Source organism: Ambystoma mexicanum, chromosome 1q (assembly GCF_040938575.1).
Source record: "Ambystoma mexicanum isolate Mex_15411 chromosome 1q, UKY_AmexF1_1, whole genome shotgun sequence".
Classification (NCBI taxonomy): domain Eukaryota; kingdom Metazoa; phylum Chordata; class Amphibia; order Caudata; family Ambystomatidae; genus Ambystoma; species Ambystoma mexicanum.
The window spans coordinates 1,226,359,665-1,227,385,506 of NC_090922.1; the positions used below are offsets into that span (position 1 = coordinate 1,226,359,665).

The 1,025,842-nt window shown below is 44.8% G+C and overlaps 1 protein-coding gene, 1 long non-coding RNA gene and 1 pseudogene across 4 annotated transcripts; 1 reads left to right on the plus strand and 2 right to left on the minus strand.

Annotated features, from left to right (window-relative positions):
* Window positions 1-108,510: 108,510 nt before the first annotated feature.
* UBE2U (ubiquitin conjugating enzyme E2 U) lies at window positions 108,511-835,945 on the minus strand. Of its 3 annotated transcripts, none has more exons than XM_069641992.1 (11): window positions 835,855-835,945; window positions 711,767-711,864; window positions 671,366-671,447; window positions 618,947-619,039; window positions 578,366-578,463; window positions 408,888-409,014; window positions 334,824-334,899; window positions 196,889-196,977; window positions 143,768-143,846; window positions 130,085-130,203; window positions 108,511-108,693 (listed from the first exon to the last, which is right to left on the minus strand). In XM_069641992.1, the coding sequence occupies exons 2-11, from the start codon at window positions 711,830-711,832 to the stop codon at window positions 108,554-108,556; spliced, it is 969 nt and encodes a 322-aa protein (XP_069498093.1). In that variant the 5' UTR covers window positions 711,833-711,864; window positions 835,855-835,945; the 3' UTR covers window positions 108,511-108,553. The 3 variants fall into 3 exon arrangements, with proteins under 3 accessions (XP_069498093.1, XP_069498096.1, XP_069498095.1); XM_069641995.1 differs by lacking the exon at window positions 835,855-835,945 and adding an exon at window positions 622,339-622,422 and having other exon boundaries at window positions 711,767-711,785; XM_069641994.1 differs by lacking the exon at window positions 618,947-619,039.
* LOC138522969 (TNFAIP3-interacting protein 2-like) lies at window positions 465,514-466,495 on the plus strand (annotated as a pseudogene).
* A 107,963-nt stretch (window positions 835,946-943,908) lies between the features above and the next one.
* On the minus strand, window positions 943,909-945,721 carry LOC138544496 (uncharacterized). Its single transcript, XR_011290718.1, has 3 exons — window positions 945,530-945,721; window positions 944,527-944,675; window positions 943,909-944,143 (listed from the first exon to the last, which is right to left on the minus strand). It is a non-coding gene; the product is annotated as an uncharacterized lncRNA (long non-coding RNA).
* Window positions 945,722-1,025,842: the final 80,121 nt, after the last annotated feature.

A 1,025,842-nucleotide genomic window follows, 5' to 3' on the forward strand; every position in this document is an offset into this window, starting at 1 on the left:
TTGAGGATGATTTGTCTAGTCTCCTCTCCAACGACATCAAAGACTCCTCACAGCTTCTACTCCTGAGAGACTTTAATTTAGGTTTCAATGACCCTCAGGACAATCACGCCCAAACCACAGCAACTATCCTGGCCGAGCATAGTCTTACCCAACAAGGTCTTGTTCTCACCCACATCAAAGGGAGAACTCTAGACTGGGTTGCTGACCTAAATTGCATGGGTAGACCCCGAGTAGATCATTAGAATATTCAGGCTTCTTGTATATTTGCTTTTTTTTTAAGCCTGAATATTTTACACCATCTGGCAACAAATGCAATTATTAGTTTGTGTTGTCTGTATCATCAGATATGTGGATTTACTATAAAGATAAAATAGTAGCTCAATTGTATGTAATGAGGTCTTTTTCATTTTATGTTCATCTTTCATTTTTCAAAATGTGTTTTGCATTAGTTTTTATTGTAGCAAATTAAATTTATTTGTTGAATTGTCTTAATAAAATTGTGATACAAACTACGTTCTAGATCATTACATTGGGGATGTTTCTCAAGACAATATGGTATATGAATTAATGTACCTTTGATTTTGAAAATGCATAATGTATGTTTTTTAAAAATAAAAAAAATATATATACAACACACACTGATTTAAGAGTGTGGTTGGAGGGATTTGCTCATATAGAGAGTCAGAATACAGTTAATTGGTTGGACTGATATTCTTTCAATTCTTTTTCCTGTTGGGACACATAACTTTTGTTGACCTAAAATGCATGATCACTATCACTAAAATAACCCTGTAACCATGGACTGACCACCACTTAATTGGCTTCTCTTTCTGAATCCAAGGCCAACTCCAACACCAAGGAACTATTTACCATCCTCTGGGAAATGGAGACCCACATCCCACCCACTGACAATGCCCCCAAGGACAAGCAATGGTGCACAAGCATCCAGAATGCCCTCTCCAACAAAATAGCAACCCTCCAATGCCTGCACTTCACTACGTTGCATCCCACCTTACCCTCTGAAATCACTAGCACCGACACTCCCTTCAGATTCTCTAAAATTTTCATTTTTGAAACTGAGAAAGTCCCTGAAGCCTTCAAACTGCCAGGGCGACAGCTGCCCGGCACAAATATCAAGGACACAGCTAGGGACCTAGCGCCGTTCATCTCAAAACTTTAAAAAAAATTAATGCCTCCTTCAAGACCAACACTGTCCCAAATAACCTTAAAGAATCTTGGGTTCTACCACTGCTGAAGAAACAGACCTTAGATCCTTCAATGCCGACGAATTATAGACCTATTACCACGGTCCTCTTCATTTTGAAAATAATTGACAGGGTAACTTATCTTCAAATTCAGAACCACCTTGAAGCTAACCACTTATTAGGCTCCCACCAATCTGGATTTAGACCGCAACACGGCATGGAAACGGTACTAATTGATCTGAAGACCCAAATTGACGAGCTTAAGGATAAAGGTAAAAGAGCTATGCTACTCCTCCTCGACTTATCGGTGGCCTTCGACCTGGTGGATCACGCAATCTTATGCAAACACCTGGCTTCAGCTGCCCATTTCTCAAGTGATGCTATAGCCTGGGTCCAATCCTTCCTAGCTAACCGCACAATGAGAGTCTTCTTCCCATCTGCAGCTGCAGACTCAATCCAAACCACCTGTGGTGTGCCACAGGGATCATGCGTCTCACCAACAATGTATAACATCTTTACCAAGCCCTTATTCGACAAATTGGACAAACTGGGTGTCACCTATACTAATTATGCGGATGATACTCAGATCCTCATACCCCTTCCAGGCAATTTTGACAAAGACACGTCCTTGGTAAACAAGATATACCTCCTCATTCAGGCCTGGATGGCATCACACGGCCTCTGCCTGAATGACAACAAAACTGAGATCTTGATACTCGGTTCTGATGGCAACCCAAAGAAACTTAGCCCCAGCTATGCTGTCTTTAATATTGATAGCAACACAATTAAAGCAGTAACTGAGGTAAAAACATTAGGTTTCTACCTCGACTCCACCCTAACACTAAAAAAACAAGTTAACGTCATGGCGTCTTCGACTGCCTACATCTGCAAACTCATCAGAGCTTGCAGACCCTTCCTATCTAAAGCCAACTGCATTACGCTAGCCAATGCACTAATAATGTCTAAACTAGACTACTGTAACGCCCTATACATTGGAGCCAACTAATACATCTTAGACAAAAAGCAAACATTACAAAATAACGCCTTAAGAGCAGCCCTGAACATACCGAGTAGAGAACACATCTCCAACATTAGAAGAGACCATCACTGACTAAAAATGAGCGACAGGATCCTTCTCAAAACTGTATCTCTCACATTCAAATGCCTGAACAATGCTGCACACCCTTATCTCTCAGAGAGAATGATTAGAAAAACCTCGATCTGACTAACTAGATAATACAACTCACGCTGCTTAAAAATTCCTAGATTTAAACTAACCAATTCTGGTGGAGCCAGCTTCCCACTTAAAGCGGCTCTTTCCTGGAATGCCCTTCCACAAGCCCTCAGATCTGAACAGCCATACCCTAGATTCAGACAAACATGTTAAACTGGCTACGATCAAACGATATTTAACTACCCTACTACCCTACCGCACCTTCGGTGCACCTGAGCATGTATGCTACTCTATGCCTAATGCACTTGCCTGTCCGATGTTGTATGTTATGTTTGTACTGCATTCCCTAATTCATCTACTGTACCTTTATGTATGCACTGTATTCCCTAATGCTTCTACTGTACCTTTCTACATGTTGTAACTAAGCTTCAAGTATCCTTTGTATCTGCTGCGCCCAGCTACCTAAGGGTTTGGTGCGCATTACCAAATAAACAAACAAACAAACAAAGTGTAGCGCCACGCGACAGGGAAATGACTCTTAATAATAACCTTTTTCGACATCAAGGTGTCATGACATCAAGGTGCCAGGCCTTTCTCATTTTACTCTGCCAGTTTGACCATTCCATTCCCTGACCTTCGTTATGAACAACTTTCTCCTTTATAAACAGTCCATTATTGGCCCTGCCACGCTTGCCTCAGGCTTCGAAGTCACAGAATTACCATTCTGGAGTTTCCAGGGGTACTAAGTATGGAGACGCCCAGGCAAATAAGCACCAAAGTTCCAGGATTGCCAGAGCGCACACTTGAGCCCCTATGCATCCAACATTACATTGTGTACCAATTTACGAATTTTCAAATCTGCCTTGGAAAAACAACTCAATTATCAAAACACTTCAGGTCATACCTGACACCTCCTCTTGAAGAACCATGGCCCACCCAACAGGACTGACACACATTCGTGCCATCACAAAATATTCTCCCCACTGAGCATGTCTGCCTCCCTGTGTTTCTAGCATCTACTTCCTGCTTTCCCATACTCTTTTCTCCCCCTCATTCATTTTCATTTAGCCAGCTGACTAAGGTCTGGATACCAGTGGTGGGGGTACAGCACACTGTTAGGTAAGAATGGGTGCAGTCACACTGTGTGAGACTACACAACACTTATCTGCTTGGTATTAGGTAACCCACCTTTTGGTATAGATCTGTACTACACAAGTTGGTAGTGTGACTGAGCAGCCAGGCCTATCTCAAGAGGGGTAAATGTAAACTGTACAAATGAAATCCATCAATACAAGTAACCAAGTAACTCTTACACTCAAGGTTTCAGTAATAAATAGTTATTTATTTAATTAACATCAATTTTAAGTAAGCTTTCTTTAAAAAGGTGATTCGTTGTAACAATGTAAATATACTTTAAAATTAAAGCAAGTTAGTGGATAATCTTTGGGTAGGCTTCATACACAATTCCTACACCCTGAGGTGACTTCCATCACAAGGACAGTAATGGCATTTATATATCACACTAGTATACTTTGGAGATTTTGAGGTTGAAGAAAGGAAAGGTTAGGGAAAGAAAAAGGTTAGACAGTTTCTCAGTACATGTGAGAACAGCTAAATCCGCCAATGAAGTCTAGATAAGCCTTTCCCAGCATAACCGTATACAACAAGCTGCCACCTATGAGGGACACACAGTATCAAAATCAATGGACTAGAAGAGTGCTTCACGGAGCCAGGACAGCCAAAGTCATTTGGGACACAGTCTATGGATATGATGCACTTCTTGGATCAAAGACTTGCACAAAGTTAGAGAGTTTTAGAAAAATCACTTGTAGGGTCACAAGCTGTTAAGCCTGTGAAAAGAGAGTTGAAATCAACTCGAAAAAAGGTAAGCCAATACAATTCCCAAGTGAGAAGAGTGCAGCTAAAGGCAATTAAGGTAAGTACCCCAAGCCTAAACAGTACCTCTGATTTGAAGAAGAGTGGTCCAGCTGGATTCTGTCTTGCTACAGAGGTGCAGACCCTGGTTCCTGAGCCTCAGTCGTGGGGAAAAGAGGGAGGACGTCTGTATGGCTCCTGCGGCAGTGCTCGGGATGTTGTCGGCAGCTACGAGCTCTTTTCTGTTCAGCAGCAGTTTGCGGTTTCAGCGCATAGCAAATAACACAAATGCGCATAACCGTATACAACAAGCTGCCACCTATGAGGGACACACAGTATCAAAATCAATGGACTAGAAGAGTGCTTCACGGAGCCAGGACAGCCAAAGTCATTTGGGACACAGTCTATGGATATGATGCACTTCTTGGATCAAAGACTTGCACAAAGTTAGAGAGTTTTAGAAAAATCACTTGTAGGGTCACAAGCTGTTAAGCCTGTGAAAAGAGAGTTGAAATCAACTCGAAAAAAGGTAAGCCAATACAATTCCCAAGTGAGAAGAGTGCAGCTAAAGGCAATTAAGGTAAGTACCCCAAGCCTAAACAGTACCTCTGATTTGAAGAAGAGTGGTCCAGCTGGATTCTGTCTTGCTACAGAGGTGCAGACCCTGGTTCCTGAGCCTCAGTCGTGGGGAAAAGAGGGAGGACGTCTGTATGGCTCCTGCGGCAGTGCTCGGGATGTTGTCGGCAGCTACGAGCTCTTTTCTGTTCAGCAGCAGTTTGCGGTTTCAGCGCATAGCAAATAACACAAATGCAGATCTCGTTCAATGGTTGGACTCTCTTTGCTCCCTCTGTCCTGCACTCTGGCAAGGGGACTCTGGATCTGGAGGTCCTGCTTCGGGATGGTCGTTAAGAGTATCCTGGAGCTTCAGGTCAGATTCGTTCTTCGACAGACGTTGCACTTGACTACGGACACTCGACCACTGGCATTGGGATTCCGAAGCAACGGAGAGGCACAGCAAGTTGGGGATAGTGATCTAGTGGAGTTTATCTCAGGGTTAGTTGGTCCCACTAACCCAAGGGGAGAAGTCGTTCCGTCCGGTGCTATTCTGTCGAGGTGAAAACAGAGTACAGCACAGCAGCAGGGCTTAACCGGGCAATTCAGGAGGTCCAGGAGGTTGCAGCAAGCTTTGTTCGCTGTTTCTTCGTCGGGTGTTTCTCCCAGTGGTGGACTCCGCCTATAGTCCCAAAACCCACAGCTTGTAAGTAGGTTTCTCCCATTCATGCACAGCCTAGGCTTTTAATCACACAGCAGGGTGGCTGTCCTCCAAGGACAGCCAGCCAGCTAATCAGGACTAGTTGCATTCAGGCATTCCTAGAGACAAAGGAGAGGGGAGTTTCGGAACCCTCCCACACAGACAAACAAAGGGTTCAAATCCATCCCACCGCACAGAGTAAAACCCAAGAAAGACCTCACAAACAGAAAATGGCCAAAAAAGAAGATGGGGCCATTTTGAGAAAATGGTCACCCATGGGTGCTGTACTGCAGCTGAGGGTTCAGCCGGCGGTAGAAAAGCACAATGGTAGGAAAAAGTAAACCACTGCCACCAGCCATTTAAAGTAGTGAGTATAACATGCAAATGTTACATGAGAAATTAGAGTAAGGGGTTACTAGGTAACCTCCCAGCACTCCACATACAATGGTGTGTGCGGGACCTACTAAAAGAAAAGGTAACGTCAATTTCACTTTACTATTCTTGGGAACGGTAGTTCACACAAGAAAAGGTATTTAAACCTGATGAGAAATATAAAGGATTTCTCTGTTTCACTGCACAGAAGGTGCTGTGTGTCACCATACAAAAAGCAGATGCCTATGGAGTTTGTCAGACTCCAAAAACAGTGAAAACACAAAAATCCAAATCAGGTTAAACGCATGAGAGAGTGAGAAAAAGGTCTCACTCACTCGGGAGTTCAAATTAAAAAAGTCCTAAGTCCAGCATAAGAGCTGGGGGTCTCCAAGATGGGAGGATTTATGCACAGAAAAGGAAATTCTCCCTAACACACGCCACTCCACAGACAAGCCTAGGATCTCTGATACTAATACAGCAGTAATACAGCAGTAGTTTAGTGCCACCCCTAATTTTGGTTTTTTGAGTGGTGTGCATGTATCAATGTAAACTATTACATTTTATGGTTAGTTTGTGTTTGTGTGCATTTGTGAGTGAGTGTGTATGTGTGTGTGTGCTCATGCCATGCAGACTGACTGTGTGCAAGAGGTGAGTACTGAATACATGTGTTGGGCATGGGGTGTGTGATAGGAGGGTGTAAGTGTGTGAATGCATTACAGTGTTTCTGTGTAAAGTTTTGAATATGTGTGCACATATGTATGCATTTGCGCGAGTGAGTCTCAGTGCTTGTCTGACTGTGTGTGCATCGTGCTGCCTGACTGTGGTTGCAGAGTGATGAGTCTATGTGTTGGAGAGGTGGGGGCTAGGGGGCTAGGGGGTAAAGGTAATTAAGCATAATATATAGTGACCATTATTGCCATAGGTTGTGAGTGCAGCACGACAAAGGTGATTTACAGTGCCCATTACTAGCACAGTTTGTGGCTGCAACTTCATGAAAGTGACTTCCACTGACCAAAATGGCATAAATTGCCACAGCATCTTCAGGAAAGTGATTAACAATTGTGACCATACTGGCATGGTCTATGGCCACATCTTCATGAAAGTGATTATTAGTTGTGGGGATGCTGAGAGACCTTCCTCTCGAGACCTTCCTCAAACACCCTCCTCCTATATTCTACACTCCGCCTACTCTACCATCATCCTCTACTTCATCTCCCACTTTAGTCACACTAGTACTGAAAAAGTCTCAGCTCTACTGATGGAGGCTAAACCCTCTTTTGCTCCATCAGACCCTCTTACTCCTCAGCTAGTCAAACCTATTGCCCCTTTAGTGGCCACAAACCATGCTGAACTGTTCAACTGGTCCTTAGACTCCACTTGATTTCCCTCTATTTTCAAAACGGCCACATTTGTCCCTGGCCTGGACCTACCTGACATTCACCCTGTATCAATCCTTCTGCGCTAATCTTAAGTGCTAAAAAGGGTTGTGTTCAAGCATCCTACCAATTATTAGATATTCACAACCTTTGAGACCCCCTAAAAGCAGGTTTCAACTCCTGACACTGCAGGGAAACTCCAGGGAAACTGCTCTGATGAATGTCTCCAGCTTCATCACTTCTGCTAAGCACTCCAACCTATCCTCTATCCTAATTCTCCTTGACCTGTTTGCTGCCTTTGAAGATGTCAATCACTCTGATCTCCTTAATACTCTCTTTCATCTTGGGATTCACAATCAAGTTCTTGCCTGGATTTAATCCTACCTGGCACCTTGCCAATTCTGTGTCTCCTGAAGCAACAACACCTCTCAACTCACTCCTCTAACTTTTGGTGTTCCACAAGGCTATGTCTTGGGTCCTCTCTCCTTTACACTCTACAGCTCTGCATTTAGGGCACAATCTTCTCCTTTGGGGTCTCATACAAACTCGTCGTAGATGACACTTAAATCTTCTCTGTTCCTGAACTCTCCTGTAGAGGAGGCCCCAAGCATGACCCGCACTCAAATCGTTAATTTTGAAGTACCAGGAACTTTCACACCGACATATATGACGTATGATGAGCAAATAAACCAGCAGAGAGCCGCAGTGGGGCGTTGTCCAGTACCGATCAAAAGAACAGCACCTGTTGAAGTACCATCGCCTAAGAAAACCTGGACAGTAAGGTATCCATTGAGAAAGCCATATCGACAAATAAAACAAAATGAAGAATGTCAGAGCACAGTCACTGAAGAAGCTAAAAAGATACTGAAGGAAGATGAATGGTGATGTCACAAGAACCCGAACTGACTCACATATAGAAGATATGACGACCTGCGAGTGACAAAAAGAGATGAAACACCATGGATAAAGGACATCATGAACCTAAAGTGAAATAGCGATGTCAAATGTAAGAAGCGTATGCCATGTGCCTGATGAAGATATGCAGCCAGTTTTACATGTGTACATATGCTTGGAACCGTAAGAAAGCTAAGAAAATCATGCAGTTTGCTATGCTTAGTAGTAAGATAGATTGCGGCAAGCGCCACCTATACATATCTACCTAAAAAAGGAGAAGTTTTTAGAGGTATACTTCCACTATGCTCAAAAGCAGAGTCAACCAAAGGTTATTAAAGGTCTCAGGAGAGGACCCCCTCAGCACGTAAATCGAAAACTAAAGACAGAGAGAAACTCAGACGCATGTAAATCGCCAAGGTCGTATTGGCTGAAATAGACAAACAGTAGATACAATTAATGAAGAAAATAACAGAATATCCTGTCCAGAGAGGTCAAGATAAGCTGCAGAAGGCAGGTGGTGGGCAAAGCTAAGTCAAATACATGAATTACATGGAGAATGAGACTATTTCACAGTGTCTGAATCACGTGACCAGCCAAGCGAGAAGAGATTAAGCTTTCACACCTACGCTTGGCCTTGTGTATTTCTAAGATACGTATCTTGTCTCATTTTCTCTGCCTAATGCATGCATAAATTAAACGTTATCAGTTACTGGTTTACCATTCTAGCAATGCCTGATCTTGTACAGGTGTACAGCAGTAGTTCTTGCTATAAAAGCCTTAATTCACAAATTCATGAATGTTATTACAGTTAGTGATGTTGCTAATATTGTGCTGGTTTTTATTAAAGAAAATATGCCATCTCATTGTCTGTGTTCAAACTCGACTCTACACTTCTGAAACGACAGATGAGCTTTGCTTCGTCTTGTCTTAGGAGTAGTTCCTGATAGCCTCCTATGTGACCTAAGGTTGCCTTTTTTAGTCCGATAAATGTAATTTATTTTTTGTCGTTCAGTTGGTGTTGATTATGTCAGTGGTCTGCTAAGGGTAGGTTTCTTTCCTTACTGCCAATTGCAGATAAATGTTCTCTGATCCTGATCTGTAGCTCTCGGATCGTGCTTCCGATGTAGACTCATTTGCAAGTGCATATGATTGCATATATTACACATTTTGACTGACAATTGATTTGTTCTTTTATTTTGATCTGGACACCATTTACATCCTTGCAGGTGTCTGTGCTGGCCATTGCATATTGGCACATGGAGCATGTTCTACATTTTCTAAAGCCTGAATCCGGTTGCTGAAGCCATGTCTGAAGTGTCTCTTCTTTCACTTCCGGTTGTAGTGAGGGGTTCAAGCTGGTTCTAAGGGTTCTGGCTCACCTGTAATTTATAGATGGACGGTCATTGATGAAGTCCCCTATGAGGGCATCCAGCTTGAGCAGATACCAGTTTCTTTTGAGTATCCTTCTGATAAGGTAATTATTATCACAGTATGTGGTGATAAATTTGACTTTGTTGTCGGATGGTAGTCCTTTGTCTTTTTGTGTCAGAGTTTGTACTCTCGGTGTCTGTTGCGCTTTGTTTCGTGCTGTTTGAATGCTTTTATGTGAATATCCTCTGACTGAAAATCGGCTAGACAACATTTCACATTCTGTGTCGAAATGTGTAGAGTCCCCACAGTTTCTTCTTGCTCTAATGAATTCTCCTTTCGGAATGTTCTTAATTACAGGTTGGTAGTGACAACTGGTGGCAAACATTGTTGAATTGACTTCAGTCTCTTTGCAATATGTTTTTGTCTTTAAGTGGTCTCCAGATACATAGATTGTTAAGTCCAAGAAATTGATCTCTGTTGTACTCGAGGTTCCTATGAATTCAATTCCAAGTTTGTTCTCATTGATTTTTTGCCTGAAAGCTTCCAAATCTTGAAGTGTGCCGTTCCATATTAAAAAGACATCATCAATGTAGCGTGTCCATTTGATGACGCTTTTCTTGTATGCTTTAGTTGAGTAAACTAAAAGAAATTCAAACATACCCATTACCATGTTGGCCAAAGCTGGTGTGTATTTTACGCCCATTGCAACACCTTTTTTTTGTTTAAAAAATTGATTGTCAAATAGAAAATTATTATTGTCAAGTGTAGCCATAAGCATTTCTTTGAGCATGCAAAGAAAGGGGAAGTGAGATGCTGATTCTTCTTTGAATATGTAGTCAATCATTTCTAAAGCAAGATCGTGTCTGATAGAAGTGTAGAGGGCTTTCACATCCCATGTCGCAAGGTAGTAATTTGGGTGCCATTGTATTCCTTCTACGATATGGATATGGATATGTTTTGCTTCTGTGGTATCCTTTAGGTATGCTGGAACCGTATGTACCCTTGGTCTTAGTATGTTGTCAATATTTTCCGCTATAGGCTCCGTGGCCCAGCCGATGCCTCTAAGAATGGGCCTCCCTTCTGGAATATCAGTGAATGGTTTGTGCACCTTTGGAAGAAAATAGATTGTGGGTAGTGTTGGTTTTGGGACAGACAGAAATCTTTTTTTCTTCATCCGTGATCAGGCCCTGCAGGTGCCATCCCTCTATTTAGTTATTTAGATCTTTTACAATGTGTTTCTTGGGATTGGTTAGTAGTACCTCATAGCAATTAGGTGTATCAAGATGGTTATGTGCCATTTTGACATAATCTTTCCTGTTCATCACAATTATGATCCCACCCTTGTCAACTTCTTTTATAACTATCTCCTTGTTGCCTTTTAGTATTCGGAGGGCTTGTATTTCCTGTGGTGTAAGGTTGTTGCGTGCGCTCTTCGTCCTTGTTGTTTTCCCCTGTTTTGCATGGGTCTTGTTTAGGTCCTGTGTGACAGCCTTGTAAAATGCATCAAGCATGTTGTCAGGTGGTAGTTGCGGTACAAACTTCGATTTAGGTCTAAGTTCCTCTTGAGTCAGGCTCACCGGTGTGATCCTTAATTCTTGCAAAGTTTGATGAATTTGAAAGTTTTCTGGTTCCTGTAATGATCTAAGAAGGTGTATATTTCCCAGGTCCTTAATGGTGACCTGACTGATGGTAGCTGATTCAGATTGTTTCTTCTGTTTGCCCACTTGTGTCGCAAAGAAGTTTTTAAGTTTCAGCTTTCTAACGAATTTGAAAAGAGCAATATGCACTTCAAAGGGTTCCAGATATGATGTAGGTGCCAATGAATGGCCCATGTTCAGGAGACTTATCTGTTCTTCCGTCAGAGTTGTATCTGACAAATTCATGACTAGGTTGTTTGTTTGGTTTTCTTGGCTGCTTCCCTTGTCCCTGCTTTTGTAAGTCTTCGGTAATCCTCTAAGTATTTCCTTTCCCCTGTGTATGCATTACGCAGTGTATATATTTGCCTATGAATGCCCTTAAAACAGTCTTGAATAGGCGTTTGGCCGTGAAGGCTTGTAGCGTGATTAACAAATAAATGAGTGTGAGATTTTGACTCTGATACAGGGGCTGTACCCACCTTCCCATTATATGCACTAACAATAAGGCCTCCTTAAATTAAGGAAGTAAGAATAGTACTTTCAAGAACACACCTCTTCTATTTCAAATGAGCGTGTTGATGTAAACAGCGGAGGGAAAACTTCATTTCCCAAGATGCACGTGGAGTTACACACATTCAGCATCACGTGACCCATGATCACGTGGACGGCTCACATGAAGAATAATATAAAAAACCAGGCACTCGGCGGCTCGCGTTTCCGAGTCGCGCAGACCGAGGTTGAACACGGCTGAGAGAATAGGAAGCAGCTGAGAGGAATGTGAACAGCTGAGTATTAGACACACAAGTAAGTGAAATAGATCATGTCTGCCCCCCTCTCCCTCCCTATGCGTACCGCACTAAAAGACCAAATTGAGCGGTCCTAATAAGCTCCCGTCTCCTGTTTGTTTACAGGTTGCACAAGGAGCTCCTCCAACAATGAGACCCGTTGAAAACCTCAGGTTGACCAACAACACCAGCCTGATACATAGCAAGAATTAACTTTTACAGGTAACAGAATTTAAAGAGGTATATATATAATTCAGTTTCGACAATGCATGTAAAAGACATAAGCCACCTGACTAGCACCTTGAGGCTAATGATATGTCCCGTGTTTACTATATCACACAGGCCATCACAATCAACTACAATCAACAAGTGACTTCCCCTCTGTCCCTGCTATGCCCACCATATAAAGGTGAGTGATGTGTGTTGTTTGAAACAATATGCTGGATATGCTCTACTACAATGAGCATTTTGAAAAAACGATAAACCTTTGGACTAGTTCTAAGTGGCTTTTTTTACTCATTTTACTTTTAGAAAGAAGAGAAGTATCACATGGGTTAAAGACTACATAAGCCCGATAGATAACTAACTCCCCGTCCTGATGAAGGCCTGGCACCACTAAAGGAGAAAACCCCCGATGGATGTAGTCTATCTCATGCCATAAGGGCCGAAATGCACCGCGTTGAAACGATAATTTTGCAACTTCATCCACTGCCGAGTAGTATCCGTGAGAGGAGATAGGTTAAGAAAAAAACCTCAAAAACATTAATTCTGAAAGTGGTCAGAAATTTGAGTGGTATAGAAAGAATGATACGTGATTTAAGTGGCATCTCACCCACCCAATGTTGTGATACATTTTAAAACTGTATATATACAGGTATATGTCTTGATGCATATGTTATATGTTACACTTGTTCTGTATGTGAAGTGGTGTCTCAAATAGTGGGTCACTTTTTTTTAATACTTTGATGAATAGGAACCTAATGAAGACAGGTTAATAAAAAGTTTGTGTACCCTGCAGGCTCCTATGATTCACATTAGCTCTCTTTTTTGAAAAAGGCCTGTTTTGGTTAAAGAAGTTGTCTTTTGCCCGCAACCTTTGCAGGCTTCAGCTTGGTTTAGAGATTGAGTGATGTATGTCTCTTTGGACACAACACAGGCGTAGGAGGCAGTTTGTGTTCCCCCTTTTTTCTCCTCATAGGCTTAAAACTCTGACAACTGCTGGGCCAAAGAAAGTGTTCTTGTCTTTAAAAACTGCACAAGACTAGGTTGCTCTGAGACTACTGTAGTGGTTCTTGTGTGCAGTGTAACATCTTTATTGTGCAAATAACAAAGCGGAAGCACAACAAAAAGGGCACTTTTGTTCATTTTCCAGGGAGTTGCGAACATGACCTATTTGCTTTTTTATATACAACGCCACGTAAAGCTTGTTATTAAAAGGATTTCCAGAGGTGCAAGCTCATTAAGTCTCTTGCCTATGAGTCTGTTTTGGGTCACATTTGCTTCTGTTTCACACATATTCTCTCCAACCTGGCTGGCTGCGGGGATCCACAGGACTGATAGCTGGGTGAATTGGTGCTCACATTTGTTGGCTTTTGACCATAAAGTTCCTAATTTCTGCTCCTCAATTATTATTATTGGGGTATTTCCTGTGTGCGGACCTTGCCACAGGAAGCTGCATCTGGCCCTTCTCTCCCTTCCTAACTTGTTGGGCGCTCATCCACTTCCGTATTTCACACAGTCTAACGAACACATCCTACATAGGGAGCTCAGAGTATATTTTATTACTATAGAAGGCTAAGCTTAGTATACTATACTTTGACAGCCTACTTGCAAGTAATGATACACCACCCTTTCTCACTGTGAACTAAAATAATATTATCCTCTAATGACTTAGACATCCTTGCAGTAACTGAATCTTGACTCCATGATGCAGCAGGCCCTGCCCTTATGCTAGCTATTTCTGAGAACTACCAAATACAGACAGACCCAATGCCAGAGGAGGCGGCCTAGCCATTATAGCTAAAACCAATCTGACAGTAAGACTAACTTCACCACCCCCCACTTAAATCCTGCGAAATACTCTCAGCCAAAATACCTATATCTAGTAACCGTACACTAACCATCTACTTGTTATATTGACCCCCAGGTCCAATCGGCACCTTTGAGGATGATTTGTCTAGTCTCCTCTCCAACGACATCAAAGACTCCTCACAGCTTCTACTCCTGAGAGACTTTAATTTAGGTTTCAATGACCCTCAGGACAATCACGCCCAAACCACAGCAACTATCCTGGCCGAGCATAGTCTTACCCAACAAGGTCTTGTTCTCACCCACATCAAAGGGAGAACTCTAGACTGGGTTGCTGACCTAAATTGCATGGGTAGACCCCGAGTAGATCATTAGAATATTCAGGCTTCTTGTATATTTGCTTTTTTTTTAAGCCTGAATATTTTACACCATCTGGCAACAAATGCAATTATTAGTTTGTGTTGTCTGTATCATCAGATATGTGGATTTACTATAAAGATAAAATAGTAGCTCAATTGTATGTAATGAGGTCTTTTTCATTTTATGTTCATCTTTCATTTTTCAAAATGTGTTTTGCATTAGTTTTTATTGTAGCAAATTAAATTTATTTGTTGAATTGTCTTAATAAAATTGTGATACAAACTACGTTCTAGATCATTACATTGGGGATGTTTCTCAAGACAATATGGTATATGAATTAATGTACCTTTGATTTTGAAAATGCATAATGTATGTTTTTTAAAAATAAAAAAAATATATATACAACACACACTGATTTAAGAGTGTGGTTGGAGGGATTTGCTCATATAGAGAGTCAGAATACAGTTAATTGGTTGGACTGATATTCTTTCAATTCTTTTTCCTGTTGGGACACATAACTTTTGTTGACCTAAAATGCATGATCACTATCACTAAAATAACCCTGTAACCATGGACTGACCACCACTTAATTGGCTTCTCTTTCTGAATCCAAGGCCAACTCCAACACCAAGGAACTATTTACCATCCTCTGGGAAATGGAGACCCACATCCCACCCACTGACAATGCCCCCAAGGACAAGCAATGGTGCACAAGCATCCAGAATGCCCTCTCCAACAAAATAGCAACCCTCCAATGCCTGCACTTCACTACGTTGCATCCCACCTTACCCTCTGAAATCACTAGCACCGACACTCCCTTCAGATTCTCTAAAATTTTCATTTTTGAAACTGAGAAAGTCCCTGAAGCCTTCAAACTGCCAGGGCGACAGCTGCCCGGCACAAATATCAAGGACACAGCTAGGGACCTAGCGCCGTTCATCTCAAAACTTTAAAAAAAATTAATGCCTCCTTCAAGACCAACACTGTCCCAAATAACCTTAAAGAATCTTGGGTTCTACCACTGCTGAAGAAACAGACCTTAGATCCTTCAATGCCGACGAATTATAGACCTATTACCACGGTCCTCTTCATTTTGAAAATAATTGACAGGGTAACTTATCTTCAAATTCAGAACCACCTTGAAGCTAACCACTTATTAGGCTCCCACCAATCTGGATTTAGACCGCAACACGGCATGGAAACGGTACTAATTGATCTGAAGACCCAAATTGACGAGCTTAAGGATAAAGGTAAAAGAGCTATGCTACTCCTCCTCGACTTATCGGTGGCCTTCGACCTGGTGGATCACGCAATCTTATGCAAACACCTGGCTTCAGCTGCCCATTTCTCAAGTGATGCTATAGCCTGGGTCCAATCCTTCCTAGCTAACCGCACAATGAGAGTCTTCTTCCCATCTGCAGCTGCAGACTCAATCCAAACCACCTGTGGTGTGCCACAGGGATCATGCGTCTCACCAACAATGTATAACATCTTTACCAAGCCCTTATTCGACAAATTGGACAAACTGGGTGTCACCTATACTAATTATGCGGATGATACTCAGATCCTCATACCCCTTCCAGGCAATTTTGACAAAGACACGTCCTTGGTAAACAAGATATACCTCCTCATTCAGGCCTGGATGGCATCACACGGCCTCTGCCTGAATGACAACAAAACTGAGATCTTGATACTCGGTTCTGATGGCAACCCAAAGAAACTTAGCCCCAGCTATGCTGTCTTTAATATTGATAGCAACACAATTAAAGCAGTAACTGAGGTAAAAACATTAGGTTTCTACCTCGACTCCACCCTAACACTAAAAAAACAAGTTAACGTCATGGCGTCTTCGACTGCCTACATCTGCAAACTCATCAGAGCTTGCAGACCCTTCCTATCTAAAGCCAACTGCATTACGCTAGCCAATGCACTAATAATGTCTAAACTAGACTACTGTAACGCCCTATACATTGGAGCCAACTAATACATCTTAGACAAAAAGCAAACATTACAAAATAACGCCTTAAGAGCAGCCCTGAACATACCGAGTAGAGAACACATCTCCAACATTAGAAGAGACCATCACTGACTAAAAATGAGCGACAGGATCCTTCTCAAAACTGTATCTCTCACATTCAAATGCCTGAACAATGCTGCACACCCTTATCTCTCAGAGAGAATGATTAGAAAAACCTCGATCTGACTAACTAGATAATACAACTCACGCTGCTTAAAAATTCCTAGATTTAAACTAACCAATTCTGGTGGAGCCAGCTTCCCACTTAAAGCGGCTCTTTCCTGGAATGCCCTTCCACAAGCCCTCAGATCTGAACAGCCATACCCTAGATTCAGACAAACATGTTAAACTGGCTACGATCAAACGATATTTAACTACCCTACTACCCTACCGCACCTTCGGTGCACCTGAGCATGTATGCTACTCTATGCCTAATGCACTTGCCTGTCCGATGTTGTATGTTATGTTTGTACTGCATTCCCTAATTCATCTACTGTACCTTTATGTATGCACTGTATTCCCTAATGCTTCTACTGTACCTTTCTACATGTTGTAACTAAGCTTCAAGTATCCTTTGTATCTGCTGCGCCCAGCTACCTAAGGGTTTGGTGCGCATTACCAAATAAACAAACAAACAAACAAAGTGTAGCGCCACGCGACAGGGAAATGACTCTTAATAATAACCTTTTTCGACATCAAGGTGTCATGACATCAAGGTGCCAGGCCTTTCTCATTTTACTCTGCCAGTTTGACCATTCCATTCCCTGACCTTCGTTATGAACAACTTTCTCCTTTATAAACAGTCCATTATTGGCCCTGCCACGCTTGCCTCAGGCTTCGAAGTCACAGAATTACCATTCTGGAGTTTCCAGGGGTACTAAGTATGGAGACGCCCAGGCAAATAAGCACCAAAGTTCCAGGATTGCCAGAGCGCACACTTGAGCCCCTATGCATCCAACATTACATTGTGTACCAATTTACGAATTTTCAAATCTGCCTTGGAAAAACAACTCAATTATCAAAACACTTCAGGTCATACCTGACACCTCCTCTTGAAGAACCATGGCCCACCCAACAGGACTGACACACATTCGTGCCATCACAAAATATTCTCCCCACTGAGCATGTCTGCCTCCCTGTGTTTCTAGCATCTACTTCCTGCTTTCCCATACTCTTTTCTCCCCCTCATTCATTTTCATTTAGCCAGCTGACTAAGGTCTGGATACCAGTGGTGGGGGTACAGCACACTGTTAGGTAAGAATGGGTGCAGTCACACTGTGTGAGACTACACAACACTTATCTGCTTGGTATTAGGTAACCCACCTTTTGGTATAGATCTGTACTACACAAGTTGGTAGTGTGACTGAGCAGCCAGGCCTATCTCAAGAGGGGTAAATGTAAACTGTACAAATGAAATCCATCAATACAAGTAACCAAGTAACTCTTACACTCAAGGTTTCAGTAATAAATAGTTATTTATTTAATTAACATCAATTTTAAGTAAGCTTTCTTTAAAAAGGTGATTCGTTGTAACAATGTAAATATACTTTAAAATTAAAGCAAGTTAGTGGATAATCTTTGGGTAGGCTTCATACACAATTCCTACACCCTGAGGTGACTTCCATCACAAGGACAGTAATGGCATTTATATATCACACTAGTATACTTTGGAGATTTTGAGGTTGAAGAAAGGAAAGGTTAGGGAAAGAAAAAGGTTAGACAGTTTCTCAGTACATGTGAGAACAGCTAAATCCGCCAATGAAGTCTAGATAAGCCTTTCCCAGCATAACCGTATACAACAAGCTGCCACCTATGAGGGACACACAGTATCAAAATCAATGGACTAGAAGAGTGCTTCACGGAGCCAGGACAGCCAAAGTCATTTGGGACACAGTCTATGGATATGATGCACTTCTTGGATCAAAGACTTGCACAAAGTTAGAGAGTTTTAGAAAAATCACTTGTAGGGTCACAAGCTGTTAAGCCTGTGAAAAGAGAGTTGAAATCAACTCGAAAAAAGGTAAGCCAATACAATTCCCAAGTGAGAAGAGTGCAGCTAAAGGCAATTAAGGTAAGTACCCCAAGCCTAAACAGTACCTCTGATTTGAAGAAGAGTGGTCCAGCTGGATTCTGTCTTGCTACAGAGGTGCAGACCCTGGTTCCTGAGCCTCAGTCGTGGGGAAAAGAGGGAGGACGTCTGTATGGCTCCTGCGGCAGTGCTCGGGATGTTGTCGGCAGCTACGAGCTCTTTTCTGTTCAGCAGCAGTTTGCGGTTTCAGCGCATAGCAAATAACACAAATGCGCATAACCGTATACAAGCTGCCACCTATGAGGGACACACAGTATCAAAATCAATGGACTAGAAGAGTGCTTCACGGAGCCAGGACAGCCAAAGTCATTTGGGACACAGTCTATGGATATGATGCACTTCTTGGATCAAAGACTTGCACAAAGTTAGAGAGTTTTAGAAAAATCACTTGTAGGGTCACAAGCTGTTAAGCCTGTGAAAAGAGAGTTGAAATCAACTCGAAAAAAGGTAAGCCAATACAATTCCCAAGTGAGAAGAGTGCAGCTAAAGGCAATTAAGGTAAGTACCCCAAGCCTAAACAGTACCTCTGATTTGAAGAAGAGTGGTCCAGCTGGATTCTGTCTTGCTACAGAGGTGCAGACCCTGGTTCCTGAGCCTCAGTCGTGGGGAAAAGAGGGAGGACGTCTGTATGGCTCCTGCGGCAGTGCTCGGGATGTTGTCGGCAGCTACGAGCTCTTTTCTGTTCAGCAGCAGTTTGCGGTTTCAGCGCATAGCAAATAACACAAATGCAGATCTCGTTCAATGGTTGGACTCTCTTTGCTCCCTCTGTCCTGCACTCTGGCAAGGGGACTCTGGATCTGGAGGTCCTGCTTCGGGATGGTCGTTAAGAGTCTCCTGGAGCTTCAGGTCAGATTCGTTCTTCGACAGACGTTGCACTTGACTACGGACACTCGACCACTGGCATTGGGATTCCGAAGCAACGGAGAGGCACAGCAAGTTGGGGATAGTGATCTAGTGGAGTTTATCTCAGGGTTAGTTGGTCCCACTAACCCAAGGGGAGAAGTCGTTCCGTCCGGTGCTATTCTGTCGAGGTGAAAACAGAGTACAGCACAGCAGCAGGGCTTAACCGGGCAATTCAGGAGGTCCAGGAGGTTGCAGCAAGCTTTGTTCGCTGTTTCTTCGTCGGGTGTTTCTCCCAGTGGTGGACTCCGCCTATAGTCCCAAAACCCACAGCTTGTAAGTAGGTTTCTCCCATTCATGCACAGCCTAGGCTTTTAATCACACAGCAGGGTGGCTGTCCTCCAAGGACAGCCAGCCAGCTAATCAGGACTAGTTGCATTCAGGCATTCCTAGAGACAAAGGAGAGGGGAGTTTCGGAACCCTCCCACACAGACAAACAAAGGGTTCAAATCCATCCCACCGCACAGAGTAAAACCCAAGAAAGACCTCACAAACAGAAAATGGCCAAAAAAGAAGATGGGGCCATTTTGAGAAAATGGTCACCCATGGGTGCTGTACTGCAGCTGAGGGTTCAGCCGGCGGTAGAAAAGCACAATGGTAGGAAAAAGTAAACCACTGCCACCAGCCATTTAAAGTAGTGAGTATAACATGCAAATGTTACATGAGAAATTAGAGTAAGGGGCTACTAGGTAACCTCCCAGCACTCCACATACAATGGTGTGTGCGGGACCTACTAAAAGAAAAGGTAACGTCAATTTCACTTTACTATTCTTGGGAACGGTAGTTCACACAAGAAAAGGTATTTAAACCTGATGAGAAATATAAAGGATTTCTCTGTTTCACTGCACAGAAGGTGCTGTGTGTCACCATACAAAAAGCAGATGCCTATGGAGTTTGTCAGACTCCAAAAACAGTGAAAACACAAAAATCCAAATCAGGTTAAACGCATGAGAGAGTGAGAAAAAGGTCTCACTCACTCGGGAGTTCAAATTAAAAAAGTCCTAAGTCCAGCATAAGAGCTGGGGGTCTCCAAGATGGGAGGATTTATGCACAGAAAAGGAAATTCTCCCTAACACACGCCACTCCACAGACAAGCCTAGGATCTCTGATACTAATACAGCAGTAATACAGCAGTAGTTTAGTGCCACCCCTAATTTTTGTTTTTTGAGTGGTGTGCATGTATCAATGTAAACTATTACATTTTATGGTTAGTTTGTGTTTGTGTGCATTTGTGAGTGAGTGTGTATGTGTGTGTGTGCTCATGCCATGCAGACTGACTGTGTGCAAGAGGTGAGTACTGAATACATGTGTTGGGCATGGGGTGTGTGATAGGAGGGTGTAAGTGTGTGAATGCATTACAGTGTTTCTGTGTAAAGTTTTGAATATGTGTGCACATATGTATGCATTTGCGCGAGTGAGTCTCAGTGCTTGTCTGACTGTGTGTGCATCGTGCTGCCTGACTGTGGTTGCAGAGTGATGAGTCTATGTGTTGGAGAGGTGGGGGCTAGGGGGCTAGGGGGTAAAGGTAATTAAGCATAATATATAGTGACCATTATTGCCATAGGTTGTGAGTGCAGCACGACAAAGGTGATTTACAGTGCCCATTACTAGCACAGTTTGTGGCTGCAACTTCATGAAAGTGACTTCCACTGACCAAAATGGCATAAATTGCCACAGCATCTTCAGGAAAGTGATTAACAATTGTGACCATACTGGCATGGTCTATGGCCACATCTTCATGAAAGTGATTATTAGTTGTGGGGATGCTGAGAGACCTTCCTCTCGAGACCTTCCTCAAACACCCTCCTCCTATATTCTACACTCCGCCTACTCTACCATCATCCTCTACTTCATCTCCCACTTTAGTCACACTAGTACTGAAAAAGTCTCTACTACTGATGGAGGCTAAACCCTCTTTTGCTCCATCAGACCCTCTTACTCCTCAGCTAGTCAAACCTATTGCCCCTTTAGTGGCCACAAACCATGCTGAACTGTTCAACTGGTCCTTAGACTCCACTTGATTTCCCTCTATTTTCAAAACGGCCACATTTGTCCCTGGCCTGGACCTACCTGACATTCACCCTGTATCAATCCTTCTGCGCTAATCTTAAGTGCTAAAAAGGGTTGTGTTCAAGCATCCTACCAATTATTAGATATTCACAACCTTTGAGACCCCCTAAAAGCAGGTTTCAACTCCTGACACTGCAGGGAAACTCCAGGGAAACTGCTCTGATGAATGTCTCCAGCTTCATCACTTCTGCTAAGCACTCCAACCTATCCTCTATCCTAATTCTCCTTGACCTGTTTGCTGCCTTTGACGATGTCAATCACTCTGATCTCCTTAATACTCTCTTTCATCTTGGGATTCACAATCAAGTTCTTGCCTGGATTTAATCCTACCTGGCACCTTGCCAATTCTGTGTCTCCTGAAGCAACAACACCTCTCAACTCACTCCTCTAACTTTTGGTGTTCCACAAGGCTATGTCTTGGGTCCTCTCTCCTTTACACTCTACAGCTCTGCATTTAGGGCACAATCTTCTCCTTTGGGGTCTCATACAAACTCGTCGTAGATGACACTTAAATCTTCTCTGTTCCTGAACTCTCCTGTAGAGGAGGCCCCAAGCATGACCCGCACTCAAATCGTTAATTTTGAAGTACCAGGAACTTTCACACCGACATATATGACGTATGATGAGCAAATAAACCAGCAGAGAGCCGCAGTGGGGCGTTGTCCAGTACCGATCAAAAGAACAGCACCTGTTGAAGTACCATCGCCTAAGAAAACCTGGACAGTAAGGTATCCATTGAGAAAGCCATATCGACAAATAAAACAAAATGAAGAATGTCAGAGCACAGTCACTGAAGAAGCTAAAAAGATACTGAAGGAAGATGAATGGTGATGTCACAAGAACCCGAACTGACTCACATATAGAAGATATGACGACCTGCGAGTGACAAAAAGAGATGAAACACCATGGATAAAGGACATCATGAACCTAAAGTGAAATAGCGATGTCAAATGTAAGAAGCGTATGCCATGTGCCTGATGAAGATATGCAGCCAGTTTTACATGTGTACATATGCTTGGAACCGTAAGAAAGCTAAGAAAATCATGCAGTTTGCTATGCTTAGTAGTAAGATAGATTGCGGCAAGCGCCACCTATACATATCTACCTAAAAAAGGAGAAGTTTTTAGAGGTATACTTCCACTATGCTCAAAAGCAGAGTCAACCAAAGGTTATTAAAGGTCTCAGGAGAGGACCCCCTCAGCACGTAAATCGAAAACTAAAGACAGAGAGAAACTCAGACGCATGTAAATCGCCAAGGTCGTATTGGCTGAAATAGACAAACAGTAGATACAATTAATGAAGAAAATAACAGAATATCCTGTCCAGAGAGGTCAAGATAAGCTGCAGAAGGCAGGTGGTGGGCAAAGCTAAGTCAAATACATGAATTACATGGAGAATGAGACTATTTCACAGTGTCTGAATCACGTGACCAGCCAAGCGAGAAGAGATTAAGCTTTCACACCTACGCTTGGCCTTGTGTATTTCTAAGATACGTATCTTGTCTCATTTTCTCTGCCTAATGCATGCATAAATTAAACGTTATCAGTTACTGGTTTACCATTCTAGCAATGCCTGATCTTGTACAGGTGTACAGCAGTAGTTCTTGCTATAAAAGCCTTAATTCACAAATTCATGAATGTTATTACAGTTAGTGATGTTGCTAATATTGTGCTGGTTTTTATTAAAGAAAATATGCCATCTCATTGTCTGTGTTCAAACTCGACTCTACACTTCTGAAACGACAGATGAGCTTTGCTTCGTCTTGTCTTAGGAGTAGTTCCTGATAGCCTCCTATGTGACCTAAGGTTGCCTTTTTTAGTCCGATAAATGTAATTTATTTTTTGTCGTTCAGTTGGTGTTGATTATGTCAGTGGTCTGCTAAGGGTAGGTTTCTTTCCTTACTGCCAATTGCAGATAAATGTTCTCTGATCCTGATCTGTAGCTCTCGGATCGTGCTTCCGATGTAGACTCATTTGCAAGTGCATATGATTGCATATATTACACATTTTGACTGACAATTGATTTGTTCTTTTATTTTGATCTGGACACCATTTACATCCTTGCAGGTGTCTGTGCTGGCCATTGCATATTGGCACATGGAGCATGTTCTACATTTTCTAAAGCCTGAATCCGGTTGCTGAAGCCATGTCTGAAGTGTCTCTTCTTTCACTTCCGGTTGTAGTGAGGGGTTCAAGCTGGTTCTAAGGGTTCTGGCTCACCTGTAATTTATAGATGGACGGTCATTGATGAAGTCCCCTATGAGGGCATCCAGCTTGAGCAGATACCAGTTTCTTTTGAGTATCCTTCTGATAAGGTAATTATTATCACAGTATGTGGTGATAAATTTGACTTTGTTGTCGGATGGTAGTCCTTTGTCTTTTTGTGTCAGAGTTTGTACTCTCGGTGTCTGTTGCGCTTTGTTTCGTGCTGTTTGAATGCTTTTATGTGAATATCCTCTGACTGAAAATCGGCTAGACAACATTTCACATTCTGTGTCGAAATGTGTAGAGTCCCCACAGTTTCTTCTTGCTCTAATGAATTCTCCTTTCGGAATGTTCTTAATTACAGGTTGGTAGTGACAACTGGTGGCAAACATTGTTGAATTGACTTCAGTCTCTTTGCAATATGTTTTTGTCTTTAAGTGGTCTCCAGATACATAGATTGTTAAGTCCAAGAAATTGATCTCTGTTGTACTCGAGGTTCCTATGAATTCAATTCCAAGTTTGTTCTCATTGATTTTTTGCCTGAAAGCTTCCAAATCTTGAAGTGTGCCGTTCCATATTAAAAAGACATCATCAATGTAGCGTGTCCATTTGATGACGCTTTTCTTGTATGCTTTAGTTGTGTAAACTAAAAGAAATTCAAACATACCCATTACCATGTTGGCCAAAGCTGGTGTGTATTTTACGCCCATTGCAACACCTTTTTTTTGTTTAAAAAATTGATTGTCAAATAGAAAATTATTATTGTCAAGTGTAGCCATAAGCATTTCTTTGAGCATGCAAAGAAAGGGGAAGTGAGATGCTGATTCTTCTTTGAATATGTAGTCAATCATTTCTAAAGCAAGATCGTGTCTGATAGAAGTGTAGAGGGCTTTCACATCCCATGTCGCAAGGTAGTAATTTGGGTGCCATTGTATTCCTTCTACGATATGGATATGGATATGTTTTGCTTCTGTGGTATCCTTTAGGTATGCTGGAACCGTATGTACCCTTGGTCTTAGTATGTTGTCAATATTTTCCGCTATAGGCTCCGTGGCCCAGCCGATGCCTCTAAGAATGGGCCTCCCTTCTGGAATATCAGTGAATGGTTTGTGCACCTTTGGAAGAAAATAGATTGTGGGTAGTGTTGGTTTTGGGACAGACAGAAATCTTTTTTTCTTCATCCGTGATCAGGCCCTGCAGGTGCCATCCCTCTATTTAGTTATTTAGATCTTTTACAATGTGTTTCTTGGGATTGGTTAGTAGTACCTCATAGCAATTAGGTGTATCAAGATGGTTATGTGCCATTTTGACATAATCTTTCCTGTTCATCACAATTATGATCCCACCCTTGTCAACTTCTTTTATAACTATCTCCTTGTTGCCTTTTAGTATTCGGAGGGCTTGTATTTCCTGTGGTGTAAGGTTGTTGCGTGCGCTCTTCGTCCTTGTTGTTTTCCCCTGTTTTGCATGGGTCTTGTTTAGGTCCTGTGTGACAGCCTTGTAAAATGCATCAAGCATGTTGTCAGGTGGTAGTTGCGGTACAAACTTCGATTTAGGTCTAAGTTCCTCTTGAGTCAGGCTCACCGGTGTGATCCTTAATTCTTGCAAAGTTTGATGAATTTGAAAGTTTTCTGGTTCCTGTAATGATCTAAGAAGGTGTATATTTCCCAGGTCCTTAATGGTGACCTGACTGATGGTAGCTGATTCAGATTGTTTCTTCTGTTTGCCCACTTGTGTCGCAAAGAAGTTTTTAAGTTTCAGCTTTCTAACGAATTTGAAAAGAGCAATATGCACTTCAAAGGGTTCCAGATATGATGTAGGTGCCAATGAATGGCCCATGTTCAGGAGACTTATCTGTTCTTCCGTCAGAGTTGTATCTGACAAATTCATGACTAGGTTGTTTGTTTGGTTTTCTTGGCTGCTTCCCTTGTCCCTGCTTTTGTAAGTCTTCGGTAATCCTCTAAGTATTTCCTTTCCCCTGTGTATGCATTACGCAGTGTATATATTTGCCTATGAATGCCCTTAAAACAGTCTTGAATAGGCGTTTGGCCGTGAAGGCTTGTAGCGTGATTAACAAATAAATGAGTGTGAGATTTTGACTCTGATACAGGGGCTGTACCCACCTTCCCATTATATGCACTAACAATAAGGCCTCCTTAAATTAAGGAAGTAAGAATAGTACTTTCAAGAACACACCTCTTCTATTTCAAATGAGCGTGTTGATGTAAACAGCGGAGGGAAAACTTCATTTCCCAAGATGCACGTGGAGTTACACACATTCAGCATCACGTGACCCATGATCACGTGGACGGCTCACATGAAGAATAATATAAAAAACCAGGCACTCGGCGGCTCGCGTTTCCGAGTCGCGCAGACCGAGGTTGAACACGGCTGAGAGAATAGGAAGCAGCTGAGAGGAATGTGAACAGCCGAGTATTAGACACACGAGTAAGTGAAATAGATCATGTCTGCCCCCCTCTCCCTCCCTATGCGTACCGCACTAAAAGACCAAATTGAGCGGTCCTAATAAGCTCCCATCTCCTGTTTGTATACAGGTTGCATGAGGAGCTCCTCCAACAATGAGACCCGTTGAAAACCTCAGGTTGACCAACAACACCAGCCTCATACATAGCAAGAATTAACTTTTACAGGTAACAGAATTTAAAGAGGTATATGCATAATTCGACAATGCATGTAAAAGACGTAAGCCACCTGACTAGCACCTTGAGGCTAATGATATGTCCCATGTTTACTGTATCACACAGGCCATCACAATCAACTACAATCAACAAGTGACTTCCCCTCTGTCCCTGCTATGCCCACCATATAAAGGTGAGTGATGTGTGTTGTTTGAAACAATATGCTGGATATGCTCTACTACAATGAGCATTTTGAAAAAACGATAAACCTTTGGACTAGTTCTAAGTGGCTTTTTTTACTCATTTTACTTTTAGAAAGAAGAGAAGTATCACATGGGTTAAAGACTACATAAGCCCGATAGATAACTAACTCCCCGTCCTGATGAAGGCCTGGCACCACTAAAGGAGAAAACCCCCGATGGATGCAGTCTATCTCATGCCATAAGGGCCGAAATGCACCGCGTTGAAACGATAATTTTGCAACTTCATCCACTGCCTAGTAGTATCCGTGAGAGGAGATAGGTTAAGAAAAAACCTCAAAAACATTAATTCTGAAAGTGGTCAGAAATTTGAGTGGTATAGAAAGAATGATATGTGATTTAAGTGGCATCTCACCCACCCAATGTTGTGATACATTTTAAAACTGTATATATACAGGCATATGTCTTGATGCATATGTTATATGTTACACTTGTTCTGTATGTGAAGTGGTGTCTCAAATAGTGAGTCACTTTTTTTAAATACTTTGATGAATAGGAACCTAATGAAGACAGGTTAATAAAAACTTTGTGTACCCTGCAGGCTCCTATGATTTACATTAGCTCTCTTTTTTGAAAAAGGCCTGTTTTGGTTAAAGAAGTTGTCTTTTGCCTGCAACCTTTGCAGGCTTCAGCTTGGTTTAGAGATTGAGTGATGTATGTCTCTTTGGACACAACACAGGCGTAGGAGGCAGTTTGTGTTCCCCCTTTTTTCTCCTCATAGGCTTAAAACTCTGACAACTGCTGGGCCAAAGAAAGTGTTCTTGTCTTTAAAAACTCTGCACAAGACTAGGTTGCTCTGAGACTACTGTAGTGGTTCTTGTGTGCAGTGTAACATCTTTATTGTGCAAATAACAAAGCGAAGCACAAAAAAAGGACACTTTTGTTCATTTTTCAGGGAGTTGCGAACATGACCTATTTGCTTTTTTGATATACAACGCCACGTAAAGCTTGTTATTAAAAGGATTTCCAGAGGTGCAAGCTCATTAAGTCTCTTGCCTATGAGTCTGTTTTGGGTCACATTTGCTTCTGTTTCACGCACATTCTCTCCAACCTGGCTGGCTGCGGGGATCCACAGGACTGATAGCTGGGTGAACTGGTGCTCACATTTGTTGGCTTTTGACCATAAAGTTCCTAATTTCTGCTCCTCAATTATTATTATTGGGGTATTTCCTGAGTGCGGACCTTGCCACAGGAAGCTGCATTCAGGAAAGGCATCTGGCCCTTCTCTCCCTTCCTAACTTGTTGGGCGCTCATCCACTTCCATATTTCACACAGTCTAACGAACACATCCTACATAGGGAGCTCAGAGTATATTTTATTACTATAGAAGGCTAAGCTTAGTATACTATACTAAGACATCCTTGCAGTAACTGAATCTTGGCTCCATGATGCAGCAGGCCCTGCCCTTATGCTAGCTATTCCTGAGAACTACCAAATACTTAGAGCAGACAGACCCAATGCCGGAGGAGGCGGCCTAGCCATTTTAGCTAAAACCAATCTGACAGTAAGACTAACTTCACCACCCCCACTTAAATCCTGCGAAATACTCTCAGCCAAAATACCTATATCTAGTAACCGTACACTAACCATCTACTTGTTATATCGACCCCAGGTCCAATGGGCACTTTTGAGGAGGACTTAGCTAGTCTCCTCTCCAACAACATCAAAGACTCCTCACAGCTCCTACTCCTGGGAGACTTTAATTTAGGTTTCAATGACCCTCAGGACAATCACGCCCAAATCACGGCAACTATCCTGGCCGAGCATGGTCTTACCCAAAAAGTAATTGTTCCCACCCACATCAAAGGGAGAACTCTAGACTGGGTTGCCGACCTAAATTGTATGATCACTATCACTAAAATAACCCCACAAACATGGACTGACCACCACTTAATTGGCTTTTCTCCCTCAATAAAGCCTCAAACGCTGAAAATCTTAGATATGATACCCCCCTCCTTCCCACCAGAAGTAAAAAAGACATAACAGCTGACAGATTATTTCCCCACATCCTCCCTTCCCTTAATTCTCTCACCAACAACTCTAATTTACTAGTAGAGACTTTCAACAATACCATGACCAAAGCCCTGGACATCATTGCGCCTGTCAAACTACGTAAAAGTAAACAGAAGGCCCACCTTAATGCCTTGTCCACCCCCCATCTTAAAGAATTAAGACTTCAAAAAAGAAAATTACAAGCCTTATGGCGACACTTCCCTACGGACGAGAACAAAGTCCAGTTAACTAACTTTGCCAACATGTACAAAAAAGAAATAATCTGCACTAAAAGAAACACATTCAATGACAGAATATACAAGTCCAACTCCAATACTAAGGAGCTATTTACCATCCTCTGGGAAATGGAGACTTCCATCCCACCTACTGACAACGTCCCCAAGGACAAGACATGGTACACGAGCATACAAAATGCCCTTTCCAACAAAATAGCAACCCTCCAGACCAAAATAGCCAACAAAAAAGCATCCCACCTTACCCTCTGAAATCACTAGCACCAACACTCCCTTCAGATTCTCTAAAATCTCCATTCTTGAAACGCTGAAAGTCATACTATCTCTGAAGCCTTCAAACTTCCAGGGTGACAGCTGCCCGGCACAAATAATCAAGGACGCAGCTAGGGACCTAGCGCCATTCATCTCAAAACAAATTAATGCCTCCTTCAAGACCAACACTGTCCCAAATAACCTTAAAGAATCTTGGGTTCTACCACTGCTGAAGAAACAGACCTTAGATCCTTCTATCCTGATGAATTATAGACCTATTACCATGGCCCCATTCCTTTTGAAAATAATTGACAGGGTATCTTATCTTCAAATTCAGAACCACTTATTAGGCTCCCGCCAATCCGGATTCAGGCCGCAACACGGCACAGAAACGGCACCAATTGATCTGAAGACCAAATTGACGAGTTTAAGGATAAAGGTAAAGCAGCCATGCTACTCCTCCTCGATTTATCGGCGGCCTTCGACCTGGTGGATCACGGAGTCTTATGCAAACACCTGGCTTCAGCCGCCCATTTCTCAAGTGATGCTATAGCCTGGGTCCAATCCTTCCTAGCTAACCGCACGATGAGAGACTTTTACCCCTCAGCAAAATGTGGTCCAAGCTGCTGTAAAATTTGTTATTAGTTATATTGTAAAAAAAAAATTCTTTATGATTTAGATGTAGAGTGTATCATTAGCGATATCACTGCTGAAATTCTGGCTATATTGAGTTCTGAAAGCAGTCAAAAAGCTCTTATTGTGAAAATTGACATTTTATTGTTGTGAATCTTGTGATACAAAACAGAATGCACAAGCAAATAATAACATAAGTAAGAGAATAGAGAACTAAACAAAATCACATAGTTCAATCTAGTTTGTGAATCAATAGAACAATGAAATATTAGGTCAATACATCATACATAATCACAAAGAAAAGGACAAAAACATGAACACCTAGCTATTGTGCATTTAAACAACAACATAAATTGTTAGAGCACCTACTTGTGGTGTTTTTTTTAAGAAATAGCCACTACTACTAAAATGGCTGACAAAATTTGATTTTGGATTTTTTAACAGGTCTGCCTAAGCCCGATCCAAACCACCTGTGGCGTTCCACAGGGATCATGCGTCTCACCGACAATGTATAACATCTTTACCAAGCCATTATTTGACAAATTGGACAGATTGGGTGTCACCTACACTAACTATGCAGATGATACCCACATCTGTCAGTCTAGAAAAATAGATAACTCTCACGATCAATGGCAATGTATCATATTGGCCGAAGATCAACCGTCTCATGCACTAAACTTCAGAAATACAGACTCATAAGTTTGACCAATGTGCGGCCATTTTGATGTAGCTAGAATCGCCATTTTGTTCTCTAACGTTTGCTCATTGCTTTTTGTTCTAAACTGCTTAGCCGAAAGCTTATTCTTCTTATTCTGTTAATTCTGCTTCACTGTTACATTGTTGTTCAAAGCGAAAGAGCAAGGCCGCGAGGCCGTGAGTTATTTGTTGAAACATAACATAGGCAGCCACAGAGAGGAATGCCCAATGCCCTCCCGCATGTAGCCTTGGAGAAGAGCAACACAGCATTTAATCATTTCACTGATGCCAGCCAGTCTCGTTAATATGGTAGAAAAACTAGAAAGGAACAGTTAAAAGCTTGAATTATGCTTTTCGTACGGCCCCCCTTTCCTAAGCCCAGTAGAGCGTGCTGACTCCCAGGACACGAATAGCAAATAGGAGATAGCAAGGCCTGGAATGCGACTCTTTCCCCGTATGCAGCTTGCTCGCAAGAACAGAAGCACTGTGTTCTGTTCAACAAAGAAATATGTCTCTAGATTTGCAATGTTGCATATTGTTGCTAAAATTGATGTTCAAAGGTTTCATATTCGTTGAAATTGTCAATCATCAGACCCAGTTCAAAGAAACTATACAATGGGCGTTGTTAAACATGTCATGACTGATTGTAAGATGTCCAGTTTGTATATATGTAACTTATGTATGTTATTTGCTCTCTTGCGTCCCTCGAGGTCTGGAGACACACATCGCGGGGCGTGAGACTGAGTTGGCCAACTGAGGCTATTTGCTTTGCAATAAACCCTAGCTTTTGGGAATACAACCTTGTGTCTGGCGTATCAGTGCGTGTGTGGTGATTTGCCTTCTTTCCACTACGCGAGGGTCCCTTAGGGGCCCCTTCAAGATGGTGCCCGAATACAGACCCTCCCCCACTTGTTCCATCGTGTACGTTGTAAAATAAGAAAGGCGGAGAGAACGGCGAGGACGGGACGATCGAGCCGGGATCAAGAGGTGTTCGGGGCGCCCCTGCGTAAGCGATGAGACTCCTTTGCAGATCTGCACACATCTGATCCCTGATCGACGTGCCCGGCCAGAGAACAAGGAGGCGAGGGTCCCGAAACGAGGCAGAGCCAAGAGACGCAGACACGACGTCATTGATTGCGTCAGTATACAGATGAATTGTGTCTTGGAAGACAAATTGATTTATCAGGCGAGTCGTACCCCGATTCGAAATAGCCCTGATATTGGTTGAGAGTTGACTTTGCAAAATCAAATGCCCAGTGTAAGGTTGATTAGCCGAGGGTAAGATTAAAACATGCCTGGGGTATTGTCCACCCTAGCAGGGTTTTTCCGCTGAGGTAGACAATCTTTGGAAGATGGCCAAGTTGCGCCACCTGGAGGAACGCCAGCGTACGAGATGTATGTGAAATATGGTGTGGGTGTGATAATGTTCTGTGAGATTTGGCATAAGCAAACCAGAAGCCAAGAAGATTTTCAGTGGCCGATCAATGGGAGTTTTGAGATTGAGATAATAGATAGCTTGGAAAAGGTATTGATAAGAAAGAAAGCACGTCCCGCAGCATTTGACATCCTTAGGGACTGGAGAAGGGAAGCTATGCTTTGTTGGAGAAGTAGAGAGAAACTTGCGCGCAGGCATAAATCAAAAACTGAAATAGAGGAAAAGGAGGAGGAGGAGTGGACTGAGAGTCTGAGAAGGACAGGTAGACGCGACCAGTTGAACATAGAAAGAATATATCCACAACGGGAATTGCATATAGCAGATGATTTAATAGAAAAAATGTTGACCGATACAAAGCGGGGTCCAAGAGCAGAAAGTAAAACAAGCACGTCAGGAACCACTGTCCAGCCCACTCCTGTTTCCCAAACCTCCGCGCCCCTCCCAATTGTTAAAATCCTAGCACAGCCGCAGACTGCACACTTAGCACCTCCTATTAGCCAACCAGTACCGCAACAGTCACTTCCCGTTCCTGTTATCCCATCCGCACCTCCCGCCCTAGAAACAGACACAGTCCCGTCCGTCCGACCCTTGGTTGAACTCGAAACTACAGAGGCGAGAGATCGGACTGCACAAAGTGGATGCACAAGAGTGACCCGTAGTGCGATCAGCAAGGAGAGAAAGCGGGAGTTGCAAGTACAAGCAGAGATGTATATAGATGGGAACGATGGGACGGCAGCATTGGATTCGATGTATGACTTCCGAAGAAGCGATGAAAGACAGGTAGTGTAGGAATGCATGGGTGAATATTTAGTGGGAAGATGGAAACAGTTAATTGGGAAATTACCGCCACAACGATTGTTAGATTTAAATGCATTAGTACGTTGTAGAGAAAGAGATGAAGAAATAAGGGAACATGTATATGGACTTTTTGCGCTTAAAAATGAACTTGATAATGAATATGCTGAAATGTTTACCACACCGGGGTATAGGAGCAGGGATATCAGTAGATATAGGAAGGAAGCGGTAGAACCTTACATACAGCGGGGACATTCATCATCATCAATACAGATAGGCGATAAACTAAAAGTATGTGTACGGGAGGCGCTAAGATGGATGTCGGATCTTAGTACTGCTGCAAGGGAAATACATGACATATTTGATGAATATACCATGCCCATGAAAAGAAAAGCACTGCAGGTGATGGCTGAACATTTAATAGACAAAGATATAAAGGACAAGAAGGCCAGCCCCCCCCCCCGAAATAATGGCAATATATAAGAGGGCACTAGAACAAGGGACGGGGGAAACAGCCTTGTCACTTGGCTTGGGGATATTATTGCATATGAGAGAAGGGGGAGGGACAGTGAGTGTGGCATTTCCAATGTGGGAAGTCCCACCTACCTTTGTACCAAAAGTAGAGATTCCTGCCACAGACACCACAGTAGCGCAGGTAACGCCAGCCCATTATACAGCCCAATATGTACATGTCCCCTTCTTCTCCAGACAGGAAGTGAACAACATAAAATAGACGATTTCTGATATAAGAAAGAATCCCGCAGGATTTTATAAAGAAGTAGAGTCCTGCCTGCAATCATCCATGCTTACGATGGGTGACACAGACTTAATATTCCCAGTAATCCTGCCACCAGACATATGGAAGCAAATAAGAAAAGTGGATGATATAACGGCCTATGGTGCCACATGGGTGGATTTAATAGTGGAGGATAGGAATAAAGAGGTAGTGGGAAAGCCGGGGACTAATATGGTAGCATTACCAGCACGAATAATACAGAAATTAAAAGAAATTGTTCCAGAAAAAAGAATCCAATCGGACAAGTTAACTGCCTGTGTGCAGGGCAAGGATGAGTTAGCTGCAGATTATTTTAATAGGTTTCGAGGAAGTATTTACAGACTTTAGCGGGCAGGATGTGAGTTCAGAAGCGGGAAAAAGATTATTTGTTGACAAGTATGTGAGGGGTTAATACTTCCAATTCAAAATCTGATAATGACATCCGAAACTGCGTGGCAAGCAAAAACGTTGGGTGAAGTATTACATATGGCTCAGTATTATGAGAACAGAGTAAATGCAGAGAAAGAAAAAGAGGCAAAGGATAGAGTAAATTTGAAGACAAGAGTGCCACTTCAGCAAGTAGTGGGACACAATAGAGGGAGAGGGAATGCACAAGGAAGGAGTAATTCAAATATGCATGGAGGACCGTTGGGGCAGAATCAGTGTGCATATTGCAAAGAGGAAGGGCACTGGAGAGCGCAATGCCCACATGTGCAAAATAGAAATGGGGGTGGTCAGAGAAGACAGCACCGGGGGCACCCAGGAGCAAATGGACCGAATAGAAATAATATGCAGCAGCACCAAAGTAACCAAGGAGGTCAGAATCAAGCTCATCATCGGAACACTACCAACCAGAATCAGGGCCAGAGTAACCAACAACATGGGAGTACCCAGAATGGGGGAGCTAGAGGAAGGGATGGGAACATTTTTGATACGCAACAAAATGCGTATTACAGTAATAGCAGTGATTACACATCGGACGATGTGTTATTCCCTCAATAGGACAGCCCAAGACAGGGGTCGGAAACCAGTGTCCAATCCCGTGAATCAGAAATGACCCTATGTAGAGATGAGAGTCGGGGATAAAGAGCACCATTTTCTTGTAGATACAGGAGCGCAAAAGTGTTCAATAGATCATCACATGGTTCCAGATATACCACTGTCAGGGCAAAAGAATATTTCTGTAGGGTTCGCAGGTACACCAGTAAGTAACCCAGTGTCCCAATCAGTCCCAGTAAAAATAGGTCCATTCACTGAGCATTGTCCATTTCTCTTAACAGAAAATTGTGGGGAAAACCTCATGGAATTGAATTTATTGAAAAAACTAGATGCAGTCATCCATTGCACTCCTGATGGTGTGTTTTTGACAATTTGGCCACAGAATGCACCGGTGTCTGAATTTTTGTCTAAACCCTTGCCAGGAGAGTTGAGAAAGGTGCCAACCTGTATATGGGCAATGAATGACAATGATGTGGGATGTTTAAAGATAGAGCCAGTAAAGGTGATTTTGAAAGAAGGGGTCACGTTGCCACGTATTCCAGAGTATAAAATTTCAGCTGACGGAGAGAAAGGATTGAAAAGTATTGTTTCAGATTTGGTAAGATTGGGAGTAATTGAGGAAATTACAGGTAGTACACATAACAGCCCCATTCTTCCAGTATATAAGAAAGGAGATAATGAGGTACCCTAGCGTTTCATAATTGATCTGCGCGCGTTAAACAAGGTAGTTTACCCTCAATTTCCCTTAGTGCCAGACGTCACCACCATTTTCACAATGATACCTGCATCAGCAGAATACTTTAGCGTGATTGACTTAAAGAATGCTTTCTTTAGCATTCCAGTGAGCAAGGACAGTAGATATTTGTTCGCGTTCACTTTAGGAGGACGGTCATTCACATTCGCGCGCATTCCACAAGGATACACGGAAAGTCTGAGTATTTACAGCAAGGCATTGAAGGAACAACTAGATATGCTAGAGCTACCAACAGGTTGTGTATTGCTACAATATATAGACGATCTGTTGATCACTGCAGACACAGAGTATTTACAGCAAGGCATTGAAGGAACAACTAGATATGCTAGAGCTACCAACAGGTTGTGTATTGCTACAATATATAGACGATCTGTTGATCACTGCAGACACAGAGAAGATTTGTAAAGAAAGTACCATTTTACTGTTAACACACTTAGCAGTGCATGGCCACAAAGCCAGCTTAAAAAAATTTCAGTTTTGTCGAAAGGAAGTGGCGTATTTGGGTTACTTACTTTCGAAAGAAGGGAGAAGACTAACGCCAGAGCGAATGGAGAGCATTTCTGGTATGCCTATTCCAAAAACACAGAAAGGAGGCATGGCTTCTTATTGCTGGTAGTGGATTGGAAACTTTGCGTTAATTGTGAAACCAATGGTGGCATTGACGAAAAAGGATGCTGTGATGCCTTTGCAGTGGAATAAAGAATGTCAGAGAGCATTTGAATTATTGAAAACTGCATTATGTTCTGCTCCAGTTTTGGGCACACCCAATTATGAGAAGATTTTTAGACTGTTTGTATGCGAAAGTGAAGGGTGTGCATTGGCTGTTTTGACACAGGAACACGGTGGAAGAAATAGGCTATGCGGCTATTTTTCTTCCATGCTGGACCCTGTAGCACGCGCACTGCCATGATGTTTGCGAGCTGTTGCAGCGGCTGCTGCGTCAGTGAGACAAACGGAAGGGATGGTACTGGGGCACCCTTTAATTTTGATGGTGCCACATACCATAGACGTTCTATTAAATAGAACACAGACTCAACACCTCACCTCTGCTAGACTGACTAGATATAAAATCATCTTATTAGCGCCCCATATACAAATTATGAGGTGGAGCGTTTTGAATCCTGCAGAATGAATGCCACTACCCACGGAAGAACTTGGTGACAACGAATCACCTCCCCATGATTCTCTAATGGTTACTGAGGAAGAAACGAAGGGGAGAGTTGATTCAAGTGACACCCCACAGAAAGAGCCAGATGGAGAGTTATTTTGTGACGGCTCCTGTTTTAAATTACCTGATGGCACATCAACTGCCGCCTACGCTATCACTACCCTAACGAGCATTGTAGAAAGCAAAAGAATCCTCTACAATTCGGCACAAGCCGCAGAAATAATAGCCTTGACCAGAGCCTGTGAGATTTCTGAGAATTTGAACGTGAACATATATACTGATAGCCAGTACGCCTTTGGCGTGGTTCATAACTTTGGCCGGCTTTGGGCTGAGAGGGGTTTCTTGACATCACATGGGGCCAGAATTGAACATGGCCCTTTGATTGTACGATTGCTGTCTGCACTCACGTTTCCAAAGCACCTAGCAATAGTGAAATGCGAGGCGCATAAAAAAGTAACATCTAAAGTGGGAGAGGGAAACACATTTGCAGACAGGATTGCGAAACAAACTGCCACTGATTTAAATACCAAAATGATGACAGTACAGTCTGAGGAAGTGCCTTGCATGATAGAAGATGGGATTGCCACTGTAAAAGAAATGCAGGCCGAAGCTACTGCTGAGGAGATTCAATGGTGGGCTGAGGGCTCTGCTGAATTAGATTTGGAGGGTTGTTGGGTGGACAAGAGAACTAAAAACTGGATGTTGCCAAATTCCTATGTAATTGCTATGGTCACAATGGCCCACAGCCCGACCCACATATGTGCCAAGAAGACAATCCAGCATCTAGCTACGGTATGGGAGAATGTAAACATAAAAAAGAATGCAGAGAGGTTGGTCCAGAACTGCATCACGTGCTTACAGCACAATGTAGGAAAGGGAACGGTGACTCCGAAAGGAAGTTTTGGCCCTCCCTCTATGCCTTTTGAGGTAATCCATTTTGATTTCATAGAGATGGAGGGATGCCAAAACTTGAAATATGTCCTAGTGGTAATATGTGCATTCAGCAAATGGGTGGAAGCATATCCTTTAAAAGACTGCACTGAGCACAGCAAAAGTAATGTTAAAGGAATATTTTTCCCGTTTTGGCCTGCCCCGTGTCATATGGTCAGATAACGGTCCACACTTTGTGGGCACAGAAATATTACAGATTTGCGCAGGTCTCCAGATCAATAAGCGATTCCATTGTTCCAGACATGCGAGTTTGGCTGGTCTTGTTGAACATCATAATGGAATCTTAAAATCTAAGATCAGTAAGATATGTGCAGGAAGCAAGTTGAGTTGGGTGGACGCATTACCATTAGCGCTATTGTGCATGCGCACGTCAGTACAGGCAAGGACTGGGCTCTCCCCGTATGAAATTGTCATGGGGAGGCCGGCGAATGTTTGGTGCGCACCTCAGCCTAAGCGGCTTTGCGAAGTTGAGCATCCTGTGCTTAGTACTTATTGTGGACTTTTAATACAGAAACTGCGTTTGATTCATCAGCAGGTGCAGGAGGCTTTACCCGTGAGGTATACTGGTCCGGGGCACGCGCTGGAGCCAGGAGACTGGGTGCTACTTAAAAACTTTGAACGAAAATCATCGTTAGCACCCAGATGGCGTGGCCCCTATCAAGTACTGCTGGCAACACAAATGGCGATTCGAGTAGATGGGAGGAAGGCGTGGATCCATGCCACGCACGCCAAAAAGATCCCATCGCTGCTCAAAGACTTGCCTGACCGAGACGACCAGAAAGAAACATCAGCTCCAGAATCGAAAGAAACTGCTGCCAGTCCCTTACTGCAGAATCTGCCTAATCCTGAAGTGAAGCTTGAAGCAAAACCTGGAAAGATTGCTATAAAGAAGGAAGGGCAAAGAGAGCCCCAACGTCGGCCAGCAGAATCTGCATCACTGCTGGATGACACAAAGCGTGTACCACTTTGGCGCCCACAAGCATCTGCCATTGTGCCACAGCCTGAAACAAATTTGCATCACCACTGCGGCGTTCACAGCCTCCTGTCACTGTGCCGCAGGACTCCGAGTTTGAGTCTGGGAGGGCACTGGCACTATTTATTGACCACACTGTACCAGGAGCTAAACGGTACAATCTGCGGCTTCGAAAGAAGGAGTGATCGAATCTGCATTTCATTTATCTTTTCATGATCGCCTCTGGTTCCCATCACGGATGGAGAAGGAACTGGAGGTCTAGAGGAGAGAAGCGTGGGAGTTGTGCAAATCGGGCAACTCAAGACTCGCGGCTCCTCGGCGCGATCATAAAAAATCCATGTGTCCGGAACCCGAATGAACAAGCGGGGTGCACATGGTACAAAGGCAATTGATAACTGCTCTGGAGTTCTTTTGAGCAACATGCAAATGCATAATGATCTTGCCTAACGAGTAAGCAATCCAGGCTACTAAGAACTGGCAGAATGAAATGTTGACATTTATCGAACTCATTGACATTCGGACGAGTGCCACAAGGAGAGATATTCACGACGACCACCGCGAAAGAAGAAGGACTGTGAGAGAGAGATTGCCAGAAGCAGCTTTAGCCTCCTCCTGCACCGCTGCTGATAACAAATTAGGTATAAAGACTGAACAATTAGAAAAAACACATTGTCGTAAAAACTGTATACTGATCTTAACGATAGTTATGTGTGTTATGAGTATGTTAGCACCAATAATTACAGCGTTGATACTATGGTACGTGGAAGCAACACACCCATTACATTTGCTCTTGCCAGTAATTAACATCTCCACTTCTGAAAGCCTGGTTCATGTAATTACCTACACCTTGTCCCCAATGGAAGAGAGGCACAGAGAAGGATATGGGAATAATACCTTATTGCTCATAATGAACATGACACATGCAATTTTAAAGAAAAATAATTGCTGGGTATGCACCCATTTACCACAGCATACTGGGAAGGGAATATGTTGGTATGTGCAGCCATTTCCATTAAGTTCTGCATGCAGTGCATCACTAAGTGCATTATTTTTTGGGAAATGGAACAAGAGTGATATGGGTCAACGAGATAAGACAAACATGAATGAATTTGAGGAGATAATTATGAGACCTGTAGGTTGTTCTATATTCCATAAAGCACGAATGATGATCCAAAAACCCACGCCTAAACCTGTATGACGAGAAAGATTGTCTCCACCATCCAAGACATTTGTAATCACGTTTTGTGTAAGAACAGAAGAAAATAAAGATGCAATACCCCCTTTCTACACAGTGAATTATAGCCCACAAACTGTCCCTTTCTGCCTAAAAAAGAAGGTTCCTATTCAGTGGGAACGTTTACTAGATGCATGAATATAGCGGTTCTCAAAAGAGAAGTAGAACCAGTGTATGTAAGAGATCCTGTTTATTTTATATGCGGAAAGAAAGCGTATCCTTGGTTACCCAGAAACTGGGGAGGCACATGTTATTTGGGACTACTGTTCCAAGGAGTATTCCTCTTGGAGACAGCAGATGTAGCTAGGTTATCCAGATCTAGGCCGCAAAGAAGTACAGAAGGCGCTTTGATTACAGAAGACTTTGCAAAATCATTCGTACCATTTCTGGCCCAAGCAATAAATTCCTATAACATAAGGTAACTGTCCAGAATATTAGAGAATACAATAAACAGAACAACAGATATACTATACAACATGACGCTAGAAGAAAAGGGAATTAGATTAATGTCGTTGCAAAATAGAATGGCTCTTGATGTAATCCTGATTGATCGTGAGGGAGTTTGCAAAATCGTGGGATCAGCGTGCTGCGTATTCATAAATGACTCTTCCCCTACGATTTTCGAAGCGATAAAAAAGTTACATGTCTTGAGCTCTGAGCTCCATACCATGAATGGGAACTGGGAGTCAGGATCCTGGTTCTGGGAGATATTACGTGCATGGGGATGGAAGTTAATCGCAATACTAGTAGTAGTGTTCGGAATATTTATGACTTGTTGTTGTTGCATACATTGTCTGCCCCTAGTTTGCGCTGAGATAAGTGAAGAGTGTATGCATATGGTAACCCAAAAAAAAACGTATGGCCAAAATCATAAAGATACTCATGAAATGAAAACAATAAAAGAATTCATGGCCATAAATATTGATGGGAATGAAGACGCATATAGCAGCCCACAAGATTCAAGTTCAAGTTCAAATTCAGATACTTCAGACACATCATCAGAGGAGAATGCAATGTATGGATGAGGCGTTTGGCAATCGGCCAAAAGGAGGGTTTGTCAGTCTAGAAAAATAGATACCTCTCAGGATCAATGGCAATGTCTCATATTGGCAGAAGACCAACCATCTCATGCACTAAACATCAGAAATACAGACTCATAAGTTTGACCAATGATGTAGCTAGAATCGCCATTTTGTTCTCTAACGTTTGCTCATTGCTTTTTGTTCTAAACTGCTTAGCCGAAAGCTTAATCTGCTTATTCTGTTCATTCTGCTTCACTGTTACATTGTTGTTCAATGCGAAAGAGCAAGTCCGCGAGGCCAGGAGTTATTCGTTGAAACATAACGTAGGCAGCCACAGAGAGGAATGGCCAATCCCCTCCCGCATGTAGCCTTGGAGAAGAGCAACACGGCATTTAATCATTTCACTGATGCCAGCCAGTCTCGTTAAAATGGTAGAAAAACTAGAAAGGAACTAGTTAAGGCTTGAATTATGCTTTTCTTACGGCCCCCCTTTCCTAAGCCCAGTAGAGCGTGCCGACTCCCAGGACACGAATAGCAAATATGAGATAGCAGGGCCTGGAATGCGACTTTTCCACGGTATGCAGCTTGCTCGCAAGAACATAAGCACTGTGTTCTGTTCAACAAAGAAATATGTCTCTAGATTTGCAATGTTGCATAGTGTTGCTAAAATAGATGTTCAAAGGTGTCATATTCGTCAAAATTGTCAATCATCAGACCCAGTTCAAAGAAACTATACAATGGGCGGTGTTAAACATGTCATGATTATTGTAAGATGTCCAGTTTGTATATATGTAACTGATGTACGTTATTTGCTCTCTTGCATCCCTCGAGGTCTGGAGACACACGTCGCGGGGCGCGAGACCGAGTTGGCCAACTGAGACTATTTGCTTTGCAATAAACCCTAGCTTTTGGGAATACAACCTTGTGTTTGGCGTATCTGTTCGTGTGTGGTGATTTGCCTTGTTTCCACTACGCGAGGGTCCCCTAGGGGCCCCTTCACATCCTCATACCCCTTTCGGGCAATTTTGTCGAAGACATGGCCTTGGTAAACAAGATATTGCTCCTCATTCAGGCCTGGATGGCATCACACAGCCTCTGCCTCAATGACAAAACTGAGATCTTGATTCTGGGTTCTGATGCTAACCTAAAAATAATTTAGCCCAGCTATGCTGCATTTAATATTGACGGGAACACAATTAAAGCAGTAACCGAGGTAAAAAAAATTGGGTTTCTACCTCGACTCAAAAAACAAGTTAACGCCATGGCATCTACGACTGCCTACACCTGCAAACTCAGAGCTTGCAGACCCTTCCTATCTAAAGCCAACTGCATTACACTAGCCAATGCACTAATAATATCTAAACTAGACTTCTGTAACGCCCTATACATAGGAGCCAACAAATACATCTTAGACAAAATGCAAACACTATAAAATAACGCCTTAAGAGCAGCACTGAACATACCGAGTAGAGAACACATCTTCAGCATTAGAAGAGACCATCACTGGGTAAAAATGAGCGACAGGATCCTTCTCAAAACTGTATCTCTCACATTCAAATGCCTGAACAATGCTGCACCCCCTTATCTCTCAGAGAGAATGATTAGAAAAACATCGACCCGACTAACTAGATAATCCAACTCACGCTGCTTAGAAATTCCTAGATTTAAACTAACCAAATCTGGTGGAGCCAGCTTCCCAGTTAAAGCGGCTCTTTCCTGGAATGCCCTTCCACAAGCCCTCAGATCTGAACAGCCATACCCTAGATTCAGACAAAACATGTTAAACTGGCTACGATCAAACAATATTTAACTACCCTACTACCCTACCGCACCTTCGGTGCACCTGACTATTTATGCTACTGCTATACCTAATGCACTTTCCTGTCCGATGATGTATGTTAATGTTTGTACTGCATTCCCTAATTCATCTACTTTACCTTTATGCATGCACTGTATTCCCTAATGCTTCTACTGTACCTTTTTACATGTTGTAACTAAGCTTCAGGTATCCTTTGTATCTGCAGCGCCCAGCTACCTAAGAGTTTGGTGCGCATTACCAAATAAATACACAAATAAACAAACAAAGTGTACGCCACGCGACAGGGAAATGACTCTTAATAATAACCTATTCGACATCAAGGTGCCAGGCCTTTCTAATTTTCCTCTGCCAGTTTGACCGCCCCACTCCATTCCCTGACCTTCATTATGAACAACTTTCTCCTTTCTAAATAGTCCATTATTGGCCCTGCCACTCTTGGCTCAGGCTTGGAAGTTGCAGAATTACCATTCTGGAGTTTCCAGGGGTACAAAATATGGATATGCCCAGTCAAATAAGCCACCAAAGTTCCAGGATTGCCAGAGCGCACACTTGAGCCCTATGCATCCAACATTATATTGTGTACTAACTTACCAATCTTCAAATCTGCCTTGGAACCACAACTCAATTATCAAAACACTTTAGATCATATCTGCCACCTCCTCTTGAAGAACTATGGCCCACCCAACAGGACTGACACGCATACGCGCCATCACAAAATATTCTCCCCACTGAGCATCTCTGCCTCCCTGTGTTTCTAGCATCTACTTCCTGCTTTCCCATCCTCTTTTCTCCCCCTCATTCATTTTCTTTCCGCCAGCCGACTAAGGTCTGGATACCACTGGTGGGGGTACAGCAACTTTTAGGTAAGAATTGGTGCAGTCACACTGTGTGAGACTACACAACACTTGGTATTGGGTAACCCACCTTTTGGTATAGGTCTGTACTACACAAGTTGGTAGTGTGACTGAGCAGCCAGGCCTATATCAAGAGGGGTAAATCTGAGCTGCACAAATGAAATCCGTCGATACAAGTAACCAAGTAACTCAAGGTTTCAGTTATAAATAGTTATGTATTTAATTAACATCAATTTTAAGTAAGCTTTCTTTAAAAAGGTGATTCGTTGTAACTATGTAAATATACTTTAAAATTACTTTTGAGAATCAAAACAAGTTAGTGGATAATCTTTGGGTAGGCTTCATACACAATTCCTACACCCTGAGGTGACTTCCATCACAAGGACAGTAATGGCATTCATATATCACACTAGTATACTTTGTAGATTCTGAGGTTGCAGAAAGGAAAGGTTAGGGAAAGAAAAAGGTTAGGCAGTTTCTCAGTACATGTGAGAACAGCGAAATCCCCCCAATGAAGTCTAGATAAGCCTTTCCCAGCATAACCGTATACAACAAGCTACCACCTATGAGGGACACACAGTATCAAAATCAATGGACTAGAAGAGTGCATTCACAGAGTCAGGACAGCCAAAGTCATTTGGGACACAGTCTATGAATATGATGCTCTTCTTGGATCAAAGTCTTGCACAAAGTTAGAGGGTTTTAGAAAAATCACTTGTAGGGTCACAAGCTGTTAAGCCTATGAGAAGAGAGTTGAAATCAACTGGAAAAAAGGTAAGCCAATGCAATTCTCAAGTGAGAAGAGCACAGCCAAAGGAAATGAAGGTATGTACCCCTAGCCTAAACAGTACCTCTGATTTGAAGAAGCGTGGTACAGCTGGATTCTGTCTTGCCACAGCGGTGCAAACCCTGGTTCCTGAGCCTCAGTCGTGGGGAAAAGAGGGTGGACATCTGTAGGGCTCCTGCGGCAGTACTCGGGAGGTCGTCAGCAGCTACGGGCTCTTTTCGGTTCAGCAGCACTTTGCGGTTTCAGCGCTTTAGCAAACAGCACCAATGCAGATCTCGTACACGGGTTGGACTCTCTTTGCTCCCTCTGTCCTGCACTCTGGCAAGGGGAATCTGGATCTGGAGGTCCTGCTTCGGGATGATCCTTAAGCGTCTCCTAGAACTGCAGGTCAGATTTGTTCCGCGACAGACGTTGCGCTCGATTACGGACACTCGACGCCTGGCCTTGGGCTTTCGAACTAAAATGGAGAGGCAGACCAAGTTGGGGATAGTGATCCAGTGGAGTTCGTCTCGAGGTTAGTTGGTCCCACTAACAAGGGGAGAAGTTGTTCCATAAGGAGCTTCTTTGCCGGGGTGAAAACGGAGTACAGCACAGCAGCAGGGCTTCACCGTGCAATTCAGGAGGTTCAGGAGGTTGCAGCAAGCTTCGTTCACCATTTCTTCGTTGGGTGTTTGCCCCAGTGGTCGACTCTGCCTGTAGTCCTAAAACCCTCACCTTTTAAGCAGGTTTCTCCCATTCATGCACAGCCTAGGCTGTCAATCACACAGCAGGGTGACTGTCCTTCAAGGGCAGCCGGCCAGCCAATCAGGACTAGTTGCATTCAGGCATTCCTAGAGACAAAGGACAGAGGAGTTTCAGGACCCTCTCTCGCAGACACATGGGAGTCAGAGGCGGGCTTCAGGGCAAGACAAACAAAGGGCTCAAATCCATCTCACTGCACAAAGTAAAACCCAGGAAAGACCTCACAAACAGAAAATGGCAAAAAAAGAAGACGGGCCATTTTGCCAAAATGGTCACCCATGGGTGCTGTACTGCAGCTGAGGGTTCAGCCTGCGGTAGAAAAACACAATGGTAGGAAAAAGTAAACCACTGCCACCAGCCATTTACACCAGTGAGTATAATATAAAAAATGTTACATGAGAAAGTAGGATAAGGGGCTACTAGGTAACCTCCCAGCACTCCACATAAGATGGTGTGTGCAGGACCTACTAAGAGAAAAGGTAAGTAAAGGCAAGTTCACTTTACTATTCTTAGGAATGGTAGTTCACACAATAAAAGGTATTTAAACCTGATGAGAAATCTAAAATATTTCTCTGTATCATTGCACTGAAAGTGCTGTGTGTCATCATAAAAAAATCAGATGCCTATAGAGTTTGTCAGACTCCAAAAACAGTAAAAACACAAAAATTGAAATCAGGTAAAACACATGAGAGAGTGAGAAAAAGGTCTCACTCACTCAGGAGTTCAAATTAAAAAGTCCTAAATCTAGCAGAAGAGCTGGGGGTCTCCAAGATTGGAGGAATGTTTGCACAAAAAGGAAAATTCTCCCTAACACGCCACTCCAAAGACAAGCCTAGGAGCTCTGATACTAATACAGCGGTAGTTTAGTGCAGTATAAACACTAATTAATATTACAAGGCAGAATCAGCATTCCCTGTGCCCAACAGCTCACTCTAACCCGAGTGCCGTGCCACCCCTAATTTTGTTTTTGAGTGGTGCATGTTTCAATGTATACTATTACATTTTATGGTTAGTTTGTGATTGTGTGCATTTGTGAGTGAGTGTGCATGTGTGTGTGGGTGTGTGTGTGCCCGCGCCATGCAGACTGACTGTGTGTTGGGCATGGGGTGTGTGATAGGAGGGTGTGAGTGTGTGGATGAATTACAGTGTGTCTGTGTAAAGTTTGAATATGTGTGCGCACATGTATGTGTTTGTGTGAGTGAGTCTGAGTGCTTGTCTGACTGTGTGTGCACCGTGCTGCCTGACTGTGGTTGCAGAGTGATGCGTATATGTGTTGGGGAGGTGGGGCTAGGGGGGAAAGGTAATTAAGCATAATATATAGTGACCATTGCTGCCATAGATTGTGACTGCAGCAGGACAAAGGTGATGTACAGTGCCCATTACTAGCACAATTTGTGGCTGCAACATCATGAAAGTGACTTCGACTGACCAAACTGGCATAGATTGCCAGAGCAGCTTCAGGAAAGTGATTAACAATTGTGACCAGACTGGCATGGTCTGTGGCCACATTTTCATGAAAGTGATTTATAGTTGTGGGGATACTGAGAGACTCTCTCTAGACCTTCCTCAAATGCCCTCCTCCTATATTCTATACTCCGCCTACTCTACCATCATCCTCTACCACTATCTCCCATTTTAGTCACACTAGTACTGAAAAGGTCTCATCTCTACTGATGGAGGCTAAACGCTTGTGTGCTCCATCAGACACTCTTACTCCTCAGCTAGTCAAGGCTATTGCCCCTTTAGTGGCCTCAAACCATGCTGAACTGTTCAATCGGTCCTTAGACTCCACTTGCTTTCCCTCTATTTTCAAAACGGCCACATTTGTCCCTCTCCTAAAAAATCAAGGGGCTGGCCGGGACCTACCGGACAACATTTGCCCTGTCGCTCTCCTTCTGCGCTAATCTTAAGTGCAAGAAAGGGTTGTGTTCAAGCGTATTACCAATTATTAGATATTCACAACCTTTGAGACCCCCTACAAGCAGGTTTCCACTCCTGACACTCCAGGGAAACTGCTCTCATGAATGTCTCCAACTGCATCACTTCTGCTAAGCACTCCAGCCTATCCGCTGCCGTTTGACGATGTCGATCACTCTGATCTCCTTAATACTCTCTTTCATCTTGGGATTCACAATCAAGTTCTTGCCTGGATTTAATCCTACCTGGCATCTTGCCAATTCTCTGTCTCCTGAAGCAACAACACCTCTCAACTCACTCCTCTAACTGTTGGTGTTCCAGAAGGCACTCTCTTGGGTCCTCTCTTCTTTACACTCTACACCTCTGCATTTAGGGCACAATATCCTTCTTTAGAGTCTCGTACAATCTCGTCGTAGATGATACTCACATCTCTGTTCCTGAACTCTCCTCAGATCTCTCTATCAAAATGTCTCTCTGCTATTAAATATTGAATGGCTATGCACTCTCTGTTGTTAAAATCTACCAAAAAAGAGGCGCTCTTCTTCCCTGGAAAATACTCTCTCTCATCTCCTGCCTATCCAGTTCCCACCGGACACTCTGTCCTATGCTTCTTCAGCTAGAAATCTTGCCGTCATCCATGACCCTTCTCACACCTTCTCCAAAACTACAATGGCGGCTCGCCTTAACTGCCTTTATTTAAGGAAAATCAGGTACCACCTTCCTTTGAAAACAGCCAAGCATCACTTAACCACTCTTGCCTTTTCTAAACTAGACTACTGTGCCAGCATCCTCTTTGGTCTACCCAACTATGCTTTCTGCCCTCTTGACAAGACCATTAACTTTGCTACCAGGACTCCCTTTGAACTTCCTCACTTCACACCTACTTCTTCGTACCGTCACGAGGCTGGATGGCTGATGATGCAAAACAAGGATAGATTGGAATGTCTTCTCCTGGTTCACAAATCTACCCACCGTAAGGCACAACTGTATCTATCCTCCTCTATCCAACTCTACAAGCCTTCTTGTAATCTCAACTCTGCCTCCTCAACTACCCTTGTGGCACCTTATCCTCCTTGTTCTTCCTCTTGCTTCTGCTCTTTGTCTCTTCTTGCCCCACTTACATGGAATTCTCTTCCCCAGGACATCAGAGAAATAGCCCACATGGATTTGCCCAAAAGCAAACTAAAAACCTCTGAGTTACAGTCTTAACTTACCTCTCATCTACCTTCTAGCTAACATTTTCCCCTCACCTCTAACCTGCCTCTGCCCCACACTTTCTCTTCCTCCACTTTAGCACTTCACCCATCACAGTCAAATCTATAGCATGGACATGTACTTGCTTCTCCCACCTGTAACACTTACCTGCACGTAAAAGTATCTAATGGGTGTTTTCCTTAATCTATGTATGTCCGCCCATGTATAGTCCCCAGTGACTGTTCCATTTACTCCCCTCTGCAACCTGGTCAGAATGTCCCTCAAATTCCATGCGATTTGGCTGGGGTTCTGACGGGGTATGCACTGAGTTTCCATGTGATTTGGCTGGTGTGCGGACGGGGTAGGCGCTGAGTTTCCACATGATTTGGCTTGGGTACGCGCTGAGTTTCCACGCAATTTGGCTGGGGTTCTGACGGGGTATGCACTGAGTTTCCATGTGATTTGGCTGGGGTGCAGACGGCGTACGCGCTGAGTTCCTATGCGATTTGTCTGGGGTGCGGACGGGTTACGTGCTGAGTTTCCACATAATTTGGCTGGGGTACGCGCTGAGTTTCCAAGCAATTTGACTGGGTGTAGACGGTTTACGCGCTGAGTTCCCATGCGATTTGACTGTGGTGTGGACGGGGTACGTGCTGAGTTCCCGCGTGATTTGGCTGAGGTGCAGACGGGGTACGTGCTGAGCTTCCACACGATTTGGCTCATTTAGCAGCTTGGCCTCTCACATTACATTTCTCTTTCATTAATTAGATTGGGAAATGTTCTCAATTCCGATAGCACAAGTTGAGTGCCATTAACCCATAGCTGCTAAATTATTCAATATGTGCATCACCTTTTTATATTGATCATTTTATCGTGTAAAAACAAGATAAACACTTAACCCTGTGCAAACCAATACTACACAATGTCAGTGCAATTAAAAAAAAGAGAAACCATCATACAATTCGCTAATGACAAAAATACCCCATTATTCGCAGCCATCATTACAGTTATGTTCCTGAAAAGACATCTATTTCGTCATCCATGTTCAGGCCGGATCGACATGCATACCTGTTCATTGGATACTTGCATTAAGACAGAAAGAGGAAATCACAACCTCTCAGTCCACAGTATCTCCATTCCACCGGTTTATGCTTTAGTTAAAAAGTGGGTGTGACACGTCCTTGCCAGTAACTGCTTGGAGTTGGTTTAAGTGGCCCGATGGTACTGCCCAGATGAAGGTTTTTGCCAGGACAGATGTTGATATAAACCACACAGCTGGCGAGACAGTTAATGAAACTTCCAATTCTGATATCCTTGCAATTTAGAAGTGGAATTTCTTTAGCGTTACCGAGTGTGATTGGACATAATTTGCATTTAACACACTAAAAATAAAAATTGTAAAAATGCTAACCACAATTGGTTATTAGTCTAAATTGGTATTGGATGTAGAACGCTTGGACTGAAAATGTTCCGATTCAATGGCTCTCGTCTGAAAGTAATGGCTGGCCTGTCCATGATGTATGCATGTTTGGCTATTATAAAGCACAAAACTGGCTGGGAAGAACCGGAGAACTGTACATAGTAATACCAGCTCTTACATCCGCGTCAACCTTAAGGCAACGCTAGTGTCCTTTAACCAATTGACAGGCATTTTGGGCTAAAAATCCATGTTTTTCTCACAGCAGGATTGGGGCTCATGTGTGGAGTCCTGACTCCATTTCCCACTGCTTTGGGAATTAAGAGACTATCATGGTACACACCAGCTGCCCTGTCTACAGTTTTTACGAGTAAATCCATGGAGTTATCCGTTTTCAAAAAGCATTTTGTGAAATTCTTGAGCTGTTTTACATACTCCATATTGTTGCTGTATGTTAAAGAAAATAGTCTTAGGGTGGCAGTTCTGTTAATTTAAGATAACAACACTTTCTCTTGGTTTACAAAATAAAGTGGTGTATCGCTATGCATCCTCGTTCTCATACACGCCCTTACGCAGTACTAGTGGCTAGGAGCAACATATCTACCTTTCAGCTGGACTAGTGCCTACCTAATGGGACGGCCCTGCGGTTCTAGGCGCTTCCATGTTGCCTTTTTGAACGTGAATGTAGCCCCTGTGTACCATGAAGGAACAGGGCGTCACACAAGGAGTAGCTGGTCATTTATTGCGGATGCAGCCCACAGTAATGTAGATATTTTGGGGTTTATGACCTAATAGCTGTATGGGCTTGGTGAATTTGATGTGCATTAAAATTTTATTCTGATGTTAACCGTGTAGCGTTATTCTTTGCAAGTAATGTAGCATATTCCTATTTGTGGAGCGATGTATTGTGAGTAGATCTGCATTGGGTTCCGGCTTCTGAGTATAGTTGCGTGGTACTGTACTGGCCGCGTTTGCCTACGAAGCCCAGTAAGGTCAGGGATAGGGGCTGCCATTATGACTGTTTTAATGATGTCATGCTTAGGGGCGGGGGTTTAGCTTTTGTGTAACAGATGCCGGTCAACCAGGTGGATTGGTGGAATGATGTGATTATCAGGGAATGGCTGGTCACAGGTGCCTGTGTTTGCGTGCGTTTCTTGGAGGGAGACTGAGGTCATGTCCATTGGAATAGCTTCTGTATTCGTGCCATCTGTGCCCTGCAGCTCCCATTGGCCCCTCTTGGGGTGAGCCTGGCTGCTCAGTCACTCTGCCAACTTGTGTGGTACATGCTTATGCTGATGGTTGGTTTGTTTACTGGCAAGAGTACAGGGCTGGTGCAGTCTCCCTCAGGATACTGCTTTGAATGTTGCCTTACACTGGTGTCAAGCGATGGGGGCCTGTTGTTGTTTTGTCTCATATTTCAGTTCATATTGCTGTACTTGAACCTTCACATGCCTGTGCTGCATCGGTACGGCAATGGTGACATGCCAAATATGGATGGCCACTCACAAGGCACTTGGAGCCCCTACATTCATTTGTTCGTTGGCATGCATGGGTGACTTGTACATTTCACTGGTTGCATTGTGTGACTTCATTGCACCTACGGGGAGTTGTGCAATGTGGGCAGGGAGTGGTGTACAGGCACTCAGTAGGGCCATTTACGGTTGGTTCACGATGCCGTAATTCTCACCATGGCAGAATGGTACTTTCCGCCATGCTTGATGGCGTTAAGTAAATGTCCGCTAGGGTCAGAATTCGCGTACCGTTGCACCATGGTGGTAATTACGGTTTTGCATGGCGCGCGTGCGCGTACTTGGTGCAGTTAGCGTTGGCGTTCACTACGGTGTCGCTAATGGAATCGTACTTTGCGGTGACGGGTCATGATCGCACCGAGCGGTATTCGATGGCGGTATTACATTTCCGCCATCGTTTTTCGATTTCCGCCAGGGTCGTAATGAGGGCCAATGTGACTTCAAAAAGAAACAATTTCTTTTTGAAGTAATAGGGCTCCCCTTAACCCCATGACGGGTGCGTGTGTGAGTGTATGGTGAAAGGGTGCACACTTAAATGTACGGGTGACTGCCTGGGTGTGCCTGCATGGTGAAAGCGTGCACACTTAAATGTATGGGTGGCTGCCTGTATGAGTGTATGGTGAAAGGGTGCACACTTAAATGTACAGGTGGCTGCCTGGGTGTGCATGTATGGTGAAATAGTGCACACTTAAATGTATGGATGGCTGGTTGTGCATGTGTGTATATGGTAAATGGTGTGTGTGCTTGTGTTCAGGGGTGCAACAAAACCTACATTCCAGGGGGGCTAACCCTTCAAATGTTGGGAGAGGCACTAACTTCACAGGCGTTGGGGGAGGGGCAAACCTATTTGTGTGGGGCATCCAATTTCTTTTATGCATTTTAATGAGACTATTCTGGTGCAGCTTCAATGTTACAAGCAGTTAACTCTCTCCTTTAAGGTTTAAAGGTCCCACTTATGGACTGCTGTGAGAATTGAGTGGTCTCCTATTCCCTCTCTACCCTTCCAATCGCTCCCCTGGCATGCAAGTACTAAACCCACATCACGACTCCAACTGGGTAAAAAGTTTGGCATTTGAATGCAGGTACTAACAGTGAAATGCTTTATGTTAGTAATTGCTAGGCTCTTGTTAACAGCAAAACCCAGGTGCCGTTTAACATCTTTGTCCTGTTCTGTCCCGCAACTGCTCTGAAGGTCAGCCAGGTCGTGTCAACATAGCCCAACAGTTCGGGGGGGAGGAGTGCTGAATCCCAGTCAACTCAATGGTGTTGCACCACTACTTGTGTTTAATGCCTTGATTACTTATTGGTAATCTTCATTACTCCTAGGCCCTTCTTCCTCGTCCCACTACTTGTGTATGAGGCACTCTGCCTCATATACAAGTACTGGGATGAGGTACAGGTACATGGAGGTCATGCCTCTCTTAGCTACCTGTAATATTCATTACTCCTAGTCCCACTCTTCCTCATACCCGTAATTACCTATGAGTGAAGAAGCCTCATATGTAAGCTCTGGGACAAGGAAGAGTGACGTGGAGGTAATTCTGGGCCAAGGAGCTGATTTTGGAGGTTGGGGAAGGGGTGGGAGGGAGAGGGGATGTTTGGGGGGGGGGGTGGGATAGTGTGACAAATCATAACAGTTGTCCATGTCAACTCTAAGCAGGCATGATATGTGCTATCAGCGGCTAGAGAGGCATTTTGGTGCAGCCAGTCTAGTCATTCCTCAGTTTGGTATGACTTTTTTTTTATAACTGGGCATTTCTGATAAAGCAGTCCTGTTAAGTGTAATTACCTGGCTAGACTGGTATTTGGGTGCTGCCAGATTAGTCATTTCTTACTGGGGCATTGTATATTTTTGTGGGCATCTGTGATCAAATGATATGATATAAGTAATTTATAACGTGCCTGTACACAAGTGTTTCTAGGCGCGACAAGACATGGGAGGGAAGATAGAGGGAGGACAAGACAAACAATCTTACTAGGCCTTGTGTCATTCAGATTGTGCAGGTGTGAGAACGAGAAGTGAAAGGGGAAAGGGAGGGTGAAGTGCAAGGGAGAGGGGAGGGGAGGGAAAACAGGGCAGCAATTCTCTGAGTAAGTGCAGCCAGGGCAGTGCAGCTCTGGGTAGTGCAAGGAGAACAATGGACTTTATGGTTATAGTTACAGGTCCTGGCAGTGCAGGGGTGACTGATCAAGAAAGAGTCTGGACATAGTGAGACTCTGAGGGTAGCCCAGCAACCAGTCAGTACAGCAGACAGGTAGGTCAGGTAGACCAGGAGGGGAGGGAGAGAGGGAAAGCAGAGGAGAAGAGGAAAGTTTTGAGCTGCTTCCCGATCTTCAGCTGGTCCGGCTCAAGTTTGAGAGTGGCATGGAGGCCATTCCAGAGGGAGGCACCTGCATAGGAAAGGGATGTATCCCCCCCCCCCCACTCTCTGCCACGGGAAGTGTCTAACCCTTAGAGAGTTGGAAGTAGCTGAGCGAAGGGCTTGAGAAGGAAGGTATTTTGGAAGAGAGCGATAGATGTAGTGTGGACACGGGCCCAGAAAACCTTGTGGACAATGTAAAGGGTCTTGAACTTGATCCTTGCAGCAACCGGGAGACAGTGGAGAGATTTCAGGGCTGGAGAGATACGATCCCTGGGCTAGAGGCCAAGGATAAGTCTTGCAGTCCTGTTCTGGATTAGTTGCAGAGGGCAGAGGGCAGAGAGTAGAGGAAGGCAGGTTGAGAAAGAGGCTGTTGCATTAGTCCACCCTAGGGAGAACCAGGGCTATGGAGACAGTGAGCTTCTGGGGGAAAGTGAGAAATGGAAGAGTCCCTTTGAGAAGGAGCAGCTGGTAGTGGGACTTCTTGGCGATGGCGAAGGAAGGCGAAGGAAGAGGGCTCAAGATGGGTGGAGAGAGTGTCGAGAGGGAAAGCAGGGACAGGGGTCCCAATGAGAAGGGTCTCCATCTCACTGGTATTAAGGGAGAGATCAGTGGATGCGCACCAATCCTGAATCGCGGTTAGACAGTCAGGAATGAGAGAGAGAGGAGAGGAGTCTGAGGGGAGCCTGAAGGAAAGCTGAGTGTCATCTGCATAAGAGAAGAAGGTAGAGATCAGGTGGGCCAAAGGGGCCAAGAATAGGTTGAAAAACCAGGGTGAGAGGATGGAGGCCTGGGGAACGCCACAGGTATGGAGAGATGTGGCGGAGAGAAAAGGGACCAAGTTGCACCTGGGAAGGGCAGTCCAAGAGGGAGGAGTTCAGCCACTCAAGGGCCTGATCCATGATGCCCAGGTTCTCATGGACTCGATTAATCAGGATGGCATGGTTGACCGTGTCGAAAGCAGAGGAAATATCAAGGAGGATGAGGACAGAAGGAATGCTGTAATCAAGGTAAGAGAGCAGATCTTCACAGGTGTTGAGGAGAACAGTTTCCATGCCTCTGGCAGCTCTGAAGCCAGACTGATGATCATGGAGATAACCAAGAGATTTAGTGTGGTGAGTAAACTGGAAGATGGACAGTTCTTTCCAACAGTTTGCCCAGGAAAGGGGTGATGGATATTGGGCAATAGTTTGCCAGGCAGGCAGGCAGGAAAGGCAGACAGCTTCCTGAGGAGTGGGTGCACACGGGAGTGCTTAAGGCCAGAGGGGAACATTCCAGTGGTGAAAGAGTGATTACAGAAATCGGCCAAGGCTCGAGGGAGGGTGTCAATATGGTCCTTGATGGTTGGATGTATTGGATATGGTCCCTGTTTGAACAACACTTTCAAAGATCGGACTTGTCTAGAAACCTCATCAGGTATTGTCAGAGAGAAAGAGGAAAAAGGAGGAAGAGAACTAGAGCTGGCCAATGGGGCGCCAAGAGAGGTAGAGGGAGAGGACGAAGAGGAGATGGGGGACTGGATGTCCTGAGTTTTAGCAGAGAAGTGAGAGAACAGAGCCATACAGAGGGCCTGGGAGGGAACAGGAGAGATAAAGACAGCAACAGGATTGACCAGTTACCTACAGATGATTTTAGAGAGTTTGGACGTATTGTTAGAGGCCAGAGAGACGCAGGCTTGAATGTGAGTTCTCTTCTTGATGAGTGTTATTGCTTCGACTGGCATTTTAGTGCAACTAGTCTAGGTATGTCTAAATGTGGCCTGGCATGCTTTACTGTAATGTTATTACACTGGTCTACATTGTGCAGCCAGTTGGACATGTTTTCATTGTGGTATGGCATTTTTAATAGCAAAGCATTAATGTTCCTGTGCACTGTTGGTGACTTGCATGTATTGGATTGGTGTGGTGTTACCCTACAAAACCATTGCAAACACTCTGGCTTTTTAGCCAATTTTTCTCAGAAAGTGTGCTGTATATTGCATTAAAATACATATTTATATCTTTCTCCTAGTGCAGTGTGTCGCATACCCCTTCAACAGCACATTCGTGCATATTGTGCAAGCGTGATAATCTAGGCCAGCCCAGAGTGTGGCGCGACCCGTGATTTGTTGCTGAGTCGGGGTGGGGGGGGCCCTCAGTATGGCTCACAGAGGGGCCCCACATTTTGTGTTAAGCCACTGATTTATAAAATGCCTTTTCCCATTTGTATGGCCTCAACGTGCTTGTGGTGGGAACGGGACTGAAGTCCAAGTGTGGGAAAATTGTTAGACAAGGCTTACGATTTGTGTGTGTGTGTGTGTGCGCATTTGGCCAATATTAGGAATTAGTTGGGCTTGCTAGGCTCCAGTAAGCAACCCAAGAGGTCGGTGATGTGGATGGGTTCAGAGCGTGATCACAACTGTGTGCAAGTGCAAGAGATTAGTTTTGTGACCAGCTAGACCAAATATTGTCGTAGGTTGTTGCTGTACTCTAATGGCAGAGGTGTTGAGGCAAGTGTGGTGTAAAGAGGAGAAAACCGTTATATGTCCAGCTAGACTAAATGCTTCGTAGTTGTAGCTGCATTCTAAAGTGCGTGGATGGAAAGCCGAGCCTGTGGAAGATTTCCACTGAAGTGGTGCATCGCTGCGTACCTTAAGCTCAGATGGAGCTTATATTTGCTCCTGAAGTGTGATCAGATCATCTATGTGAAACGACAAGCTACCCTCATAGGCTATTCTAGGCAATAAAGACAGGCTACTCTCAAAGTCTGCTAGGCGCAAATAGACCGGAAATCTTAGTACATCTTATACGTGTGGCAGACAGGCTACCTTAGGTATACGGATCATAGGATTCCCTATGGGCAATAGACATGCAAATCTTATATTCTTACTATATACTTTCTAAGTTGCATAAAAGGCTACCAACAGACATCTTCTAAGTGCAATATCAGAGCTAACCTTCACAATGTCTACAAGGGCAGTACATACCCTAGCTTCAGAGTTCTTAATGTGCAATTGACTTTGAGGTAGCTGCATGTTTAGGTCATTTGTAAAGGCTGCATTATTACAAGATTGGAACAAGGCATGCTGTTTGAAAAACCTCTTTTATTCATAGTACACAGGTTATCGTCATTGAACTTATGAACCCATTTTATAGGGTTAAAACAATAGTGGAAGAAGTCTATCAATAACTTCCGACATGTGTTATGTTAATTAACCAAGTCCAGATATAACAAGCTTTCATGTTGGAGAGCCATACCTCAGTTTTTGAGCAAATTTAATGCGGGCAGAATTGGATGTGGCCTAATCGGACATTTAGCGTCATTGTGATTAGAAAACCATTTATACTGCGCGCTGTCACCACCTGAGTGTTTCCCTGGTGGATCTGAAAAGCAAGAGGGTGGGGTAAGTTAGTAGGACTGAGCGGTAAAAAGTGCAAGAGAGCTGTGATGTGCTGTTGGCAGCTTCAGTTCGGTTAAAACAATTTGCTGAGCTAAGGTGTGATTTTTCAGTCAGTAGTTGTCATGTGCTGTTGTGGGAGGCTACGTCTGGTATGTTTCGTTATTTCGGTGTAGTGTAGTGCATGAGGTTTGTTGTGCTGTATAGGTATGGTTGTGTTTTGTTTAGAGTTCGAGAGGTGTGGGCAGAGGGATGAGTTTTTTAGTGAGTTGCTTAGTGGTGGCACTTCATCGTACCGCCTCCGCTTTGGCCATCTGTGGCATATGTCTCTGCCAGTGTCGTGCATTGTGGTGTGCTGGGAGAGGTCTCCCTCCTATATTCTGTGCAGAGTTGTGGGTTGTCAGCAGGGGGGTTTTGGTGGTGATGCCTCCTCTGCCGCCCCTTCAATGTTCAGACTAATGGATGTCTACACTACTTTGTCCCCTGGCATATCCCTGTGCAGCCACCATCTCTTCCCTGGACCCCTTGAGGGTGGGTGTCTCTTCCCTGTGCCTTTGAGCTCCCTGGGCCATGTGGTTTATAAGTTTGGTCGCCACTCTTTCACTTTTAACTATAATGCCCGTCTGTGGTTCAACCTAAGACATACCCATCTCTCTGCCTAGCCTCTGGTAGGGCCCTTCATGGGAACAGGTGCAGGCCGGTCTCCCTCCCACTCAGAAGTCTCTCCACTTCCCTGCATTTTGTTGTGGTTCGGTCTGGTCCTCTGTCTTGCCATGTGTGTGTTCATTACGAGGGTTCTGGGTGTTGCTCACTCGTTTTCATCCGGTTCTGAGTTGAAGAGCCAGGTTTTTGGGGGTTTTCTGAATTTTAGATGGTCCTTCATGTTTTGTATTTCTCTCGGGAGATAGTTCCACATTTTTATGGCTAGGCAAGAGAATCCTGATCCACCTCGTTTTTTCTGTGTGTATGGGTTGGGTTCCAGGCGGATGTGGTTGCTGGATCCGAATGTTCTGGTTGGCTGATAAATGGTGATTTTCTTTTGTACGAATTTTGCTCCTTGGCAATGGATTGCTCTGTGTGTTATGTATATTGTTTGAATGTGACTCGTTTTTTGACTGGCAGCCAATGTAGCATATTTAGCAGTGGAGTGATGTGGTCCCTGTGTGAGATTTTGAGAAGAAGTGTGGCCGCTACATTCTGTATAAGTTACAGTTACTTCAGTAGATAATCTGGCATTCCAAGTTATAGGATTTTGGCGTAGTCTATCCTGGACATGATAAGTGAGATGATGGTCAGTGCTTTGTGCATGAAGGAGAGCAATGGTAGAATCTTTTTGATCGTGTGCAGGTGGAAGAAGCATTTCTTGATTATTGCGTTTACTTGTGGTGGTTCTAGGGTAAGTTCGTTGTCCATTAGGATTCCAAGGTTTATAACTATTTTGGATGGTGTGGGTGCTGTTCCTAGTTCTGTGGGCTATGGGATGTATTGGTCGTTTCCCTGGTTTTTTGATATAATCATGATTTCTGTCTTTCCTGGGATGATTTTGAGGCTTTTTGTGTTCATCCATTCATAGAGCTCTTTGAGACAGTCTACTAGCGTGGCGTTCTCCTCTTGTATATCTTCGATTTCGTAGACGATTTGGGTGTCATCTGCATAGTTGTAGTAGGTGAGGCCATGCCTTTTGATGAGGTTGATTAGTGGAGTCATGTAGCTGTTGAAGAGTGGGGATAGGGAGGCACCTTGTGGTGCTCAACAGGTGGTGTCCTGTGGCATGGATTTGAATGGTTTTATCCATACTGTTTCTGTTCTTTTTCAGATAGGAAGGATTTCATCCAGAGCAGCGCTGTGTCTGTGATCCCTATTTCTTCCAGTCTCTTGATGAGGATGTTTTGGTTGACTGTGTTGAACGCTGCAGAGAGGTCTAGTAGTATCCGTGCTGAGTTTGTGTTGGAATCTGCGTTGGTCTTTAGGTCATCCCAGATGGAGAGAAATGCTGTCTCTGTCTCCCTCATGGGTCTGTAGCCGACTTAAGCCTCATCCAATAGTTGGCGGTTTTCTACATGTTCCATTGTCTGTTCGTAGACACAGGTCTCTAGGAGCTTTGCCAGTTAGGAAATGTTTGATATCCGTCTGTAGTTAGAGAGGTCTTCCACATCACCCGTAGTATTCTTGAGGGTTGGTTTGATGTACACAGATTTGAAAGCCTGTGGTACTCCCATTGAAAGTGATTGGTTAAGGAGGTTTCTGTGGTATTCCAAAGGTGTGCCCTGTGTAAGGATTGATTTTATAGATGTCTGTTGGGCAGGGTCCATTGGGGAGCCTGCTTTGTTTCTAAGTTTCACCAGCTTGACAAATCTCTCTCCTGATATTTGGGTGAAGCTTTGCAGCTTGCTCTGTAATTCCAGGGTAGGTTGGGCTTGGTGCAAGTCTGGTTGACGGGTCTGCTTTGCATGATCCGATGTATGTCAGTATTTTTATTTTCATAGCGGTTTGTTGCATAATTTTTGCGAAAGTATCGGTGTGTTGTTGCACCCAGGTGGGTTTCTCATCTCATTTATGATGTTGAATAGTTCTTTCTGGGTGTTGGTGGCTTATGTGATTCGGTTGTCGTAGTATTTCTTTTTGCCTTTGAGAATATCCTTTGTGTATGCTCGGATTTGCTTTTGATAGTTTATTCTTTTTGCCTGGTCTTAGTTTTTCCTACATTCTAGTTCAAGTCTCCAGTTTGTTTTTTTCATTGCATTGAGGTGGGGTGTAAACCATGCTTTCTTTTGTGATGGGATGAATGTTTTTTCCGGGCAGATACTGTCCATTGTTTCAGTGATCCATTTCTGGATTAGGTCAGCCGTTTAGGTCGGTTCCGTCCAGGTTTGTGGTTGGCGGTTTCAAGGATTCCGGATATTCTTGTAAGTTACTATTTCTTATTGTATTCCAGTTTCTTTTCCAGATCGCAGAGAGCTTTTGGGGCTGTTTAGGTGCTTTGGCTGGTAGTTGGATCACAAATGGTATGATGAGATGGCCGATCCTTTGTATGTGTATTGGTGGCACAGTTGAGATTATATTTTTGTTGCCGAAGATTTCATCGATTGTGTGTCCTTTAACCATCTGGCGTAGTTTCATTGTCTCGAGTTGTTTGATTAGTAATTTTTGTGAGTTTGCGTTCTCTTCTTCAAACCATATGTTGAAATGTCTGAGGATTATCACGTGATTGAGTTTGATAGGCAGGTTTGTGATGGCTTCTATGAAGGTGTCTACGAAGGTATTGCCGTAGGTCGGTGGTCTATAGAGAAGTATGAATTTGCGGTTTGTTTTTGAGTTCGCTGTCAGGTGAAGGACGAGGGATTAGCAGTTTCTGATGTTCAGCGGGTCATCTGCTTTTATTTTCAGGTGTTCTTTGTGGGCTATTGCAAGTCCTCCTCCTCTTTTCCTTTTCTCTTTACCTGTGTGCATTTTAAGTTGTCGGTTAGACAGCTGTGTAGCGTGACTTTTTAGTTGTCATCTAACCAGGTTTCTGTGACAAATAAGATGTCTATTCCACCCTTATAGATTAGATTGTAGATCTCTATAGCATGTCTGGACATTGATCATGCGTTTGTTAGATTGCAGCATATTTTTTTAACAGTGCCTTGTTTTGTTATTGGTTTCGTTTTATGGTGGTCTTGTTTGCGGGCTTCCTTGCTGCTCTCAGGATGTGAGGTGTACTCAGTAGGGTCTGCTTCATCATTGAGTAGATCTGCTAGTTTTCGCATAGGGTTCCTGACTCTGGTTCCTCTTCTGTATCTCCTTGGTGTTGGTGTGCAAGAGTTTTGGTGATATATGCAGTGAGGGTGTTGTTTTCCTTCTTGTTCCTTGTGGATGTGATTTGGTTGTTGTAGTATTTCTTTTTGCCTTTGAGAATATCCTTTGTGCATGCTCGGATTTGTTTTTGATAGTTTATTCTTTTTGCCTGGTCTTAGTTTTTCCTACATTCTAGTTCAAGTCTCCAGTTTGTTTTTTTCATTGCATTGAGGTGGGGTGTAAACCATGCTTTCTTTTGTAATGGGATGAAGGTTTTTTCTGGGGAGATGCTGTCTATTGTTTCGGTGATCCATTTCTGGATTAGGTCATCCGTTTAGGTCGGTTCCGTCCAGGTTTGCGGTTGGCGGTTTCAAGGATTCCGGTTGTTCTTGTAAGTTACTATTTTTATTGTATTTCAGTTTCTTTTCCAGATCGCAGAGAGCTTTTGCAGCTGTTTAGGTGCTTTGGCTGGTAGTTGGATCACGAATGGTATGATGAGGTGGCTGATACTTTGTATTTGTATTGGTGGCACAGTTGAGATAATTTTTTTGTTGTCGAAGATTGCATCGATTGTGTGTCCTTTAACCATCTGGCGTAGTTTCATTGTCTCAAGTTGTTTGATTAGTGATTCTTGTGAGTTTGAGTTCTCTTCTTCAAACCATATGTTGAAATGTCTGAGGATTATCACGTGATCGAGTTTGATAGCCAGGTTTGTGATGGCTTCTATGACGGTGTCTACGAAAGTATTGCCGTAGGTCGGTGGTCTATAGAGAAGTATGAATTTGCAGTTTGTTTTTGAGTTCGCTGCCAGGTGAAGGATGAGGGATTAGCAGTTTCTGATGTTCAGCGGGTCATCTGCTTTCATTTTCAGGTGTTCTTTGTGGGCTATTGCAAGGCCTCCTCCTCTTTTCCTTTTCTGTTTATCTGTGTGCATTTTAAGTTGTCGGTTAGACAGCTGTGTAGCGTGACTTTTTAGTTTTCATCTAACCAGGTTTCTGTGACAAATAAGATGTCTATTCCACCCTTATAGATTAGATTGTAGATCTCTATAGCATGTCTGGACATTGATCATGCGTTTGTTAGATTGCAGCATATTTTTTTAACAGTGCCTTGTTTTGTTATTGGTTTCGTCTTATGGTGGTCTTGTTGGCGGGCTTCCTTGTTGCTCTCAGGATGTGAGGTGTATTCAGAAGGGTCTGCTTCATCATTGAGTAGATCTGCTAGTTTTCGTATAGAGTTCCTGACTTCTGGTTCCTCTTCTGTATCCCCTTACTGTTGATGTGCTACAGTTTTGGTGATATATGCAGTGAGGGCGTTGTTTTCCTTCTTGTTCCTTGTGGATGTTTCGTGTCTTTTCCTGTGCAGTCCTGGTATCTGAATGGAGCGTCTAGCATTGTTGGTGGTTGTGAATTGTTCTGGTGGGTGGTCGTCGTGAGGTATTGTATTGGGTAAAAAAAAATGTTCCCTTATTTTGGAGTTTGTTCTATTTTCTGTCACGCTCATGGGTGTGTGATCCATTGTCAGGACTGTTGGCGTGTAGCCATGGTGTGGTTCCATTTGATTTGTTCTTTCTACTGGTTTTCTCTTGCATCTTCCCGTTCTGTGTTGTGGCATATTGTGGTCCTTTGGAGTCTACTAGTTTAAGGAGTTTTCATTATTGTGTTTTGCTCGCAGGGCCCCTTGCCCGCCGGCAACACTTTCCTGAGTTTTGTTAGGGCTGTAGTTGTTTCTTTCTTTGTGGTTTTTGTTGAACCTGTGGTTGTAGACGAGGTGCCGTGGTCGAGGGGTTCTTATGGTCTAGTAGCTAGCAGATCGTTTAGGGAGGGGATTTGAGGCAGAGGTGGATGGTGCTTCCTGGGTGTCCTTATCCTTTGGGCTAACTATCCCTATAGCATGAGTATTGTGGTGGTGGTGAAACATGTAAGGTTGCAGTCCCTTAGTATGCAGCAACTTAGTTCTGGTGTTGTTTCATTTGGAGCAGAGCTGCAGAGCTAGAGTGCAGCTGGACCCAGCAGAGGTGGTGGAGCACCTGGAGCTGGGAGCACGGTGCTGGATGAAGAGGAGGATGTCTAGATTTCTGGATAGATGAAAGAACTCCTAAACCTCAAATAAAATAGCAAATGCAAAACACCTAGATTCGAGTTTCCTGGATAGAGGGAGAAAAGTCTACATTTCAAAGCATTCAGTCATTCCAGATTTTAATAAGATGGATACATTTTTTGTTTAGTTAAGAGTCAGGGTCTGATAGTTGCCTCATAGCTTCAAATGTACAATCCGAACTGTTCACGATAACTAGATTTCCGCTCTTGTCTATTTCTGTAATATTAATTGTAGTGTAATTTTTCAGATTGTACAAGATAGCGGATTCATTTAGGTTAGATTGTAGATCAATATGGCACGATCTCATGATACACAAGTGAAAGTATGTAGGTCACTGTCTTGATAGAAAACATCCATCACATTGTCATGATGAGGGTTGGGTATGAATCTAGATTTATTGGACACGTTGCTACATGTGGCAACATTTGTTTTAATGTACAAAAGGATATGTGCTTGTCATAGCAACATCTTCCTCTTTCGGTAAGTTCATTAGTACATGAGTAACCGCTAGCCATCATCAGACATTTGACTGTGGCATCTATCTGGTTTCAAGTATCTATTGAGTGGAAACACATATTTATTTACTTGCAACGAAACTTAAAAGGTCAATATATAACTCAATCTGAGCTAAGTTTTTTTACAGGAGAGAAAGAGTGCGTTATTCAGTGCACTACTTGAATGCAAAGTTAGTAGGTGGTTTGAGACGTGATATTTAACATCTCCTCCTGCCTGGATGTGGAACCAGATTCTCAATCAATCTCTACCCCGCAGTTCTCCCTTTGACATTGTTTCGGATAGTGGCGCTTATCAAACCAGTTTTTAGCTTTTAGAACTTCTCTCTTTCTGCTCTCTTTGGTCAGTGGTTTCTACAGGTGATGTGCTTTACAGCTTTCTTGGTAAAGGCAGAATAGTTCCCCGGTTTGCACTTTCTTTTAAAAAGGATTTTAGTGCTCACTGTTTATCATGATTTTACAAGATAAAATAATGAATAAAAAATGGAGATGTGCATATCTAATCATTTAGAAGCTCACCGATTAAGTGTAGGCAACTTGAGTGTATGGGTTTTGAGTATTGTTGTCAGGCCAAAGAATGGTTTTCAGACTAGTCGTTGAACAAATGTAGCCATTCACTGTAACATCAAAAGGTAGATTCGACCTTTTTTGCATTCTTTGCATTTTCATGATAGCTTTTTTCACACTGTCCTTAGAGCTTGCTGATGCAAGGTGCCTTTTGTTCAGGCATGGAGGCCACTGAACCATGGGTAAAAGGGATATGATAGGTTATTTATAACGCGCTTAATACCCAGAGGTTTCTAAGCGCGGACCTGGTGATCGAACCTGTGGTGCTCCGTGTAGTCTTGCTTCTAAGGCGAGCACGTTGCCCCTGAGCTATCCTCCCCAGACAAGCTGAAACACAGGCCAGCTACTTTTAAACTTGCTAACCAGCTTTTAGTTGTCAAACATACACAATTTACATGCATATCAGTGATAGTACTATTTTAAAACAATTTTTATTGTAGTTAATCTTCTGGTCTAGCTTCCTTGACCCAAAGATGTGCTTAAGAGTGAAATACGTGTGGAATTATGGACGGAGTTTAAAGCAATGGGTTCTTGGATGCCAGCGCATCACTCCATTATTCCACAAGCCTGTTTCTAGATTATTGTGAGGCGAGGCGAGAAGAGGCTCTTAGGAATTTGCTGCCATAGTAGCATTTGGTATTGTCCACATTTGAAACCTGGCAGCGCGCAGACCTGCTCTCACTCTTCCTGTGCCTATGTTACATTTTATTTCCCGCAACTCTGCCAATCTGTTTAAAAACACCAATTTAACTGTTTCCACAGCCGACAGAGACACGGGATAACATTCACGTGATCAATGAGAGACTGTTGTATAAAAATAATGTTCTTACATAGTGCTTCATACTGGATTCCTCTCGCTTCTAAGTGTTGTAGTAACAGATGGTCTGACCATCCCATTCAAAAGAATAGTTATTGGCTTTAGAAGGATGAGCGATTAATTCAGTGCTGCTGTGGCAGGGACGTCATTGGGGGCTGGCCAGGGGTCGCAGCTATGACCCCTGAGGTCTCCCTTGCTACCCCTAAAAAAAAGAAAACACTTTTTTTAAAAAAAATGTAAGCTCCTGGGCTGTGGCCAGCGCCATGTGCCTCTTTGTTTCTAGAATGGCTGGGTTTCATGTTTAGGATTCTTAAAAAAAAAACACTTTGAGCATTGACCCTAAATAAGAAAGAAAAGGAATTACAAATAACACAATTTCTCTTTCTGGAATTCTATACAATAATTGCTAGACTTTTATTTCCGGCACACTTCAGGGGGTGAGTCACCGATTTCGTCCGTTTTTAAACACCTCAACTCAGCCTTTCATCCTTCTGAGGTAGATAAATGAGTACCAAACAGATTGGGTGATATTTGTTCTATTTAAAGCGCTTAAGCGTAAGTGCTTTATAATAACACGTCATTATCATTTGGCCTTGGACGTCTGCTTGCATTCACAGTAATTTGGTAATATGGGCCAATACACAGTGATGTTAACGATACATATGGTGATCCATTCTTGTATGAAATATATATCACATTATAGTGATATCGTACCCATGTTTCGTAGTGTGCTTAAGAACAATACTATGTGATGCCCCTTCCTGTTTTGTGAAGGAGTGAAAGGTCGTGTTCCATCGCTTCCCGTGATGTCACATCGGGGATGGGTCAAATTACATCACTTCTTGTGTTGTCTTTAGAGATCAAGGGTCATGTTCCGCTACCCGTGGCCTTTTGGTGAAATGACGTTCCTGGCTGTGGGATTACATTTTTGCGAAGTACTGTCTGGATAAAGATGAGAGGCAAGTGCTTTACTCTTGAGCTCTTGAGCTATCTACATATAGGGGAATAGACCTTTCACAGTGAGGTGGGACCGGGGGGAGGGGGCTACGCTTTAGGACGTCTCATTGAAAGTAGAGGGACTCAGCGTAGATGACTTTCCCAGGGGCGGGGGGGCGGCTGCCGCACCAAGCGTACATGGCACCCCTTCTCATCTCTTCTATAATTTTTTTCTCAACTTTTCTATTGTTCTTTCGCACTTTTCGGCCTCCCTTCATCTCGCCTTGCTCCCTTAACATCTATCTACCATTCTTCAGTTTGGGTACTCTGTCTCCTCTCCTATCGCAACTCTATTACAGCATCACTTGTCTCACTCGCTGGCTACCGTTCCATTCCTCCTTAAATTTCATTTTCTGTGCTTAGTCTTTAAATCTCTTTATGGTCTAGCTCCTGACTATTTTACTGCACTTGTGTCTTTCTACACTCCCTCTCAGTCTCTTCGTTCTTCCTCCCTCTTCAGGTTGAACGTCTGCCCCCCCTCATTGGGCCCAGTCCCTCTTTCAGTCCTTTCAGCTTCTTGCTCTTCTTCATTGGAACACTCTCCTCCTTTCCCTCTGCTCTATCTCTGTTTACTCTCTCTTTGGTGTCTCTTTGAAAAATCACCTTCTTCCTGATTATTGGCTACCAGAATTGTTGTTCGACCAAGATAACTGATCACTATTGTTGTACCGGCTAAATTTAACTTGGTGCAGCGCTTTGGATTAAGGCGCTATATAAAATACAATAAAAATACAAACAAACAAAACATCTTCCTGGTACACCATCTATTCATAAGACCAGTAATACAACCCTTGATCCCTGTGAAGAGAGCCCTGGCAGAGTAATGGGACTGCATGGAAGACACAGTCATTTTCAGTTACGTATTGCCATTGAGCATGGGCTTGGCATGACTAAACATTAGCATTGCAAGTGTCAAGATTGGAGGGCAGTGCTTTTTCCCTGTATCAGGGGTTCTCCATGAGCACGTAGTCAATAGGACATCAAAAGTAATCCAAAAAGGAGCGTACACCAGCCAAAAAGTAACGCTGTTTTTTACAGCTGGATAAGTACAAATCAAATATCACAGTGGAACTGGTTGATAGGAGCTGACAACACCGCCCACTGCGGTCGAACATTTTATACAATTAGAGGTTATTTGCACAGCGGGAAACAGCTGCAATTAATGTTTCAAGAAATCAGACATCCTAAATGGCTAATTGGCGGGACTAGGTCAGACCCCCGTAGCTAAACGTATGTTAATCAACAATGATTGGAGCAAACACTCTTACCCCTTCTGCCCATCATCTCCTCTGTGGCACCATATTTCTTCCCACTCCACACCAACAATTACTTGTTTGTTTGTACTACGCAATTGCGCTGACCTCCGGGACTTTATTATTCTGCCATTGACCAGCACACATAGAAAAACACAAGACATCCTAAGCTTGTGGGAAGAGAGACATTCACACGACATCAGACCAATGAGGTGCCTCGCGAACATCAGCAAGAGCACAATACCCTTGTTACATTTCAGGGACTCCAAAACTCGTCTTTCGATTAGGTCCTTCCCGTATCAACCCCTCATCCCACAATTTGAAACCACTGACCACCAAGTGGCTGTGCCTCCAGAACATGTTTTTATGCATTTAATTTTCCCCAGTCCCAGAGAGCACCCATGAGCCTTTCTCTCTGACCTTGTATGTATCTACTGGCTCCTGTTCCCAGCGACTACTGTCTCCTGGGAACAGTCAGCTGGCATCGTTCCTCCTGCACTCCATCTGCCCACCATGCAGGGCCTGTCATTGTTGATCCCACGTTATTTTACTTACCTGTGGCTCTCACCTCATAATGGTGGCTAGGTAGTTTCCCCAGTCATCTCGTTCTCATACCTCACACTTAAAAAGCTCTCTCATGTCCCATCTTGAGCACCCCTTGTCCCTGGACTACTTGAGCTGTATGTGTGCTTTTAGACACCTTTATGATAGTGGTCAATGATATCCTGTCCCACCTATGAGTGCCCTGTCCCGCTCTCATTCCTGCAGCTGTTAGGTACGCCCCCCTTGGCAGTGCTGAATCAGCACCTTCACTGCATTCCCCTCCTTCGATTGATCTATTGATCAACACTCTTTTGCCCAACAATTCTTTGCTTACCGTTTTGGGCATCCAAAACCTTGTTACCCTGTCCATGTTCCCTCCTTCTTCATATCCATCCAAGGTAGATCCTGTTATCATGCAGTCCCGCCCATCATTGGAACATGTTACCCATAATGCATTATACTCCTCTGCATTTGGTGGTGGCACTGCAAAGAGCATCTGCTCTAGTTCTTTACCATCATTCAATCCAGGATGTTGGGCCTTTTTTTTCATATGTTCCCCTAGCCTCTTTTCCCCCATAAGTAGCAGACATTATATAACAAATAATTTTCCCGCTGCTATTACAGTTTTTTAGGATCAACTGTCCTGCACATAAGGTGATGAGCATCAAGACCAGCACGGGGACAGTCACCTTGAACATCGCGGCCAGCCACTTGGGCACCCATGGAAATAGTGCGTCCAGCCAACTGTCCGATGTGGTATTGTGTGTTTCTTTGGCCATCTTCTCGTGAAGTGTACATATTTTGTTGATGGCCTCAGTCAATGTCCCATTGACGGAATTGTTGGCAGGTATTTCCGTACAGCAGCTGCTGCCTATCTTGTAGCAGATGTTGCCATCCATGGCAGTGAACATGTCCAAGACAAACTTATTTTGGAGTACTAACAGACACAGGGCACACAGTTCTTCTCGAACTGCCTCTTCTTTTTACTGAACCTTTTCTCTTCTCTGTAACTAGCACCTAGATGCCCATGGGATTAGCGCGCTGTCATTAATGCAATAATAAATAAACCCTTTTTCAGTTGCATTTGCTAGCTGTAGAACTTCATATTTGGTTATTTTGAACACTTGACATTAATGGCTGCTTGCACCCGAGGGAGCAGTAGCAAGGCAAAGAAGACTGACGCTTTGCTGAACAATCTAAAGTGATGTGGAATGGCGTTCAGACTTTGTGATGATTCTTCCAATAAATAGTTGCTATTCCTCTTCCTCCTGCTCATGGTGTTCTCCTGTCTTTCTGGTGCCATTGGCACTTACCCTCTTCCTTTGCTGTAATACAGAATGGTCGTTAAAGGGTACTCAGTCTGCTCGAGGCATGACCAATGCAGAACTATCGACTTTAACTAGGGAGCTCACCCCTCCCCAGCCCGGAGACAGCTGGGCACATGCTTTTTATCCGCAGGCCATTAGTGGTCCATCATCGCCGCTGTCCCACTCTGCAGTGCAGTAATGCTCATCATCTTTCACAGCCAGCATTTACCCACACTACTATCAAACCCGTGGCCATGAACACAAAGAGAATCATGCAAGAGGCTTTATGTGGACTGGTTGATGTCTCTTATCTATCCAAGTTAAATCATGTTTATAGTTATTCCACACTGCTCAAGAACTGTCATTTATCTTTCTTGCCACATCCTCCTCAAATTCCCACCAGTCCCTCTGGATGACACTGCACCATACCACCTTCTCATTTACCATTGTGAAACACCAAACACTGTATTCTTATCAGGGGTCTGGTGTGGCACCATGGGATATTGTGTCCCATCAAATGTCTACAGTATATCCTGTTGTGGGTCGTGAAGAACTGCTCTCCCCTCCTTGTCCCACGTGTTACATATTACAGTATTATGTGCTTAGTGGCTTCATTTGTGGACATGCTCTAATTACAGCGAATACCTCTTCCCCTTCACCTATCCAATGAACTGCTACCGTTCTCCCCTGAAACAATCCACAAGTCTTAAATAGAAATCCTCTTTACTTGCGACCTCCTGGGGCAGAAACAGCCTGGGTTTCCCTGTCATGTGTGGGATTAGGGAACATACTTAGCAGGTGCAATTAACCCTCTCTCACCCCACATGTTTCATTCACCTCATACCACATGTTCCCAGATACCGTGTCCTGTCCAACGATCGCCTGATAAAATATGCCTGCGTTAAATACACTTCTTTTCGTTTGCATACTCATTACATTTACGCTAAGCATTTCGCCAGACTGTTTATGCAATAGAAACCATAGAAGAAAAAGAAACAGCATAAAAATTGAAAACAATCCTACCCCTATGCATATTTTCTTACATTCCCCACACCTACTGTATACCCATTGTACTCCTCTTCTATGGGCCTCCTGTAAAGTCTTCTAGCAGAAAAAGGTGTTAGCGAAAGCTGCGTTATAATCCCCGTCAAGTTGTTCCACTCTCTTCCTCTCCAGATGCAAACGTCCGACATGTGGATCCATGCTCTTCTATCTTTCACTTTCACTGCTGTGGGAGTCAAAAATACTACTTCATGGGGCCTGGTGAATCTAGGTTCACGCCATTTCCACAAGGAAATTCGGACAAACACATTTTGTCCAGGATAGAGGGGCATCGCTTCTGGCATGCATCCTCATTGTGTGCACTTGGGGGCATTCTTTCATAAACAAGCCGGCTGGTCAATCGCTGGACCTGGTGAGACAAGTATTCTAATGTTTTAGTGAGCTCAGTCAAATATGCATTGAATTCTTCCCCCAGAACCTGTGCTGTTGTGAGGCACATGCATCCTCCTGCCAGTAAGAATTTCATGCAGAGTCAAATGATGATCCGTGCCAGGTGAGTTATGTAATGCGAAAAGCGCTAATGGGAGGCAATAAAACCAATTTGTGCACAAAGATGTGGTTAGCTTTGCTAAGCGTTCCTTAAGCAGGCCATTTAGTCTCTCAACCACGCCATTCACTTTATCCCAGGAGGGTTGTAACATCCTTAAATAGGTCCTTCGCAAAGTGCTGCTCATTGTCTGACCTTAGTTCATTACATAATCAACATCTTGAAAACATCTCCCGCACCAAGAATTTAGTTGCCGACGTTGCGTCAATATGAGCACAGGGTTGCGCCTCAAGGCAACGAGAAAAAAGACATCTGTCTTGCATATCGGCATAGTCAGAATGCAAGTGCTGGAAGAGCCCTTCCGGTTGTGGTAATGTTCCTTGTATTGTTTTCAATGCATGACCTGCCAAACATTTTTGACACACCACAGAATTCCCCATAAACTCTGCTACTGGGTCATGGATTTTTGGGGCAAACCAACCCTCATTTATTTTTTCCTGCCACATGCTCCTTAGACACATGGGTGGGATAATGGAGCTGCTCCAATGCCACAGCGAACACTTTCCTAGGCATCACCAGTTTCTCTGTGCTATTATACCTCTACACCAGGTCTGTTGGAGACAGTGAGCACCCTCTCTGTACCCAAAAATGCTTCTCTTCTTGGGAGGGCTTCCCTCTGTAAGTCAATTATGTGTACAATGGGTATTGTGTAGAAATTATCTGAGTTTTCTTGTGTTTTATTCCTTTTCTCCCCTGCAAGAATCATTGGCACCTTTCCCTCCACACCTGGGTACGACATAGTTGTCATTTCCGGTAGAAAGGCTGGCTCTTTTGCTGCTTTGTCAGCCAGGTCGTTCCGCTGAGTGATGAAGTCCTGCAGCACACTTTATTATTTCAGTTTTAATGCTTCAATTAGTTCATTCAATAACTCAGCATGATGTACTGGGGACCCGTCGCTCCTACTGAACCCTCTCTGCTCCCAATGGGACAAACCTGAATGTATGGAGGGGACATAACATAAGCAGAGTCCGAGAAGATACTGTCCACATGCCCTTCTGTCATTTTTAGCGCATTTATCTCATTTGGGAGGCAATTCTGAAATTCCCCATCCCTATAGTACACTACTGCAGCACCAGTGTGTCTTCATCATGTGCTTGGGTCTATGCTCGAGGACTCGTCAATGAAAACCATATCTTCTCTGCCTATTTCCTCTTCCTTTACAGGAATGTTCCCTTCCATTCTGTCCATGTATGCTGCACAATCATGCATATATTCCTCTGGCATGGCTGGTTTCACTATGAATGTAGCTGGGTTCACTATATAACACCCAACAACCTCAATGGCTGGGTTTGTCAGTATAATCTCATAATCGGAGGCCTTCTGTGTGGTCATAGTAGATTTAGATTTCTCTAATATGGCAAAAATAGAGTGCAACATACAACACAACTGGTCACCCCATGGTGATTGTTGCTGGCTTTTCTATGGCAAATGTTGCAGCCGCAAGCGCCTGCTTACACTGAAGTGTTCCTGCATCACTGGGTCTAAGAGACCGCTGTAGTAAGCCAGAGGCGTGTGCCCCTGCAGATTCTTCTGCAAGAGGACTGCCGTCATTACTGAAACATCTGAATGAGAGAACAGGTTGAATTATTCTTTGTAGTTGGGGGTTGCCAACAGTGGCTCATGGTCCAATGCCTCCTTGAGTTTCGGCAACATTCTTGTTAATTTCTGCAGTCCATTTTATGTGTTTATTTCTCTTTCTGCACCCATGCCCTACAATAATTGCACAATCCCAGAAATTGCTGCATCTCTTTTACTGTGCAAGGAGGTGGGGTCCTGAGTATTGCCTCTACTCTTTGTGGTGTTATCGTCCATCCTTCTGTATTTATAATTTGTCCCAGGTATACCACCTCTTTTTGGCAATACTTTAACATGTCTTTGTCCACCTTGTCTCCTTTGTCAGCCAGTAATCCTGACAAAGTAAAAAGGTGCATCCCCATTTGTGTTAGCTGTGGCACTAGTTTCTGTAATACTCTTAAGGGGCAGGGAATTTATAGCTGGACCACTATTTCCCCCTCCTCCCCATCAGAAAATAACAGTTTGTCTGTCACACCTGTTATAGTTAGTGTTGGGTAAATACAGAATATTGTACACCATTCTATGTCCTCCTCACCTGTTCCACATAGTATCACCATGTCTTTTCTAGTGATCACTTCTTAAAGCTGCAGCAGTACGTGTTTGCCCAGGGCAATTTCCTCATGGCACTGAGGCCGGAACAAAAAGTCTGATACTAGTCGAAATGTCTTCCCTGGCACCCATCCCAGTAATATCTGGACACCATATAAAAATAGATGTATGTGGGCTGCGCCATGGGCACATATGGCTTGGAGGATGTTGGCCACTCTGTGGGAATACACGCCTGGTGTTGAGCACACCATGTCTTTTTATGTAAATGAAATTGTTGCATTTAGCTTGCTCAGTAAGTCCCTCCCCAGGATTTTTATATTGGAATCACTTGAGTACAATAAAATAAAGGAGCTACAAAGTGTTGCATCCTGATCATGACAGGTAGATCGTTTGTTACTGGAACCATGACAATTGCCCCAGAGAAGCCCTGCGTGTCCATTACTTAGTTTGAAAGTGGGAATCCACCCTCCTTTATGCACGACTAGGTGGCTCCCCCATCTATCAAGAACGAGAACTCTGTCTTATTTCACTGCTACCTTTGGTTCCTCTTTGTGGTCTTCAGTTACTGCTAGGACTGGACACACACACACATTGCCTGTGGGCTCTCCTATTGTGATGTTATGTTTGATATGAACGGGAACAGATTCCCTCCCAGAACACTTACTCCAGTGTAGTGAGGTACCACATTATGTCCCAAAACATGGTGTTCTCTAGTGCTTGTGCTGTTGCTGGCAGTATGCTTGGAGGCATCCCCTGTACTCCAACCTGTCCTGCCGATGTTTGGGGCTTCCCCTGTGGGGGCTGCAGTTGTCCCTGCTGTGTATATACTTGTTGGGGCGGAGGCTGCAGCTACTGGAATTGCTGTGGCTGTATTTGCTGCATGATCGGGCCCTGCTGTTGTGCCTGTTTGATATGCTTGCGTTTGTTGCCCAAAGGGGCAGGTATGTGCCTAAGTACCCTGGTTCCAGCATATGAAACATGGTCTGAGCAACCAGAAGCCTGCACTTCTACATCCTCCCTCTCCCCCCCGTTGTGAGTACCCTCTTCCTTGTGGATAATATCCCATGGGAGGGTACATCCCCTCCTTGTGTATAGCCCCCCTGTGGGTGCCCCCCCCTTGTGGAAAAATTGCAGCAGCCCATATCCCCTGTGCTGGGACACATTTCCAATTGGGAACCCTCGCTGTTGGCTGTTTCCACTGCAGCAGCAAAGCAGTATCAACGGAACATGACCAGTAGGTTTTACCGCAAGAGAAGGCTACATCATCCCACGAGTTACTTGGGATATACACCAGAGGGTTACTTGCTGGTCAAATGCAAAACCCGGACTACAAAACCATCTCTAGGAAAACAACAATATTTTCTATCCGCAGCTAAGAGGACAAATTTAGCAGAGCTATACATACTGACACCACTAACTGTAAGAACTCAATACATCATACACACCATTTCTTCATTTGTAGGTCCCCATATACTATATTTGTAAGGGGACATATACAAAAGAAGAATTTTCCCAAAACTGGATGACAAGAGGAGTACGAGCCAATTCAGATAGACAATGTTGATTGTCTTTTGAGAATCTGTTAAAGACCCTCATTGATGGACAACTGAAAGTGGAGGATTGGCAGTACAAAATCCTAGAAAAGTTGGAAAACACGTTATCCACTTACACAGGCCAGCCCCATGTTCCCTCATCCATTCTACAAGTTCACCACAGAATAAGTTACCAATGTTCTACTTATTAACTAGTGTGAAAGCCTGTGTAATCTTATACATTCGTTTTTCATTCACACAGTAGGATCAGTATATCTTTATCCTAAGGCAACAGCTCCCTCTAGCAGTGACCAATGTTCCTTCTAATTATTTTTCTCTATGTGTGGAAGTGGCTGTCTTTCGTGCGCACATTAGTTTCCATGTGCGCAAGTGACTGTGGATAAGACATTTTGTAAGCATGCGTAGATAGTGCTTAAGTGTTAAGCGCTGTATAAATAAAGTAAAATGCAAATAGTGAGCTATCATCTCTGATGAACGTTTGGAGGGGAATTTCCCCCTCCCCAAACTCTGCAAATATTTTCAAATCAGTGTAAAGTTTACATCTTACTGCACTTTTTTCTCCAAAGAAATAGGGTAAAACATTGTTTTAGATGTGAATATAAAAAGTTCATCACCCAGTCCACGATTTCAATATCTGCCACAGTACTGAGTAAAAGTACTCTTATGCATATAAAAATGTTTATGCACAATGCAGAGTGTGTTCTATTACATTGGAATAGAAACACTTGTGTATTATAAAAAGATCTTATCACAAGTGATGTGGCTGGCAACAAATCCACACATGAAACAATCGTAGCTAAAAGGAGTGTACCAGAAAACCTGCCAATAAGAGCCCATGCCTCTTATAATGTTTCTCAGGATAATGGCATCAGAATAACTACTCCAAAGATTCTGATAATCAAAATGCCTGTGCCACTGCTTAACATCAACAGTACATTGTCCTGTGAACAGAGCAGTGACAACACTTATTCAAAACCAGCTCTACAGATAAGAGGCATACATACCACCCAGTTGTACTCCCTAGAAAACAGGAAAATGTGTGTAACAAAAAAAGGGTGTACAAATAAGCCCAACAAAAAATGTGAAACTATGATCAAATCAGAGTCTACCCCTGATTCTACCCACAATGTTTCAGTGATATTTATGAATCCGTGACCAGCACAGCTTTACCATAAAAAGAAGCCCTGATAACATTACTGCCAATCTCAAGAAGAATTCTAAGGGGAAAGAACAACTTTTAATGAGCCTTTTGGCAGAGCAAATTGCTTTTTTATTCCCTAAAAGATCATTTGATTCCAAGGCGGTACATTCGGATCAGATCCCTGCTTGCAATATAGGATGTGACATAACCAAGCACATAATACTGCCTATGAGGTTTTTTGTCACCCTGCCTAGCCCCATCCTAGATGAAATTCAGTAAGAGCCTTACTGAGGCTTTTTATGGAGCCCCTTTTAAGTTAAGCACCAATGCTCAGAGGTATAACAGATGTAGTTCCGTCTACTGTAACCAGGGACACCCTTTCTACAATACACTTATCAGTTAAACAAGATGCATGAGGTGGCTAGAGCACTAAGCACAGAAAACATTTTGAAAACCCCTCAGCAGCTGAGCATGGAGAGATACAGCAGGTGCAGTTTGCTACACTGTTTTTACAGTTTACTATGATTGAATACAAATAAACAACACATTTCCTTTGCAGTATTGCACTGCCCAAATATCTCACTTGGTTGCTGATCTGTTTTTCACCCCCAGGAGTGTTCACTTGTGCCTCCCACCCTCACTCCTGGATCCTGTGCTGGCCTCCAATACAAGTCGAAATAGCTCTGTACAAAGTGAAGGAATGTCATAGTAAAACACACACAGGGGTATTTGCATACCCACAATACTTTTCAAACAAAAACTACTTAAGGCCTCATTGTGATACTATGGGCAGTTTAGGAAAATGCCATGAACATGCATACACACAATTATTTTGCAGTGCAAATCAGATGGTTTGCAACCTCCCCTAATATTGTTGCGTAGGATTGTACACGTGCTCAGTGAGCATTTGTTAAGGTCTATTCCCAATGGACGTCTGAAAACCTGGAAAGGATGCATGTTGTGTGAAAAGCAATGCAGCTATTTGAATAGTCCATACCCATAATCCCTTGTAGATCAAGTAGTTGCTATTGCAATATTGCACTCCACTTAAAGGGCAAGATTAGCAATGCTAAAGTAGAAGAGGCTGTGCATGATATTTTCCTACTGTGATGAATCCTTTATGTCAACACTTGTCCTTGAGGGGGAGCCCCTTCCCATGAGGCAGGAAGGTGAGTCTGCTACCTGATAGTGCCCCTGGGGTTGTTACTCAGCGGGAGGATATTATTGGGAGAGAATCCCCCTCTAGGGACAAGGGAGACACGTTTTTAATAACAATCACCCACCACCCTATACTCCTTCCCATCTTGTAAATCCCAGTCCTATACCAATCCAACCCATGCATTTATGTAGGTGCAGAGACTTGACTTCTACTGAGATGAGGAAGAATATGGACTACACAAGGGAAAGTAATAATAGAAGTACTGGGACAATGAGGAGAAACAGAAGCATAAGGGTTCAAAGGCCAAAGACAGTGAAAAGGGACTTAGTATATTATGCCAACCAGGCAATATAAACATTGATGAAGGACTCCATGAGGAGAGCCAGCCAACCAGCAGGAGAAGCAGTGCAGTCTGGGAAGTTCGATGTAAAGATGCCAATGGAGCCGCGAGCAACCCGCTGCCCAAGTCAGGAGGCTGGCGAGTGGAACCCTAGTTCTGGTGGACTGGAACCACTCTGAAGCAGATCTGAAGGCTGAAGAGCAAATGTGGGACCTGAAGTGGATGGACCAGGTGTCCAGAGAATAAACACCATGCCCGCCAAGAATATCCTGCAGCAGAGCCATGCAGTATCACCCAGAGCAGAGAAGAGCAGCGCAAAATAAGACCCGCTGCCCTGCAGAGATCCGGTGAAGAACTCCTGGGAAACAGGTAAAGAGAGAGAAAGGAAGTCTGGATGGGGACTGGGTATGAGAGCCATAGTCAAGAGTGAAAAAGAGTGCATCAGGAATTAAATTCCTCAGCACAGTGGTTGGTCGCAGGTCACTATGGAAAATGCGAGTGAGAAAGGATGCATCAGGAATCAGTTTCCTCAGCACAGGGGTTGGTCGCAGACCACTCCAAAGTAAATAGTGAAAGAGTGTTCATTGGAAGTTGTTTTCTTTGTGGCGGTACCTGGCAGGAGAGTGAACCAGGTCTCCCAAAAACAAGCCATAAAGATGTACAGGTCTGGGACCCACATTCACAAGATTAGGCTACAAACCCCTTCTCGCATTGCAGTACATCTGGCGAAAGAAGAGAAACCAGGGTTAGTGACCCTTACCACATTTGGGTGTTTGCTTGTTAAGAAAGGCCAGGGTAATGGAGTCATTCCCCCCTGGTGTTGTGAACTGGGAAAGTAAAACTAAAAAGGGGCAGGAGAAGGGAGTCATTCTCCCAGAAAACCAACCCAAAGGAGTATCAAACCAGGAATCTACGGAAAGGGAGTAATTCCCCCCCAGGATATATAGTAACAAACTTTGTGGCGCAGAGTGTTGGAAGATCTGCATCCTTTTTTGTTTGTGAAGTGCTGCAATCAGAGGAAGGGTGCCATTCCCCCTACTGCAGAACTTTCAGCCAGAACTGTGCCACCTAGTCCAGGAGAATGGGAGCCATTCTCCTGGACCAAGAAGGTTGGTACAACTGTTTAGTTGAGTTACAAATGTAAGGGACAGAGATAGGGACATTTTGACACAGGACAATAAGACAACTTGACAGACTCATTACACTTTAGTTGAGTTATGGAAACCCCTGATAGATATAGGGAAAGGCAGGTTTTCCCTTTATTTTCATTTAAAATAGAGGGCAAATTAACATTGGAAGCATCGCTTCAATGCGCCTGTGTAACATATGTACAAAGAATAGGAATCATGGTATGAGTTTACACATCCAAGTAGCCTGCTTACTTACAGTCATTAACCAATGTTTGAGCTGACAGTTAGTTCACATAGTGCGGGTGACGCTTTTACTAAGGCACCATTGGCTATGGATATTCTGGTGCTTGAATGTTAATCATATTACAACCAACATAATACTACTGATTCTCATGAATTTGTAGTTCTTGAGAAGATGGGAAATTTCTGTGTGCGCTGCTAAAACTCTTCTGAGCGGCACCCAGAGGGAAGATGGGCAAGCGCCCATGCGCACAGTTTAGAGGGAACATTGGCAGTGACAACAGGCTAAGCGGGCAGTCTCTATTGCACATGACTACTTTGGACATACATACATCTTGCCTTTTATTATTTAGGATTTTGAGAGGGTAACCGAGACCGCCAAATGGCTACAAGATCGAAGAGCAGGTACATATCAACTGCTCAATTGAGATGTGGCTATATCTTTTGAAAATATTAAGAAGGAATTTTAGTCCTCTAAGGCACTCAACAATTGCCCACCTCTTTGCATGGCCCCCTACTGACCTCAGCTGAATTTTCCCTCCCTGAACCTCTCCCACTACCCTCTTTCACTCTTTTGTACGTGTGATACCTTTTCTTATCTGAGCGCATCTTTCCTTGTAGATGCAGGAATCTCGCGAGATTCCCCTGGTATTCCCCTGATAATCTGAACACTTAAAAACTGTAACTGGCACCCCAGACCACCTCCAATTTAACATGGTATGTTAATTTCCTGTCCCACCTCTAGCCTGATGCGATGCACCCTTTTCCCCCCTTCAAATAGCTTTTTGAGGACTTTTTGTTTTCGCATTACCCTGGTAATCGCTCACATTGAGCAAAAAAGAAAAAAGGCAGATTTCATTTCTGAAAAGCCTCTCTGATGCAAAGCAGCATGGGGGATATAGCCATTGTTTTGCAAGCAGCACCCCCTTTGTCAAATATTTTAAAAAACTACTGGACGGGTTAACCCCTATCCTGTCCGGAAAATTAAGTTGTTTCTTATTTGGTACAAACCCGTCCAGCAGTTTTTGCGCTTGGACTTTTTCTCTATGGAAAAATGAATGTGAGTAAGTAGAAAACAGTGCTTCTTTGCTTAATTAACTTTTTCATTTTTTAATGAACCTTTCCCAAAATATCCAGTCTGGGGGCAGGGACGGTGACAAACTTGTCATCCAAATCCGTCATGCAAGTCAAAAGTTATAAGCAATAGAATTTTCGGATTTCCTGACTTAAGGCCATCACTGTAACTATAGGGCAGCAACGGTCAATATATATATATATATATATATATAAATAAATATATATATATATATATATATATTATTTTTCAGGGAAAAAACTTTTGTTGCAGGGATGTTAAGGGTAAAATTTTATGCAAAAAGCCCCCTGAAATTCGGCAGGCAATTCAGTCAAAGCCACCTGAACTTGCCACCCCCTGTTGCGCAGCATATGAAATCAGAGATGACATCACTGATGCCTGTTGACATCACTATTTACATCATATATGTGTAAGGTACTCATGGCGGCAACAGTAAAGACAGACAAGTGATCACAGTTCAAGGGTGTTTATTAAACTGTATGCAGGTTGGAAAAACGCCTAATCTAAACCAAAATCTAAGATGGAAGCATGCATCGACCATCAAATGAAAATAGGCTGTCATTGTGACGTTGTGTCAAATAAAAGGGCATATACAAAGAAACCTATTGCCAAACCTTACAACTAATACAAAAAGGGTGTGGGATGGTTTTCAAGAAAAGAAAGAAGTGTTCACAAATAATATGCCAGGATGCGGTAGCTTGGATCTCCCTTCCCCATGTTTTGAGTACGGGGTACGATGGGATCTTGGAGCACAGTACACACTCGAGCTTTCCCAGTACGAGTTGACAGTTCCACTTGCAACTATCAGGACCGTCGTTGGCCAAGTCTCGTTCCTCTTGAAAGTATCTTGCCTATGAGGGCCTATCGTATTCAATACCAAAACAAAAGTTCCTTCAAAACAATGAAAGTTTGTTTCCTACTTTTACTTTGGGTGAGGATTGTTCAGCCCTGGGTCCCCCTCTTCTGGGCACTGACCTCTCTTTAATTTCAGCCTCCCTCCTCTGGGCTCACTATGGCTTTCCCTTTGCTCACAAATCTTAATATCTTTTTAAACAGTTCCAGTGGACATCCCTCGGCCGGGTTCACCTTTGTCAACACACTGTTTCTTGGGACTTTAGATTTGCACCCTTCTCATCAGCATAATTTCACTTCACATTCATAATAATAATAATTAATAATAATTCTTTAATGTGATGTAGTAAGAAAATAAATTCAAACTTTACACATATGTCAAAATCAAAAAGTTATACATATAAAACAATCATACCTAAGAGTAAAAACTCATATGATCATCAAGCATTAGTCACTAAAATAACCTCTAAAACAAAATACACAATCTGCATTCGAAGAAACTAACTAACTTCCGTCTTTACTGATATTTTTCAACTACATTCACTAAATTAGCCAATGAGCCTACGCCACTTTATACTAATTGGTAGTGGGGTATTCATAATTGTTTGCATGATTCACTTCCCTTGCTTTCTCATGTTCGTAGATCAAAGGCTTTTGACTGTACAGGGATTTTGCTTGACCTCCTGTATGACCACTTTGACCTAACTTGGCAGCTCTCCTATGGCCTTCTGGTTTCTGTAGTTTTACTCAGATGGGGATCAACCAGAGTTTCCTTGGAGCAGCACCCACGTGGTGCCGGTCCCCCTCTACAGATGGTCTCATCTTTACACTTTTACAATTCTTTGAATTTTCTCACTTTACCAGTTTGCGACTTTCATTCACCACAGCCCGGTTCTTATCGGCTCTCCCCTCGACTCACCGGCTGTGATGAACCGCTTGGCTTTCTTCTTCCCTGGAGTCAAAGCTGGTACCACGGTAGCAGGAGTTTCCCTCGCTCCCACTTATCAGTATTGACACGCTCTGTGTAACGTTGACATATGTTGCAGCACACTGGGCTATTGTCCTTGTTCTTACAATTCCCTCTGCGGAGGTCTCGCGGGTCTGCGTCAGAAAGGGCAAGGTCGTGTCTCTCCTTGTCAGCCTCTCGATATTTACCGCCTTCCTCCTCCTCTTGAACTGCCAGGCCTGGATAGCTGTCTCATAATGTGGGCTGCCTTGCTCAGACTGTGCTCTCTTGCTCCACCTTTTATCCCTGTGGGGAAGGGAAAGGGCCATCAGGTGTGTGTGATTCTGATCAATTGTCTGACTTTGCCTGACCTTTGTATTGGGACATGTCAGGTAAACGGCTCTGGTGTTAGTCCGTTCTCTGGTGTGTCATGTGAAAGTGTTTGTGTCGGAAAAGGGGGAGGGCAGTGGTTTTAAATGTCCTACATGGTAGGATGGGGAAAAGGTGTTGAAAGAAGGGGCATACTGCGTCTTACCCATCAGTGGGCCCACTCCCACAACACCCCCCATCCAGGTGATCCTCTCTCACTGGTCCACCTCCAAGAACTGGATCCAATAGCGATGGCCGTGTCCTGGCCATCTGGATAGCAGACCCCGCAGACTACCGAGGGAGACACCTTCAGGCATTACATCATCCATGGCATCAGACATATCATCATATATGACTTTGCTAATGAAACTTTTGCAATATCAATTAAATGTTGACATTGTAGGGCTATTTCATTGCACATAAAATACATGTACATATTATCAAGGTACATTAATTTCTACTGTAATTATAGTGCACATTTTATTCAGCTGTAATTTCTTTAAATGAAGTATATGCTCCACAGCTTGAAGTGTGTACAAAACTGAATATATAAAAAAATAGAACAGTATTTAAAGATTCTTCTCCTTTTGCAGTTTATGTATTTTGCTTTAATATTAAGTTATAATTAATTTAGAAAAGACAAACTGAAAATAATACAAATGTAATTGCATGTTTACAAGAAAAAACGGAATTTGTGAACTTAATTTCTTTTGTATATATATATATTACACAGCCACAGTAGTGGCTGTGTAGTTATGGTTAAGTTGCTGTTTCCATAGGAAGAACACTTTATGGGTGGCTTATAACTTCGCTCTCCCTGGACGAATTCTCACCAAACTTTGCAAAAAAAAGTATATGGCCCACTCTGAATTTCTTTGCAAAGTTTGGTGAGGTTTGGTCCAGGGGGGGCAAAGTTATAGGGGGGTCCCAAAAATTTGCTCACGCCTACAGCCCAAACCGCTGGACGGATTTACACCAAATTTGCGGCAGGGGCGGTAGCTTGGTCCCGAAAGCGTGCTTTTGTTGATTTGGTGTAAATCCATCTAGTAGTTTTCTTTAAATGACCAAACGTAAGGCAAAAAAATAAGTGATATTTAAGTCCGCTCTGCGGACACACTTCCCTGTTCGCTCCGTGGACAGGGTCCTGATTGGCTCGACGATCCGTGTCATGTCCGCGGACATTTGACGTGCTCGCTGATTGGGTGGTAAAGAGCGTGGAGTGCGTCAGATTTTCTGGGAACGCCCGCCATCTTGTATCCGCAGACATCCACGGACAGCGCAGTGAAAAATGGTGGAGAAATACAATTTTGGCAAGTGTGTTGGCGTGTAAGACTGTTTGGGGAGGGTGGGGGAGTAAGAGATGGGTCAAATTTTCTATTTATTTAGGTGGAAGGCAACCTGTTGTGTTTGCTGTGTCTGCGGACAACCGCATTGTCCTTAATGTCCGTAGCTAATGAAAATGGGGTGTCCTAAGGACACTATACCTGTCCGTACTGTCCGCAGGCAAGCTGGTACTGTTCTAAGAACACATCAAGTGTCCAGGATGTCCGTAAGTATGCAAAATGGGGGTGTCGGGAGGACACTATGCCTGTCCGTATTGTTCGTAGACAAGGTGAAACTGTTCTAAGAACACACGCGGTGTACTGGGATGTTCTTAAATAAATGAAATGGGGTGTCCTGAGGACACTATGACTGTCTGTATTGTTCGTAGTCAAGATGAAACTGTTCTAAGAACGTACACAGTTTCCGGGATGTCCGTAATCAGGTAAAATATGAGTGTTCTAAGGACACGATTCTACCCGTGCTGTCCGCAGGCAAGTTGAAACTATTCTAAGAACATTCACAGTGTCCGCGAACATAAAAAGTGCCCATATGGCATAGTTAAAATGTTGGATTCTATGGGTGTGATCGATGGGTGTGATATGCTGCAGTGATTGTAGCCAAGGCTTAGAGTCTTGGGTGCATGGCCGAAGGCCATTCACCCAGGACCAAATTTATAAGCACCAAAGTTATAAGTCACTATGGTTGTGATATGCTGCGGTGGTTGTGGCCAGGGCCTTGAATCTTGGGTGCATGGTGCACCCAAGACCGAAGTTATATGCACTGTTTGCTTCAATGGTTGTGTTATGGAGCAGTATTTATGAGTTGTACTTATTATAATATACTTACTGTTTGGTTTGGTAACTGGAGTACATATATTCATTGTCAATTTCTGTGATAAAAGAAAAGATCATGTTAGTATTGGTAGTTTGTAAGGACTTTTAACATTTAATAATAGACATTTTTTATTCATTTCGACCCTCATATTTAGTAGATTACAAACCAGTGTACTGTGCAATTTTCTCAGTTTCTGTGTTCGTTGCTAAAATCATTGGGTCTGTGGGAAAAAAACATCCATGTCGGATTAAAAAAAAAAACTTTTTGTTATGCTACAGTCTATTTGTTTGTTTGTTTTCAGTGTTCACTTGTTGTTTCTGGCTAATGTTCTATCTGTTGGTTTGTTGCAGATTTTTGGAACAGTTAGATACCTATTGGCATATTCTAACTGTTTATATCTTGTTATAATTTATTGGTATTCATTTATCTGTTTGGTTGTTATAGATACTTGGGGCTATTCGATACCTGTTGGCGTATTCTAACAGTTTATAGTTTTTTAATTAAAGTTTTGTTAATGTTTAAGTACAGATTAGTTATTCAATTTTGGTTTTAAGAAGATTAAATAAGCGTTTGTAAGATTTGCTGGTAATCTCTGCTTTAGAGTAATGGTACTATCATTACATTCGAACCATCCACATTTCTTTTTTATATATTCAGTGTAGTGACCTGCATTGGTTGTGGCTCCTGCGTGGTAGATTATACCTATTGTTGTGAGGTTGTCTTACCAAGTGATACTTGACCATGTGTGAATCCAGTGAGCTTGCAGTTGTTTTTGGTACCATCTGCATTGTAACGTAGAAGCATTAATATTACGTATTTAGTCTGTGTTTGTATTAGTAAGGTGGAGCGATTATCCAAATTGCAGGTAGTTCATAATCTACCATGGTTTGCATTTTGTAGAAGTTGCTGAAATGGAACGGATTCACAATTAGGTATGGATACATACACGAAGCGCTCGTTAGGGATTTGTTCCTGTGTCACAATGTTGCAGAGAGTGCATGTATGTTTCCACATGTATGAAATCTGGAAGATTTCATTTATAGGTATGTTTTTGTTTTCCAGTACTTGTAGTGAGTACATTAGAAATTCTTGTGGATCTTCTTGTGAGTTTATAGTGAATTATTTCACCATTCTAGCACAGTAGTCCAATTCTTGTCTTATTCCATGAACACTATATGTGTTGTCAGGATTGTTTGTTGCGTTTCTATGAAGTAGTAACATTTGCAAACACAACTGGTCTGTACTGTGTAAGTAAATGTTGTCAACAATTGGTGGCAATTAAAATAGAATATTCATTGCTACATTTGCGTAGCAACTTACACCAGCTATATTTGAAAATTTAAATGGACCAGATAGGTCTGTGTCCAAGTCATTTTTTTGGAATGTGTGTTGCTTCTTTAAAAAAGTACCCGAGTTACTTTGAGTAATAGGTTCTTCTTTGGTTGTTGTAATTGATGAAGTATTAGCTTCCTTTCCTCTCTTTCGAGGATTTGCAGTGACATCCTGGTGCATTTCTGTTTGAATTAGTTTTCTTTTACAACGTTTTCCTTTTTGTGGAACAGGAAATGTTTTGAGATGGGGGGTGTATAGTGAACGTAGTCTATTGCATTCTAAAATGCAAGGAATATCAGCGTTTACTTTACTTGCATCAAAGTTGTTTAGAAATAGACCATCAAGTGTACGTAAGCGTGATAGTGCTATGTAGCTCATGCCTTCTTTAAAGACTGTGTTAACAATATCTATCAATGCTTTGTCTAGAGTAAGACCTTGTGATTTATGAATGGTGGCTGCGTATGCTAGAGTTAGAGAAAATTGTTCTCTGCGTACATACATGTCTTTGAAGAGAAGGAATCGAGCTGTTGAGCGTCCTATCCTTTTTACTTCTGAAAGTTTGTCAAAGCGAATATTGACAAACTGAATGTTGTTGTCACGTGGGTATGTTTAAAAGCCAACAACTGCACCCAGTGCTCCATTAACTAGTCCTTGCCTCACGTTAAGGTTACGTTTAAGCATTACTCTACAGTTTAAGGATCATTTTAATATTTTCTCCAAACCAGCTGTGTTGGAGATAGAATTTTCTAAGGTATTTAGTCTTGTTGTGGCTTGTTTACACATGGGTAGTGTCATTCCATGTACGTCCAGTTTGTCTGTGGAGCAAGTTTCAATTATTGGTTGCATTTCTTTTTTCAACATTGTTTCATTGAATTTGGAACAGCTTGCAAGAGTTGGCATTAAGGACATACAATTGATATTTGTGTGTGCAAATTGTTCCATAACATCAGTAGCACATGAGTTATGGCCATAAAGTGCATGGATGTGCCGGGTATTTAATATTGCTTGTGCTTCTTGAGATAGTACACCAACTCTAATACTTTTTAAAATGTTGGCATAGGTGAGGTCGGCAGACTGTCGCATGTTTTCTGTTAATTCTCTTTATTGGAAATGTTGCCAAAGGTTGACATTTCCTATGCTGCCAACAGTTTTACGGCAGAGTTTGTGTCCTAAGTTTTTTAAAATAGGTTTACCTTTCACTGGTGTCAATTGTAGAAGATCTCCGAAAACAATAATGTGTTTTCCTCCAAAGAGCTCTTCGTAGTTTGTTTTAAGTACTTCTTGTAATCTAAGGTGAATCAAAGCCAACATTAGGTTGGAGACCATGCTCACTTCACCTATTAGTAGCATTTTCATTTGTTTTAACACTCTATGTAGTTCCATTGCAGCTTCTGTAGAAAGTTTGTAATAGTCTAATTTGTTTTGGTGTTCTACTGGCAGGAGTAGTAATCGGTGTAAAGTGACACCGCCTATGTTGTAGGCAGCTAAACCTGTGGGGGCAGTGACAACAGCTGACAGTTTGTTGTTTGTCAATTGTTGAAGGAACTTACTGATGATTTTGATTAAGAATGATTTGCCTGAACCAGCTTCACCACAGACGTACAGTAGTATAGGTTTGTAATTTTGGCAGGTGCATTCTTTATTTTCATGTTGTACACCATGCGCAATTTCTTTTGTTACTTCCTGAAAAATGCTACGCTGCTCATTGTTTAGTTTTGATTGTAGTATAGTTGTCTTCTTTATCTTCATGCTGACACATGGTGTTTTCTACTTCTGTCATAGCTAGTTCTGCCTCATTTGCTATTAGTGGCTGTCCCAGTGGTTCTTGGCTTCCTGTTACAGAATGTTGCCTACTGTCAGGAGTGTCCTTATCTAGTTGAGCCTGGAGTTCTTCTTCGTGTTGCTGTTCATTGTGCAACATTGTTTTGTAGTGTGTAAAGTTTACATCAGTTATAGTGCTTTCATTTGCTTTGAAAGCTTCTTCTTAGGAGTCATAGTTATCTAGTATTTCTTCTTCTTTTCTCCATGGTTTAAAGAGTTGTAGCAGGGACATGTAATATAGTTCTTTATGTTGAGGAGTCTTTAATGACAATTTGATATGATTAATTAAACTTTGTTTGGTAAGTTTTACTAAACTGCCTTCATCATTTGTCACTCTGTATCTACCTTTTTTTTTATCGGGTTTTATATTATTTTTGTATGTGAAGTTTTGGGCTATGTGGTATAGACACATGGTTTCTAAAGTGGTACTTCTGTTTGGGTAGTATGTGTCTAGTAAATTGTTTTTCAAAATGTCTTGGCAGTTGGGATCATTTTTTGGCTATTGTTTCTATGTCGTTGTATGATTTGAGAACTCTTTTTCTAGATTTAGCAGGACCAAGACTTATCCATACTATATTTTCAGATTTTCCACACAAACCAGTACCGGTTAAATGATCTGCTGCTTCATAGGAGCCACATTCTCTATGGGAGAGCATTTTTATGCCCAAGCTGTACAAATTCTGAGACAGTGTTTTGTCTGATGACAGGTCATTCCAGAGGTGTTGAAGCTCTGTTTTTCTGCTTTGGTTAAGTATGCTGTAACATATCATGCAACTGCAGTGGAATTGTCTGCAATGTACTGCACATCTATGTTTGCATTCCATAATAGGGCAATGATTGCATTGTAATCATTGATATATTTTGCTTCTTCTGTTCTTATTATGTAATATGTATTTTTAGGTGATTTACCTTTAACACTATGTCTAACTGAAGACATGAAGTTGTTCACTTCACCTGTTTCTGTAACCGGTCTGGGGAAACCAAAGCGGCATTTGGTGCAGTATTTCCCTTTGTTTTTGTATTTGCAATGACAATATTTGTCACATTTGTGTCTTTGAAATTGTACAATTTGTGCATGAAGATCACTATTTGTTGCTTTCGATGGTATTTCACAAGTGACATATTTTTCGATAAACTAACACAGTGGCATCATTGACTTGATCAAATTTAGGAGCATCTTTAATCCATAAAAGCATGTGGATATGTGGTGCTCCTCTGGCTTGGTATTCTTTTCTCCTAAAGAAGTGTTGCACTTCTCCGAGGGGAGGAACAGTTTTATTACAAATAAAGTGTAGCATAGCAATGAAGCGATGATGAAAATATCTTGAAACATTAACAGGATCTAGAGAACAAAGTTCTCCAGGTGTTAATATATCTATGTTTGTTTTGTTTTTGTTTGATATGCGTAGGAAATAATCTAAATCTTTCCATGCATATTCTGCACAACTTAATGTAACAAACCAAGCGGGTGGGCCAAGGTTTCTTATCACACAGCGTACATCTCAATGACGTCGAAACCAGTACTCTTTAGTACCACGCATGTTTTCTAATAGATTTGTAACACTTGATTTTAAAACCTCATCTTTTTCTTGCACTTTTTGTAGTAATTGCATAGCTGACATATTTTGAAAGTGAGTTCCTGATTTTAATGTGTGTGCAACTCCGTAACGTAGAGTTGCTAGTTCACTTTCAAAGAGTAGGTGGAATATGTATTCCACATTTTGTCTAAATCTGGAATCTTCAGAATACATCCGTAACGAGCGGTATTCTGATGCCGCTCGTTACGGATGTATAGGTCTATCATCGTACCTTCCTCCTTTGCCAGTAGGAAAGAGTAGAGGAAAAGCACGTGCTTCTATACTTTTTTCCATATGCTTATTGGTGCCCCTTTGGTTTGTCGCATTTTGTAAGTTTCTAGTGCATCATCTATGCTCTCATTTGAGTGCAATGGATGAATTGCATAATGGTCCAAAAGAGTGGATACTGCAGCAGGATCCAGAAGTTCAAATTGACCAGTTTCTGATGACTCTTGAATTATTTCTGTTGTTTCTCTTAAGCTTTCTTCAATATTTATTTCTTTGTAGTATTCATTTTTGGCTTTCAGATAATGCAAGGCTTGTCTAACGTTATGTAAGTCCACGAGTTGTTGCCAATTTCTTTTGTTGGTACACCATTTACTAAGATAATTAAAGAATGTTCTATTGGACGTTGCACTCCTAGAGTGTGCACATTTTCTGTCAGATCTAATGACAAATAAACTACTTTGCCACGAATGCCTTTCACCAATTCAGAGGGAGGTAATTTTGCTGTTTTTGGTTTAAGGCGTATTATTGCTTGAAAGGGGTGTACTGTTTGAATTATGATGCTCTCATACAAATGGAGTTGTTGCAAATTATTTGTGATAGCCCGTGAAGGAGGTTGGTTGTTGTCAAGTTTTGTAGTGCAGTAACTGCAACATATTAGGGTTTCCCTTATTTCGTATCTGTTTTCTGCTAAAAGGTAGAGAGCTAATTCAAACCATTTGGAATCTTCATTGTCTTCTATTTTGTATGTTACATCTATAGTTTTTCTGTTACTTTTATAAAAAGATCTGCGACAACACACACACATGGTTTGGTACTTCAGCAGATGTACTTTTACATTTTAGTATTTCTTTTTTGTATGTGTGTAGTAGAAGTTTGCCATGCGTAGAATTGTTGCTAGTGTGTTGTAAAGCTATTGCATTTTTTAAGTGGCTTTCACTTCCAAAATATTTTTTCTGGATATAGTCGATTTCTTCGAGTAGGTCTTTGGCTGTACCATGTAGAACAATGTTATTTAAATTGGCTAGTGCTAAAGCAGGACTTTTAGCATAGTACAGTTTATAGACTAGATTTCTTATAGTTGGTTGATGTGTTGATATCATTTTGATATGACGGAAAGTGGTTTTGCAAATAGGTCCTGAAATGTAGGCTAATGAATGTCCTTGTAGTCCTGTGTATTTGCGCACTGGACAGGTATCCATATTTTGCAGCAGTTTCATTTTGATTTTGTCTTTGCCTTTCACATATTGATTGAAGAATTGGCATAAAGATTTCAAAGATTTTTTGGGAATGTTACACATTGACGTGCATGGCCATTTGTATACTGGACGTTCTGATTCAGTCGAATGGAGAGGTAATTCTGAGTTTTCTGGGGATATTTTTGTAAGCAGTATTTCTTGTTCCATTATGGTATTATTAACTTTTTCATAACCTCGTCCACTGCTATGTATGGCAATTGTATTTGTTTGCTTTTGTTTGTATGTTTCTTCATTAAAATATGGTTCAGTGCTTTTGGTGTGACTCCAGTCACCTCCACAGATATTTAAGAAGTTATTTTTGTTGACATTTCGTTTATTGAGAAGTTTTTTTGTAATTTAGTAATTAGTTTTGTTAGTGGTTTGATTCTGTTTAACACTAAAATAAATAACTTTCTTTTGAGAAGGATTGCACTGTCCATCAAAGCTTCGAAGATTAATTTTCTACGGTAGGTTTTAAGATTTGTGCATGATTTTTCTCCTGTTTTTATAAGATTCTGAAGGACTTTGTGGTGGAACATTTTTGCTAAAATACTTTTTTTGATATGCTTACTTGCTACTATATCAAGATTTACAGGAGCAGTTTTAGCAGTAATGGTAGCTGAATTCTTGTTAATGGTTTTCTGTTTTGTTTTACATTTTGATAGAGGAGGCAAAGTTTCTGTACTTGAAGCTTGTTTTGTTCCGCTAAATGACTGTATTAGCTGTTTTGTTTGAACTTTTTGTACAAATTGTGCTAGAGATGGATGCTTATTTTTGACACTTCTATTTTCATTTGCTCTACTTCTGCGTTGCTTTCTATGGACTTGCTTTTTGGTAGGCATTCTTTGGGGTATGTTGAAAAAAAAGGTATGGGTTGGGCTGTTCTGCAATGTATGTGTGCTGTGTGCATGAGTATCCGAGTATGATGGTAAAGATGTATGTGATGGTGTGTGATTGTACATTGGGCAACTACAACTAGTTGGGATGGCTATTCTTGTATTTGTGTGTTACTATACTGGGGTTCAGATGACAGTAGAAAGTAAGCTAGTGGTGAGGAGAAGCACAAATAGTAAATGTAATGGTATAGAATTAAAACAGTTCTTTGTTCTACAATACTAACATTCTAGAGGCTGAGTTATGTCATTTGTGTGGCGAAAAACTGGGATTTGTGCGTCATTCTGCCTGCAAATCCCTGTTTAACAAATGGGTATTTGTGGGCAGAATGGTGCACAATCTCTGTTTTTTGGTGCAGAAATACCATGCATGAACCCCACAGTGTGTTTAATTAACAGTAAAAATATTATGGTGGTGTGGAACTTACTTTTTTGTGTGGAATGAGCAGGTTTCTTCTGAGTTGTTGTTTGTACTTCAGATTCTGCTGCTGCTGCTTTTCAGGAGAGTGGTCTTCACTGCAATTGTAAAGGAAAGAAGTTAGTAATTTTGTGTGTTTATAGCACTGATGTTAATTTAGACATTGATTTTTATGTTTTTGAAGAAGTATTCTTGTTTGATATCTGAACATAGTGTGTGCATGCAATTTCATTTGACTATGTGCAGTCTTTATATTTTACTTTAAATATGTTAGTTCAACATGCTTTGCAAATGTATGTGTAAAAACAAATTAAATAGGTAGTGACAGTTGATTATAGCAGATGGGAAAAATTACAGTAACTTTATTTTATAGGTTATACAGGTTAAAAGGCAGTTAATCTGTTTATATGCATTTATAAGAATTGTACATGTACTGTATAGAAAATATGCATACCTGTAGTTTGTGTCCATGCATGTGGATATGCATGCAGCTCCAAGTAGAAATCTTGGAGACTTGTACAGTAGTTTTTGTAGTAGGTGCTTTCCAATGATATGAGACTTGTACTCAGAGTGATCAACAGTACATTTGAAGTGCTGAACTCTGATGATGGAGTTAGATGTAGAGGTCTTGGATGCGATTGGTGGATGGTTGTGTGACTGCTTAGCTGTATCCAATGAAGGAATGGCACAGAGAGTGAAGTGGAAATGGTAGAAGGGCTGTCCATGTTCCGATATGTCCGCAGACATGCCAGTAGTCCACGGACATTGCGTGTTACATACAGGGATTTTGGGGTGGGGAGGCATGCAAATGAGTATGGGCAGAGCAAGGGATTGGACAGTAAAGTTTACTGGGTGTGTTGTGTAAGGAGAGAGTTTGTCAGAAAGTCTTTTTCCTGAGAGAGGAACAGATAGCTATGGCTGTGTGTTTCAGAAAACAGATTATCTGGATTTTGGGAGACTCGTGGATACATTGGTTGAAGGTGCATGCAGAAAGCTGTGGAGTAGCTGTAGATCTTGGATTCCCACATGTGTAAGTGCACTGGCATGGAGTGCGTGGAATGAAGTGGCTGGACTTGGTACCTCTCTGTGCTACTTTGGTGACAGAGCATCATCCAGACATAATGATAATTCATTGTGGAGGGAACAGTTTAGGACATGTGTCTGGAATTTCTTTGCAATTTGCAATGAAAGAAGCACTTGGGAAGGTCGTGGACATGTTTCCAAATTGTCAAGTAATTCTTTCTCGGATTGCGCAGAGACAAATGTGGCTGCGTTCTTTTTCATTTGGTCCACAAATGGAGAAAGCGAGGCGCAATGTCAATAAGGCTGTTTGTGCCTTTCTAAGAGATGTTGGCATGTTCTCTTTTCACAATGAAAATATGATGTTTTGTAGCATGGATAGATTCCATTTTACTTATGCTGGTAATCAGATTTTTCTGAGAAATTTAGAAAATGCATTGCGAACTTTTTTGGAATAAAAGCCATCCATTTTGCAGTATGTGTTGACTATTTCAAGTTTTTCAAACACACAAAAACACCACCAAAAGGCTCTTTTCAGAGCCACCACTTCCTCCCAGAGAAAAGGGCAATGGTTTTGATAGGGCAGCACCCTTAAATTTTAGATGTTCGCGAACTGTCCGCAGACTTCTAAAAAATGCACAGGGCCTGCTCCATTTATTTGCCACTTCTATTTTTAAACTGTGAAAGGCGGCTCTGAAAAGAGCCTTTTTTTAGTTTTGTTGTTTTATATTTTTTTGGTTTTTTACACACAACACACTAGGAGAAGAGGGGAAAGGAGGGTAAGGGGGGGACACCAACCACGGGGAATAGAAATGGCGGGTGGAGAGAGGAAGATGTAGGGTGGGCCTTACTTAGATAGTGGGCAGGTCTTCTCGTGCTCTGAGACCGAAGTCTCGAAAGCACTACGAAGTCTCTCCCCCCTGCAGAGTACTGCAACGCAGTACATACACAAAACTTACCCTCGAAAGGTAAGGGTCATCAGCATTGTGAATGGCCTGTGAGGCAGCTGGAGGGATGCGCTCTCCCACAGGAGTTTCCCTGGGGTGTGGCCTTTTATAGGGGTGCTGGTGCGCACTTCGCGGACACCCGTGCTGTCCGCGGAGAGATCGAACACCCCAAAAAGTCTCAAAAAGTCTCAAAAAGTTTTTAGAAAGTCAGGGTCATTGTCGGGGACATGTGCTATGGTGATTTATTATTATAAAATACTGTGGATTGCCCGAAAAGGTACTTTGAAAATGTTCGGGGTCCCGGACAGTGTCCACAATCAGAACACACGCTCAGCGTGGGCGCGGTCACATGATGGCGTCGCGAACATGACCGCGAAGGGGACTGGTGTCCGCAGGACACCAAATGCACGGGAACAGTTTTGCGCATGCGCCTTGGTGTTCTACGGACAGTGTTCGGGTCCTCAGACTAATTAAAAGTGCGACACAAGTGTGACGGACAGCTACAGACAGGCGCGATGTTCGTAGGATTTATGGGTGTGGTGCGCATGTGCGTCGGTAGTCTACTGACAGTGTTCGGGTCCTGAATCTAATTAAAAGTACGACACAAGTGAAACGAACAGTTACGGACAGGCGGTTGTTCTTAGAACAGTTCCAACTTGCCTACAAACAGTACGGACAGGTATAATGTCCTTAGGACACCCCCATTTTGTTTATTTACGAATATCCCAGGACACTGCGTGTGTTCTTAGAACTGTTTCAACTTGCCTATGAACAGTACGGACAGGCATAGTGTCCTCAGGACAACCCCATTTTGGTTAATTACTGACATCCCGGACACCCGCGTTGTCCACAGACACTAAAACTGACTTTTGTTAAAAAAAAAAGGCACAAAGGACTAAATTAAACACACACATAAAATTTATTTTTCATTTATATATATATATATATATATATATATATATATATATATATATATATATATATGTACAATTTATGAAATAGAAGGGGAAGCAGAAACTGACACAAACAAAAGGGAATTGGGGTTTTCAAGAGGATTGACAGGAGGAGATGAAGGGATGGAAGTCTCATGAAAACATTTTTGTATGTGGGGAGGGTTTGGGGATAATTGACTGGGATATGGAGAGGGGGGACAGGTACATGTGGGACAATGGTATCTATTTTTTTCTTTTATATGGTCCTCCACAAAATCTTTCAAAAGGTGGAAATTTGTCATGAGCTTGTTCATTTTTTCTTCCATGCGCTGGAGAGTCTTTTCTACAGTATCTTGTTGTGCACTGTTTTCAATGTTTGTATGGTCTGTTAAAATATATATATAAATTATATATATATATAAGTGCACATAAAGTAATGCTTATTAATTTGGTTATATAGAAAAGTGTCTACCATTAGTTTCACTATCTTCAGACATTTCCCCATGTGGGAAATTCTCCTTGAGCCATTCTAAAGTACTTGACATTTCTGTGAGGAAAAAAAACATATATATATTACTTTTATTGTATCTAATACAGAAATTTTAGAAATATATAAGAAAAAAGAAGTTTACTTACTAGATTCTGGTAAATTGTCTTCTCACTGTTCTGTAGATCTGCTGTTGCTCCTAGTTGTGCAGTTTCTGTGAGGTAATTATGTTACAAGCATATCTTTCTTGTTTTGGTATATTCTATTTTAGTACATATGGTATGTAAATGGATGGTTAATGTGTTAGATATATAGGTTTTACTTCTTATGTATTACTACATATAATGTGTTTGTGTGCTGGTTTTTCAGCTTGTGCAGTGTTCATATGGCATGATATAATAATTTAAGATACCCCTGAGTTTTTGGGTAGTGTTGCTGTTGTCCGCGTCCGTCCGCGGACATTCGCACAGTTCACGGACATCTAAATCAATAGCTGGGGGTTCAGTATGTTCTATGTTACATGTATATAAAGTCTGGGACGTTATGGTTAAGTTGCGCTACTAAAAACCTATCAATGCACATGTGATGTCATCAGTGATGTCATCAATGACATTTGCGATGTCATCTTTGATGTCCTTGGTGTTAGTGTTAGCAGTGCACGGTGGGGCGAGTTATGGTTGCCTAGCTTACCATAACTGGCGAATTTCAGGGGGTTTTCGGTTTTACTTTGAACCATAACGTCCCTTTAACAACATTTTTTTTACTGAATTTGATAGGTTTTTAGCAACGCAACTTAACCATAACGTTCCTTTAGCAAAGTTTTTTTTACTGAATATATATATATATTTCAAAAGGAAGTCTTTGTTGAAAGCACAACAAATGGAATGTACTCCTGAGAACAGTCGAAAAAGTGCTAATGTCCTTTTAGCAAAAAAGGGGAAAACATCACTTCCAAGCCAGGTAGCACAGAATTTCTTTATTAGTAAATGTGCGTCATCAAAAGGGGAAACCTGGAGAAAACAACGTGTTTCGCGGTATACTAACCGCTTCATCACGTAGGTTTAAATGAACACAGATGATGGACTACATTTAATGCCGTGGCAGCTCTATGATAATATGTAGAGAGTGTCTCCATATCTCTAACAGCTCATCCTGGGTATAAACAGTCAGCCATCTTACAACATTGTGAATCACATGAATGCTAATGCATACAGCAAGCGTTAGTCTCCTTAAAATTGGAATGCATTTCTAAAATGGACTGCCGCAGAACATTTTAGCGGAGGTGTGACTGTCACAGTTGAAAGTGAAACAACACTCAAAAACATACACATCATAATAATATGTATCAACAGTATCTACTAAAGCAAAATTGCTAAAGTTAAGTATTCTGTCACATCGATAGCAGGAATGTGCATGCTTGCAGGTATAGTCACTAGTGGAAATAATGCCCTGCCTCCATGTGTGGTGCGGCAGAACCAATATAGTCATATTATAATACCTGATTTATGTATGAGAAAGCTTTAAAAGAACATCACAGGGATATTTCCCATTGCAGAACAGTGTAAATACGCAAAAAGCAGCAATAGCAAAAAGTGTGTAGAAATAATTTTCCAAACAGCAAAAATAAAGTGCATAGTGCTCTCCGTCCATGCATGCTACTCCTAAAGTAAACAACTAATCAGCTCAATGTCCATGTGAAATGGTGGTTAAACCCCACAACGTTAGATGGAAGGGAATATATCCCTTTAAATTATGTCTCACAGAACATTTGAGTGCATGCATGGGCTGCTAAAAATCCGAAAAAAGAGGGCTGCCTCTCCCTAAAGTGCATAGTATGTGCAAATATTGCTCTCCTCTAAAGTGCATAGTACATAGAATATTCCTTTTTGTAAAGTGCCTAGTGCAGAGGTTCTTGCATGTTGACAACTAGCATACACTCATACATTGAAATAAAAAAGAATATAATACAATTTTAAAATTCCTGTATGTGACACTCTACATAGATAACACTAGCTACGGCAAGCTAAACATGAACCAACAAGTCCAAAAGTCTCTGTGTTCAATGGACTTCTTACAATCAGTCACAAACCCTAGCCAGGCTTTCGTAATACAATAAAGTTAAATATATAAATACTACTAAAAACCTGTGAAATTCACTAAAGAAAACCTTTGTTAACGGGACGTTATGGTTCGAAGTAAAACCGAAAAACCCCTGAAATTCACCAGTTATGGTAAGCTAAGCAACCAAAATGTCCGCCTGTTTGACCTGTCCGTAATCAATAAAATATGGATGTTCTAAGGACAATACACCTACCCGTACCATTCGCAACCAAGAAGGAACTGTTCTTAGAACACACCAGCTGTCCAAGATGTCCGTAAATCTACAGAATGGGGGCGTCCTAAGGACATTATACCTCTTCGTACTGTTCACAACCAAGATGAAACTGTTCTTAGAACACACCAGATGTCTGGGATGTCTGTAAATGAACAAAATCGGTGTTCGTCCGCAGCCAAGATGGAACTGTCCGTAGAACAGGCGCAGTGGGCGGCATGTCCGTAGTCAAACAAAATGGAGGTGTCCCAAGGACACTGTACCTGGCCGTACAGTCAGCAGAACATCTATGCACATGCGCACCACACCCATAAGTCTTGCGAACATTGCGCCTGTCCGTAACTCTCCGTCTCACTTGTGTCGCACTTTTAATTAGTTTCAGGACCCAAACACTGTCCGTAGAACACCCGCGCGCATGCGCACGACCGTTACTGTGCATTTGGTGTCCTGCGGGCACCCATTTCCTTCGTGGATGTGTTCACAACGTCATCATGTGACCGCACCCACGCTGAGCGTGTGTCCTAATTTGCGCACTTTGTCCGCTTCCTCAATATTTCAAAAGAACTTATGCAGACATGGCAAATTATTTTACAATACAAAATCACCATTTCACATGCCCCATACAAGGGCCCTAGCTTTCAACATATTGTTTAGAACTTTTTCAACGCTTTTGAGTGATCGATATGGTCATGAGGCGCACCCCTACACCCCTATAAAAGGCCACACCCCAAGCTCATCTTCATTGTATTTCTGGCTATAGCAGATTGAGTTTTGCTGCCTTTAGTGCTGTAGCGAAGATTATCTGACCAACCCCAATGGCATCCATGGCTGCTGTTGCTACATCAGCCTCAGCACAACCCCCAAACCCTCCACTGCCACCACCTCCCCAAGGGCCTGCAGAGGGAAATACGCGTGACGATGTAGAGAGCGAGGAAGAGGATGAAGAGAATGAGGTGGAGGAACTCCCTACTACCAGCACTCGCTGGGTGTGGCGGTTGTTTACCATTTTTGGTAATGTACCAAAAGCACGTGCGAACCTGATCACCTGTAAACAGTGCAACTTGGTGCTGAGTCGTGGGAGACCTGGCGTGTGCAGCTTTGGTACGACAACCATAAAGCGACACCTAACTTCGTTCCACGGTGCGGACATTCGCAAGGTGGTACCATGTAAAGAACGTAGTAGGTTGAGTTCTGCTGCAGCATCCTCCGTGTCCGATCCTCTCACCACAAGAGACACTCCTGTGGGAGAGCACATCCCTCCAGCTGCCTCACAGGCCATTCGCAATGCTGTTGACCCTTACCTTTCGAAGGTCACAATATTGTGTATGTACTGCGACGCAGTACTCTACAGGGGGGAGAGTCTTCGAAGTGCTTTCGAGACCACGGTCACGGAGCGCCTGAAGAACTGCTACCTACCTAAATAAGGCCCACCCTATATCTTTCTCTCTCCACCTGCCCTTTCTTATCCCCGTGGTTGGTGTCCCTTCCTTACCCTCCTTTACCCTCCTCTCCTAGTGTGTCATGTGTAAAATCAAAAAAATATAAAACAAAAATTACAAAAAAGGCTCTTTTCAGAGCCACCTTTTTCAGTTTCACAATGGAACTATCAATTGAACGGTGTAGGCCCCTGCACATTTTTCAAAAAGTCTGCAAACAGTCGTAGGACGCACAAAGAATTTAGGGTGCAACCATAGCAAAACCAATGCACTTTTCTCTGGGAGTAAGTGGTGGCTCTGAAAAGAGCCTTTTGGCAGTGTTTTGTGTGTTTGTAAAACATGGATTCATCAAAATGTAATGCAAAATAGGTGAATATGAATCCAAGAAAGGTTGCAATGCATTTTGTACATTTCGAAGAAAAATGTGATTGCCAGCATTTGTAAAATGGACTCCATCTCTGCGAAAAATGAATGTGCTACGAAACAAAATGTTTTCATTGTGGAAAGAGGACATGCCAACATCTCTTAGAAAGGCATAAACAGCCTTATTGACATTGCACCTCACTTTCTCCATTTGTGGACCAAATAAAGCAGAATGGAGCCACATTTGTCTTTGGGCAATATGGGAAAAAATTACTTGGCAATTTGGAAACATGTCCATGACCTTTGCAAGTCCTTCCTTCATTGCAAATTGCAAAGAAATTCCAGAGACATGCCCTGAACTGTTCCTCCACAATGAATGATAATTATATCAGGGTGACGCTCTTCTGTAAAGTAGCACAGAGAGGTACCAAGTCCAGCCACTTCATTCGACGCACTGCATACCAGTGCACTTCCACATGAGAAAATCCAACATCTGCAGATATACTGCAACGTTCTGCATGCACCTTCAACCAATGTATCCATGAGTCTCCCAAAATCCAGATAATCTGTTTGAGCACACAGAGCCATAGCTGTCTGTTCTCCTCTCAGGAAAAAGAAGTTCTCACTAAATCTCTCCATTCAGAACATACCCACTGAACTTTACTGACCAATCCCTAGCTTCGCTCATTCTCATTTGCATGCGTCTCCACCCCAGAATCCCCGTTGGTAATACGTGCTACCTGCAGACTACCGCCATGTCCGCGGACATGTAGAGGATCTGAGCGGGACGACTGTACATTTAAATAGTATTCCCCTTTTCCCCTTTAAGGTGGGCTCTGAAAAGAGCCATTTTATTTTGCAGATGCGGGACAGGCACCTGCTATTTTGTATTTTTTTGATTTTTTTTCTTCTTACTTTACTCCTACAATCATCACAGAACCTTCTCCAAAGCAAGCCTTACATTCCAAAAGAGCATGGCATTTCCAAAAAAGAAGATAAAGAAACACCATCTGCTTCAAAATAAGCCGCATTACTGAAAACAATGTTCTCGTGGCTGCAGAAACACATACCAGCTCTTAACATGAAAGCACGCATGCCGCGATTGATGGCACACCTACCAATACTATTATCAGGAAAAAAAAAACAGAACTGTTGTCACATTTTCCTCTAGGGAGTAAGCCAGAAACAATTACTTTCGCAGTTGGAAAGATGTTAATGACTGCTTGAACCAACTGTTCCAAATCTCCCAACAAAGTAGGTGAACTCACGTAGCCCAAATGGTAAGCACCATAGTGCAAAACCACCACATGGGGACTGGTCATCCTACGCATATCCCTGCAAACTTGGAGAATTGCAGCTACATTGCAATCAGTCGCAGCACTCCACACCACCTCTGACATCGAAATTGTTTGCCACATGCCTACATTCGGAATAGTGCTGTAAACCATGGACAAAAATATCTCTGAGCACCAACACCCTGACTGTCTCCACCTCTGCCATCTTCACTACACACACTCTCTTTCTACACAAATCAACAATGTCAACATCTGATTGGCTGATGCCTACAGTGCCCTTTCCATGCTGGATTTGCTGTAGAACCCCGTATGTGGCACGCCCTACCCGCGGACAAGCGTGGTGTCCGTGCGGCATGTAGCTCTTAGCCAGTCCTTCTACCCTTTCTACATCACTCGCGAATCCATTCCCTCATTGGACAAAGCTAAGCAGTCACACAACCATCCACCAATCACATCCAAGACCTCTACATCTAACTCTGTCATCAGAGTTCCGCACATCAAATGTACTGTTGATCACTCTGAATACAAGTCGCATATCATTGCAAAGCACCTACTTCAAAAACTACTGTGCAAGTGTCGCGGATTTCTACTTACAGCTCCATGCATACCCACATGCATGATTACAAAGTACAGATATGCAACTCTTATGATTCCATTTAAACAAATGAATGCCACTAAATCTGCATAGCCATTACATACCAAAGCTCCCGCTTTAAGTGCAACACTTCAGATTTTTCATTGAGGAATCCCACTACTTCTTACTATCTCCCGCACAACCTATACATACGTACCAACCCTCCCGATTTATGTGCAAAACTCGATTTTCCATTAAAAAATGTCACAATTTTTTACTGTCTTCCTGCCTAAATTAATGCTACTTCCAATGCGATCGTATGTGAAAAATAAACGTTCCCGATTGCTGTGTTGACATCTCCCTCTCAGGTGGTCCCAATTTTTCGCATTCCTACTTATAATAGGAAAGTATTCAAATTTTTCCCATCTACTATAATGACCTACCAAGCTTAAAAATGAACGTGTACATTAACTTTGCTGCTTTAAACACACACAATTACTAACTTCTTCCTTTTACAATTGCAGTGAAGACTACTCTCCTGAAAATCAACAGCATCTACACTGCAAACAACATATCCGAAGAAACCTGGTCATTCCACAAAAAAAAATAAAAAAAAATACTACCTTTATATTTTTACTGTTCCTCAAAGAGACTGTGTGGGTTATTTATGTAATTTGCGCACCAGAAAAAAACCCATCGATTTCTGAACCATTCTGCCCACAAATCCCCATTTATTAAACAAAGAATAACAGGCAGAATGGCACACAAATCCCTGTGTTTTTGGAACACAAATAACATACACAAGCCTTAGAATGTTAGTACTACAAAACAAATAGCTGTTTTAATTTTATACCATTACGTTTACTATTAATGCTTCTCCTCACCACTAGCTCACTTTCTACTCTCATCTGAAGCACAGTGTAGTAATATACAAACAGAAAAATAGCCTTCCCAACTCATTGTAACTGCCCAATGCACATTCACACACCACCACAAACATCTTCCCCATCAAACTCATACACGCATGCACACAGCACACATACATTGTAAAACAGACCAACCCATGCCTTCTTTTTTTTCAACAGACCCCAAAGAATACCTACCGAAAAGCAGGTCCGTAGAAAGGAACGCAGAAATAGAGCAAATGAAAATAAAAGTGTCCTAAGTAAGCATCCATTTCTAGCAGAGTTTGTACAGAACGTTGAAACAAAACAGCTAATACAGTCATTTAGTGAAACAAAGGAAGCTTCAATTACAGAAACTTTGCCTCCTCTATCAAAATGTGGCACGAAACAGAAAATGCTTTACAAGAATTCGGTTACCACTACTGCTAACAATGCTCCTATAAATCCTGATATACTAGCAAGAACCCATTGTAAAAAAAGTATTTTAGCAAAAATGTTCCGCCACAGAGTCCTTCAGAATCTAATAAGAAGAGGAGCAAAATCATCCTCAACCCTTAAAACCTACCGTAGAAAATTAATCCTACAAGCTTTCGTAGACAGTGCAATCCTTCTCAAAAGGAAGTCATTTATTTTAGTGTTAAATAGGATGAAACCACTAACAAAACTAAGTACTAAACTAGAAAAGAAACCTCTCAATAAACGTAATGTCAACAAAAATAACTTCTTAAATATTTGTGGAGGTGAATGGAGTCACACAACGACCACAGAACCATATTTTAATGAAGAAGCATACAAACAAAATCAAACAAACAATTGCCATCCATAGCAGTGGACGAGGATATGAAAAAATCAATAATACCATCATGGACCAAGAAACACTGCTTACAAAAGTATCCCCAGAAAACTCAGAATTAACTCTCCATTCGACTGAACCAGACCGTCCAGTATACAAATGGCCATGCACGTCAAATTGTAACATTCCTAACAAATCTTTCAAATCTTTACGCCAGTTGATCAATCAGTATGTGAAAGGTAAAGACAAAATGAAAATGAAAGTGCTGCAAAATATGGATACCTGTCCAGTGCGCAAATACACAGGACTACAAGGACATTCATTAGCCTGCATTTCAGGACCTTTTTGCAAAAGCACCTTCCATGATATCAAAATATCAACACATCATCCAAATGTAAGAAATCTAGTGTATAAACTGTACTATGCTAAAAGTCCAGCTTTAGAATTAGCCAATTTAAATAACACTCTTCTGCATGGTACACCCAAATACCTACAAGAAGAAATCAACCGTATCCAGAGAAAATATTTTGGAAGTGAAAGCCACTTACAAAATGCAATAGTTTTAGAACAGACTAGCAACAATTCTGCACATAGCAACCTTCTACTACACACATACAAAAAAGAAATACTAATATTTAAAAGTACATCCGCTGAAGTACCAAACCATGTGTGTGTGTGTTGCCGCAGAACTTTTTACAAAAGTAACACAAAAACTATAGATGTAACATACAAAATAGAAGACAATGAAGATGTCAAATGGTTTGAATTAGCTCTACCTTTTAGCAGAAAACAAATACGAAATAAGTGAACCCCTAATATGTTGCAGTTACTGCACTACAAAACTTGACAACAACCAAACTCCTTCACGTGCTAGAACGTCTAATTTGGAATTATTTCCACTACCAAAACCCCTGCAACAATTCAATTTGTATGAGAGCATCATAATTCAAACAGTTTACCCATTTCAAGCAATAATACGCCTTCAACCAAAAACAGCAAAATTACCTCCCTCTGAATTGGTGAAAGGCATTTGTGGCAAAGTAGTTTATTTGCCATTAGATCTGACAGAAAATGTGCACACTCTAGGAGTGCAACGTCCAATAGAGCATTCTTTAATTGTCTTAGTAAATTGTGTACCAACAAAACACAAAAGAAATTGGCAACAACTCGTGGACTTACATAAAGTTAGACAAGCCTTGCAATATCTAAAAGACAATAATGAATACTACAAAGAAATAAATATTGAAGAAAGCTTAAGGGAAACAACAGAAATAATTCAAGAGTCATCAGAAACTGGTCAATTTGAACTTCTGGATCCTGCTGCAGTATCCATTGCACAATACATCCATTGCACTCTAATGAGAGCATAGATGATGCACCAGAAACTTACCAAGTGCGACAAACCAAAGGGTCACCAATGAGCATATGGGAAAAAAGTATCGAAGCATGTGCTTTTCCACTGCTATTTCCTACTGGCAAAGGAGGAAGATACGATGATAGACCCACTCAGATAACCAGTATTTGCAGGTAAACCTTTGGGGGTTTTGATAGCCCACCCACTTCTAGAACCAATCACGTGGAGATGCGACCTTTACCTCACACGGACGCATGTGTAAGATAGATCTTAGCGCACCGGTTCTTAATATCAACTTTAACTTTGCCAGACAAAACAACATTCTGTTCTCAAGCACACACGGTTTGTTATTTCTGTACAAACTAAGCTCTTTTTGACTGTGGGCTCTCTAGGACCACAAGCACTATTTGAGTATGTGTGTAACATTTGTGCACCCACCACAGCAAGGATACTGACCCTTGCTCTCACTTTTAACAGTCAGTCAGTCACGGGCAGCGCCCGAACCCTCACTGACTCAGCACTTTCAGGTGACACAGGGCCATTCCGGCTCACGGTCACCATTATCACAGCCTGATGACTAACAATAATGCTAGATGCATTATGCATTAACTATAGATAATAGCTGAATTGTGTTACCACGAATGTCAAATTACTCTAAACTCCTGTTCTTTGTCTCCTTTCTACACCCACCCCTCCGTCCTTTCCTCCCTCTCAGTTGGGATTTATCCCAGTAATTCTCTACACTTAAACTTTTCCAATGATCAAGAGGAACATCAATGGGTAAGAAACAAATCTTTACCTTCATTGTGCAATCTGCCCAATATTGGTTTCAAGTATTGCCATTTACTAACTTTCATTTCATGTGCAATTTTATTTTCTCTACCCAATCATCCTTACCACATCCCCCACCCCATTTCTCTGTCTTTTTACTTTGCATACGAAAATCTTCATGCATATGGTTGATACATTGATATCAAATTCTGATTTGTAAACCACATTGTTTCATTTTTAATTTTGAATTCTTTACTTTGCATACGAAACAAACTATCATGCATATGGTTGATACATTGACACCAATTTTCTGATTTGTTATCCACTTTGTTACATCCTTATTTTCTTTTATTGGCTGTTTATTTTACTGTACATTCTTTGATGATGAGTCTGCTTATTATTTCATGTCCAATTGAATGTGCGCCTTATCATTTTCACTTGTACTTTTCTTTCAACAATTGGTCCGTTTTTTCGCACTAAGATATGCCCAGATTTCAGAAAGGCACCTTGCCGAAACACTTGTCATCTTGAAGGGCCACCAAATTAAAATTACCTATCACCAAATAATTCCGGATCCAGCTTAATTTTTTCTGGCGCAATAATAGGGTGTGCTCACAGCTTTTTTTCTTCTGATATATACAAACGTTTTAAGGATAGAGGGGCACTTCCATGTCTATGTTGAATATTTTGAAAACTACTGGATGGATTAACACCAAACAAATCAAGGAAATGTAGAGAAGCACAGCACACCTCTTACAAGCAGAACAAGGTTTATTCTCATAAAAACCAAGTATGCGATAGCAAAGAACTCTGCTGCCATGGAGCACTCTGGCAAAATTAGTACAAGCATTGCTTTTTAAAGGTGAAAAGTGTCACAGTTACAGTACATTGCATAAGGTACAAATCCACATAGCTGGTTGGTGCGACCCTATACATAGGCAGCCTGCTCCATATGGGATGCCAGGTCATTGGTCCCAGCTCCTCCTGTCAGTCTTCTTCGACATGGGGTTCTTCTTAGTACGTCATCAGGCCCACAACTCCTAATTAGCAAATCAAAATTACAAATCATAGCATGCCCTATCTGTTGGCACAATGTGCACCTGCTACTGCAGACATAGGTGCAGAGGCTACTTTCGAGGTCACACTATCTTATAAACCCCAGCACGATCCCAGACGAACAAACGTCGTTCCAGTTATTCCCACTCCGTACTTAAATGTGTTACTTTCCCTCCCTAGCACCTCGCAGCACAAATCACAGGGGCCTAGGGTATTCTGCTATGATCTCTCCGATAGATTGACAACAGCTTTATGGTCGGTGGTCTGGGACTGACCTGTACTCTAAAATGTGGGGTCTTTGGACAGGGGCATCTGGACACTCTAACTTAGAAGTTGGGCTGGGGTAGGTCAGAGTCTCGTGCCCTCCTTCTTGTGGGATAGCTGCTCGCAGGGAGCTCACAGCCCCCTCATGGCCTTGTAGGGCGCATTCCTTCTGAGTTACATGTGCTTTTAGTATGACACAGTGAGAGGTTTATGAATCCCAGTGGATTTTGGCCTTCCCCACTGCGTACGTATATATATATATATATATATATACACACACACACACATACACACACACACACACACACACACACATACACACACACACACACACACAAACCCCCCCCCGCCCCACCCCCCACACCCCCCCCACCTCCCCCACTATGTTTGGTGCTTGGGCCTACTGCCCTGGCTATAGCGCAATGCCAGGCCTTGATTTCAAGATGGCTGCTGGTCTCCTAATATGGCGTTTCATTTTGTAGTACAATCTACTCTCAGTTACATAATAATCTACTACAGTGCAGCTTCTATTGACACCACTCGCCCAATGTAACCTTCCCGAGCCCCTACAACGCACTATTAGGCCTCTGCTGCATTCTGAACCTCTTGGGGGCCTGGGACGATCGGCCCGCTTCCCAACAGAAATTAAGTCAATGCTTTGTGACCAAATTATTTCTTATTTGGTCCTAACCTGGCCAGCGGTTTTCATGCTACGGCTGTTAAAAAACTGCACTTTTTCTCTATGGGAAAATCAATGTGAGTAGTATGAAAACAGCGTTTTAATGTTTTCTTAATAAATTTAAAACATTTTAACAAATTGTTCCCCAAATGCCCAGTTTGTGGGGGTCCTTGAAAAACCTTCGGTTTAGAAAATTTCATCCAAATTCATCTAGCCAAACAAAAGTTATTAACCTCCCTCAATCGCTCGGCTGCAAAGCACTAAGACCGATATCAAGGTTTTAAGATACAGTGGGCACCCCATTCTCTGTCAAATATTTAAAAAACACTAGATGGATTTACCTCAAACCAGTCAAAGAAATTAAGTTAAGGCTTTGTACCCAAATTGTTCCTTATTTGGCCCAAATGTGCCAATCGGTTTCCACGTTAGGGCTGTTCAAAAACTGCACTTTTTCTCTATCGGAAAATGAATGTGAGTAGGCTGAAAACAGCGTTTTAATGTTTTTTTAATAACCTTTTTATTTTCTAACGAATTGTTCCCAAAATGTCCAGTTTATTGGGGCTCTTTACACACTTTTTCTTTGGAAAATGTCATCCAAATCCACTCCGCAAGTCAAAGGTTATGAGCCTCTCTCTGCCTCTCTGCTGTTAAAAGCACCAAGGCTGATATAAAGGTTTAAGGAGCAGCAACCCCCCTTCTCAGTGGAATGTTTAGAAAACTACTGGATGGATTTAGCTCAAACCAGTCAGGGAATGTAAGTCCATGCTTTGGGTCCAGGTTCTTTCTTATTTGGTTCAAATGTGCCCTAGCAATTTACACGCTACGGCTGTTCAAAAACTGCACTTTTTCTCTTTTGGAAAATGAATAGGCTGAAAACTGTGAGGAGCAATGGGGGCTTTGACAAACTTTATGTTTTGAGAATTTCATTCAAATCCATTATTAGCAATAGGATTTTGTGAGAAAATGGCTGCTTTTCGTTTCTGAAATGCCTCCCAGCCTGTCTGCTGCAAAGGCAACCCCTTCTCCGTAAAATATTCTTTTTAAAAATGGTTGCCATAAGCCCATACCCTAAAAGGATTGTGAGTCAACGCTACATAAGCAAGTTGTTTCGGACCTGATCCAATTCCATCCAGCGGTTTTCGCTGTGCGGTCCGGTAAAAATGTACCTTTTTTTGTCTATGAGAAAATGGAAGGGAACTAGGCCAAAAGTGTTTTTTGTTGTTTTCTTAATAACTTTATTGTTTAATGAATTGCTCCCAAAATGTCCAGTTTGTGGGAGGGGGAGGTGTGAGGGGTGAGCAGCTACTGTCAGCCAAATTCAGCAAACGGGTGCATATGCAAAGCTGCCAAAGGGTTGCAGACTATAGACATGAGAGTAAAGAGAAAGGATGGTGCAGAGAACATTCTGGCAAAGGCCCCAGCTTGTCAATGCCCGCCCCCCGCACCTCACCTCTGCTCTCCCACCACCTTCCCCCATGTAGAAGACAAGAACAGAGTATAGTAAAAGAGAGTAATAGACAGATGGTCAGTATGAGAAAAGAACAGCTGTCCTTGCGAAGGGAATTCGCAAGGGCAGCCTTTTTGTAACCACCCTTTAGATCCTGAAACAAGAGAAGCAACTGGGCAGAATTCTGCCATTCTGCCTACTGAGCCATATAACAGAATGGAACAAAGAGGAGGACACTGCTGAAAGTCAGAAGAGAAAGGAAGAGGAGGCCCACCAGACAAGCACTCAAACCCATAGTGAGAGGTGGGAAAAAAGCTGGAACGCGAGAGAAGGAACCTGAAGACGCAAAGGAGTACATGTGAACAAAAGGATTATCGTTAAGGCCCGAATCGCCTTGGTAGAAGGAAGTGTAATTCCATAGTGTGGATAAACACTGCATGCTTGAAACCCGAGTAATACTTTCGAAATTTAAGTGAACTGAGAACATTTATTTTGATGGACATCCGTCTAAAGCACAAAAAAAAAGAACTGATGAAGTATTGGTAGAGCGATACATTGCATTGAGGCAAATTGAGCTTTAAGGTCCAAAAAATATCCCAGAAATAATTAAATAAATGATATAATGATTGCAGAGATATTCAGCCTTAATACCCAGATGTAAGAAACATTGCTTGCTGGGAAACTGAGTCTTAATGTACAGAATAAACTGAGAAATCATTAATTGATCTGCAGCCTGCTGGGAACCCAAGTCATATTCCCCAGTGCCAATTGGGAACATATTTTCGGGATTGACACATGGCCTACTTGGAAGCTGAGTCTTAACTCCAGGAACAACCCCAGAAAGCATTCACTAATCCATACACTGCTTTCTGGGAAACTGGCTAGGCTCCCAGAGCAAGCTGAGAAAGCCTTTCTTTATTTAAATGTTGCATTCTGGAACACCAAGTCTTAAAACCACAGAGAAAATTGGGCACACAGCTATTGGTGGAAATACTGCATGTTGGGAAACTAAATTTAAAAAACTTTTAGAGAAAGTTGAGAAAGTAGCTGTTGAATGACAAACTACATGCCGGGAAACTGAGTGCTAATTCATTCTATTGGGTTACTCAATTGAGGTATAGTGTCCGACCATCAGAGAGACTTGGTCTATAGGCTGTATGATGAATTTAGGAAACCCATCTTTCTCAAACACCCAAGACACGAAACACTTGTGAAAATACAGGCTACTCACTGACAACCAAACCCCTAAAATGAAGACTAACCCCAACAATCATTTTTGCAGCCGTCACATAACTAATCGCCTGGTAAAGAAGGAGCACAAGAGGTACGAGTGTTGAGATTGAAATTTAAAAAAGAAAATGTTTTTCTGGTTTAATCTTCCAAAATGTCCGTAGAAAGGTTGTTGGTCCAGTCTACTAGGTTGTCAACTTCCTTTTCCCATATCTCCTCATTATGGCTTCTGCTGGACTCGGACTGTGTTGCCAATGCCTGTGATATTGGTTTGCATTCACCTGTGGTGCGACATGAAAAATGCAAAAGCACAATTGTTAAGAAGGTTAAAACCACATCATTTGTATTTAGTTTATTTGTATTGCGTACCTGGCCCGGAGGCATCTGGGTGTATTTCTATATGTATAAGGTTACAGACACATAATACAAGGTGGTGAGAGCCACCATGAATACAGAGTAATATTTACAGGTATACAGGAGTAAGACAGGAATAATATACAATACCAACTGGATATAAACGGGTTAACAAGTACAGGGATGAATTGCAGAGTAAATGTGTAGACTATACAAGAGTTACAATATAATACAGATGTTATACATGAAATACGGAGGTGGTGCATATTCACAGGTATAGGTCATATTGCAAATGAACAAGTTAGGGCCGATAATAGGCACATAGTGTGAGGAGGAATTAGATGCGTGTGAGGGCATAGTTCTGTGCAGAGACAGGTTTTGGCTTTACTCTTGAAAGAGTGATAGGACGGTTCAGCTCTGAGTGGTTTAGGAAGTGGGTTTCATAATTTAGCCGTGAGGACTGGGAAGCTAGACCCACCTGCTTTTTGCAGCTTAAATCTAGGCGTGGATAAGATGTTGGCTTGTGCCTATCTCAAAGGGCGGGAGGAGGTGTGGGGGGGAGAAGTGATTAGCTATGTAAGCAGGAGCCAAGTTGGACTGGCACTTATGGGTGAGAGCAAGGGTTTTGAGAGATATTCTGTGAACGACTGGGAGCCAGTGTAAACTACGCCTGGTGTCAGAGAAGTGGAGTTTCCTAGGGATGTTAAGAGCCGCCCTGATGGCATTGTTCTGCGTTACCTGTAGTTTGTTAATGTTTCTTTGACTAGTCCCTAGGTAGAGGGTGTTGCAGTAGTCGATTTTAGCCATGATGAGAGTTCTGGTCAGGATAATGCAGTTGGCAGCCCTGAGGAAGGGTCTGCATGCAGTAATAAGTTTGCATGTATATGCAGAAGCCGAAGCCACTGCATTGGTTTGTCTTTTGAGGGATAAGGTTGAATCAAGATAAATCCCTAAGGTTTTGGTATCATTGGATACCTTTATTGTATTGCCGTCAATGATAAATGATTTGAAGGAGGGGTCCAGTTTATCGAGTCTGGGGAAAGAGCCTAAAATGAGTAACTCAGTTTTTTCATTTTTTAGGCAGAGCCCGTGATGTGCCATCCAAGCCTGGATAACTAGATAAACATCGTTAAGGGCTTTCGAGTCAGTCACGTAGTCACCAGTGATAGGTATCTGGGTGTCATCAGCATGATTAGTTTATGTGACACCCAGATAATCGCGAATATCAAAGAGTGGCTTTGTGTAGACATTATACAATTTTGGTGAAACAAAGGACTGGTGAAGGATCCGCTGATGCAGAGGGGGAGAAGACACGCATAGTTCTGCTAGCCAGAAAGGATCTGATCCAGGAGGTAGCTTCATCAGAAAAATGGGCCGCAGTTTTGAGGTGGTGGCAGTGAATTTGGTGGTTGACCAAATCAAATGTTGCCGATAAGTCTAGCAGAAGTAGAAGGGCCATCTTACCCTTGTCATTGAGGTCTTCGATTTGTGATTTTAAGTCTATGAGGGTTGTTTCTGTTCCATGCCTCGGTCGGAATCCAGATTGTTGGAGGCCAAGAAGTTTATTGGATTCTAGATAATCCTGGATTTGTAAGTAAGTAGCACGGTCCAAGACTTTCAGTAAAAAGGGTACAGTGGGAATAGGTCTGTAATTGGATGGGTTGCTAGGATCTAAGGTATGTTTTTTGATGAGCGAGATGACCCACGCATCCTTGAGGTTGTCGGGAACAGTGCTAGATTTGAAGGAGGCATTGATAGAAGGGGCCAGGTCGTGCATTTCATATAAATAGTAATAATCATTCATTGCATATAAATAGTTTCCTTTAAGAACAACTAGCTGTAAGCCTTCAGGTCAATACAACTGTCTATTACTGTTCCCATTATAAATGCTGAAGGCCCTCCATGTTTAGGCCTCAGGTACCAAAGCCACACCATATCTTCTAGATACTCACACAATGCTTCAATAGTGAATGGGAGGTATTTACATAGTCGAGGGTTACCCTGGGAACCTTGTGTGGTTGGGTCTCTCGTGCCCAGATTTGGAGACACCAGGTCTCTGGGCCTTTTCTCTTCATACTTTGAAACACTTGGACTTACTCTACGAGTGTGGAGGAATAAGGCATAACGCTTAGGCAAGAGTCAAAGGTTAATGTGCTAGCCTACCGAGTTCCATCTCAGGGGTAAAAAAGAAAATACATGTACAAAAAAGGTGATCTGCCATGTATATCTTGTATCTTATGTCTTGTATCAGCTACATGCTACTAAATTTCATCTGGAGTGCGGTCAACATTTGAAGCAAATGGAAGCTAGCTAACGGGATCCCATGGCCATCACTGTGTATTTAAAATGTCAACTGGCAGGGACCATATTGTATTCCTTTAGGCACAACAGGAAAGCCTGACTCCTCATCCTAAAGACACCAGAACCTTGAGGATGAGAGTGAATATTATTGATTATCCATTGTTATTACAGGAAAACCCAAAGTTGGGGAATATTTTACAAATAAGTAACCTTTTCTCCTCTAAAGCCGAATGCTCCAGCCACCTTAAAGGAATAGACGTAGGCACAATTCTGTCCGGAGGGATGTGAGATGATTATACACTTACAATGTTTCCTATAAAACATCAGTCTCAAAAGCAACAGAGATTTCAGGAAGTATGAACTGATCTCAAAGTAGCTGCTTTGCAAGTTTGAATGTGTTGGATATAAATAAAGAATGCTGCTTTGGAATCATTCCCATATGAGGTGCTATTGCTCTGGACTGCTGTGCACTGAACTTGGTGATTAACAAATGCATCTGCCCCATCTCATTGCAGCAGGTTTTTCCCCGGTAATTGTTTAAGCATTTCTATTTTTGGGGGCAAGACCCCATAACCCCACCAACACCTCCCCCACACCCCACTACCCCTGAAATAATTTTTTAATTATTCTCGAACCTGTCTCACCAAGACATGCCACAAAAACACAGGGAAATGGCTGCTTCAACAAATGAGGTGAAACAGTCCCGATGAGGTGGGGCAGGTTGGTAACAAATAGTGTGTAAATAGTTTCTTCTTAGATATACAAAATGTAAATAATTTTTGACACCCCGTTTAGGGATGGAATATTGGAAGCAAACATTGTAAATGTCTGTGTGTTGCTGTCTTCAGTACCTGTACTCTCTCCACTTAGTAATGTAAAGTGTCTGGGGTATGAATGGTTTACTTAAATGGAACACAGGGCGTAGAAAGGTAACCAAACCAGTGGTGTCGTATTGACAAGATCATTACAAAGTCTTCTTGTTAAAGTTATTGCTACAATGAAAGTTAATGTCTAATAAAAATGTTGTTATATCGTGGGTTCTCTTTTTTTGCACTCTATATCCAGTGTCCTTCAGTATTTGATATGTCTCTTCTTAGATTTCATAACGCTCTGAATCCGACCATTGAGATGGCATGTTTTGATGGTTGGTTAATGAACGTTTACCGGTAGTACCATTTGGTAAGATAAGTGCGAGCAATCAATACCTTATGTGTGATGAGCACCAGGTGCACAGCATGGTTAATCGTTTTTCTCTTTTGGGTGTAAGCCACAAGGTATTAATGGCATGCATAGGACTTCTGACCACAAACACGCTTTTAACTATACCAGGAGTGAGGGTCGGGCGATTATTCACTGTGATACCAGTTGGACCATAGGCACCATCATAAGTTGAGTCTTGATAGGAATCCTTTGGCCTTTTTGCTGAAAGGACATGTAGCTCATCAATGTCATTTAATTGTAGTATGTTAACTTGTATGTTCGGATTCAATATAACAATATTATCTATAATTTTGTATTCTTGTTTCTCTTTTCTCTCTCATGTATGTCTCCTTATCTGGTAAATGATCTGTATTGTCAATGCATTGGTTTGGATTGACAGATCTTTTTCGTTTGGTTATGTGACACTTCACGTTATTTTGTTATTTTTTTTGCGACAAACTGCTTAACTTATTTTCTTTTCTGTAAATGACTTTGCTTATGTAACAGCGCTGATGAAGATCTTTACTGGTTGAAATACGTGTTGGCCATGTTGTCAGACATAATAAATATGAGTACAGGAACACACCTCTAGAGAAATCTCAAATCCGAGTCTTCCTTTGTGCAGGTTGATGGCATCAGATTTTAGTGATGTTGTATATGAGCAATTTCCATTCTTAATTGGTTAGAGTGCTTCATCTCACATTGTTGATTGTGGTCCTAGGGCCGGTACCGTGCCAAGTCTCAGACCAATTGCAGCACACCGTCTCTATCTAGTGAGTAGTGTAACCAGGGCCCTATTTTACAAAGAAGGTGTAGGTTTGTTCAATGATTTCTAAGAAATGTCTTACTGGAGCTATCTCCAACATGGATTCATTCAATACTAAATGTATATCATGTAACAGTGAACATAAGATCCTTTTGATTGTTTGGCCTTAATTCTTACTAGAACATCTGCTAAACAAAGTTGAAGCACAATTTTAAACATAGCCTCATCGTTTGGATATGTGAAAACTATTATTCTCCATGCAACTGAGAATTGAACCTCCAGGCTACTTGATGTCTGGACATCTACCTCCACACAGCCCAAGAAAGACTTGTGTATCCTCAGGTGTGTTGGATTCCGGCTTTCATAATTTTCATAGCAGGTCACTTGACCACGTTGATCCGCCTTTCCAATATATTTAGTAGTGTCCAAAGAGTGTTGTGAACATCCTCTATCATTTAATTCTTGACGCTGTTGGAGAGCACACCAATGAACACAATCAGTATTTTGGGGCTTAAAATATCACAGGTTCTCCTGGCACGTTTAACATCTCTTCTAATACTTAATACTGGATCATAATTGGCAATGAATTTAATGATGGAGTGGAAATGTGCACAGTTTGCACTGGTCTTACATTATTCTTGTGGCCCTGGAACACTATGCCAGACATTGCTATAGTCAACATAACGGGGACAATTCTTTCATTCATCTTCCTCCAGTTATGAGCCACTTTCTGGAGGTGTTTCTTCGAATCCTCTGTCAATGTCCCTGTGTATATAATATTGGGTATTCCCCCTCATTTACTTTTCTTATAAAACCTCTTCTACGCTTACCTCTTCTACATTCACTAAGCCATTTCATGTATTTACTTGTTTTTACTTTTACTTCGTCTGCATCTTCACATTGTCAAGGTGGCAATGGATATGGAAAGGTTAGGTTTATTTATTTATTTGCATTTGTAAAGCGCACAGCAGCCCTTGGGCATCGTGCGCTGTAACGTATATTAGCTTAGAACAACATCAGGACATGTACACTTACTTACATAGGCATACAGCAGAGTAGACATACATTTCAGTTGTGGTCTAGGCATACCTAACCCCACTGGATGGGTGCAGAGGGGACTCTTTATCTGGGGTGTGTCTGGGTATGTTGTTAGTGGAATAGTTGTTTTTTCCACATCTTGCGGTAGGCTGAGCGTGAGGTCTCTTTCCTTAGAGTAGGTGGTAGTGCGTTCCAGTTTCTTGGTGCAATGACTGCAAAGCTAGCGCCTCCAGCTTTAGCTCTTTTGAAGGTTGGGATGGCGAGCAGGTTGCAGTGTTGGGTGCGTTTGGGTCTTTCTGATGTGGCGCGGTGAATGGTTTCTGAGAGGTAGGGGGGTGCTGTGTTTGCTAAGCAAGCGTGTGCATCGGAAAGGGATTTGAATAGGATGCGCTCTTTGACTGGGAGCCAGTGGGCATCTGTCCAGGCTTGGGAGATGTGTTCCCTTTTAGGTATGCCGAGGACTGCCCTAAGGGCGTGGTTTTGAATGGTTTGGAGTTTAAGTTCTTGGCTTTAGTGCCTAAGAAGAGGGCATTGCAGTAGTCCATCTATCCCCTACTGTGGCTCTGGCTATGGACAGGCAGTTTTGTGGTGAGAGGTACGGTTTGACGGTATTTATGATTTTTGTGGTTAGAGCTGCCGAGGAGGAAATGGCGCTAACTTGTCAACATGGATAGGGTTGAGTCTATGTGGACTCGTAGTGTTTGGCTGTTTCAGCTGCGGCGATGGGAGTGCTGTCTATGATGAAGGAGAAGTATTTGATGTCCAGTTTGTTGAGTGTTTGTTTGGTGCCTACTATGAGTATTTCAGTCTTGTCTCCACTGAGAAAAAGGCCATTGGGCACCATGCAGGCCTGGATGATGGCATAGATCTTGGTGCATTTGGCAGAGTCCTGTTCGTAGGGTTGGAAAACAAAAGAGTTTACAGAGGGATGTGCATGTTAGAAGAAGTGAAAGACAGAAGAAGTAACGTTGTGAAGAGGTAAAAGTGAAACTGAATGTATGGCAAAGTGAATTCAGAAGAAGTAAAGACAGACACACTAACATCGATTATCATGCAGCACTAGAGGTGGAGGACTGACTTGTCATGAACATCGATTCTTGATAATTGGTGGTCTTAATTATGCAGCCTGCTCACCCAACCTGAGAAAGATGTTCCTTTATTTGTAAAGGTCCAATAAGCCTGCTGACAGACACGGTCTAATGTTGGGGAGTGGCAGAGCCATGCACGCTGAAGTTTAACACCAACGTTGGTCAGCTTCTCATAATAGTTGTCAGTAGGATATTCCTATATAGCTAGAGTTACTTCTGCAAAAATTGTGTTGTCACCTACCACTGATGATGAACATTCAACCTTAACAGATTGAAGGCCACTGAAGTCTTCAGATTTTGCTGATTCTGGACCTTCAGCCATTACAAAGAGTGGTATTAACATATTTCCATTTATCTCAGTGTATGATGGCTGCTGCACTAGCTTTTTCAGAATCAGCATTACTAACAGTAGTGTACATATCTGAGAGGCCCAGGGCTGCACCACTTCACTCATAGCTGAATCACAATAAGCTGTACTAAAAGCACTTACAATGTAGTGAGTCAGGATAAACCCGCCAATCAATAGGGCACTTTTCTTTCTGCTTCAATGCTCTTACACCCACAATGTAAAAAGCTTTTTGCACGTTGTTTCAAAATGGTATTCCAAACGATTAGTTTATTTGGTTTAATTTGCAAAGCTTGCACAATTCTTGTCCGAATTCAGCTTTATTCATATATTATAGGACGACTGGTTTAAACATCACTGCAACAACCTGCACACGTTTCGATCAATCAAGATCATCTTCAGGTGGCTATGTGTGATAAGCAAAAACACAAAACAAATCTCACTCGTTAAGGAACAATTCTCCTACATGCATGCCATTCTTCATTTTAAAATAAATGCATGAACTGTTGGACAAACTTGTATTGAAGTGTCCTTATGCCACAACCCAACCAGTACCCATTATATGCAATCCTATATCGTGTGTCTCCAATATCATGCAACTTAGCCTCCATATCAGACCACCATGCAGTGTAAATCACCTGCGTGACTAAAATTCCTCTTGCAGTGCAAAATTCAGACTAGGTTAAGGTCTGTAAGTGTGGCAAACACTACGCTCCATCAAAGCACTGAATATCTAACAGTGGCGTCACGCATCAAAATCACTTTCCAAAGTGAATGTAGTATATCACACATCTGCGCACCTTCTGTGCGCCCATTTAACCAACCCCTCATTTTATGTGAGGCTTACCTGACATCTCCAAACCCTAGCGTGTCTCGAGCCATGCCGAGGTTGTGAATGTGCGGCCATTTGCGCACTGCTGAAATAGAAATTGGACTTACGAATCTACATTGTATGTCGTGTGAAAACACGGCCACCATCTTGAGAGTTCAACGTTCATGCCGTGATTCTGATTAAGCATTATGAAACTCAGACTACAATCTAACAAATCAAGTGAATGGTCTACAGATATCTCAACCAATGTGCATAAAATATCTCACCACCACAATCTAACGGGTGGACCTCCTCCAAGTGCCTTCCTGAATTACTTCTTACACGTCTCTAGCTGTTGACAAGTTCCCAACTATGCTGTTAAAGTACAAACACTGACTCTCTGCTCCTATAGATTCACTAGAAGTATTTCAAAACGCAAGTTAAAACCACAAATGAATAATAAAGAACTAAAGAAATGTAGAAATGGAATTAAATACAAGCAACGTGACCGAAGAAACGATGTGAATCACGAAAACCGTTACGTTTTAATCAAAGTGTGATGCAACATAGTCAACAAAAATCCCAAATTATTAAAAGCTTCCTAATGATCATTCCTTGTTAATGCCTGCCCTGACCATTTGAGAAGCAAAAGGATCGATAGGAGCGCGAGAAGGGGTGACACTGTGTAGGATGGGTGCTAATTCAATAGGAGAGGTAGGGGAGAAGTAGTTAACAGGACAAGAGGTAGGGGGGAGGTGGTTGACAGAAGGAAGATTGGGACAGAGAGAGAGGAGGGCTGTGAGAGTCACGAATTTTAGAGAATTTAGAGGAAAAATAGTAAACAAAGCAATTAGTAGAACGGGAGGAGGCGATGGATGTTGGCTTGAGAGGTGTGAGCACAGGTTAGACTGTAGATAAAAGTTTGCAAGGATGATTGCGAAGGGAAGAGATTAGGCTTGTGAATTAGGCGGTTGTCAGAGGTTAGGGCAGCAAAGGATTTGTGTAGGGTAGGTGTCCGTAATTTGCGTCAGCGTCACAGTTCACAGTGAATGTTTGTTTTGAGGGTCTGAATTTCAGAGATGATCTTAGGCAGAGGACGGGGATGTGAAGGTGTGAATGTGCGAGCAGGATAGTGGGTTGCATGTCTTAAAATCGCAGCATAAATGGCAGTGAATACAAAATATCGCAGCAAAAATGCAGTGTTTTTTTGTGCCATAATCATGTAAAGGACACAGGGACACCCCCGCAACCTCTGGACCCATTATACCATTTAAGAGTGGCGGGGGACACCCCCACAACCACCGCTCCCCTTAAATGGTATAACGGGGTACACTTTACCGGGTCAAACCACAGCATTTTTGCCAGCGATTTGTTTTACCGGCAACATTTTTGCCGCGATTTTATTACCTGATACCGGATAGTGTTGGTCAAATGGAGTAATAGTGCGTAGTGAAATGATGAGTCATAAATAGAAGAAAGAGACAGGTGAGCAGTCCTCCCATCGTCAAAATATGGGGCAAGAGAATCCTGCTTAAATGTCCCCTTACATATATCGAAGAGGGCAGATGAAGAGTAAAAGGTGGAGGGACCAAGATGTTGAAGTGAACAATGGAGTGATCAGAGGGAGAGGGGTCAATAAAGAGGCCAAAAGAGGAAGTTGAATTAGAAAGCAGGACAGGTTTAAGAGGCCCGCACCAGAGTGGTTGTGGAGGGATTAGAGGAAGGGTTTTGAAAAGAGGGAGTTAAGTTCAAGACAGATGTCAACAGAGGCCTTTGGATGGTGAAAATTCGCTAGCATGACAATTTACTTTAGTTACTTGAAGATTGGGGATCGCCATCTTGACAGAGTTGTTTTGAGTAGGGGACAGTCAACATCAGAAGGTGAGGGAGATTTGTCTGCAAGAGGAGGAGGGTCACCATTTGGAGAGGAAGTTGTTTGGAGAAGGAGGGAGCTATTAGGTGAGAGGATTGATACAAAAAGGAGGTGGAGGTACGTCAGCCAGAGGCTGAGACACATTTGGAAGGTCATTAGGAGGATCATGGATACCATCTGGAGAATGAGTGTTTAAGGAGACTGGAGCAAAAAAGAGTTAAGGCAAAGGGGATACTTGACAATACTTGACTTTTTTCCTTGGGGTAACTCAACCTTAGGTGACCCAGCAAAGGGCAAACAGCTAACGGCCAACCTTCAGCCTTTCCACAAGCCCTTTTGCCTCCCTGTCTTTAGGATATTGCTTTTGTGTGTCCTGCTACTTGCTTGGGAATTCCAATTACATGTTTGCTCAGGCCTGCCCTCACCATGCGCTGCCCTTACTATCTCTTCCTTTCTCTTCTACTTCTTTCTTCATTCTCCTCTGCTCAAAACCATTTCAACTCTCATTCTATACCTATCATCTCATTTCCTTGACACTACGCCTCTACTCACTCACCTACTCTCTCTATTCACTAAACCTCCAACTCTAAATTTCATCACACTTCCTCTTCTTGGATCTCCCTCCAGCGCCTCTCTACTTCACAGACTCAACATCATTCACTTTATATTGCTCTTTAGGATCTGCGTGTAACTAGACTTCCTTTATCTCAGAATGCCTTCTTTCCCATTCTCCCTCTCTTAACCTTATTACGCATACAGAAACCTGCATTTCTCCCTCAAACACTGCAACCCTTGCTGCCTTTCACAACCCTGTCTACACCTTCACTGACTGTCCCCGCCCAACTGGTAGGGGTGCTGGTATAGGACTGTTTGTATCTTATAAACTTCCTATCTCTCCTAAACCCTTTCTCCTGCTATTTTCCTCTTTTCTGAATATAGTATTTCCACAAGCATTGCTTCCTATGACATCCATATTATATCTCTCTATCGGCCACGTGGTGCTGCTGGTCAATTTATTTACCACCTCCCCATCATCACCTCATTGTCACTGGTGACTTTAACCTCCCCTCTCTCTGTAATCCTCTACCACTGACTCAAGCTTTCTTCTCCTTAACCACTTGATCTCTTCTGCCCACTCTCTGCCCGCCCAGTCAAATGGTAACTCCCTTGACCTTTTCCTGATCTCCTCTCAACAGTCCACCTCTAGTATCTCCACTGCTCCTTCTCCCTCTGATCATTCCATCGTCTTTGCCTCAATCTACACTCCTACTTCAACCCCTTTCTCTCTCTCCCATCTACCACTTAAATTACCAAGTGCAAGTTTCTCTCCTCCAAGTTCCCTATCTACCTCTCTGAGCTACACCACTCTCTCCTCCAATGTAAAATTCACTGTTCCATCCACTAATGAAGCCTGTATTAATGTTAACGCTGCTCCTAACGCTCCCTTCTCCTCTCACTTCCCTCTAACCACATTACCTCCTAAACCCTCCCCTCCACGACCTTGGATTACACTGACTATTTGCACCCTGCAAACAATGAGGAAAAACCTTTGCACTTGGAAAAGATCTAGACACTCCTCTGGATCTCCAACTCTACCTGACTGCTCTTCAAAACTACTCCTCTGCTCTTGACTCCGCCAAACTTGACTTCTATCTTTCACTCATTTCCTCTCAATACTCTCAAACTTGGCACCTCCAAAAATCTCTCAACTCAATTTTCTCATATCCGAAATCCTCCTTCATCTGCTTTACTCTTTTCTGCTAATGGTCAGCTCTCTACTTTGCTCAGAAAATTTCCAACTTTCAAAATACCCTCCCAAAGTATCTTCTATTCCCTTATCTGCTCACTTTTCGCCACCACCTCTACCCTCCTGCGACAATCTCTTCCTTTGCCACCACTAACTGTGATGAGATTCTTGACCTTCTCCTCTGGGCTAACCCTTCATGTGCCCCGATCAACCTTCTATCCTCACACCTAGTGAAACACATAGCTCCCAGTGTAACTCCATATCTTGCTTCCCTCTTCAAGTCCTCTATTGACAGTACCATTTTTCCATCATCATACAAGCTACTGTCATCCCTAGCCTTAAGAAAACTGGCCTAAATCCTAACTGTCCTGCTAACTTTTGTGCTTGCTCTCTTCTACCCCACTATTACAAAATCCTATAGCGTGTAGTTTTCAATTGACTCACTGAGTTCCTTGACACACACAACCTTTGACATCCTCTTCAATATGGTTTTCCAACTTCTGCACTCTGAGTCTGTCCTCCTCAATGTCAGAAACTACATCTCTTCCGCCCGTCTTGCTAACCGTTTTTCTTATCTTATTAGTTACAACCTCTCTGCTGCCTTTGATAACGTCAACCATTCTGAAGTTCCATCCTAGGCATTAGGGACAAGGCTCTTGCTTGGTTTGCTTCATATCCCCGCCCCCCCAGACACTTCCAGGTGTCCTGGAACAGTCTTACCTCCCAATTCAACTCCCTTACTGTTGGTGTTCCCCAATGGTCAGTCCTGGGTCCACTTTGCTTCCCTCTCTATAGCTCTGCTCTTGGCACCTTGATCTCCTCCTATCAACTCTTCTGTATTGACATGCAGATCTTCTTCTCCGTTCCCTCCTTATCAGATGAGCTATTGTGAAAACTGTGTCTCTGCGCCATCAAACACTGGATGGCACCTCACTCACTCATGCTCAACTCCACCAAGACTGATTTTCTCTACTTTCAATCCAAACAGGCTATCTCTTCTATTCTTGACTCCTGCCTAACTTCTGCTCACAAGGTTGTGCCATGTTCAACCCATCTCAACTTCTCGCTCTGCATCTCCAAATATGCCGCTGCGGCCAGACTTAATCTCCTCACCATCATTAAAATAAGACATCTTCTTCCCTTCAACACTAAGAACTGTGAGGAACCAGGAATGAGACATTGGCACAGAGGACTCATAGTGGTTGCTATACACTTTGATTTAAATAATAAAAGTGTTGGCAAAAGCCTATCTGTCCCTACTCTAGGAGGTATTTCCCTACTGCAACCGAAAGTAAGCGTCTGTCCTTTGTCAAGATGTCCAAAGCAAAAATGTCCTGTGTCTGAAATCCCATCCTAGCCCTCGCATTCTAGAAACTAACTCAAGGGTTGAAGGATATGTCTTTGGTCTTGAAGGTGCACAAAATGTTCACGTTCAACAGTAAGGTATAACTCCAACCAACGTAGATAATGTTCACAGTTCCAGAAAATGACTCTGTTACCCAGGTTTCTTCACAGCAAAACAAAAGTTTAAGGAAATAACCTCTTAGTAACCCAAACAAATAACTTCCTCTTCTTGGTGTCACAATTCACTCTAGGAGAAATAAATCCCTTCCCCTAGGCTTTTTTATGCCATTCAGTATTTCTCAAATCCCAAAGGCATGGATCTCCCCTTGGCATTCTCCTTTAAAAAGAAACACAACTTGAGTTTGGGTCTCAGACTCGCAAGACACCTGCCATCCTCTCCTGCCAGGTTATTTTCCTCATTCGATGGATTTCACACATCCTAAGGTCATGGATCTTCCTTAGGATTCTCCTTTTATAATTTGCAGTTCTCTTCACGTACTTGACTTTGCCTGGTATGTTCTCCTGCCAGGACTTCCTTATTCAGTTCAAATTATAAGGGTCTCAGACTCACACAACCTACGTGTTTATTAGTTCATGGTATACCTTCCACTCGTAAAAAAAAATGTTCACCCTCTGAATCAACTCCTTTATGGCTTCCCAGGATGTGCAGTATCCACCTTTAAGTGCCCTGGTGTTCCATCCACTCCCGTTGGGCTCAGTGTTTTGCTAGGGTTGCTTCGACATCGTCTGTGCTGCTTGCTACTGCTGCTGTTTGCCAACAGACTGGTGGAGTGCCTCTCTCCTGCTTCGCCTCTTGTCAGGTTAGTGTCCTCTGACAGCCTTGCGGTGGCTCTGGCTCCACATTGCCTGACCTCGGGTTCTCTGGCATACTGGCAACAACGGTTTCAGCAGTCCCCTTCATTCAGGCAGCACTTCCCTGGCTTTGTGTTTCACCGTCTGGTCTCGCCTGCAGCAGAGCTCTCTCCGGGCCTTCTCTTCACTTGACAGGAGCCACTTGCTCCTGTAGACTTCGCTATCCCTTCCTTCAGCTGCCAGGGTTTAAATGTACCAGCAATGCAAGCTTCTTTCCAATGACTATAGAGCAGCATTGGCTTCCGTGTGCTAGTGATCCTTATTACTCCATTCCTCTTCTTTGTCTCAGTATTTTCAAAGGATTCAAATACATGGGTTTGAAAATCAGTTCTTGTCATTCTTTTAATTACAGGATTTTGAAAGATGCCATCAGCAAGTCTTGTGGGTGGCTGAAGGGAATTATTACAATAGGCCATCAAGGCATGAGGAACAGAGGGGACATCCCTAAAAGGAAAAGGGAAATACTGTGTCTCTCTTGATGCCTGCCTCCCTCCCGAGGGTCACTTCCCCCTATGTGATCCTCCCTCATGTAGCAACCACCCCTCATATAGCCAGCCCCAGGGTCAAGATCAGGTAGCGGCTGCTGTACCCTGGCCACATGAGGAGAGGATATCTGCAGGAAGGAGTAATGACATCATCAGTTTCATCACAGAACCAGATCTCTTCTTTAGTACTATCTTGATCTGACTACTAAGCCAGTCTGCTCAATGGCCTTCCCAACTATGCTTTCTTACCTCTTGTAAAAAGTCCCCAACTTTACTGTCGGTACTGTGAGAAACCAGAGGGTGTCTTAACCACTAGTCTCTGGGGATCTCTCTCTCAGGTGGCCAGGGCACGGCCATCGCCTTTGGATCCAGACCTTGGGGGTGGACCAGTGCGGATGTGAGGGGTCTTCGGGGAGTAGGGGTAAGGCAGCCAATGGTGAGACTCAGTATTCCCCCTATTTTGTTTATCCAACCCATCCTATTTTTTAGGATTCACCAAGGTCCCTACTCCACCCCCCCCCCTTTTTACACAAACACTGGGCCGAGGAAAAGGGTGACTGAGAGTAACAACATTAACTTTAACACATCATACTGGACATGTCCCGCTAATCAGGTCAGGCAAAGTCAGACACGTGACACTAAGTGCAAAAACCTGATACCAATTAGCTGTACTCGCATGAATAAAAGGCAGAACTCAAAGACACACTCAAAACAAGGTGGAACACCAGTATGAGCGGAACTTCCGGGACAAATGCAAACCTACTGCAGCAGAGCAACGGACCAAGCCGCGAGAGCAGCGGGTCGAAAACCCCAAGAGTTCCCTACCTGAGGTCGTTGCCTCTGACAGGCCATGGAAAACACGTGGAGAAGGCCAGATCCCACAAGTGAAGACTGCATTGTGTTTCAAGGATGCCAGCGACCCCTCCTGTCGAACGGCAGAGTTGGGGAGGCGAGGCTAAGCCTGTGGTATCAACCTTGACTTGTGAATTGGATATCGCAAAACTAAGAAAGAGACACACACAACCGGTGAGTTGGCAAGCGACCTGAGAGATCGGTGTGTGTCAAAGTTTGAAGTAGCAACATTATATCACAAGTGAAGGTTGCACGCGGGTGGATGAGACATGAGGAAAGGCAGACCTGTGAATGAACTTTGAAGTAAAAGACAGCTGCAAAATCAGTGATACTAAGTAACGGAGTGGTCCGGTGAAAGGAAGTAGCCCAATCGAAAGTCTCTGTGAAAGGTTCATTTTTTGAAGCGAATGAACTGCAAAAGTGAATTCAAGATATTATACTCATAGAGAAGGGGAAAGTGAAAGTTAAACTGTAAACTTTGAGTTGAAGTGGTCCTGCAGTGGTTTGTAAAGAAAACCATGCACATTCTAAAGTCTTTGACATCCGAAAGTGGTCCAAGTCTGACAGAGGGAGACTGAGTATGATAAGCTTGGGGAAGGGAGCCCCCTTGCAAGTTTGTGTTGAATTTTGTCATGGGAGGTCTGAGCCTGACGTAGAGGGGACATTTGTGAACTTTTTGGTTGAAATTTTATTTTTCAAAGTCAGAAAAAGAGACAGAAAAAGAGACTTTAATGTGGAAGGTCAGGTGGGCCTAAATACACGTTTTTTAATGGTTAATTGTGTTGGAAACCAAGCCAGAGTGTGTCATCCTGCCTACAGGGATTGCCTTACTCTGTGAGATCTAACATGGGGAGGAGAGCTGGTTCAACCACATTTATTCATTTGAACACTGATTTTTTCCTTTCGCACACATTTATCCTTTTTACACTTTTTGTAGAAGAGATAGGGCAGGCATTAGGTTTTGTTAGCATAGGCCATTTTGATTTGACGGACTCCACTAGGACTGCGTTATTTATTATTTGATGGTTGAGACTACTCCCATCTTAGTTATAGGGCAAAGTAGGATTTTCTACAACCCCAACAATTCCAATAAAGATTTTACAAATTGTACCCATTGTGTCAGTTTCATACTTGTAATAACATGCCTCCCCTACAGTACACTCTTCAACCTTCCCTGCTTCACCTCAATTTCCCCAGTCTGTTGTCAGGTAGGTTGGTTATCTACGAGACTCATTCTCATCTTCAAAACTATACACAGACATGCCCCACCACACCTATCGGTCCATCTCATTCCCTACTCTCTTCTCCTCACTCCCTACAATCATCCTCAGCTCACCTCTTTGCCACCACTCTTGCCCATTGCTTTCCCTCTCATTTACACTCTGTTCTTCTCAACGCTCCCTGGAACGCTCTTACTCTCGCTCTCTGCGCTACTCCCACTCTATTTCCATTTAAATCCAGCTGTCCTTCTTTCTGAAGAACCACTTGCATAGCACTCCTACCTCTCTAAAACAACCCCACTGCACTTTTCCCGCACCCATTCATCTTAAAACACAACACTTCCTCCACTATCCCGTTCGTATGTTATGTTCTACTGTCCTTGTCTAGGGTTTATGTTTCTACCTCCCCTGCATCATGTGGTCTTATATCCACATTCTCTCACCCATTGTTATAGACACTGGTCCTCCGCTCTGTAATTCAATGTTAAATTGTTTTGTATGCTTTTGGTGTGAAAAAATGGATTATGTTCCATATAATTTTCATTAAATGAATAACTACAAATAAAAAAGAAAATAAAAAAAGAACAATAGAGGTTGGAGTAGGATAAAAGCACTATCATCTGTGGCGAAGGAGAGAGAGAGAAGATAGAGGTGGCAGATGCAGCTGCTATACCCGAGAAGTTGGGAGCTGAACAAGTACCCCTACTGGTCAGAGAGACAAGGGAGGTTCCAGAAGCCTGGGAAAAATTTAGAGGAGGCGGTAGTGGATTATGCAATCTCACCGTTGTATGATATAGGTAATTGGGAAAGGAGAGTTCTGGGGACCATGACACTTAAACAGGGAGGTGGTCATGTGACAAAATACTCCCCAAATTCCTCTGCAAGAACCCTTGGAAAGAAAACCTATTTACCATTACCTCAAACCTCTGAAAGAGACTTTTTACCATTTGCGAGTCCCAGACGTTTTGTCCCCAGAGGACTTGTGGGACCTCAGATTGAGCAGACGAGGGCTTGGGAACCCCCCACAACCTTCAACCCAAAGACAAGGAAAACAGGATGAGCCCAAACTCGTTTTAAGAGACTTTTCTTTGCTACCTTTGCCTGCATGGAGACTGTTTTGGAAAAGACTTCTAAGTTTTCGTTTTACCAAATCATTCCCCTTTCCACAAGTATATTCATTTTCCTGCTATGGGGTGTGGGGAGAACTAGAAATACAGATTTAGTTCTTCCAAGTGCGACACCTTCCAGTTACATTCCCTCCCAACATTCACCACTACCTCAATCATCATGGTGGCTACCTTGATTGCCCGGATTTACCACCAATTGAGACCACATATGAACTCGAGTGGTCTACAGAAGACTATACTCTGTACTGCCTGAAGAAACTGTACAATGTGGGATAAGACGTGTTGAGAAATAGAGGGCTACGAAATTTGATATATTATTTGCACCATATGCACATGTCTAAATACATTTAACAGGCGAACTGGAATACCTATGACATACACAATAACTGAATGCAAACAGTCTACTCTTGTTTTGAAGAAACATACAAATATGTTTTGAACAGACTTTTCAATTTCTTCAATATCAAGAGCGTTTGCAGTAATGCTATATATTATTATTATTAGGGTATTTCGAGAGCGCTGATTTAGCTTTGAAAAGCCACACAATGCTTTACAATCAAAGGGGAAAGAAACTGGCGAGGGGAGCAGGGAACATGGGAGTGGGGAGCTAACAACAAGGGAGGAGGAAGGTGGGCAATCTGACCTACTTAGATTACTGTCGCCTATTCCTTCATATCACTTAAACATTGTTAAGGCCTGCGTGGCTCTCGTGTAATGAATGAATAAATTCAGAGTACATTAATATATTATTTAATAGGTTAGGTAAAAGGGGATTCTATTGCAGTGTGTTACAATATCAGCAATAATATACTTTAAGAAATGCAAACAATGTCTTCAATAATTTTAAATACAGTATTTACCCTCACATTAAAATATGTCTAACTGGAGACAACAGCAAACAAAATAAAAAGGTTTGAAAAAACATTTAAAATGTAACAGAGAAAATACTTTTGGCTCTTGCTGACAATGGGAAATCAGAAAACCTTTCCTAGGCACCATTAGGTAAATGACATAGGGACCTAGTCTGCTTCAAATAAATGAGTTAAAAGTCTACATACTATAGATAACGGTCTGGGTCAGGCAGAACTCGTTTAGAGTTCAATTATGAAGAAATTAAATACTGCTAAAAGAGTACATTTGTTGTGGGATACGTAGTTAGAATGGACGTAAAAGCTATCATTACTGTTAAAAGGGATATTCTATATTCCTTTGTAGAATAGAAAGAAACACATCACTGAAACAGTGTACTGAAAAGTAACAGCTGAGAACTGGTAGAATGGATTGAATGTCTTGAGACAATAAGGCATATTGTGTCAACTGAAACTGAAAACATGACATTACCTTAGAACAATATATTCCAGTTGTCAGTCCACCAAGAGATGTGCTGCTTCTAGTTCTGGCTTGCTGCTTATGAAACTCAGCAACCATTGCCTGCTAGTATGCTGGTGTGACTGTGATGGTGAAATTGGACATTGATTGGCTAGTAGGAGAATAACCTTGGTAACGCACATTCTCAGGCTCTCAATGTAGAACATGTGTGGTGACAATAATAAAGTGACAATGTTAGACGCACCAGTAGGGGGGCATCACCAGTTTACTTTTGGCTGAATGTTCTGCTGCAGTTACAGAACACTGCAAAAAATAAATGTGGAGTGCTACGATCATTTGCTTGGTGAGCAGAGCATGAGCAGTTGCTGGGTAACCAATGCCTTGATCATTTGCTGGGTGACATACTTGGCCACCCCTCCTGGGCCCTAGGGAGGACCCCAATGCAGCTGCATTAGGTTCACCAATAGCAGATACGCACAGGTGTCAATGGTAATGGGACAGAAGAAAAGCTTCAAGAATGTTCCTTAATGCTGGGGTGTCTAGGCCGCTGACAGGATGGAGACAAAATCCATCAGGGAGACTGGTGGGTGGAGAAAGCCTTTGCGTGCAGGAGGGAGTACTATTGCATTACTTTGGTATGCACTTCTTGTGAAGGCATCATGAAGCAGACCCAGACAACAGGTTCAAGTTGGGTTCTTAAAACGTTTATCAACTTAAAATGCAGGATGGAGTAAGTCCTAACTTGCGCTATGCTTAGGTGGGATTTCCCTACCTAAAGAAAACTAAGGATAGTTGGTGTCAGGAAGTCCAAAGCAAACCATTGTCTGTGTCCAAAACCTATACTTGCCCTCACAACTAACTGTATACAATCTGTTGGAATGTCAGCATCAAAATGAGTAGTGTTTAAAATAAAGTTCAGAGCTTGCAGCTCTTGGCTTGTAATCAGCTTCCTGTTCCCCAAGTTCAGGGGTTCCCTTCCCCAAGAGTTCAAATCTTCCAGCTTTTTAAAACACCAAAGTTCTTAAGATAGTGGGACTGTTCAGATAGATAGTTCAGTTTCTCGACTTCAAAATCACACAAGAGGTTGTTGTAAAAAACATGCTTCTTTATGGGTGCTTTCTGTGGCCTTTCCATACAAGGGTGCACTCAGCCTAGGCACAGTTGTCTGACCACATGGTTCACCCATTACTGACACCCCTTTCTTGGCTGTTTTTTCATCAACCCTAGGCCACTGCTTCAGCTTGCCATTGATGCTCGATTTATTCACTTGTGTCTCCCTCACTTGACACTGTACCTTGGGCTTGGTTGGCCACCATACACTTGTTACACTTTCTTAGATTCTGCTGGTCCTTGCCAATGCATATCCCCTTATAACAGAGTTTCTTGAAATCTCCTGGCTATTGCAAATGCTTGTTTTCTCATGTAGTGCAGCTCTTTTGAAGTTCTTGGTATCAACTAGATTTACAAACTTTCTTTCACTCCGCTCAATATTCAAGAGTGCCCAAAACTTGCTTTCACTTCATTCAGTATTCAAATAACTGCTTGCTTCTGTTCAAATCAATGTTCATTGTCTGCTTTGCATATTGCCAGCCAGTGTTTCCCCTTCTTGGATGGCTGTTCTGTGTGGTCTTGTGCCACCACAAGTTCTCTCCTTCCCGTGTGGCACCTTGCCTGTTTTTCCAGCTGCTCTCCGTGGCACTGCTCACCCCACAATGCTCTTCCTGCAGCTTCCTATCATGACTGCTTCACTCGGTCATGCTGGTCTCCCTCTCATCGTCTGCCACCGGCATCCAGCTTCCATCAGCTTTGCTTCCCACTGCATAACCTCTGCATCATCCAACGGGTCTCGAGCACTATGCTTGCCACACTGCTGATCCGGAGTGGACTGCCTGCACCCAGCAGTCTGTAGCCAGGCTTCCACAGCTGCCTCCATTTCCACAATGATTCCGGCTTTTAAAGTACCCGCCATCACGATTAGTCTAAAAAGGACTAGACCATTCACTGTTGCAACGGTAGTCCTGCATTACTCTTGCTGTCCTCTGCTTCTCATTACTCAGCTGAGGTCGGTATGTGTGTGCATTAATAAAATGAGGATGTGTTGCTCTAGTTGTTCTGTTCCTCACTCCATTAGTGTACTGGTGTTTCTTGGTGAATAGCAGGGAAAGGGATAAATACAGCCTATAAATGCTTGAGAGATAGAGGGTTTGTGGTGTAAAGGAAATGGGGGATACCATGTCTCACCTAAGGACGTTCTCTCCCCAAGTCTCCTCCACTCAGGTGATCACCCCTCACATATCCACTCCTAGGGTCAAGATCCAAGCGCAAGGGCTTTTCCCTGGTCACCTGACCTGAGAGGAGAATACAGAGGGAAAAGAAGTGAGGATACGCTCAGGTTCCTCAAACCCTATTATGTCAATACATTGTGTAAAAAACACAAATTATGTTCCCCCTTTTTTAATAGTGCTTTATAGTTCAAATATGGGGTTGAACTGAACTAGTCAGGAGGCTGAAAACCGGAAAAAGTTAAAGACATAGAAGGAGGCAAGTTAACGAAACACATAAAGGTCATGATTTGCACTGTTTTCATTTCAAGGCTTTCAATTAATGAAAATGATTGAAACTACAAGAATATAATTTACAATTGCCGGTCAAGTGGCACAGTGAGTAGATCGCTTGCTTTGACATCTGTGCAGAGCCTGCTGACGCAGGTTCGAATCCCGGCAGGGCCAAACTCAGGCTTTCATCCTTCCGAGGTCGATAAATGAGCACCACACACTGGGGGTAATAATAAGCAGCGCTCAGATACCTGAGGGTTTGTAGCGCTATATAAATGCGAAATTATTATTATTATTACTACAATACTATGAATTGGTAATGTAACTGCAACCAATTCAAGCACCATTGTATATATATATTACCTGGATGATTATGTGCCAGATATTGCTGTCTCATTTCATTCATTCTTTCCAGCTTTTCATTCACTTTTTCCTTTGTCCTTTGTGGTTTTGTAAATACTCGACGAATAACAACCCTGGATCTATAAGAACAATGAATACTTTAGATAAACAATGTACATATTTATTTTCATGCACATTCAGATTAGAGTTTAGATCTGTTTCATCAAACGTTTCTTGAATGTAGCCAGCAACAAATGTGTTAATACTCACTTCCACTTTTGTGGGACATTTATTGTGCGTCATAAAATGTTCCAACTAGTTTTCATCAGTGTATTGCGTAATGGTATTGTGATAGCCTGTTCGAATGGCTGGATAGGTGTTGTGAAGAAAGGAAAGAAGGGGCTAAGAGTACTAGATTCACACTGAATATTTGCCTCACATTCCATCCCAATTGGTTGGGAGAGATTTTTAAAAAATGACAGGCTAGGGCAAGATGAAATCTTATGCACAATAACACCAGCTATATCATGGTCATTCATCAATGGACCAAACAAGCCTAGGTTGAGCTTTAAGGAGTATTATTCATGTTCTTGAAAAGTTACTAAACCAATAAGTGTGGGGTTAGGAGACAAATTCAAATTAAATCCCTTTCTTGTGGGCTGTCTGTTTCTTTCTGAAATTCAAAAGAATTCCCTCCAACATCAAAACCTAAACAAAGAAAATGAAGCATAAAATAAATATGTTCAAGCTACATTACTAATAACAGACTAGATCCCCCTCCCCACCTTTTCTCCGAGCCTTCCCCTTTTCCCCCTCCACCCCTCTTGAAACTCCACTCGTTCTATGGTGCATGATATGTCTGTAAAAGTCTCTGTTCCGAGAGACACCTCCGTTTTTCAACCTTACCCTTGTTGGCTCACCTCCGGGGTCCCGCCACCGCATCTCCTTCCTCTCTTTCAAATTCAGCGACCCCTTGGATGAATCTACTCAGTTGTCCTTGTCCATTCCCCATTTTAGCAGACAGGCCGACCACCCAGAATGGTATTCCGCCACTCTATCATTCACCACCGCCATAAGCCTTTCCATTACCATCATGTTTTGCACCTTCCCTTCCCACACAGTGCTTCCCTTTTCCACCATTGGGCTATAGACAACCTCCCCGCTCTTAACATGGCATCCCACATCTTGAATTCATCTATTGTGAAATCTTCATTTGAAATTTGCAGCCCCCTAGATTGGGGGCCAACTGAGAAGCAACAGTTCTAATAAGGTGTAGCCACCTTATTTTCCTTTTTCTCAGGTCTAACCCTATCCCTGTTACTTCTTCCATCTAACTCAAAACCACCTTCCAATAGATTTTCACTTTGGGACACCACCACCAAATAATATGCCAAGGATCCCCGAAGTCCACACCCCCTCGAGCATGAAGGGGATACTCCCCGGAACATTTCAGACAATTTCACTGGGTCTCTATGCCAACCCATTAGCATTTTGAAATTATGAACAGACCTCCCTGGAAGACCACTCTGTATATTTGCGACTATCCCTCCTCAGAGATCTCCTCCCCCCACCCCGCAGCTCCTCCCAGTACCTCTGGAAAGTTTGTAGGATGGTTCCTTTCATTGTCTTGTACAATTTGGACAAGATACCCTTCCACGATACCTACTGGCTCAGGGTCTTTTCCACTGGTGTCAATTCTCTTGACCCTGCTGTCCCCCACTTTGGATCTGTCAAAATCCCTTTTATCTGAGGGTAAGAAAATATTGAGATTGAGTCCCCTCCTAGCATCTCAGCAACTCACGCACATTATCACACTCCTTGAAGTTCCCCCCTCATAAAGTTGTCCCACCCTTTCCAGGCCTAAGTCTGACCACCTATGAGAATGCTTGAAACCCTGATTCCCCAGTTCAAATGGTGGCCCACATAGTGAGCACATCGGCGAGGGCCATGTTGTATACCCCCTTGAGCCGATTGAGTCTCTCCAGACCGACCAAAAAACTCCCAACGTTGGGTGGGACCTCAGTCGTTCCGGGATTAGTCTTGGCGGGGCCCATAAATAGTCTCGGACCTTCAATGGATGCGCTGTAAGGTCCTCTAGATAGATCCAGTATGTCCTCAGTTCCTCCCTCATATGTTCCGCCATCACTCTTGTTTGTGCTGCTTGATAGTACCTGCGAAGGGAAGGGTGAGTGTTGCCAGTTTCACTATTGGGGTCTGATTCCCCCAGATGAACCTATGAAGCGCCCCTGTGATTTCCTGAAAAAACTTGTCTGGGAGACGTTGCGGGATTGCTGTAAACAGATATAGTAGCCTGGGTAATACATTCATTTTTATCGAGGTCATCCTCCCGTACCATGTCAATATCAGTGAGCCCCATCACTTTATATCCGCCTTTAGCTGCATGTGGAAGGAGGCGTAATTACCCGTTCCCAAGTCCCCCAAATCCCTTGTCACCAGTATGGCCAGATATCAAATGCTTTGTTGGTTGACCCTCATGCCCAGGAAACTCCTTTTCTCATCTAGGAGCGGACTCCTTGGCAATAATGGCAGGATGGCAGATTTCTCCACAATAATCTTGAGCCCCGAGAGGCGACCTGTATGCCTCAATCTGTGTCATTAATGCTGGAAGGTAAACCTGAACATTGGTGATGTAAACCAGGACATCTTCTGCGAACAATGAGATGTTGCACTCCAGATCTCCCCCCTCTATACCCCTGATCTGGTCATTCACCCGTATTGCAATTGCTAACGACCCCATTGCTAGAGCATATAGCAGAGGGGACAGGGGGCATCCCTGCCTAGTGCCTCTCGTGAGTTCAAAGGACTCCGTAAGCCCCCCATTTATCCGCATCCTTGCCCTAGGCCTATTGTACAGTTCTTTCACCCATTTCAAGAAGTTCGCTCCCAACCCCATCTTCGCCAGCACCTTCACCATGAAGGGCCATTTGACCCTATCAAAGGCCTTTTCTAAGTCAATGTAACTAGGCATGCATCCACCTCTGCTGTTTGAGCCCTGTGGATCAGGTTAATGGTCTGACCGTTGCCTCCCCTTAATGAAAACCACCTGATCCCTGTGTACCAAGAACGGCATACTCCCTTCTAGTCTTGTGCCCAGGACCTTTGCTAGAATTTTCACATCACCATTGAGGAGGAAAATTGGCCTGTAGGAGGAGCACTTGGTTTGATCCTTCCCTTCCTTCGGGATCGCCACAATGACCAAGGCTAGACATGGAGCCAACAAGGATGTATATAGTTTATTAAATCTTATGGTAAATCCACACTCCCCCGGGGCAGATCCTGCTTTCATTCCCGCTATAGGCTTAACCACTTCCTCTGCAGATATGGGGCTATCTAGGCTTTCTGGTGCCTCATTCGGGAGTCCTGGGATCAGAGGTTTCTTCAGAAACTTTTTGATTTGGGTCTCCTCCCATTCTGAAGAGTACAGGGTTCTATAGTATTCCGCAAACTCATCCCCAATACTCTGGGTATCGCATAGGTCTCTACCCTCCTATGTTAATATAACCCCGATGGTCCTTCGCTATTTCTCTTCCGTAGTCTCCACGCCAATATCTTATCTGCCCGATCACCCTTCTCATGGTACTTCTGTTTCAAGAACATGAGTTTTCTCTCCCTTTCCTGCCTAAGTAAGGCTTTCAGTTAGGACTTATATTTTCTAAGCTCTTTGGCCTTGGCGTGCGAGATGTATTGTAACGCTCACCTGACTCCCACGGAGGCGCTGGCCTGGTTCGCGCTGCTGTGACCTCTTCTAAGGTGATGCGCAGGTTTCGGAAGACGGACTGGACCGGACCCCCAAATCTGGCTTGTCTGGCTCGCAGAAGTATCCTTCTGTAGGCGAAAATAGGGGATTAACTGTCTGCGGGGTAATGCAATCAGCCTCCCACTTTCCCCTCTCACCCTCCTCGAAACCCTTCTGTGATTCCTCGTAGCGTCTCACCTTAGGGTCTGGAAGGACGAGCTCTCCATCCTGCTTCTGATGCAGGGGCGCGTTGGTATCCAGTTACTTCACTGGATTTTCGGATTGATGAGAACCAAACTTGCTTGGCTTCCAGGTAAGTTTTTTGATAGAAGGTTCCCTTTGTGTCCATGCATTAATGTACTAATGCTAGTGTCTTTTTCCCCATAGGGGCCGGGGTACGGAATGCCGGGGAACAGGCACCGACCCGAGATGAGAGGTGAAATCTTTGTAGAAATCAGGTAAGTCTTTAATGAGCGTTTTTTTGGTAATGTCATTTCATTCGCTCATTAATGCTGATGTCTCTTTTTCCCCTTAGGGGCCGGGTTCCGGAAATGCCAGGATGCGGCACAGACCCGAAATGAAGAGGGAATGAATCAACAGGTAAGTCTTAACATGGAGATTTAGCTTTCCTTATTCCCTTCTCTCTCTCACCTTTTGTTCTGGTCTTTTTCTCCCTAGGCTCTGGGGCGTGACTGCGAATCCGGATGATTGCTCCTGAACATGGAGGCGCCCTGTTAAGGTGAGTGGAATGCGGCGCTGCAGCGATCGACGCGATGAGCTTTTAAATAAAAGTCTTCCTTTTCAGGATTGTCAGCGAGATGTCTCCGGGATGCGGATTTAGCAGGTAAGGACTTTTCCTTCTTCTGTTCTCTTCTTCTCTTCCTTTGCAGGTGATCCAGGATGCTGGCAGGCGTGGCAGAAGTCAGGATGCAGGAGCAGACACGGTGAGCGTCCAGCTGCTAGATGCAGAACAACGCAAAGCACGTGTGGCTGTTCGGGTGGGGTTTAAATAGCCTTGGAAGAAGTTCCAGGTATGTATCCTTCCCCGACCACGCCCAGATGGTAAATTAGTCCCACAGGTAAAGTAGTTCCTTTCAGGCCTCAAGGAGGCCGGGATCCTGCAGCATGGTCTGCATCAGGTAAGTGCACCCAAGCACTTCCATAATGAGCCTGGCGCCTGTGGCGCCAGGACTGATGTCTTTTATGAGCCTGGTGCCATAGGCGCCAGGACACTGTCCAAAGGGCCCTTATATGGGGTTGCTGGTTCCTTCCTTGGGGACTGGATGTCCGCTTTCGGGGACGCAGGGCTTAAACCGGCTCCCCGGGAGCGGGCATCATGACATGTATTGACCCAGGGTGCCTCCCGTTCATATCCCCCCTATCTTCCGCGGGAGCTGATCCTCCTCCTCCTCCCTATCTCTCTTCTTCTCAGAGCCTATTCTGATCAATGTTCCTCTTATGATCGCCTTGAAGCCGTCCCAGGCAGATTGGATTCCCACCTCCCCGTGCCATTCAATAAAAAGTATTCCTTGATCCCCCTTAGCAATTCCTGTTGTACCATTTTATCCGTAAGCAGGAAGTCATTACATCTCCAATTCCCCCGTGTTGCCTTTCGAGCCCCAGTTTCAAGTGAAATTGTGACGATATCGTGGTCTCACCATGGAATAAGCGTTACTAGGGACTTCTGCGCCTTATCCCTCAAAGTTTTGTCCACTAGGATCAGGTCTATTGGCGAAAACGAGTCGTGGGCAGCGGAATAATAGGTGAAAGGTCGATCCCCCTCAGGAACTGGACGTAGGGAGTCGTACAATCCCAGTACCTCATGGACCCCTTGAAAATGCTCCGATTCTAACGTGTTGGGTTTACACATTAGTTTGCTGCCCGTTCCCTTGCGATCCCTCTCAGGATCCAGCACCATATTAAAATCCCCACCCACCACCAGTTGGCCTTCAGTAAATTGGATTATTTTATCCCGTACTTTCTCCCAGAATTCGCATTGCTGCACATTTGGGGCATATTTCGATCGTATTGTGAACTTCACCCCCTGCAGAAGTCCCTTAGCAAACACATACCTCCCGTTGGGATCCGTCAATGCTGCCTCCATTGTAGAGCTCAGCTTGGTCGAAACCAATAGTGCCAATCCCCCCACTACTTTTTTGCATCTGATGCCGTGATCATGTCACCAACCTCCCAGGAGTGTAGCCTAGGTTTTCCTCCCTTTTTCCAATGTGTTTCTTGTAGACACATCCAACCGAGCTTGGACCTCATAAACTCCCGTAGAACCAGCCGATCCGTAAATCACCTTGACCAGCCCTACCCTTCTATTCCCCTCTCTCCTGAGACCAGAACACCTTTGGAACCCTTTAAACTGGGTCCCAACTCTGCACCCATGATTAAGAAAAGTATCAACTTGAACCCCATCTCCTGCCCATCCCCCTTAGCCCCCCTCTCTCCCACCTCCCTCGGCATCCAACCCCGTCTGAAACCATCTGCCCTGACGAGCTAGAATCACCAGAGGATTACCCCCACATCTTCACTCAGCCCATCTTGCTCAATCTCCCATTTCGAGCCCCCACAGTATGTCTCATTCTTCTTTCAAAGTAACTCCCCCATTCCCCCTTGTAAGCACTTCACCATACTGCCCGCCCGACCCTAAATCATGAGGGGCCTGCTTGGAGTGAACACAGCCTTCTATATTTTCTGGAGCCTGGGACTTTATGTCTGTTGGGGCCCTTTACACGCCACTGCCTGTCTCCAGGTGCTTTATCTTCTCTGACCTGTTTCGGGCCGGCTCCTTCCAGCAGCTCTTTTGTGAGCCTCCTTAGTCATGAGTTTGTAGTTGTAGCCTACTACTTCAAATGACAGAGAAGGGGAACCCCTAGTGGTATCTCACCCCATTCTCAGTCAGACACTTCGTGAGGGGAGCGCACAATCGCCTCTTCACCAGGGTGAGTTGAGTGCCGACAGGTCTTGATATATTGCCACTTGAGCATTGTCTAGGGCCATGGATTTCGTCCCCCTTGCCCTCTCCAGAATTTTGTGTTTGTCCAGGTAGTTATGAAAACCGTGCAAGTACCGAGTGCAGGCCACTCCCTGTTGCGGCCGCTCTATGGACCCTTTCCAGTTTGGGCTCATCCATATTTTCATCCCCAAACAGGGTTTTCACCAGCTCATGTAAGGTTCTCTGCAGGCCCCCTTCCGTTTCACCATCTTTTTTCGGGATCCCAAAGAATCTCAGGTTGTTCCTTCTTTCCCTGTTTTCAAAATCATCCATCTTTAGTGCCACCTCGCCCTCCCTCCTCTCCAGTTCCGCAATCCTCATATCCATCTGGGTTGCCAGGTTGTTGAGGGACGCCTGATTATGTACCACCACCTGTAGTCTCTCGTCAATGCTATTGATTCTTACATTTCTTCTGTCCACTTTCCCGCCAATGTCTGCCCTCATCCCTCTAATCTCCTCCAGGAGGGAGGCAATATCTTTCTTTGTGGATATGGAGTCGCTCCCTGCCTCCGACATAGTGGTGCTGGGTTTTTTATTTTCCTCTGCTGGCTGCTGATATTCAAAATGCTCTAACTTCGCCCTGCAGTCCATGGGCCTACCCGGCATCCTAGGGGAGTGTGGGGGGTCTCGTCACTCAGTCTACTTCCTCTTGGGGCGATACCCCGATTGCTGTTGGGACTGTGTTCCTCTAACCCAGATGGGTAAAATTCTGTCCCTTGCCTTCTTTACCGTCTTTGCACTTGCTCTAGATGAGGTCACTGGCTGCTCACTTGACGAGGGGACGCTAGTGCCATGACGCTCCCTCTTTCCCTCCTCTCCTGCGGTCAGGGGTGTTTGTGGCTCAGTCCTCAGATCTCCCCTTAAGCTAGGGTTCCCGGCTGATGGGCCCCCAACAGGACGGGCACAAACCCCAGGGAGAGTCCTGGGGGCCCTCACCCTGACCTGGTCTGATCGGCCTCACACCTGCCCCTGCAGGGGTCTAAAGGGGGGGATGGCCACTCTCCAGTCCAGTTCTCTTCCCTCGGGGTGGCCACTTCCTCCCGACCCCGCGTTGAGGGTATTTCACGGCTGGCTGTGGTCGAGCTGAAAGTCTTCTTAGAGGCGGGCACACGCCCCAATGCAAGACCAGAGACCCTCGCCTTTGCCTGTACCTCCTGGGTGGTGTGGACTCCGTCGATCCCTTCCTTCTGACCTAGGCTTGAATGGGTACCCTACACTCCGCCTCCTTCACCTCCTCTGCCTTTCTCTGTGATTTTGTCCTGAGGGGGTAAGCAAGTCTCCCTCACCGCCTGGGCGAGGCACCAGCTGCTGATAACCACTGTCTCCCCTTCGGTTTGCTTGTCCTCTCTGGGGGTTTAAGACAACCCTCGCAGCTAGCTCTGGGACAGTGTTCTCTCCAGTTGTCCCCATGTACGCTGCGCCTCTGTGGGGGCTCACCTGGACCTGCTGGCTATCTTCTTCCCCACTCAGCACTACCTTCCGGCAGCCAGCACTATGGGCTTCTCCTGTGGCCTGTGCACTAAAGGCCCCCTTGGGGCAGATAGGGGGAGGTGGCATCCTTGAATGATGTCCTGCTCTTATTCACCCCCTTCTGTGCCCCCCGGTGTATCCTCCTAATTGCCACCACTACTGGCAGGCCTCCCGATCCCACACTGAGGCTGTGAGGGGGGCAGAGGGGTCTGCGCACCACTCTAGGCTCTGTGTCTCCCTCTGCTGCTGTTCTTTGACGTTTCCGTCCTGTTCCAATGCATTGGAATAGGACCTGCTCCTGCGTTAGGACCCCCTGTGGGTGCCCCCTCCCTCAGGCAGACCAGCACACTGGAAAGCGCTGGCCGCCCGACAACAGTTGGGAGGGGAGGAGGGGGCCTAATAACCTCCACCGCAGCCCATGGCTTGCTCCTCCCTCGGGCGGATGCGGCCTTCACTACACCCGCTCCTTAGGAGGTGGTGGGCCAGAGCTCCCACTCCCGACGCGCCCCTCCTCCTTCTGTCCGCAGGAGACACCGTCAATGACCGGCTCAACGCGCGCCAAAGCACAGGTGACTCAAGCTTTGGAGCCTGCCTTACTATCCAGTCCGATCAAAGCCAGATCCTTCATTATGAGCTCGGCACGCCCTTTGGTCATCAGTCTCGGCGTGTGGAGCCCTCAGTTTTCACCCACAGCTGCACCTTCACCTAATCAACCTGGGGGTGAGGTATTTTGGAGGTGGTCCCCCCACTAAGTAGGGGTTATTTCCACTTCGGATGGGCCTGAAGCGGGAGGACTACGCAGCTGGTGTTTCCATCAGCGCACCCCCTAGTTGTTTTAACATCATTTAATACACTCTGAGTGGTTTATAGGATATATTTTTAAGGGAAGGTTTTAAAGGAAGTAATGGTTTTCTCTTAGGTTTATCCAAACTACCAAAAGTAGTTGCATTATCTCCCTGTTCCCTATGTACAGCATGTTCATATTTACAAAAAGGGATCTCATACTTTTTACCTTGTGCAAGCCCGCCAAGGGAGGCCCTCCTGTGGTAACATGACATTAAATACTCAGGTATTAGGAGACCCACAGCCTCAGAAAAGGATAAATATTGCGGCTCGCCTGGCAGAGTCACCACATTCAGTTGGTGGCCTTCTCCACCCATGTGATCTACCAATCTAATAACACCCCCAGGGTTTCCCTGGCAACATGGAGGAGACTTTAGGCTAGGATTCTGTGATGACTCCACAAGAGGCATCTCTAACCAACTTGCTCAAACTCCAACAATAAACTTCTCCAAATGCCTACACTAATATCTCCTCACAATGGTTTTATATACCCCAGTGTTTCCACCCCTTGGGCCGTCCTTTTGACACATTTTTGCATCTTTGCAGGCGAATTTAGGTTGGTTTGTGATTGGGCTGCTCGTAATTTTGATTGTGTTTCAGGTGTACAGGATTTACTGTTTGTTCTCGGGGCAAGGCTCTAAAAGCCTGGTCCACCAGCTTGGAATTCTAGTGTCCCTCTGGATTGCTGGTGTGTACGCTTGGGCTCCTGGAGCAGAGACGTGGCTTTCCCTGCCTTCGCTGTAGAAGTGGAGTGCTCTTGTATCCTGGTGAGCATTTGTTTGCATGCTATGTTTGCCATGTGCCACAGATGGCTCAAGTGTTCTTATTTGGTTTTTCAGGGCCCTGGGTCCATTCCCTCACTCATCTACAAAGCACCAATCTACCCTATCCCAGCCATCCCTATTCCCCAGCTAAGTATACACAGAATATTGATCCCTCCTGTCTCAGTTATGACTTATGCTACAGTGGATTACCTAAAGGCTATAGGCCTTAATTTTCTAATACCCCTCAGGGACTTACTACACTCACCCTACAATAGCTATTGGTTTGCTTTCTAAAAAAGGGATAATGAGTAGTGCCTCTCAGACACTCCCTCTGACCTCACCGGAACAACCAACAACTTTCTGATTCCTTGGCCTGCTTTTAACACCCTCCTTATCCTCCGGTTGTTATGCTGGTCCTTGCCAATAGCGGTTGTACAGTGTCCCCGTTCGGTTGTCCATGATTAAACCCAGAGGGAGAAAAAAATGAAACTTATTTTACCAAAAATAACTTTCGGTTTTGTCTCCCCAGGACATTTCTTGCAACCCGCTCCCACCAACCCCCTTGCTTACGTTCTGGCAGCACACATGGAAGTGTGCCAGCGCCTCTGCCATCCCTCTGAGACAGCGGTTCCCCTGACACACTTGGATGGGAACTGGCGCTGCAGGGTCTTTTCATTCTTCTTTTTTTTTTACTTTGCCTGTCCCCACTTTCCTTTTTATGGAAGTGGGGGACACGCCCGCAACCCCTGAAGTCCTGGAATGTTGATCAAGGGGAGCGGGGAACAACCGCACAGCCCCTGCTCCCCTTGATAAAGATTTTGGGGATTACGTTATTTTTCCACTGCCGTATTCGGCATTTTCTTCCATTCATTATTTTTCCTTAAGTTTTATAGGGATTCCTCACAGTTCATGTGTTGGGGGTCTATTATGTCCGTCCCAAAGGTAAGGCCAGTCCTTGGTTGGGAGTTTATTGTATGACCCAGATGGTCTAGGGGAGCTTCCCGAGTCTCCTTATCAGGCGAGTGTGGCTTCGGTAACCACCATTTAGGAGTTCTGGCTTGTAAATCTGTTGCATCCCCTCCTGTGGTGCTGTCTGTACTGCTCGCCTAGAATTTCTGATAGGGAAGCCGGGTCTCTGTCTCTCTTTCTGTCAGCCATCTCCTGACCAGAGTGTTCAGAAGACTTTGTGTGGGGCGCTGAGGGTTCTCTTTCTTGTGAATGCTCTTCTACTGGATCTGTTTCTCTAGAATGAAAGGGGAAACTAGCCAGCATTTGGAGTCATTGGCATGGCGTGATGGAAATGGGTAATGAACTTAAGCGGAGACATGGGAAGGAGACAGAAATTGCTGCATTCCCAACTGTCACTGTCCCCCTCTGGGGCAGGACTGGCTCTGGATTCCGCCCTGGAAGGCGTCCCACTCCAGAATGACATCGGTTTGCATACCCTTTTGACAAGGCAAGGGTACTGACTTTGTCACAAGCAGTAGCAGCATCTTTCAGCTTAATGTGCTCACAATCATTCAGTGAGGGGGAGCTTAACACCCAATGTCTGACTGCTACTAACTCCCGGGTACCCCTGGTGTGTAGTCTTTTTTCCCTCCCAAGCCCTCTTGTTTAATGTGAAAGTAGAATTTTGGTTGTGCATGTGTCTGTTCCCTGGCCAATGGTTGGGACTAAGGGGGATTACTAGGATATCCTCCCCATACAACCTCTGTGTCCATCATTCAGAGCCCCCTTCTTCACCCAAGTAGATGTCCCCAACATAAGGTAGGGGACTTCATCACTTATCTTCCCCACCCGCTTCCAACAATTGCCTTTCTGAGTAGATAAAGTATGGATGGCAGATTTTTCAAGGAGGCTCATGTCCTTTAATGTTGATAAAATCCTATTGCCATTCCCTAACCCATGTATGAGGTCCCAGCCAACTAACCAAATCTTTACTCCAGTTTGTAGACTATTCTACTAATTATTCTCTAAACCAGGTGTCAAAGTTAGGTAGGTCTTTCCCCAGAATTAGCTCTCCTAGCAGTCCTGGGAGGGCAGTCAATGCGGTCTTGCATGGTTTACTGTTAACAGTGAATTATCGTCAGGCATTAGCATGTGCATCTCTAGCCCTGTCTGGGCAGTTGAGGGAGACCAGTATATGCCAATTCACCTGTTCTGTGACTTGCAACGGACTGTGTTTGCCAACTTCCAGGAACCAGGAGGGTCATCACTTCTTGTCCCTCTTTCTTGATCTGGAGTAATAGCTTCTGCTTGGACCCTCTTGGGCTAGTATCTCAGTTCCTTAAAATATTTCAAAGTTCTATTCCAGATTGAGGCACGAATCTTGGTTGGACCCTTCTGTTTCCTTCAGAACACAATAGCTTGTGTTGTTGGGTTGTGTAGGGGTAATGGGCATATATCAAGGAGCTATATGGCCGTATTACCTGCAGGCATAAAACTTGACCATAAGTAGCTCAGCTGCAATAGGTTTTGATTTCTTCGTTTCCCCTAGGATAGGTGGCTTGCAGAAAGGATTGTGTGCTGATCAACTTTACGGGTAACGTCCGGAGGGATCAGAGGTCTGGTAGCACGGCCCGACTCCTTTTTACTTGCCATCTGTCCTGGTCATTTTATTGGTGGATCTGGGTTCGTTTGTCTCCGTTGTTGGGGCCTCCACACCTCAGTGGTGGTTTGGATGGCTAGTTCCAACATTGGTTTATGCAGCTGCTGAACAAGTGACTGGAAGGCAAGGAGTTGAGGAAAGGTTTCATAATTAGTCGTTCTTTCTCTTAATCCATTTCAAATTTTACCAGCTATTTTTCAATGAAGAATCTGATTATTTATGACATCTGTGGAGGCCAAAGGGATCCTGAGCCAGTAAAGAAAACATCTCGTAATTGCTGATGTTGGTATTCTTTGTTTTACTCAGGTTGTGCAGAATGATGTCTCTTAAGGTGCCTGATTCTGTTTGTTGATCAGCGTTCAAGATTTGGTTGGTATCTTAGAGCTCCCTTGTCAAGAGAGGAAATACATAATGGGGCCAGCTGTTGTTCTCCCATTGTGCTCCCTAATTGGGTAAAGGTCAAACGTAGCCTCAAACAATTCTGCCTTTCCACCTGTGATGGAAACCTTTCCAAATACGGTAGAACCGTTCCTCGTTTGAAGCGTTCGTCTGAACCTTGTGCTGTGGTCTTGTATGGAATGGTTTCGTTTTAAAATAAAAGTGTAGGAAGAAGTTTAAACTTGCCCTTTAGTGCACTGCACTGAACATTCCCTTAAACAAAAGGTGTGTTTGTTTGGTGGGTTGGATTGTGCATGCAAGGGTGTGTGGCGATGGGGTTTCTGGGGAGTGGGTGCAGGCCAGCAGGGAACATAGTTCCACAACTTCTTTTCGTAGACTTCTACCACTGCACGACACAAACTATTAGTTTAATGGCAGCCAGTATATCACTAAACAGACATTCAATATAGCATAAAACATCATTTGAATCACCATGCCTTGCGGGCAGATGAATTTTCTGGCCCCTTGTAGCCTATGCCGATTGCCATAAACATAGTTTGGAAAGGCCGATATGTGAAATAATCGCTGTAAAAAAACATCAAGGCTAACTTGATTTTTATTAAAACGCATTGAACACTTTTCCCCACATATCAAGCAAACTCCAGTCCTAAAATATTGGGGAAATGTGTTGGATAGCGCCTTATAAAAATATCGAGTCACTGTTGAGGTTTTTCCCCCAGCAATGATATCACTGGGTACGGTTTGGAAACCCGAGCTACATTTCGTTTTTCCGCCTTTGTGAACATGCTGATGCGAATGTTAAAGCGGAAGTTTCACAGGAGACATACTTAGGCCCAGGAGATGGCCTTTCTCATACACTTACATTTCATGTGGGCCCGTTTCATCGTTCTTTTTCTTCTTCAGTTCAGAAGAGTCCCTCTGGAATGTTGGATCTTTCAACACTGTTAAGAAGTATTAAAACCCATATAAATATTTTTCTGAGGAAAACCTCAAGAAATCTGTATGTCATTGATGTGCAGGCAAACTCCCAAAAGGCATAACAGTTTCTTCACCTGCACTGGTACGGAGGTGACAGCTAAACCAGTCCTGATTTTGTTGTGAGCAATTCTTCTGTTTTAGATTTAAATATGCCTCGACTCCCGACTCTGTTAAAAACCACAATCTATACATTTAGCAAGCTTAACACAAGCCCTTCTGTGAAAGCTATAGTTGAAGGCATCCCTACAAATAAGCGACATACCAAATACTTATTGCCATAAAACAGGCAAATAGTCCCAACATAAAAATAAACTAGAGAGTAAAAGGACTCCCAACAAATAATAGGAAACGATGGACACGGAGGTAGTTGCCTCCTGCTTCCAGCCACACAGCTACAGGGATAGGCTTTGATCAGTGGTACCAACAGAGCTGTATCACAGCAAGGAGCTCTGATATTATTGCCACTTGGTCAGAAGAGGAAATTTAAGTTCAAAGGTAAAATAGCATCTTTTAATTTGCATGAACTATAAGGTGAAACGAAGTTTGAACCTTAGTTGTAAAACATTCACACAAAAACATTTACCTACAACTGCAAAAAATAATTACAAATATAGAATTGAATACACCAAATTCAAAATCTTACCTAGTATCTTGTGTGTAGGACTGCATATACACACACATTTATTTATAAATATTTGTACAATTATTTGTTTTTGTACTTGTCCGTGTAGTAATTGTATGTATTTATGGGTCTGTTAGCGCCTTGAAACTGTTTCTTCGAGTGATAAGTTTGCATGCTTAATAAAGATTTTTACAACTAAAGCACACACAAACATACACGTTTTACCTACCTTGTGGGGACTATAGGCCTCATTACGAGTTTGCCAGTGTAGGAGAAATTTGGAGGTAATTCTGTTACCTTCATTTTTACCGCAGCGCCAAACTACCACCAAAAACCCCATGAAATGGGGACTGACACCACCAAATCGCCACTTGTGATCCAGCGGTATTACTGCTGGTGGTAATAGCGCTGGACCAAGTGGCAGTAACGGTAATACCGTTTGTGGCATCTCGTGGTAGTACCACTGAGATACTATCAAACTTGCAATGAGGCCCTATGTGTGTAAACCTGCCTTGTGGGGACTAACCTTTCCCAATGTTTTAAAAATATACTAATAACAGAAATATGTTCAGACAACTCAGAATATAGGATCCAGCTTCAAATTTGCAAAAATGCCCTTTTTCTTTTAATCGCGTCTACTGTACCATCACACACACACACCATCATGCTCAAACTTGCTCTTTCTCTGCATACTTAACATATCCTGAATGATAGCATGATCAAAAGAGTAATGTATTACTGGCCTCACTGACTGCCTGAATCATTCAGGGGCAACACGTTGGTCTTGGAAGCAAGCGCAACACAGGTTCGAATCCGATCCCGCGCTTAGAAACCACTTGTTGGTATTAAGCGCGTTATTAAAGAAAAAAGAACAATTATTACAAATGTTAATTTTGCAGGGCAAGTGCAAAGTCTCCTTTGATATAGGTAAACATTTTAGAAACCATTTGAAAGTCCATGACAAGTATTCAGTGAGTCATCCTTCAGCTGGTCATCATCGCTGCCAGCCCTTCTCCTCTTCTGTCAGCTAACCCCTTTACCATTAGCAATGACTCAAGTGAGAGCAGGGAGTGGGCCTGATTCCAAAGAGCCATCACTGGAAGGAACATAGCTTTCTAGAAAAGAGCCAATACTTCAAGTAACTGTGGATCATTAAGTGCCATGATGAAACAAGCTGGCACACACGTTGCAGGAGTTAAGAAGTGTGTTTATTCTATTATGAATATAAGAGTAGAAGGTTGTGACTGTGGTCATCAGATGCCAGGTTACAACTGACTTCCTTGGAACCCTCTCACCTTCCAGCCTTCAACCCATGACATTCCAGGTGGAACCCAGCAAGAACATTCTATGATGCTTGGGCACCAGATTCAATAGCTATACACTACATAACACACCTCCTCTCCTTTAACAGATAAAACATGATGGTGCAGGGACAAGGAGGGAGGAAGAGACAGGACAAGGAAGGGGAAGCAGGGAAACATAAGAGAAGATCAGGGCAGGGGTAAAATGCACATCTGTGCTAAAATCACTGGTGAACAACAAAGAAATGAACAGTTAGAAAGAACAGCATCAAAACAGGGTCGGAAGGAACAGCATCAAAACAGGATGAATTAATTGACTTTTGCAACTATCCTCTTGTTCCAGATGTCCCCACCTGCCAGACGGACAGTGCACCCATAATCTTTCTCAACCATTCTTTGGCCTGAAAATCTGGATTCACATTCCTCCCCTTGCTGTGAAGTTTGAGTTTAACTCAATCACCAGCACTCAACTCTGTACACTTGCTCACGTGTTTGGCGTTGCACCTCAGCCCGAAGCCTCACCACACTCCCTCATCCGGTGACTAATATTTATTTATTGTTTGCTTGTTGGGTGCTTATACAATAAGAATATACTGTTTCAAAGCGCCCACAGGGCAGGGAGGGTGGGAAATACAATTACAAAAGAATATTAAGAGCAGAGGGGGAAAGAAGGGGAGGGATGAATCTACTATGCCTTATGAGTATTCAGAACGTGCCAGTGCAAAAACAAAAGAAGGAAGTGGGGATACGTGCTGGGGACACCAAGCTCGAGGGTGAGACACGGACGAAGTGCTAGGAATGAACTCCGAGTGCAACACGGCCTGGGCCACGGCAGGTATAAGTATGAGTCTCCAGGAGAGAGAGTGTGCAGATGCAAAGTGCTGTGGAAGACAGGAGCTGGGGAACATTGGTGTGGGAGGTCAATCCCCTGATGATGCATAAGTGCCAAGGACACCAATACAGCACCTGTGAGATTAGTAGAGGAGGGAAGGAGGAGGAAAAGAGGAAAGGTTTAAGGAGCTTCTGGAATTTGAGAAGATCCTGCCCAAGATGCAGGGAGAGGGGGAGGCGATTCCAAAGGAGGGAGCCTGCAGAAGAAAGAGAGCAACCCCCTCTGTTGAGCAAAACGCTTTAGACACAAGGAGTTGGTGCCAGAGGCGTGAAGTGGTCTAGAGGGAGAATATTTAAAGAGATAGAGTTGAAGATAGTGTGGTTCCCTGGCCCAGACAGCCTTGTGGATGATGCAGAGGGATTTGAATTTCATCCGTGCAGCAACCGGGAGCCAGTGAAGACTTTTTAGTGCAGGAGAGATGCGGTCCCTGGGCTTAAGCCCAAGAATAAGTCTCACTGCCCTATTCTGGAACAGTTGAAGGGGTCAAAGAGTGGAAGAAGGCAGCATCAGGAGGAGGCTGTTAAAGTAGTCAAGTCTTGAGAGAACCAGGGATTGAGTAACATTGAGCCTCTGAGGGAAAGTGACAAAAGGTAGAATTCCTCTGAGAAGGAAGAGCTGATAGTTGGACTTCTTGGCAATGTCCAGAGTGTGAGGGAGGAAGGAGAGAGAGGAGTCGAAGATTACTCCAAGGTTTCTGTCTTCAGTTGAAGCTGTGGGGGGGGCCCAAAGAGGAGGGCCAGAGTGAGGGAAAGAAGGAGGGAGCAGGGGTCCCAATGGGAAGGATCTGAGTTTTGCAGGCGTGGAGGCAGAGATCATTAGAGGTGCACCAAGACTGGATGGCAGATAGGCAGTCATAGTTGATGGAGGGTGACAGAGGGTCAGCAGGGAGTCTGAAAAGGAGCTCTGTGTCGCCTGTGTAACACTGGAAGTTGGAGGAGGAGAAGGTGGAGATGAGAAGTGCAAGGAGGCCAAGGAAGAGCCAGGGAGAGAGTATAGACCCTGGGGGACACCACAGGAGGAGATGGAAGTAGGGGAGGAGAAGGGGCCCAAGATGACTTGGGAAAAGCGGTTAGTGAGAAAAGAGGACAGCCATACCAGTGCCCGTTCTGAGATACCAAGTCCATCATGGAGCCTTTATATGAGGATGGAGGGGTTAACTGTGTCAAATGCAGATGAGAGCTCAAGAAGGATGAGGACAGCTGGGGAATTGGAGTCCAGTGATGTGAGCAGTTCTTCAGGAGTGTGAACAGACTCATAAACTGCAACATTGTAGCCTTTCCTGAGGTTGGAGCCGCATGTCTGTTCATTGTTTTCATTGCTGGAAGGAGGTTCCCAGCTTGAAATACTCTGTGCCTAACCGGAGTGAGGCAGAGTGCAGGTAGAGTGTTCTTGTGTCCTGTGGGGCTGTGAAGGCTTACATTGCAACATCTCCGGAGTGTGGGGAGTGTTGCCAGTGTTGACTGGGAGGACAGGGAGGATTGGGACTATACGAACAGTGATCCCAAGGTGCAGGCACCCATGTCTTCCTCGTTGGATTGAAGGTGCTTTTTCATGATGCCTCGCACGAGACTGCACATTTTTATTTATTTATGCATTTAGTTTATATTCAATCAAGAACAAACTTTTGCACATAAACACAAATTAAAATAGCGTTACCTGCTACATGTGGAGAAAAAAAAGATTAATTAAAACAAGTAATTAAAAAACACCATTATATGTCAAATAAAATAACGATTCTATGTTCGCTGCCTCCATTAGCAATATGGTGACTTCTTTTATAGATTGTCGATTCATATCTGATCAATCGCCATTTGCCATATATAGTAGGCAGCAGCGTTATGTACTACTGATTCTGCCCCTATCAGGTCCGACCAAAATTGGTCCCTGCTTATGCTCTCTATGGATGTACCACGTCCTCCATATACTTTGATGTATAGAGGTTTCAGTACAGTGCATGCAGTCAATAAATGTCGAATTGTTTCCACTTCTGTATTGCAGTGTCTACACATTATATCTTCGACTTCATGGGCAGCCCTATTCCACTTGTTCGTATATTCTTTAGTTCCCAATATATTGAGTCTTAATTGCAGTGTAAATCTTCTAAGCGACAGATTGGACAATTTTATTAGGTAGGTTTTGGGTTTGCCCATCTTGAAACTGCAAATGAAAATGTAGGTGAGTGAAAACCTGACAAAATTCAACAAATTTCCAAAACAGTTGTCCCCACATTATTTACTACCAGATGGGAGTTCCCATCAATCTTTGAAAAGACTGATGAAAGATGCTAAGAATTGGCTGCAGGACTCAACTGTTGGGATTGAATGCAGCGGTCTTAGTAATGCTTTGAAAGCAAAAAGTTAAATAGCATAGAGATCGATATCTCTGGATACACCCCTGCCCTCTGATCAAGCAAACTATTACTACAACCAATGCTAATTCTGAGGATCCATGTCTTCAACTTAATCTGACAAACGCGGAGATCCTGCAGAGTGAACTTGTGTCTTCCTTGAAGGTTACAAACATCGAATCAGAGTATGTCACCACCAAATATGAAATTAGAGCAAGGGTCGGCAGCTGTATCGAGAGACTGTTTGAACTCGGTGGACGTTACATGTACATAGACGGGTGAGAGAGAACACTACGGAAGGTGTAAAGGATAACCCAAATGATCCCCTGTCATTGGGAAAAGTTTTGTCAGTGGCCGTTGAAACAGTCTCCCAACGTGATGTGTTGGATTCTACCTCAACCTTGATGGATCTTAACAGCCCAGATACTACTCAATCACAGCGTCCGCACTTATTTTCTACAGGCATTGAACCACTGAATGAAAGAGTTATAAACACTCCAACCCCTGCATCGCTTCAGTGAATGGCATCTCATTATGCTGCTGAAATAGACTCCAGAGGACGATGGCTCAATAGATGCATCAAATCCTACTATCGACCCACAACGTCTTATTTCTTTTTCAATGGAGAAGGGGGCTCTGGTCTATTGAATAACAGCCCTTTGGATCAATTTATCAAGATCCCCAGAGAAAATTCAGCTTTTTTACCTAACCAGCCAGTAGATTTAAAATCGGAAGCAGACTCCTCCGCATCTGACCTGCACTTAAGATGATGGCCAGAATCGCAGTCTCATTGAATCATTTTTTTAAACTTTATGAGACGATCAACGAGAATGTGAAGGATCAAGCAACATTACTGGCGCTGATCCACTCAAAAATGTTTACATTGAATCCTTTATCACTTGACTACAATCCCAAGTAGACCAAGAGGTGGAATGCTCAAAGACGATTCAATATAAAATGCAGGATGTGCTGAATCTTGAGCGAGCAGACAAGAAATACCTTTTGAGTGCAGTTTTGGACCTGCTGCAATTGAAACCACAGTTCCAAAACAAAAAGAGACGTCTACCTTCTAACCAAGGTTCAGTTTCTGAGTGTAACGCAGAGGATAATTCTTCTGATAAACTAACTTATGGAAATAGCTTACATATTGACAAAAGAGCCGAACAGCCACTGTTGTGGATAATATTGAAGAGGATCTCATTGTCTGCTTGGGAGAGGTAGCTCTGAAACAGAGTAGTGGGCTCCCAGCTTTGACCAAACTTGACCTAGTGTCTAAAGAAGCTGCTAGTGTGAAACATCAATCAACTGGCACAATATCGGAAACAACTTCTTGCTGGTCAGCTAATGCTGACCCATCACAGTTTCCAATCTTTCAACAAAGGAAGAAGAGGAAACTTGCGAGAAAGACAATTGAAACCAAGCCTCAGAAACAAAAATTGAAGATGTGGGGTACATTACCCACCCAGCAGAATTCCCCTCCATCACCAATCTGCACTTCAGAAGTTACCAGCAATATGGCTGCCCTGGCACTGTTGAGCACTATCACATTGCCTTAAAAACTGTGTTTTGCAGTCACCAAAATAATGGCTGTGCTGTCTTTGCCAAGCACCTATGGGGCAAGATGAAACAGGAAACACACAGAGAAAGGCTGCCGGTGTGTTTCCTTATGCGCACCAAAGAAGATAATTGAAAAGCAGCTCTGCTTTGCTGCCAGCTCAGAATTTCCCAATGAAAAAGGAAATATTTTATATTTAAAATGATGCCGCCCTGATGCTCTTTTTCATCTGGTCAACAATATCCAGTAAGACCCAGCTATGCCCAGCCATATTCAAGTTGTGCCCCAGCTAAAGATAGCATTTCTCACTGAATGACAGGCTGTGTCAGGCAAAAATCTGTGAAATCACAAACAACTTTACTCCCAGCTATCCCAGATAAACTCTTTCAAAGAAACCCTATATCTCTGTGCATATGTCAGTTTCAAGGGATCTTTATTTTGACAGGTGGTTGTGCATTGGAAACATGAATGGGGCTTCGGAAAGATCCAGAAAATAAATGTAACAAGCCCGCATTTGAAAGTGACATCCCAGCAGAATTCACCACGTGTAAAAAGGGTTGCTTTTGCAAAAAAGAAAAATTTCTGTTTTAAAAGTGTAATGTTGAATAGGACCCTGTCCTTGCCTAGAAATGTAATTTTGTTTGAAATCTAATATAATGTTTTATTCCAATAGCCTTGCTTTTGGCTCAGGGAAAAAAAAATAATAATCAAATGCATTTGCTGTACTGGGGAACCAGCAAAACAGGTTTTTAGGCCTTTGGCTTCAAAGGACATTTGCTTTCTGGGAACAGAATTTACTGTCCCACCAAAGGGGCAGCCCCTTGGAAACTCTCAATGGACTAAGGGGGGAGAATGTAACACGCTTGTCAGATTTTGTGTCTGGGCTTCAGCCTGTTACAATAGAGTTCCAGGACACTTAGGTGTGAAATTGCAAATAGCACCTCTGCACAATTTCAACTGGGGGGGCTTGAAAGCCAGCTCCAGAACAGCCTTTAAGCTATGCCTTTATTTGGGACACAATGCTGGCCATCTGGCTCAAAGGACTATTTTAATTAATAAACTTTAAGACTGTTATTTCTGCTATTGGACAACGCAGTAATGCAAAAGTTTCAGAGTGTAAATGCTCTTTTTGTGGCTTTAAATTAAGACGTGGGAGCCTTCACTAGCATATTGGGGATGGACATGGCAGAAAATGTAATATTCTGAGGAAAGTGTATATAGTGCCACTTTGAAATTCAATACTAACATGCCTTATGATAATATGTACACATGTATAAAGTTATAGAATTTTAGACAAAATATTTGTCACTGAAAATGACGAAAATGTATTAGATTGACGAAACAAACTCTTACAAACGTGCGAGTTGGACTGCCTTGCTCTGTGTGAAATATGTAATCTGCCTATTTAAGTTTCAAAAGTGCCACAACTGTAAAAAGTGCATGTTTGTGCCATAACTAGTTTTAGCAAAAGCAACTGTGGGATGATCCTATGCATTGTAAAGCACCCATCATGAATCTGATGTCATGCCCTTGAAACCCAACCGGCTGACAGCAAGGCGGTAACAATCAGCCCTGACCAATCCAGTTGTTAGAGGCATGCCCAGCATAAGCATGCCCCACCGTATAATCCTGTGATGTCATCTGCCTTATAAAAAGGGGGCGCTCACAGAGACAAAGGAGACACTCTTCTGAATTTTCCAGTTCCTGAGTATCCAGATATTCCATATGCATTCTGCCAGACTCCAGATTCCTGATTCCACTGCCAGGCCAAAGCATAGCTAACCCTATCCAGGTAGGGCCATTGATCCAGAAAAAGAAACCCCACTGAAATCCCACTAACACGGGGATAAGGGGGAAAAGCCGTGGTACCCTTTTCTGAGAGTATCCTGTGACCAGACCAGCTTTTTGCCCTAATACCTGCATGCCGCTGTGCCGTGACCAGACAGGCCCAGCTGTTTTCTACTAGGAGAGCACCATAGTGACTAGTGACCAGATATTGCCTTGAGTCCAGAAACCTGGTTGGCTGTCCCAAATTCCAAACTCCAGCGCCGATTGTGGGTATCTCCCCATCCCATAACAACACATAGAATACCCTATCTTGATACATTGTCTTGGTTACACCCTCTAAGTAATCCCATCCATACCCTGATAATTTGTTTGAATGTGGATGTGAGTAAGGATGGGTGAGATGTGATCACTGGTTTTGATATATGTGTTTTTCTAGACGTGATATGTGTATCTTGAAAATTGGTTTTTAATATATGAAATGTCAATGTGTTATATGTGGTTTTTTCTACAAATGGATGCTTTACAATTAATTTTGAGTAATAAATGCAATAAATGAACTTCAAACATATACACTGTGATTTGTCTACAATATATGCCCTTTGAGTAGGGCTATCCTTTTGGAAATGATGTTTGTCAGTGTTTCTACGCATGAATTGTCTCATAAATGAATGGAGGGGGTGCACTTATCCACAGATAATTGCAGTTTTGTATGGGCTGTGCCGTGACCAGACAGGCCCATCTGTTTTCTGCTAGGAGAGCCCCGCAGTGACCAGATATTGCCTTGAGTCCAGAAACCTTGTTGGCTGTCCCAAATTCCAAACTCCAGTGCTAATTGTGAGTATCTCCCCATCCCATAACAACACATAGCCTACCCTATTTTGATACCTTGTCTTGGTTACACCCTCTAAGTAATCCCATCCATACTCTGACAATTTGTTTAAGATGGTATGAATTCTCTGTGCATCCTGTCCTTGATTTTCTAGTGTTAGCGCAATTCTTCCACTGATTTCTGTCATTTGTAAAGTCCTTAGTTATATTTGGAGTAAATTCATTAATTTCCACATAACGAGACACACGGCACGGCGTGAAGGGGGTTAAGACCGCCGCTTAACCTGTTTCATGGGCAGCGCTATCTCCTTGATAATCTAGTTTAAGTCAAACTTGTCCTTTCTTTCCAAACCGATTTTCTCTGTTAACTGCTTTTATTTTCCCAAAACCGAATCTCTTTCACATTGAAAATCTCGTCCAGTTATTCAGCTAGAGTCACTCTTTCACTTCTGTATTATCCCTATTATGTGCATCTATCACCCAGCCTAAAAACCGCATTCCGATTCTGTCAATTTCACACGTTTTTTCCAAAACCGTGTTGATATTTAAAACTGTAAAAAGCAGAAAATGCAACTTTCCAACGTGTAATTTTGGCTGCACTGTGTTCTTACTTTCAAGTAGATTTCTGAACTGTATGCCCTTTGTTCATACCAGGCCTTATAGTTGCTAGTGTTTTTACATCGCTGATACTGTTAGAAATCATATTTACCCCATTTATGTAACTGCACATATAAATTAATTATTTAGCAATTCCCAGTGTCATTTATGCAATTGCAAAGATTTTCAAACCCGATTTTGCTTCCCATTTCTTGAGGGGAGGTCGGATTTTGCTGCCTAGTATCTCTGACTCCTTGCTGCTCTGTTCTATCCACTCAAAATTCGATAAATGGGGGTTTGAGGGAGCATCGCAGGGGGAAATCTTAACTCAGGTGCTATCTACCCAAACAGTAAAAATGCTCCTATTCATCTGTGCTTTGGATGTGTTGTAGTAGAAGGTCAACCAAGTGTATTTCATCAGTTTACATTGTAATTATCACCCCATTGGCGATTGCCTCCCAATATTAAAATTGTGTGTTTTTCTTTGAATTTAAAATAAATAAATATTGCATTACCACCCACCGGCCTGGTTCATGGTCCATTGTGACCCAGGGTATTTGTAAAAGGGGGTGTGAGACGGTTTAGGTGCCAGCTCAATCTGAATTCTAGGAAATAAAGAAAAAGTAATCTAATTGAGCGCTACATCATGGGCTACGGGCAAGAGTCTTGGTCTGGTGTGTGACGCCCGATTAGAATCCTTAACAAAGTAAACCTCCTTTTTGAAGTCTCAGAGCCCTCCAATTTGTAGCCCTCCTCCTAATTGCCAGGAACCAGCTCAGTAAAAACACAAAGAGAGAGTTCAATAACAGAGTTCATATAGAGGATATCGATGAGGAGTGTTTAAACTGCTGAACATATTCATTAGAAGCAGAGGAGATGCCGTCAAATAAGATGACCACTACACCAGATTCTACTTTACCGCCAAAACACAATTGTCCTTTGCTCCTTGATTTGTAAAACTTGCATCAGCGACCATTGATATGTGCCTAATTTCACCAACCATGGCACTATTATGGCACTTAATGAGAGGACCTCTCAAAGTTCATCTGATGGCGATTCTCCCTTTCGAACAATGGGCGAGGGGCATATGGATATTTTAAACAAAAATGGCCCCTTGCCAAAGATGATGACGAAAGATGTCGAAGGCCACTCAATGGGTCGCAGACAGACCGAACAAAGGGTGAATGAGGGTTGGCTAAGGGGGCCTCAATCCTCCAATATCTGTAGACATCTGGATAGAGGAATTCAGAGTAAGGCTCACAATTCCAACCTATGCAAGGTAACCCTTGAGCATTTGTTTCCGGCGAGTGATGGTTTCATCCCAAATCGAAATAATGCCCTAAATCTCTATCACAATATTCTGTTGCTGCATTTCCTTCAATCTGATGACATCTTGATAGTTGAATTTCCAAAGGAGCATGTAACTGATCAGGTGATCCTTCACCTCAGTTCATAAGGTGTTAACGCCTCCTTGTTAGAAATGGCTCATTTGCTGCTTCCTATGGGGTTTGAATGTTGTGATTTTGCACAGCTAATAACGTCTAAACGCAATCCATCTTCTCCTAGGAGATTTAATGTGCCACCAAATAGAAGCAATTTTTCCTGGGAACCATCGTTCTCCCGTAAGAACTTTGACAAAATAAGAATCTGTACATCTGATGAGGTCCTAGATTCAGAGTCAAAAGCGATAGAAAGAAGACTGACTGGCCCGCTAAGGATTACTTTTTGTATGAAGGATAACCTTAAGCACACAATTGTAAATGGCAAGCAAAGAATTGAATGAGAACCATATTAAGGACAAGTTGGAGCATGAACTTAATTCACATTCTAATTAGCAACGAGATTCATATAGGCGGATTGCTTTTTGGAACAATAGAGGCCATGCCCATCTTTCAAAAGACCAACATCTCCAATCTGGTCCGATAGATTTGATCTGTCTACAGGAAACCTGGTTACAAGACAGACCAAGTTTGGATGGTTATATGACTTTTTGTACACCAGCGTATGGAGGGGAGTGTGGCTGCCTGGCGGCAAGTCTTCTCATTTTCATCAAACTTGGCTCTGGATTATCAATTGAATCTTGCGACAGCCCAGATCCTTTCATCCAAATTATTTGTTTGAAAGAAACCAAGGACTCAGAATTCTGACGCTTTTTGATTCTTAATCTCTATTGGAATCTGATCCCCATCTCTACGATGAACTTCCTGAATGAGGTATCTACACTATTAGAAAAACGGACATGGCGATATAAACCACATTACATAATGGTCGGAGGTGATTTGAACTGCCCTAGTATCAAAAACGAAAATGGCTCACTCTTGGGCACTAGAGTTCTCCCTTCACGAAGCGACATTAGAGCCCTGAGTTGGCTCAACCAAATGAAGACACGCGGCCTTCACATTTTGAATGGCCAAACCAAGGGGAATTGTCCTTCCAAAACAATGTGGTCTAATGGCAAAACAGCTAGTTATTTAGACTACGTATTTGTTTCCTCTTTGTTACTGTCGGAAACTTCATCCTTCGAAGTTGTTCAGAAAACAGCCAGCGATCATTCGTTATTAAAATTTAGCTGGAAGAGGTGGTATACTCCTGTACATCGGCCATAACTGATGTTCCTTGAACTTAATCAAGGTATGAACAAGCTGAGTATGAAACGACAGGACATTAAGCCCTTTTCTAAGAAGTCTTTGAGAATGTTGGTGCAGGAGGAAGACGTGAACTACGTCCCACATCTCCTTGAATTTAAAGTCAAAATGAAAAAAACAGACCGGATTGAAACAACTTATCAGCATATGTTTGATGGAAAACGTAAGACGTAAAAAAAACAAATGCGGATAGACATTAAAGAGATAAATCGAGGGCCAGTTGTCAACAGAATAACCTTGATAAGAAATGCTCCAGAAGGACGCCAAATCCATGTTATTAGCTTTAGCTAAAAAAGATGGCGGAGCTACATGGCAAGTGCAAAATGGAGCGATGGGGAGGCAACCAACTCGCCTCCTAAATGCTGTGACAGAAAAGATCTGGTCAGAATTCTACCAACAACTATTTAAACAGAAGGACATTACATCTGACATGACACTCCGTAACTCAACCAAGGGATGGTAATTTCAATTAGACCTTCTGGATATAGAATTAATGATTAAAAAGGCTAACAACTCCAGAGCGCCTGGCCCAGATGGGAACTCTAACTTTATGATCAAGAAAGACCCCAAATTGTGGATTACAATGATTTTTGAATTATTTAAGCAGATTATGCGAAGGAGGACGATTCCTGATTCATGGAAATCTGCCATTATAGTTCCCATATACAAGCGTGGCAACAGAGCAGACGCAGCCAATTATCGTCCTATCGCTTTGCTGGATTCAACGGGTAAGCTATTTGCAGGTCTCCTGTTGAAAGAACTTGGATCAAGACCACAAACAGGGAGGACCCATTTCAAACAGATTTTCTTAAGGGAGTCAGCACTGATTTAAATCTTTTCCTGATAAACATAATGAAAGTAAAAGCTGTTAAAAAGAAGACAAAATCCTATGTAGCTATTAAAGACCTCCACAAGGTGTACAACTGTGTCGACCGACAATTGCTCTGGGCAAAGATGAAAAGTGGAACTGCCCAGGAGATTTGCTTGACGCTATATAGTCCTTGTATGAAAGAACTAGTGTGCAGATTTGACTCAGCGGTTAGGGTCTCCTGACAAGACCGATATTGACATTTGGAGGCCTTAAACAGGACTGCCCTCTAGACCAATATTATTTGGTTTATTCATCTCTGACATAAAGGAGGCACTGGACACAGTAACAGCCTTCCCACCGAAAATAAGTTACCATCCTGTTAAGAGACTCCTATAAGCAGACGATCTGGTCTCAATTGACCAGACACTGATCGGCTTACAACGCAGCCTGGATGCTCTTCAACAAACATTAACTCTAATGGTCTGATGATGAATTCAACAAAGACTTCTATCATGGGACTGGGTTTTTGCAACCTAAAAACTAATAGGTTTTATTGGTATCTAAATAAACAATCATTGGTAGAATTCTGCCCAGTGATATATCTAGGGGCTTTGATTGACAATAGCAAGATGGATATGCCTCGACAGAAAACCCTGAAGTCAAAGTTAACCACTTTGATTGCACAGGGAGTGCTAACCACAGAAGGTATGGCACATTTTCGATATTTCCATTGTTATCCTTCTACAAAGCAAAAGTTAATTTGGTTCTAACTTATGGGGCAGAAGGTTTTCTATTTACTCCTCCATAAAGATGGCAGACACTAGAGGGAAAGTTCTGGAGAAAGATACTGAAGCTACCTAACCTGATATCAACAGCACTTATTTGTTTCGAATTGGGCTTGATTTCCATGCAAGCTAGAACTCTACCGTAAATGCCTGCTGCCCCGATCGGGCTAAGCTATTTCTAATTTTGAAAGCAGCATTACGGACGTCGAAAGACAATCTATTAGAGGAATGGAGAATAAACTGATCAATCCATCTGCCGCCTTGATGTAACAAAGAAAGAGCTAATCCACAACCAGCAAGGGTAAAAAGGAAGATCTGGCAAGAAGATTGGATTACAAAATAACGAACGCTTTACACAGCAAACAAAAGACCTGGGGAAAACTCCCAAAGTACCTGATAAAATGTCCAAACAGTTGGTACAGGGTCAGTTTCTACGCTCCAGAATGAATTTGTATCCAACGGCACAGATCCAGAAAATCTATGGCCAGATTCTTTCAAAAGATTGCTGATTTTGCAATAAAGAAGCAGAGGAGGAATCCTTGAGGCACATAACGTTATTTGCCACAGCCTGACAAATTTAAGAACGAAATATTTTCGGTAAGATCATTGAGGAAAGACATTTGGAGGCAGCTGACTTATTATGGCTTTTTTTTTTACAACGAGGTGAATTCTTTTCAGCTGCATTTGCCTTGATCATATTTTTGAAGGAAGTATTTGCAGAGGAGGTAAAGAACCCTTGAAACAAGATGATAATGGAGGGTCCGATGAACTTGAGATAAGGAAGAGATGGCAAACATGAAATGAAGATTAAAAGTTTGATGGAAGGCTAATGGTTTTGTTTATGATCTGCTTTGATAAAAGGTTTGTAATTAACAGACTATCAATAAATAAAAATAAAAAATAAATGCCAAGAGGTTGCATAAGCATAAAACAAAAACTGCAGGAACAAAGCCCTCCTTGTATTAGAGACCATGGGGGAGGGAACTGTAACCTGCATTGCCTATATACAGAAGGCATTACAAGAATAATACAGAGACAGCAAAGGAGCAACCTTACTTTTATGTAATACCAATTTGGGAAAGGTTGTAACCCACTACGTAAAGAGTCAAGAGACTATAATGAGAAGCAGTTCCTGTTCAAACCTCCTCACTTAGGAGCCTGGTGTGGAGAGATTTGGAACAGCATTACTGCAGAATACAATTGTAGCAGTAAGAGTTTTATCCTGGCAGGTGAGTATACCAGTAAAGAAGATGATTTAAAGTGATAAAAGCCGCATTGGAAAGGAAGTGTTAATTCCATCACCTTGTCTTGATGAACTGCTGCATTTCAGAAAGTGATTTTTGAGCTATCATGACTAAAGTGTTTTCTTTTGAAAAAGAAGTATGATGTGCTAACAATTGCTTGGCCTTTGAGAAGAGAACATTTGTCCTGGTTTATGAACTTGTGTTTTGGGGAAAATACTTTTGTTTTGCCAAGCAGGCGATTGTGGAAACTTTACAGTTGATTTGATTTAAGAAAAAGCATTTGGAAGAGAGATATTCACGTTGCCAAGTGGAAGGAAATATTGAATGGAAAAGACCTTTTATGCTACGCTGAATGGAACTTTGTTATTGCACAGAACTTTCTTGAATCCGAACTTTGCTCAAGGTATTCCTGAATTGATTCAGGGAAAGCGAGTCCAACCCTGGTCACAAGGAGTAATTTCTAAAGCTTTTGAGTTTGAATTTATATGTTATTTTGTAGAACTTAATACAACCAAACAATGTTGTTGTGTATATTAGTGTGAGGTCAGATACTTTATGGACACTAAGTCATCTTTCTTTAGCCTTAGTTTGTTAGGCAGGGTCTTTCTTGTTAGGTTAGGGAACAATAGGAATTTGTCTCACCCTTTTTTATTTAATAGAATGGCAACCTGTGAAAAAACGATACCTTTGTGCCTGTCTCGCATTTCTGACCCTCGCATATGGTGTCAGAGGTGGGATCAGATTCAGCTGACACAAACTGTGGATCCTACCTGAGTATGGTAGACACAAACCCCATATATATAGGATCAGAAGAACACTAGCATGGACATACACCCTCCCTAGATAGGTCATATGTTCAATCACAAGACTATAGCACTGCCACATCTACAACAAGGGTAGAAATAACCTCAGGCTCTGTTGTCACCCGGAAGATGGGAACATCGAGATAAGTTTATAGAAATTGTTGGCCTTTTCATGTTAATGTAGGTATGGATTTTCAGAAACTATTGGGCCAGGCCAGTGCCCCTGTTAGGAAACCTGTAGAGAGAAATATCTATCATCTTTTTTGTCCTCAAGATGATGTAATCCCAGGAAAGGACAAAACACTAATCTGGCTACAGTTACGGATAGAGTTTTCTGAAACATATTCATCTACATTATGCCATTGCAAGAGACATGGTTGAAAATATTTCCTCATATTTCTTGTGGAAAGGAATAAAAACGCATGTTCCTGAACACTTCACCAGACCCTTGTGAACTCCATAGGGTTGATAGAGTAGTAAGATTGATATATGATGTTGCTTGGGAGACATGGAGCAATGATAGACCTAGGAATTATGTAAATGACAACCAATCAGACATGTATTACCCCTTGTATAGTAAAGGAAGCCAATTGTAAATTCCTTGACAAAAAGGAGGGTGAATCCACTAATTTGTTGACATGTTTTGAACAGATCTGGATAGAGTCTATACATTTTGCCCATCAGAAAACAGCTAATCTGGACTTTGAACCATCTTTGAACTCCGCTAGATTTGAGAACTACTCGAAAAATAACTTTCCGGCTGGAGAGGTTAAAGAGACAGTTTGTCAGGTACTTAAAAACATCTTTCAAGGAGGGTAATCCTCTTGGTATGGTGAACTCACTAGAGGGAACATATCAAGAATCCCTAGAGTCAAACCATAGACTTAGAACTTTGATCATACTGGGCAGCCTCATCCTACTCTATAAACAAGGCCCAATTACAGCTGGGTTACAGTGTATCTGACCACTTCCTCCTCAACCCTCTGCTGACTCTTTTGACCCCTTTCCTGCCAACTGCACACCTATCCACTACACTATCTCTATTACTGCCTCACCTTTCACAAAAACAGAAATCAAACCAGACCAGGACCAAGTCAAGTCCTCCCTGCTATTTCTCTCTCCTCAACTTGCCTGCCTTTGTGGAGTCCAATGGACTGGCTAGCAGCTACCACTGTTTACAAATAGCAGACTACTAGTGTATTTACCCCTCTCAACCCTGGCTTCAAGAATGGATTTCTCCAGCTACCAAACACTTGAAGATAACCATGCAACTCCACCTTCACCATTTCTCTTACTCCTCCCAATAGAAGAACTATATCCTTGCCCTCAATCATGCACTCAACTCTGCAAAATCTTGGTACTATAATGACCTTACAATCTATCTGCAATCCAAACCAGACACCTGGCATGACCCTTCAAACCATGCATCTCACCCCCTAAAACATGTTCTCTATCTGCCTTTCTCTGCTGACGATTTTGCCTCCTACTTCTCCTCCAAGATCACAGAAAAATGAGACACTGTGTTCACCCGCTTATCGCTAACTCTCCCTCCATCCTACAGCCAGCATGCTCTCTCCTCACTATCCCACTTCCCTCCAACCTTCCACACTAAACTTCCAGAGCTGCACTCCCCAATAACTTTACTCACCCATGTCTCTGACTTTTTAGCCAATGTTTACAACTCGGCCATACTCACTCTGCTTGATCTATCTGCAGACTTTGAAACTGTTGACCATTCCTCCCTCCAACTGCCCCTCTCATCCCTTCGCTTTAAGGAAATTGAATCGAAGTGGGTGGGCTCTTAACTCTTTGAACACTACTTTTCCATTACATCACATGGAACTCCAATATCTCCTCCACCCAGCCCTGCAAGTAGTAGCCTCCCAAGGTTCCGTCCTGAGCCCATTCATCTTAATTCTATACACTTCCTCCCTCGCAATACTCCTTGCCTCCTTTACCACTACCCTCTCGGAGTCCTACACTCTTTTTCTCAATTAACATTGCTGCACTTCACACACATGCTTCTCCTTGAGCACACAGACACACAGATACACGCGCACACATGCATACACATATATATTACAAGAACCGTGGTGCAGCAAAAGGTGGCAGTAAATTGGCAGTAATTATGTTACTGAAACTTTACTGCCACATTACCACACCACTGTGCTATGAGTTTTGGCAGTAAGATGGAGGAGACAAAACACAGGTGGTAAATCAACTACCTTACTACCAAAATTCATCGGATTTTCCATGCACAATTACAGCTCACAGTAAACCCACCAAAATATCCCATGGAACCCTGGCACTCAGTATACTGTGGTAAATCTACGTGACTGAGTGGCGGTAACAGTAATCCATTTTGGCAGCCAACCTCATAATTATTTTATTTTATTTTATTTGTATTTATTAACATCGCGCCGGAGCCCGCAGGCATCAGGGCGCGAACACAAAGACAAAGGACAAACATACAAGACGGGAGTGGAAGAGAGGTGTAAACTTGCTGGTAGGGTGGTCGGGGCTTTTATTTAAAAAGTAGCGTTTTCAGTTTCTTCTTGAAGGTGAAGAAGTTGGATTCTAATCTTAGTGAGGGCGGGAGTTCATTCCACTTTGATGCCGCTCTGACTGGAAACGATCGTCCCAATCCATTCGCTTTCTTGACGCTTATGGTTTTCACCAGTCCATGGGCTTTAGATCTCAGAAATCGGCCTGGCTCATATGGGGTTATTTGCTCTTTCAAGTATATTGGAGCAGAGCCATAGAGGTAATGATGTACAATAGAAACTGCTTTGAAGGTAATACGGTCGTCCACGACTAACCAGTGGATCGACTTCTTGTCTTCAGTGATGTGATCCCTCCTAGCTTTCATTCTAATGGCTCTCACTGCATTATTCTGAATGGTCTGGCATTGGGCTGTACAGTCTTTAATTGCCCAGAGTAATAGTGCATTTCAATAATCTAGCCTCGAGAGGATTGTAGCTCTAGCGATAGACGTACAATTCTTCTCATTTAGAACAGGTCTTATGTGCTTAAGTAGTGTTTGGTGGTACCGGCAAGTTTTTTATTTTATTTTTTAGGTGTGCTACGTGGGCATCAGCCCCAAGGGATGGCTCCAAATAGACCCCTAAGGTTTTAAACTTGTTTGAGACCGGAATGTTTGAGTTTTTTATGCTAAACGAGGCATAGTCAGAGTTGAGTTTGGTCCTGGCCTGGGGAGAGGCGAATATCATGAGCTCTGTTTTGCTACCATTTAAGCAAAGCCAATTTGTTTTCATCCAGGCTTCAATTACATTATAGATGTTTGCAATCCTAATGCTATATAAACTATGGCACCCACTTAGTTCAACTATCAGCTGGGTGTCATCGGCAAAGTTGGTGAACAGCACCCCTAGGTTAAGAAGTGTGCAAAGACAGCGAAGGTTCAGATTAAATAATAGGGGGAATAAGCTTGCCGCCTGGGGTACACCACAGTTTATACATATGGGCTTAGAAAACTTGTCTCCCCAGTGTATTTTGGAGCTTTGTTCCATGAGAAAGGAGGATACCCAGTCTATGGCCTCTTAAGAATAGTTTCCTGATTTTTTTAGTGCCTCTTGAAGTTTCTGGTGGTCAAGCAGATAAAAAGCTGCTGATAAATATAAGAGTATCAGCATACCAGCCTTAACCTTATCCAAGTTATTTAGCATTCTGGTCTGGAGGTCGAGCAGCGCAGTCCCAGTGCTGTGCGAACTTCAAAAACCAGATTGCTGAGAGTAAAGCAGGTTGTTTTTATATACAAAAGCCTGAGGTTGTTTAGTGGCTGCCTTGTCTAAGATCTTTAGTAACAGGTTGCAATGTGTTATTGGGCAAAGGTTGGTTGGGTCCTGTTGGTGGAATGCTGGTTTTTTAACTAGTGGGGTAACAGTGACCACTTTGATTACTGCTGGAACATTTTTATCTCTAAATGAGGCATTAACCATTCTGCAAAAAAATGGAGTGAACATATCTCATACAATACATGTAATAAATAAATAAATAAATGAATAAATACATAAATAAATCTATATTTCCCAGAGTAATTTTCTGGGGCAGGATGTTCTCTGAACAGGATGTCTGTCTGACAGAGGAGAGAATCTTCTTCATATCCTCCAAGGAGAGTGGGTTGAACTTACATTTTTCCTCACTTAAGATGATGGGGCCTAGTTCTTTCAGAGAAGACTGTGCTTGGGTAGACACCTGACATAGGTCTATAGCCTCACAAACCTTTTGAATTTTCTTATGGAATGCGAGTTGGACACTTTCACAGTCGTCCTGTGAGGGTTTAAAGGGAGGTTATAGGGATGATGGTTTTCCACTGATTTCAAGATCTGAAAGAGCTTACCCATGGAGTTGGAAGCTGCAGAGATTTGATCATTAAAGACGTTTTCCTTTGTTTCTATCGATTTTGCTTTATATTGCCTCTCTAGTTCCTTCCATTTTTGTTTGTTGTCCTCTGTTGGATCTTTTAACCACTTTCCTTTTAATTTCCTTTTTTCAATTTATTGGTTTCCTCATTGAACCATTTTTGATGGTTTACATTGGATCTAACCTGTCTTTGCTTCATAGGGGCGAGTAAATCAATACGTTTTTGAAATTGACTGGTGTACATTTCTACAATCTCCTCACAAGAATCATCATCTGAGGTCGAAGTCATGGTGTTGGTAATAGTTTAAGTTAAAATGACGGGTGTGAGGTTTTTAAAGTTTCTACTGAGGACATTTTTGGGTATATTGTCCAATTTCTTGGTGGTGTTTTTTGGTTTTTTTAACTCAAATAATGATGCCCACTACACCTTTGCCTTGTACATTTTCTGTTTTTCACATCCACCCAAACATATCTTGATCTCCTCACACTGCACCAGCACTCTGCCCCACCTGCCCAGGTCCTCATATCCAGGTATTGAGTATCACAGCCAGGGTTGCATATCAGTGAAAGGGCATTCTGTTGGGGTGGTTTATCAGTAGGGTAGTAGCATCCACAAACAGAAGTGCATCCATAACAAGAATGTGGTAACAAGAGTTGCATATTCACAAACCTTTTCCCTTTACCCTTGCCTAAAAGCCCTTAATTTTAAAAGAGGCCATCTCTGTACTGTCTGTAATCCCCACCTGGTGTTGCTGCTGTTTCCCACCTGCAGATGTTAACGGCTCACTGTAATGGTGGCGGGAGCAATGCTATACCTGATACTGCCCTGCATGTGCACGCCATTTTATGTTCATGCATCATGCTTGTGACTGTGTGTGGGTGTATTCATATTGCATGCCCTATGTATATTTACTTTGTTTAAACAGCATTTGTGTGTACAACTGCGTGGGTGAGTACATATGCCTGATCTGTACACACTGCATCTGATCAGTATGCATGCTGCTTGCACTCTGTGTTCTTGGTATGGGTGATATATGTACATTTTATGAATGATCTATGCGGCCTGTGCGCGGGACATGTGTACTTTCTAATGGGGGATCTGTGTTGGTGCTTTGTATGAATGATCTGTGTTTTTGTGTGTGTGTTTTTGCATTCTGTTTAGGTTCTGCAGATCCAGGGAAAGATATGGGGACCTAATTTGTAAACAGTTTAGCTGAAATCTACACCCCTACATTGTAAATCAGGAAACAATGTATAAACACTTGTAATACGTGGAAAACAGGTAAATGTCCTCCAACATTTGGTTGGTTGAAAAATAATATGTCATACAGTATACACGCACCGCTTCACTATGCCCTTATTGAAAGGGATGTACGTTGAAACATCGAATGGAGACATTTTCGCAGTATTTTGTTGTAAAAATGCGATGGGAGACCGCACAGCCCCCATGTGCCCACCAACTTAACTATTTCCCTTACCCCACCCTCATATTTTTTAAAGCTGCGATAATTTCTCCATTCAATGTTTTCTTTGCGACTGTTTATGCGGGTACCATTGAAAGGAATGTGCCAACATTCCTAACACTTTTCACATTATTAAAGTCATCAGTAAGGCAATGGATGTTATTTCTTAAATAACCAGTTATCCATAGAATGGAATTTAGTGGTACCTTTAACAGTTTCTTCATATTGAAGTACATGGCTGAAATGCTGAATAATATGAAAAACTGTGCTACATTTACGGACTGCCCGACCTGCCTGACCTTATTAAGCACCCACATGGTTTTGAGAACCAGCATCCATGTTTCTTCAGAGAGGCAGAAAACGTCAAGGAGAATTCTGCTGAAAAAGAATTCTTAAAATGTATGACACTGTCGCGCGGACACTAGTTCATGTTCTCTCATGAGCACTGAGCATGCAACTGTACGAAGAAGGGCAGCCCTACAGCCATAATTACTGCCATGATACAGCAAGACTTCGGGGTGCCATGACTGGTTGGCGAGAATTGGGAAAGACCAGAATGCTGTGTGTCCGTGGGGTTGATCCCTGCTCAGGACATTGGCGTGTGCAGTGCTGTCAACCAAAGTGACACGTCACGTGTGAAGGAGAGGCTTGTTCTCAGATGTAAAGCGAAATTGGTATCAAGTGGGTATCAATTAACAGGCTGTGAATCATTATTATGCAAGGTGGAGCGCGGCGCCGCAGCCGGAGACTGTGACAGGGGAGCAAGAGTGGAACTGCACAGGAAAAATATGGGGCTGGAAACAATGCTTCAAGAGTGGAGGAGGCTCTATGGGAACGGCCAATGGTTACGTGCAATTGACTAAATTGTATGAATCTCATTATGTAAAACCTTAAAAAACCATCAAGAAATCTTTGCTCAGAAGCCATATTTTTGAGATGGGGATAATATGTCAGTTTTCCTGTCTGTTTCTCTACAAATGTATAGGAAAGAAAGCTGCCCCTGCTGATGCTGCCCCATGTATTGTGTGTGCATTGTATTGATGGTTTTCACAAGTGGTGCCATGACTTGGGTTCTTCATGCCCAGCTGAGAGGGTAACAAGAGTACTGGGGTGCTGTCTCTCGAATTCCTGTGAACACAAAGGATAGGCAAGAGCTTAACTGAAATCTCCAACGGGGTATCGAGGGAGGACACTCTGTGAAGCTGGTCTCTCTTCTTGGGCTTCTTTAAAATGGCAAGCAGCAAGGCAGGCCCATTCAAATGGGGGTGGAAAAAAGGGAGGGTAAGTTAGATAAAGGAACAGATACAAAATATAAAATAATGATACAAAATACAACACAATTGTAACTAAGGCCAAATAAATGGGCAATTTTTTAAAAATCTCAAAGGAATGAGAAAGCTGAACTGGGATGTAGGGTCAATATAAAACTGAGGAGCCTATAGTGTGAAATCATGTATGAGGTTTGTCCTAATGTCCCCGTCATGGGCCGCATCAGATTTAAGCTTTTTGTAGCATGAGTGAGAAGACCCTTCATTACTGGACAGGGGTACAACAGGATATTTTATCTTTACGCATAAACGGCCGGTTTCGTGCAAGTATTTGGAGGCATGGAGCTCCACAGGTGTAAGCAATTTCCTTTGAATGATCGTTTTGATTTGGCTCAGCTCAGCTTCTAAATTTACAAGGAGCGCTCACGTAAAAAATAGAACCTTTTTTGTAGTTTTTACCAAAGCATGGACACATGCAATTAACTAAAAAATCAGTGATAGCTGTGTGATGCCATAAAAGGCACAGCTATGGGTAAATATGTAAAGAACTGCACTCTAGATTTGCAGATCACTCCCACCTCTTTTTTCAGAAAAGTATTATTTGGTATCTTTCTGTTAATCGTTCCAGAATTCCACTGACAGACGATATGACACAAGCGCCCTTTTGGCACCTGCAGGATAATGGAATCAGACATTTGCAGATGCCTTTGTTCATGATAATGGTAACATTTTGACCTCTAGATTTGTTTTTACAATGTTCTTGTAAGTCTATCAAATAACCTCTGTTAGTCAGTGTAATGTTATGATTTTGGAGTTGCAGGTAAAGTCTGATGCATGAGCGGCCCAGCTCTGTATGTAGACTGTATGCCTTATGTTCTATTCGGGGCAGGTCAACTGAGCCGTCCATCTTTCTAAAATCAGTAACATGAGTGACAGTCTGTTGGGGAAGAGGTGTCCAACTAGCTGAGATGACGTTTGCGATGCATAAAGAACTGGGTTCTAATCTTGGCTCCTTCATTTTAAAGTATTGTAGCTTCCTGGGAAAAACACTTCATCTCACTGTGGCTCAGCTGGTACAAGTTGTTCTGTTTCCATCTTTGAAAACATGTCTACAGTCTGTGTGCTTCATCAGTACAATTATTATTAAGTATTCTTCAATTAGGTATAGACTTTAACTTGCCCAAACTAATATTCACATGCAAGCATTCATGTAACCATTTATCATTTCGTGTGGCGTAACAAATATTTTATGCCCAGGTTTACAGGCCGCCATTTGTTAAAGAAGGATCTCCTATGTTGCTTGTGCAACAATTTCTTCTCATGCCAGCTATCCTTTTGTGGTTGACGTGCCCCTCACAGTTGGCTCACAAATACCTCCTAGAACATGTGATCCGTTGTGTTTCCCACTCTGTTTTCCTTCCTTAAAAAACAGGACACCTGTATTTAAAAACCGAGCCTGACACTCTAAAATGTACACAGTTCCATGTGTTTATGCACGCAGCACCTTAGGGTAGGAACACTGAGAAAGTGAAAGAAGCATGGTGTGTGTGGGTGTGACCGATACTGGTTGAGAACAAAAAGCAGAATGGCAGGCACACTCAGGAAAGGATATCTCAGAAGCAGGCGGCAATAGGAAAAATGTGCCTGAGGAATAGGGAGAATGTATGTGGAAGAGGGACCTGGGTGCAGAGCAGGAAGTGAGTGTAAGAAAAACCAGAAGAGTATCTGTGAGGAGAAAGGCTAGTGTATGCCTGGTAGTAGTTGCTGAAGCACTTCTGGTAGTGTATCTGAAGCCCATAGGAGTGATGTTCCTGTCAACCATGGTCGACTCTCATGGCTAACATAAAAATAATCCTTGCACTGGACCCTAGGTCACTGGAGCCCCTTCAACGATTCCATTTTTATTTGTTATTGTTTAAAGCGCGTACCTAGCTCGAGAGCAGCAGAGTGCTGTACTACAGAGTGTGGGCAGTATGATGGGTCTGTAATTAAATCCGGACACAAAGTTGTCATGTTTTTGGTTTAAGAAATGTATTAATAATAAGTTGGGAAAATGCCTCTCTGACCCCATTCTAAAGAGTAACTTCCCTACCTTAAACCAAAAACTAAGGATATGTCTGTGTCAGGATGTCAATAACTGAAAAGCCGCCCTTGTGTCCAAAATGCCCTCACACTACAAATAAAATAACAAAATGTGCAAGGAAATGTCTTCAACTGGATATTGGCAGAAAAGTGTTCCCAACTCAAAAAAGGAATAGATTCAACAAAAATGTTCTCCAAGGTGGAACCCCTTGGATCCAGTGGGTGGACCCCTTCCCCATGTTTCTTAAGTCGGATAGCAGTTGTCTTTTGCTAACAGTTCCTTTGTGTCTCTCCAAGGTTCCTGTTTTGGCAACAAGTTCTCTAACAGCCTTTCCTTAACACAAAGTTCTCCTTGATTTAGAAAACACTGTCTTTCTTTAATATTTTTGGAAGCTTTGTAAATTGCCTGGTATACTCCCTTGCCAGGACTCTATGCAATTCCAGCTGCCTGGTGTACTCTCCTGCCAGGTCTTCACTTGTGATTTTTACTTGCCTGGTGTACGATGTGATTCAGTTGCCTTGTTTCTTTCCCTTGCCAGGACTTCATACGTTTCAATTGCCTAGTGTCTTGCCTTGCCAGGACTTCGCATACATTTCACAGTTTATCTGTATCACCAATACTATATGTATTGCCCTTGGCTTGGTATGTATGTGTGGGGTAAGGTTTGTTCACATGTCTCCCCACACTTGCATTTCATGCATCCATAGCTCATTTGGGGATTGTTCTTTGCCTTGTCTGCAATCAAACAATCTTCTTGTAGTTTTAACAATAGTATCACATTCAAATTGTTGTTGCCGCAGTTGATGGAACGCCCTTGGGTCCCCACAGGATCTGGGTAGATTCACTGGCTTTCTCCAGCGTCTCCGGTCCAGTTTGCGTGTCTGCGGCGTGATGCTTTCACACTGGAGTGTGCAGTCGTCCTTCTGGCTTCCTTCGTGGCTCCACGGTCACAAGGCTGCTTCCCTTCAGGTCCCAGAATGCAGAACGCTGCCTCTTCGAGCTGCCAAGCACCCACAACCTATAGCGGCTGTCAGCATTTCCACAACCTTCTGTTTCTCGCTCAGTGTTTTTACTTCTTTCTTGATGGACTTCTCTAAACTGCCACACCAGTATGTGATTTCCACATTCGAGAACCTCTGCAAAGGAGCCAAAGTATTCTCCTGTTCTGCCCTCCTCAGTAGTGTGAGTGGCCTGTTTAAATGACCCGCGCACAGGTGATTTTGTAAAACAACTAGACTGCATGTTGTGCTTCAAGCTCGTTACCTCAATTACCTTTCAGCGCCCCAATGCCTACGGGTTGTATTTGCACTTTATAAATTAAATAAATACCGTGTACAAACTTCTACATCCTCCTCGTCTCAGTACTTGGGTGATTCTGGGAGTTGAAGTCCATAGGTGGTATTGGATACATGGTGTTTAAATAGTTCTTCTCAGTGACTTTACATAAAGATACCTTAGAAGCAAAAAGTGTTGTGTTGGATCTTTGTGTGTTTAGGTCAAAGATGGGTGTTTGAACAGAAAAATGTGAAGAGGTTTATTTACTTCCTCTACAGGGGGGGGGGGGTGGGAAGCAGCTGACTATAGGCCCTTAAGGTCTTGGGCATTAGAGGTTCTTCCTCATGGAAAAAAGGTCTTGGTTATGTGAGGAACCTGAGAGCATCCTCACTTCTTTTCCCTCTTTGAATTATTCAGTTATTGAGCTTGAGGCCCTGGCAATCAAGTGGGCCATACTTAATCTAAAATATTACCAATTGGGTCGCAAATTCAGACTTGTTACAGATCATTCTTCTTTACTAGGGATCAGCCAGCGCAAAGAAACCAACCCTAAAGTTATGTGATGGCTCCTGGACCACTGGTTGCATCGAATTGCATGTAACTTCCTTGTGTGCTTTGCTGACATAGTGTGAGAAAGTGTATTTTACTTAATGCGCAGTTTGACTGCAATTTCGATTACTTTCCTACTCGTGCTGTCTGGGCAGTGAAACTACACTTCCCAGCAGCCTTGTAGTTTGTGACTGCTTCATTAGCTCAAACCCGGCGCGAACGCGCCGGCGCGAATCGGGGCAAACCGGTCTGTGACGGTCTGGCCAGACTACATAGTCCACTTGAGTCAACTCCTACTCAGGAACCACCTTTTTAATGTCGCCGTGTTCTTGCCGTTTTTGGTAATTTTAAAAGTCATTTAAAAGTCATTTTAAAGTTGCTTTGAGATTCATTGGTGCTATCCTCATTTGACTCGAATTGCAACCAAAGCATATAGCAAACTTAGCATATAGTAAATTGCATGTAACTTCCTTGTGTGCTTTGCTGACATAGTGTGAGAAAGTGTATTTTACTTAATGCGTAGTTTGTGACTGCTTCATTAGCTCAAACCCGGCGCGAACGCGCCAGCGCGAATCGGGGCAAGCCGGTCTGTGCCGGTCCGTGGCCGGACGTGTTGGCGTTGGCAGAGTCAGGTTTGGCCTCCCTTCATTTTCTGTCCGATAGAATATCCCTCTGGCTTTTAGAGCACTTTGGAGTTTCGTGTTTATGTAAGGTCAGACTACGCAATGGCAGCATTAAAAGTAGCAAGCGAAGTTGGGCTTCATGAATGCAATAGAGCAACAAGTAAGGAGGTGGGGGGAATTACTGACACTGATTTAACACGAGAGTGTGTGGAGAAGTTTGCTGAACTCAAGATTGGTTTACTTAGCACACGCTCCTTACCTAAACATGCCTCTAATATTAAAGAGATGATTATCTCCAATAATTTCGACATTGTCTGTATAACCGAAACCTGGCTTAAGGACCCAGTGGGGCCTACTTGCGAACAGGCTATCCCTAACGACTACACTATTTATTTTGAAAACAGGGTGCAGGGTAGAGGAGGTGGGGTGGCAATCAATGCCAAAAACAGTCTCAAACTTTTCAAAGTGACATTAGGACTCAGTGGGTGCGAAACATTGCATCTTAAACTAGTGTTTTCACCCAACAACTGCTTAAACCTAATAGCAATTTACAGACCACCTGCGTTGGTTTCAGAGTTCTCGTCGGAACTCTGCTCTTACTTAAACACCCTGAGTACTGCTAATGCATCCACAGTTGTTATGGGCGACGTGAATTTTTGGCGAGGCAATAAGAAGGATAAGGGTGCCATTGCCTTGGAAAAAGCTCTGAATAACTTGGATTTTACCATTCTTAACAAGGAACCTACTACTCCGCAGGGCAACCAGTTAGACTGGTTGTGCGGTCACAACATATCATTACTAAACTGCAGAACATCCCCTTGCATTTGGAGTGATCACCACATGATATCAGCTAACTTAAAACTACCAGACTATGTATATATACCAAACCCCCACATCAAAGTAGCCAAGAGAGATTTCAAAAATTTGAATGTGCTACTCCTTAAAGCCTGCACGGATAAAATAGCGGGTTCTTTTCAGGATCAGAATTCCTGCATTATCCTTCTGGATAAATATAATAAGCATCTCACTGAATTAGTGGAGGCAGAAGCTCCGCTTACCTCGAAATTAATTAGGAAAAATAACAACAGCCAAAAATGGTTTACTCCAGAGCTTCATTCTTTGAAGAGGGAAAAACGGACCTTAGAAAGGAAATGGATTTCAGACAAAGCCGCGGAGAGCAAAATTATCTGGAAAAAAAGGACAAGGAATATAGAGATAAGATTAAATCAGCAAAGGCCGACTTTTTCAATTGTGAAATTGAGCTTGCAGAAAACAAGACAAGCAAGCTTTTTGATATTCTGAAGAATATTGAAAAGCCTGACTCTCTCACCCCTCCATTTACGCCATCTGAGGAGGATTGTAATATGGTTTTAAATGCCTTCAAAGCAAAAACAGAAAAAGCAAGACAGAATATTATCAAAGCTAGATCCTCTGCTAATCTAGACACCTGCCCTTTAGTAACAGATAATTCTGCCAGAGAGCAGTCTTTTAAATTTAGCTCCATCTCAGAGTCAGAGATGTTAGAGGTACTGAATAACATGAAGCCAACCACTTGTGCAGAAAATATCCTGCCTCCAAACATCATTCTACAACATAAAGACATCTTCGCTCCTATTCTACAGAGAATAGTGAACTCATATTTTCAAGAGGGCGTAGTGCCTAGAGATCTTAAGAAAGTTACTATTACCCCTCAAGTTAAAAAAAGCAGGTCTGGATCCCAAAGACCCTGGGAATCTCCGTCCAATAACTAATTCGAACTGTGTTCTTAAGTTATTGGACAAGGTAGCTACACAACAACTGCAGCAGTTTGTTGAGAATGAGGAGATCCTGCATCAACAACAATCTGGATTTAGAGCATCCCATAGTACGGAAACTGCAATGCTGGACCTGCAGAACCAGATGCTCAGCTTAATGGATAAAAGCAAGTTGGGAGTACTTATGCTTTTGGATCTAAGTGCCGCATTCGATCTGGTGGATCATCGCCTTCTTATCAAGGCGCTTAGAGAGAATGTGGGTTGCTCGGAAGGAGCCATCGATTGGCTCTTGTCTTTCCTCTCGGATTGCCAAGCAAGAGTACATTGGGGAAGTAGTTTTTCCGATCCGTATGACATCTTATTCGGAGTCCCACAAGGGGCCAGTCTGTCCCCCATGTTGTTTAACATATACATGCGCACATTGTGCAGTCTACTGGTGAATGCGGGGGTGTCGTTTACTAATTACGCAGACGACACCCAACTCATTCTGGAACTGGGTGGCAGCCACTATGATTCAGACAGTGAAATAATAGCCAGGGTTTATAAGATAATCGACGATTGGATGGAGACAAACTGGATGTGTCTGAACGACTCTAAAACCGAGCTGATGCTGTTTGGATCAAGTCATCAGCTAGCGAACTTGGGGGCTGAGTATAAATCGTTTAAAATCAAGAATGCCACTATCCAGGTGGTCCAGAAAGTGAAGACCCTGGGAATAATGGTCAACTCACAGGTGGATACTCATGCCCAGGCTAGCTACCTACAAAAAAATACGGCATATTACTTAAGGCTCATGAAAGCCATTAGGCCGTTTCTTAATGAGGGTAATATGGCCACCGTAGCCAGGGCCATTATACTATCAAAGCTTGACTATGGCAATGCCCTGTTATTAGGGGCCTCCTCTAAGGATGTTTCTAGTTGTCAGGTGCTTCAGAACAACGCGGTTAGGCTGGTAAAAAATCTGAAGAAAAGAGATCATGTTACTGCAGAGAGAATAGCCTTGCATTGGCTCAGAGTGGAGGAGCGTATTAAATTCAAAGCTCTCTGCCTGGTGCATAAATGCCTGTACGGCTCTGCTCCTGAGTATCTGAAAAAGGGCTTAGTGCTTCATACCCCCAGTAGGAATCTTCGTTCAAAGGGTAAATGTCTGTTGATCGTCCTCAAGTTTAAATTGAAATCTGGGCTGGGCAGTTCCTTTTTGGTGCAGGCCCCCAGCTTGTGGAACAGTGTTCCAGAAACACTCAGAACCGTTACCAACCTTACTGTTTTTAGGAAAGGGTTTCAGATGATGAACTGGGATACGGGGGATTATGACCACCTCATGGCTTAGCGCAGACGTTCCTATTGTATTGTTTTGTTTTTCGTTGTTTGCCTAAGCGCCCTGATGCCCACGGGCTATCGGCGCTATACAAAAAATAAATACATACATACATACATACATTAGCCATATTGTTTCAGAGAAGAACACCGGAAGGGTTAAGATCAGGGCAATGCCACCTTTCTCTCCCTGTTTCCCTGTGAAACGTCTAGGTCCAACCTGCAAAGGGGGAAGGGTATGTGAGGAACCTGAGGGCGTCCTCACTTCTCATCCCCCTGGGTCCTCCTCTCATGTAGCCAGGGAAAGGCCATTGATTTTGATCCAGACCCTGTAGGTGGATATACAAGGGAGGATCACCTGGGTGGAGGGAATTTGGGGAGTGGGAAGAGGACATCCTTAGTTGAGACATGGGATACCCCTTTCTCTTTTTGCAATGAAACCTCTATTCAAAAAACCTTTGCAGGCTGTCAGCCCTTTGCCTTTTCGGCCCTCCAAACTGTCCCTCAGAAACACCACCTTAGTACTGGGAAAAGGAAGAGACCAACTAGGAGGACACATCCTCATTTGACAGATACACACACATATCAGAGACCAACCAGAATTATACATGCTCCTTTTATTAAATCAGTCAGTTCCAAACACCACTCTGGTACTGAGATGAAGAAGAAGGCTATGGAGGCATACTGGCGAACAACCAAGCATGTTCGTCTAATGGAGTTCTCTATAGTCAGGCAATTGAACTCAATGACCCACACCTGGGGTCACTTAACACACCTGATGGATATAAAAAATGCCCGTCACATTGACAGAGAAATGGCCTGGAGAGAAGGCAGCTGGAGATCAAGGTGTTGGGCAGGAGAAAGACACCGGGGCTGTAATCGGCAGTGAGAGGGTCTGGAGGTCCTGTTATTCTCCTGAACGGGACCGCGAAGCAGGATCTGCAGAACTCCCCTTTACACCAACCGCTGCTGCGGGAGAGCAAACAGTGCTCTCTGTGGATGCTGTGAGGGAGAAGCAGAGTTCGGGGAAGCTGGAAAGCTGAAGGGGCATTGAGAAGCCCGTCACAAAGGTGGGCAAGCAGAGGGAAGCTGCTGTGTGTGACCAGTGAGTGTAAAGAATGGAAACACTCATACTGTGGCGCTCTGGTAACTTAAAACAAAGTCCTTTTTGAGTGCAGAGAGTTTGCAGAATTTGAGGAGATCCGGCTCAAGATGGAGAGGAAGGGGGAGGCTGTTCCAGTGGGAGCCAGCCGACGAAAGGGATCGGCGACCCACTCGTTGCTTAGAGAAGCGCTTGACAAGCAGAGAGTTGGAGCCAGAGGATCGGAGGGATCTGGAGCGAGTGTGTTTGGTGAGAGCAAGTTGCAATAACAGGGTCCCAGGCCCCAGACAGTCTTGTGGATAATGCAGAGGGATTTGAATTTGGTCATTGCAGCGATCGGGAGCCAGTGGAGAGATTTTAGGGCTGGAGAGATAGTCCCTGGGCTTGAGACCAAGGATAGGTCTTGCAGTCCTATTCTGGATTAGCTAGAGGAGGCCGGAGAGAGGAGTATGGTAAATTAAGGAAGAGGCTATTAAAATAGTCCAGTCTAGAGAGTACCACAGCTCTAGAGAAATTGATCTTTTGGGAAAAGTGAGTAAAGGGAGGATACCCCTGAGGAGGTGGAATTGGAAATGGGCCTTCTTGGCAAGGTGCAGGATGTGAGGCAGGAAAGAGAGAGAGGAGTCAAAGAAGACTCCAAGGTTTCTGGCTTCAGAGGAAGGAGAGGGTGATAGCCCATAGAGGGGGGCCAGAGTGAAGGTAGGAAAGAAGGAACAGGAGTCCCAATAGGAAGGATCTCAGTGTTTCTGGCATTGAGACAGATTGTTAGAGGCGTACGAAGACTGGATAGCAGACAGGCAGTCGGGAATGGCATAGGCAGTAGGAAGAGATTCATGGGGAGGTTTGAAAAAGAGTTGGGTGTCATCTGCATATCACTAGAAGTGCAAGGAGAAAGTGGAGATACGCTGAGCAAACGGGCGAGATAGATGTTAAAGGGCCAGAGCAAAAGGTTAGTGCCCTTTTCGAACACCACAGGTGGAGAGACAGGTGGGAGAGGAGAAAGAGCCCATGATAACCTGTGAGGGACGGTCAGTGAGGAAGGATGTCAGCCAGTCCAGTGCCCACTCCAAAATACCCAGGGTATCATGGAGATGGAGTGGTTGACTGTATCAAAAGCAGAGGAGAGATCAAGTAGAATGATAACAGCAGGTGAGTTAGAGTCAACAGATGCAAGCAGTTCTTCACAGGTGTTGAGGAGAGCAGTTTCCGTGCCTCTGGATGCTCGGAATCCAGATTGATTGTCATGTAGGCAACCAACAAGCTCAGTATGCTGGGTTAGTTGGGGGAAGACTAACATCTTCAGAAGTTTCCAAAGGAAGGGAGTGATAAAGATGGGGCAGTAGTTGGCCAGATATGAGGGAAGAGGGGGAAAGACCTGGAAGAAAGAGAATCATTACAGAAATCAGCAAGTTCAGGGGTAAGGGAGCCGATGTAGTCCTAACAGTTCTGGAAGATCAGGGGAAGACCATACCTTGATGGAGCGGACAACTCTAGGGACCTCGTCCAATGTGATGGGAGAGAAGGAGGAGAGAGTGGGTGAGGGAGGAAGAAAGAGTACCCATGACGTTCTGAGTTTATGCAGTGAAGTGGGTGGCTAGTGCAGTGCAGAGGGCCTGGGAGGGACGAGGCGAAGTGGAGACTGCAGAAGGATGCTCTAGTTCTTTGCAGATTTTAAAGAGTTCAGCCGTGTTGTTGGATGCTCCAGTGATGCAAGCCTGGATGTGGGCCCTGAATGGAGAGACAATATTTCCTTTGTCGAAGGCGACAGGCCAGTTTGCCAGAGGATGAGCTCGAGGTATGCCACTTGCGTTTTAGGGCTGCAAGAGCAGAATCGTACCAAGTGTTATGCATGGTAGCAGGTTTCAGGCAGATTGTCATGACAGGGTCAAGAATGTCAAGGGTGTTCGTAATGGTGAGATGGAGGTTGTTGAGAGCAGAGTCAGAAGTAGACTCAGCAGCGGGAGAAGAGGGAGGATGAAGGCGGAAGCGAAGGCAGCAACAGACACTTGTTTCATCAGATGGATGTCTGCAAACGAGGCTGGCAGAGCAGCGGTAGGTGCGGTCAGAGGGCCGAGAGGACCCAGGTGGGAGGAGAGTAGGGAGTGGTCTGACAAGGAGACTGGGTGTACAGAGGAGCGGAGAGCAAAATATCAGTGTTAATGAAGCCATCACGAGTGTGTCCAGCTGAGTGGGTGGGACCAGAGGGGAGAATAGAGAGGGAGAGAGAGGTGCAGAGGTCACAGAACAGAGTGGAGGCCGTGATTGAGGAGTCAGGGTGAATGTTGAAGTCACCAGGAGGAGGAGTTTAGAGGTAGATGTCAGGAGAGAGGAGAAGAAATCGACCTATTCTGAGAGGAACAGGGAGATAGGGCCAGGCGGCCTGTAGATCGTGTCAATAGTCAGAGAGGAGGCAGGAGAGATGCCAAGCTTGCAGACCAGGCATTCGAAGGAGGGGTAGGGCTGGGTGTTGGGGCGAGCAGTACTCTCTGTGGATACCGCAAGGGAGAGGCCAAGTTTGGGGAAGCCGGAAAGCTGAAGGATCATTGAGAAGCCCGTTGCAAACACACCAAGCAGAGGGAAGCTGCCGTGTGCGACCAGTGATTGTAAAGCATGGAAACACTCATGCCTGGGGCACTCTGTTAACGTAAAACGAAGTCCTTTTTGAATGCGGAGTAAATAAAGTAATTGCAAGTACTTATGAATGCTGAAACAAGCACTTTTGAATGTCACAGGAATTGAAAGCTATTTCAAGTACTTATGAATGCCAAAACAAGTACTTTGTGAATACCGAGTGAACTGAAAGTTATTGGGGGTCATTCCGAGTGAGGCGGTAAGGGTTTAACGGCGTTGGTAATGGTGCCGGAGCCGACAACTTTGCTATTCCACGTTGTACTTTGCTATTCCACGTTGTATTCTCTCTGTTCACATTGAGTACACCGCCTCATTACGAGTCTGCTCGTGGGAACCCGCTAAGGACGCCTGGTTTCACCAGGTGCCCTTAGCGGGTCCCGCAAGCAGACCTGGGTGCTAACAACAGGCCCGTTATTAAAGGAATGGTTCGGTCAGAAATATTATTGTCCCTATGGTTCGGCCATGTGGTTTTAACCATAATTCGATCAATCGTACAAACATTTCCCATGCACCTTACCCGAGTTTTCGTCTGTTGAACACAAGCAAAATCAGGCAGCAGGGCGCGGCCATCTTGGGATAATCTTATCACTTGCCGCATCGCCGTGGGTGACCTGCGTTTGCGGCACTAAATCATATCCCCCGCCCGAGCCTGACATCACCAAATCATTTATATTCCCCCCCTCTCTCCGTGATGTTGCTGGGCAGCATGGCCAAACGTGCCCAGTCGTCACCTACGCGACTAGACGCGGAACCCGGAAAACAACACACATCATCTCACAGCACGGCGTGTCACAATTAGGAATATGAAACTGTACTTTAAGAGGAGACAACAAGACTGTACAATTGGTAAAGTACATTTATTTCACATTAAATGTTTCGATAACAATCGGCGTGTGACCTAATCAATTAAAATAGAACTTCTTTTCTTTGCTCTCATTTAATAAATCTGCAAATGTTTATCGTGAGTCACGCGCTGTTCCTTTTGGGTACACAGGGTGTTCGTTTTGGGTAATCAAAGCACTTCGGTCACACAGTGAATTCCAAGGCTGGTGCTTCAATTTGGCACTAGAGCATCGTAAAGTTTATGTTGCTCCTAGCCGCTGGTACCGCGTACGTACAGATTGGACCTTGTCTGTCGTCCCAAAATACGGTCAAGTAGATCCAGCCATTGACATGTAGCTGCAGCTGGCGGTTGAAGAAGCCATTGGTCGGGGTCTGGAATAGATGACAATCGCAGAACGGCACGATGTACCTGTTTGCAAAAGATAAAAATCGAAAAGTATCTCAATAGCCGATCTTTATTACAATTATTAATTTCCTTTATTAGCGCAGAGGTGACACAATGTGAACCGAGAGAATACAACGTGGAATAGCAAAGTACTCTGCTATTTGCTTCCGCGGATAGTGCGAATGAGAATGTTGAGCACTAACCGTAATGCGTAAACTCGGGTAAGAATTTGAGGTGCAAAAACAATGTAATGATTTATTAGCGTAGAGCCAGGGAGAAACGAGTGGTGGTCTACATGCGTCTCAATGCTGGCCTGCCCTTGTTGCCAGAGGCGTGGCCAGGATTGTCTAACAAGTGGGGCCTGAAGCTAATGTAGTTGGGCCCACCACAGTGACATTAACATCTGTAAATTCCTACACAGTGCAGCTGAGTGAACGTCTAGAAACTTTGGGTGGACCTTGCCCCTCAGGCCCTACCCTGTCTACGCCTGTGCCTGTTGCCCGGTAGATAGAAGTACTAGCACTTCATTGCAATATGCCAAACAGAACGAACAAGTAAAATGTCACCCATCAGTAACGGTCAGCTATTCGTTTTTCGATTAGTTCTGTTATGAAATCGTCTAAAGAGAAACTTACATTATATTCACAATTTCCATTCTCTAGGCGTAATGCAGAATCCTCAGTTCGTGTCAACGTTTTCTCAAAAACTTAACTCATATGTAACTAGGTACAGTTTTGGAATGGGCAACCTTATCATATCATACGTTATTACACCCCCCTCAATTCAATCCCTTTCGGAATGGTCCCTGCCTCTCAAGGTCAAAAAAGAATAGAACCTTATACTGTGCGAGGGACGCGTGGGGCCTCACAGCTCCCAAGCCGAAATTCAAAGCTGGTGACCTTCACTCAAAATGAACGTACGTTCTTGCTTTGCAACATCCTGTGTCAACGCATCCATGAGAAAATGAATTTTGAAACACAGGCTCAGGAAATAGGGGTCCGCTCGCTGTTCGTGGCGCTGCTCAGCTGTAGGTGAAATTTGCCAATAGGGCCACCTCTGCTTATCTCATGGCCTCCTGTTTTGTGGCCTAGGTCTAATCCCTTTTGTAGATCAAGCAGTTATTCAGCTTTTTGCGGAACTTTATTGCAAGTCAACTGCCAAAACCCAAATATTCTTACACACTGTTACCCATTGTTCATTAACACGAAAAATGAAGGTCCCACAGTATCTCAACTAAACTGTGAAATGTGAAAGCAAATCGTAATAATTGTAATATATTTTTAAGAAAAGGACAGAGTATAGATTTCAAAAGACAAAATGCATACTTTATTTATACAGATTATAGAAACATTTTTTGCAAAAATAAAAACAGACAGCCATCATTTCAACCGGGATTTGAACGATTTTACAAGCTCTGCTTTGGGATGACATTGGACGCTGGCAATGTTTTGTGGCAATGCATGTGTGCTCTGAACAGATTTGTGCGCGATTCCATGACTATGCATCTCGACGACATTAACAATGAGATCTTTCACAAAATCGAATTCCATTTCATCATATACTGGCTTGACCACCCATTTTTTGCTTTTTTTTGTAAAGGCCATATTGTAGCGAAGCATCCCTAAATTTCCAGCTGTTCTAGATTGTTCACGGCCCACATTCTCGTTATGCACTAATACTGCTAGTAAAGTCCTACATTTCATCCCCTGGATGCCAAAATGCAATCTCTTTGGCCTGTACTTTAGGCACATATTGTGGAACACCTCAAAATCTCCTGTATGACAGAATTCTGTGAGTCCCTTCAGATCTCTTGATAGAGTTTTATCAAACACAATCTTCTCAAGGGCTTTGTGTGGAGTTGAAGATGGTATCAACCACTTCTTCTTCCGTGCCTGCTCTGGGGATAAAGGGCCATGTTCACATTGGTGCAAATGTTGGTTTTCTGTCCAGTGGTGAATGTTGGAACAGTGGTGCATCAGTGAGCGCCATTTTTCCAGTACAATTTCCACAGACCCATCACATGTTTTGGAGCTCCACCAAAGATGGTTGCTGAAAGACTGGGACCATTGCAAAATACTTTCAAAACCTTTTTTTTTCCCTGCAGCCGAGATTTTTTTATTAATGGATTTGGCAACATGCCATACATCAAACTGATGTTTAATATTTGGATATGCTCTCTCATTGTCTTGGCTATTGAAACGTGTCAGTCCGTGGCAATGAGTTCGATTTGCATTCCCCTCGATTGTAGATCTTCCAGTGATTTTATAAAACCAAGTTTCTCCATGGCCACCGAGGATTTACATTGGGACACCTGCACGACCACCGAACTCACAATTTTCTTACTTTTCATGTCCTGAAGATGGTAGGTGCAGTACTTAGCAGAAAATCTGCGGCTGTCACGCGGTCCATGGCCAGCTAGCCTGAACCGTTTGTCGGGGAATGTACTTTCAATAGCCAATTGTTCAATTTCCAAGCATCACTGATGGCAGGGAATAGATAATCACGTTGGTATTTGTAGTATTGTGTTTTGGAAATGAAATGGAGTCCCACAAACTGAAAGAAACTGGATAACTTCATGAAACTAGAGCCACTGAAAAGTAAAGCTGCTGCACACAGTAAATTGCCAGCTGGCAGTTTCCCCAGCATCGGTTGAGCGGACCATGAACATGCTTTATGCGACTTTTCACAGGTGGCATGTATTTTCAGGTTACTGCCTTGTGTTAGACAAGTCACGCTCACCAATGGCTTTCCACATACTTCCCCTCCCACTGAATGCACACATTTCACCATCTTTATAATCTCCATCAAGCTGCTGTCGAATACTATGTATTTGGCCTCTTTTATAATACTGTCAACCGGCAACATTGTTGTTTCGGACTGACCCGTGGTGGACATATCAGCAAAACAGAACATACTATAGTCGATATCTTTGTCTGTTTCGTCGATCAATAGTGTTGATGCTTCAGTTTCTGTCATTTCAACATCTGTTACTTGACGATGGATAGGAGAAAACATCAATGTGGACTGTTTTTTTAGGGGCATTTTTTTGGCGGGTGTCGATTGTGTCAAGTGCTCATCGAGTAATGTAAAACTATCTTCTATAAATTCAATTGCACCTTCCTCTGGCGGAGCGGGCGCATTGTAGCAATGGTCCAAGAACACTTTGCTGGAATCGCCGGTCTTATTAAATTCATTTTCTGGCCATTGGACATAGGCATCTCGAGTGTGAACACGACGCGCCTCAATGAATAGTTCCTCCATGGTGAAAACAGTTTGGCAAGCAGCATCTGTCATTGGTATCGCTGTCTGTGTCTGCATAGTCTGTGCTCGATTGGGCAACTACAGGACAGATAGGAGAAGGGATGTTCAGTGTAAATCCAACATACAGTGTTGTTCAAATGACAAAAAAAAAAGCATATAATGAAGGCCTTGGCACAAAACTTTTGCCAACAATAGAAAGTGTTTATAACTAACCTTATTTTTATTTCTTTTCTTTGAAACCTTCTTTACTCTAACATCAGCAAACTGGCGGACCGACTCTTTTACACGTTCCTCCGGTTCAATATACGGATCTTGTATACATCCCTACAAAAAATAGTATCCATTTAAAATAAGTCATTGGCATTACACATCTAATTAGACTGACTTTCTTTTATTCGATAGTACTGTCAGTGCGCATACCTCTGGCTCCGGTGCAACTGTATGGTCTGGTTCGGAAACACCCACAATTAATAATGTAATTGTAGAGGACGCTGCAGCATCTCCCTGAAACACAGTACTTGCATTAGTAAGGTTGAAAAGATTGGAAACGGGACAAAGATGACAAAGGTACATATCAACAGTAAAGTGGCAAAGAAACATTGTGCAATGCAATGATACGTTGCGAAAATATGATCCGATTATCTCGTCCTATTGAGCTATGATGACCCATACACCTGACACCGGATCTACTACGATGGGTGTTCTGATTGTACTGGACGCTTCAGCATCTCCCTGAAACACAGTACTTTCATTAGTGATGTCGAAAAGATTGGAAACGGGACAAAGACGACAAAGGTACATCAACAGTAAAGTGGCAGAGAAACATTGTGCAATGCAATGCTACGTTGCGAAAACATGATCGGATTATCTCGTCCTATTGAGCTATGAAGACCCATACCTCTGACACCGGATCTACTATGAGGGGTGTTCGTATTGTAGTGGACACTTCAACATCTCCCTGAAACACAGTACTTTTATTAGTGATGTCGAAAAGATTGGAAACGGGACACACAATTTTGAAAGACCACATAGGTACTTATCAACAGTAAAGTGGTAAAGAAACATTGTGTAATGCAATTATACGTTGCAAAAATATGATCACATTATCTAGAATTCCGTACATAAAACCAGTCTGGAACAGAATAGCTAGGTAAGATTACCTGATACGCGCTCGAAGTGGTTGATGACTCCATGTAAGACATGGATGTTGAATCTTGTTCCTTCATATTTGGTGGATAGTCATGGAGTGGTAAAGGGAAAGTATTATTCGATTTAGAAATTCCAACATTACAAAATGGCATGTAAGGACACTGAATAAGACATAATGACTTATTGAAACGCATAATATAGCATAGTTATCCATCCCCATAAATAATTTTTCTAAGTGGGTTCTACAAAACAAGGACTGATGTTTAGCAAAAAAGTCATTATTTCAACAGCTATTCAGTCACATAAATATTGAAAGTACTATAAGTGGCATTTACACCGAAAATACAGGCGTGAAGCTAAATCAGGAAGCATGACTCACCTGTGGCGGCATTTTCACGAGCAAAGTCGGAATAGCGTTTGGGAGCCATTTCCAAGTTGTTCTTGGTTGATTCCTCTTTGTGTACAAGGATGTGGCGTACATATCCGGTGAGAAGTGCAGGCTGCAGATGCGGTATCGATGACCCCTCTTGCCCTCCAAGACTTGGTTGACTCTACTTTCAAGGTCTTCCAGTGGATATCCGCAATGTCTGACCCATTCTCTTATTCGATCAACAGTCTTAGGGAACACAAGGCATTGTAATGCCTTCGGATTTGTTATGGGTCTTCGAAGGGCAACGGAAAATAGAACATGCAGGCATTGTTGTAAATTCTGCAAAATAAAGGTCAACATTATTAGAAAATTATTTTGCATAAGCATGTGCGAAAGAATGAATTGGACCATACATTGTTTGTTGCACGCTTTCTTTTGGGCACCACAGTAAAACCAGTGCAGCGTGTGCGGCTGTATTATAGGATATATTTCACAAACGATTCATTGATGTGTTGAAAATCAGAACATGTTACTCGTCCCTTGAATGTTCTATCATGCACGAAAATGAAACATGCTTATACTATAGGCACGGTCCGCGAAGGATGCAATACGATGCGAATTGACATTGATAAAAATTGATATACCAATAACATAACAAAAGAAACTCAAGTCAATAGCAATGATACAAATTAACATAGCACTACGGAGTTAGATACTTCGGAATAGATATAAATTTACAAATGAAGGAGACATGATTAGGATACATGTCCTTACCTTGACCAACAAACAGTTGGATTCAGCAAGCAGAGTCATTAGTGGCAGGAGAACAGGGAGATGTTCCCAGGTAGCACACTGACGAGTTCACTCAAAGCGGTCACAGAGTAGCACGTTCACGAGTTGACTTGCAGTGCTCAAGGATGTTCGCATGGTAAATATCCAGTGGTTTATAAAGAATAACAAAAAGGGGTGTGTTTGTGAATGAATGACGTGAATATGTTGTTTGGCACCTTGGCCGTTTGTGCCCCTGACAGCCCCCGATGGCAGCGCACATCCACTGGTGCGAACTGCCTTTGATAGTCGGGGGCGGGATGGATGGCCCGGGAGGCATGCAGACAAGGCACCGGAAGAATGCTGAATGGAGACACACTTATGTGGATTACAGGGGCCCGGTCTGCTTCGAGGGAGGCCTGCCTGGAGACACGGGGTCTGAGGAGGCCATGTGAGCAATGGCCCCTTGGCGTGGGATAACTTTTGAAGTGTACATGTTGTTTGGCACCTTGACCGTTTGCGCCCCTGACAGCCCCCCATGGCAGCGCACATCCACTGGTGCGAACTGCCTTTGATAGTGGGGGGTGGGATGGATGGACCGGGAGGCTTGCTGACAAGGCACCGGAACACTGCTGAATGGAGACACACTTATGTGGATTGCAGGGGCGCGGTCTGCTTCGGGGGAGGCCTTCCTGCCTGGAGACACGGGGTCTGAGGAGGCCATGTGAGCAATGGCCCCTGGGTGTGGGATACCTTTTGAAGTGTACATGTTGATTGGCACCTTGACCGTTTGCGCCCCTGACAGCCCCCCATGGCAGCGCACATCCACTGGTGCAAACTGCCTTTGATAGTGGGGGGTGGGATGGATGGGCCGGGAGGCGTGCAGACAAGGCACCGGAACACTGCTGAATGGAAACACACTTGATTCACTTAAAAACTGAAACCACCATTGATAAAAAAATATGTTGTGCTTTATTTGGTTTCTTATTTTGATGGCACAAAAATACTACACATTGTAAAGGTCTGGTTGCAGCTTGGCGAGGCAAAATCCCCTGTACTGACCACGGTCGCTGGGGAAAGTTTGTCTCATGGCGCCAACGACACAGGCGGGTATTCGTCGAACGCGGTGTCCAAGCCTCCCATGTAGCCACCATGTGTACGAACAATAGGCCACCAGCTGGTACCACCTATAAAAGAGAAAGATACAATCTGTTTTTAAATGACCAAGATAAGTGTATTAAGCCTTGGTTGTCAATGACAATTCTTGTATACAATGGCATTTTTGCTAGGACAAATGCTAACTAGACACTGCACGACTTTTATGTGACTATTACTAGAGAATTGCAAGACTAAACAGATATGACAATGATATCTTGAAGTTACGAGAATATAGGGGACAACAGTAAAATAGTAGTGGCCTAACTGACATCACAACCAGACTACACTTACTTGTTACTTGGATTACGAGGGCTAACTGTTGCGCGAAGTTCGTGCATAAGCACCATCAAAATCCTCAACACGGACCGTGTGAGACAGACTGCCGTGAAGTCTGGCAGCTCGGTAACGCATTGCGGCTGTGGATCGCCTTGCGATATGTAGGACAAGCATCCCAAGTTTTATCTGCAGCAGCAGTTCTCCACCTCGGTTGGCATTAGCATGCGCCGATTGCATGTACACCAGGTGGAAACGGCGTCCATGCGACATGCCCAGGCTCTTCATCTGTTGAAACGTCCGCCCAAATGTTGTCCAAATCCCCATCGTCTACAGAGCTTGCTCTTTCCAGTAATTCCTCCACGGAATACTCAGGCTCGTACAGGTAGGGCATTATTGTTGCCATTGTGTGGTAAAGAAATGAAAATAATTTATAGCGGTCGTACTGGTATCTGTTCACACGGGCTACAAGCAACGAAGGTAGCTGACCAGAGCATAGAAACGAGTCACAGAATACTCAAAGAAATACAGCAGGAGGAATGGAAAAGAAAATCTGCTGTTGTGTGTTGTGAAATGGTCTGTTTATACTTGTCGAGGAAAGAGGCTTCATGCCATTACCATGGCGACACGTCATTAACTGAGGCGCAGAGAATGTTGACACGAGATGTGCTTTGGCATTGTGAAATGGGCAGTACGCGTCTAGTGATGTCAGGCTCAGGGGTGGGGGATAGGATTTAGTGCCGCAAACGCAGGTCACCCAGGGCGATGCGGCAAGTGATAAGATAAGATTATCACAAAATGGCCGTGCCCTGCTGCCTGATTTTGCTTGTGTTCAACAGCCGAAAACTCGGGTAAGATGCATAGGAAATGTTTGTACGGTCGATCGAATTATGATTAAAAGCACATGCCCGACCCATAGGGACAATAATATTTTTTGACCGAACCATCCCTTTAACTGGCCCGTTGTTCGCACCCTCCCCATTCCCATTGAGCCCTATGGGGGCTCGAATGGGAATGGGGAATGGTTCCTCGTATGAAGAATTACCGGGCCCTTACCGGGCCCCCCAAGGTCGGAATGGCCCGGTAATTCCTCATTCGAGGAACCCGGACCCGGTACACGGTAAGGGGGTAGCCATGCCGCTAATAGCGGCATGGCTACCTCCTACCTTGTAATAACCCCTCTTGAAAGCACTTTTGAATGCCGCACAGAGTAAAAAGCTAGATGTAGACTTGTGAATGGAGTGAAAGCAAAGTAGAACGATGTGGCAGATACCACTGAATGTATTGTATGAAACAAGTATTGGCAAAGTTAAGAGAATATCAACAAGGGTATGAAAATGAGAAACCAAGTATTGGACCAAAAGCTAAGAGGGGCCCAGGATTTGCAGGCTAAGAGGAAACCTGTGTTGGCAAAATCAAGAGGAATACAGAGAAGTGTGACAACGTGCATGATGGCTGAGCAAGTCACGGTACAGTGTCTGGGGAGCGTGACACTGGGGGAATCAACTAACCATCACTGTCAAATGGAAGCAGTGGCTAATTGTTGATTAAAGCAGTAAGAATGGGTATCAGTTGCGTGACCTGTATTGGGTGGACCGTGTGCTTCGACAACTGCGCATAGACCGAGTGCATGGAAAAGAAAAGCCAATAAAAGCATGCATAAAGTAGCTTGTGTTTTGCAACAGCCTTCTATGTGAATTTGAAGTCAAGAAACAGAACTGCCTAAGTGAACTGGTACAAAGCATTGATAGTAAAGGAACTGTGCAGTGTCCCAAGGAACTGTGTTGTTTTGAAAGCTAGAAGATGTGAGCTCTTGGGGCAGAGAACTCTGATATTTTGTGAACTGTTTTGAACTTAGGTAGCTGATTATAAAGTGAGAGCTAGAAGAAGCTTTGAATTTTCTTTTGAACACTATTCTTTTTGTATACCGTTAGTTATGAGGGCAAGTATAGGTTTTGGACACAGACAGACATTTGATTTGGAGACAAAGACTATCCTTAGTTTTCTCTAGGTACGGAAATCCCACATTAGCATAGAGCAAATTAGGCCTTACTCCATCATGCATTTTAAGTTAAATAAAACCTTTGAGCACACATTTGAATCTGTTGTCTGTGTCTACTCTATGATGCCTTCACAGTTCCCCCTCATGGGAAAGGGGGAGCTACCATGCCTCGCCCATTCAAGTCATGACATCTCCCCGGTAGTTGTCTCCTAACATGTGATCCTCCCTCATAAAGTTGCCCCCAGAGTCAGGATCAGGTAGCAGCTGCCATCCCCTGGCCAGATGGAAGGAGGTGACTTCCGGGAAATCGGTGTTGACTTCATTGAATTCATCCCAGTAGCCAGTATTTGGGCTGTCATCTTTTAACAGTAGCACAGTACTGTGAGGTCTGTGCATCAGTATGTGTGTCCATTGAAATTAGTCCTTGGTCAGGTGTTCTTGAAAGAGCCATGTTTTGAGAGATTTGCAAAATTGGAGAATTGTAGGGGAATTAAGAGCCGACACCGGAATCGAGTTCCAGAGGGTGGATGCATGACAAGAGAAGGATCGTATGGGGGTCCTCTCTGTGCGGATAAGTTGTGATTCAAGCCGGTTCGTTCATTTTCTGCGCAAGGAGCGTGTGCCACCAGATATTTGGAGCTAAGCCAACAGGTACGCTGGTGTGCTACTCATGACTGCTTTGTAGATGAAACATGCAGTCTTGAACAGTATCCTGGCTTGGAGTGGAAACCAATGTAGTTCACATTGAATGGGAGTAATTAGGTCAAATTTCTGTGCGGCTGTAATAAGACATGCTGCAGCGTGGTGGATTGCTTTAAGGGGAGCCAAGTGAGCAGCTGGGACCCCAGTCAGGAGAGCATTTCCCCCCATTGATGTGCAAGACCACAAGGGCCTGCATTACAGTTTGGAAGTCCTGCGGGAGCGGGAAAGGGTAGAGATTCTGAGCCAGGCTATTTGAGCCTTCTTGGCTTGGTGTTTATGGAAGGACAGTGTGAGTCAGGCAATGTATCAAGAGAGACAAAGATTCAAAGGTGTTCGTTTTTAAAACCTTTATTTAACAAGGTTCCTGGGTTAGTGTAATGCCTGACTGGCCCTAACTCTAAAGGGAAAGTTCCCTTGACTGATGCAGTGATTTCAAATACCTTCAGTGTCTTTGAGTTCCTTGGGGTTCCCTACCCCAAGCTTCAACTTATTCAAGTTCCATACACCACAAAAGAAATGTAACAGTTCATTTTGAAGCTTTTCGGGGTTCCCTTCCCAATGCTTCAATCCTTTCAACACTATAAAGAAACCAAATACATCTCTAACATGGTTTGGCCTCTTCGGGTTACCGTCCCCAAGCTTGGGGCCCATCCAGCTTTCAAACAAAGTCAATTTTATCAGGATGTACTTTGCCTTCTTCAATAGGCTTGGCAGGGTTCCCTTCCCCTAGCTAAGGCCTCTTTCCAGCTTTCAACACCAAACAAAATATATCACAATTCCTTTTAGGCTTTTCAGGGTGCCCTTCCCCCAGTGTATTCCTCTTTATTTCCAAAATGAGTATTCAGCCTTTGGTAGGCCTCTCAGGGATCCCTTCCTCAAGCTCAGGCCCCTCTAGTTCCAGACACAAGTTCAACTGGTCAGGATGTACTGACCATACTGTACAGTATGTTACATCCTTACATACTGTTTTCTTACATACTATCCTCTCATGGGGTTAAATCAGAGGCTTTCGAAAACGCCAAGCTCTTTCCTTTTCCTAAGGGCAACAACTCTGATCATTTGCCCCTCTCTTTACCTCTTACTCATGCTTTCCTTTGTACTTTTTATCTTAAGGTGCTTTCTGCACCACTTTCATGTATTCCTTTCCCTTTGCCGTGCACACTTGCACTGTCGGTTATTCCTTTCACTTTGTTGTACACACTTGCATGCTCACCTCCTTCGGTCATGAACCCAATGTACTGTCTTTTTCCTATCGTGCCTCTTGCACGCTTCTTTCACTCTTCCGTGCACACCTGCACTTGTTTTCTTCTTTCCGAGTTGCCTGCACCCTTTCCTTTTTCTCTGGACTTCACTTTTACTTCTGCGCCGCTAAGGTACCTTTTCTTCCTTCTGTGCGCATTTTCCTTCTTTCTTACTCGGTTTCTTAAAACTATCCTTCTTGCTTTCCTCTCCGTGCCACTTTACATATTGTCTTTTTCCTCCCTGACCCTCTCCAACCACCCGCACGCTCAAGAGTTTCACTCTCCCTCTCATGCAAAACTCACTGGATAGCGTAGTGCTGGCAAGCGGTCTCTCTGGGGTGCTTTGGGTCGAGGTCAGGGTCGCAACACCTGCCTCTCAGACACCCTTGGGCCAGGCACACGGTCCAAGGGAACACGCAATTGCACGGACACCGCCAGCAGGGTCCCAGCTGCCTTGCTCTGGCTTTCAGGGGGCATGGCTCCCCAGCCACGCTGCAGCCCCTCTCAAGTACCGGGACAGCATCACAGCATGCCGCTCTCCTCCGTATCCTTCTGCCTGCAGCTCCAGCTTCGTGGCTTTTCTGGTCCAGTATGCCCCCCCCATCTCGCTCATCCATCTGTGCAAGACCACACCTTTTATGGTGAAAAACCGAGTCAAGTGGAGTCCGGTGTGAATGGTCACTATTAAACCCCTAACCCTGCCTGACTATTAGTGGGCCAATTTGAGTTCTTTCTCAGGTAGTTTTCTCTTATTTTCCTCATGTTATTCCAATTGGTAATCCTTACTGATCTTAGTTGCCTCCTCCTCGTCTCAATACTTGTTGGAAATGGGGAAGGGCAGATGGGGTGAGATGGGAATTGACATTCACAGGCTATCTTATTACAAGATGATTGTTAAAAGGATAGGCAGTGAGCCCCTGGCCCTAGTTTGGTCGACAAAAGGTGATTCTCTTTGTATTAAATGACTCCCTATGTACCCACCCGGACATGCGAGCATGGGCCTTAATAACACTTCATATGATCTGTACTGGGGAAAGACAAGGAAGCATTGGAATTGAGATTATGTCTTTGTCTTACCTTGCTTTCTCCATTCCCTCAGGTTGCTCTGGGGTAATCGGTTGGTCTCTCCCTTGGGTTAGGGATAATGGGAACTGCATAACCCATAAAGGCTTCTGGGACATCTTACCCTATTGTCCCGTTGGAACACTGTGGGCCTGATTCACAGAAGCGTTTTATAATGGTGCAATCCCAAAGGAAAACACTCTGTGAATCAGGCCCTTAGTCTCTCCTAGGGTATTCTCCTGAGGGCAACCCCGGACTCCCCTACCCAGGTGATCCTCCCTCGCTCGTCCACTCCCAGCGTTGGGAACCGAAAGCAAGGGCCCTCCCCTGGCCACCTCAATAGGGGATTCTCTGTATCTACATGGGAGAATATCCCTAGGTTTCTCACAACAGGCTGCTGTCAAAGGTGAAGTCTATGGATTTAGCTAAGTCAGAGTTGAGGATCAAATCCTTCTATGCGCACATCATTGAGCCACTGTTGGACAAGTTTTTTTTTAGCGGGCGTACCGATGCGGATGAATTCAGTCTTGGGTGGGTTTAGTTTGAGGTAGGCAGTCGACATCCACGACTGGATGATGACTAGGTAATCGTGGAGACAAATTAATTTCTGCACGCCATTTACTCTCATGTACAACCGAATATCGTCTGCGTAATGGTGGATGGCTATTTTGTTATCTTTGAGGAGAGTGCCCAAAAGCTCCATGCAAAGGTTAAAATGGATTGGTGATAGGATGGAGCCTTGGGGGACTACGGAAGAGACCTGGAGTCGGTTAGAATGCAACAAGTTCATTTGAACATCCTGGTGTATGCCTTAGAGGTAGGCGGTAAACCAATTCAGGACAGTGCCAGAGAATCCCATCCTGTCACCAAGGAGGGAGAGAAGGATGCGGTGGTCAACAGTGTTGAATGCAGCCAAGAGGACAAGGAGGCATGAGTCGCCCTTATCTATGATTTGTAGGGCATCATCCACTACCTGGATGGTGGCTGTCTCGATGTTACATTTGGGGCAGAACCCTAACCGATAGTAATTTAGGAGGTGGAATCATTCGATTCTGGCAAGTAGTTGTGTAGCAACTACTTTCTCCAAGATTTTGCCAATAAACAGGAGGTTCTTAATGGGCCGATAGTTGGCTAGGTTGTCTCGATCTAGGGTTGGTTTTTTAAAAAAAGGTCGTATGACCATTTTTGAGGTTGTCCAGGAATGATCCTTCTGCGAGGGAGGCATTAATGATGCCAAGGAGCGCATTGAGCGCCGGGCTGGTCAATTCTTTAATGATGGAGACCGGAATCATATCATCAGACTAAGAAGTAGGTTCTAGGGAGGCAATCACTTTTAGGAGATCCGGGGGGAAGAGAGGAGAGAATTCGGTCCAGAGGAGCATTGTGCGTGCTGGGGCGCAGGGAATGCTAATGCTGTGAGAGTTTGATTCGATGTAGTTGCTGGAATCTCAGGGTTTGGCACAATAATTTACTACTTCAAAGAGTGCTTTGCTCCTGATGGAGGCTGCCCCAATGGTGGTGGAGGATTAAGCAGCTTTGGTCTCGGTAATCAGAATCCTATGGTTTGCGCTGACAGATTTGAGGTTGGTGAGGTCTCTCGAGTTATGGTTTTTGCACCAATGTTTCTCTAGGGCTCTGATTGAGCGTTTGTTGGAGGCTAGCTAGGGGGTGTACCATGGAGCGGATTGTTTGGTCTTTGGCCAATAGGATTTTCGGGGGCATGAGTGTCCATCAGTTTATAGAAGAGTTGCTGAATAATTCCAGGTGGCCAATGGCCTTTCCTGTGGTGGGGAAGTCTGCAAAGTTTGCTTCTAGCTCATTAACTGGGAAGGTTTTGAATGAGCGGCGTTGAGTGAGTGGGTATTTAGCCTGACATTTGTGAGCCACACTCAAGTGGGTGACTGATAATGGGATGGTGGGGTGATCAGACCAGTCAATTGGGATAGACACTGCACAGGTGATGCAGGGGGATGATGTGAAGACTAAGGGCCTCATTACGACCCTGGCGCTAATGGGTTAACGGCGCCGTAAAAGGCTGCGGCGCCGTTAACCCATTAGCGCCTGATTACGAGGTCCCTTTGCGGGACCAGACCTTAACGGCTGCTCTACACCAGCCGTTAAAGTAGGAACCCGCAAAGGGACCTTGGTGCTAAGTACGGTACCGCAATTTGCGGTACCGTACTTGGCGCCTTCCCCATTCCCATTGAGCCCTATGGGGCAAAAATGGGAATGGGGAAGGGCCATGGAGGAAGGGGGAATTACTGCCCTGCCAACCTTGTAATGGGGTGGTAATTCCCCCTTTCTCCATGGCGGAGTCGGTAAGTTACCGGCATGGACCAAGGTGCTATTAGCACCATGGTTTTCCGCCTGGGTCGTAATGAGGCCCTAAGCCTAGAGTGTTGCCTATGTTGTCCGTGGGGCAGAGCACAATTTGCTTAATATTGGCCGACTCGCCATAAAATGTAGAATTCGAAAATGTATGGATTCATGCAGTTATCTGAAAGATTAGGGTATCTGCCATGTTAGTTGATTTTCAGAACACAAAATGTAAATCCCACCTGTCATTTTGGTATGACAAATCTTTCTCCTCCCTCAGCCTCTCTAACCCACACCTCTCAACTCCTGGTCTTAATAGCATGCGGTGGGAGTAGTGGTTGTAGGTGAAGGGAGAGTGCTCACCAAACCTCATTGAGGGAAATATGATATGTAGGAGTGTCATTAGCCCTATAAGAGGTCAATTTTGCATCAGAACAGGGCTTTTCCACTTTATTCCTGGGGGTAGTCTACTGCTGGACTCATATGAGGAATAACTAGCAGAGAGGCCTCAATCCTTGCATTGGAGACAGTGACAGGGAAATCGAGAAGCTAGCTGGGACCCCATCAGAGGAACCAGAGGAAGTCTAGGTGCAGGAGAAAATCCTTGACTGAAGCCCTTGACCAGATCTGTGCGGTCCTCGGAGGAGCCCTGCTATTTTTCCCCGGATGCCCCATTTTCAAGGCCGACCATGTAAGTAGATTAATCTAAATGCCATCAAAAGTGTGAGGGGTAAACTGCCAGCCTTAATCTCCATCTCACATAGCGGGTAGGGGGGTGGTAGGTACTGGGAAGACTCTCGGTACATTTTATTGAGTCTAATTCAAATTAATTCCATTATAGAAAATCCCCCTATTCATTTAAAATGAATTGTGTTGGGAACAGTCTGCCTTAATACTTTCCATTAAATTGTGGGGGGTGGGAAGTTGTGTAGATCCATAGCGCATTGAATTGAAGTTAAATCAATTAATTCCCATACAGAAAATCACGGGATGAGTGTTGTTAGAGTTCGAAACTAACAAAGTTCATGCCCAGTGTGTTAGAGCTGCTATATACAATAAAGACTTGGGTGACTGTCCTCCTGAAACCCCTGACTCCTGTCCAGAAGGGGTGGACCTGAATCCCAAAAGATGTAATCCCAAAACGGTACCTTTCAAGTGAATGGGGTAAAACAAAATTTCCCATTTATTCCCTTGCATCCCAAACTAGAATTACCAAGCATTGCATCTCAATTGTATTTGTGTTGCAAAATAAAATTTCCCATTTATTCCTGTGCATCCAAAACCAGAATCCAAAAGCACTGCATGTCTATTGAATGTGTGTTGAAAAATGATTTCCCCCTTCGAGTTCCTTTTCCAAACCTTGCTTTTCAAATAAAACCCCAAAACGATTTTCTAATTGAGTTACTTTTCCCAACCATGCCTGCCTAAAAAGCGATTTTGCCATTTGAGTTCCTTTTCCAAACATTGCCTTTCTAAAAATAAAGCAAATATGATTTTCACCTTGAGTTTCTTTCTCAAACATTGCCTTTCTAAAAATAAAGCCAAAACGATGTTCCCATTGACTTTCTTTCTCAAGCATTTCCTTTCTCAAAATGAAGCCAAAACGATTTTTCCATTGTATTGTGAATGTATTCTATTGGTTAATATGCAATTAAATCTGATTTAAGATGTGGCTGCATATTTCAAAATTCTACCTGTGTTGTTTTAATAACGGAAAATAATTTGGAGTGATATGGTGTAGTGCCACAGTATTGGTGGTTGAGGTTTTGGTTGCTATTCCATTTTGTCAAACCTTAAATAAATATATATATTCTTAGTAGTCACCGGCCTGGTTATTAGCTCATTGGTGGCATAGAGAGTGTTTGTTGGGGTGGTGCGAGACGGGTTGGAGGCCTCACTAAAGTTGAATCTGCTTTGGGTGTGCGCCACCTTGCTTGGGGGGAAAAGGAACTCCCTGAGTTGAGTGACTACCTAATAAACCGCGACAAGTATAATGCACCATTTTAACCCATTATGCAAAAAGAAATTCAAGGGGGAGAACCACTTCGAACAGCCATTTGTTGGTTCGAGCTCCCTCGCTACACTCGGTTGTGCCAAACATTTATGCCCAAATAAAAAAAAATCCCCAGCTGCCACTGTATTTTGGAATATGTAAATAACAAGGTTCTCCTTATAATGAAGGCATTTTAATTGTAAACTCTGTTAAACTGCAACAGTTTTAGCATACATTAGAAATCATGTAAAAGTGAACCGTTACTCTATGTGAAAGTGAAAGCATTGCTTTACATTACAGCTTTCACTTTGGTGCGTTAAATTTGATGTTGCCTGTCAAATTGAAGGGGTAGTGAAAGAAATCTTGCTGGGAAAGGGCACTGCTGTTTCTTGAATGCAGCGCAATGCTGTCTGTTTGCATCTCTGCTTCTGAATTCAGAATGTTTGGAACACAGTTAATAGCAGTAGTTATTATGGCATTCTGAGAATTCTGTTGGTGTTTTCACGGGGATGTCCAACTCCGGCCTCGAGGGCCAGAAACATGTTGGATTTTCAGGATGCCACAGATTATTATTCATGAGAAATCTGCATACGATGATTCTAAAGGTATGAAAATTGTTTTTCATGAAGATTAATGATGGATATCCTGAAAACCTGTCTGGATTTCGGCCTTCGGGGCATGGAGTTGGACAACCCTGGTCTAAGAGAAGGTTGATAATGACCTTCATTTGCTAATATTAGGGAATAGCAACACAAACCTCTTGATGCCTAAAAGTGTACACTACAAAATATCCACTTTATGACACTAAGCACTCACATGAATTCTTCAGATCGCCTCTTGCTTGTGATGTCGCGATTTCGGACCAGGTTTTGTGGTAATCGTCAAATGATATGCTCTTTATCTTCCTGTAAATATAAAACGTCTTATGCATAAAGTAAACATTAATTTCACTGGAAAGGAAGACGGCTTTAGAATTCACATGCACATTGTTTAAGTACTTTCTAAATCTGTCACTCTTAGGTACCAGTGCACTTATTAATATGTTTTTAGAGCAGTAAATACACAAAGTACAGAATTTAAGAAAAACAAGTTTGACTAGCAGGCTGATTATTGAAAAAAGTGAATTTCTGAATAGACCTATTTCTTGGGTGGATCACAAGATGTTAGATCAAGATGATATGTCATGGAACGTTCATGGAATTAACAAGACTGAGCTCCTTGGAGTTAAATGAAAAATATTTTGACGATAAAGTGGAAAGAAATATTGCTGATTACGTGCCAATTAACAACAGCCAAGGTTTAGCAAATAGCATGGCAGGCCCTACAGGCATAGTTGAGGGTAATCGTGAGTGACGTGGCCTTGATGAACATATAAAAGGAAACCAAAATCCATCAAAAAAAAAAAAGAGTTTAGATTATTAGAGAAGACATATGCAAAATAGTCCAATGAAGCAGAGATACGACAGAAGATGGTAAAATGCAAGTATGAGATTAACCAACATCACAAGTAAAAGGTTAAGAAGAGCAGAAGATGGGGGGCGCTGTTGCGCACAACCAATATGGCTGACTGAGAGGAGAGCTCCGGCTCCACCATTAATCCTCAACCGAATATATCCTGTCAGAACCGTCCTACAAAACTGTAAGATGAGAATTCCTGAAACGAAAGACCTGCAGAACAAACAGTGGGAAAATCGTGCCTGTGCGTCCGAGGAGACCCGCGATATCTGCCTGGAGGTGCCTGAGCGGATTGAGGGCGCCGTCGCGGCTGCCCACAGGCTCCACGGCGTATCCACAGCGGGCCGGTGGGCCGCTGGGAGGAGCAGGTCGCAGTGGGGGAGGGGCGAAACAACGATCCTGCACCGTATTGCCCGCAAACGAAGGAGGTGAACTGGAGCGCCGGGGGCCGCAGACGAGCAGCAACAACACCCGTGGCTGCTGCCACCGGAGGTTGGCATCCACGACCACTGCCGCCTGCTACATTTGGCCGCGGTAAACCGGAGTCGGCGGAGCGGCTTCGGGAACATCACGCTGCTCTCGCGGTCGCGCGCGCTTGGTGCCGCGGCGGCTGCTGGCGGGCCGTCCCCTGCTACCCGGATCGAGAGGGAGGACACAGGAGAACAGAACAGAGATAAGCGGGGGGGGGGCTTTGGCACCCCCCCAAATCAAGTAAGTGAGGTGGGACGGAAAGGCCCCCCCCCTAACGAAAAACTACCTATGTTACACAAAACCCTCAGGGAGAAGCAGGGGGGAAATGCGATGCCATAGATCTGCAATTGAGTCGCATTTAATTGAACATAGCGCCCAATACACATCATATGAGGAAGGCCAGGATTGCGGGCATAAAGTGGCTGGGGCCTAAAACGAGCACTGCAAAGGGGTCGCAGTAAGCCAACCCCCCCCAGCACTAAGTGGGTTTCGCCCAATAAGTCACCAGTTCAATCTACTTGGAGAAGTGACGAATACAGTATTAAAACCCGGCTGTATACAGACAGAACTTGGCGTCTCCTGTTTGACGGCAACCCATTTATCCTGGAGTGGAGCGGAAGGAGCACTCCGCTGGGGGCCATACACGGGTGATATATGTGAACAAACTTTTGGGATCAGCTCAGTGAAGACCCTGGCCCTGTGAAAGGCACACAAAGACATCCGAACACTAGGGGGACGGAAGGTGCGCGGCAGGCCAATGCTTCCACACTGCCTGCCCTTTTGCCCATTTAGGAACAACTTTCTACGTGAAAGTTTATACTACGTGGGAGGACACAGTCCACTCAGGGGCCGTACACCATATTACATGGGACGCACCGAGAAGAAGGGAACGGGGGGGAAAGACCGGTCCGATGGATTCCTTTGCCAGTTCCCAGCCACACAGGACCGCCGAGGAGGCACCACAGGAACACGACAAAGAAGGGGAAGATCCCTTGGACCGCCTGGCGACGCTGGTCCAAAATGGCTTCATGGCAGTCAACGTCAAACTTGATGATATAGTCACAACAATCGGGTCCCTTAAAGCCTGAGTGGAAAAAGAGTGCGCGCATCACAGAAGTGGAGAGCAGGATAAGCACCAACGAAGACACACTATCACAAAATGGCCGCGACATAGCCCGCCTCCAGACAGAGCTACAAAAAACTCATAATAAGTGTGAAGATTTAGAATCAAGATCGCAGAGAAATAATATCCGGATTGTTGGAGTTGCGGAAACATTTGGCAAAGGCGACATGGAGAGGCAAGTAGAAACCTTGTTGAGAAACATTCTGGGAACAGACTCCTTCTCTGATCATTTTCTTGTGGAAAGGGCTCACTGCACGTTGGCACCACTACCGAAACCGGGGGCACCCCCCCCGCACCATAATAGCACGTCTCCTTAATTACAGAGATAGGGATATGATACTCAAACTGTCCAGGGAGAAAGGTACTTTACTCTTTGAACATAATAGAATCCACATATATCCGGACTTCTCCGCTGGCATACAGGCACAGAGGCGGTCCTATGAACTAGTTAAGAAACAACTACGAATACGTAATGTACCATATGCCCTTATCTTCCCAGCGAAATTGAGAATCCAACATGGTGGGAGAGCCCATTTCTTTGAACACCCCACAGAAGCTATGACATACATTGAGGCCTCAATTCCCTTACCTCCCTCCCAGAGATCGAGTGGTTGACCCGAATGCCAGACCACGTCTGGGGGATGAGGCACCAGATTCGGCTGACTAATCGGGATACATCCTCAAGCCCTGACTGGGGGAAAGAATTGGGAAAGGACGATGGAACTCCCTATTGGTGGCGGGTGCCGACTCCCGACCGCCTAGGGAAAAGACAACCTTGAAATATAGACGGACTGAACGAAAATCCCATAGTGAACTGAGCCGAGAGCCTCCGTCAGGACAAGCCAGGTGCATGCAACAGGAGTCCCTCAGGAAAGCTCCACAAGTTTAAAGAGATGTATGTTACAGGGCAGCATTGTCAAGTTGGGGAAGATGATGTGGGTGGGGGGCTGAAACAATGTGGGAATTTTAGCTTAATTGGGCAGGGTGGGGAAAGGGGAAGGGCGTTTAGGGATCAGGACTCAGTTGAAGGAGTCCTTCAAATTACAAAAAGTGGTGACATTGCAACATATGATATTCTCCTAAGCAACAGTAAGTCAAGAAGCAAAAAATGGATGTACAGATATGGATAACCCTGCTGGAACGGCCGAGGGCTTAGATTGAAACTACTAACATGGAATGTACATGGGCTGAACAACCGAGCAAAGTTGAATAAGGTGGGGGCCTATGTCAATCGACATCATCCCCAGATTGTTATGTTACAAGAGACCCACGCACTCCAGAAGGTTAACGCTGAATTCTTGAAAGGGTGGGGTAAACATAGATACTGTACAGAATACTCCTCACAGGCACGTGGAGTACTTGTCCTGATTCACCCATTCGTTGGGTTTCAATTGGGGAGAAGTAAAATAGACCTGCTGGGTCGATACGTTATAGTGTGGGGAAGCATTGCAGGGGAAGAATTGATACTGGTAAACACGTATGGTCCGAATATGGACGACCCTGATTTCTATACGAATGTAATGCAAGAGATTGGTTTATGTGGATGCGAGCAAATACTGTGGGGAGGGCCTTCAATACCATACTAGACACTACCCTAGATTGATCCACCTCCACACACAGGAATCCCACGAAAACAGCTGACACTGTGCAACAAATCATGTTGCAATTGTTGCTGGTAGATGCCTGGAGAACACTACACCCCCACAAAAGACAGTATTCCTTTTACTGCTCTGTACATGACACCGAATCCCGTATTCATTACTGGCTGGTATCAGCGTCTCTTATGCACCACATCAACAGTAGTGACATATTTCCCCGTACCCTGTCGGATCACTCCCCCATCTTGTTAGACTTGACACTAGGTGACCTTAGACCTCCAGTCAAGAGATGGAGAATGCCTCCCGACATCCTTAAGGACCCTGCGGTGGCAGAGGAATTACACACTGAGGTCAAATTGTTCCTTGAAACCAATAAGGACTCAGTAAATAGCTCAGCGATTTTGTGGGAGACGTTTAAGGCTTGGGTGAGGGGTATCCTGATCTCCAAATCCACAGGACTGTTGAGGGCAGTAAGGGGGGGAACTGATTGAGGTGGAGAAAGGACTAGGGAAATTAGAGCAACAATATACATCCATGCATGAAGACAGCACCCTTGCAGACATCAATAACAACTTACAAGAATTCAGTAAACTAGCTGCCAGGGAATTGTTGTATATGGCTACCAGCTAGGGCGCGCCGGTATGGTGAGGGGAACAAGGCGGGGCGCACCCTAGCTAACCTACTAAAAGCTGAAAGATGCCACACTCTGATTTCCAGCATAATAGCGAAAGACGGCACAGTAACAACAAATGAAGAGGATATAAATAGAGAATTTTCCCTTTTTTATGCAGAACTATATGCCAACCAAGACCTGAAAACTCCCAATGATATCAGGGAATATTTAGATAATATTACACTCCCCAAAATGTTAGCACAAAACAAGCTACAGTTAGACCAGCCCCTTACTGTTGAAGAAATAAAGGAGGCGATTAAATCACTAGCCAACGGAAAGGCCCCCGGCTCAGACGGTCTGGGGATTGAATTATATAAGGAACTTAGTGAGGAACTTGCCCCGATATTATTGTCTGTATGGGAAGAGGCCCTAGAGGTAGGGACACTTCCAACGTCCATGAGAGAAGCAATTATTACAGTACTCCCTAAACCCAGGCGACCCCCAAATGAGATGTCCTCGTACCGACCCCTGTCCCTTATAAACTGTGACGCTAAAGTATTTGCAAAGATTCTGGCCACCAGACTCCTGCCTCACATGCCAATATTGATACACCCGGACCAATGCGGATTTATCCCCACTAGATCGACGGCACTCAATCTGTGTAGGCTATTTGGGGTCATGGCCCAGATCAAACCGGAGGCACAGTCAGTGGCTGTGTCTCTGGATGCTGAAAAAGCATTTGATTCCGTGTCGTGGGCGTATCTATTCATGGTGCTTGAGAAATTTGGGCTGGGCCCATACTTCCTGAAATGTGTCAAGGTACTATGCACTAACCTGGGAGCTAGGGTATTGACTAACCGCACCATGTCAGAATGGTTTGAGCTGGGGAGGGGTACGAGGCAGGGTTGCCCGTTCTCCCCCATATTATTTGCCCTGACAGTGGAACCGGCTGCGGCAGCAATTAGAGAACATCAGGGACAGAGGGGCATATGGATGGCAGGCCTGACCCAATCGATCTCCCTGTATGCAGATGATGCACTGATAAACATCCGGGAGCCGGACATACATCTGGGTCCAGCTATGGAGGCAATGCACAAATTCACAGAATAGTCGGGATATAAAACTAACCGTTCTAAATCTGAAACTTTTCCTTTGACCCCGGCTACTAGATGTCCAAACAACACACACGGCCTGCAGTGGTCCCCGGACAAGATAAGATACCTGGGGGTTATTGTCTCGAGATACAGAACATCCCCACTTTTGAATAACCACGAATCTCTACTGAATACTATTGCTACCAAACTCTGCCTCTGGGCTAAACTTCCTATTTCACTTATTGGTCGGGTAGCTATACTAAAAATGGTAATTCTTCCTAAACTACTGTACATATTTACTAATATTCCGATCTGGCCTGGCAGGCGGTTCTTTGACACTCTTAGATCTATAGCGGTGGAATTTGTCTGGTGTGGGGGGGCTGCCAGGATGAAATGGGAAAAAACGGTGGAGCCATATAGCAAAGGAGGCATAGCAGCTCCGGATTTTGAACTATATTATCTAGTTGCACAGGCCCAGTTCGTTAAACACTGGTATGATGAGAGGGACACCTCACCCCACATCTACCTAGAAAAACATGCTGCACGCCCGACTGATATAAGGTCGGTCATCTTTGAAAGAAAACACAGGGATGAATGCCCATTCGATACAGTTAGCACAACAGCTCAGGCATGGTTCAAACTTTACCGTAGGCTTGGGGTGGAGACACCTTACTATGCTGAGGCCCCGTTCTGGAACTTCCCCGGCAGAGCACTCACATATGATCCAGATATACAACACAAATGGGACCCGGAGGAGGAATTTAAAATCAGAGACATATTCCCCAATGGTAAATTCATAACGTTAGAGGAATTTAAAACATGGATGGGAAATGACCAATTGATGGTATTGCAATATTATAGAATGAGAATGGCTTTTAAGGCCAGGTGGCCAATGTTCCCAGATGAACCCCCACTGCACCCATGCCTGATGACCCTATCCACCCGGTCGGGAACAAGTGTCTCGGGGCTATATGCGGCTGTGCAGGCTAACACTCCAACGGTAAATGTAATAAAGGCCTCCTGGGAGGCAGATCTGGTTGAAAATATAAATGATAGAACCTGGGTGAGGTACTGTGAACTGACCAAGAAGGTATCCATGAATGCGGGCCTCAGACTGATCCAATTTAAGATGTTGAACAAACTGCACTATACCCCCAAAAAAGTAGCGATGTTTACAAATAACAGTCCCGGTAGGTGTCAGAAATGTGGGGCAGAGCAAGCTGATTCGATACACATGTATTGGAGCTGTCCTCATGTGCATGTATTCTGGGGCAAGGTAGCAAACATTTTGGAGGAAGCAACTCAGATACCGGCAGACCTCACACCACAAAAATATTTGTTTGGGGATATTGGTAAACAGTCGGAGGTAACGAGAAGGCTCTTCAATATTGCATGCGTAGTAGCAAAAAAGTGCATTCTGCAAAAATGGAAGAGTGCACAGGCACCGCAAGTGAGCCACTTCCTTAAGGAATTGGTGTATGTCAATGAATGTGAAGAACATTATGTAATGTCACTCCCAAATTCATGTAAACCGAAGGACATATGGGCCCCGTTTAGAGTATATCTATGCGAAGCAGATTCAGCCAGTAACAGCCCGGCAGGACCCAGTGAAGCATCCAATAAGTAATACTGTTTATTCTGTTGTATAACTGAACTGAATGTTGCTGTTCTAGAGATATGTGATGTTGTTGCAATGTTATGTACCGAGAGCATTAAACAAAGTTTTTTTTTTAAAAAGAAGAGCAGAAGACAGATATCAAGCCATGTCAGTGTTGGAGCTGACAACTTGCATCTAAGCACCTGCGGATCGTCTGCATCTAGGAAATGGCGGCACGGTCCATCACCTTGTCTCATGGTTTTGGTGGCATATTCTGCACTGCCAGCACTCTATGGTGCTTATCACTTTCTGTTTTCTTACTCTACTCAATACCATGACCCCAAAATCAGTAATCAGGAAAATAATGCTACGCTGACAACAGTAACTTGTATAAGTGAAATCGGGGATGCATAGGAAGTCCTGAGAATGGGTCCCTAAACTCAAGGACTGTGAAAGGAAGTGAAACGGGAGGAGTAAAAACTGTGTGTGTTGGACATGCATACCTTCCCATTCCTTACAGCTTTATCTTCTAGATCAAAGGTAGCCAACCTGCCACCCTCCAGATGGTTTGGTCTACAACTCCCATCAGCCCGAGTCAGCATACTCAGTTGTGAGGTATCATTGGATTTGTAGACCGCACCCTCGGGAGGGTGATGTATTGGCTATCCCTCATCCAAATGGTTACATTTATTTAGTTTTTGCTCTGTTTGTCGATGTTGTCTTCTCGCTAAAGATACCTCACAGATGATCTAATTATTAGATCGTAGATTGTAACATTCATTTTAATGCTAGTTTTGGGAGCAATGATTGCCAAAGGGAGAGCTATGTTTGCTACTCTGGCAGTTAGTAAGGCATTGGCGATGCAGGTGGAGGGGACACAGATAAAGAAAGATGAACTGGATTGATGGGTATACAGGGAGCAGATGTCTGTTGAGGATAGCTAGGTTCTTGCAGTCAAAGAAAAACATGGCCGCAGGGTTTCTTATTGTGATGCAAATGGTTTGCTATTTATTCCCAAATGGTCAAAACCCTCCCTATTATTTTCAAACTTTAAGGTTTTGGAGCTTTTAATCTAGGCACTTGAGCACATCATTATCCCCTTATCCACATATTTCCCCCTTCTGAAGAGTTAAAGGTCAGACACTAGGCACACCTTCAAAATTGCTGAGAGGCGAACTGCTTTCGGGGAGGCAGGGTGAAATGAGTGGTTGATACCCAATACAATTCTGATCTTCAATCCAGGTTTAAGTAGATGTGCTACTTATAACAAACATAACATTTAAATATGTCAATGGTACACTTCTAGAGTTATACAGTATGGATTATGTTCAAACATGAGTGCCTCTCATATTATGTGGCTGCCGCCACCCAGGTCCGAGCCCAGATTTTGTGATGGAACAATATATGGCTTAGTGATCAGATTAGAAGCGTTCCTCAAGTAGCAGTTTTGAGATGCAAGTTATGAGAGGGTATTACATATGAAATATTATTGGCAGAGTGAGTGGTGGCTCTAGTATGCTGCACTAAATCACAATCTACGATTGACATATGCATCCCACTCTTATATTATTCGCATCGACCATCAAAGATTAAAGTTCTGTACTATGGGGGCTTTATTAGACCCTTACTGATAGTTTACATAGTATTGTGCACATTCTGCTATCAAAAGGCAGACAATGATTAGAGTTGGGTCTAGTGTGCTGTATAAGAGGCCCTGGTCTCAAGGACAATCATTTTCCATCAGAAACGGGGGCCTCTTGGCAAACTCAAAGACCTTGAACTGGATAACCCAGCCCTTTAAGATGAGTAGCAATTACCATGGAGATGGACGGGGATGCAGATTTTTATTCATACATCAATAATCAAAACGACTCAGGCAGTTGGCAAAAGGAAGACTGTTTTAATATCAATTATCTAAAACAGAGAGCATAACGAACATCAACAAATTCGCTTGATCCGCTTACTCAATGAATTTAAGAAAAAACTGAGATCTAATACACAAAACCCGTCATCAATGACGTTGACCTGTGTCATTACCAACATCATCCCATGTGGCAAACTACAAAAACCTACGAGTAGGGGTGATTGGCTCTGAGTGAACATCTAAGTATATGATGATCATACTAGTCTAAGAATGTGTGAATATGTGATGGGTTACTTATCAGGTGGTGCAACTAAGCCCTCCCCTAAAAATGACCACTATGAACGTCACTAAATAAACTATGTTCCTTTGGTTTACACAACTATAGGACCCCTAATTACGCGGTCCTCTACAACTGGTTGGTACTCTAACCTACGTCAGTACTTTTCCATCTACATATAGCAGCATGCAGGCTGGCCATCCAGGTGCTGGTGAGCTCGCTTTAACTATTGCTTCCCACCAATTAGCATATCAATCCATCATCACCTCAGTGGTCTACTGTTAATTAGGCTTTGAAGCTGCGCCTCGAGAGTGTTCTTAGCTCTGAGAAATTCAGAGAGTGAAGGCATGCTCTGCCCTCGTGCGTAGGTGTGACCATCTCGTTCATCCAACTTAATGCTTCCATGTGACTAGAGACCATGGAATCAAGCTTCTAGTGCACTTTAATTAGGGGTGTACCGAACTTCAGCTTTGAGTAAGTATTCGGCAGAATTCTGGCTGAAAAAAAGCTATTCGGATCCGACCGAATAGTTTCTTGCTATTCGACTCTTGCCGAATACCTTGACATTCTCATTTGAACACAATGCAAAAAAGGTGCTCATCTTTTATACTAATCCTGCAACAACACAGGAACATCTTTTCTTTTGGCGAATGTTTATATGCAATGTGCACTTTTTTCAGTTCAGTTCTGAAAGAAATGTGCATAGATATTTTCAGTTCCTGTCATGTCACTTCCCATTGCATACGTCATAGTACCCCCTTTTCTTTTTGCTTAAGGACTTGAGACCTGACTTAAACATTATCTGATATTTTATCAGGAATTATAAGTTGCATATTTTTGTGTATTGCAGAGAAAGAGTGGCGAGGATAAGTGAAAAGTGAGCAGCATTTGTTTCTGTGGAGTGAATAGTTGTGAGATGGAGTTCACGCATTTCAGATTTCCTCTTGACTTGTATAAAATGTCAGCTCCTGCAGGACACATTTCTATGTGAGCTGCAAAGAAATTTCGAAACTCGACCGCATCGACTTTGTAACTGGATAGAGAATGCAATGCATCTGATTCACAAAGGAAGTCCTTTTGTATTTGTGAAAACTCCTACTTTAATTGGCACTGAATATGCAACGATCTTCTGTACATTTGGTCCCTTCATTTTGGTTAAATCTGCTTTATTTCTGGCTTTTATACTTAAATAAAGATGCTACATTAATTACAAAGAAGCGAAATAAAAGTAAAGAATGCATTTAAAATGGTGCTTTATTTGTTTTTTTAATAAGTGTGTTTTGTGAAGTTTGGAAGATGATTTATTAAATAAAGCAACTATTCAGCTTCGACCGAATAGTTGACAAACCATTCGGTATTCGGCCGAATACTAAATATGCTATTCGGTACAGCCCTACTTTTAATACTATTTTCTAATAGACCTCTGACGTCTTCCTTGTTTTGTTCATGCCTTCTGAATAGGAGTTCTGTTATTTCACACGATTTGTATCCAATGTCAGTATACTACAATTTGATAAGACCTTGCCTTCTTTGGCTCGTCCAGCCTCGTCTGCTGAGATTCACTTTATAATTTCATTTTAACTGCAACACACTGGAAATGAGGCTTTCTCTGCCTTCTTGCTAAAGTCCAGCACTTTTATAATGTAGTGGAAACATCCACCCTTTACTTGTGTGTGTATATATGTGTGTATATATATATATATATATATATATATATATATATATATATATATATATATATATATATATATATATATATATATATATATATATATATATATATATATATATATATATATCTTTGTCTGCTTGCGTTTCTTTTGCATCTGTACACGTATAACATAGCTTAATATCTTCATCTGTTCTGTGGCATAAGCTTCTTCACCTTGAACCCAAGATGTCACTTATCCTTGATACTCTCTTGATGCCTTATAGAATATCTGCATTCTCTGAGTTCTGCATATCTTCTAGGTAGGTCAGCTCAGCTCTGAGTGACGTTTACTTGGCGATGGTTGGTGACTTGGTGAGTTGGTGACATTACCATTCGTCTTGACCCTTCATTTGCTCTGCTTCTTCAGGAATCTCATTTAAACAACCATCATATTTCCTCATATGCACGTATGGTTTCCTCAATGGGAATCTTGCCTCTAGGATTCCTTTTTGCATTGGTCGTTTCAACTGCTCCGTGTATGTCACATACTCTGGTTTCCAACATACAGGCAATACGGGCCGAACGGTTGAGGTGGGGGTAACTTGGCTCCTCCTCTACAACCTCAATGATGTGGAGTTTACGAAAAGCAATATTGAAGACGCAGAAAGTCAGATTCAGACCCATGAAAGCTACAAGAGAATAAATACATATGTGCACAACACTGCAGCTACACTTGGTCTAATATTTTAAACAACCTAAGGCAGCTTGAAAACAGTTGGATGCGGTCCCTTAGCAGTTCACAACTTCTTACTCGGAACGAGGTTGAACGTGTTAGAAATCTGTCTCCATAGGCATTGCTACACAACCACAAGTAATGGTGGAGCCGTTGGGAATGCAATGATGGTGCACGCAATTTGATTGTTATGAACTTGAGAATCCACATATATGGGAAGAAAGTGAAAAGGAGCAGAGGGTACTGTTCTTGTCCACTTGTTCCATGTGTCATTCAGCCCACTGGGGCATGCCACATTATATTAAAGCAGCTCTTTTGTAAATCCCCTGAAGAAGTTCCTAAAAAACATTTTGAGGGAATTATAAGGAATGAAACATTTTGGGTTTAATAATAACCACATGATTGAGTTGAGGGAGAAGGAAGCGAAAAGTAAGCAGGTGGCGGCAAATTAAGTAGAAAAGGGGTTTGGTGGTGGACAGAGGCACAGCGATCACTTACCTTACACCCGGCGAGTGAAGATGGTGGCCTCCTACTCTGAGGAGGCTTGGAGCAGGGGCTTTGCTGTGTGGTAAAGCCCCCCTTCTGAGCCTCCTCTTTGGCTGGGAGGACTAAGCCATGCCCTCGCCAGGTACTAATAAACATTACAAGTCTACAAAGTGGTAATGCAAACATGTTTATGTTGATCCCCCTCTTTGAGTGAAAATATTGTTGCCAGACTCTTGCAAATGCCAAAACTACTTATATTTTCTATTAAAATCACTGTACTTCCTTTATAAAAAGCTTCATGCCACCTTCCACACCCCAACTAGATGGACCAGCCACACAGTATTGAAGACGAGTGATCTTGTCATATTCGAAAGACAAGCAAACATATGAAACGTGAAATGGCAATCAAGATTATTTTATTCTCATATATGAATGTTAAGAAAGATGAGCATTTCAAAGGAATCAAACACATGCAACTATGTGGCATAATTCACAGAGAGGAGGCAAAGTATGTTCTTTGTTTCGACAATTGAGGAAAGCAGCCCATGGTACCAACATTTTCTTGCCATCCATAAGGATATCTTGATTTTTTAAATTTTCTGAACAACTGGGTGGTCTTAGCCTGTGAATGCGGTGGTTACAAAAAGATAAATGAAGGTTTGTCTTCCAAACAACGAGGTCCACCATTGCCTTGTATGCATTCAGCTAGAACTGGGGTCTGTAATATGCTACTGGTCAGATGTTTTGGACTGCGAGTCCTATGATCCCATGCCACTGACTTCGCTGTCAGGGGGTGATCAAAAATGTAATTTGAAAAATCTGGAGAGCAGCCACCTATTTTTGGATTACTTCAAGACATTGAATCAAAAAGGGTCAAGTGGCTTGTTACCTTTATATAGAATTGTATTGACTAGTAAAGGGAGAGGCAATATTGAACTTTGCTGGTGGGCCAACAGAAGAGAGGGCTCCAGATTTCCATTAGAAGCATAAACGTTTGATGTGGTGGAAGAGGAATGGGGTGGATACGTCAAAATGTTAACATAGTACTGTTTGTAAAAGGTACAGTGAACTAAAACATGTGGCTGCGGACTCTGAGTGGGCATATTCCCACGTAACAGGTCATCATGCCGTGTACTTTCTTGCAGAGGGGCGCCCTGGCCTCCTTTTATATACCACTGTTTTTATAAAGCCCTGGTGGGAAAGGGCTGGTGGCACTGTTCTGCTGTTCATTGATACGAACTACTGCTCGGAATTACTTTGGATTACTTTGAACTGCCTTCTAGTGTTCTGCCGTGTTGGAGCAGAGCGGATCCTTTAATACAGAAAGAAACACTGCAAACAGCTGACAGGCGTCAGCTCGTCACATCACCGACGTCACTAACGTGCCCTGTGAAGAAGGGTGCACTGCTGCCCTTGCGGCGTAAAGCCCTGGAGGGAAAGGGCTGGTGGCGCTGTTCTGCTGTTCGGCGGACACAGAGTAAGCTTTGTCCTGCAGCACAACCTATGTGGCCACAGCCCGTGGAAGTTGAAGATCTTGACATGGAAGACAGAAGAAGCGTCTGGAGCGGCTGCCAAAGAAGAGCAGACGGAGAGGCGGTGTCTATCAACGCTAAAGTCCCATCACCCATGATAGTTCCAACGGGAAAGATCGAGCGTGGGAAGAAAGAAGGCAAGAGCGGCCCCACCTACAATCAAGGGGAGACGGAAACAACGGAGGGCGGACTAACAGGGGAGATACTGCTGTGACAGCAATTCTGCAAGTCGCTCCTCAATCTCCTTCGAGCTGCCGACAGGAGTCGAAACACATGGCCCCCCAGATGATAGGGTGGTCAGTAGACTTGCTATAAAATACTCCACAGATGTCTATAAACAGTATAGGGAAGACCTGATAACTCCCCCTGAGAAGACCAGAACTTATGTGGAATGGGAGAGAGGCGGAACAGACGAGGGAGCTGGGATAAAGGGCACCCTACTAGCTCAACAACCAACAGAAACGAAAAGCCCACCAGAATCAGGGGCACCAAACCTCACACAAAGAGAAGAAAAGTCAGAACTCCACAGAACAACCTAAAAGGTTAGGTACTTCAAAACTGCTCCTTGAGCCCCCAAAACAAAAGGCGAAAGGGTCAGGGGAAACGACACCTACGAGAGCTAAAACCCAAAAGAAAAAAGATCACGTTGGGAGTGAGCCTCCCCTAAGTGGGCCACAACATAGAAGAAAAAGTACAAAGAAATTCCATGCTCACAATTGTCCACGTTTAAAGTTGACGAAAGGGAACCTCACTTATTTACTGAGCAGCAACAATCAGTGTTATCCACAATGCTGAAAAGCTTTTTTGCATTAAAATCAATGGGCGAGAGACCAGTGGCTGTAACGCTCACCTGGCTCCCACGGAGGCGCTGGTCTGGTCTGGGTTGCTGTGGCCTCTTCAAGCGTGATGCGCAGAATTCGGACCACCGATTGAACAGGACCCCCAAATCTTGCTTGTCTGGCCCGTAGGAGTATCCTTCTGCAGATGAGAAAGGGGATAACTGTCTGCTGAACAATGTGCTTGCTCCCCCCTTCCCCCCTCCGTTCTTCTCTGACTTCCTCCAAAACCCCCGGTTTAAGCTCACCTTATGGTTTGGAAGGATGAACTCTCCATCCTGCTTCTGGTGCAGGGGCGCACGATCGTCCAGTTACTTCACTGGTTTTCAGAATGGCGCTGGCAAATCCACTTGACTTTACTGAGCAATACGCCGTAAGTATGAAGATGCAAAAGTTCAAGTGTGAGCCTCCTTTTATGTTGTCTTTTTCTGTCCTTTATTTCAGCTGCAGAACAAAGCCGATGCGTTGAGGGGTTAAATTGCCGGGGTAAAATCAGGTGAGTTAGTATAATTCCTCTGTAATGTCTTTTGTCCTTTTCCCATAGGGGCCGGGGTGCTGGCGCCGACCCGAGATGTGGAATGGTTCACCAAGAATCGCTGGTAAGTAATATGGCTGAAAATTCGGCTTTCCTCTTGTGTTCCCTTGCTCTCCTTTTGTCTCTTCTTCTCTCCCTTAGGTGCTGTGCAGAGATGTGGCAACCGGCACTGAGAGCCGCGATGGAGCCGGGTGGCGTCTCGGGAACAGGTGAGTGAAGCGCGGCGCTGCAGCGAGCAACGCAGTGCTTTTAAATGAAAGTCTTCCTTCAGGAATGCTGGCGTGAAGATTCCGGATGCAGGTAAGAAGGTTGAAATAGTTCTTGGTTTTCACCTTTCTCTTCTCTTATTCCCTTGCAGGTGTTCCAGGTTCGAGGCGGGCGTGGCTGGAGTCCAGGTGCAGGAGCAGACACGGTGAGCGTTCAGCTGCTGGGATGCAGAACAACGCGAAGCACGTGCGGCTGTCCGGGCGTGGCTTAAATAGCCTTGGAAGAAGTTCCAGGTGAGTATTCTTCCACAGCCCCACCCAAGTAACAAAATAGTTCCTTCAGAAAAATAGTCCCTCCTAAGCCTCATTTGGCTTGGTTCTTCATGCAGCATGGTCTGCATCAGGTGAGTGTGCAGCATGGTCTGCTTCAGGTAAGTGCACCAAACACTTCCCCTTATGAGCCTGGCGCCTATGGCGCCAGGACTGATGTCCAACATGAGCCTGGCGCCAACGGCGCCAGGACAGAGTCCAAAGAGCCCCTATAAAGGGCGGCTGGGCTTTTACCCGGGGGCGTGATGCCTGCTCCCGGGGGTGCTGGGCCTGGCCTGGTGCTCCGGGGGTAGGCATCATGACAGTGGCGGAAGAACTGACAGATGCGGAACTATTGGCAGGTTCCGAATCCTGCTTCATGCCAACTGGTGAAACCCAAGTAGATTTAACACAAGGCCCTCTTGTAGGCAGTCCCCGAAAACAACCAGAGGAACAACGGATATCAGGTATCAACGTGCAGGAAGATATGTTTCAAAAACCCAGCCAACTGACACCGGATCTTATTAAGACAAATAAAGCTGGATTAGGTCTGAAGGCAGGAAAAGAATAGGGAAAGCGAAGCGGCCCATGAAGAACCCAAACTAGAATCAGCACTGGCGGCCCAAGACAAAAGCGGCAATGGTATACAACCGCTTGGAATTATACCACTAAAATAAGACCCTCAACAAAGGACACCTCTGGAGACCGGTATCGAAAAGTTAGAAGTTCCCAAAATGGAATCGCAAAAATCAGCATACGAGGAAAAAAAAGAGAGAAAAAAAAAACATATTCGAACTAACCCTCCAGCATGGGCTGATTTGGAGTTGAGCCCTCCTAGGCGACGACTAAGCAAAATAGCAACTCCTGCTCCCCAAGATACACCATCAAAAAAAGCGGAGTTGATGTCCATTATGTCCACAGTCACAATTGCGCTAGTGCCCTTCTGCAAATTGTATGAGGCGATGCACGTAGCCTTGAAGGACAACACATCAATAATGTCATCTATGCATACAAAACAAGCACACATTGAGGGACACATCGAAGCTAAAAAGCAGGAGAACAAGGGACCCATGAAACAAACACAATCAACAACCTCAACACAAACAGTAGTTCAAGACTTTTTGAAACATAGTTCCAAAGCAGCTAACTCAGTGAACACTCAAATGGATTTTACGACTCACATTGAAACCAACAGGGAGGTCGACAGCAAGCAAGAAGAGAGACATCTAGACTCACCGCCTAAAGAGAAGATCAAGCCAAAAAAGAAAGTAAGGGTGAATGGAGCTATTGTTGAAGACACCGGGCCCTTGATAACAATTGAAGTCCTACCTCAGCAAAACTTGCTAGGTAAGTCAGGACAAACAATAAGGAAGGAAGTATGGCATCGTTTGGGATATTTGTGGAAAAATAAGCAAACCTTACAGAAGGAGGTGAGTCTATTCAGTGGAAATAAACTCACTACTAAGGCAGGAAAGTCCTGGAACAAGACCAAGGAAACTGCAAATCCCCTGGTGGAACTCCGCAAGGAAGCAAACTCAAAAATCCAGAAGGGAAATATAATGCAAAAAGGATGCCCCACGCCAACGCTCTCGAAACTGGACACTCGCACAAACAGTGGGGAGGACATTGATCAAATGCTGGACCTAATGGAACTAATTCTTTACTCGATTGAGGAGTCAGAATCAGAGCTAATTCCTGCCCAAGCAGTAAAAAGGAAAACAGATTCAATACAGGATGATCTAAAGACTTTGGAACCAAAAAGAAGAAATGGATAAGGGAAGCAAGGGAAACTTGACCAGTAAAAAGGATTCAGCGCCACTCTGCTAATCTTCTGAGAAACAGAAAGGAAGAGATCCCACAGAGAAGATCATCTCAAGAAAACGGGAAAAATAACGACAAAAGCCAAAGACTAAAAACAAGAAGAAGTTACATCAGGAGTTACAAGAGAAGAAGCGAATCAGCTGGGAGTCCCCCTCAAGCAATCAAAAGGCAGAGTCAAAACCACAAGCGAAACCTTAAAAGAGTGAACACCAAAGAGAGGGCATCGACATCGTTTAGTAATGGTAGAAAGGAAAAGGTGCCTAATATTTCACAACAATACAATGTTTTCAGACTAGAAGCCCTTCCAGAACGGAAAATGAAGTTCTGAACCGAAGGAAGGTATTACAACTGTGCGAACAGATCATAAAACTGAAAAACTTATCTTCAAGGGACATCAGGATTGTTGAACCTAGGGTTGAGGATCACAAAGAATGCACCCATTTGCGTATCGAAACAACTACCGTAAGAAGTCGCTTCAGAGACTCAATAAGAGCCTTCAAAAGGATGGGCTATGATCTTGAGGAGCTTTCGGAACGTAAGAGTAATTCTCTGAGAAAGCAAAGCATGGGAGAAAGATACAAGCCTAGTCAAGATCAACAGGAAAGCTCTAGAACACCAAAAGTGGAGAAGACAGATTACAGAACCCACACTTGGACGCTAGGATCAAGCCGGAGGGGGTCACTGAAGACCTATGAACCTCATCTTACACATGAAAGGTCCCACAGAAGCACATCACTAACAACCATGGTAGTAGTAAACACAAGAAGAGAAGAGAGAGACTCCTACAAGGCCCTGAACTGGGAAGAAACAACAAAAACAACTATATGGTAAATAAAAAGCAGGAGACCCCGAGAAACGATCAAAACCCAGGGGGAAAAGGCAATGACCAACAATTACATCCAAAATAAAACAAAATACCTGGACCTCAAGAGTACAAAAAAACTGCAAATTTTTTCAGCCATTAACTTCAAAAGGAACAAAACCGAGCCAGGGAACGTCGGAAGCCCGGAAGAGACCAAGAAAAAAATATGTTGTGCTCCTGGAATACCCAGGGTTTCGGACACTTGGCAACAACCTCGGACGTCAACTTAGGCAACTTTGACATTGTGTGTCCTGGTTAACCACAAAACCCTGCCTAGACTGATTCGACCTGACACTATCCCCAGCTTTAAAGGGGGCCTTTGGGAGGCCTATCTCAGGGCTCCTTACTGCAATCAGAGCAGGAACCGGTCTAACACTGGAATCCACCCGCAGAGCCACAGAATTGATACAAGCGGTTCTGGTGTCGTGGAGCGGACTAAAAGGTCACGAAAAAACAGAACTTATTTGAAACGTTTCTAGTAATTAACACCTACTGGAACCCGGCTAGAACTGAAGATGAAAAATACCTATAGGCAATAGAGGATACCCTTGAAGAAGCAAACACAAAATATAAAATTGACTATATTATAATCACAGGAGATTTGAACGCAGTATGCTTCAAGGAGGGCGGAAAAAAAAAGGTGTAACCCAGTCGAGGAACCCCTTCATATGAAAGGGGCCGGAAATGGAACCGTCTAATGAACGCCTATGATTTGCACAACCTCCACAAAATAAAAAACAAGCAAATATCATCAGTTCCGAGGTGGGAAGGAACAGGAGGGGGTCTCATGCTAGACCATACGTGTGCATCAAAAAATCTTCTTGACTTAATAGTTGACTTTGAGGTAGTGAGAGCATCAAATAGCGATCACAACCAACTTATCACCACTTGGAACTGCACGGGAAGGTCCGGAGAATGTATGCCTAGCAATTTGGAACCCTGCAATAGGAACTCACGATTGAGGCTGAAAGAGAAACAAATAGTCTCCCTGACTACTGAACACCAACAAGTTAAAGAAAAATGGGGAGAAAGTGGCATGGAAGTATTCGAATAACGCCCCAAAAACCTCAGGTAAAGGACCTACAAAACCAAAGGCTCACGTCTACAAAAAACTACTAGTAGAAAAAAGGCGTTTGGTTAGATAAAGCAAGATGGTGGCTAAAAAATTAAAATCCATCTCAAATAACAAAAGCAATTAAGCTGGAAAAGAATACAAAACATGGATACGGCAGGAGAGAGCGAACCGACGTGGAAGAAATGTTACGCACCTTGAGTAACAAAAACTTCAGGGCTTTCTGGACACTGATTGAGCCAAACAGTAAGGAATCAACTACACTTGACAATAATGTGCCGGAGAAAGCCTGGAACACCCACTTCAGGGTACTATATAAAGCACCAGAAAACAAAGGTCTCGAGAGAAAAACATCTGCCAAAGTTAGATGGAAGATCGCTTGGGATAAGAAAACCATAGAAGAGAAGATAAAAAAGCTAAATAACTCACAAGCAACGGGACCTGATGCGATAACGTACTACCATCTAAAACAACATCTGGAAGCCTGGGCAGTCCTGATAAGTGAGGTGTTCCAGAACTGCGTTGACTGCACAGATATTCCACTAACATGGAAAAAAGCTAGCGTCGTACCGATCTTCAAAAAGGGCGACAAGACTGACCCAAAGCAGTACTGCCCAATAGCCCTTTTGGACACAATCGGTAAGATTTTCGGCTCTTTAGCACTGGAAGTGTAGAGGAGGTCCCAAATATAACCTGCACTCCAGTCGTCCATTTTGGAGTACCAGGAACGTTCACACCAAAATATGTGACATATGATGAGCAAATAAACCAGCAGAGAGCCGCAATGGGGCTCTGCTCAGTGCCTATCAGAAGAACAATGCCTATTGAATTACCGATACCCAGAAAACCATGGGCAGTAAGGTATTCATTGGAAACCGTACCAGCAAATGAAACGAAATGAAGATTGCCTCAGTACTGTCCCGTAAGAAACCAAAAAGGTCTTAATGGAAGACAAATGGTGACATCACAGCTAAGGAAACAGTGCGGCTTGCTATGCTAAGTAGAAGAGTAGTGCGGCAAGCACCATTATACATAAATCTACCTCAAACAAAGTACTTTATTATAAGTATATTTCCACTTTGCAAACGAAGCAGAATCAACCCAGGTTACTAAAGGCCAAATGAGCAGAGATTCATATTTAGCAAAACAAGAAGAGACGGCTCAATCGAAACTAGGCAGAAGCATCGCGTGCCAGGGAAGCCAAGGTCATACCAATAGACGAGGCGAACAGTAGCTACATTTATTTGAAACTAAGAACAGAATATCCTGCCTCTGAAAGGTCGAGATAAGAAGACATAAGCAGGTGGCGGGGCTAAATAAGAATCAAATACATAAATTGAGAGAAACAAGACAAATTCACGGTGTGGGAAGCACGTGACCAGCCGAGCAAGAAGCAGCAAGGGTTCACACCTACGCTTGGCACCGGACCAGGCAGAGATAACAGAACTTTTCCAGAGAGAAGATGCAGTTTCGAGGCCAACCACAGTGAACTAATTGACACATGGCTACTAAAGTGATGATTGATTTTAACCATAATCGGAGGAAGGCCGGGTAACTAAGGGGCACCCCGTACCTGGCTGACCATTCTGCATGCTGCTAAGCGAAGTGGAAAGGTATGCATGGGGTTGGTGCCAACCCAATCAAAATGGACCAAATAATCTAGGATCCTATAGTTAGTAGAACCAATTAGACGTACTTTTAGTGACGTCTACAGTAGTCATTTTTGAAGGATGGGCTTAGACGCCCACCTGTCAATGTTTACCCAATCCCCTCACTCAATTACCATATACAGATATAGTACCTATAGTAAAGTTACCTTTTCCTAACCAATAGAATTGCATGTTAACTTTTGAGTGTTACACGTCAATTATGAGTTTTGAGTATAAATGTTACAACTTGTATGAAGTTCATTGGAGTTGAAGCGAGAAGGAGGATATCCATAGCTCCCCGCTTTTTGTACTTGTCATTAAACGGACTCCCTTTGCCAAACCATTGAGTTGTCCTTATTGATTGGTGTTGGAGTAATAAATCTGCACCCCATCCATCTCAAGGGTGCAGCTATCTTGCCTTAAAGTACTTCTGAGCAAATCTCAGCTCTATGGGCCGGCCGAGGGTCTCGGAGTGCAGAGGCTTTTCAAGAATGGACGCTCGCCTCAGAAAATTACGACCTACTACAAGGGGGGTTTCGTTCGGGGCCTAGGAACCTCAGTGAATATCTTGCTAATGAGCGTCCTAAAGGAAAGGGCCTGGGAAGGAAACACATGGATATGCTTAATTTTCGTGGATTTAGTTCAAGCTTTTGACAGGGTAAACAGGGACACCCTGTGGAAGAAACAAACAACGGAGCTGTCCAAGCTCAATTCTTCAACCTATCCAGGCCCTATATTCACAGACCTTCATGAAAGTCAGATTAAACAAAGCTGGCCTCCTATCAGAGAAGATCAAAACAGCTTGAGGAGTCAAACAAGGATGCCCGCTAGAGCCAGCTCTATAAAACTCTTATATTGCTGATTATAGCGAGTTTCAATATTCACTACGATCTTTTCCCCCGTCACTGGGAAACATGAAAATCCTGAGAACTCTTTACGCGGACGCCATTATACTGTTAGACCAAACACCCATCGGATTACTAAAATAGATGGACAATCTGAAGGTCTATTTGAGCGAGAACAATCTAGAACTCAACGAAACTAAAACCAAGGTAATGTTGTTCGGTAAAAAGGGGCTAGGAAAAAAGATTCTCAAACTGTTTACGGAGGGCAAACGACTGGAGAATGTGACTAGATTTAAATATCTGGGGATCATATTGAGCAATAGCCGTCCAGAGACACCAATGCAAGAACATCTAAGAATCAAGATGAGATCTCTTAATAGTTCCGACGAAAATCATGAACAGAAAGTTTGGTCGATTTTCACTCATGCCAGCTCTGAAATTCTTCAGAGCAAAAGTGACTCCAAGCATGGTCTATGGAGCTAAAGCAATGCCATCACTCCCTGACTCCATATGGTCCAGGCTAGAGGGCCTCTATTGGCGTGAAGTATTGAGTCTGTCTCAGTCAACTTCAATGGTACTGATTCGAAGAGAATTGAGCTCATCATCTCTGAAAGTAATTGTCGAAAGAAACGGTTTGATGTTATATCGAAAGCTATTACAACCCAACTCAAACCGAATGTTGGAGATAATTAACAGAGCTATGATGCACGGTGAAAGCCATAACCTGACAGCTTGGAGACTAAAGAACAGGAGTCTATTGGAAAAAGTTGGCAGTTCGGAGGAGGAACTAATATCCAACCCAGTGAAAGTAAACAAGCAAATACTAGAAATGGATTGGATAGAAACTCTGAAAGCATCGGAGAAGATTGTTTTGACAAAGGACTTTCCATTCAACCCTAAAAGACTAAACGAGATCTCACATATCTCATGAAACTCCCGAACAAAGAACTAAGAACACGTTTCTTGAGATTTAGATTGAATCTATTCAGCACAAACAAAATGTTAACGATCAGGAAGCAGGCGGACTCAAACAACTGCCGCTTCTGCACCCAAGACAGGTTGAGATGAGACTACACCCCCTCTTATCATGTACAGGTCTTGTGAAATAAAGATCGAGATGGTTAGGCCACCTGTCCAGAGTCTTACACGTTTATGATGAACAGGAGTGGTGGTTTCATCTAACAAGTGGAGAAAAGACTAATTGGGTAAACGCAGTAGTAGGGTTTATTAAAGCGATTGGCTTGGACGTGCAGAAGAGCAAAAAGGAACCTGAGGGGAATTGAACTAGCTTTGTCAACGAAAAATTTGAAAGAGAAAAGAAAGTAGTGGATTACATACCTAACGAACCACTCAGCTGATGAACTTGAGAATCGATTTGAAGTGTTTACTACAGCGTATTCGCTTTAGTAAACATTTTCTAAACACAAATAAATCAAAGAAAAACGAAATAAAAAAGAAATAAATATACCACTGTTTGTGTACGAGTGCTGCGAGAACCCATTCAGGTTGGGTGAGGGTGGAAAAAACAAGCTACTAGTTTGACAGCAATGCTTGGATCCGATTTCACACAGCTGAATTCACATGAGACCCATTAGCTCAGGTGTTTGATTATATAGAAAACTGTGCACGGATCAAGAAGTCTATAATAAGTGCTTCTGCCTCATCGAATGCCCACCACTATTCCTCGAAACCCATCCATTCGGATTCCAGCCCACTCCTGGGGCTAAAGCCTTACCTCTTAGAGGCTGATGCTGGGGTGTGTCTAGATGTATTGGGTACAACATGGCCTGTGCATTAAGCCCCTTGCTTTTTTCAGGCCTATAACCTGGGCCGTGGGCCGCTAACGACTGGTGAAGTCCTTGGTTATTATTGCTTACGTCGTGAAGGTATATTCTGCGTGCTGCTCTCTAGAGTAGATGGCCAAAGTCCATTGACTTCCCCACAGAATTAAGACATGGAAAATGCGGCGAGGCATGTTAGATTTTAGAACATCGGCTACTTGAAATCATCTAGTGCACAGACCCCATATGCATGTTTTCATTGACAGCACGATTTAGCTTACATTTTTCAAAGCAAAAGCTCAAAACAATGGAATTATTTAGACAAGGTGTTATGGTAAATGTGCCTTTGATAAAGTAGCAGGATAAAGTGAGAAAAAAAAAATCAATATTAATGTGTTCATTTCTCACATAATACCAGGGTCATCTTGTCCATAATGGCCGATCCACCAGAAAAAATCGTGGAGAAGCTGCGCCAGCCCAGTGGAAGCACAGTGTGCTCCATCAGCTGCTTTCATGTTGGCAAACATATTGTCAGAGCTCTCCTGTCCTTCGTGTGAGAAATGGCATGAAGCTGTTCTACAATCACTGCAGGGAACTGTAGGGTTTACTCCAGAGCAGAGGGAATAACCACACGGAGACAAAGAACGTTCTAACCTTTTATTGTTCGCCTCAGCAACTGCCTGAATGCGGGATAACTAATACGCATGCGCGAACCTCGCACATCCCCATTGGCTGGCACCTTTTGTGAGGGAGCTTGGACACTCTGTTAACTGTGACCTTGCAAGGACACGACTTCGCCCCTCTTGGGGCAAACAAAGAGTCACTCACAGTTTTATGTCCTCACATCTCTTCAATGAGACGTACAGGCCTTCGAATACACCTGGTGGACCTGATCGATGTTCTTCCTGCTGGTCTCTTGGCTCATCTTCTTCCTCTTTCATCAACCCTTCATGTGTCACAGCAGCTCCTTCCTCCCCTTGACCTCCTCAACCTTCTTTGTATAGTGTGAATTAAGAGATGTTCCAAGTAACCACTCTCCTGGGGGAGCGAGCAGTAATCATTGTTCCATTCACATGCGATATCGTCAGGTGTTCTGAATCGAACTTTGAGTCTGTCTTTCTAGCTTGTCATCTGCATATGAGCAGCCTGTCACCTATTTGCAGGTCAGAGCTTTCTGCTTGCCTTCTGTTATCAGCGTACTCCTTCATCTCTTGCTTCCTGGGGCATCTACATCTCTCGTCTGCTTCACATTGTCGCTCACTTAATTTGCTAAATGAGGCAGCCTGGTCCTTGTTTTCCTACCAAAAAGTAGTTCTGAGGGACATTTCCCTGTTGTGCCATGCGGTGTGTTTCTATAGTCCCTCACCATGATGCACACAGCCTGATTGAGCAACATTTTGATGGAGAACTCTTTTCAAGCTGCCCATGAATCGCTCCACCATGCCAATGGCCTGCGGACGTAGCGAAGTAATTCTTCTGTGATGTATTCCCATGTCCTTTGTGAGAAACCTGAAGGTGTCTCACCTGCTAGTCCCCAGAGATGTGTCATCCAGGTGGCCAGGACACAGCCATCGCTATTGGATCCAGTTCCTGGGGGTGGACCAGTGTGGGAGGATCACCTGGATGGGAGGGGTATTCTAACCTCTTTTCCCCATCCTACCCCATAGGATACTTTGGAGAACTACCCCTCCCCCTTTTCCGACACAAACACTTTCCTACACCGCGGAAGACAACGGACTAACACCAGGGCCGTTTCCCCGACATGTCCCAACACCAGGGTCAGCAGAGTCAGGCAATTGACAATAACTACGCACACCTGATGGCCCTTTCCAATCCCCTGAGGGATAAAAGGCGGAGCAGGAGAGCACACATTGAGCAAGGCTGAATGCATGAGGAAAACGCTACACTGTACGGCAGTTCAAACAAGGAGAAAGGCAGCGAGACCTGGAGGGAACTGCCCTTGCCCTTTTCAACTCAGACCCACAAAGCCTTCAAAAGGGAAATCTTAAGACCGGGAAGTCCAGCTGGCATGTGGTGTGACACGTGTCAATGGCACACAATGCTGCCCCGTGCTGATAGCCAAAGTGGGAGGAAGCGCTTGCCGCTGTGGTGCCGTACTTGACTCACAAGACAAGAAAACACTGACAGTTCAGCACAGCCAGTGAGTTGAAGAAGATGGATAGTAAACCCGAACTGTGCTGGGCCGAAGGTTGCAGGAGGTGACTTTGTTGAACAAAGAACTTGTGTAAATTAACATTAAGGAAACGCCAGTAAGAGATTCAGAAGCAGAGTGGTCAGACGTCCTGGGGCAGTCATTCGAAGGACTCAAACTGAAGCCTTTTTTTGGTTGTGTTTTTGTTTTATTGAAACTACGAAAGCCTAGAGGCCTTAAGAGAGGCCGGAGAGAAGTGTCAAAGAGGTCCTAAGAGGGTTGAGCAAAACCCCTCATACACTCGTCTTTGACATATGGGAAAAAGACGAATGAACTGTGAAACTGGCAACCATGAACATGTTCTTATACTGGCATTTATTGCACGTAAAGGCATCATGAAAATGTATTGGAAAATACTGTCACTGTTGGTGAATTGCATCTATTGCATTTTTGGATTGGAGTTACCCTACAAAGCCAATTGCAAACTGGCTGGTAATTTTTCACTCTGCTGTATAATGCACCATTTTAAACCATTATTCAAAAAAATCCGAAATCCCCACGATGGTTTGTGCTCGTATTGATCTGCCATATTGGTGGGAGATCTATTTAAGACCCACCAATTAAAAAAAATCACCAGCCGCTACTGCATCATGACGTTTTAACACACAGCCAAAATTGCTACAAGGTCACATGAATCTACTGATGCAGTTATTATTAATCAAGCCGATCCACGTTTACGCCACTAGAGGGCGCTATCATCCCATGAATAATCATTGAACCAATCATATTATAATGAAACCCCATAACCTATTGTCTATAAACAGAAACACAAACCACGTGAGTCGAAGTGTCTTTATTAATAATTTTTACCCTATGTGTTCTGAAATACACTCCAATGAGGAATACATAAAGAGACGGTGCCAGGCTCTGGAAGTAGGAAAACAACCTTTAGATAAACAAAGCAGAAATGCTTCTAAGAAGCCAGTTCGCTGAGAGATTATCAACTACAGAACTGAGGGCTTCTGTTTTTTCAAGAAAGATTTAGATACAACGCACCTACCTTATGGATGACATTTTGAAGCCTGGCTAGAGGTTAAGCGACCTTCGCCCTATTTTAAGAGCTTTTGCTATTGAAAGAATTGAGCCAGAGAAGCGTTTCTGGAATTCAACGTTCTCAGAGTTTCTATCGGTCTCTGAAAGGGCCGGGCCGCACCACTACACGCGTTCGTTCCCGCCGCGCTGCTCGTCGTGGGCTGCTTATAGCACAGCAGGGTTCACTAGTGGTTTACTATAGGTGCGTTTGGCGAGAGAGTACAACGCCAGTTTAAGATAAATGGGGAGTCAAAACAAATACACTCGAAAAGTACACATCTTTGAGAACAACATTTAATGACTCTGGAAACATTAAGCAAGTAATACAATGCCACTAGGAAAGTGGCATGCACACATTCTACGTCATAAAGACTAAAGTACAAGTCATAAACCCACCCGGCCAATAGGGCAGAAAAACCTTGGTCTCCTTCCTGTACCCCAGCCCAAGAAAAAACGAACAGGGACGGAGGGTCCACAGTAATGCCCCATGAATAAGAAACTGATGGTGTCATTATGCCCCCAGCAATACCTACCAACCAGAATGAGGATGACACACCCTACTGTACAATACAAAAACACGCACTGGCAATGCCAACAGTTTTGGTCTTTGAGTAGGCATGGGAAATGATTCTGCCAGGCACTGCCATAGTGGTATTAACTGGCCATCAATGGTTGTGGCTGCAAAATGGTGCAAGTACCTGGCCACATAATAGCATTGCCTGGAAAATGTATGCCAAAACTGTTGGCTTTGCAAATGCTTGTTTTAAACTGGCCTTCAATTAAAGACACGCATAGTGCTTATACATTTAGTGGTTTAAGGCAGCCCTGGTAGGCATTTTTATCACACCAGTAGACACTTTAAGTCATTAACTCTCGGAAGACAGCTTTGAAAAAACACTGGTAGGCACTTTGAGCAGAACATTTGATGGCGAAGCTAGATAAAGCAAGCTCAGTGATATCCTAGGAAGATGTGTTTTGGGTGGAGAGGGGCAGGAAGTAGGTGGGAATAGCCATAGGGATTAGCATGTCCAAAGGCAGTTATTTGGTGGCTAAGTAACCAAACAACACCTACAAGCTTGGTGTCCCTCTCATATGCCATTCCTCCCTCACTGTACTCTAATGCAATAGTTTTGGTTTATAGTTGGTGGTTTAGCGCCACCTAATAACCACAACTAAAGAGCAGACATCTGTGGAAACACCTCAGTTAAAGCAAGCGGAAACTAGGATTCAAAGCTCTTCAAACTTATTGAAAATAATCAACAATGCATGAATAGCTGTGGAAGACGCCCACATATAAGATGCAGCACCCCCACACCTCCATGGAACCCCCACACCTCCATGGAAACAAGAGAGGCCCAGTAAGTCCTAACACCATCTGAACTTGCTATCAAACAAACAAAACAAAAAGCAGATTCAGAGACCACAAGCGGTTGACAGACATACAACCAGATTCATGAACAATCTGACTTGGGTCTTGTAGAGAATAAAAAATATATATATTATTAATGTGCAACAGTCAAATAAAAATATACTATTCACATATAATATCACACATGTAAGCAAACTCATATCAACATTAATAAATATAAAACTTCATTAATCTCTACCTAACCAGTCCTCTGAACACATATCTCTTTTCATTATAGAATTCCAAAAAACGAATTCATCCACCAAATTCATATTTCTAAACTCAAAGCCGTTTCATGTCCAGAGGACAACTTATACCAAAACTCCTCCGTTTCCAACCATTTCGACATTATTCACAAAGCGTCCAAGCAGCATAATTCTTCTTGTTAGTGTTCCTGGAGAGTTTATCAGAATATGATATATTGTCTGTTCCGTTCGCCCATCACACAAAGTGCATCCACTTGAAATCTTGAATCTTTTTGGCGCACTGCTAATGGTTGCCTAGTTGGTAATCGATTCATTCCGAATCTCCAAAAGTCGCCTCTTCTATTAGCATTGGGAAATGTTCTTAGATTGGCAAAGTTCCGGCAAAGCACCCCTGGGTTTATCTCGGATCGAAAAGACCTTATGTATCTTATAATTATGTACAGCATCAATTGTCTTAATCCAATTCACTCTATATAAGGCTCTTTTAATACCAATTGGATTTACTGCCAAATCTTTCAGGGTTTTATCTCATTAAGTTAAGATTCCCGACACTACCAGGCTCTAAGATAGGTAGGTACTCGAGGCATCCTGCAACATAGAATAGACATTTTCATATACAGTGCCAGCAGAAGGAACCTCAATGGATCTATATAACTGAACCAGTTTCCATTCCAAATAAACACTCAATGAGCTCGTTCCAAGTTCGTAACGAAGGGAAGCCATGGGGAGTGACTGCAGGAGATTCAGAACGCTTTTCCATATGCTGCCCACGAGTTTTACCCAGTTCAACTGCCAAGCCTGTAATTTTATGTCCATTACATCAAGTAGTGGCAGAATTACTTTCCTCTTATAGAATTTAATAAAGGGAAATATCAGTATCTTCTCATCAGGCTTTTCATTTGGCAGATCATCTGGTCAATTTTCCCTGCAAGTCTATTCTCAACTAGTGCTATTTTAGGATGCGAATTAAGCATAAATCGCAAGTACTGGTTTTATAAATTCTTTTCCAATTTCTCCCCATTTAGAAACCATTTTGTACATATTGTTTTTTTTCAACGGATTGCTAAATCACACTACGCTTGACTTTGTGGCTGTAATAAGATAATTCTTATCAACATAGATCTCCAATCCCAACAATAGGTGTTGAAGGCTTTGTGGAGTGTGGTCCAGACGTGGGATGTCGTCCGTGTATGCAATCCAACTCACCTTATGCATACCGAGCCTAGGGCTAGCCAAAACCAGGCCTTCTAGAGCATTATTCAGGTCTGTGAAATAGAGGTTGAAGAGGCAGGGGGCGACAATGCACCCCTGCCTCACCCCCTTCCTTTTGTATTCATTTTGATAAATGTCCTTCCCCATCCAGCCGGACCTGAATATATGAATTCTTATGCAGATGCATTTTTAATGAGAGGAGACGTGGAGGAATGCCCCAATCTACCAATTTACGCCATAGGCAACCTCTATTATCTGTATCAAAAGTCTTCGATAGATCTACTGAGGCAACATATAGAGGTGGATTATCTTTTGACCAGGCCTTCCGCTGCTCATTAGCTGGCCGTACCGCCTACCTGCACTTAAAAATGTCAAATGTTCATTGTCCTTAATCAATGTATGCCCACTTATATATTGTCCATGGTGTGTGTTCCATTTACTCCCCTCCAGAACCTGGTCAAAATGTCTCTCAAACGAACCCCATTGTAAGAAGCTCAACGCTTCATCATATCTGATTTCTTATCTATTGTGCGTTCTTTTGTGATCAAAAGTGCATTGTTCCTTCTGTATATAAATACATTAATAATAATCGTTTTTTCCTATGTCAGAAATGTGCACGTATGCATGTTTGTACTCGGCAAACCTACCTATTTACTAAAATATGTAATGCCAATGTAGTGATGGCTGCCCTGGGAATTAGTAGGTTTTGGAAAACATTGGAGCTAGCTTCATCATTTATCTATGTCTCGAATTAAACAAATTACATTTTATTTTTTCTCAATAGATGGTACCTTCTTCATTTCTTTATTTATAAATGCGAATAACATCGCACTGTCCAGTGAGAGTCAACTGCATCGGGGCGCAGATGGAATAAATAGAACAGTGCCATGGGAATGCTCAACTGCGTGCTGTGTGTACACCTGGTGGATGCACAGCCGATGGGGAACAAGAGTGTATGAAATGAACCCTCCATCAAATGCACGTTCCATCCACCAAGAACTGCCAGGTTCTCCTGGCTTTTTGCCGGTTTAAGAGTGTCCAAGAAATCTACACCATGCACTCAATAATACTACATTTTGAAAGGTTCAGAGGTTTCTTCTGTTTTCATAAGTGAATGTTAAAGGCATACTCTAGTAAAAAATGTTATTGTCCCTATGGGTCGGCCATGTTTTTTTAAGGCTAAGTGGCTCGATTTTAGAAAACTTTCCTATGGACCTTACCCGAGTTTTCGTCCATTAAACGCACGCGAAAACAAGCACCTGGGAGCCGCCATTTTCTGATAATCCTATCTTTTCCCCGATCGCCCTGGCTCACCTGCTTTTGCGGCACTAAATCAATTCTCCCGCCCCTGAGCCTGTCATCAGCAGACTCATACCGCCCATTTCCCAACGCCAAAGCACGTCTCGTGTCAACATTCGCTTCGCTTCAGCTAATGACGTGTTGCCATGGAAATGGCAGGACGCCTCTTTCCTCAATAAGTATAAACAGACCGTTTCACAACACACAGCAGCAGATTTTCGATTCCATTCCTCTCTCTGTGTTACTTTGAGTATTCTGTGACTCGTTTCAGTGCTCTGGTCAGCTACCTTCGCCCCTTGTAGCCCGTGTGAACACCTGTACCATCTCGGTAAATAATTTTACTCTGTTTACCATACAATGGCTACAATAATGCCCTACATGTACGAGCCTGAGTATACCGAGGAGGAACTACTGGAAAGGGAAGCACGTGAAAACGATGGGGATTCGGATGGCAGTTGGGAGGACGATTCAACAGATGAAGAGCCTGGGCCTAGTCGCATGGACGGCGTCTCCACCTGGTGCACATGCAATCGGTGCGAGCTAATGCCAACCGAGGACGAGAACTGCTGCTGCCAAGAAAACTCGGGATGCTTGGCCTACATTTCGGAAGGCGAGCCACGACCGCAATGCATCACCGAGCTGCCAGACTTCAGGGCAGCCTGCCTCACACGGGCCGTGTTGAGAATCTTGATGGTGCTTATGCACGAACTTCGAGCAACTGTTCGTCCTCGTAATCCGAGTAACGAGTAAGTATACTCTGCTTGTCATGCCACTCCTATTTCATGTTCTTCTACTATATCCAAAATTACATCTACATATCATTGTAACGCATGTAAGGCGTTGAATAGTGTGCATTGTCTAGATAGCATTTGTCCGTGTAAAATGCCATTAGTTACAAGAATTGTCATTGACAACAAACGTTTATTAAACTTATCTGGGTCATTTAAAAACAGTTTGTTTCATTCCTTTTCACAGGTGGTACAGGCTGGTGGCCTATCGTTCCTATACATGGTGGCTTCACGGGAGGCTTGGACACCGCGTTCGAAGAGTGATACCCGCCTGTGCCGTTCGTGCCATTAGAGAAACGTTCCCGAGTGACAGCGGTCAGTACAGGGGATTTTCTCTCGCTGTGCTGCAACCTGACCTGTATAATCTTTAAAGTCTTGTATTTTTGTGTCATGAAAATAAGATACAAAATAAAACACCACATTTATTTTAACAACGTTTGTCTCGATTTTTTAAATGAATCACATATATCTATACTATGAATTACCATTGGATTATACAGACTTTCGGGTCTTGGGCCACTATAATACACTGGTTGAAGTGTGGGTCTGTGCTCACAAGAATCTGCGGTATGTGGCATTTGTTATTGATAAGCAACGATATACTATCATTCATATAAAGGCGATATACTGTATATTGATATAAAGGCGGTTCGCGCCGGTGGATGCTCGCTGGCATGGGGGGGGCTGTCCGGGGCGCGAAAGGCCAAGGTGCCAAACTACATGTACACTTCAAAAGGTGTCCCACGCCAAGGGGCCATCGGTCACATGGCCTCCTCAGACCCCGTGTCTCCAGCCAGGCCTCCCCTTGAAGCAGGCCGCCCCCCTGCAATCCACATAAGTGTGTCTCCATTCAGCAGTCTTCCTGTGCCTTATCTGCACGCCCCAGGGCCATCCATCCCACCCCCCTGTATCAAAGGCGGTTCGCGCTGGTGGATGCTCGCTGGCATGGGGGGGGCTGTCCGGGGCGCGAAAGGCCAAGGTGCCAAACTACATGTACACTTCAAAAGGTGTCCCACGCCAAGGGGCCATCGGTCACATGGCCTCCCCAGACCCCGTGTCTCCAGCCAGGCCTCCCCTTGAAGCAGGCCGCCCCCCTGCAATCCACATAAGTGTGTCTCCATTCAGCAGTCTTCCTGTGCCTTATCTGCACGCCCCAGGCCCATCCATCCCACCCCCCTGTATCAAAGGCGGTTCGCGCTGGTGGATGCTCGCTGGCATGGGGGGGCTGTCCGGGCCGCGAAAGGCCAAGGTGCCAAACAACATGTACACTTCAAAAGGTGTCCCACGCCAAGGGGCCATCGGTCACATGGCCTCCTCAGACCCCGTGTCTCCAGCCAGGCCTCCCCTTGAAGCAGGCCGCCCCCCTGCAATCCACATAAGTGTGTCTCCATTCAGCAGTCTTCCTGTGCCTTATCTGCACGCCCCAGGGCCATCCATCCCACCCCCCTGTATCAAAGGCGGTTCGCGCTGGTGGATGCTCGCTGGCATGGGGGGGGCTGTCCGGGGCGCGAAAGGCCAAGGTGCCAAACTACATGTACACTTCAAAAGGTGTCCCACGCCAAGGGGCCATCGGTCACATGGCCTCCCCAGACCCCGTGTCTCCAGCCAGGCCTCCCCTTGAAGCAGGCCGCCCCCCTGCAATCCACATAAGTGTGTCTCCATTCAGCAGTCTTCCTGTGCCTTATCTGCACGCCCCAGGCCCATCCATCCCACCCCCCTGTATCAAAGGCGGTTCGCGCTGGTGGATGCTCGCTGGCATGGGGGGGCTGTCCGGGCCGCGAAAGGCCAAGGTGCCAAACAACATGTACACTTCAAAAGGTGTCCCACGCCAAGGGGCCATCGGTCACATGGCCTCCCCAGACCCCGTGTCTCCAGCCAGGCCTCCCCTTGAAGCAGGCCGCCCCCCTAAGACCACAACATACATACGTCATTCATTCACAAACACACCCCTGTTCCAAATACTTTATAAACCACTTGATATGTCTCATGAGAACATCTGTGTGCTTTGCAAGTCAACTCCTGAACGTGTTACCTGGCAACCACCGAGATCTACGCTAATCTGGTCGTCGTCGTGCTATCCGTGAACTTCTCTGACCGCTTAGAGCAAACCCATCAGTGTGCTACCTGTGGCCACCCACCTATTCTCCTGCAACATACTGCTCTGCTTGCTGAATCCGACTGTTTGTTGGTCAAGGTAAGGCCATGTATCCTAGTCATATTTCGCAGATTTTTAAATTTCTATCTATTTGCGAGTAGAGTACACAATAGTGCTATGTTCATTGGTCTCATTGCTATTGACTAGAGTTTCCATTGCTATGCTATCAATAGATCTATTTATTTTCATCTGTGTCTATTGTCATCGAATTGCATCCTTCCGGGATCCAGTCTATGATGTAAGCATGTTTCCTTCTCGTGCAATACAGAACATCCAAGGGATGAGTCACATGTTCAGATTTTAGTCACATCATTTATACATTTCTGCAATTTATGCAAATACTAAGCTGCACATAATGAACTGGTACAGTTCCTGCGACCAAAACAAACCTTGCATTGATCATTGTATGATTCATTTACTTTTGTATCAAATCTTTATTCTTGAAGATTGTATAATAATTTCGATATTTACTTTTCAGATTTATCAACAATGCCTGCCTGTTCGATTAGCGGTTGCCCTTCGAAGACCCATGCGAAATCTGAAGGAACTACAATGCATGTATTCCCGAAAACTGTCGATCGAATAAGAGAATGGGTCAGACATTGCGGATATCCACTGGATGAGCTGGAAAGTAGAGTCCAACAAGTCTTTGAGGACAAGAGGGGCGATCGATACCGCATCTGCAGCCGGCACTTTTCCTTGGACATGTACACAACTTCTTGGGTAACAAAGAAGAATAAACGGCGAACTACACGGAAATTGCTCGAAAACGCTATTCCCACTCTATTCGTCCACATTCCGCCACCGGTGAGTCAAGTGTCCGGATTTAGCTTTCGGCCTTGCGATAGTGTGTAGCCGAATGGATTAATTGATATTGTAGGTGTTCTATCCCTTGTAATTATTTCGATATTGATATGAGTGTATAGTTTTTTGAATAATGACATTTATCAATATATTCTTTTTCGATTTCATAACCCACAAACGCAATGTATATATATATGGGGACAGGGAACTGTGCTGTATTGAGCATTTTTCAAGTATTCTGTCGGCTTACATGGCTATTTTCAATATTGGCATTTCATTATCAATCATTAATTGACCTTTACAACTTCTTGACTATCCCTTGAATCTGAAGCAAGAACATTCTACATCCTTGACGTGGTCGCAGTTATCAACCACTTCTAGCGCGTATCAGGTAATCTTATTAGGCTAATCCGCTACATACTTGTTTTATGCATGTCAAGTAATAGTTTTATTCTATCGTGTAATTATTTTACCGAATGTTTGGTTACTGCTTTCCAATTGATATACACCTTAGTTATCGTCCACTGGTGTTTGTTTTCAGTTATAATTAGTGTTATCCATACTAATGCAAGTACTGTCTTTCAGGGAGATGCTGAAGCGTCCGCCACATCTACAACATTTCTAGATGTTTTTCAACATCAGGAGGTATGGATACTGACAGCTCCATCGAGCATCATCATCAGAGCTGGAATTCTTGTCGTTTGATTGTTCTACACAATGTTTCATTCGTGGTTAGCCGTTGATATGTACCTGTGCTGTCGACCCCAGGTGTATGTTAGTTTTCACAATTGTAATCCTCACTAATGCAAGTACTATGTTTCAGGCAGTCGATGGAGCGTCAACACCTACACTTGATGCAGAGCCTGACATTCAAGTATACGAATCGGCGCAACAGCTTTCGGAAGTGCGCACTACATTTGCAACATCCATAGATATTCTTCAGCAGCACGAGGTATGGATACTGACAGCTCCATCATGCGTGATCATATAACGTAATTCCATTTGCTATACTTTCTTCCCTATAAACGCAAGTGCTGTGTTTCAGGGAGACGACGGAGCTTCCACCCCAATCACAACATCTCATTTAGATGATGCAGATGTAAAGGAATCGTTGAAATAAGTCGATGAAATGTGATCATATTTGGATTTTCCTTGATTCTTTTGGACAATGCATCTTTCGCGGTTATCTCTTTATATGTACCTGTGCGTTCGACCCCAAGTGTGTGTTATGTTTCCAATATTGAAAACCATACTAATCCAAGTACTGTGTTTCAGGGAGACGATGGAGCTTCCACCCCAATCACAACATCTCATTTAGATGATGCAGATGTAAAGGAATCGTTGAAATAAGTCGATGAAATGTGATCATATTTGGATTTTCCTTGATTCTTTTGGACAATGCATCTTTCGCGGTTATCTCTTTATATGTACCTGTGCGTTCGACCCCAAGTGTGTGTTATGTTTCCAATATTGAAAACCATACTAATCCAAGTACTGTGTTTCAGGGAGACGACGGAGCTTCCACCCAAATCACAACATCTCATTTAGATGATGCAGATGTAAAGGAATCGTTGAAATAAGTCGATGAAATGTGATCATATTTGGATTTTCCTTGATTCTTTTGGACAATGCATCTTTCGCGGTCATCTCTTTATATGTACCTGTGCGTTCGACCCCAAGTGTGTGTTATGTTTCCAATATTGAAAACCATACTAATCCAAGTACTGTGTTTCAAGGAGACGACGGAGCTTCCACCACAATCACAACATCTCATTGAGATGATGCAGATGTAAAGGAATCGTTGAAATAAGTCGATGAAATGTGATCATATTTGGATTTTCCTTGATTCTTTTGGACAATGCATCATTTGCAGTTATCTCTTTATATGTACCTGTGCCGTCGACCCCAAGTGTGTGTTATGTTTCCAATATTGAAAAGCATACTAATGCAAGTATTGTGTTTCAGGGAGATGCGGATGCCTCCTCTCCAATACAACCATTCATGGCTGTCCATGCAGAGCCAGAGGTATGGATACTGACAGTTCCATCGAAATAGATCATCACTGGTCGAATACTTGTCGTTTGATTGTTGCACACAATGTTTAAATCGTATTTGGCTATTGAGATGTACCTGTGTGTTCGTCCTCACGTGTTTTATGCTAACAATATTTTGATACATAGTAATGAAAGTACTATGTTTCAGGGAGACGATGGAGCCTCATTCCTTGCTGTCTATGCGGATACAGAAAATATACTCGTTGCAGCGCAAGAGGAAGGGAGGACATGCGGAAACGAATCGGAGCTACAGCGTGCAGATGTTGAAGGTCGAGTCAAAAAAGTTGCAAAGAAAAAAAAACAAAAAAAGGTTAGTTACAAACAGTTAATAACTTTAAAAAAAAATTTGTGGTGGGGACTATTTTATGTTTTTTTCTAGTCAATTCTACTACACTCCATCTTGTGTTTAAACTGAACATCCCTTTTCCAATCTCTCCTCCAGTTACCCGTGGGCATCAGAACTATACACACACAGACATTGAAGCGAATGAGAGATGTGGCTTGCCAGACCATGTACACTATGGAGGAACTATTAATTGAGGCGAGGCATGTTCAGGCTCGAGATGCTCATGTCCAATGGCCAGAACATGAATTAACTGTGTTTGGAGACTACAGCAAAGTTGCATTGGACCATAGCTACTGTGCGACCGGACCACTACAAGAAGATGTTATTGAATGTATTGGAGATAGCTCTGAAGTAGTTGCAGATCAATTTACACAATCTACACCAGCCAAAAAATTGCCACCAAAAAACATGTCGACATTGTTGTGTTCTCCCATCAATGTTGAATTAGCAGATGTTGAAATGAGAGAGAATGAACCAGCCGCAGCATCCATAGACGCAACAATACTTGATAGCAGCGATATTACTTTCCAATGTGTTGACATCTCCACAGCGTCAAAAGCTGAAACAACGTTGACGCAGGATGACAGTCTAATGAAAGAGAGCAAATACATTGTATTCGACAGTTGCTTGATGGAAATTATAAGTATGCTGAAATGTGTGCATTCCGTTAGAGGGAAAGTATGTGGGAAGCCATTGATTAATGTGACTCGTAAAATGAAAGGCACTAACGTCAAAATAAAAGCCGCCTGTAGATTAAATCATAGGTTCTCATGGTCTGCACAACCAATGCTGGGGAAACTGCCAGCAGGCAATCTACTGTGTGCAGCTGCATCACTTTTTAGTGGCTCCAGTTTTAGAAAGTTAGAGGCTTTTTTTCAGTTTGTGGGACTCCATTTCATTTCTAGTGCGCTGTACTACACATACCAACGTGATTATCTGTTTCCGGCCATTAGTGATGCTTGGAGAATTGAACAATTGTCTCTAGCAAGTACATTCGAAGGCAAACGATTCAGGCTAGCCGGCGATGGACAGTGCGATAGCCCTGGGTTTTCTGCCAAGTACTGCACCTACCACTTTCAGGACATGGATAGTAAGAAAATTGTGAGTTCGGAGGTCGTGCAGGTAACACAATGTACATCCTCAGTGGCCATGGAGAAACTAGGATTTATAAAATCAGTGGAACATCTACAATCGAGGGGGATGGACATCGAGCTCATAGCCACGGATAGACACGTTTCAATTGCCAAGACAATGAGAGAGCAGTTCCCACATATTAAACATTAATTTGACGTATGGCATCTTGCTAAATCAATCAATAAGAAAATCTCGGCTGCAGGAAAAAAAAAAGGTTTTGAAAGTATTTTGCAGTGGTCACATTCTATCACCAACAATCTTTGGTGGAGCTCAAAAACTTGCGAGGGGTCAGTGGAAATACTACTTGAAAAATGGCGGTCACTGATGCACCACTGTACCAACGTTCACCGCTGGACAGCAAATGAACATTTCCACCAATGTGAACATGGCCCTTTGTCCCCAGAGGAGGCACGGAAGAAGAAGTGGTTGATTCCATCATCACCGACACACAAAGCCATTGAGAAGATTGTTTTCGACAAAACTCTATCAAGAGATTTGAGAGGACTGACAGAATTCTGTCACACAGGAGATTTGGAGGTGTTCCACAATATGTGCCTAAAGTACAGGCCAAAACGCTTGCATTTTAGCTTTCGGGGCATGAAACATCGCACTCTACTAGCCGTCTTGGCCCATAACAGCAATGTCGGACGTGAACAATCTAGGACTAGGGGCAAAGTAAGGATGCCTCGCTACACCAAGGTGTTTTCAAAACGAAGTAAGCAATGGGTGATCAAACCAGTCTATGATGAAATGCAGTTCGACTTTGTGAAAGGCCTTATTGTTGCTGTGTTAGAGAAGCACAGATATGGAATTTTGGACGTTTCTGTACAGAGCAGTGATCCATTGCCACCAAACATTGCGACTGTGCCATGCCCACCCGATGCACAGCTGATTGTAAAGTACAAATCGCGGTTTAAATAATTGCAATAGGATTGTATTTTTGTAAATAAATGTTATTGTACAGTGTACCAGTAAACCGAACCCCCAACTTCACCATCATGGGTGGCGAAGAAGCTGGGTGTCATCTTTGAATTCTCTCTATTCACCTCACATATGTGTATGTATATATTTTTCTCATGTCTCATCTCATGTAAATGTAAATGCTGCGCACTGTTAACGGAGGGGAGGCTTGCGTATTGCAAAAAATAAAACAAACAAACAAACAATAAATCTCACTTTTAACTCAACTCCTGTGGTACTTTATACTTTCCCTGACCTTCTGCAAAAAATTAAATGTTTCAATTTAGGCTGCAAAGCTCGCAGACAACGGGGACAAAATTGGGGCACTTAGAACGCGCCAGCCAAGCAGGCCGTGGCATTTGGGAGAGAAGCCAGTTCGCATTTGCACATTGAGGCGCACTACATAGACGGATTCTAAACTTCAAGTTCTCACAGATGCCTATACTACGTGATGTTGCAAATAAAGAATGCGAAGGACAGTGCACAGATGAGGCCCACAAGTCGCACTGGAAGTATAAGGGTCTATTGTTTTTTGACCTTGAGACAGGGACCATGCAGAAAGAACTACATTTGAAGGGAGTGCGCAATAACGTAAGAGACGATAAGGCAGAAAATTCAGAAACTAGACCGAGTTTCAGTTTTAGGTCAGTATACGAAAAATCATTGTCAAGAGCATGGTCCGTTTTACAGACTGCATTACGAAGAGACACAATGGAAATTTCAAATATAATGTAAGTAAATCTTTACACGCTTTTATACCGGAATGAAGATTTAGTGAATGGATGCATGAATAAATGAATGAATGATGACTGTAAAAGATGTTAAAACTGTTCGTAGTGGGCACATGGGCATGCAGGTTCACTGGTGTCACCGATCTCGCTCCTTGGCCCAGCCACTTTTCCCTGCACTACGGGACTGTCTCTGTATCCTTCAGCCCCTTGTCCCGGCATTTACCTTGCACTTGCGACCAGCTGGCCCTATTATTTAATTTGTATTCAACTATCCTTGTACAGCCCATCCCCATGCGCGATCAGAAAAAAACACCTGGCCTAGTAGGATCGTTGTCTGTCTGCCCTTGTTCCCCACCTGCCTCGTCACGCCTAGAAACACTTGAGTATACGCGCGTTACAAATGCCATATCATATATCATATCATTCCTCATGCATGTAGAGTGTCGTTTATCATTGTGTGTTGCCCTAGATTTATCTCGTTACTTTTCGCATTTATGTTAGAGAAGAACATACTCCATTGAACTACCCTTGCAAGCAAATAGTTTCTGATCGGCCGTAATAAATGAAATGAGTAATATTAATGAAGTTCGGCTAGTGAGACTAATTATCATTTATTTGTTTTCTTAACAGGTATTTGATCCCGTTCTGCAACTGCCACCTGTTTGAGACACCGGCGGACGGATTCTTCAGCAGACACCTGCAGCTTCGTGTCAACAACTGGAGCACTATCACCATATTATGGGACGATCGCCAAGGGCCCACATGCCCTTACGCTGTACTAGTGGCTAGAAGTAACATAACCAACTTTAGGCTGGACTAGTGCCTAGTTGATGGAACAGCCTTGCGGTTCACCCTGCTTCCAAAGTGATTCTTTTTACGAAAATGAACACCCTGTGTGCCATAATGGAACAGCGCGTGACCCAAGATGAAACGGAACAGTTATTGCGGATACAGATAAAAGAAAATAAATGTCTTCCGGAGTTCATATGAATATTCTCTAAACATTTGATGCCAAATAAATGTACTTTACCAAATGTACCGTGCTGCTGTTTCATTGTAAAGTACAGTTTCATATTCCGAATTGTGGCGCGCTGTGTTGTGAGTTGATCTGTGTTGGTTTCCGGGTTCTGTGTGGAGTCGCGCAGAAGACGACTGGGCGCGTTTGCCTACGCAGCACAGTAACGTCACGGGGAGAGGCGGGAAATATGAATGTTTTGATAATGTCAGGCTCAGGGGCGGGGGAATTGATTTAGTGCCGTAAAAGCAGGTGAGCCAGGGCGATCGGGGAAAAGATAGGATTATCAGAAAATGGCGGCTCCCAGGTGCTTGTTTTCGCGTGCGTTTAATGGACGAAAACTCGGGTAAGGTCCATAGGAAAGTTTTCTAAAATCGAGCCACTTAGCCTTAAAAAAACATGGCCGACCCATAGGGACAATAACATTTTTTACTAGAGTATGCCTTTAATGTCTCAATGCTCATCATTTATATATTTCTGTTAAAATGTGAAAAGTATAGCTGTAGGGTCTTGTTATTCATCAACTTTTCTCCACTCTTTTGAAATCGCACCCGATGATAAAAGTCCAAAGAAAGAATGTTGATGGATGTTGACACTGTTTTCTGGTGGCTTATGCCGGAATTTGAGCTACCATGATGGATAATGGATACCTTTTGTCAAAACTACCAACTGCACTAACTTATAAGTGTGCCACTGTAGCCAAATGTTCCGGCACTTTTGCTGCTGCCCTTCTACTCCATTAGCCAGTCAAAGACTCTATTTATGTGTGCTCAGCAGGTTGCAGTTTTAAATATGAGCAAGACTGACTCAACCTTTCAACTTTACATGGTTGATAAAATGAGTACCGATTTCTATGGTGTAAGTCACAATTTATAAGCAGTATTTGAGACCTGCTAATGGGCATATCCAAGCTATGGGACTTCTCACAAAGCAAGGCTGGGTTCAGCAGCTTTTCTGTGTTGGTGAACAACTGCTGCAGAGTTCAAACGCTGCTACAGTTCTGCCTCTAGGCAGGCTGTGGGGACGGTAAAGGGGCAGTTGGGAGTGGGTGACAGCACAGCAGGTATTATTTCTGCCCTTTGCAGTTGGGGGTGGAGGGTGCGGTTGGAACAGAGTGGGTGGGAGCACACAGGCATTTGTTTCATATAGGGGGTGAGAAATGTACAAGCCAGAGAGTGGAGGGTAGGAGGATTCCGTGTCATCTATTAGACATTTCTATGGAGAGGAAGGGGTGTTGTGGACATTTTTATGTAAATTATGGTTTCTTCATGCATCCCCTCTGCGCCCATTGCAATTGCGTTCCATGTGACTTGATAAATAGGTGTCGGCAGGTTTTATACTGCAGAGTAAAAAGTATAAAACACATAGCTGGCAATTGACCCTCAATTCACAAGCCGAGCCACCAAAGGCCATCTATAAGCATGCAATGCATAGTCAGCAATTGATGACAGCACCCCACTTATTAAAAGTTACTACCCCCTCTAAAGTTCTGCATCAGACAGGGCATTTTTAAAATGAACAATGGAGAAAGCTCAGGGGAGCCCTGGAACTTCAGTGCACACAGAGGCTTGGTAATGAAACAACAACAGCGCAGGGGAAGCACTTCCACCTAAGTGGTCATTCTCGCTTTTCTACTGCTTGTTGTGGGGGCCAGCTGTTGTCATCAAGCCAGACCCCGTGGGTGTTATGGGACACCAGCATCCTGTAGGCCGAGTGCCTCAAGGGGATGCCAGAGAACACCCAGTCTTAGTTGGGGGGCTGGGCGGAACCCTCTCAGCACATGTGGACCCTTGCCACCTTGCTGGCGAGAGGGGCCCATGGCAATCTGGCCTGCAGGCCCGTGCTCTCACGGGGTGGGCGTGCAGGCCTGAACGAGAAACGGACTCAGTCGTTCTTTTTTGGGAGTCTGTAGCCGTTCTATTGCGCATGCCTGTCCATCTTAAAAGGGTCATACACAAGGGATGGACACATCACATTAAAAGGGCAACACATATGGGAGGGTCACAACACCACACTCATCCTTTTTCATAACAAACTGTTGCTGAACCATAAATGATTCTCTCCCCTCTCGTTACAGAACAACAACACGTATACCACTGGGGAATTGCAGGCTAGACAACTATTAGGATATGCCGCTGGTATACACCTAGGGTCTCAGGTAGTTGCAGACACAAGACACATATCAACACACTCTAAATATAATCAGCAGATTACAGCCGTGGTTGGGGAACCGCCGGTGGAATGTTGGCAGTTCTACCACCTCCCACAAGACCCTTTATTAACCTGGGGTGAGGGGGACCTCCACCATTGAATGACGCCATTGCTAGCTGCTGGCACCATTTTGAGCATACATACAAACTACGGAAGCACAGCTTTACAAACATTTAACTGGGACCAATATAAGCACACAATATACATGCAGGCTCACAGCATCTAAACACATATTCACTGGGTCTTCACCATGCACTTGCAGAATTGGAGGAGACCAGTTACTTTGTTTCAGTGTCCGTTCTGGATAGTCATTACCACGGGTCCAGGTCTGTTGATGGTACAGTTCATAAACCGGCAAAGCTGCACCTGTGGGTACCAGGGACCATATCAGCTTAGTCCCATGATGTTAGGGCAGGCAGCGAGCTGCAGGTAGCAGAGCGTCTAGGCTGTGCCACATGATGTTGGCGGGGCATGGGGTGATAGCATGTTACGCACCCATCTTTTCCTTGGCCACGCACCCACAGGCAGGAGTGTCACTTTACTGCAGTGGCACGGTAGTGCGCACAAGCACTCTTGCCAGAGCTGCAACCCTCACCTGCCCGTCGCGCTTCTTCACCCGTCACGCCTCTTCTTGATATGATATGATATGGCATTTATAACGCGCCTATACACAAGTGTTTCAAGGCGCGACAAGGCAAGGGAGGGGGAACAGAGGGAAGACAGAGAAAACGATCTTACTAGGCCTGGTGTCGTTGAGATCGTGCAAATGTGGGGGAAGGAGGAAGTGGAAGAGTGCGGGGGCAAGGGGAGGGGACAGTGCAGTACATGGGATCGACAATAAAAATAAATAGAATAAATAAAAGCAATAAATAAAAGTGTGGCCAGCTGGTGGCAAGTGCAAGGGTAAGTGCAGGCATTGGGTGTCTAGTGCTGGTAGGGGACTGTAGGGATACAGAAAACAGTCCCCAAGTGCGGGGGTTGCTAGGGAGGAAGTGCAGGTGTGCAACTGGTGAGGAGGGGACCTGGGCCTGAGATCAGATGGTGACCAGGTAACCAGTGCAATTTCAGTTTCAGCTAGGAGTTCAGCAGGGGAGGAGGAGAGAAAGCAGAAGCAAAGAGGAAGGTTTTGAGGTGCTTCTGGAACCGGAAGTGGTTCTCCTCAAGTTTCAGGGAGGCTGTTCCAGAGGGAGGCACCAGCCAAAGAAACAGATCTACCACACACCTGTTGCTTGGAGAAGCGACTGACCCTGAGGGAGTTGGAGGCAGATGAGTGAAGAGCTTGAGAAGCAAGATATTTAGAGGAAGAGAGAGTTGAAGGTATTGAGGCCCCAGGCCCCAGAAAGCCTGGTCAGAGAATGCAGAGGGTTTTGAACTTGATCCTAACAACCGCTGGGAGCAAGTGCAGAGATTTCAGTCCTGGAGAGATACGATCTCTGGGCTTGAGGCCAAGGACAAGTCTCTCAGTCCTGTTCTGGATGAGATGCAGAGGGCGGAGAGTAGATGCAGGCAGATTTAAAAAGAGGCTGTTGCTGTAGTCCAGCCTAGAGAGAATCAGAGCTCTGAAGACAGTAAGCGTCTGGGGGAAGGAGAGGAAAGGAAGAATACCTCTGAGGAGGTGCAGCTGGTAGTGTGACTTCTTAGAGACGTCAGATATGTCAGGAGAGAAGGAGAGTGTGGAGTCAAAGATGACCCCATGGTTTTTAGCGTCGCAGGTGGCAGCAGGGAGAGGGCCAAGAAAGGCCGGCCAGAGAGTGACAGGAAATGAGGGAGCAGGTGTGCCGATGAGGAGAATCTCAGTCTTGCTGGCATTAAGGCAGAGCTCATTGGCGGCACACCCGGGTCACCTTGGTTGCAGGTGGCAGGGCTGCATGACGCTGGTTGGCCAGACACAGGTGACAGGGTGTCTGAGCCATTCCTTTTCCTCCCCCAGGCAGGAGTCACTGCTGCTGATGGAGCAGCAGTCTTAGCCAGTCCTCCTTCCAGGCAGGACAGTTGGGAAGGTGACGTCCCAGCTCGGGGTGGCAGGAGTCGCATCTGCAGCCACATCGGCCTGGGCCATGGATAGTGGGCCCGGTCGGGCGACACTCATGGCAGGGTGTCAGCGCCACTTGCAGGGCAGGTAGTGTGACACTAGTGGCAGGGCGTTAGGGCCACTCACTGCTTCAGTCTCTCCCCCAGGCAGGAGTGTGGGCAGGAAGCTGCCAGTAGTATAGAGTGCACATCTCTGGCAGGGTGTTAGGGCCAGTTCCTTCTCTTCATGGCTGGGACACTTGCTGTTAGTTCATACTTGTGGAGGTGGGGTGGCAGGTATCACCTCCAATGGACTGTGCACAAAACAATGCAGGGACTAAAGATCGGAGCTAGCTGTCTTCCTTAACTGGCCTAGTAATTTCCCTGGGTCTGCAGAAAAGGAGCCAGTCGGACACACTGGAGAGTACTTGAATGAGGAGCACAGTATACGGTTGAGGCGTGGGCCTGCAAGTTCAAACTCAATTACTTATTATTCATAGAATAAATCATCACGATTGATACACGAATTTCATAAAAATAATTACATATTGAATGATGATTTATTCTATTTACAGCCTGGACTATATATATCCCTTTTGATTACACTTGACCCCCACCACAGATATCCACAGGTGTACCCCTTATTCGTTAATAGATTTCTATCTCAAGCACTATTATAAGTTCTATGTGCTGTAAAAAATTATACTCGAGGGAAGTAAGCCCTTTAAAGGGAATGAGTAAGGAGCATGTCCCTTAATCTGCTGCCCTCCAAATTCATATCTTGCTTCTCCGCACCCAAAACCATCTTATTACAAATAAAAACTCTGATAATAGTTTAAAAAATGACAAGCAAGTGTCATATTACTTTCATATGTAAAGTTTTGGAGGGGGGGCACATGATGGTGGGCAGCAGGGTATCCCTACATATTATCCCCAACAAAAATATTGCCGTATATATGGTCGTGTGGAACGCCATAGGCAATATTTTTGGGTGGGATAATTTGTGGGAGCGGGGGCATCACCCGCACATTTAAAAATAATGCAGGGGTTGTGGGGGTGTCCCCCACAGGGTCCATGCCTCAATATCGCAGCAAAAATATGGCAATATTTTTGTATCGTGATATTTTTACGGGGCTATTAACACATGGAAACGGCAGCAGGAGTAGTGGAATGTGCCACAAAATAGCTGTGCAGATGACTCTCTAACACCTCAAAATCTCCCCTTCAGGAACACAGCACTTTTTTGAAACAAAGTGAAAATGTTTCACATGCTAAGGCTTCCATTGGCCGTTCTCGCCCTTGATGTCAGGTGATGGTAAATATCTTAGTAATCAAACTGATGATGCCCCAGTGGGTTCTTTCAGCTATACTGTAGAGTATGCAGCTGCAGTTTGACCAATGTAGCAATTTCAGTCTTATGTTGATGTGGCAATTCTTTGTAAATGTGTTCATATCTTAATTCTAAGGATCATCAAGGAATATATTCCAGCAGGGCATGCAGTGGTGCCTGAACACCCTTCAGTGTGTGGGTGCTGGCCATTACAGAAACCTCACTAGAATAACGTGCTTTGTGAACAATTCTGGTGTTATTGAATGATCGTGTGTAGCAAATGTCTTGTGAGGATAGCTCAGAGGCAATGCAGGCAACGCGCTCGCCTTGGAAGCAAGACGACTTGGAGCAACACAGTGTAAGCCTGTGGTTTCAGAGGAGGGGCTCAATTCGGACAATGTACAGAGCGAACGCCAATTAACCATAGGCATGCAGACTGCGGGAGAAGAGGACGCGGAAAACACTTGGTGGGGTGAAAACATATCCATAAGTGACTACCCACTAACAAAAACCGAGAGACCTGGAAAGAACTACGGTGGCGACCGCAGTTCCTCAACGTGCAGAAAGACGCCAGCCGCTGTGCTTTGAAAACAGCAGACTGTCTATGTCGGACCCTGATGGGGAAAACAAACGGACATCAATGATACGTGGCCAGATCAGCAAAGGTGACCGCGTTCACCCCTTTGGAAGTAAGACTCCGGTTGCAGGGTTTGAATTAGAACATAGCAATTTCCCGCTCTCAGCCCCCACACGGGAAGTGAAGGGACGTTCAGGCAGCAGGCAAACAAAAGGGGGTGGGTTGACAGAACGGGATACCGCGCACACAAGATTGGAAAAATAAAGCGATATGTAAAACCTTCTGTAACCATACTTTGTCAAAGGAACACGCAAAACCATGAACATCGCACAATGTTTAAAAACACGTGCCATAAAGCAACAAGCCCACCGAAGGTTATAACATCAGAAGGCAGTTCCAGCGAGTTCCCCATGAATAATCCATTATGGCGGCCGGCATTCGAAAAGAAAGGGGGCGCGGCTTGGCAGGGCTTATTAAGGTTTCACAGCATTGGGAGCCCTGATTGGACTAGAGATCTCCTGCCCCTATTTAAAACGAACAGTAACAAAGGACTAATGTAGATTTCTCCTTTCTGTTTCAGAACAGAGACGGAGGAGCAGAAGAAGGATCAGAATTCCGTTGGGCATACGAGGATTAAACTCAGATACCTGCCTTATATTAGGAGGCCAATAGGACCAAACCAACTCTGATTTTTCGTTTGATGGAGAAGTGAGATCCGGCTATTTTTTTTTGTTTGTATTTTTTTTTCTTCTCTCATTTTGGTTCAGTCAATAAAGACCATCTTTAATTTGGAAGAACCCAGTGTCCAGCGTGTTCCATCACAATATTTTGGTGGCAGCGGTGGGATTTGCAGAACGCCATGGAGGCCATCATTAAAGCCCTAACGGATGGACAGCAAAAGCTACAACAGCTAATGCAAGTCCAGTCACATCAGGCACATACTGAATGGCAGGCCCTACAGCAGGCTTTACAGTTACAGGCAGGCACGCACGATGCTATCAAACAAATCACGGAAAATATGGCTGCTACAAGGGGTGCAAGCATGGCCCCAACCAATGTCCTACAGAGATTTCAGCAAGGAGAAGATCTAGGATACTTCTTCACGAATTCTGAATGAAGGGCAAGAAATTCCCAATGGCCAGTGGAAAAATGGGGCCACTTCATTGCTCACTTGTTGACAGGCCCAATGCAAGGGGCTTATCAGGCGTCCAATCCAGCAGGCAACGCATCTTACGCACACATTAAGAAAACCATCCTTGAAAGGATGGGCATGGATGAAGAAGCCTACAGAACCAGGCTACGGGAAACCAGACTACGTAATGATGAAACACCAAGACGGCTATACTATAGAATCCACGATCTAAGTGACAAGTGGCTAAGACCAGCATCGGGGTTGGTACAAGAGATCATGGACAAAATTAAACTCGAACAGTTTGTTGAGGCCCTGCCAGCAGCAATGCAAAGATGGGTTAAAAAACATCACCGACCCACGTTGGCTGAAGCCTTCCAGAAAGCAGGGCCCTCTCGTCCAGTTGCCCTAGAACCAACCAAGCTGATGCCAAAGGGAGCAGGGCCCGCTGAGGCCAAAATAAAACGTCCGGAAGCAAAGGGACCCAGATGGCCCACGATCAATCGACAGCCACAATGCTTTGATTGTGGGGAATGGGGGAATATAGCCCGGTTTTGCCCTAGGAAACCAAAACCTGAACCAATGGAGATAGGATGGGCCCATCCAAGAGAGTTCCGAAGAAGAAAAGAGCCATATCTGGTGGAAGTCAGGGTGGATGGAAAACCACGTCAAGGTCTTCTCGATTCCGGAAGTGAACAGACCGCCATAAGACCAGAAGTAAGTGGAGTTGTAGGGGTTGGGAACAGTCCAATTCCTATTAAATGTGTGCATGGGGACACAAAGGCCTACCCATCCAAAGAGGTAGACATAGAAATAAATGGGGTTCATTCGAGAATGAGGGTCGCCATAATGCCATATTTACCAACGCCAGTTGTGGTTGGTACTGTTCTACCTTCTTTTGGGGAGTGTGTTAAGGAGAATGACTGGCTCAAAGCTGCACCCTACTCACAAGCTGATATTGAATCACCCCTTAAGAAACCTATAAAGAAAAAACAGGAGAGAAGTGAGAGACGTAAAAAATCAATGGGCGGTACTCAGCAAATGCATGGGACTGATAGATTGGCTACCGGAAGATCGGCAGAAAAGCTTCCGGAACGAACAATTAACAAATCCAACATTAAGAAATGCCAGAGAGCATCCAGCATACGTACCGGATACCTGTGCTTCAGGGTCAAGAGGGGATTAGTATACTGCGTAACAGTAGACCCACAACAAAGAGAAACCGAACAGTTGCTAAGTTACAGAGACATTGTGTTAAGGTTGGCTCATGATGATGTGGTTGGGGGGCATCTTGGAAAAGAAAAAACCCAAGAGAAACTGTTAAAGTGTTTTTGTTTGGCCAGGAGTGTATAGAGAAGTGGGCAAGTACTGTGATGAATGCCCAGTTTGCCAGAAGAACAGTCTGTACAAACCGCCAAAAGCCCCATTGCATACCATGCCACTTATAAATGAACGCTTTTCTAGAATTGGCATGGATCTGGTGGGGCCACTGGAACCTAAAAGCCATGGACACCAATACATACTTGTGATAGTGGACTATGCCACCAGATACCCGGAGGCTTTCCCAATGAGGGTTAGAAGTTCCACACAAGTATGTAACCTACTGGTTCCATTTTTTGCCAGGGTGGGATTACCTACACAGATTGTGACTGACGAGGGACGTAATTATGTGTCAGTAGTAATGCACAAAGTATGCCAACAATTACGCATTAAACAAATACGTACCTCGATTTATCACCCACAGACTGATGGGCTGGTCGAGCGATGCAATAAAAATTAAATTGATGCTGAAATGGTCACTGCACCAACGGGTAAAAATTGGGATTGAGTATTACCATGGGTCTTAATGGTGTTAAGAGACACTCCACAGTCTTCCACAGGGTTTTCACCCTTTGAGTTGTTGTTCGGACATAGACCCAAAACAATACTTGACATAGCAAGAACTGAATGGGAAGAACAAGAAGAAGAAACACACCTCACGGAATATGTATCAGAACGGAAAACAGATCTTACTGAACTGAGGGAACTGGCCCGAGAAAACCTGGGAAGAGCACAATCGTCTCAAGAGAGATACTATAATAGGAACACCAGGGCACAGTCCTTTCAAGTAGGAGATAAAGTGTTTGTTTTGTTGCCCACCTCTCAGAACAAGATGCTGGTTCAATGGCGAGGACCTTACAAAATATCAGCGGTTCTAGGCCCAGTGAGCTATCTAGTGGAGCAACCGGATAGAAAGGAAAAAAACACAAAATGACCATATTAATCTCCTGAAGGAATGGAGTGAACCCGATAAGGGTCTACAAAGCATAAACATTTTTCAGATGGAAGAATCAGCTTTCACAGCGGTAAAGCGGGGGGCACAGTTAAGCCCTAACGAAATAGCAGATCTGAAGATACATCTCCAACCAATGGAGAATGTATTTTCTTTCTTCCCTGGAAAGACAAATCTGGTTGAACACGAGATACACACAGATCCTAATCAAATTGTAAGGATAAGACCATACAGACTGCCGGAGTCAAAAAGGGCTACCATTCAAAGTGAGGTAGAAGAAATGCTACGCCTGGGAGTGATTGAACCATCGACTTGTCACTGGTCAACACCTATAGTGTTGGTGCCCAAACCAGATGGCTCCACTAGGTTTTGTATGGATTATCGAAAGTTAAACGCCATCTCTACATATCAAGCCTATCCAATGCCACAAATAGATGAACTATTAGAACAACTGGGTACAGCACAATACATTAGCACGATCGACTTAACAAAAGGTTATTGGCAGATTCCGTTAAGACAGGAAGACAAGCTGAAAACTGCTTTTTCAACACCATCTGGCCTTTACCAATTTACCGTGCTACCTTTCGTCTTACACGGGGCACCAGCAACTTTCCAGGCATTGATGAACAAAGTGTTAGCCCCACACGGACAGTACAGCTCAGCGTATTTAGATGATATAATCGTGTTCAGCCGGAATTGGGATGAACACATAAGCCACCTGAAAAAAGTGATTTCAGCGCTAGATGAAGCCGGGCTACACATCAACCCAAAGAATACTATACTGGCGGCAAAAGAGACAAAGTATTTCGGTTATATGGTGGGTGGTGGAGTGATAAAACCGCAAGTGGACAAAGTAGAGACAATCATGCGGTTGTCCATGTCAATTAACCGAAAACAGATACGGGCATTTTTAGGTTTTATCGGGTATTACCGAAGATTCATACCCATGTTCTCCAGCCTTGCCAGCCCACTAACAGAGGCACTGAAATCTTCCTATAAAGGTAATCTCTTACAAGACGCTTCTGCCCTGATGGCCTTCGAAACCTTAAAAAAACACATCTCAGCCCTTCCGTTTCTTTGATATTCGGATTTTGAAAAACAATTCTTTGTAGAGGCAGATGTCTCCGGTACTGGATTGGGTGCAGTTCTGTCTGAAGGCACGGACAAAGACCTACACCGAGTGGCTTTCATAAGTCGTAAATATATGCCACATGAGATGTCATACTCAACCTTGGAAAAAGTGTGTCTGGCCATAAAAAAAATTATTTATTGGGACGAGCCTTCACGGTTTTTTTCTGACCACACTCCTCTACAATGGTTGGCGGTGCATAAAGACTCAACCCAGAGAGTCTTGAGGTGGTTTCTTACTCTACAGGAGTTCTGCTTCGTCACCATACATAAACCAGCGTCATTTCAGGTTATTCCTGATTACCTGTCGAAGAGCTTAGATCGGCCCGATCGGCTCGATTCCTCTGGGGGGGGGGGTAAGCTTGTGGTTTCAGAGGAGGGGCTCAATGCAGACAACGAACAGAGCGAACGCCAATTAACCGTAGGCATGCAGACTGGGGGAGAAGAGGACGCGGAAACACTTGTGGGGTAAAAACATATCCATAAGTGACTACCCACTAACAGAAACCGAGAGACCTGGAAAGAACGACAGTGGCGACCGCAGTTCCTCAACGTGTAGAAAGACGCCAGCCGATGTGCTTTCCATTGAAAACAGCAGACTGTCTATGTCGGACCCTGATGGGGAAACAAACGGACATCAATGATACGTCGCCAGATCAGCGAAGATGACCACGTTCACCACTTTGGAAGTAAGACTCCGGTGGCAGGGTTTGAATTAGAACATAGCAACTTCCCGCTCTCAGCCCCCGCTGCGGGAAGTGAAGGGACGTTCACGCAGCAGGCAAACAAAAGGGGGTGGGGTTTGACAGAACGGGATACCGCGCACACAAGATTAAAAAAAATAAAGCCATATGTAAAACCTTCTGTAACCATGCTTTGTCTACGGAACATGTGAAACCATGAACATCAAACAATGTTTAAAAACACGTACCATAAAGCTAACAAGCTCACCGAAGGTTATAACATCAGAAGGCTGTTCCAGCGAGTTCCCCATGAATAATCCATTATGGCGGCCGGCATTCGAAAATAAAGGGGGTGGGGTTTGGGGGGCTTATTAAGGTTTCACAGCATTGCGAGCCCTGATTGGACTAGAGATCTCCTGCCCCTATTTAAAGTGACACAGTAACAAAGGACTAATGGAGATTTCTCCTTTCTGTTTCAGAACAGAGACGGAGGAGCAGAAGAAGGATCAGAATTCCGTCGGGCATACGAGGATTAAACACAGATATCTGCCTTATATTAGGAGGCCAATAGGACCAAACCAACTCTGATTTTTTGTTTGATGGAGAAGTGAGATCCGGCTATTTTTTTTGTTTGTATTTTTTTTTCTTCTCTCATTTTGGTTCAGTCAATAAAGACTATCTTTAATTTGGAAGAACCCAGTGTCCAGCGTGTTCCATCACACACAGGTTCGATCCCCGGTTTGCGCTTAGAAACCTCTGGGTATTAAGCGCATTATAAATAAACAATTATAAATAAATGAGCAATCCCAATCATCAGGAACATGTTTGTGGTGATTTCCATTTAAGACTTTTTGAAACATATTGGAGGCCCGTGGCACATTCAATACACATTTCCACTAACATAGACGGGGGGCCAGAAGCTTGGTGCTTGTGCTTTCCAGGTGCCATGTTCCCTGTGGAAATACTCTCTTTGTGCTGAAACCCCACCAATAGCAAAAGGGCAGTCGATTATGGGTCCTCATTATCAAAGAGTCAACTGTTCATATCTTTACACACATCTTACAGTAGTCCGTTTTAAGCTCAAATAAGAACCTTATGAATGAATTTATGATTTAAGAGGTTAACGCACTACCGTGAAGGTATTAGTCTTCTATAGCTCCAAGCCAGTCTTGTATTCTCATCTGATTGTTTTTGTGCACAGCTGTAACTTCAGATGTACTGGGATATAAACAAAAGTGAGACTGATTACCCGTCTTTACGCTACCTTGCCACTATAAAGATGCTTGCGCATTAGGCAAATGTGGATATGGTAACCCGTATTCCACACAGGAGATGCGGTAGAGTACACACTGGTTACCATATCCACATTTGCCTAATGCGCAAGCATCTTTCTAGTGGCAAGGTAGCGTAGAGAGGGGTAATCAGTCTCACTTTTGTTTATATCCTTGTTGATCCTAGTTCCCTCCGAGCACTTGATCCCCCATTAACAAAAAAGTGGGAACTTACCTGATTGAGGTAAAACTTTAGATGTACTTACACTAGCAGAGTGTGATAGAGCGGATTGAGATAGATCAGGCAATACACGGTTTGACTTGAACTATATCTTTTTATTTAACTTCTTTAACTTAACAATAACAACGTTAAGCGGTCTGCTGGTAACCTTTGACCCTATTCTTTGTCAGGCCGACTGCCTCCACACTCTTAAGACTGTTGTCTAACGAACTGGTCAGAGATACGAGTCCTTTAAGCCAAGCTTGGCCTGTCCTTGTCGAATAAAGCTGACCGTAATGGGCTTGGACCTCTTGCAAACTTCTCTGTGTCTTTAAAGTGGCTTGCCCAGGGGAATGTCAAGCGAGGGGATAATGGCTGATTGCAGTACAGTTTAATGTCTTTTGATTCTTTTCCCCTCCTACAAGAATGAAGGTCTTTCTCTATTTCCTCTTATGAACTCCCTCTATCTCTTTCTCTTGACCTTTAAACACTCTTTCTTGCTTTCATTTAGGCCCACTTGGTAAAAGAAACGTCTCACCTCGTTCGTTTCTCACAGCTTCTTTGTGTTCGTGTCTCAGGTGAATCGCTCTCTCTGATCGGCTCTCCGTGTCAGCTGGCTCACTGGATACACTTCCCGTGACGTGCTGCGCTGGCCTGGTGTTCCGTTGCGGTTCCCAGACGGCGGGCTTCTCCCTTCAAGCCAGGCCCCGCCCCCGCAACGGTGGGGGCCGGAGCAGCACTCCGCGGCCTCTCGCAGCTGATCTGTCAGCTCCGGCTGGATCGCAACGGTGGGGGCCGGAGCAGCGCTCTGCCGCTCCTCACAGCTGGTCTGACAGCACCAGCCGTGCGACGACTACAGCCTTCGGCCAGGGAGAGCTAGGCCAACGCTACGCACAGTCTTGCAGCTGCTCAGACAGCCCCTTCCGCCGACACCGTCTCACATATTCTTCAGCTGTTCGGAAGAGTCTTTCGGTCGTTGCTGGGCCGTTATTTGCTTCCTGGCCTCCACACCCGATTCACCTCTCTGTCTCTCGTTTTAATTCGGCTCCAGCTTAAATAAAGTACAACTTCACGAGATGCTCAACAGGAGCATATCTCGTCTAAACTCTTCGAGAATTGCTAATAAGCCCACTCATAAATTGTCCCCTCTTCGGGGGGGAAGTCTTTCCTCCTCGCTCTTCTCCATACTCTACAAACAACAACAACAAAAACCAGAAGTCCAGTATTAAAGTAAAGCACCACACTTTTCTCTCAGTAGAGCACTTGCTTGTCTGTCAGCAGGAAGGCCCTCCCTCCAAGACCATCTATGACATCATCCCTGCAGTGCACTCCTCCTGGAAGGACATGGGTTTAATGGCTCTTCACTATTTAATTGACCCTGATGTGGCTTAGCTCCCTCTGACTCATCACACAGAGACAATCCAAACGGAAAAATGAAGAGCAAATATATTGCTGTACCGAAAGAGGCATCAAAACTCTTCATGACACAATGATCGCTGAAATCGATCTGAACTCGTCTAGACAGGCTCCGTGTCAGGTCTGGAGCACTGGCAATTGAGTTGTATGTACAGCGACGTTCAACAGCAACGTTCAAAGAGCTCCGGAACACGTAGTTTTCATAATAAGGATTTGTATACCAGAAGTACAAGTGAGCATTTGAAATACAGGAAAGGCCCCATGGACATGTAGTTCCCGTAATCAGAAACCGATATGGAAACCAGAACTGCACGTACAAGTGAGGGTTTGAAATTTTGCAGAAGGTTGTCATATCTCAACTGCAGGATCATGTGAAAAAGTTTCAAGTTCTTGAAATATGCTGATGAAGGCGCCTGACCGTGCTGATCATGCTGGACCTTTCAGGAGCTTTTGACACTGTAGATCATAATAACCGATCGTCTAGGCAAACAGTCTGCAACCTTAGGCTCTCCATATGTTTTGGACTGTCACTCCCAACAGTTCTCCCCAGCATAGTCAATAGTGAGGGATCATGGGAGTCATAGCCAAAAACATCTGGAGAGAAGCAGGTTGTAGATCTCATTTGTCTGAAGCTGCATGTTTATCTCAGCAGGTACTGGAGTGGTTTTGATCCTTTTTGAAGGAACATACCCAACAGGTTATTTTTGGAAGTTGCCTCCCCAAACTGATCGTGTTTTGTGTGGGTTTCTTCAGGGCTCATCTCGATCTCTCTTGCTTTTTAACATTTATATTCAGCCGCTTATGTCTAATTCTTCTAATGTTTCCTTTTAGAAGCATTCATATGCAGTTGGCACCAAGATTTATTTGCGTGTTAATAAATCTACTGATTCTCTTCAGAATATTGTTAAATGCATTTTGGTAGTCAAACATTGGATGATGCTTAACAATTTGCAATTGAACCAATCAAAAACGGAGATAATTCTATTTGGCCCTACCCATATGCTCAATGATCCATCATGGTTGCTATCTCCTCCCTCTTTATTTGAATTAGCAACTTCTTTTGCTCACCAACTAAAGAAACATGGCTGCTACTGGCAGTCCAAATTGGCAGGTAAATCTTCAGTTGGAAATATAATTAAGTCTATTTTTCATAGGCTGAGATTATTATGTTTTGCTCTTCATTATCTTCCTGCTATCAATCACTCAACTGTGGCTGGGCATTACTTAATTCAAAACTAGTTTAAGCTAATGCCATTTTCACTGTTATTCCACTGTGGCAACCCTCTCGCCTAAAGGCTGCACAAAATGCTGTGGTTAGGCATATCTTTCAGGTACCAATGTCTTCTTCGATTTCCCAACTTCTGAGAACTATTTATTGGTTGCCAGTCAAACAGAGGATCGAGTTTAAAGTACCTGGCTTAATCTTCAAATGCATACATGGTCTGGCACCATGACACCTGTCTGATAGAAGTCAATTCCGTCAGCCAACTTGCGCAGTACAGCCACACATCAATACTTGCTGGCTGCTCCTATATCCTGCTCTGCTTATAGTGAAGGCAGGCGTTTCTCTGTCCTGGGCCCTCACCTTTGGAACTCTCTCCCTATTAGCCTGAGAAGAATGGATTCCTTACTTCTATTGTGGAAAACTCTCAAAAGCCACTTCTTTAAATAACTTCGCTGCCTTTCTTCTTCACACTGTTCACCTTTTGATGAAATCTGCACCCAGGTGCAGTTTTTCTGCCCATTCCTTGTGCAATGCAAATGAATCAAATCAAATGGATGTACCACTGAACTATGATTGTGTAATAACAGCAACTTTGTTCATAGGAAACATTTGAACAATAGCAGAGGTAAATATTATATAGTCTCATGGGAAAATATGGCCACCAATATTAGTGTCATGTTATAAAAAAAAATACCAATTCTGATACAGGAAAAGATTGCCATCAGAAAAATAGTGTGTTAAGTAAAGATATTGCTGCATAGAAGTTCTATGTAAAGAAAGGGTGCAGCTAGGGAATCAGTGCCATGGAACGATGCACACCGAATATGGTGCAAAGGAATATGGCCTTCGAATATTGAGCATTGGATAAAAGGAATCATCAGAAAAGTGGGCTGATCAAATGGATACAAACAGGATATTTTAAATGTATGAATCAATATTCTCATATTTGAATAACTCTCTTATGCCTGCCACTACAGAAACCTTAAGGATGTCTGTGAATTCAGAATTTCATTAAAATTCTGAATACGGCACAGGTCAATACAAGAAAACATAAGAGAAAGATATGTTTCAGTCCAATTTGATCAGAACTCTTGAGGGGAGGGCTAACCCGCAGTTAAATAAATACCCTTCTATGACAAAAATACATTGTGCCAACCAATGCAAAGAGGAATAACTTCAGGGATGTGAGTATGTGAAGGCAACATATTGCATGCTCCATTCATTCAGAAATTGCTGTGTCAAATGATGATGCATGGGTGGAGTCTGTTGAGTATTTAAAGTATTTATATAGTGTTAAATGTTTAGGAGGTTGGGAGAGTATTTTTGGAAAGCAGCAGGAAGGAAGAGAGCCTGTCCAACTGACTGGAGTTCCACTATGATGTAGCTGATGGAAATCCTCTATAAGAGGACCTTGTCCAAAGGAAACTCAATGCAGGACCCTTTCCCAAGACAGAACCAGATTTGCAAGAGAGGGTTTTGGGAAGAGGGGAACAGAAAGAAATAAGAGCTTACCTGATGGGGTTGACTGGAGCTGTTGTTGTCCCGACCTGTTCTGGGTTGTTACAAGACGGAACAAAATGGGGTATAAAAGCCCCAGCGCACTTATATACAGGTTCCAGGAATTAATTAAATTCCAGATAGCAACTGAAAGTAATTTTGGAGAAGCCCGTTTACAAGCTACATCAGTTAATGGGGCCTGTTAATTGAACTTTGTGGGAGTTTATCTAAAATAGAATGAATATATAATTGTGAAGGCTTTTCATTATTGAACTTACCTGTTTCTTGACGGCTACAAAGTGAAACAGTACCTCCGGGCCTTGCTGAACTATGCTGACCACAATCCTTAGAGGAGGTGACTGTTGGGCCGTGGAGCCCTTTGAGCTGATCTCCTCTCCTATAACAGTAACAGCAAGCGCTGAATCAGTGCTTCAACAACATGAGAGCGCCAAGTGCGCCTCGCGAGAAGTGTGCATAGCCGTCATCCATCGATCAGGCGATTAGGCTGCATGTTCCACCGGAATTGAGCGGCTCCATGAAGGTGGTGAAACGCTGGACGATGGAGTGAAAACTGCTATAGGCCATCCTGCAAGTACGCTCTCAGGCAAGCCAGAGGGTATGTTCCCAAAGTTATTAAAGCACCGGTAACCGCACTAGCCAAGAATATTACTACTGCCTCTACTGCCAAAAATCAAACTATTTTTCATCAAGAAAGGGCCGACCACTTCCCTTTTAGCACCCATCATTAGCACCAAGATGCCCTGTCTGGACAGTAAATTGACACATTAAATTTTCCAATCCATCTGTCCCCCTGATGAAAGCCAACCAGTAATCAATTTACCCAATGACTTGTAAATGGTTACTGGAAATATTACAGGCCTGGAAGGAATCTTATCTTTCAATATCTGGACCAGTAACGTCATACATTACGCTGTTCAAAATCAAGTATTCCCAGAACGGGCAGGGGGGCATGGCCAAATGCCCACAAGATGGCCGTGTAAATCGGGATCTCCTCATACCCACTACTCTTAATCTAACTTTACGGTGGTCCACAGTCCTGTCATTATTTCAAATATATTTACTTTAACTCTGTGCTACCTGGTTGACATGAGCATGTGTTTCTTTCACTCTCCTACATGCTTCCTAGCGGTATGCCTCCGTGAACATGTGCTGCTCTTCAGAGAGCCGCTCTTGCAGCCCGATGTGGGATTAATCACCTGAGGTAACCGACAGTGCTATCACACTGCTGGCTTTCATCTACTGATCTTTCTCGCAGCCATTGATTGCTTTGGCAACTCTTTGATCTGTTGAACTGCAACACGCTCATGAACAGATGGGATGCCATCAGCAGCTAACTCAAACACTTTGGTAATTATTTTGTTTCTGTCAGCAATTAAATACCAACGCTGTGGCCACTGTGTGCTATATAGCGGTCGCTGGTCATTTATCAAGCACATTAACTTGAAAGGATCTTGTCCTGTTTTCTGTCATCATTATCGGAGTGCAGTACATGACTAAACAAATTCGGACTTTGACACAGGATGAATCCATGCTTATTGGTATGCTCTGTCACACAACTGATGACCAGCATTTGACATTCCCTTGTTTGCTAACTCGGTGGATTGGCAAAACATGTTTGAATTCACACTAACATTATTAAATTAATTAAGATCGTATATGCCTCATCATCCTCTCATATTTACATCAATGAGAACTTAAGCTCGTCCTTCCCAATTCTTAGAAGCACTAGACAAGGATGCCGTTGGAACGGGGGCTTAATGTCGTTAGCACCCCAGGTTACCAAAGCGGTAACCCAGGGTGCAAGAAAAACCCAGTAAATACTGTGTTAATATGGCCACCATGGAAAGGGTAGGCGGGACTCCGTACAGAGTCCCTTTTCCCTTTCCATGGTGGCCGGAGAAGCTAGGAAGCTGCTGCGGCAGACTGTGCTGCCGCAACTCACAGTTAAGTGGGGTTGGAGAGGGATGTTGGAAAAGGTAAAAAAAATAAATAAAGGGATGGAGGGCGGGGGGGGGTAGATGTTGGCCGGGGAAACCAGCCATCAGGCGGCTTCAAACGCGGGCTGAGATTTTAGGTTCAGCCTGCGTTTCTAGCCACTTGATTGGCTGGTTGCCACATGCCAGGTGCTAACTGTAATTAGCACCCGTCGAGGGAAAATGAGCTTCTAAAAAGCCAGCTTGTTGGCCCACGCTTCACGCCACTCCCTTGCAACACCCTATCATCGGGGCTTGCAGACACAAAGCGCTGGCTGCCTGTGAGCTTCAGATCTCTGCTACATGGGACACTCACTGAGGAAATTGTGCAGCCTCCGCTGCCCCCTCCTGGAAGCTGGTCCTGGATTCTCTTTCCGTTTCTAAGGTTCCGCTTGCTCCGTCCCCGAGTCGGGCTGGAAGGCCACTGTGGCTGGAGTCTGTGGGCCACTGGTGGCGCTGCCCTTGTGCCAGCCGGGTGTGCTGGTGGTCTCCTGCAGCGGTTGGCTGTGCTGCTATTCTGCTGCTCCAGGGCACAGATTACACTGAATTGCCTGCATCCACCAATGATCCTGCACGGAGGTAAGTGGCAGGACGGTAGCGGGACTCTCAGCAACCCTACTACAGCCCATACTGGGATGCGGTGTCCGCCCCCTCATTACGCCCCTATCCTTGACCCTGGGTGCTTTGGAAGTCCTGGCTGCTTGCTCCTGAGCCACTGTCCCACGGGACACACGCTATGAAAATTGTGCAGCCCTGCTACCCCCTCCTGGAGGCTGGTTCTGGATTATCTTGCCGCTGCACTGACTCCACCTGATCCGCCCCTGGGTCGGGCAGCCCGGCCGCTGTGACTGGAGTCTGTGGGCCGCTGGTGGCGCTGCCCTTGTGCCAGCCGGGTGTGCTGGTGGTCTCCTGCAGCGGTTGGCTGCGCTGCTATTCTGCTGCTCCAGGGCACAGATTACACTGAATTGCCTGCATCCACCAGTGATCCTGCACGGAGGTAAGTGGCTGGACGGTAGCGGGACTCTCTCCAACCCTACTACAACCCATACTGGGATGCGGTGTCCGCCCCGTCATTACGCCCCTATCCTTGACCCTGGGTGCTTTGGAAGTCCTGGCTGCCTGCTCCTGAGCCACTGTCCCACGGGACACACGCTATGAAAATTGTGCAGCCCTGCTACCCCCTCCTGGAGGCTGGTTCTGGATTATCTTGCCGCTGCACTGACTCCACCTGATCCGCCCCTGGGTCGGGCCGCCCGGCCGCTGTGACTGGAGCCTGCGTGCCGCTGGTGGAACTGTCCTTGTGCCAGGAAGTGTGTGCAGGCGGTCTCCTGCAGCGGCGAGCTATGCTGCCATTCCACTGCCCCAGGGCGCAGATTACGATGAGATGCCTACATCCACCTATGGTCTTGCGCTGCTGTAAGCAACTGGGTGGCAGCAGGACACTCTCCACCCCCACTATAATCCATACTGGGACGTCGCACACGCCTCGCATTGCACCCATCTTCCCTGTCCTTTGGGTGCTTCGGGAGTCCTTGCTGCCTGTTTCGTGTCCACCGGCTGTGGTCCACGACATAGAGAGCCCTAGACACTAATCCCTGGGCCTATACCCTAATCCCTGCAACTGTATAATACTCCTGCATTCTGTAGCACTGCTGTTGGGCTCACTGAACATTGGAGTGAGTGGCGCTGACAGTGCTCCACAACCCACATTCTCCTCCCCATTTCTCCACCACACTTCATCAGTTGTACTGCAAGATCAAAATGACTAAGGGAGCAGGGAAGAAACAGAGCTCAATTAACATGTATGCCAAGCTACACCCAAGACTGTGGAGGGGCGGACAGCACTGCAGGTGGCATACCTGATCGGGGAGAACCCAGTGAACTCCATCACATGATGGAGTACATGCGAGAATGGTTCACTGCCATACACCCTAAGTTGGATGACAAGAATGGTACAATTAGCTAAAAAAAACGGGATGGAGAAAACCGAAGCCCGCATTACGGAGGTGAAGACTAGAGTGGGAACGACTGAGGATGAGGTCCTGACCCTCAGAGCTGATGTCACCTCGCTCTCGAAACAAGTGCAGGAAGAATTATGATCTGGAATCCCGATCACGACACAACAACCTGTGAATAATAAGCATACCGGAGGATAACATTGATAGATCAATGGAAGATTTTGCGGAACGTTCTCTATTTACCTTACTGGATGCCCCCAAACTATCACTGCAATTCGCAATAGAGTGTGCTCACTGTGCGCTCGCCGAAGCTCCTCCCCACCCGATAATAGCCCACATGATAAATTACCATGACAGAGACATGCTACTACGAGCTGCAAGGGCCAAGGGTGAACTACTTCTGGGCTCCAGCAGAATTCACTTGTTTCCCAATTTTTCGATTGCAGTGCAGCAAGTCCTTCCTGGCCACAAAGAAGAGACTCCATGATCTTAATGTGAAGTACACCATGTTGTATCCGGCCAAAATAAGAATTGAACATGGCAACAGGGTGTACTTCTTCACTATACCCGAGGAGGCAATGAAGTTCCTGGATGACCATTTCCCTGGGTGAACCTTGACTGTATGGTTACATTGCCTAGAAGTCCTTGCTAATTGATCCTTGGTGTGACACTAACAGTAAGCGGAATGTACCTATGTGCTAACACTGTGATTTTCATGACAAGACTGTTGTAATTCTTTATCTTGATACTGTTTACAATGATATATGCACACATAACTAGTTTCGAAGATGTAACGTTATGGCTGTGTTGATGACGGGCTGTGGATGGCACACAGCCCCACCATGCAAAGTTGCAAGCACTGTTGGGTTGTTGGGTGTAGGATATTCATTTCTCCGATTGGGAGAGGGGTGGGGAGGGGGCCGAGAGTTGTTGAGTGGTTACACAAAAAGTGCATTTAAGTTTCTGTTGATAGTATGCAGCAATGTTTGGCAACAGCCCTACTGCAATGCATAATGTTTGCCCGATGTGGGTTTAGGATCTATGCTATAAATTGGCCCGATGGTGGTTGAGGCAATGCGATTCATGAGCTGGAATGTGCAAGGATTCAAGAGAAAAACGCCCTTGGTATGCATAGCTTGCACATGTCACAGCCTTGTACTTCCCCATTTTTGGATTCTCTTTCCACATTTAAGGTATACATACTCCTTAGCACAACATACTTTGCACTCTGCATATTCCTCCCGTCAGTGGGAAAAAATGTACCTCGAAAGGTTGTTTGGGGTTCTATGTGATTTCTGCAAATTCTTTTCATCGAAGTAGAAATCATTGAATTCTTTTTTCTACTGGAAGATTTTGCTGCAAATATATGCATGAGGAGACCCCCCCCCTGGAACCTCCCTAATTCCCCTACATTAATTATTCACCTAAACCCACCCCGACATAGATTTGCAGCATAATCTGTTGAAGAAAAATGCTGTGACTGCTACCTCGATGAAATCTATTGCAATAAATACTCCCTATCCTGTTTGGCACTCTTCCCCAAACAACTTAGCTCTTTTGGTTGCACAGCCGAGATCAACTGATGCATTCCTGGAGTGCAGCTGACTTTGTCAAAGATCAGGAGTTTGATCGAGTCAACTGTAGAAAGTTGCTTGGCAGTCTCTGACTCCAAGCCTTCTCGTGCCTAGAAGAAGCAGGCATGCACGAGCAGCACATGGCTCGCCTGTGCCCTGATGCTTCTGCACTGGCAGGCTATTGTCCTGCCGCTGGCCTGAGCAGACTGGTTAGGCAGTCCATGTCTGCTTCTCGATCTATCCTGCTTGCTTAATGATTTGGTTCATTTGAGTATTCTGCAGGGATAAAAAGGCACTACACTTCGTGTCCTCTATCAAAGCAGAGGGCAAGAGAGAATCACTGATGCAATTCCCAGCTCTCAACTATGCATGTAGAAAGGTAAAATCATGTGAAACTCTTAGAAGTATAGCTTTAAAAGGGCTGCAGCTTTGGCTCCACTAACAAATTAATCAGGATAGTCTACCTTCCCATTCATAATCTGTACCCTCTATCTGCATCCCCTTTCTACAGATCGTTCCAACTGTACCCCTAAAATTCCATCCATCTATTTTAATGCATATTAAATCACCCGATGTGACATAGTCCCTTGCCTAACGTTGGGGATTGACAGTGAGGTAGTCAGACTACCCTCACTGAATTCCTGCGCTATGGCAATGGGCATTTAGGGTATTTTGTGAGGTTTCCTAACTTGCCATAAAACATTGGGATCATTTGCTGAAACCAAAAGTAGGACTTAGGGCTGCACCAGGTACACCATGTCTCTACCTTATGTATACTGGATTGCTAGGTAATTACCCAGCACAGTATTACCAACTTACTTGTAAAATGAGGTATTCATAACATGGGGAATCGGCTTGCAATTATACTCGCTCTATCTGGGGCCTGTTCGAGAGGGATTCAGGTTCTGACAGAATGCTGGACATGTAACATCTTTATCACAGAAATATACTCACAATGAACAGCCACACACGTTGCTTTTTAAAAACGTGCCCTTCGACATTTAGCTATATTTTCTCAAAATATAGACAATGCACAAATGCAGTTTAAAAAGAGTCATTAGAAATACAGAGAAAAAGAACATTTAGCAGGAAACAAAGTCAATTCATATTTCACGTGTTGTCACCTGCATTCAAAATAGCTCAATAAAAGCAAAAGTATTCTGAAATCCTATTTTCTTAAAGCTTCCCACAGGCAGGCGAACCCAGAATTACCTATGGAACTTTGACCTACTTTCAATGCTTTCGCCAGCTTGCAACTGGCTCTCCACATGCAACACTCACCCCACTACATTCTGTTACACACAAACACGATGTAATGTCCTTACTTTGTTAATTGTATGCTTACCAAAACACCTGAAGGATCTGTGCTTGCAGAGCCAGCGAAGGAAAGGCTCTGACTCTCCATTTTAAAGAATAATACACCAACATTTCAAAGCACCAGGAGAGATTGTATACTTGCACAGTTCGAAGATGTCCCACAGTTTCACTGGAACAACTATGAATTGATTTGTCAGGACACCGCACAAACAGGAAAGTAAACAAACCCCAACCTCCTAGACTCACCAGCATTATGGGGATTAATATTATCATGTATACAGGCAAAGGTAGTGTCCCCTTCCTATCAAAGGATTTGTAACTACAAATGTACATGCAGAGAAAGAAATGAACCTAGACTGACACTGTCAATGCAGTAGACATTCAAGGAGCAGGGAAGGAGACTGCCACGCCTGTTCCTGTCCTTACAGAAATCCAAAGTGGCGACAGGCTGTTAAACCTCAGGCCAGCTCCCTCTAACACCACATGATCACCAGAATATGGCACAATTTCAGAATATCACCATCCTCAAGGCACAGGAGTCCCGAGTATCCTTAAGCATGGCTCACAAGAGTAGCAATTGGGCAGCATCAAATAAAGGACATAAAACGAAATGTCAGCATTGATACAAACACATAACATGTAAGCTGTTAAGAAATTACCACATGCAGACTCACTTGCCAGGCAAGCCCGAACCTCATTAACACGTTTGTGATCCTGTATAATCGGGTATGTATTAATTCATACAAAAAATATGCTCACTGTTCCTGGTCTAACCACAACAATTGTGAAGACAACGAATTATGTTCCATACGTTTGTTTTACTGCAATGGATTGAAAATGACGCGACTGAATCAGATAAAACCAAGACTTGTTCTAAATTCCATTTGTCATGTTGGAAAGGTGAAATGACCTTCAGATTTAGGCATGTTACCTATTCTCTTTTGCTTCAACACCACCTGTGCCCCGTTCTGTGCCCCAGATCTTAAATTGTGGGTACACTCTCTGTTTAGCCTGTGCTTGCCTACATGGTTTTATTTGCACTTGTCATTGTACTTCCTCTGAACCTTCTTGGGAATATGCTCCTTTCTTCACAATTCAGGAGGGAGGAGAGCAGGTTGCCCCCACAGCCAGTGAGATTAAGGAGGATCTGACAGACCATTTTAGTCCAGGGAAGATCTTGGAGGTGGAGGGAGGAACTAGACTGTCCAACCTCACCAGGGGATAGAGGGGGTATGCCAGTGGCAGTGAGCAGAAGTGACCCAAGAGTCCAGGACGCCATGACAGGCAGGTGGTCAGGCACAGCCATCCACCCTCATCCAGTCTCCATCCAAGCTCTGGGAGACTGCCTGGAGTCTGAAGAGATTGGCTGATGCTCTTCCACAACTGGAAGGAGCCAAGAGCTGTGATGCACAGCAACAAGGGTTCAGAACCCCAAAAAACCTGCAGCCCGAAAACAAAGATCTGGGTTCCTAACCAAACATTGGACTAGGGCCAGGATAGGCTCAAGCAAAGGAATTTGGGTCGAGTTCTGCACACCATGTCATTTTGGGACTTGGGATTTGGGGACACATGCATATATACTTGAGTGCGGAGGACCAAGGCAGTGCTGCAAGTGATTTAGAGGCATGGATATAGGGGAGGCAGATCAGGACTGTCAATGTCTCACTCTTCATATGGCCTGCCTCGTAGGGCTTTACCTTCGCCGCTCCATGCTCTGGGTCAGAGCAGACTTCACACTCTTCACCTCCTGGACCTGCTGCCTGACTCATGCATTCCGGGAGGACTTTCAGAAAGGGTGGGCTGGTAGGGGTCATGGCCAGGCTGCCTGGTTTCAAAGTCAACCCCGTCAGGTGGGCCAGACTGCATGGTCCACCTTCAGCCTGGGCAGCCCAACACACACTGCCCGGACCCTTTGATATTGCTGGGCCCATCGACACCTGCCATGGCCTCGTTGCCAGCTGAGCTGCCCTTGCCATGCAGCTCGGCCCTACAGTTTACTCTCTGGGGGGCTCCCCACACACAGCCCTTTGTCCCTCTTCAATTGTCTTTTAACTGTATTTTTTTTTTTAAATCGTCTTTGGATTCTTTCTCTCCCCTGCCAAGCCCTTCTTGGGCTGGGGAGGTCTGTCCTTTTGTTCTCTTTTTATTTATTTATTTCTTAAATATTCCATGCAGCCCCCGGTGGGCTGGATTAATCCATTGTACAAAACACACACACACACACACACAAACACACACTGACACTACATTTAATAAAGTATATTTTATTCAAATACCCTGGTGTCCGTGTCTTTATTTATAGGTTTTCCCTTAGAGGGAAAGCATTCAATTCTTACTAGCCGGCCCCTTTAAGGGCTACTGGTTACACATATCAAACTACCAGCCCATCCATCCATCCATCCATCCATCCATCCATCCATCCATCCATCCATCTAGTTACCCATTCAACTATGAGCTCATACGTTTATCCACTCATCTATCCGCACACTAGCTCCCAAACCCACTGAGACAAAGTCCAATTTTGGAGCTGGGCGATGGGGCTGAGGTGACCTTGGGGGCTGGTATCCGTCACCCAGTCTATGAGGCAGCCCCTAGAGGCAGTACATGGAGGATCCCCATTTCATCATCAGGCTTATGTCCGAAGTCCTCTCAGGAACCTTGATGACCCTTGGCCATCTGGTACTGACAGGCCTGAGAAGGACGCGCATGGTTTCCTGAGAGATAGTTTGCTCTATAGTCATGGGAAAGTATACAGAGGTGTCAAACCAAAGGTTAGATGGAAATTGACAAGTCTGCATTAATAGGTAGCCTCACGAGCATTTGTTGCCTCCCACTATACTCCAGGAGGCTAGAAAGTAGATTACAGGCACTTCTTTCCAGGTGAGCACCTCAGCATCACAGGGAAACTCCATGCCAGTAAGAAACCCCTTATATGTGTCATGCAGGATTTAGTACTCGCCTTAAAGCAGTCCCCATTCTAGATTAGAAAGCACTCACTGGCAAAAATGTCACTGACGCAAAACGGAACAAACTTGGTATTAATAATACAGTAACTGACACCTGTAACAAAAGGTAGAGGTTACATGCTGCTGACCCGCTCAAACGGGAGTCTGAAGCGTACAGGACACTTATTGAAAATGGGCTTCACAGAAGACATTTAGCAACAATTATTAAAGAACACCTGTGCAAACTTGGAGATGCGGAGTTAGCCCACACCGATCAAGGAAATCCCTTCAGTACCCACCAGAAACTACTTTAGAAACTACAGAGTGATTTTGACCATTTCACTGAAGAATGCAAAGCCACGATTGTTGTTCTCATAAACATAATGTGGCTCGTGGAGCTGCCAATGAGTCCACCCGCCAAACAGTAGCGGAAGGGGAGTTTGTAGTTCCTTGGGAAGCGAGCCAACCAGAGTTTGCTCCTCATGTACACTCAGGTGAAGCTGTTCAAATGGTTCCATGAACTTCTGTGGGTAGTCCTGCTACAGTATAAAGTGAAGTGTGTAACTAAGAGCTGTGAGGAGCAGTGAGGAGTTGGAAGCTTGAGAAGGTGCAGTGAGAAGGAAAGGTGCAAACAGGAGGTGGAAGAGGTGCAGAGAAGCAGAACAGAGAGGGGGTGAAGTAGACTAGAAAGAGTAAGAGGAGAGGAGGTGAAGGCGGTACACAGGAGCAGAATGGAGGATGAGGGGAGAAGAACAAAAAAAAGGAAGGATCGGAAAGTAAGAGGTTAAAGAGAAACTGTTAGGAGGAAGTAGGGAGGACATCCGAAAGCGTGAAAGAGAGAGGAGCGAAGGGGAAGGAGTTCAAGTGGAGCCAAAAAGAGAAGGGGGAAAACAGAGTGAGAAAAAGAAAAGGAATGGAGAAGGGGAAAAGGGTGAGTAGGAAGGCAGTTAAAGGGGAGAGAGGAGGAGCAGCAAGGAGAGGAGGGAGAAAGAACTCGTGGAACATGGGGAAGGAGAAGAACGCAAGAGAAGGATGATAAAGCAGCAGATCAGAATGTGGCAAAAAGTTGATGAGAGAAGAAAGCAGCAGGAGGGGGAAAGGTGGTGAAGCCGAGGGAGGAGAAAAGGGTAAGTGGTAAGTGAGAGAGTGGTAAACAGAGAGAGAGAGATAGCGACCTGGCCAAGACATGGACGCTTGGAGAGATTCCCAGAGACTCCTACCCTGGTGGAGGAGCAGTATCCATGGAGGCCAGACAGCCTGGCAAGGAGTTAACCGAACAATCCCAGGGCTCAATGTGATTTTGTGAAAGCTGTCAAAGTGTCTCACACATGGCTCATGTGTAGACGACCCAAGGGGTCATGGTGACAGTTTGCCTCAGAATAAGTGTGACATCATGACAGCTTCTATGCAGGCCAAGTAAGCAACCTCAATAGCCAACAAAGCAGTTTGGGGAGCTTAGATCCCAAAGATTGAGTGACTCCAAGTCCACCAGGAAGTAAGAGTCTAAGGGAAAGTAGTGTGATGAATGCTATGGAGTCGTCACTAATCCCCAGCCAAGATCTCCTCCCGTGAGGCCAGGGAATGTCAGCCACTACCTGATCCTGACCCTGGAGGCGGTATTATGAGGGAGGAACACATAGGAGGAGGAAGCTGTCGGGGTAACGTGGTGACCCCATTAGCAGAGACATGGTATTCTTCCCTTCTCATAGGTGAAGACCCTATAATTCCTAAATTCCTGATAGCTTGTTTTCACATTACAAATCCCTCTCATTGTAAGACCCCAAACCTCTTCCTTCAAAACAATCTGAGCAGAATTCCATTCATACCTCATATATACATAATACTCACTTAACATCTCCTGTCTCTGATATCTTTAATTAAAAAAAAAATATTCAAAACAATATAACTTTAAATGGTCTAAAATTCACATGGACTCCAACTCCCATGAAGCCTCAAGTACTGAGACAAGGAAGAGGTAGGAGTTAATGTGGACTGAAGGAAACATCAAGCTAAACGTGCAGACTAGTTGTCACAATAGAAATCAGCTGCGTGGGACATTTAAACATGGTGAACACCTTCAATTAGGAAGTGGAGAAGAGAGATGCAGAGCGAGCGTTGTGGGAAGCAGAACCGAAGGCAGAAGCAAATGCACAGAGGCGGACTGTGCTGAGAGAGACAGACGCTTCCAAGCAACCGCTTTTGAACATATGGGAGAAGTGCAATGGATGACTTGGAAGGAACGCTGAAAGGCCGGCAGCAGCAGCAAGGCTGTTGGGGAAGTGGTCTTGTTTAACAGCAACAATTCTACCGGCAAATGAATGTAGAGCCGGTGGGGAAACTGAATGAGGGTCTGCAAAAGAGGGGAAGCCTTCACAGAGTTAAAACTTTGCTGCAGCAATGTGCCATGGTTCGGAAACGCTATCCAACACCGGTGAGTCTGCCCACAGGTGTTGGGGACCATGGGGCATGCTGACGGCATATGAACAATTGAAAACCTGTTTTGAATATCGACTAAGTAATATAAAAAGACAGAATTTACACAAATCCTCGTATATGAGAAGTCAATATGGGGAAAGTTGGAGTAAATATTATTACCAGCAGATGAACATTAATGAAGAAGTTGGAAGGCTAATGCTGCACAAGTCTCCACATATGAGAGGTCAATTTGGGGAAAATGGGAACAAGTATTGCCACAAGCAGATGAATTCTATCGAAGAAGTTAACAGACAGAACTTGAACAAGTCTCCCTTTATGAGATGTCAATTTTGGGGAAGTTGGAATAATTAGCCAGTGAAGTATAAAGAGTGAAGGAGTACAAATGTGTTATACTGAAAGAGAACACTGTAGGAAGTCCTGGTGAAAGACGCACATCGACCAGTGATCTTTTGGGAGAAAGATACCTGGCAGAGGAGTATACCAGGGGATCTACAAAACGGGATTCGTGGCAGGGGAGTATATCAGGAAGCCATCCTAAAGACAGTGGGCCTCATTACGAGTGTGGCAGTCCAGAAAAAAGGGTGCCGGTAAACTTCCCTGCACCATTGTTTCCGGAACGCCACACTACGAGTCTGTCTGCAGAGACAGTTGCGCCCGGCAGTTCTGACCCTGCTGGGTGCAACGGCCTCTGCAGGCAGACTTGTCACGGAATCACTGGCACGGTCAGTGACGGTGCTTCCGAGTTTCCATTCCTATGGCGTCCTGTGGGATGCCACAGTATGGCGACTTGCAAAATCTGCCACCTGACTTCTCACTCCTCCGGGACTTGTAATCTGCTTTATATTATTCTTGAGGAATCCAAGTTTGAAGATACTCTTTTACGATCCTTTAGAAAGGGTTATGTAAAAGAGACTCTTGAGGAATCATTGTTAGGGAAAGACGTTTGCCATCCTTAAAATGTGGCTGTGTAAAAGTGACACTTTGGCTATTCTTCAAAAGACTTTGCCAACCTTAAGCAAGTGTTATGCAGAAGAGACATTTCTGCTATTCTTAAAGCATCATTATTTGAAAAAGACACTTTTGCTATTCTGCCTCAAATAGTCCAGGGGAAGGGAACCACCGACTGGATTCAAGGATTGTTTGTTGAATTTTCATATTTGATTTTCATACACTTTTTGCTAAATCAAAATCAGTTATCCTACACCTCTGACTGTTCCTTTCTAGTGTGAGGGTCAGATAAGTTTTGGACACAAGGACAGTTTGCATGGTTTAACGAGACACAGACTGATCTTTAATTTTAGTTTCCTGGGAAGGGAAACTCTTTAGGATAGGGACAGAAAGGCCTTCATCCAACCCCATTCTTTTAATAAAAAGGTCTGATGTTGAAAACATTACAACTGTGTTTCCACCTCTCATTTCTGCCCCTTCACAGTACGGAGGAATGAGGAACATGGTACTGTAAGAAGACTGGCTGGTTTATATTTGATTGCACTCCTATTTGTCTTCTGTTGTAATAAAAATCCTCGATTTGTGGAAATGGCTGTGTGTTACTTTCATTTTCCACCTTGCACTGCATATGACTGTATATTGACTGCACTGTTTATGCTAGCTGTTTATTTCTGTCAAGTGCTTGCATGTTCCCCTGTGGGTATATTTGGTCCGGTATTTAACTATTGCATTACCAAGGCTTCATTGTACTTGGTTCCAACCTTGCCTGATCACTATATTTTGTACCTTCATAATCCGTATAGTTGCCTGTTTCTGGCACACTGGGCATTGCTCACATGGGAACTTTACTCCCAGACAACCAGCCTACACAGTAACAAAGGAATCACCTTCCTCACAAAGGCCTGGCAACTCCCCTGTCGGAAAACCTGTTCATCAGCCTCCTTGAGCCAGAAACCAGCCCCAGTGCAATCTGCTGCCTAGGACTGAATCTTTACTCCCCTTCCCCGAGACCCTCCTCCACTACCCAATGACAGTTGCTATGCCCTTTTACACGCTGTCAATCCACTTGTGTCCATCGTAGGTGGGGGGCGAGCTCTGGAAAGCCACTTGTCCCAAACCATGTAATGATCCCTTTCTGGGAACCTCCTCCATTCCCCAGTCCTGCAATTAATCTCACCTTGGGGACAAACTGCCTTGCACGCTCAAACAGAATCTAGCTTCCCTTATTGTGGGAATGGGTAGGGGTGGGCTATAGAAGTCCTCTGCCTTGTAATTACCTGAAAATGTGTGTCCAGCCCTGCATCCCATCTCCCCTAGAAACCAAACAAAACGTGTTCTGGCAACAAACAAACCAGTTGCCTGGTCTCCACTTCCCTAGAGACCACACACAAAATGTATACTCTGGCAACCACATGTGTTCCTGGGTAGGAGCCTTATATAAGACCTGTGGTGAAGAGACCATGGCTCTCTTTCTTTTTGGCTGCTGGCAGTGTGGTGTCCTGAACATGTGGGTTGGAGGCAGAGGCTAGAGAGGCCCTTTGACCTTGTAGCAGGTACCCTTCCCCTGGTGTGGCCTTATCCTTCTCCCCGGGTTCCCTTCCTCCCAAATCTGCTCTAGTTTTCCACCAGTGTGTATCCAGGCCTCTCTGCCCCACCACCTGCCTCTCTGTCCCTCTCTGCCTCTCTGTCCCCCTGTGTCTCTGTGCCAGTCCCCCTCTCCCTGACTCTCAGTATCTGTCTCCCTCTGCCTGCCTGCGTGTCTCTTTCTGTGCCTTTCTACACCTGCCTCTATCTCTATTTTTCCCCCCTCACCATCTCTATCAGCCTCCTACTCCAACTCCCTCTCCATCCCTTCCCCTTCCTCCCTTGGTGTCCCCCCTGCATCCACGGGTACTCCCCATGCCCCAGGTTCCATGCCAGTGTGTGTGCCTAGCTAGTCCAATGTGTCTAATGTATCCTGCTGGCAATGGGTTTACTCCTCTTCCTGTAATAAATCTGTTCCTGTTTTCTACAAAGACTTTGGTGTTTCATTGCTTTCCCACTTTTTAGTGCAGCCTGCCTGTTATTGCAAGAGCGGGGACGAGTCTGTCTGCGAACACAACACACACACACACACACACACCACTGGGTCTGTTGACTTCTTGGTTCAAAACTCCATCACGGTTTCCCCCATTTTGGCCTGCCTCCTGCTTCCAGCGTTTTCTGGACCTGTGGCTCGGATCCAGAACCATGTATAGGTCCCTGATCAGCTGAAGAGCACCTTAGCGTCTGCACCCTCTCTGATTAAACTCACCCCTGTTCTGCAGCCTGCACTCCTCTTCTCTGTCCATTTTCTGCCTTTGGCAACAACCCTTTCTAGCCACGTGGATTCTACCTTTCCCCTTTTCCCGCAATCTATGGACCAAGGCCTACCAGTCTCAGAGAATAAGCAAACCTGTCCTCCAAGCTGCCTGTTGTGCCAGTGTGGATAGCTGCCTGTATGCCAGAGCAAGTAGTAAGGTATGAACTGCCACATCAGTCACGCGCACTGACATTGTCAGCTTGTAGCTTGAGTGGAGGGCTCGGAGTGTGGTGGTACCACTGAGGGTAGGTCAGTGTACCCAACCAGTCAAACCGGGTCCCAGTCCCAGGGTGGCAAGGTGCCGGCTCGTTGCCACTGTCAGAGGAGGACCTGAACACCCACACAACAGCACACAATTGTACTGGTAAATTATAGGGTGTAACTTTTCCAGATAATCTACCCAACTAGTTGTATCATCCAGTTCTAAACCCCTAATTTTTTATCCAGTGTTCGGTTTTAACCCTGAAAGTTCCTCAGGTGAGGGGACCTACCCCATAACAAACTCACCTTCTAGGCCCATACTGGAGGGTGAACAAGGCTAGCTGTGGCTCATTGCTCACCTTAGAGACTGGTCCACCAAGAGCCTCGTTTTAGAGCACACTACATATTGCTTAATTCAGTTTACTAGTGTGCCTCAATCTGGGTACAAAGAGTGGTGTGGTGGCATCTTAATAGTAAATCCTTCTGTAGATACCTTTGTGGAGTGTGCCCCTACATCCCTCAGTTGGCCTGTATGGTTGGCTGGAGCCCTCACCCAGGGGTGAGGTGGTATCTTTATGGTAAGTCCACCCGTAGATACCTCTCTGGAGTATACACTTGGCACCCTTAATTTTGCTTGTCTGGGCGGCTAGAGCCCTCACCACACCAAAGCGCCCAATTCATTTTACTAGTACTAGAGCCACCTAGTCTGTATCTTAGACACTCACTAGGAGTGAACAAGGCTGGTAGAGGGCCCAACCTCATCCACTTACCTATTTCTTTAGGTATTAGCCTAATTGATCATTTATAATCGATCAAACGGTACATTTGACCAAATTCGGCCAGTACCATTCGATCGATTATAAAACATACTGAAAATGTTCCCCATGTTCTGTGTTTTTGGCGTTAGGGGTTGCTGGGGTGTCCCTGTGCCCTCAACATGGGTGGCGGGGGACCGAAGGAAAAAAAAAGTAAAAAGAGGAAAAAAGGACCATGTGGCATCGGATCTGACCCGGGTTAGAGGGACAGATCTGATGGTCTTTCGGGGCCCCGGAGGCGAGCAAGAAGGTAAGTAGGGTAGAGGGGGCAGGGGTTGGTGCATTTTGGTTGAATGTAAACAGAGATTGGGGTTGTTTCTTCATCTGGTAATTGTTTGAATGTGAGCAGATCATTTAAAGCAGCTTGCCGCAAACAGTTATCAGATGAACAAACAAACCCAAAACTTTTTTTATTGTGTCCATATCCAGGTCGTGAGAGACATGTATTTCTTTAGGACCACACGGGTGGGCCTCTAGAGATCGTCTTTGTCTGGAATTATTTTGTGCGGAGAGCCAGACCTGCCCGTCTGCCTGCATGAATCCGAGTAGTTTTTTAGGGATGCCTGGGAAGGTACTTACCACTCCTTTTGGAAGTGAACCAGTAGCTTGGCATTACTGTGCCCCCTGTCCTGCAACAGTTTAGCATCCAACCGCATCCCTAGTTGAGCGCCTGTGAGTGTGCATTTGTGAGTGCCTGTGAGCGATTGTGAGTGTGCTAGAGTAACTCTGGTTGACAGACTTGGATAGTAGGGAATCAGTGGTGCTGACCTACACCATGTAAGGATTTAGTATTGGTCAAGACATCTTAGTTTCAGTACAACATCCTTTTCCCTGCCAGAATGGGAAACTCTGCAAGCCAGGGAGTGATTCTTTCCCCTGATTCCCCTGGGGCACTCATAGCTACAGCGCATTGCCCAGACATTATCAGATGGATGCCAGTATTTCATAAACAGACAAAGCGTCAAAACATACTGGTCTGACCCCTAGAAAGCTCCTTTGATGAGACTCACCTAGCAGCGGTGCATGAGCTTCTTAAAAGGGAAAAAGGGAAGTCAGCAGTTAGGCAGTGGGAGGCCTACACGTTGTGGTCCCAGTAAAGTGCGTCAGTGGTAAAGAAGTGGACCTAGAGAAAAAGCTAGAACAGCATAATCTAGAGAAGATGAAAAATTACCCCAGTTCTAGGTGTGACTCCCGCCTGTTCCCACTGTTAGCCCCAATAACCCTGTCGGCCCCAGAGGATGTTCTAGATTTTTCTGCGCTTGCTCCTCCACCCAGCTATCCCTTCCCATTGCCTGGCCCATGTGTCAGTGGCCCCTGTTGCCTCAGCCACTGTACTGTCTGACCCTGGTGCACCTGCGCCTCCTGTAGTATCATCGGTCCCGGAGCACCCTGTGCTAGCCAGCCAGGTCATAGCTACCAGGTCTACACACCAGCTCCCTGATTCCCCGGTCCTTGCATCATCACTAGTGCCAACCTCTAAACAGGCGCTAGCCCATCAGAGGTTAAAGGCTCTTATGTCAGATCCCTTCCACCCCCCTGCATAGAGACTAGGAGGACCAGAGCAACCATCAATATGGGTGGAACATTGAGCAGTACCACAAGAGGGCAGGGGATCTAGGTTATCTAAACATTTCCGGTCCCAAGCCCTGACTTTCCTCGAAGCAAGGGAGGCCGATCTCATTAACTACCTGTTTGACAAGGCCAGGGATTCTGATAACGACTCTTCCTCTGCCTCAGAAGAGGAAGAGAAGGGGAGGTTGCACCCTTGAGGACTGTAGCTGCCCTCAGGCATTCACATTAGCCACAGTCCACAAGACGTGAACCCAGCAGAGATACGCAGCCTAAAGCGCCAGTTCCCAAGCCCTCAGGAATTTGTAGTGTTCCTGAGGGATGCAATAGCCACCTATGCCCCTTCTCTGGCTGACATGTGGCAGTTACTGAGAACACGCACGTCCTCTGACCAGTTGGCCACCATTATGACCAAGGCTAACTGGACTATAGCAATGAACCTTCGAAATCTGCCTGAGAAGACAGAAGGTGATAGAGTGACTCCAGCTAATCCTGCCCTGTCTCAGAAGTTAGAAGAAATTGTCAAGGCAACAGCAGAACTCTAACCTACAGTCAACGATTTTGAAAGGATCAAATCAAGCAAGCAGCATAAAAACGAGGATGTGACATTGTATTGAGAGGGTAAAACACATCTTCCATCAATACTCTGGGATGGATGACCCTGTTAAGACAGGTAGGCCCCTGGTAGTCACTGAGATTGTAAGGGGTCTTCTGCCAAAGGCAAGTGCAGACATCAAGCAGATGTGTTTGGGGTGGAACAGCATGTCCTATTCCAGCATCTTGGCACAAGCCAGGCACTACTGCAGCCAGCATAGGAAGGAGCAGGAGGACACTAAAGAGAAAATAAGGCAGCTGAAGTTTGCCACTATGCAAATGCAGGCTGATGCAGCCGCTACTGCTGCTCTGCCTGAATCTCCAGACCTGGATGAGACTGTACGCTATGGGGGACAGCATGGATTTAGCAGGGGAGAAAGAGGAAGAGGTGGAACCACTTACCACTCCCAGATGGCCCCTCTGAGCCCCCAGTACTGGGGATATCAGAACCCCCAGTACATCTCAGTTGGGCCCCCTTGTGCATCACGACCAGTGCACCAATAGTAAGGAATGGGGCCATTGGAACTACAGCTGTCCTCAGCGGATCCAGCATGAGCAGAACCAAGCCACACTCCCCGTCTGCTCTGGCTTAATCACAGCTTTCTGAACTATACCCCCACATGGTCCCTTTCAGCTCCCCGCTCAGCCTAGATACCCAAATCAGAATGCTGGTTCTGACCCAGCACCCGAGCCTGGACAACCGCAGTCCAGAACCCAGACCAATGATTCCCATCCCCCAGCCTGATCAAGAAGCACTAGCATTGGGTTTGCAGCACTGGCTCCACTTCCAAACCACCGCTGTTTGCTTTACACCAGGGACCAGTTGGTGCATTGCTGATTAACAGTAGATCCACCGCGGATGAATACATTGGAAGAATGTGCCACGGCAACCTGCCTTGGGTCCTTTCCCGTGCAGGTCTTGTGCCGTGTGTGATAAATGCATTTCGAGCCAGAATTCTGGGTTAAACACGTGACCTGGACATTAAAATCACACACAAATTGCAACACCGCCAAAGTGGTATATATCATCGAATGTCCTTGCCCCAAAGTCTATGTAGGCATGACTACCAGGCGAGTGTCTGCTAGAATTGGGGAACACAGATCACAAATCAGAACAGGTACACCAGTGCCATTACTTCAGCACTACCAGTCTTTGAAGCACAGATAACAAGACCTTCAATGGATGGTTATTGACAGGGTTATTCCTGATGCCCGGGGGTTCAGTAGATAGAACAGGCTGTTTCAACTGGAGCAAAAATTCATTATTTTGCGGCTGAAATTGCATGAAGATGGACTCAATGACGAGATTACGTGGTGTGCACATATGTAAGTCCAAGCACTGGCAGCGTGGAGTTAGTGAGAGATACATTAGGGCAGGACATTGAAGATTTTTCCAACAAGTTGCCCACCGGTGCTGTAGGTCTACCCTGACAGTACATCACACTGACAAGTGTAGGAATTTAGAACCAAACCTGGTCGTTTTCCTTTTAACATCCATGACCTGGCCACTGCCTTTTTCTTTACAGAATGTATTTAGCTTTTTTAAAAAATGTTATTTGGCGTTTTTGGGAGCATGCATTTAGGGCTGGTTGGCGAACGAATCGAGTGTTCCCAAAGGCTTTTTGCTTGGTTTCTGTGACTAGGGGTAAAATCAGTACACACAAGGGCAGGCACCACACGAATCAACAAGGGATAGCCGTGACAGAGTCACATGACTCAGCCATGTCAATGTGAACTTTGAGACACATGACTTCAACAGGAAACGCATAGAAGCCGCTGCTCAGAAGGGCTGGTGCCTCCACTGCTCCGCCTTGAAGCGGCTACTGGAACCTGAAGCCTTTCCAAATTAAGGTAGGGAGAGGCCAGGGAAACCCATCACACGTGCATGTTTCGGGTGCCAGCCTGTAAAGGGTTCTCCGTAGGATAAGGAATAAACACGCTGAGACAGTAGGTGTTATTTTGTTTCAGAAACAACTTTTATTTATTGTTACTTTTGTTTCTTTTCTCTTAGAAAAAAGGATACGGTTTCTTCTCTTCAAGCTCCTTGGACTGGAGCTTCTGTTCGTGCAATGCACTTGGACCAAACTCAGGTAAGTCTCTGTAACCTTTCTCAGTGTTTATTAATTCTCTCCTTTACTTTTATTCTGACTATAGTCCAATTATTTCAGTTTGTTAACATAGTCTCTTGCACTCCGCCTGTTTAATTCTTTTTATATATATTCTTCACTGTAATCCACATCTCTTCAGTTCGTTCAAAACATATACCTTCACTCTGAATGGTTTTTTCCCAAACTGTTAATAGTCTTTGCTTTTCTCTTCCTCCATGGCTTTCTGTACTTAATATTAATTGTTCTCACATTCTTTGATATGTTGGTGGTTGCTATAATAATTGACAACCTCTTGTACCCTTTCTATAGTTCATGCGAAGAGGACGTTCTTAACGGTATCATTCACTAGCTCAGTCTCTTCAGGATAACCGTTTGCCTTTACAGAGTTCGTAATAAACAAGGTCTGTTTTATATTTCGAGTCGCCGCTCATTCTAATGACCTCTGACTTCCACGTACCTTCTATTACTTGCTTTTCCTCTTCTGAGCTTCTAGGTGTTTACGGTTTCGCCGTAGTCTTGTCAACACAACTGTCATTGCAGCTCAGCAGTGCCACCTGGACTCCGCCTCTCTCTCTCTCACTTTCCGACGTAGAGCTGCCTTGGCTTCCGCGTTTCACCAGCTGCCGTGAATTTGTTCTCCTCGACCAAACAGCTGAAAGTTACACGCCCCCTCACAGAGAGACGTCGTATCAAGCGCGTCTCTACCTCTAACGAAACTGTCAACATAGCTCTCCGGATCAGGGAACTGACAGTATTAAACGTCTATTTATACAGCGATTACAACGATCGCATAACTCCGAACGATTACTTCATGTAAGCGCAACGGCGCAACTTGACTTCTTGTTTATAACTTAAGTAATCTTCTTCCTTACAACGGTCTAGTAAGCCCACTCATAACCGTCGTTTTGCATTCCCTCTCCTTCAGTCTCCTAGCAACAAAACCCACCGGAAAAGAAAAGTTGTTGTCAAAAAAATGCACCCGTAATTGAAAGACAGATTCTGATTGGGCAATAACTCTGTCAATCCTTCCTGTCAGCCTGGCTAATAGAATTAACCCTTCACCTAGCGGATCAGCCGAATATTGACAGAGCCAAATTGCACACCAAACGTGTGTTCTTCCTACAGTAGATTTATCACACAGCCCCATTTATATTCCATTATCTAAGATAGCAGCGGCCACTTTGACAACGCTGGTGGATTTGAACGCATGGGTTTCTTTTTTACTTTCCTAATGAACTACTAAGTACATTAGTAATGGTGATTTGAAGTCAGCCAGCGTGAAAAATCAGTCCTTCTTTAACCTCTTGCCACTGCGGGATCTGGTGTGATGTCCTTTTGGACTGGAGTCCACTAAATGCATCTAATTTAGGTAACATTTTTGTCCATCATTGGATGACAATTGGAGTTTCTATGGGTTGTTTTCCTTTTTCCTTTCCCTTCCTTGTTGCAATTCATTCTGACCAATTGTGTGCTTGGAAATGGCTTATTTGGGCTTTTTCTATCCTTTTTTATCCCTTTTTGGCTAGAGACAATCCATGAAGTGAGCTGGGGACCCACACCATGCTTGTGAAGAGTGGCTGTGATAAATATCGATCTCAAATACTCCATTAACATGGAGAATGAAAATATCGTCTCCTTTTTGGACGAACAGTTAAAACAGTTTTTTGATCTACCGTCAATTGTCGGACAGCCCATCCCGGCAGCGGCAGTTGCCACACCACCAAATACTAACGACCTTGATCTTCTTACACAAAAAAAGAAAAAATTGATCTGTACGGAATCGCACGGTCAGCTAATGGTTGAGTACCTCAAGGCGGGAGTAATCCAAGAGGGCCTGCAGATCAGGAACATCCCTAGAGTTTTCCTGGACAATCCAAAATTTATGGCAGATTTCAGTGGTGCCGGGAACAAATGCTCCCGGTATTGGGTCATCCTGGTGATTTCAGTAGCAGAACAAGAAGCTAAAAAGCAAAAAGAAGAACTTGCCACTTTGGACAAAAAGATCCAAGAGGAATCGATAATACCAGATATTAAGATCCTATTGGAAAAAATAGAGGAGGATATGGGTAAATTTAAAACATTCACACTAGATAGAAAGTTGTGGAAATTGAAAAAAGATGTCCAAAATTATAAGTAGGAAATCACCTGCCCATACCTCGTACCCGGCTTTTTCACCCAGAGTAACATGGCCCAAGCAAATAGGGAAGGCCAAAACAAACGACCTTTTAGAAAGTTTGTGACTTTGTCGAATTCATCGAATAGTAGCGATGGAGGCTCATCAACTGGCCCACAGAACAATCAAGGTGGTGCACCATCTAGGGGCCGCCCTTTTCAGAATCGGGGCCAACGGGGGAGGCCGCGCCAGCAAGGGTACCACGGAATGCGAACACGCCAGTGGCAACCACCGCCACAGACATGCTGATGCCTATATTTAATCTGAGCACCCATAATTTGACTGCTGCTGAAACACAAGTTTTAAGTAAAGGGCTTACTTTGGTACCAGCCAGCAAGGCTGATCTTTTCAAAACTGAGACCAAAATGAGAAACTCTTTTCGTATAATTAGGCTGAAATATTTTTTCAGAGACTCTCAAGATCAACCAGCCAAGGTGAAACCTCCCTCACGGTTCATTCCAACATCATCAATGGTATCAGCAGAAATCATGAGTTTTGAGAATAGAGTTTTGCGTGAGATGAGAACATTCATAAAAACTAAGAACAACTAAAAAGACAATCTCACTAAGGCAGAAAGGCAAGCCATGAAGGACCTGTCAGACAATACACTTTTTGTAATAAAACCAGCAGATAAAGGCGGTGGAGTGGTTCTGTGGGGAACTGAATCCTATAATGTGGAAATTAAGAAACAACTAAACAACCTAGTGTATTACAAACCCCTCACGGGAGATCCTACATCTAGGATTCTCGAAGAGATTAAAAGCCTCATGACTTATGCTGAACTACAAGGTTGGATCGACAGTGATGAAAAAGCATTTTTGATCCAACACGATCCTGTCACTCCAGCTCTATATTGTTTACCGAAAATGCATAAGAATTCAACCTGCCCACCAGGTAGGCCAATTGTGGCCGCGATTGGTTCTATTTTAGAACCCCTTTCTATTTACACTGACTTCTTCCTACGGCCAGTTGTTATGAGTATGCGTTCATATATTCAAGATACGACGCATATGATCCACATCCTGGAAGGTATTGAGATAACATCTGAAGATATTTTTGTGACACTTGATGTGGAGGCCTTATACACAGTATTCCACAGATGAAGTGCATTAACATCATGCACACTTTTTCAGAAAAAAGACAAGATAAAACTGTTCCTTCTGATTTTATCACAGAGTGTGTTAAATTGGCTTTGACCAACAACTACTTCATTGTAGATGGCACCTACTATTCACAACAACATGGCACCAGTATGGGCTCGACCTTCGCCCCAGATCTGGCGAATCTTTTTATGGACGACCTAGAGTGTCGTTCAGTTTATGCAGAGAACAACCCATTCAAACATTTGATGAAAACATGGCATAGATACATTGATGACGTCTTTATGCTATGGTCAGGAAACACACAAGAGCTAGAACAATTTTTTCAATGGATTAACCAACAAGAACCATGTATCAACTTCACTATGTCATCTAGTGCTGACAAAATTGCCTTCCTAGACTTAGAGATCTATAAGGGAGAGAAGAGCACAGTGGGCACCACTCTTTTTAGAAAACCCACTGATATGAATTCACTCTTGTTGTTCAACAGTTACCATCCGGCAAGTATGCGTGAAAACTTGCCTTTTGGCCAATTCTTACGCAACAGGAGAAATTGCACCCGAAGAGAAGATTTCGATACAAACTAACAGGAGTTGTCATCAAGATTGAAAGCACGAGGCTATCCTTCACATATAATACGTAGGTCTTTTAAGAGATCCAGGAATACGAACAGACAAGAGTGCTCGAAAAAACAGGTGCGGACCAAGGAAGAAAAAATCACCTGTGTGTCAACTTTTTCACCGATCAGTAATGCACTGCGACGCAGTATACTGAAAAACTGGGGGATGACAAACACAGAAGATTTCACATTAGGGAAACCCCGTTTTGCGTTCAAACGCATGACGAACTTACGGGATGAACTGGTCCACACTTACAAAGCCATAGATCCAACAGTCATTTCCACGCAGTCAACTTTGTGGAATACACAACCGGTGATGGGCCATTACGAGTGCGGAAAATGTTCAGTGTGTATACTTACATCAAATACCAAAGAAATTGAATTGAAAGGTAGGAAGTGGACATTGAAACATTTTTCTAATTGCAACACAAAATGGCCGATTTATGTTATAAATTGTCCGTGCTGTTTGTTGTACATCGGGAAGACCATGAGACCCGTACAGCAACGGATCTGTGAACACAGATCCTGCGTCAAGAACAGTGTCCCCGATATACCATTAGTGGCACACTTTATTTCAGCAAAACATACGCATGAAGACATCCACTGGACTATTATTCAGACAATCAGCCCCCATCCAAGAGGGGGAGACAGAGATTCAAAGTTAAGAAAAATCGAACAAAAACTGATTTTTGACTTAGATACGGTCAAGAACGGTTTGAACATCGTAATAGAATGGGGATTATTTTGTCAAGGATGGCACTCTATTAAGAGCGGCACAGGACACCCAGAAAGGGTTTGGGTGGTTGTGCCAAATAAAGTGGACAGATAGGAACACACACAGCGGAAAGGAAAGGGAGTGAAGAGTAGGCAAGAGTAACAAGGGAAAGGATACAGAATGAATACCCTCTTGGGGTGTATGCAGATATAGGAAAAGAGTATTCCACGAACCTTGGAAATACTCTAGCCTTCTGCACAGTTTGCTATAACAGAGGCCCACGCTATTTGCTCATGACTTGGAACAGCAGCTATGGGTGTCTGTGATGTAGAAACGAGACAAGGGAAGGGGCAGAGGTTGACTGATGGGAACCAGCAGACAAGCTCTGTACAAAAGGGTCTACAAACAGTACAAGAGAAGATACAACAGACAAATCCAGGAAAGGAGATGATAGCAAACTAGCAGAAGGATATGAAGGGAAAGTCGAGTAACAGGATAGGATGGCAGAGGACAGAAGGGTAGGTAGAGAGGTCAGAGGAGCAGGAAGGCAATGAGTAAGCCCACAGGAGTGGGACTGTAAGGTAGAAATCCCAGAGGAAAAGGGCTTAGGGCAACAGAGTAAAGCAGACTGCACAGCAAGGATCCCAGAAGGGCTGGGCAGTAAGGAGTGAACCCTGAGGGGCAGGGCCGCTGAACATAGAAGGTTGCAGAGGACTGTAGAGGGCTGCTAGGCCGAGGACCCAGCGGGAAAAAGGTAGGGGGTAGGCAGCGGAGCGTGATAAGCTGCAAGTAGGAAGCCCAGAGGACAAGGGCTGTAGGCAGCCGGAGAGAGGCAGGCTGTAGAGCAGGGAGCCCAGAGGACAAGGGCTAAGGCAGTCGGAGTGAGGAAGGCTGCAGAGCAGGGAGCCCAGAAGACAAGGGCTGAGGCTGGAAAGCAGCAGAGCGTGATAAGCTGCAATGTGGAGAGCCCGGCAGGGCAAGGGCGGAGGCTGGAAGGCAGCAGAACGTGATCGGCTGCAATGTGGAGAGCCCGGCAGGGCAAGGGCGAAGGCTGGAAGGCAGCAGAGCGTGATCCGCTGCAATGTGGAGAGCCCGGCAGGGCAAGGGCGAAGGCTGGAAGGCAGCAGAGCGTGATCCGCTGCAATGTGGAGAGCCCGGCAGGGCAAGGGCGGAGACTGGAAGGCAGCAGAGCGTGATCAGCTGCAGTGTGGAGAGCCCAGAGGAGCAGGGCTGAGAGGCAGGGAGCCTGGAAGGCTATGGCTGGAGGCAGCAGGGTGGAGCAAGCAACAAGGCAGGGATCCCAAAAGGCTAGGGCTGTAGGCAGCGGGGTGTAACAAGCTGCAAGGCAGGGTCCAAGCAGGAGTGAGGGTAAACAGCATACAAGGATCCGAAGACAGACGTGAAAGGTGGAGGAAGGACTCTCAATGCAAGAGGCTGAGCCACTGCAGACAGCAGCCTAATATACTGCCTAGCCCAGCACAGAGGCAGGCTAATTGGTAGCACCTGGCTAAGCGCACCTGCAGGCAATCGGCCACCTCCCTTTCTGTTCCTAGGCTGGTGGAGCAGGGCAAGTCCCTAGGGCTTCTGGGGGGTGTAGTTCCTTTGATGACAAATAGGAACAGCCAGGAATCGATGTTTGTAGCCAGGTGCATTGTGGTATACGTAGTTTGTTGGAGTCTGTTGTTAATAAATGATAAGCAAATAGTCCATATAGAGCGTAAATGGATGCGCCCATGGTGCAAGCATGACAGTATGCCCCTCTCCAGGCCCCTCTCCAGGCTCCCTGAAGACCGACCTAGAGGAAGAATGTCTGTCACATCGTACCAGAGTCTTAATCCGAAAAAGCACATCATCAAGCACCAGAAACGGGTTACAAGGTGAGAGTCTTGAATGACGGAGGCAGTACCAATGTTCTGAACTTTAGATGTTGAAGTCAGAAAAGACGAAGTCCTTGGATCACAAACGCCAACTGTGTGTGCATGAAGAGAGGAACTGCGAAAAACTGCTGCAGGCTCCATGATAGATTTTACTTTGACGGGCAACAGTATGATGCTGGAAAGTGGAGCCATAGGTACAGCAGAGCTGGTAGCTTTAGGAAGGATTTCCAAGACATCCGGAGCCGCAATGACAACGTTAGGGTTAGCCGCAGAGAGTTCAGGAGTAACAGTGGCGGTTTCCCCAGGATTAGTAGACAGTTCAGAGGTTACAGCAGCGGTGAGATCTTGAATGGCTGTAGAGAGTATCGATACTATCGCGACTGGGTCTGTGGGTGCCATGAGAGAGTCAGCGGGCTGGAACGCACCTGAGACTGGTAGAGTAGAGTCTGACAGTCTTAGTGCTATAGATACACCAGCAGGAACAACTGGAGCAATAGCCTTAACAGGAAAACCCTTCGCTGACTTTGCAACAGTTTGCATGGCGGGTGTAGGATCAGGAAGAGAAGGTGCTGCGGGATCAGGTTGTGTAGCAGAGGATTCTGCTGCAGCGAGCACAGCTGCAAAGGAAGTAGAAATCTGGGCATCGGAAGCATCAGAATTAGCAGTAGCTTCAGGAATCACAGTAGCTATAGCAACCTCAAGATTTGCAGCAGGGACTTCAGGAGTCTCAAATGTGACAGGGAGTTTAAGAACCACCGCAGCAGGAAGATCATGAATTGCAGTTGGAGGTTCGGGTGCTGTAGCAGCTACAGACAGTTCAGGTGTTGCAACTACTGGTAGATCGGGTACCACAACCACTGGCGATTCAAGGGGTATCGAAGAAACGGAAGATGTTAATTGCTCGAGAGTGTTGTCTGATAGCACCGCCACACTTGGGCATGCCCCGCTTGCCACTTCAGTATGCTCGGTGTGAACTGCGCCAGTCTCTTCAGCTGCCATTGTCATTTCAGAAGAAGTTGTAAGTGTGAGTACTGGACGAAAGGCAAGGGTGAGGGTGGAACCATCCTTGTTTTGTGGTGTAATGGCTGTGTGCGTGATTTGACCCACCGGAGGAGTTAATTCTTTTCTGTCAGTACAACAACCTGAGTTTCTGCGACTGGAAGGTGAAAGAGCTGCGTCAATCTCTAGAAGGGATACATATGCTATATGTAGGTCTTCCATCTGCTTGGTAAAAGTCTGTATACTTTTCTGTATGGCAATTCCAGGCCTTATCATGTCGATCTCAAAAGATAAGATGTCAGGTGTTGGACATAGTGTCAGAAGGTCTGGTGACTTGTGTCCCTTCATAAGATTCTTATGATACAAATAAACAAAGTCATCATAGAGGTCTTCGGTCTTTCTTTTAAGTTGTAGGAGTTGTTTGTGTAGCAGGTAAGTATCATTAGTTTGATCTAAAGCTTCAGAAGCTGGTGTGGCAGAAAATTTGGTTGTAGCAATGGGAAGACTGACCTTAGGGTTATTGTGGTTAGTAGATACTGTGGAAGTATTAAGACAACCGATGGTTAGTATAGGTCTTTTGTACCCAGAACCAGATGCACAAACCTCAGGATAATGACTGCCTTGTCCTGACGAATAAGGGTTTCCAGCATTCTGGGGAGCTTGCCAAGCTGATCTTGCGCATATCACACTGGCAACAGCGTATTCTGGTTTAGATTCTCTCACAATGAGTGATATGTCCTTAGCTGTTGCGGTGTTAGTAGGCTTGTCAGAAGACGCAGGAGAGTTTTCCACTGTTTGGTCTAACAAGATCTGTAAGAATTCATTATCTTGCTGTAGCTCTGCAACAGATGAGGACTGCGGATCATAGTCGCAAATGTCATAATAATTGTACATGGAAGAAGGGTCAGCTAGCCAGTGAGTATAGTACCGTGCTTGTAAATCTTTGTTTACTAAGGCGAGACTGTCCTTTAGACTAAGTTTCTTGTTTGCTGTCCTTAGGGAAACCATAGGTTTATGCAAAGGTTTCTTAACTCGAAAGGAAAGCATCTTTGGTCTGTGTGTGCCCTTCCGGCCAATGGAATAAGACATTTTTAGCTCTTGCATTCTGTCAAGGATGGCACTCTATTAAGAGCGGCACAGGACACCCAGAAAGGGTTTGGGTGGTTGTGCCAAATAAAGTGGACAGATAGGAACACACACAGCGGAAAGGAAAGGGAGCGAAGAGTAGGCAAGAGAAACAAGGGAAAGGATACAGAATGAATACCCTCTTGGGGTGTATGCAGATATAGGAAAAGAGTATTCCACGAACCTTGGAAATACTCTAGCCTTCTGCACAGTTTGCTATAACAGAGGCCCACACTATTTGCTCATGACTTGGAACAGCAGCTATGGGTGTCTGTGATATAGAAACGAGACAAGGGAAGGGGCAGAGGTTGACTGATGGGAACCAGCAGACAAGCTCTGTACAAAAGGGTCTACAAACAGTACAAGAGAAGATACAACAGACAAATCCAGGAAAGGAGATGATAGCAAACTAGCAGAAGGATATGAAGTCGAGTAACAGGATAGGATGGCAGAGGACAGAAGGGTAGGTAGAGAGGTCAGAGGAGCAGGAAGGCAATGAGTAAGCCCACAGGAGTGGGACTGTAAGGTAGAAATCCCAGAGGAAAAGGGCTTAGGGCAACAGAGTAAAGCAGACTGCACAGCAAGGATTCCAGAAGGGCCGGGCAGTAAGGAGTGAACCCTGAGGGGCAAGGCCGCTGAACATAGAAGGTTGCAGAGGACTGTAGAGGGCTGCTAGGCCGAGGACCCAGCGGGAAAAAGGTAGGGGGTAGGCAGCGGAGCGTGATAAGCTCCAAGTAGGAAGCCCAGAGGACAAGGGCTGTAGGCAGCCGGAGAGAGGCAGGCTGTAGAGCAGGGAGCCCAGAGGACAAGGGCTAAGGCAGCCGGAGTGAGGAAGGCTGCAGAGCAGGGAGCCCAGAAGACAAGGGCTGAGGCTGGAAAGCAGCAGAGAGTGATAAGCTGCAATGTGGAGAGCCCGGCAGGGCAAGGGCGGAGGCTGGAAGGCAGCAGAACGTGATCGGCTGCAATGTGGAGAGCCCGGCAGGGCAAGGGCGAAGGCCGGAAGGCAGCAGAGCGTGATCCGCTGCAATGTGGAGAGCCCAGCAGGGCAAGGGCGAAGGCTGGAAGGCAGCAGAGCGTGATCCGCTGCAATGTGGAAAGCCCGGCAGCGCAAGGGCGGAGACTGGAAGGCAGCAGAGCGTGATCAGCTGCAGTGTGGAGAGCCCAGAGGAGCAGGGCTGAGAGGCAGGGAGCCTGGAAGGCTATGGCTGGAGGCAGCAGGGTGGAGCAAGCAACAAGGCAGGGAGCCCAAAAGGCTAGGGCTGTAGGCAGCGGGGTGTAACAAGCTGCAAGGCAGGGTCCAAGCAGGAGTGAGGGTAAACAGCATACAAGGATCCGAAGACAGACGCGAAAGGTGGAGGAAGGCTCTCAATGCAAGAGGCTGAGCCACTGCAGACAGCAGCCTTATATACTGCCTAGCCCAGCACAGAGGCAGGCTAATTGGTAGCACCTGACTAAGCGCACCTGCAGGCAATCGGCCACCTCCCTTTCTGTTCCTAGGCTGGTGGAAGCAGGGCAAGTCCCTAGGGCTTCTGGGGGGTGTAGTTCCTTTGATGACAAATAGGAACAGCCAGGAATCGATGTTTGTAGCCAGGTGCATTGTGGTATACGTAGTTTGTTGGAGTCTGTTAATAAATGATAAGCAAATAGTCCATATAGAGCGTAAATGGATGCGCCCATGGCGCAAGCATGACATATTTATACATTGACATCAAGTTCCTTGATGATGATTGATTGGGTGCCTCGGCATTGGCATTTGTTGTGCCTGGGATACTTGTCATTCTTATTTTGGGATTGGAGTATCTCTTTTTGTGGATGAAGACGATTAACGCCCGGTTTGCACATAGTCATCTGCAACATAAATATCTGCCTTTTTATTATACATTTAACATCTAGGAAAAATGAGGTTCGTTATTGGGTGCCTTGGTATTGGCATTTGTTGTGCCTGGGATACTTGTCATTCCTATTTTCGGTTTGGAGTATCTCGTTGTGTGGACGAAGACGATTACCACTCGGGTTGCACACAGTCATCTGCAACACACACATCCCTTTTCATTATACATTCAACATCTAGGAGAAATGAGGTTCGTTAGGCATAATACAGTGAGTCCAGTTGAGAACTACACAGCCCATGACCACCAGGGCTTTTTTAGTTGTCCTTTATATCATGCCTCGCGGTCACGAGACGAGAAAACTTCGTGACGCGATTGCATATTTACGTTCTCTTCGCGGTCAGGTGGTTTATTGGGATACGCGACCGCCTGTCTCAATAGAGAAGCCGTGTTAAGGAAACGAACGTGGGCGTCTTGCACTCCATTAATAAGGTAATGCCTGGGGCTGATGTTGCTAACTAGAGGGCTGTATCATGGGTAGCAAGCAACACTGATGGTATATTTTCTTGTTTAGAGGCTTGCTGTGCTTTGAAGATTACGAGCAGAAATCCCTACGGGAGACGCAGTGTCGAAATAACGAGCTATTCAAATAAGTTACAAATAAGTTGTTTGAGTCTTTTCTCAATTGGCGGTAAGCATTAGAAGAGACAGTGATAGCTTTAAAGAGGCTGACATTCTGTTCAGTTACTGAGAACCGCTCTTTTTTGTGATTAGCTAGTAGGTAGACCGTGGCATGTCAGCAATACATGGTCGTATAGTACAAGTGATTGAAGGAAGTCATTAAGAAAACAGAGTGAAGGCTTTGTACGCAACATCCAAACGCATTTGGAAGTGAGTGAAAATGCGATAAAATTAAATGATTAAGTAGCAATGATAACTTACAGATGACATGTGAAATGTTTCTTTTGATATGTAAAATTTATGAGACTTGCATAGAAATTGCATGTGACACTGACATGCACATGATAATGAATTCAGAGAGGAAGTACAAAACTCAAATTTTGGGGTTGTTTGTGGCCCAGATCCAGATGTGATCAGGGCTTCAGTAAAAGTTATCCCACAGGCCAAAAATTAGGAGATTATGTATGTAATAGCTCTGTCTTGTTACACATTATATGATACCACACATGATATCTGATATAGATGTCTGCTTTTTTTTTTAAAATTCTTTTTAGATTTAAATTTGGGAGAGCAAGGGTGCCGCCGGTATGCAACACGTTTCAAACATGCCTACGTGGGAAAGAAACAGTGTCCTGAAGACAGAACCTATGAAGAAATACAAAGGACATTTATTTGATTGTATTCTTGTTTAAAGAAAGCATAGACTCTAGAAACACATGTTTAGGGTTGGCACATCTTTGTCTCTTCCAAAGAAGAGGAGAACAGTGTAATAAGAACGCACAACTAAGGTGTGTCCACATATTATGCCCCATTGTACACACCTTATGGGTGTTCAGATGCATACTCAATGAAATGGTGGGAAAAAAATGTATTTTTTTGTATAAACCATTAGGGTTTCTTTTTTTGTATGTATTACTTGAGCTGTATAGCTTTTTAATGACTGTGATAGACATTAAAATATGTGTTATTTTTTTAAAAGTCTTGTGTGTCTACCTATATATTGAATGGGTAGCATGTATGCGTAGTGGGCAGATGCTACAGACAAACCCATAGCCTGAAAGGGAGGAAGCTGTTTTTGTGGGATTGTGTTTGTTGTTACAGTATTTAGTCCTCACCACACGGCCCCTAAAAAGAGGACCACGTAGATCGGTTTAAGCTAATGTGATAAATACCGATACAGTTTAGAAAAAAAGTCAGAAAAAGAACACATCATTTAACTATGTTCCTCATATATATTTTTCAATTACTGTGCTAGAATGTGTCACTTGTAGAGCAGCTTGTTTCAATTTATGTTTATGTGTTTTTATTTTTGATAGGAGTTCTACACCCATCCAATGTGTGCATTATTCTTTTTTTCTGCCCTGAGGACGGCTCAGCCGTTTGCAATATGGTTGGCTGTTCAAGCGAAGACTCATGTTGGCATTTTTGTTCTGTCAAAATACACTTCCTTCTAGGTTACGGATTAAACTGGATCTTCTACTTTAGAAACATGTTCCAAGTGCTGGGTCAACACACAAGTGTGGCCTAAGGTGTATTTTCTTTGAGGTTTTGATTGTTTGCTCCCCCTTTTGTTCTGTACATAATTTGTTTCAGCCTGTTTATCTAGTGCACAGGCATTGATTGGCGGTAGGACTCTTTCTTTTCTCTGATTCATTTGGTCCTTTTGGGCTGGGTATTGTTTGACTGTATTGTGCAGCTTATGCTTCTATTTCACAAGAATGTGCATGTTGTGTCTATGGTTGATTTTCAGTATGCGTTCTTCAATACATTTGATATTATATTTGGATTACTGTTAAGAAAATAAAGATATTTTCAAAAACCTTTTTTCTTAGAGTATTACAAAAAGTGTTTGTGCACTATCTGGCCTGTCCCGATTCTTTTTGTTTTCTCATCCCCCAGCCAGCAGTCAGAACATCCAGGGTGCCTCATCTGGCACCACGTTGCAACCCTGAACCCAGCAGCCAGGCCAGAGTCCATTTCAGTTCCCTCAAGCCTGACAGGAACTGGACCCAGATTATGCACCCCAGCACCCCAACTCCTAGCCCTAACTATCCCCTTCCCATCCAGTGGCCCCCACGTGACAGCCCAGGTAGGTAGTAAGCACACCAGGATGCTGGTGGACACAGGAGCCACCTTCAGCACACTGAGACTGGGAGAGTTCTCGGATACCCCAGTGTCTGGTCAGACGGTCACATCTGTAGGGGAAGAGGTCCTCCCCTCTAAGGTGCCAGTCACTTTCAACACTCAGGTTCATCTGGGTCCCCTTACTGGCACCCAGACTTTCATATTTAGCACGTCCTCCCCAGAAAACCTGCTGGGGATGGATTTCCTGGGAAAGATTGGCACAGTGATCTTTTGGAAAAAAGGTCAAGGTGCTCTCTAACCCCAGACAATCCTGATGAGTTTTTCATGGAGATCTGCAAAACCAGAGCCCAAACAGAGGGATTCAGAAATCTCTACCCTATCTTCTCTGTTACGGTTCTGATGAAGGTGGATGAGCAGAAGCTAGCAGCAGTGCCAGACACCCAGAGGGCCACCCAGAGCAAGGAAGTAGGACTGATCAAATCTGATCAGCCCCTGCATGTTCAGGTGATACCTGGGCCCTCCTTGCCTCAGAATCCCCAGTATCCTATGAAGCCAGACGTTGAAAGGGGGCTGGTTCCTGTCATGAATGCCTCGTTAATACAGGACATCCTGGCTGTGGTACGATCCTGCCAACACCGCCATCATGGCAGTGCAAAAGCCCAATTCTAACACCCATCGCCTAGTTCAGAACCTCAGACCCATTAAACTTATAGTGATTGATTGATCGATTGTTTATTTATATAGCGCCTATACACAATGTGTTTCAAAGCGCTTCAAGGAGGGAGGGGAACATAGGAAAATACAGTTACATTCAGTTAAAGTCCTTGAAACAATACAGAATGTGAAAAATAACTATCATACTAGGCCTGTCGACATTTCGGCTGAGCCCCTGACAGCTGTCATCCCAAATCCTGCCACTCTCTTAGCTGCCATCCCTGTGACTGCTTCCCACTTCAGTGTCATTGATCTTTGCAGTGCCTTCTTCAGTGTTCCTCTGCATCCAGACTCCTGGCATCTGTTTGCCTTTTCCTTTAAGGGTGTCCAGATGATTTGGAAAAGAATGCCAATGGGGTATATCCATACCCCTACAGTGATCTCCCAAATTCTCCACCAGAACCTCTCAAGAGATAGCGCTGCCCGGCTCTAGCAAGCTTTTGATCTACTGGGATGATCTGCTGATCCGCTCTACAACAGAGGAACTGTACACTCTTGACAGTTCACATGCTCACTAAGCTGTCTAGCGGAGGCCACAATGCATCAAAGGGGAAGGTGCAGTTCTGCAAAACAGAGGTGAAGTATATGGGGCATTTCATCGGTAAGGGGTGCAGGTCCCTGGATCTGGAGAAGGCTATCTCTGCCCTACATCCACCAGTGACTCAGAGCGACCTGCGCTACTTCTTGTGTATAGTAGGATACTGCCAATAGTGGATCTGTGATTATGACATCTTAGTAAGACCACTGCAGGAGGCAATCCTGTTGAATAAGGTAGATCCTGTGTCTTGGACCCCTGAGCAAAGGGAAGCCTTTGTACGAGTCAAAGCAGCCCTGTGCAGTGCACCTGCATTGGGCTTGCCTGACTTCGACAAACACGTCATCCTTTACTGTCATGAGAGGAAAGGAATAGCTCCAGGGGTACTGCTTCAAGATCATTGTGGTGCTGTCATGATGCCTACCCCCGGAGCACCAGGACAGGCCCAGCACCCCCGGGAGCAGGCATCATGCCCTCGGGTAAAAGCCCAGCGGCCCCTAATAGGGGCTCTTTGGACTTTGTTCATGTTGGACATCAGTCCTAGCGCCATAGGCGCCAGGCTCATAAAAGAGGGTGTTTGGTGCACTTACCTGACGCAGACCATGCTGCATGAAGCCTCAAGCCAAATGAGGCTTAGAAGGGACAATTTTCTCAAAGGAACTATTTCACTTGGGTGGGGACCGTGGAAGAATACTTACCTGGAACCTCTTCCAAGGCTATTTAAACCACGCCCGGACTGCCACACGTGCTTCGCGTTGCTCTGCATCTAGCAGCTGAACGCTCACCATGCCTGCTCCTGCATCTTGCCTTCAGCCACGCCCGCCTCGAATTTGGGATACCTGAAAGGAAGGAAGGGAAGAGAAAAGGTGAAAACCAAGAACTTAATCTAATTTCTTACCCGTCTCCGTAATCATCACGCCAGCGATCCTGAAGATAGACATTCTTTAAAAGCATTGCGCTACTTGTAGTAGCGCCACGCATCACTCACCTGCCTCGTGGGCTCCTCACTATCCACCGGGACCTTCTGGGCATTCCGCCACATCTCTGCACCTGCAGGGGAGAAGAAGAGACAAAAGGTGAGCAGGAGGAACAAATGAGGAAAGCCTGATTTTCCGTCACAAGACTTACCTGGCCATATTTGACGGAACCACTCCTCATTTCGGGTCGGCGCCACTTCTTGGCCTGGTACCGCACCCCCGCCCCTAAGGGGAAAAAAGAAAGACATTACTAGAGGGATTCAAAGGCATTTAAAGGGATCATTTTATCACAAACCCACCTGAGTTTATCTCCGGCAATATCCCTCGAAGCATCACTTCCACTCTGCACCTGAAAATAAGGACAGATCGCAGGTTAAGAAAAGCAAACAAAGAGAAGACTCTACTCTGGAACTTTTTAAACTGCATACTTACGGCTTTTCGCCTTCCGAAACCAGTGAAGTAACTGGTCAAATACGCGCCCCTGCACCAGAAGCAGGATGGAGAGCTCATCCATTCAAACATTAAGGTGAGCCTTGATTGGGGATTTCGGAGGTGGTCAAAGAAGAGCAAAGGGGAGGTGGGAAGCAATCACAATACTCTGCAGTCAGTTAATCCCCTTTCTCCACCTACAGAAAGATTTTTCTATGGGCCAGACAAGCCAGACTTGGGGGTCCAGTTCAGTCGGTGTTTCGAATCCTGCGCATCACGCTTGAAGAGATCACAGCAATCCAGACCAGGTCAGCACCTCCATGGGAGCCAGGTGAGCGTTACAGGTGCACTGCTTCCTCTGGACTACTACAGAACTCTGCTTGACCCTGTAACTGCTGCCCTATCTTACTGTTTGCGCGTTATAGGGAGCTCTGTGTCCCTGGTTCAGAAGAGCAAACATATTGTCCTGGACAGTGAGCTTGTTGTTAGGGTACCCTACTCCGTGAACGCTCTCTTGACACATAGCACGACCCAACAACTTTCTCTAGCATGCAAACTGAGATCCTCAACAGTAACAACATCACTGTAGAGAGTGCTCCCAATTTCAACATTGCCTTCCTAGTGCTAGCGTGTGATGAGTACCTCGAGGAGCATGACTGCCTCCAGGTAATAACATCAGCAGGTACCGTCCACCCTGACCTGTCCGTCACTCCAATCCCTGATGCCCATACACTATTTTTGGATGTGTCCGCCCAATGGAGACTGTCTGATGGGGCCCTCATATCCGGTTATGCCATTGTGTCCTGAGATGAAGTGAACACCACCTTCAATATCCTGGAAGCGAGCACATATCTCCCCCTTGTTCTTCCCAAGTGACAGAGCTTGTGGCCCACACCAGAGCCTGCACACTGATATAAAAAAAATGAGTTTAATATCTTGACTGCCAGTAGGTATGCACTAGGTGTGGGCCTAGGTTTTGGCATCATCTGGCGGGAAAGGAGATATCTCACATCAGCTGGGCCCCGACTCAGGAATGCTTCCCATGGTGCTGCCCTTTTAGATGCTTTGCTCCTACCTGGCAAGATTTCAATAATGCACTGTAAAACAACAGACCGGAACATCCTGGCAGGCAACAGGTAACAACTTGGCAGACCAGACAGCTAAAGAGGCTACGCAAAGCACTCCTGAGGGGAGAGAAGAGACAGCTCTCATACTCCCCAATTTGCCAGTACAAGATCCTGTTTCAGAACTGACAACATTGCTACACAAACTGCACCCTAGGGACACAAGAGCTACAGAAACGTAGAAGGATAGGGTACATCCAGGATTAATCAGGACTGTGGCAATGCCCGGAAGACAAACCAGTGGCACCAAGTTTTTCCGCGGAATAACAGATTCGCATGGCACACAACACTGCTCATTTGAGTAGCGATGCCATCACTAGCTACATAAGGAGTACCTGGTTTGCTCCTGCACTAGGAGAGAGAGAGAAACGCTTTGTTCAGCAGTGTCACATCTGCCAGCTTCATAAAATTGGTAAGTCAGTGAAGGTTGCCACTGGCTCTGCCCACCAGCCCCCTGTTGGGCCCTGGTATAAGATCCACATGGATTTCATAACACTGCCACCCGTGGGTAAATACTGGTATGTTCTTGTCATCGTTGACATGTTCAGTGAATATATTGAGGCCTTCCCATGTATCTGGGATGATGCTATAACAGTGGCATGAAGATTAATTAGGGAAATGTGTTCAAGGTGGGGAGTGGCCTCTGTTCTTTCTAATGACAGAGGACCACATTTTGCCAACCAAGTGATGACTTACAAGCATGAGGCCCTAGGGACTAACCAAAAGATGCATGTACCATACAGACCACTAAGCTCAGGGAAGATTGAAAGGAGGAATGGGGATTTCAAAAACAAGATGGCAAAGGTGTGCGCACAGACAGGACTAAGCGGATCAGACACATTGCCCCTTGCCTTTGCCCGTCCGTTTTGCTGGACTTTATCCATTTGAGCTCCTGATGGCAATGTCAATGCCCCTGCTGGCTGCAGCTCCTCCTTCTGTGAGCAGGTTGCCTTTGGCACTGACTGATGATTCAGTTCTGGCTTATTTCAAACACCTTACTTCTGTCATGAGACATGGAAAGGACCATTTACTGTCATTATGACCACAGACAGCGCCTTGAAGCTGCAAGGTGTAAAGTCCTGGGCTCACCCCACTCCTGAAGTAGAACCACCAGTGATGCCTACTACAAATGGCCCAGGAATTAACCCTGGACCATAAGCTATGCATTTAGTAAAACTCTACCCTCAACCACACTCTGAAGAATTGACGGCATGGGATCAGTGCATCTCCTCTCCCTGGGGAAGTGACCCTTGATCAAAAGACAGCACAGCCTGACCAGCAATATTTGTTTACATTTTCTCTTGGAAGTGTGATTTTATTTGTATTTTTTAAACAAAAATGTCCTTTTTGATTCACTGTTTTTGGAATTCAGTTTTGTATTCTGGTCTCTTGAATTGTGTGATTTTGTTGGACAACATTTTGTATTTTTTGACCTTTTCTTTAATTTAGAAATTTTAATTTTAGTATTTCGTTTACATTGCATTTTCATTTTGTTTGGATTTTTCTTTAATTTTAATATTTTAAACTTTTATATTTCATATTACATTTGAAATTATAATTAGTTATTTTAGGATTTTAATTGTGAAACTTTCGTTTTGTCGTTTTATCTCTTTGAAAGCAGATATACATTTTCTATAGTTTATGTCAACATTTGTCAATTGGAAAATGTGGAGTATTATAGGTTTGCAGTTTAACCTGCGTTTTTGTAATGTCCCCTAGTATCTCAATGTGACCACCATACAGGTACGGTGTATCAAGAGCACATATATTTAAGAGTATTTATTTTAGTTTCTGTTCCAACGAACAAGCCTTGCCTTTCATCTTTCATTATTGCACTATGCCATTGTCCCGCCTTTATATTTGATTTCTTTCAATCCTGCTCTCTTGTGAGATCTCTGCTTTCCCCTGAAACTAGTGAACTCTTCATCTGCCCCCCGAGGACTTAAAGGACAGAGAGACTCTGACTCATCTACACACGCTCTGTACTAACCAGGTGTTCATGCTCCTTGTGGGTCCCCAAAGCCAACCAGTAATGTCTATTGATCACACTTGCTCTGCTCCTCTCTCCTGCACAAGCAGACTAGCAAGAGAACTCTTTCCTCCAGTCCTGTCATTTGGCAGTGCTCAAAATCAATCAAACCAACTGCTGGGTCTGTGCCCATATGCCTCCCCATCAGGGGGCAGAATTCCTGCTCCAAGCCGTACCTGCCGGTGTCTCTGAACTGTTCCTCCACCATCCTGAGAAGCCCAGTGCACACCTGTAAAAAGTGTCTCTAACGGTGTTGTACAAGGCCACCTTCCTTTTGTGCTTCAAGTGGGTAGGTGAAGAAGAGACAACGATGTGGGCACCACCACCAGATGCAAATCAACAGTACTCTGTTTGTACGAGTGCCCCCTGGTTGTGAAGAAACTGGCCCAATCTAACATTGACTGTCTTGACAATCCAGCTAACCAATCCTCTCCCTGTGAAAATGCCCCAACACATTTTTCAACAATAAAGCACTGCCTCCTACCTTACATTGCCTGCCGGGTATGGCAGCTACTCTTGCTTGAGTGCCAGCCAACAGACACATGGTTGGCACCTGATGACCTCTTCTGGATCTGTGGCAGCAAAGCCTGCAAGCAGCTGCCTCAACTATGAAGTGGCATCTGTGCCCTAGGACATGTGGTGCCTGCCATCAGGGTCACCAAAAAAAGGCCTCCCTGCAAGATCTTAAATGTATGTGATGTCCAACAAGGCCATGACATAGTGAACACCTACACTCCTCTAATGGACACATAGCTGTATGGCGCCACATTACTACCACAGATGGGTGTAATGAGAATAGGGTGGGCTGTCGGTTGCAAGAAATTCTGGAGGTGGTGGCGAATGAGACTGCTGTGTCACTGGAGACATTAGCCGCAGATAAGAGGGAGTTGAGAAAGCTGGCTCTCCAAATTCGTATGGCCTCGACATGATATTGGCTTCCCATGGCAGAGTGTGTGCACTTGTTGGGTCAGAGTGTTGTGCATTTGTCCCAGTCTCCTCTGATGAAATCTGTGACCATGCTGCTCACATCAACTCCCTTTGGGGCCAACCTGAAAGATACATCCAAAGACTTTCTAGAAGGAATAAAAGACTGGTTCAGCTCCTTCAGGGGAAAACTGCTTTCATATATCCTGTATGCTGTTCGGGGGTTGCTTGCACTAATCGTCATCTGCAGACTACTCTGGTGCCTCATATCAAACAGTTGTCAAACCCCTGGACCCTACTTGACCATGGCTCATATCCCCCTCACATCCTGGAATCCAGACTCCCTAAACAAGAACATTACAGACTCTCCAGTACTGAGGTGACACGCTGGTCCCCAGCCCAGTTGTTGTGTCCCCTTTTGGGACCAGAGGGGGGGCTGTGGAAATGGCTGTGTGTGACTTTCATGTTTCCCAAATCTATTTTCCACTTTGCACTGCATATGACTGTATATTCACTGCAATGTTTATGCTAGCTGTTTATTTCTGACGAGTGCTTGCATGTTCTCCTGTGTGTATATTTTGTCCTGTATTTAACTATTGCATTAACAAGGCTTCATTGTGCTTGGTTCCAACATTGCCTGATCACTATATTTTGTACTTTGATAATCCCTAAAGTTGCTTGTTTCTGGCACACTGGACACCGGGGACTCCACTCCCAGGCAACCACCCTACAGCCAGTAACAAAGGGATCACATTCCTCCCAAAGGCCTGGCCAACTCCTCTGTTGGAAAACCTGTTCAGCATCCTCCTCGAGGTAGAAACCAGCCCCAGTGTAATCTGCCACCTAGGGCCGAATCTTTACTCCTCTTCTCCCAGACTCTCCTCCACTACCGAGTGACAGCTGGTCTTCCCTTTTACACCCTGTCAGTCCACTTGTTGTGCCCATCATAGGTGGGGGGGGGGCTAGCTCTGGAAAGCCACTTGTGCCACTCCATGTAATTATCCCTTTCTGGGAGCCTCCTCTATTCCCCAGTCCTGCAACTAATCTCACCATGGGGCTAAACTGCCCTGCACTCTCACACAGAATGTAGCTTCCCTTATTGTGGGAATGGTGGGGGTGGGCTCTAGAAATCCCTCACCTTGTATTACTTGCAAATGTGTGTCCAGCTCTGCATCCCATCTCCCCATGAAACTAAACAAAACATGTCCTGGCAACAAACAAATCAGTTGCCTGGTCTCCCCTTCCCTGGAGACCACACAAAAAAACTATCAGCCTCCTACTCCAACTCAACTCCCTCTCCAACCCTTCCCTTCCCTTCCCTTCCCTTCCTCCCTTGGTGTCTGCCTCCAAAACCCCGCTCCACATCAATGGTACTCCCCAGGCCCCAGGTTTAATGCTAGTGTGTGTGCAAGTCCAGTGTGTGTAATATATCCTGCTAGCAATGAGTTTACTCCTCTTCCTTTAATAAATATGTTCCTGGTTTCTACAAACACTTTGGTGCTTTCATTGTGTGCCCACTTATCAGTGCAGCCTACCTGTTATCGCCAGAGTGGTGACCCAGTCCGTCTGCGCACACAACACAACCCCACTGGGTCCGTTAACCCTTTGGTCCAAAACTATGGACCTGTCTGGGTTGTCCCTCATGGCCTGGCCTCCCACTTCCACAGATTCAAAGGACATAACTTGTAGTTGTCTGTTGAACATTTGGCCATGACACCACACACTCGCCCATCCATCCATCCAAACCCACACAGCCACTCACTTACCACAGGAAGTGACATCCTAGATACAAAACTAAACTTGGAAATTGATCAAATAAACATCAATGAATACAAAATACTATTTTAGTTACCAGAAATATTTTAACCCGGGTACTGCATTTATATGTCATAGTTAGTGTCAAGATATTCCAGGGGTACACACAGCAGAAGCAGCATAGATCAGGGTCAATGCCATAAGCCTGTACAATCAGATATGGCATGTCATTTTTGTCAAATACCAGCTATAGCCCCAAACACCTGAAATTCTCATGAAATCCTAAATGGAGCCCTGCATTCTTAGATGCTCTCTCAATATGCCTTAATATGCTGAATGTAGTCCCCGATATGATGATACTTAAACATTATGCCAGGCATAGCCACACATGCCAGGTACAGCCATATTATGCAAGATAGTTTGACATGTCTATAAAATGACATCATATGCCAGGTGTAGTCTCAAATACTTAGGACAGAAATGTTATGTCAGTATAGACGCCATGTTTAGTGTGCAGCCTAACATGACGATGTGCTGTCATATGTCAGGTGTAACCCCAGATGTGAGATGAATGCCATCAAACACAAGCTAAAGTCTCCTATGTTTGGTACAGTCATCATAAATAACATCCTCATATGTTCAGGTTCTGCGTTCATATGCTAATAGCTGCAAATTCCACAGCCCTGACATATAATGGCAGTTAGTAATTCACATACACATTGTAGTCATATGTAAGCCATTACCTTACCTGCCCAATTGCTGTTATCTCTCAAATGACACAGTAAGTCTATTGTGACAAATCCTTTGATGTCGTCCCTTCTCCCCTGATGGGAGCCCCTTCCCGTGAGGACAGGGATGTGAGGCTGGTACCCGATAGTCCTCCTGGGTGTGGTACTCAGCGGGTGGATCTCATGGAGAGGGATCCCCCCTGTGGGACTAGGGATGACTATCTGGTGAGAACACAGTATTCCACACCCCAAAACACCTTCCCAAATGTCCCCCTACCCTGTTGTCCCACGTAACTGTCAGGTTCAAATGGAGCAAAATACGGGGATGAGGAAGAACCTAACAGAACTCAGGGAGATTACGGAGATAGGTACTGGGACATGAAGGAGGTGCAGAGCCATGAACAGCACTTCTGACAATCACAATGAGCCTTCTAGTGGTTAGAGAATGCTCATTGGAGAAACCGCAGTAGAAATAGAAGGAAGACTTCTGAAGAAGGAGTTGAGCCCTCCCTGGAGGAACCGAAGATTTAAAATTGGCAAGAAGGAAGAGGAACCGAAGAATATTTTTGAGTCCCTGCCCAGGAGTCGGAAGCATTCCCAGTCAGTCCATGCTGGAAGCACAGAGCAAAGCACACCAAAAGCAGGCTTGCGCCTGGGAGAGGATGCTCAGCCTTCAGGGCAGGACACACTGCGTGCCGCCGCAGAACCCGCAGAGGGGAGAGCATAGACCGGGATACAAGAGTCACCAAAGGGGCATCCCTTTTCAGTCTGCAATTGGCAGTCAGGCCAGAGTGCTGGAGAAACGGAAACCAGGTGGGAGTAAGCCACCCAACCGTGCAGATGTAGAGAAAGCCTCTAGCTGCCCAGCTTTCATCACTGCAGAGCCACCGCAGCAAGCGAGGAAACCGTGAGGGAGAGAGAACACAGGAGACTGAACAGCGCAGCAGGAGCACTCTGTGCGGGCAGAGAAGACCTAGTAATTAATTCGGAGGTACCAGGGTTGTAGGGGGAAGCCAGAAGGGCATGGGAAGCCCAAGAACCAGGGTTTGGGACCCATTTACAAATACAGAGACAGCCTTAAGTAAATGGAACCAAGAGGATACCCGGCAGGAAAGTGAACCAGGTATATCAGCAGCAACCTGTGAGGAATCAAGAAGGGTCTGGGACACACCACCAAGGGAGAAGGAGATCACAGACCCTCTCCTTCATCACAGTAGCTGGCAGGCAAGTAAGCCAGGTCTGCCTGAGCAAGAGATGAGAAACATTCAGGCCTGGGACCCTCAGCCAAAGACTGCAAACCATAGAGGGAAGCCAGGGGAAAGGAGTCACTGGTATTGCTGAACTGTGCCAATAGATGAGAAAGACCAGGGGAAGGGAATCATTCCCCATGGCGTTGCAAAGCATGAGAAAGGCCAGGGGAAGAGAGTCATTCTCATGGCATTGTGAAATGCATTGAAAAGCCTGAGAAAGGCCAGCGGAAGGGAGTCATTGTTACAAACTGCACTGAAAAGCTGGAGAAGGTACCAGGGAGAAGAGTCGATCCCCGGCCTTCATGAGCTGTGGCGAAGAGTCTAAAAGAGACCAAGGGAAGGAAGCCATACTCCTTGGTGTTGTGTACCGAAAAGCTAAGCGAGGTCAGGGGAAGGGAGCCATACCCCTTGACTGTGTCTCGTGGAGCAAAGCCAAAGAAGGTCCAGGGAAGGGAGTATTTCCCTGGGCACTGCAGAAGCAAAAAGGCCAAGACACCTGGAGAAGGGAGGACCTGGAGAAGGGAGGAAAATCAAACAAAAAAGAGCAATCTGATCAAGAACCCCTCACCTCCCATCCCACCACGCAATATTCCTAACTGTCCACTGTTCTCCTTCTCACCTGTCATGGCTCTAGAAGTCGAAAACATTATTAAAATGCTCAAACCCTCAAAATGCCAAGGAGACCTCTGCCCAGCCACGGTCATGCAGGAAGGTGCTGAAGAACTATCCCCGTTCATATCAGCATAAGTCAACTCCTCTTTTGACACCAACACAGTACCCAACAACCTCAAGGAAGCTTGGGTCTTGCCCCTCCTAAAAAAAAAAAAATACCTCGACCCTAACATCCCCACAAACTACAGGCCCATTACCACAGTTCCCTACATACTCAAAATCCTTGACAGAGTAGCCTACCTCCAGATCCAGAAACACCTGCAGGATCACAACCTGCTAGGCCTCATACAATCTAGCTTCAGGCCCAGACACGGAATGGAAACAGCCCTCCTGGATCTCAAAATCCAAATGGATGAGGCTAAGGACAACAGTAAGCTTGCCATGCTCTTGCTGTCATCAGTGTTCGACCTCGTTGACCATCAAATCCTCACTGACCACCTCTCTACAGCAGCTGCCTTCTCCAGCAACGCTTCTGCCTGGATACAATCTTTCCTGTCCAACCGCACCACCAGGGTCTTTGCCCCCTCAGCCTCTGCGGATCCGATCCCCCATCCACTGCGGCATACCACAAGGCTCGTGCATCTCCCCAACACTCTACAACATCTTCACTAAGCTCCTCTTCGACTGCCTTGACCACTTGGGTGTCACATATACCAACTAGGCTGATGACACCCAGGTTCTCATTGCTCTCACGGGGAGCTATGAAGTAGACTGTGAAAGAAACAACAAGATCCACCTGGAAATCCAGGCGTGGATGGCAGAACCCTGCCTTTGCCTCAACAACGATAAAACTGAGCTCCTAATCGTCAGATCCCAAAATTGCCTGAATAAACTAGATCCCCACTTTGCATCCATCAACATCGATGGTAACACAATCAAAGTAGCCAAAGAGATTAAAACTTTAGGTGTCTACCTAGACTCCACTCTGTTCCTCAAGAAGCAGGTAAATGCAACTGCCTCCTCTACGGCTTACACCAACAAACATATCAACGCATGCAAACAATTCCTGTCGCCCAGCAGCTGTATCACACTAGCTAGAGCTCTAGTGTTATCCAAGATAGACTACTGCAACACCCTCTACCTAGGCACCTCCAAAGGGAACCTCAACAAACTACAGGTCCTTCAAAACAACGCTCTTAGAGCCATACTAAGCATATCGAGATCCATGCACATATCCAGCTTCAGCAGAATGCCCATTGGCTCCACATTAGGGACAGAATAGCCCTACATACCCTGGTCATGACACACAAGTGCCTCTCCAACACTAACCACAAATACCTAGCTGCTAAATTCAACCTCCACCAATCCGCCAGACCTACCAGAAGCATCTACCCTCACTGCCTTACCGTGCCCAGGTTCCATCTGAAAAGAGCCAGAGGTGTTTGTTTCCCAGTGTTAGCCGCCAAACACTGGTACGCCCTCCCCCTCAGCCTAAGGACGGAATCCACCTTCTGGACATTCAGAGCAAAAGTTAAAAACTGGCTCCTAGGGAATCTCCCGTCCTGCACAGTATCCAACACTGCCAGGGCATAGCGCAAAATCGCTCACACTTAAACACCAACTGTAACTCTTGGTCCCTCAGCACTTATTCCTACATGTTATTGCATGCACCCCATGTTAATGCACCTCTGTAATTCCCAGCATGTAATTCTACTGTATCCTGTAGTATTTCCCACCTGGAACTTTTGTAACCTATGTAATATCATCTGCAACCTATGTAACCTTTGTAATATCACATCTGCGCTGTCATGCAATTCTTGTCTGTACAATCTATAACCTCTGTATAAGCTCAAGCGCCCAGTTACCCCAGGGTCCGGTGCACATTACAAATAAAGAAACTAAACTAAACGAAACTAAACCCAATAGTAAGTGGAATTCACTATGGGCAAGGAATGATGTTTGAGTAGGAACTTTTACCTTTTTGATTTAAAGTGATAACTTTACAACACTGCGAGCTTGGCCTTTGTTTTGCATCCCTGAAAGGAATCGAGATCTGGAGAACGGAGTAATTCTTGTAATGTTCCCACCTACAGTTGGAACTATAGACCATTGTCCAGAGGAAGGGAGTCATTATTAGTTACAATTGTGAGGGATAGAAGTAGGCATTTTGACACGACGGTGGACTCTTGATTTACTTGGATATTCTGACAGTATCCCTAGTTCCTTAGTTGAAGCAGGGAAACCGTTCTCAGAGTTAGGGAGGGATAGGCTTCCTATTTATTTTATTTAAAAAAGTGTGTGCCAGTCTCCTCCTTTTGAACCCTTACAATATTTGATGCCAGATTCTGCCTTTTGTACCTTGTATAGTTACCATATATAGGTTAGAGCCTCATTTGTCTAGATGATGCCATTTTCTGCTAAGGGCAGCCTCAACTGGTTCAGAAATGGTACCCAATGAAAGATCTCTCACGCTTTACTGACCTAGCAAGCGAACATAATGTATAGCGATAAAGTGTAAAGTTATATCGAAAGATTTTTGGAAAAATCTTAAAAATAATATGGTCAATCAAATGCATCACTCCTGACCAAGGCTCTGTTGAAGCTAGACAGTGATGCAACTAGACTGAAACTTCAAATGCTAGAGGATGCACTCTCTTCAAAGATGTTTGTGGGTGGGGCAAAGTTACTTGCACGTGGCCCTCTTCCCGTTTTCCCCAGATTGTCTGGAGAAATTAGTGTCAGATTAGCAGCAAATGGTGCATTAAAGAAAACATTGGGCCCATGACAATGCCCCAACATGAACAGATTTAAAGACAAAATGCACATTTGTATCAGTACCGGCCTGCATGGTAATGTTGCAGTTGTGATGCGATGTGTTTGTGTCTTTGTCAGTTGCTAGTCCATGGCTCACCTCTAGCTGCATTGTACCATAGCCACATGGAAGCCTGAGCGGCGCTATGGTTGGAGTGTCTGGAGGTGTCCATGAGCAGTCAGAAGGGAGGCACCAGGTAATTGACTACACCTTCTGTACCCAGAATTTGTGCTCTGACATAGCATTATCTGACAGAGCATGACATAGCCCAACATCCCATAATATAGCATAACTGAGAAAGAACACAAGGCCAATGTCCTTCCCGATATACGCAAAGAACTCCACTTGACACTGGAGAAATGTGCACTTTTGCCTATTCAAGGTAAGACCCTTGTGTCCGAGGCATTGTAGTACCACAGCAAGTCGACTGACATGCTCCCTCTCTGATGTGCTGCCAATCTCTGCAACAGTGGCTCCACTTGATCCTGAAATACACTGAATGGAAAGTGTGTGAAGCTCTGGTCCTAGCAGTAGTGTAACTCAGTAGGGTGTCTTTCAGATCGGCATCACATAAAAGGTTACAGGTGTAGAGTCTTTATTATGTGACACCCTGGTGTGAAACGCACTATTGAAAGGAAGTGGATGGTTGTCCCCCTACGTGTATAAGTGAGCCTCTGGGTGCACCAGTCGTGGCTGTGGCGTGAGACGCATAGACTGATGGACCAAGGCCACAGTGTCTCGGAGTGCACATCATGGTTGGTGCCGTTTGCATTTGTGGTCTTTGCAAAGGGCTGAAATGAAAAACATTTCTTACACATCATCTTCACCTTACTGAGCGCTGGCATCAGTGGGGTGCTACTTCTGCGAGTGCGGCCGCTTCGGTATGATGCAGATGTGTTGGGTTTTGAGGTTTACCAGATTTCCCTGAAGATTTGTGCGATATCGTTAGGCTTCGCAACAGCAGTCACTAGTGTGGCTTGCCTGCAGAAGTCCTTGAGCGTCAGGCACGGAGCCATCACATGGTCCACTCCTTTGGTCTTGCTGGCATAGTGTGAGATCCACTTTTCCCTCATGTGCAGAATCTCTGAACTGACTGTTTTCTGATGGTGTATCGATTTGAAAGCGTCTTCCCGTAGGACGCCAGAGTGGTGACTAGCTCATGAGAGCGACCAAGTTGTAGGAAGTGATGGAGGGGGATCCCTGGCTCTCTCATGATTCAATAACGCAGCAGACTTGAGGAACACCTTTGGAAGAGCTGTTCCTGGATTGCCTCTTCTTCATTGACAAAAGTACATTACATGGTCGATTGCCTGAGACGAGCATAGAATGTGTCCAGAGGTTCCAGTGGACCTTGGCTCACGTGGCAGAGTTAAAACCTGTTTATAACCAACGTTGATGAGGGGAGTAAAATAGCCCTGGAGGGCTTTTATTGTAGCGGGATATAAACGGTTTCCCCATTGGCAGGGTCTTGTGGCACTTATGGGCTGTTCTTTATGCAAAGAAAAGCAGTATGAAGCGTTTGGTCGCATACTCTGTCTCCTTGGTGGCCACGTAAAACATGTCCAACCTCCTCGCCTATAGCTTCCACCAAGTGCCTTGAGCAGCAGGAATATCTGGTACTCCTGCATGGGGACCCCTTGAAACAGAGCTGGGGGCCACTGCGCTGGTGCTCAAGGTTGGCCCGCCACAACAGGACCACTCCTGCTGGGATGGATAACAGAAGAGGAAGGTGACACAGCATCATCCTCATCCTGACGGTCACTTTCCATGGTGACTGTTGGCCCCAAAGGGTGGAGGAAAGGGGCATGGCAGACAATCTCACCTTCTCACGGATCCACAGTGGCAACAGTCACAGTGAGCCGCTGCTAATATAGAGCCCATTGAGATTCAGCAGCTGTCTTGTTCAGAGACCATCACTCTGGATGAGAGGAGTACAGCAGCAGCTGCAAGTATGGGCCACACAAGCCCCCCCCCAGGGTGGTGGAGTGCATGCCACAAGCATCGTGATGCCTCAGGGGTGTGGCGAGAAGCCAAAGTAAGAAAGCCAGGTCCTTGGTCACCATGCCAGCATATAGTGTAGACCTGTGCAGCCACCATGGAAAGGCAGTGATGCACGACATTGGCTGAATCATGGATATGTTATTGTACGACAGTCAGAAAAAGCAATCTTTGATAACAGGTTGTATAATAACATGACAGGGGGGCAGCCCCACGTTCTGAAAGATCATGATGAAGGTACTCGGTTGGTCTTATTCACTCAACACAGCTCCCTTTTTGACAGCTGGAGACTGCTGCCCGCTTCTGCTTCGTGAAAGGGTCTGTGACATCTGCACCAAGTGGTAGAGCCCACCCCACTGAAATTAAAACCAGGACATTTGTCCCCGGGCATTTTGGTGAAGAGAGAGCAAAAGATGGGAACTGCGGCGTCTGACGCTTCCAGGTATGGAAAGTGCATTCTTTTCCTTTGCTTTAGTGGTTTTATTGGCCGACTATCAAGTCTCTGGTGTAAAATGTCTGAACCACTTCTTTACCCACAGCTCCTATCCCAGGTTGTATTGCACCCCCGAGACATAATAGCTCTGCCACGTCTAGATCTGTTCATTTGTTAGCTGCATCTATCAATAATCTAATTTCAGTCCCCTATATTCCTCTGCATTATGCAAGTCACCACTTTTGTCCACAATTAGAGAGTAGTGGGAGGTTGGGAGATGAAGAAGTTGAAGAGGGGGTTGGCGATTAGAGGGGGAGAAGGAGATGGCAGAAAAGTATTAGGAGGTTATCAAACAGCAGTAGTATATATTTACCAACCTCCTTCCAAACCTCTTCTGACACGACCTTCATCCCTCTAACCTCCAACCTCCTCTCCAACGTTCTGCTTTGTCTGAACATCCTCCTACTCTTCAAACCTCTACTCCTCCCCCCCATGCTCCTCTTTCGTTCCAGGCTACTCCTCCACTCCAATTCCCTTCAGACACTCTTCAGCAGTTTCATCTCCAAACACCCAACAGATCAGACTCGGAGTCTGGGTTTACATAAACGTTCAACTTCTACTAGGTTCCTTGTGAGGATGTATGCCTGCGATGGAAAAATGGTGATGGACTGCAATTGACTGGGGTCAATAGACCCACCTGATCCCATTAATAGACTGGACAGTTTAACTAAGTCTTTATATGGCTGGTCAGTCATCTTGGATTTCATGTATGTCTTAGCCGTGGTCTGCATGGAGCCACAGGAGCTTTCGTATGATACTTTAATGAGTCCAGTATTTGGAATTGCTGAGAAGTGATGGGAGTCATTTAATATTTTCCACATTCCCCATGTTCACTCTGCCCACCGAACAAGTGCTGCTGGGCTTGTCAGAGCAGCCCGCTGTCTTATGAAGACTTACTCCACAGGCAGTCTGGAAATGTTCTCAGAACTTCTGATACCCCTGTGAGCAAGCGAGCAAGGTTGTGCAAGAATTTGCAAATGGCTACTGCAGTAAGGGACAGTGATTCCTCATGTGCAGGGACGTCGTTTAGTGGTCGCTAGGGGTCGTAACTGCGACCCCTCAGATATCCATTGCTATCACTGTGGTCTGCCTTGCTACCTCTAAACAAAAAAAAGAAAAAAACTTTTTTTTAATGCAAGGTCCTGGGCTGTGGCCAACGCCATGTAGCACTTTGCTTCTGGAGTGGCTGGCTTTCTTGTTCAGGCCTCTTAAAAAAATAAAATATAAAAAAGGAACAAGGGGTGCCACAAGTCTAACACTTTCAGCAGTGACCCTAAATAAGAAAGAAAAGGAATACCAAATAATTTGTCTTTCTGGAATTCTATACAATAACTGCTAGACTCATTAAGGGTTTATTTCAGGCACACTTCAGGGGGTGAGTGACTGATTGTGTCTGTTCTTTAACACCTCAACTCAGCCTTTTATATTTCTTAGGTCAATAAATGAGTACCAATACAGGTTGGGTGATGTTGTATGTATATTTGTTCTATATAAAGCGCTTATGAGTAAGTGCTATATAATAACACATAATTATCATTTGGCCATGGACATCTGTTTGCATTCACAGTAATTTGATAATATGGGCCTATACACACTGATCTTAACGATACATATGGCGATCCATTCTTGTTTGAAATGTATATCACATTATAGTGATTTTATAACCACATTTTTCATAGTGTACTTAGGAACAATGCTGTGTTATGCCACCTCCTGTTTTGTCAAAGGGTGAAAGGTCGTGTTTCATCGCTTCCTGTGATATCACTTCGGGGTGGGTTCAAATGACACTTCCTGTGATGTCATTAGAGGTCAAGGGTCATGTGATGTCACTTCCGCTACCCCTGTCATTTTGGTGAAAAGACAACCCTGCTCATGTGGTGTACTCTATGTTTTTCAAGAACAGTTCAGTTGCCCGACTTCTTAAAGGACAGTGTCACTAGAATGATGCTTCATGAAAGCGAGGGGTTGCTTGGTACTACGATCTCAGGGCTGCTGGTAATGGTTGGGCCGAGGACGTTTCTGGAGCCAGGGTTCCTCTTTAACGTATCTTAAAAGACCAGCATGTGGCACTAGGGTCTCAGGGCTGCTGCAAATGGGTGGGTTGCTGACATTTCTGAAGCCAGGGTGCCTATTTGATGTACCTTAAAAAGCAAGTGCCATTGATAACTCTTTGTGACACTCCACTGCCCTTTGGAAGGGTGTAAGTGGATGTGTGCAGAGCATCCTCCCGATATCACCCTGGGGTTGATCATACTCTGGTTTGGGGAGCTATGTGGACCTGTTGGTCACCCAACTATAGGTCCCTATATCAGGCGGAGGACTTGATCACATATTTCATCTTCCTATATGGGTTTAGTTGGTCCTGTGATGGCTTGGTTATCTTCCTTTTCAATAGATCGTAAAAAATATGTGCAGGTGGGCTCTTCCAGGTTGAATACCCTGCACACACAACGCAGTGTCTCTCAGGGTTAAATCTTGTCTCATGCTACTTGCCATCTACAAGGGAGATCTAGTGCCAGGTGGGGTTACACCATACATCAGTATGATGATAACACACAACTCAAAGTGTCACCCTCTGCAGATACCCACCACCTGAACTAAAACATAACCTTACTAATTTGCTCATTTAGAATTTGACATATCATCTGTTGAAGTGTGACTGCTACTGCCCCCGAATCAGTGTTCCTATTGAGTGGTAAAAGACATTCATATGGTGGTGTCAGGCACAGAAAATCAGTCTTTCACCATGTTTGCATGCCTAACACAGCATCATGGTGTGAATTTGTTGTGATCGCCACTGCGCCCACGTGTACACATGTGGTGATCATTAATGGCAGCATCTATGGAAAACCATGGAAATTGCAGATCCCTCTGGATCCTACCTGCTCCTTCAAGCACACTATTTTATTTATTTATGGATTTTCCAGGGAAAGCAACGCATTTGTGGATATAAGACCAGATGATGTAGGGAGGTAGAAACATTAATCAGGGACGAGGACAGTAGAGCCTGATATAGGAATGGGATAGTGGAAGAAGTGCTAAGTGTAGGATGATGGGGTGAGGGATATGTGCTGTGGGGCTGTTGTAGAGAGGTAGGGGGAGATGTGGTGGCATAGAATGCTATGAAAGTGGATCTTCAGAAAGGAGGAGAGGTAGGAGTTTGGATTAAAATAGTGACAGAGTTGGAGTAGTGCAGTGATGCAGAATAAAAGCATTCCATAGTTAGGGGGTGAGGAGAGGGAGAAAGCGGAAATGAGAGGGAGCGCAAGGGACACAAGAGGTGGCAAGGCGGTGAGCCAAGGATGACCATTGGGAGCAAAGTAGAGAGTAGGAAATGAAACCATACAATCGGTAGGGTGAGGGCAGGTCTGAAGATTATGATGATGATAACGAGTGTATACTTTGCCTTCTGGCTCATAGGTAACTAGCCTAACGGCTGGGGAGGTGGAGGTGAAAAGGGGAAGGTTGAAGAGTGTACCAACAGCAAAGTTGAGGACTTAGTTGAGAGGTGAAAAAGCATAGTTGGGAAGGCCACAAAGGAGACTGGCACAATAGTCATTTGAGAGAGTACTAATGAGGAGATTAGTTGCTTACCAGTCTTGAAGGGGAGATGTCTTATTTTTCTGATGTTGAGGAGATTAAGTCTGGCTGCAGTGGCAGATTTGGAGAAGAAGAGCGAGAAGTTGTGAGGTTTGTCGAAGACGAGGTTGCAAGCAGAAGCAGAGTAAGGAAGTTGGTCAGGAGAGATAAATAGAAGAGGGGGAGAGCAAAGGATGGCCTGTTTGGATGGGAAGTAGAGAACATCAGTCTTAGTGGATTTGAGCATGAGCGAGTGAGATGCCATCCAATATTTGATGGCAGAAAGTTAGGAATATTTGACCGTAGCTCATCAGATAAGGAGGGAAAGGACCGGGCAAACCCTGCAGATAGTCCTGCCTTTCTGCCCTCATCAAAACTGTTATACAGGCAGAGTTACTGGTGAATTCCCTGCATGGAGCGGGAAACAACATGAGGCTGATTTCCTGCCTCAAGTCCTGGCCCGTGCAGCAAATCCCTACCAAAATGTATGAGATGCAGAAAAACGTACAGATTGTGAACCTCCAGAATACAGAACCTCCAAAGGTTTTCTGTATTCAGGCCTTGCAGACTGTGAGACTTACATTTTGTTTGCTTCCTTCATATTTTTCTTCTTGTTTTTATGATTGGTTGTCTCCACTTTATGGCTGCAGTATTCCATAATTTCACCAACCCAGGTGTTCTGTACAACACCCCTTGGATTTATGTTGGACTCCAGTATACATTTCAATTCTCATACCTCCTGTCTCTCTAAATATTGTATCCTTCAGTTAGCTCTTCTTAGAAAGATAAATAACGTTATCCCTTCTTCAGATGCCTTTATAGTAGTTCAAACCGTGGTACTCTCAAAACCATATCGGAAACAGCATTTTTGATGGGCTTTAAATCTTCCTCTCTGGCACAACTGAAGATGGTACTTCATCCTGCTGCCCAGTTGATCTCTGGTGTGCCAAAATTTGAACACATCACCCCGATCTTATTTCATTTCACAGACTTCTTATTCATTGTGTACTAGATATTTTGAATTACCTATAAATCTATTGTTTTGGGCCTACTTCCATATCTGGCCACCGAGTTAGACATTTCCGGTGGTTTGCGACACATCAAAAGTGCTGACTAACTGCACTTAAGCATCCCTAGATTTTGACATGCTCTCTTTTCTGCTCAAGCATTTTCTGTGGCTGCTTCACAAGCCTGTAAAATGCTGTCCAGCACCACATTACATTTAAAGGTTAGGGTGCACGTCTCCACTCACCATCACATCCTGGTTTCTCTGATCTTGGCTTGTCCGGACCCTGTGTCTATTTCTATTCATTCACTATCTACAGCACCTCACATCCGTGATACCCCTACTATAAATAAATACGTCTGTGTAGTGACTCAATGCCTCTTCAAGCTATGCCTGTGCTATGCCCAAATCACACATACAAAAGATGGGTAGTTGGTTATGTTGTTACCTATTTGAGTATTTCAATTACTTATATATCAGCAACATTACCTAGAGAATAGCTTCTGAGTACTGTAGATGAATATTAGTAAACAGGGTAGGAAAAAGTCTCCTCCCTGGACCACGCGTGTGGGTGGGTGAGGAGCTGGGACCTACAACCCACAATGTGATGTGCCCCCTCCAACAACAATGTGCTAAATTGAGAGGAGCTTGCCACATGGTGCTGCCATGGTGGAGCTTGCCACATGGTGCTTAATGGGCTTGCGACAAATGGGTCGCAAGCCCATTAAGATTGGGGTTCAGAAGTAGCAACCCCCACCTACCTGGGCAACATGATCTAACAGGTTCATGGGCAGTCAATAGCAATTGTGAGTGAGAGAAGACTTAATCCCAGGCAGGAGAAACAAGCAGAGCCCACCGGTGCAGTGGAGAAAGCAAGAAGCAGGCAGGCTCTGTACAGGCTTTGCCAGCCAGCACGCAGACATCTGTGTGTGCTTCAGTGCAAAGGCCTCTCAAACAGAATTCCAAGATGACTGACTGGCCCCTTGTAGGCTGGGTCAAGCTGATGAGTAGTCCATTGATTGTCGATCCCTAACAAATTTTTGCATAGACAGAATTTACCAAAACCAACATGGGCAGTAATAACAATGAATTACAAACCTCTAATGCAGACCTGGATCAGTGGCAGGGGTTAACATCCCTTAGAAGCGTGCAGTCTCAGCGTGATGTGGTGGGTGTATGAAGTAGTGGAGCAGCAAGGTGTGACGAGGTGGAGGAGCAGAGAGCACTAAAGGTCCAAGAGGTGGTGCATGTGCAGAGAGAGATGAAGGTGCAAAAGAAGGTGGAGGTGCAGAGAGAGCATACACAACCAAGATCTTTTTTTCTGAGTTAAATGTGGTTGTTCTAAAAGATAGCTCTGGTGGCACCTGATAATGCGCCACATCTCATAATGCAAGGTAGCATGATTGGATATAGATTAACTTGTGCCACATTGGCATCCTCTTGGCACTAGGTTCTGAAAACTGACTGTTAGTGGGAGTAGAGGGAAGGGGAGTTAAACATCCTGATGTGTTGATGAATGAGGCAGTACCCACTGTCTGTGTTCTAGCGAGATTCTAGGTGTAGTAGGCACATGGGTTATGTGTTGCCATACATGTTCCCTTATGCTCTGTAGCATACTAATAATACCTAGTCTTACCAATGTTAATCCTAAATTACTTCATCCTACAAGCGTGGAAAAGTGGAGGAAAGAAACCTGGAGAGTTGATATAGTGCTTCCAAAAGGTTAGGTGTCTTCAGTTGGTAGATCTGAATAGCAGTTGATACGTTTATGGAGACCACTTTTTTGGAACTAGAGACATGAGTCAGATAATATGCTTAATGATGCTAAGGCAGCAAACGTTTTATTTTGTACAGCCACACGAATATCTAAATAGTCTTATGGGACAAATTGTAAGAAAAAGGCTTAGGGCCTGATTCATGGAAGTGTTTTATAATGGTGAAATCCCATAGAAAAACGTTCCATGAATCAGGCCCTTAGTTTCACAGAAAGAAGTTTGTCAAGGAGGCAATAAAATAACCAACACTGACGATGAATGTAATGAGCAGCTGCAGCACACCCATTTACCAGTAGCGTGTGGCTCCTGCCACGTATGAAAGGTAAGGTTTGCGTCTGCAAGTTGGCAATGAGACTGACATGGTCATGTACAGACTTTAGTTTTAAGATCAACATGCTTTCGTGCGTCTGGAAAGAACAAGTATTGGGATTGCAAGGGGTTTAGAGAGAGACGTGTTCACAGGGAAGGGCATTTGTAGGGCAAGTGGCAGATAGCATTGAGGAGAAAAGAGGTCAGATTTACTTTCAACAGGTTACATCACAGATAACATGGGTATTTTATTCTGGCAGCGAAACCTTTATACCATTTTTTTCTAGGCAAGAACAACTTCTTTGAAAGCAATATGGCTGGCAGTTACTGATGCAGTTATTTTTGACAGTGCATTCAGGGAGAACTTGATTTGTATTTTGTATTTGACATTTATAGAGCGCTTTGCTCCAAAGCGCTGTACAGAAAATACCTTAGAGTACGATAAAATGCACATTGATTACTTTACAAACGTTTTTGTGGAGAGATTTAAGACTGAAGAAGATAGTTCCTCAGGGAGGAAAGTTATGAAGAATAAGAAGTAACAGAACAAACAGAGAGTGGGAGAGAATTCCTGCGCAGTGGGGTAAGAAGAGAGAAGGAACAGAATCGAGATTGGGAACAGCATAGATGAGCTACAGATAAGAATTGAGATTGAGAATGAAGAGAATGACCAGGAAAATAAAACAATACCCAAGACGACAAATACAGTGGAAATTAAATTTGAGACGAGTGTCGGAATTGAAACAATATTATGCCTCCTGTCGCAGCAATTGTATGTGCATTGGCCTACGCCAAGTTGTCTAAAACATCATATGCGAACAAACTCCGCGGCAAGGTCTTGACCTTAGATAAAGTAATGTAAGTCGCCATCTTGGATTAAGCCGCCATTTTAGGTTCTCTTGTAAGATGGAAGTCACCCTGAACATCAAAATGGAGGCCGAATGACATTCTGAGTAAGATTCTGGCCGTTGTGACCTCCGTACACACGAATAATTAATATGCCTGCAGGCCACTTGTCGGGGTCGCGAACTGAGACCTTGTCCTATTGCTGACCTATGTGTAAATGTACAACTATATCAGTGAAACTAATCAAAATGCATAAATTATAGGATTGACCTGGCTAGGAACCCATAGGCCCGATCCCTAGAATGGTTAACCCGCAAGAGGGTTGGCCAAGGGCTGGACAAATCATATAAAAGACCCAAGTATTCCAATGTACGGTCTCTCTTACTAATGCATCGAACCTTCGTTGAAGTTCGTTACGTTACTCTGCGAGCCGAATAGCTATCCGTTTGTCAATTGACTTTGTTAACTGTTGTAGCTTTTAAATAAAGCACTTGTATGTTCTTTGTAACCTGTGTTGGTGTGTTTCTTTTTTTGGGCTTCCTGGCCTCATATTATTTTTCTGTTTCCACATTGAGAAATAGAGTCACAAGGAGATATCTGATACAGGAGGTGAATGGAAGCATTGAAAACATACTTACGTGGGGCCAAGTGAGAGAGAGAAAGACCAAAGAGAATAGTGGAACAGTAGAAGAGGCAGGAGAAAATAAGAGAAGAAATAAGGAGTTTAGTAGCACCAAAAGTCAGAAAAGAATGAGCTTTTTGAATATTAAAAAGACGAAAATGACCAGAACGAGAGATAGTAGAAATGTGATAAGAAAAGGATAGATCAGAGTGAAGATAGAGACCGAAATTAAGAGCAGTGCCAGAAAGAGATGACAAAGAAGGAGGCAAAAATACAGAGGAGGGTGAGATGGGGGGGTCGGTAGGGGAATAGTGGTGGCAGGGAAGAACGGAACTTCGGTTTGAACGAGGCCAGGACAAGAAAATTATCAGACATCCAAGACTTGATTGCAGGCAGACAGGAAGTAAAATTATCATGAATAGCAGATGAGAAGGAAGAGAAGGAGAGAAAAAGTTGTGTATCATCATCATAATAGTGAAGCGAGATACCAAAGGTAGAGATAATCGCAGCAAAGGGAGAGGTGTAGAGAGTAAATAGAAAGGGTCGGTGAAAAGAACTTTGGGGGACACCATGAAGAAGAGGTACAGTATCAGAGGAGGAACCAGACCAAGAAACAGAATAAGTGTGTTTAGAGAGATGAGAACAGAACCAGGCAACAACAGAGTTGGCAAAACCAAATGAAAAAAGACGAGATAAAAGTAGAATATTATCAACAGTATCAAATGCAGCAGACAGATCCAAAAGTATAAGAAGAATGTTTAGTGTAGCGGGCCGAGAGCAAGGAGTCACATACAGTTTCAGTTTAATGGCAGGGATGAAAGCCAGGCTGGAAAGAAGGAATAATAGAGTTATCAATGACAAAAGTAGAAACCTGAGACCAAACTAGTCATTCAAGTGGTTTAGAAAGGCAAGGAAGAATTCTAGAACTGTTAGCTCCAGGGATGGCAGCTTAACTGCTGTGCTCCGGTGCCTGAACTATTTCCCTGAAAAATATGCTATATTATCCTGGAAATGTCAACTCCTACTACTCCAGATGCTAAAAGACAAAAAGGTGGAGAGAAAGAAGATAATGGAGAGAGCAGAGAGGATAAACTCTTTGATATGCTGAGCAAAATGACATTGGATATTGGTGAGATAAAGGCAGCTCTTTTGAAGTCAGAAGAAAAATGTACCACAGTTGTCAGAAGAGTGGATTCAGTGGAAGAACATTTGAATGTGGTGGATGAAAAGACTTTAAAACTGATGGACCAAATCAGAGAATTGAAAGTGGCTAATGAGAAGATTACCTTGAAGCTGTCAGCACAAGAACATTTTTCACGGAGGAATAATCTTCGTTTTGCTGGCTTTCCAGAAAATGCTGAAAGAGGTAATGCCATTGACTTTCGGAATAAGAACTTGCCTAAATTGCTGAATATAGATGTGGCTATTTCTTTGGAAATAGAGAGAGCTCATCAGTCTCTTGGACCTAAACCAGCCCTGGGAGAGAGGCCAAGACATATTATTGTCAAATTCCTGAGATTCCGTGTGAAGGAGTTAGTGTTGAGGAAAGCTCGGAAGCTGAAAGATCTTGCCTGGGGAGGCAATAAAATAATGGTGTTTGCAGACTTGAGTAAAGATGTGATGGAAAAGAGGAAAGCTTTTATTGGGGCTAAAATTAAAGCCTGGGAAAAAAATCTGAAATACTACATGATTTATCCTGCAATTTTGAGGGTAGTAGTAGAAGGTCGCTTACATTCTTTTACTGAGTGCAAATTGGCAGAGACTTTTCTGACGGATTTAGATCTGGACCCAATGGAAGGTACATCATCAGGTTTGGAGCCCAATGCCAGGCTGAGGAAGAAAAGGGAAAGACCTGATTCACATCAAACTGTGGTCCCGTGTAGTTGCTCTGTTGAACGTTTTTCTGTTTTTTTAATGATTTCAATAATTTTTAACGTTTGCAATGGTTTTTTGCATTGGAGAAAATGGCTGCCGCATATTCATCGTTAATCACAATGGAACTGGAATGTTTATGTTTCTTGAAGATATGCCATGATTGCCCTGAACTTTCCGTGTTATTGGTATGGAGGAAAGCACCTTGTGGATTGGTCACGTTACGTGGAATGTAACGGAGAAGATGCAGCCTTCGCGTTCATTCCCGGCTGGCCACACCCCCTTTATTTGCCATGAGCGATCAAGCAGTACAACTGAAGCGGAATACGTGGCTGTCAGTCTGTGAGCCTACACATTCTTTGATGAGCTCAATTTCAGATGACGGTGGTCAATACGGCATTCAATGCTTCAACGAGTCCGCTGTTTCTGATCGAGCGTAAGGTGTTGCTGCCCCCGTCTGCTCCTTTGGGATTTCTACAATGTGGACATGGGTAAGCAATGCTGCTGTCATAGATCATATTGTGCCCGGGGTTATGCTCCACAGGCCTCCCCATTCGCTTTACCCTACCCCCCTAATGAACTGGAAAGAGGAACCCGGAGCGGAGAAATGCCATTGGACATGGAGACGTCCTCTCAGTCCGGGGAGGTGTGTGGAAGAGTTTTAATGAGGCGTGGGGGAGGTGGGCCCTGACTGCTAGCAGCGCACAATATCCAGTGGGCCAATCACCTGGTGCCTTGCACTCGTTATGGCAGCCCTGTGTGGCCTTGGAGCACCCATCGCGAGCGATGCTCTGGAGACAGTGCGGCCTGACCTCATTCCAGTCTGCGGCCCACACACGTACGGTTTCCCTGCTATCCTACCTTGCACGTTACTTCATACTGCTTTGGCTGCGTTCATAAGCACTGTTATTTTCAATTTATTTCTCTGTGGTCTCTGGGGCCCCAAGCCTCCTGTTATTGATTACTGAGCGAACTGCCTCCTCCAACATTACGTTTTTGTTGACAGTGCTAAGTTTCACTGCAAGTAGGATGTGAAGTGACTGTCCGGGACTTTGTAGGAGTACCAGCATTCTAACGGGAGCGGAATTGAAAACTACCTTATGTCTCTTTGTATGATTGTAGCGATTTGAGCCCCACACTGTGCTTGCATGCATGCCCCTTCTCTGTGAGGAACCCCCTAATGCTACGCCTCTGCTGTTTGTCTTTTATGCGCTTGTCAGTGGTCATACTGTAGAAGATGATGTACATATTGCTTTGGGGGGGGGATTGATGTTAAGTATTATGGGGGTTGGAGGATCGTTCTGGCTGCTTGCAAAGTCATCCCCTCTTGTCTTTATTAACCACCACTGCATGGTTTCCTTCGTGCAAATCTATATTAATATTATATTCCCCGTCCTGTGGGCTTAGAACAAGAGGGCTCGGAAATTCTGTGAGCCTACACCGTCCTTTGCAATATTTAAATGCGCCTATGTCGGTGCATGACGCTGTCTGTAGGCATTACACTGATGTGTATCTTTAAGGAGAGGAGGTTGTTTACACCTCATGCATGTCCATGGTCTAGTGGTGTGGGGGGTCTATGCAAAAAGATCTTGAAAGTGATTGAAGTCTAATTGGTCTAGGGGATCAAGGTTCATTTAAAGGAAACCAAAAACTTGTGGAATACTGCTTCTAATGATTGCGGGAGGATCTTGGCCGATTTTCCATGCTGTCTTGATGATGGCTTTGTGGTACCATCTGCTGTTTTTCTTCGATACCCCTATCCTTCCCCTTTATAAACTTTCCGCATTAAGGTTCAAATGGCATTTGTATGGGGTAATTTGAAGTTCTGTTTTTTTAAACCTGGCGCTGCTGTGGATTGCTGTTTTTTTTTTTTAAGCCTTGCAGGGGGATGGGGTAGTGCGTAGTTAGCCCTATTTGTGAATGTTATGTGTTGGATGCTTCATATGTACTGCGGACCTATTTGGGGGAACCGGTCTTTCTATCTTTATGCATTGATAGTTTTCATTGTTATATGACGTGACCTCCTTGGTCACATATTGGAGGGTGGATGGATTTGTGAGATAATATTTCAAAGGAGTATTGCATATTAGTGGTTTGAATGGTGAGGGCCTTGGGGTTAGTGGGCTAAGGAGTGGTATATATTGTTCACGTTCAGGAAGGTGAGGGTTTGTGGTTGCGCAATAGAACAATAGAACTTTTATATTTAATAGTTACTTTTAGATAGTTGTGATGTGAGTTGTACGATTGAGTTTGGTGTGAAACATTGCAATTTGAGTTTGCTCCATTAGTATACATTTCTTTGGCATTGCCATAGAGAGTTAGTAGAGGGGAGAGGGTTAACATGAATGCATTTTACAGTTTAATAGGATAGGGATGATACTATTTGTTATACTTAAAATGTTTGGGCATAGAGTTTTGTTTCTGGTGGTTATAGTTCAGAATGTTGTATCTGTTGTATATATTTATGCTTATTTTAAGTCGGATGTTTATCGGACTGGGAACATGGTGAAAAATGTGTGTTTTCTGTTTGTTTGTTTGTATATGTGTCTTTGTCTTTTGTTATTGTGTCTCTCCTTTCCTTACTTGTTACTTTTCAATTTTTGGGGCCCGGCCTTTGACCTTGATAAATACTGCATGCATTGTAATAACCTGAATAGAGAGTTATGGTTGCATTGACTTTTGTTTCGTGGCATGTTAAGGGAATTGGTAATGCTGTGAAGAGACGCAAGGTATTGGGAAGATTATGGAGGAGTAGAGCTGATGTGATTTTCCTTCAAGAAACTCATTTAGATGAACAAACTGAAAAATACTTGACCAATTCCAAATACTCTAGGGTTGTCTCGAATTGCTATGATTCTAGATCTAGAGGGGTGAGTATATTGTTTAGGAAAGGCCTACTGATTAAGATTGAAAAGACAGTTGCAGATGAGGATGGTAGAATCCTATTGCTTGACATACTCTATGATGGAAAAAAATGGACGATTGGTACTGTATATGCACTGTGCTCACCAGCTATATCTTTTCGGTCAATTGGGCCTTTTGCTGGATGGTATGGAGGGTGAATCATTTGTGTTAGGAGGTGACTTTAATTTAGTGATGAACAGTAGGTTGGATCGTAAATCTGAATGTAGGTATTACAATGAGAAGATTAGTGAGGAGTTGAAGGCGTTTGTGTTTAAATACAAACTTATTGATATATGGAGGGAACTTTGCGATGAGGAAAAATTCTCCTTTTATTCACCTGTCCTTGACTCATACTCAAGGATTGATTATTTCTTTATTAGTGATACCTTGGGTAGTCAGACTGTGTCCACGAATACACTAGAAAGGGGTATCTCTGATCATGCTTTATTGGATCTGCAGTTAATATTCGACAATGTGGGTGCTAAATCAAGGAGATGGAGAATGCAAGCTAACACACTAAAGGATAATTTGGTTACAGAGGACTTGGATACATTCATTGGACATTACTTTGAGGGAAATTTAGGTTCGGCTGGTATTAGGTCTGTCTGGGATTGTTTTAAGACAGTCTTAAGGGGTGAACTGATAAGTAGGTTTGCCCATGCAAAGAAGAATAATCAGGCAGTGATTAATAATCTGGAGGCGGAGATTAGAGATTTACAGAGGATTTGTGCTAATGATGTTTCAGGTCGTAATAAGCTAAAATTGCATAAATTAGAAAAGGAATTGAGGACTCATATACAAAACCTGGCTGGTAAAAGTATGTTTTATTCGAAACAGAAGTTTTGGGAATCTGGTGATCGGAATGGTAAACTATTGGCTTATAAGCTTAGGGGGTTGGTGACTGATACCTGCGTTTCTTCTATTCAAACTGATGGTGGCATCACTTTACATAGAAATAGGGACATCTATGACTGTTTCAAGGATTTTTATGAAAAACTGTATAGGGAGGACAGTGATCCTACTGTTGATAGATTGGAAGCATTTTTTTGAGAAAATCTCACTCTCTAAATTGACTCTAGAGAAGCACACTTTGCTTGTCTCTGCAATTGAGGTTGCAGAAGTTAGTACGGCCATATCACAAATGAAAGACGGAAAATCGCCGGGTCAAGATGGTATAGTATCGGAATTTTATAAAAAATGTGATGTTCAATTGGCACCTATTTTGTGCGACCTTTATAACGATTTTATAGCATCGGGAATGATGTGTGATTCTATGTGAGAAGCTTTGATTGTTGTGATCCCGAAACCTAATAAGGATCATACTAAGTGTGGAAATTACAGACCTATTTCAATGTTGAATGTAGATCTTAAAATTTTAGTAAAAATTTGGCCCAAAAGGTTAAGGTTATGTGTGGGTGATCTGATTGATGGGTCTCAGGTGGGTTTCATTCCAAGGGGGTATGGCTATGACAATATCAGAACTGTGTTGAATGTGGTTGGTGAGCGTTTTGGTAAAGACTCAAATGAAGTTATAGGGTTTTTTGATGCTGAAAAAGCCTTTGATAAGGTTAACTGGAAGTTTCTGGAATGCACAAGGCTGTCTGTTGTCACCTTTTTTGTTTGATGTGGCGTTAGAACCACTTGCTACTTATATTAGACAATGTGAGATTATAAAAGGAATAATGGTTGGGAAAGTTGAGGTTAAAGTTTTATCGTATGCCGACGATATGCTTCTTATGTTGTCAAATCCTGAAGTGTGTGGTGATGCAATAAAATCGATGTTTCGGGAAGTGGGTGAATTATCAGGGCATAAAGTGAATTGGGATAAAACTTAAGTCTTTCCATTGTCTAGCCAATGCGCTTGTAATGTTTTGCGTTCGTGGAATTATAAGTGGTCACCTGGGGGGGGTTACATATTTAGGGATTCATATTATTGGTGATTTGAGAAAGTTGCTGCAATTAATTTGGACTTGGTAACCACAGATATGTCATTATTAATTAGGAGATGGGAGAGATTGAAATTGAATCTGTGGACCAAGATTAATGCGATTAAAATGGTCCTCTTACCAATGATCTTATATGTTCTCCAGTCCATCCCGTTAATGTTATATAAAAAACAGTTATTAAAAATTGAGAAACTTTTTTCTTCTTTTTTGTGGGGTCCTGGAAAAAGACCTTGTGTTCCAAAGTACATGCTGGTGCAAAAAGTTGAGGATGGGGGATTTGGATTCCCTGATTTAATAAAATACTACAAAGCTTTTTTTACTTAAAAAGAGTTCATATTACTTTAGAGAATGGAATGCAAATGAACCGATTTGGTTGCGCATGGAAAGGGAAATTTGTGCTCCATTTGACCTACGGAACTTATACAGTATGGATAAATTACCCAGTAAGAGACTGAAGTTAATTCCGATAGTGGTAACTAGACAGGTGATCGGGGCATGGTTTAGAGATAATGGACTAAGTTATGGTTTCAGTTCTGATGCTTCTTTATGGCATAACGAAGCATTGCATTCCAGATTGATAATACATTTTGAATTGGATTAGTTGGATAAATAAAGGTATTCTGAGACTGGCGGATGTGATGGATGGGGACCGGTTGTTGAGTTTTGTGGAGTTACAGTAGAGGTGCAGTTTGAGGCAGAGTGAAAGGAATAGATACTTGACTTTAGTGACTATGGTAAACAGTAGGATGGAAATGATGGATGGTTCTATTGGCAAAAAAACTGAGACTAGTAAATTGTTAGAGGGTCCGGAATACAGTGTACGTACTTATATGCAATTCATGCCTATTAATGAGAAATTCCAAGTTGCACGGTCTAGATTGAGAGAAATTTGGTTGGATGATGTTCAGGAGGTAATCTCTGAAGTAGACTGGAAACGTATTCTGAAGGTTAATTTGGATTTGGGACCTGATATGGGTTTACGTTTAATTCGTCAAAAAGTTGTTGGGAAGTTGTATTGGACGCCAGTTAAGATGTTTAAATTGGGGCTACAGCCTAACGATCTTTGTTGGTGTTGTAATGTTGACAGGGGTACTTTGTTGCATTTACTGTGGGATTGCCCGAGAGTGCAGGCGTTTTGGACGGCGGTCATTGATAGGATAGAGTTGATTTTTGATATTGTTTTGCGGAGATCGGCAGTTAATATAAGTGATTAAGTTAATACTCAGGATTTGGAAATCAAGGAAAAAACCTAATGTTGATCAATGGTTGACGGAATTGAATATTTTGACACAATATGATAGGGTTTCATTTCGTAATAAGGATAAGGAAGAGGATTGCAAGAAGCTATGGGGTCCATTTATGGCGCTTTATGATTGATGTGAAGATTGGGTTGCTTTGATAGCTATGGTGCTTGTGGTAAGGTGAGTGGCGTCCCCCCGTTTGTTTTTCTTTTTTTCTTTCTCTCTTTTGTGGTGCCTTTTGTGGATTCCTGTTACTTTGTTGACTGTGTTTCACTAGGGTTGGTCATTTATTGGTCTGAACTATTTGTGATGCTTTTGTTATTCTGTACATATCATTCTTTCTGATTATTGTGAGACATTGTTGTTGATATTTATGTTTTTGTGAAAATTAATACATTGTTTTTGAAAAAAAAAGAAAGGCAAGGAAGAAGAGAGATGGGATGGAAATTAGAGGGTAGAGAAGGGTTAAGTAATGGTTTCTTCATAATAGGAAGAATGGAAGCATGCTTAAAGTGAAAGGGAAAAGTAGAAGTAAAAGGAGAGATATTAAGAAGAGTGGTAAGGTAGGAGACAAGAGAAGGATAAACTTCAGGTATTACAAGAGGGAATAGGATCGGACGGGGAAGCAGTATGATGAGAGCGAGCTATAAGAGAAGAGTTATCAGAAACACTGTGAACTTCGGTCTTTCTGCAGCTGGTCTATCTGGTCAAATCTTGTTGTGGTTTACTGCTTTCCTGACTCACCGCTCTCAGTCAGTCTCTCGACCTCCTTTTCGCTCCAAACCTGTATTCTTGTAGTGCGGAGTCCCCCAGGGATCCGCTCTATCACCAATACTACTCAATATTTATATCAGGCCTCTTCTTCTTCTGATCTCATCTCATGGGTTCCGCTATTATTCCTATGCTGATGATACACAGATTCTGGTCCGCTTGGATCGCAATCGACCCGATATGGTGGCTCGGCTAAGGAGGTGCCTTGAGGATCTGGGATCTTGGATGGCGGCCAATTGGCTAAAGATGAATGGCAATAAAACTGAGGTCCTTGTTGTTGGTACTAATTCCCCTCTCTCGTTCTGGACAACCGACTTCTGTCCTGCATCACTTGGCCCTTTTCTTCTGCCAACCCCCTCAGTTATGAATCTGGGGGTAAAAATTAATTGCTCTCTCTCTATGGATGAGCAGGAGGCAGCGGTATGTATTGCTGGTCACTATAAACTGCGCGTTCTCGGGAAAGTTCTTCCCTTTATTCCGGCCAAATTTCAAGCTTCAGTGGTGGCCGTTATTGTTTTGAGCACAGTGGACTATTGTAACTCATTGTACCTGACCCAGCCACGCTTTCTCGCCAATCGTCTTAAACTTCTTCAGAATGCTGTGGCCAGGGCTATCCTCCATCCCCCTTTTGGGGCTCACATGTCTCCTCTGCTGAAAAAGCTCCACTGGTTGGCTGTTGAGAAGCAGATCTTCTTTAAGTCCATGTCCATCGTGCTTTTTATGAACTAGGGGCAGAATATCTACAAGCGACATTTTCACGCTATGTTCCATCTCGCTGCCTCCGCTCTCAGTCAGCCCTAGTGGTTTCTGTTCGCCGTGACAGACTTTCCCTTATGGGCGGGCGTGCTTTTTCAGTGGTTGCAGCCATGACCTGTAATGCCCTCCCTTTTCCTCTCTGTGCCACGGCTGACCATCCTATGTTTCGCCGCTCTCTGAAAACCTTTCTGTTTTGAATGCTCCGATAAAACTGCTACTTACTTGCTGCCAGCGCCATGATGCCTTGGGGCGTATGTGCGCTTGACAAGTGCTTTTAACGTAAAATAACATAACAGTTAGTGATGGGGCAAATGAGGAGATGGCCGAGGTGGGAGATGGGAGTGTCGAAGAAAAGGAGAACGGAACAATAGCAGCACGAAGAGAAGCAACTTTAGAGGAAAAATAAGTTGCAAAATCAGAGGCGCCAAGAGTAGAGTGAAGCAAATGATCATGGGTGGCAGGTGTAAGAAAATGAGAAACAGACTGAAATAATTGCCTACTGTGTGCAGACGGAGTATGTAAGAGATCTGAATATAGGCACGTTTAGCTAAAAGAGGATGATAGGATGAGAAAGACAGTCAAGTTCAGATTGGAATTTGCACCAACGATGCTCAAGACAACGAAGAACTCGCTGCATTGTGCAGAGATGAGAAGGAAGCCACGGTTGAGGAGGTTTTCGAGAAGGAGAGAAAGAAGAAACATGATAGAGAAAATCACGAGAAGAAGAAAGAAGACACTGCATGGTCCACAGAGCAAGCAGAGAATGCATTTGTGGATGCTGTGACAGGTTGAAGTGTGGTACTTCTTGCAGACGACTGCTGCCAATAACATCGAGAAGAGAATGATTACTTTTGGCAATGAATTCTGGCCGTCCCTTCTGGCATTCATTCATAGCTCGCAACATAGTTGCCTCAGCAATTACATTTATGAAGAATGGTAACGTTTTGCAATTCTGACAGCTACAGTAGGCGCTGCATACAGCAGATGCTTTGGATGATAAAACAAATAGGTTTGGCAGACAGGGCAATTGCTTCCAACACGAAAACAAATATCTAGCCAATTATGTCTACCAAACACATCTAGTAAAACAATATTCTGTAAATTATTTGTGAGAGAGAGCAATCATTTTTGGCATTTACACCCGGGAGTTATAAACGATACTGCCAGTAACTGTTGGTGGGAAAACAGCAGTCACCACGTCTGGTGACTTATTCATGGTGTGCATGAAATAAACCTGGCACACACTTCTGGCGGTTGCAAATTGTAGTTATTTCTGGCTGTATTCTTGGCAGATGTAGCCAAACGTTTAATTTGGAGGCGTTTATAGGGAGTTGCTTTAGGTAGTGAAACTATATCAAAGCAGGCATTGCATTGAAGTAAAGATTGCATCTAGCATGACTGTCAAGATCAGCTCTGCATTTACCAGTGCAGTTGAGCTGTTGAGCTGCTACTACTCATTGCTGATCTGAATGGAAAGGTTGCAGCGAATTATGGCAGAATACGTCAGATTGGGAAGAAACTAATATAGATCAAATGGAGGAAACACTTTCCAAATAAAGAAATAAAACATCACATTATTTAAATTAGTCCTAAAATAACTGACAATTTTAAGACCACTATCAAAATTGATAAAGCAATGTATAGAAGAGATAAAAAAAACAGGATGACTACTCTCACCTACATTAACATTTTCCGTGTACCCGAGTTGTGGTCTATTTTTCAGAATTTTTCTGTCATTTCTTCAGAAAGTTTATTTAAGTAATAAACCCTTAGAAGGCGGGGGTAATATTGGCTCAGGTAATGCCTTGCGGCCTAAGTTACTTAACGTGAGGCCCAGGGCATTACCGGTCCTTGTAATGCCCTTGCCATCCAGAGGTGTATTGCTATAAGCAGCCCGCCATGTTTTCCTAGGTGCTTATAGTATTTTATTTTAATTGAGAAACAACGTTGCGGTCTTCTCAGTGGCCGTTATCGACAAGGAAGACGGGAATGTAGTCCTTTAATCCTTTCTCCCTTTCCATCGTGGCAAGCTCCATAGCCAGACACCAGTGAGGGATGAAGCAGTTGCAGGTAAATGGGGCAGGAGTAGGGCTGTGGGTGGAAAAAAATTTGGGGGTGGTTGTAATGGGTCACATGTTGACTTACCTTTTGCCGTACAGGAAAGATGGCGACCTCCCTCTTCTGAGGAGGTTCGGAATGCAGTCAATGACATGAGATAAAGCCTGCATTCCAAACTTCCTGATTGGCTGGGAGGACCCTCTGCCACACCTGTCAGGTGGCAATATTGATGCAAATGTTATAAAACATGTAAAGCCAGAGGATAGCGAAATCTCCTAACTTTGTGATATACACCTCGTTCGTTTGAAGGAAAATACATCTAACATGTATCCCTAAAATGCATAATATATATGTGTTTGAAAAACCTATCGAATATGTGCGACTTTAGTATTTAAAACAGCATACATGTATTAGTACTGAGTATGTGCAAAAGTTATGAGTGATTACTTTTGCATTTTTGAATTGTGAACATGTTATAAAAAAATGGTACACTACTTTGAATTACATTTGTTTGATTGTTTGTGGGTGTATAAAGAATATAGAATTATAAATTCATTAACATTTTCAATTGAAATAATCTAACCCCAAAAATATAGTTATTTATACATACACGTTTAAAACCCATATTTTTGGAAAGCTGTAAAATGAAATGTTTTTGTATGCTAACGTATGGCAAGTATTGAAGGAAATGCTCAGTACATCTAAGGATACATCCATCATCAAAGATGAGATCCGCATGAGATATTCGGGAGATGCCTAATGTTCTCTCACACCAAATAAGATGGTATTTGCAAAATACAGCGGGCCTAATTACGAGTTGGGTGGTATTCCAGCGGTAAATCGGACAGAATACTGCCCAATTTAATTACCGTCGGATTACAAGTTGCAGTGACGGTCCACAGGACTATATGGGTGTTTTTTTGGCTGAATGAACGCAGCGGTAATTACAGTGCGATAATTCCAACGATTTTGTAGATTTTGTAGCGGAGAGTCGGAGGATTCACCTCAAGCATGATCAGCATGATGCGGAGCAGGAACATTGCCGGTAATTCTGTTACCACCAATTTGTCTGCCATACTTGCAATGAGGCCAAGAGCCTTCCTTCCAGATAAATATAATGACAAGTGCCTGATCAAATCGTTTTACACAATACGAACACGTATTGGCAAAACACATAGTTTAAGTGTTTTGAATGGTATAAATGTCAGTTTTGCCAGTCATCGCCATCTGTGACTATGTCACGTGTTCTTTGTTCTATTATGAGTCCCTTGGAGGCAGTACATGGTGGATCCCCACTGGTCCCTTAGTCCTACCTGGAGCGATTTCAAGGGCCCACAACTCTCAAATTCAGCAAAGAATGCTCACTCGCCCAAGTAGAAATATGTTGTATGAGTTCAGCAATGGTCTCAAAGTCACAAGGACCGATATGGAGCGTGCCAGAGCTGAATATAGCTTTCACGCACCGCCTGGGGTCAGACCTGGTGTTAAACGGCCCGCCAGCCCGAGCTGCGGTAGGCCCGAGCAAAGCCTCCCTGTTGTCTCCCCATGCTAAAAAAAAGGAAAATAAAGCACCACCTGGGGAAGGGCCATGGGTGGCTGGAGCAGCGGGCGGGGATTGTGCATTCTCGCCCACTGTTCCAGCCACCCAACTGACTGAGCGCCCTTCCCCGGGTGCGAATAGAAAATACATAGCAGGCCCAGAAAATATCTGAGTGAGAATTCGCAAACCATCAAAGGCGCAGGGAACAGAGTAATACACCTACAAACAGGAGCCCGACCTGCAGTTTCTGGGACTTGCCATGGCACTGCTTTCTTATCCAAACATGGTGGACAGGCAGGGCTGTTGCTAAGTCTGGAAAGATCCAGGGCTATGCTAATGTCGGACTGTTGGGACTCGGGGCTAGCTAGCCATCTGGTTGTAGCCTCTGAGCTTCTATCAGGGGCTACAACCAAAAGACTGGTCTTTTTGCTGGCTAAAGCCCTGTGAGCCCCCTAACTCCCCCCCCCCGCGCCCCTTAGAAACACCTCTGCAGACATGCTTATTGTAATCTCTGAACACGTGGGTCATGGTACAAGCCGATCACAAGTAGAGAAAAAGCACAACAACTGAAAAGAAGTTCAACTGAGAGCCAAACACATGGGGAGATTTTGAACCCGTTATTGGATGACCTGTAACAAATAAGGTTATTATTGGGAAAAACGACCCCCCCCCCAATCAAAACACACATGGGAAAAGTAGTACCTGCGTAAAAAGCGGCAAAAGCTTTGTGAATTTGTGGGTGTCAGGAAGAACTTCCAGAAAGAGTTGTATTAATTAAATTAATCTTTTATTACATGCTAATATCTAAGCGCGGGACCGGGATTTGAACCTGTGTGGCTCAGCTTGTCTTGCGAAAAATCCGGTATGACAGTGAGTGGAAGCAGTGGAAGCAATAGAAGAGAAAGAGAACCTGTTTTGACCAAGCCAAAGAGTCCAACTAGCTAAAGGGAGGCGGACGGAAGAGGAGATGGCTGTGCCAACTGAGCCGTACCACATAACAGGCCAAGTTAGAGGGAATGGCTGGACCATAGAACCTGCTAGGAACCTGTGCACAAAACCTGGCTGGAGTCATGCCCTAAGAAGAGCAGTTAAGCATAAGCTAGATGGGAGCTGTAGCCCAGATCCTGGTGGCAACAGCAAGGTCTCCAGCCCAACTAAAACATCTTGCAACACTTGAGTACCCACATGGCAGGGAGAAAATCCTCCCAAGTCGTATCCAGGTAGGAAAGGCAGCCCCTACTCGGAGGCACAGAGAAGAACTCCAAGAGCAAGAGAGGAAGTAATTTGACTTACCTCAGGAACTCACTGGCAAGAGGGGCTTGCACCAGTAGCAGACTTGAGCGAACTGCATCATCTAAAGGATAAACACCAAAACAAAGACACAAAGGACCAAAGGAACACAAAGGAACATAACAAAAGTGCACTGGGACACTTCAAAATCCCTGTGCGTGGCTTGGACGCCCAGGTGATTGCAAATAGACTTCACTCAGAACCTCAAGCCCTTTAGAATAGTCCATCACTAAACTTGCTTTATCCCTCACACTGTTACCTTAGTACCTTCCTTTTTTAGTGGCTTCCTTACAAATCAAACATTTCTTCCACCTTTCTCCATATCAAAATAAGGTCCTTGAAACATCCTCCACTGTTTTGCATGCCCTGTGATATCTATCATTTGAAAGATATTACCACCATATCACCAGGTACTAGCATCATTTACCAGATATTTCTGTATGCCACGGTACCCATGCCATTTGCCTGCAAATGAAATTATACTCACATCATGTGCCAGGTTTTGCCATCACATCCACAAATGCTCGCACCATAGTCCATGTCTTGCCATGAAATGCCCAGACACCTTCATTTGGCGGGCATCTGTGATATATGACAAGCACTGCCATCATATGACCTGGCACACTGTAAATGCTGGAGGAGGTATCTGTATTTCAGACCTCTATATGGCAGGGCAAAGGCACAGAACACCCCCGCAAAGGTTCTCTATTATGGTAGAATGGAAGAGAAACCAAGACTTAAGCTCTCAAGAGGCGATGCAGGCAGGTTCTTAAGTACAGTGTTCCCCAAAACCCCCACAAAGTAATGTCCACACACTATGTTAGGTGATAACACAGCTTCTTTATATAAAATAGGGTTTGCTACCCAAAATATATATATATATATATGTATATAAATAATAACACTTTGTACTTGGAATACTTATTCAAAGAATGGCAAATATATGCACTCTATGTGGCATCACACAACAATTACATTCAGTAATAGGTGCAATAACTGCAGACAGCTTTGAATAGGCATGTGAATTCTTAAGTGAGGTGTATCAGCATAGAATAGGGAAGAAAGGCAGGTTAGTTGTGAACAGTAACAGGATGCTTTCTTTAGAATAGATATACAATTATTTGTGAAGATCACCCCCACCTGGGCAACCTGAAAGGGAAGGGTTAGGGTGTAGTGTACCTTGTTTTTTAGAGCCCAGTCCAATAATATTCAATGACCTTCTGGTTTCTTTTAACCCCTTAAGTGCCAAGGACGAGGCTGCTCATACTAGGTCCATTAGGATCATTTTTCCTGCCAGTAAAGGTTCTACCACCCCAAAGTACCTGAGGGGCCACAGGAGAACAGGATCCAAGACGAATCTGGGACCCCTGGATGACTCCTGAGGCTAAAAGATGCTCTTCCTCATTACAGTACCTTTGCTGCCTTGGCAGACGAAGTGGCATGGTTTCTCAGTTTCACTCGACAATTCCCTCCGAGGATGTATCGTACCCCCACTTCGAAGAAGGAGCCACTGGGATGCTGAGTCCACAAGAAAAATAAACCAATGTCTTTCTGAATTGCAGCAGTTTTTCTCTTCGCAGTGCTTTCATTTAGTCAACGATTTCTCGGAATGTAGAGGTCCTGTGAAGATGAAACTTGCTGTGGGCTCCTTAAAGGCTTGGCAGATGAGATTAAGACCCGTGCAACCCTTCAATGACTTCTGGCACCGAAGGCTGCCTAGGTCACTTCTGGTGTTGTCTTTCGGAATATTGCGGTTTTCCAACTTTTGGTTCTTTAGTGCTGCAGCTGCAGGACAGACCTCTGAACGGCTTCTGGCAACCTGGACTCGACGGCTGTAGTGGACCACGCACCCTCAACAAGTCTGGACCCTCGGGATGTCTTTGTTAGCTTCTGGTAGTAGGAAACCAACCAACTGACCTTCCTCTGCACTCAGCGACTCTGAACTCTCTCTGGACTCTTTCTGGCGGGAAAAAAGTCAGTGATGGTGGCAAAGATGTCCCTTTAAATTTTCTTAGGCAGTTTGGAACTTTTCCAGCTCTGGGTGTCCAGCAGCACTATGCCAAGGTATCCTCTCTTCTGGGAGGTAGACAGCAACGACTTCCAGTGGTCACAAAATGCCCCTCCGGACTCCAATGCAATTCTTCGACTTGAGAAGTCTGGGCACTCATCTTCAGGACTCAAGAAGACACCTTCTCCAGACGGCAGGCACAAAGGACCGTCTTTTTAGGGCACTTCAGATGAAGAGCAGCAGTTTGCATGACGGTTCCTGATAACTCCGGGAGAGGTCTGCTTAACAGGCCCTCTCTGGATCAGCCCTTGGAATAACATGGCAGCTTTTGCATTACAAAAAGAAATGCAGCAGCAGATGTTTCCTCCAGCTGGGCTTCAAGGAACGGCTTATTCTTGCTTCAGCTTCAACTTCAACTTCAGCTTGGTAAGTGAGAGGTCCCCAGATATACCCAACTGTTCCCCATTCACTCGGGCTGAGCCAGGCTCAGTCAGCCAATCACGCAGAAGGGATTTCATGCAGGCAGGCAGCCAATCAGGCTCACAAGCATTCAGGCCATTCACTCCACCCAGTCACCCATAACAAAGAATGTGACTGGAGTAAGCAACCAGCCCTTCAGCACACTACACCGCATTCATGTCAGTTTCAGTCAGGGATGTCTCAATAATTGTGTCACGCACACAGAAACCAGACAACTGCAACAGAGAATGTGAGTTGACTCCCAACTCCATTCACACAGGTCCCACCGCTAGGGTGTACCCACAACACACAGCCCCTGGGAAGGCTCTAGTCAGTCTGAAAGGAGGCAGCCCCAGAGCCATCTATGGTATTTGCACCCAGCAGCCAGTCAGGAGGAAAGGGAACAAAGACTATATGGTGTTTCCACCCAACAACCACTCAAGAGGCAGGGAACAGACTCAGGGCTTCCACAGACTTTGGGAAACAAGATAACAGGCAATAGAAACCAAGAGGCCACAGTGGCCATCTTACCTTCTATCAGGAATACATTGATTCCTATGGCCAGGCCTGCGTGTTCCAAAATGGAGGACACTCAGAGACATGGCCAAGTCAGCATGTAGCTTCCTCCTGCTCATATCCTGCTCTGCGGGCAACACACAGGTGCCCAAAAAACAAACATAAGGAGCACAAGGGTGTACCTCCACCCACGGGTGCCATAAGGGTACCCTATGGGTGTTGTTCACAAAAGATAAAATGAAGAGCTGCACTGCCAGAGGTCCAGGCTGGACCTGAGTAACAGAAAACATAAGGAAAACACACACAGAGAAGTGGTAGGACAAGGACTAAGAGGCCATGTCTCTCCATAACGAATTTTCAGCATCACACACAGTTTTTATATGATTGGGATTGCAGAATAGACCACATGTTCCCATTGCATTATTTGACAGAAGTCACAAAACCTCATGTGTATGAGTATCAGAGGAAAACTGGGTTACACTGGAGAATCTGTGGAGCAACCATTAGAGTCAGTGTGAGGAGGTATTCCCCAGAGCTCCCTCTTTGGATTATCCAGGGGTACAGTTAAGGTCAAAAATAGTAAGCAGCCCCGTAACAGATGGGGGAAATATGTTTCATGATCGGTGAGAGTACACCACCAGGGAGAAAACCCAGAGAAAATTGTACCCTTGATCCCTTTTGTGTAAGGTGCAGAATCAGTGGTTCTTTTTCGCTTCAAACAGCATATGGCTGTGGGTTCACGAACAGACCAGGAGGGAAGAAGTCGCACACGAGGTGTGCAAGTTCAGAAAAAGAGCAAAGCCTGGAGCCAAACTGATATTTTATGGCAGATGATCAAATAACATGATGGGAATGCTGGCACTGCGCACCAGCACCGACAGCCCGTAAAGAACATCCACAAAAGCAGGAAAGATGCAACAGAATGTTCCAGGGTACAATCTTGATGCCATCCATGATTGGCAGGGTTTTTACAATGCACAACACCTGTAGGAACATACAAACAATGGCCACTCTAACTGGGAGGAGGCAGAAACATTTAGTAAGATTCCATTATTCAGGCCAAAGCTAATCGGGAAACAGATGCACAAATCATATCCAATCACTAGCAGCACCTGATCATGACGGCATGCCTCAGATGGACAAAGAAGGAGAGATGAAGCTGTATTGGCCGAGACAGAGACAGACAAGACAGAGGCAGAGAGGCAGAGAGACAGAGTGTGGTGTGTGGTGTGTGGTGTGTGTGTGTGTGTGTGTACACCAACTAAGCCAGAGATAGGTGGAGACTAGACTAAAGGGACAGGATAAACTAGGAGGCATGATGAGAACCTCAGCCCAAAGACTGGCAGGTGCCAACCCTTGAGGAGAACATACGGAGTGAAGCTAGCTGGGGTCTGTCACAGTTGATGGATCAATTGACACTACAAAACCAGGTTTGAAGGTTCAAAGGTCCTTCATAGAAAAAGGAAACTAAGTGATTAGACTTAAATGAGGTCAACAAAGAGAATTCAACACAAAAGAACATAGTAATAACCTCAAAATGGTTATTTAATATTTGGTCAAACATTCCACCACCCAAAAACCGGTGAAAAATAAAAGAACAATTCACCAAATGCAGTGAAATAGCCGCAACTAAGTGGGTGGGTCCTTCATACTTCCTCCCATTCTATCTTGGGTTCTGCAAATGTCACTCACAGTGTCTGGGTTTACATGTTTCTCTACTTCTTTCTTGAAAGTAGCAGTCAATGATTTTGCTTACATAGATTTCAGGATGTTCAACTTCTCCTCAAAATATAGAGGTACCACCACCCTTGTGTCCAGGGTTTCTGAAATGGGTTCAGTTATCAGATTAATATATCCTTTGCTGAACAGCAGTGGGACCCGAGGGTGTTGATCTTAATCCCTTGACATGCTGTATGAGTGAGACCTCGTTGGGTATGACTTTCCCACCAAGCTAGGAGTCTCCCTAGAGATTTAGGTCTGGCCCAGCCCTCGCTTGTCTTATTTTTCTCTCTGGTCACCGCAACCTCTCAGTTGCTGTATTTATTTTCCACTCTGGCCTTCACAACCTCCCCATATGTAGTTCTCTTCTACCTCCTTTGCGCCTCTATGTTTCGCAATGGTCTGTTCTTGCTCTCCTCCCTTCTAACAAATTATCTGGTCTTCTCTTCCTCCTCTAATTCTCTCTTTGTCTAAGTCTCTCCATTATCTCCTGCTGATGTTCTATCCTCATCATTGGAACTGCTCATTTGCCCCTCTGCCACCTCATCTCCTCCCCTCCTTAGTATCGGTCTCTCCTCCTTTTCACCTTTATCACTTTATCTCCTTCTCTCCGTAATGATGGCTCCCTCTTAACATTGCTCACCTTCACAGCTATATCTCCAACTGTCACCCACTTCTGAATGTGGAATTCCCTTCTTCTGCCAAACTCCACCTATCCTCCTGCTCCTCCTCAGCTACCACTTCTCAAGCACTTTACCTCTTGGTGGTCTGCACACACTGCCCTTCTCCTCTCACCTACACCTCATAACTCACACATGGCTTATTTCTGCTAGCTCTCCTTTACGCTCCATAGACTGCTGAAGGGCTTAAGAAACTTCAGCTGGTTGTAACTCACAAGAGAGCACTGGGATTGGTGCTCCTATTGTAGGACTACATATTTCCCATCTGTGTTTAATTGGCAAGTGGACCCCAGAACGATTTACTTTTAAAATTCTCATCAAGCCTGGATATTGGACGCGTATGGCCTTCAGCTGTGGTTGCTAGCATCCCGTGTTAATTCTTTTGTTGTTCTTTCCCAGTTGGGAAAATGCATGAGTCTTCAGTCTGTGAAGGAATTCACATGCTCTTGATTGGAGTGCTTGCGAGGGGCCATGCAAGTGCTGCTTGCTAATTGAGAGTGTTGTTCAAACCATGTTTATGCATTTTATTCCTGGATTCTACAGATGCCTGCAAGAGTGGGTCCATGGCCCTGCAAAGTCCTACCAGCCCACCTTTGATGTCAGTTTGAAAGGCTATTTTCCAAGCGGACAAGGATCTATAAATCTTCTATACATGTCAGTATATTCCCTCAACTAAGCTTCCTTTTAAATTTAACTTGTGATATTGTTGATCTCTTCTCAAGTGTTCTCCATACTCGCAACTCATTTTTGTATCTCTCCCTCAGCATATAAGCAACATTGACAATAACCATTAAGATTCTCCATTCCATGAATCACTTCGATTTACCACGTCTTAATGCCTCTTGTTGCCAAAGACAACATTGGTGATGCATGGTTGTGGTAAATGTGTGCTAAATATGTATTATTAAGCCTATTATTTGACTATATAAACTCCATGAGAGGTCAGACTGAATGGAGGGAAAAATATATATCACTGATTTGCTTCGATTTTTGCTACAAAAATTTGAAGAGAATCAATGGGGCACATATATTAAAAAAAATATATATGTGCCCAAGTTCAAACACTTGTTTGATCACAAAAAGTTAAATAGTTATACAAATACTGCACATAAATAAACCCTGCAGATAACACATATATGCAGCTGCAAGGTGGTCAAACTATGGCTTACAGTCCCCACTTACATTAAGCTATTTCAGCATTATTAGCTTATTATTAGTTCTGATCTGGGTTCAGCCTGCTGGTCAAAGACATATTTTCACCCTTCCTAGGTGTGCAAATTGAAAATATTCAAACTGGGGAAAAAAACGTAGTAGGTACCACTATAGAATATTACAACTGCAAGTACAGAAACAGCATGCTCCTCACCTTAGTAACACTTATAGATTTAACAATTTCATTCTGGCCCCTCCACACCACACAACACCATCACGGGCCACAGCTAACCCATGATACTGAACATATGCTTTGCTTCTAACTACTACCAATGAGGAGATTATGGGAAACACACGTATTTTGTATTTACACAAGTCTAAGGGGCCCATATGTGAGACCCACATAATCCTTGTGATTGTTCTTGATGAAGGGAAGCCATGGTATGTTGGTATATGGTTGCTATGTGGTATTACGAATTATCCAAAAAGCTTGTGATAAGAAATAATTTGCAGATTAACAGAATCACTAATAGTACGGTGGTATTCATTTTACAAATCACAACATTCCGATTTGCATTCCTTACCTTCGAGGTGAGTGAGAAGAGCCATCATCCAACAATTGAATCCTTTCTACGTTAGCATTTTCTTCAATAACACCGGCTGCAAAAAAACCAAATTTTTATTAGCGAGTTGCTGTTCATGCAGGTCATTGATTCAGAGCTAATGTATCAGAAATAAATACACTTGCTGTCTTCTCACAGTTCCATTTATTTCATGGAGGATTCGCAATTATCTTCAACATTAATCTCGGATGGGAAGAATCTCACTTAAGACCAGTACAGCTATTCACTCACTGACAAACTGAACATGCTATGATTTGAACAAATAATGATGAGATCTACCCATTTATGTGGCACAACATGGATCATGTTTTGTTGATGTCCTCTTAGCTGCCTAATGCCCCACCCCCAGATGTAATCTCTTTTGATCACAGTTAATTCCTCTTACTATTATTATTATTATTCCATTCACTGTTCCTCATTCCATGACCATTAAAACCGGACTCTGAAATGGAGTAAGCATGCTAAATATGACATTGCATTGTAGTATAAATATTACTTCTATACTGCCCAATTGGAATAGTTCTAAAGCTGTTACTATTTCCCTCACTGTCAATTTCTCCAAAAGGCTCTCCTCAGCCACTAAAATACTTGTTCAGCAGAAAAACACGAGCCCTTTGAGCCTTTGATCTTCCATCTTGAATTCGGATCCCCATTGGATACTGTTCATGTATGTCTTACAGAGATGTTGATCCCCAATATTGCCTTAGTCATTAACTCTTCCTTTAAAATGTTTTTGTAGATCTTCTGCATGGCTCTTCAGTCTTGGCCTATATCCCCCTGACTAGTAATTAACCAGATGGACAGTGGCCCCAGCCTTTAGCAGTGTCCACTGTCCCTGTTGCAACAATTAGGCAAAAGGACTGTGGCACATTAGCCATGTCCAATATCCCTCCTACTGATAAAACTTCTCCAGGGCCTACAGTGGTGGCCACTGTCCATATTGCATCATTTAGTTAAAAAAAAAAGACCATGGCCAATGCTAGGGAAAATTCTCAAGAATGTGCCAATTCCCTTCACCTTAGAGACCCCCAGCAACTTTGCTGGATTTTGAGGACTTGATTTTTTTACCTGGAGAGAGTGTGAGCCTTTTTTTCCAACTCTCTCATGTATTTTGATACGTTTTACTCTTGTGTTTTCTTTGGTTATGGCTTTTTAGACAACTCCATAGGCATCATCTTTTCATGTGTGTCACACAGCACCCTCAGTGCAGTGGCACAGGGAAACCTTTACAGGCTTTCCCAAGGTTTAAAAACCTTCTCTGGGATAAACTACCGTTTCCCAGAGTAAGTAAGTAAGTGAAATTGACTTTACTAGTCTTTTTAAATTCCTAGACCCAGCACGCCCGATCTTAGTATAGAGTGCTGGAGGGGTTACCTAGTATGCCCTATGTCTAGAAACTCATTTAACAGTCAAATGCGACCCTTTCCTCTCGAAATGGTTCGTGGCAGTGGTTTTACGACAAACTACCATGATTTTTCCTGACCGCGACCACCGGTAGCGTTAAATCACAGGAGCCATTTTTTTCAAGATGGCATGTGACCCTCCTTTGTTTAAACAGGTCTCGGTCTTCTTTTTTCGCCATTTCTTTTTGGAAAGGTCCTTTTAGAGTTTGTCTATGTGCGCAAAACCAGGTTTGGTTCCTTTGTTCATTTGCCTTTGGCGCGCTTCAGGACTGAAGACCGCCACTGGCGCCCGAGTGCTTGGGTGGGCAGGAAGCGAGGGAGGTGCCCGAAACTCCCTGTGCTTAGTCTCCTAGGAGACCTAAATGCACTCCGGCGTGATTGGCTGGCTGACTGTCCGGCAAGGACAGCCACCCTGCTGGGTAAGCGACAGCTAGGCTGGAATGAATGAAGAGAACTGAATAAAAGGCAAGTCTCTTGGCTTGGAAGACAGAGTGGACCACTAGAACAAAAGAACCAAAGACAAGCTTGAAGAAGACGCTGCTGCAACTCCTGGACAGTTGGTTTGCCCGGTGAAGCCCTGCTGCAGGTCCGAATTGCTAAGTTCATCTCAACAGAGAAGCCCGGCAAGGACAACTTCTCCCTTTGAGTTGATGGGACCAATCAACTCGACACTAAGCCACTTGGATACCATTCTCGGAGCTTGTTGTATTTTCCTCAGAGTGCTGCAGGAAACTGAATAACTAGGGACAGGGACACCAGTTTGTCTGCTTTACAACAGCCACCGGAATCGAAGATTTGCCAGTTGCCAGCTCTGCAACCAGTCGCAGTGCAGGTGTCCCCAGACATCCTCCCTCTAGTCCCCACGACTGAGGCTCAGGAACAGCAAGATTTGCAGGAACTTCCCGGAACAAACGTCTTCAGTTGCACTAACTTCTTCAGTTGTAAGGTACTGTGAAACAAGACAGAGTACTTACCTCTCGCGGTGAAAGTGCTTGAAACTTTCCCAACTTGCAGGCCTAATCAGCTTGTGACCCAACATATGATTCTTTCTTTTACTAACTACTTCTGAGAACTTTGGCAAAGACTTTTCCATTCAACTACCAGAACTGCTTTATCCTCTACACGACTTTAGCCCATTGACTTTGGCCTGACCTATTGCATTGAATTAACTTCTCTGGTGAACACAAAGTATTTGCACTGTCTAAGAGTAACTGTAACCTTCTTTTTATTAAACTATGCCTTTTTGCTCCTACTTCAAAGTACTCTGAATGCCATTTTGCTCCTCCTTCAAAGTTGTTTTCCTCAGTAACGTACAGTATAAAGTACTGAAGTATATTTGTGTGTAATATAGATTGCCTCCTTCTAGTGAATGTTTTATAACCGACAGTGAAATAAATTAATAAGTGTTTTACCAAGAAACCTTGAGTGTAAGAGTTTATTTGAATACTTGTGATTGTTTACTTCTGTGTAACATCAGTACAGCTCACATTCCCCTCTTGAGATAAGCCTGGCTGCTCAGCAACACTACCAAAACTGTGTAGTACAGACTTATACCAAAAGTTGGTTTGCTTACACCTGTAGTCCTAGTTGTGTGTAGTGGTCCCAAAGGGTACAGCTTACAAGCTCGGCCTAACACTGGTGGCAAGTGGTGAGGAAAAATTATAGAGTTTTTACATTGAGAGTTTTGCTTTACCTTTGTTCAAATAGTAACCTTCACAAGGCTAAGCACCACTAGAAAAGCAATTTTGTCATGCCTGATATGGATATCTTCAGACAGGAAGCCCTGATCATTTTAACAGTAGATCAACTGACGGAAATGTGTAATGTGTAAGGTCAGGAATCTCCCTGTTAAAGGAAAGAAAAATGAATTGAAGGATTGTTGAATTTGCAAAGTCTGAGAAGTGGGTCTGTTACATCTACTCCTTCAGCAAATGTGGAAAATGATGATGAGGATGATAATGATTCAGAGTCTAACTCTAATGTTATTGAAGAGTCAGAAGAGTTAGAGGAGTCTCAGGATGTGAGCCCCTCTGCACCTCAACAAGCTCTTGGGCCTCAACCTTTAGCCACAGGGACCCTACCAGGTCTAGTACTGAGTCCAGAATTTGTCTCTCTTGAAAAGATGAGTTAGAGTTCAAAAGGCTCCAAATGCAAACTGAAAGTAAACATCAAGAACTCAAGGGAAATGGAAATACAACATGCTCTTGAAATAAAGAAATAGTCCCTTGAAAATATTTCTATCCCAGAGTCTTCTAGGTGTTGCAGTCCTAAGAGACCTTGTATGCCTAAGGAAGCTGTGAGTAAGTATGAGGTGAGGCTTGATATTATGTATTGGGTGGCTGCTTTTGTGTAAAACTAAGGGATTTAGGGTTTCACAGGGAATCAGTTGATTCCTTGGCTTTTGTCTAGGCTCCCCCAGGTTGCAACTGAAGCTGTAATGGAGGTGGGGTAACTTGAAAGACTGGAATATTAGAGTGTGAAGCTTGCTTTAATAGCTGGATTTGGGAAAACTCCTTACCAGTACCTTATGAGGTTTACGACCCTCAAAAATCATGATGGTACCTCTTGGGCTACCTGGGTGTGTGAATGTTTGAAGAACTCAGATGGTAGGGTAAAGGGTTACAGAGTTAACACTTTTGAAGGAATGAGAAAACTATTTTTGTTAGAATCTATTTTTGATGCCTGCTCTCCTGAGCTTAGACAGAATTTTGCTGACTCTAACGAGATTGATCCCAAGAAACTAGCAAAGGGTGCTGACTAGTGGGTTGCCAACAGGGCTACTCACAAGGATTCAGGGGCAACTCAAAAAAAGGATAAAGGGAAGCAGCAAATGAAAGATGGCAAATAGAATTCTAATACCTCCAATCCAAAAGAGGGCTCCAGACCGAAAAAGGGTAAGGCACAAGGGAAACCAATCAGGCTAGTGACACCTCTGGTGTCAAACCAGAGGGAGGTCAGCAGAAGCCCCCATTTGTCAAAACATTTGGAAAATGTTATGCTTGTGGGTCAACTGACCATGTGAAAGGGGATCCCAGATGCAAGGGTAAACCTTCAGGGGTCCGCACTGCCTTCTTAGCCTTTTCCCCAGAGGGAGAAGTTCATATGGCAAGTGGAAACTTTCAAGTGCTGGCTGAAGACCCCATTGGAGTCTCTGCCAGTGCTGTAGCGTCCCTGGGTCTGTGGGAACAGCATCATTTGGATGTCTATAATTCGATTCCAGATAACACAAAAGAATATTACGAGGACAGTGTACTTGTACATGGTCAGGAGTCCCCTGCCATTAGAGACACTGGTGCCAGCATTACATTGGTGGATGAAAATTTTCGAAACCTGAGGATGTTCTGAAGGCACCCAAAGGCCTCACTAAGCTTGCTGGAGGCCCTGTCCAAATGCTTCCAAGACTACTAGCTCTCATCCAGTGCAACAACATGACTGTCAGAATACCGGTCAGTGTACAAAGTGAGGTGTCTGGGAGAGTCCAGCTGGAGAATGACTTAAAAACCCTTGGAGTTGTATCAGGCACCCCCAGGCCTCCCAGTAAATGGCAACAGGAGCAGACAAAGAAGGCCAGAGAGAGTACCTTAAAAGACTCTCAAGAGGTTGTTACAGGAAAACCTATAACACCCAGTCCACAGGAAATGCCAACTTCCATTTCCCAGAAAGAGACAAAGGGGAAACCCAAGGTCTCAAGGAAAAAAGCAAGATAGCACTCCTGTGCATCCAACAAGGACATCCCCGAGAGGACTGTCCAAAGTCACACCTGTGACTGCTCCACCAGCTGAGGCAGAGTATGAGACACAACCAGGAGAAGTTGAATCAGCTGCTGAAGATTCAGAGCCATAAGAAGACCTTCCCCCGTTGGAGATCTGCATACTAAAGACCATCCTGAGCTGCAGTCTTTACTGACAGAAGGTGGCCCCTTTAGGGCAGACTTCAGCAGAGGTCAAAGAGACTGTCCTACTCTTGAAGAACTTCGGCAACAGGCAGCTTCCCAGCTGGACGGGCAAGATCCAGGGAAGCACAGGTTGTACTGGGAGGATGGCCTCTTCTACTGTGAAGCTACTGAGTCTATCCCAGGGGACTACAGAAGACTTGTAATGCCTCAGGAAATAAGACACCAGTTCCTACAGTTAGTCCATGAGATTCCTTTACCTGGTCACTTAAGTTTTAAGAAGACCAAGGAAAGGATTTCTCTGTATTTCTACTGGCCTAAGTTGGGGTCTGATGTAGATAAATTCTGTAGGAGCTGTCACACTTGTCAGACATCGGCCAAGAATGGAGCCAAGAATGTGGCACCCAGTGGTGGGAGTCCCTTTTGAGAGGGTAGGAATCCACATTGCAATCAAGTTATATTGGTTGTAGCAGACCATGCTACGAGGTATCCTGAAGCCATACCTATGAGGACTGTTACTGCTCAGGCAGTTGCTAAGGCACTACTTGGTATTTTTTACCAGGGTAGGTTTTCCTAAGGAAGTCATCTCTGACAGGGGATCAAACTGTATGTCCCACTACATGCAGGCCATGTGGAAAAACTGTGGAGTGACTAAGTTCTCAACTGCCTACCATCCCCAGACAAATGGGTTGGTAGAGAGGTTTAATAGAACTATGAAGAGCATGATAGGTGCTTTAGAGGAACCCCTTAGAAGAAAGTGGGGCCTTCTACTGCAATGCCTTCTCTTTGCTTATAGAGAAGTTCCTCAGGAGGGAGTTGGATTTAGTCCCTTTGAGCTTCTCTATGGTCAACCAGTTAGAGGTCCATTGGCCCTAATTAAGGAGCGGTTGGAGAGTTCTCCTTCCTCCAAGCCAGTGAGAGTCACCGACTATTTGCTAGGTCTATGGAGGTGAATGACACGTATGATGACAGAAGCATCTGATAACTTGAAAGCAAGTCAGGCTCTCGTGAAGCATTGGCATGACCAGAAGACCAACATGGTTGAGTTTTCTCAAGACCAGCTTGTTCTAGTTATGGTATCTACAAGGCAAAGGGCCTTACAGGACAAATGGATTGGACCCTTCAAGGTTGCGGGAAAACTTGAAGAGGTCAATTATTTGGTGGACTTAGGCAACCCTACGGAGGCCCTAGGGTCTTTTACACCAACCGTCTAAAAGTCTATGTCTCTAGACCAGAAGTGGGAGCTTTGCTTCTAGCCTCAGCTCAGGAGGAGGAGTAGGAGAAGAGTGAACCTCCACCAGACCTCCTCAGGGGAGACGCTTTAGATGGGAAGATAGAAGGAGTTAATCTCTCTTCTAATCTGACACAGGAACAGCAGGAGGAGTGCACATCTCTGTTAAATCAATTTGCCTCTCTGTTTTCAGTATCACCAGGCTTGACCCCTTGGGGCCAGCATGATATTCTCACTGGTGACTGTTTTAAAGTTAAAAGCAGAGGTTACAGGATTTCAGACCATGTAAGAACCCACATAAAGGAAGAGGTCAACACGATGCTTGATCTCGGGGTAATAGAGCTATCTACCAGGCCATGGTCAAGTCCAGTTGTACTAGTGCCAAAGGCCGGATCCAAGGAGTTGAGATTCTGTGTGGACTATAGAGCTCTTAATGCAGTCAACAAGACAGATGCCCATCCTTTAACTAGGGCAGATGAACAGGTGGACAAACTTGGTTCAGCCAAGTACCTCAGTACATTTGACCTTACGTCTGGCTATTGGCAAATAGCTCTGACAAACCATGCCAAGGAGGAAACTGCATTTTCAACCCCAGCAGGCGCAGGCCTCTACCAGTTTAAGGTAATGCATTTTGGACTAAAGAATGTGCCTGCTACATTCCAAAGGCTGGCTAATCAAGTTCTGAATGGGATGGAGGACTTCTGCATGGCCTACTTGGATGACATTGCAGTGTTCAGCCCTACTTGGAAAGAACATGTTGACCACTTAGGATATGTATCGAAGGCTCTTGAGAAGGCCCATTTGACCATAAAGGCAAGTACATGTCAAATTGGTCAGAGCAAAGTGGTCTACCTTGGACATGATGTAGGAGGAGGTAAAATCAGGCCATTGCTATCCTGGTCATGAAGTCAGGGGCACAGGCATGCAGGTGTCGCAAGCACAGGAGACCTGGGTGGACACTGTCCTTGCGCCTTTGGCGCCAGGCTCATGAACAAAAGTAAACAAGAACATCCATTTAACACCAAATAGCTTTTATTATGGACATAGCACATTACCCTTGAACATTCCATCCCTTAAGCAGCCCCAAGTGTATTCTTGGATGTGGCTGCTAATGGATGGCCTTTGCACGTGCTCACTCTCTAGGAGTGGGAGGGTGTGGCTAGCAAGCCGGCTCTAATGGGCGTGCTCAAGATCTCAGCTATATAAGCTGCCCCGATCCTCAAGACAGACGCTTCGCGTTATTCTGCACTTGCAAGCAGCGTAACGCTCACTGTCGCATAAGGTCAGACTTACCTTTGAAGATCCTGCTTCCTGCCAGCATACTTACCAACTGGAGGAAGCTGCTCTTACCTGTACATCTCTTCGGCGAACCAAGTATTCATCTTTACACTTTCCGGAACGCCAAAATCTGAATCTTGGCACCGTAGCACGACATGCTCCATCGTCGACAGCAGCGCCTGCAAGGAAAAACAGAAGACAAGGTTAGACATCGAAAAAACAGTCAGTTTAAGGTTGCGCTTTTCCTCAAACCATCACTTACCTGCTGTCGAACATTGCAGTAGCATCCATCTTCCATCCGGCCGCGTCTCGCGTCTCAAAGTTGCATTAAGGCCACATTTCCATCTAAGGGAAGAAGACAGAAGAGAGACATTATTACGGGCATAAATAGGAGCAACATATAAATATATTAAACGGAACGAACAGCATCACAAGAGCTCAAGAAAGACTTACCAATCATAAGGAGAAGCATAGTCACAGCTGGACTGGACTAATCCTTATCAGGGATCAGTGAAGGAACTAGATCCCATTCGATGCGCTCCTGCCAGAAGTAGCAGGACGGAGAACTTATCTTCCATAATTCATAGGTGAGCTTTATGGGTCGGCGTATGCTCACAGAAACCGTACTTTGGGGTGAAGGGTTTGAAAGGTACAACAATCACAGATTGGTGCACTCACACACTCTTATCTCCACGCAGGAGCAGTATCACCACGTACCACCGCTCACAGCTTTTCTACTGAGGGAGAGGCCTGAAAGGGGTGATTCAAGTACAGGGAGGGCAGCAACCGCGCCCCAACGCCTCCGCAGAGACCAGGTGAGCATACCAATTGCCTAGCAAAGTACAAGCTGTACAAGAATGGGCCACCCTACTACTCAAACCCAAGTGAGAGCCTTCTTAGGTCTCACTGGTTATTATAGGAACTTCATAGAGAACTATGGGTCCATAGCTTCTCCCTTGAATGTGATCTCCTCACCCAAATTTCCCAAAAAGGACAGGTGGAATGAGGAGTGCACTAAAGCATTTGAAGGACTTAAGAAAGGCAGGGAACATCCCACCTGCTTCATCAGCAGGAAGCTGAAGAAACCTGAGACAAGGTGGGCAACCATAGAACATGAGTGTTTTGCCATTGTGTGGTTTAGACCATACTTGTATGGATTTAATTTTGTGTTTCAGACAGACCACCAACCCTTGAGATGGTTAATGCAGATGAAGGGGGAAAATCCTAAATTGTTAAGATGATCAATCAGCCTACAGGGGTTTGATTTTACCACTGAAAACAGGTCAGGGTGTAATCACCAAAATGCTGATGGCCTCTCCAGAATGTATGACTGACTGGACCAAGGAGATTCATCCAGGGTGGATGAAATCCTCCTGTCCCTTAGTGTGGGGGGGGGGACGAGTGTTAGGGAAAATTCTCAAGAATGTGCTAATTCCCTTCACCTTAGAGACCGACAGCAACTTGGCTGGATTTTGAGAACTTGATTTTTTTTACCTGGAGAGAGTGTGAGCCTTTTTTCCCCACTCTCTCATGTATTTTGATGCGTTTTACTCGTGTTTTCTTTGGTTATGGAGTTTTAGACATATCCATAGGCATCATCTTTTCATATGTGTCACACAGCACCCTCAGTGCAGTGGCACAGGGAAACCTTTGCAGGCATTCCCAAGGTTTAAATACCTTCTCTGGGTTAAATTATCGTTTTCCAGAGCAAGTAAAGTGAAATTGACTTTTTTAGTCTTTTTAAATTCCTAGACCCAGCACACCCGATCTTCCTTTATAGTGCCGGAGGGGTTACCTAGTATCCCCTATGTCTACATACTCATGTCGCAGTCAAATGCTACCCTTTCCTCTCGAAATAGCTGGTGGCAGTGGTTTTACAACGAACTACCATGATCTTTCTCGACCGCAAACACGGGTAGTTTTAAATCGCGGGAGCCATGTTTTTCAAGATGGCGTCTGAGCCCACTTTGTTTGAAAAGGTCCCAGTCTTCTTTTTTCACCATTTCATTTTGGAAAGGTCCTTCTAGAGTTTGTCTCTGTGTGCCAAACCAGGTTTGGTTCCTTTGTTCATTCGCCTTTGGTGGGCTTCAGGGCTGAAGACCGCCTTTGGAACCCAAGAGGCTGGAGTGGGCTGGAAGTGAGGGAGGTGCCCGAAACTCCCTGTGCTTAGTCTCGTAGGAGATCCAAATGAACTCTGGTGTGATTAGCTGGCTGGCTGTCTGGCAAGGACAGCCACCCTGCTGGGTAAGTGACAGCTAGGCTGGAATTAATGGGAGAGAACCGACTAAAAGGTGAGTCTCTTGACTTGGAAGACATAGTCGACCACTGGAATGAAAGAACCGAAGACACGCTTGAAGAGGAAGGCTGCTGCAATTCTTGGACTGTTGGTTTGCCCCGTGAAGCCCTGCTGCAGGTCTGAATCGCTAAGTTCATTTCGACAGAGAAGCCTGGCAAGGACGACTTCTCCCTTTGAGTTGGTGGGACCAATCAACTCGACACTAAGCCACCTGGATACCATTCTCTGAGCTGGTTGTATTGTCCTCAGAGTGCTGCAGGAAACCGAATACCAGGGAGAGGGACACCAGTTTGTGTGCTTTACTACAGCTACTGGAATTTAAAATTTGCCAGTTGTCAGCTTTGTGACCACTCCCAGTGTAGTGCAGGAGTCCCCCGGTGTCCTCCCCCCTTGTCCCCATGACTGCGGCTCAGGAACAGCAAGATCTGCCGGAAATGCCCAGAACAGACGACTTCAGCTGCACCTTTTTCTTCATTTGTAAGGTACTGTGAAACAAGACGGATAGTACTTATCTCTCACAGTGAAATTGCTTGACACTTTCCCAACTTGCAGGCCTAATCAGCTTGTGACCCAACATATGATTCTTTCTTTTACAAACTACTTTTGAGAACTTTGGCAAAGACTTTTCCGTCCAACTACCAGAACTGCTTTATCCTCTACAAGACTTTAGCCCATGGACTTTGGCCTGACCTATTGCATTGAATTAACCCAAAGTATTTGCACTGTCTAAGAGTAACTGTAATCTTCTTTTTATTAACCTTTGTCTTTTTGCTCCTACTTCAAAGTACTCTGAATCCTCCCTCAAAGTACTTTAAATGCCTCAGAAACATACAGTATAAAATACTGAAGTATATTTGCGTGTAATATAGATTGCCTCCTTCTAGTGACTGTTTTATAACTGACTGTGAAATAAATGTATAAGTGTTTTACCAAGAAACCTTGAGTGTAAGAGTTTATTTGAATGCTTGTGATTGTAGACCTCTGGGTAACATCATTACAGCTCACATTCCCCTCTTGAGAAGCCTGGCTGCTCAGCAACGCTACCAAAACGGTGTAGTACAGACTTATACTAAAGGTTGGTTTACTTACACCTCCTAGTCCCAGTTGTGTGTAGTGGTCCCAAAGGGTACTGCATACAAGCTTGGCCTAACAGCCCACTAGCCCCGTTACAACAATTAAGCAAAAAGACAGTGGCCCTATGGCCGTGGCCATATCCCACTTACTAAAAAGCAACCAGTTCCCGGCGGCCTGGCCAGTGTCTATGCACCAAGTAGTGAAACAGAGCATCACCCACTGACCAGTGTCCATGGCCAACAGCCATGGCCCATATCTCCCTCACTAGTAATTAACCAGATCACACTCGCCATGGGCTCCCTTTTTCCCCTCTTCATTTCATCAGTAGTTCCCCAGGTAAATTCCTGCAGAAATATGGTCACGTGAACGTCACTTTGTATTACTGGGGTAATAAAGCGTTTGGCAATTACTGCAGTAATCAGATATTTTGACAATTTAAAAGTCTCCCGCATCCCCTATGCCACTCTCCATGTGAATCCCTTGTTCTTAATAGGCTGCCTCTACCTCCACCAGTGTAAATCTTCCCGGACCCTCTTTTATTATCCACTTTCACCCGCCAGTTAGCGTGACACATTTCTTTCATGTGCATCTTGCAACCTTTCTGCACAAATCTTTCAGGAGTATGGCAACACTATCTTGGCAATCCTGCTTTTCTCTTAAGTCACTTACAAATAAAAAAAATACTCAAAACTGTGCTTCCGGGTTGCCCTTAAGGACAATCACTACACCAGTTCTAAGTCCTTGCTTCCTACCCGCAATTGGTTGCCTATCACTCACAGGGAGTTCTTTACAGTTCTCTGCAGTGTTCACCAGTCTCGTTATGGGACTGTGCCTTTCTTCATTAAATATAAACGGTTTCCTTAATTACCTATAAGCACTCTTTGTTCTCATACAGCCTCGCTCCTATTTGGTCCTCACTTCCGTACTCTCGCTGAGGTTCTTGGTTTTGGCTTCAATTCTTTGGAACTCACTTCTTCCCGAAGGTCTGTGCCCATCTTTAGTTTCACCACCGACTGAAAATTGACCTTTTTCCATATTTGATTCCCTACCTCCGAGAGTTCGAACTAATGCCAAGGTGACCAAGCACCAAACCAATTCATTTCAATCCTTCGGTGTAAAGAAACTCTGTTCTTTACATCTGTGTTTTAAAACTATCCCTTTTTCTTTTTTCTTGTGTTTTCTTACTGGTTCTTGCAAATAGCTTACTGGTAAAAAAACAAACAAAAAAAAAACACAAGGCACAGAACAGAGAGAAGTGACTTGGAGGCAAACAGGAAGTACATAACTGTGACCTCATGTGAGCAGATATGCCATAGGAAGGGAGTGTAAAACCAGGCCACTGTTTTCTCCATAAACCTTTGTTCTCGGGTCATGTGATGTTCTTGCTACATTAAGGAAAAATACAATCATGTTTTTTTTTTAACTCTTTCATAAGGTATGTTGTGAGAGATTATATTCCATTTCCAAATTCAACATTTCAGCATTGAGTCTCGTTGCCAGCAAGGGGCATATAAGCAAATGTATTCCAAGAGCTGGAAAGTGCCCCAAGCAAATAATAGGGCATCACTGTGTGACATCACTCAGAAAACAGCAGCCTAAGTGTATATGATGAACATCGAAATGCACTGTTCTTCTTAGTCAGTGGTTTAATAAAAGGATGGGCACCTGATGGGATTTTAAACACCTGGGCATAATTGCCCAAACCTCAGTGGGCAGCCCATGCCCCTTGACTCATCAAAACCAACCAAGCAATTTTTATGAATGTGGTAGACAAATATACATTCAGAATGTAGATAGGAATGTAATTCCAAGTCAAGACAATGTATGGTATGGTAAGTGGTCTTATAAAGTGCCTTCTGCCAATAATGTTGGCCTTGCTACGCATGGCTCTGTAAGAAAGCCGGGAAGAGTGTGTCAGCCAGATGGCGGCAAAGCCGAGTTATTGTAGCCTCTCTGCAGAGCGATGGAGGAAAGACAATAGAGAAGTTGAAGAGGAGGTAGCGGGAGGTGTTGATGGAATCTTGTTGATGGCATACTAGTGCACACTTCCTTTATTGCTGAGGTGACCTTGGATGTCGAGGCTCTTTTTGTCAAAAGCTCCACTGCAATCTGGTCACCAAGCTCTTTAGTAGGGATAGGTTTTGAATTCATGGATGATCTGATACACTTCCATATGCTGTGTTGTGCTGGATGAATGAATCACTGAATTTGGAGTAGTGTTCTTTCTTTGCTTTGATGACGTCAGCCCTGTAAAAGGTTTCACTGTTGATAGGCAAATTCGCTAGTGTGTATTTTTCCTCCAGATTTTAGTTTAGTTTAGTTTGGGGGTGAACTATTTAGCTACTTTCTTTTTTTGAGGATTTTTGAAAAATTTCTTAGGGGCAATTTTGTCCAGTGAGGTAATGATTCAGTCATGAATGGTGAGGATTTTCACATCCAACAAGGTTTAGGCCGTTGTGTTAGTCCATTTTTGGGGATGATAGATTTGGTTGCTTCAAGTCTTTCCAGTGTATTTTTCTTCCAGGGTGTGGTCATTCTCAATGGTTCTTTTGAAGGTTCTGAGAGGCGCACGCAATGTCTCTGTGAATATTGTAAAAGGTATACAAAAGTGTTCTCCCCGGGATAGGTTTTCTGTGAAACAGACAGTGGTTATATTCGTATTACAGAGCATGCCTACCAAAGTGTTTACAGCTATGTTAGTGGAACCCTAAAACATTTGTTTGAGATGTAATGTAGGTTAGCTCCGAGTGGATTTGTGAGAGGGTTGTCTTTTCCTCGAGATTGATGTCAAAATATCTGAGTATAGTTAGTAGTTGGCGATCTACGACTAGGATGGCGGCATCACTGAGTTTGTCTGCAATGTGAGGGCTGCAGGATGGAGGAATGTAAATTAAGAGGAAGCTTAGTGCAGCTGTGAGAGAGATGGAGCAGGTGATCAGAGTGAGTTATTTACAGCCTGGTATGCTGAGGTTAGCAAAGATGCTCTTAAAACCTGATGGGATGCTCTTTTGGATGACTGGGGACTGAGAATTGAAAAGCACGGTTCTGTGATAAAGAATAAGTCCAACTTGTCTGAGAGAATGTCAGAAATGCATGATGATTGTTTGGAGGCACAACATGCATTGATCAGGAGGCATTGTGTGTCTTGTCATTTCGCGGTGGATACAGCTGGTTGGACAAATGTTGTTAGGACTTTCAAGGTTCTTTTTCTCATCTTCCCAGTGCTCTTTGTTAAGGCTTTCATATTCAAAGATGCTTAGCAGGCACTTTTTGGGGTATGGAACATCTATCAGATCCTCATGAGTGGTTGGAGTGGATGGTGAAGGGTATCTAGTGATGAATGGAGTAGCCGGCAATGTTCCTTGTGGGGGGCATCTTATGTTTAACAAGGTGGTGGCTGTCGGGGTAGACCTAGGCCAGCGTGTTGGCTAGTATGAGTTCTGTTTTTCATACCAATGCAATGTTTGTTCATACGGGTGTGGTTCAGGTGGGTGTTTCAGCATATATGTGTAAATGAAGGTTAACAATAGCCTCTTGAGGTGAAGAAGTGGGAATCCTGTAGGGTCTCATGATGACTGATTGGAAGGGGAGCCATGGCTGCACCAATCTCTCTCATTCTCCTTTCTTCTTTTCTGATTTTGCTATCTTTGTGGTTTCTAGGCACGTTGTTGCTGTATTTGAGCACTCTGTAGCTATTGCAGGTCATGTAAAAGGGTAGGGAGAGTTGTGAGGGGGTGAAAAATACCTTCTGATTTACTTTCGGCCTAGGTTTGTGATTGGTTTGTTTGTTTGTTTGTTTGAGGATTTCTCTAAGGTTGGGGATGGTGAGATAACATTCTGGGGGTTATTTGAAGGGGGATTGTCCTGGATTGAGGAAGAGTGTATCCTTCCAGCTGTGTATGGAGTTGAGTAAAGTTGTTATGTATACATATAAACACAATTGGATCAATCTAGCTAACTGTGCGAACCAGGCAAACCGAATTAAATGTAGCTGTGTGATAAATATGTAATTAAGGGAATTGTTGTTCCTTTTCAAAACTAGGCTTTGAATACGTTGAGAAAAAGAAAACATCTTGAGTCATGTGTATTCAGAAAAAATAGAAACAAAAGGCTTTGCAAATAAGGATACCCCAGGGTACCAGTAGCTAATCTTGAATTGGTGTATGCCAAGCGCTGCAAACCAGAAAGTAAAGGGATGAGGTTACTCTTACTGCTATCCCACGACAACCAAACCAAGTGGCTGGCCTAAATCTTCTGGGGTTAAGGCTTAAGTACATGTGCATCATAGAGCAGTTGCTGGATTGGATATCACTACTTTTACTCAGATGTCTAGCATGCCCGCTTGTTTTAATTTCAATAAAGTTGTCAGTGCAAGGACCTTAGGACCCCTTGTGGCTAAAGATATGGTGGTTTGGAAACAAATCTAATCCAATCAATAGGGGAACCTGTCCATAAAGAGCACCTGAGTTGTAATTTTCCTTGACAGCACAGTGTGGTTCACTAGAAAAGAATAAAGCAGCATAAAAGGAGAATAATGTTGAATAAGGAAAATTGATTATTCAACAAAGTCTAAATAGGGGAAAGATGCATGGTGCTGAAGTTTCTTATGGCGTATCTAAGATATCACTGGTGGAGAGACAGACAAAAGGGGAGAAATCCTGTGAGTACTAAGGAAGCAGGAACAAAGAAGGGATCAGTTGACACATGCAGCACACAAAGCCTTCGAAATAGTTGGGATATGAAGATATTGCTGATGGGTAGATTGCCAACCTGAGATCCTTCATGACTCATAGGTTTTTGAATGGATCAATTAGAGGCAAACATCTGTTTAATTTAGAGAAGAGATCTCCTAATGGAAAGGCACCTTTTAGTAATATCCCCACTTTGGATTTACTATCATCTGCAAGCTGATTTGGGGTGGTTTCAAACCAGGTGCCAAATATTGACAAAGCCATCCACTGGATAAACACATTAACTAGACCCCTGGTGAGCCCACAGCATCTGATTATTGCACAGTGGTTCAAGGTGGTTGACTTGACTGATAATAACAGATAGGAGAGTGTGTAGTGGTTACTTTTATAAATCCTTATGTTATTAGTCATATTTTAAGCTCAAACCTGTGCTATGGGCTATGTTTTTTATTCCAATAAGCAGGGACCTTATTCAACTCAACTGAGTCCATTTCAGAGAAATATGCGTAATAGGGGATTTGCAGGTCTCTGAGCAGTTAGCCCATGCTACTACATACAAGGCCCTAGCAGATCTGGTGGAAGAAAATGGACTTATGCTGAAATAGCTCAAAATTGTTAGTGACATAACTGCTGCATGCCCCTGTATTTACTGAAAATACGTCCTCAAAATCCGAGGATGATGCATTTTATCACTCAACCTTTATGCCACTGTAAGATGTTTGGAATACAAATGCAGTGAATATAGCTTTCACACCACAGGGGGCGGACATGGGATAGGCCGAAGCTACGGGCCATTAAACCCCATAACTGCTCCACAGCCGAGGCGTGAAAGCTATATCCACACCCCAGGATTTACTGAGGTTCAGAAGGCTTTTATTTTGTTTTCATCATATGGGGGATGAGCACTGCGCAAGCCCATCTTCCGTCAGAAAAAAAAATGCAAAAAAAGGGTCTCTGTCATTGAAATGGAAAAGGGACTATGTCTCTTTTCGGATAACGGCGGACATGGAAAATGTTCCAAAATGGCCATCGCCATCCGAAAACCATACCAGTCCCTTTTTTATTTCGATGGTGGTCTGAGGAGAGGAGCATCGGGGACCGGAGCGCAAGGCTCTGGTCCCACAGGTAAGTTGAGATGGGGCTAGGGGGAATTGGGGTTTTCCAACGTGGGAACCCTCCCTGTTGCCTCATCAAGTAAGAAAAAAAAAAACAAAGAAAAAAAAGCACCACCCGGGGAAGGGCCTCGGGGGGCTGGAACAGCGGCAGGGATTGTGTATTCTCGCCCCCTGTGCAAGCCACCTGATTGACTGAGCGCCCTTCCCGCGCCCTTCCCCGGGTGCAAATAACCCAACAAACAACTCTGTGAACTTTCTGTCATGGAATGTAGCTGGTCCAAGGCAAAACATGTCTATGCAAGAGGTAAGGCAGTTTTTTAAACAACATGTAGTAATCTGCATCCAAGAAACCTGGTCAAATAACATCCCTCTCGTGGATCGGTACAATTCAGTTCATTATCCTGCAAGTGTCAATTGTCAAGGGCGTAATTGAGGGGGGCATTGTGTTTTGGCCTCCCTGGATTGGTTTACTTCAATTTTGATGATAGTTAACAGTAAACGCATACAATGGCTGGTCTTATCCATGAACGATGACTTGAAAATTGTAATAATGAACTGTTATTATTCCTCTTTGGCCAAAAGGGAAACAAATCTTTTAAATGTAGTTTGCAAAAGGACAATTGATGAAATAGCACTGCCACCATTGTTTGTAACTGAGATATTAAGGCTTTTGCCGTGTCAGATTTGTTGAATCAGGTGGAACACTTGGGGCCTCATTACGAGTTTGGTGGTGTGGTAAAATAGTGGCAGTAATTCCGTTACTGACATTTTTTCCGCACCACTACATTACAAAAACAGAAAACAGTGATAATTCCACCAGTGTTAATTTGGGGGCAAGCAAACCAGTGATAATTCCACCAGGGCTAATTCCACTGCTGGAATTAGCACAGAAGAACAAGTTACTCTCTTACCTGGTAAAGTTCTTTCGATGGGATAGTACGACGACGTATTCCATATCTATGACAGTAATCACCACAGCTGTGCTGCTTCGGAAAATCTTTCAGCATCTGCGTCCTGCGTCAATGACGTCTATACACTGTCCTCGAGGGCCTCCGTCGAGCCAACGTCACCGGATGTTATAAGTAGGATTCACAATGCCTGTAGCCTCAGTTGTAGTTTTTTCCCCAGAATGTGTGGCACCAATCTTCTGCCAGTCTGACCACAGAAAGCCATGCGGAAACGTAAGCTGGAATCGCATAAGAAATTCTTTAGCGGGGTAGGCAGGCAGGGAGCGATATGGAATACGTCGTCGGACCATCCCATTGAAGAACGTTACCAGGTAAGAGAGTAACTTTTTCTTCGAGGGGATTAGGTCCTCCGACGTATTCCATATCTATGATAGACTACCAAAGCAGAACCAACGTAAGGAGGTGGGAAAAGTATTTAGAATACAGAAATTTAGAATGCCCAATCAAAGTGCAGAGTAAACGACCGCCTTGCCAAAGGCCGGATCCTGCCCATGGATAGAATCTAGGGAGTAGTGTCGTACAAAAGTATGGATCGAAGCCAATGTGGCTGCTTCACAGATGTTACGAATAGGAACACCCCTCTGCAGGGCAGTAGAGGCAGCCATACCCCTAGTAGAATGGGCCCGTAAGCCTACCGGAGGGTCCTTACCCGCCAAGCGATAACATTCAGAAATTGCCAAGATAATCCATCTAGACAAAGCGTGCTTAGTAACAGCTTGTCCCAAACGCCTTCCAGCGTAACTAATAAAGAGCTGATCGTCCACTCTGACCCAGGACATGCGCCTCTCCCTTTAACACCTTTACCCCATCCCAGTAGGATATTTAGGAACTGTACCACCCTTTGCCTTCACGAACACTTTCACACAGAGAGCCCGCTCTGGGAGAAAGCAGATCCACACCCGAGCATTGTACCCGACATGTCCCACTACTATGGTCAGACAAGATCAGGTAATTACTGGGAATAACTCACACCTGACTTTCATTACGCTTCCACACAAGGATAAAAGCAGAGCACAAGAGCACCCTCTGAGCGAGGCTAAGCACACGAAGGAACAGTATTTTTCCGACGGGAGAAACCCTTAAACCTTTCAGGCGAGAAACCGTAACTTTCTAAAACCCTTCAGATTAAAAAAGCACAAGGCCAGGAAACCAGACTCAAGAATCCTGGGGCCCTGCTGCAGGGCTGACCGAGTTGGAGAGGAACAGCAGCCGCCGTGGTACTGTCATTGACTCCATCATCAAAGCATCGCCAGAGATCCACACAGCCGGTGAGTTGGGCAGACTGATGCAAGAACGGTCTGTGTTGAAGTCAAGGTTGCAAGCGGCAACATTGTATAAAGAGCGCAAGAACGAAGATTGGTAACACGTGTGATGAAAGACAGAGGGAAAGCTTAATTGCTGATGGATGTTTGAACACTGTAGGAGAAAGATACAATACCGGTGACAGATTGGTTCAGCTCAGTGGGTGCTCGATGGAAGGTCTCTGTAAGGTATCCAGCCAAGAAGGGCTAGAAACGAAAGTAATTGAAAACAGAAAAAAAAGCATAGTGACCTTAATGGATCTGGAATTAACTAAACATTCTACAAAAATCATCAAATGGGTCTTTAACTCGGTCGTTCGTCTACTGTACCCTGTTTTATGTTTCTGCGCCCTGATGCCTGTGGGCTTCCAGTGCATTACAAATGCATAAATAAAATAAAAATAATAACAAATCTTTGATACATCAGGACATTGTAGGTCCTAATTTCCCTTCATTTCTGACACTACTGCACGATGATTCTGATCCAGCTATTATAATAACCTTCACTAATTTAGTGCCGAAAATTACAGAAGCTTTTGTACTCAAACTAAACCCAAATAAAAACAAAAATAAAAATAAGGACTGGTTTGATGAACATCGCAAAAACGCAAAGAAAAATCTCCGGCATTCCCTAAAATGTTGGGACCCAGGGAAAAATCAAGTACAAGGAGCAAGAGCAGATTAGAAGAAGGCGATCGAGAGAAGCTAAGCCGAACCAGATAATTTAGTGTGGCTAAATCTTTAAACAGCTTCGGCTGAGGGTTACTCAAAGAAATGGTGGGATATCCTAGTGAAGGGCCCTTTATGCAATCAGACCCTCATAGGTCTGGAGGTAATGATCTCAGACCAGGTCTGGTTGGATAATTTTTCGATTTTGACTGATGCTCCAGACTGATAAGAAGCTCACCTGGGCCCCCTTAAATAGAGCTGCCACTTAACTTCTCTCTAAAGGAGGCGACACAGGTGATTAAATTACTGGCATACAATCGTTCCCCTGGCCCAGATGGTATCCCAGCAGACCATTACCAGGGTTTGGGCCCTTATACTTATACTATTATTTAATGCTATTTCACACATATTAATCATCCAGGATTAATGGTGCATTCCTCAAAAGCCTACAGATCTTTGGCAGGTGTATCCTAAATAACTTAGACCAATGGGTAAGAGACAATAATGTTCTCTAGACAATCCAGTTAAGATTTTGCCCAATTTTAGGGACTCTGGAACAGGTTCTAAACCTCTGCCCATTCATTATACGTTAAAAGAGAACCCGTTTACCTAGTGTGAGAAACCTGAAGGTGTCTCCCTAGCTAGTCCTTGGGGATCTGTCATCCAGGTGGCAAGGACACAGCCATCGCTATTGTGTCCAGTTTCTGCGGGTGGACCAATGAGGGAGGATCACCTGGATGGGGGTCCTCAGGGAGTGGGAGTGAGACACCGATGGGTGAGACGTGGTATCCCACTTCCTTCAACACCTTTTCCTCATCCTACCACTTGGGACATTCAAAAACGCTGCCCCCTCCCCTTTCCCAGCACAAACACTTTCACGCAACACGCAAGAGAAATGACTAACACCAGAGCCATTTACCTGACATGTCCCAATACAAGGGTCAGGCAAAGTCAGGCAATTGAGCAGAATCACACACATCTGACAGCCCTTTCCCTTCCCCACAGGAATAAAAGGTGGAGCAAGAGAGCACAGTACGAGCAAGGTAGACCGCACAACGAGACAGCTAATCAAGCCTGGCAGTTCAAGAGAAGGAGAAAGGCAGCGAGAATCGAGAGGGTGCCAAGAAGAGAAGCCACCTTGCCCTTTGGGACCCAAACCCGCGAAACCTTCAAGGAAGAAAACATAAGTCCGAGAACAATAGCTATACAGTCTTGCAGCAGATGTCAATGGTACACGGGGCATGCCTACGCTGATAAGCAGGAATAAGGGAGAATGCTGCTACTGTGGTACCGGCCTTGACTCCAGATAGAAGTTCATTACATCCGGTGAGTTGAAGGGAGAACCGATAAGAACCGGGCTGTGTTGAATGAAAGTCACAAAGTGGAATATTGAGAGAAACTCAAAGAACTGTAAAATGGTTAAAGGAAGGCTGCAGAGGGGAGTGCACCCCGTGGGTGCTGTCTCGAAAAACCCTAGTTTATCCGATATTGATGAAACTACAGATACCAGAAGGCCGTAGGACAGTCGCCAAGACAGGTCCAAGTGGTCATACAGGAGGTCTAGCAAAAGGCCCCGTAGAGTCGAAAGCCTTTGACCCAAGAACTGTAGAGAAAGCAAGGGTAGTGAATCCTGCATCGTGAGAAAGCAGGGGAAGTGAATCTTGCAGACATTGAAAGCAAATGTGAATGTAAAGTTATCAAGAGTGGACCAGGCTAAGGTGGTAAAAGTTGGCCAGAGTGAACCCGACGGAGGGATGCTGAAGAAGAGGGAGCAAAGTCTAAAGTCCCAAGAAACAATGTGTTGCCAAAGATGAACCCGGCAAAGGGATGGCCACTGGAACTGTTTAAAAAGACATTGAGATTCTTGAACGAGAAAAGCCATAGTGAACCCTGTGGAGGGAGGCTGAGAATTGAGAGGGGACTGCGCCCAGAAGAGGGGATTCCGGGGGTGAAGAATCACCATCTCAAGTACCAGTTGAAAAGATTTTTCATTTGTTTCCTTATTTTTCCGATCCTCAAAGGCAAGAGACTTTTTGTTGAAAAGAGACTTGACGTCAAGGCTACTGAGAAGTTAAAACCGGGGAAAGCACGCAAAGTGTGCTGTGCTCAGAAGACCCACTTTATCCTGTGCTCAAAACGTGGGGAAGGGAGCTCAGGCTACCGCACGCTGACATATTATTTGTGAACACTTCTTTCTTTTCTTGAAAACTATCCCACACCCTTTGTGTATTAGTTTTAAGGATTGGCAATAGGTTTTTCCTAGTATAGGCCCTTTTATTTGACACAATGCCACTAGGATTGCCTTATTTTTCTTTTGATGGTCAAAGTTTTCTCCCACCTTAGATTTAGGTTTAGATTAAGTGTTTTCACAACCTGCATACAGTTTAATAAACACCCTCGAACTGTGATCCTTCAACAAAGTAAACAGAGTCAAATCATGGCAAGTGCTCAGGTCATTGAAATGTCCCCAAAATATAGTGGACATATTAATATTTGTACACAAGAACATTGAGGCAAGTTTGAGAAGTGGTGGAGACAGTCACAGCACCCCATGGTTCTTGATAAAATCTGGTGTTGGACAAGGATGTGTTCGGACCACATTATTATTTCCATCTATATCAATGGTTTGAATGCTTTGAATGAGGCCCTATTAGAGTGCAATGTTGATGCCGCAAAGATTTGTGATAAGTCTAGACCACTTCTGTCATTCGCGGACGATACTGTGCTTATCGCGCGAATACTAAGAGTTTTAAATCATTAATACACAGCTATCCATTCATGAATGCAATGGACCTGCAAGTGAACACATCCAAATCAGCAACATTAACTTGCTCTAGAGACCAGAGAAAGATCATGGTACCGACTATGACTAGTAACATTTGTCCCATACCAAGAACAAACCAATTCAACTACGTGGGTATCTGATGTTCAACTTCGTTATCCCCCAATCAAACTGGGATAAACAAGTAGTCAGAATGAGACAAACAATATGTAGATCTTCCAATTTACAAAAAAATGTGAAACACAATCTATTAACATTATCTCGAAGACATATACAGAAAAAAGCCAAACCAACAGTAAAGTATGGCGCATCTTTGTAGGGCTTCGCTAATGTACAAGAGCTACAAATAGTAGAAAACCTTTTGCTGAAACGAATACTGAGTGTACCGAAATCAGCCCCAAATTCCACTCTACACAATCAGTATAAACAAGGGCACGTACTTGCAAGGAACACGTGACCCGATCCAGGAAGACGGGATTCTCCACTTTAACCGCAGCAACGGAAGAGCAATATCACTTATAAGATGAGGACCTGGGCTGCATATCTGGGGGGAATCCTCAAGCTGTTTTAACTCTATTCTTAATCATTGACATGGTACAAAAAAATAGGGGTCGAAAATATAGCTTGGTTTAAACATGCCAAATGCTTGTTACATAAAATGAATGCTGATGATTACTGCACCAATCTAATGGATGGAACGCCTGTGGTAGGCAAAGATTTAAAAGCACGCCTAAAATATGTTTTGGATAATAGAGTATCTATAGAGCTAAATCTACGGTCCAACCGAAGACACATGATCATTGCTCTCAATAAAACCGAAGACTATCTTCTCCGGCACAATAGATTGACAGAAGTCTGATCGCTAGAGCTCGATTTAACGTTTTACACTATGGCGATGTTTTGGCGAGTACATCTGGTAATGCCCACTAACAGAGATGCTCACTTTGCAATGCAGATAGAGATTATCTAGCCCATTTTCTACTGTTTTCCCTGACATTTTCGCAAGTTAGAGCAAGAACTGTATTACTTGCCTGAAGAGATCATGGCTTCTCACAATATCACCCGGCACTTTTTTTATCCACTCAAGGCTGAAACTCTATTAGTAGCATTGGGTCAACTTAATTATGTACGTCAAGCCTGGCAGATTCGTGCTTTGGCAAAAGCACTTTAGAAATGAATCCAAAGATATTACACTCTGCTTTTCTAACTTTTGTATATTGCCTATGAATTTTATTAGCACTATAATGTATAACTCTATTGTATGATCAATCATCTAGTCTCTGGTATGTATACTGCCATTCTTTCAAATGAGCTATTGTATTTGTGATTATTGTAGTTTTATGAACTCTTGTATTGCGAGTGAACTTGAATTGGCTTACTTATGTGAGAAACCTGAAGGTGTCTCCCTGCCTAAACCTCGAGGATCCGTCATCCAGGTTGCCAGGACACGGCCATCGCTGTTGGATCCAGTTCCTGGGGGTGGACCAGTGAGGGACGAGCATCTGGATGGGAGGGTCTAGGGGAGTGGTAGGGGAACACTGATGGGTGAGACGCGTTATCCCATTCCTTTAACACCTTTTTCCCCCACATCATCTCATGTAGGACATTGCAAACCACTACCCCCACCTTTCTGACTAACATTTTCACACAACACAAAAGACAATGAACTAATACTCAAGCCGTTTCCCTGACATGTTCCAATACAAGGGTCAAGCAAAGTCAGGCAATTTATCAGCCCTTTCCCTTCCCCACAGGTATAAAAGGTGGAACAGCAGACAGCACAACGAGACGGCTACCAAGCAGCAGTTCAAAAGAAGGAGAAAGGTGGCAAGAAGAGAAGTGACCTTGCCCTTTTCATCCCAAACCTGCGGAACTTTTGTTGAAGGGAATCTAAGACCGCAGACAATAGTCCCAGTGTCATGCAGAAGATGTCAATGGTAGCAGGGCCAGCCTATGATAAGGCAGAGGAGGCTCCTGCGCCCATGATACCAGCCATGACTCCAAAGAAGCAGAAATCCAGGTGGTTAAGCACAGCCGGTGAGGCGAGGGGAGAGTCGATGAAAGCCGGAATGTGTTGAGTGAGAAACGCAAAGTGCCAAGTTTGAACATATTCAATTGAACTGTAAAAGGTCCCCTCCCCCGCCAATCACACTCCTGCACTGCCTTCCTGGAAACCCCCGCACTTGGGGACTGTTTTCTGTATCCCTACAGTTCCACTTCCAGCACTTGAAACCTGATGTCTGCACTTACCCTTGCACTTGCCACCTGCTGGCCGTAACTTTACTTATTATTTATTTTTGGTTTTCGTGGGTGCTAAGTCGAAAAGTGCTGGTTAATCCACACTAGAAAAGAACTACAGAAACCAGAAGGCCATAGGAAGAGTGCCAAAGAAAATCAAATTGTTAATACTGGAGTGTCAAGCAAATGCCCTGTACATTCAAAAGACTAATTCATGAATTGGCATGAAAAGAAGGGACGTTAATCCCGTATAGGAAATAATAAAAAGGGACTCGACTCCTACAAAACATTTGAAACAAGTAGAAAACACAGAGAAAGCTCTGAGCCTGGGTGAGGGAGATCCGGGTTGAAGCTAAACTTAATACTGGCAGTTGAGAGGTTCGAGCCCGAATGAGGGAGATCCAGGGGTGAAATCGTCCCCCAAGGGCTGGCAGTCGAGAGAGGTCCAAGCCCTAACGAGGGAGATCCAAGGAGTTAAGTTATCACCCAAAGTTTAAGGAGGAAAGAATAAGAGGTGAAAAGAAATACACACTAAGAGACGGTCAGCCCAGAAGAGGGGGACGCTAGGGGTGAAACCATCATCCTATCTGAAATCGTGAAATAAGATACGAAAAGGGTCAGCCCAGAAGAGGGGGACCCACGGGTGAAACCATCACCTTTATTGAAGTTTGGAAACAAACTTTCTTTAAAAGAACTTTTATGTCTGGTTATCTGAACATATCAGGTCCCAAAGGCAGGAGACTTTCTAAGGAAACGAGACTTGGCCATCAACGGTCCTGAGAACTGCGATTGGAACTGTCGTCTTGTGCTAGAGAAGTACGAGACTGTACTCTGTTCCACCAACTCCGCCTTATCCTGTGCTTAAAAGTGGGGAAGGAAGACCCAGGAAACCGCATCCCGACCGCAACCTGACTTATTATTTAAGAACACTTCTTTCTTTTCATAAGAAATATCCCACACCCTTTTTTGTAGTAGTTGTGAGGCTTGGCAATAGGTTTCTTAGTATAGGCCCTTTTTTGTTTGACACGACACCACTAGGACTGCCTTATTTTTCATTTGATGGTCGACACATGTCCCCATTTTAGTTTTAGGTTTAGATTAGGCGTTCTTTCAACCCGCACACCATTTTCATTGTTCAATAAACACCCTTTAACTGTGATCATTTGCGTCTGTCTTACTTGTTCTTACCGTGGGTTTCTCACACTTAGTACTGTTAAGGATTTCAATCAGGCAATACACCCTGGTCTCAGCCTAGTATGCAGCGCACAACTGAAATGCTTATTTTGTTATATATATAGGTTCAATATTTGAGAGATACACCAGTCATTTCACACACCCTTTTCAAATACCCCTGGGTCACAATGGACCAGGAACCAGGCTGGTAGGTAAAGGTAATATTTATTTATTTATTTAGAAATTCAAGAAAATCACACTATGAATGTAAGCAAGGCACTTAGTTTAACCTTCTATTGACACAACTACAAAACACCAGGGAATCGGATACTTTTGAATTTTGGAAAGATAGCACACAACTTAGGAGTTCCCCCTGCAATATTCCTCAACCCACAATTAACCAATTATAAATAGATATATGGAAGCAGCAGGTATTCAGGGATGAGGAATAAGAAACTAAATTCAAATCCAACCTTCCCTCCCCAAACAAGAGAGAAAAACGGATTTGAACACTTGCAATGTTAAAGTGACACTCGGAAATGGCTGAATAAAACAATGAATGTGTACAAAAATCCTTAAATAAGTACAATTCTCTACGGGAGCAACACTGGAAAGTTACAAGCAATCATAAGCAATAGATTGAGCAAAATCATACAATTGTAAAATGAATGGAAGGTTTAAAACAATTCAGAGTAAAAATAACACGTGTAAAACTTTCCAAAAATGCTCATTCCCGCCTGAAATTAACCAAATGTTTTTTGATAAAAACGGGTGAAATATGAAAGTGAAATGAGGTCTCTAGCTGTTAAATTGAGTGAGTAATGCAGGATCTAGTGAGGTGCGTTTTTGGAAAATAAAGGTGCGAAAAAGGAACAGAAATCAATTTTTACAAGGACAGTTTTACTTTACGGTATGGCATTCAGGTTAGGCTACCAGCTTGAGACACAGTAAGCTCCAGAGTTGATCCGCGGAATCAACCTTAGCACCTCCTCGCCCGCCCTGGCGGACCCAGTCCGAATACCCGAGGGAGGATTAAGGGTTTAGGATTTCACAAGACAAAACTATTAAAGATATTGGCGCTAGCACAAGGAATCAAAAGCAGGGTTTCAGGAATGATTGTGACAATATTACAGTTACCAGGATGAATATTGGAAGACTTAGAGATTGGGATGGAAGAAAGCAAGGCAAGGTTTACTATGTTTCTATGGTTCCTATTGATACTCACAGTCCACTTTTAGTTTGGATTTTGGACAGTCCGCGCTCTGGTCGCCACACGGGTCTGGTCTAACAAAGGGCAGCCGGACAAACTCAGCGGGGCAGAGTCAGCTGGGCAGGGACTGGAACCAAAGGATAGTTCTTCTGGCCTGGCAATTCTGGTTACTGGATACTATAGGGCATCAGGATAGCAGTGAGTGGCAGCAAGCCAGGTAAATTCAGGATGCTTCCCCAAAACACCACCACGCTTCCCTTAGTCATGGGGATTATTTTAGAATTGTGGCCTAGCTGAAGCAGGATTGCTTGGCCTTGTGGTTGGGATCTGGAGTTTAGATGGATAGATGCAAGATAAAGACAGGAACAGGATGCCGGTGTAGGAATCAGGAATCAGTGTGTGTGTCCTGAGTGCTAGTCAGGGGCCCTTATTTATTTATTTTGCCAAATTACATCATTACAGTATATGACAGGGGCAGGATTCACTACCCACGCCCCTAACAATAGGACTGGGCAAGGGCATGGTCTCTGCCTTACTCACAATTGGTTGGATATCAGAAAAGTGATGTCATGTTCTTGAGGTGACTTTTACTGTATCTAGAAACTCCCACATTTCCTTTACTGCAAATCCGATTTTGCCAAAAACAGATATTTATGCAGTTGCCACCTCTTAGTAAATCAGATATACAGGTTACATATTTTGTGCAGCACAGATTAGTCCAAACTTCCAGTCTGTGCGAGCATGTGTCACCTTTCTGACACATTTTGGTAATTTTACACATTAAAGATTTGGTCCACACATTAAAGATTTGGTCCACAATTCCCCAGTTTTATACACAGATGCAAATTGCCCCAGGGGATGTATGTACAAAATTTGACATTTGCAACATGGATGCTTTTCTGGTAATACAACATATATCACCGTTTCTGTCCAGATTGTGTCATGACGTTCTACCAAGTTTTCAAACACAGCCCACAATTCCACTTTTGCGCTGGGAAAATTCCACATTTTTACCAATTTTGACAGCTGAGATATAAGTCTTTTTAAAGTTCTTTCTAAAATAGTCTTAAGGCAAATGGGAGTCATTGTCTGTCATTTTTTTCTTCCCAGCTAACACCAACTGGCAGTTTCGTTCAAGCAGGATGGGGGCCTCTCTCTTGATTGAAGGTTTTATTGCCCTTCACACTTGACAGGTGAGAGTCCCAGGACTGCTATTGACTTGAATTCATTGTTTTAACCGATTCCCCTTCCTTGTAGTGTGCAACGTAGTTTAGCTGCTTAATTGTTCAAACAATAATCTTTTTCAAGAGAACAGCTTGGGAATGTAAAAGCTGTTAATAGGTACCCTGCTTGTGTCACAACTCAGAGTGGACTACAAGGATACTTGAAATAGTCTCAGTGTTTTAAATATCGTGTTTCTATTATAAAGTTTGTCTTAATCTTTTAAATATAAATTCATCAGTCAGACATTGGAAAGGTAAGGATGTAGATATATTGTGTCCTAGCTGCCCAAACAAGTTTACTTTTCTTGCCCACTATACAAAGACCTAAGATTGTTTCATTTGAAACCTCTTTTACGTGAAGACAACATCCAAAATTGCAACACGTGTATCATATGAACGCTCTACATGGTCTTTAAAACTTTATGTTGAACGGGCAATTAGTATTAGGCAATTTGTAATTAAGTATCAGTATTTATGATTGTTCAGGTAGGAATAAGCCTGATAAGAGATTTTATGTTTATTTGTATTGTATTTGTACTGTACTTCAATAGAGATTTCTTTTCTGAATAGAGATTGACTGACTGACTGACTATTCAGCTGTCTAGGAGTATAGTTTGGTGATTTTAGATTTGGTTTCTGGTTTGATTTAGCCTTACCCAAACTTAAAAGCGGACTGTCTTTGTTACTAAGAACAAAAAATAGCGACGGAAGAACACACTTTACTGGCCATGTGCTCAGAGATATTTTCAGCGCTGTGAATACTGCCCAACATTTACAATGTGCGTATCAACCTATACAGAGATGTTGTAGAGCACAGGAATAGGGACATCAAGAACCACCTGTCCAAAGTTTACGAAAAGACTGATTTTAAAAGGCATCAGGTCTTACCATTAGTGCTACTTCACATTCGGTGTACACCAAATCGAAAGTATGAATTGTCATTCCTTGATTATTTAACAGGGCACCCTATATGCATAACCGACATGTCTCCTCCACCTCGCAGCAGCCTGAACCTCCACTTGGAAGGCTATGCCATTTTAAAGTATTTTAAGTCCCTTGTAAAGGCTGTTGGACATATTTATCCTCAGGTAATGGTTGTCAGAGCCCAGTCCCCCTCAAACCGGAGGCTGGGTCCGTCTGTGGTTGCACCAGAGAAAGTCTACGTTTCAGCCACATTGGCAAGAGCCCTTCAAAGTCCTCCTCATGACTCAAACAGCTGTCAACTGAAATGGACATCTACATATGTTGTCATGTGTCACAATACTGTTTTGACAACAAACCTTCTTGGGGTGACGGCATGAGTGTTTTATTAGTTGTCCCCCTCAAACACTCTGCGTGATATTGCCTTATCTTCGGTGCATATATTGGTAGTGTCCTGCATAGATGTAAAAGAGGAGTGTCCCCAACGGTGACAAGTCAATTTCGCCTGCCAATACTTACCAGATCGTTTATTCTTTTATTTACTTTATCAAATATACCACACTAATTGATTTGAGCAAGAACCATCAAGTGTTGCCCCATTAGCAGAAAACCATAGTTTTAACCAATTTTAAAAATCTATACAATGGTGTTATTTTTATTCCTTCGTTTACAGTTTCTATCAATTTTTACTGTCTCGCCGTTTTATTATTGACACTTTAAAATCTCTTCATTTATTATTCACCTTTGATTTTTTTTCTCCTGATTGACATGAATCTCTTGATTTAAAAATCTGTTGATCACCTTAATTTTTGTACTATCGTTTAATATCTCTAATCTAAACACAATGAAGGTTTTACACTGACATATTAATAACCCCATAGACATGTGCACTTTTATTTTTTGCATACGCCTTCCTTTACTATCTCTAGTAAATATATCTCATCTCACTTTTTACCCCATTTTGGCCTTGGAATCCTAAAATAATACCCCAACTTGGAGTTTTAGCGTGTACCCTTCCGCACCTCTTGGAATGAGCTATCGAGGTATCTATTTCTTTTCTTTCTAATCCCCAAAACTCCCATTACTTATATACATATATTTAAAATATATGATATGATAGGTTGTTTATAACGTGCTTAATACCCAGAGGTTTCTAAGTGCGGACCTGGGGATCTAACCTGTGGTGCTCCATGTCGTCTTGCTTCCAAGGCGAGCACTTTGCCCCTGAGCTATCCTCCCAAGGCAGCCCCTCCTGCTGCTCCTATATTTGCGACTTTTGATTGTCTAGTTACATCCGTGGCTCAGCTAGAGTCCCTCTGCGTCGACTCTTCCCCAATCGGCCAGTTCGTCTTCAGTCCACGGGGCACCTGCGGGGGCCGTACAAGAATTTCTTCAAAGGGGCACCTGCTGACCGATTCTTTTCACACCTGTGTATTGCTGCCATTCTCCACAGGAAGCTACACGATCTTCCAGATAATGACAAAAGCAGTCAATAGTTTGAGAGTCTAGATCTAGGCACAGGTCGACTGGACCAGAACCATCAGCACTGCTACCAAAATGTGCTCTGGCACCTTGAAGTGTCTCATGTGCTAGATCGAATTACCAATAATGATCTCAGACCCAAATAATCGGACAAACTCAAAGAATATGGCAAAATACTACTGGCGAAGAACAAACTGTAGTCCACACACTCACACTTCAATTTTAATTACACAAAGGATTTATACCTCAATGTACGTCAGCTATGATGCCGTCCCACATGGGAAACTGTAAAACCTATTGAAGGGAGGGATTGGTTAAGGGACCATATGTACCTATATATCATATAAGTATTAGTAATACTACCGGATGCACCTTTTCTACTACACACGCCTTGAACTGCCTCCAACTACGTATAATACAGATTACAGCAGAATAACAGCAGCAGGTTGGCCTGTGCACCATTGTATAGCATGCTGCCACATAGACCCTCTGATTGGTTTGCATTCTCTCCCAACCTTGGACTTTCGGCTCGTTAGCAGCATGTAAGCAAAATGAAACTCAGGTGCAGAGAGCAATGTCGGACTACTACCCACTTGCCCAATTAGTCCATTATCTCTCATCGGTCAGGCCCCAAGCCAAGGCTGCTTCTTTATAGCTGACCTTCCAGCCTGCTCTCTGTTCTGGGACATTCAAGGGAGTACATCATTATCTTCATCTGGATCCTAATGAATATCCCTTGTTTTTGACTTCTTAGTCGCGTGTGAAGAGACCACAATTCTGTCCATTTCATCCTTTTATTTGCTGTTATTTGATTTGATTAAGTTGGGTGTCATTACTCCTCTTGGCCTCTGGAGACTTACTCAATCCACCTTGCATAGGCTTTTCACATCTTTGATTGTCCAATACTTGGCTCTTCCTGATGTTTTCTTCTTTGCTTAATCTAAAAGAAATATGTCTTACATACATGGCCTATCCTCTTGACTCCCTTTGGGCTTTGCAATTATTCCTTGATGTGGCATCCTTGATCCTAAACCAATACACTCCTCTTTATTCCTCACAAGAAACTGTTTTCCAGCATCTCCTGACTCTGCAGCCCTGGTCTGTCTCTGAGGTAGCTTGATTGGTTTCAAAATGGGTCCAACGTCCATCCTTCCATCATGGCCGCCTCAGTCATGTTGTGTTCTTTCTGAAGAAAGCTTCTATATGTCACAGCAAACTTGCATTTCTACATATGTACATTCACTTCATCTCTCCTCACATATTTCTTTGATGCATATGATTTCTTTTTCTTTGATTACATGTTTCTCTTACCACTTCCAGTTACATTTTATCCTTTAAGTATTTTCATATTGTTTCAGTGCATATTTGTATCTTTCCCTCATGACGTCATTCTGCTCTCGTCACATTTCATTTATAGCTCTTCGATGTCCAATGGTGTGTGCAGACATCCTTCCACCCTTTCAGTGCGAGGGCACATCCGATACGGTTGTCTGAGTGCATATCGTCTCTCATAAATTCAATGCGGTATTGGGACAATACCTGGTGTCCCACATAGGGCGTCTTCTCCTGCTGTTCCAATATGATGGAGGTGAGGGGGCAGGAGCTAGGGATAACGTGTCGACTTGCTCCTCTACAAACTGATGGAGGATGCTTGGGCTGAGCTAGAGCGAGTGGCATGTTCAATAAACTATGGAACATTTTGGGAGCCTGTTTCTCATGATCCTGGATATATGAATTTGAAGTCGTTAAGAGTCAAATTTCCCTGCTGAAGTAGGGAACAAAATATTTTGGTGGCGTTGAAGTATGTATGGATGCGTTTTCGTGGCTAGTTTCTAGCAGATCTTTTGCAAACCCTGCCACCCAACATAACAGATGTATTCATTTCCTTGAAGGAGGTTGCTATTGCCTTATCGCCCTTTTAGATAACTCTTAAGCTATTGGGGAAAATCATCTTGAATAAGATTAAAGAAAGGGGTCCTATAATATTCACATATCATTGATTCAGTTGGTATTCAAGGAAGCATTGGTGCCTCTCATCAAGCCTTAAATCTGGATTTACTAGCTGCAACATCTCTATTTATCAAGAGGGAGTCACTACGTGTGGTGTATATGGACCTGGCTGCTGCATTTTACTCCATTGATCGAGCCTTATTGTGGTAATCACTGTGTGACGTACGACTCCCTGATGAATTATTAAATATATATTTTCCCCCTTCATAATGGCAATTCAGCAAGAGTTCATAATAAAGCAAATGGTACCCTGCCAGACTTGTTTTTAGTCCAATGTGGTGTCCGACTGGGCTATGTCCTGGCGCCTGTACAGGCTAATCTTTTTCAAATTTCACTACTTGAATATCTGAGAAATATGAAAGCAGATGTTCCTATTATTAATGGTGTTCAGATTCCAATTTCATCCTTCACCGATTAGTGCTTTGTTGGATAGAAGCCCAAATACACTGCAAGAATTTTTGGACGCTTATGTTATCTATATGAAAGCAAGGATCTAAGCGTTAATGCTATGAAAACAGCAGCAATGATTTTTCTGAGAGGTTTTATGCCAGAAAAACACTATATTGTACAGTGATGAATGTGTGTTAGAGTTGCTAGTGACTTTTGACTATCTTGAGGCTTGCTTTTCACCTGCCCTAAGTAGTGCCCACCATGAAACAGGTGTGTAGGACGCAGCAAACCATTGGAGGTGTTTTTAACTTTGCACAGAAATGTAAAGCTCATCCTGTCAGAATAACGTTAACAATTTGTCAAGCTCAAACAAAAGCGGTTGGTCTATATGTTGATAATTTATGGATATTTTGCAAGGGGGACTTAATTCAATGCGTGTAGAATAGATGGCATAAGAAACCTTTGGGTATACCAAATTCTCCTCCTAATTGGGCCTGCTATCAGGAATCAGGATTCAATTTCATTATTTATCATTTTAATTTAGGGCCTGTTCCCTTGTTTTTAAATTCTATTCCCAAGAAGGAGGTAGTTTAATCAAAATGATTCTGAAGGATGTTGTAAGTAGAGAGAGGGTTATTGACATAGCATGGATTGCCAACCTAAACAAAGAAGATCTACTCAAGGTCAATGAAGCCTATGCCTTAAATGAATTGGCTTTACCTCCTCGTAGTAGGCAGCGTAGCATAGTTGCCTCGTTGCTCCAACAAAAATCTATTTCAAGAGAACATGTTGAAAATATAAAAGCTGCCAATAGGTTATATGCTTGTTCACACCATACTTGACATGGTTTCATTGTTTCAAATTCTGTGCTACTATTACAAGGGCCCGTTTTCATCCTTTAAATCAGACTTCATTAGTCAGGTCTTGGAAAGGTAAGCATGACAATACATTTTACCTTTCTGCCCATACAAGTTGTGACATTGATTCATTTGTACTTTCTTGCTTGTTCTACGAAGACCTAAGATTGTTTCATATGCCTTCAGCAGCAGACCTCTCAAACCTGATAATGTTCTAAATGTAGGGGAAGAAGTCAGTTTAGTAAAGAGCCTAACAACAGGTAGCACAAAGCCATAATTGCAGGTACCATACACATTCATTGAAAGCCAGCTGTAATCTTAGCCTCCACATATAAAGTAGGTACTGTGATAGATATCATAACCTAGCTCAGTACATAAATATTCCTTTGCCAAGAAAAAAAAGGCACATCATGAACATTACAAGTGCAGGTGCCATGGTCCACAAATAATGTATCACAATTAGTTTAATAGAGGAAACATATCACAGTCAAATAGCTGCAGGTTTCTTGTTAAGATGATATGGTGGGAGAAGGTTTGGACAGCCAGCAACTCTGATGAGAGAAGAATAACCAGTACAAGGTTTTGGGCTGTAAAATCTAGATACTAATCTCACGTCACTACAAATGTCCCCTAAATGCACTGGTGACATAGGAAATCCTGAGTAAACATGGGTAAGGTCTACACTTACCCAGCACCTGGTGGCATTCTGATGCAGGCATATTTCCAAGTAGTGTGACAGAAACTGTTGACATTATTCACAGTCAATGCAGAAAAGCTCCAGTAAGTATGAAGGACTCATGCTAAAACAGTTCAGTTCCACTTCTGGGTTAGATCTTACACATAGTTTTTATGTAGTTGCAGAGTTTACACCATCTTTAGAGGCATTAAAAAAGTTGGAATGAAGAATTCAAACACGCAAGCAGAAAGAACAACTATGCTAACCACAAGCCGAGATGATTGCCATCCTCGTGTGCAAGTGATGAAGTTGGGAATTGATCAATGTCCTGCATTGTTCAGCTAGAACCATCCACATGCACAAAGATTACTAAAACACCAGTAGCAGAAAAAGCCTAATGATAACAATATATAAAGGTAGATGGAAATATCTTGAACAGGAACAGGTTGTCTTCTGTGTCTGGTATGCTGTCACTTCAACTGCGATCATTACACCAGTCAATGAGGTTTACCCTAGCTTCTTGCTACTATTAGTTTTTACATGTATATCATTGAAACAAAATTGCTACCATCCGATGCGAGGGTGGGTATGACTGAATGACTAGGAGTTCAGGGATGAGTAATGTTTAAAAAAAAAGTACTCAGCCGCACACTATTATTAAACCACCAATGAACCCAAACATAAAGGTGAAACAGGCCGATTGTGAAAGGTATGGCTCCTTTGCCATTTTTGGTAGCGCAGGCCGGGGGCAGCTATTCTATTCAAGAGCTGATCCAGTTGCAACACAAACAACAATAGTATGGTGTTACTTTAATAAAGAATGTTTATTCAAGGTATTAGAAACATTGAAACTTTAATTAAAACTATCAGTTCACACAACTAATTATGCAGAGATTGCAGACTTTGAAAATAAAGGAGCTCTCTGAATTGATACAGAGGTGCTTAGGTAAAGATTTCAGCAGCAATATTAATGTTTAAGAAAATGTCTTTAAAAAGGCCAGAAAGGGGTGGTCTTAAGTCATTATGGTTTTTTGAGCTGGACCATGGGGACAGGGCCTCAACAAATACCCTTATTTGTGTGTCTCGAGGGCTAAACAGCATTAAACTGGGCAAATGGGCACTTTCCTCCAGTCAAGCCGGTAATAAGAAAATTGAGTCGCCTTAATCCAGTGGTAAGTCGGCATCAAGATGGCTTAGAGACTAGACTCTCTGTGGGTCGAGTCGCTGTTCAAGACAGTGCAAGTCATTGTGTCCCAACAACTCAAATAAGTAGTTGAGGTTGGTCAAAATGATGCATTCAGTGGGTTAAGTCAGAGTTCAAAACGGGGAAGTCGTTGACTTCCTGCAGGTGGAGTCAGCTTTCAAGTCAGGTTGAGCTGATGCTTCTGCTGGGTTTAGTCAGTGCCCTGAATACAGCAAGCCTGGTGCTTTCACAGCAAAATGCTAGATATCAAATCACAGCATTAATGCACTTCATTCTATCAGATTAGCACCTTGAAGAAGCAGGTAACTGGTTCAAAAGCAGAAACACAGGTCCTGTAGTGGCTTGACGTGAGTAAAGTGCAGATCAGCTGGCTTAACAATGTCTCGACATGGTAAACATGGTTCCAAGTTGGTTCTGGACTTCTGGGTGCTGGAAGAGCCAACCCAGTGTCTCCAGAGACAAGGCAAGTATGTAGTTCCACGCTTCTGCTCCAGGAAGTTTGTCTGGCACTTGCAGGGGGTCCTTCATCTCCAGTGAGCAAGATCCTGTTTCCAGTGCACCAAGTCTTGGTCTATAACAGGGCCACCCCAAATGTGCGCTTGAGATTGGTAGAAAGCAGAGTTTGCCTCTGCCTTGGAGACTTCTGTCTATGACGTTGCAAGGATATTGGAAAAGACTGTATTGCCAATAGAGTTCTGGTGATTCCTTATTCTCCTTCTGAGAGTCCAAAGATGAATCAGTTAAGAGAAGAGTTTCCTTCCATTATAAAGTCAAACGGTTACAGTATCCTGTGTGTTGAGGACTCAAAGACACAGAGGTATTTAGTTGCCAGCTTTACTGAACAAGATAAGTGGTAAGATTAACCAATGCAACACTTTTCCTCCTCACATCACACCCATATGTCTGCAAGATGCGGGAGGGAACAGGAAGTATCGAGAGGCCTAGCAGGAACCAAGATGATGGAACCCCCTCCTGGATTACCCGCTCACCAGGAATACTCAAACTCCACCCCTTCCCATCTCTGCTGACTTCAAAAGGAATCCAGTAATCAGTGTCCTTGTGTGAGAGTGGCTTTGTTATGTCAGGACTGCCTTTGAAGTACCGGTTCTCAGGGGAAACTCCAGGAAGTGTTATTGTGCCATGGAAGAAATATGCTGGCCTTCCTATGGGGAATTAAAAGAACAGCTTCATGTGAATCATGCCACACTGCTGTTGTGGAGACATTTAGGCCAGACAGCTAATGCACATGAGTCCAGTCATAGGTGAGGCACAGCTCTTCAAGCTGACACTAATATGATATCCAAATGTTGTGGCTTTATAATTGAGTAGCCTCCCTGTCATGACCAAACATCACTTATGTTTACAATTTAACATATCATCAGGCTGACTAGGATACACAATTATTTTGTTTTGTAGGATGCTTTAATAGGGCGCATCCAACTTTAACTAATAATAGGCCTCACTTACAGGACTCTGGCAATACTGCAAAATAGGTCTAAAACGAGAGCAAGCTATTCCTTCTCCTTGTTTATATCAATTCTTCTTCTTCCTCCTCTCCATTAGTCAGTGAGCGAGTCTGTCAGTGTCCTTTCCTAATTGGTGTGTGTTGAATCTTTTATAGACTAGGAACCACACCTTTTTGAGGTGTTCATAATTTCCTCAATCTAATTGGTCAATGCATGTGATTGGGCTGTGTTCCAAAACATCACAGTAGACATACCCCTCCGCAGTCAGTGGGCGTATTGATGAAGGGGGCAGTCTTATGGGATTAACTTCTTAACCCACTTTCCCTCCCATTTGATTTCTGACATAGTAATTTACACATATATAACCATTTTACAAATCGGCTTACCAGATTTCTCTCTCTGGTACGAATCAAGCAAGCAATTTTCATCAAGATATCACAAATTGTCACCGATTTACAGATTGTTACATTTAAATCACTCCTACATTTAAATCCAAATTGTTTTCCCATCTCAAAGTAAGGTGTTCGTCACTGCAGATGCTAGGACATATGACATGTGCCATTTCTGTGTGACAAACTGCAAACATGCACAAATTCTGTTTTTATACCTCTAAATAGAGCATCTCAACCTGAACATTTCAAGAGAACAATTACATTTCTACAACATTTTCTGTAAAAATTATGAGCAAAATAGTACATCTCAATGTATCATTTAAAAGACACACATGTTCTAACTTTATATATATTACATGCCATAACTAGTTTCCCTGTCCACTACAGAACGTATGGTATCTTTAGTTTGTTAGCTGTTAATTCATTGCTAAATGTTTTTATGACTTCTGCCTGGCAGTGGTACAGTCTTTGAAGTTTGAAGTTCTTGGAGGTGTTATGACTCTCATTCCTGTCCCTCTTGACCAATCTTGGGTCTTGCAGATGCCAGATAAACACTGTTTTTTTTCTTTCAACAGGAGAGGCCTTGGAGATCCAATTAGGCCAAACAGATTTGCTGGCCAAGCTGAACTCCCATTATTTGTTTATTATCTTAAGCCCACCATACACAAAGATGGAGGCCATAAGGAAGTCCTCAAATGAATTGCAGGACCATCCTCCCTTTCACCTTATTGCAGAGGCATCCTTATCTTTAGGACACAACGTCCACGAATTCCAACTGCTTGGGAAATGGGATCCGTCTACATATCTCATTGCTGGGGAGGCGAATTGAACAGAAAAGCAGCTGTCAGAGTTCAAACCTATAGTTGACGCATGATTCAAGCTGGTTTCCCCCAATTTCCACTTTTAAAATTACAGTTTTCTGTGCCCCTATATGTTACATTTCCACCGAAACACACAGGAGTTTCTCCTCGTCTATGAAACCCCCATCAACGGTCCTCATGTTCAACATCTGCAGGTTTCATAACCACGACCCTTGATTTGTGCAAGGGAAAATAAATACACAGCGGCATTGAAGGCAAATGCATTTTATTTCTCCATTACTTGGCATTGTTCTTTTTCTCCTCGCATTAAGCAGTGCCCCATTTTAAGTAAAGTTACATAATGCTTTCTGGTACTTGGACCTCTATATCTGGCCTTGTCAATATATTTTTATGTGAGGGGTCTTGAAAATATTGCACATGTGTTTTTCAAATGCCGTGTCTACACCGCAGTTTACATTGTTTGTTTTGAACATGGCACTTTGCTCTGCATCTCCTTTGAATTGGATTTCCCTACAGTTTTGAATCAGATTTGCAGATGATAAAAAAGCCACCTCTGCCTGTTGGAACTTTGTGTTCTAGCAGCCGTTACAGATGCACAAGTGACCTTTATACCTGCCCGGCTGCCACTGCAGGGCTGGTGATCAGGCGGTCAGGAGCCTGTCCCAGCAAATGCACATGAGTGCACTTAGGAGCCCCCCTCCCTTTCAGAAACAGAATTACCTGCATCATTGTATTAATATAAATTAAAAATGCTTGGGCTATCCGGCCTTTACCACATGGGATTCTGTCGCAGCCAAGATCATACCCGAGATGAAAGCCAGGTTTAGGACCTTGGGGATTAGAGGCCTGCTTATGCCAGATCTCTGCTGCAGAACTAATATTCACCAGCGTTCAGACTGCATTAAAAATGGAAACTGAATGATTAAGCCTATGTTGACGTTCAATCACAACTTGTTGCAGCCGACAGAGCTATGTCAGCATTTACAGGAGAATTGTCAACAGGATTATGTTTGGGTGAGGGTGATCCTGATAATGCAACCTCTCAAGGAGTGAGTAAAGCTGCATTCTCTGGAGATGCTATAGTCAGTTATGAGGCATCAACTGGTGGCTGTGTCTTTTGGCAGCATGAGGCATGAACCCAAGCTGGATGCATCTCTCACATGACAGCTATCTGAGCCATTAGAAGGACTTTGAAGGGTCCTTCACAACATTGCTGAGGTGAAGACATTCTCTGGTGCACCCGCAGTTAGACTCGGTCTCCCAGTTTGAGGGAATGACAGGGTTCTTCAGCAGGTTCTGACAACCTTTACCTGAAGATAGAGGTGTCCGAAGGGCTTTACAAATCCAGACCAATTTGCTTGGTCATAGCCCTTATGCACGAGACAAGCATCCCCAGACAGGTTTTGGTCTCTTTGGGAACCATCAGTGAGGAGTAGCTTGGGTCTCCAAGTCCAGCAGGCATGGGACCCACGTCTGAGCATCCCAGTCCCACTTTGGCGACTATAGCAAAACAAAAGAAGTGATGGCTGGAAGTTTTAGAATTGTAACCTCTGGTATCGCTCTGGGAAACCCTGTAGATCACCCTTCTTTGCCTGCCAAGCCATTTTAAAAACAGGAAAGACCATATGCATATCAGGCTTGGTAGAGGCAGTCCGGTTCAAAATGCTTGGACACATCCCTTCTGCACAAGACCACAAGCAACCCCAGACATGTTTCAGCTTTTTGGCCATAATCAGTGAGGAGTAGCTTGGGTCTCTAGGCCCAGATGGCACAGGAACCATGTCTGAGCATATCCGTCCAACTTGGTGTGACTATAGCAAAACAAAAGAAGTGATGACTCGAAGTTTTATAATTAATCTTAACCTCTGACATCATTCTGGGGGCAACCCTCCAAACCATCATTCTTCGCCTGCAAAGTCATTACAGGAAGGGGAAAGACTATATGCAAATCAGATTTTGTCCCATACCAAAAGGGCTAGTCTAGCCCAAACTGCTTGGTCACATTCCTTCTGCACGAGACCATAAGCATCCCAGGACATGTCAAACAAGCACATAGAGTGCTCTGTTAAAATCTCACAAGGGTGGGGGGGAAATCCATGCTTTCGATTTGGGTCATTACAAATGTGAAGCAGCACTAATGGTAAGGTCTCATGTCTTTTAACACCAGTCTATTTGCAAACTTTGAACAAGTGGTGCTTGATGTCCATATTCCTGTGCTCTACAGCACCATTGGATAGGATGATTGGCATATTTTAAATGTTGGGAATATTCTGGGCTCTGCAAATACCTCTGATCACATGGTCAGTAACATCTGCGTCTCTCCGACTGCCTTTTGTAATAGGAATACTGAATTGAGGAATACGCTATGTCACTGTTACAGTGTCAGCTTTTCTGTATGGGTAAGCCTCACCAACCCAGAAAACACTATCTACAAACACCAAACAATAAATACTCTTACGTTAAACTCTTAGGCAACTGAATAGTGAGTCAGCCAGTCAATCTGTATTCTGAAAAGGGATTTCCATTAAAGTTCAGTACAAATAAACAATTAATATATTTGAACACAATAAAAACATCACTAATAATATCCCAATAAACCAAGAAATTCATATAACAATAATACAAATACAATCTTTTATCAAATTTATCCTTCCCTCATGATCAATCATAAAAACAGTTACTTGATTAAAAACTGCCTAACATGCAATGCTTTACAACATAAAATGTTAAAGACCATGCAGAGCATTCAAAGCATAAAGTCCGTAATGTTTTAATCAATCATGCTAGCAGGTCTACTGATAGGGTTGCCAAGTTCTGTAGGACGCAATCGCTCAGCCCAATGTTTTCTGTTTTATGGCCAAAGTACGGGCCCTTGCAATTTACAGTTAATCCATATGTGGATGAGTATATTTTCAAACTCTACAAACATTGGAACATAATTTCCTTAAAACATTTCTCGGGTGTACCAACCTCCGACCAGGCACAAGTAGTTAACCTGGAGAATAGCGTTATTTATTCAGAAGATCTAATAAAAGTGAATCCTGTGAACTGTTTGGGCACGATTATCTTAAATTAGGGACCTCTTTCTTGGTTTTGCTATTTAAAACAATGTTTAAAACAATGTTTAAGTAACAGAAACTGGGATAACTGGCATTCTCATATGGACAGGATTCCTTCCAAAGTGAAGTCTGTGCTAGTTAAGGAAATGTACATGCAATTAGCAAGTGAAACAGTAGAGAGGAAGTGAAAGGGGGTATGTTGTCTTGCATCATGTTGTCTCTGATACCTATTACTGCTAGTTATCTTTCATGATGCTGTGCCACAAAACAGAGTGTTACTAACTACACTTAGATTTAATGTATTAAAATGGGCACACAAATAAAATCACAGGACATTAGTATAAGTAGTCAGTCAAGTTTACCATTTTTGCGTGCAGGCAATTGAAACAATAAGTGTTCTTCTTCTATGGCTTTGTTATTCCTTTATTAGGAGAACAACTACCCTTATTAAAAGAAATGAATTCCAGAGAGTGTAAGACTGCATTCATACTAAGAATGAGTGTCTCAGAGCTTAAACGTGTTCCGAAATAAAGCCAGCTCCATATGCAACAAGTGTTCTACTGCAATCTGTTAAATGTAGTGCTATAGAGCCTCTGCATTTTTATTTATTTAGTTTGTTTTTACTTTTGATAGTATTCGGATGTATGCTATTGCTCTTTTTTGGGCATGCATCTATGTACTTTGTGCTGTGCACATTTATGGGCGTCCACCCCAAAATGAAATTTTTGATTGAAATAAACATCGACATCTCAGCAATGGGGCTGGTAACCTGGTCACATGGGAGTCTGGAGTTCTAAAGTATCAAGTCACAATCCTTGATGACTCCATATTGCCCACCCAGCATGAATTCAATGGTGGTTTGTGGAAACTAAACAAGAATAGCTCTATCTTAAACTTACAAATAGTACAAAGGATTGCCTTTAAAAAAGGTGAGCGGATAAGGATGATCAAATCCAGCTCATTTGGAAGCCCCCATCCCCTTAAACGTTCGGTAAATCTTGGTGGTTGTGTTACCCCCATCACTGCAAGTAATCCCCGCTCCTCCTTACAGTCTTGCAACCTCCCTCTCTCCCTACACCTCCAGCCCATTTTTGTTTGGGCTCCTTCAGCTTGGCCCTATCTGCCAAAAGTGCTGTTCAAGATTTTGAGGGCCAGTGGTAAAAACAGAACGTGGGAATGTGGGTGATGTAATAAGCAACACCGGTCTATCATGGAAGTATATGCATTTAAAGTAAGAAAAAAGGGTTATCAATCTTTAGTCTAAGTGTGAGCAGTTAAACAAATCATTGTAACTTAAATTGTTTATTATGACAATTTGGTTGTGTTGACTAAAGAAAGTTACGCAAAAGGCTTTTCACTGTAACGGTTTCATTTCAAGATTGCATCAAAAATTTGATATTTATTCAGTTCACAGGAAGACACATTTCATCTGCATGATGATATTTATCAATGCAAATGTCTATTAACTGTCGATTTCACACACAAAGTAGTTAGATCCACGCTCTGGCTACTGTCATTGGCATTTCTGTTGGCTTGACACACATATACTAAGCCATATGGGCATTTGATTGAGTTAATGATATTTTGTGAGTCAGTTTAAGCAAGGCAATGACCCGTTTTAACTGAATGACCACATCTGTTACAATCATAGTAAAGAGAACCTGCTTAGATAAGCAAAATGGTATTAAGCTGAGACTACAACATTAAGTGAAAAATAACCAACTTAATTTAGCCCCAATTGACAGACTAAAAGGAACCAAGAGTGAATGATGGGGAGAGAGTGTGGGGAGGGAGAAGGCGGCTGCGAAAAAAATGTAACCCACTGTGCTTCTATTCAAAGCTTTTCAGCATTTCAACAGTTCTGACCGTGGTTTGACTAGTTTAAAATATAATAGTGAGAGGCACGAACTGTAATCTAGTATCATTTAACAAATGACTTCAAAACATATCCTCAGTGTACCTGTAAACACATATTTTGTTTGTATTAAACTAATCCATTTCTATGGAGGCATGCATTATCCATTAGTACACGGCGAGGGTCAACCAGAATGTAACAAGCATTCCGATCGGCCCTCGCCAGTGAATTACCAGGCCGGGAATCCCTCGCACGCACGTACATACATACGTACGTGCCTTCGTTTGTTCCCGGTGGGGGGCGTGGTGGCCCCTTAGCCAATGAAGAGGCTCGAAACGGGGCAATCCCTGCTCGAGCCTCCCCATGGCTAGAGGCTGCCTTCGTCCCCTGCCGGGAACTCAGGTATGTTTTTTTCCCTCCACCCTCTTCCCCTAAAAACTATCCCCGTACACGCCCTCCCAACCCCACTTACCTTCTTTTCTCGGGAGTGAATGCGCTGGGAACACTTCTGTTCCCAGCGCGTCTGCTCCCGATGGCCGTCATGGAAAGGGAAAACGGACTCCCTTTTCCCTTTATCGGCGGCCATTTTTTATTTTTTTTCTGTTCCGAAACACAGCAGCGTTTCGGTACAGAAAAAAAATGCTATTAACGGGCTGGGGTACTAATGGCAATAATCCCCTCGACGGCAGGCCAATACTGTTCCCGTTAATGCCCCTGGGGCCTTCGTTAAGGCCCTCGTGGCACTCGGGCCTGTAACTATGGGCCCCGGGGGCATTACCTGGTGCGGTATTGGCCCGCCGTCTTGGGATTTATTGCTACAATTAATGCCCGCCCTTCTTTCTTTACGCTCTTCACTTAGTTTTCATAGTCAACCCAAGGGCATTACAGACTACCCAACCCGACAATCGGTGATTGTTTATATGTTTATGCTATTGATGGTTAAGCTACAGATTCATCCAATGATTCTCAACTTGCGGAACATGTGAACTTTCAAGCTATTTCCTTTAAAATCAAGTTGCTAAAACTGGCCAGTAAACGTTTTAATAAACGTGCTGCAGTGTTTTTATCAGCCAATTAATTCCCAAATCAATTCATCCCTAATGGACTATGGCCAACCTAACCCTCCAGACACACAGACATCTGCATATGTGTGTTTATTAACTAGGCCACAGGTCTTCAACCTTTGGCTCTCCAGATGTTTTTGACTTCAAATTCCGTCAGACCTATTCAGCATAGACAATGGTGAGCAATCATGGGAGTTATAGTCCAAGCATCTGGAGAACCATAGGTTGCAGACCCCTGAACTAGGTTGAAATTATCAAGAGGACTCTCCCAGGGGTTAACCAGATGTTTTATGAAAACAATACATAGTTTCAGAAAAAGTATTTCATATGCTAGCTTCTGGGTAACATGTAATTTACACTCACAATAATTTAGCTCCTGCCCTGGTGAATGACGTTTGGAAGAGGAAAGAAGTCACTGAATAAATATTAATTAAAGCCAAAATGGCTAATCTGTCAATTTCAGGTCTGCAGCACAAATATGCAAGCTGTTTTACATCTTCTCTTTTTCTGTTTTTGACTCCTGTAGACATTTTCCTTCTCTTTAGAAGCCGTGCCAACATTTTTCTTGCTTAGATTCACATCTTGAATTGTCATTTTGACCATTTAGTACTGCTTCCCTCGATGCAAAGCCAATATCCTACTACGCTTGGAACAACCCACTACATTTCATTACAATATATATGCTCTATAAAAATCTTAAAATAACATCTGTAATAAACAGTGAAAAGCAAAGTGCTCTGTTGACAGGCAAAAACCTGCGAACAGCCATGTCTGAGCCAACACAGTGTTATTTGTTTTCATGTTATGGCTTGCTTCTGTAGTGTTCAGAAGGGGAAGCCCTCACCTCGGAGCACTGGAAACTCAACACCCTCGAAAGCTCGGAATGATAAATGGGCAGGGAGGTCACTAAGCAGGAGTAAGTGGAGCTGCGCTTTTCAGTGAATTTGAAGAGCAGTGAATAATGTCTCTCTCTGGGCAGAGCAGGGATGTCTCCTGCTTGTCTGCCAATTGGATCCCTGCTGTGTGGGATTGCTATAATCGGACCCGGCTTTTGAGTGAAAAGGATTACATATGCTGGGACTTGTAGGCCAATATAGGGTAAAGAAAGGCTACAAGGTCCAAAATCCAAAACACAAACTTAGCAAATGGATTTTGCCTGCGACAGGACTGTGAATGTGATGATGTAGAGTACACACACACTACCAATGTACTAACATAGGTGAAATCCTTTCAGAAACTCCATACGAGTTAGTACATAAAATATACTTGTATTTTACAGTTTTTAAAATAATAAGGTTGTCTTTAAAAGGTAAGCATTTTAATTGCAAACTTGGTTGGAAGGGAACGGGTTTAAGATGAGCATGCATCAGCTGTAATGTAAAATGAAGCAATTTCGCTATAAGGAAGTGAACACGCTAAAAGCCCTGACTAATGAGTTTCTATGGGTGGGAAAGAGAGCGAGGGTCAGTAGGAATCTGATGATGGCACCCAAACGAGAGGGGGGATGGTGCTACCGAACTTCCAGCAGTACTACGAGGCCTCGCAGCTACAGGTGATTAGGGAATGGCTTCAGGAAGGAGAGAGTATGCAAGACAAGCAACGGGTTAAAATGGATAGAGCGGTAGCGCACCACAAGCTGGCGGAAGTTCTGTGGCTACCGAAACAACACAGGCCAAAGCATCCATATGAGAGCCCTATAACCAAATTAGTAGCGGACAATTGGGATAAACAGGTGAGAACCAAGGGGTAATGGCCTTCCCGTCCCCCTTCACGCCTATTTTCAACAACGGGTACTTCACACCGGGACTAGAAAAGGTGGCATTTAAGCAGTGGCAGGACTGGGGGTGCAGGAAGCTGGGAGGCATGTTCCAAGGGGGGGGGGAGGTGGAAAACTCTCCTTCGTGGACTGTAAAGGGGAATTCACAGTGAAGAAAGGGGAAAGACTAAGGTATGTGCAAATAAGGTATTGGGTACTGAATCCCGGGAAGAGGGAGACAGGGACCAGGGAAACAACGCAGTTCGAAAAATTCCTCCCATCTAACAATGGGTCTAGGGGGGTAATATCCATCTCAGTTGCAAGAAACGTGGTATAAGATCCTACTAGGCTGGCACTATACACCAGCCCAGCTTAACAGGATATACCTGGAAACCTCAGGGGACTGCTGGAGGGGCTTCGGGATGGAGGGAATGGCAGAGCATATTTGGTGGGGGTGTCCAAAATTCAAGACTTTTTGGCAAGAGGTGCAGAGGGCACAGGACCAGGCCTTCGAGCCTGGTGATAGTCGACCACCGGAGCAGATACTATTGGGAATCAGAGGGGGCACCATAGTGGGGGAACCTAGAACTCGAGAGAAAGCGAGAGTGATCCCAACGCTTGCGGCTATGACATTAATAGCGCAGAGGTGGAAAGCCCAGAGGTACCCATGATGCAGGACTGGCTGCGAAAGATATGGGAAATCATCGTTCTCGAACGGGCAACATGTGCCATGAGCAACAATGTGCATAACTTCGCAAAAGACTGGGGAGAAACTTTGGCATTTCTCAAAGACGACTTTCAGGTAGTGTGGTACCGCCAACGTCTAAAACTTTTGGATCTACAATGAACCTTGGTGACCGGCCCATGAAGTTGTTTCTGGGCAGGGTTGGGGGGGGTCTGTTGGGGAATGGTTCAACATGTTGTAAATTCAATAAAAAGAGTTTTAAAAAAAAGAAAGTGAAAAAGTGAACACATTGGTGCGTTAAATTGAATGTTTCAATGCATAAATGATCCTCACAGAAAAGCAGTGTCTTGTGAAAAGAAATAATGCCTCTAAATTGCATTGTTTTCCAGTCTGCTTGTTTTTTTTTTTTTATTTTATTGTATATGGTTTACAAGAAACCTTTACAAAAAAAAATGTATCTTTAAAAGGTAGAAAAACATTCATTACATTTAAATTTCAATTTATACAAACAAGCGTTAAAACATAGATCCAATTTCCAGTTAAAATTTCCAGAGAATGAGGGACAAATTTAAATTTAAATTTTAAAAAGTACAGTGCAGAGTACCCTGCAGCAATAAAGGATATACCGACAATAAAATTTAAAATTTACAAAATTCTAAAAAAGAAAATAAACCTACAGAGAATAAGAGAAATTTCATAGAGTCAAGCATAGTCATAACAGGTATAATCATTATCATAATCATAACAGCGGGGCGAATAAATCTAAAGCTTTGATAAATCCAGCCACAGCAAGTCCATCCTTAATGTTTGTAATAGTGAGCCACTGAGACCAGATCAAATCTGCCACCCCCATTTGCCCCATTGCATTAAAACGACCAAGATATTTGTCCCTTAGAGCTGTCAGAGCAGTGCAGTCTAAAAAGAGATGCCGAGCAGTTTCAATCACCCCCAAAGTTTTGCAAAAGCGGCAGCTAGGATCTAAATCAGAGAACTCCTTCCTTTTATGTAAGACTTCCCGAGTGGGGAGGAGATTCCATCTGAGTTTAATGAGAAGGGAACGATAATATCTGTTGGGGAATTGGTTCAAAATAAAAGACAACAGGCCTCTTTTCTTATGATCAAATTGTAAATCTCTCAAAGAGGGGTACGAATGTAATTTTTCAATAGTATTACTCCAGTCGTGACAAAAGAGACGCTCCTTGACCATATTCGGATTCTTTAGTAGGGTGTCCCTATCGGAGGAAATATCCAACAGGGTCTTGTCACAGAGATCACTAAAAGCATTGAGATATAAATTCTTGACTAAATGTCCCTGAGAAAAAATCATGTGGCCCACATCAGCATAGAGAGTGTCAGGTTTTGGAGAAAGCAAGGCTGAGAAAAGTGAGAGAATCTTCCAGAGAATCCTGGCTCGAAATGAGACTAACCCTAATTCATACCTGATAGCTACTATTGGAATGGAATTTGGCAGTTTTAAGATTTTCCTCCAATAGATACCCTCGAGAGAGTCCCAGAAAGTCAAAAGCGCCGTGCAGTGGAATTCCATTCCATACAAATGTTTTGGAGTAACCTTACCCTTAAAAAAGTCTACTACAGGCTTAAGGGAGAACATACCATATTTATTGTCTAGTTTGAGGGATTGGGAGATGAGAGGGAGCAGTTTGTTTCTGAGGAATCGTCTAAGTTCAATCGCCGAGGGTCTAGCCAAAATCAAATAACCAAGATAGACGATTTTATTTGCTCTAATTATATTTTCGCCACCTATTTTCCATACTTTGTTATTCCCCATTTTCCCCTTTGAAAAGACCATAGTACGGGTTTTGCTCGGGTTAATCTTAAGGCCATTAAGACTACCGTATTCTTCAAATTTGCATATGAGCCTCTGCAGGCCCACTTTAGTTTTATCAAAAAGAAGAAAGTCGTCGGCATAAGCCAACCATGAGAGCCTCAGATCCCCTAGTTTAGCACTCACCATGCCTGCATTTCTCAAGAAGTCATCAACATCAGCCATATAAAGGATAAAGAGACAGGGAGCTAACGAGCAACCTTGTCTCACCCCAATACGTGTCCTAATCCTTCTAGAGAGGGTTCCTGCCAAGTCGAGCCTGATGTGAACCCCTGAATTTTCATACATGGCCATGATAAGAGATAGAAGCCCTGCCGGAATGCCCCATTTGGTTAGTTTTTCCCATAGTCTTGACCTGATAACCAGGTCAAAAGCGTTTGACAGGTCAATAGATGCAACATAGAGAGGACCATCAAATTTACCCCAGGAAGAGGTCTGTAGGGCGCTGAGAATAAGACCATTGAGATTAGTTGAGTGGCCTGCCCTAAAGCCTGTTTGTTGTTTGGGGAGAATATTATTTTCCCTGATCCAAACATTAAGGTGCAAGAGCAACAAAGAGGCAAAAAGCTTACAATCCGCATCAATAAGCGAGATAGGTCTATAATTTTTGACCTCGTTACGCAGGCCTCTTTTGAAGATTGGAACAATGTGAGCTGTTTGCCAACTAGTGGGTACCTTCCTGGAATTGACGACATCTTCAAAGAGCAGAGAGAGGAGGTTAGCACAGAGAGCTGGCTCAGCTTTAAATGTGTTGTTAGTAAGGCCGTTAGGCCCAGGAGCCCTAGATTTCTTGGCTTTGGAGATGAGTCCTAGTATTGTCTCGGAGTCAGTCGGAGGCTTCCATAAGTCCTTAGAGCGGTCGTTCCCCAGTAGACAGGAAACTGATCTCTCACCCCCAATGTCAAAGAGTTTAGTGTAGTGCTCAACCCATTGAACCTCAGGGATGGGATTTAGCTGGTCGGTGACCGCCGCATTATCTAAGCTAGATACTGTAACCCAAAATGCCCTCAGGTCGCGTTTTATAAGCACTGCAAGCATATGATCTGCATCATTTTGTAGCATAGAAGCTTTTCTGGACTTACAATAGTTTTTATATTTCTGGCGGATGGTTTTAATTTTTATGATTTTATCGGCCCATTCCATATCTAGGGATTGAACATCTCTAATGAGTTTCTTAGTGAGACTCTTTACATTAGCCAATTCTTGGTCAAATCTATGAAGGTGAGATATTTTAAAAACACCTTTCCTAAGCTGACCGTGAATACTGCGCTGTAGAGCCGTGAGAAAGCTATCGAAATGGACTGTATTGAAAACTGCCAATTTCCAACAGAAAGAGGTGTGGTTAAAAGAAAAGATCAGTTTACGATTCAGTAGGCTGATATTGAGAGGAGACCAACGAACCACTGTCCCTTGTCCCACAGTTTGGAGATGGGTAGGTCCCCCCGCGGGCAGAGACTTAGTTGCAAGGAGACAGAGAAATGAGACCCGGAGAATACCATGGTCACTCCATGAGTTGAAAAAGACCTTGACATTAGACGAGAAAGGAATGAGAGAGTGATCTACAAACACGTAGTCTAAAGTAGATATTGATGAAGATCTACGCCATGTGGGTCGAGATAAATTGGTAGCGTCGTAATAACCATTAAGACAAGTAAGACCCACTGAATCCATGGCGAAGTTCCAACAACGACCACGTGCGAATTTCATACCTAGGCGGGAGTCGTCCTCCAACGCTAGTCCCAAGTCGTCATATTTGGATTCGGAAGAAATAGAACAATCCGAATTAAGATCACCTGCCAGGATCAGTTTACCCCTGGGATGCACAGATCTCCAGGAAAGAAGCATGTCCGTTAACTTTTGCAAAAACGGCTCAAGAGGAGAGATTCCCTTGTGCCAATATACATTTACCAGAAGTAGAATAACCGTATGATCAAGGGAGAACACCTCCAGGGACTGGATACCAAAAGGCGTATCCAAAAGCATCTTAGTCCTATAACCCAAAGAAGTTCTTAATCCAATGAGAAGACCCCCCGATGGCCTACCTCCCCGGCTGGGTCTAGCATTTTGAGAAAAAATATCAAACCCATCTAAAATGGGAGTTGAGAGCATCCAGGTTTCTTGAAGAAAGAAACAGTGTGAAGCCCTGATCAAAGTAACAGTGTCTAAGTTCGTAAAGAGGTGAGAGTTACCTCTAGAATTCCAGGAGAGAAACCCAAAGCTATTCACAGAAAGAGCATCTGGAGGTAGTTCTGGATTAGTCAGGAGGTACTCATTTCCACAGACCTGCAGTGACCTGTGTCCAATTGCGAAAGCGTCCATTTGATTTGGGCATAAATTGCCTCCCGGGGGCTGTGGGGCTCTATCCGGATAATATACCATAGTAAGATTATCCCTATATTTTGCATCCCCTCCATTGTTACTGGAGAGCTGAGTGGATTTCAGTAAATTTGCTTCAAAGCCAAGTTGCTTTAGCCCTTCCTTATGTCCCATGATTAAATCCAAAACCACTCTTGATTTAAGAATGATATTACTTACATCTACCCGGTCATGAATGGGGAAGATAATGCTATCCAAGTCATAGCTAGAGATAAGTGAGAGCGAGGGAAGTTGATGGAAGATCTTTAAAATATTACCACGGTTTAAGCAGATTGGCGTATCTTGGCCCCAGAGGCTGGTAAGTTGTATAATATCCCGAGGAACTTTTGGTTCTGACATATTAGGAAGGGAGTCAGAGATCTTTTTAGTAAACTGAGCTAAAGAATCAACCGCCAAGTTAGAAGGCAGAGGGGCAGAAAAACCCCTCTCTGCTAGGGCTCCCAAATCCCCTTCCCTTATTATAAGCTCAGTACTCACTGGGAGACCCTCAGTGACAACAGTGAGCGTTGGCTCCAGAGGTAGAGGCGAGGTAGAAGAAGCCCCATCTAGGGGCAGGCATAAGTTAGATTTAGGCGCTGCCCCACATACACTTTTAGGAGCCAGTATCTCCCGGAAAAGGTGTTTGACCATATCAATGTTAACCAAATTTGCTGTAGGCATTGGCCGAGAAGTCTCTAAGTGACTCTGAACTGACCCTGTTATACAGTTAGATAAGACAGTCGGGGATACTGCATCAGAGGAGGAGTCCTTTGCTTTGACAATAGCATTAGTAGTAAACACAGTCGAGGCATTAACGGAGGTAGGCTTTGGTAAAGTTGAAGTAATTGTCAGGGTACCAGAAGCCACAGAGTCCACAACCCCATCAATATTGGGTCCCTTTACTAGTGAAGGAATGTTGTTAGTCGAGAGACCATCAACCACATCATCCGTTAAGGGAGATGGAACTGCTGTAGTGGGAAGTAGGTCAGCGGTGGCTGCAGTAATCACCGTAATAGGGTTAGGGGTCCGAAAAGCCACTGGATCAGCATGATTCCCAGTCCCCTTCGGTACGAGAGTAGTAGATGAGGAAGCCACAGAATTCGCCAAGAAGAGATTTTTAAAAAATTGATTCGTATAAAAATTTTAATGTTTCACGTTTTTCTGATTTTTTGTTTTCTTCATTTGCTGTGTGATTTTCCTTTTCCTTCCTATACAGGGCGCAACTTTTTGATGTAGGATTTCTTTGATGGGTTCAATGGAGATAGATGAATTCTCTGAAGATGAAATAGATATGAACTCCAGAGAAGAGGCGGTCTGGGGACCCTTGGGGAGATCTGCCAATTCTAATGACCCTCCCATAAGGGGAAGGCCTTGTACAATAGGGTTATAACAAGCGGACCAGCCGCTTCCTCTTGGACTTTCTCCTCCATTGATACCATCGTGAGTTTAGTGTGAGGGGTAGTTAGTACTGGCTTCGATCTAGTGAGCTTTCGCAGACCCTTGGAGGTAGTTATTGGCATCTTAGCGGGTAGGCTACATGGATTCAAAGCTGGACCTTTAGGGACCGTAGGACTCTGGCCCTTAACTAGAACTACCTCTTGCATACTTGGCGTGATCATGGTAAATCCTTTATGTGCGGTATGAGCTTCAGAGGGTAGTAGATTAAGAGGAGTAGGGTCATGACTGTGTGTAGGCAGAAGTGGATGTTCTTCCTTTATAATTTTAACTAGCTCTTCAAATCTGTCAAGGCCCTCTAACCTAGAATAAATTTCAGATAAGAGGAGAGAGTGAGATCTGACCTGAGACCATATATTGTCATACAGACTCACAAAGGAGCACAGAACCATATTCAGAGCCGAAATAGTGGGTTGGGAAAGTTTAATTCTTTCATCTGCCTCCTTGAGAGTGTGGTGTAAAATCGATTCACTACCCTGATCCCTTTTTGAGTCTGGGAGTAGACCCCTTTCTTTCAGCCAATTATGTTTCTCTGTGTATTCATCAATAAAATTGATGAGATCAGAAGGAGAGCCTGCAAAGGAATCATCACAGATTTGCTGGGTGACATTATTTGTATTATTATAGTTGGGGCCCAGGTGGCTATCAGCAATTGCCTTGTCTGCACATTCTATAATGCTGATGTCGTCAATATCCTGAGCTGAAGGATCTTCAATCTCCAATTTCTTAACTACATCAACTAGGTTAGTATGATCTGATGAAGACACTGTAGGAAGTGAGTGTAAAGATTTAACAAGGGTGCTAGATGTGGACCTCTTTCCAAAAAAGTGTGAAATGTTTTTCCCTTGAATAGGTTTCCCTTGGGTACCCAGATTGGATTTTGTTTTGAGGGTGGGATTCTGGGATTTATTAAATGGAGTTTTAAACAAGGGAGGTATCGATTTCCCTTTTGGCGTGTATGGAGTACCAGCCACATTAGTAGACAGATTAACATGGATAGTCGAAGTATGATTAATGGCCCTAGTTGCCGAGTTAACCTCGAATGGAGGTTCAGTGGAAGGAAGAGCAGTGTTCCCATTAACCGTTGTCATTGGTAATGCAGAGGCATTAGCTACAGAGTCAGCTGCCCTAACAGATAAGATAGGCATCGTGGGGTGGGAGTTGGGAGATGTTGAGAGAACAGAATTGACCCTATTGTTATTGGAGTAATCCAAATGGCCCCTATCCTTTTGAGGGGAAGCCCCTTTCGCAAGATTAGAGGTTAAGGTAGCTGCTAGGCGTTCTTCCTGTGTGTCTATGGAGATATCATGAGTTCCATTAAAGATGCAGCTATGCATTGCGGGGTAGACTACCCATAGCATTGAGTACCTCAGACCTATCGCTGACATGAATTTGAGCCTGGGCTAGGGTTTTTAAGAGTAAAGGGTTATAAGGGGCAACTGCTGGAGCATGCTGCAAATTCCCCATTATAGTTGTGGAGGGAACTTCTAACAGAGTAGTAACTGATGAAACAGAGGGTAAATTACCAGTAGCAGACGGAGTCGAGGCAAGAGAGGCCTCCATAGCTGTCTGACTTCGCAGTCCCTTGCGTGTCATTCAGAGAGAACTAGAACCCAGTAATAAAAAACAGAGGACTTAAGAATCTAACAGATGAGGATTAGGCTAAAAGTAGACTGAAGTTGCAATGATGCCTAGTTTATACACCACAGTCAATAAAATGTGAGCACAGCAATCTAATAATTGTTACAATAAAAACCAAGGCAACCTCAGCCCCCCAAAAATTTATAAAAAAAGAAACCAGTTTTCCCAAAAAACACTTTTGGATAAAAATACAAAAAGAAATGGATCTATGCAACCCCCCACCCCAACGTGAAATTATAAACACAGCTGTATTGTGAGCTAGGGATGAGATGATCTTATTCCATACGTAATTAAAAAAATAATAATTTTAGCAGAAAGCCACAATTATCAGAGGAGCCAAGAGGAGCGCTCAGTCTCAGGGTAGGGAACGCCCGACAGCTTGTGGAGCTGCCAGAGTCCGACTCTCCACCCCAGACCCTTAGAGCTGATAAAGTGTTATGTACTGTGCAACGGGATCCAAGTTCAGGTTACTCACAGGTCACAGCCAAACAGCGGCGCCAGCCCTTACTGCCTCCAGGGCTTAACGCCGCAAGGGTGGTTGGGCCGGCAATTTGTATCCGGTACCAGTCACGTGATGCGTCACGTGTGCGCAGGAGTCCCCGCCTCCTCCAGGAAGCAGGGGGAGCAGCAAGAGCAGAGCTCGCAGTGCTGCAGGGAAACAAACACAGTGCCCGCACGTTGGAACGTCAACACGTTCTGTCCACAAAGCGCTCCTTCAGATAATTTCAGAACACGCCGCTCGGGCGGTTGGGCCGGCAAATTGTATCCGGTACTAGTCACGTGATGCGTCACGTGTGCGCAGGAGTCCCCGCCTCCTCCAGGAAGCAGGGGGAGCAGCAAGAGCAGAGCTCGCAGTGCTGCAGGGAAACAAACACAGTGCCCGCACGTTGGAACGTCAACACGTTCTGTCCACAAAGCGCTCCTTCAGATAATTTCAGAACTGCTTGTGAATTTAGAATATTCAAAATGCAGTCAATATTTATTGATTGTATTTATTCATTTCTAACGCGCCGGCAAACCACAGGCATTGGGGTGCACAAAAACACATGGACATACACAAAGAACATGTCAAGCAGAATAATATATGATTAACAGCAAGGAGCAGGGCGTGGACTATTTAAATAGCAGGGTTTTCAGCAACCTGCGAAAGGAAATCAAATTCACATTAAATCTTAAATCTGGGGGAAGAGAATTACAGAACCGAGACGCGCAGGTTGGAAAAGATCTTCTTAAGACTCTGGAGCGTTTGAATCCGGAACAGTGGACATGAGCAAGGATGGACGAACGCAAGGGTCTGGCAGCAGTGTAATGGAAAATTTAAGACTTTAAATAGCAGGGGGTGGTTCCGTAAATACAACAGTGAACCAAGTTACAAGCTTTGAAATTAATACAATCTTGAATGGGTAGCCAATGGAGACCTGTCATGTGCTCCGAGATGTGTTCCTTTCTAGAACTATTCTTAATGATCTGAACAGCGTCATTTTGAATGAGTTGCCATTTCTTTAAACAAGAGGAGTTGGCCCCGATTAACAGGGCATTGCAGTAATCTAACCACAACAAGATGGTAGCTCGGTCAATGGTGGTACAATTCACTTCCATTAGCAGAGGCTGAATGTTTCTTAAAAGACAAAGATAGTAATTACAATTTCTGGTAATCATGTTGATATGTTCGTCAGCATTGAGAGATGATTCAAGTATAATGCCTTACGTTTTGACCTTATTCTGGACTGGGATGACACTGTCGTTAATAAGAATACTTTCATATTCAATATTTTATTTGGTTCTGGCCTGATTAGAGTCGAAAATCAAAAGCTTGGTCTTTCCACCATTCAGACACATCCAATTCTGGGACATTCATGGCTCAATCAAATTATACATGAGAAGTTTTGAGGAGTCATGGGAATAGTTTCCACTAAGTTCCAGAACCAGCTGCGTATCATATGTTTAATTGGTGAAATAATACGTCAGAGCCTTCAAGGAGGGTGCAAAGGGGTTGAGTGTAGATGTTAAAAAACACTGGTGACAGACAAGCTCCTTGAGGCAAACCACACTGGATGGAAACTCATCACCCCAGTGTATTATTCTGCATACTCAGTGGCTTAAGAAGGCTTGAAACCATTACATTTCTTCTTTAGAGCAATTTCCTACGGACTCCAACGTATTCAAAAGCTGCTGATGGTCGAGCAAATCGAAACCAACTGAGAGGTCCCGAAGAACCAGTAGGCCAGTCTTGCCTTTTTCAAGGATCCCGAGCATATGCGACTGTAGGTCTAGAAGCGCCGTTTCAGAGCTATGTGCTGGCTTAATACCAGATTGTCTAGAGTGGCACTTTTGCCAGGTATTTGTAACAAATTATTTTTTTAACATGTCTGAAGTTGGCTGGATCTCTAGGATCAAACTCGGTTTTCTTTGGAAGAGGCGTCACAGTAACTGCCTTGATCGAGGGGGGAATATTCTTGTTCTGAAAAGATGCATTGACTATGCGAGTAAAAAGAGGTGCAAATGCAGCTCCATAACCCAGAGGAATCACTCTAGGAGGAAGAATATTTTCGGTATATGAGGTAGGCTTTATAGAGGAGAATCATTTCTCCATGTCGGAAATGGATATTGTGGATAAGGAAAAAGCGGACAGTCATGATGACCCTGGGCAAAAGTTGGAGTTTTATCACTCGGTTTCAGATCTTAGCGATTTTTTCCCTGGCCTTAGTAATTTTGGCTTTGAATGCTACCTGAACTTCCAGACTATCGGATGCTGTAGGAGCGGCCACGGTAGAAAATACTTTCGCTTTTCTAGCAGTTTGAACATTTGAAAAAGATTCCCAGATGTATTTGCTGCTTCGTTAATCTGGATATTAAAGAAATTATTTTTTTGCTTCAGTTATTTGTAGTTTGTAATGCTCATTGAAAGGAAGCGCCCCCAATTTCAGCACGATCCTCCCCGCAATGAGAGACAATAAGGGACTCTCCCGTAATGGGAATAAGGCCAAGACAGAGTGCGGGTGAGCGTAAGTAGGAGTTTATCCAAAGAATAGGGCATGCAAAGAACTCTGCAACCTCCGAGAGCGCTCTGTCCGACAATAGCAAAGACAGGCGTATTTCTAATACAAAAAACGTCATCAGAACCTACACACTATAGGGGGCACAAGTTAATTGGGATTGGGTGGCGTCGACTAACTATAGGTGTTGCTGCAGCGTGGTTGGTCTTGGCGTGAGGACGTCACTGGTCAGCCTCGTGGGTTGGGTTGGGCCTGGCAGGCCAGCTTGAGGTCATCCGAGCGGTGTTGGTATGCTGGGGCAGCCTGTGACAAAGATGAATACCTTTCCTGACTCGTTTGCCCTAGGCCATGCACACTGCAGTTATTCAAGAAACGACATTTTAAGTTCATCAATAAATCGCTCAGCAGTTTATCTTATAAAATAAATGCAACACATGAGGAATGCACCTCGTGAGAGGTCTGGTGGTTGTCGGTTGGGGTGAGATTTACCTGTGTCCTATTGACCGGTATTTTAGGTCGAGGGGCTGGGCTCTGGGGCCTGAGCCGAATGATACATGTCTGTCTGCTGCGTTAGAAGTTATTATATAAATGGGTCTCTGTGTCTTGTCCCAGCGTTGGGGGTCGTCTGTGCACGGGGTCATGATTCTTGGGGTGGTCTAGGGGGGGTTGTGGGATTTACGAGAGGGTGCTGGTAGATCTGTGGATTCAAACGTGGGTTTATTACCGTGCTGTAAATAACACAGGTGGCGGGCTGTGGCCTTGGGTGCGGTACCGGGGCCTCTGACTCTCTGAAGCGGCTCCAGCTTGGTTGGGGGAGGTGAGGGAGCGCGGCACATGCCTTAGCTTCTTCATCTGGCAGGCTTCGTAGGGTGGGAGGGAGAATGGCCTTGCATATATTCACAAAGGTTTTTTCCTCGTGCGTTGCTGACTTTTGAATGCAGAACTTTTATAATGTTTTGCCTTATTTTGATCTTATTTAAACACACATCTATATTTCAATTTCGTTACACATTTCTTTAATACATTCGGTCCGAGTACCTTTTCATTACATGGTATTATATCTACTACAGTGTTTAAGTATTTATCTACATTCGACGGTACATGAGGTAGAACTATATTATGGACCACAGAGATTGACGGTTGCCACTATGGGTGACTTAAGAAGACATATAGGGGTTCATGTGTCTTCATATGACTTAAGGACACTTTCTCTGTGATCTAGCAGCATTAGTACAGTCACAATGTGAAGTCATATAAACATTTCACTTTTATGGCTAATTCATAGTTTGCAGATTCTGTTTAAGAAGAGTAGTTCACTAATACCACTACTTGAATTCATTTCTGCGTCGCCCTGGCCTCGCGGACCAGGTCACACGGGGTGCAGTATTACATTGTGGATAACAGACTGTTACAGTGTTAATATCTGGTGTTAGCTCGTACCCAACTTTCCCATGGGAACGCGCTCGCAGCGGAGCTGCCATGGTGCTGCGGCGGCAGAGATGCATGAAAGGCCCTCCAAAGGTGGGGGCCGCGCTACAGTGCGCTGAACTCACGCCATCTTTGCTAGACAAGATGGCTTCTAGGCCTAACTGAATTTTGGTATATGCAGGGAATGGATACGTGTGGGCAATGTCGTCGGCGGGTGAGCCCTCCTCCACCTGGGCCCGGGTGGCATGAGGGGACGTCCACCGAGTCATGGTCCTCACCTGGGGAGAAGGCTGCAGGTGAGGAGGGCCTCGCGGCCAGTCCTCCCCTACATTTCCCCCCTTTCGTTACTAAAGTAACGAATTCTTTAGCTCTTCCAATCTTCTACATTCTTGTTCCTCTATCACTGCGTCATCCCATGCAGGTGTTCCTTTTCTAGGCATCCATGCCCTACATACCCCCCTCAAGCTCTCACCTCTTCTAGCATACTCGTCTGGTGTACATGTTAAATATATACAGTCACCAGTTTCTTCCAAGTCTACCCAGACCTCCTCATACCATTCCAGTTCCACATCTCGGGGTTCTTTGATAGTGGTGTGCCATAGTTTGTCTACTATGTACTTATCACGGTACATAGGCGCTAACTGGTACCTGGGAGTGTTATCTGTTCCTGTCTGTACATGTACTTCTTGTGTCGCCTTAATTGTACCACCAGAGTTGCCCATTGTCACCATCATCATTGCACCGTTAGGGACTGCGTTAGCACAACATCGGAGGCCCACCTGGCACAGGCAGAACACCACGAGGAGGAACACCACAACTGGTATCAAGAACTTCATTGCCATTCCAAGCCATGAGGGAACCCAGGAGAAGATATTGTCGAACCATGAGCTATCTTTAGCCCCACCTTCCATCTTCATCTTCTCTCCCAGGTTATGTACTGCTTCAATGGCGTGGGACAGGGACCCATTTTCTGCGTCTTCAGAAGGTACGAACGTGCAGCAGGCACTTCCTATTTTTCGGCAAACACCTCCGTCCATCGCTGTTAACAGGTCCAGAACATACCTGTTCTGCATGGTCATCAGTCGCAGAGCTCGTAGTTCCACCTTTATTATGTTGAACCCTTCTTCAGTGTCATTGGCCAGCTGAATCAGTTCCCACCGTGTGATCTGGAGCCATTTTGCATTTGCTCTTGCTTGGACACTTGAAACTAGTGAGGCAAAAAATGTTTCCACGGAGCTGAACAGGCGATACCTGTCTGGGATCTGTGCCAATAAATCGGATGATGCTTGTGATATGTAGTTCGATGCTCGCTTGTTCCGTGATAGCTCCTCTTCCTTCCCTCCGGAGGACAGGACGTAGAGGTGCGCTTTTGCAGTGGGAGAAGTTGCACCTTGGTTCACGTTTCCTTGCGTCCTTTTATTTTCGTCGACGTGACTTTCTGGAATCACCATTAGGGCCGAGTGCAAAGTGGCCATTGAGCAGCTGCCACTCCATGCCTGGGGAAGGTGCAAGTAAGCCTGATTCCCGCATACCCAGTATGTGTCCATTAGCGCTGCTGTTCCTTTTTTCATGTCTGGGATGGTGAGAGTTTTGTTACAGTTTTTATTCGTTCCCATTGCTAATTTTCCTTCTCCCTTGAAACATAGTTCGTTTTTTATTTCACTTTGTAGCTTGAAGGGTTTCTCCATCGCTGTTACCCATGTTAGTTTAGAGATGTGTTCTTTCCATTTTGGTGTGCACGTTTTTTCCATCCACCGCAGCTTGTCTGGTTGGACACCTCTCAGTACTTCCGCTTTGCACAGTACTTCTTCATCTTTCCATCTGTTTTCGGAAAACAGTGTCCCTTGTATTGCAAAAAAGGGTTCTTTAAGACAGACCACTCCAGACGCTTTTGGATAGCACGTTTTGTCGTTCTGTATCATTTTGAAAGAGACATCGTGTGCTTGGAAGGTGTTCTTTATTCTACACAGTGTGAGATGAAGGAGACATTGGGCATCCACAATGGGCAATTCTCTTGGCAACAACACTTTGGGTGTGCCTGATGCATGGGGGATGAGCGAACAGACATAACAGCTTTCATTGGTTGTCTGTTTAGCTGTTGCACTCATATCTGCATACCATTTATTTGCTTGGTGGGGGTGTCGTGGGTCTTCCATTTTGTCTAAGCCTAACCCATAATACTCATCATACCCCCTCCTACTTGTCTCTCTTCTTCGCCTACTTTTCTCCCTCCTCCTATACCTTTTAGTTTCGATAGGTGAAAAAATAGGCCCCCCTTCCTCCTTCCCACCCCCCTTTTCCAGTTCCTCATATAGGAACTTGTGTTCTGTCATCGTAATTACTTTTCCATTTTCCTCAATAAACAACAAATCACTGTTTTGTATCGGGGCGGGAAGGGTAGTGGGGCTGTTATATATTTCAGGTAGGGACATTGTGTCATTTTCCATTTCTTTTTGGAAATTTCTTGATTGTGACAGGGCAGCAGTGGGTGTTGCAGTATAGTAACCCCATACAAAGTGTGATCCATCCCAGACCAAAAAATCACCTTCTTTAATATTCATACTTGTAGTTGAATTCGTCCCAGGGGCCAGGGTGATGTTACTCCCCCCTCCCCCCTCGTTCATCTCGATAGAGATGAACGCTATGAACCAATATGTCACCAGGCAAAATATTGATATGAAGAACACAATAACACACATTGATAAACCACATTCGTATGAATATGTAAATCTATCTACTAACATTTCTCTAAATCTAACAAATCTATTAGTTGCAGGCTGCCCATTGGATGCCATGGTAAATCCTGTTTGAAACACAAAAGTGCATTAAGTACAAGCATGTAAACATTTCTAACGTTGTGACGTTGTTTCGACAAAGTATGGGAGTGGGTGGGGGAGGGGGTGTGTCCACAGACAAGGTAATTTTACAATCATTACTATCCGTACATTATTTCATATATAAAAAAGGAAAGTGAGAAAAAAAAAACTTCTCCAAAACCAAAAAACCCACAAGAACCTTCAAAAGTTGTAAAAAGTATATATATATATATACATATTTATTTTAGTACACTTGCCATGCGCCAGACGCGTTCAATGTTCATCACTTAATGCACACAAAATTCCCATCATTCATTCTGCACAACTCCATTGTCCGCTGTTGCCTGTGCCTCGTCCTGTACCTCACCTTCCACGGCGCTATACGCCCTGCGTACATCTGTCAAATGCACCCAATATCTCAGGCCCTTCACCTTTACCGCCGTGGGCGTGCAAAACACTACCTCATAAGGGCCATGAAAACGTGGTGCATTCCACCTTCTCACAAAACTTCTGACATATATGTAGTCGCCTGGCATCAGCTGTGACTGTTTGTCCGGCTGTGTTACTGCTTCTGTTGCATTTCCTTCCTCTCTTGTGAAGGGCGGGGCAAGTTGTTTTGCAATTACGCGCGCTGCTTGTGCTAATTTTTTCAAGTAGTCGGTAAACTCCTCACCTAATACCGCAGCGCTTCTGTGTGCGTCAGAACGTTCACGGAGAGGCGAATGTGTTGTGTGCATTCTCCTTCCCGTGACGATCTCGTGTGGGGATAAATGATGGTCTTTGCTTGGCTGATTGCGCAATTCGAACAGGGCCAGAGGTAGGCAGTACATCCAGGTCTTTTTTAGGGAAAAACATAGTTTTGACAACCTGCCTTTCAGCAGGCCGTTCATCTTTTCCACTACGCCATTACTTTGAGGATGATAAATTGAACATAATTTGTGTTTTATTCCCAATAATGTAGTCACTTCCTTGAACAGTTCATTAACGAAATGAGTGCCGTTGTCTGAGCGAATCACGTCGCAAATTCCCCAGCGCGGGAATACTTCCCTCACTAAGAACTTTGCGGCGCTTTTCGCGTCAGGACGTGCACAGGGGCCCGCTTCCACCCACCTTGAGAAGGGACATACGACCACAATCATGTAACGAGCCCCATTGCACCTTTCTCCCATATCTACATAATCGATGTGGAGCTCTCTAAATGGGCCATTGGGTTTTGGTATTGTACCTCTCAGTGTGCGTAATGTCATTCCTGAGTTGTAAATTTGACATGTCGTGCATTCCAATGCCAGCCTAGTGATGTGTTCCTGGAGGCAAGGTGCAAACCAATCCTCTTGTATCTCTGCCACTATGTGTTGCTTAGCATTATGTGCAGGGAAGTGTAGTTGTTGAAAGGCTATTTCTAACAACGTAACTGGCATCACTGCTTTTCCTGAACTCTCTTGTCGCCACAATAAGTCTGTTGGTGATTTGCTGCATCCTCTCTTAGTCCATAGCAATTTTTCTTCTGCACTAGCTCCCTCTTGCAGCTCTAGTATTTCTTGTGTGAGCATCATGTTATATCCTGTGGGGACCTCTTGGCTTACTGTGTGGTGCAACATGTACTCCCCTACCTCACCTTTCTGAAAGTATGAAGCTTCTTTGGCGGCGGCGTCTGCTGCCGCGTTTCCCAAAGATACAAGATCTGTGTTTGTAGTATGGGCTTGGCATTTCACAATTGCCACTGCCGTGGGGTCTTGCAGTGCCTCAATCAATTCTTTTAACAATTCTGCGTGTTGGACAGGTGTTCCATCTGCTCGTCGAAACCCTCTCCGCCCCCACCGTGCCAGCCCTCCGTGTACTGTGGTCGTCATGTATGCTGAGTCTGTGTATATTGTTACTGCGCACCCCTTAGCTGCATGCAATGCTTCTATTAGTGCTATTAGTTCTGCTGCCTGGGCTGAATAGTGTGATGGGAGGCGGCATTGCACTAGTGTCTCATATTCACCTTCCTCTAATCGTACCACTGCCATACCCACATGTTTCTCTCCTGTCTCCATGTCAATTGAGGCCGACCCGTCCACGAAGTACACCTCTCCCTCGTTCAGGGCATTCTCAAAAACCACCTGATCCTGACCCTCGTCACCGGTGTATGTTGCACAGTTGTGGTTCTGCATGTCTTCTATTGTGCACGCCTCCGTGATGAATGTGGCTGGGTTTACAGTTTTACATCTTACTATATGGATGTTTGCACTGGACAATATTATCTCATATGCTGTGGCGCGTTGTGTTGTTAATGTGCTTTTTGATCGCTCTAATATTGCAAATAGTGAGTGTTCCACAAACAGTGTTACTGAACAGCCCATTACTATTGTGGCACTTTTTTCAATGGCGAACGCGGCAGCAGCGAGAGATTGCTCGCACGCGAAATGTCCTTGCATTACTGCGTCCAGAGTGCCGCTATAGTAAGCCAGTGGCTTGTGACCCAACGATGTCTTTTGTGTCAGCACTGCGGTCATCAGTGTTCCCTTGCAGTGTGAAAATAAGAAGAATTCGCGTCCATAATCTGGGTTTGCCAGAACTGGAGCGCTTGATATTAGCTCCTTTAGTGAGTTAAATGATGTGTTCATTTCTCCTGTCCATTCTATGTCTCTGTTTTCCTGTTGCGCTTCTTTAAGTGACTGTAACAAGGGCCTTGTATATGCTGCGTAGTCTAATATCCAAGCTCGGCAGTAGTTGCACATGCCCAGGAATTTTTGCATCTCCTTTACTGTTTTGGGCTCCCCAACGGCTCTAATTGCCTCTGCTCTGTCTGGTATGATCCGTTTTCCATCCTTTGATATTAGCTGTCCCAAGTATAGGACCTCTGTTAGGCAGTATTGTAACTTACCCTTATCCACCTTGTACCCCTTGTTGGCCAGTAATGTCAGTAGTGTTATTGAATCCTTTCTACACTCTTCCTCGCTCTGTGCACAAACCAATAAATCGTCAACGTACTGAATCACCGTACTTTCTACAGATAGGTTCCCTAGGTCCTCATGTAATATCCTGTTGAATATGCTTGGGCTTTCGCAATATCCTTGTGGTAGTCTGCAGTGTTCAAATCTCCTCCCCCCTAGTGTAAATGCTGTTAAGTACCTGCTCTCTTCTGCTAAGGGGATCGAAAAGAACGCATTTTTTAAGTCAATAACTGTGAAATGAGATGCTGTTTTTGGGATGTTGCATAGTATTGTGGCCGGGTTCGGCACTAGAGGGAACTCTTTCTGAATCACATCATTGAGTGGGCGTAAATCTTGTATCATCCTCCAGGAACCTCCCTTCACCTTTTTGATCGGGTAAATGCATGTGTTGCATGGGGAATTTGAGGGCACTATTATTCCTTGTGCTAACAGTGCCTCTATTGTCTCCTTTATTCCCTCTTCTGGCTCGCGAGACAATGGATATTGTCTCACCCGGGGTAAAATTGCCCCTTCTTTCAGTTTTATCACCACAGGTTGAACTCCATGTAATAACCCTACATCATGGGGGCCGTTCGTCCATATGTTAGTTGGTATTAACCTCATGTCATCATCAAAAAATGTATGTGGTGCTCCAACTACTGCCATTAATTCAATTGGAGTTTCTCTGGCCGTAATCACGATGTCACATGGTATTGCTAGTTCCATTACTATTTCGCCGTCTGTCTCGGCGTCTGAAAAGAGCTCTTCATCTGACAGCTCTCGCAGTGGGATATTTGCATTTGTACACAGTACTGTACGCCATTCGCATCCTTCCATGTCAATCCCTATTACACATATCCTTTTTGCTGACACGTGTACTGCGTGCAAATCCAATGATAGCACTGCCCCAGTGGCTGTGTCGGGGCACACTATGGGGCGAAAGAGGAACTCAGCTGGGATCCTCCAATCCATTCTTTTTAGTTCTGGTACTATGAGGGCCAATGTTCGCATGCCCTCAATAAACACCTCCTCGTTTTTTGGTAAGCCTCTAATTTCTGTGATGATTGCGTGGCCCTGCATTACTGCCATTATGCGTAGAGGACATATGCCCGGTGTTGAACATACTATACCACTTTCTGTAAATGATATGGTCATGTTTAGTTTGCTCAAGAGATCCCTCCCCAGCAAATTAATTGGAGAGCGTTCATAGTACAGTAAGGGTGCCTTCACTGTTTTCCCCCCCACCGTTACATCCAATTCTTCCGTGTAAGGAACTTCAATTACAGCCCCAGAGAACCCCTGCGTCTCTAACGTCCTATTAGATAGCGGGAACCGGCCCTCTTTAATGCATGATTTCTCCGCTCCGGAATCCACCATGAATATTAATTGCTTGTCTCCTATCTGCGCCCCTATCAATGGTTCCTCTGATGCATTGTGGGTCGTAGATAGAACTGGACACGCAAGTGTTCTCTGTGGGCTGTCCTATGCGGGGTGTCTCATTGCCCCTCCCTGATCAAAAATGTTCCCCGAAACTACTGATACTCCGCTGTAGGGCGCGGGTGCGGGGGCTCCATTCGCTACTGTAGCGAAAGTGTTACCTGGCATGTATTGTATAGTGTCATTATTCTGTGGGTGATTTTGTGTTCTGTACTGATGTCCGTGTAGTTGTGCGTTACCTCTTTGCCCTGCATTTCCTTGTTGTTGGTGCTGTCCCATGGGGAGGCCGTATGGGCTCCCTGGGTGTGGGTGACCGTACTGTTCTGCCTCCTGGAACCCGTTGTTTTGTCTGCTTCTGCACTCCCTCGAGTAATGTCCCCACCTCCCACAGTTCCAGCAGCTCCCCTGTGGACCTCTGGGACCCTGCCATCCATTTCCTCCCACTCCACCATACCCTTGTCCCCCTCTTCGGCCCCTGTACCCACCTCTACCCCCTCATGGGGCCCACTCTTGCCACATTGGACCTCCGTTCTGCTCCTGCTCAGTCCACTGTCGTTGTCCTTGTCCTGCCCAATTTGCTGCTATTCTTCCTTGTATTGCTATTTGCCCCTCCTCTCCTTCGTCTCCCTCCCTCATGAGTGGGAGCCCTGCTACCGCTGCTGCAACCTTCACCAGTTTTGATTGTACCAACTTTGCCTCGTCTGCCAACCTTTTCTGTGCTACTTCCCTCTCCCTCTCTTTTATCCTTTTGCAATGGTGCACTATTATACTTTGGATCTCTGGCCACCCCTTTGCCTCAACGCCCGCTATTTTATCGAGTGCCTTCTGCACCTCTTTTGGGAGCCCTCTCTTAATGATAAAATAAAATAGAGATGTGGATTGGTGCCAGGGTGTGCCCGTTTCCGCTCTCCACATCTCCTGCACCCGGAGAATGTAATCCATAGCATCCTCCCCGTCATTCATTGTACACTGCATTACTGACTGTAAATCTGGAGTATCTGGGAACGTCTCCCGCAGCGCATCCCAAACCCGTGCCCGCACTGTATTAAAAGACGCTCCATCATGACGGTCACAATCTAATGTCACGGCCGGGAAACCAGCCTTAACCCATACTCTGTCTGCTTGATCTCCTACTGCTGATACTAGTAGGCTTTTCACATCGCCTACTGCCAGCGGTATGCCGGCAGTATGTTTCTCGAATGCATATATCCACTTGCTCGCCCCTCCGGACAACGGGGGCAATAACTTCATCAAATTAGCTTTATCCATCTGGGCCCAGGGTATATAGTTTGGTCTTCCTCCCCCTCTGTGTATCAGTGGAAGTTGTAATTTTCCTTTTAACGTTGCGCCCTCACCCACTTTGGTCGTCGCTGACCCCAATGGCGCCATCCTCCCCACTCTATTCCTTAGTCGTCCCATCCACTCATCATCTATTGTTCCTAGCGAGCATGCACCGTCCAGCTCCTCGCTTTCCCCTCCTACTGCCATACTCAACCTATCACTCATCTATTTCGCCTCGGACATCACATAGCAGGTCCTCTCTGATCCCTGTCTGCCGTGATACATCACCGATGCTCCCCTCTGGTGTTTCCACCTGTATTATTCTTGTCGGTTCTTCCTCAATTCTGAACAATATTTCACCCTTTTTCCATCCTTCCTCAATTGGTCTACTTTCACTTGATGTTCTGGATACACGTCCTGATCGAGTGGGAGTGCATGCTGTACGCTCACATATCTCTTTTATTCTTGAGAGTTCATCCTTTGCTATCGAGAGCCTTGATTCTAAATCGCTCGTTAGCTTTTCTATGTCCCCTCTCTGCGTGCTTGTCTGGGCACGCTCTCTAGTGCTTTCGTATGGTGGGGGGGCTGTTGGTCTTAGGGGTGTGGTAGTTGTTGGGGGAGGCACATAAGTAGGATCACTATACCCTGCTGCGGGGGCTGGTTTATGTAATATCGGGTACAAACTAATCACCTCCGCAGGTTGTTCAGTATTTAGCTGTTCCTTTTCCTCTCTTGGAATCATCAGTGGGTTATCTGTGGTGGAAGGTAGATCAATATTTGGTGCCGGAGCTTTGGGTGGGGGTATTTCCTCAAATAGTCTCCAGAGATCTAATATCTCCTTCCTGTTTTGCCACTGTTTGCCCTTGTACTTGAGGTGAATGCACGTTCGTACCATATCTAGAACGCTTTTTTCAAAAGACCCCCCCTCAGGCCAAATCTGGGGCAATCCTTCCCCTTTTAATTCTGTTACCCATTGATCGTGGTATTTCTTGATTCGTTCAGCGTATCCCGGTAAGCTCGTGCAAATATGTGACAAGGGAGTTTCTGCCCCCATATTCTAAATCAATAGCACTGACCGTGTTCACCTCCTTTACTTTTGATTACGTATAGATATGTCTAAGTATATTTTTATGGCCCAGACAAGAGCGGACTTCTCAATGATATCACGCAAGTTAAATTCACTACTAACATTCTTTCTTACTCGCCATTCCTCATTGTCTTCGCATCCCTGTTCAATCCCGCGCAATTTTCATTCACAATCAACCACCTGCTAGTTATGGTCCACACTCTCTGGCACCCCCTCGCGGTCAGTCGTTCTTCTTCACTATTCACACGGTGCGCGCACCCCTCACAATGCTTTCCCACTCACACCTCGCTTTTTTTTTTTCCTCCCTTTCCTTCCTGTCCAGCTGTCCCTGTTGTTCTACTCGGGTAACTAGATACCCGTCTGCATGTGCCAGTATTTTTGATCCCTATTTCTGCTGTTTTCCCCCCTGTCTTGGTATTTTATGTTAATCAGTTCACCCCAGGCTCCCTTGTAGTCCAGACCCTTACCCTCTGAGCAAAAGAATAGAAAGAAATAGCAAACACTAAAATATACTCTGTGTCTTCCCTTGCCAGACACTAATAACTTATTTTTCACTTCTTTATATATTCCCAGTACTAGTTTAGATAGCACTATGCGGCGCCGCCTTCCACCCCCTTTCGGAGCTAGGTTTCCGTCACTTCTACTTCTTCATTTACTTCTTACTCCTAATGGCCATATGCAAAGAAAAAGATAAAGAGATTTTCAAGACCCGTCTTTAGTAGACCCCCGTTATTCCTCTCCTCTACCTGTCCCCGTTCTTCTGTTCACAATTTCCCCTCCCTTCCCCTTTACGATCGCTCGCACTCGGTACTCACGTGCCCGTCTTGAACCGATAGTCTCCGAAACTGGGTCCGTCCAGGCGGTGTGGCCTTTCTGCTCAACAGTCAGCCCCGGCTCCGGCGAGCGGTACTCAAAGGGGATTTTTCAACCGGGATCCCGTACCCCCTCTAGTTTGAGTGCGCACTTCTAAGCGTACCGGTCGCCGTTGGCGGGTAGCTTCCCGGAGCCGGCTCACCGTGCGTTTCCCTTTTTGACCGGAGATTCTCGTGCCAAAAGGGGGTCGTTAAAAGGAGTTAGGAAAAATAACTTGGAGATATCACGCTATCGGGGTCACCACTGAAAGGAAGCGCCCCCAATTTCAGCACGATCCTCCCCGCAATGAGAGACAATAAGGGACTCTCCCGTAATGGGAATAAGGCAGAGTGCGGGTGAGCGTAAGTAGGAGTTTATCCAAAGAATAGGGCATGCAAAGAACTCTGCAACCTCCGAGAGCGCTCTGTCCGACAATAGCAAAGACAGGCGTATTTCTAATACAAAAAACGTCATCAGAACCTACACACTATAGGGGGCACAAGTTAATTGGGATTGGGTGGCGTCGACTAACTATAGGTGTTGCTGCAGCGTGGTTGGTCTTGGCGTGAGGACGTCACTGGTCAGCCTCGTGGGTTGGGTTGGGCCTGGCAGGCCAGCTTGAGGTCATCCGAGCGGTGTTGGTATGCTGGGGCAGCCTGTGACAAAGATGAATACCTTTCCTGACTCGTTTGCCCTAGGCCATGCACACTGCAGTTATTCAAGAAACGACATTTTAAGTTCATCAATAAATCGCTCAGCAGTTTATCTTATAAAATAAATGCAACACATGAGGAATGCACCTCGTGAGAGGTCTGGTGGTTGTCGGTTGGGGTGAGATTTACCTGTGTCCTATTGACCGGTATTTTAGGTCGAGGGGCTGGGCTCTGGGGCCTGAGCCGAATGATACATGTCTGTCTGCTGCGTTAGAAGTTATTATATAAATGGGTCTCTGTGTCTTGTCCCAGCGTTGGGGGTCGTCTGTGCACGGGGTCATGATTCTTGGGGTGGTCTAGGGGGGGTTGTGGGATTTACGAGAGGGTGCTGGTAGATCTGTGGATTCAAACGTGGGTTTATTACCGTGCTGTAAATAACACAGGTGGCGGGCTGTGGCCTTGGGTGCGGTACCGGGGCCTCTGACTTTCTGAAGCGGCTCCAGCTTGGTTGGGGGAGGTGAGGGAGCGCGGCACATGCCTTAGCTTCTCATCTGGCAGGCTTCGTAGGGTGGGAGGGAGAATAGCCTTGCATATATTCACAAAGGTTTTTTCCTCGTGCGTTGCTGACTTTTGAATGCAGAACTTTTATAATGTTTTTATAATGTTTTGCCTTATTTTGATCTTATTTAAACACACATCTATATTTCAATTTCGTTACACATTTCTTTAATACATTCGGTCCGAGTACCTTTTCATTACATGGTATTATATCTACTACAGTGTTTAAGTATTTATCTACATTCGACGGTACATGAGGTAGAACTATATTATGGACCACAGAGATTGACGGTTGCCACTATGGGTGACTTAAGAAGACATATAGGGGTTCATGTGTCTTCATATGACTTAAGGACACTTTCTCTGTGATCTAGCAGCATTAGTACAGTCACAATGTGAAGTCATATAAACATTTCACTTTTATGGCTAATTCATAGTTTGCAGATTCTGTTTAAGAAGAGTAGTTCACTAATACCACTACTTGAATTCATTTCTGCGTCGCCCTGGCCTCGCGGACCAGGTCACACGGGGTGCAGTATTACATTGTGGATAACAGACTGTTACAGTGTTAATATCTGGTGTTAGCTCGTACCCAACTTTCCCATGGGAACGCGCTGCCATGGTGCTGCGGCGGCAGAGATGCATGAAAGGCCCTCCAAAGGTGGGGGCCGCGCTACAGTGCGCTGAACTCACGCCATCTTTGCTAGACAAGATGGCTTCTAGGCCTAACTGAATTTTGGTATATGCAGGGAACGGATACGTGTGGGCAATGTCGTCGGCGGGTGAGCCCTCCTCCACCTGGGCCCGGGTGGCATGAGGGGACGTCCACCGAGTCATGGTCCTCACCTGGGGAGAAGGCTGCAGGTGAGGAGGGCCTCGCGGCCAGTCCTCCCCTACATTTGCTAGTTGGACATTTCAACCATTTACATTCCAGAGCATTTGGCTCTCTTAAGGGTTCACAGTTCAGGGGTAAACCAATTTTGATGCTTGGAATCGGCTCTAACCAACTTCGGAAGCAGAGGAGCAACTCAATCAATCATTTCCTGAAAAGAGGAGGAGTATGATCTTATGAAGGACTCCACTGAGCCAGAGTCTGATGTCAATGACATGAGGGAGGTCAAGCACCTTTGAATATCTAGGAGTCTGATTTTTTTTTTAAATTCCTTCATGATAGGGTTACAAGGTTTTTTCAGAAGAACCTGGGATCGCTTGAAAATTCAATTGTGTGTTGATTAGACCAGATACATGGAGATGTTTGATCAATATGAACAGTGATGTTTCTTGTCACAACCCAGTCTAATATGTTATTCTTGACATTTGTGGGCTCATTGTTCATGACGTGATATTCAATGTTTAACAGAGACTGTTCCAAATCAATGGATTCCATATCAAGGACATTACCTCGACAATGGTTTAAATCACCTAAGAATGAGGTAGAACTGTTTGGTCTGTTGAAATTTAGACATTAACTGAGTGATTTCATTATTAAAATCCAATATCACATATGGAGGACGATAAAATCAATATAAAATTGATGCACGATTGATTAGTTGGAGTCATCTTGCAATTGAAAATCTCACAGCCTTCACAGTGGCAAAGTGAAGGAAAGAGATTCAAATCAGTTTTTGCAATAATAGCTACACCTCCTCCCTGACCAGACTCTCTATTGCTACAGAAAAAGGAATAGCCATCTCGAACAGCCACGTTTATCATTGGACCATTGGCCTCATGGATCCAAGTTTCTGTGAGGCACATGAAATCAAGGTCTCTTTGAGAAATGTAATCATGTATGTTGAGTGATCTTGTGTTCAACAAAGCATTATCAAAGTTTAATTAATTTGCAATACCAGTAGTTATTGACTGCACTCCGAACATTCTGATTGCCTGTGAGAAGATCAATAATGACTTCCAAGTGCTAAAATCGGTTATTCTAAAATATAATTTTTTCAAAAACTGTGATAAAGTTCACAGACTGAGGTCCTCTGGAAGGTCTTCAATACTTTGAAAATGGTTGTGTACAAAATCAAAACACTGTACATGTGTACAGAACATGAAGCAAAACCAGGAACAATATTCTGGATGGCCGGTGCCCACTGATGTGTGAAACTTCTATATTGGCAGTTAGCCGCTGGCAGGTATAATCTATGCTGAAGACCATATGTGTCAGTTGCTTTGTGCTTTATCTTGGAATACTATCCACCATGAAGCATTTTCACAAACGTTCTTCAGATTTGACTCCTTCAAATGGTTGTACGCACATTTTTCGACATTGTGCTCACTGATTCCAAAGGATCTGAATATCCTTTGATGACGACACCGCTGACTGACAACATTGATCAGCACATCTGAAAGTCCCACCTTTTCCCCTTCTTTGAATCCAGTGAGCACCGGGTGCCTCTAAGGGTGAGCTTCTGAATAGGGGTGGTGAGGAGGAGGAGGAGAGGGTTAGAGAGAATGGACAACGGAAAGGCAGAGGAAGGCCTGAGGCTTGCAAGTTAAGTGCACTTCCGGTGAGTGATGGTGGGAATAGGTTTAGGATGGAGTGTAGCATGGATGCAGGGGCAATTGGGGATAGAGGCGGGATTAATTTGTGATACTCCATTTCGGAGGCAGCAATGAATAGACCTTTCCATGGTGGTTGATACTCTGGGACTAGGGGTATCCGGTATCCAGTCTTTTTACTGAAAATATTTTACTGCTGTATTTTTGACTGGTTTTTACTGTGATTTTGCTGCAAAAATGCGGGGTGAGAGTTTGCGTGAGGCAATATGGTATAGCTAGTGGTGTTGGGGCTGGTTGATAGGGTGAGAGTGCCTCTGCATTTTCGTGGCAAAAATAATTGGTAAAAAAGGCAGCAAAAAAATACTGCTGTGAAAAATGGACAGTAAAAGCACATAGAACCAGTGTAGCCAACCTGACACTCTTAAGATCTTTTAGCCTACAACTCCAATTATCCATAAGCATTAGCTATGCTTGCTGGTGCTGATGGGAGGAGGCCAACATATTTATTTACTTGGATTTATAAAGCGAGGCATCATGGAGCTGTTACAGAATAACCACTTAATAGGATAGGACAGACATTACTGAGGCGGTAGTACAAACTCTATGACAGTGTTGAAAGTGAGTTCCGAGGTTATAGAGGAACAGTGTTGGAAACAGTATGGTAAGCATTCTAGTTGAATAACACCGTTTTGAGCAACCTTCTGAACACTGTGAGGGATTCTTTGTTTCTTAAACTCTGCGGGAGGGCATCCAAGCTTTTGACAGGTTGGCTATAAAGTCCTTCTTGACTGACTGAAAAATCTGGTCATGTTGTCATAACAAGTGCTTTGGTGGTTTCATTGTTTTTTCTCCAACAGACCCACATCATACTATTGTGGATCAGGGAGAGTAGATAGATAGATAGATAGATAGATAGATAGATAGATAGATAGATAGATAGATAGATAGATAGATAGATAGATAGATAGATAGATAGATAGATAGATAGATAGATAGATAGATAAGATAGATAATCACTTACCTTCCAACTCCCGGCTAGTTCTGATACACTCATGAACTACTTTTCGGTATTGAGCAGGTTCATTTTTCAACATTTCTACTGCTTCCATATTAACTGCATTTTCCAAAATGGGATTAGAAAGCATAGCCTGCAAAGGTTAAACATGTATATAAAGTACATATTTACTTATAAAACTGTCCTTTTGCTCAAGAGAAGATGATTTATATGAGCATCATAAACTACCAGTACAAAAACAAACCGGAAACTAAATGCAGTCTCACAATCTTTAACAAGTGATTCAGGGGTATGCCAGTTATTTTAGTTAGCATCCCAGTAAATATCATTAGTAGTAAGGATCATAATAATAATAATAATAATAATAATAATAATAATAATAATATAAATAAAAGCAGCAACAATTCAAACGATAATCCCAAATTCCGGTTGATTAGCAGAACATTTTACTGAAGCATTTATTTTGATTCAGCGGTTGCAATTTAATTAAGTCTAGTTTAAGTCTAATTTTCCATCAATTTCTGTGGTCTTTGGATCGTCCAACTGGCTCAGACACCAGAAAACAGAGGGCGCATCACCATTCTTTTGACAAAGTAACGTGCAGCTAAAAAAGAGAAATGCGACATGACGTTAGGGTCCTGATGACAATTACTCTATCAAGAGATCAATATGCCAAGAAGGCCCGTAAGATCAAAGAGCCTACATAAACTGGTCTCGTCAACATCAAGCACTACGCCTCCATAAAGATGGTGAGAGAATAATCGAGGCACTCAACGAAAACAACTCTCGTACTTTTTGGTCAATTGTCAATGGGGAGGAGAATGTTCAAAATCGAGACCTAATAAACTCAGTAACGGAAGTAGACTGGATAGAGTACCTAACGTCTCATTATCAAAGGCCACAGGGCATTGTTAGATATAACATTGTAGATGTCACCTGGGAGTTGAATTTTGAAGAGAGAGATGTAAGGGATCTGGTAAAAAAGGCATCATCATCTCGGGCAGCGGGGACCAATGGCCTGACCTATCAGGTACTCAAAGGAAACATAAATTAAGATGGAAAGAGGAGTCTGGCAGGGTTGCTTGGTGGCACCCTTCCTTTTCAATGTATACCTGGCAGATATGGGAAGGAGACTGGAAACCTCTGCTCTGATAAGTCCTAGGATAGGAGCCAGTATCATTAAATGCCTTATATATGCAGATGATTCATCCTTCTGGACAGGACTGAAGTTGATCTGCAGCGATTGTTGAATTCCCTGAAGGCATACCTTCAGGAAAACAACCTCCTTGTTAATCCAATCAAATCAAAAATAGTTGCTTTAAGACTCGAGGCAGAGTGGCCCACATTTATTTGGATTATGGAAGGACAAGTTATTCCGGTGGTCAAGGTGGTCACCTATTTGGGTTTTTCCCTTTATGCGTCCCCGAGTTTGGCCCAAAGTGGCCAAGGTCTCTTGGGGAAAACATCTCAACTATCAGCCCAAATGGTGAAAATCAAGAGGAAATATTGCAAGTTTTCAATCTCACCTTATACAGTAAAGGTCATCCCAACTCTTTTATATGGGCTGGAGGGGAAACCTTTGGTTTGGGATTTCAACTGGCAGCGCTTGGAGGGATCCATATGGAAAAGGGTTTTTGGTCTTCCCCAGAGTCTCACGATAGTAAGTCTACGATATGAGCTGGGGCTTAAATCTTTAAAGGTACAAGTAACTTGGAGGCTCATTTCTCTGTATCGACAGATAATGGCCCTCCAGATAGACTCCCTCTATGAAGACCTTCATTTTCAGCTGATCCATCGAAGGTCACCCCTCGTATGCGCTCTCCAGAGTTTGGTCCTGGGAGCTCACATGGACTGTAAAAGTGATGTGGAGACTCACACTTTCTCCTTATGATAAAAAGGGGCTTCCTCGCAAGATACATGAGAAAGTTACCGGATCCCAAAGTTAGACAACATTTTCTAAGGTTCTGACTGAACCTGTTATATACGGGAGGAGTCATGTCCTATTGGGGCCATGGTAATGAAGGGGAAAAAACTGTGTGCACTCTGTGAGGACCCTTCTAAAGCAATCCCTAAAACACCTCATGATGGCATGCGTGGGCATCTGGGAAGTGAGAAAGAGGTTTCGAATGGATTATGTCCTCCCATGTATTCCTTATCTTTGACATTTCTTAATATCCAGTTTGCTGCAAGCTGGATATTAGGAAATATCAAAGATAAGGAATACGTGGGAGAAACAACCAGTCTGAAAAAAACGTTACCATGGGTAAGTAACTTGTTCATATGCACTGAAGTTCAAATCTCAGCTAACACGCCCTCTGTTGCCCTCTTGTGGCATAAAGTTAAAAAAAATTGTAAGCCTGTCAAAATCATCTAAGTGTATGTCCTAAAGAGCAAAGCAGCAATGGCTCCTTTGCCCTCCGTACATTCTCAGGCACTGCTTCAATCTTTATCTGGTGTGACCTTGAGAACGGCTCTGGGGTCCCCTCCTCCCTTATTCCAAGAACCACTACAGGACCCACAACAAACACAAAGAAATTTGCGGGGAAAATCACAGCAAATCAGTTCCTGTTTCGGTGGACTTACAACAGACAGCAATCTCTAATGCGAAGGTGGATAAAAGACACTCTGCTCAAAGTCACAAAAGCCTACAACACAACAAGGTTGCCAGGAATGACTTGAGTTACTTACATACAAACTTTCACTTGACCCACTAAGTGAGTTGCTTATGTTTCTAAATTCATTACATAGATCCCCTCACTTCACAGGCCATACATCTTCAGGGTTTGAGCCCTCCCCTGCTTGTACGATCCCACACTCATTCCTTTGAGGTCTCCTCAGTAAAAGAACTCTGGAGTCCACCCACACGCTGTGTGTCATTCATCTTTGATCGCTTTAAACTTGGTTTTAAATGCTCCAGTCAAGCTTTACAACAATAAAAGCAGCAAGTTTAAAACACCTCAGTACTACACTCCTTAAGCTCCAAAGTTACTTCTTTGGTGATTTTCATCTGCGCACAAAGGAACCAGTCCATCAATACCAGAGAGACGGCCACTGTGCAATGAATGGCCATCACACAACTGCAAGTGGATAACTGCAACACAACGTTAATAGAAGTAGAGGAAGTTTGTTCGCAGGCACAAGTACAAGAATCACCTATTTCAATAAAGAAAAGTATCCTAACGGGAAATACTAAAAAACATTCTTTCTTCACCAAAAATGCTCAAAAGCTACACCAAACTAAAATATCTAAAAATATCCAAAACCTGCGGTCAATCAGGACTGGTGGATGGAGGAAATTCCTCCGAAATGCACACACAAGTGTTTTTGATTCTGACCCCTGCCGGCAAATAGCTATCAACACTGGACATCTAACTCCATCAACCAAGGAAACTTAACAATAAAACAAAGAAAAAAAAACAGGCGAAAATAGCGAGTGACTTGACAACTCCTCACACTTGTTGTCTATCAGTCAAGCCCACGTTCAGCAATTTCGGGTTCTGTTCCCTTGTAAGTACCGCAGATAAAGAGGAGGATGCTAATACAGCCTAATGCTGATTAATTTGAGTGATATTTCAACATACTTTGATGACGTCAATGACAGGGGTGATCTATCTCCTTCTAAAGCTATTCAACAGAGCTGGACTCACAAAGAAACCACCTTCTGAATTCCTGGCTTTAGCACAAAAGAGATAAATCACAAACTCCAAACTGAAAGTGTCATCAGCAAACGCTTTTGATTCACATTTCCCCCCTATATCAGACTTTGGCTTAAAAGCGAGAGCCATTGCCGGTTGTGACATTACCATCATCTTCAGGCACCACGTCTAATAACTCACCTCTAGGGGGAGGGAACCCCTGTTCTAAAGCCATAATAACAGAATGCCTGTTTTACAGCAGAATAACTATCATCTTGAATCGCCCATCTGGCCTGGCTCTATGCCACGAAATTCCTACACTACGAAATATTAATTCCAAGGACATTGATTACATTGACTTTACAGAGGAGCATAGAACAGATTATGTCAGGGTGTACTTTTATTAAAATGTAATTGATAATACAGTCCTGGAAGAAGCAGACACTTTCTTATCACTTGGGTATGATGCATAAGGTGCTATATGCAAGTTAAAATTTGAAAAATCCAACACAATTGTTAGTCTTTTGAAATAGAGAATCCTAGAGCCCTGAGCTTCATCTCAACTAAAAATCCATTCTAATGCAGACAGGCACTCCATAACATTTAGAAGTACTAACAAAATCAGACCTGTTGGGAAACATCGACTGGTCTTTGTTATCAAATACACTGGCGCTCTCTAATTTTAAGGGCTCTAATTTAAACTGAAAATCAGATTTTAAGGTCTCTATCGTTATGTCAAGGAACAGCCATGATTTTAATCACCTGTTCCAAAAGTATGAAGATATATCTCAAAAAGACTTTGAAATTCTTCCCTAACAAGAGGCTTGGCTCTTGAAATAGCCAATTCTTGACGGGTTCACAGTTTACATTAATGCGGCACAAAAGGGGGCCAAGGATAGACCATAAGGTGGTTTAATTGTGGCAATCATGACAATCTTCAATAATTCTGCCTTCAAATCTATGGTATGGAATGACAAATTGCCACACTTTTTAGCAATTGAGTTATTTTATGAAGGGCCGGTGAAAGAACGTCCAAGAGAAATTCTTTTCATCACTACCTACTAGAACCCCCCAAAAAAAAAGAAAAATAACCAAGCCAACTATCAAGAGTCACCGATTCAGAATTTAGACAATTGGTTTGGGTCCACAAAATTAAACAACATAATTATAGAAGGGGACCTAAACTGTGACCAAATAAGTCCTTCTGTGTTCATCAATGGTATCAAGAGGAAATGCCTTGCTGAATGTCATGAAGGCATGGGGCCTCAAAAAAACAAATGAGGAACATTAAGGATGACATTCCTATCTTACATACGTGGTCCTACCTCATCAACTGTAGACTACAAATATACATCTCAATCGCTTTTTGAAGAGTGTATAAATCTCTCTCTAGTAGACACTACACTAAGTGATCATCTGCCGCTTCAGTCAACTACGAATTTAAAAGTCTCCACCCGGTACAGAGCCAACACAAGTGAAGTTTGATGCACTAATACAGTCCCAAAAAGAATTATGGTATTTTAGAAAAACCTCAGCCTTGAATCAGTACATAGTTTGAGGAATCTGTGGGCGTTCTCGCTTCTTTCCCCAGTATATCGTCCTCCCAGGAGGCAAGGGAAAGGCCATCGCTTTTGGATCCTGACCCTGGGAGTGGATATGCAAGGGAGGATCAACTGGGTGAAGGAGACTTAATATTCCACAAACCTTTGTAGGTTACTGCCAGTCCCTTCCCCACCTCTCACAGAAATCATCTCCCAAAAATCACCAGTTAGGTACTGGGACGAGAAAGAGACCCACCAGAGTCATACCTTCTATCCTTATTGACTGACCCACAACAACATCACTTTGGTACTGGGACGATGAAGAGGCATCAAGCATGGAAGAAAGTCTATTGGTTTGACAAGAAGCGGTCTAGTCTTTCTGAAGCTTCAATTGGTGCCGGGAACTTTAAATGGGGGAAATGAGTGGAAGAGAGGGAGAACTTTGATTTCCTTTTGGAAATCCAACGGGGAACAGGACGAGCGGCGGAGAACCCCGGAGAGACTGCAGCAGCAGAGGAGCAGGAAACCGAGAGAAGCCAGTTCGAGATTTGCGAGTGAGCCGGGAGAAGCAGAACCGGCATTGTGGAATGCTGCAGAGATGCCTGGAACAGAGAGAAGCTCCCAGGGCGTTTGCAGCTGCCGGACCACGAGGACAGAACTTGCCGGTGCTCCAGGGAAGGCAGCAGGGTGACAGGCAGTCCAGGAAAGGTGAACCCGAGGCTGTGAAAAAGTAGTGCAAAGCAGGGCGAACCAAAGGAGGTTTTCCAGTGCCACACCGAAGCCAACACACACGTGACTGGAAACTGGTGAGTCTGCCCGAAGGAAAGGGGACCCCAAGTCAAATGTACAGTACAAGTGGAACAATATTGAATGAACATTGTTAAGTGACAAACAAGCATTGCCAAGTGTCAAGTGTGTGATGAACATTGTTGGAAGGCAAACACGCCTTGCAAAGAGATAAGCAAGCATTACCAGATATTGAATGATAATGAAAGAGATGAACTGTTGAGAAATGGAAACCTGTATGCAAGAGTAAAATACAGAGAAGCCTTGGAAAGGGCGCCAGATGCCTTGGCCATGTGAATTATGATAATGACTAGGTTTTCTAGCGGAAGAGTGTACTGGGAAGCTTAGGATAGCTGGTGCTGAAACTGTGGCATGAAGCAAATACAAGTAAGGTGTGCCTGTTGCGCGACCTGTAATGGGGGGTCCGTGCAAAAACATATGTGAAATGAGATATAGGAGCTGAACTTTATTGAATTGGAACCAAACCTGAAGAAGCTGGGAAGTGTCCCATGGAGCTGAATTATTTTTGAAATTGTATAGAGTTGAAAGCTTGGGGAAGGGAATCCCTCATTGATAACCTGAACTATTTGAACCTTGGGGAAGGGAAGCCCCCTTTCTACCCTAGAGCTGGAAGCTGTGAACTTTTATGTTGAACACTTTTCATTTGACACTGACATCCCTACACATTGTATAGATTTAGATGCGAGGACAAAGTAGTTTTTGGACATAGACAGACAATCTACTTGGACTTCCGAACACAGACTATCATTAGTTTTAGTTAGGTAGGAAAATCCCACCTTAGCATAGGGCAAGATTTGTTGTTTTCCCAACCCCTTTCTTAAATTAATAGCAGTTTGAAACTTAAACACTATTCAGTTGTCTGGGTCTACTTTATGATGCCTTCACAATAGGCACATTAAGTGAGAAGATGAACAATAAAGAACTGGGTTGTACTGTAGCTCCTAAATTCATTTTTGAGACTATGGGAAAATTCATATTTGGGACTACAGTGCATCATAAATTGGCAACTAACAAGCCGTATGCCATAAAGCGTCACATATATGATCCATTAGTCCATCATGAAAAAATGGAGATGCAGAAGAACTTAAGATTGGTTTTTGCAATTTAAAACAGACAAGGTGAGATCACTAATAGAAAAACCCAGAAATGTATACATTATACATTTTTGATTTATTTTAAAATGTATAGAGTGCACTAAGCCCTTAGGCATCAGGCACTGGTTACAGAGAAAAAAAGTACGATACATCGTTGCGTAGTTGCAGGTAAATAGTGTTCACAGAAAGCAGCATGTTGGAAGAGTACCTAGCCACAAAGAAGTCTTAAGATATGATGTCCCGTGAGAAAAGCCAAGTTTTGAGGTTCTTGCGGAAGGCCCAATAAGAGGGTTCTGACCTTAGAGCAGGAGGGAGGGCATTCCAGTTCTTGGCAGCAATCACCCGGAAGCTGAGACCCCCTGATCTTTGGCGCTTGTATCTCGGAGTGGTAAGGCGATTCAAGTATATGGAATGGGTGGGTCTGGCAGACTGAGTTTTGTTGAATTTAGTGGACAGGTATTTAGGAGTGGTGTGGGAGATGCACTTATGAGCGATTGCTAGGGATTTGAATAGAATTGATTGGGGATAGGCAGCCAGTGTAAGTTTTTCTGATTGATAAAATGTGATCTCTCTTAGGGATGTTCAAGGCTGCTCTCAGAGCATTGTTTGGATGATTTGCAGTTTGCTGATGTTGCGGGATCTAGTTCCAGTGAATAAGGAGTTTCAATAATCAAGCCTGGATCCTATTAAGGCTCTCGCAATGGTGCTGCAGCTATCAGGAGAGAGAAAGTGTCTGCAAACTTTGATTAGCTTGGTAGTTTATGCTGCTGATGAGGCAATAGAGTTTACTTGTTTAGTTAAGGATAGGTTGGAGTCAAGGTAGACTCCTAAGGTTTTGACTTCCTGTGATACAGGAATGGAGATGTCATCAAAGGTGAATGATTTGTAGGAGGGGTCAAGTTCATTTAGCTGAGCTTGTGTGCCGACAAGGAGCACTTCAGTCTTCTCGTCAAAGCAAAGCGAGTGGTGAGCCATCCAGGCATGGATGGTGTGATAGACTGTGTCAAGGGAGCTAGTGTCTGTAGTGTAGTCACCTGAAATAGGAAGAGGTAGCTGCGTGTCGTCTGCATAGTTCGTGTAGGATATGCCTTGAGAATCCAGGAGGTCGAAGAGTGGTTTTGTGAAGACATTGTAGAGCAGGGGATACACATGAGCATTGTGGGACGCCACAGGTGACGGGTGGGTTAGCAAAGGCGGTGGGTGAGAAAACTCACATGGTTCTGTTGGCGAGGAAGGAGGAGATCCAGGATGTGGCTTCCTTAGAGAAATGTGCTGCTATGGAGAGATGATTGCAAAGGATTTGGTGGTCAACCAGGTCAAAAGCAGCTGAGAGGTCTAGCAGTAGAAGGAGAGCCATGTTGCCGGCATCTTTGATTTTGTCAAGTTGTGTTTTAAGGTCTAAAAGGGCTGATTCAGTGCCATGGCCTGGTCGAAACCCAGATTGACGCAGGCCTAGGGGATTATTGGGCTTGAATCTGTATATAGGCTGCCCTATCTAAGATTTTGAGGAGAAAGGGAACCGTTGTAATGGGGCGATAGTTAGTGGGGATGTTTGGGTCTAACGTGGGTTTCTTTAGGCGCGGTAGGACACAGGCATCTTTGAGGATGGCTGGGACTGTTAGAGGAGAAGGAGTTGATGAGAGTGGAGATAAAGGAAGCCATGGCTTCCGCGCATTCATTGATGACTGGGGCAGCACAGATGTCCAATAGGCATCTAGAGGGTTTGAGGCCTTTATGATTTTGATTACTTCTGGTTGGGTGACAGGTTTGAATGAGAATGCGGTCATGTGGGACAGGGCAGGAGTGGGGAAAAGGTACAGTGAAGTCCCAGTGGAGATTCGTGCACCATGTTATGTCATTCGAGCAATCGTAGACGTGGGGATAGGGGATTCCAGTTCTCGTAGGCTCATGAATAGCTCTCTTGTGGAGAAGTTAGTCTGGTCTATTTGGGCGTTGTATATGGAGCTTTTAGCATTAAGGATAGCCGGTTTGTACTCTTAGGAGGAGGTAGCGAAGAGGTCTTTGTTAGAGATTGTTGGGTTGTTCCTCCACACGGTTGCTGTAGCTCATTTCTTAGTACGAGTACTTTGAGGTCTTGGATAAACCAAGCGTTTAGGTGGGCAGGTGGTTTGAGTTTGCAGGGGCAATGAGGGGCGATGGTGTCAATTGCTTGGCTCAAGGAGAGATTGTAGAGGTCTACCATGGTGGTTGGATCTGTTGGCGAGTTGGGAGTGCTGGTGATTGCGGTTAGCAAGGGTAGGATGCGGGCTGAAGTGATGTTCCTGGAGTTTCTCGTTAGTGTGACAGGGAGATGTGCTTGTGTAGGGATTAGTGGTGTGGCAGTTGGTATGCTGAAACTGACAATGTTGTGGTCAGACCACAGGCACAGAGTATTGGTTCAAATAGAGATGTTGCAATTTCTTTCTGCGAGCCAGTCGAGGATTCAACCTTTACTGTGTGTAGGGTTCAGGATGAGTTGAGTGAAGCCTAGGGCCTCTGGGGTGTTGGCTAGTGCTAGGGCATTAGAGTCAGAGCTATAATTCTAGCCTAGGTTGACATCGCCCATGAGGACTATTTTGGTAAGTGGTTTGGGATTGGCTGACAGGAATTGCGTGATTTCGTTTTCAAAGGACAGTAGAAAGAACATTACCAGGGGTAAGTCATTTATTTATTTATTTATTTTTAAACAATTTTATTGATTTTATTCAACAACAAATAACAAACCCAACTGGGCATACAGTGGTTACATATCTTGCTTGTAAATACACATACATTTTGCTTTTTCGGCCACTGTCATCCCTGTCCCCCCCCCCCCAAGCCTACCGTCTCCCATTGTTAGTCTCCACCATCTGCGGTGGTGGAGGCCTCCGCCCACGTTTATCGAATCATCATCACTTGGTCCATCATACGTGGGCCCAAACAGCTCTGCTATTAGCTGTCTCCAACCCACTAGGGCTCTGGCTTCACCCTCTATGTCTCCTTTGCACGCTTCCTGCCATGCCACTGTTTCTGCCTCCGCCCACTTCTGCAAGTCCCTCCACCAAGTCTCCACTTTGGGCTTGTGGCACGCTTTCCATCCCATCGCAATCCTTCTCTTCACCAATATATATGCCAGATCTTTCAATTTTCTCACATGTTTAAGCTTCCGCGGTCTGGGGAACCCTCCCAACAACCAAGCCCATGGCGTATCCACCTTCATACGGATCCCCTTGTCTTCCATTTTCTGTGCTATATCTCTCCAGTATTTCGCTATCTGCGGACATGCCCAGAACATATGCACCATCCCTGCGTTTTCTTCATTGCATTTGAGACACATCTGGCTTCCAGCATTCTTAAATTTGGCCACCTTTAATGGCGTCAGATATGCTCTGTGCGTTATATATAACTATTTGTTGCAGCCTAGCATTTCTCGACACTTTCTTGTTATACCCCTGAGCCCTTTTCCACATTCAATCACTCATCACATCTCCCACTTCCTCCTCCCAGGCCAGTCTGAGCTGCACCACTTCCTTGCCCACTTGAGTCATGATCATCTCGTACACGCTAGACGTTTCATGCCCACCTTCCGCTATATCATATATCACATCTAGTGTGGTGTCCGGTTCCTCTGCGAGTTCCACTTCGGACCAGGTATCTTTAATTCGTTGTACCATCCTGTGATATGTAATATATTGCCCAGTGCTCAACCCCGTTTGTTCCACCAGATCCTCAAATTCCAGTATTTTCCCCTCTTGCCACACGTCCCCCAATGTTGCAATTCCCACCGGTTCCCAATACTTCCTAATCCTTAACCTAAGTTGCTCTTCTGTTCCCATCATTGTAACCAGTGGGATTTGCGGAGAGCACAGGGCCGGTTTATCCATCAACCGGCACGCCCTCTGCCACATCCCCCACCCAAGACCCAACATCCCCGGGCAACGACCTATGTCCCGTTTGGGTAACCATATAATTTCTCTCAAAAAGTATGGAGTGCAGTCTCCCTGATGCAGCCTATGTTCTAAGGTGGGCTCAGCAGAGAGCCATTTAGCTACATGTTGGAACTGGCTCGCTACATAATACACTTCCCAGTTAGGTAATTTGATTCCTCCTTTCTCATGTGGGTTTTGGCGTTTCCATAGGGCTACCATGTTCCTCATCCCGTACCATAGGAATTCCCTGCATATACTGTCTAGTTTAGTAAAGAATTGCCGGGGTATGGAGTATGGGATGTTCACAAAGCAATGCAATAGTCTGGGCAGTGCCACCATCTTGAGCATCGCCCCCCGTCCCATCATTGCTAAGGGGAGTTTTGCCCAGAACTTCATGCTGTTTTCCAGTTTCTGAACCGTTCTTACTGTATTATGCCCAAGTTCGGCTTCTACTGTATGATGTATATCTATCCCCAGATACCTAATGGTTGTGGTCTCCCACGGTATCTGGAGTACCGGCAAATTCTTCGCCAAGAGCCCTCTGTATCTACCCAGCGGAAACACACAGGATTTATTTGGGTTCACAGCTATACCCGAGAGCTCAGCAAACCTATCTATCACTTCTAATACATACTGCAGATTCTCCTCTGGGTAGCGCAAATACAATAACATGTCGTCTGCGTATAGGGAGATTAAGTGTAATGTTTCCCCAACAACAATGCCTATTTCGTCATATTGCTGTCTCAGATAAATCGGCAGGGGTTCGAAGGCCAGAATATATAACATGGGGGACCAGGGGCATCCCTTTCTGGTCCCTCTACCAAGTTGCCACCTTTCAGAAATCACAGTTCCTGTCTTCACTCTTGCTAATGGCTCACTATAAAGAAGTTCTACCCAGTGAAGATATCCTGGTCCCATACCATAGCTGGCTAGGGCCGCCTTCAGCCAGGGCCATTTGACAGAGTCAAATGCCTTTATCGCATCCAGCGACACTATCGCCATTTCACTAGTGTTCCCTTCAGTATGTTCAATCACTCGATGGAGTCGCCTTAAATTGTTCGAGATATTTCTATTCGGGACATATCCTGTTTGATCAGGGTGAATTAATTTGGTTATGACCTTTTTCAATCTGTTTGCCAATACCGCTGTTAAAATCTTACTATCTTGGTTTAACATAGATAGGGGTCTATAGGAACCACAGTCACTCCCAGGTCTATCTGGCTTGGGGAGTGGTATAATAACTGCTTCACGCAGCGATTCCGGTAGTCTCCCAACTTCATATGCTTCGTTAAGCATTTCCAGCAGTGGGGGGAGAATCTCCGCTTTATAGGTCTTATAAAATTCACTCGGGAGTCCGTCACTTCCCAGGGTTTTGCACGTGGGCAGCTGCCTCACTACTTCTTCTAGCTCTTCTAGAGTGATCAGGGCATCCATCATCTCCCTTTCTTCTACACTAATTTGGGGCAGCCCAATATCTTCCAATACGTCTCTTATTTCCCCTCTCTCGCTTCCCTTCTCATCTCCATACAAGCGTCTATAGTAGTCTACAAATTCTTGGTTGACCCCCTCCTGCGTATCCACCACGTCGCCATTATCTCTCACCATTGTTCTAATTGGGGGCCTAGGAGTCTCGTTTTTGTAAAGCCATGCCAGGAGTCTTCCTGGTTTGTCACCTCCAGCGTGCTGTCTCTCTATGTAACCTTAACTATAAAAAGTACATAATCTCTCCCAACATCCTGCACATTTCTGCTGCAGACCCAGAGCCTTTTCCATATCTGCCTTAGTGTTACTGCCGTGTTCTAATACCCTCTCCAATTCCTTCTCGGAGTCCTGTAGTTCGGAGAGAATCCCACCCTGCAGTACTTTAGACTTAGCTATGGCTATTCCTCGCACCACCACTTTAAAAGCTTCCCAGAGCGTGCCCGCTGACTTTACACTGCCAGTATTTATCTCAAAATAACTTATTATTTCCTCCCGCATGTCCTCCCTGAATACGCTGTCTTTAAGAGCTTCAGCACGCAATCGCCACTTGGGTATCCTCCCCCTAGGGGGTCGGTATTGCCATGTTAGCAACAGTGGCGAGTGGTCCGAAAGGACTCTAGCTTTGTATTCCGCCTGCGGTATTTCGGTCAGCAACTCCTGCGTGACAAACACATAGTCCAATCTTGTATGTAGCCCCTGTGGGGCCGCATAATGTGAATAGTGTCTATCCTGCGGATGGCATGTTCTCCATACATCTGTAAGCCCAAACTCCGCCAATACAGCATGTAATGCCTTTGCAGCCGGGATGGGTTTAATTATTTTAGTGTCTGATCTATCTATGGTGGGGTTCAACACACAATTGAAGTCTCCCCCCCACAATATGGCCCCTGACACGCTGCCGCTGAGCCTACTATACGGGGTCCTGAAATACGCAGCTGTATCTTGGTTCGGCCCATAAGTATTCGCAATGCAGATCTCTCTGTTTTCCACCATCCCTCTCAGAACCACCATCCTACCGTCCGCCTCTACCTGCGAGTTCAGCATCTGGAACGGAACATGCAGGGCCACCCATGTGATTACCCCTCATGCATAGACGGAGTATGTTGCCCCCACTATCGTCCCTCTCCATTTTTTCCGTATCACTTCTAGTTTATCTTTCGTTAAATGAGTTTCTTGTAACAGGGCTATATCCACTTTCTGTCTGCGTAGGTACATCATTATTTTGTTCCGCTTCAGATAACTGTTGAGCCCCCTGACGTTCCAAGTGACTATCTTAAGGTCTCCCATGGTTCATTTCGTTTCCCGTGAGGTGTAGGCTTACCCCTTGACACTACCCCAACTATAACAAACCACTGCACACAACCCCTTCCCACCCTCCTCCCCGCCCTACCCCAACCCCAACAGTTGCCCAGCTCCATCCCTGGATCTCAGGCTCCCCCGCGTTTGGGCCTACCCTGGTACCTCGGGCAAGACCCCAGCAAGGCGTCACCGCATCGATAACCTAACTAAACTATAAATGGGGGATGTACAGGTTGGTCTTGCAAGACTCCTAGTTAAAACCTAAATCGCAATGTTCGCAGATCATGAATGTATCTCATCCCGACAACACCATTCCGCTGGCTACTGCGGTGACTATATTCAAGTCCCTTAGTCTTAAGTTCTGAGATCCCCCGGTGCCCCTCTCGTACATTACTTTTCCGCGTCTCCACCTCCTCCTGTCCGAACGTCCGACTCCTGGGGCAACCCTGGGTGTCGAGCCATCCCATGGCTTCTTCCGGAGTTTCAAAAAACAAAGTTCTGTGCTTATGAAAAACCTTCAGTTTAGCCGGGTAGAGCAGCATATATTTATGGCCCGCTTCTCGAAACCTCCTTTTGACTGCCCCAAAGTTCATTCTGCTCCGCTGCACCGCCATGGTATAATCCGGGTAAGCCGTTATAATTGCCAAGCCTTTCTGTATTGTCCCACCTTTGCGGAAGTGATCCAGGATCCTTTCACGATCCCTGTAATTAAGTATTTTAGCGATCACCGGCCTAGGTGGGCCTCCTGGCGGCGGTCTCCTCATTAGGGCCCTGTGCGCCCTTTCCACTGCGAACCCCTGAGACAGCACTCCCCCAGTGATTTCCTGTAGCAACATTGTTTCAACAAAATCCGTGGGGTTATGGCCTTCCGCTCCCTCTGGGAGTCCAACAATACGGATATTATTTCTCCGTGCTCGCCCTTCTGCCTCCTCCACTCTGCTCTCCAGATTACCCACTCGCTGTACCAGGGCATGAAGCTCCGATCGGTTAGAAGCACAGTCCGCCGTGTTAGGACCCATCTCCTTCTCGAGGTTGGCTGTGCGCTCCACCAGTGACCGTACGTCTTGTCGTAGCAGATTCACATCCTCCTGCACTGCCCCGACCTGAAGCTCCAGTGCTGTTTTTAATTCTGCCACCGCCAGTTCGAGCTTGGTCTCCCACGCCGCTTTCAAATCGGCGATCGCTTTGAGGACCTCCTGATTCGCGCCCATGGTGGCACTGCTCCCAGCTTGGGCTTTGTCTTTGATCCTGGCTCCTTCCGGGCCTGTTGGCGTCTTTGTATATTCCTCTAGTGTAGGTTGCTTACTCTTCAGTCATGGGGGTTTATTAGACATGGCGCTGTGCCTAAGAGTCGCAAATGAGCCCCTTCACCCGTGGTCCTCAATCCCAGCAAGGGTGGATTCTCACTGTCCTCAAAGGGCCGGTGGTGTCTGCTAGTTTCTTCGATCGTCCACGCTCCGTTCGGAGCACTCCACCAGCGTTTTCCTTTTCGTTTTCTTTTTTCGCAGCCACCCAAACTGTGCAATGTGATAGTTATTTTGTATCTCTAGCTATCTTCTTCTGCTGTTGTCGGATAGAGACAGCCCTTCGTTTCAGGGGTGCGCCCCTCGGGATCTCTTTGTTCTCGTCCGCGGCCATTTTGGTGCCTTCTCCGCGGCCACCTTCTCAGGACAAAGTAACGATGCGGCCGTTTCTTCGCTCCAAATTTTCCGTCGACCTGCTCATACTCTGCTCTGTATCTTCCCACGCCTGTACATACTTTTCGGCCACCACTGATCCAAAAAATATGCGTTTCTTTGTCGGATCAAGTTGTCGGATCACGGAGCTTGCAGGATTTCCAGCCTATTCCATGGCTGCCAAGCCACGCCCCCCAGTTATTTGTTGTTCTAATGGATTGTGTCCTCCCACGGTTTACTCATCTTTGATAGACACCTATAGCAGTTTGTAAAGGGAGGTGGGACGAGTGGAATTTGTTACTGATTAGTGCTGCTTTCCCAAAGCTGGCATCCTTAACGATAAGGAATCAAGGCAGTAATATCTTCAGAAGGTTTTTGTGTAACGAAGACTAGACTGCAGCATTACAGATGTCCTGCACCTGTACTCTTCTTTGTAGGGCTGAAGTAGTTGGCACACCTCTAGTAGAATGTGCCCTCAAATTATCAGGTACATCCTTCCCAGCCAAAGAATAACATTCTGAAATACACAGAATAATCCACCAAGATAACGTTTGTTTGGTCATAGCTGGACCCCATCTATGTACGGTGTAACCAACAAAATGTTGGTCATCTTGTCTGATGTTAGCTAATCTGCTTATGTAGAAGCTTGATCCAGCCAATGTAACCCCTCTTCTTCTTTCAAAGGATGATGAGGCGGATAAAAAGCCTGTATAGGTATTTTATGTGTCGGGTGAATCTTCACACTACATTAGGAAGGAGGGGCGAACCCTCAAAACAACTTTAACCCAAAGTTGTGAAAGGAGGTTTGCATGAGAACACCGAACGCTCACTCACTCGGCAAGCAGAAGTGATAGCCACCAGACAGATGATTTTAAAAGTCAATAACCTGAGTGGGCAGGAATGGAGCAGTTCAAATGGAGCTCCCATTAAGAATGTTCAAACCAAATTAAAATCACAGGCCGGAACTATGACCAGTGGAAATATGTTCGTTAGACCTTTGATAAATTGTCTAAGAATGAGCACCTTAAAATAAGAACCCTGTTCTGGAATACTTTTGAAGATGGACAACGTTGCCATATAACCTTTGGCAGTCGATACCAGCAGTCCTGATGGGGCAGGTTCAACAGAGAATACAGTAGGAGTGTCACAAGTAAAAGTATCAATATATTTAGCTCTACACCATCTGCAAAACCTGTTCCAAGGGCAGTGGTAAAAAGCTTTTGTTGCTGACCTTCTAGCCTAGAGCAACATCTCCAGAACATCATTTGGGTGATTCTAGTATTTGGATCTTAACTTCTCAGTACCGAAGTGTGAAGGTTCAGGGTTTTGACTTCTGGGTGGAGAAGACGGCCTCCGTCTTGTGAAAGCAGAACTTCTCTCTAAGAAAGATGCACTGGAGGGCAGATGGACATATTCAGAAGGACCGGGTACCACGTCCTCCTGGCCCAATCCTGAGCAATCAGGATAATGGATTTCCTGAACTTCCTCAACCTCCTAATGACAAAGGATGACGGAGACTGGAGAAAATGTGTATAGGAGGGGAGATTCCCAGTCCACTACGAACGCATCACCCAGAGCTCCTTTCTGAGGAAATTCCCTGAAGCAGAACGTGTCACATGTGATACTGGATGTAAAGAGATCCACTTGAGGGGTTCCCCAAGTGGCGAAGATCTCTAGAAGGACTTCCTCAGCTTACTCCCATTCATGGGAGACTCTGCTCTGCCTGTTCAGAGTGTCCACCGTCCTGTTCTCTTGCCCGGCTAGGTGAACAGCCGACTGTTACACCTCTGTCCGGCGGTCTCTTCTCCTCGCGTAGTCCAGCTTGCCCGGATTCCCTCCATCATGTCTGCAGCGGTCTAGCGTTCCTGCCGACTTAGAATGGGTTGTTAGCCACGCCTCCATGTCTGCCAGCCGCATATCCGGATACTTTGCATGGGGCACTTTTACTAAAGAAAGGAGTCCCTTATGTTTGGACCAACTTGACACAAAAGGGCTTTGATACTCTCAAAAGGAGGTTCACCACAGCACCAATATTGAAGACCCCTGACCAGTACCGGAGATTTATCATCGAGACGGATGCATCCCAATATGAGTTGCGAGCAGTTCTCTTACAAGAAGATGAGCAGGGTTTAGAATGTTCCATCGCATATTTGTCTAAAACTCTCTCCCCCGCTGTATTGAACTACACCGTTCTGGAGAAAGAGCTGTTGGCTATTAAGAGGTCATTCGAGAATGGAGGTATTTATTGTTGGGGGCACAACCTCCAGTCGAAGTCAGAACGGGCCACCAGAATCTACGGATTCTTCAATATGCTCAGACGTGCAACAGCCGTCAGGCCAGATGGGTGCACTTCTTCTCGCCCTTCAGGATTGTATTCACCTTCATTCCAGGGAAGAACAATCTACAGGCGGATGCCCGGTCTTGTAAAGAGACCACCTCCAACACTCCAGTCAAATCTGAAACAATTTTTACTTGTCTGGCTCTGGGTACTTCATAGATTCCATACTTCCTAAAACGTCTTGAGCAACGTTCAGGATCTTCGGCACTAAAAAACCTATCCATGACAGAACAAAACAACCTTTCTAGGAAGGAAGGATGTTATTTCCGCAGCAGTCAAGCATATATACCAACCAAATCCTTACAAAGGGAAGTTCTTGACATGTGTCACGACTCAAAGTCTGCAGGACATCGTGGTTACACTAACACCCATGAATTAATATCTCACTATTTCTGGTGGCCATCTTTGAAGAGTGACATTCGTCGTAATGTGGAATCCTGGCCAGTCTGCCTTCAGTCCAAAAGTCCGAGACATTCTCCTTTCGGGGCATTGGTCAAAATGCCTTTACCTTCACGTCCTTGGCAAATTATCTCCACTGACTTTATAGTCGATCTACCGCCTTCAGGAGGGTGTTGCACCATTATGGTGGTCATCAACTCATTTACTAAGATGGCACATTTTATACCTCTCACAGGCCTTCCTTCTGCAACTCAAATGGCTCGGACCTTCATAGCCCGGGTTTTTCCCTACATAGTTTACCCGAAACCATAATTTCCGATCGGGGATCCCAATACACGTCCAGATAGTGGAAACACATCCGTCAGATTTTGGGGATCCCCCGGGCCTTGAGTTCGGGTTAACATCCACAGACAAATGGTCAAACCTAGAGACTGAACCAGACGCTGGAAGGATATTTAAGAAGTTACATACCTGCTGCTCAAGACAACAGGAAAGACTTGTTACCCATCGCAGAATATGCCTACAATAACTCATACCACTCTGCGATTAGGACCTCTCCTTTCTACTGCACCTACGGATTTCACCCAGCATCATTTCCAGAGAAAAGACTTACAGATAATAAGTTCCCGGATGTAGATTCCCTACTGAAACAGATACATCATGGTCAGCACACCGCCAAAGAAGCTTTGAAGGAAATACAGGACAGAGTAAAACGATCTGCCGATCATCATCGAACTCCCGCTCCGGAAATCAAACCAGGGGATTGGGTTTGGTTATCCTCCCAATTTCTCCCTAAGCATCTCAAATCCTCCAAGCTGTCACCTAAATACATGGGCTCTTTCCGGGTGATAGCAGCTATTGGAGCAGCTGTGTTTAAACTGAGACTTCCTAAGACATGGGCACTAATACATCCAGTGTTTCACCTCTCCCAGTTAAAGCCAGACAAACGGAGTGTTTTCCATGCTTGTATCTCCTCATGTCCTGCACCCATCACGTCACCCACAGGTCCTGAATACGAAGTCTCAGGTATTTGTGATTCACGCATACATCGTGGGAAACTACAGTACCTAGTAGACTGGAAAGGGTACACTCCAGCAGATCGAACATGGGAATCTGAATCTGCAATTCATGCACTTCATCAAAAACGTCCTGGAAAACCAGGAGGTGTTACACTTAAGAGGGAGCATACTGTTACACCTTTACCGGCGGTCTCTTCTCCTTGCGTAGTCCGGCTTGCCCGGATTCCCTCCATCATGTTGGAACGCGGAACAGGCGACAGCGGTCTAGCGTTCCTGCTGACTTGGAATTGGTTGTTAGCCACGCCCCCATGTCTCCCAGCCGCATATCCGGATACTTCGCATGGGGCACTTCACGTTGCTACTCTCTCAGAGTGCTGTTACTCTCCGTAAGTACGCATTCTAAGTTCCTGATTACTTCCTTTCACTGATTACTCTTTCTGTATCTTACTGATACGCGACCATAATCCTCTATTAGTAATCATCCTTTCTCCCTTAGACAAACCGCTATTTTCGTGTTCTCCAGCCTTTTGTTTACCGACTTCCTCGGAACTCTCTGTCTCTATTTGTGTTCCTGGTAGAATCTTTAGGTACGTGGCGGGCTGTCCTTACTATGTTATATATTTCTATCTGCTACACGAGTAATAAGCTTGTCACTCTACCTTAGGAGATCTTGCATTAGGCATTGGGCAGTTAGAACAAGGTTTCCACTTCCGGAAATATTGAAGGGGACAGTTCACTCGAGCCCTACGGTCTGGCGTCTCAGACGGTAAGATCATTACTGAAACTCATTTTCGTACGCCTTCTCCATCCTTTTTCTACATCGGCATTTCCTGTCACTCCTGCTGGAATCTTAGTGCTCTCTTGTTTATCTCCCAGCTGCTTCTGGTCAAGTGGTTCTAGCCACTCCTTTTCTTCCCCGTCAAGACTCAGGAACAATCTTTCTAGCGGCTAGGGTTAGCTCTCAACCCTGTAAACAGCATTACGACTTCACCCGTTTCACTCCTTCTAATATTAGTCTAATTCTCTTTCTGCTCAATCTATCCCAGACTTCACCCCGATAACTGCCTTCGTAGAGACACATCCTACAATACAACATCAACCCAGCTGCCCTCCGGAGTCCACGCACTCTAGCAGCTCACCAGAGTGTTTTTCACCTTCACGGGTTTTCCCTGGAGGCTCCACTACGCCCTGGCTTTTTGAGCGGGGTCGGGGAGGGGTTTCTAGGTGGAACCTCATTTTCCTCAAAACGCAAATCAAGCCTGCACGTTAAAGACTGAAGCTTGGAGGTGGGTGTTATTTTTGAATGCTGAAGCCTGAGTTTATATGTTAGACTTTGAAGTTATAACAGATATTACACCGACAGAGAAACTCATGCCCAAAACCAGAGCTGCATTGTCTCCCTGCACAGTGGAAGTGCCCCTAACCTCCTCTTTTGTTGAGGTAATGAATGACCACTGTGTTGTCTGTCATTATCAGGAGGTTCTTCCACTGTATGGAAGGTAAAAGGAATAACAGAAAATATTGTCCCACCAGGAATCATTTATCAAACAATATGAATCAATTCAAATTTCTTTTACATTCATTAGCGTGTGGTGCTAAATCTCAACTATTGATCCCAGATATCAGCAATGATATCAACTTGATCATCTTGAAGTCCCTCTCAACATTATGTAGGACACTATACAGAAACGCTGAGCAAACTGAGGTACAGCTCAGTAAACATTCCAGCATTAGCCAAAAATGTTACTTTAGTTTTAAGATAATCACATACATCTATCATGATAGAAATAAACAAAACATTTTTTTTTTGGCAAACATTACCATTTTACACACAAAACAAATAACTTATCTATGGGAATCTTTTAAGCCAGGGACATTGTAGGTCATGGAGTAAACCAATACACCTGTAAGGCCTTGCAGACACATATGCTGAAAACTTAATGGGCCATACTTTTCAGCAAACGTGCTGCACCACGTCGGGCATCTGTTAGTCAACTGCGATTTATTTGCAATTGGAGTTGGACTCAAGAAGTACCATGAAGTCTACACTGCTTGAGATAAGGTCCAATGCGGTTGGCTGTGTGCCCCTATATAGAAACCATTGTGTAATTAATTTTCTGTTAAGGCGCCTCATTTAAACAAGCTGCATTTACAATGGAAGCATTGGGGCATATTTGTTTGGTCTTGAAAAAGGCAGAGCTATTTGTGCAACTTGCTGGAACATCCAGGACTTCTCCAACGAATTGCAGCTTTTGGGAAGGTATCACATGAGACTTCTTGAAGTTGAGAGAGAAACCAAGCCTGTGGAGCGAGTGGCAGGTGCTGTTGAGATGTTCCAGAGCCTGACCAGGTGAACAAGCTTTGATCAACCAGTCGTCTAGGTAGGGAAAGATGTGAATCCCTACCCTCCTTAGATTTACTGCCACCTCTGCCATCAACTTGTTGAAGACCCTCAGGGTCGGATGTGAACCCGAAACTGAAAATGAGAACTGCCAATGGTGAACCTCAGGTACTTCCTGTGTTTGTGATGTATAGGCACATGAAAGTAAGCATCCTGAAGATCGAGGGACACCATCCAATCCCGGAGCTGGAGGGCCTGGAAGATCTTCGAAAGAGTGGGCATCTTCAATCTTTCCTTCCTGAGGAACTTGTTCAAGCATCTCAGTCTTTCCTGGGAACCAGAAAATAGGTGGAGTACCAACCTTGATATTTCTCTGCTACAGGTACCGGAGAGGATCTCCTGTAAAAGAATCAGGTCTGGTTCCCAAAGAGATTGAATGCTTGGAGTACAATCTGGTGGTCTCATCAGGCTACCACCTGAAGAGCCCAAGCATCTGAATTAATGTTTTGCCATTCTTCGAGATACTGGGTTAGTCTGCCTCCCACTGGAGATTTGCGAGATAAGGACTCAAAGTGGTTTTGTAGCTGTCGCTGCGGGGGATGGTAGAGAGGCAGTAACTGTTTGGCCAGTTCTACCCCGACATCCTAGTGCTCTGCGCGGAAATCTTCTCTGACCTCTTTGTGCCATTTGACCTCCAGCCCTCCCGTCCACGGAGTAAAAACAAAAGGAGCAACCTTTCCAACTTTAGGAGGTGGACCAATTCTGCTGAAGCTGCGAATTGCTGCACCAAGAGATTTAGCAACCGCCTTGGAAGCTTGTCAAGGCTTTCATCAGCCTTAGTACCAACGACGTGAGAAACATCAAAAGGTATGTCTAATAATCTAGACTGCACATCCAGAGCAAATCCTGAGTTACATAGGCACGTAAATCTTCCTGATACTGTGCTAGTCTCCAAAGAAAGACGGGCGCGGTGCGTGCTATTTATACCAATATCATGTCCGATTGCGCTGAGGTAAGCCGCTGAGGGACTTCGACTCGATGACACGCACAGCGCCCTCTGCTATTGAAAAGTTTCCAACGCTGTAAGCAAGATATTGGTATATCAAAGATAAGGAATCCGTGGGAGGACACAATCCATTTGAATGTTGCAATCTCTCACTGTTAATAATACCCAAAGTTTTGGGGATTTAATGAATAAATCTGACTTCATACAAAAACAAATTCAAGTTAACCCATTTCTAAATCAACGTGGCATAAACACTTCAGTCCTATATGCTCCTCTAGTTGTTATTCAAAAGCTTCTAAAAAATATTATGGCAGACCTTTGATCTATAAATCGAACAGAAATTCCAAAGGTTCAAAGGCCCCTGGCCCAGATGGCATTCCCAATATAATCGCGAAACGTGTCCCGGATATCTGTATCTGGAGTACAATGCTAACATTTCTCTATGAGTCAATCATAATCCATAGCAGTTTGCTCTCTCATGTAAACTGTCCAATTTAATTTATCTATATAAGAAAGGGGCTAGATTAAACCCAGACAACAACCGACCAATAGCGCTTCTTCATTCATCTAACAAACATTTTTCAGCCCTGAAACTTTCAGAATTACATCGAGGGATGGTTGATGGTGCTGTCCTCAATCTGGATTCAGGAAAAGATTGGGAATAAATCTAAATGGGCTCCTAATCTTTCTAACCCTTATTAGCATTCATCAATCTAACTTCTGCTTTTAATCGAGATAACAGAGAATACTTGTGGGAAAAGCTCTCTAAGCGGAAGTGCCCATCTCACCTAATAAACATCTCTAAAGACATGCACTCAGTTACAAAAGTCCAAGTATGCTCAAACGGAGAGGGTAAAATATGTGATCCTATACCAACACGCAGAGGCTTAAGCGAAGTCTGCATTCTAGCGCCTGTGCTATCTAACGTATACACAGCATATATTGCTTCTGCCAAATTTGGAGACATCTGAAGCCTTTCCATCTCGTTTAGGAGATATCCACATTAAATGCTTAGCGTACGCGGACAATTTTGTTGTACTGGATCAAACACCCATTGGCTAACAATGCAGTCTCTCTGTGCTCGAAACATAAAAGAAAAGGAGAGATTTAGATATTCATACTAATAAGACTAAGGTGATGATTATTCAATCTCACAAGAAACGATGGTTCTTTCAATGGATCCTTAATAATGTTATGTTTGAAAGAGTTGACCAATTGAAGTATCTGGGATTCACTATAAATGGGAACATTAACCCCAAGCAAAAGGTGGGGAAAATGTGCCTGCTTGTCATTTCGTTTGCAGCGCAAATGAAAAAGGTAAACAGGAAGTATTGCTGCTTCTCATTGATACCAACGTTAAGGGTTTATAATATGCAAGCTATTCCTAAACGTACCTATGGTGCAGAAGTGCACCCTAAAAAACTGAAAATCGATTGGCTAAAAGTTTTTTAATCTACTAAATAGTCTCTCTCAGAAACAAACTTGGTTTACTCTCTAGACAAGGGACTAGACATTGTTATTATACAGGAATATGTTGAATGCTCAAACTAAATCCAAATAATGTGAAATAAGGACTGCAGACATGGGATTGGATACAAATTAGAAACATAGCCAGAAAATACACTCTTCTCCTACATTAGCATTAATGGAAGAGGTTGTAAAATCCTTCCTAAATACTTAATGAAAGATCCTAATAAGAACTGGATGTCTGCCTTTTAATCTATATCCGACCGTGGATACCATAGGGTAACGACAATAAAAACAACAAGAGATCTTAGGTTATGTAGATTCTGCTGCTTATCAATTGAAACTTTAGAACACTTATTCATAGAATACCTTGCTTTGCATACTGCTCGTAATAGCCTTTTTCTATTCATTTCGATCACAATGAAGCAAGTTTAGAGTCCAGTGAATTGTGGGTAAGAATTCTGAATGGTAATGTAATCTCCTTAAGAATTGCTTCTATTAATTAACTTAATAAAATATTGGAAATTTAGTTTTGAAAAATCTTTTTTTTATTCATTAAGGATGTCTTTCTCTTTTTATGCAACACCTGAATATAACTTATCGTATTTGTTAAGTCTTTCTATTCTGTATGAGTATGTTATGTGATTTGTTATTTAATTTGTGAAAGGGACCATTTTAACCCATTTTTCAAAAAATTTTCTCTGTGGAGAACCCCCAAAAACTCTTAGTTGGTTCAGGCTGCTGGACTACGCTTTTGTGGGTTATGTCATATTCGGCAAAGATGTGATGGGACATTTTGCTTCTAGCACTGTATGGGTATGTTGCAGATCTGGAGGAAAGGAACTTTACGTTTCTGTTTCTTGCATGGAATTTATTGAGTTTCTTTGAAAATGTCTCTCAGCTAATCTAAGTATTGGTTGTAGATCTTTAGTAATCCTAATCATTCGTGTAGGTTCTGGATGATGGATGACAACCAAGAGTATTCATTCTATATTTCTGCTATTTTTGTATTTTACCAGGTTGTCCCTGGCTATTTTCAAATCACAATAGTGTGCTCTAGCACCTTGAAGCGTCTGTGTGCTAGATGGAATTACAGTAAAATATCTGAGACCAAATAATCAGACAGACTCAAAGGAGATGGTAAAATACTGCTTTAATCTCAAAGAAGTAAATCAGGCCGAATAAACACCCATCAAATCGATTTATGCAGGATCACAATGGGCCTCATTACAAGTCTGGCAGTAGCCGTGCCGGAAAAATCGGCAGGCTGTCGCCGGACTTGCAAGATTTTCCGGCGCCGAACTTGCAAGATTTACCGGTGAATTACAGCCCCGGCGGTCCGGTAAGTCAGGCGCCAGAATAGGTAAATCCCTATTCCCATTTGAGTCCCATAGGGGAGCATGGAAGCACTGGCACTGTGTGCAACAGTGCCAGTGCTCCCAGGTAAGTCTTTGAGCGGGTGCAGTCCTGCCTTCCAGGTAAGGCCGGCACTGGCACCGTTGTTACCGGACCAGCACACACGTAATGAGGCCCAATGTCTTTTCAATTATACTCAGTTTATATAATGCTAGATGTGTCATTTATTACGTCATCCTACGTGGCAAACCGTAAAACCTATCGACGGGTGGGATTGGATTAGGGGAACATGTCTACATATAGAATACATAAATATTAGTTTCTCATTGGCTGCCCCTTATTTGTAGGACACGCCTTGAGCTACATCTATACACGTGGTATAATATACTCGTCATAGCAGAAAATGTAGAAAACCAGCAAAATTTGGCTGTACCTTGTGTCGCTGGCGCTGCAGGGGCCATGTGTGTATCATGGCCGGCAGCTAACGCCGCCTTCCAGTCAAGACCGCAGGCGTTTCCGAAAGTGGATAACTGCAGAAAAAAAGCGCAAATCGAGCAAAAGGAAGAGTTAGTGAGGGAGGTTCCCCAGCCAGTTGAGAACGTCTGCAATGCTGTGCCTCGTAGCAGGCGAGCAGCAAGCTGGAAACTTACCACTCTGAGGGAGCGAGGCCAAGGGATAGAGAATCGCCTGGGAGTGTATCCTAGTTACTGTGGATACCCAGCCAGAGAGCCGCAGCTATTTACTTGAGGCGAGTGCGCCATCGTTGGGCTGGTGGACAAAGGTGGGATAGCACCCTGAGTCCATATTGGTAGCCTCCTGAGGCAAGCTGGCTGTGTATGCTTTTGAATGTCTGGGCAAGAAAATAGGGATCCTTTTGACCTCTGCTGAAGTTTATGTGGAGACCTGAAAGGCCGCCCTTAACACAGTGGGCTGCATAAAATGACTGTCCGCCCAGTATTCGTGACAGTCTACACCTGTATGTGTCAGGCTACTCGCATTCAAGTTGGTGCATTGTCCTAAAACGGACCATTATGTTATAGTGCAGCATATGTTCTGTTAGATCTACAGCTTATAAGGGCTCAGCAGCACTCTACCTGTGATATGGTGAAGCTGCAGATAGCAGTTTCGGTCCAGAAGAACAGTCAGTCTCAACTCAGGTGTATCTGCCTACATCAAGGCATATACAGCGAGATGACGTGCAGCAGGCACGTGACCCGCTCTGCTATGGTTGCACAAAGATGCCTGGTAGGAGGCCAAAGATCAATGCCCTTGCCGATATGCTGCAGGGCAGTGCCGGGATATTGAGAAAGAATACTGCAGGGCCCTCATATTGAGGTGAGGGCTCCATGCCCATTATCTGGACCTGAATGGGTCTACAATGTGCTCAAGGTCATGCCAAGTCTGAAGTAACAGGCTCACCCATATGTGTATGGTAACTCTTACTAATGTCGTACATAACCAAGTGGCCCCACAGAGAGGCTCTTGCTGAGGGTGGATGGACCTACGACTGCAGTTGGAAGGCAGGGGATTCTTCGTTAAGCCCTTTAAGTTTATCAAGCGTTCTCAAACGATGAATCCATCTAGATTCTTTGTTGTTCAATGCTCGCTGAGTGTTGGAGCTATTTTTGACTGTATCGATTACCCACCATTGCATGTCCTCGGGAGAATGGGCAAAGGTGACATAATGAGATACCATCAGTGCCTGGTGGTTCTTACATCTGATCCTGGAGCGATGTTCATTAATTCGCGTGTGGACTGGTCTCGTGGTCTGCCCCACGTATCTCAGTCCACACGGACATTGGATACAGTAGACCACATTTGCTGTTTTACAGTTGGATAAGAAGCGTATGTCCCATGTTCTGTCTTCAATTTGGAAGCTGGACACCTTCTTGGTAAGTTGGCAGGCCCAGCAATTTCCACATGGGAAATGGCCTATCAATGGTCGAAGAACTCGATGACTGGTATTGGGAGCACCCTGGCTTGTTGATTGAACCAGTTTGTCGTTCAGGTTCCTGGACCTTTTAAAAGCAAACAGAGGTTTGCTTTTATCTGAGAGGCAACTGCTCACTATCGGCCGGCCAGTGATTTAAGAGTGCCTTCTTAATTGCAAACGATTGGGTACTGTATGTTGTTACACATGTTATCCGATCTTGGGTTTGATTTCTCTGACTTGGTTCCAACAAGTTTTCCCTGAGGGTGAATCTCGCTCTCTTGAGGGCATGTGACAACAATTTCTTGTGGTAGCCTCATTCTTTCAGGTAATTGGCTAATTTATTAGCATGTACATAATAGTCTGCAATCACTGTGCAATTTCTTCTTAGCCTAAGGAATTGGCTATATGGCAAATTATCCTTTAATGACCTAGGGTGAAAGCTCTTGAAGTGCAAAAAGGTATTTCTGTCAGTTGTTTTTTTTATACAGAGAGCAAAAAAAAATTCCTACTTTTGCTTGCACACAGAGGTCCAGGAAGTTAATTGATGTTTTGGAATATTCCATTGTGAACTCAATGATAGTATGTTGATGATTCAGATAGTCAAGGAATTCATTCAAGGACTCGATGTTGCCTTGCCATAGGAAAATCACATTGTCGATATATCTATACCACTTTCTGATATGTGGTTTATAGATGTTGTTTTCTGAAAGCACAAATCTTGCCTCAAAATCTGCCATGAAGAAAATCGCAAGACTAAGGGCAAAATCTGCTCCCATCGCCGTACCTCTTGTTTGCAAGTAAAATTGTCCCGAATACACAAAAAAGTTCCTTTGGAGTGCAATGGTCATCAATTCAACAATGAAGGCTGCTGGAACCCTATGTTGGGTGGCAGGGATGAGGTAATTGTGGACTATCTCGATTGCCTCTTCCTGTGGGATGTTAGTATAGAGCGATTTGATGTCCATTGTAACTAGGAGATCATGTTCAACATCGAAGAGTTCATCCTCAAAGATTGTTATAGTTGCTGTGGTGTCTTTAAGATATGTAACAGTTCGGTGACTAATAGGTTGTAAAAAAAGGTCTATACATTTGCACAGAGGTTCCAAAATGGAACCATAGCCCACCACAATTGCCCTCCCTGGTGGATGTGTTTGGTGGTTATGAATTTTGTGGAGGGCGTAGAAAGAAGTAATCCTTTCGTCCAAATGGTTTAAATAATCAAGTTTCTCCTTGGTGATCCATGAGCGATCTGCTGCATACTGTGTGGTCTCCCTGATCTAATTTTCTATGTTTGGTTAGGGATCCTTACATAGGGGGCAGTAGCTTAAAAGGTCTTCAAAGAGGTCCAGTATCATGCGGTTATACTGCATCCAGGAGAAGAGGACAATCCCTCCCCCCTTATCTGCTGGTTTGATAATCAAATGGGGGTTAGATGTTCATTCTTCCAATGCTTTCTTTTCTTGGTTCGAGAGATGGTTCCTAACATGCTGGGTTGTATTCTGAAGTCTCTTTAGATCATTCAGAACACATTTCTCAAACGGAACAATTTCCTCTGCCACCTGGTTATCTGCAGGATTGAAAGTAGAAGGGACCCTCAAACCGGTGTCCGATACATCTTCACATTCCTCATGTTCGCAGAAGAAATTGCTGAGTCTAATTTTTCTAAAGAACTGTTTCATCTCTATTTCAGTTGAGTACCAATCTGTCCTGTTGGTCGGGACAAAGGAAAGGCCTTTTTGAAGAAGCTGCATTTGTGTGGCAGGAAATACTGTGTCTGACAAGTTAAAGACTGGAGTTGTTTTGGCTTCCATATTTGTTGTTGGAGGGATATGCGTAGCCTCTATTGGTTGTAGCCTCTCCTGCATGGCCGTTGCCACCTTCTGCCTCCCCATGTGTCCCATGGCTGACTGTAAAAATCCCCTTGACATCCCCGGAACTGGCCTCTTCCTAAAAAAGGTCTCTGGCCTCTTGGTCTAAAGATTTGTTGAGGTCCCGGTTGCTGTTGGTCTTCACCTGCAGAATCACTGCTGGTGTCTGAGAACGTAACCCACCTCCTGGGTCCTCTTCTATTATGTCCGGCCTGTTGGGATCTGTCCTGGTTTTTATGTTGTAGATATTCCGCACTGAGGTAGGGATATATTCTCTCAATCTTGAATTCCTGAATATCTTTTGCAAGTTTTTTTTGTTTTCTTGGACAGTGTAGATGTTTTGAATTCCTCAAAGAGTTTTTCAATCTCTCTTAGCTTGTCCTCTGGATCAACAATCAGAGGATTAGATTTATATTTAACTTCGTCTGCCTCAATCTCCTTCTGTAGTGATATGGCTAGTCTTTGTGCTGTGGATATGGTCAAAGCCATCAAATCTCTACTACATTTGGTGGCAATTTTACTAAACCCCGTTTTGTATTCTTCATCCTCCAAGAATAAACCTGGTTCATTATGTATGACCAAACCAGCTCGTATGATACTTGCTCGTAAATACTCTCTACGAAAATGACCGTGTAATTCGGTTCTAAATCCCTTTTTCTTCAATTTAAGCAGTTCTTCAGTTTTACTTTGTGTCCGAATAGTACGTGCATTCTCCTCTTGAGCGAAAAACGAAGGGCCTCCTATGATGTTGAGTATTTGTTCCTCACTGAAACTCAGTGTGGCATTCTCTGCCATATCCTGGCTGAACAATATGTGCATAGAAACAATGTGTGGAAAAGAAAGAAAAAAAGTATAACTTGTGTTCAGAAAAAGGTGTGAAAACGTAAACAAGTTTAGAAAAATGGATAGTTTAATCAACCTGAAAAAATTCAAAAAGAAGAAGAAGAACAAGAACAAGAAGAAGAACAAGAACAAGAAGAAGGAGAGATAGCCTGCAAGGAACACATATTAGAAGACAGGCTATCCCAAACAAACTCTATATGGTAGAAGGCACAGGTACCCTGAGTGTGTATTAGTACACTCTGCCTATCAGAACCCTAGATTAAGCCTAGGCTGACATAAAACTTATATAAACTGAAGGGCTATTTCACTACTCTGTGAGGGACTGGGAAAAAACTACAGAAAACCAGCAAAATGTGTCCCTTCAGGTAATGATCAAAGGGTGATGCAGTGTATAAATTACCTACACCACCAATGTTTTGACTGAACGTAAAAAGCACAAAAATGGACGGTCAAGGATCACTCCTCTCTGGATGTACTAATCAATGATACCAGAAAGTGTCCCAATATTCTCTATATGTTCAAGCTAACATCACATATGCATAGGGGCCCAAAATGTATACAATTATCGGAGCCATTTTTGTCAGTTTTATCACTTCACTGGATCTAACAGAAAACTCAATAGTACTTTTCATCATTTATTCCAAAACATATGTTCATTCTTTGTACAAAAACTCACAAGTTTATTACAAAACATGTAACAATATTGTTTAAAACATATTACAAAATGTAAATAGAAACAAATCAACTGAATTGAAACAAAAACTGAAATGTCAATAATAAGTAGATATCAACAAGCAAAGCAGAAAAGGAAAAAGGAAAGAAAAAAGAAATAAAGAGCTTTGCAGTAAGCATGCAATTGCACTAAATAACACAAATAATTGGATTCATGTCCTACAATACAGAATACTGTACAATAACTATATTACCACTCAACTACAATTTTGAGAGTCGAAAAAAAGGTCCTACTGTATCAAAAAAAATATTCCATTGTTTTAGTTGTAGAACTTGGGATTCTGGCTGGTAGATATTGGTTCTTTCTTACAGTTCTGCTATTGGTCTACGTATATACCCTGTCCTTCCATGTACAGGCTCATCACTCACACCCGCTGAAAAAGTCAAAATGGCGTGGTGAAATACGTGTCGGCGTGTTGATCTAAGAAGACCGCCTTCCTCAGGACCTGAGGTCAGATGTGTAAGATCAAGAGTAGAGGAAACAAAAGAAAAGAAAGGGAGAATAACTAATCACTTAAAGGGGGGGGGGATGAAACTATCTTACTCTCCGAAACTCTCCCAATACCGCTAAACATTTAAAACATAAAGAGGTGATTTTGAGAAAGCTGAAAGTTTAGGATATCTAAAAGATAGAAAACTGCACATAACTTAATTATGTTGAGCTACAGTGTGTGAAGGGAGCTACATCTCCCGAGGTACAGACCAAGAAGTGTACATAGATGTGGAGAGAATGCCCACACTTGGAACGCAACAAAGAATCATGCCAGGCACAAAGGGAGAGCAGCCTGATTAGAGTCAGATAAGAGGAACAAATGGAGATACCCAAGTAAACCGAGTGAGGTATCTATCGATTAGGTGGTGTGCAGTGTATTCATGGGCATGCAGGCTTGATATACTGTTGTTGTAAATAACCACTGAGGAAAAACACCCAAGGAGATACATAGATTCCTGATTGCATGCACCCAAAAGGAAGAAAAAACCAACTCCATTGACCTATGAAGTATGGGCCGTGGTGTCAATGCCAAACAGGTCAGCCTCAAGGAAAGAAAAATGTGGACAGGAAGTGCTCCAACTATCCTGGCACAGTATGTGTTTAATAGCATGCTGACAGTGAGCATGCAAGATTTTTACCAAAGGCAAAAGACTCAAAGGCAGGCATCATTACCTGTTATAGTGCTGAATGTGGGAGAAGCATCTGCGCTTTCAGGTGGAGTCCATAAACGTAAGAACATCTGTACAAGCGCTCTGAAGCACAAGCAGGTAAACTTACAATATATGCAATCAGCAACAACCGTCAGTGGCTAGAAAGGAAACTGTGTGTTTGAGAGTTTTATGCACAGTTCCCTGGGGTTCACTACAACGTACTATATACCGGCTCATGTATAATAGAAAGACCTGTAAAGCAAGTATAGATACGCAAAGAATTGGCTGGCTGCACCTTGTGTTGCTGGTGCTGCAGGGGCCATGTGTGGATCATGGCCGGCAGCTAATGCTGCCTTCCATTCAAGACTGTGGGCTTTTCAGAAAGTTGGTAACTGCAGAAGAAAAAAAAAAAAGAAAAAATCGCAAATCGAGCAAAAGGAAGAGTTACTAAAGGAGGTTTCCTAGTCAGGTCAGAACGTCTGCAATGCTATGCCTCACAGCGGGCGAGCAGCGAGTTGGAAACTTACCACTCGGAGGGAGCGAGACCAAGGGATAGAGAATCGCCTGGGAGTGTATCCTAGTTACTATGGATACCCAGCCAGAGAGCCGCGGCTATTTACTTGAGGCGGGCACGCCATCATAGGGGTGGTGGACAAAGGTGGGATAGCACTCTGAGTCCATATTGGTAGCCTCCTGAGGCAAGCTGGCTGTGTATGCTTCTGAATGTCTGGGCAGAAAGTAGGGGTCCTTTTGCCCTCTGCTGAAGTTTATGTGGAGGCCGGAAAGGCCGACCTTAACACAGTGGGCTGCAGAAAATGACTGTCTGTGCCAGCCCAGAATTGGTGAATAAGTCTACACCTGTATGTCAGGCTGCTCACATTCAAGTTGGTGTATTGTCCTAAAACGGACCATTATGTTATAGTGCTGTATATGTTCTGCTAGATCTACAGCTTATAGGGGCTCAGCAGCAGAAAATGTGGCAGCGGAATAAAACTTTGCAACATTGTATGTAAAAGTGCATGGCAGGCTTTTCTGATTGGTTGGTAACCCAAATACAACCTTGGACATTCGACTCGCTAGAAGCACGTACATAAAAACGAAACCCAGGTGCTTGGAGATACGTCAGCTCACCCATTGGTTTATTAATTAGTCTACCCTCTCTCATCAGTAGGCTTTATGACGGTGTCTTCTATTTGAAGGCTGACCTTGCATTCGTAAATGTTCTTGTTCCTCCTAATCTTTGGGAAATATTTCCTCGCAGATGGTCTGCTCATTAGACTCCCTTCGTGCTGCCGCCCCCCTCCCATCTCTCGAAATAGCATCCGTGGTTCCAAGCCAATATACTCCTCTTTTGCAAGGGAAAACACCTTCATAACCTTTTCACTTCAAGATCCTGGGCTTGTATATTGAGGTTAATGGTCGTCCTAAACATTCAGTGTATTTACAGTTATTGACCAGTGAGTCGCTTCAATCTTCTGTGTTCATGATTACTGTATCATGGATTAGATGTTTCTCTTAGTGCTTCAGTTACATAGTCATTCTTATGTATTTTCATATTGTTTCAGCATAGGCTTGTATTTCTTCTTTATGACATTCTTTTGCTGTCGTCAGACTTTAGTTTAATGCTAATACATTCTGTTCATGGCTGCATTTCGACAGCCGGGAAAAACACATCCTTCTGGTAACTTTTCTCACTATGTCAGCTTGCGGGTGCACTCTGAAGGGTTCTCTGAGTGCATATAGTCTCTCATATACTCGACGTGGTCCAGGAATATTGCAAGGATTCAGGCATGGGTTCCCCATCGTGGCTCTTCGTCTGTCATCCCAATATCATGGTGGCCAGGAGGCGGGGATTAAGGAGAAGACAGGCACCTCCTCCTCTATAATCGTATTCCCAGTTGTCTGCCAGAGTGACACTTTCTCAAGCAGGATGGATGGAGTGTGGCTAGTTGATTGCCCCTTGTCTTCCTGCTAGAGCAAACATGTTGGTACTGGATGACCGGACTGTAGATAACAGACAATTGTGTGTGGCTTAGATGGAAATTTTCCCTGCGCAGTTATCTTGTATGAAACTGTTATGAGGTGGCCATTCCTTCCAACAGAAATAGTTATATCCACAAAGTGTATGTTCTTCTTGGAATATTCAATGGTGAACTTAATGATAATGATGTGTTATTTATATAGCGCCTTAATCCAAAGCGCTTTACAGAGCACATATTTTACATACAATATCACCCAACTGAAATTGGTACTCATTTATCGACCTCGGAAGGATGAAAGGCTGAGTTGGCCTTGCCAGGATTCGAACCTGTGACCTGCAGATCACGCTCAGATCGCAGCAGCGAGCGCTCAACCTGCTGAGCTATTTTACCGGCTCTTAATGCAGTGGTATGAAGAATTTAGTGATTCATGGAAAAGCTTAGAGAATTATCACATTCTTTCTAGATCAAGAAGACATCATCTATATGTTGCTGGTATGTTAGTGGTTTCTGGGATTGTTTTTGTAAGAACTCTTGTTCAAGGTCTTGTAAAAATAAAGGTTACAAAATAACCAAGCTAAAAATACACAAGGTAAATATTATCAGATAATAAAAATAAATAAGAATATAAAGTAGTTCAAAGCAAAAGGAAAAACCATTCTGACTAGGATACATATGGCTAACAACTGGGTTCCCTCATTTTTTAAAATTATATTCGCAGAAATACAAATGGAGAATTACAAAAGATGAGATACCGATATATGCAGGAGGGTACAACTAAATCAACACAAAATCAATAACCGATTTTCATACACAAAACACATATGTTAGGACAGAATTTCCTTTTTGGAAAAAGGGACTGACCTGTCTATTTCTCTTTGTCTGTGTTTTGCCTGAAGAGAAGTTCTTTGTGTTAAATATGACCAATGCTCTTCTGTCTTTGTGTTGGGACTCTTGAGGACCTCACTTGGCTATATGACAGCTCCTGTTTCTTTATCAATATTTGTGTATGAATGTCAAAATAATTCCTCTAGTTTCTTTTTGTCTATATAGACTTTGCTGCCAGATTCCATGGTGAGTGCAACCTGGTGCTAAACTTTAACTTTGGGGACGTTTAAATTGATTTCCATCCACTTGCGCATCTCTGCGCCCTCTTGTTCTCCTGCCCGCTCCGGGGCCTGTTTACTTCCTGCTTCTCTCCCCTTCCTAGTTACCTCCTGTTAGGACCTCCACCCAGAGCAGCCCCACTGCCTGTTGCAGCCCCCTCTGGCTAAGGTCCCTGAGGCAAAGTGCAGCTTCTGAAGAAGCACTTCCAGACCGTGGTTGCCCGTGTTAGCCTGTGAGCCCTGTAGCCGTCAAACAGCATCGACTGAAATAGTAAGTGCGGCAAAGGCAGGGGTAATTTCCTACTGTGCCCTCATTCTAGCTGCTTCTCCCTCTGCCCAGGTGTCTAAAATCTAGGTGCTATTGCATTTAGTATTGTCTCAAAAATAAGGTGTTCTTGCATCTACTACTGTGCCCCCAATTAAGGCTCTTCTCCCTCTGTCCAGGAGTTAAGCTGTGCCCCCATTTTAGGCGCTCTCTCCTTCTGTTCTGGTCTCTCAAATCTAGGCATTTTTACATTTACTATTGTCTCAATTATAGGTGTTATTGAATTTACTACTGTGTCCCCATATTTGGGCACTCTATCCATCTGTCCCGGTGTCTCAAGTCTAGGTGTTATTGCATTTGATACTCTACCCCATCTTCGGTACTTTCTCCCTCTGCCCAGGTGTCTCAGGTGTGGGTGTTGTTGCATTTGTTGGTGTGCTCCCGTTTTGGGCACTCTATCCCACTACCCAGGTGTCTCGGGGTGTGGTTGTTGTTGCATTTGCTATTGCCCCTTTGTGTTGTATTTGTGCCACCTCGACAGCTCAGGAGTCCCCTTTCTAGCCTAAACGATTGTACTGTTCTTAGACTTGGGTGCCTCTCTCTCGACCCAGGTAACTCTTTAAGTGCTCACTTTCTGCAGCTACTCACTCAGACCTGAACACTCCCACTTGCTGCAATGCTCCCTCACACAACCATGACTGGCAATACCAATCCAGCAGGGACATAGCGGCAACCAAGACCACCTCTCCGCCCCCACAACTCTGACCCATCTACAACACACTCACCCAGAGCATCACTCCCACACACAGCCCCTTAACACACGCATTGCAACACAGAAACAAAAGAAACCCTCTGGCTAGCCAATAAGCACTGCGCCTGGCCCACCACTGCCAATCTAGCACCTTCATTCACAAATCCCAGCTACACCGGTCTATCTCCATCACTGGCACCAGAACCCTCTTACACTCTGACCCTTTACACCTTTTATCCGATCACCACACACACCCTCCAACTCTAAGACCAGAGGAGCTAGCTGGTGCACGATTAACCGCCCTCCTCTACCCCATTCCCACACACTTCTGCACACCCTCTCCCCTCGCACGCCCCCTCCCTCTGGTCAACCACTGAGAATAACCCCTGCCTATCCTATTTCTACACACTGTGCTACATTCAACTCCCAAGCCAGAGGAGTGTTCTGGTGCTCCAAACAATACAACCTCCCTGCCACTGCATCGCTACACTAACCCTGTCTCTCTGCTGATATGCATAGCCTCCCTACCGCCACCCCCTTTCCCACAAAAACCCAGCATCCCATAGACGACCTAACCCACTCACACCACCACACACCACCACCCACCCCAAACTCCACCCAATCAGGCCCCCTTTAGTCTCTACCTGCTCGGCCCACCCCTCCACACAAACACATACACACCTTTCCTGCTCCTCCTCAGCATCCTCTCACCCTCCATCTCCATGCCATACCATTCCACCCCTTTCCCTTCTATCAGCATGGCACGCCTTGCTCTTTCCAGATTTATTGCTTCATTCCTTTCCCCTTCTGGCCCCCCTACCCTCTCACACACACCTCTTGCACCCAAATGCACAAAACTGGGGAACAAAGACCAGCCCGCACCCTCAACTCTTCTTGACTCATCTCACCTGCATCAGTCCTCCATCCCCATCGTCCACAGCACAGATGTCAGGACATCCCTGATAGCCACTCCCTGACTGTCTCTTTGAACACAAACCCTCGCCTACAACTTCCACACTTCCACCTCCCTCCAGACTCACACCACGTCCAACAGCTAGCTGAAACCCACACACCACAATGGCACCACTCGCCATCCACCTCGCCACCCCTATTCCACCTCCTTCGATATCACGCAAACCAGCCACTGCCTGCTCATTCTTCCCATTCCCGACCCATCGCACTCACTCCCTGACCCCTCAAACATTATCCTGGACCTGAACCACATCAACCACCCCTCAGTCGGGTTCAGTCATTCTGATTATTCTGGCCCTTCCGACCACACCGTCCGCCCCTGCTACCGACACCTCACCACCAACCGCTCTGTGGCCAAAAACAGACACAGCATCTTTGACCTCCTATCCTCTGACAATCCCGATCTCATCATCATCACTGAAACATGGTTCACAGATGATTTCAAACCAGTCACGCATGAGGATCCCCACTACCCCACTCCCGACTACTCGCTCATCCCCCACAACAGAGCCTCCAGAGGTGGCAGAGTAGCCATCCTCCACAAACCTCCCATCTCCATCTCACTCACTGAAACCCAGCCATGCACAGCAAACTACAAATCCCTTGTAGTCAGACTCTCCCTGTTGCCCACTCTCTCACACAGCTTCCTACTCATCGACAGGCCACGGGATACAACAGACATTTTGCTAACAATCTCTGCGACTCACTATACCACTCTGGTCAACCACACAGTACTCACACTACTGGAGGACTTTCTGGTGTGATGTGAGCAACAACTCATGACCCAACCCCTGGTCGACAGCTTAGAGGCACTCATCCTTTTGCAGCATATGACAGGTCCCACCCACACTGGTGGCCACATCCTTGATGCGATCTTCAGCTCCTCCGACATCATCTCTGTGTCGAGCCCCAAACCTCTCATCTGGACAGACCACTCAGCCTTACCATTCTCTGCCCACACACTGCCTCATCAGCCAAGGCCCGCCATGTCCTCCCACAGGATCACAAATGCTGGAACAAGGTCATGGTACTACCTGACCTAGCTGAAGCACTGCTACACGCACTTCGGCACTCAGAACCTCAGATGGACTCAAACCTATCGAATCCTTTGACTCTCGGCTTAACGGTTCACTCCTCCCTGTCACCCTCTCCCGCCTCGCTGTCACCCACAAAAGAAGCTACCCCCAAATGGTTCATGCACCACCTGAAGACTTTCAAAACTCATCATTTCTCCCTCGAGCCAAAATGGTGAACATCCAAAACCCATCCTAGCAAATCTGTGTTTGCCCACCATCACCGTAACTACAAATCTGAGATCCGAGAGGTAAAAAAAAGTCTACTACAATAAAAGAATCCTGAAATGCTGCAGCAGTAGGAAAGAGCTCCACAGTATCATCTTGGAATTCATGAAGCCCTCCTGCACCATTGCCCCGACCATGTCCACGCAAACGCTCCGCGACTCCCTCTCCCAACACTTCCACAGTACAGCACTGAACAGGACGGCCACTCTTAATGCCAAACTTTCCAACCTCCCCCCATGCCCAACACCCGCTACTCAAGATCCCACCACACCCGCCCCTGTAGAGCCATCTTTCAACCCCATCTCGAGCGAGGAGTTCCCCAAATTTCTGTCCAGCAGCTTGACCCTTGTCCTGCCTCTCTCCTCAAAGAAATCTTGACCTCCACTTGTGCAGGAGAATGGGCTAGGTCCATACTCAATCACTCCTTCACCTCTGGCATCTTCCCAGATCCCTTCAAGTTCACACATGTCAAAACCCCCTTCTGAAAAAAGCATGTAGCGACGTCCCTCAGCCAATCAATTACAGGACCATCTCCAACACCCAATTCCTGGCGAAACGAACCGACCGCTTTGCCTACTCTCAGCTCAAAATGTTTTTGCAAAATCCAACAACCTACTAGACCCCGCTCAGTAAGGATTGAGGCCGTTCCACGGAACTGAAACCACACTGATCTCGATATGAAATTACCTCAAAGTCTCAGACTCAGAAGGAGGTGCAGCACTGGTTCTCCTTGATCTCTCGGCAGCTTTTGACACCATTAACCACTCAATCCTCCTTGACCGACTCCACTCCCTAGGAATCCTAGACTCGGCACTCAATTGGATAGCCTCATTCCTCAACAACAGGAAACAAATAACTTTCCTACCCCATTTTCTCTCCTGCGCTCACCCTGTGAACACTGGAGTACCCCAAGGGACCTGACTCCCACCTTCAAAATGACCCCTTTGCGGGGGATCATTTGCTCGCATACCCTCACCTGCTATAACTACACGAACAACACCCAAATTATCCTGAGAATACCCAAAACGAGCTCCGATCCACGACCCAAACTAGCAGCTTGCCTCAGAGATATAGACCTGTGGATAACAAGAAACCACATCCTTCTTAACCCAGGGAAAACAGAGATTGCGGTGTGCGGCATCCCAGCTCTACTTCCGCAACCACTCCCATGGCCCCCGTCCCCCAGCACTCTCCCCCCTCCCTCCAAAACAGTCAAAAACCTTGGCCGCACAATAGACTCAGGCCTAACCCTGTCTCACCAGATCAATAATGTATCTGAATCCTGTCAGTACCACCTCTGGCTTCTGAGACGCATCTTCCCTTACTTCACTTACCCCAACAAACTGGCTTCTATTATGTCCATTGTCATGTCGAGACTGGACTATGTGAACTCTGTGTACTTGGGTGCACAGGCCTAAAAACTTAAATTCCAAAGAGTCCAAAACATGCCTGCCAGACTCCTTCTTGCACTAGGACGAATGGATCACATCTCGCCTGGTCTCCGCACCCTTCACTGGCTCCCTATTGGACGAAGGGCCACGTTCAAAATCTTATGCACCCCCCACCTGTGAGTCTAGAAATTACCCTCCCATAGCATAGGCAATGTATTTTGTTGGCCGAAGACCAACCGCCTCATATATTCGGTATTAGTAATTCATAAGCATGACCAGAGTACGTCCATTTTGAACGAAATAGAATTCGCCATTTTGTCTAACTTTCGCTTCTTGCTTTCTGTTCAAACTGCTTTGCTGTAAGCTTATTCTATTCCGTTATTTCATTGTTGCTCATGCATAGAGCAAGGCCACAAGATACATGTTGAAACACAATGCAGGCAATCCAGACAGCAATTCCCGGTCTCCTCCCTCACAAGTCCTTGGAAGTATGCAACAAGGCATTTAATCACTACGCAGGTGCCAGCTAGTCTCGCTGATGTGGTAGAAATGGTAGAAACGGACAATTAATGGCTTGAATTATGCTCTCCTTTACGGCCCTCCTTCACTGAGCCCTGTAGAGCGAGTTGACCCCTAGCACACGAATAGAAACTAGAAGAAAGCAAGGCCTGTATTGTGTCTCTCACCTGCACGCAGCTTGCTTGAAAGAACAGGAGCAGTGTGTTCCCTAAAACAAAGAATCATGTCTGCAAGTCCACAGATTGCAAACTGTTGCTAAATGAATGTCTGAAGGTGGCATATTTGTCACTATTGTCAATCATCGAATCCATTTAAAAGGAAATACATTATGGGGGGTATTGAACATGCCATTACTGATAGTGAGATGTTTGTTTTGTATATATGTAACTGTTGTAAAATGTTCGCTCTCTTGCGTCCCTCAGGGTCTCGAGACACACGTTGCGGGACATGAGACCCAGTTGGCCAACTGAGACCATTTGCTTTGCAATAAACCCTAGCTTTTGGGAATTGAACCTCGTATCTGGCAGTCAGTTTGTGTGTGGTGATTGTGCCTTGTTTCCATATGCGAGGGTCCCCTAGGGGCCCCATCACACCGAGCAGTGCACAAGGCCGGCCAGACATACCTTCAAGAGAAGATTATGCCCTACCACCCAACACGCACCCTAAGGTCAAGCACGGCCATCCTACTAGTGATTCCAGCCTCCAATCCAGCCATGCTTGGAGGGTCTGCCTACTCTACCTTGACACCAACACTGCGGAATTCGCTGCCTCCCCACATTTGACACAACCAGACTACATGAGGCATCATTACAAGTGTGGCGGTCCGGAAACAAGGGTGCGGGTAAACTAACCGGCATCCTTGTTTCCAGACCGCCACACTACGGGTCTGCCTGCCGGGGCCGCTGTGCCCGACAGGTCTGACCCTGGTGTGCATCACAGCCCCGGTAGGCAGAGTTGTCATGGAAGCACCGGCACTGTTAGCAATGGTGCCGGTGCTTCCATCTCCCCACTCCCTTAGAGTCATGAGAAAATCCAGCACCTGAATTTTAATGTCTTGGTGGCATCGGGAAGTCATGCGCTGGATTCAGTGTTACCGCCAACCTCGTAATGAGGCCCATGGTCTTCCATAAAGCATTGAAAACCTGGCTTTTCCGTAATGCATGAAAGGGACCGGCTAGGGCTACCAAACCCTTCACCAATGGCCAGATTTCAGCTACAACAGCATTATCTCACAATACAGGAACAGTCGGGTCACAGATTCTGGCTGTTAAGACATTGCCTCAGAAAATGAAGAACCGTCAGGGAACGGAAGCCGGTTCTAGAGACCAGCAGGCTCAGGGCAAGGCTACTGCAGGCTCTGCGCACCCTGACTCGACTAACAAGGGCCTAGCAGTACCCCTGTGCCAACAAGTTGACCAAGTCCGAAAAACAACTATGAACAGGGGCCTCCTACCGGTAAGCAGACACTCACCCCTACCAATATGCTCACTCTCTACTTTACACCAACAAACAACAGAATGCAGCTCTACCCCTCGATCAACTTCGACCTAGCTGCACACATACCTACACGACTCCTTGAACACCTAAATAGTCTGTTAAAACGCAACTATACCCCCACAAGAAAATCAGCCTACCTGCACACGATCTCTTACACAGGCTCCACGGCAGCCAGAATGCAGACTTGGTGACCACCTACCTTGCTCCACACATTACACTGATCTCTCTCAACCACTGCACCGCACATAGCATTAGAATGCAGCCAATCACTGTGCAAATCGGACTGGCTGCACACATACCATGTGCACTCAAGCACTATATGCTACCCTACTCTCTCCACTGACCTGGACTACGGTCCCCAAGGCGTTCAACCCACAGCGCTTTGAGATCATACAAATGGTATATAAGGTGCTTGTTAGGCAGAAACCTGTGCAGTTCCCTCTGGGACCACTGCAAAAGATTTAGGACTACAGGTGTTTGGCAGTAAACCCACTTGGTAGCAGTCTGTACCACACAGATTCACTTGGTAGCTGTGGCTAAGCAGTCAGACTATTCGCAGGAATGGACAGTATAAATCAGCCACTTGTGTTTACATTGATTTTTTCCTACAACCCCATATTCAAGAAACCCCTACTTATACTCGAGACACAACTCATTTTTTACAGAAGCTTAACAATATTACTTTCCAACAGGATCATCTGATGTTTACTATAGATGTCAAAAGTCTATACACTTCTATACCACACGACCTTGGAATTGAAGCAGTAGAATGGCTTTTACTTCAATCACCGGATGTTCGAGCCCAAAAGGAATTTATTCTAACCCTTCTGCAATTTATTGCTGAAAATTCTTATTTTCAACACCATAACCAGTTTTTCCTTCAAGTCTCTGGTACATCCATGGGCGCAACTATGGCGCCGACTTACGCCAACTGCTTTATGTACAAATTCGAGTCGGACCACATTTTGAACAAACCGGAATGGAAGAAGGATATCTACATGTGGACTCGATACATAGATGACATTTTTGGCATTTGGACAGGCACAGATACAGCATTTGATGACTTCTTTGAGCACCTTAATAACATTGACCAACGAGTTCAATTCACTAGGAAATCATCACGGGACAAGATTACGTTTCTAGATGTACAAATAATAAAGAAAGACAATGGTTATAGTACCACCCTTTTCCGGAAGCCAACTGATCGCAATAATCTGTTACACCAACTTAGTTTCCATCAGCCTAGCTTACTAAGGAACCTGCCATTTAGTCAACTTCTTCGAGTCAAAAAGATTGTAAGTGACCCCGAGGATTGTATTTCACAGCAACTGGCTATGAAAGAGAAATTTCTTGCAAGAGGTTACCATCAAGAAGAACTGGATTCTGCAGTTGAAAGGGTCAACAGTCTTGACCGTAAAACCTTACTATCCACTCCTAAGAAACCAACAAGGGACCTTAAATCACCATTATATGTATCAAAATTCTCTACCCAGAGCAATAAAATCAAACAAACAATTAAGAAACACTGGAACATTTTCAAAAACGACATAAGAGTACAAAACTTGTTTTCTGAATTACCTGTGTTTGCATACCAGAGGAGTAGGAATCTCAGGGACGAACTTGTACATACAAGACCTCCATTGAAAAAAATTATCACACAACGCACTGGTACGTTTCCCTGCCTACACTGCATCAATTGCAATTCCGTCATTAAAGGCAATGTAATCTTCCATCCACGCACAGGTAAGAAGATCATCCTCAAGACATTTGGCACATGCGACACTGCCAACATCATATATGGCATAAAATGTCCTTGCGGAAAATACTATGTCGGCCAGTCAACTAGAGCAGCCAAAATCAGATGGAACGAACACCGGTCATGTATCCGTAATTCCAACCCTAATTCGGCTGTAGCTCGCCACTGGGCCTTGAACAATCACAATCTTTCACAGATTAAGTTTCTGATTCTGGAGGTACTCACAAGAAATAATCCTCATGAAGATTTAGGTCTGCGCCTCAATCGCAGAGAGACATTTTGGATTGATAAACTCTGTAGTTTGGTCCCGAGCGGTCTGAATGAGGAGATCAATTACCACTGTTATATTTGATTGTGATACTACTGTTTTGCCTGTGTTAAAGGTGTATGCTTTGCCATGTTTTCACACATAAGGGTCTCTACTGTTCCTCTTGTGACTTTACTGTTTCTACTGTTCTTTCTGTGCTTGAGTTGTATACTTTAACATGTTTTCATACATAGGGGTCTCTTTGCCCTGTGCTCTAATTATTACTTTTTTATTGCATTGGCTACTCTATATGATGCTCAGAGTAATTTGTGAAAGATGTTCTGAACATTTGGATACTGTTTTTTTACATTTCCACATGTTGACAGCCGTTGAGCTTAACTTGTTCGAATCACTCTACCTCATGTAGCCTTTTTTGCTTTATTTTCTTAATTATTGTCTGGCATATGTTGCCTTTTGTCTAATCATGTTTGGAGCATTCTAGTAACAGCCCTAGTGCATGTCCCGGACGTATGTCTGGGACCCAAGGTGCCGCCCCTGGGCGACACCTTACGCACTGTGACTGTACTTCAACTGCTCATCTACGTTTGAATAGTCTTACTATTACCTTAGCTTAATTTCGTTATGTCTTGCTGTCCAGACAGCTTAAAGACCTGTGACAGTATTTTTTCTATCTTTACTACTTTGTTACTTCATATATTTATTTGGAATTTTGTCATTACAATTATGGGCACCCATTGGTGATGCCCCATAAATACTTCATTTTTAATTTTTGTGGGCCCTGGCCGACTTTACAACAGTATTCGTGACCAGATAGCCATAGGACCTGTGACAGTATTTTTTCTATCTTCATTATTCTAATGTTTAATTTTTTTTCGGATTTTATCATCACAGTTATGGGCACCTATTTATGATGCCCCATAAATACTTGGTTTGACATCTTTGTGGGCCCTGGCCTATTTTACATCATTATTTGTGACCACCTGCATAAATCCATCACTACTACTTTGTTTTTTCATAATTTTTTTAATTTGGGAATTTGTTATTACAATTATGGGCACCCATTTGTGATGCCCTATAAATAACTCATTTTTTATTTTTTGGGGGCCCTGGTCGAATTTACAGCAGTATTTGTGACCAGACAGCCACAGGACCTGTGACAATATTTTTTCTATCTTCATTATTCTAATGTTTAATTTTTTTCGGATTTTATCATTACAATTATGGGCACCTATTGATGATGCCCCATAAATATTTGGTTTGTCATTTTTGTGGGCCCTGGCCGATTTTACATCATTAATTGTGACCACCTGCATCTCACAGAAACGAGGTGGTCACATGCTAAACAAAAGAACCGTTGCCTAGACAACGGCTTCACACTGCAGTCTGTGTCACTGCCCTGCAGCTGCACAGTGGAGGATCGTTTCCCTCTGTGTATTACAAGGTAAGAATCTGATTACAATCCTTCTCTTTGACCAAGTATGAGTGTAAAACACAGTATCTAATTGGATATTTTATGATCCACAGATTGGTTTCCTTGTAAGCACGAGTGGATTTTCTCCATGCCTTTGTGCATAATGTCATTTACAACCCACTGCTGAGTGGGCATGAACGCAGGACGTTCTGTTTTTCACCACTGACCACCCCAATGAGGTAAATCCACACCTAATATTCTTTGGTTTCATTTATTTACCTTATAAACCACTTACGGCATTTTTCTTTTTCTTTTTTCTTTTTTGCTATTGATATTTACCCATGATGTAACATCTACTGATTGGTATGTTTCCTTTCATTCATTTTTTTCAATGTATGTTTCGTTGGAATTGTCACCATTATATGAATTTATGTCACATACTTGCATTTGTTATGTTATATACTTGCTTGCTGGACTTATATAATTAGACTTGCCCTGATGAAGGAAATAATTTCCGAAATGCATTGGCTTTTTTAGTCTAATACATGTGGATTGTGGCAACTGCTTCCTCACTAAGGATTATTAGTGATAGCTTTTTGTTTGAACTACTATGGATAAATCATTTTTGATATGAATCAGAAAGACTCATCTTCCTTTCTCTAAGAAGTATGGTATATTATGGATACTTGAACATATTGTCGTGAATCAGATATAAATACGTGCCCATCTTGGGCCCCATATGAGAGCGGTTGTGTGACCCAGTATTATTACTTGGTCTCCAGCGTGTGTTGCAATTATAAGTCCGGGTGTCTCCAGACTTGTCACAGCCAGCTCCTTTTCAATTGGATGTATATTCTTTTTTGAAATATTTGATTTTTACTTGAATATTCTGAACATTTTTGAATACATGGTGGTGCCCACTCTCTTCTCTGTTTAAGCAGTCAGACTTCCCTCAAGAAGAGTAAGGCAGTATACAGAGTTTTCGCGATAGGTGAAGAGCACACAATAGAACAAGTAAACACTGACCAGGGCTTGGTGTAAAAGAGATATAATTATTTATTTAAAACCACATAGTAAGCAATTCAAAAACACGGTCACTAAAAGATATACACTCCCTTAAAAGAATATTAGACAAGTCTTAAGTAAAGTCCCACTTATTTTCAGACAGCGGTGAGCGCTTAACGCAGATGGCACTCTAATAATCGTTTTTTTAAAAAGGGAGAGAAAAGCAGAGAACAACTTAAAACAGATCCCAACACTTTTACAAGAACAGAACAAGAGGGGAAGGCAGAGTCAGTAGGCCGGATCCGCTTTCAGAGGATCGAAACGAAATATGTCCAAGGTCACACGGTTGCAGTGCACAAAAGTCTTGTAAGGGTTCAAAAAGGAGTTGGATCAAAGAAAGGGATCAATTAGAGGGTCAAGGCGGCCAGCCCAGTCCAGAAGGTTAAGGAGTTATTATTACCTTGTTGCAATCGTTAGAAAGGGAGGCCTGGCGGATACGGTACCTTAAAGTGGTGAGAACGCTCCAGCAGGGGCAGTTGTTCCTGGCAGCGGGTGCAAGTCGGTGCTTCGTCCGGGGGAAGAGAGGATCTCATCGTGGAGGAAGACAGGAGTCCGTTGCACTGCCAGGGAAGAAACCAGCCACGGAGTTTCTCAGGTACAAGGAGCGGTCCGGTGATTCGCGGTTCAGTGGTGAGTGACTATCCGGCTGCCGAGGTGCTTGGCATGGGCAGTTCGACCACAAACCAGGCTGGGGTGCGAAGAAAGAAAGGTAAACTGGTTGTGCCCACCAGTCAGGGGAAGAATCCTCTCCAGCCGGGAGATCTTCTCTGTCGTCGGGAAGTGGTGAGTCGGTTCCGCAGGGGTCCACCGGTGGTGTCGTCGTGGTAGGTCGGCTCAGCTTCTCCCTCGTCGGATTCTCAGGTCCTGTGGCGACTTCTGAAGTTCCAGTCCCCAAAGCCCTGCTTTTATGCAGAAAACCCCCATTCACTCAGCCTAGCTGTCACTCAAACATGCTAAGTGGTGAGCCGGAATCACACATGAGTGCGACTTGAGTTAACAAGGTAACTCAGTCCAGGGTGCCTAAACCCCCTCCCACACCCCCTGTGGTACCCAGACAGAGTGGCACCACTTTTGGAGGCTTCTGTGGAGAAGACCGCCAAAAGGTGGAACAAAGGGCTCGACTTGGGTTGGAGTCACAGAAGAGAACACAAACGCCATTTTAGAAATCGAGTCTTAGCAAAAAATACCAACCGGAGAATTAATATTAATTAAATAAACCGGCGGTATGTTCGAGGCTATGAGAATTAAATAATTAAAGTTGGTAGCCTCGAACAATGGGAAAATCCCATAGGGAAATATTCGCGGTCGAATATAAAAAGTAGTTTCCACTGCCACCAGCCAAAACTCGATCAGGGGGGACGGAGACGTGCCCCCTCGACTAACAGACCCCGGGGCAATCGAATTGCCCCGACCAGTACGTCCACAATATGATGGTTTGTACTGGTTTCTGTTAATAATTTGGGACTAGTAAAGCCAATGGTGACTTTACATGCCCTGGGAGACAGTGGTCAGTCCCAGGGTATGGAGTCTATGGTGGGGTGTCACTATGACACCCCTGTGTTACTGCACGGAGGGTGCTGTGTAACACACATAGGAAAAACACGAGACCCTATGGAGTAAAGGACCCCAAAGCCCATAAAACACATTACCAGTCAAAGCAATACCATAAATCATGTCCAAGAGTGGGAGAAAAAGAGTCCCACTCTTGGCAGGAGGAAAAAACAAACTCCAGAAATCCAACAAAGCTGCTGGGGGACTCGCTAGGTTAGGAAATTCAGCCTAAAGAGAGGATTCTCCATAACAGCGCTATACAAATGCACAATAACATTTGTGTAGGCATGTGTATAAAGATCTGTGTTTATTATGATTACATGGGAATAATAACCTGAACTGAAAAGGAAGAATGGAAAAATAATAAGTGCTACATTGAACGTAATACAATATTATACCACAGGTACTCCCAGAGTGACCCCAAAACCAGGGACACCTTTCTTTACTGTCTAGGACCAACAGTGTATGCTTATACAAGGAAGAGAAAAGAAAACAAATTAGACACACATCGTGCTGTATAATACCTCTAAAAAACAGATGCTAACTGCTGAAAAAATGGACCCAGTAGCAAAACCATGAAATAAAAAGTTACATTTTATTACAGATTAATTTCAATCTTGAGGTCTGCAAGACGTTGGTTGGCCGGACACAGATGACAGGGTGTCTAGGCCACTTCTTCTCTTCCTCCAGGCAGGAGTCACACATTTTGGTGGGGCAGTAGCCCTGGCCGGGCCGGTCCTTCCCTACAGGACAATTGGGCAAATGGTTTTCCAGTTCAGGGCTGGCAGGAATCGGCCCAGGGCCACATCGGCCAGGTCCATGGATGGAGGGCCCAGCAGGGGACACACCAGTGGCATGGCGATGAGGCCACCTACATAGCTCTTCTCCCCTAGGGAGGAGTGCTTGGCATTACACTGCCAGCAGTAGAGGGTGCACACCAGTGGCAGGACATGTTGTACCTGGTATACTTCCCCACTCTCTGTGCGGGACGTGGGCCAGGCAGCAGGATACTGCCGGCAGGGCCTCTCAGGCTGTGCCATCCAACTCACGCTATCCGGAGCTCTGACCATGGAGTCGGCCTGCAGCACCCAGGCAGGGGCGTAGGAGACACAACATCTGGGGGGGACAGGGGACAACTTCGGGACCTTGCTTTATTTAGTCATTGTGTTTCAGTCAAATAACTCGACTTTTCACAAAATTAGAATTAAAATAGCAGTATGTATTAAATTACAATGTCACTGTATAAAACAAGAGAAAAGAAGAAAAGAAAACAGAAGAAATTAAAGGATGCAGCAGCAAAGAACATGTCTTTGTATGTTGCATTTCTGTATTTTTCATCGGACTATGAGCTCATCGTAAGAGAGAGGAAATAACAATTACTTCCAGTGGGCCACAGCTAGGACGCCAGCTTGTTAAGAGGCAGATCACCTGTAAGTGGACTCCTGCCAAATAAAGGAGTTGAAGTCTTTTCTACCAACTACAAGTTGCTACTTATTTTGTGTAGGGCAAGGAGACGTGTGTCTCTCTTGGAATGGAAAGATGGGGGTTTCAAAGAAAGAGGAAATCTTGTTTGTACCTCTGAGTAAGCCCTGTTATGGGAGTAGAGGGACTAGGTGTGTGATGTTGCTGCTTTGACTGTCCTCTGTGGGGGGTACAGCAAACAAGGAGGATGAGCGATCGCAAGGTCACCCCCTTATAAGCACTCCCCAGGTCCGCTGCTGGATGTGTCGGACCCAGGGGATGCCTAGTAGGTGGTGTGTATATGGCCAAGGGGGGTGATCAGAGAGGCAGCCCGCTATGTGGGCTGCCCCTCTAGTGCCCCTGCGGGGGCCGGGCCAGCCTCACACGATGAGTCTGATCCCCTTATTCTTTCTCATGCTGGCTTCAGAGCCTAGCCTTTCTTTGCCTTTGTTATTCTGAATGCAGAGCTGGACCCTGTTCCTTTCTCGTTTAACATTTGCTGAAAAGCCTGATCTATTTGATTCTCTCATATGTTACTAGGACGGCAGAGCATGGGTCCTCTACCCTGTTACATTATTCAAAGAGCCCCTCTGGCCTTTCTTTGCCTCTCCCTTGTCTCACTGCTTGCTTGCTTAATACATACCTCCTTGCTTGAACACACAACATATTCTCCCTAACACAGCAAAGGCAGCTGCAGTGGGTCTTAACTTCTATTTGTTCCGTGTCTTAAAATGGCCTCTTATTTCCGCTTTTCTGTCTGCAGGGGAACGGCATTTGCCACTCACTGCCATGATGGTTATACCTGGCCATAAGAGGGCAACAGCTAGCCAATATTGGAAGAACATGGGCATATTATGCCCGAGGCTGGCAGCTGCCTTCCTAATTGGACAAATGGTTTCCTGATTGAGGAAACCCGCGTCCCCTGCACACTATCAACAAGGGCCGTGGACTGTATAGAGTTTTTTAGGGTACCACTAGTAACCTTATTGATTTTTACAAGATTTGGTTCTTAATTTCAGTAAGTTTCTATGCTTTGCTATGACTGCAAAATATTCTGGAATCTCTCAATTAATACTTGAAAATTCATCTGTTTATCAGAAAACCAGTAATTTATTCAGACTTTTAACAAAAACCATTCAAAATATAATCTGGCCCAACGCGTTTCGAGTATCAATTTTCGCCCACTAACAGCTCTGCTTTGCAACTTTATCACACATACCTGTCAGGTGGCATGTAACGCAATGCTACTAATGTTATCAGCCTCAGAAATCTGGAATCCTTTGCCACATCAACTAGGGTACAGGCTTGCCACCTGAGACTTACCCATGTCTGAATCGGCATATGTTGCCCTGTGGGAAAGACACACACAGAAAGAGCAGGGCACAGTGCCCTTGTGGGTTTTTCACACTTCTTCCTTGAGGTGGGCACAATTCACTCCACAGAGAAAGTGGCACATGCTGGGCAACATTCTCCCACTTTGACAATGTCACCCAAAGAGCGAAATTAGCCATTTGAAATACCTCCGTCGACTTAATATTGCGCAATCCACACTGATGGGTTTCAGCACCTGCTTAACGCGAGATGGCAATTAAGGGCATTTGCCAATGCACGCACTCAAGAAGCACAGGACACCCCTCTTACCAGCGAGATGCCATGCTTACTCATTCTGATCAGGAATTGGCATTTATCTGGGGTCATGTTAAATGTATTTATGTGTTACATGTGTAGCATCGCGCAAAACCCCCAAGCATCAAGTTGCAAAGTAAACTGCATGGAGTGGACCACTTCCATTGGCACACGTTTTAACTTTTCCGCCACAAAATTGAAGATATTAGCGTAAAAGGCAGGTGAAATCACATTGCTTTTCCACTTTGGAAGAGTGTAAATACCTCACGCAATTAGCGATTGCTGGCGGAATTGACAATGGTTTCCTCCGGACTCTGCCCGCTTTTACCAGGTTTTATTTCCAAGCAGATCCCAGAGGAATCCCTTTCCTTATTTCAAGCATGAGAATCCATGCTGGCAGTAAGGCTGCATTTGTCTGGTGGAGCGGGAAATACAGGGGGTCCTGGTGTGTCCACTCGGCTCTCAAACTCCACCCAGAAAATGCACGAAAATCTGGCCAATTAGAAAAAGCGACCGTGTTTTCCACCACTTTTTCTGAACCAATTGACCTGGAAAATGCTGTGTTGCATCGGAAGCTGAATGCATTCACTCTGCCTATTATCCCACCGGAAGATTAAGCCAGGTGCTGAACACAGGTGTTACATATTCCTGTGTACAATCTGCATTTGGAGAATTAACTAACTGAGCTACCTTACAAATGATATCTCCTTGGGGCTTTACCGTCTTAACCCCTTAACTGCCATGGGTATTTCCCCCTGTGCCAAGGGTGTTTTTGGTGATTTCGGTATGTCACCATTCAATCATTTGTAACTTCTTTGTTACATGAGATATCTCGGCCAAAGTTGGCTCATTTTTTCCCACATGTGTGCAGTCGTAACGCCACCCAGGAATCCTAGTTTGCTGTAGGGGTTGAGAGAAAATAACCAAAAAGGAGAACATTTGGGTTTTTTTCAGAAAATGCCAATAAAATGTTTTACAAAGAAGCCTGTGGTGTTTTCCTTGTAAGAGCTAGGAACAAATGGTTTGCTGTGCTGGATTTGCCATTTTCCAGGCTTTCAAGAACAGATTGAGTGGAAACCAAAATAACATATTTTGATATGCTAATCAGCCGTTTTGTGAGAGGTAGGCGATTTTGGCGTTTTTTGTCCAATAGGACATTCGTGGACGGAATGGAAGAAAAAGGTAGGAAAGCTGAATCGGAAGCAAGAAAGGCATACATTTCTGGAAAGTAGACAATAGTCCAAGTTTAGGAAGGGGTGATTTGCACAGGTCAGGCAACAACTATGTAGGGAACGATTCCATAGTTTGGGGGGAAAATCAGGAAAATGACAGAAAAAAAAACTCAATTTCCGCACATTTCACTCTGGTCACCCATCGAACCGTGCAGCCAACAACAAATGGCCTACCTTCCCGCGTTCCCACAGGTTTCATGATAAAAAACGGTACCTCATATGTGTGGGTGCACCTACCTGGGTGCAAAGGGAAAAGCCTAAAACACTGCTAACCCCAAGACTTTTGGCACAGCAGATTTTCAGGAATTTTGCTCATGTGGACAACCTACAGATTTGGGCCTAGGGTGTCAAAGCCACGAAGGAAAAAAGAGAACCCCATGCATTTCCGAAAAGAAGACACCCGTGCGAATCCACAGAGGTCTGACTTGCCCCATAATTTATGACCCACAATCCCTGACAAAGTCTGAAATTTAGTGGAAAAAACTGAATTTTCATTTTGTGTGGGATTGTGGGTAATAAATTCTGGGGCGATTCGCGCAAGTCAAACCTCTGTGGATTCCCACGGGTGCCTTCTTTTCGGAAATACATGGGGTACCCTGTTTTCCTTCGTGGCTTCGACACCCTAGGCCCAAATCTTTAGGTTGTCTCCCCAAACTCTTTAGTGGTTACCAGTGGTTTAGCCTTTTCCGTTTGTGCCCAGGTAGGTGCACCCACACATGTGAGATACCGTTTACATCGGGATACCCGTGGGAACACGGGAAGGTAGGACATGTGGTGTTGGCGGCGTGTTTCTGTGGCTGGCAAGAGGGAAATGTCTGAAAATTGTAGTTTTTTCACCAAATTTCAGACTTTGCCAGGGATTGTGGGTAATACATTCTGGGGCGATTCGCGCAAGTCAGACCTCTGTGGATTCCCACGGGTGTCCTCTTTTGGAAATGCATGGGGTTCCCTGTTTTCCTTGGTGGCTTCGACACCCTAGGCCCAAATCTGTATGTTGTCCACATGAGCAAAATCTGCTCTGCCGAAATGCTTGGGGTTACCAGTGGGCTAGCCTTTTCCCTTTGCGCCCAGGTAGGTGCACTCACACATGTGAGGTACAGTTTTTTTGTCGGGACACCTGTGGGAACGCAGGATGTAGGACATGTGTTGTTGGCAGTGTGTTTCAGTGGGTGGCCAGAGTGAAATGTATGAAAATTGTGTTTTTTTTCCACCAAATTTCAGAGACATTTCCCTCTGCCCACCCAACGAAACACGCCGCCAAAAACAGATGTCCTACCTTCCAGCGTTCCCACAGGTGTCTCGATGAAAACGGTACCTCACATGTGTGGATGCACCTACCTCGGGCCAGGTCCTATGTAGAGGCAGCAGCCCTCCAGAGAGAAGAGATGCCACAGGAGGTGCCACAGGAGGTCCCGAAGGAGTCACCTCCTACTGCGGCCCCCAAGAAAGGCAAAAAGGAGGGCAAACCAGAGGCACCCAAGCCGGCCACCACACCAAAGGAAGCCAAGGAAAGTGAAATGGACCCCACACCGAGCTCCCTGCACTCTAGGATAGACATTGTCTCCCCCTCACTGTTTGGGAGGTGAAGACAGTACTATGATACCTGTTCACTTCTCTGACCATCAAACTATCCACTTCCAGGGTAAACTGACGGGCAAGTGCCTAGCAGGACCATGATCCTGGAAGTTGAACAGCTCCCTGCTGAGAGAAGAGAGACTGGAGGCTGACCTAAGAGAGATGTACAGGTTGTAGCAGGAAATGAAGGATGGCTTCCATTCACAGGGGAGTGGTGGTAATGGGTCAAAGGAAGGGTCTAGGACTTTATGAATGCAGGGAGGAGTAAAGCCCAGGGGAGGAAGAGGGAGTGCAAAAAACTGCAGCGAGAGCTGCAGGAACTGCACAATCTCCAACTCAGGGGATGGGACGTAAGGGGTCCCATGGAGGAAGTCAAGAGAGCTGAGCCAGCACTGAATCCAGAGGAATCATCTACTGTTCCAAGGTGGAGAACCTGGAGAAGGGGAGAAATGCAACTTCTTCAGGAAAATCTACGCTACGCACACTCCATTGGTTGAGCTGCATGATAAGAAGGGGCACATCTGTAACACAAGGGATGGCATAATGAGGGTGGCAACTGACTTTTATGGGGACCTCTAAGCAGAGAAGAGGTCAGTGGGACAACAGGCAGAAAAGTTTATCAGGCATCCTAAGAACTGTCTCCACAACTGCGCAAGCGGCATTGAATGCCCCCCTTACGCTGCAGGAGCTGCACCTTGCGACCAAATCTTTCAAGCAGGTAAAACACCGGGAAGTGACAGTCTCCCAGCCAAATTCTACATCACTCTGCTGAACATGGTAGGACCAGACCTAGTAGAGGTGTACAAGGAGATGGTTGCAAGCGGTAGCATGCCTCAGTCTATGAGGGAAAGTATCATCACAATCTTGTACAAGCGGAAGGGAGAGAGGTTTGACCTCAAGAACTGGAGGCCCATCTCTCTCCTGAACGTGGGCTACAAGATTCTGGCAAAGACAATGGTGACTTGACTCAGAGGTGTCATTGGTGAGATTGTCCACCCCTACCGGACCTGCGGGGTTCCTGGACGCAGGGTCACTGACAGCCTCGCCCTGATTAAAGACACAATCCAGTATGTCACGGAACACAGGGTCCTGGCAGCACTGGTGTGCATTGACCAGGAGAAGGCCTTTGACCGCATCTCCCACGAGTTCATGGACAGGGTCCTACAAGTGTTTGGGCTGGGAGAATTCTTCTGCCATTATGTTAAAGTAATGTATAAAGACATATTCCGTTCAGTCATGGTAAATGGTTGTAAAACAGACCCTTTCAAGTAAAGTCTGGGGTTAGGCAGGGCTGTCCTCCCTTGCCCCCTCTGTTTGTTTGCATCATAGAACTCTTGGCGGATTACATCAGGAATAACCCAGACATCAGAGGCATCCCGGCACCAGGAGACGCAAGAAGGGAGGTGAAGTGTTCGCTCTACATGGATGACATCACCCTCTTCTGCGCAGGCAGTCGATCAGTGTCAGAGCTTCTGAGGACCTGTGAAGACTTTGGCCACGCATCAGGTGCAAAAATCAACGCAGCGAAATCCCAGACCACACTTGGGAAAGTGGGATACTAACCAGAAGCCCATTTCCTTGCCAATCGAGAAGGAATTCATCAAGATCCTTGGGGTCTGGTATGGGAAGGAGGGTGCAGCACTGAAAGTTGCAAGGAACGCCTGGCCAAGGTTAAACAGAAACTGGGTCTCTGGAGTCTCCGCAAACTGAGCATGGAAGGGAAGGATCTGGTGCTTAGAAACTATGCCCTGCCTGTGCTTCAGTATGTGGCCCAAGCATAGCCTCTCCCAGCCAATGTGGCGCGGGCCATGAATGCCATGGTCTTCCACTTTGTCTGGGGTGCAAAGATGGACAGAGTGAAAAGAACACCCATGCACAAGGAGCCTTGCAAAGGGGAAAAGGAATCCCTGACGTCCCTACTATACTGCTGGCCTTCTTCGCATTCACCTGTATCAGGATGTCGATGGGCAACATCCATAAGACCCACTCTGCTTATCTTCTTTTCGGCTTCTTCCTCGCACCAACATGAAGGAGGCTGGGACAAGTGGGATAACTCCCTCCCTTACAACTGGTCACTTCCCTGGTACTACAGGGGGATGGAAAGATTTGTGGGGGATTTCGGCCTTTAAGGGGTGGTACCTACATTGTGGACCCCGAGAACGCAGGACAAAGGACATCACAGACCCCATTGAGTACCTGCCAGCGGACACAGTCACCCAGGTTTGGGAGAATGTGGCATCAGATAAACTTTTGAACATCCACAAAGACATTGCCTTGCTGACGGTGAAAGGGGCACTACCTGTGCGTGCATTCATGCAGAGACGGTCTGCCCACACAGGAACTGTCCAAGGGGGTGCCCGGCAGAGGAAACAGTGTACCATCTGTTCTGGGTGTGTCCCTTTGCAAGGAAACTACGGAGGGCCCTGAACACTGAACTGAGTGCTCACATCCCTCTTCAACCAGTCTGTGCTGTATGGACGTTTTGTACAGACCCACACAGTGGAGGCAATCCAGGACTGCCGGCAGATCCTCTGCTGCCTAAAAGCCATTCTCTTGTTTGAAAGTACTCGTCTAGTTCTCAACGGGGAGCTGCTGACGACAGAGGCCTGCCGCAGGATGATCCATGACCTGCTAAGGGACTAGACAATTAAAGACGGCCTTTAAGATGGGGGATCGTGACCTTGGGAGGGCAAACAAAGTGACAGTGACTTCCTCTGATGACCCCTGACATGAGGGGTGAGCAGGGGAATTTACAGTGACTGCCAGCTAGTCACAGCAAGGCTGTGCCGGGCTAGCACATCTGTCAGCTCGCCTGACATTAAAATGGCGGGCGCATCTAACGTCGCGGCTACGGCCGCGGCGGGATAATGCGTCCCGCCAATGTTGTGTAGGACCGGGGGGCCCCGGCAGGGCCCCGGCTCAGTCCCACTTTTTAAGGGGCATCAGTCAGCCCTTCTCCTTTCCCACTTTCTTGTGGTAATGTTTAATTTGCAATTGGACGTTAAACTGAAAGTAGTAAATGTGCTCGCCGAGGACAGCTCCGGAGGTCCAAAAGCTTTGCCAGCAGCTGGATGAGAAGGAGCGGCACCTGCAGGAAGTGGCTAGCTGGCCGCAGCACAATAAGGAGCTGGAGATCCTACAGCTGCAGCAGACCCTGGCCAACAAAGAGAAGGTGCAGACCCCCAGCGAAGTGCTGTGCCGCTCGTTTACCGATGAGTCCCAACACCTGCAGTGGAAACTGACTACCACCGTGGCAATGTGCCAGCAGCTGGTGACATGCCTGGAGGAGCAAAAGAGGAGCGCCAGAGATCCAATCGATGATTTTCTGCAGACCAAGTAATATAATAAGCTACAGTTTCCAGATCCTGAAACTGCTCATTTGCAGGGAAGCATCTGTAAACTTCAAGAAGAAAACCGGGCATTAAAACAGAAACTTATGCACGTGGAATATCTGAATGCAAAGTGGCAGAAGTATGATGCCAGTCGAGAAGTGTACCGGAAAGGACTGCAACTAAAGGGGCTGAAGTCAGAGGCGGCCACTCCCACGCAGGGGCATGCAGAGCTGTTGCAGAAAGATTCTCTGCTTGAACCAGCTTCTGGACGGAAAAATGAAGGAGCACCAACGGCTCAAGAGAGACGTTGAGGAGGTAATGCAGGCAAGGGTACAAGACAGCGAACGCATGCAGATCCTGGAGCAACAGGTCCTTGTTTACAAGGATGATTTTACATCAGAAAGGGCAGACTGGGAGCGAGCACAAAGCAAAATACTAGAACTCTTAGAAGTAATCTCCCGACAACAGCATCATGTTGGGCGACCACAAGACTCCAGACATCAACCCAATAACGTCAGACTTCAAATTGGTGACAACAATCATATGTGCATTGAAAGGGACAATGTTGATCCACTACTAGGCGGCAACCAGAACCCACTGGGATCCTGCAGCCGGGGAATTCCGTCACAGCAAGCAGGAGCAGTGCCGGCCATCGAGAGCTCTTCATAGGAAAGATGCAGGCAAGGTGACCTGCAGTGTCCTCACTGCCTGATACGCTAAGGAGACCACAGGGGCGTAGGAGCCACATAAAATCTGGGGGGGGGGGACAGAGGACATCTTGGGGATTTTGCTTTATTTATTTATTTATTTATTGTGTTTTAGTCAAAGAACTCGACTTTTCACAAAATTAGAATTAAAATAGCAGTACGTATTAAATTACAAATATCACGGTATAAAACAAGAGAAAAGAAGAAAAGAAAACAGAAGAAAATTAAAGGATGCAGCAGCAAAGAACATGTCTTTGTATGTTGCATTTCTGGATTTTTCATCTGACTATGAGCTCATCATAAGAGAGAGTAAATAACAATTACTTCCAGTGGGCCACAGCTAGGACGCCAGCTCGTTAAGAGGCAGATCACCTGTAAGTGGACTCCTGCCAAATAAAGGAGTTGAAGCCTTTTCTACCAACTGCAAGTTGCTACTTTTTTTGTGTAGGGCAAGGAGACGTGTGTGTCTCTTGGAATGGAAAGATGGGGGTTGCAAAGAAAGAGGAAATCTTGTTTGTACCTCTGAGTAAGCCCTGTTATGGGAGTAGAGGGACTAGGTGTGTGATGTTGCTGATTTGACTGTCCTCCGGGGGGGTACAGCAAACAAGGAGGAAGAGCGATCGCAAGCCCACCCTCTTATAAGCACTCCCCAGGTCCACTGCCGGATGTGTCGGACCCGGGGGATGCCTAGTAGGTGGGGTGTATGTGGCCCTGGGGGGGTGATCACTATGTGGGCTGCCCCTCTAGCGCCCCTGCGAAGGCCGGGCCAGCCTCTCACGATGAGTCTGGTCCCTCTTACTCTTTCTCATGCTGGCTTCAGAGCCTAGTCTTTCTTTGCCTTCATTATTCTAAATGCAGAGCTGGACCCTGTTCCTTTCTCGTTTAACATTTGCTGCAAAGCCTGATCTATTTGATTCTCTCATATGTTACTAGGACGGCAAAGCATGGGTCCTCTGCCCTGTAACATTATTCAAAGAGCCCCTCTGGCCTTTCTTTGCCTCTCCCTTGTCTCACTGCTTGCTTGCTTAATACATACCTCCTTGCTTGAACACTCAACATATTCTCCCTAACACAGCAAAGGCAGCTGCAGTCTGTCTTAACTTCTATTTGTTCCGTGTCTTGAAATGGCCTCTTATTCCCGCTTTTCTGTCTGCAGGGGAACGGCATTTGCCAGTCACTGCCATGATGGTTATACCTGGCCATAAGAGGGCAACAGCTAGCCAATATTGGAAGAACATGGGCATATTATGCCTGAGGCTGGCAACTGCCTTCCTAATGCCTACACAAGAGACACAACTCTTGCCTTTGTTTCTAACAGTAATTCAGTGGATGAAGAAACGCAAGAGCACACATATTGCTTATAAAGGAAGGGGATGATGTCACACTTGGTTAAGACATATTGATCACGCCAGGAGCTAATTTCCAGCTGCAGTTAAGTGATTACCTTTTAGACTTCTGGCTTTAAATAACGTTAGTATCACCTGGAAAGAACAGAGGCTGCTCCAGAGGGTTCCTGGAGCACGAGGGGTACCCTACTCATGGGCATGGATGATTGGAGGGCATTCTTGCTATGTTTTGGCACCTGGCCCGTACACCCATGATGGGGGGAGAGGCCTATTACTTTTGGTTGCACGTACCCTTTGAGGGTGGGCAGACATTGCCTCCTGCTTTAGCCCACTAACAGCTCTCCTTTGCAACTTTATCACACATACCTGTCAGGTGGCATGTAACGCAATGCTACTAATGTGATCAGCCTCAGAAATCTGGAATCCTTTGCCTCATCAACTAGGGTACAGGCTTGCCACCTGAGACTTACCCATATCTGAGTCGGCATCTGTCGCCCTGTGCGAAAGACACACACAGAAAGAGCAGGGCACAGTGCCCTTGTGGGTTTTTCACACTTCTTCCTCGAGGTGGGCACAATTCACTCCGCAGAGAAAGTGGTACATGCTGGGCAACATTCTCCCACTTTGACAATGTCACCCAAAGAGCGAAATTAGCCATTTGAAATACCTCTGTCGACTTATTGCGCAATCCACACTGAGGGGTTTCAGCACCTGCTTAACGCGAGATGGCAATTAAGGGCATTTGCCAACGCACTCAAGAAGCACAGGACACCCTCTTACCAGCGACATGCCATGCTCACTCATTCTGATCACGAATTGGCATTTATCTGGGGTCATGTTAAATGTATTTATTTATTACATGTGTAGCATCACGCAAAACCCCCAAGCATCAAGTTGCAAATTAAACTGCATGGAGTGGACCACTTCCATTGGCGCACGTTTTAACTTTTCGCCACAAAATTGAAGATTTTAGCGTAAAAGGCAGGTGAAATCACATTGCTTTTCCACTTTGGAAGAGTGTAAATACCTCACACAATTAGCGATTGCTGGCGGAATTGACAATGGCTTCCTCTGGACTCCGCCCGCTTTAACCAGGTTTCATTTCCAAGCAGATCCCAAAGGAATCCCTTTCCTTATTTCCAGCATGAGAATCCATGCTGGCAGTAAGGCTGCATTTGTCTGGTGGAGCGGGAAATACAGGGGGTCCTGGTGTGTCCACTCGGCTCCCAAACCCCACCCAGAAAATGCACGAAAATCTGGCCAATTAGAAAAAGCAACCATAATAGTGTTTTCCACCACTTTTTCTGAACCAATTGACCTGGAAAATGCTGTGTTGAATCGGAAGCTGAATGCATTCACTCTGCCTATTATCCCACCGGAAGATTAAGCCAGGGGCTGAACACAGGTGTTACATATTCTTGTGCAGAATCTGCATTTGGAGAATTAACTAACTGAGCTACCTTACAAATGATATCTCCTTGGGCTTTACCATCTTAACCCGTTAACTGCCATGGGTATTTCCCCCCAGTGCCAAGGCCTTTTTTGGTGATTTCGGTATGTCACCATTCAATCCCTTGTAACTTCTTTGTTACATGAGATATCTCGGCCAAAGTTGGTTCCTTTTTTCCCCACATGTAGGCAGTCATAACGCCACCCAGGAATCCTAGTTTGCTGTAGGGGTTGAGAAAATAACCAAAAAGGAGAACATTTGGGTTTTTTTCAGAAAATGCCAATAAAATGTTTTACAAAGAAGCCTGTGGTGTTTTCCTTGTAAGAGCTAGGAACAAATGGTTTGCTGTGCTGGATTTGCCATTTTCCAGGCTTTCAAGAACAGATTGAGTGGAAACCAAAATAGCATATTTTGATATGCTAATGAGCCGTTTTGTGAGAGGTAGGCGATTTTGGCGTTTTTTGTCCAATAGGACATGCGTGGACGGAATGGAAGAAAAAGTTAGGAAAGCTGAATGGGAAGCAAGAAAGGCATACATTTCTGGAATGTAGACAATATTCCAAGTTTAGGAAGGGGTGATTTGCACAGGTCAGGCAACAACTATGTAGGGAAAGATTCCATAGTTTGGGGGGAAAATCGGGAAAATTACAGAAAAAAAACCTCAATTTCCGCACATTTCACTCTGGTCACCCATCGAAACATGCAGCCAACAACAAATGGCCTACCTTCCCGCGTTCCCACAGGTTTCCCGATGAAAACGGTACCTCACATGTGTGGGTGCACCTACCTGGGTGCAAAGGGAAAAGCCTAAAACACTGCTAACCCCAAGACTTTTCGCACAGCAGATTTTCAGGAATTTTGCTCATGTGGACAACCTACAGATTTGGGCTTAGGTTGTCAAAGCCACGAAGGAAAACAGAGAACCCCATGCATTTCCAAAAAGAAGACACCCGTGGGAATCCACAGAGGTCTGACTTGCCCCATAATTTATGACCCACAATCCCTGGCAAAGTCTGAAATTTAGTGGAAAAAACAGAATTTTCATTTTATCTGGGATTGTGGGTCATAAATTCTGGGGCGATTCATGCAAGTCAGACCTCTGTGGATTCCCACGGGTGTCTTCTTTTCGGAAATGCATAGGGTACCCTGTTTTCCTTTGTGGCTGCGACACACTAGGCCCAAATCTGTAGGTTGTCTCCCCAAACCCTTTGGGGGTTACCAGTGGTTTAGCCTTTTCCCTTTGTGCCCAGGTAGGTGCACCCACACATGTGAGGTACCGTTAACATCGGATACCCATGGGAACGTAGGACATGTGGTTTTGGCGGCGTGTTTGTGGGTGGCAAGAGGGAAATGTCTGAAAATTGTTGTTTTTTCACCAAATTTCAGACTTTGCCGGGGATTGTGGGTAATACATTCTGGGGCGATTAGCACAAGTCAGACCTCTGGATTCCCACGGGTGTCTTCTTTTTGGAAATGCATGGGGTTCCCTGTTTTCCTTGGTGGCTTTGACACCCTACGCCCAAATCTGTATGTTGTCCACATGAGCAAAATCTGCTCTGCCGAAATGCTTGGGGTTACCAGTGGGTTAGCCTTTTCCCTTTGCGCCCAGGTAGGTGCACTCACACATGTGAGGTACCGTTTTTGTCGGGACACCTGTGGGAATGCAGGATGGTAGGACATGTGTTGTTGGCAGCGTGTTTCAGAGGACGGCCAGAGTGAAATGTCTCAAAAAAATTGAGTTTTTTTCCCACTAAATTTCAGAGACATTTCCCTCTGCCCACCAAACGTGCTAGCAATCTGCCCCAAGGAAGGGCTACATGAGATTCCCCCCATCCATTTGGGGTGGGGGGAGAGGGCCACACCCCTTTCCACTAAAAACATCCATGGTGGTTCAGTGGCCCCCCACACCCACCCAAAACAAGTTATAATTTGTTTTATTTTTGTTTTGCCCCTTTCCTAAGGGCAGATGGGCACATGTGTGTGGCCATCTGCCCCTGGGGGGGTCAAAACGTACTGCCCCAGGCTTGGGAGGGGTGGATCTGCCAATATTTGCAGTGGCCTCTCCCCCCCACCCCAAATGGATGGAGGGCATCTCATGTACCCCTTCCTAGAGGCAGAATTCTGCCCCCATGGAGGGCTACATAAGGTGCACCCCATCCACTTAGGGTGGGGGGGAGAGGGCCACCCCCCCCCTTGCAAAAATCCCTGGTGGCTAGTGGTCCCACCCGCACCCACCCAAAACTATGTTTTAAAAGAATAAAACCTTTTTTTTGCCCCCCTACTCTGGGGGCAGCATCTGCCCCCCAGGGTATTGCCCCCATGCTTTGGGGGCCAGGGGGGAGAGGGCAGCTTACATAGTAAGCAGTCCCTCCCCTCACTTCAAAAACAGATCCCTGCACGACACACCATATATTCTGGGGGGATAAATGACATTACACCCCCCCACTTAAAATTGTGGGGGGGATTTGTCCCCCCTAACCCCCCCATGTCCTACGCCCATGCACCCAGGTCCAGCATTGCAGTGCACTCTCTTCACAACCTGTCAAGGTGGTGCTCCTACTACTGAAGCATGACCCGGGTGCACGCCTGATGTATGAACTAGGTGCCTTTACATTGCACCTGGTTGTTTGGATGAGTGTCTCTTAAAATACTGAAATACCTGCCATTGCAAACAGATGGATTCTTGCTGGAAGTGCTTCTCCCTTTCCCTGGTGCTACGATGTCGTGAGCACTTTAGATTTCACTGTCAGAGCCCTGGGATCCCTGTGGGGTCACGTTGTTTCTTTGTGTTTCACAGCGCCAACATGAAGGTGCTACCCCTTTTCCACCGGAGAGTGGCCCAGGATATCCCTGTGCTGCGGGCTGCTGCATTCTTGGTGATACTGCGCAGAAAAATCCTTTGCAGCCTTCACATGTGAGTGCTTTTATCGCTGCAGGCCACACATAGCTCCTCCTGCCCCTTCATCCGAGCTGAGGAATAGCTCAGTCTAGGCCTTCTCATTCCAGGCTTGGCTTCTTCACCATTGTGCATCACCATGAAAGTTGGTTTAGTTAACTCTCAAGTGCTCATGAACTGTCGGTTGCTGTACCGCAAGTGGGCGGGCAGGCGCTCCACTGCTTTTGCTCTGCACCAGAGCACATATTGGTCACTACCCAGTGGCCCGGGCACCTTTGTGGATGCCCGGACAGTCATGCTCCTTCCTTTCTCTTGGGGGGGAGCTGGTGTTACACCCAACCCGAGGTGGCTTTCTCCCGGTGGCTGGAGCAATCCAGTGCTGCTTAAGGGCAACGCCACAGGGATGCCCCTCTCTCGCACATTGATGGTTGCCGCATGCTGCATTCTCTCCCCAGCAGGGGACAGCTCCTTCCCTCCTTCCTTCATCATCCACAACAAAAAAGAGAAAAAAACTTGCGAACCAGCGGGGACAAGGAGCCCCTCATGTTCCGTCCTCGTGGCCATTGTTGTATAGGGGGCCTGCTATAGACATTCAGAAGGCCCCAGGGTGCTATGTGTCGTCAGCACCTGAGAGGCACAGTGCCTCTGGGTGTTGGGGATTGCTATGGGTATCCTGCAGGCCCAAGGGTGGTATGGGGCATCAGCACCATAGAGCGTCTCGAGTGGGGGCAGGGCGAGCCATACCCATGACCATGCGGACCTATGCCACCGTACTGGCACGAGAGTCCCACGGCATCATGGCCTGCAGGCCCACGCTCACACGTGTGGGCCTGTAGGCCTAAATGAGAGAGACAGACTGTCGTTCCTCTTCGGGAGTCTGCAGCTGTTCTAATGCACGTGCCTGCAAGGGCTCCATTTATTAGCTTGTGCCATGACACAGTCATGGCCCACATTAAAAGGGCAACACACATGGGAGGGACACATCCCCTTAAAGGGGCAAGACACGTGGAAGGGTCACACACCACAAGGAAGGCAACTCTCATGCCAAAGTCCAGGGTGGAGAGTAATGATTGCTAGTGGCACCCCTGCCACGCTAATCGCGTTTTTTATTGGAATTCGAGATCTACAGAGCTGGGCCTACAGATATGGTGAAAGCCAGCGACCCTGTTCTGCCCCCCCATCCCACTTCTCTGCTATGCCTCTTTCCCCCAAGAGGTTCCAGACCAAGACTAGGGCCATTGTTTCAATGGTGAGGAAGATTAAATGCCTGCACACAGTCTGCTGTGCAAGGGAAGACAGAATATTCTGTAAGAACAAAATTGCACACTAAAATGGTTGAAGCACAAAAGCGCATAGGTTTCGTATATCCAAATAAGTGCTGGGAGCTTCATTGGACAGGGGATTTCCAGACCACATGAACCATGGGGGAAACGTATTCTGTGCAGCATGTCGTGCAGTCTGACCACATTCAGTTATTTGCCATGACTCCTGGTCCAAAAAAAAACAAATTCAAACTAGACAGAAATTAAATGTTTTATGAGAGTAGCAAGCAACACAAAATAATAGTGTCTGCAATGAGACAAATAACATGAAAGCAGACAGGGCTAAGTGTAGGTATGATGATGAAGATTGCTTAGAGTGGTCTCACAAAAGGAGGTCACAACACATTCAGGGACTAAATCACTTACTGTGACGCATTTTTATTCAATCACAATTTATGGTTGTGTGCTTTATAGTTTATGAAGATAAGTTTTGTTTTGGAAAAACAAGTGCGCCAGAATGTCTGTCTTGGCCCTTGTGTAGGAAGAGCCGAGTCCAGGTCAAGGTTTTCTTTAGCGCGCTCATCTGAAGGCTTGAGCTCAAACCAGATACAATACTCGTTCCGTTCCGTGCCGTGTTGATTTACCGTGGGACTCCATGCATGTTTTGCGTTTTCAAATGCTTCTGTTGTATGTTTAAACTGTGACGCGGTCACTGGCTTGGCTCAGGCTTCGGTTCTTGGAGCCAACCCAAACCTCTGGCTCGGCTCCGCCCCAGACTTCAACGGCTCGCACGCGCCTGCAAGCTGGCGAGTAGTACACATTCCAAAAGTATCATCATTTTAAAACAGTCTTAGCTTTTGCTGGTTCTGGAGACAATTGTGGAAAAACGACTTAATATTGACAACTGCATGCGAAGAGCAAAAAGCATACCGGTTCTCAATGCTCGGGTTTCTGTGTAAAGTCTGGCGCAGTCAGGCAGGAATTCAGCTGTAGAAAACACTTTAGATACCGAAGCCCACAAAAGACGAGTCACACCACGGTGGCTACCTGCACTAACGGCCAACAGCTTGGCAGATGTTTATTAGTCTGAGGTTAAGGAATTAAAGATGTACAAAAGGTAAGTAAGGTACACCGGTACTAGATCCATCTTTTAATGATAATTATACCAAGATCAGTGCTGACTAACCAGGTTACTCAGCCACGGCCTGAGGAGGATGTGCGGGGAACATTGAACCTCGAATAGAAATCCCTTAAGGAGGACGTCAGTCTGGATTTTAGGAAATATTGCCCCCAAAGTTATAGGCAGTCCTCTTTGTCCTTCAGAAAATAGATCTAAAAAGGCCTTTGAAGAATATTTATAAATGATGAGCATGTTTAAGCCTTGGCTTCACCCGAGTATCAGACGGACCTGGAGGAAATGGGCAAAGTCATTATTATGGACCACCTTGCATGAGAGTCCTTACAATAGTCCTCATGCTTCAATCATTCTCCAGAGAGAGCAGCCAGAGGGGCAAGCTGGCTGGACAAAGGTTCTCCATCTCAGACTGGGGGATCCTTTAGGAGAATGGTGGCAAAGGTAACAGCATATGGGAACTCATTAAGAGTTTGGCGGTAGTTTACTGTTACTGCCACACAGTCTGATGGAATTACCAGAATACCCCATATATAAGTGCAGTAACAGCACTGTTAGTCCCCATTCATAGAGTCAGTAGGGGGACTTGGAGGGCACTAATTCCTTTGTGTGGTAATTCTTCCAGTTTTTAATTTAAAAAAAGAGAGGTGTGTGGGCAGCACCTAAAGTTTAGCAAAGAGTAATTCATCTTCAATTATATTATTTGGTTCTCACCAGAAGCCACAATTCACAATAACCCCGAAGAAAATGTCCGGGAAACATCCTCAACACTGTCGGCACCCTTGGAGCAAAATACATAATTTTTTATTTTAATGTGTTGCAGTTACATCACTAATTTTTCACACAATTTAATACAAGAGAACAATTACTATAACAATGATAATATGAGATCATAAATATCAAAATAAAATCATCATTAACACCTCAAATGTATTTACCTAAAAATAAAATCAAATATCCACCCATGCTACCTGTCAATAATTCTGGGGTTTTTCCTTAAACTACTCAAAATGACCCCCACTAACCTAATCCTTTTTCCAAGGCCTTCAGCCCAGAAGCTGCTTCATTCCACACATTCATTGTGGCTAGTACCATCATGGGCTACGGCCTGACACACCTCATCCAAAGGTTTTCCTAGCGGATTTGCTGCATGTCTTCCACAGGTTCTCCAAAATACCATACTTGAGCGCCGCACATAGCAGGGCACTCCCTAATGACGTGTCTTATAGTCTCCATGTATTTGGTTTCGCTGCACAGCCTACACGTTCCCATGCATGCCCCCCTGATTGCTAGCACCTTCAGTTTGTTAAATCTAATACGCATCAATGCTCTTCTCAGAACAGGAGTCGAGAAATGATAGATATATCTTTGAGGGTTCTTATATGGGAAACACATTTTGGGGAAGACATGTAGAGATTTCAATTTAGCTATGTAAGTGTGACCCATGGCCCAGTCCCATTTTTCTGCACAAGCTTTCATCTGCTTTTAATAGAAAGGCTACCTTTATTGATTTTTATTAAAGTGGATAGAGAGGTTAGCCCGAGCTCTAACCTTATTGCTTCCACGGGCGTAGCATTAGATAGTCCTAGGAAAATTCCTCCAACTGAATCCCTCCAATTTATTTGCCTAGATCTCCATATCTATGCTGTCTCCAAAGTGTACAGCATATTAGCGACCAACTTCTGTCTGTAGATGAGTATAATACCAGTGAGACTATAGCCAGCTGTGCAGAATGTAAAGTGCTTAATTTTAAGCATAAACGCCAAAGCATTCACACGATTCTGCCTTAACAACTCTCCCGCACCTCTTCCTGCTTCCAGTTCATAACTCAGGTAACAATAGATGTCCACTTTTTCGATCTTCCTCTCCTTGTATGGATATTTTCTCTATATATTTTAGATTTCCAAAGCACATTAACCTCGTTTTTTCATGTTTACCTTATGTCCATTACACTTCGCATATGCCAATAAAGATTTTGCTCTTCAACTTATTCCCATAAATGTGTTATCATATATCACAATGTCATCGGCATATGAGAGCCAACTCATTTTGGCATGGCCCAGCCTGGAGGGACAGTTTATTTATTGTGCATTTGTAAGGCGCTTGTGTTTCAAATCACCCACAGGGCAACAGGGAAGGAACATGGGAATGAAAATCAAATATAACAATGAAAGATAGAGGCAGTCCTAATAGGCCTTGTGAGCATTCAGTACATTCAAGTGCAGAGAGAGAAGGGCTGGGCGGTGGCAGGGCATAAGTGCTAGGTGTATCAGGAGGGAAGTGTTAGGGAGTGAGCAAATGTAATTGCTTACGTGGAGTGGTCAGCCACCAATAAATAAGTAAGTGCATGCCTGTGGTGGCATAGGCCGGGGGTGCCAAGGGAAAGGTGGAGGCTGTAGGTAATTGGGTGTGGAAGGGCAGGACCCAGGAGGACACATAGAGGCACTGGTCCCCAATCTCAGCGACTGTGAGATTTAGCAGGGGAGGGAGGGAAGGAGGAGGTGAAAAGGAAAGTCTTGAAGAGCTTCCAGAATTTGAGGAGATCTGGCTCAAGACAAAGAGGAAGGGGGAGGCTGTTACATAGGGGGGAGCCTGCAGAGGAAAGAGATCGGCCACCATCTCGCTGTTTAGCGAAGCGCTGAATACACAGAGTTGGTGCCGGAGGAACGTAAAGATCTGGGGGGAGAGTATTTAGTGAGAGCAAGTTTTAGATAAGGTGGTCCACGGGCCCCAGACAGACTTGTGGATGATGCAGAACGATTTAAATGCGATCCTTGCAGCAACCGGGAGCCAGTGATAGTTTTTAGGGCTGGAGAGATGCAGTTCCTGGGCTTGAGGCCAAGGATAATCTTGCAGCCCTATTCTGGATTAGCTGGAGGGGTCGTAGAGAAGAAGAGGGTAGGTTAAGGAAAAGGTAGTCTAGCCTAGAGACATTGAGCTTCTGGGGGAAAGTGAGGAAAGGAAGAATTCCTCTGAGGTGGCGGGTTTGAAAGTGGGCCTTCTTAGCAATGTCCTGAATGTGAGGGAGGAAGGAAAGAGAGGAGTTGAAGATGACTACAAGGTTTCTGGCTTCAGGAGAAGGAGAAGAGCCCATAGAAGATGGCCAGAGTGAGGAACGGAAAGAGGGAGCAGGAGTCCCAATAGGAAGGATCTCAGTCTTGCTGGCGTTGAGGCAGAGATCATTGGAAGTACACCAGGACTGGACGGCAGATAGGCAGTCATGAATGAATGAGGAAATAAGAAAATGATCAGAGGGAAGTTTGAAGAAGATTTGTGTGTCATCTGTAGAACACTGGAAGTTTGGGGAGAAGGTGGAGATGAGGTGTGCAAGCGGAGCAAGGTAGTGATTAAAGAGCCAGGGAGAAATGTTGAGCCCTGTGGGACGCTGTAGGTGGAGACAGAAGTGGGGGAGGAGAAAAAACTCAGAATAACCTTGGATGGGCGATCACTGAGGAAGGAGGTCACCCAGTCCAGTGCCCACTCTGAGATACCTAGGGTATCGTGGAGCCGTTTTATGAGGATGGAGTGGTTCATCATATAAAATTCAGAGGAGAGATCAAGTAGAAGGAGAACAGCTGGAGAGTTGGAATCAAGAGATGAGAGCAATTCCTTGTAGGTGTTCAGAAGAGCAGTTTCTGTGCCTCTGTATGCTTGGAATCCAGATTGATGGTTCACCAAGAGTTTCCCAAGGAAGTGGGTGATCAATAGGAGGCGGTAGTTGGCTAGACAAGACGGGTCTGCAGAAAGTTTTTTCAGGAGGGGGCACACAAAGGAGTGCTTGAGGGAGGACGGAAAAGACCCAGTAGCAAAAGAGTGGTTGCAGAAATTATCGAGTGCAGGAGCAAGTGAGACAATATTGCCCTTAGTTTGTACTCTCCTTTAAGACAAACCTAAGATCAGCCATAAATAGGTTGAACAATAGGGGGGCTAAGACACATCCTTGTCTGACCCTCCTATTAAGTGACATTTTGTCCGATAATTTGCCATTTCCGTTCAATCTAACTCAGGCAACGTTATGACGATGTAAAAGTTGGCACGAAAATAACAAATTGCATGGAATCCCCCTAGGCTTCTAGTGCTGACCACAGTTTAGTTCCATCTACTGTGTCAAATGCTGAAGATAAATCTACAAACAAAGCATAGAGGGGGGAGCGTCCTTAACTCTCTTGTGTTGTATTAAAGTGTTGGCCATTGAGATGTTAATTGATAAAGATAACCCTTTGCGAAATCCTATTGGAAAGCGGTTCAGTATCCACTTCTCACTCACCCACTCATTTCATTCACACAGGAGCAAAGTGGAGAAGATTTTACTAAATCTGTCTATAATGTCTCATTCGTTTTGGAAGCAAGATGACACAGAAAAACACAGGTTCGTATCTCAGGTACGCGCTTAGAAACCTCTTCGATATTAAGTGCGTTATAATTATAATCATGGACAGTAACCTATAAATCAAAGGAATGTCTCTCTCTCTCTCTCTCCTTTCTTAAAGACAGGAATTAAGTGTGCAACCCGCCAGGAATCAAGTATGGGTCTTGTTCTAACTATTTTCTGAAACAAGGTAATACACAATTAAGACCACCTTATAGGGTTGGACTTCATGACTGCACCGGAGACTCTCTCTGGTCCAGGGGCCCACAATATTGTTTAAGCCATGTATGATATGAATGATAGTAACACAGTCACATTTTAATGTAATTCCACCTATCGGGGGATCTAGCGGTTTATCTGCGTTAAATTTTGTGCTAAGAAATTTGAGCCAGGTCTAATGCAGCAAATCCGTTGTGACCTTGGAATCTTGTTTTTCTTATTAAAAGCAGCCCACAGTCTTCTATTATGCCTCTTATTTACGACCGCCTACATTTCTTGCCATTCAAAATTGTTGCAGGATGCTTTATACCTTTTCACCCAATTCTTATATCTATTTTTGACTAGCTTAGTGTGTTTACCTTCATCTTCTACAGGCATATATTACTATTTATGATGTTTCTCTGTTCATGTAGCAATTACTTCTTTTTGTTTTTGATCTTCTTATCAAATGTGCAACTACTTCATTGCCATTTTTCCTAAATGTACAGTTAGGCAAGGGAAGGAATCTAGCAATTATAGAACTATCCAGTCCAAAATGTCATTAGGAATTATCAACATCCCAAACTGAATTTTCGAATGTGTCTGTGTAGTTCTTAATAGCTGCCAGATTACGATTGGATCACCCCAGCCTGTTTCAACTTTCATTTGTCTGGACTGCACCCACCCTATCACGCAGATTACCATTTAAAGCTTCCACTTGCAGAGAAACAGATAAAATAGAGTGATCTCTAAAATCGGTAAATGTTGCACACATATCCACTGCAGCAGAAGGCACCTAAAAAATAATCACTAGTGGAGGCTTTCGACAGATTTCTCCAGGTCTTAGCCTCGGGTACATCCCCTGTCACATACCCATTCATTATTAATACATTTAAATCATTTAAAAATTCAACCCACAAGCAAGCTATTTTGGTGTTGAGTGCTTTCATTTCCTCCTTCGTACACACCGATATAACTTCATCTTAAGCAATGGAATAATTTCTATATCATGTATTAAAATCACCTCCAATTAAAATCCATTCTTATTCTTTGCACACTGTTTGATTAACATTTCATAAATATGTGCCTGAGTTATCTCTGTGTATACACCACCTGGAGGATCATATACATTTATTACCTCAATATCTATATGCTCTGTTATAGCAATTTCTACCGCCAGTACATTGACATTATCATGTTCACTTCAAATTTCACTTGAATTAAACTGATTGGCACACAACACACCCCCCACCTCCCAAACGTGACTCCCTTCAAGTCTATTTTTGCACTTATCCGATGGAGCGTATACCCATCGAATATTGCTCGATTCTCTCTAGTCGTGGGCACGGGGTAGTGACGCTGCTCCAACTCCACCTTCAATAATGCTAGAGGCATAACTGGCTTTTCAGTGCCATCTTGTCTCCATAAAGCCTCATTGGAGGATAAAGAACACCCCCGTCTATTCCATAAATCTTGCTCTTCCTGTGAGGCTTGACCTTGTAATTCAATTAACTGTACAGTGTATACAACATTAAAACATTCCTTTACCATCATACACCGCCCTGACATTTGTTTAACACTTTCTACTTCAAAATCAGAAAGGTTTGGGAAATATGCTGCCCTTTAGGTTTCAACATCTGCGGCTTCGTTTCTGCCAGAAATCATGTCTGCTCTCTGGGTATGGGCTGCACACTTCACCACGGCGATAGACAATGGGAGCTTTAGTGCCTTAGGGGTTACTGGTGTGCTGTCTGTCCGGAGGAAGCCCCTCCTTTTCCTGCGTGACAAATCCTGCGTGTACTGTTGAAATCACATAGGCGGAGTCAGAGTACACTGTCACTTCCTCATCCTCGTATCTCTGGAGTGTGGCGATAAGCGCCACTAATTCTGCAGCCTGTGTTGAACAATGTGAAGACAGTCTTGCACTTGTCAATACTTCCAATTCACCTATCCTATTTAGTTTTACTACTGCCGTTCCCATATGCCTTTTTCCCGATGTTTCATCAATTGTCTAAGAACCGTCAATGAAGAGAATTTCCCCCCTCCCAGAGTATTTCTAACATGGGGAATATCATCATAAAGTTCAGTATATGTTATGCAATCATGCACATAGTCCTCCTTTCCTACTGGTTCTGCCATGTCGTCGCTGGATTCACTACTCTACATCTAACAATTTTGATTGCTGGGTTCGAAATAATTACCTCATATCCTGATGCTCTGCATATTCAAAGTACTTTTGGGCTCCTCTAAAATGGCAAATAAGGAATGCTTGAAAAATAATGTCATTGAGCACCCCATGGTAATTCTTGCAGCCTTTTCAATCCTGAAAGCAGCAGCAGCTAACGCTTGTTCGCAAGGATAATGTTCTTTCATTATGTGTTCTAAAATCCCACTATAGTAAGCGGTCTATGTCCATGTCCTAATGCTTTCTATGTAAGGACTGCTGTGATTACTTCTCCATTTGAGTGTGAGAATAAATAAAACTATTTGTTCTAGTCTGGAATTCCTAACACAGGTGCTGCACACATTGCTGTTTTTAACTCTTCAAATCCTTCAGTGATCTCATCTGTCCATATTATCTTGCTTTTGTCTACCTGTGCTTCCTTAAGTTCTTTTAAAAGTGGTTGAATATGTGTGCTGTAATCAAAAAACCAGGCCCTGCACTAATTACATAGGCCTAAAAATGGTTGCATTTCCCTCACTGTATCTGGTTTAGGAGTATAATTGCTTCTGCTCTTTCAGATGCCACTTTTCTCCCTTCTTGAAATACGGGTTGTCCTATATACAAGATCTCTTCCTGACAATATTGTAACTTCTCTTGGTCCACTTTATATCCTTTCTCTGCTAGAATGGTCATTAGTTGGACTGAGTCGTTTCTGAACTTTTCTTCTGTTTCACTGCACACTAATATATCATCTACGTACTGAATTATTGCACTCTCCAGTTGTACATTACCCAGGTCCACCTGGAGGACCCTATTAAAAGACCCTATTAATGATCGAAGGAGACTCACAGTAACCTTGAGGAAGTCTTGCGTGTTTGCAATACTGATTTCTATATGAAGACAAAGTCAAATCCTGTGAGTCTACACAAAGGGGTATTGAGAAAAAGCATTTTTTAAGTCCATTATGGAAAAATATTAGACTGTGTCTGGAATATTGCATAATATCGTCACTGGATTTGGAACCAGAGGAAACTGTGCTACAATTATATTATTTAGGGGCCAGTGATCCTGGATAAATACACATTCATCTGCTTCTCTGGACATAGGATACTGCTTTGCTTGTGGTAAAATTGCTCCAGGTTTGAGCTTGAATTTAACTACTCCCTTCACTAGGCCCATGTCATATGGTCTGCAGGTCCATAAAATGCTTGCCACCTTTTCTAAATCTTCTTGGAAAAAATACGGTTTATTTTTTACCAATGCCATTCTCTGCAGTATTTCTCTATTCTCTACTTCAATCCAATAAGTGAAACGTATGAAAAATACGGATTCATCATCTGAATAATCATCTCTAAACAGTTATCGTCTGCCAAATCTGTTAATCGATTTCCTTCACCAAGAGCTATTACTGCTCCCCATCCTCTTCCGTCATCATCTGTCCCATGGACAACCACTCTTTTTTTCTCTGACCACTGCTGCTTCTAGTTCTAGTGGAATAACATGTCATTCTTCATCATCCATAAGTATTTCTAGTCATGATTAAAATTCTTCAGGTAGCCTCAGTATTTTACCCACCACTCTCTGAGTAACCACGTTAATAAAACAGTTACTACATATAAAAATACTTCTGTATTTAATGGTACTCCTCGTAATGCCTTTTGGCCTACAAATGCTAATATAAACTCTCTTACATTCATTTGTATCCCTGGAGTGGGACACACTATTCCTGGACAGTAAAAGATATTCTCACATTTAACTTTGTCATCAAGTCAAGTCCTAATATGTTAACTGGCATATGTCGAGAATGCAATAGTGGCATAGACACGTCATGTTCGCCTTTAGAAATTACCCATCAGTAAAAGGAACTAAGCTAATGGCCCCAGAGAATCCCTGCACATTCATGGCAATGCCAGACATTGGGTATTTTCTCTCTCGAAAAGAGGAATGTGTTGCTCCAGTGCCTACTAGAAACTAAAATGTCTTGCCTCCTATCGTCACCCGGAGCCTTGGTTCCTCTTGGTGGTCTGGTGTCACTGATGGTACTGAAGATATCAGGTTGCTCTGTGGGCTTTCATATTGTGGATATAAATACATCCCTGTAACCGTGAAAGCAATTCCTCCTACTACGTTCACACTCCCTATTCTAGGTGTGGGACTCTTGTGTTTGTATTATATTACGCACCATTGTTTGTTGTGTCTGTACTTTCTGGGTTTGCACTTGTTGTGTTTGCCCTGTGGGGGCTGCTCTTGCATTGGAGCATGCTTCACTTGCTGTATTTGCATTGCACATTCCTGATTCTGCGTGTGATCTTGGGCATAATATTCTTGTGGTTCTGTGTGATACTGCAGAGAATATCCAATCCCCCTCTTGAAGTTTTTCAGTTCTGCTGCATGGCCCCTCTGCTTCTACATGTCCGGGCCATGTGTCCTATCCTTCCACAATGCCAACATTGCTGTGGCTGTCCTCCATTAAATCCTCCTCCTCCCTGAGGGTTTTGAATTCCGCCTCGCCCTCCTCTAGGTCCACTCCCTCTACCTTGTGGGCAAAAATGTTATCCACTTCGATCTGTAAGGTACCCTACATTGCTTAACTGTGCTGGCTGTACATCTTGTGTCGCCACACCTTCACCACTTGTCAATACTGCTCCTTCTATGGCACATTTTGACGATTATTTTCTGAACTAACTTTGCTTCCTCCTGCTTTCTACCTTCAGCTTTCTTTTTGTTCTTTTCCTTCAACAAACGGCAATGATGTACAATAGTCAACTGTATCTCTGGCCATGGCTTCGCTTCAAACCCTACCTGTTTCTTCATCTGCCGCTGCACTTGTTCGGGCAGTCCCTGACATAAAACATGATAGAATAATGCTACTGTTTTATACCATAGTTCTCTCATCTCGAGACGCAAACGTTCTTGAATCTCTTGAACAAAAGCAACAGAATCTTCGTCCCCTCCCATTTTCCTCGTCATAATTACACTGATGTCTGATGTGTCGGGGATATTGTATTCTGAGCGCCCTCAACATGTCAGCCCTACATTTAGTAAATGGCGCTCCATTGTGCGTCGTGTTTTGTGCTGTTACACTTGCATACCCTGCTTGTCTCCAAATATTGTCAGCTCTCTCCCCTAGAATGGCTGCTAACAGGCCTTTTATGTGGCCCACTACTAACTTCATTCCTGCTGTAATTCTTTCCAACTCATTTATCCACTTTCGCACCCCTGCAGTCAAACTAGGCAATTTACATTTAAAATGATCTTTATCCATTTGCGGACATGGTATATATTGTGGTCATCCTCCCCCTTTATCTAGTAATGGGAATTGTGTAAATTCTGGTCCACAATCATACCCACCTACACTTTTCGTCTTACAGGTGGGGGTAGTTTCTCCCATTTGCCTTCTTACTGGTAGTGACCTTAATCTGCTTACATAAGGCTGGGATACATTCTGTACTGCGCGATCGTACCTACGGTCGTTCAGAATACAGTGTTGGTTCTGGTGATTTTTCTTTGGAGTCTTCTAAATCTGACCATTTTACCCTTTTTCTACGCTGGGGTCTATTGAAAAACTGCATGTGCATTCCCTTTGCGCCCTTTGATTTTCCTCCCTTTCTTCGTCTGACATTCTAAAACACCAGCTTGTATGGCTTTCATCCCTTTCTTCATCTTCAAGATTTAGTCTATTTAAGGACAACGCTCTGTGCTCGTCTGTTATTGTGTCATCTGATCCACATCCTGCTTCCCTTGGAGGAGATCGTTCAATACTCTCTTTGGTTCTTAACCATCTTTTTCCCTCATTTTTCTATATAAATCCCCATTCCTTTTCCCTATGCCTTCTGCCTTTTACTCTATCACCCCATGTCTGTATTCTTGGTATTCCTTGCAGCTCTCTGCAGGGCTGATGTGACCCTCTCTCTTCTTCCCATTGTTATCGTGCTCCAATTGGCACTGTGCATCTATTAAATAAATGATCTATTTCATCAGCCCTTTGTCCCCTAATCCTTCTCATTTCTTCTTCCCTTCTTCTCATCTCCCTTTTCTCTTCTTCCTCTCCGCTTCTTTGCAAGCTACGTTCTTTCAGTCGATGTGTTTCTCCCTCATCTTGTTTCTTCTTCTCTAGCCTCTTTCTTTTTCTTTTGTTCCTCATACCTTCTTCGTTCTTCCTTTTCTTCTCTTTTTCCTTCTCTTTGTATGCCCTCTCATTATTTTTCCGTTCCTCTCTTTCTTCCCTTTCTCTAACTCCTTTGATGCCCTTTTCATCTAATTTGAGTAATATCTGTCCTCCCATCCATTCGTTATGTACTATTGTCACTTCCTTAGCTTTTTCCTCTATCTCTATCTGTCTATCCCTTCTTTTTCTTTCATCACGCTCCTTATATTCATTGCGTGTTGACAGATATTTACGTTCTCTGGTCTTACTTTCTTCTATATTGTCCTCACTGTTATAAGAAGGGGCCTCATATGTCAGATTAACATACCCCACCACTGCCTTTAGTTCTTTTAAAGGATAGAATCCGTGTTTCTGAGTTTCTGCGCCCTTGTCTTCAGAAGGAGAAAGAGGAGCCGAGGGCGTTACATCCTCCCCTTAATGCTGATTACGCATCCAATCTTTCGGGTGTTCCTTCTCGCTCTGATACATTTTCCATAGCTCTAAAACGGCTAACCTTTTCTGTAACTTCTTTCCTGTATATGCAGCATGTAAATATGTTGTCATGTGTTGCAATACTGTTCTTGATAGTGAACCTTCTTGGGGCCAGAGCAAATACATTTTATCAGCCGTGCCTTTAACCCACTCAGAATTATACTTCCTAACCTTTGGTGTGTATCTCGGTAGTGTCTTCCATAGGTGCAGCAGGGGTATGTCCCCCATGATGACAAGTCGTTTTCAACTGCCAATACATACCAGTTAATTTTTTTATTTTCTTACTTCAGTCAAATATACCACAGTAATCGATTTTGGCAGGCACCATCAATCGCCACCCATTACTAAAAACCCAATTTTTTAACCAATTTTAAAACCTATACAATAATATCCTTTTTATTACTTAATTTATACTTTTATCGATTGTTGCTGTTTTTATTATTAACACCCTAAGAATCTGCTTTTATTTATTATCTTTTCAAATGTGTATCCTCCTCTGATTGACGTCAATCTCTAGATATTAAAATCTGATAACCAGCTGGATTATTGCTATCATTTTATATATCTTAATGTAAACAAAATAAAAGTTGTATGTTGACATATTTATAACCCCATATAATTGTTCACTTTTAATTCTCTGTGATTACTTTCCTTTACTGTCTTTAGTAAATGTATCTCATCTCACATTTACCCCATTTTGGAGTTTGACACGCATTCATCTAGACCTTGCCTCAGGAATCCATATAAAAACACCCCACTTGCAGTTTAATGCGGGTCCATATTTGCCCTTGGCCTTTCCAGAAGGTATGTTGACCGTCTGGATAAGGGTGTTGTCTATCTCGTGGGAGATTAGGCACCCTAACCTCAGTCTGGGGGGAGGGGCGACTGTGATGCTGGAAATGCATCAGAGGGACAGGGCCTCCATATCTTTGTCCTTTATTACTTTTTATCGTGTGTTCTGTTGGGTTTTCCGCACAGGAGTTCATGTGGGGCTCCTGGCGGTGCAGCTCTCTCTTTTGGTTTGGTGAACAGACACATGGGATACCCTTATGGCACCCATGGGTGGGGGTGCAACCCTGTGCCCCTAGTGTATGTTTTTTTGGGCACCTGTGTGTGACCCACAGAGCAGGGTACGGGTTGGTGGCAGCTCTCTGCTGAAATGACTGGTGTCCTGAGCGTCCTCCATTTTGGGATGCCCAGGCCCTGTCATTGGAACCGGTAGATTCCGGATGGAGTCAAAATGGCCCCCATGGCCTCTTGCCTTCCATCACTTGTTACCTTGATCATCCCGAAGTCCGGGAAGCCCTGCCTCTATCCCTTCCCCCTGACTGGCTGTTGGGTGGAAGTTCCGTATATGGTAGTGTGGGGAAGTGCCGACCAGACTGGCTGGAGCCTTCTCAACGACCGTATGTTGTGGGTACGCCTGTGGGTGGGACCTGGGTGAATTGAGTGTGTGACGAATACGCATTCTATGTTGTGGGTGTCTATTATCTGGTGGTTGACACAATGCCTGAGACGGCCCTGCCCGAAACCGGCATGAATGCAGTATGGAGTGTTGAATGGCTCGGTACTTGTCAGGTTGCGCCTGTTCCCCCTCACCAAACCAGCCCCGGCCACCATTGCAGGCCACGCGGCCTCCGCCGCAATGAAAACGTTTGAGGAGCCGTGTCTGGGCTCCATGACAACCAGCAATACAATGCCAGCTGATTCACCCGGCGCCGTCTGCAGCCCCTCCTCTCCCGCTTTAAAGGGAGAGGACAGCCGCCAGGCGAAGGCACCACACGGCGAAGGCCATAGGAAAAGGCCCATCAACCTCTCAGCAGCTCTCCGCTCATCCCTGCTCGCACAAGGTAAGGTCCTCAGCCTCAATACCTACCTGCCGTAACCCTCTCATCAGGCAACCCAGGTCATCACCACGCGTGCCGTGCCGGTACCGTAATGCACGTTTACGGTCCCGCACCCAGCCCTTCATCCCCATTACTTATACTCCCGACCTCGTGCATCACAACGCAAGGGTAGGCATAAGATGCCAGCCCTCCCGCACTGCCCCCATGGCCAACATGAACCTCAGAGCTGCCACTTACACAGCAGTCACGCTACTTCAGACTGTTCACAGCCCCAACTCTGATTCCAGGGTCTCCACGAACGTTAGGCCCAACCACAGCATTGACTTGGCACCATCTAGGCCTAACCCTAGTGCTAGCAGCATGCGCAACGCACACCCTGTTGCCCTACCCACTAGCGCTGATATTACCATGCCTAATTATGTTACCATGCTCACTACCCATGGGTCTGCTCCCAAGTCCATTGCTGATATTGCCATGCCCAATGATGTAACCATGCTCACTACCCATGTGTCTGCTCCCATGTCCATTGCTGATATTGCCATGCCTAAAGATGTTACCATGCTCACTATCCATGTGTCTGCTCCCATGTCCATTGCTGACAATGCCATGCCTAATGATGTTACAATGCTAACTGCCCATGTGTCTGCTCCCGTGTCCATTGCTGTTAATGCCATGCCTAATGATGTTACCCTGCTCACTGCCCTCACTGATGCCCCTATGATCACTTCATCTGAGCCACGTCTACCAGCCCTCCTACCTCCACGCCCCCTACTTCCTACACGCTCAGCTGCGCCATGCTTAATGCCCGATCCGTGCCTGCCCATGCCCTGGACATTAACGACTTGCTCATTAAGGACGACCTTGACCTCCTCATCCTCACTGAAACATGGCTCAATGAGAGCTCTGGCCCAGCATTATCGCTGGCCATCCCTTCTGGATACTCCATTTTCAGGAAAGACCGCATTTCTCACAGAGGTGGAGGCGTCGCCCTCATCGCCAGGAAAACTCTTGCTATCAGAGTAGTCGATGGACTACTTGACAACAACAGCAACTACCTCCCACTAAAAATTAATGTCTCCCCCAACTGCACCATTACTATGCACATTGTGTACAGACCCCCAGGCCCATGTCTCGACTTCCACGACACCCTCATCCCTGCACTATCTAACATCAAAAAGACCTCACAGGTTATACTTCTGGGAGACCTCAACCTAGGGCTCAACGACCCCAAGGACTCCCCTGCCAAATCCCTTAAGAAGGCATTGTCCAACCTCGGCTTCACGCAATCTGTATCTGACCACACTCATCAGAAAGGTCGCACCCTTGATTGGACCAGCCAACACAACTGCTCCCTCCTCATCACCGCCAACACCCCCATCACTTGGTCCGACCACCACTACATCCAATTCAACCTTGGAACCAAGAAAGTTGCCCTTTCACCCCCCCACCGTGCTCAGCCACCTACACAAGGAGCTCATGTCTACTCACAGTAGAGAACCTAGCACCCTACCTTCTTCACCCTGCCCTACAGGCTCTGTCCTCCAATAACCCTGAAACCCTAGCCAACACTTTCGAGGAAGTCATTACGTCAGCCGTGAACGCCATCGCCCCACTGACCCTCAAAAAAGCAAAAATGGCCAAACATGCCAACTCTTGGTTCACTAAAGATTTCCTTGACCAACGCGCACTAAAGAGGACTGCCCTCTCCACATGGAAAGCCAACCCTTCTGAAGCCACTAAACTAAAGTTCAAAGCCATCTCTAAATCCTATAAAACAAACATTACCACAGCCAAAGCTGCTTCCTTCAACGCCAGGATCACCGATGCCAAATCGGTATCTATGGAACTATTCATCATCTTTAGGGAATTTGAAAAACCACCTGCTCTCCCCCCCCCCCCATCAGTCATCAATGATGACAAGTGGTGTAATACCATTCAATCTGCCACGCTGGAGAAGCTTAATATTCTCCAAACTAAAATTTGCGGACACCAAAAAGCCCTCTTCAACCTCATAGCCAATCTGCACGCTAAGCCACCCAGCAAAACCACCCCCTCCCCGCTATTTGACTTCAAAGATGTCACTGAGCCAGAGGTCATTGCCCTGCTCAACTCCATTAAACCTTCCAACTGTAAGGGTGATGCCTGCCCAGCTAGTCTCATCAAAGATTCGGCATGCACCATAGCCCCATTCCTTACTGCATTTATCAACTCCTCCTTCCAGTCAGGCCATGTCCTGTCTGGACTTAAGGATGCCTAGGTACGCCCACTCCTTAAAAAACCCTCACTCGACCCAACTGTCCCGGGGAACTACAGGCCCATCACCACTGTTCCGTTCCTGCTCAAAATTCTGGACAAAGCAGCTTACCTGCAAGTCCAAAAATTCCTGGAAGACAACCGCCTCCTCGGCCTGCGGCAGTCTGGGTTCCGCCCACGTCATGGCACCGAGACGGCCCTCCTTGACCTAAAGAACCAAATTGACGATCTCAGAGACAAAAGCAAACCTGCTCTCTTATTGCTCCTGGATCCCTCTGCCGCTTTTGACTTGGTGGACCACAACACCCTGTGCCACTATCTAGCCACTCAAGCCAATTTCTCCACCAAAGCTTGTCAATGGATCACCTCCTTTCTCCAAGAAAGAGCCATGAAGGTCTTCTCTGACTCAGCATCCACCTCTTCCCAGCCTTATCACCTGCAGTGTCCCTCTCTTGTATCGCGCCCACGCTTTACAACCTCTTCACGAGGCCCCTGTTCAACATCCTCGACTCCCTTGGCATCTCATATACCAACTATGCGGATGACACACAGGTCCTTATTACACTCACCGGCGATTACCTAGCAAACACTAAAACCCTCACTTCCACCTATTCCACCATCCATTCCTGCATGGCAGAGAACTGGCTGTGCCTCAACAGTGATAAAACTGAGCTCCTCCTCATAGGATTACCATTCACACTGGGCAACCTCGGAGCGCAATACACCTCCTTCACCATCGATAACATTCCCATTAAGGTCTCCAACTACGTGAAAACGCTTGGAGTCTACCTTGACTCCAACCTATCCATGGTCAGGCAGGTAAATGCCATTGCCGCCTCCTCAGCGTACTACTCTAAAGTCCTCAACGCCGCCAGGCCCTTCCTGTCCCCTCCTAACTGCCTCACCATTGCCAGGGCAATTATCGGGTCAAGGTTAGACTACTGTAATGCCCTCCTCGTTGGGACCTCCAACAAAAACATTGACAAACTGCAGCTAGTCCAAAACAACGCTCTGAGGGCCGCTACAGGCACCGCCAGAAGAGACCATATTTCCGAAATCAGGAGACAGGCTCACTGGCTCCCAGTCAAACAGAGAATTCTCTTTAAAACCCTCGCCATCATCCATAAATGCCTGCATGAACTTGCCCCCCGCATACCTAACACCCAGAATCACGAAGCACACGGCCACAAGACCCTTAAGGTCCCGCTATGTCAACACAATTGTCACGCCCACAACGCGAAAGGTGCTCGCTGGTGGCTCCAGCTTCCCCACCCTAGCAGACACGCACTGGAACGCTCTGCCACCTCATCTCAGACTGATTGAGTCACACCTAGCGTTTTGTAAGGCTATCAAAATCAGGCTCTTTGTCTAAAAATCCTCCCAATGTTGAATCGCACTAAGCACTATTCCTGTACCTGCATGCCATTGTATATCTATTTGTAACTATGAGACCTATGGTCACCCACATTGTTAATCACAAGTCCTCTCACACTCTGTAACAGCGCTTCGATGCCTTTGGCTGCAAGAGCGCTTAACAAATGCAAATAAATAAATAAATACACATAAATTGTTGCGAGTGTCTGGAGAGAAGTGAATGGCCTGAATGCACTGTGTGCCTGATTGGCTGCCTGCCTGTCTGAATGCCCTTAGTCATCATTGGATGCTTGAGTGTGACCCAGCGGAATCAATGGGAGATCAACAGTATATCTGGGGACCTCTCACTACTAGGAATCGTGTTCAGAAGCAGAAGTCCACTACGACGAGTAACTGGAGTAACTGAAGCTTGACCTTGAAGCCCTGCTGGACGAGAAGAATTGCTGTTGCTCTCCTTCACAATCTGAAAGCTGTTGTGCCTCCAAGAAATGACCCAGAGAGGACCTGGTAAGGCGCCCTCTTCCCGAGCTACGAGGGACCATTGTGCACCAGCTGATCTTTGCCAAAGCTCCCTGGTAGACAGACCTTCGACAGGCTGCCGACCCGAGACGGGGACTGCTGCGGAACTCCAAGGAGAAGCGCCCGGACTGTTGTCCGCCACTGTCGACGACTGCCACCGCCAACCGGAGCTGTCGTGCTCCCGTTTGCCTACGAACATTCGTATCCAAGGATGCTCTCGTCCGCATAGTCGCCGCTGCATTCGGCTGGTGAAGACCTGACTGTCGACGCCCACCGAGGAGCATCCACCGGTGGGTTTCCTGCCACCCAAAGACCACAAAGACGCCGATGACTCGACGCCCTTGCTGGGCCACAGTTCTTCAAACTCTTTGCGGTCCAGAACTATTGACACCGAAGTGCCCCGCACGCCTCTTCCTTGCAGGACGTTTACGCTTCCCCTTCAACAAGCACCGCTAGGAACGAAGCGCCACTTCACCGTCGTAGCTCGACCTGTGCTCCGTCGGACGTTCGACGACCCGTGCCTCCTGCCTTAAAGGGAGGGCACTCAAGAAGGGCAGTCAATTCCCTGACGAGGAACGCTACAACGACAGGTACTTTGGGGTTGCAGAACTATTGGGAAGGCTGTTGAGAACAATATATGGACTGGGCGTGTATCTTTATTCTACAGGTTGCCCAGGTGGGGGGGATCTCCACACAGAACAGTGTTTAACGGTAGTGACCAGTATTCTGCCAGTTGTTCAACCATCTTGCTTTCCTTCCTCTCTCTACTGCTGGTTTCCTCTTTATTTTGATCTGTGTGACATTTTGACCGTATGCACTTTAATGAGATCTGATAACATTTGTGGTACCACTTTAGAACTGTATATATTTACCATTGTTGATTTCTGAGCACAAAGTGAGTTATTGTGACAGTGTACATCACCTTGAATATTAATTATATAAAGACTGTGTTTTAACCAATACGGTGTGTGGACATTCCTTTGTGGGGGCTTGAGGACTACACTGTACTTAAGAACCAGCCTGCATCACCTCTTGAGAAGCTAGGCCTTGATTGCTCGTCAATTGCTACCACAATAGAGAATCTTGGCTGGGGTCCTCTGTGCTTCTCCTCTACCATAGAGAGAGCAGAAGTACAGACCACCCCCCTCAGGTCTTTACACTGGTGGCAGCGGTGGGATGCTTACGGTTTTAAGAATCAGTGTATAACCGTGCCACTTATAAAATATCGGCACTTTATTAAATATTAAATTAAGGTTTAGTGGTTTACAAAATAACTCCATTACAAGCAATGGAATCTATTGCGAATGGTAAATTGACTTGGATCAGCATAGAGGCTCTCCAGAGTGCTTGTGAAGCCAGGGAATTAGAGTTTGTGGATAGGTCTAGGGCTGAGCTGATAGCTGCCCTGGTGGACTACCAGATCGATTGTGAAACTCTTGAAGGGGGGGATGCAACCAATGAGGACTCTACCCCGGGGGTTGTCGCCGAATCCGATTCTGGGAATGACACCATTCCTGCTGCCTCTGTTCCAAACCCCAGCGCTTCCTTGGAGCTTGAGTTATTAAGGATGAAATTGGCCTTTGAATATCGTAAGTTGGAAATAGATGCTGAACTTAAGAAAGAGGAGTTGGCACAGCAAGTGGAACTCAAGAATAGGGATCTTGAACTCAAAGACAAGAACACTGAATGTCAGCGAATCCAGTTAGAGAAAGCTCGAGTGGAGACTTCAGCTAAACCAGTTGAGTGTCAGGTCCCCAGCCACCAAGTTTATGAAAGATTTGGTTGGTGTGTATGCAGAGGGTTCTGATATCCTCCAATGGATTGAAGCATTTGAAATGGCTTGTGCAATTCACGATGTTGATAAGAGAGATTGGGCTAAGTGTTTGCTAAGCAGAGTGCCTCAGAGTGGATAGGACTGTATTCTGAAACTGAATGTGGAAGAAAGGGGTCAGTATGAGTGCATGAAGTCTGCTTTAATTGCCAAGTTTGGCAAGATGCCTACCCAATATCTTAAACGGTTCAGGGATTTTAAGAAACGAGAGAATGTGTCTTGGATTGACTGGGTGAGTGCCGCGCACATGAACATGATGGGGTGGATTGATGGTTACAAAGTGAAGACATTTGTTGAATTGTCCCACCTCTTGTTTTTTGAGCATTTTTCGGAAGCCTGTTCACCAGAGCTGCGTCAGTATGTTGCTGACCAGAACATTTTGGGCCCCTTTAAGCTGGCTAGGTTGGCTGACAAATGGGTCTCCCACGGGTGTCCCCTAAGGACTCCAGTGGGAAGGACAAGAACAAAGAAAAGGGGGCCTCTCAGAAAGCTGAGGAGTCCCAAAAGCAGTCACAGTCGGGTAAACCAAAACCTTTCTCTCCGAAGAACCAAAAACCTAGTGGGGATAAGTCTGTTGTGGGTGGGAGTAAGTAGTGGTCCGCCTGCTGCAAAGCAGGGTCCCAGTGGCTCCAGTACCGTACCCCACACTCCTGGCACTTGTTGGGATTGTGGGGCTCTGGACCACCGAAGGGGTGACCCCAAGTGTAAGGGTAAGGCACTTGGAGTCCAGGCTGCCAGCCTGACCTATCCCTACTCCGTACCTGAGGTGGAGGCCACTGTCCTCCCCTCCTCTACTGGGATCACCTTTGGTGCTCCAGTAGAGATTTCCTTAGTGTCCCTTGGGGCCTGGGACCAGTACGCAGAAGTACTGGCGACTATCCCACAGAACACTTGTAGGTTTTTGAGAAGTGTCCTCTTGAATGGCCAGCCTTCTACTGGTTTGAGAGACACTGGGGCAAGCATGAAAGTGGTGGACAGCACCCTGCTCAAGCCAGAGGACTATGTAGGTGCTCCTCTGAGAACCACCAGGTTAGCTGGTTGGCCTCCCAAATTATCGCCTGTAGCCTTAATCAACATTACAATTGGAGACAAGACAGCAAAGCTTCCGGTCCTGGTTCAGGACAACGTGCCTGCAAACATTTTGTTGGGAAACGATTTGGTCGAGTTGGGGATGATTACGGATGGTCTACCCATGGCTGCTGTGACGATGTAACGCTCACCTGGTATCCACGGGGACGTCACTCAGCCTGTTCTGACCTCCTACGACCTCAAACCCTTCCCTGGAGGCTATTCGACTGGAGACTGGGCCTGAAACACAGGATTGGTAGAGTTTAACTCCCTATTGTCTCTGTGTGCTTGAACCCCTTCTTCCCCGGGGTCGAACCCTTCCCTTTGATACACAGCTCACCTTGTTTTCTTGGATAGTGTGCTCTCCATTCTGCTTTCAGCGCAGGGGCGCGTTGATTGATGCAGGCTCGTTGCTGCCTGGTTACTTCACTGGCAAGAGTCCGACAGGTAAGTACAATGAGTCTTTTTAACAGTTCTCTAACTTCGTTCCTTTCCTTCCTTAGATGATGGCCGGTGTCCGGGGATGGCGTCGTACTGCTGAGATGAGTAGAGCTGAAGGTGAGTGAGAGCACGAAGCGCGATGCACCCCTTTCGCATTTGCATTGAACTGAGTTCTTTTTCTGTGTCTTTTAGGTGCCGCGACGTTTTCAGCGTGGATGCCGGTTATGAAGAACAAATGCGGTGGGTAAGCGCGGTATGCGGCGCCTCTAGATATTTCCACACTAACCTGGAGTATCTTTTCCCTCTTGCAGATGGAAGAGAAGTTCCGGAGACAGAGTTCCCCCAGAGTGGCTGGGATTCAGGTAAGCATTTGAAGCTCGTACAGTATTTAAAAATAAGCGAAGATTTACAGAATGCTTACTGATGCCTTTTTTCTGTTCTTTTCCCTTTTCCTTAGGAAGCGCCATGCCGGATTGGGAATGACACCGCCGAAGATGCCCGCAGAACAGAAGGAGTGATGACTTATGGGCAGAAGCGCCGCAAGGTAATGCTGTTCCTAACAGTGTTCTTGTTCTTGCAGGAGCTGAGCGCAGAAGAAAGATGCAGGCCTACTGGAGACCGATCCGAACACGGTGAGTGTCACGCTGCAGGTTCAGAAAACGCAAAGCATGTTTCTCAGCCTGGGTGTGGCTTAAAAAGTCTCTGGGTATCCCAGGTGCCTCTGGGTTGAACCACAACCAAAAGACTAGACCGCACATGCAGTTTTGGGAAACGAAATATGTGGGGGCATCCATCTTGTCCCGATCAATGCACTACAAGTCCAATCCCCAACGTTATCCTATGGGAGTGAGTCTGGTGCCACAAGCGCCAAGTCTGACTCCAAGTGGGTCTTTGGAGGGATGGAGAGGCCCTTGAGGGCCATGTAGGTGATCGTGGCCTGGCTCCAACCTGACATCTTGGTGGGCTGGGGACATGAGGGGCAGGAATCATGACAGCACTCCCCCCAAGGCCCCTCTCAAAGTGGCTCTTCTGTCTGGTCCTGGTTTGGTTGGATGGTTTTGATGAAATCGTCTAAGCAATCGAGGTGCATGGATGTACTCACAAGGCTCCCATGTCCTGTCTTGTGGACCATACCCCTTCCAGACTACTAAGTAGTATAATTTGGATCTGACGTACTTTGAATCTAGGATGTCCTTGACTTCGAATTCTGGCTCCCCGGCTACTACTACTGGCTGCGGTGGCATTGCTACCCGGGTCCCGGGTTGAACAGGTTTGAGGAGAGACACGTGGAACACAGGATGAATTTGCATGTTTGACGGCAAAGCTAGCCTGACTGCCACAGGATTTATCACGGAGGTGACAGTGACTGGACCCAGGCATCTGGACGGAAAGTTTGGGTTTAATGGACACGTATTTAGACGCCAGCCAGACTTTGTCTCCCACTTGGTAGTTGGGGGCCTTTGCTCGGTGTTGATCAGCAAACTTCTTTTGGCGATTCTTAGCTTGAAGTAGGTGTTCAGCTGCCCTTTTAAAGGTTTGAGAAATGGTCGTGTGCAAGGTTTTGACTGCTGGCATTTCCAGGGTTGTAGGAACGTCCAACTCAGAAGTACGTGGGTGCCTGCCATACATGGTATAAAAGGGTGTCTGCCCAGTGCTGTTGTGTAGGGAATTATTATAAGCATATTCAGCTATCCATAATAGGTCGAACCAGCTTCCTTCAGCTTGGTGTAACATGCAACGCAGATACTGCTCGAGCGTCTGATTTGTCCTCTCAGTTTGACCATCCGTTTGGGGATGGGGACTGGTGGATAGCCGGATGTCGATCTGGGCCATAGAGCAGCATTTTCTGCAGAAGTTAAATACGAATTGAGTACCTCGGTCTGAGACCAAAACTGAAGGAAACTCATGGAGCCATACGATGCCTTCAAGAAATACCTTTGCCAGAGTTGAAGCATTTGGGAGCCCCTTAAGAGGAATGAAATGTGCCATTTTTGAAAATAGGTCCACGACCACAAGAATAGTGTTAAACCCTTGACTGGGTGGTAAGTCAGTAATAAAATCGAGGGACAACGTGTGCCAGGGTGCTAGTGGGATTTACAATGGTTGTAATAGCCCAGCCGGTTTTTGCTTGGATGACTTGTTTTGAGCACACACTCGACAAGATAGGATGAATCGGATAATGTCTTTACGCCACTTGGGCCACCAATCATTTTGTTTTACCTTGGCTAGGGTTTTAGCGATTCCGGGGTGGCCCTCGATCAAGGAATCATGATAACCTGACATGACTTGTTCTCGTAGTTCTTGGTTTGGTAAGAATAAACGATTCCTAAAGTAGGGCAACTGATCTTTTATCATGTAATGTTCTCCTTGTGCACTCCACGCTTGTAATTGCTCCGGACTCATCAGGTTTTGGATTTCTTCATGTAATTCTTTCCGAGTTATGGTTTCTGTGATTCCTAGGAGCTAGTCACTCGGGATGATTGCTATTGAGTCAGGGGACTGATACTCTTGCTCTTCCATCCCCATACGGGAAAGGGCATCGGCCTTCCCATTTTTCACCCCTGGTCGAAATGTAATCACGTAGTCATATTCAGCAAAAAAAAGAGCCCAACGTAGTTGTCGTGAGGATTGGGCCTTTGCCGTTTTTAGGTACTGGAGGTTCCTGTGGTCAGTTATTACGGTGATTGTGTGTCTGGTGCCCAAGAAGAAGTGCCGCCATGCCTTAAAGGCTGACTTATTGGCCAGGAGTTCTTTGTCTGTGATAGCGTAATTGAGTTCAGGGGGGGTGTGAATTTACACGACCAGAAGGCAACAAGGTGTAACTGGCCCGCTTCGGAGTCCTTTTGTGAGAGGATGGCTCCCATAGCCATGCTTGAGGCGTCCGTTTCCACCAGGTATGGGAGATCAGGGTGGCGTAAGATTGGGGCAGACGTGAATCTTGCTTTGAGTTCCTGGAAAGCCTCCTCGGCTTCTGTTGTCCACTGGAACTTTTTGTTGCTTTTCCTTAGTGATGACGTGATGGGATGCACGATTTGCGAAAATCCTGGGATGAACCGGCGGTAGAAGTTTGCAAAACCCAGCATACTTTGAACCCCCTTCAATGAATTTCAGGATTGCCAGTTCAGGATAGCATCTACCTTGTGTACATCCATTCAGATTCCATTCGGGCTGAAACGTGGAATGAGCACTTATCGAGCTTGGCTTAGAGCTGGTGTTGATGGAGTTTCTCCAATACGGATCGGATGTGTTTAACATGTTCCTGCTTTGATGTAGAATATACTAGGATATCGTCGAGGTACACTAGAGCACAGACATCAATCAATTCCCGTAGGACATCGTTCATGAAGTATTGAAATGCAGCAGGCGCGTTGCAAAGGCCAAAGGGCATTACTTGATATTCGTACAAGCCGTATTTGGTGCGAAAAGCGGTTTTCCATTTGTCCCCCTGTTGTACGCGAACACGGTGATATGGCCCCCTCAGGTCTAGTTGTATGTAGATTTGGGCATCTTTAACTTGATCAAGCAATTCAGGGATCAGTGGCAGGGGGTAGTGATTTTTTACCGTAATCTGGTTCAGTGCGCGATAGTCGATGCACGTTCTCAAGTCCCCCTCCTTTTTCGGTATGAAGAATAGAGGGCTGGCTGCTGGAGACTTCGAGGGACGGATGAACCCGTTGGCCAGGTATTGGTCAAGATAGGCCTTCAGGTGCTGGTTTTCTGGTTCTGTGAGTGCGCAAATTCGCCCACAAGGGATTTGTGCACCTGGTATCAGGTCGATTTGGCAATCGTATGGTCTAAACGGTGGCACGGTATTACCCTGTTCTTTCTGAAAGACATCTTGAAAGTCCTGGTATTCACTTGGTAGGGTGCCAATTGCCACAAGATCCTGGTCGATGTAATTCCCAACGGCTCCACTGTCTATGTACGCTCTTACTGCATGCATCCGAGATGGTTGTTGTTGATTGATCAAGACCACAGATAGTGCAAAATGGGAGGTCTGTAGTTCACTTTCTTCGCTCGACAAGTGGACCCCTACACTTGCCGGGCTGGGGAGTTTTCCGATTCCTTGATGGTATCTTCCTTGTCTGTGGCCCCTCCCGTCCTTGTCAGTGGCTTCACAGGGCACTCTTTAAGGAAATGACCTGACCTTCTACATAACTGCTGCTGTCTCCTTTAATCCCTATCCGCTTTAGTCAAGGAGGATCTGACCCCCCCCGATTTGCATTGGTTCTCCTGAACCTTCCGTTGTTCGGGCAGTATTCGTTACGCTCACCTGGTTCCCACAGGGGCGTTGATCGGACCAGGATAGCTGCGGTCTCCACCAACGTGATGCGTAGTGAAGAGATGACAGTCTGGACTGGCCCGCCTAATCTTGTCTGCTGGACTCGTAGAAGTATTCTCCTGCAAGTGGAGAAAGGGATTTAGCCACCCGTGGACTTTAGTGATGGCCCCCCCAACAGTTCTCGTTCTCCCCACTAATCACCTCCGATATTCCCTTTTGGTAACCTCACCTTATGTTTTTAAATGATGAGCTCTCCATCCTGCATGGCATGCAAGGGCGCGTAGATACCAGTTACTTCACTGGGTTGAAGGTACTGGAGGAGTTCCGGAGGAATATTGACTCCAGTGTCTATAAAGTTCAAAGAGTTCAATATGTCCGATGTTCACTCTAGTTCCATTCCCTCGTTAGGTTGCAGCTGGGTCCAAATGAATATTGCCTGGAGGCAGCTGATGGCGTTCAGGCAAGAGTCTTAATTACCAAACATCGTCCGGTAAAAGTTGCATGAGTTTAACTTGCTGTTTTCTCTCCCTTTATAGGTGCGGCATAGGAAGATGCGGCGAATTAAAGAATAATACCTCTGGTGGTAAAGCAGGTAAGCCTATAGTGGCAAAGAGATTGTCCTTGTTGGTTTTCTTGGCTCACCCTGTTATTCCTTTTGTTTTCCCCCCAGGTGCTGGGTTTCGACGAAGAAAATGATGGAGGCAGCGCTGAGTCGAAAGATGCGGTGGACTGGTGAGTATAACGCAGCGCTGCTGCTGGCAAAGCGACGCGTGCTGAAATAATGTCCTTTCCAGGCTCGGAGATGTGCTGGGTCCGGAATCAGGTAAGGAATCAAATAATGTCTGTGATCTAACCTCTTCTCCTTTCTTTGCCTTTTGTTTAGGAGCTCCGGATTCGAGGCGGGCGTGGCAGAAGACTGGATGCTGACTTGCAGACACGGTGAGCGTCACGCTGCTGGATGCAGAATAACGCAAAGCATGGGCTGCTGTTCGGGCGTGGTTTAAATAGCCTGCAAAGTAGTCCCAGGTAAGAAGTTCCCCAGAACCACACCTGAGTGAAAAATAGTCCCTGTAATAAAATAGTCCCATCCAGGCCTCACGTTGGCTTGGACTCATTTGCAGCATGGTCTGCATAAGGTAAGGAAAGTCTATGAGTCTGGCGCCTGCGGCGCCACGACTAATTTCTATGATGAGCCTGGCACCTAAAGCGCCAGGACTGAATCCAAACAGCCCCCAACCGGGGCTGTTGGGGTTTTAATGAGTATCTGGATGTCTGCTCCCGGGGCTGATGGACTCGATCCGGATGCCCGGGGGTAGGCATCATGACAGCACTCCTCCCCAAGGCCCCTCCTAAAGTCGTTCTTCCCCTTGGTCCTGGCTTGTCTGGGAAGTCCCGATAGAATGTTTTCATCAATCGAGGAGCATGAACGTGGTCACTAGGTTCCCATGACCTTTTCTTGTAGTCCGTAACCCTTCCAGTCGATTAAATAAAAAAGTCTTGATTTAATAATTTTAGAGTCCAGGATGTTTTTTAGCTCGAATTCAGGTTCTCCATCTATTAGGATGGGGTCAGGTGGTTTGGTTAATCTTGTCCCGGGTTGAACTGGTTTTAGAAGTGAAACATGAAAGACAGGATGAATCCGCATATTAGAGGGTAATTCTAATTTGACGGCCACTGGGTTGATAATGGCCTTAATGGTGTAAGGTCCCAAATATCTAGGATTAAAAGTCCGAGTTCCTTTCAGAGGAATATGTCTTGTAGCCAGCCAAACTTGGTCTCCTATTCGATATGGTGGGGTCTCACTTCTATGTTGAGCAGCATTTTTCTTGTATTTCTCTTTTGCTTGTTTTGTTCAAATGTTTTGTTGCCTCTTTAAAGGCTTGTGTAATAGTAGAATGCAGATAAGTTACTGCTGGCATTTCTAAATGCTGGGGCGAATCGAGTTCTGAGGTTCGAGGATGATGTCCATATATGGTATAAAAGGGGCTTTGTCTGGTTCCTGAATGTACAGAGTTATTGTATGCATATTCAGAAATCCATAAAATGTCCTTCCAATTACCTTCGGTTTGGTGGAGCATACAACGTAGGTATTGTTGAAGAGTCTGGTTGGTTCTCTCCGTCTGACCATCAGTTTGGGGATGGTGACTGGTTGATAACCTTACGTCGATTTGTGCCAATTGACAACACTTCTGCCACAATTGTGAAATGAACTGACTACCTAGGTCATAGATCAATACGGAAGGAAATCCATGTATTCGAACAATATTTCCGAGAAATTCCTTGGCCAAGATTGAAGCAGAAGGTAATCCTTTTAAAGAAATAAAGTGGGCCATCTTGGAAAAAAGATCCACAATAACTAGAATGGTGTTGAATCCATTACATGGCGGTAGATCTGTAATAAAGTCTAAACACAAAGTGTGCCATGGTGTGAGTGGAATATCTAAAGGTTGTAAAAGACCAGCTGGTTTCTTCTTTTGGCTTTTGTTCTGGGCGCAGATGCCACAAGACAGTACAAATGACTTCACATCTTTTCGCCAGGTGGGCCACCAGAATTGTCTTTTAATTTTAGCTTCAGTTTTTGCAATACCTGGGTGCCCTTCCATCAGAGCTTCATGGTAATTGGCGATGACTTGTTCTTGTAGTTCCTTGTGTGGTAGAAATAGACGCCCTTGATAGTAAGGTAGGTCATTGACAACTGAATAATCTTGGCCCTTTTTAACCCAGTACTGCAGGGCTGCTGAATCGAAAAGTTGTTGGATCTTTAAATGAATATCTTCTATGGTCTGCAGAGTAGTTATCCCAAGAATTCTTTGTTCAGGAATTATAGGCACCGGTTCCGGGTTCGAATATGCTTCTCCCATCCCGATTCGGGATAAAGCGTCTGCCTTACCATTCTTACAACCTGGTCGGTAAGTGATCACGAAATTGAATTCGGCAAGGAATTAGGCCCATCGAAGTTGACGCCATGATTGGGCCTTGGCTGTTTTTAAATACTGCAAGTTCCTGTGATCGGTGATTACAGTAATGGTATGCCTGGCACCGAGAAGATAATGCCGCCAAGCCTTGAAGGCGGATTTGATGGCTAACAACTCTTTATCGGTAACCACATAGTTTAATTCGGGGGCCGAAAATGTTCTGGACCAAAATGCTACTGGATGAAGTTGACCGGTTTCTGGATCCTTCTGGGACAGGACAGCCCCCATGGCTAAACTGGATGCATCGGTTTCAACTATGTATGGGAGCTCGGGGCGTGGATGCTTTAAGACAGGTGCCGACGTGAATTTCAATTTCAGTTCTTGGAAGGCTTTTTAAGCCTCTTCGGTCCACAAGAAGCGTTTGTTTTTTCGCAAAAGTGCTGTGATGGTGTGTACAACATATGAGAAGTCAGGAATAAATCTGCGGTAGAAATGAGCAAATCCAAGCATGCTTTGCACCCCTTTAACTGAACTGGGTGGGTGATGGCCACTTGAGAATTGCGTCCACCTTTCGAGAGTCCATTCGGACTCCTTTTGGAGTCAGGATAAATCCAAGGAATTCAACTTCTGTAGCATGAAAAACACATTTTTCCAATTTTGCATATAACTTGTACTGGCGTAGTTTCTCAAGGACTGCACGAACGTGCTTAACATGGTCTGATTCTGAGGAGGAGTACACTAGAATATCGTCTATGTATACGACAACACAGGCGTCAATGAGTTCACGAAGGACATCGTTCATAAAATACTGGAAGGCTGCTGGTGCATTGCATAACCCGAAGGGCATCACCTGATATTCGAATAATCCGTACTTGGTGCGAAAAGCAGTCTTCCATTCGTCGCCCTTCTTTACACGTACCAGATGATATGCCCCGCGGAGATCTAATTTACTGTAGATGCAAGCATCCTTTACTTGGTCTAGTAGTTCGGGGATCAGAGGCAATGGATATCGGTTCTTCACTGTGATCTGGTTTAATGCGCGGTAGTCTATGCACGTTCTGAGGTCACCTTCCTTTTTGGGCATGAAGAATAAAGCTGAAGATGCAGGGGACTTAGATGGACGAATGAAGCCATTAGCAAGGTATTGGTCCAAGTATTGTCGTAGGTGACGGTTTTCGGGTTCCGTAAGGGCGTAGATTCTGCTGCATGGAGGTTGTGCACCGGGTATGAGGTCGATTTGACAATCGTATGATCTATGAGGTGGCAAGGTGTTTGCCTGTTCTTTTTGGAAAACATCCTGGAATTCTTGATATTCCTGAGGTAACTGCATGACTGGATTAGCGACTGTGGCCAGGCTTTTGTTCAAGGTTTTTTCCGGGTAACAGGTGTGTGCACACTCCGGGAAGGTTACGCTCTTCTCTCGCCAATCAATACAAGGACTATGTGTTTCCAACCAAGGTATCCCCAGTATTATTTGGAACTGCGGGGCTTTGATTAAGTCAAACACAATAGTCTCTCGATGCCCATCTTGACCCAACAGTGTCATCTCTGTGGTGGAATGAGTTACAGGCCCAGAGGCAATTTCAGTTCCATCGACTGTGGTGATAACATCCGAAGTGGTCTTTTTGCAGAGAGGTAGATTCATCCTAGAAGCCAATTCATGGTCCACATAGTTTCCCATGGCCCGCTATCAATGTATGCCCTAACTGCGTGCATACGTGATGGCTGCCTTGGATCAATAAGGACCATTGGTATGATTAGGTGCGAGGTCTGAGTGTCCTGCTTTAAGCTCGGAAAGCGGACCTATACGCTTGTCGGGCGTGGTCGTTTCCCGAATCAGGCTCTGTTTGATTTCTATCAGCAACTCCGACTACTTTCTTGGATGGTTTTATAGGACAATCCCGTAGAAAATGTCCTGAGGCCCCACAGTACAGACACAACTGCATCTGTCGTCTTTCTCTTTCTTTTTGAGTTAAGGGTCTCTTAACCCCCCGATCTGCATTGGTTCTGATGCATCTGTTTATTTGGGAGTAACATTGGGTTTAACCAATACCCAATTCTCGAACTTCTATTCTGAAGTCGGTGGTCTAGCTAGACCACTAAGTCTATATATTCTGTGCAATCCTGAGGTGGGTTCACAACTTGGGCCAAAACATCTTTGAGTTCACCCCGAAGTCCACGATGAAATAATGTAATTCGCTTTACCTCTGGCCATCCGGTTTCCACCACCAACCTATTGAAGGTTGCGATATAAGTTAGCAGGTCCTGGTTTCCTTGTCGTAGGGATAGAAGTTCGTTATCCAGGGCCTGTCCCTGTGAATGTCTGGCGAATAATCTTTCCATGCTCAATTGAAAACCCTGAAAATCCCAAAGAAGAGGGTCATCCTGGTTGACTAATGGAATTGACCAATCCGCTGCGCTGCCACTAAGGTATGACAGTAGAAAGGCTGCTTTGGCTTGGTCGTTTGGAAAAGCTCCTGGTCTGCATAAAAAGTGCAAGCGGCATTGGTTCATGAACACGGCAAACTTTTATGGGTCCCCAGCAAAGCGTTCGGGTGGAGCTAAAGGAATGCTCCCTGGTAGAACCACTTGCACAGGGCTGCTCGATGAAACGGGGGTTGAATTCCCCCCAAGTCCAGGTAGTGGTGTTTGCCCGGCTTGGTTTTGCAGCAGTTGTCTGGCAAGATCATCAGTGCGCTCCTTTGACACACTCAGTTCTCTCCTGAGGGCATTAGTTTCTTGGCGCGCGGAGTGCACCTCTGCCCTAAATTCTCCTAACAATTGGGCTAGTTGGTCGGTTTCTGAGATCTCCATTACGCCCGGGTGGGAATTTGTAGATAGTTTTTGCGTTCTGTTACGCTCACCTGGTTCCCACAGGGGTGTCGATCGGACCCGGACAGCTGCAGTCTCCACCAACGTGATGCGTAGTGAAGAGATGACAGTCTGGACTGGCCCGCCTAATCTTGTCTGCTGGACTCGTAGAAGTATTCTCTTGCAAGTGGAGAAAGGGATTTAGCACCCGTGGACTTTAGTGACGGCCCCCCAACAGTTCTCGTTCTCCCCACTAATCACCTCCGAAATTCCCTTTTGGTAACCTCACCTTATGTTTTTAAATGATGAGCTCTCCATCCTGCATGGCATGCAGGGGCGCGTAGATACCAGTTACTTCACTGGGTTGAAGGTACTGGAGGAGTTCCGGAGGAATATTGACTCCAGGGGCTATAAAGTTCAAAGAGTTCAATATGTCCGATGTTCACTCTTGTTCCATTCCCTCGTTAGGTTGCAGCTGGGTCCAAAAGAATATTGCCTGGAGGCAGCTGATGGCATTCAGGTAAGAGTCTGTATTACCAAACATCGTTCGGTAAAAGTTGCATGAGTTTAACTTGCTGTTTTCTCTCCCTTTATAGGTGCGGCATAGGAAGATGCGGCGAATTAAAGAATAATATCTCTGGTGGTAAAGCAGGTAAGCCTATAGTGGCAAAGAGATTGTCCTTGTTGGTTTTCTCGGCTCACCTTGTTATTCCTTTTGTTTTCCCTCCAGGTGCTAGGTTTCGACGAAGAAAATGATGGAGGCAGCGCCGAGTTTAAAGATGTGGTGGACTGGTGAGTATAACGCGGCGCTGCTGCTGGCGAAGCGACGCATGCTGAAATAATGTCCTTTCTCAGGCTTGGAGATGTGCTGGGTCCGGATTCAGGTAAGGAATCAAATAATGTCTGTGATCTAACCTCTTCTCCTGTCTTTGCCTTTTGTCTAGGAGCTCCGGATTCGAGGCGGGTGTGGCAGAAGACTGGATGCTTACTTGCAGACACGGTGAGCGTCACGCTGCTGGATGCAGAATAACGCAAAGCATGGGCTGCTGTTCGGGCGTGGTTTAAACAGCCTGCAAAGTAGTACCAGGTAAGAAGTTCCCCAGAACCACACCCGAGTGAAAAATAGTCCCTGTAATAAAATAGTCCCATCCAGGCCTCACGTTGGCTTGGACTCATTTACAGCATGGTCTGCATAAGGTAAGTAAAGTCTATGAGCCTGGCGCCTGTGGCGCCAGGACTGATTTCTATGATGAGCCTGGCGCCTAAGGCGCCAGGACCGAATCCAAACAGCCCCCAACCGGGGCTGTTGGGGTTTTAATGAGTATCTGCATGCCTGCTCCCGGGGCTGATGGACTCGATCCGGATGCCCGGGGGTAGGCATCATGACAGTATTGTCCTTTGAACGCATATACATAGAGTGAGGGTCCGGTCTGGTTCGATCTGCTCTTCGGTCCTGCAACCTATGATCCAGTTGAACAACAAGGTCAATGAATTCTGAGCAGTCTTTCGGGGGGGGGGGGGTGGGGATTTCACTACTTGTGCGAGAAAATCCTTGAGCTCCCCCCGCAACCCCTGATGAAATAACGTGGTTCTCTTCTCCACTGGCCATTCTGCTTCAACTACAAGTCTATTGAACGTGGCTATGTATGTTAATAGGTCTTGATTCCCTTGGCGTAGGGACAGAAGTTCATTGTCTAATGCCTGCCCATGAGTACGACGGGCGAACAGCTTTTCCATCTCCTGCTAAAAGCCCCTGAAGTCATGCAGCAAAGGATCGTCTTGGGCCACAAAGGGTACCGACCAGTCCGCGGCGCTACCACTCAGGTAGGATAGCACAAAAGCGACCCATGATTGGTCATTCGGAAAGGCCCCTGGCCTACAAAGGAAGTGCAGGCGGCACTGGTTCATGAACGTTGCACTCCTCTTGGGATCCCCCGTAAATCGTTCGGGCGGGGCCAAGGGAACTGCCCCAGGAAGGGTTATCTGAACGGGATTGGCTGATGGCGCAGGCATCGAGGGCACGCTTCCCGGAAATGGTGCATGCCCTGCTTGTGACTGGAGAAGTTGCCGGCTTAAATCATCAGTGCGTTCTTTGGCTACTATCAGCTCTCTCCTCAGGGTGTTGGTCTCCTGCCTGGCTGCATGTACTTCGGAACGTAGCCGCCCCAACATGTGGGCTAACTGGGCGGTTTCTGACATTTCCATGACGCCCAGGTGGATTTTGATGTGAGGCTTTGCGTTCTGTAACGCTCACCTGGTATCCACGGGGACGTCACTCAGCCTGTTCTGACCTCTTACGACCTTGAACCCTTCCCTGGAGGCTATTTGACTGGAGACTGGGCCTGAAACACAGGATTGGTAGAGTTTAACTCCCTATTGTCTCTATGTGCTTGAACCCCTTCTTCCCCGGGGTCCAACCCTTCCCTTTGATCCACAGCTCACCTTGTTTTCTTGGATAGTGTGCTCCCGGTCCTGCCTTCAACGCAGGGGCGCGTCGATTGATGCAGGCTTGTTGCTGCCTAGTTACTTCACTGGCAAGAGTCCGACAGGTAAGTATAATGAGTCTTTTGAACTGTTCTCTAACTTCGTTCCTTTCCTTCCTTAGGTGATGGCCGGCGTCCGGGGATGGTGGCGTGCTGCTGAGAGGAGTAGCGCTGAAGGTGAGTGAGAGCACAAAGCGCGATGCACCCCTTTTGTATTTGCATTGAACTGAGTTCTTTTTCTGTGTCTTTTAGGTGCCGCGACGTTTTCAGCATGGATGCCGGTTATGAAGAACAAATGCGGTGGGTAAGCGCGGTATGCAGCGCCTCTAGATGTTTCCAAACTAACCTGGAGTGTCTTTTCCCTCTTGCAGATGGATGAGAAGTTCCAGAGACAGAGTTCCCCCAGAGTGGCTGGAATTCAGGTAAGCGTTTGAAGCTCGTACAGTATTTAAAAATAAGTGAAGACTTGCAGAATGCTTACTAATGCCTCCTTTCTGTTCTTTTCCCTTTTCCTTAGGAAGCAGCGTGCCGGGATGGGAATGACACCGCCGAAGATGCCCGCAGAACAGAAGGAGCGATGACTGATGGGCAGAAGCTCTGCAAGGTAAGGCTGTTCCTAACGGTGTTCTTGCAGGAGCTGAGCGCAGAAGAAAGCACGATGAGTGTCACGCTGCAGGTGCAGAAAACGCAAAGCATGTTTCTCTGCCTGGGTGTGGCTTAAATAGTCTCTGGGTATCCCAGATGCCTCGGGGCTGAACCACACCCAAAAGACTAGACTGCACATGCAGTTTTGGGAACCGAAATATGTGGGGGCATGCATCTTGTCCCGATCAATGCACTACAAGTCCAATCCCCACTGTTATCCTATGGGAGTGAGTGAGTCTGGAGCCACAAGCGCCAAGTCTGATTCCAAGTGGATCTTTAGAGGGATGGAGAGGCCCTTGAGGGCCATGTAGGTGATTGTGGCCTGGCTCCAGTCTGACATCTTGGAGGGCTGGGGACATGAGGGGCAATCATGACAGGCGGTCACACGATCGCAGGTCACACAGGGTCTGACTGCGAGCCCGGTATCCTTGCCCACGGGGAAACCCAAGATACGAAGGAAACGAGAGAGTAAGAAGGCCACCTCTGTGGAGGGAGCCTTTGCTCTTCCTGCTGTTCCGACAGCACCCATTGGGATTCATGCTCCGGACGGGCTGGGTCCAGTGGTGAATCCCGTCTCAACTCCTGTGGGAGACGAGCCAGAAGACTTTCCTGTGGGAGAGGCTCTCAACCCGGAGGATCATCCCGACCTTCAATGCTTGTTAGCTGAAGGGGGACCCTCCCGGGCAGACTTCTGTAAGGGACAGAGAGAGTGCCACTCTCTCGAGGGTCTGAGGAAACAGGCCCTGTCTCAGGCACAAGGAGAAGTGCCTAGGACATTCCGGATTTATTGGGAGGGTGAGCTCCTTGTTAGTGAGCCCACTAAGCCTGAACCTGGTGCCCTCAAGAGGTTGGTGGTACCCCAGGTTTACAGGCCCTGCCTGCTGCAGTTGGCGCATGAGGTACCCTTAGCTGGTCATCTTGGTACCAAGAAGACTAAGCAGAGGCTCTCTGCCCATTTCTACTGGCCACGGATGGGAGTATAAGTGGAGTCCCACTGCAGGACCTGCCCAACTTGTCAGTTGTCTGGCAAGACTGGAGGCAGTGTCATTGCCCCACTGCAACCATTGCCAGCGGTTGGCACATTGTTTGAGAGGGTGGGCATCGACATCGTCGGTCCCCTTGACCCTCCCACGTCAGGTGGACATCGGTTCATCCTGGTCTTGGTAGATCATGCCACCAGGTACCCTGAGGCTATACCCCTTCGGACGGTTACTGCCAAAGTGGTCGCCAAGGCTCTCCTGGACATTTTCACCCATGTTGGATTCCCTAAGGAGGTTGTCTCTGATAGAGGATCCAACTTCATGTCGAGTTACATGAAAACCATGTGGAAAGAGTGCGGAGTAACCTACAAGTTCTCCACCTCTTACCAACCCAGACCAACGGTCTGGTTAAGAGATTTAATAAAACTCTCAAGGGCATGCTAGGCGCTTTGGAAGAGCCCCTAAGGAAGAAGTCGGATCTTCTCCTGCCATGCCTGCTGTTTGCTTACAGAGAGGTACCTCAAGAGAGTGTTGGTTTCAGCCCCTTTGAGTTACTCTTTGGACATCCCGTGAGGGGACCCCTTGCCTTGATCAAAGAAGGTTGGGAGGCCACCCCTCCAGGTACCGCCAAACAAGTGGGGTCTGTGTGTTAGGCCTCAGACAGAGGATGACACAGATGATGGGTCAGGCAACAGCGAATCTCAAGACCAGCCAAGAATTGAATAAGTACTGGCATGACCTTAAAGCATCTCAAGTGGATTGGACTCCGGGACAGGAGGTCCTCATGATGGAGCCTACCAAGCCTCGGGCTTTGGCAGATAAATGGACTGGACCCTTCAGGATAATCTCCAAGATGGGCGAAGTCAATTATCTGGTTGACATGGGAGTCCCTGGGGTAGCCCCTCAGCTATTCCATGTTAACAGGCTCAAGCCTTTCCACAAGCGAGCAGAAGTCTCATGTCTCTTGCTAGCTTCAGAGCAAGAAGAGGATGAGAGTGAGCCCCTTCCTGATTTGCTGCATAGCAACCCTCAGGATGGCTCTGTGGAGGGAGTGCATCTCTCTCCCGATCTGACGACAGAGCAGCAGAGGGCCTGCAGGGCTTTGCTCCGGCAGTATGCCTCTCCGTTTTCACTGACACCAGGCCTTACACCGTGGTGTAGACACGAAATTGACACTGGTGACAGTGTGCCTGTCAAAAGCAGGTGCTACCGTATGTCAGATACCGTTAAGAACCACATCCAGGCTGAGGTCGCCAAGATGTTGGATCTGGGTGTTATTGAACCCTCAAACAGTCCCTGGTGCAGTCCAGTGGTCCTTGTCCCCAAGGCAAGTTCCCAGGCAGGTACCAAGGATTGGAGGTTCTGTGTGGACTACCGAGGAGTCAATGCCGTCACCAAAACTGACGCGCACCCATTGCCCCGGGCTTATGAGCTCATGGACACCATAGGTGCTGCCAAATTTGTGAGCACCTTCTACCTTATCTCAGGCTATTAGCAAATAGCTCTGACGGACCATGCCAAGGAAAAGACGGTGTTCTCAACACCAGAGGGACTCTACCAGTTTAGGGTCATGCCTTTTGGGTTGAAGAATGCCCCTGCCACTTTCCACAGATTGGTCAACCATGCGCTCAGTGGGCCGGAAGCCTTTTTTAAATTTTTTTTATTTTTTTTATTGTGTTTGATTCATTACTGAACCTTTACAATGTTACAAAAACTTTAGAAAATGTCATTATCTTTTTAAAAACATTTCATACAGAATTTTCTTACATTTATTTTTATACACCATTGAGCCAATGATGATTAGGGTACAATTTCAATTAAAACATACTTATAACATATATTAGTATCAAGGATCCAATTCATTTAGAGCAATGATGCTTTGCATTACAACCTCAAGGAAGTTTGTTAGTCCAATAAGTAAATGTATGCTATTCCCCCATATGCACCTGTTCCATAATGAGAGCCTCGAAAGCTCCATACCAGATTGCCAATGGCTTCCAAAATGAGTGATTCTGATATCATTAATATGTACACAATAAATCACTAGATGCCTCAGGGATTCAACAGATCCACCAATTTGACAAAATCTACATTCCATGCCCTGATTCCCAGAATTTTCCAATTTCCCACACCATCTACCTATTCGGTCGTGTGTAGGAAACCGATTTAGGCGAAAACGTATGTATAACTTTCTTGCAGCCTGACACGGAAATTGTAATAGGTATCTGGGAAAATCCCCTATTTTTCTTCTAAATGCAGTGTATTCTTTGTATGCTTTATATCTGCCTATACGATCAGATTGCAAGCACCAAGTCAACAGTTGGAATTTGTGCTTATTAGAGGGCAGACATAAAATCAGATCCTCCTTCGATATGTTTAATTCTTCCAAAATTACATCCATTTTCCTTACAAATCCGGACAAATCGGCTAGAGATCCTAATTTGATCATTGCATTTAGGTCTACATAAAGTGAGTTCCTAGTGGGACTCAACATTTTCCTATAATTATTAAGCAGCCTCCAATTCCATTTCGCGGAGAGAGGCAGAAGACCGAGCTCATGTCTGATTATGTCATTGGGAATAGATTTTGCTAAACATAATACCCTTTTCCAAAGTATACCCTGCAGCATATCCAGTATATCATCAATCTCAACAGTGCATAGGTCAAGAATATAAAGAATGCTTGGCTCAATTTTTAGCAGGTAAAATTGTATTAATGGTATTAATGAAAAATTACAGTATTTCCTATAAAGGATACACATCTGTGCAGTAAGAGGTTTCATCTTTTCCCTAAGCAATGTTTCCCACCATTTTTTAGAGTTGTGATCAGAGAGTGTGTATCCGAGGTAACGCATGTCATTCACCACCTCAAGCTCTACCAACCCAATTGACCAATTCAATTTCCTGGTTCTTTTATTTCCATCATTACATATTAAAATTTTGTTTTCGCTTGGTTTATTTTTAAATTGTGATCCTCTGCGAACAAATAGAGGGCATCCAACTTATTATGCAGCCCAAATGGCGTTCTGTCGAGGATCAACAGATCGTCCGCAAAACAGATGCAATTCAGTTTTAGATCACCTAGGCAAACCGGATAATTTATTCCATCCTTCCATATAATATCCATGTAAGAAAGGTATAGATTAAATAAGACCGCTGCCAGGCAACATCCCTGTTTGAACCCAACTTCTGTGGAAATAGCCTGCGTTAGGGTTCCAGTACTGTTTAACCGTACCCTATAGTTCGTCTTAGAGTACAACATAGCTATCAAAGCCACTATATGTACCGGAATCCCAAGATGTATCATAATCTCCCATAATTTAGATCTTATTACTGTGTCAAAAGCCGAGTTCAGGTCGAGTGCAGCCATATAGACTTTTCCTCTTCCCCCTTTTTTCATTTGACACTGCAAATACGCAAGAACAGTGGCATTAAGAGTGCACCCCATGGCTTTACGGAACCCAATTTGAAATTTGGACAGCGTATCATTAGAGAAAAGGTAGTCCTGCAATTCCTTTAAAATAAGCTGAGAAAAAATCTTCGATGAGGCATCCGTAAGTGCAATGGGTCTAAAGTTATGCGGATCATCTATCGGACCTTTCTTATAAATCGGAACCATTATGGCCGAACACCATGAGCCAGGAATTTTTTTGTGAGAAATATATCAAATTTTAATTTAAGAATCTCAGCCCAGAATATCGGATCAAGTTTTACCACACATGCCAGGATCCCATCCGAGCCACATGCTTTAGAATCTTTCAAACTCGCTATGGCATTGATTATGTCCTCAACAGACCAGGGACAGGACTCCAGAATATACTCAGAAAAATCAACAATACGTTCACTGGAAAACCTGTTTGGCAATTCGAATTTCTTAGTAAGGTATTGTACCCAGGTGGTAGACAAAATAGAAGGCTCAATGGAGAGTGCAGGGGCGGTTATAGTTCTAATCAGCGTCCAAGTATTCCTAGTATCCCGGGACAAGATGTTATGCATCATACGCTGATTATCCCTAATGGCAGTTACCTGCCGGAGTTCTCTGATCTGATTTTTGTGAGATAGAATAATGCGCTTCTTTTCAGCTTGGTGTGCATCATGACTGAGTTGCATTCTAAATACATACCTCATTTTTAGATTTTTTGCAATCTTAAGCTTATACATTCTGAGATCAAATGCATGTTTGTGCACCTTTGCAATTGGATACATCTTATTCTCCTGTGCAATACCCAACAAGTGTGCCTGAATACAACTGCTCAGTTCAACTTCTAGTCATTTATCAATTGACCTTGGATTGCGACTGATATATTTAAATAGAGCATCCTCCTTGATCCTATTAATTAGTCTTAAGCAGGTCCTCCTGTTCCATCTTATCGACAGGCCAGGCCTTTCAATCTCTGTCAGACTCACAGCAGGTTCGGAGTACAAACTCCAATTGCGAATATTGAGTTTAATACAAATGGCAGAGTGATCCCCATACCCAAGGTCTAATATTTGTGTAGGTTCGCAATTCTTACACAGGACAGTACATATAAAAAAATGACCTATGTAAGAATTTCTATTACCTCGCTTCCATGTAAGCGGATCCAAGCAACCCTCAGGCTCCACCAGTTGAATATCCCATCCTAGTAGATATTTTACCCACTTTTGACTGTTTTTCAATGACAGGGATGATCTCTTTTTTTTATTTCTCTCTCGAATACTCTTGTTATAATAACAGGAGGAATTGAAGTCCTGCCCCAATATAATCCCCACACAACCCATACGTACAAATAAGTCTTCCAAAATTCCATCAAGAGTGCTGGCAATCTGATCCCATGTTATTCGAGCCTTATTCCAATATATACATATGAGAACCAAAACTAGGTCCCGAGTTTTGCATGGATTCATTTTCATTACCAGAACACTTTCCTCTTTGTACAGCAACAGAACATCATATTTACATCTGTTGCTAACAAGTACTGCTATTCCACCAGAGGGCCTACCCTTTGGACCTCTAGTAGCATCCATCGAGTAACAGCTGTATCCAGCAATGTTAAAAACAGAAATATGCATCGTCTCTTGCAGCAGAATGATTTCGGGACAATTCCCTAAATCAAACTTGCCATACCAGCGATGAAAGTTCGATAGGCCACAGCAATTCCATGATGTGACCGTAAGGGGACCCACGCTACGCTAACGCATCCTCTTTTACTTTTACTGGTGGACCATTGGTTCCACATGCCAGAGGTGTAATCCCATTCAGTGCTACCACAAGTGCAAGCAATTGCTTCAAAGTATCTCCACTGATATTCAACCGTGAAACAGTTTGTAATGGCATCTCTTTTACAGATTCAATGTCAGGTGGAGTTTCCAGAAATTCCTCAGCATCTTTTACATTCATGAATACACATGGGGCAAGGCCAAGTGCGATAAAATTCTCCCTCAGCTCCCACATCATTTTCATAATAATTATAGACTGGAACCCACATAAGATACAATGATTGTAGTTGGTGGCCAGCCTTATCCAATCCATGTCGTCTGAGCGCAAAGTTCTTAGAGAGGGGATGGCTTGAAACATTTTCAACATAAATGTTCTATTCAAGCTTGTTTTACCATTTATTTGCACATCACTTTCCCAACCCATAATAACCGGCATTACTGCAACTAATTTCTCCTCACAATACACTTTTTTCATACCTGACCCCATTCGGCTCTCTTCATTGCATTCCTCATGTTCCACTTCCTCCTCTTTGCCAGCCATTTTGGATTTAGGATTAGCGCTGCCACCTAATGGCTGCATCTTGGACTTGTTCTCTGGCCCACTTACTACCTCAGCAGATGTCACCTCCTCTCCATCCACAACATCACAAATTTCACCCTTACCTAGATCAACTTTGTCACCCATTCCTTTCCTCTCAACTTCAACTGACCGTACACTCCTCCCTGCCTCATTACTGCAACGGATATTATCCTGAAGCCTTTTGTGTGGCTTACTTAGATGACATTGCCATCTACAGTTCCACCTGGGAAGAGCATTTGACGCATCTGGATAAAGTGTTGCAGGCCTTGAAAAGGGCTAACCTCACTATCAAGGCCACCAAGTGCCAGATAGCTCAGGGGAAAGTCACATATCTTGGTCTTGAGGTAGGAGGGGGTCAAATCCAGCCTCTCCCCAGTAAAGTACAGGATGTACATGACTGGGAGACTCCCACTACTCCAACCCAGGTGAGAGCCTTTTTGGCCTCACTGGGTACTATCGCAATTTCATGGCAGACTATGGAACCATAGCTGCACCCCTGACAGCTCTGACTTCGCCCAAACAACCTAGGAAGATTAATTGGACTGAAGACTGTCAGAGGGCCTTTGATGGCTTGAAAATAAGTCTGTAGGGCACCCGTGTCGTGTGCGCCTGATTCCAGCAAACCCTTTATCGTTCAAACTGACGCCTGTGACACCGGAATTGGAGCGGTCTTGTCCCAGTTAGATGACAAAGGGAGAGAACATCCTATCATATTCATCAGTAGACAACTCAAGGGTAGAGAACTTAGGTGGGCTACTGTTGCAAAGGAATGTTTTAGCATAGTTTGGAGCCTTAGGCGTTTTAGGCCCTACCTTACTGGGTCTACCTTCAAGGTCCAAACAGATCATAAGCCCCTGAAGTGGCTTATGCAGATGAAGGGTGAAAACCCGGAACTGCTCAGGTGGTCCATCAGCCTGCAAGGGCTGGACTTCGCGATAGAGCACAGACCAGGGAAGAGTCACAATAATGCATATAGCCTTTCCAGAAGGTATGTTGATCGTCTGGATGAGGGTGTCTATCTCGTGGGAGAATAGGCACCCTAACCTCAGTCTGTGGGGGGGGGGATGACTGTGATGCTGGAAATGCATCAGAGGGACAGGCCCTCCGTATCCTTGTCCTGTACTGCTTTTTATCGTGTGTCCTGACGTGTTTTCCGCGCAGGAGTTCATGTGGGACTCCTGGCAGTGCAGCTCTCTCTTTTGGTTTGGTGACCAGACCCATGGGATACCCTTATGGCACCCATGGGTGGGGGTCTAGTTTTTTTGGGCACCTGTGTATGACCCATGGCAGGGTACGGGCTGGTGGCAGCTCCATGCTGAAATGACTGGTGTCCTGAGCGTCCTCCATTTTGGGATGCCCAGGCCCTGATTCCAGATGGAGACAAAATGGCCCCCATGGCCTCTTGCCTTCCATCCCCTGTTACCTTGATCTTCCCGAAGTCCCGGGAAGCCCTGCCTCTGTCCCTTCCCCCTGACTGGCTGTTGGGTGGAAGTTCCACATATGGTAGTGTGGGGAAGTGCTGACCAGACTGGCTGGAGCCTTCTCAACGACCGTATGTTGTGGGTACGGCTGTGGGTGGGACCTGGGTGAATGGAGTGTGTGACGAATACGCATTCTATGTTGTGGGTGTCTAGTATCTGGTGGTTGACACAATGCCTGAGACAGCCCTGCCCGAAACCAGTATGAATGCAGTATGGAGTGTTGAATGGCTCGGAACTTGTCCCAATACACATAACTTGTTGTGAGTGTCTGAAGAGAAGTGAATGGCCTGAATGCACTGTGTGCCTGATTGGCTGCCTGCCTGCCTGAATGCCCTTAGTAGTGATTGGATGCTTGAGTGTGACCCAGCGGAATGAATGGGAGATCAACAGTATATCTGGGGACCTCTCACTGCTAGGAATCATGTTCAGAAGCTGAAGTCCACTACGATGAGTAACTGGAGTAACTGAAGCTTGACCTTGAAGCCCTGTTGGACGAGAAGAATTGCTGTTGCTCTCCTTCACAATCTGAAAGCTGTTGTGCCTCCAAGAACTGACCCAGAGCGGATCTGGTAAGGCGCCCTCTTCCCGAGCTACGAGGGACCATCGTGCACCAGCTGATCTTTGCCAAAGCTCCCTGGTAGACAGACCTTCGACAGGCTGCCGACCCGAGACGGGGACTGCTGCGGAACACCATGGAGAAGCACCCGGACTGTTGTCCACCACTGTCCACGACCGCTGTCGCCGACCAGAGCTGCTGTGCTCCTGTTTGCCTAAGAACTTTTGAATCTAAGGACGCTCTCGTCCGCATGGTCGCCGCTGTATCCGGCTGGAGAAGACCTGACCGTCGATGCGCCGAGGAGCATCCACCGGTGGGTTTCCCGCCACCCAAAGACCACAAAGACACCAACGACTTGACGCTCTTGCTGGGCCACAGTTCTTCAAACTCTTTGCAGTCCAGAACTATCGAAACCGATGTGCCCCGCACGCCTCTTCCTTGCAGGACGTTTACGCTTCCCCGTCAATGAGCACCGCTAGGAACGAAGCTGCCACTTCACCGTCGTAGCTCGACCTGTTCTCTGTCGGACGTTCAACGACCCGTGACTCCTGCCTTAAAGGGAGGGCACTCAAGAAGGGCTGTCGATTCCCTGACAAGGAACGCTACAACGCCAGGTACTTTGGGGTTGCAGAACTATTGGGAAGGCTGTTGAGAACATTATATGGACTGGGCTTGTATCTTTATTCTACAGGTTGCCCAGGTGGGGGGGGGATCTCCACACAGAACTGTGTTTAACGGTAGTGACCAGTATTCTGCCAGTTGTTCAACCATCTTGCTTTCCTTCCTCTCTCTACTGCTGGTTTCCTCTTTATTTTGATCTGTGTGACATTCTGACCGTATGCACTTAAATGAGATCTGATAACATTTGTGGTACCACTTTAGAACTGTATATATTTACCATTGTTGATTTCTGAGCACAAAGTGAGTTATTGTAATAGTGTACATCACCTCGAATATTAATTATATAAAGACTGTGTTTTAACCAATACAGTGTGTGGACATTCCTTTGTGGGGGCTTGGGGACTACACTGTACTTAAGAACCAGCCTGCATCACCTCTTGAGAAGCTAGGCCTTGATTGCTCGTCCATTGCTACCACAATAGAGAATCTTGGCTGGGGTCCTCTGTGCCTCTCCTCTACCATATAGAGAGCAGAAGTACAGACCACCCCCCTCCGGTCTTTACAATTACGCATCCAATCATTCGTGTGTTCCTTCTCGCTTGGATACATTTTCCATAGCTCTAAAACAGCGAACCTTTTCTGTAACTTCTTTCCTGTATATGCAGCATGTAAATATGTTGTGATGTGTTGCAATACTGTTCTTGATAGTGAACCTTCTTGGGGCCAGAGCAAATACATTTTATCAGCCGTGCCTTTAACCCAATCAGAATTATACTTCCTAATCTTTGGTGTGTATCTCAGTAGTGTCTTGCATAGGTGCAGCAGGGGTATGTCCCCCCATGATGACAAGTCGTTTTCAACTGCCAATAGGTACCAGTTCATTTTAATATTTTATTGCTTCAGTCAAATATACCACAGTAATCGATTTGGGCAGGCACCATCAATCACCACCCATTACTAAAAACCCAATTTTTTAACCAGTTTTAAAACCTATACAATAATATCCTTTTTATTACTTCATTTATACTTTTATCGATTCTTGCTGTTTTTATTATGAACACCCTAAGAATCTGCTTTTATTTATTATCTTTTCAAATTTGCATCCTTCTCTGATTGACTTCAATCTTTAGATATTAAAATCTGATAACCAGCTGGATTATTGCTATCATTTTATAAATCTTAATGTAAACAAAATAAGTTGTATGTTGACATATTTACAACCGCATACAAATGTTCACTTTTAATTCTCTGTGATCACTTTCCTTTCCTGTCTTTAGTAAATGTATCATCTCAAATTTACCCCATTTTGGAGTTTGACACACATTCATCTAGGCTTTGCCTCAGGAATCCATATAAAAACACCCCACTTGCAGTTTAATGCGGGTCCATCTTTGCCCTTGGAATGAGGAATCGAGTTATCTCTCTCTCTTTTAACCCAAAACAACCTGTTACTATATATACACTTGCAATACAATCCCTCCCCTTTATTTGCCAAGTTCGATGCTCTACTTGCATCCGTTGCTCAGCTCAAGCCCCTCGGTATCGACTCTTCTCCAATCGACCACTTTGCTATTGGTCGGAGGGGCACCTGGTGGCCCCGGATAGGAATTCCTTCAAAGGGGTACCTGCTGACCGTTCTATCACCATAAGTGTGTCTTTTTCTCAGTTCTCCACAGGAATCTCTGCAATCTTTTGGCTAATGATGGAAGATATCAAGCATCCGAGAGTCTAGATCTGGGCCCAGGAAAATGGATCAGAACCATCCGCACCACTACCAAAATGTGCAGTAGCACCTGGGGCATTCCAAGTGCCAGATGAAATTATCAATAAAGGATCTCAGACCCAAATAACCGGACAGACTCAAAGAATATGGCAAAATACTACTTTATCAGCTCAAAAAAAGTTGGGAAACCTGGTGAGCAAACAAAGTGCAGCTCAAACACACAGCAATATTTTGATTTTACAAAAACTTTATACTTCGATGTACGTCAGCTAGGATGTCATCCTACGTGGCAAATAATACAAATCCTATTGGGTCGAGGGATTGGTTAAGGGAACATACATACCCATATATTGTTTAGGTGTTAGTAACATAATTCGCTGCCCCTTATCTGGTAGGCACGCCTCGGACTACCTTTAAATACGTATAATTCATATTAATAGCAGCAGCAGCGGATTGGCTTCTGCAACACTGTACAGTACACTGCTACACAGGTCCTCGTGAATGGTTGGCATTCGCTCCCAACCTTGGACTTTCGGCTCGTTAGCAGCATGTGAGTAAAACAAAACCCAGGTGTGGGGAACAACGTCAGACTACTACCCATTTGGTCAATTAGCCTACCATCTCTCATCAGTTAAGCCCCAGCCAAGGCTTCTTCTTTCTAGTGGACTTGCTGACTGTTCTGGGATTTTTAAGGGAGTGTAGGTACATCACTACCTTCAGTTAGAGCCTAATGAATAGGCCTTGTTTTCGAGTCTTGAATCACGTGTGAGGAGACCACGATTTTGTCCATTTTAACCTGTTATTTAATGCTATTTAATTCAATTATAGTGATTTTATTACTCCTCTTGGACTCTGGAGACTTGGTTGTTCCATCTCACATATGCTTTCTGTGTCTTTAATTGTTTCTTTAATTGTCCAATGCCTGGCACTTGCAAATGTTTTCTTCTTTCTTTAATCTAAGAGAAATATGCCATACGTACTTGGCTTATCCTCTTTTCCTCCCATTGGGCCTTGAAATTATTCATTGATGTGGCATCCTTATTGTCAGAAAAAGTATCCACAATATTGGAACTTGGTTGGGGGATCTGTAGCTCAAATCTTCCCTATCATCATATCACAAGTTAGTTTGAGTACATTCTATTCGAGTATTGCTTTTTCTTATGGGGGATTCACTCCACCGTGTTGAGTTCCTGTTTTTTCTTTATCCTTCCAGGTTTTTCACATAATATGTTGTTTCCCAATTTTATTTCGCTTCTTTGGAATGCAACCTTTATTAAAAAATTAGAGGTGTTGATCTAATATCTCTCAGCTACTAAGAACATTATATAAGTCGAGAGGTAGACTTCATGAAACTGTTTCATAAGTCATATTTGTTAAAAATTATTTAGAGTGTGTGGACCAGAGGTAGTCAAAAACAACTCCTATTTCTTTCGATTCGGAGATGTATTTCTTGGTGAAGACTCCAGATCTACTGTTTTAGTAAAATTTATACGATCCCTTTTCGTGTTGAGCTAAAAAAATATGACTTGATTGAAGGATTTCTCTGATCTGTCATTGTTCAAATCTAGTCACAAGGAAGCCGACCAGTTTCAGTGGTATTGAGGTAATTGGGACCACTTTCTTCAGGGCTAATGACCGACACCCCTCGGTGTGTGGTCTAATTACTTCTGCTGGTAGTGGTGAATCTCAAAAATCAGAATAGGAGATTGCCTTGTATATGGAAGAGCAAAAGGGAGGGAGAAAAGAGAGAAACAGGGGAAAGTGCCATTAGGGGCATATCCCGTGCATAGCCTCGTAGTCATAGAAGGGCATAGTGTACACATCTTACCCATTAATGGTGAAGCAACTCCCAGATGTCAGGGTCCTGGGTGCGGGTAGGTAGATTATTTACCAATTCCCGTATCCGAGATGATCACACATTCCTTATTCCCCTACAAAAGAGATATATTCTTTTAGATTGAGGTGAAAGAATGAAACTAGAAGGATGACTGCATAAGCGTCAGAGAGCATTTATGATTCAAAAACGTTAAAAAACTAGCTTTTTCAATTAACAGGTCGACTCCAGAGGAGTTTGACCTGGGGAGCTCACAGGCCCAGTCAAGATTCCCCATGTCATGTTGCCATTAAAAACAACCCATCTACTCATTCTCTGTTGTTTGTAACCCATATGGGGCTTGGAATGAACCACATTATCGTGGTGTACCAGGCCAGCCTAATATATGGCGGAAAAATATATATATATACATGGGGCGACCTGAGATGGGGATATTAGTTCAGCCCATCATCTGGTTTTTCACATGGTTTTTCACAAAAGGCAGGGGGACCCAGAGCGTGGTTCACAGCTAGGGGTTGCGTAACTAATCTGTGAAAGCTGTGGTCTCGCTGTATATCACGTGGATATTTTAAAACTATATGTGTTAACTAGAATCAAGAAACGGCCACAAAGCGGCAGCAATGAGGCTAAGGAGCCGTGCATAGTCAGCATTAGCCTAGACATTTCTGCTATTGCTTACCTCCCAGTTGGTAAGGAGTTCCCCTCGAGATTCTGACCATAATCCGATGTTGATACACGGAATGGCAACTCGGCTGTCGTATATGCAACGCGAAGTGCGTCACGTGATAGGTTTCGTGTGGGTCCTCGTGGACACTAAAAAAGGACTCATAAACGGACCGCATGGATGGCGGCCATCTTGGTATGAAATTAAATGAAAGCGGCCGGTCTGTCTAAAAAGAGGCAGACGGGCCGTGTTGCATTAGTCACATCTCTCGTATAGGTGACCCAAGAATATATATTTCATGAATATATATTTCAGCCATAAGTACTGGCTGAAATGAGGGGAAACCAGGAGAAAAGCCAGACACTGTGGTGACGGGCTAGATCTACAGTGAAAAGTGTGTGGTTGAACTTATTTGAAAAAGGAGACAACGTAAATAGTGGGAACATAAATTATGAAAGATCCTGCTATACCATCCTGATGGTCTTGTTCAGGGAGAACCCAAAGATATTGGAGATTACCAAGGTTACAACTCAAAAGATAGCTTGCAGAGGCTAATATTTTTGTGTATTGTTTGCTTCACATAGTGTATAAGTTTGGATGGTGCTACTCGTGATCACGATAAATCCGGATGAAGTAGGAGATGTTTATACACCAATACAATGGGTGTGGTGGGGATGTAAAGTGTCTCTAACCGGAGTGTCAAGGGGGAAAGGAAACTTGCTCTAGGTATTACAACAGCGATAGGATATACAATCAATAGCTAGCCGTACAGTTCATTACACATATACATTCTGGGAACAAAAGCAATGAGTATTTAAAGGGTAGCAAGTGATTGCCAACACATTGATTCATTTAAGCCTTCCACATCGGTTCGTAATCTGTATATCCATAATTGTTCACGTCTGAAGAGTAAATTATGAATGTTCCCTCCTCTTGTTGGTATCTTCACTTTCTCAAGAATAGTCCATTTCATATCATCGGGACTGTGCTTTTTTTCTATGAAATGTTCCACCATAGGGGCTGTGGTCTTTTTTGTTCGTATACATGAGCGATGCTCTGCCAGCCTCGTTCTGATCGGTCGGGTAGTCATTCCCACATATCTAAGTGCACATGGGCAGGTGATCAGGTAGATAACATTTTTAGTATTGCAGTTAGTCATTTCTTTTTGTACCCATGGATGATGCCATCCAATATCTATGGTTTTGGTTCTCGTAGTCCCAGGGCAGGCACTACATGACCCACATGGAGTATGTCCTGTTGGTTTTTCACAGTTCCAAAGTGTATCCAGAGGCAGGCTTTTTTCTTTGTAGGTTTTGACGAGGGAATCCCTCAAGTTCTTGTTTCTTTTCATGGCAAACCGTGGAGTGGCCATATTCGATTCGCCCACATTCAAGATTGACCAGAGTCTTAGGACTTCCTGTTTGAGTTTGTTGGTTAGTGGTGAGAACGTGAAAACCGCTGTAATCTTGTCCTCAGAGCTTTTTTGTTTAACGTGCTGGTCTAATGTAATATCACGTGGAATGTTACGTGCCCTCTTTCTTGCCTGCTGGATGTTTTTTCTAGGATATCCTCTCTTTTTTAGTTTATTGGCCAAATGTTCCGATTGTCTTTCAAGCTCTGTGATGTTAGAACAGTTCCTTCTATATCTTAGAAATTGGCCGAAGGGCAGATTGTTCTTCAGACTTGCTGGGTGAAAACTTGAAAATGTTAGCAAAGAATTCCTATCGGTGGGTTTGTTAAATACCGAGGTGGTTATGATGTTATTTTTGATTTCAAGTTGGAGGTCTAGAAAGTGTATTCGGGATTTGCTGTGCGTCTCAGTGAATGTCAGATGTCTATTTCGTTCATTGAGCCAGATTATAAATCTTGTTAGTTCTGGTTCGGAGCCTTTGAAGATCATAAGCACGTCGTCGATGTAGCGTGACCAAAGTTCTATATGGGCTTTTCAAGGATTTGTGTCGGGGTAGATGGTATCCTCCTCGAAGGCTGCTACATATAAATTAGCAAGACTTGGCACGAAAGTTGCGCCCATGGCTGTACCCGATATTTGTTCAAAATATGTATTTTCATATAGAAAGTAGTTCTTCGTGAGCGCTATTTCTGCCATCTGCATAATCAATGTAACCGGAGTGTCTACGAGTAAACAAAATGCGTTCCTACCTTAAGGATACCACTGCGGCATTACTACTTCTCAAAAATCGGAATTTTGACCCTGAGACTCATCTACTTGTCACTCTAGACATTGAGTCATTGTACACAAGGATCCCACAAATGGCCACGTTACAAGTAGTAGAAAACATCCTCAGAAATCTGGATCCACCCCTAGACACTCCGGTTACATTGATTATGCAGATGGCAGAAATAGCGCTCACGAAGAACTACTTTCTATATGAAAATACATATTTTGAACAAATATCGGGTACAGGCATTGTAAGCAATATTCAATCAACACTACAGCTACGTCAATGCCTAGTCTGGGATGCTGAGGAAAACCCTTATTGGTGTATTTTTATGTCCAGTTCAGTACTCTGGATGACAACCCTTGTATAACACCCCCCTCTTAGAATCCCCCTGACCCCACTGAGCCAAGAAGTAGGTTTGTTTTGCAAATTAAAAGTTTTATTTGGACAATTCATCAATATATATCTATCACACTTTTATAATATACTAATATCTGATAGTACACTGAGACATATGATGTGGATCCACAATGGGTAATGTTACAGTAGTACACTTGATTACTTATGAATAGTATAGAGGATGAGGTAGCTGAAAATGCTTTATGGTTTCAAGGAAATGCAATGAGGAATAAAATGCAGTACAGAAATACTTGATATGATTTTAGCAAAAGATAAGATAATCACTTTTTCTCTGGCAATTCACCCCCCTCCCCTATGCAATGTAAGAAATGGAAGGAGATGGAAAGAGGAGCACACAGTTCTCAGGAATGCAATCAAATACAATACGAAATTCAGTTCCCCCCCAGCAAGCTTAGAGGAAACAGGTAGGAGTTTGAAACACAGGCCCAAAATGCTTTTAAAATGTGATGGTAATGGATGGGAAAATGTGCCAACTGATTTTAATTCCCTCTAGAGATTCAGGGTGAGTGGGAGATGCGTGTTGGTATTAGTTCAGGCTCACTTTAGCAATGCTCTATGAGTTATTACCAAGTTGCAAACGGATTTTAACAAAAGAAAGAATGGAGCTGCTATTTTGACAAGTGGAGAAATTGAGCAAAAATCGCAAATCGCGGTAAATTTCGCGAGTGCGTGAATCGCGATTGCGGTAAAATTATAGGGAATAGGAAGTCGGTTGTATGCTTGTTGGAAAGCTTAGATTCTAAGCTTTCAGAGGAAAGTTAAATCTCGTTCCTAGCCCAAATGGTTCCAGCGATACGGACGATTAAATAAAGGTAGTTTTTCGGATTTAAAGTAAACTCAAAATGACAGGTGACAGCTTGCAGCTGCAGAATTAACAGGTGACAGTTGTGCAGCTTTAAAAATGACAGATGACACGATTTCTAGGAGGCAGTTCTACTTAGGTTAAAATAGTTTGGATTAGATTATTTTAACTAAGAGATTGGTTCTGCACAGTTCTGCTAGGTACTCACAATATAAATTTGAACTAGGCCTCGTCACGGATCTGGTCAACACGTCTGGCTGCGGTTCTGTCTGCTCGGTGGGTCAATCAGGCACCGGTTCGGCTCACAGTGATCTGGGTCAGCTCTGCTCTGCTGGTCTAGCCTCTCTGGATTCTGGATGTAACACTGCTTTCTGGGTACTGCTACAGGTTCTTGCAAAAATTCTCAGCAAAAATTCAAACGGCTCGCCCGGCTGTTGAATAGTTTGCTTAGTTTTGAGGCCTGCTGAAGAGGATTCAGCTGGTGGATTCAGGCCTCTCTGCTACAAATTCTGGAGTTAATTTCTGCTACAGGTTCTGGAGATTGATGGATTTGAAGTCTGGATCTCTGGATGTGAAGTCGTCGGTCAGCATGCTCCGCAGCAAATGGAATTGAATGTCTCTACCTGTCCCAGCAGTCTCTTTTTATGTGTTTTGGAAAGTGGGTGTGTGCGTTGGTCATAACTAAACCTGCCCCTCTCACTTATCATTGGCCAATTCCTCCTCTCTCCCTTGATTGGGGGGAGGAAATGTGAGTCAGAGTGATGCTGTAGGTTTTATGGTCAGAGGAACCTCCCCTTGTCAGATTGCACACAAATCTATTTCTGACCCAAATACATATTTATCTATGTACCATTTTTCTAATATTATAGGTCCAGTTAACATATTTTCTGTAGCACCAAACCATCCGATCCCTGTCTTTGTACGATGTCGTGTCCACTGATGACAGAATTCTCCCCTTTTCATCCAGATAACGACCTCTAAACCTTTCCAGATTTTACACAAATGTGCACCAGGGATATGGGTTACAGATGATAAAGTGTCAGATTTTTAACATGCATACATTTGGAGTGAGACCCTATTTTCCGCTAGCAACCCCCCAGAATACACCAGAGGGTCCTAACGCCTCTTAAAATGTTCACAGAAAAATTACAAAAATAATGGTATTATTTATATAATTTTGACCAGTCCGCACTATGAGTTATCTATCTTTTTTAAATGATGCCCTGGTCAAAAAAGAGGTGTGGCTTCCCACATCACAGGGTGGAATAACTGGTTTATCCACTTCCCCCAAGCTCAGCTGGCTTGCAGAGGCACTGCCCCCTCCCAGTTTCCCCTAAGAGGAATCCACTTTACGCCCCCCCCAATATAACATTTGCCTGAGTCCAGGACAGGCCTTTGTTCAACTTCCTGCAGTCCCCAGCTGCCCCTCCCCTTTCAATCAACAGGGCCATGTGACCTCAGGATGCAGCCAGGCCTGGGAACACAGCTGTTGATCCAGTTTCAACTCCTGTCAGGGGTAGTTGTCAGGCAGAATTCAGTTTCATTAAGCCAGGTTTCAGCTTAATGTCACTTTTTGTTCCCAGTTTTCTACATTCAAATCAAACTGACAATTTTTACCTATACATTAAATAATTACTTCCTTCAAGTCATTTCAGAATATAGTTTTACATTGTATCCACCTCTTAGCAAGTCTTTCCTTGGTCTGGTTTTGCTTCATTTGTTCAGTTTTACACAAAAGTCTGGTGGTTTTAAAACGCTGGCTTTCTGATAGTGGTGAGTACTGGTGATGCAACCATTTTTGGGATTACGAAAATGAATTCCCCACAGTTCTGAGTTGCCTTTTGGCAATCAGCATTGCCATTCCCAATGGTTTCAGTCTACTGTGTGTGTAGCCCAATGGTGGTTTTAGGCAGTGCCCTCCTGTGCTCACAACATAGGCAAAAATGGGTGGCAGCCTATTCTTCATGTTTTCCCTGTGCACTCTCTGGGGAGTTCTGGCCATCATGATGTTTTCCATGCCAGTACTGCACAGTTTTATGGTAGGGCTTGGATGCATGGGTAAAAACATCCAACAGCATGGGCGCAACTTTCGCGCCAAGCCTTGCTAATTTATATGTAGCAGCCTTCGAGGAGGATACCATCTACCCCGACACAAATCCTTGGAAAGCCCATATAGAACTTCGGTCACGCTACATCGACGACGTGCTTATGATCTTCAAAGGCTCTGAACCAGAACTAACAAGATTTATAATCTGGCTCAATGAACGAAATAGACATCTGACATTCACTGAGACGCACAGCAAATCCAGAATACACTTTCTAGACCTCCAACTTGAAATCAAAAATAACATCATAACCACCTCGGTATTTAACAAACCCACCGATAGGAATTCTTTGCTAACATTTTCAAGTTTTCACCCAGCAAGTCTGAAGAACAATCTGCCCTTCGGCCAATTTCTAAGATATAGAAGGAACTGTTCTAACATCACAGAGTTTGAAGGACAATCGGAACATTTGGCCAATAAACTCAAAAAGAGAGGATATCCTAGAAAAACCATCCAGCAGGCAAGAAAGAGGGCACGTAACATTCCACGTGATATTACATTAGACCAGCACGTTAAACAAAAAAGCTCTGAGGACAGGATTACAGCGGTTTTCACGTTCTCACCACTAACCAACAAACTCAAACAGGAAGTCCTAAGACTCTGGCCAATCTTGAATGTGGGCGAATCGAATATGGCCACTCCACGGTTTGCCATGAAAAGAAACAAGAACTTGAGGGATTCCCTCGTCAAAACCTACAAAGAAAAAGGCTTGCCTCTGGATACACTTTGGAACTGTGAAAAACCAACAGGACATACTCCATGTGGGTCATGTAGTGCCTGCCCTGGGACTACGAGAACCAAAACCATAGATATTGGATGGCATCATCCATGGGTACAAAAAGAAATGACTAACTGCAATACTAAAAATGTTATCTACCTGATCACCTGCCCATGTGCACTTAGATATGTGGGAATGACTACCCGACCGATCAGAACGAGGCTGGCAGAGCATCGCTCATGTATACGAACAAAAAAGACCACAGCCCCTATGGTGGAACATTTCATAGAAAAAAAGCACAGTGAAATGGACTATTCTTGAGAAAGTGAAGATACCAACAAGAGGAGGGAACATTCATAATTTACTCTTCAGACGTGAACAATTATGGATATACAGATTACAAACCGATGTGGAAGGCTTAAATGAATCAATGTGTTGGCAATCACTTGCTACCCTTTAAATACTCATTGCTTTTGTTCCCAGAATGTATATGTGTAATGAACTGTACGGCTGGCTATTGATTGTATATCCTATCGCTGTTGTACTACCTAGAGCAAGTTTCCTTTCCCCCTTGACACTCCAGTTAGAGACACTTTACATCCCCACCACACCCATTGTATTGGTGTATAAACATCTCCTACTTCATCCGGATTTATCGTGATCACGAGTAGCACCATCCAAACCTATACACTATGTGAACCAAACAATACACAAAAATATTAGCCTCTGCAAGCTATCTTTTGAGTTGTAACCTTGGTAATCTCCAATATCTTTGGGTTCTCCCTGAACAAGACCATCAGGATGGTATAGCAGGATCTTTCATAATTTATGTTCCCACTATTTACGTCGTCTCCTTTTTCAAATAAGTTCAACCACACACTTTTCCCTGTAGATCTAGCCGTCACCAGAGTGTCTGGCTTTTCTCCTAGTTTCCCCTCGTTTCAGCCAGTACTTATAGCTGAAATATATATTCATGAAATATATATTCTTGGGTTATCTATACGAGAGATGTGACTAATGCAACACGGCCCATCTGCCTCTTTTTAGACAGACCGGCCGCTTTCATTTCATTTCATACCAAGATGGCCGCCATCCATGCGGTCCGTTTATGAGTCCTTTTTTAGTGTCCACGAGGACCCACACGAAACCTATCACGTGACGCACTTCGCGTTGCATATACGACAGCCGAGTTGCCATTCCGTGTATCAACATCGGATTATGGTCAGAATCTCGAGGGGGAACTACTTACCAACTGGGAGGTAAGCAATAGCAGAAATGTCTAGGCTAATGCGGACTATGCACGGCTCCTTAGCCTCATTGCTGCCGATTTGTGGCCGTTTTTTGATTCTAGGTAACACATACAGTTTTAAAATATCCGCGTGATATACAGCGAGACCACAGCTTTCACAGATTAGTTACGAGACCCCTAGCTATGAACCACGCTCTGGGTCCCCCTGCCTTTTGTGAAAAACCATGTGAAAAACCAGATGATGGGCTGAACTAATATCCCCATCTCAGGTCGCCCAATATATATATATATTTTTCCACCATATATTAGGCTGGCCTGGTACACCACGATAATGTGGTTCATTCCAAGCCCCATCTGGGTTACAAACAACAGAGAATGAGTAGATGGGATATTTTTTAATGGCAACATGACATGGGGAATCTTGACTGGGCCTGTGAGCTCCCCAGGTCAAACTCCTCAGGAGTCGACCTGTTAATTGAAAAAGCTAGTTTTTAACGTTTTTGAATCATAAATGCTCTCTGACGCTTATGCAGTCATCCTTCTAGTTTCATTCTTTCACCTCAATCTAAAAGAATATATCTCTTTTGTAGGTGAATAAGGAATGTGTGATCATCTCGGATACGGGAATTGGTAAATAATCTACCTACCCGCACCCAGGACCCTGACATCTGGGAGTTGCTTCACCATTAATGGGTAAGATGTGTACACTATGCCCTTCTATGACTACGAGGCTATGCACGGGATATGTCCCTAATGGCACTTTCCCCTGTTTCTCTCTTTTCTCACTCCCTTTTGCTCTTCCATATACAAGGCAATCTCCTATTTTGAATTTTGAGATTCAACACTACCAGCAGAAGTAATTAGACCACACACCGAGGGGTGTCGGTCATTAGCCCTGAAGAAAGTGGTCCCAATTACCTCAATACCACTGAAAAAGGTCGGCTTCCTTGTGACTAGATTTGAACAATGACGGATCAGAGAAATCCTTCAATCAAGTCATATTTTTCTTATCTCAACACGAAAAGGGATCGTATAAATGTTACCAAAACAGTAGATCCGGAGCCTTCACCAAGAAATACATCTCCGAATCGAAAGAAATAGGAGTTGTTTTTGACTACCTCTGGTCCACACACTCTAAATGATGTTTTTTAGCAAATATGACTTATGAAACAGTTTCATGAAGTCTACCTCTCGACTTATATAATGTTCTTAGTACCTGAGAGATATTAGATCAACACCTCTAATGTTTTAATAAAGGTTGCATTCCAAAGAAGTGAAATAAAATTGTTAAGTTTTATTTGGGAAACAACATATTATGTGAAAAACCTGGAAGAATAAAGAAAAAACAGGAACTCAACACTGTGGAGTGAATCCCCCATAAGAAAAAGCAATACTCGAATAGAATGTATTCGATCCTTGTTGTCAGGCCAGTAGATATTCTTTATTCGCACAAAGCTGTTTTTCAGCGTCTTTCAGCTCTGCAGCCGTGGTCTGTCTCTGAAGTAGTTTGGTTATTCTTAACACAAGCCCGACGTCCATCTTTTTCTTTATGGCTGCTCTAATTGCGTTATATTTTTGTCTGCAGCAAGCTTCTATATATCTCATCTACATTTGTGTTTCTGCGTATATACATTTATTGCATATCATTTCAGTGCATCCTTGTGTCTTCTCTTCATGACGTCACTTTGCTCTGGTCTGATTTCTCTTATAACACTTCTTTGTCCAAAGGTGTATGTGGACATCCCTCCACCATGTTAGTACGAGGGTACATTCGATACGGTTGTCTAAGTGCATAACGTTTCTTGTATCTTCGATGCGGTATAGGGACGATACCTGGTGTCACACACAGTGCTCTCTTGCTGCTAATCCAGTAGGGCGGAGGTCAGGGGGCAAAGATTTGGATGAGAAAAAAAGACCCATGCCTTGCTACCTCCTTCCTCTGCCCACAGCTAAAAACCCATACCTGCACCAAGTTTACCCACCACACACAACATAAACCCCTCCTTGTCACCCTGCCTCTTCACCAATATGCTTAAAATAAATTGTTACAATTATACATAGAGTGTATAAACCCATATGAGCAAGGCTTTCTCTACAGATAGTTAAGGGAAATAAGGCACACTGATGAAAAGGTATTTGCTCAGGGTCACATAATGTATAAAGTGTTGAGGGTTGGGATTTGAGCCCTGTCTTTCTGGTTCCACAGTTTCTAATTCTGAAAGCAGCAGAGACTATTAATCGTCTGTATCCTGAGGCAAATACATCTGAAAAACAGGCTAAAATTATAATGAACATTTACTATATTTATAATCTTAGTCTGTACAATTGTGTATACTTTCAAAGCACCAAGTCACATCATAAAGCAACCTGAAAAAAAATATAAGAGAAGTGGCAAGTATGCATCACTTAGTCAGAAAAAAAGGAAAGGGATCAAACCAGTCTCACAATCGTGTGAAGTAGCATGCATGTTAAATATAGATCTCAGCAACAGTAAACCTGCTGACCTACCCTTCCTGATGTGTACCTCCATCGCATTTACTCTATTTTCCTTACCTATCAACCTCTGGTGTCCTTCCCTTGCACCTCATTCTCAATGCCCCACTGTTTCCTATAATTAGCTTTCAGACCTCCGTTCCCCTTTTGCTCCATCCTTTAACTATTAATTCAATCACCTTCCCCAACCTTGCTCACGCTTCCTTCCATTACCCACATTGCTCAGTCACCAATTCCTTGCCACTTATGCCCTTTAATTGCACATCACACCAAGCCCATTCCTTGTTCTTCAGCACTTTCGGTTGCCCTTAGCTAACAGTTAGATAGTAGACTATGTGATTTGCCAGTCAGCCTCTGCCAGACACGACATGAAGCTGTGGTCGGATCTTGCTGGTAATTGCGGATATGGGTTTGCACTTGGATAATGCAGAGCGAAATACGGTGAGCGGATGTCACTTTTTTTGTGCTCCCAAGTTGCACTTTCTTGGTAAGTCGACAGCATATTTCAACTCGTGGAAGCAGAGAGAACTGCAAGGGGAATACGCCGTACAACTGGTGATGGAGAGGGAGCAAGATCAAACTACTATATTTATGTGTGTTTTCAAATAAGGCGGAGTGTGTGTGTGTGTGTTTCAGTTTCTGTGACTGGGTTAATGTGTTTGAGTGTATTTGAGACAGTGTAAAGTATAGGTGGAAGGATGTATCTGTGTTCATGTGACTTTGTACCTATATATATATGAATCTGGTGTCTTTTGTTGGCCACATAAGAGAAGAGTGTTCGGAACAAGACAATGAAAAGAGATCACAGACTTAGGGGCTCATTCAGAGCTGCATAGTAACAGTACAATTCTCAGTATTTGGCAAATACCATTGACTTTACCGTCCATCCAATTCAGAATTTGATCAAATACCATTGCATGGGAATACCAGCGGTGGTATTTTAGGCAGATATTTTGCAGACAATCCACCTATTTTTGTCTCCTACTTTAATGTGGAGGTACAAAATACAAACTGGACACATTTTTTTAATCTTTCTTTTTACTGAATAGAACGGAAGCACAGGTGCTTCCCTTCAATAGAGTGAAACATGTTTTTACAAACAGTCATGATGAGGGGGTGAAAAGGTGAGCATCGCTGATTGACTCCTTTCACCACCCTATGCATATGATGCATAAAAGGGCTAGAATGGATCTTTGTGCATAAAGAAAATCAACAATAGTTCTATGAGCCAACACTCTAAATAATGCATTTCTCCCTTCACATTGATGCTGAAAACACTGTTAAAAGCCTTTTTACATTACCGTCATCAGAGATGGTATTTCGGAAATAGCCCTGGAGGTATTCCTGAAATAAACCGATTAGTCTGCTGGCCAAACCATAGGATTCTGATTACCAAGGCCAAAGCTGCTTATTATTCCACCACCGTTGCAGCAGCCTCCAACAGGAGCACTGCCCCTTTGGACTGAATTCTCACCTCTCTTTCCCCCGCATCTCCTAAGAATTATCGTCTCCCTCAAACCTACTTCTTACTCTGATGATATAATTCCAGCCTCCATCATTAACAATTGATGGCAACGGCGCTCAATGCACTCCTCAGCATCATCAATATCTCCCTTGCAGAAGGATTATTCCTGGACACCCTCAAGACTGATCTCATATGATCTCTTTTGAAAAAAACAACCGTAGATCCAGATGACCTGGCCAACTACAGGCCCATTACGAACCTCCCAATTATTGGGAAAATCTTGGAAAAAGTTGTTGCTACACAACTACTTGCCATAATCAAACAACTCCACCTCCTAAATGACTATCAGTCAGGGTTCCGCCCAAAGTGTAGATTCGAAACAGCCACCATCCAGGTGGTGGATGATGCTCTCCAAATCAAGGATAAGGGCGACTCATGCCTCTTTGACCTCTCGGCTGCATACAACACCGTCAACCACTGCAGCCTTCTCTCCCTCCTTGCTGACAGGATGTGATTCTCTGGCACTGTCCTGAATTGGTTTTCCTCCTACCTCTCAGGCAGACACTAGGCTGTGCAGATGAACTTGTTACTTTCTAACCGACTCCATGTCTCCTGTGGTGTACCCCAAGACTCCATCCTCTAACCAATCCTTTCCAACCTTTACATGGAGCCTCTGGGCACTCTCCTCAAAGATCCCAATATAACCATCCACCAATACGCAGATGATACTCAGTTGTAGATGAGAGTAAATAGCACGTATGACATAATTTGTCTCTGTGATTACCTAGCCCATCATCCAGTCCTGGATGTCAACTGCCTACTTAAATCTAAACTCATCCAAGACTGAGTTCTTTTCCCTCATTGGTCCACCCACTATAAAACAACCTGACCAACAATGGCTCAAGGATATGCACCTAGAAAGATCTGATCCACAACTCTCAGCCTGTGCAAAATCCTTCGACTTCACCATTGACCGCAATCTGTCCTTCCAGGAACACATAGCCAAGAAAGCCCAAACAGCCTGGCTCAGAATCTCTACCCTTTGAAATATCAAACCCTTCATCCCTCTGCAGGAACTTCCAGACCGCAGTGCAGGCCCTTGTGGTCTTGCACATCGATGAGGGAAATGCTCTCCTGACAGGGCTCCCAGCTGCTCACTTGGCTTCCCTAAAAGCAGTCCATAACGATGCACCATGTCTTATTACGGGAGCATGAAATTTTGACTGAATTACCCCATCATACACAAACTACATTTATTTATTTATTTGCATTCACACAGCCCGGGGGCATTGAGGCACCGTTACAGATTTTTTTGTTGTTGTCTTAGTTGCATATTTATAATGTGCTTAAATACCCAGAGAGTGCGGACCCGGGGATCGAACCTATGTTGCTTCGTGTTGTCTTGCTTCCAAGGCGAGCACGTTGCCACTGTGCTATCCCTCCTGGGACATTGGCTTCCGCTCTAAGCCAGGTTACTGTTAAAAACTGCATGTATCATCTACAAAGCAATCACGCGTAGCACACCAGTGTACCTGGTAGCTAAGCTCCACATATCTTGTGGCAAATGCTCCTCGTGCAGCAAATCGATCAACCGGATTGAATCGTAACTCATCAGCAAACAGCTCTTCTCTTGTCATGCACCCATCCTCTGAAACTCTATCCTGGAGTCGGCTCGGAATACCCCCACAATTTTCCAATTTCGTAAATCTCTCATAGCATGGCTCTTTCGACCACACCCTTTCGACAAGGACTAATTCTAATGGACACACATACAGCGCACAGATGTCAGGGTACTGCGCTACTGTTAAAATATGCCAGCCCAAACGCTGGCTGCCCACACTCTGCACAGCGCTCCACTGCTCTCGAACTAGGTCAGTGCTTTCAACAATAGAATACAAATTAAAAAATTAAAATAAGTCAACAACTCCGGCACGTCTGGATAATTGATACTTTCCACTGTTCAGTCAATTTTTGGACAAAAAGACAGTGCTGAAACAACACTTAATGACGAGTGGGATAACATTCTTGATGCTGGTAAAAAATGGAAGGCTTCCCTGATGCTTCTTGAATTCTCTGCAAACGTCGACCTGATGCACTTTGACATTCTGTTCAGCAGTTTGTAGGGAATCTCAGTTGCCAATTGCAAGTTGGCGCTCATCATTTTTACAAGGGAAGAGATCTGTATTTGACTTCGGTCAGTATTCTTCGACCTGGAGGAATACAAATTGAGAGGACCTGCTGGTTTTCCTGTTTCCCATCCATTTATTGCTAATTGTCTCTCTTCTCCATCTTACAGGCTCATTTGGTCTGGACTAAGGGTTGTCATTGTAGTTCAAATGTAATGCAAATCGAACTAAACAATGCAGATTTGATTTAGCTCCACTTCCTAGCCGATCGCACTACTAGAGTTTTCAATCAGTGATGAGGCAGCTGACCCCATTTATGCAGCGCTTAGGGTTTCCCAAGGCTCTTGCCTCTCACCCACGCTATACAACACTTACACTAAACTCCTGTTTGATCTCTTAGACTCCATGGGCCCTACCTACACAAACTTTGCTGGGGATACTCAAGTCCTCATCCCCATCACCGCCAATTACACCCAGGACACAGTCACAATCAACAAAGTCTTCAGCACTATTCAAATCTGCATGGCCAAGCACAGCCTGTGCTAAATGACGATAAAACGGAGCTCCTCATTGTGGGCACAGCCATCCCAGTCCTAAAACAGGTGAAAACACAGGAAGTTTATTTAGAAGCTGAGCTTTCAATGTCTAGACAGATTAACGCGCATTCGTCTTCCACAGCATACACCTCCAAACGCATATCTCTGAGTAGACAGTTGCTGCCACCAAACAACTGCCTAACACTTGCACATGATTTAATCCTCTCCAAACGGGACTTTTACAATGTTCTCTCTGCTGGGCACATCTGTCACTAATCTACCCAAACTTCAGTTTCTACGGAAGAAAGCCTTACGAGTCAGGCAGCGACCACCTTTCAGTCACCGGACGCGATATCCACTTGCAACCCATTAGCTCGGATTGACACACAAATGTATTTATAAAGACGCTGCGCCATATCTCAATGACTGCATCAACCGGAATACACCAAAACGTCCCTGATATCCAGCACCAGCCTCTCCCTTGTCACTCCCCAGTACAAGAGTAAAAGGGCAGGAGGTGCTTGCTTCATTGTTACTGCTCCCATCCTTTGGAACTCTCTACCCTCTTCCATTAGAAATGAACAATCTCACAACAAATTTAAAAAACGAATCAAAACCTGTCTCTTTGACAAATACGATTGACTCCCAGCTGTAATTTACGGTCTCCGATTCAATGTCATGCAATTCTAACTGTAACAAACGCGGTGATACCCCTGGGTTTGGGCATTATATAAATGAAATACATTTTTTTTTAAATTATTCTAACCATATGCAGCTCAAAATTATTTGATAGATATGAAACTCAATTTCAGCAGCTCAAACGGATAAGAATACTTGATGTCCCAACCTGACTCAAAGTTGGCCTAAACTGATTAGAAAATCTCAAAAGAGTTTCAAAATTCTGGGATAATGGCACTCAAAGAAAATGATATAAACTGGGCAGTTTGCATTTTTTGCAGGAGCTTTTTTTAAATATATTTGTGGGGGGCTGTATTTTGTTATGTTAAACATTTACTTTAAGGCAGAACAAACTGGGGAACTACAACTTGTACATAACACTGAGTATAGCGGGGAGAGGAGGCATGAGTGACACTGCCTCAATCTGTATGCTTCAGGCAGCCCCTCCATGTGGCAGCATGGAATCACTGCAGGTCTGCCAGCCAGCCAGCCAACCTAGGATCTCCCCTAACGCATGAAGAGGAATCACAATCCCCAACCATCACAATATGATATTCTATAGTGAGCTACTGAGGCTATTTGCCGGTAGCCTTGCCGCTGTTGACAGCGAAGTTCCGATCTAATGAAAAAAGCTTCTAATGTGCTTGTGTAGAGTTTTCACATTTCTTCGAGCAATATGTGCAACAATGCTCAATAAGCAAAGTTGACAGGCATGAAGTGTGATGATGATTAATTGGATAGCACAGTATGTCAAGTACCTATTGCAGAGATCCATTTTCAAAAGCCAGATCTCAGTACCAATCTGACAAGGCTGACTCCACCTTTTCCTCTCTCTCACGGGTTGATAAACTAGAATACATAAACTTATGTGACACAAACACTTACTGTGCTACAAAGGACATAACTGCACCAGAAAACATAAATTACAAAATCTAAGGTAGCATCAGTGAACTGTCACAAATCATTTTACCTTGCTGAACAACAAAACCCGTGAAACAATGTGGTGAAGGCAATTGGAGAAATTGCAGAGATTGCAGAATAGTTTCAAAGCCCAGTTTCACCACTTAATTATTCATGATGTCTGATCCTAAGCCTGGTGCAAGAATATAGCAAAATCATGCTCTCCACATTGGATAAGTTTGCCTCTCTCAAAACTAAGATCAAGAAAAGCCAAAGCACACCTCAACAAGCGGTTCACTCCACAACTAAAGAAACCGCCTGGAGACTATGCCCCTCTAGCGAGAATAAAAAGAAGCCAACTTCCACCTCAACGCACTACAAAAACGAAATCTTTCTGGCAAAACGAAACTCGTACAATGAACGCATTGCCAATTCCAACTCAAGTATGAAAGAATTACTTACCATACTAAAAGAATTGGAGTCCCCGATCCCCACACCTGACATATGCAACAAAAACAAGACCTGGTGCTCAGAAATCCAACAAGCTCTAACCATTAGAATAAACACTCTACAAAATAAAATTAAAACTAAGAAAGATGTTCTGAATTTACCACAGCCGGTCAATTCTCTCCCACCTAGTGACGTGACCATTGATCAGAACAATAGATTCCGTTTCACCAAAACATCTGTTCTAGAGGTTGAAAAAATTATCTTATCACTCAAACCATCTAACTGTAAAGGAGATGTCTGCCCAGCACAAATTATAAAAGATGCCGCCAAAGACCTCTCTCCATTTATCTCTAAACTGATCAATGCTTCATTCTCCACTGGCACCGTCCCAGCCAACCTTAAACAATCCTGGGTTCTCCCACTTCTAAAGAAGCAAACTTTAGATCCACTCATCGCCACAAACTACCGCCCTATCACAACGGTACCATTTCTACTTAAAATTTTGGACAAAGTTGCTTACACGCAGATCCAAAAATACCTTTACACAAGCAGGAAACAGGCAGTTACAGCGGTGAACGGAGTGATTTCGGAGGCAAGACGGCAGATGCTCGATTTGACGGCAGGCTCTGCTGAGTTACATTGACAACTGTAGAACCAATAACAACCACTAAAACATGAGGGACCAATGGATGCTAGGAGATTTAAAAGGAGAGAGAGTACAGGAAAAGTGGAAACAGATCTGGAGAGGCGTGGAATGAGCAGAGGAGGAAAAGAGCGAGCGAAGCAGGAAGAATTGGGTTAGAAGAAAGAGGAGTCAGAACGGATTTGAAGGCAAGTGGAAAAAACAAAAGCAGTGGAACAGATGTGAAGTGGACGGTGGCAAAAAATAGGACAGCCAGGCAAGGGAAAGACCGAGAGATATTATGAGAGAACCAATCAACAGTGAGGATCCGATCAAGAAATAGAAGTAGAGAAGAAAGAAAGATGGAAAGTCAGAACCACCCAGAGCAGACGAAGAGAAGCTAGGGGAGGAGGTAAAGAGCACCCGAACTCTGTGGGTCTTCCAGGAGGAGAAGGGAGGAATGCGGGAGTAAACAAGGCAGACAGGTGACTAGGCAAAGACAAACAGGTGGAAGACCAGAGTAGGCCGGTCTAGTGAAAGGAGTTCTTCTCCATTTTGTGCAGCCAACAGCTTTGGCAGAGTCAGCAGTCAGCATTCGAGGTGCATCACAAAACCTCCACTGACCCCGTAAGAGCTGAGCGAACGTAGCCCAGTTGTGGCAAGAGAAATGCTGAGACCTCATAAGTCTATTAGATGGGGAGTACCACCTAGAAAGAACTCAGCATCCTGACTACAGCAATGAAAGGCGAAACCAACCGAGCCAGAAAAGTGCAGGGGACTCTTAAACCCCAAAGACTATGAGTGACTTTATGAGGCGCAGCTGCAGAGAAGTGGGGGACAGCCTGAAAGACTGCAATCCTGAAGCAAAGTGGAATTGCTTCTTTTTAGTTTCCTTTTAAAAACCCTCATCCGAGTGCCCAGTCCTATCCATGCCCTTATCCGATTTGCTTTGTAAAGTACATTTGTTTGAGCCCTACTTCACAAACTCTGAGCTGCTTCAATCCCTTGGCCATGACAGTAACCTGCTTAAAAAAGGCTCACTCATGGTTTAGCGGACTAAAGTATTCCTTCTGTCAGGAAAAAATGCAAATATGTGAATTTAATGTTACTGTACAGAGTATGTTGATCTAAGACTATGACCAATATTAATTATGCCTAATGCAGCTGAAGAAAAAGTCCATATTGATGACCCCTCTCACTTACGTAAGGTACACGGAGAAAGTGGAGGAGTATTCTACGATGTGGAGCGGTGGCGGTGCAGTGATGTCAGCTGCAGCGGTAGTGGAGTCAACAGTGCAGTGGAGTCGACCCGGCACAGAACTACCTGGTTGTTTGCCTTTGGACTATGGAGTGCAGACTAGGCCGGGCCCGTTGTTGGCGTCGGTGCCTGCTTGGTGGATGGTGCTGACTCTTCCGCCCTGTGTGCCCAGACAGAGGTTGCAGACTTCAGTGCACCTTGTGCTCCGGGTTGTGATTTTCGATCTGGGGCCTCACCAATGCCATCTTCCCTCTTTCCTGGTTCTTGGTGAGGCCGTATATTTCTGCATGAAGCTTGTGGCGTGAAGGATGCTCCTAGCCGGTTAGTGGCTGGAGGTGTGGCAGGCTGTGGGGCTGTCAGTCTGTGGAGCTCTGTTAACATGGTGAGCGTCAGTGAGCCTGGCCTTGTTACTAATGGTGGTGTCATTGTCTGATAACTTTATAGGACTTTTAGGTGGGCCTCCCCCCACCTGCTCGGTCTCTCATTGCTACTCTGGTGACTTTTCCTATTTGCTCTTTGCCCCCAATGTTGTAATGTTGTGATGGCTGTTTTTATCTTACCATCTATGGGCCTCATTACGAGTCCAGCGGTAACCGTGCCTGAAATTCCGGCAGGTTACCGCCGGACTCGTATTACCATTCCGCCTCCGTGATTCCTGGAATTACCGGGGCATTACGACCCCGGTGACTAGAGAATTCCAGAGGCGGAATTCGGTAAATCCCCATTCCCTTTGAGTCCCATAGGCCTCAATGGGAATGGGGAAGTGGAAAGACCGGCACCATCTAGTGATGGTGCCGGTGTTTCCACGTCTGCCTGCAGGCGGGTGGTGTTAAAACCGCCAGGTCAGACTTGGCGGGAAGGACACCTCCCGCCTGCAGAACTCAAGATCACCCGGTCCGGAAACAACAGTGGCTGCGGATTTACCGCCACCGTTATTTCCAGACCGGGTGACTCGTAATGAGGCCCTATGTCTTCCTTTCTATTTACTGTTACCATTTTCTCTGTCTCGCAAATGTTCTCAATTTTCAAACCATCATATTGACAGATTGACTGCTTTAGCATGACATTTCTAGTTTTCTATGATTTGCTTTTGCTTATTCTTTTTCTTCTTGTCTGCTTTCAGTATTTGTACTTCTACCATATCTCTTATTGTACCATCTCATTAACTTTGTCCGTGGCTTTAGTGTAAAGCGCTTAAGAAATTAAATTAAATACACATTTTGAAAGTGCATGCCTGCAGGCAGAATGGATAAATGTAGCTTCGCTGTACAAGCAAAATGAATTAGAGCCTTGCTTTCGCTGCCACTTCCTTTCACTTCCAAAAATATATTCGAGTCCACTGATGACGTTGCTTTAGACAATTGCTGCTAAAAGAATGTATGGGTACACTTGTAAACGATATAGACAGCCGTGTGGTATATTTCATGCAGACTTGGAACTAACCTCGAGTGTCTAAGCTGTTCCAGCTTCATAGACCTAGTCATTGTGTTAAATGGAAAAGACTGAATCCTTCCCTGGTTCGGTCATGAAAACATCCACTCATTGCATTGACACGGATGTATTCGAAAAGGTTTAAAGATATATAAAGTCAGTCGTGGGGGGACTCGTAATCTGGCATTGCATTAGGACCTGCATTTCCTTCTGGTCTGTGTTCATCCTGCAGTGTTGCTATTAAGGATTTGAGAAACTAATGTCACAGAGATTGAGTCCCATGTCTGATTTCCCTAACAATTCATAAATAATAATAGTGACTATTCATGTAATGCACAACGCAAAGTCATTTGTTTATAGTGGCACACATAGCAATACCACTTAAACACCATGGCCCTCTTCTAATTACAGTCTATATTCAGATAGATGCACCTTCTTAGTAACCTCCAATCCATATCCTCTATCTCTATTTTGGTATGTGTTTCTTGCTCGTTGCTTCCAATTGCACTCCTGTATTCATGCTCGAGTACCTTTACATTCTTTAAGATGCTAATCGGTGTCCTGCATCTCTGATAGGTCCAAGTGTACATCCCCTCTTGGCCTCTAGCCAGATTTCTCCATTTGCCCTAACGCATATATGATGCTTAATCAGAGTTCTGTAACTTTGCTGGGGTATGTGTAGGGCAGTTTTATCATACGGCTACTGATTTGAGCCTTGCACCTATACTACAACCTGTGTAACTTTCTGGTGGCTGTTATTTTTACAGTTTGTACAGGACTTATTCTAAAATAAAAGTTCCCACTTCGTGGACTGACAAAGATGACCCTTAAACGTATTATTCATGACAGATTCCTTAATTTCTCTGGTTGAAGGTTAACATTTCAAATGAACTTGTTGCTGAGTTGTCACCATCAAATCAAAAATGTAACTTCTTTTATTTTTGCTTCAGTGGTCTCTGGCCACACACATACAATAGGTCTTGGTTCAACATTTGTCTAAGGGCATTGGCGTTCAAGAACCCACAATACAGAATACAGAGTTTCGTAGACACACACATTCTGAAATCACTGGGGAAATGTATGCTAGTTAAACACACACAGTTTCTCTATACCATTACTTTTTCAGCTCTTTGTGGAACTTGTAACTCAGTTGCCCAACATGCAGTGTTTCTTTAGATGCCAACTTTCTCGCTTGGCTCTAGGATTGGTTACTCAGCTTCCCTTATACACAGACTTTCTCAAAGCACAGACATTTGCTGATCACTATGGATTTGGAGACTACATTTCCCAAAATACATCTTTCCTTTAAACACAGTCTTCCTTAGTTTGCTATGCGGTTGTAGACACTGTTTTCTAACATGCAGCATTTCTGTCCGCCCAGTTGCACACCCGCACTGCCTCCTGGCAACCCTTGCACTTGGGCCTGTATCTGTACCCCTACTGTCCGCCAAACTGCACTTTTGGACACCTGCTGTCTGCACGTACCCTTGCACCTGCCTCCTGCTGGCAGCACTTCTCGTTATTGTTTTGATCTCATATACAGCACTGCCTCCTCCCCTTTCTCCTGGCACTTTTCCCCTCCCCCCTCCCCTGCACTTGCGCAATCTCAATGTCCCTTGGCCTAGTAAGATTGTTGTCTCTCTGTCCTCCCTCTGTTCCCCCTTCCTTGCCTCGTCGCGCTTTGAAACACTTGTGTATAGGCGCGTTACAAATGCCAGATCAAATTATATCACATCATATAACATTGGCTTTTCACACAGTAGCTGCCAAGGTGCTTTTTGCCCTATTCCTCCAGTTGTACCTTTCACCTAAACTCCTAGCAGGAAGGGATTTGCGCCCCCTTCGTTCACTCTGGATCTTCACAAACTTCATCTGCCCCTCTCCACAGGGAAGAGTCTGAACAATGCCCAAAAGCCCATGGCTGGTAAAACACAAAAGCTGTAGGTAGCAGGGAAGAGGGAAGTGATACCGCTGCCAGCAACAAGAGGTCAGGCAAGAGCCCACAGCCTCCAGCAGTGAAAACCACACCTGGATGAAGCGATGCCCCATGAGAGCAGACCAAAAGCAACATGAAAGCAAACATTTTTGAAGACGAATCCAAGAGAGAGAGAGACGTGGAGCGGGACAGATGAAGCTGATTAAGGTGCTGTAAAAAGGCACCACTGGCACCCCTTTTTAGGAACATTTTCTTAGTTGGAGATCCCTTTCCCCAATGCTCGTTCGCTCCTACTCAGGGAAAGCATTCATGCCCCACCAGCTACTTTAGTAATTCAGCAATTCAAAAGCGTTTCACTGTTTATGTTTTTAGTAATATACAGTTTCACAATGCACATTAAGCTGATATCAATCGCAAATGCAATGGTGAGTGGATGATTTTATATGAAATATTGTTGCCAATGAAATTTGAGAAACCTCTACCTGGTTGAGCATGTGCTCTGTAATGCGGATCTGGGGGTTACAGGCTACTTTGAGCCTTCCAGAGGGAGCGGAGCTGTGACAGTGGAGTCACTTTGCTGAAAATGTTGGGGGTTACATGACATCAAAATGAAAGGGGCCCCTGCCAAATGAGTGGGACAAAATGGTGTGCCACAAAAGTTCGAGGAGCGGGGTAAACACACTTTCCCTACCCCTAAAATTGGAAAACCAATGAGCTTTAAGATCCATAAAACGTCTTATGCAACATTGCTGCAACAGGCTCATCAGAGAAGACTATCCTCAGTGCAACAATGCCCTATATTTATGGCAGACGTGATTTATAAATCCCCTGTCAAATAACACAACATAACACAACGCCACCCATTCATTTATTGTACTTTCTGATTTGTTTTCACGTGTGCATATTTGTTACGGGCGTATGAGGGCCCTGAGCCTCGTGTACGCCCCAGCAAATAACGTACACACGGACACAATGCTGGGTAACTCAGGACTGCCGCGCCCACGCCGCGGGTCCCCATTTATTGACCCCGGTGGTGTACTACGTCACAACATCCAGTTCAATAATTACAAAGAAAACACATGACCATAACAACAACAACCTGGGGGTGCATTGGAGACCCACCTTACCTTTTGTTATCGGACCTCACTGACTCGGGATCTGTAGGCTTCAAATAGCTCTTCCAGGATCTGTATCACAACCTCGGCGGTTGTGGAATCAATGAACTGCACAATTGGGTACCACAAGTATTCGTCCAATACCACCAGGAAGTGCTGGGACTGTAGTACCGTGCTGAAGTCCATGCTCAGCGATCTCCACAGTGCCGATTTGCAACCTGGGGATGATATTGGGGGCTCCTTTGCCACCGGTCGTGATGCCAGACACCACGCGCACTGGTTAAGGGCTTCATCGACCTTGTGCTCCAGTTTAGGAAACCACACCTTCTCCCGGAAGCGAGCCTTCGCCTTGTTGGCCCCCTGGTGCCCAACGTTAGGTAGCTACAGGATTCAGTCCTGAAGGGACAGCAGTATCATGTTCTGGGATCCCCACAGCAGGACCCCTTTGTGTCCCACCGTTCGCTCGCTCCCCACGTTCCACAAGCCTTGGAGGAACGTCTGGGCCTCTGGTGTGCGAAGCTGGGTGCTCGATAGGAAACTCTTTCACTGCCCTGCGCAGACTTCTTCGATGAGGTTGTGCAACCTGGTGTCGTCCAGGGCTGCAGCTGAGATATCATCCAGGAACATCAGTCGGGGCACGGCCACCCTGGTGATCATGGCTACAAACGCTGCCGTGTCCCCGTCATCCGTGAATGGGACCGCATCCGGCCTGCCAGGTGGCGAGATAGATAATCGGCGGGTGTCTGCGAAAAATCTGGGTGAGACGGTATTCTTTGATCTGCAGCAGCCACCATTCCAGACGGATTGGCGCTCGGGAGCAGATCCCATCATGATAGGGACGAGAAGCTTGTGATCAGTGAACACGGTCACCGGCTGCCCGTAGATCTAGATGTGAAAGCGCTTTCAACCCCATAGGACGGCTAGGGCTTCTCGTACAATCTGGGAATGCTGTCTCTCCATGGGGGCCTTGCTGGCATATGCTACCGGCCTCTGGCTTCCCTGTTGGTCGTCCTGCAGGAGGACAGCACCCAGGCCGACAGGACTGGCATCCACCACGAGCTCAGTGGGCCAAATGGGGTCAAGGTACACCATTGTGGTATCAGCAGCCAGGGATTCCTTCGTGACCAAGGCCTCGCACTCAGACGGGCCCCACTGCCATTCTTGATCCTTCTTTGTTAACACTTGCAGTGGTTCTGTAATGGTGGCAAGATTAGGAATAAGGCGTCTGCAGAAATTGCCTTTTTTATGTCCTCGACCTTCCAAGAGTCAGGAGATAGGCCACCATCGTGGAAGACAACACCGAAAAAATCCACGCTAGACTGCACAAACTTGCACTTCCTCCTGTTGAAGGTGAAGCCATGTTGGGCGAGCCTCTCGAGTACTGCAGTAAGACGCGGAAGATGACTCTGATGCGCATTCGAGAAAATGAGGACATCGTCGCTCATGTTCAGAACCCTTGGCAGTCCTGCTAGCATATCCCCGATTGTGTGCTGGAAAGCTTTGGTGGCTGACACCATTTGTATTTGTATTTCTTTATTATTTATATCGCGCACCGAACCCTAAGCTAACTGGGCGATTGAAAGACTTGGGTTACATGTTAAGGCTGTGTACATTTACAATATATAATACTGTCATTTACAAAATATGCAATTGTCAGAGAGTAGTTGCAGAGAGGACCCTGGTTACAGATGGGTCAATGAATAGGAAACGGTGTACAACAGCAGATAGAAACCGTTCAACAGATGGTAGTATTGGCCTCAAGAAGAGAGGGTTTGTTGCTAAACCATTCTTTTATTTTGGCTTTGAACGTGAGGAAGGAGGGTTCTTGTCTGAGGAGGATGGGTAGGGAGTTCCAACGTTTGGCAGCGTGGACTGGGAAACTGGCTCCTCCTACAGTTTTCAGGCAGTATTGAGGTACCATGAGGCTGTGCGTGTGGGCTGATCTAGTGTTGCGTATGGTTTGGTGTTTGCAGATCTTGGTAGAAAGGTATTTGGGGGCGGAGTTTGTGAGGCACTTGTGTGTGATAGCCAGGGTACGTAGTGTGATTCTGCCATGGATGGGCAGCCAACTTACGTTGTCTCTAGTAAAGGAGATATGGCAGGATCTGGGAAAGCTGAGTGCCGCTCTCAGGGAGTTGTTCTGGAGGACCTGGAGTCCGTTTAGGTTATATTCAGAGGAGTTTCAGAATAGTGTGTTGCAACAATCAAGCTTAGATAATGCCAGTGCTCTTACTAGCGTGAGGCAACTGTTGGTGGATAGGAATGATTTGCAGCTATACATCAGTTTATTCATGTAAACTGTGGAGGTCGCCATGCTACTAACTTGTCTTTTAAGGGACAGCGCTGCATCAAGGTAGATGTCATGTCCCGGTCCACATCCAGTTCTTGTCCCCATGGTTCCACATCCACCACCCGTCGAGTTCCCTGCAATCCCCGTGCCCACTCACATACCCGACGGCAGGGGCTCGCCCGGAAGTGGAGATTCTCAGCTGGTAATTCAGGATCCTTGCAACCCTTTCTCCATTTGCACCTGCCGTGGCGATTTCCCCATGGTCACCGGCACTATACGGATGCGCAGAAATCCCCGCGTCACGTGGTCAAGAACAGCAGTCTCCGTTCACATCGCGGGACACGTGACTCGGAGCACGCGGTCCCGTGACCCACTTCATGTGACCGTACCTCACAGTCAAAGGGATAAACGCAGAAGAAACGCTTCACAGCTGCTTCTTCGGAGTACTGTTTGGCGTTTGGATTTCCTGAGCGGTTTCATGACCACGGAACGTTTACACAGATTGCCTCGTTATTTCCCTTGAACCAGTCGTACTACCTTGTCTTCTTGGAATTTGACCTTTGGCTCTGCTAATTGGACACTGGAATTAGAACCCCTTGACTTTGGCATTACTCTTGGCTCTCGACCTTGGATTGTTTACCGGACTGCTTAAGGATCAGCACCCATTGTTCTGTACTAGTGTCTCAGGTGTTTTTTCCTGCCATCTAGAGTGCTATTAACACCAATACCAGCCTGCTGCTGCCGCCGGATACCATAGGCTCCTGCTCCGCTTATTCTACCCAGGTTGCCCTTCCACCTCAATTAGGTAAGCCCCTGACACTAATCTTTTGTCATTCTAAAGTACTTCCCATTGCCACTGTGTTTGACTTAACCATTCCTTGCATTGCAGTGGTCGGGGGGGGTTCTTCTGGCGTTCCTGGTTCCAGACTGACGGCACTCTACACCTGTGGCCTCAAAGATTACATGGGTAGTGGTCTCACTTCTTCCTGTGTGGTACTTGGGGACGGAGGTTCCAAATATCTGCACGACCATCAAGACAGAACAGACTGTGAAGCCTTTCTGGTCGTCCAGAACATGGATACCTCAGCCGGGGACCCTGTGGCCGCTCTAATGCAAGCAGTCGCGGCCCTTTGGACAGATATGGCCGCAGCCACCACCGCTATACACCACCGCCTCGACACTCTACAAAGTGCCCGCCACCCCTTACCCACAGATTCCGAGTTCGGGGATGCCACCCCCCAAAACACAGCTCCTTCCACACCCCCCCACCCCGCACCACCTACTCCTGTGGTACTCCCAACCCCGTTCCCTCTTGCAGCCCCAGAAAGATACCAGGGTGATCCCAGAAGGTATCGTACATTCCTTAATCAATGCAAGCTCCATTTTCTATGCCGACCCCAAGCATTCCCTGACTCCGTCACCAAGGCTGCCTTTCTGCTTTCCCATTTGTCGGGTGTGGCAGCCACCTGGGCGAACCCTTTGCTGGAAAGTGATCATCCTGACCTCGATTTTGATCTAATAGTGAGTGAGATGGCCAAGGTATTCGACACTAGGTACACGGCACAGTCCCGAGACTTGGAGTTGTTAGATCTCACCCAGAGCAGACAGACACTCATCGAATATATAACTCGGTTCAACCAACTGTCTGCAGAGACGTCTTGGCCCGAGAATAAAAAGGCTGTTGTGTTTTATAGAGGTCTGTGTAGCACCATGAAAGACACCCTGTCAGTTGTACCATCCCTACCAGCCATTTATTCTGATCTGATTGATCTGGCTCTGCAGGTGGACACCCGGAGAACCAATCGCAGGGCGGAAGCCAGTCTTTCTAGTCACCATTCTCTCCCCTCGCCAGATACAACCAGTGAACCCATGCAAATAGGTGGGATTCGTAGTCCCATAACCCATGCTGAACGGGAACATAGAAGAACAGACAATGCCTGTTTTTACTGCGGTCTCAACGGCCATTACGTCAAGGAGTGTCCCCGCCGCCCAAAGAACAGGAGCTCGTGTTTTCAGAAGGGCGAGCACTTTTCAAACCCCCTCCGAGGCCGCTTGCGGCCCCATTAGACCAGTTTTAGTGCAGGCTCTGTTGAAACCCACCAGGGATTGCATACATTCGGTACACATAGTGATTGACTCAGGGACTACCGGTTGCTTCATAGACATTACACTGGCCAACACACTGAACTTACCATTGATAATGAAAAAACACCCAGAACCAGTGCAGGCTGTGGATGGGACGTCCCTCGCTTCTGGCCCAATCAAGCAGCAAACCGCTCCCTTGGAGGTAGTGATTCAAGGTACCCATAAGGAAACTCTGTCCTTCGATCTCATCGCCACACCACAGTTTGGGATCAACCTAGGCATCCCTTGGCTAAGGCAACACAATCCGTTAATAAACTGGGGTACCGGTTAAGTTCTCTTTGAGTCCGAGGTCTTTCAACACTACTGCCTGGTGGTGTTATGCTCACCTGGTTCCACGGGGGCGCCACCCAGCAGTTGGGGTTCAGATGTCCCTCCTTGCGATGCCCAGATGCGACCAGCGGAAGAGTTCTGGAATACAGGTAAGCTATGTTCAGGACTGGGCAACCAGGGTAAACAGCCTCCCACCGCCCCGTAGGTCTGGGACCCTTCTGGACTTCTCCTCACCTTGTTTTAGATGTTGGCCGGTTCTCCGTCCTGCTGTCTTGGCAGGGGCGCATTGAGCTTGGTGGGCAATCGCGATCGAGTTGCTTCACTGATGCCGGCCCGTTTTGAGTCTTTCAGCTAGGTCTTATTGCTGTGAATATTGCTGTTCTTGCATTCCTTTAAAACAATGTCTTTTTCTTCCCAGCTACGCGGAAGTCCAATATGTGGCAATGCGGAATCTGTGTTTCGCCGGTAAGTATGGGTGTTTTTGGCGCGCCTTGATGCGGTGAGTAGGCGCTATGCGCTGCGCTTAAGATGCCTTGCCTTTTCTAACCTGTTATCTTTTCCTCTCCACAGTGTAACGCTCACCTGATTCCCGTAGAGGCGCCGGTCTTGACTGGGCGTATACCGTATCTTCAAAGGTGATGTGTAACACACGGCTGGCTCTTTGGGCTGGACCTCTGTGCACTGTATGTCTGACTCGAAGGGTAAGATGTCTGCAGATAGAAAATATGGGATTAAGGAACTGGGTTATTGAATGTCTCTCTCTTCTTCCCTTTCTCTTCTCCTGTAGAACCCCAAAGGTTATCGCTCTCACCTTAGGTAAGTGAACGCCGTGCTCTCCATCTGCCTCGGGGCAGGGTGCTGTAACCAGTTTCTTCACCGGATAAGGGGAGCAGGCCTGTTGACTTCAGAGGACTGCTGTCCGTCGTTTACTGCACGAACGGTAAGTTTCGAGTAATTCTAATGTCTTTAAAGTCTTTAGTAATGATGTCTCTTGTTTTGCAGGGTTCCGGCGATGGCGGATGACGGGCTGAAGTGAGTTGAAGATGGAGCCCGTGTGATGAATAGAAGCGCCTGGAAGCACGTAAGTAAGCGCTTGTTGCCTGCTTCACGATGCGCTCTAACTGTCTTTTTATTTTGCAGGTACAAGTTCGGAGCGGCTGCAGGGTGCCGGAATACCCACTGGGTTAGATGTGGAAAGGAGTAATGACACGTGAGTATTAAAGTTCCCCAATGTCTTTAAACGCACCTTGTTTTGTCTTTCAGATGCGGGATGCAGCGCCGAAGGCCTCCGGAGCGTGCGAAGAGTTGGTAAGCTTTTGTCTTTCAGATGCCGGAATGCAGTGTGAAGACCTCCGGAGCGCACGAAGAGTAGGTAAGCCTTTGTCTTTCAGATGCCGGAATGCAGCGCGAGGCGTTGGTGACAGCCGATGGACCAGGTAAGTGAAGAGCTGCCACTGAAGACCGTAGTGCTAACCTGTTCTTTCTTTGTCTTTACAGGTGTTGCTGAAGACTGGATTCAGGATGGTAAGCCTTTTTCCTTAGGCCCAGGATCAGATGCAGAAGACACGATGAGCGTTCTGCTGCAGAGGATGCAGAATAACGCAAAGCAAGATTCATCCATCGGGTGTGGTTTAAATAGCCTCCTGTAGTGCTTAGGTGTCTCCTTCCACAGCCACGCCTAGGTAAGAAAAGAGTTCCTGCTTTCCAGAAGAGTTCCAGTGTTCTGAATCTAGGGAGTGGCTCCTGCCCCACCCAACAGGAAAAGTAGTTCCAAACAGAAGAGGATCAGAGGCTCAACTGGCAGGCAAGTAAGCAGCATGGTCTGCTGCAGGTAAGTCCACCCAAGCATTATGAGCCTGGCGCTTCCAGCGCTGGGACTGGGCATATTTATGAGCCTGGTGCCACTGGCGCCAGGACTGGGTCCAAAAGGTCCCAATTGGGACTGGTTGGCACTCCGGACCTGGGTTATGGATCTGCTTCCAAGGGAGTTGGGAAAACCCTGACCTTTTGGAAGCAGAGATCATGACACACAGGTCGTGGTACTCGGCCGGAGTATGGAATTTCCATAGTGACGCTGATTGAGGTGCGGCTGGCGAGGTAAGCCTTTCGGCACAGTTCGTTAATTGTACAATGTCTAATGCCTTGTTTCTTCTCTTTTACAGGTCCATCGATCCGAAGGAGCGCTGGTTCCAGGATGATGGTCGGAAGAGCTGCGGGCCGCAGGCGATGAAGTTCAGGTAAGCTGCTGCCTTTTTCTCACAATGTCTTCTCCTTTCCTTTGCAGGTGCTGTTCTTACGAGGTTCGTGGCTGAAGCTGAACACGGTGAGCGTTACGTTGCAGTAATGCAAACTAACGCGAAGCGTGTCAGTCTATTCGGGTGTGTTTTAAATAGCTTCAAGAAAGAAGTCCAGGTAAAATAGTCCCCATGGTACCACACCCAAAAACACTACACTGCAAGCCTGGTTTCAAGGAGCCAGGTTATGAGGATGCCTCCACATGACTGGCATTAATGAAAAGTAGTTCCCAAGCACAAGTCCATATTCAAACATGAGCCTGGCGCCAAAGGTGCCAGGACTGGCCCCAAAAAGGCCTAGGCTGCAATTTCTTGGGTTTAGTGGGGACTGGAATCAAGACTGCCTGGCCCAAAGGTTGGCCAGTGGGTCTTCAGAGTGTGGGTCGTGACAACACTTCCCCTCAAGGCCCCTCTCAAGGTGTTCCTTCTGTCCGGCCCAGGCTTAGTTGGGAAGTTTCGATGGTAGCTTTTGATCAGACGCGGTGCGTGAACAATTTCACAGGGTTCCCAGGATCTGTCTTGGGGTCCAAAAACTTTCCAATCTATTAGATAGTATAGTCTCCCCCCTGAGTACTTAGAATCCATTATGCCTTTAACTTCGAATTCAAGTTCTCTGTCGACAAGAATGGGTTTTGGAGCTGCTTCAATCTGTGTACCAGGTTGCATTGTTTTTAAAAGGGACACATGAAATACCGGATGGATACATAGATTGTATGGTAAATCTAACTTGACGGTCGCTGGACTGATAATCGTCTTGATGGTGTAGGGTCCCAAATACCTGGGTTGAAATGTCCGGGTTCCCTTGATGGGTATAAACTTGGTGGCTAGCCAAACCTTGTCTCCTACTTGATAATCGGGGGCCTTCGTCCTGTGTTGGTCGGCAAATTGTTTTTGCTTAGTTTTGGTGTGAATCAGATGTTCTCTGGCCTTTTTGAAAGCCTGAGTGATGCTGGTGTGAAGGGTTTCAACCGCAGGCATTTCCAATTTGGTTGGGAGATCCAATTCCGAGGTACGCAGGTGTCTACCATATAAGGTATAAAAAGGTGTTTGCCCAGTACTGGAATGTAAGGTGTTGTTATATGCGTACTCAGCTATCCATAGTAAATCCTTCCAGTCTCTCAGCTCGTGCTGCAACATACACCGTAGGTATTGCTCAAGGGTCTGGTTGGTCCTTTCAGTCTGACCGTCCATTTGGGGGTGGTGGCTAGTGGATAACTGGACGTCAATGTGCGCCATTGCACAACACTTTCTCCAAAAGTTGGAAATTAACTGACTACCTCGATCCGAGATCTGGACTGATGGGAATCCATGTAATTTAACAATATTGTCCAGAAATATCTTGGCTAGAGTGGATGCATCTGGAAGGCCTTTGAGTGGAATAAAGTGGGCCATCTTCGAGAATAGGTCTACGACTACAAGAATGGTTTTAAACCCTTGACTGGTAGGCAGATCTGTGATGAAGTGGAGGGAAAGGGTGTGCCATGGCGCTGGAGGAATGTCAAAAGGTCTCAAAAGACCAGATGGTTTATGTTTTTTCGATTTGTTTTGTTCGCAGACTCCACAAGATGGAATGTATTGGATTATATCTCTCCGCCAGGTAGGCCACCAAAAGTTCTGTTTAACCTTGGCTAAGGTCTTGGTGATTCCAGGGTGCCCTTCGATTAGGGAATAGTGGTAACCTGAAATGACTTGCTGTTGTAGGTTCTTGGTGGGTATGTATAGGCGGCCCTAAAAAAGGGGTAAGCGGTCTTGGATGGAATATTGTTCTCCTTGCGGTTGCCATGCAAGGAGGGTATCCGGATTCACGATTTGTTGAATTTCCTTTTTCAGTTCCATGTGTGTTAAGGCTGTAGTCAGGCCTAAGAGTTTGTCTTCAGGTATGATGGGGACTGGATCTGGGGCTGTAAAACCCAAGTCATCTGTTCCAGTACGAGAAAGTGCGTCAGCCTTTCCATTCTTGACGCCTGGTCGAAAAGTTATGAAAAAAACGTATTCAGTGAAGAAGACAGCCCATCACAGCTGGCATGAAGATTGGGCCTTTGCTGTTTTATGATACTGCAGGTTTCGGTGGTCAGTAATAACTGTAATGGTGTGTCTGGCTCCCAGAAGGTAGTGTTGCCAGTCCTTGAAGGCGGTTTTGATTGCCAAGAGTTCTTTGCCGGTGATGGCGTAGTCAATTTCTGGAGGTGAAAACTTCTTTGACCAGAAGGCCACTGGATGGAGCTGGCCAGTTTCGGGATCTCTTTGTGAGAGGACAGCTCCCATTGCTATACTGGAAGGTTCCGTCTCTACGATATATGGGAGGTCAGGACGTGGATGTCGTAAGATCAGTGCTGAGGTGAATCTTTTCTTTAGTTCTTGAAATGCTTTTTCTGCGTCTTCGGTCCATGTGAATTTCTTGTTATTTTTTCGTAACAACACAGTGATTGGGTGTACGATTTGGGAGAAGTCTGGTATGAACCGACGATAAAAGTTCGCAAAGCCTAACATACTTTGTACTCCCTTTATTGACGTCGGTGATGGCCATTTCAGAACGGCGTCCACCTTGTGCAGGTCCATCCTGATGCCTCCGGGAGTAAGGATGAAGCCTAGGAACTCCACTTCGTTTACATGAAAAAAGCACTTTTCAAGCTTGGCAAATAAACGATGTTCACGGAGCTTGGTGAGGACTGAACGAACATGCTTGATATGATCTTGTTTAGAGGTTGAGTACACCAGGATATCATCTATGTCCCCTTGGGCGCAGACATCAATGAACCCTCTCAGGACGTCATTCATGAAGTATTGGAATGCTGCCGGTGCATTGCATAACCCAAAGGGCATGACTTGATATTCGAATAACCCATATTTAGTACAGAAATCGGTTATCCATTCGTCGCCACTTCTGACCCGAACCAGGTGATGCGCTCCCCGAAGATCCAATTTGGTGTAAATTTGAGCGTCCTTGACCTGGTCCAGCATTTCCGGAATAAGTGGCAAAGGGTAACGGTTCTTCACCATGATCTGGTTTAATGCGCGGTAATCAATACAGGTCCTTAGGTCCCCTTCTTTTTTGGGCACGAAGAACAAAGGACTGGCTGCCGGGGACTTTGATGGACGGTTGAATCCATTTGCGAGGTACTGGTCTAGATGGGACTTCAGTCGAAGATTTTCAGGTTCAGTCAGAGTATAGATCCTCCCACAATGGACTTGGGCACCAGGAACAAGGTTGATTTGACAGTCGTAGGGCCTGTGGGGTGGCAGGGTATTGGCTTGGTCCTTCTGGAATACATCCTGGAAATCGCAGTATTCCTCAGGTAAAGTACTGGTTACACCTAAGATAGATGTTGTAGTGCAGGGAGACGTAGAATTACTGAAAACAGTCTTCTGTTCTTGATAGTAGCAGGCTGGAGAGCAGTCACTGGGGAAGGTTAATTTCCTGGCTCGCCAGTTAATCGAAGGATTATGAGAGACTAACCATGGAATCCCCAATATAAGCCGAAATTGAGGTGCCTTGATGAGGTCGACCGAAATTGAGTTCCCTATGCCCGTCCAGGCACAGCATTGTTATCTCAGCTGTGTATTGGGTTACGGGTCCGGAAGCGATTTCAGTCCCATCCACTGTAGTCACCTTATCTGTAATCGGCTTGGAACATAAGGGAAGTCCCATCTCTGCAGCCAGATCTTGATCAATATAATTCCCGACTGCCCCACTGTCGATGTAAGCTTCTATGGCATGCATTCTGGACGACCGTTGGTTATTGATCAAGATCACTGGTATTGCAAAGTGTGAGGTCGGTGGCTCCTTTCCCTCACTCGACAAACTGACCTCTACGTTTGCCGAGCTGGGTAGTTTTCCGATTGATATTCTTTCTCTTGGTCTTTTTCCGTGGCCCCAACGACCTTCTTAGGGGGATTCACCGGGCAGTCCTTCAGGAAGTGCCCAGATTTTCCACAATACAGACACAGTTGTTGTTGCCTTCTTTTATCTCGCTCTTGTTTTGTTAATGGGGATCGCACTCCTTCAAGTTGCATGGGCTCAGCAGGGTTTTCTTGCGCATGAGTTACACTGTCTCTAGACCGAACATACACCGCCCGTGGATCCATTTTGGAGCAATCTGCTTTTCGGTCTTGCAGCCAGTGGTCTAATTGTACAACCAAATTTATGAACTCCGAACAGTCTCTAGGAGGGTCCACTACTTGAGCTACAACATCTTTTAATTCGCCTCGTAAACCCCGATGAAACAACGTGGTTCTTTTGTTTTCAGGTCACCTAGCTTCAGCGACCAATCTGTTGAAAGTAGCAATGTACGTCAACAGGTCCCGATTTCCCTGTCGGAGGGAAAGGAGTTCATTGTCCACTGCTTGTTCTCGGGTATGACGAGCAAAAAGTTTCTCCATTTTCCTCTGAAATCCCCCAAAATCATGTAACGGAGGATCATCATGTGTCACCAATGGAACTGACCAGTCTGCTGTGCTACCGCTCAGGTATGACAAGACAAAGGCCACCCAAGCCTGGTCGTTTGGAAATGCTCCAGGCCTGCAAAGAAAGTGAAGGCGGCATTGATTCATGAATGTGGTGTATTTCCGTGGATCACCCGTAAATCGCTCCGGTGGGGCCAAAGGAACTGTTCCTGGTAGCATGACTTGCACCAGAGTAGAAGTGGATGGCAGGGTAGGATTCTGCATCGTTGGGTTGCTTCCCGGTAGGGGGTCTGGCCCACTTGTGATTGAAAGTATTGTCTGCTAATGTCTTCAGTGCGCTCCTTAGTCACTATTAAATCTCTTTGAAGAGCATTAGTCTCCTGACGGGCAGAATGAACCTCGGCGTGCAGTTCTCCTATTAGTTGGGCCAATTGGTCTAATTCTGAGGTTTCCATGGCACCCAGGTGGATTTAGTTTTGGAGGCTTCGCGTTCTGTTACGCTCACCTGGTTCCATGGGGGCGCCTGTCATGCCTGCCAATGGCTTCTCCTCGACGTCTTGTCATTCAGCCCAGCGAACGGCTAGACCGTTCTACACTTGCTGGCGGCTGTTTAATAAACTACCCGGCAAAAGAATACATTGACATTATTCGCAAGATTGGTTATGATTTATATTTTGTTTTCATACCTTCCTTATATTCCACCTTCATGTGCGTAGTGCCTCTTTAAGGACCTTCCGGCATACGCGATAGCCAGCTGACAATGCGTTGGTCATGTGTTACGCGCTGATCAGCTGACACGTACTTAAACCCGGAAGTTCCGGTATTCGGCGCTTCTGATCGTCGTTAGTTCTACGTTCCGAAGCCGTTGCTCTTGATTCTTTCCTTGCTCCTCCACGGAATACGCTGGCTACTCGATCTCCTATTGAGGTGCCGTCCTGGACGCATTACCCTGCGACTGCCACCTGAATATTCCGAACTCTGCAACCTCCCGAAGCGGCACCTGCAGTCTTTCCCCGCGGGGCCATTATCCGGTACTGGCTGCCCCTGCTGTCCTGGCATCATTACCCTGCGATTGCCACCTGAATATTCCGAACTCTCTGCAGCCTCCTATTGTTGTACCTGCGGTTCTCTCCGAGGGGCTGCGCTCTGGATTCACCATTCCTCTCCATTGTCTCCAACCAGCTATTCACGGAGCGAACATTCCTACTCCTTCAAAGGTGAGAGAGGTTCCCTTTACTCTGTTCTGTTGTACAACCCCTGAGGGCAATTCCTGCAAAGGACTTACCAGCTTGTATTTCGGTTCTTCTCATCCCACGAACTTCCATTGTTACTCCAATCCTTGTCTCTGTTCTTCACCTTCATACATCAAGTGCACTGAGACTTTATGGACGCTATCCTGCGTACACCATCCCGAATCTAGTGTGGCCCTCGTTTCGTGCGGGTTAGTTTTTCCCTACTAACCTTCCTTTCCCTGTCGTTGGTTAGGAGTCTTCTATTGTGGGGATTACTAAAGACACAACAGTAGCAGGTTGATCGTTCCTACTTACCTTTCGTCTTCAAAGAAAACAGGTCAGTGGTTTTCGAACCGAAACATACTGTCTTATTTTGTTTCCATCAGCTCCTAATATCTTCCTTATCCTTCTCCTAACAGGCTGGTGGTTCCTATAAACTTACTTGCCCTTTCCACTGATTCCTCCCTTGGGCTGTTTCTTTAACAGTCAAAGAGTGCCGTCAGTCGGAAGGTTGCTATTCAACAGATACGAGGTACATCGAGTCATCTCCGGAAGATTCTATGTGTATCCTTTTGATAAAATCTACCCTACATGTATCCTTTTATGCTGATATTCTGTACAATTGTTGGTTTGTTGTAGTTACAAAACCCGATTCTCATGTACCTGAGACAGGAATTCTAACAGAATCAGAAGCCTAAAATGGAGGGTTCCGATCCCTTAACTGTACTCACTCAGCAGGTGGCTGACCTGAGACAGGAAATGTTATCAGCTCAGGATACATTGCGCCACTGTATGGACATGCTGCAAGATTCCAGGCAGGCTTGAATCCCGTGGCCTCGGGTTCGGGTCTCCAGGCCACTCAAAGGGACCCCGTACAGGTGCTCATGCCAACCCAGTTTCCTTTAGCCCCTCCGGAGAGGTTTATGGGGGAACCTAGGAACTTTCGCATCTTTGTAAACCAGTGTCGGCTTCACTTCCTATGTCGACCCAGCTCTTTCCCAGATTTTACCACTAAAGCAGCGTTCGTGCTGTCCTATCTAGGGGGAACGGCTGCAGCATGGGCTAATCCTTTGCTCGAATCAAACACTCCTTTGTTGTATGATTTTGACGCTTTATTGTTGGCCATGCGTAAAATTTTCGATATGCGACACGCTACCCAGGCTACGGATCATGAACTATTAAACTTACTGCAAGGCAATCAGACCTTATTGGCCTACCTTGCTCGTTTCAATCAACTCACAGCAGAAACCCAGTGGCCTGAGGACAAGAAGTCAGCAGTCTTCTATAAAGGCTTATCTGAAGAGTTGAAAGACGCCTTGTCAGCGGTCCCTGTGGTTCCGTCAGCGTTTTCAGACCTCCTAGATCTGGTCCTCCAAATAGACGCCCGACGATCCGCCAGGAAAGGAGAAAAGAAACCCTTCATGTCAACAACTGGTCGTTCTGAAGCTTCTCACTCAGCTACTTGCGAACCTGAACCTATGCAAATAGGCGCAGTACGCGGCCGTCTGTCTAATTCTGAACGTGAAAACCGCCGCAAGAACAACTTATGTATGTACTGTGGCTCCTCTGAACACATTAGCGTCCTGCCCCAAGAAACCGCCTAGAAAGCCGGGAAACGTCAAAGCTCAGCAATAGCAGGGGTCCCTTTGCCGAGTACCAAACAGGACTCCTCTGTCTACATGGCTTCCTCCATATCAGTACCAGTGTCCTTAGAATTTAACGGGACGACTTTACAATCCCTAGCTATGCTTGATTCAGGCGCCTCTAATTGCTACATGGATGTAACGTTTGTGGCCCGGTCAGCTATACTCACGGTTCCTAAATTGGTTCCAGAAGCAGTTCATAACATCGATGGTTCTTCTTTGTCTTCCGGGTTGGTAACAGAAGAGACCATCCCAATTAAGCTGTCTTTACCTGACGGTCACACGGAACTCTTGGTCTTTGATGCGATAGCTGCACCTCAATACCCATTGATATTGGGATTGTCATGGCTCAAACTGCATAATCCTATCATTGACTGGATCACAGGCCTCATCCAATACCCCTCGGATTATTGCAACAATAAGTGCCTTCCGGGATCTAAAGGGAGCCATTCTCCAGTGTTGGCATTCCTAGTGGGGGCTCCTAGCATCGGCTCGCTTACTAACAAGCCCATCCTGGTACCTCGAGAGTATGCGGCATACGCCGATGTGTTTGATAAAGGTAAAGCAGAAGTGTTACCACCTCACAGGCCTTATGACTGTCCTATAGATTTGGTGGCTGGCGCCAAGACTCCTACAGGGCGTGTCTATTCACTTACCCAACGGGAGGATGAAGTACTGAAAGAGTATATCGATAAAGCCCTGGAAAACGGTTTTATTCGCTCTTCCCGGTCACCAGCTGCTTCACCCCTGTTCTTCGTCCCGAAGAAAGAAGGGGACCTACGCCCGTGCATTGACTATAGGGCCCTCAATGCTATCACTGTAAAAAAATCAGTACCCGTTACCGTTAATCAATGTACTCCTAGACCAACTGGGTGCTTCTGTCATCTTCACTAAACTGGACTTGCGTGGGGCGTACAATCTCGTACGTATTCGCCAGGGCGACGAATGGAAGACCGCTTTTAAGACCCGGTGCGGTCTCTATGAGTATTTAGTCATGCCTTTCGGATTGTGCAACGCCCCCGCAAAGTTCCAATATTTTATGAATGATATCTTCAGCGACTACATTGATAAATTCATGGTCGTCTACCTAGATGACATCCTGATCTATTCGACCTCCATGGAGGATCACCTCACACATGTTACCAAAGTACTTCAAAGATTGAGAGAAAACCACCTATTCGTTAAAGCCGAAAAATGTGTATTCCACACTCAGGAAGTTGAATTCCTAGGGTATGATATCACCAGTAAGGGGGTGAGAATGAGTCATTCCAAGGTCAAAGCAATCCTAGACTGGCCTGTTCCCAACTCAGTCAAAACCTTACAATCCTTCCTGGGCTTCGCAAATTTTTATCGGAGATTCATCCACTCTTTTTCTAAGACAGTAGCACCGCTCACAGCCTTGACCAGTCCTAAAGCTCCATTTCACTGGTCAACAGAGGCACAAAAGGCCTTCGATATGCTGAAAGAGGCCTTTATATCAGCCCCTGTCCTACAGCATCCAGATCCTGATACACCCTTTATAGTAGAGGCTGACGCTTCCAGCTTGGCTATAGGGGCTATCCTCTCACAGGAATATCTGTACACTATATATACATATATATATATATGTGTATATATATGAATAGTGTATCTGTACACTAGAGAGGAACACCCAGTGGCGTTTTTCTCACATAAATTAGCCCCTTATGAAAGGAACTACACTGTCACAGAGAAAGAGCTACTGGCGATAAAAGACGCGTTCTTAACATGGAGACACCATCTTCTTGGGGCAAAACATCCGGTACTTGTGTATTCAGACCATCGCAATCTTCAAGAAATAAAATCGATGAAATGCCTAACTGCTAGACAAGCTCGTTGGCACTCGTTCTTTGCCCAGTTCGACTTCCATATCTCTTATCGTCCAGCCAAAGACCACACCAAAGCAGACGCATTGTCACGTCTCCATTCTGGTCGGTTCGATGGTGTTGACCCAAAACCCACTTTATTGGCAGAAAAGGTTATTTGCAGTTGTTCTGTTCAACCTTCCCTCAAACAGGAAATAACCAAATGGGTCTCGCAAAACCCACAAAAGGTTTTGGAATTGAATCTGGATGTCAACGATGGTCTCCCGTACTACAACAGTCTTTTGTATTTACCCACGGATCAGACCCGTCTCAAGGCAATGGAATGGACTCATGACTCATTAGTCGCAGCCCATCCTGGTCAAAAGAAGACTTTGGAATTGGTTCAGCGATGGTCTTGGTGGCCAGGTATGTCACGCGATGTCATAGACTACGTTTCTTCCTGTGCTGTATGCGCTCAATGTAAAACCACATCGAGAAAACCCATGGGATTGCTGCAGCCTTTACCAGTGCCACACAAACCTTGGTACATGGTTTCTATGGACTTTGTCGTGGAACTACCTCCCGTACAGGGATTTAACACGGTGTGGGTTGTCGTTGATTACTTCACTAAAATGGCCCTGTTCATCCCATGTCAAGGTATTCCTACTGCCATTGTCTTGGCGGATCTCTTTCTGAAACACGTCTTCCGATTTTTTGGTCTTCCTGCAGTAGTGATCACACAGACAGGGGATCACAGTTTGCTTCTCGTTTCTGGAAGGCTTTAACATCTACACTTTTGATGGACATACGTCTATCTAGTTCTTATCACCCTCAGACTGACAGGCAGACAGAACGGTAAATGGTGTCATGGAACAGTACCTACGATGTCTATTGCTACAACATCAGACCTCCTGGCTTGCAGTTCTGCCTGCGGCCGAATTTGCGTATAATAACTCGGTGCATGCCTCCACTGGTGTATCACCGTTTTACGCACTCTATGGTCAGCATCCTCGTTCCATTCCTGTTCATCCTGAATTGCCCGGTTCTGTCCCTGGGGCGGTCAACAAACTACGGAACATCACTTCCCTACAGGCCAGGATCAAAAAGAACCTGGAAGAAGCCCAAGCTCGCTCAAAACAGCATGCTGACAAACACAGACTTGTCGCTCCTCAATACAAAGTTGGTATGTCAGTCTGGCTATCCACCAAACATCTGAAAATACCTGGAAAAAAGAAACTGCTACCCGGTTTTGTAGGTCCTTATAGGATTACTAAAGTAATTAACCCTGTGGCTGTTCGTTTGGAACTGTCTTCTCGTTGGAGGGTTCATCCAGCGTTTCACGTCTCTCTCGTTAAACCTTTGGCCGCTGGAACTCGGTTGCCGGTTAAGCCTCTGGCAGTCTCGGTACGAGGTTCGGAGGAGTACGAGGTGAAGGCTATTCTGGATGTTAGTGAGGAACCCCTGCACGCAACCTATCTCATTGATTGGAAGGGTTACGGCCCCGAGGATCGTTCCTGGGATCCATTGTCCAACATCCATGCCCCTGCTCTGCTGCGCCGGTTTCACGCTTCTAGGGGGGTGGGGCGCTCTTTGTGGGATGGCACTGTCATGCCTGCCAATGGCTTCTCCTCGACGTCTTGTCATTCAGCCCAGCGAACGGCTAGACCGTTCTACACTCGCTGGCGGCTGTTTAATAAACTACCCGGCAAAAGAATACATTGATATTATTCGCAAGATTGGTTATGATTTGTATTTTGTTTTCATACCTTCCTTATATTCCACCTTCATGTGCGTAGTGCTTCTTTAAGGACCTTCCGGCATACGCGATAGCCAGCTGACAATGCGTTGGTCATGTGTTACGCGCTGATCAGCTGACACGTACTTAAACCCGGAAGTTCCGGTATTCGGCGCTTCTGATCGTCGTTAGTTCTACGTTCCGAAGCCGTTGCTCTTGCTTCTTTCCTTGCTCCTCCACGGAATACGCTGGCTACTCGATCTCCTATTGAGTCGCCGTCCTGGCCGCATTACCCTGCGACTGCCACCTGAATATTCCGAGCTCTGCAACCTCCCGAAGCGGCACCTGCAGTCTTTCCCCGCAGGGCCATTATCCGGTACTGGCTGCCCCCGCTGTCCTGGCCGCATTACCCTGCGACTGCCACCTGAATATTCCGAACTCTCTGCAGCCTCCTATTGTTGTACCTGCGGTTCTCTCCGAGGGGCTGCGCTCTGGATTCACCATTCCTCTCCATTGTCTCCAACCAGCTATTCACGGACCGAACATTCCTACTCCTTCAAAGGTAAGAGAGGTTCCCTTTACTCTCTTCTGTTGTACAACCCCTGAGGGCAATTCCTGCACAGGACTTACCAGCTTGTATTTCGGTTCTTCTCATCCCACGAACTTCCATTGTTACTCCAATCCTTGTCTCGGTTCTTCACCTTCATACATCAAGTGCACTGAGACTTTATGGACGCTATCCTGCGTGCACCATCCCGAATCTAGTGTGGCCCTCGTTTCGTGCGGGTTAGTTTTTCCCTACTAACCTTCCTTTCCCTGTCGTTGGTTAGGAGTCTTCTATTGTGGGGATTACTAAAGACACAACAGTAGCAGGTTGATCGTTCCTACTTACCTTTCGTCTTCAAAGAAAACAGGTCAGTGGTTTTCGAACCGAAACATACTGTCTTATTTTGTTTCCATCAGCTCCTAATATCTTCCTTATCCTTCTCCTAACAGGCTGGTGGTTCCTATATACTTACTCGCCCTTTCCACTGATTCCTCCCTTGGGCTGTTTCTTTAACAGTCAAAGAGTGCCGTCAGTTGGAAGGTCGCTATTCAACAGATACGAGGTACATCGAGTCATCTCCGGAAGACTCTACGTGTATCCTTTTGATAAAATCTACCCTACATGTATCCTTTTATGCTGATATTCTGTACAATTGTTGGTTTATTGTAGTTACCAAACCCGTTTCTCATGTACCCGAGACAGGAATTCTAACAGCGCCACCCAGCAGTTGGGGTTCAGATGTCCCTCCTTGCGATGCCCAGATGCGACCAGCGGAAGAGTTCTGCCTGGAATACAGGTAAGCTATGTTCAGGACTGGGCAACCGGGGTAAACAGCCTCCCACCTCCCTGTAGGTCTGCGACCCTTCTGGACTTCTCCTCACCTTGTTTTATATGTTGGCGGGTTCTGCGTCCTGCTGTCTTGGCAGGGGCGCGTTGAGCTTGGTGGCCAATGGCGATCGAGTTGCTTCACTGATGCCGGCCTGCCTTGAGTCTTTCAGGTAGGTCTTATTGCTGTGAATATTGCTGTTCTTGCATGCCTTTTAAACAATGTCTTTTTCTTCCTAGATACGCGGAAGTCCAATATGTGGCAAGGCGGAATCTGTGTTTCGCCGGTAAGTATGGGCGTTTTTGGAGCGCCTTGATGCAGTGAGTAGGTGCTATGTGCTGCGCTTAAGATGCCTTGCCTTTGCTAACCTGTTATTTCCTCTCCACAGGTCGCGGTACCCGGCCGGAGTATGGAATTTCCATAGCGATGCTGATTGAGGAGCGGCTGGCGAGGTAAGCCTTTCAGCACAGTTCGTTAATTGTACAATGTCTAATGCCTTGTTTCTTCTCTTTTACAGCTCCGTCGATCCAAAGGAGCGCTGGTTCCAGGATGATGGTCGGAAGAGATGCGGACCGCTGGTGATGAAGTTCAGGTAAGCTGCTGTCTTTTTTTCACGATGTCTTCTCCTTTCCTTTGCAGGTGCTGTTCTTACGAGGTTCGTGGCTGAAGCTGAACAGGGTGAGCGTTACGTTGCAGTAATGCAAACTAACGCGAAGCGTGTCATTCTATTCGGGTGTGGTTTAAATAGCTTCAAGAAAGAAGTCCAGGTAAAATAGTCCCCATGGTACCACACCCAAAAATACTACACTGCAAGCCTGGTTTCAAGGAGCCAGGTTATGAGGATGCCCCCACATGACTGTCATTAATGAAAAGTAGTTCCCAAGCACAAGTCCATATTCAAACATGAGCCTGACGCCAAAGGCGCAAGGACTGGCCCCAAGAAGGCCTAGGCTGCAATTTCTTGGGTTTAGTGGGGACTGGAATCAAGACTCTCCCTGGCCCATAGGTTGGCCAGGGGGTCTTCAGAGTTTGGGTCATGACAGGTGGAGCCCGAGGTTGTATCCAATCCTGCAAGTGCCCTTGGGGTGGTGGCTTCTCTAACCATCGAAGAGAGTAACCTTACATCTACAATGCCTCATACGGTTGGGGCAGTCCTAGCTGGAATACCCTCAGCATACAATGATTTCCAGACTGTGTTTGACAAAGTCTCAGCAGAAGGCCTTCCGCCGCATAGGCCATATGACTGCCCCATCGACTTAGTCCCTGATGCCTCGATCCCGAAAGGCCGGATTTATTCACTATCACGATCAGAAGAACAGGCCTTAAAGGAGTACATCCAACAGGCCTTCCGGCTGGGCCATATACGACCCTCATCCTCACCTGCAGCAAGCCCTATATTCTTCATCCCGAAGAAGGAGGGGGACCTGCACCCCTGTTTGAACTACAGGCATTTGAATTCTATCACCATTAAGAATCGTTACCCCATCCCTCTTATCTCCACGTTATTAGAAAAGCTAACGCATGCATCTATCTATACCAAACCAGATCTCTGGGGGGCATACAATTTGATCCACATGCGCAGTGGGGATGAGTAGAAAACGGCTTTCTGCACCAGACAAGGATTATTCGAATACACAGTGATGCCTTTCGGCCTATGTAACGCCCCAGCTACTTTTCAACGCTTCATAAACGACGTATTCCGCAACATCCTAGACGTTTATGTGGTCATATATCTGGATGATATTCTGGTGTTTTCCCCTTCCCTGGAGGAACATATCGTTCACGTTAGGGAAGTATTGTCCCGTCTCAAAGAGAATGCATTGTTTGCAAAATCCGAAAAGTGTCTGTTCCACACTAAGGAAGTCGACTTCCTGGGCTTCCACATATCTCCTGCGGGTTTGTCCATGAATCAGTCGAAAATCCGTGCAATGAGGGATTGGCCTGCTCTGGTGAACCTTAAACAACTGCAGTCTTTCCTGGGTTTTGCTAACTTTTACCGCCGATTCATCGCTGGTTTCTCTTCCATTGTTGCCCCTCTAATTGCCCTGACCAGTCCTCTTGTCCTTTTCCATTGGTCCACAGAACATCAGCCAGCCTTTGATTCCCTTAAAAACAATGTTCACCACTGCCCCAGTCCTCCAACACCCTGATCCAGAACTCCCTTTTGTCTTAGAGGCGGACGCTTCATTTGCATTAGGTGCAGTGCTTTCCCAACCCTGTCCAATCACTGGCCACCTACACCCCGTAGCATACCATTCACGGAAATTCACATCAACTGAATCGCATTATACGGTCACGGAGAAAGAGCTCCTGGCCATCAAGGACGCACTGCAAATCTGGCGGCACCATCTCCTGGGGGCTAAGCATCAGACTGTCATATATTCAGATCACAAAAATGTGCAAGATCTCGCTTCCCTCAAATGTATGAACAGCCGGCAAGTATGTTGGCATCTGTTTTTTGCAGCGTACGATTTTGTGATTAAGCATAGGCCAGGGGTAGTCCACGGGAAGGCGGATGCCCTGTCTCAATCCCCAGGAGGGGAGTCCCTCCCGTCTTTTCCAGACACATTTTTAAAGAAGGGCCACGTTGTTTGTGCTTGTACACCGTCACGACCCATGTTACCCGCCATCACCAGTGGGTCTCGCAGCATCCTCACACATTGGCAGAGTGGGACCCTGTTTTTCAGGATGGGTTGCCTTTTGTACAAGGGAAGCTCTTTCTACCCACGAGCGATACACGCAATCAAGCGCTAGATTGGTCTCATGATCCTGCCATCAACGGTCACCCGGGACAACATCGTACCTTAGATCTGCTTAAACATTGGTGCTGGTGGCCGTCAATGAAACGCGATATAGAGAACTATGTAAACACTGTTCGGTTTGCGCTCAGTGTAAGTCACGCAGGGTTCGCCCACTGAGACTTCTCCAACCACTACCAATACCCCCAAGACCCTGGCATACGGTCTCGATGGACCTGATTACTGACCTACCCCGTACGCAGGGTTTTGACACCACCTGTAGTGGTGGATTCCTATACTAAGATGGCCCGCTTTGTACCATGTACAGGAATACCCTGCGCCCCTACATTGGCCAGGATGTTCTTTAAGTCAGTATTCTGTCTCTTTGGGCTACCGCAGGTCCTAGTATCGGATCGGGGTACACAGTTTACGTCCCGTTTCTGGCAAGGTACATGGCTCAGTTTACTACACCTTGCCGAATTTGCTTACAACAATACTCTACATACATCCACTGGTTTTTCCCCGTTCTATTCCCTTTATGGCCAGCATCCCCGCACCCTTCCACTCCCAGATTTTCCATCTTCCAGTACCCCTGCTGCCAATGCCTGTGTCCGCGACCTAGCCACGGTCCATGCCCAGACCCTCGTCCATCTGAAGGAAGCCCAGGCTTCCAGGAAAGTCGCTGCGGATAGGAAGAGGGTGGCGGCTCCTGCATATCGAGTGGGGGATAGAGTGTGGTTATCGTCACGCCACTTACACATCCCTGGGTGCCGTCCCTCGATTTGTTGGTCCCTATCGTGTTGCCAAGATCCTGAACCCTATGGCTCTATGCCTTGCGATTCCCTCTACCTGGCGGATCCATCCAGTGTTTCATACCTCGCCGCTTAAGCCATGCCCGGAACCTACCCGTATTGTTTCCCCTCCTGATCCTGTCTCTGTATCGTCCCCTGATGTGTTTGAGGTCAGTGCCATTTTGGGTTCTCGCATCTGTAGGGGGTCGCCTGCCGTACCTTATGGACTGGTTGGGTTACGGTCCTGAGGACCGCTCTTGTGTTCCCTCTCGGGATGTCCATGCCCCTCAGTTGGTTGCCCGCTTTCATCGCAATCACCCGTCGAGCCCACGGGGTCGTGGGCCTTTGGGGGGCGGGGGATTCCGTCATGTCCCGGTCCACATCCAGTTCTTGTCCCCATGGTTCCACATCCAACACCCGCCGAGTTCCCTGCAATCCCCGTGCCCACTCACATACCCGACGGCAGCGGCTCGCCCGGAAGTGGAGATTCTCAGCTGGTAATTCAGGATCCTTGCAACCCTTTCTTCATTGGCACCTTCCGTGGCGATTTCCCCATGGTCACCGGCACTATACGGGCGCACAGAGATCCCCGCGTCACGTGGTCAAGAAAAGCAGTCTCCGTTCACATCGTGGGACATGTGACTCGGAGCACGCGGTCCCGTGACCCACATCATGTGACCGTACCTCACAGTCAAAAGGATCGGAGAAACACGGAAGAAACACTTCACAGCTGCTCCTTCGGAGTATTGTTTGACGTTTGGTTTTTCTTGGATTTCCTGAGCTGTTTCATGACCACGGAACGTTTACACGGATTGCCTTGTTATTTCCCTTGAACCAGTAGTACTACCTTGTCTTCTTGGAATTTGACCTTTGGCTCTGCTAACTGGACACTGGAATTGGAACCCCTTGACTTTGGCATTACTCTTGGCTCTCGACCTGGGATTGTTTACCGGACTGCTTAAGGATCAGCACCCATTGTTCTGTACTAGTGTCTCAGGTGTTTTTTTCCTGCCATCCAGAGTGCTACTAAGACCCATACCAGCCTGCTGCTGCCGCCGGATACCACAGGCTCCTGCTCCGCTTATTCTACCCAGGGTGCCCTTCCACCTCAATTAGGTAAGCCCCTGACCCTAATCGTTTGTAACTCTAAAGTACTTCCCATTGCCACTGTGTTTGACTTAAACATTCCTTGCCTTGCAGTGGTCGGGGGGTTCTTCCGGCGTTCCTGGTTCCAGACTGACGGCACTCTACACCTGTGGCCTCAAAGATTACACGGGTAGTGGTCTCACTTCTTCCCGTGTGGTACTTGGGGACGGAGGTTCCAAATATCTGCACGACCATCAAGACAGAACAGTAGACCCCTCCTTGGAAACGGTGATCATATGGCCGTCGATGTTGAAGGAGGAGTAGCTAGGGCTTAATTTATGCAGACGTGCCTGTGTGCCTACGATCATTAGCTCGGTCTTATCGTCATTGAGACATAAGCTGTTGGTGGCCATCCATGGTTGGATTTCCAGATATATGTCATTTAGTAATTTTGAATCTTGGTCGTAACCGCCCGTGAGGGGGATGAGGACTTGAGTGTCATCTGCATAGTTAGTGTAGATGACACCCAATTTGTCCAGTAGCTTTGTAAATATATTGTATAGGGTGGGAGACACACACAAGCCTTGGGGCACACCGCAGAGTGTCGGGATAGGGTCAGCTGAGGCTGAGGAGGAGTAGACTCTAGTGGTCCGATTGGAGAGAAAGGAGTTGATCCAATCCGAAGCAGATGCAAAAACAGAGCCGCTGATAGCAGAACAGCACCACATGTGAGGAGAAGGTGGTGATGGGCCTTGAGTCTTCATGAAGCGGGACCTAGTGGTATCCGGCCTTGTGGTCAAGTGTCGAGAACACCTTTGCTCCATGCAAAGTCAGCTGAAATTTCATCCAGCGCGGTCGTGGGATGGCTATGTTGGGAAGCCTCATGTCCACGCAGTTCCTGACCTCCTCGGGACACTTGGGCTTGTTGGCAATGCAATAGGTGAGACCTAAGGGGTGGAGCCGGCCATTTTCTCATTGATTCCGGCTGCTCAATCTTGGCAAGCTCCTTTTTGACCTTCTCCCACAGGTGAAATGTAATGCGCCGGTGGTGCAGTGTGATGGGCTGTATGAAAGGGTCTATGTGTAGCAGCACTTCCTGCCCCTGGTGGCACCCTACTCCCTCGAACAGGCAAGCACACTGTAGCAGCAGGCTGTCAATGTCTCCCTGGTACACCTGGAAGACAAATTGGACCAGCCCCTGGTCCTCGGCCCTGGAGCAGCTCAGTAGCGTGTCTTTGGCCACCAGCATCACATATTACGTGGCCTCCACTTCGGTGAGGTCATGCTGGACTTTGGCCCAAAATGCGCCATCAAGAGGTAGCAATGTCGCCCCCATATGTGAAAATCCTGATCCAGGGTGCAAGCAATGTGGGAGCTAGGCATAGGCATTGGAACTGGGCTGCCGGCATGACATTGACCGATGCCCCTGTGTCGAACAGAATGGACATGTCTGTACTTGCAATGGACATGGAGCATCTCGGCCTCCTTTTTGGGCCAGGGCCGCCTAGGCAGATGGCAGGGATGAAGAAGAGGTCTTCAATGTCAGCTTCCCCTGCGTACCTGACAGGACAGATCTCTGGTCCTCCTCTACTGCTGCAACGTACTGCGCACGTGGGTGTGGCAGTGTGGGCGGGGGCTTTGTAGATTGCCTTGTCAGTCCTGCACATCCTGGCGAAGTGGTTTGTCCTGCCACACTGCCCGCACGTGTACCCGATTGAAGTGCATGCCTGAGCATGGGGAGTGAAGCCCTGCATGCATCACATTTCTTCGGCGAACTCTCTGCCTGCTGGGCTCGACTCTGGCAGTCCGGCCCCTCAAACCTGCCCCTGGGGCGCAACTGATATCTGGTGGATACTGCTTGCACTGTCACGGGTCGGGCACCTTTTGGCAGCTCTTCCATCTGGGCTGGTCTCGAACACGTCAGTTCGTGGGTACGTCTGAGTTCCAAATCCTTGCTACTGGTATGTTAGTCTCCTTCAGGATCTGGCGTTGCAGGGCAACGGACGCACAATGCTGGATGATCTGTGCCCTGATCTCGTCAGGCTCGTCGGCAAAGCGGCACAACCTAGCGAGACATCTCACGCGAGCGTGGTTTGCATCCAGGGACTCTGCCGGATGGTGTGCCTGGCGTAGACGAAACCTTTCGTAGTTGTTATTGACAAATGTTCGAAAATACGCCAGCAGGGTGGTATCAGCCTCGCAGTAGGAGCCGTCTCTTACCTGGAGTGCCTTGAAAATATGATGGACTTTGCTCCCCGCAGAGAAAAGCAGCATAGATCTCATCCATCTCATGCATAGTGGCAAAAAACATCTCCATCTTTCCACCCACATGTCCCACCTGGGTACAAGGGTGGCTGGGGTACCGGTGACATCAAATTCGGGGATGGGAGATCTGCTGACCCCATGATGTGGCCTTGGGAGGGCCCCAGGGGTGATGCCACTGCCCATCCGGCACCGGATGATGGCATGCTCTGGATTGGGGAACTAGCTTCATCTTTGGACTCCATGGCGCAGCTGCATAGGAACCCAACAGGGCGCAAACTGGGCATACATTGCCCCCAGTGCCAGACAGGATATTGGGGAGATCCCCCCTCCCAGCCGCACGAGCGCCCGATGGGCCTTAAGCTGGGGTGTTGTGTGCCCAAAACTGCCCTCACTGTGAGGGAGCACCGAGTACCTGCGCCACCAGTTGCACGCAGGACGCAGTGCATAGTCCTGGCGCCGGTCTGTGGTGCGGTTCGACGGCAACACCTCCTCATGGGGTGAGCCGCCGCCCACATTGTCACATGTTGTTATAGGGTGTACGAGGGCCCCGATACTCGTGTACGCTCCACCAAATGACTGCCATTCCCTCGTCGCCTAACATGGTGGCGTGCTACGTCACAACATTGTTGACATTTGCACAATAAAGTGAGATTGTTATTCCGAGAGAAGTATTCCCAGGTTTGTCATGTACTCTGTCAGCCCCTATGCTGTGGTGAAAGGTGTCCCAATGAGAGGGCTCAGGGAAGGATTTGAGGTGCAGTTTAGGATTAAACAAAAAGCAGTTTATTGTGACAAACACCACAGGGTAGGAGCAACGGTGAATCTAAGATGGGGTACGCCTCATTAAAAGTGAGGGACAGAAGAACTAAATAGGTACAGCGATTTTTCACAAGGCTTCATATCAGTCACTAATAGGGCTGCTTCCCGGATGTATAGTTCATCAACAGTTCGTAGTTGGGATGATGGACTCCCAGGGAGCATGCAGAGCAAAGTCACTCATAGTTCCTTAAGGTTTGCTGCTCCTGGATCTCCATTGGCTGTAGGTGGATTTTCAGGCTGTTATCTTTATATGCCGCACATTGGGGTGATGTGACCCAGAACTCACTCCCTCGTCTCTGATACTGTCGAGTGTTCTTTAGTTTTCTTTTGTGGGCTTCCAAGTCCCAACAGATCCGGATTATGGATCCTGGATAGGTAACCTTTATCTCATCCGTTGGCCTTTCTCAGGATTATGTAGGCTTGGACTCCGACAGTCTCCGGCCCATGATGCAAAAAGCTTGTAACCCATGGACTCATTGGCTATGCCTTCTACTTATTAGATTGCCCTCTATTCGGTTGCCTTATTGACTGGTCTACAGCTGTGTTACTCCCATTTACTTTACCACCACCTCTTTCAGATAGAATTCTGTCTCCTTTCATCCTCCCACTTTTTTCTTTCCTCCCTTTTACTCTCCTTCTTTCCTGCTGTGTCCAGTCTAACAAGTCTATCTGTTCTATTGTCTCTAATTCCTCCTTCACTCCTTCTAGATTGTTCTTCCCTCCATGTTACTTCTTATCTTTCCATCGTGGTATACCTTCCTCTTTCCTGCACAGTACTCTGTAATGCTCTTCAAACTCCCATCCCATTACTCCATTATGGCCCCTTTTATTTGCCTTTCTAGGACCATGGCGTTAAGCATAATAGTGGTTGCATCTGTTCTTGTATTTATTCAGGCCATAGGAGTGATTGTTCCCTGTTTGCCCCATCTACTCCCCTTGTTTGAGTAATTAACTGTCAATCATGCTCGAGAGGCAGGCAAATCTGTGGGTCAAACGCATAAGAGGTAGCACAGCTATTATGAAGTCATGTCATGGCGGACGCTTGATTCCACCCTGGCTCCTCCAGTTCCCATGAGTGCTCATTGTTAGCAGCCCTCCCTGCTTCTTCTTTATGTGTTTGTTTCAGGTGAGCAGCTATCCGCAATCTGCTCCACAGGGGGCAGGAAGTGCATGCTATTTCTCCCAGCTCTGAGTTTTTGATCGTGGGCCACAATTGAGTTTTCTGTTCAAGTGTGCAAGATGATGATGTCAAAATAATGCAGAGCTCATTTTGCTCCTGGCGTAGCGTGAAATGCATGCGTAAAATGCTTGCATAAAAGTCAGATGGCATGCCTTTCTCGCCACTCCATGTTTTCATTAATTTGCATGGCGGAGAGGAGGGGCGGATCGTAAGCTACGATTCAAACTCCCCCTTTTTCTCCACCATACAAATACTCCACGCATTTGCGGCATCATGTATTTTCATGCTGACGCAATGATGTGGATTCCCACCACGTCTCCCTGGAACCAGATCCATTATATTTTATTTTACACCAGCAAAAAGCACGGCTGGGTGCAAAAGGGGGGACATTGTGCACATGTGAATACACCATCATTTTACACTCCACTTTTGCACTCCGATGAGAAAATAAGGAAAATTACACAGCGGGGACCTGTGCACGCCAAAATGGAAATGTAACGGGTACCCTCCGCGTAAACTATGGGGAACCCAAAAACGAGCCCTGTGACCTTGCCTCTGTTCTGATATAGAGGTTGGGTATGGGCGAGTGGGCCTCAGGGATTTGCTGTGTACCACATTTGAGGTCATCTTTGATCCTTGGTGGCCCACTTAGCCTAAAGGGTGAAAGGAAAGTTCAGTGTCTCCTTCCCCCATCTGGGCATCACCATTATGATAAAGGGGAGGCAGGGGCACATGGCTAAAGTGAGGAATCAGAGTGGGGCTTGAACCACATGAAATACATGAGGGTTGTGGCTCAGGTGCTTCCTTCCAGGCAAGCAAGTTGACCCACTCAAGCCATCCTCTCTGCCAATGCTATAAAAGTCTGATGCACCACCAAGTCAGCCATTCTCTCTTCTTGACATTGTGAACTAGCTAAAACAATACACCACAACTTGATTCACCATTAATCCAAATGGAAGGGACTGGCAGCAATTAGTTGGCGCTGGAGAATGTTTCTCCCATGATCGAGATTCATATGGTATTCCTGAGGGCAGAAAACACAGTGCCAAAGCTGTATGTGAACAGACAAGTATACAAACACAAATCCCTGACTTTGTTGGGATTTTAAAGAGGGTGTTGGACAGATATCCATCTTCTGTCTGAATGATCCGGGGCAGTCTGAACAAACTAACTAACTAACGAACGAACACACGAACGAACGAACGAACAAACGAACGAACGACCGGCCACCGGGCACTTAGAGTAGATACATGTTTGAGGGGATTTGTTAAAGGGGATTTGTAAAGTACATCTCTTTCATTTACAAGACCTTGTTATGTTGTCTTGAGTCCCTGCTGATGAACTGGGCAGTGTCAGAGATGTTACAGCATAGATTTACAGAGTCAGTAAAGTAAGTAGTCTGGGTGGTGAGTGGGTAGTGCACATGTAGGCCTTCATCATCTCCTGACTGTTTGCGTTTCGTTGAGGTGGTGTGTGGGGAGGTCAAGCAATGACGCATGTGATGCAAGGTGCATGTGGTTTAACAAGCGGTTTATGTGCTATTGATTCAGGGAAGGGGTAAGACTAAATGCATATAACCACTCTACAGTAATCCTAATATTCAAACCTAATCTTACAAATCTTTATCGCTCTAGGGACACAATCTACAAATGTGAACAGCACAAAGCACCAAGCTATGCTTAACACGTCCTTAGACGTCAGGCTAATCCCCAAGCTGTAACACAAATGTTCCAGTTCTTAGCCAAAACAAGAAATTACCAAAACCTATATTATAATGTCCAGTCCTATTCTACAACACAAAAGAAGAAGTTCCTTCTGGGAAGGCTCTTCCAGGGTTTGCTCACAGTCTGACACTTCTTTTGGTCTTCCTGTTTTCAATCCCCGCATCTAGGCCTTTCCCAGGTCTCTGGCTTTACAGGAATCTCTTTTGTGTCACCATAGTCCCTCCGTCTACCACCTTGTATGTGTCAGCAGTCCTCACTGCCGGATTGGGGTTATCTCAAAACTCTGGTACCAGATAGGTCTCTCCTGGATATTAGCATTCAGCATAGGTCTTTCCCAGGTCATGTCTCTCCACAGCAGGGTTGCTCCGAATTCACTCGGTTAGGTCTCCCTAATACCTGGTTTCTCAGCATTCATTGTTAATGTCCTTGCTTGACCTTTGGCAGGCTTCACACTTAGAGTCCAGTATAGAAGTATTTCTCCAGCAAAGTAGCCACTTTGCACAGAAAATATGATACATGTAAAGCACTACCATAAGATCTGTGCCAGACATGCATGTCAGCAATGGCCCCAGTGTATCACCCTATGCGATGCTAGATGAAAGACTATCATCGATATTTACCTGATAAGAGGGTCCTATATTATTTTGTTAAGTTCAAGGACACCACAGTCCCCCATACCACTAATTCCCCACTTCACTGCCACTCATTGTTCTGCTCAATCAGAGCCAGCAGAGGCATAACAAAATCTTCTGGGTGGCTCTGCGGCTAGTGTGCTGCTGCAGTAGCACCCATTTAATCATTTAGCACCAATGTGGCATTCAGTGAATCAGCTGGTTTATTGTTTGATCACCAGAGTGCTTTCCACTGTCAGGGAGCGTGTTGACAAAGATGCCATCCTATGCAGTGGGCACTCAGAAGCAGTAATAACATTAGTTATTTTGTGCAATTGAAACCGACAACATGTGGCACAGGCACTAAGCTAGAGGCTAGGCCAGGGGTCTACAACCTTTGGCCAGCATAGTAAATGGTGAGGGATCATGGGATTCGTAGTCCAAAACATCTGGAGAGAAACAGGTTGCAAACCGCTGGGCTAGGCCACGAAGGTAAAGAGTATTTACAAAATGGCTGGCATCTGAGCAGTTATGAAATTAGTGGTAGGCACAAGGCACTGAGTAGGATATTAAATGCCATGGAAAAAGGAATAGTGTTTGTGGTATGTGAGAAACCAAAGGGTGTCTCACTTAATAGTCCCCGGGATCTCTCTCGCTCTCAGGTGGCCTGGGCACGGCCATCACCTGGGTGAGGGATGTTTGGGGAGTGGGGGTGAGGCAACCGTTGTTGAGATGCGGTATGCCCCCTTTCCCCCACCCATACCCCAGCCTATTTCATAGGATTCTCCAACGCAATCCAATTTGGTTTGTATATGCATTGTAAATTAATCAAGTGACATTGGAATGAGCAGATGAGAACACTTCAAAAAGATCAAATCATAAAGAAATCACGTTTAAACAATTCGTTATATAGGAAATGCAAAGTATTTGTGAAACGTTAAGCAGAATTAGACATTTCAGCCAAGTCACACACAGCACAATGTCACAGTAGCCAGCACTGGAGGGTGAGCTCCAGTACAGAGCCAGATGGGCAATGCCCATCTGCGCTTGGGACAGGGGGTGGTGGCCTAGGGGGGTGAGCAACTGCCCCAGGCTGCGCTCTCTACAGGGGCCCCTATTGTCATCCCCTTGGCTGCAGAGTGCATTCATTAAGACCAATCTCTGAATGCATCTGCACTTTAGACCAGAAACATTTAAAGGTAAGTGCTAACTTGTTGGTGCCATCAGGCTGCAGACCACTCCCTCGGCCATTAATACCTCCCATCACCCTCCACCAGGGACATGGCAGGGTGCAGACTGGCTTCAAAAGGGGCACAACTGCGGGTCCCATTGTGCCATGTTCTCTGTTAGTCACACAGCGATCATCTCCCTGCCACCTAGACTCTCTGCAGCTTGCCAGAACGGCCTGGAGGGCCTGCATGATCTCTGGCCTCCTCCCCCCACTCCAACGCCCTTATCCATTTTGCAATTGGCAGCGTGGCCAGGGAGTTCTTGTTTAGGTCTTGCTCATGCGTTTCATTGCCAACGGAATGGGATGGAGGGCAGAAAAGTGATGTATCCAGGAGTATCACGCTGATTTATGTTCGCAGCAAACTGTGTGAAGGTGCCATCATCTCACTGCCAATGCATTTATCACCTTTTTCATTCAGCTTCTGACATGCTAGTATAAAATAAGATTCACACATATCTCAAGGAAACAAAGAAACACTTTATGATTTTTTTTTATTCTGGCATGTATGAAGTTGAGTAACAGTCACACTTAAAGCAACCCTAATTCGGGACTATGCTTAGATTGATGCCAACATTTAGACATTTTTAATAATCCATTACTTAAATCGCTCTTTTGACAAAGGACTTTACAAAAATACTCTTACAAAAATATTATTAGCCGGCAACCGAAATGAATACTCATTTGTCGACCATAGAAGAATAAAAGGTTGAGTAGACCTTGCTAGGGTTCAAACCCTTGATTTGCAGATCATACATAGATTCCAGCTGTGAGCACTTAGCCCGTTGAGCTATCTTGCCAGCTCTTTCTCTTTTAATGTTTATACCACAGCATTTGGTAATGCATTGACTCTGGAGTTACATTATTGCAGTGCTTAAAAGCAGGGCAAATATGTCATGTCCACTAGTAAACAAGATCATAGCAGTGTTATTTTAAAAAGGATTGGAAGGGACAAGAGAGGGTAGTGAGTAGGTATCCTAACACATGTTTCTTTTGAACTGAACAGTCGATTAAACAGGACACTTGTGTCACAAATGGATAACTCAGCGAGTTAAAAGCTCAGCTCTGACATGTGCCAACCTGCACTTTCCAAATTCCTATTTCAGCAGGGCTGAATCCGCCTTTCATCCTTCTGAGGTTGATAAATGAAGAACTATTACATTTGGTAGAAACGACACCGATTTTTACTGTGCTCAGAAGCAGGAGGAGTCAGTCATAAAGCGCTATACATAAAAGGAGGACTTAATACCTGGATACAGAAATATCTGGGCCACAGTGCACAAAATGAAAGGCCTCACAAACATAAAACAATCAAATTGACTCTAAATAAGAAGCTGTGTCTGGGCCATCCAGTCTTCCTGGATTAGATAAACAAACGCTACTCTCCACTTATACCATTACGAATATAGCGCATTAGAGAAAGCCAAAACACACATGGCAGGGAAAATTGTGATGGAAAGGTCTGCCACTCACATTAACAGCAATGTGAACAGAGTTCCTCTGCCTAGAGTGTACAAGGTAGGTTCATGGTTCACGGCCCTACATACTTGTGGAAGAAGACATTTGTTGTGAGACCATGCATGATCTTTGCATGATCTTTGCGAGATTTTCGTTCTATTCCGTTTCCTGATGTAGCACAGAAATTGTTTTGATGGTAAGTGCAATGGACCAACATCAAGTTTTAGCTAAGTCCATCAACATATCTATGCCATTCACACAAACTCAAAAGTAGTTTTCGTATCTCCCATTCGCGATGTGGCTCGCACAGTGCAAAAAAGGGGCCTCATGACATTGTGTTGCATTAGGCAACACCAAACCGTGTGACAGTCCTGCATATGCAAACTAGCGCAAAACACTGTGCTTTCTGTGACTTGGCTGAAATGCTTACTTCTGATTCCCCAATTCAGGAAGCCTTTTAAACCCACCATAACATTGTTGGTGTTTGCTTAAACGTTGTGTAATCACATTGTTTGAGGTTTATTTCATTTTTTCATTATGGCTGCAATGCATCCTATCTTGATCCCCTAGAATGAGATACATATTCCCCTTCTGTACACTCACCAATTATGTATTATCACTAAAATGTTTGTTAAAGATAAAAAGCAGCATGTTTGTCACTTAGTTTGTTACTGTACCTGAATTGTGAGTAAAATACTACTCATTGTATAACGCTTGTTCCATTCTTCAACATTGTCCAAAAAATCGACACATGGCTTCCCAGACGAGTCATTAACTGTTAATAACAAAATTAATGTTAATAAGAAAGAGTAGTGTCTATGTCCCTGTGCATAGAAACAGACATTTATTTATTTTGGCATCTATAAAGCGCGCCAAACCCAGAGGCATGTGGGCGCTGGTATACAAGAAAGAAGTTGTTACTGCAGGTTACAAACATAGACGGTACATAAAAGGTGCGTAGATCTGAGTTTCTAGGCTTAGTAATTCCCACTTACTTGAAGAGTTGTACGAGCCACTAAGATAGCTCAACAGTTAAAAATGTCCATTAAAGGTCGAAGATGGACATTAAATATTATCGAGAGTTAAAAGAATGTCAAATTCTGGAGAAAAAAAAATAATATTATCGAGGACAGTGATGACCCATGTGGTACTCCGCATTGGGCAGAGAGGACATCAGAGTAACAATCTCCAAATTTGCCTACTTGGGTCTTATGCTGCAGAAATGAAGAAAACCATTTTGACGCACCTTGTGACACCCGACCAACCTCCGACAGTCTATTCAATAATAGGTCAAAATCTACTGTGTCAAAGGCAGCTGACATATCGAGCATGATCAACATGCTCAGATCACCATCGTCAGCATCCCCTAGAATATCACCCCAAACTGTCACGAGCGTGGTTTCAGTCCCATGACTGGGTCTGAAACTGGAATGATATCTATCCAGAATAAAATTATCTTCCAGGTGATCTAGTAACTGTGTAGTAACTATCTTTTCCAGGATCTTTGCGGTTCATGGTAAACCTGCAGTAGGTTGATAGTTTTCCAGTGCCTGGTGATCAAAACAGGTTTTTTTCAACAAAGGCATTAGGACCGATGTTTTTAAAATGCAGGGCACAATGCCCTGAGCCAGGGAGGCATTCACAAAATCAGTTAGAAACAATTTAAGAGATTTTGCTGATTGCACCATCAGATAGGTGGGAGTGAAATCATAATCAAAATTCATTGGTTCGGTTTCTGAATTAAAGTTTCAATATCTTCTGAGTTTATCAATGAAAAAGAAAATTCAGGTAGCCTAGAGATAGATGCAATCACACAGTTCTAAGGTAAACAAATGTAGGTAGAGGAAGATTGTGAATCAATGTTTGTACGAATAGAATTAACCTTGACATGAAAGTAAGCATTGAACTGATTTGCCAAGGTAGAAGATGGAGATAGTTTGAAATTAACACAAAATGGAGATGTGATATTTTTAAATATGGCAAATAGTTCTTTCAATTGATTTTTCGAAGAGCAATTTGATGTTAAAAAAGGGTTTTGCTACCTTTCTTTTTTTCTAAGTAACCAATGCTTCTTTGGCTTCTTGACGCAGAAGGGGATCATTTAATTTTTGCACATTTTTTTTTCTCCAGTAATTCTGTTTTAATACTCTTAATGGGTCTGAAAAACAGTCATTGTTTTTTGTTTTTTTACTCGGTTTAATTTCAGAGGTGCCCTAGCATTGCAATTATTTTTCAGTGATGTTGTATTCGCATGATATGAAAAAGAGGGGGATGGTTTAGATTAGTGGGATGAAAAAGGAAAATAAAAAATAACTGCTTTTGTGCCAGTGTGTGCAGACTGCAAGTATCATGAGGTATGCATATAGGGTTGTTTCTAGTTAGTAAGCCGATCGCATCAAAGACTTTTTATCCAGATGGAGTGGTCATATTGCTAGGATACATTTGCCAGAGTGGTGGTATGTAAGTTGTAGAGGTATAAAATCTGTTTGTTGCCTGTAAGGAGGGATTTGAAAATTGGCTTGTATGAGTGGCACAGATCTGCATATAGTGCAATTGAGCATGGAAGATGAGAGTGGTAGTCCTAAGATATTAGTGGGCAATTTAGCACAATCCCCCACCACTGTCAGGAGCAAGATCACAGTCCAGCACATATTGCAATTGGACATGATGATGGAGCAAGAACAGAGTGGTCCTCAAATGACACTGGGATATTAGGAAGCAAAGTCAATGTGGGACACGAGGCATACACATCACTGTAGGCAACACATTAATAGATTGACAAAAAGGGCAGTAAGGTGAGGACAAGTAATACTGTTGGTGACAATGAATCTAGGCAAAACAATTCAACTAGGATGCCAAAGAGCAACATTCAGTTGAGGGACAATCAAGCTAGGAAAACACAATGCAACTAGTATTGCACCAGTAATCTAACCTGTTATCAAGCATATACAATCAGGCAACAATTAGTCAAGGGAAAACAGTTTAAACAGTGGGCAATGAAACTGTACAATAAAAGGGTTACATGAAACATGGTATTGGTAAAGTTAAACTGCAATGCAACAATCTAGAATTGTAAAACCTCCAAAGACATAATCAATTATTGAAATAGTAGACAAGAGAATTATTCCTTAGAATTTACAACAGAGTTTTCAAACAATAAGTCAAATGTAATACTGCTTTTAATGCATATCCTGACAGGAATCATAAAAAATGATGTTCACAAAAGTGGGTTGTTCGTAATTGCAGCAAGTAGTGTAAAAGGTTTTCCACTGTGAAACAGTTTCGGAACATGCTTGGATATTAAGAGAAATATTAGGGAAGAAGGATAGCTTAGGGGCAACGCATTTGTCTTGGAAGCAAGACAGCGTAGCACAACAGAGGTTCGAATCCCGATCCCGTGCTTATAAACCACTTGTTGGTATTAAGCGCATTATAAAAGAACAATTATGAGAGGATATTGTGACAAAAGCTACTCTTTTATGTAGCCTATATTGTGAAAAAAGGGGCATGCTGCTTGGACAATTTGCGAGTGAAGCATTCTGATTATAAGAAAGGTAAAATGTTAGAAAATGCTGGTTGAAAAGACTCAGGATATATTTGTGTTGCGAAAGAAACCAGAAATAGAGCTTTAGTGAGAAAGTCGCAGCGTGTTACATTCACAAAACACACAATTCATATACACGCGGATAGGCAATGACGTGTATACAATTTAAATAAATAAATGCATATCATTAAAAAATGAGACATAAGATACATCCATATGATTTCAAAATTAGGCAATCACATGTTTTAATACATGTGCTCTGTCTACTATGTGGAATTGAGTCACTTCAAGTAACGTGTCCTATTTTGGAACGTTTGTATTCCATATGAAAAGAGGGCTTTTTTGCCTAAAGAATGTTTATGTTCCTCTTTACAACTACATTAAAAGAATAATGATTTCACGAGCTGTGCCTGGCAAAGACAAGAATTCCTTATCCTCGGAAAACTTGATCATAAGTGGATATGAATCAGCCTCCTTGAGAACAGAGCACCATAGCAGTTTATATCTCTGGTACAGGGTTCGAAATTGAGGGGAGCTGGGAGCTATTTAGCTCCCGCTTGTAGCCTAGAAGAGTGTGGTTAGCTTGACACAAGAAGCTGCCAGCAGCTACTTTTGGCTCCCCATGCAAACTGTTGCTGAATGAGCATACCTATGTGACCTTAACTCTGTGCTTTTGAGACAATCAAGACATTAGGACACATCTATATGACATTTAAAATCATAAGGTGGCCATAAAGAATGGAGATAACTGTTTTCATTTTATGTGGAAGTTAGATTTGCAGGTCTCTATGTACTAGCTCCTCGTTCCCAGAGATAACTCCTGGTCACTGGTTAATGCTGGATGCCCAGGAGCTGCTTTGAGCTCCTGCATATCTTATCTTAATTTAAATACTTGCTCGTGTTAGTTCATATTTTCAGCTACATTTCTTTGTATTGTAAGTGATGACCATGGCAATGTTTGCTAGGCTAGCAATTAACTGCACATTACATCCACTGTGTCTTTTAAGAACTAGTGTCCATTTTATAAGGTGCCCTGAAAAGGTTGGGACATGTTTTCCAAATACAGAACAGTCCATTAAAAGCAGGTAACCGCAAAATAAAATAATGGGAATTGCTAAACCACAGACCCATGGATTAAAGGAGTGGAGGAGATAATATATCTTTAACCAAACTCATAAAGAGCCGAGATGCTGTTGGAATGTGGCTACAGAAATGTGTGGAAATAGAAACCAGAGAAGTACATGTTTTCATTTCTGCAATAGTAAAAAGTGCATTTCATTCTAAGTGGGGCTGTTTTAAAAGATTTGAAAACATGACGTATGAGAACTTACTATAACTTCTGTTCAGAGGCTCGCACAGGAAGACTGAAGACATCAGCTTGTTCAGACACAGTAGCCGGATTTAAATATCTAATTTTAAATTCAACATCATCTCCGGTTATAAAATTATCAAAATCCATATCTCTGTCCTTTGACATGCTTAAAAGCCCACACAAATTGCATTTAGTAATTCATACTGAACACCATATCTAAATATTTGTAAGACAATGACAACCCAGATTTCTAGAGGACGCAATTATTTGATACAAACTGAATGATGTCACAAAAATTAGGGGTGATTTTATGGAGAAATGATATTGAAATGATGTTGAATTAAGATTCGGGAACTGCCCTAGTCAGCTTTCTCAACCAAGATAGCCAATGATAACAAGTGGAAAGTTAACAACAGCTTTGTCATCAGTAGGACAGCATCAAATCAGATTGCTTACCCAATAGGAAGTAGATGTGAGCCTAAGGGGTTTGTTGTCCATTTAAAGCTCAAATCCATTGGAAAAAGGGAAGAACTAACCGAAATAACTGGAAACTAACTGGATTGATTACAGATAGAACTGCTGTGAGAAAGTGCAGATTGGCTTAAATCCAACGCGTTATCCAAGGGGCCAAATACAGAAAGAATCCTAGAGCAGGACAAAGTAGTCAAACGGAAAGGGACTTGGGATGCATATTCAGGAGCAGGTGCCCAAAGAGGGAGAAAATCACCTGGTACAAGCTGGTGACTGTCCCAGCCAACCTGAATTAGAGAGACACAGAAGCAAAGTGAGTCTAGATGCTCTGAAGAATTATACTCATTTCCTAGAGAAATGAAAAAAATCCCATATCACTTGTATATTTCAAAGTGTATCTTGGGGAACCCCGTCTAAATGAAATCAAAAAAATACACCCTCAAATGAATGGGGAAAGAGGGACACGTACTCTGCTGCACAAACCACTTCACATAGGTTCCTGTTTAATTTGCTTGTAAATGCACACAATTAGACATCCTAGCTGCAAGGATTACCAATCTGGACTCAACATCAAAAATAAGCACTAAACAAGTTATTGGTTTATCCACTGCGCATAGTCCACCAATTTAGCTTTAAGAGCTAATAATCAGCGTTCAGATTCCCACTAAATTATTGCACACAATATATAGCATGAATCTTTTTCTTATTTCCAGAGCTTTTTATTTTCTAGCGGTGATTAGCTTTTCCTGCCAACACGTGTTTCAACCTCTTCTAACACAAGTCTTCCTCAGAACCAATAAATCACCTTCATTTTCACATATTTGAATATCAACATTGTATATCAATGGTAAACATAAATCAGACAACATTTAATGTAAAGCATTATTAATTGTGGTAATCCAAATAAAATAATAAGAATTGGCAAATACTGCATAGTATGTGTATCAGGAGTCGTTCCATTTGATTTTGTTATGGCAAAAAGTGTCCAGACTTTGTCTCATTTAGGTTGCTGTGTACTGATCTATGGTTTATCCATGTCTCCGTTATGTATGTGCCTCCAAAAGGTTTTGAAGATCCATGTATTGATAATAGGATTGCATATGAGTTTAAGGATTGAAAAGTTGACTTAAAGAATAAGCACTGTTGTTAAAACCAACTGTGTTTATAATATTATGAGTTTGGAAGGAGCATTAGCAACCAAGCATAACATTTTAGCAAACAGTGAATCAATAAAAAGTACAATTAATACCCAAATGGAAATGTGGAAGAAAATGCCCTAAGGCACAGGGGGCTATTGGGGAGTACTAAATGGTTTTATATTGATGTTCGGGAATTAGTATCCCGCAAATAGTGTAAGTAGACAGGCACGAGAGATTAGTGTCTGCAAGCCACACATGCGCGCAAAATGCGTTCGAGTTCTATCGTGGTCAGAATAGGACTTCGAAAAATGCAGTAAGAAGTGCCAACGGGCATGTAGCAGAGGGATTTTGGAGGGCACATGCATAACTGACACATGGATAAACCATATATCAGCACACATTATTGTGTGCAATAATTTAGTAGGAATATGAATGCTGATTATTCGCTCTTGAAGCTAAATTGATGGACTATGCGCAGAGGATAAACCAATACCTTGTTTAGTGCTGTCTAAATGATAGATCACTGTGTGAATGGGACAATCATAAAAGGTGTAGGTGCCATTGAAACCTCCGGTGTAAGCATTATTGAGGATCTTATTCTTAAGTGCTCTGTGATACCCTCAGAGTAGAGGGGACGACAGACTGTAATTGGAAATTAAAGATCTAACGCCTTGTGAGTGCCATAGCCAATACAAGTAAATAAACCTACCTTTCCTGAACCAAGTGGTAAGGGACTTGATTCTGTTCTGGGGGCCACAGTAATTGAAAACACATAATGAGTTAGGTTCCTTGTCACCCCCAATGCATTAAGGAACTGATTTTTAGAAAATTACTGATTCATTTATTGATAATTAGCCCAACATTTGGAGCAAACATAGATATGATATAATTTTATTTATATTGCGCTCGTACACTGGTATTTCAGAGCGCGACCAGGCGAAGCGAGGGGAACAGCGGAGAAACAAAAACAGCAATCATCTAGACCCAGTGACATTGAGAACGCGCAAGTGCATGGGGAAGGGAAAAGGGGGGAAGTGCACAGAAGGGGGGAGAAATTAGAAAATGCAGAGCATAGGAGAGAAAAAAAAGAAATAAGTAAATAAATAAATAAATAAATAAATCAGATAAAACCGTGGTAGTGCAGCCTGTAAGTGGCAAAGTGCTAGGTTAGTCAGATAGGGTGCATCTGATAAATGCAGAAGAAGAGTGGGTGGGGGACTGTATGGGTACAGATACAGGTGCCAGTGCTAGTGGTGGCCTGGAGGCAGTGCAGGAGGGTGGCAAGGTGAGCAGGTACCTGGAACCAAAGGACAGAGGGTGGCCAGGTGCATGATGCTGACAGAGAAAACAGATCAGCAGTGGAGAAGAGGGGCAAAGGCAGAAGCAAAGAGGAAGGTCTCGAGGAGCTTCCAGAACCGTAGATGGTTCTCCTCAAGTTTCAAGGTGGCAGGGAGGCTGTTTCAAAGGGAGGCCCCAGCCGAAGACAGAGATACATAGAAGCATCATTATGTTAGTGAATACGAATCCAAAGCGTTATTAATGTGTATTCATGCAATTAAATGCCAGAACTGTTTACAATAACCTTCTGAAAACTGTTTTTTACGAAGTCTTACTATGAACACAGAACAAGTATCCTTATTGGTGTTGCTCAGACTAAGGAAAGCCTGCCAAGGTATTGAAAATGTAAACATTCCTTTGTGAAATTGTGGTGCTCCTTTATTTTTTTAAAGATCCTTTGTTTTGACCATAAATCATTCAATATTGGATGGATGGGTAAATAAAATAACTGAAATACATTGTGATGTTTTCTAATATAAAAGAGTACTCATCGATTTGTGACTCAGGTGCTCTCCTTTGTAATAAGTGTGGAGTCATCCGTCTTAATATTTAATTGCATGAAATATTCTTATTAAAATAATTGTTATTGAAAACCAGTTTAACTCTTGTCCCAGAGAGAGGGAGTGTGATTGCTGTTCATGGGGCTGTTAAATCACTATTTCAGTGTTTCCCTGGGCCTTTACACCGACTAAGAATATTCCAAATTGTGCGGGTCTTGTTTGGGGTGGGTTGGAGAATCACTCTGAATCAGGTGCCGCCCAATTAAATTATATCTTGTCAAGGGTTTTAACCCATGTTGAATCCTTAGACTGGGTAGATGTGGGGATGAGCTGTCACCGCCCATTATTCTATCCCAGAACAAACTAAATCAATAGACTGGGTGGATGTGGGGATGAGCTGTCGCCGCCCACATTCACGCCAGAATCCAGGAGAACTGCGCAGTTGGCACGAGACCACTCCAAAGATACAACCTTCTTGTGGGGGGTTCCACATCACCACTCTACTGTAAGGATGCCATCAAAACAATGTTAAGCAAGGGTCCTATACTATCAAGCAAAAGACCACTCTAAACTCTGACAGGGAAACTGTATTTAGGAGTTGCAAGAGGGGCAGGGACTTCAAAGCTTGTTGGTTAATTGAAAATCTTAGCCACCTGCTGTTCCCAGAGGCCAACACCCCAGAGACTCACCACAGGAGGCAGGATATCACATGGCCCTTCTGAGTGAGAGAGAGGGGGGGTTTCAGCCTGGAGGAGAGAGACAATAGCCCCTTTCAGTTGAATGGGGTATGTTAATTTTGAGTGTTTCCTGTCAACAGCCCTCTGCCAGCAAGGAGAGACATGTGATCACTGACCCACCCAGACTTCTGGAGGCGGACCCAAACACTTTGGGGAGTTGAATTGCAACAAATATATATTTTATAGAAACAGTGATAACTTATTGTAACCAAATGACAGGAATGTACAACTTTGAGAGTCTTAGTATGGAAAATGCCCTCACGATTTGAGTCCAAACTCCGATTTGTACCATGTTCTGGGGCAAAACCCCGCTAATTATGATTATTGTAGACACTGTATTTAAGCTAGAGACATGGAAAGTTACTGGGATATATGTGGAAGGGAAATGTACCTTTGTATAATTTTTGATGAAAAACCAATGTTGCAAAACCCACTAAAATCGAAAATAAGTTGCCATTTTTGAATGCAAGCTCCTAGAAACGCCAGAGTCGGGACAGGGACTATCTTTAGTAATATATGATGTGTGTATGTGATGTCAAACAACTGTGTACCTGGGAAATATGTATTTGGATCAGGAATAGATTTGTGTGCACATTGACCAGGGGAGTGTCATTTCTACAGGTCATAAAATGACATCACTCTGACACACTATCCCTTCCCAAATCAGGGACCAAAGAATCTATTGACCTATCAAATCAAGAGAGGGGCAGGCTTAGTGATGCTAGCCTCTCCACCCATTTTTTAAAACATAAAAAGAGACTGCTGGGACAGGTAGAGACATTGAATTCCATTTGCTGCGGAGCGTGCTGACCGACGACTTCACATCCAGATATCCAACACTTAGACTTCCAAGCTAAACAGAGACTACAGAACTTTGAACCAAGAAGGCCCACTGCAAGCAAATGTATTTGTCAGCAGGCCTCAAAATCATTTGCAAACTATTCCACAGCTGGGCGAGCTGTCTGAATTATTTTGCCAAGAACTTTTGCCAGAAAGCAGTGTTACATCCAGAATCCACTTGATCCGGACCGGAAAGCAGAGCAGTATCCAGACCCAGAGGTCGCTGTATCCAGAGAGGCTAGACCAGCAGAGCAGAGCTGACCCAGACCGCTGTGAGCAGAACCAGAGATCCAGATCGCTGTGAGCAGGACCGGTGTCCGATTGACCTGCCGAGCAGAGAGAACCGCCGCTGGACATGTTGACCAGATCCGTGACGAGGCTCATTCATTTCAAAATTAGGAGTGAGTATCCGCCAGAACTGTGCAGAACCCAATCTCTTAGTTAAAATAATCTAATCCAAACTATTTTAACCTAATTAGAACAGCCTCCTAGAAATCGTTTCATCTGTCATTTTTAAAGCTGCACAACTGTCACCTGTCAATTCTGCAGCTGCAAGCTGTCACCTGTCATTTTGAGTTTTACTTTAAATCCGAAAATCTACCTTTATTAAATCGTCCGTATCTCTTGAACCGTTTCATTTTAAAGCTGTGATTCTAGGCTTTCCAACAAACCTAGAACTGACTTCCTACTCCCTATACTTTTTCCGCAATTGCGATTTACGCACTCGCGAAATTTACCACGATTTGCGATTTGGCTCAATTTCTCCACTTGTCAAAATAGCAGCTCCATTCTTTCCTTTGTTAAAATCCGTTTGCAACCTGGTAATAACTCCTAGAGCATTGCTAAAGTGAGCCTGAACTAATACCAACAAGCATCTCTTACTCACCCTGAATCTCTAGAGGGAATTAAAATCAGTTAGCACATTTTCCCATCCATTGCCATCACATTTAAAAGCATTTTGGGCCTGTGTTTTAAAAAGCATACCTGTTGTCTAAGATTGCTGGGGGTGGAACTGAATTCCGTATTGTATTTGATTGTATTCCTGAAGACTGTGTGTGTTATTTCCATCTCCTTGCATTGCATATAGGGGGTAGGGGGGGAATTGCCACCAGGGGAAAAGTGAACATATTATCTCTTGTGAAACTATATCAGTTTATTTTCTGTACTGCATTTATTCCACCTTGCATTTCCTTGAAACCATAAAGCATTTCAGCTACCTCATCCTCTATACTACTTCTAAGTAACCAAATCAGTTTACCAGTAGAACATTATCCATTGTTGATCACTGTCATATTTTAAGTGTGATATCCAATATTAATTTATTATAAAAGTGTGATAGATATATATTGTTATATTTCTCAAATAAACCTTTTAAATTTGCAAAACAGACCTACTTCTTGGCTCAGTGGGGTCAGGGGGATTCTAAGAGAGGGGTGTTATATAAGGGTTGTCATCCAGAGTACATGAACGGGACCTAAAAATATATCAATAAGGGTTTCCCTCAGCATCCCAGACTAGGCATTGACTTAGCTGTAGTGTCGAAGTGAAGCCGCTTAACAATCTATGGGCATTAGTAACATTTAGTGATCAAGGGCAAATAGAGAAAGTGTAACGACAGTAGGTGAAAAAATTAAGAGCGTAAGGTTGGTGAATGTTGATACCAAACCTCATGTGAATTTGAAATCAGTACTACAGGATGCATCATTTACCAGAGGGGTAAAAATAAAAATAAATTAAAACGACAATTTGCTTGTTTTTGTTCGTGTTTGTTTCATGTTTCTGTTGGTCCCTCACTTCCTCCCTCCCAGCTCCCCATTGGTCCGGCCTACAACTCGTGACCGGACATTTGTAAAAAGCGCAGGGTGTGCTTCTAACACTATTCCTGGAGCTTCTCAGGTCCATTTGAGCACAGATCATCTGTAGGTGAAACCCTTGGGCAGCGCTTGAGTAATTCTACGCCAAATTACATTTTAGGAACATATTATATCTTTTGCACATACTTATTCGTGCTTTTTTTGTGTCTGTTGGACCCTCCCCACCTCCCTCCCATTCGGCTCCCCATTGGTCCGGGGCTACAACTTGTGACCAGACATTTGTAAAAAGCGCAGGGTGTGCTTCTAACACTATTCCTGGAGCTTCACCGCTCCATTTGAGCACAGATCATCTGTAGGCGAGACCCTTGTGCAGTGCTTGATACATTTCGTGCCTAAGTACATTTTAGGGACATGGTACCCCTTTTGATCGTTCTTGTTGGTGTTTGTTTTGCGTCTCTGTTGGTCCCTGCCTACCTCCCTCCATCCAGGCTCCCCACTGGTCCGGGGCAACAACTCGTGACTGGAAAGGCGCTCTTCTGTGATCTCCACAGGGCAGCCTGCCATGGCAGCCAGAAAAGGGCAGCTGACTCCTGGGCAGCACACAACCCTCTATGCACCAGTTTGCCAACGGACGCTGGTTGGAGCATCCGACAGCGACAACTAAGGTAAGATTGGTACGGGCGGTGAGCACAGCCTTTACTGTGCTCAATTAAAACCCCACCACTTCTACATTACCTACATTACATTATAACACTGTGCTGATCACCTGCTGCATCCACTAGATTGTCAGTTAGATGTATTGGGAGTTATCTGTGTACTGCGCTTAGCTGTTCATTGGAAGGTAGGCAATTTATTGCACTTAGATGGATTGTTGGGGTAGGAAATGTATTGCACTTAGCCTGGGCAAGGCGCTTCAACAGGACATAGTGGTTGACCATGTCAAAGGCGGTGGAGAGATCAAGTAAAGGTCCCATGCTGCCCATGTCCTGGAGGCACCTGAGATTATCCACAGCAGCAACAAGCACTCCCTCAGTCCCGTGCAGAGGGCAAAAGCCAGACTGAGAGACATCAAAAAAAGAAGATTTTTCCAAGAAGGAAGTAAGACATGGGACCATCAGGGATTCAAGAAGTTTAGTTTGGGCAAAAAGGGAGGCGAGAGATGGAGCTGAAATAAAGGGATCTAACAAGGGTTCTTTCAAGAGAGGGATGCCCAGCGCGTGTTTAAGGCTAGCAGGGAAAGTGCCTGTGCTGAAAGAATGATTAATGGCCTGGGTAATAAGAGGCGCAATGGAAGGCATTTCCTTCAGCACATAAAGAGGGATCGCATCTCCAGGGGAAGCCAATCTAAGCTTGGACGTAGCTGTCATAATGTCCTGAGCAGAGAAAGTTGCGAAAGAGGACCACTGGTCACTCAGCTCAGGCACAAGGGAAGTAAAAGGGCGCTGCGCACCAGAGAGGCCTACCTGTTTTTGGACTATGTCAATTTCTTTCAACAAAGAAGAAAGCTAGTGAGTCACACATGGGCTGAGACGTGGCCACAACCACAGGAGGAATAGAAGAGAGAGAGTGTAGAATACTGTACAGCTCTCTAGGCCGATTAAGAGAGTTCTCAGTTTGCACTTTGCTTCACAGACAGCCTTGAAGTATAGAGAGGAGGCATGCTGCAGCAGGAGCATAGCTTGGGAACTGTAGGTGGACCGCCATCTCCACTCGGCCTGAATTGTCTTTAGGCGAATTGCTCAAAGGGAGACATCGAACCAAGGCTCTGACCGATGGGCTCTAAGATTAGAGCACTTCTGAGCGGCGAGAGACTCAGCTGCAGCCAAACAGGCCAGAGAAATGCAGTCCAGGTCCTCTAGACTAGATAGTAAGCATGGCAGTGGATCAACAATGAGGCAGCAATCGCATCCTGAGGGAAAGTGTGCCACCTGTGCTGGGCTGTCACTGGAAAATTAGGCCTAGCAATAGGAGAGATGGTTTCCACAAAAAAGGAATCAAATAGTGATCAGAGCAGCAGGGCAGGGAGCAAAAGTGAAGGTACATAGCTCAGATGCAAAAATAAAATCGAAAGTATTGCTCAATATATGAGTGGGGCTGCTCACCAATTGTGGGTTAGCCAGGTCAAGCATGGCGGCGATGAGACTGTTTCCAGGAGTGCTCGATCACTCAGTGGGTTTAAGATTGAAATCACCCAGAGAAGCGAAGTTGCAGGTCAGAGACCCATTTCATGAATAATTCTGGCAACTTAGGGTTTGTTAAGGGTGACACTCTGCCCTCCCTGTCCTCTTGGAGTATGTATGACGAGTGCCTGAGTGGTGATGTCATGAATGGAGTGTTTGAGTATGATTGCGTGGAATGCTGTGTGGTGAGTGTTCTACCCAGTGACAGTTGATATTATGTAGCCTAGGTGGTGGGAGCCAGTGGGCTCCACTGTGATCCTGAACTTATCTGAAGTAATCTCCTATGTATAATCTCGTATGATTCCCCCCGGCTGCCAGCGTATCCTTTAACCTGCAGACCCCACTTAGGATCATAACATAAATTGGCGACGAGGATGGGATGGAGCTACTGACAGGTACCTGTGTGTGTTTGGGGCCAGAGGGAGTGAAGAGAAAGCAAAATGAAGAGACTCACAGAGGAGAAAGGAGACTGCTGTGGGGGTGCAGCGTAGGATCACAAAGAGACTGAGTTAAGGGAGGGAGCCCACTGCCCCCCATGTTGAGTCCCACCACCCAGGGGTGAAGAGGGTGCCCCAAGTGGCGCCCAAGGAGAGCTGAGGCAGCCTGTCTTGGTAGAGATTCATGAAGAAGCAAGAGGGTGCCCGGTATGGATCCCAGGGAGAAGCAGGGAGAGAGACTGTCCTGCAGTTGCCAGTGTTGGGGGACCACCCAAATCAGGAGCCAACTGACAGCACAGCAGGCTTGGTGGCTTAAGAGAGCAGGAGGCAACACAAATATTTTAAGTCTGCATTGCGATTGGGCACTTGGAGTTGGAGGAACACAGCTGTGTTTCCATAGTATTTTCTTTAGTCTGCACTGCTCAAATTTCCAGTTTTATATTGGGAGCTGAAAAGTGATGGAAATGACTATCCGTGAGACTGGAAGTGCCTACTTGAGCAACGTCAGTAGATCATCGTGGTGTATTAGCGGCCCCCAAGTCTGGTGAACAACCGTTGTGGCGGTTGGTCCTTTGGAGCTCCCAGCACCTCCGTGCTCAAGTGACAGTGATGACGTCAGCGACGTGGCTGTCGGTAATGGAGAACTAGTGGAATGTTTGCGCTCCTTGAAGGTTTGCGGTGCCAGTGATGTGAGCAGCAGGAACTTACGCAATCGTCGGAGGAGGCCTGCAGCAGGTCTCCATGTCTGCGGTTGTGATGCTGCACGCTTACTGTGACTGGAGTCTGCGGAGTGAGCAGAGGAAAGGACCCGGTCATCTTCTGTTGGTGGGAGGACATCGCCACCATCAGAGGAGTCCCGTCATCCGAAGTGTTGTGAAGACCTGTGGGCATTGCGTGCTGGGTGCTGCACAACAAGGAAGGGCCTGCAGTGCTGCATCAATTGTCTGGCAAGCACTGGGTGTTAAGGGACCATGGACGAACGTAAAATGAATCTTTTTGACAGTGAATTGCTAGGCGAGGTGGTGTGTTTTGTGGCTATGTACTGCAAATATAGGCACCTTAGCTGTGTCAGGCCATGGGAACAACTATGCTACCGAGTTGAGGTCGGATATTTTATTTGTTGAAGCTTACTGTACTATAGGTAAAGGCGCAGTTTGATGTTGTATCTTCGGGGAGTTCAACAGGTTGCCATTTTTCGTGTTTAACTGTTTGGCCATGAAACTCAGTGAGGCGGCGAAATTGATGTGCATTGTAGTAACTCGTTTGAAGATTTGTACGATTCTATAAAGGTTGGAAAGGTATGACTCTTGAGCTTAAACTGAAGTGTTCATGTTTGACTGAGTATAATTGCTTGAGGGTAACTTGTTACAGCAGAACTTGAGTGTAGAGTTGCATGGTTGAGTGGGAATTCTTCCGTAAATGACTTGGTGCACTTTAAGTAGATTAACAGTTTTGAGGATTTGCAGGGCATTCAAGTTTCAATATGGACTCTGAAATGTATTGCTCTGTTATGAAATCTGTTAATTCACATGAATGTATGAGAGTGTTTTGAGCTAGTTTAACATCTGTTTTGAGGATTTTCAGGTTGTTTACGTTGCAGCTGAACGCAACATGGACTTTTAGGCTAAGAGAAAACTTATGCAAAGTTACATTTTTGTGGGGAAATGTGATATGTATACATATCTGCAAAGTTCGGTGGGAGGTTTCATGACCTCCTGTTATTCGGTGCATGGGGCAACAATTAATTTAAACTGTGATGTGAGATAGCATGCAGAGAGATGTGCAGTTTGAATGTTGTTGCATGATAGGATGAGTTGTGAACATGAGTGTGGAGTGAGCTGCATGTTAGTTGTGCTTTGGCATGGGTTGTAGGCAACCCATTGATTGTGTAAAGGCATGTGTGTCTTGGCATGGCATGGGTTGTAGGCAACCAATTGATGATGTTTGGGCATGTGGATACATGTTTGTGAGTATTAGCTTGGGTGTGTGTGTGCCCACTGAGGTGATTCATGAGCATGAGTGTGTATTTTGCCCATTTAAGTGTGTCATGAGCATGGGTGTGTGTGGTCCATTGATGTGTATTACAAGTATGGGTGTGTATGGCCCACTGATGCAAGTTACACTTGGTGTTTTCAGAGGTAACTGGTTTTAGGAATGGGTGTTTGGCAGGACGCTGCCTGCATGCTGTTTGCGGCGCGAGAGTGTGGGGGCGCCTTCATATCTTGTGTCTGACAGTGAGTTAAGGGGTACGTGTGTGTTTTACCCCAGGATTACCAAGTGGTATGCTGTCCAAGTTGTGAGTTGGCTTGGGCAGGTTTTCTTGTTTCCTAAATTGAGTTGCAGGGAGTGTGATTTTTTGGTGGCACTTCCCTGTAATTTTTAGGGCTAATTTTGACTTTTCCATCTAGTTGCCTGGGGTTTTTGTCGTTGTTAGAGATGTGTTGTGTTGAGACCTGACTGCTGATGGCTCATGTTGGGATCGTGTTTGGGTACTTGTTGTGGAATTCCTCTGGTGGGAGTGGCCCTAGTGTGTATGAGGTGTGAGCGAGTTGCTGGCTCTCTGGTATTGTATGTGTGCTCTAAGGGTCCTGGTGCCTAATTAAGATCGCCACGGCTGATTGTTCATAGTTAGGTAGTGTTTGCTTTGTCAGAGCAGGACCTGGTTCATCCCGAGGTAGGGAGTTTGTGCGTGGGTGTGGCAGCCCCACGATTTGCCCGTGGCAGGGGTCGAATAAAAGGAGTCAAGAGTTCTTTGAGGGTTTGTGGATTGTCTATGGTGTGTATGCCCACGGTGGGGCCGGTTTGCACTCACAGGTGGCAGCTGCAAAGTTTCCTTGTGGCGGTGGGGAATGGAAGGTGATCATTGTTTCTTGTTGGGCTGTGAGAGTAGGTTGAGGCGGCTGGGTCTTGTTCTATGTTGGTTTGTCATGTTGGAGACACTCACCCAGGTGCCCGGAACTGGATGATAGTCTGCATGTGTGTGTTGCGTTTTGCCTTTTGAGTGGTTGTGCATTTGTAGTAGGAGAGGTGTTGGTGTCGGTTGAAGGAAGGGAGGTGTTAGGATTGTTAGGCTTTGAATGAAGGGAGGTGTTAAGGGTGACACTCTGTCCTCCCTGTCCTCTTGGAGTATGTATGAGTGCCTGAGTGGTGATGTCATGAATGGAGTGTTTGGTATGAGTGTGTGGAATCCTCTGTGGTGAGTGTTCTACCCAGGGACAGTTGATATTATGTAGCCTGGGTGGTGGGAGCCAGCGGGCTCCACTGTGATCCTGAACCTATCTGAAGTAATCTCCTATGTATCATCTAATTAAAACAACTGAAGATTCCTCCCGGCTCCCAGCGTATCCTTTAACCTGCATACCCCACTTAGGGTCCTAACCGGGTTGGATGCAGAAGGATGGTAAATGTTATGAAGATGATGCGGAAGCAGGTAAGTCATATACTTGGGTTTATTTAGGTTAATAAACAGGAAAAGAAGACCCCACATCTCATGGGCTCCCTTCCCTTCAGTTCTCTCCTCCAACTGCCCAACTTAGAACCAAACAAGCAGAACACTCACCAACATTCCATGATATCATAATGTATGCTCCCTTCACTAGAGAGATCTCCTCCCCAAAGGAGATGCACTAAAGGAGATGCACTACAACACATCTCCCCTCGTTTTTTTTTCCCTTTTTTTTTTTATATATATCGTCTGATCACCTTTTTCTTTTCAGCATGTTCAATAACATCTAAAATCTAATTGATCTAAAACCAGCATATTACCCTAACTAAGTCACAACTCAAAACTGACCTAAAACAATTCCCCATGAGCGGCTAAGTTGCCGTTTCCTTGCTTTCCCACCTGGTCATTTTCCCGCATGTGACTTTCACACATTTCCTCTCCTCACAGAGGCAACTCTATCTTTATTCCACACTTGCCCTCCAGCAACACGCACTGCCCCTTTCATAACTGCCACAACTCTGACAGGATCCGAATAAATGGACTCCCCCTTCCTCCTTATCACCGCTTTCCTTATCCTAATCCAGTCACCACACTCCACACGCAACTCCTTATTTCCTCTCCCCAAATTTTCACGCTTGACCCAATCTGACTTCTTCCTCACTAATGACCTTCTCACCTCATCCACAACAAGATCAGTCTCCCTACATCTTCCCAGCCATGGCGGACAAGCCATGGAATATGGCTTCCTTCCCCTCATGAGTTCAAATGGGCATAGACCGGTCGTAGAATGTGGCGCCATCCTCAGAGCCCACATTCTATTTTGTATTAGAGCTAGCTTGTCTAAACCACACTCCTCTCCCATACGTACACTCTCCATTACACACCTATTCATTCTCTCAACCACACCATTTGACTCAGGATGGTATAATGAGGTTCTTTTGTGACCAACTCCGCACTTCCTCAAATAGTTAGAAAATCTTTCTCCAATAAACTGGGGCCCATTGTCGGTCAATATGGTCTCAGGCAAACCCTCACTTGCAAAAATTTCCTGTAGAACCTTTATCATACATTCACTCGTGATATCCCTCACAACATTAACATCCACCCATCTGGAAAACAAATCCACCACCACAACTATATACTTTCCCCGAGCATAACCAAGTTCCACGGGACCAAGTATGTCCATGGCTATATCACACCATATCCTGGACGGAAGACCAACATCCACTAAAGGTTGCTTCCTGGCCGCTATTCCCTTTCCACTCTTAACACAAAACTGACAATTTGCCAAACGATCTTCCACCTCCTTGTCAAAACCCGGCCACCAATAATCTTCTCTTAACACTCCTTTAGTCTTGGTAATCCCAATATGACCACTATGTGCTAAATCTACCACTTTCTTCCTTAATCCTATCGGAACCACTGCCCTATCCCATCTGAACAAAATATTATCATTTACGGATAATTCATCCTTCACCTCCCAATACGGTTTCACTTCTTCCGCCAATTCCACTTTATTTGGCCATACTGTCGATTCAACATATGTGATTACCCTCCTTATGATGTCATCTCTCTCCATTTCATCCAACCACTCCTGCTTGGATACTATGCCATCGGTGTTGACAAACACCAATTCCATTTCCTCACTTTCCGTACTTTCAGGTGCTGCCACCCTTATCCTTGATAGACTGTCGGCTAAAACATTTTCCCTACCGGGTATGACCTCCATCCTAAAACAATGTGTCTGCATCCTGGTAACCCACCCTGCCACTCTCCGAGATACTTTGTCCAGTCCCTTATTCTCAAAAATGGCCTTTAAGGGTTTATGATCCGTTCGCAACACAAATTCTACTCCCCACACAAAATTCCTGAAACGTTCCACAGCCCAAAGACATGCCAAAGCCTCCTTCTCTAGAACAGAATACCTTAACTCTGCTCCCTTGAGACCCCTTGAGGCATGGGCGATTACCTCCTCAGAACCATCTTCCTGCTTCTGTGATAGCACAGCTCCTAGTCCACTCTCACTAGCGTCAACTGTGATCATGGTTAGCTTCCTCGTGTCAAAGCATCCTAATGGACCAGCCATATTTATTTCTTCCTTTATCCTGTTAAACTCCCTGTCACACTGGCTATTCCATACAAAATCGGCGCCCTTCTTGAGAATCTTTCTCATCTCCTGTACTTTGTCAGCATAATTTATCACAAATTTGTGATAAAATTCCGTCATTCCTAGAAAAGAGCGTAGCTCCTTCTTGCTTCTCGGTTTCTCAACACTCTTAATGGTATTAATCATACCTTCCTTGGGTTTAACCCCATCGCCTGACACTTCATGTCCTAGGTAATCTACTTTCGTCACAGCAAACACACATTTTTCACCCCTCAAAGTAATACCTCTTTCCTCAAATATCCTCAAAACCTTTCGCAGGTTCCTGTCATGTTCTTCCATTGTTACACCACTCACCAACACATCATCCTGAAAACAGAACACTCCCTTTAATCCCTTCAACAAACGATCCATGATCTTCTGAAATACTGATGAAGCGGACGCCAGCCCAAATGGCATTCTCCTAAATTGAAAAACACCTTCATGCGTTAAAAAAGCAGTAACCTTCCTACACTCCTCCACCAATTCAACCTGATGATACGCTGACGTCATATCTAACTTAGAGAAAAATCTTCCTCCGCCCACCATGGTCAACAGTTCACCCATGTTGGGCAGAGGATGTCTGTCCACCAACACACACTTATTTAACTCGCGCATGTCAACACACAGCCTTATGTCACCTGAACTTTTCTTCACAATCACCACTGGGGATACCCACTCAACCCCTCCAGCTCTCTCAATCACACCTGACTCCAACAACTTCTGTAATTCCTTTTGCACTTTCTCCCTCAAAGCTAGGGGCACAGGCCTGAGCCTCGCCACGATTGGCACACTATTCTTTTTCAATGTTATCTGGTGCTGAAACCCTCTCACCCTTCCCAACCTCTCATTAAACACTTTCCCAAACTCCGACATGTATCTATCAAGACTCGCAGACACTTCGGAAATTTGCAGCACTTGCTCTGGATGATTTGGATCGAGTCTGATCCCTAAATTCTTTTGTTCTCTCCACCCTAACAAAGTTTGCCCCTTCTTCGTGACATACACCTTGCCCTCACAGCTGCGTCCCTTAAATTCAAACTTACTCCACACATAACCCAATAAATCAATACGATCCTGGTTGTATCCTCCTGGACTTATGTCGGGCTCTGATAACTCAGCTACTACCCCTTTCATTTCGCACTCAAAAGCAACTCTGGATATTAAAGTTATTTTCGACCCTGAGTCAGCCATCATTGACACCTTACGCCCATTGACCATTACCACAGCATAAGGTCGTTCACAATCCTCCAGATCCCCACCATTCGTAACAACATTAACAGTATTCACGATAACATTTTGTAACGGCACCACAACTTCGTCTTCTGATGACCTTCCATCTTCTTCCTCATTTACATACAAAACCCTCCGTTGGCTTGTCTGTCCAAATTGGTAGTTCTTGCAGCACGATGCTAAATGCCCTCTCCTTTTGCATTTTGAGCACGTACTCTTCCGTCCTGGGCACACAACAGAGGATGCGAAGTGTGTCGCACTAGCACACCGATAACATAGCCTTTCGTCCTTCCTATCCTCCTTTTTTTCAAATCTCTGTATATAATCTTGACCCTTCCTTTCTTCCGGATTATTCTTCCCTGCCTGTCTGTTTCTTCCTTTCCTTTTGTTCTTTCCCTCTGCTACGGACAACACCTCCGGTTTATTTTCTTTGGGCTCCCCTCCTTCAGTTTTGGAAAGTTTGGCCACACATGCCAGAGAATGTTCCACACGTTTCGCCAAGTCCAATACTTCATCTAAACTCGGCTCATCCTTTAGCTACTACAACTTGTTTACTGTTGTAGTGCATCTCCTTTAGTGCATCTCCTTTGGGGAGGAGATCTCTCTAGTGAAGGGAGCATACATTATGATATCATGGAATGTTGGTGAGTGTTCTGCTTGTTTGGTTCTAAGTTGGGCAGTTGGAGGAGAGAACTGAAGGGAAGGGAGCCCATGAGATGTGGGGTCTTCTTTTCACCTGCTTTCCACAGCCATTCATCCCATCCTCGTCGCCATTGTTATGAAGATGATGCGGAAGCAGGTAAGTCATATACTTGGGTTTATTTAGGTTAATAAACACGAAAAGAAGACCCCACATCTCATGGGCTCCCTTCCCTTCAGTTCTCTCCTCCAACTGCCCAACTTAGAACCAAACAAGCAGAACACTCACCAACATTCCATGATATCATAAGGTATGCTCCCTTCACTAGAGAGATCTCCTCCCCAAAGGAGATGCACTAAAGGAGATGCACTACAACAGTAAACAAGTAACATGTGTACCGCAGCAGTGGGAGAAAAGACAAGGCGAACCAAAATGGCTTCCATTTTCATGCTATGGTCTAATGTGAGAAGCGTAGCAGATAACTTGGACTTGCACTTAGATGAATTGTTGGGGCTAGGAAAGTTGTTGCATTTAGATGGATTGTTGGGGGTAGTACATGTATTGCACTTAGCTGTATATTGGGGTAGGAAATGTATTGCACTTAGATGGATTGTTGGGGGTAGGACATTTGTTTCACTTAGATGAATTTTCAGGGGGGTAGGAATGGTGTTGCACTCTTTCGTTAGCCTGTCCATTTACGCAGATGTTTATGATGATATCCTGTCTCCAATGCTCTGAAGATCACAGGGAAAACCAGCCTATGCACCTGAAGGCCTTTGAGGACAGACTACTTACTGCACCTAGAAGATGTATTAGGACTGTGCTTAAAGATCTGTCAGGAATGGCTTGCCACTGGACCCATCCTTGGTATTGGACCTGGAATGTTTCTGATGATAGCCTGCTTTTACACTTACAATAGCTGTGAGAACAGCGATGGACCTACACCTCGATATGTGGGTAGCCTGGCACTGCAACTAGAAGACCAGCACATGTAGGTTTACACATGTGTTACAATCGGAGCATTTTGTGTAAGTTAACACATGTACTGCACATTGAATAACTGAAGATTAGCACATGTACTGCACTTGGTGGATATTTGAAGCTAAGCACAAGTAGTGCGCTTAGAAATGTGTTGTAGGTTAGCACATTTATAGCCCTTAAACTGCAAAAGTTGCTCTTGTTTTACACTTGGAGGCAATCATGTGGGTTAGCACATGCACTGCACTTAGAAGAATTGGGTATGAAGAGGACGTGTTTCATACCTGAAGAACTGTGGTGGCTGGAAATTGGGTTGCACCTAGAAGTAATTATGTGGGCTGGATCCTGTACTGCACTTAGAAGGAATTGGGTAAGTAGACACACGCATTGCACATGAATTGTGAAAAGTAAAAATGTGTACTACTCAAAGAATTGTTAAGGCCAGCACATGCACAGCATTTAGAAGAACTTCTATATATTTAATACACCTATTGCACTTGAAAGCTGGCACGTATATTGCACTTACAAGAACTGTCTTAGTTGGATGGATCGGAGGGTGGGAAGTTTGTGGCATTCGAAGAATCTGGGAGTGGACATCTTGCGTTGTGCCTTATAATGATAGTCATCCCATTTCACTCAAACGCTTCATTGCACTTATTGATCCTTTAGTTAGCCAGTGTAACACACCGTGGTTATATGAAGGTATCCTTGATATAGCATTTAGTTGATCCCTGTCAGTAGCATTTATAGAACTTGGAAGATATTTAGTAAGACTATAAAGGTAAACAGTCTATTGCGTTTAGAAAATCCTTTCATCCTAGATCCTATCGTAGCCTGGCTGTCTCGTCTAGAAGATGTTCTAGTCCGCTTAATAGACTTGAGAGAAACCTGTCCATAGTGCGTAGAAGAGTCTACAAGGGTAGCTGGATTTCTTCACTACAGACCATTGGATGACAGAGACATCAAAGATAAGCTCCACATGAGCTTAAGGTATGTATAAACGCACCACTTGGTGGGCATCTGCCGCAAGAACGGCTATCCATCTGCACACTTTAGAAAGCTGCTACGACTACGGAAAATTTGGTCTCGCTGGACACAACAGCTCCACTCTTACATCAGACTTGCCTTAACTCCTCTGCCACTAGAATACAGTGACAACCGATGCCAATTTTCACTCTAGATGTCACATATCCAGAATCTTGCACTAGCGTTCTGTCATGACCTCCCTCAGCGACTGCCCACTTGGGTTGCTTCCTGGAGCCTACCCATCCCACTTATTTCCTAATCTTGGCCAAATGCACAGACGGACTTTTAGCCTTATCTGAGAATGTTCCCACGCCTGAACTTCAGGCCCTGAGGGCGTTCCTACCAGAAAGTGCGTTGAGGCTATCCAAATGGGAAAAAGCGCTATATAAATGACAACTACAATACAATATCACCCGCGCGCTGAGTGAATAGCTTATTGTGTGCAGAGTTTTCTTTTCAATAAGATATACAGTACACTCTTCTTCGTGGGTTTCCCATATCTGCCTGGAGGGTATGGCAAGTAGGGCATGAATAAAGGCATTAAGCCAAGAAGCCATTCACAGGTTGGAGAGGTCCTTGGTAGTGGAGCAGAGACGGAGTGAGCCACATTGAGCGAGATGATCAGAGGTTTTGGGCAGCAACTGATGAGGCCCAAGTCTCCATTTCCACCATGCAGGTTGCTTAGTGCAGCCACGTACAACGAAGGGGTGGTAAACAGTTAAGCTACTTCATTCCACTCCCACCATCACTCCTGTTGCAGCCCCGGGCTCGGGTCCCATTATGGATAGGGACTGGGACTGCATGCTGGCTGGCGAGGCCAGACATGTCCAGTCAGTGCCCATCTCTAAAACAGTCACCAGGTGGGCAGTGATCTAAGTGAGGAGGAGCGGCTGCGAGCGGTGCCCCTTTACTTTTTTTTTCACACGGTTACCATTCCTATACTTTTATTTTAAAAAGAAACCGCTCCAGAGCGGTTCTGTTTCTTTTTAAAATAAAAGTATAGGATTTTACGGAGGACGGGAAACCAATCACAGTACTACTCTCTGACTAAACACCCATGTAGCAGCTGCTGAGCCGCCAGCTGAGCCTTCTTTTTTTACGTCGAGGAGTTGCAGGTGTGTAATGGTGGAGGAGGCGGAGAGGCCAGTGGACAGTACTACTGGGCGGGAGAGAGGGAGGGAGGGAGGGTTCAGTGGACTGTTCAGTGAAGTCCACTCTACCGTCACTCTCTTCCGACCGTATTTTTACTGCGTGTGGGACGTCACGGACTGTCACCTTCAGCCTGCCTTTCGTTGCTCTGCAGAGGTAGAGCCATAATCTCCCCATTGGTGCCATTAATGAGGGCCTGTGTTCCGCACTGAAATACTTAGTAATGTAGTGTGGAAGACAGGCCCTCGCCTTGTTATTGGCACCAAATACTAAATACATGTTCCATTTGTTCTTTTGACTTTGTATTCAGCTGGGACACGCTGTCGAGTTGACAGCACTTTCCCGCTGAATGCAAAGTTAAAAGAACAGTGACACTGGACCTTATCAGCGGCCAGCCTGCCTTTCATTGCTCTGCAGAGGCAGAGCCATAATCTTCCCATGTATTTGGTGCCAATAACGAGGGCCTGTCTTCCACACTAAAATACTAAATACTAGCTAGTATTTTAGTGCAGAACACTGTATGCATTAGGGTCTGCTGCAGCAAGATAGAATTACGATTAAACCTGCAAAAAGTGATTTGAAAATGATACGTTTCGTTAACAGACATTTGTTGCAGGGTGACTGGTGTCTTGAGCATGGGGACATAACGGGCTGTTTAATGCAGTTTGTGCACCGAAGTTCAACGAGCCTACAACACCCAGAATACATTGGTTTGATGGATGGAACGCACAAGACTGACTTTTTTTGTGTGTTTTTTGTTTTATCACTTTAATGATTTTACAAAAATTGGGATTTGAGTTGTTTGCGCATCTTCTTTCATATTTCTTGTTCCTGTTTCTTGTTTGTTTCTTTCTTGTTTAATTTAGGTCTTGTTTAGTTCTACTTTGTCCCCTTATCTTCTTTAGTCACAAAGAGGCTGGAAGCGGTCCAATTTTAGTGCATTCAGCCAGAGCCGCTTTCAGGATTTTTGCCGTGGCTATTGACCAAGAAGTTTTATCACCACTTACTAGGCGACTCCACCATACCACTTCTCGTAAAATGCATGGATCCAGTAAGGGCCCAAGGTAAGCTTTTCTGAGTTTCTGGGTCCTCGGGCAGGTCATCAAAAGATGCCAAACTGATTCGATTGCAGACACGTCCTTGCAGAGTCGACATGAGTTGTTTGGAGATAAGACTCTCAGGGCGCAGATTTCGTTGGTGGGAAGTTTAAGCGAGCCCTTAGGAAAAAGTGTCTCAGCGAATTGTCTGGGAACCTTTTGACAATTTGGTCGATTGTATGTAGATTTTTGGTCTGCAGGGGAAGATGGCCGAGTAGCCTGTTTTTCTCGGCTATTTCTTGTGTTTCAATCCAGTCCGCCTGATCCATTTTCCGCTTTACTTTTGTTGGATTCTGCACCAGATCTTCTTCTGAGCATGCAATATATTCTAGTTGGGACCTTTTCTTTTCTGGCCATGTTGTTAGCATCTTACATCCACTGCCCTTCATTTCATTGTTTATTATTTTGTTTATTGTTTATTATTTTGTAGAGAGATGGGGATTCTGGTGTAATCACTTTCCTGAACAATGCCATTTCGCTTGCTTCAATCGCTGCTTTCAAGGATAGGAGACCCAGTTTTCTCCTGATTGCTGCAACAGAAGTCGAGTTTAGAAATTGCAGGACCTTACGCCAAAAATGGCCTTCCAATTTTTGCCATATGCCAGAGGGAATTGTAGGCATGGCTGCACCTCCGTGTACCAGGCAAGGGACGACTTTAGCCTTGTAGAACTTTAAGACTGGTATCACGGAGAAGCGACCATATCTTCTGTCCATTACGCAAGCGTCTTCTCCCATAAGTGGATCTGCATTGTTGCTTTGCATTTTGAGCTGTCCACCATTACGCCCAAATACTTGAAGTCCCTCATCACTTTGAAGTGAATGCTTTCGAGGTTCCAGCGAGGTGTCTTTGTTTTTTTCTATGATGGTTTTTCTAAGATCATTATCTTTGTTTTTTCTTTATTTATCTCGAGATTGTTCTTAGATATATAGGATCCTAAGTTGTTCAGTTGCCTCTGAAGACCGATCGAAGTCTGGTCTAAGAGGATGATGTCATCCGCGTATAGTAAACGGGACACCGCTGTCTCCCCTATTTTAGGGGGAAAGGCTCTGATGATACTGCTCTCTTTGTAGTCACCCACGAAAGAGATGAACAATGCCGGCACGAGGGGGCATACCTGTTTTACCACTCTGCGTGTAAGTATTTCGTCGGACAGGAAGCCTTTTTGATTTAGCTTCACTCTCATTGAGGTCGAGGAATGGAGAGCTTTGATTGGCTCTAGGATTTGCTTTGGGCAGTTCCCTTTTTCCAGTTTTGATCACAACATCGCTCTAGCGATCTGGTCGAAAGCCTGGGTGAGATCTATAAAGGCTAGGAACACCCTTGTTTTTCATGTCATGATCTTATTTTTTATGATGCTTAGCATCATGATGTTGACCGTGGTACCAGAGTTTTTCATGAACCCTGCTTGAAAGGGATTGGCGCTCAAGGAGGTTTTTGCCCATTGTTGAAAACCTCTCAGGAGAAGGGATCCGTAGATCTTCCCAATCGTATCCAGCAGGGCTATTGGGCGATAGTTGCAATGATCAGACCGGTCTCCCTTTTAAAAGTTCGGAACTAACACGGATGAGGTCCAGGACCTTGGAATGGACCTTGACTGGCAGCATTCTTTAAACACCAGACTGATTAAAGATGCCCATTCCGCGGGATGATAAGTCAACATTTGTAACCCTGTCTGGACCCGGGGCTCTGGAAGGTTTGAGTTTCCTTATGGCCTCTTCGATGTTGTCCTTGTTTGAAAAGTCTTCCCAGTCTGTTTTCTGATAGTTTGCTAGAGAGCTGGTTGTTTGAGCAGGAAATTGAAATAAGACGGTAAAGTAGGACTTCCATCTTTCTTCAGGCACATTGTTTGACAATATGAGCTCCGGTGTTCGATCAACCGCTTTAACCAATGACCAGAAGTCTCGAGAATTTCTTCCTGACAGTTTCCTCAGCTTCTCCTCGGAGTCTTGCTGGTAGAGCGATCCTCGATAGAATCTCAGCCTGGATTTATACTTCTTTAGTTCTTCTTGAAGTTTTCTCTGCAGAAGATCTGAGTTGGATTTTGCTGCCTGTCTCTTTAGTTTCCTAATGGTTCCACGTTTAACCACCAGCAGTTTGTCGTACTGGTGGAGTGGTGTTTGCTTTGAACGTGTCGTTTTGATAGTCGATTTGCTGGGCGGTCCCCCGCTCTTTTGTGAAAAGTTGGCTTGCGTAATTTGCTGTAAATTCTTCTATTCTTTCGATCATTAATCTCAGACAGTTTCCTTGGTTTGTAGGTTCGGCAACTTCAGACATCTTCAGTCTGATAGGGATCTGTGTAAGCCATATTATTTTGAGGATGTTGTGGTCGCTAGCTTCAGATCGTATAATCTCAAATGATGTTATCAAATTGAGCATGGCTTCCGAGGCAAAGATGTAGTCAATTGTAGCCTTTTGAGCACCTCTTTTCCATGTTGGAATTTGGTCAGCTGATGGGAAAGCCTGCTCAATATTGTGCAAGTTTCTGAAGTCCATAAGCTTTTGCCATTGTTGTCCGCGCGAATCCAGTAAAGTTTTTGGTCGCATTGGTTCAGAAGTTATTTGCAGTCTCGGGCACTTGGCGTTTAGATCTCGACTTACTATAAGTGCCGCTTCCGAACCAGCATAGATTCCATCAATTTCCGTTTCTATGGTGCTTAGAAACTTCTTGTCTGTGATAGTCTGAGAATTCCAGTATGTTGTGATTATGATGAGCCAAGATGTCGCGATGATTCCGGATGGAGAAATGGGGCGCTCCCACTTCAATATAACTGATAAATGGCTCCGAGTGAACGAGAGACATTTTTTAATAGAGTCCACTGCCTGAACGAACCGCCACTAAAAGGCCTGCTGGCGGACGGCCCAAATGGCCTTTGATTGCTGGTGTGGCAACTATGGCAAATCCGTCCATAGATGGTGCATCAAGAAGCCAGGTTTCTTGGAAGGTTAAGATGTCGTAGTCCCCAAAATGTATGTCTCCCGCTTTTGTCAGATGGCTGTGTCCGCTGGTGTTCCACAGCGCCATTTTTAAAGGGATAGTCACTGAGTTTCCTACGATGTTGGATCCTCCTCGCTTAGGGACTTCTGTGGTGAACATCTTGCTTTTGCGGGATGGTGTTAGTTGCCATTTGTCTGAGGTTTTTGTCATGGTTTTCGGGAGCCAAGCCCACAGCTGTTTAATCAGAGCAAATGTTGAGGAAGTATTTAAAGTTGTTGAAAATGCCAGCGTTGAAAATTTGTGGTGGACCTTGTCTGTTGGTCTCTGTCCCATAATCTGAGTTGAGGATTCTGAGAGCGGGCTGCCTTCGTTTGGTAGATGATCAGACATTTGCCTTACCAGGCTTTTTCTTAGAAGCCTCGCTACTTTCTTGGAGTCTGCTGGCTTTGAAAAGCCGTTTGCAGTAACGTCGTTGTTATGTTTAAGCAAATCGCTCAAATAAGATTTTAGGACCCAAGTGCTGCTCCTGTTATTGGCCTCTATTTTTGACCTGTAGTGCAGCCCCTTAGCCAGGGGGAGGCTGCCCACATTTTTTACTGGAGACTCCTGTGCGTTCCCTTACAGTTCCGTAAGATAATAACCTCTTTAGAGAAGGTCTTCCACTCCTCCTTTGATCAGAGGCCCCAGAGCCGTGGCTCTTGTGTGGAGATGAGCCTTTGCCTTCTGTGCTTTATGGTATGGTTCTACTAGGATGAGGTCATCTGTCTTCAGCTTTTTGAATTCGCTGATGTTTCTCAGAACTTTCAAAACCATCCCACAGTTTAAAGTTAGTGCTTCAGAGTTCCTCGGAATCTGTACCAGCTTGAAGATTTTTGTCGGCGGGGGCTGCCGGTCCCGGAGGTTTCTAGCCGTGGCATCCTTTCCTGCTAACCGTTCACCCCTACAAACTGGATGTAGGTGGTGAGGGTAAGAAGAGTGATTGTTGATTGCTCTATTAGGGCTTCTTAGCTTCTGTGAGCGATTATCTCCTGTCAGTCGTTCTGTGTGGCGGACGCCCATTTGCTTTCCTCTTTCTATTCGGGTTGAGTCAACTCTGTTGCAGTGTCGACTTTGCCATAGGTGCTTGTTTTTAAAGAAGTGCTGGCCTCTTGGTGATCTAATGTTTCCCTCAAAAGGAGATTGCGGTATGTAGTCGCTGTTGTGCCTGTGTTTTTTGGAGACCAGAAAGCTGGCCTTTTTCAGGTCGACATCTGTTTTTCTTGTCGAGGCTTTCCCCTGGTCAGCACTCTGCGGCGTTCAATGTAGCGTGATGTTCATGAAATTATTTTCCGCCATTTGGTCAGAATGCTGCGAGGGCCTCTGTGTTGTTGGGAAGGCAAATTGAGGTGGTGGACACGCCTCATGTTTCTCGATAATCTTTTTCATTGGGGCACCGCGTTGTTGTCAGAATTCTCACCTCCTCCCTTTGTTCAGTGAGTCACTTCTGACGGTTTCTTAAATACTAGTGCCTTCTTTGAGTTCAGGTCTTTTTTTATTGGAGTTCCAATGACAATGGGGAGTTGGTCTGCTTGGACTGGATTTTGGCGAGCTCCTCCTTTGCTCTCCTCTTGATGATTTTGGGACTTTTGGGACCCTTGTGGGTTTCCCGCAAATCTGAAAAGTCGTGGTTCTTCCGTACTTTCCTTGTTATGCTGTTTTTTTTTTTTATTGAAAATGTTTGCCGTAGGGAGACGAAAATCAACCCCTGGCTGTGAGGATTTGTGAGACTTTTCTATGGACAATTTGGGATCAGTTTGTGTTCCTGAGTCTGCGGACTCTTTGGTGGAAATGCCTGCAGAGAGAGATTCAGTTGTAATAGGTAAGCTAGAAGTTGGGATGACCAGTGTTTTTTCATGGTGCTCTCTGTCTGCCTTTTCTTTAGCTGTTCTATACCCTTCAAGATGAACAAGTTACTTACCAACTGTAACGTTCTTTCGACTGGATGTTCCTCCCACATTTTCCTCATCTTGTGATAATTCATTATCTCCAGCTTCGCTGCTTCGGCAAAAAATGTTCTCGGCCGAGGGCGCTGTGCTCGAGGTCGTGGTGTCGATTGTCCCTCGGCGGACTCCGTACTCTGTCGACGTCACCAATGGTATAAATAGCTCGAGCCGCGCCCGTTGCTTCAGTTCTGTTTTTTCGATGAAACATATAGGAGGAACACCCAGGCGTGCCCCATGACCGATACATTCTTTGTGAGAGGAAAGTGTAAGAAAACGTAAACTGTACTGTGGGGTAGGATCGGAGGGTCGATTAGGAATACGTGGGAGGAACATCCAGTCGAAAGAACATTACAGTTGGTAAGTAACTTGTTCTTCGAATGGATTGTGTCCTCCCACGTATTCCTCATCTTGTGATAGGCTCCGTTAGCAGTAGCAATTTTGGAGGCGGGAGTACTAATTTCAGTTTTCGTGGACAGAATGCAGAACTGCCTTGGCAAATAAACCCTCATTAGAGGAGGCAGTATCCAAACAATAAGTATGCATTGTTTTCCAGGTTGCAGCTGCACAAATATCTGCTGCCGGGACTCCTCTTTAGAGCCGCAGAAGTAGCCATTCCCCTTGTGGAATGGGCACGAAGCCCATCTGGAGGTTCTTTTCCCGCTAATCTGTAGCATTCAACTATGGCTAATATGATCCAGCGGGAAATGGTCTGTTTTGTTACAGATAATCCTAATTTATGACCAGTATAACCCACAAATAGTTGGTCATCTTGTCTCAGTTTAGCCATCCTTGAGATGTAAAAACTAAGAGCCCTCTTGGGATCTAGTCTATGTAATCTCTCCTCTTCCTTGCCCAGATGAGGAGGAGGATAAAAAGTTGGTAGTACTATTTTTTGTGACAAATGGAAGTCCGAGACTACTTTTGGTAAGAACAAAGGTTTAACTTTAAGGACTACCTTATCCTTATAAAAAATAGTATATGGTGGTATGCATGAGAGAGCCTGAAGTTCACTAACCCTGCGGGCTGATGATAGGGCCACAAGAAGGACAGTTTTTAGAGTTAAAAGCCTCAATGGACATGAATGCAGAGGCTCAAAAGGTATGCCAGTCAAGAATTTTAGTACTAAATTTAAATCCCAAATTGGTACATGAAAAGGTACTGGAGGGTATACATTAGTAAGCCCTTTTAAGAATTGAATGATTAACGGTATTTTGAAATATGAAACCTCTTCCGAGGAGTGCTTGAAAATGGACAGCGCAGCAAGGTATCCTTCGATGGTTCCTATCTGGACCCCCAGATTAGCTAGATGTAATAGAAAAGAAAGCACCATTGGGGTGCCACACTGAAAAGGGTCCACATCCTTGTCTTTGCACCAGTTACTAAACCTGTTCCAGCAACATCAGTACAAAGATTTTGTTGCTGGTCTTCTGGCCGAAAGCAAGATTTCCATTACGTCATCCGGAAGATCCCAATCTTTGTATCTCAACCTCTCAGATAGCATGCGTGAAGGTTGAGTGTCTTGACCTCTGGATGGAGAACCCGACCTTCCTCTTGCGAGAGAAGATCCTCTCTATGTGGAAGACGTATTGGAGGGCAGATGGACATGTCCAGAAGGTCCGGGTACCACGTCCTCCTGGCCCAATCCGGGGCAATTAGGATCATGGTTTTCCTGAACTTTCTCAACATCCTGATTACTTGAGGAATCAAGGGGCCTGGGGGAAACGCGTTCAGCAGTGGAAACTTCCGCTCCACTACGAATGCGTCTCCCAGAGCTCCTCTTTGAGGAAATTCCCTTGAGCAGTTCTGATCGCACTTCCGGTTGATCGCGGTGGCGAACAGATCCATTTGAGGGGTTCCCCAAAGTGCGAAGATCTCCAGAAGGACTTCCTAAGCTATCTCCCATTCGTGAGAGACCGTGCTCTGCCTGCTCAGAGCGTCTGCCGCCGTGTTCTTCTCTCCAGCTAGGTGAATTGCCAATAGAGAGATTCCTTCTCGTATTGCCCAGAACCATAGCTGCATTGCCTCTCTGCACAGTGGTAGTGACCCTACTCCTCCTCTTTTGTTGAGGTAGTACATGGCCACTGTGTTGTCCGTCATTATCAGGACATTCTTTCCCTGTGCAGAGGACAGAAAGGCCTTCAGAGCTAGTCTGATTGCCCTCAGCTCCAAAAGGTTGATGTGTAGTTTGGACTCCGATGGAGACCAACGACCGCTGATTGTCAGATCGTTGGTGTGCGCTCCCCACCCAGTGAGTGAGGCGTCCGTCACTACTGTTATCTCCGGCCATGGTTGCCAAAAAGACTCTCCCTTGAGAATGTTGTGGTTGCAAGCCCACTATAGAAGATCCTGAGCAACTGCACTCGGGACTTGCAGAAGATCCGACATATTCCCTGAGAACTGGGACCACTGAGTTCTGAGCGCCCACTGAAGGGATCTCATTCTCAACCTGGCCTCTGGTACTAGGAAAATGCAGGATGCCATGAGGCCAAACAACCTGAGAAAATTGAAGGCCGGTAGACGTTGGGCATTCTGGAATTTTGTTACCATCTGCTGGATGTGGAGAGCTCTCACCTCGGGAGGCGAGGCTTTTCCCGAGGAAGTGTCCAAGACTGCTCCGATAAACTGGAGCTTCTGGGATGGTATCATGTGGGACTTCTTGAAATTGAGGGAGAAGCCCAATTTGTGGAGGAAGTGGCAGGTGATCGAAAGATGTTCCTGAGCTTGTTCTGGAGAACTTGCTCTGATCAACCAATCGTCCAGGTAGGGGTAGATGTGAATGCCCCCTCTCCTGAGACTTGCTGCCACAACCGCCAACAGTTTGGTGAAAACCCTCGGGTCGGAGGTCAACCCGAATGGCAGAACTCGAAATTGATAATGAGAATTGCCAATCGCGAACCTCAGGTACTTTCTGTGCTTTGGATGAATTGGCACATGAAAGTAAGCATCCTGAAGGTCCAATGATACCAACCAATCTTGGAGTTGGAGAGCCTGAAGGATCTGAGAAAGAGTCACCATCTTGAACTTGTCCTTCTTGAGGAACTTGTTCAAGTTTCTCAAGTCCAAGATGGGTCTCAGTCCTCCGTCCTTTTTTGGGATGAGAAAATATGGGGAGTACCAACCCCTGTTCCTCTCCGCTACAGGTACCAGTTCTATGGCACCTTTCTCTAGCAGGGTTAAAATTTCCTGCAACAGGAGCGGATCTGGAATTTTTGCAGAGTTGGCTCCCGGTGGATGATTCTGAGGCCTTTTTTGGAAGGGGAGGCAGTAACCTTGGGCTACTGTTTCCAGTGCCCAAGCATCTGAGGTAATGCCCCACCATTCCTTCAGATGCTGAGAGATCCTGCCTCCCACTGGTGTTTTGTGCAACAAGGTCTCAGAGGGATTTGGAGGCGGCTGCAGGAGTGGCTGAGGGTACAGATGCCGCTCCTGAGGCTGATTTTGCACCTCTTCCTCGTGCTCCACGAGGGAAGTTTCTTTTGCCCTTTTGAGAAGCCTGTCCTCTTCCTCTACCAAAAGAGGAGTAGTATCGAAAAGAACAACCCCTCCAGGAAGATGAGCCGGAATAGGGTTTTAGAGGCTGGCGCAAAGAGGCGCTAAGTGATTTAGCTGCTGCTTTCGAGGTCTGAAGTTTTTCTAGGCTTTCATCAGCCTTTCTGCCAAAGAGCCTCTGTCATGATCTCTGCTTCCAAAAGATCAGGACTTGCCCGACTCCCTTGGAAGCAGACCCATAACCCCGGTTCCGAGTGCCAGCCAGTCCCAATTGGGACCTTTTGGACCCTGTCCTGGCGCCAGTGGCACCAGGCTCATAAAGGTGCCCAGTCCCAGCGCTGGAAGCGCCGGGCTCATAATGCTTGGGTGGACTTACCTGCAGCAGACCATGCTGCTTACTTACCTGCCAGTTGAACCCCTGATCCTCTTCTGTTTGGGACTACTTTTCCTGTTGGGTGGGGCAGGAGCCACTCCCTAGGTTCAGAACACTGGAACTCTTCTGGAAAGCAGGAACTCTTTTCTTACCTAGGCGTGGCTGTGGAAGGAGACACCTAAGCACTACAGGAGGCTATTTAAACCACACCCGATGGATGAATCTTCTCTGCAGCAGAACGCTCATCGTGTCTTCTGCTTCTGATCCTGGGCCTAAGGGAACAAAGGCTTACCATCCTGGAATCCAGTCTTCAGCAGCACCTGTAAAGACAAAGAAAGAACAGGTTAGCACTACGGTCTTCAGTGGCAGCGCATCTCTTACCTGGTCCATCGGCTGTCACCAACGCCTCGCGCTGCATTCCGGCATCTGAAAGACAAAGGCTTACCTACTCTTCGCATGCTCCGGAGGTCTTTGCACTGCATTCCGGCATCTGAAAGACAAAAGCTTACCAGCTCTTCGCACGCTCCGGAGGCCTTTGGCGCTGCATCCCGCATCTGAAAGACAAAAGAAGGTGCGTTTAAAGACATTGGGCAACTTTATTACTCACGTGCCATTACTCCTTCCCACGCCGAATCCAGTGGGTATTCCAGCACCCTTCAGCTTCTCTAAAGCTCCGAACTTGTACCTGCAAGATAAAAGGGACAGTTAGTGCGCATCGTGAAGCAGGCTACAAGCGCTTACTTACGTGCTTCCAGGCGCTTCTATTCCTCACGCGGGTTCGATCCTCAACTCTCATCAGCCCGCTATCCGCCATCGCCGGAACCCTGCAAAACAAGGGATATCATTACAAAAGACTTTTAAGACATTTGAAGTGCCCAGAACTTACCGTTCGTGCAGTTAACGACGGACAGCAGTCCTCTGAGGTCAAGAGGCCTGCACCCTTATCCAGTGAAGAAACTGGTTACGGCACCCTGCCCCGAGGCAGATGGAGAGCTCGGCGTTCACTTACCTAAGGTGAGGGCGTTAACCTTTGGGGTTCTACAGGAGAAGAGAAAGGGAAGAGGAGAGAGGCACCCAATAACCCCAGTTCATTAATCCCATATTTTCTATCTGCAGACATCTTACTCTTCAAGTCAGACATACAGTGCACAGAGGTCCAGCCCAAAGAGCCAACCGTGTGTTACACATCACCTTTGAAGATACGGCATTCACCCAGTCAAGACCGGCGCCTCTGCGGGAATCAGGTGAGCGTTACAGCCTCGAGCCATCAAAGGGCATGTTGAGGAGTCTAGCTTGCACGTCTGGTGCAAACCCCGACTTCCTCAACCACGCAAATCTGCGTAGCACAACGCTTGCAGCCATGGATCTGCTGATACTATCAGCAGTATCCAGTCCAAACTGGAGACATTGCCCCATTGCCTCCTTCCCGTCTTTAACTATATTCAGGAAGCCTTCCCTTTCCTCGCCTTCCGGAATATGATCAGCCGCCACTGAAATACAGTCCCACAGGGTATGAGTAAACCTGGCTAGGGTACAGGTGACATTTGCCGACTTAAGTGCCATACTGCCTGACGTGAAAACTTTACGTGCCCAGGCATCAACTTTTTTATCATCTCTATCTGGAGGGATAGTTGGATAAGCAGTTTGTTTTGAAGTGGATGCTGCCTGAATGACTATACTCTCTGGAGTCAGATGCTTATTCAAATATTCAGGGTCCGTTCCAGCTGGTCTATATTTTTTTGGAAAAGTGCTATCTGCAGCAGCAATACTCTCTAGTTTCCCCCAATTTTTCTCCACAGTCCTTTGAAGGGCCTTGTGGAAAGGGAAAACAGGATCTTTGAGGTCCCTTGACGATTATATCCGTCATGTCATCTTGTTCAAAAATGGGTGAAGTATTACCCCAACCCATATACTCAATTACCCTGGTCATAAGACCCCTGTACCCAGCATCTGCATGCTCTGCAGGATCAGGGCTGGCGAACTCTAATTCTGGGGATGTGTCAATTCCACTGGCAGAATGTAGAGTATCACTCAGGTCTCTCATTCTAGATTCCTGATCAATAAGTTCCTTAGGAACTTGTCTTGTACCATAAGAAACTCCAAGAGGAGTAACTTCGTCCTCTTCTGAAGCAGATTGTTCATAAATTGCTGACAGACTTGAAAAAGTCTGATCTGGGCAATGGAGTGAATCTCCTTTCTTCCTCTACTATCTGCGTCGAAGGAATTGATAAATCTTTCAAAATTGTCAAAGGGATCTTCGAAGACTTCGAAGACTTCGATACTGGCGTCGAGGATGTTTTTGGTTTTGGAGTCGAAATTATCGACGCCGAGGGCATCGACAAAGTCGTCGAAGTCTTCGACTTGTGTTTTTTGCATGCCACTGGAGAAGTGCTCGACTCTCGAAGAGTCTTCGACGGATTTACGTCGACTCGAGTTCTTTCAGATTCCTCAACGCTACCGGTCTTTGCCATGGTAGTCTTGGACTTCCCTTTGTCGTCCAATGGAGCGACTTTAGGGGTATGGCTTTTTCAAGGGTCTTTCGAGGGGGTCGGGCCGCGTTCTCGAAAACCTCCATCATCTTTTTGTGGAATTCTTCCCACTTACTGGGAGAATCCGATTTAGTCGGACACTGAATTTCTTCGGTCGACTCTGAAGAAGAAGATGATGATGAGGGAGATCTATGTCTCCTCTTCATTTTTTTAGATGATGAAGAAGAGTGTCTCGATCTACTCCTAGATCGAGATCTCTTTGAGTGCTTATGGCGATCCGATTCCTTCGAATCAGTCGCTTTCTTATGTCTTTTTGACATAGCCTTCTTAGAGGTTTCCCTCCCCACCGACAGTTTACCTCTCCTCTTACGAAGAGCTTTCTCGGTCATGGATTGACAGGACCCGCAGTCGTCGGTTCGGTGACTGGAACCGAGACACCAGAGACAAATCCGGTGGGGATCGGTGATCGACATTTTAGATCCACAATCTACACACTTCTTGAACCCCGTCTTGGGTGTCGAAGGAGTTGAAGATGACATTTTCTTCACAGAAAATAGAAGCGCGCCGTTCTCGATAGCGAAGCGATCGGAAAAACGGAACTGAAGCAACGGGCGCGACTCGAGCTATTTATACCATTGGTGACGTCGACAGAGTACGGAGTCCGTCGAGGGACAATCGACGCCACGACCTCGAGCACAGCGCCCTCCGCCGAGACTTTTTTTTTCCGAAGCAGCGAAGCTGGAGATAACGAATTATCACAAGATGAGGAATACGTGGGAGAACACAATCCATTCGAAAAGTCAGTTTGGTGTGCCTCATAGCAATTAGGGTGGTTTGATCTTTCAATGTGTCATTCAGGGCCTCATACAATTTTCCGAAAAGCGCTAGAGCTATTGTGATGGCTGACATTATTGTTATCATGTGAGGCTTCTTTGTTGGTGTTTCTTTTGTTGCTACAAATGAAATTCCTCCTGCTCTGCTTTTTCGCCGAGGTGTAAATTGAGCAGGGTCAAGGGACTGCTGAGGAGGTAGCAACTTCTTTGGAGAATGATGGTCCCAGCCCAAATAGGGGGACGTAGGCTCTGCTGGAGTTTGAGCTTTATGTGGCACAAAGGATCCTTGACCGAGTTCCTCTTGAACTGGAGGGTGGATGAATTCCTCAGTTGTAGGCGCCTTCGGGGAGAGGCTCGATGTTGGCACTTTAATCAAAGACGTCAGCTTAAAGTTATTTGTTTGCAACGGCTGTTTAGTAGGCGCTGTAACCGGTACAGAAAGAGTGCTTGGAGGGGCCTGCTCAGAAGACGCCTGTGCTGCTTCAGCAGTTGGTCCAGATGCGCCATTTGTGACAGAAAACTTCATTTTGGGTTCATTTAGGAGACAAGTCGGTAGTGCCGGGAAGACTTCTAGAAGGGGCGCAGTTTCATGTGTGATGCCTTTGCTAGGGGTAAAGGAGGTTTTGCGTGCTTTTGGCACGGAAGAAGGATCCATTATGGCATCCAAAATCTCTGCGTCTGTTAGTTCTTCAAGAACGTTGTATTTTCTTTTCCCTTGTCTGGAGAAGTAGTCTTTTAAGGAATTAGATATAGATGATTTAGAAAGGGATTTTTCTGACATTTTCTTTTGATTGCATGCTGGCAGATTAACACATCTTTTCTCTTTTGATGTGTAAAATGTTTATTTCTGCCCACATTTTTATTTTTATTTTTAATGTTGATTGTGCCTTTTCTCCCTCTGCAGTTGACTCCAACTGGGGAGATTCGGGCGCTTGTTCATCGCGGTCAGAGTCCACTAGGAGGTGCTTGTTTCCTGCACTACCAACGTCCGGTCAGACGTTCTTTCCGTCTTTGTTTTGCTCAATGCTTTCTCGAGGCGGAAGAAGAGCCTCGTTCTGGGCGGCGTGAACTAAAGCCACGATCGCAACGGGCTCTGATGATGCCGTTGGGACCACACACACTGGCGGAGTAGATCTCGGATCGCTGCACCCCAAGGAAGGATCAGCCGGACCCGGCGTCGCAGGGGCGTGAGGTGCAAACAACCTCCCCAAGGTAGGGCTTTTAATAGATAACGTTTCCCTGCTGAGCCCTTTCTTTGGCACCTCAGGGTTCACGCTGGCAGCTCCTTGGCTCGCGGCAGCCATTTTCCTCACTGTCCGCCCTTCGGCGGGCAGCACTGGGCGGCTGTTATCACTAAGTCGATAAGGGGGGGCCTCTGGAGTACGTTTTGACCGCCAGCTGGAAGGGGGGTGTGGGTGAAGGGTTGGAAATGGTTTTAACTCCTTTCAAGCTGCTGTTTTCTGTCTGGTTTGGATTAGTGCCGTCAATTGAGGAAGCAGGGCGCTGTTCAATTTCGATTGCTCGCTCCTTTTCAAATAGTTCAGACAAACTTATTGCAGTATTTGAATTTGCCGCCACGCACGGCTCCTGCTGTAACAAAGCCTCTGCATCAGAGAGCCAGAGCCGATAGAAGGCGAGGTCTCAGAACTTGACGGGCAGGGCAGACAGTTTGTCTTGGGTGAGCCTGCCGGGAGCTACGTAGACATCTCCTCTCTTCATCATCACCAACAGCTAGTGCAATCTCAGGGGATGTAAAAGTCATTTGAGCACTGCAGGCCTCCATTGTAGGGGAGTCTGTCAGTCCTGCCGCGGACTGCAACAGACTGCACTACCTCTGCAGCTAGCTCTGCGGCTTCAGGCAGTATTTATGGGTCCACCTACAAAGTACAGGAACTGTAGACAGACTCAGGAGCTCAAGCAGAGTGGACTGCAACAGGTTGCACTACCTCTGCAGCTAGCTCCGCTGACTGTGAAACAGACTGACATTACATCACGAGTCATCTGGTCACTTTGCATGTGAAGGCACACTTTCCATGGATACGCCAACCTGCACTATGATGACGAGTTCCTGATATGAATACAATTTGGCAGGACATACAGGGATAGTAGGGAAAAAAAACGCATCTTTCGACTATTCAGAGGCCTGAACTTCCAGACTGTGACATGAAGAGGGATTGTGCAGGGAAGGATCCTTGTGCTCCCACACCTTCATTTGGACGAGTCTATGAGGACACCGAGCACCAGGAGGCTGTGCAAATATGTCACTGAAATACAGAAATTAAACCAATAAAAACAGCGTCAGTCCTTACAAACACAAAGTGCTGCCACACTGATAATATACTGTATGGGGACCTAAAAACCAATAACAAATGCCAACATTTACATATCCAGTCCGAATTTATTTTAGTCAACAGGTTTTGCCTGCTGTGACTTGAAGTGCCATACATGTAAAGTAAAGTGGAACTAACTACAAGTCCTAGCATGCAAAGTGATGTTGACTAAAAATCTAGAAATCCAGCTGTCAACTCTGCAGAGAATGCCCAAAAAATACATTGTTCCTCAATTTAAGCAATCTTTAATTGAAACCACGTGTTGTTCGCACAGGTACAATAATGCCACCATGGAGAAAAATGTGGGGAGTGGGGGCAGGCCAACAGGGAACATAGCTCCACTACTTCATTTCATGTACTTCGATCACTGCTCAATGGTCTATGTGGCTAGATAAGTTTCAAAGGAAGTTTCACGTTATTTGTTAAATTAGTTTCCAACTTGCGGACGTAACAGTTACAATCAATTGGGCAATAACCCTAATGGCGGTGTTGAAAAAGTCGCACCTTTGGTGTGCAGAAAGGAATAATAAAAATGCCATGAAACATAACACAATTTACAAATGCACCAAAGAAGCATCACTTGCATATATAAAATTCAAATTTCTAATTTCACAAACTTGCTGCGTAGAGCAGGCCCTGCTGCTTGTTCATTTTACTCCGCAAGTGAATTGCGTCCCAAAGCACATAACCATAATGTACTGACGGATTAGCTGCAATATATTTAATCTGTTCAAATATATATTTGGCTGTATTATTGCATATTATTTCCAAGTCCATAACCCTAGATAGGAAGTTCCTCTTACCATTTGGATGAAATGGAACAGTATTGAAAGTAACGCTTGGGGGAATGTTGTTGTACTTTTCAGTGTACTTCATGGAAAGTTGTAGAATGGCACCTAACAGAGAAAAACACAGTTGTGAGAACAAAAAGGAAATGATACTCCGATAAGTAACTGTGGTACAATTTTTGATAGGTTACTTCATATGAACAAGTCTTTGGAACAATCTCAAACATAGGACCTGTAACGTGATAATCATTGCAGACCCATTTATAACCAGAAAGTTCAACTCAATGAACCGTGTGTATCACTGCAATAAACCCCTGTACTGTTATGTCGCAAGTGACACGTGATTCTAGTCATGTGGGGTGGGAGGGAGTCGGACAGCACGGATAGCGGTGTGGGTGGAAAGGGGGGGGTTGTAGAAGGTTAAGCGTGAAGGAGTAAAGATGTGTAAGAACTCCTCTCCATTGTACGTGCCTTATTATGCATGGTGCCGCAGTGTGGGGGATGTGGGTATTAGTACGGGCAAGTGTATCGGCACCCGACTCGATATTGGCGACAAAGAGAAAGCGGAGTACCCACTCGACAGCCACTAGTGGGGTGCGCCACGCAAGCGCTGCAGCGGCTCACATCCCAGCAGCAAGCTGTGCCTGAACAGAGGTCGATACCCGTGCGTGCGCAAAGTGCAGCACACATATGAACTGCGAGGTGGTGGGGGGGCGGGGGAGGACGCGTCTGCAGAAGGAACCTGCTGTGAACAGCAGAGTACACACGTGCACTCGATGAAGTGCGAGATGCAATTTCAAGTGCGGCAGAGGTACGAAGTGGAAAAGGGTGGCTCACAGGCACCTGTGTGGCTAATCGGTGGGCTAGGGAGCCATGGGAAGCATTGAGCCCACTATACCACCAACCCCATCCAGTGATTGAGTGTGAGGCCCCAGCAGCAGCGGCAAGATACGATAAAGGCCACTCACATAGCTGGACAAAGCTGCAATCAGGCCAGGCAGACCTGCAGCTAAGCGAAGACTGTTCCAATAGTAGCTCAGGCAGAAAGTCAAGGTTCATTAACCTGTACAAAAAGTGGAGGTCAACCACTTCATCATGTCAGACGTGGGGGGTACCAACTACACCACCTGCTACACCACAGGGAGGCCTACCATCACGGTTAAAGGAAATGCAGTTGCTCAACGATTTTGATGTTATGGAGACCAGCAATCTAGGGCCCAGATGGACCAGGTGGGCCATAGACTGACGTCTATATTAGGGCCATAGGCCCTTTAGTTGATGACAAGAAGCACAGTCTGTTTTCGCCCAACGTGAGAGACATTGGGCCTCATTACGACCCAGGCGGTCCGGAAATAACGGTGGTGGTAAACTCGCCGCCACCGTTGTTTCCGGACTGCCCGAGTCCGACCCCTGCAGGCGGGAGGTGATGTTCCCGCCAGGTCTGAACTGGCGGGTTTAACACCTCCCGCATGCATGCGGACTAGGAAACACCGGCAGCATTACGAGATGCTGCCGGTGTTTCCATGATCCCATAGGACTCAATGGGAATGGGGATTTACACCATTCCGCCTCCGTGATTCCCGGAAAACCGGGGTTGTAATGCCCCGGTAATTCCGGGAATCACGGAGGCAGAATGGTAATACGAGTCCGGCGGTAACCAGGCAGGTATTGAGGCCCATAGTGTATGAGCTCCCAGCGGATGCCACAGACTCCTATGTTGGACTAAGGGGCGCACTCAGAGTATTTGACACGGCACACCAAAGTGGCCTATGAGTGCCACGTGTTCCACACGACAAAACAAAGCAAGGGTGAGTCCATGGATACATTTGTGATGCGGCTGCTCGTCCGTATGTAGCATTGCAATTTCAACAATTACTCCAATGCGGAGACCCTGCGATCCGAATCATTGCAGGATGGGAATCATTGTTCCGCAAATGGCGTCCTCAGAAACGGAGGTCGCTATACGAGATCCTGCTTTAGCCAGATCTGACAGCACTGGAGGTACAAGTTGAAGCCATGAGCAACGTTAATGTGTCTGCCCCATCATTGGAAGTCATTCACAAAGTGGTATCATCCTCAGTGCACCTACAGGACAATGACCCTTTCTGCTACCGATGCAGATATGAGTTCCCACAGCTCTGGGTCAACAATGTGCAGCTGTGGGGGGGAAAACCATATCAAGGCTGTACGCCGCATTTCCCGCAGCCAGGAGGCGAAGGGGAGAGGAGAAAATGCAGGGCCACCACGACCAAAAGACAGAACCAGCGCACCCCCAGTGGGGACGTTGGCGCTATACAAGCCTTCACATTGGCGACACAAAGAATGAAAGGAGGAGGGACGCTATCATGGAAAGCCTACACCTGAATGGCCCTCCTATCACACAAACAGTTTGTGGCTGCAGAGGAGACCCAAGAAATATGTTCGATACCTGGTGGAGCAATCTGACTATGACAGTGCCTCCAGCTACTCATCGGCAGAGGAATAAAGCAAAAGACACAGCTCCAAGCACCAAGCAGTATAAGAACCCAGAGGAAAGGGGTGCCTGTACCTACTAGGTAATCCTACTGCCCAAGAATACAGCCCCACTTTGTTGCTCCAAATAAACAGATTGCTGGTAGAGTTTCTAGTGGACGAACAAGACCAGTTGCCAACCAGCAACCCTTACATGCACTCCCAAGGGACTTAAAATCCCAAGTTGTTTTCTAAACGTACAAGGACCAGGCCCAAAATGCTGGATCCCTCTGGTACGTTTATAATGTTATCAGTTTGAAAGGTATTCAGTGCTCAGTAGAAACTGGAATGACAATCATATTTATACATTTATGGTAAATGAAGACTTCTCACAGTCAAAATAAAACCTACAGACTTAATTGAATTTTTCAAAGCATAATCTTAATGAGAATAATCATAAAGGAAAAAGTGATTATCAAATTTAATGGTAAGAACATAATATGTGCCTAGAAATATTTAGGCCAAATAGCGATAAATTGTGTTATAAAAATCACACAACATTGTATAAAGACATCGAGCTTTCAAAAGTAAGTACAATTGTAATCATCCTAATAGGCTCCACTATTGATAATAATTGCCAACGCATTTCGGATTCTTCAAAAATCCATCTTCAGGGCCTTGGAGCATATCGTTCCTTATTCTGATAACAATTACTTGAGACTTGCATGTGCACCTACAGGGTAACACAAAAAGCTAACCTTAATAAAATGTCAACTTGTTGTAAAGTATATCTGTTTCAATATGCTATGTGCAATAAGGTATTGACCTTCAGTCTTCTTCTGAGTAAATTCAAACTATCAACAAAGGTCCTGTATAATAAGAACAGGGATGTAAGTCTCCTTTTGTCTGAATCATTCCTGTATATAACCCAGCCGATGTAAGGGGTTTCTACTCACCCGGCTGTTTCCTAAATGGTGCTTGCCAGTCCAGGGTAAGGTAAGGTCCGTAATCGTGTCAAATGCAGCAGAAACCGCTGTATTCTAAAGAGAAAGAAAAGGGTGGATCGGGATGACGGGAGGCTCAGTTATCCGAGTTCAATATTGTTTAATCTTAACTATGCGTTCCCTTTTGTTGAAAGCATGCATGTGTGGCTAAACTTGTGATAAAGCTATGCTGGTCCACTGCAGTAGTTTTATAGTTTAAAAAGGGGTCAAAAGTACAATCATGGAGTTCTGGCGTCCACACGGTTAACGTGTTGTAAGAGGCCAGCCTTGATGTGCTCCCCCACCTATGATGTAACTGTAACTGTACTCACCTATACGCCTGTGTTGTGTGTGTAGCACCGACCTTTTCTACAGCACGCGGTTCCTTAGCTGATTGTATAGGTGGTTGCTAGGACCCTATCGCTAATGCACGGTCGTGCCGCATTGCACATTTGGCCATCTTTGTGTGGGACGACAAGCGTTGCCATGGGTAACCATAATGGTATTACCCTGGTACATATGTTTCTAGCGCCTCTGTGGATAACTTGTTGATCAATATCTCCCGTGGGTCTAATATACATTATAATGATTGGGCAGAGGAGGTGCGCAGTAACCCAGATTGACTGGGTGCGCCTACCCCAGATGATGCTAGTTCCCATAAATCCGTTTGTGGAAACGGGCTGTCAATCAAAGGCAGGAGAAGGGGCAAAACCGCTGAATCCATTCGGCTGGGTGCCCCATTCCTGCCTGATGTTGAAAAGAAGAATACAGTACAATATATAGTACCTTAAAGGTCGGTGGTTACAACATAAATATGTGGCTGTGCACTTGTTCCCTCTCCGAACTCATGGAGTCTGAGCTTTTGCCCCAAACAGCTCACACCGCTCTCTGTGATCCAGTATAAATCCCCATCTTGTCACGCTACCCTCCCTGTGCTGGAGTTACACAAGGCTATCCTAGCAATAACTCAGTTATTCGGGCAAGGGTTCCAGTTGGAAATGTCACCAGTTGTCTATCTTAGGTGGCATTGGCCTCGGAGGATTTGATACTTCCTTACAATCTCGCGTTGGTTTCAATCCCTTGTACATTTTATCACAGATTAACAGGCCATAATTCTGTAAATTGATATAATAAAAATGTATCACAACATCCAATGGTTTCTCAGTGTTCAATAATAAATCTGTGGTCAAAACAGTAAAGCGTATACAAATGGAGCCTTTGCATACTATTTTCATATAACAGTATCGTTTTCAGGTAACTGGTTATGCAAAGCACATCAAATCAGATTTACAGTTCATACCCCGGGGGTAAATCGAGTTCAAAAGATCTATCCAAAGAACTTCCCTTTGCATTAACCTTCTGTATATGTCCCCACCCCTACTCCCCAGCCTTATTTGTTCTAAAATCACGCATTTGAGTTGGGCCATTGTGTGTCTCGCTGCCATGAAGTGCATCACTACGGGTGACAGAGTTCTTTGTACGAATGTTGGATTTATGCTCCGTGTATCGTATTTTGGCTTTCCTCATTGTTATGCAAACATAGTAGAACCCGCAGGGGCACTTTAGCGCATAGACTACGTTAAATCGAGTCACATATACAGGAGTGCTTCACCCGAATGGCTTTGCCAGAATGGGGATGTGTAATGCTGTTGCCTGTTATGAAGTTACTGCAGTGATGGCAGTTATGGCAAGGCTCTGTCCCTTTATGTTTGCTGTTGTCTGCTTTGATAGTTGGTATTTCAGCTTTCACCAAACTGTTCCTCAGTGCCTTGCTATTACGATAGGCAAAGGTAGGGGATTGTCTAAATAACGGTTGCAATTGTGGGTCCATCTGAAGCATGGGCCAATTCTTCTTTATGATATTCTTGATTGTACGGCTCTGGATGGAATGAGTTGTCACATAAACCAATGCCTCTCCCTGTTTGGTGATTTTGGGCATTAAAATGGTGTCTCTTTCTATTGTCTCCACCTTTGCAGCAATGTCAAATATGAGGGTTGTGTTATAGCCTCTCTCATGAAACTTCTTCCGTACGTTAACACATGAGTCCTGTATTCATCTGGCCCTTATTATTTATCTTGTATTCTACTAACCCTGTACTGTACTTTCCTTATTATTATTTATCTCGTATTCTACTAACCCTGTATTGCACTTAGCACTTTCCCCTCTCCCTTTCCCCCTGCACTTTTCCCTTCCCCTCTACCCTTGCACTTGCGCGATCTGAATGACACCTGGCCTAGTAGGATCGTTGTCTGTCTCCCCTTGTCCCCCCCCCCCCGCCTCGTCGCGCCTTGAAACACTTGTGTATAGGCGCGTTACAAATGCCATATCATATCATTCAGAGATGTTGCGCCTGTACCTAAGGAACGGGCTCAATGATACATAGATCCTAGTGGACAAGAGGTTATCTTTACTGTAAACTTCCACATCCAAAAAGTTGATAGCCATTGTGCTGGTTGCAGTTGTGAATTTAATCCTTGGATGCATGTCGTTCATCATCATAAAAAATCTCAACTCTCCCGCGGGGCCCGTCCAGATCCCAAAAACATCATCGATGTATTGTACGAGGATGGAGAGATGATGTAATTTAGTACGTGCTCGGTCTCTAAATAGAACATGCTCTCCAAAAATGTGCTCGTCTTCTCTGAGATGACACCTCTGTCTAGTGCTTCGTCCAAGATTTCTCAGATTAACGTCCATATTGTCTCTGTTGGATTGAATTGAATCTCCTTATAGGTCTCTAAATCCAAAAGCTGTTGCTCTACTTCCTCTTCAAGCTAGTCCGTTTTGTTCATCAGAACATCAGTTTCTAGAGGACCCAGGGGTGACTGTCAACATCCTTAGTGAAGAAATCTAAAGCAAAATGCCACATGCTCCCACACTCAAGATGGATGAAATGAACATCTACCCTTACGGGTCGAAGATACCACTGCCATATAAAGGGTACTTCATGGCTGAAAGCAAATACAATGGGCAGGTCAAGACACTACCAATACATGTGCTAGAGGCAGCCGTGGACAGCGGATGCGATCTAAGCTTCAAGGAGGCTCTATACATGAGACTAATCCACATCCTGTATCTCCTCATGGCACGAAAACACAACAAAAAAGGCTCCCGCACCTAATATAGGTCTGGACACACAGTTCAAGGCACACAAGTATATAGATGCGACAGAGAACATGGAGCAGTTATTCCCCAAACTTTTCAAAGGACTGGGAAAACTAAAGAATAGACATATCAAACTACACATTGACCCAGAGGTGCGCGCTATGGCACAACACTACTGATGCATACCGGTGAATATACAGCTGAAGGTGGAGTAAGAGCTACACAAGCTACTTGCACAGGACATCATTGACCGGCGATAGGACCCACCCTCTGGGTCTCACCCATAGTCCCGGTTCCAAAGAAAGGCTCTGATGATATCCAGATCTGCGTCGACATGCTCAGGCTCAACGAGACAATCACAAGGGAAAGGGTTCAAGCTCTGAGAATCAGGGGTATGATTAATTTGCTAAACAGAGGCGAAATCTTCTCAAAGCTGGACCTGACAAGGGCCACCACAAGCTAGAGCGGAGTGAGGAATCCAGATATATTACAACATTTGTTACTCACCTGGGACTTTTCGGTTACAAGCGGCTCAGTTTTGGGGTGTCCTCCGCCACCGAGAACTTTCAGGCTGAAATATAGAATGTCAAACACATTCCCAACTGCCTGAACTATAGCAATGACGTATTGGTATTTGGGAAGGATCAGAAACTGCATGACACACACTGTAAAGGGGGTGCATGGCACGGAAAGCCGCAAATCTCACCATCAATAAAGAAAAATATGAATTTTGCAAAGGAATGGCCCCAGACCTGGAGAAAGTGGCATCACTTACAAACAAGCCCGGCCACCAACGTATCTGACCTGCAGTAATTTTTGGTGCTAGCCATTTATTGTACCTGATACATACAGAAGTTCACACCAGTAAGTGAACATCTCTGCATGCCCAAAAAGAAAGAAGTTCCGTTTGTGGGGTCAGAGGCTTGCCAGGAAGCTTTCAAAGCCATTCGTCAGCGCATCTCTTCTGCAGAAAAGATGGCCTACTTCAACACAGCCAGAGACACAAGCTCACTGTCGATGCCAATCCGGTGGGCTAGCAGCCAGAATGGCCCAGTTAGGCCCAGAGTCACAGTTAGCGGCACATTGTCACATACGCTAGCAGGAGTTTCTCCCAAACTAACAGGTGTATTCTCAAGCTGAGAAGGAAGGGCTAGCCATGAAGTGGGCCTGCAAGCATTTTCTCTTATTTCTATATGGAAAACCTTTCACCATTGTGACAGACCACCAGACTATTCTGTTCATATTCAGAAACCCACAAGCCAAGATGCCTCCCTGGATTGCGAGATGGGGCCTACGACTACTATCGACTTCTCATCATACATAAGCCTGGGACAGAGTACAATCCTGTAGTCTTTTTATCTCGCCACCTGATCTCTTTAGCATAGTCCAGCTCCAAAATTGCAGATCAACACATCCACTATGGGGTTCAGGCGGCCACCCCACAAGGGGTTGACATCATGCAACAGTCAGGCGATACAACTAATCATGTAATGCACGAGGTCAGGAAGGTGGAAGCAAGCTAAGCAGCTGAGGAAAGGTGTATGCCCATAAGTGAGGAGAGATATTGAGAGACTACTGAGGCAAAGACCGGAAAGGACCACTTTGCCACAGACAACTCTTCCAGTCCTCCCTGAACGTTTTTCTTTGGATTTATCTGCAGCCTAGTGGAGAGGTGCCTTTTACCTTAACTACTTTGGCCACGACCCCTTTTTCGGCGTTAATAAATTTGGAAAATGGGCGCACCAGCGCGCGCGCTCCGAGGCAAGGACCGGAAAGGACCGCTTTGCCACTTCGCTGCGGTGTCGTGTGCCTGGTTCCTTTTATTTTTCAATCCAGTCCGCCCTCGGATTCATTGAGATTTATGGTAACAAATTGCGTGTTCTTTTTGCTCATTGCTATTGTATTAGTGAGTCACGGTTTGTTCCATACAACAGCGCACTGTTACTTGTAAAGTGTATGACAGTACGTTGCAGCGACTGTATTCCCTTAAAACAGACATGCCTGCTGACTTAATCTCACCGCAGATTAGGAGAGGGGGGGAACACAAAAGGGAGGTAGTACCACGAGAATCTCTCGTAAAGCTATCACACTAACACCAGTAACACACTCCTCAACCACCCTTACACGTGACATTCGCAATTTCTTTCCTGACACTTTTCAGGCAGTATTACGCTCTGGAGCAAATTCTTCGAACAAGCATCAAAACACTGATGAGTGTGTTCCAATAACTGTCAGACATTACTAAAAGTGCACCATGCTGAAATAAATGCAAACAAGGGTTTAGTCATCTCAGCCGACACATTACTAGACACAACCTGGGCTCCTCCCTGCTTACCCCCGGCAGACATTCCCATTCACGGGGTGGTGGACGAAAGCCCGGACACCAGTTATGTAATACCGTATATTTCTATACATGCTGGCAATTATGATCTATCTAACAATTCCAAGGCTTTAACTACCTCCACGCCAAGAGCAAGCAGCTCCATAGCCGCAGGGGTTTCAGCTATATCCTATGTGCACCCGACTCCACATAGAAATATAGCCCCCCCGAGCGGAGCCTCTAGCAATTAGGTCACCTGTACAACCATCTATGCTGGAAAAGACCTTAGCAGCAGAGAATATGACTATTTCCAGTCTTTTTAAGCTGTTTGGATTGCGGATGATATAGAAGTGTAAATGAGCGTGTGACTCATAATGGAAAGCAATGTCTTAACCTTTCAACCTTTAACACAATACACACTCGTAAACAATCCCTGGACGTCCCTTCACCAGCAGTTCCTTTCATTAAACAAGTGATTGTTCCTATTGCTGTGGAAGAGACTGCAACAGATCCTTGTGAGGGACAAGAGTCGCGTAAAAACAACTCCTGGATTAGCATAGAGATCCAGGATCACAGGAGAATACATTGGATTCAATCCAGACACCAATCAATGATGCAAACTTTGATATCTTTTCTAAAAACAATAAAATACAACAACCCAAACCGAAACAGATCGCCAAAGTGCAGAAGCTAAGACCAGAAAAAAAGCATATAACACGCAAAAACAAAATACAAGGTGTCAAAGCTAACTGGAGGCAGTTCAAGACCAGTGTGGAAAAGTCTGTGAAAACAGTCATGATTTGCCTCAAGGAAATCATACGCTAACACATGCTCCCTTGAATGAACTATTGGATGCACTAAACAAACGTCAAGCTGCTGACATGAAGACTAATGGAACCACATTGCCAGTCAAAAGAAACCTGATAAAAGAGAACAACAGTATTGGGAATCAGACAAACAGTGTAGAAGCAATGAAAGGAGCCTCTGATGATGTATATTCTGAATAAAGTAGACAAGATATTAGAAAAGAAGTAGAGGCATATTTAAGCATGCAAAGAGCGAATGAAAGCACTGTCATGAATCTACCGCTGGACAACCCAAATAGCGTAATTCCTCCATCAGTGTGCACGATCGAAGACACGCCACCACATAGTGGCATGAGACCATCAAATAACAAGAAATTTGTAAAAAGCAGCCATCTGCGGGAAATGTCCAAATGAATTCGAAAGAGCCACTGGTGAGTGATAATGATGCACTTTTTGATCAGCTAAGAGAATATATCAGGCAAGCAGTTGACGCATACAAGAATGTTCAATGAGCAAATGAGATTGCTGCAATGCACTTACCATGTAATATTGATACAAGTGCTGTTCTACCCAATTTACATAGCATTGGAGAGAAGCAACACATCATAATGCTTGGAATCAAGAAATAAATAAGAGACTCCTCAATTTGTACAGTGCGGCCATCCGACTCGTCCCTCTGTTAGAGAGAGGCAGGTTGGAATTACATCCTTATCTGACAACAGACTGAACCAAGAGACCTTAACCCAAGTTACAAGGGATTTATCTCAAGAACACACCCACACTGAACTATCAATAAGATCTTGTCTGGATGCGTATTTTAAAAAGAATGATCTCATGAATACATCAGAGAGAACTTTCCATACAAGTCAATCAGCAAGTGTAATCAATAATGAGCCCAGAGAAATTCAAAGTGGTCACGAAGACAGGAAGAACCCAAACTCTTGCAAAGAAGGAAGCACACAGGTATTGAGTTGTAGAGATCAACTCAACCAGAAACAAACATTGAATAATACAAACAGAGCAAGTAATAAAGAACTCACAAGCAAGATGACGGAAAAAAGATACTCACTAATAATGAAATGTCATGCAGCTCCATATATGAAATTTGATCTGTGTCGAACCAGTGTACTAAACATTTTTGGAGATATTCCAGAACTAGAAGATATGTCAACATCAGATATTGACCACATAGAATTTCTGAGTGATAAAGATCTTTCGATAGTAAGTCTATGGATACTGTCTAGGGTAGTGTTGAATGCCCTGTGGAAAGCTAAAATGGACATTTTCAAACTAGGATTTATTACAGCACAAGATCCTCATGCTAAAGGACTATTAGACCAACAAATAATTCCAAACACCAAGTATGTGACTCAAATATACCAACAGAAGCAAGCACCAGAGCCCATGTACAACACAAAAGCATAACAATTAGAGCCCTGCACTACTCGTGGACATTCCCATTTGCAAATGGAGAAAGGAAACTGTTTAGAGGAATATGACAAAGTAGCTCTACAGGAAACTTGGCTGACAAACATTCCCACCTGGAACAATCATGATGTTAGCTTGTTGCCAGCAGTCAAGGTGCCCAAAGGTAGACCGACGTCAGGGTTATTAGTAGCAGTCAAGAAAAGTAGTGGCATGACCATTGAGCTATGGGCTGCACCAAATAATTTCCTACTAATGGTAAAGATCAAACTACAACAATCGGTCTTTTCATTAATTAACATATACAGAAATCCAGCAGGTATCACAGATGATGCTGTTTATGGCGCACTCATACAACTCCTGGATTTGATATTGGCGTCAAAAGAAATTTCGGCCACCATACTTGTAGGCAACATTAATTTAAATTGCATCTCTAACTGGAAAAACTTAAAATCCAAGCAAGCTGAGAGGTGGATCATGTTCATGGCTGACAGGAACCTCAGATTGGGGAATGGATCACTACCAGGAGATGTGTCCCCGCAGAACACGTGGTATTGTGGACTCACAGGTAACATCATTGACTACATTTATATGGATGATAATTTATTTAATCTAGTCAACGAGTTCAAGATTGTGCACCAAGCAAATAGTGACCATCACCTGCTTACCATGACATGGCCATGGGAATTACAACAGCCAACCACCACTTCCAGCAAAATGTAATTGTCAACAACGCAAAGATACTTTTTAGGTGGACAGAGAAGAATTTATATATGCTGGAAAATGATCTAGAAATACAAGCAAAGAATAGTAGCTCATCTTAAGCCATCGTTATGAACCAATACAGAACTGTATTTAGGAAAAATTATGGAAATGCATTCTGCCATAAACATCAATTTGACCCAGTAGTGAAACAACGTAAAACTGAGTTGAGACGAGAAATAAGAGCCACTCGACTACATCCGATCAAAAGATCAATTTCCTGCGATCAGAAGAACCAAAACCAAATTAAAAAATTGGACTTGAGGAAGAGCGGCACTAATGTTTCAAGCAGATAGTGAATGCATGTTGCACACACAGGAAAACAAAAGCACCGCGGAAATATGGTCATTATTAAATGATGCTGAACACGACAAACAAAACCTTTGTCAGATTAATGAGGTCATGGAATGGCAATGGATACACCACTTTTCAGAACTGTATAGTGATACAGGTCTTGCGAAATCAACCTATCAATTTCCTGAAGCCAGTTCATGGGATTTGGAGTTTTCCCCCAATATTTATTGAAGACCTAATTAAGCGCTCAAGTAGATCTAGAGCAGCAGGCCCTGATGGCTTAAGCAATTGCATGTTCAAAGCGAACCCATCACTTTGGGCAAACATCCTTGACAAAATCTTCAGAACCATTGTAACTAACAGAAGTTTGCCTGACTCCTGACGGAACTCGATATTGGTACACATTTTCAAAAAAGGGCGATAGATCTAAACCTAGTAATTATAGGCCAATCGTACTGTTAGATACACCAGGCAAGATTTTTGCAAGAATCCTTCTTAAAGAGTTTAATTCTTGGACCAAAGCTTGTCACAAACGTGACCCTAATCAAACTGGGTTTGTGCCCGGCATGGGGACCGCTATTAATCTAACATGTATAAGTGCAATCAAGAGTTAAGCACGAGCGAGCAAACAGCCAATATATTTGGCATTTGTTGACTTTAATGCCGCCTTTGATTCAGTATCAGTCTTTATTAATGGCTAAACTGTCAATAGCAAAATGTCCAGAAACACTAAAAGACATTATGTTTGCACTACACTCAGAAGCTTCTATACAGATAAGACTTAATGCAGAAGGATTACTATCGCCACTGATTAAAACTGCTAGGGGCTTGAAACAATGGTGTATAACGGCATCTGCTCTGTTCAGCTTTTTCATTCATGATATCAAAGACATTTTTAAGAATCAGACAACAGATGCACCAAAATTGGATGGCAGGTCCGTAGCAGCATTGTTGTATGCTGATGACCTAGTGCTTTGTTCTAAAAGCCTGATAGGTCTTCAAAATCTACTGTCACAATATATTCAGACTAATCATCCAAGTATAAATTTGGGGAAAACCAAAATTCTTATTTATGCACCAAAAAAGACAACTCGCAACACAATGAATTGGCCCATACAGGATGTAAAAATTGATATTGTGAGTCAATACATCTACTTCGGCATGACTATCGACACCAGCCAATGCAATCAAAGTCATATACAAAGATTACAGCAAAAGGTATTAAAAGCAATATCTCAAACCAAAATCATAATGAGAAAATACAGCAAATTTTCAATAATGCCAGCATGGACCTATTATATCCAAAAATGCACTCCTGTTCTGTTATATGGCATGGAAGCAATGGAATTTGTCAAAGATCATATATTTGACAAATTAGAAGCCCTATATTGGAGACACATTTTACATCTCCCACAGGGGGTACCGATTGTATGGATTCGCTATGTATTGGGTTTGATCTCATTGGCTGCTCAGTACCATTGGCGTTTATGTGCTATACTCAGAAAATGTCTTATGTGCAATGATCCATCAACTCTTTTGAAGACATTATCATCTTATTTGTTCTCATCTAAATCATGTATTTGTCAAAAGGTGGTTGCAAATAATTTACAATATATTAGCATCTGCAAATGTCACAATTGATCTTCTTGTGAGGAATCCGATGAAAGCTAAGTTACAAATCTTCACCACCAACTGGATTCAAACAAGAGACCTGTGTTTAAATTATAAACATTTTGATGGTAATTGCATGATCCATAAAAAGTTTTGAACAATGACACCTTATTTAGTGAAAAGTCCATCCTTGGCCATTCGATCTGCAATCATGCATTTGCGATTTAACTTATGGCCAACGAGGGAAGTTTTAGCTGATAGACGTATGATCAAGGAGTCAGATAACATCCGTCGGTTTTGCCAACTAAAAGAAGAGAAAGAAACTTTGTACCATTTAATCATTGAATGTCCGAATCTGGTCTCCTTGAGAAAAACACATTTTGCAAACAAGTTTCGATTTCTTGCGGAGGTAAATCAGGATTTGCAATGGAAAATAATTGTTTCTGCTCAATTAGTGAGAATAAGAATAGCTATTGTTAACTATTTGAATGCCTTAAAACTGTGAACACGAAAATAGGTGGGGATATGTGTCTGAATTAAGAGAAGAAACACAGAGAATACAACCAATGGGTGACAATAAGTCACATGGACAATTGACTAGTCACATGCTAGTTTGTAAATATGTTTAATAACTGGTTTAGTAACCCATTTGTGACTGTGGCTTGAAGTGTATAATAATGAAAAAAAACAAATGTAAGCTTAAGTGGACTATCAAGGAAGTGTTCTCTTGTTTTGCTTTTGTTTGACTCTTGTTTTACACTTGTTTTACAATTGCATTTTTATTTACAACTATATTTTTAATATGTAACTAAACATGAATTGTGATTTTCTTTTATGTTAATAATTATATTGTAAAAGTTGAATGATTCAACTAAATACAATAATTAAAAAAAAGAAAGACTACGGTTTTTCAAGGAAGAACTGATGTGGGCTGAGGAAGGTCTTGTATAGAAAGGGACCAAGATAGTAAGGACCTCGAAACACTGAGAAGGAAGGTGCTGCAACTGGCTCTTAAGGGACATAGGGGCATAGTACCCACAAAGCAGCTTTTGTGACAGAAGATCTGGTTCCCCCACCTGAATGGTCAGGTCGAAGCATTACTTAAAGACTGTCCAAAAAGTACTGTTCTTGATCCACACACCACGCGAGAGCCTCTGGAAATGACAGAAATCCCTGAGAAGCATGGGACGAAATTGCCATTGACTTCTTTGGATCCATAGATGGTGGCGAGTACTCCAGATACCCAGAGATACAACTGGCATCTTCCATTGCAGCTTCTCCCACCATCCCGGTCCTTGACACAATGTTCATGGCATATGGGTTCAGCGCGTAGTGAAGTCCGATAATGGGCCCCCTTTTACAGGTCAAGACTTCCGGACCATCGCAGAATACATGGATTTCAAACACAGACAAGTAACCCCTTTATGGCCCTCTAGCCAGAGGAACAGTGGCGCGCTTTATGAGCATGTCAAAAGGACTGTCCAAATTGCTCATCTCAATGAAGAACCAGTGGAAAAGGTGCTTTATCAGCTCTTGAGGGATTATAGAAATACACCATATAACACCACAGGAAATGCTCGATCAGAAATGATGTTTGGACGCAACAATCGCACACGGCTGCCACATGTCACACTGCCAGAGGAACTTATCCGGAAGATCAGGGCCTGAGAGAACAAGAGGCCCATGTCAAAGAAGAGATGAAGCGGTGCGCTAATACCCAAAGAAAGGCTCGAGCAACTGATCTGTATGAAGGGGACACTGTAGTTGCGAGACAGCCTCAAACACACTGCAGCCTTCAGCAGTCCACCGCTGAAGGTCACAAGAATTAAGGGGTCCTTAGTGACTGCAGGGGATGGACATTGGCAAATAACGAGGAATTCCTCCCACTTCAAGAAGTTCCCTAAGGTCGGGCGTTTGAGAGCAGATAGTGAAGAGGTGGTTGCAGACTAATCTGAAAATCCCTATGAAGGAGACAGAGAAGAGTCCAGCAGCGATGTCTGGGATCCCCCTGGGTGGTTGCAGCCTGAAGAGTGCCTAGTTGACTCATCCTGGTCATCCTTAGTGATCCAGGAACAGGCCTCAGTCTCATTGAGGAAATTGACTGAAAAGGTGACTGTTTGAAAGTGGAGAGGTTGTGGTGTAGCAAGTGACACATGATTCTAGTCATGTGGGGTGGAAGGGAGCCGTAAGGCACAGAGTGTGGCGGGCAGAAAAGGAGGGGTTTTGGAAGTTTAAGTGTAAAGAAGTAAAGATGTGTGAGAACTTCTCTCCATTGTCTGCGACTTATTTTGCATGGTGGCGCCGTGTGGGAGAAGAGGAGACTAGCACGGGCAAGTGTATCAAAACACGACTCGATATGTACATTTTGTTAAAAGACTAAAAGACCCATTGTTGTCAGGGGAAGTTTTTGTAATATGTTGTTGTTTATTTTTGAATTTTACAGAAAAGCTTTCACCATGAACTGTAATCCCTTGACATCAAGTCGATAAAATCACCTCCCTCTTACTTGTCCAAGTTAGTTTTCTTTTGAAAGCAATAATAGGAAGGCGTCCCTCCAAATTATAAGTAAAGTAGAATGGTAATGTAACATGGAGTTATATGCATGATAATCTATAAAAATATTCTTATATGTTAGAAACAGTCTTCAATGGCACAGCATGTTGTGAAAAGTCAATTAATAGCAAGCAACAAAATGCAGGAGGGTTGCAGAGAAATGTGTGTTTGACAGAATCCGGTGCTTAGCAACAAGCTTAAAATATTCTTAAAATAGAATGAGTCTCCTAAAAAAAGATATTACATTTGTTTATGCTCTTCTGGAAGGACATTCCACCGTCTTGTTGCCAAAACCACAAATAATATATCTAAGGCATTGAGATTGGGGAATATCTGTGCCGCGTGTCTTTGAACGTTGTGGGAGGTGTACCATTTGAGGTAATTTTTCAGATACATGGGTACCTGTCCATAGAGGGCTTTATGTGTTAAAGTGAATTGCTTCCATTTTAATCCTGGCTTTAATATGGAACCAATGCAGTCTACAAAGGGATGGGGAGGTATGGTCCTGCCTCGGTGTATCTATTCCTATTCTTGTTGAAATATTTAGACATAATTAGAGATGATGCAGAGAATGTTGGAAAATAGAAAGTTACGGTAATCCAATTTGGCTCCTGTAATGCAGTGAGCAATGACAGCAAAATGGTGTTCAGAGAGGAGCGGTCTAAATTGTATCGGCAACATTAGTTGGTAATTCACAATCTTGACCACAGTTTGGGGTTTTGACTCAATTGTTAAAGCAGCGTCAACCGTCATCTTAAGAGACTTTGCTTTGTGTTGAACAATGTTGTTAAGGACCAATAGGAAGAGTCGGCAGACACAATTACCAGAACCTCTGTTTCTTGCTTAAGGTTGTTCCAATTCTCCATTATACATTGTTCGACTTGGTTAAAAATAGTCTGGATACGCAGTGGTTGGCATCATGATCATCCCTCAAAATAAAATGAATCTGCATATCCTCCACAAAGCTTTGGAAATTCAATAGTAGAGTGTGTTATGGTTTCAAAGAAATATTGAAACGGGTGGAGGAGAAGCAAAAGCCATAAGGTACAACACAGTCCAAGTGTTTGTTTTCCTCCATAAAAGAGTCCAGTTTCACCCTGGATATCCTGATAACCAAGAAGGACATAGTTTAGCTTGATATGATGCCCGAAACCCTGGCTGCATCTCTCAGTTTTTGATTCATAACTGAGTGATCAAGGGTGCCGAAGGCCACAGACAGATCCAATAGCATAAGTAGTGCTGGCTTTCCCCCGGTCAAGAATGTGGAGGATATTCTCCCTAACATCAAGAAGAGTACGGTTCATGTCTGCGTTTGCATAGAAGCCGGACTGATAATCACCAAGTGACTGGTGGACTTCAAAGTGTGCTTGTAGGTGCATAGTAGCTTTGTAGGTAAAACTAATGGCAAATGAAGACTACCTGAAGTCAAAATGAGGGGTGATGAAAAGTTGCAATGATACTTCAAGTGTGGCACATATAATTCAACTGTTAGAAGAAATATTGCGCACGCCAACCAAGTGATTAGATACTGCCTTTTCAGAATGGACAGCACCTAACACAACACATGGGGACTGACTCAATGCAAAGCTAGAGGCACCAAAAGAATGCATTGCTTTACTCAGCAACAGTTTCAACTTACTTCCTTGAGTGACAGCACTGAAAACAGGAGAACTGAACGTACTGTAAGTAATTTCAATAAAAGTAATATATGATCCCAGAGAAATGGTTAGAGACAGAGCAACGTGTTGACAGATACTGCTTTATTCCCTATATGTTATGGAATTGCATTAAAAAAATTGACATGGGCATGTGCTACTGAAACAGTCATTTGAAGTTAAGTTTCTATGCTGTATCTCAAAACCTATGCCAAAATGTGATGCTTTGCTTCATAAATATGTATTACAAAAATATAACAGTGACATTTTATGAATGTATATGGGTACCTATGATAGTTTTCATGAGGAATATTTTAAACAGGGAATACGTTCTGGTTTAATGTGCAAGTTATCAATGGTTATCCCACTTGGCACTGGAAAATGCATATGTTGCGGTCTTTATTTCAGTCTGATATTGTGTTGACTGCAATTGACTGGAGTGTCAACTCAGAGCAAGCTAGCACTTCCACCTATGGGAATGTTCTAGGGGATATTCTTATCAAAAACAAACTGACATACCATGAATATAAAATATGTGGCCTTTACACAAGATTACCTTCTAGAGTGGCCGAATGGTCTATTTTACAAGGCAAATCCATCCATTAAAACTGAAACTTTTGAACTTTGGCTAGTAATAAAATTGCCCACTTGGAAGTGCCAATGCAATGAAAACAACGGGGCCTGTCAAAATTCCTGATAAATCATTACTCAATGGCACACAAAGAGCTGTTAACCATAACAAGAGCACATTACACATTGTAATTCTAATTGTAGTCATGAGCACAAGATTACAATTTGAATTATAGGGCATGCCCAATCATGCACATTTCCATTGGTTTAAAATATTTACCATTGACCTTATATGCAAAAATGATTATTTATAGGTCTGGAACTATAAGACTTAGAACAATGAGAATGAGTGAGTTTCAAATTTCAGAGTCTCCTGTTTAATTTGATGGAATACCAAAGGCTTCTACCAAAGGCCCACATCCAGGCCCTTTGAAAAAAGAAATCCTGACCTGCTTCAACTTGCACTGAAGAGAGGAGACTGCGACTGGTCCCCTTCACTGATCTGGGAGCCCCTCACCACCCTCAGAGCCTCCCAACAGTGCCTTCGCGTCCCAGAAGGACAAGAGGGATATGCCTGCTGATGATTATAATTTAGAAGCTGTTTTTTTTTTATTATTATTTATTTATTTTCAAGATTTTCAATAAATAAAATATACATTACCAAAAGTTTAAACAGAGTATCAAACATAACACTCAGTGTTTCATAGGTACAGAAGCAAAAACAAAGTCCAAATCATGGATACAAATTTAAACATTTCTGATAATACAAGACACATTTCGTATCAATCGCAATATAAGATACCTAATCCAAAATATTACAATTAATTTAAAAAATAAATAAATAAGAATAAATAACACAACATAGAACATTACAAAGACATAAAGACCACACACAGACTACATAAAACAGAACAAAAACCAAACAGGGGGAAATCCTCAACTGATACACATTAATAAATCAGATAGTTGGATCCAATAGAAACAACTAATCCTCAGATACACATTCACCATATAGATCTGTAAATGGTTTCCAAAGATCTTGATACTTATTTTCCTTTCCTTGTCTCACAAACATCACCCGCTCAAAGTTTGACAATACCAACAAATCATTAATCCAATTCTCTACTCTGGGCTTCTTTCTCGTCTTCCACACCATTAGTATTTGTTTCACTGCGACCACAAGTGCCTTGTCAACCAATTGTCCATATTGACGAGCAACCGCCCAACGCCCCCTACTCGACAACAGCAACACCTGCATAGGCATCCTGGGAAAATGCACGGACAAAATCGCCTCCAGCCTATCTAATATCTCCACCCAAAATTCTAACACCCGAGGACAATACCATAACATTTTATATTTTTAAATATTATCAGATCTTGCATCTCCGTAAAGAAAATCATGATGAGGAAATGCACGCTGCACTAGCATATTTGCAGGCATCATTCACCAGCCATTTCCACCTTTTTGTCCTACAATTGCCGAGTGCACCATGCCAACAGCATTTTAGGACTGATTAACATTGACCTGCTACGTTGTTCTGGCACTGCATGGCCTATTGTTTTTACCCAATCAGGGGTTACCGGCAGGCTTGAGCTATCCCCTACCAAGGGCCCACGTCCAAGGCCCACGTCTGCTGCTGGTTCGTTGGGCGAGTCCCTCCTGCACCCCTCATGAGATGATGGCACTCACAGACTTACCAGTGGTGCCTGAACTAACGTGACGTTCTCACCCCATGAACAATGGGTTAGTTGTATAGACATACTCTACACCTCTGACTTTCCCCTCACTTCATCTCACCTGGACTCCCGTTCTCATTGCCTTTCACTGACCTGTGTTTTCACCTTCTGCTAACAATTTGAATTTAGCCTGTTGTCACCTTTGCTAACAATATGAATTTAGCCTGTTGTCACATTCTGCAAAAAATTTGAATTTAGCCCGTTGTCACCTCTGCTAACAATTTGAATTTTGCTTGCCGTCACCTCTGCTAACAATTTGAATTAAGCTTGCTCTGTGGCTGTATTTCTGTTCTGACTTTGGCTGTGCCCAGTGACTACCTTGTGCTTCCCTGCTGTTCCTTTCCCCCCCTCCTCCTCCTCTACTCTCTCACTCTCTTCCTTTCCCCCCCTCCTCTTTGCCCTCCTCTGCACAACCTATGGCCCTCTTCATTTCTCCTATCTTCTCTAACTTTTTATCCATTGACTATCCCACCATTCTCACTAAGTCTGGTAGGAAGAAGTTCAAAAAGGATATCCTGGTCTCTAACCCTGGACTCCCCATCGTGGACACCTACACCAGTGCATCCTCTAAACAGACCCTCACCGACATCCTCTTTGTCGTTCCTTCACCAGACCTTTGGACTACTCATATGGTCTCTGTTCTCCCTCCTTTCTCTTCTTCTCCCATTAATGATGTCACCAAGTGGGAGGCCCTCCTGGACCCCTTACCCTCCTCTAAGGAAATCATTAATGTCTACCTGAATGGCACCGTCCTGGTCGAAGGCCCTCAGGCCAACCTTCACCTCTTTGATAGACGCTTCCCACGCCACATCAGCTTCCTTCCTTCTCCTGCTGTGCCCCCTCTCTCCTCTCTGGCTTCCTTGCCTCCCACTTCTGCCTCCTCATTGGCTACCTCACCCTCTACTCCTACCTGCTCTGCCCTCCCTCGGGCTCAATCTACACCTCCGCAGGGCGTACCTCTGATTTGTACCCTTCCCCGGAAGTCTTTCAAGGCTGGAAACCTTCTCCACATTGCCACTCTCAACTCTCACTCACTGTCAAACACTCCTCTGTCATCTGCAGTCACCTGGAAGAACTCGACCTTGATGTCCTTGGTCTCACTGAGACATGGTCCACAGCGAGCTCCGTCACAAGCTTTGACACTCTCCATCCTGATGGCTACAAGATCTTCTACGCTCCCAGATCCACCTGTTCAGGTAGGGGTGTAGCCTTGATCTTCCCTGAGTGGATTCCTGCCTCCGATTCCAACTCAGGCCTACTTCTCCTTCAAATGCCTTGTCTGTAGGCTTTCTCTCTCTCCCGGCCCCTCTCTCTCCAATGCTACCATCTATCGCCCACCTGGTCAGACTACCTCTTTCCTCTCTGAATGGGCTGACCTTGCCGCCTCTCTCCAGGCCTCGACCACTCAACTCCTCCTCCTTGGCGACCTCAATATCCACCTCAATGCTTCCTGGCCCTCTTCTGTACTGTTTCGCTACCTCTGTGACTCTCTCGCTTTCTATTCTTCCCTCTGGGCTCAACTCATGCTGCAGGACACACTCTTGATGTTCTCATCTCCTCTGACCTCCCCCTCTAAGCCTCTCACCACTCCTCTCTCCTGGAGTGATCACTTTCTCATTCCCTCCCATCCCTCCCTCTCTATCGCGTAGGCCAAGCCTGCTTCAGTAATGCCACCTACATTCTTGGTCATCAGGCCCATGAAGCGTGCGTCAGGCGAGCCTCCTCCTCTTCCTCTTCCTCTTCCTCTTGCTCCTCCTCCTCCTCCTCCTCCTCCTCCTCCATCCAAGCACCACTCTGCTATCTCTGATACTCTCGATGCACTTGCCCCTGTCATGAGGATCCGCTTGAAGCCCAAAGCCAAATGCAACTTTTGGTACGACTCTGACCTAGTCACCCTTAAACGCAAGTGTAGGGTGGCTGAGAGGAAATGGCGGGCATCTTGTGCATCCTCTGACAAACTGGCCTGCCGCCTTCTCCAAAGGCAATACCGGCTCTCTGTCTGCACTAAGAAGAGAGCCCACATCCAAGCCCACGTCTCCAGCCGAACTGTTTAAAATCTGCAAGGAGCTGGGCAATCCTGCTGTAGTCTCCAACTCTCCTGCCCCCTCCCAGGCCCTCTGCACGGCCCTGGCCTCTCATTTTATCTAAAATACCCAGGACATCCGGTCCACCCTCTCGTCCTCTCCCCCTCTTCTCTCTCTGGCACCTCCGGCCCTCCTGCAACCACCTCTCCTCTCGCTTTCTCTTCCTTTCCTATTTTTTCTCCTGATGAGATTTCCAGACAATTGCAATCTAGGAGAGTCTTGTCAAAACAGGTTCATCCGTGTTCATCCAAAACCATCAAAGACCATATTGACACCTTCACCCCTGCACTAGTCGACTTCTGCAACCACTCCTTCACCACTGGAGCCTTCCCCTCCCCTCTGAAGCACTCTCTTGTGCACCCTCTTCTAAGAAAACCCACTGCCGACCCGTCCTGCCCGACTATCGCGTGATGTCTATCACTCCTTTTTTGGGTAAACTCCTGGAAAAGCTGGCTACCTCCCAGCTTAATCTTCATGGTGATTCTGTTGGTTGTCTCCATGACCATCAGTCTGGCTTCAGAGCAGCCAGAAGCACGGAAACCGCTCTCCTGAACATCCGTGAAGACCTGCTCTTAAACTTTTTTTAAATTTTTTTATTTATGTTTTTTAAACTTTATTTTAACTTGTGGCAACATCATACAGCGTGTATTCACAGAATGTTACCGTAATTTATAATCATTGAATGACAAATATTCTCCATAAACACTTTGGCGCGGTTATATATTTCAAACAAATTACAATTCTAAGTTTTGCTGTTCTCGTCAAGAGTTCATGTTGTAATATCAACGGGTAGTGTCGTAGGGTCTGTCCTTTCCATGAACGCCCGCAAGGGGACCCAAATGTCTTTTGGTCTGGAGGTTGGTACTATGGTTTGTGCATATTCAACCTCATTCTCGTTGATCCAGGTCATTTCTGTAAGCCATTGATGTAGGGTGGGTGGTTCTTTTGTCTTCCATTTCAGTAATATGCATTTTTTCGCAATTATGCATCCAATGTTAAATAGTCTGCAAGTTTTTATATTAGCCTGCTGATATCTCCCAGCAAGTACTTTAACCGATGAAGAGCCGGTTCTAGATCTAGTATTCCGCATAATGTCTTTGCTATGAGTTTCCAGAAGTCGGCTATCGGGGGGCAGCGCCAGAACATGTGTATTGTATCCGCCTCTGTTGACCTGCACTTTGGGCGGGTTTGCGTCTCTTGAGGATTGTTTATTTTTATATGGTGGGGAGTATAGTTTAATGTATTAAGTATTTTGTATTCTATCAGTTTCAGCCGGGTGTTCAATGACACTTTCTTGGTGAGGGTACACATTCTTTGCCATTTCACTTAATCTATAACCGATTCAGTGTCTTTTTCCCACTGTTCTCCAAGCTTGGGGTTCGCCGGGGCTGAGTCTTGTATTTTTGATTACAGTCTCGCCAATAGTCCTCTCCTGCGTCGTTCTGTATTATCAAGTCTAGGCATTCATCAGTGTCTGGCTCCTTTGGTTACGATGGCCATTGTCGCTGTATTGCTTCTCTCATCCAGAAATATTGTAATATTCTTATTGAATTGTTCCCTAGCTTCTCTTTAAATTCGCTTATGGAGACAAATCTGCCACCTGGAACCAGGTCGCCCATTTTCATAGTCCTCTGGATCCCATGCCATCTGGACGTCAGTGTCCATGGTCGGGGGTATGTCTGGGGTATACCACAACGGAATGTTGTGGTTGTATGTGTTCTGGATGTGTAGTCTTAGCTTTATGCGTCTCCAGGCATCTAGCGTTGTGCTCATTGGGTCAAACAGACAGGGGTCCGCCTTGTGGGAGCAGATTATCATGGATTTTATGTCAGCGGTGATGCAGATCGTTTTTCTATCCCAACATGTGAGTGCGGTGAATCCTTATTATACCATATGCTTGCGTAGTGGGCCTGGGCGGTCAGGTAATTTAACTCAAAATCTTGGGCTGCAAGGCCCCCCGGCCCCTGTGTTATAGTTCAGTGAGTGACTCCCATCTTGCCCTAGCATTTTTGCCACCCCACACAAATCCTATTGCCAAGCTGCGAAGTGTATTGAAGAATTTCCGGCCAGGCCATATTGGGATTGTAGTGACAAAATATAACAGCTTGGCTGCTCCAATCATCTTCAGGACAGCGACACGGCCCATCATGGAAATTGGAAGCTTTCCCCATAGTATCAGTTTATGCTCCAGTGCTTTAGGATTGCATGGTTAAGGTCATATAGGTCCTTGCTTGTGAGAGCGACCTGCACCCCTAGGTATTTCACTGTGTCCTCAGCCCACTTCATATCATGTAGCTGGGCGTTTTGGTGGTTTTGTGTGATTTCGCATTGTTAATTGTGTATCCGGAATGCAGGGTGAATAGTTTGACCTCCTCTAGGATAGGTGGTATATCCATCCTCTGGATGTTTTAGGTATATGAGGGTATCATCCGCATATAGGGATATAATTTGCGGGGGTCCTTGTATGTGAATTCCCCTGTGCCTGTGGGATTGCCGAATCCTGCTAGCAAAGGGTTCAATTGTTAGTGCGAATAGAATTGGGGAGAATGGGCATCCCATTTTTATTACTTTAGAGTGGTTTTGATTGGTGCAGATCCTGGCCCCTGGATCTGTATAGAGCAGTTTCACAAATATACAAAATTCTTCCCCCGTCCCATGCGTCTCAGGACACCAAACAGAATGTTCCACGAGATAGAATCAAATGCTTTTTCAGCATCCAATTTCATCGCCGCTGCCGAGAGATCAGGATTGATTTGGGCTAAGGTGCCTAGTAATCGCATAATGTTCAGAGCAGTGGATCTCCCCGGTATAAAACCTGACTGACCCGGGTTTACCAAGTCAGGCATATGCAGTAATAATCTGTTGGCCAGTGCTTTAGCAAAGACCTTTGCGTAAGAGTTGATCAAGGATAGTGAGCAGTGCGACACCATCTCGTCGGTGGGTTTGGCCAGTACTGTTATTACTGCTTCTGTTAAGGAGGGGGCAGTCTGCCAGTTGAACATGCTTCTTACCATACCTTAAGTACTTTGGGGGCCAGAATGTCTAAGTTTTGTAGAGCTCAATGCCTATCCCGTTGGGCCAGGGGTCTTGCCTGATGCTAGTGAAGTAATGGCCTTATGATCTCATCTATAGTTATTGGACTGTTCAGCTTAGCTCGGGATGTATCATCCAGACTAGAAAGTATGGTTTGTGCAAAGTAGTCGTTCACTTCTTCTATCGTGACTTTGTAGTTATTGGAGTATAATATTCGGTAGTATTCTTGGAAGAGTTGGTTTATTTCCTCGTACCGGGTGGTTGTATGGCCGTTCAGTTTTGTGAGACCACCGATGTGCTGTGTGTCGCGTTCCCCTTTGATCAGGCCAGCCAGTAGCCTTTCAGCGCGGTCTGCTTCACCATATCGCCTTGCCTGGACTTTCTTAAAATTGAATCGGGTTTCTCGCTATGCTAGCTCACAGAAGGTTTGCCTATTGCCCTTTATGATACTGAGCAATGCCTTATCTTGAGTGTTGCTGTATTAATTTTCAAGTTTCCTCAAGTCCTCTTCAATTTCACGTAAGTCTGCCCTTCTAGACTTTAGGGTTCCTGTTGTTGTAGAGATCCTTGTGCCTCATAACCACACTTTAAACATTTCCCAGACTGTGCTGAGCCTGGGTAGTGAGTTCTCATTTTCAGAGAAGAATGTGTCAACATCCATCCTTAGAGTTTCTACGAGGGAGCTATCCAGTAGTGCGGACAGAGGCATTCTCCATACGGGTCTGTGGTAGCTTGGGCTATTTCCAGGAATACCAGTGAGTGGTCTGACCATGTACGTGGTAAGATTGTAGTTTGGCATATCCCCATGGTCCATGACTCGGAGACCAACCAAAAATCAATTCGGGAATGGGCGTCATGCACAGAGGAATAGTATGTGTGGTCCTTCAGCGACGGGTGTGCTGCCCTCCAGATGTCCACCAAGCTGTATGGTTTCATTGTCCGAATAATTGTGCTTGCAGCTTTGGTCTTGTCCCTTCGTTTCACACTTGATCTGTTTATAGCTGGATTTAATATTGTATTGAAGTCTCCACCCCAGATGATAGGGACGTCTGTGATACGACCGATCATCTGAAAACGGGTCATCTGAATTGGGACCGTAGGAGTTCACTAAGGTGATCCGTTTGTTGTTGATTGTGCCTGACACAATCACATATCTACCTTCTAGATCTACGATGGTTGTGCCCATCCTGAAGTCAATGTTCTTATGTATAAATCACGCCCATTGCTTGAGATGAGTAATTAGTATAGAATCTGTTCTTTCCCCATTTATATGCCGTTTGCTTTTGTGTGGGTTCTAGGGCGTGTGTCTCCTGAAGCACGACGATGATGGGGGCGTGACGTTCGAGGTAGGCCCAATCTTTCGCACTTTAATGGGATTGTTTAGACCTCTAAAGTTCCAGGAAATCAGTTTCAGCTGAAGTGCCATGTTGTACTATTAGATGCTTGCTTTCCAGTCTCCTTTGTCACTGCAGCTCGATGGGGTCCATGTATGTTTACTGTATTGTCATTGCCACAACCTTTCCGAACTTCCTTTCCTTTGACTGCCATACTAACTGCAGTCAAGTCAACTTGAACATAAAACATTCCCGTTCCCACTTGTAGTCCTCGTTCCCTCCCCCCTTCCGCACCATCTACCCCAACTTGATGATGTAACCCCTGTGAAATGCTGGGCACACCCTTGGGGGTCATATTGTCAGCGCCACTTTCCATGTAGCTCGACGTTCCTCAATCGATTAATTTGTGCTCGTCACCCGTTGTGAGTGGTGATGGGCTCCACTGTGACAGCGTTCATTTCTTTCAATCATATTCTTCCCCTTGTTCCTCATCCATATTGCGTGGTAGCTCGGCCTCTGGGTGTTGAGGCGGTCAGGGTGTGGGTATGTGTGACTCTACATAGGCTGTCGCCTGTACCGGGTCTTCAAAGAAATGTGCTTTTCCATTGTGCTGTATTCTGAGCTTTGCTGGGAGCATGAGTGAGTAAGGAATTTGTCTATCCTGGAGGAGGCGCTTCACAGTGTCATAATATCATATTTGCCTTTGCACGCTGCCTGCAAAGTCTGGATAGATGTGTATCCTATTGGAGTCAAATTGCAGTGCGCCTTTCTCCCTGGCCAGTGAAAGCACCATGTCTCTGTCTCGGTAGTTTAACATCCTGGCAATGATCGTCTCGGTGGAGCGCCAGGGTGTGGGGGGGGTGTGCCATCTCAACCTGGAATTGTGGTGAAAACCTTGCAGAGTCAAAGAGAGTTTTGAGAAGATTTTCCATGAAGGGTTCCATAGGGCCCTTCGTTGTGGTCTCCGGGACCCCCACCTCCCTACTGTTATTTCACCGGGACCTTTATTCTAAATGCTCACATTTAATAATCACCCTCCTTAGTTCCGTCTGCATTGTGTTCATAGTGCAGTCATGGCCTGTTATATACTGTCTTCGTTTGTGCTAATGCGCCCTTCTGCTTCTGTGATGTAGCCGCTTTCCTTTTCTACTCTTGCTTTCAATGATCCAATTGTGCCCACAATATCATCTAGTTTCATGTTAATTGCAAAAAAACCCATTTTGAATAGTTTGTAGCAAGTAGCCGTCTCTGGAGTTTTCCTCCGGTGGTTGCAGTTGTGAGTTGCTGGGGCATGGGGGAGCCTAAGCTATTCCTGGTCTCTGGCCTGTAAAGGAGTCCATGGGCCCTTTCTTCTTCTGGGCTCCCTTGGTCATGATGGTGGTCAAAGGGCGTGCTGGGCAGCAGTTGTAATATGTGATGTGCATCTCAATGTGGGCACTGCAGGTATTTGGCCTCTGATGTAGAGGCTATCTGCAGGAAAGTTATTGTAGTGCCTTTTACTAGGCAGGTGATTCAAGCAGCGCTTCTGATCCCAGTGCAAGGATCACCGTACAGACCCAGTGTGCTGTTTACAAGGAGTTACCCTTTGGAATACAGGATCGCAGGTTCGACACATGTGCTGTGAGGCACTTTATCCGTATTAGTGCAGCAGGGGTGAGAGATGTCAATTGTGACCCCTCTGCAGCGGCACCGCTCAACAATATTGAAAGTACTGGTGTAGTATATGATGATCCCGGAGTGTGAGAGCTGAGGTGTCTGGTCCTATACTGTTCACGGCCCCAAATTCTATATTGTACTAATTCTGGTGCTGGAGGATTGGAGATCGTTCCGGAGTGAACGATGATAGGTGCGGGCCAGGTGGGGTGCCCACTCCAGGATCCGCTGGGGAGCCGGGCTGCTACTCTTGTGTGGCAGAGCAGGTACGCAGCTCACGGGGGTGCAGTCCGCAGGCCCACTGGAGAGGCACAGATTGGTTGGACCTACATTGCAGCAGCAATTGGGAAGCTCCGATCCGTGTCTGGATAACCGGGGCTAGCAACTGCAAGGTCCAGTGGAGGCGATTGCCTGCGTGCGGCAGTGATTGTGTCCGCCCACGATGTGGTGCTTCACTTTGTCCTGTCGGGCTTCCACCGGCTCGCCCGTCGCTGTAATGGCGCGGGCTGTTGGGTCCGTTCCTCAGGCTTCTGGTCTCTGTGATGGGAAGATGGCGGTCCTCCCGGTCTGTGGCGGGATCGGGGGTGCGCCAGCTTCTGGGTTGAGCTACGTTCACTGACTCCACTTCTCAGAGGAATTCAGGCGTAGAATGCCCGGCCGCCACAACTGGGTGCCGGCTCCAGCTACAGATTGAATCTTCACCCGGTCTATCAGCAAGAACAGGGTAAGGAAGATGGGTCTCGCCTTCAGTGCAGCCGCTAATGTGTGGTATTACAGCAGAGACCTCCCGGCCGCTGTAGCTAGTTTCTTGCAGTCGGAGCGGGTCGGGGCACTTTTCCTCGCTGTTAAGAAATCTCGGGCTGCAGCAGTGGATTTTCTTCAGGTGGCGCGATTGCGGATATTTTAGCAGGATTTTCTCTCGAGGAACGGAGCTATCAGGTTAAGCGGCCATCTTGCGGCTGTGCAATAGCACCCCCCCTCCAACCTTGATTCTAATCTCCCCTCTGTCATCATCCTACTCAATCTCTCTTCTGCCTTTGATAGGGTCAATCATGCCATCCTGCTCAATCGCCTCCATGATAATTTGGGTATCACTGATCAGGCCCTGGCCTGGCTGACCTCCTTTCTCTCCAACCGGCCTTTTCAGGTCCAACTTGGGTCCTTCCTTTTCTCTATCTCACTCTCCACTTGTGGTGTCCCCCAGAGGTCTAAACTCTCTCCCTGGCTTTTCAATCAATACCTGGCACCCCTCGCCCACCGCATTGCTGCTCTCTGGCCCACTTTTCAGTGCTATGCGGATTACACTCAGCTCATTGTCAGGCTCCTCTCCGCCACCACTTCTCCCACGCTCATCTCGGACTGTCTGCAATCCAGGGGTGGTGTGTACCAACAACCTCTGCCTTAATGCCAGTAAGACAGAGATCCTGCTAATTGGCACTCCTGCACTCTCCTTTCCTGTCATTCTCTGGCTGGGCTCCCTTGGCTCTCTCCCAGCTCCCACCTGTGTGGTTAAAAACCTTGGGGTCATCTTCAAATCCACGCTTTCCTTTTCTTCACACATCTCTGATGTCTCTAAGAAGTAAAACTACTAACTGCACCTCCTCAGAGGTATTCTTCCTTTTCTCTCCTTCCCCCAGAAGGTCACCGTCTCTTGAGCTCTGGTTCTCTCTAGGCTGGACTACTTAACAGCCTCTTCCTAAATCTGCCTGCTACTACTCTCCGCCCTCTGCAACTCATCCAGAACAAGACTGCAAGACTTGTCCTTGGCCTCAAGCCCAGGGACCATATCTATCCAGCTCTGAAATCTCTTCACTGGCTCCCCAAGGCTGCACTGATTAAGTGCAAGACCCTTTGCATTGTCCACAAGGCTTTATGGGGCCTGTGTCCGCAATACCTTGAAATCTCTCTTCAGAAATACCTTCCTACTCAAGCTCTTCACTCCTCAACCTCCTACTCCCTCAGGGTCAGTCGCTTCTCCAAGCAATGAGTTGGGGGAATATCTCTTTCTTTGTCTGGGGCCTCCCTCTGGAACGGCCTCCATGCCTCCTTGAAACTTGAGGAGAACCATCTTCAGTTCTGGAAGCACCTCAAGACCTTCCTCTTTGCTTCTGCCTTCTCCCTTCCTCGCCCCAGCTGATCGGTCTGTCTCAGCACCAGGCACCTGGCTACGCTCAGATTTCGGGTCCAGTTTCATGCCCACCCAGCCACATAACACGCACTGCCTCCTGGCAACCCCTGCACTTGGATCTGTACCTGCAACCATACTGTCCCTTCCTGCACTTTTAGACACCCGTGGTCTGTGCCTTACTTTTGCACTGGTCATCTGATGGCCGCACTACCTGTTGTTTTTGATCACTTGTTCAGCACTTCCCCACTCCTCCCCTGCCATTTGCACTCCCCCTCCCCCTTTCCTGCACGTTCTCAATGTCAATGTGCCTAGTAACAATTGTTTTTGTTCTTCCCTTGTACCCCTCCCTTGCCTCGTCGCGCCCTAAAATACTTGTGTATGGGCGCAACATAAATAAAAATATCATATCATGAACACTATAGATTAATCAGTAATTAGTACAATGCGAAGATTCATAACTTTATTAAACTCTATGCCAAATAGTGATATTGCATAATGTGAGAGACCCGAGGGTATTCTCACTTCTATTCTCCCTGGATCCTCTTCTCAAGATGCTAGGGAAAGGCCATCGCTTTTGGATACTTACTCTGGGGGTGGAGAAGCGAAGAAGGATCCTTGGGGATTGGGATTGGGGAGCCCGCAGGCGAGACATGGTATCCCCCTTTCCCTATTGGCGACTAACCTACACATTCCCCACCTTCATAGGTTACTGTGCAACAAGTAATGAACACTAGGACTTAATTTCACCACTCTGGTCCTGGGACGAAGGAGATGCCTGCAGAGTGCTTTGAAAGTCAGTCATGTCCCTTTAACTATAGTCATGCAAGCCCTATTGGGGCTTTAAGTGATGTCATAAGCGATCATGAGGCCACGCACTGGCTGAGGGAGGTGGGAAACACAATATTCGCTCTAACAGTAAAGCCAAAGCAAATGCAGTATGCAGTGACTGTGGGACAAAGTCAAGCCTATTGCAGAGAAGACCCAGTCTGGCCAGCTGGAAATAGCAACATATTATCACTATCGATGGGATTCTTTCAGTGAGAGCATCAAAAATATACACAAGTCTGCAAGAGGTAAAAAAATATAGGAAAAGTGTCAATAGAATATCCGAACAAAAGATGTCTGCACAATATCTATACAGTTTCACTAAAGCATACTAAATACAATTGTGCACTGGTTAATGGAGCTGGGATAGAAGGTATTACCTCTGAACAGTGACACCAAAGAAAATTCAGTGTGCAGAGAGTGAGGGATAGTATGAGGGGATCCATGACCTGACCTGACCTGGGCCAGCTGGAACTATGAATAGCAATTTCAATCAGATTCCTTCGAGTAAAAACAGAAACACACACGTTTGAAAGAGATACAAACTTAGTAAAAGAGTATCTGCAAAAAAGATTGCAGTGCAATAGCTACACAGTGTGACAAAAATCTATCACACTAAATCATATTGAAATAAACAACACAACGGTCAACAGTAATATTGCCAAATGTAAACTGACTAGTACTTTCTATTGTGTTATACTGCACAGTGAAAGTCAAGATCCCAGCATAGAGATGGTCTTGCAAGTGAGAGGGCTCCGTTATGCATCTGTACTGTTTTATACCTCTGTAAAGCGCAGCGAGGTCCACGCTTAATAAATACAATAATAATAATATAATTGAGATTGAGCCCAGAAGACCATTGTCGGGGATTATTAACTCTTTGCCGCTCCTTCTGAATTTCCACAGGGTGTTCAATTCTCAAAGAACTAGTAACTTTAATTAGGAGCTTACATTTTCTGCATGTCATATAGCCCTACGTTTGTGAGGAGAGCCTGCAGTGAATGCAAGTCATAACTGCTGAACCCATATGCATGCATTAGTAATGGCCGAACCCTCACCCATAATGATAGGCTCACAACTTGTTTCAAGTGTTGGCAATAAAAAGGCCATAGGATTTTATTGTACAGATATGGGTTATGACAATAACAATATCACATATCATGATGGTATCATACTTTTGGGCACCGGGTCCTGAGGTTACCCCCTCGGACCTGTGCCGCCTTCTTGTGTCCCACGACTCGTTGTGGGCACCGTATAATGCCTTGTACTTCTTTTTGTTCTTCTCCCATTTTGTAGGGTGGGTGGGTTCTGTGGTAAAGAAGCAAGAAGAGTTGGAAGACACTGAGTAAACAGTGAACCTCCCGTTTGCTTGGGTCCCCGTTCAGGGTCCTCAAACAGATTGTGTTTACTCTGAGCATGCTGTTCTCATTTATAGGACCCAGGGCGGCCCTGGGTCTTTGTTGTGTATGTGGTGGGGGCCGCTGTTGTCGCAGCCCCCGGCCGGATAGCCGACTGTCTAACCCCCTGGTGGGGGCAGATCTTTGAACCTGGGCCCTGCCTGATGGTTGTTCCCTTGTGGCGCTTTAGCACCTTGCTGTTTGGAGGAAGGGTGCGATGACTGTTCGCACCTTACCCTTCCGTGGCTTTTGTGCTGCCGAGACTGCATGTCTCCGTAGCTGGGGGGAGAGGAGAGGAGCAGGCGCGGGGGTTGGGGCTCCCCCTCTCCCAGCTGCCGATGGTAACAGCAGTTACCCTGCCTCGCTTGTGGGATGCCCATGCAGCATTGCCCAGAATCTTCTTGCAAGGGTAGATAGGTTTCTGGAGTGTTTGTATGACCCCGAGTGTACAGAGAAGAAATCTTGGCCGAAAATGGGATGCCATAAGGGGGCACGATTGTTGATCTGCTATGTCATGTTTTGGGTGGTATCTTGAAAGGTACAGGATTGTCAGGCGACTTGGGGTTATCTGGCTAGGCATGAATCAATATTTTCAGTAACAATATTCCTCTTTCTTATAATATGGGTTCCCCCTTGCCCATCTTCCCCAAGAAAAAGTCTATTTCCCTCAGTTATAGCACTAATATTTAGAAAATTGGCCTACAGGTATTTCCCATAGTGTGATGATCTACATACGTTTCCCACTGTGGTGAGCTCCTTCAGGACCTAGTGTCAATTGTTTCTAAGTGTACGGAGTCTGTTTTCTTACAAATCTAAAATAAATCGTGTTAATTTGTCTTTGGTATTTTTAATAGTTATTTTAGTGTTCCATCGAGTTGATCACTGTACAGCAAACGGTTTTGCTCATAATATTCAAGTCCATTCTATTCTATAAGATGGATTTGTGCAAGCAGTATAATAAACACGTGCTTTTTGCGTTCTTTACCTAAATAACGATTGAACCTTCAAGGCCTTCAGTCATATTGAAAAATGGCACAGGGCTACTGTTGTTGGTCATTTGAATGCATGCCAGTTATGCATGCACCAACACCGCTGGGCAGGAGTGGTTCACTACAGAAAACGACTTTTTCCACAGCCAACATTTTTGATGATCATCTACAAAGGCTTATGCCAAAGGCATCTTCAGTGGATAGAGCACAAGTCTAGTCAAACAAGTTTGTCAACGATTTAGAATTCTGTGGGGCGGAATCCCAAAGCCATGTTTTAACCTGCATGAAAAAAATTGCAGGTTATCCACAAAGGGGAATCTGAATTTGCCCACCAATGGGGCACATTCACATCATGGTCGCCATTTAGGGGCGACGAGAGGTACCAATTACTACTCCTGCCAATCTCCTTGGTACCCCTGGCCTACTGGCCCAAAGACTTGTGAAGAGGGAAAATCCGAGCAGACCATCAGTCCCGGACGACCCCCTAACCGGAAGAAGCACCACCAACAACATGGCCATAGATCTTATGAACTTATGCGGATCCCCACTGCCCCAGCCATGGACAACTACCGTGAAAGTTACCCTACCGACCGACCATATACCCCTGCTACAACGCGAAATCTGCCTAGAATGGATGAAGAAACACAGGACAGAGTCGTGGACAACCGCATAGATCGACTGGACTAAAAGCATTGAACCGAAGCTGGCATGTTGCAGGTCGTTAGAGACACCCCGACGACATAGCTCGGTTAGACATGAAGCACACGCACAATCCGTGCAACTGACACACACACACACACACACACACACCAATCCACACGAAGAACATGTGCAGTTCGCCAGATAGAGGACTGTGACATGTACACTAGCAGTACGTTTATTATTTTGTCATTAGACTCACTATAGCACCGCGAAACGCAAGACGCAAAGAAGAGCTCATGTATATGCTTGCAGATGCTTACATGCAATTAACCCTATGGAAGCACTCAAGGGCCCTGACCAACTGTAAAGCTCTCACTAACCTATGGACTATGGCAACTCCATAGTGAAAGCCAGAGCAGGCCTCAGGAGAATACAATAGGCTGCAGTGATCTCAGAGAAATACCAAAACGCAAGGTGCTGTGCTAGCAGAATAAACCCTGGTGTGAGAAGCAGACGACCAAGGACACCATGTTGCGAAGCGACATTCCACATCCCGAGCCAAGGTGACATTGGCGGCAACAACGAATATTCCCTGTAAAATACATGTTATTCGAGGCAATCGAGCTTGCAAGAGTGCTCTCCGACCACGTGACACAGCCGAGCTGTGAACAGGCCAAGAGGCAGAAGCTGGGAACGAGCAGCAGGCCTCACGGCTGGGCAGCGACTTGAAACATAATTGTTACCTCCAGACACCTTGTACGATGGGAATGAAGAGCTCTCATGGCAATAGTCATTCACACACCATTGTAATACGCAGACATATAGTTGCAATTTGCTGGGACATAGTAGACATGTCCTGAGAACAGGTGTCTCGCAGGCTGGTAACATAGTTTGTCCCAGACTTGGAGGCCCGCAGCTTGACCAATCAGGTCACTGATTTTGGGGGTAGATAGCGAGGGTTGCCAACCAATCACTGGGCTCCCTCACTGTAACTTTTCACAAGTAGCAACTTTCGGGGATGATCCAAGTACGCCACCTGACACAGCAATGTCCAATGGCGAAACTTACCTATAGGGTCCTATACGGAACCTATTACTCAGGGGACAATCCTAGGTCTCGATAGGTTTAGAAGGGAGTTTGCTGAGTGACAAAGGTGATTACGTCACGGATGTATAAAACTGGCCTGCGAGCCAGACTGCAGCGAGATGTGCCTGAATGTTGTTCATGCATATGACCCCTGTGTGTTTCACATAATAAACCAGTTATCCTTGCTCCTTGTATGGACCTCGACTTCTTGGGACCAGGGAAGGAGTTACGGCCTTCTGTGAGCTGGAAGTCAGCGGACCCTTGGCATGGCTCTGCCGGCCCCAGAAATTACCCTAACAAGTTGGAGGCCTCAGCGAGATAATTTGTGACGTCAGCTCGGCCAAGTGCTGCCTCCTCTGCCGTCAGACCTCACAGGACAGGAACCTTGTGGGCATTGCAAGATAACCGGCCTGCACAACCGGAAGAATTGATAGTTGGGAGCCGACTTCAAAATTATCACGCCCGCAATTGAAGAGTTGTCCACACAGCCCAGAGGGGGCGAGACGAGCCAAAGGAGGAGAGTCAGCGGCCGAGCGGCGCCGTGGACCGCGCAACAAGCAACCCCATTTGTGTGGGTGGGAGAGGGATGTGTAAATCGGGAAGAAGGGAATGTGAACTTGCAATGTAAATTGGTGTTAAAGTGTCTAGTGTATAGCGTGTATTCGGGTTGCGTAGCAATGAGTCCTTGTGTTGTGTAGGATTGGATGGTCGCTGACCCGCTTGGATCGTGAATGAAATGTACAAGTAGCAGATCCCTATAAGTTGGACATTTTAGTTCGGCGAGTTGATGAAGTATTCCCATAGAGATTAGCTGAGGCTATCTAGTATGGAAGGTGAATTAGCTGGTTAAGTCTCCCCGGCGAGAGATGCTTTATCCGTTAGGCGACACAGTGGGTGCATTCGAATCACAAAGAGATAAGAGGTTGAAAACGGATACTCCACTCCTGGGAGGTGGGAAGACAGCTGTGGGGATTTTTGGGGGTGGGATTGAAATAATGCATTGTGGTTCTGTCAGCGCGCAAAGTATTTTTCTCTCAAGTGAACCTTAGTCTGGTGACGTCACCCCATAGGCCATTGCATAGGACCTTCCGTTGTGGATTGGTAGAGAATAAGCAAGCTGGTAGTTCTCGGGTTTCCAGACAGGTGAATGAGCGGCAGTGCACGGATGGCGCCTTGCCACAACTGAGGTGGTGTGCCAAACTACGGCAGCTCTGTTGAAGGCGGGGAGGTACGAGAGTATGCCGCATAAGGTGCAGAGCCGCGGAGGCTCGTAATGAGAAAAGGGGCGAGGGAAAAAGTATACTGCATTGTATAATCTACACATTTCGTTTCCCTTACATTGACAGTGACGTGTCGAAACCCCCAATTAGAGGTCAGGTAAAATACAAACTAGTATTGCTCCTCACGGAAAGGTAATGGGGGAAAATGCTGAAGTGGTTCAGGAATGGTGTTTACCACTATTCAGCACATGTTTCCCACTTTGCCCCTTTATAAGGACAAAATAATTAAGTATAGAGTACAATGGTCCAAGAGTACAGAAGGGAAAGTAATACGACCATGGCCGCCTAACAGCAGTTTCTCCCCAGACGTGCTCCAATCGCTACTGATCCACCTACAGAACACATACAAGGGGAAGAAGCTAGCTAACCGTATGGAGCTATACAACTTATGGCGTATGTTCCAGGTGGACATGCCATGGATGATGAGCTTGCGGGGGGTGAAGGAGGAGGGTGCAAACTGATGCGCGCCACCTCCAGCACTGCCCAGCGTCACTTCCGACAACATAGAGGAGGAGGAGGAGGAGGAGGAGCAGGGCTTATACTCATTATGGGACCTAGACGAAGTAAAAGGAGCCCCGAGAATTAAAAGCAGCATAACGGTATTCAAATCCCACGTATAAACCACCCCAATATGCCCCAAAGGTGCACACCCCACACATCCCACAGCATGGGAAGGGGGAGGGGGCCGACAGCTCAGGGTTCCATGAGGAAGGACTGTGGTGCACTAAAATAGAATTCACTGGGACAGGCCCGGACGAATGGGTGGCGGCACAGGTGCTGCTGAAGTTACAAGGGGTCACAACAGGGGAGGCAGAAGGTGATAGGATATAGGATATGATATGGCATTTATAACATGCCCATACACAAGTGTTTCAAGGCACGACGAGGCAAGGGAGGGGGAACAGAGGGAAGACGGGCAACGATCTTACTAGGCCAGTTGTCATTCAGATCGCGCAAGTGCATGGGGAGGGAGAAAGGGAAAAGTGCGGGGGGAATGGGGAGGAGAAAGTGCAGTACTTGGGATAATAGAATAAATAAGATAAATAAAAAAGGGCCAGCTGGTGGCAAGGTAAGTGCAGACATAAGTGCAGGTAGGGGGACTGTAGGGATACAGAAAACAGTCCCCAGGTGCAAGTGTTGCCAGGGAGGCAGTGCAGGTGTGCAACTGGTGCGCCTGGGCCCAAGATCAGAAGGTTGGCGAGGTAACCAGTGCAGTTTCAGTTTCAGCCAGGAATTCAGCAGGGAGAGGGGGAGAGAAAGCAGAAGCAAAGAGGAAGGTTTTAAGGTGCTTCCAGAACCGGAGATGGTTCTCCTCAAGTTTCAGGGAGGCAGGGAGTGTGTTCCAAAGGAGGGCCCAGCCAAAGAGAGAGATCTACCACCAACTCGTTTGGAGAAGCGACTGACCCTGAGGGAGTTGGAGGCGGATGAGCAAAGAGCTCGAGAAGGAAGAAATTTAGGAAGAGAGAGTTGAAGTTATTGAGGCCCCAGAAGGCCTTCTGGACAATGCAGAGGGTTTTGAACTTAATCCCTGCAGCCACTGGGAGCCAGTGGAGAGATTTCAGTCCTGGAGAGATACGATCCCTGGGCTTGAGGCGAAGGACAAGCCTTGCAGTCCTATTCTGGATGAGCTGCAGGCGGCGGAGAGTAGAAGCAGGCAGGCCTTTAGAAAGAGGTTGTTGCAATAGTCCAGCCTAGAGAGAACCAGAGCTCTAGAGACAGTGAGCTTCTGGGGGAAGGAGAGGAAAGGAAGAATACCTCTGAGGAGGTGCAGCTGGTAGTGTGACTTCTTAGAAACGTCAGAGAAGTGAGGAGAGAAGGAGAGTGTAGAGTCGAAGATGACCCCAAGGTTTTTAGCCTTGCAGGTGGGAGCAGGAAGAGGGCCAAGAGGGGCCGGCCAGAGAGTGGCAGGAAAGGAGGAAGCGGGTGTGCTGATGAGGATAATCTCAGTCTTACTGGTGCTGCAAAGGCAATAGAGGGGTTGGAACTGGGACAGGAGTGTAGAGGGAAGATGACGCATGTGGTAAGTAAAGAGTAGGTAGCAGCGGGAAGATGCAGGGAAGAAGTTGGAAGAGGAAAGCAGGGAGAAAAAGGAAATGATAATAAGGGGAGTGGAATTACAAGAATGGAATGGGTAGTCAGCACTACTGGAAAGGGAGCGGGAAGAGGCAGCTGAGAGGGAGACGGAGAGAATAAAGCAGATTGCAGGGATGGAGGAGGTGGAAAAGGAAGAGAGGACGCAGAGAGGGAGATGTCGTTCTGGAGGAAAAAAATATTGCAACAGAAACGCAATTACGAAGAGAGAAAATTAAAGGAGTTGAGGTTGGCACGAATAACAAGGGAGCGTAATGAGAGTGACAAGGAGAAGCGGGCACTCAAAAGGGTTAGAGCGGCAATCAAGGAGGAGCTGGATAGGAAGAAACGTGATGAAGAGCGGCGAGGAGAGCAACAGGACGGGCAATTCCCTCATGGATACACAGTGGGTGGCGCGAACACGTCCAAGGCGAGATAACACACTCAGGGGTACGGGAGGAGGAGGATGCATGCAGATTGACGAATATTGATCTTGAAACCATGACCGTACGTTATCCACATGCATGCAAATTGACATTCTCAGACGGATGAGGAATATGAGAGCGGAGACGACTAACTGATGAGGAAAGAGAAGGGCCTAGTAAACTCTACATAACACGACCAGGCACAGGGATATTATGTAAAACACAAGAAGAGAGAGACAGGGAAAAATAAATAGACAGCACAACTCAAGACACAACCAAAAGTGCGGCCCTGCAGACGCCTTATACAAGCAGGCTCCGGGACCTCCCAGGGCGTAGTAGAGATGAGGCGACGGTAACACAACCAAGGGGGCATTCATGCTTACATGGCGGGCTCACTGGGACATGAAACACCCCGCGCCGGTCACATGCAATACAGGTGGCCGACAAAAGTGTGGAAGCAGAGGATGAGAGGGGTCCCATTAGAATACGACAGTATAGACGCAAGCCAGAAGACAGGACTGCATACTCACAGAATCCCCTATTAGAGGGGGTTGGGACAAGGCCGCAGCATATACCATGGAAGCACACAGACAAAGAAAATATCAAATTGATGTTACCCTCATTAAGTGGAGAGGCGGGGAAGTGGATATATGAAATGGAGAAACTGACGGCGGGACACATGTTAGCAGTGGGCGATGTTAAAGGCGTATTGGTCTCCATATTAGGTGACGCTGCGGATGACATTTGGAAGAGGGCGGGGTTCCCAGGAGTGACCACCCACAACAATGCACACGACAGAGTCCAATTCGCAAATTGCAGGCATTGCGGACACAATATCCCGACACATCAGACATAGGAGCGATCACATCACGCAAGATGGATGACTATGAAGATCCTGTTAGTTATATTCAAGAGATTCAAGTGCTTTGGTGCCTCGGAACTCAGGAGATGTCAGTTAAAAGGATAGCTATCTTTTATCACATCTTGATACAAAGGTTACCAGAGCCAGTACAACGACAACTGAAGAAATTGGTGGGGATGGAGGCTAAAGCATGGTCGGGAATACAACTCACAATAGTACACCACTGCAGGCTATAGCAAGACAAGATGAAGCAAAAGGCAGAGGATAGAAAAGCACATGAAGCCAAACTAGTTCAAAAGAAAGTATCCAAGTACGCCCTAGAAGGTGTGCGCATAAGTAGCCCTGCCCGCAACAACAGATAGCTATATCGCAGCCCCAATACAATGCAATGCAGCAGTTCATGCCCCAAATAGGAGGAGGGTACATTGGAATGAGTGGTTACCAAGGTAGCTATAAAGGATGGGTAGGGTTACAGAGAGGGCGCCCGGGTGGAGGATTTAGGAGTTACCCACAGGGGCAGGGGGAAGGAGGAGTTGGGTTCCCATGGCAAGCACAAGAACCACAGCAATTCTGGACGTGTGGGCAACTAGGGTAGATCTCTCGCACATGCTGAAGCAGGGGCATGCAACCAGGATCGGGCGATCAAGGGCAGCAGAGCTACCAGGGTGAACAGAATGGGCATTATATGCCAGACGTCTGACAGATGGGACTGGCACAGAACACGCCACAACAAAGCGTACCTCTGCCCCAGGTGCAGCAACAGACAACACAAGTAAAACACCACATACAAGCACCACAAACACAACAGCCACAACTACAACATATGGCAGCACCACGGCCCTAAAATGCACTACTAGTGCAACAGTTGACACAAATAAAGGACGACTCTCCACAGCCTATGGACACATCAGAAATGGTACCAGTGACAAGGATGGATGGGGTGACACTTGTAGGACATAACCCCTACACTGGGAACGGACAGTCATTGTACCCACAATAGGACAGCCCACAGACAAACTTTTTGTGTCCCATCCTATCAGTCACACCTAATCCTGCGGAGGAACCTTGCATACGAGTGGCTATAGTTGACAAAATGTTTTCCTTTCTGGTTGACACTGGGGAGATGGGAGGGGAAATATAAACTGCCAGGCAATGCCATGAACACTCGAGGATTCTCTGGGGCTCGAGAAGTGGTTCTGTTTACTGATAACATCTCCTTATCAATAGGAGATCACGACTTGTCACTACCACTACTTTACTCCAAGCAGGCACCTGTAAACATATTGGGACGTGACATAATGAGCAGACAGAACATGACCATCTCCTTCACAGACAAGGGCATAATTTGCTCCACACCAGGCATTCACATGCTCATGTCTAGGCAAATACTCCAGGCATACTGTGGGCAACGTGTACAGAGGGAACCTGTTGACCCAGAGGTCTTCCAGTACGGGACAGACATGGCTCTTGCATGGCTGCCTTGGATTGCAGGGAAGGTATGGAGGAGGCCCAGTGAGTACCTCTTTAGGCCAGAGACACCAGCTGATGAAAAGGAAGGCATCTTTGTATCAATTGATATCGAGGGGATTGTGGCACGAGACGATTGGGTCGCTGTACACACACTGGATGACGGGAAGGCATGGAGAGCAATAATAGTACTGGCAGAAGAGTGTCGACTGACACTTGTCAGATGAGGAATTGTTCTCACAGGCAAAAGGGAACAGCGAGATGATGTTGGGAATGAGCGTGTATGTCTGGCTACACAACATACAAGGAGGTGGCACAGAAAATGGCAATGGCCTTAGAAGCTCTGCCTTCCTTCTGCGAGGAGGATCTAGCAAAGGTATCCGAGACGCTATGGACCACCAGTCCATATGACGTTGGGTGCATAAAAATCATAGTGGGAGTGAAGATAAAGCTGAAATCAGTAGCAATCCTACCAAGGGCCTGACAATACTCCCTGACCAAAGAAGCAGACAAAGGCATCTACGAGACAATAAGTGCCCTTATAGACAGGGGCATTCTGGTACCATCAGAGTCTCCATGCAACACTGTACTGGTTCGCAAGGTGAATGGGGTGTCATGGCGTTTTATACAAGATTTAAGGGCTCTTAACAGCATCGTTGAAGCAGAATACCCAGTAGCAACTAACCGTGCAACAATCCTATGTGGCATTCCAGCTGAAGCTACATGATTCACAGTGATCGATGTAAAAAATGCGTTTTTCTCAATACCCTTACACCCAGACTCACAAGATTTAACAAGCCTCATGTACTGCACCCAGAAATGGAAACACACCAGGTTACCACAACTGTATTGCAAATCACCTTTCATTTTCAACAGAATAATACAGATGGACTTGGCCAATGTACAAACAAAAGGCACAGTACTGCAGTATGTGGATGACATCCTCATCTGTAGTATCACTGAGGAAGAGTGCAGGGAAGACTCAATACACATGCTCACTGTGCAGGCGGAAAAGGGATACAAGGTGGACAAAGCCAAGCTATAGTACTGCCAAAGGGAAGTGCTGTACCTCGACCAGGTGATTTCACGAGACGGCAAACACATAGCGCATAGCAGAAAACAAACAATACTTGACACGCCCCAGCCAAAAACAGTAAGGGAACTGCAGCGATTCCTGGGGTTATGCAACTATTGCAGGGCATGGGTCTTCGATTACAGCACGTATACTTGCCCTCTCTTCACAGCATTAAAAGATGCGCAGAGGAAAAATAAACAGTTGTGTTGGACAAGGCAAATGACAGAGGCATTCAGCGAGCTCAAAGAAGCAATTTCCACAGCTCCCGTTTTAGGGACACCAGACTATAAAAAGGAGTTCTTCCTATTTTCACACTCAGATGGGTTGATCATGAAAGCAGTGCTGACGCAAAAGACAAGCATGGGACACAAACCAGGTGCAGAATTAGTGGTTCTCATACTGGCGCTCAGGGAATGCGATGGGAAAAGGGTCACCAGTTACTCTGATAGCTCCTACATCACATCAACAGTGCACTCTGGGCTAGCACGATGGCTAAAACGGGTGTTCAGGTGGGCAGATGGGACCACCGTGCAACATGCGCTTCTCTTGGGAGAGTTGATAAAGGCTGCCATATATCCAGCGGAATTAGCATTAGTGTCAGTCTCACACCAATGGGGATAACCCAATCTCAAAGGCAAATGAGGCAGCAGACTACCATGCAAAGCATGCATCACATTTTGAAGAGATGTGGGACATACCAGAAAAACAAAAAGAGGGGAGGGGTGAGACAAATGTTAATGAAAGATAGGTACAACCACTTACCTGAAACTCAAATCATGGAATTACAGGCAGCAGCACCAATGGATGAAAAGGAACGCTGGGTAAAAAGAAGGTATTTGATGTCTCCAACTGAATCCTTATGGTGGCAAAACACTGGGAAAGTAGTAATGCCTTGTGCACTACTGACAATAGCACTGACACAATTGCATTATCCCGTGCACACAGGGAAAGAGGTCATTGCAGCACATACTGGAGAATCGTGGTTCTGCCCCGATTTAAATGCACACATTTCCAATTTTATCAGTAATTGCTTGACATGCCAACAGTTCACTGCTGGACATACCTTAAGGGGAATAACAGGAGTAATACCCTGTCCTGAAGGGCCCTTTGAGCACCTCCACATTGATTACGTGGATACGATCAATGTATGCCAAGGCTATCGATATATGATCATTGTGGTTTGCCCATTCTCGAGATAGATCGAAGCAGGACCATGTTCCAATGCTGACGCTCTTAGAGAAGCTAAATTCTTGGTCTGAGAAGTGTTCCCAAGATGGGGGGTCTGTTCGGTCTTGCGGTCTGACAACGTCCCCCACTTTGCCAACAAAATGTTCCAGCACATAACTGCCCTGTTAAGGAGTAAGCATTATTTGCGTGTGCATACCATCCACAAGCCAACGGCTTGTGTGAACACCTCAATGGATTATTGAAGGGAAGCATAGCTACAATCCAGCAAAGGACCAAGAGAAACTGGCTTCATTGCTTACCCTTGGCCCTATTCGAATTGGGAAACAAGCCAGGCTCTGATCACCACCTCACACCCCATGACGTGGTGACGGGACGCCGCCTGCACCTCCTACTAGCCCCACCCACAAGGGCAGTGAAGGATTGCGAGGGGGCGGCAGACATTTTTGGTAAAGAGATTATTGACTATGTGAATTCACTTGTTTCTAGCACCTCTTTTATCTCTCGACAGATCCAACGAAGACAAGAGAATGTGGAGGACGGCACACAAGGGGACGGCAGCATCCAACATTCAACAAAAGAGACACCTATTAACGTGGGGGACCAAGTCCTCCTCAAAAACTTTCTAAGGCGTTGGAACCCACCCTGCTTCATGGGACCCCACACGGTGGAAGCAGTAACGGAGAGGGCAGTGAAGCTAGAAGGTCGGTCAGTCAGTCAGTCTGGCATCACTTGCAGGATATAAAATCCTGCAAGGCACTGATCCCGCCCCAAAACGTTCCCAGAGAACCTGATAGTGTGTCAGGCTGAGAGTATTCCTGTGTCCGCGGAAGCTGCTGAACCCCCGACAAACCCCCCCAAAGTGTAAGATTCAGAACTAGATAAAATTCAGCTCTGCTTAGTACACCCCAAAGGGAAAGGGGGATATGGATAACAAACACCAGGTTGGCGACGTCAAGACTAGCTGATGCTGAACCTGCAGTAGATACATAAACAAACATAGATTCTCTCATTACTCACTTAATATCAAAGTTAGGAGACTTTTATCCTTAACTAAAGAATTAAAAATCGTACCTGGTTCTTCTCCTAAAACATCTCAGAGAAGACTAACAATTTGCTGGGAACAGGTTACTGAAATCTCTCTACATCTTTCTCTTGAAATTATCAGCAACTTCTTAACTTAGGTTTTCCAGCACTCCTTATAAACCTTGACTCTTGCTTTTTAACTGTGCATAGTTCCAGTTAATGTTTGTTCAGCTTTTAGAATAATATGCTTCTATACTTTGAACACCAAACACGCACACGCGATGAAAAAGCATGTAGATATGCAGATCGTGTGCACGCGTTAAGAGATGAACAGGAGCAATAAATACCATGCACACGCGCTGAAGAAAACACGTAGCAACAGTTACCACGTACACGCGCTGAAAAAAAACACAGTTTTTGCAGAATGCGCGCACACACAGTAGAAAACACGCAGCAACAGTTACCACGCACACGTGCTGAAGAAAACACAGTTTTTGCAGACCACGCGCACACGTAATTGAAAACACGTAGCAATTGATACCACGCTGAAACAAACAAATAGTTTTTGCAGAACACGCGCACACACGCAGTAGTGATCACATAGCAGAAAAGTCCACGCACACAAGTAGAAGAGTTCACGCACGCACAGAAGTCCGTACGCAAGAGTTGTAGAAATCACGTCACAGTGAGGCACTGCACGTGAGAAGTACTTAGAGCAAACTAACACAAACCTCACGCGCACTTAACCTTTGAAGACGCACTCTTTGAAACAGAGCAGATAAATTGTCAAACAATGCCAAAATCTTGAATTTCTTAAAATGACGATTCAAAGAAATCACTGACGGAAGTTTTAAAAAACCAAAGGAAAGTCACTTATCTTTAGTATGGTCTTAAAATGTTACTTCAGGATTTCCAATCTTCAGAGAGAGACCTGACAGTTCAGATCCACAAGGCCCAATCTACTACAAGACAAGTCCTTTCAGCTGGGGCTACGACAATGAAAGGCAGAGAGACAGCTGGGGCTACGACAATGAAAGGAAGAGAGACAGTTTACAATGTTCATTGTAGTCTCTTTTCTCTCGCACATGTAGGTTGTTGTGATTGCGATTGTTGATGCATAAGTAGTATAGGACAAGGTTAAAGTATATTAGATGCTGCCCTCTACTGATTACCCCTAAGCATTGTCTCATCAATATATTCATGCTATATGGAGGCCCGCCCACATTAGACCACGGCTGCCCTGAATTTACTGCAACGCATTTCTGGAATACCTGACACAAACATATCCACAACTTCACCACATTATACCAACCCTTAGACAGAGAACAGTAAGGAAGATATGGGAGGAAATGTTTGTTTGGGCATTAAATTAATATTTAGTGTGCAGAGCTTAAAACTTAAAACAAGTACTAAACAAATAACGTTTTTTATCGCGATTTTCAGATGGGCAACTTTATCATCTTATCAACTACAAGATAAACAAGAGAAAGGTCAAATGGTTAAGTTATTAAAAATTGTTATAAAAACTGTGCGGTTATTATTGTCAGTGGGTGTTTTAGCAGCTGTGCTTCGGGAAATGTACATGGCTTTGCATGTCTCCGTTGCATCAAATACTAACATTTCCCCAACCCAAACAGAAAGGACAACTGTGTCAGGTGGCACCGGTGAAACGGCTCATACGGTAAGAAGAGGTAAGCGTAGTGTGGGAACAGATGTAAGTGGAGTGGACACATATCTCACTGGCACTGCACACGTAGATAACAACATGTGGTACAAGCACATGTCCAAAATTTGTAAGGATATGACAAGGAAGAGCTGCTATGTCTGCTCATTAATCCCTTATGCCATGGGTGCCTCCAGGACCTACGTAGCAACGGAAGTGCCAGCTGCAACAGAGCAATGCCTCCTGTACCTCGCAATGTTCCAAACCTGGGGAAGATTTCAAGGGAAGTCAGCAACATTAAGATGGAGATCAAAGGAAATGTTTCCCTACGAGGACAACTTCATCAGGACTCTACCGATGATGGACAATTACTGCCAGCCGGCAGAGGCCCTGCGTTATGTCATTGACCGACCAGAGAAAGGAGAAACAAAGGGAGTGACACTGCAGTACCTACCATGCAAATGGGGAGCAAAGGAGATTGGCGGAGAACCTGGTTGCTGGGAACGACCACAAGTGCTGGTGTATGGGAAGGTATAAACAAAGATTGGATGGGAGGATGGAGTAGTAGGAAGCAAGGCAGTGACTTTAACAAGAGCCGCTGTGACCAAGGTCCAAGAAGAAAATGACAAATGCCTCAAGGACTGGGCCAAGAGTGCAAGTTTGCTGACCTGGGTAGACAAGGAAGATGGGCCGCACACAATAATTCCACTGACCACACCTGCCCTATGCTACTAGCACGATGGCACTGATGAAGTGGGACAGAACAAAGGGTGCAGAAGAATAGAGAAGATCACATAAATGGGAATGGGAACAGCGGTGCTGATGGATCACTATTGGGCCTGTGGTTCTAAGGCATATGGGAAACTCCCACCGAACTGGGGAGGGATATGCTCCTTGGTGCATGTCAACATACCCTACTGGTAGTACCACAAGCACATGTGAACATAAACAATTTCCCCAAAATGGAATAAGGCAACAGTAGAGAGAAGAGATTGCTGCCAACCACACAAGGCGCTAAGGACGATGCCGCACCTAATAAGGAAACACTCAGGAGAGTAAAAAGAGCAAACTACGTCTGGGGGTGATCTGAAGTGGCACTCGACGGGATACCGTCAGCACACAGAAAATTCAGCAGAACTGCAATGATCTTCACAGCATTGATAGACCCAGGATTTCAGACATATGCCAATGCAAAATGGCTCCAAATAACGCGCTGATGATGACTATAAATTTGACTGTGAATTAGTTCAACACAATAAAGAAGGAGCTCAGAGCAATACAGAACAGATGCGTCCTAGACCACCTCACTGCTATAGAAGGAGGGGTCTGCGCCAAAATTGGAAGTTCCTGCTGCACATTTTTTATACCAGCAAACGACGAGGACAATGAAACCATATCTGAAGCCGTGGCATAGCTGGCACAAATGCATGCCAAGATGGAAGAAGAATCAAAAGGAACGAAGACAGATAAGAGCTGGTTTTTGTATGCATGGTCCTGGATGCTTTCCTGGTTATCTGATGGCCTAAAGGTGCTGACATGAGGATTAGTGATGGGAGTGGCATCTCTATTTTATGTGAAATTTTGCATGGCGAAATGTAACAAGGAAGCTGAGGAGGCGGTGGGGATGAAATTACTGATGGCTAAAGATAGCGACCAACATGAAGACGAGGCAAGAGGAGAAATAATGGCTACGACAGCAAACAACAGAGGCTGATGTGTATCCCTTTACAATGAAATTAGAAAATCTGTGCAACCCAAGGAAGTATGTCGGAAAGTGGGTGTATTGCAAGCTTGGAGGTGGCTGTGTCTACATGTACTGGTCATTTGAAGATCATGTCAACCACTATGGACACTTGGGCGGAATAACCAAGGTATGGTGGCGGATTGATGACAAAAAGGTACCATAATGTTATCGACAAGTCGACCAGAGGGGGGACTGAAGAGGGAAAGGTAGAGCAGACCCTCAGTCCCAGACGACCTCCTAACCAGAAGAAGCACCAGCAACAACATGGCCGTAGATCTTATGAACTTATGCCAATCCTCACTGCCCCAGCCATGGACAACTAACGTGAAAGGTACCCTACTGATCGACCATATGCCCTGCTACAACGCAAACTCTGCCTAAAATGGACAGATTCGGGGACAACCGCATGGATTGACTGGACTAAAAGCATTGAACAAAGCCGGCATGTTGCAGGTCGTTAGAGACACCCCAACGACATAGCTCCGTTAGACTCGAAGAACACGCGCAATCCGTGCAAATGACACACTCACCAATCCACACGAAGAACACGTATAGTTAATGAGAGGACTATGACATGTGCACTATCAGCATGTTTATTATTTTGTCATTAGACTCGCTATAGCACCGCAGAAACGCAAGAAGCAAAGAAGAGCTCATGTATGCTTGCAGATTCTTACATGTAATTAACCCGTATGGAAGGACAGGTGCACTCAAGGGACCTGACCAACTGTAAATCACTCACTAACATATGGACTATGGCAACTCCATAATGGAAGCCAGAGCAGGCTTCAGGAGAATACAGTAGGCTGCAGTGATCTTTGAGAAATCTCAAAACCGCAAGTTGCTGTGCTAGCAGAATAAACCCTGGTGTGAGAAGCAGACGACCAAGGACACCATGTTGCAAAGCGACATTCCACATCCCGAGCCAAGGTGACATCAGTGACAACAACGAATATTCCCTGTAAAATACACATTATTCAAGGCAATCAAGCTTGCAAGAGTGCTCTCCGACCACGTGACCCGGCCGAGCTGTGAACAGGCCAAGATGCAGAGGCTGGGAACGAGCAGCGTCCCCACAGCTGGACAGCGACTTGCAACATAATCGTTACCTCCAACACCTTGTACGATGGGAATGGAGCACTCTCATGGCATTAGTCGTTCACACACCATTGTAATACGCAGACACATAGTTGCAATTTGCTAGGACATAGTAGACATGTACTGAGAACAGGTGTCTTGCGGGCTGGGAACAGAGTTTGTCTCAGACTTGGGGGCCCGCAGCCTGACTATTCAGGGCACTGGGTTTTGGGGGTAGATGGCAATGGTTCCCAACCAATCACTGGGCTTCCTCACTAACATTTCAGCAACTTTTCGGGGATGATCCAAGTACACCACCTGACACAGCAATGTCCAATGGCGAAACTTACCTATAGGGTCCTATACGGGACCTATTACTCAGGGACCAAGCCTAGGTCTCGATAGGTTTAGGAGGGAGTTTGCTGAGTGACAAAGGTTATTATGTCACAGATGTATAAAACTGGCCTGCATGCCAGTCTGCGGCGAGATGTGCCTGAATGCCGTTCATGCATATGGCCCCTGTGAGTTTCATATAATAAACACCATAGTTATCCTTGCTCCTCGACTTCTTGCGACCAGGGAAGGAGTTAGGGCCTTCCGTGAGCTGGGAGTCCGCGGACCCTTGGCATGGCTCTGCCGGCCCCAGAAATTACCCTAACTCTTGGATGTCAATGTTTGATTTATTGTTCACTGAAAAATATTGTTGTACTACACTATATCTTAGTATGGTGCACTGTGTGTTCGGTCCCATGCAGCTTTTCAATGTTAAAGAACATTATTACAACAAGTAATTCCTGAAGGAAAGCACACTTTGTTCACTGGCCCAAGGACATTGAACAGTTTGCACAATTGAACTCGTCACAGCATCTTCACACTTAGTATTGTGTCGGGAGCTGTATTCCCTTCTATATATTTTCAGTTTGCATATGTGTGTGACATGTCTGTGTTTGCAGTTTTCTTAAGTTTGACGTTTTATGTGTGTCACTTCATTGTAACTGGGGACAGCGCTTATCCTACCTACTTGTGTACATTTATAAAATTGCCTTTTGATGTCGCATGTAGGAAGGGATATAGGCTCCTCAGCGAATTAAGTGCTTGCAGCTCATAAATGTGCTCACCCTGCAACTGATCACAATAAATATTACTTGATTAATCAACAGGTTTCAATAAATATTTTTTTACATATTTGCAGATTGCTTTAGATGGTTTGGTGCTTTACAGATCAGCTTGATTAAGCACAAACAACTGGTGCTGCTTATGAAAAACACAAAGAGGAAATCTTAATATGTAGGTGGAAACTAGTAGGATGTAGGAGATGTGGTCTACTGGATACATTGGAGAGAGTGATACAGATCCCCTGCACATGAATCCTGGCATCTGCACTTGACCAACATGTATGATTGTGAGCAAATCACTAACTTATAAAGGCACATTTTTCTTAATGTCTCATATTGATATCATTTAAATGTGATTCAGTTCAGGTTGCACTATAAAACACAAGCTAATCACGTATCAATCATATCAGGCTTTGTCGGTCATAAAAGGACAGTACTTATGCGATTAAGACTGTATTTGGGATATGATCACAGCACTGGCTTGAGGTCTTAGCTTGCATTTGGTGATTCCACGGGGCATACGCGGCTTAGCCTGGTATGATAGGACACTACTTGGGTATATAAAGGCTCTGCTTAGCAAACTATAGCAGTGCTTGGCATAGGAGGCAATATCTAACATTATGTATATGCCTGGCATATGAGACTTTATTAGATGTAAAATGGCAACAACTGGCATTATGAGGCTTTACTGGCATAAAACGTGGTGCTGCTACAGACTTAGGATGGTTCTGATGGGTGTGCCAAAGGCATATCGTGGCTGCACGCATTCCACATAGAAGCAGCACAATACATAACATATGGTTCTAAACTCAAACAGTTTTGTGTATGCTTTAGTACTGTGTGTTATTTTATTATTCTCATGCTAATTGTGTTTTTTCCTTTGTGATGTCACCTTTCATGTCACTAGGACCAATGGTCATATGACATCACTTCCTTTGATGTCAGCAGGAGACAAGTTCATTTGATGTAAGTGACATCACTTTTGCTAAACTTAAAATGTTGGTGAAATGACATCCATGAATCGGATGTCACCCATGGCAACTACTGGGTTACGCATGGGCCTTTCCACAAAATCAACAGCGCATACCATCAATTCAGCTGATATTTAAATGAGTGGCGTGAACAATACATAAGTGCAATTTAAGACCTCTCAGTGAATAGTATACACTCAGAGAGCATATAAGACATTTAAAAGAACGCCATCCACCACGAGCCCAACCCAATGCAGCCATTTCAATGCAAGCAGTGTGAAGGACATACCTTTTGGGTCATTTTAGCTCAAGCCCACTCACTACTTCTTGTAACATTTATATATTTTCGTTATGCTCTTTCCTAGTATTGTCCATTAGTGTACTATTAAATGGTTATATTTTATATTTCTTTTAAGATGATTCTTTTTTCTTTTCATTCCAATTTCAGGGAGCTTTAAATTTAATTCAATATCTGCATTGCAGGTGACATGGCCTTCTATATTGGAATTATTTTGCGGTGAAGTAGGTTGTAGTGAAATAGTTTTCATTTAAATTGACCGATATCAATTGGGGCAGCAGCGGTATGAGTAATCACTACACCACATGAAAATAAAGACCTTTGTTAGAAACAGAAACATACAGGCTCCTTGTTTTCAGAGAATTACCCACATTTGTGCTGGGAGCCTATGAATACAGTGGACCAGGCTTTGTAGGACTTGCTCTATGTGAATTTGACTTATGAAGTTCCAATGTCCGAACATATGGAAAAAAAAGTGCATCTTCGAGACTTTTGACATTAGCATTATCTGTGCATTGAATAACTTGTCTTTGGGCTGTAATCTAACTATTGCCAGGGCACCAGTGTTAATTGCATCGAACCCATCCCTCAAGACTCATGCACTCTGATAAGCAAATATCATTTAACAGTATTGGATGGCCAAATTATGTAGCAGCATAGACATTTTCTAAATATAAAGCCAGTTGAACATATCCTACATACGATTATTTGTTTTACTATTGTGGTACAAACCTTCCCAAATAGAATCCTTGAGACCCTTCACCTTGGCAATCCATTCCAGAAAACTATCACTTATGGGAGTTGCAGAAATGCCCTAAAATAAAAATAATATTACATATATATTTAGAAATAGTTACAATTGTCAATATTATAAAGAACTATCACAATGAACCTTAAAAGTGCTTTAAGAGCTCTAGACATGTAGATAAAACGGAAGAAAGGTAGAAGCACAAGCAAAAAGACAGATGCCTTCATCCTAAATGTATTTTACTTTCATTTTACAGTCTGTAATTTAAAAAGATAATTGTCAAATAAGCTAAAAGCATCTTCTGCATCACTTCAACTAAGGCCTGCTCTACAGGAAAGAAGTTCTAGGTGGTGTCCTAGGAGGCCACTAGACTGGCCTACAATAACCACAATCCTACCTCCCATATGGAGGAGGGTGCGTGCCAACATAGCTTTTCACTTGAGGAAAGTTTGTGTGCCTGCAATCGCTGCAATGGGATTAGATTTCCCCATGGAGTGGCACCTTTAACATAAGAAGCCGTGCATTTGAAAATCTGCTGTCTAGTGGCACGCATGTGGTTGGCTTGCTAGGCGCTGGCCCTCATTCATATTACTAGCTTCTAGGGTAGACTTAGGTGGTGACATTCGTTACAAAACGTGCAATGCCTTATAAAGCTTTGTGTGGAACAAGGCAACTAATTATATGAAAATGTATTTAAAAGGAAATCTGAATGACCGAGATGCTAAAAAAGCCAAGAGTCACCCAGTACAGATACAATTATTTTGGCTAATCTTACAGACTACACGAGTTTCTGTACATTTGTCCTGGGCACACATCATGTGTATTATTCTTGTATACTGCACAATAGTAAGTATAACAAATCTGAGATGGCATCAACATGATGATCTGAGCCAAATTATCTTCACAAAAGTGTCAAGGCACTTCAAGCTTTGAGAGAGAGTTCTTGACTACATCTTTCACCATAAAATGATGCCGCCAAGACCCATCAGGGTTTGAATACACAGTACGAAACCACAATGGAACTGATGCAGATAGAACGCAACTAGTTTATGGTCAATTTGTACTGTGTGATATTTAAACTGGGATCCCTTCTGATTGCTAACAGGTAACTAGTGAGAGGGGAACAGGCAGGGTACTAATGGGAATCTTTCACCATAGGATAGTCGGGTTCTTCACAAGCTTGGTTATGCTCCACCAGCAAGCAGTTTGTGCCATTTCAGTATCAAAGCAATACATCTAGTATCTGTTCAGCATTAAGGTTGAGTTCAAAGGTGATAAGTGTTATGCTTGGCACTCGGTCTAGGCCATAACCTGTGAAATGCCTGGAGAATAGGCCACTTCTAATGCCAACATAATGTAAACATATACTAAAAACATATTTGAATGTTCACGGATAAATGGAAGGGTGAATGTGGGGTCATTTGGTATCTAATCAAAGGGGGGGTCATTATATCAGAACAATGCAAAAATGCAATATTCTAGAAAAGTTTACATTTTGAAAGAAGGGCTATGAATACTTTGCTAAAGATGAGGCAAAACATTCAAAAAGAATATAGGTCTTGATTATACATGCCTTCTAGTTGCCAGGTGCAGTCTCAGACATGAATAATATATACTAAACCACGCATGCTCTTTATAGTTAATACCTTTGTGTGAAACTACATTTCTTTGACTAGTACATAAAACAAAACAGACCATTTGCATTTTGGGGTGCATTGCAAGACATAAACATGCAAGGCGAACATGACAGTTGACAACAATGCAAGATTCTTATTTTGCTTTGTTTTTTCATTTCATTTCTTTCCTTTACCTTCTGTCGCCTTACTCCCTGTATTCAGTTCCCCTCTGTTACTTCTTAAAGATTTATTTAGGAAATTATGGGTGAATAAGTATCACCTTGTGCATTTGAGATATTGTATTATGTTCTATTGCTTCTGTAAAGTTCTAAATGTATAAATAAAGTTTTGAAAAAAAAAAAACCTTTTTTCTGTACTTGGTATAAGGATAGTATTAAGATTGATAATGTAGAATTTAGACAGCTTTAATTTCAAGCCTCAGAATAATGGTACTAACCTTAATACATTAAGAAAAAACAACATCCACAAACAGATGTGAGGAGGCATGGCTCTGCTCCTAACACTATCAACAGTCGTGTCTTTAATATAGGAAGAACCACAATGTATTATTACATTTAATACACAGGGTCAGTAATGGAACAATTGTGTATAGACACTTAACCTCTAACCAATCGCTGCTTGCTAACGAAAAACAGTGGCCTTCCTACAAGGCCAGAAAAATATAACTAATTTTCTTTCATGACTGGTTATTATAAAACAATGAACTACAGTGACAGAAACAGTGAAGTCAGCGTACAACCATATATTAAGGAAACAAGATGCTAATTTTTTCTGTTATCATGAAGCACACATTATTATTTCATAGAAACGTAATTTTGCAGTTGTGTTATTTCAAGATTAAGCATATCTGGAGGTGAAGCAGTATCACAACATCAAAAGTAGTCCTGAGCTGCAGCGAAAAGAAGCGGTTTGGTGGATATCCTGGGACTGTGCAGGTAACCATGACATCTTTATGGGAAATTATGGTCACACAACACAAACTGCCATAACATATTCCAAACAGGGGATAAAATATATTCAAATATAATTTCTTACCCGGAGCAGTTGAGAAAGCATATTTAACGAGGACAAGGTGAGTTCATTAAGAAATGGGTAAAAACAATTTGATAACTGGACATTGGAATGCATTTTCTTTCAAAAAAGCGACTCTCGAAGATTTAACCACAAGGTTCAGGACATATGATTAATTCATGAACCATAGATTGTGCACATAAAAGGAAACCAGAACAATACGGAAACACACATGTATTTATGTCAAATATGCATCATTTAACACAGACAACTTATTTTGATCATAAAAATATTCTGTTTAAAAAATGCTTTCGATTTGACACACATGGATATGTATAAGGCTTGATGGTGTCTTGGCAATCATTACATACCTGTTGTAGAAACTCTTAGCATGAACTATCAAAGCAGCAACCCACATATTGACCATACATTGGTAACAGCTGATCGAACATCAGGACTGAGGAAGAATGCCCAACCTTGTGCTACATCAGGGATTAATTGGCAGCTAATAAGCAAACACTATTCAGAACATACTTCTCCCTGGGTAATCAACAAACCCAGTGGAGGGCCTGCTCCAAGGATAGGAGAGCATCCTCTCTCTTTGCGGTCCCTTTATTCATCCTTTGGTTGTTTCACAAAGTACTCATGGAGCTGTTTCATGCATTCGCAACATCCTGGCACTGCTAGTTTGCCCATTATTTTGGGCATCCCTTTTGCTCCTGGAGTAGGTACTTTTATCAAACACCTAATCTTAGGGACTACCGTTCCTTTCCCAAGGCTGGGTGACGGAAAACAGACAACTTTGTAACCTTGAATCATCGCTTGGGATGTGGATAGCTACGTTTGCATTTATGGCCATATTAACATCAGACAGTGTGACTGGAGGTCCCTGTTACATGGCCAGCGAATAATCCTGGCCCGCCCACAAACCCGACCAGCTACACCCCCCAGCTCCAGCATGCAGCAGAATAATCTGCAAAAGCTGCAGAGGCATGAGAGAACATGAAGCTGCAGCTAGGTGGAGTAAACAAATGGTTTTTAAAAATAGTGCATGTGGGTATAGTGTTTGCGTGCATGACCAGGGTGAATGTGAATTTTGCATGTGAGTACAATGTGTATGGAGGGAGGCTGCTTACATGGAAATGAGAATGAGTGTGTGTGAATGATGCTAGTGAAAGCGGGAGGCGTATTCGCTGAACTATGCCAAGCTTGGAGGAGCCAGTGTGGGGTTGCATAGGAGGGTCTGTAGGCCTAGTAAGCACTTGCATGGCATATTTACTGGCATTATGAGTAAAGCCAGTATGTACATGTTTTCTTACAATGATACAGCATTATTTCGGGCATTTTGGGCAAAGCCAACGCGATCAGTTTTTTTAAGTGGCCATACTGGCCTTTATTGGTGAAGCAAGTATGGACATGTTTTCTTATACTGGGATAGCATCTTTTGCAAGCATTATGGGAAAACCAACAGAGGTATGCTTTTATCTGGAGTTACCGGCATATATAGGCACAGCCAGCCTGGACATGCATTCATTTAGTATCATTACTGGTATTATGGGCAGTGTAAGGGTGCAGAAGGATGAGACGGACACAAAAATAGCATAGTGGTTGCTATAGACATTTATTTGTTTTAAAAGAAAATGGAAAAACCTACCTAGCCCAAAGACTAAGAGGGGTTTCCCTGCCTCAAATAATGAACTTAGGAGAATGTCAGAATGTCCCAAATAATACGTGTTCACCGTTGTGGCAAATCATATTTCGTTCTCTTATCCTTAGTTGTCTATAAGTGTAACAACTCTGCTGGGTCCGAAGAATGACTCCTTTCTTCTGGATAAAGGATTACAAGTTTCTTGAAAAAGGGTACCAGGTGGAATGTATCCCTTCCACTGATTTCTTTTCAGGTTTCCAGTGTCGGGGGAATGTCTTCCTTCGTCTGATTCACCGACTCACAGTACCAGGGGGAATTACTCCATTCCCCTGGTTTCTTTACTTTTGAATGACAGGAGGAAGTAACGCTCTTTCCCCTGGATTCCTTCTCAGTTTGGGTGCCTGGCCCTGGTTGGCAGACCTCGTTCTCTCCTTCTCCAGGTACTACAACTAAGAAGAGGAATGGCACCTATGTTGTTTCTTCTTCTCAATGTCACAGAATACCAGGTGGCATGACTCCCTTCCCATGGTACCTCTGCTTCTCACTGCCAGGAGGAAATGTCTCCCTTTCCCATGGCTTATTTATTTATTATATTTATAAAGCACACTAAACCTACAGGCATCAAGGCGCTTGTTACAAAGGTTGCATAAATCAGTTAAAAGGATAGATACAATGTCTGCAGTAGAGCAAAGACCAAAGTCTTGAGGGGTTTCTTAAATGTCCAGTAGGATTGATCTGCTTTTAGCGTGGGGGCAGCGTATTCCAGTTTTTGCAGGCAATGACTGGGAAACTTGACCCACCTGGTCTCTTTAGTTTGTATCTTGGGCTGGTCAGCCTGTAGGTATTCGTGGAATGGGTGGGTCTAGAAGACTGCATTTTGTTAAATTTGTGTGACAGGTAGGCTGGGGCATCATTGGTGAAGCATCTGTGTGTAATGGCCACTGTTTTAAAGATGATGCACTCGCGAACAGGGAGTCAATGAGCCGGTTTTCTGGCAGCGGATATATGCTCCTGCTTTGGGATGTTTAGTGCAGTTCTGAGGCCATTGTTCTGTATGACTGGTAACTTGTTAATGTTATGGGTGTAGGTACCTGAAAAGAGGGAGTTACAGTAATCAAGCCTCGAGCCAATGATCGCCCAGTCAACATGGAGGCAACTTTCCGAGGAAAGAAACGGTCTGCCGGCGTGGAGCAGTTTTGTGGTGTAGGCTGCTGAGGAGGCAATGGCATTGACCTGCTGCGTTAGCAAGAGGGTGGCATCAAGGTGGACACCCAAGGCCTTAACGTAGCTCGACACTGGGATTGGAATCCCCTACATGGTGAATGAGTTGTAGGCTTCTTTCTCAATGTGGATCCCAGGCCCTTGTTTGCAGACCTGGCTCTCTTCTTCACTGGGCAATGCGATGACGAATAGGGATCACGCTTCTCATGCTTCTTGCACTACTTGGTTCACTATCCTGCCAAGCATATGTGTAATCACGTCTCCTGCTGCTTGCACAATAGACCTCAGGCACTATCACCTTCTGTGATGGTTAGCCCCTGCTACAACCTTTAGGGACCTAGACATCCTTTCTGGGCTTTCCACAAGAGCCTCTGCTGCCCACCTTCTAAGCTCCCCTTTGCTTGTTCGGCAACCCATGTTCCTTTGGCTTTGGTCTGCGTGGGTTCTGACCCCTTCCAGACCTCTGCGGTGTAGCGGGAGCTTCCTCCAGCTCTCGCGACCTTTTGTTGTGTGCGGCAGCTCCTCACCTTCCTTGTTCCTCTAGGCAGCGCAGCTCTCGGCCCACAATCTTCCCTGGCCTCAAGGACTTCCAGGGCTTCACTCCGCCAGCTCGGTACATGGGCACACCACTCTGCATCAGCTGCGCAGCGTCCTGTTCCCGGTCAAGTGTCCTGCTATGCTCTTCTCCTTCCCGTCTCGCTCAGACACTCACAGTTCCTCCTAAAAGGGCTCGACCTCCTGTGTTGTCCTTCTTCCCCTACTTTAAGTCACACTCCCCCTGTCCATCCATCTGCTCAGCATGATACTGCCTAGCCTACACTTTCTACTGACTGTTCTCTCTTCTTCTCTCTCGGGGCCTACACTTACCCCCACAAACCATAGAATGACTCCTCAACTCCCTTCAACCCTCTCTTCCATGCCCATCCTCATTACACCTTATAAATAGCACCCTGGTCATTTCTCTCAAATTCACCCAATCCAATCCAATGTAACCTTATCTACCCCACTCATCTCCATCTACAGACTACTCCACCCCTCTTGCTCTCTGATTGTACCTCTGAGCTTCTGGAATGCCCAATCCAGAAGCAAAAAGTCCTTAATCATTGACTCCTTTGACTGTCACTGATTGTGGGGTACATTACTAGCCCAGCAGAACTCAGCTACATCACCAAACCACATCTCAGCAGTCACCAGCAAAATGGCTGCGCTGGCTCTGTTGAGCACTATCACCTTGCATTAAAACTGCGCTTTGCAGACACCAAAATAATGGCTGCGCTGTCTACCAGCCACACATGGGGTAAGATGAAACACAGCACCCCGAGAATTGCTGCTAGTATTTTTTCATTTGCACCAGAGAAAAGAAAAAAGGCAGCGTTGCTAGGCTGCCAGCTCAAAACTACTGAAAAAGAAAATATTCTGCCTTATGAAATGACTGCGCCCTGATGCTCTTCTTCATCTGTTCAACCGTACACAGTTCTGATCCAGTGAGAACCAGCTATGTCTATCCATATTCAGGTTGTGCTCCAACAAAAGGGGGCATTTCTCATTGAAGGACAGGCTTTGTCAGGCAAGATCTGTGAAATAAATAACTTCACTTCAGCCACACGCAAAACACTTTACTTTTGCAACAAAATATCACAGCTAAAATCTTTACGAAAAGCCCTCTCTCTCTCCTAGCTTATGTCAGTATCAAAGGACCTTTTATTTGAACAGATGCAGGTCCGGAAAGATTTAGCAGTCATGAATTCTAAACTGGCTACTACTATGAGATCTAATAAAATAAGATCATGCGGAACACCAACAAGTGCGAATCACCAGGACAAAGACATGAGAGATTTAGTCAGCCTAGAGTTGAATACTCCCTCATTCGACGCAAGAAATGAGGAAATCATGACATCCCAAAAATGAGTTCGACATAAGGTAATTTCAGAAAGCGATGCCCGCTGTTCGCAAAAACGTTTCAAAAGGTCAGGCGGGGAAACCCACCAGTAGAATCCTAAGTGAGGCATCGAGTGCGCCTGCATTAACACAGAATCAAAGAGAAGCGAATGAGACGTCTTCCTATTCATCCTCAGACGATGAGGATAGTTCTCCAAATAAAAGAAGTTTGAACCATCAGGAATCTAAGCGCCAACCATCAAAAGGACAAAGAAATCATCAATCAACGCTAGGGATAGTTGAGAAAGTAATCAGTGATCTACGCCCAATACTGATGTCAGCAAGTAAAATAGCTGTGGCTCCGCTTACAAAACTGGTTGAAAATTTGAATGAGAACTATCAAGGATCATACGACATTAGTAGCTCTGCTTAACTCAAAAATAGTAAAATTGGAAGCAGATCTGGTCGATATGATGTCTCAAATTACGATGACAAGGCGAGGTAATGACATCTCACTAACAGTTCTGAAGGACTTGCTGAAAAACAACTCAGAGGATAAAAGACTCTTAACAGAAGTCACCAGACAAGCCCTATACCTACTTCAAAAAGAACGAGACGGAAGAGTCCGTGCTGAGCCAAAGCAAACTCAGACCGAGAGTCAGTCAAACCCTGGCATAGTTTTACACCGGGAGGTGTCTGAATGTGTGCAGGGTCACCAATCGATGATCACTCCACCCGAAAGTGGGGAAGCTCAGATGATGAGGATATCTGAATGGAACTCGGATGAAGGGGATGCTAAAAAGCTTTGCATCGGTGGAGAGTTCGAAAGTTGTTGCGGAACAGACGGAAGTCGCAGTGGTGTCTGGTGGGCGGAAAATTTTTTCCGCTGCTAGAGAGCTTTTGAAGTGCCCCTCCTACCACAAACGAACAAGTGGAGGAGCAAAGGCTCGAGGTGGTTGGTCCCCCCCAGGCTGGCAGTAATGAGTGAGTCAATGGAACACCCAAAGATCAAGTCCACAATAACCATGGCAGACCCGAAAGAAGTCGAATGGTTTGAAATATTCGAAAAACCGCAAACGTCATCTAAAATATGAACAAAGCCTCAGGAGGAGAAGTGAAACAGGGCAAATGTAAGAAAAAAACTAAAAATATGCCAGCGCAAAAGAACAGAAATTCACGAAACTCAGCTAATTTCTTCAGAAACATAAAAGCCTTGAATGTCTCTTTTAATAACTCAATCTTCAAACGGTGATGCTGAAATGGATAGAGCAGAATTTAGAAAGAAAGTTATGTTGACTAGCAGGAATGAAGAGGGAGGAAAAATGAATGGGGATAAATCCGTATTGGTGAGTCAGGATGAAGATGACGATAACCAGGTGCTGCTGAATATGTCGACATACAGTATATCCGAAGAAGGCGGCGATGAAGAAGTATGGATTGTGGCACCGGAACAGAAAAATGAACGAAACATGAGTGGCGAGCCTGATGAACGCGAAAACAGGCCGAGCACGATGCATCCAACAAACTCTGCACGCGCAAATGAGGGGGTCCATACAAAGAAACAAGTGATATCTTGGCCTCAGATGCCCGAAAAAAGCTGCAAAACTAAAATAAGTGAAATTGCAAAGGAGGGAAAGAAAAAGCCCTTCCAGACAATGGAAGAGAAAAGCCTGCTCAGTATGCAAACTATTATAATTACTCACCCAGTGGACAAAGATGAACCGCAGCTGATAAAGGAAGCGGCCATAAACAATTGCAAAAATGATGGCACTCGCAAAGAATGGTTGAGCGATCAGGAGAGAGGGAGGGAAACCCCGGACAAAAAGAAGAGTGGGTCCGAGTTGCAGAGGATCAACCAGCCTCCTCGAGCGCAGGAGCCCTCACACTTGTCACATCCATATAGAATTCTGATTGAACGAATTGAGCACAAAAAAGGTGATTTGCGGCTAAACAGACACACGATATTACAGCTCTTTCACTTCATCCCTGTACTAAGATCCATTAAAAGTACAAGAATTGATTGTGTCGAAATCATGGATGACTTGAATCGCAAGTTTGCCTTGCTACATATTGGCGCTCGGAAACTTGCTCAAGCTGTGACGTGTGAGAGACAGCTGCTAGATGCCGGTTTCCAAGTTTACGAGGTCGACAATGCTTTGGCAAACAATGAACCTATAGATTCCACAGAAGCAAGCAGCTCAAGCAAAAGTGGAAAGTTGCCACTGAAGACTAATACAACCCCAAAGAAAGTATTACATGAACAGCAGAAGGGGAAAGATGAGATGACAGAGGATTTGGTGCCCCAAGCGTCAGTCTCACAAGAGGATTTAAGAAGGAAGAAAATCAAAATCACAGTGGAGAACTTAAAGTGTAAAAATCCAGGGCCGTCTGAGGTCGAGAAAACGGACCAGTTGGAAGGTGAAAAAAATAGCTGGTCGTGGATTGCCAAAGTATTAGTTAATGCCATGAACAATCAAGTAAGATAGTGTTGGCCACCTGGAACACGAGAGGATTCTCACATCTCCTCAAGTCTCCTTCTAAAGTTCTAGTGACGGCTGATATAATATATCTCCAGGAGACGTGGTTGCAAAGAACTCCATGTGTTGCCGGATTCGAAGTGGCTATAAATCCGGCAATCGTTCAAAGTAAAGGTCGACCAATGTCCGGACAATTAATTTTAGTGCAACGTAAATGCGGATTTCAGATTAAAACAGCACAGATTATTTCGCCCCACCTACAGTATTGCAAGGTTAGAAGGAACTGAATCCACCAGAAAATAAAAACATATTTTGCATGTGATAAATGTTTACTGGAACACAACCTCAGCTGCCCATCAAAAATTTGAAGAAGAACTTCTAGACACTATCGATAATATCTTAACAGGAAATGTGGACGCTCAAATTGTTCTGTGTGAGGATTTCAACATGAAGCTGTTGGAAGTGGATGTGACTAAAAACGGCATAAATCATAAGTAGAATCGGAAAAGAGGAAGTTGGATCAAAGAAATGGCAAGCAGAAATTTGCGGATGTTGAATGGAGCAACAATGGGAGATATCCTGCCAAAGGTGACCTGGGAAAGATGCTCCCAAAATTCAATACTAGATTATTTTTTCATTTCAGAAGCAATGGCGCGAGAAATGATGACCCTTAATGCAATTACAATCGTTTGGAAACAAAGAAAGTCGCAATCACGTGAGCAATGGCAACAGCAAATTTCATTGGAGCCTGGCGACAAGCGGCTACGTTTAAGAAATTGTGATATTACCACATAACTGAAAACATTAGACCAAAAGAGGAGCAAATGATCGCAGATCCTATAGAATACCAACTCTTGTTTGAACTTTACAGAACTAAAAAAAGTGCTTGTAATAAACCGATCAACCAGAGTCATAACTATGACCCGCAAGTCGCCCAAAAAAAAAGGGAATTGAGAAAGGAACTAAGAAGAATTTGTGGTGCAGCTAATCTTGTTCAAAAGTGTGAGATAAGAAAAGTGAAGAATAGTTATAATAACTGTATTAAAGCAAACAGATCAATGTTTCAACAAAGATGCTGAAATAATGTTAGACGCCTTGAATCAAAGAAACCCAAGAAGCTTTCGATCGATAATAAATGAACTGGAGAATCCTCAAAATGCCGCTCTAACGAATATGGTGAATGAAAATGATTGGATAAGTCACTACAACCACCTATTCAAGAAAATAAAATAAACATCCTGCCCAATCCTGCAAGTAAGCCATCCGTGGGAGTTAACAATTGAGCGAGAAGACATCCGGACGTGCATACAAAAGTGCAGCACCTCACGAGCAGCTGGGCCTGACAGCCTGTCGAATGCTGATCTCAAAAATAACATTGATGAATGGACAGACTTTTGTGACACCCTTTTCCAAACCATAATCAAGGAAGGTCGCATTCCACCTACTTGGAAATTAGGCATTATTGTGCCTATCTTTAAAAAAGGCATCTGCACCAATCCAGCAAATTATCGGCCAATAGCCCTCTTGGATGTGGTGGGGAAAGTCTTCGCAAGTCTACTCCTAACCCAATTATCGAGATGGATAAGAACGAATAACATCTACGATGTTAGGCAGACCGGATTCATCAAATGAGTGGGATAAGGAGTGGGATGCAGTCTTAAACTTCTTATATTGAACTTGCTGAAAATAGACGCAATCAAAACAGGTCATAAAGTCTATTTAGCATTTATAGATCTGGCCAACGCTTTCGATAGTGTAGACCGTGAAACACTATGGTCAAAGCTAAAAGAGAGAGGATGCCTGCTTAGTTTGATTCAAGCCATAAAGGAGTTGTACTCTGAGACTCAGATACAGATTCGCTTAGACAGCGTGGGACATCTAACTAAACCTATACGAACAGAAAGGGGCGTAAAGCAAGGGTGCCCCCTATGTGCGACACTCTTCAATTTGTATATCCGAGAGGTCGGCGCCGCACTGGACAGTGTCATGTCGTTTTCACCGAATGTGAACGGGGTGCACATTAGTTGGATCCGTTACGCTGACGATATGGTCCTTTTGGACCTGACACCTACTGGGCTCCAAAGAGAGCTTACTGCACTAAAGACCTTTATCAAAGAGGGCCAGAGATCAACGTTGCTAAATTAGAAATTCTCGTCCTTGAAAACAAAATGGGAGGTCACCCAAAGAAAAACAGGTCAAGATGGTCATTGGGATCAGAGGGCCTGAATAAAGTCTGCTATACTCACTATTTGGGCATGCTAGTAAACTTGATCAAAAACGATGACCCAATGACGAAAAAGATTGCAAGTAACTGCAAACAGTTAACATCACAAGGTATGATCTTGCAAAAAACATATGGGAAATTCTCATATAAACCGATAATAAAGTTTTATAAAAGCAAGGTGACCGCAGTATTGGTCTTTGGAGCAGAAAGCACGTTTTGTTGCTCATCACAGATCTGGGACCGGTGTGAGCGCACGTTCTGGAAGCTTATTCTTCAGCTACCCCAAGGTTGCCCAACCGCTTGTATATTATATGAGGTGGGCATATCCACACTAAACGCCAGAATAATATGGAACAAACTAACGCTTTATAGGAAGACTCTTGAGGAAGCGAATTTACCACCATTTGAAGCCTTAATTGATCGAAAAAGCCAGGTGAACAAGACATCAATAACAGAATGGAGACAACAATGCAAAGCCATTTTGATCCAATTGGGTACAGATGAAAAAACGTTATGGTTTAATCCAAATGCAGTAAAGAAAAAACTGCTGGAACTTGATTGGATCTTTTTTCTACAGTTTCGATCCAAACACAAATGCATGGCAAAATCACCTGTCGAAGCTAAAAGTCTCAACACTATTCCAAAATACATGGTCATTTCGCCATGCAAATGTTTGAGAAGGTTTTACCTGAAATTCAAACTAAATCTTTATGAAACCAAAGAAATTCTGAGACAAAGAAGATTGATTCAACCGGAAAACAAACTGCAGATTCTGTAAAGACTATGAGGAAAATCTAAAACATTTGGTCCTCTCTTGCCCCAGCTTAAGAGACCTACGAACATTTTATTTGGGAAAAGAGTTGGGCAAATGTTTGACATATAGGGAAGATGATTGGTGGCGACAAATACATAATAGTGAATGCAAATCCTTAACATTAGCACTCACAAGGTTTTTAGAACAGTTACAGATGATGGAGATGGCGACAGGTGCATACAAATGAGGTGGAAACACGCATGCAGCTTAATTTGTACTTGTGTGCTATCAAAAATCTGCTTTTATTTCTTGTTTAGTCCTTATCTTGCATTTTATTTATTTTTTTGAGTTTTATATACATTTCAAAAGTTTGTATAAACTGTGTGAAAATAAAAAAAAATGTTTTAATCCTGGTCTGGTGTGTGACGCCCCATCAGAATCCTTAACATTATGTGATTTTCTGCTACTGTCACACTGGGAGCATGCTGAATTCACTATCTGTTGCTAACTGCTTGGTTGAGATATGGGGAGACCTGGGAGGAAGGCAATGACCAAAATGGACTATTTGTTCTGTATTGGGAAGAATTGGCCAGTAGATCCTTTTGTGTCAGCTCACAGCTGAGTGTGTGTGTTCTGTTTTCTGTATTACGTGAAATGTTCAAACTAATAGTGCATTATGTGTGGGCATAAGAATGGTGACATGGTGTGGACATGTGGACTGATATAACATTTCAGGAGGTTTAATGTTATCTGGTGACATGGCCAGATTATGAACAAAATGGAGTACCCATGATTCACAGGCACTCCCGTCAACTGCACACATATAAGTACTGGAAGTTTATTCCAGTCAACATTTAGGGAGAAGTCTTTGTTCATGCCTTGTGGCTCTAGGGAGTCTAGCTTGTGAATCCAGAACATCTCTCTCTACGAGACAGAATCTGTTGTAAATTCCCCCCTCTTCGTGGTCTCGTGACTGTCTCTAGAATTACAAATCTTAACCAAGAGAGTGTATGATGTTTGTTAAAAAAATGTCTCGCTACTGGAGACTTCTCATTTCTTGTACGTATGTTCGATTTGTGTTCAGAGATTCTTATTATACATTACAGGTGACATTTCATCCTATATCGTCCAATTAACTACCAAATTCAAGCATATGCACCCATTACTCCACATTGGCACCTGAGATTGAGATACCAGAGAGTGAAGTTGGAATATGGAACTATCTCTACAAAAAAAAGATTAATGTACTACAATAATGTATTACGGTGCAATTTAAAATTATGTACAACATCTGTTGCTCCTGAAGAAGAGAGATTTCTCTCGAAATGCGTAGAGCTCGACATTTTAATTTTATTTTATGGATCATGGGTACTCCATTTTGTTCATTATTTCATTGACTTTTGACACCAGAGTTAGTCTACTCTCCCCTGCACCCTTTATTCTCGTTAATTACCAGGGAGCCTTTGGAGCTCTTAACGATTGAATAATAGAATGCAGCTTTTCTAAAAACGGTGTGCTTGATCTCATTGTTTGTTCAGTATCGACATGGTCAGATTACCCAGCCTCATTCACTGGCGCTCACTTGGTGACATGACAGTACACTTCTTTTCCTGTGCTCTCACTGCTCCTTCTTTTCCCTTGTTGCTGGCTGCTGTCACAGGGCACCTATTTTTTTTTTGGTTGCCAATAAGTTGCTTTATTCAGTTACAAAAAGTTACATTAAGATTTCTCAGTAAGAGGAAGAGAAATGTTTGAATAAAACAGACCTTACTAATGCACGAGAGCAATTGCAAGTGACAAACAAGTTGACGAGTTCAAAACCACAACCATTACAAAGAAAACCAAAAAATGTGCAAAGGAATTTAAATTGGAGGGCATCTTTCCATATACAACTGACTAATGCATCGAAGCTGCCAAGAAACAACAAACATCTCAGAAGCAGGGACAGGGCGAAGGAGATGGGCTACTTTCTCAGACTCGAGCAGCGACTCGGAGGACCAAACCTGTTACAACCAAACACACAACTTTGTAAATTTCCAGCAGCCCCCCACCCCAATCACCAACTTTTGGAAGAGCCTGCTGGCTCAGTGGGCCCCTATGCACAATCCTTTGTGCCTTCCCAGCAAACTGACTGGTTTAAAACAGAAATGGCGATTCTCAAGTTCTTCAGAACAATAAGGCTTAAAGTCTTTTTCCAGGAACAACCTACAGACAGTGAACCCGATTCAGGCCTTCGTGCACCGTCTAGATTATGCCCTCTGGACAATCAGATTCCCCCGGATATTAGTACATTCGAGAAATATGTTTTGAAAGATTTAAATAATCTCAGGAAACAAAAAGGTAACTATAGACATAACATCACAAAGGATGAGAACAAGGCATTAATCGAACTCTCCAAAAACCAGTTGAAAGTAATCAAACCAGCAGACAAAGGGGCCAGCATTGTTTTGATGACCTGATTGCAATACTTTGAAGAACACATTGCTAGCAGACGAGGCAAGCTACAAGAAAATCAATAAAGACCCCACAAAAGAAATTGCAGAAAAGATTGCAGAGATAGCCCAGTATGCATTAGACCGCAGTTGGATAACTAAAAAAGAGTTTGTATTTCTGATTACCAATCAAGGACGTACACCTACAATGTATGGCCAGCCCAAGATTCACAAAATCCTCGAGAACCCCCCAGGCAGACCAATTGTTTCAGGGTGTGGATCTATTCTAGAACCGCTCTGCAAATTCATTGATACCTTGTTAAAACCAATGAGTAGATTGACATCTACATATCTTTGAGATACTACGCACACAATCCAGATGTTTGAAGATCTACAATTTGACCAATCAAAATACTAGTTGGTCACCATGGATATAAAATCATTTTATACCAGCATACCGCAAGAAGTGGCGACAGAATGCACGAGGGACCATCTCATCCGATACAGGTAGACAGAGTGCCTGACAGCTTTATCATTGAATTAATGACCTTAGCACTCTGCAAAAACTATTTTGAGTTCAATGGTCATTTTTACTTCCAAATCAAAGGGACAGCTATGGGGCAGCGTTTGCGCCCAGTTTAGCAATTCTCTTTATGTCCAATTTTGAAAACAGCAACATCCTATCAAACAAAAATTCTTTCCAAAACCAGATTTAAAATTGGAAGAGGTACATTGACGACATTCTGTTCATATGGGAAGGAACAGAAATAGACCTGAAACTGTTCCTACAATGGCTGAATAATGTTGACACAAACATCCAGTTTACGTTGGATTACAGCAAAACTGAAGGTAACTTCCTAGACCTAAGGATCAAACACGACTCAGGTGCTCTCAAATGTGATCTCTATCGCAAACCAAGTGATAGAAATCCACTCCTACACTTTTCCAGCAATCACTCGAAGCATCTCATTGAAAATCGACCCGATCGCCAATATCTATGGATTAGGAGAAACTGCACAAACCTGGAGGACTTCCATAATCAAGCCTAGGACCTCGACCAGAGGCTCGCACAAAGAGGGTATCCTCAGTAACTCATTACCAAATCAAAGAAACTAGCATGGTTTTCAAACAGGGACACCCTGCTGATTGCAAAAGATACTCCTAACCATGATGACCAGTGGACAACATGTGTTATCACACATGGCAAACAAACGTTCAAAATCAGCAAGCTAATTTCTAAATTCTGGCCATTGGCCAGATTGAGCCTCCCGAACGAACCACTGCCCAGGTTCGCATTTAAACGTGCGAAGAACCTTTGGGACCAACTATTCCACTGTAACAGCCTGATTCATGGAATTATTTACACGTAAAACGCACATTTGCGCGCCTTTCTGCCCGAAAATCCCCGTTTGAGGTATGGGGATTTTCGGGAAATATGGCGAGCAAATGTTCGTTTTACGCACAAATAATTCCATGAATCAGGGTATAAGTTTGTAAAACCGGCACCTAGACTGGGTCTTTGGTATCTCAAAACTACTACTGGGCACTACACATGAGGTAACTGTACCGCTTGCAGGTTTACCAAAAAAACAAAGGAATTTTGCTTTAACAGCCAGACATGGGCTCTGTGTTACCTTACTAATTGCAAGACCAAAAAAGTAGTCTACTGCGTAGAATGCCCCTGTGGTTTGAGGTACGTGGGCCAGACAACTAGACCTGTCCACATTAGAATTTGTGAACATCGGTCACGGATAAGGTGTAGGAATCTGACCGCACCATTAGTCAAACATTACATAGAATTTCAACACACTGCAGACGACATGACATGGTGGGTACTCGACATAGTCAAAGAATCCTCAAATACCCTAGGGAGCCTGCTGCAGAAATAAGCCAGGTGGATACACAAATTGGACACCCACCACAGGGGGCCTCAATGAGGAATTTTTACCGCCTGTCTGACTGACTCTGATTGACACATGTACACAGCCCTCAATTCTGAGGAATGAGGCACATATCTGGGGTTCCAGGCCTTTATTCTGAGCCAATGCACTAAGGGTTCCTTAGCACCCCTTGCTTTACACTCCCACTACTCCCTGCCACAGAGTACTCGCCACTCTGAACTGGGTGGGTACCCTGACATTTGCAGCTTTGAATGCCAGCGGTGAAAATACAGTGATCTATATTCACCCGCGATGGGCTCATCACAGGTGTTCGGAACAGCGACATAGGTGTACATGGTTCGGCAACTGCATTGCCGGTGCCGTCGACAAAAAACCATGCATTCATATGCATTTTTTCCTACTTGCATATCAATAAACTACAGGCCTTTTTTTTGTAATTTTTTTTTTTTTTTTAAACAGACCGATTTCCTAGTTACTAATGCCTAGACCTGCCCAACCCGGATCTAACATGTAATTGAGCCATTATTCACCTGATGCAAGCAAACGGTAGCTCGCATAAATAAATAGCAAATCACTAAGGCAATACAAGTACAACGGGGCTGTGCCTCTCACATCTACTTATGGTATGTGTTGCATCCGCCCTCCGCCCCGCTACGCGGTGACGCAGTGCGTCTTAATAAAAGCCCCGCCCCCGAGCACAGGGAGGCAGTTCCGGGGCATACCCTCGCTAAGTGTGCAGAGTATTCTTTGAGCTCCGGCTGGAGCTACGACACAGGCCGTGCGGCCTACTATAATCACGCCAGCCCGCGCGCGCTCCCGGCCGCGGGGCTGGCCACTTAACAGTATGCTTTCACAAATATACAGTAGCTCGCCACTACCGACAACAAGGTAGCATGGCAATGCAGCCATTATGTGATAGGACGCCCCACAGCAACCTACAGAAGCATTTTACAACATTTTCAATACAACCGGTATGAGTATTTACGAGATGCATTAGCGGCAGCTAGTTTGCTAGACAACACAATCACAACGTTGCCGCGCCTCCCACAGCCTCTGCGGTAGATCTTCAGAAGCTTGCTAAAACCGAAAGCAAGCTACCATGGCAATGGAGTCACAACGTGACAGGGCCTCGTGCAGCCACTTGCGGCGCCATTTTACTACATTTTATAAGCATTAGGACGCCATGACAATGACGGGTTGTCAGAACACGAGGACACGCATTTTTCTTTCGGAACCTGCATGAATTATATCAGGTAATTACCGAACAAACAAGCTTTTTTCTGCTGTCATGCCCCGATCTCGCATAGATTTTGCAAGAGCACCTCATTCTTACCCATCCTCCACAGAATGAGATATCAGACAGTGTGGCGGCTCATGGATCGCGACGACTGGCAATGAGACAATTAAGGATTTCAACACTGCCGAGACAAAGCGGCAAGGTATGAGCAACACCAATCGATTACAATAATTCCTTGTAAAAGGCTACTGCCTTACCTACAACCTGAATGTGCACCAGTGCACAATATCCACGTGCACTCTCCCGCACGCACTTATCTATACATTTTTTTTTTACATTTCTCTACATTGCAGGGTGCTTCAAGCAACTCTGCTTGACAGGGCTCCTCTCAACACTATACGCAGAAGAACTGGTGTCCACTCTTTTCTTCTATCCTACATGAGACAACCAGGTAATCTTTGACAATGTAACATAGGCATTTGGCCTCCACATTCACTGTGTGTACCATGTAATTGTTCCCGTGCATGCCACATATAGGCTATTCACCCAGCCCCGTTTTTTTCAATAATTTGCACTATTTTCACTTACAGCATCCAACACTTGGGAGACCAGGCTGACTTTGAGAGGGGGCTGTCCCCTATTGTGAGGAATCTGCAATATTTGGAAACCCCCACAAACCCCTCCTAGAAGTACAGGGTAAGTGGCACGTGGGGTATTTGCAACGGAATGGTCAGTTAATAGATTGTACTGCTCAGTATCTCTTGTTCCATAAATCCTTTCAGAACACTATTCTGAAACAATATCTTTTCTGCCCCCCGTAGGGTCTTTTACCTGCCCTGAGGAAGGCACTTATGGATGCCATTACTGCTGGCAGAACGAAACGTGTATTCATGCCCTGAAGACAAGAAGGGGCATTACAAAACATTAGATCTTGGACACACACATAGGTAGATTCTAGGCATGACTATTAACTTATCGTGCATGACTTTCAGGGTATTACTAATACCCAGCAGTACCTCATAAACTCGAATTACAAATAATCTACGCATGATTTATAAAAATATTTGTTTGACCCACTTTTGGTTTTTTCTTTCCTTGTCAATTTTGTGATTGTGCTATTTTTGAATTCATCATTGTTCTGATTAAGTATTTTGTTTTACCTTCTGGTTATTGTAAATATGTTTTTGTGCTCTGTATGTATACTAAAAAATATAAATATTCCTTTTTATTGCATATACATAAAACTCTATTGTGAATATCTGAGATACCCTCTTGTGACTTCTTGTGCACCATATGAACCTTTATAAATAATTGTAATGAGGACAACATATTCAGTTGTTTGCAGCGTGGACATTGTTTTGTTTATTTCAGTAAGAATGGCTGGCACCTATCACCCAGGCCTGTATAGTACATGCAAGAAATTTACCATACCCAGTCAGAAGTCCCAAGGCATAGCAAGGTGCCCCAGGGTCAGAAGATGAGCGGACGCCAAAAAAGGTAAGTAGGAGGTGGGTGGGGGAATGTATTGGGGGCCATGGGGGTTAAAGTTTGGCCAGATTTACGATACGATCAATTGGAAATGATCAGTTTGGGTACTACCACCTGCAGAGGTCGGGGACCTACAAGACCTATCCAGCGTCTAAGGGCTGATCATGTGACCTCTGACCCCAAAACTACCATCTTTGAATGGTCTTTCCATCCTCAAAAGGGTCTTCAACTGGGATGAGAGCAACATCGAGCTCAGCACATCACCAGAGGTACTCATTACAGCTGCCTTAGGTTGTCTGCAGAGGTCAGGGGACCTACAAGTACCATTCAGTGTCAATCTAGAGGCTGAGCAGATGACCTCTCACCGAAAAACCACCATCTCTGATTTGTCTTGCCCTGCTCCCGATCTGCCATCTGCTGTTCCTGCCTCCCTCCTCCCACCGTAGGACCCCATAGGACACTCCTTGCCGCCCCTCCTACATTACTCCTCGTTACTGTGGCGACTTAGCTGTGGACAACCCAAGCAAAGGGCAAACAGCTAAGGGCAATTTCCCAGCCTCTTTCTTTAAACCACCTCATCTCCTGCTCCACCATGTAATACCTAAAATCCACCTAGTACATTGCAGCTAACCTTGACTATTACTGAACTAAAATGCATTCTCTCTTCGTCCTCATCACACTTTTCTCTCCTTATGCTCTCTCCAATCACACTAAATCCCCCAACTTTCCTATCCCTTTCATAAAACTTGCAACTCGCCACTCTCACTACATCATCTCCATACCACCCCCTTCTAACAAACGATGCCAGCCAACAGACGGCTCCACTCCTATCAACCTACTCACCCCACCTCTTACTCTGAAACTAAACTCCTCTATTCCTCCCTGCTGCATCAACTGAACATTGCACTCTGAAATGCTCAATCTGTTTGCAAAAAGACTTCCTTCATCACTGACAACTTTCACTCTAGCTCTCCTCCCCTTGATTTCCTTGCTATCACTAAAACCTGGATCTCTCCTTCTGACACTGCTACCCTGGCAGCCCTTCATCTCTCCATACTTTCCTTCTCTTTCTCTGAATGTGTAATGGGCAGAGGCGCTTGTGTTGGGCATCTATTTTCTTCCAGCCTTAACATCTCACACACCCCAAAGGTCACATTCCCTCCTTTGAATTTACACTTGCGTGCATCAAGAAGTGCAGCACGAGTGCAACTACGTGCAGCAGACTTTTCTCCAGATCTTACACTCCTACGCGTTTTCATTTTGAACTCTGCTACGGTTCGTGTCAAAGAGAGAAGAATTCTTCTATTTTTACTTTTTTTTCTTTGTGGAACTTGGCTGGCTCCTCCCCCTTGCTCGCGATCACCTACAAAACTACTGGGCCACGTGCAGTTGGGCTGGGGCAGTGAGCAGCTGGGTACCCAATATGTATATTGCAATTCATAACAAACAAGCTGCCATGTTTAAGTTGCTTCAGTTGGCATTTTTTAAATTGTCAATTCTACTTTTATTGTTTACTTGAAACGTCACTTTAACCTTTTGTATGTCACATTTATATACTTGGAAAACAGTGTTGCCCGTTAACATTAAGCCAGTGAAACCAATTCGTACCCCGAATGTCACTGCTGTCAGGAAAGCAGTCACTGAGCTGTTCAATCATAGAAGAACCCAGCGAGCGACCGCTGACATCAGGGGTTTTTATAACCCTAAAGTTAACCGAAGGATACCTCATGAAGTTGCACCTCTAGATATTCTGCCACCCATACAAGATTGCATGCAGGGCTCCAGATAAGGTGAGTACCAGTCCTTTTTACGCATGAAAATCTTGTAAATACGCCAGCTTTATTATTTTCCTGGGTACATTTACACACAGGTTTAGAGCAGAGGGCATTGCAAAGGTCAGGTTACTTGACAGAAACCAGAAGGCTTCTTGTGATTTTTATCTACATGGATGTAATTGCAAGCCACCTCTGAAACAGAATGTATTTCTCTGAAGCCTTTCAAAAAAATAAACTGCACACTGATAAAAGGAATGGTTTCTTTCCTTTCAGCTTCAGAATCACTGTGCATGTTTTCCTAGAATTTTAGGATTGTATAATTAATAAGATGGAAAACTAAGTTGCAATTGAGATTTTTGAAAGCAAACCAGTATTGCACAATTGTATTTTTCAGAATTCCGGTGCTTTGTTCATAATCATGCAGAGGCAGATCATTTTTACACTTCTAATTTAATTTACAGTCTAATTATAAAAACAGTGTGTAAAATGATGATTATGTACAGTCTAGTTTACATTGATTCAACCTTGCAGTCAATGGGGTACATTACTATAAATGGTCAGTGGCAGCAGAGTCTTTGCTCAAGGGTGAATGATTGTCATTACGCTGATCACAGGTGTTCTAGCCTCTCAAATATTCAAGACTACAAATAAAACATTCAAAACCTGACTCTCAAGAAAGTGCAAGCGCTGTTCAAAAACAAACATATGAAAGTTACATTGGTAATTGAAATAGAAAAAACCTGTCCGTGTGATAATCCAGATAGGTATTTAACTTTATGTAGCGCTTCATAAATGGTTTGTCATACATCTAGGTACTGTGATCATTATACCTCGGTCGATACTCTGTTCACCAACCTCTGAAGGATGTTAGCCAATAAGATAGCTCAGCCGGTTGAGCATTCATTGCTGCAATCGCTGTGTGATCTGTGGGTTGCGGGTTCGAATCCTGGCAAGTCCAACTCAGCTTTTCATGCTTTCGAGGTCGATAAAGGAGTACGGACTTTGGTTTGGTGGTAATTGTGATAAATATGTTCTTTGTGCAGCGCTTTAACAAAAGAGCTATATAAATAACCATTTGACCACTAGATTAGATAAAGAATTTAGCATGGAGTCCTCGCCTCTCTGCACTGTTGTATCATAACATTGGCATACCATTAGGTAGTAATAGCCCCAGGAAATTAGGACTTTCATTAAACATCAAAAGACAATTCTGCTATCGAATCTCAAAACACACAATACAAATGTATGTATGCTTTACTATATAATTGGCTAGGTTTTTGTGATTTCAACATTTAAATATATACAGGAGAGATCAAATGGCCAGAAATAATGAAAGGTGTATTCTGTCACAATGCAGAAAGCTGCTGCATAGTAATGATTTCCATACAGTTTTTTCACACGTCGACTGGATGTCGCATGCATTTTACTCTCTTGCAAGGAGAAAAGTCATTTTTACTCTCCTAAAATCACATTTACTCTCAAAGTTTAAAACTAGAGAGTAAAATACTCCCACCTCAAAATCTTATCTGGAGCACTGATATGATAATAGAATCTAATAATTACAAAGACGATATACATGAGGGCAATGAAATAACAGACTTGCAAATGATCGCAGTTATCCCAGAAACCAGAGGCACTTCCCATTTACAAGTGTGCATGTCTCCGTGCAAGTTACCATCGAAGGCTGCCTCGAGTGTTCACTCTGATGTACTTACCATGAAGGTCCTGCTATTCCAGCTGACTTCATTAGCACAGCTCCGCTCCAATACTGGCTCCACTTTGCATTTGCCAGAAACTCAAACCGCAAGCCCCAAGTCAAAACACTAACGAAACTTTGCTCAATTTAGCACAGCACCCTAAATCAATTTGGAGTGCTCACTCTTCTGAAAGAGGCAGCTTTGACTCACACACGGCAGCAAAAATTGCACCGAATGCTGCTCGCACGCTCTCTTCTCCGAGTTTACACATGGAGCGGATACCTGTGTCTCCTACCAAGCACACTCAACATTCTCGAGTCCGTGTATTGACGGCCTCAGGGACCTTGGATAATCCACCGTTGGTTGCTGAGAGTCTCTGTATGCCAAGATTCCTGCTACCTTAAATCTATCACACTCCCCAATACTATACCCTGTTTCAGATTCATCAACTCCATGCACATCAGTCTCTTTTCTTCACCCGACACCATGCAGGAAAACGTTAAATGTGCAAGAGCATACTCCTATGCTCGATCACAAACTAGCGGCTATGAACACTGCTTTAATGTTGCTAGTAAAGCTTTACGAGACTCTTAACGCTAGACTTGCTCACCAAACTGAGCTACTAACAACATTAACAAGCAAACCATCGCGTGTGCAAGAATGCAATCCAAAAACTCCCCATGCTTTGGGGATTGAACCTCTCACTGTTGATATCAAGGATTTGATACCTTCCAACTCCAATTTAAACACTCAAACAGTGTCGCCATGTCCTTTTTCTGATCCTTCAACCTTGGTCAGAACGAAATCCCGGCAACCAGAAGCACCTAGTCAACTAGCTCGAACCCTTGAGCCAATAAACACTCCAATTGTGATGACTAAATTAACATTTGACATATTTGCCAAAAGTAAAAAGGCAACCAATCATACCAAAATGCTGAAAAAGTCTAAGGACCAGTCTAGAACAGCAAAAGCCTTGCATAATGGAGCAATGAGGTTTGCACATTTTCTAACACCCTTGAAAGAAACAGTGAACTCTACTCAGTTAGCTACAAAAAAGCGAAACAAAAAGCGCGGACCTCCTATTAATCGAAAATCAAGGATCATAAGGATTGTAGATTCTGACACCGAAGAATATGACTCACGCCACTGAGAATCCTTGGATGACCTCATACAAGCTGCACATCTCCTCAACACCACAATTGAACAGGAAGATGATCAGATAACTTCCCTGGCCAGAATGATGTGCCTAAATGTATTGGTATTATTTACAATGACATCTTGACTTGCGACATGAACAAGGCATCTTGCTCAATGGTACAGCCTCAGGAAAACAACTTCCTTACCCTAGACCTGCATGAAATCGCAGAAACCCTTAGACTAACCAATGTTCTTGGAAGATCCTTGCCCACAAAGCCCAGGTTGAAAGCCGCCTGGGACTCGACAGACGCGACACACCCAGCTCATCATACAACTCTGCAGAACTCTAATTTGCAACAAGGGGTTCCTGTGAGATCAAACACAAAGCCCAACACAAAGCCAAATAGCCTAGCTGATCCAGTTGGCAAGCAAAGTCATTCTCTTACTAGTCAATGTAGTTTAACGCTGCAATGCAGAGGTGAACCCTAACATTCGTATGTACTCAACAGGACAAGTGTTTTTAACCTCCTCAGAGACATTCCTGCGTTAGAAGACTTGCAATCTTCTGACATAACTTGGGTCCGATTCATGAACAACAACGACCTGGGGATGGTCAGGATTCGGGTACAATCTGGGCTGGTACTAAATGCGCTGGGGAAGAGCAGAGCAGATTTATTTGCCTTGGGCTTTGTTTTTTTTTTCATGACAATATTTTATTGGGTTTTACAGTTATACACAACATCAGCAACATTGCAATAATCGATAATCACGCCAATACACTAATGCAGTTCACGCCAAGGGATAGAGGATGCAATGGTTAGTGTCCTATCCATAATTGTCCATGTCCATAAGTGTCCAATTGCACTTTTCACGGTGCCCATGCGGGCCCCCATACTCTGGGTCATCCCCACCTGTTTCTTTAGCTTAGTAAAGCGGGCTGCCTTGGAGCCATCTGGTTAGTGGAGGCCTTCTAGTGAGAGCTGGAAACCCAGCTGCGTAGTCCATAAATGGGTCCCAGATATTTAGGGCTCTGTTCAGAAAGCTTGCTCGAATTGCCGTGACCTTTTCAGCGACAGCTATGTCCCAGCACTTGGACCACCACAACGCTACTGAGGGTCCATCTTCGTTTTTCCACAGCCGGGCCATTGCAATTTTTGCTGCCAGGAGTAGGTGCGTGCAAAGGCGAGGGATGTAGCCTGAAACCGGGAACGCCCCTCCTCCTGTTTCACCCAAAAGGATTATCCCAGGGTCCCAGGGGATGGAAAGACCGGTGATTTCCTTGATGTGGCTGGCTACCTCTTTCCAATATGCCTCTGCTTTTGGGCAGGTCCAGACCATGTGGAATAGTGTGCCAAGGGCGGGATATCCGCACAAACAGGTCGCGGGGATGTCCAGGTTAGCCTTGTTGAGCTGAGCTGGGGTAACATAATACCTATAGCAGAGTTTGTAGCCCCCTTCCCTATTTGTGATGCACTGAGAGCTCTTATGCAGCCTAGTCCAGATTTTCTCCCATTCCTCAACCTCTATTTCCCAGCCCAAGTCCTTCTCCCATTCAAGCATATATCTTTCTTTTTTGGAGGACTCTGATCTGTCTACGAGTCAGTAAAGAGCCGAGGTTCTCCCTCTTGTAGTTGGGGTTGTTAGAGAAAGTTCCAGTGCCATTAACTCTCTGGTGCATTTTTCCCTGACTTCTCTGTGGGATAGCCAATGCCGAATTTGAGCATAGTGAAATCTTTCCCGCTCACCCTCCCCGAATTTTGTCTTGCATCTCTCGAACGGTATGGGCATTCCCTCTTCTAGGAAGTCGCTCGTTTTTAGTAATCCTCCCTCCTTCCAGGGCTCGAAGCCAAGCGGGGGATTGCCTGGTGAGAATTCGGGGTTGTTCCAGATGGGGGTCTTGGGCTTTGTTTTAAATGAAAAAGGAAATATCTTCCAAAAAAATAGAAACGAAACAACAGTGATAAACCAACGACATATTGCAGAGCAGAAGAACAATTCTTATTTAACAATCACCTGTAGCAGAGGTGACTATGACTCAATCAGACAGGTCAATGTTCAGGACAACAGACTTTCAGGCCAAGAATATCTGTCCAGAGCTCCACGTGGGCCTGCACATATAAATTACAACTAGCAATCGATCTCCACCTCGACCATCACCCTTAATTGGGCCTCTTTGAACACAAGGGGTCATAAACATCTCCTAATTCTTGAAAATAATCCTTTGGTGCATATGGATATTGTGTTCCTCTAAGAGATGTGGCTTACTGAACCCCTGCTTTGGGAAACCCATTTTGTGATCTGTCACCAGCAGTCAAGGGCCGCTACGGTCGCTCCTCGGCAGGTCTTTTAGTTGCCATAAAAAAAAAATCTCAGGTTCAAGTTAGAACCATGGGTTGCACCGAATAGATTTGTTCAGCTCGTTAGGCTCACTACATCTGCTGGGAACCTTGCTCTTCTAAATCTACACTGGATTCATGCCAGCATTCCTGATAAGTCCTTCATGGCGGCTGTTACACTTATGCTAGATTTAATACTAGATGACAGTGCTATTCTCTCAACCATCATAGGCGGACACTTAAACATTTCCTGCCTCCCTACTTTCACAAAACCTTTGACTCCTCTCGAAAAGCAATGGCCTCTCGGCTTGCTGTTATGGCTGAGAAGCAGTTCCATATGATTAAATGGCACCATAAAAGGCGATATCCCTGCACAGTCAACGTGCCAGAGGGATAACTTGTCATCAACTATAGACTACATTTTTATTCACTAAAACACCTTTATGAATATACAAAGCTTTTCTGTACCATCTCAAGTCCACAGTGATGATAGCCTATTACACTTCACTTGGGTTTGGCATGATACAAAATCTAAATCCTCCTCGTACCCGGGCAATCCATCTCCAACAGGGTGAAGCAATTGTTTTAGATGGTCTGAGAGAATGGTATTTCATTTAGCCACGTCCTTAAGCAAACCATTTACGTATCGCCAATTGAATTCAGCTGCACTAGAAGGCCGGTACATATTGGCAATGAATGTGTTCAAACAATACATGCTCAGTGGCCAGAAACCATATTACAAATCACAAGCATGTATTTGGCCCAATAGTAAAACAAAAAGAATCCGAATTACGAAGAGCGCTCAGTATAATGGCCAGCACAAATCTATCCAATAAACTCATCGAGTCTCGCAAACTCAAAATGCAACACAGAAACTGGCTGAAGACTCATCAAGCTCATATAATTCAGCAAGATGGAGAGTTGATGCTAGCGTCTCTCATGAGCAAAAACAGTGCTCAAGCATGGAGCATTTTGACCTCAGCTTTTCAAGCATCTCAGCAGCCCTATCAAATAAATGCAGTATATGGAAATGACTGGCATACTTACTATAAGAATTTGTATGCAACGCAAGCTTCATCGAATGTCAACAATGACTGCACATGGGACACCTCAGATACTATTTCTTTGACAAAGCAGCCATCTTGATTCAGATTAATTGGTTGAGCAAGTCGAGAGCACCAGGTCCTGATGGTCTCACCAACTGCATGCTAAAAGAGCATCCTGTGGCATAGGCGGCTGTGCTAACTATTAATGCAAGTTCTACAATCCGGGCAAATCCCTCCATCCTGGAAAAAATCTATGATAATTCTCATATACAAAAAAGGCAATCGGGAAAACCCTGAAAACTATCGACCCATTGCCCTCTTAGATGTCCCGGGCAAGATATTTGCAAGGCTTTTGCTAAGAGATTTCAATCGATGAATAAAATCATACGTGTTGTCTGACGGATTCCAAACAGGTTTTGTATCTGACTTGGGCACGTCAGTGAATCTACTAGCTCTCTCGTTTATCAAACAGTGTAGAAAACAAACGGGCCAAGCAACATACTAGTCTTCATCGATTTCAAAAAGGCTTTCGATTCTGTGCCACGTGAACTGCAGTTTGCAAAATTGGAAGAGGCAGCATGTCCAGCGCACATTCTTGCCTTGGTCCCTCAGTACTATACGGGCACCTCAATTCAAATACGGCTCACAAAAGGAAGAATTTGATCTCAGTCCATCCCCACATCCAGAGGATAAAAGCAAGGATGCATTCTGGCTTCTGCCTTATTTGACTTATTTATAGCTGATATAGAAAAGAAATTAAGAAAAGTAATATCTGATTCTCCCAAGCTAGGCACGTGTGTTGTTTCTTGGCTTTTATATGCCGACGATCTAGTGCTTATGTCAAAAACTCCTAAAGGACTACAAAATGCATTATCAGCCCTAGAAACTTACGCAGCTCAAAATCAGCTTGCAATCAATTTAAAGAAGTCTAATGTACTCATTTTTTCTCCAAAACCATCCTTGCACACATACTCTTGACTAGTGCTCCACTTTCTGTAACTACCGCATATTGGTATCTCAGACTCAACACAAACAATAGTCTTCGAGATTTAGTGTACCAATCAGAGCTCAGAAAAAGAATTCTTACTACAGTGTGCCAAGCCTGCATGATACATAGAAAATATGGGAAGTTCTCGAATGAACCATTACTAATATTTTACGAACAAAAAGTTGTTACCACCGTAAAGTATGGAGCAGAGACCAAGGAACACAAATCTGCGCTATTCGGAGACAGACTTGAAGGTCTGTTCTGGAAAAGAGTGCTCTCTCTTCCAGCAAGTGAACTAATGGCTATCACACGATACAAACTAGGCTTGCTATCATTAAATGCAATGTACATGTGGAAAGTACTTAGTCTGTATAGAAAGTGTCTCATGCCTACCAGTCCAAATATGTTATCTGCTATAGCTACGCTTATAGAATCAGACTCCGATAAACCTTATTCCTCCTGGAAAGCGAAAGCTACGACTGCCATGATGGAGACTGATATCTCATCAGATCTACTAACCACTAGTCCTACCTGGGCAAAATTGAAATTGTGGCTTTACGATTGCCGCCTGACCTGGGACACCTGTATTAAATACAAACATGCGAAATCTGGACATTTCAGAATGAATTCTCTGAATCAACCAGAAAGGTACCATGAATGAATCAGGATAGGAGGTCAGCAACATGTCATCTCCTTATACACTGATAATGTTTTATTTTATGTGCATAGCCCAAGGGTACTACAGTAGGGCCTACACACTGGAGGTGTTGCGGAACATGGAAGTTTTCATGAGCTTTCAAGTGAATGTAGAAAAATCACTGGTGTTCCTGTTGGGCTCTCTGCAGGGTAGGGCAATACAGAACTTGCCGGAGGTGGGGCTGCGGTGGGAGGACGAATCCTTCTGCTATCTGGGTATCCAGATTAATCATTCCAAGGAGGATACCTTCTGGTGTAATGTAGGGAGGGCACTCACAGGGATAGATAAGATTGCTTTTTGGAATAGACTTCCCCTGTCCCTAATGGGCAAAATAGAGATCTGTAAGATACTGATTCTTCCCAGACTGCTTTACCTGTTTGCAAATATCCCTCACATGGCCAGGGCCCTGTTCTTTAAGATATTAGACAGCAGAATCACAGTCTTACTGTGGGGAAGGAAACAGCACAGGGCTTTGCTGGACACATCGCGCAGTAGATATTGGGAAGGGAGCTGGTCGTTCCAGACTTTCAGCTATGTTTCCTGGCGGCCCAATTACAGCACGCCGCCAGATGGTAGATAGGAGGAGGAGGGCCTGATCACTAATACCAAGGTTGTTACAGAGGCGATTGAGCAGGATGGCATGATTGACCGTGTCAAAATCAGAGGATAGATCGAGGAGAATGAGGACAGAAGGGAGATTAGAGTCAAGATTGGAGAGCAAGTCTTCACGGGTGTTCAGGAGAGCAGTTTCAGTGCTTCTGGCAGCTCTGAAGCTAGACTGGTGGTCATGGAGGCAACCAACATATTCAGTATGTAGATTAAGCTGGGAGGTGGCCAACTTTTCCAAGAGTTTGACCAGGAAATTAGTGATGGTGATAAGTAGAAAGTTAGCCGGAGAGGAAGGATCGGTCAAGGGCTTCTTTAGAAGGGGGTGCACAAGAGAGTGCTTAATGGGGAGGGGAAAAATCTAGTGGCAAAGGAATGATTAAAGAAATCGGCCAAGGCTGGAGCAAGGGTGGCAATGTGGTCTTTGATGGTTCGGGAGGAGCAGGGGAGAACCTACTTTGACAAGACTTTCATAGATCGCACTTGTCTAGAAGCATAGTAAGGGATGTTCTGGGGAAAGGAGGAGGATAGATGGCCTCAGACGGGCCAGGAGTGGTAGAGGAGGAGGCAGAGGGTGTAGAGGAAGAGAGGGTAAACAGGATGTCCTGCGTTTTAGTATTGAAATGAGAGGCCAAGGGCGTGCACAGGAGTGGTAGAGACTGCAGCAGCTCCTTGCAGTCAGGGTGTGAGTCCGCCAAAGGTGCAGGTGGAGAGGAAATAGCGGCGAAAGCCTCAACTGACACACGCTTCATGGGTCTGATGACCGAGAAGGTAGGCGGCAGTGCTGGAGACAGCTTGACCTGTGGGGAAGAGAAGGAGAGGTGGGAAGAAAGGAGAAAGTGATCACTCCAAGAGAGGAGTGGTGAGAGGGTTAATGAAGGGGAGGTTTGAGGAGATCAGAACATCCAGGGTGTGGCCTACAGAGCGAGTCGGGCCAGAGGGAAGACTGGGGAAAGAGAGAGAGAGATCCACAGAGGTTGCGAAAGAGTCCTGAATAAGGGCTGGTAGAATCCAGTTGGATGTTCAAGTCTCAGAGGAGGAGAAGTTGAGAGGGCAGCCCACTCAGAGAGGAAGAGGGTGACCTGGCCAGGCGGCCTGTACATAGTGGACACAGTGAGAGAGAGGCCAGGAGAGATAGAGAGCCTGCAGACCAGGCATTCAAAGGAGGAGTAGTGCTCCATTGGAATGACAGAAGCAGGGATCCACTCCGGGAAAATCAGGGTTACACCCCCACCGAGATGGTTGGTTCTGGGTTCGGTGAGGATATTGTAGCCATCGGGAAGGAGCGTGTCGAAACATGCAACAGAGCTGGTCATGAACCAAGTCTCAGTGAGACCGAGTACATCCAAATCAAGCTCTTCCAGGAGATGTCAGGGGAGTGTTTGACAGCTGAACGAGAGTTGAGAGTAACAATGTGGAGCTGGTTGCCACATTTGAAGGTCATACAGGGAGGGGTACAGGCCAGAGGTACAACTGCAGAAGTGTTGGAGGTGCCCGAGGATGGGCAGAGGAGTAAGGAAGAGGAGGCAGGGTACTCGGAGAGGGATATGGCAGTGCCTGGCAAATGCCTATCTAATGCCTATTCAAGAGACAAAACCGTTTGTTTTACCAGTGCTTGTTTTTACAGGAATTAAGCAAACAGATGCAAAGGCACAAATACTGCTTTTAAATCAGATGGCTGAGGGCACCCTTGATTAAGACCGTTTTATTTCATGAGAAGCTGGTTTGTAGCTGAAATTAAAACATTATCTTCCAGAGGGCCGCACAAGGATAGACTTAGAATTATCCCATTATCCAAGGGCATGCGTTTTGGGTGGTGTGGGGCAGCTATTAGGCGGTAATGGCCTGAGGGACTAGCATGGCTATATGTGGTCAATCAGTGTATAAATAAGCAAGCAACACCCACAGGCTGTTTGTAATTCCTCACTTCGAATGGATTGTGTCCTCCCACGTAGTCCTCATTCATGAAATCTTCGTTTCCAACTTCAGCTGCTTCAGAAAATGTTTTCCTCTCGGCATAGAGTGCTGTGTGTCGAGACGGTCGACTTGATGTCCCTCAAGGGCTTCGATCTCGGCTGACGTCATCTTCGAGTAAATACACCACATACAGCGCCCGTTGATTTCAGTTCCATTTTTCCGCAAATGCCTCGAGATTAACAGTGCGCTACATTTTTCTCGGAAAATGTATCAAAGATGGCCTCGTCTTCAGCTCCGTATACTCCGAAGACGTGTTTAAAAAAATGCCTAAAATGCGTTGTCAAAATGTCCATCACGGACCCGCGTAAGATATGCCTCTGGTGCCTGGGTGTTGAGCATGTAGCCGGCGACTGTCAATCCTGTCAGTTGATGACAGAGAAGGCCTTTAAAGAGCGCAAAGCTAAGCCTTCAGTGGGTAGGATTGTCCCCAAATCCCCTTCCATGCCTTCTAAATTTGGGTCATTGTACGAGTCGAGAGATTCTGCTCCTCACAAAAAAAGATCAAAAAAACAATCAGACACTACTCATCGTCATCGGAAAAAATTTAAGAGAAGGCATAGATCACCTTCTTCTTCCTCGTGTTCTTCCTCAGAAAGGAGCGTAGTAGGCCCGATGAAATCTTCCTCCAAAGAGGAGTGGGAACTCTTTAGGAAGAAAATGTGCAAAATCTTTGAGGATCAAGGCCCGTTCTCCTCAAAGCATATGAAAAGTGACTATGCTACAGTCGAAGCCAAGCATGAAGCCAAGACGAAACCCAACGCACCCTTGAGCCCGGGTCATAAGCCTAAATCTACTCGAGAATCTTCCAGTACTCGACGAGACGAGAAATCGTTGAAGAAACCGTTGAGCCGAGGCTCAAGTCCCTCAAAGCACAAGACCAAAGTAAAGCCGTCGACACCACCAAAGCAACTAATGTCGACATCATCGCCATCAACGTCGATACAAACAACATCAACGCCTATTGTACATTCTTCAACGCCTTTTGCACAAAAAAGCCAAGAAAAGGTTTTTAAACCTTTACCTAAAAAGGATTTCTTCAGGCCGTTGACTTCTATATATGAGGGCAATGAAACCTCTGATGATACCCCTCCATGTAGTCTCCAATTGGATACACCTAGTATTCAAAAGATAATAGAAAGCTATTGATACAATCGCACTGCGCATGTTGCCCAAAATTCTTTAATGTAAGCTGAACAATTAAATTTTAGATCAGCAGACACATGTTTCGAGCTCAGCTCTTCTTCTAAGGCTGTTATGTTACACGTGATACAATATTAATAATTAATCCAAAATCAAAAATAAAACCAACATCAACATTTAGCAGACACCAGACATAAGTCAGACATGGCACAGGGGTTCATTATCAATCCCAAATGGTACAATCATTCAGACCCGAATATATCCCACAAGAAACAATATTATATACACACAGATATAACGCAAAAGGATACATGTTCCCCATCCATGAGGCACCTCAAAGAGAGGCAAAAAAAAAGAGAAACATATATACAATTACGTCACCATATATTCATAAATAACAACATGAAGTGCGGTGTTTCACATCATAACACTCTCTACTAATCTTTATAATGTATACTATAAATAGCCCAAACAACATAGGATTACATTAAAGTGCACCTGCATGTACCTTGGTATTCCTTATGCACTCATGTTTAGCGAGTCCAAACTAAGATTCAAGAAAGGTTACACAGATAGTGTTAGCTTCTTTGCGCCCCACTATATCTACATCTACAAATCAAAATGCTGGCCAGGCTTAAAAAAAAAATATATAATATATATATATCTCATTGTACCTACATCAATTCAAGTCAGAAATAACACCTCATTTAATCCAAAAAGTTGTAAATTCACCAATCACGTATAAACAAAAATACATATTTAAATAGCAACATAAAAACTCAAACATTAGAGCAATAAGAACTGCCCAATCAATCATAAATAATGTGAGAATTAAAATTTAAATTAAACCCTCCTTACCGCACAAAACACCACAATATATCTCCTCGCTATTGCGGAATACAACACTGCTGTAAATCCAATATGCGAAAGGTACAGAGGCGAAATGTCACGCCGTCCAAAGTAAACCAAAAAAAAACACAAATAAACAAACAGAGGGAAGAATTGATGGAGGGGAACTAACATATGTCCCACACTTTCACATCCCCCCACCCCCTCGCCCATGCTAACGCCACAAACAAATAACAACACGTACCTGAGCACAGGCTTTCGACTTCTAACCTGCCACATGCAAACGGCCCCTGCCGTTTGTGGGCTGTTTATGTTCATGCCCACTCGACTGCTGCTGTTAGTACAGGCACATGGCCTGACCCGCCCGTCAAATTTGTGGGGCTAAGCACTACATCTGCCTAATGTCTCTAAACACAGGGATTGGCCCAAAATCAGAAAGTGGATGATGCTCACCAATACACGTATTACGTCCCCACGTGCATCACACGCAGAAAGACTGGCAGGTGAGCGTAAACCTTTTTGTTGTAAATCCTTTTTGCATTACGTACGCCCAAGCCTACCCATGCACGGACCTCCACGTGCCTGGTTGCTCAATATCCTCACAGTCAAAATGCTAATAAGGCCGTCCTCGAAAACTCAAATGCCGTTTTTTCTCTTTTTGGTATTTACATTTTTTTCCAAACACTCTTATTGAGCCTAGCTCCATACAAGCTGTCCCTTACATACTGGCCTGCATCCCACGAATAGATGGTGTGCACGTGTACCGACAGTATTTGCAATGGCTGAATCTAAAATAGTGTGTAGCGTACCCAACGTGGAAATACTTTCCATGCCTCCATTGAGGCTTGATTTTGAATTAAGGGTTTGAGGAAAAACCCCTTTGTTGTTGTTGATGTGACACTGTGGACAACATGTTTAACATAAGTGTACATGTACTCACAGGTACTAACATTTTAAAATTAATAAGAGACCCTGAACAATAATATATGTCACAAAGACATTGTATATGAACAAAAAGACACCTTAAAATCTAACATCATTTTTACATGGTTATAACTATTGAAATATCAATTGGAAACCTGACTCCAGCTGCCAGATCACAGAAATACTGATAATTTGTGATCTATGTTGAGGCCGTTCTGTACTTACTAAATAGGCGTGCCTCTAATTCACGTAGTTTGAGTTATAAGTTACGCCCTCTCTGTGACAATATACCCATCGCCATGCGCACAAACTGTATATATATCTTTTTTGTCATCCATTTGATGGAATAGTTGCCAGTCATTAGTCAGTGGATACTTGGCATCCTGGCTCGCAATCGTATAAAAGTGCTCTGGAATCCGAATCTTATGTGGCCTGAAAGTACTCCCAATGTCATGTGCTCCACATACACAAATGATACAATATACTACATATTTCGAATTACAGTTGATAAAAGTATCCACATAATATTTACCCACTGTACCAAAATCAACTGGGAAGAAAGTATCCTTTTGCTTGATATCTGTGTGTATATAATATTGTTTCTTGTGGGATATATTCGGGTCTGAATGATTGTACCTTTTGGGATTGATAATGTACCTGTGCCATTTTTGACTTATGTCTGGTCTCTGCTAAATGTTCATTTTGGTTTTATTTTTGATTTTTGATTAATAAGAAGAGCTGAGCTCGAAACACGTGTTGGCTGATCTACAATTTAATTCTTCTGCTCACATTAAAGAATTTTGGCGCACATGCGCAGTGTGATTGTATCAATAGCTTTCTATTTACAATTGGTGGAGACCTGGGCAAAGGATCCACGTTCAGATACATTCACCCGCCGCGAGTTTGCCACCATTGATTAATTGGTTGGGTTTTAATTTCGTATAGGTGATGACTGTCTGTACAAGCGCTGTAGTTTCCAGTCTTCTTCTGCTCTGTTGATATTTTTAGTATTCAAAAGAATACTATTCTAATATACCTGAACGTTTTATTTCAGAAGAGGTAGGGGTCAGGGAGCTACATGACACCCTTCAGACAGCTACTGGGGTGGACACCTCCCCAGAACTAGATTTTGGGAAACAGGACCCTGCCGATCAAGCAGATGCATCTTAGAGAAGTCTAATGTCTAGAGTGGTGGAATACCTGGGATGGAGTAGACCAACTCCTGTATATTTCAACAGGCCGACCTGACTGACAGGGTTGCAGCAAACTGGGAGGCTCCAGAGTCCAGCCCTGCAGTAATTAAAAATGTGACCATAAAATACAGGCCATCCAGTAGCGACCATGGCTACCTGTCAATTCATCCAACTCCGGAAAGTCTTGTAGTACAAGCAGCTACATCTGACTCCAAGCAAGCTGCATACCCAACCATACCCCCTAATAGGGATGAAAAACGCTTTGACTCTTGGGCAAAGAAAGCCTTGACTGCTAGCAGCAAGGCTTTAAAGTCTCCTAATTCCACATGCGCCCTGGCAAAGTTTACATTCACCCTGTGGAACTGCATAGCGATGGCGGCTGATCACATCACTGAGGGTGACGATAAAGGACCTGATAAGGGATGGCAAAGAGGCCATGTGTGAGTCTCTGCAATCAGGTCTGGAAACTTCTGACAGCGATTGGATGGTATCGTTGGACCATCAGGATGCTTACTTTCATGTGCCAATCCATCACAAGCACAGGAAGTACCTGAAGTTCGCCATTGCGGTTCTCATTATCAGTTTCGAGTTCTACCATTCGGGCTGACCTCCGCCCTTAGTGTTTTCACCAAGTTAATGGCAGTGGTGGCAGAAAGTCCCAGGAGAGGGGGTATTCACATCTACCCCTACCTGGACGATTGGCTGATCAGGACACGTTCACGCAAACAGGTCCAGGAACATCGCAATATCACCTGCCACTCTCTCCACAGACAGGGCTTCTCCCTCAATTAGAAGTCCCACATGATACCATCTCAGAGACTCCAGTTTATTGCAGCAGTCCTTGGTGCATCCTTGGGAAAAGCCTTGCCACCCGAGGTGAGGGCACAAGACATTTTGCAGATGGTCACCATGTTTCAGAATGCCCAGTGTCTTCCGGCCTTCAACATTTTGAGGTTGTCCGGCCACTCGGCATCCTGCATTTTTCAGAGGCACTCCTTAGAATGGGATCCCTTCAATGGGCTCTTAGAACACAGTGGTCACAATTCTCAGGCAGGATGTCAGACGACCTTCAGATTCCTAGCAGATTCTCATAGGACCTTCGGTGGTGTTCCTGCTAGGAGAACATTCTGAAAGGAGAACCTTTTTGGCAACCATGGCCAGAGATAACAATAGTGACTGATGCCTCACTCATAGGGTGGGGAGCCCACGCCAACGATCTGACAATCAGCAAACGCTAGTGTCCATCGGAGTCCAAACTACACATCAACCTTTTGGAGCTGAGGGCAATCAGACTAGCACTGAAGGCCTTTCTGCCCAGTGTACGGGGAAAGAATGTCCTGAATATGACAACACAGTGGCCATGTACTAGCTCAACAAGAGAGGAGGCGTAGGGTCACTGCCACTGTGCAGAGAAGCAATGCAGCTCTGGTTCTTGGCAATTCATGAAAGAATCTCTCTATCAGCAGTTCACCTAGTTGGAGAGGACGACACATTGGTGGACGCTCTGAGAAGCCAGAGCACAGTCTCCCACAAGTGGGAACTAGCTCATTAAGTCCTTCAAGAGATCTTCACCCTTTAGGGAACTCCTCAAGTAGACCTGTTTGCGACCATTGTCAACCAGAAGTGCGAGCTGTTCTGTTCCAGGGAATTTTCCCCAAGAGTATCTCTAGTAGACGCGTTCGTAGTGGACTGGGAGTTTCTACTCCTGTAGGCGTTTCCTCCAATCCTCGTCATTCCTCACGTGATCAGGAGGTTGAGAAAGTTCTGGAAATCCATGATCCTAATTGCCACCTTCTGGACATGCCCATCTGCCCTCCACTACGTCTTGGACTAAGAGGACCTTCTTTCGCGAGACGAGGGTCGGGTTTTCCATCCAGAGGTCAACACACTCAGCCTTCACCATGATTTCTGAGAGGCTAAGGTACAAGGATTGGGGGCCTCCCGGATGACGTAATGGAGATTTTGCTTTCGGCTAGAAGGCCAGCAATGAAATCCTTATATCGCTGTAGTTGGAACAAGTTCTGCAGTGGGTGTAGAAAGAAAGATATGGACCCTTTTCAATGTGATACACCTGTGGTGTTATCATTTCTACTACATTTGGCAAATCTGGGGCCCCATATTAGAACAATCAAGGGTTACCTAGCAGCGCTTTCCATATTCAAGCGCACCTCGGAAGAGTCATTCTACTACAAAATACCTGTAACAATTCAATTTCTTAAAGGACTCATAAATGTGTTTCCTCTGACACCATTTTTGACATGCACTCCGTTTGAGCCACCCCATTCCTGCCATTTAAGGGTGCTAACTTACAAATCGATTTTGTTAGTAGCGATAACTTCAGCCCACAAGGTGAGTGAGTTGCCGGGATTAACCTGTAAACATCTTGTTGACCACCTTTTGCAAAGATAGGGTTGTCCTTAAAGTCAAACCCTCATTTCTTCCTAAAATTGAATCAGACTACCATTTAGCACAGAAAATTGTGCTTCCGGCCTTCTATCCTCCCCCTCATCCTAGCAAGGAAGCAGAAAGGTTTCATAAACTTGATCCGAGGAGAGCTCTAAGCTTTTATGTTTTAAGGATGTCAAAGTTGTGACAACACAACCAACTTTTCATTGGTTATACAGGGCATAAACTCTGTTACCAAGCAGACTCTATCCATATCTATGGATGGCTATTTCTGAGTGCTACGGGTTAGCTTGGAAATATCCCGCAGAAGGTTTAAGAGCTCATTCCACTAGAGGCATGGCAACTTCCTCTGCCCTTCAGTGAGGAGTTCCGATAAATGATATCTGTGAGGCTTCTATCTGATCCACCATCCACGCATTTGCAAAACATTACTGTTTAGACACCTCTAACAATGAGGGAAGATTTGGCAAGGTAGTTCTCTGCTCCATACTAGACAAACATCAACTCTTCAATTCTTACTCCCTCCTCCAAAGGAACACAAATACTGCTTGGGGAGTCCATCATAGATGAGGAATACATAGGATGACACAATCCATTCGAAGAACAAGTTACTTACCCCTAGTAACGTTCTTTCGACTGGTTGTTCCACCCACATATTTCTCATCGTCCTGCCAACCTACCCCACTGTAGAATTTCCGAGCTTTGGAACTTGCGCTCTTCTAAGGTCTGATAATGTAAAGGCACTTGTCAAGGCCGTTAATTCTGTATATGGGTGGCGAAAAACAGAACTGAAGTCAACTGGCGCTGCGCGTGGTACATGTACTCGACGATGACGTCAGCCGAGATGGAAGACCTCAAGGGACATCGAGTCGACTGTCTCGACGCACAGCGCTCTCTGCCGAGAGGATCATTTTTTACGAAGCAGCTGGAGACAAAGATATCATAGATGAGGAATACATGGGAGGAACATCCAGTCGAAAGAACGTTACCAGGGGTACGTAACTTGTTCCTCTCATCTATCTCCTATCCTCACTTCCCATGACAATAATGTTGGCTTATAGGCAGCACTTGTAACACCACCTAATAATAAACTCCAATAACAAATATTAGCAAATTACTTCTTAACAAGGATATATGAGTGGCACTTAATGTAATAGTCACTTCTTGAATGGATTTTTTGAAAAGCATGGTCTCCTCCCTGTTAACCAATATGGCAATCTAAGGCACAAATTAAAAAGCTCTTGCAGTCTATGACCACAAAAACACAATTTGATAAACAGCATGTTCTGGATATAAGAAATAATACAAAAAGCCTGCTGTTTAGTGGACTTCCGAAAGGGTATTTGCTTCATTTGCCCCTTTCACCTTCATTTCATTCACACACCCATGCGGCTCGCTCACACACTTGATCTAATGTTGTTCTTTCACCAGTGTTTGCTATGAAAGCATTGTAAAGCAGTGATTTGGCTGGCACAAGAGAAGGAAGGATACCTGTACCTACAGTTTGATTTCTTTTGAGCATAGCTTACTGAGCCGCTCTCAAGATACTGAGCACTTTTGATTATCTTTTTCGTTGGACACTAGCAATAGGATTCGTGCTGCACCAAGTTCCTCGGAATAAGCACTACAAATTGCTGCTGTACTTTTAGGTTTTCAGAATTGAATATTTAGTGAATAGATTAAAAGAAACTGGTCACGGCACTTACGTGAAGGTTGGCTTCTTGAAGCTCCAAATACTCCCTTTCCAACAGCAAGTAAGCTCTGGAGTGCATGGTACGAACGGATCCAAGGGTCTTTAGAACAGCTGACATAAAACAAAAAAACAAGATTTCTAAATGCAATGTACCCAAGAAACATCAGACAATAAGAGAATGAGCTAAAATCGGCTGATCCTAATGCGATCCATCACCAAATTTAGTTTTGCACTCAGTTGACCCCAGGTAGAAAAATTGTATTTAACACATCAGAAGTGGCGCTGATTTATGTGAAGCGCCTTGTATATTTAAAAAATATTGGACACCCGAGTAGATGGTGTACTATACATATGAGAGAGTTTTTTACATTACAAACTTTAAACCATTTACATAGTTATTTCTGATCAAAGAAGGCCACACAATGAATGATTGGTCATTTGGATTGCATATTCACAACAATGTTTATAGAGTATTTAAGCTGCTACTTTCATAAATACTCTGATTCATTAGCTCACTGGCTAGCATGTAGCGGACAGACAGATGTGGAATGAGAAATCTCTCCTTCCCCAACAACGTCCAAGCTCAGGGCGTCTCAACGCTACACATGAACAGGATAGGTTGTGTAGTCCAAAAAGAATGTCCCTTAAAACCTGAGCATGGCATCTTTCAGATAGATAGAGAGACATACAAAGAATACAGTCTAGTTATAGTTTATGTAATATTGCCACCTGTTTATTATCATTATTATTCTTAATTTCCTATTTTCCTAAACAGTTTTGTTCGCTCTAGAGCTTTTTCCCATTCTTAGTGTGGTCACTGACTTGCAATCAATTGTACTATAAACTACATGAGATTAAATTCATTTTAATGCAACTTTATCAAAGTATGTTCCGTCAATTATTCATGAATTATGTGTTTTCACAGAAGTTCTTAATGTTCTTTGTAGTCAAAATGTTGAGGTCAGATTTCAGCACATAAATACATTGGGCCATATTCTCAAACCTTCTTTGGCACAAGCGATGAAATGAACTCTCTCTTGCGCCAAAACAGATATGCCGTATTCCGAAAGGGAATTTGAGTGTGCACACATTCAAATGCCCCAATTTAAAGGGGGTATTTCTGAGCAAAGAAATGCACAGAAAACAGAAAACATTTCCAGCGCCAGCAGCCACGTTGCAGGCTACTGACGCTAAAGTATGCAAGGAGGCCGGCAAACGCATATTTTGCGCTGATGCAAAACTCACAGGAAAGGCCAGTAAAATAAGGTGACCTACGCAATACATAAAGTGGCAAAGTAAAAGAAAAAGCATGTCCTCTGCACTTTTTATTCTATGAGAATCTGGGAATTGCCTTATTTCTTTTAACAGGAGCACTCAGCTCGCAGGACTTCTCTGATCACAATGCCTCAAATGCAGACTGAATCAAACAGCAATCTACTGCATTCCAGGCACTCCTGCATTCGAAGAACCTCAATTATAGCAATAAAACCTGATCTAGCATTCCGGATCAAGTGGTAACGACCAGGGGCCCAAGGTATACCAGCACCGGTGCCACCCAATCCCGCCCACCGAATCCGTTTTATTGCCATCAGCACCCCGGGTTTTCCGTCCAAAAACCCAGGCTGCTGACAGCAATGTATTTTGTTTGAATCAACCGTACGCACTTGAGGCGTCCCATTCATTGAAACAAAATACTTACCCAAGATGGCTGCCATTGAGATGGAGTCCTTCTTCCATTTCCATATCGACCGTGGAACGCGGAGCAACAGTGGCGCCACAGCCAAAGGACTCAGGTAAGTGGGGTCAGGGGCTTGGAGGAAAGGGAGCAGTGACTGGAGGGAAAGAGAGGTTGGGGGAAAGATGACTGGGAGTGTGAGCAGCCTTCAGGTTGCTCGGAATACAGTCTTGGATTGTGAGATCCATCCTGTGAGCCAGGCAAACTGATTGGCTGGCTCCTCCACCACGGGTGCTAATATTTTATTATTTCCTCAACTTCCTTGTTCTCCATACACCACTTTTACATCTTATGCCTGTAGCACATGTACTGTCCATCCCATCCTCCTCCTTCCTCTTTAAAATTAATTGAATCCAAATACCAGGCCCATCACTAATAGGCCAGCACAAACATGAAAGGTACCCTTCCAAAAACTCACTTTCCTATTTTTGTGGCATAAAACCTTTTTTTTCCAATAAAAAAAAAACATTAGCACCCATGTTATACCAGGATTCTAATGACAGGCTTTGCAGTATACAGAGCAGTAACGTCCCTTAGGCCACATTGAAGACTCACGTTTAAGTTGGACATGTCAACTCAGGCTAGCAGGCCATTTATAAGGCCAACGATGTCCACAAATATCGCCTTATTAGGACATTCATTGAAATACTGAGAGAGGGTCAGTCAATCATATTCTGCAGCATGAAATACACATCTGGAATAGAACTTTTTTCAAAGCACTGTAATTGAGCATAAGAGTTACTGTTGAAGGAAGAGACAGTGAAGGTGGAAGCATGGGAGGATTCAATAGGGCTGGAAAATTCATTTTGGAATAGCATTTGGACCCTCTCAATAACTCTAGTTAATCCCTTTACCCTCTTTCTTTTTAAAACAGTTTATTAGTATTTTGCAAGGGTATAATATAGGATCTTCAGTGCAAACAGGAGTGCACTATGCGCAAAACATGCATAATAAAAGTTCCCAGCTTTAAACATAAAAGCCTTCTAAGATCCCATCTGTCAAAAAAGAAACATTTACAAATTGTAAACAAAGTCATCCCAAAACTGAAAAACCTTACACAAAAGGAAAGAACAAATAGAAGATGGGGGAGGGGAGGATTAGCTGATGGATGCAAAAAAGACATTCACAGACACTACTGAGACACTACTCACGGTAGGCATATACAACATTAAAACGATCCCCACACAGATTGAAAATGTATATATTTGTATTTATTAGTTGATAGCAAGTTTAAGTCTAAACCATCTACTATATTTGACATATCTATAATATAATAATGCATCATCTACACATAAAAAAACATCAGATCTTTAACATTTTACGAAATCTTAAGAAATTAGAATTTATATAGCATTTAGAACTTATCTAAAATGAAAGACGGCCTATAAAGCACCCTGAATTGAACTTAGCCCAAATAAAAAAAAACTGCTTTCAATAGCGTTTACGTGCCAGATTAAGTATAGAACCTACAAATAAAACATGTAAAACATCATCAACCAGAAAGACGGCACATGCATTGTTTATATTCCATGTAGTTCCAAGTACCACATATTTCAGCAATATTCAGTTGCATTACATTTGACATGAGATAGAGGAACTCTGATTGAGAGGTGCAGAGATTCTAGGTAAGATTGCAGAAACATGGGCTTTAGTGACTAACAATAACTTGTTGTTGAATGTTTTTTCGAAATCCAACTTGAACCAAGGTGATTACTAGTTTGACAGTGCACTATCCTTATAGAACCTTCAAAATATATTCAGCAATGTTTTTTCTACAGGCATCCAATAATGCTATTTGTTGATAACTGGCAGAATTGTACTTTATATTAATTTCAAACACTGGTATAATAGTACCACGCCAACTATCCAGCAATTTAGCTTCCTTAATTCGCACCTTAAATGGAGCATTCAGAACCACATATCCATTTTTGTTGTACCTGGTAGCCTGAACTGCAGTCAGTCACTGTGACCTAGAGGGACTAGATGCTAAAACGAAGGTTTTTATTTGTTGCACTGTGGAAGTCACTGATACCAGAAATTACAGTATCTCATAGGCAATGCATGATCTAGTTTCATGAGGTTGATAATGGTTAGACAGATATATAATCCACAGTTCCTCACTAATTGAACAAGAACACACAGGACTCATGTGACCAGAAATACATGCGACACATTCCCAAAAACCTTTGTGTCCTTGTTACATGAAACGTAGCTAGGTTGCACCATGTTCATTCTTGATATACATGCTTTTGGATTAGTCATCAAGGCTTTATACCCATTTGTTTTTGTTTTTTTAGCTCACATCCCTGTGGCTAAACTCTAGTATGTACTAGGAACCAAACATTTGAGGCCCCACCATCCTTGTATCAGGACTCCAGAACATTCATTAAATTTCTTAACATTTCTTTACATTTCTGAAGTCTTTTTGTTTATGTTTATAACAAAGAAAAATGTTGACACCCCCAACGTAGCGCCAGGTGTGTAGCTTGCTTCAATTGTTGGAGATTTAATTGGCGGAGTGTCCGATAAAATATAAATTCACTGACAAATTATGAATGTAGCACTTTTTTTTTATTGTCACATGTGTTTCAGCCCGACTTCGACATTTTTCAAAACAGGGCTGTGCATGTCAACATAAGGTTGAGTGAGTATTGAACACCAATGATACAGAATTGTCACCGAAAAATATCAAAAACATAATCCATATATAGAAAGAAAACAAGGGATGGGGGAAGGCAGGATTGAACGGGACGAGAGAGAAAACAAAAACACAATTTCCTGTGAGTCTATGATTCATGTTTCGCTGATTCATTTAGTGAACAGGTGTATACCCATAATGATAGAGCTTGGTGACATTATTTTTTTTTAACTTAGATGTTCATTAGAATTTTTTAAAATACAGTACAGGAGTAAAGCACAATCAATCATCAACTTTCCTTGAACACTTACCCCCGCTCTTTCCCCCATACCCCCTTAATTGAGTTAAACGTATTGACCATTCAACCAGTTAGAACAAAAAGACCAGTTACATAACATGAGCAAAATTTAAAAAAAAGGCAAAAATTCTACGGCGGCACCAGACCATTGTAGAGCTCATAATTCCCCCTCTAGACAATTCCTTCAGTGTGGGCCATCTCGTTAACTCGTAGCAAGAAGTGTGTAGGGGGACAAAGAGTAGGTTTGACACTGCCCCATTTCAGCATAAAAATTCCCCATTCAATATGAAACGACTCCAGGCGGTCATTCACCATAGCTGACAGTTTTCCATACGTGAATGTCCCACAGTTTGAACAACCAGTCATTTTTGGAGGGTAAGGAGACCCACTTCCATTTTTTAGCCAGGGCCAGTCTCCCCGCCCTCAGCATAGCTTCAATAGGTTTTGGGAACCTTGGCTCGTTACTTTCCTCATCCGGGACCCCCAAGAGGAGTTGGAGTGGTTCCAGCTCAGGGGATATTCCCACAGTGTCCCTGATGCAACTGAGGACTTCAGACCAGTAAATCTTTCCTTTGGGCAGGACTACCACACATGAAACTAAGAGCTGGTCTGGCCACAGAGACAGGGACAGCTGGGGAAGGATCCTGGGAACATTTTCTACACGGCTGGCACATACCTCCCCTTAGAAGCAGAGTACAGCGTTTGCAAGGTCCTGCCCAACAAGGAGGTAAGCAAGAGGAGATATTAATGCTTTTCATTGACCAGGCTATTGTGATGCACAGTTGCATAACCAGAATGCAGGATGATAGAAAGAGCATCCCGCTCTAAGTCTGGGAGGAGCCAATCTATAGTGATTTCAGACGCCCCCCACTGATATCGGTTAGGGGGCCTCATGAATAGAACTAGTTAACAAGTGACAATGGGGATATAACACTAACAGAGGGCTCAGAAACTCATTTGCGTTCAACATTATTTAATTAGGCTGTGACTGTCCTTCTGACACTAGAGAGGTTTGAAAATCCCATATAAGCAATGGCTCTGCGGACCATTCGTTAAGCAACTTGCCAAACTTCTAAACATATTTGTGCCGGGATGTACGAACTACGGCCTCTTTCAATAGTGTACATTATTGTAATTCTTTTTTATCTCTAGAACCCAGGGAACAAGCCCTTCGAGTCTGCATTCTTTCAACCTATTGGTATTGGCAGACGCAACAACAGGTAAGCTCAATATCCGAGCACTGGTTAATTATACACAGGTGCACACCAAATCAACTGGGTGCACTCATATTTTTTGGGATTTTCATTTCTCTAGGTACCCAATGAGGGATAACAAGGTGACCAAACGTCTTAACTTTGGTATAGTGAGAATACAGAGGTTTCAGATCCAAATCCACAGGATATTATATCCTAAAACATGACCCTAGTTCATTACTGCATGAGTGATTGGGTGCACTTTGCATTTTGTCATTGAATTTAAATACCAATGCTGGCACTCAAATGAGGGTTAATAATGTCACCAAGTGCTATCATTATGGGTATAAACCTGTTGACTAAATGAATCGGCAAAACGTGAAGACTCACAGGAAATTGTTTTTTTTCTCTCTCTTGTCCCGTTTGGTCCTGTCCACATTCCCTTATTTTCTGTATACATATGGATTATGTTTTTGAAATTCTTCTGTGACAATTAATTCTGTATTATTTGTGTTCAAATACTCACTCAACCTTATTTTGACATTCACAGCCCTGTTTTGAAAAGGGCCCAAGTGGGACGGAAATAAGTGTCACAGTAAAAAAGGGCTACATTAATCATTTGTCGCCAGTGAATTAATACTTTTCGGACACTCCGTGAATTAATTCTCCAAAGATTGCAGCAAGCTACACAGCTGGCGCTACGTTGAGGGTGTCAACGTTCCTCGCAATTATTTGGAACTTAGGTTTGGTTATGCCTTATAGACATGCATCAGTAGCGAAAGGTTGAATATCTAATTGAATTTGGAATACTTGGACAACAGTGGCGCAGAGTCATCAAGCGATAAACCCAACTTCAGTTATAACCATATGTTTATAAACTAGATTTTTCCATTCGAAATTCGGTTCACAGAGAAAGTAAACTCTTTAATTACATCACTCTCCAGAGCCCTTTCACACCATAAGATATGTTCATATGCCCTGGCCTCTAATATTTTGTACGATCGTGCTGTCCAATCAAACTGTACATCTTTTACTATGCTCTGATCATAACAGGAGCCTTTCTGGTACATGTTGTTTGATCTAATTTGCACAGGAAGTCCTTCACTCAAACTATACCATAGTCGAGAATTGACAATTATCCATTCACCCACAACAAATATAGATTGGTTGGAAAATCTTACGAAAATCTCCCGATCAAGTAACAAAAACAACTCAAGTGCAGGAGGTGCAATACAGATTTTGCTTGCTTGTCACATCCTTCACCAGGACAACGAGATGGTCAAACTAAAATCGATCTTTCCATGAGGTAATCATAAGGCTTACCAGGAGGTAAGTAGGCATTAACAATATGTCATTTGTTCAAAGAATGGGTGGGAAGTGGGACCCACAAGCATCACCTCAGAAGCCTGCATATTTAAATGTGTACAGGGCAAGATTTTTAATTTTAAGGATGATGTATCATGAGATTCACTCTCAGTAGACCCTGGTGAATGATGGAAGAGGTATTTTATTGACTAAAGGGGTGCCCCTGAATTCTAGGTACGAGCTGATACAATTGAAGATTCTTTATAGATTGCACCATACACCAGCAAGGACTGCAAGGTTTCCCCCTACTGCAACGTGTGTGTCACCCAAGTGTCAAGTGTCACCCATTGACTTTATGCATATTGTCTGGTCTTATTCTCATATTGCCCCTTTCTGGGCAGAGGTTGCCGTTGCACCCTGATACAATAGTGCCAATCCAATCCTGCTGGGTGATATTGAAAAACGTTTTTTATCAAAGGCAGATTTTTCACACTAGCTTGTTTGATTGCTAAAAAGCATGTATTGAAATACTGGAAATCCTGTAAGAGTCCAGCACATGCTGAATGGTTACAAGAGATTACTAATACAAATACTCGAGAGGCGGCCTAGCGTTCCTTAACTCCCGTCACTTAAAGCCAAGGAAATAGTCTTTATTTTGAGAGTGTCAATAATGTTTTATAAACTGCAACATTATACTGACTTTGATGTTTTCAAATGCTCTAAAAGTCCCCGTTTCAATCATTGGGACCTTGATGAGTTATTCTGATTGTTTTCTGCATTTAGAGTGATATATAAATGTATACTGTCATCGTTACAAGATCTTGTTTTGTATGCATCATGCCGACTGCTAACGTTTTTAAAAAAAAAAAAGAAGAAATGGCAGGTCATCAGTGTGCAGCTGAATGGTCTCTATATAGAAAAACGTACAGTTCTATTAAAATTATTTGTGAACGCTGCAGCCTGTGTGGGACGGAAACAATTAAATGGAGCATATTTCAAAATGCATAAATATGTAGTATTTTGTATGGTAAAACCAGGACATGTGAACCCATTCCTACACATTTAGTTTAGATTCTGTGCACATTCTATATTTACAACCAAATGCATATAAAGCCACTGAGTGTAGAAGCTACTTGCATAGAGCAGAGTGTGCAGCTCATGTTATGAACTAACAGCACAGCAATGCGTAAATGACACATTCAAATCAGTGTGAGTTCAACAGAGCCTGTGTCAAATGGATGCCTTTTAAATTACATATGGCTTTTCAATATTGACACACGTACAAGTGTGTGTTTGCTAAACACAGTTGTAAGTACATTACATGAGTTAAGATAAATAGCTTGACTTAGTTTGCAGTGTTCATAGTCTGTTTAAAGAAAATGTGACACATTTGATACTAGAAGAGGGCAGTGCTGCAACCCATGAAACCATGCATCTTTGGAGGGTGCAAGCTGACGGACCAGTGTAACAGCCATTCAGAGTGCATACTTTTTAACAGCTGGTTCCGAAATGGCTCATTTTATGCCAAGAAGGAGGGGGGGAGGGGAGAGAGAGAGAGAGAGAGAGAGAGAGAGAGAGAGAAAGAGAGAGAGAAAGAGATCAAGAGAGAACAAGAGAGAGAGAGAAAGAGAGAGAGAGAGCAAGAGAGAAAGAGGAAGAGAGAGAAAGAAAGAGAGAGAGAGAAAGAGAGAGAGAGAGCAAGAAAGAAAGAGAGAAAGAGAGAGAAAAGACCTCCAAGGGGTACCCCTTCTTTATTGATGGGGAACTCCCCCCCCCTTCACTCCTGGCTTGGAGCTATTTCGAAACCTTGGCTTTATGCCCATTAGAAAAGGTGCATCAAGAGGGGGCAGGTCACTGGAGTATGCAAAATAAAGCCCTTGGTGAGGTTGAGATGTGATGGTGAGCCAGGACTGACTGAGCACTGATGGACAGTGAGGACCGAACGGATGTGGAGAGTAAAATACCTTTTTAACAGTGGGGGAATGAGAAGGAACAAGATGTGATTAGTCACTGACAGGGTGGTTTTACCAAACCTCATAGTATGGTACATTGATCAGTTGATGTTATATTGTGGCTGGATCCTGCCAGGAGACAGGTGGAGTCCTGCTTGGAGGATGGACATTTTCAATGTTTACATATTTCCATTAAACTGTGTGTCTGTTCAAATATGCCCCCTCTCTCGCAGGTCTTCAGTGAGGAGCTGGGTATGGATTCAGCTCGAGTGATTCAAATTCAAATAAATGATCCCAAAGAGTGCGAAACAAGAGCTCTTCATCAACCCAGCCCCAGGTGTGTAGGTGAAAGTATTCTATCGATTTGTAAAACACCCTATCTACCTTCCCCACACATACCAGACCAGCACACAACAGAGGAAGATACATACATAAGGGAGTGTTGGCAGGGCACATAACGTTACAACAGCATCATTAATATCTTAAACGCATGGGGTTGCCTTGTATCTAGTGCCAGGCTCCTTTAAATGAAACACAAAATATGTACTGTATAATAAGTAGCTTAGTCACTGATGTGTACAGTATGCAGTGATAAAATCGCGGCAAAAATGTCTCCTGTACAAAATCTCGCCAAAAATGCAGTGGTTTTACCAGTTAAAGTGTGTACCCCCCATTACACCATTTAAGGGGAGCGGGGGTGTCCCCCGCATCCTTTACATGGATTGCGGCGGCAAAACCACGGCCTTTCTGCCGCAATATTTTGTGTCCACAGCCATTTTTGCAGCGATTTTAACACATGGAACCATGTGTCCATAGTCTAGAGTCAGATGGTGAATGCCAAGTGGATTAATGGTGAATGCCAAGTGGATTAATGGAAATTAAATGAGGTATATGCTGCTTCATTATACTCATACATATATACACTGAAAAGTAGCATCTTCAAGTAGGTAAAAGCAGACCGTTACTCCAGATTTCAGCGTGTGGTAAGAATCTGGTAGCTTGGATGCCCCTCTCCTGTTACACAGGTTAGCACTGTATGAGCTCTCTACCTACATGGTTGGGACTGATGGTATGAGTGACTGCTGCCTGGACTGCGTGTATGCCTGAGAACGTGATTGGGAATGAGTCATCAGTAAGACATGGTGTTATGTAGAGTCATGTTCTTTGTCTTGTCCTCGTCATGCTGACCACCCTGTTTTAGGCGTAGAATGTGGATGTACGAAGACGCATGTGCAGCTCAGAGAATGTTGGCAAGTGTTGAATGACACAAATGGGAATGTCATTTGGGGGCTGAGCTCGTATAAATGAAGTAGACGGTGGGTGTTTCCTGTCTTTAATGTACTCATAGGTCTGTAAGAAACTTGAGATAATAAAGCTTTTAAATTCACCTGCCTAGCTACCCGCGTCTTCTACGAAGCAGCATGTTTGCTATTGCTTGAAAGGTCAGCATGGCAGAGAAAGGAGTTGTGCATATAGACGGAACCTCTTTGAGAAATGCGTTAGATTACGGTTCTATTGTACCGATATTTAACAGGAAAATGACAGCGACTATATAGATGGGGGGGAGGAGGGTTAAATAAAACAAAGAGCCTTTTCCCTGCCATTTTGGCACAGTGCTCTGGAGACAAAGTAAGCGAAAGATGGCGGATTAACCCGAAAAGTAGGGGAATGTTGCATCATTTAGTTCCCACCCACTTCGACCTCTGCATCTACAATGTGTCCTCTGGTTTCGATATTGCCAGCACAGTAAAGCTTTACATTCCTGAAATGGTTTCGAATGCTTACTGCCAACTATTCACAATTAAGAAAAACTCATCTGTACAACTCCAAGCCATCCCACTCATATTTGTTCTTCTGTATTTGTTCATCTGCTAGCTAACCTTCTTTTCGTATCTCCAGTCTACCTACTACCTTCCTCTACTAGGCATGCGAGGTCCCTACACGCTACCTCTTGGCATGGTGCAGGCCCTGTAAGGCAACTACAGTGGTGATGGGCATAGTATACATATTTGTTAATATAAGATATAGGAAGTTCAAACTCTACTAAACGCACAGAGGTGAGTATTATGCGGTCCTTCCTTTACTTATTCTTTCAGCAGCAAAGCAAAAATCAAACAATAAACTACGTATCCCAGTCGCATCTGATCCTTCAGTAGTTGTCTTTGAACTTCAAATATAGCGACTAATGCTAATGTTAAAGGACATTTATACCGCGTACTATTACCACCGGAGTGGTCCCCTGTCGCTCTGGTGGATCTGAAAGTTAAGAGGGTAGTGAAGGTTAGTAGGGTTTAGCGGGATAAAAGGTAGAGCTAGTTTATTGATGTCCTGTTGGCAGCTTCAGTTAGGTTAACATCGTTCGCTGAGCATGGGTGCGGTTTACGGATCGGAAGACTCCCATGTGTTGTTATGCCGAGACTTTGTGTGGTTTTGTTTTGTTGTTGCAGTGTAGTGAAGTGCATGCGGTTTGTTGTGCAAGAAAGTGGTTGTGTTCATTTAGGGTTTAAGCGGAGAGTTGTGGTTTTTTGGCACATGGGTTAGTGGGGTTACCTCGTTGTTTTCGGACATGTGTTAGGTGTCTCTGCCCTTGCTATCTACAGGAGAGTTGCTTTGGTGGTTCATTCGTCTGGTTCTAGGCGAGGTGGCGACAGGTCTATTGATTTGTGGGCGGGAAGTTGTTGATGACCTCCCCCTCCACAGGGTTGAGATCGCTAAGGTTGTGGGTTGCTCTTTGGTGGTCAGTAAGGTGTACCTGCCCTTGTCTCCCTCCTGGGGCGCGGTCTCCGCCCTCCGATTCATAAGCACTCCCTGTCCGGTTTGGTACTAGTTAATTATTAAATGCTTCTTCGTCACCAGCTACGGTCCCTGTCCCTTGGCCTTTGCCTAGCAGAGGGGTTTGGCTTGGGAGAGGGTGAAACCAGGGTTTCCTCTCTCCCCAGCTACATCTTAGCATGTGCAATTGTTTCTAGCATATTCTATTTCCATTGGTGTCTGTTAGTTGATTCCGTCCAGTTCAGAGGTGAAGAGTCAGGCTTTGAGTAGTTTGCTGAATTTTAGGTGGTTTTTTGTATTGCGTATTTCTTTTTGAAGTGTGTTCTAGGTTTTGGCTGCCAGGTGTGAGAGCGAGGATCCCCCACATGTTTTTCTTGTGTATGGTTTTGGTTCCAGGCGGATGTCGTTGCTTGATCGGAGCGTTCTTGTCGGTTGGTAAATGGTTATTTTCTTTTGTAGGAATTCTGCTCCTTGGCCGTGGAATGAGCAAACATAGTTCCATCCCATGAGCCTGGGCTCAATAGGACCTCATGTCCTGTTCACAGCACCTCACCTTGTTTAGCTCTGTGCACTACCATATTTTATTGGTGATTTATTAATAAAGTGCATTTGATGTTGATAAAGTATTAGACCGTTCTGGGATTGGTTTCCATTCTGTGCAGTGGGTTTTCTGTGACCAGTGTAGCTTTAGAGCAGCCGGTCCGAGTGAGCATGTGACAAACGCGGAGCAGCATAAGCTTCTGCTCCAGTCCGGCACTTTGACCGGTCATACTTTCATTTTCTGCAAGCACATGTGCACAGCATTCAGGAACCCGAATCAAGCATTGGCTCCTCCCATTTGCAGGATTTCTGCCAAGGGCATGGTTAGACCTAGCTGTGTATCGTTATGCTTGCATACTATGACAGCTTGTGATTTCGCGAATAGACATAGATACATGCCAGGGAATTATTAATATGTACACAGCCCCCTCCACTCCCTAGTCTCATTTTAGACCACTCAGTGAAGGCAGAGGGCGCAAATACATGCACGATACCTTGATTGATGAAACCATACCTTGATTGATGAAACCACATTGAAGGTGTTCTGCTTCACCATGCACTTTTTCCCTTGTTCTGTGGCAATTAGTTTAATCTGCAGCTATAAACGCACAATTTGCGATTAATATTCCAGGCAACTATTCAACAGATTTTCTCGCAGCTCAATATCCCACCATTTGACAAAAGGGGTCCCTGTACCTTCCAAGTAAGAGATTGACGAGGTAATTCATAGATTTCAGCGCAGAGGCAGCACACGCAAGCAGCGCAGAGAGGTAGCGTGCGCCAGCGTGCGCCAGCCGTGTGCACTAAAAGCATTTTGGCGCACCGCGTATTCATGGAATATCGAAGCCATTTTGAGCGCTGGCGCTGAGAACATCCCGCAGCGCCAGTTACGCCCCCAAGAACGCCCCTTGCGCAAGGATAAGGCATTGAAATCCCCAATGCAGTGCAAAGAGCCGCGCTAACCCTGCACCAGTTCACAGGGCCGGTAAAGTGTATTATGGGGGTGCGCAGGAAGTTTCACACGCAATATGGCCTTGTGCGAGCGGGGTACGTGTATCTTGGGGGTGCCCGGGAAGTTCTACATGCGATAGGCCTTGGGCGAGCAGGGTACGTGTATTCTGGGGGTGCGCGGGAAGTCTTACACGCGATAGGCCTTGGCCGAGCGGGGTACGTGTATTCTGAGGGGTGTGCAGGGAGTTTCACACGCGATAGGCCTTGTGCGAGCGGGGTATGTGTAACTTGGGGGTGCTCAGGAAGTTTTACACGCGATAGGCCTTGTGCGAGCGGGGTACGTGTATTCGGAGGGGTGTGCGGGGAGTTTCACACGCGATTTCGCTGGGCGAGCGGGGTACGTGTATTCCTGGGGTGCCCCAACGCGAATTGGCAGTGTGTGTCCTCCCAGGTGTGCCCTCACCAAGCCCTGCAGGCAGCCCACAACACAGGGGACTACCCTGCACCCCTGGCCATGTCCCCCAGCCAGCCCACATGTCATCATGCACAGGTGAGCACCAACACATGTCCCCCTGTACCCCCACCCACCCAGCAGTGACAGGCACCTGCTAGCAGGCCCCGACTCATGTTCCCCTGCACCCTCACCCACCCAGCAGTGATAGCACCTGCCAGCAAGACCCAACTCATGTCCCCCCAACACGTTATCATGATCCACAATCATGGGCCTTATGGCCACCCAAATCACACCCCACGCCACCCCAGTCCAAACACACAACCAAGATTTACATCCGCCCCCCATTGAAATCCCCATCACATGATACATCCCAAATGGCAAGTATGCACATCAACACATGTCCTTCACACACACAGAATGGGTGCAAGTGAATGAGAAAACACACAACGTGACATGCATGAAACCAAAGAGAGAATACCACACATTGAAGTATGAAATAAAAATGTATTAAACACAAAAGCAAGGGAATGAAATGAAACACACTATAATGGAAATAATAAAGAAAAAGCTGCATGTCCAAAATATTTTTTTTTAAAAGTGTGAAAGCAGAATCCAAATCAATCCAAAAGCACATGGGTCCAAAGTGTCTGTCCGTCAAAACAAATCCAAAGTGAAAAAATAAGACAAATCCATTGATCCATGGAAAAAAAGAAAAAAAAATGAATTGAAATCCAGTGTTGAACTATATACAAAGTACAAATCCAGGGTCCATGAGCCCAACCATTGAAAGGAAACCTACAAAAAACCCTACCTAATGAACAACTATATACAAAAAGGTGGGGCATTGTCCAAGCGCCCCAAATTAAATAAAAACAGAAAGGAAACCTAACACTAAAACTATATACAATGGTGGCAGGCAAGTCCTACGGCTCACTTGTTGATTTCCCGGGCCAGGCCATCATCGAACTCCTGCTCCACATCCTGGAGGCGGGCCTGCACCATGGTCCCGAGGTTTCGCAGGGATAAAGCCATGTCCACCTCCAACTCCCTGCGAATTGCCTCGAGGCACTTAGCCCACCTCAGCGCCCTGTGCATGGAGTTCTCCGCCCTGACCATAGTGAGCCGTGCCTCTTCCGCCCGCCGCCGCTCCACATCTATTTGCTGGCCCAAACGCTGCCACATGGAAGACACTCCCAATCTAGGGTCCTCCTGCCCTCCGGCCGATGCCTGCCCCTCTGATGTTGATGGCCCCGAGCCATCATCGCTCCCACCTTGAGCCTGCTGCTGCTATGCCTGTGTCCTGCCTCTTGATGCCTGCACGTCGTCCTCCTGCTGGGGTGAGGTTGTTGGAGTGGCCACCCCTGCTGGACCACCGACTCCCGACTGTGGCAGGGATGTGTCCTCCACCAGCCTGGCCGCTGGGTCAGAGGCAGCTCCACAGGGTACCCAGGTGATACATGGGCCGGAAGATGGCACGGACGACATCTGGCGCATAGGGGGTTCAGGTGAGGAGGGGGTTGATAGAAGGTCCAGCACACGGAGGAATCCAGCACTGGTGACCCGTCCTAGTAGGTCGACGCGGTCAAAGAGGCATCCGAGATGACATGCAGAGTCTTCACAAAAACACTGCAGGTCATCTTGCATGCCCCGTTGACGCAACGCCAGCCCAGCCAGGACAGGCTCAACACGGTCCCGGATTGCCACGTCCACAGGGAGAGGAAGGCCAGTTGTTGTGCGCTCATCCCCTCCCTGAGAACGGGTCTGGACGTAGGCATCCCTGCTGGTGTGGGAGGATGCAGTCACAGGATCGGGGACAGGATTACACACAGGCACCTCTGCGGCAGCCTGTGCTGCCTCCTGTCCCCTGCCCCTGGACTGCCCCACTAGCACCAGTGGATTCCCCCCTCCAGACCCCGTGTGTGTCCCTTCCACGGCCTTCTCCTCAACCAAACCCCCCACCAACCTAGATGACTCCGTGCCATCTTCCTCCATCGGACACTGTGGGGTCTCAGCTGCCCCTTCTGCTGCCGAGGAGTCCACCTCCGACCTCTGCCTCTTGGACCTACCGTCAGCATCTGCAGCCACGGACGTGGCACCAGACTCCTCACTCCCTGATGAAATGACAACATGGGAGGGGAGCCGGGCCCGCTGCAGACAGGGAGAGATAGAACACAGACATCAGGGCACTGTACAATGGTCTGATACACACATGACAGTTGTACATGAGTGGCAGTGTCAAACTTCAGACATGGCATCACACTCCCCAACACACATGTCATTTCAACTCACACACATGAGCAAATCAACAGGAATGTTGCACCAGGCAGCATCATCCATACACAAACAACAGCATGAGCAGCCGAAGGTGAGCCTGACGTCACATGCAACACAGGGAGTGAGGAACACATGCACACACGCCACCAGACATACATGCATCTTTCCTTTCAAATCGACCCTCCCAGGTCCAACTGGGGTCCTTCCTCTCCGACATCTTTTTCTCCACCTGTGGTGTCCCCCAGGGATCTAATCTCTCTCCCTGGCTGTTCAACCAGTATCTGGCACTCCTTGCCCACCGCATCACCGCTCTCTGCCCTAATTCCCAGTGCTATGCGGACGATACCCAGCTCACTTTCAGGCTACCCTCAGCCTCCCCCTCTCCTTCCCTCATCTCTGACTGTCTGTCTGCTATCCAAGAATGGTGTGCCGCCAATGACCTCTGCCTTAATGCCAGTAAGACTGAGATTCTACTCATCGGTACTCCCACTCCCTCCTTCCCTGTAGCTCTCTGGCCTGCCTCCCTTGGCCCCCTCCCTGCTCCTACCTGCAAGGCAAAAAACCTTGGGGTCATCTTCGACTCCACACTCTCCTTCTCTCCTCATATTTCTGACGTCGCCAAGAGGTCACACTACCAGCTGCACCTCCTCAGAGGTATTCTTCCCTTCCTCTCCTTCCCCCAGAAGCTCACTGTTTCCCGAGCCCTGGTTCTCTCGAAGCTGGACTACTGTAACAGCCTCTATCTTAATCTGCCTGCCTCCACTCTCCGCCCTCTGCAACTCATCCAGAACAGAACTGCGAGACTTGTCCTTGGCCTCAAGCCCAGGGACCGTATCTCTCCAGGACTGAAATCTCTACACTGGCTCCCAGTGGCTGCGAGGATAAAGTTCAAAACCCTCTGCATTGTCCACAAGGCCTTCTGGGGCCTGGGTCCTAAATACCTTCAACTCTCTCTCCCAAATATCTTCCTTCCCGAGCCCTTCGCTCATCCGCCTCCAACTCCCTCAGGGTTAGCCGCTTCTCGAAGCAACGAGCTGGGGGTAGATCTCTCTCCGCGGCAGGGGCCTCCCTCTGGAACAGCCTTCCTGCCTCCCTGAAACTTGAGGAGAACCATCTCCGGTTCCGGAAGCACCTCAAAACCTTCCTCTTTGCTTCTGCTTTCCCTCTCCCTCTCCCCTGCTGAGCGGCTAATTAATTTTCACTGAAGCTGCACTGATCCTGCAATTGGACCACTCTAAACGGCCTCGGTCCTGGGCCCTGCCACTCTCCACTTGCACTGATGCCCTGGAACCCCTTTGCACTGCGGGTCTGTCTCTGTATCCCTACAGCCCCCCCCTCCCCCAGCACTTGTTCTGCACTTACCTCACACTTGCCACCAGCTGGCCCTATTTATTTATTTATTACGTACGCCTCTTACCTTGTACTGCACTTCCCCCCTCCCCTTCCCCTTCCACTTTTCCCCTCCCCTACCCCTGCACTTGCGCGATCTGAATGACACCTGGCCTAGTAGGATCGTTTTCTGTCTCGCCTTGTACCCCCCTCCCTGCCTCGTCGCGCCTTGAAACACTTGTGTATAGGCGCGTTACAAATACCATATCATATCATATCATATCATACATCTCCTCCACCTGTCGCAGTGATAACATTGCCATCCATGTCACATCTGGCAATCAGCCTCCTACATGTCAGTGTCAAATGCATCCATGGTGTATCACAGTTGCACACTTCTCAAATACACACACATGTACATAGTGCAGATACATGAAGGTGGAACCAGCATCCATGTGTGACACCACAACCATGCCACAGTACATACACAGAAATGCTTACCAACACATACACCATCAATGTTTGGTGATTGGTCACCTATGACAGCTGATGATTGCTCTAAGCGGTGAAATTACCTGAAACGCAGAGCAAAGAACAAGCTGGCTTCCAATCATGCCTCTACTCTGGTGACTGGCAGTGGGTCTCCGCCAGAGGAGGAACAACTCACTGAACATGAGTCTATTGCTGGAGCATTCATCACAGAGGATCAGATCCAACACATGGGAGACCTACCAGATCTTGAAGCAATGTCCGGTGAGTGACCATGCATGTGTGTGCAATCCATGTGTATTTTGCTTGGGTGAAGTGTTCCGATTGAGTGCCAGGTGAGGCTGTGTAGTTATGACTCCTATGGGTCACCCATGTGGTCCCTCCAAACCATTCCCCAACCTTCTGTTTCCGTTTCACAGTATTCCTTCTGACCGCAGTTGACAACTTGCACATGATTACTGCACTTGCCCTTCAACTGTCCTCTTGCCACAACTTTCTTCATACTGTTTTCCTGTTCATTCTGCCTGATTGATGAAATCATTAGCATTTTTACCACACATTTTTGTGGCATACTGTCCCAAATGTGACATACTTCAGTCATAGATTACACCGCACAATGGCCCACATTTTTTAACTTATTATGGGAATGATTTGAACAATCAGGCTGATTGAGTAATGTGCGCCTACACATGGCCTACACACAATCATTTTGGGGCCCTGTTTGAATGTTGAACATGACAATTGTATTCTATCATGACGAAGTAACCAACCATTGATGTATCGATGTGCCTGCCATCACTGCATCAGTGTACACTGGCTTTGTTGCAGCGTTTGGCACGTGCGTTTTTTGTCACACTTTTTTCCATGTTTAATTTCATGATGTCCATCTCACATGGATGGGTGACAGTACTGATTTGCTACCATCTGGGTGCCCTTGTCTAATCTGTCATGGCTATGCTACTTGCCATCTGTGTGCTGGCATGTGTCATGCATTTGGATTGTCCATGCCACTCAGAGGCTAATGTGCGATGCCAATGCTATCCAGCATGTAGCACATGTGTTGGTTTTCCATCTTGGAGTCATCAGTGTCTGCTTTTCGACTCCCCTCTCAACTCATTGACAGTGCATGCATGCCAGAGTTATTGTCATGTGTGACATTTGTCATTTATGTACTGGATGTCTACCTCGTAATGCCTATGTGTGTGCGCTATGGTGCTTATGCCTGTTTTCATTAGTTATCTTTCATGTTTTTGCAGGTGATGAGGCACTTGATGCTGTTGAGGAGGAGGAGATGGCGCAGAGCCAGGAGTACTCACAGCCACAACCGGGCACCAGTGGAGGACGCGGGGTGGTGGTGGGTGAAAACCCAATCCTCCTACAGACCATACTGTCCATGGGTGTCTCTTGGTACACCTCCGGAAACCTCTTAATCAGGTGCTGAATCAGACATTGAGACATATGTCCCGTCGCAGGTGAGTGTTTCTGGCAGGGATGCTGTTCTGTCCAACCCACCTGCATCGGGGGTAGACCCCTCTATGGGGATTTCAGTGTTGGAAAGTCCGCCTGTGGCGGTTACGGATGCAGGGTCACACTCCACAATATTTGCTCCTGTTCCTGGGCCAGAACATCAAAGGAGGAATGCAGTCCTGCAGCCTCAGGCAGTTCCAGCACAGCAAGGTCTACATCACCTTGGCCCAAACAGGTGTGGTGCCCACCAACGCGGTAGTCGTGTGCCACCAGGCAATACTGTGTGGGAGAACTCCATCAACACTATAGCAGCACAACAGGGGGCATCGTGTGAAATGATGGCTCAGGCAATGCATAGGTTGGCCACTTCCATTCTCCCCCCTGAAAGGCAGATGGCGCTCCAGCAGCAGGCAACAGAGTCCATTTGCCACTCGCACAGGGAGGACATGTTGGCGTCCGACAGGGAGTGACGGGCTGGACTGGAGACTCTGCGCACAGCCATATCAATAGAGTCACAGGCCCCCAGGGAAGCCCTGAGGTTGGAACACAGCTCCCTCAGAGATACTCCGTTTGAACTTGAGGTGTCCCGGAATACAATGGCAGAACAGCAGCTGGAGCAGTTGACACGCACACTCTCAGCTGAGCTCCAGGCAACCTGTCAGGAGATCCGGGCATCACACAAGGCCATGTAGGCAGAAATGCGTGCTACCCGTGAGGTGCTGCATGGGTATCTCCGTACCATCATCCTGCAGAACCAAACCTTTCAGACCCGCATGCTTGCTGCCATGGAGGAGCATGCCAGGGCTTTCCATGGTCTGCCTCCCATATCACGCCCACCTTCTAATGTACCACCAGAGGGTGATGACAGCGACGGCAGTTCTCCCACTGTAGCGTAGCCGTGCAGGCCATGAGCCCATGGAGGTTTTTTTTTTCTCAACATCCACGCATGTGGGTGTTGGGGTGCACCCTGTACCTCGTCCCTCCTGGGTGGCCTAACGGTCTATACATTTTTTCACAGTGTGTTGCTTTGTGTGGCTCCCACAGGCATTCACTGTGTATTCCACCTTGGCACATCCAGGCTTGTCCTGTCTTTGGGTTAGAAACTTGGGTTCCTGACACACACACACACACACCCCTCCTGCTTCCCCTTTCCATGGGCTCACAAAGGGTGTGACCAAGTGACAGTAACTTACACAGTGACATTGGGCTCCCATAAGTTGTGTGGACAGCCTGTAGTCAAAACTGTGTATACATCCCTATTGGGTATTGTTGTAGAAATCTCCACTGCATGGTGGATTTATGTATGGTTCTACATCCATGACTTTTTCCTTACATACATGTACCTTCTTCATGTCTTAACAAGCCCGTCTACTTTGCAAATGCAGTTCATGTTGTATGCTGTACACTGAAACATTTGCCTACCACCAAAACTCTGCAGTTGGAAGGGGTCGATGTGCTGCCTTAGTCAGGTTGTGACACGTGCACTACTTTAATTTTTTATTCTCATTTATTGATCATGTACTGATGTTTTCTCTTGCTGGTAAGTATTTGTTCATGTGTGTTGTTTTTTTATTCATTATTGAGAGCAAATTGTCCGTGGCCTTTTTCCATCTGGGACAGTGCACTTTGTGACACTTGTGTCATGTGTTGTGCATTCATTTGGTTGCTTTCACATTGCATGCATGCCATGGTGTGTTGAGTAGGTGAGATGGGGAGGGGTTGGGTGACATGCCACTATTTTGATGTGATATTTTGCAAGGGGGTAGTCCTTCATGCTGCATGAATGTGTGCCTTTTTCTGACACAGCATTGGGTGTCTTTGAGTAGCTAGGGATGCACACAATGTAGCACTTCTAGGTGAACAATCTCAGGCTGGTATGGTTGTGACAGTTGACTGTCCCTTTTGTCATCATTGATTGTGAGCTGGTATGTGCCAGGCCTGAGTGCACTCCGCAGGGGTGGTATTTTAGGTGAAGTAATTTGCCACAAGCTGGGTGCAGGCTGCCTCACCACGTGCCCTTTTTCACCTCCCATGCGCAGCGGCCGTGCATGTGGTTGGGGATGTGGGGGCACCACCATGTCCACAGGCACGCCCCACCGGGTTGCAACGTTGTGCAGGATACATGCTGCCACTATGATCCTGCACACTACTGGGGGTGCATATAGCAGCTGCTCACCAGAGCGGTCAAGGGAGCGAAAGCGTGACTTGAGCACTCCGAATGTGCACTCCCCTATGCCCCGGATTGCAATATGGGCTGTGTTGTATCTTACCTCGGGTGGTGTGGTGGGATTCTGAATTGGCGTCATCATGTAGGTGCTCAGAGGGTAGGCACTGTCCCCTGCGGAGGTGATAATGGTTGTCATTAGTGGGGTTTTCACATTTCTCAGTCTCTCACATGCATGCATGTGCAGAGGCATTTATACTCGCCAATTAGCCATGTGTCGCCATGCCCCCCAACTTCCAGGTCCCGGTTTAGGAGTGACATTCTGAATATGAAACTATCATGGCTGGACCCTGGATAGTTGGCATATACTGAGGTGATGATTTCCTTGGCATCACATACAACCTGCACGTTGATGGAATGCCAGTGCTTGCGGTTTCGATAGATATGCTCAGTGGCCCTGGGAGGACGTAGAGCCACATGGGTGCAATCAATGGTACCTAGCACTTTGGGGAAGTGTGCGACCCCCGTAAAATTCCTGGACAACAGCCTGCCTTTCTGCAGGTGTTCTGGGCATGTATATGTGCCTGCGGACTGAGGGGCGTGCAGTCATGATGGCCAACACCTGGTGTAGGCAGCATGACTGCGTGGCCTGTGACACACCCCCCACTATGGCACTTGTCCGCTCAAATGAACCAGTAGCCAAGAAGTGTAGTACATTGAGCACCTTTTCCAAGGGGCTCAGTGCTTGGGAGCACAGGGTGGGTGATGTGAGGTCATACTCCCACTCCCTGACCAGTTCGAGGATTATGTGCAGTGGAAACCTGTACCTCCCATACAGCTGGTCTTCAGGCATCACAAAAAGGCTGGTCCTAGGTAAAATAAATGCAGGGCCTGGCTATCCTCCTCCTCCTGCGGTGTCCCACAACCACTGCTGCGAGGAACGGTATATTAATCGTAGCGTCTGAGCTTGTTTGTTGTTTGCGTGCACTATTATGCTGCGCGGGCCTGCTTACGCCTGCTTCCTGCTGGTGTACTCGTTTCTGGATTAGCGCGTGTTTTTTGGTGCACGGCTTTCCCTTGTTCGAGTCCATGAATACGTGTGGTTAGCGCGCATGTGGGCGTTGCAAGCATTTACCTCCTGTACCTCCCCCGTAACACCCACATTTTCACACGTTGTTCCCCATTCTGCATGTTATTGTAATGCTCACTTGGTATCCACAGGGACGTCACTCAGCCTGTTCTGACCTCTTGCGACCTCAAACCCTTCCCTGGAGGCTATTCGACTGGAGACTGGGCCTGAAACACAGTATTGGTAGAGTTTAACTCCCTATTGTCTCTGTGTGCTTGAACCCCTTCTTCCCCGGACTCCAACCCTTACCGTTGATCCACAGCTCACCTTGTTTTCTTGGATAGTGTGCTCTCCATCCTGCTTTCAGCGCAGGGGCGCGTTGTTTGATGCGGGCTCGTTGCTGCCTAGTTACTTCACTGGCAAGAGTCCGACAGGTAAGTATGAGTCTTTTGAACAGTTCTCTAACTTCGTTCCTTTCCTTCCTTAGATGATGGCCGGCATCCGGGGATGGCGGCGTGCTGCTGAGATGCGTAGCGCTGAAGGTGAGTGAGAGCGTGATGCGCGATGCACCCCTTTCGTATTTGTATTGACCTGAGTTCTTTTTCTGTGTCTTTTAGGTGCCACAACATTTTCAGCGTGGATGGCGGTTATGAAGATCAAATGCGGTGGGTAAGCACGGAATGCGGCGCCTCTAGATGTTTCCACGCTAACCTGGAGGGTCTTTTCCCTCTTGCAGATGGATGAGAAGTTCCGGAGACAGTGTTCCCCCAGAGCGGCTGGGATTCAGGTAAGCATTTGAAGCTCTTACAGTATTTAAAAATAAGCGAATATTTGCAGAATGCTTACTAATGCCTTTTTTCTGTTCTTTTCCCCTTTCCTTAGGAAGCGGCGTGCCAGGATGGGAATGACACCGCCGAAGATGCCCACAGAACAGAAGGAGCGATGAATGATGGGCAGAAGCGCCGCAAGGTAAGGCTGTTCCTAACTGTGTTCTTGCAGGAGCTGAGCGCAGAAGAAAGATGCAGGCCTACTGGAGACCGATCCGAACAGGTGAGTGTCATGCTGCAGGTGCAGAAAATGCAAAGCATGTTTCTCAGCCTGGGTGTGGCTTAAATAGTCTCTGGGTATCCCAGGTGTGTCTGGGCTGAACCACACCCAAAAGACTAGACCACACATGCAGTTCTGGGAACCGAAATATGTGGGGGCATCCATCTTGTCCCCATCAATGCACTACAAGTCCAATCCCCAATGTTATCCTATGGGAGTGAGTGAGTCTGGTGCCACAAGCGCCAAGTCTGACTCCAAGTGGGTCTTTGGAGGGATGGAGAGGCCCTTGAGGGCCATGTAGGTGATTGTGGCCTGGCTCCAGCCTGACATCTTGGAGGGCTGGGGACATGAGGGGCAGGAATCATGACAGCTACGCCCCATGTTCCGCACACTTTTCTTGTGTGCGCTACATGATGTGCGCTTTCCCTGTGCGCGTTACACACGCCATTTAGTGACATGTCTGCCTGTGCGCGCCACCCACGGATTTGGCGCACATACCAGGTTCTACTAGCACAGCACATTCCATGAATCGATGAACGGCTGCGTGCGTGGCTTTGGCACGCGTGCGCTGCGATTTTCACTCTTGCTCTCCCCTTTTCGGCGCACATTTATTCTATTAATTACTCTGTTAATGGCAACCCTAGATTTAACCGGGAAAGGCTAGGTGGCAGAGCCTTCTCTATTGCCGCGGCCAAACTTTGGAACAATCTCCCCCCGCTACTTAAAGCCACCGCTGACCACTTCTGTTTTAGAAGAGCTTTGAAAACTAACCTATTCTAATTTCCGGCTCCTCCATTGGTTCCTCCTCAACTGAGCAGTTCTCCTTCCTAGCGCCATGATGCCTTTGGGCGACCGTGCGCTTTACAAATTGCAATAACATAACCCCATCGCTACTTGGTCTTGCCATATAATTAAATCAGATGCTTTGGCACTGTACTCGCTATCAGACTACAAGCGGCTACTGCCAGGGGTGATTACTGATTTTCAGTGGAGATGTTCAATCGCAATCACAATGGTGAGTTTTGAGTTAGTACATCTTTATATATAAAGTGGAATGTATGTATGTATGTGTGTACGTTTGTCCAGCTATACAAACCCACACAGTTGAACCCACATCTCCCACATTTTTTATGGATTCCTCTTTTGCCTGCGGCAAGATCGTAGTCTAAGTTTGGATGCAACATTTTTATATGCAGAACATTTTTGGGATGTTTTAGTTAATATAGAAAATAAAATGGCTCCCTTGAACTGTAATGAAAAGAAATGTGCAGTATTACATTTATATGATTTTGGATAAGTTCACATAGAAGCAACATGCCAGTTTAACACCACGTCTAACGGTTATACAATCCCAGCCCACAAATCAGGGCAAAGAAAAGATTGGACTCAAAAATCGAAATGTATTTAAAAGAATTAGATACATTTTAGACAACTGAGTCTCCAGCTTTACCCTGAAGCCCACTACAATAATGTATGTATAAAAATCATACAAAACAGCATTTTACTTGGCTATGTGAATCTCACTATGATACGTCCACAAAGGAATCCACCTTCAATCATAACCATCTCCATATAAATATGCTATATTCTAAAAGAGAACGGGACTCATCACGAGTTGGGCGGGAGCCGTTAAATGCAGCAGTAAAGCTATTACCGCTGCATTTAAGGGATGGCCGTATTGGGTTGGGTGGACAATTTGGAGTTTTACCTCCAGCTGTTTGCTGAAGTAAAAATCCTGCTTTCGGCCTGTTTTTCTGCGTTAAAACAGCACCAATGGACACAATGGGGAATGGGAACTTAGTGCCTTACTGCTACTTGTGATACAGCACCAATATCGCTGGACCGAGTAGCGGTAACGCTATCAGCGCTGGAGGTATCCTGGCTTTCAGTCTCTTTATATTTCTGGGCTGGAGACTTACTATTATCCAGTAACAGATATTTAGTTAACATTCTCTCCCCCTACCTTACTACACCTGGCTCTGCCTAAACATTGACAGACAGGAGAACGCAGAGTTTTTGCTCTTTGCACAGTTCTTAAGAAATAGAATTAATTCTTTAACATACATTTCGTCACGCAAATATAGAGTCTATAATATGGTCTCTGCTGGTGGCATTAACTGCATGATATCATCCCAGGCGATAGTGCTAGCTTTCTACTATGACCCACAATGACTCAACACCAGTTTTGACCACTACCTATATTCTCAACTAATATTTAACTTTACCAAGGAAGTGTTACGCTCACCTGGTTCCCACAGGGGCGTCGATCGGACCCGGACAGCTGCGGTCTCCACCAATGTGATGCGTAGTGAAGAGATGACCGTCTGGACTGGCCCGCCTAATCTTGTCTGCTGGACTCGTAGAAGTATTCTCCTGCAAGTGGAGAAAGGGATTTAGCCACCCGTGGACTTCAGTGATGGCCCCCCAACAGTTCTCGTTCTCCCCACTAATCACCTCCGATATTCCCTTTTGGTAACCTCACCTTATGTTTTTAAATGATGAGCTCTCCATCCTGCATGGCATGCAGGGGCACGTAGATACCATTTACTTCACTGGGTTGAAGGTACTGCAGGAGTTCTGGAGGAATATTGACTCCAGTGTCTATAAAGTTCAAAGAGTTCAATATGTCCGATGTTCACTCTTGTTCCATTCCCTCCTTAGGTTGCAGCTGGGTCCAAAAGAATATTGCCTGGAGGCAGCTGATGGCATTCAGGTAAGAGTCTGTATTACCAAACACCGTCCGGTAAAAGTTGCATGAGTTTAACTTGCTGTTTTCACTCCCTTTATAGGTGCGACATAGGAAGATGCAGCGAATGAAAGAATAATACCTCCGGTGGTAAAGCAGGTAAGCCTATGGTGGCAAAAAGATTGTCCTTGTTGGTTTTCTCGGCTCACCTTGTTATTCCTTTTGTTTTCCCCCCAGGTGCCGGGTTTCGACAAAGAAAATGATGGAGGCAGCGCCGAGTCGAAAGATGCAGTGGACTGGTGACTATAACGCGGCGCTGCTGCTGGCGAAGCGACGCGTGCTGAAATAATGTCCTTTCCAGGCTCAGGAGATGTGCTGGGTCCGGAATCAGGTAAGGAATCAAATAATGTCTGTGATCTAACCTCTTCTCCTTTCTTTGCCTTTTGTCTAGGAGCTCCGGATTCGAGGCGGGCGTGGCAGAAGACTGGATGCTGACTTACAGACACAGTGAGCGTCACGTTGGATGCAGAATAACACAAAGCATGGGCTGCTGTTCGGACGTGGTTTAAATAGCCTGCAAAGTAGTCCCAGGTAAGAAGTTCCCCAGAGCCACACCCGAGTGAAAAATAGTCCCTGTAATAAAATAGTCCCATCCAGGCCTCACGTTGGCTTGGACTCATTTGCAGCATGGTCTGCATAAGGTAAGTAAAGTCTATGAGCCTGGCGCCTATGGGTTTTAATGAGTATCTGGATGCCTGTTCCCGGGGCTGATGGACTCGATCGGGATGCCCGGGGGTAGGCATCATGACAGGAAGTCCCCCTTTAAGGTGGCAGCCAACATTTTCCAGTTTTGGATTTAGTTTTTCACGGCAAAGTGGAAAGGGTATGCAATGAAAAAATCGTGGCAAAAATGTCACCTGTAAAAAAAAAATAATCGTGTGGTTTGACCCGGTAAAGGTGTACCCCATGATACCATTTAAGGGGAGCAGGGGTTGCGGGGGTGTCCCCTGCATCCTTTACATAGATTGCAGTGGCAAAACCACTGCCTTTTTGCTACGATATTTTATGTCTATGGCCATTTTAGCCGCGATTCTAACACATTGAACCGTCGAAAGGGCCTTAAGGGAACCACATTTTACTTTGTATTTGATATATAAATAAGGAAACACAGTGCATGCATATTTATCAACACCGGTGTTCCAGTTTTTAAAGTGCACAACTTTCCAGGCTCGGATTCCCTTCTCAGATTTAACCCTGATCATAGTTGGACACATTTTCAGTTTCTTTTGATTTCCCCTTTAAGATGCAAATTCTGATTTTGGGAATACCAGCTTGGGACCCATTCAGCCAGATATCATCCTGTCAGCAAACCCTCAATTCTGGTGGCCTTTTTGGAAACAGCCACCAAGGGCAGGCTGGTCATCCCTCTGTCGACTGCTCTGGCTTCCTTCTCTCAAGGGACCAGTCTTCCCCTTCTGGATGGAATCAGTCTTTTTTTTTCGCCAATATCCAGTTTGTCCCCCTTCTTACTTTTTTCCCAAACTCATCTTCCAGAATCCATCCTTCTCTACTTCTGTCCCCTTGTCCTATGTGTGCAGCCTTATATGTCCTCTGGTCAAATGTGTGGCTTTCCTATTCCAATGCTGGGAGGAAAGCCCTCCTTATTGAGAAAAGCCAATTTCATGGTAATGCTCTAGTTTCTGAATCAGCTATGCTACCTTGATAAAAACGTATATTTTTAGCTTCTGCATCCTGAGGTTAACCGTTTGATATGTTACAGGATTGAATTCTGATACTTTTTGATGATTATATGTGTTTGAAACTCATCTTGTGATAATCTAATCAAATACCCTGGCGGCAATAAATCATAACACAAGCCCCTCTATGCGTCATCAGCATGTCAGATTGCTATGCTATGCCCCTTGTCACAATGTCAGTGCATGAAGTAACACCTCAATAAGTGCTCCTCCCTAACAATTAGGAGCATACCCGGTGCACTCCCCACCTTACCTGAGACTGTGTGATCTGGTTCCCACTGTTTCTTCCCCTGTTTACTTGTAGATCTACTGCTGGCTATTGCCCTCCCTCCCCCGTTAGATCCCCACTTCCTTGTTTCTATGCTCTCTAACCTTATTCTAACCCCTATGATTGTAAAGCGCTCTGCTGCTTCGGAAGCTAAGTGTGTGCTCAATAAATACCCTAATTGTCAGGAATTGTATCAATTTCACTGTCTGAGGCACATTCAACAATGTCTTTGGGTTTAGATCGACTTACCCGGCTTCAGGCTCGATGTATGGATGAGAAGAGAAAGGGCCTGTCCTTGTAGGCAGCCAGCCCGATACCCATTGGTAATCCAAGTACCAGGTCTGACCCCCACCCTCAGGGTAAGGTCCTGATAGGAGGAAACCACCTCTGGGGATAAAACCTCCTGATGGTGGCTGTGGAGGGATGCAGAGGTAACCTGGCATAGGTGGAAGGTGAAGTAAATCCTTTTGTGGCTGAAGAAAAGATGCCTTCTGAAGGGAGACCAGATGATAAAATCTGCAGTTGTACCGGTTGGTACTGCTACAAGGCTGAAAGAGTTGCAACATGTTGGATCGGTGTCAGGGCTGGAACTTAAGGCACCATCTTGGAATGTAAGCATGTAGCCGGAAGACTAGACTGCTGTCCAAACAAATCGGAAGGCATAATGGGATGCCACCCGTCCTGGGTAGCGCAGAACCCTAGAGGGGCTGAGCCCGCTTTACCAGGATGTAATCGATGGAATCTGTCAATCAAGGCAGGTGCATGAACATAATGTGCAGATTCCCAGGAACGATCAAAATGGAAATACCCCTTCCAATCCACCAAATACTGAAGAGAGCCTCAACGGTATCGAGCATCACATAGCTGCAACTTCATATTCTGGGACGTGGTGCTTCATAACCAGAGAGCAAGCAGAATAGCAATCTCTGGGAAAAACGATCAAGTACAGGAGTCCGAAGAAGAGAGGAGTGAAATACAAGATGAATCCTGGAACATGAGGCTGGCAGCTGTAAGCAAAAGGCCACAGGATTGATTCTTCCGAGAACCTGGTAGGGTCCAAAGAAGCAGGGTGCCAATTTAGATGGAACAAGATGGCAAGGCAAGTATTTAGATGACAACTAGACTTGATCACTGACTTGGAAGGGAGGATCAGGAGCTCTATGTCGATCCGCGAACTTCTTCATATTTTCGTATGCAATATGAAAAAGATTTGTGTCCATGATGTATTTCAGCGATAATGGCATCAACTGATGGAATCGAAGAGACAGGCGGAGAGTCCATTGGAAACATGCAAGGATGCAAGCCATAGGAAGTAAAGAACGGAGATGTGTTAATGGCAGAATGCACAGTTATATGCAAATTCTGCGATAGTGAGTAATGAGGCCCAATTATCTGCACTAGCTGATGTAAAGCAGAGCAGGAATTGTTCCAAAAACTTTTAAGTGGCACTGTTAGACTGTGGATGGTAACCAAAAGAAAGATTCTTTTCAATGTGTAAGGCAGAAGAGAACTGTTTCCAGAAACTAGATGTGTATTGATGTGCACAATCAGTAACAATAGATTTCGTTGAACCGTGTAGATGGAATATGCCCGGCAGGAAGATTCAGGCCATCTCAGCAACCGTCGGAAACTTTTCCAAAGCGTCGAAATGAGCCATATTTGTGAATTTGTCTACTCAGACCATGATTGATGTCTCGCCAGATGACGTAGTAACTCCACAGAGTCTGAAGAAATAGCTCCCATGGACCTGACGTTACCGACAGATTGTAATTCACCAAAAGTGGGTTGATTGGAATGTTTATTTTGGGCACAACTGGACATGCACCAACATACTCAAAATGTCCTTCCAATTGGGCCACCAAAAGTATAGAGATAAACAATAGAAGTAGCTTCTCTCCCATGGTGGCCAGCTGTAGGGTTAATCAAGACTGATTCACAGAGCTTGATGTTGTAAAGGTTCAGTAGGTAGGAACAATTATTTGTTTCTGAAAAAAATAACCTTGCCGTTCGTAAAACAACCATATCAAGGATTGAAGGAAGGTCCTGCTCTTTAATTTCTTGGGTGGCCTGTAAGACCTGTCGAAAGAAGGGTTGAACCGAAAAGACAAAATTGATTGTCCACCAGCAGTCGTTCAGTGGGGATAAAAGAAGCGCTGTTCCTGAGATTGATCTTATCCTTATCAGCCACAAGGATCCTAGTACCAGGTATGTAGGTGATAAAGCAATAGAATTGTGAAAACACCACCCACCTGCCCTGTCTGCTGTTCTTCCACTCGAATCTTTGAAGTGCTTGCAGATGTTTATGATCTGTCTGAAACTCCTCCAGGTGATAGGCTTCTAGTAACAAATGACGCCCTTCTTGGCATGCAAGTTCAAGAGCAATCATTTATTTTTCCGACAAAGAATATTGCCTTCCACTATTGGTCAATGTCCGAGAAAAGTAAGCTATTGGGTGTTCTAGCTGATCATACTGCTGTTGGAGGAGAACTGCACCCATGGCCGAATATGAGGCATCTGCACCAAGTATGCAGAGTCTGGCTATATCTTTTTGTTGAAGCACATGTGCCAGAGTTAAGGCTTCTTTGAGTTGTAAAAAGGTCTGATCTGCCTTCTCAGTCCAAATGAATGCACTCATGAATTCTTTCGTCAGCAGGTGAGTCAAATGTTGCATCTGTGCAGAGAATTCCTGGATGAATTTCCTATAAAAATTTGGCCAACCCAAGCAACTGTTGGACCTTGTGTACAAAGGTAGGAGTGGGCCAATTGATGACAGCTTAAATCTTGCAGGGGTCCCTCTCAATGCCATCAGCAGAGAGTATGAATCCTAGGAAAGGTACAGTTCTATTTTTCAGGTTTAGCCTTCAGACTATGGAGCCAGAGGTGAAGAAGAACCTCCTTAACATGCAGATGATGTTACGGGATACCTTTGGAAAAAATATAAATGTCTAAATAGACTATCATGGAACGGTACAATAAATCAGAAAATACCTGATCAACAAAACATTGTAAGACACCTGGAGTGTATGCCAATCTGAAGGACATAACAGGGTATTCATATAAACCAAAGAGTGTTCTTAAGGCTGTTTTCCATTCGTCACCAGCTCTGATCAGTCAAGATGGTATGCCACTCACAGGTCCAATTTGGTAATGATGGTAGAATTACGGACGGCTTCGAGGATATCTGCGAACCACAGTAGGGGGTATTTATCCTTAACCAGTATCCTACTGGGTCTTCTGTAGTCCAGACAAGGACGTCATTTCTTGGTGTCTTTCTTAGGAATGAGCAGCAAGGATGCTCTCTTCAGGGGATTTTGACGGAGCTAGGAGTCCATTCTTGAGGTTCTTATTGAGATACTCTCTCAACTTGTCCTTTTCAGACTCGGGAACGATACACTTAAGGCAGAATGGTATAGTGGTCTCTGGCAACAGATCTATGCAACAGTCCTCAGGTCGATGAGGCAGTAGTTCGGCCTCTGGGATTTTCAGAAATACATCACAAAAGTCCATATATTTGTGGGAGAATGGGAATGACATTTTAACTAATTAGAGCACCCCAACTGTTGCCAGACTCTTGACAGCATCCTGTGGTACAATATTCTGAGCCCAGAGACAATGTTCCCGCACTCGAATCTGTGAAGGGATTATGTCTTTTTAGCCAGGGAAGCCCTAGGATACCCAGAAAGTGAACTGTCTGAATGCAGTCAAGTTATACTTTCTACATGATTTCCGTTCTTGAAAATCATTGCCAAGGATTGTTCTCTCACAGGGCCAGAACTTAAGGGTTGTCCGTCCACGCCTCCAACTGTTTGAATCTGACTCTTAGATTCTTTGGGTATATGGTTCTGAGCTGCCCATTGCAGATCCATAAACAGCCCTGCAGCTCCACAGTCCACTAGTGCTGGATGTTCCAGGACCTCGTTCTCATGAATTTGTAGCAAGATTTTCATTACTAACAACATGGTTTCTGCTTCAATATCATATTGTGCTTTCTTGGGACTTTCCATATTCTCCTGAGCCAAAGTCCCATTTAGGAATGGGAGAGCACATTTCCCAACCTTCTTCAAGGTGCTATAGGACACTCTTTAACCAGGTGTCCTCGTACTCCACAATACATACAAAAATCCAGTGTCCTTTGTCGTCTTCTTTCCTCCTCGGAGAGGGGGCCTCGAGCTACGCCTTTGTGCAGGTGTTGCTTCCAAAGGGCACAGGCATAAGGGGATCAGAAAGACTTCTTGGTGAGTGATGTCATCTGCATTCGTCTCTTCTCTCCAGGAGTCTATAGTCCAGTTGTAAAACAATGGTCATGAGTTCCAAAAAAGAAGCAAAGCAAAGAACTCGGGCCAAGTCATATTTTAAGTCATACGACAACCCTCTTCTGAACAAAGTAACCATTGTCTCCTCGGGCCAACCTGTCCCCTCTTCTAGTTGGCGGAACTTGGTCACATAGGATAGGGAGTCGAGAGGACCTTGTTGTATGTCCAATAGGTTTTCTTGGGCAGTATAGGCAGTTTCAGGGAGATCAAACATTGTTCTTAGCGTCTTAACAAAGGCAGAGCAGCTTCCTAACACAGGGCTACCTGACGTCACCAGAGGACTAACCCAAGATAAGGCATTCCATGTCATATCTGTAATCAGATTGCCCAACCAGGGACGGTCTGAAAGGAACTGATGGGGTCAAAATCTAAATTGAATGGTACAGTGTTCAAGGAATTCTTTCAGTTTCTTCAGTGAACCATCATACTTGGCCCCTGCAGAAGCTATCCCTGGAATTTCATGGGGTAGGCTCTCCAGAACCATTACTGCCTGCTGAAGGGTGGTATTTTCCATACAGAGTTCCTCGACCTCATTAGTCAGCTTCTGTACAGCATCCATTAAAGCCTGTACAGGTTCCATGTCGGGTCTCAGATAGTGTGGGTGTTGCAAACTGTCAGGCATTGTATCAATATCACTGTCTGAGGCACTTCCAATCATGTCTTAGGGTTCAGATTGACTTTCCTGGCTTCAGGCGCAATGCTTGGATCAGAAGAAAAAGGGCCTGTCCGAATAGGTGGCCAGCCTGATACCCTTTGGTAAACTGAGTACCCGGTCTGACCTCCCTCAGGGTAAGATCCCGATAGGAGGAAACCCTCTCAGTAGATACAACCTCCTGATGGTGTCTGTGGAGGAATGCAGAGGTAACCTGGCATAGGTCGAAGGTGAAGTCAATCCTTTTGTTACTAAAGAGGAGATGCCTTCTGAAGGGAGACTGGATAGTAACTGTTCTGTGGAGGAGGGCCAAGCAGCAATCAACAGAGACAGAGTCAGGAGCCGTATGGGGTGGTATTGCAATGCGAGTGAGAGAGTTGCAATGCGTCGGACCATGTCAGCGCTGGAAGTTAAGCGCCATCTTGGAACGTAAGGATGAAGCGGAACGACTAGCCAACTGTCAAAATACATCGGAAGGTTCAACGGAATCCCGCCCATCCTGTGTAGCGCTGTACCATGGCACTAATAATAATATCTTTATGCATATACTCATTCAAGACAAGCGCCAAAGTTTAATTTTAAGGTTTCTCCTTTTAATTATCCAATATGTGTGCCCTTCTGATTACACGTCTTTTGGCTGCGCCTTTTTTTAATCTGGGCATAATTGGTTCCCTTTAGTATTATGAAGATACATCATCAAAAAACAAATAATTATAGCAATGTGACAGAGATAAGGGGTTGAGAAAGGGAAGGAAGCTGAGGGTTTCAAAGTAAAGGAAAAAAAGAATAAAGCAAATACAAAGATACCGGTCAATACAATACAAATATTTCAAAAAGTTTCATAGAGTTAATTCAATCCATATTTGTTATCCAGTAAGTCTGTGCATATTCTCAACCATGTGGCTTCACAATATAGTACAATTGATTTCAGGGTGTTTTTTTGTTATGGAACAACTTATTCTGCACAGCAAACTATTATCTTGCTTCTCAGTTTTGTGTGTCGCGTTGGTGTGAAAATTGCCGGAGGAACTAAAAGTACCCCTACCTCCGTGGATACAAAAAATGTGTTTATTTTCAAACAAAATAACTGCGCCACAAAAAGATCATTTTCAAAGATTTGTATTGGTAGGTGTGAAACAAATATCTTTGTTGCACTTTTTTTATTTGCACGTGTTTCGGCTTCACCAGAGCCTTTTTCAAACTAATAGGGCATATGTTCTAATCACATATCTTGAAATACATAAACATAATTCACAACAGATTTATATGATCATTCATTGTCAAAGACATATCATCAAAACAGAGAAATGGGGGAGGGGGAGTTGGATCAGATGGGATGACATAAAATAAATGAAGAAAAAAGAGAGAAAGGTTTCTGTATTATTTATAACAGGTTAATCAGAATTCAACATTGCCATAGCTTAAGTCCTCAGTTTTTCAAATTAATTATCCCCTAGATAGTCTAATTTAATGTGGTTGGTCCATTCATGGTAAATGATTGAATTCTCCCTTTTGATAATGCATACTTTGAGGAAAATCTACTTTGATACAAAAGCATACGGTCATTTCACAGGACATGACATAGTGAACATTTAGAAAAAAGTCCATAGCATTAGAAAAGAAAAAAAAAAAACCTTTTTCACTAATATGTGCAAAAACGTGATTGTATGTGTATTGTCAATGTAATTAAATTAGTTTTGATCTTAACCAGTCTTGGAAAATGCTATCATCTGGCTATAACCCAGCACAGAATAAAGCAAAGTGGAAATCTGCAAAATCTCGGGTTACAATCCCTCCTAAAATATATTAATTTCATGTTAGTATCTTTATCGCTATGCCGTCCTTATCTTGTCAACAAATGTATTCTTTACTACATACCATCACATTTAGCATGTCAACCCGTATGTATATAAATATATTAATGTACTTGGTAAATCACTCCAGAACGTAATGTTAATAAAAAAATATATATAACGGTGCTCAATAGCTCATGTGCTTGGTAAAACACTCCAGCACGTATGGTTACAGAATCTACTGTTTGCGCCTTTATATTTAACATTGCTCGTGCAATCGGGGCGTTCGGTTTGAGTCAAATAGTTCTGTACAGCATATGTGTAACAAACAGCCCTCCTAGGTATTTAGGGGACAGGGTCTTGAAAGTATCTCCCATGGCAGCTGTCCCCCTCGTGATCTCAAAAAGCCCCCCTCAGTCCGCTTACCTTGATCGGGTATGATTTCTAATTACACACATCGGCCTCTCTCACTAAACGCTGCCGCACTGAAATGGCTGTGTATATACTAACGATTGTATAGCAACTTGCGAAGTCCTTCCTCTATTCTCCTGTTCCGAAATTTGTCCGCCATTTTAGAACGGACAAGCATGCTTACATTTTGACACATTTTAAATCATAAACTGATAAATAATGGCAGTACGCATTTATCTGTTCAAGGCAAATGACTTGACCACTGAGCCATTTCTCTTCAACACCAACCCCACAGCCTTGATAATGACCTTGATGGTCGAAACACGTGTCAGCACCACTTGAAAATTATGTTAAAACACAACCCGACACTTTTTCTGTACTAAGAACAGTGTACTGAACAAGAAGAAAAGGGATTTAACTAAATAAAAGCAAACAAGAATAAATGAAATTTGTGGACTCTACTTACTTACTCACCTGAGTGGTATAACAAGCTCTATGTATGAACTCCAGCACAAGCACCAAAAGAGTAGAAAATAAAACCAAGCCATTAGAGTATAAGAGTTTGTTTGTTTATTTATTTCATTTATATAGCGCGCCTGACCCAGGGGTATCTGGGCGCTTAATGTGAAGATAACGGTTACAAGGTACAGCTATAAAGTCAAGTTACAAGGATACAAGATAATGGGCTAAGTGAAGCGCAAAGGAGCATAATAACATACAGCGGGTTACAAGGTGCAGTTATACAGTCAAGTTACAAGGATACAAGATATTGGGCTAAGTGAAGTGCAAAGGAGCGTAAGAAACATACAGTGGCATGTAATGCATAACAGGAAAAAAGAGGAATTACATACATACGTTAGTAATACAAGCGTAAATGTGAAGATTGAGGTCAGGAAAATGATGTTCATTTTTGTTGAGAAGCCATGTGATGACGCGACTTCTGAATTTTTGAAAGGTTTGAATAGATTTGATGTCCTGTGGAGGTGTGTTTTTAGAACATTTTAGCGTGGAAGAGTGATTTAGAACACGAACGCGACGGGCCGAACGTTCCGGCCAACACATATTAGGTAGAGGGCACTGCTGTCACGGAAGTACGGGGAGCATTCCAGTGACTCTCTATGGGTTCCGTTGCTCCCAGTCTATGTACTTCCTTAACGAGTGACAGTTGGCCCCCTCAGGAGAGTTTGATCTGCAGGAAAAGAGGAGGAGTGAAAAGTGAGCTTTTCACAACGTTCGACCGATCGAAGTTTGAACGAATTACAGAGCGAACACACCAGAGCATTGAGGGGCTATAATCAGGTCTTATCAGACCGTAGTGAAAGGAGTGTATTACCATTACAACAGCGCCACCTAGTGCCAAATAAGGGATCACAGCTTTTTCACAGCAGGAATAGGAGCATTTCATCACGCAAATAAGAAATAATATCTGTCCAGAAACATACAAAGATGGGTACAGGTCCAAAACACCTGGAAATTCATACAGTGGCATTACTGTCCCCTATATACCTTGACATGTCCAGCTCAAGCAAGGAAGGCAGCGCTCAAGTGAGCCAGAAAAGACTGTAGCCTGGAATGGCAGAGATACTACAGCAAGCCCTGACTCATTCCATAGGGCACAGTTCTCAACAACTGACAGTCATGGAGGACTAGATTAAGTTCTCCAGAGGATTGGAAGAGCTGAAGGGGATAAGTGGTACAGGAATGGATAAAGGGGGAAGGAAAAAAGCCTGCAAGGCCGAGAAAGACAAGACCTCCCCCTGCCCCCAGGCTCGCCATTAAAGAGTAAAGGCAAAAGCAAGGCTACAAGCAGGAAAAGAAAAGAACATGCACCTGCGATAGCTCAGAGGGGTATAACGAAGATGAGTGGGGTAGCACATCATCAGAGGAGGTAGAAGCGATATCGTCGGAAGAAGATGAGAGCTCCTTAGAAAAAGAAAATGGAGGACAAAGAGGAGGACGGAGCCAAATTTGATCCGGATGCACTCATACACCCTATGTCCTCAGAATGGGAACCGCCGTCCAAGATTTCAGCGTATACAAAAACGTATACAGAAACAAATTGGGCCGAATGCCCAAGGCCACACCTGCCAGAAGGGATCGCAGAAACCCCAGACATTGATGACCGCATGGTCACGTTCATGGGGAAGTACGTGAAGGACATAAAGAAAGGATTAGACAGATCATGGCGATCATGTCAAGATAAGATGCTAGATGTGGTTGGACCACTTACAAAGATAATGGAGATGGCAGAACAGGCGAAAGGAAAAAATGTGCTTATCGTCCCAACTATTTTATCGGGTTGGGCCCTGAGGGCTATCTGCCTACTAGGTAATGCCAACAGCGCGATTATGGCAGAAAGAAAGTCAATTCTAGTAAAGATTGAGCCCAAACTGAGTGAGTTGGCCACATCTGAGGCAGCAGTTTCAGTGAAAGGGAAGCTCTTTGGAGATTCGTTTATAAAGGAGCTAACGAAATTCACCAACTCTTATGTGGCGATAGAAGAGTATTTGGCAGACTGGTTTTTGACAGGGCTGGAAGAGGCAGGAGCAGCTCTACCACCTGTTTCACCAGTAACAAGTTCCAAAGTGACAGATACCAATGGAAACAAGATGAAAGAAAGCCAAACCCATTCTTCCCGTCAAGAGGAAGAGGGCGAGGGTGGAGACACTCCGAAAACCAATAGCAGTCTAACACAAGTGAGAAGAAATGCACAGGTGCATAAAACACAAACAAATATTTCCGCAGTAGGGGGTAGAGTAGCAAAATGTGTAAAGAAATGGAGATTGAGCTCTTCAGATGCTTGGGTTTTGGACACCGTACAGGGCTTCCACAAAAATTGAATAAGCTTACCAAAATAAGAGAGATGGCCGAAGTTATTAAGGTTCAGCACAGCAGACGAAAGAGTTACTAGATACAGAAATAACAGAATTAGCACAGAAAGACACTGTAAAACAGGTCACAAACATAGGAGACAGCTTCATAAGCAACATGTTTATAGTAAGATGCCGTCACAAGGCAGATCATAAACTTAAGAGAACTAAATACGTTCATAGTTTACACACATTTCAAAATGGAGGGCATACACTTGCTGAGAGTTTTTTTGCAACAAGGGGATTGGTTTGCGAGAATAGATCTCAAAGACGCTTATCCGACCATACCTATGGCAGCGGAACAACGGAGGTTTCTGAGGTTTTGTTGGCCGGCACAAGTTTGGGAATTCACCTGCCTGCCATTCGGGCTAGCATTGGCCTCATGGTGTTTCATGAAGGTGATGAAACCAGTAGTGACTTTCCTCAGAGAGAGAGCGATCGATCAGACTAATCATTTATCTGGACGACATTTGTATAATGTGCCAGGACAAAATGCTGATCAGGGAACATATATAATTTACTATATATCTGTTACAACAACTGGGCTTCCTAATAAACTGGGAGGAGTCAAGCCTGCAGGCAGAAGAGAACATGGAATTTCTGGGCTTCAGATTAGACACAGTACAGGGGACGTTAAACCTCCCTCTGAGCAAGGTGAATAACAAAGAAAGAGATTTGGAACAGATTAACATCAGAGACGATATCCCTGAGAGAACTAGCGAGAATAGTGGGACGCCTAGCTTTGTCAATACAGGTGATATTCCAGGGACATCTATATTACAAGGCCCTTTAGAGACTGAAAATCCAACACCTCCGGAGGGGAGCATCCTACGAACATAGGATACTCCTGTCTATAGAAGCAAAAGAGGAACTGCAATGGTGGTTGCAGCACATGGATGCCTGGAACGGAGGGGCAATATTTGGCTCATCCCCAGACCTAGTGATAGAATCCGATGCCAGCAGGTGGAGATGGGGAGCCAGATGCGGAGATCTGTCGACAGGGGGGGGGGGCAGATGGTCAGGCGAAGAATTAAATCTCCACATAAACTGCCTAGAGCTTCTAGCAGGTTCCTTTGCGGTGAAATGCTGGACACAGGAGAGGGCACGATGTTGCGTACTCCTCAAGATGGACAACGTATCAGCAGTTGGTTATATAAACAGACTGGCAGGCGCGAGATCAAGGATGCTAGCAGTTCTAGTGAAATAATTTTGGCAGAGGGGGATATCAGTGATGGCAGAATACCTGCCAGGCTGTCAGAACGAGAGAGCAGACTGGAAATCCAGATTCCTCAGGGATGCCAGCGATTGGAAGCTGGATGACAGTGTTTTCCAGGCACTGATGGAGAGATAGGGTACATGCAGGACAGACCTCTTTGCATTGAGGTTGAACAAGCAACTTGCTCGGTTTTTCAGCTGGAGACCGGACCCGAAGGCGGAAGCGATAGACGCTTTTCTGCAACAGTGGGGTCCGAGCAAAGAATACACGTTTCCTCCCTTTGCGATGATCGCAAGGACTCTAGTGCAGGCGATGAGACCGCGTGTATCCATGATACTGAATACGCCGGATTGGAGGGGTCAAGCATGGTTAGAGATGATTTATGACAATCTGATAGCATTGCCGAGATTAGACCTCCTAGTGAGGGACCCCACAGGGGAAAGTTACCCACTAGGGAAGTCAGGCAGCCTCAGCTACATTGCATGGACAATTTCAGGGGAGCCTGGACTAGGCCATGATTATCAGAAGAAGCAGAACAGATTATCGATGATGCTTGGGCACCTGGGACCAAGAAGGCATATAGAACAGCCCAGTCAGATTGGCACAGTTGGTATAAGGTACTGGACACACATCCCACTAGAACAGATGTAGTACATGTAGTTAATTATTTGGCACAGTTAGCAGCTCAGGGCAAAGCGTATAGGACAATTAATACAGCCCGATCAGCTATTTTTGAGGGACACCCGAGAATTGAAGTGTTAGCTGTTGGAGAACACACTTTAGTTTGCAAACTGTTGAAAGGGGTTAGAATAATGAGACCTCCAAAATATGAATATGTTCAGGTATGGGACGTAGACAAAGTCTTGAAAATGTTCCTATCATGGCCTGACAATGATGAACTATCTAGGAAGGCATTATCAGCCAAGCTAACTATGTTATTAGGTTTACTGTCATGCAAGAGGGTATCAGATGTAAAGGCTGTAGAGATCAATAGGAAGTCATTATCTCCTCAGGATATAACCTTTGATATAGTGAAGAGGACTAAAAGGTGGTTGAGATCAATATCATATCAAGCATTCCCAGAACAACCAATATTATGTCCAGTGAGATGTATTACAGAATATGAGTCCATGAGTAGGGGAAGGAGACCCCCAGGGGTAAATCAGTTGCTCATAGCCATAAGGAAACCATTTGGGGCAGTAGCGACAGCCACGCTAGCGAGATGGATTAGATGGGTGATGACACAGGCTGGAGTAGACACAGATTCCTATGGGGCTCACTCAGCGAGAGCAGCAATGGCCTCTAAGGCTTTCCTAGCAGGGGCCAGACCGGAGGACAACATGAAGGCAGCAGACTGGTCAAATGAATCGACGTTTAAAACCTTTTATTTTAGGCCAGTGGAAAAAATAGCTACGTTGGTGGTAAGTAAGCTTTAAACAATCATAATACGAGCCCCTGTGTCTGACATAGAATTCAGTTTTTCCACACATACATTACAGAAAGTCATAATTCTATTATAGACACAAAGGCAAAGGATTATCCCACCCAATAATTGATGTGGTAAATGTGAATGTGTTGCATTCTGTGATAATGGTATAAAAGATTATATTGTTGTCAAAAAGGTATATAGAAAAGTTTTTGCATGTTGATTACCCACCCTGGGGACAGTAGTTTGAAATATGGTTTGTGTTCAGGTTCTACGGCGAAGAAAAAATCGAATGGTTCATGAGGTCGATGGTTTATGGAAACATGAGGAATAAAGGTTGAGGATTACAGCGTTTACCGGTTGGGATGCAAGGTTGAATTAAAGTTGGACACAGACAAAGAAAGAGGAAGGACACAGGAGTGTAAAGGAGGATAAAGGACAATATATGTGATAAGTGGAAGGAGTCACGTGATTTTGTTTTCATGGACATCAAAAAAATGAAACACACACACAAAATACTTTATGGAAAAAGTAGTTTTGAATGTGGTTATTCTTTGATGAGTTGTTTATATATGCTGCTCGAGTTTGAGTAAAGAAAGAAAAGCATAATCCTTTGCCTCTGTCTTTAATAGAATTATGACTTTCTGTGGCGTATGTGTGGAAAATCGGAATTTTATACTATTCTCAAATTAAGAATGATCAGTACAAAAACCGTAACAAGAGTTACAAGCTAAATGACTCATGAAATTGACTAACCGGGTAGCAACTGCAATATATCATGTCACTAATATAATATACAATGTGTAAAGACATACATGAGGACGGTGAGCGCCTAAATAGTAAAGTACTAGAGGGAAGTGGGCATATCCTATAAGTAACGGCAAGAACCTGTAATCTGGTCCCAAAGTATGGCGAGCACTGGACTAATGGAAAGAGAAGATGGCGTGAGCATTGGACGTTGCCATGGTAATGATTCCTAACATTATAGAGATGGCGTCGCTGCTCGAGTGAAACACGAGAGCCGGCGCGCATGAACTAAGAGTGAGCAGATGTTGCAGGTAAGCACTCGAGATGAATGCATTCATACATTTTCACTTCATGATCAGATAAGAAGATGATGTGCACACACTAAGTAAACAGACTTATTTCATGGGATATGAATGCTAGCACAATGTCACAACGCAGGCGCTGACAGAAAGCCAATATGCGCACATAGAAACTTTACAGGGAACACGAGAAATACAAGTATGCAGCATGTTATTTAGGAAACTTGATTCTATGTGAAGACCGGAGTCTCGGATTATGCTTTCTCTTCAACTTTATTGATCAGCAGCAAAGAAATAACAAATAAACATGTAACACAAAACTCATAAAAAACTACCATAAACATGTTTTTAGAGTCTTTGTAGTTCATTTCTTATTGGTCCTCAAACTGACCATGTGATTTTCCTAACCAATCAACAAGTCCTTAGTCCTTAAAACCTCCTGTCCTCTTTCCATTCCTGCTCTTTCTTTGCTGCTCGGCAGCAAGTTTAGTGCCTTTTATTTTCCTTACTATTGTGTGAGAGTTGTGAAGTGTATTTTGTTTACATTAATAGGCACGCACACGCGCGCACTGCCGACAGGCGGCGGAGCATATCCGCATTATTTTTAACGGTTTCTTTCAAGCCGCAGCCGCGACGGGTTTGGTCCTCCGGCGACCGCAGCTTCAAAGACCCGACAGAGAGGGCACTGCATGCACGGAAGAGAGCGTGCGACAGGACCGCGTAGTTCCGGCGCTCTCTCTCTCCGTTTTTCTATTTCTCATCGCTGAGACATTACGGAGTGCTTTGAACATTAGCTTTGTTCTTAGATCGGAAAGATCTATATTTATAGAAATCACGTTACACTTCAGAACGCAACGTTCGATCAGAGCGCAGGTTCTGACAGGAACATGACAGCACTCCTGCTGGCCACTCTAAGGTCCCGCACTATATACGGACACAGTCCCAAGTAAAACCTGACAATTGGCATATATTTTATATGTAATAACAAACCAGGTGATCAATACAAATAAATATATACCGATATATATATATATATATATATATATATTTATATTTCTCTTCACAGAGAGATTACAAGAACGATCTTAAACCCTGGTATATATATAAACTATAGAATTCCCCAGTGTTTCTGTGTAAGCATGACCTCCTCCAGTGATGAGGGGAAGGCTGGTATTAGCCAAAAAAGGAGCCACACGGAGATGACTCGGGTCCTCCAAAAAGCCCTGAGGGCTTCGCTGGGACATGGACCAGAGCAGATAGCTCTGATGGAGGACTGGCTCAAGTTCTCACAGGGCCTGGAGGAAATCAAAGGGCTCAAGGCAAAGGTAAAATCTAAAGGGGGCAGAAAAGCAGCCCGCAGGGCAGAGGAAGCCCACCTCCCCCCCCCCGGGCACACCACCTAAGGGGAAGGGTGGTAAAAGGAGAACGATAAGAGCAAAATCGGGGCCTAGCAGGGGACAGGAAAGATCCTCAGATACCTCGGATGAGGGTGAGGATGACTGGGAGGAAGAATACTCAGAAGAGGAAGTAGTATTTTCTATATCCTCTTCTGAGGAAGAAGGCCACAAAGCGCCTAAGAAAAAGGAAAAAGAGGAGACAGAGGAGGATGGTGCAGGGGACGATGACTTCGATCCGGACGCACTAATTCATCCTACGTCCTCAGAATGGGAGCTGCCGAAAAGAATAGCGGCCTATCTAAAGAAGCGCTTGAGAGCGCCACTAGCCAAAGAGGCTAGAAGTAAGATGAGAGCGGAATGCCCAAGACCTCACCTCCCAGAGGGTGCAGCCGACACACCCAAAATAGACGAAAAGATGATAACCTTCATGAGCAAATACAAGAAAGACGTGAGGAAGGGTCTGGATAGATCTTGGCGGTCATGCCAAGACAAGACGCTAGATATGACAGGACCCCTCACAAAAATTCTCCAGATCGGAGAAGAGGCTAAAAATCAAAGGGGAGCCGATAGAGCCGTCAATTCTAATCGGGTGGACCCAGAGGGCGATATGCATGTTGGGAAACGCAATGCATGCCATCACCACAGAAAGGAGGAGGTCTTTGCTGGTGAAGATTGATCCTAAGCTGAGCGAATTGGCCTCCTCGGAATCAGCGTCAACCACGAAGGGTAAACTATTTGGGGTCTCCTTTATCAAGGAGCTAACCAAATTTGGGAATTCCTATGCGGCTTTGGACAAGGCGCAAGCCTCGCTTAAAAGAATGTTCGGGAGGCACATTTTTGGACGGGCCAGCAGAGGCAGGGGTCGCTCAGCTGGCCGATTCCACTACAATCGATCCTATCAATACAGAGCACAGTGGCGAGAACAGGAGGATCGTAGACAAACGCCTTTCTTTCCATCAAGGAGTAGAGGAAGAGGCAGGAACTGGCGACAAGGGGAACCTCAGCAAAACAACCCAGGTGAGAACAGTCTACCCACACCTAAACACCCAAGAAGTAGGGGGGGGAGGACAGCTCAGTTTTTACAAAATTGGTTGGCTATACCGGGAGATTCCTGGGTAATGCAAACTGCACAAGGGTTTTGCATAGACTTTCTAGAGATACCACATCAGGGACACCCACCAAGGGGTCTAGAAATGAGCAGAGAGAACAAATTATTACTAGAAGGGGAATTGCGAGGGCTAGCAAACAAAAGAGCTATAAGACCAGTAACAGTTAAATCAAAGGGATACATAAGCAATATGTTTCCAGTAAAAGGGAAACACAAGACAAGACCAATTATAAACCTAGGAGGCCTAAACGAATACTTGGTGTACAGACTCTTCAAGATGGAGGGGATACACCCCTTAAGAGATACCTTAATTCAGGGAGACTGGCTAGCCAGGATAGATTTAAAAGATCCAGACCTGACTATTCCCATAGCAGAGGAACACTGCAGATTCCTGAGATTCATCTGGGAGGAAACATGGGAATTTCGATGCCTATCCTTCGGCCTAGCATCAGCACCATGGTGTTTCACCAAGAAGATGAAACCAGTTGTAACATACCTCGGAGGTCAAGGGATAAGACTGATAATTTATCTAGACAACATATGTCTGATATGCCAAGAGAGAGAAACACTGCGGAGATCTGTCGACAGGGGGGGGGGCAGATGGTCAGGCGAAGAATTAAATCTCCACATAAACTGCCTAGAGCTTCTAGCAGGTTCCTTTGCGGTGAAATGCTGGACACAGGAGAGGGCACGATGTTGCGTACTCCTCAAGATGGACAACGTATCAGCAGTTGGTTATATAAACAGACTGGCAGGCGCGAGATCAAGGATGCTAGCAGTTCTAGTGAAATAATTTTGGCAGAGGGGGATATCAGTGATGGCAGAATACCTGCCAGGCTGTCAGAACGAGAGAGCAGACTGGAAATCCAGATTCCTCAGGGATGCCAGCGATTGGAAGCTGGATGACAGTGTTTTCCAGGCACTGATGGAGAGATAGGGTACATGCAGGACAGACCTCTTTGCATTGAGGTTGAACAAGCAACTTGCTCGGTTTTTCAGCTGGAGACCGGACCCGAAGGCGGAAGCGATAGACGCTTTTCTGCAACAGTGGGGTCCGAGCAAAGAATACACGTTTCCTCCCTTTGCGATGATCGCAAGGACTCTAGTGCAGGCGATGAGACCGCGTGTATCCATGATACTGAATACGCCGGATTGGAGGGGTCAAGCATGGTTAGAGATGATTTATGACAATCTGATAGCATTGCCGAGATTAGACCTCCTAGTGAGGGACCCCACAGGGGAAAGTTACCCACTAGGGAAGTCAGGCAGCCTCAGCTACATTGCATGGACAATTTCAGGGGAGCCTGGACTAGGCCATGATTATCAGAAGAAGCAGAACAGATTATCGATGATGCTTGGGCACCTGGGACCGAGAAGGCATATAGAACAGCCCAGTCAGATTGGCACAGTTGGTATAAGGTACTGGACACACATCCCACTAGAACAGATGTAGTACATGTAGTTAATTATTTGGCACAGTTAGCAGCTCAGGGCAAAGCGTATAGGACAATTAATACAGCCCGATCAGCTATTTTTGAGGGACACCCGAGAATTGAAGTGTTAGCTGTTGGAGAACACACTTTAGTTTGCAAACTGTTGAAAGGGGTTAGAATAATGAGACCTCCAAAATATGAATATGTTCAGGTATGGGACGTAGACAAAGTCTTGAAAATGTTCCTATCATGGCCTGACAATGATGAACTATCTAGGAAGGCATTATCAGCCAAGCTAACTATGTTATTAGGTTTACTGTCATGCAAGAGGGTATCAGATGTAAAGGCTGTAGAGATCAATAGGAAGTCATTATCTCCTCAGGATATAACCTTTGATATAGTGAAGAGGACTAAAAGGTGGTTGAGATCAATATCATATCAAGCATTCCCAGAACAACCAATATTATGTCCAGTGAGATGTATTACAGAATATGAGTCCATGAGTAGGGGCAGGAGACCCCCAGGGGTAAATCAGTTGCTCATAGCCATAAGGAAACCATTTGGGGCAGTAGCGACAGCCACGCTAGCGAGATGGATTAGATGGGTGATGACACAGGCTGGAGTAGACACAGATTCCTATGGGGCTCACTCAGCGAGAGCAGCAATGGCCTCTAAGGCTTTCCTAGCAGGGGCCAGACCGGAGGACAACATGAAGGCAGCAGACTGGTCAAATGAATCGACGTTTAAAACCTTTTATTTTAGGCCAGTGGAAAAAATAGCTACGTTGGTGGTAAGTAAGCTTTAAACAATCATAATACGAGCCCCTGTGTCTGACATAGAATTCAGTTTTTCCACACATACATTACAGAAAGTCATAATTCTATTATAGACACAAAGGCAAAGGATTATCCCACCCAATAATTGATGTGGTAAATGTGAATGTGTTGCATTCTGTGATAATGGTATAAAAGATTATATTGTTGTCAAAAAGGTATATAGAAAAGTTTTTGCATGTTGATTACCCACCCTGGGGACAGTAGTTTGAAATATGGTTTGTGTTCAGGTTCTACGGCGAAGAAAAAATCGAATGGTTCATGAGGTCGATGGTTTATGGAAACATGAGGAATAAAGGTTGAGGATTACAGCGTTTACCGGTTGGGATGCAAGGTTGAATTAAAGTTGGACACAGACAAAGAAAGAGGAAGGACACAGGAGTGTAAAGGAGGATAAAGGACAATATATGTGATAAGTGGAAGGAGTCACGTGATTTTGTTTTCATGGACATCAAAAAAATGAAACACACACACAAAATACTTTATGGAAAAAGTAGTTTTGAATGTGGTTATTCTTTGATGAGTTGTTTATATATGCTGCTCGAGTTTGAGTAAAGAAAGAAAAGCATAATCCTTTGCCTCTGTCTTTAATAGAATTATGACTTTCTGTGGCGTATGTGTGGAAAATCGGAATTTTATACTATTCTCAAATTAAGAATGATCAGTACAAAAACCGTAACAAGAGTTACAAGCTAAATGACTCATGAAATTGACTAACCGGGTAGCAACTGCAATATATCATGTCACTAATATAATATACAATGTGTAAAGACATACATGAGGACGGTGAGCGCCTAAATAGTAAAGTACTAGAGGGAAGTGGGCATATCCTATATGTAACGGCAAGAACCTGTAATCTGGTCCCAAAGTATGGCGAGCACTGGACTAATGGAAAGAGAAGATGGCGTGAGCATTGGACGTTGCCATGGTAATGATTCCTAACATTATAGAGATGGCGTCGCTGCTCGAGTGAAACACGAGAGCCGGCGCGCATGAACTAAGAGTGAGCAGATGTTGCAGGTAAGCACTCGAGATGAATGCATTCATACATTTTCACTTCATGATCAGATAAGAAGATGATGTGCACACACTAAGTAAACAGACTTATTTCATGGGATATGAATGCTAGCACAATGTCACAACGCAGGCGCTGACAGAAAGCCAATATGCGCACATAGAAACTTTACAGGGAACACGAGAAATACAAGTATGCAGCATGTTATTTAGGAAACTTGATTCTATGTGAAGACCGGAGTCTCGGATTATGCTTTCTCTTCAACTTTATTGATCAGCAGCAAAGAAATAACAAATAAACATGTAACACAAAACTCATAAAAAACTACCATAAACATGTTTTTAGAGTCTTTGTAGTTCATTTCTTATTGGTCCTCAAACTGACCATGTGATTTTCCTAACCAATCAACAAGTCCTTAGTCCTTAAAACCTCCTGTCCTCTTTCCATTCCTGCTCTTTCTTTGCTGCTCGGCAGCAAGTTTAGTGCCTTTTATTTTCCTTACTATTGTGTGAGAGTTGTGAAGTGTATTTTGTTTACATTAATAGGCACGCACACGCGCGCACTGCCGACAGGCGGCGGAGCATATCCGCATTATTTTTAACGGTTTCTTTCAAGCCGCAACGGGTTTGGTCCTCCGGCGACCGCAGCTTCAAAGACCCGACAGAGAGGGCACTGCATGCACGGAAGAGAGCGTGCGACAGGACCGCGTAGTTCCGGCGCTCTCTCTCTCCGTTTTTCTATTTCTCATCGCTGAGACATTACGGAGTGCTTTGAACATTAGCTTTGTTCTTAGATCGGAAAGATCTATATTTATAGAAATCACGTTACACTTCAGAACGCAACGTTCGATCAGAGCGCAGGTTCTGACAGGAACATGACAGCACTCCTGCTGGCCACTCTAAGGTCCCGCACTATATACGGACACAGTCCCAAGTAAAACCTGACAATTGGCATATATTTTATATGTAATAACAAACCAGGTGATCAATACAAATAAATATATACCGATATATATATATATATATATATATATATATATTTATATTTCTCTTCACAGAGAGATTACAAGAACGATCTTAAACCCTGGTATATATATATAAACTATAGAATTCCCCAGTGTTTCTGTGTAAGCATGACCTCCTCCAGTGATGAGGGGAAGGCTGGTATTAGCCAAAAAAGGAGCCACACGGAGATGACTCGGGTCCTCCAAAAAGCCCTGAGGGCTTCGCTGGGACATGGACCAGAGCAGATAGCTCTGATGGAGGACTGGCTCAAGTTCTCACAGGGCCTGGAGGAAATCAAAGGGCTCAAGGCAAAGGTAAAATCTAAAGGGGGCAGAAAAGCAGCCCGCAGGGCAGAGGAAGCCCACCTCCCCCCCCCCGGGCACACCACCTAAGGGGAAGGGTGGTAAAAGGAGAACGATAAGAGCAAAATCGGGGCCTAGCAGGGGACAGGAAAGATCCTCAGATACCTCGGATGAGGGTGAGGATGACTGGGAGGAAGAATACTCAGAAGAGGAAGTAGTATTTTCTATATCCTCTTCTGAGGAAGAAGGCCACAAAGCGCCTAAGAAAAAGGAAAAAGAGGAGACAGAGGAGGATGGTGCAGGGGACGATGACTTCGATCCGGACGCACTAATTCATCCTACGTCCTCAGAATGGGAGCTGCCGAAAAGAATAGCGGCCTATCTAAAGAAGCGCTTGAGAGCGCCACTAGCCAAAGAGGCTAGAAGTAAGATGAGAGCGGAATGCCCAAGACCTCACCTCCCAGAGGGTGCAGCCGACACACCCAAAATAGACGAAAAGATGATAACCTTCATGAGCAAATACAAGAAAGACGTGAGGAAGGGTCTGGATAGATCTTGGCGGTCATGCCAAGACAAGACGCTAGATATGACAGGACCCCTCACAAAAATTCTCCAGATCGGAGAAGAGGCTAAAAATCAAAGGGGAGCCGATAGAGCCGTCAATTCTAATCGGGTGGACCCAGAGGGCGATATGCATGTTGGGAAACGCAATGCATGCCATCACCACAGAAAGGAGGAGGTCTTTGCTGGTGAAGATTGATCCTAAGCTGAGCGAATTGGCCTCCTCGGAATCAGCGTCAACCACGAAGGGTAAACTATTTGGGGTCTCCTTTATCAAGGAGCTAACCAAATTTGGGAATTCCTATGCGGCTTTGGACAAGGCGCAAGCCTCGCTTAAAAGAATGTTCGGGAGGCACATTTTTGGACGGGCCAGCAGAGGCAGGGGTCGCTCAGCTGGCCGATTCCACTACAATCGATCCTATCAATACAGAGCACAGTGGCGAGAACAGGAGGATCGTAGACAAACGCCTTTCTTTCCATCAAGGAGTAGAGGAAGAGGCAGGAACTGGCGACAAGGGGAACCTCAGCAAAACAACCCAGGTGAGAACAGTCTACCCACACCTAAACACCCAAGAAGTAGGGGGGGGAGGACAGCTCAGTTTTTACAAAATTGGTTGGCTATACCGGGAGATTCCTGGGTAATGCAAACTGCACAAGGGTTTTGCATAGACTTTCTAGAGATACCACATCAGGGACACCCACCAAGGGGTCTAGAAATGAGCAGAGAGAACAAATTATTACTAGAAGGGGAATTGCGAGGGCTAGCAAACAAAAGAGCTATAAGACCAGTAACAGTTAAATCAAAGGGATACATAAGCAATATGTTTCCAGTAAAAGGGAAACACAAGACAAGACCAATTATAAACCTAGGAGGCCTAAACGAATACTTGGTGTACAGACTCTTCAAGATGGAGGGGATACACCCCTTAAGAGATACCTTAATTCAGGGAGACTGGCTAGCCAGGATAGATTTAAAAGATCCAGACCTGACTATTCCCATAGCAGAGGAACACTGCAGATTCCTGAGATTCATCTGGGAGGAAACATGGGAATTTCGATGCCTATCCTTCGGCCTAGCATCAGCACCATGGTGTTTCACCAAGAAGATGAAACCAGTTGTAACATACCTCGGAGGTCAAGGGATAAGACTGATAATTTATCTAGACAACATATGTCTGATATGCCAAGAGAGAGAAACACTATTAGAACAGGTACAGACAACTACAGAATTGTTAGAGTCTGGCCTTCCTAATAAATTGGGAGAAATCCAGTATAGTTACAGAACACTCAATGGCAGGGGTTCATAGTGGACTCTATTCAAGGAACTCTCAGTCTACCCATTCCCAAGGTGAACAATATCAAAAAACAGCTAAGACATACACTAGTGAAAGGACTACTGTCACTGAGGGACATTGCAAGATTAGTGGGCCGCCTACCGGCATCAATCCAAGCAATATTCCCAGGACCACTACATTACAGGGCACTACAGAGGCTGAAGATCTATCACCTCAGGAGGGGCGCTTCCTACAAATCAAAGGTGGCCATTTCACAAGAAGTGAGGGAGGAGTTGGAATGATGGTTAATCCACATGGATGCATGGAACGGGAGAGCGATATTTGGTTCCTCCCCGGACCTGGTCATCGAATCTGAAGCCAGCAGATGGTGCTGGGGAGCCCGATGCGGGAGCCTGTCAACAGGGGGCAGGTGGTCGGATCAGGAGACGACTCTCCATATAAACTGCCTGGAGCAGCTAGCAGGCTCCTTTGCAGTGAAGTGCTGGACTCAAGAGAGCACAATGTTGTGTCCTACTAAAAATGAACAATGTCCCAGCGGTCAGGTATATCAACAGACTGGGCGGGACAAGGTCCAAGCTACTGGCAGAACTGGCAAAAGACTTCTGGGAACTCTGTCTTCAGAGGAGAGTCTCAGTGACGGCGGAATATCTGCCGGGCCATCAAAACGAGGTAGCCGATTGGAACTCCAGATAACTCAGAGATGCCAGCGATTGGAAGCTGGACGAAAGGGTGTTTCAAGAGCTGATGACTCGATGGGGACCATGCCAGGTCGACTTGTTTGCATCAAGACTAAACAAGCAGTTACCCCAGTTCTTCAGCTGGAGACCGGACCCAGAAGCAGAGGCGATAGATGCTTTCCTGTAATCATGGGGTCAACAGACGAACTACGCATTTCCTCCATTCTCCATGATAGCGAGGACGCTAGCCCAGGTGAGATGCCAGAGAGCACCCCTAGTAGTAGTTATGCCGGACTGGAGGGGGCAGGTGTGGTTTCCCAGCCTGCTGGAATTATCACACCACAACCCAGTTGCACTACCCAACAACAAATTCATTGTTCGAGACCCCAGAGATCTCAGCCATCCACTAGTGAGATCAGGAAGACTCAACCGGATAGCATGGGCGAATTCAGGCGATCTTAGGTTAGGCCAGGATTATTGAATGAGGCTGAAAACATCATTTGCGAATCCTGGGCTCCAGGGACACACAAGACTTATAAAGCAGCATGGACTAGATGGAGTAGCTGGTGTCTGGAGAGGAATATTCATCCCGATGGAACGGATGTAGTACACGTAGCTAATTACTTAGCACAACTGGCAGCTCAAGGAAAGGCATACAGAACTATTAACACGGCCAGGTCTGCGATATCGGCTGGACACCCTAGAATGGAAGGCTTAGCGTTAGGAGAACACCCACTGATATGTAGATTGGTTAAGGGAGTAAAGATGATCAGACCCCCTACCGAGAAATATAATCAATTATGGGACGTAGACAGAGTCTTGAGATTATTTCTCTCATGGCCGGATAATCAAAATGTATCCAGGAAAGCGATTTCAGGAAAGTTAGCCATGCTCCTATGTCTTTTAGCCTGTAAGAGATCCTCAGACGTTAGAGCACTGGAGGTCAACAGGAAAAGTGCATCTCCGAGCGGAGTGACTTTTTTCATAACGAAAAGGACCAAGACCGGTTTGAGTTCCATTTCTTATGAAGCCTTCCCGGGACAACCAAAATTATGTCCAGTCAGATGCTTAGCAGAGTATGAGGATATGACAAGGGAAGTAAGACCTCCGGGAGTGTCACAATTATTGATAGCAATTTGTAAACCATTTAAGGCCATTACACCGACTACCATAGCCAGATGGCTTAGATGGGTGATGGTACAGGCGGGCATTGATATAGTGAAATATGGAGCTCATTCAACCAGAGGAGCGATGGCTACAAAAGCCTTTAACATAGGAGCTAGAGTAGAAGACATTATTAGGTCTGCAGATTGGTCGAATGAATCGACTTTTAAAAATGTTCTATTTCAAACCCATGGAAAGTGCAACATCGTTAGTGGTGAGTAAGCTTTGAACAAGCATAATCCGAGCCTCCGGTCTTGACATAGAATTCAGATTTTCAACACATTCGTTCCAGAAACTCATAATTCTATTAAAGACACGGAGGCGAAGGATCATTCCACCCTATCAATCGTAAGAATGTAATATATTATAAAATACTGAATTGTTGACAATTTTATTATGATTAATAAAACAATGCATGATGAATACAATATGATGTAATGCTATAAATGCATAAGAAGAGAAGGTTATTTAGTGTATAGTTGAATTTACGATTATCCCACCCATTTTTCGGTTTATAGTCACCTCTTTTAATTTATGATTCTATAGGGATGGCGCCAGACAACAAGCAATCCGGGAATTAAACTAGGATTGGAATGAAACGGACGGAATTTCAAAAATGCACCAGACGCAACTTCGACAGGACAAAGAAAGAGGAGGAATGGAAAGAGGACAGGAGGTTTTAAGGACTAAGGACTTGTTGAATGATTAGGAATATCACATGGTCAGTTTGAGGACCAATAAGAAATGAACTACAAAGACTCTAAAAACATGGTTATGGTTTTTTGAGTTTTGTGTTACATGTTTATTGGTTATTTCTTTGCTGCTGATCAGTAAAGTTGATGAGAAAGCATAGTCGTTCACCTCCGTGTCTTTAATAGAATTATGACTTTCTGGAATGAATGTGTTGAAAATCTGAATTCTCGCCTACACGAGGGACTTTTTGATTAGATATTTCACTCCACACTATGAATAAACTAAACAGTTAGTATCAGAGAAGATTTGTTGATGAATTAAATGCTGTGTATAAAAATGTTAGGAGACAATGCAACAATAAATATACATAGGACATAGTTTTAAAAGTAACATTATGAGATTGTAATTTGTAATTAATAATATTATGAACAAAATGAAGAAAATAACTAATGTGACAATGGCACACTACGTTACAGAGGGATTCATCCCACTGATACAGGACAAACCGCACATGAGGACACAGGATTGATGGTAAGACACCATTATGTGTGTATATAAAACAACAAATGTCTATAATGTGTTAGAAATTAGTTATTAAAGGGCAATATGTTTGCAATGTCCTCCCTGCCTTGCACAAATCAAGCTGTACTATATTATGAAGCCACAGGGTTTAGAATATGCGCAGACTCACTGGGTAACAAACATGGATTGAATTAACTCTATGAAACCTTTTGAAATATTTGTATTGTATTGTCCGGTATCTTTGTATTTGCTTTTTTCTTTTCTTCCTTTTCTTTGAAACCCTCAACTTCCACCCCTTTCCCAACTCCTTAGGTCTGTCACATCGCTTTCAGTATATGTTTTTTGGTGATATATCTTCATAATACTAAAGGGAACGAATTATGCCCAAATTTGAAAAAAGCACAGCCAAAACACGTGTAATAAGAAGGGCACACATATTGGATAATTAAATGGTGACACCTTAAAATGCAACTTTGGTGCGTGTCTTGATTGAGTATATGCATAAAGATTTGATTCATCGGTATTTGGTTTTTCACCGATATACTCTAATAAGACGCGACCAAGAACTACAAAGAACACACCCATGAGTCGTTGCGCGTGTCAGTTTCAAGAAAAAGCCTTTTGGAAGTTGAATCCAATAATAATAATAATAATAATGATAATAATAATAATGATAATAATAATAAAGTAGAACAAAATTCGCTGCAGGCAATGTATTGACGTGTCGCCATGGAAATTGCAATACGCTGCTGCGCTCAATAAATAACAAAACATTTTTCCTTTCTCCTTCACAGCATTATAGTTTCTCCTGCCTCAAAAGACCTTTCTCTATATGCGCTTTGCATTTTAATAATTACATAATTGCCAAATGTGTTTGCTAAATACAGATATCTATATAAAAACGAAACTTTGATCAGCACGTTGTTTCATGTGCAAATAATTACTTTGCATCTTTGTGCCAATTACTGTTGTGTTTGCACTATTGTGTATTTTATCAATTATAGCTAATTTATTGTTTATACATAATAGCCTATACATTGTTTTCCTCAATAGTTTGTTTGCTTTTCCAACTTTATTTTATAAATAACATTTACAAATGAACCATCCGTACATAGATATTTAATTATAAACCTACATTTTTCCCTCCACAGTTTTTGTTCACCAATCATAGTCCTCAAACATTATGGCTGGTATTTAGGGGTTCATGTATGAACCAGAATACACATATGAGGAAATGCTTGAGAGAGAAAGGCAGCAACAAAATGTCAAACAACTGAAAGCAGTGTTTACGATTCCCACAATCCATATCCGAGTCGAATGCAAGACGTAACCACTTGGTGTAGATGCGTTTGATGTCAATTGAGGCCAATGTTGGTTTAAAACACATGGTGCCATGAAGTCTCTGTATGCTTGGGCGACATATCAGAAGCTGAACCTCCAAAAATGTGCATGACCCAGCAATGAGACTTAAGGGCAGCTTGCATTACACGTTCTCTGTTAAGAATTATGGTGGTGCGTTTACTCTTGTATTCTTAGAAATAAGTATTTTGTTAATCCCTTTTAATTGTACAAACCTTGCACTATAGCCTTATAAATTATTCTAGAATGCCAATGAGTTCACTATATTTATATTCACAAATGTATTATACTTATATTTTGCTAAACGAATCAATCTTTTTTGTTGTTGTTTGAGCCCTCAAATGTCTGTTGTCACCAGTATAAGGTACCAGAAAAAAACTTCCTATCAAGTTATTTAATTCCCTGGAAATATAAATGTTCATATCTTATTGTCTAACTATTTGACTTTGAACTCCTTATCTCCATATGTTTTTGCTTTCCCATGTATGCCTACTTTTTTCCAAGTTATGTAAAAAAAGTAAACATTTATTATTCAATTAATTCAACAAACTATTTCTTTATTATTTACACAGATGGTACAAGCTTGTGGCCAATAGATCGTATACATGGTGGGTCTGGGGAAGAATGGGATTCAGAGTTCATCGGGTCATACCAGCCTGGGACGTAAGAGTAATCTGGGATGCATTTCCTAGTGATTCTGGGTAATATACAGGATTTTCAAACATTCCCAAATTATAAATCAATATAATCTGTAGTTCCCATTATCCTTATACAGGGTCCAAAATTAAGATTGAATAAGCAGGAGTTAAAAGTAGCTTCTGGGTATCCAGCATTCACCACTGACCAGGAGCTACCAATGGGGAACGAGTAGCTAGTGCATAGTGATCCACAAATCTAATTTTCACATAAGATGAAAACGTAGCATTTTGTCCATTATTTACGACCCCTCATGCTTTAAATATTATATAGATGTGTAATAAAGTATATTTATAAATTGTACCAACCAGGCAGAATTCAATTCACATAGGTATATTTATTTGGCTTCAGTTGGCCAGGGGAGCCAAAAGCAGCTCCTGGTAGCTGTTGATATCAAGCTAAACAGGTTCCTCTAAGGAACAAGCAGGAGCTAAATGGCCCCCAGCTCAATTTTGGACGTGGTTATATTATTTCTTTAAATATCGCGCTCTGACAAACTTTAAACATTTAATAAAATGTTTATACTTCTAAAAATGTTTAATTGTGTACTTTCTAAATGTTTGATATTAGTGTATTTTTTCCCCAAATTGTTTTTGCTAATGTGTGAGAGTGAAGGGCCGTTTGGGCCCCCCTGTATATTCTACATTAAATAAACCACTTGCTCACGCAATGGCGGGGGACGCCCCCATCGCCCGTATGCTAACATTAGCATAACTGGGGCTATTGCGGAAAACACTTGGCTTCCATTTTGTGTGCCCTCGACTCCATGTTTGGACTAGGCCGCACTCCCATAATACGAAAAGGCTTCTCTCCCCTCTGCAGCGCCGCGCACAGCGTGCTCATGGCCCCCACCTTTTCTCCCTCTGTCTGAAAGCTTCACAAAACCCTTTCTCACAGATGCAAATGATATAATGTATCATCTCACTCTTACTCTGTGATAACTGTCGTGTTTGTGAACCAGCTCGAACCATGACTTGTAGCTCATCCATCTCCACAAACCTAATCCTGTCCTCTTGCACTCGCTGTTGGAAAATTACTGCCAATGTAACCCTGTTATGCCCTACTAAGGTATTCTCTTGATGTACCAGAAGTGTGACCCTGCTGTGCAGCCCACCTCAGAGTGCCCCCACTAAATCCAGACCTCTGACGTAGTGTATTGGCCCCTAAAACTAACATATGTCAGTGTACCCCCCCCCCACTTGCCTTGATGTGTGAGAACGCACCCCGTCCCCCAGGTTATCCTGCAGAACAAGACTTCTTATCCCAGTATCTCATAAAAGTCCCAATGAAGAACGATGTAATCTTGTGAATGTAATTTATAGGTTTGTAAAGATTTATTCAAAGGAATAGTAATGATTGTAATTTATTATATGTCTAGTGATAGTTTCTCATGCCAGCTTAGTTAGTGTCAACTCTATCTCGTTGTGACCTAACCCTCACCCCTCCTGGACACCGGCAGCTGGACCTAGTGACGCTCACCCTCCCGCCAACTGGGCAGCCTATCCAGAAGAAGCAGCGCCTACACCTATATACGTAACATCGCTCCCCAACCAATCCTGCACTGTTGTAGTACCCTATGTTAGTGACGCAACCTATGACGCTGTTTTTCTTTATAATTCCATGTACGTATATTGTTTTCCAGAGTGCTCTCGAGGCAGAAGAGTTCTCTGGATGCCAACTTTATATAAAGACTTATCAATCTTGCAACTGGTTCTCCTAGTCTCATTCCCTACTGGGATGTGTTCTTCTTTATGAGTTTGTATTGGTAATTTGGGGACTGAGCCTTTACATATGGTGAACCCCGCGACGTGATCGAGAAGGGTGCGCTGGGAGAAGCCCCTGTGCCGTGCAGGGGAAATCCGGGATGCCCCCAGCAAAACCTAGTGTGCGCACAAAAAAGAAAGGTTCTAAGGGTCCCCGTCATCTTTGCAAATACCCAACTGCTTGCGGAGTCGGGTCACGGCTTGGTTGGGGGGTGGCTCCGATTGTGGATCGACCGTGAACGGAGGCTCCAGAGAGTGGTGGAACGATAAGGGCAAGAGAATAGAGGGAATTTAAAATTGTAGCATTAGGGACTGTGTGAGTGGAACTGTTAGGCTTTTCTCATCTATCCTTTATATGGCCATTAGGTTGTTGTGGACAAAGACAAAAGGGGAATACAGGATCCTAGCTCTGAAGGGGAGTAGAAGGCAGCACCGCGTACCATTGTCTCGACCAGTGCAGGATAAAAGTGAAAGTAAAGAAAAAACGTAGGAGTCTCATATATTTAGTAGGCTCGGAGTAGTAATTTAGAATATTCTTTTTCTGTGTGAGCAGAATTCTTCAAGGAGGTAGCCTAAGGGGGCTCAGAGGTGGGTAGTGAATGAGAAAATAAGAATAAGGAGTAAGAAACTAGAACAAATAAAGGGGCAATTTAAACCAGAAGGTCGCACATGTTACATGTTCAATGTTGCTGAAGTCAATTGTGTTTGTCCGTCGATAAAGCACATATGTGTTTATAAGCATTGATGAAGTGTGTTTTGCATTTTTGTGGTTCCTGAAAAAAGGTGCAAGTAAACAAGGTTATTGGCATTCACGGTGTGCGAGTAAGAACGTGTTTAAAAAGCACCAGAAAGGGTGTTTGGTTTTTATTAGTTGCACTGTGTAATACACCCAGTATAAAAGCGAAACAGAAACTTGAAACAAGACGTCATGGGAGGGAGTACACCACTAGCGCATATTTGTCAGCACCTCCCTTTATACAGTGACAAAATACAGAAATACCATGAGCAGTGGCTTACAGAGATAAAAGGAGAGGGCTCATCCCAAATATGGCCAGAAGGAGGGTCCTTTGAAAAAAAGAGTGTTGGAGCTTTTAACCCCTCCTGGACACCGGCAGCTGGACCTAGTGACGCTCACCCTCCCGCCAACATTTGTTAGCAAAATACAGAGGAAAACAGTTGCAAATCAGACACGAAATATTAGATTTATGGAGGATGTTTGATGAAACATCCCCGAGTAGTGACACAAATAAAGCAGTGTCCTCGGAAGGGCCAACTGCCCCGATCGGAGGGGAGGGAGTTACCTCACAGGAACGTACAAACAAAACAGGAGAGAATTACCTTAAGCGGCTTTACCCATTATTAACTAGGCCCGTTGCAGGCTATAGCGATCCTATGTATGTGCCTGCACCAAGTGCCCCGACAACACCAGCTGCCACGGCCCCGCCGCCATATGACCCACGAGGCATGTATGGGCCCACCAGTGTCCCTTCAATAGACCTGGCGCGGCTTACTGGGGACTTAGAAAGACAACTTGCCAGTACACAAATGGAGAGAACGGGATTAAGAACATTGTGTGATAAGGGACAGATGTTGCCCGGGGGAGGAGAAGTACCACCCAGCGTAGCCAGCGATTTCACACCTCCACCCAGTGTAGTGGGAGAATCTACACCTTCCCCGCCGCCACAGGGAGCCGTGCCGAAAGGACAAGAACAGGAGTGGCAATCAGGAGAATTCCTTTTCCATTTGAATGGCAAACCCGTAAGAATAATACGACCCGCAACTCCAGATGATCAGGCAGCAGGAAGACAAGATGAGCGCAATTCAGATAGGGAGATAGATGAAGTGTGGAGAGATCTGGATGAATACGAAGAAGGGGCAGCAGCGGGTTTTCGCTTCCATTACGAGAGGACCCAGAGGATGGGGGACGGCTCCCAAGATGGCAAAGGAGGTTGAGGCAAAGAGTAGTAAATATGTTAGTCAGTAAAACAAAGAAAGAAACGGCAAGTAAGAAAGGAGGAAATGCCAAATTACAGATGCCTCTGATACATAAGGGAGCAGGGAGACATGGGCACAGATGGACAAAAATAACTTGTTGAAACTCCTCCCTCCACTTTCGGGTGTGGCGTGGAAGTAGATACACGCATTTGAAAAGAACACAGCAGGGGCACCCTTGGCCATAGGGGATGTAAAACGTTTATTGGTGTCCGCCGTTGGTGATCAAGCAGATGGGGTGTGGGTGAAGGCCGGTTTCCCGGAAGTAACAATGAACTGTGAGGACCATGATGGGTCGTCATTTAACAATGTGAGGGTGCAACCTTCCCAGATACCCCACACTTACATTTAGTAATGCAGTGCACTATGGGTGAGGAGGAAGAGGCTGCACAATTCATCCTTGGGGTGCAGGACCTGTGGAGAGCAGAAACGGGCACGGCGTGGGACCAATCCATCACCCTGTTTTACTTCATAATTAAGAAATGTCTCCCAAAAGAGGTACAGAAGGCCTTGGATAAAATAGCTGGGATAGAAGCCAAAGGCTGGTCGGAGATTCAGAGCATAATAGTACACCATTGTAGGAGGATCAAAGAGAAAAAAGGAGATAGCACAGAGAAGGTTGGCAGACGAAGCAAAATTGGTTCAGAATAAATTAGTGAAGGTCGCGGCAATGAATTCAGCCCTACTCACTGAAAGACAGGGGGAAGGAGAGGAGGGGTTAGGAAATACACCAGTGAGGATGGCAGCAACTTGGTCTGCAAACGGACAGGAGCAATGGGTGGGAGAGGAGCAATACGAAGGCCCCAGTGGCAGGGCAGACCCACAAGAGGACGATGTCGGTAGAGGGGAAAGAAGGGAGGATTTGAAGGGGTGGGAAACAGAGGATTTGGGGGACAAGGAATGAGGGGAGGACCCCAAGGGTCGTGTTGGAATTGCGGGAGGTGGGGACATTTTTCCAGAGAATGCTGAATGCGACTAATGGGATATTATCAAGGGCCGTCTCCCATGGGTAACGAACAGCAGTTCGGTCACCCACATCCAGGAAGTCCTTAGGGGTTGCCAATGGGTGGGAGTTGTGATGCTGGAAATGCATCAGAGGGACAGGGCCTCCGTATCCTTGTCCTTTACTGCTTTTTATCGTGTGTTCTGTCGTGTTTTCCGCGCAGGAGTTCATGTGGGACTCCTGGCGGTGCAGCTCTTTCTTTTGGTTTGGTGAACGGACCCGTGGGATACCCTTATGGCACCCATGGGTGGGGGTACAACCCTGTGCCCCTAGTGTATGTTTTTGGGCACCTGTGGGTGGCCCACAGAGCAGGGTATGGGCTGGTGGCAGCTCCATGCTGAATTTGACAGGTGCGCGGAGTATCCTCCATTTTGGGATACCCCGGCCCTGCCATTGGGATCAGTTGATTCCTGATGGAAAACGGTGGCCTCTTGCTTTCTATTACCCATTACCTTATTTTCCCAAAGTCCTGGGAAGCCCTGACTCTGTCCCTTCCCCCTGACTGACTGTTGGTTGGAAATGCCATATATGGTGTTGTTGTGAAGGCTTGGTCAGACTAGCTGGAGCCTTCCCGGTGATGTATGTTGTGGGTACCTCCTGTGGGTGGGACCTGGGTGAATAGAGTGTGTGACGAATATGCATTCTGTGTTGTGGGCGTCTAGTATCTGGTGGTTGACACAATGACTTAGACAACCCTGCCTGAAACCGGTATGAATGCAGCTTCGAGTGTTGAATGGCTCGGTACTTGTCCCAATACACATTACTTGTTGTGAGTGTCTGGAGAGAAGTGAATGGCCTGAATACTTTGCGCGCCTGATTGGCTGCCTGCCTGAATGCCCGTAGTCGTGATTGGATGCTTGAGTGTGACCCAGCAGAATGAATGGGAGATCAACAGTATATCTGGGGACCTCTCACTGCCAGGAAGTGTGTTCAGAAGCTGAAGTCCACTACGACGAGTAACTGGAGTAACTGACGCTTGACCTTGAAGCCCTGCTGGACGAGAAGAATTGCTGTTGTTCTCCTTCACAATCTGAAAGCTGCTGTGCCTCCAAGGACTGACCCAGAGAGGACCTGGTAAGGCGACCTCTTCCCGAGCTATGAGGGACCATCGTGCACAGCTGATCTTTGCCAACGCTCCCTGGTAGACAGACCTTCGACAGGCTGCCGACCCGATATGGGGACTGCTGCGGAACTCCAAGGAGAAGCACTCGGACTGTTGTCCGCCACTGTCGCCGACCGCCGTCGCCGACCGGAGCCACCGTGCTCCCGTTTGCCTAAGAACTTCAATTGATCATCGGACGCTCTCGTCTGCATCGTCACCCGCTTGTCTCCGGCTGGAGAAGGCCTGACCGTCGACGCACCGAGGAGCATCCACTGGTGGGTTTCCCGCCACCTAAGGACCACAGAGACGCCGACGACTCGACGTCCTTGCTGGGCCACAGTTCATCATCTCTTTGCGGTCCAGAACTATCGTCACCGAGGTGCCCCGCACGCCTCTTCCTTGCAGGACGCCAACGTTCTGTCGTCGACGAGCACCGCTAGGAACGAAGCTGCCACTTCCCTGCCGTAGTTCACCCTGTTCACCGATGGACGTTCGACGACCCGGGACTCCTGCCTTAAAGGGAGGGCACTCAAGAAGGGCCGTCGATTCCCCGACACCGAACGCCAAGTTCACAGACACCTCTCGACGATCTGTGGCTCCCGCCTGAAAGGGAGGCACTCAAGAAGGATCGGTCGACGCATCGTCAGAGAACTCTACTCCACCAGGTACATTGGGGGGGTAAAACCTTAATAGGAAGAAGTGAGACAATTGAACATATGGACTGGGCTTGTGCGATATATCCTTATTTCACAGGTTGCCCAGGTGGGGGGGGATCTCCACACAGAACTGTGTCTAGGTAAAGGGGCCAGCATTCTGCCTATTGTTTCAACCATCTTACGTTCCTGCCTATCTCTATTGCTGGTTTCCTCGTTATTAATCTGTGTGACATTTTAACCGTACAGTTGATGCACTTTTATGAGATTCGATAACATTAGTGGTACCACTTTAGAATTGTATATTTATCATTATTGACTTCCGAGTACAAAGTGCGTTATTGTGATCGTGTACATACCTTTGAATATTAATTATATAAAGACTGTGTTTTCAGTAATACAGTGTGTGGACATTCCTTTATGGGGGTTCGGGGACTATACTGTACTTAAGAACCAGCCCGCATCACCTCCTGAGAAGCTAGGCCTTGATTGCTCATCCATTTCTACCACAATAGAGAATCTTGGCTGGTGTCCTCTGTGCCTCTCCTCTACCATATAGAGAGCGGAAGTACAGACACCCCCTACCAGTCTTTACACTGGTGGCAGCGGTGGGATGCTTATGGTTTTTTGAGAATCAGTGTATAACCGTGCCACTTACAAAATATCTGCACTTTATTATATTAAGTTTTGGGTGTGTACAAAATAACTGCATTACAAGCAATGGAGAATATTGTGAATGGTAAATTGACTCGGATGAGTTAGAAGCTCTCCAGAGTGCTTGTGAAGCCAGGGAGTTACACTTTGTGGATAAGTCTAGGGCTGAGCTGATAGCTGCGCTGGTGGACTACCAGACCGATGGTGAAACTCTTGATGAGGGGGGGAATGCAACCAATGAGGACTCCGCCCCTGGGGTTCCTACCGAATCTGTTTCTGGGAATGCCGCCATTCCTGCTGCCTCTGTTCCGAACCCCAGCAATTCCTTGGAACTTGAGTTATTAAGGATGAAATTGGCCTTTGAATATCGCAAGTTGGAAATAGATGCTGAGCTTAAGAAGGAGGAGTTGGCTCAACAAGTGGAGCACATAAATAGGGATCTTGAACTCAAAGACAAGGACACTGAATGTCAGAGAATCCAGCTAGAGAAAGCTCGAGTGGAGACTTCAGCGAAACCCAGTGAGAGTGTCAGGTCCCCGGCAACTAAATTTATGAAGGATTTGGTTGGTGTGTTTTCGGAGGGTTCGGATATCCTCCAATGGATTGAAGTGTTTGAAATGGCTTGTGCAATTCATGATGTTGACAAAAGAGATTGGGCTAAGTGTTTGCTAAGCAGAGTGCCTCAAACTGGATATGACTGTATTCTGAAGCTGAGTGTGGAAGAACGGGGTCAGTATGAGTGTATGAAATCTGCTTTGATTGCCAAGTTTGGCAAGACGCCTACCCAATACCTTAAAAGGTTCAGGGATTTTAAGAAAAGAGAGAATGTGTCTTGGGGCTCTCTGCCCATTTCTACTGGCCTCGGATGGGAGTAGAAGTGGAGTCCCACTGCAGGACCTGCCCAACTTGTCAGTTGTCTGGCAAGACTGGAGGCAGTGTCATTGCCCCACTGCAGCCATTGCCATTGGGTGAGTGCTGCGCACATGAATATGATGGGGTGGATTGATGGTTACAAGGTGAAAACTTTTGTTGAATTGTCCCATCTATTGTTTTGTGAGCATTTTTCTGAAGCCTGTTCACCGGAGCTGCGTCAGTATGTTGCTGACCAGAACATTTTGGATCCCTTTAAGCTGGCTAGGTTGGCTGACAAGTCGGTCTCCCACCGGGTGTCCCCTAAGGACTCCAGTGGGAAGGACAAGGACAAAGAAAAAGGGGCCTCTCAGAAAGCTGAGGAGTCCCAAAAGCAGTCACAGTCGAATAAACCTAAACCCTCCTCTCCTAAAACCCAAAAATCTAGTGGGGATAAGTCATCTGTGGGTGGGAATAAGTAGTGGCCCACCTGCTGCAAAGCAGGCTCCTGGTGGTTCCAGTACCATACCCCGCACTCCTGGCACTTGTTGGGACTGTGGGGCTCTGGATCACAAAAGGGATGACTCCAAGTGTAAAGGTAAGGCACTCAGAGGACAGGCTGTCAGCCTGACCTACCCTTACCCCATGTCTGAGGTGGAGGCCGCTGTCCTCCCCTCTACAGGGACCACATTTGGTGCTCCCGTAGAGATTTCCTTAGTGTCCCTTGGGGCCTGGGACTAGTACGCGGAAGTACTGGCGACTATCCCACAGAACACCCATAGATTTTTGAGAAGTTGGCCAGCCTTCTACTGGTTTGAGAGACACTGGAGCAAGCATGACAGTGGTGGACAGACCCTGCTCAAGCCACAGGACTATGTAGATGCTCCTCTGAGAACCACCAGGTTACCTGGTGGGCCTCCCAAATTATCGCCTGTAGCCCGAGTCACACTCGTAATTGGAGACGAGACAGCAAAGCTTCCTGTCCTGGTTCAGGACAACGTCCCTGCTAACATTCTGTTAGGTAACTGTCTAGTCGAGTTGGGGGTTGATCGCGGATGGTATTCCCATGACTGCTGCTGCGGTCACTAGGTCACAGGTGACACCGGGTCTGGCTATGAGTCAGGTATCCGAGCCGAAGGTGCGGCCTAAGGCACGACAAAGGAAGAGCAAGAAGGCGGCCTCTGTGGAGGGAACTCCTTCTCTTCCTGCTGTTCCTACAGCACCCATAGGGATCCATGCTCCGGACGGGCTGGGTCCAGTGGTAAACCCTGTCTCAACTCCTGTGGGAGAAGAGCCAGAAGACTCTCCTGTGGGAGAGGTTCTCAACCCAGAGGATCATCCCGATCTTCACTGCTTGTTAGCTGAAGGGGGACCCTCCCGGGCAGACTTCTGTAAAGGACAGAGAGAGGGTTCAAATAACACCCAGATCCAACATCTTGGCGACCTCAGCCTGGATGTGGTTCTTAACCGTATCTGACATTCGGTAGCTCTTGCTCTTGACAGGCACGCTGTCACCAGTGTCAATCTCGTGCTTACACCACGGTGTAAGGCCTGGCGTCAGCGAAAACAGAGAGGCATACTGCTGGAGCAAAGTCCTGCAGGCCCTCTGCTGCTCGGTTGTCAAATCTGGAGAGAGCTGCACTCCCTCCACTGAGCCATCCTGAGGGTTGCTATGCAGCAAATCAGGAAGGGGCTCACTCTCATCCTCTTCTTGCTCTGAAGCTAGCAAGAGACATGAGACTTCTGCTCGCCTGTGGAAAGGCTTGAACCTATTGACATGGAATACCTGAGGGGCTGCCCCTGGGACTCCCATGTCAACCAGATATTTGACCTCGCCCATCTTGGAGATTATCCGGAAGGGTCCAGTCCCGTGGTCCTTGTCCCCCAAGGCAAGTTCCCAGGCAGGTACCAAGGATTGGAGGTTCTGTGTGGACTACCGAGGAGTCAATGCCGTCACAAAACTGACGCGCACCCATTGCCCAGGGCTGATGAGCTCGTGGACACCATAGGTGCTGCCAAATTTGTGAGCACCTTTGACCTCACCTCAGGCTATTGGCAAATAGCTCTGACAGACCATGCCAAGGAAAAGACGACGTTCTCAACACCAGAGGAACTACCAGTTTAGGGTCATGCCTTTTGGGTTGAAGAATGCCCCTGCCACCTTCCAGAGATTGGTCAATCATGCTCTCAGTGGGCTGGAAGCCTTTTGTGTGGCTTATTTAGACGACACTGCCGTCTACAGTTCCACTTGGGAAGAGCACTTGACACATCTGGGTAGAGTGTTGCAGGCCTTAAAAAGGGCTAACCTCACTATCAAGGCCACCAAGTGCCAGATAGCTCAGGGGAAAGTCACGTATCTTGGTCATGAGGTAGGAGGGGGTCAAATCCAACCTCTCCCCAGTAAGGTACAGCTCTGAGTTCACCCAAGCAGCCGAGGAAGGTTAATTGTACTGAAGACTGTCAAAGGGCCTTTGATGGCTTGAAAGAAAGTCTGTGACGATAAAGGGTCGGCTGTAGTCAGGCGCACAGAACACGGGTTGTTGTGTGTGCCTGACTACAGCCGACCCTTTATCGTCCAGACGGATGCCTGCGACACCGGAATTGGAGCTGTCTTGTCCCAGTTAGATGACAAAGGGAGAGAACATCGTATCATATTCATCAGTAGACAACTCAAGGGTAGAGAACTTAGGTGGGCTACTGTTGAAAAGGAATGTTTTAGTATAGTTTGGAGCCTTAGGCATTTTAGGCCCTACCTTACGGGGTCTAGGTTCAAGGTCCAAACAGATCATAAGCCCCTGAAGTGGCTTATGCAGATGAAGGGTGAGAACCTGAAACTGCTCCGGTGGTCCATTAGCCTGTAAGGGCTAGACTTCACCATAGAGCACAGACCAGGGAAGAGTCACGATAATGCAGATGGCCTTTCCAGAAGGTATGTTGACCGTCTGGATGAGGGTGTCTATCCCGTGGGAGATTAGGCACACTCCACCTCAGTCTGGGGGGGGTGACTGTGATGCTGGAAATGCATCGGAGGGACAGGGCCTCCGTATCCTTGTCCTTTACTGCTTTTTATCATGTGTTATGTCATGTTTTCCGCGCAGGAGTTCATGTGGGACTCCTGGCGGTGCAGCTCTTTCTTTTGGTTTGGTGAACGGCCCCGTGGGATACTCTTATGGCACCCATGGGTAGGGGTACAACCCTGTGCCCCTAGTGTATGTTTTTGGGCACCTGTGGGTGGCCCGCAGAGCAGGGTATGGGCTGGTGGCAGCTTCATGCTGAATTTGACAGGTGCGCGGAGTATCCTCCAATTTGGGATACCCCGGCCCTGCCATTGGGATCAGTTGATTCCTGATGGAAAACAAGATGGCCCCAGTGGCCTCTTGCTTTCTATTACCCATTACCTTGTTTTCCCAAAGTCCTGGGAAGCCCTGACTCTGTCCCTTCCCCCTGACTGACTGTTGGGTGGAAATGCCATATATGGTGTTTTTGTGAAGGCCCGGCCAGACTAGCTGGAGCCTTCCCAGTGATATATCTTGTGGGTAGCTCCTGTGGGTGGGACCTGGGTGAATAGTGTGTGACGAATATGCATTCTGTGTTGTGGGTGTCTAGTATCTGGTGGTTGACACAATGACTGAGACAACCCTGCCCGAAACCGGTACGAATGCAGCTTGGAGTGTTGAATGGCTCGGTACTTGTCCCAATACACATAACTTGTTGTGAGTGTCTGGAGAGAAGTGAATGGCCTGAATACCTTGTGTGCCTGATTGGCTGCCTGCCTGCCTGAATGCCCGTAGTTGTGATTGGATGCTTGAGTGTGACCCAGCGGAATGAATGGGAGATCAACAGTATATCTGGGGACCTCTCACTGCTAGGAAGTGTGTTCAGAAGCTGAAGTCCACTACGACGAGTAACTGGAGTAACTGACGCTTGACCTTGAAGCCCTGCTGGATGAGAAGAATTGCTGTTGCTCTCCTTCACAATCTGAAAGCTGCTGTGCCTCCAAGGACTGACCCAGAGAGGACCTGGTAAGGCAACCTCTTCCCGAGCTACGAGGGACTATCGTGCACAGCTGATCTTTGCCAAAGCTCCCTGGTAGACAGACCTTCGACAGGCTGCCGACCCGATACGGGGACTGCTGCAGAACTCCAAGGAGAAGCACTCGGACTGTTGTCCGCCACTGTCGCCGACCACCGTCGCTGACCGGAGCCGCCATGCTCCTGTTTGCCTAAGAACTGCAATTGATCATCGGACGCTCTCGTCTGCATCGTCACCCGCTTGTCTCCCGCTGGAGAAGGCCTGACCGTCGACACACCGAGGACCATCCACCGGTGGGTTTCCCGCCACCTAAGAACCACAGAGACGCCGACAACTCGACGCCCTTGCTGGGCCACAGTTCTTCATCATCTCTTTGCGGTCCAGAACTATTGTCACCGAGGTGCCCCGCACGCCTCTTCCTTGCAGGACGCCAACGCTCTGTCGTCGACGAGCACCGCTAGGAACAAAGCTACCACTTCCCTGCTGTAGTTTACCCTGTTCACCGTCGGACATTCGACGACCCGTGACTCCTGCCTTAAAGGGAGGGCACTCAAGAAGGGCCGTCGATTCCCCGACACCGAACGCCAAGTTCCCCGACACCTCGCGACGATCCGTGGCTCCTGCCTGAAAGGGAGGCACTCAAGAAGGATCGGTCAACGCATCGTCGGAGAACTCTACTCCACCAGGTACATTGGGGGGGTAAAACCTTAATAGGAAGAAGTGAGACTATTGAACATATGGACTGGGCTTGTGCGATATATCCTTATTTTACAGGTTGCCCAGGTGGGGAGGGGGGGGAATCTCCACACAGAACTGTGTCTAGGTAACAGGGCCAGCATTCTGCCTATTGTTTCAACCATCTTACGTTCCTGCCCATCTCTATTGCTGGTTTCCTCGTTATGAATCTGTGTGACATTTTAACCGTACAGTTGATGCACTTTTATGAGATTCGATAACATTAGTGGTACCACTCCACTTTAGGATTGTATATATTTATCATTATTGACTTCCGAGTACAAAGTGCGTTATTGTGATTGTGTATATACCTTTGAATATTAATTACAAAAAGACTGTTTTCAGTAATACAGTGTGTGGACATTCGTATGTGGGGGTTCGGGGACTACACTGTACTTAAGAACCAGCCCGCATCACCTCCTGAGAAGCTAGGCCTTGATTGCTCGTCCATTGCTACCACAATAGAGAATCTTGGCTGGGGTCCTCTCTGCCTCTCCTCTACCATATAGCGAGGGGAAGTACAGACACCCCCTACCAGTCTTTACAGGAGTGGGCAAAACGAACAGTGCTATAATGAGTAGCAACAGAGAGCACAACAAATGCCACCCAGACAGCAACCTCAATAGCAGGGTATGCAGCAACAGATTGCATGCCAAAACACGATGGGGAACGCACGCACTAACATTTGTGCAACAACTGTGAATGGCGCGCCGGCACCGTTCCGCAGCACAGCAGTGGTAGGAGACAATGTTTTTCAGTACCTGGAACAGAAACATACCCAGATTAGGACAGCCCACAGAAAGCACTTCCATGTCCAGTCCTATCAACCACCCTACGTGCAGAAGAGGAACCACTAGTGGGGGCAGAGATAGGTAACAAACAGTGCATCTTTATGGTAGACTCGGGAGCTGAAAAATCGTGCCTCATGGAAGGCTGGTTCCAGCTCTCAGGAAAATAATTTGGAAACGCAGGGGTTTTCTGGGGCTATTTGAAAATTCCTTACACAAAAGATCTAGACATAACGGTGGGGGGAAAAGACTGTGCGAGCACCCCCATTGTACCATGAAGACTCGCCTATAAACTTATTGATACAGGACCTCCTAAGTAAATTGAATATGACCATCTCCTTCACAGAACGAGGGATAGTATGTGTCACGACCCTCGGCCAAAATCCCCTCTGGCAAACCCATTGGCCAGGTGGAGTCAGGACTCGGGCCTCTAGAGCCTGGCATCCTCTTCAAAAGCCCTCATGGGACCAGTCCTGGCGCCTATGTGCCAGGCTCATACACCATGAACAACAATGTGCTTGGGAACTACTTTATTGTATTGTCAGCCAACATGGAGGCATCTACATAGCTTGGTTCCCAAGAACCAAGCTATGCGATCTAGTGTTTTGGGTGTGGCAGGACTGGAACTACTTTCCCTGGTACTACTTTAACTGGGCTATTTAAACCACACCCTGACTGCAGAACATGCTTCGTGTTACTTTGCAGCTTGCAACGTGATGGTCACCGTGTCCAGCTATTCCCTCGAACCTCGGAGAAGCAGAACCTGCAAGGAGACAAAAGGAACATCATTAGCAGTAGCATCATCATCATCTTACCTGCAGTATTCATCTTTAAACACTCGCAGCTACTGAGAACAGCTTCCTCGAATCTGCACGCCTCCCGGACAGAACGACCTGAAAGAGGAAGATAGAGGCAACATTAAAGAAAGCAGTAGAGACATTTACAAATTACGAACTGCTCAAAAGGCTTACCTGGCTTGTCGCCTCTCGGCTGGCACCACTCCGGACATTCCACTTGCGCTGAAGAACGCTGCGACCTACAAGGAAGGAAAACACAGGTTAGCAAAGGCAAGACTTTGCAGCGCTGCGCATAGTGTTTACTTACCGCATCATAGCACTCTTAACGCGCCATCATTTACCAGCGGGGCTCAACCAAGCCAGTTTGCCGCGCTGAAGCTCTGCATACCTAAGGGAGAAAAAAAAGAGACATTTTAAACAAAGAAAGGCATGCAGGATAGCAACAAAACTAAAGAACAGCAATAAGACCTACCTGAACAACATCAAACGGGCCGGCGTCAGTGAAGTAACTGGACCGCACTCGCCCATGAAAGACAACGCGCCCCTGCAAAGAAGGCAGGACTTAGAGCACGCCTAATCCTACCTCAAGGTGAGGAGAGGGCGCCAGAGGGACTGAAAGCATACGGGGGTGGAGGGAGGACTTACCCCAGTCGGTCAATCTTGATCACAGTCCTCCTGTATTTTCAGGCAGAACCTTCCCCGCAGACCACATCAGGGCAAAGCTGAGAAGCATACCAGCGAGTAACCCGGCTGGGTGGCGTCCCTGTGGATATCAGGTGAGCGTAATAGGTACGCCTGATACAAGCACACATGCAACCACAGAACCTGTCTCATATGGCACTGATATGCACTTTAGCCCAGAAGCCCCAACCACCCAAGATTCTTTAGTACCCCAATCCTGCTAATGAACGGAGTGATGCAACATGGGTAAACATTTTCCCTATCAAGTATCAGAGGGTAAAAATGCTGTATAACGATCAAGGAGGGAGGAGGAGGGGGAAAAAGAGGGGCAGGAGGAAAAAGTTACAAGGCATACCATGGCCTGGGATTAGACGAGATTGAAGACCGCTGCCACCCTGATCAATCTAACAAATGGTACTCAGACACGAGTGCAACAGCCAACCAAGAAGCAAATGAGAGCTGCTATGTGTGCTCTCTCATTTCTCATGCCTCTGGCACACCAAATGTTTTTATACCTCAACAAGTGCCCTTGTCGGATGACCAATGTTTAATTCATCTGGTATTGTGTAGGATTCGAAGCACCTTCCAGTCACACACAGTTACAATAGAAATTCTGCAGAATGAAAAAACATGCACGAGTAAGCAACAAGGAGTGATCTGCATCAAAGAACCATTTTTTGTTATCAAAGGGACACGATTCACAGAAAACAAGTGGCATGACGAGAAAATCATGTGCAAAGCAGAAGCATTGCGAGGTTTAACTGAAGAGAACTTTCAATGGGTCAAAGAAACATGCGCTCCAATCTGGTCCCAACACATTGCAAAACTCACGTGGGTTACAGCTCTCGAGAAACCCATCAAAACACACAAAGATTTCACACAAACTCTGTTTTCATGGCGAAGGAAAGGTACAGATGGGATCGAACAGAAAATGCAACAAAACGATCATCATCCCAGATATGAAAAAATTTACAGCAGCAATTATGGACACGTTAAGGGTATGCGGCAAACAAGCATACCTGCACCTCCCGCCATCCTGGGGGTACCTGTGCCATAGCCACACTACATATCGGCAGCAACTGAGGCAACAACGGCAGAGCCTTCCACATACAACGTTCTGTCTGAAAATGAGTTACAAGACAGAGTGTCTCGCAAAAGAAGGTCACCCAACTACATCTCCAGCAAATCATCGGACCACCTAGCTGAGATTCCAAACAAATACAAGCTTTCCAACTCCGCTGAAACATTCTTTGCTTCCCTCCAGGTGCTAGGACTTCAAGCGCGAACAACGCCAAATGGCTGCAGATCGTCGAGCTGGGAGCTGATCCAACTGGCCAACGACACTGAAGAGGGATTCAATGTGATGAAGGTGGAACTTTGCGCCTTAGGCTTAATGACAATGCAGAACCGGTACGTCCTGGACCTCCTCACAGCAATGGACGGCGGGTTTCCCGAAGAAAATCGGGAGTGGCTGCTGTACATTCGTACCTTCTGAAGACCCGGACAATGGGACCCTTTCCCATGTCATCTTGGCAGTGCATAGTTTGGGGGAAAGAATGCGGAAGGAAGGAGGAATAGAGCCGAGCAACTGGTTCGATGACATTTTTAATTGAATACCATCCTGGTTCAGAGTGATGATGAACATTTTTGTCCCAGTCATCGTTTTTCTTTTGCTATTTTTCTGTGTGTGCCAGGTGGGCATTGTGTGCCAGGTGGGCATTCGATGTTGAGCACAATCAATGATGATGGTAACAATGGGAAAATCGACAACGGTACAAAATGTGAAAGACGCTCAAATACAAACTGGGGAGTTGGGTCCCTCTAAATATCATTTCACTGCTGTATAACGCCAGCATGGGGACAGGGTGTATAATTTATACCACACCACAATTAAAGAGCCACGAGAGCTACAATGGTATACAGAGGTGTGGGTGGACCTGGATGGGGATAGGGGAATATACATGACATTTACACCTGATGAATATGCCAGCAGAGGTCAAAGCCTACGAGGTGTTTGTAGGGCTTGGATGCCAATAAAAGGTACTCCCGCATGGGACGAGGCAGTGCAAGAGGAAGAGTACTATGGGAGTCAGAATAATAACAAAGATGCACTTGTTATGCAATGCGGGGGACACCACCATCGCCCTATGCTAATATTAGCATAACTAGGGCTATTGCCGGATACACTCAGTTTCAATTTTGTGTGCCCTCGACTATCTTTGGACTAGGCCGCACTCCCATAATACGAAAAGGCTTCTCTCCCCTCTGCAGCGCCGCGCACAGTGCGCTCATGGCCCCCACCTTTTCTCCCTCTATCTGAAAGTTTCACAAATCCCTTTCTTACGGATGCACCGGGGATATTTGAAACAAATGGTATAATGCATCATCTCACTCTTCCTCTGTGATCACTGTCCTGTGTATGAACCAGCTCCAACCATGACTTGTAGCTCATCAATCTACACAAACCTACTCCTGCCCTCTTGCCCCTGCTGTTGGAAAATTACTGCCAATGTAACCCTGTGCGCTCCTAAGGTATTCTCTTGATTTACCAGAAGTGTGACCCTGCTGTGCAGCCCATCCCAGAGTGCTCCCACTAAATCCAGACCTCTGCCATAGTATATTGGCCCCTGAAACTAAAATATGTCAGTGTACCCCCCACTTGCCTTGATGTGAGAGAACCCACCCAGTCACCCAGGTTATCCTGCAGAACAAGACCCCTGATCCCAGCATCTCATAAAAGTCCCAATGAAGAACGATGTAATCCTGTGAATGCAATTTATAGGTTTGTAAAGATTTATTCAAAGGAATTATAATGAGCGTCATTTATTATATGTAGAGTGATAGTTTCTCATGCCAGCTTAGTTAGTGTCAACTCTCCCTCACCCCTCCTGCCACCAGCAGCTGGTCCTTGTGAAGCTCAACCTCCTGCCAACTGGGCAGCCTACCCAGAAGAAGCAGCACCTACACAGATATATGTAACATCACTCCCCAACCAATCCTGCACTGTTTTAGTACCCTATGTTAGTGACGCAACCTACGATGCTGTTTTTCTTTATAATTCCATGTACGTGTATTGTTTGCCAGAGCGCTCACGAGGCAGCAGAGTTCTCTGGATGCCAACTTTTATATAAAGACTTATCAATCTTGCAACCGGTTCTCCTTCATTCCCTACTAGGATGTGTTATACTTTATGAGTTTGTATTGGTAATTTGGGGAGCGAGCCTTTACACTACGAATTCACATAAACACCTTCATGTTGTTTCGATATGTTTTATAACGTACACCAAAGCATAAACCCACATGTAAAAACACAAACAATATCCACACAAATTCCACTTGTCTTTTCTTAGTGACCACGCTCTCCACTCTAGCCATGACCTACCTACCCACAGGGGGTAAATCTTCAGATCTCCTATTCATGTCCACCTCTCTCTCAGCCACTAATATGCTGTCACACCATCCATATCTGATCATGCAATTGTTTCCAATACCATCTAATTTCCAACCTCTGACCTTTCCTCACCACTTGCTTCACCTATTACTAAAAGGAAATATAAACCTTCTGCCATTCCCTCTTTCTCTCCTGCCATTCCCCCCTTCTCTCCGATCTACAGGTCTCACTCTCCTCCTTCGCACCCAATGCCTCCTCCACAACACTGACTTCTCCAGCATCCAATCCCTACTATATTACTCATTCTCCTCTCACTTCCCAGTGCTTACTTTCACCCTAAGCCTCAGCATCCTCAACCATGGGTCACCCCATTCATTTGCTCTCTCCGCACAGGCCTGCATCAGTTGCTGCGCAAATGGAGGCATACCATCTACCTCTATTCCCTGAACTCTCTCAAGTCCACTCTTGATAGAGCAAAAAGGGAATTCTACCTAACCCTCATTGACTCTCACTCCAACCATACTCACCGCCTACATGGCGCCCTAAGCTCACTCCTCATAAGTCTATGGCTAACAAGTGCACTCTCACAGCTAATGACCTAGCTGAATAATTTGTTGCAAACATTTCCAAAATTAGAAACTCTCTCCTTACCTTCCTCACACTCCCTCCTACTACATTTTACACCCTGCCTACTCTACCATCATCCTCTGCCTCTATCTCCCACTTTAGTCACACTAATACGGACAAAGGACTATCTCTACAGATGAAGGCTAACACCTCTTGTGCCCTATCGGAACCTCTTGCTCTTCAGCTAGTCAAGCCTATTGTCCCTTTATTGGCCTCTCACCTCACTGAACTCTGCAACCTGTCCTTCGACTCTGCTCTCTTTCCCTCTGTTTTCAAAACAGCCAACGTCATCCCTCTCCTAAAAAGCATTGGGGCTGACCCGAATCTACCAGCTGACTTCGCCTTCTGTCTCTCCTTCCACACTACTCAAAAGTTCTTAAAAGGGTTGTGTTAAACTGTCTTACCAATTTCTTAGATATCCACAACCTTCGAGAACCCCTACAAGCAGATTTCCGCTCTCGTCACTCCACGGAAACTGCTCTCATGAATGTATCAAACTTCATCGGCTCTGCTAAGCACTCCAACTTATGCTCTATCCTAATTCTCCTTGACAGGTCGGCTGCCTTTGACACCGTTGATCACTAGGAGCTCCTTAATACTCTCTTTCTTCTTGGGATTTGTGATCAAGCCTTTGCCTGGATTAAATCCTACCTTGCACCTCACCAATTTTCTGTCTCCTGGGGCAACAACACCTCTCAACTCACTCCTCTAACTGTTGGTGTTTCACAAGAATCTGTCTTGGGCCCACTCCTCTTTACACTATAAGCCTCTGCTCTTGGGGCACTAATCTCCTCGTTTGGATTCTCGTACCAACTCAACACTCAAATCTTCTTCTCTTTTCCTGAACGCTTCTTTGATCTCTCCATCAAAAAGTCCAACTGTCTCTTTGCCATTGAATATTACATTGGATGGCTTAGCGCACTCTGATGTTAAACTCTTCCGAAACAGAGGTGTTCTTCGTCCCTGCCAAAAGCTCCCTCTCATCTCTTTCTCTGCCTATCCAGTTCCCACCCGACACTCTCCCCTACTCTTCTTCAGCTAGAAACCTCAGCGTCATAGATTACCCTTCTCACACCTTCTCTACATTCATCTCCACAATTGGAACAGTAGCTCTCCTCAACCTTCTAAATAGGAAAATCAGGCACCTCCTTCCTTTCAATACCACCAAGCATCTATAACCACTCTTGTCTTCTCTAAACTGGACTACTGTGCGAGCATCCTCTTTGGTCTCCGCAACTAAGCTTTCTATCCTTGCAACAAGATCTTTAACTTCACTACCAGGACTCTGTTAGAATTCCCACATTTCACACTTTACCAGGCTGGATGCTAACGATGCAAAACAGGCTAGATTTAAATGTCTTCTCCTGGTTCACAAATCTATTCATGGTAAGGCACCACTGTATCTATCACCTCTATCCAACTTACAAGCCTTCTCGTAATCTCTGCTCTGCCTCCTAGACTACCCTTGTGGATCCTCACCCTTGGTGTGCTTCCTCTCGCTCAGCACTTTTTCTCTTCTTGCTCCACTTGCATGGAATTCTCTTCCCCCAGACAACGGAGTAACAATCCACACGGATTTGTTCAAAACCAAACTAAAAGCCTATCTCCAAGTTACCCTATTAACCAACCTCTCATCTCTCTGCTAGCTAACATTTTTTCCCTTGCCTCTCACCTGCATCTGTCCCTTGCTATCCTCTGCCTCCACTCTAGCACTTCATCCATCATGGTCACATCCCGAACACAGCTGGCCGTACCGCATACCTGAACTTAACAATTGTCCCCAGTGACTGCAAGTGATTTCAATCCAGCACTCCAACTAAGTCCATGCCTAGTATGGGATGCCCAATGGAAACCCTTATTTATATATTTTTATGTCAAAAGTTCTTTTAATTCTGGATGATGTACCCTTATATAACGCCCCTCTCTTTGAATTCCCCCGGTCTCACTGAACCAAGAAATAGGTTTGTTTTGCAAATTAAAAGATTTATTTGAAGAATTAAACAATATATATATAATCACACTTTTATAAATATGGATAATATCTGAATATCACACGTATGAATATGAACAATGATTGGCAATGGGTAATATTACAACATCAGCAATCTCTTTAATCAATTAGGAGTAGGAATAGGAAGAATAATGTAGCAGAGAATGCTTTGTATGGGTTCAAGAAATTTCAATGATAGGAAGGAATGCAACACAGAAATAAAACTTGATATGACTTCAATCAAAGACAATGGGATCACTCTTTCCCCCTGTTACTCACTCCCCCCAATATGCAATATGGATAGATAGAATGAGGGCACACAGGTTTGAGGGCACACAGGTTTTAGGAATAACAATCAACAATTGCAGTTCCAATCTCAATTCCCCCCAGCAAGCTTAGAGAGAACAGTAATGATTTACACAGGTCAGTTGCTTTTAAATGTGGTTAGAATTGAATGGGAAAAATGCTAAAATGATTTTAATTCGCTAAATTGAATTCAGAACTAGTGAGAGTGGCTTTGGATTGGTTCAGGTAGACACTAACAATGATTGTAGAATGATTAGCAGATGGAAAACGAAATTCAGAAGTTGAAAGCAAGAAATAGCTGTTTTTACAGGTGGTGAAATTGAGCCAAATGCAAATTTGCGGCAACATTTCCGCATGTGAGAAACGCGCTTACGGAAAAACTATAAGGAATTGGAATGTTGTTTGAAAGCAGAGGATGTTAGCTTCAAAATGACAATTAGTTCTTAGCACATACAGTTCAAAAGTTACAGAGGTTTTAGTAGAGGTCGGTTTTTCTCAAAGGAGTCAAGATTTCTAATGAATTGCGCTTTGAATTACAAACAGGTTAGCTTACACTAGCAATTATCACAGGATTAGATGGATGAGAAAGGATTCAGAATGGACAAAAAGAGATTCTACAATGCAGTCTGGATATGTTGGAATGGGTTGGATGGATTACTTTAAACTAAGAGATGACTATGGATAGCTCTACGCTAAATACTCACAACTCTGGTTTAAAATGGACTGGACCCGTCAAAGATCTGGTCAAAGGTTTGGCTTGGACTTGCCACCGGACAGGTCTCAGGCGCTTGGTTCTGCTCTCAGCACTCGGGTCTCTGCGCGGCCTCTTGGACTGGATCTGATGAGTTCTGGGTTACAGCTCTGCTGGACTGATCTGGATCTTGGGTTCTAGCAAAGGTTGTTGGCCAGAAGCAGCAAAAACAGCTCAGCCAGGCTGTTGGATCAGTTAGGTTAGGCCCCGTGGAAGTTAGGGGTTAGATCATGTTTGCAAGATTTTTAAAGGCCTGCTGAAAAGGGTTCAGCTTTTTGGGTTAGGCCTCTGCTTCAGGGTTCTGGAGTCTGGATTTGGAGTCTGGATATTACTGCAGGGTGCTTCGCCAGTGGATCAGTTGATTGAGTGAAAGTGTGTGTCCTTCTTGGGTCCTCAACAGTCCCTATTTATCCATTTTCCAAAGTGGGTGGGGAGGCTGATTGTCTATATCCAACCCTCTAAGGATCTGATAGGTCAGAGAATTCCCATTCTCCTGATTGGAGAAATGAACAGTGTGTCATGATGGGTCATCGAGTGTGAGAGTGACACTGTGTTTAGGGTCCAGAAAGAAATCCCTCCCCTTTGATTTTACCCAGCAAATCTATTTTTCCTAAAAACAAATTTCCCATATGCACAACTTGTTCATAATACATAATTACATGACAGATTGACTAAGGTACGTTCTGTCCAAATCTTATCTTCCTACGAGTTTTGGTTCATAAATGACAATTTTTCGCGCTTTTGGGCAGTCACACATTTTCGGATCTGTACAATTTTTTACACATACATGCACATACCATCTGGGCATATTCCTGTAATTTTTCATGTTCCTATCATAATCACAATTGCTAGAATATGAACCATTTCGTGGTTCAGTCTCTTAATGTCTCACAGATTCCAGATTAGTTTTAAACTGTGGGCAAATTTTTCATTTTAATAATCTCTAAATTTCATATTTTTGTCAGATTGGTTCAATATTTTATAAGTCTTTTCCTTAAACATATTTAGTCCAGTTTAAAATCCACATTTTCAGTCTGGCCCGCCTCTAAAGCTTGGCTGAGTCAGAGAGTCACATGGCTTGTCTTCCTGCCAGGGCAGTTGATGTCAGGCACACCAGAATTAGCATTTCCATTCAGTTCAATGAATCCATTGTCTTTCCCAGAGCCACATGCCAGAGTGCCCCTCCCATTTCCTTTCACACTTGTCTGTCAGTAACTCAGCAGAGCACAGGAGAAAATATTTCTTTGTAAAGGGAGAAGGTGTGGAATGTGTTTGAAGCTCAGTGTGGGAAACCTCTTGGTAGTTTAGCTGAATCAGGTTACCTTATAGTCCATTTTAACATTGTCCCTTGTGCAAAATTACAGTTACAAATTTAAAATAAGCAAACATATCTTCAATTCTAGTCTTTTTCAACATGAAAATCAATGTGTGGGACCCTATATCGCATTTGATGGAAATCCCTTCTTTGGCACATTTAGCTTTTGAGACACAGTTTCTCCTGTCAGATTTAGAGATCACCAGCGTCTGACAGAGGCGAGTAATGGTATTGCACCCATTTTTGACAGATTTCTTTCCAGCAACCATCTTCAAAAGTGGACTTTGTTCAGATAACATATCCTTCTGCTGACATTATATTTATGTGGATTCTTGAAGTAGAATGATGTTCACCACCCAACAAGAGGTTGGATCTTTTGGGTGGTTTGTGAGCCATGATTTTTGCAAATTTGACAAACAAGAAAAAACTGATTTTCATACGGCTCTGTGTTTCTTTTGCAATCAGCCTTGCTCTGTGGGCAGCCAAGTGATGGGTTTTGGCAGTGGTCTCCTGTGTTACCACTGGCATAGGCAAAAGTGGATTGGTGGCCTATTTTTCAGGTTTTTACTGCGCCCTTTTGAGTGATTTTTAGCGAGCAGCATGCTTTCCGGCGCCGATTCTGATGTCCCTGATGCGAGCAATGCACAGTAATGTTGCAGGGCCTGGACTAGTGGGTTGAAAAATCTCACAAGCCCCCCCCCCTTGCGATTTGGCGTTGATCTTCCATCAATGGGATTCACAAGACAGGGATGTCAGTTTCATCTCTTCTGATTCCACAAATCGCAAAGTTCCTCATCTTTTCCTCCATCAGGGGTGGATCGATCGGTTCTCCTTGCCAGTTCTGATGTGAGTATTGAGCGATACTCCAGGCCCCTCGGATCTTTGCTCCGGGTCCCCGGGTAGTCCTCCTTGGTTTCCGTCTCCATGGTTTATGAAGCCTAGGATGACAAAGCAAAACATATTCGTAGAGATTTCCCCACCACTATTAATGTAGTGGGGCGGACACATACAACAATATAAAAATGTGTTCGGATTTATCAAAATGTAAGTCATGGACTACATATGGAATATTTTATAATTGGAATTTTATGGAGCTGGAGTTGCCCCCTCTGGGGTTCCAAGAGACTCCTCCAGTTGCTGCAGAGTGTGCCTAGGATGGCAACACTTTAGTTGGTTAATATGGACCCACGTACCTTCCCCTTCCGCCAAACTGCCTTTGGGGATGCAGATTTTGTAGGCGACAGGTGAGATTTTGTCTACAATTTCAAAAGGACCCCTCCAGGTAGGCAAAAATGTGCACTGTTTAGCCTTGTTCCTTTGGAAATTGTACAAGTAGACCCGGTCTCCTACATTGTATTCTTTTCTGGTAGTGTTTAAGTCATAGCTGATCTTTCTAGATTTCACTGAGCATAGGCAAAAGCATGTTGAAGGGTTCTCAGATTTTCAACATACTCATGAGTTGTGGAGGCATTGATCAATGTCTGCTCTTGAGTTGGGTAGAGCAGATGCTGGGGAAGCACCATCCTGCGTCCAGTCAGCTCAAACGGTGACATTTTAGTTGCAGATGAAGGGGTAGATCTGATGGACATTAGGACAAGAGGTAAATCGAATATCCCAACTTGGCCCAGAATCTGCCACAAACTTTTTTAATATGCTCACAATTGTTCTATTGTATCTCTCGACTGCACCGCTAGAGGCTGTCCGGTAAGCAATATATAGCTTCCTTTTGACCCTAAGTATCCCCCACATCTTTGTCATTACTTCGCTGGTGAAATGGCTACTTCTGTCTGACTCGATCCTTTGGAGTAGTTCAAAACGTGAAAAGATGTGGTTGATCATCATGGCAGCTGCTGTTTCTGCCTTGCAGTTTGGGGCCGGGAGACATTCCACCCATTTAGTAAACAAGCATGCCACGGTCAACATGTACGTGGTTCCCCTAGAGGAGCAAATCACGGGCCCGATAAAATCGACTAGCAAATCTGACCATGGCAGCATCATCCCCCCTCTTTTGGAGAGGTGCACGGTGTGTGAGGAATGTTGGCTGAAATTGTGCATACACAAGACACCCCTTCAAGTATTGGTCGAGGTCCTGCCCCATATGTGGCCAGTATGCAACCTCTCTTAAGATTTCAAGTGCTGTATGAAACCCCCTATGACCGGCTGTGGCGGCATCACTGGCATGACTTAACATCAGGCTTTGGAATGAAGTAGGGACCACCCACTGATCATGGCCAGCTAGGGATTTCCTCACCAACAAACCGTCTTGGATTCGGAACATTTTTGGACATTTCATCAACACTCTGAGGTCCTCTTTCCCTATGTAATCGGTATGCGTCAGGGGAAAGTTCTTAGGGTCCTCAATGTGTTGATAAAACTTACCAATGATTGGATCCCCCTTCTGAGCCGTAATCAAACAGCATCTGGGGTCTCCTTACTCCATTGTGCAGTTGAGATCATTGTGAGCATTTATCTGGGACCTAGTGATAGCAGTGACCTGGATTTCCCCCAACAGGGACTATCTCAATTAGATCCCCTTGGATGGCCCCGGTTTTGGCCAGCTGATCAGCTAAGTCATTTCCAGTTTTGTCTGGTCCCTCTACTTTGGAATGACCCTTGATCTTTTTCCAGTAGATGGTCATCCCATTCGAGGTGACCAGATCATCAATATTTTGGATTAACTTCCCATCTTTCAAGGGTTTGTTATTAGCACATAGAATGCCTCTGGTTTTCCAATTAACCCGGTGCTCCACGAACCCGTTCCGTACATAATCAGAATCTGTGATTATGACCAGTTTGTGGAGTTGATGTTTGACAACAGTGAGGATGGCTTGATGCACAGCCATCAACTCTGCCACTTGACTACTTCGGGGACGAATCTTGTACGCAGCGGAGGGTTTGGGGGTCTCATTCACCCATGCATTCCCTACGCCGGGCACAAGTTCTTTTTCCCCTTTGTTGTCCACATGGTAAGAGCATCCATCCACATGGACAGTGGGCATTCCCTCACACTGGTCTTCTTCAAAGACTTTGTGTGGGGAATTAAGGAATGCCTCCATGTTGTCCTCGATTTTTAGGCTTTCGTCCACGAGACAGTTTTCTCTGGCACAATCATGCAAGTCAGCCAGACCTTGCGCGAGGGGCTCTTCTTGTTTTGGCCATATCTGACCTCCACAGGAAATACTTGCATAGCAAGAATCCAGGAAGTAATTCGGGAATTACTCACATTTCCGGCCCGGATTCTGTCACTTTGGAGATATTGCAGAGGCTGGTGTGGAGTCTCCACTATGATGTGTTCCCCCTGGATAAACGGGCAGTAATTCTTCAATGCCCACACCGTTGCCAGGAGTGCCTCCAAGAAGAACTCCTTGTTTGTGACAGGGTAAGCTAGGCAAGGTGCTTGTGAGAGGCTTCTTTTGAGTTGTCTTACTGCCTCGGCTTGTTCTGGACCCCATTTCCACTTGACCCCCCCCCTTCAAAAGATGAATCAGGGGTCTGGTGATCTCTGCGTAGACCTCAATGAACTTTCTACTATAATTAGTCAGTCCAAGGAGGTCCTTAGTGCCCGCAGAGTTGTGGGGTCTTTTAATTTCTGGAGTGCTTCCACTTTCTTTTCCTGGGGACAGAGACCCTGAGGAGTAATCTCATGCCCCAAGAAGATGACACGGGTTCTGCACCACTGTGCCTTTTCAAAGGAATGTTTTGCTCTGGCGGCGCTCAACTGTGTCAGAGCATAACAGATCTCCGCTATGTGTTCCTCCACAGTTGAACTTTTGATGAGGACATCATCTACATAAGCCAAGTTACCCCTTTCACCCAGGTCTGGCATGGCCTTCTGTAGAAAAATGTTGAATTCATTGCCAGAGTTGATGTATCCGAAGGGAGTCCGGGTCCATGTGTACTGCTGGCCCCCAAAAGGTAAAAGCCAGCTTGTATTGGTCCTCCCCACTGACAGGTACAGTCCAGTATTCATTGGTCAGGTCTATTGCAGTGAATACCTGTGACCCCTGGATCTGGGCCAGCCCTTGGTCAATGTAGGGAAGAGGCCATCGGGAAGTATGGACCGTTTCTTGAACTCCCTAAGGTCGGCGCAGAGTCTCCACTGGCTGTTTGGCTTCAATATCCCCAGCACCGGATTATTGAAGGTGCTGTGGACTGGACGGATTATCCCACGGGACTCAAGGTTCTTAATTATTTCAGTAAGGGACTCCATTGATGCGAGAGGCAAGCAATATTGCTTCACAAACACTGGAGTCATGCCAGGGTCTGTGGGAATTTTTGTGTGGATGTCGGTACGACCACAGTCATATACATCCACTGCAAAGAAAGTCTTGAAAATCCAAGAAAACTTGTTTCAACTTTTGCTGCTGCTCCAGAGTGTCTCAGGCATCAGCTTGGTTGACTCTCTCTTCAACCATCTGCCTGAAGCCTGGAAAGACTTCTGGTTTCGCTATCTCAGCGGCCTCCTCCAGCTGGGTGGGGAAGTCCCTGGTCAAAGTGCTGATTTGGACTGGTGGCTTCAGGTGGGAAAGGCAGCCCTCATAGACCTGGAAAATCACCTCATGCCTCCTGAAGTCACAAGTCACATCTTCCTTACCATAAGGGCAGGAAGTGTACACCAGGAAGTTCCCCCCCATGCCGGGTGAAGATCCTGTCTGGTGGTGTGTTGTCATCATTGTTACTGTCAAAACAGTCCTTGGGGATTGGTCCTAACAGTTCATTGCCTAAATCAATGGAAAAATGTCGGTCATCAACTGCCATTCCAATAATGGTGCCTGCGGCTAGAGTGATACTCCCGCTGTTATCCACCTCTATTGGAATGGTGTCCTGTTCTATATTGACTAGTGGTATTGGGTTTACCCCCAACCCTTGCTGTTGGAGAGAAGCATTTAGATGAATATAGGCATCAGGGTTTTTCAATTTCTGTCCTCTTAACTTTCACTTCCAGGGAGAATTGTCGGGTCCTTTCTGGGATGGCGACTTCCTTTCCAATCTGAATTTCAACTCCATAAGGCAGCCGTTGAGCTGACCTAAATGCTTTCTCTGGATCATCAAAGCCCATGGGATTATCCGCTAATCGGGACCAAGCTTTGAAGTTTATTAGGTCCAAACTAATGGCAAAGCGATTGAGAATGTCACTGCCTAAGTAAAAGGCTGCAGTGACGTCTCGCACTGCCCAACAATTATGGACTAGGCTCTTGTTGCCAATGGAGATTTTGGCATACACCTGCTTGGCAGGAGATGTTTGGAATTGGGTGTTTCCAGATCCAGTTCCCCATTTGTCTATCAGTCTAAATGTGGGAATGGCTGGATCTTTTGGGAGTTGGCGGAACATGGCTTCGCTGATGAAGCTCTTACCGTTGTTCACACACAATCGGGTGAGAACAGAGTCTTTCCCTCCATTTAACTGAACAGGGATGAACAACTGCTCTCCAATTTGCTGTATATCAGCCAGGCTCTGAGATGATTTCTCATCTTTCTGGGCTATAGGAGTGGGAATGTCCGATTGTGGATTGGTAAAGAATTTCAGAGTGTTTCCTTCCAGTGTGGAATACCACCTTAGACTGGAAGGAAGGTTGATTCAGAAATAGAGAGGACCCCACATCACCAGTTTGCTGTCCTACTGCCATTACTGTCACGTCTGGAATTTGATTTTTCTGAAAGTGAAATTCTACTTGGTCAGATTTTTGCTCAAGTATGTGGCATGTGCCGTTTAAACTAACATGGTTGACACTCTGTTTTAACTTTATTGGGCGGCTAGTCTGGGTCCAGAGGACCTTGTTTACGCAATCTATTAGGGGTGACAACCTTCGCAGGAGGCAATTCCCTAATAAACAAGGGGTGCCCTCTGGAGTCACAACTATGACCGGGTGCTTCACCTTGTGTCACCCAATTTTAATGTCCAAATCTGCAGTCCCCTCGACAGGAATTTCCTTCCCGTCAAAGTTCTGGAGTTGTCCAGGAAGAGAGGTGAGACAAATTTGATAATTCTCCCCCCTTCCCGAATTCAGTTCATCAAAGGCCTTTTTGGACAGAAGGGTAGCTTGGGATCCCGTGTCCACCAGTGCCAAAATTGTACCCTGCCCCTGTACTTGTACTTGTACCGGGGCATAATATCTTCCCTCCTTCTCCGCAAGGGGGCACAGATAATGTACATTTTTGGACAACTGGTGGGTTAATATTCTAGTTTTCGACAATGAGAGAAGAGATTTGGGCCAAGGGAATCTGAAAGAAAAAGGTGGCAACTAGAGATGGGAGAAGTTTTGAGTTCCCCTTGTTCTGATTCTGGGCCACCCCCCCCCACTTTTTGGAGGCAGTCACCAGGATGGGTTTGAACCAGGGGATTTTCATGCTGTTGGTTCTGGGGTTGGATGACGGGCGGCGCTAGCTCAGTCCCCACATCTACCCAGTCTGGATTTGAATCCTTCGGGACCCATTTTTCCTTGGGAGGAGCTGCCCCATCTCTGAAGGAGAAGATTCTTTTCTCAGGATCCTCTGAGGATCCCTCTCCTTCAAACTGGAATATCTGTACCTCCTCCACAAAATGGGTCTGTTTGGGTTCTTTGTTTCTCCCACCCCCCCTTCTGCTCCTTGGGTGGTAGACCTTCAGGGGCAGGAGATTTTGGTTCCAGTTCCTGGGTTTCCAGGGGCTTTCTACAAGTGGGGAAGGAAGCTTCCTCCAAGGCTTTACACCCCCCTTCCTCTTGTGCCTCCTCCCTGGGAACCGGTGGGTTGTCAGGGTCCTGCCCCCGTCATTGTTCTGGAGCACCAGGTCCAGAGTTTGAGGCATTCTGTGCCGGCATGGTCATCTGGCATGGCCATCTGGTGGTTCTGTTGAGCCCTCAGCATGCAACCCAGATCCTGTGCCATGTTTTGGACCTGGCGCTCAAGCTGTGAAACCCGCTCAGGCAGATAGGGGTTCTGTTGTCTCCCCTGGGCTGATCCCGGGAATGGTAGCTATCCCTTCTCTGGTAATACCCCGGATTGGGAAGATTTGGGTACCCCTCCAACCTTGGCCTCCCCTCTCCCGGATTAGGCTGTCTGGGCTCAGGGAATGGGGGAAAAGAAGGACGGATTGTTCTGGGGTTGGAAGTTCTGTGGGTATCTGGGGAAAAAGTTCTGCCCAGGATTTGGGGAATTTCTGCCCTCCTGAGGGAAGTGAGGAGGGAAGTTCCCTGGGTTAGGTGCTGCTTGGTTGGACTCCCCCCCTTGGAGGAGTCCACACATAACCCAGGATGGGTCGGTTCCCCTTGTAGCGGATACTTACATAGTCAGGGGCGGGAGGGATCCCATTTGTGGGACTACCTCCTTGGCTCCCTGTCTGTGACTGGCTCAAGGGCCTTCTGGGCTTGGGGTTATTCTGCTGTGCAGGCCGGTTTTTAGGCCCCCCCCCCATCTCCAAATCCAAAATGGGGGCAACCTTTACCTCGTCCACCTTAGCAGCAGCAGGCGTGTTGGTTGTTTTGGGGCTTTTTTGAGCATTCTTGTTTTCTATGGGCTTTTGCACCTCAGATTCGGGTGGCCTGTTCAATGACCCAGTCTAGTGATCTTTTCTCATGAAAATCTCTCACTAGCTGGGTCATGATGTACTTTGGTAGAGCATGGAAAAAAGGTATTGACAAATTCTTTGCTGTCCGTGCGCACCCTTCTGGTAGTCTGCACAAAGGCACACTTTAACACCTGCACAAACTCTTGTGGGGCCTAATCCTCCCCACATTGCAAGTTGTAGGCTGCCTTGCGAGCCTCTTGGGGGATTTCTGTGAACAGAAAAATGCTTCAAGATGGCCGCCCTATATGTGGACCATCTTGAATGATTTTGGTCCGCCAGCCCCACAAAGAAACGGGAGTATTCTGGTGAAAAGGTCAATTTCACACACTGAATAGCGCTACTACTGTCTTTCAAATGGAAAGCTTCCATCATCTGCTCAAAGAGCTCTAAGTGCTCCCAAACAGAATACTTAGCATTCTTATGCTAAGGCGTGATAACGCTCCTTAGTTCCTTTATCTGTTTTAAGGGGTCCTTAAGCAAGGCCCTTTTTGCCTTCTTGGTTCGGGTAACCCTGGTCCATTCATCCTCCGACTCAGAGGCACTGCTCCCAGAGGTGCCCGTCTGGTCTTCTAGGTTCTCCCGGATTCTGCGAGCCTGGGTATGGCTGGCAGAATGTGGGGACCTAGTCTCCTGTGTCCTGGGGCGCTCAGAGGAGTCTTCTGATTCCTCCTTGCTCCCAGGATTTGATGGGTGCCCCCCCCACTGTCCTAGCTGGGCAGAGGTTTTCAGGATGCCCTTAGTGGGCCTACTCTCCTGGAGTTCCCCACTAAATTTCACTGTACTTGGGTACCCATACCCAGATGCCCGCCCATCCATTCCTGGGAGGTGCTGGTCTATGAGGCCCATACTTCTGACTGGATAGTAATCTGCCATCCCCGTGGCCCTGGGCTCATGTGCGCCAGTGGACATGGGGGTGGCAGAGTCCAGGGACTAGGAGAGATGAAGGCCTCTGGTCCTAGGGTTCCTGAGGTTATGTTCAGGTGTTTCCCTTTCCCAGCGAACCTTATCTCTATCAGCCCCTGCTCCCTGTTGCCATGCAAGAGCCTGAGCTTTCAGTTCCTCAGTTAAGGCCTTACTAGTCTAGTCTCTATTAGTCTCTCTTGCATGGCTACCTGCCTGTGGAGCCTATCATTTTTCTCACAGAGAGCCTCATTTTCTCTCTGTGCTTCCTGGTTTGTCTTTGAGTACTGGGCCAGTCTTTGCTGCAGCAGGGTTACCTCCCGAGTCCCTACTGGCCTGCTCCTTTCTTGCCAGAGCATCTTCCACCCTCCTGGTGTGCTCTAACAATCTATCATCCTCTTTTTGGAGGTCACGCAGTCCCTGGAGGGCCAGGTGATTTTCTTCCAGTTTCCCTTTTAAGTGACAGACTTCCTGGCCTAAGGTGTCCCTTTCCTGAGCAAGAGCCTGCCTCTGTTCCGCCAGGTCGTCCCTCTGTCTTTGAGGAGCACCAGCTTTCTGGCATTATGTGCAAAACATTTGAAATTCACTGAAGTGATGGACTTTGTTGTGAAAACGGTTAATTTTGTCCGTGCACACACTTTAAATCACCGATTGTTTCAGGCGTTTTTAGAAGAGGTAAAGGCGGATTATGGTGATGTCCTATATCACACCGATGTTCGATGGCTTAGTCGTGGCAATGTGCTGAAGCGATTCTTTGCTTTACGGCACAAAATAAAATCATTCCTTGATGAAAAGGGAATGGACACTTCTGTCATGCAGGATATTGACTGGGTGGCTGACTTTGCTTTTCTGACTGACCTGACAGGCCATTTCAATGATTTAAATTTAAAGTTGCAAGGAAGCCAAAATCTCATATCGGATCTGTTTGAGGCAGTTTGTGCCTTTGAAATAAAGGCAAGGCTTCTGACAGCCCAACTGGAGAAAGGGATGCTGGTACACTACCCCGCATGTGCAGAGGTTTTCCCCCATGACAAGTATGTAGGATGGTATCGGCATGTGAAGGTCCTGAAGGAACTGCAAAATGTTTTTGAGAATCTTTTCTCACAATTCAAATCCCAGCGAGCCTCTTTTAAACTTTTTGCAGACCCTTTCTCAGCTGATGTTGACAGTGTGCAACCTGAACTGCAACTGGAACTGATTGAACTTCAATGCTGTAGTGCCCTCAAAAATAAGCACAGAGAGATGCCTTTATTAGTCTTCTATCAGTCTCTGGACACTGCTCAATTCCCCAATCTGTCACGGGAAGCATTAAAGATGGTATGTATGTTTGGCAGTACTTAAATTTGTGAGCAAGTTTTTTCACAAATGAAACTACATAAATCCAGCCTAAGGACAAGACTAACTGACCAACATCTCCATGCTATCCTGAGAGTAGCAACCTCCTCACTGGAGACCGAGATCCAGAAACTGACAGCTGAGAAACGCTGTAATGTTTCTCACTGATCAACTATGTCTGGTTCACTGTTTCATCCTGTATGATTTGGGGAAATGTATAGTACAAAATTTAAGTTTTAAATACAAATAAAACGGTACACCTCCAAAAAGGTGTTTGTCCAACTGTCATAGTGTTTGGTTGGGGGTGGGGGTGCCATGGGGCATAGTGTTTGGTTGAGGGTGAGGGTGCCATGGGGCATAGTGTTTGGTTGGGGGTGAGGGGGCCATGGGGCATAGTATTCGTTTGGGGGTGAGGGGGCCATGGGGCATCGTGTTTGTTTGGGGGTGAGGTACATGGGGCATAGTGTTTGGCTGGCGTGGGAGCCATGGGGCATAGTGTTTGGTTGGGGGTAAGGGGGCCCTGGGGCATAGTGTTTGGTTGGGGGTGGGGGTGCCGTGGGGCATAGTGTTTGGTTGTGGGTGGGGGTGCCATGGGGCATAGTGTTTGGTTGAGGGTGAGGGTGCCATGGGGCATAGTGTTTGGTTGGGGGTGAGGGGGCCATGGGGCATAGTATTCGTTTGGGCGTGAGGGGGCCATGGGGCATCGTGTTTGGTTGGGGGTAAGGGGGCCCGGGGGCATAGTGTTTGGTTGGGGTGAGGGGGACATGGGTCATAGTGTTTGGTTGGGGGTGAGGGACATGGGGCATAGTGTTTGGTTGGGGGTGGGAGCCGTGGGGCATAGTGTTTGGTTGGGGGTGAGGGGGACATGGGGCATAGTGTTTGGTTGGGGGTGAGGGGCACATGGGGCATAGTATTCGGTTGGGCGTGAGGGGGCCATGGGGCATCGTGTTTGGTTGGGGGTCAGGGGGACATGGGGCATAGTGTTTGGTTGGGGGTCAGGGGGACATGGGGCATAGTGTTTGGTTGGGGGTCAGGGGGACATGGGGCATAGCGTTTGGTTGGGGGTGAGGGACATGGGGCATAGCGTTTGGTTGGGGGTGGGAGCCATGGGGCATAGTGTTTGGTTGGGGGTGAGGGGCACATGGGGCATAGTGTTTGGTTGGGGGTGAGGGGCACATGGGGCATAGTATTCGGTTGGGCGTGAGGGGGCCATGGGGCATCGTGTTTGGTTGGGGGTGAGGGGGACATGGGGCATAGTGTTTGGTTGGGGGTAAGGGGCCCCTGGGGAATAGTGTTTGGTTGGGGGTGAGGGGGGCATGGGGCATAGTGTTTGGTTGGGGGTGGGAGCCATGGGGCATAGTGTTGCACTCCAAGAGTGAACCCAATAATAAAGCTAAAACGGGCACAGTTAGTAGATGTACATCCTTTGCTTTTTGAGGAAAACTGACTCAACAAAGGCCATACTCCTCTTGGGCAACCCAAACAGCAAACTATAGCAGTCCAAAATAACGGAATGTCCAATCTAGGGTCAATAAAATGTATATAATTCAATTAAACAGACGAGATACAATAACTAAATAGAAATAAATCATAACAATGGAAAATGTGTTGTACAAAATGTAAATTTGAAATGCAAATAAAAATCGTTACCCCTCAAAAACATATTCCTTTTCCATGTGTTTAATACAAATTGGGGGTTGAAAAAGCTTCCTGCCACGCCCCGCCTACCGCCCGCCCACATTTACTTTTCGGCCCACTATAGCCCTCATGTAAGGTACTTTCGGCCCTCTGTCAAAATCAGTTGTGCACCCCTGGTTTAGGGAGAAGGTGTGGAGTGTGTTTGAAGCTCAGTGTGGGAAACCTCTTGGAAGTTTAGCTGAGGTTACCTTATAGTCCATTTTAACATTGTCCCTTGTGCAAAATTACAGTTACAAATTTAAAATAAGCAAACATATCTTCAATTGCAGTCTTTTTCAACATGAAAATCAAGGTGTGACACCCTATATCGCATTTCATGGAAATCCCTTCTTTGGCATATTTAGCTTTTGAGACACAGTTTCTCCTGTCAGATTTAGAGATCACCAGCGTCTGACAGAGGCGAGTAATGGTATTGCACCCATTTTTGACAGATTTCTTTCCAGCAACCATCTTCAAAAGTGGACTTTGTTCAGATAACATATACTTCTGCTGACATTAGAATTATGTGGATTCTTGAAGTAGAAGGATGTTCACCACCCAACAGGAGGCTGGATCTTTTGGGTGGTTTGTGAGCCATGATTTTTTCAAATCTGACAACCAAGAAAAAACACATTTTCACACAGATCTGTGTTTCTTTTGCAATCAGCCTTGCTCTGTGGGCAGCCAAGTGATGGGTTTTGGCAGTGGTCTCCTGTGTTACCACTGACATGGGCAAAAGTGGATGGCGGCCTATTTTTCAGGTTTTTACAGCGCCCTTTTGGGTGATTTTTAGCGAGCAGCATGCTTTCCGGCAGCCATTCTGATGTCCCTGATGCAAGCAATGCACAGTAATGTTGCAGGGCCTGGACTAGTGGGTTGAAACATCCCACAAGCCCCATTTACATTCCTCCACAACTTGGTCAGAATGTCCTTCAGACTCACCCCATTGTAAGAAGCTCGCCGTTTCACGTCAAATCTGCTTTCTTATGTATTGTATTTTGTGATCAAAAGAGCATGGCTCCTCCTGTATCTAAATAAAATAAATAAATGAATCTTTGCTCATCATGTTTTTTCTTTGCTTCACAAAGACACAAGGGTTTGCTAGGGTAAGTAAATGTGAACAATCTTGACACTTTTTATGTTGTTTCAAATTAACGTAATGATCAATTAGATGAAACATGAATAATAGTTCTGATCAAAATCAGCAACAGTTGGTATGCTCTATGAGCCCAATCAACACATGTTATTGGTACTGTTTTGATGGTGTTCCCTATCTTACACTGACTTTATCCTAATCCACCAGTTTCATTGATCTCCGGGTTCAAACTGAAACTGCACTGGTTTACCTGGCTACCCTCTGATCTCGGTCCAAGGTCCCCTCCCGCCAGTGCACACCTGCACTGCCCCCCTGGTAGCACTTGTACTTGGGGACTGTCTCCGTTTCCCTACAGCCCCCAACCAGCACTTGATATCTGTTGTCTGCCCTTTCCTTGGAACTTTATTTATTGTCGTCCTTATTTATTTTATTTATCTTTATTTATTTTGTATGGTTATCTTATGTACTGTACTGCCCCCTGCCGCTTCCCCCCGCACTTCTCCCCTTCCGCCCTCCCCTGCACTTGCGCAATCTCAACGTCACCTGGCCTAGTGAGATTGCGGTCTGTGTCTTCCCTCTGTTCCCCCTCCCTTGCCTCGTTGCGCCTTGAAACACTTGTATATAGGCGCGTTATAAATGCCATATCATATCACCACCCAACCACTCCCTTATCAAACTCCCTTATCCATGCACTCCCCACTCAGAGCCGATCTCAATGTACAACTCAGAGGGGTCTTGCGTCTAGCAACCATTGACCACACAGCCACCGCAGACCCGGTGTCTTCATACTCCTCTTTGAAGACCCTGTCCCGCAATCAACATTTGTATGTCACCATTGACGAGGGCCTGGACCTATTCTCCCCAACTTCATCCAGATCCTCTCCCCTTCCCTTATCAAATGCACTTCTCACATTGGCCATGCGCTCACCATGAGGGTGCGAGGGTGGTCCCACAATCTTGCACGTAATAGTAGGTCTTCAATCCTGCCCCCACCTCAAAGTTTAAACATAGCTATGTTAGGATATGTCCTGAATGAATGTCAACCCCCTTAAAAAACTACCAACAGAAATTAAGGGCAGTCCTTCCCTGTGTCAACTTCACATACACACCCACCTTTCCAAGTATTTATAAATGGCTCTGAATCCTTTGCCAGTAATCATCTCTGCATTCTACGAAGGATATTTATCTTTATTACAGAATTGCCACATAGATTATTTTCTAACGAAACCATAGGTAATTGAACTTGTTTATTATAGTGTTCATATTACTAAGTGCATTTATAGTACTTCTTTGCCATTTTCCATGCCTATTGTCTTTTTACATATTTCCATTTGTCAATTTTTCACCTTTACATTTAATTCTAGATCTTCAATGACTACATTACATATTCTCTTTTAACTATCTAATGTATTGTTTTACAAATAAGTCGCATACTTTGATAATTAATATTTTTGTAGAACTTCTTATACAGCCAACAATGTCTTAATGTCGCCCTTCCGCTCGAACTTCTTAACATTCCAGAATACTTTCCTTTTTGAAAGAACTTGAAAACCCTTCTGTTTTAGTCTTGTCTGCTTTTGAAGCTGCCTCCCCCGTCCATTCTTAGCGCCTTTATGCCTCTCTGTCTTTGTTCGCGCTTTATAATTTACATACAATACAATACAACGTATTGCTTTGGGTTGTCCGAGTTTCAGCAATGCTAAGACCCCCGGTACAATGCTGCACATGTTCCCGAAGGACATGTCTTTGATAGGAGTAGGATTTCTCAATTGTGGCTTCCCAGATTTCTGAGGTTGACAGTCGAGCCAAGGATGTATTTGATGGCATAAAGGGTAATCGATTCTGCGTGTTCAGCATCCACTTTTCAGCAAATATGTATGAATCTTCCAAGTTCACTAAAAAGACTCACCCCAGACTAACTCATAAGTTACTTCCCACTGTTGTACCTACTGCATTTCTTCACACACAGAGTCAGGTAAGTAATAACTACTAATATTAATGTATATATTACTCCCACTATCTGTAAAACATATCCGATATCTACTGTGATGATTGTTGCTAAATTTAATTTATACATGTATATAAAAAGCTTGGCGTACAATGAATTTTATCCAGTAGCCACTTAATTTGTTTTAGATTTTAGGTATGCTTATTCTTTCTTTGGATAATTGAAACAAATATCAATGTCCAAGTCACCCTTCTTGTTAGCAACCAATTCTAATATCTGTTATTTTCTAAAAAAAAAAATTCATTTAATAATTTCAACATTTTGAAATAGAAGATGGAAGTGCAGCAATGTACTTCACAAGAAATGACAGACACTTCTACTAACCCTCCGGTGAGCCACTATGATATGCCTACTGATTGCAACAGTTTGTATTTAATTTTCCGTGTTTTATTATACTAGGTTTTACATTGAGTATGTACATAGATACATCAATTTTCAACAGCATCAAGCTTCATCGACCAATTATCCTGTATCAAGAGACATCACTTGTCTTTAAGTACTATTTGAATGTGTACACCATAGTTCTGTAAGTGCAATATTTGAATCAATAACCTTTATTTGTGATATTGAAATGTTTTATTAAAAAGTATTGATTTCTTCACTTTTTCTATTTTCACTTAAGTTGTCCTCTTTATAAACATAGCTATCTTTCCTTGTATACATTATGCTAACAAACTTGATTTCATATACAGGAGCATAAACGGTACATCAAATACTTTTCTTCATTTGGCATTGCTAAGGAAAAGGATGTATGGCATACAACGTTTAGACATTTTTTGATGTATGTGTGTCACATCTGACTTGTTTATGAATTGTATTCTTTTTTTCTTCAAGATATGCATTTTAAACTTCTATTGTTTTTAGATGTGATTGACGGTGCTATATTTTCTTTTCTATCATTTACCATAATACAAATTGTTGTGTCTTGCACCTTACACTGTATACCGTCGGCAGTAATATGTGAAAGAAAATGTGAGTTTTGGGTCAATTTCATTGAGTTGTTTTCCATTCTAAATGATCAATGTACTTTTTTCTATATTGAGCACCTAAAATGCAAGCAAGGTACACCATGATTTACTTACTACATATTTATTGTGTTCTTTGCCATTTTGAACTTTGATTTAAAGTGGTGCTACCATTGACACCTATTCCCTATAGTGACAGTCAACCAGTGTATATATGTGATCATTGTTTTTTTACAACTTGTACATTTCTTTAATGCATAACTTTGTTTTTAGTGAAAGTGATTGTTTGATCTCTTTTAACTATATGCAGTTTAATATCATTCCTTTATAATTGGCATTATTTTGGGGTCATCCCATTACTTATAGTCCTGAAGCATGCTGCAGTCAAAGCTACTGTTCTGCAATTATTCCATGATATCATACATGTTGAACTTTTAGATTGCTAATTATTTTATTCAAATTTCAACATTACTGTATGTACAAGATTATGAATTACATACAGTGGCATACCTATAATCGCAAATTAAACTCACTGTTAATAATATCAATAATATTGCTCATGCTTCTTTCATGTTTTGCTACATGCAAGCAGTGTACTACTGATGCAGTGGAGCTGGACGAAACACAGAGCGCAGGTAAAACAGTTAAAGTGGCAATCATCATTTATAAATTATTGTTGGGCCATGTACCTTTCACTTTTTATAGTGTGTATTAAAGTGAAATTGTGTGAATTTTTTTTAATTAACTTACTTGATATTTCTTTGTAATGATGATTCTACTTTTTTCAATACTCAATACATGAAGCACATGCAAACAAGACTATTTTATCATTTCTGATTATATATTGTCTGCTCATCACTTTTTCTCTATGAAACACTTGTGTGAAGGCTCGTTATAAATATATTAAATCATGATTTGCAGGAGGATACAGTAGTGAAAGCCATTAGCTCAAACATTAAGTTAGGTGAATTAAGTATGTTTTTAATTAAATTGGTTGTTTGAGCCTTCGTACTTAATTTAATCTTTATCTGTTCCCCTGCCTTCTGACTTCTTCTTCTGTAGCATGATGCTGTAAAGTCAAATCATGTTTACATATCAAGTAATAGCAGGCATGGTAAATGGTTAAGACCTAATTTTTTTAATTATGTAATATACATCACATGAAATGAGGCAGAAACAGACTATTAAAATGTATGTTTTTATCTTTAATGTTGATCACATTTTTTAAAAAAAGATGAGGAACTCAGAGATACTTTTATGAAAAGTGATGTCCATTGAATTATGGATACACGCAAAATAGTGAGCTCTGTCGTGGTGCAAGTGTCAGAAATGTACATTCTCTGTTGCCATGGAGAAATGTGGTTTCATTAAATACATTGCACTTCTGCAATTAACGGTTTAAAAAGAATTTGATAGCCATGGACATGCAGGCGATGCAAAGTTCATGCTAGAGCAGTTCCCTGACATAAAGCATCAATTTGATACTTGGCACGTGTCAAAATTTATATCCAAGAAAGTTAATGTTGCAGAGAAAAATAAATGGTTAAATGGACAAGTTCTAAAATGGTCCCAGTCCATCTGCAAACATTTTAGGTGGTGTTTGAAAACATGCAAGAGTTCATTTGAGATTTCTTCGGTAAAAGTGGCCATCTTTGATTCAACATTCGTCAAACAAACACTCATGGGAATATAACGAGCATTCTTAGGCGTGCCAACATTGATCTTGGAGAGCGAGCTGGACACAGGAAAAAGTGGCTGGTGCCCCCCCAGGTCACAAAGCCATTAAAAAAATAGTGCGTAAGAAAGTGCAAACCAAAGATTTGAAGGGCCTCACTGGGTTTTGCTACACCTGGGAATTGGAGGTTTTCTATAACATGTGTCCAAAGTACAGGCCTAACAGGTTGCATTTTGGCTTTTGGCATGCTGCATTACAACATGGCATTTACTAAAAGAAAAAATATATTTGAGCAGATGCACTTTTACTTTGTGAAAGATCTCACTCTGTTGGCAATGGAAATGCACGGCCTCACAACAATATGTTGCCAAGGCGCAGTCTGTGCCGAAGAACATTGCAAATGTGGAGTGTCCTCCAAACTCTGACATTGTGACAAAACTAACAACAAGATTCAAATGAAGTGATGTGGTTGATCAGAATTCTTCTAATTGTCAACTTTATTTATTAATACTATTTTTATATATAAATAATACATCTATTTGTTTATCATAAAATTACACGTCTGTTTTATTTACAAGTCTGAAATATGTTGTTTGAAGGCTTGCACTATGACTATTATTTTCAGTCTATTCCGTTTCCCACCCATTAAGAAATGGTTTATTTTCTTAGTTATTTTCTTTATCTGTTTGCCTCTGTCCATCTCTTTATATCTTTGTATCCATTTCAACATATTTTATTATTCTCCACTTCACGTTTTTCATCTTTCTCACTGAATAAATCTTTCAGTATATTTGTATTTGTGTCCATCTTGTCTCTCGTCTATATGAATATCATATTCCAAAATTAATATTTCTCTCAATTATGTGCCAATTTTTCATTATATTTGGAATATACCTTTAACCCACTGTCAATTTCTAATATAAGATCTCTACATCTATATCTGGTTTCTCAATCTATCTTTCCTTTAAATAAGCAGATTATTAATTCTTTGTATATATATTACTGCATTTGTCTTTATGGATGCATTTCTCTCATTCTAATGATTTCTACCTCTCTATTTATCTCTTTTTATATCTATCCTGATATGCATCTCTCCAAACATACATCTTTTAATATTTAACTGCATATATCTGTTTCTGAATTTATTTATTGCTCCTTTTCTTTAATCTAGCATTTTCTCTCAAAATGTTACTAATTATATATTTGTGTGTTTATTTTTGTATATTTTTACTTGTCTCTAGTCTCTGATTTTTGTTATTGTGATTCTCTTCCATCAATGTTTTCAAATCTCTAACATCAAATTTCTATAGGTTAATTTCTATACTTTATCTGTTGCCTTATCTCTTTTTATTACTTACAGTTTATGTTTTGATGTCTTATTCTCTCTTTATTTATAGCAATCTATCACTTTGTCTGAATCTCTATGGCAGTGAATCATTTATCTGTCTTTACTCTCGATAACTGAGACAGGTTATTTTTTTAAAGTTATTTTCTATATTATCTATTTAACTTTTTATCCAAGAATGTAGTCTTTTGAAGTTCGCTGCATTAGTCTGCTGTTATCGCAGAGGAGTGCTGGCCTCACCTGACTGCCTCAGACTTTTGCAATTACAGATGAGAGCTGCTTTCCAGAGACATTGGTATAGGGCGCAGACATTGGGTTAAAGGTGATGAACTGTGGAAGTGAACAGGAAGTGAATTTCACTTACTTTGTCGTCGTAGATTTGTGCATTGGCCGCAACACGCCTGCTTTACCCAGAACTCTATATTTCAACAAAGTACGCACTTTTGGGCGCGTGCTTTTGAAGTCCACTGCATAAGTCTGCTATTACCGGTGTTACAGCATTGTGGCGTAGCATGTTTTAATTTATGATTCATAAGTGCTTCCACCTTGTAGATAACATTTTCCTTGGATGCTAAAAATCTGTGTTTAAAGTCTAAAGTTTACTCTGTCTTTGATCACAAATTGTGCAGTGGGATGTGAAGCAGGTCGCTGATTGTGAATGCGAGGAAGCTCATGCACACTCAAGTTGGGAATGTCGGCGAACCTAGTGGTGACGCATGTCTCGTTACTATTGAAAGCAGTGACTCAGAAAGCTTCCCCCACCATTGCATTGAAAAAAAAAAAGTTAAGCGGACAGCCGCTGCGCCCGCCTGATAGAAATAACTCAGCAGGCGACATTCGGGGTTTTTGTCTCCCTAGATGTGCGCCGGATATTTTATTACCAACGGACATTGAGAATAATATACTCCCTGTGGGTAATAACACTACGAACAATGGCCAATAAATGCAGGGGGTTGACATTAATAGGTCAATTTCAGACAATGTTAATAAGTAAAGTATGTATATCATAACAAGAGGCAGGGGCAGCGACACGTATTGATTTAACTTCTCAAGGAAGTAGCTGCCCTGTAAAATACGCATAATATTGAGTCATTACATGTGTCCGAATGATGACAGTCAAACGGACGCAGCAGTTCCATCTAATACACTGAGTTCAGGTGTCTCTACTCAGAATGACACACGTGTATTTGTGGCTGGTAACGGCTCTTCATTATGTCCATCCCCGATAACAAATGATACAAAACAACAACTTAATGGTAGTTTGTACTGCTCTCCGAGTCTATTTGAACACCACGCGCACTTATCTGAAGCTCTAACATTGTCATTTGCGCATCCGACTCCGTGCAAAATACAAAAAAGCCCACAACCGATGGCATCAGTGGAGAATGTTAATTCACAAAATACTCATGCACCTTTGCTTGAAATCACTCTTAATGCCATAAATATGTCGATTATGTCCTTGTTCAAATTGTTTGAAGCCTTACACACAAAAATTACACATCAGGCTCTACAGTTAGATCAGGTCGTCCAACATTTAAAAGAGCTCAGTATGGTTATAAATTCTAAAACGTTTCAAAATAACGTGCGGGGTACGCAGGTGCCGGTTCTTAAAAACGTACAGCATTCCTTACAGGATTCAAAAGAACATACATCTGAAAATGGCAGTAACACAGCTCTACCTCTGTTTTCTGCCAATTATTTGCCCGATAGAGCCTATAATGGAGAATGGTGTCCAGTTAAAGGCCCGAAAGCAAAAGGGTCGAATGCAAAAGGGTCAAGTGCATTCGACCGAAAACCAAAGGATCAAAAAAAAATTTATATTTTTTGTTTCTTTTTGCTCTAGTATAGCTTTATAGGGTTTTTTTTTCCCCAAAAACAGGGGTTGGGGGGACCCCCCCCCCCCAAAAAAAAAAAAATTCGATCCTTTTTTTCGGTCGTATTGACTCCACCCTTTTGTCATTCAACCCTTTTTTTCGAGCCTTTGACCTATAAACATGGAGAATAATTCTTCACTTACCATTAATTCAGATAATGTGTCTGCTGAGACATCAGAGAGTATGCAGAAAAATAACAAAGCGTTTTACAATATATTTGATGCGAGAACAGGCACAGTAGATAAGCTTGAGTCGAATTTTCCGGAGAAAAAAAAACCTGAAAACTAGTACTAAGCAATTTGTCAAATATATCCAGGTGTGCAGAAATCTGGAATTAAAATAAGTGGGTCCATGGACAAAATATAGCAAACTAAGGTTTCAAAGACAGCCAGTTTCCAGCATGTCTGCAAGTGTTCATCAACCTTCCGATTATCCACCATTAACTGAGCCGATATCGCTAATCGATGGACCTCTTAAGGGACAAAAAGATAACACTCTTCCTCTAGATCACCCAAAGGTAGTGACTTCCATGAATGCGACAGTCGCTGAGAGAGTTAGGGTAGAAACTAGAACTACTATTGCTTTACCTGTGATAGCAACCGAGCGTCCATCAAGAGTCACTCCACATGTAAATACACAAGAAAAGCATCACAACTGCAGATAACCATCCTCAAGATATCCTCACCGATATCAGGATGGTCATACAAAGATCAATTGATGATTACCTGAAGTTTAAACAAGTAGGAACGGCTCCTGCACAGGCACATCCTAATATGAGGATGATGACATTTGTACCCCTACTATGAATAACATGAATTATGCAACCACCAATGAACATATACTTGATAAAACAGGATGCGTTGCGAATAACTCAATACAAAGTACGTTAGCTGATAATTGCTGGCAAATAACTACCACCGGTTTATATTAAAGTGTCGTCCGGCTGATCAACAAATGTATGATCTTAATAGGGCGAGTGTGATGGTGATATTTGATGAGATTGAAAGCTTGAGTGATATTGTCTCTACAGACATTAACCAGGTGGAGTTCTTAAATGAGGAGAATTCTCGGGTTGTCAGACTGTGGATAGCTTCCAACCTAGTTTGAAACACCATCTGGCAGGCCAGAATGGAGTTATTCTCCATGGGCTTTCTCTTAGCCGTAGATCCGACTCCACTGTAGAAAGACCGATGAAAATATAATAGACACAGAACTTGTTGATTATTAACCTAAAAAAAAAAAAAAGAAGGTGATGGTGTGTAACACGAATGTGGGAACTAGAAACAGGATGAAAAAACAACATCTGAAATGGCATGTGCAAAAAGAAGCTCTGGAAGTAGTGCCCCAATATACATATTTGGGCGTTGTCATTTCTGGAGAGGATGACACAGCAGATAAGCTGTGTCTAAATAACAAATTGAACATGATGATATCCCAAGCAGTAATCATTCAAGCCAAATATGGCAGATTTTCGATCGTACCTATGATTACCTTCTTTAGACAAAAGGCTACACCGGTATTGCTATATGGATCCGAAACTAAACCTGCTATTTCAGAGAACATATGGGCAAGATTCGAGAGCAAATACTGGAAGCGTATTTAGGGCTACCTGGGTCTATCCCAATTGCATGGATTAGAATCGAACTAGGACTAATATCGTTGTATGCGCGTTACTTATGGCAAGTGACCGCCCTGTTTCAGAAGTGCATTATGGCTTTGGATTCAAGCATATTGATAAGTGTATTATCTGAATTTGTATTTAAATCTCATGACAGATTCATTTCTAAATGGCGTGGAGCGGTAATTAATGCGATGGCAGATGCTGATGTATCTCTGAATGACCTACTCACAAATCCGACTACAGTCAAAACCAAATTATTTCAATAGGATTGGAGGATCACAAGACAACATACCGTGACTTTCCAAAGAACTCATTCTTGCACAAAAAAATCAGTCACATCGAACCATATCTATGTCAATCACCCTCTCCTAAACATAGAGAACAATTTTTACGACTACGACTCAATTTGTGGATGACCAAAGATGTACAAGCTAGACGTAGAATTATAACAGCACAAAAGACCATATGTCGTTTTTGTGAGATTATGCATAAGCCGGAGACCACTCTGATGACAGAATGTACAATGCTTAGACAAAAGCGCGAACAACATATGAAACCTGTATTCCAAAAGTTTAAGATACTTACTTTTGATGCCTTGTGGTGGATGATTTATTGCGGGCAAACAACTGTAAGAATTGCAGCAATTGCATTTTTGAATGATTTAAAGTTACATGACGTGCAAACATAATTATGAATCAATCATGTCAGATACCTTATTCCTATATTGAAATTGAGCAGGGAAATTTGGATATTAGCAATCCCAGCAACATTTTATGTAATTTTACGTTCTGATATGGTACAGTTTGCGTTTTTTTGTTGTTTTTTCCTTATCTTGTTGTTCCTTATTCTGTTGATTAGCACAGTTTGAGTTGTCCTAGTGTTTAAATGTCTACCAATTGACAAACTTGATTTTAACGAATGACTATATGCCAATTGACATGGTCTTCTTTTATGTTATGTTATATATGTCAAGATGCTGTATCACGATTTCTGTTACCTTGTTATATTTGAATATTGTAAAACTGATTAGGTTCAGTTATATTAATTAAAAAAAAAATATTTGTATGTCTATTTTTAATTATTTGTCCCTATATATCGCTCATAATTTCTCTTTCATTATATGAAAGTCTGTCTCTTCTTAGGTTTATTACTCTCAAGATTTTTATATCTGACGCTATTATTCACTATTTTGTTCACGTTTTTCAAAATTAGCACTCCACTGTTTGGCCCATCTCTGCTCCTCGTCCTGCCTGCCCCACCCCATTCACTCGGCCTCACTATCCACCCCCTTCCTGCTCCCTCCCCGCCCTCTCTCTCTGTCCCAAGGGATGTGTATGCCCATAGGGATGCCTCTTTGCCTGCAACAATGTACCTTTATCAGTCGAGATTTGACAGTTCTAGAGCATCATGTCTGTTACCTAAACGTGCACCACTTACTCTACTGTTTGGCCTATGTCTCACTCTCGTCCTGCCTATTCCACCCCGTTCACTACCCTCAGTCACCCCCCCTCTCTCCCTCTCTCCATCCCTCCCTCCCTCTCTCTCTCTTTCCTTCTCTCTGTCCCAAAGGATGCATCTGATCATATGTGTCTGTTTGTAACAAAGTATCTTTATCACTCCATCGTTTAATTAACCACTCTGTTATCCATATCAAGTTTATTGGATTAAGAAAATCAATGGGAAAGATTTTTCAATAGTAAAACATTTTATAAACACTTGTGTCATCAGATGAATAATTACATTAATTCACTTTGTGTATTATAACCCAAGTTAACATTTTAAATTTGATTAAGTTGTCTTTGTTAAAGCACAGTTTGCAAAAGTTTTTTTGTGACCAAAGAATGAGTATTTTGGTACTAAAATACCACATACACTGAAACAGAATTAGCATTTTGCACTTGCTTGAGAAAGATAAATAACGCCAATACAGTTCCATAGTGGACGCATTTAATTTTATTTAAGTAGAATATTATGAATTGTTAATATGATGTAAATGATAAATGATAGTTTGATGGTGGGTATGTGTTGGCATATTAATGTACATAACAACAGTCTCTTCCTCTGACCCTATTGCTTCCTCACTTATACCAAAATTCTAGCCCTCGCTGATTTCTTACCCCATTGCTGTTTTCAATATTTCTCTTCTTACATTTCTCTTCCTCTTTTAAGCATGGTACAATTCTTCCCATTCTGAAAAAGACTGCTAGTTCCTTCTCTACCTGCAAACTTTGATCCAATTTAACTTCTTGCTTTTCTTTCCAAGATGGCTGAACATCTTGTTTCTCCGGTCACTATTCTAAACCATCTGTTCTCCTTATTTTACTGGACTTGTTGGATGCTTATAATGCAGTGAATCAAACTCTCGTTTTAACTTCTCTCTCTTCTTTTGGCTTTACTTGTTCCGTCATATCTTGGTTTCGTCCTTATCCATCTAATCGCACGTACTGGTTTACTTGGACCATGACCTCTTCTAATAGTTTACCTCTTGTTCACAGTTGAAGGCACAGACCTCTAAACGTGTGTTCCAATAATTACACACCCAGTCAGGGAATAAAACCAAGAGATAGCTTGCAAGGGTAACAAAGTGTATATAAGATCAAAATGCCAGCAAAGAACTCTGCTGCCCGAGAGCGCTCTGCCAAAAATTACAACGGGCATCACGTTAAAAAGGCACTTAAGGCACTAAACGTCATCAGTAATGTAATGCATAGGGTACACGTTTGACATGGTTGATTGGCTGGAGACATATACTAAGCCCTGCCCCATAAGGGATGCCAGGGTGTCACTGGCCGCTGCTTCCCATCTGATCTTGGTGCACGTGGGTAAGCTGGGTTCATCTCTGCGGTGAAGGTAAGGTCGAACAGGCGAAACAATGTAACCATCTAAGCTAAACATGAACCATTAATCCGCTTGGAATGGCAGGCACCTGAACATCATAAAAAAGGGGGTGCTTTGAGGGGAGAGGGTAATATATTGGCATGCCGACATTCACATTCAGGGTTTCTTTGTTACCGCAGTTCCCGCACCCAAGTGTCTCTCCCGGGGGTTTGATCTACTACCCACCTGCCCTAGTGCCTCATGATACGACCAGACATGCGTTGCTGTTAGGAGAATATATTGCAGCATGGCTTACGACTGTGGTGGGTAATCTGAAATAGTCAATACGAGGGGGACAGTTGCTTATCTACACGAAAGGAATTGGGGGGGGGTCGGGACGGAGAGGCCTGGTGGGGGTTGATGGTCATGGGGACACGGACAGTTTGATGGAGAGGCATTGTGCAGGATCCTGTTTCTGTCCCACGCTCACAGCGGAGCACAATCTTTGGAAATTATACTAGGTATTTGCAACATTGGGAGGACAGGGAACGGATGGACTGTCATGGGAACAGGGCTCGTGCACAGCTGGGTAAGGCACCCAGATTGTGGCTAGACTGCGGACGGAGGCTCTCGGATCACCACGGACACGCAAGTATTGATTACAAGTAAATTAAAAGGAGGGAAAATTAAAGGGAGAGGGATCAGATTAAAACAGCGGGGGTATAGCCTGTAGATTGGGTTGGGTGCGAGTGAGATTGAGTGATTGCTGATTAAGGTGTTTTTTCCTTCTTTATATGGCCATTAGGTTTTTTATATATATAAAGTGAGGAAGTAAGAGGAGATACGGAAACCTAGCTCGGAAAGGGGGTGGAAGGCGGCACTGCATAGTACCGTCTCAACCAGTGCAGGATTATAAGTGAGAAAAGAGGAACAAGTAGGAGTCTGATATATTCAGTAGACTCGAGAAATAGTTGTGATTTTTTTTTTTATTGTTAGGGCCGCTTTTTAGAGTTCAGCCCAGAAGGGGCCAGGGTGAGGTGAATGTGAGGGGTGAATGAAGGGGAAAATACAGTATTCTTGAATAAGGTTTAAGGGTATGAAGGGTTATCATGTTTTCTGTTGATAGTAAAGTTTGTCAGTCTGCTGGGTCAATGTGTTAAGTGGTTTTATGTTTTTATGGTGTTTGTTCTTCTGGGAAGTATTCACAAGCGCAATAAGATGTAACCAAAATGTTTTGAAATGCAAATGTGAAATGTTTTTTATGACAAAGATACAGAAGCAGTAAAGAATTGACAGTGATAACTGATGCACACATGCATGCACCCAGCGGGGGGAGGAAATTATGGGAGCAGATGCGCCACTCCTACACATATGCCAACACCTCAACTTGTATAGTGAGAAAAATCCCATGAGCAGTGGCTAACAGAGGTCAAGGGGGATGGGTCATCTCAAATATGGCCAGACAGAGGGTCTTTTGATAAAGTGGTGTATCTTGTGGCGACGTACTTAATGGCCAAATATAAAGGGAAGCAGCTCCAAAAAAGAAGGGAAGTGTCGGATATTTGGAGAATGTTTGAAGAAAGACTTCCTGTGAAAAGATAGGAAAGGGAGTTACAGCCGGAGATGGACGATACCCAGGAGGAGGGAGGGGAGAAAAGAAGGAAGAAGACGAGCCTAAAGAGCTGTACCCCTTGCTGACAAAACCTGCTTAAGGATATTGTGATCCACTGTATTTGCCCCAACTAAGTGCGCCAACCACACCGGCAGTAGCCCCCACCCCCCCTTATGACCCTAAAAGCCCATACGGTCCAACGAGCACACCCACAGCCAACTTAGCACGCATCACTCGGAATATAGAAGATCGCATCATCAATATCATCAATATCCAAATGGAATTATCGCGATTAACAGCCTTGTGCAGCGATGGACTATCACTGCCAGGGGGAGGGCAGACACCGCCCCCACCACCAACGAAAAACCCACCCATTATAGCCATGGATGAAAGTCTGAGGATTTCCTCTTCCGAGTCGACAGTCGCCCAGTTAAGATAGTGAGATTAGGGCAGGAAGGTGGGCAGGTAAGTGCAGAACAAGGCAGCGTGACATCTGATTGAGAAGAAGAATGTTGGAGCGATATCGATGAGCATGAGGAGGGAGCGACAGGAGGTGGCCTGCAAGTACAGTATCTGACACCACAGATGGGAGGGGAAGAAGCAGGGTGGAAAGGAAGGCTTAGGAACAGAATGGGGAGAATACCACTGGCAAAGAAAACCATGTGTCCCTTTAGCTATAGGGTATGTCAAGAGCTTATTAGTATCTGCAGTGGGTGACCAAGCAGACGGAGTATGGGTAAAGGCGGGGTTCCCTGGAGAAACAATAGACTGTGACCGGCACAATGGGGCAGTTCATTCTTCCGGTGCAGAACATGTGGAGGGCGGAGACGGGCACTGCTTGGGACCAGTCCACCTCCCTCTTACTTCATTATCAAGAGAGGCCTACCGAAGGAGGTACAGAAGGCCCTTGATAAAATTGCTGGGATAGAAGCCAAGAGTTGGCCAGAAATACAGCGCATTATAGTACACCATTGTAAGAGGATCAAAGAGAGGGAGAAGGAAATCGCACAAAAAAAGATTGGCAGATGGAGCAAAGTGTTACGCTCACCTGGTGCCCACAGGGGCGTCGATCGGACCCGGACAGCTGCGGTCTCCACCAAAGTGATGCGTAGTGAAGAGATAACAGTCTGGACTGGCCCGCCTAATCTTGTCTGCTGGACTCGTAGAAGTATTCTCCTGCAAGTGGAGAAAGGGATTTAGCCACCCGTGGACTTTAGTGATGGCCCCCCAACAGTTCACGTTCTCCCCACTAATCACCTCAGCTATTCCCTTTTGGTAACCTCACCTTATGTTTTTAAATGATGAGCTCTCCATCCTGCATGGCATGCAGGGGCGCGTAGATACCAGTTACTTCACTGGGTTGAAGGTACTGGAGGAGTTCAAGGAATATTGACTCCAGTGTCTACAAACTTCAAAGAGTTCAATATGTCCGATGTTCACTCTTGCTCCATTCCCTCGTTATGTTGCAGCTGGGTCCAAAAGAATATTGCCTGGAGGCAGCTGATGGCGTTCAGGTAAGAGTCTGTATTACCAAACACTGACCGGTAAAAGTTGCATGAGTTTAACTTGCCGTTTTCTCTCCTTTTATAGGTGCGGCATAGGAAGATGCGGCGAATTAAAGAATAATACCTCCGGTGGTAAAGCAGGTAAGCCTATGGTGGCAAAGAGATTGTCCTTGTTGGTTTTCTCGGCTCACCTTGTTATTCCTTTTGTTTTTCCCCCAGGTGCTGGGTTTCGACGAAGAAAATGATGGAGGCAGCGCTGAGTCGAAAGATGCGGTGGACTGGTGAGTATAACGCGGCGCTGCTGCTGGCGAAGCGACGCGTGCTGAAATAATGTCCTTTCCAGGCTCGGAGATGTGCTGGGTCCGGAATCAGGTAAGGAATCAAATAATGTCTGTGACCTAACCTCTTCTCCTTTCTTTGCCTTTTGTCTAGGAGCTCCGGATTCGAGGCGGTCGTGGCAGAAGACTGGATGCTGACTTGCAGACACAGTGAGCGTCATGCTGCTTGATGCAGAATAACGCAAAGCATGGGCTGCTGTTCGGCGTGGATTAAATAGCCTGCAAAGTAGTCCCAGGTAAGAAGTTCCCCAGAACCACACCCGGGTGAAAAATAGTCCCTGTAATAAAATAGTCCCATCCAGGCCTCACGTTGGCTTGGACTCATTTGCAGCATGGTCTGCATAAGGTAAGTAAAGTCTATGAGCCTGGCAACTATGGCACCAGGACTGATTTCTATGATGAGCCTGGCACCTAAGGCGCCAGGACTGAATCCAAACAGCTCCCAGCCGGGGCTGTTGGGGTTTTAATGAGTATCTGGATGCCTGCTCCCGGGGCTGATGGACTCGATCCGGATGCCCGGGTGTAGGCATCATGACACAAAGCTTGTGCAAAATAAATTAGTTAAGGTTGCGGCAGTAACAGCCGCACTACCCCCAGCACGGTAAGGAGATGGGGAGGAGGGGTCAGCAGCACTGCAGGCCAGAATGGCAGCCACCTGGGCAGCAAAAGGGCAAGAACAATGGGTGGGAGAGGAGCAGTACGGAGGGCCCCCGTGGCAAGGAAGAACTGGAAGAGGAAGAGGTGGGTACAGGGGACAGAGAGGGGGCTACGGAGGACAAGAACCCCAAGGGGGGGCAAAGGGTGTGTTGGGCATGCGGGAGGTGGGGCCACTTTGCGAGGGAATTTCACATCTGTCCCATGGCGTATTATCAGAAAACACAAGGATTTAATAATGAGCAACAGTACAGCCACCCCCACCCAGGCAGTCCCTATGGGTTACCTATGGGAGGATGCAGATAAGAGGAACAGGTTGGCACTCGACACACACAAGAGCCGAGAGCACCACCACAGGGAATACAACAATGATTAACATGCCAAAGTCACAGTAACTCTTTCACCACCACTGCTAATGGCGCACCAGCGCCATTTCAGGGAACAACTATGGTTGGGGAAAACCTTTTTTTGTTACCGGGAACAAACCCAAACCCAGATTAGGACAGCCCACAGAGAGCACTTGCGTGTCCAATCCTATCGGCTACCCTACGTCCAGATGAGGAACCACAGGTGGGGGCGGAGATAGGAAACAGACAGTTCATCTTCATGGTGGACTCAGGAGCGGAAAAATCCTGCCTATGGAAGGCCGGTTTCCGCTGTCGGCAAACATTTGGAAACGCAAGGTTTTCCTGAGGCTGTTGTCAGGGTTCCATACACTAAGGATTTGGACACAACGGTAGGGGGGAAAACAGTGTGAGCACCCCTATCATATATCAATAGCATTGCCCGGAGGGGCATATTCCCGGGGTTGAACATGAAGGAAATTGTCATATTGGGCTTACTAAGGAGATCCCTCCCCAGCAGGTTTATCAGCGAGTCTTCGTGGTATAATAGGGGTGCTCGCACTGTTTTCCCTCCTCCCGTTGTGTCAAAATCCAAAAAAGCATTTTTCAAGTCTACCACGGTGAAGCATGTGGCGGATTTTGGAATGCTGCACAAAATGGATGCAGGATTCCAGATGAGGGAAAACTCTTTCTGTATGATGTCATTGAGTGGGCGTAAATCCTGCATCATCTTCCAAGCCTCGCCCTTTGCTTTTGTTATCGGATAAATCGCAGTATTACAAGGGGAATTTGATGGCACAATGATACCCTGTTGTAGCAGTGCATTTATTGTTTCTTTTATTCCTTCCTCTGCTTCCCTCGACAGGGGATATTGTTTTACCCGGGGCAGCACTGCACCGAGCTTGAGTTTAATCTTAACGGGTGTCACTTTTTGCAAGAGCCCTACATCGTGGGGGTTGGTGGTCCATACGTTTGCAGGTACATGTTGCATCACCTCATCAAAAAAATAATGGCAGTGCACTGACAACGGCCATGAGGGGGTTCGTTACTTGTCTGTGCTGAACCATGTCGTCACAGGGCATACATATTTCCATTATTATCTCCTCATCATTGCCACTGTTGTTGAACAGCTACTCATCGGGCAGGTCACGCAGCAATATGTTTGGGTCTATGCATTATACTGTTCGCCACTCGCATCCGTGCGTGTCCAGGCACATTACCACAATACGTCTGGCTGATGCTTGCACTTCTGCAGATCTAGGGAGAGAATGGTGCCTGGCAAAATCTCGGGGGCAGCTACAGGGCGGAAGACAAAATCAGAAGGTATCCTCCATTCTTGTCGTGTTATTTAGGGCACCACTCTTGCCAGGACGTGTATTCCATACACAAACATGTCTGCATTGATGGGCACCCCTCGGACGGCTATTTCATTCGCTATTGTGTTAATCAATAGCATTGCATCAATAGCATTGCCCGGAGGGGAATATTCCCGGGGTTCTACTAGAGCTTACTCGTATGAGCGTGGTCTATACTTTACGGCCAACATTTTCTCAACTATATTGTTATGTTTAGGACTGTATTGGTCTATAGCTTTTATTTTAGAAGGTATAAAAGAAGGTGGAATGGGGCAAAACTTATACAAGAGGGAACACTGTTAATATGGGATGGGATTAAATTAATTTGGGCCCACAACACCTCTAAGAATTTTACCTCCCTGCACAAAAATAGAACCTCTCAGTTTCAATACTAAACAATGAACAATGATAGAAATGTATTCAATGTTTATGATGAAGAGAGATCACTTTCGGATGTATTAATGCTGCCATATGTTAACCTACACACAACTTTTGAACCTTCCTCAAGCAGCAATTACTTGTATTTTAGGTCCCAGACACCTACCCCACGCACCCACCCTACCACACAGTATTGGCAGTCTGATTATGATCAAAATGAAAAGATGATTTCAGGAATTTTTCCTATAATGAAGCTATATAATGGTCTAGGGAGGAGTAACTGAAGGAAAAGGTAGACGGGACAGCAAAGGTATGATGCATACCATGGCCTCGGGTTGGATGCAGTAGAAGACCCCCGCCACCCAGATCAGTCTAACAAATGGTACTCTGACATGAGTACCATGGGCAAACAAGCAACAAATGAAAGTTGCTATGTGTGTTCCTTGATACCTCACGCATCTGGAACACCTAAGGTTCTAATACCCCAGGAAACGCCCATAGCGGATGCCCAGTGTCTCATTTATCTTGCACTTTGTAGAATTTGAAGTACCTTCCAAGCACACACAGTAGCATTCCAACTGCTCGAGAACGAGAAAATCTGGCACAACAAGCCTCAAGGGGTACTGTGCATATAGGAACCATTTTTTGTCATAAAAGGGACAATGTACGCAGAAAACAAGTGGCAAGATGAAACCGTGATGTGCGAGGCGGAAGCCTTGCTAGGACTGTCAGAAGAAAAATTCCAATGGGTCGAGAAACCATGCACTCAGGTCTGGTCTCAACACATTGCCAAGCTGACATGGGTAACAGCTCTCGAAAAGCCCATCAAGATGCAACGTGAGGTTCAATACGAACTTTGCTTCCACGGAGAAGGGAAGGTGCCCATGGGCACAAACAAACGTTGCAACAAAACACTGATCCTCCACGACATGAAGAAAGGAACAGCTGCCTTGATGGACAATTTCTGGGTATGCGGCAAACAGGCGTACTTGCACCTTCCACCTATCATGGAGAGGTACCTGTACCCTCGGTACACTGCATTTGGCCCTGATGATGATTCCAGAGAGTCATGTCCAGGGGGAGAGGGTGCCCATCAGGATGCCTTCAACACCCCAGTCAACAACCGAAGAACCCCCCACATACAATATGCTGTCGGAGGATAAGCTACAAGACAGAGTGTCACACAAAACAAGGGCATCGGATTACATCTCTAAAGACTCTTTTGAACTTTTGGCACAAATACCAGACCAGTTTAAACTCTTCAATTCGGCAGAGACATTTTTTGCATCACTCATACCAAGCATCCAGGCACGAGGAAATGCCAAATGTTTGCAAATAGTCCGGTGGGAGCTGATCCAGTTAGTAAACGACACCAAAGAAGGGTTCAATGTCAAAAAGGTGGAACTCAGAGCCCTGCGGTTGATAACCATGCAAAATCGTTATGTGCTTAGACCTTCTCACAGCAATGGAAGGCAGTGTTTGCCGAAAAATCGGGAGTGCATGTTGCACATTCGTGCCTTCTGCAGACGCTGACAAAAGGACATTATCACACATGAGAGTCGCAGTACATACCTCAGAGAAAGAATGACGAAGGAGGGCGGTGTGCCGCCAAGTGACTGGTTTGACACGATTTTTGATTGGGTGCCACCTTGGTTCGGGAGTGCAATGAAGATACTGGTACCCATCATAGTATTTTTTCTACTATTTTTTTGTGTGTGCCAGGTAGGGGTGCGATTCTGTGCAAAATCCATGCCTTGTAGTGCAATGATGATGGTGACAATGGGCAGTCCGACAAAGGTGCCTCAGGATATGAAAGATGCCCAAGCAGGGGATAACCCAGAACCTGAATATCGTATGACAGCAGTGGATAACAAAGGGGACATAGTAGATAACCTATATGACAACTATCAAATAACCCTATGAACTAGAATGGGATTAAGGGGTATGGGTGGATCTTGCAGGGGATGGTGGTTGTATATACATGACTTGCACTCCTGATGAATATGCAAGAAGATGGTCAAAGCCCGAGATCTGTTTGTAGGGCTTGGATGCCGATAAAGGGGACTCCAGCCTGGGATGAAGCAGTGATGGAGGCAGAAGAACATAGGCACACTAATAACCTAGGTTATTTGTTACTTTAGGAGTAACGAAAGAGGGGAATGTAAGGGAGGAAGGGTCTTTTGCCCCCCCCTGTACATTCCACATGAAAAATAGTCTATTTGCTCATCCCATCGTGGGGAGATGTCAACCCTGTCTTTCCCCGACGACAGTAGAAGGAAGCCATGGGACTATACACCAAGACTCCATTTTGTGCCACACCAGACTCCATCTTTGTATTAGGCCACACAATGATCTCCAATAAGCCTCCTCTACCCTCATCCAGCGCTGCACACAGCCAGCCCTGGCACCCCATCTCCTCCTCCCCTGTCTGCGCGGCTCAGATCCTTTTCTCACAGAAGCTTAGGCACGAATTGTTGCAAATAGGTACTGTATTCCTTCTCTTCCTCCAAGCTCATTGCCCTGTGTGTGACCGGGCTGAAGCCCGATATGCAAACTCATCCGTCTCCACAAACCTGCTCATGCTCCTTCGACCCCCACCTTTAGAAATTATTGCCTGCACAACCTTTTCCCCTCTAGTCTCGTTTCATGTAGCAGTTGGTGGGGCCCTTCCCCACGGGCCACCCTAGATTGCCCCCAATATAAATAATCCAGTGTGATCATATATCTTCCATGAACTAACACGAAGACCCTCCAGATAAGGCACCAGGGAAAAAGGACCACTGCACCCTTGCCCCCACAACGGCCTGGTTTAAGAATGTGTATGTGTTTTCCCATGATTTATAGGTGACCGTGCAGTCTGGTATAAGTTTTACACCCTGCATTGCTCTTTGCATGCCAATAATTCATGTGTAGCTAAGATTAGTTAGAACAGTTGCATCTTGCGGACCCAGCCTGACCTTCACCCCTCCCAGATGAGCCCAGCTGACCCACGTGCCACGTCAAGCAATCATGCGGCACATCCCAGTTTGGCCTATACTGTAACATGGTAATGAACCAATGAACTCGCACCATGCATCACCTATACTATTTGTCACTGATGACGAAATGTGTGCATAAAATGTATTGTTTCTGTATTATTGGCAGACCGCTCTCGGAGCAGCAGTGTCCTGTGCGTGCATAATTTATATGATAAAACCTTAGTTAACTTGCAATCTTTCTCCTGGTCTCATTCCCCTACTGGGGTGTGTCCATTTATTCTGAGTTAGGGATTTGCATTGGGGAATGACCACCTTCACGCTATATAAATTAAAAATAAAATACAAATACAAAATGCTCTGTGATTCCGGCGCATGATGTATATATGCAGAATCTATACAAATGTATCTATACTTTAATTGTAGGAAATAATCTTATATTTCTCATCAATAGTAAAACACTAAAATAATGTTTGTCTTAATTACTAGTTATGTGACAAAATGTGTGTGCACCAAGGAAGCCAAATTCCCTTGGATGGTGTTTATTCCCAGCACTGGAGCATTACCACTACTAATGAATCCATTGTTTTTATTATAATTTGGGATGACTGTGCTGTTCACGTTTTCCCACTTGCAGTACCCATATTAAGAATCAACAAGCCTGTGATAGATATGTGAATTGATCTGAAAAAGAGACTATTTTATTGGGTGTTGAATGAGCCATTTTTCAATACAAGGGAGCGCCCTGTGCTTCACGATAACTGGGATTAAAGTCAAATAAAAAAAAACATGTTTTCTCAATACGATTTTGATGTCAGTCAATGGAACGTTTTCATTTCCAAATAAAGAACTTGGAATAAAACATGGAATATGAAATATTACAAATAAGGTTTTTTTGGGGAAGTATCTCCAATACAAATATCATCTTATAACTATGATTGTATCTACAATTAGAAAAGTGATAGTTTCTTATAACATACGTCCTAGTGCTTGGACTAAAGAAAATGTATTGAGTGATGATCTGTTCTTTTAATGTTAATGGCTGTAAACAATTTGAATGGCTCCGATCGATGTGTTTAAACATTTTCGTTTTCATACAAAACCTAACGATATCCTACATTCTTGATTCCTCCGAGTTACTGAAAAGTAAAATATATTCAGTTGTTTTTGTGCAAAGCCACTAAAGAAACTATGTGTGTGTGTTTACACAGAATGAGTGTCTTCCGTGTACTGCATGCAGAAATGTGATTTCGTAAATGCGGATAGCAGAGTTTTTGCTACACTGTGCACTAACGTCATAACAAGGGGCGTAGCATAGCAGTCGGACATGCTGATATCATATAAAGATGTGTGGGGTATGATTTATTGTGATCAGGGCACTTTAACATAGGGCAAATCGATCAACTCATGAGAATATCACAAGATGGCAGTTTCTGACCGGTGCGGTTCGAAAGTCTAAGGGCCTGATTCACAGAAGCGTTTTACAATGGCGCAATCCCATAGGAAAACTCTCCATGAATTGGGCCCTAAATGTCTGGAAATCTATGGTAAGATGCATATGCGTAAAAATGCATGTCTTGACGATTGGTCGATAAAAACTCCTGAAAGAACCTCTCCTTTAACAGGGCTGAAGCTTATAGCCTCATTGGAAGGTAGCTGGGGCACTGTTTGGGTCATATAAAACTACAGGGAAGGCTCCAGCAGGAAATGGGAACTTGGAGAGTCAATGTACACACATGCAGGGGATGTTCCCATTGGACATAATTTACAAAGAAAAAAAAAATCACAAAGTAGTTAAACATCAGAGGGGTGTTGAGTGACAATAAATCACATCATTAAGGGTATACATGTGCCTGGATAGGAGATAGGTAATATGAACATGCAACCAAATGATTTAGAAAAATATTCAATGATTTATTCAAACATGAAATTGAACAAATACAGGACAAAAACCTTCAATATAAACATGATGTGGGCAAAACAATATTGAATGCCTATATACAAATTGATGCAGGGAAAGGGTTGGTAGAATAAACAGGGTGCCAGAGGGTAGTACAACAAAGGACATTCCCTAAAACAAAATTAGACAAACGGACAAAGGACAAAAAGAAAAACCAATAATAAGTTCTTGGCCTAGGCAACTTGATTGCAAAATGAAAACAAAATAGCTAAATTTAAGTTAATTCGTTCATTTTCAGAACCTACATAAAATAGGTTAAGGCATGCCAAAGATTAAGCTGATTTAAACATAGATGAAAACGAGTACACTGCACTTGGACACTGTTAGTTAGGGTCAACGACATACGCCAAAGGAGAAGGAAAAATTCAAACATTTACATAGTAATCAAGGCGTAACAAGAAAACACAATAGCATTTCGGCAGAATGGATAAGTTGAAGCCGCCTTCTTCAGGACCGACAAACCATTATTGGACCCTCTGCACGGTAGTTGGGGAGTGCCCATTGTGTATATACTGCCTGAAATTAGTAGCAGTGCAAAGGAGCTAGGCAAAGGTGCAAGGCAACAACAGTGTCAGCCTTGAGGGTTATAACTGTGTGTAACTCGTGTGGCTTTTTGAATAGGACTGGAAGACACAGGTGTCAGAAGAAAATGCTCAAGTAAGAGCTAGTGCGTACTTCTTCAAACGTGCCTGTGTGGAGTGCAGCCCGATGAATGGGACTGCAGCCCGTGCTGAAGAGATCGCCAGGGATGTAGCCCGGAGGAAAACAAATGGAGAGTGCCGTTCGCGAGTCCTAGAAGAACATTGTGGTCACTGATGGGTCAAACACCAGCATGGTGAACTGGTAAAGGCAGTTTTCGCTACGTATTCTGGGACTAGTGGCATCTCCCTATAGCCTTTTGTGAGGCTGAGTGTAGACATATACTGAGTTGGTCTGATCCTTGCCATCATTTCTTCTATCATGGGCGTGAGGTAGGCATCTAACTGTAATATCTAATTGACTGTGCGGAAGTCGATTCATAAGCGCCAGCTTCAGTAAGATATGTATACAAGAACAACTGTTGTTGACCGCTGGCTGTGTGATGGTTTAATAATCCAGGAGGAGGAGCTTTTTTTTTCTTTTTTTTTTAGGATCTCCTGCTATAAAGCCTTTCTGTGGTCCTCTAACAAACAGTATGGACAGAGTGTCATTCATTTATTTTGGAGTGTTTTTGATTCAAAGGAAGAAGCCATGACCCCGACCTGGTTGGTCACAGAAGATGTCTGAGAAGCTCTGGTAATAGGCCTGAAGATTTTTCTTCTGTTCTGTCGGAATGTCTTCTGGGATTGACCCTGTCAGGACCTCGGGTTCTGGCAAGTTGTTATCGCACAGTAGTGAAGCCATGAAGGTGGGCTCCTTAGTTTTCTGCCACACTTTGTCTGGTTCACTTGATTGGTCTTGCATCACTCTCCTTGTACCTCGTAGTTGTAATCAGAGATAACATGGGTGACTTTGTACGTCCCCTGTCACTTGACAGTAACCTAGTTTTAAAAGCTGGCATGAGCACCAGAATACCAACTTTGAAGCATCTCAGCTCTTGCTATTTTTGTTTCTCTTGGCTGATCCACAATTCTTGTTGAGTGAGTCATCTGTAACCTCTCCTTGGTTGCCTGGACAAACTCCTGAGATTTCCTGCCTCAGTCATTGCCTCTTTTCTGGACATCAAGGACATTGCAGGAATCCCAACCATAGAACAACTCGAAAGAGGAAAAGCCAGTTGAGGCTTGTGGTATCTTCCTGGCAGTGAACAGAGACCAGAGAATGATCTCTTCCTTGCTTCTTTGCACACCAGCTTCTGAAATAATTCCTTTAAAAGTTTGCTTAATGGTCTCCACTAGACTATCAGTTTGGGGATGGTAAATGGAGGTCCGGAGGGTCTCCACCTGTAACAGTCATTTCAGCAGAGTTTCTTGAGCCGTAGGAAATCTCCTTGGGAATCCATATGAGGGAAAGGTAGGGTATTAAGCATTTGATCATGCTTTATGCAGTATTACTCCTCATAGTAAAGGATTCACGTATAGAGTGACATATATGTACAGATACAGACCCCTTGACTGGGTCTGTGTCTGTACCCATACAGCACCCCCCCCCTTTTTCTTCCTGCCCTTATCAGACCTATCCTGTCTGCTGCCTTAAACCTAGCACTTGCCAATTGCTGGCTGCACTACCACTGTTGCCTTTATTATTTATTTATTGATTTATTACTATTTATCTATCTGTTTCTCCTTTGCTTCGCACTTTCCACTTCTTCCCCCTTCCATGCACTTTCCCCCCTCTCTCATGCACTTGCATGTTCTCAATATCACTGGGCCTAGTAAGATCATCGTTTTGTTCTCCCCCGTTACCCTCCCTTGCCTTGTCACGCTCTGAAACACTTGCATACGAGCGCAATAGAAATAAAATATCAATATCAATTCTCAGATGACCGGGTAAATCCGTTCCCTGACTTGGATGGGAGAGAGGTCCCATTCAATCCATACCTATCCTTGAGAAAGGTTCTTCAATAATAGGAAGGGGTTTATGGGGAGCCTTGGTTATATCATGGCATGAAGTTACCAGACATACAGGGTGCACAGAATAGCACCTCGGAATATCCTGATGTATGCCAGGCCAGAAAAACCTGCTCAGGATAGGTTTATTGGACTTGTCAATATACTGATGCCCTGCGGACAGTTGAGAAAGGGTTGAATCCAGGACCCATCTTTTAGAACTGGGGCTGAGCAAAATGTTGGTAGCAGGACTGGCCATCTATTTTAATATTATTTACGATCCTATAGAGGAGTCAGTTTTCTCTGCAACACATGAACCTGTTCAGTTGTAGCCCTCTCCGCAAACATGATGCTGTCAAAGGCGAAACACAGACAAAGGTCATTGTGTTGGCCATTGAAATCTAGAACTGGTTACCTCATGGACTCTGGGGATAGCAGCCTACGAGGGATGTGGTATGAGGTCGAGTCTTCTTCCCCCTCCCTTCTGTGTCACTGGGAATGTATGAGGAACCAGATCTGCTCCCCCTCCTCCAAGGTCTGGATTCTCCTCTGGCTGCACAGGCATGTAGGGTTCGACAATTAGTTGGGCACATGGGTTACCCTCTTTACCACAAAGTTCTCAGAGCCATTACTGAAAAGGAGGACCTTGACTGTTCTCTAGTAGTCCATTCAGCTTTGGGAACAACACGTCCATTAATATCTCTGCGGGAGAAAGCCTTAGTTCAGTAGATATGCGGGCTTGCCTCTTTGCAGGGATGTCTACACTGAACAGGTCCCAGCCAGTGGCACCCGGGAGGGCCCTCCTGGGCAAACAGGCCATGGGTACAATATGTTGCACTGAAAATCTAGCGGTGGGCAGAAATCCATCACAGTCATTGCAAATCCCATTTTAAATACCAAATGGTATGGAGGCCTTGTGGGATGCAGAAATTACTGGACTCAGTAGGTAGGATTTAGGCTTTTTTGTTTGTCCAAGTCCACAGGTTCGAAACAGAAATTAAGATCCAGAAACAAAACTAATCCAATCCGCTCACCTTTAGGTGCCACAAGTCCACCAGTCCCAGAGTGTCATCAGTCCAGTAGTATAACTAGAGGTGGGCTCTCCCCGGTCCAGTGAACATGGCTCTCTTGTCACACGTTGTCTCCTTTGGATAAGGTCGGGAATGGCTGTTGTTGCTCTGCTTGCATGTGCTGTTGCAATTCCTCGAGTAACCCGAGCTACAACTGGAATCAGAGCCATGACTCCCAACCACCATTCTCTGGACCCAGCGATGTACCATAACACCTTCATCTGCTTTCCTCTCTGCCTCGCTGAACTAACAAACACATTCCTGACCCTGTCTAATACCTCAACGCGCCGTGTGACCCTGCCTAAAGCTGACATGGCCTACCAGAACCTTCCTGCTCTTACTGCCTTCCAAATCGCATCCTCTGACTGTTACACTTTCTTCCAATTGTGTATCTCCTCCACCAATTGTTACCTATCCTACAATTCTCTACCAACTCCTTCCAGTTGCTTTTAACACCTCCAGCCTTCTACTACCTCTCCCTGTTGCTATCCACTCCTCCAAACTTTTACCACGTCCCCTGGCTCTGCTCCCCCCTCGCCTTCTGAAGCCTCTACTCCTCCACATTCCTTGTAACAGTTTTCAAACTCCTCCAACCATCTGCCACATCCTCTGCAAACAACCCACACTGACAGACTGGGATTTAAACTCTCCTGCTACCTTCCTATGGCTTTCATTGAGGTTATTCACTGGTGCGCCACAAACTGATAGAGCTGCCTTCTTTCTTGAATTTTAGTTGAATCCCTCTAAGCCTCCGAGGTTCCTACTATTTTTGGAGGTACTTCTTTCATGTAAATTTGGCTCCAGTGTTATACTGGCTAATGTCTGTCTTATGATAGTTGCATGTACTACCTTGCTTGTGTGGATGTGCACAGCGGCCCGCGTCAGTTCATTGCTCTTAATCTGCGCGTTCGGGCGTGGCGGTGAGGGAAGGAGGCCTGCACGCAGCAGGCATACACACACTGGTCGAGCCTCGGAGGCAAGAGGCAGCCCCGGCTGTGTGTTTTCTCTTGAAGGAGAGCCCGGTGCAGCAGCATTGATCGCATATGAAAAGAAAAGTAAGGAGACAACGGATTACAAGTGCCCGTACCAGCAGTGCGTGTGCCTATAAGGCGGCCGCCATTTTGGAGGGTACACTGGTTCTGTGGACATTCTGGTGAACGTGGGGGAGGGAGTGCTGTCCTGCACAGTGTCCGTTAGCTAGGAGGAACTGCATATTGTCCTGGCAGTGATACAGCTGCATTGACACCCACAATTCCGTCATTCTTCTTTGCAAAAACACCCAATTCATAATCATTGCGTCGACTTTTCAACCCCCGTGACATCTACCCAGGGTGATATTGTCTCATTCAACATGTCTGATCTGGACATTCCGGCCACTGTCTCTGTCACACCGTGGGTGCAAGTACAGCAGAGGGTCCAGGAATCCCTATGCATGTGCAGTTGCCTGGGGTGTTCAATATTACCAACACCAGCAAAATGGTGCACATTTGGCCCAGGTGGATCAGGGATTTCGATCTTTATATCTGCGCTATGGGACCCATGGAGGGCAACAGACAACAGTGCTTACTGAAGCAGGCAGTGGGCCCAGTAACCAGGCTGGCTCTATAGATACGATTCACGGATTAAAGACTACCAAACAGCATCCAGAGATGATACAAAAATTGTTGAGGGCTCAAAGGACTCAAGGTGAGCCATTTTGCTACAGATGTGGATATGAATTTCCCCATGACGGCATGTGTCCGGCGATAGGACAGAGATGCTCAGCTTGTGGGCAGGAGAACCACTTCAAATTGCTGTGTCGGACGTCTAGAAGTCTGGGAAAAGGAGACGGTGAAAGCGGCAGCACAACCAGGCCCAAAGAGAAGGCACCAACCACAGCCTCAGAGACATCCCAGATTGCAGCCCAAATACACGGAAAGCACAGAGAAGGACAGCGAGAGCGTGATTCAGGAGACAACAAACCTGTTATATAACCCAAGGTGCGTTACAAACGTGGTGATGTAGGTACAAAACACTACATTTTGAAGTCTCGCTGTCAGCGGAAATATTCCAAGCAGTGATAAACAATGTGATAAAGCACAGTCTGAATTGCATCAATTACAGTGATGACATTCTGGCGTTTGGCACGAATGTGGAAAAACATGATGACATGCTCTACAGAGCGTGCATGACAGTCAAAGCAGCCAAACTCACTTTAAAATTGGTCAACAGAGTGCCAAAAGGCATTTGCAACCATTTGCGACAGGATAGCAGAGGCTGGGAACATGGCATATTTTGATGAAGAGAGAGAAACTGAGCTGACCATAGATGCTAGCCCGGTGGGACTGGGCGCCATCTTGGCCTAAAAGGCACCGGGCAATGCCCAACAGAGAAATTTGACAGAGCCTGTCAAAACTGAACAAGCATATTCACAGGCAGAAAAGGAAAGTTTGGCCACTGTCTGGGCCTGTGAATATTTTAATTTTTTCCTCTACGGGAAGCCCTTTACAATAACAACAGATCACCAGGCCCTATTGTTCTTGTATGGAAATCCCCAGGCGAAGATGCCTCCTGGCATTGCTCGATGAGCTCTGAGGTTGCAAGACGTTTACCATCATCCACCAGCCAGGGAAGGAGGACAATCCGGCCATCTTTCTATCCCATCACCCGAGATCAGAGAACGTGCCAGAACCAACAGTGGCTGATCGATACATCCGGTACCTAATAAGACAAGCAGTTCTGTAAGGAGTGGATCCGGTGAGTCTGACACAAGAAGCAGAAAAAGATGTAGCCATTCAAATCGTCATACAGGGCCTGCGGTCGAGGTGGTGGAGGCGTGCTAAGGAGAGTGGTCAGCTCGAGTCGGCAGAAGTGCAGAGAGACGTGGACCGCCTTCTGCCGGTGAAAGAAGAAGAACTGTCCGTGTCAGAGGAAGAATTACTGCTCCAAGGCAACAAGATGGTGGTGCCCACACCACTGAGGAAACAGGTGGTGGAATTGGCGCACGAAGGAAACCAGGGAATTGTGTAGACTAAAAGGATGCTGAGGCACGAGGTATGGCTCCCGCGAATACACTTGATGGTGGAAGACCTACTAAAGGAGTGCCCGCCTTTTTGTTTGATCATGCCGACCAGACACCCAGAAACCCTGAGGATGACCGACCTTCCGACAGGAATGTGGGAGGAAGTAGCCTCGACTTCTTCTGACCCATTTAGGGGGGGAAATATGTGCTAACAGTCGTGGATGAATATTCATGGTTTCCCAAAGCCCAAATAGTATCGTCCACGGCGGACCACCATGTCATCCCAGTGCTGGAACGAATATTCACAGCATATTGCATTCCGAGACAAGTGAAGTCAGACAATGGTCCCACATTTACAAGCCAAGACTTCAAGACATTCGCAGAAAATATGGGTTTCAGCCACAAAAAATACCTCTGCTATGGCCCCAGGCCAACTGGACGGTTGAACGCTTTATGACCAATTTGAAGAGAGCCCTAGAGATAGCCCACTTGACAGTACAGCCATTTGAACAAGTATTGCATCAACTGGTGCAAGACTACAGGAACACGCCCCACTGCGCTACAGGAAAATGCCCTGCAGAGGTAATGTTTGGGAGCACCATTCACCCTTGTTTACCCCAACACAATAGGGAGTCTGAGAAATATGTGGAAGATGATGACATGAGAGCACGCAATGCGGCTGCCAAGGAGAAGATGAAAAACAATGCTGACACTAGAAGGGTGCTCAGGACTCTTCACTGATGCTTGGAGATGCGTGAGACAGCCCAGAACCAACAAATACACTGCCCCGTTTCATGAGGACCCATTGGTCATTACAGGAAAGAAGGGTTCCATGGTCACCACGGAAGGAGACCAACGCCAGGTGATGCGAAACTCATCACATTTCAAGAAGGTGTCAGCGACTGACCAGGCATTGACAGGACGAAATAGGGAACGTGAGCCAGCACACTCCTCCGAGGAGTCCTATCATGGTGATGGTGAGGACTCAGATCAGGGCCAATCTAGGTGACCCAGAATCAGTGCTTAGAGCAGGACATTCAGAGGTGAGATGTGATCGACTTCGGAGGGCAAGAATAAGGCCCCATATACTCATTAAAGAAATGGGGTAATCAGAGACTGTTGGTATTTAAATGGGGGGGGTTAGAGTATCGGGAGGCTGGTAATGTAGACACGGGTGGGGGCGGAACTTGCAGAGCAGGGTGGAAAGTGATGTAACGGAAATACAGGTAAACGTCAGTTGGTGTATTGAGGTGATTAAACAAGGTTGCAGGTAGCATAGAGGCATCCTTGTCTTTATTCACAGAGACGCCTTTAGGGTGAACGAGTCCAGGTGCACCACGGGTGGACTGCACACATGGATGAACAAAACCAGCAAAAGATGTCCCAAGAGACATAATAGCACAAGGTAACCTTACAGTAAAGTTACAACAATGTTCCACTCTTTAGGCTACAATGACCCAAGATCGATATTTTAGTTTGGAAAGTAGCAAAGAGGAAAGTCCTGTCTGGATTTATTTTTACAGGGAGCCCTTTGTCTTTTTGGGAGGGACTGTTGAGCATGCTTAGCTTGGACACTGAAATGCTGCTTTGCATCCTAGATTTCTGAGATTAGAGAGCAGGGCCATAGAGACGTTTAGGAGTTCCCATGTTAAGAGCATCGCATCCGGAAATTATTTGCATTCTGAGACCTGCAGCCTGCATTTAAAATGTAGCCGGATACAAAGAATACAGCATTTAGAACGTCTTCCCCTATGACATCGGGCAATTAGGGGGCTAATGAATGTGCACTTCTCAAACGTGGAGAAATCACGTAGAGAGTAAATGTTTTGTAGTGCTGCACGGCAATGGCCCCTTTCGCCATATGGTTTAAGGTCGTATTTATTTGCAGATATTCCACGAGGCGAACATGCAGGACTTACCCCTCTTCTTTGTAAACAGCAGCAATGATACAGGCGCGCATGGGTCTCCTGCAATTGTTAATGGCTGCTTAGCAACAAACCAGCTTCAGCATTAAAGGTGTGCGTTCCAAACCTCGCTCACGACATTGGAAAGTACATATGCAGTGAATTCTTGAAGACGAGGCTTGAAACGCAAGCAAAGCTCGCCTCCTTATTTTGTGAATTTTCAAGGGTTGCACAATGAGTATTACATTGATTTCCCGTAAAGTGTCAAATCATCGTTCTGGTTGTTTCATGGTGAGAACAAACAGTAATATACACAGTGATTTAAAGGAACCGCTAGTTAACGAAGAGTGAGTGCCTGCTACCTGGCGGTGCCCGATTACTTAACGATGTTTCATCACGAAAACGTGGAGAGTAGTGACAGTGTTAATCTCATAATAGATACGTTTGTAGAATTTGAACAACTGATATTGTAGAGCGTTGCTGCGGGTTTGCAGTGGTTAGCTTGCACTCAGAGGTACAGTAGTACTGTGTTGAAAAACGTGTACACCTGAAGTCCCCCATAAATATTGCAACCCGAAGTCCCGTATAAGTATTGCCCAATTGTGGCGCAGTGTGCGACAAAGTTACCACTGCTCTGCAGGAGTTCAGGGATGGATACTGGCTAAACCACCTGCTCAGCCTATACTGCTAAGCCAACAGTGATCCCCATTAAAATCATTCAGGACCCACTCGTGTAACAAAACACAAAGAATGCAGACTTAATAAAGGGGCACTCTTGGCGAGGGCAGGGGTGACGCATTTGATTTGAGCAGGAAATGTCAAAGTTAAAAGAAAATGTCTTTCAAGAAAAGGTACGAAAGAGGTTTTAAAAGTCACTAAAGCGACACTGCCTCTTTAAATACCTATGTTCTCGTTGTTTTTGGGGCTCAAAAGTGCTAAGGGAGGTTTTTCAGCGACGAACCGGAGACAAGTCGATGAGGTTCAGTGATGAGTTGCAACTATGCAGTGCTGTTTAGCAGTGGTGATGCTGGGGATGGTGGTGCTAGAAGACCTGGTGGCTTTGGGTGTGGAGAAGCGTTAACTGGCTGGCTCAACACAACATTGGGGTACTGTCACAGTCTCAAGCTCAAAGATATTGGTGACCTGGTGGTGGTGTCGAGGTGCGAGACAGAGCTCTCAAGTTTCTGGCCACGGATAACTAAACGGTCACGGTACATTGATGACATAATTTTTATCTGGATCGTAGTGGGAACACTTTACAACAATTATTTGCCTTGCTTAATCAGTGCCATTCCACTATTAAATTCACTATGGAATACAGCAACAAGCGCATTCATTTCTTATATCTAGTCATAAAATGTGCATATGGCAGCTTGAATTGTACATTGTACAAAAAAAGACAAATTAAAATACTGCACTTCATTATTCCAACTTCCATCCTAGAAGCTTGAAGGAAAACCTCCCATTTGGACAATTCTTTAGGCTAAGACACAACTGTACTTCCGTCCGGGATTAGTATTTGCATGCCAACAATCTGGGGTCTTGTCTCAAGGCACGGGATTACCCTAAAAAAAAAGTTGGCCCATTTGCTGAAAAGGTCACGTTTTACCTCAAGGGATAATGTTCTTGAGCCCAGAATCCATGACACATCTCAGGACAAACTGGCTTGCGTCTTGACTTATAATAACAACACTTTCCAACTGAAGAAATGATCAAGAAAAGTTGGTCATTCGTGGATACGTGTCTTCCTAATGAGCCAGCTCCAATATTTGCTTTTAAAAGATCAAAGAATCTAAAGGACCAGTTGATCCACTCACGACCAAAACATGACAGAGCAACCAGCTCGAACTGGGATTTACGACCTCTACATGGCCACTTCTGTTAGCTGCAAAGCCTGTACATTTACAAGGAAAACTGTATCCTTCCCAATAGGAAGCAGACAATAGAATTTGAACGTTCTTTCCAATTGCAAAACCACCATGTGGTGTATTGTATCCAGTGCCCATGTGGCCTGTGCGATGTGGGGCAGACCTCAAGGACAGTCCGCATACGAATTGCGGAACATCGATCGAGGGTGCAGTGCAAGACAGTGTGGCCCCGTTAGTGCCACACTATATTGAGTTCCAGCACTCTGCTGACGATATGCAATGGTGGATTATTGACATCAGTGAAGGCATCATGAAGTAGACACAAATAACAGATTCAAAAGTGAATCTCAAAAGCTTTATTAACTTAAAAATCAGGATGGTGTAAAGCCTAACCTGCCCTATACTAAGGTGGGATTTCCCTACCTAAAGAAAACTAATGATAGTCTATGTCAGAATGTCCAAATCAACAGTCTGTCTGTGTCCACACCTATACTTGCCCTCATAACTAACTGTACACAATGTGTAGGGATATCAGCATCCAAATGAATAGTGTTCAAAATAAAGTTCAGAGCTTCTTCCAGCTCTTGGCTTGTAATCCGCTTCCCCTTCCTCAAGTTCAGAACAGTTCACAAGTTATCAGGGTTCCCTTCCCCAAGAGTTAAAATATTCCAGCTTTTCAAAACAACCCAATTCCCTGGGACACTTCCCAGCTCTTTTATCATCAGTACTTTTTACTGGTTCACATTGATAATTCTGTTTCTTGACTTCAAAATCACATAAGCGGCTGTTGCAAAACACAGGCTTCTTTCTGTTTTTTTCATGGGCTTTTTCCATATAGGGTACACTGAGTCTAGGTGCAGTTGTCGGACCACACGGTCCACCCATTAGAGGTCACACAACCGATAGTCCTTCATGTCTGCGTTTCATCAACAATTGTCCACTACTTTCCTTTGACGGTGAAGCTTGCTTCTTTCATCAGTGTCACACCTTTTTAACACTTCACTGTTGCTTAGTTGGCCACGATACACTGTGTTACACTTTCTGTGCTCTTCTGGCTCTTGCCAATACAGATTTCCTCTTAACCGCTGTTCCTTGAACTCTCTTAGCTTTGGACCACACTTGGTTTCTCCTCATATGCCCTTCTTGGTATTCTCTTGGATTTGCCAATACTTGTATTTCCAACAACTCATTCAATTCAATGATATTTGCTACATGCACCACCTTGCTTTAACTATGTTCACAAGTGCTCATAACTTGCTTTTACTCTCTGCAGCATTCAAAAGTGTTTGCAATGTCTTTCAATTCATTTGATATTCAAAAGTACTTGTTTCATCCTTCCGAAGTAGTTCTAACAACTTTCAGTTCGTTCAATATTCGTTCGATATTCAAAAGCCTTGTTCCAGCATTGAAACGTGCTTCTGACAACTTTCTGTATGTTCGATATTCAAAAGCCCTTGTTTCTCATTCCCAGAGCACCCTGGTATGAGAGTTTCCCTCTTTCCACTCACCAGTTGTATACAGCAGCTCCCTTCCGTTTCTTTGTTTCACTCCCTGCTCTGCTTTCTGGCTTCCAAACAGCTCTGCTATTCCCTTGCCGAGACCACAGAGAGCACTGCTCGCTCTTCTAGTGACTTGCGACGACGGCAGTGCTTCAGCGCCCCACAGCTCCTGCTGCTTGCACCCGACATGGAGGGCAGCAGGACCTCCATATCCTCTCGCGGCCAGCCTTGGCCTTGGCGTCCCTATCACCTGCTCGGCACATCTTATGGCTCCTGTTTGCTCCAGCTCCATCTCGTGCTCCTACTCCTGCTTCTTGCCTCTTCCGTCTCGTGCGGCCTCCACTTTTTATACCTATTGGGATTGTTAATTGACCACAGGTGTCAGTCATTCAGCCCAATTGCCTGACTATGGCAAAACCCATTAGCTGGACATGCCTGGTTGTTCCCTCAGAAATCCTCCATAGCCCTCTTCTTTGTCTCAGTGCCAGAGTGGTGTTTGGGACTGTCTGAATTAATGGAAGTGTGCATAGCTCTCTGTTGTTTCCTCCTCATATTAGAACTTGACTGATATGAGTCTGCATTAACAATATAAGACTTATACGTGCTTATCTCGCTGAAATGAGAATGTGTCCTCTTAATTTGACTCTTCCTCGTCCAAGTGTTGAGATGATTTTTTGGGTGGACATTTTGGAGGGGAGAAAAGGGAAAGGGCTGACAGTAGCCTACAAAGGCTTGAGGGATAGAGGGCTCTTTGTGAAAAGGGAAAGGGAGAGGCCATGTCTCACCTAAGGATGTCCTCTCCCCACTCCTTAAGTTCCCTCCAACCTCCCTTTCAGATCCACCCCCAGGGTCGGGATCCAAAAGCAACATTTCCCTGATCGTGACCTTTCCGGTGTTCAACTGTGAAACAATATGGCTGAAGGTCCAAGAACCAGCGCATAATTCTCAGTTTGACTTCTTTTCTTGGCTGATCCATACTAAAAGGATCTAAGGTCTTTCTTGGTCTTTGGTGTTGGGGTATCCATGACAGCTTTCACCTTTTCCTTTTGGGGTGGAATAATGCCATTATCAACAAACAATCCCAGGTATTTGACTGCGGATTGAGCCAACTTGCATTTTTTTGGATTAGCTGTTAAACCTGCCTTTCTCAACACGTGCATGACTATGTAAAGGTTATGTACTTGTTCTTCCCAAGTTTCACTGTGTATCACAATATCCTCTGTATAGGCCCCACAGAAGTCAGAGTAGGGATGTAAGATCTTATCCATTAACTGTTTGAATGTTGCAGGCGGTCCATGTAGCCGAATGATAGTACTTTAAAATGGAACGGACCAATAGGTGTGGCAAAGCCCGTTTTTTTCCTTGTCAGGACCATATAACGGAACCTGCCAATAGCCTTTTGTGAGGTCTTTGGTAGAGATATAGACAGCATTACCCAGCCGGTCTATAAGGTCCTCAATACATGGCATTCGGTAAGCGTTGAAGACAGATATAACATTGACTTTCCTAAAGTCAATACAAAATCTCCAACTGCCATCGGGTTTTGCCACCAACACGATGGGGGGAAGATCAGGGGCTAGTAGATCGTTCAATAATAATAGCCTCAAGTATGTTCTTGATTTCCTAGATGATGGTTTCTTTTCTGGACTCAGGTAGTCCATACGGATTTAAATGTACCACTTTGCCTTGTGGAGTGCAGATATGATTGTAGATATCTTTTACTCTCCCTGGCTTCTCTCTGAATACATCAGTACATTGGATTATGAGGTCATATAGATCCTGCTTCTGGTTATTACTATGTTCCGGTGGAATCAGAACTTGGTTATCAGAATCCTTAGGTACCAAACAGGTACAAAATAGTGGCATTAGACTCTGGAAGATTTTCCCTCCAAGCCTTTAAAAGGTTAACGTGATATACTTGTGTTTTTAAACAACAGTCAGGTTGGGACATTTTGTAGTTACAGGGTCCTGTCTGTTCTAGAACCTCATATGGTCCATGTCACTTGCATATTCGCTTGTTCTCAGAAGTGGGCAACACTACCAATACCTTTTGGCCTACTGAGAAAGATCTTAAAGCAGCTTTTCTATCTTATGGGACTTTCTGTTGTTCCTGTGCCTTGGCCATATGGGTTTGTACCAAGGACCTGTCTACTGTCATGTGTTCATGTATTTTGCTTTCAAATCTCAAAAACCTTGTATTTTCCTGCTAATTTGTTTGTTTGTAATTAATTTTTACAGAGGACAAAGGCGGTCTACCTTGAGTCCACATATATGAACCACTCTGCAATGAGCTCTCTATTAAGGCTCTGTTTAGTCAGTCTTTTATGTTATGTTCTTTGTTATCTTTTGGTCAGACTTCCAGAACCCATTTCAGTTCTGGAACTACTATGACTGTTTGCTCAGACTTGTTTAGACTGTGCCTGTTGCCTGCTCCCTTTCAACTAATAAAGAATCCTCACATCCTACTTATATGGTGTCTTCTTGCACCTAACACTGGCAACGAGGACCTCTGAGGGGCACTTGGAGCACGATCAGCGCATTTCTTCTCAGCTGACCCAGCGCAGAGCCTCTGAGCAAGAGGGGCACCGCTCGTCCTACCGGGAGCAGAAAGAAGAGGAAGTGGAGCGAACGAGGCAACAGGCACCGTGGCCCCCGCCCGGCACACAGCTTAGAAGGCGTGCGCTGACAGCAGAGGGGCAGGGGAGTAACATCCCAGTTTGGGGGTTTTGCTCGCATACAATTGTGTGCTACAGAGCGCAAGCCTTCCCCCCCTACAGACAGCATTACGTCTGCCCAGCTGACAAGGGGCGTGTCCCAGTAACGTATAACATTGCAGTGAGCCAATCACACGCTGTGCAGCATCAATCATGACGGATTTATATGGCGTCTTCTTGCACCTAACACTGGTGACGAGGACCTCTGAGGGGCACTTTGAGCACCGACGGCGCATTTCTTCTCAGCGGACCCATCGCAGAGCCTCTGAGCGAGAGGGGCACCGCTCGCCCACTGGGAGCGGAAAGAAGAGGAAGCGGAGCAAACGAGGCAACAGGCACTGCGGCCCCCGCCCGGCGCACAGGTTAGAAGGCGTGTGCTGACAGCAGAGGGGTGGGAGAGTAACATCCCTCTGCGCTGGGTCAGCTGAGAAGAAATGTGCCGTCAGTTCTCCAAGTGCCCCTCAGAGGTCCTCGTCAGGGCCAATAGATTTCTCAAAGGAGGAATACAGTTGGCTTTGAGTTCGGGATTGTTGTAGACAGATGTTTTGAAAGAAATGGTGTGGAATTACTGCTTCAAACCCCATTCCATCACCAAAGTTTCCCCATTTGTATCATTGAAGGGCCGTCAGCCAGCCACCAAGCTGTGCCCTGTCTGGCTGGAGTTACCAGCGTGTATGAATGTTGACGGGCAGGAAGTCATGAGATTGATTTCAGAGGCCCAAAGTGAATACAAACAAAGGTTTGATTCGGCTTCAAGTGTAAAGAGTTTGGAGTGGTCCGTGAGAGATTTAGTACTAATAAAGAATCCCAAATTTGGATCAAAGTGCCTAGAGAGCAAGTTTATCGGACCAAAGAGAATTGCAGCTGTTAAAGATATTGTGGTAATTATGGAAGGAGGTGAATGTTGGTCAAAAGGGAGGTTGGTCTAAAGTTCGGCAGTGGGGAGTGATCAAGAGGTATTGGAGAGAGTGGAGGCTAATGCTGAGGTGGAGAAGGATGAGATTCACCATGACAAAGATGGTGTGGATGATCAGTCCAAGGTGGTGGACATGCTGAAAGGCAAAATCAAAAAGATGCCTGGTCGTTTTAAGTATTTCTGTTGTGAGTAGTTAACTCAAATATTATTGCGATATGTTTAAGGAGGAAGATGTGTTAAGTCAGTCTTTTATGTTATGTTCTTTGTTATCTTTTGGTCAGAGTTCCAGAACCCATTTGAGTTCTGGAACTACTATTGACCATTTGCTGAGACTTGTTTAGACTGCGACATTGGGTAAGCTGGAATTGCACTCTTTGCAGGTGTCTTTGAGAATTTTTGGTCACAGACGATATTTGTTCTCACGCTCCGGGGTGATATACTGACTCCCTGTAGAGTTCACTGGTGTGGTGTCACTGGGTGTTTTGTTATTTTGATCAGTACTTCTGTTTACATATGCCTACTCTGGTGGAGGTGGTGTTTTTACTGAGTTTGGTATTTCTGCATCCTCAGCAGAATTTCATACTGAGTGCATATATGTTTTTTCCTGGGCATTTTTGGTTGGCCCTGAAGAAGTCAGAGCTACATGTGCAACCCGCCGAAATGTATGGCCCATTAAGTTAGCATTGTATATGCCTGCAAGACCCGACAGGTGTATTGGTTTATCCTATGACATACATAGACCCTGTTTTAAAAAGGTCCCCATGGAGACCTAGAGTTTCTCTCTCTTAGCAGACAATTGGGGCTCATTTGTGAGGCCTGGTGGTCTATGCTGCCACTGTTTTTTTTTAATGTGATTTTACTGTCTTTACTGTCTACTGTAATTAGGGATTGTATGTCTAAAATTTCTGTTTTGGTTCCATTATGTTGAGTTTATTTGTATGATTTTGTTTAAATTTAAATATATTTTTGACTAATGCTGGAATGTTTAATGAATTGTGCTTTAGTTAGCTCTGTTTTTTTGATTAGTGTCATACATAATGTTGGCAGAGACTTTATTCTGATTAAGTAGATAACATTTCTGTTATCTCGGATCAATGCTGAGATTTAGTGCCACACACTAATGAATGTTTAAAACTCCATGAAGTTTACCCATGGTGTTTTATACATAATTTTATTGATGTATTTATTGGGTATTCATATTGTGGGATGTATTTACCCATGCATCCGAGCCCTACCTCAAAACTGTGCAGTACTGACATGAAAACATCATGATGGCCAGAGCTTCCCAGAAAATGCACAGGGAAATGCAGGAAGAATAGGCTGCCACCCATTTTTGCCGATGTTATGGGCACAGAAGGACGCTGCCTAAAACCACCATTGGACTACCCGCACAGTAGTCTGAAACCATTGGGAATGGCAATGCTGATTGCCAAATGCAACCTAGAATTGTGGGGAATTCATTTCTTAAATCCCAAAAATGGGTGCAGTACCAGTACTCACCACTATCCAAAAGCCGGCGTTTTAAAACCACTCTGTTTCTCTGAAGGCAAGCCAAAGTGCCTATTTCAAACATTGCAATATGTGCAAAATATTCACTGAACACCAGCAGACATTTGGTAGAATGGAGTTTTGTGTGCCTACAAAATCTGGGAAATGAAGATCATAAGACAAGGTTTATAACAAGACTGGCTGCGCTGTGGATTTCAGCAGTTTAAGTTGCACTGGATTGAAAGACACTAAAAAAAAAAAAAATCTAAATGTTTAAATTGACTGAGTGACCTACTTTTGAGTGTCACATAGGTTGCAATTGTTTAAATGTCATAGTTTAAACTTAGAATCAGCATCATAGCTGCATATGTAAAAAAATGTCTTGACTTAGACTGGGGAACAAAAAGTGACATTTTATCTGAAACCTGGCTTAAGGAACTGAATTCTGCCTGGCAACTACCCCCATCAGGAGGAAACTTGAGTCACAGCTGTGTTCCCAGGCCAACCTTCCTTTTGCTGCCCACACTAAGGATATGCCATCTATCTGATAATTGAATTACCTGTGCTCTGTAGGAGAGTGAACAAAGCCCTCTTCACTCAGGCCAAGGTTTTTATTACCGCAGTCGTAAAATGTAGCTTCCTCTTGGCAGGAGCTGGGAGGGGCACTGCCTGTGAGAGCAAGCTGGCTTGGCAGAACTGGAAAAAACCAGAAATTCAACCTTGTGCTGAGGGTAAACCACACCCCTTTGGAGCCAGAACATAACTTTAAAAAGATGAATAACTCATAGAGCGGACATGTGAAAATTTTATAAATGACACCATAATTCTTGTGATTTTTCTGCCCACATTTTAAGAGGTTTTTCGACCCGGTGGCATGTTCAGGGGGGTTTTAGCGGAAAAATGGATATTACTCTAACTGTATGCATGTTAAAAATCTGAAACTTCTTCAGTTAATGTCCATACTCCCTGCACACATGTATGTAAAGTTGGGTCAATGTCAGAAATTGAAAAATCAGTTAAAAAGTGAAATATCTGCCATTTCTGAATGCAAGCTCTTAGAAACAGCAGATTTGGACAGAGACATGGCTAAATTCAGCCACACCATGTATATGTAATTTCAAACAACTGTGTAACTCTGAAATATGTCTTTTATTATCAAATATAGAATGTGTGCAGTCTGACAGAGGAGTGTCCTATCTGCAAGCCATAAAATGACATCCCTCTGACTCACAGTTCATTCCCCAATCAAATGAGAAATGGAAGTTTGACCAATTAGAAGCTGAGAGAGAGGTAGGGCTAGTGATGCTGCATACACACCCACTCTAAAAACACATAAAAGCAGACAGACAGGACAGATAGGGACCTTCCAAATCCATCTGCAGCGGGACGCTCTGCCGGAAAAATCCATACTTACCTCCATCAACCTCCAGAAAGCCAAACTAGAGACTTCCATCTATCCAGAACTAAGAGACCAGACCAGAGAGAAAGCAGTGCTGTACCCAAAGAGACCCAGACCAGCAGAGAGAGCTGACCCAGATCACTGTGAAGTGCAGAGGCCAGACCAGACCAGACCAGAGTCCAGTCTAAAACCCTGACCAGATCCGTGGCGAGGCACATTTCACTCAAGAATATAGTGTGAGTACCCCGCAGAACTGTGTAGAACCAATCTCTTAGTTTAAATTCATCTAATTCAATCTATTTAACCTAAGTAGAACTGCCTCCTAGCTGTCACCTGTCATTTCTAGTTGCAAGCTGCACTTGTCATTTTGAGCTTTTGAAATTTGCAAACCCAAAAACGACCTTTATTAAATCGCTCATATCTCCGCGACCGTTTGGGCTAGAGACTTGCAGTAACTTTCCTCTGATAGCTTAGAATCGTAGCTTTGAATCGCACCAAGAACCGCATTCCTACCCCTTATAGTTTTACCGCAATCGCGGAACACGCATCCGCGAATTTTACCGCGATTTGCAATTTCTTCACATGTAAAAACTGCTGCTGTTTGCTTTCCATTTGCCAGAAATTCGTTTAACCTGCTAACTATCCCTGCATCATTGCTAGTGTGAGCCTGGACTAATATTAACTAGATACCACTCACCCTGAACCTCTGAAAGGGAATTAAAAGCGTTTCCAGCATATTTCTCATTCATTGCCAGCACATATCAAAGCAATTTGGGCCTGTGATTTCAAAACTCCTATCTGTTTTCTGTTGTCTAAGCCTGCTGGATTGAACTGATTACATTGATTGCATTTCTGAGAACTGTGTGCTTTCCTCCCATTTCCTTGCATTGCATAAAGAGGGGGGAGTGAATAGCCAGAGAAAAGTGATTACATTGTTTGGTTGAAATCATATTGAGTAGTTTCTGTACTGCATTCATTGAATATTGCATCCACCTGAGCTTACATAAAGCATTTTCTACCACATTATACTTCTGTACCTATTTACCAGTGTGCTACCTTATCCATTTCATCTCAACTCCTTAGTAATTATAAAGAAGTGTGCTAGTGCCAGATTCTCCGTTGTTGATCTTTATCATATCAGATTAAGTGTGCTATTCAATTATTAATTTATTATAAAGCGTGATATATATATCTATTTTAAATTATCAAATAAACCTTTTAAACTTGCAAAACAGAACTACTTCTTGGCTCAGTGGGGTCAGGGGGATTCCAAGAGAGGGGTGTTATACAGGGGTAGTCATCCAGAACGCATGAACTGGACCTAAAGATATATCAATAAGGGTTTTCATTCAGTATTCCAGACTAGGCGTTGACTTAGCTGTAGTGTTGAATTGAATCCTCTTACAAAGTGGGGGCTCGTCCGGGATGTTGGGTTAGATTTACCATTTGTGCAGCTTAATACAGTGTGCTAACTGACGGGATACATACATCCAGTCGGATCACCACGCTGCATTACGCTGTGAAGCATTCCTCAAAAGGGACACTCCAAGAAAAGTTCTGTTCTGCAAAACTAAAATACTAACTTCCGTAAGTCAGGACAGAGACCAATCTCTAGAATGACGACCTTGGTAGATATGAAAATAGCCAGAGAGCACTTCTTACACAAACTATTTGTGAGAGGTGAATGGACTCACCAGGACCAAACAGTCTGGTTGCAGGCCATCACGCAACAGGTCACTGAAACAGGGTCAGATATATATAGAGATCAGGGTCCATTACACGTGGCCCTGAGTGAACTATATATGGCTCCTAAGGCCAAAGATGAGCACGACAAGATTGTTAGGATAGCGGCATATTTATATTTATACATGGGAGCCATACAGAATAAATGTGCTGAAGGCCATGATCTGGCAAAAAGGCAACAGATGGCGTTAGAGAAGGCCCAATCTGATCTGGACTCTTCTGAGCAAAGGCTGCACAGAAGCCAGGAGTCAGAAAATGAGACCAGACAGTACATCACTAAAATAAAGGAGGATATGGATGTGCTGCAAAAGGAAAAGTCAGAACAGGATACCAGATTTCTGGCCTTGCAGAAGGAACACCAAGAAGGTTTGGACTCCCTACTGCAAAGCCAGAAAAAGCTGGAGCAACAGCTAGACTTCAATAGGGCATGTGCTGAGCAGGTAGTCACCCTGCAAGGCCACCTAGATAGAGTGAAGGAGGAGAGCAATAAACTGATTCTGAAAGACCTGGATACCCAGGCAGAGTTTGATCAGGAGCGCCAGAAAGCTGGTGCCTTCCAAAGGCAAAGGGACGACCTGGCGGCACAAATGCATGCTCTTAGTCAGGAAAGAGACGCCTTAGGCCAGGAAGTCTGCCATTTAAAAAGAAAAATGGAAGAAAATCACCTGGCCCACCAGGGGCTGGGTGACCTCCAAAAAGAAAACCAGAACTTGGTAGAGCACACCAGAAGGGTGGAGGATGCTCTAGCAAGAAAGGAGCAGGCCAATAGGGACATTGCCCAGGAGGTAACCCTCCTGCAGCAAAGACTGGCCCAGTTCTCTAGGACCAATCAGGAAACACAGAGAGAGAATGAAGCTCTCTGCCAGCACAATGATAGGCTCCAACAGCAGGTAGCGATGCAGGAGAGACTGATAGAGTCGAGTAAGGCCTTAACTGAGGAACTGAAGGCACAAATGCAGGCTCTTGCATTGCAACAGGGAGCAGGGGCGGATAGAGATGAGGTTCGCTGGGAAATGGAAACTCCGGAGCATAACCTCAGGAGCCCTAGTACCAGAGGCCCTCATACCTCTCAGTCCCTGGACTCTGCCACCCCCATGTCCCCTGGCGCACATGAGCACAGGGCCACAGGGATGGCAGATTACTATCCAGCCAGAAGCATGGGGCTCATAGGCCAGTACCATCCAGGAATGGAGGGGTGGGCATCCGGGTATGGGCACCCAAGTACAATACAGTTCAGTGGGGAACCCCAGGAGAGTAGGCCCATTAAGGGCATCCTGAAAACCTCTGCCCAGTTAGGTCAGTGGAGGGGGTACCCATCAAATCCTGGCAGCAAGGAGGAATCGGAAGACTCCTCTGAACTGCGCAGGACACAGGAGACCAGGTCCCCACATTCTGCCAGCCATTCCCAGGCTCGCAGAATCCGGGAAAACCTGGAAGAACAGACGGGAACCTCTGGGAGCAGTGCCTCTGAGTCCGAGGAAGAATGGACAAGGGTTACCCGAACCAAAAAGGCCAATAAGGCAAAAAGGGCCTTGCTTAAGGACCCCTTAAAGCAGATTAAGGCGATCAGGAGCGTCATCACGCCTTACCATAAGAACGCTAAGTATTCTGTTTGGGAGCACTTAGAGTTGTTTGAACAAATGATGGAGACTTTCCATTTGAAGGACAGCCAAAGCTGCATTCAATATGTAAAGTGGACCTTCTCCCCGGAATACTCCAGTTTCTTTGCGGGGCTGGAGGACCAAAATCATTTAAGATGGTCCACCTATAAGGCGGCCATCCTGAAACATTTTTCTGTTCACAGAAATCCTCAAGAGGCTCGCAAGGCAGCCTACAATTTACAATGTGGGGAGGATCAGGCCCCACAAGAATTTGTGCAGGAGTTAAAGCGTGCTTTTGCACAGACCACAAGAAGGGTGCGCACAGATAGTAGAGAGTTTGTCAATACATTTTTCCATGCCTTGCCCAAATATATCATGGCCCAGCTCGTGAGGGATTTTCATGAGAAAAGATCTTTAGACTGGGTCATTGAACAGGCTACCCGGATCTATGAGGTGCAGAAGCCCATAGAAAATAAAAGCAATGCCCAGAAAAACCCCAAAGCCAACAGCACCCCTGCTGCTGCCAAGGTGGCAGAGGTAAAGGTCACCCCCGTTTTGGATTTGGAGATGGGGGGGCCTAAAAACCTACCTGCACCTAATAATGCTAGGCCCAGAAGGTCTTCGGGCCAGTCACAGACAGGGAGCCAAGGAGGCAGCCCCACAAATGGGGTCCCTCGCTCTCCTGATTATGTAAGTCCCCGTTACAAGGGAAATCGACCCATCCTGGGTTATGTGTGGACTCCTCCAGCCCAAGGGGGGGGATCCAGACAAGCACCTAACCCAGGGAACTTCCCTCCAAACTTCCCACAGGAGGGCAGAAATTTACCAAACCCTGGGCAGAACTTTTTCCCCAGATATCCTCCCGACTTTCAGCCCCAAAACCATCCATCCTTCTTTCCCCAATTCCCTGAGCCCAGACCACTGAATCCGGGAGAGGGGAGGCCAAGGGTGGAGGGGTACCCAAATCTTCCCAACCAGGGGTACTACCAAAGAAGGGACAGCTACCCTTCCCGGGATCAGCCCAGGGGAGAAAACAGGGCCCCGTATCAGCCTGAGCGGGTTTCCCAGTTAGAGCGCCAGGTTCAAAACATGGCGCGGGATCTGGGTCACATACTGAGGGCTCAGCAGAACCCTCAGATGGGCGTGCCGGCGCAGAACGCACCCAACTCTGGACCTGGTGCTCCAGAACAATGACGGGGGCAGCACCCCGATAACTCACCGGTTCCCAGGGAGGAGGCACAAAGGGAAGGGGGGTGTAAAGCCTTGGAGGAAGCTTCCTTCCTCACTTGTAAACAGCCCCTGGAAACCCAGGAACCGGAAACAAAATCTCTTGCCCCTGAAAGTCTGCCTCCTAAGGAGCAGAGGGGGGGTAGGAGAAACAAAAGACCCAAACAGACTCAATTTGAGGAGGAGGTACAGATCTTCCAATTTGAGGGAGAGGGATCCTCAGAGGATCCTGGGAAAAGGATCTTCTCCTTCACAGAGGGGGGAACTCCTCCCAAAGAAAAATGGGTCCCTAGGGATGCAAATCCAGACTGGGGAGATGTGGAGACTGAGCTACCGCCGCCCACTATCTCATCCCAGAACAAACAGCAAGAAAACCCCCTGGTTCAAACCCATCCTGGTGACTGCCTCCAAAAAGGGGGGGGCGGCCCAGAACCGGAACCAGGGGAACCCACAATGGCTCTGATCTCCAGTTGCCAAATTTTTCTTTCAGATTCCCAAGACTCTCCACAGAATTCTGCCCAAAATTCTTTTCTCGCGATGTCCAAAACCAGAAAATTAGCCCACCAGTTGTCCAAAAATGTGCATTATCTGTGCCCCCTTGAGGAGAAGGAGGGAAGATATTATGCCCCGGTACAAGTACAGGGGCAGGGTACAATCTCGGCACTGGTGGACACTGGATCTCAAGCTACCCTTCTGTCCAGAAGGGCCTTTGATGAACTGAATGCAGGAAGGGGAGAGAATTACCAAATTCCTCTCACCTCACTTCCTGGACAACTCCAGAACTTTGACGGGAAGGAAATTCCCGTTGAGGGGACTGCAGATTTGGACATTAAAATTGGGCGACATAAGTTGAAACACCCGGTCATAGTTGTGACCCCAGAGGGCACCCCTTGTTTACTAGGGAATGACCTCCTGAGAAGGTTGTCACCCCTAATAGATTGTGTAAACAAGGTCCTCTGGACCCAGACTAGCCGACCAATAAAATTAAAACAGAGTGTCAACCATGTTAGTTTAAACGGCACATGCCACATGGTTGAACAAAAATCTGACCAAGTAGAATTTCACTTCCAGAATAGCCAGATTCCAGACGTGACAGTCATAGCAGTAGGACAACAGACCGGTGATGGGGGGTCCTCTCTATTTCTGAAAATCAACCTTCCTTCCAGTTTAAGGTGGTATTCCACGCTGGAAGGAAACACTCTGAAATTCTATACCAATCCACAATCTGAAACTCCCACTCCTATAGTCCAGAAAGATGTGAAATCAGCTCAGAGCCTGGCTGATATTCAGCAAATTGGAGAGCAGTTGTTCATCCCTGTTCAGTTAAATGATGGGAAGGACTCTGTTCTCGCTCGAGTGTGTGTGAGCAACGGTAAGAGCTTCATCAGCGAAGCCATGTTTCGCCAACTCCCAAAAGATCCAGCCATTCCCACCTTCAAACTGATAGACAAATGGGAAATGGACCTGGAAGCACCTAATTCCAAACATCTCCTGCCAAGCAGGTGTATGCTCAAAATCTCCATTGGCAACAAGAGCATAGTCCATAATTGTTGGGTCGTGCGAGACGTCACTGCCGCCTTTTACTTAGGCAGTGACATTCTCAATCGCTTTGCCATTAGTTTGGACCTAATAAACTTCAAAGCTTGGTCCCGATTAGCGGATAATCCCATGGGCTTTGATGATCCAGAAAAAGCATTTAGGTCAGCTCAATTGCTACCTTATGCAGTTGAAATTCAGGTTAAAGAGGAAGTCACCATCCCAGAAAGGACCCGACAATTCTCCCTGGAAGTGAAAGTTAAAAGGGGACAAGAGTTGAAAAACCCTGATGCTTACATACATCTAAATGCTTCTCTCCAACAGCAAGGGTTGGGGGTAAACCCAACTCCATTAGTCAACATAGAACATGACACCATTCCAATAGAGGTGGATAACAGCGACTTAAAGAGTATTACTCTAGCCGCAGGCACCATTATTGGAATGGCGGTTGATGACCGACATTTCTCCATTGATCTTGTAAATGAACTGTTAGGACCAATCCCCAAGGACTGTTTTGACAGTGACAGTGAGGACAATACAACACCAGACAGGATTTTTGCCCGGCATGGGGGGAACTTCCTGGTGTACACTTCCTGCCCTTATGGTAAGGAAGATGTGACTTGTGACTTCAGGAGGGATGAGGTGATTTTCCAGGTCCATGAGGGCTGCCTTTCCCACCTGAAGCCTCTGGTCCAAATCAGCACTCTGACCAGGGACTTCTCCACCCAGCTGGAGGAGGCCGCGGAGATAGCCAGACCAGAAGTCTTTCCAGGCTTCAGGCAGATGGTGGAAGAGAGAGTCAACCTAGCTGATGCCTGTGTGACTCTGGAACAAAAGCAAAAGTTGAAACAAGTTTTCTTGGATTTCCAAGATCTCTTTGCGGTAGACTCATATGACTGTGGTCGCACCGACATCCACACAACAACAATCCCCACGGACCCTGGCATGACTCCTGTGTTTGTGAAGCAATATCGCTTGCCTCTCGCATCAATGGAGTCCCTTACTGAAATAATTAAGAACCTTGAGTCCAGGGGAATAATCCCTCCAGTCCACAGCACCTTCAATAATCCGGTGCTGGGAATATTGAAGCCAAACGGCCAGTGGAGACTCTGCGCCGACCTCAGGGAGCTCAACAAACGGGTCCATACTTCCCGATGGCCTCTGCCCTACATTGACCAAGGGCTGGCCCAGATCCAGGGGTCACAGGTATTCACTGCAATAGACCTGACCAATGGATACTGGACTGTGCCTGTCAGTAGGGAGGACCAATACAAGCTGGCTTTTACCTTTGGGGGCCAGCAGTACACCTGGACCCGGACTCCCTTCGGATACCTCAACTCCGGCAATGAATTCAACATTTTCCTACATAAGGCCATGCCCGACCTGGGTGCAAGGGGTAACCTGGCTTATGTAGATGATGTCCTCATCAAAAGCTCAACTGTTGAGGAACACATAGCGGAGATCCGTTATGTTCTGACACAATTGAGGGCCGCCGGAGCAAAACTTTCCTTTCAGAAAGCACAGTGGTGTAGAACCCGTGTTAATTTCTTGGGGCATGAGATTACTCCTCAGGGCCTCTGTCCCCAGGAAAAGAAAGTGGAAGCACTTCAGAAACTGAAAGACCCCACAACTCTGCGGGAACTAAGGAGCCTCCTTGGACTGACTAATTACAGCAGAAAGTTCATTGAGGGCTACGCAGAGATCACCAGACCCCTGATTCATCTCCTGAAGGGGGGGGTCAAGTGGGAATGGGGTCCAGAACAAGCCGAGGCAGTAAAACAACTCAAGAGAAGCCTCTCACAAGCACCTTGCCTAGCTTACCCTGTCAGAAACAAGGAGTTCTTCCTGGAGACGGGGTTCTCTGATACGTGCTTGACGGCAGTATTATACCAAAAGCATGACAAGGTCAATAAAGTAATCTCCTATGCGAGCAAAACTTTATCCTCTGTGGAGGAAAAATTCAACGATTGTGAGAAGGCACTCCTGGCAACGGTGTGGGCATTGAAGAATTACCGCCCGTTTATCCAGGGGGAACACATCATAGTGGAGACTCCACACCAGCCTCTGCAATATCTCCAAAGTGACAGAATCCGGGCCGGAAATGTGAGTAATTCCCGAATTACTTCCTGGATTCTGTCAATGCAAGGCTTTCCTGTGGAGGTCAGATATGGCCAAAACAAGAAGAGTCCCCTCGCGCAAGGTCTGGCTGACTTGCATGATTGTGCCAGAGAAAACTGTCTCGAGGACGAAAGTCTAAAAATCAAGGACAACACGGAGGCATACCTTAATTCCCCACACAAAGTCTTTGAAGAAGACAAGTGTGAGGGAATGCCCACTGTCTATGTGGATGGATGCTCTTACCATGTTGACAACGACGGGGAGAAAGAACTGGTGGCCGGCGTAGGGAATGCATGGGTGAATGAGTCCCCAGAACCCTCCGCTGGATACAAAATTGGTCCCCGAAGTAGTCAGGTGGCGGAATTGATGGCTGTGCATCAGGCCATCCTCACTGCTGTCCAGCATCAACTCCACGAACTGGTCATAATCACAGATTCGGATTATGTACGGAACGGGTTCGTGGAGCACCTGGTTAATTGGAAAACCAGAGGCATGTTATGTGCTAACAACAAACCCTTGAAACATGGGAAGTTGATCCAAAACATTGATGATCTGGTCACCTCGAATGAGATGACCATCTATTGGAAAAAGATCAAGGGTCATTCCAAAGTAGAGGGACCAGACAAAACTGGAAACGACTTAGCTGATCAGCTGGCCAAAACCGGAGCCATCCAAGGGGATCTAATTGAGATTGAGTCCCTGTTGGGGGAAATCCAGGTCACTGCCATCACTAGGTCCCAGACAAATGCTCACAACGACCTTTCAATTGCACAATGGAGTAAGGAGACCCCTGATGCTGATTTGATTACCGCTCAGAAGGGGGATCCAATAATTGGTAAATTTTACCAGCACCTTGAGGACCCTGAGAACTTTCCCCTGACGGATACCGATTACACTGGGAAAGAGGACCTAAGAGTGTTGATGAAATGTCCAAAAATGTTCAGAATCCAAGACGGGTTGTTGGTAAGGAAATCCAAAGCTGGCCACGATCAGTGGGTGGTTCCTACCTCATTCCGAAGCCTGATGTTAAGTCACGCCCATGATGCGGCCACTGCCGGTCATAGGGGGTTTCACACAACACTGGAAATCTTAAGAGAGGTTGCATACTGGCCACACATGGGCCAGGACCTCAACCAATATTTGAAGGGTTGTCTTGTGTGTGCACAATTTCAGCCGACATCCCTCACACACCGGGCGCCTTTACAAAAGAGGGGAATGACACTGCCATGGTCAGATTTACAAATCGACTTTGTAGGCCCTGTGATTCGCTCGGCTAGGGGGAATAAGTACATGTTGACTGTGACATGCTTGTTTACCAAGTGGGTGGAATGTCTCCCAGCCCCAAACTGCAAGGCAGAAACGGCAGCTGCCTTGATGATTAACCACATCTTTTCCCGTTTTGGTCTACCTCAAAGGATTGAGTCAGACAGAGGTAGCCACTTCACCAGTGAAGTAATGACAAAGATGTGGGAGATACTGGGGGTCAAGAGAAAGCTGCATATTGCTTATAGACCAGCTTCTTCTGGGGCAGTAGAGAGATATAACCGGACAATTGTGAGCATATTAAAGAAGTTTGTGGCAGATTCTGGGCCAAGTTGGGATATCCGATTACCTCTGGTCCTAATGGCTATCAGATCTACCCCTTCATCTTCAACCAAAATGTCACCATTTGAGTTGATGACTGGGCGCAAGATGGTGCTTCCGCAGCATTTGCTCTACAGGACCCAAGAGCAGACACTGATAAATGCCTCCACTACTCATGAGTATGTAGAGAATTTAAGGAAACACCTTCAACATGCTTTTGCTTATGCTCAGCGGAATCTAGAAAGATCAGCTGATAGCATGAAGACCCATTATGACCTGAAAACTTCCAGGAAGGAATATCAGGTGGGAGACCGGGTCTATCTATACAACTTCCAAAGGAACCAGGCCAAGCAGCGCAAATTTTTGCCTACATGGAAGGGACCCTTTGAGATCGTCGATAAGATCTCCCCTGTGGCCTACAAGATCCGCATCCCCAAAGGCGGTTCGGCAGAGGGGGAAGACAAGTGGGTCCACATAAACCAGTTGAAATGTTGCCATCCCAGGCACACTCTGCAACAACTGGAGGAATCCTCTGGAATCCTAGCGGGTACTGTATCAGACTAATTCAGTTCCAATCATAAAACATACCACATCTAGGCTCTAAAATATTGTGATTTGCACGAAACTGTCTCTTAGTCATACTGTTTTTATCAAAATAAGAATGTAATGTTTCGTCATGATGAAATGCATATGCTGTCCCACCATCTCAACAGTGGTGGAAACACGTCTATGAGTAGGTATTGCCGCTCTTCCTTTGTCGTCCTAGGAGAAAGAAGACCTTGAGACTGGCCAAGGAGGACGATCCGGAGACCGGGAACGAAGATCCAATGGGCCCAGTGGACCGCCCAAGACTCCCATCAGGACCGGCGAGGAGAACCGATCGATCCGACCGGATGGAGGAAAAGATGCTGAACTGTGCCATCTATTGGAAGAAGATGAGGAAACATCCCAGGTCTTGCGAGTCCCATTCGTGAAATAGAATGGCCATCGCAAGAGGGGGGCTTGTGGGATGTATTTACCCATGCATCCGAGCCCTACCTCAAAACTGTGCAGTACTGACATGAAAACATCATGATGGCCAGAGCTTCCCAGAAAATGCACAGGGAAATGCAGGAAGAATAGGCTGCCACCCATTTTTGCCGATGTTATGGGCACAGAAGGACGCTGCCTAAAACCACCATTGGACTACCCGCACAGTAGTCTGAAACCATTGGGAATGGCAATGCTGATTGCCAAATGCAACCTAGAATTGTGGGGAATTCATTTCTTAAATCCCAAAAATGGGTGCAGTACCAGTACTCACCACTATCCAAAAGCCGGCGTTTTAAAACCACTCTGTTTCTCTGAAGGCAAGCCAAAGTGCCTATTTCAAACATTGCAATATGTGCAAAATATTCACTGAACACCAGCAGACATTTGGTAGAATGGAGTTTTGTGTGCCTACAAAATCTGGGAAATGAAGATCATAAGACAAGGTTTATAACAAGACTGGCTGCGCTGTGGATTTCAGCAGTTTAAGTTGCACTGGATTGAAAGACACTAAAAAAAAAAAAAATCTAAATGTTTAAATTGACTGAGTGACCTACTTTTGAGTGTCAAATAGGTTGCAATTGTTTAAATGTCATAGTTTAAACTTAGAATCAGCATCATAGCTGCATATGTAAAAAAATGTCTTGACTTAGACTGGGGAACAAAAAGTGACATTTTATCTGAAACCTGGCTTAAGGAACTGAATTCTGCCTGGCAACTACCCCCATCAGGAGGAAACTTGAGTCACAGCTGTGTTCCCAGGCCAACCTTCCTTTTGCTGCCCACACTAAGGATATGCCATCTATCTGATAATTGAATTACCTGTGCTCTGTAGGAGAGTGAACAAAGCCCTCTTCACTCAGGCCAAGGTTTTTATTACCGCAGTCGTAAAATGTAGCTTCCTCTTGGCAGGAGCTGGGAGGGGCACTGCCTGTGAGAGCAAGCTGGCTTGGCAGAACTGGAAAAAACCAGAAATTCAACCTTGTGCTGAGGGTAAACCACACCCCTTTGGAGCCAGAACATAACTTTAAAAAGATGAATAACTCATAGAGCGGACATGTGAAAATTTTATAAATGACACCATAATTCTTGTGATTTTTCTGCCCACATTTTAAGAGGTTTTTCGACCCGGTGGCATGTTCAGGGGGGTTTTAGCGGAAAAATGGATATTACTCTAACTGTATGCATGTTAAAAATCTGAAACTTCTTCAGTTAATGTCCATACTCCCTGCACACATGTATGTAAAGTTGGGTCAATGTCAGAAATTGAAAAATCAGTTAAAAAGTGAAATATCTGCCATTTCTGAATGCAAGCTCTTAGAAACAGCAGATTTGGACAGAGACATGGCTAAATTCAGCCACACCATGTATATGTAATTTCAAACAACTGTGTAACTCTGAAATATGTCTTTTATTATCAAATATAGAATGTGTGCAGTCTGACAGAGGAGTGTCCTATCTGCAAGCCATAAAATGACATCCCTCTGACTCACAGTTCATTCCCCAATCAAATGAGAAATGGAAGTTTGACCAATTAGAAGCTGAGAGAGAGGTAGGGCTAGTGATGCTGCATACACACCCACTCTAAAAACACATAAAAGCAGACAGACAGGACAGATAGGGACCTTCCAAATCCATCTGCAGCGGGACGCTCTGCCGGAAAAATCCATACTTACCTCCATCAACCTCCAGAAAGCCAAACTAGAGACTTCCATCTATCCAGAACTAAGAGACCAGACCAGAGAGAAAGCAGTGCTGTACCCAGAGAGACCCAGACCAGCAGAGAGAGCTGACCCAGATCACTGTGAAGTGCAGAGGCCAGACCAGACCAGACCAGAGTCCAGTCTAAAACCCTGACCAGATCCGTGGCGAGGCACATTTCACTCAAGAATATAGTGTGAGTACCCCGCAGAACTGTGTAGAACCAATCTCTTAGTTTAAATTCATCTAATTCAATCTATTTAACCTAAGTAGAACTGCCTCCTAGCTGTCACCTGTCATTTCTAGTTGCAAGCTGCACTTGTCATTTTGAGCTTTTGAAATTTGCAAACCCAAAAACGACCTTTATTAAATCGCTCATATCTCCGCGACCGTTTGGGCTAGAGACTTGCAGTAACTTTCCTCTGATAGCTTAGAATCGTAGCTTTGAATCGCACCAAGAACCGCATTCCTACCCCTTATAGTTTTACCGCAATCGCGGAACACGCATCCGCAAATTTTACCGCGATTTGCAATTTCTTCACATGTAAAAACTGCTGCTGTTTGCTTTCCATTTGCCAGAAATTCGTTTAACCTGCTAACTATCCCTGCATCATTGCTAGTGTGAGCCTGGACTAATATTAACTAGATACCACTCACCCTGAACCTCTGAAAGGGAATTAAAAGCGTTTCCAGCATATTTCTCATTCATTGCCAGCACATATCAAAGCAATTTGGGCCTGTGATTTCAAAACTCCTATCTGTTTTCTGTTGTCTAAGCTTGCTGGATTGAACTGATTACATTGATTGCATTTCTGAGAACTGTGTGCTTTCCTCCCATTTCCTTGCATTGCATAAAGAGGGGGGGAGTGAATAGCCAGAGAAAAGTGATTACATTGTTTGGTTGAAATCATATTGAGTAGTTTCTGTACTGCATTCATTGAATATTGCATCCACCTGAGCTTACATAAAGCATTTTCTACCACATTATACTTCTGTACCTATTTACCAGTGTGCTACCTTATCCATTTCATCTCAACTCCTTAGTAATTATAAAGAAGTGTGCTAGTGCCAGATTCTCCGTTGTTGATCTTTATCATATCAGATTAAGTGTGCTATTCAATTATTAATTTATTATAAAGCGTGATATATATATCTATTTTAAATTATCAAATAAACCTTTTAAACTTGCAAAACAGAACTACTTCTTGGCTCAGTGGGGTCAGGGGGATTCCAAGAGAGGGGTGTTATACAGGGGTAGTCATCCAGAACGCATGAACTGGACCTAAAGATATATCAATAAGGGTTTTCATTCAGTATTCCAGACTAGGCGTTGACTTAGCTGTAGTGTTGAATTGAATCCTCTTACAATATTGCGCCTGTACACAATGTGTTTCGAGGTGCAACAAGACAAGAAGGTGGGGCAATAAGGAGGACAAAACAAAAACGATCTTACTAGGCCTTGTGACATTCGGATCATGCAAGTGCAGGGCAGAGGTGTGGCGTGGGGTTGGGAGTGCCAGTCAGGGCGGAAGGGCAGGTGGAGGACATTCCACAAGTTAAGTTCAAAGTCAGGGGCTCAAAGGGCTACAAGGATGTTGGCCCAGCCAGGCAAGTGCGGGTTGGGGGGCCCGGAAGGGCAAGTGCAGGTTGAGGGTCAGGGGGGCCACGGGAGACCAAGTGCAGGGGTAGACTGTACTATGGGGGCCTAATGCCCTGTAATACTCTGAAGGAACCAGGCAGGTAAGAGAGGTTGCTAAGGGTGGGCATGATAAGGGAGATACCACTGAGGATGAAGACATTGTCGAAATAATTGAACCATTGGTAAAAGAGGGTCCTAAGGGTGGGCATGATAAGGGAGGAACCACTGAGGATGAATCACTGCCGAAATAACCGATATGATTATAACTCCTTACCTATAGACCAACTGATGTTTCAAAATTTAAAGTAAAACTATCAAAAAAACAAGAAAAAGAAATCAAACAAAAACAAGTTCAGGTTCAGAAGAACCAGACTAAATCATCAAGAAAGTTCCTTAGGTACAAGGGACTACGTAATATGATAGAGGATTATTGCCAGGAGGAGGTGTTACTCAATTCTCCTATTATGGCCGCAGCTACGGTAACAGTAGCTCAAGAGGTGTCTTTTCACAGTGCTAAGCCAAAGAAGCTAGGATTGACCCGGCTACACAAAGTGAATACCAAGACGGAGGAAACAGCATTTCAGATGCCCTGAAAGATCAAAAAGAGGATAGAAATGCAATTGCAATCTATCGAATATGGTATTAATGACATTTTCGAGATATTTAAGAACCCTGCAGCTCTGTCTAGAACAGTCATACCAGTGTCAGTAGGTCTCACTGCTCCTAAGAAACTTTCATCAGACATGACATTGGGAAATGGAGTTCAATTCATTGGATCAAACAGTAATCAGCTAGAGACTCCAAATGAGGGACCTATACTAGCAAAAAGAAGGGCTATAGTACACTCAGTAAACACAGGTTTGGGTCACCAAGGTGCATCACGAGAACAAAATACCTGTATAAACAATAATATGCATACATTCGGGGGAACAGAATCTGCAAATGAAGGAGAAATGTATGGAAATACTGAAGTAAATACTCTGCTAGTAATAGAAAACAGAAGCCTGAAAAACAAGGGCCTGGATGAAGAAGCTGTGAAACGGATAATAGAAAGTATGCTTGGGACTAAAAATATAAATAAAGATGACACACACTATGAAGGGGACAGGTATTCTTGTGAAAAACCCGAAAGGATACAGTTGGATGGGATGACTCTGAGTTTGGTTACGTGGATAAAAAGATTGATGCACAGGGAAAAGGGCAGGGGCAAGAAATTAAAAGTCAGGAAGGAGAAAACATTGGTGCACTTGAGAGTAGAAGCATGAGGAGTAAACGATTTTAGACAGCCTGTATACCCTGAATCTCCCAGCCTTATAATGAGTTACCTGTTTGAGGATGGTGGACCCTATTCCTTGAACAGACCCTACATTCTGTCTTTAATTGCCGATATTCCAGAATTGAGTTTAATTTCATCAGCAGATATATTATTAGTGGACTATATACATCGACAGAGGTACGATAACGTCCAACTTGTTATACCCTCGCCTCTGGTAAGGTCTCTGCTGCTAAAAGAGGCAGGGGCATTGCAGAGAAGAGGGTTTGACATTACAAATTTCGATCTTTTTCCATGGCAGGTTGATGGAGAAAAGATAATTGTAAGGTTGTTGAGGGCTATGCTGAAACCTCTAAAATGGAGTATTCTACTACTGAGGGACCTAAGATTACAGATGTCCAAGACTGGAGATGGCTGGCCTTCTCACTATCTGACTCAATTTCCTAATTAAAAATTCTGGGAAAACCACTTTAGCTCTACAGGGACTATGAGTTTACTCTCCTGGAACTCCTGTGGCTACATACAATTACTGAAAAATGAAAAATGCACGAAGAACTGTCCCATTTTGATTTTATTTTGTTACAGGAGACTTGGGCTAGATGCAATTTCATGTGGGACGTCTTTGATGTCATTTATGTGTATGCAACTGGGGGTCAGCGAGGCCGTCCAAAAGGTGGATTATTCCTGGGTTATCGACAGAGGAAACAGAGTAGGAAAGTGGCAGACTGGCAAATATGGAACTCAATGTTGATAACCACATTTTGGGTAGAAGGTCACAGGGGGTTTCTTCACATGAAGATAATAAATGTATATTGGAACCCCTTAGACTACACAAACAAACAGCTAGAGGATGACTTATTAAGTTTGGGAGAACTAATGGATCAGTGGCTATATGAGAATCAAGATGGACAAATTGTTTTAGCAGGAGATCTAAATGCTGATTGCAATTTAGATCCATTGGAAGGGGAGGAATTGATGGCCAATGCAAAGGAATATGTATTTAAGCATGGTAATAGAAAACTTAGAGGATCACTGTGGCTTACATTTGCGAACAGTTGGGGATTGGAGATGGTGGTTAACAACTTGCCGACTTGGAATGCAAGGGGAGCATCATCAGCGATTGACTATATTTTCATATCATGTCAATTGAGCAAATGTATGAACCCTAGTAGTGATCACTCAATCCTTACTGTCTATTTAGATTGTTAGGTGACAAGGGAAAATGCAATTTTCTTTACAAGAAGGGGTTATGGTGTATGTAAGAGGTACCAGAATGAAATGGACGCAGAAGAAAACAAAAAATGTCATGACAACTATGATACTTGATATGATTCGTCTGTGTTGGAAAACAGATTGTTAAGATACTCGGTTACAAAAGTTCCTAGTTATTTTATTAAAAATATGAAAAATGTGAAGGACAAGAAAACATCAAATACTAACAACAAACAGAATCAAAAGCATACCCTAGATATTCTGTTTCATGAATGTAAAGCCCAAATGCACAAAAAAGTAAGAATGATACAAAAAGAGGGCAGTGAACCGCTGGAAATTCAAGCTATGGTTAAACTAGTAAGACAGCAATACAAGAATTGGGTAATATATCATAGGGAGAAGATGTATCAGAAGGACAGAGAAGGTATGTTGAACTCTGTGAAGGGTCACAGGTCTTCCAATTTCTGGGATCTCGTTAACAATCTAGAGACAACTCAAACACAATTGGTTATTAATCCTATTGAGGCGACTGTATGGATAGATTACTTTGAAAACCTTTATTAAGGAAATGACTCTTGTTATGAAAATCAAAGCAAGGAGCGTCACGAGTGGAATCCGGAAAATACAGTCGAGAATATTTCTAGATTGATTACGAATTCCAAGAACTCGAAGACACCGGGACCTAATAACCTATCAAATAAGATTCTGAAATATAATGTACCTTTTTGGTTGAGAGTTCTATACCTTCTTTTTCGCTGATGTAATTAAAACTAAGAACATGCCACAATCATGGAAACTATCATACGTTCTACCCATCTTTAAAAAAGGCAGCTGTCTAAGCCCAACAAGTTACAGGCCTATAGCTATAGCGGACGCAGATTCAAAAATGTTTGCGTCACTCGTATTGCTACATATCCAGGATTGGATTGATGAAAATCATATCCTGCATAATAAATACATTGTTTTTTTTTTTTAAAGTATAGGGTCAGATTGTAGAGGCCTTATATTTAAAAGTCTACAGAAGAGGGTATGCCAGTGTTCATAGCCTCAATGGACCTCTCAATGGCCTTTGACATGGTGGACCGCCCTACATTATGGCAGAGGCTAATTGATTTGGAAATACCAAGGGGTTTACTAGACCTAATTATTTTTCTTTACTCAAATACTAAAATGAGAGTACGGTTAAACTCAGTAGGCCAAATGTCAAAATAAATTGTAATTACAAAAGGGCTAGGTATGCATGCTGATGCCCACTCTCTTCAATCTTTATGTTTCAGGTGCAGGGAAAGTATTGGATGAGAGTGGAATGGTAACCCCCAATGTAGGAGCATCAAGTGTCGGATGGATATCTTACGCTGATGATTTCCTTCTTCTTGACAGTACTAAAGTGGGACTACAGCGTTTGATAAATGCATTTGGGAGATTTGTTAAAGAACTAAAACTAAAAATGAATCCCACAAAAATGGTCATACTTCGTATGGGAAGAAGAAATAAGATTCACGCTAAGTTTACCTGGTTGTGTGAAGGCAAAGAATTAAAAAGTCAAAACGTCTTACACTATTTGGGTTATACTTTTGCTGGTACCGGATCCATAATCTTAGCAAAAAACTGCCTAAAGGTGTAGGCTGAGATAGCCCTAAAACAAGTGCGCCTTGTGGAAAGAAAATATGGGACATTTTCCATGGTACTGTTAAGGATTTCAATCAGGCGACGCACACCTCAGTCTCGGCCCAGTATGCAGTGCGCGATTGAAATGCTTATGTTTTATGTTAGATTCAATATTGAGATGGTAGACCACTCATATCACCCCACCTTTTCAAATACCCCGGGTCGCGAGGGACCATGAACCAGGCTGGTTGATAAAATGTAATATTTATTTATTTATTTTAAAATTCAAAAGAAACCATACAATTTTAATATGGGGCAGCAATCACCAATGGGGTGACAATAACAATAGGAATGTAAGCAATGCACTTAGTTTAACCTTCTATTGACACAACTACAAAACACCAGGGAATAGGAGAACTTTTTGATTTTAGGTAAAATAGCACTTGAGTTAGAATTTCCCCCTGCAATGTTCCCTCAACCCACAAGTAATCAATTCTGAGTGCATAAACAGAAGCAGCAGGTAATCGGGAATGACAAATGAAAAACAGAATTGAAATCCGACCTTCCCTCCCTAAACAAGAGGGAAAAACAGATTTTAAGCCCCGGCAATGCTAAAAATAACACTCAGAAATGGATGAATAAAACAATGAATGTGCCTAAAACACTTGAAACAAAAACAATTCTTTACTGGAGCACCACTGGAAAGATACTTGTAATCACAAGGAATGGATTGAGCAAAAGCATACAATTCAAAATTGAATGGAAGATTTAAAACAGTTTATACTCAAATGACATGTTGGAAATTTAGCAAACTTTTGCAATTCCCGCCTGAATTTACCAAAACAGTTTTTAATAAAAACGGGTGAAATATTGTAATATGGACGTGAAATTAGGTCTCTAGCTGGTAAATTGAGTGAGTTATGCAAGGTCTAGTGCGGGGCATTTTTGAGAAAATTAAGGTGCGAAAAAGGACAAGAAATCAGTTTTGACAAGAACAGTTTTACTCTACACTAGAGCATTCAGGCTAGGCTACCATATTGAGACACAGTAAGCTCCAGGATTGACTCACAAGTTCAAGATACCAAAGGATAGTTCTTCTGGACTGGAAATTCTGGTTACTGGATGCTACAGGTCATCAGGGTAGCAGGATGGCAGGATTGCAGTGCGGGGCTGCAAGCCAAGCTGGATTAGGATGCCAAGAGTACCACAGTTTCTCCTGATTACTGGGAGATTAGTTGGTTTTAATATTTTAGGGTAGGCCTTGCTGGAGCAGGACCAGCAATGCTTGGGTTTTGCAATGGGCCCTGGAATAGGATCAGCAATGCTTGGCCTTGTTGTTGGAGTCTGGAGTCTGAAAGATGAAATAGGAACAGGAACGCAGCGCAGGAAATCCGGAAGAGTGTGTGTCTAGGGTCTTGTCAGGGACCCTTATTTATCATGCAAAATGACATTATCAAGGTAGAGGCTGGGCAGGGTTAACTACGCCCGCCCCTAAACTACTTGAATTGGGCAGGGGAGCTAGTCTCCGCCTCGCTCTCAGTTGGTTGGATTTCTAAGGGGATGATGTCAGGTTTATGAGGTGAGATTTACAATGTCCCAACACTCCAACTTTTATATTACTTAAAATCAGATTTTGCCAAAAACTTGCATTACTTCACTTGTAATCTCTTGGCAAATTATACACACAGGTTACATATTATGTGCAGCCTGGATCAGTCCAATCCTCAGGTCTGTGTGACCTTGTTTCACCTCTGACACATTTTGGTAATTTTACACATTAACGATTTGACCTAAAATTCCACAATTTTATAAACAAATGCGAATTGTCCCCAGGGATGTATGTACAAAATGTTATGTTTGCCACATTAATACTTTACTTGGAATGTGTCATATTTTGTAACTTCTGTTCCCCATCCGGCAATGAGTTCTACCAAGTTTTAAAAGATAGCCCAAGTTTCTTTATAACATAGTCTCTGTAACCAAAAGGCAGTCCCTTTGTTACTAGATCCTGTTTTTTTTTCTTCCTCCAGCTGCAAGCAACTATCATTTCCTTCCAGGCAAGGGTGTTTCCAGTCTTAATTGAAGGTTTTATTGCCCCTTCACACTTGACAGGTGAGTATCCCAGGACTGCTATTGTCCCAGCCTGGAGCACAGACGAATGTCTGACGAGCTTGTGAACTTTCATTGTCCTGTCCCATTCAAAGTTTTTCAAGCTGGCAATTCGCACCTACGTGTCCTGGATGTATGGTTTATCTCCCTTCCTTGGAGAAGATTCATGACTGCCAACTGGAATAACAGGTTTTTCTGAGAGCTTGCAACTCCAGCTTATATATTTTACGCTGTTTAATTTCTTACTTTGGTCTTAAATTAAACAAACCTGTGACAGAAGATAGCCTATGTATGTATTATCACCACTAACATAAACCCTTTATATTGCTAAGTAAACAGGCTTTCATTAACAATTTAGTTTTAAACAGGCCATTTTTTTTTCTCCAGTCAGCACAGTACATTTTTCCACATGTGTTAAAAACTGCTAGCATTTCTTTCTTTAATTCGGTTTGCAGCTCCTCAGATTGCCACTGTCTTTGCAGCTGTAGTCATTTCTTTGCAGCAGGAGTTTTATCTAAAGCATAGATACATTTATCCTTGACCTGGCTCAGAGAGTAAAAAGTCTCTTTGAACTGCTGCGCCTGGTTACATTTTGTCAAGAAATAAACATGTGTTCCCGTGCAATTGAAAAGAAAGTTGCTTGTTGATTTCTTTCAAATCTACTTTGACAGGACCTGTCATTCAGGAATTATGCCCGGTTTTTCTGAGGTCTGGCAGGGCCATTTCCGTCACAGTGGTTTCAGAATGCACAGATGTAAATAGCATAACACAGCATTTGGAAAGGGTGAAAAAAGGTTTCTTTTTGAAGGGGAATTTTTGGCTTTTGAAGCAATGCAGTGCTGCCTGTTCACTTGATTCCATATATGTTTCGGAACACACTGGCATACTTTTTCAGTGTGTCCCCTTGTTCCATTTTGCCTGAAGTGTGCTAGGCAGGCTGGTGCAGCCATTTTATTTTGTTGCTGCCAAAACGCAGTTTGGAAGTCCTGGTGCGCACAGGAGCCAGCGCAGCCATGTTGCTGTTTCTTGCGCAACTGCAGTTTAGTGATGTGAGGCAATGCTGTTGAGTGAGTCAATATATCCCACAGTACCCTGCAGAGAGTTCTATAGGCTGAAAGTGTTGCCAAAACTTCTTTATGGTCTAGAATTTTTCGTCTGTGATTTCATGGACTATTTAAGAGTGGTGGAAGGAATTGTGTGGTGGGGGGTGCTGTTCTATCTAGAAAACAGTGTACCAATAGTATTAATGAAATATGAATTTGTTTTACAATCTTTGAGATCAAGTGTGCAATGGAAAAGAATTTCACTATAGAGGAAGTGTTTAACTGCTAAAAAGAAGAGTTGTACGCAATCATTGGTGCAGATATCTCAGATGTCTTCATGGCGAAACTTAAGATAGAGGAAGAAGGTACACTGTTGACTCTTGGAGTTTCAATGCATACCTTGATAGAAAATCCAGATAAGGTGAAGAAAATATTGAGAGGAAATGATTGGCTCGATAACAAGACCATCATTCTACTTTCTAGAATATATTTCCAAGCAGTATCCTTTTGGAAGTGTTATCCAGAACTAGAAGAGTATTTAAGTAAGTATCCTAGTAGATTGATCAGAAACGAGACTATGCATTTCAGGATGAACGTCATGAAGACACAAGAGTAATTAAACATTAGACACATTAATAGGGGTAATGAAAATTGTTGTCGCTTTTGTGGTATTGTTGATGGGGAAGAGAGCCTCCAGCATATATTGCTTATATGCCTCTCACTTCTCCCACAGAGAATCTTATACTTCTCAAATTTTGTGAACTCTATCTCCTTAGTTGATAGAGAGCTACTGTGGTCCCAGATGCTTCATGGTAATGTAATTATAAGAAAGAGCGTCATAACAAAACTTAAAAATTCTAGAGCACCGGGCCCGGACGGCTTAAGCAACATAGACCTTAAACAGAACGCAGAGGAATGGGCCAATTTCATCAGTATCCTATTCGATCAGTGCAAACAAACAAGAGCCATTCCAGCATCATGGTCCAAAGCAGTGGTGGTACCGATTTTCAAAAAAGAAGACAGGGAAGAACCGGACAACTACCGCCCCATTGCACTGCTTGACATAATAGGAAAAATCTTTGCAACCCTCCTTCTAGGTCACTTTCCTAACTTGGCCAGAACGTCCCCTGCCAATGATCCATTCCAGATGGGATTCCTAAGAAAGGAAAGCACCACAGTCAACATCTTAATGCTAAACCTAATAAAATTAAAGGTCAAGCACGCTTCCCCCACAGTCTTCCTGGCATTTGTAGACCTATCACAGGCCTTTGACAGAGTGGACAGGCAAATACTGTGGGCCAAAATGGAAAAATGGAATTGCCCAAGAGAAGTGCTTGACCCAGTGATGGCCCTTCACACGAACACAAAGCTAAGAGTGCGTCTGAATAATCAAGGCCTCCTGTCAAGAGAGATACCCTCGGAACGCGGAGTGGATCAGGGCTGCCATTTGGCCCCAGCGCTGTTCATTGCCTTTTTGGGGGACCTTAAGAAGCTGAATTATCGATCAGATCTTTCCCGCCTAAGCTGGGAAATGTCAATATATCACGTCTACTGTACGCAGATCATCTGATTCTCTTACATCAGACCCAAATTGGCTTGCAGCGCCAACTCACCAACTTGGCTCGATACATGGAACAGAACAATCTAAAAATAAACAAAACAATAACCAAGATAATGATACTTGGAAAGCACCACTTCACAAACATGACAAACTATAAGTGGTTTCTGGACAAAGTCAACATTGAAGTAGTATCAAACTTCAAATATCTAGGAGTGTTTATTGACCATTTGGCGAACGAATCAACTATGCAATCATCACTATGGGAAAAAGCGAAAAACCTTGCAGCCCAAATGAAGACAATCGACAGAAAATATGGCACATTTTCTGTGATACCAGTGATACAGTTTTACAACTGAAAAGTAGTTCCAACACTTACCTATGGGATGGGTGCTACCCTGAACATGCCAACAAAAATCTGGCGGAAACTAGAAGGTTACCTATGGAAATCTGTACTGGGTCTACCAAACTCGGCTTCGATGGAGAGCATTAGGCGAGAGCTTGGGCTGCTTTCCCTGGAAGCAACAGTGCTACAAAGTGCAATGCAACTGTTTAGGAACACCCTTTTATCTGATACCCCGCCAATCTATAAGATCATTGCGAGAGAAATAGCAAACCGCCACTTGATCACTCTAAATGTCTGGGTAGATAGGCTTAGAGAGAAGCTGGCCGAGATCGCCTGCACCGAAGAGGACTTGAAAGTAAACACGGTAAGAGTAAAATCTAAAATAGAAGCTCATGATTGGATTGACACCCTTTAGAAAGCACAGGCAAACAAACTTACCAAGCACCACCCTCCAAGTTTTAACAGACTTAAAGTGCCCCTGACCTACCGCAGTAAATTTCTGAGCAAACAGCTAAGGAAAACATATATGAGAGCACGCCTAAATCTGCTTCCAACGTGTGAAATCCAGGCTAACAGGCTGCAATCAAACACCAAAGAATGCAGACTATGTGACCAGATAAACCTGAAACTATAAGACATCTCCTGCTACAATGCTTAGAGCTAAGAGACGTAAGAGCCGCCTACCTGAACAGCCTGTGCACAGACTTTCTGGGAAAGACAGAAGAAGAAGAAACAACATGGTGGAATAGGCGGATGTCGGGAGAAAAAACAAAATGGACAATAGCCACGGTCAAAATTCTAGAAAGCGCCTTTCAAAAGATTGCTACACAAACGGACACCCTGAATGGTGGTCCGACCAGGCTTGCAGCTGAAAGACAACATCTGGACTGAAAAGACCCTCTAGTGAGGGTGTCAGTGTCATTGTCTTTTTCTTCTTCTTCTTCTTCTTGGTGCTTTCTTGGCTCATCTTCTCTTCTACGTCTCTACTACGCTTCTGCTTTCCCCTCTTTTCCTCTTGGTTCTTTTAGCGTGACTTGCATCGTTCTTGTCAAAATTGCAAATGCGATTATATACAAGTAAATAAAAAATAAATTTAAAAAAAATGTAATTACATTGAAAATTAGACTGATTGCTTTTTTGAAAAACGTATGCGAATTGATGTGAAGAAAGCTACACTTAGCAATGATTATGTTTTTATTAGCAAATACTAATATATGTAAAGCTCTGAAAACCTGACAAGAATGTATTGGAACGATCCTTTTGCCTGAGATAGGCTAGTTTTGATAATGTTATTATATTTTTAAATCCTTGTATTTTAATGAGAGAATTGACGAATTGTGGAAGTTAATTGTTTTGTTATTTCTTTGTTGCTTGTATACTTAAAGCTTTTTTTCTTTTTGATTTTTAACCATTAAGCTTATAAACGTTATACTATGTTTATTTCATTGTTTGTTTAATTACATCAGTCAGCTAGTTATTGCTGATGTATCACTGTAACTTCTTTTTCTGTTTGTTCTCTCTTTCACTGTGTCTCATTTGTAAAGGTTTAAATGTTATGTTATGTTATGTTATCTTCACTTGTATAGCTCACGGTCGCCTGAAGGCATCATGGCGCTGAAGAGGGAGGACTGGACCGCTGAGGACAGGTTAAAAAGAAGGGCGCTAGAAAAGAAAGGTCTTGAGAGATCTTCTAAAAGCAAAATGATTGGGGATTTTCCTCATGGCCGGAGGGAGATCATTCCAGAGGTTGGCCGCGCCCACGGAGAAAGCCGACCGCCAACCCTGGTACGATGATATCTTGGGACTACAAGGAGATCCGCGGTGGAGGAGCGTAGGTCTCGCCCTGGATGATAGTGGGAGAATTTAGACTGCAAAAACCCGGCCCCTTGACTGTGGATAGCCCGGTGAACTATGCACAGGGCCTTTAAGCAGACGCGCTGGCTAACCGGTAGCCAGTGGAGTGAGCGCAGCACCGGAGTGATGTGAACTCCATATGGGGTGCTAGTAGCCAGCCTTAAACAAACCAAGAACAAATACAAAAGAATTCTACTCTTTTCCCAGGACAGCTCAGTTTAAATAAGGGAAGCCCATAGAAGGAGTACTTATGGCTTAATCCAGTTGGTTGTCTTCTATCTTCAGGAAACTCACTGGATCAAGGGAACCAACCCCCCACCCTCTATGAGGGAAGAACATCTTGAAAGTGTACTTCGCTCTCCCTCAACAAACAAGTTAGCGCCATTGCGACTTCGTCAGCCTGTACTGCCAAGTTCATCAATGCTGCTAGACAATTTCTCACCACTGAAAGCTGCATGACTATTGCCAGAGCAATCAAGGGCGCAAGACTGGATTATTGCAACGCCCTTTTTGCAGAAGCCTCCAGTCCGAACCTTAATAAACTACAAGTAATTCAGAGCAATTCACTCAGAGCAGCGCCGAACATCCCAAAAAGGGCACACATCTCAGCCGCTTGAAAACAAGCTTACTGGCACATGATCAGAGAAAGAATGATCTTCAAGACCCTTGCAATCACACATAAATGCCTGAGCAAAACCACCCCACAGTACTTGTCACAGAAAATCAAAAGAGCAACACTAAGAGGAACACCAAACAGGTCGGTAAAATTCAGCCATGCTTTCAAATTAGCCATACCAAGAGTGAAAAGAGCTAAAGGTGGAGTGGTAAACTTCCCCTCGGTCGCAGTAAACCAATGGAACACCCTTCCCACAGAGCTCAGAGCACAGGAATCTTGCTGGGTTTTCCGATGAGACACTGACACCCGCCCAACCCCCATTTGTATTACTGTCTGCCTATTTGTCTTATGTACTGTATTAAGCTCTGTATAAATGTAACTGGTCTGCAACAGTGCACTGATGCCCTAGAGCTTAGGCGCTTTACAAATGAAATAAATAAAATAAATCACACAAAGGGAGTGGCCACAGTGGTCGGGGATCAGTCTAGACTGGAAGTGAAGAAAGTACTAAGGGACCCTGAGGGAAGATATTTGTTCCCAAAAGGGAGGTGTCAGGGCTCATAGATTACGTCAGGCTCTGTGTATTGCCCTAATAGTGCCCAGATTCCCTTTTAGGAGAACCTGGCTCAGAAGATTAAACTATTTGTGGGAAGCACACTGTATACTAGCAGAGCTTTTAACATTTTAACATGGTACTGGACCCAATATGGGACAGGAAAAGTATGAAAAACAAACAGGTCTTGCAAAGCCAGATTGTGGAGTACCAAAGGTTTGGAGACATAAATCAGAACTTTGGGGTGGCAGATGTATGGCGATTGTTAGATGGAGGTGAACCCTCCCTACTCTCAATACTCAGCAGTACACGACCCCTATTCACGGATAGACCGTATTTTGGTTGACTCTTCGATGAGGGGTACGGTTAAGGATGTCGGCCTCTCGACTATCACGTTGTCAGATCATGATCTAGTGTCAGTGAAGATGGAAAGGAGGAGGAGAGGAAAGGAGGTGGGTATGTAATAATTTCCTTCTCAAGATTGAGAGGGGGAACAGGAGTTACTAGCAAGTATTCAGGAGTACTTTTAACTTAATGATAATGGGAAGATCTCAACACCTACTCTCTGGGAAGGGTTTGAAGCTACAATAAGGGTGAGATTAAGGATAGGCACAAAAAAAAGGGAGCGACAAAGGAAGGAAGAGGCTTTGAGGGGTAAGATATTAGCTCTTTAAACAGGAGGCCCAGGTGAGAATTATATTAATCCAACAAGATCAAAGGAGCTTAGAACCTATAAGGCAGAATTAAAGGCGCTGTTGATACATGAGACTGATAGGAAACTACAATTCCTCAAGCAAAATTATTAGGAACAGGATCAGAAGGCAGACAAAATTCTGGCAAGGAAATTGAGGGAGCAAATCTAAAACGGTCCATTCTCTCCATCCACCAAATTACCAGGTACTTTACAATAACCAAGAGACTGGAACAGAATTCAGGAGGTATTATGATCATCTGTACACGTTGGATTATAAAGGAGATGGGAGCCTTATAAACATGTTCATGGAAGGGCTAGACTTGCCTAAAATTATACTCAAAAGGTCTGACTCTAAGGCCTCCAATTACAGAGGGAGAGATAATAAAAACGATCAAAAATATGAAGGGGTGCAAAACCCCAGGTGAAGCTAGGTTTACGGTCCGGTTTTATAAAATGATTCATTTGACGCAGGAACCTTTCTTGGAAAAGGCGTTTAATGGGATCCTCGAAGGTGTTCCACTCCCAGAATCAATGTTAAGAGCCTTAATTGTAGTCAATACCTAATGAGCGTAAACACCCAAATCAGTGTTCTTCTTATAGACCTATTTCCCTCTTGAATACTGATGTTAAAATATTTGCTAAGATTTCAGGGAATAGGTTGGACGCTGTTCTTCCCTCCCTTATCCATGTGGGCCAAATTGGGTTCCTTAGAGGGAGGCAGGGATCTGACAATATTTGGAAGACTTTGGACCTAATCCATCTAGCCCAGGAACAATGTGCCGATGCTTGCCTAGTTTCCTTAGACTCAGTGATAGTATTCAACTGGGTGGAGTTGCAGTATTTGACGAATGTCGTGGAGAGTATGGGATTGGGCCAAAAGTTCCAACAATGGGTAGCTACTTTGTGTAGCTCAACGTTGGCCAGAGCCCAGGTAAATGGTAGTCTGGCAGGCAACCTTCATTTGTCGCGGGGTAAGAGACAGGGGTGTCCATTGTCACTGCTTCTCTATGCACTACCTAGCGAACGTCTTGCAGTTTCCATTTGAAGCAACCCTAATATCAAAGGGATACCGTGCGGAGGTGTCAAATTTAAAATAGCCCTGTTTGCAGATGACCTAATGGGAAATCTTGGTGATACAGGAGAGTCACTCTGGGAAATGATTGAAACTATGAGGAGGTCTGGGGAATTTTATGGGATTAAAGACAAATGTCACCAATTCTATTTATTTATTTATTGGACATTCGTATGGCGCCTATACACAAGTGTTTCCAGACACCACAAGACCAGAAGGGGGGAGACAAGTGAATCATGAGGGTAGAACAACAAAAAAAATGGTTATCTTGGCCTTGTGACAATCCTACCATGCAAGTGTTTGAGAAGGTGGTAAATGCATAGGGAGAGGGGGTAGAGGGATAAGTGTAGGAGTGGGTGCCCCCAGGGAACAGTACAGGCAAGTGCTGGTCAGACCACGGTGGCAAGTGCCATGGGAAAAGGGAGAGAGGGAGGATGAGTGCGGTGGGCATGGTGTACTAAGTTGAGCTAGTCCGGGAAACAGAGCCTGAGGGCACCTGCTGGAAAAGGATGCGGGGGAGGAGGACTGGTGGGGGCTGGTGTGGCCCTTCTATGATCTCTGCAGGGACCAGTCCCCAGTTGAAGCGGCAGAGGGAGGGGTAGCAAGGGAGGGGGAGAGGGAAAGAAGAGGAGAAAAGGAAAGTCTTGAGAAGTTTCCAGAACTTTAGAAGATCAGTCTCAAGTTGGAGCGGGGAAGGGAGGTCGTTCCAGAGGGAGGAGCCAGCCGAGGAAAGGGATTTACCTCCCACTCTCTGCTTGGAGAAGCGTTTGACCTGCAGAGAGTTGGAGCCAGAGGACCGAAGGACACTGGCCGGGAGGAATTTAGGGAGGGCAAGCTGGATGTAAAGAGGTCCTAGGCCCCAGACGACCATGTGGATGATGCAGAGGGTTTTGAATTTGATCCTTGCGGGCACCGGGAGCCAGTGGAGAGATTTTAGGGCTGGAGAGATGTGGTCCCTGGGCTTGAGACCAAGGATAAGTCTTGCATTCCTATTTTGGATTATTTGGAAGGGGCAAAGGGAGGCTGTTGCAGTAGTCAAGCCTAGAGAAAACTAAAGCTTTGGCGACGTTGAGCTTCTGGGGGATGGTGAGGAAATGTAGAATGTCCCTGAGAAGGTGGAGCTGAAAGTTGGACTTCTTGACAGGGTCCGTGATGTGTGGAGAGAAAGAGAGAGTGGAGTCAAAGATGATCCCAAGGTTTTTTGCCTCACAGGTGGGTGAGGGGATGGGACCCAAGCAGTCAGGCCAGAGAGCGGGGGGAAACAAGGAGCAGGCGTCCCAATGAGTAGGATCTTTGTCTTACCGGCATTAACCAGAGATCATTGGCAGAGCACCATGCCTAAATATCAGGCAGTCAGTTATGAGGGAGGAGGAGGTAAAGGATGGCAGCTTGAAGGAGAGCTGTATGCATGACACTGGAAATGAGGTGATAAAGTAGAGATTAGGTAGGCCAGAGGGATGAGGTAAATGTTGAAGAGCCATGGTGATAGAATGGAGCCCTGAGGGACACCAGAGGTAGAGAGTTTGGTGGAGGAGAGAAAATTACCCATCTGCACTTGGGGGAGGGTTCTATTAGAAACAAAGGAGGTCAGCCATACCAGTGCCCCGTCCGTGATGCCTAGGGTATCATGGAGGTGGTTTATGAGGATGGAGTAGTTGACTGTGTTAAAGCAGAAGAGAGATCAAGGTGGATCAGAACAGAGGGAGAGTTGGAATCCAGGCTGTATAGTAGATCTTCACAGGTGTTCAGGAGAGTAGTTACCATGCCTCTGATAGCCCTAAAACCGGACTGGTGATTGTGGAGGCAACCAGCCATTTCAGTATGCAGGGTCATTTGAGGGATGACCAGCTTCTCTATGAGTTTGCCCATGAAAGGGGTGATAGAGATAGGGCGATAGTTAGGTGGGCACGAAGGATCAGCAGACAGCTTTTTTAGGAGAGGGTGCACAAGAGAGTGCTTGAGGGGTTGTGGGAAGGAGCCAGTGGTAAATGAGTGGTTACAGAGGTCAGCCAAGGCTGGAGCGAGAGAGGCAATGTTGTCCTTGATGGTTCTGGAGGAGCAGGGGATCACCTGTTTAGAGGAGACTTTAATAGAGTGGACAACTCATCTCATCAGATCTAATCTGGCGCAATGGGAGAGAAAGAGGAGAGTATGTGGAGACAGGGGGGCCAAGGGAGGTGACAGAGGAGGTAGGGTTTGGAAGGGGGAGCAGATGAGAGAGAGGACAGGATGTCTGAAGTTTTGGAGGAGAAGTGGGCGGCCAGTGCAGAGCAGAGAACTTGGGAGGGGGAAGTGGGACGAGAAGACTGTGGTAAAATTGGCAAGTTCTTTGCAGATTTTAAAGAGTTCCCCTGTGTTGTTGGTGGCTCCAGAGATATGAACCTGGACATGAGCCGTCTTCTTGGAACAGGTGGAGGGACGGTATTGCCTTTGGAGTAGGCGGCAGGCCAGTTTGTGAGAGGATGAACTATACCAAGTCATACCAAGAGTTGCATTTGGAAGATGCTCTGCTGCTTCCTTAAGAACTTGGGTGTCGCTCGCAGTCGCGGCCGTCGCCGTGACTGGCGATGTCTTCCGCGTTGGAGTTTGAGAGGACGCAGAGGAAGGTTACTTTAGTCCTTTTTCTGTGTTCGCGTCCGCAGCTCCAAACGCGGGACGCAACGCTGCCGGGAGTATTTAAATCACCGCCTCCCGGCAGGTTGTTGCGTTGCAACCCCCTCTGTTGTTTACCTTTCGACTCTGGGTCCTTCGCTCTTCCTCTGCACTTCGCTTTGGAACTACTCAGGGTTTTTTTTTCCCCGTGGTTACTCTTCTCCACCGCCTTCCCTGGGCGGCGCTACCTGTGCCTTTTTCTCCGGCGGTCTCTCTCTCTCTCTCTCTCTCTCTCTCTCTCTCTCTCTCTCTCTCTCTCTCTCTCTCTGTCTCTCTCTCTCTCTTTCTCTCTTCCTCTCACCCGTTTTTCTTCCCTTGCTCTTTGAGTCCAGTCAGCGTGGGGTTTTCTCCCGGGCTCCTCCGCAGTGCTTTCTTGGAAGATTTCTACCTCCACCTCAGCCATTTCAGCTGCTGCCTTCTCCGCCTGCTCTTCAGGCCTACTGCTGCCATTGGACTTGGACATTTTGTGGCCACACCCTCATTGTTGGAGATCCTTCGCTTCCTTCTTTCATCTGTTAACAACTGGCCTTCTGAGACAAGACTTGACACCTCTTATCAGGGTTTTTTTCCCCTTGCGGGTTTTTCCCTGTATTTTCTGGCTTGGTTCCGGAAAGGAGGTCACTGAGCCGCTGTTCTCACCCAGCGGGCACAGTGGCTTCTCTCCGTGACAAGCCCACGCACCAGAAGAAGGAGAGAGACTACCTGGCACGTCGAGGCCTGCAAGATACCATCGACTCGGAAAGCTCAGGTGAGGAGAGCGTGTGTACAGGGGGAACTCAGCTAAGGGTACCGTTCAAGTCACACTGGGTGATGGTTTTGTGTAAGGTCATTACAGTGGGCATTTCTAATGATTCGAGTGAGTCGAAAACGGATGTCCGTGGATGTCGACCGTACACTATGTAGAATGGGCTTTGTCCCATACTGGTGTGAATGGAGTTGTTATATGTGTACTCTGCTAACCAAAGTATGTCCTTACAGCATACACCTTATGTATTGCTCGAGGGTCTGGTTAGTCTGTTCGGTCGGGCCGTCGGTTTGAGGGTGATGGCTTGCAGATAACCGGAGGTTGATTTTGGCAATTTTACAACACCTTTTCCAGAATGCAGAGACAAACTGAGTTTCTCGGTCTGATATCAGTATTGATGGGAACCCGTGTAGCCAGACAATCTGTTCCAAAAACAAGGTAGCCAGAGTAGAAGCAGTTGGGAGACCTTTCATGGGAATGAAGTGGGCCATTTTGGAAAACAGATCTATGATGACTAAGATGGTGTTGTATCTGTTACAGGAGGGAAGGTCTGTAATAAAATCCATTGATAGCATATGCAAAGGTGCTGGGGGTACTTCTAAAGGACGTAGCAGACCTGCAGGACTTTGTTTTTGGGACTTGTGTTGTGCACAGATGCCACAGGTTGCGATGAACTGGGCAATGTCCTTTCGCCAAGTTGGCCACCAATAATCTTTCTTTATTTCAGCTAGGGTTTTGGCTATTCCCGGATGCCCTTCTACTAATGAATCGTGATAGTTTGCGATGATTGGATTCTGTGATTTCTTATCTGGAATGTATAATCGCCCTTGGTAGTATGGTAGGTTGTCCACAATCGTATACCAGTTTCCCTTCTCTAGCCATTCCTGTTGCGCTGGTGGACTCATCAAGAGTTGCAGGTCAGATTTTAGGTTGTCTAGATTGGTGGTTGCAGCAATCATGCCTTGGATTCGTCCTTCCAGGATGATGGCCACGAGGTCTGGTATAGTGAATGGCTCTTTTCCCTCAATCATGCGAGACAGGGCGTCCGCTTTTCCATTGCGGACCCCGGGTCTATAGTTGATGACAAAGTCGTATTCTGCAAAGAAGAGAGCCCAGCAGAGTTGGTGTGATGATTGCACTTTAGCGGTCTTCAGATATTGTAGATTGTGATGATCCGTGACAACGGTGACTGTATGTCTAGCTCCAAGAAGATAATGTCTCTAGGCTTTGAACGTTGCCTTAATTGCTAGCAGTTCTTTATCAGTGATTGCATAATTCAATTCACGGGCTGAAAACTTGCGAGACCAGAATGCCACGGGATGCAACTGACCTGTTTCGGGGTCTCGTTGTGACAGGACTGCTCCCATTGCTATGTTGGAAGCATCAGTTTCGACCACGTATGGTAGTTCTGGTCGAGGATGCTGTAGAATTGGTGCTGTGGTAAATGCTTGTTTTAGCTCCTGGAAGGCTTTCTCTGCCTCTGCGGACCAATTCAATTGTTTCTTTTTCAGTAGTAAAGAGGTGATTGGATGGACGATCTGGGAGAACCCTGGAATGAACAGGCGATAAAAGTTGGCGAACCCGCGTACACTCTGTACTCCCTTTATGGATTTCGGTGACCGCCAGTTAAGGATAGCGTCTACCTTGTGCATGTCCATGCGTACGACCCATGGTATGAGAATAAAGCAGAGGAATTCTACCTGCAACATGAAAGAAGCATTTTTTTATTTTATTATTTTATCGTGCAATAGCCAACATTTGACTTTTAACACATTAGAATACAAATACATACAAAATTAGTTCAATTTACATTCTCCATATAATTCTTCAATAAAAACCAAAAAGAAAAGAGAAAGATAAAAAAAAGGCGGAAAAAGAAGGAAAAAAAAGAAGAAGAATAGTCAACAATTTTCAGAAGCATTTCTCCAATTTGGCATATAGCCAGTGTTGCCGCAGTTTCTCCAAAACTGCCCGGACATGGTTGACGTGGTCCTCCTTGGTGGTCGAATAGATAAGAATGTCATCAATATAGACAAGAGCGCAGACGTCCAACAGTTCACGCAGCACGTCATTCATGAAAAATGTGAACACCGCCGGGGCATTACATAGTCCAAAGGGCATAACCTGATATTCATAAAGGCCATATTTCGTGCGAAAGGCCGCCTTCCACTCATCTCCTTTTTTGACTTTTACTAGATGGTAGGCCCCTCGTAAGTCTAGTTTTGTATATATCTGAGCGTTTTTGACTTGATCCAAGAGCTCAGTGATAAGCGGTAGCGGGTAGCGTTATTTTACCGTGATCTGGTTAAGTGCTCTGTAGTCAATGCACGTTCTCAGGTCTCCCTCCTTTTTAGGCACATAAAAGAGGGTCGAGGATGCAGGGGACTTGGACAGACGAATGAAGCCATTTGCCAGATACTGATCGAGGTAGGTTTTTAGATGCTGGCTTTCCTGTTCTGTTAGGGCGTAAATCCGGCTGCAGGGAACTTGAGCTCCAGGTACCAGATCAAGTTGGCAGTCATACGGTCTGTGCAGAGGTAGGGTGTTCGCTTGCTCTTTTTGAAAGACATCTTGGTAATCCAGGTATTCAGGTGGTAGTGAACTGGTGAGGCCCAGTATGGTTTCTTTCTTCGACGAACCTGGGTTGGTAAGACCTTTCAATGAGAATCCCTTGCTATAACAGGTGTCGGCACAGTCTTGGGGAAAGGTCAGAACTCGTTTACGCCAATCAATCCTGGGATTGTGGGTCTCCAGCCAGGGCATTCCCAATATCATCTGGAACTGAGGAGTGCCAATGAGATCGAAAGAGATGTCCTCTTGGTGACCGTCCTGACACAGAAGCGTGACATTCTCAGTGTAATGCGTCACTGAGCCGGATGATAGCTGAGATCCATCAACTGCTTGCTGTGAAGTTTTCCGAAACCTGCTTCTGTCGGAGAGGAAGTCCTATCCGGGTAGCCAGATCTTGGTCCATGTAATTTCCCACAGCCCCACTGTCAATGTATGCCTCCAAGGAATGTATTTTCAACAGTTGCTTGTGGTTTACCAGGAGCACAGGGATGACTAGATGTCACGTCTGTATAGGTTCCTTTTCACCGCTCGACAAGTGGACCCCTACGCTTGCCGGGCGTTGGTGTTTCCGGAGTCCTGTTCTTCTTCTTCACCCATGTCAATTGCTCCAACTGCTTTCCTGGGTGGTTTCACGGGGCATACTCGGAGATAGTGACCTGCCTTACCACAGTACAAACAAAGCTGCTGCTGTCTCCTTTTCTCCCTTTCTGCCTTGGTGAGTGGGCTCCGCAAGCCTCTGATTTGCATTGGCTCGGACTGATCGTGGGATTTGGTTTTATTCTCACAAGGTCGCACATTGACCGACCGCCCCTCGGCCTTGGCCCGATCCATCTTCCGATCCTGCATTCTGTGATCGAGCTGCACTGTCAGGTCGATGTATTCAGCACATCTTTCCGGGGGATTTACTGCTTGGGCTCATACGTCCTTAAGTTCCACTTGCAAGCCTCGGTAAAAGAGCGTAGTTCTTTTCTCCTCTGGCAAGTTAGTTTGTGCTATCAGACAATTGAAGGAAGTGATAAGTTAGTAGGTCTTGATTACCCTGCCGTAGTGATAACAGTTCATTGTCCGGAGCCCACCCTTGAGTATGCCGTGCAAATAGTTTCTCCATTTAACGCTGGAAACCTCTGAAGTCTCGAAGCAAAGGATCATCCTGGTTACCAAGGTTATTGACCAGTCCGCTGCACTACCTCCCAAATATGAGAGTACAAATGCCACTCTTGCTTGATCGTTGGGGAATGCCCCAGATCTGCACAAGAAATGTAGGCGACATTGATTCATAAAGATGGCGTACTTATTCGGATCGCCTGTGAAGCGTTCCGGCGGGGCCAGGGGAACCCCTCCTGGAAGAACCACCTGTACTGGCATGGGCTGTGGAGGCGCGGCAGGAGGAGCATAACCCGGCAGTGGGACCTGGCCTGCCTGTGCTTGGAGCATTTGCCTTGCTAGTTCATCTGTCCGCTTCTGGTTCCAAATTATATCCCTCCTTAGGGCATTGGTTTCCTGTCTTGAGGCATGAACTTCAGCCCATAACTCTCCCAGTAATCGGGCTAACTGGTCCGTTTCAGAAGTTTCCATAACGCCCAGGCAGATATTCGAAGAGGCTTTGCATTCTGTTAGGCTCACCTGGTCTCTGCAGAGGCGTTGGAGCATGGTTGCAGCCCTCCCGGGGGTGAGTTCGCTCGGGTGCGACTTCGCCCTCTGCGTTTATGTGGTGACTGGTGGTAATAGGTGATGCTGCTTGGACTGGAATAGGGGGCGTGAGTATGCCAGCTTGTGCACCTGATCCCCTTCCAGACCCCTTCTCCTAAACCGTGGTACCCGTGGGATGCGCTGTCCCTGGAAAGCTCACCTGTTGATTAGTTTTGTTGAGCACTCCGTCCTGCTGCTTCTGGCAGGGGCACTTGTATGATCTGGACCAAGTTCCTTCACTGGTCCCTTGCACGTGGTAGTCCAGACCTGCTGCGACTAAGCCACTATACTTCAGGTAAGTGTTCCTGTTTACCTTTGTCTTTCCTCGTCTCTTTTTGTTGTATTCTAAAGTTTGTTGTCTTGTATTGCTGTCCATTCCACTTTTGATGTTTGCTCTTTTGCTTTCTTCCCTTGCATGTGATGTTGCCGGCCCGGCAGAAGCTAGGGAGCTCGAGGCGGCAGATGGAGGGAACGAAGCTGCAGCAGTAAATTGTTAACTAGGGGGCGTGCGGGGTTCAAATGCGGCGTGGCCCTAGGACGGATGTTCTAACCTTGTCTTTCTTCTTCTTCACAGGGTCCGAGTTCGTGGATGCGGTGCTGCAGCATCGGGATCAAGATCACTGGATGTCAGGAGATGAGTCTGCAGTGGAAGCGATGAAGCACCGGTTTCCTGGAGGTGAGTATGCAGGAGAACACCTGGTAAAGGTAAGCAAACTGGTCCAAGCGGCGGTGAGCGCCACATTGCACGCGAGTGCACAGGAACGCTAAGCACCGGCTTTAAGGATGGAGCAGCTTATATAGCTGAGCTTCTTAAGCCATGCCCACCAGGTTCAGCCTGCCTGCCACACCATGCCACACCCAATGAGTCAGCACATGAAGACCAGGCCTAGGGAGCCACACCCGATGAGTCAGCACATGAGGATGTATCAGCTCCTGGAAAGTTCTTGTAAAATAAAAGCACATTTCCACTGAAATAAAGTGTTCCTGCTTACATCTCTATATGAGCCTGGCGCCGAAGGGACCGGGACTGAGTCCAGCAAGGGCCCCTGTGTTTATGGGTCCCAAAGGGACATAATTGAGTCAAGTGACCCATTGCCCCCAGCACTAGATGGTGTGGTTTTTGTATTCTTGGACCTGTGGCCATGGCACCAGTTCCTGGGGGTGGACCAGTGCGGGAGGATCACCTGGGGGAGTGGTTTCAGGGGAGTGAGAGTGGGACACCGGATGGTGAGATGCGGTATCCCTTTCCCTGTAACGCCTTTACGCCATCCTATCCGGCAGGATATTTGGGAATTCTACCCCCCTTTTACAACACAAACACTTTCTCACGGACAGCCGGTCAGGCAATTATCGACAGTCATTCACACCTGACTTCCATTACACTTCCCCACATGGCTAAAAGGCGGAGCATGAAAGCACACTCTGGGCGAGGAACTACACACGAGGAAACAACAGTTCCAAGATGGCAGTTTAACAAGAGACGAAAGATGGCGAAACAGAAAGGGATCACAAGGAGGGAAGTACCCTTGACCTTTTTGACAAGGAACTGTTGCTTTCATGAAGCCTTGAGATTGGAAGACATAAGACCAGGAAAACAGGCTGAATAATCCTGAATTGTGTTCAAAGATACCCGGGGCCCTCCCGTATCAAGAATCAAGGCAGGGAGAATCACCAGCCACCGTGGTACTGAGCTTCTCTCCAAGAACAAAGCAGCATCAGTGAAATCAACACAGCCGGTGGGTTTAGGAGACTGATACAAGTTTAAGCCAAGGTTGCAAGCAGCAACATTGTATGGCCAGAGCTGGAACGAACATGGTTAAAGCGTGTGTGATAAGAGACACGAGTGAAGTTAAACTGCTAATGAGTGATTGAACTTTAATGCAAGCTACAATACCTTTGACAGCGTGGTCCAGCACTGCGAATGTGCTCAATCAAAGGAATCTGTGAGGTGTCCAGCTGAGGAGTAACGGAAGTAGGTACATTTGATCCAAGCCCGGCAGAGGGAGTTCATTTGAAAGTGAAGGGATAAATATGAATCGAAGTTGTCCTGCGACGGGTCAAGCAAAATCCCACGCACAGTCAAAAGTCTTTGAAAAAATACATGAATCTGGTCCGAGCCCAGCAGAGGGAGACCAATTGAAGATTTTGTATTAAAGTGGGTCTGAGCCCAAAAGATGGGGACCCGGAGTGAGCAGTGAATAACCCAAGAAGGTTTTGTGTTAAAGTGGGTCTGAGCCCGGCGATGGGAACCCGGGATGAATAGAAAATCACCTGCAAAGTTGTACCTGAGAATCCTGAGCAGAAAGGATCTTTTTGATTGTTTGTCAAATTAGGCCCTCTGAAGCAAGAGACTTTGCATGGAAAAAAGACTTTGGTACAGAATGCCCTGATATTGAGATTTGAACTGCATCCTCGTTGTAGAGAAGCCAGAGACTGTGCTGAGCTTGAGTGTGCCGCCTTGTCCCATGCTGAAAACGTGGGGAAGGAAAGCAAAGGCTTGAATATCCTGACATATCATTTCTTGAACACTTTTCTTTTGCATAACATTGTTTCCCATACTATTTGTATTTAGAAGTAAGGATTGGCAATAGGTTTATTAGCATAGGCCATTTCATTTTGACATACTCGACTATGACTGCATTATTATTATTTAATGGTCGTACCATGCTCCCATCTTTAGATTTAGGATTAAATAGGCGTTTTTCAAACCCAAATGAAGTACAATAAACACACTTGAACTGCGGTCACTTGGGTTCCTAGTGCTTGCATTGAATGCCAAAGTTTCGAATGCCAAAGTTTTTTAAAAAAAGCATCGAAAATATGCATTTTAAAAAAAAGAATTCAATGGGTGGGGCCTAACCCCTGGTTTTTACCCCTTAAAACACATTATAGTAAAAAAATACCTTTACCTACAAAAGAAATGCATTTTTTCTATGCATTTTTTTCCGAAATTTTGGCATTCGAAACTGTGTATTCGAAGCAATGCCTGGATACCGGTCACTTGTGTCTGTCTTACTGTTTGATACCATGCCTTCCTTACATAGCGCTGAATTAGTGCAGCACCAAAGTGACTTGAGACCCTGGGAAGAACCCTGTAGTGCTCCCCACTGAACATACAGTTAACAGGAGTTGCAGGAATGGCGGGTGGGGTCCAGAGAGACCAAAGAGTCAAGTATGCCTCCGGAGTGAACGCCCTCATCACAGTAGTGATACCCAGAGAACCAAGAGCCAAGTAACCCTCAGGAGTGATCTCCCTCATCACACTGGTGATATCATGAAAACCAAGAGTCAAGTATCCACCAGGAGTGATCTCCATCATCACAGTAGTGACATCCTGAAAATCAAGATTAAAGTATTCCTTGGGTGTGATCTCCTTCGTCACAGTAGTGACATCCACTGAATCAAGAGTAAAGTATACCTCAGGTGTGAACTCCCACTTCACAGTGGCTATACCCAGAGAACCAAGAGTCAAGTATCCCTCTGGAGTGATCTCCCTCATCACAGTATTGATAACCAAAGAACCAAGATTCAGGATTGAGAGCCAGAGAATCCAAAGTAAAGTATTCCTCCAGAGTGATCTCCTTGCCACAGTAGAGACATCCAGAAAATCAAGAGTGAAGTATTCCTTGGTAGTTATTTCCCTCTTCACAGTAGTGATGCCCAAGAGTCAAGTGTTCCTCACAAGTGATCTTTCTCGTCACAGTGGTGACACAAAAAACATAAATCCTAAAGAGTCACAGTGGGAAAACCAACACATGTGAAAGATTCCAAAAGCACAAAGCAAAAAGAAATGTCATGGAATAATATCCCTAATATTCAAGATATAAAAAGTCCAGAAAAAGTGCCAGCAATAAGAAGATGAGTGGATAAAGCCTCAACTCTATTGCTTGCAAATCCTTGGGAGAAAATAAAGAGACCTTTAAAGAACTGTCAAGGAATAGTCTCCAGAACTCTTCCAGATAGACCAGGATAAGGGAGTCATTCTCCCGGTCTAGGTGTATTTAGTAAATCAGACCCTATTGCAGGAGACTGCTGTTAAATCAGCTTGAGATTGAATTCTTTCAACAGGAGAATGGAGCCAGTTTCCTAGTGAGGTTGTTAAGAAGTTCATTGAATCCATTTTAGTTTTTGTTAGTGGTAAGGATAGGGTAGTTGGTCTGGAGAGGACTGTATTTTGCTTTTTGACTTGCATCCTGACAGGTAGCTGAGTTATTCTGTGTTGAGGTAGGGAAACCCCCTCTAGGAATAGGGAGAGACATGTTCTTTGCCTTATTTTGAAAAAATGTCTATGACCAAATCGATTTCGTCTCATCAGCCTCCGTCACACCACAGTACTTACTGAACCTACCTAGAGGAATGGGTGGCACACCCTAGTTTGAACCTCCTCCACACACGCCAGGATACCATTAGACTGTGCTGCCACATTCCATTTTCTACGTGTTTGACGGTCTAATTTTTTTTCCAACATGGCCGCCGCCAATAGTATTTACCATTCGTCTGTCGGCGGCTCGGCGCGTTGCAACTGTGTTCATTCCTCCGTTGCGTGCGCTCGTTGCTGCCTTCCCGGCGGTGTTCTAGTTTAACTCCGCCCGCTACTTCCAGCTATTAGCTCACCCTCTTTCTACTCCCTGGCTCTCTCCCCCTTCCCTTCTACCAGCCTCCCTTTGTCTTGCCTGAGCATTCTATTTTGCTTCCTTCCCCGTTTTACTTTACAATAGGATTCTCTCCTGTTTCTCGCTGTGTTTTCTCTACGTGGACCTTCCACTAGTCATCCTACAGGAGCGACGATCCTGTGGCTCTGCTTCCAGTGGACGTTCTCGGCACGGGTACGTTCCTCCACCCGCTTCTCCAACTGTGGCCACTTCTAAGATCCCAGCCAAGTCTTCTGACTGCTTCTCCGGCATCTACTCACCTCCGCACCAAGGGGTTTTTTGAGCAAAGGCTTTTTCCCCTTGCAACATCTGGCTGTCACGGAGGGGAGACACTGTGGATCTCTTGATCTAGAGTCACAGTGGCTTCCTTTCGTGGCAGACCCTATGTACTCAAGAAAAGGAAGCCCAACGCTCGACACAGCCAACGGAAGAAGTTGGACTATTCAACCTCATCAGGTGAGGAGGAGGAGGAGGAGGGGAGATCGGGGGAACTCTGTTACTTAAGTGAAGAGGAAGATATTGCTGAACCTTTAGCCGATTCCATTGATCAACCCGTTAGCCTTGATAGCTTGCAATGCCAGAGTGAAGAGATGGCAACACCACAACAGCTGCAAGAGCTGGTGGCAGCAGTACAAAACCTCAATGTGGAAGTTCAGGCACTGAAGTCCGACAACGCGGCCCTCCAGCAAAGAGTAGCCACCAGGGAACAACAGGCACTAGATTTACCCCCTCTACCTCTACCATTGGTGTTGGGGAAGTTTGACGGCTCAGAAAGGAAGGTGAAGGAATTTTTGAAAGCCTGTAATATTCACTTCACTTTCAGACCTAACGCATTCTCCACCGATCATGCCAAGATGCGTTTTATGATAACCCATATGACGGGGAATGCCTTGGCATGGGCAACTCCGTTGGTATCCCTGTCCGACCAGGTTCTACAAGACTACGCTGCATTTAAGGATCTTCTAAAACAGACCTTTTTTTGGATAGAATGCGCACATGTGGCCAGCGAAGATCTACTTGATGTGCGCCAAGGAAGCTCTGATCTACTTACCTATATTTCCACCTTCAAGAAGCTGGCTGCAGAGGCTGGGTGGCAATAACAGACCGAGTACACCATTTTCCGTAGGGGTTTGCGGGTAGAGCAAAAGGACGAACTTGCGGATCCCTCGTCCTGACACCTTCTCGGATCTTCTAACAGCTGTTTTAAGAATTGGTTTCCGCCTGACAGAATGGAAGAACGAAAAGAAAAAGACCCAAAGCTCTACTCCTTTCTCAGAGACACACGCTTCTACCTCCTCACCTGCTACACGAACTGCCCGAGATGAACCCATGCAGATAGGGACTACCAGAGCCCCATTAACTGCAGAAGAAAAGAAGAGGAGATGTGAAGGAAGCCTTTGTTTGTACTGTGGTTCGGCAAATCACCTATTGAGAGATTGTCCAGATGTGCCCCCAAGGAGGTCGGGAAACGAACCCCTTCGGTAGTTGGTAGGACGGACTATCGAGGGGCATTTCCGTGTTCCTATGCCATTCTCTCTATAACCTCTTCCCATGTGGCTGAAGATTTACGTCTGATGGTAATAGCTATCAAACTCTGCTTTCGAGAAAAGGAAGTAGACACTCAGGCATTACTGGATTGCGGAGCTGTCGGAAATTTCCTGGACACCTTATGGGCGGATAAGGTGGGTCTGCTCAGGATTGCCAAGAAAGAGGATCAAAAGGTGGAAGGAGTTGACGGTACTCCTTTATGTTACGGACTCATCACTCATACTACTGAGGAAGTTCAAGTATCCATACAGCAACACTCTGAGTTGATAAAGTTCGACATAATCCGCGTAGCCCATTTCCCGGTCATTTTGGGGATCGGCTGGCTCCAGAAGCACAACCCTACGGTAGACTGGACAAACAATCTATTGAGTTTTCACTCTAAATATTGTAAAAAAGAATGCCTACCAGAGCCTTTGTTCGAAACTGTCAAGACAGTGGCTGCGGCCGAAAGGAGTTCTATTCATTGTATTCCGGTGAGTTTTTCTGAGTTCTCTGAGGTCTTTCAGGAACAAATTCCCATCAGACTTCCTCCACATAGACCCGAGGACTGTTGCATAGACCTAATCCCTCAGGCCTTGGTTCCCTTTGGTAGGATGTATCCCCTCTCTATTTCTGAGAAGGCTGTACTCCGGACTACCTCGATGACAACCTCGCAAATGGACTGATTCGTCCTTCCAAGTTACCTGCCGGGGCCTCATTATTTTTCATACCCAAGCGGGATACCAAGGAACTGAGGCCCTGTATCGACTACAGAGGATTAAACAAGGTGACGATCAAGGATCGCTACCCTATGCCCATCATTTCAGAAATTCTGGAAGCAGTTCAGGGCTCAGTGGTATTCACTAAACTCGACCTACGGAATGCCTATCATCTGCTCCGTATTAGGACCGGGGATGAGTGGAAGACGGCCTTTCGCACTCCCTATGGTCTGTTTGAATACCAGGTCATGCCTTTTGGCCTAGTCAACGCACCCTCGATCTTCCAAAGTTTTATGGACCGTTTGTTCTCAGATTTGCTGGGTCAGAACACGGTGGTCTACTTGGATGATATTTTAGTTTATTCACGCAACCAGGAAGAACATACACTACATGTGAAAGAGGTTCTACGCAGACTACAGCAACACCATCTTCTGGTGAAACCACAGAAATGTGCATTCGCTCAGTCTTCCCTATCCTACCTGGGATTCATCTTGTCTGAGAAAGGGATTACCATGGACCCGTAGAAGGTAGATGCCATCATGTCCTGGCCACCACCCTCATCGGTCAAAGACATCCAACGGTTCCTTTGACTGGCAAATTTCTATCGGAAATTTATTCCAGAATTTTCCCAACTCACTCTCCCCATAACCTCTTTGCTAAAGAAGTCCTCCGGTCCTTTCATTTGGTCCAAAGAGGCTGAGGACAGCTTTCTCAGTTTAAAGCGAAGATTCTGCACAGCCCCCATATTGAGACAGCCCGATCAACAACGACCCTTCATTCTGGAGACGGATGCTTCTGCTGCGGCTGTGGGTGCCGTTCTTCTGCAATGTGACAAAGCCCATGAATATCCAGTTGCCTACTTTTCAAAGACCTTGACCCCCAGCCAACGAAATTACTCTGTCATCGAAAGAGAACTTCTTGCTATGAAATTGGCTTGCCTAGAGTGGAGGCATTTGCTCCAGGGGAGTCTACATCCTTTTCAGATACGGACTGACCATAAGAATCTCCAAATACTCAAGCAACAAGGATCTTATAACACCCGACAAGCCAGATGGGTGCATTTCTTTGTTCAGTTTAATTTTTCCATCACATTTATTCCAGGCTCCCAAAATCAGATCGCTGATGCCTTATCCGAGGAGACGATGTTAAACAGACCTACAAAAAAGAACTGATGTTTCCCCATACTCGGATCATTTATGCTGTGACCAATTTTTTACAAGAAGTAAGAGAATCGTCTCTGGATGAGCCAACCCTGGGCCTTGGAAACCAACCAGTCGATACCAGAGACGGTCTGCACTTCATACGCAGAAGATTGTTCATTCCGTCCCAAAAACTCGGACTACGAGTCCTTCAGTGGTGTCATGACACTAAGACTGCCAGACATCGAGGAGTATGTGGTACCCTAGAATTGCTTCAAAGATCTTTCTATTGGCCAAATATGAAGGCAGATACCCAGGCCTACCTACAGTCCTGTCTGGTATGTTTACAGAGCAAGCACTCTACCCTATGGCCTTTGGGGTTGTTACAACAAGAACAGATCCCTACGGGTCCCTGGAAATACATCTCAACTCACTTCATTGTTGAATTACTTATTTCCCGAGGCTGCACATGTATAATGGTAACCTTGGACTCTTATACCAAGCTTGCTCACTTCTCTCCAGTGTCCAAGATACCGTCAGCCTCAGTCATGGCCGAAGTCTTCCTCAAGGATATCTTTAGGCTGCACAGGGTTCCCCAGAAGATTGTATCTGATCGAGGGAGTCAGTACACCTCCAGATTTTGGACCGCCTTGTGCAACCTACTGGGTATTGAGAGAGCACTTTCTTCGGGATTCCACCACCAAACGAATGGCCAGACCGAAAAATTAAACGGAACCTTGGAACAATACTTAAGGTGCTTTATCAACCAGCAACAGGACAACTGGGTAGACCTGCTTCCCACCGCAGAGTTTGCATACAACAACACAGTCCATACTGCTATTGGTGTTAGCCCTTTCTATTGTACCTACGGTTTCCATCCTCAGTCCATCGTACCTACTTTTTGGAGAGAAACAAACATCCTATCATTAGAGACTACACTTGAGCAGCTTAAGGAAGCCCATAACACAGCCAGACCGTCTACAAGAAGCCAGCAGACGCTACAAGGAGCAATCCGATAAACATCGGAAACAAGTACCTGCTTGGGATAAGTGCTCTAAGGTCTTGCTGTCCACCAAGTTCTTGCCTCGTTGGGTCCGTCCAACCAAACTATCTCCCCGGTACATCGGTCCCTTTGAAATACTGTCAAGGATCAATCCAGTTGTCTATCGTCTAAAAATTCCCAAGACTTTTAGGCAGATCCACCCGGTATTCCATTCCTATGCTATGCCCTTTTGTACCTGATACCCGGAAGCAAATAACTCCCAAACTATGGACCTTGCCCACTCCAGTCTCTGATGAATATGAAGTCTCACTAATCCTAGACTCCCGGTATCACCGAGGTCACCTGGAATACCTCATTCACTGGAAAGGATACCCTTCTTCAGAGGATACCTGGGAACCTCATTCTCACATTCATTCTCCCCGTTTATTACTTAAGCTCCACAGACTCCATCCAGGAAAGCCGGGAGGAAAGGGCCTTCGGAGGGGGCATACTGTCACAGCCGCTGGTGACTGGCGTGTGTGGAGGAGTTGGAAACTAGGACGCCATTAGACTGTGCTGCCACGTTCCATTTTCTACGTGTTTGACGGTCTAGTTTTTTTTCCAACATGGCTGCCGCCGATAGTATTTACCATTCGTCTGTCGGCAGCTCAGTATGTTGCAACTGTGTTCATTCCTCCGTTGCGTGCGCTCGTTGCTACCTTCCCAGCGGTGTTCTAGTTTAACTCCGCCCACTACTTCCAGCTATTAGCTCACCCTCTTTCTACTCCCTGGCTCTCTCCCCCTTCCCTTCTACCAGCCTCCCTTTGTCTTGCCTGAGCATTCTATTTTGCTTCCTTCCCCGTTTTACTTTACCATAGGATTCTCTCCTGTTTCTCGCTGTGTTTTCTCTATGTGGACCTTCCACCAGTCATCCTACAGGAGCGACGATCCTGTGGCTGTGCTTCCAGTGGACGTTCTCGGCACGGGTACATTCCTCCACCCGCTTCTCCAACTGTGGACACTCCTAAGATCCCAGCCAAGTCTTCTGACTGCTTCTCCGGCATCTACTCACCTCCGCACCAAGGGGTTTTTTGAGCAAAGGCTTTTTCCCCTTGCAACATCTGGCTGTCACGGAGGGGAGACACTGTGGATCTCTTGATCTAGAGTCACGGTGGCTTCCTTTCGAGGCAGACCCTATCTACTCAAGAAAAGGAAGCCCAACGCTCGACACAGCCAACGGAAGAAGTTGGACTATTCAACCTCATCAGGTGAGGAGGAGGAGGAGGAGGAGGAGGGGAGATCGGGGGAACTCTGTTACTTAAGTGAAGAGGAAGATATTGCTGAACCTTTAGCCGATTCCATTGATCAACCCGTTAGCCTTGATACTATCCTACAATGGAGGTCCTCTTGTCCGTTTGGAGGAAAATGGGGCGTACCAAGAATTTGACCATGTGGCCCTCACCTTTGAGTTCCCTATGGGGGGAAGCTCCCCTATATTTGAGCCAGCTGGGCTTTCAAAAATCACAAGTGTGGTCGGGCAGAGGTTGGGTCAGCTGTTCTAAAATGGTAAATTCAAGGGGTACAAGGAAGTATGTAATAAGGATGTTATGGGGGTATTTGAATATCTACGCTTGAAAGGAAATTTGACAGACCCAGTATGAGTATTGCACTTCGACACGAAGCTCACTGCCTTCAAACAGGTTTGGGATGAAGCGACTTCGAAGAAAGGGATGGTCTCGAAATTATATAAGGTGCTCATTACCTGCGATTTAGAGGGTAGTCACATTTATAAAAAGTATTGGGATACTCTTGCTGGGGAGGCCCTTCCAGATTCCCTTTGGGACAAGATATACAAGGTTACGTTCCATGGCAACTTCCCTAGTCACACGATGGAACATAATTTTAAGGTGTTGCCCGGATGGCATAGAAATCCACTAAAATTGTCCAAAATGTTCCCGGGAGTCTCACCACTGTGTACACAGGGCTGTGGTCAGGTAGGGTCCTCCTACAATGTCCGGTGGTCGTGTTCTTCTATTCAAATGTGCTCATCCGAATTGTTGTTGTCAAAGAGGTAATATGAGTCCAGATGAAATTTAACTCCTTTTTGGTGTTATTGGGAATTCCCCCAAGCATAGTGAAGTCTACAGGTTCCCAAGGATGCAGGAAGCTATGCTTAGAGCGGACAGGCTGGCGTTGGCCCAAAAATGGAAAAAACGGTCTGTGCCTGATACACAGGAATGGTTACAAAAGATATGGGAAATTTACTCCATGGAAAAACTGACATACCTGGCACACAATGACATGGGATCCTTTGAAGTAGAATGGGACATGTTCACAGTGAAATGGGGAACTCGGGGTAGGCATGCACTAGTTGATCTGAGCTTACTTAGAGGAAGAGAGTGGGAGGGTAATGAGAGTAAGGGATGATATAGGATCGGGAGAGGCTTGGGAGGGTATCTGGAGTTTGTTGGGGACAAGAGGGAGGCAATGGTAGAGTGGCCTGTATGTGGTAGGGGAAGGGTCCCTTGGCCCAAGTTGAGCCCAGATGTTCTGCCTAAATGGAGAGGGGGGACAATAGATAATTGGTTTCTAGTGCCCTTTCAAAGAGTGAGGTGGGGTTTTCCTTTCTGTAATGGAGCCCAATGCGACATGCTCTCCCTACAGTGTTTGTTGAATTGGTATTGTTTCATTTTTTATTTGTTGGGGTGAGGGGGGAATGTGTTAGTCTGTTTTAACTTGTAAAACCAATAAAAGATATTTAAAGAAAATAGATAAGAAATCAGATTTTATGGGAAGCTGTGAGCTTTTTATAATGGGGTGAGTGTGAGGGACATTCTGACCAAGGTTGTGGAGGGGAGTAAATGGAACGGTCACCGGGACAATACATAAATGGACATTGTGAGAAACCTGAGGGTATTCTCACTGCTACACCCCTTGAATCCTCTACTCAGGTGGCCAGCGAATGGCCATCGCTTTTGGATCCTGACCCTGGGGGCGGAGAAGTGAATGAGGATGACCTGGGTGGGGGGGGGTCCTTGAGGATTGGGAGTAGGTGGTGAGACATGGTATCCCTTTTCCCTAGGGTCAGCCAACCTAACCCTCGCCAAACCTTTATGGGCTATTATGAGCCAATTCCCTTCAATCTTCCACATTTAACACTTGACAGTACTGGCACAAAGAAGAGACTATCAAGAGCAGTAAAGATGACCTCTTTTCACCACTTTGGTACTGGGACGAGGAAGATGCCTACTAAGAGTTGTGATGGTCAGGCATGTGAAGGCACCTGGTCCCAACACAATACCAAAGTGAGTCAAATAAGAACGCACCCCGCTAGAGAATGAGACCAGGAGATGGATTGCAAGTTGAACAAAGTTTTATATAGATCAAGTTGTGCATACAGAGAACTCTGCTGCCCTAAGAGTGCTCCACCCAACATTACATAAACAGTACATTATAAGTTCTGGAAACGTCACCACTGACGTTTCCCTATAGGTATATCATATTACAGCAGGATTGGTGGAATACATGGATATATTATAGGAACACACGGGTCGGCTCTACCGGTTGGCTGGTCGTTTGGAGGTTCAGCAGGGAGCACGTGGGTCAGCTGGGCTCCTCTCTGCGGGGTGAAGGTCAGGCACACAAGATGCAACATTTCTAACTCTCTATCTTAGCACAACGGGGACTAAAGACATGAGATAAATAGCTATCACAAAAAGTTGGCATTTTGAGGGAATGCTATAAAGTTTGTTTGCCAAATATATGGTTTGGTGGCCCTTTACGCCCAAAGGTTCATAAAACACAGTACCCTTACCCAGGTGTCTGCCTTGGGTTTTTTGATCTGCTTGATCCCTCATGATAAGGATTGACACATGTTTCTACAGAGGATATATGGTGTACAGGGATTAGGGCTCTGGTGGGTACATGGCGTGGTCACTACAAGTATTTAGATGTGTATCTGCATCAAAGAGATGGAGGGTCAGGGGCTCTGTGTGCTGTAACTTTAAAGGTGGGGGTCGAGTGTGCCGAAACAGGTTTGTGGAGACGGATGAGCCCGCAGGCCAGGGTTTGCTCCGGTCACACACAGGTCAATGAGCTCATAGGAAGAGAGAAGGATATTGAATACTTGCAACAATATATGGCTAAGCATCCGTGAGAAATGGGTTTGTGTGGAGCTGCCACGGGGCAGACGGTTGGGCTGGGCTTTCTGTGCACAGCACTGGACAGAGGGAGAGATGGCATTTAGAGATCATTGTGTGGCCTAGAAAAAGATGGTGCTTAGGGTGGCACAAAATGGAGTCTGTATGTCTCACCAGATGGCTCTGTTTACCGTCTTTTTTGTTGTTACCTTTAAATCCAAATTATAAGAACAGACGAACAAACACAGGCACATCTCCTGCCATTGAGAAAACATAAGATCCATTTCGCGCGGGAATGTCAGGGGGTCAGAAAGACCTCTCCTCCCCACCATTCCACCCTTTTGTTAATACTAAAGTAACAAATACCCCTGCCTAGTACGCCTGCGTTCCACCGCTCGCTTTACTGCAGCATCTCATGCTGGATGGCCTTTTATTGGCATCCACATGCGGCTATGCTTCTTAAGCTTTCACCCCTTCTTGCATATTATTCAGGAGTACACTCCATATAAATACAACCTCCATCCCCGGCCAGGTCCACCCACACCTCCTGATGGTTTTCCAAGTCTTGGGGTTCTTCAATTGTTGTGTGCCACAGATTATCCACAATATCTCCGTTATTGTGTGGAGTACACTTAAGGCCTAAGGCAGAACTCCCCTGCAACAAAAACTGCATTTCAGTAGTCACCCACAAATGGCTGTGCTTTGGTCTGCTGTGCACATATGGGGCGAGAGTTGAACACAGCCACCCCAAGAATAGCTCCATTTTGTTTTAATTCACAGGAATCCAGAGAAAACAATTCAAATTCAGAATGGCTGTGCATTGCTGTTCTGTCATTTAAACATTCAAGGCTGCCCAGGAAAATAACCTGAATTTAAAACGGCATCGCACTGGTGCTTACTTTCAGTTCAAACATCACACAGTTTGGTTCTATTAAAACACAGCCCTGTCTGTATATTTCGTTTTGAACACCATCACATAAGTCCATCCCTCCCAGAATGGCATTGTTTCAGCAGTAAAGTCTATGAAAAGCAAAAGAATTCTGCATCAAGTCCACTCAGCTTGGATTTACTTTTTGAAATAAACCAACACACGCAAAGTACTTCAAAGAAAAGGTGATCTCTCTTGCCTTGTGTCAATTACAAAGAAACCATTTTCAAACATATCTCTGTTTCCAGAAACTGACCAGATCAATAAAAAGCCTTTTAGAAAGTAAATGCAAAGGAAGCTGTGTGCGTGAAAAAACGCATTTTGTGAAATGAACATGAGAAAAAAAATGAACATGTATAAATCTGTTGTTGCAAAGCAGAAAATGACCTTGGGAAAGCTAAAAGTGAAATAATACTGTAGCTCACACAGAAACACAATTGTACATTGGGGGAGAGGGGCTGCAAAGATAAGTATACTATTCTCCCCCCCCCCAAAAGGACTTCAACACCCTGGCTGAGGCCCAGGCATTCCTGTCAAACCAGCTTGTTTTAAAGGCTAATTTCGCACCTACCAGTGTCTAAGGCTGCAAGGGCATGTGCCCTGTTCTCATGGCACTGACTGCGTGATAATTACACGTTCTCCCAGACTGCCAGGCAGAACTACTCCCAAGGACAAAGGATGGGGGGAAGCCCTGAGTTTTGCCTCGTATGTGTGATTTCCTCTGCATTCCTTCCAAGTATCCACTGGAGGACTTCAAAGGGGAGTCATGGAAACCCTTATGCAAGCTAACCCAGGGAAGAAATTTTGGCTGGGGGGTTGGAAAGACCACCCACATTTGGAATAAATCCAGCCCATTTGATTTAAAGACCTTTTCATATTATGACTTTTTTCTCTGCAAGCTGAATAAGCAGTAATGTGATATTATGACAGTTTTAATGTGATTTTTGGACAAGCACAATAAGACTAGGTGCAATTCTCAGGCACGTGGGGAAATGAAATGGCAGGGAAAATGCTTTTATGGGGGAAGCATAAATGCCATAGATATTAAACTTGGGGAAAATATGCTAAATACTAGTATGCTTATGTGTAGCCATTTGCAGAATTTTAGATAATATGTTTCTCCTGAAAATGGCGAAATTGTGCACAAGGATGAGGCAACATCACACAGAATTGGCGTGTGAACCAGCATATTCCTTGTAAAATATGGGATCTGCCTATCTGATTTTTATGATGGTGACTACTGTAAATATTAAGTTTTGTTCCATAACCCGTTTTTGTGAAAAATAGCCTTGTGAGACAAAGGGAGTCATAAAACACCCACTCTTAAGGTGAGGTCACTTCCCTGGAACCAATCAGCCCTCAGGGAGGAAGGGAACCCATAGCCTGGCCTATCCCATGCAAGGGATAGGCCCCTGCTGTGTCTCAACCTCTTCTTGAGGGAGAGTAGAGTACGGCAGAGTGGGGTTCATTTGACAGAGTTCTCTTTCATCAGGGAGCGGCACACCAGGATTTTCTTCCGTCTTTCGGTTGGAGGGTATGGAGCGACACCCCTTTTCCTTCCGTCCCTTTCCAGGTCCCCGGGGAGGTCCTCACCAGGCTAGGAGGTAATGAAGTTAATTATCTAATAGGAGATACATAAAAACTGGTTTTAGGACAGATAAATGACAGTCTTCCCGGAAGATTTACAACAGCGGAACAATGCTTACAGTTAACATTTTCCAAGTTCTTTTCCTTACATTTAGACAATAATATCAAGCAAATTACTCTGTAGAACAAGAACACCATTTGACTTTTAGAACACCTTGGTTTCATTTTTACCATAACAATAAAGAAAAATACTCCCCATTATATCGATATACCTATGTACCTACATATGTCCTTCTGCTCTTTCTTTTCCTTTCTTCTTATTCTTCAGATGTCTCCTGTTTGATTTTCCTTTTGCTCATCAATCAGCTGCAAAGTATGTCTGGGTTGGCAACTTTTTAACTGATTGATATGGACCCATTTCTCTTCTGACAGCTCTCCTTTGGGGATGCGGATTCTGTGGGCGACAGGTGCAATTTTGTCTACAATTTCAAAGGGACAGCGCCGGGAGGGGAGGAATTTTCTCTCCTTAGTCTGTTCCTCTGAAAATCGTACAAGTAGACCTTGCCTCCTACTTTTTTAGTTGTTTTTAAGTCATAGTGGGTTTTCATCCCCTCTGCTGATTTCTCCAGATTCTGCTGAGTGTATGCAAACGCATGGTAAAGGTGTTTTCTTAGATTCTCAACATATGCATGTGTTGTGGAGGCGTTTATCAGTGTCTGCTCTTGTGTTCTATAGAGCAGATGCTGAGGTAGCACCATTTTTCACCTAGTCATAAGCTCGAATGGAGACATTTTGGTTGCAGAAGATGGTGTAGATCTGATGGCCATCAGGACAAGCGGTAATCGGATGTCCCAACTTGGCCCAGAATATGCCACAAACCTCTTGAGAATGCTCACAATGGTTTTATTATACCTCTCAACTCCCCCACTGGAGGATGGCTGGTATGCAATATGGAGTTTCTTTTTTACCCCCAGTATCTCCCACATCGAAGTGACTTCCTCAGTCTGACTCAATCCTTTGGGGAAGGCCAAAACGCGAGAATATGTGGTTCATCATCAGGGCAGCTGCTGTTTCTGCCTTGCAATTTGGGGCCAGGAGACATTCAACCCATTTGGTAAACAAGCATGTTACTGTTAACATGTACTTGTTCCCCCTAGAGGAGCGAATCACGGGCCCGATGAAATCTACTTGTAAATCTGACCAAGCCAGTGTCACCCCCCTCTTCTGAAGGGGAGCTTGGTGTGTTAGCGAACTTGGCGGAAATTGTGCACACACAAGACACCCCTTCAAATATTGGTTTTGGACCTGCCCCATGTGTGGCCAGTATGCAACCTTCTGCGACATTTCTAAAGAAGTGTGAAACCCCTGATGACCGGCTGTGGCCGCATCATGGACATCACTTAGCATCAGGCTTCGGAAGGAGGTAGGTACCACCCACTGGTCACATCCAGACATGGATCTCCTTACCAACAAACTGATTACATTGGGAAAGAGGATCTCAGGGTGTTGATGAAGTTTCCCAAAATGTTCCGAATCGAAGACAGTTTCCATCAGAGGAAAGTTCATGGGGTCCTCAATGTGTTGGTAAAATTTCCCAATAATCAGATCCGCTTTTTGTGCCGTAATTAAATCAGCATCTGGGGTCTACTTACTCTACTGGGCTGTTGAGAGTTCATTGTGAGCAAGTGTCTGGGACCTGGTGACAGCAGCGACCTGGATTTCCCCCAACAGGGACTTGATCTCAACGTGATCCCCCTGCATGGCTCCGGTTTTCGCCAACTGATCAGCCAGGTCATTTCCAGTTTTGTCTGGTCCCACTATTCTGGAATGACCCTTAATCTTTTTCCAATAGATGATCATCCCATTAGAGGTGACCAGATCATCAATATGTTGTATGAGCTTGCCATGTTTAAGTGGTTTATTATTGGCACACAGCATGCCTCTGGATCTCCAATTGATCAGGTGCTTCACAAACCCATCCCGGACATAATCTGAATCAGTGATTATGACTAGTTTGTGGATTCGGTGTTTCATGGCATTGAGGATGGCCTAGTGAACTGCCATCAACTCCACCCCCTGACTACTGCGGTCAGCAATTTTGTACCCAGCGGAGGGCACCGGGGCATCTTCCACCCAGGCATTCCCAATGCCAGCCACCAGTTCCTTTTCCCCATCATTGTCAACATTGTAGGAGCACCCGTCCACATAAACTGTGGGTATCCCCTTGCAATTGTCTTCTTCATAGACCTTGTGAGGGGAATTTAGGTACACCTTCATGTTGTCTTGGGTTTTGAGACTTTCGTCCTCGGGCACAATCATGCAATTCAGCCAATCCTTACGTGTGTGGACTCTTCCTGTTTTGGCCATATCTGACCTTGACAGGAAAGCCTTGCATGGACAGAATCCAGAAAGTAATTCTGGAATTACTTACATTTATGGGCCGGATTCTATCACTTTGGAGGTATTGCAAAGACTGGTGCAGAGTCTCCACTATGATGTGCTCCCCCTGGATGAAAGGGTGGTAATTTTTCAATGCCCACACCATTGCCAGCGGTGCATTCTCGCAATTGTTGAATTTTTCCTCCACAGAGGATAAAGTCTTGCTTGCATAGGAGATAACTTCAATGACCTTGTTGTTACGCTCACCTGGTTCCCACGGGGGCGTCGACCGGAACTGGGCCGCTGTTGTTTCCACCAGCGTGACGTGTAGCGCCGAGATGACTGACTGGACTGGCCCGCTCAGCCTAGTTTGTCTGGCTCGCAGGAATATTCTTCTGCAAAGGAGAAGAGGAATTAACCACCCGTGGAATTGAGTGTCAACCCACCTTCCCCACTCCCGTTGTCTTCCCACAGATCACTCTTGATGTCCCCTCCTTAGTCTCACCTGATGGTTTGGAAGGATGAGCTCTCCATCCTGCGTCGACCGTAGGGGCGCGTTGATGACCAGTTACTTCACTGGCGTAGAGGAATTGGTGAGTTCCAGTATTGACTCTAAAGTCCAATTGTTCATAAGAGTTCAAATGTCTGATCTTCTCTCTGTCCGATTCCTTGCAGGTTGCCGATTAATCCACTCGAAGATTTCCAAATGGCAATTGGTAAGATTCAGGTAAGTCTATTGTGGTTTTCCCCTTAGGGGCCAGAGTACGGCGATGAAGCAGAGTTGACTGCGCCGACCCGAGATGAGGTGAGTACCCCCGTGGTAAATCAGGTAAGTCCTTGGTGGTAGCTTGTATAGCCTTAGAGAGTCCCCTTGCTCACCTTGCTGTCTTTGTCTCCTTAGGTGTCGGAGGGCGGCCGCGAGATGGAGAGAGCGTGATGGAATGCTGAAGTACCGCCAAGCAGGTGAGTTCAGCGCGGCGCCGTAGAAATGCAAAGCGATGCTTCAAAGACTTCTTTCTTTCAGCTCTGTGGCGAAATGGATCAGGATTCAGTTAAGGATTAAAGTTAAAACTCCTGTTCTAACCTTTATCCTTCTTTTCTTCTTGTTTCAGGAGTCCCAGGACTGAAGCGGGCGTGGCTGAAGACTGGAGCTGCTGAAAACACGGTGAGCGTTATGCTGCAGCAAGCAGAATAACGTGAAGCACGAGTGGCTGTCCGGGCGTGGTTTAAATAGCCTTGGAAGAAGATCCAGGTAAGTATTCTTCCACAGCCCCACCCAAGTAACAAAATAGTCCCTTCAGTAAAATAGTCCCTCCTAAGCCTCATTTGGCTTGAGTCTTCATGCAGCATGGTCTGCCTCAGGTGAGTATGCAGCATGGTCTGCTTCAGGTAAGTTATCAATAATGAGCCTGGCGCCCATGGCCCCAGGACTGACTTTATCTTTATGAGCCTGGTGCCATTGGCGCCAGGACTGCACCCAAACAGCCCCTAACTGGGGCTTTTGGGCATGCTCCAAGTGGCATGATGCCTGCTTCCGGGGCTGCTGGGCCTGGTCTGGTCTTCCGGGGGCAGGCATCATGACACTTGTCATGCTTTTGATGTAATAATGATGTATTCGAGAACCCCGTCTCCAAGAAGAACTCTATGTTTTTGACAGGGTAAGCTAGACAAGGCTCTTGTGAGAGACATCTTTTGAGTGTTTTTACTACCTTGGCTTGTTCTGGACCCCACTCCAACTTGACCTCCCCTTCAACAGGTGGACCAGGGGTCTTGTGACCTCTGCGTAATCCTCAATGAACTTCCTACTGTAATTAGTCAGTCCAAGAAGGCTTCTTAGCTCACGCAGAGTTGTGGGGTCTTTCAGTTTTAGTAGTGCTTCCACTTTCTACGCCTGGGGACAAAGAAGTTGACACAGGTCCTACACCACTGTGCCTTCTGGAAGGACAGTTTTGCACCGGCAACACTCAACTGGGTCAGAACATTTCCGCTATGTGTTCCCCCATAGTTGAGCTTTTAATCAGGCCATCATTCACATAGGCCAGGTTACCTCTTTCACCCAAGTCGGGCATGGCCTTGTGTAGGAAAGATGTTGAATTAATTGCCAGAGTTTATGTATTCAAAGGGAGTCAGGGTCCATGTGTACTGCTACCGCCGAGGGTAAAGGTCAGCTTGTACTGGTTCTCCCTACTGACGGTACTGTCCAGTATCCATTGGTCAGGTCAATAGTGGTGTACACCTTTGACCCCTGGATCTGGCCCAGTTCCTGGTCAATGTAGAGAAGATGCCATCAGAACATGTGGACCCGTTTGTTCAGCTCCCTAAGGTCTGCGCAAAGTCTCCATTGGCCATTTGGTTTTTAAAATCCACAGTACCGGATTATTGATGGTACTGTGGACTGGACTAATTATCCCACGGGACTGTACATTTTTTTATAATTTCTGTAAGGGACTCCTTAGACATGAGACGCAAGCGATATGGCTTCACGAATACAGGAGTCATTCCAGGGCCCATAGGAATTGAGGTAGTATGTATCTTGGTGCAACCACAGTCCTACGAGTCCACAGCAAAGATATCTTGAAAATCTAAAAACACATGTTTCAACTTATGCTTTTGTTCCTCAGTCTCACAGGCATCAGCGAGGTTGACACATTCTTCAACCATCTGTCTGAAGCCTGGAAAGACCTCAGGTTTTGCAATCTTAGCAGCCTCCTCCAGCTGTGTGGAAAGCTCTCTGGTGAGGGTGTTGACCTGGACAGAGGGTTTCAGGTAGGAGAGGCAGTCATTGTGGACCTGTAATATCACCTCATTCTTACTGATGTCACAAGTCACCTCTTCCCCCCCGTAAGGGCAGGAAGAGTACACCAGGAAATTCCCCCCTTGCTGGGTGAAGATCCTTTCTGGCGGTATGTCATCGTCACAGTCATCACAATCATTAGGGATTGGTCCTATAATTTAATTCCCTAAGTCCATGGAAAAATGCTGGTCATCAACCGCCATTCCAATAATGGTTCCTGTGCCCAGAGTGATACTCCTAGGGTCGCTGTTATCCACCAATATTGGAATGGTTGTTACGTTCACCTGGTCTCTGCGGGACGTTGGGGCACGGTTGCAGCCCTCCCTGGACTTGGCTCCCCTGGATCAGACTTCTTCCCCTGCTCCTGTAGTGTGTGCTGTGCTGGTTGCTGACACTGCCCCTGAGAGAATACGAGAGGCAGTGAGAATGCTGTGGTTGGACTGTGATTTCCCTCAAACCCTTCTTCCCAGAATGAGGTGAGCATGCGTTTTCCCCTATAGTCTCACCTGTTCATTTTTGAGGATGAGCTCTCCGTCCTGTTTCTCAACCGCAGGGGCGCCTTTAATTGGATAGTTTCTTCACTGGTTCATGTGCGTGGCAGCCCAGACCGACTGAGGCTGATCCACTTCAATAATTATTGTCCGTACCCTTTTGCAATGTCTTTTTTCCGTGATTATTGTATGTAACCCTTGTAATGTCTTTCCTTCTCCTTCTCCCCAATAAGGGGTGAAGGGCCCAGCAGAGTCGCGGTGTTGGAAGCAAGTCCAAATGGGGGCCCGAGAGGTTTACGATGTCCCAAGTAGAAGGTAAGTTTGATTCTAAGGTCAATCGCAAGGAATGTGTTGCGCGCAACCTTAGCGTAAAGTCTTCATGTTGGTTCTAACCTTGTTTGTCCTTTTCTCCTGCCGGGATGCCCTGGCGACGTCTTACCAGAGGCACTATCTGGAGACCTGCCGGGGTTTGGTGGATGGATCCGCGAGGATGATGGACGAGATGAGCTCCCGTGTAGCTTAGACACCCGGAACAGGTGAGAATGCGCTCCAACTGCGGTGACTGCTGGAATCAGGTAAGATGCGCTGCAGGCGATGGGATTGCGGGAGTCAAGTAAGATGCGCTTCAGGCAATGGTACGGCTGGAATCAGGTAAGAGGCGCTTCAGGTGATGGTATTGCTGGAATCAGGTAAGATGCGCTTCAGGCGATGGTATTGCTGGGATCAGGTAAGATGCGCGCTGGAGATGATGTTGCTGGAGTCAGGTAAACTGCGCATCAAGCAATGGTATTGCTGGAATCAGGTAAGAGCGCTTCAGGCAGCGATGAGCGTTACGCTGCTATAAGCAAACTAATGTGAATCAATTGCATGCGGGCGGGGCAGGCTTAAATAGCCTGGTCCCAGCCACGCCCCCTTGGCTCCACCTTGTGGCCCCACCTTGCCACTCCCAGAGGATGCTGCATGTGCACTTTCTCATGAGCCTGGGGCCAAAGGCGCCAGGGCTGGGTCCACTTGGACCCTTTAGATGATGTAACTAGTGGTCCTTGCCCAGTGGCCATGACAATGGTGGTGTGTTCTACGTTAACTAATGGTGTTGGGTTTAACTCCAACCCCTGCTGTTGAAGATGGGCATTGAGGTGTACATAAGCATCTGGATTTTGAAGTTTGTATCCTCTCTTAATTTTTAAGTCAAGTGAGAATTGTCGGGTCCGTCCTGGGATGGTGACCTCCTCTCCGATTTGAACTTCAACTGCATACGGTAGCAATTGAGCTGACCAAAATGCCTTTTCAGAATCATCAAAGCCCATGGGGTTGCCCCCCAGTTGGGACCAGGCCTTGTAATTTATAAGGTCCAAATTAATTGCAAACCGATTGAGAATGTCACTGCCTAAAAAGAATGCAGCAGAGACATCTCGCACGACCCAACAATTATGCTCTATGCTTTTATCACCTATGGACATTTTTAGCATACAGGTAATGTTTGGAATTGGGAGTTTCCAGGCCCATTTCCCACTTATAAATCAGTTTAAATGTGGGAATGGTCAGATCTTTTGGGAGTTTCCTGTACAACGCTTCGCTGATGAGGTTTTTTCCATTATTGAGGCACACTCTGGCGAGAAAAGGCTCCCTCTCCTCATTTAACTGAATAGGGAGGAACAGCTGTTCTCTCATTTTCTGAATATCAGCCAAGCTTTGAGCTGGTTTTTCATCACTTTTGACTACAGGACTTAGATTTTCAGATTGGGGATCGGTATCAAATTTCAAGGTATTTCCTTCCAATGTGGAATACCACTTGAAACTGGAAGGAAGGTTGAATTTTAGGAATGGAGAGGAATTCCAATCAGCAATTTGTTGTCCTATAGTAATTACTGTAATGTCAGGTATTTGATTGTTTTGGAAATGGAACTCAATTTGGTCGGATTTGTGTTCAACCATGTGGCATTTAAACTAACATAGTTGCCCAGCTGACCCATCCCGCTGTCCACAGTGACCAGACTTTGCCCAGCTGTTCCCCACCAGGAGAGCCCAACTGACCTAGTAATCAGATCTCTTGACCCTGCTGCCTGTGACCAGATCCGTGGTTCTGCCATCTAGAGACCTAGCTGGCTGTCCAAATGACCAAACCCAAGCTTGACTTTTAAGTATTCCATCACCCAGTAACCAGAAAACTGCATATCCCGCTATTTTTCCTTGCATTCTGTTCAAACCATATTAAAATTCCATAAAAACCCTAGTCATTTCCCAAATTACCAGTATCCTCTGTTCACCCTTTCCTTGGAAGAATCTATGTTAGTCCATATCTATTAGCATATTCCTTTTCTATTTCCTTCAGTTACCTGTGTAAATCCCTAGTATCATTTGGAATAAATGAATGAATTCCCCATTGAAAATTCACGTTCATTATTGTTGCACTTTGAAAGTAACAATTTTGTCAAGTGTTTTTACTAATTATAGGCTTAAAATGTGTATTTTACTTTCCTTTAAAAATCTGACTTGCATTTCCCATAATAAAACCCATAACATCATCCCATACGAGTCATAGCTTCCCCTCAGTATCCTATCTGTTCTGTGTCTTTGTTTCCCATCCCAAAAACCAATTTCCGATTTTGCTTGCTACGCCCATTTTCTTAGCTGTTTCCCAATGTAAAGCCTGTGTGAAATAAGAAATTGCAATTCTGCCGCGTGTGTCACAGGTTTCCCCCCTTCTCACCTGTCTGTATTGTTTGTTCGTGAGCTTCGAAGATGTCTTCTTTCGCACTGTTCGGGTTTTGTATAACCCTGTGCCTGGATCCTCGGGTTCCAGCGTGCGGTTCTTGACCCGACTCCAGGAAGCGTTCAGATGTCCGGGAAAAAGTCCAGGAAATGGCAAGGAGTGAACTCAGAGATATGAATGCGCTGGCAATCCAGGAAATGCAAGGTGAGGAAAAAGGGGAAGGATGAAAGAAAAGGAGATTCAGGGGACCGGGAACCAGGAATCAGAAGTAATCGATGTACGAACTCCATCCGCACACATCTGACTACTGCAAGCGGTAGCGTTGAGACACGCAGGGCCGCAGAGGCGTGTCTGCTTTGTAGAGTGTAGAAAGTACAACGCTGAGACTGGCAAACAGCGTTCCGCGTTCAGCTGCCATGTTGGGAGTACTGCTGAGTTCAGTCCCCTATGGGTCAGGGACCACGAAGTCCAGAAGGGACGCGTACGGTGGTTCATGACAGCATGCCTCCTCCGAAACCCAGTTCCTGCGGGTTTGCCCGGGTGTATAAGGTGGTACCTTCGGAGCAGTCTGGGGGCATTGATGTTTGAGACTGGCTTCCAGGTGCGTTCACTGGGTGGGTACCCTTTCCACTCGACCAGATACTGTAGCTGTCCACGTCTGTACCTGGAGTCACATATTCTGGAAACCTTGTATTCTAACTGATCATTGACAATCACAGGGGTAGATCTTGGAGCAGTTCGGGAGGACTGGACATATGGTTTCAACAGAGAAGTGTGAAAAACTGGGTGGATCCTCTTCCAAGATTCTGGTTGTCTGAGTCGGAAGGCCACTGGGTTAATGATTTCCTTTATGGAGAAAGGACCATAGTATTGGGGAGCCAATTTGTTTGGTCGTAAGTGTCGAGGCACAAGTTTCGAGGATAGACAGACCTTATCACCTATTGTGTATGAAGGCCCTGGTCTTCTTTTGGAGTCAGCATAGTGCTTGGTGTTTGTTCGGCCCTTTTCGAGGTGTTCTTTTGCTTCTTTGTGTACATTGATGAGGGTTTCAATCCAGGAGTCAGCTGTAGGAACAGGGGTAGGATGTGGGAGGATGGATGGTAGAACTGAAGGGTGGACTCCTTGGCTACAGAAGTAGGGACTGGTTTTGACAGCCGAGTGATCCGAGTTGTTGTAGGCGAATTCAGCCACAGGTATCAAGAGTGACCAATCGTCCTGGACGTTGGTGGCGAAACAGCGAAGATATTGTTCCAGAGTTTGGTTCACGCGTTCAGTAGCTCCATTGGTTTGCGGATGATAACCTGAGGATAGGGCACATTGGATTCCTAGTATGCAACATAATTGTTTCCAGAACTGAGATATGTACTGGGGTCCTCTGTCAGATATGATCTTGAAAGGTAGTCCGTGAAGTCGGAATATGTGTTCCAGGAAGATTCCGGCAAGTTCAGAGGAGGATGGTAGTTTATATAAAGGTGTAAAATGAGCCATGTGAGTAAATAAATCAATGGTAACCATGCTAGTTGTGTATCCCCTGGAAGGTGGTAGTTCCACAATAAAGTCTGTAGCGATGAATTCCCAAGGTCTTGTTGCCAGCGCTGGTTGGAGGAGGAGACCTGCCGGTTTCTTGTTGTCATGCTTGTTTTGAGTGCAGACTGCACAGGTTTGGATGTAAAGCTGGACATCATCCTTCATCTTCGGCCACCAAAACTGTCTTTGTATTAGACGGAGGGTGTTGGTGAAGCCACAGTGTCCTGAATGAAGGGTATCATGACATAGGCTTGTGATCTTTTGTCGTAGTCTCTGAGTGGGGATGACCAGGCAATTGTCCTTGAATAAATATCCGCCCTTCGTCTTGAGGTTCCATCGATTCTTTCCGTTAAACTCCTTCCAGATTTCAGAGGACTGAGTTTGAATCCGAATGTCTTCTAGGAGACTGATTGCTTGGGCAACAAATATTGTGTGGGGAAACATCTTTGGGAAGGATCAGTCTTCAAGACTTTCGTAGTCAGGATGTCGGGATAAGGCGTCGGCTATTATATTGTGTGTTCCAGGAACATGATGGATTTGAAACTGGTACTGGGCAAAGAAGAAGGCCCAACGGGCTTGACGACTGTTCCTACATTCCAGGGATTGCAGGACTTGAAGATTCCGATGGTCAGTGCGGACCTGAACAGGATGTTTCGCTCCCAGGAGTAGATGACGCCAGTCTGTGAAGGTTTGACGGATGGCTAGTAGTTCCTTTTCCAAAACAGAATAGTGGGTTTCGCTAGGGGTCAAGGTGCGATAAAGGTAGGCAATGGGGTGTTCCAGCTTGTCATCAAATTCCTATTTCAGGACTGCCCGATGGCATAGTTAGAGGCATCAGTTTCCACTAGGAAGGGTCGATCAATGTCAGGTTGGGCCAGGATGGGGGCTTGTGTAAACTCCAACTTTAACCGTTGAAACTCCTCATCTTGGACTGCTGTCCAGTGAAAGGGTGTAGCCTTCTTCAACAATGTAATGATCGGATGTACAATCTCCGAAAAAGAAGGTATGAATTTCTGGTAGAAGTTAGCAAGCCCCAGGAAGGATTGAATTTGTTTCACAGTAGTTGGACAGGCCAGGATAGAATGGAGTCTACTTTCGAGCGGTCCATTCCAATTCCCTCTGGGATGATGACGAATCCGAGATAGTGAACGTAGACAAATGGAAAAGGCATTTCTCGGGTTTGGCCAGGAGCTTATGTTCACGTAGACATTGTAAAACTGCTTTAACATGTTCTTCATGCTTCAGATGGTTTTTGGAGTATATCAGTATGTCATTCAGGTATACTATGACGAAGAGGAGCAGCATATCGGAGAACACCCAGTCCATAAAATGTTGAAAGACCGCTGGGGCATTAGCAAGTCCGAAGGACATAAGCAAGTATTCAAAAGGGTGTTCTAAAGTATTCAAAATGACCAAAGGGTGTTCTAAAGGCTGTTTTCCATTCATCACCTTCCTTTATACGGATCAGATGGTAGGCACCTCTGAGATCTAATTTCGTGAACACTACAGCTCCTCTTACCGATTCCAGGATATCCGAGATTAGTGGCAATGGGTAGCGGTCCTTGAGGGTGCTTTGATCAAGACCACGATAATCTAGGCAAGGCCTAAGCTCTTTGGTATCTTTCTTGGGAACAATAAAACTCCTGCTGGGGATTTTGATGGTCGTATATTACCATTTTTCAAGTTGGTATCCAGGTATTCTCGGAGGGCTCTTTTCTCAGGTTCTGATAGAATGAACATCCTTCCAAAAGGAATCACTGCTGAGGGTTCAGTTTCAATAGCGCAGTCTTCAGGCCGGTGAGGGGGAAGGGCTTGAACTATGGCGGTCGAAAACACATCAGTATAATCCTGATAGGCCCTCGGAACCTGGATGATATTCGAAACAGTGAATGGACCTTGCTGGTTAGTTTGCGTGTCTTCAGAGGATCTTGACGAGGAATCTAGGGACAAACAGTCGGACATACAATGTTCTGAACCAAGAAACAAGGATCCTGCTGCCCAGTTGATGTAGGGGTTGTGCTTCTGTAACCAAGGCATACCCAGTACCATTGGGTAATGGGCAGATCTTATGATGTCGAATTTGATCCTTTCTTGATGGTGGTTTATAGAAAGCAGGATCTCTTTGGTTTGAAGAGTAATGGGTCCTGAAGAGAGAGGTCTTCCATAGATAGCTTCTACAGGTTGCATGATGTCTCGTGTTTCATATGGAATGTTATGGGTAGTGACCCATTCATGATCTATGAATATCCCCATGGCCCCACAATCCACTAATGCCAGAATGAGATAAGATTCTTTCTTGGAAGGCAATAGAAAGGCCTGCAGAATCACAAGATTGTTTTGTCCAGGAGAGTTCAAGGATGGAATAGATGTGAACCAAACATCTCTCTCCCGAAGCTGTGCTCCATCTAGGATCGGGAGCTGGCGTTTCCCGAACACTGTGGAGGGGCAATAGGGCACTCTCTCACAAGATGTTTATCAGTGGCACAATAAATGCACAGACCAGTGTGAATCCGTCGCATACTTTCTTGTGGAGTTATGGGTCCGTGGGAAGGCTCCTAGTTGCATGGTTTCTGGGTTTTGGGTCCGTGGTTGGGGAAGAAGCAGGCTCAGGTCTAGAGGAAGGTTCTGTAGAGGCCTTTTGCTAGGGTATTTTAGTCTTCTTCTTTTCCGCTTTTCTTTCCTGGATACGAAAGTCAATTTGTAAGGAAAGATCCATGAGAGCCTGGAAGGAACTTGGGCAAGCTACCCTGGCTAGCTCGTCTTTTATCTCTTCATTCACGCCTCTTCAAAAGAGGGTGAAACAGGCCTCAGAGGACCAGTCTGCTTCCATGGCAAGTTGTTTAAAGCGTGTCACATAGGTTAGCATATCCTGGGATCCTTGGTGGAAGTCCAATAAGCGTTCTTGGGCACTGTAAACCTGTTCTGGGTGATCGAACATGGTCTTTAGCGCCTGCACGAAACCATCACAGTCATCTAGGAGGGCATCACTCGAATTAACTAAGGGAGTTGCCCAAGTGAATGCATTCCCAGAGAGATGTGAAATCATAAAGCCCACCTTTGCTCTGTGGGTGGAGAAGTAGTAGGGCTTAAAGGTGAAGTGCACTCAACATGAATCGAAGAAGCCGCGAAGGGTCTTTGAAGAGGCATCATATTTATCCACCACTCCGCCCAACAACACACTTTCCTTGGTTGCAGAGTCACGTGACAGGACCAATTGTTTCAATGCCGCATTTTCAGCTTTAAGATTTTGAACTTCTGTTGTTAACTCCTGCATGCCGCGCATGAGGTCTTGAACTGCAGCCTCCATTTCCGTAACGGTATCATTTTGTTGGCATCTCAATCTGTCACGGGTTTCCCCCCTTCTCACCTGTCTGTATTGTTTGTTCGTGATCTTCGAAGATGTCTTCTTTGCACTGTTCGGGTTTTGTATAACCCTGTGCGTGGATCCTCAGGTTCCATCGTGCGGTTCTTGACCCGACTCGAGGAAGCGTTCAGATGTCCGGAAAAAAGTCCAGGAGATGGCGAGGAGCGCACTCGGAGATACGAATGCGCTGGCAATCCAGGAAATGCAAGGTGAGGAAAAAGGGGAAGGATGAAAGAAGAGGACATTCAGGGGACCGGGAACCAGGAATCAGAAGTAATCGCTGTACGAACTCTGCCGCACACGTCTGACTACTGCAAGCGGTAGCGTTGAGACGTGCAGGGCTGCAGGGCGTGTCTGCTTTGTAGAACATAGAGCGTACAACGCGGGGACTGGCAAACAGCGTTCTGCGTTCAGCGGCCATGTTGGGAGTACTGCTGAGTTCAGTCCCCTATGGGTCAGGGACCACAAAGTCCAGAAGGGACTCGTACGGTGGTTCATGACAGTGTGTGATTTTTGTTGCATTGTTTTCCTCCCAAAATCGATTTTCTCACCTGTGTTCATGTTGCTATAGTACCCTGCTCAGTAGCCTGTACGCATCCTTGTGTCTTTAGTGCAGTCACACGAATTTCCATCCTATCTATCCTACCGCAAGTGTAAACTGATCTACAAGTAACAAGTGCAATCCAAGCATCCTATTTTGCTCCTTTTTAAGGTTTTCATTTTCTTCTTTGACCTCCCATTCTGGGGTGGTTGGTCAGATTTAGTCGAATGCATAACATAAGTGCCATCTGTGATTGTGAAAAAAAGTGATTTTGTTTCCATTTCTATTTTAGGTTCATGTAGATGATGTTAGAAAGTTGAATTAAAAGTATTATAAGATTTTGCATTTATATTGTCATCACACTGGTGATTGCTGCCCTAAAATATGTTTCACTCTGATTTTTAGTTTGAATAAAACCAAATATATTTCTTTGTTACACACCGGCCTGGTTCATGGTCCATTGCAACATAGGGCATTTGTTAAGGTGGGTGTGAGATGGGTTGGGTGCCTCTTCAAGAAAAATAATCCAGGGTTCAAATAAAAAAAGTTAAAAGGCAGTTTATTGTGTGCTACCTTCAGTGTCAGTGACAAAAGTCCCTGGCTGGAGGGTGCCATGTCATAACATCGGTTACAATTGTATACTGCCTCCATACGATATTTGGGCTTGTGCTCGAACACTGTGTCAAACCAATCACTGGGCTGGACCGCACCTTCCTTTTTCATTCTCACTCCGAGGTCGTGCACGGCAGCAATTACATGTGACAGTGTCTCAATGTCGGCATCTGAAGAAGGTATAAAAAGGGCAACATGCGCTCCCGATTTTTCGGCAAACACCACCTTCCATTGATGTGAGGAGGTCCAAAACGTAGTGGTTCTGCATCGTCATTGACCGCATGGCTCTGAGTTCTACCTTGATGACATTGAACCCCTCCTCAGTATCTTTGGCCAACTGGATCAGCTCCCACCTCACTATCTGCAGCCAGTTGGCTTTTGCGCAGGCTTGGATACGGGGTATGAGGGATGCAAAAAATGTCTCTGCGGAATTGAATAATTTATACTGGTCTGGAATTTGTGCCAGAAGGTTTGAAGAATCTTTGGAGAGGTAATTGGATGATCTTTTATGTGATACTTTATCTTGCAGCTGCTCTTATGATAATGCATTATAGATGGGGGTTCTGTCTGTTGACTGTGGTGTCGATGACAGTCTGACCGCCACACTCTTCCCCCTGGACATGACTCTCCGGAATCACCATCAGGGCAGAATGCAGCGATGCCAGAGCACAATCGCCCCTCCATGATTGTGAGAGGTGCAAGTATGCCTGGTTGCAAAACAACCAATAATTGTCCATCAAGGCAGCAGTTCCTTTTCACATATCATGGATGGGAAGTGTTCTATTGCACTGCTTGTTTGATCCCAGGGGCACCTTTCCTTCTCCACGGAAGCAAAGTTCGAATGTTTCTTCATGCTGTATTTTAATTGGTTTCTCGAGAGCTGTGACCCAGGTAAGTTTTGTGATGTGTTTCGACCACGTTCCAGCACATGTGTCTTCCATCCATATCAGCCTCTCATCCATTTGTTCGCGTAGTGCTTCAGCCTTGCACATCACTGTTGTGTCATGCCATTTGCTTTCAGTATTGTCCCTTTTATTACGGAGAATGTCTCCTTGAAACATGTAGCACCTTCTGCTTCTTTTTGCATAACTTTTCATCAGGAGGGAGCAATTGTAGTTTTACTGTGTGTGCCTGGAAGGTACTCCGAATTCTGCACAGTGCGAGATGAAGGAGACTATTGGAGTTTCTTGCAACACTAAAACCTTAGGTGTTCCTGATGCATGGGGGATCAGTGAACACACATACCAGCTTTCATTCGTAGCCTGTCTACCGGTAGTGCTCATATCTGAGTACCATTTGTTAGACGGTTCTCGGTGCCGGGGGTCTTCAATTGAATCCAACCCCAATCCATGTTAAACATCATATTTGTGCTGTTGTACTCCCCTTCCTTCTCCCTTTCCCCCCTAGACCATTGTGGGTATACATAGTGTTTTGGCGATAGATGGGAAAAATGCCCTTGTTCAACATTTCGTTGTGATCATTATTGTGCTGCCAATACTGTGCATTTGGAGGAGTAGCCAGTGTGGTAGCCGATGACATAGTATACATACATTCAACATTTGAGGTAGGATCAGAGGTTGTCTGTGAGTGAGTGTGTGGTACAACAAATGCTGGCGATGTTGGTTGATAGTCATCATATACATATACTACATGCTCACTGACATTCGTTATGGGTAATGCAGGCTGCGCTGCTTTCATTGTGTTGTTTTCATGCAATGTAGTGAGATTTGCAGAAGTAGTATGGTCCCATATCGATTTTACCCCATCCCATATTAGCTGTTTTCCCTTGTGTATCAGTTCCCCCCTTCTTTTAGATCTATGATCATAAAAGACACACTCCAATAGAGACCTAAACATAATAATAAAACAGAAAAAACAATGGCTGCAAAATAAAGGCCACAGTCATAGGCCACGCCCTAGTGGCACTAACATTATCCCTACTACTATCTAACTCTCTTCTTGCTCTGTTCAGAGGTCTTGTCTCTGCCATGGTAGTTCCTACAGAGTGGGATAAAATGGGTTAAGCACACCTTTAGTCTAAAGCAATCGTACATTTTGGAATACTTTTACTTACTAGGGATAGAGAGAGAGGGAAATAAAGAGCGCGAGAGAGAGAGAGAGAGAGAGCGAGAGAGAGAGAACATTTTCATTTATACATAATACATTTTCATTATTGATTATTTTCCTTTTTTCTTTAGTCACACATGTAGAACCATTTGATAGCACACTCCTTGTCATTTTAGTACTTTAGCAGCTACTTTTTCCCTACTCAATATTCTCATTACGGCACTGCTACTTCATGTTCCTCTCACACTGTTGATTGTGGTGCTACGCTGTCATGTGCTTTCCTGACATCTGACAGATGGTTCCAACATTTCAGGCCCTTCACTTTGTACTGCTGAAGAAGTGGAATATATTACTTCATAAGGGCTGTGAAATCTTAGAGAATTCCATCTTCTTACAAAGCTGTACACATACACTAACTCTCCTGGCATTAGTTGCTTTGCTGGGCTATCAATAGCAGTCGTTGTTTTGTCTGTTTCGTCATCTTTTGTGAAGGGCGGGGAAATTTGTTTTGCAATCATTCTCACCGCTCGTGTGAGTTGTGAGTCTTTAAATTCTTCACCAAATATTGTTGCTGTTTTGTGGGCCTCAGATACTCTTCTCACTGGTGACAGGGGAGCTTGCATGCATCTATCTGTCACTATTTCGCGGGGGGACAAATGGTGGTCTTTGCTAGGCTGTGTGCGTAATTGGTATAAGGCCAACGGCAAGCAATACACCCATTTTCTTTTAAGAGTGTGACACAATTTTAATAATCTGCTCTTAAAGAGGCCGTTTATCTTCTCGACAACCCCATTCGCTTATGGATGATAAATCAAACACATTTTATGTGTTATTCCCAACAGTGTAGTGACATCCTTGAATAAGTCATTAACAATTGCATTCCATTGTAGTGTATGACTTCACATATTCCCCAAAGCGGGAACACTTCTCTTACCAAACATTTTACAGCGCATTTCGCATCTGGGTGTGCACAGGCCGTGCTTCCACCCACTGCGAAAAGGGGCATACCATCACTATTAAATATCTTGCTCCATTGCATCTTTCTCCCATGTCCGCGTAATCAATGTGCAGCTCATGGAAGTGTCCCTCTCAATGTTCGGAATGCCATTCCTGAAGTGTATGTTTGGCACGTGACACACTCTATTGTCATTTTAATAAGGTGCTTGTGGAGGTTTGCAACAAACCAGTCCTCCTGAATGTCTGCAGCTATGTGCTGTTTTGTTGTGTGGGTAGGGAAGTGCAATTGTTGGAATGATATCTATAACAATTCTACAGGCATTACTACTTTTCCTGTCGCATTCTGTCTCCATAGGAGATCAGTCGGTGACTGCGTAAAGCCCATTTATTACCATATGTCCTGCTTTGCGGGTGGAGCACTCTTTTATATTTCTATTATTTGTGCTATAGGCAAAGCATTTTACTCATACTCCTTCTCTTCCTCTTGCCTGCTTTTCTGCAGGCAGAGTTTTTTAAAATGATATGCTGTTTTCTTTGCTGCAGCGTTTCTCAGTGATATTTCATCGCTGTTGTTTATGCGGGCTTGGAATTTCACCAGGGCTACTATAGATGGTTCTGCAAGTACTTTGATCAGTTCATTTAACAATTCTGCATGTTGTACTGGTGACCCATTCGCCCTCCTAAACCTCCTTCGCCTCCAGCGAGATAGTACAGCATGCACCGTAGCGGTTGCGTAAGCTGAATCTGAATATGTTGTTACTGCACAGCCCTTTGCTGCACACAAAGCCTCAATTAGCACCACAAGTTCTGCTGATTGTGCTGAATAGTGCATGGGTAATCATTTTTGCATCAAAACCTTGTACTTCCCTTGCTCCAATGTCACTACTGCTGCACCCACATGTTTCTCCCCCGTTTCTGGACAAATCAATGCTGATCCATCTACAAAGTACGCTTCACCCTCATCTAATGCATTCTCACTTGCTTGGGAATGTCGTCTCCTTCGCCCTCATAGGTGGCACAATCGTGATTTTGTATGTCTTCCACTGCGCATTGTTCTGTAAGGAATGTGGCTGGGTTTACTGTCTTGCAACGTGCTATGTGGACATTTGGGCTTCAAATTATTATTTCGTATGCTGTTGCTCTTTGTGTAGTGAGTGTGGATTTAGAGCGTTCAAGGATGGTGAACAAAAAGTGTTCCACAAATAACATGACAGAACAGCCCATCACGATTGTGGAGCATTTCTCAATGGCGAAGGCAGTGGCTGTAATAAGTTAATGGCTTATGTCCCAAAGATGTTTTTTGTGTTAGCACTGCTGTAATTAATGTGCCATTAGAATACAAGAACAGGAAGAATTCACGTTCATAATCAGTTGTTGCAAGGACAGGTGCGGTGCAAATCATTTCCTTCAACATGTTAAAGGCTGTGTGCATTTTGGGGGACTATGTTATTGTTTTGTTTATTGTTTTGTTTTTTGCAGGTATTTCTGCATGTCTTTCACTGTGTGAGGTCTGGCTGCAGCACGCATAGTGGCAGCCTTGTATGGTATTATTCTTTTGCCTTCTTTGGAGATTAATTGACCCAGGTACAGTATTTCTGTAAGACAGCATTGTAGTTTGTTTTTATCCACCTTATATCCATCATGGGCTGGTAAGGTGAGTAATTCAATGGAATCTTTTCTCCATATTTCTTCTCCTTCACTATATCAGTAAATCATTCACGTACTGGATTGTACTTTGAACAGTGATATTGCTGAGGTCTTCGTGCAATATCCTGTTAAAATTACTTGGGCCTTCGCAGTACCCCTGAGGCAATTTGCAGTGCTCATATCTTTTCCCTCCCAGGGTGAATGCTGTCAGGTATTGTGATTCTGGATCAAGGGGCACTGAGAAGAAAGCAGTCTTCCAGTCTATTACAGTAAAATGTGGTGCCTTTTTTTGGAATGCTGCACAAAATGGATGCTGGGTTTGGGACAAGAGGAAACTCTTTTTGGACAATGTCATTAAGTGGGCAAAGGTCCCGCACCATCCTCCACGACCCCCCTTTTGATTTCTTAATCAGATAAATCACAGTATTGCATGGGGAATTGGAGTGCACAATGATGCCCTGCTGCAGCAGTGCATGTATTGTTTTTTATCCCCACCTCCGCCTCCATTGATAGTGGGTATTATCTGACCCTGGGCAGGACTGCTCTATTTTTACTGGGGTCACGTCTTTCAGCAACCCAACATCCTTTGGGTTTGTGTTCCATATATGTGATAGCACTTGTTGTAAGTCTGAGTTGCAGAATGACGGTTGCACACTGACAATAGCCATGAGAGGATTTGTCACCTGCCTAGTCCATACCATTATATCACAAGGCATGCATATTTCCATTATTATTTCTCCATCATGGTCATTGTCAGTGAATAATTCCTCATCCGTCAAATCTCTCAAAAGGTGTTTGTGTCTATGCATAATACTGTGCGCCATTCACACCCGTGCTTGTCCAGTCCAATTGCCACAATACGATTTGATGACACCTGTACTCCTTGCAAATCTAGTGAGAAGACTGTACCAGATAGTATTTCAGGGGTTGCCACTGGGCGGAAAACAAAATTGGAGGGCACGCTCCCGTCTTTTTGCCTTATTTATGGCACTACTCTCGCAGCACCTGTATGCCATAGATAAACATATCCCCCTTTATGGGAATAACTTGCACTGTCGCTTCGTTTGCTGATGACTGTATCAATAACATTGCTCTAAGAGTGCATATCCCTGGTGTGGAGCACAACACGCCCCTGTCTGTGAAGGCAATGGTCATGTTAAGCTTGCTGAGGAAGGTCTCTGCCCAATAAGTTTACAGGGAAATTTTCGTGGTAAAGTAGAGGTGCTCGCACTGTTCTTCCCCCCACTCTGACATCCAAATCTTCAGTGTAAGGAACCGTGACCACAGCCCCAAAGTATCCCTGCGTCTCGAGATTTTTGCCTGACAGCAGAAAAAAACCTTCACATGGACATGATTTCTCCGCCCCGAGTTCACCGTAAAGATGAACTGTTTGTTTCCTATCTCTGCCCCCCACCAATGGTTCCTCGTCTGGGCGTAAGGTAGTTGATAGGACTGGACATGCAAGGTTTCTCTGTGGGCTGTTCTAGTCTGGGTGAGTGTCTGTTCCGGAGCAAGAGAAAACATTGTCACCGAGCACACCGTTTCCTCGAAATGGTGCTGGTGCGCCATTGGCGGTTGTAGCAAAGAGGTTGGTGTGTGTGTGTGTCATCTGGTTTTGGTGAGTGAGACGTGTCTGCATGTTTTGTGGGAGTTGCCTAGGCATGCTGGGTCCTTGTGTGTGTCCTGCTGTTACCCTGCTATTCATCCTGTCCGTACCCTTCCATAGGTAGCCCATACGGGCTGCCTGGGTGTGGGTGTCCATATTGGTATCCAATATTGTACCTTTGATCAGTTTGGTAGTTAATCATAGGGTAGACACAACATTCCCTTTCAAAGTGGCCCCATCTTCCGCACGACCAACATGCACCCTGTCCTCCTTCCCTGGGCCCTTGCCCTCCTTACTCTCCGCTGCGCTGCCCTCGATACCCACCTCTTCCACTTGTGGGCCTCCCTTGCCATTGGGGTCCTGCATACTGCTCCTCTCCACCCCATTGCTCCTGACCATTGTTTGTCCATGTAGCTGCCATTCTAGTCTGTAAGGCTACTGTTCCTTCCCCCTCTTCTCCCTGCTGTTCTGTAGGCGGTCCTGCCGTTAACGCTGCGACCTTCACCAACTTACTCTGTACCAGCTTTGCCTCGTCTGCTAATCTTCTTTGAGCTATTTATTTTTCCCTCTCTTTGATCCTCCTGCAGTGGTGTACTATGAGACTATGTATTTCTGGCCATCCCTTGACTTCTATCCCAGCAATTTTATCAAGGGTCTTCTGAACTTCCTTTGAGAGGCCTTTTTGAATAATAAAGTAGACCAGGGAGGTTTACTGGTCCCTCGGTGTACCCGTCTCCGCCTGCCACATATCCTGCATCTGAAGAATGAACTGCAGAGCCTGTTCCTCGAACCCAATAGTGCATTTCATGACAGAATGTAGATCTGGGGTATCGGGGAAGGTCCTCCTTAGTGCATCCCATACCTGTGCTCTTACATTGTTAAAAGATGCCCCATCATGTCAATAATTACCCATTGTTACCACCGGGAACCCCGCCTTCACCGACACTCCGTCTGCCTGATCGCCCACTGCCGATACAAGGAGGCTTTTAATAGCCCCTATGGCCACGGGTACCCCCACTGTGTTTTTTTCAAATGCATAAATCAATTTTCCCGCCCCCCACTGAAAGTGGAGGGAGCACTTTTAATAAGTTAGTTTTGTCCATCAGTGCCCAAGGGACATAATGGGGACGTCCTGCTCCCTTGTGAATGAGAGGTATTTGCAATTTTGACCTAACTTTTCCTCTACTTACCGTTGCTCCTTTCTTTTTTGCTATTGCCATTCGCCCTAGCCTGTTGCAGAGCCTTACTTCCCACTCTTCTTCTCCTGCTTCCATCACTTGTGGAGTTGCCCACTATATCTGTTGAATTCCTCCCACTGCCCCTCTGTCTTACTCGTCAAAGTCACTCCAACATTCCTCTTCCCTTTCATATGCTACTGTGTCATATCACACGCTTACTGTTTCTCCTTCTCGATCCACCCGTACTGTTTTAATTGGTGCACTGTCTATTCGTAAATGGAAATCCCAGGATTCCCACACATCTTCTGGCAACCCTGTGGAACTTTGTAGTGGGGGCGGCAGCTGTGAGTGTCCTCCCCCCCTGTGTTGTTTCGCACAGTGTTCGCAATCAGGATAGCTCTGCTTGTGTGCTTGTGTGTTTGCTGGTCCTACAGGGGCATGAGCTGTACTTGTTGGTGCATATAAGCCTACAGGGATGCCATTGGAGTTTGCTGGAACATATGGGGGAGGTGGTGCAGTCACTGGGGTGGCAGGTGCACTAGGCTGTGGCAGATACAATGGATCACAATACCCTTCAGCAGGTCTTGTAAGCAGTGGGTATAATTTCTTTGGTTCAGCCCCTCATGTCCTTTTCTCCCGCCTCGTCATTTGACACTACGGTAGCCTTTAATTTCTGTTAACCACTTGCCATGATACTTCTTTATTTTTTCACTATAGAGAGGGAGGTGCTTAAAAATATTTGAAGGTGGCGTGTCCGCACCCATAGTGCCGCTATAGCCCTCCTCCTCCTCAGTGCGTATATGTTTGTGGTACCCCTGTTACCTCTTAACCTTTTATATATCACTTACACTTTTTATTCTGTACTGAAATCAATTACTTATACATTGCAGTCATGGACATATAAAAATATGACAAAAATAACTAATTAACATAGTGCATGACAGATCAACCAATACACTAACAACAGTGAACAGAGAACATAAAACCTTACAAAAGCCCCCTCATATCCCCAGCCCCTGCTTAATTCACAGTCTGCTTTCTCCTGTTACACACTAGACGTTCACACCATCTCCTCCTTTGCCTTCTTCCAACAAGTTATAGATAATAAAAAGAAGAGCTAATACTATTTTCCCATGCATACTAAATATGCGAGGCTCCTACTTTTATCTTTTTCCTTACTTATATTCCAGGACTGGTCGACACAATGCTATGCAGCGCCGCCTTCCATCCCCTTTCGGTACTAGGTTCCTGTATCTCCTTTCACTTCATTACCTTGTTCATATAAAAAAACTCATGGCCATGAAAAAACAAACAACCGTTTTTGTGTTCAACAATCACTCTATTAATTTGCATTCAGTCCAACCCACAACGCTGTTCCCCTTAATAAATCTGCTGAAACTCCCACCTTTAATTGTTCTTGCAATCAATACTCACGTGTCCATGGCATTTCGAGATCCTCAGTTCATGGTCTATCCAGAAGGGGGGCCTCCCCCGTCTTGGGCCCTGACCGGCTACAGCGAACAGTTGGGTATTCGCAAAGCCGGGACCCAAAGAACCTGCTCAGGAGCATATGCTTTTTGTAGAATTCTGGTCAGCAGTAGGTGGTGATGGCCCTCCCAGGCAAGCCCTGGATCTTGCTGCAGTACGGGGACGTCAAGGAACAATCACATTAGACTGGTCACCACTTTGAAGGTGCCTGGTCCCAACACAATACCAAAATGAGTCAAATAAGGATGCTCCCCGCTAGCGAATGAGACCAGGAGATAGATTGCAAGTTGAAATTATTTTTATATAGATCAAGTTGTGCATGCAGAGAAGTCTGCTGCCCTGAGAGCGCTCCGGCCAACAATACATGAACAGTACATTATAAGTTCTGGAAACGTCACTACTGACGTTTCCCTATAGGTACATCATATTACAGCAGGATTGGCAGAATACATGGATTCATTATAGGAACATACGGGTCGGCTCCACGGGTTGGCTGCTGGCTTGGAGGATCAGAAGGCAGCACATGGGTTGACTGGGCTCCTGTTTGTGGGGTGAAGGTCAGGTGCACAAGATGCTACATTTCTCACTCTCTATCTCAGCACAACGGGGACTAAAGACATGAGACAAATGACTATCAAATAAAGTTGGCATTTCAAGGGGATGCTATAAAGTTTGTTTGACAAATATATGGTTTGGTGGCCATTTATGCCCAAAGGTTCACAAAACACAGTGCCCCGACCAAGGTGCCTACGTTGGGTTTTTTGATCTGCTTGATGCCTCATGATACAGAAGATATATGGTGTGCAGGGATTAGGGCTGTGATGGGGACTCGGCGTGGGCCCTACAAAAATTTAGATGTGTATCTGCATCAAAGAGATGGAGGGTCAGGGGCTCTGTGTGCTGTTACTTTAAAGGTGGGGGTTGAGTGTGCCCGAGCATGTTTGTGGAGACGGATGAGCCTGCAGGCCAGGGTTTGCTCCGGTCACACACAGGGCAGTGAGCTCAGAGGAATTGAGAAGGTTACTGGATACTTGCAGCAATACATGGCTAAGCTTCTGTGAGAAATGGGTTTGTGTGGAGCTGCCCGGGACAGAGTGGGAGGCTGGGCTTTCTGTGCGTGGCGCTGGACAGAGGGTGATGGCTTTTAGAGATCATTGTGTGACCTATAAAAAGATGGCACCTAGGGTTGCACAAAATGGAGTCTGTCTCACCAAATGGCTCATTTTACCGTCTTTTTGTAGTTAACTTTAAGTCCAAATTATAAGAACAGACGAACAAACATGGGGACCTCTCCCGCCATTGAGTAAACATAAGATCATTTCACGCGGGAATGTCAGGGCGTTCAGAAAGACCTCTCCTCCCCAACACATATCCCTCTGGTTGTGGTCAGGCAGGTCTAATAGGTTAGCGACTCCTTCAACCTGTCAAGTGGTGCAGGTGTATGAATGGAGATCAGTCAGAAAAGAGAAGGAGAGAAGGAGAGAAGGAGCGTGAGACGGGGAGCAACGTGTGAGGAGGCAGCTGTGGTGGGACTGGAGCCGCACAAGCCAGTACACCAGAAACACACCCAGTAGATTTGGGGTGCCTGAAGCAGATCGGTTGTGTGACTTACCCAGGCCAGGGAGCTTCCAGACCCTGAGCGCACAGCAGAAGCTGCCGTGGAGCTGGAGCAGAGACGAAACTGCCCACGTGCCGACCGAGGCACTGAATCTGCTGGTGTGCAGACAGAAGCATAAGGCAGGCATGCTGGGCTCGCGCCGGGAAAGCACAGAAGGCCAGTGAGTGTCAGGAGAGCAGAGAAGCTCCACGGCACTACAACAAGACTGCGAAGGAACCCTGGTCTGCAGTATAGAAACAACAATGTGGTTTTTGAATACTGAGCTAATGAGAAACTTAACTTTGAACATTTAAATGCTCATTGAATAATGAGCTAAAGAGAAACTTAAACTTTGAACAATTAAATGCTCATTGAATACTGAGCTAAAGAGAAACTTAACTTTGAATAATTATATGCTCACTGATTACCGAAAAAAGGGACACTTAAAAATTGAAACAAACATGTGCACATTGAATCCTGAACTGAATAGCACTTTCAAAATCTGAACAATAAAAGTGCACATTTGAACACAGTGGCCCTCATTACAACACAGGCGCTAAACCATGGCGCTATTAGCACCATGGTTGGTGCCGGTGTTGTAACGAGTCTGCCATGGGCAAATGGGGAAATACCGCCCCATTCCAAGTTTGGCGGGGCGGTATTTCCCAATTTCCCCATTCCCATTTTTGCCCAATGGGAATGAGGAAGGCGGCAATTACGGTACCGCAAATTGTGGTACCGTAATTGCCTGCGAGGTCCCTTTGCGGGTCCCTACTTTAACGGCTGGTCCAGACCAGCCTTTCGGGTCGGGCCCGCGAAGGGACCTCGTAGTAAGGCGCTAAGTGTTTAACGGCACCGCAGCCTTTTATGGCGCCGTTAACCACCTAGCGCCAGGGTCGTAATGAGGCCCAGTGATCCTTTTGAGAGTGAATGCTGTGTGACAAGGCCACAGCTTGGCAGGAGGGGGGGAACACGTTGTGGCAAGGCCACAAGGCTAAAAAGGAGAAGCTAAGGATGTGCAAGAATAACCCCAAAGTCAAGAGGCCAACAAAAGGAGCAAGACCACAGCTTACCAGGAGGTGGGGAACACATGGTGGCAGGGCCACGAGGATAATAAGGCGAAGCCAAGGAAGTGTAAGAATACACACAAAACCAAGAGGCCAACAAAAGGAGCTAAAAGAAGGTGACTTGGTGCACAGGACGAACTGCCAAGTAAACCTGTGTATGTGTTCTGAGGAGTCCTGCGGCCCTGGTTGAATGACCTGTAATGGGTGGACTGTGTGGTCTAACAACTGCGCCTATACCAGTGAGCCCTGCATGGTAAAACACAAGAACCCTGAACAACAACCTAAGGAAACCACTGCATACGAGCTGGTTAAGTGGGCAAGAAAGAAGGGCAGGTTGACCTAGTGTTTGTTAAAACACTTTTCTTTGGAAAGACTATAGCAAGTATAGGCGGCAGAATTGAAGTCTTGGGGAAGGGAACCCTGAGGCTTGCAAGAACCACCTTTGTTGTCTTGAGAGCGGAGTCTCAAGACCCCTTTTGCTTTTGGATTGTGTTACGTGAACCTTGAGGAAGGGAACCCCAATGATTGGTTCAGAACTGTGCCGCCTTGAACTGGGGGAAGGTAAACTTTGAGATTATTTCATGGAACTTTCCTGTACTTGGGGAAGGGGAGCTGAAAGTAAGCTGTGAGCTGGAAGAAGCTCGGAACTTTGAGTTGAACACTAGTTCTTTTGACTGTGACATCCCTACACATTGGTTAATTGTAGTTGTGAGGGCAAGGATAGGTTTTGGACATTGACAGACTTTTAAGTTGAACTCTTTCACTCAGACTTTCCTTAGTTTCGTTCAGGCAGGGAAACCTCACCTTAGCATAGGGCAAGTTAGGCCTTCAACCATCCTGACATTTAAGTTAATAAATATGTTTTGTTTGAATTTTAAGTCTGTTGTCTGTGTCGTACTTCATGATGCCTTCACAACATCCATAGATTAAGGACAACCAATATTAGACATTTTTAAGTGCAGGTAGGTGGTACAGCCAGCTGTGCCTGGGATCTGACCAAGATGGATGAAGTGCTAGTGGAGGCAGGGAAAGTGCGGGACACAGGCAGGTTAGAGGCGAGGGAAAAATGTTAGTTGGATAGCAGATGAGAGGAAGGTAAAGATGGTAAGCCAGAGGGGAGGAGATAGGTGTTTAGTTTTGAACAAATCTGTGTGGACTGTTTCTAGGATGTCCGGGGAAAGAGAATTCTATACAACTGGAGCAAGAAGAGAGAAAGAGCGGAAGCAAGAGCAAGCATAAGGAGGGTGGGGAGCCTCAAGCGGTAGTCAAGGAGACAGAGTGGAGATTACTAGAAGGCTTGTATAGCTGGATAGAGGAGGATAGATATGGTGCGGCCTTTCCATGGATAGATTTGTGAACCAGGAGAAGAAAATCTGGCCCTGTCTTGCTTCATCAGCCACCTAGCCTGGTGACAGTACGAGGAAGTAGGTGTGAAGTGAGGGAGTACAAAGAGCATCTAGGTAGAAAAGTTAATGATCCTGTCAAGAGGTCAGAAAGCATAGTTGGGGAGACCAAAGAGGATGCTAACACAGTAGTCCAGTTTAGAGAAGACAGGAGTGGTTAAGAGATGCTTGTTGTTGTTGAAAGAAAGGATATGTGTGATTTTCCTAATATTTAGGAACTTGAGGCAAGCAGCTGTTGCATTTTTGGAGATGAAGGTAGAGGTGTGAGAAAGGTCATAGATTTCACAGAGGTTTCTAGCTGAAGAAGAGTAGGGAAGAGTGTCAGGTGGCAATTGGAAAGGTAAAGGAAGAGATGAGGGAGAGCATTTGGCAGGGAAGAAGTGCACCTTTGTTTTGGTGTACCATCAGAGAATCAGTTGGAAATTATGCTAGAGAGGTCAGAGGAGAGTTCCGAAAAAGAGAAGAAGATTTTGGTGTCTTCCGCAAAAGAGTTGGTACGAGAACCCAAAGGCAGAGATTAGTGCCCCAGGAGCAGAGGTATAGAGTGTAAAGAGAAGCAGACCCAAAACAGAGCCTTGTGGAACAGCAACAGTTAGAGGGGTGAGTTGTTGCTCCAGGAAACAGGGAATTGGCGAGCTGCCAGGTAGGATTCAATCCAGGCAAGGGCTTGATCGTGAATTCCAAGAAGGAAAAGAGTAGTAGGGAGATCAGAGTGATCAACAGTGTCAAAGGCAGCAGACAGGTCAAGGAGAATTAGGATAGAGGATAGGTTGGAGTACTTAGCAGAAGCAATAAAGTTAGACACATTCATGAGAGTGGTTTTCATGCATTGACAGGAGTGGAAACCTGCTTGTAGGGGGGGTCTCAAAGGTTGTGGATGTCTAAGAAATGTGTAAGACGGTTGAACACAACCCCTTCAAGCACTTTCTAGTAGTGCGTAAGGAGAGACACAGGGCAAATGTTATCCAGAAGATTTGGGTCAGTCCTTGCTTTTTTAGGAGAGGGATGACCATGGTTGTTTTGAAAATAGAGGGAAAGCAAGCAGAGTTGTAAGACAGGTTGAAGAGTTCAGCGAGGTGAGAGGCTACCAAAAGGGAAAAAGTCTTAAATAGCTAAGGAACAAGAGGGTATGATGGGGCATAAGAGGGGTAAGGCTTCATCAGTAAAGATAGGACTTCTTCAGTATTAGGGTGACTAAAGTCAGAGATAGAGGCAGAGGATGATGGTAGAGTAGACAGAGTGTAGAATGTAGGAGGAGGGAGCATAAGGAAGGTCAGGAGAGAGACGTATTTTTGAAAAAATGTTTTCAGCAAAGTATTCAGCTAGGTCATTAGCTGTGAGAGTGGAGTTGATAGTCATAGGTTTAGGAAGAGTGATGAGTGAGTCTAGGGTGCCCTGTCCTGTAGCTGGTGAGATGGTTGGAATGAGAGTTAATGAAAGTGAGGCAGAATTCCCTTTTCGCTTTATGAAGATAGGACTTTAGAGAGTTCAGGGCAGCTCATGCCAGTGGGTACGCCTTGTGAAGGCATCAGGAAGTAGACACAGACAACAGAGTACAGTTTGGGCCATAAACCTTTATTAAAATCACGATGAGGTGGGGATAAGGCCTACCTTGCCCTATGCTAAGGTGGGATTTCCCAACCTGAATTAAACTAAGTATAGTCTGTGTCAGGCAGTCCAAAGTAAATATCCGTCTGTGTCCAAAACCTATTCTAGCCCTCACATCTATTTGTTAAAACTGTGTAGGGATGTCAGCTTCAAATGAATAAGTGTTCAAGCAAAAGTTCAGAGCTTCTTCCAGCTCTTAGTTGGAAAGGGAATCTCCCTTCCCCAGGATTCCATATTGTTCAATGTCAATCAAAAGGGATTCCCTTCCCAAAGCTTTCAAGTCTCTCACTGTTTTCACAACAACACAATTCCTCAGGATTCTTCCCAGCTTTCAGGCTCTAGGCTCTTCCATCAAAATTATAAACTTCAACTCTTTAAGTTCATAAAGCACAGGCTTTTTTGTATGTTCAACCATAAACTTATAAATGCTTCAAATGGCTTTTCCTGAGTGGGGTGTACTCGGTCTAGGCGCAGTTGTCGGACCACATGGTCCCCCCATTACACACCTGATTAGCTACTTTTCCACAGTTGTACCACCACTGCTTCAGCTGAACAGCGGTATCAGACTTATATTCTGGCAGTCTTAGCTCTATTCACTTGTTGAAGTATCACAAGCTTTTCATATTTTTGCCACAATTTGTACAATTCTTCTTTTCCTTATGGCTTTAGCCAATGCTTGCTTTTTCTCAACTTCAGCATTTCACAGTTCATCATATTCATTACAAATGTTTACTTTCTTCATGTTATCTGATTCACAGTTCCTTTGTATCAGGGAACGTTTTCCTTGGCTTTTCATGCATGTGGCATTCACTCATTATCATTCTCATTTGGCTCGGTATTCAAAAAGGCTTCATATTCAAAACATGGTAATGGCTAATTACCAGTTCACTCTCATGCTGAAAATGTACACCTCTTTCACTTTCTACTTTATGAATTTTCTGGACCTTCCACAGCCTTTTCAATTGCTTTACAGTTCGATATTCTTAAACTGCTCTTTTCATAATGTTCATCAGCCTTCACGACATTGTTTTCATCCAGCATCTGTTTTTTACATTTCCGAACCGGCAATCACATTGCCTCTGCTTCCACTCGCGAGCATTCCGACCTTCTCTCAGCATACATCTCGCACCACATCATCCCGGAGTCACACAGCCTCACTTAACTGACCGTGGAAGCTGTATTTCTGGGTGCCCTTCTCCACTCTGGTCGGTTCTTTGTGGCTGATGCTCCCTCTTCTCGGGTCTCCGACACCTCAGGCTGTTGGAGAGGTAGTCTTCTGAACTCCTAGAGGTGGACAACCTGCACCTGCCACGGGAGACCTACCAATGCTAGCCGCAGTCTGCTTCTGCTGCAACGAATCTGCAGAACCACAGCTCTTCAGACACGCGCCTCCGTGCTTCTTACTCCAGCCTCTCCATCTGAAAGCATTCCACAGCAGTTCCCGTTCTCTCCATTAGCCTCACCTGAGCGGGCCATTTATACCGCCCCTTTAGCTTCAGGTGCAGGCTATTCCTGTTAATTACACAACTGTCTTGGTACTCCGCATCCCTCTTCCTCATCCCAGTACCAGAGTGGTGTTCGTCCGTGTTTGAGCTAATAAAGAATGGATGCGTGTTCCTCGGTGGTCTCTTCCTCGTCTCAGTACCATAATGATGTTTATTTATGTCTGAATTAATAAAGAATGGATGTCTGTTCCTATGTGGTCTTTTTCCTGTCTCAGTACCATATTGGTATATTTTGGGAGATGATTTTCTAACACAATGGGGGAGGGATTGGAAATACCCTATAAAAGCATTAGAACATTCTGATTCCTGAGGTAAGGCAAATGGGGGATACTGCGTCTCCCCCAAGGGTTCCTCAACCCCACTCCCCAAGTCTACTCCTCCCAGGTAATCCTCCCTTGCATATCCACTCCCATGGTCAGGATCCAAAAGCGATGGCCTTTCCCTGGCCACCTGGGGGGAAGATAATCTGGGGAAAGAAGTGAGGACACCCTTAGATTCCTCAAAGCCTCCATTTGTGCTGCATGTCTTTGTGGAACGAACGTATGAATGGGGTAACCCCTGGTTGAGGATTCTGAGACTTATGGGTGAAAGAGAAAGATTTCTATTTTTATTTAAACTATTGTTTTCATGGGTCAAGAAGTCTATCAGTTGGGGCAAATCTATGAATCACGATGTACACCATGTCTTGGGAACTCAGCTCTGATAAGCACAGTTCGGATTTACAAGATTTCCATTTGGGCCTGCATTTGGGCCTTGCAGGTTGTGACTCTGGGTTATTGCCACCCCCTTTTTCCACAAACTCCAGACCATTCTCCTACCAACCGCTCTGTGCTTCAGGACCCTCTCCAGTTGGAAGAGGGTTGTCAGATTCTGGCAAACGGTATCATATGACCAGTCCTACTTAGAATGAGGCAGAGGCTGGTAATCCCGTTATTTTCTGGTAAAGAATAAAGATGGGGGCTTGCATCCCATCCTGGATCTGAGGTTCTTGAAAGAGTACCTATGCAAGATGGTCACACTGGCTCAGATCCATCAGGCACTCAATCTGTAGGACTGGTTGATAACCCTGGATTCTCAGGATGCACACTTTGATGTGCCAATCCATCTCAAGCACAGGAAGCATCTGAGATTGCTGTTGGATCTTCCAATTCAAGCTCCTGCCATTTGTATTTTCATATTTGTATATTTGTCATATGCTTAATCCTTAGGACCTGGACACGAAAACCTGTAGCTTTGTGAACATTTCAAATGAGAGAGCCAGACTACGCAACCATTGAGTGATCAGCAAATGAGAAAGGTTTTGAGTTTTTTTCTATACGTCAGTAAAATGTTGACCTTGTGAAGCTCCAAGTGAAGCCTTTTCCACAATGTGGGGCCCATAACTGCAAAGCGTCTGTCGCCCCTTGAACAGCACCGAGTACGGGTAATTATCAAGAGGTTGCTGTGCATTGGCCTTAAACGCCTTACAGACTGATGCCATTTCAGCAGCGAGATTAGGTAAGCGGGTCCAGGCAGAGCTTGCACTTAAACACCCAGAAGAGGATTTCGATCCGTATCCTTTGCTGGACCGAAGCCAATAAAGTTCTCGCTGGAAGGGTGTAATAGACGTAGTTATAGGTAGCTGAAAGATGAGGCGCATTTTGAATCTTTTCAAGCTGTGCAATTGATAGTTTGAGAGAACAGCATATAGAGCATTCCCATAGTCAACATAGGAATTGATAAGGGTACCAGTAACAAGCTGACAGAGTATTTTGAGGATAAAGGTCAGAGATCTTTTCAGTAGCTGAAGTTGAAAGCTGGCGGTTCTGGAGACTGTTAATCTGAGATGAGAATGATAAGTCCCTTTCTGTCTTTCTTCTGTTTTGTTCTGTTCTGTCTTTCTTCGACACCCAGGGTCTTAACCAAAGCTGACAGTGGTTGTGGGTGGCATCAGGACGTAAAACATCCACGTCTTCCCCTACCTGGATGACTGGCTCATCCAAACTTGCTCCTCAAGCCAGGCTTGGCCACATCTGTTCCGTACCTACAGCCTGTTGCACAGTTTGGGCTTCTCCCTGGACTTCAAGAATACCCATGTTTCACTATCTAAATCCCTTCGATTTATTGTTGCCTTGTCAGGAGCTCCCCTCCTGAGACTTGAGCAGTGATCATCCTAAAATGGTTCATTGCCTTTTATCCATTAATTTGAGCTGGTTCCAGCCTTGATCTTCCTGTGCTTACTGGGTCTCATGGATCCTGCATTATTGTGGTGCCAGAAGCCAAGTTGCACATGAGGTCACCTAAGTAGCTCATTTAAACGCTGACATTAGAAAACCTGAGCTGATTTGTAATAGCAAGGGTGTGTGAAGCAATGCGCTTTAAAAAGCACTCTAAAGCAAATAGGAAACCAATAAGAGAGAAGGAGGGTCTTGGTGTCTGAGATTTTAGGGGTTAAAGATCACTTGGGGAGAGGAGTTCTGCATGAATTGTAGTGAGAGTTTGCTGGATTGTAGGAGGGAAGGCTAAAAAAGAGAGTATTGTCATAGTCAAGGGGCAACTGGATAAGCGCAGTGATGGCAGAGAAAGGATCGGTGGGAGAAAAGAAAGGAAATCATTTTCTGTGGATTCAAAGTTGAAAGAAGATTGAGAGAGCAATCTGAATGATCTGGGGCACAACAGACAGAGAAGTGCATTTAAAACCAGGTTTTGTAACACAAGGACAGGCAAGGGTAGATGAGGGACAGGCAGAGAAGATAGCAGACCGCAGGCTGGAGGTCCACAGGTGGTGTAGGAACCTGTTACCAGGACCTCTGTTTTCATCAGAGTTGATTTTTAGGTAGTTAGTGCACATCCAGCTTGAACTTGCAAGCATGCAGTTCTGAGTCAGGATCTCACTGAGGTGGTTAAGAAGCTGTGCATCTGCATCTGTGTAAAAAGGGACACCGGATGAGTGGATAAGTGCCGCAATAGATTGAACATAGAGGTTGAAAAGAATATGATAAATGGAAAAACCTTGAGGGACACCACAAGAAAGTGTATGAAATGAAAGGAAGAGGTCAACATGGGAGGAGAAACTGCTTAGGAGAGTTTGACAGATTTGTATTGTATTGATTTGTTAAGCCCTTTTGCCAAAGTGCTGGACATAATGATATGGTTATAAAATATGAAATAGGCAAGTTAGTGGATTCAAGGTTTAAGACTAAGAAGAAAGAAGAAGGTTTTTGAGTTGTGAGCAGAATAGACAAAATATAGGGGAGGACCTGATGTGCTCTGGTTGGAAATTCTAGTGTTTAGGGACAAATAGTGAAAATGACCGAAAACAGGATTGAGCACATGGGGTTGGGATACAACAAAATGGAATTGAACATAAGATAGAGGAGGGCGGGGAGGAATAGAGTGAGAAAAAGAGTAAAGATGAGGATGTGCAAGTCCTTTCAGGCATTTGAAGACAAGGCAGAGTAAATAGAAAAGATTATGGGATTAAAATGACAACCAGTAAAAGGAGCAGAGCGAAGAGAGGACAGAAGTGTGGGGAGAAAGACTGCAAAGAGTGCGTAAAACAGAGTTGAAGAAGGAGCGTAAGGGGATGAGTTGACAAGAAGTGCAGAACGGTAATCTAGGCGGCTGAAGACTAGTGTGGAGATAAGTCATTTAGTGGCATAGAAGATAAGAAAGGGGTGGGCTTTACGTATGCTGTAACATTGATAATGGCTGGAACTAGCTGTGTTAGCGATGTGTAAAGAAAAGGAGCGAGTGAAAGTAAACTTGTTTGCTGAGGTCAATAGGGTAAGATCAATAGGGGGAAATAAAATAGCGGTTTGGGGAATAGGAGCAGGTAGAGAAAAGACAGGGGGAAAAAGGATCACAGCTTTTGAAACATTGAGATGTAAGAAATGTGATGAATCCAATGGAGTCATCACAAATTCCCCAGAGATGTCCTCCTTCCCTGTGGCCAGGGGACGGCAGCCGCTACATGATCCTGACCCTGGGGACAGCTTTATGAGGGGGGATCACATGGGATTCCCCAGAGATGTCCTCCTTCCCTGTGGCCAGGGGACGGCAGCCGCTACCTGATCTTGACCCTGGGGACAGATTTATGAGGGAGGATCACATGGGAGGGACAACCTTTGGGTAGATGTCATGGCTGCATTGGATGAGACATGGTATCCCCCATTTGCCCATGAAGAAATCCCCTTGATACCCAATACCCTAATGGCCTACTGCCATGGATCTGCCTCCCGCCCCCATAGGGATAATTAAGAAACCTTTCATATACAACTGGCTTGGTTACCAGTCAAATGGTCGAAAACATTTGGTCGACAGACAATTTGGTCGACACCATTTGGTCGAATGCCAAATGGTCGAATTTTTTTTTTTACCCATTTTTTGTTTTTTTTTGGGGGGGTCCCCCCCAACCCCCTTTTTTTTCTTTTTTCTTTTTTTTCCCCACACGAAAACCCACAAAACACATATATATATATAAAAAAAAAAAAAATTCGACCATTTGGCATTCGACCAAATGGTGTCCACCAAATTGCAGTCGACCAAATTGCAGTCGACCAGTTGACTGGACACCAACTGGCTTATCATATGGAACAATTAAAAGTCATTTCCTGAGTAATCTGCATCAGTTGACATAAATGGACTCCAATTCCCAAAACCACCCAAATACTGGGACGAGGAGGAAGAAGGGAATGATGCAGAGCAGAAGGAGCCTCAGGCTCAATGAGCGTGCTAGTTGTTTTCAGAAGGCACCTGTACGTGAGCCATTTAACCCCTTAATCTCCATCACCCCTTTCCTGGGCAAACTCTAGGAAAAGCTGTCCATCTCCCAGCTTACTCTCCACACTGAATACGTTGGTTGGCTCCATGACCGTCAGTCTGGCTTCTGAGCTGCCAGAGGCACGGGTACTGATCTCTTGAAAATCCATGAAGATCTGCTCTCTAACCTTCATTCCAATATTCCTTCTGTCCTCATCCTCCTTGATCTTTCCTATGGTTTCGATACGGTCAACCATGCAATCCTGATCAATCGACTCTGTGAGAACCTGGGCATCACGGATCAGGCCCTGGAATGGCTGACCTCCTTCCTCTTGGACCGCTCCTCCTAGGTCCAACTTGGTCACTTTCTCTCTGCCACCCCTCTCTCTGCCTGTGGCATTCCCCAGGGCTTTACCCTGTCACCCTGGTTTTTCAAACTCTACTTGCCCCGTGTGTCCCACCTAATCTCTACCTTCTCCTCTAACTTTCAGTGTTATGCGGATGACACTCGGTCTTCATTCAGTCTCCCCTCAGACTCCTCTCCTCTCTTGCTCATTCCTGGCTGTCTATCCGTGATTCAGAATTGGTGCACCTCCACAGATCTCTGCCTTAATGCCAGTAAGACAGAGATCTTTCTCATTGGGACCCCTGCCCCTACTTTCCCTCTCTCACTCTGGCTGCCTGCCTTGGGCCCTCTTCCTTGGTATCATCTTCGACTCCACTCTCTCTTTCTCTCCTCACATCTTGGACTTCGCCAAGAAGTCCCACTACCAGCTGCACCTCCTCAAAGGGACTCTTCCCTTTCTAGCTTTCCTCCAGACTCTCACTGTCTCCAGAGCCCTTGTTCTTTCTTGGCTGGACTACTGCAACAGCCTCTTTCTCATTCTGCCCTCCTCTACTCTTTGCCCTCTACAACTAATCCAGAACAGGCTGCAAGACGTATTCTTGGCCTCAAGCCCGGGGACTGTATCTCTCCAGCCCTGAAATCTCTCCACTGGCTCCCGGTGGCTGTAAGGATCAAGTACAAGACCCTTTGCTTTGTCAACAAGGCTTTCTGGGGCCGGGGCCCACACTGCATCCAACTCTCTCTTCCAAAATACCTTCCTTCTCTGAGTCCTTCGCTCACCTACCACCAACCTCCATCCTCCAGCTTCTCCAGGCAGAGAGTGGGTGGTAGATCTCTCTCCTCTGCAGGTGCCTCCCTCTGGAATGGCCTCCATGCCCCTCTCAAAATTGAGCTGGGCCACCTGAAGTTCTGGAAGCAGCTCAAAACTTTCCTCTTCTCCTCTACTTTCTCTCTCACCCTCCCCTACCTGACCTACCTGTCTGCTGTACCGACTGGTAGCTTGGCTACCCTCAGAGTCTAACTGGGTACCAGTCTCTTTCTTGATCAGTCACCCTTGCACTGCCTCTTGGCCTAGCAGGCATTTAGGAGCTGTAACTGTAACCCTAGAGTCCCTTGTTCTCCTTGCACTACCAGAGCCGCGATACCCTGGCTGCACTTACTCAGAGCATTGCTGCCCTGTTCTCCCCTCTCCTCTCCGTTGCACTTTCCCCCTCCCTTTCTCTTTGCACTTCTCGTTCTCGAACTTGCACAATCAGAATGACACAAGGGCTAGTAAGATCGTTTGTCTTGTCCTCCCTCTGACTTCCCTCCCTTGTCTTGTCGAGCCTAGAAACAAGTCTATGGAAAAAGGAGGAGAATACTTGTCCTTAGCACTTAGGGCGTCAAAGATGGAAAACAAACTATTGGAAGCTGCTGTTTGGGAAAAGAATTTGCATCTCTCGGTGAGGACCGTGGAAGCGTGAACCGGTGGGGTGGAGCCAAGGGTCTCACGGGCATAGAGGAAGAGGAACGTTGTGCAAGCAGAAAATGCTGCAGAGACGCCAGGAACCAAGGGAAGATTCCTGGGCATTTGGCAGCTGTAAAAAGCAACGTTACACCTACCTGCACTTAAAGGAAAGCAGGCGAGCAGAAGCAGAGCTGTGAGAGAAACCAGAACAATTTTGAAGCAGTAAAGAGTGGACAGTAGGTGGCGGAGCAGCGCCGCATAAGGGCAAACAGGACCGAAGACGCCACACAGGCGAGTCAACCCAAGCAAAGTGGCCACCCCGGGGCGTATCAGCGACCGCACCAAACACAATTTGTAAACTTTAAAGCCAAAGAGACATACACAGTAAGAAGATTGTTTGTGTATCAACAAGGCATATTGCAAATGCAAACGCCAACCATATAGCAAATGCAAACGCCAACCATATAGGAGTGCATGGAATGCAGATATGGAGGAAATCGAGAGCGAATGTTGGAACAGCCAGATATACAAACCCAAAGAACACATATGCAATTGTGGCTGTAAAAGAGGAACGGTTGTCTATGGAAGTAAGAGGTCCTGGCAAGAGAGTAAACCAGGCAACTACAAGTATATGAGAAGTCCTGGCAGGGGAGTATACCAGGCAGTTATAAAAGTATAAGTCCTGGCAGAGAAGTATACCAGGCAGTTGCAGATATGCAGAAATGCCAAAGAAAAGACTGTGTTTGTTGAACAAGGAATTGTCAGGTCAGGAATCATTGACGTTAAAGAAGAACCCAGGAGAAGGGAATAAACCTCTGGAAGCAAGGCTTGTTACTTTTGGTGAATTATGTGTTGAGAAGGAACTTTTGAAGGAAGGAACTACAAGGCTAAGATGCATTGTAACTAACAGGATTGTTGTGGGCCAAGAAAGACACAAAGAACTGTTAGTCCAAGAAACATTGATATACTATTGAAGAATCCAGGGGAAGGTAATCGCCCTCTGGAACCACGGTTCTGTTACCTGTTACCTTGGAGAACTTTTATCTTGAAGTTGTTCGTTTTTCATTTATGAACACTTTTTGCAATCATGAGGTTAAAGACATTTCCATTTTCACCTTATGGTTTTGTTTGTAGTGTGAGGGTCAGGATAGAACATTTGGACACAAGTTCGGTTTTGATTTTGACATCCTGACACAGACAGATCCTTCGTTTTTGGTTATATGTAGGGAAATTCCTCTTAGAGCAGGTCAGTGAGGCCTTTTCCCAACTCATTTATCAAAACAAGGCAACTTTGTGTCCGGCTTTTCATTTCTGACTCCTCACAGAAGTGAGTGTGCATCTAGGATTGTATTGCAACAAGATAGATAGTAGCATGAAGTGATACGGAGAAGCATGAAAAGGGAACAGAAATCTGAGAGTCGCTGTTGCAGAGGATTACCTGAATGAGGAGACAATAGAGGAAAGAGGAGGAGTATAAAGGGGGAAAAGTAGGGGACCTAGGACCGAGCCCTGTGGGAAATCATGCAATAATGAGATAGCGAAGGATTGATCAGATAGATAGGATTGGAACTGTTTAAGAACAGAGCCAGAAAACCCCAGAGAAGCAAGAGTAGGCTGAAGGGTAATGTGAACAACTGTGCCAAATACTGCAGATTGAGCTAGAGGAATGAGGATAGAGGAGAGGTTAGAATGACAAGCAGTTAGAAGTGAATTAGATACAATGCGAAGTGTGGTTTCTGTGAAATGAAGATGGCGATAACCAGATTGGGACTATGTAAGGAGAGCATCCATGTGATGGTCAAATGTAATTTGAGAGTAAACAACACTCTATGCATGTAGATAAGAAGGGAAGAAGAGAGATAAGAAGGATAAGGTGGAAGTTACATGGAAGACATTTATCAAGAGTAGATTTCTTTAAAATATGGAGGATTACAGTATTCTTGAAGTCAGAGGTGAACACGGCTGAGGAGAGAGATACGGTAATGAGGGAAGTCAGGAATGAGAGCAAGAAGAGATACGTTTTAGGAATAAGGGAGGAGGGTAGGGGTTTAAGAAGCGGGGCAGAAGGGTGAGCTTGAGAAAGATAAGACGGCATATCAGAATTGGAGGGGGTTATAAGGACAGAGAAGAGGACACAGAGGTAAAGCAGGAGTTGGAAGGATTGTTAATTGAAGGCCGAGATGAGTGTTGCTGAGCAACTGTATTAGAGAAATAATCAGCATAATCAGTGGGGGAGAGAAGAGAAGTAAGGAAGGGGTCAGGTGGGGGTTGATGAAGAATATTTTTAAGCTAAAATAAGCATAGAGGATGGGGAGAGTTGGAAAGAATGAAGTCACAGAATAAGACTTTTTCTGTGAGAAGCAGAGAAGTGTCATAAGATGAGTTGACAGAGGAAATATGCCAGCAGATTGAAGACATGTGATGAAGGTGGTGGGCTCCACAGTGTCAAAAGCTGCGGCTAGGTCCAGAAGGAGGACTGCCACATCCTTTGACTGATTATAAGTGGTGCAGAGGTGGCCTAGTGTAGTAACTAGGAAAGACTAGGTGCCTTGGGCCAGACGAAAGACAGCTTGCAAGAGTTGAAGCAGGAAGTATGATTCCAGGAACAGGTGGAGTTGAGACCTGATGAAGGCTACCATAATTGTAACCAGGGCAGGCATTAGGAGGTTTTAGGGGTCAGGTAAAGGTTTTTCTTCCGAAAGAGGGGGTTACTGGACACTAGGACTCTTTGGCAGTTTTGAAAGAGGAATGTATGATGCCGGACGAAATCAAGGAGTTATGGTCAGCTAAAAGCTAGGGGTGACAGTAAATCAGCAGATTTTGAGAGATTTGTCCAGCGGGGAGCCAGATTTCTTACAGTAGATTTGAAAGGTGAGGGTGGAGAGGATAACAATTGAAACGTTTCTGAAGCGGAAAGAGGAGTCTAAATGAAAAATAAACCGGAATCAGGGAGAAGCAGAAGCAATAATTCAGGCTCAAACGGAGAGCACATTATAAAGAAAGGAGGAATACAGTTGTCCACATATTTCAGGAGAGCAGGGCTGAGTAAGAGGAGATTTCCTTCAGAATGGTGAAGGTTTCCTTCTGTTTATTGGGTGTGTTTAGCAAGTGAGAGGAATATTAGTTGTGGCATTCGTAATAGCAAGTTTATAACAAACTACTAGGTATTTTAAATTGCATTTTGCAAGATGGTCAAAGGATGAGCACAATTGCACAGGGGAATTGTGTCACGCGGTACCAGATAGTTTAAAAAAACAAAAAAAAATTCAAACCATTATATAAATTTGACTTCTACTGGTTGGTCGGGAGGTCGGTCAGGTCAGAAGCACAAGAAGATCAACATATGTAAAATTTTTATTAGACAAGATACATATAAAAACCATATACTAAAATATCCATAATAAAAGTCACATAAAACATCAGGTATTGGTTTAACACGTAAAACATTAGAGAGAAATAGGTCTCTGGCATAAATGTGCAAAAAGGCTATGGACTAATAGCCAAATATCTAAAGAATAGGACATAACTCACTCCTTGTGATCAAAGGTTCACGTGGGATGCGGCTGTGAACTATCTAAGATATATGCAAACAAAGGGGGGTCTGGGAATCTCTCTACCAGCACGAACACAGCCCAATGACCTGTTCCTGGGTGAATAACCCCTGGGAGAGACTCTACCAAGTCTTTAGCTCACTGTCCTTTTCACAGAGAAGAAATTTCCCCGCATATCAGCCTTTGTCCTGCCCAGGGGCAGTCCAGCGCCGAAATGCTAGGCAATTCTCATCTGAACAAGAGTACCACCAGTAACCCCATACACGTGTTTCAGCCTTGTTGGGCATCATCAGTGAGGTGAAACTGTTGCCTCTCTAAGAACAGTGAGCAAGGGGTCCACATCTGGATTGCCCTGTTAACTTAGGGTGAAACCCAAAGTTAATGTATGCAAACAAAGGGGGGTCTGGGAATCTCTCTACCAGCACGAACACAGCCCAATGACCTGTTCTTGGGTGAATAACCCCTGGGAGAGACTCTACCAAGTCTTTAGCTCACTGTTTTTTTCACAGAGAAGAAATTTCCCCACATATCAGCCTTTGTCCTGCCCAGGGGCAGTCCAGCGCCGAAATGCTAGGCAATTCTCATCTGAACAAGAGTACCACCAGTAACCCCATACACGTGTTTGAGCCTTGTTGGGCATCATCAGTGAGGTGAAACTGTTGCCTCTCTAAGAACAGTGAGCAAGGGGTCCACGTCTGGATTGCCCTGTTAACTTAGGGTGAAACCCAAAGTTAATGTATGCAAACAAAGGGGGGTCTGGGAATCTCTCTACCAGCACGAACACAGCCCAATGACCTGTTCTTGGGTGAATAACCCCTGGGAGAGACTCTACCAAGTCTTTAGCTCACTGTCCTTTTCACAGAGAAGAAATTTCCCCGCATATCAGCCTTTGTCCTGCCCAGGGGCAGTCCAGCGCCGAAATGCTAGGCAATTCTCATCTGAACAAGAGTACCACCAGTAACCCCATACACGTGTTTCAGCCTTGTTGGGCATCATCAGTGAGGTGAAACTGTTGCCTCTCTAAGAACAGTGAGCAAGGGGTCCACGTCTGGATTGCCCTGTTAACTTAGGGTGAAACCCAAAGTTAATGTATGCAAACAAAGGGGGATCTGGGAATCTCTCTACCAGCACGAACACAGCCCAATGACCTGTTCTTGGGTGAATAACCCCTGGGAGAGACTCTACCAAGTCTTTAGCTCACTGTCTTTTTCACAGAGAAGAAATTTCCCCGCATATCAGCCTTTGTCCTGCCCAGGGGCAGTCCAGCGCCGAAATGCTAGGCAATTCTCATCTGAACAAGAGTACCACCAGTAACCCCATACACGTGTTTCAGCCTTGTTGGGCATCATCAGTGAGGTGAAACTGTTGTCTCTCTAAGAACAGTGAGCAAGGGGTCCACGTCTGGATTGCCCTGTTAACTTAGGGTGAAACCCAAAGTTAATGTATGCAAACAAAGGGGGGTCTGGGAATCGCTCTACCAGCACGAACACAGCCCAATGACCTGTTCTTGGGTGAATAACCCCTGGGAGAGACTCTACCAGGTCTTTAGCTCACTGTCCTTTTCACAGAGAAGAAATTTCGCCGCATATCAGCCTTTGTCCTGCCCAGGGGCAGTCCAGCGCCGAAATGCTAGGCAATTCTCATCTGAACAAGAGTACCACCAGTAACCCCATACACGTGTTTCAGCCTTGTTGGGCATCATCAGTGAAGTGAAACTGTTGCCTCTCTAAGAACAGTGAGCAAGGGGTCCACGTCTGGATTGCCCTGTTAACTTAGGGTGAAACCCAAAGTTAATGTATGCAAACAAAGGGGGGTCTGGGAATCTCTCTACCAGCACGAACACAGCCCAATGACCTGTTTTTGGGTGAATAACCCCTGGGAGAGACTCTACCAAGTCTTTAGCTCACTGTCCTTTTCACAGAGAAGAAATTTCCCCACATATCAGCCTTTGTCCTGCCCAGGGGCAGTCCAGCGCCGAAATGCTAGGCAATTCTCATCTGAACAAGAGTACCACCAGTAACCCCATACACGTGTTTCAGCCTTGTTGGGCATCATCAGTGAGGTGAAACTGTTGCCTCTCTAAGAACAGTGAGCAAGGGGTCCACGTCTGGATTGCCCTGTTAACTTAGGGTGAAACCCAAAGTTAATGTATGCAAACAAAGGGGGGTCTGGGAATCTCTCTACCAGCACGAACACAGCCCAATTACCTGTTCTTGGGTGAATAACCCCTGGGAGAGACTCTACCAAGTCTTTAGCTCACTGTCCTTTTCACAGAGAAGAAATTTCCCCACATATCAGCCTTTGTCCTGCCCAGGGGCAGTCCAGCGCCGAAATGCTAGGCAATTCTCATCTGAACAAGAGTACCACCAGTAACCCCATACACGTGTTTGAGCCTTGTTGGGCATCATCAGTGAGGTGAAACTGTTGCCTCTCTAAGAACAGTGAGCAAGGGGTCCACGTCTGGATTGCCCTGTTAACTTAGGGTGAAACCCAAAGTTAATGTATGCAAACAAAGGGGGGTCTGGGAATCTCTCTACCAGCACGAACACAGCCCAATGACCTGTTCTTGGGTGAATAACCCCTGGGAGAGACTCTACCAAGTCTTTAGCTCACTGTCCTTTTCACAGAGAAGAAATTTCCCCACATATCAGCCTTTGTCCTGCCCAGGGGCAGTCCAGCGCCAAAATGCTAGGCAATTCTCATCTGAACAAGAGTACCACCAGTAACCCCATACACGTGTTTCAGCCTTGTTGGGCATCATCAGTGAGGTGAAACTGTTGCCTCTCTAAGAACAGTGAGCAAGGGGTCCACGTCTGGATTGCCCTGTTAACTTAGGGTGAAACCCAAAGTTAATGTATGCAAACAAAGGGGGGTCTGGGAATCTCTCTACCAGCACGAACACAGCCCAATGACCTGTTCTTGGGTGAATAACCCCTGGGAGAGACTCTACCAAGTCTTTAGCTCACTGTCCTTTTCACAGAGAAGACATTTCCCCATATCAGCCTTTGTCCTACCCAGGGGCAGTCCAGCGCCGAAATGCTAGGCAATTCTCATCTGAACAAGAGTACCACCAGTAACCCCATACACGTGTATACACGTGTTTCAGCCTTGTTGGGCATCATCAGTGAGGTGAAACTGTTGCCTCTCTAAGAACAGTGAGCAAGGGGTCCACGTCTGGATTGCCCTGTTAACTTAGGGTGAAACCCAAAGTTAATGTATGCAAACAAAGGGGGGTCTGGGAATCTCTCTACCAGCACAAACACAGCCCAATGACCTGTTCTTGGGTGAATAACCCAAGGGAGAGACTCTACCAAGTCTTTAGCTCAAGTCTTTAACTCCAAAATATTGGAACTTACACCACCTATTAGGCAGTATTTCAGCAGATTTACCACCGAAATACCACCAAACTTGTAATGATGCCCTTTGTCTGTTTCCCTCTGCCCGGGTTTAACAAGGGCAAATAACAAGGGCAAAAATACTGCTTGCCCTTGTGAATGCTACTATTTAAGCAATATGGTCATATTTGTCACCTGAGAAACAGAAGTCCCAATTTTGGGGAAGAACTTATTAAGGAAGTTTATTTCATATAATTAGTGTATAATGGGCCAATTTTGTGTATATAAACTTTGGTTGTGGAAAAGGCGTATGTGATATCAGTCTGCACTTCTTGGCCCTAACAAAAATGCTTGCATATTTGAGAACCGGAACCCTTTTCTTCAAACCTTTCATGTTGTGTGCTCATGAGGCGAGCGGGATAACTAGCAAAGCTTGTGTAAGCTTTCCTAATACCAAACCGTCGGCTGTCAGCTCCGTTTCTGAACGCCCCCTGTTATTCCAGGAATGGCAGCCTAATGAGCTGAGACTGACAACCGCGCAGGACCGTGCCAAGGAACATGATGCCAATTGTAAAGACTTGGCAAAAGACCAACCTTGAAACCACTCTGATGCTAACATTTCGGGCCGAAGTCATTACCAGTGTCCTCCATTAACATCAGATGTATTCAGCTGTTGCAATCATTTCTGCCTCTTGTTGGCAAACTAGCGTATCCTCCACTAGGGAGTATATTGGCTGAGAACCTCTGCTTTGTCCCCTGTATACATAGAGTGTGTGGCCTTGCATGCTCCATTAAGTGTGGCAGGTCGGACTTCTGCCTTTGACTTCATGCTACATTCTTTGCTTGCTTGTGGTGGTGAGTTTAAGTGATAACATGAGTGTGTGCATAACTTTTGAGGTTGGGGTGGGGGGAATTAGTACCCCCTTTCCAGTTAGTATTGTTGATTTTGTTGGCAAGGAAGCTATTTTCATACAGAACTTGGCCGGGTCTGCTACGGTATGATATATTGTCTCCATGGAGAATGAAATAGGTTATATAGCTACTTGTCTACACCTCTGCCTGTATGAGTCAATGATATTGTATACAGCACTACTATTCCATCGGCTTCTGTTCATGCTGACTTTAGGAAAGAAGACAAATGCACATGAATGCGCACGAGACCACCAAGACCCAAATCCTTCTCGTTCACTGCGCTGAGTGTGTTCATGGCTGACTGCAATTATTTCAACCCATTGAGAACCACTGGATTCAATGGAACTTGAGAAAAACCATTTACCATTGTGAATTCTGAGGGCATACTTCTTGCATAATATGTCCCTCCCCTTCTGGGGACCTCCTCCCTGTAGCAAACCGTTTTACATTTTGAGTGCTCATGTGTTGTAAAAAGGTACATTTGTGGCACACCCTATTTCTGCAAATGCAACTGCAAACACAAAAGCAACTCGAGAGCATCTGCCCCCGAGTTGTTGTTTCTGGCAAGATACTCTGCATGCAGCAAATTCTGTTTTATAATCTAAACTGCAAAGGGTGATGGGACGCTGGCCTTCTTCTTAACACTGTGGTGGCGGCCATTTTGCATTTTCCAAACGTCCTTTTGAGAGAGCCGTTTAGCTTACTCAATGAAAGGCTCATCAGAACATCAATTAGGAATCCGGATGTTGGTTTTCAATCCTACTGTAATTCTTTTGTGAGCACCCTAAACATTATGCTTTTCCCTTCCTGATCTAAGGTCTCAGGAAACCCAAGTCAAAAAGGAAGATCATCCTGGAATCATTCTGGAGTCATCCGATGACTCCATTCTAGAGTCATCCATGGATAGTTCAGGAAGATCATCCGAAGTATTCCAACAGGCCAACATATGTAATGAGATGATGACTCTAGAGTTATCACAGAAACTACTACAGGATGAGGTTGGATTACTTCCAGTGATGATCTTGGATTACTCCAGGATGACTCCATGACAACTTCAGGATGAGTGGGGATTACTCCTGGATGACTTTGGATGACTCTAGGATGACTCCATGACAACTTCAGGATGAGTTGGGATTACTCCAGGATGACTTCCGATTACTCTAGGATGACTGCATGACAACTTCAGGATGGGTGGGGATTACTCCACGAGGATTTTGGATTACTCTAGGATGACTCCATGACAACTACAGGATGGGTGGGGATTACTTCAGGATGGTTGCATGAGAACTTTAGGATGGGTTTTGAATTGTGAATGATTCTTGCAGACCACTCCATGATGAGTTTAAAAGATTTCAAGATGCTTACAAAACATTTAGGAAAAGGGGTTTGATTACCCAAGGATGTATTCCTTTTGAGTAAGATTGGTGGCATTACTTTAGAATGACTCGTTAGACTTATGGATAGTTTACTGGAAATAAATCTAATGAATTTTGCAGCTGTCACTGTCCATCTTTGCTAGAGCACCCAAATGTTGTTAACCAAGTTCACCGATTTAGTGCACAAAACTACAACCGCCCCCTCCCATGTCACGAACCAACCTGTAAACTCCCTAATTTCAATTCTCACCTCTAGCCAATAGGGCCTCACACCCAAAATTACAAAGCACTGCATTGAAACACAGTGACCTAAACAGAATCTGTTAAAGGTCTACCTGCATGACAGACTGCCGCCAGTCACTTCACCCAATATCACTGAGAGCAGCCAACATTATTATGATAGTAAAATACTGCAGCTATACATTGTTGATATTTTATTATAGTATTGCTGTGGCTATAAAATGTCTTCAATCAAACATAGGCTCAGAAAGTGTTCAAAAAATGTTTTATTTAACAAATGCAGTTTAACGGCATAGCTGTATTCTATTAGAATAAATCAGTTTGCAAAAATACAAACGAATAATCATTGATCCTGCATTTCGAAAGGCGGTGTCTTCTTTAGGCCTCTTCTGGCATTGCAGATTTTGGTGGCAAGCTTCCTTCTCATCACCTGGCCGTCCATAGTAGGCCAACTGTTAGCCTTGCAGACAGATCTCAAAAATTCTACAAAAACAAGAAAGGATATATGAATATAAATGGACATCAGAAGAGGCATTGTTAAATTACTTATTGTAGAATAAATACAGGATTAACAAATGTTAAAATGTCAACCTACAAATGTGTCACTACATTTAAATGCATTTGTACACAACGGTTGAAACAGGCTTAAAAGAGATTTGAACTGAAAATGAATCATGGTTTTCTATGGCTGCATTCAGAAGATTTATGGTCTTTAATGGTCAAAGGGGTTAATATGTCTTTGAGGAGATGTTGAGCCAGGCACTGAGTCGGTGGGGATGGGAGACAGGACAATCATGCAGAAACAAGATTGACAGATTCATTGTGTAGATACAACAGTTTGACTTTTAAATTAGAAACTATCACACAGTTAGAAATAGGATGGATGATCCAGTGTCCATTCCCAACGACTTCTCCACTGATTCTGGTAATGAATCGGTCCTGGTAAGCGCCGCCAGTGATGCCTGCAAATGATGTATTGCCAACTGATTGTGTCTTTGCGTGGCTTGTAACTGTTCTACAATTTAAAAAAAAACAAAAAACAAAAGTTAAAGGCACCTACTTTCTGGCCATCAGACTAACTAACAGCGTAGACAGGAACAATAAGGCAAATTGCGCAGGATATCACACTGCGGTAACAGTGGGAGAAGACAATTACAACTTGGTCCACTGCCCCTACCAGTGAGCAATGGTGTCAGGTGGAGATCCAGCCCAGGGAGTAACAGGGAAGGAGAACCTGAGAACCAGCCAGGAAGTCGGATGGGCGCCCTGACCCTGCCCAGAGAGTCAGTTGAGGGCTATCGGGTGTCACTGAAACTATTGGAATAGAGTACAGCTAGGGGGGAATGTCATAAAAGGAGGGACACAAAGCATGCAGATGTTTGGTTATTTGCCCACTTATTGACTGGCCATGGCCATGCTAATCCCCATAGCCATTTACACCCAGATCCTGCGCTTGCCCTAAAATACCTTCTCATGGGAACTCTTTGAGCTCGCATTAATCAAGCCATCCCAACAAACGGTGCATTTTTTTTCAAAACCAGTCTTCTGAGCGTTAATAACTTAATTGGAGTAGTAAACCCACTACTGGTGTAATAGAAATGTCTTAACCAGGGCTGCCTTCAGCCACTCGATTTAGAACTGGTGAAGCAAACTTGCTGCTTCAGCTAGTTCACACTGAGACAAGTTGTGAGGTGAATAGCCAGTGCTGTGACCAGTGTAGTGCGGAACAGAGCTCCAACACTGGGCTCTTCGCTTATGTCTTGCTAGTCTCATTTGGCAAGAGTGAACCCCCATGTGTCAGTGCGCTCTCACCGTTCCTGCCCTTGCCATTACGCTCACAGTACTCCAATCCCAACAGGCCCAACTCACCTTCACAATATATATGAGATGATTGTAGCAGTTTTCCAGGAGGTTGAAGAAAAGTTTCTTGAGAAAGAGCCGGACGTTCAGTGCAGAGTGCCTTTCTCTCGTCGTCGCCTTGGCCTCTTGCTTTTTCTTTGGGGCCCTTTGAACATCCATCTCATGGCTGTAGTTCTTAAACTGAATGACCCAGATTCAGAAAAACAGTAATCTTCAGTGATCAGACATTCTAATCCCTCGAGACCAAAGTAAAACTTCCGCTTTTCGGTGCCTTCCTGTTAAGGACAGACAGCCCTGAGGAATGAGCAATCCCCCGAAAAAGCCACTAGGACAATCTTCTTGTGCTCGTAACACCATTAAAAGAGATTTCCTTTGCCAAGAAAATGTTTTTAATCAGTGTATATGTGTATTTTAGCACCATGCGGCCCCCCCCTTTGTGTGGTGAATGAGTAACTGTATTAAAATATTTAAGTGCTGCACTCATTCCCAGCAACAATAAAAGCATTCAAGCCTGTGTGTGTACTACATATTGGCTTGTTTATTTGAGCGGTTTTACTCCAGACTAGTTGACCTAAGATGGAAGTTCAAATTGAAATATAAAGACACTGAAACTGTGCACCATCTCTCCCAACATACTCCCCATCTCCCTTCACCCCCAAATGGCCTCTCCTCCTTGACTGCCCCACCAGCCGCTTCCCCGTCAACTACTCCCATCCACTCTTTGCCCCTTAACTGTGAAATGCCCCACCTCATTCATCCCCTACCTGCTCCCTCTCCCCCAAGTGCATCCTTTTCCATCAACTACCCCACCACCCCCCAACTGCCCCTTTCTCCCTCAACAGCTGCACCACCCCCTTCTCAAACTGCCTCCTTCTCCATCAACTACTCCCAGCCACCATTCACCCCAACTACCCCCTTATCCATCAAATGCTCCACCCTCAACTGCCCACAGGACCCTACTGCCTTTTCCCCCTCTACTGGCCCCACATCTCATTCTCCAACTGATGTTTGGGGAGAAGGGTGGCGGGTGCAGGCAAGGGAGAACCCTTACCTGCACCCGCCACCCTTCTCCCCAAACTGCCCCACACACCTTCTCCCTTCAAATGCCCCACCACTTCTCCAACTGCCACATCCTCTGCTCCCTATCTGCCCCCATCCTGTTCTCCCCATTTTGCCCACTTCTCCCATCGGACTCATACACACTTCTATCACACACCACGTCTCTCCCAACTACCCCCATCCCCCTTCACTGCAGTTACTCCATTAACTGCCCCGCCCCTTCAACTGCTCCATTCCATTCCCCCAATTGTCCCTTCTCCCTCAATTGCTCCCCACCCCATTTCCTTTCATTACTGTCTTCTCTCCCAACTGCCCTGCCCCTTCTCCCACAACTGCCCCTTCTACCTCAACTGCCCGATTTCGCCTCCAACAGATCCCACCCCCTCTCACTCAAATGCCCCAACCCCATTCAACTGCCCCAGCCCCTTCTCTCCAAGTGCCCAACTTCCTCAACTGCCCCACCACATCCTTCAATTGCCCCTTATCCGTCAACTGCCGAACCATCCCATCTCCTCCTACTGCCCCACCCCCTTCTCTCCAACTGCCCCTTCTCTCTCAACAGCCCCCTCCTCCCCCAACTGCGCAATATCTCTCCTAACAGCTAAGACGCAGACCCAGTCCCAGGCGCAAAGGGGAGGGATACAGGTCAATGGAGCAAGAGAGTCAGAGAGGGGAGAACACAAAGCCATGCGTGGGAGTAAGGGGGAGGAGGGGACCCAACCGGAACGCAGGTAGCAAAATGGCCGTGGAGAGGGGGTTAGAATAAGCCCAGGCAGCAATTCATAATGCAATAACTGAATGTTTCGAAAGATTTTGCATTCCTTAAATTGCAAGGAGACGCGCATGAAAAGAGAAGTCGGGTGCCTTCACCTCACACTCAGCCAAAAATGCTCTCCGGCAAGCCAGTGACCACCCCAGGCCTTATGCCTTATGCAGAGACCCCCCCCACCCACCACTTAGACACTAAGGCATGGACTTTGCAAACTGCAACAATACCTCAGAGAAGGCCTTTTCGTTCAGCATCCAGGCCCCCCTGAACAGCACAAACAGCACCAAGGAACAACCCCACACACACTCGCCCCTACATTCCCACACATTCAGACCTACCCAGAGACACACCCAGACCCCTAAAACATCTCCACACACTCGTCACCAGTCCCCCAAACACACAGCCCCCACAAACACAGCACCACCTCACCCCCACACAGCACACCCTACACACACAGCAGTAGGCCCCCCACACTCAGACCCACCACTCACACTCAGCACCCAGCAATCACCCACACTCTGCATCCACCCTCCACTATTCTTCTCTAACTGTCCCCCTTTTTCCTGAAATTGCCCTCATCCCTCTTGTCCTCCAACTGCACCCCGCCCCTAACCGCCAGAACCTCCATTAACCCACTGCCCCATCAAGGACTTCCCCCGCCCTTAGCCCTCCCCCTCAAGGACTCCCCACACTTAGCCCTCCTTCCCCTAAAGCCTCTGCCCAGCCTCTTCTCTCAAAAGACTTTGACTGCATTAACCCACCTATCCTCCAATGACACCCCAAACCTTAACGCCCCCCCATGTCTCTCCTGCCCTTAAACATCCCCAAACGCACGCCTGCCCCATCCACACCCAAACTACTCCTGTGCCCTTAACCCCAAGACTCCCCCACCACCCACGTTTTGTTATACCCGTTCTACCCGTGAACCCCCTCTTAATCCTGTCACAATTCTTCCAAACTCTTAACCCGCAACCCAAAAGACACCCTCCCCATGTTTAACCCTCTCCGCTCCAAAGACTTCCACCCAGCTCTTATGCCCCAGACCCCAAAGATTTCCACTGAACTTAACTCATGTCCCCGCCAAAGACTTACACCAAACTCTTAATCCCCCACACCAAGCACTTCTACCCACTCATAACCATCACCCCAAGGTCTCCCCTCACCCCCTTATCCCTTAGTCAAAGAATTCACTCCCCTTTAATAGAACCGCCCTTGGACTTACCACCTTAACCCCATACCCAAGGTCTGTTTCCCCACACTCAGCCTCAGGTGCACCCCCAACCACCCCACCCAGCCCAAAGGACGGTTGCCCCCTCGCTACACTTGGCCCCAAGGATGCCCCCATCACTACACTGTACCCCAAGGATGCCCACCATCACTACACTCGGCCCAAGGACACCCCCCAACAATACACTCGGCCCAAGGACACCCCCCATCACCACAATCAGCCCAAAGGATGGGCCCCCATCACCACAATCAGCCCCAAGGATGCCCCCTCTCTATACACTTGGCCCCAAGGATGCCCCCCCATCACTACACTCTACACCAAGGACACGCCCCATCACTACACTCGGCCCCAAGGATGCCCCCCCATCACCACATTCAGCCCCAAGGATGCCCCCTAAAAACACTTGGTCCCAAGGACGCCCCCCATCACTACACTTGGCCCCAAGGACGCCCCCATCACTACACTCGGCCCCAAGGATGCCCCCCCATCACCACATTCAGCCCCAAGGATGCCCCCTCACAACACTTGGCCCCAAGGACGCCCCCCATCACTACACTCGGCCCCAAGGATGCCCCCCCATCACCACATTCAGCCCCAAGGATGCCCCCTCACAACACTTGGCCCCAAGGACACCCCCCCCATCACTACACTTGGCCCCAAGGACACCCCCCCCCCCCCAAAACATCATGGTGATGCTGTTGAAGTAATCGGCAAGTCATCCTAAAGTCATCAGGAACAAAGAGTTTTCTAAAATAGGGATGATGCTGGAATCATCCGCAAGTCATCTAAGCTCATCCCCAAATCATCACCCACCATTCTGAGACATTTGCTGATGACTTTAACAGCCTGATGACTTCTGATGATGTGGAAATGACTTCTAATGTAGTTCGATGATCATCGGATGACTCCAGGATGGTCTCTTAAGTCATCCTTTTAGACCTGGGAAGACCCAAATCTTTACATACCTCTGAGAGGGACCTTAGACCTCTCAGAGAGGGGTGCCCAAAAGTCGGCCAGTTTTCTCATGCACTTGTAACTAACCTCCGTTATCTTTGTGTGCTCCACAAGATGGTGCCAGCAAGAATTAACTGTATCCTCTCTGGACACGATACTGTTTATGACGAAGTCGTTTTCATGAGCATGTAAAACGATGGTTGTAATCCGTTTTTGCAGTTCAATCTGTGGTTGGTCTACCAGAATGACATTGTCTGCATAGGACATCCAGCCAGTGCCGGATTAAACCCTGTGGAGGCCCCTAGGCAGTCGAAATTTTGGGGGTCCCCTCGCAAATGATCTCCTAATATGTTTTAAATTTTACCAAGCACCAATTTTAATAAACCGATTGTATTACAATTGTATTAAGAGTGGGACTGGACAGGAAACTAGAGCCAAACTCAATACTTATGATACATTGAGAAACGTATTTCATGCAGATCTTTTGATGGCACATATGTAATTCCCGTGTGCAGGCAAAATGCTGCTTTTCTGATAAACTCTGCCGGAATATTGAATGCAGATGGGAGTCTGAGAGATAGCTGGGTTTGAATTTGCCTCCTCAGCGGATCACGTCTCGGGCGTTCGGGATTGGCAGGTGCCAATTATCATTAAAGTGTCCCATTGTCTGGCAGCCCGGCACCGTGCCTGGTCCCAGGACAGTTGGTTCATGAGGAAGAAGATGGGCTTTGGGCAGAGCGGGTACGCTGTGGGAGGGAGGGAGATGCAGTGTGGGAGGGTCGGGTTGGGACTCAGGAACCCTGTGTTGGTGGTGAGAGGCTATGGGGTAGAGGCAGCTCCTCTTCGATTCTGCCCTTCACTTTTATGTTTTATCTCTTTGTCTTCTGTCTCTCTTTCATCTAAGATTCATTTTCACTTCTTCCCGTTCACATGTTCTTACCTTCTTGCCTTCCTACTACGGCTCACAGTTCCTCTTGCTCAACCAGTTCTGTCCACTCTCTCTTACCCTCTCCTCTAAGCTGGCTGCATGTGTTGTCTCCTCTGCAGCCTTTTCACCCAGTCGGACCTCCGGCCTTTCTCGATCACTTTTGCTTGTCCTCTCTGGGCCTCTAATGACGACTTACTACTAGTCCTCCTGCTGTTGGCGGTGCTCCTGGGCCTGCCTGCCTGCCTGCCTGCCGTGCACACCAACCAGGGTGTGTCCTAGACTCACTGAGTACTGAATCTGTGCTTGGCCCCTGCTGGCACGCACTGGCACGTAAGTAGAAACTGAAACAACTGAAAATGCTGCAAGTCAGACGCGGCAGGGAGGGCCCACACGCTGACGCGGGGTGTCATAGACCAATATGATTTTCACAATAAAAAAAAAGCTGAAGCGGCGAGGCTCCAAATAAAATACATAATCCAATTTTAATCAGAATTAAATACAAAATCCAATTAAACACTGGTAGATGCGGGGCACCTAAAAAGAGTGGGATCCATTGGTCGGTGCCTGCTTGGCCTAATGGGTAATCCGGCACTGCATCCAGCACGCCATCAAACCACCAATGCTATGGGGGGTAAAAACAGTGGCATCCAAACAAGACTCTAGATCTGTAAGGTAGAGGGTGAATAGGCAGGGAGCTACCATACATCATTGGTGGAGGCTTAGAAAGGTCTTTAGATCTTTCATCAGGTTGCCCTTGCCACTCAACCTCACCGGAACAGATGACCCCTCATGGATTGCCATCAGGAGAGCCAACAGATATTCTGGAATATGCCAGCTTTTTAGCTTTTCCCACAGGCATTTCAAAAGCCTGCCAGAAACCGATGGCAGCGATATAAATCAGAGGTCCCCCAGACCCGCCAGCATTCTCCTGAATGAAGTTAAGAATGAATTAATTCTCAGCCATGCCCACCCCCCTGCAGATCCCGAGTTTGCATTTTGCTAAGCTTCCCACCTGAAGATGCCCAATCTTCTAATTCAGATAACACTTGCAAAGCAAATATTTTGCTGCCTGGATCCAGCAGGGTGATGGGACAGTAATTCGAAGGATCAGCTCTATCACCCCTTTTATAAATTGGTATGAATACAGCCATTCTCTACAACTGAGGCAGAGTTTTAGTGCTCAATATGTTGTTAAAATGTACCTATAAAACGCTCACCAAGAAGGCCAAATCCATCTTAAGAACAGCATTACTCAGCCAATTACGGCACTTGATGCGCTTTTGATCAATTTCTCAAAATCATCTATGTCAAAGACAAGAGACCAATTACACTCTGCAATAGCTACAGAAGGAGATAGGGCCAGGACACAATATAGGGAACCGATGTGACAGGCCCAGGCTTCTTCGCACATAGCTTTAGTTTGTAAATTCTCCTGGGTTGCTGTTAAGTTATTTATCAATGACCAAACATTTTGCAAATTATTTGACACAATGGTCTGGAGCATAGTTTTACCCACTCTTTGTTTTCAGTTGTATTTGCTCACTCTCAGCCAATTTCTATTGGATTGCTGGGCTATTCTAACCTTCCTTGTAAATTTGCTCTGTGTTAAACAGGCGCGTCTTAACTGTGTCAAGGTAAGCCTTAGGGCTTGCTTTTTTAATTGAATTTCCATATTGAAAGTTCTTCCTTAATAGTTTTGGCTTTAAGGTTGGTTGGTTATTTTGGCAATCCTTACATTCGTATAAAAAAGACGCAAAGGTCGAGGGAGAAATTATTATGGATTTCTCTTCAATCGAAACTTTGCAAAGGGCTGCTTTTACTCGTTGGAAAAATCTATACTTCTTTCCTATCTTTTTCGTGATTCGATGGCCCTTGATATGTACTGTGAGTTTAACATATTTACCCAATTTGGAAACAATAGGCTTGCTCTTGAATATTGCACATACCGGGGTGTGATCACTAGTTGGTTTCTTTATTATATTTAGTGATTCACAGCGATAAAACAGCAAAGCACTTAACACTAAATTGTCAAAGAATGAAGAGGCAAAATTCCTGGTCCAGGATATCCCCCATTACATTACCATTTGCCACTGTCAAATCCCAAGCCTTAAACAAGTCCATCAATTTTTCCTTGTTTCTAAGGTTCATCCTGACCCCACATTTCCCTGAGTTCCTTGCTATAACCAGATTCTTACAGTCGGAATTTAGTTCCCCAGCCAGGATTTACTTGGTCCCCTACAATTCAACCCTAATTGTTTCAAATATATCTGATACATGCAGCGAAAAGGTGTCCAAATCGAAACACAAGGGTTTCCAATAAGTATATATTAGAAACAATGAGTCATGTGTTGTCATCCCTTTCAAAACCACTCTCACTGCCACTAAACCATTTATCGAATTCGAAATGGTTTTGAATTATTTAAATATGGTAGTTTTAACCACAATTAATAAGCCCCCTGAAGCTCGACCCCCTTGGCTAGGGAAAGCCATCTGTTGGATAGACATGAACCAATCTCGTTGAACTGGTTCCATAAGCCATGTTTCTTGTAAAAGAATAACATGGCTTTCTATAACCAGGCTTGTCAAACAATTACTATTCATAAAGCTATTGTGACCCCTCGTGTTCCAGATGAAAATCCATAACCTGTCATCATAGGGGATAGGGCTGAAGGCCCATACCTCTTTCTCCAAGTTTTATATAATTGGCTGATAGGCTCCCTGGTAGCCATCGCCAATCACTAGCATCCTCTACTGGTTTTGTTATCGACAGAGCTGCAATCTGAACTGTGCGATTGCTTTCTGGTAAATTCTCACAGATAACCCTCGGTGATTCACTCTCCCATGGTTTTGTAGCAAGATCATCATTCTTTTGCAGGATTACACACACTATTCGTTATGCAAGGAACCAAATCTTAGCCCATTATTCTTAGCGAGTCTATTTCAGCTAGTATAATTTTTTTGTCACAATTTTGGATGCAACCGTAATTAAGTCAGTTCTCTCAACATTCATGAAGAAAACTCTCTAAATGCCTTTAGAGCTTAGGAGCCCAAGACAGGGCATTTCATGAATGTTCTGTTCAATGTCACTGCTTACTCTGGTTCTATCAATAATTCAAGAAGGAATTTTTAGGGAGTGTACTGTTCCAAGAAAATCTTGTACTTTTTTTCTAAATTTAAAACGGATTGATTTTTAGAGTGCAATATTGGACTAGAATTGCAGTCACTTGAAAGATTGCCTAATTAATTCAGTTGCTTGCCAGTCCCACGAAGGACAAAAACATGGCCACCTTGAGGTTTTTCCAGAATGCACTTGTGAAGTCACTTGAGAATGAAGCAGGATTGCTGGAGGGTACAGCAGTTATGCCCGTAACTGAAGACTGGGCCAGGAAACATTCCTTGCAGGTGAATGACTGCCGATTATAACCGGGCATTTTCGTTTGGTTTTGCACCAACCTTGATTGAAATATTGGATACGGACTTGGGCCTGAAACCAACATGATAGTGCTGATTAGGCCAAGTCACACTGGAGCCTTAGACCAGGTAACGGCCTGCGTATGCACCCCATAGGATGCTTGGGGAGTCCTATCACTAAAGGTACTTCGTGTATGATGAGCGAACAGACCGGGTTAAACTGACTTTTCCATCTAAAATTGTGGCAAAAATGTCCCCTTTCTGACAGCCTGCCTGTAAACTGGAACACTGAAACACTACTGCCACACTTCGCGTGGAAGTGGGATACTTGAAGTTCTTTTCTACTCCTAATAGGCTGTTAAAGTAACAGGTCCACAAAAATTCTCCGGGAAAACAGCCACCTCCTGTATTCTCAAAGCACACTGGAACACTTCCACCACACTTTGCGTGGGTGCAGAAGTCAGACTTGTACACAAGGATGGCATGATTTTGGGTAAAGACTTTTATTGAAGGAAAAAGTGTTAGAAAAATACCTCTCTGTCCCTAAACTAAGAGGGGTTTCCCTGCCTCTAAGGAAACTAGTAAAAATGTCTGGAAGTCCGAAACTAAACATTGTCAGTCCTTGTCGTGTCCAAAGAAAACCTTCTTGTGCCCCTAACACTACTATACTGTTTTAACTGTGCAAGGAATTTCTTTACTTCAAATAAACAGTGTACTTGCTGTACTCAGTAAATGGAAAAGTCTCCAGGTTACTGGTAATAACATGATGCAAAATAATGTTCAAAAATAGCAAGTTCCAAAGCTAGGGTAATAGTCCTTTCCCCTGGGTTTATTATTCTTCCAAAACACTGGATAGCACACAAAGAATTGTCTCTGGTATTCCCAGTCCTTCAATCCCCCTAACATCCCCCTAGGCATACTCCTCTACCAGGTATAGGATCACTTTATTAATTGCATATTCTTTGGTTCACTAATTTTCAATCTTCTTCCTGGGAGTGAGTCCCTGACTTGCAAAGGTCATCCTTATAAAAATGTCTCTTCTACTGGGTCCCAGTCCCTCCTGGCTTTAGACTTTGGGTTCTGATATAGGTGCAGGCGCCAGACTTGCACAGGTTTGTTGCCCCTTGGTTCACTCTCCTGCCAACTCTGCAACTTCAGGGTCCCTAACCCCCTGCTTCTTGTTTGCTTATTTGGTTGCGGGTCCCAGACTCACACAGATTTGTTGCCCCTTTGCTTACTGTCCTACCAAGTGTGCAACTCTCTTTCAGTCTCTTTTGAATCCCAGGCCCTCTTCTTCCAACTCTCAAGCTGCCCCGGACCTCCAACATATTCTGATAAGCTGGCATTTTCCCAGCTTTTGTCTTGCCTGTCGAGGCTCTGGCAGCTACCTGGTGAATGGCAGGGTCTGCAGCGGTTTGGCAGGCGTCTCTCTTTCTCCAGTTGCACGTCCTGCCTTGCAAGCAGCTAGCGACTTGCGGAGCCGGGGTTGCCTGGAGGTAAGTATCACCAACAACCCTGCTGGTCCTTCCTGCTCCAATATTCATCGGATTTTTCTTCCCATTGCTTCGTGGCTTCCCGTTCGGCTTCTCTCTGCCTGCCTGGTGCAGGCATCCCACTGTTTCTTCTCAGCGGATAGTTCTTCCTGACCTTCACAGCAGAGCTCATTTTATTTTATTTTATTTTTTAAAATTTGTGTAACGCCAAGATCCAAGGGTATCACAGCATTTGTACAGAGTAGTGGCAGAGTAAAGATTAACAAGTCAAGGAGACAATTCATACATACATATTAGTCGTACTTGTTGAATAACCAAGTTTTCAACATTTTCTTGAAGACAGAGTAGGATGGCTCATTTGTTAGGTGCGTTGGGAGGGGGTTCCACAGGTTGGGTGCCATGGTGCTAAAACGTACTCCCCTGCTCTGGCCAGTTTGTAGCATTGGGCCACTAGGGTAAGCTGGTTGGAGTAGCAAAGAGGGCAACAGTGCTGTTTCTTTGTGATCGAGAGGTTAAGGTATGTGGGTGTTAGAAATGTATATGAAGTAGTGTGCTCATTTCAGGGTTTTGAAGTCAATCCATGCTTTTGCTGGTAGCCAAGGGGCTTCTTGTCGGGTGGCAGATATGTGGTCTGTTTGAGGACAGGAATGGTAGAGCCGTCAATGTTGAATGAGGTGCAGGCGGAGTCAAGGGATTTTAGGCAAGCGGGTGAGGCAGAGGTTGTGGTTAGCCATCCAAGACTGGATGGTGCAGAAGACTTCATTGGTGGTGTTGAAGTCCTTGGTGTAGTTGCCGGAAAGGTGGATCAGAATCTACACGTCATCCGCAAAGCTGGCGTAGGTGATTCCTAAGGTGTCAAGAATGTCAAAGAGGGGTTTGGTGTAGGTGTTGTAGAGGGCCGGGGAAAGGCAGGAGCACTGCGGGACACTGAGAGGGACGGGGATAGCATATCCCGGATAGGGTCTGCAGAGTGGTTGTCAATGAAGACTCTGGAGGTGCAATCACATAGGAAGGATTTGAAATCCTATGCCGGCCAGCTGTGCTAATTCAGGTACATTGACATTGTAAAATATACTAGACCCCTCAGTAATCTTCCTTGTCCCAGTACTGGTTTTCCCCTCTGAGGCAGGACATTCAGTATTCTCTAATAGGTGAAGGTTTTGAAGTATATCAGAGTCACTAACCTTGCAAAAGAGTATATTGGTTCTGCCTACAAAGGAGGGGGAAGGATTTTGTATCTGAGAGAGGACTGGGAAGAATACTGTATTCTCTGCGAACAATCGTCCCCATTTCCATAGGGGGCTTTCCTCCCTATGCGATTCTCCTTCGATGCACCACCCCCAGGAGGATTATTGTACTGTGGATGCACTGCCCTAACCCCATGGGAAAGGTCTAACCCTAGGGAAGAAGGGACGATATTCTCAGATTCATCAGAGCGTGCTTCCTGTGGAAATGGGCTATTTTAAGTTCTTTTCAGGCTCTTCCTTGCAGGCTGTTAAAGTAACAGGGCCACAAAAGCGCTGCAGGAAAACAGCCACCTCCTGTATTTTGAAAGCACACTGGAACATATCTGCCACACTTTGTACGTGCTTTGTGCGGAAGCAGGCTATTTGAAGTCCTTCTCAAGCTCCTCCTTGCGGGGCTGTTAAAGTAACAGGGCCACAAAAAATGCTCCGGGAAAATAGCCACCTACTCTATTCTGAAAGCACATTGGAACACTTCTGTCACACTTCACCAAGGTGAAATGTTTCTCAAACCAAATTCCAAAGCCCAACCTAGGCTTTCCTAGCCCGTCTTTCTATTAAACAAACATAGGTCCTTATAAAGATGTTTCCAAAAATAAAAACAAAATGTTTCTTGTTCAGCACTTCCTAAAATCACCCCTAAAAATCAATGCCTAAAAGCCCTATTCAAAATCAACCGCTCCAGCTCTCAAACAGCAATAGACATAACTGTTCTCCCTTTCTGAAAGATTCCCAGTGACTTCTGAGGAGCTCCAGATGCAAATTCCTTAGATGGACCGCTGAATCTGGCTGGCTGAACTTGAACACCTTGATTACCCATGTTTCTTAAAAGTTTGAGAAGTTCAGACAATCCCGAAAACAGTGGAAATTATGGTTGTTCAGTGTTAACCACACATATTTGCCCAGTCTTACCCGACTCTTCATCAGAAGAAACTGCAGACTTTGAGAAGGAAGAGGTGAGAAATGGTGACAACAAAGAACCATACTAATAACTAATAACTTCAGCGCCATCAGGACCCGGAACTGACTGTCCTTATTTATGTCTCATTGAACAAGAGGGGGAAAAAGTACAAAAATTAAAATGTTCCTTCAGACACACAACAGCCTGCATCCTTCCAGCTGATAGCACTGTATACCTACTGTTAATGGCACCGGAAGTTTATTCCAGTGACAGTGTCAGTGCCCTGCAGGAGCCTCATTACAAGTATGGCAGTGCAGGTGAAAAGTGACAGTAAAGGAGTCACCCCCACATACCATACCACCACATTCCGATGCCTGAGGCTTTTCCTCTGCGTCACCTGCAGAAAATGGAGTAAATACTATCGGCTAAGGAATAATTCCTCCAAAGCCCATGAACAGGGACTAACACCCCCTTACTGCTACTCATAATTGTGTGGATTTGCTGCCAATGTGAGTGGCAGTAGTTGAGACTGAATATACAGAATTACCACTAGTAATTGCAGAAGATGTACTTTTTTAGATTCATGACCTTTGGATCTTATTTCCAAAGGTGACCTCTGCACTTCCAGGGGCGTGTGCAACACCGCAAATGATGCCCTGGCCAGTCCCCTTGTAAAATGTATTGCTGTAAACAGCACAAAGCAGAAAGGAATATGTCGATTCAATGAAAGGGAGAAAGAAAGCTGGTTCGAGCCGCAGTAATATAGAGAGTGCGGTAGTCCGGAGCATGGGAATAAGAAAAAGAGGTCAGCAGAGGCCACAAGACCATTGAGAGTGTGGTGTCCCCAATAAGCAATACATTAATAAGGTGTTGAGTGGATCCAAACACTGTACTCAGATTGAGCTAAGATGGTGTTCCATAGATAGGACACATCAGAAGAATAAAAATTGTAATTGGCCTGTCTATCCTGATGAAGGCTATTGAAAAAAACGAGTTTGCTCGCACAAGACTAGAACACAGTGTATCAACGTTTATTGGTGAAAAACGGTTATTTTCAGATGACTAGGAATCAATTTAAATGATGTTGCCAAATGAACTAGTACATCATGTATGATTTAATACTGTTTGATTGTATGTCATTGTTGGTTATCCCCATGTAATTGCTTTAAGAGTTCTTAGATTGAAAAAACAATTTTTGCTAATACAGATATGTAAGTTATTTAATGTGTTTAGTGAAATTATGGTTGTGGGATCGATCTCTGTAGGTGCGCTAGTTACCACTCTTGCAATGTTAGTTTATGATCAAAACTTATAGAGAGAACAGTTGGTGGTAGCGAGAAAACCAACTCCCTCAAACTTCCCACACAGTTCGCAAACAGTTAAACACAAGGATTTTGATTCGAGAGGGTATCTCATGCTTAAAAGCAGGCATTTAGGAAAGTCCATCAATATTCAATAATGTAGCAGTCCGCAGAATCCAGTAATGGGATATATGATATTTATTCTTCAATGGTTAAAACAGCCCACACGTGTTTTGACCCCTGGTCGTTGTCAAGGCTGTGAGAGTATTGGCATAACCAAAGATGATTGTACACGAGTATTAATAGTACCAGTTAGTCAATACCAAGTGGCGTTACATGTTGAGCCATGGCGAAAATAGAATACAGTTAAAAAAAATATCTTCAATATTATGTTGATAAAACCATACCATGTTGTGTCACACGTCAGGTAATGACAGTAGGAGTCAATAGGCTTCCACTACCTGTCTATGCCCTAACATATATCACACAAGATAGACAGTAGTTGTTTAGTTAAAACAATTTATTCCTGGATCTAAGTCCCTATTGCTAGCTCTCTGGCCCTGTGTGTGAATATCTCATGCACCCGTAGTGCGGTACAAACATCCCTGGTTGGCGATGATGTGCCACCTACTAAAGGTGTAGAGATCCTTGCCCTCCACTCTCTCACTGCTTTCCTCAATCTAAGTGATTAGATGCCCATTTCATGGAGGTCGGTTTTCTTTTTAATGTTACTGCCCCCAGTCTATGTGTCTTATAGTTAAACCTGTTTTGACCAAATGGTCAGAAAACAACATAAAAAGGTTTTATATCGTTCAGTAAGTTCAGCTTGTACTGTTAGATAAAGTTAAAATAAAGTGATGTTTTGATTATTCGAGCCTTCTCCTCAAACGTATGTAGGGTCTCGGAGTTGTGGTCATCAGCCCTACAACACTTTAAATTTGTCAACCGGTTTCAGCGGTACTAATAACTAGCCGTCTTCTTCAGGGCGGAGAATCTTGCATTCTCAATAACAACATGATTTCTTCAAAGGTCCCCACTTCTTGGAGGGTTGGAGAGATTCTTCGGGTTACCCACGGGCATTTCTGCTTGTGTCCCGATCCCTGTGATTTCACTTTCTGGTGGATGTGGTTGTCTTGCAGGTTACACCTATGTCACTTGGTGACTTCCTGCGTGGACAACCTGTAGGGATGGGGATCCCTCGTTTCAGGCAATGTTGATCCTTAGTCTAGGTGCTGGGTGCTCAAACGCGTCCAGTCCTGCTTTTGGGTATTGCTTCGTGTGCTAGGTTCTCTCTCTCAATGGGCTTCCTCTAGTAGGCGGCACATCATCGCCTACCAGGGATGGTTGTACTACACTACGGGTGCATGAGATATTCACACAGAGGGCCAGAGAGCTACCAATAGGGACTTAGATCCAGGAATAAATTGTTATAACTAAACAACACTGCGTGTCACACGTCAGGCCAGGGTTGGAACAGTGGGGTCAAATGTAGCCAGAGAGAGGAACAAAAATAAAACCCCAATAAGAATTCAAATTGAAAAGTTAGAAGAAGGGAAAAACACAATAAGGTCACAAGTAATTTGAAATCATTCCGTATTCTTAATATTACAGTTTCCCATAAACCCATATAAAACATCATAATGCATACTGTGTGCTCCTTGTGTAAGTGCAACAAAATGTAGGACTCTAAGTACGTATTGTATTACTAAAGGTTAATACCAATTCATTGGCTTCCCGACATTGTGAGACCGTGCAGCCGCACCCACCAATAACTCGTTGTGCACTAAATTGGTTTCCCTTAAAAATTTTTGTTAACTTAACGATAAGATAGTGGCAATTTGACTGGGGTGAGTCTTACCAGATATTAGTAATATCATTTTTCTTGAGTCTCACTCATCATTTTTCACTTCTAACAGCTTTCTCATTCACATCCCATAAGAATACCAGTCAAATTGTCACTCAGGACGCAATTCGTCCGTATACAGATGCCACCAAGAATCGTTTTGACTGCGTGTCTGGCTCAATCTGCCTCGTTCCAGGACCCTGCCTCAATGCTCTTTGGGCGCTGCTCGTCAATCAGGGATCGGCTTTGTACAGATCTGCGGAGGAGTCTCTCATCACTTCTACAGGGTTGCCCCGAACACCTTCTGATCCCGGCTCGACAGCTTCGTCCTCGACTCGTTTTTGCCTTCTTCAAACTTAACGTATACGATGGAGCATAAGTGGGAGGGTCCCTGTTCAGGCGCCATATTTGCTAGGCCATAAAGACCGCATATGGAAACTAAGGTACAATAACCATATACTTCAGTGACACGACAGACACAAGGTTCGATTTCCAAACAAGTCTGGTTTATTTCAGAGTATCTCAGTCGGCCGACTGCGTCTCAACATCTCGCAAAGTGTGTTCCCAGACCTCATGAGACGCAAGAGAGTGAGCAATGCTCAAGCAGTAATATATATATATTACATATAATCTTTATGAAGGCAATTCGATCCGCCCATAAACGTGTCATTCAGGCTAGGGTTCGGTGATCGACAGTCATGACAATTATGACACGTTATGACAAGTCTTCATTCAGCTCTTTCACCCCTTTTATAAATTGGAATGAATACAGCCATTCTCTACGACTGAGGCAGAATTTGAGTGGGCAATATGTTGTTAAAATGTACATATAAAACGCTCACCCAGAAGGCCAGATCCATCTTAAGAACAGCGTTACTCAGCCCATTATGGCGCTTGCGGCAGAACTTGATGCTCTTTTGATCAATTTCTCGATATCATCTATGTCAAAGACAAGAGACCATTTATACACTGCAATAACTACAGAAGGAGATAGGGCCGGGACACAATATAGGGAACCGATGTGACAGGCCCAGGCTTCTTCAGACATAGCGTTAGTTTGTAAATTCTCCTGGGTTGCTGTTAAGTTATTTATCAATGAACAAAAATTTTGCAAATTATTTAACACAATGGTCTGGAGCATAGTTTCACCCAATCTTTGTTTTCAATTGTATTTGCGCACTCTCCGACAATTTTTATAGGATTGCGGAACTATCCTAACCTTCCTAGTATATTCACTCTCTATTAAACAGGAGTGTCTTAACTGTGTCAAGGTAAGCCTTAGGGCTTGCTTTTTTAATTGAATTTCCATATCGAAAGTTCTTCCTTGATAGTTTTGGCTTTAAGGTTGGTTAGTTTAGCAACCCTTACATATGTATATAAAAATGATGCAAAGGTCGAGGGAGAAATTATTATGGATTTCTCTTCGGAAAGAGCTGCTTTTACTTTTTGGAAAAATCTATACTTCTTTCCTATCTTTTTCGTGATTCAATGGCCCTTGATATGTGCTGTGAGTTTAACACATTTTCGTAATTTGGAAACAATAGGCTTGATCTTGAATATTGCACATATCGGGGTATGATCACTAGTTGTTTTCGCTATTATATTTAGTGATTCACAGCGATAAAACAGCAAAGCACTTAACACTAAATAGTCAAAGAATGAATAGGCAAAATTCCTGGTCCAGGAGGGTTTGGCTAGGATATTGCCCACTACATTACCATTTGCCACCGTCAAAGACCTTCAATTTTTCCTCGTTTCTAAGGTTCATCCTGACCCCATATTTCCCTGAGTTCCTTGCTGTAATTAGATTCCTACAGTCGGAATTTAGTTCCCCAGCCAGGATTAACTTGGTCCCCTACAATTCAACCCTAATTGTTTCAAATATATCTCATACATGCAGCAGAAAGGTGTCCAAATCGAAACTCGAGGGTCTCCAATAAGTATACATTAGAAACAATGAGTCATGTGTTGCCATCCCTTTCAAAACCAATCTCACTGCCACTAAACCATATATCGAATTCGAAATGGTTTTGAATGATTTAAATATGGTAGTTTTAACCACAATTAATGATCCTTTTGAAGCCCGACCCCCTTGGCTAGGGAACGCCATCTCTTGGATAGACATGAACCAATCTAGTTGAACTGGTTCCATAAGCCATGTTTCTTCTAAAAGAATAATATAGCTTTCCATAATCAGGCTTGTCACACAATTAATATTCATCAAGCTATTGTGACCCCTCGTGTTCCAGATCAAAATCCTTAACTTGTCATCATCGAGGATAGGGCTGAAGGCTAATACCTCTTTCTCTCAGATTTATATAATTTGCTGATAGGCTCCCTGGTAGCCATCGCCAATAACTAGCATCCTCTACTGGTTTTGTTATCAACAGAGCTGCAATCTGAACTGTGCGATTGCTTTCTAGTAAATTCTCACAGATGGCCCTCAGTAATTCACCCTGCCATGTTTTTCTAGCAAGATCATCATTCTTTTGCAGGATTACACACACTATTCATTATGCAAGGAACCAAATCTTAGCCCATTATTCTTAGCGAGTCTATTTCAGCTAGTATAATTCTTTTGTCACAATTTTGGATGCAAACGTAACTAAGTCAGTTCTCTCATCATTCATGAAGAAAACTCTCTAAATGCCTTTAGAGCTTAGGAGCCGAAGACAGGGCATCTCATGAATGGTCTGTTCAATGTAACTGCTCACTCTGGTTCTATTGATAATTCAAGAAGGAATTTATAGGGAGTGGACTGTTCCAAAAAAACCTTGTACGTGTTTTCTAAATTCAAAACTGATTGATTTTATAGTGCAATGTTGGACTAGAATTACAGTCACTTGAAAGATTGCCCAATCAATTCAGTTGTTTGCCAGTCCCACGAAGGACAAAAGCATGGCCACCTTGAGGTTTTTCCAGGATGGCACTTGTGAAGTCACTTGGGACTGAAGCAGGATGGCTGGAGGGTACAGCAGTTATGTGCCAGGAAAAATTCCTTCGAGGTGGATGACTGCCGATTATAACCGGGCATTTTCGTTTGGTTTTGCACTAACCTTGATTGAAATATTGGATACGGATTTGGTCCTGACACCAACATGGTAGTGTTTATGAGGCCAAGCCCCACTGGAGCCTCAGAACAGGTTAGGGCCTTTCGTATGCACCCCATAGGATGCTTGGGGAGCCCTATCACTAAAGGTACTTGGTGAATGATGAGCGAACAGACCTAGTTAAACTGACGTTTCCATCTAAAATTGTTGCAAAAATGTCCCCTGTCCAACAGCCTGCCTGTAAACTGGAGCACTAGAGCACTTCTGCCACACCTTTCACGGAAGTGGGCTATATGAAGTTCTATCAAGCTACTCCTAACGGGCTGTTAAAGTAACAGGTCCACAAAAATTCTACGGGAAAACAGCCACCTCCTGTATTCTTAAAGCACACTGCAACACTTCCACCACACTTTGCATGCTGTAAGGGAGCAGAAGACAGACCTGTACACAAGGGTGGCATGATTTTGGATAAAGACTTTTTATGTTAGAAAAATACCTCTCGGTCATCAAGGAAGAGAGAATAGCAGTAAGAGAACTGAACTAAGACAAATCTATCACGATAAAACCAGCAGATAAAGGGGGTGGCATTGTCGTCATGGACACCTTAAAATACAGCAGTGAATGTCTACGTTTACTTGCGGACAGAGAGGCCTACAAAAAAACTTGACAAGACCCTACCAAAAGAATTAAGGACAAATTCATTAGTCTGACTAAACATGCGGAGGACAAAGGATGGATCTGCGATGAGGAATGTCATTTTCTGAACAAAGCACACCCTTGGACACCCGCTTTTTATATCTTACCCAAGAACCATAAGCATGCAACAAAACCGCCGGGAAGACCAATTCTTTCAGCGTGTAATTCATTACTAGAACCACTCTCTCTATATACTGATCATTTTCTAAAACCATTTGTAGGCAAAATGAACTCCTACATCAAGGACACAACAGACATAATACAGATCCTGAAGGAAGTGCCATTACCAGACAACTGCATTTTAGCAACGATGGACATGGAGGCTTTGTACACCTCAATCCCCCAATGAGAGGGACTAGAAGCCCTGCAGATCTGCCTCGACAAAAGAACAGACACTAACACCACCCAACTAACTTCATCTTAGAATGTGTAAGGCTAGCAATGTCCGAGAACTTCTTCCTCTTTCAAGAACAAATCTGGCAACAAACTAAGGGAGTAAGTATGTGGGCAACTTTTGCCCCTGATGTTGCCAACCTATACATGGCACAATATGAAGAAAATTACCTCACTTCAAGCACAAATCCATACAAGGACAACATTGCACTTTGGCATCGCTACATAGATGATGTTCTACTCATTTGTACAGGTTCAAAAGAAGACCTAGAAACCTTCAGCCTATGGCTCAATGACCGGAATGGACACATCTGATTTACCATACAGTGAGATTACCACACAGTGGATTTTCTAGACCTTCACATTTACAGTTCAGGTAACACCATAAAAACCGAGCTGTTCTGAACACCGACCGACAGAAACTCTTTGCTGCATTTTACGAGATATCACTCGCAATGACTGAAGTACAATTTGCCCTATCGACAATTTCTCAGGATTCGAAGAAACTGCTCTGAAACAGAAAAATATGAACATCATGTCAATGATCTGCAACACAGGCGATACCCTAAAAAGTCAATCCAACATGCTTGCAAAAGAGCGGCGAATACAGACTGTGAAATATGTCCAACACCCAAGACCAAATCACCTCTGGACCGGATCGTCTGTGTCACAACATAGAGCCCTCTCGGCAACCTGACGAAAAGCACCATTAACAAAAACTGGCACTTGATAAAAAACAAGGGCACTCTGGAAAAAAACAGTCTTTGCGTTCAAATAGAACAAACATCTAAGGGACACTTTACTTCATACTTACATTGAACCAAGGAAAGAACAAAACACGCTGTGGAATTGGCCTCCTGTGATAGAGCACTACAGATGTGGACAATGCATCGCGTGTCCTTTCACGCACCCCACCAAAACATTCATCCACAATAACTTTCGATGGATGTTGAAGACACATGCCAACTGCAATAGTAAAAATGTCATTTACATCATCAAGTGCCCGTGCAACCTCCTTTACATTGGAAAAACCATCAGACCAGTCAAACAAAGGATCGCGGAAAATTGATCTTGTATCAAGAATAAAGTACCGGATAAATCTCTGGTCGATCAATATAACAAAATGGGACACTCGAACGAAGACATTGTGTGGTCAAAAGTCCAACAGCTTACCCCGCAGAAAAGAGGGGGCGATATAAACAAGACATTGACACAACTGGAACAACTTTGGGTACACAGACTCAACATAGTAAAGAAGGGTCTCAACATCACTGTGGAATGGAAACACTTCTGGCACTAGATCCATGAAAACAGCGAGATCAGTGCTTCTCTTGAACACTGTGTCGTATCAGCTGTTGTGCCCTTTCTGTCCCTGCCCTTTGGGGGCACAAATATGCACCCCATATAAATCGACAGCCAAAATTATCTGCAAAATCCTGGGGTATGCCCCCACAATATCAGCTATGAATGTTAAATTGACCTGCATCCAGTAGATGTTTTGTACTATATGTTCAGTATAGTCTTACTTTCACTGCTCAAAGCCTTTTGGGACATAAGTTGTTTTAGTATGACTTTAACATTAAGGTCCTCTGATTGGGTACTAGCATTTAAGCATTCGGAGAGGTATCCACTAGCTGTAACCTTTTTGTCACATCTATGACTCACCATGAATTGTATCTGACAAAATATATGTTTTGACTTTACTATTAAAATTCCTCTGATTGGGTACTAGCATTTAAGCATCCGGAGAGGTACCCACTAGCTGTAACCTTTTTGTCACATCTATGAATCACCATGAATTGTATCTGACAATATCTATGTTTTTTGTCTCAGTCTATGAACTAATAACATCACTCAGTCTTTCTTTAGACACGTCTGAAATTGAAAAAGCCCACCCGGGGAAACCTACAAAATATGGCTTGGAAAGTGTGTTATAATGTTTTCACTGTGAATATGTAGGAATGTTTCTGGGATACCACAGAATCTTTAGGATGTACCACCCACAACTGCCGATATGCTGCTGATGAGTGAATGATCTGGGCCTTTGCCTAAATGTTCCAGCACAGAACACACTCAGCTCTATGTTTTTTCCATTTTCTTTCATGTGAGCCGTGCCATCCACATAGACACCAGCGCTCGGCTGGGTTACTCTGCCGCATGGCTTTTCACGATTAACCCTGTCAGGCATACAAGCATTTCACGCGATACATTACCATTGGCCATCTCCATGACGACCAGTTGTTTTACCAGAAGTCAGTAAACCCAAAATGGCTGCCGGCCTGTAAATAAAGCAACCGTTGCCCTGGCAACGCTGTACGACGATCAAGTAATTTCGTCCGTGCTGGTATGCGGCGCGCATGACTCAGCAGCAGCGTCCAACCTCTCGCACACGGATCCAGTAATCCCAAGCAAGTTCCCAATCGTAACTCAGCGCACGTAGATCCCACACTTGCTTATAGAACTGGGATCACCTGTTGATTTTCCAACACAGAGTGCATCATGATAATCGGATAGGAGCACCTTTCTAGTCATGCTCGTCTCCTCTCCCACATGGAATAACAGGCACTTTGGGCTAATAGGCAGCACAGGGGTCCCTTCTTGCGGTGCGCGCATGCATGCACCGGAGGCATCACTTGGTCACCTCGATAATACGATAATATTACAAACAGAACGCGACATTTTTTCAGGCACAGACCGTGCCCGAGTATTCCTCTCTCATGCTTGCTCAGTTATGATACACCAGGCGTTTAATCTGATTGCCACACCACAGAGGAGGCTGTTCTGACAGATACCTCCCCTCTCCCATTTCTTTTAGTGCCACTGGGAGCAATCTCCACCATGCTCCCGGACCCCACGGCACCCATCCATTGGATATGCACCAGAAACAAGTGTGCAATCCATACCTACTTAGATGCTTTCTGAATGCGCCTGCATTGACCAGGAACACCTCTCCTAATACGGAAATGGGGGATAGAAAAGGTAAATGGTTTGTTTGCTCTTTACCTCAGAGACCCAAACGGTCTTGCACAATATTAGAGTCTCGGGCACACATCCCCAGTCCTAATTGAGGGCTTTTACATTCTTGTCTTTTCTCAAGGCAATTGGATTGACTGACAACCATCCAGAAACTAGTGTTTGCATTTCTCCTGCAATCGAAGCAGGGGCACGGCCTATGAGCCCTCTACCGTAGCAGAGCCCTGCACACGGTAAGCCTAGTGATATGTGACCACACTATCACTAGTTAATCTTATTAATAGCATTCATAGCTTTATCGTACTAAGCAATTATTCTATGAGTTAACACACATCTTGAACCACCCTACTTATTTGTCATTTTTCTTACAGAGACTATCAGGACACTTGTCTACACCAATACATTCCCACCGTCCTGATGAAGGCCATCACATTGCAAGCTCCAATTATGAGCTTTCTTTTGGCCGAAACACCATAGTGTCGATGACTTCTCTACCATCTCAGTGTCCACCATCTACATTGATATTTGTTAACTGTAAATTATGTATTGTGCCTACATGTTATTTGTAAATTAAGTCCTGTCGTTTTACCAAAAAAAAGGAAAAACATGTTCCATGTCCAACATATCCAGTCAATTTGACTGGACTGTATGTATGTATTTTATTTACAAAATTTAGTGTCTCTGATTATATATCCTGTACTATGACAAATTGATGTGCATTAAAAACCTTGGGGGCAAAAACCCTTTTGACCCTCAGGAAAAACTAAAAATTAAAGAATTTTTTAGCTATCAAAGTGTGTGTAATCTCTCACCCTGATCCCTTTATAAAGATCCTTCGACATTCTCTTTGGCCTTACACCCATCCTTATCGCTTTTTCGCCTATATAAATCCCAATCCTTTTCCCTATGTTTTCAGCTTCCTGCTCCTTGGGCCCATGTTTGTATTCTCAGTATTCTTTGCATCTCCCTGCGGGGCTGCTGAGACACTCTTTCTTCCCCAGATTGTTCTCGTGCTTCGATCTAAACTATACTTCTTTTCAATAGATGATCTATCTCGTCATCTTTTAGTCCCCTACTTCTGTTCATCTCTTCTTCCCTTCTCCTCATCCCTCTCAACTCTTCTTCCTCTTTCCTGCTTTGCAACCTGCATACTTTCAATCTCTGTATTTCTATCTCCTCTCATTTCTACCTTTAAGTCTCTCCTGTCTTTCATTGCCTCATACCTTCTTCATTCCCCTTTTCGCTTCCTCTCTTTTCCTTCCTTGTTTTCCCGCTCTTCCCTTTCTCGAACCCCATCAATGCCTTTAACGTCCAGTTTAAGTAATATCTGTCCTCCCACACATTCATTTTGTACTATCAATACTCCCTTAGTCTTGTCCTTCACTTCCCTTTGTCTCTCTACTTCTTCTTCTATCTCCATCTGTCTATCCTGCCTGTCCTTTCCCTCATGTCTATCCTTTCTCTCATCACGCTGTTTGCTTTCATTGTGTGTTGTCATATAATTACGTTCTCTGCTTTTTCTTTCTTCCATATTGTCCTCGTTGTTATAAGTGGGGGGCTCGTATGTTGGATTAACATACCCCGTCGCTTCTTTTGATTCCTTTAAAGGATAACATTCATGCTCCTCAGTATTTGGGCTCTTGTTGTCAGAAGTGGAAAGAGGAGCCGAAGGCGTTACATCCTCCTCCATTTGCTGATTAAGCATTCACTCCTTCTCTGGCGGATCTTCCTTCTCACTCTGATACATTTTCTACAACTCTAAAACTGACAACCTTTTCTATAACTTTTCCCTCATATGTAGCATGCAAATGTGTTGTCATATGTCACAATACTGTTTTGACAACAGACACTCTTGAGGCCACGGCATAAGTGTTTTATTAGTTGTGCCTCTGACCCATTCCGCGTGGTACTGCCTTATCTTGGGTGTATATCTTGGCAGTGTCCTGCATAGGTGTAAGAAAGATATGTCCCCCATGATGACAAGTCGATCTGGACTGTCAATACTTACCAGACCTTTTATTAGTTTATTTATTTAATGAAGTATAACACACTGATTAATTTGAGCAGGCACCATCAATCGCCGATTATTACCAAAACACAGTTTTTTAAACCACTTTAAAAATCTATGCAATGATGTTCTTTTTGTTCCTTCATTTACACTTTTCTTTTTTTTTTTAAATTCTTTTTTATTAGGCAGCGTGGCAGCAAAACAACAGGCGAACAGCGCCCAGCAGGTACAGACTGACAATACAAATCATGATACAGTCATACGGATATTGCACATTAAATGGTTCAAAAACAGAATTACAGACGGCATGCGGGGAGGGGAGACTGATCAAAATAATATGGGAGGAGCTCTCAGACTAGTGAGAAAGAGCAGGTGGAGGGGAAGCAACCGGAGTCATATCAAGGTCGGACAAGTAGGAGCGGAACCTAAGCCAGATCTCCCTAGGCCTGGAGTGGGTAGGTTGCATGTGAGACCAAGTTTCCTCGGAGTCAGAGGCCCAAGTAACCGCCTTTAACCATTGGGCATGTGTGGGGGGAAAGGGGCAAAGCCAGCAGAGCAGGATGGACCGAACCGCTAAGAGCATGCAGAGGCCAGTCAGTTTTTTGGAGTTACGAGGGAGACCAGGGAGGTCATGGAAGAGACACAATGCTGGGGAAGGATCAATGGGGTGATCAAGCATAGCAGATACCGTCGAGCAAACCGCTCCCCAGAACTGTGAAAGGCGGGGGCAGGACCAGATCATGTGGATGTAGTCCGCGTCATCATGCCCGCATCGAGGGCAACTAGATGGATGCTCACTGGACATGCAATGCAATCTGACCGGAGTATAGTGGAACCTATGCAGCACTTTTAACTGGATGAGTTTAAATCGGGAATTAAAGGACACCCGGTGAGTGCGGTCACACATATGTGCCCAGCGGTCGTCTGACATTTCCACCCCCAGGTCCCTCTGCCAAGACCCCCTGAGTTTAGAAAATTCTGGGGAGGATCTGGACTGCAGCATGGAGTATAACCTGGAGATTTTACCTTTCATGGGTGAGGGAGAAGTGAGTTCCTCAATGGCCGGGTCGTCTGGTGGTAACGCAGGGAATGTTGGATAATTACGCTTAAGGGTCTTACGGAGAGACGCGTATTGAAGCCAGACCCTCCGGTCACTCCTCAAGGGTAGGGGAAGATCAGTCCACTCGATGAATATGCCCTGGTCAAACACGTCCCGCAACAGCTCATAACCTGCCTCGGCCCAGCGACGAGCAGTAAGTGGTGTGACCTGGGGGACCCCCGGGAGAAAGTTCCAGAGGGGAAGGTTGCCGTGGAAGGCACGGGCTATTCCAAGCAGCTTCCATGTTTTGGCTAATGCAAGGGATGTGCAGGCAACCGGACTCTGTGAATCCAGTACCTGAGGAGCGGGTTGTATAACCAAAGAGCGGATTTCGCGATCACTGACCGCAAGTTTCTCGAGCCGGACATGGGGGGGGGGTCAGTTGTATTAAACCAATGGGAGATATATTGAATCTGGGATACTAGCCAATATTTGAGAAAGTCAGGGGCACCAAAGCCCCCCCCGGCCATGGGGGTGGACAAGGTCTCATACCTAAGCCGGACCGCTCCCGAGTGCCAAAGGAAGGAGTTAATTGTACGAGTCAAGTCGCGAAAAAAGTCCGCGCCTGGCCACAAGGGTACGTTGGCAAACTTGTAAAGCAGCTGAGGTAACACCACCATTTTCAATAGACCCATTCTGCCCGCGAGAGAAATCGGGAGCTTGTCCCAGGCTGAAACCTTAACGGTCAGGAGTGTAAGGTATTTCCGGAAGTTCTCTTCGAAGGTTAGTGCCTGTTGGCGCGTTACTGCTATCCCCAGGTAAGTGAATGTGGATTGAGCCCATGTGAATCCCAGAGTGTCAGGGGGGGGAAGAGTGCATTCCGTGAGTGGGAAAAGGGTGGATTTCGAGCAATTCACCCTAAGGCCCGAGACCCGGCCAAAATAAATGACATCCTCCAGCACTGGAGGCAAGTTGAGGGATGGAGAGCGAATGAACAACAACGCATCATCCGCATACAGGGAAACTATGTCCGCCCTCCCGGCAGTTCGGAGGCCTCTGTGGGCATGGCGATGACGAAGCATGTCCGCAAAGGGCTCTATGGCAATTGCAAAAACCAAGGGAGAGAATGGGCACCCCTGCCTCGTCCCCCTGGCAATCCCAAAGGAAGGAGAGCAGTGGTCACCTGTACGGACCCTAGCCACGGGGGACGAATAAAGTAGCTTGACCCAAGTGAGAAAGGAGGGACCAAATTTACAGCTCTCGAGAACCCGCCAAAGGAATTGCCATGAAACCGAATCAAAGGCCTTTTGCATGTCCAGCGTAGCCGCTACCGCCTGAGTCTCTGGGCTAATCCTGTCAATTATATTAAATATACGCCTTAAGTTCAGGGAGGTGGACCGCCCCGGGACAAAGCCCGCTTGATCGGAATGAATGATGGACGGTAGGATGGGGGCCAACCTGAGAGCCAGGGCCTTTGCGTATATTTTGGCGTCGCAATTTATAAGGGAAAGCGGACGATACGATCCACAATGTGAGGGGGGTTTGCCAGCCTTCAGCAATACTGTAATCGTGGCCTCACGTAGTGAAGGGGGGAACACACCTGTCTCGACCGACTCCTCCCACACAGCCAACAGGTGGGGGAGGAGAAGTGACTTATAGGACTTGTAAAATTCGACTGGGATGCCATCGGAGCCGGGGGCTTTCCCCGAGGATAGGGAATCAATAGCGTCGGAGAGCTCTTCCAGTGTAAGTGGGGAGTCAAGAGAGCCCGCGGCCTCAGGGGATAAAGTTGACAAGGGAAGGGAACTGAGAAAGGAGTCGATTTCTTCCACTGATACTTCGTCCGAATTAGAGTATAGGGACTCGTAAAAATTAAAGAATTCCGTGTTGACGTCCCGGGAGGAGACAGCCAAAGAGCCGTCCAGTCTCCCAATCCCGAGAATGTGTGGGGAACCTGTCTCATGTCGGATCAACCTCGCGAGAAATCGACCAGGGCGCTCGCCCTCCCCGTATTTCCGCGCGATACCTGGGTTGTCCAGAAACCTCTGTTCACGATCAGCCAGGGAGCGAAATGTATCCAATTCCATCCCAATGGCCGCCAGGCTACCCGGAGAAGAGTGAAGTGAACATGCAGCCTCCAGGGTCGACAGTCTGGACTCACTCTCGGCTAGGCCTCTCCTAATTGATTTGAGGACTCCGTTTTCCTTGGAAATCGCAATCCCTCTAATATAGGCCTTGAAAGACTCCCATAGTGTGGCTATTGATGGTACCGAGCCTGCGTTTAACTCGAAGAACTCTTCAATAGAGTCCTCGAGCTCGGAATGAAACTCTGGATCAAGAAGGGCGAGGGGTTTCAGTTTCCAATAGCGGGACCGGCCAGGATCAGGGGCCCAACTCACGGTGATGGTCACTGGAGAGTGGTCGGACCAGGTTCTGGGTAAAATCATTAACTGTTTCACGTCTTTAACCAAGACATTGGAGATCACCCAGCGGTCAATTCGGGAGTATGAGTCGTGGACCGAAGAGTAAAATTAATAAATGCGAGAATCAGGGTAAAAGAACCTCCATGCGTCCACCATGGCTAAGCGGGGCAGAGATGATAATGCAGCATAGGCTGCCCTGGAGAGATGACGGGGCTTGGTCCCAGATCTATCAAGGGTTACATCGAAAATAGTATTAAAGTCCCCCCCCAGAGAATTGGAACAAGGGGGAAGCCATCTAGAAGGGACGTGACCTGTCTGTAGAACTCAGGGTCATCGAGGTTGGGGCCATAAATGTTCAGCAAAACCACTTCTTTCCCTTGAAGCGTGGCGTGTAACAGAACATACCTGCCCAGGGGGTCAATATGTGACGAGATGAGGGTGAACCGGAGACTCTTGTGAATAAGGGTCATGACCCCGCGACTTTGAGTAGAGAAGTCGGTAAAGAACCTATGGGGGCCCCAGGTTTTGGCGAAGCGCACGCATTGTTCCATGCGAGCATGTGTCTCCTGCAAAAAGAGAATCTTGGACCCGTGGCGCTCAGCCTGCAGCTGGAGCTGCCTCATCTTTCTATAGTTCCCCAACCCCCGAACATTCCAACTCATAAAGGTTAAGTCCCCCTCAGCCATAGATGTGGTAGTGGTGGAGTCAAAAAAGGTGCCCTAGACCGATGGGTAAGTGCTGCACCCCAGTCCGCCTTCGCTGCCAGTGCCAATTTTCTGATAATAAAACCCCAAACATGTCCCACCCCCACTCACATCCCCCTCCCAAACAGAGGAATGACAATCCCAAACCCCCTCAACCAAAACCAAACTAGAGGCATCAGCGCCTGGGGGCCTGTAGGCCGGGCTGGTCGCAGCGCTCCGGGCCGCAGCAGGACCAGTAGAGCTCAAGGTGCAACTACAAGCATTAAATGTAACTTAGACAGGGTGTCTTGCACTTAGCAGTATGGCACATCATTGAAATAAAAGGAGAAACTTGAACAAGTCGAATCCGGGAGAGAGGATCAATGCGGCACCGATGACGGGGAAGGGCCGGACCCGACCGCCCCCCGCAGGGCCCAAGGGGGGAAGCTGCAGAGCTGTGGACAAAAGAAGGAAGTCAACCTGGGAAGTGTTCGTCCATAAACTTGGAGGCCTCCTCCGGGATCGTGAAGAAGAACACCTGATTAGCATGTTCTATGCGCAGTTTGGCGGGGTAGAGCATGGCATATTTAATGGAGTGATCTCGCAGTCTCCGCTTCACAGCCTGGAAAGTCTTGCGTTCTCGTTGGACGGCAGTCGAGAAGTCGGGGTAAAGATGAATCCTCGCACCCCCCAATAAGAGCTCGCCCTTGACCCTTGCGGCTCTGAGTAGAGTATCACGGTCCCGGTAGTTCAGGACCCGGGCGATGATGGGACGAGGCGGAGCCCCGGGTCTGGGTTTAGCGGTAAGGGCACGGTGCGCCCGCTCAATAGCGAAGTGGGGGGAGAGCTTGGGCGAATCCAGGAGTGACATTAATGTGTGCTCAACGAAGTCCTCCATTGGCTCGTGTACTTCGTTCTCAGGGACCCCGATGATGCAAAGGTTATTGCGCCTCGAGCGGGATTCCAAGTCCTCGTTCTTCTTCTCCACCTCAAGGACTCGGCTCGAGAGAGCGACAACCTCGGAGCGCAGTGCACCCAGTGCATCCTCGGCGGAACCGACCCGTGTCTCGACCTCAGACACGCGGCTATCGGTCCTCTCGATGTGGGCTTTGATTGAGGATATTGTGCCGTTCATATCATCCAGTTTTGAGTGTAGGGCAGTGAAACCCTCCCTGATAAAGTCCATCATGCCCTGGGACTCAGGTGCCACTGCGGACGATGACGCCACAGGGGCCTGTTCAATGGAGTCCTCCGGGGATCTCACAGCTGCCTTCGCAAACATGTTGATGGAGCTCTGTTTCCTCGCGCCCCCCTTGGTCATTTTGACAATGATGATGGTTGAGTGGGGTGAAGGGGAGCCACCAGCTGCCCCGAGAGGGAGACGGGGGGGATCCCAGGCTGTGCAAGTCAATAAACCAGGTAGAGTGCGTAACAAGAAAGGGAAGCAGGGAATATCGTGGCCACGAGACTATGCCGGAGAAGTGGCGGCTGCAGGGCTCCAGCCCGATCAGGAAGGTGTGGAAAACAGCCAGAGATGGAAGAGTGGGGACCAGCGGTATTGACGGAACCCTTCTGCAGAGTATCACTCCGGGTGGAGCGGCAGGAGCCTCTAAAGCAATGAGGCGGGGAGAGGCCAGCACCCGGTGAACGATAGGGCCACACAGAACGAGGGATTCCAGCCAAGGTAGAAGCAATGTGGAGTTGGTGAAGGCCGAGTAGCCCCCCAGGGGGGGGGGGAGCAAGAGCTGGGCTTCAAAGCAGGAGAGCCAGGAAGGTCAGGGCTCACCAAGCGGGGCCGGTGGTCGTTGCTTGTGGGCCTCAGACACCCCTCACCGCAGAGAGGAGGACCCGCCAAAGAGGGGTGACCCCAGAGTCCCGAGGCAGGGTGGCGGCAGTTCAGGCATAAAAAGTCAGTGGAGCCTCCCCAGCACGCACCTGGAGGCTGCGCCGCCCCACCAACACAGCGCGTGCAAGCAGGGGGGGGAAGGTCCCCACGACCCCCCTGCTGGGTCCAAAGGAAAAAGGAAAGGAGTCTCCACGGCGACTCCCAAGCCGGGAAGAGGGATCAGTCCAGGCAATTCGCCAGGAATGGCGGGGGCAGCGCGCCCCAGGCCACCCGGCACCAGGGGGAACGAAAGCCCGCCCCCCCCCCAGCAGATCGCAGATGCTGGGAGGAATTCAGCAAGGCCCACAGGCGGACTCGTCCACCCCCCGCCGGGGCCGGCCGCGACCCACAAGATCACCCCAGGAGGGGGGGCGGCCAAGCGGAGTCCAAGGGGCCGCAGGAGGGCCGAGGCAGCGGCCGCAAGGTCGCCCCCGGAGGCAGCGAGACCCCCGCAGCACGTATCTGGGAGCCGCGCCGCTCCAGCAGCGCAGCGCGTGCTGTCGGGGGGAGAGGCTCCGGCGACCTCCCCACAGGCCGCGGAGATCCTCCGGAGAGGGCGAGGGGGGCCCAAGATGAAGTATGCAGCAGGGGTGGGGGGGAGCGGGCCAGCCGCGTCACAGGCCCGACGTCCCTCCAGGGACACGGGGGCAGCGCACCCCAGGCCGCACCGTCCCAGCAGAAGCAGCAGCCCGGCCGGCGGGTCACGATCCAGGTCCCCGTCGACCCCGCCGCCGGAAGGGACGAGGCACGCCGGCCCCCACCGATACCCGGCAGATGTGGGAAACAGCGCAGCAGGGCCCCAGGCGGGTACGACCTCCCTCCGCCGGAGCTGAGTTTTAGGTGCGCAGGAGCGCCACAGGCGGGGGGGATGGGTGCTGCGGAGTCGGGGAAAGCCCTTCCCGGCTCCGATTCGCTGCAGGATCGGGTCCGCAGGAGCCCCGAAGCCGTGGCAGTAGAATCGTGTGCCCGGTACACGACAGCAGATAAGAAAAGCGCCAAAAAACAGGGTTATGAAGTCCGCTCGCCACGGAGCTCACGCATCAGGCGGCCATCTTGCTCGGCGCACAACAGCGCCCCCCCATTTACACTTTTCTAATCAATTTTTGCTGTCTCGTTTTATTATTGATGTTTCAAGAATCTCATCTTTCTTTGTTTATTATCCTTCTTTGATTTTTACCCTCCTGATTGACGTCACTTACTTGTAGTGTATTGTTTATTCATTTATAAAGTGCACCGGGCAGTCAGGATTCTGGGCGCTTGTAAGAATTTGGTTACAGTACAGAGAAGTAAAAATATGCAAGAAAGAAGCAATATACATGAGGAAATAATATACATGATAAGGGAATACAGAGATAATTTACAATTTACAATAAAGTATGAATATACAGAGTAGTACAGTGATATACATTTATACAGATCATGGATGACGGCGTCACACATCATAGGAGTGTAGCCATTGTTTGATGCTAGTTTTGAATGAATGAGGGGAAGGTGATGCTCTTGGGGGATCCCGTATTGAGTTCCAAAGTTGTGCTGACAGTACTGGAAAGCAGAACCTCACGTTTTTTTATGTTTAAAGTTAGGGATCTGATACTATTGGAGTGTGCCTTTCTAATAGGGCGTTCAGAGTATGTTTAGTGAATCTCTTTGTCAGGTAAATAGTGCTTTGTTATTGATGCATTTATATGTCAGATTTAGTGTTTTAAGCTTAATTCTGTCTTTAATAGATAGCCAGTTAGTAGATCGGCTTTGGTCAGAAATGTGTTGACCTTTGGGGATGCCTAAAACAGTTCTCAAGGCATTGTTTTGGAGGGTTTGGAGTTTTTTGGTATTGTATTTACTGGTTCCTAAGTAGAGTGCATTACAGTAATCCAGTTTGGATAGAATTAGTGCCTGGGCAATCATGGTACAGCTTTCAGTGGTCAGAAATGGTTAACATGCGTAAATTAATGTACACGTGTAGCTGGTTGCAGAGGCTGTGGCGTTTATTTGCTTTTTAAGGTTGAGGGCGGAGTCTAAGTGGAAACCTAGAGTTTTTACTTCTTTAGCGACTTTAATCCTAATGCCGTCAATAGTTATAGATTTGTAAAGGTGAGGGAGTTTGTTTAGTCTGGTGGTGGACCCAATGATAAGGAGTTCAGTTTTTTGTCATTAAAACATAGGCCATGGGTTGCCAACCAAGTTTGTATGATTCGATAACTTTTTGTTTATAAGAGCTACATCTTTCTTGTAGTCTCCCTGTATAGGGATAAGGATCTGGGTGTCATCAGCATAATTTGTATATGAGACACACAGATTATCCAGTATATCAAAGAGCAGCTTTGTAAAAATATTATACAAAGTAGGGGAGACACATGACCCCTGAGGTACACAGCAAGTGATTGGTACAGTGTCGGCTGATGAGGAAGATGAAGACTCTTATAGTTCTGTTGTCTACGAAAGAGTTTATCCAAGCGGTAGCTTCTTTGAAGAAATTGGCAGCCGATTGGAGGTTACTACATAATACTTTATGGTCAACCAGATCAAAAGCGGCGGACAGGTCTAGGAGAAGGAGAATGGATATTTCACCTTTGTCTTTTTAGTTATCCAATTGGTTTTTGAGATCGAGAAGGGCAGTCTCGGTTCTGTGTCTAGTCCTGAAGCCGGATTGTCGGGTGCCTAAGAGGTTATTGAACTCCAGATAGGGTTGAATCTGGAGATAGGTGGCTTTGTCTAAAATTTTAAGGAGAAACGGTACTGTCGTAATAGGCCTGTAGTTGGTCGGGATGCTAGGATCCAAGTTTTTGTTTTTTTAGGAGGGGTAGTTCCCAGGCATCCTTGAGGTTGGTGGGGATGGAGCAGGATTTAAAGGATGTATTGATGAAGGTGTCAACGAAAGGAGCTAGGTCCTTAGCCACTTATTTAATGATAGGTGCAGGGCAGGTATCTACAAGACACCAGGAAGGTTTGAGTGAGGCGATGATGATTTCAGTTTGTTTCAAAGATTGATATTGACCTAAATTTAAATTGGTTGTATTGTTTAATTTGGTTGTTAGCACGTTTTTGCAGGATGGCTTCTTGAGTGGCAAGAGCGATCTTGTGAAGGGTAGTTTTTTTGCCTGATATTTTGTTTTGGGGCATAGCAATTTTATTGCAAAGGGTGTTTTGTATGTTCGTGCACCAAATTTTATTTTTATTGCACAAGTCGATAGGTGCAATTCGGGATTCTAATTTATTTATTTATTGTGTTTTACAGTACAAAAATATACTTTTAACACAGAGCATTAACATCGTACATTATTTCATCATCGTTAAGACCATCATTTTAGAGATTTTTTTTTTTATTAGGAACATTGCAGAATATCGTTCAATCTATCATACTAAAATCACTCTAAAAATCCACCGCACAAGCCTTTAAGAACTCTAAAATATGAATGGACAAACTCAACTCATTACAATTTAAAATTCTTCTCCAAAGGTCTTCTTCTGTAGGCATAAAATTCAGAGGTAACATTTCGCAACGCAGAGACCACAAGGTCAGACACTGGACACACAAAAACCTCAGAGTCTCTATGTGTGTGTGACAGTGACGACACAGTCTCTGGTCCCGGGGAATATTGTTTCGCTGGCCCAGGGTTTCTTGTGTTAACACTAAAGTCAGCCTAAATCTCAGCATTTGGGACCTAAAGTGCTGTGAGGGCTGGTTTTTCAAGTATGGAGCAGGCGTATTGAAATCTTTAATTGTCTGGGAATGTCCGAAATGATCACCAAAACATTTGTGCTAGACTAGGGAATCTCTTAATTTGCACCACACGTGTCTAAACAATTTTGTCTTAGCCAGTTTTGGTGTAGGTCTCAATACATCTAAAGATATACCTATTTCATCCAATATTTTTGTACAACCAGAGGCCCAATCTACCAATACCTTGCAACCGCCTTTGCTCCATACTCGATTCAATCCCTCATAAATTGTGGCAGCCGGTGGGAACAACATACTTGAAAACAGCTGTAACTTCCCCTAGTCAATCATAGTTTGAATTAGCAGTTGTCGTAATTCATAAAGGATCCCCACTAATGGAGCTGACTGGGATAAATGAAGGAGCTCTCGCCAGATTAAACCCTCTAATTTAGCCCAATCCATTCATCTACTTCTGGTTTGAGCTCCATATATCAGTTTCGGGATCATTTGCTGTTTATATAATTTTAAAACCGGGAAAACCGAAAATCTCCCCAATTTTTGCGTTGAATAAACATAATTTAATGAGAGGACCAATAAAATTAACCTTAAGGTCTGCCACAAGCTCAGGCCCATCCAAATGGTCATAAATCGGTGAGCCTAAATACACAAACTTAGAGACCACCTCAAGGCTACCAGATTTTAGTGACCATGAAGTCATTTTGCATTTTTTTTTCACCTCCTTTTAGTACCAATACCTTTGATTTCACTGTATTTAGCGCCAAGTCCAAGCTTTCCATAAACTCTTCTGCTGCCATTAAGGCTCTTTGAAGGCCTATGGCCCTTAGGTGGCATAGTACAATGTCATCAGCGTGCAATAAGTATTATATCACCAAAGTTCCCAGTCTTGGTGGACTTGTTCTTACTTTTTCCAAGTGGCCCGCTATGCTCAATAAATAAAAGCAAAAAAGAAAAGGGGCCAACACACATCCCTGGCGTAAGCCCCTGTTAGTTTGGATCCATACCGAGTATCCACCAAAGGCATCCAGCCTAACCCTGATTCTTGCACCTGTATGCAGGGCTCCATTATGCCCACCAACGCAGGTGGACAGCCTTGTTCAGGCAACTTTTTCCAAAGCAATGCCCTATTTATATGATCAAAGGCCTTGTTGATATCCAAAAAGGCTACAAAAACAGATCCCGCTTGGGCTTTAGCTTGGTGTGCAAGTAAATCCAGAGTAAAACTATTTAGGGCATTTAGAGATGTTACTGTGAGCCCAACTACATTAGCTCCAGGCCCCACTATTTAGATAATCCTGGCTACGCCTCTGCCGTGCCCATGCCCTGGCGAAACCCCGCCTGATAAATATCCAGTGAGTTGGATTCAGATGCCCATTTTTGTAGTTCTTTAAGGAACGTTTTTGCAAATATTTTGTTTGAGGCGTCCAAAAGGTTATGAGCCTATAAAATGAAGGGGCCCACCTGTCTCCACCTTTGAAAATCAAAATTATGGTTGCAGCAGACCAAGTATCAGGGAACACTTCATTAACCAGGATACTGGAGAATAGATCTGATAGTACTTTAGGCCAGATATCCAGATTATCTTTGAAAGTCAGGTTAAAGAGGCCATCGTGCCCCAGGGCGTTAGAAGGCTTGCTCCTTTTTATCAGATAACTAATGTCCTCCAGATCCCTTTTGAGTGCCCCCGTCCACCTGGCCTGAAACCACACTAATGGACTGTTGTCCCCTGGTTTCACATACAATTGGGAGAAATGCTTCACCCAAGTTTCTTCTGAAATGGAGTGAGACTGTACGAAACATTCTCTCCCTTGAGGCTTTATTAACTGCCAGAATCTGCCTGTGTTATTCCCTGCCATACAAGCCATCATAATTTCTGCATCATTGATGTACAGTACAAATTGCGTCCCCTTCACCCAGTTTCTGTACTGCTGCCTTAACCCACGTACGTCCACGTTGTAATCAACTAGTGAGGCCTTCTTTAGCCTCCTGACTTCTCTATGCAGTTGTTTCTTACGAGTCTGTAGGCATGTGAGTCAAAGGCATGTGAGTGACCCCACTTGCCCACCCCTTCGTTTAGATTTCTGTCCATAGTTAAACTACCTATAACCTCCCGTATTATAACAGGGAAACCTACCGCAGAACCCAAAACAGCCCTCCTATCTTTAGAGAGGCTAGAAATCCTCCCAAGAAAGGCCTTAGCCATTTTTGGTGCCCATCTGACCTCCGAGTTTCTGGGGTTTATTTCCACTGTTAATTGCACGGCATTGTCCTTTTTCATAGGCAAAGCAATGCTGTACTCCAACAAGGAATGATCGCTCAAATTCCAACTATTCATTGCCATGAAGCCCCCCTCAATGCTAAATCCTGTGAAACAAATACATAATCTAAAGTTGTTTTCCAGGGCCCGTTGCGCCAAGTAAAACTCGGGGGAATATTCGGGATTCTAATTCTCTGAGCATAGAGAAGATTTTCCTAGAACTTGAGTTAGCTTTTTTGATTCTTTCATTAAAGGTTTTTTTTTCGTTTGTATGATTTCTTTTTTGTATCGGTCGGCGAGGGAGTGGAGACGATTTTTATTCTGAGTCGATGGGTTCTTTTTCCAGCTAGTCTCAGCCTGTCTTTTTTCTTTGCAGAGGGCTTTTAGGCGAGGGGTGAACCATGTGTTGAGGTGAGCCGGAGGTTTTTCTTTACTTAATTTCAGTGGAGTGATAATGTCTATAGCTGAGCTGATGGTGTTATTATACAGATAAACCAGTTCTGTAGGGTCGGTTGGGAGGTAGGTAGTGTTGGTGATAGGGTGGAACAATGGTAAGATTTTAGAGGCACAACATAACACAAGGAAAGACAATGGGGTTCATTTAAAGGCCTTGAGATTCATCCCCATGTAATAACTGACGTATGTTTCTGAACTAAAGAAATCTCATATGCCTGCATGTTGCAATACCCAAGGGTCAACAAAACCTAGTACCACAGTCTCTTAACAAATGTAGGACTGCATATGTATATAAAAAACACAATGTTAAAATAACACAATTTTATTAATGTCAATAAGACAATAGTTTTTTTTTTTAAACGTACATACAACAATTACATAAAACAATTATAAAAAAAAGTAGAAAAGCAACAATTCAATATTCATTGATAGTGCTAAAATGCTTTGTAAAGTGCAATTCCAACTTCCATGTATTTCAATTGATAAAAATGTTACAATTACAGATTTATATTCATAGAGAACTTCTTTAATACTGCTGTCAGGTATTCATAAGCGAATTCCTAATCTCAAGGGTTACTCGCTGACATCATTATTTTATTTTGGTTAGTGAATCCTACTGGTTATACCAATTAGGTTCTAGTATTGCGACTTTGCATAAGTTCAAAAAAGGCGGTTTACTTTACAGAGTAACCAAACCCAACATGTTTCATTCTGTCTTAACAATTCTAACTTTTGCGAAACATCTTCAGGGGAGCTTGACTAAGCAGATACAAAACTTGAAACGTCCTTTCTCGTCTTGAAAGGTTCTCAGGCACACAGATATTCTCGACCTCTAGGGATAACAACATGAAAAATACAGCCATTAGTCACGCTGTACTAGCACCAACCAATATAAATCGGATTGTTCAACCATTCATCGGTCAGGTAGAAGTGTCTTCTCTGTAGACAACCATCTGTTAAAGCAATACATACAATAAGTCGATCACTCTAAGTTAAAAAAAAATGTATAAAGCTGTAACACAACTCTATATAAAAAGAACTATTCCAAGGGTTTAATTTAGAACGGGATAGTGTCTTGTAAGGTATAATTTCGTTCTGGTACATCTATTTTACTTTTGTGCTTGCCAGCACTGCTCGATCATTTAACTGTTCTATGGGCCATTTAAATGCCTCCTTACAAACTAGTAAGGGTGCATGTTATTATAACTCGGGCACCTAGTGTTGATTGGTATGGCTAGATATCTACAAGAATGGCGCTCTTATTCTCTAATTCGCTCTACTGGGTATAATTAGTACAGGACTTACTCGGTTGTATAAGGTAGATGCTTGTTCTTTTGATAAGGATCTCAAATCCGTCACTCTGGATGGTTTTTGAACTGTTTCTTATAACCGCTGCATATACCGTGTCCCGTTAGTCTTCTATGGTGCTCGAGACTTCATAGTATGTCTGTGGCACACTGGAGATGTGGGAAGGGAAAGGGGAGGAAAACAGAACAACGTCGTGTCAGGCTGGCTTCTGTTCGGTATTATTCTATTTATTTCCGCTACAGCCCTTGTCCTAGTGCCATTCACCAATTACGATCTAATCTTTGGGTTGTGATGGGCATGGATGGCTGACAGCCGTCAAAGTTCTGGATAACCATCTACTTTCAATCGACCTACGCCGTGACTCAAATACGGCTTCTTAATTAACAAATGCCTTAGTTATGTTCTACAAAGGTGGCATTGTCCATACTTAAGAAAAAAAGATTGGATTAGATTCCATGGACGTTGCGAGCGACCTTACCTGTTGTTTGGATTCTTCTTTCCTTGTCGTACGTCTGACGTGCAAGTCGTCGTTGATCAGCTGACTTTTTGCGGCTTGTGTTAACTCTGTATTTAAAGCGGCAGTCCCGTTTATGATAAGTTGTGCGTGAGTGGCGCACATGATGCAAACTGCCCTATCATTATTAATCTTGATGCCTGACTCCGCGAGTATACGTTACCGTCGTATAACGGTTCCAATACTACTCTAAAAGATGTTGTCTTTATGTCGGTAGACATTGAGGTTAATGTTGATTGTAAGACGGTTATTACTATTTGCTACAGCCTTCTGCTCCCACTGCGAAGTCTATTAGTAATTAATATGAGACAACTCGATAACTCATGCTCCTGTTTGTTTATGTTCAGGCACTCTTACTATCCGTTGTAGTTAAAGACGTTTATAAATGTATGTGCCGAAAGTTTACGTATATATTTTTCAACCGTTATAAAGTGTATTTCCGCTTTCTGCATGGAATTATGTCTCTCTATAGAAATGTGGTTATACATATCTGTCTCTAGGAAAGATTCTGCTACTCAACTTGCTCATTGAGCCCTGAGTTAGCAGTGTCGCATAAGTAGATGAGCCATTGTTCTTAAGCAAATAATCTTCTACTCAAGGATTCACCATGTTGAAATGGTGGAATGTGCATCAAAACCGTCCACTTCAGGTCTTCGCTTGCGTGTTCTAACATCATAAAATGGTTTACTAGAGGTGCTAATAATACTTTGTTTTTAATGCAACTCCTATGTTCAGAAATTCTGATGTTGATTTTGTGCGTAGTCATCCCAATATAGACTTTGTGACACGGGCACCGGATTGCATATACTACATTTCTAGTATTGCAATTCGTGAAATCATGTTGTACCCACGGTCTCTCTAGTCCAAGTTCCACCTGGGTCCTTCTACTCGTTAAACTGCAATTAACGCAGTGGCCACATAGTGAGTGTCCTGTCAATCTGGGGAGACCCCAGTGTTCGCCTACGCTCCTTTGTGTTTGAGGAGCCTTGGTGACATCGTTCTTGGTTAACAAGTCTTTAAGGTTAGCACCTCTCTTAAATGCAGAGTGGTGATTTGAGAGGGCATTCTCCACCCGTTAAGATATGCCAATGTTTTTTGATCATCTTATTTATCTGATTAGAGATGGGGGTGAATGTACTTACAAAGACAATACCCTTCTTGTCTTGGGGCTTCTCACGATATTCAAGGAGTGCTTCTCGATTATTGTGTATCGACCTCTTTAGTGCCTTTTTCACTATTTTCTTTGGGTATTGTCTAGCATTCTATCTGGAACGAAATTTTTGAGCTTCAGATAAAAAAAATAGTTCTGGTTGAGCTGTTTTTCTTTAGGTGTAAAAATTGCCCTAGCCGGAGGTTTTCTCTGGTGTGGCGTGGATGGCAACTATCGAATACCAGAAGAGAGTTGCGGTCAGTAGCCTTGTGAAAAGGTTTTACGTGGAGGATGTTACGAACCGTGTCTACCCAGATGGTGACGTCTAAAAAGTTAATCTTCACATTACTTTGAGTATGGGTTAATTTTAGGAATTGGTTTTGACAGTTTATCCAATTCTTCTAACATCGCTTCCGTCCCTTCCCACACTATTAGGATGTCATCGATATAGCGTTGCCAGAAACCCAACTTAGAAAAGAAGGGATTTGTGGCGCTATAAATTGTCTGTAGCTTGAATGACTCCACATAGAGATTAGCACCTGATGGGGCTACAGAAGAGCCCATGGCTGTACCGTGAATCTGCTGGTACAATTGATTGTTGAAACTTAAATAATTTTCTGTTAGTGCCATCTCTGCACACCATAAGATAAAACTGTTTGATGTGGTGCCTTCTATCCTTTTGGAGACATATTTCTTCTAAGACACTCACGTTTCTACTTGCGGTATGCAAGTATACAATGATATAATATCTAGACTCACCAGGATGTTAGAGGCAGTTATGTTCTTTTTACATCTGGTTAGGGCTGGAAGAGCCGTAGGTTTAGTTACATTGGATTGGGGATGTCTTGGATGGTGAACAGGATCAGGTAGTGGTATGTCCATACGCAGGGTTCAGTGGCTGTGATGCATGAGATACAATTAATATCTGCGACCCTGTCCAAGGTACAACCTTTGGAATGAGCAGATCTACTGTTTCTGATAGTAAGGCCAGCTTCAGCAATGGTGTTTGCTAAGATGGTGGCATTAGTGTCTTTGGGGACATTAAGGCCCAAGTTGAAGTCCCTGAGTAAGATGATTTGGGTGCCAGGTTTAATGTTGGTGTTTAGAAGGGATGTTGTATCAACTTCAAATGTTCCTAGAGGGACAGGGGGTCTGTAGATCACATGAATTGTGATGGTGCATGAGGGCGATATCCCTAATTTGACTGAGAATAACTCAGCTGACGGGAATGTCATGGGTTCTATCTCTTTAATATTTAAGTCTGATTTACAGATGATTACCAGGCCACCTCCTTTAGTGGTTTCCCTGTCTCTTCTGAGGATAGTGAAATTGACGGGGACTGCTAGTGCCAAGGCAGATCCAGCTGCTTTGTGGAGCAATGTCTCTGTGACAACTAGGAAGTGTAGTTGGTTGCATGAGATTATGGCGGCAATTTGTGGGGCGTGGGCAACAAGGGACCTAGCGTTGATAAGCACTTCCTTAATTTTTTGAGTTCCCTTAGTTGTATTCTTAGTAGTGCCATTACTGGTAAGGACTGAAGTTTGAGGGGAGCTGGGTATGCTAGTCAATGATTTAGAGTTGAAGGAAATTTCAATTTTAGGTAGGTTATGTGAGAGCCGTTTGGGTGGTGGCTGAGTATGCACAATTGGATGGGCGGTTGGCGGCTTAGTCAGTCTGGAGCCTAGTCTATGGTTTCTCCATTTAGTGGAGCAAGGATGGTTAGGTTTGGGCTTGTTGGGAGAGCACAGGTTCTGTTGGGGTTCTACTAGTACTTGTACGTAGTTACTTCTAGAGCCATTTGTTTTTTGTCTGGGAATGAGAGGCGGTAGGAAGTATGTGGGTTTAATTAAGTCAGAAGGGGGTAGTGATTTTCTTATGGATGGGCGTCCTATTACAGGTAAATGCCATAGTGGTTAGGGCAAGGAGGGATGATAGGGTAAGGATGCAGATCGTGTGGGTGGAGGTCATAGTCATAGGGCAAGTCATAACTAGGATTGTTGTTTTTAAAAACCTAATGATCACCTTAATTTTTTACTATTGTGTTATATATCTCTTAATCTAAACACAATAAAAGCTCTATACTGACATATTTATAATCCCATACACGTGCACTTTTTGATTTTCTGCATACGCCTTCCTTTACTATCTCTAGCAAATGTATCTCACGTCCATTTTTACCCCATTTTGGAGTTTGGTACGCACTCTTCTTTTTAGCTTTGCCTCAAGAATCCTTAATACCCCTATTTGGAGTCTTTTCTTTTAGTGCATGCCCTTCTGCCCCTCTTGGAACCTGGGAAACAAGATAAATATTTCTCTTCTTTGTAAACCCCAAAAATACAGTTCCTTCAAAAAACATATATTTACAGTACAGTCCCTCCCCATATTTTTGCCACTTTCGATGTTCTATTAACGTCCGTGGCTCAGCTGGAGTCCCTCGGCATCACCTCTTCCACAATCGACCTATTCGCCTTCCGTCCGCGGGGCACCTGTGGGGCGAGACAGGAATTTTCTCAATGGGGCACCTGTCAACCGAATCTTTTCATACGTGTTTTGCACGCAAATCTCCATAGGAAGCTCTACGGGCTTCTGGCTAATGGTGAAAGCCATCAAGAGTGCGAGAGTCTAGATATGGGCCTAGGTTGGTTAGAGCAGAACCATCTGCACTGCTACCAAAATTTTCTCTAGCGCCTTGAAGCATCTCTTGTGCTATATGGAATTAACGATCTTGGACCCAAATAACCGGACAGACTCAAAGAATATGGCAAAGTACTACTTTATTATTAGCAGAAAATAAAGTAGGGCAATCAGGCGAACAACAAGCTACAGTCCACACACTCACACCCAAATTTGGTTATACAACATTTTTATACCTCAATCTGCATCATTTATGACGTCACCCTACGTGGCAAACTGTAAAACCTATGAAAGGGAGGGATTGGTTGAGGCAACATATATACCTATATATCAAGTAAGTATTAACAATATTACTGGATGCCCCTTATCTGGTGGGCACGCCTTGAACCACCTCTAAATACATATAATACTGATTATAGCAGAATAATGGCAGCGGATTAGTCTTTGCAACATTGTATAGCATGTTGCTAGATAGACCCAGTAATTTGTTGGCATGCTTTCCCAATCTTAGACTTTCAACTCGTTAGCAACACGTAAGCAAAATGGAACCCAGGTGCAGAGAGTAACGTCAGACTACTCCCCACTTTCCCAATCAGTCCATCATCACTCATCGGTCTGGCCCTAAGCCAAGGCTTCTCCTTTGTAGTTGGCCTTCCAGCCTGTTCTTGTCTATGGGACTTTTCATGAAGTGTAGGCATCCCTATCCTCGTCTGGAGCCTAATGAATAGCCCTTGTTTTTGACTTCGGAATCACGTGTGAGTAGACCACAAATGTGTCCATTTACACCTTTTATTCACTGCAACTTGATTTAATTGTGCTGGGTGTCATTACTTCTCTCAGCCTTTAGAGACTTTCTCACGCCATCTTGCATAGACTTTTCGCATCTTTGGGCAACTGACGGTTCATGACAGTCCGAGGTTATAATTGTGTTGGTACTGATCGGTATGATTGATGTATGTTGAAAACTAATATAGTCTCTCTTTAATTTGGAATAGTAGATTACTATGAACATGCTTTAAAAGACTGACACAGAGAATTGTTTCTCCTGAGAAAAGGATAGAAATCCTGAAACGCGTAGAGCTTTTCTGTTTTGGCACACCCATTTACTTGGAACAACTATGTATTTAATTGCACACAGTTGACACTATCTATGTAATGAATTTGAACGTTTATTTCTGAACCACTACCTTATTCTTTCAACGGTAAATAATAAATTGATAATTTGATCACTGTTTGTTTTGCAAATATTCGGGGTGCAGGGCACGCTATTGTTCCACAGACTGTGGACACCAATTTCTCTATTGTTACTGTACATCCTAGTGCCAAGGGTGTTTTTCTCCCCTGCACCCACCCACCACCATAACATTCTACATTACTTTAAACATCAGGTGTGCTCCTGTATTTTTAATAGTCCAATAGTTGGCCGTTGCAGATGTTTTCTTCCTTACTTGGGGCTCTATCACAAGTTGGGCAGTATCCCAGTCCTAAATGTGCCTGGATACCACCCAACGCTATTACCGCAACTGGGTCCGGTCCCAAGTTGCAGTGGGGAGGTAAATCCCATTCCCATAGGGTCCATTGGGTCCATTGGATTCAATGGGAATTTCTTGGCTCTATTAGTGCAGGCGCAATTAGTGCTGCGCTAATAGTGCCAGAAACGGGCGGAAAGGGGAGATTTTTAACTCCAGAAAAAAATTGGATGTAAAACTCCCACTTTCCGCCTAACTCGAGATTGGGCGTAGCAGTAAATGCAGCGGTAATAGCATTACCGCTGCATGTTACCACTCTGCATGGAAATCCAGAGCTAATAGTGCTACTGCCGAGTGCCGGAGAAATTAGCGTGTGCTATACATAAACACTGGAACAGGAAACACTGCAGCACCCATTTTGAAAATTACAATATTTTCAAAATCAGAGCCCCTGGTAGCCATCCACACTTCCAGACCATCAAATATGTCTCAGGAGAGGGAAAAGGGCAAGCCAGCCCAAGATCATCTGAGAAAACCCAAATTCACAGATGCAGAACTAGTACTGGTGGATGAGGTTATGGCCCACCATGCCGAGCTATATGGAGCCAGGCAGATGAAGACCTCCCACCTTTTAGACCAGAAAAGCAATCCTATAGTCAAATGATATGTATAATATGTTGGCCAGAAGACAATCACATCATGTGACAAACATAGCAATCCTAGAATCGTCAATGTAACCAAAGGGCGTCCATTTTGTGAAATGTCGGCCATTTGTTTTTTTCTTTTCTGTCAAAACGATTTGCAAATGTATTCTATGCTTTAGACTCTCACCCTGTGTGAGGCCACGGCTTGAACGCTAAAATACTAACACAGACAGGAATGTCAAACTGTGCAGAAATGCATTGTTTTTCTCTCTCACTAAATCCTTGAAGTCGAGCGGAAGCTGCATCTAATCAGTAGTTCAGGTGTCGTGTTGTCTTGCAAGCGCTGTTGTAAAAGGCAGTTAAACATGAATTATATTCTCCTAGCGGTGCTCCTTTGCAGAGAGTGGTATTTTCTGCTTCAGAACTATCTGAGCCGAAACACACAGATAACATAGTAAGGAATGTTTCCCTGCTAAGAACACGATTACCTTGCAAAGCCAGAGATCCATGTTCCTCATAACAGATTGACACCAGAAATAATAGAAATCATCTCTTATATGCCTATTCCAAATACGCAGAAAGAAGTCAGGGCTTTAATTAGCATGGCTTCCTATTGCAGGCAGTGGATCCCTACCTTTTCAATGATCGTGAAACCGATAGTGGCATTGACAAGGAAGAATGTTACCTTACCTTTGCCATGGAACATGGAATGTCAAGAAGCAGTTGACCTGCTCAAGGCTGCATTGTGTTCAGCTCCAGTTTTGGGCACGCCAAATTACGCCAAGAGTTTTAAGGTATTTGTGCATGAAAACAATGGATGTGCTTTAGCTGTTTTGACTCAGGAACATGGGGGGAGAAATAGACAATGCAGCTACTTCACGTTGGATCCTGTTGCATGTGCTTTGCCGCATTGTTTGCGAGCTGTTGCTGAAGCTGCTGCATCAGTAAAACAAACTGAGGGAATGGTTTTAGGTCACGCTTTAACCGTAATGGTACCTCATTCAGTGGACATTCTTTTAAATAGAACACAGATGTAACATCTCACATCAGCCAGATTAACAAGGTATGAAATTGCTCTATTTGCACCGCATATACAAATTAAGAGATGTTGCGCTTTAAATCCGGCTGAGTTAATGCCTCCTCCAAATGAGACAGGGGTTGAAAATAACTGACACCACACAGAAAGAGCCAGATGGAGAACTTTTTTGTGACGGTTTTTGTTTTAAATCACCAGATGGCACATCAACTGCTGTTTATGCCATCTCCACACTGAAAACTATTATAGAAAGCAAATGGATCCCATATAACTCAGCACAAGCTGCAGCAATAATAGCGTTAACAAGAGCATGTGAAATTTCTGCAAACTTCAATGTAAACATATATACTGACAGTCAGTATGCCTTTGGGGTGGTGCACAATTTTGGTCGATTATGGGCTGAAAGGGGTTTCCTGACATCACACGGAACCAACATCCAAAATGGCCCTTTGATAGTGAAACTGTTGTCAGCACTTGTGCTTCCCAAGCGATTAGCGATAATGAAATGTGAAGCACATAAAAAAGTAACATGTAATGTTGGAAAGGGAAACGCATTTGCAGACAAAATTGCAAAACAAACTGCCACTGATTTACACACAAAAATGTATGTCAAAAGAATAGAAGAACAGAAAACGGAATTGCAACAGTTAAGGAAATGCAATCAGAAGCTACTGTAGATGAAATAAAAAACTGGTCTGAGGGTCCAGCAGAATTAGATTCTGAGGGTTGTTGGATGGACAAGCAAAATAACCGACGGATGTTGCCAAATGCCTATGTGATGGCCATGGTCACAATGGCCCACAGTCCGACACACATATGTGCTAGAAAAATGATTCAACACCTGGATTCTGTATGGCAGAATCCACACATTAGAAAAACTGCTGAAAGATTGGTTCAGAATTGCATGACTTGTTTACAACATAACATTGGAAAGGGAACAGTGACACCAGTAGGTAGTTTTGACCCATTGTCTATGCCATTCGAAGTCATCCATTTTGATTTCATAGAAATGGAGAGGTGCCAAAACTATAAGTATGTCCTTGTGGTGGTCTGCACATTCATCAAATAGGTAGAGGCCTATCCGCTGAAAGATTGTACAGCTATGTCCACAGCTAAAGCCATGCTAAAAGAATATTTTCCCCGATTCGGTCTACCCCGTGTTATATGGTCTGACAATGGGCCGCACTTTATTGCGGCCATGATATTGCAAATTTGCGCAGGTCTCCAAATTGATAAATGATTCCATTCGGCCAGACACCCGATGAGTGCCGGTTTCGTACAACGCCAAAACGGTATCTTGTAAAACAAGCTGAGTAAAATCTGCGCAGGGAGCAATTTGAAATGGCCCGATGCACTACCTCTAGCTTTACTTTGCATGCGAACAGCTGTACAAGCGAGGACAGGTCTCTCCTTTTACGAAATCGTGATGGTGAGACCAGCAAATGTCTGGAACGTGCCTCGACCAAAACGGTTGAGGGATATTGAATACCCATTCCTTATTGATTATTGCCAACAGTTGACTCAAAACTTGCGTTTGATTCATCAGCAGGTGCAGTGGGCTCATCTTGTCAAATATACCGGCCCAGGACATTGTTTGCAGCCTGGAGACTGGACTCTGGTCAAAACATTTTAAGGAAAATCTTCTCTTGCACCGTGCTGGACGGGACCCTTCCAGGTGCTACAGGGTACACAGACTGCAGTCCGAGTGCATGACCGCAAGCACTGGATCCACACAGCATACACGAAAAGAGTTATGTTTATTTTGCCAAATGAGAAAGAGATTGATGATCCTGACGTCGAAAGAAAGACAGCTTCACTTGATCACAAAGATATCATCGCCAGTTCCCTGTCAGAAGTACTTCCTAAGCCTGAGAAAGGGCCTGTGGAGATTGCAACGAAGATCGAAAGGCCAAAGTTGCCTCAACTTTGTCCGACTGCTGCCTCATCATCATCACCCAGTGCATCACAAGTTGGCACTGATCCTGTATCTGGGAATGAGAGTGCATTGTTCATCGATCATACTGTACCTGGAGCTGTAAGGCACAATCTACGTTCACAAAATCGAAAGTGATCAGCTTTTGTTTCGCCTTTGTTCCTAGCTCACGGATGAAGCTGGGAACGGAGGCCTAGGGAAAAGGAGCGTATGAGCTGTGTCAAGTTGAAATCTCTGACACACGGTTTCCCGGTGCTACCATTGAAAGCCAAGGACTGTTGCAACCTAGCACGGACAAGCGGGGGCAAATGGTACCAACACTATAAAATTGATACTTGCTCCTGCCTTTTTGGAGCTCTGTGCAAATTAACATCAGCTTGCTATCATCTATAAGCAGGCTAGCCTGGACTGGCCTGAACGCTTGTTGCTAACGTGTGTTGCTGTGGAGAACTTATCCCGACGGACACTGAAAACCTTTTCCTGAAATAAACATTACAGACAATGCCTATATTCGCTCTTGCTCCCTCCTGCACCGATGCTGTTGATGATATAGAGATAGAGATTAAGCCTACTCCAAGAAAGACTTGATTCGGAAAGTATAATATTCTAATGATTATGATACTGCTTAGCATTTTGATTACACTGGCCCAATATTTTGGTATCTAGAAACTGTGCATCCCTTAAACTCTCTCCTGACTGCTACCAATGCTCCTACCATGAGCAGCCCAGTACATGTGCTCTCTTATACTCTCCCTTCACAAGAGGTGAAACATAGAAAAGGGTATGATAATAAAATATTACTACTGATTATGAATATGACCCATGCTATCTTGAATAGGGCCAATTGTTTGGACTGTTCCCATTTACCCCAGCACGGGGAAAGAGGAAATGGTTGGTATGTACATCCTTTGCCACTTAATAGCGCCTGTTATGCATCATCAAGAGCGCTATTTTTGGGAAAATGGAATTATAGTGTCACTGGTCAGTTTGATGGAACAAACATAAATGAATTTGAAAGATTGATACTGGAACCGTTGGGTTATTCCGTATTTACAAGCAGAAGCAAAATAAAACCGGTAACAACAAGTCCAGTAGATAGGCTCTCTAGGCCTTACCCGTCCCTAATCACTTTTAAAATGGCTCCAGTAGGAAACAACGATGCTGTGCCTCCCTCCTATACTATTAATCATGGTCCATGTTCTGTCCCATTTTGCTTGCGGAAAAAAGGTTCCTACCCAGTGGGAACATTCACTAGATGCCTGAATATTGCTGTGCTTGAACAAGAAGAAAAAACATTATATAAGAGGTGCTGTCTATTTTATATGTGGAGATCAGGCCTATCCATGTTTACCTAGAACTTGGGAAGGGAGCTGTTATTTAGGTATACTTTTATCTGGCGTATTTCTTTCCAAAACTTCTGAAATAGCAAAAATATCTAGATCTCGGCCACAACGAGATGATACCGCAGGACAGATTGTTGGGGATATAGCGAAATCATTTATATCATTTTGCGGTCAAGCAATAAACTCATGTAATATAAGAAAACTGTCCAGGGTGTTAGAAAAAATTATAAATGGGACAACAGATATACTCTATAATATGACATTGGAACAAAAAGCAATCAGATTAATTGCACTTCAGAATAGAATGGTGCTTGATATAATTTTGGCTGATCGTGGAGGAGTATGCAAATTGGTGGGGTCAGCGTGCTCTGTATTCATAAGTGACACCTCCCCCACGATATTTGATGTAATTAAGAAATTTCATGTCCTAAGTTCTGAAATTCATGTTCCCACAGGTGGTTGGAAGCTGAATGTAAGTTCTTGTTTTTGGGAACTGCTACGATCACGGGGATGGAAACTAATTGCAATTTTGGTTATGATATTTTGAATCGTCATATTCTGCTGTTGTTGCATACTATTCTGCTGTTGTTGCATACAATCCCTGCCAGTCCTCTGCTCCCAAATTACAAATGAGTGTGTACATGCAATTAGAACGAAACCTCCGTGCATGTTAAGTGAAGGTGCACAACACGAAAATGAATTAATTAAAACATTTATGGCAATCAATATTTCTGATGACGATTATATCGACATGGGTAGTTCGGAATTCGACACATGGTGCGATGAAGACGCGATGTATGGATAATGCTATTGGCTAAAGGCCAAAAGGAGGATTTGTTAGACCAGAAAAGCAACCCTATAGTCGAATGATACGTATATGTTGCCAGAAGCCAATCGCATCATGTGACAAAAATTGCAATCCTAGAATCGTTAATGTAACAAAAGGGCGTCCATTTTGTGAAATGTCAGCCATTTGTTTTTTTCTTTTCTGTGAAAACACTTTGCAAATGTATTCTATGCTTTACACTCGCACACCGTATGAGGCCACGGCTTGAAGGCTGAAATACTAACAAAGACAGGAATGTCAAACTGTGCCGAAATACATTGTTTTTCTCTCTCACTAAGTCCTTGAAGTCGAGTAGAAACCGCATCTAATCAGTAGTCCAGGTGCCAGGTTGTCTTGCAAGGGCTGTTGTAAAAGGCAGTTAAACATGAATTATATTCTCTTAGCGGTGCTCCTTTCGCGGAGAGTGGTATTTTCTGCTTCAGAACTATCTGACACTTAGCTCATGAGCCGAAACACACAGATAACGTAGTAAGGAATGTTTCCCTGCTAACAACATGATATCCTTGCCTATCCAGAGCTCCATGTTCCTCATAACAGAAAGCTGTCTCTGCTGCCTTTGCTAAAATAACTATGTTTAGGCTGAATGAAGACTTGTCATAATGTGTCTTAATTGTCAATCACTGAACCCTAGCCTGTATGACATGTTTGAGGGCGGGTCGAATGGCTTTTAGCAAAGGATATGTCTAATGTATATATATTGCTGCTTGAGCGCTGTTCGCTCTCTCTCGCATCTTACAGTGTTTGGGAACACACATCGTGAGGCGGTGAGACCCAGTCGGCCGACTGAAAATACTTTGAAATAAATCAGACTTGTTTGGAAAACGAACCTCGCGTCTGCTTGGTCATTTTCGTATACGGTTATTGTGCCTTAGTTTCCATATGCAGTCTTTATGGCCTAGCATCCCAGAGTTACAACCAGATCTGGCAGGCAGTGAGCCAGAAGGTGTTGGCAACCGGCTGTTTCTCCCGGGACGGGGAAGACTGCCACAAGCGATAGAATGACCTGCAGGTCTGTGTCCGGGGAATCCTGTCCCACCATCGACAGGACAGCATGGCCACAGGGGGAGGCTCACCACCTGTACTAGACCTGACCCTGGGAGGAAAAATGCAGCACTGTGATTGACATGGAGGGGATTGAGGGAGTTGAGTGAAACCCCCCCAGGCCCTTTGAATATAACTAGAACAGCTTGGCACAGCATCCCCCACTGGAACTGCCCATGAGCCAGGCACTGCGACTGGGGGGAAGCACACGGGAGCCACCATGGGCACTTAAGGCAGCTCCCATGTGCTAGTGCACCAAGGCCACCCCTGTGAGCCAGAGCAGTGGGATGGGCAGCTAAGGGACACATCCAAACACCAAATAGCCATGCCGGTGACACAGCAGTGCCCCATCTGGACCTAGCAGTGACAAGTACCAGATACCCATCAATCAGCATGCGTAACAGTCAAGTTGTAAATGGGGACCTGATGCTTGCAAGCAAAGCAACTGCTAGGACACCAATGTAGCCCTGCCATGCCACCACAGCCAATTGCATTTCCCCCAAACCCCCACCTCCACCACCTGTCTCCATTGCAGCCAATCCACAACCAAATGCAAGCAGTCCAGGCCCGTGCATCAGTGCCCCATGCCACACCCCTCACCAAGTGATCACTGCCATGTATGCCATCCCCTATGTCTCCTACAGGCACAGAAGCTACACCAGATCCATCAGGGGATGAGGATGCAGCAGGGACATCTACAAATCTGAACCCCCGTGCCACAACCAGCACCATCCCCCGCAAAGGGGATGCAAATCTACCACTTGGCGCAAGACACCACCACCCCATCTTGCCGCAACAGGGCCTTGCCCACACCAGAAACCCAGCCCACCAGGCACTCACCTATACACAGTCAGGACAACAGTGTGGCAGTCCAGGCTGCCAGGGAGGACACAGCCCCGACAGGCACCACCCAGAAGTGATAAGAGGCAAATAGCTGCAGAAGTGACAGGCAGCATGTGGCAGCGGCTGTGACACCTGGCCACAGTCACCGCCCTCCACCACCAAACACACCTGAGAGCCCAGATCAGGAAATTGAGCACACCCCAAGGCCACTGGGCGATGCACGCCGGCGGTGCGTACGGACCCCGCAACAAGACCCTGATACCGCTCCTATGGCTCCCAGTTGCCAGTCACGCCAGGCGATGTCCCACCCCACCACCCTAGCCGCCGGCTGACCTGGCCGCAGTCATGGAGCGCCTAGGCGAGATGGAGGCACAACAGCAGCAGATGTAGACTATTACCACTGCGCACAGCCAGCATATGCAGGTGATCATTGAGGCCATCCAAGCGGCTACAAGGAGGATGACCCTCGACAATCTGCAGACCAGCAGAGCCGTGGAAACGTGCACAGCATCACTTACTGGGTTTGGTCAGAGGTTGCGTGAGCTGGGCTAGGGCATCTCTGCCCTAGTCGAGCAGTTGAGGGAGGGAAATGCACTACAACACCAGCATCTGCAGTTTGCAACATCTATACCTTCCACCTTCACCACCACCACAGAGGAGTCTCAACAGAGCGCCCATACGCGGAGGTCCCTGTGCCAGTTGTGCTCACTCTCCCCAGATGCTGCAGTTTGAGAGAAGAGAGCAAAGCCATCATGAATGGCATGACTATCGGTGGCCTGAGTAGACAGGATATGGACATGGTGGTGTGTGGGTCGGGGGATAGTGTGCTGGTGTTTTGGTGGTGGGTGGAAGGAGGGGGATAGTGTGCTGGGGCGTTGATGGTGGGTGGAGAAATGGGGGATAGTGTGCTGGGGTGTTGATGATGGTTGGGGGAGGGGATAGTGTGCTTGGGTGTTGGTGGTGGGTGGGCTTCAGGGGGATAGTGTGCTGGGGTGTTGGTGGTGGGTGGGGGGAGAGGGATAGTGTGCTTGGATGTTGGTGGTGTGTGGGGTTCAGGGGGATAGTGTGCCGGGGTGTTGGTGGTGGGTGGGGTTCAGGGGGATAGTGTGCTGGGGTGTTGGTGGTGGGTGTGGGACCGGGGGATGTAGTTAGAAAAAGTTATATAAAAACAGTTGAACAAATGAAATGCAAGGACATTCATTATTGTGTTCTTGTGCTCTTTATTGACACTGTGGAGGTTGTGTACTGGGTCAGTACAAGAAACTAAAAGTATGGTCTATTAGCGCCTGTCGGGCCAATCTCCCTTCCCTCACTTCATCCCTGTGGGTGTCTGCCCTGGCTCCTGCCACATGGTTGCCATCTCCTTCTCCCTCTGCGTGTGGCCTGTCAGCGTCGGGGAGGGGGTGGTAGAGGCACATGCCTCCTTAGGCAAATATTGTGGAGCATAGCACATACCAAGACTAGTTTCCCTACTTTGTCAGGGGCATACATCAGGGCCCCTCCAGTGCTGTCCAGGCACCTGAATCATGCCTTCAGGAGTCCAAATGTGTACTCTAGGCAAACGTGGGTCCGGCTGTGGGCATGGTTGTAGGTGGTCTCATGTGGTGTATGTGGGTCATGAACAGGGGTCATCAGCCATGCCAGCTGCGAAAATCCAGAGTCACCTGCACGGGGTCTAACAAGGACATCAGCCATTTGTCTCATGCATGGTCCTGCAGTCTCAATGTATCCAACAATTGTTAGCTGTGGGCATTCTTGTGTGCATCCAGCACATGCAATTTGTATGTGTGATGGGTGTGCATCATTTGTATATTATTCCATTGAATACTTGCCCTGTACATGCACGCAGTGACTTTGTGGCGGGTGTGCTGTGGCGTGTCTGGCTTTACTACACATCTGCAAACAGGTGTGGCATGGGTGGACATTCTGTTGGGTACTGCTGGGTGGGTGTCATCATAATGTCAGCCGTGTGTGTACAGCACCATGTCTGTGTCCAGGTGTGTAAAACAGGTGCATGCATCCTTGGATGCCCACCATCGATTTTGCAGAGGCTGCAGGGATGCTGCCAGTGCCTTCTATTGACATGCAATGCATCCTGTGGCTACCTCCACACCAATTTTCTGATTTGTGCTTCAACATGCTCCCTAGCAATACCCAAAGAGTACCAACTACTAAGACTAGACTGCCTGAACGCCAGAGGTAGTGGCTTAGCCATCATCACCAAATCCAACCTGAATGTAAGGTTAACAACACTGCCCACCTTAAAATCCTGTGAATTCCTGGCCGCTAAATTACGATATCCCCATGCCAAACCCTAACTATTTATCTCATTTACAGGCCACCAGGGCCCTTAGACCTTTTCGAAGAGGAATTATCCAGCCTCTTAGCGGGCAACACAAAAAAAAGTCATCCCAGACAATGATCCTTGGCGACCTTAATCTAGGTCTTAACGACCCAAATGACAAACAAGCGCAAGCCATCGCTACCATGCTTGAAGGACATGGCCTCACTCAAAAAATCCTCACCCTCACCCACGACAAAGTGAGAATACTAGACTGAGTAGCCAAGTTCCAATTGCCCTACTACTATCACTAAAATGACACCCCAGCCTTGGACTGACCACTTCCTCATCAATTTCTACTTAACACTTAACAAGATGCCCAGAATTGAAAAAACAATGGCACCATCTGTTCCTACTAGATCCAGAAAAAACATCACACCAGACAATATCCTACCCTTGATCCTCCCAAACATCAATGCCTTGCCATGATTCTGACCCAGACACCATGGTTAAAATATACAACAACCCCATGGCCATAGCCATGGACATCATCGCCCCACTGAAAAACTGTAAAAGTAAACAACAATCCCACCTTAATACTTGGTTCACTCCCCATCTAAAAGAACTGAGACTGGAAAAAAGGAAGCTTGAAACTGTATGGCAACACTCCCCTACAGCTGACAATAAACTTAAACTCAAACTGTGCGCTACGAATTATAAGAAAGCAATCATCCAAGCTAAAAAAGAAGTCTATAACGACCGAATTTCCAAAGCATGCTCCAATACAAAGGAACTATTCGCAATCTTGCGAGAACTCAAATTCCCCATATCACCACCTGATAACGTACGCAAAGACAAGCAATGGTGTACCAATATCCAAAATGCCCTCACAAATAAAGTAAAAACACTACAATCAAAAATTGCTATAAAAAAGCCTCGCTCCCTCTTAGTGAAATTCCCAGCATGCACATGCCCACGCTCAAACCTAGCCTAACACCCTTCAAATTCTCTAATGTTTCCACTCATGAAACTGAAAACATCATTGCCTCACTAAAACCATCCAATTGCAAAGGCGATTACTGCCCAGCCCACATAATCAAGGATGCCACCAGAGACCTTGCCCCCTTCGTCACTAAACTCATCAATGCCTCCTTCTCATCTAGCACCGTCCCAAGCAGCTTAAAAGAGTCCTGGGTTCTCCCCCTGCTTAAAAAACAAACCTTAGACCCCTCCATTCCCACCAACTATAGGCCCATCACTACTGTCCCTTTCCTCCTGAAGATAATCAACAGATCGGCCTATCTCCAAATCCAAAAATACCTGGACACCAACCAACTCATCGGCACTTGTCAATCAGACCTCAACACGGCACTGAGACCGCTCTTATAGATCTCAAAGCCCAAATTGGCGAACTCAACGATAAAGGAAACACAACTATGCCACTCCTCCTTTATCTGTCGGCGGCTTTTGACCTAGTGGACCACGCAGTACTCTGCAAACACCTAGCATCAGCCGCCCACTTCTCAAGTGAAGCCATAGCCTGGATCCAATCCTTTCTCCACAACAGAAGCATGCAAGTCTTCTCCACCTTAGACTCTGCAGACCCTATCCAGACAACATGTGGTGTCCCACAGGGCTTTTGTGTCTCGCCAACGATGTATAATATCTTTACTAAACCTCGTTTTGACAAATTGGACAGACTGGGTGTCACCTACACAAATTATGCAGACGACACCCAGATCCTCATCCCCCTTTCGGGTAATTTCACTACGGATACAGCTTTAGTAAACAAAATGTACGCCCTCATCCAGGCATGGATGGCAACCCATGGCCTCTGCCTGAATGACGAAAAAACAGAGATCCTCATTCTAGGCTCACCCAACAACCTAAAAAAACTCTATTCCAACTACAGCTCCTTCAATATCGATTGCAATATAATCCCCGTCGCCAAAGAGGTGAAAACCCTCGGTTTCTATTTGGACTCCACTTTGTCCCTAAGGAAACAAGTGAACTCCCTGGCCTCATCCACAGCCTATACCGGTAAACTTTTAAAGCATGCAGACCCTTCCTCTCACCAGCTAGCTGCATTATCCTAGCCAATGCACTAATCCTCTCAAAACTGGATTACTGCAATGCACTTTATGCAGGCACAAATAAATACATCATCAATAAACTTCAAACCCTAAAAAACAACGAGCTCAGAACGGCCTTGAACCTCCCAGCTAGAGAGCACATCTCGAATGTGCGGAGACAATACAACTGGCTAAAAATTAGCGATAGGATCACCTTCAAAATTGTCACACTAACATTCAAATGCCTGAACAATGCAGCCCCCCCATACCTTATGGATAGAATAATAAGAAAAACCACGGCACGACCAACCAGAACAGCCAACTCTTTCTGCCTCCAAACCCCTAGATTCCAACTAACAAAAACAGGAGGTAATAGCTTCCCTGTGCAAGCAGCCCAGTACTGGAACGCCCTATCGTTTGAACTAAGTAGGGATCAGCCCTACAACAGCTTCAGGCACCATACCCGCACCTAGCTTTGACTCAACCACCTCTGAAACCGGTGACCCTGAGCATTGTGATCTGATGACACAAGTACCCCTCCACTCTTACATGTAAAATGTACATAATGTATTTACTGTATATCATTTGTTACCTTTCCACCCTTACATGTATAGAAAGTACATAATGTAATTACTGTATACAATTTATGTTACCTACAACCTGTAATATGCAACCTGTAACCAAGTTCTAAGCATTCTTGTTATTCTGTGCACCCAGCTACCCAAGGGTTTTCTAGTGCCCTATAAATAAATAAACAAACAAACAAACAAATATGTGGTGGGGTTTGTACTCACCCACTATCCAGGTCCGTTGTCCTCTTTGCCTTTCCATGTATCCCGGCAGGGTGCTGTTGCATAGGACTATGTAGTCATGGGTGGATCCTGAGTAGCGGGCACAGACGTGGGTTATGATCAGATCAGGTCCACAGGTCACCTGCACGTTCATGGAGTGGTAGTGCTTGCGGTTCCTGTAGAGAACCTCATGGGCCTGGGGCGCCACCAACACAACATGGGTGCAGTCGATGGCTGCTATCGCATTGGGAAGTTGTGCGCTGGAATAAAAGTGGGCCTTCATGTCATTCACCTGAGCCTGGGTGGTGGGCAGTGTGATGTGCTGGTTGACATTGTGTAGAAGGGCATACAGCACCTGGCCAAGGACTGCGCTGAATGTTGACTGTGCCATGCCATGCATCATGGCCAATGAGTTCTGGACAGTGCCTGTACCAAGGAACGGCAGGAATGCCACCAGCTTCACCAGAGGAGGCACGGCTGTGAAGATGTTAATCCTGCTCCCAATTTCATCATGTATTGTGGCCAGCAGCTCAGTGATGGTCTTGCTGTCCAGGCGCTACTTAGTTACCAACTGGGTGTCACTGAGGGCCCAGGGTGATGGCCTGACCCTGGGTATGGGTGCTCCTCTTTCTGGGGCTGCTCTACTCCTTCTCCTCCCCCTCCCCATTCCACCCCCCCTGTACTACCTTTGCCCTGGCCTGGTTGTCCTGCATCAGAAGGGCCAAGTGCAGCCTGAGCAGCTGCCTGTCCCAGCTTGCATCAAATAATGGCAGCATGGTGTTGCAAACAGGTTTGGGGCCTGGGTTGGTTATATGTAGCCCTCTGATGTGCATTGTGTTCACCTATGGCTTCATTCCCGGCACCTGTATTCATTTACCTCCAGCTGGAGGCTGGAGGTATTTCTCAGCGGTAGTAGCACAGTTTTTCGGCAATAACACCGCCGAGAATGCACTTGTGACATGGCTGTATTCGCATTTTTTTGTAGTCGGCGCTATTAGTGGCGACTGTGATTGTGCCTGCGATAATAGCTCTGGATGTAATTGTGTCGGTGCCTTTTTGGGTCTGGCGGTATTTGCGCCCACTCGTGATCCGGCAGAGTGGTATTGGTGGCGCTAATACCATTACCGCCTGATGTAAGAGTTACCGGCCAACCCGTGATAAGGCCCTATGTATAGACCTGAGGTCTTTGAACAGGTGTATAGTACGAAACAGGCATCCTCTAACAAACATCACTGAAATGTTGGGATCTATAAGTGAAGCAGAGGTATTCTCGACCTTAAACTTAAAATCTGCGTACCACCAGATCAAGTTGCATTCATCCTCAAAGAACCTAACAGCGTTCATAACACCAGTAGAGTTGTTTCAGTGTGTTAGAATGCTGTTTGGTTTAGTTTCTGCAGCTGCAGTTTTTCAGCGTATCATGTACAAGTTGTTCCACGATGAGAAGGGTGTACTGTGTTTCCAAGATGATATGCTGATATATGGGAAAGGGTGACATGTGATTTTAACGAATAGAAAATAACGAATAACGTGTATATTTAAACATTTATATACAGAATAAAATTTAAAATACAGAATTTTATTTTTTTAATTTGTGGGGTTTCTCCTCCCAAACCCCCTGTTTCCCTTCGTTTATGATCCCTCACCACCCGTTTTAACTACTTACCCCACCCCAGTATATATATTTAAAATAATTTGGCATTTTTTTCATTATAAATGTTTAGAGATACATGTTGTTTGTTATTTTCTATTTGTTTAATTCACTGCATACCATGGGGGAAAGGTGTGTATGAGCATGATAGGGGGTTGGATAGAGTATTGTATATATAAAAGTCTGCTAGTATGATTCATTGTAAGGAGGAGAGCAAGAGCCGTAAGGATAGTATACAATACCTAGGACATGGGATTTCAAAAATGGGGGTACTACCTAAAGAAGATTTGGTGAATAGTATAGTGAGCTTTCCCAGTCCCAACAACAAGGATCTCATGTTTTGGAATGGCAGAGTATGTGTTCCTGGGTTTGCTAGTAGAGCCATAATATGAGAGAATTGGTTAAGAAGGGGGCAGGTTTTCACTGGTCCTCAAAATGTGAAGCTGAATTTCAAGAAGTCATGCTAGCATTGCCCAGAACTCCGGCCTTGAGCAATGTTGATATTAGGAAGAAGAGCATTGTGACAACAGATGCCAGTAATCATGGTTTACGAGCCGTGTTATCACAGATTAATGACAATGGAAACAATTTACCTTAACCTTTGCTTCTAGAGTACTTAATGTAGAGGAGTGCAATTACTCCACTATAGAGAAGGAAATACTGCGGGAAAATGGGCAATCAAACATTTATGTGGGGGACGAGATTCATACTTCGTTCTGATCATAAACCACTCAATGAGATATTGACGATGAAAGGTTTAGACCGTGTATTGCTCGGAATAAGGAAGTGGGTCACAGGATTGCAGGAATACAAATGTGATGTAGAGTATTTACCCGGTGTTAAACGTAAGACTGCCAACTGTCCCTCACGCATGATGACATTAATTGAAGCGTGGGATAAGGTGGAGGATCAAGTGCTTAGTGTGAAACAAGAACTAGTATCGAAATATGAATGGAGTGTTGCCACTCTCCTTCCTGATGGCTACAACATCCTCTCCGAACCCAGAACCAACCGTCCCAGCGGGGGTGTAGCCCTGATTTCCCCAGAGTGGGTCCCTGCTTCTGTCATTCCCACACAGGACTACTCCTCCTTTGAATGCCTGGTCTGCAGGCTTTCTATCTCTCCTGGCCTCTCTCTAAATGTGGCGACCATCTGCAGCTCGCCTGGCCAAGTCGTCTACTTCCTCTCTGAGTGGGCTGACCTCTCTTCCTCCCTCTTTGGCAACCTCTGTGACTCTCTCGCTCTTTCTTTTTCTCTCTCTCTCTCTTTCTATTCTTACCTGTGGCCTTACTCACTCTACAAGGCACACCCTGGACGTTCTAATGTCCAACCCTCTCACCACTCCTCTCTCTTGGAGAGACCACTTTCTTCTTTCATCCCACCTCTCTCTCTCTATCCCTCAGGTTGAGCCGACCCCAACACTGCCACACACCTTCTCGGTCATCCCGCCCATGAAGCATTTGCCAGTGAAGGCTTTCGCTGCTACTTTCTTTCCTCCTCCTGCACCTTTGGCTAACTCATATTCTGACACAGCCCACTCCAACCTTCATCTCTCTATCTCTAACACTCTTGATGTCCTTGCCCCTGTCATGAGGATTCCTTTGAAGCCTGCATCCACGTGCAACTCTTGGTATGATTCTGACCCTGCCACCCTTAAGTGCAAGTGTAGGGGGGCTGAGAGGAAGTGGATGACATCAAGTGCACCCTCTGAGAAACTGGACTGCCATCTGCTCCAAAGGCATTACAGACTCTCTATCCTCTCGAAGAAGAGAGCCTACATCCAAGCCCACATCTATGTGGCCTCTAACAACTCAGCCAAACTTTTCAAAATCTGCAAGGAGCTGGCCAATCCTGCTGCAGTATGTGCCTATCCTGTTCCCTCCCAGGCCCTTTGCACAGCACTGGCTTCTCACTTCACCACTAAAACTCACGACATCCTGTCCACTCTCTCTTCCTCTATCTCATCTGCCTCAACTTCTACCACCCCAGGCCCCTCTTCGCCCATTTCTCCTACTCCTTTCTCCTTCTTTACCCTGTTCACCCCAGACGATGTTTCTAGACAAGTCCGATCTATGAAAGTCTCATCAAAGCAGGTGATCCCCTGCTCTTGCAGAACCATCAAGGACCACATTGACACCCTTGCTCCATCCTTGGATGATTTCTGCAATCATTATTTTGCCACTGGAACCTTCCCGTCCGCCCTTAAGTACTCCCTTGTGCACCCCCTTCTTAAGAAGCCCTCTGTCGATCCTTCTTTTTAGGCAAACTATCGCCTGTTCTCCATCACTCCTTTCCTGGGCAAACTCCTGGAAAAGTTGGCGTTCTCCCAACTTAATCTACATACCGAATCTGTTGGTTGTCTCCACGACCACCAGTCTGGCTTCAGGGCAGCCAGACGCACTGAAACTGCTCTTGTGAACACTCATGAAGACTTGCTCTCATATCTTGACTCTAACCTTCCTTCTGTCCTCATTCTCCTTGATCTAGCCTCTTCACAACCATGCCATCCTGCTCAATCACCTATGTGACAACCTTGGTATGTCTGGTCAGGCCTATGCTTGGTTGACCTCCTTTCTCACTGACTGACCCTCCCATGACCAACTTGGGTCTTTCCTCTTTTATATCTATTTTTCTACTTGTGGTGTCCCACAGGGGTCTAGCCTCTCTCCCTGGCTCTTCAATCACTACATGGCACATCTCGCCCACCACATTTTGTTCTACCTTTCAGTGTTATGTGGATGGCGCCCACATCTCCTTCAGACACCCCTCAGCCACTTTTGCTCCTTCCCACATACCAGACTGCCTGTCACAATTCAGGAATGATCTCTGCCTTAATGACAGTAAGACCAAGATCCTCCTCATTGGAACACCTGCTCCCACATTTCCTCTCTCACTCTGGCCACCCACCCAGTATCCTCTACCTGCTCCTTCCTGTGGGGCTAAGATTCCTTGGTGCCATCATTGATTCCACCCTCCCCTTTTCACCTCACATTATTTCTGATGCCTGTAAGAAGTCACACTATCACCTGCAGCTCCTCAGAGATATTCTTCCTTTTCTCACTTTCCCCGAGAGGCTTGCTGTCTCCAGAGCCCTGGTCTTCTCTAGGCATGACTACTGCAACAGCCTCTTTCTAATTCTGCCTGCCTCCACCTTTTGCCCTTTACAACTTATCCAGAACAGGACTACAAGACTTGTCCTTGGCCTCAAACCCAGGGATCGTATCTCTCCAGCTCTGAAACTCTCCACTGGTGCTGTGTGGCTGCAGGGATCAAGTTCAAGACCTTTTGCATCGTCCACAAGGCTTTCTGGGGCCACGGACTGCACTACTTGCAACTTTCACTTCCTAAGCATCTTCCTTCTCGAGCCCTCTGCTCATCCAACTCCAACTCTCTGAGGATCAGACGCTTCTCTAGGCAGAGAGTGGGGGGAGATCTCATTCCTCTGCTGGGGCTTCCCTCTGGAACAGCCTCCCTGGCTCTCTCAAACTTGAGAAGCACCACCTCTGGTTTCGGAAGCAAATCAAGACCTTCCTTTTCGCTTCCGCTTTCTCTCTCCCTCTTCCTTGCTGATGTCCCTGACTGCTCCGCAAGACTAGTCACCTGGTCACCCACTGAACTGTGGGTTCAAGCTCCTGCATGTCCAGTTGCCCTTGCACTTCCTCCGGGTCTCCCAAGCACTTAAGGGTCTGTATCTGCAAATGTACAGTCCTCAGACTATCTGCACTTATGAGCCACTTACTGGCAGCACTTATGAGCTACCTGCACTTTCCCTACCCCACTACACTTCTCACCCTCCCTTTCCCCCCACACTTGCGCTATCTGAATGACACAAGGCCTAGTAAGATTGTTGTTTTGTCCTTCCTTCCTTGTCTTGTCGCGCCTAGAAACAGTTGTGTACAGGCGCGTTATAAATGACTTACCATATCATATCCATGAGTTCTAATAATAATAATATTAATAATAATTTAACATTTATATAGTGCTACAAACCTTCAAGGCATCTGAGCGCTGCTTATTATTACCCACGGTGTGTGGTGTTCATTTATCAACCTCGAAAGGATGAAAGACTGAGTTTGGCCCTGCCGGGATTTGAACCTGCGTTAGCAGGCTCTACACAGAGCGCTCTACTCACTGTGCTATTTGACCATTCTGATGGTGCTTTGATTGGCATGAAATAAAGGTTGGAATGTGAAATGAGTAGTGAGCAGTTCAGAGAGAGAAAATATGTGAGAAATGTAAAATGGTTTGTGATGAGCTGCGCAGGGAAGGAGGACTGGTGTTGAGAGGACATAAGATTATTCCCCCCGAAAGAGCGAGGAGTACAATTTTGAAAGTAGCACATGAAGGGTATCAAGGGATGTCTAAGACAAAACAGTTGGTGGGACAGGATTATTGGTGGCTGGGCATGGATGTACAGGTGGAAAGAATGAATAGAGAGCGCAATATTTGTGAGGATTCAGGGAAAGGGTGTATCAGTAGGACTCAACCCATGACCTTGATGTATATTCCCACCATACCATGGGAACATGTAGAGTTGGATATAGTGGGCCCAATGAGAAGTCAAGGGATTTTGAAATTTTGTATAGTTTTGGTAGACATGTTGTCCAAGAGGGTAGAAAAAGCTTGGGTTCAGAATGTACGTACTAAAGATAGTATTAGGTTCTTTGAGAGTATTCTCAAAAGAGAAGGATATCCGTCTGTGATAATAACGGACAATGGAGTGCAATTTGTGTCAGATGAAATACAAGAATTATTTTAAAAGAATGGTATAGAGCACCACACCAGTTCCATCTACCATCCAGAATCAAATGGTATAGTGGAGAGATGTAATCTTGTGATCAAGAGCAATATACATGGAGCAATAGCAGATGGTGATGATTAGAAGAAAGCTGTTGAGGAGACTGCGGTGGCGCATAGGTTTACACCTCATACCAGCATTGGAGAAAACCCAGTTGGGTATGTCCTCCCTGGGTTGGTAAACCTAGTTAGAGTAACAGACATGGATGCGTTGCAAAAAAGAATCAAAGGGAGGCCGGAAAGAAATAAAGTTAAGTTTGATATGAGCAAGGCGACCAAAGAGAACACATTTGAGGAAAGCGAGTGGGTACGTATTAAACTTCCATCAGGACAGAACTGATTCAAACTGATTAGAGTTACGAAATGTTTGCATGGAGCAGTCAAGATGTCAGACGGGAAGTTGTGGAAGATGAATAAAATGAGCAAAAGCTCATTTGTGGAAGGAGATTGCAGAGGGAATAGCAGGAAGTGGCATGAGGGGTGCTAGACTAGTGGAATGAGTGAAGATAGGCCCAGAAGGCAGTACAACAAGCCCAAATAATGATAATAATAATGATTTGTTATTTATCTAGTGCCTTTATCCAAAGCACTTTACAGAGCACATATTTACATACAATATCATCCAACGGAAATTGGTACTCATTTATCGACCTCGGAAGGATGAAAGGCTGAGTTGGCCTTGACGGGATTCGAACCTGCGACCTGCAGATCAAGCTCAGATCGCAGCAGCGAGAAGGTGTGTCGTAAGGGTGTCATCTCTGTGCAAACATATTATGTGATTGTGCTCAGTGGACACTGTGATGTTAGTATCTTTCATGTAAATATTTACCAAATGTACATACATATGGGCCTCATTACAAGTATGATGGAGTGGGAAGAAACTGGCAGTAACGGAGTTACTGCAAATATTCCCGCTCCCCAATACTATGAGTAAGGCCCTCTAGTGGAGGATTTACCTCCAGCATCATTCTTACCAATGATCTCGACTTCCTGGCCCTAACAGGAACTTGGCTTCACGAGGCGTCCAGACCACACTTATCGCTAGCCATCCCTGACAAATACTCTATCCTCAGAGCTGATAGACCTAACGCTAGAGGTGGAGGCGTAGCGATCATCTCCAAATCCTCCTTAGACCTCAGATCAGCCTCTACAGTATCACTCACATCCTGCGAGATACTCACAGCCAAACTGCAAACTTCCCCCACAACCACGATCACCCTCCACCTCATATACAGACCCCTAGGCCTCCCTGGGGTCTTTGAAGAAGACATCACATCTCTCATCACTGAAAATTCCAAACCGCCAGCACAAATTATGATCCTCGGGGACTTCAACCTTGGTTATCAGGACCCGAACGATGCACATCCTGCATCTCTAGGCAATGTCCTAACAGAACATGACTTCACATAACTCAATGCACTCCCCACCCACCAAAAGGGTAGAACCCTTGACTGGGTAGCAACTTACAATTGCAACACAACCTGCAAGGATCCCCAACCCCTGGCATGGACTGATCATCACATGATTCCTTTTGAGGTCAACACTAATCAGGTACTGCCCAATAAATACCCCCCGGCACCAGCCTGTCCCACTAGGAACAAACGCAACATTACTGCTGAAGCCCTACTACCCCTGGTCCTACCCACCCTCAACGCTCCCCCAGCCAACGCTGATTTAAACCTGGCGATTGACACCTTCAATGACTCCATGGCCAAGGCAATGGATACCGTTGCCCCCCTGAAACTACGTAAAGAGAAACCTAAAGCTCATCGGAACTCGTGGTACACCCCTGAGCTCAAACTACTCAGAAAAATGAAAGCCAAGGCACAACTCACATGGAAGACTAACCCCTCTGTGGAAAATAAATCCAACCTCACAAACCTATCCTCACTATACAAAGGTGAGATAATTCGCACCAAAAAAGATGTATACAACACCAGAATTACTCAGGCAGGATCCTCCACCAAAGAATTATTTAAAATTCTGAAGGAACTAGAAAACCCTATTTCACCTCCATACACCTGTTTGAAAGACAAATCCTTGTGCACCAGCATTCAAAACGCCCTTAACAACAACATTACAGGACTCCAAATCAAAATTGAGGACAAACGCCAACAACTCGCCAATAACAAAGTCACCAACCCTAGCCTACCCATGCTCAACAACACCAGTTCGGGCTTCACATTTAAGAAAGTTACCAATACGGAAGTTCAAAAAATCATCACCTCCCTAAAACCCTCGAACTGCAAAGGAGACAGTTGTCCTGCCCAAATCATAAAAGACGCAGCTAGAGAGCTCTCCACCTTCATCACCAAACTTATTAACCTATCCTTCACCAACAATTATATCCCCAGCAACCTAAAACAATCATGGGTTCTCCCACTCTTGAAAAAACAATCCCTAGACCCAGCCATACCCACCAATTACAGGCCCATCACCACAGTCCCATTCCTACTAAAAATCCTGGACAGAGTCGCCTACATCCAAATTCAGGAATACCTGGAATCCAACCAATTGCTAGGAATACGTCAATCTGGCTTCAGACCCCAACACGGAACAGAAACCGCCCTTGTTGATCTCAAAAGCCAGATTGATGAAATTAAAGACAAAGGCAATGCCGCAATTCTACTCCTCTTAGACCTCTCAGCGGCCTTTGACCTGGTCAGCCACGAAATCCTCTATAGTCACCTAGCCACCGCAGCCCACTTCTCCTCCTCTGCCATCACATGGATACAATCCTTCCTGGCAAACAGAACCATGCAGGTCTTCTCAACAACAGCTGCAGCAGACCCCATCCCCATCTCATGCGGGGTCCCACAGGGATCCTGTATATCACCCACTTTGTACAATATATTTACAAAGCCTCTATTTGACCAACTGGACCGTCTGGGTGTCACCTACACAAATTACGCAGATGACATCCAGATACTCCTCACCATCACAGGCAATTACCAAGCAGACGTCGCCCGGATCAACGAAATATTCTCCATCATTCAGGCATGCATGGCCTCTCATGGCCTCTGCCTGAATGATGAGAAGACAGAGCTCCTCATCGTCGGCTCCCCCAACACCCTAACTAAACTCAATCCCAGTTACAACAACATCACGATCGATGGTCACACCATTCCTATTGCCAAAAGCGTGAAAACCCTCAGCTTCTATCTGGATGCCAACACCAACCTCTCCAAACACACCAATATGATTGCCTCAGCCTCTGCCTACACCGGCAAGCTCATTAGGGCCAGCAGACCTTTCCTATCACCCAATGGTTGCCTCACCTTCGCCAGAGCCCTCATACAATCCAAACTGGACTACTGCAACAGCCTGTAACTAGGTGCTAACCAATCTGTACTTAACAAACTTCAGGTACTTCAAAATAACACCCTGCACGCAGCCCTCAACATTCCCAGACGAGAGCATATCTCCATTGCTAGGAAAGCCTGCAAATGGCTCTCCATATGCCAGAAAATTGATCTAAAAACCATCTGCCTCACGTACAAGTCCCTCAATCACCTAGCACCACCATATCTAGCTAACAAATTCACCTTTAAACCTGCTACCAGAACCACCAGATCCTCCAACACTCTATGCTTGACAGTGCCCAGATACCACCTAAGAAGAGTTGGCGGGGCCAGCTTCACAGTACTTGCCTCCCAACTTTGGAACACCCTACCTCTCAACATCAAATCGATCGAGTCTTTCCAGATCTTCAGGAGGCAGGTCATCAGCTGGCTCCTGAACAAAGAGTAGCTCCCTAACACCTGACCACCAACTGACTCATGTACTGTATATGACTGTATATTGTAACTGTATATTGCTACCTGTATATTATTCTAACCTTTAAACTGTAAATTGTATTCCTTATATTATATATGCATGTACTATGTAACCGTCTTCTTAAGCGCCCGTCTACCCCTGGGTTTGGAAAGCTATACAAATAAAATAAACAAACAAACAAACAAACAAACAAATCCTCCCACTCACCGCGGAAAAATTGGCAGAATTACTGAAGCAGAATTTCTGCGACAGTAATTCTGCCAAAAAGGACCCATAGATTCCTATGGACTCTTAAAAATGTGGGATTTACACCATCACCGCCATTTGTAATCCATCTGTAATTCCGCTGGACCAAGTGGAGGTATCAGTAATTCAGTTGGGCGGTATTCCGGCAGATTTAGTGCCGGAATACCACCCAGCTCGTAACGAGGCCTTACATTGCGATATGTTGTTACTCCATGGTTTGTGCATCAAGAGCTGTTCAACTTATTTTGTTGTAATGGTATACATTTCAAAATGAGGAAAGGAGATGTGTAGCATTCCAACTCACATGTTATGAGAGAATGTAGAATGTAGGAGGTGAGAGGCCTGGGAATAGGACCAGGTAAGAGAGCTGTAAACTGGTGGGCCGTAATCTCGATACAAATAAAAGGCGACTTACATTTCATCCAAGAGTGTACAATCCTTCACTTTCATTTCCCGATTTCTTGGAAGCGGCACCTCGGGTGTAGCGTGGACACCTGAAGTAGTACTAAACACGAGGAGGGAAAGCTGCTTGATGCTTGGCTCGTCAACAGTTATGGCAGCTGAACTTCAGGGAGAATCACAATGCAGATCCCTTCTCACCCATAATCTACACAATGAATGCAACACAGTGAAGAGTGCCCAAATTCAGTTTTCCTAGGGTAAATTTTGAGTTCCAGTTTTCAATGACAACCATACAGTCCCAGAAGGGGAGTATATCCTGACTGCCATCTGTGCACTGATAAATGGAGCACCTGTGTCCCAGATGGCAAGTTCTGTATAGGTATATCTGGGCTTAGAGACCGTGTTTGATTTTGTAACTTTTTAAATAGAGTTTTGAAAAGGCTACAAATGCTGTTTTACTTTCATCAGTATTCCATTGCATTAATACATGCACTTCATTTTGACTTCTGCTACGCGATCGGGTAGGAAGGCGTACACATTAGAATACTCCACTCTCAAGGTTTACACTGAGCTCACTCATTTGGTGGGGGAACCTTTGTTTGTGTATTATATATTACATGTAACTTTCTGGCGCACATGGGTGACGCTGATGTACATTTAATATCCCAGGCTGATACAAGGACGTATGGCTGATGGACTATTATTTTTTTACTATGTTATTATCAATGTGCACTTTTCACGTATTTACAAATCAATCACGTATCCCCAATTTCAACATATTCATAAATACTTTGTAGATTAAAAAAACTATTATACATACTTAAAAATACGAGATATTACAATGTTCATGATGCCACAGATATCCTCTATTAGCCGACCCCAATAAGTGACAAGCATGCTAGCAACCTTTCTCCACATTCTAAATAATGCCCTCTTTACACCCATGTTCTCCGAATTAAGACAATAAATCAAAAATGTATCTGATATTATATTGTCATAATTATATACAAATGATCCTAAAGGCAACATATAGAGATATCCCCACTTTGGGCACGATGTCATAATATGTCGGTTAGGCTCAATCATGTTGCCACTTTTACGAATCCTACACAAGTCCACACTCTGGAGAGATTTTCATTTCGACCCCTGTGACTTCAGTTTGGGACACGACCCAATATTAATAGTAGCACAAATCTTCTGAACTCGGGACTTGTGTTTAAATTCCAGTAAACGTGAACGGAAGATAGCACAGGGGAAACGTCCTGGTCTTGAAAGCAAGACAGGAGCAACAGAGATTCAAATCCCCGATCCGCGATAAAAAAAGCAAATAAATAAAAAAGTAAGGCTGTATGGCCATATATGTATGGGCTTTTACGGAATACCCACAATATGTTTTCCTAGTCGCTAGGGGATCATAGTTCATTTGCCAATCATTTATGTAGAGCTTATCAACAAACTGCTGCTTCAAATAAATATATAAATCTCTTGCCGATCAGTCTTGGGAGGAAAGCTCAGGTGCAACGTGCTGCCTTGGAAACAAGACACAATAAACAACACAGGTTCGATCCCCAGGTCTGCTCTTAGAAACCACTGGTTATTAAGCTCGTTATAAATGACCTATTATATTAGGCACCCACCCTACATTGTTAAACATGTTTCCAATCAAATCGCAAAAAGGTTTTAAAAAGCTGGAAGCAGAGCCACAGCCTGATTGTCTAAGGAGTGGGAATTCCGAAATGTTCATCATTTTGATATATCATTAACCAAACTTGCATCTTATCTGACCCAAGAGAGAAGTCAAGCCCAACTTGAGTCCCAAGGCAGCCATAGGGATGTATTGTGGGAGGCCCAAGATTGTCATCTAAAGGTTGCCTTCAAGAATGTTTAACCAGCCTAGCTTGCCCTGGTCTACTACCAATGATTCCAGGATGGGCTAAATACTTGTTTATATAATAGCACTGCGCCCATAAGGTTATAGCTGGCCGATTGGTAAACCAACATATGAATCATACTGCCAAGTATCAACGTCTTCATTTAAAAAATAAATAAATAAACATACTAGTAACCTGTGTCCCATTTTTAGCAGTTATAGGCATCGCCTAGGGACTTTAGGCAGTTATGTGGTCGTCAATGAGCCCAATAAGGCCCACAGATGTATACAATGTATGCTGTTTCGCCTACCAAAATGCATACATTTGGTTTTCTGAAGATTTAAACTAAGACTATTTTGAATCGTATATTCACTGAGCACACACATTGCTCTTTGCAATCCCACCAAAGTGCAGTCTGCAGGAATGTCATCTGCTCATGACAGCCACACTAAATGACTAAATCTCATTCAAGGCGGACAGCTAGGTACCACTACCAACCGCTCTGGCAAATCCTCCAGATAAAGATTAAGTGACCGATTCATGGAACTGTGCAAAGTGTATTTTTGCTGTGCAAAATCCGGGCAAAGTCAGCGCATAGTCATTTTTGCAGTACAAAATGACTTTGCCCGGACTTTGCACAGCACAAATACACTTTGCACGGTTCCTTGAATCAGGGTTTGTGTTGGCAGTGCAAAGTCACTTTTCAGCAGTGCAAATTCACTTTGAACTGGGCAAATATTCCATGAATATAGGGGGGCTAAATAGCAGGGGGGGTAATATAGGGGGAATATAGAGGGCTCCCTAAATAGCAGGGGGGCAAGCCACTGGTGTAAAAGGGGGCCCTGCACCCCCATGTTCTGGAAGGGGGGCCCCACTTTGAGTAAAAAAAAAAAAATTTTTACAATTTCTTTTTTTTACATTTTCATTTTGTATTCACTCTGCATTTCTAAAGAAATCATTTCTCTAACAGAAATAATTTCTTTATGAAGGCAGAGTGAATACAAAAAGTCTGGTTGCTACACCCCACGCCATGACATGAAGACCCTAGGCTGGAGTCCTCCATGTCATGGGGTGGGCGAATCCATATGACTTCAAAAATAAATAGTTTATTTTTAAAGTCACTCTGCCTTCGTAAAGAAATTATTTCCGTTATGGTTCAGTCCTTAACGGAAATAATTTCTTTATGAAGTCAGAGTGACTTCAAAAAGAAACAATGGGCCTCATTACGAGCATGGCAGTAGCCGTGCCTGTATGGCAGTCATTGCTACCGCCATTCTCGTTACCGGCACCGCCTTCCGCGATTGGGCAATAACCGGCCCATTACGTGAGGAATGGGCCGGTAATTGCCCATTCGCGGGTGGCGATATTGTCAGGCTCTCGATACCCATTCTGCCCAAAAGGGCAGAATGGGTTTGGGGAGCATGGTTGCGCCGGCACCGTTGATAGCAGTGCCGGCGCAATTACGAGTAATGCTCGCTGGTGCCGCACAGCCCGGCAGGTAAGAACCGGCAGGCTGTAAGGAACCCATGGGCAGAACTCGCGGCAGGACGGTATAAATGGTGCTGGTGCCTTACCGCCACCGTTCATACCGTCCCCGCAAGGGTCCTAATGAGACCCAATGTATTTTTTAAGTATTATGGCTCCTCTCAACCCGGGTGTGAGTGTATGGTGAAAGAGTGCACACAAATGTATGGGTTGCTGGGTATGCGTGTGTGCGTATACGGTGAAAGGATGCACACTTAAATGTATGGGTGGCTGCCTGGGTGTGCCTGTATGGTGAAAGTGTCCACACTTAAATGTATAGGTGACTGTCTGTGTGAGGGTATGGTGAAAGGATGCACACTTAAATGTATAGGTGGCTGCCTGTGTGAGTGTATGGTGAAAGGGTGCACACAAATGTATGGGTGGCTGGGTGTGGGTGTAAGGTGAAAGGATGCACACTTAAATGTATGGGTAGGTGCCTGGGTGTGTGTGCCTGTGTGGTGAAAGTTTGCACACTTAAATGTACGGGTGGCTGCCTGGGTGTGCCTGTATGGTGAAAGAGTACACTCTTAAATATATGGATGGCTGGGTGTGCGTGTGTGTATATTGTGAATGGTGTGTGTGCTTGTGTTCAGGGGTGCAACAAAACCTACATTTCAGGGAGGCTAACCCTTCAAATGTTGGGAGAGGTGCTAACTTTATATGTGGTGGGTAGGAGCAAACTTAATTGTGTGGGGGTATCTAACTTCTTTACGCATTTTCATGAGATTATTCTAGTGCACCTTCAATGTTATAAGCAGTTAACTCTCTCTTTTAGGTCTGAAAGCACCAACTTATGGGCTGCTGTGAGAATGACTGGTCTCCTGTTTCCTCTCTACCCTTCCAATCACTCCCCTGGCATGCAAGTACTAAACCCACATCACAATTTCAATTGCTTAAAAAATGTGGCATTTGAATGCAGGTGCTTACAGTGAAATGCTGTACATTAGTAATTGCTGGGCCGGCCCTTGTTAACGGCAAAACCCAGGTGCCGTTTAACATCTGTGTCCTTTTCTGTCCGGCAACTGCTCTGTAGGTCAGCCAGGTCAGGTCAACATAGCCCACAATTTCAGTGGGGGAGGGGGGTGCTGAAGTTAAATCAGCTCAATGGTGTTGCACCACTACTTGTGTTTAATGCCTTGATTAATTATTGGAAATCTTCTTTACACCTAGCCCTATTCTTCCTCATCCCAGTACTTGTGTATGAGGCAGTACGTGTGTATGAGGCACTATGCCTCATACACAAGTACTGGGATAAGGTAGAGATACATGAAGGTAATCCCTGATTTAGCTATCTGTAATCTCCATTACTCCTAGTCCCACTCCTCCTCATCCCAGTACTTACCAGTGAGGCAAGGAGCTTCGTACGTAAGCACTGGGACAAGGAAGAGGGACATGGAGGTAATTCTGGGCCAATGAGCTGATTTTGGAGGTTGGGGTAGGGGATGGGAGGGAGAAGGGATGTGTGGGGGGGGTTGTGCAATAAATCATAATGGTCGTCCATGTCCATGCTAGGCAGGCATGATATGTGGTATTAGCGGCTAGAGAGGCATTTTGGTGCAGCAAGTCTAGTCATTCCGCAGTTTGCTAGGACTATTTTTAACTGGGCATTTCTGATAAAGCAGTCCTGCTAAGTGTAATTACCTGGCTAGACTGGCATTTGGGTTCTGCCAGTCCAGCCATTTCTTACTGCGGCACTGTATATTTTTCTGGGCATCTGTGATGAAATGATATGTTATGATATGATAAGCCATATATAACGCAAATGTTTTTAGGCACAGCAAGACAAGGGAAGGAAAACTGAGGGAGGACAAGACAAATTATCTTACTAAGCCTTGTGTCATTCAGATCGTGCAAGTATGAGAACGAGAAGTGCAAGGGGAAAGGAAGGGGGGAAGTGCAAGGGAGAGGGGAGGGGAAAACAGGGCAGCAATGCTCTGAGTAAGTGCCACCAGGGCAGTGCAGCTCTGGGTAGTGCAAGGAGAACAAGGGACCGTAGGGTTACAGTTACAGCCCCTAACTGCGTGGTAGGCCTGGAGGCAGTACAAGGGTGACTGATCAAGAAAGAGCCTAGACTCAGTGAGACAGAGGGTAGGCAAGCAACCAGTTGGTACAGCAGACAGGTAGGTCAGCAGGGGAGGAAGAGAGGTAAAGCAGTGAAGAGGAACATTTTGAGCTGCTTTTGGAACTTCAGGTGGTCCGGCTCAGGTTTTGGAGGGTCAGAGAGGCCATTTCAGAGGGAGGCACCTGCAGGGGCGAAGGATCTACCCCCCCCACCCACTCACTGCCTGGAGAAGCCTCTAACCCTTACGGCTCAAGAAGGAAGGTATTTTGGAAGAGAGCGTTGGATGTAGTGCAGATCCCAGCACCAGAAAACCTTGTGGACAATGAAAAGGGTCTTGAACTTGATCCTTGCAGCCACCGAGAGCCAATGGAGAGATTTCATGGCTGGAGAGATACAGTCCCTGGGCTTGAGGCCAAGGATAAGTCGTGCAGTCCTGTTCTGGATTAGTTGCAGAGGGCAGAGAGTAGAGAAAGGCAGATTGAGAAAGTGGCTGTTGCAGTAGTCCAGCCTAGAGAGTACCAGAGCTCTGGAGACAGTGAGCTTCTGGGGTAAAGTGAGAAATGGAAGAGTCCCTTTGAGGAGGTGCAGCTGGTAGTGGGACTTCTTGGCGACATCCGAGATGTGAGGAGAGAAAGAGAGAGAGTGGAGTTGAAGATGACACCAGGAATGAGCGAGAGAGGAGAGCAGGCTGAGGTGAGCCTGAAGGAAAGCTGAGTGTCATCCGCATTTTTATAACTGGAGGGACAGCCCTAGAGTCGGACAGGATATAGTGGGCGGAATGATCAAGGTATGTATACATTGGGTGGTCCTGTCCTCCCTAAATTTTTATGCTGCTAACGATTTCCTCGGTGCACCATGCAAAGGTACAAGGATCCAAAACATGGGGTGAGAAAACAACCATTAGCAATGTTTGGGTTTTTGGTAGCCTTTTTTATTTCTTAAATGGCTTTTTCTTGTAAATTTTGTAAAAACAAGCATTAAATTAAACTAAAATGTATAGGAAAAGAGGAAAGCATGGAAAGCACAGTCAAGCACCAAGATTTTAACATTACATGATTCAATCAAAAACTGGTCAAGAGCTGTGTTGTGTAAACAAACAGGAGGTTAGCAGTTTTCGGATTAAACTTTTCACATATCTGCATATATAGTGTTCAGAAACTCCTTTTATTTTCTTTTTTTTTCGATTTATTTTGTTCAGAAAAGAAAATCTGAGAAATGTATCGAACAGTTTAACGCTTCTTCTTTATCTTTATCTTTATCTTTGTCTTTGTTTCCTTCTGTCGTTATTTCTTTGTCTCTATTTCTCGCCTCGGATGTAGGAACCCTGGCTGTGTGGCCCTGTTCAAAGTGTACGTGCACAGAGTTGGTAGATATTGTTTGTTGGTTGTTTATTCGTTTGTCCTTGGGACCAAAGTCTCCCTATCATCTTTGCCCGAATCTTCTACTACACTAGGAGTCATTGTTGCAGGGCTTTCTCTTAGCTGCTTAAAAGTTGCCTCGATTAAGTTCGCCATGGCCATCGACCACCTTGTAGATTCTCCCAAAATCAGTCTATTCCATATCTCTGTTTCTTCAAATATCCATGGATTTTCTGCCAAAGGAAGTAGGTACGTATTTCTGTTCTGTTTGTTATTTTCACAGGTAAGTATCAGGTGCTTTAAGGTTTCTTTTGTATCTGGTTTCTTACATAATCGACAGTTTGCCTCCTCTGAGGTCGATCTAATCAAAAGTATTTCTTTGGTAGGTAGCAGGTTTAATCTTGCTTTTAAGAGCAGGTTTCGTTTCCTTTTATCTGGACATTTTTTGCAATATTTGATTGGCGATTTTACTTTATTGAAAGTTGGGGGGAGGTGGGTGAGGAGTTTGTTTTTTGTTGCGAGATCTAGCTTTCTGATCCAGTCCATCATGACTACTTTTTTTCTTTATTCTGTCAGGGTTTTCTTTCAGTTCTTTCTCTGAGCACGCAATTTCTAGTCATTTTGCTCTTCTTTTTTCCTTCCATACTTCCAAGGCTGCACATTTGGCTAAATCCATCTCCTCTTTGATCATGGCGATGGCTGGGGAACGCTCCTCCAGGATAATTTTCCTGAAAAAGTTCATTGCTGCTTGATCCACCATGGATTCGAGTGATACCAAGCCCAGCTTCCTTCTTATCGCTGCCATTGAGGTAGAATTTGGGACTCCCAAAACTGATTTCCATATTAGGCCTTCCAGTTTTGTCCATATGTTTGTTGGCATTGAGAGTGATACTTCCATTCCATAGGTCAGAGCGGGGATCACTTTTCCTTTATAGAAGTTAATTGCAGGTGTCAGGGAGAATTTCCCAAACTTCTTATCGACCAGTCGGGTCTGTGATGCTAGCCGCTTTGCTTTATCCCATAGAGTCCGCTGCATTGTTTGAGCTGTTTTGGTGCTGTCCAGGTCGACTACCAAGTATTTGATCGATGTAACTGTTTCTAGCTTTTCTTTTTCCAAGTAGAGTATTCGTTGTTTGTTTTTCGAACTCTGTGTTTTTTCGAGAATCAACACTTTTGTTTTGTTCTTATTAATGATCAGGCGGTTTTGGTTGATGTACTTCGCCAGGTTGTCTAGTTTCCGCTGGAGACCTATTTTTGTTTGGTATATCAAGATAATATCGCCGGCGTATAGTAATCTTGGTACCGAGGTCTTGCCTATTTTCGGTGGGAAACACCTGATTTCTTTTTCGGCGTGCTGGAAATCGCTCAGAAATGAAATGAAGAGGGTTGGAGTAGGGGCAACCCTGTTTGACCCCGCGTGTTATCTTGATTTCTTCTGACAGAATTCCTTCCTGACTGAGTTTGATTCTGACAGTGTTATCTGTGTGCAGCGCTTTTATAGGTTCCAGGACTGACGGTGGACAGTTCCAGCTCTGGAGTTTTGCCCACAGAAGGTTTTTATCTATTTTGTCGAAAGCCTTAGATAGGTCGATAAAAGCTAAATAGAGCTTTGGGGCCCCTTCTTTTATCTTGGCCGTTAGGATGTTGATAATCATGATGTTTATTCCAGTGGATCCATTTTTTTGAAAGCCCACTTGTAGGTTGTCTTTGAAATTGGCGTTTTTTTCCTAGAGCCTGAAGCTGTCTAGCAGGAGAGATGCCGATGACATCTAAAAGGGCGATTGGTCTATAGTTTGCCGGGTCTTCGCGGGCGCCCTTTTAGTAGATCGGAACTATAACCACTTTGAGCCACGATTCTGGGATTTTTTTAGTATGTTCGCACTCTTCCAAAAATTTCACTTATTACCTCTTACCATTGTGTGGGAAATTGTTTTAGCATTACATTGCTGAGCCCGTCCGGTCCCGGGGCTCTGGAGGCCTTTAGCTTCATGATCTTTGCTTTTATATCTTCCTGACTTGTTACATTTATCCAGTTTGTGCAGATGTTTTCCGGTACGAGCGATGTTGGATTTTCAGCCTCTTCGAATTCTGATGAGATATGGGTTATCCATTTCTCCTCCGATACTGCATTACACAGAGGTGCAGATTTCGCAATGGTCGATTTGTTAAGAAGGGACCAAAATGCTCTTGAGTTTTTTTACTCCAAAATTTTCATCATCGCCTCTGCATCTAGCTGATATTGAAGTGCCTTATGTTGTTTTAGCCAGTTTGCATATTTCTTCCTCTCTTTATGCCAAAGTTGCCAGTCTGACTCGGCATTTGATTTTTTGGCTCTTCTCCTTAGAGTACGGCTCAGTTTTCTTTGGTTCACCAGTTCACTGTTGAAAGCGTGTTGGTGGTTGAAGACCTGATTAGATTTTCCCCTTTGTTTTCTGTAGAGTACTAGGAAAGGTAAGTAGTCTGGTCTTTCTTTTATATCTTCCTTTTTGTTTGACTTAAGTTTGTTTCCCCATGCAAGCCTAAATTTCTTTATATCCTTTTCTGTGAGCTTTAGTCTGGTGCTCTGGTTATTGGCTTCTGTTTCTAGAGGGTATCTTAGTTTTGTTGTTTTCGTACCTTTCCACGAGCAGGTGACCAGGTTGTGATCACTGTTTCTAGTTTTTTCAACTCTAAAACTCGTCATCGAGTCAATCATGCCTGCTGACATGCAAATATGGTCTATTGAGGCTTTTGACTCTCCACTTTCCCAGGTCGGAATATTGATTTGGTTTGGGAATAGTGTTGCAATGTTTTGGATGTCTCTTCCAGAAATCAGTTCGTTCCACGATTTCCCTCGGTTTAGAGAGTGGTCTGAACGTTCCGGAGTTGTGCTGTTTGTCTCGCTGCAATTCGCGTTTAGGTCACCGCATATGATGATATTGATGTCCTTGAATGCTTCGTATAACTGATCTATCGTGCTCCCCATATTTAGACAGAACGTTTCGGTTGACATCCTCTGGGGATTCCAATAGCAATTAATAATGGCAAGTTTTTTTTTGCACTTTCCTCTTTGTTTGTTGTTTTGGGCGGGCCAAGTGGTCAGCGATACCCGTATCTCATATGCTTCCTTCCATTTCTTTGGCTCATCCATGCCCCGGTCTGTTTTGACCGCTGTCAAAAGGCCCGCTGAGGGCCTTCCCAGAAGGCCTTTGACCGCCAGAGAAATCTGAACCGTGAAGCCATCAAGTGTTGGTTTGACTGATAGCCAGGTTTCTTGTAGGCATAATATGTCATAACGACCCAGATTTACATCACTTGTCTGAGTAAGATGGTTATATCCTCGGGTATTCCATGATCCCAGGCTGTAAATCTCGTTAGCGGGCCGACCCTCTTTTCCTACAGGGCTCTTGCTGTTTTGGAGGACTGGCCCTTTTCGTTGCTATTTGGTGTTGTTTGCGTTTATCGTTGAGCGTAACCAGTTCCATGGACCTTGTAGTTTGCGCACTGGCGGCGTTGATTCTCTCTGTTTCCTTACTTCTGGGTGTTCTGCCGCGTCTTTATTCCCTTGTAGGTGTAGGTCCTGATGATTCTGGCTATTTTCTTTTATATGATGTTTCTTGTTTGGATTTTGTTTTTGTATGTTAAATAGTATCTGCTGATTTCCTTCATTTTTCGTTTTCTGGTTATTTAGATCTGTTAGCAGAAAGCCCATCTCTTTCAGTTCTTGATAGGTTTTTAATCCTATTTTTTTCCTGCTATCTGCTTCAATGTGTATGTATGCTTTAGGTCTGTCTTGCCTGTGGTAGGGTTCGACTAATTTGATGTCTTCCGTCGTCAGATGTCTCAACTCCTTTGCACTGTTCATTATCTGAAGTATCTTTGGACGGTTTAACGGTGCTCTCTCCTTCGCTGCATTGCATCGTTCCAGGTTGAATAAGCCATACCATTTGGTTTTTGCCAGGACTTCGTCGGCCTGATCTGTCGATTTCTTTTTTATTATGTCTTTCTCTGCTTTTCCCTCTCTGGCCCCTTGGCCAGGTGCTTGATATTGCTCCTTCACCATTTTGTAAGGCTTGTTCCTGTCAGTGTCTTTTGTGTGGTTCTGTGGGTCAGGAGTCTGTATTTTCGTTGGTGTGTTTTCCGAACTTGTTATCTCTCCTTGTCTTGGGTCATTGCCTTCAGTTTCCTCTTTTTTTTTCCACGGTTGCCACTTCTGTTAGTTTAAAACCCATTTTCTCCATTTCTTCAAAGGCTGTACCGTCAAGTTTTTCTACTGCTTCGCTTTTGACATGTAAATATGCTTTAGCTAACTTTTTTCTGTGATAGGGTTCCATCCGCTTTATGTCCTCTGTTACCATGTTCCTCAGAGATTTAGTTTTCTTCATCAAGTACATTACCGTCGAACGGTTTAGGATCATGTGATTTTTTCCCTCTTCTTTTTGCTCCAGTTTGAAAAGGCGTATTTTGTTCTTATTATGTTGAATCTGAGAGGTCGCCTTACTTCTCCATTTCATCCTTGGTTTTTCTTGGGAACTCACTGGAACTGGTCTTGGCTCTCTAGGCGATGTCGCTTCTAACTGTTCTTTCGTTTCTGCTCCATTTGATATAGCTTGTTCAGTCACTTGTGTTAATTTGTAACGGCTTGCTCTATTTGGTGATGATTTTCCCGTGTTTAGGGGGGAATTGTCCTCTTCTGAGCTAATTGAGATGTTCGCATGTTGAGATATATTCATTAGGGCGTTATCTAACAGGAAGTCTTCTATTGTTTGTGGTGAGCTTATGGTAATCTGGTCCGGTTTCTGTGTTTCTTTCTGCTGTACTGTTTGTTCTATGCTAGTGTGCCTAAGGTGAATGACTTCCTCTCTGACTCTGCCTGACACCATACTCGAGCCAGGGCAGGTGCTTACTTGGAGTTTTTTTGTCCCCTGGTTTGTAAGCGCTGACGGCCTTTTTTCTTCCCTTTTTCCTCCCGCCGGCTGTGATCTTGTTGCATCTTCTCCCGACCTCCTCTGGTCGACTATGCGTCCTTCTAGGTTGACAATCTTTTTTTCCAGCTCTTCGATTTTCTTAGTCATAAGATGTTTTGCACCTTTTTCCTGGTCTTCGATTGCCATTATATAACTCTCCACGTGTGTGATCTTTGCGATTGTATTCATCAGAACCGCTGTGTTGTCTCTGATGTCTTCTTTCATTGCCTCGTATAGCTTGCAGAAAGGAGCTAGCACCACTGTCATTGCCGACATGATTGCTATCATATCAGGTTTGTCACTTGTGGTAGCTTTTTGCAAACCTACTGCGATGTCGCTGAGGCGGTGGTTTTTTGGCGTAAAGGGAATGTTCTCCGTCCTTTTTTGTAGGATCTCATGGTCATGGTTTCCCCGATCAATGGATCTGTTTTGGTCTTGTTCGACTCTGTTTTGTTTCTTTGTCGACTTTTGTTTTTCGCCTGCCTGGCTCGGTTGTAAGGACTCTGTTTCCCTAGTTGTTTCTGAGGGGATTGTTGGAGACGTTGTTGGTAGATGCGGTGAGGTCCATGCGTGTCGTTGTTCTATTGGTCCTGTTTGCCCGTTTACTGATTGCTCGGTTGTAGGGCACTTCGGTGTCGTTGTCCTGTTTCCTGCTTGCGCTGGCCCCATTAGTTTGTCTTGCCCTGGCGTATTTTGAGTTGGTAGGCTTGGCGATTTATCATTGAGCGTGGTTTCGCCCTCTCTTCCCCTTGCGGTCGAGGGTACACTAGCTTGTAGGTGATTGTACGTCCGAATTGATTCTGTATGTTTCTGTTCGGAGCTCTTTGTTTGTTCAAGAGTTAGTTCCAACATTTCGGCGTCAGAGACTTCTAATTCAGCAGTTAACTTTCTTTTGTATTGTTTAGTGAAGAAAGACTGCAGTGGACGTGAGAAGAGCGGATTTGGTAAGTTTTCCTTTGTTTTTCTACTTCTTTTAATGATCTTTACAATTTCGTGCTCATTTGGGGGGAGTTTCTGTTCCTCCCCTACGGTTTCTGGACCTTTTTTTGCTTCTTTCCTTGTTGGTATGGTTCTTTTTCTCAGCTGTTTTTTGTTTAGTTTTCTGCGCTTTG

Coding starts and splice junctions, on each gene's coding strand:
- UBE2U (XM_069641992.1), bottom strand. CDS start 711,832: ATGCACTCCAGAGCTTACTTGCTGTTGGAAAGGGAGTATTTGGAGCTT. Junction 619,040..671,365: donor CAAGGATTCTATTTGGGAAG/GTTTGTACCACA, acceptor TTTCTCTGTTAG/GTGCCATTCTACAACTTTCC. Junction 130,204..143,767: donor GAAACGGGCCCACATGAAAT/GTAAGTGTATGA, acceptor TTGTTCTTATAG/ATCCAGGGTTGTTATTCGTC.